We start from the raw sequence: 1,129,564 nt of genomic DNA on the forward strand, positions 1-1,129,564 counted from the left end.
CCTGGAAGTAGTGTTGCCAGGTGTCCTGTTTTCCATTGACTGCCGGGTTGAAAAGAGAGCCTGGCGGTGCCGGTCAGCACCATCGATCAGGCGGTGAAAAGTCCGGTTGGAGGTGCTGCAGGGCTAAAGCAGGCTAGTCCCTATCTGTCCTGGCTCCGCAGCGAGCAGGTCCGGCTCCTTGTCAGGGGGGCCACGGGGCTCTATGTGCTGCCCCCCCCATCAAGCACCGGAACCGCGGCCAATAGGAGCTGGGGGGGAGGGTGCCTGCAGGCAAGAGCAGCACGCAGAACCTCATGGACACCCCCACCTAGGAGCCGGACCTGCTGCTGGCTGCTTCCGGGGTGCAGTGCGGAGCCAGGACAGACAGGGAGCCTGCCTTAGTCCTGCTGCACCGCTGACCTGGAGCCACCCGAGGTAAACTCAAGCCCCAACACCCTGCCCCAGCCCTGAGCCCCCCCGAAAACCCAGCACCCCCTCCTGCACCCCAAACTCCTCATCCTCAGCCCCACTCCAGAGCCTGCACCCCAGAGCCCATACCCCCAACCTCCTGCCTCAACCTGCAGGCCCTTCCCACACTCCGAATCCCTTGGCCCCAGCCTGCAGCCACCTCTTGCACCCCAAACCCCTCATCCCCCAGCCTTGAGCCCGCACCCTCAAACAGAGCCCTCACCCCCTACCCCAGGCCAGAGCCCCCTCCCACACCCTGAACTCCTCATTTCTGGCCGCACCCCAGAGCCTGCACCCCCAGTTAGAGTCCCAACCCCCTACCCCAGCCCAGAGGGTGGGGGAGAGTGAGCCCCCAAGGGCAGGGCTACAGTGGTCAGTTTTGTGCGATTAGAAAGTTGGCAACCTTACCTGGAGCCGGGTACTAGCTGTGACTAACACATCCCCCATGGCGTTTGGGGCGGGGGTTTTTTGGCCAGCACCTTGGGCATTTTCCGCCTGGTTTCCCCTCGTTGACCACTAGAGGTTGCTGCAACACGGCCCTGAGCGGGGCAGAGCCACCGCCGTTGCTCAGGGAGTCCCCGCGGCTGGGGAGCCAGGCCGCCGCCGCCGCCCTCCAGTATCGCACGCACCGGCGGGAGGCGCTTGGCGCGGGTCACGTCCCACCAGGGCAGCCCCTCCCTGCTCTGCAGGCCAGAGGCCGAGGGGCAGGAGAGCCGGGTGCTGGGGCCTTCTGGGGGGATGAGTGGGTTGCCTTAGTCCTGCAGGGGGGGGTTGTGGGGGTTGCTTGGGGACTGAGTGGGTTGCCTCAGGCCTATGGGAAGGAATGTGGGGTTTACTGGGGGGGGGGGGGGGAATGTGGGCCTGGTGGTGGGATAAGGGGCTAGAGGGGAATGCTGGGCCATGCTGGAGTGGGGGGGGCTGTTGCTGAGGGGGCTGCACTTTGGCCATGGAATGGGGTCAAAACTTGGAGAAACTCCCTCAGGAAGCTTGAGACAGCCCAGGGGCTGCACGAGGGGAAGCGGGGTGTCCAAGTAGGGAGGAAGAGGGGGGTGGGTGCTCCTGGTTTGTGTTTCTTTTCAGGTTGAATTTTACGGCGAGACGTGCAGTCAGTCAGGCCCTTGGGGGAGGCATGTGTTCAACTTCTGTGGCGTTTAGACATCAGGATCAGTCCCCAAAACCCTAATTATTTTAAATCTCATGATTTTTAAGCAATTCACATGATTTTGAGGGATTTGTCATATGATTTTTAATGAGGTGGTTTGCAATAATTGTGTGCGCGCGTGTGTGTAGGTGTAGGAACCGCCCTTGACACTTTTTGGATGCCTCAGGACATTGTCTGCAGAGCTTCTCATCTGCAGATCACTGGTATTAATCGAGCCCAGCTCAGTAGGAGTTTGCATGTAATGGAAGTTTGGTGGGCCCTCTATGACATGAGTTTGATGGGTCTCTCTGCTCCAGCTTTCACAACACAAAGTGCAAAGCCTGCTGGTTAGTAATTGTCAGACTCACCAGCAAGCCCAAGAACCACATGGACCAGGGCGATTGCCTGAAGCTGGAGGGCCTGTTGCTGTGGATTAATTCCCAGGCTAAAGCATGCTGACAGGGCAGGGTGTGGGCATCTTGCTCTGCTTCTGTAGTGGAGCTCAACAGGGGCCTTCGTTTACCAGCACCGGGGTGGGGCTGTCTTTTACCATCAGTAAATCCACACTACTGTTTAAAGCTAAAGTTTGTTTCTATACAAATTATTTGTAAATATGCAAACTAGCTCATGAAATAATTTGCATAACACACCACAAAGGGAGCTGCGCAAAATTTGTGCTGGGGGCACGGCTGTTGCTGTATAAAATCCGAACAGATAATGGAGCTATCGCCCTCTGTCATGGAACTGTGACCAATCTGCAGGCAGGGTAACTTATAAAATGTCACCTAATTGTTTTGAAAACTTTCCCTGCATCTAACTCATTCACACAGCACTGGCACTTGATGCAATCTTTGTTTTTGTTCATGCAGAAGTATGTCTCGGCCAACACTGTGTTTGATGGTATTTACAGAAGAATTATTGCAATATTCTACAGGTAGCCATGGAATCAAATTACTTTAAAAAAAAACCTGTGATGAAAACCACCGTCTAACTACTGCAAATTCACTTCCATTCATTGTTTATTCATAGATTCTTGGCCAATTCGTTCAGCTGGTGGTGATGTCCCCACATCCTTCACATAAGGCAAAAATAACTTGCTTTGCGGTTACATAAAACATTCAACAAAAATTGTGATGAGACAATATTATGTTTCATGGGCTCCTTGATATATGCGGTGCCCTTTGTGCCTTTTATTTATCATAGACAAGCACAGTTTGCTTAACTTTCTTGGCAGACATAGTGAAATAAATGTTTGTATCAATTCAAGTTCCTGATTTTTCAACTCAGTCTCCACTTTCTGGTAGTATTAAAAATAGATGGAAGTCCAGATTTTTTTTAATAATATTTTCTCTGGAAATATTTTCTATCAGTCCAAACTGATGTCATCCTCCAAAATTCTGCTCATCTGTCAGGTAGACTGACCAATAATCAAGGCTTTTTGCACATACGCATGCTATTCTTTCATAGGGGCACAAGGACAATACTTTGCCTACGTCCCCAGGAAAAGAAAGCAGCAGAAAGAGGCCCTTCACTTGTCTTGGGAGATCTGCAAAGTGACAAGGGGCTGGGTCCCAGTGTTAGAAATCAGACACACAAAAGATCTCGGGACAGCCAGGCCACCCCTCTAATGTTTCATACAATTTGATATTCTCCACTTTTTGAGCAGTTTAATTTTAATTAAGTATGATGACAGTGTTTCCATCACTGCCCTGGGTAGATTATGAACTCTCATTGGTGGATATGGTTTACAAAACCTACATCTGCAGAAACCAAAAAACCCACAACTCCACCAAAATAGCCAGTTGGTTTGATAATCAGCTAAGAGAGAAGCTTTAATTAGGACTTGACAAATATAGATGAGAGTACTGTGACTATGATAGCATAGGCAATTTATGTGTGCTATGCTATATCCTTCTGCTTCAAACACAGTGGGGTCTTAGGTAGCATTATGTAGGTGCCTATAGGTGAGAGCCTTTTCAGTGGGTCCTTATTGTGATTACTCAAAGAAGGCTTTCCACTTCATCTCCTTGGATCCAAGAAATGCTATTATGCATAAATATGCAATTGTTCTAGAAATTGACAATAGATCACCAAAAACGTTCTCCACAGGCAGGGAGCAGGGATGCCAGAAGACGAGAAGAATTAAGTGTTGGCGAAAATGGAAGAATTGGGCTTTGGTGAGCACACTGGCATTAACTCTCTTGAGCTTAAAGTCTGAGCGTAATTGGCCAAATCCTCTGCAGGAATGAATATATTGACTGCAATAGAGTTACACCTGTAGAGAATTTGGCTCAGCCTAGCCTCTTGACTGTTGGATTTTAACCTAGTTACTGTGCAGAAGAGTTAGGGTGATCCAGTGAGTATCACCTACTTTGTTCTCTTACTTGTCAGTGGCTGAAACCTAGACCTTTAATACAACTGTAGAAAAATGAAGACCTCACTGCAGAAATTCTAGGAATGAGGTTACAGAACATAGTTTGGGCCTTACCGGTGGATGGTTACTTGATTTAACCTTTCTTTGCAAAGTGTTTGCTGGGTGCCTATTTCCTAAAAAACTATCATGACTCTGGTTCTGAGCTTGTAGTCCATTTCCCACTTGACAAGGCAGGGAGAATAAGTTTCCATTTTCTTTTTGTATGGATCCGTGCCATATATTAGCAGTTATCACTACCATCACTAACTCTGGCAGAGCTGTAAGGTCTGAAAATGAAACCCTTTGTGTCCAGAAAAAGACAAATAGGATTCTAGTGGGCCCTATTTCTCTGGTTGTCTTTCATAAGACTTTAGGGAATAAGTAGGGAGAGGCATCCAGAGCATGTCTATGGACTCTCTGGCCTTGTTCTCAAAGCCGTTGCAAAATTCTGATGTTTAAAAATAGGGCAAAGAGGGAATGTGTCTGGACTTATCAAGTTTTGGAAGTTTCTTACTGCCATTCCCCTTCTCCCGTCAGAGTCTCTGGCTGACTGAGGGCAGTGCTCAGTGTACGTCAGATGGGAATTGCTCAATGTGCCAGATGTCGGTCTGCCCGTAAATGCATTTTTAGAGACTGTCCAGCGTAGGGTGAATTTCAGGGTCACCTTGAGCGTGTTATAACTGCTGTTTTTCTTCAGGAGTTTGGGCCTACACTACGACACCCTCTCTAGCAGGAAGATTTTTCCCCTAGCAGCATCTGTAGGGTCGGCCTGGGCGCCCCCTGGAGTTGCACCATCATGGCACCCAATATAGAGCCCTGCTAGCCCGCCACTCCCTCAGTTCCTTCTTGCCAGCTACTCCGGCAGAGGGGTAGGTGGGAGGGTAATGGAATGGACATGAACACCACATCTTGAAGAACAACAGTTACGAGAAGGTGAGTAACCATTTTTTCTTCTTCATGTCAGTTCCAAATCAGGTGACTCACAAGCCGAAGTTCAGGAGGCGGGGTTGGAGTCGTCCCGTTTGGAGCACGGCTCGTCTGAAGGCTGCATCATCTCTGGCCTGCTGTGTAACCACAGAGTGTGCGGTAAAAGTGTGGTTGGAGAACCACATCACTGCTCTGCAGATTTCCTGAGTAGGGATCTGTGCCAGAAACACTGTTGTTGAAATCTGCATCCTGGTGGAGTATGCAGTGATTGGAACCCCTGCCAGGTTGTAGCATTCGCAGATGCAGGATGTGATCCATGACGAAACGTGTTGTGACAACATGGGTAGGCCTTTCATTCTGTCCGCCACTGCCACGAATAGCTGGACCGATTTTCTGAATGGTTTCGTTCTCTCTATGTAGAAAGCTAGCACCCTGAGGACATCTAGTGAGTGAAGTCTCTGCTCCCGGCCCCTAGAATGCGGCTTAGGGTAGAACACCAAGAGAAAGATGTCCTGGTTAATGCGAAACTGTAATACAACCTTCGGGAGGAAAGCAGGAGGAGGCCTGAGCTGCACCTTGTCCTTATAGAACATGGTGTAAGGGGGCTCTGAGGTTAGGGCCTTGAGTTCAGACACCCTCCTGGCTGAGATCATCGCCACCAGGACCGCCAACTTGTAAGAGGTATAGCAGGGAGCACATCGCCAAGGACTCAAAAGGTGGTCCCATGAGTCTAGAAAGGACCAGGTTGAGGTCTCAGACTGATGGGCATTAGGGTAGGCTGTTGAGCCCTTTTAAGAATTGGCTGACCATGGGGTTAGCAAACACAGAGAGGCCCTCCTCACCCGGGTGAAAGGCTGAGATGGCAGCTAAGTGCATCCTTATTGATGACAATGAAAACCCCTGCTGCTTCAGATGGAGGAGGTAGTCCAGAGTAAGTGGCACTGAGGCTAGTGTCGGGGACGAATGGTGCTGTGCTGACCAGATTGAAAATCTCTTCCACTTAGCAAGGTATGTGGCTCTGGTACAGGGTTTTCTGCTGCCAAGAAGGACCTGTCTAACCTGATCTGAACAGGAAAGCTCCATTGGGTTCCACCATGGAGCTTCCACACCATGAGGTGAAGCAACACAAGGTTTGGATGTTGAAGATGACCGTGATCTTGTGTCAGAAGGTCCAGGAAGAGCGGCAGGGTGATTGGGGCTTCCACGGACATGTCTAGGAGAAATGTGCGTCAGGAAAGAGTTAAAATTTAGCTAACAGCTAAGACAAAAACTGCAGAACAAGCAGGAATGTTTCAATAAGCATTCAGTAGCAAGGACATGGACAACTGTAAACAATTGATAAGCTTATATGGTCAATGCCTGCCCAGTAACTCAGCTCTTAGAACAATGCTAACCCTCCCTTCACAGCCCACCAGATATCTGTAAGCACTCATCCCTACCCCCCACCCCACCTCTTTCCCCCGCAAGGTAGCCACAGATGCTTGATGCAATAGGATGCCCTCTATACGTATGTACTGTTCTTAGTTATATCTTTGTTTAGGGTTCTCTCTTGACTTGTAACAATGTCTGTCTCTGTATGTTCAGATAAATGCAAATGAACTGATAAGAGAATGTATAGAACTGGCCACTATGGCCCCATATCTTTGCAGCTGCTTGTCAGTCTTCCCTGTATGGTAAATAAACCCCCTTCAGTGTTGTCTGTGCTTGCCTGATTCTTGGGAAAAAGATTCTTTTTCCTAACAGTTTTGGCGCAGCGAACAGGGTGTGATCGGGAATCCTCAGAGAGTTTCTCACAACCAGGGATAGAGGTGAGTACCTTTTTACTTACCACCTCTAGCGCACACCTTGGTTTGGGACTTCCCGAGGCACCCCTCCACGCCTCTTTTTAAAATGAACCACACATAGGATGCACAGGCAAGAGGACTGAACGGGACTGTGTTTGTGGCCAAGTACTGAGCACCAGAGTGTGTGTTGCAGTAAACTGAGTACAAGGGTGTGCTCAGTCAGTCTGCTCTGAAGCGCCGCTTAAGTGGGTTTCAGGAAGCTGGGATACAATGTCTTATGAATTGCCCCAGAATGCGTCAACGATACCCTCCACAGCGGGAGGACTCGTTGGCGTGCCGCAGTTATTGATAGTGCACCAGTTTATCTCCCATTCCTGATCCCAGGGAAAATGTCTGCTTAGTTTGTCCGTGGTGGTATTCAGGGCCCCGGGAAGATAGGCGGCTGATATCTGGATGATGTTTGTGAGGCACCAGTTCCAGAGCTTCATGGCTTCTGTGCAAAGCGAATGAGATCAAGCCCCTCCCTGCCTGTTGACATAGAACATGCATCCAATGTTGTCTGTCATTATCCGAACATGTTGGTTCTGAATAAATGGGAGGAAGTGATGGCAGGCATTGCGTATGGCTCGCAGTTCTAGGACATTTATGCGCAGGGAGGCTTCGGTGGAAGACCATAGCCCCTGGGCTGTGTGGTGGGACATGTGTGATCCCCATCTTGTGAGGGATGCATTGGTAGTCATTATGAGTGATGGGGAGTTCTGGAGAAAAGGGACTCCTAAGAAGAGGTTGGAGGGAACTGTCCACCATCGGAGGGAGTCTTTGACTCTGAAGGGTATGGATAGAGGCTTGTTTAGAGCGTGTACGTTTGATCTGCAAACGGTGGCCAACCAAGCTTGGAAGCACCTCATTTATAGGTGTGCATTTTTGACCACGAAAGTACACAAGGCCATGTGGCCTAATAGTTGCAGGCAGTCTCGTGCAGTGACCTGGGGACTGTTGCGAAGTTTTGTAACCAGGAGTTTTATGGTGTTGAAACGATTGAGCAGGAGAGACGCTATTCCCAGTCGGGAATCAAGGTGCGCTCCTATGAACTCCAGTTTTTGGGTAGAAGATAAGGTGGATTTGTTTTTGTTTATTTGCAGGCCCAGGGAAAGGAAGCAAGCGATGCTAAGCTGCGTGGATCAAAGAACTTGGTTGAGCATTTAGGCTTTGAGGAGACAATCATCAAAGTAAGGAAATATTATAACCCCCGGTTTCCTGAGGTGGGCAGTATCCACGGCTAGGAATTTGGAGAAAACTCGGGGGGCAGTAGATAGGCCGAAGGGCAACACTCTATTGAAAATGTGTCGAACCGAGGGTAAAATAAAGAAAACGTCTGTGGGCTGGGTGAATAGTCACATGAAAATAAGCATCCTGTAGGTCGAGGGCTGAAAACCAATCGCTCTGCTCCAGCGCTGGGATTGTGGTGGTGACGGTAACCATTTTGAACTTTTGCTTTTTGATAAATTTGTTTAGCCGCCTGAGGTCGAGGATCGGTCTCCATCCCCCAGTTTTCTTTTCTGTTAAGAAGTAATGGGAGTAAAAACCTTTCCTTCTGTGTTGTTCGGGCACGATTTCCATTGCCCCCAATTGAAGGAGATGATGTACTTCTTGGAGGAGCAGTTGCTCATGAGAGGGGTCCCTGAAGAGGGATGGGGAGCGGAAAGGGATAGAATAGCCAACTGTTATGACCTCTAAAGCCCACTTGTCGGTGGTAATATTGCACCATTGATGGGAGAATGGGCGTAGGTGGTGACCAAAAATAGAGGCAGGCAGTGTAAGCGCTGAAGGGGGAATATTGTTTTCTATACCCTTGACCAAGGCTTCAAATTTGCTTATTGGTTGGAGGGGGTTGAGACGCTGCTGAGTAGTTGGGATGGCAGCATTGGTATCTGGATCTCTGGCATTGCTGTTGTTGCTGTTTCTCGTGAGATCTATGGAATTGATCTATGGAAGAAAGCAGAAGGAGACTCCGCTGGTTGGAAGGCATGAGATGCGCTGTCCTGAGGTTGGGGGTTCCACGACCACCACCCCCAAGAGGAGAAGGCGGGTGGTGGTGGTCGGGGACTCTCTCCTCCGGGGGACTGAGTCATCTATCTGCCGCCCTGACCGGGAAAACCGAGAAGTCTGCTGCTTGCCAGGGGCTAAGATTCGTGATGTGACGGAGAGACTGCCGAGACTCATCAAGCCCTCGGATCGCTACCCCTTCCTGCTTCTCCACGTGGGCACCAATGATACTGCCAAGAATGACCTTGAGCGGATCACTGCGGACTATGTGGCTCTAGGAAGAAGAATAAAGGAGTTGGAGGCGCAAGTGGTGTTCTCGTCCATCCTCCCCGTGGAAGGAAAAGGCCTAGGTAGGGAGCGTCGAATCGTGGAAGTCAACGAATGGCTACGCAGATGGTGTCGGAGAGAAGGCTTTGGTTTCTTTGACCATGGGATGGTGTTCCATGAAGGAGGAGTGCTGGGTAGAGACGGGCTCCATCTTACGAAGAGAGGGAAGAGCATCTTTGCCAGCAGGCTGGCTAACCTAGTGAGGAGGGCTTTAAACTAGGTTCACCGGGGGAAGGAGACCAAAGCCCTGAGGTAAGTGGGAAAGCGGGATACCGGGAGGAAGCACAGGCAGCAATGTCTGTGAGGGGAGGGCTCCTGCCTCATACTGGCAATGAGGGGCGATCAACAGGTTATCTCAAGTGCTTATATACAAATGCACAAAGCCTTGGAAACAAGCAGGGAGAACTGGAGGTCCTGGTGATGTCAAGGAACTATGACGTGATCGGAATAACAGAGACTTGGTGGGATAACTCGTATGACTGGAGTACTGTCATGGATGGTTATAAACTGTTCAGGAAGGACAGGCAGGGCAGAAAAGGTGGGGGAGTAGCACTGTATGTAAGGGAGCAGTATGACTGCTCAGAGCTCCGGTACGAAACTGCAGAAAAACCTGAGTGTCTCTGGATTAAGTTTAGAAGTGTGTGCAACAAGAGTGATGTAGTGGTGGGAGTCTGCTATAGACCACCGGACCAGGGGGATGAGGTGGATGAGGCTTTCTTCCGGCAGCTCACGGAAGCTACTAGATCGCATGCCCTGATTCTCATGGGTGACTTTAATTTTCCTGATATCTGCTGGGAGAGCAATACAGCGGTGCATAGACAATCCAGGAAGTTTTTGGAAAGCGTAGGGGACAATTTCCTGGCGCAAGTGCTAGAGGAGCCAACTAGGGGGGGTGCTTTTCTTGACCTGCTGCTCACAAACCGGGTAGAATTAGTGGGGGAAGCAAAAGTGGATGGGAATCTGGGAGGCAGTGACCATGAGTTGGTTGAGTTCAGGATCCTGACGCAGGGAACAAAGGTAAGCAGCAGGATACGGACCCTGGACTTCAGGAAAGCAGACTTCGACTCCCTCAGGGAACGGATGGCCAGGATCCCCTGGGGGACTAACTTGAAGGGGAAAGGAGTCCAGGAGAGCTGGCTGTATTTCAAGGAATCCCTGTTGAGGTTACAGGGACAAACCATCCCGATGAGTCGAAAGAATAGTAAATATGGCAGGCGACCAACTTGGCTTAATGGTGAAATCCTAGCGGATCTTAAACATAAAAAAGAAGCTTACAAGAAGTGGAAGGTTGGACATATGACCAGGGAAGAGTATAAAAATATTGCTCGGGCATGTAGGAATGTTATCAGGAGGGCCAAATCGCACCTGGAGCTGCAGCTAGCCAGAGATGTCAAGAGTAACAAGAAGGGTTTCTTCAGGTATGTTGGCAACAAGAAGAAAGCCAAGGAATGTGTGGGCCCCTTACTGAATGAGGGAGGCAACCTAGTGACAGAGGATGTGGAAAAAGCTAATGTACTCAATGCTTTTTTTGCCTCTGTTTTCACTAACAAGGTCAGCTCTCAGACTGCTGCGCTGGGCATCACAAAATGCGGAAGAGATGGCCAGCCCTCTGTGGAGATAGAGGCGGTTAGGGACTATTTAGAAAAGCTGGACGTGCACAAGTCCATGGGGCCGGACGAGTTGCATCCGAGAGTGCTGAAGGAATTGGCGGCTGTGATTGCAGAGCCACTGGCCATTATCTTTGAAAACTCGTGGCGAACCGGGGAAGTCCCGGATGACTGGAAAAAGGCTAATGTAGTGCCAATCTTTAAAAAAGGGAAGAAGGAAGATCCTGGGAACTACAGGCCAGTCAGCCTCACCTCAGTTCCTGGAAAAATCATGGAGCAGGTCCTCAAAGAATCAATCCGGAAGCACTTGCATGAGAGGAAAGTGATCAGGAACAGCCAGCATGGATTCACCAAGGGAAGGTCATGCCTGACTAATCTAATCACCTTTTATGATGAGATTACTGGTTCTGTGGATGAAGGGAAAGCAGTGGATGTATTGTTTCTTGACTTTAGCAAAGCTTTTGACACGGTCTCCCATAGTATTCTTGTCACCAAGTTAAGGAAGTATGGGCTGGATGAATGCACTATAAGGTGGGTAGAAAGCTGGCTAGATTGTCGGGCTCAACGGGTAGTGATCAATGGCTCCATGTCTAGTTGGCAGCCGGTATCAAGTGGAGTGCCCCAAGGGTCGGTCCTGGGGCCGGTTTTATTCAATATCTTCATAAATGATCTGGAGGATGGTGTGGATTGCACTCTCAGCAAATTTGCAGATGATACTAAACTGGGAGGAGTGGTAGATACGCTGGAGGGGAGGGATAGGATACAGAAGGACCTAGACCAATTGGAAGATTGGGCCAAAAGGAATCTGATGAGGTTCAATAAGGATAAGTGCAGGGTCCTGCACTTAGGATGGAAGAACCCAATGCACAGCTACAGACTAGGGACCGAATGGCTAGGCAGCAGTTCTGCGGAAAAGGACCTAGGGGTGACAGTGGACGAGAAGCTGGATATGAGTCAGCAGTGTGCCCTTGTTGCCAAGAAGGCCAATGGCATTTTGGGATGTATAAGTAGGGGCATAGCGAGCAGATCGAGGGACGTGATCGTTCCCCTCTATTCGACATTGGTGAGGCCTCATCTGGAGTACTGTGTCCAGTTTTGGGCCCCACACTTCAAGAAGGATGTGGATAAATTGGAGAGAGTCCAGCGAAGGGCAACAAAAATGATTAGGGGACTGGAACACATGAGTTATGAGGAGAGGCTGAGGGAGCTGGGATTGTTTAGCCTGCAGAAGAGAAGAATGAGGGGGGATTTGATAGCTGCTTTCAACTACCTGAAAGGGGGTTCCAAAGAGGATGGCTCTAGACTGTTCTCAATGGTAGCAGATGACAGAACGAGGAGTAATGGTCTCAAGTTGCAGTGGGGGAGGTTTAGATTGGATATTAGGAAAAACTTTTTCACTAAGAGGGTGGTGAAACACTGGAATGCGTTACCTAGGGAGGTGGTAGAATCTCCTTCCTTAGAGGTTTTTAAGGTCAGGCTTGACAAAGCCCTGGCTGGGATGATTTAACTGGGAATTGGTCCTGCTTTGAGCAGGGGGTTGGACTAGATGACCTTCTGGGGTCCCTTCCAACCCTGATATTCTATGATTCTATGATTCTATGAATTGCTGGGTATATGTGGGGTAGCACGGCCACTGGTAAGGCTGGTATCTATATTGTCAAATTCTGGTCATAGGGGTTTGAATTCCTAGAGACCGGAGAGTTGCCCTGGAGTCCTTCATGGAGTTGAGTATGTCATTGATGGTGGAGGCGAATAGTTTGGCACTGTTGAAGGGGAGATCCTCAGTGGTACTCCGGACCTCCCATGGAAAGGAAGAGGACGAGAGCCAGGACCCTCGGCGCATCACAACTGCTGTGGCAGTGGACCGTGCCACAGTATTGGCTACATCAAGGGCAGCTTGAAGAGCAGTGCGGGAGATGGTTTGTCCCTCAGAAACTATGGCTGTAAATTGTTGTTTCTTATCTTCTGGAATGTGATCAATAAAGTCCATGAATTTATTATAATTTTTGAAGTTGTACTTTGCTAGAATGGCTGAATAATTAGCAATGCAAAACTGCAAAGTGGAAGAAGTGCATACCTTATGTCCAAGCAGATCTAGTCGCTTACTGTCCTTGTCGGAAGGGGTGCAGTGGGGAAATTGGTGTTTGTTCTTGTGGTTAACTGCGTCTACCACCAGTGAGTTTGGCGCTTGGTGAGTAAAAAGGAATTCTGAGCCCTTGGAAGGAATAAAGTACTTTCGGTCCGCTTTCTTACAGGTAGGCAGGCTTGCAGCTGGAGTTTGCCAAATGGCCTTGGCAGGTTCTAAAAGGGCTGCGTTGATAGGTAATGCAATTCTAGAAGAAGAAGAGGGCTGCAGGATGTCAGTTAGCTTATGCTGCTGTTCAGGAATTTCCTCCAGATTAATTCATAGGTCATTGGCAGCTCTTTTAAACAGGTCTTGAAATTTCAAGAAGTTGTCCGAAGACGAGGAAGCAATCATAGACTATCAGAGTTGGCAGGGACCTCAGGAGGTCATCTAGTCCAACCCCCTGCTCAAAGCAGGACCAATCACCAATTTTTGCCCCCATCCCTAAATGGCCCCCTCAAGGATTGAACTCACAACCCTGGGTTTAGCAGGCCAGTGCTCAAACCACTGAGCTATCCCTCTCCACAGTGCTTCATCAAGCAGAACAACTGGTTCTACCAGGTTAGAAGCAGGCCGTGCTTGCTCTTGCGGTTGTGACAGGACTGTCTGGAGTCAGTGGCAGGGCCGTCGGCTGGTGGTACCGAGCAGGTCTCATGCCTGGCTGCATTGGTACAACGAGTGTGGCCCTGAGTATAAGGAGCCCATGGAGCCCAATATTGCCACTGCGGTGGGAAGGGCATGGGTGGTGCCATCCAGGGGTTCATGCACCATGGGGCAGGACCCTCGGAGTAGGACGAGGCAGCTTTTCTATGACCTCTCCTGTGGACAGGAGATCTGAAATTTCAGACTTAAATAGCTAAAATAATTAAAATTTACCATTTTAAAAATCCTATGACCGTGAAATTGACCAAAATGGACCGTGAATTTGGTAGGGCCCTATAGATAATGGCCAAAATGGCCACTTACCGCTTTTGTGCTGCTACGACTCTCGCTTGTACCAAACACATCCACGCAGGGCAGGTCATATATAAGTAAGGCTCCTTGTTTGTCACAGCGGTCACGGATTCCATGACTTTCTGTGACTTCAGCAGCAACTGGTGTGTCTGGCAGCTCAGGCAGCCCCTAGGCCCGTCACACTGGCTGCTGCTGTTGCTGGGGCAGCCTTGTCCCTCCTCCTCCGCAGCAGAAGTTTGGGGAAGGGGCTCAGGACCGGGGGTTGCGGTACGGGGTGGTGCTTACCTAGGGCGGGCTCCCCGGAAGGGCTCCAGGAACTCCCCTCCCTCAGCTCCTAGCTCCATGTGCTGCCTCTGCCAGCAGGCACTGCCCCCGCAGCTCCCATTGGCTATGGTTCCCAGCCAATGGGAGCTGCAGAACCTGGGCTTGGGCGGAGGCAGCACGTGGAACTCAGGAGCCAATTAGGGAGCCTGTCCCAGCCCTGCTAACCCTCCCCCGAGCACCCACAGTGCTCCCCTGCCAGGCTGGCCCCCCCGCCCCGAGCACCTGGGACACCCCGAGCACCCGGGGTGCCCCCACCCCCTGTGATCTGTCCGTGATTTTTACTAAAAATACCCATGACCATTATTCGTGATGTACCATCAAGAAAAGCCTGAAGTACAGTTCAAAATTTTCAAACTTGGGTTCCTAAAATTAGGCACCCAAAAAAAATTATCTGGTTCTCAGAGGTAATAAGCACCCGCAAAATCACTGGGAACTGGGGTTTCTCAGCACATCTGGAAATCAGGCCATCCAGTCAGGTATCTAGATACAGATTTAAAAGCCTTTGCTTTAGATATCAAAGTTTGAAAATGTGGGCCTTTCTGTGTTGAAGCTGTCAAAATCTTGGTTTTTTTCCCCACAACTTCTGAGGGAGAACTAGCTGAAACCATCAATATGACTTGCCACCATAAACATAAGTTCCTGGTGGAAGTACTTTCAGGCACTTTCCTTGTTAAGGGATAAATGTTAAGTAAAAGAGTAGGATTTTTTGACAAATCTCTGTAGTACTGGGATGGAATCCTTTGAGCCTCTAGAGACATTTCTTATTTGCCAGGGATATTGAGATTTGGGAGACAAGATATCAAACTCTTCCTGTATAATTTGGGGGTGGCATTATTTTAAAAACGCTTGGCTGAAGAAAACTGATATAAGAACAGTACATACATGAGGAAAAGATACTTCATGCTTCCTTGAACCATAGGAAAAAGGGATTTTTAGTGAAACACTTGACTAAACAGACAATTCCTCCTCAAGCATAAAGGCCTGATGCATAATTTGAAATGATAATCAGCTTTCAAAGATTGCTGTGGAAAATCACTTTGAGTGGCCCCAACCATCACTCATTTCCAGACTGTGGAAATCAAAGTAATACAGCCTCACCTGAATTTAATTTCTGCTTATTCTGAGTTTTCTACAAGAAAATCTTTAAAACCAAATTAGGACATCCCTGGCCCCACATGACAAAGCAGTTGTGCTCAATCTTTTTGTAATAACCTCAGTTATGTGATGTTTTAACACAATAGAATGAAATTTCCTGGCAAGGCCACTGTGCAAGAAAAGCATCTCTCCTTGGCAAAGATAGATTTCCTAAGGCATATCCATTTTATGATGGGTGTGCTTTCAGGATGACTGAGAGGGACAGCAGGAAGCTTAGAGAACAACATATTTTTTAAAATTGCCTGTGTATATGAAATTACACTCTGAGAGGAAAAGAAGAAAGTCAGGGGGTGAAATTCTGGCTCCATTGAAGTCAATGGCAAAACTGACATGGACTGCAGTGGGGCTCAGATATCACCATTTCTATGTCCTCTGTGATCTGAAGAACATTTTACTTTAAGGAGGCCGCTACGGTTCTGGGTAGGAGACCCAGGCTTTGGGTGAAGAACCTTCTACAATAAGTACAGCAGAATCCAGATTATCCAACGATCTCAGGTGTCCCACCTGCAACATTCAACTAACAAAGGCTCTGACTCTGCAAACATTTGAACACATTAGTAACTTTATGCTGCGAGTAGTGCCGTTGAACTCATGCATGTTTACAGGGTCAAGTCTCAAGGGAGCCAAGTAAGGTGGTATTGAAGCCTGCTTTCAGGGTCCAGGAAGACAGACCTAATGGTCTGACTCTGCCAAAGGCAACAAGAGTCAGGCCTGGAGCTATACAGAGCTGAGGTGTACAAGAAGTACAGTCCTGTGATGTGCAGATCTGTGGCACTGGAATTTCAGCTGATTCTCAAGGGAAATTTCCAGTCTTTGGATTGGAGTTTTAAGATGGATTCAGAGTGGAAGTTTTCCTGTACTTGCACTTTAGCAGTGTCAACACCACATTCATTTCCCACAGCAATACTGAAGAGAGTACAAAAAAGTCTGAAATTTAGGGGCCCTTATGAGAAGAGGCAACATTTGACACTAATTCAGAAGCCTCAATCTCTGCTGGGGAAGGAGACACTGGTGGGACTAAGTGTACTTAAGTAAGTGAGGATCTGTTGTAAAATAGAAGAGGCCAACTGAAATGTTCAGTTGCAGGTCATAAATTTGTACCCCATTTTGTGCTTTGCCCTGCTGGTATTGATCATGCGGTGGAAAATAAAGGTGAGCAAGTGCAGATTGTAACCACGCTGTTTAGGGGGAAATGAGATTTTATCAGACCAAATTCAGTGAGAAAAGCAATTGTTTCATCTGGAAAATAAGTGAGATCAGGCTTCATTCTGAATTTAAATGTGTCATGAGCTAAGGCATCAAAACAATCTTGTACATCTCTTCATGTTCCATAATCTTCAAAAAGCAATTTTATAAGCCTAAGTACATAAACAATGATTTTACCCTAGATTTTATTACCAAATGGTAATTTTAAATCAGATTTCATTTATCAAGACATTTCAAACTACTGCAGCTATTTAAAGAATGCAGTATGACTGGAAATACTCTGAATCCAACCCTGCCCAAACACTGAATGAGGTTTCAGCTGCTACACTCCCTTCCTGTATCCTTTTAATGAATTCATTTGTGACCTTTCTGAAGGGATAAGGTTACAGAGGTTGGTGAGGAAGGTGGTGGAACTCAAATAAAAAGTCTTACAGATGCAGAATAATATATATAGTGTGTCATAAAATATAGTAGCAAATGATCATCTAAACCTCCAAAATATTAGAGTGAGAGGAGAAAATACATACTCTGCCTGCGAAGTTATTAAACATTTTGAATGAGCTGAACACAAAGTTTAGAGGGGGAAAATTTGCCTGACCCCTTCACAAAAAATAACAATGTATTTTGCAAAAAAACAGTTTTTCACACAGATGTCCTGTTGACTATAGTGATATAAACACTATTTAATATATTTAGTACTAGTCATTTTATAAAGGTGTAGCTTAAAAAGTAAAGGCCTTCAAAGACATTTTTCACCCTAGAATTTTGGAATAAACATATTAAAGAATTTTGCATATAGCAACATATTACATTCTAGTATGATATGGTATGTGAATTTACAACCAATACACAATACATATTTATATAATGAAATGCCAGAAATTAAGGCTAGCTATAAAGTAATTTTCAGAGTAAGTTATACTTATCAAAAATGTTACAAAATTTAAATCAAAACATGCATTTCTCATTATATTTACTGTGCTGTCAATTTAAACTGTCTGCATTAACAAGCTAAAAGTTCAGCATACAAGATTTCAACCAAGCCCAATTAAAATTCTACATTAATTTATAACCAGTTCCTTCACATGCGTCAACACTGTTCCCGTGAAATGAACATTATATGTTCACCAGTCAGATGTTTGATGCAAGCTAGCAAACAAAAATAAAGGAACTTTTACAAAGAGACTAAAAGATCACGCCTCAAATGACAGAAAGCAAACATTATTTTACAAATTTAACTTTGGCATACCAATGTACAGTTTATAATACTGTCTTGATATGACTCAAATTCTAAACCTTCAACGAGTGCGCTTTTCTTTAATACAGTTACATTCCCACCAGCTACATGATAAACATTTCAGATTTTTCTTCCCACTGCAAATCAGTCAAGTAAATAACCTACAGTACACCTCTGAAACTGAAAAATAAAAATCTTAACACGTTAATTACTATGTGGCAAAAAAACAACAACCCAAACACACGCATATTTTTAAAGTAGTTTGTCTACATATTCAACTTAAATCCTTCCATGAAATAAACTGACTAAAACAAAAATTTCAAAACATTTCTATTCAGATCAGATTTCAGCAACTAGTTTATAAATATGACCAGTCACTTCCACTTCTCTGATGGAGTTTCAAATGAACGGACTTTGGTAAGAAGAGAAGGATCCACCTACCCAGTCCAAGTATGTTAGAGAAACAATGTGCAAAGTGCACATTAGGTTCTGAAAATACATTCTACAGTTTTTATTTCAGTCTGTAGAAGTAAACACCGCTCATGTGTAAGGAAAATAACAACTTGTGCATTTTGAAATTAGCAGGTTTTCACCTTTACATATTTCAGTGCAAAATATTTTAGGGTGAGGACTTGTGACCAAAACGGCAGTAGCAGCAGGATTTTTTTTTTTAATTTTTTTTTTTTACAGCAACATCAATGCGAAGAAGGTTTTTTAAGAACAATAAGAGACTACCCTATTGCAAAGAATAATATATTGAAGTGTTTCAGGCACTGGATTAATGAAACTAGCACCCCATTTCATCCTGGATTTTAATGGACAAAACATGTAATGGAGGTTTGGTTGCTTTAGTTATGATGCCAGAGGGTTTTTTAAAACCTTTTAAAGGCATATGCTGTAACTAAATATGTTGAGCATAAGACTTTTTTTCTTCAAATTCAACAGTATGGTTTGAAGAAATAGTTTCTGCCCTAGTTATGAATGACTTGCTCAATGACACAAAACTTTTAACCTCTTTACAGCACAGTTTCAGTTGTGAAATTCTGTGGTGGAGAAATCAGACAGTCAAAAAAAGAAGCAATATTATATCGTTTACATGATGATTTGTGTAACAGTTTCTTTTTTGTGGTGATTATATCTAATATTTTAAGCTTATTTTCTTAATGTCAAAATAGTAGATAACATTTTCTGAGACTGATTTATAAAAAAAATTCTTCTTGAAACATCTGAAGGACGACATCATATTACCATTACAGACCAATGTCTGTTCTTCTATTTAGTTTTCTCCCAGTCAGAAACAAAAAGGAAAAATCTTGACAATGACACTGTTGATTGTCTCCACCGAAACTTAAAAGCATAGAGGTCCTTTGATGTAGTTTGTAGATTCTACCACGGCAGAAGCTGAAGATATGAGCATTCCAAATAGGAAAATCTACAGAAGTTCCTAGAGTTACGATCCAGTGGAGTGCAGGCTAGGGATTGGATAGAATTTGGAAATCCGGCTCTGTGTTGAAGGGTTAAGGCATTCAGACTCTCCAGTCATTTTAAAGAAAACTTCCTGTTCTTGAAGTTTTCTAGCAAATTCCTCTTCCAGTGTCTAAAAACAACAGATTAACAAAGGTGTATATGGTGAAGTACAAAGAAATCCACGATACCAACGTGTTATTTGCCCAACCTTCATGCAACAGACCACAAAAAATCATGCACTAATATAAAATTGAGCATACAGAGGCTTTATAGTCTACTACTTAGGTTGGTCTGTATCTGTAGGACAGTTTGCCCATAGCTATAGCTATGTTTAAGGGTCCCATTTATTTTTTACACACATAGAATCATAGAATATCAGGGTTGGAAGGGACCCCTGAAGGTCATCTAGTCCAACCCCCTGCTCGAAGCAGGACCAATTCCCAGTTAAATCATCCCAGCCAGGGCTTTGTCAAGCCTGACCTTAAAAACCTCTAAGGAAGGAGATTCTACCACCTCCCTAGGTAACGCATTCCAGTGTTTCACCACCCTCTTAGTGAAAAAGTTTTTCCTAATATCCAATCTAAACCTCCCCCACTGCAACTTGAGACCATTACTCCTCGTTCTGTCATCTGCTACCATTGAGAACAGTCTAGAGCCATCCTCTTTGGAACCCCCTTTCAGGTAGTTGAAAGCAGCTATCAAATCCCCCCTCATTCTTCTCTTCTGCAGGCTAAACAATCTCAGCTCCCTCAGCCTCTCCTCATAAGTCATGTGTTCTAGACCCCTAATCATTTTTGTTGCCCTTCGCTGGACTCTCTCCAATTTATCCACATCCTTCTTGTAGTGTGGGGCCCAAAACTGGACACAGTACTCCAGATGAGGCCTCACCAATGTCGAATAGAGGGGAACGATCACGTCCCTCGATCTGCTCGCTATGCCCCTACTTATACATCCCAAAATGCCATTGGCCTTCTTGGCAACAAGGGCACACTGCTGACTCATATCCAGCTTCTCGTCCATTGTCACCCCTAGGTCCTTTTCCGCAGAACTGCTGCCTAGCCATTCGGTCCCTAGTCTGTAGCGGTGCATTGGATTCTTCCATCCTAAGTGCAGGACCCTGCACTTATCCTTATTGAACCTCATCAGATTTCTTTTGGCCCAATCCTCCAATTTGTCTAGGTCCTTCTGTATCCTATCCCTCCCCTCCAGCGTATCTACCACTCCTCCCAGTTTAGTATCATCCGCAAATTTGCTGAGAGTGCAATCCACACCATCCTCCAGATCATTTATGAAGATATTGAACAAAACCGGCCCCAGGACCGACCCTTGGGGCACTCCACTTGACACCGGCTGCCAACTAGACATGGAGCCATTGATCACTACCCGTTGAGCCCGACAATCTAGCCAGCTTTCTACCCACCTTATAGTGCACACATACATACATACATGTGTGCACACACTCTAGGAGATGTTAAAAGGTGGATAACTTGCAAGCCTCTCCTGTCTGCCTCCCTTGTATCTATTGTGGCTTCTAGATAAGGTGATGCTCTACTGAATTTTTTGTACATTAGTTTCACTGTTTTGCTGGGATGAATTTTTTTTGTACTGTCCAATTTGTAACCATACAGTTTCAGAGTCTGAGGCATCATTTATCTTCTGGCCCCATCTTTTGCTTATAAACTGTCCTCAGTTACCTTTTTTCTTGGTCTTAGTTTCTCTCTCCATTCCTTCAGTTCTAGGCTATGCTCTTCATCTAACTCTTTTAGTTTCTGAGTCTCATGTTCAACCAGTAGATGGCATTTTTCATTCTGAAAATAAGATCGATAATCCTTAAATAAAACTAATTCAGATTAGACAATAAACCATTTGTACAGTAACATATGTTGTCCTAATTATTTTAAATCAGCTTACACTGTATAATGTGATGTGAATTATAACATAATGCACTCTTATCAAGAGCTGATGTTTCCAAAAGAACCAGTGGTTTTGTGTTATAAAATATGGCATAATCAGAAATATTGTGAAAAGCGTTTCATTGGTGTAGAAGATAATGTCACTCAACACTGTATGTGTGTTATTGGCTAATCTATTCAGTGTCACGCAGTGCATGCTCTGTCTAGTCAAGGCAGTTTTGTTGGATTCAGTTTAAGAGCTTATTACGTTAGAAAGTTATGCTTACAACCATTTCATCCCTTGATTCCAATAGTTAAGGCTGACTGACAAATCAAAGGGGATATGTCTTTATGGAGGGAGCCTCAGGATCACCACTATACAGAGGTAAACAGCAACAAACCACAGGAGAGAATGGGTCCAACTTCAGCAAGATATTTATGCACATGCCTAACTTTAAATAGATGAGTAGTCCATTCAAAGCAAAAGGGAACGGAACTGCTTAAAAGGTAGGCATGTGCTTAAGTACCTTGCTGAAGCAAGACTTTAGTTATAAACACTTGCCAAAGGCTATCTACGGGTTCAATCCTAGCTGAGCTCAGTCTAAGACCTGAATGGGGAAGAATGGGGAACACAGATGGCTGATGGTGCACCACCCTTAAGTCATCATCTTGATCCTGAAGCCAGCTGGGGGCCAAATTATCCCCTGCTACAGCGCAGAGCAACCTTAGGGCAGCTCTAACTTACACCCAGCTGAAATGGCCCCCAATGGTCTGTTCCTACAGTGAGGGCTCACTGAAGCACATCAGTGCTGTGGCCATGCCCACTTCCACAGGATGCTGTGAAAGAGAGTAGTGTAGCACCAGCTTCCTTGGCTCTATGCCACTGGGGGATTTCCCCACTACAAGGGGAATAATTGGCTGGTCACTTAACTCCTGCTTTAAATCTGCCTTATGTCACTGGAGCAGAAGAAAACAAACTTAATGGGGAACAGAATCTGGCTCATGGTGTGTAGCAGCTGGTTTTACAACTTACAGGTCATGAAAAGACCAAAAACTGAGGCCTGTATTACTGAAAACTTTGTTATGTTCCAGAACTGCAGATGTAGTCAACAACCTGCCCTTTGCAAGACAGACCTCATTACAGGTGGTACTATAGACCTGGTCTTATGGTGAGGTACTGACACCATTCAGAGCAACTGAAAATTCAAACAACAGAAGATGGAGCTACTTTTCTGTTTTGAATGCGGATTAAAAACAAAAACACATTAAAAAGAAATGTTGCCAAAGGAAAGTAGCAGTTAAAACAAAGGTTGGTAAGCACTCTACAAGTTAATGTTCCCTTACGGTTCATATTCTCTCTCTCTCTCTCTGTGTATGTATCGATTTATCCTTAACTGAGTTATAGATATGAATCAAGAGTACACTATGCTGTATCCCTTAGAAAGGGATCTCATTAATTTCTATATGGATGGGTAATTATGTAAGAAAAACACCATTAAAACATTTTCCTAATCAATAAATTCAGAATTGTCTCAGTTTGTATTGATTAACTTGACTCTTCATACACTGCTTATTTTATGCCCTATATGTTTAACCTGTAATTGGTGCAGTTCTCTGATGTTTGCTTCACACTGCAACTGAAGGTCCCGCATTTGATTTTCATGTTTTTGATGCTGAGCCAACCTCTCATTTTTCTGCCTCTTTTCTTCTTGAGTAGCAAACTAAAATTAAAAACAAAGAGTAGGTGATTTATACAGTACCTAATGCAGGTATATATTACAAATGACTTTTCCAGGGTTGTAAAGAATATAACGGATTTACAGTATAACTGGACAGAACAACATTACAAGATTAAAGTCATCATTGCAATTTCCTAATTCTCACCACTTGAATTTTCCAATATACCCTTATCCAAGGCAGGCTCTTCCCTCCCATCTCTTCTCCTTCATGTCACTTCACCATCTTTGTTCAAATCCCTCCCTAAAACTCACTTCTTCCATGAGGCCCCTAAAATATGTCAATTATAGTTATTATGGGCCCCAACACATCTAGTGTAAATCAACAAAGCTCTGTTGACTTTAATGGAGCAAACGGATTTGCACCAGTTTAGAATCTGGCTCTATATTTTAAAAAAATAAACATTCAATATACGCATAAACTATAAATGAGTAATCCTTGCCTCTCATCTAATATACTTTCACTCCTTGTATCAAATCTAAGGCTCCGATCCTTCAAAAACTTATGCATGTACTTAACTTTACATACTCAGTAGTCACATTGACTTCCATGGGATCACTTACTTATGTAAAGTTAAGAATGTGTTAAGTCTTTGGATGATTGGGGCCTGAAGTTATCTGGTATGATCTTCAAGGCAAGAACTATATTATTTTACTAGTACTGAAGAGTGCCTACTAAATTGGGGGTCTCCGTAAAAACAACAAACATCAATCCTATTCAAGAATTAGAACATATATAGATGATTATCAAAAACAGGCTGTCAAAAATCAGAACAATTTAAATGTCTTTGGTTATACTCAACTGGAGAAGTAATCCAATCTGCAGCAGGCATTCCAGCTAACCTTATAATATGCACACAATTTGGAAACATCAAAAACTATTGGGGCACACAACAAACTGATTTGTACAAACAAATTTGGAGAAGGATTAAGGGCAACTGCAAATATTTCTCTTAAATGCAAGAAGAAATGGCTGCTCCACATTGACCCAGTAGGTAGAATTCCATGATAAACAATCCAGTCTCCATTTTACAGTGGGATGATTTTAGATATATATTCCAAATTGAGTTGTGGCCTTCAAACCTGCACAGAGGACTAGATGGTATTCTCTTTGAAACTCAATAAAATTATATTCCAAAAGTTGTCCATGAAAGTAAATATTAAGCATTATAAAGTTCATAACATCCTGAGGCCAAATGTACTTCTTTCACAGAATTTCAAGCCCTTGATCACTTCTGACATATATAAAAGACTGATTTGGGACACTCATGCAGCAGTACAGAGCAATATCTCTAGGCCTTCAAACTGATCCCTTTTAAAATACAACTGAATACATATAATTATACTTCAAAACTTCACTCAACTCAAGCACTTTCAGAGATTTTAAACTATAGATGTTTTTCAGTCACCTGTTTAATCTTCTCACGATCCTGTTCTGGAGTGCCTGATGAGTTAATTCTTAAACTTTTCTTAAACATAGCCATTCGAGTCTTTGCTTCACTTCGCTGGATTTTGGGCAGTCTTGCTCTTTCCTGAGTTTGCCTGTTCTTTAACTCCTCAATAAGCCGTTGATTATATCGTTGCATCTGTTCTGTTTCCTAAAAAGGTTTTGAATAAAAAGATTGTTTGTAATATTGCTTTATGACTAACATAATATGTTTAAACATTTAGGCCCCAATTTAGCAAAGCACTTAAACATGTGCTTACATCCATCCCATTAGTGCAGGGGCCTGATTCAAAGCCCAGTGAAGCCAAGGGCGTCTTTCCATTGATTCCAAAAAGCTTTGGATCAGGTGCCAATCCACTTAAGTCAAGCATATACGCAAGTTGAACATGGAGACTGAAACACATGCTTATAGTTAGGGCCCTACCAAATTCATAGTCCACTTTTGTAAATTTCACCATCATAGCATTTGAAAAATCTTGAATGTCATGGTTTCAGATACTTAAACCTTAAATTTCATGGTGTTTTAACAACCACGAATATGTATTTTTAAAACAGCAAAATATCAACATGTAAAGTCCTTAAGACACAGCATTTCTCAAACTGGGGGTCCCAACCAAAAAAGGGGGTTGTAAAGCTATTATGAGAGGGTGGGGTGTCACGGTATACCACCCTTACTTCCGCACAGCCTTCAGAGCTGAGTGGTGGCAGAGCTGTGGCTGCTGGCCTGGCACCCAGCTCTGAAGGCTGCGCCATCAGGAGCAGCGCAGAGGTAAGGGTGGCATGGTACGGTGGCAGCAATATTGCCACCCTCACTTCTATGCTGCTGGTGGTGGCGGCACTGCCTTCAGAACTGGGCCCCTGGCCAGCAGCTGCTGCTCTCCAGCTCTGAAGGATAGGGTAAAAGTACACAAAAGACCAAATTTCACGGTCTGTGATGTGTTTTTCATGGCTGTGAATTTGGTAGGGCCCTACTTATAGTATTTTCCTGAACTTGGGGCCTTACAGGGACACTGATATTAAATATTCTTAAATAAGACCTCTTTACCTATGTTAAAAATACCATAGGTTATTAAAACTCTAACTTTAGTGTAATTACTCTGGACTTACACTAGTGCAATGTAGCTCAGAATATGGTCCATATCGCTTTCAGGTTCTCTTGCATTAACACATTGCTGGAGTCGTTGGACTCTAAACACTGCAGAGAGCTTTTTGTTTAAAGAACCTGCTTCTATTGGAATAAAATACCAATACTAACAAGAATCCACTAATGGTAATATTTCTATTGGTTTTTTATTTTTAAAAGCTTGTTTTATGAAATCTAACTTTTGGGCTAAATTTGACATAAAAAGTATCTTGATCCCATTACTTTATAGGCCCAATACTACAAATGATTACGCAAATAGATGGAACCGATCACATAAGAAAAGATGTAAACGTATTTTTGGAAGATAAGTTTCTATATTTTTAACCCCAGTGCTCCCTTTTATGCTCCCTAATTGTTTACTGCTCTCACATGTTACATCTGGTCTTAAATTTAGATTGTAATCTTTCTGGATAAGGAATGTTTCTCTCCTAATTGCGAGGAACCTGGCTTACTTTAAGTGCTTGAAATATAAATAATGTGTTAACTACCAAACATGTCAAACAACTTTGACAAAATGCCTCAATGTACTGATTGAAGCAACAAAATAAAGAGAAGAGACATTTATATAGCAAGAAAGAAGCTACATTAGTTGAATGAACCAAGTTGTTGTAGACAAGTAAACTAGTAGTATAGATCACAAGACATTTTAATAAACCACTGAAGGTTGTAATATAGAGAAAAGTGACAAACTCAGCACTAACTTTTTCATGCCTCTTAAGAAGCTGGTGTCTCTGCATGAAGTACTGATCTTTGAGTTGCTGTTTGAGAAGCTGGTGTTTTTCCTGTAAATGTCGTTCTTCTAACTCCCAGATTGCAGCTTCACGAGCTGGAGGAGGAAGTTTGTTTCAGAAAGTACTACATAGTATTTTCTAATCTAATCTACACATATATATTTAAAATTACAGGGACATTTTAATTTAAAAGAAATGATAAAAACATATTTGTAAGAAGCCATTAATTCAGATATATACCACACCAACCATATCTAATAAAATGATCAATAGTTACAATTTTAATGAAGGAATAATCCAAGAAAAGTGTTACCTGGAAATGTCTTGAGTAAATTATTTTCTTTATAAAGTTATAAGCAAAATTCAAAATTATGTGACCAAAACTGTGCAAATAAATAGGTATGGCGGAGTCAGAAAAGGCAAGGTACATCTCAAAACAGAATTATTTTAACACGTTACTTTTCTGCTAGCAGAACAAAGACATTTTAAATATAGTACTGTTTCATATTAAAGATATGTTTTTAACGACAGTTTCGATTTTAACTCTGGATGTCCTTGATTTTATAAATTTAAGCCAGACTTTACTATTTCTCTAGCAGGTCTCTAAGACAAAACATTGCATATAAAACAGAAGAAAATCTAGTTTTAAAGGGGAAATTTGATTATGGATACCTCTCATAAGCTGCTGCTTGTTATTCAGGCAGTCTCGCTCAATATTGGCTAGCTCTGTTTTTTGCTGCTGGATGATTTTCTTCAGAGATGCATCCAATTCTTGTTGCTGCTTCTGCACAAATTCTTGTTCCTATTAAAAACCAGGGAAAATAGATTAATTTGCTGTACTTCTATTCATACTAAATTTTTAATGAGATTTCCAGAACAATTCTCTTTGTTCCCTTGATTAGATTGCAAACCAAACACATTTATGAAAATTTGGCCTACAATACATCTGCTATAAAATTATCCATTTTTTGGGATATCCAGTAAAAGAGAAATGGTACAGAATATTTAATTACACTTTTAGAAATGAGACAGAAAGCAATGAACTAACCAAAATCTGCAGTTCTTTCTATGATCAGAGTAAAATACAATAGGAGTTTGATTAGAAAAAATAATGTCCATCTTCTCAAATTAAATTAGCAACTGATCTGAAAGCGGGTGGAAACTGTATCTGCAGCAATACAAAAACTAAAACCTTCTATTCCCTGAACCAGCAGGAGCTACTACTGTTGCTCAAATAATGTGTCAACACCAGGGAGAGGTAACTTTATTACACCCTGGTGGTTCCTTCTGCCCAATTTAGGTGGGAAGCTTATGAAAAGAAAGCCTTGGCTCCTGACCTTGGTTGGGTAATGGTACTGTCATGCAAGATGCATGGAAGGGCTGGTATTAAGCACTACGAATAAGGAGCAGTCCTCTATGGGAAGAATTTAAAGAGGAGGAAAACATGCGGCTTATGTAACTGTGGGATCGGGGTTTGAAGATCCCTCCTACCTAGGCTCTGGGTTTTGGAAGGGCCACATAACATAACCAAACGTGACAGCAGCTGCATGGGATTGAAGAAGCCATAGAGTAGCCAATAAAGGAAAACCAACCGTGTGCTAAAAACTGAACCCAAGCACACTCAAATCCAAGTACAATAATTATTTTGTTAGCTACTCTTTATTTGGCAATGTGTAGAGTTAACAAGCCTTCATAAACTAATAGAAACAATCTGCACATAATTTATTCAAATACCTTTTAAATAAAATAATGAATTTTCATATGTGTATATTTATTTATAACACTGTGGAATAAAAACTGAGAAAGTCATATTGATATAGGCCCCAGTCCTGCAATTTGCTCCATGTGGGTAGAGCCCTGCATGGAGAGCCACTCCCTAAGGTGCGAAGGTCCTCCCATGCAGAACAAGCTGCAGGACTAGGAACCTAATTTGTAGAAATAACAAAAATATTTATTTGCAAAGTTGGAAACCCCCCGCCCCCATGTGCACACACACAAACAACCCAGAAAAACTCTGATACAATAAAGTCACATGTAGTAAAGAGTGTAACAGTCATCATTTGTTTGAGATTATTATTATTCAAAGCCTATTTGTGTGCACACTTTGCATGGCCACACTTAAGTTATTTAGTCAAAATAAAACAGACGTTACACAGTTCACTGTCACCTATCCACACTCTACAGTTGACACATCATTTTTATGTATCTACACACACACAGGCAAGCATGCACGCACACCTTTGCCTTACACAATATGACGAACTTTTATGTAAAATATGATATACATTGAGCCTACTTTCCAAAACAAGAAAACGGTATTTTAAAAATGGACCTGTGCTAGTTACATGGAAAGGGCCACAATCTCAGCATAATCGGCATTTTTAGTGGAACACAAAAAGGAACATAAGGAGAATACACACCTTAGTATAATGTTAATTTTGCCTTTAAACTTATAAGACAGATTTTCAATAAAATGTTTCCAAACTTGTTAGTGAAAGTGTCTTAGTAAAGTTGAGTTCAATAACTTAATTAAGAGTTCTGAAATAGTCACTGATATTTTTGTTGTTGAAAGTTACCTTTACAAAGTGTATATGATTTTGTTAAGCACAGACTCTGTGAAAAGCAATAAGTAAGCTTTTTACACTGTGAGTTGGACGTGTCCTTGTTTTAGTGCTCATGAATTCAGAAAATTGACATGCACGGCTTAGGGGCTATCAAAGAAGCTTTTCTGCTGCAGCAGTCCAACAAGTTTGACAATTTTTACTGCACTTGCAATATACAAATAGACAAAAAGGCCTGATTTAGCAAAGCATCTAAGCATGAAGATAGCTGTGGTCTAACTAAGGGCTTGTCTACACTTGCATTTTATAGCACTCTAACTTGCTGTCTCAGGGGTGTGAAAAATCACCCCCGAGCGCAGCAAGTTTGAGCGCTTTAAAGCGCTAGTGTGGACAGGCTCGGAGCACCGCTCCCAGCACTATTCCCTTCGTGTAGGTGGATTACCACACTCATACTTCAAAGCGCTGCCGTGGGAGCGCTCCCACAGCAGCGCTTTGAAGTTTCTCGTGTAGTCGTAGCTTAAGCCACTAGGTATTTGTGTGGAATGTAGTGTCCTGTGATATACAGGTCAGACTAGATCGGGGGGGGGGGGGGGGGGGCAAACTTTTTGGCCCGAGGGCCACATCTGGGTATGGAAATTGTATGGCGGGCCATGAATTGGGGATTGGGAGTTCTGGCTGGGGGTGCTGGTTCTGGGGTGGGGCCATAAATGAGGAGCTCAGGGTGCAAGAGGGGGCTCTAGCCTAGGAAAGGGAGTTGGGGTGGGGGGTAAGGGCTCCGGCTGGGGTTGAGGCTGCAGGAGGGTGCTCTGGGCTGGGACCAAGGGGTTTGGAGGGCAGGAGAGGGATCAGGGATGGGGCAGGGGGTTGGGGCCTGGGAGGGGGAAGGGGTACAGGCTCCAGGCAGCGCTTACCTCAAGCAACTCCCGGAAGCAGCAGCAGCATGTTCCCCCCCTTAGGCTCCTACACAGAGGCGTGGCCAGGCGGCTCTGCGCGTTGCACCATCTGCAGGCGCTGCCCCTGTGGCTCCCATTGGCCATGGTTCCCAAACAATGGGAGCTGCGGGGGCTGCGCGTGGGGCGGGGGCAGTGTGCTGAGTCCCCTTGCTGCCCCTATACATAGGAGCCGGAGGGGGGACATGCGGAGTCAAAGCATGCGCAGAGCGGGGCCAACCCCTGACCCCACTCCCCAGCTGGAGCACAGGAGTGGGGCAAGCCCCGGACCCTGCTCCCCAGTGGAATCTCCAGGGCCGGATTAAAATGTCTGAAGGGCAGGATGCGGCCCCCGAACCGTAGTTTGCCCACTGCTGGACTAGATAGTCTAATGGTCCCTTCTGGCTTTAAACTCTATGAAACTGTTCTAGAGATACTGGTCTTCTCTTACATATGCTGTGGAAAGGCTGAATGGATAGAGGACAGTAGTTAGCAAAAGCTAGCAAACAGCGAGAGGGTTAGAGCAGACATTTCTAGCATGACTGACTAAGAGCTAATATATAGTCAATGGAAAGGTTGCTGACAGCTGTGATATGAGCCAAGTTGCAAAGCTAGGAGCATTTGTTCTCATACAGGAAGAAATGAAGTTGAAGAAGGTTTCTAGAGAAGAGAGATAGGAAGACAGATGGGATGCTAGTCAAACGAGATACATGGGCTTGAGCAGCAACAACATTTTATCTTATTGATCTTTAATGTAAGATGAGTGCAGCAAATATTTCACAGAGCTCAATGGAGAAGAGATGTGAACAGTGAAATGTGGAATCAACAATCTGTTACAGGCACACTTGATAATGACTGTTGAGAGAGACCTGATTTTCCTCTCCCACAGAAGTTCAGTAAATAGTTACTAAGGCTTGTGAGTCCCATTGGACAGTGAATTGCAATTTTCACAACCATCTCTCCAGGGCTGGGTAGGTACACTGAAGTGGGTACACTTGGAGGCTATTGTGGTACCAGGGTGAATGGGATGTGCAGAAGGTGGTATAAAATTGGAAGAGGAGCAAGTTGGTGAATATCTGGGAGAATGATAGTTATGGGTATTATCAGAGGGATAGGGTCAGTGATACAGATTAAATACATAATAATGGACTGATGAGAATACAGTTTTAGAGGGTAAATAAAAGTTTATTTACTTTTCAACTGAAAGAGTAAGAAGACTGAAATATATTAGAAATACAGCTTTAGTATACTGGAATAGCTGGGGGTGCCATTGTGTAAAACATGCTGTAGGTGACTTTCAAGGTATTTTTTCATGATGTCTTACAACCCCTGGGGAAAACATTATATTAGAAGTGTGTGGTCAAGGTCAGAAAAGCAATTATGGAAGAGACTTTCCTCCCTCAATCACTTACGTATCAGTTCTGATCTGTTTATACTGGAAGTCAAAATAACAAGGGTTTTTTTTTAAAAAATGGCTAGCACAGCAAGCTAAGCTACGTATCTGAAAAACGCAAGCTCTGTCCTTTCAGCTTCATACAGTAACTACTCGATTAACGTTGTAGTTATGCTCCTGGAAAATGCGACTTTAAGCGAAACGATGTTAAGCAAATCCAATTTCCCCATAAGAATGAATGTAAATGGGGGGAGGGGAGGCTCCAGAGAGAAATTTTTTTGTCAGACAAAAGGCATTTTAAACAATTTTAAACAAGCAATTTAATACAGGCGTTAAACAGGCTGGCAGCCCCACTATCAGCTCCCCTGTCCCGCCCAGCACCTCCCACCCGCCAGCGGACCCGGCGGATCAGTGCCTTCCCCCTGCTCCCCTCACCTCCTGCCCATGGCAATCAGCTGTCTTGCGGCGTTCTGGAGGCTGGCGGGAGGAGCGGCGTGCAGCCTCCCCCCTCCCTCCTGAACGCTCCAAACCAGCTGATTGCCGCAGGCAGGAGGCAAGGGGAGCAGGGTGAAGGCGCTGATCCGCGGGGTCCGCAGGCAGGTGGGAGGCACTTGGGGAGGGCGTAGGGGAGCTGATGGGGAGATGCCAGCCGTGGACAAAGCAGGTGGCCAAATGACGTTATAGTGGAGCACTGCACAACTTTAAATGAGCATGTAATGGAGCAGGGAAGTAAGACTGAAACAACGTTAAGCGAGAGGACATTAAATGGGGAGTTACTGTACATCAATACCAGACGTCACCCGCAATAAAGACTGTGTATTGTGGTCTACCTCCTACACTATCCAACCAAACTGCCAGTGAAGATGTTCTCCACAATCTTTACCACATCACATGCAATAAACATTGTGGAGAAAAACTTCACTGGCAACTTTGTTGGCTAGTGTAGGAGGCAGACCACAACATAATTTGCTCCTTAGCAGTTACATTAGTTCTTTGTGACAGTAGTAACAAGTTTTTGTCCTACGATTTGGCAAGAAAATGATAAAAGCTTTCTCCCCACCTCCCGAAGGTAAAAATTTCACTGCACACACAACATAAAATTTAGTCACTGCATTCAATTTCTCACAGGTGCTGACGTGATAAAATCATTCAATTATTGACTACTTCTGTTTCTGAGAGAAAATTCACAATGTTTTATCCAAAGTTAATCAGTGCATCAATTTGAACTTTTAAACTATACAATTTTATAAATTTGCACTCATCAGTTTTTGGGACAATGAAATTCATCAGCACATATGAGCCAAAGAAAAAAATAGGAGTGAACACAAAGTTGAAAAAATGAGGGAAATAAACCCTTCTTGGTATTTTGGGACTTACATCCTGCATTTGTGCATTGCAGAGTGTACACGAAGACAATTGAAAAGACTGAATCATAACCTGAGCAATGCCCTGTGGATCAGAATACAATACAATACTTCCCAGGTCAAAATGTAAACAAAAACAATTCCTTTCTTTCAAAGATGGTAAACTACTATATATCAGCCATGAGAATATGAAGATTCCAAGGCTCGTGGTTTGAGCAAACATTTACAGTAGAAATGGTACTTGTACGTAACTGATCTGTTTACAGATTTGAAATCAATTTCTGTAGATGTTCTTATGCTAATAGTACTTTTTGATGACATGAAATGAGGATCTTTTAACTTAATCAACATATCTTATTATTTATCAAAGCTTTTGCTGTAGTGGAAACATATTAATCCACTGTTAGAAGTATGACAACTGGTAGTTCTAAAACTCTACTTACTATGAACTTTGCTCAGGTGTACACCCATCTTTATTTCAAGATGTACAACGAAGTTTTCAACCCATCATGCCCATAAAAATATAACATCTACTCCTCAAAGTCAAATCACAATTAACATAGTCCAATCACATCACTACTTTTTCCACTCCTGTAAACAATAATTAAATCCCACTTCAGTTATCCATCCCCAAACACTTTTTGTTCTATAACCTTGACTAGAGGTAGAATATCACATTCAAAACCTTACAAAGGAAGAACACATTTAATATTTTTTTTTGTCTTCCAGCTCTGTCAGATAATATCAATAAGGTGCAAGGTGTGGAATTATATTTGCAATCTTCTATAGTTTCATACAACTTTCCGTTTCATTTTGGTATTTAATTAAGTCAGTTTACTTTAAATGCTCTGCTGTCATGAACAGTATTCCTTAATTTTACACTTTCTATATACTTATTTTCCTCCTTTAGGCTTAATATTCTGAAAATATTTGACATTCTACTCTAACATTTATAAATTATGCAGACACACAAGATACTTATCAGCTGACAAGACAATGTAATGAGTTTTCCTGGGATGTACAAAGATATTTTTCTAATTTGAATACAACTTTCCGAATCTTAAGCTTTTTTAACATATCAATACAAGTTTGCATATCATTGATTATACACTGTACTCTATGGAAAGGGTTATGGGAGCATTTGAGGGAGCAGAGCAAATGTCAAGGGTTAGAAGTTAAATTTCAGTCACCCTAAAAAAGAAAGTGAAATGATTAAGCTGTGTGACTAATGCTGCTTTTTGGATTTTAGTAGCATGAAGCTGCTGCTGTTACCTGAGCATGCTGGGTTTGTGCAAGCTCCTCTTTCTTGCGTTTCATGAGCTCTTTTCTCAGCTCTTTTGGTGCTTTCTCCACTTCATTAAAAACCTAGTATATAAGCATGCAGAAGGTGGGGAAAATAACATTTTTTTCTCCACAGCAAGCATTTGTTGTGAACATGAGAGTGTAATTCAAGCACTAAGGTATTGGAAAGCATGCAGAGGTATTAGTTTGGTGAAAAAGGAAAAGATAGTGCATGCTCTGTACAAGTCTAAGTGCAGCCTAGAAAGGAGCCATAAACCAGTCTGATTTTACATGCAAATGTTAATGAAGTGCTCTCAGAACCAGCGATTCCTTCCTATGGATTACTATATCTCATGAATGTGTTTTCATGCAGCAACTTAAACAGCCATCGATTAAGAAAGCTGCCTGCAATAGTAATGGTCTCTTTGAACAGTACAGGAAATTTTATAAACTATTTTTATCCCCAGAGTAACGGATCTAGAACTAGTAGAAGTTTAGATGAACTTCCACTGAAAAACAGCTTTTATTGACATTGTGCTATGTCCAAATGGATACAATGTCATTTCTGTATTCTCAACCACAAATGACACTTACATAGTATGTTTTAAAATATAAAAGAGGCACATAAGCACATAAAGATAAAAGGGCTGTAAGTATTCAGTTTTAAAAAGTAAACCTTTGAAACAACCACCCCCATCCATTATTATATTCTTCAAAAACTCTGCATTACAGTTAGGCAGAAATTGTATAAAATGTGTTTCGGTATAGTGCACTTTAAAATGGTGAGATAATTTCTAAATATTATCTGATAAAGCAACTTGCTAAGAATATGATGATTTGATGATTTTGTTTAGGGGAGATTAAATATTGCCAGTTTTTAACATTACATACTCTCCATACTCTCCAATATAATATGGATAGTTTTAGAGTTCTGACTGCATTTTCCTCCAAACTATAAATCTCCTCACTGAACTATAAATAAAAAAAGTATGCCTTCAAGAACAAATGTTTATTTAATAGTGGAAGCCCCATCAGAAATCAGAGTCCAAACCACCACATGCTATTCCTGTTTCCAAGGAAGAAATTTTTTCAGATCAGTATACAGCATTAAGTTCCACCAGCTTCCCCATATGAGACCCAATCACCAGTAAAAAGAAACTCAAAAATGCAAGAAGTTCAGCAAAAGAGAAAAAAAATGATTAATACATACCAGTGTACAGTTCAAAATAAATAAAAAAATATATTTTCCTAAACATGTTCATACTATAGTGTCCTTCTGCATAAAAACTCTGATACTGCACCACAGATTTTTAGAGTAATGAATATTAATCTAATAACTACTCTTATTTTTGCATAAATTATATTCACTTATATGCAGAACTATAACTATGCAATTGGTTTAAAAATAAAATACAGCCTTCATATACAAAAAACTATATGTAAATACACAACTTTCTCATGCGCTAACACAAGCAAATTAACAGTTTAAACCAGAGGTTCTCAAACTGTGGTCCACAGACCACCAGTGGTCTGTGAGCTCCATTCAGGTGGCCCGCTGATAGTTCCCTCTAAGGTGCGCACCTGAGTGGCCACACGCAAGAGAATGGCCACCCACCTAATTAGTGGAGCTGCACAGGCGTGGCTCCACTAATTGGGTGCCTGGACCCTGGAGAAGATGCACATGTAAGGTGAGGTGGTGGCCTTGGGGGGAATAAGGGGTAGGTGGGAGGGAGCAGTGGGGTGAGAAGAGGGAGTGGGGGGAATTTGGGATGTGCAGGGCTGCAGCGGCCAGAGAAAGAGGTGACTTTCCCCAGATCCAGGGCTGCGGCTGCCGTGGAGAGACCTGCTCTCCTTCCCAGCCCCAGCTTGGGGGATGCTGTGGTGGGGGAGAGACCTGCTCTCCTTCCCAGCCCCAGCTTGGGGGATGCTGTGGTGGGGGAGAGACCTGCTCTCCTTCCCAGCCCCAGCTTGGGGGATGCTGTGGTGGGGGAGAGAGGGCACATCCATTGCATTACAAAGGTAAAACTATTGATATTAAAATATGAGTTCTGTGCTTTTATTTATAGAACAAAAAAAGTTTATTATTATTTTTTATATAGTGCTTTTATCCAAAGTGCTTTACAATAGTTAGCTAATGGTACAAACAACATTTGGAAAGATCATTAAGTGGTCTGCAGAGCCCCTCAGCAATTTTCAGGTGGGACGCGGAAAAAAAAAGTTTGAAAACCACTGGTTTAGACTTTCAGCATCATCCTTCACTCACTTGGTTTCACTATACAACTTAGATCTGCAATTAGTCATAAAACTTTTCAGCTGTCGGCTTTTTTGTTTTGTGGAATGCTATCAACCAAAATTAAAATGTATTAATTTTAAAGATTCTATGAAAGACACAAATGTGCTAATCTATCAGTGACTTCTGCGGAAGTCAATATTTCAATGGCTTGTTAGCTGTTTTGTATGCAATAAAACAAAAAAATTACAATGGCTGTGAATGGTCCCCAGAAGTCACCATGGCAGGGATAAAGGGAGTCCAACCATGCTCGCCTCTGGCCACGTCCCCTACTTTCTACATTATCTAAGAGTCTTACCTCTTTTTTCCTGTTTTTCAACATGTTCTGGAATTTGGACAATTCCTTCTCCTGTTCTGCTTTGATGCGTTTTGCTTCATCTCGTAAGCGATTTGTGTGTTCCTGTTCCAAACGTTCTATTGTCTGTTTTTGCTGCTTTTCTAGATTTTCTATCTCTTGATCATACTGCCGCTTTTTACTCTGTAAAATAATTCCATAATAAAAATAAAATAAAATAATTCATCTGATATTTTTCTAGGAAGTTAAATTCGCGACGGTTGAAAGCTCTGCAGAACTGTCCAGTCAAAGTAATGATGTTTGCTCAGCTTAACCAGGGAACTACAAATTGTGGTATACCAAATTTTGAATTTGTGATGAATGTGTATGAATGTGAACAGAGCATGCCTTGCCAGTGCTGAAAAATGCCTGGAGACCTCCTGTGGTACGAATCTTTATGCATTACACAACAGACACAATTTACTACATAAATTTTATATTCATACCTCTGGAGATGAATCATCACAGTCTAAAAATACAGGCCTCTAAAACTTGAGTTAGCAGATCTCACTTTCAGCGAATAATAGATTCCTTATCTTCAGCCAGCCATTAGAGGGCAATACGTCTCAAATCATACAAAAAGCCAGTACATTATGCTGGAAATAATTTATATGGAAGTGCATAAAATGAGACAGAGTGAGGATGGGAGGCATAGCCCAGGATACTTAGCAACTCCAGGTCAAAACATCTTGTGCGTCTAGCAGGGGGCCTGTGCTATCTATCTTACTGTAGGTATTTACAAGGTGACTATTACCTTGGCCTATGACCTGCTATGCAGGAGGCGGAGCTACTTATTTTCTTAAGGAAGATGGAGCATGTTCATGCTTCTAGGGGTAGGGGAAGTTGCCTGTGGGAAAGTGAATCTTTTTGCGTCTTCTGTTCTGGCTGCCTGCATGCCTACTTTGATGTGTTGCAAAGGAAGATTTAGATGTAGTGGGGGCAAAGCTAATCTGGTGCATATATGACAGGGCGATTCCTTTGATTCCCCACACAAGAAGCTTTTACTCCTGGGTGAATTCTGTGCCACTGCACATGCACAGTATTTATGTCTCCTGCAGATTTCTTTGCTTCCCCGCAGAAAAATGACTTTCTGACTGGGAGGCAAAGGGAAACCACAAGAACGGTCATGTGACCCTCCCCAGAAGTATGTTTTGGGTGCCCAGGGCAGCCGTCAGAGAGATAAATCACTGTGGGGCAGGAGGTGGGACTAGGGAAGACCTGGCTGGGTGGCTCCTACCCTCAGCTCAGCTGCTAATCCCTGCTGGGCTGGGGAGGACGGGACTTCCTCTTCCCCTGCATGGCATCTGGGGCTGGATCAGACCCACCTCCAGATTTCTCCCCTGGCTGCAGGCTCTGCCAATTCCCCGCCACCGCTTCCTGCGCCCATTGCTCTTCAGCTGCAGGGGGAGGGATTCCTGTACAGGGAACTGCTCCCCCACTCGCCCAACCCCTGTGCATTCAGACCTCCTCATACCCAGACCCTCCCACCAAGCCTCAGCGCCCCTCTCCTCCCCCACTCAGAACTCTCCCAATAAGCCCCACTCCCACTGCACCTGGACCACCCTGACGAGCCACCCAGATCCCCACCCCACCAAGCCCCTACCAGTTGCACCTGGATCCCCACCCCACTGAGCCCCACTCCCCCAGCATCTGGACCCCCCCACTAAATCCCCCACACCCAGACTCCTCTGCCGAGCTCTATCCTCCCCACACCCAGACTCCCCCCCCACTGCTGAGCCCCAACCACCTTCACCTGGACCCCCTGCAGAGTACCCTTACCATTGCACCCAGAACCCTCCAACAAGCCTCTGTGCATCCAGATCCTCCCCGAACTTGGATCCCCCACTGAGCCGCCTGCACCCAGATTGCCCCACAGAGAATCCTCTCATCCCACACCTGGATCCTCCCACATTAAGCCTCTCCACACTTGGATCCTGCCGTGCTAAGCTTGCTTGCCCACACAGAGGGGCAGGACCCATGTTTCTGGGGCAGGCATGGACCTTGCACTGTGTCAGGGTTCGGTGCAGGCTCACTGCTGAGTCTGTGTCCTGGGGATGGAGCTGCACAGTCATCTCCCACCTTTGTGCAGCCAGTGGCCTGTGCTCCCCAATGCCATGCTGGAGCCTCCACATTTATTTAACAAATATAATTTGCAGAACTTTAAAATATTGTGTGCAAAATTTTAGGTGCAGAATTTTAAATTTTTTGGTGCAGAATGCCCTTAGGAGTAAGCTGTGAAGGACCTGGGGACTAGAGGATGTTCATTATTGGAGTTTGAATACCTTCTGCAGTCACTCTCCTGGATCAGATGGCGCTAATAGCTGTTATTTCATTCCTCTGATGAGTCACTCAGGAACTGGGCTGAAGGAGAGCCCAGGACTGACTGGGCTCAGGCAGGCTGGAGTTGATTTGGAAAGGATCAGGGATAGGACTGAACCTGCTTGTTGCTGCTAAGGTTCCTTCTATTTGGACCAAGAAGTAGGAGAGAAATTCCTGGAGAGTCCCAGAGAAGATGATCTTTTGGGAAACCAAAGGCAGTGCCCTCAGAGGACATAGGACATGCTAGGTATTCCCTGAGGATAGGCTTTCTACCTTGCTGGTCCTCTCCTGAGATACCTCACAACTAGCTTTTCCCACACAATTAAAGCAAAAGCATCCCCCAATTTTTGGTTGTGTGAGGACTTAGCATTACCAGCAACTCCGGGCCCTAGAGCTCCTGTAGAACTTGTCATACTGCACTCCCGAAAGGGCTGACCTGCTGCTAGGGAGAGGGCTTGCATACTCTTGGGTCTCAAGTGCATGCTGCAGAGGCAGCTGAACATCGATGAATATCTCTGGCCTAGTCTTTTTGCTTTAGCCCAGACTAACCAGACATCTGGCAAAGGAAATGTTCCTCCACTTGCTAGAGACAAAAACAACTGAAGTATGTGAATGAGCAAACCAATTAATGGAGTGAGGAAGACATCCTCCCAAAAACTGGTTTTATCACCCTCTCCTGGCTGGGAGGCACTATTTCCAAGCATTTCGATTAGTTCAGGAGATCAACAAGACTACCTGTCAAAATCTCTCTAAGTAGAGAGAACAAGGACTGAATAAACATGAACACTGAACTACAGAACAGTACCCTCAGCAGAAAAAGCCTAGGCTGTTGCTACCCATGTTCACCTACTCCATCAATATGGCATCTTTTAAGAGCACTAAATAAAAAGTTGCCTTATATCATGTAGGTGCAATCAATCAAACTTACCGTCATTTCCTGTTCAAAGCGTCTGAACATCTGTTCTCGTTGTTGTAGGAGTTTATTACTGAGCTGCTGTTGAGCTCTCTGCTCTTCTTTTTGAAGAAGTCTTAGCTCCCGCAGCTCTTGACGTCTGATAACGAACAGTAGTGTTGGTGGGGCAAAAGAAGAGAGGAAGTGAATAAAGATAAAAATAATTGCAAAAAAATCAACTATTTGGGCTCAATAATACCAGTTTTAAAAAAGAAATGTAAGATTAGACTTGGATTTTTGTATCATTATTTTAAAATAAACAGTTTTTCCTTCTGCTAACAAAAAGATCTAAATTTAATCCCAATGCACTATAAAAACAAATCCCAGAGCGCTCTCGCATTAATTAAAGATTCTTCCTGTGTTATTCAGGAAGGAAAAGGAATACCAAAGGTCTCCAAAATCATTTAGAGATTTTTACTCACCGAAGAAATCTCAATTCTTCACTTTTTGAATCATTTTCTGTAACTATTTTTGAAGTTGTCACACTCACTTCTACTCCATCAACAACAAATTTGCGAGTTTTCTTTAATGTTTTCTTGTGTCTTCTAGTTTCCTGGATGAAAATGTTGTTATTCTGTGTTCAACTGAATAACACTTTTTTACATCTGAAAAATTAAATTACTGAGTTTCTAAATAGAGAGCAACTGAATAAGATACAGCAAAGTTAAACTGTCCTCAGGTTACAAGAGCTTGAAAAGTCCTCTTACCAGTGCCAAGAAGTTAAACTTTTTTTAGCCAGCAAAGGGGGAAATGAAGCTATTATTATTTCCCATAAATTAAGTTGCCATTTATCTAGACAATTTTTTAATCTTCCAATGTGAACTGATGCAGTGTTATCTTCCTGAGTCTGAAGACAGTTCTGTTGCCTTTGTTGTTCCCCACTGCTTTCCCTTGAATTCATCAAGACTAGTCATTTTCACATATGCCCCCAGGATTCTGAAAAGTGGCAGTGAAACTGAATAAAGATTTGCTGATTTCACCCTACCACTTCTGCCTGGGAAACCAATCAGCAAAAACAGAGGCACAATGGGAAAAGAGGACCCAAATTTTAGGTTAGGGGAGGAGCAACAGCAGACACCTTCCTTACAACAGGTTGGGGTAGAGCAGGAGGCTCCTGAATGGAGAAGAGGAAGAGAGAGCAAATTGTTTTCATCCCTTAACCAGGGTTTCACATTTGTCAGACACCTACAAGCCAGAAGTGGATATGAAAGAAGGAGCTCAAGAGCAGTATCCATGGACAACACCTCTAGTGGGAATCCCAATATCCTCCCCTTCAGTTACTGACAGTAGCATCTTGGGAGGGGAGTGAGAATCTCTAGAGACAATGCCTCTCTAGACCTTGGTGGCAACTCCCACCAGCCTTTTGTCCTTAGGCTTAGTCCTCTGGCCATTAAGTGTTTGGTAAATTTTTCAAGCTGTGTTCAACAACAGACCTGCTTCTAATGTGAATCAGTGAGGTGATCAAATGTCAAACATTACTGCCAGATTCCACGCCTTGACAGTGCTTCATTAACTTTCATATTTAATTAATCTATTAAATTCTCCTTTCAATTCAGCAATACCTCATGACTTAAAGTATCACGTGACTAACAAATGAATAGCCTTTTATTATTTTTTATAATTGGGAACCGGCCAATGGGAGTGCAGAGCCAGTGCTTGGGGGGGAAGGGGGAAAGAGTGCAGAGTGCAGTCCTGTGGCCCCACTGCCTTTGAGCCGGACCCGCTGCTGGCTGCTTCTGGGGCGCAGCGGGGTGTCAGAACAGGCAGGCACTAGCCTGCCTTAGCTGGGCAGCACTGCCAACAGGACTTTTAACGTCCTGGCTGGCGGTGCTGACCAGAGCGACCCAGTGCCTTATATGCCATGACCCAGTATTGGGTTGCGACCCGAACTTTGAAAAACGCTGGTCTAAATAGTCAGGACAAACAATGGGTTAGAGAGAAGATATACATGGAGAAGACTGAGATGTGGTAGGGAGAGGTTAAGTGATTTATCCAAGGTCAACAGGAATTATGTATAAAGCCAGGAATTGAACTTGAAATCTTGAGTTCTAGTCCCAAGCCTTAACCACAAGACAAATCTTCCTCTTAATCATCCTGTAGTTTTCGGCTCTTTGGAATTTCCTGTCTCAATGTATTGGTTTACATTTAGTTCACATTTTGAAGGTTATCCTCACAACTGTAATGATTAACAATTTTTTGATCTGATAGTTTAGATTTTGGATTTAGATAAATGTGTGGCAGTTTTGTTGCCATTTACAATTGCTGCCTAAACACATGTACACAGAGTTACAACATTATTCCATGTACTCCAATATTTTACTCTGAAAACAGTTTTAGATGCAACTGGTATTTGACTATTTGTGATCTTCAATTCTAGCAAAGTGGTTCCTATAAAGGTACAGATTCAATATTACGACTCTAGTTTCTGATTAGTTGATTTTCTCGGCATTATTAACTCCCCAAGGAAGTCTTAGGGTCTTACTATATAAGATTTTACATAAAAAATTATAACTAATTGTCCTACACTTACTTGTAAAGATATTGATCCAGTGTCCTTGTTTTTAGTGAGGAAGCTAGAGATGGACAAGTTCAAATCAATGCTATTATTATCAGCTGCAGAACCAGTGCCTGAATCTGTATCATTTTCCTTTAGTGTCTCAGGTTCTAGCTGCTGTAATGTTTCAGCATGGGCTTGATTACCCATTTTAACTTTTTCCTCATTTTCTTCAGCGCTAACACTAATAATGGGTACTGGAGTGAGTTCAGAATCATTAGGTTGTTCAACTGCAGGATCCTGAAGCTTGTTCTTAAGTGGTGCATCAAACGGAACTTCGGAATGCTCTGCATTTATCTGAATGTTGTTCTTCTGGGTATCCTCAGGTCCATGTGTTTCTACATTTTGGTCAGGCTCAAACACTTTACCCACACTTTCGATCTGAATTTCCTCAGTGCTATTTGTCTCATGAATATTCTCAGTCTTGCTCTGTATTGGCTTCTGGTCTATACCACCCACTTTTCCTGAATCCTTGACCTCAGTTTCCTCTGTACTGCTTGTCTTATGAACATCTTCATTTTCACTTTCTACTAATTTCTGATCTGTATCAGTCACTTTATCTCTACTTTTAATCTGAGTTTCTTCAGAGCTGCCTGTCTCGTGAACATGCTCAGTTCTACTTTCCATTAGCTTCTGGACTGTCCCGGGTATTTTATCTCCATTACTGATCTGTCTTTCATTAGTGCTGCCTGTCTCTTGAGCATTGTCAACTCCATTTTTTAGTGGCTCCTGCTCTGTGTCAGCCATTTTCTCTGCACCTTTAACCAGAGTTTCATTAGTGATGCCTGTCATCTCATCTTTCTGAACTTCTTCAGATTTACCATCATCTTTTTGCTCTGTATTTTTTTCTATCGTTGTTTCTTCATTCTTATTTTCCTGCCTCTCTGTTCTGCTTTCTTTCTCCTCTTTCTCCCCAGTCTCTTTAGATATTACTTCTGTAGTTTGAGCACTGGCATCTTCAATTTCAGGTGCTATTTTCAGTTTATTTTCATCTGTCTCTTCATTTTCTATGGCACTTCTTTCCGCTGTTTTCAGACTGTGTTTATCATTTGTTTCTAATGTTGTCACTGTATCAACTTCTTTTCTTTCTGTCTGTGATCCAGTGTCCACATTTACTACTTCTGATTTTCCAGTATTCTTTTCAACTCCTAATCTTTTCTCTGGCTCATCTTCCTCAACTAATACTGACCCATTCTGCACCTTTACAATATCTCCAGGAGTGGTATCAGACACACTGTCAATAATTTCCACATCTTTAATTGTCTTGGGTTCACTAGCAGTTTTATCATCTGGAAATATACTGATGTTCTCCTCAGCAGCATTATGTTCTGTTTTCTCAGAAACAGATTCCAGAATAGAGGCATTCTGTGAAAGTTTATCTTCTTCAGAGCTGGCAATACTAAGGTCAGAGGAGGCACGCTTGTTTGTTGGTAACTGCTAAAAAATTATTAAAAAAAAATTACTATTTTCTAATTTATGTAGAAAACAATTATACAAACATTTCTTACATAGAGAGAGAGAGATGTATATGAAAAGACACTACATGTATGTAGCTTGGTTTCCAGGAAAAATGAATTCCATAATCTCAAACTATTTGACAAGACATAACCACAGAACTATTACGTCTGTAGAAAAGCCCTTCTTCCCAGTTTACAATTGCACAAGAGCCCTTTCTCAGTCCCTGAGGGACGCTGGACATAATTTGCCTCAGCACCCACACACCTTGTAAAGTCCTCATAAACCTTTCTTCAACCACTTTACACCCTATATGGTTCTTCTGGCCACAGAGGTGGGATTCTGTGCTGCACACCTAAGAGGCACAACAAAAAATCTTGGCCTCACACCACCTTTTTGCCCTCCTGATCCTGGGCTACTCCAGGGACTGGAGAGGACCTCAGCATAAATTAAACACATCTGGGGGCACGTCTAAGTTACAGGTTTCAGAGTAACAGCCGTGTTAGTCTGTATTCGCAAAAAGAAAAGGAGTACTTGTGGCACCTTAGAGACTAACCAATTTATTTGAGCATAAGCTTTCGTGAGCTACAGCTCACTTCATCGGATGCTTACTGTGGAGAGTGTAAAAGATCTTTTTATACACACAAAGCATGAAAAAATACTTCCCCCCACCCCACTCTCCTGCTGGTAATAGCTTATCTAAAGTGATCACTCTCCTTACAATGTGTATGATAATCAAGTCGGGCCATTTCCAGCACAAATCCAGGTTTTCTCACCCCCCCAAATCTCACCTGGATTTGTGCTGGAAATGGCCCGACTTGATCATCGTACACATTGTAAGGAGAGTGATCACTTTAGATAAGCTATTACCAGCAGGAGAGTGGGGTGGGGGGAGGTATTTTTTCATGCTTTGTGTGTATAAAAAGATCTTCTACACTTTCCACAGTATGCATCTGTGGAAGTGAGCTGTAGCTCACGAAAGCTTATGTCTAAGTTACAGCAGCTTCCCCAGGCTGCCCTACGGACCACAGCATTGCCCACAAATCTGAGTGCTGCCCCAAGATGCCCCTCCTATCCCCAGTATGTTCTTTGCCAGGGCTTGTGAGGGGATACTCAGAAAGCAGTCTCATGGCTGTTTTCACAGTGCCTCTGCCAGGGAAATCCTCCCATAGCCAGAAGTAGGGCTTTCAGGGCCCTTTTACCTAGCATAATAAGGCTGGAGTGGGGATGAGGATCTCACCCCAGGGGTCCCAACTAATTAGCAGCAATACAAATGATTAAGCTTTTTGCTTTGTAGTCAACTTTGCTCCACTCACATGTGAAAAAAAAAATTTCTTTTCAACAATGGCACTACGCCTCCAGCAGGGTTATTTCCATGCCATATTTTAACTTGCAAATGTTTAAGAAGGTTGCAACATTTTCTTTGTTTTTTAAATATATACCTATATTATATTAGAATATCAGTATATAGATATATAAATTGGAAAGGTGTATTTTTTAACCTCTTCTCCCTCAAAAATGGCGGAACAATTTTTACACAAACTTCAGAAGTTCACCTTCAGGCAGAGACCAAGCATGAGAAATTTCAGTTAAAAAGGTAAAAGTTTCTAGCAGATATGAATAGATGGTAACAAGAAGTTAGAATCAAAACAATTATGTGAACATAACTCTAGCAATTGCTGTTGCTAGATTGTGAATTAATATTATTATATTTCCACAAAGACAGATACAGAAAAATATATTAATGAACCATTATCTCAAATCATAATTATTCTTTCACTCTTCAGAGTGATAATGACACATCTTTGTCTATATTTACTACTAGAACTCCATAATCTGTGAATGAAACTGTTACAATTTGCCATTAGGAGATTACAGTATATAATTTAAAATGTTATGTAAATTATGCCTAGCTACTGTATCAAATATTGGCCTGATCCTGCTCTTCCTACTGAGGCAAACCTCAATGAGAGATTTTTGCCTAAGAAAGCATGTAGTAACACACTCTTTGTGCTAAAATGCATCTAAAATAATTCTAAATATGAAAGTATTTTAGAATCTCAGTATATTGGAAGTCAAATGTGTTTTTAAATAGGATATATATAAATGCATCTATGTTAGCCACAATATATTAGCATATTATCATACTAGAGCTATGATTTCATTTCCCTTCAAGGGAGTGAATTTGACTGGCAGAAGTATCCTTATAAATCTAAAATTTCTCACAAACTAACTCTACTAAAGAGTTTGTCCTTTAGACAGATTTTTGTTTTTTTTAAACAGTCGAGTTATAAATACACAGGAAACTTAATTTATAACATAAATGTCATTACCTTCACCCATACAAGAGTTATTAGTTATAATACCAAATGCACAGTTCACTTACACATTAATACATTTACATATTTGCCTGAAAGTATATATTTGTGCATTATTTTACAAAAAGTCTTTCACTGTTTAAACCAGAGGTGGCCAAACTTACTGACCCTCCGAGCTGCAAATGGCTATCTTCAGAAGTTCGAGAGCTGGGGCGTACCTGCTGGGGCTCGGGACTTCAGCCCCATGGTAGGCGCCTGACAGGGGCTGGGGATTTAGCTCACAAGCCACAGTTTGTCCACCCCTGGTTTAAACAGCCTTCTCGCTTTACATATCCACATGTACATGCATAACCATACATGCACACAATATTCTTTATTATTCTGTCCTGAAGAAGCTTAAGATCATCTGACTTTTATAAATTCTGACCTCTGTATTTTGTACTGAAGGCATGCTATACTTGAAGAAAAAAAACAACATTCATTCTTAGTACAAATTAAAAATATTGCAAAAATAATTAGTGTGCCAGAAAATAAGTTTTTCATAGACAAAATGTAATTAAAATAAGCATCCATATATAAATTTATACTTTAACTGACCAGAGAATTTTCTGTTTCCTCCTCTTCATCTTCATCTTTACCATCTTCAACTTCTTCTGTTACTTCAGCCTTTGCCTCTGCAATTAACTCTCTGACTGGTTTATTAGAAGTGACAGTAACAAACGGATGCTTGAAAAAAAAAATTTGGCATTTAAAGTAAACAGTAATTTCATTTTTTTATAACAATGGAATAAAAGTAGCAATTCTTTTAGGGTTATATCTTGGTCTCCATTATACCCAGATATGAAAGCGATTAAGCTGAAATACTTACTCACCACCCTTTTTTATTAATGTAGATTTTTTTAAATTAGAAGTTTTAAAATCTAAAATATCAATATCTAAATCTTTATGTGGAGATTTGTTCAATAAACTCATCAAAAATACAGACAGCTCATGAAATAATTTTTTTAAAAGTTATACTGACCTTAACAACCCAAAGAACAAAAGTAGAAAGAGTTTTTAAGAGGTTGCTTTTCTTGGAAATGGTCTTCATTATTTTTTTTATTCCATGCCTGAACTTCCACCTAATACATTTTCTATTTACTATCTGGAAGTATTTAATCTAGAAAAATACAATGCTGCCTTTGGACCAAAGATTTGCGAGACAATCAATTCCTTCTGTATGTTTCCTTTAGAAAAAACAACTACCTGTCTTCATATTCTTTCTGCATAAACTATTCTCTCTCTGTTTGGTCCTGCTTCTTAAAGCCTTTCAACATATGTCAAATGTATTTTGGATACAAGTAAACATGCACTGACGTTAAACAGAATCAAATGTATCTAGTCAGATCTACTCCCGTTAACTCTTCTGCAGTGACAGCATTAGAGCAGATGGATGAGGACTAAAGCTTTTAAAACATCTGTCAGCAATCAACTGCTTATATAAACACAACTACTTTATACATTAGGGGAAGCACTGAATTAACATAAATAGGTCCACAAGAGAATTATTTACATATAAAAATTTATAAATAGTAGGCCAGATTTCCACCTGGTGTAAGCTGGTGTCTCTCCACTGACTTATACCAGCTGAGGATCTGCCCCATAATGTTAAATACAGATTAAGTATATCTAATTTTGAATTGTTCAGAACTTCACAGTAGCAGTGTCTTGCTTCTAAATAGATGTATTAAACCCAAGTACTATAACCCTGTTGGCAGCTAACTTTTCTTACCTGAAGAAGTTGAGCAGTATTCCATCTGGCATCTACATTCTTTTCCAAACATTTCCTTAGAAAATCTTTAAAATCTGAAGACCTGCAGAAGAAAACAAAGAAGTGATTGCCACTTTACCTTTACTCCTACACAAACTGCATAGTGACACATTCTTTTCAATTTCCTATTTATGACTTCATTACAATTGCTCACCATCCATTCAAAAGAAGGCAGGAGAGGCAAGAGAATGAAAAAAACCAAAACCCAAACAGTTTCTCCTTAACAGGTTACAATCACTGGTATAACTCTAATGAAATCAATAGAGTTATATCAGGGATATGAATTTAACCCAATGAGTTTTACAGTTGAAAAGCCCATGAGGTGTTGCATATTGAACTTCTGATAGCCAATCCAATAAATGTTTAAAACTGAAAGTAGCACATTGCTTACCTTGTAATCTCTCTTAATAAAGTTTTATAATCTAGACTATATTAAAAACCACTGCTTTATCTGCCACATTGTTTTGCGTAAAGTGATATGGCTTGATTCAACACCCGTTTATCCATTATTTTGCCTTGTGAAGTGCAACCTTAACCTTTCTGTTGTTCTTTTTTAGTCCCTGAGCTGCATTTTTTCAAATGAAGTTCCATTTTAAAGAAAGGTTTTATTTTATGGTTCTTGGTTTTAAAAAGAAAAGGAGTACTTGTGGCACCTTAGAGATTAACAAATTTATTTGAGCATAAGCATTTGTGAGCTACAGCTCACTTCATCGATGCATCCTAACTGCAAATTCACCTAGTAATATTTTGCACTAACCATTTGAAAACAATCTGTTGTCATGACTGAGTGGGCAACGGCATACTCTTTTCAAACAATGTATATTCTCTGTATGAAATCAAAGAGGATTCTTCAACATTTCTCTTTTTTTCCATTTTTACTTTTTTTAAAACAGATCATTGTCCTCATGCTTTTTCTTTATATCACATTTTTTTTTAAAAAGGGTAGTTAAAAATCTTTATGTACACATTTGATGTTGAATCTGAAACTTATATTTGAAAAGAACAAGCTCTATTTTCCAACACAACAATATCAAAATACTAAGATACTGTAGCCTTTTTAATATGAAAGCTTCTAGACACTGCAATAACAAAAAGTAAAGTCATGGGCCCCAATCCTCCAAGGCCACATAGAAGTACTTTATGCAAGTGAGTAGTTCAATACAGTTTAATAGGACTACTCAAGTGATTGAAGTTAAATGTGCTTACATCGCTGCAGACTCAGGGCCAATCTTCAAAACTCTTGGCAAAAAAAGTTAGCATTAAAAGACTAACCATTTTGAAGGCTGTGCCAATGTAGGTGGGTCAGATTTTGCTATTTTCAGCAACACACGCATAGGATTTAGCTCATGATGAGGTGGTTCTACTTGAGCCATTTCTATTAAAGTGATGCCCAGTGACCACACATCAGCCTTATAATCATAAGGCCTGTCTTTAGATGTCTCACACATTACCACTTCAGGAGCCATCCTGCAAAAGAGAATGGTGTATAGAATTAGAGAAAGAAGCATTATCATCTGCAGTCAAAAACATTCTAAATAGTTTACTTAATTAAAATATTAATGAAATTTAAATATTTTAAAGTAAATGGCACACTTTTACATATTTTACATTATTCTTTTGCAAGGCTATGTACTCAGTTGTGATATTAAAATATTAGTTCATGCTACAAAGTTAACAAAACTGCACACTTACCAGTAAGGTGTACCAATGAAAGAATCTCTTCTCTGTATTGTCCTTGTGTTTTTAGCAGACACGCCAAAATCCGCTTGAAGCAAACAGTAAAAATATTACTAATTTAGAGGTGGAATTCTTTTTTACATTCCACAACTAGCATATGAAATTTTGAGCTACACTGTAGACCAAAAAGTATATATATATGAATATTAAAACTCCAAAGTGAGCATTCAAAATATTTAAATGTGTTGTTATTATTAAATCAGTAATACTTTGTAGCTCACTAACTACTCTAATAAAAAAGTATAATGACTCCCCCTGCTAAAAATAAAGCACTTTAAAGGCTAATGCCAAGATTAGGATGTGAAGGACAGAAATAATGGCAGGTAGGAGAAGTATTTGTTGTTAGAAGAAAAGAAATAAACGATTTTCCATTAGGAAATTATTTATTTTGCCTATGAAATTATCACACTAAACCTGAACATTAACATCTCTACCTACTTCAACAATTCCCCATTAGGTTTTGATTTTTACACTAATTCAGAGATCCTAAACTAGGATTTATTTTCTTTTTCCTGTTCCCCCAGTATGAAATCTTTGAAAAAGGCGAATAGTAAAGACATGTAGGTACACTTTTGATTGTAAAATGTAAATTAGAAATCTTGCATTTCCAATAATAAATTTTATCAAATAGCATATCAAGCATGACATTTCTCATTTATAAAATAAGTATATTTATTTTGAAGAGATACTTTTTTGTGTCCTACTATAGCAGATGTTCTAACTCTTCTTAATTAAAGTGTACTGATTAGACCAGAGACAAAATACCCATACTCTGTCTGCTTCAATCTGTACAAAATGACGTGATAGGCTCAACACTTGATAAGCCTAATTTTGCTCTTTACAAAAAAGTGTAGGATTAAGGCAGCTACCTATTCCAGTATAAAACCAGAAATATTAAAGGACTGTAGATACTATAAATTAGACATTAAAACTTGATTGTTTCTCATAAAACTATCACATATGAAATTCCATTTTATTAAAAAACAGGAGGCATTGCACTTAACATATTCAAGACCACCAGAAGCAAAAAAGCAAACAGTACAAGCAGCAAGAAAGAAATTATATATTCTTTCATACAGACCCTGTTTCCTTTTCAAAGGTAAAATAAATTAAATCTTTGACCAGTCTGAATTTTATAGGGCCAGTTTACATCCACTGAATCCACGAAAGAAGGGGACTTCCCCACTTAGATTTCTTTGCAAAGTAGGGTCTCAGCTACCTCTGCAGCACTATCACCCAACTTCACGTCCAGGCTAAGAAGAGGCAGAGATCTCGTGGGACAAGGGAAATGGACAAAGACAGAAGAATACATGTCATCCTAGCTCTGACCCTGTGGAAATTTGTTAGAAAAGATAATACAGCCTCAAGCTTTAGTATTAATTATTATTTTATTTAGTATTATTTTGTATTATTATTTTATTTATTTATGTATTTCTACTAATGTAGTGCCTAGGAATCCTAGTCATGGACTAGGACCCCATTGTGTTAGGGGCTGCATAAACACAAAACAAAAAAAAGTTACTTACCCCAAGAAGCTTACAATTTAAGTATAACATAAGAGACAATAGGTGGATACAGACAGAGGAGTACAAGGAAACAGTGGGAGGCCACAATCAAGATCGGGATCCCATTGTGCCAGGTGCTGTGTATATATACACACAGTAAGAGACAGCTCCTACCTTGAAGCTTACAAGTTTAACAGACAAAACAAATAGCAAGGCAGGATTATCATCCCTATTTTGCAGAAGAAAAAACAAGGCAAAGAATCACCAAAGTACTTGCTTAGCTATTCTGAATTTTTTAATTGACTTCAAAGTTAAGCTAGTAGTGAAGGAATGACACTTGGAGCCCCAAAGCCACTGTAAAAGCAGAGGGCCTCCATGCAGCTAGATCTGGCCAACTGTGCATCCCTGAGGATCTACCAGGTTTGGAGGTGGGCCATTTAGCCATTTTCTAGATGGAGGAACCAAATTCCATCCATCAATGGGACAATGTGGAGCCTTCATGAAGAAATCCTCATGGAGATTTCCTCTCTATACCATCCCCATTCTCAGGAGAGGAAATTTTGGGCGGTGGTGATTACTTCAGACAGAATGCTAGGAAGAAACACTACAAAGCTCATAGCAATTGTGTGTTCCAGCTCCCACTGAAGTTAAGGAAGAGGGAGTGATCAGTGGTATAGAAGGCTGCCGGGAAAAGGGAACACCAATAATAATAATTTTTTCTATATCTAGAATATTAGTGGGAGACATTTAAAGAAACTGAATTATTATAGACTATTTTCACACATTTTAAATATTTTCCATAGCCAAATGAAACCTAAAACTCTTGTTTTTATATTATATATATTTAAAAGTATTTACACCTAGCGTAACCTGACTTTCAAATTCAGTAACAGTATTGGTACAAGGCCTGCTCCTGCTCTATGGGAGGTTTGCCAAGCATAAATAAGATAACTCAAGCTTTACTTATTTTTCAGAATAACAAAAAATCACTTATGTCTGTTGAACTATAATTCTTCTATAACATATATCTAAGTACACAAATACTTAACAGTGCCAAACAACAATTTAAACAAAAAAGTTCATGAGATGATCTGTTTTTTTTTTTAAATCTTGTATATTTCCATGCAAGAGCCTTACCCAGTTTAATGTCTCCATCTAATGTAAAAAGAATATTGCCAGCTTTTAGATCTCTGTGAATGATCTTATTTTCATGCAAGTAGCTCAGTGCCTCCAAAGTCTGTTTGCAAACTACTTTAATCTGTGGCTCTGTTAATGGCCTCTCAAGCTCTGAAAGAGAAACACATACACAAATATAAAAAAAAAATCCCATCTTTTGCGTTTTTATTTTTACATAAATTTCCAGACTGATCATTATAAATCATAGCAAAAACTGTCAATCTGACCACTTAGTTTTAGAAGTAAACATTAGGCGAAAAATTCTGGCCCCACTGAAGTCAATGGCAAAATTCCCATGGACTCCAATGGAGCCAGGATTTCACACCTGGGATCTGGGAACGTCTCATTTATGAACTATTTATAAAGTTACTTTGAATTTTCTGTTTAATATACAGAAATGTTATTAAAATGACTTTCAGGTCAATGAAATATTAATTATGTTTTAAATAATACTTTGAGTAAGATGGAAAAAAGAACCATATTCTGTAAAGACAAATATATGGACAACTAATCACATAAATAATCTACTCATGCGATTAAGGTTGCTCACATGCATAAATTAATGCATAATTTAAATTATTAATTTTAAAATAATTTAGATTTTTGAGAAATATAATGACCATTTTAAAAATAACAAAATTACTTTACATTAAGATGAGGGGGTTAGGTACATAGATATAGCTACTTTACACTCATATAATAAACATTTTAAAATCATCACATTGAGTATTGTTCAGTATAGTCCTGCATAAAATACAAACAAAATATCTGCATTTCAAAATAGTATATAATTTTTAAAAGTGAAATCCTTCCAAATATTTAATTATTTTTATTTTAACCTGTTATAACGATTATTATTTGAAACAAAATCTTGTATTTACCCAACATTACTGCATCTACTGCTCCACCTGCACAAAATTCAATCAGGATCTGTGTAAAAATAAAAAATAAATAATTTACTGAATTGGAAGTGTTGTCTAGAGGTGAGAGACCATAGGACTTGGCATCAGGAGGCGTGGGTTCTATTTCCTCGTTTATCCCTGGCTTGCTGTGTGACCTTGATAAATCACTTATCTAACTTCTGTAGAACAGTGATATTAGCTAACTGAAAGTGGCACTGCAAGGCTTAAGTAAATTGTATGCAAAGTGCTTGGAGATACTCAGACAAAATGTGTTAATCCAGGTATATAAATTCCACAATAAAAGGATTAAAATCAACTGGAATCTGGTTGGCTGGGTGTGTGATTTGCACAATCATTATATAGTTATTTCTGATTTGAAAATTCTGAGCACAGGAGCCAAAACATTTGTTAACAGCAGACATAGCTGCCTTATCTTCACGCCCCCTTCACGTGAAACAGAAAAAATATAATATTTACATGAAAGGAAAGACATCAAAAATCGAAGGAAAGAGACCTGTCACATGTTTTAAAGGGAAAACCAAAAACCCTTTGACTTGTTTTTCTCCTTCTTCCTATTCATGTCCATAGAACTCTTCTTGGCCCAGAATAATCCCCCCATTTACATGAATTCTTATGGGGAAATTGGATTCGCTTAACATCGTTTCGCTTAAAGTTGCATTTTTCAGGAACATAACTACAACGTTAAGTGAGGAGTTACTGTATTTGTGAAATCTACATATGTACATTCAAAGGCCTAGATCATCAGCAAATTGTGGGCCAAGTTCTGTGAGATGCTAAGCACTTTCTGCAAGTTACTGAGTGCCCTCAAGTCCCATTAAAATCAGTGGAAGTTGAGGTTGATCAGTATCTCACAAGATTGGTCTCAAAAAGCCCTAATTTTTATTTTATTCTTAATTGTGTGGTTCCCGTTATCTATTTCTGAACTGTGCTGGTGGACTTAAAACTTGAATCCAGCAGTTACAAACTAGAAATGTCTAAATCCTCTCCATACATAGAAATAAACTATCAAATTCCAAGTTTTAGAATCTAATCCGGGTGAACCAGAGCTGCTGTTACAGTCAGAGCTGAACAGATGACTCTGTATATCTTAATTTCATCATACTGATTTGCTAGAAGATGCTTTGACACAGTAATCATGCGACTTGCAAGATTTGATGGAATAATGATATAAAGTCTCTTATTATTAAGTTGGGGAGGGAACCTAAAGTTCAATATTTTTACATAAATTGGAGAACTGTATACAAAAGGAAACACCTACCCAAAGATTATTTTCATAGTAGAAAGCATCTAGAAGCTTGACAATATTTGGATGATCGCAGGATGCCAGAATATCAATCTCAACCATGTAATCTTCTAGTTCTTCCTCGGATTTAGTATCAATCACCTTTGCTGCAGCAAGGACTTTGGTTTCTTTGTTCTGAGCCTGTAAAAGGAAGTCACAGCACCATTAACACAGGAACTTTTCAATTCTGAACACATTCAAAATATGACAGTGACAAACTTCAATTATTTCACCTCAAGATTCCGTTATAATAATTAGTATACTACTGAAGCATTTTGCCATCTTCAATATGTTTATGAACATTTACTAATTAATCCTCAACATAACATACAGAAGACAAACATACATATTATATACTGGATAAACTGAGGCAGAGGAAGGTTTGATAACTTTCCTAGTGAAACAGAGAATCTGTGGAAGAAATACAATAAGGACATAGGTGTTCCTGACTCTGAATCACCATGCTGCTTATCTCTCAAAAAGAAAAGGACTACTTGTGGCACCTTAGAGACTAACCAATTTATTTGAGCATAAGCTTTTGTGAGCTACAGCTCACTTCATCGGACGCATTCAGTGGAAAATACAGTGAGGAGATTTATATACACACAACATGAAAAAATGGGTGTTATCATACACACTGTAAGGAGAGGTTTCAGAGGAACAGCCGTGTTAGTCTGTATTCGCAAAAAGAAAAGGAGTACTTGTGGCACCTTAGAGACTAACCAATTTATTTGGTTGCAAGCTGTAGCTCACGAAAGCTCATGCTCAAATAAATTGGTTAGTCTCTAAGGTGCCACAAGTACTCCTTTTCTTTTTACTGTAAGGAGAGTGATCACTTAAGATGAACTATTACCAGCAGAAGAGCGGGGGGGCAGAGGGGAGAAAACCTTTTGTAGTGATAATCAAGGTGGGCCATTTCCAACAGTTAACAAGAACATCTGAGGAACAGTGGGGGGTTGGGGAGTGGGAAATAAACATGGGGAAATAGTTTTACTTTGTGTAATGACCCATCCACTCCCAGTCTCTGTTCAAGCCTAAGTTAATTGTATCCAGTTTGCAAATTAATTCCCATTCAGCAGTCTCTCGTTGGAGTCTGTTTTTGAAGTCTTTTTGTTGTAATATTGCAAATTTTAGGTCTGTAATCGAGTGGCCAGAGAGATTGAAGTGTTCTCCGACTGGTTTATGAATGTTATAATTCTTGACATCGGATTTGTGTCCATTTATTCTTTTACATAGAGACTGTCCAGTTTGACCAATGTACATGGCAGAGGGGCATTGCTGGCACATGATGGCATATATCACATTGGTAGATGTGCAGGTGAACGAGCCTCTGATAGTGTGGCTGATGTGATTTGAAGTGAGCTGTAGCTCACGAAAGCTTATGCTCAAATAAATTGGTTAGACTCTAAGGTGCCACAGGTACTCCTTTTCTTTTTGCGAATAAGACTAACACGGCTGCTACTCTGAAACCTGTCATTATGCAAGGCACTGCATTTAGCCATATGGAGTGGAAATCTGTCAACTTCATGAAAAAACTCGTACAGATACAGACAGACATCTTCCTTTCCAAATGCAAACAGATGGACATCGTACCAAAAGGACTGAAGGTAAAAAATCCATTACAATCTACCTACCATACAGACTATGCTGACAGCTTGTGCCACACGCTCTCAAAGAAACTGCGGAACCACCTGATCAAAAATAGGATTCTAGGTCACCACAGAACTGTATCATGTTCGTGGGGGTGGAGGGGCAGAAGGAGAGGCCCCGAGATAGGACAGATTCTTCTGCTGGGCAAAGAGTATAGTTGGATAGATTAACAATATTGCTGGCTGGGTTAAGGGAACCATTGCTGTGGCCTCTTGTGGCATGTAGTAGTTTAGAAAGTTTAGTGTCCTTTTTCTTTTGTAGAGAAGCAAAGTGTGTGTTGTAAATGGCTTGTCTAGTTTTTGTAAAGTCCAGCCACGAGGAAGTTTGTGTGGAAGGTTGGTTTTTTATGAGAGTATCCAGTTTTGAGAGCTCATTCTTAATCTTCCCCTGTTTGCTGTAGAAGATGTTGATCAGGTGGTTCCGCAGTTTCTTTGAGAGCGCGTGGCACAAGCTGTCAGCATAGTCTGTATGGTAGGTAGATTGTAATGGATTTTTTACCTTCAGTCCTTTTGGTACGATGTCCATCTGTTTGCATTTGGAAAGGAAGATGTCTGTCTGTATCTGTACGAGTTTTTTCATGAAGTTGACAGATTTCCACTCCATATGGCTAAATGCAGTGCCTTGCATAATGACAGGTTTCAGAGTAGCAGCCGTGTTAGTCTTATTCGCAAAAAGAAAAGGAGTACCTGTGGCACCTTAGAGACTAACCAATTTATTTGAGCATAAGCTTTCGTGAGCTACAGCTCACTTCAAATCACATCAGCCACACTATCAGAGGCTCGTTCACCTGCACATCTACCAATGTGATATATGCCATCATGTGCCAGCAATGCCCCTCTGCCATGTACATTGGTCAAACTGGACAGTCTCTATGTAAAAGAATAAATGGACACAAATCAGATGTCAAGAATTATAACATTCAGAAACCAGTCGGAGAACACTTCAATCTCTCTGGTCACTCGATTACAGACCTAAAAGTCACAATACTACAATAAAAAGACTTCAAAAACAGACTCCAATGAGAGACTGCTGAATGGGAATTAATTTGCAAACTGGATACAATTAACTGAGGCTTGAATAGAGACTGGGAGTGGATGGGTCATTACACAAAGTAAAACTATTTCCCCATGTTTATTTCCCACCCCCCGACCCCCCACTGTTCCTCAGATGTTCTTGTTAACTGTTGGAAATGGCCCACCTTGATTATCACTACAAAAGGTTTTCTCCCCCCACCCCACCCCCTGCTCTTCTGCTGGTAATAGTTCATCTGAAGTGATCACTCTCCTTACAGTGTGTATGATAACACCCGTTTTTTCATGTTGTGTGTATATAAATCTCCTCACTGTATTTTCCACTGAATGCATCCGATGAAGTGAGCTGTAGGTCACGAAAGCTTATGCTCAAATCAATTGGTTAGTCTCTAAGGTGCCACTAATACTCCTTTACTTTTAAAGTTTGACGACCTTGGAAAACTTTATGGACCTGCCTACCCTAGCAAAAATGTCTCTAAATGATATACCATTGATAATGACAGTTCAGTTCCAATAGTGTTAGCACAACTGGGAGCTCTAGTATAGATGTCTACCTGCTGGTGGTGGTGGTTTGAATAGGATATTGAAAATTCTGGCAGCCTGTCCCATACTGCTAACACGGGGGCAGCTGAACTGCATATAGCAATGGTGTGAAATGTTTAGAGAATGTTCTTTGTGTAGAGGTCCCTCAGCAAATGGAGAACTAATGGAATTATGTCATAACAAGCAACAAAACCCAGAAAGCTGAGCAACTGAGAGAGGAAAGGATTTGTAGTTAGACTGTTTAAAACTCTGGATTTTGTCTGGCTTTTAATAACACTTTTTTAATATTAAAGTTAACAAATATTTGGGAAAAGGGAAGTCTTTGTTAAACATTCAATAAAAGCGTGAGAGCTCACCATACTTAAAAAGTAATCCAGTAAAACTACAGAACGTGAGACTTCACATTTTGATATTTTTAAGATCAAAACCAAACATAAAAGTAAAACAAAAGCCTTTAAGTCTGTCTATATACATTATAAATGGACACAAATACAATTTTTAAATAATCTTTTGAAGTGACACCATACATTTGGAATCTAATCATTTTCAATACATGAGAAAAGTAATTTCTAAAACAATGTGTCCCCCCCACTTTTCTTTTTTTTTTTAAAAAAAGAAGTAGGTTTACCTCACCAAGTACTGTCTGAAAGACCCACAAAAGCAACACGGAAAACTGACAAAGACCTCAATGCTGCAAACGTATCCTCGCAGAGCAAGCCCCGTGACTACAAATGTGTAGCTGCAGGACTGAAGCCCAATTCTCTTGACAATTGAAGAAAAACCACGAAACTGATTATACACAAAGTGTCATCACAAATGCACAAAAACACCTTGAAAAGATGTTTTTCCTCCAATCTCTTTTAGTTATACTCATTTTAGACATTACTTGTAATACTCACAGCTAAGAATTTTTAAACATGATTTTCAAGTTGAGAATGTTCCTTTAAATCTCAACAATGATTTATTCAATGACTTTGTAAAACGTGTATTAAAACTAAAAGGTAGATCAGTATTTACAAGTATCTACTTAACTCAATTGGGTTTTCTATTGAAAGGAAAAACGGGAAAACACACAAATGTTAGGTTTATAAACGTACACACAAAAACTTGTTTCATTCAATTTGTAAACTGAAATGGTCACTTACTAGTGTACTACTATTAAAAAATAAAATGACTAACATTTCCATACATATGAGCTATAGGGGGAAAAATATCACCAGTAAAATAATAGTCCTAATTATTTTCAAATAGTCTCCCCCCTTTTTTTTTTTCTCGCCACATCAACAAAATCACTTATTTAAGATGGACATTTAGTCAGAGCATATGTATTTCATCAACATTGCAGCAATGCTAGAATATAATTTGAATGTATCAGCTAAGACTACTATATTATGTGGAGGATATGATTTTCTTGACAAGTATGTACTACTTTTATATATCAAGTAGCACTTCCAAAAGTGAACTGTAAAAACAAAACATAAGTCTTGACATTTGCCTTTTTGTTTTTCCACAGTAAGATCAGAACATTCATAGCTGTATGAAGTTATTCTAAAACATAAAACTAATTACTGAGGTAGATATTCTAATATCTGATAACAATGATTAAACCAAGGTATTTTATCATTTGTTTGTATTAGTTACATGTTTTGCAAAAGGAGAAAAAGTCAAATCTTCCTGTACTCTAACTGCACTCAATATACCGTATCATTAATAAATTAATGATAGATAAAACAAATGAAAAGATAAAATAGGTATCTAATTCCACAGTAAAACCAGACTGATATGTTTTCTATGCATAGTAAAGATGAAATATATACTTAATGCAAATGTCTACTTACCCAAAAATTTATTTTCACAGAACGGGCAGAGAATTTATTTTCTTCAGTATCTCCTTGGAGTTCAGAGTCCACAATCTCGAGGGTATGTCTATGCTGCATTTAAACATCATGTTTGGCCTGTGTCAGCTGACTCAGGCTATGGGGCTGTTTAATTGTGGTGTAGACATTCAGGTTTAAGTCCTCAAGGTCACAGAGCCCAGACTCCTGCCGGAGCCGAATGTCTACACTGCAGTTAAACAGCCCAATAGCCTGAGTCTGCTGAATCAGGCCAAACATGAGTGTTTAAATGCAGCACAGACATACCCTCGAGGTTGTGGAGTCTGAACTCCAAGGAGATACTGAAGAAAATAAATTTCTGCCCGTTCTGTGAAAATAAATTTCACTTGAAAGTGAAAACAGGCATTCAGATGGCACTTTTGTACCCAGTATTGCAAAGCATTTCCATGCCAGATATGCTAAACATTTGTATGCCCCTTCATGCTTCGGCCAACATTCCAGGTTTAAGACTCTGAAGTACCTTCCAAAATCTGAGAGGGATGATGTGTGGAACATACTGTCAGAAGTCTTAAAAGAGCAACACTCTGATGCAGAAACTACAGAACCCAAACCAGCAAAAAAGAAAAACAATCATCTGACTCAGATGATGAAAATGAATGTGTGTCCGTTTCCACTGTTTTGGATGGTTATTGAGCAAAAGCTGTCATTAGCATGGAAGCATGTCCTCTAGAAAGATGGTCGAAGCATGAAGGGGGATACAAATGTTTAGCATATCTGGCATGGAAATACCTTGCAACACCAGTTACAACAGAGCCATGTGAATGCCAGTTCTTATTTTCAGGTGATATAACTGAGAAGTAGGCAGCATTATCTCCTATAAATGTAAACAAACTTATTTGTCTTAGTGATTGGATGAAGGAAAAGTATGACTGAGTGGACTTGTAGGCTTTAAAGTTTTACATTATTTTATTTTTGAGTGCATTATGTAAAAAAAAAAACCTACATTTGTAAGTTTCACTTTCACAATAAAGAAATTGTACTACAGTACTTGTATGAGGCGAATTGAAAAATACTATTTTTTTTTTTACAATGCAAATATTTGCAATAAAAAACATAAAGTGAGCATTGTAAACGTTGTATTCTGTGTTGTAATTGAAATCAATATATGTGAAAATGTAGAAAACATCCAAAAATATTTAAATGGTATTGAATTAACAACAGTGTGATTAAAATTGCAATTAATTGTGATTTTTAAAATCTTTTTAATTTGTTTGACAGCCGTAGTATTAAGGAAACTAAGTAGTCACAGACAACAGATAAAGTACTGTCATGGTTGAGAAACTGGCTAGCAGAAAACAGAGTGGAATTAAGTCGTCTATTTCCAATATCACAGAAGGATAACAATCAAGAGCCCAGTGATCTGTACTAGGACTGTGATATTTAATACATTAATGTTCTGGAAAGGGTGGTGAACAGTAAGATGGCAAATTTTGATATCTATGTAGAGGGAAAGTGAGTACAGCACAAGTCATTCAATTGGGTTGCTTATATAAAAGAGATACACATGTGTATGTATGTATCTAGCTCAAAGTAAGAGGACTTGTGGGGGGAAGGGGAATTGTTTAATATTTGATACTGTAATTTGAGCTAGATTAAATGATTATGAGGTGATGTGTGAAAAAAGAGGTAGATGGCTAGAGCTGAAAGACTAAATGAAATAAAATACATGACTGTATTAGCACTGCATCCTTCTACCTTGCTAAAGTGAGCAATAGCTAGTTAAGATAACGTATACTTTTCCGTTTACAAAGACATGCTTATGGTAAATTAAGACTAGCAATACTTTACAAAAAGATATTTGATGCAAAACAAACTACTTCATATTGTTAGAAAGCAGTGGTAAAATAAGGTTCCATATTAATAATAAAATATGGCAATCAATACCATGTGGAAATTGGCTTTTGTGGTTTCTTATGAGGCTTGCTATGTACATACTCTTTGTCATCATACTTCGCACTTTATCTTTATTTGCTGAAAAGCTATTTTGTTCAGATAAAAACATACTTATTTCTGAGCTAATGAAGAGGAAGTAGGGTATGTTTTTATCAACTTGCAAAAGAAAAAAAGGTATTGCTGAAATGTCTTTGTTTCCTAAAAAGTGTTAGAAACTGATTAATAATTCTCTTTACAATATTAAATCAACTAGTTTTGGGAGAAATTGAAGGTTAGAGTATTACAAGAAGTAAAACATTAAGCAAATTTTAATTGATTCTGAGGGTATTGCTGAGTTGCTCCCTTCTACAAACCTTTAGCAAATTTTAAAAAATTTGATTTTTAAATGTAAACCAATTGTAAACAAATGGAAAATTGCACAGAAATTAAAGAAAATTATATGATATATTTAAGCTAGTGTTTCACAGATCTTCTACAGTTTATGAATAAAGATGTAAACATAAATATTTCTCCCCAATTCTATGCTGATGTTCATTTAACAAGAGGTACAAAATTAGATTAAAAATATATTAAAAGCTAAGACTTCCAGTAATTATGAAGTTTGATTTTGTCTTTTGATTCTTTTATGAAGCTTACACTGAATCTCAATTAGTTTGTGAAAGTGCCAAATCTCACAAGAGAAAGAGGGTTGATATGAGCCAGCACTTGGACGATGGATCTCTGAGGAACACCTACTGCTGTAAAAATGACATTCAGGATTCAGCAGATGGACTCTTCACTCAGATTCAAAGGAAAACCACTACCCTAGCATGGTTTTAGGAGCAATATGATGCTTAAGATGTGGTCTTTCAAATGAGATGGACCCATGAATTGTATCCATTAAAGATTCCCATGTGATTATTCATAACTGTATGGGTGTTAACCCTGGAATACTGACAAAATTACAAATTGGCTTACCTAAATTACTCTAATATGTTCTGTAGTGTTGTGGTGTAGTATACTGTTATACACCTACTGTATTTCATTTATAATGTAGCCACACTCCAGTGGTATATACAATAATTGCTGTGGCAGCTTGTATCAGTTCATAAAGTACATTGGAATCATTTGAAATAAACATTAAATATAAAACATAAAACCCTCTGGAAAGCTTTATGCACAAAATGTGCAAGGAGGAAATGGTTGCCCTTATGCAAACTTTGCAGCTATATTAAATTAGAGATTTTATCTGTATGTTTATGAATGGCAGAAACATGACTGATGTCCTTCCTCGGATATAACTGCAGTGTTATAATAGTTTTAAGTACTATCTGAAGCTAGTTCTGGAGTTTTGTATCTTTTGTAACTAACTTGTTATAATTATTAAGGGGGAGGAGCTACTATTATTAAACTGTTTATTATAGCTTTTCCATAAAAACTCCTTTATTGCTGAGTGGGTTAACGGTGAATTCAGTACTGAGGAAGACCAAGCATCCTCATAATGAACTACGCCTTACTGATATGAGCAACTAACACAAGTGTTTCATACTAGTGTATGAAATGCTAATAATGTTGCAAAAATGTTCATTTTACAAGAATTATAATGACTTTTACATTACCATTTTGCTTAAAACTGCCTATCCTCAATCCTGGCAACAGCCAGGAGGCTCCAGTGTGGAGGGAATATTTTTTCCCTTTCATCAGGCAGAAGCTCATTATTATTTTCCTCATCCTTCCTCCCCAGTTCCTTCTGTTACACTCACTGAGTCTTATTTTTGTTAGACTGAAAGCTCATTGAGGCACGGACTGTCTTGTTTGGTATTTCCACTTTCACATCAATCTCAGGACAATCCTCTTTCTTTGCAACTGGCTAAGTAGGGTACACCTCTCCCCAAGGCATTTCAGCTGTATTTCACAGTTTCTCAACGTCTGTAGTATCCTGACACAAGTAGGTTTAGCATCATGAGTTGTAGGCCTCTTGTCAATGTTTCATTCTCTGAATAGAGGTTAATGTAGCATATTTAAAAAGCAGAGGAAAGCTAGTCTGAAATGAAAGAAGCCACAGGATATATGCTTGGAATAATCCCCCAAGTAACATTTGTGAGTGGCCTTGTGTCTCTTTACTCAAGAAACTACTGAAAACCCACCGCTCTGAGAAGGTGTTCTTGCTCTAATGGCTACACTCCATTCCACATTAATTACATCTTGTTTAATTCTGTTTTTCTTGGTTTGTGCCTTTAAATTATAAGGCGAAGATTTTCAAAAGTGACTAGTGATTTGAGTGCCGAAACGGAGGCTCTATGAAAAGGGTCTGGTTTACACTGAGTTAATTATAATCAAGAACTCATCTATTCCACAGAATCTGAAGTGAAGATCTAAGGTAAGCCTCCATGGTTTCTGAGCCCATAGACTGGAAAGTCACCAGCAATATAACTAAAATTTAAAAATGTAGAGTTTTATTGAATTAAATATGAAAATGGGTAATAACCAGTACAGCTGCTCATATTTTAAATTAAATGATCTTTTCAATATGCAGCAAATTTCTATACTATCAACAAAACTCCAGCAACACAGGTATCAGGCAAAGCTGGAAATTTAGCTAGTTAGCTGGAAGACATAGGAGGAAGTTTAAGATGTTAGAAAAGTTATATTAGCATAGACACCTGGGTCAGGGTGTGGAAAAAACCCACCCCGACCAATGTAGCTAAGCTGACATAACCCCCTCTGCAGACTCACCTATGTTGACTGAAAGAGGGCTTCCATTGACATAGCTAACCTTGTTTGGGGAGGTGATGCTCCTACACCAACAGAAAAACCCCTCTGTCAGTGTAGTACTCCTGGGTGAATTCTGCACCACTGGCCATGTGCATATTTTAATTTTTTTGCGCAGAAAAAAAGCTTCTGCTGAAAAGTTGCTGCACTTCTGCCTTTTGCCCACCAGAGGGTGCTGTGGTAATAGAACACAGCAGGACTCCCAGCCAGCTTGGGAAGAGAAAGAGCCTGCAGAGCATTCTTCCCAGCGCCTGTGAGGCCAGGTCAGGAGACGGGAGCTATGGGGAGAAAGACAGCCTAGGTTGCTGGTGGGAAGGGGGTCAGACTGGGGCTCATAAGGACTAGTGGTAGAGGACAGATGGGGAAGGGGCTGAATGGGAGTGGAGGAACAGGGCCACATGGTGATGAGATGCAGAGCTACATAGGGACAGAGTGTGTTTGAGTGGCAGCACAGAGACACATGTTGACAGGGGGTGCAAGGACACAGGGGGACGAGGGGAGTGGGTATCTGAGTGGGGGTGGAGGGACACAAGTGCCTGACTGAATAGGAGAGGCTGGGGACAGCCAGGTCTGCATGGGGAAAGCTCCCTAACAGTCCTCCCCTCTCCCCTACCAAAAAAACACGCCCATTCCATACTTTTCCCACCCATACCCAACAACCCTCCAGGCTCCTTCCCAGAAATTATTTCCCTCTCCCTCAGCTCCTCTATTACCCCTGATTCCCCCCAGCCTTTGCACTGCTTCTGGGGGGTGCAGGAAATATGATTCTGTATTGTAGTTTAAATGAATTATTACTCAGAATTCTGTATTAATATGCCTAGTAAGGAATCTATTTGTCAAAAAACAATTGTTGTCTGTATTGTTACAGACATACTTACTGATAGGTATTTTGAAATAAATGACCAAAAATAATTGAAACTGGTGTGATTACATTGTGTTATTTTAACAAATAAAATATGCAGAATTTGAAAATACTGTGTGCAGAATTTTTAATTTTTTGGCCCAGAATTCCCCCAGGAGTAGTGAAGGCTGCATCAACACTAGAGGGCAATGCTGACACAGTTATCCTGGCATAGTGTCTTTAGGGCAGCTTACCCCCTTAAAATGGATATTTTTGCTAAACTTATCACTAGGGAAACAGTTAAGTGTTGACATTTAAATGGTCATTAAATTTCAGAATTACCACTCTACTGAGATAAATGAGAAGTTCACATCTCTGAGCTGTTTCAGGCTACAGTATTTATAGACTTAGGGGATAATTTTCACAAGGAAAAAAAAGATATATTCTTAAATCACGTTAGCTAATACATGGTAACCAACAAGCGGTAAAATCCTAGCGAAGGCAAGTCAGTTTGCTGTTTTCACACAAGTTAGCAGGCTGAGGTAAACCCTAGGCTTTCCTCATAGTCTTTACCTCGACCGGCTAGGAGCAGGCCTAGGTTTACCTCAAACAGCTAAGGCCTCGTCCCCACTACAGTTTTGTTAACGCAAGTTACATCAATGATCAAAAACTGGCATAATTACATCACTTGTGCATATTCACACAACGCTCCTGTCGGCAAAGTGTGATCACAGTTGGTGTTCTAGCATCGAGAGCATAGTGCACTGTGGGTAGCTATCCCACTGTGCTATTTGCTACCTTCTGCAGCTAGGTGTTGTGGGAAGGCAAAGTGGATCACAGTGCATCATGGGTGTGTGCTCAACGTCCCATGATGCAGTTTTTTTCCATCCCATCACTACATGGGCTTCCAACTGTGTTTCACTGCATTTTTCAATGGCCCCTGTTCACCTGAAGCCTGCCATTTCTGTCTGAATGGATGGATCCTGCACTGCTCTCTACTGTTGTGGTCACTGTTATGAACACATCGTGGCTGGTCATGCAGTGTATCATGAGCACCCAATCTGAACAGGTATCAGAAGTGCCTGACCTGCTGTGTGCCATGGAACGAAACAACACCAGTTTACTTTTGGCATTCACAGAGCAGCTGACACGATGACTGTTGCTTCTGGGCTCGCGAAACAAGCACTGAATGGTGGGATCACATCGTTATGCAGGTCTGGGATGACAAACAGTGGTTGCAGAACTTTTGAATGCAGAAAGCCACCTTCCAGGACCTGTGTGTGGAACTCTTCCCAGCACTGCAACACAAGGACACCAAAATGGTGGACAGGAGCATGCAATTGCTGTGTGGAAGCTGGAAACTCCAGACTGCTACCGGTCACTCATGAATCAGTTTGGAGTCAGGAAGTCCATCATTGGGGTTGCATTAACACAGAGTGCAGGGCCATTACTTGCATTCTGCTATGAAGTACTGACACTCTTGGAAACATGAGATAACGGATGACTTTGCAGCAATGGGATTCCCTAACTTGTTCCTCCTCAATTGCTTTCTTATCTGGTGGAGGCGCTCCACCAGCATGTAGGGGGTTCCCCTGAAGGCTACATCTGCAGACGCACAAGAAACAATAAACAGAAGCATGATTTCAATGCTGTGCATGCATTAACATCATTGTAATAAAATGCACCTCTTTTTAAATATGAATCAGTTTCTCATGGTCTTTTGGCAAGCGCACAGCTCAGCGAACGTCCTAAATATGGGGAATTCAACCTGGGCTGGCGGGATGCATGCTGAAGATGGGGCAAACTGCCTAGGTGTTTTTTTTAAGGGGATCTCTGCAGACAACTAGGGACAATATTGTAAATTCTGCCACCATCTTCCACCGATGGGGGTCACTGAAGGCAACCTCTCTCTCCTGAGGGTAAGCAAGGATGCATGCGTACATCTCTTGCATGCTTGCAGCTCAGCCCGAGTCCCTTTGCTGCTTGCCAATTTGCACAGGAAAGTTTCCTACAACGGGAGAAGGAACAAAGCAGCTCTGCCAAGGAACCTTCAGCAGAGGATTGGTGAGTACCTCCAGGAAAGTTTCCTAGAGATCTCTCTGGAAGATTCCTGTGAAATCTTGGTGTGCCGCACAGAGGAATGTGTGGCACACGCAAACACAGCTAGTCTTGTAAATTTCTATCCCTTTCCCCATTTCTAGAATATACAGAGCAAAGGACAGCTCTACTTTAGATAACCTCAGATAACCAAGCAGCATCAACTCAAAAAGATCACTTACCAAAGCTCCCTTTTCCTGCATCATGCGCACCAGAGACGGACTGCTGGGGCTGGTTAGACCCCCCGAGTGGAAAAGAGATCCTGACTCGCTGCACCACTGGACAACCCTGCTGTGTGCTCCACATCCTCCTCCAACTCTACCTCTTCATCCATAACTTTGTCCTTGGGGTTGATTCTGCTGTCCACTGTCTCTAGTTACACCGAAGAATCTACGGGGCTCTTGAGGGTGGAGGTGGGGTCACCACCAAGGAGGACGCCTAGCTCCTTATAGAAGCAGCAGGTCTTCAGCACAGCACCAGAGCAACCGTTTGACTCCACTGCCTTCTGGTATGCCTGCCTCAGCTCATTTATCTTCACATGGCACTGATGCATGTCCCATTTGTAGCCTGTCTTCGACACGCCATGAGAAGTCTGACCATAGGTATTGAAGTTCCTATGGCTGGAGCACAGCTGGGACTGCATCCAACAACTCAGATGTGCTCCAAGCAGGAGAGTATTTGCTGCATGACACTGCCATGGTCAGATGGGAAGATGCTATGTTTGCTGCCCACACCAAGCAAACAGGAAGTTGAATTTCAAAAATTCCCAGGCCTTTAAAGGGGGAAGGGCGGATGGCTGTGCTCCTGAGTGCAGGGCAGCGGAGTTCAAACTGCTGACAAGAGCAATCAGGGCGGGCATTGTGGGACACCTCCTGGAGGCCATTTACAGCGACATAATCAAACAATGTCTAGAGTGACACTTTTTCTACCTAACTTTGCTGCAAAAAGCTCTACACCTCTCATTGAGGTGGTTTTATTTTGTTGGCAAAGCAGGAGAATTTTGTCAGCGGAAGGAGCATTGTAGTGTGTACACCTGCACTGTTTCGGTGAAGAAAGCTGACTTTCATCAACAAAACTCTGTAGAGTAGACATGGCCTTACTTGGGTGAAAACTGCAAACTGATTCGTCTTCACTAGGATTTTACCTTGTGTTGGCTACCATATATTAGCGAACTTGTATAAAAAATTAGAAGTATTTTTTTTAAAAGAAAGCTTTGATTCTGGAACATAATTCTGTGCTCAGAGTATCATGAGACATGTGGGACCCAGCAAGAATAAATTATCTAATGCACAGTCCAAGTTTTATCAAGCTTACTGTATCCTGGCCAAAGCTAAAGCTCTTTTCCTCACTGGACTGCTTGCAAGAGGGAGAGTCAAGGGCTTGGCTGAATATTTCTCAAGACAAGACCCAGTCCTTTAACCGTTAAGTTTTTGGACTCTTTGTAAAGAACAATTTGACATTTTGCTTTTCTCAACCAAGAAAGAACTGCTCATCTGTTGCTTAAGAATAAGAATGAAATAAAAGGAGAAATGTTGGCAGTTGCAACTGCCTTCATTATTAAGCTGTAAGAAAACTAGGCGGATTAAAAAAATAGTCATTACAGAAAAGCAACTGTTAATCCCTGCCCTACTTGAAACAGACTTGTCACTGGAGTAATTTAATAGCTCTAGACTGGTGGATCCTACGCAGTAATGCAATTGATTTTTGACTACACTTGCTCTTTGCTGTTGTTTTGAAACTTTGCATTAGCTTAATTTAAACAAAATTGAGGTTTTTAATGAAATAAACAAAACGTACACCAGATCATGTTATTTCAAGATTGAATTCCATTTACTTTAAACTGTCTCATTCAGTTTAACGCACTTTAGATTTCAGAATAGACAACACCAACTGCATAAAATATTGTCTTGTCTTTCTTTAAAATGGTAATCTTTTTAGGTGTGGGGCCATGACTTCTTCTGCATTTAAAAAGGGATTGGGATATTTTGCACACTACTGTCAAGTTAATCAACTTGGTTTGGTTAATGTATCATAGCACAATGTTTTAATTTCACTCACTTCACATTCTTCTTGACAGGCAAACTACTAGACTCACCAAAAGTAAACTGACATCATCATGATGTATGAGGCCGGTAAAGTGCCATCCTGTAGCCAGATTTTGTGTGGAACTAGGTTTGAATAAGATTTGTTTCAAACAGTGGTTATAAAATTGGAAAGGACAACAATGGGCTTTTAAAATATAACCAAGGATCCTAAGGGAAGCAGCTTTGATCTATCCAGATCCTCCTGAATAACTGTTCTCAAAACTGTGTTTTATATAAATATACATGTATTTATACATATCAGCAACATGGAATGTGAAAAACTGTCAGGCTCAACACGTAAACATACATCAGGAAATTTTAAAGTTGAATGCTCAACCTTAATGCTGCAACTTTGTGTCTACGTGTTTAGAGTTCATTATATAATAATATTTTTCCAACAGAGCATAATATATTGTACAGGTAAAACTGCACATGTACAGCATCTTGCAATTTACCATTCTTCAGTACTCATCCTTGTATGTTTCTGGTTTATGTAAATTTTCTAATATATGCATTTTGTCAGTATGGGTGACTACATGTTCAATATTAGTTATCCCTTGGAGACAAATTTCTAAACAGTAATTTGTTAGTGCAGTACCTCAAGCTGTTGCTCAATACAAATGAAGTCTACTTTTTCACTTGTATTTCATGATTCCTTGTTTTACTGAGCCTTGTCTAGTTAAGTTTTATGGCAGGTCAGAATACAAGTAACACTAAATATTTTCAGCATATATTGGATTTTCTTTCTTTTAAAAATTCTTAAATATTTGAGTGGAAATAGATACACTTGTACACACTATGGATTTAAATGTTAAACATTTATATTTATACCAATAAAATGAATATCAGGTTTTTCTGTAAAACATCCCAAAACTGTGTGCAAGTTTCACAAGTATTAAATATTTAACTGTATAAATTACCATAGGGAGCTATTACAACATGTATTAATGAAGCAGCACTGATAATCTAATCACAGAAAGAATTTGGGGTTTAGAATTAAATTACAATGCTTTGTATACTAACACATTTTCACTTACTCTGTGCTATACTTCACTCTTTAGTAAGTTAGATCTAAGTATGGTTTACCATGTAATATTCAAACAGTACAATATCATGAACTGGCCTACACAAAGTTGTACCTCCTACTGGAAGATGGTAAGTGTACTTAAGTGGTTGTGCGAAATGCGACAGACTGTCGAAAGACAAGCACAAAGGCAAGTAAAGATATGTATATAACTAATGTTGGTATTTCTTCACATAACTGTGCAACCTGACATTAGCATATACATTTTGTTGTTTTTAAGGCAAAATACTAAAAAGGTGATACTTCAGGCTCCAGGGCTTTAAAAAAAATGAGCGTAAATTCTTTGAGTCAGGAATGATTTGGTTATATGCTATAAGCCACCCTTGATCAAGGCTGCAGAAAGACAAATGTCACTGGACAAGAATGCCCTTTACAGGACCCAGGGTTTCCCAAAACACGTATCATAGGCTATGACTCATTTCCTGCTTGAATCACTTAAGGCCTTTTGATTCCTATACTGTCACTGCATTGAGTAGCTAGGGTTAGTTGATAAGACACAAAATTCCTTTTAACAACAAGAAGTCCAAAAATATATATTTAAACAGTCCCCTAATCAAGACTTTAGTTCCACACAGACTTGAGAACAGTTAAGCCTTGTTTACCTAAGAAATGTTCATGACTTGTGTGCCATAGTTAACATTCCACCAATGGTGGAACCTCTGGTGTAAATAGGGGAAAAGTTCTTCTACTATCATGCTCTGAGCAGGGTTAAAGACACTGGTAAAAAGGTCTGAATCTTGACCTTGTCTATACCAGTACTGATGATGCACTGTTTGGAATAATATGTATGAAAGTCTTCAACACAGAAACATCTTTAAAATTTACACTCCGATTGTTCCACAGACTGACCCAGGGCAATGCCTCAGAGCTCAGATGCCCTACTGTAGACCTCTATTCAGGCTTTTAAAAGGCAAGTGGATCACCTGATTTCAGGTTTTTGGGAACTGTTGCATTTCCACTCATATCCCTTTCATGAAAAGTGCTATATAAAAGAGATAACTAGTAGTCTTATTTCCTTAACTTCAGATGCATCTAACTGAAGATTCAGCTTCTCCTCAGGCATTCCACCTCCTTGGATAGGGGTAGAAATGAAACCAGAGTGGGAAGGAAGACAGACAAAAGGAAAAGTCTTGGATGAACAGAACTCTCCCCCCCACATCAGGAACTTCATCCTCAGTTCCCTAACCAAAGAAGAGTGGCAAAAAGTTTTCTTTTGCGCCACTTAAATAATCCAAAACAAATATACACATATAGCATTCTCTCAAGTATGATTTTCATAATTTAGTCAAATGTAAAACAATTTCATCTAGAATGTGTGTGTATTGCTCCTCTGAGGACTATTTGCATACCAAAGATGCAACTCTAAAATTGCAGCCACTTTAAATGTAAGGCCTGTTAAAAAGCAAGCAAATAAAGATTTTTTACAGCCTTTTCTCCCTCAGAAGTGGATGAACATCCAAGAAAATACAACTTCATAAATAGAGCATGAAAAATGTAATGTTTAAACATTGTTGAAAGTTATGACAGTTTGAAAATAGGACTTTATTATGGAAACCGTTGTACAACCTTAAATGGTTGCATCTGTCCTACTATATAAAGTATATACAAACAATCTGGAGAATAAAAATGTCAGTAATAGTTCAAGATGTTACAGATAGATTGTTAACTATAATAGACTATGCATAGATTTCTGGACCTTAAAAATTAGAAATGTTGTAAGTATAGGTGATACAGAGTACTAGAAAACCCTTCAGAAATTAAAGTAAGGGTTTCTTATTTCAAATAAGGTACTTAACTAGAGTGGCAGAACAATTTATATAGCTGAGCTCACGTTTTGGAAAAGATGACTGCCTGGTAAAGGAAAGGGAGTGATCATGAACATATTCTATATTTATCCTCTGTGCCCTTGTGTGCTCACTGCATTCAAGAGTAAAATGTAGACAACACATTATTCATATAATCAGGACCCATAGTGCAAAACTCTCATACACCAAATGACTTATAAGAATATACATAAAATGATGGGGCATTAAACAACTTGTGCTATCCATCTTGCTTATTTAAAACATTTAATTGGTGTGGGTATGATGAAGAGAAACCTTTTACAATGAATAAAGATGACCATCTTCAGTAGGGATCCATTAAAAATATAAATCGTAAAATTCTCAAACAATAGTTTACTGATTGTAGGTAAGTTTTTTCTGCTCTATCCATTCCTTCTCAAAACCACAAAGTGATGGAGGCAACAAGGAAGCATACACAGTTATGTGCAACAAGACTGTTTCTTACTGTTTAATCATGAGAAAGACTGCCTTATTCTTACCTGATACTCTCATGTTCTTTAATAAAATCATTTACAATAGTGTGAAAAATAAAGTTAACACTCTTACTCCATACTTCTTGGTGCCCTGCAACATTAAGGATAGTTTTGACTTTGAGCAGCTGACCAAGCTGATCAGTGAGACTAAAAAAATCCTTTGTTTTCTATACATGGTAAGCTTTCAGCTTTGTTTCAAAAGTCATATCCAGAAGACAAACTCTTTAGGCTTGTTTAACATAATGATGAGGTATACTTAGGAGGTAGAGAATAAATAAAGAATTTGAGTTTGTAAGTGTTTTAATTAAATAACAGTAAACAATGCAGTTATTTGAAGAATTCATGTTACATCTGAGTAAAAGTAAACTGAAGTGTGGTCTACATCTAAAACATAGATCAACCTAGATATGTTGCCCAAAAGTGTGAAAAATTCACACCCATGAGACACAAGCTGAAACAAGAAGCTGGCAGCATTATCTCCCATAAATGTAAACAAACTTGTTTGTTTGAGCGATGGGCTGAACAAGAAGTAGGACTGAGTGGATCTGTAGGCTCTAAAGTGATTGTACTACAGTAATTGTATTAGGTGAATTGAAAAATACTATTTTTTATACAAAACACTTGCACTGTAAAAAACAAAAATATAAAGTGAGCAGTGTACACTTTATATTCTTTGTGATAACTGAAATCAATATATTTCAAAAGGTAGAAAATATCCAAACCTATTTAAATAAATGGTATTTTATCATTGTTTAACAGTGTGATTTATCACACTATTAATTTTTTTAATCGCTTGACAGCCTTAGTAAAGACATAAGATTTCACTGTATAATATAACCAAGACATGTTCCAACACGTTCTGGAGGTCAGTCACAAATAAGGTCCCCAGAGACAAAAGGCTAGCCAAATGCCTCAGCCAGGTGTCAACAAGACCAAATAGACCACCACCTGGCCACTCCTCGGCAGGAGAGATGGTGCAGGTTAAAAAAAAAGAAATCTACATTTTGACAAAGAAGCAGTTTAAGGTTTCTGGCCACACTGACTTTGTCTCCTGAACATCAGGTGGAGATGATTCTTGTGAAAGAGAAAGGGCTATAAAAAGAGAGGGCAGATGGCCCAAATCATCTCTCCCTAGCTCTCTGCCCACAGCATCATCAACACCTGAAGAACAAGAGAAGCAGCACTGGACTGGAAGAGAGATCCTGACTGAAAGAGGTTGTCAGTAAGACTGCTGGAACATGTGGTGAGAGAGATCTTTGCTTTATATTCATTTAGCTTAAGTTAGGTGTTGGTTATAAAGAAATAAAAGGTAAAATGCAGCTAAGTCTGAATTATATACCTCATTACTTGTAGTCACTTAAAAGCTATCTTTCTGTAGTTAATAGTTGTTTTGTTGTTTTATCTATCTACACCAATACATTTGGGTTGAAGTGTCTGGGAAATTCCATTTGGGATAACAAGATTTTTGCATATCATTTTCTATTAATAAATAACTGACTTTATATGAACTTATATTGTCCAGGAGGGTGCTCTGCAATACAAGATGCACACTTCTGGGGGGAAGTTTAGGACTGGAAGTTTGCTGGTGTTGTCCTGCAGTGCAATTCATGGGTGGCTGGCTACAGCAGGGAGTGATTTACATGCCAGAGACAGTGTGAGAGCAGACCAGAAGTGATTGCTCTCATAACAAAGTAGTGTAAAAGGCACCCCAGGTTGTGGAATTGACGGGACACAGTTGTCTATCAGTCCAGATTGTACCCTAGGCAATGACACAGTGTCACCCTGCAAAGAGCAACTGGGCTGGTGAGAGCCAGCATGAAACCTTATGCTTGTGGGCTTGCTACTGATATCCAGGATCTGAACTATATCTGCACTGCATAAAGATCCCCACCGAAGGTTACAGGGCAGCCAGTGACAGAATCCGTTGCTAGTCTCGGTGGACCGCAAAACATCATAACATGTATAAAGGCATAAAAGTGCTTTTGCTGGTATAGCTTATTTTGCTTGGGGAAACAGTATAAGCTATACCATCAAAAGTACTTTTTGCCAATATAAGCTGCATCTATATTAGGTGGGTTTCCCAGTATAACTGTACCAGCAAACATTTTCTAGTGTAGATTAGGTTTAGTAGAAAATTTGGAAAAATTGGAGACTGTGGCTGTTCTGGACAACTTTCTCTCTCTTTCAACCCAAAAAGCAATGGTAGAGAGAAGAATGGGCTTTGTTAGGCCAAGGAAATTTCATCACTTTGTATACCTATGCTATGTCAGCAAAAATGCCAAGTCAAAAATGAAGTTGAGAAACTCTTGTTGCCTTCATATAGAGCAAAACAGGATTCGGATTTTCTGAATTCTGATAAGAAAACAGTACAGGTCCTGTAAATATCTAACATGAGCTAAAGTTTTGTCACCCTAGACCTGGGACAATAACTGGACAAAACAAGAAGCACGAACATTTTTGAAGAACTAAAATATTTGCAAGACAATTTTTTCTGATGAATAATTGTATACGGAAATAGGATCCTGCACTTAGACCAAGAGATTGTAGGGAGCAGACTTATTGGCAGAGCTTTCTCTAGAGGCGCCTGGGTGGAAAACACTGCCTAGATGTTAGGAAAGTTCATATCCTTCTGTAAGTTAATGAAGTTTTAAGCAATTTTCTTCTCATAAGCCAAGATGGCAGATTAAACTGGAAGTGGGTCCTGGCCACTTCTGATTGATTCAGAGGGCTAAGTGGGGCATTCTTGCAGTTAAATTAGTCATGCATACTCGTAAAATACAGGATCCTTAACAGTGAATTTTAGGAGTATAGCAAGACCAACCCATGAACAACGTTATGTACACCAAAGGCTTGTTTACCCATAATCCGAACACCAAATTAAATAAATCAGTTTAGAAAGTGATTTGATGAAACCTGTTATGCGGTAGCTCCTAATTTCAGTTTGAGTTCCTTATATCGATTTAGTTTAAATCAGTTAGTCATTGAATTAAATAAATATATGGCCTTTTAATCTGAAACAAGAGAGACCACATAAGGGGTTTCACCAGTTTAACCAAATCACTTTCTAAACCAATTTACCTTGTAGCTACAACTGTGAGTAGACCATCCCTCAGAATGATTTTCCAAAGAGTCAGACCTTGACCAAATCAAAGAATTTGCGTCAGAGCTATTTTTTTTCCTTTAAAATATATATATATATATATTTTCACTGAGGGCCATTCTCCCTGAAAAATTTCAAATATATAAAAACAATAGGGAAAGTTTTTTCCCCTCCACTCTCTTCATACTCAGAAGTAACTTAATTGCTTTTGTTCAAACTCCCTCAACAATTAACCCCCCAGCACACAGCAAACCAGGGGAAAAAATTCTGCCTAAAAAGTGGAAGTTTTGAGTGACTGAAAACTAACTAGAATGAAAAGCCTTATCCAACCTTAACCATCCCTATGAGAAAGGCCAGCAGCAATCTCCAGTTATGTAGCCTCTCCGATCTAGCTGGGAGAGATTTGCAGTGGGAATATTAGTTTTTAATTGACTATTGAGAAGTTTTACCTAACTAGTATGAAAGATATTTCTAAATGTTATTTAGAAGTTCCGTAAGTTAATGAACCTGAATGCATGGATAGCCCATTTCAACCCGCCAGGGCTAAGACAACATGAGCAGATCAGTACAAGTGCTTCCAGTACCAGAAAATTTTACTATTTATTGAACTGGGATAACTCTTGTTACTATATTCCAATGACATGGCTGTTTTATTGCAAACTTCAAAAGGCCTCTGCCAGTTATGATCCTGTTTTTCTTTTTAGTGCACTTTGAGACCCGGTTCTCAATTGGAATAAGATCATCATCATCATATTTGGGAAAAATCCTCTTGAAATTGAGTGGAAGATAGAAGGCCACCTTGTAGAACAAGTCTCTGCTTTTACTTATTTAGGGAAAAAGTTTCATCATCTGGGCCATTCGTCACATTATCATAAAAACTTAAAACAAAAGGCCCTTAGTTCTGCTCAAGGGGTGTGCTCTGTTCTACCTGCTTGCATGGGGGAACAGAGTTTCCCCAGTGCCAAGAATTTTTAATGCTGAAATAATAAGGCAGATACTCTGCGTGGTCAAAGTTTGCTTTAGAGGCCAAGTTTCAGCCTTAGCGATCATTCAAATAATTTTCTGAGGAAACTTTATTCCTTCATTTTCTCACCCCCTCCGCCTTGTTTTTATGTGCCACGGTACGTGTTTTTTAGTAGAACTGTACATAGTAGAGCTTGTACTGCTTTTCTTAAATTTTGGTTGAAGATCTGTACTTTTCCAGATTATAGATTGCCCCATTTTGCCTTCAAGAGATGGAAGGAACAACCTGTGTATTGTTTCCATGGTATAAGACACTCCAATTTATTATAGCTAGCTTGAGTTTTTCTATTACTCAGCTATTGTCAATATATTTTAATCAGCATCATCAACTACTCCAACAGTGAAAGATATTACCTCAAAAAGAAGATCTGGCTGTGATTCATAAGTCTAAGTTTGCCTTTGGGTTCTCTACTTTGAAGATGGTCACGTTTTTATTTTAATGAGTTATCAAATCCTCATTTAATCAAGATTCCAAACCATGGAAATTGCTATCCTTAGAGGCAGATATGAACAAGTTCCTTCACATCTTTATTTTTGCCTAGGTAAATCTAGAGTGTTGGAAGACCTACTTCATTATTTTTGAACTGCAGAATTTTTCAGCTTCAGAGAGCACAGTGGATTTTACCTCTTTTGTATTCTTTTTTTTTTTTTTACATCATTTAAAAAGATAATGTTTTAAGTATTTTCTCAATCCCTGGTAGTAGTTACATCAGTGGCAATTTTTGCTCTTTTAGCATTGCACCAAAGAAGAGTTTTTATGCGTTCTGATTGACATTTTAATTACATGAATGTTTCTGTTTTACATTGTGTATGTTTAACATTTTGTATGTGCAAAAGACATGTCATATGCAATCTAATAAAACTGAATTGAACTGGAATCATAAATGATTAGAAAGAGAAAAAGAACCCTACCATTAGCAGAAAAAAAATGTAACCCACAAATTAGATATCCAAAAGACTTCAACTACATTTTGTTAGGTTAATATATCCTGTATTAAATAAATTTATATTAATAAAATCAATCCAGTCATAATTTCATATGACCAATAGTAACAAATATGTTAAACTTTTTTCTTGTAGGGGGTACTTAAGCATATTTTGTCAACCGAAAATGAATTATGACAACTTAAAAGATGTTTCTAAATGTAAGCTATAGCAAGTAAGCAACCCGGTCTTTGAGTTGCATTAAATACACAAGAAACACTAAATCTGATTTGTTTAGTGCTCTATTATAAATCTGCTGAAAAACTGAGAATACGCACTTTCACACAAAGGTTCCTAGGGTCTTAACAGTTACATAAAAAGATGTTTTAGTCTACTTAAATCCAGTTCAGAGAAAACTGGGCTGTGGAAGTAGTATGTTATTTCCCTTAAGCTTCTGACATTATGGTATCCATGAAAATTATGTTCACTCCAGGAATAAAAAACTACTATAAGAAGACACTTCTGAGTACTCTTCACTGCTTTTATGCAAAATAACAAATGTGGCTTGATTTAGATTCACTGGGTAAAAGGCTTTAAGAGACAGGATCTACTTAATTAACATGGTTTGGCTGCTAGTTTCAGAATGGAATTGTGACTGAACAGCTCTATTTGCCCCACCCCCTTTTGGATGCCAGATAAAGCTCTAATCACTTTTCAACAGATTTATTTATACTTGCTTTGTAATTTAACCATTTACTGGTATTCAAGATGTAGTTAATATATATATACACACACACACACTACTAAAGCATGTTAATGACATTAGCAAAGCCTGGCATGCTCAAAAAGATTATTTGGAGGCGAGGGGAGCGGAGAGGAGTAGTTTTTCCAAAATGTGTTGGCATGAATTCATTGCTTTATAAATCACTAAATACAAATTGTCTTTAAAAGGCAACAGTTCTGTTTTATTGAAATAATTCAACATCCTTCCAATAATTTTAGTCAAATATGTATCCTGGCAGTTTCTAAACAGAAACGCATATGTCAAGGAGTTAAGATTGTGATGTACTCTAACACTTGGAACTAAGAAGTTTCTGTGCAACAGCCTCAGTGAACAAGCTGCAATACATATAGGATGTGTAGTTTAGATATCTCCCTCTCAAACTATAAATAGAAACAAGTGGAACTCCTCAGAAAATAAGAGCAATCCTACTCATAGATATCTGCCACTTTCCATTTTTTAAAATTGAATAGTTTTAAGTAGTGTTAAAATATGTGAAAATTGACAGATTTTTGCATTCAACTAAAAAAGTTTGAGAGCGCACAAGTAACAAGACTGTGGAATTCCAAGTGTCATTCTGAATACTATAATCTAAATACCAAGATTCTCTAAAAATATTTTTAGTTTGAAAATTGTGAACAACTTCAGCATTTAAAAGTTTTGTTTTCTGAATGCAGAGACATCATCAAATTAGAAGTCACACTTTCTGCTGAAAAATGTGTACTTACTGTGGGGGGAGGAGGAGGGAGCGAAATCTCTTTTATTAGGTTTACTTCCTTCACATGCAAAATGCACAGTTTCACTGTTCTGTTGGTCAATTGCACTTTCTGCCTCATGCACTAGTATGACAACGTCACTGGTGGTGCTCTCAGAGGAGCTCACTACATGATTTTACCCAGATCCTGCAGATAGTGTGTTTGTCACTAGCGGCTGAAACTGAAGAGGAGGCATGTGTGGGCACATGGAAAGGATGTGCCAGAGAACCGTTTAGTGGTGTTGCTCTGGGGCCTGCCCACTCTCCCCTGCTGGAAAGACCATTATAATAATCAGAAGAAAATTTAAAAAAAAAACACTTATGAAGTTTCAAAAAAAAATTTGAGTCCATACATGCTATTTATGAGGGTGCTCTGCTATATCAGATTTGACTGAGATTTTCAAAACAATCTAAAGGATTTAGATACACATCATCCATTCATTTTCTTGGAAGATGTACCAATCCCCTATACCGATTTGAAAATCTCAACTTTGCTTTAAAAAAATAAAATCAAGTTCTGTGTTCCTTTAACAGGATGTTGTTTACATACAAGAGTCCTGAAAACCAGACTCTGGAATTAGAACAAGTTTTCTGACTTTGGCTATATCTTACACTACGGACTATGTTGGCAAAACTTACGTTGCTCAGGTGTGTAAATATTACACCCGCCTGAGTGACATAAGCGCTTGTATGCACAGTGCCATGTTAGTGGGAGAGCTTCTCCCATCGACATACCTTCTGCCACTTGCGGAGGTGAGTTTTTATGCTGATGGGGGAAGCTCTTCAACAGATGCGCTGCAGCGGCACAGCAGTCTCGGTACAGCTACAGCACAGCAGCGCTGTACCTAGACATGGCCCTAGCGAAAAGGAAGGCATGCAAGAGATGCTACTTACAAAAACATTAATGGAAAGTGTTATTCCCTTTAACAATTTGGAAAAGAAACATAAGAAAATGCAAAATTACTTCTGTCCAGAATAGCTGCTATTTGCTGGAGGATAAGGAATCCTTATAAGCCAGTGGTTCTCAACCACGATGCAGGGCCGCCTGGGGGTCCGTGAGCAGGTTTCAGGGGTCCGCCAAGCAGGGCTGGCATTAGACTTGCTGGGTCCCAGGGCAGAAAGCCAAAGCCCCACTCCCAGGGGCTAAAGCCCAGGGCTCCAAGCTCCACCACCCAGGGCTGAAGCCAAAGCCTGAGCAACTTAGCTTCGCAGGGCCCCCTGTGGCAAAGGGCCCAATGCAACTGCCCTGCTTGCTACCCCCTAACCCTGGCTTTTATATGCAGAAAAACAGTTGTTGTGGCACAGGTGGGCTGTGGTGGGGACGACGACACACAACTCAAAAAGAAAAAGATTGAGAACCCCTGGTGTAAATGATCTTGTAGTCCCACTGAAATGCAGTATTTTAAACATGAAAACTTCTTGACTGAAACAACTAGTTACTTTCCAGCAACAATGCATCTGGTATCCTTTTTTCTACACTCTATCCCTATCCCATGAACCTGCTCAAGATATCACCTTCCTGCACCATGTCTGTTCCCTAATGAGCTTGAGGATGCTGTTCTCTCCTCGCCACCGAGAAACATCGAACATAAGAATGGTCTGACCAAGTATGGCCAAAGGTCCATCCAGCCCAGTATCCAGTCTGCAGACAGTGGCCAATGCCAGGTGCCCCAGAGGGAGTGAACCTAACAGGTAATGATCAAGTGATCTCTCTCCTGCCATCCATCTCCACCTTCTGACAAACAGAGGGTAGGGACACCATTCCTTACCCATCCTGGCTAATAGGTTAAGTCCTTTAATGACTATCTAGTTCTCTTTTAAACCCTGTTATAGTCCTAGCCTTCACAACCTCCTCAGGCAAGGAGTTCCACAGGAACATGCCTGTCATGCACTCCATAAAACAAACTAGAGGCATTGACACCCTGTGTGAAACCCAAAGCCAGCAGAGAAGACTGTTTGAAGGCATGAGTTTATTTCTTGCCATTTATCTGATAGCGTCTTTATGAAACAAATTTAAAACTATTACAATGTAGGTTTCTTCTGTGAAGGTTCATCTAGTAAGTAGCCTATAAAAATATAGCTTATATTGCTATATTTCAACATTTTATATCAAGTCATTGAAACAAGTTAGGACAACCAACACACACATCCTTAAAAAAGGAAAACCTGGATAGCCCTGGGGCATTTAATTCAATCTGATGAGAGAACAAGGTATTTTATTAAGGCAAATGGACTCATTAAAAATATCACAAGATCAGCACTCAAGCCACTATAAGAGACATTTAAGTCTATTTTACTTTTAAGTGTGATATTTTACAAAAAAGTAGCTAAGGAAAGAAAATTGAGCTTATGCTTGACTAGAGAAGCCTATCCCTTGATAGATTAAAAGCCAGACTGAACAAAACACTGGAAGGAAAAAAAAATGCAGGAGCAGGGAACAACTCAGCAGTGGCAGGCTGGAGGAGAGGGCGGGACCATGACCTAATAGGACTTTCCCATCTCCAGTTTCTATAATTCTTTGTGATGATCAGGATTTTCAGGTAGCCCAGTGCTGTCAATGTTTTAGCTGTGTGACTGGGCACATCATAACCTATTTGCCTCAGTTTCCCAAAGTGTAAAATAGGCAAAATACTTACCTATGTTAGAAAGATGCTTTGAGATGCTCAGACGACAGGCCTTATGGAAAGGCAAGCTTGCGATGCACTTATTCCAAGAAACTATACCATATGAGACTTAGCTGCCACTTCTCAAGTTTTCTCTTACCTTGAACACTTTACCAAAAGCACCATCTCCCAGCTCGCCTATAATCTCCCAGAACTCCTCCGGATTCAAGTCTCTCTTGACGTGCTCATATTGTTTCTTTTTCTTCTCGCCACCGAGCTTAAAGATTTTACGAAAGTTAAAGAAAGACATTTTTTCCTCCCTTAAAAAAAAACAAAAACGGTTCCCAAAAAAAACTGAAAGAAAACCGCAGAGGGTGGGAACAGCAGCAGCAGCAGCAGCGTCTCACGATGTGTCTGTCACTCCACCTTCTGCAAGGGAAAAGCTAAGCAGTGTCTTGGCAAGTGTGCTGTCCCGCACGCGCGCCCCCCCCCCCACGCCGCCGCCCGTGGAAAGCCCCCGGCCCGGGGGTGCTCCGCTGAGGCAGGGCGTGGGGTGAGTTCGCCCCCCGCCCTCGGTGCTTAGAGGGCTGGGTTATTTCCCCGAATCGCTATTCGACAACAGCCGGCTGCGTGGCCGCCACACCGGCGGCAAGCGCCCGGCTCCCTGCTCGCCCCGGGGACGGTGGCTTCAGCGTCCAAGGCTGAGCGGGGACGAAGCACGAACTTCCTCACTCACATCGTCGGTGGAGGCTCCGAGCCCGCTGGAGACGGCGGGCGGTAGCCGGCACCTGGGGCCGCCTCTCCCCGGGGTGGGAGTCACCTCCTCTCGCGGAGGGGCGCGGGGTCCCCCTGCGGCCCCGGAGGAGGGGGCTGTCCGGTCCCCCTAGTCACACAGGGGAGGGCGGCAGGGTCCCAGCGGCAGGAGACGGCGTCTCCCCGCTTCCTCCTCACAGGCGCGGAGCCCAGGCGGCCGATCTCCCTCCGGGCGGCCACCGGCGTCTCCTCGCTCAGGGCCGGCTGGGGGGGGAGGGGCGGAGCGTCAGGCTCCTCCAGCCGCGGCGGCGGCGGCCTCCTTCTTCCCCCTCAGTCAGTCACTTAGTCACTCGCGCGCGCGCCTCTAGCCCCCGTCTCCGGACCCGTCTCCGGCGCCGCGCTCGCCCGGCCGGGCCTCACCTCTCTAGCGCCCCCCTCCCCCTTCCGCCGACTTTCCCCCTTTGGCGCATGCGCGCGGACAGCCGAGCCCGGAGACGTTTTCCCCCTCCTCTCACGCTCCCTGGCCGGCTGGAGAAAAGGGCGGGGTTAGAGGACCAGCTTAAACGGCCGAACGGGCGGTAACGGCCTCTTCCACGTGATCCCGGAGAGCCCGCGAGGGGCCAATGGGAGCGCGCTGAGCTCTCAGGCGGGTAAGATGGTGGGTTTTTTTTCTCGGGGGGGGGGTGTGGTTTTTTTCCTGACTGTCCTGGGGGAGGGTGTACTCCTCTTTCCTGACCGTGCCCCCCCCCAACTAGGGGGGAGACTCTCCCCTTTCCTGACCGTGCCCCCCCCCAACTAGGGGGGAGGGGGAGACTCTCCCCTTTCCTGACCGTGCCCCCCCCCCAACTAGGGGGGAGGGGAAGACTCTCCCCTTTCCTGACCGTGCCCCCCCCCCAACTAGGGGGGAGGGGAAGACTCTCCCCTTTCCTGACCGTGCCCCCCCCCAACTAGGGGGGAGGGGGAGACTCTCCCCTTTCCTGACCGTGCCCCCCCCCAACTAGGGGGAAGACTCTCCCCTTTCCTGACCGTGCCCCCCCCCAACTAGGGGGAAGACTCTCCCCTTTCCTGACCGTGCCCCCCCCCAACTAGGGGGAAGACTCTCCCCTTTCCTGACCGTGCCCCCCCCCAACTAGGGGGAAGACTCTCCCCTTTCCTGACCGTGCCCCCCCCCAACTAGGGGGAAGACTCTCCCCTTTCCTGACCGTGCCCCCCCCAACTAGGGGGGAGACTCTCCCCTTTCCTGACCGTGCCCCCCCCCAACTAGGGGGGAGGGGGAGACTCTCCCCTTTCCTGACCGTGCCCCCCCCCCAACTAGGGGGGAGGGGGAGACTCTCCCCTTTCCTGACCGTGCCCCCCCCCAACTAGGGGGGAGGGGGAGACTCTCCCCTTTCCTGACCGTGCCCCCCCAGTTGGCCCCTCCCTGACAGCCACGTGGGTAGGGGACGGGAGTTCCCTTTCCTCCCAGCTCCTTGCCTGGTAGGTTGAGGCAGGGTGTGGGTGGGTTCACCTCCATCCCCTGAGGGAGGGCACACGCTGTGATGGGAGAGTAGGGGGTTGTAAGTTTTGTGGGGCTGTTTAGCTGGAGCGGGGGGTTGTGCCAGAAGCTCTGGCCCTGTACTTTGTTTCTGAAGCAGAGGGGTTTCTAGACTAGCACTTGGTGCATTGGGGTCTCAGCAAGGTGTGATGTCATTGCGTCCTATGGGTTTGGCACCTTACGGGGTTTAAGTAATGGACTAGACTTGCTTTTTCTGCTCCCCCACTCGCTGCATCAGGGATCCTGTTGTAATGCTACTATTTTTTATATGCCACAAAAAGTGTCAGGTGCTTCACACACAAAGAAGATAGGCTGGCTGTCCTGAAGGGCTTACCATTCAAACAGACAACTCCTGAACCAGTGGGTCTCAAACTATTGTATTGGTGACCCCTTTCACACAGCAAGCCTCTGAGTGCACCCCCCCCCCCAAATTAAAAACACTTTTTATATATTTAACACCATTATAAATGGTGGAGGCAAAGCGGGGTTTGGGGTGGAGGCTGACCCCCCCCATGTAAAACTGTGTGACCCCCTGAGGGGCCCTGACCCCCAGTTTTAGAACCCCTGTCCCAGACAATGGGTAGGATGCAAGGGGAGGCAGGATGGACTTGGGCTGAGACACTGGATTGGGACTTGAGAGAGCTGGATTCCCTCCTCTGCCTCCCACCTCGGTCACTTCCTGTGTGCCATTGGGCAAACTGTGTAGCATTTTTCAGAGTAGCAGCCGTGTTAGTCTGTATCCGCAAAAAGAAAAGGAGTACTTGTGGCACCTTAGAGACTAACAAATTTATTTGAGCATAAGCTTTCGTGAGCTACAGCTCATTTCATCAGATGCATTTGATTCTCAGATGGGCCAAGCACCTCTAGTTGCTATTGGCTTAGATTGGGCATTCTGGATACTCAGGACCTCCAAAAATCAGACCCTTCATCTGTCTGTGCCTCAGTTCTCAGTCTAAAATGGGGAAGATGATGCATTCCTATCTCACGGGGTGGGCGTAGGGGATGAATATAAATTCATGCATGTCCATGAGGTACAGTACTAAGATATTACAGTGATTATATTAGTTTATAACCACTTAGGGCTTGTCTACACTTGAAATACTTCAGTGGCGCAGCTGCTATAGTGCTTCAGTGTAGACACTATCTATGCTGACGAGAGGGATTCTCCTGTCGGTGTAAGTAATCCTACTCCCTGAGAGGCGGTAGCTAGGTTGATGGAAGAATTCACAGGGGTATAAGCTGGCCATTCAGGGATGTGGATTTTTCATACCTCTGAGCTATTTAGCTAACCCGACCTAATTTTATAGTGTAGACCAGGCCTCAGATAGAAAAGCAGCTTGAGCAGTACTGTCAACAACTTCTTGTTAGTTACGGTTTTGTTTTGTTTTTTGTCTCTCATCTGTTTTATTCTCTACTATGGGAAGGGCTAAGACTTATAATACACTTGAAAGAAGTATTATTTAAGGAGGTTCTTAGAAAATGATAACGTGGTGGGGCACATTAGGAAGAAGATTTCATGGAATAAGGTACAACTAATATGGGAGAAGGGCATAGTGACGACTGGGGAAGTGGAATAAAAAGAAACAAGGGCAGAGAGGTAGGTAGGAGGTGAACTTGGCATGAAACTATTTGTGGAGGAGTGGTAAACCTTTCAATTCCAGAAAGCTGCTGACATTGCATAATTAGTGATAAGAATATTAGTTGTATTGCAGTAGTACTCGGGAACCCCTGGCATGGACTGGTGTCGGATAGTGCCAGATGCTGCCCCAACAAAGAGCTTATAATCTAAATATTATCACAGTGTCATACATGACCTAAGGTTCTATTACCAGTCCAGAATTCTTTGCTATGAATAGCACTGACAGAATAAGGGACCTCCCAAATATTTCTGATTTTAGAAGAGATGGATGGTAACACTGATCTCCTTTGTTCAAGGAGAATATTGGGTTTTGTAGTTTCTCTCTGTGTTGACTCCTTCCCAATACAGTTGGCAGGTACCAGAGCTGTGCTGCCCACTTATGGATGTGAGGTAGTGATAAAATGACAACAGCCATCCAGACTAGTCTCTGTTTTCCCACCACACCTGGATTCTGGTTGGCCAGTCACAGCTACCAGGTTCATTTGGAAGTTGCATGAAGATGGTTTGGAATTAAAACCGAGTGAGAAAGAAACTGTTATGGCTGAATATTTTTTTTAAAAATTGATTTTCCTGGGTTCTCAACATTTCCCACCTTAAATTATGAAATCTCAGGATTTTAAAAGTCCAGTTTTCCCTCAGGCTGAATAATAGCAAAGTCAGTTTGGTTTTAAAAATAAAAGTTGGATTTTTTTAAAAAGCATTTCTAGTGGCATTCAGTTATGTAAAAGCTTACTTTTTACAAAGACTCAGATTTGGCTCCAAACCAAGATTAACATCCTTTGAACCAGTCCACTGACAGGACATCAAAACAAGTGGAAAGTAAAAGCACAAGTTTTATCCTCAAAAAGAAAAGTAGTACTTGTGGCACCTTAGAGACTAACCAATTTATTTGAGCATGAGCTTTCGTGAGCTACAGCTCACTTCACGAAAGCTCATGCTCAAATAAATTGGTTAGTCTCTAAGGTGCCACAAGTACTCCTTTTCTTTTTGCGAATACAGACTAACACGGCTGTTACTCTGAAACAAGTTTTATCCTGTAGCCTAAAACCAGTCCATCTTCCATTTTCTTCAACAGAAGTTGGATTAAGCCCAAAAGCTTGTGTCAGAAGTAGGTGGGTCAAGCCCAAAGACAGAAACTTTTCTAGAGTTGCTTGAGGGTGAATGTAGTTGTGAGGATGGTCTGTTGGATAGAGCAGGGGTTAGGGAATTGGGACTCTTGTGTCCTGTGACTGACTAACTTCGTAAACAATTCACTTTACCCTTCTGTGCATCAGTTTATCCCTATGTAATATGGGTGTCATGGAATTGGAACTGCTCTGTAATAATTTATGAATATTGTATGTTGACCTGGTTCTAAGTCATTTATTCTATGAATATTTTGGTGTAGTTTAATATGGGTTGTAAGTAAAGACCAGCAGAGAGTGAAGAAATGGCTCAAGATAAATTACTTCTCTACAGATACTTGAGGGATGTTATGAGATAATACCAGGTCAGGAAAAGGTCCACACATACAGGAGATCAGAAGGTTTAAAAAAGGAACACATTCTGAAAAGAGAGGTAGGAGGAGAGGAGCATTTTGGGGCAACCAAACTAACATAGGCACCTTCTGGGATTTCTGAAAAAGTTAGGCCTTCCAAGGTTACCATCAGTGGATGGTAAGCCTTTAAGTCAGAGAGAAATAAGTGTAGATTGTTTTAAAACCTTTTTTTCCTCTAAATGCATTGTTCCTACTGTTTAAAATAAACAATACTTTGGTTTTAAGAAGGCTGTCTGATCACAATGTATTACCGGTCACAGACTCCTGAAGGAAAGAAGTACTGCGGGTACTTAAATTCAGTCAGATGTACAAAATAAGAAGGAGGTGATGCAAAAGGTCCTGTAGCCCAGGGCCTGGTCTATGAGTGGGGAGAATTGCACAGTTCCAGCCAAGGACAGGTAAAGGCACAAGACCTGAGACCTGGTACACTCAGAGACCAGAAGCATGGGGAGGCAGAGGTGCAGCCAGCCCCGTAACCATGTCAATAGATAGAGAATTACACGTTATATAAAGCCCCAAATGTGCTTTAGACTGGTATGTAGACAAACTCCCTGCTTCCAAGTTCTAGAAGATCTACAGATCACATAAACAATGAAGTATGTGGTAAAGAGATGCCATAAAGACTCGGTGATTGAGCAATAAGGTTTGACATATTGTAGTTCCACTTTTTTCTTTTTAATGTTTGTAAAGCAATTTCAGATCCTCAGATGAAAGGTTTTTTTAGTCATAGAAGATTAGGGTTGGAATCTCAGGGGATCATCTAGTCCAACCCTCTGCTCAAAGCAGGACCAACACCAACCAAATCATCCCAGCCAGGGCTTTGTCAAGCCGGGCCTTAAAAACCTCTAAGGACAGAGATTCCACTACCCTAAGTCACCCATTCCAATGCTTCACCACCCTCCTAGTGAAACAGTGTTTCCTAATATCCAACCTAGATCTCCCCCACTGCAACTTGAAACCATTGCTCCTTGTTCTGTCATCTGCCACCACTGAGAACAGTCGAGCTCCATCCTCTTTGGAACCCTCTCTTCTGCAGATTAAATAAGCCCAGTTCACTCAGCCTCTCCTCGTAAGTCATGTGTCCCAACCCCCTGATCATTTTCATTGCCCTCCACTGGACTCTCTCCAATTTGTCCACATACTTTCTACAGTGGGGGACCCAAAACTGAACGCAATACTTCAGATGTGGTCTCACCAGTGCCAAATAGAGAGGAATAATCACTTCCCTCGATCTGCTGGCAGTGCTCCTACTAATGCAGCCCAATATGCTGTTAGCCTTCTTGGCAACAAGGGCACACTGTTGACTTGTATCCAGCTTCTCGTCCACAGTAATCCCCAAGTCCTTTTCTGCAGAACTGCTGCTTAGCCAGTCGGTCCCCAGCCTGTAGCAGTGCATGGGATTCTTCCGTCCTAAGTGCAGAACTCTGCACTTGTCCTTGTTGAACCTCATTAGATTTCTTTTGGCCCAATTCTCAAATTTGTCTAGGTCACTCTAGACCCTATCCCTACCCTCCAGTGTATCTACCTTTCCCCCCAGCTTAGTGTTATCCACGAACTTGCTGAGAGTGCAATCTATCCCATCATCCAGATCATTAGTAAAGATGCTGAACAAAACCGGCCCCAGGACTGAACCCTGGGCCACTCCGCTTGATACCAGCTGCCAACTAGACATCGAGCCGTTGATCATTACCTGTTAGCCAGACAATCTAGCCAGCTTTCTATCCATGTTATAGTCCATTCATCCAATCCATACTTTTTTAACTTGCTGGCAAGAATACTGTGGGAGACCATATCAAAAGCTTTGCTAAAGTTAAGATATATCATGACCACTGCTTTCCTGCATCCACAGAGCCAGTTATTTCGTCATAGAAGGCAATCAGGTTGGTCAGGCATGACTTGCCCTTGGTGAATCCATGTTGACTGTTTCTGATCACCTTCCTCTCCTCCAAGCGCTTCAAAATGGTTTCCTTGAGGACCTGCTCCGTGGTTTTTCCAGGGACTGAGGTGAGTCTGTATTTCCCCGGGTTCTCCTTCTTTCCTTTTTTGAAGATGGGCACTATGTTTGCCTTTTTCCGGTTGTCCGGGACCTCCCCCGAATGCCACAAGTTTTCAAAGATAATGGCCAATGGCTCTGCAGATGCATTAGATCTGGACCCATGGACTTGTGCATGTCCAGCTTTTCTAAATAGTCCTTAACCTGTTCTTTCACCGTTGCGGGCTGCTCACCTCTTCTCCATACTGTGTTGTCCAGGGCAGCAGTCTGGGAGCTGACCTTGTCTGTGAAGATCATGGCAAAAAAAACATTGAGTACCTCCGCTTTTTCCACATCATCTGTGACTAGGTTGCCTCCCCCATTCATTAAGGGTCTCACACTTTCCCTGACCTTTTTCTTGTTGCTAACATACCTGTAGAAACCCTTCTTGTTACCTTTCACATCCCTTGCTAGCTGCAACTCCCATTGTGTTTTGGCCTTCCTGATTACACCCCTGCATGCTCGAGCAATATCTTTATACTCCTCCCTACTCATCTGACCAAGTCATGGAAAGTCTGAGAGACAAGTTTCTCTTCCCTTATTTCTGCTACAACAGAGTAATATCTTGCCAGCCAATCCTAAAAATATACACTATAATATGAAGGTTAAGTGACAGTAGCAAATCCTTCCCTATTTGTACTGATTTCCTGGTCTGGATTAGGGTATGTGGAACTTAATCTGTTTTTGGAGGCAAGAGGTTTTTAGCAACTGTAAATGCTTCCAAATGCTAGAGATGAAAAGTAAAAGTGACGGATAGGTAAATTATAATTCCTCCTTCACCAATTTACTTCAGTAGCCTTTGAAAGTTATTTCACTGAAGCAGAATTAATGTCAAGTCTTGCAAAAAGAAAACTATTTCACTTCTGCATTGAGTACATTGACCTAGAAATATCTTTCACTCCTGATCCATCACTAAAACCCTAATTCCACTGCCACCGCCTTTGTTTCTGACTCTGAAGTCTCTCTCCTACTTTCTTATTCTAAAGCTTGAACTCTGTTTGCCCCCTTGACCTCATCCATTCTCACTTCCCACTGTCCCTAGTTCCCCCTTTAATACTCCCCTTTAACTGCTCTCTCCTCTGCTTCATTTTGTGCTCCCTGCATCAAGTTTAAACTAAAATATTCTGCAAACTAACATGACCCTCTAACTGCTGCTCTATTTCCTCTCTTACCTTTCCAAAATCCTTAACTGTGTAGTGTATTTTTTTTTTTTTTTTTTAAGTTTTGCTGTCTTGATTTCCTGTCCACCACTCTTTGGGTGATCTCTTCCAATCTGTCTAAGGTTTTCCATTGCCTCCACTCCACTGAAACTGCCCTGGCTAAGGTCACCAATTTTACTAGCTTCTAGCTAACTCTAAGGGATACATCTAGTCTCATCCTCCTGTATCTGTTTGCCACCTTTGACACTTAATCACTGTGTGACACCTTTTCTTGTTTTTTCTCAAGCCATACTGACTCTTCCTTCATGGCTTCCCCATTCTCAGAGTCCATTTATTCCTCTACCCTGGCCAGTTGCTTCAGCTACCATCTTTATGAGGTAACTCCTAATTCTTCTCTTTAACACACCCAACCCTTTCTTGAATCTCTAGCTGCCCCTCCAACATCTCTTCTTGGTGTCAGCTGCCATCTCCAAAATTATTTCCATTGATCTCTCCAATATCTATCTTGTCTGTGTCATTTGACTTTTTTCTTTACCCTTGTCCATGAGCTACTCTTATCTCACTTTGATTACCGAAACCATCTGTCTGACCTCCTTGCTTCTCACTTCTTCCCATTGCATCATCTGCCTCTTCCCCTGCTCTGACCATGTCACCCTCTCTTTGAATTCCTCCATTCACTCACTGTCTCTTATCACATCAATCTCAGCCTATTCCAGCTCACGAAGAGGCTTTTATGTAATACTTCCTTCACCTGCGTCTCTACTGTCATTACGTTCTCTTTTCTGCTTCCTTGCTATGCTCATCTCAAGCTCTGCATTTTACTCCTTCCTTTGAGGCCTATTCCCTGCTCTCAACTTCACACTCTTTACCATGCTGCTTCCTGCTCCTGGGCTCTAGTTTTATTTGCATAACAAGTGCCAACAGTGTGCTAGGCATTTGTTTACCAGTCCTAAATAACACACTTCTTTGTCTTGTTTTTGACTTGCTAGTCCCATACAGCAAAGAATGTGAGGAGTTTCTAGAATCATCTGAGAGAGAGTGCACACAAACCCAGGTCAGTAACGGTGATCTGAATATAAGAAAATAAATGGATTTGTACCCTCTTTAGTTTCTTTAATGTACAAGGAAGGCCTGAGAGGCTGTTTTTCTGCACCCACCCACCCAAAAAAGTCACAAATGTCAATTCATATTTTCCCATTTCTTGCTGGAAGTCTTGAATGACTCAGCAGTGTTTATACAGACCTCTCAGCTGTTAATTGAAGGAGTGTGGTTGCTAAATCTAGGGTAGAAAGAAGCCCTCATTTCAGTCGGTGTGTGTGGGGGAACCTTTCATGGCTCGTTCATAAAGAATCCATAGAAAGGCACAAACCTATGTTTTTCATCCTTGCTTGCTGTCATTAAGTCTCTGTTTGTATAATGGAAATAATTCAGGAATTTATGGGGCAGATAAGAAGAAAGCATAATGCTGGAGGTCAGTATCTGAAAGAACAAGTTCCAGGGCTGTCATTACATTGTTAATCTGAATCAATATTCTGGCTCATAACAATGACCTTGAAACAAACCATTGCATGGCTCCTTGTTTGCTTCTGATGGATTTATATAGGGTTGTTTTTTAATCCGGGGAAACTGCTATGGAATTATTTGGTATTTGTGCTGTGAAAACTTAAATACACAAAACACATTTATTATTATTTAATTTGTAACCCTTCTGCCAGTTAGAGTTGGCAGCAAGTAGGGCCGGGTTCAATATCTAGGGGTTCCTTTTCAACATACAACACAAAACTGGCTCGAGCCCGCACATAGTGACCTGGCACAATTACACACCACCCATTGCATGCCTCTAAGAGGCAATGCTTCCCCTCTTGCAAACACAGAGTCTGAGTGTAGAATAGAAAATTTTAATAAAAAGGGGGGAAGTAACCTGGCATTAACTTGGGAAAATGCTACAGGCAGGATTCATAAGCATGAAACTGTGAGCAAAACACCCACCCCAGAGTATGTTGGACAGTGTTCTTTTGCCTCAGGTTTTTAAGTCCAACAACCAAAAGCTCCTTTAATGTGCCCCTTCCTTCTCCCTCCACCGCACAGTTGTTGTCCATGGTCAGTGAAGACCCAGAGGTGCATCTGTGTGAGTTCACCTTCCAACCTGGGGGGTGGGGAGAAGGCACTTTGCTTGCTTCACTGTCCAGGCACTCGCTCTGGCATCAGCCACTCTTCCAGCTGCTCACCACACTGCATGCTCTGGAATGTCTTAAGGTCCCACTGTGTAACACAGCTGTCAGTGATTTCTGCTGTTAATGGGGAAACCTCACTGCTAGTGCAGAATGGGCAGCCTCTTGCATCAGACACGCTGCCCAAAGCAAGTCTAATGCTTAGACCTGGTTATCATGGTCTTCAGCTCTATTGGTCTGCACCAAAAGACTCAACTGAGTCTTAATCCACTCTGTTATTACACAGTGGAGAGAGGAAGGGTCAAATGATGTCTAGGATCCTTAGGCAGAGCCCACACCACCAGGTACAAATACTTGTCCCCACTACACTTGTGTCTCAACTCCACTGTTCTTTGGCACTCTTGTCGCCTGTCTAGCAAGTGCAGTTTAGTTGAGGGTGAGTCCCTCAATCAGGGCATGCCAAGCACAGTTCTTATGCCCTTGATTCACACAACAAGGATAACAACCCTTTATTATAAGGATTTACAAAGTAACAAGCCTTGTAGATAGGGAGGAAGTGATAGAGGTGGTATATCTTGAATTCAGTAAGCCTTTTGATACTGTCTCTCATTTAAAAAAAAAAAAAAAAAAAAAAAGTAGGGAAGTACAACCTAGATGGAGCTACTATAAGGTGGGTGCAGAAGTGATTACAAAACTTTTTCCAGAGTGTAGTTATCAGTGGTTCATGGTCAAGCTGGAAGCACATATCGAGTGGGGTTCCTGCAGGGATCAGTTCTGGGTCCAGTTCTGTTCAATGTTTTCATCAGTGATTTAGATAATGGCATAGAGAGTACACTTATAAAGTTTGCGGGCGATAGCAAGCTGGAGGGGTTGAAAGCATGTCATAAATATAAAGGGAAGGGTAAACACCTTTAAAATCCCTCCTGGCCAGAGGAAAAACCCTTTCACCTGTAAAGGGTTAAGAAGCTAGGATAACCTCTCTGGCACCTGACCAAAATGACCAATGAGGAGACCAGATACTTTCAAAAGCTGGGGGGAGGGAAAAACAAAGCCTCTCTTTCTGTCTGTGTGATGCTTTTGCCGGGGACAGAACAGGAATGGAATCTTAGAACTTAGTAAGTAATATAGCTAGGTATGCATTAGATTCTGATTTCTTTAAATGGCTGAGAAAATAAGCTGTGCTGAATGGAATGGATATTCCTGTTTTTGTGTCTTTTTGTAACTTAAGGTTTTGCCTAGAGGGATTCTCTATGTTTTGAATCTAATTACCCTGTAAGGTATTTACCATCCTGATTTTACAGAGGTGATTCTTTTTACTTCTATTAAAATTCTTCTTTTCAGAAACTGAATGCTTTTTCATCGTTCTTAAGATCCAAGGGTTTGGGTCTGTGGTCACCTATGCAAATTGGTGAGGATTTTTATCAAACCTTCCCTAGGAAAGGGGGTGTAAGAATTGGGAGGATTTTGGGGGGAAAGACGTTTCCAAACGGATTCGTTCCCAGTAACCGGTGTTGGACATTTAGTGGTGGCAGCGAAAGTCCAAGGGCAAAAGGTAAAATAGCTTGTACCTTGGGGAAGTTTTAACCTAAGCTGGTAAAAGTAATCTTAGGAGGTTTTCATGCAGGTTCCCACTGTACCCTAGAGTTCAGAGCGGGGAAGGAACCTTGACAAAGCGCTTTGGAGGATAGGATTAAAATTCAAAATGATCTGGACAAACTGGAGAAATGGTCTGAAGTAAATAGGATAAAATTCAATAAGGACAAATGCAAAGTACTCCAGTTAGGAAGGAACAATCAGTTGCGCACATACAAAATGGGAAATGACTGCCTAGGAAGGAGTACTGTGAGAAGGGATCTGGGCATCATAGTGGATCATAAACTAAATATGAGTCAACAGTGTAAACACTGTTACAAAAAAAGCAAACATAATTCTGGAATGTATTAGCAGGAATGTTGTAAGCAAGACACAAGAAGTAATTCTTCCGCTCTACTCTGTGCAGATTAGGCCTCAACTGGAGTATTGTGTCTAGTTCTGGGTGCCACAATTCAGGAAAGATGTGAACAAATTGGAGAAAATCCAGAGAAGAGCAACAAAAATTATTAAAGGTCTACAAAACATGACCTATGAGGGAAGATTGAAAGAATTGTGTTTGTTTAGTCTGCAGAAGAGAAGACCGAGGGGAGATATAACTGTTTTTAAGTACATCAAATGTTGTTACCAGGGGGAGGGAGAAAAATTGTTTTCCTTATCCTCTGAGGATAGGACAAGAAGCAGTGGGCTTAACTTGCAGCAAGGCCCCTTTTAGGTTGGACATTAGGAAAAACTTTCTAACTGTCAGGGTGATTAAGCACTGGAATAAATTGCCTAGGGAGGTTGTGGAATCTCCATTGTTGGAGATTTTTAGGAGCAGGTTAGACAAACACCTGTCAGGGATGGTCTAGTTAATACTTAGCCCCGCCATGAGTGCAGGGGACTGGACTAGATGACCTCTGGAAGTCCCTTCCATTCCTAGGAATCTATGATTAGCCTTGCCCCCAATAACAAGGTGAGTTGTGATCCAACACCAGCAAAAAATGATCATTTGAACAAAGCATTGCCCTCATGCTGCATGCCTAGGCAGAATGGGTGTATCCATGCAAACAAGGTGGGTTCATGACGTCGTCTCCCTCAGCTCATCAGTAAATATCAGGGGAGAGCTCAAATGCATACAAATTGATTGATTGTATTATTGTAGTGTCTAATTGCCCTAGTCGTGGGCTCGGACCTTATTGTGCTAGGTGCTGTAAATACACGTAACAAAAAGACAGTCTCTGCCCCAAGAGTTTACAGTCCAAGCATAAGACAAGAGGCAGCAAATTGATGCAGACTGATAGAGTACAAGGTAGTGATCTCAACACACCAGCAGCCTAGGGTCTTAGTTGGTATTTTCTGCAGAATTTTAGATTGTTTAATAACATTACTAGCCCTTCTGTCTGTGAATAAATCCTTCTCAATGTGAAACTGATGTAGGGCTGCCTTGTAGGATCTGCAGACAGCTGGCTGCCTTCATCTCAGTTGGATGTTAAACTTTGAGGCTGAATGACAAATAAAATGTCAACATTACTAAATTATCAGCATACCTAGAAACCTTTAGATGATGCACTTTATCCAGTTGGTTTTATTTGAAATTAAATATCATTGAATAAAGTTGGAAAATTTTAAAGATGCAAATCCTTGAACGTCTGTCAAATATTTGATTTTTATTCAAGAACTGACATTGAAAAAAGGGATTTTTTTTCTACTTCAGCAAAATGTATTGGGCCAAATGTATTCCTGGTTAAAATATTGACTTCAGTGGAGTTGTTACAGAAGTTATATAGGTTTCAGAGTAACACCCGTGTTAATCTGTATTCGCAAAAAGAAAAGGAGTACTTGTGGCACCTTAGAGACTAACCAATTTATTTGAGCATAAGCTTTCGTGACACGAAAGCTTATGCTCAAATAAATTGGTTAGTCTCTAAGGTGCCACAAGTACTCCTTTTCTTTTTGAGAAGTTATATATTTGACCTGGTATTTCTAGCAGGCTAACTACAATGTTACCTTCAGGAATGGGATGCTGAAACAGACTGTCAATCCTGCATACAATATGACAGCTAAACTGTGCTGCCATGCTTATTAGAATTGATAAGCTATGTATTGCCTCATAGATGTAATGTGAATATGCATCAACTGCTTGACAATTGTATAATCAAACTTCCTTTTTTTGAAATTCAAACATTAGTATGTCAGATAAAAGCCCTTTCAAATACACATGTGTAGTTTAAAATGTGATATCCAGTGGACTATAGGTTTCTGACAATTGGCCACATTAGGAAATGTGTATTCCTCTAATTTCCCTATTGTAAGATTGTTGCTTTTGTCTGAATAAGTTGACTACAGTGTGCATTTAGTAGATCTCTGTTAGGTAAATCTCTTAATTGAGTAACACTCATAACTTCTAATAAATTACTATTCCTGGGGAACCTGTAGGTTTTAAATGGGTATATCTTTCAATAAATATTAACCACTATTTTTGGAATATACCTATATATTAAACTGAACATTTTAAAATACTTCTTATAACAGTCTTTCACAGCATTCATGAAGTACACCAGTAAATTGGTAATCTGGATTTCTTTAGAAAGAACATATAATTATTTTTGTTTAATTAAATGTCTATAATATTACCAAAAGGAATAATAATACTCTAGTCCCTTTAACCAGTTTTAATCAATAGAGATTATCTTTTATTTAAATCAAAGGCATCTTGTAGCTCTTCTCAGGGTATTGGATCAAAACTTCATTATGCAGTATACGAACATGAGAAAAGGTACTCAAATCTTGTAGAGCACCATCCATCTGATAGGTATTAAAAGGCTTAGTTCAGTCACATGAAAGCACACACTGCAAATGCTACACCACGGTTGTCTTACCACCAAATGGTAATTAGACCTTTCCTCTTGCACAGGAGCACAAGCTGATTTGCTTTGTTTGTGGCTTTAAAATTTTCACTAGGTCACACAATAGTTAAGACTAGGAATTTATTAAGGGATAAAGACTGCTTTGCATTTCAATATTGCTTTCAGTCAACAATGGCACAACCATTTCTGAACATATAATATCTACAAGCATGGCTTTTCTTGTTCCAAATCTGATTTCCCTCCTCCATACCACAGGTTCTTGTTTCCAAAATTGCTGACATGCTCTGTTATGTCCTGATTGGCTGCAGAGTCTCAAGATAAAACAACTTGTAATGTGATAATCTAGTTACAACTGTGTATTTTTAAATTATCTTTTTTTATTAAGGCCAGTAAGTCAGCCTAGTTCAGGTTTTGCCATAAACATGGTCTAGAAGGTGATCTGATTCTTTACATATACCATTTTAAAAAATCACCTGTTTCTCAGTAAAATTTATTTCCAAAACCTAGCACATTTTGACACCAAGATAAATTACGAAAGACTATTAGTTTTGCAGTAAGATATGCTTTAATCACAAGATGGAAAGAGATGCAATGTGATAGAATCAAATTTGGCTAGTAACACAAAGAGGAAATAATGACACTAAATGTTAATTAATGCAAAGATGAAGTTGAAAGTCTAAACAAAATTTAGAATCAGGAAACAGTTGAAATACAGCTGAGTTTTTGGTAGTTGGTGGGGGGGGTTGGGTGAAAAGTGACTTCATAGAAATGCCATTTGTTAGGTTGCATGTTTAATGATACATTACACGCACAGAACCATAATTTTAAATGCAGAATGTTGCTTGGGTTACTTGAGTTTTCATAATAGGTGTTCTCCAATATTTATTTTTGAAGGCAAAGATACCATTATATTGTAGAATAAAAATTGGTTTTATTTAGCATTTTTAAGCTTCCATAGTAATGAAATTGATACTAATAGTGTGATTGTTTAGGCAAAACACAGCAGCTGTTTTGTGTTCAACAATAGCTCATCCAAACCCTTGGACACTAGGATCTGCTTTTTGAAATATAGATAACTAGCAAACTGATTGTATTCCTCCTTTTCTTAAATGACTTGGAATCTTTAATTTGCAGAATGAAGGGATTTTAATTTACAGTGCAGAGCATCACAATATTTATACATTAAGGCCAGACGAGACTATTAGGATCATCTAGTTTGACCATCTGCATAAGACAAGCCCGTATAATTTCATCCAGTAATTTCTGCAGCTTCTGACTGAGCTACACATATTGTATCTGTTGTAATTCATGGAGGCAGTTTGTGGTGAGAAGGTGCGACATAAAATTTCAGCAACATTTAGAGTGGTGTTTACAAAAGCTGAAGTACAATTAAACCAAACCACATTTCAAACCTGCTCATCAAAAGGATGCTCGTTTACCATTTCTAAGTATGTGAAGCAATAATAGGGAGTCACGAATGTCATGCATATCCATAACATCAGTGTTCTAAATGAGTGACTTGCCAAGAGATCTGAGTAAATTAAAGCTGTTGTAGGGAATGGGCCAGGAGGTATTTGTGCTCAGAAAATCTTTTTACGTGCCATTTGGTGCTGTCCTGGTGCATTCAAAATGTTCTTTACAAGGCAGAGAGAGTCCGCAAAGGCTTAGCAGAATCTAGAGACAGGCTAACTACATTAAAGTTGGGGAAACACGAATACTGCAGAGTGGGGGTTCTCAACTTTTTTTATAGTTTGCACATCTTAACAGATAAATGAGGCAGAGTGGGAGAGAGTGGCAAGGAGACTTTCAATCTCAACATCATGTGGCAACTACAGCAATTGCTTACACAAAAATTAATATTAGGAAACAAACTGGACTTTAGCAGCTGGGGTTAGGAGATCCAACACTGTGTGACCAGCCAGTTCTCCCAGTCCCCAGATTATCAGAACGTGCTTCACAGACTACCAGAGTCCATCATCCACAGCTTGAGAACAACTAACGCAGCATTCTGTAAGAAACTTACCAAAAGAATCTACACAGATCCAGAATCTCTGGTTGACCAAAAAAAAAAAAAGTACTAGTGGCACCTTATTGGATGCATCCGATGAAGTGAGCTGTAGCTCACGAAAGCTTATGCTCAAATAAATTGGTTAGTCTCTAAGGTGCCACTAGTATTCCTTTTCTTTTTGCAATACAGACTAACACGGCTGCTACTCTGAATCTTGTTGACCGTGACTATTACATTTCTAGCCTTGGAAGGTCTACAATTAACTGAAATACAACGTTGTCTTTACCTACAGAGCTGTTTATCTTAGCAGATATTTTTGTTTAGAAGAAGGCAGTGGAGGGGGGCCTTGATCTCAGGCTGCCTAAATGTACAGTAGTTTGTGATGAGGCACAGCAATGGGTTCCTATAATGAAGTGCTACAGGAAATTGCTGACTTTATCCCAATTTGTATTATATCTGTATTGCAAAGAGTTACGGCTGTTTGAGCTGCTTTCATACAGTCTACCCCTTATGAACTTTGAGTTCAGCAAAACATTCTCTTGGTATCTTTCTCATAGCCTCGGCTAATGAGCCTGAGAACAAGTGCAGTCAGTGTGGGAGAAGCTAATCTTTGAGAAGCATAACAGGAAACTTGTTTTCACATGGCTTAATGGGTCAGGGAATTGCCCCAGGTAAAACTGAAAGTAATGTATCTGTGAGCTGGAAGGAAGCCTCAAAGTACTTCTTCCCCATTCACCCTCAGCTTTCACAGGCTTGTTTCTGGAGATGCATCTGAAAATCTTTTTGCTGCAAGAGGTGTCTTTCAGCACTTCCTGTCTGAAGCCTTTATTTAGGGACGTGATAAAGATACAAGAAAACACTGTGACGGGTTCAGTCACAGAAACCCCCTTGGGACTGTCACTTGATATGCTGAGACTACCTCTGATCCCGTTTTCTCTGCCAGTTTGGGCTTCCAGAACCCTGCCTTGTCGAGCCAGACACGCCAGTCTGCTCCAACACAGCCCAGGGTGTGAACCACACGCCAAACACCCCCTCTTGGGAGGCACCCGACAGTTTGGGGACCACTGCCCTACACTATGTATATGAAATGAAGTCTAGGAGGGGCTGACCTTTTGGTGGGACTCTGTAGTGTTTGCATTGCTAAGAGTTGTCACAGCATTTTGGTACTTAAAGTATTAAGTGTGCATAGCATCTACTCAGAATTGTCTGTTAGCATTATGATTGATAATGACACAAATATCTACACATCTTCAGGGAACCTGCTATGTCCCTAAACCTTCAGTATACAGTGTAGCTGCTATCTTCCTTCCAGATAACATATAACCAGTATCAATTAGGCATTTAAAGCCCCAAATATCTACACATCTTCAGGGAACCTGCTATGTCCCTAAACCTTCAGTATACAGTGTAGCTGCTATCTTCCTTCCAGATAACATATAACCAGTATCAATTAGGCATTTAAAGCCCCTACTAGAATAATAGAAAGTTTCACTTTCTCCCCAGGTGACTTACTAATTAATAAATCCCTGGGATACTCTGCCTCAGGTGTCAAAACTTCCGGTGTCAATTTTCAAACAGACATAGGAAGATCAGGTACTTCAGCTAGGCGTTGGGGGATCCTGTAGGAATGGTACTTTGGAGATAGGGTCAAGTTTCCTATGGGTAGGGCAGACAACATTTTTTTTTTTTAACTCCTTCTTCTAGCCGGAAGCACATTTGTGAATGACATTACAGATGCGCATGAAGTAATGAAAAATATTGCCCAGTAGATGCATTGGAGATCCCTCTCTTGGAGTAGGAGAGAAAAAGGGAGGCCTTTCTTAGGGTAAGCCCAGATGGTGGGATGTTCCCATTGTGCTTATAAGGAATGACAGGGATAATTCAATACAGAACTATTGTGGAGGTCAACGATACTAGATGAATGGAAGTCACAGCAGGGGTGGAGAGGTATAGCATCATGAGTCCCTTCATACTTGTGTTCTCCTTTAGATCTCTAAGGCCTGGCCTACACGAAGGGGGGGACTGATCTAAATTAAGCAACTTAAGCTATGTGAATAACGTAGCTGAAGTTGCCGTACTTAGAGCTACTTACCGCGGTGTCTTGAGTGCGGTAGGTCGGCTGCTGATGCTCCCCCTTCAACTCCGCCTACGCTTCTTGCTCCAGTGGAGTACCAGAGTCAACAGGAGAACACTCGGCGATCAATGTATCGCATCTTTACTAAGAGCGATAAATCGACCCCTGCTGGATCGATCACTCCGGAGGTAAATATAGACATGCCCTAGGGGACCAAAGAATTGCTGAAATAGGTCCTAACAGGGTAAACTGAAGTCTGTAAAAATAATTCAAATGGGGCTACCACATGGTGGGCTCCTAAGAGAGGAGAAGAAAGCAGGGTTGTACATGTACTGTCAATCATTTTAGAAAACTGATAGTGGGTACAATGCAGTGTCTTTATTCCCTCTACCTGAAAATTAACTTCCTGTACTGAAAATGTGAATCTGCCACCTGGAAAAGCGAGGATATGTTTGTAGATGAACATTAAGGAGCTGCTCATCACATGTAGTGTTCTTCTGAAGTTAGTTTAGATCTCCATGCTTTCTAACTCATTGCACTTTAACCACTAGGAATTTAAAGCTCTTGAGCTTACAAAAGCTGTGATCCATGGACCCCCACAAAATCCTGCTGGTGCCCTTTGAGTAGACCACAGCCAAAGCAGAAATGCCACTCCACAAGGGCTTTCCCCAAACTTGAAACTTTTTGTTTCTACAGCACGCTTCATCTGAGTGTGTTGGTGTTTCACATACACTGAAGTACTTATGAAGAAGTGTAAAAGTCATCTGGTGCCCCCAGGAGGCCCTCTTGTACCTGTCCCCAGTGATGCCCTGAGTAATCATGAGATTATGTAAAAATAATAGATTTGGTGTTCGTTTGACTTCTGCATTTTGAGCCTTCACTGGGGGTCACATTTTGAAGCTTTCTCCATAGCTACAGGGGCTAGAAACTTACTTATTTTTTTAAGAATGAAGGCTGAGATCATCACATATTCACTTGACTCCAGGAGCTGGGGCTTTAACAATAACTATCATGAGACTCATGACAAAATCATGAGTTGGCAACACCGAATTAACTCCTTCTGCAAAGGTTCACAGGCAGGAGGAAGGAGCAGTGAGTTAATATGGGCCTTGCCTTTGGGCATTCAGCTCAAAATAGAGCAATGCATGCTGGATCCTTCCCTCTGCTGGTTGGGGGAGAAGGAAAAGCTGAGGGCAGCTGCTTCACTTCATACAAACTGTGTACAGGGCCTAGATTTCAGGAAAGTGCCAGTCCAGCCTATCTACCTTTTGTGAATGTTTGGCCATCCTTAAAATTCAGTACTTGCTATTGAAGTCCCAAATACCTCCTTATTTCCAGGGCTACTGATGGAAAGTTCTTCATCATTAATTATCCCAAGGATTCACATGTGCCAGTAGTGACTTTCTTCTTCCGCTCCACCCGAGCACATGTGAAGTTATGCAGTAAAATGTAGTCAGACCTGCTTGTTGCCTAACTCTTCCCTTGTTGCTTTTAGGTCTAGAAGTGTCATCTTGGGCTTGGCTCAGAGAAATGTCTTCTATTGTAAAATTGTGACAGGTGCTGGAATTCAATGTGTGGAATATACCTAATGACTCTTGTTTGGGAGATACTGATTTATACAAAAGGAAAAACTTCCCTAGGGAACCAAAACCATCTGCTTGTGTCAGGTTACTTTCCAGGGAAGAGGTGCCCCTAATATTGAATAATTTATATCATAGCATCATGAGACAGGCATGATATCTTAAGCCTTCTTCCTTCTGGGTGGGAGAGGGTTAAGCGGAACTGCTTTCCTTCACTCTAATCTGGTGTCAGGAATAAGGCCCTGCACCTGTGCCTGCTCAGACTCTTGACAGCCTGAGGAGTCAGCTAGGCTGCTGATAGACTGCCCTGCCTGGTTCACTAGGGAAGCTACTAGGCCAGATCTTAAGCCAAGCAGTAGCTTTCTGGCTGGCTCAATGCACAGGCCTGTGAATTCTCTGCCTCATTCCAAGCCCTGCTTCGGCCCTGATCCAGCCTAGACCCTGCCCTGCACCTTGCCTTGTTCCAGTCCTGTCCTAGCCTCTCTCCTGCCTCTGAACCAACCCTGCTCCTGCCTTCTCTGACTCTGGGTCTGTCCCTAATTCCTTGCTCTGACTCTGTCTTGATCCTGAGCTCTGGCACTTGGACTCTGACTGCTGTTCTTATCTCTTGCTTTGACGTGTAGGCCTGATTTCTGCTCTGACCATTAGACCTGACTACGTACAACGTGGTCTTCTGACACATGGGCTGCTTTAGCTCTGGTTAGCTACAGAATGGAGGTTTGTTAACATTTAATTTTACAGAGGACTTCCCTCATGTGCTATGACTAAGGCTAAGATTTTGCCACGGAGGTTACGGAAGTCGTGGAGGTCTTTGAAAGTCATAGATTCGTGACTTCAGCCCCGGCGGCTGGGAACTGCGGAGTCCCACCTCCTCCCGCAGCGGCAGGGAGCTGTGAGGTACCCCTGCTGCCTGACGCAGCAGGCCCCCAAGCTCCAAGCTGCCATGGGTGGAGGGTACCCCGCAGCTCCCCACCAGCTGCTGTGGGGAACAGGGGGACCTGCAGCTCCCTGCCCTCCGCCATGACTTTGGCAGCGGGGGGACCCCTGCAGCTCCCTACCCTCCGCCATGGCTTTGGCAGCAGGGGGACCTCTGCCACTGGGGCCGGGGGGACCCTTGAGCTCCCATGAGTGGTGGGGGGCCCCCAGAGCTCCCAGCCACTCCGTAGCTGCCCAGTCCCTTCATATTTTATCATGGATATTTTTAGTAAAGGTCAGTGACAAAATCTTAGCCTTATGGCCCTTCACATTTTCATTAAAAACAAGACCCAATGGACAAGTGATTCTCAAGGTGGATTGGAAATGAGCAGCCAAACAATTGGCCCTAAGTAATGGTGAGTGTACCATTCTAGAGGGATGATGTGAGCAAGTGTGCAATGGATTAAATGGAAAGGGGAGTCTGATAGTAATAATTTTGCCATGTCTACAGGCGTGCTAGGTACCCTGCAAAACACACAATTTGCCCACAACCTTGCTTTGTAAAGCTTACAATCTAGAGTTCATACAAGCACACTGAGCAATGGTGAGCACAGCTCCAAAGTGGAGCAGGGAGCGGTGAGAGTTAAATTAATAAGATCATACAGTGACTGAATTAGTTCATGCATGCTGCTTGGTAAGGTTTGATCTAAACTTCGTGTAGTTCAGCGGTTCTCAACCATGGATCTGGGGCCCTCTGTGGGCTGTGAGCAGGTTTCAGGGGGTCCTCCAAGCAGAGCCAGTGTGATTCGCTGGGGCCCAGGACAGAAAGCCAAAGCCCCACCATGGGGTCTGAAGCCTGGGGCCCCCAGCCCTGCCATCTGGGGCTGAAGCAACTTAGCATCGTGGGACCTTCTATAGCATGGGGTTGCAAGCAATTGCTCTGCTTGCTACCCTAAGCCAGCCCTGGCTTTCATATGCAGAAAAACAGTTGTGGCACAGGTGGGCTGTGGAGTTTTTCTAGAATGTTGGGAAGGGGTGTTAAAAAGGTTGAGACCCCCTGATGTAATTCACACCTTTGTAGGTTTCATGGGAGACATTAAGTTTTTGAAAAAACAAGGAGGAGTCTGGTGACACCTTAAAGACTAACAGATTTATTTGGGCCCAAATAAATCTGTTAGTCTTTAAGATGCCACCGGACTCCTTCTTGTTTTTGTGGATACAGACTAACATGGCTACCCCCTGATAATTAACTTTGTGGAGGGATTTGATGAGGAGAGGGTGGTTGGGTTGGTTTTGGAAGGCCCTTCTGTATGTAAGGGTCAGCATAGAAGAAAGTAGAGTTGCCTGTGGGAGGAGGAAACAGAAATAGATCCAGGCACAGCAAGCTGGTGTTAATTTTGCGTAAACAAAAGGGAGTGGCTGCACTGAGGGACTTAAGTAATAAAAATGTCTTCACCTCTATACCAGCATGAATGACTGTTGCACTTAAAATTGGGGAGGTTGAAAGTGAGTGGTGTTCTTCTTTTGTTCTTCCCCAGCAAAAGGGGACAAATAGAATTGTTTTCTACAGTTCCTTTCATGCTCTGGGGCAACCTGGAGTACTTTACAGGAACAAGTTAAATGCCAGCAAAGGGGAAGTTAACAAAAATGCATGTCAAGGCTCAAAATTCCTACTGGGTGTCCCAGGGCAGGTATTTTTGGGCAGAACACCTGTCTTCCGAAATTATCTGCCTAGTGGGATGTCTAAATTAGTCATGATGGTGGTGAGAAAAGAGAACACGAGAATAAGCAGAATGAAAGGGAAGGGGAGGTAACCAGTATGAAGTATTGAAGGTTGTGTGGCACAAAATGGCGACGAGGTGGCTGCTTTCATTTGGTTCCAATAAAATAAGCTAATTTTTCAGTAAAATATTCAAGTAGATGAATAGGGGAAGATACTTTTTTGGGGAGTGGGGGAAAAGAGGAAGAAAACCATAAACAAAAAGAGAAATAGAAAAGTAAAAAAGGTTAAAAAGAAGGCATGTGATGCTCCAACTCTATTAGTGAGATATATTTTGGATCATTTTACTTCTGTAGGGAAATCCCCTTAATTTGTGTTTAATTTGAAGGAGTTGATAGCAGAATGCTATTGCTGCTATTACTGGTCGCTTCAAGTAAGCTAGCACAGCAAATATTTTACATGTTTTGTGCTACAGTTTCCGGAAACTCACTATCAATTTCTGAGGGCTATATGTAATAGAATCTTTTTACCTATGTAGATAAAGATCATCAGCAATCCCGAGCCTGTTCTTGTTCATGCGAATTGGTCACTTGGTTTCTGAATGCAGTCCGACCCTGCGAAGTATGAAGCAGAGATGCCTTCCCTGTTATGGGGGTTGGATCCTGTCTTTTCTGCATTTGCAAGACTCTACATTAAGGATATAAAGGAAATGAATGAATCTAAGCAGGTTCCAGGTATGTGTGCATGATTTCTTTGGTGTGTATAGAAATGTAATGGGTTTAATTAGTAATGGGTGTTATTGTAGAACAGTATCAGCTTTCTGCAGTCTTAGTTATGTCTCAGTTATGTAGCACTGACTGTCCAAGGATCTCAGAGCTCTTTTTGAATGCTGATGAGTAAGTTCTCAACACTCCCTGTGAGGTAGGTCAGTATTGTCTCCATCAGGACAGTTGAGACACAGAGGTCAAAGATCTTGTATTAATTTATGTAGAATTATAGTGGCAGTGCTGGAAATGGAACTTAGGAGACCCGATGCCTTCTCCATTGTTCTAACTGGTATGAAACAATCTCTCTAAATTTAAGAGACTTGTTTGGCAGAACAGAAAGGCTTCACTAACTTTCTCTGTATGTGTGTTGCTGGGATCTAATAAAGCTTAATTGGAAAAAAAATTTTTTTTTTGCTATGCTTTCTCCCCCTCAAACCATTTAAAAAAATTTTATGGAGGATTTCCAGCCTTTTCTTTTATTGCCTTCTTGTTGAAAGGTGGTCACTTTCTTGTATTTAGATGTTTTTAAAGAGCAGTGCTTTTTGTCTGGGCACATTCATAGGTAATAAGAAATAGTAATGGGCCTTACCTGTTTGGTTTCTAAATATGAATGAAGGATACTTCATGTATTGGGAAAGCCTTGTGGTTCATTCTAGTTTCTGTGCTGACTCTTATGCCACACCTTTTATTTCCTAACCATTGTTTGAAATTGTATGCTTTGCTGTCTGCTTCCTGTGGAGCTCCAGCCAATATCACCCACATATATACATTTTTCTAACGCAGCATAGGGCTGGCATGGGGTTGCTGTTATCACTAGGAAGAACCTAAACAGGCTGCAGTTTGTTCCATACTGTGGTGGGGTCTATGTACCCCAAACTCTGTCGGGCAGGACTTAAGACTGTTCTTATGGGAAAGGACAAGGGAAGGAAAACCCATAGAGAAACCTAGAGAGTTAATCAGGAAAACCAGCTAGTTCTGAGTAGGTTTATCTACAAGAAGGACTAGGGACATATATTTATCCCCTTGAATAAAAGAAGGTTGTTGGCTTGCTTTACTCTTGAAGCACTGCTCTTGATTTTTGTTAATATATTAACTTTTCATTGACAACCGGAATGACGCTAGTCTCCTTCCGGAAGCCAAGAACTGGCTTTGTTATGCTCTTCTGACATCTAGTGTTGTGCCCTTAGGGACAACACAGAGTGTACAAGATCCAGCATATTTACTTCTGTGGAAACAGATAGGATGTATGTTTTCAAACCTGTTGACCTGGGGCACTGACAAAAATATGGAGATACTGCTGATGGTTAATCTTGTATTTTAAAATGGGCTATTTGTATTATGGTAGCACTTATAGGCCTAAATCTGAGATAATGGCCCCATTGTGCTATGCACACATCAATGAAAAGAATGTCCTTGCCCCGAAAGAACTGACAGATTGTCATCTTTAATTACTTAATCTTTTCTTGATTTAAAAACAATAATACAGGGACTCTGTCTCTCTGTTCTGTGTGTTGTACAGAACCTAGCACAGTGGGGTCCTGGCCCATGACTGGGGCTCCTAGGTGCTGCTGCTAAACAATAATAGCACATAGTGGAAGAATAAAAATTGATGAACATCAACAAACATACTCTCTCTCTCCTTTTAAAGTCCTAGACAACTACAGCACTTCTCCCTCTCCCAAATATGCTCTTATATTTCTCATTTGTATCCGATTAGGTTTTATTTGAGAGAGATTCCTCATCTGCCACAATTTTTGTCATTAATCTTCTAAATAAGATGCTCATGAAGATGTATCCTCTACCATGTCAAGATACCACCCTTTTAAAATTGGGGCATGCAAGTTTTCCCCACTTCCTATGGATTTGTCTCTTTGCACAACCAGAGTCATTGCAGTCCTTTGTGTGCGCATGTGTATGCGTGTACATGTGTGCATATTAACAGACTTTGCAGTCCCATATAAGGATGAAAAGTCATGGAACAAACATAATCCTAATTCTCTTGCCCATCTCTTTGATGGGGGGTGCACCCATGCACACACACTATATGAACCATCCCAGGTGCCTTCCAGCATGTCTTTTTCACCCATATCCAATGCCATCGGAATAGAACCGTACACAAATAAGTGTTCGGTGGGAGGCTGGTGGGGGAATAGGATGGGCAATGTATAAATTTGCTGCCAAAATTCCCCTCCTATAACGAGTTTCTTAAAGACCAGATGCTGTTAAGTATACAATTGGCTATAAACCAGTCATTAATGATAATTGGGAATGACTTAGGTCGGCGCAAAGAGCAATGGGAAGAAATTAAAAAGTAAATGTAGGCTGAACTTAAGGGAAAACATCCTTGCAGTCAGATCTGTTTGATTGTGGCACAGACTCCCTAAGGAAGGGCCGGAAGGCCCATCACTCAAATCTCTTTATGTCGGGATTGTACGGATCACTGAAGAATGTACTGTATGGAATGATCCTGCACTGGCCACTAAATGATCTAATAAGTCTTTTTTCCAGGTCTAACTGCTAGGATTCTAGGAAACCATGATTAATCCCTTAGAACAACACTGGGGAAAACATGTAAACCCAGCCAGCTTCTCTCCTGTTGTATATGGTGATATGAAGGCTGAAAACCACCCAGATAAAAGCAGCAATTGTGATGCCCCAGAGGCCTTGAAATGAGAGTGGGTGTCAAACGCAACAACACAATGTAATTACAGCATGGAAATGAGCCTCTTTTCCATGTTAAAGTGCAGCTAGCCAGATTATTGACTCTGCAGTGTGACAGCACCTTATCAACAAGAAAGGGAAGCTATGAATAGTATAAAAGCAGGTTCACTAGCAGCAGTCATTAAAGATTCTATGCTCCTATGATTTTTGTACTGCTCAGTTAAAGATACAGGGCTCCAGTTTTTAACAAAACATTTAAGATCCCTGACCCTAAACAGGTCAGAGGTAGTTCCACATGTACATCCTATCCATTATACCTCTATTCAGACAGTCTTTGTAATGAGGACGGGTGATGACCAGACTACATAGTATATAACTGTATATACAGACTATATTCTGTATAACTATACACTCCCTTCTTCCTGTACCTCGGCAACTTTTTCTAGAAGCACAGGCCAAAGTTCTGTCTCTTAAAGACTTCTCAGAAAGCATTACACAGAGTTAAATTTTAAGGTTGTAGTATGTAAAACCCAATAAATGGATATTAATAATTTCCAGGGAATTTTGAAAGAGTGTTCTGTTTTGCTCAGAAAGAGTAAACATGGTGCACTCAAAACCTTGTAAATAAGTTTTTGGATGCTATGCATAACTTTTAAACAAAGATACTAAACAGTACATCTACTGGTATTTCATATACTGACTTTCCTCCTTTTGTTTCTGTAAAAAACATTCAAATACAGGTTTTCAGCATAACATTTTCTATACTTCAGTGCACGTACATCAAAACATGTCTCCTCTGATTGCGAGTGATTTCTCAGTCTTTATAGTGTGACCATAGTATGGAATGTGTGTCATCTGGACTTTGCAGCGTTTGAGAAATGGCAGAATTTCAGTCCTTTCAAACACTTCAGAACCCTGTCAGGGGATCTCCACAATCACCACCATTCCAGCCTCTGGTTTACTAGCTCACTGGTTCTCTCAGTTGGTGGTGAAGCAGAAGACTGTAGCCTGTATCCAAAGAGGGGCACAGACTGAGGCCCAATTCTCACAGCAGACAGATACATCTCTTGGTCCTGCATAGGTCAGCCACTGACAGTCTACAGGGCTGTCTGTAACTCTTATATTTATAAACCCTCCCCCCACCACACACACACACGCGCGCACGTGCTCCAGCTCAGCTCTCTGAGGGTGACCCACCCAGTTGGGCTGTTCACAGTGAACACATGATATACAGCCTCCAAACAGCTGTTGAATGCATCAAGTCACTGCCACACCCTGTTCTGGAAACTTCTGGGTCCTTCTGAGTCCTGGGGGTGATTAGGGACAGGGGTTTCTGGAGGGGGCGGTCAGGGAACAAGGAATGGGGCGGGCCAAAGCAAGTTCGATATAACGCGGTCTCACCTATAATGTGGTGAGATTTTTTTTTGTCTCCCGAGGACCGTGTTATATCGGGGTAGAGGTGTATATTGGCACATGAAGAGAAGGGAGTTACCTCATAAGTGGAGAACCAGTGTTGACAGGGCCAATTTGATCAGGGTGGATGTAGTCCACTCCCAATAATTGAGGAGGAGGTGTCAATTTCCAGAGAGGCAAAGCTGCTTTTGTAGTGAGCCAGCCACTCCCAGTCCCTATTCATGCCCGAATTAATGGTGTTAAATTTGCAAATGCATCTTAGTTCTGTAGTTTCCCTTTGAAGTCTGTTTCTGCGTGGACTCCTCCTGACAGTTGAAATGACAGACTGGACTTCTACATGGAGTGCTTCCGCAGACATGCACAGGCTGAAATTGTAAACAAACAGCATCACTTGCCCCATAACCTCAACCATACAGAATGCAACGCCATCCACAGCCTCAGAAACAACTCTGACATTATAATCAAAGGGGCTGACAAAGGAGGTGCTGTAGTCATAATGAACAGGTCGGATTATGAACAGGCAACTCTCCAACACCACATTCTACAGGCCACTATCCTCTGATCCCACTGAGGAGTACCAAAAGAAATGACACCATTTGCTCAAGAAACTCCCTGCTATAGCACAGGAACAAATCTACACAGACACACCCGTCCAGGGGTATTCTATCTGCTATCCAAGATCCATAAACCTGGAAACCCTGGATGCCCCATAATCTTAGACATTGACACTCTTACAGCAGGATTATCTGGCTATTTGGACTCTCTTCCTCAGACCTATGCTACCAGCACTCCTAGCTGTCTTTGAGACACCACCGACTTCCTGCGGAAACTACAGTGCATTGGTGATCTTCCTGAAAACACCATCCTGGCCACCATGGATGTAGGGGCTCTTAACGCTAATATTCCACATGAGGATGGACTACAAGCTGTCAAGAACAGTATCCCTGATGAGGCCACGACACACCTGGTGGCTGAGCTTTGTGACTTTGTCCTCACCCACAACCATTTCAGATTTAGGGACCACTTATACCTTCAGGTCAGTGGTACTGCTTTGGGTACCCGCATGGGCCCACAGTATGCCAACATTTTTATGGCTGACTTAGAACAATGCTTCCTCAGCTCTCGTCCCCTAGCTCCCCTCCTCTCCTTGCGCTACATTGATGACATCTTCATCATATAGACCCACGGGAAGGAGGCCCTTGAAGAATTCCACCTGGATTTCAACAGTTTCCACCCCCCACACACACACACTCAGCCTGGACCAGTCCACACAAGATCCACTTCCTGGACACTACAATGCAAATAAGCGATGGTCACATAAACACCACCCTATACCGGAAACCTACTGACCGCTATTCTTACCTACATGCCTCCAGCTTCCATCCAGGACACATCACACGATCCATTGTCTACAGCCAAGCCGTAAGATGCAACCAAATTTGCTCCCATCCCTCAGACAGAGACAAACACCTACAAGATCTTTATCAAGCATTCTTAAAACTACAATACCCACCTGGGGAAGAGAGGAAACAGATTGACCGAGTGAGACAGGTACCCAGAAGTGACCTCACTACTGGACAGGCCCAACAAGAAAAATAAAAGAACACCACTGGCCATCGCATACAGCCCCCAGCTAAAACCTCTCCAGTACATCATCAACGATCTAGAACCTATCCTGGAAAATGATCCTTCACTCTCTCACAGATCTTGGGAGGCAGGCCAGTCCTCGCTTACAGACAGTCCCCCAACCTGAAGCAAATACTCACCCGCAACTACACACCACAGAAACTCTAACCCAGGAACCAATCCCTGTTACAAACCTTGTTGCCTACTCTGTCCCCATATCTACTCTAGCAACACCATCAGAGGACCCAACCACATCAGCCACACCATCAGGGACTCATTCACCTGCACATCTACTAATGTTATATATGCCATCTTGTGCCAGCAATACCCCTCTGCCATGTACATTGGCCAAACTGGACAGTCTCTATGTAAAAGAATAAATGGACACAAATCGGACATCAGGATTGGTAACATACAAAAGCCAGTAGGAGAACACTTCAATCTTCCTGGACATTCTATAAGAGATTTAAAAGTAGCCATACTTGAACAAAAAAACTTCAGAAACAGACTTCAAAGAGAAACTGCAGAACTAAAATGCATTTGCAAATTTAACACCATTAATTTGGGCTTGAATAGGGACTGGGGGGTGGCTGGCTCACTACAAAAGCAGCTTTGCCTCTCCTGGAATTGACACCTCCTCCTCAATTATTGGGAGTGGACTACATCCACCCTGATCGAATTGGCCCTTTCAACACTGGCTCTCCACTTGTGAGGTAACTCCCTTCTCTTTATGTGTCAATATATAATGTCTGCATCTGTAATTTTCACTCCATGCATCTGAAGAAGTGGGTTTTTTACCCACGAAAGCTTATGCCCAAAGAAGTCTGTTAGCCTTTAAGGGGCCACCGGACTCCCTGTTGTTTTTGTGGATACAGACTAACATGGCTACCCCCTGATACTTGAGTCCTGTAAATGTTTCTCACTCTAGCCCTGATCTGCAGGTGCACAACAAATATACTCAGCTCTGAGATCACAGCAGTGGGTAATTCTTCAACACATGTTGTGAGCTTTTGTCAGCACAACTTCCACATAAGAACTATGTGGCTAAACACTTGTGCAATACCTTGAAAACTTGCCTGTGACTCAGTAATGTGAAGAAGTTAATTCCAGGCCCATTTAAGGTTATTGAAGACCTGTTTAGGCTATGTCTCTGGCTATGTAGGATAGGATATTTTAGGGTTATAATCAGTTTTTGATTTTTGTTTCTAAATTCTGCACATTAAACTGACCTCCTGACTTGTGTGTGTGCATTAAAATATCCCATGTCTTCCTTCATAAGGTTAGGGATTTGCCCTGGTATCTTGAGCCAAAATTTTCCCTCTCCAATTCCTAGTTTTGTTCAGTATGCTAGTTGCCAGCTGTCCACATCATATGGGTCTGCATCTCAATGGGGCTGAAATCTTTTGAAATTGAAGATAATATATGCATTTAAAATAATTAGCAGTCCAAGTAATTTAAAATCTCTTGAATTATCTTCTCTTCTTTCTACATAGTGTGTTGCTCTGATGGTATGAGCACTAATGCATTCTGTGGTTGTATATATGGTATATCGCATCAGTGTTTACTTTAGTATTTTTAGTTTTGTTTCTCGATAAAGATATTGGGTGGTCACAGTGGCCCCTGTATTTCCCAAGTGAATGCTGGGCAGAAGCTGACAAAAGGACTCTGAGGTTTCTCGGACACATTTTGATACTCAATAGCGTTGTCAAAGTCTATTTCATAGAAGCACAGAAATGAAGGGATATTTTATGGGGGACTGGTTGCAGTGGTTAAATGGGCTTGGAGTTTCCCCTGATACCTGCATCTTGTGCTTCAGAATCTAAGTTGTCTATTTTAAATGGTCCCTTCCTTAGCCCTTTTGGTAGTGAAAATAGCCTTAAAAATGTAGAAGAGTCAGTAATATCTGCCTCAATCTGCAGAGAGCCTCAAACAGAAGTACGGGGAGATGTATAAACTGTTCATATTTATTTAAAAGGACATTTACTCTGAAGCCTAATGATGACAAATAAAATCACATTTAACTATTTTGCTGCTAGTCAAAATATTCAAGAAAGGAGAGAGATGATCAAATTATGAAGAGCTGCAGTGTCTGACTACAAAATACAAAACTATTGACATCTCCTTTTAGCATAGTAAGTGGGTGGAACTAGTACTCTGCTTCCGTGTACTCAGTGAATTCATTAAAAGAACAAGAAGATCCTCTTTCTAATGATGTGAATGGCTAACCAACGTAGAACTCCTGCAAGTAGTATTCGGTCACACTTAACAGAAATGTTCTGTGTCTTTCTCCATAGGTATATTCTTTTATAATGGGCATCCAATAAGACAGGTGGATGTGGTTGGGACAGTGGTTCTAACAAAAGAACGAGATGCCTTCTGTAACTATGGAGGTAAGAAGAGTTTTGTTTCTTAGCATTTCTTGGACTCCAACCTTTGTAACCATTAGAACCTAGAAGTTGTCTCATTGGTTTGGACCATTGTCTGTTCTTGAAAAGACACTTTTTCTTGATTATACTTTTCACTGTTTTATAACACATTTCAGATGAAGATTTCAAAGCACTTTAAAAAGGCAGGAAAGTATTATCCCTGTTTTACATGTGGGGAAGCTGAAGAGGCATGATTAAGTACTATTGATTTGCTGTATGGCCTTGAGTGAGTCAGAGCGGGGAATAGAATCCAGGAATACAGACTCTTGATCTTAACTTGTATGCAAAACTCTTATCAAATGTAAATTGATCTAATGGTTTTTGCAAAGGGGAAGTCACTTCCCTTTTCTCCTTACTAGCTTGAAGGGATCCCTTCTAATTGTTTTGCCCTTTTGCCCCCATGTCTTAGGGCCAGAGTTTTAAAGGTATTTAGGTGTGCAAAAATGCAGATAGGTGTCTAGTGGAATTTTCCCATTGGCAGTTAGGTGGCTGGGAGCTTTTGAAAATCCTACTGGGTGCCTATTTGCATTTTTAGTACCAAATAGCTTTACAAAACTGGGCCTTAGCCATCATCTTGTTTTGCAAAGATACGCTAATTGGGGTTCTGAATCCACCCATACTGTTTACTGGCCTGAAAGGCTGCTGTTCAATGAGACGAGTCACTTGCTCTCTACCTCACTAGTAATAGAATATTGATGCTTCCCCAGTGCAGCAGTATGTGCCTTCATCCACAAGGAGCTTCTCCCCTCCACTCCAGGTTCTCCCAAACGTCAGACATTTTCACTAACTAGCTTTTTTTTTTTTTTTTTTAAACTCCCTTGCCAGGCCCTTGTACTAAATTGGAATTTCTGCTGTAAAGGGCACACTGGAATAGTGATGGCACATCAGGTTGGCTGAGGCACCTGGGAAGAGAAAGGGAGGGATGAAACAGTGGTTATGGCATATGCCTGGGACTGGGGAGATCAAGATCCAGTTCCCTGCTCTATCAAAGTTTTCCTGTATGAGTTTGGGTGAGTCACTTTAATCTCCTGTGCCTCTATTCCCCATCTGTAAAATGTGGATTATAACACTTCCTGCCTTGTAGGGGTGTTGTGAGGAGAGATTAAAGATCGTGAAATACTCAGATGCTACGGTAATAGGGGCCATATAAATACCTCAAATAAGAGGTGGAAAGATGATCCATGGTGAAAGTGAAGTCAGAAACCTAATGATATCTTGCATTGGACTAAATAATAAAGTGTCTCCTGTGTTCAGATTGTCTGTCTGTCTCTGGTTTTGGCAAGCAGTTGGTATGGTTGGATGCTGCTGCAGTATAATAATAAAAGGATCTGAGTTTGCAAGAACGTTTGAAGGGAAGTGGGGTTCCACATATTGGTCTAAGATAGCTCAAGACATCTGACCAGTGCAGGATACAGAAGGGAAAAAACCAAAAGAACCTAAGAGAATTTGTGGATTAATTAAGAGAATAAGGTCTCAGATGCTGGATCAACAGGGTTGAATGGAGCTATCATCTAGCCTGCTCTCCTACCTTTTTGCATCCAACTTGGCTCCTGTTTTGTTCAACAGTTCTTGGTTTAGCTTTCAGGATACCTGCCAAGCTGCCCCTCCCTGTCCTGTTCTCAGCCTCAGTCAGGCTGACTCCACCAGTGTAAATTATAACTTCTTCGTTTCCTGCTCATAACTTTTTACATCTCTCAGCTAAACAGTCTCTGATTGGTGTGGCAGGGAGCACGTATTGCATCAGCTGTAGTGCCTCATACTATTCAGCAGTCAATCTCCTCCCATCTGTTTTTAAAGATGACCTGCAACGGGTAAATGTCCTTGTATTTTTGACTTTCTGATATATAAAGAAGACCTGAAAGATATTTTTCCCATCTCTTCCCTTGAACACACACATCTGTTTCTGCTTGGATTTTCTATTTATTCATTCATTCATTAGAAATCTAAGTCTTTTCTGCCGTGGAAGACTATGGTGACTGAACAACTTGTGGTGAAATAAGAAAAGGATGAAGTCTGGTCAACTGAGAGGGAAAATAAATTCTATCTACTTTTTTGTTAACTGCTATCGAACATCAGTATATAGTGAACATTTAGGAGAATGGATGTCTGTGATTAAAGTTCAGAACCTCCCACCCCTTCTATTAAAGTGAGAACTCTCTCTATATGCATCTTTAAGGCTTCCAAGAAGTCTTTTAGCAAAACCAAGCTTGACTAGACTTGCTGATATTTCTAGACTTGAAGGAAAAAAAAACAGAACAAAATACTTGAGAGACAATGCAAAGCCTTTTTTTTTTTCTTTGGCCTGCTGGCTTGACCCCCCTGTAAAACTCACCAGTTTGGTTTTGGGCAGCAGGTTCAAGCTTGGGGAAAACTGAGGACAAAGAATTTCTAGCTGGATTTAAACCAGGACCTTGACAGAGGCAGGGAGAGCTAGGGGAACCCAGACTCCAGAGGCTAGGGTTTCTGAGAACTTAGACCTGCCTATGGCGTCTGTCAAGGGATGGTAAGACTTTAGGTAAGATAGATGTGTGTAGACCTTGCACTGTTTTTAAAATCCTTTTACTCATTAACCATAGAAACAAAGCATGATGTAACAATACTTCTATCTTTGTGTGACTATAATCCATTGGTCCTGAAGTGAGGTACTGAAGATATCCTAGAGGTCCAGCTGGGTTCAGTAATGGGACTCAGTCTGCAGGGTCTTGTAGCTTAGGACCTGGTCCAAGAGTGGGAGAATCATGGGATTCTGCCCTGAGTGTGCCTACATTTGATCTGGGAGGCGTGATTCGTAGCTTGCATGGGCATACCTGCGCTAGCTCTGCTTAAGCTAGTGTACTAAAAATAGCAGTGTAGCTGGGGTAGCCTAAATGGCAGCTTGGGCACACTGCTTGAATACATACCCAGGGGGCCCAGATGGGTATGTACTTAGACAGCGAGCCTGTGTCACCGCCCAGGCTACCCTGGCTTCACTGCTATCTTTAGCGTGCTGTCTCAAGCACAGCTAGCATAGGTACTGTATGTCAACACAAGCTGGGAATGATGCCTCCAAGCTGAAATGTAGAGGTACCCTCTGAGGGATGAGGCATGAAGCCTAAGATCTGAGGAAGGTGCCCTCGGAGGCCAGAGAGTTGCAGCTAGTCCTGAATTGTGACACTTGCATTGCTAGGCCAGGATCTTTGTGCGCTACTCTCTTATTTATTAAATAGTTTATTTCAAGGAAATCGATGGGTGTTGGCTGGACAAGTTCCTTCAAACAGTTTTGTTTTATCTTGATCTATATGGAACAATAAAATCATCTGGTGGTTTGTTTTTTGATTTCTCTTTCTCACCAGTTCATTGCCAATGGTAGGACTACAACAGTTAGTATCATCTGTCTTACCTGTAGGACACCGCAGCTTTTCCTCATTGTATGAAATCTCTTTCTGTACAGGAAATGATAATAGCATTGCCTGTGAAGTCAGATACTAGTGCTGATACAGTTAGAGGTAATAGCTATCTTGGTGAGTTAAATCTGTGCATCATCCATAGTATGATATACATTCTAGCACTGATATAGTGATGCTTTCCCATTTAAGGGTAGGCAGTGAAGTTTATACTGGTACACTTTAATATAATAAATTCATAGATTTTAAGATAATAAGGGACCATTAGATCACCTAGTCTGCTCTCCTGTGTTTCACAAACCTTGAAATTTCACCCAGTTACTACTGTATTCATCCCAATAATTTGTGCTTGACTAAAGCTTATCTGCCACAAAGACATCCAGTCTTAAGATGACAGGTTTCAGAGTAACAGCCGTGTTAGTCTGTGTTCGCAAAAAGAAAAGGAGTACTTGTGGCACCTTAGAGACTAACCAATTTATTTGAGCATGAGCTTTCGTGAGCTACAGCTCACTTCATCGGATGCATACCGTGGAAACTACAGCAGACTTTATATACACACAGAGAATATGAAACAATACCTCCTCCCACCCCACTGTCCTGCTGGTAATAGCTTATCTAAAGTGATCATCAGGTTGGGCCATTTCCAGCACAAATCCAGGTTTTCTCACCCCCCACACACAAATTCACTCTCCTGCTGGTGGGAGCCCATCCAAAGTGACAACTCTTTACACAATGTGCATGATAATCAAGTTGAGCCATTTCATGCACAAATCCAGGTTCTCTCACCCCCTCACCCCCCTCCAAAAACCACACACACAAACTCACTCTCCTGCTGGTAATAGCTCATCCAAAGTGACCAGTCTCCCTACAATGTGCATGATAATCAAGGTGGGCCATTTCCAGCACAAATCCAGGTTTTCTCACACACCCCCCACCCCCATACACACACAAACTCACTCTCCTGCTGGTAATAGCTCATCCAAACTGACCACTCTCCAAGTTTAAATCCAAGTTAAACCAGATGGTCTTAAGATGGAGTATCAACCACTTCCTTGGTAGTTTCTTCCAGCAGTTAATTACCCTCATTGTTAAAAAATTGTCTCTCACTTCTAATATGAATTTTTCTGGCTTCAGCTTCCAGCCATTGGTTTTTATTCTGTCTTTTTCTGCTAGATTTAAGAACCTTTTAGTGCCTGGTGTTTTCTGCCTGAGAAGGTGCTGAAACGTTGTAGTGAAGTCACCTCTTGATCTCTTTACGTTGTCACCCATTGATGGCACATAAGCAGAATATTTGGTGCCAAGATATTGGAGCAGTTGGAACAGCAGGGGAGGAGATTTTTCAAAGGCACATATGGCAGCTAGGTGCCCAACTCTCTTTGAAAGTCAGTGGTGTTAGGGCCTTCACTCCTGTTTGTGCTTTTGAAAGATCTCCTCCCCAAATACATGGCTGGATTTGTGAGGGTCGCCTCTTTCACTTTGCAGTTCTGTGACTTAGTCCTTCTGAGAATCTTAAAGTACTTTAAAAACATTGAATTAAGCCTTGCTGCACACCTTAAAATGGGTAAATAGCCTGACTTGGGGCATGGAGGGGGAGTGAGGCACAGAGATAAAAGCTAAAACTCAGAATTCAGGGGGGATCTGTGAGTGCTCAGCATTCTGTACATCAGACCACTTATTTCTGTGCTTAAATATAGATATAGGGGCCAAACTCTAGGAACCCAGCTCTGTAAATCTTGGCCTAAGTGACTTGCCCAAGGTCATGGTAGAATTGTGTTTGTCAGGATCAGAACCTGTATATCTCAGTACCAGTCCTTAACCCTAAGATCATCTTTCTGCCTCAGGTCTGACAGCTCTATTTCTGACCTTTTTTTAAAAAAAATTTGGAATGGGGGTAGGGGAAGAAGAGTTTTATTGAGAACATTGGTGTGTCCTCTGGTGTGACTGAGAGACTACCTAGTTTCATTGTGGTTAGTTGAAGAGGAGTGGGAGTCAGGTGCCCTGAAGCGTATTTCTCACTGCAGCTGTCTTGCTGTGTAACCCTGGACAACTCAAACAGAATTCTCCAAAGTGGCCTCTGATTTTGAGAGCCTCAATTTTTTTGGATGCCCAACTTGAGATATAGGGCTGGAGGTGCCAAGCACCGTGGTGATAAAAAATATGGATGCTCAGCACTCCTGAAAATCAGACCCATGGAACCCCGACCTGGGATATTCTATCTACTACCCAAGATCCATAAACCTGGAAATCCTGGGCGCCCCATCATCTCAGGCATTGGCACCCTGACAGCAGGATTGTCTGGCTATGTAGACTCCCTCCTCAGGCCCTACGCTACCAGCACTCCCAGCTACCTTCGAGACACCACTGACTTCCTAAGGAAACTTCAATCCATCGGTGATCTTCCTGATAACACCATCCTGGCCACTATGGATGTAGAAGCCCTCTACACCAACATTCCACACAAAGATGGACTACAAGCCGTCAGGAACACTATCCCCGATAATGTCACGGCTAACCTGGTGGCTGAACTTTGTGACTTTGTCCTTACCTATAACTATTTCATATTTGGGGACAATGTATACCTTCAGATCAGCGGCACTGCTATGGGTACCCGCATGGCCCCACAGTATGCCAACATTTTTATGGCTGATTTAGAACAACGCTTCCTCAGCTCTCGTCCCCTAAAGCCCCTACTCTACTTGCGCTACATTGATGACATCTTCATCATCTGGACCCATGGAAAAGAAGCCCTTGAGGAATTCCACCATGATTTCAACAATTTCCATCCCACCACCAACCTCAGCCTGGTCCAGTCCACACAAGAGATCCACTTCCTGGACACTACAGTGCTAATAAACAATGGTCACATAAACACCACCCTATACCGGAAACCTACTGACCGCTATTCCTACCTGCATGCCTCCAGCTTTCACCCTGACCACACCACACGATCCATCGTCTACAGCCAAGCTCTGCGATATAACCGCATTTGCTCCAACCCCTCAGACAGAGACAAACACCTACAAGATCTCTGTCAAGCTTTCTTACAACTACAATACCCACCTGCAGAAGTAAAGAAACAGATTGATAGAGCCAGAAGAGTTCCCAGAAGTCATCTATTACAGGACAGGCCTAACAAAGAAAATAACAGAACGCCACTAGCTGTCACCTTCAGCCCCCAACTAAAACCCTCCAACGCATTATCAAGGATCTACAACCTATCCTGAAGGATGACCCAACACTCTCACAAATCTTGGGAGACAGGCTAGTCCTTGCCTACAGACAGCCCCCCAACCTGAAGCAAATACTCACCAGCAACCACATACCACACAACAGAACCACTAACCCAGGAACGTATCCTTGCAACAAAGCCCGTTGCCAACTGTGCCCACATATCTATTCAGGGGACACCATCACAGGGCCCAATAACATCAGCCACACTATCAGAGGCTCATTCACCTGCACATCCACCAATGTGATATATGCCATCATGTGCCAGCAATGCCCCTCTGCCATGTACATTGGTCAAACTGGACAGTCTCTACGTAAAAGAATAAATGGACACAAATCAGATGTCAAGAATTATAACATTCATAAACCAGTCGGAGAACACTTCAATCTTTCTGGTCACGCAATCACAGACATGAAGGTCGCTATCTTAAAACAAAAAAACTTCAAATCCAGACTCCAGCGAGAAACTGCTGAATTGGAATTCATTTGCAAATTGGATACTATTAATTTAGGCTTAAATAGAGACTGGGAGTGGCTATTTCCTCTTGTTTTTTCCTACCCCCCCTCCCCCAGATGTTCTGGTTTAACTTGGATTTAAACTTGGAGAGTGGTCAGTTTGGATGAGCTATTACCAGCAGGAGAGTGAGTTTGTGTGTGTATGGGGGTGGGGGGGGATGTGAGAAAACCTGGATTTGTGCAGGAAATGGCCCACCTTGATTATCATGCACATTGTGTAAAGAGTTGTCACTTTGGATGGGCTATCACCAGCAGGAGAGTGAATTTGTGTGGGGGGGTGGAGGGTGAGAAAACCTGGATTTGTGCTGGAAATGGCCCACCTGATGATCACTTTAGATAAGCTATTACCAGCTGGACAATGGGGTGGGAGGAGGTATTTTTTCATATTCTCTGTGTATATATAAAGTCTGCTGCAGTTTCCACGGCATACATCTGATGAAGTGACCTGTAGCTCACGAAAGCTCATGCTCAAATAAATTGGTTAGTCTCTAAGGTGCCACAAGTCCTCCTTTTCTTTTTGCGAATACAGACTAACACGGCTGTTACTCTGAAATGCTGCCTTGAGTTCACCACTCAAAAATCAGAAGCTACTTTTGAAAATGTTAGTTTAAACCCCTTTCTGCTTCCATTAACTTCATTTTTATATATAATATAGTGCAATAGTACCTAGAGGCATTGAATCATGATTGTACTAGGTGTTGTACATACCCATACAAAGATGTGGTCCTGGTCCCAAAGAATTTACAGTTTTAATGTTAAAGGGTAGTAATACTTGCCTACGTCATGTGGGTTTTGTAAGTCCTAATTAATATAAGATATCCTAAGATGAAAGGGGCCATAGATGTGCAGAACATATGGTAGGTGAGTTTTGTTTCCGTGTGTTATGATTTTACTTAAAACATTTGAGTTAACATTTACAGTGCAGTTTTCAACAGATGGTGAGAGAGGATGCTGCAAAAGTCTAAACTGAGGACTACTTTTGGCATGTGATTCCGAATAAGATGAAATATTGTAGTATTTAGAAAAATAATGCAAATAACTTGTCCTCCTATGGCTGAGCCAAAGGAGTACTGACAAAATAAGTAGGGCTGTGCTGTGTGTTAAGATCTCTTGGAATGCCAAGACCACTTGTTTCCTTGATTACTGCAATTCTCTTACAGTGGATGATGGTACTGGGGTCATAAACTGCATCTGCTGGAAAAATCCCAGGGAAGCAGAATGGCCTTTGTCAGGTAATGTATGAGTACATAACACTTTTCAGCTATGACTTAATAACACTGCAATTTGTGTCGTTTTTTTTTCAGATCGGATGATAATTTATCAAGTCAACACAATAGCAAATTGCATTCACAGGCACGAAGAATATTTACAAGTACATCCTATAGCCTGGGCTGCTTTGAGATACTTACCCCGTAACATAACTTCTCCCTATACAGTCATCTTGTGCTGTTACTAATGGTGATGCCAACAATAACATTGCATCCATAACCATTAGAACCTTTGTTTATCAGAGTGATGTAGTGTTTCAGTTTGACAGTACAAAGAATTTTCTTCCCATTGTGTGACCTCATCTGGTAAAAAAAAAAAAAAAAATCCTGGAAACTTGCCATTTGTTACAGCTGCAATTTCCAAACTGAACCAGTTGACTTCTGTGGCCTGTTCTGTTTTTTCTTTGATACATCAGGCGTGTGTACCCTCAGTTTTTCAGTTTGTGTGGATATTTGTTTTTCCTGCTCCCACATGCATGTGACCATCATTCACTGTCTTGAAAATAGCATATAACCACCTGAAAACATGAAGGAAATAGTTCAGTGAGCTGGACTGTTCCAAATCTGCAAAAAAGTGGTGATGCAGTCCTTGCAGATCAGTGGTAGTGAAATACTTTACTTATGTCTGGCTTTTTTTCCTAAGGCATTTCCCCCCTTGCTACTCCCTTAACTGTTTTACACTCAGATTAGGGGTGTGGCAAAGTCCATTCAAGTCTTATACTGAGTTCAAGAGGCTCTCGATCAGACACATTTATAACCCTTGAAGTCAGTTATACATTTTGGGGGGGACAAATTCTCTGCTGGAGTAAATGGATGGAAAACTTTTGAAGTCAGTGGAACTGTGCCCATTTACATTAGTAGAGAATTTGGTCCTATGTGTTTAACAGAGCTGATTTTAATGCATGTGTCACTCCCAAATAAGTATATCAAGGTAAAGCATTAATTTCCAAAATGTAATACTGCAATAAGGCTGCCAAGTTTCATCTGGAAGGTTTATTAGTCTGTGTTCATTCTGAGCATATTTGACAAAAGGGTAGAAGCACCATTTGCTAACCTGATCTATATTCTTCGAATAATCTCTTTCCATTGGTTAAAATAGCTTATAATTTATAAAACCATCTGTTGAAAGGAACAGGCAGACTCTTTTCCAGCCTGCTGCAGCCATGATTGTAGCTGCCAGGATCATGCTTTAGGTTTCAAACAATTAAGGAATCAGCTTGACTCTCAAGCAAAGGTGTTACATAAATGTGAAGATCTTTCAAGATGCATTCATATCATTACAGGCACAAAATGGCACCACACGAATACTTTTGTGTTACCTCAGATGACTCAGGCTTTCACTTCTATATGAAAGCTCTGCTGATTTTGCTCAGCCTAACAGTCTGGAAGGGATGCCTAATTTACAATTAAAATCTTTCTTTTTTATCACAGTTCAGGGTATGTTCCTGGTGAGAAAGTCAGATGTGTTTTTCCATGAAGAACAATACCTGAATGGTTTTAAAAAACAAATATGTAAATGCAGAGCCTTAAACTAAAGACTGACACGTCTGGGATGTGCTGCCTGGGAACTCCAATGCTGCTGAGCATGCTGCCCTCTTTAATAAGATAGCACTATGAAACTTAGGTTCTTCTTAAAGTTCTGTCCCTGTGGGTGCTCCATTTCAGGAGTCTGCGCATCCTGGCGCCATTGATCGGCAATCTTCAGTAGCAGTGTCCCTCTGGATTGCACATGTGCAGTGATTGTCTCGTGGTGCCGTTGGCGCCACATCTATCACACATGCGCCCTGACCTCCTCAGTTCCTTCTCAACTGTCCTCAGCCTGAGATGGAGTTCTATAGCAGCGTCGATGACAACGTAGGAAAATAATTAGGAATAGTTTGAATTAATTAGTGATATTTAAGTTTTAGTTCAATAGTTAGTTTCCCATCTCCTTTTTCCTTTTGGAAAAAAAAAAATTCCTCTTTACACTTCAATCAACCGATTCACCTGCCTAAGTTTTATCCCAAGCCCCATGGGAAAACACAAGAGGCTGTCCTAAATACTTTAGACATCAGGCACGCATTAATATTCTACCTGGACAGAACACAACCCTTTCAAAAATCCCCCCAACTTTTTGTTTCCACAACCAAATGTTCCAAGGGCTCTGCAATATCCACACAGAGACTATCAAAATGGATCTCCAATTGTATCCATACATGTTATCAACAGCACAAAACAGAACCCCCACTAGGGATCAGCGCCCATTCAACAAGATCAGTGTCTACCTCAATAGCTTTCTTAAACAACGTACCAGTGGTAGACATATGCAGAGCAGCCACCTGGGCCTCTGAACACACGTTTACGAACCATTATGCAATTACTCAAGGTTCAAGCTCAGACACAATGCTCGGTCTCGTGGTGCTAGCCTCCACTATGCATACAACTCCGAAGCCCCTTCCATCCACACGAGGGTGCTGCTCTTCAGTCACATAAGTGGTGCACCCACAGGGACAGCCCTTGAAGAAGAAGAGAAGATTACTCACTCTGTGCAGTAGCTGAGGTTCTTCAAGATGTGTGTCCCTCTGTGTGCCCAACTACCCACCCTCCTCCCCTTTACTTTGGAGTTCGCAATATGGACTCTACTGTAGAGAAGGAACAGAGGGCATCGGGTCGCACGTGCGCTTGATGAGGCTCCAGCAGCTCCACGAGACAATCACTGCACATGCATGACCCAGAGGGTCACTGCTACCGAAAATCTCCAATCAACAGTGGTGGACGCACTGACATCTGAGGTGGAGCACCCACAGGGGGACACATCTTGAACCTCAGCTACTGCACAGGATGAGTAACCTTGTCGTAGCTGATCTTCTCTGATAACTCTGCCTTGAAATTGTGACAAGGAAAGCATCGTTCTATGACTTATCTCTGATTTCCCAACATCTTTTGAATCAGGACTAGACACATCTTGCAGCAGTGATCTTGCTGAACAGATGAAGAAGCTCCAGGAAGAGGTGCTCCAGAAAACCAAACTGGAAATTGGGGATGTTGTCCGGGTCCGAGGTCATATCCGAATCTACAGAGAGCAGCGAGAAATTCAGGCTTCCACCTATTGTGAGCAGTATATGTTTGTTTCTCTTAAAAAAAACAAAACACAACACTTAAGTGAACTTGTGACAAGATCACAATGTTGATATTAAGTTATTAGCTTCTCTTCAGCTTTATCTGAGAACATTTCATACATCCTATGTTTTATATGATTTCTGATCTAATACTTCTGCATTGTAATTTTTGGGGTCAAACTGAATGTGTTTTTAATAAGCAACATAATATTAGTTCCACGGTACAGTTCATTGAGCAACACGTCTCTTCTTTGTAGGTGTTCTAAAACAGTGATTCTCAACCAGGGGTACACAGAGGTCTTACAAGGGGTACATCAACTCATCTAGATATTGGCCTAGTTTTACAACAGTCTACATAAAAAGCACTAGCAAAGTCAGTACACACTAAAATTTAATAGAGACAATGACTTGTTTATACTTCTCTGTATACTATACACTGAAAAGTAAGTACACTGTTTGTATTCTAATTGATTTATTATATAATTATATCAAAAATGAGAAAGCAAGCAATTTTTCAGTAATAGCGTGCTATGCACTTTTGTATTTTTATGTCTAATTGTAAGCAAATAATTTTTAAGTGAGGTGAAATTTTGTGGTACACAAGACAAATCAGATTCCTGAAAGATGTACAGTAGTCTGGAAAGGTTGAGAGCCATTGTTCTTAAAAAAAAAAAAAAAAAACACATACAATTTATTCTTGAAGATAACCATAATGCATATAAGGATGCTATCCAGATACTGTGACTTTTGTTATGGTGGTTTCAGTATTCAACTTCGGTTTTCTTTGACTTGAGAAAAGGACTTTCCTAAAGTGTTGCCATGTGAATTGTGGATCATTTACACTGCATTTCACCCAGAGCAACATCACTTTGGAAAAATTGGTGACAGTTGTCACAACCTGGTCCAGTCACATTCTCTAGACAGACACTAATTTGTTATAATGGGATCCAACTGCTCAATCCCATATGCTGAGAAGCCACCTGTGTGTGGATAGTGACTGGTCACAGTTCCTAGTTCTGGACCCTGGAACAAGTGCCACAGCCCTCCCAAGGCCCCCAGTTGTTTAGACATGTTCCCCTTCCCCCCACCCTAGAGTTCATGTGGCTGTGTGAGCTCTGGTTTATTGCATCCTTCAGGGACCACATGACAGTAAAGCATGGAAACACAGGCTTAGCAAAGGAATTTCTTAGACTGACACTCTCTCACACTCACTCTCCTTACTCTTGGAAAGCACAGGAGAGTTCTAGATAAATGGAAAACAAGCTACTGAATGGAATCCTTTTCTGTCTGATCCCAGCCCCTTTTGAGAGTCTCTGTATTTGATTCATGTCCATTAGGGAGGTAAGGTCCCTTCTTCTGGGCAAGGGCGGCAGAGCCTGCCCAAAAGTGGCGGTGGGGAAGCCTGGGGCCAGGGCCCCCCGCCCTTCCTCTTTTTTGCCCGAGGCCCCACCCCCAGCCAAGCTGGAAGCTGGAGCGGGCCGGGAGGGCAGGAGGGTCCACGGCTACGTACAGCTGCCTGTGTGCTGTGCACGGCTCTTATCTGGACCTGGCTCCCATTGGCAGGGGCTGCAGCCCGGCCATGGTAAAAGCCACATCACAGCTGTGGGGTGGTGTGGACCCTCCTGCCCTGGGCAGGGGAGGCCCCTGTGGGATGGGGACATAAGCCGGGGGCTGCTCTCGACCCCCACCCCCACCCCACCTGAGGCAGGTGGAAGGTCCATGGCCCCCACAGCTGCCCAGGCTCCCCTGCCGGGCTATAGCTGCTGGCTTGGCTGGGAGGGACAGAGGTGGAACTCCACCGAAGTGAATAGGCCAGGTCCCCCCCTTTCAAAAAGTGGGAGGGCCATGGCTCCCTGGCCCCACCTATTCCCATGCCTCTGTTTCTGGGTCTTCTGTTTGACTCGGAGAAGCATATCTTTTAAAACAGTCTCTGCCCTTCTGTCAGGTGGGCAAATGGGGAAACTGCAGCTCTTCCAGCCATGTGCTCAGGTTAGGGAGGAATCCAGCTCCCCTTTCTCCCCAAACAGGTTTCTGTGCAGAGACTACCTGCAAGGCCTTACAGCTAGTAACTCATTGTTCCACCTCTGGAGGGTCATTCAGTGCTGATGACCTCTTGATTGCTTTGTCGCACCTTCCCACACATAGCTCCTCCCTACATGTCAGCTTCCTGCTATCTAATGTGTGATCCAATTCAGAGTGACTGTAATAAATGCAAACAGTGTTCATAAAACCAATTCAAAATTGGACACGCCCATTCCCCAAACTATCATTTGCTTTTTTGCAAGGTAAAAAGCACTTCGTTTGTGATAAAAAGCACTTTTGGTTAAGTAATAACATAAAACATTTTTTTCTTTATAGTAGAATAGCAGAGAACAAAATGTGCCAGCTATATTTGGCATGAGAAACTCTCTTGTGCTGCTCCAGTTTATATGTAGCAGCTCAGCTGTACTCATCTAGTGAATTAATATCAAAACCCTGGTCATGGTTTGTTTGTTTGTTTTCTCCATATCCTTGCAGATAAAGTGGATGATCCTATGTGTGAGGTTCAGATTTCAAGGATGTTGGAGCTCCCATGCCTCTATAGAGAAGTTTATGATAAGCCTTTCAAAATGCCAGAGGAGGCACCGAGGTAAACAGGACACTTAGGTTGGTGTCCAGTCTAGGTGTGAAATACCCACAGCCCTTAGCAGAAGTTAATGTGAATCTCCATCGTGGAGATGAATGTCATGGTAACCAGATTAAAAGCAAAGCATGTTGTGCAGTGTGCTGTTGCACTGGAAAAGGCTGGAAATACTTTGGAAGCAGCATGCTCAGCATTTAGGGCAGGGGGAAATAGTTGGATAGCCTCCTCTGATTAACAAAATTTTGACTGGCTGTAAGGAGCTGCCCTGTTGACTTTCATGGCCAAGGTCTTTTGTGGTGGGAGACCAAAACAGGAAATTAGAAGACATCTCCCATCCACCCCACCTCCATGCATCTGCATCCTCGCCCCACCTCTACCCATACATACCTAAAAGTATGAACTAATTTCTTTGGAGGGTACAGCCCTTTGACACAATATTCTTTGCTACAGCCACTGGTGTGTACAGCAAATGTGAGAGTCTGTAAAAACAGTTAGTGAGGAATATGGACTATTCCTGAATGTGATGAAAACAAAATGCATATGCGTTGACACAGTTAACGAAAACAGGATGCAAGTGGGCATGATGATTAACGGAGAAGTTGTAGAGGCAGCAGATTAATTTAATTATCTGGGATCATATATATCCAGCCAGAGAGGCTGTTCCAAGAAAGAAAACTAAGGATTGGCTCGCTAAACTATGGCCTCCCTTAAGTGTGGAAAAAATATGGCATCTCAAAATGTATAAAGGTCTGACTGGTGAATAGCCTAACTTTCTCCATAGAGATTTATGGATGTAAATCATGGGAAGCTTTTCTGCTCACAGGAAAAAAATGTAAGCTTTTGAAATGTGGTGCTGGCAAAGGCTCTTGCATATCTCCTGGATGGGGGGGGAAAGACAAATATTTGTGCTCAAAATATTATTGGAGAGAAGCAGACCCTAATGTTGGAAATCAACAGATGCAAACTTATGTTCTTTGGTCATATTAGGCATAGAGATAGAAATAACCTTGAAAAAGTTATTATGGAAGGCATGGTGGGGGGATGACCAGCAAGGAGATGGATGGATGGTGGGTGGCAGATCACTGGAAAGTCAGCTGCTGAGTGCTTGCAGTTAGTGATCGATTGTGAAGATTTCCGAGAATTCTGCTATAATGTCACCGATATTCGGACATAAATCCATTTATATATGTTCTTAGAGCTCTTTAGAAATTTTGAAAGAGGGGAAGCATGTGTATGTGTCAGTCACACCCAGGACTTGTCTATGCTACAGATGTTTGCTGGCATAGCTATGCTGGCGAGTCCCCTGGTTGGAGAGGCAGCGTAAGCCAACAGGATTTTTTCGGTTAGCATAGTTGAACAACACTAGATATGCCAAGACAAGCTCTATTCTATTTGCAGAGGTGCATGTACACCTGGGGGTGAGGGGTTGCTCCCAGTGCAATGCTGTGTCAAAAAAGCTAATCACTATTCCTCTGCCTATACATTCAAGGATAGGAATAGGAGGTATTTTACTTGTGGTGGTTAACCATTAGAACAAACTACCAAGGAGCTTGATGGATTCTTCATCTCTCTTGAAGTCTTCAAGTCAAGACTAAGTGCCCTTCTAGAAGATAATCTTCAGCTAGATGCAAGTTATTGGAATGCATACAGGGCTAGCTAGATGAAACTTAATGGCCTGTTGTTATATACAGGAGGTCAGACTAGATGATTTGATGGTCCTTCTGGTCTTGAACTCTATGAATATTTTGTGATCAGCCTAGCTCTCTCAACTGGTGTAAAGCTCCTTTTTCTAGCCCTGATGGGTTGAAAGAGAGCAGATATTTAGACCTGTCACTGGTCCAGGAATGAATGTCATCCTGTGCCTCAGATCTGCGTAACTTTGGGGGTAGACATTCCTCATTTTGGTTTTGTGGATTGGGTGTGGAGGGAGAATAAAGGAGAAAAGTGTTTTTCTAGCAGAGTTAGGTGGGAAAATGACAACTTGTAGTTCTTCCCCCAAGTTTAAGATGTTAGTAGTACCTGTGAGGAAAATATAGGTTAGCAAGCAGAAAGAAGGTGCAAAATGAATACAATTGGTCACATAAGTTTTCCTACTTTGTGTGAGCATGTCTATAAATGGTCAAGATTTTCAACAATGGATGCCTAAACAAGTAGCTGGATCTCAAAAGGGCTGAGCACCCAGCGCTTCCATTGACTAGAATCAGAAGCTTTATTCCATTAGAAAGCTATGAATCCCCCTTTCCAATGGTCTGATGTCTTTGTTTCTTGACACCGTAGATCATGAGAGATCAGACCTTAAAATCACAACATTACTATATCGCCTGTCTTCTATGGGAGCTGCCAAATACTCGGCACACATGAAAATCAAGCTGTTTATTTCAGAGCCTAAATAAGGATGTAGGGGTGAGATTTTTCAAGAGCACCTAAATGAATGAAGTACACAAGTCCTATTGACTTCGGCTTAGGCACATTTGAAAATCCCACCCTCTGAGCTGAACTTCAGGTGCCTGTTTTTGAAAAATTTGGCCATGTACTTTTTTTGTCTTGTGACCAAAGCTTTGTATCCCTATAGTGCCCCAGGTGGTCTGAACCTTAGGAGCTCAATTGACTTGCTGAGCGAGAAAGTTAAAGACTTCTTATTGGAGAACAGAATTCAGACCTTTTACCAACAGGAGCTGGAAACAGTTGACAATTTGGTGTCACTGGCCAGTCAGCCTGTGTCCAGGACTGACTCTCAGCTGGTAAGTGCAGTAACTTCTGGCTTTTGAATGTTGAGTAGGGAAAATGCTTGCTAGCAGATTTGTGCAAGTGGAAATGTCTTGGGTTTTCAACCATCTCTACACATTTAGGTGCCAATTCCTGATCTTTAGCTGTAGGCATGAATTATTGACAGTACCTGGGAAGCCCTGTAACTTCAGACATTTAAAATGGGGCTGGAGAACCGAGGAGGAAAACTCTGTTGTAGGGAACAATATTATGCTAGCTGCAGGGGTGTACTACATAGTCTAATAATGGCTCTGTTCAAACTCTAACTTTCATAAATCTGTGAAAACTAGATACACAGTGGAAATAACCGTGTATGAGATCTCTTGAAGGCACTGCAGCAGTTTGTGGGACAGGCCTGGGTAGTGCTGAACTTGTTCAAGGAGAGAGGATTGAAGCACAGTATATTAAAATAGGTTTAAACTTACAAAGGAGTGGGTGGACATCTGCTTCCTATTACAAGTTCTCCTTGTTGGACATCTCCAGTTGTGCAAGGCCAGGGTTGTGGGATGGAGTGGAGATCAGAAGCCTAGATCTAATTGGAGTCAGCTGTACATAAAGAAACTGAGAAAAGGGACGCTTTCCAATAATATGCTAGTGTGGTCTCTGGTTTTCATTCTGATGCTGGCTAAATGGTAAAATGCATGTGTATCATGCTGAAAATGTTATGATATTGAGATAAAAATCACAAGCCAGATTCTCAACTGGTGAAAATTGGTGTCTCTCCATTGAACTTAATGGACTATACTAATTTACATGAATTGAGGCTCTGGCCCATGTACATATTAGTAACAGAGCTAAGGATTTAATTATATAACAGCTGAGAGTATTAAACCTGATTATTAGTAAAGTTGATTCACTTTTGCATTTCACTGTCCCTAGATGGGGAAAACTGCATTGATAGGTTTCACTTTCTGGTTCTGGTGTGCTAGAATAATACTCTGGCTTTAGATTTGCAACACTGTAGAGGGACATTTAAATCTGAAAAAACTTCTTCATTGAATTCAAATAATAATGAAAACTACCTCCCACAGTTTTGTAAACTGCTTCCTGGTGGTTGCTTCCTGGAGACCATTTATTTTCTTTTGTCCTCTTTTATTAAAGGAGCTTTTGTTGTTGTAGTATTTTTAACAAAGCAAAGAGGAATGAATATTAACAGGAGGCCTGACAGTCTGTGGTCGAGAAACCAGTATAAAAACATCAAAGACAGGATTGGGCATAAACTTTTTCCAAACCAGCTAAAAATAATTCAGACTGAAAGTCCATAACCATCTGGATTATAGAAAGGAATGATCATTTTATTAAGGATGAAAAGTTCCAACACTGAAGTCATAGCATTCATAGAAGGAACAGGATAAATGGTTTACAAAAGCCATTCAGAGTACAGAAAGGGATGTGTGTGTGTGTGTGTGTGTGTGTATATATATATATATATATATATATGTGTGTGTGTGTGTATATCAGTGCTCATTACGGTGGAGTCATGATGGGGGAGGAGAGAAGGAGTTGCAATGGGTACTACCATAATATAAATCCCTGTTGCTGCAGCTGTTGGTGCAAGTGGCTTTTATAAATCCCAGGGAGTCAGATACCCAGTCATTCCTCCTGAAAAACAGCGTTTCTCCCATATGCCTTTCACCATTAATCCACCTTACAAAGTGTGTGTTTGTAAAAAGGAAAACCTGCAATTGTTCTGTGATGTACACATCTTCAAATCTGCTCCTGCTAATGCCCATTTGTAAGAGCATTAGATTGCCCATCTACTCAGTCATTGGACAGCGTCCATTTCTTGTAACCTGTGAAGGGCTGAGTAGTCCTCAACAAAATAAGTCCAATGGGCCTGACTCTCCATTGTCCTGGCAACCATTTGCACTAGTGCCAAGTGGCTATAAAGCCACTATAGAACTGATATATATATCACTTCTTATTTTGGTAATGTCTTACATCAACTTGGCACCAGTGCAAATGGTTACAGAAGGGACAGGGCAAGAGAGAATTGGGTCTAATATTTGAATATGGAGTTAAAGTGTTATACAAAGATGCCCAAAATGTAAATCTACCAAGCACACCCTGATAAATGATACTTGTTTACTATTTGCACTTAATGTAGACACTATAGGACTTGGTTAGATTTTGATATATATTCGGTTTCTTTTGGTGATTCTCATTCTCTAGCACAAGGTTGCACTGTTTAGAATGTTAAAGACTGAAAGGGGTTAGGGTTAAAAATGTGTTTATTTAATAAATTGATATTCATATTGGCTCTTGCTAACAACATTGTTTTAAAAAAACTTGGGGACCTTCCCCCCATAAGCGGTGCCCCTTCTGTTTGAGTGATATCACTTCCCCCATCAGTTGTTGAGGAAAAAAGTGAGTTTCAAAAATAGACAAGATAAATACTGCAGTGAGGATTACAAGCAGGAAGTAGAGACAAATGTCACCCAGTATTTAGCATGACCACAAAGACCCCAAGTCCAGCTAAGAGTGCTACTGTGTTTGGCAGATGAACGAGAATTTGGTTCTTCTTTGAATGAAAACTATATATAAAGTTTATCCATCCAGTTCCTGAACTGGAATAAATAGCTCCTTGGTGTGGCTCGCAACCAAGTGGCCGCAGTTGTATCCTACCCTGTGGTTTAGTTTCCTGAGTTAAGCAGTTTTCTTTGTACCTCCTCCATTATGAAGCTGTACAGTGTGCTCTTTTAATAACACCATCCCACTTGGTAATATGTCACTAGTTTGGACAGCTCTTTTGGAATTGTACTTTCCAGACCTGTCTGTTTATACTTTCCTTGGTCTGATTATAACCTCAAGGTCAACAGGGACAAATACTTAGAACAAGGAATTTAAAATGCTGTTTATATTTACTCCAGGCCTGGGTTTCTTGCGTGTCCTGCTTCATGCATATGCTTGATACTAATGTGCTTGTCTATCAGCTTCCTGGCATAGATTTATGTCCCCCTGTGGAGACAGTAGTGCAGATATGATAACAAGATGACATTAGGCTTGACAGGCAAGTCTCTCTTACTGAACTTGTCACCCACTCTAAGCCCAGGCTCAAGCTCCATGTGAAAAGCAAAGAGAAGTTGACACAAACAATACCACGTGCCATTATACCAGGATACTTTAATACCCCCAGGTGTGCTGTGTCTTCAACACTCTTCCCAAGCAGAGAGGATAATTCGTGCACCACTGCACACCTTGACCTATTATTCCTTGGATAACTTTTTTGAAAGGCATAAGGTGAGAATAATTGGCTACACAAACTCCAACCTGTGGTGCAATATGAGGCCACTCGGCTGGGAGGATGCTATTTAAAGCACAAAATTGAGAGACTTGGATTCTATTGCTGGCTCTGTCACAAGCTCTATGTGTGATCCAGGGAAGTCGTTATTTAAACTCTGCCTCTGTTTCCCATGTGTAGAATAGGGATAGTGGCCTAAACTTACAAAAGTGACTGGCGATTTTGAATGCCTCCATTTTTAGGCACTCAACTGACATACTGTAAAGGGGCCTGATCTTCAGATCCCTGTGTTCTTAGCACTTTTCTGAAATCTGACCTCTTTTTAATATGTCTCAAGTTGAGCACCCTAAAACCGAGGAACCCAAAATCTAGTCACTTTGACAATGTAGCCCAGTAATCTCGCCTAACTCATGTGGAAACTGTGAGGATTAAGAATCTGATCCAAAGCCCACAGAAGTCAATAGGATTCTTTTTCAAGTACTTTAGATCAGGCTGTAAATCACTAATGTTTATAAAATGCCTTGAGATCCTCTGATGTGCTGCTCTATAGAGGGATAAAGTATTATTAGATGAGCCGTTTTGCAGGACTTCACAATGTTAACAGCCACCTTTTATTTCTCCAGTTGTCAAGCCTTCATCCTGCTTCAGGAGGAGGGGCAGGAATGTGATATCATGCAGGGTTACCTGCCCACAGATTCCTTGTCTGATTTGTTATTTGTTATACCCTCGTACACGCACACAACTGTACAGTTGTACAGTTGGTGTGCTTGTACCAAAGAAGACTCAATCCCTGCCTATAAGAGCTTAGTCCAGTGGCACAAATGGGATGCTATACAGCCCAATACCAAAAGGTGTATGGTCACTGTAGCTGTAATGTTTTGTGGAATAGGCATGAGGTGTCTTTGGAAGACAAGAGCTGAAGGGTTTGAATGTGCATTGAGAGGCTTATTCCAAGCAGCCTGAATGGCATGAAACAAAGCACAGTCTGGAATAGGAGTAAGGCCATTATCTTTGAAAACTCATGGCGATCGGGGGAGATCCCGGACGACTGGAAAAAGGCTAATGTAGTGCCCATCTTTATAAAAGGGAAGAAGGTGGATCTGGGCAACTACAGGCCAGTCATCCTCACCTCAGTCCCTGGAAAAGTCGTGGTGCAGGTCCTCAAGGAATCAATTCTGAAGCACTTAGAGGAGAGGAAAGTGATCAGGAACAGTCAGCATGGATTCACCAAGGGCAAGTTTTGCCTGACTAATCTAATTGCCTTCTATGACGAGATAACTGGCTCTGTGGATGAGGGGAAAGCAGTGGACATGTTATTCCTTGACTTTAGCAAAGCTTTTGATACGGTCTCCCATAGTATTCTTGCCAGCAAGTTAAAGTAGTATGGGCTGGATGAATGGACTATAAGGTGGATAGAAAGCTGGCTAAATCGTCAGGCTCAACGGGTAGTGATCAATGGCTCCATGTCTAGTTGGCAGCCAGTATCAAGCGGAGTGCCCCAAGGGTCGGTCTTGGAGCCGGTTTTGTTCAATATCTTCATTAATGATCTGGAGGATGGTGTGGATTGCACCCTCAGCAAGTTTGCAGATGACACTAAACTGAGAGGAGTGGTTGATACGCTGGAAGGTAGGGATAGGATAGAGGGCCCTAGACAAATTAGAGGATTGGGCCAAAAGAAATCTGATGAGGTTCAACAAGGACAAGTGCAGAGTCCTGCACTTAGGACGGAAGAATCCCATGCACCGCTACAGACTAGGGACCGAATGGCTCGGCAGCAGTTCTGCAGAAAAGGACCTAGGGGTTACAGTGGACGAGAAGCTGGATATGAGTCAACAGTGTTCCCTTGTTGCCAAGAAGGCCAATGGCATTTTGGGCTGTATAAGTAGGGGCATTGCCAGCAGATCAAGGGACGTGATCACTCCCCTCTATTCGACATTGGTGAGGCCTCATCTGGGTACTGTGTCCAGTTTTGGGCCCCACGCTACAAGAAGGATGTGGAAAAACTGGAAAGCATCCAGGTGAGGGCAACAAAAATTATTAGGGGACTGGAATGCATGACTTATGGGGAGAGGCTGAGGGAACTGGGATTTTTAGTCTGCAGAAGAGAAGAATGAGGGGGGATTTGATAGCTGCTTTCAACTACCTGAAAGGGGATTCCAAAGAAGATGGATCTGGACTGTTCTCAGTGGTAGCAGATGACAGAAGAAGGAGTAATGGTCTCAAGTTGCAGTGGAGCAGGTTTAGGTTGGATATTAGGAAAAACTTTTTCACTAGAAGGGTGGTGAAGCAGTGGAATGCGTTACCTAGGAAGGTGGTGGAATCTCCTTCCTTTTGAGGTTTTTAAAGTCAGGCTTGATAAAGCCCTGGCTGGGATGACTGAGTTGAGGATTGGTCTTGCTCTGAGCAGGGGGTTGGACTAGATGACCTCCTGAAGTCCCTTCCAACCCTGATATTCTGTGATTCTATGATTCTATGAAAGCCTATAGGAGAGACACCTCGATGGTGGGTTGGAGGAGGTGAGGCCACAGATACAGGCAAGAGAGGTCTTAGGGGTTACTTTGAAAGTGAAGTTCCTTTTTGTGGAAGACCATAGAAGGGACTGGGGGAAGGAAAATAAAAGGGGCTTTTGGCAGAGGTGTCTGAGATTGACTGGAAGGTCAGCAACAGAGGAGCCGTTTGCAGTAACGAAGAAAATTACCAAACCATGAACTAAGTCTAAAGGTGAAGAGGAAGGGACATATTCTGGGACACTTTATAGAGAAAAATGGCTGATTCCTTCCTGTTTCTGAGTTCCCCTGTAATTTTCTGTGCCAATGCCCTTCTACCATCCATTGGGCCTACCAAGTCCCCTGGAAGGGCGGCTGTCCCAGGGAATACCTGTTGTTGTAGGCCTGTTCAAAGTGTGTCAAAGAGGCTTTGATAAGCAGGAACTGTTGCTTTTTTTTCTTGCATTCGAAAGCCTGTTTCTGTTTGTTCAATTCTGTCAATCTCTCGTCAAACATCCTTAATAATTCTCTTTCAGTATCCATCCAAGCTAAGCCATGTGTCAGCTTACACAGAGCATGTTCCTAATTATCTCCCTCTGACGGGATCTCAGCATTAGACCAAACTGAATAATTATCACACTCCTTTGGAGATTTTTGTCTCTCTCACTCTGATTCCCTGATTCATTGCTTTCACATTAAAAATTGATTAGCACCTTGCAAGAGGCAGTTGCTTTGCTAGTAGTTTCTCCTGCTGTTGAAGGTTTATTCCAGCATCTAGAAGGGGAACATTTCTTCCCTTTTGTGGAGAAGTGTGCATGCGTGCGTGTGTGTGCATGTGTGGAGTGGGGAGCCTGTGCTTTCCTGTGAGAGCCCGAATAATTGCCCAATCTCCCTTATATCATTCTCAAACCCATCCATCCAGACCTTCGGTAAAAAAGCCAGTAAGGGCTTGTCTTTGCTACCAGGGAGATCGATGCTGCTGCAATCGATGCAGTGGATATCAATTTAGTGGGTCCAGTGAAGACCCTCTAAATCGATGGCAGAGCGTTCTCTTGTCGACCCTGGTACTCTAGCTCTCCGAGAAGAGTAAGGGAAGTCGACTGAAGAGTGTCTTCTGTCGACGCAGTGCAGTGAAGACACTGGGGTAAGTCGACCTAAGCTATGTCGACTCCAGCTACGTTATTCACATAGCTGGAGTAGTGTAACTTAGGTCAACTTACCCTGGTAGTGAAGACAAGCCCTTGATGTGCTTCCTCAGTTGGCCAGAAGGGTCGCTGTAAATCAAAGCAAGTTTCTTTCTATGCCTAAAAAAGGAGCCACATTGTGAACACCATGCTTCCAGCCGGTAAGGGCATGAGAGACGGGTCACTGAAATAGTCTGCTTGCATAAAATGATGATGTCTGAAAGAGAGAAGGGACGAGAATGATGGGTTTGGCAGGATGGAAAGTGAGGTGCTCCTAGAGAAGAGTAGGTACTGGTCTTGCCTTTTCCTGCCTATGTGGCACACTCTTGTCTCCTACCCCCATTTACTTTCCCTCCCTTACTTGGTATCATCCATTTCCTTCTACTCCACTTACTGTCCTTCCATTCTTTTAGCCCTCCCTACTCCCTCACTTGCTCTGCTCTTCCTGACTCTCACCATATTCCCTTCACTCCCTATCCACGTCTTCCTCTGCAAATCCCATCACTTTCTACATTGTCAGTATAGATCCCTCGATTCTAGGTCTCCTCTTCACTCCACAAGCCCCTGACTTCTGTTTTTGTTCTTCTTGCTGCCATGTTCTTTCTCTCCCTAATACAGCCCTTTGTTCCCAACCCTCTCAAAATTACTCCCCTTAACACACTTCCTGTCTTCCCCACAGTTCTCATCACCTTGTATGCATCTCTTACCCTTTGCTGGTGAATAAGGAAGTGTTATTTACCCTTTCACATAATGCAAGAGCCAGGAGTCCCCCAATGAAATTATAGGTAGCAGGTTTAAAACAAATAAAAGGAAGAATTTCCTTGCACAATGCACAGTCAACCTGTGGAACTCTTTGCCAGTAGATGTTGTGAAGTCCAAAACTATAACAGCGTTCAAAACAGAATTAGATAAGTTCATGGAGGATAGGTTCATCAGTGGCTGTTAGCTAAGATGGTCAGGAATGTAACCCCATGCTCTGGGTATCCCTGCTCTCTGACTACCAGAAGCTGGAAGTGGACAACAGGGGATGGATCACTCAATTCCCTCTAAAGCACCTGGCATTGGTCACTGTCGGAAGACAGAATACTGGGCTAGGTAGACAATTGGTTTTACCCAGTATGGCTGTTGTTATGTTGTTTCCCTCCTATTGCAAAACCTGTGTTGTCAACTCTTGCAATATGTGTTTGCTTTCTTAAAGACCCAGCTCCTGGAGTCATGTGAATGGGAATCTTAGCTTTTGCAATTTCATGGCTTTTTTTTTTTTAATTTGTAAAAATTTCTCCATGACTGTAGAGGAAATCTTGAAAAATGACCTGCGTGCCATTCTAAAGGTTTAAAAAAAAAAGGCAAATAAAAAGAAATATATTTTTATTTATAAAATCTCATGATTTTGGGGGCCCTGACTTGTGATTTTTTTGAATACTTGGGGTTGGCAATATTGCAAACCCCTCATTACTATTATTATTTGTATTACTATAGCACCTAGGACCCCAGGTCAATATCCTGTTGTGCTAGGCACTGTACAAACACAGAACAGAAAGATGGTTCCTACTCAAAAAAGCTTAATTCTAAGTATAAGACAAGATAACAGATAGATGGGTGAGCACAAGGCAGCAATGAGACAATATTGGTCAGTCTGATGGGTAGTGGTCTTAGCACATCAGCAGCTTAACCTCTCTTCCACCCCTTCCATCACTCCCTTTCTCTCCTTCCACAAGTCCCTTCTCCCTCACCACTCCCATTCCCTTCCTTCTCTGGGAGACTGGCTCAGTACTGACTCGGGGAGAAGAGTGTCCCCATCCCTCAGGTTCTTGTTGGAGGTCACCTATGCAAAGCACTGATCAATCCACCTGCCCTTCCCACCTAGCTTGTGAAGTCTGTCAAAATCAGAACCTAAGTGTGTGTGGCTGCAGCTGGAGGAGTCCATCAATCAGTCTCCTAATCTGCAAGCATTATAGCAGTCTTGGGGTTTGCAGTGTTCCAAAGGAAGGAATAGGTGACTGTATGTGGCAGCCATTTCAGCAAAGAATTAAGAAGGCAATAGATGACTTGGGTGGTTCTGCTGTCATGCAGGGACACACCTGTGATTCCCTTCTGGCCTGAGAATCTATTCTGCATATAATAGATATAACTTATGAACTCTTGAGCTAGAGGAACTGGCTTGGCTTTAGTAAGGAAGATGTCTAAAAACTCCGACATACTGGCTCTACTGAAATCAAAGGGAATTTCACCATTGACTTTAGTAGGGCTAGGATTTCACATGTTGTGTATATGCTGTTTGTTCCTTTTTTCCCATCCAGGTGGATTCAAAAAGTGAACCCAGCTCCAAACAGATTCACCGTGCATTCAAGGAAGCAATAAAGGTGCTGCAGGAAAAAGGATTGGTTTTCCAGAAATCCAGTAGCTCCAAGGATGTATATCATGTAAGGAACTGAATTGTAATTATGGAGATGTGTAACCAGAAGTCATGAATGTCACATCAGGCAGGAGGCATTCTGCAATATGATTGAATCACATAGTCCTAGAGGCCCTTTCAACAGGGTGAGGTGGACCCTGTGGGGTCTGTTTACATGTTCAGAAGTTTTAGCTCTCTTCATTGCTTCTTCCCCTCTTGAGTATCTTGTCAGTTTATTTGTGTACATGTTTGAGAGAGCTGGACAGCTGCTGCCTCTGCCTCTTGGTGACCAGCAACTGCAGTGGACATCCCTTGCAACCACACACATTTAGCAGATGTGATCACATAGTGAGACCATCCTGCACATTCCCAGAGGAGAGGTGCAAAGTGGCACCCTTAAGGTCCACTGGCACTAGATCTATCGAGTGAATGCAAAGGGAACCACCGCCTTTGGTCTAACCTAGTTTCAGCTAGGAGTGGTTCTCTCCTTACCTAGAGGTAGCACCCTGACTCCCTCTCCACTGGGTTTCCAAGTCCCTTTGAGTGACTTCTTTATACTAGTAGGTGCCTTATGTTATGACTTTCTGAGATGCAGAGGCTGAGTCTCATGTTTCTCTCCTAGAGGAACTGTTGAGGCTAATAAGCTGCATAAAGCTGACTCATGTTAGGATTTAAGCCATTACCTTAAAATCAATGAAATCTGGATTTTTGAGCTCTAGTGCTCATGAGAATGAGAGACTAAGAGCAGGGGCTAAAGCCAGCAGTCACCGAGACAGGTGCTATGTAAGTTTCCTACTTGCAGTTCTACCACATTCAGCATATACACAGTCCTTTCAGCTCTGCAGCTGCACCTCAGTCCTGACCTGCAATATTGTCTGTTATGCAGTGCTGAGCCTCTCCCATGCAGCTCTGCCAATGCACGTTAAACTTGCTCTACCACCTACATTCCAGCACTTATGCACCCTACACAAAATCCAGCTTTGCCTATGCAACTCAGTCCTAGCCTAGACCTCGGTCCTCTTTCGTTAGGCTGCCTAGTTACATGCTGGCTTGGTGATGCCCAACAGAGAATGGGACCTATCAAACTCGTATCCCCCTGTTAGCTGAGGTAGGATTGGAACCCCATGCTCTAGAAATAGCAGACTAGTGCACTTACATGCTGCATTGCTCACCTTCCTTTGGGAATTATTCTTATATCCTGTCTTTCACCTAATTGTTATTAATATTGTTTGTTTATAAAAAGAATAACTTTAAGAGAGAACTGACTGTTTTTGTATATAGCACAAATGCAAAAGTGCAGTCATGGTAAAGGTTTCAGAGTAGCAGCCATGTTAGTCTGTATCCGTAAAAAGAAAAGGAGGACTTGTGGCACCTTAGAGACTAACACATTTATTTGAGCATAAGCTTTCGTGAGCTACAGCTCACTTCATCGGATGCATGCAGTGGAAAATATAGTGGGGAGATTTTATATACACAGATAACATGAAACAATGGGTGTTACCTTGCACACTGTAACGAGAGTGATCAGGGAAGGTGACCTATTACCAGCAGGAGGGGGGGGGGGCGACCTTTTGTAGTGATAATCAAGGTGGGCTATTTCCAGCAGTTGACAAGAACAGTAGGAGGGGAAATAAACATGGGGAAATAGTTTTACTTTGTGTAATGACACATCCACTTCCAGTCTTTATTCAAGCCTAAGTTAATTGTATCCAGTTTGCAAATTAATTCCAATTCAGCAATTCTTCAACAAAAAAACTTCAGAAACAGACTCCAACCAGAGACTGCTGAATTGGAATTAATTTGCAAACTGGATACAATTAACTTAGGCTTGAATAAAGACTGGGAGAGGATGTGTCATGACACAAAGTAAAACTATTTCCTCTCCTACTGTTCTTGTCAACTGCTGGAAATGGCCCACCTTGATTATCACTACAAAAGGTTCCCTTCTGCCCCCCCCCCCCGCTCTCCTGCTGGTAATAGGTCACCTTCCCTGATCACTCTTGTTACAGTCTGTATGGTAACACCCATTGTTTCATGTTATCTGTGTATATAAAATCTCCCCACTATATTTTCCACTGTATGCATCCGATGAAGTGAGCTGTAGCTCATGAAAGCTTATGCTCTAATAAATTGGTTAGTCTCTAAGGTGCCACAAGTACTCCTTTTCTTTTTAGTCATGGTAAAGTTAGGCTAGCATGTACCTTCATAGTTCGTGTGTTACAGGACAGACTGCTGTGAATCAGCAATTTCTCTTGCATCTTCTAGGTGACTGACCATGATAAGGAGTTACACAATGTGACCCTTGGTGTTGTCAAAGCAGATTGTCGAAAATCCAGGCGTAAGTAGTTGTGTGGTCTGGTTTCTGAGCCAGTGCTGACCTATCATAGACAACCGTATCTCCTCCTGCCACTCAATTAGAATAGCCCTTTCCCTTTGTTCCTGAACCCAGTCTCGACCTCCTTCTCTTCTTTCTGCAGCCAAAAACCTGGTGCAGGGCAGGCCTAGAGTTGTCTTGAGCATGGGAGCTGGTGACAATGCGAAGCAGGGAGAAAGTGCCACAATTCTGAAATGAGCAGCCACTGTGAATGCTGGAGACTTGGATCTGAATCCAGTGGAGGATTTAGGTTTCAGAAGGAACATAGTCAAATGGGGCTAGGTCAGCCCCTAGTGGTTGGTAGCTTTACACTGCTGAATAAATAGGCAAACCTTGTCAGCTGTCAGGTTTCAGAGTAACAGCCGTGTTAGTCTGTATTCGCAAAAAGAAAAGGAGTACTTGTGGCACCTTAGAGACTAACCAATTTATTTGAGCATAAGCTTTCGTGAGCTACAGCTCACTTCATCACATGCATATCGTGGAAACTGCAGCAGACTTTATATATACACAGAGAATATGAAACAAAACCTCCTCCCACCCCACTGTCCTGCTGGTAATAGCTTATCTAAAGTGATCATTAGGTGGGCCATTTCCAGCACAAATCCAGGTTTTCTCACCCTCCACCCCCCACACACAAATTCACTCTCCTGCTGGTGATAGCCCATCCAAAGTGACAACTCTTTACACAATGACAATGACAATCAAGTTGGGCTATTTCCTGCACAAATCCAGGTTTTCTCACATCCCCCCCACCCCCATACACACACAAACTCACTCTCCTGCTGGTAATAGCTCATCCAAACTGACCACTCTCCAAGTTTAAATCTCTAAGGTGCCACAAGTACTCCTTTTCTTGTCAGCTGTGTCAGTACAGGAGATGTCACAAAAGGGGTAGTGTGGACTGAGCTGCCTTTTCTAAGGAGTAGATTTTAGGAAATCTTTAGGTGAAATTGATCCCTATGCCGTGGGCCCATGCCCCATTTAAGACCATAGGGTGAAATCCTTACTCCAATGAAGACAATGGAAAAACTTATTTTGACTGCAGTAGAGCCAGGATTCATCCACAGACCATAGGCTTTAAGTGATGGATAGACTCTGTGGTCCCTGTGCATAGGGGTCAATTTCACCCTAATTAAATCAATCTCTTAGCAGACCATGTGTCTGTAAAATTGCCCCTTTCTCCCAAATCCAGTGTGTCAATGCCATGGCAATGACTTGTTTGGTTGAGGTACCTGTCCTAATGATAAATGTGCATTTGCTGTAGTGCTTTTTTTTTTTTTCCCCCTCACTCTCATTCCAAAACCCTTGGCAGAATGTGACACCGGGGGATCACTCACTCATCGCTGAAATGCAGCCACTTCTGGGCACAGTATATAACAGCATGGTATAAACTGCTCAAACACTGTTTGTAGTGTTGTTGTAGACAGGTTGGTCCCAGCATATGAGAGGGACAAGCTAGGTGAGGTAATATCTTTTATTGGACCAACTTCTGCTTGGTGGAAGGTACAAGCTTTCGAGCTACACAGAGCTCTTCTCACCCCTACCTTGTCTAGCTAGAACATGTCAGCTGTTCTGTGCCAGCGGCACTAAACTAGCTTTTCCAGGAGGGAATGAGAAGAATAATTGCTCCAGTCATTCAACTGGGGTAACTTGGCATGTCTGAATATAGTTGCCTGATGTACCTGGACACGAACATTAGTGCTGCGAGTAGCCTATCTCTGCTGATGCCTACAGGAAGTCTGCCAACTAAGGATGACTAGACAGAGGGACAATTGAAATAGCTGATGTTTTTATTTTAAAAAAAAACTTCCAAATGAGTTGGAACCATCCAGCTATGCATGTACTGTAGTTCCACTGGTTAGCTACCTTGTACTGTCCACCTCCTACCCTCACTTCTCGGGTCTTGCCTTAAATTTGAATGTAAATTTTTGAAGGCAAGAGCTCTCTTCCGTGGTGGGTGGGTGGATGGGTGTGTGTGTGTACTGCACCTAGCATACTGGAGCCCCAATCCTGATATGAGACTTTGGGTGCTACTGGAATTCATTGAACATGTCTCTCAGAATTATTAAATATCCCAGAAATTGTTAGGGGCTCTGTTTTCATCTCCTCCAGAAGACGGCACCTTTGGCAACATAGTGCTCCTACTGGTATCTTGGAGCATTTGGTTTGGTATCTATTACTCAGCATCTGCTCCCCTCTCCATTACTGCACTACTATCTGAGTGCCTCACAGCATTGAGCAGACAGGGAACCAAGGCACAGCGAGATTAAGTGACTTGGTCAGAATCACAGAGTCTGTGGAAGAGTCAGGATCTCCTAAGTCTCATTCCAGTGCCTTAATCACAACGCCATCCTTTCTCTCCTGCATCCAAGGAAGGAGTAACAACTAGTGCAATATCAACTCTGCTTCGTGAAGAACCTGAGTTTTCCTGGCAGGTCATTCATCTGCATACTGACCAGGCTTGATTCTGCTTAGTTTCAGATTTGATGAAATTACAGCTGCAGGATGCTTGTCTCCTGGATTTGAGAAGGAAAAAATACGTCCGCTTAATTTGATCAGTGGCTAATTTGATTTTTTTTTTTTTTTGACTCAGAATCGTGGTAAATTATTTTGTATTGCAAAGGACACAATTTCAGGTCTGTTTTCTATCACTCTGTTGGCTTTCTGTAGGATTGTTTGTGTAATATGGTCACTGAAAATATAGAATTGTCATGCAACCAACTGGAAAGGCTGAAGTTCTCTTGGAGATCAAAGCAAAAATAGCCTGTGGCCACAAAAAATGGATAAAATAATGTGTGGTCAATGTTGTTGACTTTGAAGGCAGTTCTGGGCACTATGCTGGCTCTCATATGCCCTCTGGTGGTTGTGGGTAACCAAACAAACCACTTGGAACTGAGGAAACCTACTTTGAGGTGAGATAATTGAAAGGCACTAACTCAGCAACTCTTACTAGTTGAAAGAAGCTGTGGGAATTTCTTTCAAGAAGGGAAATCTTTGTCTGTCCAGTCTTCGGTAGCTAATTACAGTTATCTTTCTGCTAACTCTTAAGATGAACTATGTCAGACAGCCAGTTTGTAAATATGATGTGGGTTATTGCTCTATAAGCCAACATCCTGGAATGAATAAACTCTTATGCTATATGAGTCCTAGCATATGATTAAATGAGGTTCCCGTAAAACTATTCTATAATACACTTAAAAGACAGTCCTGGTCCAGAACAAGTGCAGTCGCAAACGACCAAGTTCACAACAAACACCCTTTGAGAGGCCAGCTTGGGACTGACAGCATGGTCTAAAGGCAGCTAGAATTGTCATTAGAATTTGTCTCCAGAAGGCATGACAAAACAGAGGGCTTCTAAGACAGCTTCTTCCCTAGGTTGAAATCAGGACCAGGGAGGGCTCTGTTTTATCACCTGTGTTGCCTAATATCTACATGAAACTACCTGGGGCATCCCTGTATCAATTAAAGAAAAGGAGTACTTGTGGCACCTTAGAGACTAACCAATTTATTTGAGCATGAGCTTTCGTGAGCTACAGTTCACTTCATCGGATGCATACCGTGGAAACTGCAGCAGACTTTATATACACACAGAGATCATGAAACAATACCTCCTCCCACCCCACTGTCCTGCTGGTAATAGCTTATCTAGAGTGATCATCAAGTTGGGCCATTTCCAGCACAAATCCAGGTTTTCTCACCCTCCACCCCCCCACACACAAACTCACTCTTCTGCTGGTAATAGCCCATCCAAAGTGACCACTCTTCCTACAGTGTGCATGATAATCAAGGTGGGCCATTTCCTGCACAAATCCAGGTTCTCTCACCCCCTCGCCCCCCTCCAAAAACCACACACAAACAAACGCACTCTCCTGCTGGTAATAGCTCATCCAAAGTAACCACTCTCCCTACAATGTGCATGGTAATCAAGGTGGGCCATGTCCAGCACAAATCCAGGCTTTCTCACCCCCCCCCTTTTTTTTTTCCCCGGGGACACACACACACAAACTCACTCTCCTGCTGGCAATAGCTCATCCAAACTGACCACTCTAGGCAGATGACTGCCAGCTCTATACCTCGCTCATCTCTGCCAATGATAGTACTGTTGTCTGCTTATCTCAGAGCCTGGCTGAGATCATCCTGTGGATGGAAGTCAGAAGGAGGAGGGTAACCTTATGAAGATCATTTCAGCATCTCCCACTAGAGGGGGAATCTGCCCCCAGATGGTCAGGAGTGATTCTGGGCTGCTCAATGCTTCTGCACACACAAGGACCAATGGCAGCCAAAAATGTCGCCTTCCCTCTGCCTACTGTTGGATGACGAGCTGGGTCATACCTTCATGACTTAGACTGGGCCATTGTAGCATGTTGTATTTGGGAATGAATGCTCTGGCCTTCTTAAAACAAACCTCCAACTCATCCGAAGTGCAGTCACCCATCTCTTTAGCAACACTAGCTACCAAGAGCACATTATCCCAAAAAGAAAAGGAGTACTTGTGGCACCTTAGAGACTAACCAATTTATTTGAGCATAAGCTTTCGTGAGCTACAGCTCACTTCATCGGATGCATACTGTGGAAAGTGTAGAAGATCTTATATACACACAAAGCATGAAAAAATACCTCCTCCCACCTCACCCTCCTGCTGGTAATAGCTTATCTAAAGTGACCACTCTCCTTACAATGTGTATGATAAGCCCACCTTGATTATCATACACATTGTAAGGAGAGTGGTCACTTTAGATAAGCTATTACCAGCAGGAGAGTGGGGTGGGAGGAGGTATTTTTTCATGCTTTGTGTGTATATAATAAGATCGTCTACACTTTCCACAGTATGCATCCAATGAAGTGAGCTGTAGCTCACGAAAGCTTATGCTCAAATAAATTGGTTAGTCTCTAAGGTGCCACAAGTACTCTTTTCTTTTTGCGAATACAGACTAACACGGCTGTTACTCTGAAACCTCACATTATCCCAGTATTCCATGTACTGCACTCATAGAATGTTTGCTCCATTTTAAGAAACCAGTTAAGACTCTCCATGCATTGGGCAAGAGGTGCTCTTTTATGCCAATCTTATCTTGCACAGCAACTATGCAACTTCCAGTATCACAGATCACACTTGTGAGAGTAGGGAATTGAGCTTTCTCAGCAGGTGGCTCAAGACCTATATGGTACTTCCTTATAGAGGTGGACAGAACAGTCACAGACCTCACAGCTTTCTTAACTACGTGTTATCTTCCCAATACTCTAACCCACTCTTTTCTGCAACAGCTGAGATAGCAACCTCGCTCTCATGCATACCTCATGTATGTGTGCGCACAATCCCTTAATGCTTATTTCCACTGATATCCCCAGGAAGAGGGAGAAATCTGCTCCACTTGTTAGACTCTTTCTTTCTTCAGTTCAGTTTTTGGGAGGTGCTGTGATCCTGCAGCACTAGATAATGAAATGGGGTGGGGAAAGTGTTCCACATGTGGCTAGAAGAGCTCCTGCTTCATGGATCCACCAGCTAAATCCCCGTTCCATGGGTAGGATGCAGCAGCCACAGACACTACTGCAGCCCATAAGCAGTTTCACTGCTACTCTGCACTTGGGAAGGGGGGACTCTTCTCCTGCCATTGTTCTGTGTACCAGGTGAGCAAAGCCCACTTACTCTGGCTTTACCCAGACTGAATGCAGGGGAAGGCTTTTGCCGTAAGGCAGCACAACAAATGTTACTTCCTATGTTATTCAGAAGTTAGGGGCATCTTTATAGTCTAGGAATTATTTTGTGGAAGTCCCATGGCCTGTGTTGTACAGGAGGTCAGACTAGATGATCAATGATTCTTTCTGGTCTTGGAATCTATGAACTGTTGTAAGAGAAGCCCAGAATTTGTAACTTTGTAGGTAAAAAGCCTTTCAGTTCACTCCTCTTTATGTAATATAAAAGTCACTGAAACCCAAGATCACAAAAATCTGTGACCTATTCAGGCAATTGCCTGAGGAGTCTGTAAAATGTAGAATTATTCGTTTGTTTTGTTGGTGTATAAAATAGGTGTAATGCAACACCTTGGCCACAAGGTGTCAGCATTGGGTAAACATTCACTACTGGCTGGGTATATGAGTTTATCTAAATGGCTGGGTTTAGAGCTTTAAAACTCAGACCAGTCAAATGTGGACAAGAATTTCCACTGGGTCTCTTCTGTGTGAGCGGCAGACTGAGGGGCTGAATAGCTTGAAAGACTGTAGATGGAGATTTACAACTCAAAGAGTGGTGTCCCAAACTCATTACCATTGTTCAGGTTGTGCCTGCATGTATTTGAGCTCCTTGCCTTCTCCGGCAGTCTTGTCTAACCGATAACATGTTTTCATGATTATTTTTTTAGCCCTAACACTGGCACTTCTTAGTGAACTTAATGGGAGCATTAGCCAATGTCAGGACTGCAAACTCAGCCCCCTAGTCCCCTTCCTTCCAAAGTCCAGGACCTCTGCTCTAACCCCTGTGCCCTCCTCTTGTCTAACAGCATTTGTGTGTATGTGACTGATCTGTATCTGTGATAGTTGATATGAGGCAACTGGAAACCTGTGCTGGTCTTTTCCACCCTTGCTGCATTTTACCTTTGTTTCTGCAGATGCTGAAAAGGGCTGCCATTTTCTTCACATCTTGTGTTGTGTTCGCCAGAGCTACAGTCCTTATCTAAGTGAAATGGTGATGCATCATGTCCTGAACCTGCTGGAGAGAAACAGTGATATTGTCAGCACCATGGAAGGATATTACATGGCTTTCTGAAAAGAAGAAATAAGATACAGGACATCTGTTTGTGTATGGTGCAGGCAGAACAAAACTTACCCCAGTAACCACATTGCCAGAAAAGAGTTGGAAGAACCCAACAATGACCCTGAGAAGCTGGCTTTGTGTGTAATATAAATTGGAGAAGGAAAATGGGATGTTGACTCAGAAATGCTATTGGTTCCATCTGACTCTGATTCCTTGAAAAAATACATGCCTCACACTTTGCTTTAAAGCCCATGCTGATTTCAGCTATTCCAGGAATTAAAATATACAGGGATCATTACACAGTGAAAGTTATAGTGCAGGATTGATCCCACAGCATCCAAATATCACAGTCTGATAGGTGCAAGCTACCTGAAGAAAACATTCTGAATACAATCACAGTTCTTCCTCATATGCTTCTCTTTCTCCAACCATAGTACTTCTAAGAGGTACAGCCTAATGGCACCTCTATGTGCATATGCTGTATCAGCCCTATGTTGCTACTAATGAGATCATTGGTTATAGTAGAAGTCTCATCTGGAGTCATATTTTGGTTTAACGACATTGTGACCTCTCTCCATGTGAGTGATATGCTTTCTAATAAATGTTCTCTAAGTAGATTTGTCTCCCTTTTTAAATGTGTGTTGTAAAGACCAGTGAAAGGCACTTTCTGATACCTTACATGCACTGTATGTAGCCATCATTTCATCAGTGTCAGCATGATCTTATGCCCATTTCCCCAGTTTGCACGTGGTGGGGGGGGGGGGGTTGGGAGCAGCAGCCAGCTGGGAGGCAAGGGTAATATGTCTCCTAAGAGCATACTTACCTCCTCTTACCTCCCGACAAGGAACAACCTAACCCATTGCTTGTAAAGCATGTTTGAATCCCTCCGGCTATTAATGCAAGTTCTTGTTGATTAATTTGGACCCAAATTAAGCTCCTGTTCTCGCAAATCAGCCTAATTATTACTTCATATTTTTTTAAATAGCTCTTAACATCACAAATACTGAACCGTGAAACAAAGAGTTCATGGAAAAGAGCGTGCCAAAACCATGAGACTGGTGCAATTCCCTGACTTCCCATCTCCCCTCTTTTTGCTTGCTCTGCATCCTTGCCACAGTTAGGAAGCTGGCATCACCTCTTTGTGCTTGGATTGGGACTGAAATTCGTAGAATGACATTGAAAGAAAGCTAGCACTGACAAAGCTAATGGGCAAGACATTTGACCAAGAATAATTAAAACTCATATGTATGCCCAGGTTCAACCCCCAGTGCTGCTCAGCATTTAAACCTACAGGACTGGTTCCTCGAGGCTTGTTCTAACTAATCTGTTCCATTAATGGAGGAAAATGTCTTGAACTTGAAATAAGTAAAAAGTGCTGCTTGCGTCTTTCCTCTGTCTCCCACAAGTAATACTTGAAATAGCAATCTCCCCAGAGCCACAGTTCGCAGTAAAGCCCTGTAAGGATCAGCAGAGCTGAGAAAAATAAACCGTGTGTGTGTGTGTATTTGGAGAGCCAGCAAGTGGTATGTGTCTTGGTTTGGTGTTACATTATGCGCTTCGTTTTGAAATGTGGCTGAAGTGGGATATAGGCAAATAGGCATGATGAAACATGTGGCATTTGCATTCAGATGTCTATAGAAAAATCAGCTTTAGATGGTGCATGTGTCCTGAGTGTAAAGCTATGTTTGACTCACTACTTCATCTATTTCCCTGCCTACTGTGGATCTTGACTGCCAATTTCCCAGTTGGCTGTTGCTATTCCTTGCATTATTACTATTTGTTTTTTGCTCAACATTATATGCCCTGTCCCCAGACCTCAGCATATGTTCCCAGACCTCAACAGGTGCAGAAAGGATGTATTTATTCACAAGGAGATTGGATAGGGGGTTAAAAAAGAATCAGAACTGTCTGGGAGACATTCTTATAATAAAAGAAGAAGGCAGGGAGTGGAGTCCAGGTCATGATTCAATCAAGTAGGAAAAAAATCGGGCTTGATTACAGCTGTTCCACTAAAATAAATCTGTCTGATCTAAGCCCCAAAGCGGGAGGGGCATTTTATATTTGTTTTCAGCTCTGATACTAATCAATTTGAAGGGGTTCAGTTTTAAAAAATAAAGGCTACCCATGGAAGAATAAAAGGCATAAGGATGTCTGTTCCTGGCTTAGAGTCTGAATCCCCCTTAGTAGTAACTGAATATTTAATAGCCATTTCACCTAGGCTATTAAATGGCCCCCTACGTGAAATGAGTTTGCAGAGCAAATGGGGGTAGTTTTTGGGAAGAGTGTTAATGGGGATCAGTAGATTACTCTCTTTAGTGAACAAGCGTTAGGCATCACAAATGCTGGTAACTGGCCACCTCTGCCTTAGAGACCTAAGCTGGCAGGTTTGTTTGGTTGGTTGGTTTGTTTTGTTTTTAAACCATCCCACTGTGTTAGCAGATGGTAATTCTGCTGGTAAAGGATTAAATGAGTACTGCTGGCTTGCTGAGAAATGTGTTGGGCTATGCTGCCTGGGTAAAAGGGAAGTGGGACTGGTTATCTGGGGAGAGAGAACTGAGGGTGTGGGCTGAGCAGTCATTGGGGAGGAATTCTGCAAGCAGCTGAGCCTTGTGGGGAAGGATTGGGCTTGGTCTGGTGTTTCAGTATTAGTCTCTTTAAAATCAAACCCCAGAAGTGGGGTAAGTTTTGATCCAGTCCAACTTGTGTAATCTGTTTGAAGCAGCATGGGGAAGCCTTATACTCACTGCATCTGATGCACATCTTGCAATAGCCATCCCTGCCTTTTGTTATCTGCAGCCTTAACTTCTGCAATCCCCCTTCTTAGGGCTATACCTGAAGTCCACCTGAAGCTCCAGCTGCTTGTTTCTTGAGTACTGTGAACTAGTCTGAATACAGTCCTATTCATGTCTCTGTAATGGCTTCCTGTTCATTTCTCTGTGTGATTCAATATGTTTGTGGTGATCTTTAAAGTCCCTTGACCTGGACTAGAACTTGGTCATTTACAAATATCTCTTCCCAGGCAAGGCAGGTGAGAGTAGCTTGAAAGCACATGGCATTGGAATCTGTTTGAGTGGTCTGTGCTGGCATGGCAGAGCTTTCTAAATGGAAGAGCCTGCCACTGGAAATCTCTTGTCAACCAAACTGGCATTCTATTCACTGGAGGGTGCGGGGTGGGGGGAAGGTGTGCTCTTAACTCAAGTTAGCCAAGTGAAGGTGAAATCCTAGTGATTACAAGGCAGGGTGTAGCTTACAGCTGAGTTAGCAGGTCAAGTTAAAGGTAAAGCACATGAAGCCTAAACCTGACCTGCTATGGAGGAGCCTATTGGTTAACTTGACCTGTTAACGCATGTGAAAACTACACCCTGCCTTGTCTTCACTAGGATTTTACCTTGAGTTAGTTAAATTGAGTTAAGAACACACCCTTTTTTCCCCTAGTAAAGACAAGGCCTCAGAAGCTGAGGCCAGGCCTACACTACAAATTTATATTGGTATAATTATAGCTCGGGGTGTGAAGTAGTCACATAGCTGAACGACGTAGTTGTTCTGACCTCACCCCCGGTGTAGGCAACCCTCCCATCAACATAGCTGCCGTCTCTTGGGGAGGTGGATTAACTACACCGATGGGAGAAGCTCTTCCCTGTTGACATAGCAGCATCTTCACTAAAGTGTTAGGGTGGCACAGTGCCACTGCGCTGCTGTACATGCAGACAAGCCCTAAGTTTGGTGAACTTCAGGGCGAGATCCATTGGTGCACTGGTTCTGGTTTTGTTTTATTAACCTGCCCTGCTATAGCACCTGTCATCCAGGAACCTCAATATACTTTACATGCCATAATGAATGAATCTGCACCACACACTGTCAAGCAAGCAGATGGTGATCAAAGCCCCATGTAGTCCACACTAAGGGCCCCCTTCTTTACGCCTGATCTCTGTAGTTATCCAATGTCGCATCATGTAAATTCTGTAGCAGCTTCAATGGAGATTTTTTTTGTTTGCATGTAGAAGTGAATCATCTACTTAGGATAATATCCATTGTGTGTTTATGCTGATTTTTTAAAATTCAGCAATGCCCCTGTGTGCTGCAGAGGTCTACAGACATTGGAGAAGTTGGTAATGGGAAGCTGGAAATTTAGGCAGCTGGGTTGGGATGTAATTGAGGCTTTTCTATGCTGGAAAGTTGTAAAGCTTTGTTTATTTACACTAACTATACTAATATAATTAATTTCCCAGTGTGGACACAGTACACCAATATAAAGGTGGCTTATACAGGTATAGTTTATTCCCCTTCCTGTATGGGAACAGGAGTAACTATACTAGTATAACTGTCCACACTAGGGCTCTTAATGGCATAACTACACTGGTTAAAAAAAATCTCATCCCAAATCAAAATAGTCTGTTAAAATTAAAACTTAGGTTTAGACTAGGCCTCACTGTGGTGGTGTGGGGAATTTAGTGAAAGCACTTTTCTTTGTTTTTGTTCAATTAAAAATCCTTTAGGCAACACAGTCATTAGTAGCCTGCTATGGAGCTGTTTCAAAGGTGATACTTTAAGTGGGCTTGACGAGCATGAATTCATACTCTGGGACTGCTGGATGGCCTGGTTCCTGTTTCTATAGAAACAATTAAATTGGCAAAAGCCAGGTAAGTGTAATAGGTTTTTAAATCAGTCAGTGTTTTTTACCTTGTTTTCCAGTGATCAAATTTCCATGGAAACTGCCTGGGAATTAAAATTAAGGAAGGGGGGGGTCAGGGGAGGGTTCAAAATATTCAACTGTTGACTGTGTATCCATGGAAGTGGAAGTTAGCCACCTTTCTGGAGGGGAAACAAAGGATAAACCTCTGTGCCACTAACCCCCTACCTTTGGTCAGGCACAAGGAGAGCACCTGAAATTAGAGTTAGGTGCTTTGTGATCAGAGTGGGCCAGTGGAGAGTGGCATTTTGCTAGCTCTGCCTGGGTTTAGGTTCAGTGGCTATTAATCTGACTATACAAATAAGGGAGAAAGCTTTCTACAGGTGATACAGGATTTTTTTTAAAAGTACAGGCAATTCCATATTATAAAGGAAGGCTGGCAACCCAAAATATAACTTCTTAATTTTATCTTCAGACTATCCACCCTCAACCTGCCAAAATATAAATACAGAGGAGAGGGAGGATGGGCTTGTGGTTAAAACATGGGATAGGGAGCCAGGAGCCTTAGGTTTTCTTCCAGGCTCTGTCACAGGCTCCCTGTGAGATTTAGGGCAAAACACTTAATCTGTCTGTCTCAAGATGTGGATTCTAATCCCAGCTCTCTCTGATCTACTGTGTGACTGAGTTAAGTCACTTCCCCTCTCTGTGTCTTTGCTTGTCTGTTTAAGCCCTTCAGAGTGTTGTGTTTGGCTATGTACACACTACATCTGAGTGACATAATGTATACTGATGTATGGGGTGTGAATAAGCCACCATCTTGAGCGACTTAAGTTACACCAACCTAAGCGCCAGTGTGAACAGCGCTATGTTGGCTGCATCAGTGCAGCTGCGCTACTGTAAACTCTGTGTTGTAGCTATAGCCTTTGTGTTGCTTTACTTTACCGTGCCTAGCACAATGGGACCCTAATCTGTGCTGTGGCCCCTGGGCATTTGTGTAATATAAATAATGAAGAATAATTTATTATAAATTGGAGGCAGAGTTCTAAATGGCCTCGCTCTCCAGCCTCTTAGTTGGATTATCAATTTCCATGAGGCAGGGACCTTGTCTTTACACAATTACACACAAAAACACATCATCCAGTAATTAGGAAATCCAGCAACACCCATAATTCTGGCATTTCCTAACTTTTGAGTGCTTGACTTTGTAACCGTAATCTTTTAATGTAATTTTTGGTATAATTCCCAAGTTTTTTTTTTTTTTAATCACATGGGGGGGGGGACAAAAATTCCATTTTGTAACATTATATTGACACTCAGCTGGGTCATCTGCAGGGTTCAAAGCTGTAGATCTGCCACTTCGGTAAGGGAGTAACTGATAGCAGTAGTAGACTGTTATCCTCTCTTTGGACCAGCACTACCAGGGGCATGAGACACTTTTCAACCACATTTCACAGATATTTGCTGAGAGTAGAGGAAAGGTGAGACTCCTGAATCTTGAGTTCCATTCTGGGCTCCAGAGGGAAGTATGTTTCAGTGGGTAAAGATTTTGTGTGCCCACTTTCCCCCAAGCTTGATCCCCCTTCTTCTCTACCCCTTCCACCCTGTCCCATTCCTGCTTTGGCCTAGTCTCCTTGCCTATGCCGTCCCAGTTTCTACTCCTCAAGCTTCTCATTAAAGTCTCAGTCCCTTTTCCCAGTCTCTTTGCCCAACCAGTCCTAGTTCTCTTCCACCCCTCCTTTCCTTTTTCCTTCCTCTAGCACTGGTTCACTGTCCCATTCTCCTTGCCTGCTTCTAGTTCCCAGTCTTCCTTCCACTCATCCCAATCCTCTCCCTGCCCCAGGTCTGGCTCTTGTCCCCTCAGAATTCAAATGCACCAGCTTCCTCAGTGCCTTGGCAGTAGTGGGTGGTTGTGAGAACACAGGAGCGACATGTGCCTGTGCTTTCAGTTGAGCTGCCTGGCCTTAGCCCAGCCAGTAGCAGTCCAAAAATGCAACTACAGGGACAGTCCTGCTCAGTTCCCTGCAGTCCAAGGCTGGATGGTTCTTCATGTGGATGGAATCTTCAGAGACTTTTAGCTGTGAAAGTCTAGGAAGTCTCTTCTGCATAAATGCAATCTGTAGTTTTTCAGAGGCCTATAACTCTGGCAAATTTGGGCAGATTTTCACAGGGATGGTAAAGGCGCATCCCTGACACAAAGGCCACCCCCCTGCCAAATTTTAAGTCCCTGGGCCGAAGCATGGGGTTCTACGCCTTTATAAAGAAAAATCACCAGAATTTAGCATCAGCAAAAAACATTTTTCTCTAGTCCCATTCTTAGAAATGGCTGAACCATTTGGACTGAAATTTCAATAATAATAATAATAATAGCCTGAGGCAGACACCCAGTATGGGAGATTTCAGCCCAAACAATTAAAATTTGGCAAAGTTCTATAAGCAACTGAAAACTTATAATGGGGAGTGTCAGGCAACCTTAATAACAAATGGTGCTACTGGTTACACCTGTAATTATATATGTAATGTGTAGTGTAAAGACTATGCTGGTCTATTAACAATAAAATACAGGTTGAGATGAGCCTAACTTAAGAAGATCCCTATAGACTAGCAAGTAGGATACAACCAAGAATTAAGGAATTTACTAGAAAAAGAAATAACCAGAGGAATTATTTTCTGCAAACACAGAAGCACTGAGGAGCATGGTGCCAATTAAGATGGCCCAACAAGCTCTGCAAATGCTTGGATCCAGCTCTTGTCCTGGCTTGCTTTTGGTGATTATTTAGTAGAAAAATGGGTGCTCCCCTTCCAAGAACAGGAACTGCACCACTGTGCCAGCTCAGTCCGGCTTATGGGAGCGGTCTGTTTATGGGTCTGCAAACTTGCTAGGGCACTTGTATAGCTTCCATAGTGGGCGGGTGGGTGGGACTGAGCCATCCATGTGCTTTAGAGGATTTAGTGTTGTTGCTATTTTTTTTTTTTTGCTCATCCATTTTTAATTAATGTGATATAAAGGGGAGCGGGAAGGGTAGCCCTGCTCTTACCTTTGAGGCACTGATTCAGCAAGGTAATTAACAACATGCATAGCTCCAGTAAAGACTACTCCTTAAAATTAGGCACATTCTTCAGTTACTTGCTGAATTGGAAGTTCCTCCTCATGGCAAAGATCCTGCTAAAAGGAAATGAAGAACACTGAAGTAAAAGAGGAGGACAGACGTCCACAAATGCCTCTCTTAATGATAGGGTCATGTAAGCCTAGATTAGGGTGACCAGACATTTTTCCCAAATGTGAAAAATTGGGACAGGAGCTGGAGGGTAATAGGAGCCTATGTAAGAAAAAGACTCCAAAATCGGGACTGTCCTTATAAAATCGGGACATCTGGTCACCCTAGCCTAGATCAGCTCCCTTGTTTCCTGAACCTGGATACTTTAATTGTGTTCTTTCTTGGGGTGAGGAGTGTTTGGAATTGTCTTCCTCCAGCTCCCTGCCCAAATTAAACCATTCAGGCCCCTTCTGTCTGTAATTCTCAAATGGTGATATGCCTATAAAAAACTTGACAGTTGGGGTGCTGAGCCCTCTGTCTGTCATGCTGACCAATATTGTCTCATTGTTTCCTCATAGTCCCCTGTCTGTCTGTATCCATCTGTTGTCTCTTGTCTTATACTTAGCTTGTAAGCACTTTTGGGTGGGAAGCATCTTTTTGCTCTGTGTTTGTACAGCACCTAGCACAATGGGGCCTTGGTTGAAGTCTGCATCTCTCAGGCATTACTGCAAAACCAATAACTAGGGACAATCCTAACAGGAGCAAAGTGATAGCAATAGGAATTCTTATAGATTCATAGATACTAAGGTCAGAAGGGACCATTAGGATCATCTAGTCCGATCTCCTGCCCAATGCAGGCCACAGAATCTCACCCACTCACTCCTGCGAAAAACCTCTCACCTATGTCTGAGCTATTGAAGTCCTCAAATCGTGGTTTAAAGACTTCAAGGAGCAGAGAATCCTCCAGCAAGTGACCTGTGCCCCATGCTACAGAAGAAGGATTGGAAGAGGCCCTGGAGGAAAATTCCTTCCCGACCCCAAATATGGCGATCAGCTAAACCCTGAGCATATGGGCAAGATTCACCAGCCAGATACCCAGGAAAGAATTTTCTGTAGTAACTCAGGCCTAATGGCCTGTGATGGGATGTTAGATGGGGTGGGATCTATTTACCATGAATATTTAAAGATCAATTCTTGTTGGAACGTCCTAAAGGAAGACTATCCTCAGAAATACAGACTTAAGCACAAAAAGACACTACTTACGGCAAGTCAACATTTAAAACCCTGCGTGGGTGCAGCTGCACCACTGAAGTGCTTTAATGAAGACACTCTATGCTGATGGGAGAGAACTCATCCACCTCTCCCAGAGGCGGTAGCTGTGTTGACGGGAGAAGCTCTCCTGATGACATAGAACTGTCTACACCAGGGGTTAGGGTAGTATAACTATGTTGCGCAGGGGTGTGGATTTTTCACACCCCTGAGCGACGTAGTTATACCAATTATAGGTCTGTAACATAGACCAGACCTTAGCCTTGGTCAATATCTGGCTTATTGCAAATAAGTAGCTAACAAGGCTGCTGGCATCTGAAACAAGTAGTATGTGCTAAAGGCAACAGTAGTTGCATTCTTTTATCTTCTCTAATTAGAAGGGAAGCAATGAAAATAAGGAGTCAATGAGACTGGAGTAATGCAAAGTTTATCATAAACCATTGGGTAAATTATATAATACAATGTCATTCTTCTTCTCTCCCCTCCCCCCCCCTTTGCATATACAGTCGTGCCTCTTTACTATTTCTCCTGCCCTGCAGGGTACCTCTCTCTTTTTCTAAAGAAGTTATTTGTAGGGCAGGCAATCCCCAGGTGGACTTTTAAAGGACCAGTCAGGACTATACTTCCTAATTTCTCTCTCCCCTTGCTATTATCAGTGAATTCAAAAGTTCATAATTTTGAGATGCAGTTTGTAAAGAAATGCTAGTTTTGGGGGTTGTGCAAGTCTGTCCTCTGTTCTGAAGAAATAAAAATTGCACAGGCACATTCCTTGGATGGATTCAGTGCCAGATGCCAGTTTGGCATTGCTGCCTTGCGTGCAACTTGAGGCTTTAAATATAAACCTTAACAGGTGCGTTTTGTGGACACAACACCTCTAGGGACGAAAAATGTTTGATCACTGAATGATGGAAACAGCTCTAAAGAGAACATCTGCCATCAACCTATGCAATATGGAAAGAGCTCAACATGATTCATAACGTATTACTAAGGCTCTATCTAAGCTAGGGACCTTACAGCGGCACAGATATACTGCTGCACCTGCACTGCTGTAAGGTCTCCTGTGTAGCTGCTCTATTGCCAATGGGAGAGAACTCTCCTAAGCGACCGTAGCTCTGTCAGCAGGAGAATGTCTCCCACCAACATAGCGCTGGCCACACCGGCGCGTCTGTCGTGAAACTTATGTCGGTCAGGGGTGCATTTTTTCCACACCCCTGACTGACAAAAGTTTGACTGACAAAAGTGCTAGTGTAGACGTAGCCTAAGTGTCTGTATACAATGCTTACTGGCAGCATGTGCACAACTAGAAGCCCGGCATCTAGTGATGGAGGGAAAGTGTCCTCTAGTTCAGAGATCTACAGTTTTGGAACAAAGTCTTTTGGGTGGCATCCCTGTTGCCACCTGTGGGCCATGGCTTAGACCATAACTCTGAGCACAGAATCATAGAAGATTAGGGTTGGAAGAGAACTCTGGAGGTCATTTAGTCCAACCCCCTGCTCAAAGCAGGACCAACCTCAACTAAATCATCCCAGCTAGGGCTTTGTCAAGCCTGACCTTAAAAACCTCTAAGGATGGAGATTCCACCACCGCCGTAGGTAACCCATTCCAGTGCTTCACTACCCTCCTAGTAAAAAAGAAAAGGAGTACTTGTGGCATCTTAGAGACTAACAAATTTATTTGAGCATAAGCTTTCATGAGCTACAGTTCACTTCATCGGATGCATTCCTGAAGTTGATAGATTTCCACTCCATACGGCTAAATTCAGTGCCTTGCATAATGACAGGTTTCAGAGTAGCAGCCGTGTTAGTCTGTATTCGCAAAAAGAAAAGGAGGACTTGTGGCACCTTAGAGACTAACCAATTTATTTGAGCATAAGCTTTCGTGAGCTACAGTTCGCTTCATTGGATGCATACTCTCCTCGTGAAATAGTTTTTCCTAATATCCAACCTAGACCTCCTCCACTGCAACTTGAGACGATTGTTCTTTGTTCTGTCATCTGCCACCACTGAGAACAGCCTAAGTCCATGATGTCCATATGCGTGAATCAAATAAACCAGGCAGTTTGGCAATCAGTAGCACTGTCTCCAGGTGAGACAGGGCACCTTCAACTGGGACTGCTAGAAAGAGTCCAGTGCTTTGTTTTCCATGAGATTTCCACTTCTGTGTGATCACACTCTTTTTTTCAAACAATACATGTCCTGCAATTTAGTTTTCCAGACCAGCCTGGTGGGATTGCATTTTCCAATGGTTTCCTTTAATGTATGGCAAATTCTGACCTAGGGATACTGTTCCTCCTCATAGGCTGATTACCAGGGCAACTGAAAATAAAAAAGGACAGTTGCATAGGGAGCAGAGCATGCTTATGTGCATCTAGCCACACAGTGTCACTGTGCATGCAACCTGGAGTCCCCTTGTGATCCTCCTCTGGGAACTAAAAATACGTTCCTTTAAAGAAAGGTGACATTGAAGATCATCGGACTCTACAGACAGTGGATCACCTTCAGCATATGATTGGGAAAATACTAGCGCTCTCCAGTGTCGAGTAATACATATTACAGGCAATGGGACTCCCTTATAGCTGTGTGCTTGTGATTATTGTCATTTAAAATCCTGCTGTAGTTTCCTTAATAAACTTTTCATAAGGTTTTAAATTATACATTTTTACTATTCACAGTTCACCCTCTACATATTATAATCTTTTGGGTGTTGGTAGCTCGGGTATTTGAACTTCTCCAGGGCATACAAAAAACAATTACTATTAGATGTCAGAGTGTAAATTAATAAGAATAAGGCACAAGGAAAGACATACATGAATTTAAAATACACATCTAGAATCTAAGAAGCTATTAAAAGAATCAATATACAGACATACACAGGCAAAACTGGAAGAAAATTCACAGCAAGGAAAATGTTAATGGATTTTGTTGTAATAAATATGGATTAATAACACATTGCTTTTTTCACCACTGGATCTCAAAGCACTTTACAAAGGAGGTGAGTATCGCTGTCCCCATTTTACAGATGAGGAAACTGAGGGACAGAGAGGTTAAGTGACTTGGCTGAGGTCAAACAGTTAGTCAGTGGTAAAGTGGAGAACAGAATCCATGGGTCCTGACTCTCAGACTCCAAATCAATCTGCTACATTGCAGCTGCCTCTTGTAAAATTGCCCTTTGTTTAATGTTTGAGGAAGAGAAGTATTTTTTTTTTGCCATGTAACTAGATACCCTCAAAACCTTGATAACAGTGGGAACGAATCAGGACGTACTTAGATGAAGATCAATATACAACTTGCTACCTTTATCACAAAGGGAACATGCACTTAGGAGGTTTGAAATACCCAGGCTCTAGTATAATAAAACATGAAGGCTGGAAAATAGCTTTAAGTAGTGAAGAGGTTAAGCTCTGAGATAGTTGCTTTATACGATGTTAATCTATAATTTAAGTAAGATGGATGAAGCTGCCCTGTTATAATGTAAGTAAAAGCTTCTCTAAGTCATTGACAAATGACTGCAAGCTAGGAGAATGGTTTCTTCAGTTCACAACCACTATATTAAATCGATGCATGTGAGCTGATGGCATGTTCTACTTGGTGCTGCTAAAGCAGAGCTCTTTGGTGGGTAGGCTTCTGGAGCATGCTGCCATGTTTATGGTGGGTGTGGGAAAGCCAGCTATTCATGGACTTTCCTCTCGGAACCCCTGACCTGACCTGCCCAGTATCCACGTTAGCTGGGCCTTTTAATCCCCACAGCGAGCCTTGGTTTGAAATTAAGGAATCTCCCAAGCAGTATGGGATACAGTTAATACAGAAAGGTGGAGTTTTGTTTTGTGTGTCAGAATTTGAGGTTTGAATGATAAAGACTCTTCAACTTTTGTGATGTATATAGAGAGACATAGTTTTTTAACACGGCGGAAGAACCACACAGAAAGCAGCCTTTTTAAGAAGTCGTGGTTTATTAATACAGTAGCTGAGCTGGGAGCATAACAAAGGTTCTGTGTTGTGTTATTATATACCAGAGCCAAAAAAACCCTAAGGAGCATATCTCTAGCACCATGCCTGGGGGATTATGTATGCAACTGCTGTTGCCAATAATGAAGCGTGTGGCTAATCAGCCATTCACAGCACTGAAATGTTGCCCCTAGGGACGGATCCTAATAGGTGCTCTTCATACTCCTGAGGTACTGAGCGTCTTTAAATCCCATCCTGGTTAATGGAACATGTGGCAATTAGGCACTTACCAAAGTTGGACCCTAGATTTCCAGCTCTGGCAAAAAGAAGTCAGGGAAAATCAAAGTTAAGGCTGAAGTGCTGTCCTTAACCTGCTCTGTTGTGTCTAGCATCCCTGATAGGGTAGGCAAGACTAGTCATTATGCAGAGGAACTTCCCTTACCTGCTGCAATATGCTATGCATAATAAGTGGAATTAAAAATGTATAACAAAAAGAAGTCTATCCTGTGTTTATTTTCTCACTGGTTTCCTGGTCATAGGCTTTTAATTTACACATCAGAATCTTTTTTTCTTTTTGTTTTTAAACTACAGCTCTTCCTGAAATCTGAAAAATCAAGCCCTGTTCCTCCTCTGAGACCATAACACAAAAAGATTCTGGGATCAGCATCTAGCTGTAATCAGAGCAGAATCCAGCTCGCTCTCCCACCGTTATATGGGCTCTGAATTGCCTGGGGCTTGGGGGATTTACACCAGCTCCTGCAGTCTCAAACTTGAACCCCAGCCAATGGCCAGGTCTATAAGTCCAGCGCTGCGGTGGCGCAGCCGTACTGGCATGGCTGCTCTGCTGCAGCATGTGTGGTGGAGATGCTCTATGCCGACTGGAGAGAGCTCTCCTGTTGGCATAATAAACATGCACCCACCTCTGTGAGCGGCATAAGCTACGGCGGGGGAGACACTCTCCCGCCAACATAGCGCTGTGCCCATGAATGCTTAAGTCGGTGGAACTTGCGTCGCTCAGGGGGGTGGAACATTCACACCCCTGAGGACATAAGTTTTGCCAACATAGGCTGTAGTGTAGACAAAACCTAATCTTGGTATGAATCCTGCCTCTTCAGACCCACTCTAGGTTTAATAGTGTGTGGCTACACTATAGGCTTACACGAATTGAGTCCATTAGGTTAACTTTTCTTGATTCAGGCTGACGTGACCATACTGTAAACTAACAATTGTGTGTCACAGGATGCTGTCACGCCCTGCACAGCACTGCACGTGACTTATGTTAGATGCAATGACTTCTGGAAGAACATATCCCATAATTCATAGCATGACTGCAAACAACACCACTCTAGGAATACTTTCACTGGGTATTGTGGGAGAACCTGTCTGCACTCACTGGGGAATATGGGTGGAAAGATCTAAACCCAGGAATTTCTACAATCCATATAGTTCTAGGAAGCCATGCTCCTCATTTTATTATCTGGCCTGCATCACAACTGGTGTCATGGCATGGATCCCACAGAGGGATGACCTGCACCCAATATTGGCAACTTTCATAGAGCTACTTTCAGTTTAGTGAAAGGCAGTGGAAGTAGGTGCCATGATGTGGGGGAGAGGGGCATTCCTGCCGCAGTTGATTCCCCAAAGCAGATAGGTATGATGCTGAACAGAGAACATGCCAGGAACATGTACACATAGGCACTGACTTTTGGTTTTCCTGGTGGGTGCTCCACCCTGCTCTGCCCTGAGGCTCCGCCCTGAGGGCCTGCTCCTGCTCAGCCTCTTCCCATGAGGCCCCGCTCTTGCTCCGTCTCTTCCTGCCCATGTTCCCCACCCCCCGAGGCCGCACCACTCACTCCTCTCCACCCCTCTCCCCTGAGCGCCTCCTGCCAGCCACTCGCTGACCAGTGGCCAGCCCTGGGCCCGAACGACTGTGGCTGGTGGATGCAAAGCACCCCCTATTTTTTTTCATGGGTGCTTGAGCCCCAGAGCACCCATGGAGTCGGGCCTATGCATGTAGAGCTGCAGGAAAGGCCTCTCCGGGGCAAGTGGGTGCCACTTCTAGTACTGGTCCTGGGCCCGGAAAGGCAGGAGTGCATCATCATGGAGATAGAGGATGACCAGCATCTGGAGCTTCTGAATGAGGAAGGTCACACCAGCCATGCAGCACCAGAACATGAAGATGAGAGTTGCCATCCTGGTCCAGAAGCACATGTGCCTGTCATTCTTTCGAAGCAACCACTCCCCAATTGCTACAGATCTGTGGGCCACCAGGCTGGGGTTGGCAAGTCAGCTGTGGATGTTGTGGTGATGTATGTCTGTGCTGCACCTACACATGGGGACAGTGACCAGTGTCCCTGATCTCACAGTAGGCATTGAGCTACCCCCTCAAAAAGTGAAAATGGGTCTATCAACAGGAAAGAAAATTTTCATGATGCAGGTCTTGGTCAACATGGGTAATGATAGAAGTTAGCAATAGAGTGAAGGGACTGTGATACGATGTATACCCCATCCTGGGTCTCACATGAGTTAAGTGGTGCTGAGATTTCAATCTGTGCTCCTGGACAGTGGGCCAGGCCCAGTTAAAGATGAGTTCCAGCTGGGGAAGGAGCTGAGTGGTTTGTATAAAGAGAGGAAATCTTAGGAGTGCAGGGGAGCTATAGGGAAAAATCTTTGTAGTCCTCTGAGTAGTATAGTCCTTTTCCCTATACGCTGAGAAGGGATTACCTCAGGTCAAGTAGGGGCACCTGAGTCCAATTAAGGGCTGCCTGAGGTCTTTAAAACCCCCCTCCTCTGGTAAGAGAGGAGGAAGAGAGAGAAACTGTTGTAAGAGTCTGGCCTCCTTCCTACAGGAGGGACAACTAAAGCTCAGTGGCTGTTTAGGGGAAGGACTGATACTCCAGGGCCACTGACAGGACGGGGATGCACGCGCACACACACCCTTCATTCATATTTGTGAGTTTTTCTTTTGTGTGGTGGAGGAGTATTCCTTGGGTCTGCTCCAGGTCTCCCTTGCACATACTGATAAATAAACACTAAGAAGGAAGTCAAAGGCTGCCCAAAATGGGGCTGATTTACTCCAGGCCCTGCCACTGCCAGAGGGGGAAGTGCTAAGCCGAGGGAGATGGAGGAGGTGCTTTTCCACAGGGATGTTGATACCCAGGAAGGTGAGAGACTTCACAGTGATCTGGCTGGAGGGCTGTGTAACGAGAAGCGGCTGGAGTGCCCATTGGCGGAGGGTCTTGATGAGGCAAGCCTGCTAGGCCCCAAGGAAGGCACTGGGGTGAGTGCACTCCTCTACAGGAATGTTTGCATCTTCAACATCCTCAAAATGTAAAGGAGAATTGCTTTTATTTATTTAAAAGGAGGGGAAAAAAAAAAACAATTCACAGGTGCCTGTGGCCCCATTATGCTGGTGCAAACTGTAGCTATAAGGTTCCTCTGTACATATGCCTTGTGGAATGTTCCCAGCATAGCTGGCCTCACCAGCAGGCACAGATGCAGCAATGGTGACTGAAGGTAACTGAACTTTCAACAAATAATGAAATGACTGCTGCCAGCCTGTTGCTGGGTGCATGGGGGTGCTGACACCCCACTTCAGCTCTGTCTGAACTTTCAGCAGTTTGGGTACATGCAGCCTTTTAGTCTTAACTCACCCCAGAGCTCTGTGTTAACTATTTAAGCATAGTCTAGACCGGACTCCCAGCTCTGATGTCCCACTGCAAGGTGGAGACATCACTTTCTGGAGTTGAGCAGGTCCCTAAGTTGCTCAAGCTGTGGCATTTCCTTGACTTCTGGTGCAATGGAAGGTTTCTTTCCCTACTCTTCTTTGCCCAGGTTCAGGCAGGCTTGTGACTGGTGATGACTTCTATTTCAGCAGAAACAACAAGGAGTCCTTGTGGCACGTTAGAGACTAACAAATTTATTTGTCAGTCTCTAAGATGCCACAAGGACTCCTTGTTGTTTTTGCTGATACAGACTAACATGGCTACCACTCTGAAACCTGTCACCATGCAAGGCTTTTATTTCAAGGACTGTCTTCCATTACTGATCAGTGCTTATGGTAACTAAGACAGCTGTGTGTGTGGGGGCCCTCTAGAGTCAGATGCTTCATGTCATCTGAGCTCCCCTTACTGAGGAGCAAAATGGAGGGTGTTTGTGTTGGGTTTTTTTTTTTTTTTTTCTCCTATCCTACTCTCTAGAGAGTAACTAAGGGTTGATATGTTCTCGTGCTGCTTCTGGAAGCCAAAACCCTTCTATTGTTGCCAACCACAAATGTCCCCAAGATACCTTGAGAGTGGCTTACAAATTAAGGGTTGGGTTGTTTGTTTTTTTTTGTGTTGCCTTCTGTGGAGTGTGGGGTTTGGGTGTGTGTTTTTTTGTTTTTTTTTAGCCTTTAGTGTGCACTTTGGTCACATTTTCCAGCTTTGCTTTGTAACTATGAGGGCTATTAATGTTAAAGAAAATAAAATTCTCACTTAATCACACGACTGTAGTAGCTAGGGCTTTAAGCAAAACACCAAATATCATAAACTATTGATAAAATCCCAAGAACTGGCACCACTGTAAACATTGTGCTGGTTTGGCCTAGGTGCACATATCTGAATGGTCTTAGATATACACAGACAGTTCAGGATTTGGAGTTGACTGTCCAAACAAGTCAGTCAAGCTCCTAGCCCTATAACTCCTCTTCCTTCTCTCCTGTGCCCAGTCTCCACTGGCACCTTGGGTCCCAAGCATACAGGTTAGGCAGGCAAGTTCACTTTCATTTTCTGTGCTGCTGACTGATATGAGAGGGCTGCTTTTCAGAAGCCCCAAAAAGGGCAAGGGGGTTATAATTTTATTATCCTTTATAATACCATTGTGCCTAGAGGTCCCAGTCTGGGATCAGGCTCCTATTGTGCTAGGTGCTGTATACACATGCAGTTGAAAAACAGTCCTTGTCCTAAACAACTTACAGCCTTAGCAAGGGGAGGACAAGCTGTTACTCTGAAACCATCCTGTTTAATAAAATATGTAGGGCATAGAGCATGGTGGAGAGTGTTAATGAATGAAACCATAGGGGAAAGAAGGGACTAGAGCAGAGGAGGAAACTGGATATTGATGGACTGGGAACTGTGGATGGACTGGGTAACAGGAGAAAGAAAAGTAAGCAGGTGAGCACAGTTATTTCACAGGTTTACCCCAAAACTGCCAAGCAGCCTTGGCCACAAGTCAATAAAATATCACTGGGAAGAAGGGCTAGAAAAGCAGCAGGAAGGTGAGGAAAATGCAAATTAACAAGAGGGACAGCAAAGGGTTAGCAAGGGGGCGGGTTGGGAAAATATTTTTGTGACAAATAGTTACCGAAAACTCTTTTCTTAACTAAAGCTTGAACTTTTGACAAAATTGACCTTTTTTGTGTGTTTAAAAAAAAAGTCAATTTTGTTGGAAAACACTTTTGACCAGTTCCAGTTAGGAATTGTTCGTGTTTGTGTGTTTTTTTGTTTTTTTTTCTTTTACACAACACTTTTTTTTTTTTTTTTTTTTTTTTAACAACAAAGTGACCCAAATAAATAACAATATGCCTGGCCATTGCTATGCTTATCAATGGATTATTTAAATGATATTTACATCTTCATAGAAGAATTTTCTTTGTTTGCTCTCCACACAAGGGACTCTTTAGCTAGACTAAACAGAAATGGTTTCTAATGTAAATAATTGCTATCCATGCCTTGCAGAGTACAAGGAGGATTAGAGATGGGTTGTCCTGTGAAAGCAGGAGGAGAAGGAGGTGAGAGTGAGTGGAATTAAAGTGGGGGAGCCAATAAGGTGAAATGAGATCAAATTAACATAGTGAGAGGCCATGCTTCCCTTCTGGCCTACTGCTGTGCATTGATCTCATGGGTGCAATTAGGCCCAGAGTTTGCTGCCTAGGTGGAATTTAGTGGCAACCCCACACAGCTAAGGGCAATAGCAAATATATGCTGTTGAGATCATAGCATTTTCTGCTGGCCCATCTGGTCTGATATACTTTGTCTGGAAGCAGCTGATATCTGCTGCTTCACAGGGAGGTAAAACCCAAACACCTTCCCCACCTCTCTTAGGTACCTAATTCAACTGTGCGGTTGGGGGGAAGGGTTAGATTCCTGCTTCACCCCAGCAGAAGCAAGCTGCCTCTGTAGGTTTGCTTATACCCATTATTTTCACTCTTTCTACTGAGACTGTAAGATCTTTGGGGCAGGGACTGTAACTTCTTAGGTGTGCATACAGCACCTAGCACCGTCAGGCCCTGCTCCTGATAGTGGGTTCTCATTTGGCTGCTGCAATACAAAATAATAATGGCTTAAGGAGTCCAAATCTGAGAGATGTTCTTAAGGCCTGGATAAGACCAGCTTTCTTAGGTGGATAAGTGTAGCCTAGTGGATGGAGCACTAGACTGGGACGCAGGGGGCCTGGGATCTATTTCCAGCTCTTCCCCTGGCCTGCTGGGTGACCTGGGCAAGTAACTTCCCTTTTTGGTGCTTCAGTTTCCCCATCTGTAAAATGAGGATAATGGTACTGACCTCCTTTTGTAGAGTGGTTGTGACCTACTGATGAAAAGTGCTGTATAAGAGCTAGCTATTTAGTTCTTTGTGGGCCAGAAGAGAAGGCATTATACAAGCCTTCTCCCCACCTGGCCACAGCCAGAGACTGCAAGGTTACAGGTCTGCATCCACTGATGCTGTCGGCAATGATACAGGGTCTGCCTTAAAAGTTGCTTGTGGAAACCTAGTATGAAATTGACTTTCACACTTTATTAAACTTTAACCCTTTGCTTTGAATTTCCAGGATTTTGAATATATATTGCTTTGTAATGCCAGTATGCTAACATGTTCATTATTTATATTCTAATCATATACAAAAGTGTACCGTTTTAAAGGTGCACATTTACAACCTTAAGCCTATCGTAAAGCTTTTATAAAGGAGTTGATGCATAATTTTATCTTTCTAAAGGGTTTTTTCCACCTTGGTCTGGGCACTTTCTTGATCTGTGGCTTTTTGAAAGATCTGGGGTATTCATGTTGTATGAGTCAGTCTGTGCAGGGGTAAAAACCTTTGGTGACTACTGAATTTGGCAATGGACTAATGAAATCTATAAAGATAGCCAAAGGCAGCCGGAGTATTTAACTTCCTTTTTTGAGGTGACTGTCTCCAAAGTAATCATATGCATTAGATCTTGTGAAGCTCTTGTGAATAAAAGCATTCTGAAATTTCTAGGGCAAGCTAGCTTTTAAATGTGACTGGGGGAAGTGAATATTAGACCTCAAAGACCTTAACCAATATGGGTTTTCAGGAAGCTGGAGAAACAAGCTTGCTTGCCGCCCTCTCAATTCTGTCCCATCTCCTGTAACCATAGATCAGATCTATGCAGGTCAGCCTGGGGCCAGTGCAACAATTCTGTCTGAAGGAGGAAGGATGGTTTTGCACTTCTAGCTCTTGACTGGGACATGGGAATGTTGCTCCATACCCAGCTTGTCTGCAAATGTCCTGTGTGACTTTGGGCAAGTCACTTGGGGTGAAGTTCCAAAAGCAATAGGGAACCATTGAGAGCTTTTGAAAATCCTACCCTTCATCTGTTTGGGCCTCCATTCCCTACCCCCTGAAACCTGGCCACAATACTAGTTCCCTTGTCTGTTTAGACTGTAAGCTCCCTTCGTCTTGGTTTGTAATGTGCCTAACAAAAGGGGACTTCTTTCTCAGTTGTAATGCTAAACGAACAAGATCTTTCTCCTCCTTCCAACTTCTTGAAGTTTCACAATGGAAAGCCTGGTGTATTAGAACTAGGGAGAGCAAGCTGTGTCCTCATGATGAGATGTCATGGCAGCTCTCGGAGGAGGGTAAAGGTAAACTGAGGCTCCTAGAGGGGAAGCAATATACCCAAGGTCACACAGTGGATCAGTGGCCAGAGGTGGGAACAGAAACCATCCGTTCTGCTGTCCAGGCAGCTGCTCTAAGGACTAGTCCCCTCTCCCTTTGCTTCGCGTCCTGCAGAGGGGTGTTACCGGAGCTTGTAGCTCTTGTGCCTCTCCCTGGGGATCGGAGAGCTGTTACTGCTCCAAGGGAGAACACACAGCCAATCCCCAGCTGGACCAGCCTTTCCCCACCGCTTTGACTAGGATTTCAAAATGTAAATGCCTCTGGGGTGTCTCGAACAACACCTGGGCAGGGGAAACCCTCACCTTCTGGTCTGGTGGGCGAGACCCCAGCCCTCCTGCCGTCTCTGGGGGGGCCTCTACTTCTGGTTGCCTAGAGTGCTGGGTGGGGGGAGACCCCCCCCCCAAACCCTTCCTTGTGCTATATCTCTTGGGGCCTCTGGGGGAGACCCCACTGCCTGCTGTCGCTGAGGACCCTATACCCTGGCGGGCTGGCGCTCGGGCTGGGGCCTGCCGCCCCCCCACCCCTCCCCCGTTTCTCTGCCTGGGAACCTGACCCCTCCCCTGCCGCCTGGCAGCGGCCAGACCCTCCCCTCCTGCCCAGCCCCTCCCCGCGCCCGCCGCGCACGCCGGCCCCTCTCCCTGCCCGGCCCGCTCTCCGGCCGCAGTCAGAGGCGAGCGCTCGGTGGCAGCGGCCCGGCAGGGAGCGAGCGAGCCCCGGAGCGGAGCCGCCGGAGCGAGCGCGGTGGGGACGGGAAGGGAGCCGCGCACGCCTGCCTGCCGCTGCGCCCCGGGGAGCAGCTCCATCCCTGCCCCGCTCGCGCCGCGCTTCGGTCCACCGGGGGCGGCGGCGGCTGGAGGAGCCGGGGTGGAGGGCGGCGGGGGGGCAGCGTGCCCGGGACCGGGGGCGCAGGAGATACAAAGGAGCGGCCCGTGCAGGGCAGGCGAGGGGAGAGACCGACACAAGGGGGCATCCTGCCACAGGGAGCTAGCTCCCCGCGGGCTGCGGAGCCCCCCAATAAACCCTCCAGGCAGACCCAGCTGGAGACCAGCCGTCACACTCCCCCCCCGCGTGGAGGGCAGCAACCTGGACACTGACGCTGTGTGTTACCTCCCGCTCCCCAGGGGAATCTATCCCAGCCGGGGAGCGAGCCTAGCTCTTGGAAGCAACTGAAAACACTTCTCCTCTCTTCCCCTCCCCCCTTTTTTTTTTTTCGCGGAGGGAAAAATCTGGGCAGTGTTCGTTGTCATCTCCCTCCTAAATATTAGCGATTTCCACCCAAAGAGGGTTAAGTCTAGGAAATAAACCTACCAAGGGGGGTGAAATCTAGGGGAGGGGAAGATTTTTTTGGAAGGAGATCCACGCCCCCCTCGTCCCGTTTTTGTTTGGTTTTGTTTTTTGAGGACATTTAAAAAATTCTTATTGTGCAGGGCACAGGTTCCCAGCTTCCTAGGAAATCCTCTGGACGGTGAGGAGCTGATTTGAAAGAATAATAATAATACAAGGATACAGCTGGGCCCTGTTTGCTTTTCCTGGTTTTTGTGTGTGAAGATGCTGTCCTATAGCGTGCTGGACGCAAATGTGGTGGATGTGGAGAAAAGGAGAAACCCTTCTAAGCACTATGTGAGTATAGACAAGTTGACATGCTTACCCTCTGATTCATGTTGCATGCTGTAGCAGGGGTAAATCCTATTATAGGAGCAAATGTGTTAAGAGTCATTTATTGCCCCATCATTCAACAGATATTTGCTGTGTTTTCAAGAGCATATAGGTAAAGTGATATAGGCTGGATTGTTTTCTCTATGTGCCCCAGTAAATCTCTACAAAACACTTTTTTCCGTGCCAAAAGCAACCGTTCCCCCTCCCCCCCCCGCATTGGAATTTGCAAATGTTTGATTTTGTATATTAGTAATCTGTTAGATTTACAATTCTAATGGGTGGACCCTGCAAGTCACTCACCATAACTGCATCTTGAGCCAAAACTCCGGTGGGGAGTAATATCTTAACATCTGCTCCCTAGATTATAAGAGTGTAAGAATTTGCATTTTTAGCCTATGCAGGATAGGGTGCCTTTTAGAGGAGCCCCTTTAAAATCCGTGCAGTTGAATATATTCCAAAACAGTTCTCCCAATTTTGTAGTTGATAGTTTTCTTATATATTGCTGGAGTACTGTGAAACCACTTTATCTCTAGTGCTTGCTTAGGACTGATGCTGCTCCAGTGGGCGGAGTGCTAATCTCGGAAATCCAGGTTCAGTTCCCTGCTCTGCCTCAGATTTCCAGTGTGACCTTAAGCAAGTCACTTAGCCTCTCTGTGTACTAGTTGCCCATCTGCACAATGGGGTGATAGCACTGATCTACCTCTGAGGTGGGTTATGAGGCTAAATACACACAAGATTGCAAGATGCTTAGATTCTATGATAATGGATGGTCATATAAGTAACTAAGAAAGAGACTGTTTAATGGAGATGGCTCTCTATGAAAGGAGGAAGAGAACTGTACTTGATAAGTTCATACACTATATATAAGGGCGGAGGGAGAGTCCTCTTAGTACAGGAGCAGCTTAATAAGTGTGGCCTGTCATAGAGATTTCACTGTAATTTTTCCCCCACTAGTTTTTCATCACTCCAAATAGATTGCATTGATGTTGCTTTGGTTTTTTTTTTTTTCTGTTTCCTTCTATTGTTAAGGTGGACTTGCCCTACTTGCTCAGCAAAGGTCCAGTGTAGCATGCAAGGGGTCCCTTAACTCCCCTCTCAAACCCTCATCCAATTCAGTAAATTGTGCAGCGCTTGCTCTGCTCCAGCGGGGAGCAGAGCAGGACACAGCTGTTGTAGGTTTCTGGAGTTAGCTAAGGAGGAGGTGCTGAGGCATCAAGTTCGTATTTTGCTCCTCGGTCTTGTAAATTTTAAAGAGACTTCGTGTTTTTGAAATGTGTATTTGCCAAGTTGTCGAGGCAGACTCAACACTTGTTTCCTTTTCATGTCTGCTTCACCTTCTGTCTTCACACCTCACTGCTAAATGGAGAAACATCAGACCGGGATTGCTGCAAACCCTCCCAAGATACCAGTATTACAGTATATCTGTCCCTGTGGTGTAGCGGTGTTACCTAAAGGTGCTGATGGCGTGCAATAGAGTAGGCTCTTCTGTGCCCTGTGGTTGAAACATACACATCAATTAGACAAGGCTTTTGAATTCTCTAGATTTGTCTGGGTTTTAGTTATATAACCCTTTTTGCATGTTCTTCTCAAAACCAACACTCCTTTAGCGGACTTTCCTAGAAGAGTTGATTCATCTTATAGAAGATAAATCAGTCATCACGCTTCTTATGCAGTGGAGTTGTTGCCCTGTGGGTCCAGCTCAAAAACCAGGGCAAAGCCTGGGGCATGGTTTACTTTGGTGTTTAAGCATTCTGAGCAGTTAGCCTGCAGCCACCTCCCTTTGGGGCTGTACCCTTGCTAAAGCTCCCAGCCTAAGTAGTTTTAGGTCCTGTGTATGCTAAGAGTGGAGGTCTTAACCCTGATGTCCTGTCAGATTTCCACTTGAGCAATTGCACTCTGTCTACTTATTCCTCCATCACTTCATGTTGGATAAAGAGTTGTTCGTCAATTCCTGCGTAATGTTGTTGTTTGGCTGCTGTGTGCCTCCCCAGATGTGGCTGAAATTTATTGCTGTGTTGTGATCACTATGTAGAAGTTTTTAGTAACTTGTAAGTTCATAGTGCTTTACAGAGAAAGATGCTAGATAAGTAAAATCATAATTTCTTGGTCCCTAAAAAGAGACCTACAAAGGTTTATTTTTATTCTTTATAACTAACAGGATATATGTGAAAGATCTAAAAACAAAAGCATCATTTACAGTTTGAATCACAACCTGTTCCTTATTCACCTACCTGTCAAGTCTTCTGACTTTTGAATCTGTTTCCACAGCAAGAGTTGATATTACATTTTATACAACTGTCTAAAATCTCTTCTCCTCTCAGTTGTCACTCTTGACACTTTCAGGGCAATTTACCTATTTCTCCAATCACTAGAGTCATCCAGGGAAGATAAGACCAGAATTTCGAATGTGTCTGTTAGTTTTTAAAAAAAAAAAAAAAAAGCACAGCTTCTTTTCCCAGCATCCCCATCCCTGTGTGCAGGTTGCCTTAAGTACAGAGCTTGCTCTCCTGCATCCTCACCTAAATGCGCAGTATCTTTTGGGGACCATACAGGATCTTTTTGCGTATTTGGCTTACTTAGATTTGGAATCTCTTGCTGTGTGAGGTTTTTTTTTAAGGCACAAGTTTATTTGTGGTTTACCTACAATACAAAGAAGAAACATAAAATAACCTCCTCTCAGGAAAATGATCTTCTCCATCCATTTCCAACTTCGCATCCGATATCAGGCCAGGTCTACACCAGAGTTTTATTGGCATAGCTGTGTTGGTCAGAAGTGTCTGTGTGGGAGAGAAAAAAATCACATCCCTTAGCCAACATAGCTGTGCTGGCAAAGCCCACAGTGTAGATGCAGCTATGCCGACAGAGTGTGTCTGTTGGCATAGCTAATGTCACTGTGGAGGTGGTGTTACTGTGCTGAAAGAAACTCCATCTGTTGGCATACACCGTGTCTCCACTGCCAGAATAACTATTCTGGTGGTACTCTACCGGCAAAGCCTTTGTAGAATAGACAAGGCCTCCAGAAGTGCAAGTATTTCGTATCTCTGGTGTTTTCCATATCCTCAAATTAATGGCTTGACCATTATGTCAGCTGCTTTCTCCTCCACAGCTGACCAGATGTATGGTGATGATGTGCATTATCCTAGTGTTGTCACTGTACTCTCAAGTACTTATGCTGAGATCCCAAGGTAATGGACACACATTGGTACAAATTTTCTCTTACAGCATCATTTGGTTTCCTGTGACAGTGGTGCTTGGTTACAGTATAGTGCACAGGCTGAGAAAAGGTAAAATGCCAGTGACATCAGATAGAACTGGTTAGACCTTCTCTGCAACTGAAGCAGTTAAATGTGCTGCTGACTCTAGCCATCTGAGAGTCACATATATTATCTATAATTCCTTGCCAGAGTAATTATTTCCTAATGTGATCTCCACATGATTCACACTATAGATATTGCATGAATTCCTGTAAATAGAAGCTGTAACCACTTCACCCGAGCTGTTTGAACATGATTGTCAACCAATGCATGTGATTATTAATCTTTTTGTGTCGTAAGGGAATAAGTGTTTCTGTTCAGATGTTCAACTCTTTGATTGCCTCTACTGTGAAGGGAGGGTAGGAGTTGGCTCAGTATCACAAGCAAGTTTGTGCAGGTCAAACTAATTATTGTAAAATGTGGGCATTTCTGAAAAACTGACTAAAATTTCACCATCTTACTTGCCAGATCTGCTCCCCTTGTGTACTCAGAGTCCTATCTACTTGCTTTAATGACAAAGATCCTTGCTATTCTTGTTAGCCCTATAGAGCTAACATGGGAGTGGGAGCTGGATTCCATTCTGGCTTATGCATCAGTGGAATAGTTAACTAAATTCCAGCTGCAGGACTGAATTTTGCCCCCTGTCTTGAGGGGGGCTGCGTAGGTATGACAATATGTGGCTGGTTATTGATGGGTTAAAAAGGGCTTACCCCGACTTTCAGACCTCTGGTGGAGTTTGCAGGACTGGAGATTGCAAGCAGATACTTTTTCCACTTTCTAAAGTGGACAAATCTCCTCTGGAGTTAGGGGGACGCTAACAAACATGAATCTCCACAAGGCCCATGATTCAGAGCTGCTTCTCAGACAGGACTATTCCTTTGTATGTAAAGAAGTATTCCTTCTTTTAACCGAGTTAATTGTTAGCAGTCTTAGACATGGGGTAGCAATTTCAAAAGTGACTTAAGAGCCTGAGTCCTGCCTGCTGTCAAAGAAAAAAGAAAAGGAGGACTTGTGGCACCTTAGAGACTAACCAATTTATTTGAGCATGAGCTTTCGTGAGCTACAGCTCACTTCATCGAATGCATACCCGATGAAGTGAGCTGTATGCATCTGATGAAGTGAGCTGTAGCTCATGAAAGCTTATGCTCAAATAAATTGGTTAGTCTCTAGCTTTCATGAGCTACAGCTCACTTCATCAGATGCATACAGTTCACTTCATCGGGTATGCATTCGATGAAGTGAGCTGTAGCTCACGAAAGCTCATGCTCAAATAAATTGGTTAGTCTCTAAGGTGCCACAAGTCCTCCTTTTCTTTTTGCGAATACAGACTAACAGGGCTGTTTACTCTGAAACCTAAACAAGAAAGTTGCACTGGTTTAACTGAAGGTGTTATTTCAACTCAATTTAGTTAAGCTGGTGTAAGTGATCTGAGGCCATGTCTACGCTACAAACTTTGGTTGACACAAGTTGCATTGGCATAAAGCTGCCACAGTTAGTATATCATTCGTCTACGTGTATAGTTGATTCCTTGCGTCGGTGCTATATGTACTCACTAGGAGAGCTTGTGTTGATGCATATCATGGGTAGGTATCTGGGTTTGCAATTTACCACCATGCAGTGCACTGTCTTTTGGAAAGTTTTGGCAATGCCTGGTGGGGCAGAAATAAGTCACCTGGGGCGACTGGGAACAAGGAATCTAAATCCCACCCTGCAATTTTCTCCATCCCATAGTGTCAGCCATATCCCATAACTTTGGCACATTTAAAAAAAAACATCCCACGTGGCCCTCCATGCTGCCAGCCATCTCTGACAGAGGCCTGGAACCTGCACCGCTCTGCACTATTGTCCTGAGCATTGCAAGCACAGGACGCATGATCTTCCAGTATTTGCAGAGCCATAAGAAGAACCGCATCAGTGGGGAATGTGACAATTTCATGGAGGACAAATTTGCTGTGGGCCATAGCGAAAACCAATTCAAGGTTATTGGTAACATCCACGGAGCAGCTGCAGATGGTGGAGCACTGCTTTTGGATACAAGAATGAGAGATGTGCTGTCAGCAGAGAAGCTAGAGGTGATTGCACTGTAGAAACTTGTATTTCTGGATTGATAGCGGTCAAAGGGAAACCATTCTGGAGTTGGAAAATCCACTCTAAGACCACTGTCATGCAAATGTGCAGAGCCATTCATTTTCTCTTGCTGTGAAGGACTGCAATTCTTGGGGGAATATGCAAGGTATAGTGGGTGGATCTACAGCAGTGGGGTTCCCAACTGAGTTGGAGTGATAGATGGTATGCACATTCATATTTTGGCACCAACCCACCTTGACCCAGAGTATATCAACAGAAAACTGCTTTTCCAAGTTTATGCAAGCATTGGTGTGTCACTGGTGACATGTTGCAGACATCAGTGTTGGCTGGTCAGGGAAAGTGCATGATGCTCCTATCTTCAAGAACGCAGGACTAGTCAGAAAGCTGCAAGCAGGGACACTATTTCCTGACCAGTGGATTATCATTAGCAACTTTGAAATGCCAGTAGTGATCGTGGGGAATCCAGCCTGCCCCTTGCTCCCATGGCTCATGAAGCTGCACATCAGCCTCCTGGACAGCACCAAGGAAAGATACAATTACCAGCTCAGCTGGTGCAGAATGTCAGTTGAATGTGCTTCTGGTAGATTGAAGGGATGTTGGTGGTGTTTACTCACAAGACTGGATCTCTGTGAGGAAAATATCCGAATGGTTATAGCTGCTTGTTTCCTGCATATTATCTGTAAGGCAAAGTGGGGGAGAAGCTGCCCCCAGGATGGAAGTAGAGTGGCTGTCTGCTGAGTTGAAACAGCCAATACAAGGGCTGTTAGACAAGATCAATGCAGAACTATGGCTGAGGGCGCACCCTCAGCACATCATTGTAGTTGGAAATACATTTACATGCTTATCCAAGGCTCCTTCCTCTGCATTGGGCTTGCCTGTGCTTGACTGCCAGGACTGAGTGGACTGCCATGAAGCCTCAAACAGGCCATGGCTTTCAGCATAGCTGGACCCCCCAGTTGCATGTCCCTCCTCCTTGCTATTTACGGCCAGGGTCCTCGGGGTTATCCACAGTGGTCCGCAGGGTGGTGGGGTCTCCACCAAATATGGCATACAGCTATCTGTAAAAGTGGCAGGTGTGTGGCTTGGCACTGGATTGGCTCTCTGCCTCCCTGAGCTGGTGCTGCTCATCCTTCTTGTACCGCTTCTATGAGCAGATTGCACAGGGGGCTGCACGAGAAGTCAACATTTCTAGGGCCGGTCCGTAGCTGTGCCTGCACAGCCTTTTCTCCTCACACCCCCCAGAGAGCCAATATGTCCTGTCTCCTCCAGGCTGGAGCATGCCTGGAGCACGTAGCTGGCATGGTCAACTGGGCAGTTGTACAGAAACATGGAAATTTACTAGGTGTGTTCGCAAAGCTGGGCAATCGGGAAAAGGCATTTCAAAAATTCATGAAGGTCTTTTAAAGGGGGAGGGGAGGCTTCTGCTCCCAGTGGACCTCCCCCCCCCCCCCCCCAGGCAGTGGCGTTCACAACTGACCAGAGCGGTCAGTGTTAGGCATTGTGGGACAGCTGCTGGAGGCAGGGGTGGTGGAACCTTCCCCAAAGCAGGGAGGCTGGGGGTCCTGCCCTCTCTATTTCCCTGGCCCTGCCCTTCCTCTCCCCCTCCAGGCTCCAGCAAAGCCAGAGCAGGGCCAGGGAGCCCAGGCTCTGGCTCATGTCCCCCCCCCCCCCATCCCCCACCCGTCAGAACCCTGCCAAAGGCAGGTGGAGGGTCTGCCGCTCCCCACAGCTGCCCAGGTGGTTCTTACCCCAAACCAGCTTGCGGCCTGGCAGCGGGGCTGAAGAGTTACAGCGTGTCCATGGTAAGAGCAGGGGGCTGCTCTTGGGGGGGGGGGTGGAATCCCAGGAAGGTGGAGGGTCTGTGGCTCCCTACAGCTGCCCATGCTCCAGCTGCTGGCCGGGGGGGGGGCAAGGCTTTGGGGGTGGGGGGAAGAGGTGTGGGGCCTGTGGTGAAAAGTGGGAGGACAATAGCCCCTCGGTCCTCCCAGCATTCCTGGCTGGGGGACTGTTAGGGTTGACATAGGTAATGCAGAGTCTACACTCACCCTGTGTTGACCTCATTGGTTCGACAATGGCTCAGTACCCTTAAGGAAGGTGATGTTACTGCTCTGCTATAATGGGGCACTAACGTTGCTGAGAGACAAATTTTAAGTGTGGAGACATGCATGACTAGGTCGACGCAAGGTGGCGTATGTCGACTTGACTTTGCAGTGTAGACCAGGCTTCATTTTGATTTAAACCAGGAACTGACTTACGCTAAACCCAAATAAGTGTGTCTACAGGGTTTTGCATCAGTTTAACGAAACTGGTGCTTAAAATTTTAAGTTAAATGGGTGCATCTTGTACATGTAGAAAAGGCTTTAGGCTGCTAAGTCACACAGGCACTTCTGAAAATGTTACCTACGGCTAAAGGTGCTGCACAAACACTTGGGTCCTGTAAGCTGCCCTCCGCAGCTGAGCTCCTGCACCTGCATTAAACCTCCCTGACTTCAAAGGAACTGTGCAAGGGTCCATGTGTGAAGCAGTTCGCAGGATCAGGGCCTTAATCGCTGCCATGGCATCCCTGCTGGGAGCTAGGTCTGTATTATGCTTCTCTTACAGATGGGGAATTGAAGAGGAAAAGGCTAACTGCCCAAGCTCAGTGGGGGAGCTGCTGATAGAGCTCAAATCTGCTGTCTCTCAGTCCCTTACATTGGAAGACAGTCTGGCTACTCGTTAAAGCATCTGGTAATGGATTAAAATACACAACCAGAAAAGTTACAAGACCTTGAATTATGTCATTGTCTTCCTAAAAGCCACTTCCTGTTTCATAAGGATTAAACAGGGAGGATTCAATGGGACTCTACCTGCAGCAGGAAGTGACATACCAGCTATCTCGTTTAGTCGTTTTGGAGGAAACAGCTGGACTTTCTACTGTGCGTTTTTTTTTAATCTGCCTTTTTAATGTCACTTCCCCTGAGTCAATGCCTGCTAGCACAATAGGGAGCAGTTCTCAGGGATGACCGGGAAGAGTAGGGGTGCTGGAAGGCACTTGAGAGCTTTGTATAGTCCTTACTATTGTATAGTCAAGTGGTACCATTTTGTAAAAAAACCGATACCTTTTTGCCTTGGGCATGCAGTATAAATCGTTCATTAAGCACACAGTACTGCACAGTAACCTAATACTGGCTTTTATAAAGCTTCATTAAACAGTCTCTCGACTACTTAATAGCATCCCTCATTTAACACACAGACAGAGTTTGGTTCATGTATATGCCAACTTCAAACATTCATGGAGCTTTAAACGGTCGAGGGAGAATGCGTGCATTTGTGACCCCTGGGCAGTGGAGTTCACAACTGACTAGAGAGGTCAATGTTGGGCATTGTGGAATATCTGCTTGAGAACTGTTGTCAACCTAGGTAATGTGGTGTCTACACTCGCGCTGTGTAGACCCCAATACATTGACTAGTTTACTAATAGCTATTATAGACTTGTCCTTTTCTGCTCATCACAGGAGAAATGAGTTTTGTAAGTTATAGTCACTGACTTTCTTCTTGGAGCAGCTAGTACTGGAATCCACACAAGGGGAGAGGCAACTTTTGATTTAGTCCTAAGTGATGTACAGGATCTGGCCCAAGAGGGGAATATAGCTGAACTGCTCAGTAACAGCAACCATAATATAATTAAATTAGATATAAGTGCTGGGGGGCAAATACCAAAAAACCACCCCAAACAAAACTCACCACCACAGTAGCATTTTACTTCAAAAAAAGGGAACAAAAACAAGGAAGCTAGGTAAATGGTCACAGCAGTGAAATGCCTGCAAGCTGCATGGAAACTATTTAACAACACTAGAGCAGGGGTGGCCAAGCTTACTGACCCGCTGAGCAGCATATGGCAATTTTCAGAAGTTCAAGAGCTGGAGCACACCTGCCAGGACTTGGGGTTTCAGCCCCACAGGAGGCACCTGACATGGCTCGGGGCTTCAGCCCCGCTCCTGCTGAAGTCCTAAGCCCTGGCAGATGCGCCCCACAGGGCTGAAGCCTCAAGATTCCCCCCCACACACTTCCCAGCTGGACAGAAGCTGCTACCTCCCCACCCCGTTGCAAGGCAGATGTCCTGAGCTCTCCCCCAGGTCTAGTAGCTGGAGAATTGGGGTGGGGACGGACATGAAGGGGATTTACGCATACTCACCAGATTTTTGACCCAGATTGATGAGAAGTTCTGTCTGCCATCTGACAGCTGTCTGGTCTCAAGTGAAACAAGCAGAGGGTCTCAGTCCAGTTACTACCGGAGCAGATGCTGTGATATTGGGCTCTCTCTTCTTGCAAGAGATAGGAAAGCATGCACAGCGGCTGTGATAAGTGGAGTCCTGTAGTCGCCCAGGGCTATCAGTCTAGCAACTTTCCCCAGCATTAAAAACACTTGGAACTGATAAACAAACAAGAACTTGCTAAGTATTTTCCTGGAGGGCAGCCACAGGAAGAGCAGAGCAGGTTAAGTGATCTTCCCCTTCACTGAGCATATCACAGGAAGAGGCTGCACCAGAGTTCAACCTTTTCCTGAAAGGATTAAAATGAACTCTTGATCTAGCTCCTGAGAGCAGGAAAGAGGAAACCCAGGAGCTGTGGAAGGAAACCTCCTGCGAGCGTTTGCAGACCCATGAGCAGAGTAGACCCATGAGCAGAGTAGACCACGGGAGGCCCAGCATCATTTCTAATATAGTATGCTGTTTTAAAAAGATATAGTGGTGGAGGGAGGGTGAAAAAGCAACTGATAATGTGGGCAGTACCAACTCAGTTGTGTTACAGTAGTAGTAATAATACCCATATACCCCTTCTCATTTTCAAAGTGCCAGACACACTGCTGAACCCCCCAGCTCCCTTGGCTAAGTAGGTCGGGGTCAACCTCGTTTTACAAATGAGTAAACTGAGCCACAAGGGGCTGTTGAGCAATTATCTTGTGATTTCACAGTAGGTGGAGCTGGGATTAGAAACCTAGGAATTCCTGGTCCTAATAGCAATTCACCCCACCACTCTGTTCTGTCATTTATAAAGCCTTAGCACCTGGGTCATTGGAGGAGGGCAGGGGAAATGCTGCACCCTGTGTCCTAACATGCGCTGCCATGGTCAATCCCAGTCAAGGGAGGTTTATTCTTTCTTAACAATGGTTAAGAAACAACCAGAATGCAGTCTTAATTCAATACCTCGCGCCAGGCTTCAGGACTGGAGGAGGAAAAGGACCTTGGAGTATTGGTTGATCATAGGTTGACTATGAGCTGCCAATGTGATATGGCTGTGAAAAAAGCTAATGTCGTCTTGGGATGCATCAGGAGAGGTATTTCCAGTAGGGATAAGGAGGTTTTAGTACCGTTATATAAGGCACTGGTGAGACCTCACCTGGAATACTGTGTGCAGTTCTGGTCTCCCATGTTTAAGAAGGATGAATTCAAACTGGAACAGGTACAGAGAAGGGCTACTAGGATGATCCGAGGAATGGAAAACTTGTCTTATGAAAGGAGACTCAGGGAGCTTGGCTTGTTTAGCCTAACTAAAAGAAGGTTGAGGGGAGATATGATTGCTCTCTATAAATATATCAGAGGGATAAATACCAGAGAGGGAGAGGAATTATTTAAACTCAGTACCAATGTGGACACAAGAACAAATGGATATAAACTGGCCACTAGGAAATTTAGATTAGAAATTAGACGAAGGTTTCTAACCATCAGAGGAGTGAAGTTTTGGAATAGCCTTCCGAGGGAAGTAGTGGGGGCAAAAGATCTATCTTGCTTTAAGATTAAACTCGATAAGTTTATGGAGGAGATGGTATGATGGGATAACATGGTTTTGGTAATTAAATATTCATGGTAAATAGGCCCAATGGCCTGTGATGGGTTTTTAGATGGGGTAAGATCCAAGTTACCCGGGAAAGAATTTTCTGTAGTATCTGGCTGATGAATCTTGCCCATATGCTCAGGGTTTAGCTGATCGCCATATTTGGGGTCGGGAAGGAATTTTCCTCCAGGGCAGATTGGAAGGCCCTGGAGGTTTTTCGTCTTCCTCTGTAGCATGGGGCATGGGTCACTTGCTGGAGGATTCTCTGCTCCTTGAGGTCTTCAAACTACAATTTGAGGACTTCAATAGCACAGATATAGGTGTGAGGTCTTTTTTAGGAGTGGTGGGTGAAGTTCTGTGGCCTGCATTGTGCAGGAGGTCAGACTAGATGATCATAATGGTCCCTTCTGACCTAAATATCTATGAATCTATGACTACCCTCCCAGGGGTCTCTGGCTCTCCAGCTCCTGGCAGCTTTCCTGTCTCCTCCAGCTCTGCTCCCCTCTTGGAGCTGTAGGTTGCATCCTTCAGCCCCTGGACTTCTTACTCCAGGGACTTGCCACAGGAGTTAGCTCCACTCCAGTGTGGCCTCTGCTGACCAGGGCTCAGTCTGCCTCAGTCCTTTCTTCCCAGCTGCCTACTAGCAGCCCTTTATAGGCCTTGGTATAGCCCAGCCCCCTTTAATTAGCTGGATTGGGCTCACCAGCTCCAGTTATAGAAGATTAGGGTTGGAAGAGACCTCAGAAGGTGATCTAGTCCAACCGCCTGCTCACAGCTGGACCAACCCCAACTAAATCATCCCAGCCAGGGTTTTATCAAGCCGGGCCTTAAAAGCCTCTGAGGATGGAGATTCCACCACCTCCTTAGGTAACCCATTCCAGTGCTTTACCACCCTACCAGTGAAATAGTTTTTCCTAATATCCAACCTAGACCTCCCCTACTGCAACTTGAGACCATTGTTCCTTGTTCCACTGAGAACAGCCTAGCTCCATCCTCTTTAGAACTGCCCTTCAGGTAGTTGAAAGCTGCTATCACTCTTCTCTTCTGAAGACTAAACCCCAGTTCCCTCAGCCTCTTCTCATAAGTCATATGCCCCAGCCCCCTAACCATTTCTGTTGCCCTCCGCTGGACTCTCTCCAATTTGTCCACATCCCTTCTGTAGTGGGGGGACCAAAACTGGACGCAGTACTCCAGGTGTGGCCTCACCAGTGCCGGATAGAGAGGAATAATCACCTCTCTCTATCTGCTGGCAGTGCTCCTACTAATACAGCCCAATATGCCGTAACCCTTTTGGGCAACAAGGGCACACTGTTGATGCATATCTAGCTTCTCATCCACTGTAATCCCCAGGTCCTTTTCTGAAGGACTGCTGCTTAGCCAGTCGGTCCCCAGCCTGTAGCAGTGCATGGGATTCTTCCTTCCTAAGTGCAGGACTCTGCACTTGTCCTTGTTGAACCTCATCAGATTTCTTTCACATCAGTCCAGGGGAGCTGGGCTCAGTCTATCCATAGGGACCAGCGACCCTATGGCAGCCTGATTTTGAGAGGTGTGGAGCATCTGCAAAGCTGTATGACTTCAGTAGGAGTCAATATGTGCTTTATATTCTAATTAAAACACGTTCCTGGCTCATGGTATCTTTGAATAAAACACTGGCTGTAACCAAGGTATTGTACCACCAGTAGTTCATATGTAGGCTCAGCAGGCTGATGGGTTTTTGTTGGGGGTGTTGGCCTATATTCAATTTCTTTTGTATGAGTTGGATTAAAAAACAAATAACAGACCCTTTAATAATAATGATACCTAGCTCCTATATAGCACTCTTCATCAGTAGATCTCCAAGTGCTTCACAAAGGAAGTCAGTATCATTATTCCCATTTTACAGATGGGAAAACTGAGGCACTAAGTGGTGAAGTGACTTTCAGAAGGTCCTTCAGCAGACCAGTGGCAGAGCCAGAAGTAGAACCTAGGTCTCCTGAGTTCCAGTTCTACTCCTTAAAATGGTGTGGCAGATGCACTAGTGATTTCTCCCTAATGCTGGCAGAGGGGAAGTCATAGTATAAGGACAACACACAATGTTTTCCCCATGTTAAAAGGGGTTATTTTACTATGAAGGAAATCTTGCTATTTCCAAAGCAGGTTGAGCTACCGAACCTCCAGAATGTCTTCATTTTGGATACTTAAGGTGATCCTCAAACCATCATTGCTGTAGAAAATATGTTCTGTTTAATTTTTCTTTAGATTCTGCCTACTCGGTAGTAGGCAGTTTTGGATGGTTGACTCTCCACTCATTTCTGAGGTGTGTAGAGGGGACTTCACAAATCAAGCATGTAAAATGCTGAAAGTAAAGATGTATATTAATATTCCACTCTTCACTATCTACGCTAAATTTAGAGTGAATTTACTGCTGGATAGGAACCAGCATGGAGTTCTCTCTGTACTCACCTGCACCCGATCCTGTGCATATGTGTGTCTCTGTCCCTGAGAAACCACCCCGAGAAGGAGAATGGGTTATTTGTATTGCAGCAGTAGTTTGCTAGCTCTGATGCTGCTTTAATGGCACATTGGTCTGGAACTTCCATTTCAGTGCACGGACTCTGCCCTGGACAACTCCACATCAGCAACTGTAGTGATCTGCATTTTAGACAGGTACAAAGAGAGAGACTCTGTCCCAGATAGCCAGTGTACAAACCAAGGGTGGGAAGGAGATGTTACCCATTCAGTCCTTGGCTGAGGTTGCTAACCAAAGCAGCCAGTTAGTGACAGCTATGTTGGTGGATCTTCACCCAGTTCCTAGAGGACAGATGAAAACCCACCAGCTCCGTTCATACAAGATACCAAACAGCCTTCGACAGCAATGGTTGTTGGTCACTGTTGATCATGACCTAGCTTAGAACAGACAACCCAAAGATGATAAACTCTGTGATCCACCCCGAATATCCTGGCCTCTCCAGTTTCTCTTCACTGCAGGCGTATTTCTAAGTAAACAGGAAACTGCAGCAGAATTGCGCCAGATTCCTGTTACTAAAAGGAAAAGACACTTTCTTAAAAGCACAACTGGGTGGAAAAGGGTTAAACAAAAGGTCCCGCAGGGTGACCAAGATGACATGGCAATATACTCTAACTGACGTACTCGTGAGTCTCTTACTGACCTCAAACTCCTGGATGGTCTCCAGGAGAGCCTGGCCTTGCCCCAGTGACAATAGTCTTTAATTTGTTGGCCTGTCAGAAAGCTGTTAAGTCACTTTTTTCAGAGCCCCATTTCCAACCCTTTGGATTTCCCTGCTAGTAAACTTAGCAGCACGTCATCGTTTTAACAGAAGCCAGGCTTTGAAGCCAAGTCAGCAGTGCTGGAGTCCGTGAATGCCCATTCATTGTAGGCCATTATCTGAATTCCTGGCTTTTTCTTCTCAATATGGTCTGTGTCTTGCGCAAAGTGCTGGTCAAAAGCCCAGTGCAGCCTCATGGGAAAACGTTGAAGAGGTTCTAGAAACCATGGCCAGTGTTATCCGTGCCTGAAGACAGGGCCTGAATCCCCAGGGAAAAGTGCTCTGATTCTGAGAGCTGCAGCTCCCATTGACTTCAGTGGAATTTATGGATACTCAGCACTTCTAAACTCAGGCTGCTCTTATTCAGGTGCCTAATTTGAGGCACCTGGGTTTGAAAACTTTGTGCGCTAATAAATTGTTGCTATTAGAAATTTTCTTCTTAAATAAAGAGAGAGAGGCCGGAACTAAAACTAAAATGCCCAAGCTTTGTGAGGGTTTAGATCCACACCCAAACATCGCACCAGCCCTCCAACTCTAAATATAGCAAAACAAAGTCTCGGATCCAAATGCTCCTTCATGTAGGTGGGATTTGTAGCCCAAATTTTGCAGCCCAGGTTCATGTCTTGTAAAAAATTCCAAGACATTTCTAGTTTTGTATCTACAGCTGTGGCAGCTTCTTCACTTGAAACCTTGGTCTTTTCTGGGGCTGTATTAGGCTGTGGAATTGTCTCCCAAGAGAAAGAGTAGAAATTAAATTACTTGTGACATCTAAATCTATACTGGACAAAGCTCTGGAAAACAGACTATAGGGAACAATCTTTCAGTGACCCCAGTGGATGGATCAAGTAGTCTAATTGGTTTTTCCCCTTCTCTAACTTCTGTTAATATCCTACCATGCAGAAGCACATTAGGTGGATGTTTCTGTTGAAAAGATCAGTAGCCAAATTTAACAATTAAGATAACATTAGGTTTCAGAGTTAACATAGAAACTAGAGTTGGGGTCCTTCAGACCTTTCTTAGGTTTACAGACCGCCTAAAACAATAGTTCTAAGAAGGCACCACTGCATCAGGTTGCATTGCAAAGGTTTTAATTGCAACCTTAATGTCCAGGAACAGATCATTTAAAAAACAAAACAAAATGACACTCGGGTCACGTCTACACTAGCACGCTCAGAGTGGCATAGCTGTACTGATGCAGCTGTGCTGCTATAAAATTGCCTGTCTAGCTGCTCTGTGCCAACAGGAGACAGCTCTCCTGCTGACATAATAAAACCACCTCAACGAGTGGCGGGAGCGTCTCCTGCCAACATAACGCTGGGCATACTGCCACTTATTCTGGCAAAACTTAACGTTGTTCAGAGATGGTTTTTTTCCCCACATCCCCGAGAGACGTAAGTTTTGCCATCAAAAGTGGTAGTGTAGACATGGCCTTAGATTATAGTGTCTCCTGAGCCAGAATACTGTGATCTATTTCTGTTGACTCTGAGCTCTGTCCAAAATTATCTCATAATTTAGCCAGGTAGCCTGGAGGCAGGAAGACTCCTGCCAGCTGGGTGGGGGTGAAGGAGGGGACCCTAATTGTATTTCTCCCTCCTAGGCATAAGAGGCTAATGGAGAAGAAAGAGTCAAGCTCTTGACCACAGGGCAGGAATTATGGCATAATCAGGTGCTGTATGGAGTGAGATGAAATTGCTGCCTTCCCAGCATATTCCTCAACTGTATCACGCCAACCAAGCACCCTAAACCCACTGCAGGTTGCTAATATTAGAGCTGTAGAGTCATGAACAGTTAAGGTTAGAAAAAACATTAAACACATAAAGGAAGTGAACCTCATATCCTCACTTCCAGCTCCCACCTCTGCTGCATTGTACCTCTCGGTTTGGGATGCTATCACACATTTACAGGCCAATGCCACGCATCTAGGTCTTGGCAGCTGGAGAACTTCTGCTTCCCAGCCTCGGGTCAAGTGGCAATTTATTTTTGTACAGGTCTAGTGGCTGGTATTACTAATAATACATGTGCATGCTTTGAACTTATCTGGTGCCTTTCATCCGCGGATCCCAAAACACTTTTAAGCCTCAGCTCCTCTTTATAAGGTGGGTAAATAAGAGCGCCTAGCAAAATATCTCCTGGTTGGGAGCCCGCACAAAATAACTGGATGGGCTAGGGCAGGTGGAAGGAGCTTGTTAAGGTTTGAGCCTCCCTGGAAGTCATTTCATCATAGGACTGGGGTTGGGGGTAGGGAGTAAGGAAGAGAGAGAGAGGATTCACAGCCTGTGCTCTGACCACTGCTTATCACATTGTTCATAATTGTCTGTTCCCTTGTGCTCCCACCTGTCCTCTTTTATCTTATAGACTGTAAATTTCTTGGGGCAAGGAAATGTTTGTACAGCACCTACCAGGTCCCGATCTGGCCAGGGCACCTGTTGATTGGTGCTACTGCAATTGAGAAAATTAATAATAATGATGGCTGCAATACAACCAAAATATTTAACATCTACCACTACGATTTTTATTTTTTAAGGCTATACACCCATCACAAACTAGTAAAAGTATCAGAGATTGATGCATGTTCAGTATTGCCAGCCCCAAGTGTTCAAAAATTATGAGCCAAGTTCCAAAAAGCTATGAAATATTTTAAAAATTGAGTGTTTTTAAAATTATATGTATCTGCCTACTGGTTTCTGAGCCTTTAGGATTTACTCAGGTCACGTTTTCAAACTTTTTCTCCACAAACATGAGGGCTAGAAACTTACTTCATTTTAAAAAATGAAAGTAGAGATTCTCCTATGATCACCTGACTCCAGGAGCTGGGGCTTTAATTAAAACACCAAACATCTGGAGACTCGTGATAAGTCACTAGAGTTGGCAACACTGCCTGTGTGTGTGTGTGTGTTTATAAAATAGTAAATAGGTTTATGTAGCAATCTGGGTGGAGAAGGGGCTTCATAATGCTAATACATGCCTCAGCTGGGATATTGTTATATGGATTGAAGAGACAAAGTGTGTGAGGTAATATCTTTTATTGGCCCAACTTCTGTGAAGAGTTAGTCATCCTGTTGGATCCCAGCTTTCAGCTAAGCCATTGTATAATAAGCATTACCATATGCCCATTTTAAAGAGGGGGATATAGGTACAGAATAATTCAAATTTTCTCAAGGTCACAAGGAGCCAGATTGAGCCACGCTTACTCAGATGAGTGCAGTGGGACTATTTGCCACGTAAGGTACCACTCAACCTAAGCGTGGCATGCTTTAGCCTGGCCTGACTTCCGACTCTATCCCTGGTGTCAGCCCTTTGAAAACACTTGGTGCCCAGGGACGGATAGACGTTTATTGCAAAGAAGAGATGAGTGAGTGCCTCCACTGTAACAGAATATTCCTTCCGGGCTGTGTCAGAGAAGCTCAGCTGGAAGCCTTGAATGATGCTACAGGCTTGCAAAAGGGTAGAGGAGAAAATAGATCTTGTGAGGTTCCCACATTACATTTAATGAGTTTAATTTTGTTCAGTTACTTAAGCAGATGGTGTCTATTTAGTATTCTAAAAATACAGATAATCCAGTCCTTGGTTGGCTTTTTGGTAGGGAACAGGCACAGTACCTTTAAAGAGAGCCATCAGCCTGGTATAGACACTCTGCAGAGTTTACAGAGCGCTTTCCTTCAGCAAATCTGCCCCAATGGGAGGTAATGCATAGTAAACGCACCCTGGTTCTGTGAAAGGGGAGGTAGCAGAGCTGGGGAGGGAGGCAACCTGCGGTTTTTGTTTCGGATGCAATAACACTAAGTATTTCCAGATTGGGCCTTTGAAAAAGTTTTTAGGGGGACAAAATGCCAAAGATAACAAGAGTTTTCCAGAGTCTGGAGCAGGGGGAAAGGGAGCCAGTGTAATTTGGAGCCCTGAATGCTGGCGGGCACATAAAGGCTGAATCTCAGCTCACTATGTCACTTGCAAATCAGGAGAGAGAACCATTGTGATACAAACCAGCTTCTTCATTGGCCAGTTTGTGAAGCTAATGGCCCTGACCTGGCGCTTTGGAGTTTCAAAAGTGCTCTCTTTTAAAGTCACTTTCCTTTTAATGTAACTGCTTTCTCTTTTTAATTGATTTTGGCAGTTGCTTCTTAAGGGATCTGTGGCAAACCTCAGGATTTCAGTCCCCACAATGCCAAACCGTGCTGTGAGGTCATGGAAACCCAGGGCGTACTCTTGCTCCTATTGAAATTGATGGCCGTACTGAGATCCTGGCTGGTTGAGATGGTCAGTGTCTCCTTCAAGGAGGATACAGTGCTGATGGCTTTAAAGGAAACACATGTCCAGCCTCCATTCCAAAAGACGTCTTCTGACACTGACAATCTAGACAGCTGTCATCTGGTATCTCTTTTAGTTCTCACAGGCTGTGTCATGCATCTTTAATTGAGGGCAAGGCTTGTAGATGTTTTGCAAAGTGTTCTCTTGTGTGTGTGTGATTCAAAGCATTTATGCATTTCACATAATTATGTTAGAGAAGTGCTAACAGAACGTTATATGGCAGCAGCTAATAGTTAACAGAGTAAAATGAGATAGTAATTTACCAGTCATACGTTTTTAATAAAGTGAGGTCATTTAATCTGATTTTGATGCTAGATTTGGTAGTGTCCTGAGCTCTGGACTTGCATACATATTAAAATAATAACCATATATTGCACTTACATTGAGCCTTTCATTTGAGGACCTCAGAACTCCTCAAGAAGCATTAGAGCAGTCTCACAGGTATGCAGTCACATGAGCATCATGCGAAAGCACCAGAGAGATGAGCCACAGTAACCATTGTTAGGATCCTCAGTGTGTTTGGAGCATGAGGCATTAAAGGAAATTGAAGTGCCACTACGTGCGATGTCTGGCTCCCAGCTGCAGCATCCATGGCAGCCTGACGTGCCCTCTGTGAAAAGTGTGTGTGTGTTTGGTAAATAACACAGGGAAAGTCCGCTGTGTGTGTGTGTGTGTGGGGGGGGTGAATAACACAGGGGAAGTCAGCTCCTTTTTTATTAGGAATTCAGTTAGAACAGAAGACAACAGGCACTTACGTCTAGCTTGGTGTTCGATACAAAAGAAGAGCATGCTGAAATGCTAAAAAATTAGGGTAATACTTTTGGTTACATTTTTATAGCACTATGAAGAATATTTTGCACTTTTAAAAACCGCTCATCTAAGTCTCGCAAAGTGTCTTGTGAACATGAGTATGCCCCAGAACTCCTCCGTGAAGCAGGGGTCACTTCCCCATTTTACAGATGAGAAAACTGAGGCACAATGAGATTGAATGACTTGCCCGAGGTTTCACAGGCAAGCTGATGGCAAAGCTTGGAAATAGGAGCCAAGATTTTAAAAAAGGGTTAGAGATTTTTGGATGCCTAATTTAAGACCCCTTAATGGGGCATGATTTTGCAGAAAGCGCTGGGCATCCACTGTCTGGAAACCAGACACTTTAAAGGTTTCTAAAAATAGACTTAAGCAAGTCACACTGATGCAATTATAAGCACATCAGCTACATCTGGCTCCCAGTTCAAACCACCCTGGTGATGCCAGACTGATGAAGGCAAGGAAACAAACCATTAAGCTGTACGGGAAGACAATATTTATAGTAGCACACTCAAGATATTGGGCCTGGTTCCTGAAGCAGTGTTAGAACATAAAAGCTGCCACATTGGATCAGACCATGGTCCATCTTGCCCAGTATCTTGTCTCCAACAGTGGCTTGTACCAGCGTTTCAGGGGGAGTGTATCAAACAGGGGAATTTGGGAGTGATCCATTCCGGTCTTTCGTTCCCAACTTCTGGTACTTGGAGGCATAGGATCACCCTTAGTATGGGCTTGTGTCCCTGACCATTTTGTCTAATAGCCATTGATGGGACCTATCCTTCATGAACTTACCCAGGTATACTTTTGGCTATCACAAATCCCATGGCAACCAATTCCACAAGTTAGTTTTGCATTTCCTCTTGTTTGTATTAAAACTGCTGCCTATTAATGTCATTGGGTGACTCCTGGTTTTTTTTTTTTGTATTGTGTAAAAGGGTAAATAAACTTCACTATTCATTTTCTCCACGCCATTCATGTTTTTATAGAACTTCTATCATATCCGCCTTTAGTCACTTCTTTTCTAAGATGAACAGCCATAGTCATATGGAAGCCATTCCATACCCTGCCTTGATCATCTTTGTTGCCCTTCTCTGAACCTTTTCCAATTCCACTATAACCTCTTTGAGATGGGGTGACCAGAACGGCACACAGTATTCAAGGTGTGGGCACACCAAAGATTTATATAGTGGCATTCTGATATTTTCCATCTTATTTTCTAATCCCTTTTCTAATGGTTCCTAACACACTGTTAGTTAGCCTTTCGGATTACTGCTGCTTACTATCTGTGGTGACTCCAAAAATCTCTTTTTTGGGTGGTAAATAATGACTGTTAATTTAGAACCCATCATTATATATGTACAGCTGTACATATGTATGGGATTATTTTTCCGGTGTACATTACTTATCTGCTGTTTCAGGGCATTCAGGAGGCTCTGGTAGGGTGAGGGGGAAGGCTGGATCCTCACTCCTCCACCCTCCCCACCCCCACCCCCACCCCCCAGGCCTCCTGAACGCTGCAAAACAGCTGAATGCTGCAGGCAGGAGGCTTGGGGAGGGAAGGGGGCGTTCTGATCAGCAGGGCTGCCAGCAGGCAGAAGGCATTGTGGGGGTGGGGTGAGCTGACGAGAGGTTGCCGTTCCACCCTGGTTCCAAGCCCCCGCAGCCAAACAACGTTATAAGCAAACATTGTGCAACTTTAAATGAGTGTTCTCTAACAGATCAGTGATGTAACAAAGAAACAACATTAACCAGGCTGACGTTAAGTGAGGAGTTACTGTACCCTGTTGTGCAGTGTGGAAGATCTCTCCCGTGGGGTAGGAGAAAAGGGAAACAACCCACACATGCTATTCTTCTTAGCTTGGCTGAGAAATTGGCCAAATTCCAGCAGCACCAAGAGTGTCTTTATTTCCTCATTTTCTGCTTCATTTAAAAAGATGCTAATGTTCCAAAGAATACCCTAACGCCCCCCCGATCTTCTCTATCTGTGTATCTTCTCTGCTGGTCGCTAAAAATGTAGTTTTCTTTTAAATGAGAATTTTTAATAAGTTCCAGAATCCATTCTAATGTTTAGATTGCTAGAGCCAGCACAAAGTGATGGTGATAAAAGTGACACAGCTATCCTGGCAAATGTTTCCTGTTTGGGGAGTGTTACCAGAGTGAAATGCTGGGAGAGTAACTAAAACAAACTTGTTTTTATAGAGCTTTGTGGGGTGCCCAAGTTTTGTTTCTGCTGTTCTTTAGAGGGCATGACCACCGTGTTTGCTGGGTCTAAACCCCCACAATTCTCTCCGCAGTTCAGCTGAGGCATCACCAAGGGAGAGTAAAGACCCTCCCCAGTCAGTCATGTAATCTGGAGAGCAGCCCATTGATGCTGTGATGGGATGCTTAGCTGGCCTGTCCAGGCCACAGGTTTCAGATCTAGAACCAGGCTCCCCCCCTCACCCTTCAGACTTGGGGGGGGTGTTTGGATCTGCTGTTTGGGAAGGACCCATTCCTATGTAATAACTAAGGGCTGGATAGATCCTTCACTCAGTGCCTTGTGTAAGAAGGGGTACACAGCTGCACTAAGTTAAGAGGAGCCATGGGAAGAAACTGTGACTTGGGAATTGCTTGACTGCTCCCTGCAGTGCAGCTATCTCTGGGGTGGGAATACTTCCTCCTGTGCTCTGCCAGCTCTAGCCTTCTCTACCTACTTTCAGTCTACCTGCTAACGCGTGAAAAAGCAGGTGGAGTAGCAGATTCTGTTTTCCCCATTGTGCTTGGAGTGGCAATCCATGCAGTGCGGCCACCCCTGCGGTTGAACTCTGCCAATGTTCTTAGTTATAGCAACAGCAGCTTTTAGGAGGGTAGGTGAAGACTTCCCCCAGAAGTGGTATCTCTCTGAGGTCGACCCACAGTGGGGCAAATAGATGTAGGGAAGAAGGAATGCAATGAAAGAGGGAGGAGGAGAAAGAAAACTAGCATTAAAAAAAATAAACTAAATTAAATCCAAAAGCACACTAGGAAAGAAGGCAGACTGAGGCCTGGTCTACACCTAAAAATTAGATCGGCCTACCTGCATTGCTCAGGGCTGTGAAAAATTTCACACCCTGAGCATTTGCCATAGTGAGGTGTTGACCTACCCCCATTGTAGACGCAGCTAGGTCGATGGAAGAATTCTTCTGTCGATCTAATTGCCGCCTTTCGGGGAGAGGGATTAAAGGCATCGATGGAAAAACCCTTTCCGTCGATCGAGGAAGCTTCTAGATTACAATGCTACGGGAGCATAGCCGCAGTGTTGCGGCTGTAGCACTTGTTGTGTGTAGACAGCCTGAGAGTCTAGACCTTGGTGGGTATATCCATTGCCTAATGGTCGCCGGGCACACAAGTAGCATAAACATAAACAGCATGGTTGTAAGGTCTCCCATATAAAACACTGACTGCGCCTTTCACAGAATTAACTTCAGGCTCAGCACCATTATTAGCCACATCAGTGCTGCCTGTCTAGACAACGGTATTGCTTCCCATTAAGACACAGAACCATGGTCCGAGAAATCCCCAGAGGTTCTCTCTCACACACAGCAATTTAAACCTGCTGTACCAAATCCGTGGCTGTATATGAACTTTACCGCTGTACGTCACAGGCACTTGGAACTTCATTGTGGCAGCAGGGACAGAACTCTGACTCTCTTCCAGAAGCACAAGCCTCTTTGAGATGAGCTGCTGGAGAATTTCTCTTGCCTCTTAGGAGTAAAGGGCCTAAGATGTGCGCACACAATAGGGCAGTTCTGATCCCAGCCAGTAGAGGACAGTGGTTCTGACACACTCTAGCCAGTTTATTGTTGTTTTACCTCACCCTTAATTAATCTCCTAGATTTTCTAATTTCCACTCAAAATGATCTTTGCTAAGGTATGTGTCTCCATGAAAACTTTCTCCTATCTAATCAGCCTGCTCCTCCAGAGAGATTCTTTCAGCACAGCCATATTACATTTGTGACATCAGTTTTTTGCCACGGGAACTACAGTGATGTCAGAAGCCTGGTTGTGGTGTCAGTAAATGAATGTAACTGAAGGAGCAGATACTTGTTCCTGCTGTCCACTGAAAGCTGACGCTGAAGGTGTGTGCAACATTACCTATAGCTCTTTAAAACAAAGCACTGGGACTCTAAACTATAGGTGCTGTAATAAGGGTTTGCCACATGGTTACTGGTCAGTGGATACTGTTATGGGGTGGGGGTGGTGGGCTCACGCATAAAGTTTCTACCAGTGTAACTATGAGCTTTACTGATCATGTCTTCTACTCATGGGCGTCCATATGGCGCTCGTTATGTTCAAAGGACTTGTGCATATAGGAAATTGTTTTGTCACAGCCTCATTCCCCATTTCAATGAACTCACCCAAGGTCTGCACTGTTAAGAGTAAAAATCTCACACACGCAAATTGCCATCTGATTTAAAGTGAAAAGAGTGAGGAAATAAATACAAACCTTCATCCTGAAGTCACTTCCCCCTTTGCTAAGTTTTGTAACACAGACCAAACAAAATGTAATTTCTTTCCATTTGGAAAGAGGAAAGTGCAAACTGTAAAATCAAGACGCAGTTTGGGGATTGATTGTAAGTAGGGAGAGGATTTCAGGTAGAGTTTCTGCAGTAGCTCCAAATTTCTTGGCTATATCAATAACATTCTGGCAACTGCTTTGCCACATATTAATGTCATTTTAAAAAACCCTCTCCCTACCAAAGATTCACACATCCCAATGGAAGTCAGTGGAAAGATTCTTATCAACTTCAGAGGAGGTCCTATGTCTGATCACATTGTCATTGTCATAAATATAAAGGGAAGGGTAAACACCTTTAAAATCCCTCTTGGCCAGAGGAAAAACCCTTTCACCTGTAAAGGGTTAAGAAGTTACGATAACCTCGCTGGCACGTGACCAAAATGACAAATGAGGAGAAAAGATACTTTCAGAGCTGGATGGGGGGAGAAACAAAGGTTCTCTCTGTCTGTGTGATGCTTTTGCCGGGAACAGAAAAGGAGTGGAGTCTTAGAACTTAGTAAGTAATCAAGCTAGATATGCGTTAGATTTCTGTTTTGTTTAAATGGCTGATAAAATAAGCTGTGCTGAATGGAATGTATATTCCTGTTTTTGTGTCTTTTTATAACTTAGGGTTTTGCCTAGAGGGATTCTCTATGTTTTGAATCGGATTACCCTGTAAGGTATTTCTCTTCCTGATTTTACAGAGGTGATTCTTTTACTTCAATTAAAATTCTTTTAAGAACCTGATTGCTTTTTCATTGTTCTTAAGATCCAAGGGTTTGGGTCTGTGTTCACCGATGCAAATTGGTGAGGATTTTTATCAAGCCTTCCACAGGAAAGTGGGTATGGGGTTTGGGTGGATTTTGGGGGGGAAAGACGTTTCCAAGCGGGCTCTTTCCCTGTTATATATTTGTTAGACGCTTGGTGGTGGCAGCAATAAAGTCCAAGGGCAAAAGGTAAAATAGTTTGTACCTTGGGGAAGTTTTAACCTAAGCTGGTAAAAATAAGCTTAGGGGGTTTTTTCATGCAGGTCCCCACATCTGTACCCTAGAGTTCAGAGTGGGGAAGGAACCTTGACAGTCATGATATAGAATCAGACTTTTCTAATCTACAGGTTACTTTGATGTAATTTATAATGTACACCTCTGAGCGACATAAGTTATACCGACGTAAGTGCCAGTGTAGACAGCGCTATGTTGGCAGGAGAGCTTCTCCTGCTGACACAGCTACTGCCTCTTGTGGAGACAGGCGTTATTAAGCCAATGGGAGAGCTCTCTCCTGTCAGCTTAGAGCGTCTCCCTCACAAGCGCTACAGCTGTAGTGTAGATGTAGCCCAAGTCTTTCTTAAATGGGAGGTGTTCATTAAAGAAAATATCTACTTTAACAGACAACAGCTTTCCACACAGCTTAAGTTCCAGCTTTGTCTCTTGTTTGCCAGGGACCACACCCGGTCAGGAATTCTATACAGCACATAGAGTCTTCTAGGATATGTCTACATTGCAGTGAAAGATCTGGCTGGCCCAGGTCAGGTGACTCGGGTTTGTGGGGCTCGGGCTATGGGGCTATAAAATTGTAGTGTAGACATTCAGGATCTGTCTCAGAGCCCAAACATCTACACTACAATTTTATAGCCCTGCAGCCCAAGTCCCAGAGCCAGAGTCAGCTGATCTGTGCTCTGAGACTTGGTGCCACCTGCTTTTTATCACATTATAAACATACTCCTAGAGTCTGAATAATTTATTACAAGTGACCATATCATTATGCTTTCTATAGATAGTTGAGACACTCATAAAACATCATTGTGATATTAATCGTTTTCCAAAACTTAACCCACCTCTGGATTTTCCACTGTCTCATCTCTGTGTCTCTCTTTTAAACTCTAAAAACAGAGGCTTTCTTTAGTTTTGTGTATTGTACAGCGCTGGATACATTGTCACGCTAAACAAAGATTTAATGTGTGTTGAGCTTGAATATTTTTCTTTTTTAAAATTAAAATGGAAAGTGATCAATGTACCTCTTCAGGCCTTTAGGAAAGGAAAGATCTGTGTGTTTGTCATTGTATCTATTCAATTAGAAATGGGTTGCTAACAGTTCAAAGAGTGCTATCCGCACTCTCACATGTACGCTCTGATTACAATATTTATCTTTGAGAAATACACTGTGTGTTACCTTAAGGCCGCCTTTAAAATCAACATTAACTTGAAAACACAACATAAAAAGCTCAGTCAATGCAGCCTATCAGGATAACTAAATATTATGGATGGAACAAAATATTTCCCTTTCATTTTGAAAATAAGTGATCTCTGCAGTGTTAAGCTTCAAGTGTGTTGTTCAAAAGATGTGATCAAGACATCAAAGGGAAGAAAGCTATTAAGATAGTGTTAACTGAACTGACTGTGTTTCCATTGGTAATTAAAAGAGAAATTCCCCTGCTTTTGTCTGCTGAAATGGCACGTTTACCATTGTTTAAATGTACTGTTTAATTTCTTAATGATGATAATATGTAGTGATAATAGCTAAGGATGCGAGTTTGTCACGGATTGTGACCTGAGGTCTCTTCCAACCCTAATCTTCTGTGATTCTATGATTCCCTTGGGTTGCATCTTCTGTGCTGCACCTCCTGCCATTGCAGCACAGAATTTCAATCTGAGAGGCTAATGCTAAGCAGCCACATTGTCAAATGTGGGCTCTAATTCTGTGCATCCCCAGTTTTGGGGGGCTGGACTTGAGAAACTTCAGACCTGATTTTTTAGAAGTTCTGAGCCCCTGCTGCTCCCAGTGTCTTCAACTGAAGTTGTGGGTGCTCAACATTTCTGGAAAGCTAGGCTCATGGTGTCTCAGGTTGGGTACCCAACATCAGTAGCTACTTTTGAAAATCTTGGCTGTGTTCAGAGAGTTAGACAAGGTGGGTGAGGTAATATCTTTTATTGGACCCACTTCTGTTGGTGGAAGGTAGGAGCTTTCGAGCTACACAGAGCTCTTTTTCAGGTCTGCAGAAGGAAATTGGAGAGTCTGAGGCTAAATGCAGAAGTTGGAGCAGATTGATAAGCAGAAAGGGTAACAATGGGCAATTGAGGGTAAGATTATTATACGTAAGGGGTCTGAAGAGGGAAGTTAAGGGTAACGGGCAGGGATGTGTGTTACAAATTGTTGTAACGAGCCATAAAACCAGCGTCTCTGAGTCCATGATTTTTAGTATCTAGCAAAGTTATGAATTTAAGCTCCCAGGCTTATCTTTGGAAGGTGTTGTGCAGTTTTCCTTTGAGGATGAGGACTGAGAGGTCAGCTGTAGGGTGATGGCTTTGTGAAAAGTGTTCACTCACAAGTGATGGTGTGTTTTTTGTTTTCTATCATTTTTCTGTGAGAGATCAGTCGAAAGTGTAGGGATTGTCTGGTTTCACGCACATAGTTATTATTGGGGCATTTGATGGACTGGATGAGGTACACCACATGTCGTGATAGGCATGTGTAGGACCATGAATTTGGAAAGTTGTGTTGTGAGGGATATTGATCATTGTAGCTGTGGAGATACATATGCAGGTTTTGCATCTGTTCTGGCAGGATCTAGTGCTACTTTGAGTTGGGTGTGTTCTGGTCTATGGGGAGCTTGCATCTGATGGTGAGTTCAGACCGATTGGGGGGAATTGTTTGAAGGCCAGAAGAGGATGTTCAGAAAATATTTATTTTAGCATGTGGTCCCCATCAAATATGGGTTGTAATTGTTTGATGATACCCTAAATGGGTTTGAGTGTGGGGTGGTAAGTGAAAATTAGGGGTGTGCAGTTAGTGGTTTTTTTTTCTGTATTGAAACAGGTTCTCCTGGGGTATTTGGGTAGCCTTTCCATGACATGAGCTACTTCTCTGGTGGAGTGTCCTTGTTTAGTGAAGGTGGTTTTATGTGTGTTTAGGTGTGTATCCCAGATTTTCTCTTTGGAGCAAATTCTGTGGTATCTGAGTGGCTGATTGTAGATGACAGATTTCTTTGGTGGGTCTGGGGTGGTTGCTGGCTCTGGGGAGGTAAATGGTGATCTGTGAGTTTCTTATATGAGGTCGTTTGTAGGGTTCTGTTGTTGAAGCTGATCGTGGAGTCCAGGAAGTTGATGCTGGTGCGGAAAGGTCCTAGAGAGAGTCTGTTGGCTGGGTGGTGGTGGTTGAAGTTGTGGTGGAAATTTATGATGGAGTTCAGGTTGTGTGTCCAGAGGATGAAAATGCCATTGCTGTATCTCAGGTATATCACTGGTTTTGTGGTGCATTTTTCCAGAAATTCTCCCTCAAGGTACCCCGAGGGTGAGGCGAAACTTACGTTGCTCAGGAGTGTGAAAAAAACGCTCCCCTGAGCGACATACATTTTGCCGGTGTAAATGGTAGTGTTGGCAAGACAGCTTCTTCTGCTGACTTAGCTACCGCCGCTCATTGAGGTGGTTTTATTATGCTGATGGGAGAGCTCTCTTCTGTCGGCATAGAGCAGCTACACGGGTGATCTTACGGCGGCATTGGTACAGCTGTGTCACTGTAAGCTCGCTAGTGTAAACACACGGCCTTAGTATCAGAACTTTCGTTCTGGGCTTGGTCAACCTAGCTCATGCCACCTCTCTGAGCATTAGTATGGTCTTGCAAGGAGGGCCAGGAGAGAACTACCGCAAATCAAATAATTTGCTCCTCATGCACTTCTGAGTTACAGTAGGAAAGTTCTTTGCCTAAAGCCTGGAATTACACAGATGTTCCTCTACTTGAAATCTGGGCCCTCTCTGGAGGCTGACAGTATAAAGTGATGAAACTGATGCTAATCAGCTCCAAATGCCTCAGCAATTAACAGGCTTGTAGCTTGCCCCAGCTCCTCCTTGTTGTATGTATAGAGCAGTAAGGAGAATGATCTAAGGAAAAGCTTGCATATGAGAGCTTGACTTATTAGAAGTTTCAATAAACTAATTATAGCAGCCAGATGCATGTCTTCCCTTGGAAAAGTTAGAGTTGTTTATAACTGTGTGCCCGCAACAGGAACAATTACTAAGGGAAAAGGATGGTCTTTTGACTAGGACAGGAGATGGTAAGTCAGGAGACATGGGTCTGTCACAGACACCCCTGTGTGACCCTGGGCAGATCACTTACGGCCTGGTTTTTCTGAGCCGCTGGGCAGCTGCTGCTCTCATTGAAGTGGTTGATAGCTGCTGGTGGTCAGCCCCACTGAAATCAGGCCACTGACTTCCCCCGCCTCAGTTTCCCCACTGTAAGTTGGGGATAACATTTTTCCACTTTTATGAGAAGCTTTTAGCTCTGTGGATGAAAGATTTTACATAATTAAATAGTGGTGTCTACAGACTTAGATATTAGCCTCATCCAGTTGTCTTTAACTGAATGAATAAAAGAGTGACACTGTATTTCAAGAGTTGGGTGGGTGAAGGGGGGGATTCTGTTGGCTTACAAGAAACAAAATGTGTCCTGGGATTAAAATATCTAGGTCTTTTGCAGTCTCCATATAAACCTTTAGGATTGGGGCCTTTTTCTCCCAGGGGCTCTAATGCAGGGGTTCTCAAACTGGGGGTCGTGACCCCTCAGGGGGTCACAAGGAGGGTCATGAGCTGTTAGCCTCCACCCCCAAACCATGCTTTACCTCCAGCATTTATAATAGTGTTAAATACAAAAAACCTGTTTTTAATTTATAAGGGGGGGTGTCACACTCATATGTTTGCAGTGTGAAAGGGGTCACCAATACAAAAGTTTGAGAAACACTGTTCTAATGGGAGTTTTGCCTGAGTAAGAAGTTCAGGATCAGTTCCTTAAATGCATTTTAAATTGTTCCCTCACACAAGCCCAAACTCCAAAACTAAGGCCCCAGTACCTAAACGGATTGCTGCAAGTCACCTGCTTGGTTAATTAACTCCCAGACTGTGCAACAAGTTCCTTTTTTAATTTCCTATATTCTGTTATTTTAAACTCTGTTTTAATGGGGTTACATCAGTTTACTTCCTGTCACATGGGGATAAGTTGCATCAAATGTGGTATAACATCATGTGAGATGCTTACAGTCCTGTCCCACTCAAGCCCAACATAAAGGGATGGAGAATTCAATTTAAGAAGGTGGAGGAAACGCATTTTTATGCTTCAATTATCTGTGAAGAATTCAGGCAGAAAGTGACAAAGCAGAACAAAAGAACAATTAATAGGAGCTCTGCCTCTCAGAGGCACTGGGTTTTTGTTTGGGTTTTTTGGGGGCAAAATACACAGCTTGGCCAAGTTACAGAATCTAGAAATGTTGTTTGGGATCAGTCTGTCTGTCAGGTTTGAGCCTGATAATGAAATACTCTGAGTTTTCTTGACTCTGATTAAAGTCAATAGGAGTTGAGCACACATAGTACTTTGCACCATCCAGGTTTTTTTGGTTGCTTACAAGCATCTTATCTGGCTTGAAATGGAGTGAGTCAGTTTGGGCAAAATTAAATTATTGGTGTAGAAAAGCATTAAGGAGGTAGCAGGCTTTCATTTCTAGCTCCCACTCATTCCCTTCCCTGAAAGCTTCTGCCTGTCTTTAAGTTAGCTTTCTGAAGTGTAGATGGAACCTGTTGTGTCATGTGATGAACTTTTGACCCAATAGTGCCAATGCAGCATGGTCTTGTAGTGCAGAGATGAGACTTGTCTGCATTTTTAATCATGTTACCTGAAATGTGCTAGAACCTTGATAAAGCTAGTCAGTTACAGTGCATTTTCTTCATCTGGGAAACTACTCTGCAAGATGGAAGTGTGTTCAAACCAGTGTACGCTACTGTGTTATACCTCATTCCCCATATGTGATTGCAGCTCTCTATTTAGAACCTATTGAAACACTTACACATTGTTCAAAATGTTTCCAATTTTCGATGAAACAATTCAAACTGAAAAAAATTCATTTCAGTTTGAATAGAACCAAAATGAAAATTTTTTGAGTTGTTGTTTTTGTTTTTACCCCCCTATTAGAAAACAGGAAGGGAAAAAACAACCTATCCTCCCCCACAAAAAAGTTTTGTTCATTTTGATTTCATTTGATTTGAAATGAAAACTTTTCATTGAGTGCAAAAATTGAAAACATCAACAAAAACAGGAAATCATCCCCACTTTTTGATCAGCTGTACCTGTAACATGGGGAAGGGGACGGATGGGACTTAACTGAAGGTCATAATAGCCATCTTGGGAGAATGTTCCCCATTTAAAACATACAACCCAAATGGTAAGCTTCTCTCTGATCTCTCCCATTAATGTTCTCACATTGAGATAGTTTGATAGGGAACCCCACCCCCTCGGAAATATTAAAAAAAAATCTCTGGGTGAAACCCTGTGTAAAACACCCCAGTTATCTAGCTCTGGAGGAGAGACATGAATGGTATGAAACAGACTGGTGCTTTCGCCATGTTCTGTGGTGGTGAAATCACTGAGAAACTTGTCAGGAGTTATTCTGATGCTGACAGGCAGTGGGGACCACACCACAAACCAGCAGCATGCAAATTCCTTTCCACTGACTTGTGTGCTTGCTATTGCTTCCCTTCTAACTTATCAGAGTGAACGTGAAAGGGGCACATGGTGCTTTTGCACGTGTTATCCGCTGCGTCCTAGCAGCTCAGCATGCCAGCTTTCTCCTAACTGGAGGACAGTTGTGGTTCCCCATTCTCTGTGCTGACTTAAGGTAGCAGAAAGTTGGGACGCTCAAGTAGCTACATTGGCATTGGAGAAACCAGTCGTACTCTAAACCAAAACAACAATACGCTTAGACAGCAAGAGTCCATACTGCCGAATATCCCTGGCCACATTGTATGGCTTTATTCCACCAGGCATCTAAAAGTGTCACAGGGTCATTACTAATCTGATGCAGCCAAGTTAATGGCTGCCACCACTCTGTGGCCAGGCAGCATCCCCTGCTGACCTCAAGTCTGGTCTTCGATACCAGCCTCAGTCAGGAGTAGCAGAAGGTCCCTAAAAGTGGAGGGGCCACAGGCACCCAAACCATGGTCCCACCCTCGCCCCGCCCCTTCCCCATGGCCCCTGCTCCTGCACCGCCTCTTCCCCCTAAGACCCCGCTCACTCCTCTCTACCCCTTCCCCTCCATCGCTCGCCCTTATGGCCGGTAAAAAGTGGGAGGGCCATGGCCTCCTGGCCCCCCCTGTTCTGGTGCCATTGGCCTTACTTATTGATAAGGGACTGCTGTTGCATTATGCACCATAATCTAGCTGAAAAGGACCCTCTGCTGTCTGCAAATGTTTAAAGTACTTACCTCACATTAGAATCTCCTCAGCACCAATGGGGTCTTATTAACTGTCCATATAAGAACCTGGGTAGACAGAAAACACTGAATGAATTCTGATATCAGTTCTGCCATGTACACAACACAGTGTAGGTGCTCGGCAATTTCCGTGACAAATAAAGCTGTTGGTTTTCTGGAGCCAACCACTAGAGGGAGACATCACATGTACTAAGTGTTGTGTTACCAAGTATTTGCAATCTGAGAGCCCGCTCCCCCCAACACTTAGAATAGGTCTACACTATAGGCTCTACAACAAGACAGATACGGCGCTGCAGCCGGGCCGCTGTAGCATCGTAGTGTAGATGCTTCCTACGTCGGTGGAAGGGTTTTTTCCATCACTGTGGTTAATCTCTCTTGCCAAGAGGTGGTAGACTGGTTGACGGAGGAATTCTGTCAACTCCCAGTGTAGGTGAGGCTAGGTCAAATTGACAACCACATTGCACACGGCGTGAAATTTTTCACAGCCCTGAGTCACATAGCTCGGTTGATTCTATTTTGTTTAATGTAGACCAGGTCTACTGGGTGTAGTGCTTATTGCCAGGAATACTTCGAGAGACACAAGGTGGGTGAGGGAATATCCTTTATTGGACCAACTTCTGTTGGTGAGAGAGACAAACTTTTGAGCTGCACAGAGCCCTTCTTCAGGTCTGGGAAAGGTACTCAGCACATCACAGCTAAATACGAGCAAACTGATAGTTTAGCAAGAGTAGTTAGCGCATATTCTGTGTAGCTCGAAAGCGTCTCTCTCTCACCAACAGAAGTTGGTCCAATAAAAGGGCAAGTCTACACTACAGAGTTAAGTTGACCTAAGTTACATCGACGTACAGCCACCATGGTAGGTACATTGCTTTTCCGCGCCCACGTTACGTTCCTTGTGTCGCCGGTTCAGGTCCTCACCCGGAGCACTGGCATCAATGAAACTGTCAGCGTGGGACATTGTGGGATGGCTTCTAAAAGGCAACAGTCAGTGTGAGCAACACGGCGTCTCAACTGACACTGCGTCGACTTAACATCAGCCTAAGCGCTGTGCCTCTCCCAGAGGTGCAGTCGTTAAGTCCGTGTAGTGGGCGAATTACATTGGTGGGAGCGACATAGACGCTTGCCGAGTTCGGTTGACGTAAGCTGCCTTGTCGGCACTACTATTAGGCCAAAGATGTTACCTCACCCAGCTTGTTTCTCTAATATCCTGGGACTGACATGGCTGCAACAACACGGCACACATGCATACTTCTAGTCAGCTAACGGCAAGTACTCCTGGTAGTAAGCACTATGGTTGGTAGCATTTGCAGGATGGGTACTAGGTTAAGAGAAGAGAAGGAGGTGATATGCAGCGACAGTGTGTGTTAAGACCCTGAGATCATGCAGTTGTTTGGGTGAGTAATGCACATTGTGGAGGTTACAGAGGGTTTGTTGGTGTCTATATACTGTTATAGTTTATAGGTTTTGTATAGTGGTGTTTGTTTATACACTTGGTCACTGAAGGGACTCTGGATTTTCAGTTACAATCAGGATTTACACCAGTGTAATTCAGAATCTGTCCCATGGGTTTTAGGCCGGTGTGATTTCTCTGTTAAACCAAATACAGTTTTAAATGCCCATGATCAGACCATAGGAGTTAGGACCAAATTCAGGCCTGGTATCACTCCATTGATTTCAGTGGAGCTACACTATCTCAGAGCTGAATTTGAGCCTTAAGTTTTTTGTTTTGTTTTTAACGTTTGCTTTGATAGTGATAAAAATATTGACTGGTTGGCAAAACTCCAGGGCTTCACTTTGTATTCTAGCAACCCCAATGGGAACAAATTTAAAGCAGTTTGATACTCCAGAATCTTGAGATTGTTGCAGTTTTCTTTTAAAGTTTTTACTCTGGCAACTGCTAAGGGCATTTTCTGTAATCCTGGTGGTGCAGACTGCGTGACCGTTTCTTCTTGAGGCTGCTTTTGCAGACGGCCTTGCCATCCCCCGTGCTTTAACCCCTGACACACAAACACTTTGTTCATAGAAAGGCCGTACTCAGTTTCTTCCTTACTGAATGGATGTGATCAAGAAGAAGGTGAGTATGGGGCACGGGATGTAGAAAGCTGATCCTTTTCCCTTTGATTTTTAAATGAGGCACTGCATCTCTGACTATCAACCGTAGTTACCTTTTGAGTTGACATTTTGAAGCATCTGTTATTACACTTATTCTGTCCCTGGTCGGTCTGTAGTAGTGTGTGTGTGCACACGTGCATGGGGTGGGGCGATTGAGAGAGAATGTTTTAGGAACAAGATCCTCATGCATGATTGAGCTGATCATTCAACATGCCATACAGGTCAACAGTCTTTTTATATCACAGAGGATTCAAGTGTGCCACAAACAAGCTGCTGCATGTTAATCCTGCCTTGGAAACCCTGTTTAGAGGAGCAGATTTATTAGACGTGATGTGCTGCTATTCTGCCGTGTTTCTATAAGAGCTTCCTGTGATAAATCGAGATCACTCTGTAGCATTTATATTTCAAAATTATTTGAAAGTTTTCACATAAATCTTCCCTTTGAAGAAGTTGCACAAACAAACTTGCCCTTTGTTTGTTCAGCCAGGTGTCCTCTGACTTCTGATAGTATTAATCTTTGCCCCACAATGCCCCCTGGAATTGGTCGTATCTGAAGCAGGCTGCCTCAGAGGTTCATCCGTGCTGCTTCTGTGCCGGCTGAAGAATGATGCAGTATCTGGGAGACAGGGCATCAATAGATGGTTACCCCTGCGTGGCTGGGCGGAGGTGAAAAGAGTGCAGGAAGCCCGCCCTTTTCTCTGGGTAACGAAGGATGGCTACTTCCATACAAACACCACTTTCACAAGCGGGGCTTCAAGTTGGGACCTTGAGCTCTGAAATCAAAAGCTCCTACCAAAGGAGCAACTCCCGGAGCGGCCAGGTTACCCTTATATGAGCCAGCCACTGGACTCGCCTGGAGGGAGACCTCACACCCACTAAGAGCTATACTTGTGCCGGTGCACAGGACTTAGGTTCTCGTGCTCCCTGTATGCAAGCACCTGAGGAGCATCAGCAGCAGCCCCAAGTGGGGCATGGCAGAATGGGGACATGGCCTTACCCACCCTAGACTGGCTGGTGGGCCAGGGCTAATGCAGTGGGGAGTGCATCATGCCTCTGCAGAAAGGAGGTGTAGGAGCTGCTCCCATTAGTATTGCAAAGGCATTCTGCCTGCTTGGCATTCTGCTACTGGTTCAGTGCCTCCCCATCCCTTCCATAAACCTGTGTGCTTCTAAAGGACACAGTCTGGCCCCAGCTTTCTGCTGTCAGACATTGACAGCCCATCTGGAGCCCTGAGTCTCAACCCGCTGCCGGGATTGTGTGCACATCAGGTGCACATCTGGAGAATGCTTAACTCTGCTGAGAAGACACTGAGTCCTGGATGGATTCTGCAAGCAGCACCTAACTGATTCCAGGTGCTGCTAATGATCAGGGGAGTAAACATGATTAGTTTAAAAGGAATTCAGTGTATCAGAGTACATTCCAAGAGGATATCATGCCTCTAAAATAATACCTTGCAAATCGAATAAGTATTCTGTAGTGAATAGGAAAACAGTAGCCAGTTGGCAGTAAGAGAGCAACCCAAGACAGGAAACTAACTTTGTATAAAAATGCTCCCCTTTTTCTCCCCCTACAGCCAAATAACCCCGGTCTCCCACCGTTCTTCTTCTAAGTGGTGGGGTTCTCCTCAGAGCTCTCAAAACCAACTGTCACACATTTACAAGGGCTGGAGTATGAGTGGCCACTTCTTTGTATTTAGGGCCTGTGAAAAGAGGAGAATTCTGAAGGTCACTCAGGCCCCAGTTCAGCAAAGTACTTAAATCCCACTGAAGTCCATGGGATTTAGGCACGTGCTTAAATTTAGGCATGTGCTTAAAGTTAGGCACGTGCTTAAGTGCCTTGGTGAATCGGGGCCTCAAACCGCTGCTGTTACTGTGATGTCGGTGGGTGGTTTTGTTCAAGATGTTTATCTTTGCTTGGATGGAGCAGAATTAAGCACATGCGGGGTCTCTGCTTTGTATGTTCCAGGCAGACTCCACCGTCTGGCAAACTAGCAGATGATATTTGTGTGACCAAGGCTAAGCATGTTGCATATTAGTGTAGAAAAAATGGATGGTTGCTGTGGAGATATTTTTGTGACCATGAAGAACTGGAAACTTTTAGGCTTTGTTGCAAAGGTCGCATCCACCTGTAGTAGCCATGGAATCGTCTTTTAAATATATATATTTTAGTGCTTTCGGAAGATGCCCCATTGTCAACTCCAGGGACATCATGGGATGCGCCAGCATAAACTTTGAGATGCTGCACTTCCATTTAGGGGTGAGCAGGTAGTTCAGTCTCTGAGTACATTCAGTCCATGGCCTTTTTGAGATTCTCCTGGAGGGCATCAATTATGGTGCTGGGTTTTGCAGCGTGGACAGCTGTCTCACAGGAGCAGGGCTGGGATTATCCCCTTTTACATCCTAGAACAATTCTCTAATTGGCTTCTTTCTCTTGCACTCAAGAGCAGTTTGGATGGTCAACAGAAAAAAGGGACTATTTGAGTATAATAGTGCCTGTCTGGGGATCCAAAAACTGCAGCTTTCCCATCTGGAATGATTCCTACCTTGGTTCTGTCTGCTTCTGGGTCTTTCAAAGTCTGTTCATTCCCCCCGATGAGAAAGTCAGCAGCTTCTCCAAACCAGGCCTGACTCCTGTTTGTGGTAGACTTAGGGCTAGTCTACACTGGCAACATTAAAGCTGCTGAGCTTGCAAGCTAGTTCTTTCTACAAAAAGAAAAGGAGGACTTGTGGCACCTTAGAGACTAACCCATTTATTTGAGCATGAGCTTTCGTGAGCTACAGCTCACTTCATTGGATGCATTCAGTGGAAAATACAGTGAGGAGATTTATATACACAGAGAACATGAAACAATGGGTGTTACCATACACACTGTAAGGAGAGTGATCACTTAAGGTGAGCTATTACTAGCAGGAGAGTGGTGGGGGGAGAGGAGGGGGGGAAGGGAACAACCCTTTGTAGTGATAATCAAGGTGGGCCATTTCCAGCAGTTGACAATAATGTGCACTACAAAAGGTTCCCCCCCCCACCCCCGCCCGGCTCTCCTGCTGGTAATAGCTCACCTTAAGTGATCACTCTCGTTACAATATGTATAGTAACACCCATTGTTTCATGTTCTCTACGTATATAAATCTCCCCACTGTATTTTCCACTGAATGCATCCGATGAAGTGAGCTGTAGCTCACGAAAGTTTATGCTCAAATAAATTTGTTAGTCTCTAAGGTGCCACAAGTCCTCCTTTTCTTTTTGCAAATACAGACTAACACGGCTGTTACTCTGAAACCTGTTCTTTCTGCAGTTTGGGCCAAATCCTCACCCCACTGAAGTGAATGGCAAATTTCCCGCAGAGTCGGCTGAGACTAACATTTAGCTCTACCGTACTTCAGCAGTGGTGTAGCTGCTTCCAAGTGTTTTCTGAGATGTAGGGAACTAAGGCACAGATCCTAAATTGGTGTAAATTGCTCCATTAAAACTATGACAGTCTATCCGGCTGGTGACCTGCCATGAGTCTGATCCAGCAATCTTTCTTTGCTCAAGCAAAACTCTCCTTGACTTCAACCCTTGACTCTTATCTTCAGTGGGAGTTTTGCCTGATCAAGTTCTGAATCTGGAGTATTTGTACAGTTCCCCCATTTAGCTTTCAGTGACAGTGAATTGTAAGGTTTCAGAGTGGCAGCTGTGTTTGTCTGTATCAGCAAAAACAATGAGGAGTCCTTTTGGCACCTTAGAGACTAACAAATTTATTTGGGCATAAGATTTCATGGTCTAAGACCCACTTCATCAACTGCATGGAGTGGAAAATACAGTAGGAAGATATATATACATAGTACCAGCCATTCCTGATGAGGAGTAAGCACAGCAGCCATGGCAAAGGAAGAAGGAAGGAAAGCTGAAGCCTGCCATGCTGTGAGCCTGATCCAACATCCATTGAAGACAGTGGAAAGATTCCTGTTGATGTCAGGAATCAGGGCTTTGGATCAGCGTTTTTGTGTCCTTCCAAGGTAGGAAATGAATTGTGTTTGCAAATAATTATTTTATTTTTTACCAAAGCTCTAAGGAAGGCACAGTGGGCCAGTCCTGCTAGCTCTACTCACTGCTCATGTGGGTGAAATAAGTGAGATCTGGTCCTGTTTGGACATATCTGTACTTTAAGGGTTTGGTGGGAGGAGGAGAATTACAACATTGAAAAATTCTTGAGCGGCTCTGCTCAGAGCCATTTGCTAATTGCAACAGGGGACTCCGGCCTGTGAGTTATGATGTTGTAATTCACACCTTGTGCTTAACGGCACTCAGCCTGCTGCCTCGTGCCATGCACACATGGTGTGAATTATTAGAGCTCAGCTCACACCCTGTTGTGCCATACTGCTTGCATAAAGATGGCTGTGGGGTGTGGCTGGTTAGCTTGGCTCTCCCCGAACCACTTTTTCCCCATCTTGTCCTTGGCAGTTTAGCCATTGGCCACGCGGCCTGGGATTGACTTCTCCCTGATTGCAAAGGGCTGTAGGTGTGCAGGCAAACTGAGAACTCCTTATCTGTGAAACTCTACTCTCTGAGCTCAGCATGTTGCCTTCTAGTCCAAAGCTTTAGAACCACCCTGATTTCTTACCTGATAAGCTAATGTAATGGCTGGGGGGGGGTATTGCATTAGGTACTGCAAACATTCCTCTCAGCTCTGTGGAGTCTTTCTGTTTGTTTGTTTGGAATAATTGCTGGTAGCTTTCAATGCAGCCTGAGCTTGTGCCTCTGAGTAGGAAGCAGCGTGCATGGATTGAATGGGGATTGCAAAAAGAAACAGCTGAGTTGGTTTAAAGTATGATACTGAGATCACAGATGAATCTGCTCGTTAAAAAAATGCTCAGGGAAAGCATTACAGAGCAAGCAGTTGTTGATAGCATGGGCAGTAGGTATGTGAGTCTTGCAGTCAGGCCTTCAGGTAACAGTTGGAGTAACCCTGTTTGCTGCCCTGGGGTCAGAATAAAAACGTTGTCAGGTTTAAAAATGTTGTTTTCCTAGCCCAATCCACCTGCAGGCTGTCTAGAGTACAACCCAAGCAGTAAATATTGATGTCCAAGGCATCAAGTATTTGTGCATAGGAATGTGTTGGACAAAACATCCTGGTGGCTGGAGAGCGGCTGTGAAACAAATGGGGCCAGGTCAAATCAAAATGGAAGCATTTTATTTTAATTTTCTATCTACCGTATTCCTGGGACTCTGGGCTAGATTCTCTGCTTCTCCAAGTTTATGCTGAGCCAGGACTAGATAACCCCGCCCTCTCTATTACCCCTCAGAAGAGCAGAGCTTTGCGCAGAGCAGTAGAGAATCAAGTCCTGGATTTCAGACTGGAGAACGTTGTTTCTTGTTGGAGCCTAGGCCCATCTGGTGCATAGGTAAATAACAATACTGCCTTCGGGGGGAGGGTTATTAGTAGGTTGGTGGGGTTGTGAATGATTGTAAAAATGCACTTGATATCTAGGATAAACTTGCCAAGTGTGTAAGTGACTTAAGAGCGTAAAGCTCATTTTTAAAAGTGACATTGGCCCTTAAGAGCTTAAATCCCCTTGTCTATCAACAAGATGTAGGCTCCTAAGTATCTAAATCACTTTTAGAAATGGGATGTAGGTTCCTAAACCTCTTAGGCACATTTTGAAATTTTCACTTCTAATCCCCAGTAGGCAAATCTGTGTCCTAAGTAACCATTATAAAATATCTCAAGGTTTTGTTTAATTGGGTGGTCAATGAAGCCAGCTATAATTCTGATTCTCAGAGTGAAATGTTTGTAAATCCATTGAAGTGGCTAAGAGTCAGAGAGCGTTCTGGTTAGAGGATACACAGGAAGGGGTTTGTTTAATGTTCAAAAGGCCCTTAGACAACGAATCTGGCAGGAATGTAAATGCTTATAGTCATTTTGCTGATTCATTTTTTATTTCTGGTTTCAATAGGACACATAATATAGGCAGAGCTATAAAAGGTTTGCTTCAAGGTGACCACTGCTGACTCGCAGGAACAAATTTGGTTTCTGAAAATGAGTAACACTCTTGTTATGTGGCTCGTGGTTGGCCTGGGTTGGACTGATAGGCAAACTGGAAGGGGATTGCTGTGGTAAGTGATCAAAGTGGTGCTAAAGGGTAGCTGTATAAAAGGCCTTTCTCTCCTTGACTCCCTTAAGAGTTTAATCAAAATTGCATGACCAAACACCAATGCAATGCTTGGAAAAATTAACTCCAAGGCTCACTGAAGAGGGAGGATGATGTTCATGTGATGACTCAGGACACCTGGGTTCAATCTCTGATTCTACATCGTATTTTCTGTGTGATTTTTGGCTAAAACACTTAATCTGTCTTTTCCTCAATTTTCTCCTCTATAAAATGTGGATGATAATACCCTACCTATCTAACAAGGGTCTGAGAGTGTTAATTCATGACTGTTAGTAATGAGTTTTGAGGTTTCATAGATTCATAGATACTAAGGTCAGAAGGGACCATTATGATCATCTAGTCTGACCTGCACAATGCAGGCCACAGAATCTCACCCACCCACTCCTGCGAAAAACTTCTCACCTATGTCTGAGCTATTGAAGTCCTCAAATCGTGGTTTAAAGACTTCGAGGAGCAGAGAATCCTCTAGCAAGTGACCCATGCCCCATGCTACAGAGGAAGGCGAAAAACCTCCAGGGCCTCTTCCAATCTGCCCTGGAGGAAAATTCCTTCCAGACCTCAAATATGGCGATCAGCTGAACCCTGAGCATATGGGCAAGATTCACCAGCCAGATACCCACGAAAGAATTCTCTGTTGTAACTCAGATCCCACCCCATCTAACATCCCATCACAGGCCATTGGACCTATTTACCATGAATATTTAAAGATTAATTAATTGCCAAAATCATGTTATCTCATCTCAGAATGGTCCTGCAGAAGTGCAATGTATTATTATTTTTTCAGTTTCTAAATGTGACCTGCTGCAGTAGATACACAGGAGTATTGGAGAAACATTTCCCTTGTTTGTCTAACTTAGGGCCAGATTTGTAAAGGTATTGAGGCACCTAAAGATGCAGAGATCCCCTAGTGGGATTTTCCCATTGGGAGGGAGGTGCCTGGGTGCTTTTGAAAATCTTGCTAGGCACCTCTGTGTCTTTAGACACCTAACTAATCTTTGAGGATCTGGTCCTTAGTCTTTAAAGTGGAGTCTGCCTATTAACTAATTACCCTGCAACTAGTCTATGGGCCACTATTGAGCTTCCAGGAGAAAGCCAAGACTTTGTGTAGCATGTGTAGTCAGTGCCTCCTGCCTAAATATTTACTTAAGAGTAGCCCAGTGCCACTGATCCTAATCTAACTGGCAGCTGAGTTAACAATTCTGAGGCCGGCTTCCAAAGAATCCAGTTCTGTAGGGTACATTCTGCTCTTGAAGCCTGCAGCTCCAAGCTGAGGATGGGAAGCAGTGTGATTGCTGCTGCAAGTGGGAAGGAAATTAAATAAAACGTAAGTGACTCTTAGGTAATTTATGTCTTTGGTGACACTGGGACAACTAACTTGGACGAACTTGGAGAGGCTGAGGGAGCTGGGATTGTTTAGCCTGCAGAAGAGAAGAATGAGGGGGGATTTGATAGCTGCTTTCAACTACCTGAAAGGGGGTTCCAAAGAGGATGGCTCTAGACTGTTCTCAATGGTAGCAGATGACAGAACGAGGAGTAATGGTCTCAAGTTGCAGTGGGGGAGGTTTAGATTGGATATTAGGAAAAACTTTTTCACTAAGAGGGTGGTGAAACACTGGAATGCGTTACCTAGGGAGGTGGTAGAATCTCCTTCCTTAGAGGTTTTTAAGGTCAGGCTTGACAAAGCCCTGGCTGGGATGATTTAACTGGGAATTGGTCCTGCTTTGAGCAGGGGGTTGGACTAGATGACCTTCTGGGGTCCCTTCCAACCCTGATATTCTATGATTCTATGATTCTAACTGTAACGGAGTCTGTTACCTACATTTGCATGATTGCTGATATGGGAAGGCTATAAAGGGGGAATTGTTATCTGGAGAGGCAATATAACACTCTGCTTTAATTCATTCCACTGGGATATCTGTTTGGACCCAGAGATCTTGTTTCAAATCTGTAGCCACCTTGGACATCACAGTTGGTCAGTGTGCTGCAAACCCTGCGCATCTGAAACTTCCAGTTGACGCTGGGGATAGAATTCAGGTCCTTCTGCTCCAAAGTGCAGACTTGAGCTAAAGGAGTGTGTGTACAGTCCCAGTGTGCTGCTAATTCCAGAAGTGGACAGTGTTGCATACATTACAATACTGTCTGTGAGTGGAATCGGAAGAGTGCCTCTGAAGAGGAACAGGCGATGTCCGTTTCCTCAGGTTTCCATGGCACCTTGGCCATGAGCAGAAGGAGACAGAAGATATGTGGATGCTGAGGATTGGGAGAGAATGTTCTGAACATAGCGGGCAGCATGTTAGCTGGCAGGAAACCAAGAGTTGGAGAAGGAGGGAAAGGAAAGAGTATGTCAAGATGATTGATGGTTGGGAGAAGAGTAGGAGGAAATGAGAGCACAGAGATGATAATTTGACTTACCAAAGAAACAAAAATATACAGAGAGTTCAGAACTTTGTAGCTACAGGTTTCAGGAATTGCCTATGCAGACATGTTTCATATTCCACATACAAAATGTGTATTAAATCCTGTCTTTTAAAAATCAGTTTAATACCATAATCACAGGGATCTAACTGATCTATCCCTCACCTAACTCTTGCATCAGTTTTCTAATGTCAGCCCAAAAGCCTTTGAACTTCGGACGGTCACAGATGATGTGTTTCTCTTAGCGTTTTGCTCATGGACCTGATCTGAAACTTATTGAAGACAAAGCCCATTGAAGTTAATGGCAGTCTTTCCATTGACTTCAGTGCTTTGGATCGGACTTCTGTTGATTTCAAGACTTTGGATTAGGCCCATAGTAGCTAGCATTATATCCTTCCAGTCCTCTAGAGGGATAGGCTGGCTTTTCCTAATTTAGCTCCACATTGTCAGTCTTGCCCTGCAGTTTTACAGAAAAAAGTATGTACATTATACATATGCATGTACGTAGAGATAGATCTCTGGTTAAAATATCTAAGATGCTGTAAATTTTTTGATAGTTTTCAATTTGAAGATAAAGGTAGTTTTTAAACTCTCCCAAATTCTTACAACTTTTGAAATAAGGTGCAAAATTCCCATTTTTCTAACTCATATTAGAGTTTGGAGTTATGTGAAAGATAGTAGGCCAGTTTTGTCCAAATAATTTTTTCATATGCTTTTATCCTCTTCGCTCCCACCAGAGACATAACCACGTAATCAATACAGAAATCCTCAGACTTTTTCTGAAGTTTTCCTTCATGTACTGTTTATGCTAGAAATGGCCCACCTTGATTATCATACACATTGTAAGGAGAGTGGTCAGTTTGGATGAGCTATTACCAGCAGGAGAGTGAGTTTGTGTGTGTGTGTGGGGGGGTGGTGGTGGTGAGAAAACCTGGATTTGTGCTGGAAATGGCCCACCTTGATTTTCATACACATTGTAAAGAGAGTGGTCACTTTGGATGGGCTGTTACCAGCAGGAGAGTGAGTTTGTGTGTAGGGGGGCGTAGGGTGAGAAAACCTGGATTTGTGTTGGAAATGGCCCAACTTGATTATCATACACATTGTAAGGAGAGGTTTCAGAGTAACAGCCGTGTTAGTCTGTATTCGCAAAAGCTCATGCTCAAATAAATTGGTTAGTCTCTAAGGTGCCACAAGTACTCCTTTTCTTATTGTAAGGAGAGTGATCACTTTAGATAAGCTATTACCAGCAGGAGAGTGGGGTGGGAGGAGGTATTGTTTCATGGTCTCTGTGTATATAATGTCTTCTGCAGTTTCCACAGTATGCATCTGATGAAGTGAACTGTAGCTCACGAAAGCTTATGCTCAAATAGATTGGTTAGTCTCAAAGGTGCCACAAGTACTCCTTTTCTTTTTACGGATACAGACTAACACGGCTGTTACTCTGAAAGAAAGGACTGCAGCCACCAGTTCAGGCTTTGTGAATCTGGGGGCCTCTTAGTTTACATGAACTTTCCTGTCTCCTCTACTCCAAAGGGGGCGGAGGGAGAAGAGATCCCACCATTCTGTAGGGTACCGCCTGAAGAATTTCCATTATTTGGAATAGGAACATCCCCGGAGACCTGTCATTGTTCTGTAGGGGCCTGAAGGAGTTTTGCTCCCTTTCCCAGGCCCTGGATCTGCTGCTCTCGCACTACATCTCAGGGTCACTCATAAGGTTAGAAATCAAAGCATGTTAATATAAACTGCATCCAAGTGTTGATGCAGAACAAGGATTACCAAAAGGGATGAGCCCAGAAAATAGGGTTAGGTTTATCAGCATATATTTACATGTGGAAATGCTGGGCCTGCCTGTTGTGGGAAAACTTGTGCAGATGCATAAGTGTAGCTACACAGTGCAAACTCCCCCAGTGGTGTAAAGCGGGGCTCGCAGAGTTGTAGTATATCCTGTTTTCAAATGGTTGCAAGCTCCATCTTAGGGCTTGTCAATATGGCAAGCTATTGCGTGGCAAGCCAGGGTGTGAACCTACATCGCACCAGTTTGCTGTGTAGTAACATCCTGGGTGGACACTGTAACGACACTCCCAGATTTTCAGTGCGCTGTAATAATGTCCACATGGGATGTTATTGCATGGCAAGCTGGTGCACTGTAGATTCACACCCTGGCTTGCTGCACAGTAATTTGCTGTATAGACAAACCCTTACACCGGTACAATGCATGTACCCTGGGAATCTGTACTGGTGTAAGTGCATCAGTATAGCTACCCAGGTACATCCGATGAAGTGAGCTGTAGCTCATGAAAGCTTATGCTCAAATAAATTGGTTAGTCTCTAAGGTGCCACAAGTCCTCCTTTTCTTTTTACCTAGGTACAAATATCCCTAATATGGATAGGCTCTAAATCTCAGAACAGGGAGAAAGGTAATGGGAGAAATGTGGAAAGAGTGGAACAATTTGAATACTTACACTGAGAAGTGACTGTAAAAATGGCATTGTATGGGGTTCCATGTTACATGTGCCTCCATAATTTCCAGATTAAACATTAATCCATATACAAGTAAAAAATTGTGGGGTTCCCCCCAGCAAGCCCTGGGGTTTGAATGTCTCTCACCGGGTTATTTTTGGGTCACATGTCATCACCAGCAAGAACGATTCCTCAGGCCGTATCTGCCCTTGGTTCCATCTCTGTCACGTTGCTGGCCCAATTTTTCTCTTACGTCTGTAGGTTGATTCCAGGTTTACAATATCTGTGCAACTGAGGGCAGAAGTTTGTCCTGCCATAGCATTTATTCAACAATTCTTAAATAATGCATGAGCTAAAAAAGAATCAAGCTCACTCTCCAAGGGCTTTTTTTGGTTAGTAAAGCCTGCAGATCTGACTTTGAATACAGAGTGAGAGCAGATCTGTTGTATAAGAAGTTGACACATCATCTGTTTCCCTGATAACAGATGCCTGAGTCATTTAAAATTGGATGGGTCAAAGAAATCTTGAGACTTCCACTGAGAAACTCTTTGGCTGTTATGGGCTTTTTTAACATTTGGTCTAAATTTTCTTTTGCTCAGTTTCATCTCATTGTTTCTACTGCTAGTGTGGGCAGAATTTCACTTGTAGTTCTTGTAATTGTCCCTTAAATCAGGTCGGTCCATATTGCCCAATAATCAGTTTTGTTACTCTGTTCTGAATTTCCTCTGATTTGTCAATATTTTTCTGACACTTTAGTGACTGCATCTGTTTTTATGGGGCCTAATTCAGCACCTGTTGAAGTCAATGAGAATCTTTCCATTGACTCCAATGGGCATTGGCTCAGTCCCAGATAGAAGTCAATTGGAAACTGATTGAAGTCGGTGGAGCTGCACCCAATTTTACCAGCTGAATTTAGCCCAAAGAGGCTGGCTATCTTATTGACTTTAATGTGGTTTGAGTGTCTGTGTGCTCTTTTGAGTGGTTAGGGGTTTAAGGCAGTTAATTGTGATCTAAGGTGGGGTTTCAAAAGTGCTCAAGATTGGACTAATTGTTCCTATAAAAAGTCAGTTAAAGTCAGAGGAAGTAGATTTAGGCCAATATTGAGTGTTTGTGAAAATCTCATTCCCTATGGATGCATGCACACAGCTCTCACAAATTGTCATGGATGTTTTTCCTGCATATTGACTAGTGATGTGAAAATGAAACTCTCACTTTTTTTTAGTTAAGAAGAAGAAATTCTTATAACCCCCAGGATCAATGTTCTGGAAGAGTTTGGGGCATGAGAGATCAATAGGCATTTGTTTACTAGGATTCATCCCGAATAACAGCACCGCTAGTACACTTCTCCAAAGTTCGCACTGTGGATTTATGTACTTAGCTATAGTCTCAGAGCTTGTCTTTACTCCGTTTGAGCATTGATTTAACTATAAATTTCTAAAACAATGTAGTTAAATTGGTACAACTTTTGTGTGGAGACAAGCCCTCCAAATTAAAGTCACCTGAGCAAGTTACGTTTAATTGCCAGATCATTTTCATGCTATTTTCTTGGGGCGAAACCTGTCTGCTTTTGCATTTGTGAGGAATTCTTGCAACTCTCTGACTGCTGGCTGTGTTGACCACCCACTGGTTGAAGAAACACAATCACTGTATCAAAATACTTTAGAACGCAAACAGCCCCAGCGGGGAACCAGGTAGAAGGTGATGTTAAGCCAACAACTTTATTGAAAGGTCTGTGCCTCACAAGCATAATTAGATTCTTGTTTGTTTGAAGATGCAGCCTCTTCCTATCTCTGCTCTGATTCCTTTTTGGAACTGGAGCCGGGCATTAATTACTGAGGTTGAGCATCCAGGTTCCACAGAAAGCCAAATAAACATACAGTCTTGGTATTGGTGTTTGTATTTATTTGTTAACTGGCTTTTTTAATGCTCCATGGGGCTAGAGACGGGCCTGAAATAATGCCTCTTCTTGTGGTATAGCCATTCATAATGGCAGAAGATCTGATCTCATGATATTTTGGCCAAACAGACAGTTCTCTGAGTCATGACAAAGTAACTACAAATACACACACACACTCTCCCATCCGATGGAAATACAAATCAGTACTAGACCCTGTCTGATTTCCTCCCAACCCCACACACTATGCCCTTCCCATGCGCACACACACATTATCCCCTACTCATATACACACATACGAATACTGTGTTCCTCATGCATTCCAGCCGTAATACTCTTAATGCTCACTGTGGTGTGAGCTCTGTTAAAGACCACGATTTAATAAACCCAGGCCGGGGGCTTAGTGCTAAAAAGGTGGCCTGTGGCAGAGCTGCAGGTTTGAGAAATAGTAGCAAATCACTCTATTTCTGCAATCTGGGCTGATAACTGTCTAACTGTAAGTGGCTTTCTTCCAATACCCAGAGGCTGTAAAGGGGGCTAACTAAGGGCAGGTCTGCGCTTAAAATGCTGCATCTGCACAGCTGCGGTACTTAACTGGAGATGCTCCTGTGCTGACGGGAGAGCCTCTTGCGTAAATGTAATTAATCCACTTCCCCGAGAGGCAGTAGCTATGTAGCGCTGTCTGCATGGTAGGTTCGGTTGGTATAACTACATCACTCAGGGGTGTGGGTTTTTTACATCCCTGAGCAACATAGTTATAGCGATATAGGTCTGTAGTGTAGGCGAGGACCTTAGAGCTGCTGATCTGGGGTGTGATTTGGGGAGCCCTGGTGCATGGAAGCTGCGCTAGGAGGCTGACTGCTCCTGGCTGGATTGCCTGGTTGAGTAGGATACCAGCTGGTATTTAATGGAACTCCACTGTGGGTTGCTTATGCAATCTTATTTTGCAACCCTTTTGCAAATAGTGCTTTGTTGCTACGGCTATCATTGATATGTAAATAAATAAATGTGGGTGAGGTAGCTTCCCACTCCGGTTACTACTTGGGACTCACTTATTGCGCCTTTTAGTAGCAATGTCCTGTGGGGACTACAAATTGCTTCAAAAAAATCGACATAGTAGATAAGTAAATTACAACGTTTCACTAGGGGACGCATTGGGGGACAGCTGAAATCTGGGTGCATGTGGGGTGAAGTTCACTTCTGGACACACTTCTGCATCCTCTGTTGAGGAATCTAGAGCCTGTTTGCAAAACAGATACGAAAAATCATGGTCTTAATGACAGGTTTCAGAGTAGCAGCTGTGTTAGTCTGTATTCGCAAAAAGAAAAGGAGTACTTGTGGCACCTTAGAGACTAACCAATTTATTTGAGCATAAGCTTTCATGAGCTACCGCCCACTTCATCAGATGCCACTTTACCTTGAATGGTCCCTCAGAATAAGTGCTAACTCCTTGTGGTAAAGTGTCCTTTTGATCTTGTATTTAGCTGTCCCTTTCCCAGACCTGAAGAAGAGCTCTGTGTAGCTGGAAAGCTTGTCTGTCTCATCAACAGAAGTTAATCCTATAGCATCACCGTTAAGAGTAAAAACACACTGCATGAAGGAATATAGTGGGTGGGAAAATGTCGTCTTTTGTATGTTTAATTAAACTGCAAGCTCTAGTGGCCAAGCACTTCTGTTTTTTGAGACACGCCCTACCCCACTTGAGAAATAGGAAAAAAAGGTCATTGAGGTCAATGGAGTTGTGCCCGTTTGCACCATCTGAGAATCTGGCCCACTGTGTAGATGCCCTCACTAAAGTGGTTTGCCTCTGGGGCAGCCGTCCACATATCATAAATGAAAGAGTGTTCTATTGCCATTAGATTCCTTCTTTTCAATCCCACTGCATCGCTGCTGCTGTTTAAAAAGCTAGACGTGTGCAACTTTTATCCATCAGACCCGTGGGACGTCATGGGCTGCTTCTCAGTTACATTTCCCCAGTTGGTAATGGAAACTCAAGCTGTATAGAGAGATGTCTGTGAAACGACATCTGTTCCATCAAAAAGCCAGACAATCTGCACCTGTGCAGAGTCTGCGTTAGCCTGTGTACATTGGACGAGTTTAAAACAACAAAACAATAGAATGAGTAGCCCAGGAGGAATTCTCTCCATTTGTCATGATTTGGGGTGCTTTGGTTGTTCCTTCAAGGCTGTGTCTATGTCTCAGCTCATCATTCTTCAAACTCAGATGGAGAGAACCGCTCCTCACCCTACGTGTTATGGACTGTGTTTGAAAATAGTCTTTCATCGGCACTGGCATTGCCAAGCAGTGGCCCCTCAGTGACGATCCTGCTGAAAAGTGACCTCATTTCATGGCACCAGCCATGCAATTGCCTCTGGTTCTGGGGCTGTCTCAGTTTTCACAGGCTGATTTCACATCTGTGGGTATTTCACAGGTCCCAAAATACCTTTTTGGGGCTATATCTGTACAGCCTGCTGCAGCCAACCTCGCAGCCTGGGTTGACAGTCTTGGGTTCCCGGAGCTCATGCTGCTATGCTAAACATAGCTGTGTAGACCGTGCTTTGAAGTTGTACCTCTGACACACCCCCACATTTCCCCCCTTCACTCCAGCTTCAGAATCCGACCTCCAGCCTGAGCCACAAAGTCTACACAGCTATTCTTAGCATGATATCGCAAAGCCCTGTGAGCCCAAATCTGTCGACCTGGGCTGTCAGGCTTGTTGCTGTGTAGATGTACTCTTAGATTGTTAGCAAGCTGGAGATGGGTCTGAGCTATACACATTCTCATCCAAAGTGAACTTTCCAAAAGTTTGGAGGTGTTCAGAGACAGATTCAGTCAAAGGCACGCGCCTAGGGTCCTAGCTTCAGCAGTCGTGTGATTCCACCAGAATCTAATCTTAAAAAAAAAAAAAAAAAAAAAATTAAGCTTCTCAGCCAACACGGTTGTAGATAAAACCTTGAAAATCTGACCCAAGTGTAGCTGAAACAATAGACTTGAGAGGACTGACCTGCCCCATGCATCTCAGTGGCGTGTTAACTCCAAGCTCCACTACTCTAGCATTCCCGCCTCTCTGGGAGGGAAGAGGGGCCTCCTTACTACCACCAGTCCTAGTGTGGGGCTGGGACATTGCTAGGGTTGCAAGTCTCCAGCATTATGTGATGTGATGAAACCTCCAGGAATACGTCCAACCAAAACTGGCAACACTAGATTGCATGGGGATGGAGCCACAGCAACCCATGTCATGGCACGTCTAGGGTCCCTGATTGTCTTAATCCGGTGCTGGGGCAATCAGATGTCCCAGTTTGAGCCCATTAGAGAGAAAGGAGGTGGATGGGTCCACCCAATGAGATTTGGATCCTGATACAAACTTCCCAAAAGTCAGGAGGGTTTGGGTCTAGGGCTCCAGGTTCAGGCCAGCCTCTAGCTTTGCCACAATGCACTGAGGCAGCATTGCACCGTTAATGTTGTGTGTTGGTAGAGCTTGTGCTGTGGGGCTAATGTACAAAACTAGTGACAGCTTTAATGAGGCCCAGCATCAGAAATTTCCATCCTGCTCTTAATACTGGTCTAGCAATGGCAAGAAGAGCTCTGTAGTATAAAAGATTTTATCTTGTGTTGAGTAAACCGGCTGTAAGAGAGGACGGGAACTACCATCTACCCTCTTATCACTGGGAGCCCATCTCATTGGTGCTAGAGATTGGCAATGATGTGAGCAAGAAGGTGGCTACCAGTACAGATGTCATCTGTATTAAAATGTCTATGTGCACGTATAGAACAGCTTTCTGCCAGGGATCTCAAAGCACGCTACAGACCTTGATTATGTTCGTCAACACCCAAGAACGTAGGGATTTCCATGCTGCATCAGGCCATCTAGACCAGGGGTTCTCAAACTTTTTTTTTTTTTTTGGCTAGGCCCCCCTTTGCAAATATTTCAGGCTTCGATGCCCCCCCCCCAAAAAAAAGTGATAGCAAATTACTGTACATACTCATAGGAGCATACTCATGGTATTGCCACCTTTACTTCTGTGCTGCTGCTGGCAACGATGTTGCCTTCAGAGCTGGATGGCTGGAGAGTGGTGGCTGCTGTACCCTCCCTCCCCTTGCCCCCAGCAATATTTTTCTGCAGCCCCCCCCCCCCATAGCCTTGTGACCCCCTTTGAGGTTGGGACCCCCGGTTTGAGAAACCGTGATCTAGCCTGTCCAACTAGCCCATCACCCTGTTTCTGACAGTAGCCAGTACCTACTGCTTCAGAGGATCCTGCAAGAAGCTGTGTCCTAGGCAGCTATGGAATAACCTTCAGCAGGTGTAAGGACTAGTTTCCCCATTTTACAGATGGGAAATCTAAGGCACAGGGATTGGAGAGATTAGTTCCTGCTGAAGTCAGTGGCAAAACTCTGAGTGACTTTTTCAGTGGGAACAGCAACTGACCCTGAGTGCATTGCCCAAAACCATATAGGAAATCTGTGGCAGAGGTGGGATTGAGCCCTTGCTTCAATTGTTAGCCCACACTTCCTCCAGTTAAAACTTATATTATGCATAGAGGCACTTCTCTCTGCGAGAAGTTATAGAACACTGCTCTGAGCCAAATGATACAGCTTTATTAACCCATCTTCGGTGCTGTGTACAGGGGGCCAGTTATTGTGTTGTTTTGCATGTGGTGTGACCCGCATTGATTTTTTTTTTTAAAGGCTCTTGGAGGGCAAGTCAGCACAGAATTTGGCCCCAGATAACTTGCTACAAGGCAATGAAAAACTTGATAGAACTATTTAGATACTTTCTGCATACTCTGTGTACCATAGCTATGCTTTCGTGTCCAGAAGATTATCAGTAATGAATATTTAGCATCATTAGTTGTACTAAAAGTTAATTTCAGCTTCCGAAGGGCTCTCATCTTGGTCCCATCATGCTATCTATCCCAGTCACGCATAAACCACTCCAATCCCACTGTCACCAAAGTATCATCTACTGAACAGCTGATAGAAAAAGCAGTAGCATGAAAGCTGAAGATGTCACATCAATGCACTCTGTGGATTTGTGCCAGGGAGAGCTGGATATTTTCCATCAAAAACACAACGTTTGATAGTAAAGTCAGAACCAGGCCGGTGACAGTTGAATGTATACTTTACTTACACTGTAGGAAATCACCTTTCCTCCTTATTGCGCTTTGTAGGCAGCAAATAGTGCTTAATATCCTTATTTTGGCATCCAACAAGCAGTCACTTATAAAATTCCTCTGTGAATATACGGTTCAAGATGCACCTGAGAACGTAGGAGCACATCCAACACAACCACTGCTTCTTGCTGGAGGCTTTTCCAATGGTGCTGTGGCAAAGTCCGCTACCAGTAGAGGTGCTGAAGAAGCCCAAGACTTATATAGTACTCAAGAGGAAGCAGACACTAGGATCCTTCTGCATGCTGTATGTGCCAATGTGGCTTTTGGCTCTCTTGGTGCCAAAGGAACCATAATTAGGTCACCTGATACAGATGTTTTTGTCCTTACTGTTCACTACTTTCCTAAAATGGAACACACCGATAAGAACAAGTGAATTGAAACAGGCATCATTACAGTTGACAAGTGTCGCTTCATACCTGTGCATGCAACTTGTGATGTATTCACTCTTGACTTCTGCAACATACTTCCTGCTGTAAGCCCATTAACAGGAGGTGACTCTGTGCCAGCCCTGGCTGGTGTGGAGGGGAAAAGTCTGTGTTATATGTTGTCAGAGCACAGGGAGCTCACTGCTTCACAGATTGGTCAAATAGGGAGAGGGTGATGGAGAAGCTGCAATTTCTGAAGCCAGGAACTTGGCTGTATGACCAGAGCGAGAAAGAAAAGGAGACCCACAGAGACCTAAATTGCTTGCGCCTCAATGTGTCCCTCAAAAAAGTACAAGTCACTGGCCAATCTCCCTTCCTGTGAGGACTGTTTTGAAGAGCATGTCATAAGAGCATCTTGCCAAACAAAGATTTGGATGTCTTTGCACGTAGGTAAGCCAGATATTGTATCACCATTGCGACATGGATGGAAAAATGTGGATGAGAACTACTTCCTGTATTCTTCAAGGGCCTGATGGCTTCTGAGCATCTACCAGATCTTATTTGTGCCTGTACCAATAGGGGTCACTGCACAATCATCTGTGTGTGTGTTCAGAACGATCTTTCCTGCACAAAACTGTGTACATGCTAAAGCAATGAAGACTATGGTAACCACACACTCTCGACAGAGATCATAATGACGAACAAGATGATGATGATGATGATGATAATGATGTAGACTAAAAATGTCCCCCGTGCTGTTACATTTCAAGGATCTCTGTACACATTTATTATTAGATTTTATTTTACGCTTTAGATTGAGGCTTTGAGAAATCCAATTTTATGTCTTGAAATACCACATAGTCATTAAACTAGCAGAAACTAATGCAAATATTTCAAAGTGGTAATTTTAACATCTTGATGTTGTCATTGTTTGTTCCCATTTCTGTGGTAACAGCCTGACTTGACAGCTCCACATCGTACTTCATCTTAAAGTAGCATCATAAACTTTTGAATGATGTATGATGTGCATGTGTGTAGAGAGGGTACATTAAGTCGCCCAAGCGGGTGGTGTCTGCTGCTGGCCTAAAACCCAGTTTCTCTAAAAATACAAGTTTAGAGTGGCTCTTTGTGCCGTAGATTATTCTAATTATTGTAGCAAAGGCCATGTCACAGACCGTGTTCCCTCTAATTTTTCCCGTGCATGTGTGGAATGAATTTTGTTCTGTGCACCAATATGGAGGTGATTGTGCTGTAGATTATTCTAATTGTAGCAATCACCTCCATATTGGCGCACAGAACAAAATTCATGTGGTGGGGGTGGGGCTGAGGGTTTTGGAGTATGGGAGCGGGGCTCAGGGCTGGGGCAGAGGGATGGGGTGCGGTGGGAGGGAGAGAGTGAGTGCTCCGGCTGGAGGTGCGTGTTCTGGGGTGGGGCCTGGGATGAGGGGTTTGGGGTGCAGGCTGCCTGGGGGCTACAGTGGGGAGAGAGGACATCCCACATTTCTCTCTCCCTGCAGCAGCACCTGGGCTATGTGGTGTGGGGAGGCTCCTCTCCCCCAGCCGCGGCAGGTCTGTACTGGGGCTGGGTTGGGGCGAGGAGAGGGGCACTTCTCCCCCAGCCACGGCAAGTCTGGGGAAAGTCCATGCTGGGGGAGAAGCGCCTCTCCACGCTGTAGCCCTGAGCCCCTGCGTGTGGCTTAATAGGCAGCTGTGCATCTGCGCAGCTTAGAGGAAATTTAGGTCATAGATCAGGATTGGAGCCCATTGTGCTTAGCCCGGTACAAATCCAGACACTAGGATGACACAGTTCCTGCCTTGAAGAGCATATTACAGGTGGGGCTGGTAGCACTGCGTGCTATTAAGGTTGCCCGACACTTTCTATTTATTATAAGACCCTGCTTTCTGTTGCTTATAGCTCCTGTGTGTGACAGGACTGTACGCACCATCCCCACAGAGTGACTGAGCCTGCTCCAGCCCGGGGCTATAGGGTGAAGCCTGACTTTCACTGTCATAGCTGCTCCCAGCTTCTGTGAGCTGGGGTAGGGCTGGGCACTGGAGCTGAGGGCACGAAGCCTGTCTCTCCTGTGTTCTCAGTGACCCCTCAGGCTCCTAGGCAGTGTGGAGGGGGAGGAGGGACTGGTTAGGTGGGGAAGCTGGAATTGGTTGGGTAGAAAGGCTGGCGCAGGGAGCCAGGTGGGGAAGGGAGGCTGGACCTGTGCAACCTTAATTTGGCCCCTTTGTGCATGTGAAGAACATAGAATTAGTGAAAAGTTTGGTTTAAATAAGTGGGCTAGCATTGCACAGGAACTCTTTAGGGATGGAATCCAGTTCTCCAGGGCAGCATTCAACTACCTTAACCAGGATGCCATCCTGTCTCTTCCTGCAATCCTGTGACTCCTTCACTACACACCTTTCAACTTCTGCACCAGATGAGTCAGGGGCCCATCAGACAACAGCCTCTGTTACTACACATCCCTGATTCATCCCTATAGCATGGCCATCCTGGGCACTGAATGAAGAAGGGGTCCTGTGACAAAAATGCTAGGGGTTCATGTAATCAAAGACTGTACCATAATGCATGTGCACAGTAGGGTTGAAGTATCATAGAATCATAGAATATCAGGGTTGGAAGGGACCTCAGGAGGTCATCTAGTCCAACCCCCTGCTCAAAGCAGGACCAATCCCCAATTAAATCATCCCAGCCAGGGCTTTGTCAAACCTGACCTTAAAAACTTCTAAGGAAGGAGATTCTATCACCTCGCTAGGTAACGCATTCTAGTGTTTCACCACCCTCCTAGTGAAAAAGTTTTTCCTAATATCCAACCTAAACCTCCCCCACTGCAACTTGAGACCATTACTCCTTGTCCTGTCCTCTTCTACCACTGAAAATAGTCTAGAACCATCCTCTCTGGAACCACCTCTCAGGTAGTTGAAAGCAGCTATCAAATCCCCCCTCATTCTTCTCTTCTGCAGGCTAAACAATCCCAGTTCCCTCAGCCTCTCCTCGTAAGTCATGTGTTCCAGACCCCTGATCATTTTTGTTGTCCTTCGCTGGACTCTCTCCAATTTATCCACATCCTTCTTGTAGTGCGGGGCCCAAAACTGGACACAGTACTCCAGATAAGGCCTCACCAATGTCGAATAGAGGGGGACGATCACGTCCCTCGATCTGCTCGCTATGCCCCTACTTATACATTCCAAAATACCATTGGCCTTCTTGGCAACAAGGGCCCACTGCTGACTCATATCCAGCTTCTCGTCCGCTGTCACCCCTAGGTCCTTTTCCGCAGAACTGCTGCCTAGCCATTCGGTCCCTAGTCTGTAGCTGTGCATTGCGTTCTTCCGTCCTAAGTGCAGGACCCTGCACTTATCCTTATTGAACCTCATCAGATTTCTTTTGGCCCAATCCTCCAATTTCTCTAGGGCCCTCTGTATCCTATCCCTGCCCTCCAGCGTATCTACCACTCCTCCTAGTTTAGTATCATCCGCAAATTTGCTGAGAGTGCAATCCACACCATCCTCCAGATCATTTATGAAGATATTGAACAAAACCGGCCCCAGGACCGACCCCTGGGGCACTCCACTTGACACCGGCTGCCAACTAGACATGGAGCCATTGATCACTACCCGTTGAGCCCGACAATCTAGACAACTTTCTACCCACCTTATAGTGCATTCATCCAGCCCACACTTCTTTAACTTGTTGACAAGAATACTGTGGGAGACTGTGTCAAAAGCTTTGCTAAAGTCAAGATACAATACATCCACTGCTTTCCCTTCATCCACAGAACCAGTAATCTCATCATAGAAGGCGATTAGATTAGTCAGGCGTGACCTTCCCTTGGTGAATCCATGCTGACTGTTCCTGATCACTTTCCTCTCATGAAAGTGCTTCAGGATTGATTCTTTGAGGACCTGCTCCATGATTTTTCCAGGGACTGAGGTGAGGCTGACTGGCCTGTAGTTCCCAGGATCCTCCTTCTTCCCTTTTTCAAAGATTGGCACTACATTAGCCTTTTTCCAGTCATCCAGGACTTCCCCCGTTCGCCACGAGTTTTCAAAGATAATGGCCAATGGCTCTGCAATCACAGCCGCCAGTTCCTTTAGCACTCTCGGATGCAACTCGTCCAGCCCCATGGACTTGTGCACGTCCAGCTTTTCTAAATAGTCCCTAACCACCTCTTTCTCCACAGAGGGCTGGCCATTTATTCCCCATGTTGTGATGCCCAGCACAGCAGTCTGGGAGCTGACCTTGTTAGTGAAAACAGAGGCAAAAAAAGCATTGAGTACATTAGCTTTTTCCACATCCTCTGTCACTAGGTTGCCTCCCTCATTCATTAAGGGGCCCACACTTTCCTTGGCTTTCTTCTTGTTGCCAACATACCTGAAGAAACCCTTCTTGTTACTCTTGACATCTCTTGCTAGCGGCAGCTCCTGGTGCGATTTGGCCCTCCTGATTTCATTCCTACATGCCCGAGCAATATTTTTATACTCTTCCCTGGTCATATGTCCAACCTTCCACTTCTTGTAAGCTTCTTTTTTATGTTTAAGATCCGCTAGGATTTCACCGTTAAGCCAAGCTAGTCGCCTGTAAGTAAGGTTGCACAAGGAAAATTAATTCTGGTATTTCCTATCTTATGAGTGCTTGACTTGGCAACCTCAATAAAGGTCTTTTTAACAGATTTTTTTGTGTGTGTAATGTACCTTTTTTTGGGTAGTAAATAAAAAAATGACCCTTGTGGTCCCTTCTAACCCTATGCTTCTAACACGAAGGTTTTGTTGCATGCAGTGTACATGTAGATGCAAAAGGCATATTCTACATCTGTGCTAAAGGCTTAAGGAACATCCAAACTGACTGGTTCAAAATTTTAGCCACCATTTTAAAAACTGTATACGGGCTTCCCAACCCTGAAAAATCTGTTTGCTTCCCACACTGCGGACTGAAGTGTTTCAGAAATTCCAAACTTCTCTGCTATGTAGCCTTACAATAGCAAAGCTGCGGGCCTGTTTGCAGTTTCTCTCTCCTGCTCCGTTCTTGTGAGCTGGCTGGATAGTGAAATATCAGAGAGATGGTGCGAGATGCACAAGTGCTGGCTCTCAAATTTCTACACAGCAGCTCGGTCTGATTCCTGCCCTGCCTGCCTTCAGAACATTTGAATGGGGGACAGTTCTCCATATTTGTCAGGCACTTCCACTATTGCCATGTGCCATCCTATTGTGTGTTTATTGCAATTGCAGTTGCATGGACTCAGGCTCCAAAGGAGCTCTTTCTTCTTCTTCACCTGAAGTCATTTTCCTCTGGGATATCATTAATCATTTTCACAGCATCCAATTTTAATGACCCTAGCAGAAAATTATGAGATGAGCTGGGGAATAAGTAATGGGAGAAGAGCCTGCCTTTCGTGCAAAGGTTGTCGGTAAAGCCAAGGCTGCTAGGACTGGATAAATGGCAAGCTGAGATTCCTGTGGGAGGGAGAAAGTGATATTTGAGGCTTTTGAAACCTCTAGAATGGTCTTTTAAAGTCTGAGGTTTTACTGAGTTCCAGCAAACATCTTTTCCCCATTGTTTTAAACGGTGGTTTCCCAAGAAAAATTTAATTTATGCAGACAAGCAAAACATCAGTAGTCATTCCAGATTTACACCTGTCTGTCACAGACAGCAGAATTAGATCCCGTGTAGTTCTAGCTAATTGGAAGCCTGCATGATTATTTAAGGTGCTTTTCTTACCCACCTGCTAGGATCTACCAATGCAATAGAATAAAACAAAACAAGCCTGCTAGACTTCCCGAGACTTTGAAATTCAAAAGATTTAATTTCCATTTTAAAGACTATTAATGAAATCCTGGCTTCACGGAACCTTTCCTCCCACTGGGACTGGGATTTCAACATACAAGCTTTTCAGGGCAGGGACTATGCCTATACAGCAGCTAGCAGGATGGAGCCCTGATCTCAATTGGTGTCCCTAGGCACCATCACAGCAGTGTATCTCCCAAGTAGCATGGGCTACTATGAACACATCAAACATGTCCTCTGTTTTCTACTGTCTTCTCATAGAATATCCAGTTAAATCTAGGGTCTCAGTCCTTCTCTTCAAGATGCTCCATGGTCTGGGCCCAGGATATCTAAAAGAGCCTAAACCTTCGAGATAAGGACGGTGGCCAACAACTCCTCTCCTCAGGGACAATGGAACTTTGTACCACAAGGGTGAAGCTTGTCTGGGCAGGAGACCGCGCTTTCTCGGGGCGGGTCCCAGACTATGGAATGAACTCCCCAGGATTTACCACAAATTTACCCTGTGCAAGGTGCACTTCTCTGATCTGCCTTCTCTTACATAAATCCAGAGTAGGGGTGGACGTATTTAAAAACAAACAAATAAACGTAACCTTAACAAAACGTTCCACTGCACGCAAAATTTCTCTCCCTAGAGAGGGGATGAGAGAGACGATAAACTACATTTGATAATGTTAGTCACTCACTCAGTGCTTTGCTCAGAGGCGCTCAGATATCACTGTGATCAGGGCAGCTTGAAGACCAAAGCAGAATAAAACTTGATAGAATAGATTTGTGAAACAAATAACAAGTAAAACTAAAACCCACGTTTATTGTGAGTTCTACGTAGAGGTCTCAGGAAAATGAAAAAATATTTAAAAAACCTTGAGATTTATGGTATTTGCATGTTTCCAACTTTTGAAAAAGGTACAAACTTGCAAGAAGAGAGTTAAGAAATCTCACGTAGTGGGTTTTTCGTATTTGACTAGGCCTATTTTATGCTTATTAGCCACTTTTTGAGAACCCCAATTAAGAATTTATTTTGCATACAAATCAGTTTGTACCCACCAAGTACAGTTCTGAACCTTGTGTGTTTTCTGTTTGTAGCCATTCCCATTGAACGTTTTCCAAAAGTGGCCTTTTTGTAGAAACTTGATGGAAAACTAAATTTCTGGGTTGCGAAGTGCCCTGGAATGAAGTGACAAACATTTTTGCACAAGAATCTTGGGGAAAAATTTGTTTTTGTGCAGCTTTGGCTTTAAACCTGGCAAATACTCTCCTCACGATACCCATGCTCTGGTGGTTTGTCTGTCTGTCTAAGGTCCTTGGATGGCCCTCATTACTGTAATGTCTGAGTCCCTCATACTCCTTAGTGTATTTAGTCTCCCAACAATCCCCATGAGACAGAGCTGTGCTATTATTCCTATTGTAGAGAGGGGGAGCTGAGGGATACAGAGGCTGAGTCATTTGCACTCAGAAAACTTGTGACAGATCTCCTGGGTCTTAGACTGGTGCCTTATCAGTGGACCATCTTTCCCCTATAGGGGAGAGACACTGCACTGCCTTGTCAGGATCTGCCATCAGCCTTTTTCACTTGGTACCGTGTCCAACCTCACATGGGAGTTGAACATGGTAATAACGGATGGGGATCCTTGGTTAAGAAGACATCGGACCGCTCCCCCTCCCATCAGGGAAGAAGAAAGCGGGGGGAAAAATCCCACTATGATCGTTTGTTCAGCCTTTTCTCTGAGGCCTCTCCAGGGAGCTGAACGCAGTACCCCTTATCTTTTAAAAAGCATAAAGGCAATTATCTAACCACAGACCTTTGCAAGGCAGCCTGATGTAGCCAGGGGCAGGGACCAATGCTTATCCAGCCATGATCTCTGGAGATACAGAACTTCACACTTGCACAGACTGAAAAAGCAAGAGTTCCTGCTGTTAAGCATTTGGGCTGCGAGACAGGAGGAGATGCAGTCCTGCTCCTTCCATTTCCTCTACCAGATCCTTATCTTATGTTGGTAGATGAAGTCTGACATTTACTTTAAAGACACAGTAGTGGGCCACACCGTGCATTCTGTTACACTGGGGCTCATTTTTTTTCTACATTTGTGTGGCTGGAGGCAAGGACGTGACAAATTAGGAAATCATTTTTTTTAACCATGTTGTGGTGAACCAGAGGAACGGGGTTAAGGAGGGCTTTTGGGCCCAGCTAGCCCTGCCCTGTTATATCTGCAGCTAATGCCAGGTCTGGGGAGGAGAGAAAAGGAGGGAGCCTGACTCAGTTGAGGCTGACCAGCAAAGAGGGAGGAGCTAGCTCTCGCCTTGCCTGAGGGAAGGAGCACTAGCCTGCTGACTGAGGCAGCCACCAGAAACCAAGCAGTGTCTTCCTGGCAAAGGAGACAGAGAAAGAGGCCTCGGAGCACCCAGCCTGAGAGGAACCCGGGTGACCAGAGCACGGGAACCTTGTGGGTGTTCCGACTCCACCAAACTGATGACTGCCCCGGCCGGAGGAATCTGGGAGGACAGTAGCAGGACGCCACCCAGTGCCCACGAGAGGGCACTGATAGGAGACAAGGCACAACAGGAACTTGGACCATAGGCGCCACGCCCCAAACTAGAGGGGCAATGGTAGAAAGTAGCCCAGGGCAGTAAACATAGATTCCATGCTGGGAGGTCCCCTGCTCAGGGGTGACTTACACAGGGTCTTGCATCTTGTGTCATCACGTTCACTGGTGTGAACTGGGTGCAAAACGCTACCATTCCCATCTGGCTGTTTTACAGGTGTAAATGATATCTGCAGGTACAAGGCAGTGGTGAATCCATCTCCCAGTGTATAATGTACTATAGAGTTGAACTGTATCACATGAGGCTGATTTGGGGCTGTATTGGGTCCTCTAGCCTGCAGGGTTTGTACAGTTGCAACTCCCTAAAATGAGTCTGGTGGAGATTCTTTTCATAGATTGCACACTCAGAAGGGATCACTGTGGTCATCTAGTCTGACCACCTCTGTAACAAAGGGCACAGAACTTCCCCCAAATAATTCCTAGAGTAGATTTTTTTTAGAAAAACGTCCCATCTTGATTTTAAAATGGCCAGTGATGGAGAGTCGACCACGACCCATGGTAAATTGTTTCAATGGTTAATTACCCTGACTGTCAAAAATGCCACCTTATTTCCAGTCTGAATTTGTCTAGCTTCAATTTCCAGCTATTAGACCTTTCTCTGATAGATTGAAGAACCCATTATTAAATATTTGTTCCCCACAAAGATACTTTGGCTTTGTCTACACTGGCACTTTCATCATCAAAACATTCTTCGCTCAGGAGTATGAAAAAACGCCCACCACTCTCCCCCAAACTAGAAAAGTTTTAACAATGAAAAAGTGCCAGTGTGGACATTGGTAGGAGCCACACTCCCGGTGATGAAGCTACTGCCCCTCATTGGAGGTGGTTAGAGACTGTAACCAAGACATCCTGTAACCATGTTTTTGTTAAGTTTAAATAGACTCAAGAAGCGCAATCACTGTAAGGCATATTTTCTAATCTTTTAATCAGTCGTGTGGCTTTTCTCTGAACTCTCTACAATTTATCAACATCCTTGAATTGTGGGCACCAGAACTGGATACAGGATTCCAGCAGTAGTCACACCAGTGCCAAATACTAGAGATAAAACAACCTCTCTATTCCTGCTTGAGATTCCCCTGTTTATGCATCCCAGGATGGCACTGGCTGTTTTGGCCACAGGGTTACCCTGTGAGCTTATGTTCAGCTGATTATCCACCAGGGTGAAGTCCCCCATTGTGTAAATACGGCCTGCATTCTTTGTTCCAAGATGTATACATTTACATTTAGCCGTATTGAAATGCATATTGTTTTCTGGTGCCCAGTTTACCAAGTGATCCAGATCGCTCTGAATCAGTGACAGTGACTTGTCCTCTTCATTATTTACCACTCCGCTATGAGTGTGTTATCTGCAGACCTTTTTATCAGTGACGATTTAATATTTTCGTCCAGGTTACTGATAAAAATGTTAAACAACTGGGGACCAAGAACTGATCCATGTGAGACCTCACTGGAAACAGACCCACTGAATGCTGATTCCCCATTTATATTTACATTTTGAGACCTAGTAGCTAGCCAGTTTATAATCCATTTAATATCTGCCATATTAATTTTCTATTGTTTTAGTTTTTTAATCCAAATGTCCTGCGGAACGAAAATGCTTCTTTGGGGAGAAAAGTTTGGGTTGCCTGTGAAGGAGATGGGGAGTAGTCTGCAGATCCCTGGTTTTGGGGGAGAGCAGCAGCCCTGGAATGTGCCAGTCCCTCCATAGTTATAGCTGTCTTCCACCGCTCTGTGGGAACAGGACTGCCTCTGGAGCCAGGCTGGCACTATTCTCTCTGCACAAACCTTCATCTCCAAGGTGTGCAAGGACAGTGTGGCAGCTGACTCCAGCATGGCTCCTCATGTGCCTCAAATGGGGGCATGGGGTGCAATGTAGCTGCTCTCCTGGCCCCTTCTCACTCCCACCACCAGCATGTGCCCTGGGCCCCGACAGATTTGGGGCAGAGAGGGATGGAAGGAGTGTGCCAATATTCTAATAAAGCTTTAAACCCAGGCAAAGTAATGTCAATAGGAGTTACTAACGTGGATTGGTGGAAGACTGTGCTCTATGCTATGTTCTACAGAGCATTCTCCCGAGAAGCCTATGAAAGCCCAGGGTGAGTTCAGGACAGAACTACAGCTTTAATTTAGACTAACTTTGAGTTTGGTGCTGTGTTTCTTCCAGTGTGCACGTGGGACTAAGTGGTATTAGACTGTCAAACTTATTAAAGATTGGAAATCATCTCCTTATATAGACACACACATGGGTCCTGACTTTTCTGCCTTTGAACTGCAGCCAATGCTTTAGGGCTCCTTAGGCACTGTGTTGACATTTTTTTTTTCTTCCCCCGAACAGGTATATATCATAAATGTAACATGGTCTGACTCAACTTCCCAGATCATCTACCGGAGATACAGCAAATTCTTTGACCTGCAGGTAATCGTTCATTTTACTAACTGGAAATATTACTTGTATCAGTTTGTACATTTCCACACCATCATAATAACATTAAATAAGACTTATATAGCCTGTTGCATCAAATGATCTCAAAGCACTTTGCAGATTCTTCACAGGATGTGAGATAGGTAAATCCAGTATTATCCTGCCTGTTTTATAGAAGGGTTAATTGAGCCATTGAGAGGTTAAGGCCCAGATTTGTCAAGAATGGCTTCTAGTTTTGGGTGCCTAATTTCAAACCTGTTTTTCAGAAGTGGCTTGCCGGAGGTCACACAATGAGTCAATGGTAGAGGTGGGAATAGAAAGCGAGTCCTGACTCCCAGTCCCCTGTTCTAACCACTAACCCATCCTCCCCTTCCAGAGATAGGCACAAAAGCCAGGAGTGCTGATTTCCACGGTATGGAGAAATGCTACTGCGGCACAGCTGCAACTCTGCTGCTGTAGGGTAGACGCTTACTACAGTGACAGAAGGGTTCTTCCATCACTGTGGCAAATTCAGCACTCTGAGAGATGAAGAATTTTTCCACTGACCTGTTTTCTTCCGCTGAGGTGTCTACGTCAAGGCTTAGGTCAGCCTAACTACATTTCAGAGGGCATGACATTTTTCACAGGCCTGAGTAATGTAGATAGGTCGACCTAACTTTGCAATGTAGACCAGGCCCCAGTCCTCTGCTTTAAACACTAGAACATGCTTCCTCACTGTATTCTTGTCTCTGCATTTTGATGTACTCTGCCATTGCATCATTGTCTCTCCAGCAGCAGCCCGTGTTGGTGTGAAAATGAACTTTGCTTTCCAGTTACTTGTATGTTTTCCCAAATTACAAAATTCAGCATTGGCTCCAGTGATTAAATTATTTGCTATGCTGTTCCTAGGCTGTTGGAAGACTAGTTAGAGAGCTCCTGCTTGGTATCCTAATTAGCAATAATCCAGCAAAAAACCCACTGCTATCTTTCTAGACAGCTAGAACATAATTGGCTGGGGTTATAAGATCACTCTGAAGTGCACTGGTTGCTCTAAGAAAAGGAGGACTTGTGGCACCTTAGAGACTAACCAATTTATTTGAGCATAAGCTTTTGTGAGCTACAGCTCACTTCATCGGATGCATTCAGTGGAAAATACAGTGGAGAGATTTATATACACACAGAGAACATGAAACAATGGGTGTTACCATACACACTGTAAGGAGAGTGATCAGGTAAGGTGAGCTATTACCAGCAGGAGAGCCGGGGCGGGGGGAACGGGACCTTTTGTAGTGATAATCAAGGTCGGCCATTTCCAGCAGTTGACAAGAACGTCTGAGGAACAGTGGGGGGGAATAAACAAGGGGAAATAGTTTTACTTTGTGTAATGACACATCCACTCGCAGTCTTTATTCAAGCCTAAGTTAATTGTATCCAGTTTGCAAATTAATTCCAATTCAGCAGTCTCTCGTTGGAATCTGTTTTTGATGTTTTTTTGTTGAAGAATTGCCACTTTTAGGTCTGTAATCGAGTGACCAGAGAGACTGAAGTGTTCTCCGACTGGTGTTTGAATGTTCTAATTCTTGATGTCTGATTTTGTGTCCATTTATTCTTTTACGTAGAGACTGTCCAGTTTGGCCAGTGTACGTGGCAGAGGGGCATTGCTGGCACATATCACATTGTTAGATGCGCAGGTGAACGAGCCTCTGATAGTGTGGCTGATGTGATTAGGCCCTATGATGGTGTCCCCTGAATAGATATGTGGACACAGTTGGCAATGGGCTTTGTTGCAAGGATAGGTTCCTGGGTTAGTGTTTTTGTTATGTGGTGTGTGGTTGCTGGTGAGTATTTGCTTCAGGTTGCGGGGCTGTCTATAAGCAAGGACTGGCCTGTCTCTCAAGATCTGTGAGAGTGATGGGTCATCCTTCAGGATAGGTTGTCGATCCTTGATGATGCGTTGGAGAGGTTTTAGTTGGGGGCTGAAGGTGACGGCTAGTGGCGTTCTGTTATTTTCTTTGTTGGTAGTAGTAGGTAACTTCTGGGTACTCTTCTGGCTCTGTCAATCTGTTTCTTCACTTCAGCAGGTGGGTATTGTAGTTGTAAGAATGCTTGATAGAGATCTTGTAGGTGTTTGTCTCTGTCTGAGGGGTTGGAGCAAATGCGGTTGTATTGTAGAGCTTGGCTGTAGACAATGGATCGTGTGGTGTGGTCTGGATGTAAACTCGAGGCATGTAGGTAGCCACGGCGGTCAGTTGGTTTCCGGTATAGGGTGGTGTTTATGTGACCATCACTTATTAGCACCGTCACACTTGTAGAAAGCTCATAGCTCCAAACTTGTATCCAAGCACTCCTGAATGTTGGGAAAATGTTGATCTATTTCTAAAGCTTGTGGTTTGGGCCTGTGTGTATTTAGAATACTAATAAAGTCCCTTCTAGCTAGCGTCATGGATGTGCACAGCCAGCCGCAAACTTCAAAGCCGTGTCACGATCGATGATATCAACCTGTTTGTCATGCTGAACCTGCAAGAAACAGATTCCTCAAATTTTGGGTGGCCAACGTGAGATCCCTTAAAGAGGCCTGATTTTCAGAATCAGTTCCCTCTGAAGTGTCTGTAGTTGGGTATCCCAAATCATTAGTCACGTTTGAGAAAAGCAGGCTACAGTGCTTTAGGCTTCAGAGGGGTAGCCGTGTTTGTCTGGGTCTATAAAAGCAGCAAAGAGTCCTGTTTCAGAGTAGAATTCACCCACGAAAACTCATGCTCCAATACGCCTGTTAGTCTATAAGGAGCCACAGGACTCTTTGCCGCTTTTATAGTGCTTTAGTTTTTCAACCAGAAGCTTGACCTTTACGTAGCAAGTCCCATGACCCAAATTCCTAGTTTGTGATACGGATGAAATGAAACGGAATGAAGGTAGAAAAGGGAACATTCATCATCTTTCCTATGTTTCCTTTTGCATTCCCACCCCTCGCCACACCCATTGACTGGGTTGAAGTGTGTAGACTGGTCAGTACCAAAGCCATAGACAATACATCCCAAGTGCAGTTGGTTCTCTGTGGCTGATGTTATGCTTGTTCACTGATGTGCAGCTTTCTGTGTGTATTTGTATTAGAGTAAGGGTCATGGCCAAAACAGTTCTTTTTCTTTCTTTCTTTCGTTCTTTCTTTCAAGCTCCAGTTCTGTTTTCATGTATATATTCTTCTGGGTCTCCTGGCCTTTCCTGGTGGGTTTGAAAAGTTCCCATCAAGCTGAAGTTATCAATGGGGTTAGTGTGTTGGACAGGAAATGATGTCTCAGTCAGGGAGAGTGAGTCCTGAAAGGTCCCATTGATAAGTGCAAGTGCCTAGCGCCAGTGAAAAAACTCCTGCTTGTACAACATGGCTCCCCCCCACTAGAAAATATTACAAGAAAGGAATGAAATTCCCTTATTTAACCCTTGTCCCTCCCAGGGATTTTGGGAGTCGCCCTTTGTGCCAATTGGAAGGGCACTGGTGTACACAGAAATTTGCAGCATTCCTTAGGAAGGAAGGAAAGAAAGCATCTCCAGTGATTAGAGCACAGGGTTTGAAGTCAGGTGACCAGGATCCTTATTCCAAATCAGCTAGCAACTCTCAGGGCAAGTCACTCACTTCTCTGTGCCTTGGTTTCCCCATCTGCAAAGCGGGGGCAATGATGCATGCAGGCTATCGTAAGGTGCTTTGAGATCTGTGGGTTAAAAGCATTACTGGAGTGCAGAGTATTATTGTTATTTTATTCATATTAATGAAGCTGGACTCCTGGTGAAAATGGACATTACTAATTCCATCAGTGAAGAGACATGCACTGGACCCACTTCCCTCTTAACATCTTTCATTAGCGTTCTGTGAACAGCTCAGCATCAGGGATTTAAAATATTAAATGCTCCTGTAGTGGGTCTGAGAGGGGAGTTAGAAAGGCAAAGACAATAGTGGGGTTTCATGGGATGCCCTCTCACAGCCACTAACTCCTCACTTTATCTGTGGTGACTCTCCTAAGAGAGGGCAAAAATCCATATAATCAGCACAGCATGCAAATAAAAGAAAAGGAGTACTTGTGGCACCTTAGAGATTAACCAATTTATTTGAGCATAAGCTTTCGTGAGCTACAGCTCACTTCATCGGATGCATACTGTGGAAAGTGTAGAAGATCTTTTTATACACACAAAGCATGAAAAAATACCTCCTCCCACCCCACTTTCCTGCTCGTAATAGCTTATCTAAAGTGATCACTCTCCTTACAATGTGTATGATAATCAAGGTGGGCCATTTCCAGCACAAATCCAGGGTTTAACAAGAACGTCTGGGGGGTGGTAGGAAAAAACAAGGGGAAATAGGTTACCTTGCATAATGACTTAGCCACACCCAGTCTCTATTCAAGCCTAAGTTAATTGTATCAAATTTGCAAATGAATTCCAATTCAGCAGTTTCTCGCTGGAGTCTGGATTTGAAGTTTTTTTGTTGTAATATCACAACTTTCATGTCTGTAATTGCATGACCAGAGAGAGTGCAGTGTTCTCCGACTGGTTTATGAATGTTATAATTCTTGACATCTAATTTGTGTCCATTTATTCTTTTACGTAGAGACTGTCCAGTTTGACCAATGTACATGGCAGAGGGGCATTGCTGGCACATGATGGCATATATCACATTGGTGGATGTGCAGGTGAACGAACCTCTGATAGTGTGGCTGATGTTATTAGGCCCTGTGATGGTGTCCCCTGAATAGATATGTGGGCACAGTTGGCAGCGGGCTTTGTTGCAAGGATAGGTTCCTGGGTTAGTGGTTCTGTTGTGTGGTATGTGGTTGCTGGTGAGTATTTGCTTCAGGTTGGGGGGCTGTCTGTAGACAAGGACTGGCCTGCCTCCCAAGATTTGTGAGAGTGTTGGGTCATCCTTCAGGATAGGTTGTAGATCCTTAATAATGCGTTGGAGGGGTTTTAGTTGGGGGCTGAAGGTGACGGCTAGTGGCGTTCTGTTATTTTCTTTGTTAGGCCTGTCCTGTAGTAGGAGACTTTTGGGAACTCTTCTGGCTCTATCAATCTGTTTCTTCACTTCAGCAGGTGGGTATTGTAGTTGTAAGAATGTTTGATAGAGATCTTGTAGGTGTTTGTCTCTGTCTGAGGGGTTGGAGCAAATGCGGTTGTATCGTAGAGCTTGGCTGTAGACGATGGATCGTGTGGTGTGGTCAGGGTGAAAGCTGGAGGCATGTAGGTAGGAATTGCTTTGTGTGTATATAAAAAGATCTTCTACACTTTCCACGGTATGCATCCGGTGAAGTGAGCTGTAGCTCACGAAAGCTTATGCTCAAATAAATTGGTTAGTCTCCAAGGTGCCACAAGTCCTCCTTTTCTTTTTGCGAATACAGACTAACACGGCCGTTACTCTGAAACCATGCAAATAAAGAGGCTTTGAGTGTGTGAATTACATTTGGGGTGAGGAATGCAAGTTGCCCCCAGCCCAGGGACTTCCCCCCCATGTAGCCACCCCATGGCCATGGTTTGTGGAGTCACTTACACCTATGCAGAGCAGGGTTGCTACTTCAGCCTGTTGTAACTGCCCTGGGCATCCTTTTTGGTTAGTGCCCTCCTGTCGTTTGTAGCTCCGCTCACCATGCCTACCCCTTCTCCACGCTGCTGCTGTGGAGAGAGATGCCACAGAGTGGTGCTTCGTAGCACACAGAGGTTGGAATGTCCCCCAGCGTTGCTCCCCCTGCAGATTAATAGCAGTGGTTCTGCTGCATAGTGGACCTTTGAGTTCCCCTCAACGGTTGCGGGATTCACCTGATAGGGAGATACGTGGTGCTGTTGAGATGGGACAATAAGCTCTTTAGGGCAAGGACTGTCTCTTTTGTTCTCTATTTGTACTGCGTCTAGTGCAATGGAATTCTGGTCCATGATTGGGGCTCCCAGCGGCCACTGCAATTAAATAAACAGATGTTAAGATCCTCAGAAGTGATGAGCAAGATTTTAAATTTGAAACAAGTTTCAGCAGCCTTCCTGGAACAAGGAAGGGATTAAAATGATATCTGGGCCTGAGCTGCAAAATCCAACTCTAGGTGTCAATCCCCAGTTTCCAAAGCAAAAGCTCAGGTGTGTCTGGACCTAAAGTTTTGGTCTGGATCATAGGGCAGGCTGTGGGAACACTACCTGGTTCGTGATGAGCAAGGCAATAACTCCAGTGTCCCCTTCCCTTTGCACAGGCCCTGGGGGTGTCTAGGAGGCTGACCAAGCTGGAAGGTGGGGGAGAAGTCAGACTCCACACTCAGGGCCATAGGGCTGGGCTGATCCCTGCACTGGGAAGATTTTATTGTGTGCTTGCTGAGCATGGTAATGCTCTTTTGCATAATCAAATAAATTTACTCCTCCCCGCATACTTCCTACTTCACTATAAACAGAAAATCAAGCGTGCACTCAGTGGTCTAATGCAAGCTAACTCAGAGGCACTGTGTGTGTCCCAAACAGCTGGAGTTTTCTGACAGACAAGCTTGTCCCATCATGTCTGCACTTCTGGACTTTGCTGTGCACCTATATGTGTTTCTTTTTGCTTCTGAATGGACGTAGAATAACAAGAAAGGCTTGTAATGACTTAATCAAAGCTGCAAGGGCTGATGTTGACAGTGATACCCGATAGCACTCGAGGGGCAGCCTGCAGAGCTGCCTGGAGGAGGAGAAAAAGGAATACAAATAATTAATTTTGTGGCTATAATTTTTTGTTTCTTTTAAATAGCCCACCCTTTTCCAGTTGCAATCTATATGGGCAACAACTGGGAGGTGGTAGATACTGTTTCTCCTAAATACTGTCTAGCAAACCCTCTTCTTCAGCCCTGCAGGTGCTAAGAGTCAGCCCCAGTTCTGTTACACTGATGCAAATCCCAGGTAACTTCCGTGGAGTTACTCCAGATTTTTGCGGGTGTGAGTGATCTGAACGAGGGGTCAGACTCTCTTCGGGAAAATGAACAGGGCAACATGTTTATACTTGCTGTGAAACTTAAGAGCTGGAGATTGCTGAATTGAATCAGAGAATGGGTGAATACCATTTAAACTGGTACCTGTTCTGTGATGCTTGATAAAATAACTCCTCCTCCCACACTTCCAGCTGAGGGCTGGAGATGTATAAAGTGGGGTTTAAATTAAACGGTGCAGTAATCTCCTGATTTAGTTGGTGACAGAGTCCCATCCAGTGGTGACATGGATCATGGCAGCAGAATATGTGCTGGGCTTGACGTTTCAGTAAATGGGATCAACAGTATTGATTAACTCAACATTCGATGGTGTTATAAAGTGCTTGTCTTGTCTCATTATCTGTTGCCTTCCACTTTGTGGAGTCACTTACACTTGTGCAGAGCAAATACAAAATAGGGGCTAAAAGTGCTACTATGTCAGAATGGTAGCATTGGACACCCACTTTGCACAGAAGTCAATGACTGCACAAATGCTACCATTCCAAAATAGGAGTATTCTTACCCCCGCTTGACATTGGCTGCATGGGTGCGAAAGGCTATTCCGCAGGGTGCAAGGTAGCAGAGAATCAGGTATAAGTTAATGTGAAAGTGGCATTAACTTCTATGGATTGGCAGTCAGTGTGTGAACAAAATGGGTGTAACTTACTAGGTACTGCTCAGTACGGCGTAGCGTTATGTGGGGACTCTGTGCAACTCCTACTGATTTCAGTGCAAGCCCCTTTCCACTTATATCAGCGCTGGGTTTGGTCCCACCAGTGTTTGGGATGGTGCGAGGCATGCACTTCTGCTTCTCTTGTACACATTTGGTTAGTGATAGGCCCCTGTTAGCTCCTTTGGTGTTTCTTGCACACCCGGTGACTATCAAATCCATGCAAGATATCCTTAAGATAACATACATCTGTTTCACATTCAGTCTTGGCACTATGATTTCCATCACTGCTGAATGTGGTCCAGACACTTTAATGGGAGATTCTTCTGCTTACTCCAAGCTACATTTGGCCTTTTGTGCATGGGCTGGGGGAAATGAATACCAGCAGAACAGCTCAAATAGCAGAACAGAAGGAAAGGGCCAGATGCGAGGGCGTCTGTCTTTAGGCTGCATTAGAACATGTGCATCAGGGATCGGTGTGGATTTCCAAGGGCTTCCCCTTGTTTGTAGTTCTAAAATCTAACTGGTTTGGGGAGGCAAGAAGTGAGCATTCAACTTCAATGGTGGAATGACCCACCAGCAAAGCACCACTCCGACCAGCTTAAACATGGACCTGACTGAAGTGAGTTGACTGTGGCGGAGCAAGGGTCTTTCATCAGATTTCATTTTCTCCTGGGTGAAGTTCACACTTAACAGCCCCACTACCCGATACGGGGTAGGCTCCTCCAGAAGGATGAAGACATCTGTTTGTAGCAAGTCCTAACCTTTCACCTGGAACGTGAGTAATTAGAATCCACCCAAGGTCTCCCAGCGCTGCAAATTGATTCGCTAGTCATTGTAATAGGATATGGGCATGTGTTAGTAGTTCACCCATGCTGCACTCCCCTAATGTTGGCCAAATGAGCTTTTTGCAGTAATTATAATACTGGCGTTTCTACAGTGCTTAACGTATTCAAAGAGCTTTATAAGACCTAGAGGTTGATTCTTCATGGCCTTATATCTGGTGTAATCATTGTGCAAAATGGGTGTAAAATGCTGCTCATGCTGGAAGTGGGTGGGAAATTCTGATCTGCATGCATTTGACGCTATGCAGGCGTGTCAATGATTATACAAGCTCTAAGGCAGTGGAGAACCGGAGCCTACAATTAAGTAACCCTCCTAACACCCATGTTAGATTGGGAGTTATTATTAACCCAGTTTTGCAAATGGGGAAATTGCTATTCAGAGGTGAGTCTCAGCTGGTGTAACTCTTCTTACAGGCCATTCCATGTGTAAGTTACACCAGTTCAGACTCCCTTAGATCTTCAACCACACACCAGCAGGTCACATAAAACACCCTCTTACACGTCACCTATGAATTTGGCCCAGTGAGCCTATAGGCTCTGTTCTGATCTCACATGTGTAAATGGGATCTCTCGCCTTCTGTGGTTAGTGGAGTTGTATTATATCAGGGTATGACCAGATCAGAATCTGGACAGAAGGATCAAATTCTGCTCTCAAATGTCTGGACTTTCCATTGATTTCACTAGGACCTGCCGATGTCAACTGGAGATCAGAGTTTTTGCCCTATATATAAGAATCCTTTCTTGCAGTATTGAAATGCGCCCCTCTCTGGGGCGGTGAAACACAGCAGCCATTTTTAACAGCATGCAGTTACGCTACACAACAATCGAGGATGTGAAACGAAGAAGAATAAAATGCCAACTGAAGGCGCAGAAGGAATGTTAGGTAGGCAGGATGACATTTCCCAGCACGGATTACCCCACATTGACATGTTTTGGCCACAAAGAGACATCTGAAATGTCAGAAGTTTGAAAAGACAAATAAATAAATCTTTCTTCAAGCATTCACTCTGCAGATCAGTTTGCAGAAAATATGCTCTAGATTCAATCCTGCTGATATAAGCTGGTTTTCCTCAAGTGGCACAGAGAGCCAACTCCCTGGCTACTTAGACCATTTTAAAAAAATAAAGACTTTTATTAGCAAGATGGAAGCGCTTTAGCTGTTTTCAGGCTGAATATGAAACATCAGGAACTTCATTTATTATTCCTAGGATCACCCTGATTGTTTATAGAGCAATAATAGAGTAACTGAGCACTAAAGATTGCATTAAACAAAAACTTACCCATAAAAACTATAATTGCAAACTGTAACTCTGTTCTTTTTACCTAGACAGTGATTAATCAGCAGAGCGCCAGCCACTCACTGATCCCTGGTCTGCAGTGTGCTTCTTTATATAAACAGTCACCTTTCTGTCCCCACAAAATGTATGAATTGTTGTCATAAATCTACCGCCATCTAAGACTTAGTGGTTATAACCATGCTGTGTGCCATGGTCACTCGAAATTTTATGGAGACAGTGGGATTAGAAACAAGATCCTGCTTCTTCAAAAGAACCCATTTCTTCTAACTGAGCTGAAAGAGAATCTGCATTGGCTGTTAACCAATACAGCTTGTATGAAATACAGTGGAACAGTGCTGACTCCATCCTATAGAGGGCAGTTGTGTACATCGGGTTTCTAGCTCTTTCATTACAATATCCTCTATCTCAATTATTACTATTTTTGTGTAGGACCTACCTAAAAACAATCCTTTGTGTGGTAGAGCTTCCTTTGTTGGTTCTGTGGCAGTAGTTAATTGACAAGCTCAGACCTGTGTTGAAGTCATCAGTGATGCAGAGAGAAAGACAAGGAGCTTAAAAATAAGCCAAAAGTTAATTTCAAACCTCATCAGCCACAATGGAGGAAAACCATTTTTTTTAACTGCGAAGAACAGGAATGGATGGAGATGTATTTTCAAGTTTGTAAACAGTGCTACCTGTAAACAAATGACCTTTTATTGCAAGTTAAAGATGCTTTAACTCCATTAGGTTCCTTTCCAGCCTTCTGTTGTGCAAAACAGCCATCTAGGTCATCAATATCGGTTTGTCCAGCTCCTGATGTTGGTGGAGGTAGAGACAGGAGAGGAGAGCAGCTGATGTAGTTTAGTGCATGATGTAGCTCGTCCCTGTTGTAATCAGAAGTTTGGGAGCAATGTATGAGAGGAGTTTCTAGCCCATAGCATGGGCAGGGATCAGAAGTCTCTGCATAGCTGTGTGTGTGTGTGTCTCAGGGCTACCCAGGTGAGAGAGAGAGTGTGTTTGTGTATGTGGAGGTGGTGGCTGCAAGAGTGGTGAGGCAGAGGAGAGGGCACAGGGAAAGGGATCAGAGTGGGGAAAGAAGGGGGTGGAAAGTGAGGGAGTAGAGCCGCAGGGATGGAGCTGGGGTGAAGGAGGATGACAGAAGAGAAGAGAGTGTTTAAAATTCGGGGCCCAGTTCACCAATGCATCATTCCAGTTCTGCACTGGTGGGACTCCATTGATAAAGCAGTGGTTACTCAGGACCCCGCACTCGAAGCTGTGCCATGTCACTGTGTATGTTCCCCTGTTCTAGGTTATAGCCGCTGTCTTGAACAGAGATGGTTCTGAGCCACAAAGATTGGACCAAAACTTCCCCCAAGTATAGGTGCTGGGATTCTGAGTCTTATTTCGCCCCATAATTGAGATGGAGAACTGATAAGTAATTCAGAACCAGACCCAGAACCTGATTCCATACCACACCCATGAAGTTCAGATCCAAGGGTTTGGTTGAGGCCCATTTCTATTAAAGGGAGTCTGGAGAAAAGGAGATATTCTAGAAACTGGAAGTTAGAATTTGGTTTGAAAGCAGCCACCTTAAAAATAGGATTGAAATTGAATCAAGCCTGTGAAAATCCAGAGGAAATCAGAACATTGCCCCCTCAACCTGTCTTTCCTGAGAGATCAGTGCAGGGCACCCGGGGTGAAATGGCATCCTCTTTCTTAGTAAACACCAACCGTTTGTCAGCTTCTGCGAGCCAAGATTTGCACGTAGGGAAGTCAGAGATGGAACATTTTAAGGGTGATTCAGAAAATCAAATTCTAGGTACAAGCACCAGACTGCCCCGGTATTACATGAGCCCTCTGCAGCTCAGAAAGAGTAGTGTAACCTCCCCACCTCCTGGGTGTGGTGTTCTGTCCCATCTGGTGGCACTGAGACCACTTGGAAAGAGAGAGATTAATGAGTTTGCTCGACAGCTTTAGCTAACAGCCCGTTGACTTTTAGGTCATGCTGTAGAAGCTCAGGCACTAAGCTCCAGAGGTCCCAGGTTTGATCCCACCTGCCGATGATTGGAGTCTGTCGATGTTACACTGGCAGCTATGTAGTGGATTCCACGCTCCAGCTCTGGTTGGGAGCCTTGAATAGCTTTAAAATGATCCCGTATACCCAAGACAGGAGCATTATTGGCTACATCTTGTATAGAACTATGTCAAGTCACTTCAGCCCAACACTGGGCCTCAGTGTGGTGGGGAATACAGAGGAGACCTGAGAGGCCCCTGGGAAAAAATAAATGGCTGGAGTGATTATTGAGCCAGGAAGTGGTTTGTTGTAACTGATTTAATTGTTATTTTAATACTGATTTTCGTTCTGATGCTGTAGATAGCAGCTGCCTGGGGCAATGCCTTTATCTTCATTGAATAAATGGAGTTGTTTTGTAATTCCTATTTCCATCATTATTTAAATGTAAATGTCCACTTGGAAAACAATCTCTGTTCAGTTTCCACTTTTTGTTCCTGAAGAGACTCCACGTCAGACAAAGACTAGGGCCGTGATGGGAAAACGGCAAAGTGCCTCCCATGTTACAATAGATGTTGGCTCCCGTGAAAACCTCCTGTAACCTGGGACTGTGAAAGGGATCACCCGAACACATGTAACCAAGGGCGTTCCCCTCCTTGTGTCCTTTGCTTGTCATCTTGGGCATTACTGCAACGCACGTTGCACAGGAAGATCATCCAGTAGTGGTGCAGGCTCCAGGGATTTTGCTGCTGTAGGTCAGCTAAAAATGGCTCAACGATCGCAGCCCGCAAGTCGTCACGTCGCCGCTCCAACTAAGCTGCTGAATGTTGCTAGATCTCCCTCTCCAGGAGCTGACTTTGCTGCTGGTATGGGGGCACTGGCTCAGCCTGCATCTCCAAAAGGGTTAATTTCCTCCATAATGCGTTGTGTGAGGGGGTGAGAGGCCCACACTAGCTCTGCAAGAGCAGAATTGGGCCAAGTGGGCCCAACCAGCTAATTAGGCTCCAAACAGGAGCTTTAGGCTGGAGGCAGTTATTTAGAGAGAGGTTCACCTGTGCACAGCTTACCAAGGGTTGTGGTCAATTCTCCATCACTGTCCATTTTAAAATCAAGATTTGGTGTTTTTCTAAAAGATCTGCTCTAGTTTAAATGAATTATTTTGGGGGAAGTCCTATGGCCGGTGTATGCAGGTCAGACGGATTATCACAGTGATCCCTTCTGGCCTCAGCATCTATGAATCTATGACACTCTACAAACCGCATTTAATTCCTGCATTGGCATTACTTCCTACAAACCGCATTTAATTCCTGCACTGGCATTACTTCCTTGTGCTGACTATAGAGCTGTCTGAAAATCTGAGTGGCCTTAAGTATCTTTATTTTGCAAAGCCAGTGATCACTGTGACTTGTTAGACTTGAGAAGGAAATTAACTAGCTCCCATCATCAATTCATTGCCTTTTGCAACCTTAACGTTCAGTACTGGTAGTTTTTCTTAGCATTTAATTTGTAGACACCCACTGTATGGTCGCTTAATCACAGTAGTAAAGCAAGCTCTAATTAATCTGCTGATTCAATATTTAGATAGATGGGTGAGGATTTTTCTAGGGAATATCACAAAGAGATAGTTTGCCTCTTTGCTGTACCACCAATTAGGTGACAATTTCGGTATATGATGGGTGTGTAAATTTCCTGGCAGTGAAAACACTTCTTTACAGTCTTCATTTTGTGATAAAATGTAAGTTGTAAAAATTGAAGGAGAATGAGTTACATGATTGTAATGAAAAGTGTGTGTGCGTGCTTGTGCACACCATTAACCACTAGTGGGTCAAATCAGAGTGATTCATTTGTGTGTCATTGGCCCTCTACTACTAACAATTAAAAGAGTCTCCTTTGTGGGAAGAACTTGTGCTTTTGAAGTAGCAGCATCTGGGTTTGAGTGCCCCTGCCAGTTGACTGGTGCGTAACACAGTGCCAGCTGCGAAGTCCTAGGTAGACAAGTGTTAGGCAGTTGCTGCCAGTTTTAGCGTTCAGGTTTGACATTTCCTTTGTGTAATTTCATGTGGCGTGGACCCTGTTTTAATGTGCTAGGGCAGGACTCTGGAAATCTCATCTTCCAGGGGAGAGGATGAAGTCCATCTCCAAAGTGTTTGATCATGCTTGGAAGTTGGTGGCTGCCAAATTTGCTCATTGGATCAAGGCCCTGGGGGATCGGAGGGAAGGTACATTAGGGTGTTGGATTACAAAGTAGTTCGGATTTCATGCAGGAGAGTGAGAACTCATAAAAAGAAATCCCTCTGGGATGTGAAATCTGTGTAATATACATGAACTGTGGCAAATTTCCTGATTAGCTGCTTGCATCCAGCACTTGCAGATAAGGCAGCTCAGTTTGGGGCTTTCTCCAGTTGAAGATCTGCCAGATACAATCAGGGGAAATCTAAGAAATGAAGTAATAATAACAAAGAGCAGTTGGCCTGCTTTACAGCAGGACATTGTGACACAAACTTTAAACAGAGCACAATGCAAACAGCACTACATCCTGGTAACATTTGCATTTTACTAATGGAGATTTGGCCATTTCAAACAAACACAATCCTGCGCTCTATGATATTTAATAAGGCTAGTGCTTTAGAAACACCTAATGCTGTGAACTGCAAGCTACTGGCAGAGGTCTGGAGCAATTAACTTCTATTGCTTAAAAAGAGAGTAATTTAACTTTATTAGAATTAGAGATAAGCCGGAACCAAAGTTTCTAGAACTGAACGGCCCTGAACTCTTGAGAAAATTCAGATGTTATGCCAGCTGCTGGCTCAGATTCCTTCTCTAGTTAGAGGAGAACACTGTGGTATGATGCCACAGTAGCAAATGTTTGTGTGTAGAAGGAAAGTATTTTTACAACTGAGTGAAGGTTGTAGAAATCGTATGTGAATATTCTTTGCAGTCTGTAAATGAATTTGTTTCTCCTGCATTTGTGCCCCTTTGTGTGTGAATTCCCCAGTGAATGAGAGTTCACCCAGACATGTGTGCCCAGCCAGAAAATTTTAAGAAAATACTGCAGAATGTTAGTGAAAAGCAGATTTTACAGTTGATGAATTGTGACTATTCAGAACCAGAACCCTGATTCTAAAGAGTTAAACTCAGCCCATTGGGGACAGATATATTACCCTGTAAACTATGCATCCAGTGACACCCACTTGAATATGCAGCATCAGACACTCACAATGACCTCTCCAAGCAAAATACACAAACCAAGAATTCTTTGCAGAAATTTATTCAGAGAATAACTTCCAAACTGAATCGTGATCTGTTAATATTTTGCAAACACAAAATGTGGCAAAATTAATTGGATTATTTGTTATGAATTATTCATCCAGCTCTATTTGGTTTTGTTAGATAAATTACCTATTTTAAAGTACATTTCTAGTTGTTGTGTTCGTTACAGTATTACCAGAGGCCTCCATCACCGATCAGAGCCTCTTTGTGTTCGGTACTATACAAATACTTGTAAAAACCCTTGACCTGATGCATCCAGCTATAATAGTGCACTAAAATCCATTAAGAGTGAAAGGGAATGATTCTAATAATGCAAATCCCTTCTTCCAGATTATTTTAATTCCTTGGAGCTGAGTTAATTTATACCAGCTGAAGATCTGGACCTATTTTTATTGTAGCTGCTGCTACTATTATTTATTAAATGCTTCATGAATGTAAATGCCTAATAAACTGGGTTGCTAAGGGAAATGTAAAAGCAGTACTGAAAATCTCCACTCTTTTATGAACCATCTTGCTAGTGTTCGGTATACCTGTGCCCGCCTGCCCTCTGGCTATGTCATAGTGTCATGTCATAAATGTAGCAATTCTAGAAAATCACCACGAAATGGGCTAAAAGCCAGGAGAGATCAGGCCTTTCTTCAGCGGAGTGTTTTAAGGTTCCATCTAAACTTTCTTCATTATACTATCTACACCTTCGTTATTCCTGTGTTGGGAGACCTGGTTACATCAAATTAGTCCCCCCAAAATATTAAAAAACAATTTGATTTGTGGTAATTATTGGACCTAAAAATGTACCTGAATTGTAAGGTCAATGGTGAAAAGTGAGTGAAAGTTCGTAAGATATCACAATAACCTATAATAACAAATGTTGAAGGGAAGAGGTACAAAAGGGACTCAAAAATATCGAGTCTAAACAACAAGGCCTACTGACGTAACTAAAGAACAGTGTTAAAATTGAGCTCGGTAAAAACAGAAGATACAAAAATGGAAATGAATGAGCCAAAATTGATGTGTCGAATACTAGGCCTGATTGGTTGGACGCACTAATGAGGCTATTCCATACATCACTCCCTTTTGGGGCTCTTAAAACAAAGAGAGAAGACCAGACGGAGGCTAGTAGAGTGAGTTTCACCATCATGGCTGCCACCCCCCACTGTCTCCTGAGAGATGCTCTGATCAATTCAGGCCAGAGAGAGGAATCCAGATCACATCACCACCTCTATCAGCGCCAGCTGAATCCCAAACACGACCTGAGATTAAACGGGACCAGACTTGAGCAGCAACAGCTCCAGCTCATTCAACTAACTTCTTCTCTTTTACCCAAAAGGACCCTTATTGCCCTCTTCAATACCATCTGAGCAACTGTCAAACAAGGGGGCTTTTCCTTCTAAAGACTCTCTCCTGGGAAAGGGAACAAAACATGTTTTTTACCATAAAAGCCTTATTTAATACTTTACATTTCAAATGCTTTAACTGTTTTTCCTTCTTGTCTGTTTCTTTAAAGAAAGGTTAAAAAGGATTTTTAATGGGGTGTTTGCCCAGGTACTAAGCAGGCTGTGGTCTCTGTATACCAAACCCTGAAGTTTGTTTCCAACTGTTAAATGTTGGACAGTGACTGGATTGCGTTAACACCTTTTGGCCTTTTTAGTCCATTTAAGTGAATACCACAGGTCTTGCAGTGTAGATGGGACTCAGCTATTTGTTCACCTTGTTCTGGTTTTTGTATGCCTGTGGTACCATTGGGAGCCCAGTTGGGTAAACTCAGTTCCTGCAGGACTGTTGTGTTGTGACTGGATCCCAGGGAACAGTGGGAATGAACTGATGTGCCTGTCACACTCAGGTGATGAGCTTTCAGGATGCTGTTTATTCAACCCTTGTTTTTCCTTTCAACAAGACGTTTAGACTAGGCTTTTCCTCCTCCCACTTCCCCTTTTGATCTCCATGAAAATTTAAATCCTGATTTGAATGCTTCTGTGGCCCCACTGCCCAGAAGTACCAATTCCACAGAGCTCAGCCATATCTGCTGCAACACAGACACTCCCCCCGCCCCCAAGCAATCATATTTAGCTTTTAGTTATTTATACTGCCAGAAAATAACATGGAGTTCACAGCCCCACCCCTGAAACACAATTCTGCTTTTGTGCCAGGATTACCATCCTTCATTTTCCTTAAGTGTATAGAGACTGAGATGAAAACTGCCTATTATGCTCACATCCCTTGGCTCGGGATGAGAGAAGCTGGTGGTTTTTACAAATGTCCTAACTCACCCTGGAAGGGTAATGGGGAGTTTATTTACATTAAGTGTAAATAGAAAATTGCCCCAGCTAGAATGGAAAGGTTACGCCAGGCTCTGCCATGGCTGTTTCCCCACGAGCTCTCCACTCTTACAGTATCAGATGTTTAACGGCTGAGTCTAGAAGGAACTGTAGATTCTTACTCCGCCGTCATCAGGGGTTAGCCTAGAGGATAAACAAAATGATCACAGAGTGTTTCTTCCAGCTCTGGATTTTACATAACATTAGCTGCTTTAGGAATGTCAGTCTGTCTCCTAGTGTTTTGTCCGCTGTGGGTCTAACTCTTAAGAGCTGGGAGTTGTTCCCTTCACCTGCATGAAACCTGAGGAATTAAGCTTTATTTTAGGTAAAGTGTCTGGGAGTGTGAAGTCTTCCCTGACTCCCTCCCCCACCACATACACTGGACCATGGTGCCGGGATAAGACACATTCCTCCCTTCCTGTACCCCGTGCAGTGCCGTCTCCCACAAACTCCTGAGGATTTCCACTGGAGAATTATCCTCTGGGGCTTGCCTCTTTGCCCTGCTAGAAACTCTAGATCAATCACTGGTGAAGAAGTCATGGCAACATAGCACTGTTTGGAGCTGTGTTGCGAAGGCAGCTGGGTGCCTGGGGAGCAGTGCAGAAGAGCTGGAGAATGTTTTGATGAATTGGGGGGCTTTACTTCAATGACTGTTGGGGACCTAATCCCATCCCTGTAGGAAAGACGATAGGTTGGAAATGCTGCTAGATGAAACTTGTGGGGTTTGCTTTCTCCAGTGCAGGTTTTTCCCACACAGGGCAGATTGAACTTAGTTTCATAGTATTGAAGTGTTTACCTGAGCCCAGCAGAAGGACATTGGATTAGTTTCTGCTTTTTCCTGACGGGGAGCAGCGTGGCAGATATATCATCAAGGCGGGTAAACCTCTGATGTTTACATGGCCAGAGAGACAGCAAGATGTGCAGCAACTTGACACAGATCTCTTGTGTTCCTTTGTTCTCATTCATGCAGGGAGAGAGAAAACTGCAGTGCTGGTAACTGGGGCTGGGCAAGGATTTCAAACTAAGCCAGGCTCAAGAGAGAGGTTCCTGGGAGAGAAACACAAACCTCCTTATGCAATTGTGGCTTTGAGTTCAGTTTCTGAAGCACTGGCCAGCGCTGCTGGTCAGAGGATGTTGGTGGTTAGGGCCTGCCTGCTCTGTGGTGACATTCTTGGTGGGGAAGCTGGCTGCAGCCTGGTAGACTTACATGGTTTGTTCTTGCAGTATAATGGGACCATGCCATGGTTCTGCTGTGTTCCCAAAGCACGCTCCCCATGCCCAAATCCTGAGAGATGCTCTGTACCTGCAACTCCTATCGACTTCAACAGGAATTGCTGGTGCTTAGAAGGGCTCACAGTTTGGCCCTAGGGCACCATTGAGTGCTGTTTGGGAACAAAGTAAAAATAAGGTGCAGCTCTCTCCCTTCTGCTCTCATGTGTAAATGGGTTCCTGCGTATGGTAGTGCAGATGGGACCACATGGACTGCGGAAGTGGTGGAGTGAATGAGAGGTGGAAGATTATGCTTTTCAGTGGAATTTTGGCCGAGTGAGAGAGCAAAGTCTTGTCTCCGTTGGGAATCTCCCCAATCAATGGCCAAACACCAATGTAGCTGCACAAGTGCAGACAAGGAAAACTGTGGTTTATACCAGTAGAGCTCACCAAGGTTTTAAGCAGGAGTAAGCTCCTTTGCAGCTTTGCCTGTCTACTGTCTTCCTAGGCTGAAATTGGGGCCAATTCCCAGTGTTGACAAAGCTTTGGTTGGCAAAATAACAAAGGAACTAACCAGAGAATGCAAAAAAGATCCATGTATTTAAAACAATCTCTGCAAATTTCACAATGCTAAAACAACACTGGGCCAAAGTCTGTTCTTTGATACTTTGTTGTCAATCCATGGAGGTTAGTGACTTTGCACAATTTACATCAGGTGTAACCAAGACTAAACTCCAGTCAGTCTCCCTCTGCCTCACACACAAATTCAAACTTAGCCTCAGGCCTGTGGATCAAGCTGACTGCCAAGCCGGTGAAGGCAGTGTGGCATGCACCTTGTTTTTGTTGCACTTTGTTGATAAGGGTGTGTTGGGAAAACCAGTGTGACCTGCAGAGCTGCTGCCTTCAGCCAGGTGGATGATATACTTAAGGGTAAACTATGAAAGGAATGTGTGTGAATGAGAGAGAGGAAAAGAACTGACTGGGAAGAAAATAAAAAACCCAAATCAAAACCAAGCTGGAAAGGATTAAGGAAAATGATTAAGGGGAAGAAGTTCTTCTGTAGGGCTAAGGTGAGTTTAGTGATGCATGTTGTTGAATTATGTCTGATGGTGTGTATGTCCTTGTTACCAGCTATGCTGGAGCAGATCATTTCATGACATCTTTTATTGTGTGGCTTGTCTCTGAGTCGGACAACTCAGCCATGGCTTTCACATAGGACTCTTGTGGCCTTTGCACATTGGGGGGAGTGGAGTTTGAAAGCTAAGCCCACTCTTGTAGGCAGTGTAAGTAGGAGTGGTGCAATCAGTGCATTTTCAGATAGACCCACAAACCCCGGAGAATCTTATTACTATCTGCCAAAGTCCTTTGTGAGCAAAACGTTGCCCAGAGTGCTGGCGGGTGTTTCATCTACTCATGTATCAAATATATTATTTAGGGTTTCTAGCTGTCGCCGGCCTTTTGCTTCATTGATTTTTATCGGTAATGCCTTCCAACAAAAATATGTAGACTACAGTATTATACAATGCTTGCATTATTGCACCTGTTGATGTGGAGCATAAAGGACCACTATTGTGGAATGTTGCTGTTTTGTTTTTCAATGAGGATGGATTTTGATCTTGCAGGTTTTAGGGGCTTACACGGAAAAGATTGTCAGTGAATGAGGGGGTGGAACAGAAGGTGGAGGGTAGTCTAAAAGAGTTTTCTTTCCTACTCCTTTTCTAGGAGAGATGTTTGCTAGCTGCATTTGAAAGTAGAGCTAGGGCACTGTGAATTTTAAGGTTTGATCATGTAGTTATTCAGCAAGTGGAACTTCCGATGACTGGTTGCAAGGAAGGGCAGGTATGTGCTGTATGCATTTGCTCCAACCCCTCAGACGGAGACAAACACCTACAAGATCTCTATCAAACATTCTTACAACTACAGTACCCACCTGCTGAAGTGAAGAAACAGATTGACAGAGCCAGAAGAGTACCCAGAAGTTACCTACTACAGGACAGGACCAACAAAGAAAATAACAGAACGCCACTAGCCGTCACCTTCAGCCCCCAACTAAAACCTCTCCAATGCATCATCAAGGATCGACAATCTATCCTGAAAGACAACCCATCACTCTCACAGATCTTGAGAGACAGGCCAGTCCTTGCTTATAGACAGCCCCCCAACCTGAAACAAATACTCACCAGCAACCACACACCACACAACAGAACCACTAACCCAGGAACCTATCCTTGCAACAAAGCCCGTTGCCAACTGTGTCCACATATCTATTCAGGGGACACCATCATAGGGCCTAATCACATCAGCCACACTATCAGAGGCTCGTTCACCTGCACATCTACCAATGTGATATGTGCCAGCAATGCCCCTCTGCCATGTACATTGGCCAAACTGGACAGTCTCTACGTAAAAGAATAAATGGACACAAATCAGACGTCAAGAATTATAACATTCAAAAACCAGTCAGAGAACACTTCAGTCTCTCTGGTCACTCGATTACAGACCTAAAAGTGGCAATTCTTCAACAAAAATACTTCAAAAACAGACTCCAACGAGAGACTGCTGAATTGGAATTAATTTGCAAACTGGATACAATTAACTTAGGCTTGAATAAAGACTGGGAGTGGATGTGTCATTACACAAAGTAAAGCTATTTCCCCTTGTTTATTCCCCCCCCCCACTGTTTCTCAGATGTTCTTGTCAACTGCTGGAAATGACCCACCTTGATTATCACTACAAAAGTCTCCCCCCCCCCCCCCGGTCTCTCCTGCTGATAATAGCTCACCTTACCTGATCACTCTCCTTACAGTGTGTGTGGTAACGCCCATTGTTTCATGTTCTCTGTGTATATAAAATCTCCCCACTGTATTTTCCACTGCATGCATCCGATGAAGTGAGCTGTAGCTCATGAAAGCTTATGCTCAAATAAATTGGTTAGTCTCTAAGGTGCCACAAGTCCTCCTTTTCCTTTTTATAGGAAGCACAGTGAGTTAGGGTATGTCTACACTTCTATAAATTCGACCTAATTTCGTAGTCGGTTTTGTAGAAAGCAGTTTTATACAGTTGATTGTGTGTGTCCCCACACAAGTGCTCTAAGTGCATGTAGTCGGCGGAGTGTGTCCACAGTACCGAGACAACCGTCGACTTCTGGAGCTTTGCACTGTGGGTGGCTAGCCCACAATTCCCGCAGTCTCCGCCGCCCATCTGAATTCTGGGTACAAATCCCAGTGCCTGATGGGGCTAAAACATTGTCGTGGGTGGTTCTGGGTACATATCATCAGGCCCCCGTTCCCTCCCTCCCTCCGTGAAAGCAAGGGCAGACAATCGTTTTGCGCCTTTTTTCTTGAGTTACCTGTGCAGACGCCATACCACGGCAAGCATGGAGCCCACTTAGCTAACCGGGGCAAACATGGGAGTGACTCAGCCAGGTCATTTCCCTTTTAAGTTTCGTCTGATGGCGATTCAGTCCTACCGGCAGTGCACTGTCTTTTAACCTCCAGCCAGCAGAAGATGATGGCTAGTCATCATACTGCACCGTCTTCTGCCAAGCACCCAGGAGATGACGGCTAGCGGTCGTACTGCACAGTCTGTTGCCAGCATAAAGATAGATGAAGTGGCTCAAAACAAGAAATAGACCAGATTTGTTTTGTATTCATTTTCTCCTCCTTCCCTCTGTGAAATCAACAGCCTGCCAAACCCAGTTTTGAGTTCTATGCTTGAGGTTTTGAGTTCTATCCTTGAGGAGGCCATTCAGTTTCTCGCAAAACCACCCCCTTTGTTGATTTTAATTCCCTGTAAGCCAACCCTGTAAGCCATGTCGTCAGTTGCCCCTCCCTCCATCAGGGCAACGGCAGACAATTGTTCCGCGCCTTCTTTCTGTGCAGACGCCATACCACAGCAAGCATGGAGCCCGCTCAGATCACTTTGGCAATTAGGAGCACATTAAACACCACGCGCATTATCCAGCAGTATATGCAGCACCAGAACCTGGCAAAGCGATACGGGGCGAGTAGGCGACGTCAGCGCGGTAATGTGAGTGATGAGGACATGGACACAGACTTTTCTCTCAAAGCAGGGGCCCTGGCAATGTGGGCATCATGGTGCTAATGGGCCAGGTTCATGCGGTGGAACGCCGATTCTGGGCTCGGGAAACAAGCACAGACTGGTGGAACCATATAGTGTTGCAGGTCTGGGATGATTCCCAGTGGTTGTGAAACTTTCGCATGCGTAAGGGCACTTTTATGGAACTTTATGACTTGCTTTCCCCTGCCCTGACGCACAAGAATACCAAGATGAGAGCAGCCCTCATAGTTGAGAAGCGAGTGGCAATAGCCCTCTAGAAGCTTGCAATGCCAGACAGCTATCGGTCAGTCGGGAATCAATTTGGAGTGGACAAATCTACTGTGGGGGCTGCTGTGATGCAAGTAGCCAACACAATCAAAGATTTGCTGATATCAAGGGTAGTGACCCTGGAAAATGTGCAGGTCATAGTGGATGGCTTTGCTGCAATGGGATTCCCTTAGATGGAACCCATATCCCTATCTTGGCACCGGAGCACCAAGCCGGCGAGTACATAAACCGCAAGGGGTACTTTTCAATAGTGCTGCAAGCACTGGTGGATCACAAGGGACGTTTCACCAACATCAACGTGGGATGGCCGGGAAAGGTACATTGCGCTTGCATCTTCAGAAACTCCGGTCTGTTTCAAAAGCTGCAGGAAGGGACTTTATTCCCAGACCAGAAAATAACCGTTGGGGACGTTGAAATGCCTATATGTATCCTTGGGGACCCAGCCTATCCCTTAATGCCATGGCTCATGAAGCCGTACACAGGCAGCCTGGACAGTAGTCAGGAGCTGTTCAACTACAGGCTGAGCAAGTGCAGAATGGTGGTAGAATGTGCATTTGGATGTTTAAAAGCGTGCTGGCGCAGTTTACGAACTCGGTTAGACCTCAGCGAAACCAATATTCCCACTGTTATTACTGCTTACTGTGCGCTCCATAATATCTGTGAGAGTAAGGGGGAGAGTAAGTAAGAGCACAGGAGGGTGCGGTGCGCATCAGAGAAGCTTTGAAAACCAGTTTCATGACTGGCCAGGCTACGATGTGAAAGCTCTGTTTGTTTCTCCACGATGAAACCCACTGCCGCTTGGTTCACTCTACTTCCCTGTAAGCTAACCACCCTCCCCTCCTCCCTTCGATCACCGCTGTCAGAGGCAATAAAGTCATTTTTGCTTCACATTCATGCATTCTTTATTCATTCATCACACAAATAGGGGGATAACTACCAAGGTAGACCAGGAGGGGTGGTGGAGGAGGGAAGGCCAAGGCCACACAGCATTTTAAAAGTTTAAAACTTTAAAGCTTATTGAATGCCAGCCTTCTGTTTTTTGGGCAATCTTCTGGGGTGGAGTGGCTGGTTGGCCGGAGGCCCCCCCACCGCGTTCTTGGGCGTCTGGGTGAGGAGGCTATGGAACTTGGGGAGGAGGGCGGTTGGTTACACAGGGGCTGTAGCGGCGGTCTGTGCTCCTGCTGCCTTTCCTGCAGCTCAATCATACGCTGGAGCATGTTGGTTTGATCCTCCAGCAGCCTCAGCATTGAATCCTGCCTCCTGTCATCATGCTGCCGCCACTTTTGAGCTTCAGCCCTCTCTTCAGCCCGCCACCTCTCCTCCCGGTCATATTGTGCTTTCCTGCACTCTGACATTATTTGCCTCCACGCAGTCATCTGTGCTATGTCAATGTGGGAGGACACCATGAGCTCAGAGAACATTTCATCACGAGTGCATTTTTTTCGTCTTCTAATCTTCACTAGCCTCTGGGAAGGAGAAGATCCTGTGATCATTGAAACACATGCAGCTGGTGGAGGAAAAAAAAGAGGCAGTGGTATTTAAAGAGACATATTGTCTAGAACAATGGCTACACTCTTTCACGGTAAACCTTGCAGTTAACATTACATACACAGCACATGTGCTTTCGTTCCAAGGTCGCATTTTGCCTCCCCACACCACGTGGCTAGCCCCTCACCCCCCCCCCCCCGGCTAACATTGGGGAACGTTTCTGTTCAGCCACAGGCAAACAGCCCAGCAGGAACGGGCACTTCTGCATGTCCCCTTAAGAATAGCACCCTGTTTCAACCAGGTGACCATGAATGATATCTCACTCTCCTGAGGATAACACAGAGAGTTAAAGAACGGATGTTGTTTGAACGCCAGCAAACATACACTGCAATGCTTTGTTCTACGATGATTCCCGAGTACGTGCTACTGGCCTGGTGTGGTAAAGTGTCCTACCATGGTGGACGGAATAAGGCTGCCCTCCCCAGAAACCTTTTGCAAAGGCTTTGGGAGTACATCCGGGAGAGCTGCAAATGCCAGGGCAAATTAATCATTAAACATGCTTGCTTTTAAACCATGTATAGTATTTTAAAAGGTACACTCACCAGAGGTCCCTTCTCCGCCTGGTGGGTCCAGGAGGCAGCCTTGGGTGGGTCCGGGGGGGACTGCCTCCAGGTCCAGGGTGAGAAACAGTTCCTGGCTGTCGGGAAAACTGGTTTCTCTGCTTGCTTGCTGTGAGCTATCTACAACTTCATCATCATCATCTTCCTCGTCCCCAAAACCTGCTTCTGTGTTGCCTCCATCTCCATTGAAGGAGTCGAACAACACGGCTGGGGTAGTGGTGGCTGAACACCCTAAAATGGCATGCAGCTCATCATAGAAGCGGCATGTTTGGGGCTCTGACCCGGAGCGGCCATTTGCCTCTCTGGTTTTCTGGTAGGCTTGCCTCAGCTCCTTAAGTTTCACGTGGCATTGCTTCGGGTCCCTGTTATGGCCTCTGTCCTTCATGCCCTGGGAGATTTTGACAAATGTTTTGGCATTTCGAAAACTGGAATGGAGTTCTGATAGCATGGATTCCTCTCCCCATACAGCGATCAGATCCCGTACCTCCCATTTGGTCCATGCTGGAGCTCTTTTGCGATTCTGGGACTCCATTATGGTCACCTCTGCTGATGAGCTCTGGCCAGCGTGGCAAGCTGCAGCTGACCATGCAAACAGGAAATTGAAATTCAAAAGTTCGCGGGCCTTTTCCTGTCTACCTGGCCAGTGCATCTAAGTTGAGAGTGCTGTCCAGAGCGGTCACAATAGCGCACTCTGGGATAGCTCCCGGAGGCCAATACCATCTAATTGCATCTACAGTACCCCAAATTCGACCCGGCAAGGCCAATTTAAGCGCTAATCCACTTGTCAGAGGTGGATTAAGGAAATCGATTTTAAGAGCCCTTTAAGTAAAAAAAAAAAAAGGGCTTCATCGTGTGGACGGGTGCAGGTTTACATCGATTTAACACTGCTAAATTTGACCTAAACTCCTAGTGTAGACCAGGGCTGAATATACTTGCGTTTCACCTTTGGAAAGCTGGTTTCAAATCCAGCGTAGGTCTCACCTCAAAATAAGTTTCACAGACTGACTTCAGGGATGTTTTCTACATAAGCAGAAGGTGACAGAGTTTTAAAATGGGGACACGACTGCCCCAGTGACATGAACAAGTGTGTTCAGGAATGTCTGTAAAACACTTTGAAGTCTTTGGATGAAAGGTGCTCGGAAAGAGCCCAGTGCTGCTGCTGTTAAAGTAGTGAAGCCAAACCTTTCTGACCACTTCATCTTTTTCTGTTTTCAGAGACCTTTTGAAAAGGTTTGATGAATAAACAAAACCTCAGCAGTTAGTGACCCAAGAAAAATGAAGTACTCAGCAGAAATATAAATAATGCCTTTCTTTCTTGGGCCTAAATACTAGCTCCATTGAATTCAGTGGGAGTTTTGCTCTTGGGAGCTGAGTTTGGCCCTTAATGTGCAGGGAGTGGAGGAGTTGTTTCCTAGTTTAATTCTAGCTTTGTACAGTGATGCACCAGTTGGTGCCTGGTTTGGGATGTTCAGTTGCAAAGCCCTCAAAGCAGTTCATCTCTGCCTTAAAACAGCTGAATCCTGGAACTTCCTTGCAGAAAGCCATTCTGGTTTGCCAACATCACTGTATGGCAGAAATATACTTTGCTTTTTCCTTCGTGTGTTTGCCAGGAACTCTTCCAACAGAGTCAGGGCGGAAGCTTTTGGGGATATGCAAAAATTCCTGTCTTAGGTCTGCAGGTGAGGAAAAGCTCAGAGAGAGATTCTTTGCCCTTGGTGGTGGAATTGGACTCGCATGTTTGACACTGAACCAAGCTTTTTACAGGGAGAAAAAGAATTAGCTGCTCATGGTCAGGTGTAAAACTAAAAATGGAATTTATACCCACCAAGAAGGGTCAATATTGCATTGTGACAAGAGAGGTTGAGGACACATTGTGTTGCACTGAGTCAGGAGTGTTGTGTCGTCAGCACCGCAATTATAGATTGCATAGTCCAGGCCTAGATTTAGGGAGATTCTCTTTGATGACACTAGGCATCACAGGGTGTTCGTCTAGGGAACTAGAGAGTCAGTGAGAACCACAGGGTCTCTCTGAGTCCAGCAGCCTCAGTCAAGAATCCCCTTTGTATTCACTACCAATGAACAGTGTCTCATCTCTTTTACAAGCTATCTTACAATGGTGTGCGTGCTGTTGCATCTTCTGGGAAAGAGATGGAGCTGTTCTTGCTGACACGGAACAGAGGAAAGCTAGGGAAGGCTCCTTGTGCTTTTAGGAAAACGAGGTGATCCTGTCTTTATTGTATGATGAATGTAACTGAGGGTCATGTTTCAGGAGGGATATAGTTTGGTAGGACACGAGGATCTTGTAGCATATAACACTGGTCTTTGTGGATGCTCCGTGAAGATCTCCTTCCCACAACACTGCCTGCCTGCCTCATCACTTATTGCTAATGAAACCGCATTAATCTCCAGATTAATTTGACTTCTGGTCCCACAGGCCAGGCATGACTGGGAAAGGGAACCTTCAGAGCTACTGGGAGGATGTACAGTAAAACCCATTTTAACACAGTTGCTAAAAGAGCAGATTGGTTTCAACCAATAACACTTTGCTCTGCATCAGCCCAGAAATATGCATGCAGAGTTGCAGTGTGAAATCCCTTTTAACTGAAGGTATGATACAGGAACAAGGAAGGTGGAGCACTGGTGCACCCAAATTATCTGTTTAACAGGTTAGTGCTCTGAAGTACAGTGCACGAGCCACATCCCCAAGGCGTGAACTGCTCTTACAAAACAGCTCTCTGGGTTCCCATTACAGGCACTGCATTTTGCTTTGTAACATCAGCTGAGAACATCAGTTAAATATGGGCTGATCCGCTGCACGTTCAGACACAGTCATAAAGCTCCTGGTTCTTGCACTAGGCTGCATCCATTTCCTAGTCTCCACCTACGATTCGTTTTGAGTTGCCACACCTTCTGGATTTCACAAGTTAATAATTAACTGAACATTTGTGTTGTCCACACTTGTCTTGATATGGGAGAGGCCTTTTTGTACACACAGAGCAGACAGTCCGGTGAAACAGCTTGTTTGGAATGGGAAGGGTTTTGCTTTTTCCCTGAAATCAGAGAAGATATTTTATCCTTGTCAGTTACAGTAAAATTAGCAGGTTTCAGAGTAGCAGCGGTGTTAGTCTGTATCCGCAAAAAGAAAAGGAGTACTTGTGGCACCTTAGAGACTAACAAATTTATTTGAGCATAAGCTTTCGTGAGCTACTAAATTTGTTAGTCTCTAAGGTGCCACGAGTCCTCCTTTTTTTTAGTAAAATTAACATCTTTGCTGGACTGGGCCCAGATGCCTTTATCCAGTGCTTCTTCCTGTGATTCTCAGCATTCCTTTGCTTACAATAAAGAGCTTAATTATAGTCAGAGGAGAGGAAGATGGCGCTGTCCACAGCCATGTCACCAACCCTCTCCCCCTACCTCATGTGCGGTACTTTGATGCAATGCAATCTGACTTAGTATCACTACCCCCATTCACCTTCCTTCAACAGAAAGCTCCCTGCATGCGTGTGTATGTAGGTGTGTTAATCACTTAAGTCCCTTCTGCTCTGTAATTCCATTGCTGTTAGACGATCTGGTTGAAACTCTGTATTCTTCAGACACAATAAAAAACTCTCTTGTGCCTTGCAATGTAGATGGGACCAAACCCCAGTTAATCACCTATCTTGTGATATTTGCTGTTTTCCTTACAGCTGCAGCTTCTGGAGTTGTGTTTATGTGTGAATCTCAGCTTTCTTTTTCAACAAAGAGGAAGATTCTAGCCTTTGTGGCTGCAGAGATAAGCTCGAAACTGCAACCCCTAAAGACTCAAGCTCCAGAAGGGAAATTAAAAAGAAACCAACATTTAATTTTTAAAATCTGAGGGTTTTTCAGCCAATCTCATGATTTTTTGAATGTTTAGGGTTTGCCATTCTGTGCCACAGCCATTCTGTCTTGTGCTGCAAGATATCAGCCTCAGCAGAATGGCTGCTGTAACTATGAGCAGCCTCCAGCCCAGTGGTTCTCAACCTATTTACCATTGTGGGCCACATATGCGGCTCTGTAAGTGTTATGTGGGCCACATCCACACAATATATATACTCCCTGTATGGCCCTGAAGATGTCACATAGGCTGCAGCTGTGTGCTGATTGGGCCACAAGTTGAGAACCACTGCTCCAGGCTCTTTGAATTATGCTAAGGGGAGGAAAGCTGTATTGCACCCTGCAGCTGCCCAGAATCAGGAAGGCCCTGATTCTCCTGGGTGCCTTTATGTGCTACATCTCCTGGAGACCTAGCACAGGATCTGACCCTTGGATTTTAGTGTAACTTCAGCACAGTTTGGGAACTCTGCTAAATCCCCTCTCTGGCTATATCGTCACTGGAAATAAAGAGTGTGTGTTTTACTGCAGGATAACTAATGCGCACTAGCTATTCCACAGTAAAATCAGAGTGGAGACAAGGCATTTTAGTTTTACTGCAAGGTAAACCAGGCCAGAGCAATCACCAGTGGGGTGGCATAGCTGACCCGGCCTACCTACCTTGCAGTAAACAATACAGGTGCTTTGTTTCCATATAGGATCTTACAGCGAAATAACTGGTTTCAGAGTAACAGCCGTGTTAGTCTGTATTCGCAAAAAGAAAAGGAGTACTTGTGGCACCTTAGAGACTAACCAATTTATTTGAGCATAATTTTTCGTGAGCTACAGCTTATGCTCAAATAAATTGGTTAGTGAAATAACTAGCGCTTTCGTTACCTTGCTGCAAGAAGACATCTTTGTCAGTGAAAACAAAGCCTACGCTGGAAAACTGAGCCATGTTTAACCATAGTGAGGATCTAATGTTTTATAACCAGGTCCCCCCAACACATACGACCTCCGTAACATCTCTAGGTGGAACAAGGGGAGCCAAGGTCTCCACCAGAAGCCTGACAGTCATGCTTACACAGGGGTCCAGGGCTTCGGAAGCACCCTCTGATAACGGAGTCTGAGGCCAGAGCTTTATCCCCCCCCTCCTGTCTAATCTGGTTTTCCTCTTTGAGTCAGGTCCCTGGGAAGATGCAGCACTCCAGAAAGACATTCCAAGGGTTTTCAGTCATCCCACAGGCTTAGGCAGTGCTGAGCTTGCGGTCTGAACACCTGCTCTTCCATTTAATTTGCAACAAATAGGAGAGTGGGGGGTGGGGAGGAGAAACACCCCAGTGAAGTATTTGCTGTGATATGCTATATTTGATTTTGGGTTCAGAATGAAGGCCATGGTGAACATCTTCCAGAGGGCTCCTCAAATTCAGCTGTCTTGGTTCTGAGAATGATTTCTGGGGAATGGAGTTAGATCGTGGAAGTTAGCCACGCTGAACAATCGGATTTAATTCGTACTCCAGGGCTCCCTCTGCTGCATGTCTCACGATGCTAGGAGCTGTGTATTTTCCATGTCAGAGTGAAGTCCATCTTACAAAAGACCGTTTATTTTCTTATTTATTTATTTTTTTTAAATAATTGACCTCAAACAAGCCAGTGAGTTAAGGGTAGGAGCCTATCTTTCTTTGGTACTAGTTGTTATATTATGTTATTTATATTATATTTGTGCCTTCAGTCTCCAGTGACTATTGGGGCCAGGCATTGTACAAACTCCTAGGAAGAGCCAGTCCTGTCCTGAAGAACTTAGTGTAAATAAATCACTTTGTTTTTTTTAAAGGTGACTTCCATCTGAACAAATGCAGATGAATTTAGCCTAGCAACACCCTTCTGAGTTAGGGAGGCAGTATTATTATCCTCCCCATTTTACTGATGGTGCAGGGGGAGGGTCAGAGATGTGAAGGGACTAGCCAAAAATCATCATTGGTAGATCTGGGAGAAGAACTCAGGATTCATGACTCCCAGTCCCTTCTTGTAGCTGCTAGACAATACCCTCTCTCCCTCTTTGTGTCAATAGTACGGAGCGCTGCCAATAGGAACAGATCAGGCAGGTTTGGATCAAATTCTAGGCTTCAGTGCGGTGAAACCCATGAAATCAAAGGGCTCTTCTTCTCAAGACCAGGAATGCTCACATCTGAGGCAAACCAAATAGTTCAACCCCAAGTCTAGTGGCTTGTTGGTATAGTGTACCCGCTCTTGTTTTCTTAGGGTGATTAAATCTCTCTGGGGCCATGAGAGAAGAATATATCATCCTTCCTTCCTGTATCTCTTGTAGTTAAAGCAGAAGACTGGGACTCAAGAACCAAAGCCAGCTCTCCCCACTGCCAGAGGCTTCCTGTCTGACCTTGGGCAAGTCACTTAATCTCTCAGTGCCTCCATTCCCCATCTGTACAATAGGGACAATAGCATTGTCCTCACAGGGGTGTTGAGGATAAGTACATTAAAGATTGTGAGATGTGCAAATGCTATGGTGATGGGTATCTTATCTTACCATGGATAGATCTTAGAAATGGATTCCTTTTGTTTGGATCTGAGCTGGAATCAATAATTGTAGGGACAGGTTCAGATCTAGGGAATTAAAATCAGAACCTCCCCCCCTCCACTGAAATTTGGAAGGGCTATAAATATACGGTTCCATTTTCAGCCCATCTCTCATTGAAAGCATTGGTTTTTAAATCATGTTCAGACTCCAGACCAAACTCCTCTGTACACAGAATGGCAATCTAGCTAAAAGAGAAATTGCCCAGCAGTTTGCTTAATTAGCCTGATAGATAGGGATGAACCATTGTTTGTTGTTTGTTTTCAATCCTGTGGGTTGGGTTTTTGTTTTGTTTTGTTTTTTAAACCATGGTGATAATGAGTTAATCCCCAGCTAGTCTAGATTTCCCAGAGGTGCTCTCACCCTCTGGGATAGAAAGCAGTGTCCCTTCTCTCCACCATCTGTCTGTTGCTGCCTGTCTTGGAAGTAGGAGCATCTTCAAATCACACCCCAAATCCTTCTGCATATTAGTACTAATCTACCAGGCTCAAAGTAAGGGTGAGATTTCAAAGACTCCCACCCTGTGTTCTATCTACATCAAGTCACTCAGGCTCTACAGAAAACCTATCTTTGGAAGCAGGCTTAATCACGTCACTGCACCTGTTGAAGGAGGGAAGATTTAGGGTTTTTTTAAAAACACCCTCTCCCCCCCCCCAACAGGTTTTCCTCCTCTCTTCCTGAATATACAAGGTTATGGTGCATGTGATGATGTGGAGAAGAAACATCATTGGCTTTCGTGAGCTCATGCTCACATAAATGGGTTAGTCTCTAAGGTGCCGCAAGTCCTCCTTTTCTTTTTGCGAATACAGACTAACACGGCTGCTACTCTGAAAGCTAATTAAGCAAGATAACTTTGCAGCTGGATTTTCGGCATCATCCAGTGCATCCTTGGTTATACACCCACACAGTGTTATATTTTCCTAGTGGCCTGTGCTGTTCTTGTGGAAGACAGCTAACATTTTAGTCCTGATTTATCTGCACTCTCACCACCTTGTACCTCCTCTATTTGATTCAACTAGCCACAAAGGACAAAGGTTCAACCATTGGGTAGCAAGTGAGAGCTCTCTAGGAACGTCATTGAGTGAAACTAGCTGGAACCCAACCAGAGAAGACATGGGACCAGATCCTCAGTTCTTGTAAAGGGCTGGTGCAGCTTCCTGGATTTCATTGGAACCATGCCCTTTTACACCAGCTGAGGTTACGGCTCATGGTGATTTATCCCTGTGTATGCTGTTCATCCCACCCAGATCTTAGTGAAAGGTTGGAAAACTCACAGTGATGACAATATTTCTTGACTTAAGACTTGGTGACTTAAAAGCCAGCTGGCTAAAAACCTATAACGTCTTTATCATAGACCTCCATCAATGCTTTTAATATTCAGCCAATTTACCAGGACTGTAATTGATACCATACACCATCTGGTCCACTAGCAATGTGTCCCGGGAGGAAAGGCCCTCTTCTGAATGCAAGCTCTGGAGTAATGGAGGAGTGCATACAGTTTAACACAGACGGCCTGTAAACAGTTGCTATGACCACCCAGCTTCTGACAGCACATATTAAGTGGCTGTTGTCCAAACTCACCCACTTTCCAAGGTTTGCCTTCATTCTCAAATAAAGTAAGAACGCTCCAAGGCAGGACTGAACTTAGACGCCTATTGCTTTTCTCTTTGTCTCCCTTCTAAGGGGGGCTGGTTAGGGTTTTCCCTGCAGGACGTGTTGTCCCTCCCTTCGGCACTTTCTTGCTTTGGAGAGATGCTCAGCTATTCATGCTCCTGCATGGATCTAATGGGACTCTCCTGGTTTGTCTGGCAGGCTGAGTCAGCAGAATAGCTTTGTACATCCCTACGGGGTCCTATATCCTGACTCCCAATTTGTGGAGCCCAGATTTCAAATCTGAGCACCTTGTTTAACAGACCTCAGAACGTAGTATTTGGGCACTCCGCTCTGCACATCAATACCCATTCTGTAGCGATGAGGCAGTGATTTGAGCAAACCAATTTGGGATTTGGACATCCTGCTAAGAACCCCGTGTGATAATCATGCCAATGATAAGATTATAATTTTCCTTTTATGTTAGCTGCATAATTTGGGTATACTCAAATACAGATAGTCACAATGAATGCACTTGATCAGCAACAATTGGACTGGTTTCCAATATGTTTTCCCCCCTTATTATTACCCCTGAACATCAACCCTCAGAACAGATGAGACTGTGGATAGAAATGTGCATAGGTGCTAGTAGACCATGGTGATGGTGGTGACAAAAATGAACCTGGAAAAGTGACTTCATTGCTGAGTGAGCATGTATTGCATCCGATGAAGTGAGCGATAGCTCACGAAAGCTTATGCTCCTATGACTCTGGCTGCCCATCTGTCAGTGCTGTGAAAGTTAAAAAAAGCCTCAGGAGTTCTCCCAAGCCTATTGAGCCAGGTGATGTCAGTTCTGCACAGAACAAAACACCTACAAGCCAGCAACACACCTAAAACTGGGGGAATAAAGACTTGCAGCTGGAACTAAAGCCTTTTTAAAAATGATCACCCTGCTGGCAGCTTTATAAAACTCCCATAAGGCCCAGAGCAGAATATCGGTTACACGTGCAGCTGCATCTCTCCACTCGAGTGATAAGATTCTTTGTCTGAACTCCTCTCTGAATTACCCCAAAGCCAGGAGAAGTATGTTTAGAACAAGGCCCTCAGGCAAACCATTGAAAGATTTTTTTTTTTTTTTAAGCGGGTGTGGGGAAGGTAACTCTCGGGAGTACATCGTTAGAATGCACAGCATGGTTTTTTTGGAGTCACACTTAGTTGGGCAGTCTATCCCTTCCCCCCCCCCAGATCAGCATCCTGGGAAGCTGCCAGACACCGTTTCAGTTGGAGTTGCCAAAGTAAGATGTGCCATTGTGTTTTTGAGCTGTTTTCTGTTTTCAATGTCGGCTTAAAGTTAGCTGTGGTTTCAATGCGGGAATATATCAAGCCAAGCTAACAGGCTCTTGGGGATTTGTAGATTGTGAAAACGTTCACTCATTAACGTTCACCCATTCAGAGCCGGATTCTGATCCTATTGATAGCAGTGTGAATCAGGAGTCGGGACTTATCCACACATGAACTTGCACCAGTTTAACTAAATGTGCGTTTTTTAACAGATTTAGATCAACCACTGCTAACCCTGTGTGATCGCTCTTAAACATCTTTAAGAATAGGTTATATTGACGTAGCTTAGTAGGGTAATGAATCGATTTTGGCTGTGGGGCTATAAACCAGGTTTAAATCGAGGGTTTTAGCGTGTTCACACTAGAGTTTTGCACTGGTTTTAAAAAAATCCGTTTCTGCTCACCCGGTTTAATTTTGCGGGTAGTCCAGGCCTAACACCATTGAAATCAGTGGAGTTCAACCGTTGTAAAATGGGTGGGAGGTAAGACCCAGGCCCGCTCTATATATTTTGGGTTTGATTCGCCACCATGTGAAACCAGTTTTACTATGGGGTGACCTCATTGGCTTTAGAGGAGTTGTTCCATCGTAAAACTTCAGTGCAGTTTAGTGTAGCCCCTTTGTGAGATGCTACCTTACCTAGGTACTTGTTTTAAACCGCTCACCTGAACAGTCTGACGTTAGGAAAAGACCTTGGACAAAAACAAACCCAAAAATCAGGCTAAATTGAATGTTTGGAGCATAATTTATCATCATGGCAAATATGTTATTAAACACCTCCACCCTGTTCATAAGACACACCTTGTGGCCCCTGACTTCCAGCTGCAAGCGGTCTCTTCAGTGTTCCCACAGATTTTCCAAGGGCCAAGTCCAAAGCTTGTTGGAGGCAGTGAACTCCCATTGACCTCAGTGGACTTCCTTTGCATCACGCCCCATAGGGAGGAATATGGCCAGGGATGGAAATCAAAGCAGCTTCTCTGTAAAATGAGCCTCTGCTCGGTTAGGGTTTTGGAAACTTCTTGTCTCTCTTTCAATTGTAAGTTCTTTGAGGCAGGGACTGTTTTGTTTTCTGTGTTTGTACAGCGCCCAGCCCAATGGGGCCTTGTTTGCAATTGAGGGCTTTGGGTGCTACGCGAACAAATTATTTATTAACAGAAACAATAATACTAATCCTGAGGCTCAGCGGTGTTATGCTCATGTTTTAATAGGTTAGTTAAAAAGTTAGGAATTTTAAAAATATGCAGGGTCAAATTTTCTAAAGTACCTAGGCACCTAAAACCTACTGACTTTCAATGAGATTTAGGCTCTAAAGTGCTGAAGCCACTTCATGAGGGCTTTGAGCCCCAATCCTGCTTCCACTGATGTCCAGAGGAGTTTTATTGTTTACTTACAGTGGAGCATCATCCGTCCCTTAGTGCTTGTTTTCAGGGTCAATGGTTACCGTTCAAATCCTATGATCATCATGGGAATAAAGAGTTGCAAACCATTTCCCAATAGATATTAGATTAGATTCATCATAGGATTTGATTAAGTTGGCCATCTTGGACGGGGGGTTGTTAGTCTCTTTATTATAGAAGATTCAAAACTCCAGAGCAGAGAGGAAGGAGATGGCTGTTGGACCAGCATAAGGAAGCTTACTGTAATGCTTTTCTCCATACTCCCATCTGTAAGCTGCATTTTCCATGCTGTACTTTTGTACCTTGCAGTGCCATCTGAATCTTCCTAGTGAAGGCAGGTAGCTGAAGAACTGCAAGAAACTAACATCTGCTGTTTCCAGGCACTACCTGCCTGGGAGATTAAAAATATATCTGTTTCCACTGCTATCAATTGAGCCCTTTTCAATTCACTTGAATTTGTTTATGAACTATACACAAGGCATAATGGGAAGGTGACCAGTCTTAAGCAAAGGCCTATCCTTGGACGAGCTGGGCCAAATTTTGCTGTCATGGTGGTGTAAATGCAAAGTAACTGGATTGAAATCTGTGGAGTTGGTCTGGATTTACAAGGGTGTAATGAGAGCAAAGTTTGCACGTTAGGTCAAATTATGCAGTGCCATAAATGGAGGTGTAAGTTACCCATTAGGTGCAAATTGGTCACAGGGTAGTAACTCTGTGTAACTCTGTTCCAGTATGACGTTGACTGGACGAACAAGGAGGCACGATTCCACAAGGGGTAAAACCAATGTAAATGCTATTGACTTCAGTAGAGCTACCCCAATTTACCGTAGCGTGCGCGAGAAAAATATCAAAGCCCGGTGATTGTAACTTGAACTGATTTGACATGGCGTACGTCCAGATCCAACCCTACCACAAGCTGGTGTGACTTCCACCGAAGTCAAAGGGAGTTGTGCCCTGTTCATCAGTTGGGTACCCCTGGAGAGTAGGGGATGGTACGAATGTAGCGTTGTGTGTGTGTAATGAACTCCTTTATCTTACACCCTCCCAGTAGTTGCTTTTCCTCCTACATCTCATACTGCTTCTGCCTTCTTGATGTGTGGGTTACGCTCAGTTGTCTCGCACTGAATGACAAATTGGTGGAAGTTATAGGTAAGGCTACGATTTTGGCATGGGTATTTTTATTAAAAGTCACTGACAGGACACGGGCAATAAACTATAAATCATGGATTCATTGAAACTGGAGCCCCGGCGCCGTGGGGCTCAAGCTGGAGCCCCACTGCCCGGGGCTGAACTATTGGAATTTTCAGGAAGTCACAGAGGTCTCGTAAAATCATGGACTCCGTGACCTCCACGAGTGACTCGTAGCCTTAGTTATCATCTTTTGCTAGTTGCACCCATTTTAACAGTCGCCTATGTATGAATGTTTTATTTACAGCCTGGTTTATGTCACAGCTGCATTTGTGCTGGCAATTTCCCATTTACGCCAACTTCCATTTGGCCCCATGTAAGAGACCCTAGGCCCATCTCTTTCTACCTTTAAGCCTTATACTCTAGAAATAGTGACAGGAATCCAGTTCATCTTTAAAAGAGCCTGGAAAGGGATGGTCCAGTGGTTAGGATTCTAGCCTGGGACTTGGTATAGCTGAGTTCATTCCTAGCTTCACCACAGATGTCCTGCCTGATCTTGGGCAAGTCACTTAGTCTCTCTGTACCTCACCTGAAAAACAGGGATAGCAGCAATTCCCTACCTGACAAGTGTGAGGATAAAAGTCGTCAAAGATTGTGAGGCGCTCAAATGTTATAATAATGAGGGCCTTTGATGGAAAAAGCATGAAATAGTTTTTGCCCAAACTGTAATTATTGTGAATGTTTAGGTCACACAGGCTCACTGTGTGCCGGGGATGCTAAGCTACATGTGACATTCATTAGCTTCTTGGTGAAAGTACAGTGCTTCCATCCTGCGAAGTGACTCTCAGATGGACCAAGTGCATCCTTCATATTTAACCAGCATCTCCAAATGTCTTACAAGCTGGTTGAGCCACAAGTGCTGCAGTTGCTTCCTAGAATTTAAGAAAAATTATAATTTCTTTATGAAAGATGAAAAATAATTTTAGCTGGGAAATGGGCCTTCTTAGTGGGCTCTTTTTTGATGGATTATGGAGGGGGAAAAGACCCAACCATTTCACTTTGATGCTGTATAGCTTGTAAGAGTTCCAAGATTTCTGTGGAAAATTTTCAGACCTAAAAATCCCTTTGGGGATTACCCCATCCTTTACGTGGCTGTTCTTTTTATTTTACATGGATTTCCCTGCTTTTGTTTGACTGTTTCTCACGAATCACACTATATTTAATTCAGAACATATCCTAATACTGTAATCTTTGGTCATGTCACCTGGAAACCCTGAAGGTTTTTGCTTAAGATTTTTTTTTTTAAAGGGAAACCAGTTGCTTCTGCGTCTCAGGGATTCTTGCTGATCTTACACCCTCGGATGATATTAGCCTTTATGCAGTAACAGGAGTGTCATATATAAGACACGGGGAGTAATTGTCCTGCTCTGCTTGGCATTGGTGTGGCCTCCCCTGGAGTAGTGTGTTCAATACTGGGCACCCCATTTTAGAGTGATGGGAACAAACTGGAGAGAGTTCAGAGGAGAGCAAAAAATGATCTACGGTTTAGAAAACCTGACCTATGAGGGAAGGTTAAAAAACAAACAAACTGGATATGTTTCTTCTTGAGAAAAGAAGACTGAGGGAGGGGACCTGATAACCATCTTCAAATTTGTAAAGGGCTGTTACAAAGAGGATGGTGATCAATTGTTCTCCATGTCCACTGCCGTTAAGACAAGAAGTAATGGGCTTGATCTGCAACAAGGGAGATTTAGAAAGTTTTTCCTAATATCTAACCTAACTTTAAGGATAGTTAAACTCTGGAATAGGCTTCTGAAGGAGGTTCTGGAATCCCCGTCATTGGAGGTTTCTAAAAACAGAGTCCTGATGTCCCTTGTTTTCTTGATGCCTTCAGTAGAGTTGGAGGTAAAATGATATTGCCTCAGCTGAATGCACAAAACCCGTTTGCACCCCCCGGGGAGATGAAAATACAGTGTACAGTAAATCGTGGCGTGCCAGAAATCTGCTCCTTTCAATCTAGTGGCCACGGTTTTAATTTCTTAAACTGGTTATTTTTCATGCCTAATCTGAAAAAGCATCTGCAATGTGACTGTGACTCTGCATTGCTTTGCAACAGGCTCGAATCATGTCTGCATTGCTTCGCACTGGTGGCTCTTTTATAATTTGCTGAAAAGGAGCTGCTGATTTGTAAGTTGTAAGCTGATTTGAAAAAGTCACTTAGTGTTGGTAGGCATTAAAACTGTGTGGTACCATAGCCTCTGGGTAGCCTTTATGTTATCTGAAGTGTAAGTAAAGCTGCATCCATTCCAGACGTAAAGAAACCAGCAAGAAGACAGGTGCTATAATAAGAGATCACCTGGGTGTCCTAATTTGCTGGCCATAAACTGCATGGAAAAGATAATTCTTTCTGGGGGGAGGGTCAGTGCTAGAACAAAAGAACTAATTGCTGGACAGGATGTTGTAGAGAGAATCTGCAGCATCAGAACTACTGAATGTGGGGTAACCATCCCAGCGGATTAGCTTCAAAGACTTCGATTTGGCCCCGAATTTCCCAAACCCAAGACCAAATGAAATTGTAATGATTTTTTTTAACAGACTATTTTTAATTTAAAAAATTCCCTTTTTTAAATGGGTTAAATTTTTAAGTGGGTTAAATTCTGCATTAATTTAGAATTTGCATCGCCTGCAATCCCATGATGGGATGGGTTATAGGTCAGTGCAGAATTAGGCTCAATGTTTGCAATCCCACACATTGCAGCATTGATCAATGTAATACACTAGCTTCAGGCTTGATCCATGCTACCACCAGCTACGTGGCTATTTTTAGTGGGCTGCTCAAGAGCCAATGAGCCAGCTCCAGTATCACCAAAAATAAGCATTCAAAAATTGAGTCAGGCCCCCTGAAATCCTGAGATTTGGTTAAAGATTGTGAGAATTTTAAAAAATCATAAAAGTTGAGTTATTTTTATTAGCCTCCTGGTTTATGAACCTTTTGGGGTGCACCTGGGTCATGTTTCCCAGCTTTTTTCTGCAACCATGAGGGCTAGAAACTTTTTCTTTTTTAAAAGAAAGCTCAGATTCTCACACAGTCACTTGCCTCCAGGATCTGGGGCTTTAAGGAAAAACACCCAATAGCAGGATAACACGTGCAACTCTTATCCGCCGTACCACCCATGCAAACTGGTTGTCTTCATTCTGGTTGCACAAGTGTAGCAAGGACTAAAATGTATCCACATGCATGTATTGGTCCAGATTATGAACCCCTGACTCACACTGGCTAGTAATTACGCACATGAGTAATGCCATTGATTTTAATGGGATTATTTTTATGAGTTTCTGCTTGCCAGTGTGAATCGCAGGTTCATAATCTGGACCACAATGTTCGTAGGCTGTCCTTCTAAATACCGTTTAGCCAGCTGCAAGGCTGAGATTGCTCAGTGTAAACCACAATGCTGATGAGCAGTGCTTGTATAGGAAGTCCATCTGGGCACTCAAAATAACTCGGAGAGGTGAAGCCTGGAGTGGGTGGTTTTGGTGGTGAATTATTTGTGGCCCTACATCTGTTATATCAAAAGGCAGAAGTTGCTTGTGTTTGTTCAGCATGATTCCATGTGCTCATTTCCCACTTTCCACATACACTCCCTGTTTCCAAACGGATCCCCCACCCAGATGTCACGCTCACAGACTTCTCTTTGCATGTCTTATTGGTCATAGCTGGAGGTGCAGCAGTGGGATCATAATCAGTGCTCTAGGTGCAGACTCAGTCATTGCTAATGCTAATCAAATGATGTGACTATGAGCTACTCCAGCCTAGGACACCTCACTGATTGATTCCTGATCGTTTTCCAAAAAATACAGCTCAGACTCACCTGTTCCATGCTGTCTACAAGTGGTTACAGACTTAATGCCAACCTTTTGTTTCTTCCAGTCTCCACTCTCCTCTTTCTCTCACCCTGTGTCCTTATGACATTGTCTTTGCTCCCACTAATGTACTTTCTGACACAGTGTGACTTGTTGCAAAATTAAATTGCATTAACGAGAACAAGAAGACATTTGTGAAGCTCACCCATTTTGAAGGAAAATAGCAATGTGTATTGTTCAAGGGAGAGACTACAGGTGAAGTATTTTTGCATCTGCCATGTTTAAATATGTAAGCATAATAATTTCCTATAGTATGAGAACACTTGCTATGGGCCTAGTAATTCTCAACTTCAAAACTCTCTGCAGACATTTAATTAAGCCACAACCCCCCTTGAAAGCTAGAGAATCAAGCACTACTATCCCCATTCTACAGATGGCGAACCTGAGAAACAGAGGGATTTATTTGTTTATGGACACTAATGAGTTCAGGGGCAGCGTGCTCTGACTGGAACTAGAAGTTCCTGGCTTGCAGCCCTGAGCTCAGTGTATTAGAATCTATCCTTTGTTTCTTTGTATAGTTCCATATTTGGTTTCATTTTTGTTAGAGATGGGCCGAGCTGCCAAGTTCTTCTTTGAGTGATGGTACCTATTGTATTCCACTGAGGGTTTACACATGCGTTCCTTGTGTCAGGAGCCAGAGAATTTGAAATTAGTAGTGTCCGTTGGTCTGTGTGCTCGCCCTTGCTTCGCCTTATGGTTTCATCTGAGGCGATAAAGGATGGGGCAGACTGAGCTCGCCTCCAGCTCCTCCTCATTACCACATGGTCCAAGTCACAGCTACTCTCATCTCTGAAGCACTGTGCGGGGTGGGGGGAGAGGTTTAGAATTGTACATAGTTAGTTTTTTCTTGTCTTTTACAGGTATTTTTTACATAGTTTAGCTTCACTAGTAGTTTTTAGAAGAATTAAGACTTTGGGGGACTTTGTTTTCTGACTACTCCCCCTCAAATACCCACGCGTAGTACTGGACTATGCAGAGGACGCCAAGGTTCAAGATCTGCGCGTCCTGCCCACAGTCCTTCTTGATCAGCAATGAGTGCCAACCCTGCCTGTACTACTTGGGAGAAGCCCATGTTTCATCCAGGACAGATCTGACAGGTGCTGTGGAGGGCCCCATAGAATGGGATACCAGTGGCTTCCCTGCTGGGGAAGAGGACAGTGATGCCAAGAAGCTTGTGGTCCCTTAGGGTACCCATAGCGGCAGTAGGGAATGGGTGGTCCTGTCCTTGTGCTCAATCGGAATCCGCCAAAGAGAGAAACTCAGTTCCTGGCTACAGTGGCAGTACCGTGTAACTGGTGGAACCGTATGACCACAGGGGGATGAGGTGAAACGTGATTCGCCTGAGGTAAGTCCTGCGTTGGAGATGGTACCTCGTCAGGCGTAGAGGAAAGCGTGGAGATCTTAGTTCCCCTAGGGCGGAGAGTTCATGTGGCTTAGGTGCTGTCGCCCGTCTCCCTGGTGTTCAGTGGTATGCACTCCATAGCCGGAACCGGAGCAGAGGCCTGTTCTGGAACCGGTGGTTTCCTTGCCTTAAGGGAAGCCGACATTAAGGGCGTGCGTGACTCAGTACCCACTAGTGGCAGATCTGCCGTTCTGCGTGGGTTCTTCTCCTATCTGTGCGTCTTGGAATGCTCTGTCTCCCCGTGGCTGGAATTCGTGGAAGGGGCATCATCCTTCTTCAGTTTGGAGGTAGACTTGCTGCTATGCCGACGTGCATGCTTCTTTGTTTCCCTAGTAGGCCCCAGCACAGGTCAGTAGTGGCTGTGCTGGCAGAGCCGGGCGTGATCTCTGAAGCCGGAGGCACACTCCTGGCTGTCTCAGGCCGATGTACGGGGGGGTTTCCCTGGTCTGGATCCGACTGCGGCCTCATGGAAACCTCCAGGAGATGCTTCTTAAGTCAGAGAGCCCAGCCTTCTCCTGTCCTGTTTGGGAAGGTGTGACAGGGAATACCCGTCCCATGCTGGGCTGGAAGGGGTTAATCCCATACTATGGACTGAGGAAGTCCCTGGACTACTTAGGGGCCTCCATTGACACAGTCTTAGCATGGGAATACCTACTTTAGGGACAGGTTCCAGACTCTGCAGGAACTCATCACCTGAGTAGCCAACAGTCCTCCTCCTCTGGTAAGGACTTGCCTATCCCTGCTTCGCCACATCGTGGCCTGCACGTATCTCACCGCCTTCGCTCTTTACAGATATGGCTCCAGAGAGTCAATTCACTCATGCGACATACCATGGACCTTCTGCTGACAATCCCTTTGCAGTGCTCTCCTTCCTCCAGTGGTGGATGGACCTGAGGCAAGTGTGTGCCAGGATACCTTTCCTCCCATCCTCCCCGGACAGAACGATCATCACGGACATATCGCTTGCCAGATGGGGTGCCCATGTGACCAAGCACATGATGCAAGGGACTTGGACTCCTCGAGAATCCAGAATGCACATCAACATTCTAGAGCTTCAGACGGTATGGAGAGTGTTGAGTATTTCTCCCATCCATTCTCTCCCAACATGTTTTCATCATGTCCAACAACATCACCACCATTTATTACATCAACAAACAAAGGGTCACAAGGTCGACTGCGCTCTGTGAGGAAGTAGTCCATCTGTAGGACTGGTGCATTGTCCACAAGATCCTGTTGTCGGCAGCCTATCTTCTGGGGATTCAGAATGTGATTGCAGACTCTCTCAGCAGGAAATTCATGGCCGATCATGCATGGGAACTTCACGACACCGTAGTCAATGATATTTTCAGTCAATGGGGGACTCTGACCAGGAATCTCTTTGCCTCTCATGTCAACAACAAATAAAGTACATACTGCTCAAGGAGGAGTATCGGGATCCACTCTCAAGGTGATGCCGTCATCCTCCACTGATCGGACCAGATCAGCTACACCTTCCCCCCCTTCCTCTCCTTCCATGAGTCCCCCACAGGATCAGATGGGAGAGAGTCATCGTCATCCTGATAGTCCTGTTTTGGCCCCTCCAATTTTAGTTTCCTAACCTCCGCATGTTTGCCTGTTCATCCGATTGCCCTTCCCTCTTTCTCGGGGCTGCTCACACAACACAACAGCAGAATCAGACATCCCAACCCACAGATGCTTCACCTCAAAGCTTAGTATTTGGATGGGCATCTTCTCTAGAAAGGGAATGTTCATCGGCAGTACAGGACATGCTTTCGAGTAGCAGGAAAGAGTCCATGAGGTGTTCCTATTAGGCCAAGTGGAAATGCTTTGCCTCCTGGGCACAGTAGAAGGGGTTTGCCCCTGAGGAAGTGGACATTCCCCTTCTTTTGGACTATCTCCTGTCCATAAAGACAAGGCATCCCCAGCCCATGGAAGGGCGCTACATATTTACACATCGATTAACTACTAGGTTTTGGAAAGGTCTCCTCAGGACTTTTGCTCCCCAATGGGATGCCCCTAACAACCTATTGCTCCCCAATGGGATGTCAATCTCGTTCTCTCGGCATTAACAAAAGTGCACTTTGAGCCACTGGCTTCATGCTCACTGTTCCTCCTTTCCATGAAGATCGCCTTCCTAATGGCTATTACTTCTGCGAGTAGAGTAGGTTAACTGTGGGCCATTATGGTGGACCTCCCCTTCACTACGTTCCAGAAGGACAAAGTCTCCCTGCATCTTCATCCCAAGTTTCTATCAAAGGTTGTATCCCGCTTTCATCTCAACCAACCCATACTCTTACTTGCTTTCTTTCCGAAGCCGCATGCCTCAGCGGAAGAGTGGTGCTTTCACTCCCTTGATGTCTGCAGGGCCTTGCACAGGAGAAGACCAACCAGGAAGTCCCCTTGATTGTTTATCTTATAACTGAGAGGGTTAAGGAGTAGGCAATCTCCACATGAAGGATTTCCTAGTGGATTTCAGGGTGCATGACACTCTTCTATCGCTGGTCAGGGCTGCCTCCATTCCTTGGAGCGAGAGCCCATTCCACAAGAGCACATGCATCCACTACGGCCACACTTCACAATGTACTGCTTCCGGGCACATGTAGGGCAGCCAAGTAGAGTTCGGTACATGCCTTTGCTGCACGTTACGCCTTGGTGCAGGATGTTGCGCTGGATGCTTTGTTTCTTCATTCAACCATTCCATACTCTTCCTTGCACCCTCCTCTGAATTGTTAATAACCCTCAGCGGAATATAATAGGGACCATCACTTGAAGAAGTGGTTACTTATGTGTAATTGGAGGTTTTTGGAGATGTGTGTAGTCCTGCCTTCCTTAGCCTCTGCTGCAGATCTGTTCGTTTTGCAGTGGAGAAGGCACTGAAAGCGTGGTCGGTCCGCCCCATCCTTTATTGCCTGGGACAAAACCATGGGGCGAAGCAAGGGCACATGCATGGACCAATGGATACTACTACTTTCAAATTCTCCAGCTCTGGATGCATGGTGCACATGCGTAAACTCTCAGTGGCATACAGATAGGGACCACACATCTCGAAGAACCTCCTGTTACAGGTGAGTAATCTCCTTTTTTATAATGTCCTGAATGAGTTTCCAGCAGTGCAGTGATCATAAATGCTCTCTTAGTTTCTACCATTGCATTGTTGGTTTCCCACCATCTCATTAATCTTTAGCAGCACAGAAGCCTTACCATGTGTGCTTCCTCATGCGTGAATGAGAGCAATGGGTTGACCATTAGTTACTTCTCTTTTCCCTTCAAGTGGCTGGGGTATGTTTGCAACACGCACCAAAAGCGCAGAGCCCCCAGCAGCCGACTGCCATACTTGTGTGTAAATCCGTCCCTGTCCAGTCACATCTTTGTTAGAAAGAGCTCTCCTGGCGGAAGCAAGAGTTTGGGAGGAAAATGTTGATGAGGAAAGTTTAGCCAGACTCTCCAGCTATTTTGCTGATATCTGCCCTTTAGATAAACAGCGCTAAATTATACACTTTGTGACCCTCTTGATGTGGTTAAAAAGGCCTGCATTAGCCAAGCTAATTTAACTCCAAGAATAACCCCGGGAATTTGTATCAGCTCCAGCTTGAGTCAGTCACTCTGGAGTAAAATGAGAATAATCTTCCTGGTTAAAAGTGTAGTGACAGCAAAACTGTAAGTTATACAGTGGCTTTTCCTGCTGCCTTCCCCCTTCCCCCCAAAAAACGAAACTTCTACTCATGTCCAACCCCAGGCACCCTGACTTCTACCTAAGAGAAAACAAAATTTTCAACAAAAAAAATCCTTTTCCATTGGTAGAAAAGCAAGTTTTCTAACAATCCCTAAAGCCACAAACTATTTATTCACAAGGTTGGCTCCCTTGGGGAAATGTAGGATCTTTTATTTTTTTTCTCCTGCACAGATGTTCCTTCTACTCTTGCTGTGCCATGTGCTTAGAATGCTGAAGATGTTCTGTGAAGTAGAAGAAGAGAGGGGATCTGTGTTTAAAAAAAACAAAAAAAAACTTTTTTTTTTTTGCTGTGTTTGCAAAGCTTTTGGGATTTTTTAAAAAAGGAAATCTGTTCAGGTTGCAAATGGTACTGGCTCCCACACCCTAGCTGGTTGGAAATGTATCCTTTTTATATCTAAGTGCAAATTAGATCCCCTGAGTCTAGCTGTCACTGCCACTATAAATATTTGTGTTGATCTGTATGATAGTATTCAGAGTAACAGCCATGTTAGTCTGTATTTTCATGGTTTGTGTGTATGAAAACGTCTTCTGTACTTTCCACAGTATGCATCCGATGAAGTGAGCTGTAGCTCACGAAAGCTTATGCTCAAATATATTGGTTAGTCTCTAAGGTGCCACAAGTACTCCTTTTCTTTTTGTATGATAGTAGATTCAGCTCGGGTGAAATGAGAGAGTCATACAAGATTTGCAAGGTATTTCCCCTAGCCCAAGCTTTTAGGGGGGTTGTGTTGAATGGGGGACCCAATGGGGGTTTCTTTGTGAGCCCCAAATCTGGGAGAAGATTGAAAAGACGATAGCTTAGTGTATGTATTCTGACATCATCACAGTCTGAGTTAAAGTTGAGGACGCACCAGATGGTAGGCATGGGACTTTCAGAAAATTTAATGCAACCTTCCTCCTTTGTCAGATCTCGTGTAGTCCTGGATTGGGTCTAGGTTAGTAAGTGTGGAAGACTGTTCCTGGGGGTTCTCCATGGAACAGTGAAGTGCTGCAAGGACTGTTGCTTGGTGCTCTCCCCTCGGAGTCAGTCATGAACCCAATCCCCATCATTAAAATGGATGTATATTACCTGGAGACCACAGGTCCCAGCATTTATAGCTTTATCTCAATCTGAGTGGAAAGCCACTGGAAAGCTGCAGCGCTGCAACGTGTAGTCTCTACGGCTGTGCTTTTATAGTGAAGGTGGGGGGAGGTGACTGCAATCTGCTCCATATGGTGCAGATTTAGTGCCTTCAAGTGCTTTGGCTCAGGGACTGTTTGTACAGCACCGTGTACAATGGAGCCCTCGGTTGGTCCTCAGGCACTACTGTAATAAGCATGATTAATAATAACAACACGGATGAGTTGAGGATCTGCTGGTTTAATGTCTCAGTTTGCTGTAAATGCTCTCTATGGGTGAAATTAATCTCTGTTCAGAGCCAGTAGGTCATAAGTGAGACTTCAGGGGTCCACAGGCCATGTGCTCAGGGGTGAACGTCCCCCTGTGTGCATTTGCATCATATTTCCTTGTATACAGTCTGTGCTTGTCCCCCTTTGTAGTATCTTTTTGCCTGTGTCTGTGAGCAGGGCATTGCTGATTCTCTGCATTCACCTTCCCTACAGTTGTTTCTCTCCTGCTCTCTCACACGGGGGTGTTGTCACAGGGATTACAGTGAAGTGGAAGACATTTCCAGAAGGGCTGGAAACTCCTCTGCCCAGTGTATCCATCCCTGGGAAAGCAGGAGTGCTCTGTCAAGGGAACAAACCCAGTGGGAATAGTTCTGCCAACAAGAAGACAGATTCAGTTTTTTATTAAAATAACCTCTGCGCTTATTTCTGAGCAGCAGTTCTAACCAGGTGGGTGGTCTGTCCAAGAGGGCGGTCTGTCCAAGAGGGCAGATGGAGCCTTCATCCTCACCAATCAGGGAGCCGAACGGGATTGGAGACAAGGCATTTGTTTTGTAGTGAAGGATGAATACCTAATTTTAGAACTGCAGAAAGGCCAGCTTCAGATATTTGCCTGGGCCCTGTCCCAATGTGCACACAGGAGCCTACCCTCCGTTTATGGGAGTGACTGTACTTTATGATACAGTCTCACTCGGACACTGTCACTCATTCCAGCCATTTCTCTGATTTATCAAGCCTCTGTAAAACCACAGACGTGCCGAGAAATAATCCCTGCAGTTAGAGGAGACTGGGAGGAGGAAGGACAGAGTGGCCCTATGTACCCTCTAAATGTATTTCTGTTTCTGTTGCAGATGCAGCTTCTGGATAAATTCCCCATTGAAGGAGGTCAGAAAGACCCCAAGCAGAGGATCATCCCTTTTCTACCAGGTAATGCCTTGATGATGGACTTGAACAGGGCAATGTAAGGAGTCAGCAATCCATTCCTCGACCGCTGAGTCCAGGCTAGGATGTTGGCACACAGCTTATGGTGACACTAATGAATCACAGGCTGCGTTAGCCACGCTGAGAGTCAGCGTGAACCACAGCGTCTGTTTGTGTCCAGCAGCCTCAATAAAGAAAGCTCTTTATATTCATTACAGATGGCCTCTTTCCCATCACAAGCTGCTACAGGGAAGGGGATGCGTTGACTATCTGTAAATACTAGATAAGGGAATATTTTATGGAGGGAAAAGAGAATGAACATAACAAGTTTGTAATGATTTAAGAAAAAAATTATACTAGACATTACCAAGCATTTTCTAATAGTAAGGCCCACCGGACAATGTCACTGAAGTCCTATATTTAGAGATGTTCCAAGCAGACTAAGTAGATCTGAAAGTCCAGCTGTGCACTGGCCAACTCTGATCATCAAAGGTAATAAAGGGGAACTTAGTTGACAATTCTGGTGATGATACAGAATCCAGGATAGGATCCACCTCCCTCTCCCATAGTGGATTAGGCAGTGACTGCGGGTGAAGAAAGAAGAAAAAGCTTATATTAGCTGGTAAAGCAAACCAATGCTATCCGGAATAGGCACAGGGAGCTGAGTTCTTTGGTAAGAAGGCACCATTTTTAACCAGTACCTTTTCTGGCCCTTAAGGAATAAAATACAAGAAGTCTAAATCCCATATTCTTTCTTTCTGAAGGACTAGTCAGGGGCTATGGTGGTGTGAATGTGGGGAACACCGATTCTATGTGATGCGAGAGAGCCTGAACCAAGGAAAGCCATAGGGTGAGGATGGTTTACAGCACTAGGATCAGGGTGAATCCAGTGTGGTAAAGCGTATACAACATGCAGGGACACGGGCCAAGGGATGCTCTTGTGCACTCTGGCCCCCTGCCCAGGGCAGGTGGTGGGTCTGGGACTCCCCATAGTGGCCCAGGCTCCCTGGGCAGCTCTCGCCGCAGCCCAGCTCCGGCCTGGCTAGGGGGCAGGGCCTCAGGGGGAAGAGGAGGAGCAGGGGGCGGGACTCCTGCAGCTGTCCCATTTTTGCATTTTGAAAAGGTGGTCACCCTAGCGGGACTCTTAGTGAAGTTGAGAACTATTCTGCCTGAGTCTCAAGAACAGAATCTAGCTCATAGTTCATAAACTCTCTGGGCTAACGGACCTTATCTTTCTTTGTCTCATGTAGTCCTTAGTGCACCCTTGCTCCTTAACAAAGAAGAAATAATAATGGTTTCCACTCCCCACTAAGAGATGAAGGAAATGGACAAAAGGTTACGTGCATGAGAATTTGAGATACTGGCCAGTAAATATCCCTTTGCCCTGACACACTATCACTTCTACAGCTCAGTGAAAGAGTAAGGGGCATGAAGTGAGCTGTAGCTCACGAAAGCTTGTGCTCAAATAGATTTGTTAGTCTCTAAGGTACCACAAGTACTCCTTTTCTTTTTGTGGATACAGACTAACACGGCTGCTACTCTGAAACCTCTCCTTAGCGTAATTTCACGTACTTTCATACAACCACTTCCAACCAAGGTCACAGGGGAACGATCAGGATGGCACCCAGAAGACAAGGTCCGGGCCACAGTTTGCTGTTGAAGCGCACATTCAAGACCAGCTTTCTATTGTTTGACTAGATGGCTTTGGCTGTCGGTCTGAAGTTTGGCTGGCTGCATTGAATTTCACAAAAGGGGCGGTTAGGCCATTAAAAGGTTAACTCTGCCTTTAGCTATAAAAATGGGATCCCATGTCTTCCCTGAGGGGTGATAAAGTGAAGTTAAATCAGGGTCGTAGTGGGAGGGTACGGCCCATCTAGGAACACATTGCAGGCACTGATGCAATTTGAGGCAGAGCAGCTGCTGCAGTTGGTTTTCAGGGCCTTGAAATAGCACAGTGCAAATGCATGTGCCGTGAACGCCGCCAGAGTCACAGCCTGACAGCACCCTCCACAGACCTTCTGAAAAGCTGCAGTGTGTTCAAGGAAGCATCGGCTTTCCTCGCGAAACAGATCTCTTTCCTACAGACCTTTTGCAGCCAGATGGAGGCGGTGTTGCTTTCTGGTTAGAGCACAGCGCTGCAGAGTCAGGGATCGGGGTTCTGTCCCCAGCTGTGCCACTGACTTGCTGGGAATGTCACATTATATCTCCAGGCTTCCAGTCCCCCAGCGGTAAAATGTGGTCAATCATGCTTACCTTCCCCTCCTACTGTGCTGTGGGATCTGCAGATGAAAAATGCTCTATACGGGAGAATTATTATTGTTCATGCACTGAGTTGGCACAGTTTTAACATCTGTCTCTGCTGGTGAATTGTTCATCCTGTAATTCAACAGGCATTGACCAATTTATTGTGCTTTGCCCTCAGAGAATTCTAGATAGGCACTTCACTGATTCCCAAAATTTGCCTCCATTCCGTGGTGGTGGTGGTGAGGTATTGACGGGTGACCCTTACAGAGGAGTAGAGACCACCCCATCCATCATACGACAGCATTAACCTTTCCACCCTTCAAGAACTCTAGGGTAGGGTATTGCTGTATTTCCCTAAGAGCGAAAAAAATAAGATCAGGAAAACAAACTCGTTCTGACTTGGTGTCCCATATGGAGATGCTGCCAGACTCGAAGATGCTTCTGCCGTAGTTTGTTAAACAAGGAGCTGCTATATCCGTTCTGCTTTTAATGTCAGTTCGCCCCCTCCTCCTTTTTTAGCTCCTGCTGATCTGTTCTTTGATTTACCAGTGCCGAAGCTTTGTAAGGGAACAAGCTGCTCTGAAGAGTGACTCCGCTAAATGTCAAACAACGTCAAACTCTGTTAAATAAACTAGCTGCTGTAATTAGAATACACATGGTATTTCTACAGCCAAAGCTGCTGGTTATTGAAACAAATACCTGGCTATAAACTGTCCTAATTAAAAAGCAGGCACGAGAGAGGCTTGTATTTAAAACCCGCTTTTACAAGGGCATCATGATTCCCTTTGCTTATTATGGGCCTGTTCATGTGTGGTGCAGAGTGCTTCTTTCTGCATGGTGTTGAGTGCCCTAAGCTCCTGTCTGTAGTTTGAGGGTCCTTGGCACGTCTCCAAATCAGGCCCTATAAGAAAGAATGGAGCACATGACAGCACAAATACTCCTGGATGTAAGTACCCAAAACTATGAATAATGTGGTTGTGCCTTCCTCCAATAACTATATGATTTCAGGTGCAAAGAATAAAGGGACCCCTTTTCTAGGTCACTGTCCAGTAGAAAAAGGCTTTGTAAGAGACTGACTCACTGGGTCACACCTAGCCATTTTATTACTAGTGACAGCAGAATACGCAGAGTAGATGATGATGATTAAGGCTGAAGTGGATGGGTAGATTGCATTTATGTGAATCACCTGCTGTAGCACCTGGGCGAGAATTAAGAAATATTCTTTAGTGGCTAGAATGTGGGAATGGGAGTCAGGGATCTTGGATTCCGTTTTCAGCTCTAGAAGGGAGAGTACTGTCCTCTAGTAGTCGGAGTGGGGGTATGTGTGAGTCTAGGCTCTATTCTGGGAGGTAGGGGGCTGGGAAGCAGGACTGCTGATGATTACTGCGTGCTGGTGTTATGGAATATTTTCTAGTGGCTAGAGCAGGGAATTAAGAGTCAGGGCTCCTGAGTTCTATTTACAGATTTGGGAAGGAGTTTTCTTTAGTGGTTAGAGGCAAAGACTGCAGGTCAGGACTCCTCATTACTGTGTTTTTCTTGCAGTACCATTATTGTTCTTCATCCATGTTCTCGCTTCTATTTGTTATCTCATCGTATCACGTCTAACATTAGTTTGGGGAAGGGACAGTAGTTATCTGCTTGTAGTTTGTGCTCGCCTGCATTTGAATACTGTAAAAAATAATAATACCAATAAATTCCTGACTCTGCCACTGACATGCTGTTTGATCTCAAGCAAGTCACATAATCACCTTGTGCCTCAGTTTACCCATCTGTGAAATGGGGATAAGAATTATTTATTTCAATTTACAGACAGAAAAAAACCCCTATTGCCACTCCAGTATAAAGACTGGGAGTGGTTGGGTCATTACAAAACCTAAACCTAATTTCCTCCATACTAATTTCCTCCTACTGTTACTCATACCTTCTTGTCAACTGTTTGAAATGGTTTCAGAGTAGCGGCCGTGTTAGTCTGTATTCGCAAAAAGAAAAGGAGGACTTGTGACATCACAAGTCCTCCTTTTCTTTTTGTTTGAAATGGGCCACCCTCATTACAACTACAAAAGTTATTTTTCCTCCCTTGGTATCCTACTGTTAACTGAATTATCTCGTTAGACTGACCTCGCACTTGGTAAGCCAACTTCCATCTTTTCATGTATTTATACCTGCTCCAGTATTTTCCACTCCATGCATCTGATGAAGTGGGTTCTAGCTCATGAAGGCTTATGCCCAAATACATTTGTTAGTCTCTAAAGTGCCACAAGTACTCCTTTTCTTTTTGCTGATACAGACTAACATGGCTGTTACTCTGAAACCTGTCTCCAGTCAGTTTGCTTGTCTGTTGTATTCCTCCACCCATCTCTTTGTCTGTACAGATTGTAATTAATCTTTGTTGTTCTGACAGCATCCTTTTGCTGTGGGTTTGGTTCCTGCCAGAGGAGGGTGATGGAATGGCTGCGAATTGTAGCTGGTTTGTTGAACTGCAGCTTTTCCATGCGATTTTCATTGTATAGCAGTGGTAGTGATTGGCCCTTCTGCACTAAATCCTACTGTTTTGGAGAAATTATATATTCACAAATTACTAGTTGCATTAGCCGCTGCTTAGATCAGTCAAAGTGCATGTAATGTAGTTATTTGGCTGTGCTGAGAGCCCTTTAATCCTAGGGCAATATGTAAAAGCATGCAATGTGTCTAAATTCTGTCAGCCTGGGAATGTCTGAATTGGGTTCGCTGGGAACTGGCTCACACTCACATACACACACACCCACACTCTCTCTCTCTCTCTTTCTTACACTTTTCCTTTTACTGCACCAAACTCTCCAGGCAGGTGCTTTCCGGCACTGATTCCAGTGATGATAAGCCAGGGGCAGTGCAGATGCTGCTTCTTGTTCATAAGGGGCTTGAACCCATGGCCACAGAAGTCCGTGGCAAAACTGCCATTGGTAGAGCTGTCAGGAAAATTGTATGGTTATTTCTCAAAATGTCCTGAATTTAAAAAAAAAAATAAAAATCAGTTTTTCACATTTTTTTTGGTGCATGTTTTTCCTGTTGTCTCCCTTACACCCTATTTTCCCGTTTCACCACTGGAAAAGGGGCAGGGGGAATATATGAGAGAAACTGTGTGTGAATGGGGATAAGACATGGAAAACTTCCACTTTTTGATTTTTTTATAGAAAAGCTGGAAAATGTAAAAGAGAGAGAGAAAAAAACATGAAAACTTTTCATGGAAAAAAAGATGCTTTTCACTGAAAAGAAATTTAAAATGAAAAATGTTGATCAGCTCTAGTGAAGGGATTGTGGACAAGCCTGTTACAACAGCATGTCGTTAATGTCTTTGTCAGCCTGTGTTCAAACCATGCTGCCTTTATGCCCTGGTCTACACTACAAACTTATGTCGGTACAACTACGTTGCTCAGGGCTGTGGAAAATCCATACCTCGGAGCAACGCAGTTACACCGAGCTAACCCGCACTGTAGACAGTGCTATGTCAGTGGGAGGGCTTCTCCTATCAACATAACTACTACCTCTCGGGGAAGCGGAGTATGTACGCCAATGGGAGAAGCTCTTCCGTTGGCCTAGATAGCGTCTTCACTAAGTGCTACAGCTGCAGGATAGTAAGTGTAGACAAGCCCTCAGCCACATCCTCCTGTAGTTACTGCAACACAAAGAAAAGGTAATAGGTTGGGAACTCGTGATCCCCAGTTCCAGAAACACAGATCTCAGCATAAATCACGTCAATCTAAGGAAACTTGGCTCTAGAAAGAGGATCAGCTACAAGACCCGCTCCTTTTGCTCAGCTTTTGGAAGGAAAGGGCGGGTCTGTCATGCTCCTGTAGAAGGCAGTGGTGAATGTATGCAGAAAGGGACCATATTGTTCAGTGTCAACTGCAGCAGCAGTGGGCCCCAAAGGCTAGATGAATCATGTAGATTTCCATTGCTGTAGACAATAAGCGTAAGCACCAGTCAGAGAAAGGGTAAGAACCTGGATAGACAGAAGTCAGCTCCGTTTGTTCACACATGTTCCACTGTGCTTTTCAGAGGGAGGCCTTGAAAGATGCTGTAGGGCATGAATATGGGGGATAATTTGATCGCTCTGGCTGTTCGCTTACAGATCCCCATGCCGTCAGTAACGAAGATGGCTTGTCTTTCAGATGTGCCACATCCTGTACTAGAGATGGGCTCACACCCTCAAGGTTTATGGGTACTCGGATGCCAACCCCACACTGCAGTTTGAGACTTTCTGTATCTTGCACCAATTCCCACAAGAAAAAGTTGAGCCCAGGCTTCAAACGAGCCCTGAACCTTCCTGTGTGACACCTGAGCCCTGTAGAGACATTTAGAGGTTGTTTGTGTAAGCCTTGCCAAATGGGAGGTGGCCCTCACCACCCTTCCTTTTCCTCCCCTTCCACATTCCCTGCTCTGTGCACAGGAAAACATGCAGCAAAGGGGGATTGGCTTTTTTAATTCCCAGATTCCTCCCTGCTGTTGGGAAGTTGACTCCCTCCCACCTTGCTGACTATCACAGGGAGCCAGGCAGGCTCAGAAGCTGGTTGGATCCAACAAGGTGGGTGAGGTGGCAATTCAGGATACACCCGCATATCAATTAGGTTCCAGTCTTCCTCTCCACAGTTCGCTGCTATTCTGTGGTGGAGTCTGCATCAAAGTGGCATTTTATCCCTTCTCTGTCTTTCTCTCTTGTCCCCTTTTAATCCTCCCGCTAAAGAGAGGAGAATCACTAAAACAGTGTTGCCAGGAAGATGTTTCTTTGTCAGCAGCTCTCTTAAAATTGAGATGGGAGGCCCCCAACTAAAATTCCAGATCTGTTCATCCCCCAGGAACCAGTCACTCCATAACATTAAATGCACTGGGTCATGTAGGAATGAAATTAGGAGGGCCAAATCGCACCTGGAGCTGCAGCTAGCGAGAGATGTTAAGAGTAACAAGAAGGGTTTCTTCAGGTATGTTGGCAACAAGAAGAAAGCCAAGGAAAGTGTGGGCCCCTTAATGAATGAGGGAGGCAACCTAGTGACGGAGGATGTGGAAAAAGCTAATGTACTCAATGCTTTTTTTGCCTCTGTCTTCATGAACAAGGTCAGCTCCCAGACTGCTGTGCTGGGCATCACAACATGGGGAATAGATGGCCAGCCCTCTGTGGAGAAAGAGGTGGTTAGGGACTATTTAGAAAAACTGGACGTGCACAAGTCCATGGGGCCGGACGAGTTGCATCTGAGAGTGCTAAAGGAACTGGCGGCTGTGATTGCAGAGCCATTGGCCATTATCTTTGAAAACTCGTGGTGAACGGGGGAAGTCCCGGATGACTGGAAAAAGGCTAATGTAGTGCCAATCTTTAAAAAAGGGAAGAAGGAGGATCCTGGGAACTACAGGCCAGTAAGCCTCACTTCAGTCCCCGGAAAAATCATGGAGCAGGTCCTCAAAGAATCAATCCTGAAGCACTTACATGAGAGGAAAGTGATCAGGAACAGTCAGCATGGATTCACCAAGGGAAGGTCACGCCTGACTAATCTAATCGCCTTCTATGATGAGATTACTGGTTCTGTGGATGAAGGGAAAGCAGTGGATGTATTGTATCTTGACTTTAGCAAAGCTTTTGACACGGTCTCCCACAGTATTCTTGTCAGCAAGTTAAAGAAGTGTGGGCTGGATGAATGCACTATAAGGTGGGTAGAAAGTTGTCTAGATTGTCGGGCTCAACGGGTAGTGATCAATGGCTCCATGTCTAGTTGGCAGCCGGTGTCAAGTGGAGTGCCCCAGGGGTCGGTCCTGGGGCCGGTTTTGTTCAATATCTTCATAAATGATCTGGAGGATGGTGTGGATTGTACTCTCAGCAAATTTGCGGATGATACTAAACTGGGAGGAGTGGTAGATACGCTGGAGGGCAGGGCTAGGATACAGAGGGACCTAGACAAATTGGAGGATTGGGCCAAAAGAAATCTGATGAGGTTCAATAAGGATAAGTGCAGGGTCCTGCACTTAGGACGGAAGAACCCAATGCACAGCTACAGACTAGGGATCGAATGGCTAGGCAGCAGTTCTGCGGAAAAGGACCTAGGGGTGACAGTGGATGAGAAGCTGGATATGAGCCAGCAGTGTGCCCTTGTTGCCAAGAAGGCCAATGGCATTTTGTGATGTATAAGTAGGGGCATAGCGAGCAGATCGAGGGACGTGATCGTCCCCCTCTATTCGACATTGGTGAGGCCTCATCTGGGGTACTGTGTCCAGTTTTGGGCCCCACACTACAAGGAGGATGTGGATAAATTGGAGAGAGTCCAGCGAAGGGCAACAAAAATGATTAGGGGTCTGGAACACATGAGTTATGAGGAGAGGCTGAGGGAACTGGGATTGTTTAGTCTGCAGAAGAGAAGAATGAGGGGGGATTTGATAGCTGCTTTCAACTACCTGAGAGGTGGTTCCAGAGAGGATGGTTCTAGACTATTCTCAGTGGTGGAAGAGGACAGGACAAGGAGTAATGGTCTCAAGTTGCAGTGGGGGAGGTTTAGGTTGGATATTAGGAAAAACTTTTTCACTAGGAGGGTGGTGAAACACTGGAATGCGTTACCTAGGGAGGTGGTAGAATCTCCTTCCTTAGAGGTTTTTAAGGTCAGGCTTGACAAAGCCCTGGCTGGGATGATTTAATTGGGTATGGGTCCTGCTTTTGAGCAGGGGGTTGGACTAGATGACCTCCTGAGGTCCCTTCCAACCCTGATATTGTATGATTCTATGATTTCCTGGCCTCTTGCATACCCAATGATCGTAGTGATTTAATTAGGGGTGCATGGGTGTAAGAGGGGACAGAATCTGATCCTAGCTAGCCATAACTAAACAGTATAGATAGATATGATCATATGAATAGGTGCATCTATTTCTTATTGCTGGGTGGAAGGACCCAGCCACCCTTCTACTGGTTTCACTGCGACTATGCCTCTGCTTGCTTATTTTTAGATTCGTTTCTCAGGTGCCACATCAGTTACCTGGGAAGAGACCCCAGTGCTCCTCCACACCTACTGGTGAGCCACCTTGTTAATCAGGATCACCGGCAGCTGGTGCCAGCTCAAATCCACAACTCAGGAAAAGTTATGCTTTAGGATTAGTGTCTTGACTCATCCTTGAAAGTACCAAGACCCAGGCTCAATCTTACAGGTGTGTCTCGGGCATCCGCCTCACTGCTTGTGCATGAAAGTGCACTGTACCACAATCACAGCCCACACAAGACTTCTGAAATAGGGAGTGCACAAGTAACAAGGAAGCCCCATACAGGCATGCTAAGCTGGTCCAGAGGAGCAGTAGGATGGCCGGCTCCTGGCATTTGCCATGCATGCCTGTTTTGGGGAGGATTTTGCAGGAAGAGGAAGATCCCATAGGATTGTAGGAAGGAGGGTGTGACACTTCTCAGGATACCCAGGACTGGGAGTCATCTTGTTATCCCCTGCCTATGGCGAGAGGGTGTCTTTCTTGTGGTAGCTGGGTGTCAGGGAGCGGACTTTATCAGCTGCTCAGGCACTCTCCTCTGGGCTATGCCAGCCTTGCTTTTGCCAGGCGGGTTAACAATAGGTACATCCCAGTTCCTGAGTGCCTTTGATTCTTTCCCCTGTGACATCTAGCCCCTGACACTGGCCACTCAGAGAAATCCCAGATCCTCTGCCCGAAGGGAGTAGTGTACCTCAGTTTACCAGTTTTACCATAAACCACTGTTTCTGTATAACACAGCACTTGTGAGCTCTCACAATAAAACAAAAGGAGATTTATTTAAGAAACAATAAAGATTTAACTAGAAACAAGAGAGAGTGGTGGAAACAAGTGTTTATAATATGAAACAAACCCTGCGTCTACGCTTGCCTATTGATTAAAGCAGGTCCCCCTCCCACTCCTTTCCAAAGTTCAGTCCATTGCAGAGCTGGCTGGCTGCACAGGAACATAAGTCTTGGCAAGTTACAAGCTTTCTGGAGATCCCTTACGTGTTACTCTTTACGAATAAATATCCTGCATGATATATGTTTGGTGTAGTGAATATGTCAGGGCTGAGGTGAAAGCTGTTTGCAAAGAACAGGACATTCTTTGGTAAAGGGTCTCTGTGTCACAGATGGGGACCCTATACTTTGAAAGTTCGGATGTGTGTCAGGTTTGAACCTCTCAACGTTGAGAGCTTCCCATCACTAATTGGTAGACTGGTATTGCACAAAGGAAAGGGATGTGCAGTGTGAAGAATGGGCCATCCCAAACTGTTGGTTTGGGGAGTCCAATCCCCTGCACTTCTACAGGGAAGCCTTCCCCAACCCCTCCCCCCATCGGACTCCCTCTTACAGGAGGCATAGAAAACTCCAAAGCAGGCTTGGAGAGTTTCCTGGTCTCTACATGGGAATAGCCATGGAGAAGACACTAAGGCCAGGGAGAATAAGGCTGGGATTGTCAACAGAGCCCAAAGGAGTTAGGCACCCACCTACCATTCAGCACCACTGTGACATAGGCTCCTGAATCCCTTAGGCCCCATTGACAGTCCCAGTCTCTTCCCCTCTCTACTTATTGTTTCCGTGGTGAAATGCACTTAACTTATTGCGTGTTAACCGAACTGGTTATTAAACAAGTCCCATGAGTGAGAGGGAAGAAAAAAAGACAACAGCTCAGTTACAGTACATGATTCAGAAAGCTCATGCCTGGGAGAGCACAGAAAGGTGTGACTGGAGCAACAAATGAGCTGTTGCCTTGCACACCGCCCAAATGGTTGGATCTGGTGAGTGAGGGCATAGGCGGAGTATGTTTGCAGCAAAGCCTGGTAACTCCCTGTTTTGAACAATGCAAAGGTAGCTTGAATAGCCACTAATACATCTTGTGTGGGGACTTTTCTTGAGTCGGTTTCAGCTCCTCACTTGCAGGCTGCAGCAGAAAAGTAGATCTGCCAATGAACTGCATCCCAGGTGGCTATCCATGTTTTCTTTCAATCATGGCTTTTATATGGGGAAGAGGAAGCTGGGGTGAAGAACTTGAACAGGTTTGCAGCTGCAGCAGGATTTAATACACAGTGAACACCAGCCATTTTCTCTCTGTTACTTATTATTAAGTGTCACAGTCCTGTTGTTGTTTTAGTGCAGGGTGAGAGAAGCTGGAGCATTATTTTCAGACCGTTTGAGATGGTATTTTCATACATAAATGGAAATTACATGAAATTATCCTAATGGCTAGAATTATGGTGATGTTTGGTTGCTGTGAGCCATATTCTGATCTCCTGCTGATGTAACTCAGGAGTAGATCCTTTAAAATTAGAATCTGCCCTTTTATAATTTGTTAAACACTGCTGAAGTTGCGTGTCTATATAGCCTTGGAAGCATTTTCTGCATTCCTTCACACCTTACTGAAGCAAAATGCCCAATGCTTTCAGTGGGAGTTTTGAATGAAAAGGACCCTTAGAAATTACAAAAGAAGACTCAATTGAAATGTCTTATTAAAGGCTCTTTTCTTAGCCTAAAGGGTCAATATCAGGTTAATATTTAAAAATAAATATATTTCTTTATTTGTTTTAATAGTAAAACCCTGAATTATTTGATAAACTAAAAGTATTTATTTTAAAAACTGATTTGCTGTTCCCATTGATTGTTTGTTTACTTTTTTGCATTTCACTGAGCCTGAATAATGAAAATAGATTAGTTAGTTTCACTTCTTTTTAAACTCACTTTCACTTCCTGGTCCTCGTGCACTAGCAGAAACAACGAGGAATCCTTGTGGCACCTTAGAGACTAGCAGAGTGTTCCAAACATGACAGAGGAATTTGTAAGCCACTGAAAAAAACCGTTTTCATTGAAATGTAAAGTTATAAAAAAACCCACCATAAAATGTCTATTGAAGTTAGATTTGGTCATATCTTCTGTGTGTGTTTGTGAAATAACATATGGGCCTAAATCAACCTAAATAGCATCCTTTAATGTGTACCTTCTCCTTCCACTGACATAATTTATACTCTCTTTTCAATACGTGTGTATCGGTTTCATGGTTTGCATTCTTTCTAAGCCTTATATTGCTAATATTAATTATAGTGTTATTCTATATTAGAAAGACCTGCTAGATATTGGAAGAGTTCAAGCGCTAATTTTCTTATGATCTTATGAAGTGTGATGTTATATTTGCCTTCTGGTGAGCTGCAGTTTTAGAAATACCTGTTGGTTGATAAAGTAGAATTTTCTTCCTTGTTAAGAAACTATTGTGGAAAATTCATCTCCTGTTTTCTCTGATGAGAGTAGAATGGATTTCCTGTCCGTTCTGAGCTTGAAGGCAAAGCAAAGGATGCTGGGAGGAAATGACCATTATTTAGTGAAGCAGACTGTGGAATTGCTGATCTGAAAAGAAGAAAAAAATTCACTTATTCCAGACTTAGTGGAGATATTTTTAGGTCTCAAGTCCTTTATAGTTGGAAGACAAAGTTATTGTGCATGTAGGGTCATGTGATGCCTTTGGCTACTTATTGAGGGACCTGCAAAAATAGCTTTCAGACGGCAGCTCCTTCCTTTCTGAAGGAAAGGATTGTGTCTCAGTGACCTGAATTCTAATTGGTACCATGTAATGGAATAACAAAAGAGAGTATTCTGCTTTGCATACCGATCCTGTTTCAAAAGCATAGTAAAACCTTTCAGAGGCTTTAAACGTTGTAAGGACTTGGACTGAGAAGTTGATTCATAGTAAAAGAATTGGTAAGAGAGTTTGTTTGTTGTTTAAGGCTGAGATTCTGCCATGTGTTGCGTGCGGATAGGCTGCTCTGCCCACATGGAGCTCTGTTGCAGTCAGCGGGGCTCTATGCCAGTCCCACAGTCAGCTCACATGCAACCAATTGCTGGAGCAGGGACTGATGTTTAAAATGGTTTATTGACGTTTTCAGATTTTATCCATTAGTCGTTCCTGTTTTAAAAACCCTGCACTATTTGAGCCAGCTCCTCAGCGGGGCTCATCCAGTGCAGCTCCATCAAATCAGGGGAGTTCTGCCACTGATTAATACCAGCTGAGGATCTGGGCCTACATCTCCATTTAAATCCTTTTTGCAAACCTGTAATATTCTGATCCCCTCTGGCTTTTTCATTGTGTTTAACTTTCAGACTTCAGGACTTCCTCTAGTCCTCTTTTTTGAGACACATTTCAAATTCATTGATCATCAAAACAGAGCAGAATGGGTTTATCATTTTAGGCTAAGGAGAACAGCTTTATGGAGGGTCCAATTGATAATACTCTGTTCAGTCCTATATGTTTCCATTTGGTTTTGGGGAAGAAAGGGAGAATGATTGATTTGTAATCCACTGTACCTCCCTTAAATTTGCGGCCATGGTACTAGCTATGGATTTCTCCACACAATGAGTTTGTTGGCAGGCTGGGATGTGAATCTACCCTGAACTAGGCAGCTGTGGACTAGCTGTCCATATGGACCCTCTTGCTGGGCCCTTAAATGTCATAAGCCACAGCTCTGAACCACATTTTTCAGCAACTGACCTTTTCTCTGACAGTGCTACAGAGGGGCAGGTGAAGTCCAGTAATAACAGTTTTGCTGGAAGAGCAGTGGCCCTAGAATACTTTCCTCGGGTTTGCACCTGCCCTTTACACACAGGTTGAGATCTGGTGGGCGTGCAGACACTGAACAGGATATGTGTCTTTGCTGTACTGTTTGGGTCTCCTGCTCACAGAGTTTTGTGATTGCCAACCCATAGTTTTAAGGGACAATAGAACGATCTTTTTAAAAAAATACAGAAGCGAATAAGGATTTTCTTAATGTTTACAATTAATTAGATTCAGGACTGAAAAGGCAAGGGGAGAGATTTCTAATTTGCTCAAGTTGGCGGCTTGCTTAGGGAAATCCACCTATTTTTTAACTTAGAAATGGGGTTGAATTTTGATTTGTTTGTTTAAAGGCAGTACGTAAACAAGATTATAGACTTGAAAAGCAATCTGAGCTGCATCAGGATCATCACTTCCCCAGGCAGCCCTACTGCCTACTGCTATCAGTACTTTCTAAAAACCACTCTGAAAGTGTGGGCGGTGGGCAGTGGGCAGTGTGCAGCCAGGCTCTGAGTGCATGCATGAAACCCTCAGACTGGTGGTTTTATGGAAGGGTTTATCTTCATCTCTGGGTTCAGATCTCTCCTCCAGACTAACCTTTTCCCACAGTCCATCAAGTGCAGATCCGTATGGTGAAATGTTATGGAAAGAGGAGTCAGTGTGCTGAGTACCATTGCAATACCACAGGGTTATTGCGTGTGCTTACTTTACTCTGCACCAAAAAATTAAAAATTCTGCGCACAATATTTTAAAATTCTGCAAATTTTGTCAGTAAATAAATGTGGAGGCTCCAGCATGGCAGTGGGGAGCACAGGCCACTGGCTGCATGGAGGTGGAAGATCCCCCTGCAGCTCCCCTCCCTCCTGGGATAGAGACTCGGGGGTGAGGCTGCACTTGACCCTGACACAGCACAAGGGCCAGGCCGGCCCCAGAAACACCCCAGGACACTGCCCCACCACACCAGGTGCACCAGGTGTGGACAGGCAGGCTCAGCCCTGCAGGATCTAAGTGTGGAGGGGCTTAGTGTGGAGGGATCCAGGTGTGGGGTGATATGGTTCTGTGTGGGGCAATCTGGGTGAGGGCATCTCAGTGGGGGTGTCTGGGAGTGTGCAGGGGATCTGGATGCACAGGGGCTCGTGGGGTTCTTGGTGCAGGGACAATGGGACTCTGCAGGGGGTCCAGGTGAAGGTGGTGGGGGTTTGAGTGTGGGGGGATAGGGCTTGGCAGGGGGAGCTTGTGGGAGGATCTCAGCCGGGGTGAGGTGGGAGAGTGGGGCTTGGTGGGGTGGGGGTCAGGGTGCAGCTTTTTGGGGCTATGCAGGTGCCTTCTTGGATCACTTGATACCAGTGCTTCCTTTCCCTCCAGGGTAAAATAAAGAACTGAATACAAAAATCAAAGTTTCTGACTTTCGGAAGGCACCAGTCCCTCCTTTGGAGGCTTGGACAGGTCACTATCTCCAAGCCGCAGGCAGCAAAAGCTCCTGGGGCGCTCCTTGCCAGGAGTTGAGCACACAAGTCAGCTACCTCCCCTGCCTGCCTGCCACTAGCTGCTCTGCTTCCCTTTTTAAGCTTCACCTCCACCTTGTGCAGACTTTGCAGGTGCACCAGGGTGGGACCACCTGGGCCCAAAGCAGCTCCTTAACCCCTTCTTCTCCAGCGTTTGTGTACCCCATCATAGGGCCAGAATCCAGAGCTAGGAGAGACCCGCTGGAACATCTGATGCAGTTTCCTGCCAGGACAGGACTGTCCCCAGTGGTATATTTATACTGTTTTGTTAGATCCATAGATATTTAGGCCAGAAGGGATCATTATCATCATCTAGTCCAGGGGCAGGCAAACTTTTTGGCCTGAGGGCCACATCGGGTTTCGGAAAGTGTATGGAGGGCCGGTTAGGGCAGGCTGTGCCTCCCCAAACAGCCAGGCATGGCCCAGCCCCTGCCCCATATCTGGCCCCCACCCCACTGCTTCCTGCCCCCTGATGGCCCCCCTGGGACACCAGCCCCATCCAACCACCCCTTCTCCCTGTCCCCTGACTGCCCTCGGAACCCCTGCCTGTCCCCCGCCGCCCCATCCAACCCCCCCTCTTCTTCCTGACTGCCCCCGCCGGGACCCCACCCCCCATTCAACCCCCCTGCCCTCTGACCGCCCCGCCACCTGACCGCCAACCCGAACTCCCCTGCCCTCTATCCATCCCCCCTTCTCCCTGCCCCCTTACCACGCTGTCTGGAGCACCGGGGGCTGGCAGCACCACAGCCGCCCCGCCCGGCTGGAGCCAGCTGCGTGGCACAGAGACCAGGTCAGGCTGGGCTCTGCAGCTGCGCTGCCCCAGGAGCTCGCAGCCCCCCCGCCCAGAGCATGGCGCCGGCGGTGGAGCGAGCTGAGGCTGCGGGGGAGGGAGAACAGCTGGGGAGGGGCCGGGGGCTAGCCCCCTGGGGCCAGGAGCTCAGGGGCTGGGCTGGAGGGTCCCGCGGGCCGGATGTGGCCCACCTCTGATCTAGTCTGATCTCCAGCATAGTGCAGGGTATTCAGATTTGTGTGTGTGAGACTTCCTCTTGCCCAGAGAATGCTCCTGTGGATAACAATCGTTTTAGCTACATCTCCACAGAACCAGCCTTTATCAGAAGAACAGAGGAAAAGATACACGCTTGAAAAACACCCGCATTTCCTGACTCAGTAAAGAGAGGAGGCTGTGTATGCTGCTGAGGGGACTGTTGTTAGGCTCTCTACTTTCAAAGAGAATTTTCTTTGAGGACTGCGATCAGATGAGGAGTATAGAGCCAGGGAACACCGGTTCCTAAATCAGAACTGCCCGAAGGGCTCGTGAGTGTCATGTCATGCTGTGCCACTCACTGACCCTTTTGAGATTCAGCCTTTTGTGAGTTCCTTTCCAGTCAAGTCCATCCTCTCAGGTTACAGACCACTGTGGGAGTGTGTGTGTGTGTGTGTGTGTGTTTGGGGGGCAATAAGGAGAGGAGAACGGTGCAGTCACAGCAAGGTACACCTTAGAGTGTTAAGCTGCCAGCTAGCAGGGAGTTTATTTCCTGAACAATTATGAAAACAGCTGATCTATGACATTTTAAGAAAGGGGAAAAAGCGGGATGGGGAGGGGAAGGGAAGGAAGGCCCCAGCTACATAAATATTTATTTTAGTACAATGTCACCCCCCCCCACACACTCCAATTTGCCAGGGATTAACTCTGGAGCTGTCAGGCTTCATGGAGAACAAGGGAGGCTACAATGGAACAGAGTCCTTTCCTAGCAGGAGGTCTCTGTTTACAGGGAAAGTGTCCCGTGGTTCTCCCACCCCAGCTTCCCCACTTTTTCTCTGCTTCCCGGGGTGGTCTGAAGAATCAAAGTAACGCTCTGAAGGAGCCAACTGGGAAACAGGACAGAAATAATGTATTGTTTCTGGTTTGGGTCAAATTTTTCTGACCAGCTCTGCTTGTAATATAGGGCAGGTGGTCCCCTACATGGAAGTAACCCAGAGGAGAGTTCATCTCTTAGTGTGTCCCTGGCATTGTTCCTATGGGGAGGGGAAGGGATGTGTATGGTTGCGCCTACACACACACACCTGTGTGCACACGATGGGGTGGGAGTGCTGCGCCATGGGTTCTTTTGTGCCGCTACAGTGGTTCTCTGCCCCCATGGCTCTTTCCTAGCTCACTGGTATTGCAGCTGTGTGATGGGGTCTACAGGCCCCAAACTGACCCAGGGTAGGGAGTAGAGCAATACTGGGCTAGGGAGGCCCTACCCCATAGCGGGGACAGGGCACTTTCCCAGTGGAAGAATAGTTTAAAAGGACACTAGTAGCCCAGAGAAAGATGCAGCCTGGGTTCCCCTACCGTGTCCCTCTCCCTCCCCCACCTCAATAGGGACAGAACCTCTGGGGAGGAACAGCTGGAGCACACAGAAGTAATGAGGTCACAGCTGGGACTGCATCTGGGATGACTAGGCCAGTTGAAATTATAGGACCTGATCACTAGGCCAGTTGGTCTTTGGACCCTCATGCTACAAGCTTCAATGAAGCCATGCTGCCAGAGTTGTCTCTCTGGCTGATCCTCCTTCCCCAGCCCAGAATATCCCCAAGAAGTGGATTCCACGACATGAAAGTGAAAAGCTTCCATGTTAATGTGGCTTCAGACAGAATGGCCATGCAGTGCCCGTGGACAGCAGCCATCTTCCCCTCCTCAGTAAGCCCTAAAAATGAAAGCTAGTGTGAACTACAGATTTAGTATGAATAGGTAGCTTGCTAGATGGAATTCAGAGAGACCCTTGGTAAGTGCAAAGATTTTCATTCAATCATGCAATTGTTCAACATCATTTAATCCTGTCTCCCATTTCATGTATTTATTTATTTGCTTGCTTGCCCTAGAAATTTTTTTAATTTTTCCAGCTCTGTTAAAGAGAGGGCGAATTAAAGCTTTTCGTCTATAAATGCTTCTCTGTTGTTTCACTAACCCTCATCAACCATGGTATCTGGTGCAGTGCCATGCAGACGGTGTGTACATTGACATAGCATCTAAACTTTTGGGCAGCATTTAAGTCTCTCCTGTGTGTACTCAGTGGGTGGAGAGAAGACTGTGGTGCATTTAGACTGAGTTCCAATTTGTCTATGTTTGTACCCATAGCTGTGATGTCTAAACTGTATCTCCACAACATATGAGGTATAGGCGAGGTACAGGCGATCTCGTTGATGTGAAATATCAGAGATTTGTGCACTTACTATAAGACGTGATACATACGGTCATTAAAAACAAAAATAAAATTCCCTTGGTGTGTCTGGACACACTCAATTTTCCCAAACAGCCACTAAAATGTGTCTATATAAGATGGAAGGTTAAAATAGAGCACAGGAGTCTGCAAATGCTTGATGTGGCAACAGAGGTACCTCAGGACGAGATATTTTCTTTTCATCAGGAGCAAATTGGCTCAAGTCTGTTCCCCAAGAAGTACTAACTATAGCATCATTCAGTGACTAAATACAAGGGATTTTGTGTTGTGGGTTGTGTCTGCTATTGGAAATTAAATCCCATTACTGTTCAGTGACACCTTTTTCTTGGAAAGGGGCCCAAGTTAAGAAGAAAAGGAAAGCACGTTAGTGAAAATATGTCGAGGTCTCTTGGACTTCAGGGAAAGATTTTACAGAGCCTGTAAATCAAAGCCTTTGATTTGGATTAAATATTTTAAGATGATACAGTCATGTTAAATTTGGTCCAAAAATTGTTTTGTAAAATCAAGTATTTACCAGATCCTAACATCAACTGAAATGCTTCCATGACTTTTAATATCAGTGGAGAACATTGTTTTTACACACAAAAATATTTCCCTGAAATATTTGCAGTACAAACATTTCAACATTATGCTAGAGCATTAGAACCTTAAAGTGAAACTCAGTAGAAATTAACAAAAGTGAAGGTGACTTTTTCTTATCCTAGTCCAGGCTGAAAGGAAGGCACACAATGCAAACAATCATATACCATTAACCATGAAAAATAAATGAGATTCTTTTTACATTCTTTCTTTTTAATAATCAGAGTTAGTTACATAGGTTAATGAGCTTTATCCTGTTTCACTTTAAACTGCAAAGGTGTGATATAGCAATTATTTGAATTCACTTGTCAGGGTGAGAGAATGTCACATCCTTTTTTTCTCCTGAAATCAATATTAAACTAATACATTGTCTTTGATATTAATTAAATTAGACTCCTTCTGTAATGGTATGTAAGTGGTTATGCTCAGTACAGTGGTTGATACTATTCAATCTCACCATGTCACATACTGTAGTTGAATCTGGCTGAATACTGTACAATAATAACATTCAAATACAGCTTCCTTTTGTCTTTGTCAGTTGCCAACTCTGATCTCAGTTACACTTGTGTCAATCTGGAATAACTCTGCTGACTTTAGTGAAGTGTCACCAGATACACAGCAGTGTAATTGACCTCAGAATCTGGTCCTTAGTTTGGTACAATACATCTCAGTGGAAGTATAGACTCACAAGATCTTGATATGACTAAGCTTGTGTTTGCATGCTTTTACTAGAAGCCTGTGTTTGTGGATGTTTTAGATTCCCTGACTGCACAGATGCCATTCAGGAATTTTCCTAAATTACTGATATGCAGAACACTTTTGATTTTAATCCACTTTGCTCTGCCCGGACCACTGCTGCTGTTTTATTATTAGGTGTTTCAAGTATCACTCAGATTACTGTAGAAAAAAGACACTTCCTCCTTCGGAGCAAACTAGGGCATGATAATCAAGGTGGGCCATTTCCTGCACAAATCCAGGTTCTCTCACCCCCTCACCCCCCTCCAAAAACCACTCTATTACCAAGCAGGATAGTGAGTTTGTGTGTGTGGTTTTTGGAGGGGGGTGAGGGGGTGAGAGAACCTGGATTTGTGCAGGAAATGGCCCACCTTGATTATCATGCACATTGTGAAGAGAGTTGTCACTTTGGATGGGCTATTACCAGCAGGAGAGTGAGTTTGTGTGTGTGTGTGGGGGGGGGGGGTGAGGGGGTGAGAAAACCTGGATTTGTGCTGGAAATGGCCCAACTTGATGATCACTTTAGATAAGCTATTACCAGCAGGACAGTGGGGTGGGAGGAGGTATTGTTTCATGATCTCTGTGTGTATATAATGTCTGCTGCAGTTTCCACGGTATGCATTCGATGAAGTGAGCTGTAGCTCACGAAAGCTCATGCTCAAATAAATTGGTTAGTCTCTAAGGTGCCACAAATCCTCCTCTTCTTTTTGCGAATACAGACTAACACGGCTGTTACTCTGAAACCTGTCATTAAACATGTGAGTAATCCCATTGAAGACACTCTGGCTTTGTCTGCACTAAAGGCAAAAGTCAATCTAAGCTACGCAATTTGAGTTATGTGAATAGTGTAACTCAAGTTGACGTAGGTTAGATCTACTTACCGCAGGGTCCACACTGCGCAAGCTTCTCCTGTGAACTCCCCTTACTCTTCTCGATCAGATCGAGTACAGGAGTCAATGGGAGAGTGTTTGCAGTCGATTTAGCGGGTCTTCACTAGACCCGCTAAATCGACCACCGTTGCACGTAGATCCTCCAGTAAGTGTAGACAAGCCGTTAGGCTGATTCTCTTCTCACACTAACATAATCTCATAGACTTCAATGGGTTTATTTCTGATTTGTACCAGTGCAAGAGAGAGTTAAGCACATATGTAAAATGTTTGCAGTATCAAGGCCTTTGATTTTAACTTTTATGTTTGTTTGGTTTTTATTGGTAATTTTTTTTAGAGTGACTATCACTGTAAAAGCAGTGGATGAGATTTTCAAAAGCTCTCAATTTAACTCTCTTCTCATTGAAGTCAGCGGATTTACCATTGACTTGAGTGGGAGCAGTGAGGCCAAGTCTGAGTGATCTTGAAAACCTCACCCTGACACGTTTTACTTAGTTTACTTACTCCTTAGACCCCCGCCCCCTTCCAGCAGGTTTTATAACAGTACCCCAAATGGATGGTATTTTTTTTATAAACACTATTCTTTTTGACAACAATAAAACCAAACAAAAAAAAAAGTTAAAATACAATACAAGTTAAACCAAGTGATCTGACATTTTTTCCCCCTTCCAGCCTGTATGATAAAATCAATTTCAGATCATCCTGTGTGTCTGACCTGGGATATATATTAGCGTTTTCCCTCATAGGTTCTGTGCAACTCCTTGTCTAGCAGTCTGCCAGTGGTAGCTCAGATGCTCACTCCCATGTACAAGTTTATCCCTTAGAATGTGTGAACGTGTCTTTGAGGAAGGATGGTCCACGGGATAGAGCTGTAGCCTCTGAATCAATTCTCTGCTGTGCCACAGACTTCCCGTGTGACCTTGGACAAGTCACTTTGTCTCTCTGCACCTTGGTTTCCCATCTCTAAAGTGGGGATAATAGCATCACCCTGCCTCACTGGGGTGTAGTGAGGATAAATACATTAAAATTGTGAGGCATTCAGATACTACAGAAATGGGGGCCATATAAGTACCTCAGATGGGTGGAGAGTCATTATCCCTGGTGCCTATACTCACCAGTGCTCAGAAATGCCCTTGATTCATATCCATTTGAAGCTGTTCTGTGGAGCAGGGTGGTCTGTTGCTGAAACAGAAATGAGAAATATTTCACCTTAAATCCTTCCTTCAGAACAGAAGCAAGACAGACCCCAACTACTATGTCAGGGGGTAGAATGAAAGATTGACAAAGCTAAAGCAAATCAGGACAAAGATCAACTGGTAAAATACACAAATCTGAGCAGCAGCTTTTCCATGTGGTGCAAGGGGAGTCTGTGACAAATGGGTGTGGGCCTTGGTGATACCTAAAATAAGACACTCCTGGTTGCAGATGCAACCTTTATTCGCTTCTTGGGACACAGTTTTCCACTTGTCTCCAAAGGTTCAGACCCAGCTCAGCCAGATAAAACCACAATTTTAGGGGTTCACATGTCTAAGGGACACTTTAGCTTGTGCAAGTGTAACGCTGATAGACCCCGGTTGTCGGCAGGCAGTATCGAACCTGGGACCTCGGGAGCTTAGTGCATGAGCCTCTATCGCATGAGCTAAAAGCCAGCTGGCTCTTAGCTAAGGCTGTAGAGCAGTCTCATTTTCTCTCTCTCTCTGTTTCTAAGTGGTCTCCATGCCACTAGTTGGAACAGAACACCACACCCAGGAGGTGTGTGGGTTACACAAGTTCTGTGCCAGAGCAACATTGGCATGGGACCCGGTGTGTCTGCCATCTCTAGGCACTGTGCCTCACAGCGCTTCCCTTGCATTTTGTCTGCGGTCAGGCAGAATGACCAGCATGCAGTAATACGGGGAGTAACAGAGCCTCCATCTCGCAGGCCTCTCTTCTCACTAGACTCCTCCTTCAAGCTCTCTCTTGTGTTTTTAAGTATAAGGTGAGGTGGTCCCCACCCCGGGGGCTCCGGAGGGTCATCGAGTGCTGTGGTTCTTTGCTTGCGTGCGAGGTGTACCACACCTCGGAGACAAACACTGTAGTTCAGTCAGTTGCCTTGTTAGGGTTCTCTCCATGCTCTCATCCAGGTGTTTTACAGGCTACTTTCCCTGTGGTGCACCCCACAGTCTCCGCTTTTTACTTGTAAGGTCTGAGCAGGCCTGTAATATCCTTCTGCTGCTACAGCCTGCTCCCATGCTGGGCTTTCTGCTCCTCACCAGTCTCTTAGGCTGCCTCCTGCTGCTGGATCCCCAGAGAGCCAACTCACCTTCCCCACTCAGCCCCCTAACGAGGAGCTGCTTCTCCTCACTGCAGCCAATCCCCTCAGCTGCCACAGAGCCTTCCCCCTTGTTGCTGTTTCTTCTAACCCAGTCCAACTATCCTTCTGCTCAAGACTTGGGGGTTGAGCTGTGGGTTCTAATCCCAGCTCAGCCACTTACTGACTGTGAGACCTTGAGCAAGTCAATACATGTCTGAGCCTTGTTTTCCCCCTCTACAAAATGAGGATAATATACCCCACCTCACAGCAGGGTTTCTCCAGTTTAGAAATGTTCCATTCATCCCCGTCTTCAGGCCTGTCCTCCACGACCATAGGGAGGCGTCCTGAACGGTCCTGGGTGTGCATGGAGTGGAAAACTCATTCAGACACTTTCCCCTGCTCAAAAAGAATGTGCTTTAGCCCCATACTCCTTCTCCATCTATTGTTCCTACACTATTTGTTTTAATTTTGCTCTGTTATTAATTTATCTTGGCTCCAGAACAGCTCGTGTGGTGTTCTCCTTTAGGCATGCAGTTGTTCCTGTATGGCTGCTTTCCAAGGGTTGAAATGAAAGCCTGCTGGTTGTAGAGAGTCCTTGATCAAGCTGTTCACATGTTCTGCTTGACCATGTGCTTTTTGGTAGAGAAGAGGAGTTCTCTCATGGGTTATACCATTCATCATCAAGTAGATCTCCATTTCCGTGGAGGTCAGTAGTAACCATCGGCTTAGACTTCTTCTAGGCTACTTCTTTTGCAAAGAAGTGTATGATTTTGTTTTGTTCTTTTGGTGTCAGCAGATAACAATATCATCTCTGGCAACTCTGAATAACAATCCACCCAAACCAGTCCATACCTCTGAGTAAAAGTTTCTGCTTACCTGGGCCAATGCACTCTCCCCTTTTAAATACGCCCTCTGTGCTATACGCTCCGTATGGATCAAAATGAGAGAGGGTTTCCAGCTGTAGAAGCCATCCAAAACCTGCTTTGGTTCCACTGTTAAAATTGCATTGGTTCCTCAGTTTTAATCTTTCATTAAGCCCTGGAGTAGGCAAGACTCTATTTGTTTTCCCCCTCCTTTTTCTCTACCTCAAAGGGTAGGAATAAACGGTCAGTTTTCAGAATGGAGAGAGGTAAATGGTGGTGTCCCCCAGGGGTCTGTACTGGAACTAGTCCTATTCAAACATATTAATAAATGATCTGGAAAATGGGGTAAACAGTGAGGTGGCAAAATTTGCAGATGATACAAAACTGCTCAAGATAGATAAGTCCAAAGCAAAGACTGCAAAGAGTTGCAAAGGGATCTCACAAAACTGGGTGACTGGGCAACAAAATGGCAGATGAAATTCAATGTTGATAAATGCAAAGTAATGCACATTGGAAAACATAATCCCAACTATGCTTATAAAATGATGGGGTCTAAATTAGCTGTTACCACTCAAGAAAGAGATCTTGGAGTCATTGTGGCTAGTTCTCTGAAAACATCCACTCAATGTGCAGCAGTAGTCAAAAAAGCGAACAGAATGTTGTGAATCATTAAGAAAGGGGCAGACAATAAAACAGAAAATATCATATTGCCTCTCTATAACTCCGTGGTACACCCACATCTTGAATACTGCATGCAGATGTGGTCACCCCATCTCAAAAAAAATGTACTGGAATTGGAAAAAGTACCAAGAAGGGCAACTAAAATGATTAGGGGTATGGAACAGCTTCCACATGAGGAGAGATTAATAAGACTGGGACTTTTCATCTTAGAAAAGAGGTGACTAAGGGGGGGATATGATAGCGGTCTATAAAATCATGACTACTGTTGAGAAAATAAGTAAGGAAGTGTTTTTTACTCCTCTCTTAATACAAGAACTAAGGGTCACCAAATGAAATTAATAGGCAGCAGGTTTAAAACAAACAAAAGGAAGTATTTCTTCACACAATGCACAGCCAATCTGTGGAACTCTTTGCCAGAGAATGTTGTGAAAGCCAAGACTATAACGGAGTTCAAAAAAGAACTAGATAAATTTGTGGAGGCTAGGTCCATCAATGGCTATTAGCCAGGATGAGCAGGGATGGTGTCCCTAGCCTCTGTTTGCCAGAAGCTGGGAATGGGCGACAGAGGATGGATCACTTGATGATTCCCTGTTCTGTTCATTTCCTCTGGGGCACCTGGCTTTGTCCACTATCGGAAGACAGGATACTGGGCTAGACGGGGCCATTGCTCTGACCCAGTATGGCTGTTCTTATGTTCTTTTCTATGAGATGGTTAGGGAGCAAACCTGGCTTCAGTTCTATCTGACTGTCATTTATGTGAAGGAAAGAGAAGGAATAATAATCTGAAACAGGTGCTTTTTAAGGGAACTATCAAGATGTGTTGCATAAGTAAGGGCCTGACTTCCGTGGAAGTCAGTGGAATGACTCCCTTGGATTTCTGTAGACATTGGATCAGGTGCTTACTTGAGTGATCACATGATACCATTATTGTCACTTAGTCATTCTCTCCCTTCTCTCTATCTTTCCCCTCCATCTGTGACCGTCCCTCATGTTGTGTTGAATTTAGATGCAAAACTGTTTGGGGTAAGGACTCTGGGCCTGAGTCAACACTAGCATTTCTTCCGTTGGGTGTTGCTTTGGCTCCATTCTAACCAATGAGTTACACAGCAGGAAGTGGGAGTAACACAATGGTGAATCAGGCCCTAAAGTCGTTACTTGGCTTCGAAGCACCTAGCACGTTCCCTGACAGCTTGAACAGTGCGGAAGTATAAGTGGAAGAGGAAGTGTTTGGTTTTCAGAGAGCAGGTGCTCCGCGGTTTCTGAAAATTGGGCCTCTTAAAGTGTCTCAGGTTGATCACCCCCAAAATGGAGGAACCCCAAATCACTAGTCACTTTTGAAACTATGACCATTTTAACTTTGCACTCATTCTGAGAGCTCAGCCGCTTACCAGAAAAATGCTGCACACGGCTGGCACAGGTAGAAACCACTGAACTCCAAGGAAAATCCTTCAAAAAAAGAAGACAATGAAAACCCCAGGCCTCAACATTTTGTGCCCCTAGCCTTGGGCAGTGCAGTCCATCTTGGCCTATGCCTTTGGGATTGGGCAGGCAAGAAAGCGCCTGCAGAAGCGCCTTATCCTTTTCGCCATCACCCTGCTCCCTACACCCCATTAGTTAGGAAAAGGCCTTCACTCTCCCCACGCTCGTTTCCAATAAATGCTCTAACCCTGCGCGTTTCACGCACAAGGAGGGGCCCACTCTTGTTTCCGTGCCGGGAAAAAAGGTGATTTTTTTTTTTTTTTTAATTTGCCAATCATGGAAAAATGTGAGGTGGGGTTAGGCTAAATTCCATTCAACTGTAAATAGAGACATGGCCGCTAAGTACCTTGCTCCTGAATTGCCTTTCAGTCTAAATACTGCCCAGAAGTTGACAATCCCAAACAATAACTATAAAGTCGCTGACTAATGAATGTTACTCAGTTCCTTCGGGTGCCTGACTCAGGGGAATCATAGTTTCCAGTCATACGATTACTGGAGAAGGCTGCTTTACTGGTTCCAGAAATGGTTCTGTTTTTCTTTAGTCTTTGCAGACCTTAAAGAAACACTGAGTGGCCTCGTGTTTTACTTCCCACTGAAAGCTAAGGGGCACACAGTCTCCTTAGTGGCCATGCTGCTACCTCTGGCTCTTCAGAAACACCTTGTTTAGCTTTGATGCTGGTTGAAGTGTTTATTTTCCAGCTTGCTTTCCTTCCCTCCCTGAGTCTTTTTCTTGCCTGTTTTCCAGCCAGCACTAAAAATGGAATATGATTTCCAAACAGAAGCCATTCTCCTTGGGCTTCAGTAGAGATGGGTCTGAACCAAAATGTCTGAGCATCCCTGGACTCTTGAGGGGAGGGATTTGAAATCTCAGCCTGAATCTGAAGTTTGCCAGTGGGCCGAAATCCTGGAAATGACCAGCCTCAAACTTGGGAGCATTTGTAATCTGGATCTGAATGTTGTGCCTTGGGCCCAGGGGTAAATATGGTGGAAAGAGGGTCCAGCTGTTAGGACGCTACCTTGGTACCCAGAAGATCTGGGTCCAATTCTCTGTGCTGCCACAGGCTACCTGTGTGACCGTGTCAAGTCACTTAGCCTCCCTATTCCTCAGTTCCCCTTCTGTAAATGGAGATAACCCTGCCCTGCCTCACAGGGTTGTTGTGAGGAAAAAGTACAATAATGATTGCAAGGTGATTGGACACTGTGGTGATGGGGAGCTGTATGGGAACAAGGGACTCCTTTTCATTATGAAAGTATTGGTTGGGGTTTTAATAGCAGCATGGATTCTCCCTCCAAACCATGCCCCCAAAATAAAAAGCTGACTAATGACATCCTGCTATCAGGTGCTTGAAACCCCCCGTTCCCCTTCTGCCCCCCACAAAAGTGCAGTGTAATTACTGCTGCTTCATAGCGGTGAGTGGGTGCATTTATCTCCGGGCCAGGCGTAAGATGGGCTGGAGTGTTGCCAGTGATGTTGCCCATATGTTAATGAGGAGCTCCTCATTAACATATCTGCCTCATCACTGATACATGTGACGCTTCCTGTGTCGAATACTCTTTCCTCAATGCAAAATATCCACTGATTTCTCACTCTTCCCCCACGCACCCTCCTGCTCCGGGCGCTCAGGATCCACCCGGCTTCCACCTTCCTGTGCTGCCCTGAGACTTCGCGAGGTGGGTCCCAACCTAGCAGCTCTCACAGCAGAGGCATCGGTGGCACAGGCCAGTCACCCTGCAGCCCTGGGCTGCCTGGAGGTTGGTTGGCGGGTCCCCTAGAGAAGTGGGCGGTGGAGGGATGGGTCCCCCTGAGGGCGTACCTGTCTCCTATAGTGCTGTTGGAGGAGCAGGTCTCCCTTGCCTGGTTGATGCAAGAATAAAACTCCAAGATCCCTCCCAGTGCCAGCTCTTTAGACTGGAAGCTGGGGCTGGGCAAGCAGGCCCGGGCAGGAAGAGAAGCAGGCAGCAGGGCCTACAGGGCACCTTTTCAGTGCAGCAACAGCAGCTTGGCTCTGCCTCCCTTCTCCTCATGCACGGCTAGAGCGGCTGGTGGGGGTGTTGTTGAGGGGAACCACAGGATACGTCGCCCCCCAGGCATACCCATACAAGAAGGGGATTCCCATCGCACCGGCTGCTGCAGTCGCAACAGTTTGGAGCTAGGCTGCGTGGCAATAATGCAAGCATTTCGTTTTCCACTGATGCAGCCCATCTATACTGGGGCATTGCATAGCAGTAGCTACACCAGGGCAAACCCTGGCTGCCTTAACCCCACCCCAAACACGCTAACAAGGGCTTTTTGTCCTTGGCCTGTCAGTGTGTGCAACAAGAGTGATGTAGTGGTGGGAGTCTGCTATAGACCACCGGACCAGGGGGATGAGGTGGATGAGGCTTTCTTCCGGCAGCTCACGGAAGCTACTAGATCGCATGCCCTGATTCTCATGGGTGACTTTAATTTTCCTGATATCTGCTGGGAGAGCAATACAGCGGTGCATAGACAATCCAGGAAGTTTTTGGAAAGCGTAGGGGACAATTTCCTGGCGCAAGTGCTAGAGGAGCCAACTAGGGGGGGTGCTTTTCTTGACCTGCTGCTCACAAACCGGGTAGAATTAGTGGGGGAAGCAAAAGTGGATGGGAATCTGGGAGGCAGTGACCATGAGTTGGTTGAGTTCAGGATCCTGACGCAGGGAACAAAGGTAAGCAGCAGGATACGGACCCTGGACTTCAGGAAAGCAGACTTCGACTCCCTCAGGGAACGGATGGCCAGGATCCCCTGGGGGACTAACTTGAAGGGGAAAGGAGTCCAGGAGAGCTGGCTGTATTTCAAGGAATCCCTGTTGAGGTTACAGGGACAAACCATCCCGATGAGTCGAAAGAATAGTAAATATGGCAGGCGACCAACTTGGCTTAATGGTGAAATCCTAGCGGATCTTAAACATAAAAAAGAAGCTTACAAGAAGTGGAAGGTTGGACATATGACCAGGGAAGAGTATAAAAATATTGCTCGGGCATGTAGGAATGTTATCAGGAGGGCCAAATCGCACCTGGAGCTGCAGCTAGCCAGAGATGTCAAGAGTAACAAGAAGGGTTTCTTCAGGTATGTTGGCAACAAGAAGAAAGCCAAGGAAAGTGTGGGCCCCTTACTGAGGGAGGCAACCTAGTGACAGAGGATGTGGAAAAAGCTAATGTACTCAATGCTTTTTTTGCCTCTGTTTTCACTAACAAGGTCAGCTCCCAGACTGCTGCGCTGGGCATCACAAAATGCGGAAGAGATGGCCAGCCCTCTGTGGAGATAGAGGCGGTTAGGGACTATTTAGAAAAGCTGGACGTGCACAAGTCCATGGGGCCGGACGAGTTGCATCCGAGAGTGCTGAAGGAATTGGCGGCTGTGATTGCAGAGCCACTGGCCATTATCTTTGAAAACTCGTGGCGAACCGGGGAAGTCCCGGATGACTGGAAAAAGGCTAATGTAGTGCCAATCTTTAAAAAAGGGAAGAAGGAAGATCCTGGGAACTACAGGCCAGTCAGCCTCACCTCAGTCCCTGGAAAAATCATGGAGCAGGTCCTCAAAGAATCAATCCTGAAGCACTTGCATGAGAGGAAAGTGATCAGGAACAGCCAGCATGGATTCACCAAGGGAAGGTCATGCCTGACTAATCTAATCGCCTTTTATGATGAGATTACTGGTTCTGTGGATGAAGGGAAAGCAGTGGATGTATTGTTTCTTGACTTTAGCAAAGCTTTTGACACGGTCTCCCATAGTATTCTTGTCAGCAAGTTAAGGAAGTATGGGCTGGATGAATGCACCATAAGGTGGGTAGAAAGCTGGCTAAATTGTCGGGCTCAACGGGTAGTGATCAATGGCTCCATGTCTAGTTGGCAGCCGGTATCAAGTGGAGTGCCCCAGGGGTCGGTCCTGGGGCCGGTTTTGTTCAATATCTTCATAAATGATCTGGAGGATGGTGTGGATTGCACTCTCAGCAAATTTGCGGATGATACTAAACTGGGAGGAGTGGTAGATACGCTGGAGGGGAGGGATAGGATACAGAAGGACCTAGACCAATTGGAAGATTGGGCCAAAAGGAATCTGATGAGGTTCAATAAGGATAAGTGCAGCGTCCTGCACTTAGGACGGAAGAACCCAATGCACAGCTACAGACTAGGGACCGAATGGCTAGGCAGCAGTTCTGCGGAAAAGGACCTAGGGGTGACAGTGGACGAGAAGCTGGATATGAGTCAGCAGTGTGCCCTTGTTGCCAAGAAGGCCAATGGCATTTTGGGATGTATAAGTAGGGGCATAGCGAGCAGATCGAGGGACGTGATCGTTCCCCTCTATTCGACATTGGTGAGGCCTCATCTGGAGTACTGTGTCCAGTTTTGGGCCCCACACTTCAAGAAGGATGTGGATAAATTGGAGAGAGTCCAGCGAAGGGCAACAAAAATGATTAGGGGACTGGAACACATGAGTTATGAGGAGAGGCTGAGGGAGCTGGGATTGTTTAGCCTGCAGAAGAGAAGAATGAGGGGGGATTTGATAGCTGCTTTCAACTACCTGAAAGGGGGTTCCAAAGAGGATGGCTCTAGACTGTTCTCAATGGTAGCAGATGACAGAACGAGGAGTAATGGTCTCAAGTTGCAGTGGGGGAGGTTTAGATTGGATATTAGGAAAAACTTTTTCACTAAGAGGGTGGTGAAACACTGGAATGCGTTACCTAGGGAGGTGGTAGAATCTCCTTCCTTAGAGGTTTTTAAGGTCAGGCTTGACAAAGCCCTGGCTGGGATGATTTAACTGGGAATTGGTCCTGCTTTGAGCAGGGGGTTGGACTAGATGACCTCCTGGGGTCCCTTCCAACCCTGATATTCTATGATTCTATGATTCCCGGGCTATGCATCACTTAAAATCCCTGCTTTGCTCAGGTATCTAATGAGACCCAACATCCAGCTGAAGTCACCTTGTCTGGGATTCTCTGTTCACACAACAGGTTACTGAAGGCCACCACCTCAATCTGGCAGTGAATGGGTGGGAACATGTTCTACCCACATACCTGGCAAAGCTCTTGGGGGGTGCTGCGGAAGCGGACCCCTTTCAGACTCCAGATACTTTCTGTCAGTAGAATGAGCAGCTTTACTCTTTTGGCGCCCTTTGTGCAATGACTCTAGGGTGATAGGCATGGAAGCTTCAGCTAAGTAAGAGACCGAGGAGCCTGAATTGCACTTTCAAATCAGATCGGGATTGTGAAGTTACACAGCATGCTGTGATGGTTAAGTGAAGTCTGAGCCCTGTCCGAGTATTTGTGAAGGGGGGACACTACAGCCTCCATCCACTGCTTGATCCAGCACAGACCCAGGGACGCTTTTGGCACTGTGATGTAGTGGGGAGTTGTTCTTTTGTAGCGTGTCTCTCAGAATGAGGTGACTGTTTTCCTGAATTCAGTGGTGCTGGAGGGGTGTAACTGAAGTCAGAGTTACATTCATTGTGTTTTGCTGACTATCGCAACAGAGTCATTCTGTCAATTTTTTTCCCCTTTAAATACTCAGGATCAGGATTCTGAAAAAATGTATGTACATAACATGCCCATTGCAAGAGGGTGACTTTGGGGACCTTCTGCTGCCACTGAAATTGCTGGCATAGCTCTCATTGATTTCATGGATGCGAGATTAGGTACTGTACCTGGGCACATGGCAACGCAACACTACAGTTCATGACAAGCAGTAGAGAACAATACTGTATCAAATTGACCCTATCAAATCCAATTCAGACTGCAAGGAGATTTCTTTTTCCCCCGGGTAGGCAGAATGTGATTAATTTCCCAAATGAAAAATTGTTCAAGACACACATGCTCATAAATTATGGAACAAGAGATCCCATTACTGAAAGCTACGTTTGAGCCCAACAACACTTCCCAAAATAACAATGAGAAGATAATGTTATTAACAGCCTTTCTTGTTGTTCGGTGTATGACTGACATAGAGTGTAAGCTTATGTGCTTCCAAGTTGGGACCGCTATCTGATGAGGGCTGCCTAGATGTTTTTGGACATGAAAAATAATCACAGGTCTGATAACAAACTGGGCTGAGTGACACTACGATAATCAGAGGTGACGTGGGGGCGGGCACGCAGGGTCACATCCCCCCCACTTCTGCCAGGGTGGGAGTTGGACTGAGCGTGGCTGAAGGGGACATGCCTGGGAAAGGCACCGGCACCTAGCACTCCCGCTGAGCCCTGCTAGGAGGCGCCCAGAGCAGGGAATAGAGACAGGACTGGCAGCATAGCTCTGCCAGAGGGGGCACGGGAAAGACGTCTGAGCCCCGTCCCTTCCTCAGCCGCAGCTGTACTTACCAATGCTCAGCAGTAGGTGTCCGGAGCCCACTCCAGTCCGCACTGTGCCCGCCGTGGGGAGGCGCTCGGAGAAGTAAGCAGGGAAGGAGCTGTGAGGGGAGTGAGGGCAAGGCGGTGCTGGCTTAGAGCGGGTGTGAGAGGCACAGGGGAGTGGGAAAGGCTCCAGAGGCAATGCATGGGGGAATCATGTCCCGCCCCCCTTTAAATTATGCCCCCCACCACCATCAAGAGTTATGGGTCGTCTCTGACAATAATATAATACATAATAATAACTCGTGTCTCTTTTTAGTATAATATTGTCAATACTGACATGAGCATTTTCTTGAATTATAACAATGGAATGTGTGGATGAGGGTGAGAGTCTGTCTCCAAGAGTAATTTTTCTGTGTGGCCCTCGAGGTGATGGCATACGTCCACTAGTGGAGTTCTACCTGAAGACTACAAGTCTATGGCCTTGACCACCCCGGAGGGTTATGTGAGGTCCCTGGTTTTAGGACTTTATAAACTATGGCCAACCCTGCACAGCACAGCATGCCAGGACACAAAGACAAACAGTGTTTGGGGAGCTGCTTTTCCTGTGTGGTGATGCTGGGAGAGAAGGCTTGGCTTGTTTGGGTGTGTATTTTGTTAGCAGCCTGTCCAGTTTGGCTGCTCTGTGCCCTGCATTGGTGCTTCAGATGTAATTAATGGAGATACTCAAGGGGAATTATTAACTCACATTTCTAATTCTGATTTTTGGTCCTCTTAATTTCAGTGAGATTTTTCTTTTAATTTTAAGAACAAAGATTTTTTTTTTTATCACACTGGCAGCAGCAACCCTTATAAAACCCCCAAACCTTAACAAAACCGCATCTGTTTCCAGTCCTTTTCTTTTTTTTCCGCCTCAGGCAATGAAAAGGACGTATTAAACATGAAAGGAAGACGAAAGAGTCTATAGGTCGAGAGTCCCCCTGTCACCTTTGCTCAAGGCCCTTTTCCTTTTGAGGGGGGAGTAATTGGTCAGAATGCTAATCCCTGAATGAGCCTTTTTATTCTTTGACTTCCAGTGGGAAAGGCTGTTGAGATGTGACAGTGCAATTTGGGGCGGACTTATTTGGTCTAACATTGGCACTTTGTTAATCCTGTACAGCTCCTACTCTGTCAGCAAAGTGGCTCTATGAGAGACGGCAAACTTTAACAATCTGGAAAACACCCAGGATGCTCAGGGCAGGAGGGAACAGCAGAGGCTCCTGCTAACAACAGCACTTCAGAAGATTAAAAGAGACTCACATCTGAAGGGTACTATCTCTTAGGGCTTGTCAATATGAACACTTAGTTCCTGGCAGGCTGGGGTGTAAATCCATTCCACATAAGTCTGCTGTGCACCAAGATCTACACTACACCATTAGGTTGACGTAAGCTGCCTTGCATCAACCTCGCTGTGGAAGTGTCTTCACTTCAGTTTGGCTCCTGACGATGTAAGTGCTTGTCTACACCGATTTAGTAACACCACCTCCCCAAGCGGTGTAGAATCATGGTCGATGACATTAGGTTGATTACATCGACAGTTACAGGGCCTACAGGAGCCGTCCCACCTGTCCCATGCTGACAATATGCTCGATACAAACGCTGCTGGTGAGGATACTCGCCGCCGACACTAGGCGCCAACTGTGCGCGCACACAAGCGATTTAATAACTGTGGTGGCTGTAAACTGATGTAAATTAGGTCAGCATAGTTGTGTAGTGTAGACATGGGCTAAGTGTATCTGTGAACTCTACTGCCACGCACAAAAAGTTCCATAGTGCACTTTGTTTTACCGCCTTCTGAAACAGAAGTAGATTAAAGAGCACTGGGGAACTTCTAGTGTGTGGCAGCCGGGTCCACATGGACAGTTAGTGTGTGGTAGGTTAGTACAGGGTAGATTTACACCCCAGCTTGCTGCAAATTGTTTGTATGGACAAGGGCTTATGTAGATGGCACATAACACTGACATAGTTCTTCCTAGTACAGGTCTCAAAGTGCTTTTCAAAGGCCAATAAACATTGTTATCCCCATTTTACAGGTAAGAAAGCTGAGACAGAGTGATAGACACAGCCATTTCAAAATTGTCCAATAATTTGGGCTCCATCAGTTTTTGGGTACCCATCTTGAGTTACTTGTGGCCTGACTTTCGGAGGCACTGAGCACCCGCAGATCCCATTGACTCCAGCCGGAGTTGTGGGTGCTCAAACCCTCTAGTCGTCAACAGCTGGGCACCTAAAAATAGATGCACTCAGAATTACTGGGCAACTTGCCGAAGGTTAGTGAGCAGGTCAGCAGCAGAACTGGGAACATAAAACATGTCCCCACCCCCCCACCTCCCCCCGCGAGAACCTACTGCCTTTCTGAGCAAATGCAAGGTCTTCTTTTTAGATCAACTGCATTTGTTCCTTATTGCAAGTGAAAGGGTGTATATTTTAGTCCAGAGAAAATGTAGGTCTGAAGGGATTTTCTTTAGACAAGAGTCTGCATTGTTAATGATTAATTCTTGGTTAATCGTACAGCACAATACACTTCACATACATTAAGTGATGATTCCCTGCTCCAAGAAGCTTACTACCTAAGGGCCTGATCCTGTGAGATACTGAAGTCAATGGGAGTTGAGGGTGCTCAGCACCTCCAAGTATTTCACCCTAGATGAGGGACCCTGTCCTGCAAAGCTCTTACTCTTTAAAGTTAGGCACCTAACTGAATACAAAGGCACCTAGAGGCAAAGCCTGATTTTCAGAGGTGCTGAGCATATGCAGGGCTCATTGACAGTCATGTAACGGGTGGTGGAAAGGTTTTGTCGGCATTAGTTAGGGATGTCTGTGCTACTTCATGCATGAAGAAGCCATGAGTGAGTTATGCTGATCATCCCAAATATGTACCTATGAAATCTTTATACTGCACCCATCCCGTCATGGATTCTGTATCGGCCACACATTTTACAGAAGAGTTATTTTAGGAGTGATTAAGAGGGTTTTATTGGTACTGGTTGTGGTATCCCATTAAGTACCATGATCAGATACAGCAATGGAAGGTATGTTATGAAAACCTAGATCGAGTGGTTAGTCAATTTAGGGCTCAGATAGTTCCTTGGTGCCTTGGCAGAACTGTTAATAGAACTGTTGACTAATAAAAGAATAAAATGCATTTAGATTAATGGTGGGGAAGGGGACGGTGGTGATTTTTCACAGGCTTGCCCCACATTGATGGGCTCTGCCTGAACCCCCACTGCAGTGACAACCACCCTCAATTCCACACCAGTCCAGCTGTCATATCCTCCCACATGCACCCAGTAAAAATCCACAAGCAACATCCACCTGCGCTGAGTTCCCACACACCCTCCCACCTTCCCTCAGCCACAGGCAATATTCTTAGCGATTATTCCTGTATCATTATTTGTATCCCACTAGCACCCACAGTGGGCAGGGCACTGTCCAGGCACACAGGAAGTTGCTGCCCAAGCTCCAAGCATTAGGTGCTTGATCCTGCACTATTGAGGTCAATAACAGCTTTGCTATTCATCTCAATGGACACAGGATCAACCCCTAAGAGAGCTGCCTTTTTTATATATGAAATCCCAAGCATATGAGGCATGTTATTAGTCCAGACATCTGGCCACCCTAAATTAGGAATGGTGCAGTTTGACTGAGATTTTAAACTGATCACAAGCAGACCTCGGCGTCAGAGGCAGTAACATAGACACAAAGTGCGTTGTTCCAGAAATGGTCCCCAGATTTCGTCTTAGGGTATGTGTACACTGTGAAATTAGGTCGGTTTTATAGAAGTCGATTTTTAGAAATCGATTTTATACAGTCGATTGCGTATGTCCACACTAAGCACATTAAGTCGGTGGAGTGCATCCTCACTCCCGTGGCTAGCATCGACTTATGGAGCAGTGCACTGTGGGTAGCTATCCCACAGTTCCTGCAGTCTCCGCCGCCCATTGGAATTCTGGATTAAGCTCCCAGTGCCTGATGGGGCAAAAACATTGTCCCGGGTGGTTTTGGGCACATGTCATCAGTCGCCCCTCCCTCCGTGAAAGCAACGGCAGACAATTGTTTCATGCCTTTTTTCCGTGCAAACGCCATACCACGGCAAGCATGGAACCCACTCAGCTCAGCTCACTGTCACCGCTGCTGTTGTGTCCTGGGTGCTGCTGTCAGCAGACAGTGCAGTACGACTGCTGACCGTCATCATCCATTGCTTCCACTGCAACTCTGCTCTCCTGGTGCCATGAATCTACCTTGCAGGTCCTCTTGTCGTTCTGTATAAATATCTATTCTCGTGGCATCCGTCGTCCTCCACCGCTTCTGCTGCAACTCTGCTCTCCTGCAGACGCCATACAACGGCAAGCATGGAGCCCGCTCAGTTCACCGCTGCTGTTGTGAGCATTGTAAACACCTCGCGCATTATCCGGAGTATATGCAGTACCGGGCTAAGAGGTGCCAGCACGAAGATGATTTTGATGAGGACATGGACAGAGACTTTCCTGAAAGCACAGGCTGTGGCAATTGGGACATCATGGTGGCAGTGGGGCCGGTTGATACAGTGGAATGCTGATTCTGGGCCTGGCAAACAAGCACAGACTGGTTGTTGCATAGTGTTGCAGGTATGGGATGATTCACAGTGGCTGCGAAACTTTCGCATGCGTAAGGGCACTTTCCTGGAACTCTGTGAGTTGTTTTCCCCCACCCTGAAGAGCAGGAATACCAAGATGAGACCTGCCCTGACAGTTGAGAAGTGAGTGGTGATAGCCCTGTGGAAGCTTGCTGCGCCTGACTGCTACCGGTCAGTCAGGAATCAATTTGGAGTGGGCAAATCTACTGTGGGGGCTGCTGTGATCCAAGTAGCCAATGCAATCATTGACATTCTGTTATCAAGGGTAGTGACTCTGGGAAATGTGCAGGTCATAGTGGATGACTTTGCTGCAATGGGATTCCCTAACTGTGGTGGGGCGATAGATGGAATGCATATCCCTACCTTGGCACTGGACCACCTTGCCAACCAGTACGTAAACCTCAAGGGGTACTTCTCAATGGTGCTGCAAGCACTGGTGGGTCACAAGGGACATTTCACCGGCATCAATGTGGGATAGCCGGAAAGTGCATGATGCTTGCATTTTTAGGAACTCTGGGCTGTTCAAGCAGCTGCAAGAAGGGACTTACTTCCCAGATCAGAAAATTGCCATTGGGGATGTTGAAATGCCAATAGCTATCCTTGGGGACCCAGCCTACCCCTTGCTCCCATGGCTCATGAAGCCGTACACAGGCAGCCTGGACACTAGTAAGGAGCAGTTCAACTATAGGCTAAGCAAGTGCAGAATGGTGGTAGAATGTGCCTTTGGACGTTTAAAAGCTCACTAGTGCTGTCTGCTGACTAGGTCAGACTTCAGTGCAACCAACATTCCCATTGTTATTGCTGCTTGCTGTGTGCTTCATAATATCTGTGACAGTAAGGGGGAGACATTTATGGTGGGGTGGGAGGTTGAGGCAAATTACCTGGCGTCCGATTTTGAGCAGCCAGACACCAGGGCGATTAGAAGAGCACAGCAAGGCGCACTGCACATCAGAGAGGCTTTGACAACCAGTTTCTTGACTGGCCAGGCTTCCGTGTGACAGTTGTGTGTATTTCTCCTTGATGCAAACCCGCCCCCTTTGTTGATTTTAATTCCCTGTAAGCCAACCACCCTCCCCCCTTCGAAATAAAGGTCGAAACATCGTTCTCCCTGCTGAAGGCCTAAGGGCTTCTTCTCAACCGCCCTTAATAGAATTCAGGCCTGGCTGGTTTGAGTAAGCTTTTTTTGCTTTTAAAACAATGTTGCAGCCGCAGATAATGCCTTATAGTGTAAGGTTTGCTGATGCCAAGTTAAAGATAATAGGAGATAGTTACAAGGCCAGACAAAATGTGCTGGTTGTTTAAGTTGCTAGAAATGCTTGTTAGAGGTTGCAAAAAATAAACATTGTTGTAACCCATATAAAAAAGGCAGAGTATTTGTGCAAAGTTTTAATTGGCTGATGTGTAGTGCAATAGTATTAAAAAATATAAAAGTGTGTGTAATGACCTGCTCTGGTGTGCAGGATTTGAGATTCTATTCTCCCTGTACCTTGTTTGTAGCTGCAAATAAACTTCTCTGCTTCTCCACCCCGTTGTGATTATTGAGTGAAGCACACCGGGTAACGAGCCCCTGCTGTTGTTTTGCCTTTCGGCACTGGGTGCTGGCAACATTTTGAAACCATGTATTCTTTCTTTATTAATTAAAAAAAAAAAAGGGAGATAACTGACAAGGTAGCCTGGGTGGGGTGGGGTGGGGGAGGAGGGAAGGACAAGGCCACATTGCTTATTGTAGCCACACTACAAATCAAACTGTGTGAATGACAGCCTTCTGTTGCTTGGGCCATCCTCTGGAGTGGAGTGGCTGAGTGCCTGGAGCCTCCCCTCCCCCCACACCCCGCGTTCTTGGGCATCTGGGTGAGGAGGATATGGAACTTGGCGAGGAGGTCAGATGGTTGTACAATGGATGCAGTGGGGGTCTGTGCTCTTGTTGGCTTTCCTGCAGCTGCATCAGGTGCTTCATCATATCCGTTTGCTCCCCCATTAGCCTTAGGATTGCCTCCTGCCTCCGCTCTTTGCATTCCTGCCTCTGCTCTTCGTGCTCACTTAATGCTTTCGTAGTCTCTAACACTGAATGCCTCCATGCATTCAGCTGTGCCCTATCAGTGCGGGAGGACTGTATGCCCTTGGAAAACATGTCATCACGAGGGTGTTTTTTTCGCCTTCTAATCTGCAATAACCTCAGGGATGGAGAAGATAGGGGGAGCCTAGAAACATTTGCACCTGGGGGGAGATAAAAAAGGAGAGTAAAATTTAAGATGATACCTTTCTAAGAACAAAAGGAAGACTCTTTCACAGTGAATCAAGCAATTCACAGCAGGCAGCATATGTGCTTTAGGTACAAAGTCGCATTTTGCCTTTTATATTGAGCGCCTGCTGGTATGGTGACACATTGCACACGGCTGGGCAACAGAATTCGGTTTCCATACAGCCATGGTAAGGCAAAGGGTATGCGAGGTTGGCTTCTTATGCATAACACGTGGGAATGGTTTTAAACTGAAGCGCCATCCTTTCCCATAGCAAGCAATGGGTTGGGTTTCACATTTAAAAGGAGGGGTTGCGGTTTTCGGGTGGATGTACAGCACACACCTCCCCTCACCCCACCACATGGCTTTTCTCCGGGATGATCCCTTTTAGCCAAACGCAAACAGCCCAGAATGAACGGGATCCTTTTACTATTCCCTTACAAAAATTCCTCTATTTCAACCAGGTGACCATGAATGATATCACTCTCCCAGGCTAACACAGAAAGATATAAGACCAAATGTTGCTTGAACGTGACCAAAACCCAGGACCATTCACTGCCATGCTTTGTGCTGCAATGATCCCAGAATACTTTCAGAGTACCTCCAGGAGAGCTTCATGGAGATGTCTGGAGGATTCACGCTCCATCCCCAGACATGTGAACAGACTTTTCCAGCAGCTGTACTGGCCGCGAATGGATCCCAATTCTTCAGGGCAAATCAAACATTAAACACTGTTGCTTTTAAACCCTGTACTGTAGTTACAAATGTGCACTCGCCAGAGGTGCCTTCTCCAGCTTCAGGGTCAGGGATCCCGCCTTGAGAGGGTATTGGCTCCAGGGTGATGAAACGGTCCTGGCTGTCGGGGAGAACGGATTCACCGCTTGCTTGCTGCGCATTCTCCTCCTCCTCCTCTTCCTCATCCACAAAATCCTCCTCCCTCTTGCGTGAGACTCCCTCCTTGCAGGTGTCCATGGACAGTGGTAGTGGTAGGGTCCTCTCCTAGAGTGGCATGCAGCTGATCATAGAAGCAGCATGTGTGGGGCTCTGACCCAGAGCAACCGTTTGCCTCCTTTGTCTTTTGGTAGGCTTGCCTCAGCTCCTTAACTTTCATGCGGTACTGCTGTATGTCCCTGTTGTAGTCTCTCTCCAACATGCCCTGTGAGATTTTGGCAAATATATTTGCATTTCTTCTTTTTGATCGGAGTTCTGCCTGCACAGATGCTTCTCCCTGTACAGCGATCAGATCCAGTGTCTCCCTTTTGGTCCATGCTGGAGCTCGTTTGCGATTCTGTGGGGACTGCATGGTCACCTGTGCTGCTGAGTTCGCCACACTGACCAAACAGGAAATGAAATTCAAAGGTTCCCGGGGCTTTTCCTGCGTACCTGGCTAGTGCATCGGAGTTCAAAGTGCGGTCCAGAGTGGTCACAATGGAGCACTCTGGAATAGCTCCCGGAGGCCAATACCATCGATTTGTGTCCACGCTACCCCAAATTCGACCCAGGAATGCCATGTTGATTTTAGCACTACTCCCCTCGCCGGGGAGGAGTACAGAAGTCAATTTTAAGAGCTCTTTAAGTCGACGGAACGGGTTTGGTTGTGTGGACACATTCATTTTAAAATCGACCTAACGCGGCTAAATTCGACCTAACACCATAGTGTAGACCAGGGCTTAGTTGGCCGTAGTAGGTGAACTGGTTAATAGTTTGCTAACATATCTTTCTAGTTGCACTGAAACTCAGGCTTGGCCATGATCAGAGGCTGAATGTGGAAGACGCTCTGGGGACAGCACTTTCCTTTAAAAGATAAAATAGAGACCTCTGTTTCATAAAACGCATGGCATTTACATTTCTGGACACAGCTTTGTATGGATATTTGCACAGCTCAAATGTTTTGCTGAACTCCTTGCTTTTTATTGATTCCCAGGGCTTGACGAGCACAGTTGCCCAGTTATGCTTGCCACCCAGTTGTTTGTTTGTTTAAATTCATGCTGTAATTGCCGCCTCCCAAATACCATAACTGCGCTGAGGAGCTACGTTGCTGCCAACATTGCTGCTGAATTGGATTGATCTTCGCATGTGTGCCTCACAGATGACCTAATTTTGCTCTTCCCTAGAGGATGATCCAACCTAATTTATGGCAAAAATCGGAGAGCTTGCTTTTGATTAGAGTAAAACTATTACTAAAAAGAAGGGTCTTTTCTTCATAAACTGAATGCCAATGTAAGGTAGATCTGCACAGTGTTTCTTTCTCCTTCAGGCAGGCCCCGTGGTCTAGGGGTAGAGTGAAGGACTGGTGTTGAGAATCCTGGGTTCTGTTCCGAGCCCTGCTATTTACTCATTTTGTAACCTTACAAAGTTACTTCACGTCCCTGCCCCTCAGTTCCCACCTGTAATTCATCTTTAAGAATATTTACCTCTAGCATTGGGTTGTTGTGAGGCTGAACTGTGTTAGTTAAGTACTTTAAGATTTATGCCTTGGGAGTGGAAATATTATCATTCACACCTCCTGTGCTCCACCAACTCTAGGGTGGAGTCTCTTTAGCCACATTATTGCCAATCCTGCCAAAGGATGTGGCCAGAATTTTACTATGCATGTACCATTGCCAAACTACACTGGAAAAGATGTTGTTAACCAAACCAGTCTCCACTGAGTGACCTTGCCACAGGGGCCATCAACCTCAGTGGACATTGCTCAAAGATTCTTTCACAGCCTTGTTGGCACTGGCCCATTGACTATGAGGTAGTGTCTCTGACTTGTGGGTGTCAGACTAACTTCACTGTTGATGGTAAATCTGAAGGGGATGAGACACACAGGCAGTGGGAAAAACATCCTATCCAATGATAATATTTGTATAGGTCTGGTCCTGTCAGGCCACTGGGTCTGCATTTCAACAAATGCAGCTTGGACTCATCGAGGACCTGCCATCAAGTCAATGGAAAGGCTTCAATTGACTTAAATGGGCTTTGGATCAAGCCCCAACTGAGTGTGATGGAACTTGGTTCATAGTTAGATGCAGCATAATGACAAAGAGCTCACTGTGCCTAACAGAAGCTTTGAAGACAATTGATGAGTGTTCTGGTCCTCATTAGAAAGTCAGCACTTACTGTGAGGAACCACACTGTGGGCATTTCCTGTCCTCAGTACAGGAAAAGCTGCAGTATCTCAGATGCCACTGTTGTGGTACCTGTTGGCAAATACTGATTGTGTAATAGGAATCATGGTGTACTGATGAAAGCAGGACTTTCATATGACCTGACAAAGGAGAGAAGCTGGTTGTTTCAGCGTGTGGTAGGGCACATTCAAAGATATTTTCCCTTGTGGTGTTGATGATTAGATCTTGCCAGTGTGACTGGGTTTTAAACCCCAGTGATTTCCACGTTTGTCTACCATGCCTTGATGTTTGGAAATGGATTGTTTTAGAGAATGTCAGACGAGACACTGGCTACAACGCAACATACCTTTCTAGCCTCATCTTAGGCGAGAAGCACATGCCAGAAAGAGATTTCATTAAGGCCTCAAATTGCCCAACTTGCCTTCCCTTTCCCCTCATGGTGCGAATGACCTTATGCCTAGCAGCCTTGTCTTGAAAGTAGTTTTCCTTTGTCTTTAAGGTAGTTTATTTGCGATAGGGCAGATGTCCCTGGAGCCTCTTAAGAAAAGTTTGCGTGTGTGCATGCGTGTTTATGTGTGAGGGAGAATGAGGAAGAGATGATGTTCCTGGTGTTGAGCAGAGCATAGAATTGCCCAGGCCCCCACAGGAGCAAAAAAGAACCCGACAAAAGAAAACTCCAGTCATGTTACCATCGGCTCTAAGAAAGTGAACACTTCTGCATCCCTTGGGCTCCCTTGTGTGATGAGCTGCTTCAGCTCTCTTGAAGGAATCTGGGGACTTGTGATCATGTGAAAGTTGAGCTCCTCTGGCGTGGAGTGGATGCTGTCCTCCACTGCAGCATATCCTGGCAGTGAAGCTGCGGAACCAGCCCAGGAGGATCACCCTAGCGAAAGGATGGTTCTCTGGTGATATGGAGTTAGTGTAGGGGCCAGCATGCAGCGAGCAGCCCTGCAGCAGTGGAGTACCAAGGGGAGCTTTATGCCACACACCGGTCTGATTTGTGCTCTGTGTTATTTGTCTTCACAACTGTTCCTGATATGGATAGGCTATTGCCTTGGAGGGACGGCAAAGAGTTGTAGCTGGAGTAACGACTTTAGAGGAGTTTCCAGAAATGTATGGTTCTTTGGGTGATGCCAGTTAGATAAATTCTAAAATGAATAATGAGTGGCTAACCATTACAAAGCGCCATACAAATAATAACTAAACCATGTAGAGCTGAGCCTGATATGCAGAGAGGCTAAGTAACTGGCCCTGTCTACCGCACAAAGTGGGGTCAGTGTGAGAGTAGAACTTGGAGCTCTGGAGTTCCTTGCCCTCAGTCCTGCACTCAGATCACTCAGCCATGCTTCCCTGCTTTCTCTGGCTCTCCATTGGAGAAGATATTCCCTTTTAGAAGAGGAAGGTTTCTCTATGGGGCATGTTTTTTTATAATCAACTTACACTCTGTGTTTCCCATGCTTTATTTAGTACTTCTCGATGATTTGCTTTGACGTTGCAGCTTGCGTGCAGGATCCACGTGCACAGACAGACTGATTCTGACATGCTCTATCTAGCTCTAGGATTATTAGTGTTTGTGCTTTGTTGACGCTGGTTTTTTGGCTGCCCAAACTGTCTTCAGAACCCTCTGTCACCCTCACTAGTAATTCCCACTGACTGTTGAAAGCACTTATCAGCTGCAGCAGTTTTGACAGCTGAGCTCAGGCAAAAACTCTGACTCCATGAGATGTTCCTACTGTCTCCACTCTACCTCCCCCCCCCCCCTTCCACCAGAGGGACATATGTGAAACTTCCTTCCCTCCTTTCTTTGTCAGGAGTGAATGCTGTCCCTGTTGGGACCCCATCACTGGTTGGTTGACTCCAGGAAGTCATCAATGAAATCCACTGAGGCCAGGATGTCTCATGTAAAAGTGAGACGATGCTGTATCTGGATTGCAAGATTAGTGGCTGCCTCCCTCTATGCATCTCACTGATAATAGCATGTGCTTCCTTGAGAAGCGTGAAATCACTCTTCTGCCCCCAAAACGTTAGCTCCTTTGTGTCTTTTTCATCTCAAGGATGCCATTGTGGGTTCAAACGCTCTGTTTACTTAATGGCCAGTTGGGAACAGATGCTTGAGTGTTTGCCTGCAGGGCTTTAGGGGGAATGTCATGGTTTGAAAAGGGTGAGGGGGTGTAAAGGAAGTTTGTGTCTCAAAACCAGTTGCCTGTCTGTGTTTCTTCAGTGCATAAACATAATGAAAACAGATATAGATGGAATAAGAGCCTTCATAAAAATAAAATACGTTCGTCCCAAAGAAGGTTTCAGTTACCATGGGGGAAGCTGTGAAGCTAAGGAGGAGATGCTGTGGCAATGTTAGGGCCACATTTTTGTCTCCTTTCCACTGCTGCACTGTAACTGAGAAGAGAAGTGGATATACCATATTGAATGAATTCACTCTGAGAAGATGACCTTAGATTGAATGCATCATACTGATACATTTTATCTCCCAACTCCTCCCAGAGGTAAAAGAAAGAAAGGACCAACAGTGCATGCATGTGTGCGTGTGCGAGAGAGAGAGAGAGAACAAAAGCAAGGTGGATTGCATGCTTTTAGGAGGCAGCAACAGACTTGACCTCCGCAGCTGCAGATTCTGAAGTTGGCCGCAGCCCAAGTTATTTTAAGCATAAATCATGAAATATTACATTATTTTTAACATACCCCTAAATATCACACTAGCTGCTTAGGATACATCTTTATTGTATGGTAAGTTTCATATAAGATTCTCTGAAGTTTTGTGGCTCTGCTTGGGCTAAAACGTGACACACACAACACAGAGTAAGCACTAATTTCCTTTGTGTTCGATATATAGTGCGCTGGGCCTAACTACTCCCTCCCTTGTGAAGGTGCCATCAAGAAAAAGTTCCTTGTATGGAACAATCAGTGTCCTTAGATCTATCATCAAAAGATGTGGCAAAAGTACCTTCAATAACATAAAAGGAAAGTCAAACTCTATAAGCCCTACACAGTATAAAACTATATAGCGTGTGTTGGTGGCATCAGATAGATTGTGGATTTATATTTATCTCCCAGGGGAAAAAGTGATTGAAAACACTTTTCTCTTGGAGGTATGTGAAAATCTGCAGGCATTTTGCATCGTTTTTTTGTTGCAGTTGTGGTGTGACAGCGTGCTAGCTGGGTGGGATTCATTGCAATAGCAGGGGTTGCATACTGCACGTTTCCTATTTAAACAGCAATGTCTGTTTAAATTTTTCAGCACCCCTTGTAAGTTGTTTTGGGCTGAAATGCTTCCTCTCTCGCTCAGCCCTGCCTTTCTGGTTTTGATATACTGTGGATTCCCTCTCCATGCTAGTCTCCACAGTGCTACTAATGGCTGGTCTGGGCCCGAAGTGTTTAACTTTGCAGCTATGGGAACCAGTAAATGGAACATTAAATCTCATCCTAATGTGGACTGGTTCAGTGTGATAAGCAGATGAACCATATACTCCTGGGGTATACAACTTTGTATACATCATGTTGGCCTTTCTTTAGTATTGCTGCCACTTACTTTAGTACTGTTGTATTACCAATCAGAGCAGGGCCATATGGGACTCCTATGAATGCCTCGAGCCCCTACCCTGTCTGTTTCTGGTCCGCCATCTGCCACTGATTTACATGGCATGTATGAAAGTCCACGATACCCAAAGTACAATGTTACACAGGGCAAAAACTGTATTAAAAGAACATTATTAAGGTTATACAAGTCAGGAAATGCAAACTTTTCTTGTGTCTCCTTGAACATCAATGTGGTGCACCGAATAGGGCAGAGGTCCTGTGGAAAAAACCAGTATGTGGTCATGTAATTAAAGACTACACATGCCCAGGAGGAGAATACTCAAGGTTACATGTGCAACCATAAACCTGGGATTTCTTAACTTTTGAGTGCTTGACTTTACCACCTAAATAATCTTCCTTTAACATAGTGTGTGTTGATGTAATTTCCTAGGGTGTGTGTGGTTGTGTGGTGTCTTTAAAATCAAGAACTCATTACATATCACACCCCCAAGGAGGTGACATCCATGTTGTTTCTTTCATGATGATAACAACAAATGCTCAGAAATTCGAACACAAACCTTACATTTCCCCTTTCAGACACTTTGAAATGCACCAGACCATTCTGAGGACTCTGTTTCTTCACTGAAATGTCTGCACCAAGTAACCCAGGCATAATACTGAACTGCTGCAGCTGTATGGGGCCTGCAAATGACACATCCCCCCCACGGTTTCCCCATCGTACCAATCCTAGGAGTCAATTTTAATGCATCTTCCAGATCTTCCATGGTCCTGTCCAAGTCTGGGACATCTGTGAATGAAATACTTGCCCAGTACAGTGCAGTCAGCTTCTAAGCTACCATGTGAGACGGAGACAGGCTTATCATTCACTACCTAGCAGGGCTGTAGTAAGAGTCATAAGCTGTTTACTATTCTGTAAAATGGGGGTGTGATTCCCGTGGACAGATTTAGAAGAGCTGCAGTAAAATTCTGTTTCTCATTGAGAGGAAATATATACCATATGTACTCGCATTTAAGCCGAGGCTTTATTTATTGATGCTGAAAACTACCAAAAAATAAGTGATTTGCATATGACCAAACCCCTCTGTCTACCACCTCCTAACAAAAGTCGCCTCATGTCCCTGGCAGTTTGCTAGAGGCTTATCCATGGCCCTCAGTCCTGCCTTGGGACTCACCAATCTCTTAGGGCTTTGCCTGGCCCAATTGCTCACCTTTTTGTTTCTTGCTTATTTGTCCATGTGATCACTGGATTACCAGAATTGTCACACGAGTCAAGCCTCTTCATTAGACTGTCCATACCGGTCTTAGGGCCAGAGCATCCCCACTGGTTGTGTGAGCATAGATCCACTGTACCTGCTCTTGGGGTGCATAGAAGGGGGAAGGTTCCAGCTGTGCTGCATCATTCTCCCCCCTTCCCTGACCTCATGGGTCCCCAGGATCTTGGGAATGAGGGTCGAGGTGCAAGGGGAGAAGAACAGGGAAAACACCATTAACTCTCACTGGAAATGCCCTATCTTCTCACAGCTGCTACTGCTCAGTCCTAGAGGGATTCTCAGGTAGCAGCATGGCTTCTGCAGGCAGGAGCATTCTACCTGAAGAAGAGGGGCCGGCGAGGGGCCGGCAAGGCACCTGCAGAAGATGTATCTCCCTAGAGATGCCTCTGCACCCTCAGAGCTGGGCCTCCCTTTCCCCAAGGATTCCCAAGATCTTTGGGGTTAGGAGCCCACTTTCTCAGTCACTTCACACCTCTGAACTCGGGGCCTGAGTGGTTGGTCAATCTTGCTGAGATCTCTGTCTCTTCTGCTCCCTTCCCTAGCATGGCTGCTGTACTGAAAGGCCCGGCATAGCCCTCCGTGATGCTAGTACTATTCAGAATGCTCCATAATCGAATATTCCTATCCTCATACTCTTTTGGTACTGGGTAACCAGGAAGGCAGGCCTATAACCCAGTTCTAACCTTTGCTAACTACTGATATTGGTGTTTTCTAATGGCACTTTCTGCATAGAGAGAACCTGGGAGAAAAAATTAAAGCACCTTCTGGGGTTTGTTTCATATTAGCACTGTGATCATCTTGACGTTTTCCATCTCCATTTAAGGAATGAATTAAGACTCATCATATTTTGGGGGTCTTTTTTGTACTCTGTGTTTAATATAACCTTCCTTACTATATTTATCTTGTTCCTTATGCTCCAGTCTTTCATTTATTACATTACTTTGAAGATGTTGGCAGTGACCGGGCATCCCTGTAAACGCTTTTAGCAAAGCTGAATTACATTTACAAGAGATCTTTAATGTGTTTAAGTCTTTGGTTCCTTTATGTTTTTATATGGTCACCACTCTGGCTTTCAGTTTGTGGCTTGGACTGAAAACAGGAAAGCTGGAGGTTTGCTTACTCTTTACAGCACATTTATAAAATTCACAAAGAAATGAAAAGTTTGCCCACACCAACACTTTTATAATGCTGAGAAAGGAGCTATTTTATTCTCCATTATTAGGTTTTTTTTAAAAAAGGAGGTATAATAATTGCATCCTCTGGCACCTTTCATTTGAGCCTCATGGAGGGTTTTATAATAACAAAGTCTCGCAAATACATGTTGTTGTTCCCATTTTACAGATGGGAAAACTGAAACAATAAGGTTGTGATTTGCTTGGTGTCACACAGCAAGTCAGTGACAGGGCAAAGGACACAACCTAGGACCCCACATGCCAGCAGAACAATTATTTTGCTAAATGACTTAGCATTGACAACGTTAGCTTTCAGGATGAGTGAAGATTCTCCAGTGTCCCTTGGGCCTTGTCACAGCATGGCACTGCATCATAAAGTTGTGCCACGGTGTCATTCTAGAACAGTAGAATCTCATGGGGTGGACATCTACATTATTAAGAACAAATTTTCCCTGCAAGACGTGTCAAGATTAATGAGAACCATGTGTTTTTAGTTCCTGGGGGGTGATGTATCCACTTTTCCTTGGCTGGAACGAAACTAACCATGCTGTTAAGGTCTTTGAGACTGATAGTTTGGGAGGAAACAGGGAAAAAGTGGGAGCGTCCTGATGGATTTTACCTCCTCCCAGCTGTTAAGGTGCATGGTCCTGTTCAACTTCTCAGGTGCTATAAGCTTGGCCAAAGGAAATTCTGGAATTTAGGTTTTGGCTCAGATTCCCTTTCCTCCTCATTTTGCCTATCCTATCATCTGTGAACCACTGTCCTTCATTTCTCCATTGTCCAGTGGGAATAAGTTTGCGGCAGAGGTTGGTGAAAAGACCAGTTTATGTCTGACATGGAAGCTTGATGGACTAAATACGTTCTACAACAAGAATGTATAATTTATTCTTGTTTCAATGTGTTTTAAAAAAAAATTCAACATGAGAGAAAAAAGGAAGAAAAACACCAAAAAAGGATGCGAAAATATATTCCTTTCAAGCCAAAAAATACCAACTCCATGACATCTTTTTCTGTGGGAAACTCATTTTCCTAGAGCATCTCGATAAATTCTGGTTTTATCAGTTTAACACAAAACCCAGCAATTTATTTAAGCTTCACTTGCTTGCAGAAATTTTATCCACTAAAAACATCAGGATTGTTTTTTTTTTTCACTTAAAAAAAAATACAGTGTCATGGCTGAGATTATAGAAGATACAGTTGAATGTACCGCTTGCCTGTTGAGTTACCGTTTGTTTGCTCTCTATTGATTTCTGCGTGAGTTACCTGCATTTGCAGTCTGTAGGGAGGGGAGAGTAGCTGCTGTGGGCAGAGAATAGGTGGGTAGGAGTGGGGAGGGGGTGGAACCTTGGTTCCGACCTGCAGAGGCAGATTAAGATTTATTGGGGCCATGGGCACAAAGAACATTTGGCCCCCTACACGCTGGTGGCCCAGGGATGCTGGAACTGGGGGAACCACAGGGGCCATGGCCCCCCACTTTTAAAATGGGCATAGTAGCCTTGGGCAGGTGTGGATCAATGACAGCAGGGGCTGCACTTTGTGGTGGGGGAGCTGATAAAGTGATAAGGCTGCTCCTCGGCCCCCAGCGAAGGGCAGGTGGAAGGTCCAGGGCTCCGCACAGCAACCCAGGCTTGCTGGATGGTTCTTACCATGGCCCAGTTCTAGCTTCTGGCCTGGCCGGGGGTGGGGCCTCAAGGGGCAGGGCCACAGTTCCAGTGCTGGTGGGCCCCCGCCCCTCCCTCCCCACTTCTACACAGGTTCCGGTTTCCCTGCAGGGGCCCCCAAATTGCCCCGGGCCCAGTAAGCCCGTGTGTTAATCCGCCACTGTCGCCCTGCTCTCACCCACTGCGCTGGCCCTCGCAGCTGCGCTGTTGCAAAGGGGGAACTAAGTCGTTCCAGGTATACAGCTGGAACTGCTTGCTTCTTCTCTGGAGCAAAGGGGGAAGCAGAGACCAACTGTGACTCTTTGAGGAATCTTAGAAAGGAATATTTGTAATATTTTTGGCATTTTCACTGTAGCACTTCAGTGAAGATGCTACTATGCTGACGGAAGAGTTTCTCCCATTGGCGTAGTTAATCCACCTCTGCAAGAGGCAGAAGACACTTTCCGATCGACATACCGCTGTCTACACCTGAGATTAGGTCGGTATAACTGTGGCACTCAGGGGTGTGGATTTTTCACACCCCTGAGTGACATTGTTATACTGGTGTAAGTTTGTAGTGTAGACTTGGCCTTGGCCGAGGTCAGTGCAGCAAATTTGTGGCTGAGCAAAGAGTGGAACCCAAATCTTCTGACACTTTGTCTTCTGCATGGGGCACTAGACCATGTTTCCACTCCATGCTATCATATTATACCATAGTCCCACCCATATTCCTAAACCTCTCTCTTTATGTATTCCCTTTGCAGGTAAAATCCTGTTCCGGAGGAGTCATATTCGAGATGTAGCTGTGAAGAGACTGAAGCCCATTGACGAATATTGCAGGGTAAGAACTTTATCTTCACAGAAGAATGAGTATTGTAGGATTACGGATGGACAACTATGCCAGGTGATCAATCAAAGATACCCATGACTAGCAGACAGTGCAGCGCTGGAAATCTCCCGCTGTTGCCATTAGAGAGTTTGAGCTGGCTAAATCAGACTTGCAGAGCCTGTCCCCAGGAAGGGTCTGCTTGGAAAAATTAGGAAGTGAAAAAGGAGAAGAAAAAGGTGAACTGAGAATTGCCCTTTCTAAAACATCAGCAGGTAAGGAGGGGGCAGTGTACTTGAGCACAGAGGAGCCTTTGACCTACAGGATCCTCAGACAAAACTACTGTAGATAGTGCCAAAGATGGGAGAGTTTTGCTTCAGGGAGCTTCTTTTACCAGCATGGTGCCCCGTGTGTCCAGTGTTGAAGAAGACCTTTAACACCAGCATACATTACATGTCGAGAATCTTACTATCAGATAAGGGATTCTGTGCGAAACAGCTCTCTTCATCTTAGCCTCAAACTCTGGTCTGAGCTCTGGTTCTGCCAGACAAAATTCCTCTGCCTGTCTGGTCCTGGTACAATTCCTGCGTTAGGAATCCTCTTGTGTTTTACCATTACAGACAGAGGTAACACAGCCCAGGGAGCCCAAAAGAGTTGAAGATAGCCCTCTTGAGGACTCCTGAGCTAAAAGATGCAGCCATGTGTGCCCAGGCTGAAACAGGCTCATCACAGGCACAGAAACACCTAGCCAATGGTATAAAAGCCATGAACCTAGTTTCACCTCTCAGAGCATTTCGAAGAGATGTGGTCAGCAATTAAATCCACTGGAGTTGAACCCTAGAGTTGTCCTAGTGCACATGATGGGTGATTCAGAGCGGGGAGCAGAGTAGTAAATATGACATTTGCTAAGTCCTACCTGCCCACCAGTTCAATAATATTCCAATTAGACCAGGTTTTGCTTTGCAGGAAGCTAGAGATAAATGATTTACTACTTTTTCTAATTGTGTTTCCAATAACGAGTGAAGCCCTGGAAAATACGTTGCAGGGAGGAACAGTGCATTGACAAGTGGAGGGTGGGTTTGGTGACCTAGTCTGCCTCTTCCATCCCTGATTTTGCGATTTGTTCATAATTAATCTTCTGACACTAAATTAAAGGGTATTTCTGAGCAAGACTGGTGTGCTGGTTTTAAGGTGGGATCAGTCATGTCAACCAAAGTGCATAATCTAAACCCAGACTTCGTCTTTTATTTCCTGTGATTTTTTTCCTTTTTAAGAAAACTAGATGGGCAGGCGGAGGAGAAAAATATATATTCCTAAAGATGCTTCCCATCAGGTATTTGCTTATGCAAATTGGGTGCAGATCACTGGAGACCATAGAGCCTGAGGCATGTGGAAAGGGAGCAGACTTTCTGCTAAATTGAAGTCCTTGTCATCTGAATCATCCAGTCCAGAAAACTGGGGAAAAAAGTCTTATCTCATGAGATCAGGCTTTTTATGCAACAATTAATGCAGTGTCTGACGAATAGTGGCCTAATAGCTATCTTTAAAAATGTGTGCTTGTACTGTATTCCCAGCATTATTTGTTCAGGAAGGAACTGCATGAGACACATGCCGTAAGAAATAATGTCATGGGTTCACCAAACAGGCATGCCATGTAGAAGGCAGTAGTTTATGCCGGGGAGTGCAGACATGACCTCTGACCGTGATGAACTGGAAGCTGGTTATCTGGGCCGCCATTGTCTGAGAAGCAGACATACCAGTCCCAGGTTAGGGTTACATCACCGGTCATGTCTGAGGAGTCTATTACAGTGACTGTTGCACTTCAGGCCTAATAATTGCTATCCCTGCCTCTAGCCATCCTTTTCATTACGTATTTTCTCTCATGGAGAAGTCCATTCAGACTGACACTAGCTTTTAGTTGAGCACAACGAACCTCCTTCATTTCCAGCAGGCTTCTCATTAATGCTAGACCAGATTTGAATCACTAATGGGCAAATTTCAAGCTATGGCTCAGTTTGGGGAAGCTTGGAAGCTTCTCCAAAGAGAGGCTAATTTAATTTATTGATTGATTAATAAATCAGTTGATTAATCAATCAGTGCTCTTTGCCTCAGTCTTTTACATTAATCTAAAAATGACCAAAATTCATTAAAATATGCAGAGCCTGCCACTAAAACAGTCTGCAGGTCACTGAAAAGCTTGATCAGAAATGTTCATCTTACACCCTGCCCTGAAGATCACCAGACACAGTCGTAGGCTAAGCCAGATCAACGCTGCCACTTGCATTAGATCCATCTCCCCCAGTCACTGGTAGCAAGAGTGACACATTTCAGAGTAGCAGCCGTGTTAGTCTGTATTCGCAAAAAGAAAAGGAGAACTTGCGGCACCTTAGAGACTAACCAATTTATTTGAGCATAAGCTTTCGTGAGCTACAGCTCACTTCATCGGATGCAGAGTGACACAGTGGTTAGTCAGTCTGTTGGCTGGCAGGACAGCAACACAGTGGTTCATGAATCCCACAGCAGGACCTAGGGATAGAGGCCCAAGGAAGTAACTGGGTGCCAGACCACATAGGGCTTTACAGATTTTAACCAGCACCTTTGCCGAACTTTTTGAGTCTACAAAGCTCACAAGAACAGCTTTCTTTTAAAATTTCCTCCTACTTCCTGCCTCCATTCATACAAGGAATGGCTGTCTTATGTTGTTTCACAGCTTCCACTTCCAGACCATGGAAGTCCAGAGGTGTTTGAAAATAATAATGAAAAGCAAACATTTTGAGCCTCAAAAGTTCATTAGAGTTTTTGGACAAAGGTTAGGGGAGGGAAGGAGAGATTCTTGTTAGGTCCTAGCTGGGGTAAAATCCTGGCCCCTTTGAAATCAATGAGAATGTTGCCAGTGACTTCAGTGGGGGCAAGTATTTCATGCCTGGTTCTTATTAAGACCTAGACTTCAGGAGTATTTTTATCAGTGTAAGGGGTTTGTATATGATCTGTGTAATCCTGAATGTTCGCCCAATCACAACCTTTGAATTCCCCAGTATGAAATTGACCGGGAATGTTAGGCAGCTGTGAATCAGGAGCATAACAACCAGGAAGCATACAGTTGATGCAGGGAAGGGGAAAGAGGTTGTGGATAAAACAGTGTTAACAAATATTAACTATTTCCTCCCCAGCAGCAATTATTGATACATATGTTTTCCACAGGCTTCAGTGAAATTAGGATCTAGCCCCACAACTTCAAAAGTGTTAACTCCTTTATATCTTTCTTCCTTTCTCACTGCATGTATTGATTTTAAAAGTTATCCCAAACTACACAGCAACAACATAAAACATGGAGACATAAAACAAAACATTTCACTGAGATGAGTCCTCCATTGTGCAAAGAATTATGCACTACTTCAGTCCCACTTTAGCCCCCAAAATAGCTTACATGGGATTCAGTTGGAGCACAGACAGGGATGAAGTTCACCTTTTGTGAACTAAAAGTTAGGATGCGACTGAATCTTGAGTCTTGAAAGGGGATGATGTAGGGTTGCGATTGCGTGAAACTGTCACGGAGGACTTTTGACCTGGGGTATTAAAATCAATAAATACGACAAAGTGCCTTGCTCTATGTCGGCTGCTCGCAGCTGCCGCATCACTGAAATCAGTAGCACTTCTAGCGTGAGTAAGGAGGGCAGGCTCAGACCCGGAGGGCAGGCTCAGACCCAGAGTTCAGGCTGATTGTTGCCAGATGAGCTTTACTCCTCCATATCACCTGTCCTGGAAAGCAGAAGTTCAGAAAGGCCCTGGCAAACGCATGATAAGAATGCTGCAGCTTCTTTTGTTTTTATCATTTGGGCTTGCAAGCTGTCTCTTTCTGAGCGGGCGGGTTTGCACGTTTGAGATGTGGGGTCTGATATTTTTCAACAGATGCAGAAACAATGAAAGCCAGACAAAGCATGTCTGAGCGTTTGTGTGGAGCCGTTGCAGCGCAGGGAGGTCTGTAAAATGTACTATGTCAGTCCCAAGAGTGCATACCTTATGAACTTGAGAACACTGGACTCCCACCCTGCCCACTACCAAGGAGACCTCCCAAGGACTCTGGATATTTCACTGTTTTATTACAGCTCAGGGAAATAGCTGCACTGTGATAATTAAGCCAATATTTGGCACAGCAGTAAGAAGCATTTAAGAAGCAGTGAAAAGGGGAGAGGGGCAGAGAGGGGAATATTTTCAGTGCTTTTTCTCATCTCTGAACATAAACTGCAGCACTCTGAATGTGTTGCTGGTTAATTTAGAAAGTAATCTAACAGACCAGGCAAACTCTGCCTGTAAATATTTGTTGCCCACTGGAATTGATATCTCTGGATGATTTCCCTCTTACACAGAGACTTTCAACTACTTTAGTGTGAATTACGCGCCTGTGGGCTCATCTGAACCAGTTTCCTTCTTGCATCTGAAGATCTTTTGCCAATTTAAAATAAAGAGCAACTTCATATTCTTGCTCTGCCAGGGGGAGGGGGCGCATTTTATTTAATAAGACTTCTAAACTTTGATGGCCAAAATGCATCTCTTGGTAAGCGTGTGTCCAATACATACTGTGCCTTATGCATGGAATGACCTCTGAGTTGTGGTTCACAAAACCACCATGCTGTCCTTGTTCAACCCCCTTTGAAAAACTCAGACCAACATTTTCAGACTTGGAGTTGCCAATTTAGGAAAGCATTCTTGTTCAGGACAGCACTTAAGCACGTGCATAAATCACATTGACTTAAGCACATGCTTAACAGGTACGTGCTTGAGTGCTGACCTGACTAGGAATGGGTTTAAGTAAGCAGTAAGTACTTTTCCAAATTGAGGACTTAAATCTCATATTTTCGCACCTAAATAAAAGTGGGTGATTTCAGAGGGGCTGAATACCAGCAGCTCCAAGTGAGAAAAATTTGATCCTGCTTGTTGCACATGTTGTGAGATCATAATTAAAAAAAGAAAATTTCCTTCCTCTAGATTTCCCAGTCCATCCTCTCTGCTCTATGTCAGTCTTTTAGGCCATGATTCTGCCAAGACTTACACATATGAGTCTTTATGTTTGTGTCTACTACAGAACCAAATGAGCACCAAATGAAAAATTAATAATAATTAGCGCTGATCAAAAATGTGTCATATTTTCATGAAAAAATTCAAAATTTATCTGTTTTTTTTTTCAAAAATTTTTAAAAATCAGAAAATTTAGACTAGGTCTACTACTGTCTTTTATGAGTATACATACCATATGAGTTCTTGACTTTGCTGTTTTAATGTTCTTTTCATGCAATTTTATTGTGTGTAATTTTCTCAGCTTTTAAAAAAGCACACTGAAAAAACAGAAACGTAATTGTGTGGAGCAGCAATTGCAAGGAAAGTCCTGATCACTCCCCTGGAGTGCCAGATTGGAGCATGCTCAGTGGCTTTACGGGGATGGTGCATACGCAGTACATTTGGCATTTAGGAACTCTGCAAGGATGGAGCATGCTTGGTGAAGATGGAATCACTGGAGAATTTAGTTGCCACACTTTAAGAAGTCTCTACTGAGCATGTGCCAATGGCAATTTTTCAGAGGCATGTAGCTTGGACAAATTTGGGTGAATTTTCACAGGGATGCAAAAGGTACATTCCTGGCACAAGGGCAACCACCTTGCCAAAGTCCAAGACCCTGCTCTAAAACATGGGGCCGGTAGAAGTTTTGAATGAAATAGCGGTAAGCACTTTTTTTTATCATGGCAAAACCACCACCTAATTCTGAGAAACAGCTGGACTCTTTTTCCTGAAACTTTCCAGAAAAATTCAGCCTAAGGCAGACACTCAGCATGGAAAATTTCAGCCTGAACAATTTAAGATTGAAAAATTATAAGAAATTGAAAACAGGCTCTTCTAATGGGAAGTGCTGAGCAGTCTTAAGTATATGCAACCCTACCAGCTGTACCTATAATATGCCTTTGTATTCATACATGTATATACATACATACCCACACATGTATACCAATGTCTGTAATACACATCTGTGTGTATATTTGTAAGTATATGTGTCTGTACACACACATGCATATATGTATACAAAACCACGCTCATGTTCACACACATACAGACACGTTCTGGCCGTAACACACACTCTCCATCCTGTGGTTCGTTTGCGGTTTTTGCATTATGTTGAGTTGCACTTTCTGTGCTGGCAGACAATAAGCTCCCATGGGCATGGATCTGTTCTTTGTTTTACACACTCCATCTAACATACAGCACCATGCAAGCGGATGACACCATGTAAATAGTAACATTTGCCAAAAGCCTTTATAACTAAAGATTGACTGGATGTGAACTGGCAAATGTTGCATCACTTCTAATACGCTTTCTGATATTGGCTATTGTTCTATGAGTTTTCTCTGGAAACTGCATTCTACCGAGAAAATTGCATGTTGAAATAAAGCCATAAACACCTTTTTCTGAAGGCATATGGCTATGTGTGTGCGGTATGAGTTGCACATTACTGCTTTAAATACTCAGCACGGTTAAACATGTTATTGCTGATACTATTCTACAAGTGTGAAAAACTGAATTCCATGTGTTAGCATTTTTATCTTTCATCTTTCCTGTGCAAATCCTTTACCGGTTTGGGATGATTGCTGCTTCTAATTATGTATTTTACCCCCATTTCCAACTCCTTGCCACTTCCCATTTGTTTTCATCCCCTTGCCATCTGTTTTCCTCTCTTTCTTTCCCTATCTTGAACTCCCTCCTTTCCTTGACCCTGTCCTGCAGTCCTTCCTTTGCTCTGTTGTATCTTTGCCCTGGGACTTACTCTCTTCTTCAAACTGTTGGAATCTTTCCTATTGCCATCTAAATGTGACATTGCCTCCTCAGTATGCTCTTTGTTAACTGTGTTGAATCTCATTAGACTTGTGTAGCTAATGGTTGGTGCATTGTATGTTTGCCTAAGGGAGCTCTGTATGGGGCAGAACAGTGTGTGGCTAGTGCTGTTATAGCCTCCCAGGCCCCAGCAGCCCCATCTACACATAGCTTTCACACCCTATTAGTATTTCCCAGCAGCAGTGTCTTCTAGGAGCTATTACATGGGTCCGGATCCTACAGACGTTGTGCATCCCCAAATCCTACTGATTTCTGTAGGCGTTCTGGGTGTTAAAACAAGTGCAGGATCAGAGCTGTAGTTTCAAAAACAGAAACTGACTTTCAGTGGGGCTTGTGCTCCAGAGTCATTGAGGTGCTTTTGAAATGTCCCGCCTAAGTGTAGGTAGGGCCAGTGATTTTCTTTGTGGATGACCCAAGATTTCCCAAAATAGGGACATAAATTTGGGAGTGAGATTTTCAGAAGCACCTAAATGACTTGAGCACAAATCCTATTGAAAGTCAATGGGCCTTACGCCCCTAAGTCACTTAGCCCATTTGAAAATCCACCTCGTGTCCTACTTCCATGGTTAGGCTGCACAGCAGCAGCTCCCATTGACTTGAAAGCCACTTATGTAGGTTCCTTGTGTTAGGCACTCTGTGATAGGCTGGGCTCCTTTTAGGTTACATTGGGCGTTTTCATACATTCCGCCTTCTCTCCCCCCCGCCCCCACCATCCTTCTTATGATGGGGGCACTCAGTCTCAAAGTGTTTCAGAAGACTGTGTAAAGATCTGGCTTGTTTCTGAAGATGAGGTATGGCTTGGCCCCCAGTCAGGGCTTATCTTCAAACCTGCCAGGCTGCGGACAGCTTGTATGTGGTCTGATGAGTCTTTGTGGGCAGCAGAGGTTCACAAGCTGTCCTCCTCTCAGCGGCTCTGTTACAAGAGTCAGCTGACTGTGGTGTGCAGTAGCTTTTCTCCTGGTTGCCACCCCTTCCTGTGACACACACTCCCTTTTAAGCTCATTTGCTTCAAATGGAGCAGGCTCTGCAGCTGTGTCTGTCCAGTACCAGTTCAGCCCAGAGGCCATCGTTAGCCTTTTTCTGATTGGGATGGGGGTGTGCCCCATCACACCTCCAAGTTTGAAAATGTTGTCCTGTATGACAGTCCCTTCAGGAAAGCGCCACTCTGGACTTGCAGGACCAAGTGACACTTGGGGATTTCTGTTTATTGTTAATGATACTTAGCGCTTACCCTGCTCAGTCCTGCAATACTAAAGTCTGTGGAAGGTGCACTATTGACTCCAAGGGTCGCAAGGTCAAGCCCATAAACAACAATAATTTTTCAAAACAAAGTACAGACATTAAATAACTAAGTCTTGCAGCACCACAGCAAAATAGATGTTTCTCTCCCTCTTCCAAATATGGGCAGCCTGTTTGCATAGCTCCTCTGAATTTGGTCTAAAGAGGTTAAGTGACTTGCCCAGGGTCAAAAAGGAGTCAGTGGCAGAGACAGCACTAACTCTCAGGAGTCCATTCCCTTGCTCAGTTCACTAAATCAAGTCACCTCTCCTTCTGCTTGAAGACTGAAGTTGAATGAAATGTGCTTTAATCTTGTGTTTATGTGTCTTCTTTATTATGTTCATTGTGTTGTGAAATCCAATGACATTTCTTGTACTCTTATGCTTCTCCCTCCCCCATTGGGTAGAATCCAATTTCAAAATTCTACAGTTACTGCTGTTCCTGGGCTGGAATTGTGTCTTCTGGATGATGGTTCTGATTTGCCATATAGATGTGTTTGTTTATATGCAACGAGGACAAAACTCACACAATTTATATAATTCCCCTACGTATAATGTGCCTCAAGCAGAATAACGCAAAACCCTAGACTCTTAAGAAGACTTGAATTTGAATTTCAGACCTCTTCAAGTCAGGGATACATGTACTGTAGCTGGAGAATTCAGGGGACAGAAATGCAGTATTAAGACATTAAGTTTTAAATTTTCAGCTGTTCCTCCCCCACTGCAATTATATGGAAACAAATTCCAGTGCTTTTAGAAGTTTGGTTAGATGTAGAACAACACAGCTAACTGAATTGCACTGCCATGTCTTTTTGTTTTAGATGTGTGTCTGATTAAGATAAATCAGATCTATCGCGAGGTTAGTCAAACCCAGTTCACCCAGCCATATCCATGATTTAGTACTAGTGTGATTTTTCATCTGTCTTTCAAGATTGCCTGGAAGGGAGTTCAGGTCTTTTGCCCTATTTTCAAGTGACTTAAGAGCCAGGCAGTTTCATTCTGTTGTACAGGTTTACAACGCCTCTAAGAAGCTTTGTCTATATTTAACTGTTCACGTAGCCTACTTCCAATGTGCCTTAGCAAAGGAGAGGGTTAATCCCAGCCCACTCTTCCCCTTATGCTGTTCACTTCCCTCTGTTAATCTCTGAATCATGTGCAAATCGAAGCACTGATCTGATTCTTTCTTCTCTGCTGCCTCTCACATTTTAGATGAATATTTGACCTTCTCTGACAGAACCAAGCCATGGAACCTAGAGAGCAAATACCTAAGACATTTTTGGCTTTTACGTGATGTGCTTGTCTCATCTATTTGAGTGCTTAGTTTCCAATAGATTTAAAAATAATTGATGTTATCCCAAAAGTTGCATTTATTATTGTTGAGTGCAATGTGCACTGCATATCGGTACCTTACAGAGTGCATTAATATGCTGTACTTAGCCAGGATACATTGCAGTGAAGGCTCCTTTGTACTGCAGAAGAATCCTCTCTGCCTGTCTTTCCAACCAATTAATCACTTTCTTTCCTGTTAACTTGCAAGGAAACTCATTGGCAAGTCCTGCGTTCACTACTGATACTCCATAAAGGAGAGGGTTTATGGAGCAAATTACTCCACTATATTTGTGAGTTTTGAATTTGTAGTTTACGTATTTATTATTGTTGTTATTATTTTATTATGTATTTATACTTAGCGGCCATGGCCCCATTGTTCTAGGAGCTGTGCAAACACAATGACGAGACGGTCCCTGCCCTGAAGAGTTTACACTATAAGTAGGATGGATTTGCACATGAAGAGCGAGAGCAGAATTTTGCCCCATGTGTCCAAAACCAAACCAGCCATCCCCAAGCCCCTCTGCTTGTTTAGGCCACAACATAACCCATTTGCACTAACACGTGCCACACCCTTTCTTTTCAGGGAAGCACCCTGGCATGATGCTTTTCTTGTTTATTGCCTCTGCTCTTCTATCATTCTACTGACAGGATCCAGAATTTTGCATTGTTCCCTTTCTTGCCTCTTGGTTGTATATTTAAGGATCAGTTTCTAAACTTGATTTCGCTAAACACTTTCCTCTCCCCTCCCTCCTTTCTTTTACAGGCACTCGTCAGGCTTCCTCCTCACATTTCACAGTGTGATGAAGTCTTTAGGTTCTTTGAGGCTCGACCAGAGGACATTAACCCTCCGAAAGAGTAAGCGTCATATTGATTTCCAGCACCACACGGTGCTTTTGTTTGCATGGAAGGAAGCCAAAGGTCATTCTGGTTTATTACTTCCAGTGGATGTGAGAACAGCGTTCTAAGTTTTCAAATGCTACCTGGGAAATGGCTTTGTAATTAGGTAAAAATAAGCCAGAATGGGGGGTGGGGCTGCGGGGTTCAAACAACCCCAAACACAAGTCTTGCCTCCATTCCTCAGGAAGCTCCCTTCCCACTTTTTCATTGTTTCTTGCTGATAATTCTAATAAGAGAACTTTTCCCAGTTTGTTGGTTTTAACTTGCCTGTTATCACCAAGGAGTCATTAAGCTCCTGAAAGCATTGTCTCAGCAGCAGATGGAAATCCTGCCATTTAAGAGATTGACTCATAATTAGCAGCTGCCTCTTTAACTGTACTCCTTCCTGAAGATATTTAGTTATTTTACTGGAGTATGAGTGTGATCCTGAACCAAAATTGTCTCCAGAGAGTTTATTCGCTGGAAGCAGGAAGCCAAAGCAAAGGTTGACGGCAAAGCTTAGGTGAGAGATAAAACAGAGTCATAGCTTTTACCTTGGGATGGACAGATTGATTCAAACAGAGACCTGGCCAAGGATCTGAGAACTAGTACATTTTATTTAACCTAATGAGATGCTAATTCCTCCTGAAAAAAAAATACATTGACAATTGTATTTACTAACAATGCTACTGCTCTAGCTGATATTTCCTCTTCCCCCGTTCTCAGTGCCCCAACACACCCACACTTTGTATTACACGTGATATTTGCCTGCTAAAAACATCTTGACCCCATCCACACTGGGCCTCAAACCTGTTTGCTGCATTGATTGTAAACCATGCCGGACTAATTTGTTTCAACACTGTTTGCATGGCCATTGTGGATAGGGCCAAAACATGTTTAGAGCCATTTGGGTTTTAAACCAGTTCAACCAATGTGGAGCCTGATCCAAAGCCGACTCAAGTCAATGGGAGTTTTTGCATTGGCTCCGCTAGGTTTTTGTTCAGGCCCATAGTTCCCAGCCCAGTGCCGAAGAGTCGGAGATGTACTTTAGGGGCCTCATTTTCAAAACAGTGTCTCTGTTTGTACACACGCAACTATGCCTGCATGGGGAAATGCTAGAATTTGCACTCACACTAACCGTGCATAGTCTTTTCTTTTTCTTCAGATTTATAATCTGAGAGCTGAAAAAAGAGTAAACCTGTCTCTTCAGCTCGGCCTCTTCAGGAGAATTTGTGGGGCGACTATTAAAAAAGCCACGCTTGTATGTTCACTGCTTCACTCGGTACTGCAAAGTTATTTTAAAAAGTAGGAGGATATGTCCAAGTTAAGGGGCTCATTGCACTTTGAACTTACTGTCTGGCACAACAGTCCTCCAACAACCTGAATCGGCTTTACAAACATTAATTAACTGTAAAACATCTCTAGAAGGCCAGAAAACGTTGTCCCCATTTTACAGGTAGAGAAACTGAGGCACAGAGAAGCGATGTGAGTTGCTTAGGGTCACAGAAGAAGCCAACGACAGCTTGAAATAGAACCCAGGAATCCTAATTTTAATGTTTAGACCACACCCCTATCTACTTGAGGTACTGATTATAGTCCACATCACAGCATCTGAGTGCCCCACAGTCTTTAATGTTTCCCTACAAGGGAGGGCAGAGCTACTAGTCTCTCTCTGCATCAGTTCTCCATTTGTGAAAGGTAAGTGACTTGTTTAAGGACACACAGGATGCCTATGGTAGAGCAAGGATTAAACTCTGGTCTTCCAAGTTCCAGGCTAGCACTCTAAGCACTGCACAAACCTTCCTCCCTTCCTACAGCTCTTCTACAGCCTTTGCCAGTCTGAATGTTCAGACAGTCCGAGCAGTTATCTTTGATCCCATTTTCTTTAAACCTCCTTCCACTCTCCCAAAGACAAAAGACTTGAAAGTTTCCCAGCTCAGTACTTGTATCTTATTACGACTTGATAATGAATGTGATTTATTTCATTGGAAAGTATAGAGAAAAGCCTGATTAAATCTCATTTTGCTAATGTTTGCGAGACGTTAATCTAGCCAGGTTTAAATAAATCCTACCTCGTCTTCTGTAAGCAAACAGATCTTAGGGAAGGTGTCTAAGGTTTCTGCTGAGAGCTCTTCACAAAAGATGTATTGTTGAAATGGAAGATTAGCCCCTACAAAACCACAATGTAGAAGCCAATGGCAACAGCTCAGTATTTTTCTTCACTGAGGGGAGGGGAAGGAGAGGAGGTCGAGGGTTTGCAGGACTGCTGTGTAGGCTCTGCGCAAAGGGCATATCAGCAGAGAACCTGAACCTGAGCAGTGAGTGTGCAAAAGAGCAGAAAGAACAGTAAAAAATCCTGGATTTATCCTCTCGGCCTGCTTCTGTACCAGGCCCTTCAATTGTCTTCTTCAGAAACAAGGTGGTGCACTGTCTGAGCTCTTGGAGTTAAATTCTACTCCTAATTACACTCATAAAACCCAGCCAGGTCATTGGGGTTACGCAGGTGTAAATGAGGGCAGAATTCGGAGCATGATATAAAAAATTCATTTTTTTCCTTCAGTTGGTCCCTCTGGTCTTCAGTGTAGATACTGGTCACAATTTTAATTTGTATGTAAACTACACGCAAAAAACAATGCTAAAAGAATAGGTGTCAAGTTAAGTATTCAAAAGGTTGGAAATGCCAGAATGATGGGTGTCTGTGTAACCTGAATTCATCCTCCTTGCATATGCTCTGCATCACAGTCTTTTATTTCGTGATCATATCCTATTTTTTCCACAAGACCCCTGCCTCATTCAGTGAAAGTCAATGAGACTTGGGCATGACTTAGTGTTTAAGGGCCAGATTTTTAAAGTTATTTAGTTGCCTAACTCTAATGATTTAAATGCGAGTCAGGTGCCTAAATACCTTTATTCTGGCCTAAATTCTGGCCTTAAGTCACTTTTGAGAATATAACTCAGGCTCCTAAGTCACTCTTAAGTAGGTGTTTTGGAAAAAATTGCCTCTAATCTCTTATGTCACTCCATTGACTTAAATGACGTCTGGATTTCACCTTAGTTTCTTAAATTACTTAGGTGCTTTTGAAAATGTTGCCCAATATGTCTGTTTCCCGATCTCTTCTTAGTCTGACATTCCTTCACCCCCTTGTTTATTGCCTTCCCTTTCTGGGTTATGTCTCCTTTCCTTTACGAGCTCCCTGGGGCAGTCAGCTGCAATGAGCCGTGCACTCCTGTGGTACGCATTATAACAATGTTTATTTGATGTGATTTTTAGAAGTGCTGAGCACCTGGAAATCCTACTGCAGACAATGGTAGATGCTGGTGCTAAGCAGCTCTGAGACAGTCAGGCCCATTACCCTTTGCATGAAGCAGTCTGACCCGAGCTCCCTGTTTGTTTTACTGTTCCATGTTTTCGGTGACCTCCCAAAGTTTTTGAGCCCTGTGTCCATGGGAATAAGGTATCTCCATCAGCTCTCTTGACCCCCTGCCATACTTCTGAAAACTTCTATGAGGCTTAAAGGCAAATGGCTTGGAAAGTGCCATAGGGATAGTATCAGAACAGGACAACATAGTCCCCAGAGTGCCATCCTATCAAGCTCAGGTAGGACCCATCAGCGCTAATGTTATAACTGAGTCAAGAGCCTTTTACAACAGGGTTCCTTTCTGCAGTATAGACGGGGTCTTCCTTGTGTTCTGTAACAGAACACAATTAAGGCTCCATCTACACTGCAAAACTTAATAGTGCTGTAACAACGCCCCCAAACCAGCGTTATACCTGTAGTGAAAACGGGTCCTTAGTAGCGTTCACTCGTGCAAATGCTGATGACAGGGCTAACACATAAAGCAGAGCATAGAGCTGCATTCCCAACATTCCTTACAAAGCGTGAGGGTTTGCTACTACATATGAACTGTTGCATGGGGGGAAAGGACCTTTGAACTGTAGTTTTTGGCAGATAAGGAAATAAGGAGGCAGTTTTAACTATTTATATTTGAAATGTATATATTGGGCAAACTTGCTGTGCCTGCAAAAACAGATGTAGCAAATATTTAGGTGTGCTAATGACTGTGCCCAATAAATTGTAGCGTTTTGAATCAGTACTGTAGTATTTGTTTTGTATTAAAGAGGAAGGCACATATTTGCTTTTCATCATCCTAAATGAATGAAATGTTGCTCATCTGAATACCACTCACCCCATAACTGGTTGCTTCAGCTGCTGCTGATAAATAACGAATCCAGAAATGGATTAATTTTAGGCTAGGTTTTGCAATTTGAGTTCAAAGCTGAATTTAGGCAAGGGTCCATCCTAGACAAGAACAAAATCTCCAAGAGATTTTTGTACCCAAAATAACAGAAGTCTGAAGAGAGCAAATGACCTTGCAATAATTCTGCCGTCTTGCATGGTAGTAATCACATATGATCAGCTACTTTTGTGAGTTTTCTGCCAGCTTGAACATGCTCTTCACAGGAGAGTTCAACCCCTTCTGGTTTGGATTCAACATAGAGGGCAGGTTCTGTTCTGAAAAACATACTCCAGCACAGAAATTCTAATAGACTTGAATTACAGCTATCTATTTTGGCCAACCTATAACAACAACAATAATAAAAAAATAATATTTTGAACTCATAGCAAAATTTCTTATCTAAGAATCTTTTGATAATGGTAAAGGGCTTTACAAACAGTACACAAATCCAGGAGAGCTTGAAATATATTAAGTAGTAGACAATATAATTTTAAGGGAGGGTTGAAATATATAACCTACTCAATAACTAACGTTCATGTAATCAAGTACTGAGGCACTATAGTGAGGTACATACTCATGAGCTTTATTGATCATGTCTGCATTGCATAATGCAGCATTCAAACTCCTGAAGTCCAACACCGTAGATCTCAGAGCGTCGATTCCGGCTGTAGTGTAGACCTGCCTTAAGATACTTGAGAATAGTGTATTTAGGCTTTTACCAACTCATAGTTTCAAGATCTTTGATAAGGTTTCACTTAGAAGATTATCTAAAGTAAATTATCACAATGAAGGGGATGACCGTGTCTCTTTGATTTAAAAAAAAAAAAAAAAAAGGAAATAGCCAATGTCTTACTGGGGCTCTTCAGTGTTGGTCTCACATGGGATTTACTATCCTGTTTACAGTGTATAAATGATTTGGATTAGAACATCCAATATAAAATTATGAAGTTTGCTGCTGACTGCAGGATAATGCAACTTAGGCTGAGAGAAGATTTAAATCTTTTAGTTACTGGGCCAGTAAATGAAAAATGGAATCAAATGTAAATACACATCAAATAATAAACCTGGAAGAAACGAGGACACATATTAAATGGAATAGGTACAACAGCAAAAAACCCCAAAACAACAAAAAAAGTGGGGGGAGGTGGGTGGGGAGAGAGAAAGGTACATTGGCTAAGTGACTGTATCAACAGAGGAATAGCAGACATTATCACTGTTATCAGAGGTGCTGGAACTAGGGGTGCTGTGGGTGCTAACACACCCCTGGCTTGAAGTGGTTTCCATTATAAACAGGGTTTACAATTTGGTTCAAGGGTTCTCAGCACCCCTGACTGGTATCGTTCAACCAAGTGGTTACACGCATGTTGACTATTGCATTCAGATCTGCTCCTGCTTTCATAGCAAAGACGTGACTGTCCCAGAAGAAGGTATAGTATAAGTGTATATTGGAGCAAGGATAATTTTTATGCTTGATACTTAGGACTGGGAGCTCAGAGATCTGGGGTGAAACTGGCCCCGCTGAAGTCAGTGGGAGTTTTGCCATGGTCTTCACTGGGGCCAGGATTTCACCACTAGAGTCCCGTTCAAGCTGTGCCACTCACTCACTGTGTTACCTTCAGCAAGTCATTTCACAGCTCCATGCCTCAGTTTCCCCAACTATCAATTGGGGATCATAATTCTTATCTATCTCACAGGGCCTTCTTAAGACTGAATTCCTTAATGTTTGTACCTGTTGATACAACTTGGAAATTTAGGCAGAACTGCTTCACTCAAAGAATAGAATGACATCCCACAAGGAAAGCCCAGACTACACCACTCATCAATGCTCGTATCCCAGTGCCGTTATGAAATAGCCTGTCCTCTGGAGGACATTCTTGGTATCGACATGCAAAGCTTTATCCAACAACCCAGCTTCCAAATTGCTTTATCTTGCATTGCTTTTGGAAATGGATTTGGGTTGCTTAGCTCTGGTGTGCTATAATAGCCACAAGATGGACTCTGCTCTCAGTTACACTGGAGTAAATCTGAAGTCACAGAGTAACTGAGATAAGAATCTGGCCCAGATATGTTTATCCCTCATCAGCAGTGCAGCAAACTGGCCTGCTGGGTATGTTGTGTGACCCAAACATAACGATAGTATGAAGGTTAGTAAATCTATAACATTTATGAGTATAAATGAGTTTGAGACAACTAGGTTTTTTTTTATGGCGGAGGGGATGGAAGAGGTCCAGTGAGAAAGCAGAGAAGTGGAGTTTCAGAGAAACCTGAAGAACAGTCTTGTTGGTTCAAGTGGCTTTTCCCTGTTCAACAGATTTTTAGTCATATCCTTAAAGAAACAATCAGTGCTGATAATCTGCCGATGCCTTTTCCTAGAATATAAAGTGACAGTGTAATAGTTTTACTTTGTGCTTAACTTCAGAATTCATGTGTAGTTGAGTGGCTAAAGCAAGGGATTTGGACAAGCCACTTAACCCCTTCTTGCCTCTTTTTACCCATTTGTAATATAAATGTCATTATACTGTTTCACAGGGTGTTCTGAGGCTTAATTCATATTTGCAAAGTGCTTTCAGATCCTTATATAAAAGGTGCTATGCTGCAATGTAAATCTAGGGATTAGCAATCATAATACTTCTTAAAAGTTATCTGCTAATCCTGGAAGAAATATTACCTCTAAAACCTGTCAAGAGAGTATGTTCTGTCAGTTCTCTTTGTGTCTGAAACCAGCTGAGAAGGCAAAGGGTAGAATTTATTGAGGAAGCAATAGAGAAAATGGGGGATTATGAGGACTGGAAAGGAACTAAAATAGCTGGATTCAAAGCTCATCAAAATCAAGGTGCAAAACCACCCAAGCAGGTTTTCACATTGAGAAACATGTTTGGCATTCATTACCCTCAAACCACCACTTCCTGAAATATTTTATCCAGCTAAAACAGGCTGCAAGGTCTTCTAAAATCTTCCTTCAAAGTCAGTGAAACAGGTTTATAGTGGGAGAACGGAACAACGTTAGGTGCATTTCAAGGGCCCTATGGTTAAAGCACAGGAACAGGGACAATAATTCTTATGTGGAGCAGAGGGTATTGAGAAGGCTTAATCCATTACTATTGATAAAGCACTTAGCAATCTTTGGATGGAAGGCTTTAGAGAAGTGCCAGTAATTTTTCCTTACACTTTAGGATAAGCCTGGAATGAAGGGGAAGTGAGAGTGGTGGGAACTTCCTAGCCTGATCTGACTTTGTGTAGCTAGGTGAACCCCTGCTAAGGTGTTAATTACACCTGTTGCATTCCTGTCTCTGTTAGATAGAACACATCACGCATTAATTCATGATCTGCCAGGCAGGAGGTGGTAGGTTGAATTTTTCTTTCACAAATGTAGCAGCATTTAATGTCATTGATTTACCAGCCTTCCCCCGCCCCCCTCATAGAATCATAAAATCATAGAATCATAGGACCGGAAGGGACCTCGAGAGGTGATCTAGTCCAGTCCCCTGCACTCATGGCAGGACTAAGTATTATCTAGGCCATCCCTGACAGGTGTTTGGAGACTTTTAAGAGCAGGTTAGACAATGTCAGAGATTCCACAACCTCCCTAGGAAATTTATTCCAGTGCTTAGCCACCCTGACAGTTAGGAAGTTTTTTCTAATGTTCAACCTAAACCACCCTTGCTGCTATTTAATCCCTGCTTTTCGAAAAACAAGACCAGGCAGGTCAGGTTACTAATGTGTTGTTTAATGGAGAAGAAACCAATTTGCCATTTCCATATCTAAATTAATGTTACTGGAATATTGTTGAGTGAAGCTCATTTCCCGCTTTTGGAAGAGCGGGGGCTGTGGACAGACATTTTCAGTGGGGCGTTTGCTTATGAGTGTGATGGATGACCCACATGTGCTGAATGGAGTCAGATGAAGATTGTATATTCTTTAAGCTATTGTTGATATATTGCTGGGTAGCATGTCTGGTAATACTTGGCTAGGGATTTCCTATTTTTTCAACGCTTGGGCAGCCTTAACTGTTACACCTCATGGTGTTTCTATGCTGGAGTATATACTGTGACAAAGTTCATCCTCTACCTTGGTGGGTCTTGCGCTTATTGGTGGATTTGCTCACCTTGGAGCTTCACAGCAGCCCTCAGTTTGGCCATTTTCATGAACCCACAGTCCAGGTCAACTCCTCCTGTGTCTGACCAGGAGTTGGGAAGTTTGGGGGGAACCCGGGCCCACCCTCTACTCCGGGTTCCAGCCCAGGGCCCTGTGGAATGCAGCTGTCTAGAGTGCCTCCTGGAACAGCTGTGTTACAGCTACAACTCCCTGGGCTACTTCCCCATGGCCTCCTCCCAACACCTTCTTTATCCTCACCATAGGACCTTCCTCCTGGTGTCTGATAATGCTTGTACTCCTCAGTCCTCCAACAGTCCGCATTCTCACTCTCAGCTCCTAGAGCCTCTTGCTCCCAGCTCCTTACATGCTCACCACAAACTGAAGTGAGCTCCTTTTTAGACCCAGGTGCCCTGATTAGCCTGCCTTAATTGATTCTAACAGCTTCTTGATTGGCTGCAGGTGTTCTAATCAGCCTGTCTGTCTTCATTATCTCCAGAAGGTTCCTGATTGTTCTGTTACCTTACCCATGGAAAAGGGACCTACTTAACCTGGGGCTAATATATCTGCCTTCTGTTACTCTCCTGTAGCCATCTGACCCGACCCTGTAACAATACATATATAAAATATATAATCAAATATAGAGAGGGCCTGAGTCAAAACCCATTGGAATCAATGTAAATACTCCCGTTGACTTCAAAGGGCTGTGCATCAGGCCTGTGTAGATTATACTGAAGGCAACTGGCCTCCTGGAATCTGAGCTTCCTTCTGCCTAACATTTAGCCCTCAGCGGTCCCCTTCAAAGAGAGGATAAGATGCACTGGGGTAAAGGAGCACCGAATGAAGTTTAAGGCAGCACAAAGCACCTTCGTCAGTCGTCTGTTCAGAGTTGCATCTTGTGATTTAAGTCAGTTAGGCAATTTTTGCTGACACAGCCACAATGACGTTAGTGTATTTGACCATCTATATGTTTCACACTTAGACCCTCATCCATCGACCCCACTGAAGTTCATGGAAAGATGATTCTCATTGACTTTTGCACACGTTGGATTGGGCTCTCCATTTTTAAGCTATTTCGTATTTCGACCTGGGGGTTAAACGCCTCATGTTGTTAGATTTATTTTAATTATACTTTCAGCAGTCAGGATAAGAAAAGGATGTTGTCGCCCACAAGAGACTTTGGCGCAGAGCTGCAGTTTCTTTAGTCAGTGTGCATAGTGCGGTAGCTTCTCGGCCTTTCTGTCTCTCTCAAGATAATGTGGTGCCTGCTAAGGGACTTAAGAATACTGTATGCAAAAGATAACAGACCCCAAACAGTGGGTAGATAACCACTGTCTGGGCTGTAGGAGACATGCTGAAGATCTATTGGTGAAACCGCAGACACACTATCCATCTTTTGATTTGTCTGCACGACCGTCTTTCATGCGTGCTGTCCCCCGAAACACAAACAGAGATCGAATAACAGCCTGTTTTGACTCCAGACTCTGGGGTGACTTATCAAATTATCAAAGCTTCTGATTTAATTGAAATGTCATAGATAACCCTAGACCTGCTTTTAAGTGCAGGTTCAAGTGCCACTGGGAATTCAATTAAAATGCTTTTATAAAATTCTTGCATTTTTGCTCAGGAGGCTTATGAAATGGATCTGCTGCTGCTTATCTCTGGCTGTGACTGTATGTCTGGGCTGAAGGCTACTCTACATCTTTAGGACTATTTTATCCTTTCAGTTACACTGGTGTAAATCTGGAATAACTCAGCTGAAATCAGAGGACCTATTCTGCCTTTACCCTGGTGTAATAACAATAATACCCCCTTTTACATAGTACTTGTCATCAGTAGATCAAAGTGCTTTACAGTCTTCAATGCCTTTGTCCTCACAACAGTGTGAGATAGGGAATAACAACAGAATTAGACCCTTAGAAAGTAAAATTCCCGTCTTGTTTTTCAGTCACTGCTCTTAAAACAATTGGTCTAGACTCAGAAAGGATGTTCTTTTAAACAGAACTTAGATGTATTCTGAACAGAGGATTTACTGTGGCTTTGCAATGTTTTAGCCTAACCTAATAAATTCTGGGTCCTTGCTAGAATCTTGCAAGCTATATTTGTGTCCCAACTCCAAGAAGTTTTAATAACCTCTCCAGTAACACTGGCTGCAGTGCAGTGTGGTGAACCTCAGAGTATTGTATATGTCTGATTACATTTGCTTTCAATTAGGGGCTTGTGGGTTTTGAAAAATCTGAGCAGTTAAGGCTCATTTGGGAACCACCGCAAAATATCACTGGTAACCTGAGCTATCTAGTGCTTTAAAATAAAACATATAGAAATGTCGGGTGTTGGGACCTGAAAACAAGTCCATGTTGCTTTATGAAAAGAAACCCATTGCAGAGACTGGGAAGGGATAGGATGAAATAGAGAGTTGTTAACTTTAAGTCCATCCAGTTGTGCATGGGGGGGCCTGGATGACTCAGGAGGTATGGAGCCTGTCACTGGTTTGAATTCAGCTCAGTTCAGCAGTGACCAAATGTTACCATCCTCAGGGCTTGTCTACGCTACCGGCCATAGCGTCGGGCAGCGATAGACGATAAATCGACCGCCAAGCGTTCTTCCGTCGACTCTGGTACTCCACCAGGGTGAGAGGCGCAGGCGGAGTCGATGGGAGAGCGTCAGCTGTCGACTTACCGGAGTGAAGACACCATGGTAAGTAGATCTAAGTACATCGACTTCAGCTACGTTATTCACATAGCTGAAGTTGTGTAACTTAGATTGACCCCCCCACACACACTATAGACCAGGCCTCAGTGTCCCATGTCAAAGGAGTTGCTGGTCTTAGTCCTGGTATAACTGGTTGAAAAATGGGAATATTTTTTGTGAAGTTCATCCTGTTTTTTCCATTGAAATTTGAACAGTGTGCACCAGCTCTAAATCTGGTCAAAAAAAGGGGCTATTTTCTTCATGAAAATGTTTTGCAAAAAAATCATTTCATGTTTTTTGTTGAAATAAATTTTTGATGAAAAATCAAAATTTGGATCTTTTTATCGGCTCTGCTTAGCAGAGAGGCCAAAGGGTGAGTGGGCCCAAAGAACCTGAAACACTCCGCAACCCTGCAGATGATTCCTCGAGGGAAGGGGCTGAAACTTTCTGGGGCAGCCTGGGGGAAGAGCTTGAACTATTGCTTCCTGCTGAACATGCTCCGGGGATACACCAAGAATCCAGTCTCCACGTTTGTCAGTCTGTCTCCCGCAGCTAAATCCTCTTGCTTGTTCCTTTTTCTCATAACTAAAATCCATACTGCCCGCCCAGTTCCTACGCTGGAACCCTTGGCCTTGCCTTGTCCATCTCTCACATCGATTATCGTAACCTGCTTTCCACCCTCACCTTTCCAATCTACCTGAAACACCCTTCCATCCCCTTCTCCAGCCATGCCACTCTCTCCTTGAATCCTTTCATCTGCTCCTGGCAATCCCCTTCAAGAAACTACATAACCTCACTTCTGCCTTCCTCTCCAGCCTCCGCTCCTTTCCCAGAAGCTCTCACTGCTCTTGCTATACTTCTCCTTTCCTCTTTCTCCTGCTCTCAGCTTCCCTATGTCTAACATACACTCCTATCTGCCCAGCACCCTCCCTCTCTCTTCCTATACATTCTTCTTTGAAGCCCATTTATTCCAGGAATCCATTCTTCCTACCTTCTCAGTGATAAGCATCCCTTGCCTTCCCTTTCCGGTACTGTGGTTCTGCACAACGTCTTGTGCTGCCTAACTTAGATAATATATTATTTCGGGCAGCTGTGGGCAAATGTTATTTGCGTAGATGTGCCTCGCTGAAGGGCTCATCGACACAGGTAAGAACTGTACTATGTAGCCCTGTGCGTTTAACATGCAGTGTGAGTTTATGGCATGGTATAAATATTTAATAATAAAAATAAATAAGAAGATGGAGCAGTTATCATTTAAAAAGTCTACATTTTTTCACGGCTCCCACAGTGATACCTGAGATACTGCACTTGTGTCCTATTCCAAGAGCAGGGAACTGTCTCAGATGCCATTGTACAATAAATGTGGATACATGTTAACTTCTTTCTGTGGACCAATGTGCTGTACTTCGCTTCCATTTGATGTATGAGCTGAGGGGCAGGGTGCGGCTCAGCAGTGTGGCTTAAAAATAAAGAAAGGGAAAAATCATGCACATAGATTTCCCTTGCTGGCCCCAATTCAGCCAAGTACTTCAGCACATGTGTGACTTTAATATTCCCATTGGTGAGTTACACATGTGGCTTAAGTGCCTTACTGAATCAGGGCCTATATCTTTAGTTCCTTCACAAGGATACCCATCTTTACAGTTAAGGGCTCTGGAGGTTACAGGGATAAAACCAGGAGGCTGATTCGCATGCCTGCAAATGGCTTTATGTTTCCAGCAGGAGATCAGCAGAAAAGCATCTATTGTTTCCCTGGTCCTCACAATGCACAGAGCAAGCCTCTGTGGTGTACACAGTAACCCTGTTATTAATGTTCATGATGCATTAGTGTCATCTCTGAGAGTGAGAGGAGCAAGGCGCGGGTGGGAAGTGCAGGCAACACCAGCCAATTCCTTCCAGCCCTCACAAGCGACTCTGTTAACCTTCATTGTCTAGTGCTCATCCATATCCATTGTTTTAGAAATGGTTAGCCAAGAATGAATTCGAGAGCACGGGCTCTGAAGGTATGTGCTGCAGCTTTAAGATGAGGCAGATACTGAGCAGCTTAGGAGAAAACCTTGAATCCATTCAATGAAGTTGTGTGTTAGAGTGAGTGGTTGAAAGAAGTGGGAGTTCTGCTGAGGAGAGGAGATAAAAGGAGGCTTTCAGGCTTGAGAGAGAGGGTTCTTGCCTTTTCCAGATGTAGCATTTGCATTTGGAGGAGGGGAGCTGCCAAAGGGCCAAGCTGATGAAGGATGCTTTGTGATGCTTCCAGAGTATGAAAAATGTGATACTTGGAAAGTTAGGTGCCTGTGGGTCATTAGGCAAGGGATGAAATGAACATCATAAGGATATTTCCCCTCCCCCATTCACTTTGAGGAATGACGGTCCCCAGTGCGTTATGTAATTATTACTTTTTTAACTTAATTTTTTTCATTTGCCTTCTTGTGGCTGTTTTCACTGCAGCATTGTCATGATCATTCAGCATCCCCATTGGTGGAAATCTCCAGCCTTGCAGTTTGATGACAAGCAAGGGTTTGGTTTTTCTGGTGTAAACATAAAATTCATGAGCTTCAACCTACTGCTCAAATATACCCTAGCCCCGACTGGATAAATAATATCAGAGAGAGGAGAATTTTGGGCTCTAACAAACAAATGCTGCTTTTTGACAGTACTTTGCCCAGCTTAATATGTGCTCAGAAAAACCTTTTACTTTATTTTAATTTAAAACAAACTTAAATAAGATGTTTCACACACAAAAAACTGCATAAGTTAAATGTATAACTTACTAAGGCTACGTTTTAGTCATGGGTATTTTTAGTAAAAGTCATGGATAGGTCACGGGCAGTAAACAAAAATTCACAGCCCGTGACCAATCCGTGACTTGTACTATATGCCCTGACTAAATCTTGGGGAGGGGGATGTCCTGGGGGTGCAGCGGGTGCTCGGGGTGTGTGTGTGTGGAGGAACGTCTTGGGGGCATGGCGGGGCCCGGGCCAGCCCCCACGGGCAGCAGGGAGGGAGTGCCATCTAGCCCCTCCCTGCTCCTAGCTCTGCTCTGGTCCTGCCCCCAGGCACATCCCCAGCTCCCAGCCCTGTGCCTGGCCCCGTCCCCGTCCCCGTCCCCAGCCTTGGCATGGCTCTGCTCCCAGCTCCAATCCCAGCCTCGTCTGCTGGCTGCGGCTCCATTCCCGGTCCGAAGTAAGGGGTGGGGGCAGCGCCGGGAGCAGAGCCACACCTGGCCACAGGCACAGCTGCCAGCCCCCACCGCAGCCCAGTACCGCTCCTGTTCCTGCCGCCAACATCGGTCCTGGCTGCGGCCCTGCTCCCAGCTCCACCGCCAGCTGTGGTCCCAGCCTTGGTCCCTTACCCCGTCCGCTCCCGCCCCCAGGAGCCACAGCTTGGCCCCAGGGAGCCGTGAACAGGGAGAAAGAGGGGCGTGACCCTCAAAAGTTTGGGGACTGCTATTGTAATGCCTATTTTAGGGGAAGCCCCAAATGGCCCTGCAATAAAACCAGGGAAGCACAAACTCAACCCTCCCTATAAATCTAAGGTGTTTTTTTTCAAAGACAAGCATGGAAAAAAAGCTTTTATGAAAAAACTTTTCTGGCCTTCTTAATACATCATAAAAAAGCCCAAAAGAGCACAAGCCCAATTTAAAAAAATCTTTTGAGGTGACCTTTAAAAATAATGCATGCTTTTCATAACTGTATAATGGAGACAGCATAAATATCTTCACTTAATGATCTTAACATGAGGAGAACGCAAGCTCACTGAGGCAAAATAATAAGCACGAAACCGATCCGCACCAATGACAGTGCCCATATTCGGTGTCAGACCGTGTTGGATACCATCACTTACCAATGCCCTTTAGTACATTTGCTTTAACTAGCACTTACAACACATTCATAGAGAATTCGATGATCAAACAGGCACATACATCACTATGGCTTCAAAAGGAACAATGAAAGGACAGGTTTCAGAGTAGCAGCCGTGTTAGTCTGTATTCGCAAAAAGAAAAGGAGTACTTGTGGCACCTTAGAGACTAACCAATTTATGTGAGCATAAGCTTTCGTGAGCTACAGCTCATTTCATCAGATAGCTCACGAAAGCTTATGCTCAAATAAATTGGTTAGTCTCTAAGGTGCCACAAGTACTCCTTTTCTTTTTAATGAAAGGACAGTGACAAATGAACCTAAATCAGATTAAAGAATTGCTGAATATTTATGAAACTACACACAATCAGGTCATTTTAATTATATACATATTTATTCCTTTTCTTTTTCTCTACTGTAGCAAGATTAACTGGGATTATAAAGCCACTGTGTAGGAAACCTGCTTAACGATAAATAAAACCTTATGCCTGAAATAATTAGTTAGGCAAGAGGTAAGTGACAGCTCTCTAGAAGGCCTGGAAAAGTTTATGAAAATAGCTGGGCAACTTGGTGGTATATTCTCTTGATATACAAACATTTGGCCATGCCTTGAAAAAAAAATCCTTGTAACTGCAAAATAAGTCTGAGAAACTCCACCACCAAAATGATTGAATATTCTATCTCCCTTGTGTGAGTGTGGGGATTGGGGAGCTTGAAAAATGCACTTGGCATCCATTAGTCCCAAAGACCAAGCCTACTAGCCGTACTGAAAACTCCCTGTGCTGGTCACTGTCCTCAGTAGCACATGCCCCTTCACACTCTAAAATACAAAGGACAAGAACAGCTACATTCTGTGTATTATGTATTGTGTTTACCTGTAACATTTTGTCATATAACTTCCCATATGCATTTTTAAAATGTAACTGACTCCATCTCTCTTGCTTGTGTTTTAAATTCTTCCCCTTCCCCTTTTTCTGGTGGTGTTGTAGGTAATGAAGTATGTTTTTCTGCATTGTCTTCAATGTCTGCTGTTTTCTCTTTCCTTCCACCCCATCAACTATCTATTTCTTCCCTCAGAATGTGTTCTCTGCCACATCCCCCAGGATTTCCTTTCTTCTTTCTTCTCCTCTCCAGGATTTCTGTAAATCTTTTTTTCTAGTTAATTCCATCCATCTCTTCCTCTCATCCTCACACACAGCCCCTTGCCCACAACCACCCACACAGGTGACTTAAAAAAATGTACCAGACACTAACAGCCAAAGGACTAAACATAAGAGACAAAGACCAATAAAACAGGTGGCTGGAGCCTGCTGATTAGGGTCAAACCCAGATGAGAAGCCAGTCCCTCCCTGGTGGCTAGGAAAGGGGAGGATGCTGGGGGGGTTTCTATGGAAATGCTACAGTACTGTAACAGTTCATAACCTTCATCTCAACCCTTGTCTGCACTATGAAACTCACCCATTGCTGATAATGAGTGCTGAACAAAGTTTAGCTGCAAGCATAGCCAAGGGCATGTTTAGCATTGCGTTGGAAACCATTGTTAAAACCCTCTCCAGAGTCTAACACCAACATCACGCTTGGCACTCTACAATGCAAGGTTGCTGCACGGTGTACTGGACTTGGGTGTATGATGGTGCTCTCTAAATAGCTGGCCCATACAGACGGTAAGAAGCCTGCTATTATTTCCCGCTATTGGAGGCTTCCATTAGTGGGAAGAGTGGTAGAGGCCTTATTTATTTATTGGAATAAAAGGACCAAGGTTCTTGTCCCAATACTCCATGTGTGATTTATATAGCAATGAGCTCTGTTGTCCACAAAACACAGATTTGTTATATCTGCTTTGAAGAGTTTATAGGGTAATTAATTGTCACTTGTGACATAAGGAGGACTAGAATGTAGATCCCCAGACAGGGAAAGTTGGTGAGCTAACCCACTGCCCCACAGAGTCTCCTCTCACTTGCCTACCTCTTCATTTTCCCATGACCTTAGGGGGAAAAGATCTATACTTCATAGATCTTATTTTTTTAATTGCACTTTATAGAACACAGTTTTAATATTGTATGGTACGTGTTTAATGACGTCCATGTGGGTTTGTGGGTACAGGAATTAAATACATAATGGTTCATGATGACATAACACGGAAATGCAACTCCCGCAGTGCTGGTGTGTAGGCTGTAAAGGGTTATTAATAAAAATGAATGCTTTAAATAGAAAACAAGCTTAGCAGCACTGTTTTGGCCTCAGGCCCATCTCTGAGCAATGGGAAAAAAGAAAAAAGGCTGGAATATGTGGTTGCTCACTCCCCAATACATGGAAATAAATATATGTTACCACCATGCACTGTTAAATTTTTCACAGAGAATGCTGTCGGACTGATGCATGGTGCTAGTTTTCAATCAGAATGCAAGCTAAGTGAAGTCTGAAGGGTTTATTTCAGCAGAGTACAGAATACATCAAACGACTGTTGAGGGTGAGATTGATGCCTTAGATTATTAAAACAGGATAAGGCCACAATGTTTTGGTTGGCAAAACATTTCAACAGTTGGACATTAGCTTTTCAGAAAGCAAACCACGTTGTTTTGGGGTGAGCCAGGAAAATAACTCATACAGTTCAGGGATGACTTCAAGGAAAATCCCATCCAGTCCTAGAACCAGAGTCTTTCCATATATGAGCCAAATAAATTACATAATCACCCTGTTAATATTATAGACAAACTAAAGCACGTTTACTCTTCTGTATTTACCCTCGTGCAAAGCTATTTTGTTTTATTTAGGACACCCCCAAAACCCCTGTCATTATCTCTTGAAAGTGAATGGAACAACAAGGGATGATTTGGTTAACAGGTCCCAGCTGACCTGTTTTGTGTGGGACAGATCTACCCAGTATACCGGTGGAGTAGATTTCCAGCCCATTGTTATCCTTATTAGAGGGAGTAACTCGAACAAATGCCACCAGCGCATGTTAACACCGATCAATCTCTTAACGAGTTCATCATCCAGAGTTCGGGTGTGAGTTTGAGATGAGCCCAGATCAAAACACATCCAAATTTGGGGGGAATTCAGAAATGGGTCCGAACTTTGTGGCTTGTATTCATCTGTGTCTCTGTCTGTTTGGTGTGCTGGGTGTATATCTCTAACACCTCTGAAAGCCTGCGCTAAAAGAAAGTTAAGGTTTCAAAGGCAAGTACTCAAAAGTTAGGAAATGCCAGAATTAAGGTTGTCCATGCTTCTGCCCCCCACCCTCCCGGTCTTCCTATCCGCACACCCAGGGTCCTGGCCCCTCCATCTCCAGCTATTTTCCAACATGCCAATTGCCTGGCTCCTGCCCCCCCGCAACTACTGTCCAACACCCCCATCGCCTGGCTCCTGCTTCTCTGTCCCACCAGCCACTATCCAACACCGCCATCACCTGGCTCCTTCCCTCCCTTGTTTGTACCTATGTGCCCCCCAACCCCAGCCACCTCCCCTCCTCTTCTGCCCAACCCTACCTCTCCGCTTCCCCCCACGCTTTGGCTGACCTCCACAGTCTGGCTCCTGCAACCCCCTTTGCCCATGTCATTCCCCTCACCGTCCCCCAATTCTGACCTCTCTGCATTCCAGCCAGGCAGCTTCCTTCTTCACTTCCACCTGCCTGGGCGCCAGCAGGGTTAGTACTGAGAGCACACCTGGAGAAAGTCTCACTGCTCTCAGGTCCTGGGCCTGGTGCCATAGCAGCCCACAGCAACCAGGAGGGGCTGTTTCCCCTCCACAACAAACATGCTAAGATCCCTGGGTCCTATACATGCCTATCTCCACCTCTTCCAGTGCCCCGGAACAACCCCATGGGTGAATCCAGACAAGCACCGTGCTCTCAAATGAATTCACACAGGCAAATGATAAAAGACAAAAACACCCTGTCTCCCGTGGGTGAACACTTCTCACAGAGCAGTCACTCTATAGCTGACCTCTCCGTCCTCATCTTCAAAAGAAAACCTACACAACGCCCTCTGACGAGACCCTGGGGGCTTAAATTCAGAACTCTGCTTGACTCTAAAAATCATGGTCTTAAAAAAGACACTGGATTTAGGGCTTATTACAACAATCTGTAACCCACCAGCCCCCCTTTTTTGTCCTGTGACTGGAGAGGTGTCAACGGGCCACTTCACATTGAATGGTCTTGTAGAATATGAGTTACTACTTATGCTAAACAATTTATTCCACCTGTTGTTTAGTTGTGACACTCTGAGGGTATGCCTACAGGTAAACCGCTACAACAGCACCACTGTAGTGCTTCCGGTTAGACCCTACCTACGCCAACAGGAGGAGTCCTGTTGCCGGCATAGGTACTCCACTTCCCCAGGAGGCAGTAGCTAGGTTGACAGGAAACCTCTCTACACTCTGGGTTAGGTCAGTTTAACTGCATCGCTCAGGGGTGTGGATTTTTCACACCCCTGAGCAACATAGTTAAACTGACCTAATTTCCTGGTGTAGACCAGGCCTGAGTACTTTTCCCAGCCCTGAAGAAGAGCTCTGTGTAGCTCGAAAGCTTGTCTCTCTCGCCAGCAGAAATTGGTCCAGTAAAAGGTAGTTACCTCAGCCACCTTGTTTCTCTGATATCCTGGGACCAACACACCTAAAACAACACTGTAAACTATAATGGGGGAGATTTTCAAAAGTACCTAAGGGATATAGGAGCACAAGTCCCATTGAATTTCAATGGAACTTGTGCTTCTAAATTCCTCGGGTACTCAGGGGTCACCATAGATAACATGTCAGTTTCATGCCACTGAAAACCCTGTTGTTGCATCATGCAGGACGCAGGTGATGTCAAAATCTGGGCTAAGCGTGAGTGGTGGTTTACTCCCTGTTATATAGGTACAGGTATAAGTAGACAGATACATATAGATATACAGACACTGATAGGTATTTCAAATGACACCAATCTCACCTTGCCCCTCCCTGTGTGATTGCAGATGAGCATTTCTCAAATGCGGCCACCAGGGGGTTTTCCTCCGGCCACAATAGCCTCCTGGACAGAGATCAGGGAGGGGGCAAAGCGGTGGCCCCTCCCTGCAGCACCCAGGGGCTCCAGGGGAGGGCTTCAGCCCCCCTCCCCTGATTCAGCTGGAGGCTCTGGGGACAGGCTGCACCCTATTCCTCTTCCCCCCACCCCAGTTTCTGTCAGAGACAGGCTTCTGCCGCCCTCATCCACTTCAAACACCCCCTCCCCTTTGGCCTTGGGACTCTAGCCATGGGACTCTGAGCTTCAGCCACCCAGGGTGGCAGGGCTCTGGGCTTCAGCCCCCCAGCTCCCTCCCACTCCAGCCATGGAGCTCCCACGCTGGGCATCAGTCCAGGGTGGCGGGGCTTCAGAAGGCACCATGGTCAAGAGGCAAGGAGTAGAGTGAGCCTGGGGTGTGAGGCCACAGAAGAGAGCTTGGGGCAATGGAGGAAAAGCACCGGGGCCCCAAGGGGCAATGGGAGGCCAGACGATGCAGTGGGGACTAGGGGAATCTATTGGGGGCCAGGGCCAAGGGAACCAAAATACAGCTGTACATTATTTTTATTATTGAGTCTTAAAAAAAAATCCCTACATAAATAAATGACAATGATTTGGACATGTATATGTGCATATTTATTTGTTTTTACTACAGATAATTATTTTAGGAAAATTTGTCAGAGTACCCACCAGCAAGAGTGCAGCCACCAAAATTTGTGCTGTGAGAACCCAAGGTAAACTCATAGGAATACAGAAATTGTCAGACTGGCTCAGATTCATGATCCATCTAGTTCAGAATCCTCCTACAGTGTCTAGCTTCAAGATGCTTTAGCAGAAGGCACAAGAAACCTCCCGGCTGGGAAATGTGGGATAATCTGATCACCATGAGGGTCTCATTCTGAGCCCTATGAGTTAGAGACAGGTTTAAGCCATAGAACATGAGATTTTATCTGCCTCCCATGTTAGCATGAACTGTTATAGTACTTGTCTTCATTTCCAAGGCTCTTCACAGCCTATCCCCACTCTCCCTATCCTCTTTCATTCATAATCAAGATGTTGACTCCTACCTTTGATTGGTTCATGCTGCCAACCTTCCTCGTTACATTTTCAAACAAGCACTTAGATGCTCCCTCCCATGCTGCCCCTCGTGGTTGGGATGAATTCCCCATAGACATTCTCAAAAGTAACTCATACTTGTCTTTCAAATCCCTCCTTCAAACTTTCCTTTGACGTGATGCCTACACAAAACTCGAAAACGGTCAGGCGACCAGTGTGCTGAGAATCCCCTCATGCAGACTGATATCGTCTCGTTTCCTTGTGTTCCCCTGTTTGTCTCTACCTGTCATCTCTTGTTTTAAGTTTAGATTGTAAGTATCTTAGGGCTGGGACCATCTTTTTGTCCTGTGTTTGTACAGTGCCTAGCACAGTAGGGTCCTGGTCTGTGACTGGGGCCTTTAGGTGCTACTGCAATTAAATAATAATTATAACCCTGAATAATCTTGTTAAACATATGAACATCCAATCCCTATTTGAATCTTCATAAAGTGTTGGCCTTTATAACCTGTTGTGGTAATGGGGTCTGCAGTTTAATTATGCACCGTGTGAAAAAGTATTTGCTTTTGTCAGTACTGAATATGCTACCTTTCCATTGACTTGAACGTCCCCCGGTGCTTGCGCGATGAAACTGGGAGAAAAGAAGTTCACAGTCTACCTTCTCCAGACCATATGCTGGAGGCATTCACCAAGTATCAGGGAGAAAAGGTTTTGATTTGTTCGTTAAACGTACACCTCATTCCCTTCCCCCTACCTCCTACCCTCCTGGTGTTATTGTAGAACCAAACCTTCTCTATAGTTTGTAGAAATCCTTTGTAGGCCAGATTTCACCATCATTTACATCCATGCAATCTCACTTTAGTCAACAGGGATTGCATAAACTACAAGTGATATAGAATTATTGGTTTCCTACCTCACATTTAAGATGCATTTCATTTGCCTAAAATCCGCAACCATCAGTTGTTGTTCATTATACAAAGCCAAATGATATTAGTGCAGTGGCAACCCCAGTTACTTCTTAAAAACCCCCTCCTCTGACTAGAATGTTATTCCTGCACTTATTATGAGCACGCAGCGTCAAACACTCTCCATATAATCACAGCCTCAAAAGCTTGTCTGATGTAAGTGGAACATGGCACAAAACACTGCCCCCTATAGTTGAAATGCTGCGCTGACTTGCTCCTTCTGCAACCACACGACCTGCAACGGACGTGCTGTAGTTGAAAGTCATTACAAATCTTGTTGCTTACTTCTAAGGGATTTTGCTGTGTTTTGTCATTGATGGTTTTGTGAGCCAGCTGAAAGGAACACTTCACCCACAGTTTGCCTTAACTCAGAAATGTCCAAGGATACCATAAAATGAAGTCCAATGTATCTTCCTGAGTTTCTTCATGATGACTTGTCTTTTGAAAGTGCAGAGAGCTGCTCTTTCTAAAATAAGTACAGTTTCCCTTTAAATAGCACAAAACGTAAGGGAACAGGATTATTCTTGCCACCAGCTGCCAAAAAAACATTTTTTGTTGTTCTGTGAAACCAAAATCTTCCCAGGGATTGTTCCTGAGAATAATACTGGAAAGGAAGCATTATGTGACTCATGCAATAGCAATAATAATATTAATACTCCACTGCCCTTCCATCCAAGGATCTCAAAGCACTTTACAAATATGAATCAATTCTCCCAGCCTGCCTCTGAGATAGTGGAATATTATTTTCATTTTGCAGTTGGGGAAGCACAAGCACTGGGAGGTAAAGTTACTTACCAAAAGGTCAGAGAGCAAGTAATTGGCAGAGCTAGGAATACAAGGTAGGAGTCTTGACTACTAGTTCCATCAGATTAGGGCTGTTAAATTTACTCTCCTTTGTTTGAATAGTTATCCATGTAAGTGGTCAGGTTAAACAACACTCAGGGCTAAATGGTTGGCTCCCTGATATACAACCATAGGAGAGAGTCAAGTTAACCATAATGTTATGAGCATTTTGTAGTTGGTCAAAGTGATGTCCAGAGAGGTTCCGTATCTTATGCAAGGTCAGCATGGGACTAGAACTCAAGTCCCCTAAGTCCTCTGCTTTACCACTAATCCACCTTTCTTCCAAATAAACACAGACATTGCTTGAGTGCAAGTGTTCACAGGAGGACCTTTACATTAACAGATATATAACACCCTATAGGTTACTCATCCCACAAAACTGTGAAAGTGCAAACAACCTCACCTAAAGTTGCAGTTAGTTTACTCTTCTTAGATGAACTTCAATTAGCTGCATAGGAGAAATCAGAACTTCCCCCATGTGGCCAATTCACTTTTCCCTTATGGTATGCCAGCACCTGAAACATGCTGGACATGCACCTGGAGTGCAGCACACTTTGGGAGGGTAAGATTCTTACGGAGCCTAAGCTATGTATTTCAGCTCACAAAAATAAGTACGTATGGCTCCGAGTGCAGATTCCATCCAGCTCCTCATCATGCTTAAGTAGCTTGTAAGGTTTATAAGTATGTAAGAAATTAACCAAAGAAAGGGCCATGCCGACTAAGCCTAACTTCCTGCTTTTCCACCAGAACATTCCATCTCCAGGTCATTCTCCAGAGTCTGTTCTAGGTCTCTCTTGATCTTGTTTGCACTCTGCTTCTGCTACCTTCCCAGATAACTTATTCCTTATGTCTGTGACTGATGAGCTCCTTAATTGCAGTTAACTTTTGACATGTCCCTGAGCTGCAATTTTCAGAACCTCACGTTCCCGTGGTTTGATGTGGAGTTTTGGGTTGAGCCTTATAACACAACAATGGCTTGCCCCTTTAAGGGTTAGAGTCCTGGGGCAGGCCAACCTTAGTTACTAAGTAGACACACCTGAGTAGGAGTCAGGTGATTTCCCTTACAGAGCAAAGCTGGGAGGTGCTCAGGGAGGACTAAGCAGAGGGCATGGGTTTTAGGAGCAAGTAGGCTCTAGCAGGGAATCCTGAGTTTTCAGAGAAGAGGCTGTAGGCAAGGAAGGCTGGGAGGCCTCCAGTAGGAAGAGTGAGAGCAGCTACTTGATGGGGGAGTTGAGAACGTTTATGTTGAGTATTTTGTTATGTTAATAAATCCAACCCCAGGGAGACTTGTTGCTAAACTTAAGAAGAGTTTGTGTGTGGTGTGTTTAAGGGGCCCTGAAGGGGGGAAACAGAGGTAGAGGACTGCAGAGACATCTTTGGCCATGAAGGGACTGTGTGGGAGGTGGCTACTTGTTGACTAGCAATAGAAGGCAGCTGTATGGTTTGGACCTGGATCCAAACCTTCCCTAGTGGTCAGGTTCATCTGTAGTTAGCTTGCTGGTTTTAGATTTGGGACTCCTTACGGGTATGGAAAATGCACATTGCTTTCTTCTCTTCCTCCCTACTCCCAAAACTCTGTGCTCCCCATCTCTAACTTTGTCATGCCTGTTGATCTGTAAACACGAACACATCTGCTTCTGGCAGATCTTCACCTTGCTGGCCTCTCCCTTAAGATTTGGTAAGGCTTTTCTTTGGTGTGCTAGGTTTTCCACACATTCCTAATCCTTACTTCATTGCATCCATTACTCCCACAGGACCCACTTTGTCTTCAGCTGTTATCACTGGCTCTGATTCCAAGCCTTGCCTATGTAATCTGCCCCTGATTCTGAAAAACAGAAGTGGGAGGGAGAAAGAAATGTTGCATGTAGGCTTTGTTCTCTGCTGAAATGCACGGCCCACCTCCCCAAACAGCGAATAAACACAAATAGCCTTTTTGTACATTTTAATAAGCAAAGCAATGCAGTGCTTCTGAGCTGGTTCTTTAACAACGAGGACAGCTTCATGCCCTGAGCCTCATGTAAGTAAAGCTGTCGTCATACTTAAGTCTTCCTTTTGTGTAACTTTATGTAGTGGCTTGTCTTAAACTTGTAAAAACATTTTCAGGGAGGGTATGTGTGGGCGGTGAGGCACTCCCTCAGACCTGAACACTCAGTTACTCCATCTCTTTTGTCTCAGTGAATGGGGCAAATCTCTTAAAAGCAGTCTCATATGCCCTCCTCTCATGCCTTTTTCATTTAACATCTATAGAGAAGGTCTAGCTCCAGACACTTTTAACAGAGAAGTGTGGTTAGAACAAGAGATGGGGAGCCAGGACTCCTCAGTTCCATTTTCAGCACAGCCAGTGATCTGCTTGTGTGACCCAGAGTATGTCGCTCAACCCATCTGTGTCTGAGTTTTCCCCCTTTGTTAGGGGGATCATAATACATGCTTCACAGGGATGCTGTGGGTTGTATTAATTCCCATTTGTGAAGCACTTTCCTTGGCTGAAAAGTGCTGTATAAGTGTGAAATATTTTTATTATTAATCACAACTTTTATGAAACATAAAGGAGAGGAAAAGTGGGTGAGCAAATGCTTGAGTAATCTGGGGAATGATTGGGAATCCGTGTCTTCTGTGTGGGGAATGACAGTAACTTTTGTTTCTCACAACTCCATAGTTGTCCTTTTAACCCAAATTGCTTTGTTTAAATAAACATTCAAGATTTAACAACTCCAGCTTCTCAGGGATGGAATAACATGATTTTGCAGCCACCCCATCCCACCATCATCCTGAACTCCATTTCAGTATGTGGCATTGAAGTTACCCCTTTGCTCTTATGCTGGTGAACTAGCGCTGAAAATCAGCTTGAATTTGGCAGAGTCCAGCTCCCTTTCTGCAGCAAGGTTAATCCTTCCTTAAGTGGAAATTAAGGGTCTTATTTGTCTTCCGTTTTTTCCCTTTGTTTTATTGTATGTTCTGGGATGTCGGTTTGGAGTCCTGGGTGCTAAATAAATTCCTGCTTGCCAGGACCTGCTCTGTGTGCACAATTTCAACAAGCACATTTGAGGAATCAGAAAAGATGGAAAAAACATGATATTCCAATGCAGGATTGGGCTTTGGGGGTCCATTGCAGAGTGGAAAGGGAGGTGGGGGGAGTTATTTATTTACTTTTTGCTTACATCAAAAAACCTAAGTATCTAATCCTGGTGGGTCATGTTGGTAGGTGTCCAAGGACCATAAATCTGGTCATGGTGCTTTTCCAAATGTTTATTGTGCTGGTTAAGCTTTTACGGGCTCTTGCTGCACTTATACATATGGTCTGAATAAGTGTAATTTTGTGTTACTGCATTTAGCTGAGATACACAAGCGCCTCCAAGGGAATCATTAGAAATAAGGCAGCAATTGTTGGTGCTTTAGGGATGAGTTTCCTGGTGCTGCTTGAAAGCTGTTGGTGGCACTGAGCATTTTGTTGTTGAAATGCTATTTGCTCTAACGTTTGATGTGGGTGGAATTAAGACCCGAAGAATTACACTGTTCAGAATTCAGTCCAGAATTCCTAGCAGTGAACTTCTTTTCTTTCTGAAACTCCCATATAAAGGGCCAGGTTCTGCCCTCATTTATATCCCCTTGTGATGATGCCTTTGAGGTAAGATTCTGATCTCCTACCAGTGTGGAGCAACCCCATTGACTTAAAGGACTTACAGTGATGTGAAAGAGATTGATGATATGATTGCAGGTAGGAACTCCACTTAAAGATCAGGGCCCCATTGTGCAAGGGACCACACAGACAATCAACGAAGGAGACACTCCCTGCCCCAAAGAGCACACCACATATGGCCCAATCCTGCAATGTACAACATGCGGACAGACCACCGCACCCATGCGGAGACCTGTTGAAGTCACTGGGATTTCATGTGGGCACAAGTGGATGAAAAAGTCAGATGGAGATGGGGGGGACAGGGGAGTAAGAGCAAATAATAAAACAAAGTTGCGTTTAGAAGCAGGAATCTCAGGTTGATGCTTGCCTAGCCCAGGATGGCCATGAGATCCGGGTCAGGCCAGCTGACATAGCTCTGTGTTTGTTTGCTGAAAGTTTCCATGGCTGATGAAGGGCACAGCTGGGGTGGACTGACTGATTATCTAGACCTGCATCAAATACACTTGCTCTAGTGGATCAAATGTCAGGCGGGTGAACAGAAAACTAACTAATAAAGAAATGGAAAAAACCCCTGCTTTTGCAGTTGCTTTAAATGTAAAATGCACTGTATGCTTTCCTTTCTTTCTTGTTCAGTCTCCATACCATCCTTCAGTAAGAGCATTGGCTGAAATTAAGGTGCATATTATAATTGGTTATGGCAACACCGCAGTCTAATCTGGGAGAATGCAGAATGATAACAAGCATAGTTGCACTCATATCATTCCTTACGCTGTATGGCAGTTGCTTAACGTTGGGGAAGTCCTGTGCCCTACAGCAGGTCAGACCAGATCATAATGGTCCCTCCAGGACTTGGCATCATTTAGGTGCTCACAGATTCTATCTGGGAAACACGGATGATAGGGTAACACTGACAGATCCCGGTCATCGGTGGGTGGAATCAAACCTGGGACCTCTGAAGCTAAATACATGAGCTAAAAGCCACATGGCTCTTAGCAAAGGCTGTAGCAGACTCATTCATCTATTGGTGCCCCTAGAGGGGGACACAGCACTACACCAGGCAGGCATGGGTTATAATAGCACTCCCTGTAACTCACATGGGGGTTGTAAGGTTTAATAATTCACTATCTGAATAGTGCTTTGATGTACTTGGATGAAGAGGTCAAGTATTGTTATCAAATCTCCAAAGGCTTTGGAGATGTTAATTACTGAACCCCCCCCCAGGAAATAAGTACCTTTTCCTTCCCTGTTTAGAGGTGAGTAAACTGAGTCATGGAGCAGTAGATTGGGCCCTAGTAATTTGTGCATGTAGACAAAAAATGGTTAAAATTTTTTAATTAAGAAAAATTTCATGCAATTTTGTGTGACGGTTATTGGAAAAGAATAATTTTTGGTTTTCAGGAAAAATTCTCATTTGTTTTAGAAAATTTTGGGTTTTCATTTTTTATGTTTCCTTTCCCCCTTCTTTTCCTCCCTTTTCCCTCTTTTTATCAATTTGTCTCAGAGAAGCGGGGAGGCAGAAAGGAGAGAAAAAATGAACACTGAAAATTTTAATTTTTTCAATTTGGATGGAAAAAAATTGAAAAAAAAATTCGTTTAAAAACTCTAGTGATCTGTCTCTGTGGGGTGCTCCTCATGGGGTCCTGGGTCTTTGGGTTAAGAGAGAAGAGGAGGTCTCCAAGTGAGTATGTGGGGAAGCATGTTGACATTTGTCCCCTTAGTTTGCATTAACTTATCTGCAGAGTCTCTCTTTGTGCTATGAAACTCCCTTAGAATTGGTGTCTGGGAGCAGTAGCTGACTGAGGACTCCCTGACAGTATAGCCCCTATAGGCTGTGAAGCCAGTATGTAGACACAAGGCTGGAATAAGATGGATGCCCTGGCTTTAATTCCCCTGAAATTCTGGAGATCCATGTAGCCAAACACCATGCTCATTTGCAGAGGGCAAATCCTGCTCCCCATTGGAAGAATTCTGAGGGAACTTGGTAAGGGGAACTCACTGAGTTTCCTGGCCTTTGCATTTGGTTTTCCAAAAGAGGCACAGTCTCAGCCAGGAGAGTTTGGCCTTTCTGAGGTGATACCATGGGTCAATTTCAGAGCTTGGAGTAGAACCTAGGAATCTCTAGTCCACATTTCCTGCTCTCACCACTGTGCTTTCCAGACTAGACTGGTGGATCTAGCACATTAGCACAGGTTTGTCTTATATACGCTTGGGTCGGTCCCCTTAAAGGGTGCCATTGGTCTAAACAAGACTCTGGGTTCTTGAACTCTCAATGGGGGGATTTCATTAAAACTGGTAGAATCTTTCAAACCAGTGCCCACTGGATTTAGTGTGTGTGGGGGGGTTTCAGTGCCCACAATATACCTCTAAAACATAAATAAACTGGGTCTCTTATATGCTGACAGTTTGTGCTAAGAGTCCTTTCACTTTTGACTCCTCTATTTGACCTGAGCTTACTGATGTCCAGTAGATAGATCAACGTGAGCTATTGGAAACACAGATGTGCACAACCAGGTGCGTTATTCTGGTTTTGATTGGCTAGCGCAGACGAGACATTGGCAGACTCAGTTCTGCATTGCTGCTTGGAGTTAAGTAAAGTAGGAATCTGAGGTCTGCCCCAGGGCAGAAACACTGTGCACTCCCTAAGGTCTCAAAGAAGGACACCAGGAGGATATAACCGAGACTTCTGAGCTGCACGGGCCTTGTGCTTCCTCTGCACAGTGGTGAATTTCAGCCGCAATTGGTATCAACAAAGCCTGGAACTCAGTAGATTTTACAGCAAATTGCTTTGACTCTCCCTTCTTGCTGCAAGGTGCTCAGTGAGATGAAGTCAACCATCTCAGGGGAGTTGTATAAGTTCTGGGACAGACTCATCCTGGAGGTAGCTCTGTTGATGTCAGGGGAGTGACCCCAGGGATAAATTCCTCCCTATGTCTTTGGACTCCCTGGAGCAGTAGGTGGGGCTGGCTTATTATTCAGCTTAGCTCAGTGTTGCTCTCTGCATCCTGTTTTCCACGGTTTTTTTGGTAGTTGCTTTGACCTGCAGGAAGAGTTTGAACCTGCCTGTGCAGAGCTCCTCGCTGAACAGAAGCATCGCAAAGAGCTGACTGTGCGGCTCAGAAAGCTTCCCCCGCCCCGGCCCTCGCTCAGCCCAGCGATGCTTCAGTCCACTGTTTCCATTCAACGCGATGCTGCTACCTCCACCTAGCCCCCGCTTGTGTGCAGCTGCAGGTCTCCGGCCGTCCAAAAGTTATAGGACCCCTTACGCTCCTTCATGTGGAAGGGATAAAAATAGTGGATTCATGGCCCTAGGTTGGTGGGGCAGAGAAACAGGGGTCAGCTAACTCTGCAGGATAGGACCCCATCTGTAACCTCAGGACCCTGTGAGGTGGACTGGGCTGGAGGGAAAGGGAGAGCAGTGGGGCCGAAGGGTAGGTGTGTGGTGGATTTCTTTCTCCTACAGGTAGGTGGGATCTGACAAGCATCGGGGCAACTGGGGCACATGAAATGACATCCGGCCTTTTGAGTGAAATATTTAATAGGCAGACAGTGAAAATCTCCAATGTCTGACCTCCAGCCTATGCATGTGATATGCACATGTGTGACCCTCTGTGTGTCTTGTATAATCTGCTGTTGCATTAAAGTGCAGACGTGCAATCTCAGCTTTAGACATGCAGGTAGCAGAGGCTGGGAAGATGACACCTGTTACAGCTTACGAAGAGCTTTGGAGAGGGAATGGGGATCAAAACGGGATGGATTATACCATTGCTTTTAAGCAGCTTTTAAGGTGACCCATTTAGTCGGCTGAACTTTTCCTAAGCCTGAAAAGTCAAACATTTAGGAACATAAGAAACATCTAATGGTCCTGACTAGATCAGGTAGGGTTAGGGTCCAGAGTGAGCTAGACAAATTGGAGGATTGCGTTAAAAGAAATCTGATGAGGTTCAACAGGGACAAGTGCAGAGTCCTGCATTTAGGACGGAAGAATCCCATGCACCGCTACAGACTAGGGACCGAATGGCTAGGCAGCAGTTCTGCAGAAAAGGACCTAGGGGTTACAGTGGACGAGAAGCTGGATATGAGTCAATAGTGTCCCCTTGTTGCCAAGAAGGCTAACAGCATATTGGGCTGCATTAGTAGGAACATTGCCAGGAGATCGAGGGAAGTGATTATTCCCCTCTGTTCGACACTGGTGAGGCCACACCTGGAGTACTGCGTCCAGTTTTGGGCCCCCCACTACAGGAGGGATGTGGACAAATTAGAGAGAGTCCAGCGGAGGGCAACAAAAATGATTAGGGGGCTGGAGCACATGACTTATGGGGAGAGGCTGAGGGAACTGGGGATATTTAGTCTTCAGAAGAGAAGAGTGAGGGGGGATTTGATAGCAGCCTTCAACTACCTGCAGGGGGGTTCCAAAGAGGATGGAGCTTGGCTGTTCTCAGTGGTAGCAAATGACAGAACAAAGAGCAATGGTCTCAAGTTGCACTGGGGGAGGTTTAGGTTGGATGTTAAGAAAAACTTTTTCACTAGGAGGGTGGTGAAGCACTGGAATGGGTTACCTAGGGAGGTGGTGGGATCTCCATCCTTAGAGGTTTTGAAGGCCCGGCTTGACAAAGCCCTTGCTGGGGTGATTTAGTTGGGGATTTGGTCCTGCTTTGAGCAGGGGGTTGGACGAGATGACCTCCTGAGGTCTCTTCCAACTCTGATATTCTATGATCTACAGTGTGTTTGAGCATAACATGTGTGGCTAGTCATGCAGGATATTTAGCATTCCCAATGCCATAATACGGGTGTGTGTGTGTGTGTGGGGGAAGAATGGTAAAGTGAGACTGCCTTCTGTTGGTGTAAACCACCAGATTTCCTTTCCCTGCACCCCTGCATGAAACAGCATCTACTGTTTCTGTAGTGGGATGCTGGAATGGGAAACCATTTCACCCAGCAGCTGCGTGCAGTTGGAAGGCAGGGCTCCTTGCGTGCTCCTGCAAGTAACAAAAGAGAAAGGGATTGTAAAGGGTCTGTATCTGAATGGGAGATACGGATCATTTCCCCGGGGCTGTGGATCCTCACAGCCAAGCTCGGTCTGGTGGCTCCTGAACATGACTCGATTTAAACCTCTTCCAAGTGAATTTTGGCTAGGGGTTCCCACTGCAGCTATCTCTCAGCTATTTGGAAGAAGACAAGTGGAAACCCATTCCTGGCTTACTCCCTTCCATTACATACCCCAGGGCTGCAAACTTTAGTCGTCCCCCCCCCAGACACACTGAAATGGGAGAGAGGGGTGGGGAGATGAAGGTGAGAGGACAAGAACCTATTTCCTCCTCTGAAGCCAAATACAGGGCTGATTCTGATCAAAAGCAAACACCTTCCACACTTAAAGGAGCAGCAAGGAGGACTCCATCTGCCCTGCTTCCAGCCATCCCCTGCCTACAGCTTGTATTCTGCACTGAAGCTCCACGGACGCGCAGGCGGGTGGTTTACAGCCTGACTTGACCACTTGCTAGCTTTGCCTGCAGATGCCCGAGCGTCCCATGGGTTGGCAGCCCTGAGGAAAATGCCTGAAAAGTCACATGGGAGGGCGAGGCAGCCTAGCACCGGGCTGGGTGGGAGAGTGACGCTTGCACAGAGACTCCTACTGTGGCAAGCATCAGGCCGGGATGGCCCAGGAATGCTGAACGCCTCGCCTGGGTACATGGGGGTTTGTGCTCCGTTCTTTCTAAAAGAACAACCGAGGCTTGGGTTTGGGCATCAGCCACCTCCCCTGGGGAGGTTTCAGCAGAGCAAATGCAGGGAGAGCTCCCGGCCCATATAGGAGTAGAAAACACAACCACATTAATTGAAACAATGGTGTCCAGAAACCTAAACCTCAGCTACAAGCCCGGCTCGCTGGCAGCCCCGCAGGCGGCTGTGGAGCTAGGGCATGCGCCTTGACCAAAGGTCAATAGACTTTGGTACAAGAACCCAGAAAGGAGAGACTTCGCCCTTGTAGATGCCCAGCCACCCGCTCTCAGACAAATTCAGACCTAAAGCCCTGGGCACAGAGAGCACCCGCTCGTCCCAGCACTCGCGAAGGAAAGGGACTGTCTCGCTGGTAGCTACAACGCAAGCCACGCTGACTTTGAAGATCACTGTGACCATCAAACCCAGTGCAGGCTCTGGGGCCCTGTGTCCTGTGCTCCTCAGGTGTAACAACTAAATGGACCATTGCATGAGGTCGTAGTTGTAGCTGCCGAGCAGGCAGCCCTGCACAGACTGCATGGCAGTAATCTGGTCTGGAGATGGCAGAGGCCTAGGTCACTGTCGTGAGGGCTAGAGAAATGATAGCGTCATCCACTGAGGACTCCGAGCAGTTAGGAACTCGTAAGTGCCCCCAGAGTGTGAGTCTCACTGAGAAAAATTGGGTAAAAGCCCTTCAATTAGGGGTCAATATTTGCTACTGCTAACCATTGACATGAAACTACAATAACCCCCTCATATGGGTGATCAACAGGGGTTGAAGGTGGGATCTTCCACACCGCAGCACAAACCTCTACTACTTGAACTAAAGGAGTACCTCCATTAACTAGTAGCGACAGTAGGCTTTTGTCCTCTTAGGCGGACCAGCCACTTGAGGGGATGCAACACGCTTTCCCACTGTCACACAAGCTTTCAAGATGTCCCCATTTTCATTGTCTTGCCACTCCCCAGTGCTGAGAAATGTTAACATCTTGACCTAAATATTTTAGCCCATCTGTGTTTTCTTTTGCTGAGCACTTTTCTGGGGGAGCAGCCATTTGATTCATAACATCCAGTTCTTCCCTTGCTGGGCCTTGCACAAAGGGCTGCATTTCCCAAGTGTTAGGCAGGGTTTCAGCTGCATGATTCTCTCCCTCCACAGAGGGCTAGAAGAAAACCTTTGCAGGCCTGTGGGCTGAAACGGGACTTAAGCCATTCAGGAATTTTACCTGCTGACTTGAATAGGAGTTATTTGGCTCAGCCTATCCACAGCACATTCCAAACTTAGCAGAGGGCTTTGGAAAACTTTGTGGAAGTGGGGAAGATTTAATGTAAAATTTCCCAGGAAATCTATCCCTGTTTCATAAACTCTGTGGGGCAGGGACTGCCATTTTGGTCTGTGCGTACAGCACCTAGCACAAGGGGGTCCTGATCCATGACTGGGGCTCCTATAGGCCATCACAGCACAAATAAATAATCACCACCATATCCTTGGTATTCTGATTTTTCCAAAAACAATCAAACAAAACCCATGAGAAGCAGTAGAATTCCACAGGTAATCTGCAACTTGAGCCATTTATAGAAATGTCAAACAAAATGCAAACGCTTTGATTTTCAACGTTTTTTACATTATATTTTTCTCACATCTCTGATGCCATCTGGAAACATTGTGCTTTACCTTTGTAGCAAGCTTGGTGGCGAATGTCAGTCTGTTCCCATTTTTTTACATGTGGCATTGACAGCCTGTTAGATTGTATCTTGATCTATACCTTTTGTGTCCTCTTTGATGTCATTTGGAAGCTCACGTGACAGATGCTATTATTGGGGGATCTATAGTAGTCTAGCACCACCCTGTGGTAACACGGTTACATCACTTTCCAAGCTAAGAAATGCAAAAATTCTGAGCTGGGAAAAATGCCTTGACTTGTTTCAATATTAATCATAGAAACGTCAGGCTGGAAGGGACCTAGAGAAGTAGTCAAAGTCCAGCCCCCTGTGCTGTGGCAGGAGGAAGTCAACCTCGACCATCCCTGACGTTTGTCCAACTTGTTTTTAAAAGCTTCCAATGATGGGGACTCCACAACCTGCCTCGGAAGCCTATTCCAGAGCTTAACTGCCCTTATCATTAGAAAGTTTTTCCTAATATGTAACCTAAATCTCCTCTGATGCAGACGAAGCCTGTTACTTCTTGTCCTACCTTCAGTGGACATGGAGAACAATTGGTCCCTGTCCTTTTTATAACAGCCCGTAACATATTGGAAGCCTGTTCTCAGGTCCCCCCTCTGTCTTCTTTTCTCAAGACTAACCAGGCCCAGTTTTGAACTTTCTTCATAGGTCAGGTTTTCAAAACGTGGTATCGTTTTTGTTGTTCTCCTCTGGACTCTCTATAATTTGTCCACATCTTTCCTAAATTGTGGTGCTCAGAATTGGACACAGTACTCCACCTGGGGTCTCACCAATGCCAAGTAGACTGGGACAATTACTTCCTGTGTCTTACATTCAACAATTTTTATAGTACACCCCAGAATCATAGTAACCTTTTTTTGCAGCTGCATCACATTGACGGATCATATTCAGTTTGTGGTCCTCTATTGCCCCCTGATCCTTTTCAGCAGTACAACCACATAGACAGTTATTCCCTATTTTGTAGTTGTGCGTTTGATTTTTTCCTTCCTAAGTGAAGGACTTTGCACTTGTCTTTATTGATTTTCATCTTGTTGAATTCAGACCACTTCTCCAATTTGTCACGGTCATTTTGAATTTTAAACCTGTTCTCCGAAGTGCTTGTAACCCCTCTCAGCTTGGTGCCATCTGCAAATTTTATAAACATACTCTGTGCTCCATTATCCAAGTCATTAATGAAAATATTGAATAGTACTGAACCCAGGACTGACTCCTGTGGGATCACACTAGATACATCCTCCCAATTTGACAGTAAATCATACTCTTTGAATATGGTCTTTCAACCAGTTGTGCATCCATCTTTTAGTAAGTTCATCTAGACCACATTTCCCTAGTTTTCTTATGAAAGTATCACATGGAACTGTGTCAAAAGCCTTACTAAAATCAAAGTATATCGTGTCTACTGCTTTCCCCCATCAACTAGGTCTGTAATCCCATCAGAGAAGGAAATTAAGTTGGTTTGGCATGATTTGTTCTTCACAAATCTTGCTGACGGGGCAGAGCAGAAGACATGAGGTGAGTGTGTGTCATGTAGCTGTCTGGGGTGGTATTATTGGGTTGTTAAAGGACTGGCGGAAATGGACCCAATTCAATGAAGGATCCGGAAAGACAATGGGAGCCCCAACAACTGGCACCAATCCTCAGGAAACTGTCAGGTGGAGCATGTGAACTCAGCAGGAGGAGGATAAAAGTTGGCTTTTGGAGAGACTGAGCAGCTCTCCTCTGGGGCTGATAGAGAGGGACAAAAATGGATTCCATCACAGGTGGGCTGGCTGGTTGCACTGGTATGGGTGGTTTTTAGCCCCTTTGCAGCCACTTGGTAGCCATACAAAGTACACAGGGAAATTGAGGCACACATGGGACTGATAAAAATATTATTGAAAATTCCCACTTCATCACACAAATATTTTCAACTCTGCTTTCTTCCAACATCCCCCACATCTCACTGTCTTGCGCTTCTCATCAGTGGCAGCTGACATTTCCTCTAGGCACCCAGTTCATAGAGGGAGTGAGCTCCTCTTGGTAAGAGTGGCCAAGCTGTGATGTTTTGCTATTAACAGATGTCAAATAGCTTTGCCTCCTAGCCTCTTATTAGGTAATAGTCCTTTTTTTCCTATTTCTGTTATGACATCCTTTTTTTTTTTTTTAATTTAATACCATTTGCATCAAAAATGTGACCAACAGAAGGCAGGGGGAAGAAAGTGGACATACCTTCTTGTACATTAATTTTATACTATAAATAACAGTACCTGGATCCGTGATTAAAAATACATAGGTGTATGGGTTGGTTAGAACATTATCTGTTTTTCTTTTCCATAATCAATGCTGGACTAAAAAGGTCTCCCCAATATTGAACAGCTGTATTGATCACAAACCTCTCCTTGATCCCCCTTCACTAGCCCAGATTCTTGTAAATGGATTAGTGAAAACTATTCTCTGGCCTTTGTAGCCTGTTTTCTCAGCCACTTTTTCCGCAGGGCAGAGCTTCAGAATTTCAGGGTGTGGAGAGGTGTTTGCTTGCTTTAATTTTAGCTGTGAAACCAAGAGTCTGACAGCGCTTGTTGGAACCAAATTTCATGCTTGATCCTGTTAGGTGGTGACAGTTCTCAGCTCTGTCTGGATATTTGCTTTTGCCCACAGAGCTCTGACAATGCTCTGAAAACCACCACCTGCCTCTTTGCTGTGTCTGAGCAGAGGATGCCAGTTATGCTAAAATATGTCCAGTAGCTGCTGTGAATCAAAAATGTAGCAAAATATTCAGAAAACTTACTGGGGAGCACCAGGTCCACTTTCCTTTTATATAATATTCATAAATCCTTATTATTTTTTCCAAATACAACACCACCACCAAAATACCAGATTCATCATAATACACAAAGTAAAGAAACAGTTTTAAGGTAAAGGGAGGGCAGGGGAATCATAGACCTCTAAAAAGTCAAATTGCTTTTAATATTTTGGGCATTCATTTTCTGCAGAATGTTCGTTATTCATTAGCTGCAAGGACTCAACCATATCACCCAGCCAGTCATCAGTGTTTGGTGGGGATCGACTTTTCCATTTTTTCAGGATTAATTTTTTAATGACCAAAACTGCATATTGGAACCACACTGCCTTGTTAGTAGCTAATCTCGAGATATCAGGAATATATTCAAGAATGAATTTTAAGGGGAAGGGCTCCAATTTAGCATCCAATATCTAATTGGTCATTTGATCCTCATACCAGAAATTCCTGGTACCGGGGCACTCCCAAATCATGCCTGAAAGGAGGAGAGGGTATACCCATTCTCGTTCAGTCTGAACCCAAGGTGCTTTCATATCTAAGCCTGCTTGTCTGTCACGGAAGTCATGGATTGTATGACTTTCTGTGACCTCCATGACTTCGGCCGGTGCTGGTTCAGGGGCTGCCAGGGCCAGCAGCAGCAGTTTGTGTGTGTGGGCGGGGACTTAGGGCTGGGGCAGGGAGTTGGGAAGTGTCGCGGCACTTACCAGGGGGCTCCCACTGGCATGTCCCTGCAGCTCCTATATGGAGCGGCTAGGGAGGCTCCGCACTTCCCGCAGGTGCAGCTCCCACAGCTCTCATTGGCTGTGGTTTCCAGTCAATGGGAGCTGTGGAGCCTGGGCTTGGGGTGGGAGCAGCATGCTGAGCCCCCCTGTCCGCCCCTCCCCCTAGGAGCCAGCTAGTGGGAGGCATGTTTATCTACCCTAATTTTGGGGGGCTGTTTTTGATTATCTCTGATTGCTTGATACAATCCGTTCTGGTGGTATCCTGGCTGTGATTCTCCAGGCTCTGTTCTGTGGTCCTTGGGGACTGCTGTGTTAAGAAGAAAACGTGTATATGATTCTGAGTTGAAAATATGCTCCCTGAGCCACGCCTTGCAGTTTTTTTAACTGCAGTGTTGTGAATCAGTCTATTTGCTGTAGGGGGCCCTGCCTCACACCTCTTCCCCGGCAGCACCCAGAGCAGCTTCTGTATGAGCCAGCAGCACCTTGAGAGGCTGCTCTTCCTTCCTTGATGCAGCTCTACAACAGCGCCCCTGCTGGTTGCCTGCTGCATTGCAGAGGAGGGAGGAACATAACTTTGCTCACTGATTGCTTCTTGGCCAGGCTGTGGAAACCTCAGGGAGAGCAGGTTAGGAGTTCCTAGACCTTCGGTGCCTGAGCCTAATGAGCACCTAGCTCCACCCCCCTCCACAGCCACCCAAAGCAGCCTAGGAAAGGGGAAAACTGAGAAGAAGCTGAGAACCAATCATCAGCCATGGCTCCCTGATTCTCTGACCCTGTCTAGGTTACAGCAACCTGGGGACTGCTCTAATTTATGACAGCGGCTATAGTCCCCAAAGGATTGCATATTGCCTGGGGAGAGCTAGGAATTTTGATCCAGTTACTTGAATTACTTAAATGTGGCCTGATCCTGCGAGGTGCTGGGAACCCACCACTTCCCCTTTAGTCAGCGACACAGGCTCTTCATTTCTTCATTGTCAGCTTTGAAGGACGTGTGCCTTGCTTGATTGCTTCTAGATTTATTGAAGTGAAGTTTTCTGCCAAGGCTGGGAATCTGATTGACTCTTGTGCCTGTGGTCTTTGCAGAGCACTTAAGCCCTTTCTCATCTAGATACTGAACCTCTGCCCAAGGTGCTGGTCTTTTCGGATTTGTTTTTATTTTTGTCCCTTTCAGCACTTTTGATGTGTCCTATAAAATTCAGAAAATCAGCAACGGCAGCTGGCCAAGGACAGCAAGTGCATTGCTAGGGGGCAGCTTTGAATAAGCCTTATGCATGCATTGCGAATCGTGTGTGTTAGACAGTATATCTGAGGCTGAGTTTTTCACAGAAGTAAGACCATCACTTAGTTTACCACTGTCTCAATTTCCTTTGCTTCTCTGGGCCAAATTCTACTCTCAATTACACCAGCGCTACAACCCCAAAGGAAATTTGGCCTGATACTGTATGAGCTATAGAATTGCCCATAGCTTTTAATCTCTCTGACTCTGCCTACGAGCCAGTGCTTTCCGAAAAGCTTGGTTAGTCTCTTTCTACATCAGAATTAGCTTCCTTTTTCTGCAGCATCTATATGACCTACTTAATTTAAAACAAGAGAGAAGAAGTTGAATTGACATAGATCAGTTTTCAGGATCTGTGCATGGGTGCTGTAGTATGAGTGTTAATAATTATATATACACTTTCAAAATGTCATCATTTTCATACCCCTTTTTAATATAGAATAAGGAAATGAAAGTATGAATAAGACATCAAAAGGCTTGTGCTACATAGAGATCAGTGGAGAACCAAAAAGCTGAACTGATTGATAGCTTTACAAGATATGGGAGCTCTTTTTGCCCCAGTTCTTTGTAAAGTGGCATAGACAAAAATAGGAATCTTGAACTGGTCCTTTGATGATTGTCATTACTGAAGATTTAATTGAGGGAAAGCAGGTTACTTAACAGAACTTTCCACTGACCTGGGCTCTACATTAGTTATGGGATTGGCAGGGTCATTGCTCAAGCATCCATGTACCTAATTGGTTACCAGAACTGCTAAAAAGTTAGAAGGGGCCAAATTGGATAGGCACCAGAGCCTAGCAGGTTGAGCTATGGGCCAGGAAGGCTCTGAGTTCTAATCCTGACTCTACCGCAGACATTGAATCACTCTGTGTTTCAATGTGTCCCTCTGCAAAATAGGGACCGTGTTCCATTCCTCACAGGAGCTTTTTGGGTGGCTTATAGTGCTGCCAGCCCCTAGCATTCAAAAATCGTGAGATTTTAAAATTGTAATAAACATTACTTCCTTTTTATTTTGCCTTCTGATCTTTGAGCCTTTAGGGGTCACATGTAGGGAGAAGGGCACACGTGAACAGGCCTAATGGTTAGTCAGAAGCCTGGAACCAGAGCTAAGATGAGAGTCAGGTGCCAAGTTGAACGTCAAGGCCAGAGCCAGGTTTAAGGTGTAAGATCAGGGACCTGGAGTGAGGCAGGAACAAGGAACAGATGGGGGGCTGGGATAAGGAGGGCAGGAACAGGCAGGTCCATAATAGCAGCCAGCCAAAGATTCCTCTAGTTGCGCACACAACTTCCCATGCCTCTTTCTGGGTTAACTAGAGCTTCCCAGCCAATCAGGAGCTTTGTGGGAGGGGTCCTTTGCAGACTAGAGCTTTGCTGGCCCCCTTCTCCAGTCATTCAGGAGAGCTGCTGGGTAGTGATTGTCATCTGAGCCCTGCCCAGGGATCTGCAGGCCTGGGTTTGGGGCCTGTGGTCCCCCACATCACTTTCCATGATATACTCTGCAACCGGGAGGGCTAGGCATGTACTTTCTGCAAATGACACCTGAGAATGTCACGTAATCACACAATCTAGGAGCTGGGACTTTAAGAACAACACCAAGTACCCTGAGATTCACAGTAAAATCGCAGAGTTGGGAACACGGGGCTTAATTAGTGCGTGTTTGTACAGTGTTCTGAAAAAGATGTAGAACCGAGTAACATAATTTGCAAGGAGGGGAGGGGACTCCCTGAAACATGGATGGCTGCTGCATTCTCCTCCCAGGGAGGGGTTTGTGGCCACATGAGGATTGTCTTACAGTTGCACAGAGGTCATGGATCCGTGGGGAAATCTGATTCTGTTGTGTGACAGGGTATGCCAGTCTTTCTCCGCCCCCCTGCTGGAGGTGCTGCCACCCTGACACACCTGCCTGAAGGAAAGCATCACCTAAGAGAGGCAATGAGTTTAGATCTCTGAGCTCCACCTAGAGGGGCCACTCAGGCTCTGCTGTTGGCAGAACCAACAAGATTTAGTCCTTCAGGGGCTAGAAGGGTCAGGAGGCGGCAATAGCCAATCAGGAGCCACCAGGTGAGATAAGAAGGCTTGCCTGCGTCTCCTAAGGAAGAGTGCTGGGTGGAGCTGGGGCAGAAGATGAGTTCCCTGATTACATCCCAGAAGTACCGGGTCTGGGCCTCGCAACCTAATTTCACCTTCAGTTAAACTACATGACAAACTGTTTAGTCTTTTGAGTTGAATTTCCACTAATTATTGCAAGACTAGCAAGGGCCCGTGCAGTAGGGTAAACCTTGCTCCTGAAGAGCTGTGACACACCTCCATGGCTTTGCTGCAGAGACCTAGCTTCTCCATACTGTTTGGAGCCCATTCCCACTAGGGTTATGACTTAGCCAGCTGGCTTCCCCCTGTGGAGTTAATGCTGCTAGGAATGGAGTTTGCCGCATGGAAGTCTGGCAAGTTTCTAGGGGAACATGTGACCTAGATTGACTGCTCCCTGCTTCGATACCTTCCTCTAAACCCAGCTGAGCCCAGACCACGTGATGGAGGGGTGTTTGTTGCAGGTGGTTAGGAGTGCTAGGAAATTCAGGGCCCGGATCCATGCGGTTTTGGCAGTTAGGAGGCAATGCACTCACAGCCTGAGTGCTGCATGTACCGTGGGTACCTGAAGGATAAGTGGTTGGGCAAGTGCGCATGGCCAACTATGACAATATAGCCCATAATATATCAAACCTTTGCATCTCTATAGTGCCCTCCAGCCAAGGATCCCAAAGTGCTGTGTGCACATTAGTATATTAGGTCTTGCCGCGGCCCAGTGTGGGAGGTGTTGTCATCCCTATTTTATAGATGGGTAAGTTGAGGCACAAAGAGAGGAGCTGGTAAACTGAGGCTCAGTGGGAGTTGTTGGGTGCGGAGCACTTTTGAAAATCAGGCCACTTCACTTCCTATCTGAGTGGGAGAGCTGAGCTTTTTTCAAAACCTGGCCGTAAGTGACATGCCCGAGGTCACGCAGTGAGCAAGTTGCAGAGCGGGGAACATAATGAAGAACTGACTCCCATGCCCCTGCTGTAAACAAGACTGCACTGAAAGTTATATAAGAGGTAGAAATTAGTGATCTCCCCTGAACGGTCTAGATGGTAAACTCTTCGGAGTTGGGAGTGTCTCTGTTTGTACAGCACCTAACACAATGAGCTCCTGATCCAGGACTGGTTTCAGAGTAACAGCCATGTTAGTCTGTATTCGCAAAAGGAAAAGGAGTACTTGTGGCACCTTAGAGACTAACCAATTTATTTGAGCATAAGCTTTCGTGAGCTACAGCTCACTTCATCAGATGCATACTGTGGAAAGTGTAGAAGATCTTTTTATACACACAAAGCATGAAAAAATACCTCCTCCCACCCCACTCTCCTGCTGGTAATAGCTTATCTAAAGTGATCACTCTCCTTACAATGTGTATGATGATCAAGTTGGGCCATTTCCAGCACAAATCCAGGTTTTCTCACCCCCCCCCCCCCACACAAACCCACTCTCCTGCTGGTAATAGCTTATCTAAAGTGACCACTCGCCTTACAATGCGTATGATAATCAAGGTGGGCCATTTCCAGCACAAATCTAGGGTTTAACAAGAACATCGGGGGGGTGGGGGGGTAGGAAAAAACAAGGGGAAATAGGTTACCTTGCATAATGACTTAGCCACTCCCAGTCTCTATTCAAGCCTAAGTTAATTGTATCCAATTTGCAAATGAATTCCAATTCAACAGTTTCTCGCTGGAGTCTGGATTTGAAGTTTTTTTGTTGTAATATAGCAATACTCACCTGCGGAAGTGAAGAAACAGATTGATAGAGCCAGAAGAGTTCTCAGAAGTCACCTACTACAGGACAGGCCTAACAAAGAAAATAACAGAACGCCACTAGCCATCACCTTCAGCCCCCCAACTAAAACCCCTCCAACGCATTATTAAGGATCTACAACCTATCCTGAAGGATGACCCAACACTCTCACAAATCTTGGGAGACAGGCCAGCCCTTGCCTACAGACAGCCCCCCAACCTGAAGCAAATAATCACCAGCAACCACATACCACACAACAGAACCACTAACCCAGGAACCTATCCTTGCAACAAAGCCTGTTGCCAACTGTGCCCACATATCTATTCAGGGGACACCATCACAGGGCCTAATAACATCAGCCACATTATCAGAGGCTCGTTCACCTGCACATACACCAATGTGATATATGCCATCATGTGCCAGCAATGCCCCTCTGCCATGTACATTGGTCAAACTGGACGGTCTCTACGTAAAAGAATAAATGGACACAAATCAGATGTCAAGAATTATAACATTCATAAACCAGTCGGAGAACACTTCAATCTCTCTGGTCACGCGATTACAGACATGAAAGTTGCTATACTACAACAAAAAAACTTCAAATCCAGACTCCAGCGAGAAACTGTTGAATTGGAATTCATTTGCAAATTGGATACAATTAACTTAGGCTTGAATAGAGACTGGGAGTGGCTAAGTCATTATGCAAGGTAACCTATTTCCCCTTGTTTTTTCCTACCCCCCATCCCACGTTCTTGTTAAACCCTAGATTTGTGCTGGAAATGGCCCACCTTGATTATCATACACATTGTAAGGCGAGTGGTCACTTTAGATAAGCTATTACCAGCAGGAGAGTGGGTTTGTGTGTGTGGGGGGGGGGTGAGAAAACCTGGATTTGTGCTGGAAATGGCCCAACTTGATTATCATACACATTGTAAGGAGAGTGATCACTTTAGATAAACTATTACCAGCAGGAGAGTGGGGTGGGAGGAGGTATTTTTTCATGCTTTGTGTGTATATAAAAAGATCTTCTACACTTTCCACAGTATGCATCCGATTAAGTGAGCTGTACTCACGAAAGCTTACGCTCAAATAAATTGGTTAGTCTCTAAGGTGCCACAAGTACTCCTTTTCTTGATCCAGGACTGGGATTCCTAGGGACTACCACAGTACAAGTAAATAATAATGATAATGCTAAAAACTGGACCTCAGTTAAAAAGCGGGCTACAAAGCCATTGTGCCCCAGAGCTCCTGTTCTGAGTGGCTTGTATAAAACATTGGTATCTTGGTGTGCAGAAATTCTGCCCACCAGAGGGCGTGTGAGCTTTTGGATTCCATTTTATTGTGACACGTTAAATTCAGAGCCCTACAAATGGGCCTCTTTTTTCTTTCTTTCTCTCAGCAGACTGCTAAGTGGGAACAGAGCAAAGCGATAGCGGATTGTTTATTGTGGAAACATGCCACTTTTAGTAGATTTACATGCAGCTTGCTGGAGCTCCTGATTGCTCTTTATTTTTGTTTTCAGCCAGTTACTCATCCTGATACATTGTTGGTATATGTCTGGCTGTGGCTGTAAAAGATTCGAGCAGGGAGGTGATGTGGGCCAAAGCAGGAGAGACAGAAACCAGCTGTCAGGCAGCATTTCTTCCGTTGCTTTGAGGCGTACCAGCAGGCTGTGTCAGTCCAATGGTGCCTGTTTCCTAGTGGCTGAGTTTGCAGTCAGGCTAGTTTGTAGCTCCCTCAAGGCTGGATCGTTTAGCTAAGGCATGGCTGGTTGTGTTGAAAATTTGTGAGTATCAGCCATGCATTTAGGGTGAAGTGTAATAACATTTTTCAGAGTATCAGCCGTGTTAGTCTGTATTCGCAAAAAGAAAAGGAGTGCTTGTGGCACCTTAGAGACTAACAAATTTATTTGAGCATAAGCTTTCGTGAGCTACAGCTCACTTCATCGGATGCATTGATCACCTCTGTTCTCGACCCTCTCACCCTGAGAAATCAGCAGCCTCTTCTGAGAACTATAGATGCCAAAATCCCAGATCTAAACACCCTCCAAACTGTCAGAGGATTACAGTCTGAAACTAGATCAGGATCTGTATTTCTTGACTGGGACCCTGTCTGTTTAATGGTCTAGACTAAAACCCCAGAATGGAATCCACTGGAGCTTTGGGGCTGGGGAGTTAAGAATCCAAAGGTGTATGTGGTTCTGGACTCCACAGTTAGCTCTCCATGGGATGGATCGAATCAGCTCCCCTGATCTGAACACAGCTGAATTCTGGGCAGGTTAGGGATCTGGATCTATATTTTGTCTTTTGTGCCTCTCTCTATTTTTGGCAAGTATAAAACATCAGGACCAGTAATTCGCTGCCTACTAAATAATCTACTTTATTATCTGGGCTCTGGTCTGGGCTTATGAGTTTTTAAGGTTACTGTGCTCCTTGCAATTACATCAGAGTTACAGCTGAGTAATGAGTTCTGGATGCAACACATGGTTCTAATTTGTAGTGTAGATAGGAGAGTAACCATGTTCCATAAGGGGGCTAAAGCTTTTGAGTTTATCTTTTATATTTTTATAAGGGTTTCCCGGCCTATCTCTGCTTCTATGCCCTGGCTGAGCTAAAACAAGTGCTTTCTATGACAGGTACGTAACATTTATCAGTCATGACTTGCTTTCTGTGTACTGCACCTTTAAATAGAGACAGGTCACCTCTGCTGCAGAGACAGCTGCTATTTTGTGTTCAGCTGCAGCCCATTACAGGGAAGAGGAGCACACACACACATACAATGCTCTCTCCAAGGGACCTAATTTTTGTTCTTTCTTGCTTTTATTTGTTTATTGTTCTCCTGATACAAAATGGGTCATTCAGGCTGGAAGTACATGGTTGCTCTTTCTATAGGGAAAAACATAATGGTGAGCAGTTCTTGGAACTGTTTGAACAGTAAAGAGGAGCATTTTATAATGCCACTAAGAGACAGACAACAGGATGGATTAAATAGACAGACAGGCATGAGATTAGATTAGATTACATTGGCAGACAGACGTGAGCATAAACTAAATTTATGGGTCTGGAAAGTAGATTATTTTTCTCCAAACTCAAGAAGAATAAAAATAGTGCAGTCAAATTCATCCCTGGTGTAATTCTGTTGAAGTCAATGGTTTGCACCAGGGATGATTTAACACTATTAATTTTAATGGCCATCCCTGTTACCTCTGTTATGCAGTATTATTGGCAGTATCAATGCAATGGTATTTGAATTAGAGAGAGACCAGCGCTGCAGTGGCCAGCATCCCCAGAGTTTTGCTTTGGGCCCATCTCTGCTCGGAATATGAGGGTTTTACTCCATGGCTCTAACATCTCATTTGAGAAGGGGGAAGGGTGCTCAGAAGAAAGATCCGTTTCCTATTGTGACTGGCCATGTGACAGTCAATATTTCATAGTGACTCTTAACCTGCGTACAGTTGGTCTGGAAGGCCACGTCCTGCCTCAGCAATGGGAGATGGACTAGATCAGGATTCTCAACCATTTTCTTTCTGAGGCTTCCCCAACAGGCTATAAAAACTCCATGGCCCACCTGTGCCACAGTAACCGGCGTTCTGCATATAAAAGCCAGGGCCGGCGTTAGGGGGGAGTAAGCATGGCAACAGCCTGGGACCCCATGCCACAGAGGCCTCCCATGGAGTTATATAGTTCAGGCTTCAGCTTCAGCCCCAGGTGGCAGGGCTTGGGGCCTCAGACTTTAGCCCCACGGTGGGGCTTAAGCTTTCTGCCCTGGGCCCCAGTGAGTCTAACACTGGCCTGGCTTGGTGGAAACCTGTTCGGGGCCCCTGGTTGAGAACCACTGGGCTAGATGACCTCTTGAGGCCCCTTCCAGTCCTACATTTCTACAGTTCTATGTCTGTGCTGAGACACTGGCTGCCTTTGACGACACGGCCACCATCCCTGCTCCACCTCCCAAATCAGGTTTGAGAACTGTTGCCTGGCTAGTATAGACAATATACCAGCAGCCACTGGAATCTGAGAGACTGTATGTTGCAGAGTGTGAGAGACCACATGATGTTCGGTGGTGGTATGTTAAATGGAAAAGAAACTGATGACAGATCTGCCTGAACTGAATTAGTTATGCAAGACAAAGGGAAATGCCCCTGGCACATGAGAGGGGCAGGAGTCAGTGGCTGGCTCCTGTTAGAGACGGGGATAAGCATGGTAACCATCCACTGATTTTTTTTTTAAAATGGCTATTGCAGGTGTCAGCCATACTTTGTTAAAAAAGGGTGTTTAGCACAGCCACCCCCGCAGACAGCAACAGGACAACAGAGTCCAAAACTGGGAGAGGAGGGGGGTGTTTCTCGCCAGTTGTCAAGCACAGCTGCAAGTATAAGTGCAGACACAGCTGAAGTCCCTGAAGGAGACTAAATATAGAAGCCAGGTCTCCGTGTCACTTTGCAGCGTGTAGTGCACTGGAAGGAGCTGCTGCTTGCCCAGGGAAGTCTTTGCAATAATTTCATTTAGAAACCCCCCTGCCTCGCGGTGTTATAGTTTCAGTCTGTTCCTCCCCAAGTGCTTTACCATGAGGGATATTTGCATGAAAACAGGATTATTGTCTGAGCAGAGGTCCCATTGAAAAAGACTCTCAGTGGGACTTGTGTCCCTGAGGCACTTCGGGACTTTCAAAAATCTCACGTGGAGTCCCAGTCCTCTGATTCTGTGATCCGTGATGTCCTGAACTGAGGATGGGGAATGAGCTGCAAGGAGCGGATCAGCTCTCGAGCACCAAAGAGCCTGTTTTCATGCAGGTGCCCTAAATAATAAAGAGCTAGGGGAAGAACAGCATGGAAATGCAGGATATAGAAGCAGAAACTCTGTTTCTAACTAGGCTGTTTTCCTTGAGGCATCAGCTGCTCTTTAACTTCTTGCAGAAGGAAGAGACAGACAAATATCCCTATGAAGATCGGATCCACGTGGCCATACAATGGCTCTGGTCAGAAGTTAGAGATGCAGAGCTGGACTGTTGGGAAGTATGTCTGTATGCCAGCACAACAGATGCTAAATAAACCGGATGGCTTGGCTTCTTCAGCAGTCTCCATTGCATCTCGTTAGTTTATAGTCTTGTTCTAATCACAAGGCAAACCTGGCTACCTCTGAATCACCCCGCTGGAAAAACAGAACAAAAAGGTTCCAAACTGTCTGATGTCCTCATTGCCTCTGCCATATCTTAGGGCTCTTGCCTAGACCTGACCGCTGGAGGGACAGAGGTAGAGCATTGTCAGTGGAGGTTCCCTGGTTGAGAAACTCTCTCTCTGATGTTCCCTCAGGGCCCCATTGCACTCACCTTTAGCAGGTTGGTGAGAAGCGTAGTGTTTGGTCAAGTAAAGTTTAAAATCTGGGCTGTCATTAAGGAAGCTTTTCCTTCCGGTGAGTTGGGATGGAACATGGGGGTGGGCTGACGGTGAGAGTTTGTGCTGTCCTCGTTTGCAAGCAGTTTGATTTAAATGTATGTCATGTGCTCAGATGCCGCACTGCTGGGTTCGTATAACATCATTTAAACAGTAGTACTAATGAAACAAGCTGCCTTTGATGTAGCTTTGCTGTTGCCTCTACATGTATCAGTTAGAGAGCTAAATCCTCCAGAACATTAGCTGCACCCTCAGTCTTACGGAGTAAATGCCTTTCTGAGTGCAGAGCCAGCCACTGTATTAGCCTCTTGCACGAAATTCACACACAAATACCTATGCAGAGGGCCATATTTGGGCTGGGGCAGGGGGAGAATTCACTTCTCAATTGCAAAGAACATTCAGGGTTGCAATACAGAGCAGCAACGCAGCCATCACTCCACCATTCCTTAGGATGAAATGACCCTCTCTGCAGGAATCCATGCAGTCACAAATCCCGTTCTGGGCTCTGTTAATGTACCTGCTGGTTTTTGAGCCATTAGGGTTCATGTTTTCAGGCTTTTCTCCACAATCATACGGGCTTGAAACTTGCATTTCTTTTGAAATAGAAGCAGAGAGTTTCATGGAATCACGGGACTCCACAAGCTGAGGCTTTATGAAAAAACACCTTGCAATAAAACCATGAGAAGAGGCAATGCTGCATGTGACCTATGCATGTGTCCTATCAGACCTAGCCAACCCAGCTCCAGTTTTGAATATCAGTTCCTCACATCAAGTTGCTTGTGGACAGTCCATAGGCCAAATTATCTGGCAAAGAATTTCAAATAATGAGAATATTCAAGAAAGTTCCAAACTGTTCGTTGGACAGAAAAGAGGCTAAATTTGTCAATAAAATAATTCGTGACAATTTCTACACTGGGCTCTAGTGTCTAATGTTAACTGACTGGATCAGGAGCGAGTGAGTGTGAGACATACTTGAGAACACTCGAGAGAATATCAGGAAGGAGTCCGGGAAGAAGAGGAAAAAGCAACAAGAGGATGGAGTGTTGACATTGTTAGTTTGCTTAAATGCAGAATCCAATGTAATGTAAATGCCTGCTTGCGTACTTCAGCTGAAATATAACAGAAGACAAGAGATGAGCTCACTCCACTCCTCTTTAATGAGACAATCTCCCCAACAGTTGGTTAAATATCAGTTTACTTAGCCATCCTCATTCTTTACCAGCTGTTTAGAAAATCCTGATCTGGGCTGAACGCTGCATCTCTCCTGGACTTGTTTCCTGATAAAGCACCTAGCAGAGTGTTCTTAATGGACTCTGATGGGAGCTAGAACAGAACATCCATATTTCAGAGGCAGCCTTATTACCAGAAAAGCTTAAAGTGTGTCTGCAGAAAACCCACAGCATGAGACTGGCATTTGGGAGGCTAGATCTGACTTATGGCTGGTGAGGATCAAAGCCCAGAAGAAGCTCAAACAGAGCTGTGCTTGAAAGTCTGGGTCCTGCAGATGCAACATCCTTGTTATAGCTGACCTGCTAACATCTCTGAGGAACCATCAGATCATTAGTCTTGTTCTTGTTATTGTAACATTCACTAAATCGGCACTTGAAATTACAGATACCAAAACCCGTTGTGCTTTGTTCACAGAGTCTTTCACTGTGAATGTGCCTTTGATGCTCATACCCTCTAAAATAGACCTGACATTGCCTTGAGGGGATCCAGAGATAAGCTACGGTTGAATGTAAAAGAATTATCTTTTTTTAAACAGGGTAGAAAAAAAAGCAATAGAAAAGGAACCCTTCCTCTTTAAACAGGCTCTGTCTCCTGCTCCAAGCCACTGACACTGAATGTGTTTGGTGTCCACAGCTCTGAAGAAAAGCTTCAGCTTTCTAAACTGGAATTTGGAAGGCATTTTCTCCAAGTTACAGAGGATTTTCATACCCTCAGTGTGTTCGCTCGCACCCACCACTCTGTTCTGCTGGTTCAGAGAGCTGTGATGCTCTTTCTGGAGGAAGTTAATATATATTTTTAATTACCTAATGGCTCATGAGAAGAATTGGTCAGGATGCTACTCTGGGACTCCGGAAACATGGTTCCAATTCCCTGTTCTGCCGCAGACTTCCCGTGTGACCTTGGGCATGTCACTTAGTCTCTGTGCCTCAGTTCCCCATCTGTGCAAAGGGGATAATAGCCCTTCCCTGCCTCCCAGGAGTGTTGGGAGGATAAACACATTAACGCAGTGAGGTGCTCAGATACCATGGTAGTGGGGGCCAGATAAACATCTTAGATAGATTGGTACTGAAGAGCTCGATGGCTTTGAAATGGGTACTGCTAATAATAACCCCACCGATTGAGCAGGTATCTGGTTCCTGAGGTGCATCTGCCCAAATCCCTGACTGGAAGCGCTGACAGAGCTGTGTTCGGAAACACATTTACATTTGCAGCTCTACTTTCTTTTATTCAAACTGTATTTTCATTTTATTATTAGTTATTGCAGAGGATGATTGTGAGCCTCTTCCCCCAAACCTGCTTGCTAGAGGCACCCTCTGGGCATGGATCTTCCCTCTCTCACACAGAAGAGGGACTCAGTTGTTTCTGCAGTACCATCTCCCTTCCCGTGTGGGACACCCAGATTCTACACAGGGGAATGGGCAGGCTAAGGAGGGGGAAGGGGGCAGGCTAAAGTATACTCTGTGGGAGCTGTTATATACTGGTGCAAGTTAGAGTAGCCCTGAGACTGCTCTAGTTTGCAGTATGGGCTGGCTTGGCCTGCAGCACCCTCAGGATCTGGGAGGGTGGAAGTCGCCAAAGACCCGTCTCCCGCACCTCCCCAGATGTGCCAAGTACAGGTCTGGTGCACGTAGGTATCTGGCTCAATATTTTAATTGTGCTGTTATCAAAATGCTTTAGGCAGGTAAAACTCTCTGGAGCTCCTTCACTGCCCCATGTCCTTACTGAGGAGAGGCTCTTGGTGAGTCATTGGTTATGGTAAATAAATGAAGCAGCACATCCCTTAATGTAAAAGCTCACATTTTTCAGGATAAACAAAAGAGAGATAAATTACTGACACTCAGAGCTGTGCCCTGGCCTCTAATGTATGCTCAGTTCAGTGTTCCAGCCCTCGGATTTCATCTGGACAGTGATTTAGAAGGGAAAAGCTTTTATCTAATTGCAAGACAAGGCTCTGCAGAACTCCCCAGACACTGCTAATGGATGAGATGCACAGCAGGGCTTGTGGTTTTGTTTTTTTTTTCTTTTTTTAAGGTGGATGAAACGGAGGAGTGAGATTTCTTGTGTTGCCTTAGTGTGGCCGCTCGGGCCAGGTTTGCTTTTTACTCAGTCAGGAAGGTTCATTTAGTGACCAGTGGTGCTTTTGCAATGTTTCGAGATGCGTGGGATTTCACACGTGCACTTGCATACTCTGGGCAGAATTCTGTGAGGTGCTGAGCGCCCACTGAAATTGATGGGATCTGCTGGGTCAGGCCCACTGTCTCTTCCTGTTCCTGAGAGCAAGCAAGCATTTTTGTGCATTCCCTCCCTATCTCCCATTCTTCCAACAGAGAGAAACTGGGCATGGCTCACACAGGAGCTCATCAGTGGTCTTCCTCAGCCTGCCAGAGGAAGTTGCTTAAGAGTGACATACAGCATGAGATGAGAGAGGGCCCAAGTTAAGTCCATTAACTGGGCCTGCTGTATGGTTTTGTGTGCTGTAGTGAGGTATGTGTTATAAAAGGGGAATTGCATTGAGTTTCAGTGGACGTGGGAACCAGAGTTCAAGTACATTGGGCAGGCCGGTAACCGAGAGGCTTACAGGGACACAGCACTGCCTAATATAGTTGTTGTAGCACTCGGTACAGTACATATAGGGAAGTAGCTTCAGCCTGAGGAATGAATGTAGATAGAGTGCTGAGAACCCACTTATTGGCAGCATGACGTTGTGCTTTGTGCTCTGCGTTTTACCCCCCACTGTAGGATAGATTTCTCAGTGCTGCTTTGCCCAAATGCTGCTCTCCATTGTACCAGAGTTAATCCAGAGTGGCATGAATTTCAGTGGAGTTACTCTGGATTTACACCAGTGTAATTGAGCACAGAATTTAACCCTGCGGTTCACAGTCAGTGGTAATGTCAGAATGATAACAAGGCAGATTCTAAGGGAAGGATATGGCACTGTTTTCTCTTATCCAGCTTCTGGCATTTTGGGTAACAATGGGAGGAAAAAGTGCAGAGAAACAAACCACAGTCCGTGGGATCAAAGGGACCTCCTCAACAGTCTAGTGTTGTGAGTTACAGAGAAAGTGACAGCTTAAAAGAAAACAGGGGGCGGCGGGGGGGGGGGGGCCTGTAATTCCTGCAATTGACTACATTTTTCTCCACGCCCACGTCCGATAAGATAAACGATAATGTGAACAATTGCATCAGTTACAAACTGCAAATGCTCTTTTTGCCTTAACAGACAGAAAGACACTCTTTGTGTTCCAGGCCTCAGATACCTGCTGAATCAAAGCTCATTTTGAAGGAGTGGGGAGACTCATAAATTTTCTTTTTAGCTTAATTAAAACGTCTTCTTCCTTAGCCAGCCAACAGGATGGGAGTAATTAGATTCTGCCAGCCTTCCTGTACATTTCTATGAAACCAGGACACAGACTGAGAAATTGACATTGGAAAAAATTTGTTCCAAGGCCTGATGGGAATGAAAAGTAATATCTGCATTAAGAATTGGTCAGGGATTTATACGAAAGGGATCACTTCATTCTTTCACTGCAGATGGACGTGAATAGCATCCAAATCTGGATCCAAATTTGGTTCCCCCAAATTTGTGGGGTGTTTATATTAGGGATTTGAGTTTGCCCACTAGGTCAGTGGTTCCCAAACTTTTCAGGATTGTGCCTCCCCGTGCCCCTATCCGTGGCTCCCGGGGGGTGGAGGGTGGGGCCGCAGCTAGGGGCAGGGCCTAGGCCAGAAGTGGGGCTGGAAATGGAGCTGAGGCTCTGGGTAGGGCTGGGGCCGGGACCAGGTGCAGAGCTGTGGCTGTGCATGCAGGTGGGGGCAGGACCAGAGCAGAGCTGGGAGGGGAGCGGGGCTGTGTGGCATTTCTTCCCCTTCCGCTCGGGGACTGGCTCAGGCCCCGCCATACCCCCTCAAACATTCCTCCGCGCCCCCTAAGTTTGGGGACCTCTGCACTAGGTAGGTGGCTATTGTATAGAAGTATGTTGCCCTTTGTTTTCTGTGCACCACAGGTGCCAGCTTTTTCCTTTCCCCGGGGGTGCTCAACCCCAGCTCCAGCTCAGGGCCCACCCCCACTCCACCCCTGCTCTGCCCCTGCCTCACCTCTTCCTGCCCAGTTCCGTCCCCTCCCCCGGGTGCGCCCCGTCCCTGCTCCTCCCCGCTCCCGCAGTGCCTCCTGCACGCTGCAGAACAGCTAATTGTGGTGAGCGGGAGGTGCTGGGAGGGAGGGGAGCAGCTGATCAGTGGGGCTGCCAGCAGGCAGGAGGCGCTGGGGGGGGGGGAGGGGAGGGGAGCTGGCTACCAGTGGTTGTTAAGCACCCGCTAATTTTTTTCTGTGGGTGCTCCAGGGCTGGAGCAGCCACAGAGTCGGCGCCCATGCTGTGCACTTCTAAATGCCTTCAGAAAGATTATCATCTTCTGTTACATTCCGTAGGACTTTTCCAGAGATACTGTAACAAATTAATTCACTGGCCCTAATTCAGTCCTGGTATAATATCATGTAACTGCATTGTCCTCAATGAGATTTCCACTCAGTTGCAACAGGGTTGAATGTGCCCAAGAATCTCCGCCTTGTTCACAGTGAAGAAGTTTGAAGGGTTTTTTTCTTTTGCTTCTTCTTCTTCTTAATAAACTTCCAGAACTATTTTATTTTAGCGCTGCTGTAGGCAGGAAGTCAAGTATCAGGGGTTAGCCGTGTTAGTCTGTGTCCACAAAAACAACAAGGAGTCCTAAGGCACCTTAAAGACTAACAGATTTATTTGAGCATAAGCTTTCGTGGGTAAAAACCCCACTTCTTCAGATGCATGGAGTGAAAATTACAGATGCAGACATAAATATACTGGCACATGAAGAGAAGGGAGTTACCTCACAAGTGGAGAACAGGCAGGAGGCTGCATCTTCCACCTAGTGGTTAAGGCCCAAGGAGGCATTTACACCCAATGGTTCGCCTCTGGCAGCAACCATGCCTAATGGGTGCAGTTCTCGGGCAGCAACCCCACTGAGTGGGTGAAGTTCCCAGATGGGGTAGGGGATCCCGGAGGGCCCTCCCACTCCACCGGGCTCTGACCCAGGGCCTTGGAGGAGGCTGGTTTGGCTTCACTCATGCCACGGTGCCTTGCATCAGCGTCAAGTCAGCCTCCCTGGGTCACTTCTACCTAGGGTGACCAGATGTCCCCATTTTATAGGTACAGTCCCGATTTTTAGGTCTTTTTCTTATATAGGCTTCTATTACCCCTCACCCCCGTCCCGATTTTTCACACTTGCTGTCTGGTCACCCTACTTCTATCTCTCTCTGCATCCCAGTTGGCCGTCCCTGGGGGGCTCTGCCTTCTGAGTTCCCTTCCCTGGTCCCAATCTGTGGTGCCATAGCTCCTCTGTTCCCTAGCTTGGTGCGAGATCCTTCTGTGTCTCCCCTGGAGCTCCCAGAGCATGTCCTTCTCCCTGGTATGCCAGCCCTGACTGAGTGGTCTGGCTGCCTTTTAAACCCCGCCTCCATCCCGAGCATGCTCAGCCTGGGCTGAGGGGCAGGGCCTCCTGAGCCCAGAGTTGCTCCTTAACCCTCTCCTGTCCAGTGTGGGGTTTATACATCCCGTCACAGCTACGTTTTCAGACAGGCGGCCTCCCTTTTATTAGCTCACTTTGTGCCCGCAACATTTGTGTCTGAGTGTTCTGTGCAAATCAGATAGAGGTGCACAAGCTCAGATTTGCACCTGCAATTCATTGTACAGATGAAGAAATTCAGGCAAATTACATCGTTCCGACAGAGAGAAGCTGGGCATGGCTTCCACTGAAGCTCATCAAGGACCTTCCTCAGCTGGCCAGAGGAGGTTGCTTAAGAGTGACATAAGGCCTAGGGTGCTCTTCTTAACCTTGGCATGCAGAGTGAGGGTCCAAGCTAAGCCCATTAACTGGCCCTGTGGTATGGTTTTATGCGCTATAGTGAGGTATGTGTTCTAAAAGGCGAATAGAAATGAGCTTCAGTGGAGATGGGAGCCAGAGTTCAACTACATCAGCAGCAGGCTTGTGACTGAGTGCTGATCCTATCTAACATTAATTCTAGCTGCCAAAAATTATAGTAGCTGAAATTGCAGGGTACATTTAGAGTGAGATAGTTCATGTTCTGGAACTTTCTATAGTGTCCAGCTTCATTACATTTCAGATGCTCCCAGGTCATCATAAGTATTTGTGTCAAAGCTCAGCTTGTCTGTCTGAAAGGGAAAATAATTCTCTGTGGTCAGAAAGATTTGTGTATCCCTGGTCATATATGCCCTGATAGTACAGATTGTATATAATGCTGGAGAGTGTAGAAATGGTCTCTCTGCACCATTTGGTGTGTTTCCAGGTCTGGCTAAATATTGTTTTGATTGGTGTGATTTTCTAATTCTTAATTACAGTCCCTTTGGGACATTCCATTGGGGCGAGGAGGTCACACTTCGTACCAGAAGGTACTAGCGGAGGCGCCTACATGAATGATAACAACCATCCTACTTCTCTACATTGCTAGCTGTCATCATCAGCATCATTGTCTGTATCCAGTTCTGAGCGTCCATTCATACAGGCACCATCCACCAACCCAAACTGAGACATGGCAGTTAGGCTGCTCTCTTTGGTTCCCTCACAGAGAATGAGTCACAGTTCAGATGAATTGACCTAGTATAATCAATATTTTTTTGACACCATTTCCTGAATTTGTGAGACAAAGAATTAGGACAGGTCCCTTTGATTGCATACCTGTTCACCCAAAGGTAGCTCACCATTCATGGGGCATTCTGAAAAATGCCCTAAATCAGTGGGTCTGAAATGGCAGTGGATTTAGAATCATAGAATCATAGAATATCAGGGTTGGAAGGGACCCCAGAAGGTCATCTAGTCCAACCCCCTGCTCAAAGCAGGACCAATTCCCAGTTAAATCATCCCAGCCAGGGCTTTGTCAAGCCTGACCTTAAAAACCTCTAAGGAAGGAGATTCTACCACCTCCCTAGGTAACGCATTCCAGTGTTTCACTACCCTCCTAGTGAAAAAGTTTTTCCTAATATCCAATCTAAACCTCTAAATCCCCCATGGATTTCTAGGTGATCCATGTTGCTCCTTTTGGCACAGTGACCCTGGATGCTAGCAATATCCCCTTCTGCCAATCCAGTGAGACTTCTATAGGTATCTTTGGTTGTTTTTAATCTATCCAGCTTTAAGTAAAGACCCTGTCTGCCTGCTGATTTCTTCATTGTCAATTTGATCACATTTTCTGGTGACTACAAAAATGTAGTGGTAGGAAATATACCGGTACAGAAGGAGAGAACCCAACTGTAAAGTAATCTGGAGAAATTAGGCAAGTGGAGTCCCAAAGAAACAAGATTTGATCTTAATAAATTTAAAGTCCTTCACACAGGGCATTTGTGTAGATGGCAGGGAATAACAATGCAGTCACAGCTACAGGTGATATTGCAGTTTTGCATAAATTAGATCTATATCCATTGCAGGGAGATTGTGAGATCCTAATTGGTGGGATTAGGAGATAGGGTAACGAGAGCAATTTTGCCTTAAAAAGTGTTCCACGATTTGAGAGATTTTAGGCTTAGGAAACCCTCTATTGCAGTGGTTCTCAAAACCGGTCCGCCGCTTGTTCAGGGAAAGCCCCTGGCGTGCCGGACCGGTTTGTTTACCTGCCGCGTCCGCAGGTTCGGCCGATCGCGGCTCCCACTGGCCGCGGTTCGCTGCTCCAGGCCAATGGGGGCTGTGGAAAGGCGGCCAGCACGTCCCTTGGCCCGCGCCGCTTCTCACAGCCCCCGTTGGCCTGGAGCGGTGAACCGCGGCCAGTGGGAGCCGCGATCGGCCGAACCTGCGGACGTGGCAGGTAAACAAACCGGTCCGGCGCTCCAGGGGCTTTCCCTGAACAAGCGGTGGACCGGCTTTGAGAACCAGTGCTGTATTGTACTGTGTAACTACCTGGATTCGTAAGTGTTTATGGCTGAGAATTTTAAATGAGCTCCTGCATCCCAATATGATACAGTATTTGCAAAGGTTCCTCCAGGCAATTTCGTTCTTTGCTCTGCTGGTGTTAGAAACAAAGAGGATATTTTTAAGTCTGCGTGCTGCCCGTGTGTAATCAGTCCAGAGATAGCCAATGGTAGCTGCCAATCCAGCACAATTTACTGGATGCTTTGATATGTTTTGGAGTTTTGTTGTTACTGGCAAAGCTTGGTTCGAAGAATAGTGATTTAAAAAAAACCTCCCAGAGTTCATGAACTTGTGATAAATTTCTTGCACTGTTATTTATTACCCCGAGTAATAAATTGAAGGGTCCTTCTGTGCTTCACTTTGTAGAAGCAAGCAGATAACAATGTCGTGGCTAATAAAACTATTGTCTGATAGAGGAGCTGTGTAGCTTTTATAGTCAGATGCAAGGGTATTTGATATTGCCCGCGGTTAACTCAGGACATATTGCTGAGATAAATAGACATAGGAAATTACTGTTTACTGTGTGCTGCATTTTGTTATCCTGACAACGGAAGATCAGATTTGATAGGGTAGTCTTTTTGGTCAGATGTAGTGTAGAAAAGAAGGACTGTAGTCACTGAATGAAGAAATCAGAATTCGTACAAAGAGCTTGATCCCGCCTTCAACACACGCAATGAATTTCTACATATCTTGGAAGATCGTCTGCCTCTCTCAGGGCCGCACAAACAGCAGCTGATTTTCAAAAATGCACCTGATGTGGTTTCATCTGTGAGAGGCAGGATCTGCCATTAAAAGAGAGCATCAAACCAGCCAGGGCAGTGGGGTAATTAGCAGCCTGAAATCTGCACTCAGGCAACGGCCATCTGCTGTCTGCACCCCTAATCGCTCAAGGTGCAGCTTCTGTTGCACATAATGTGGTCAATAACAAAGCAGGAGCAGCGAGAGAGAGAGAAGTGTAAGCAATGTGTTAATAAGGGTATGTCTACACAGGGATCAGAAACCTGCGGCTGGCCTAGGTCCACGCACTCAGGCTCGCTGGGCTCCGGGGCTAAACACCTGCTATGTAAACCTTCAGGCCTGGAGTAGCTCTAGGACCCTGTGAGGGTGGGGGGACCCACAGCTCGGTCTCCAGCCCAAGCCTGAATGGCTACAGAGCAATTTTTAGCCCTGCAGCCCAAGCCCGGCTTAGCTGACCTGGGTCAGCCGCGGCCGTGCTGTGGGGGTTTTATCCCTGAGCAGACTTACCCTTAAAAGGCCTGAGGAGAACCCAAAAACACCCTGCCAGACACCATACGATATGTCGCCATGAGGCAATTTAAAATCGTGTGACACAGTGCATAGCATTTTCTCTGCTTTGCCAGGCCTTCTCAGACTCATGGGGCCTGGACAGTGTCTGGAAAGGGCAATAACTCTTCTGTTACTTTGTTAATTTACAGTCTTGAAAAGTGGCAGCCTGGGATTCCTGCTGAGATTCCCCCACAGGCTCAGCCCAGCACCAGCTGTTCATCTCACAGGGCCACAGGGTTCCCCTTGCAGTTCCTCCCTGCCTGTGGCGCGAGCCACCAGGGAGCAGGCAGCGCCCTGGAGTTTGCCCTGGCACCTGGTAGTCTCGGGGCCTTGCAGACAGGGAGGTGAGGGGGAAGGAGTGGAGGGAAGGGAGGCTCAAGGAGGTTGGGGGATTATGGCGAAGTAGGGGCAGAAGGGGTGATGCTGTTTCAGGATTGCACCCAAATGAGCCCCCAGGGCTCCAGGCTCCCACCGCCCCTCAACAGCCTGCTCATCTCTGCCTCTTACAGTCAGACTGCCCCATGCTCCTCCTTTCCCAGCCCCTGCTGCCCTTGATTCCCGCCACTGGCTGCCTCAGTTTCCCCAGTTGCCCTGGCTCCCTTCCCCTTCACAGTGTGAGAGATGGGCTCCTGCCTCCTGCTACACCTGCCCCCTATGGGTCGCCAGGCACTGCTTCACACTGGTGACAAATGCCTCATACGCAGCAGTCCGAAGGCAGCTCTAAGGCTAAAGGTACGTCTGCAGGAGTATAAGTAGCAGTGTAGATGGTGAAACATGGCTTAGGAGAGTAGAGTAGAGTACAGATACACCTGAACCCCCCAGGCTATATACAGAGGTGGGAAACTACGGCCCGTGGGCCACATCTGGCCCATGGGACCATCTTGCCCAGCCCCTGAGCTCCTGGCCCGGGAGGCTGTCCCCGCTCCCCCAGCCACGCCGCCGCACGGCGCAATACTCTGGACGGCGGGGCTGCACTGCAGAGCCCAGCCTGACCCGGTGCTCTGTGCTGGGTGGCACGGCGTGGCTGCCTGTCCTCGTGCAGAGTAACAGCCATGTTAGTCTGTATTCGCAAAAAGAAAAGGAGGACTTGTGGCACCTTAGAGACTAACCAATTTATTTGAGCATAAGCTTTTGTGAGCTACAGCTCTCTTCATCGGATGCATACTGTGGAAAATACCGGTGCCCCAGGAGCACGGTAAGGAGGCAGGGAGCAGGGGGTGTTGGATAGAGGGCAGGAGAGTTCGGGGGATGGTCAGGGGCGTGGATAAGGGTCGGGGCGGTCAGAGGGCAGGGAATGGGGGTTGAATGGGGGCAGGGATCTTAGGGGGCAGTCAGGAAGGAGGCGGGGTTGAATGGGGTGGTGGGGGGCAGTTAGGGGCAAGGGGTCCGGGGGCGGTCAGGGAGAAGGGGTGGTTGGATGGGGCAGGGATCCCGGGAGGGCAGTCAGGAGTGTGGGGGGGGTTGAGTGTGGGGGGGGACCGAGAGCGGGGGGTGGTGGATGGGGCAGGGGTCCCCAGGGGGCCATCAGGGAATGGGGGCATTGGATGGGGCAGGAGTCCCGGGAGACCCGGGCCATCAGGGGGCGAGAAGCTGGGGGGTCGGATAGGGGGCGGGGGCCAGGCTACGCCTGGCTGTTTGGGGAGGCACAGTCTCCCTTAACCAGCCCTCCATACAATTTCAGAAACCTGATGCGGCCCTCAGGCCAAAAAGTTTGCCCGCCCCTGCTGTATACCCAGGCAATGCTTCCCACATCCATACTGCAGTGTCGTTTCCTGCTGCCTCCCAGCTGCCAGAACCTCTTGCAGCCATGGATAGCTGCACACCACCATGTGGACGCAGCCCGCCTGTCACGACGGCCTGTAGCTACACATACCTGACCCACTGCCACCAATGTAGACAAGGCCTAAGTGTGTGAGGGGGGAGCAGTGAACTCCTTGTGCTGTTGAACCTGCTGGCCATCCCGAAAAGCATTGCATTGTTTTGAGGGGTTTATCCCCTCTTTCCCATTTCCACCTTAGAAGGTGGAGGGAAGAGGGAAAATGGAGAGAAAAGGAGAGTGGGAAATAAAACTGAGGTTTTTTGGTTTTCATTTAATTGAAAAACTGAAAATTCCTGCAAAACTTTTGGAATGAAACTGATTTTTTTCATTTTTTTTTTATGTTTTGCACGGAAAATACCTGCCTTTTTCCAGCCTGCCCTAATGTTTGTGCAGCTTAGTATCCTGGTATTTCATTAACAGTTGAGCTATGTGAATGTTGCCTCTAGCACAAGGGAAGGTGGGGCCTGAGCTGATTTGCCTTTTGACATCCCCTGCTCTATGCATTTGACTAAATGCAGGTTAAAATGCAGAGCTGGCATTCATGAGAGCTGGTTTCCTGGCTCTGCCTCTGACTTTCTGTATGACCTTGGCCCAATCACTTAACATATTTTAGTCTCCCCATCAATAAAATGGTGATAAAGTGACTCACTTTTGTTGAATGTGCACTGATAGTTGTTGAGTCCGTACAGACCTATTCTAAAGGATGCCTCTGTCTTAACAAACTGGGTGTTTGCTCGCTTGAACATCTTTCAAAATATAAATACATATTTCAGCTTAAATGGACAGAAGAGACTCACTTGCCATTAGCAAAATATACCATATAGCTTGTACCCTGCCAGATGCTGGATGTGGCATATGGGACAATAGGGAATGGTGAAGTATTTACTTAAATTGCTAGTTTCCACTGCATTGAGGAAGTCAAAGGCACTGAGAGCATTATAGCATTTGTTGGTAATTTCCTAAGTACAGTAGTATTTTGAGATGAGAGCCCTTCTCCTGTAGTTTGTACATGCAGAAAAATCACGTAGCTAACATAAATCGGGATTAAATTGCTTTTAAGGGCTCATTGAGTCTCTCTAAAGGAGGCAAGATGAGGAAACCTTTCCCCTAGAGCACTATAGGTTCTCCCCTTTGTAAGTCCCATTAAGGTTTGATCAAAGACCTTTATAGGCTTTTCATTATGGCCCGGTTATATATAGTTGAAATTCAACAGTGCCTTTTACAGTCATCCCAGAAATATACACAATAGGTGAACTTAAGCAAGAATCTACCCAACAAAGTGCCAACAAAGTGAGTGTCTCGAGGACAACTTAAGCACGAGGAATAATGTAGCATTGTAGGTTGTTCTAACCCAGCAATGCCAGATTTTTTTCAGCCTGAGGGCCTATGCCTGTGTATCCCATGACCGACTCACTCCTCGGGATGTCATTTCCACGATGTTTCAATGGGCATTTTTTTTTTAATCTCAGCAGCACCATCTCTGGGCTCTGCTTGAGGGATGAACGTATTTCTTCAAGAAAGGTCAGGATGCTACAATCAATACTAGAGGGCAGATTCCTGCCCAGTTTGTTGTGCTGTGCTGTGTGAGGCGGTGCAAAGAGAGCACAAGCCTGCTGAGGGTTGCCCTGGAGTGGGGGGTCCCTATGCCTGCCTGCCCACAGACCAGGGTGCAGGGGGTGGACGTGGGTCAGGGGAGGGCAATGACTGGAGCAGATTGCACTCTGGCTATCCTCAACTAGCTTGGTGCTTTGTAGGCCATAGCCTGTTTGTGCAAAGTAAAACTGCCCCTAGGCTGCTCTACACTGGGCTGGGGCAGAGAATCAGGAAGCTGTAACTATTTCACACCTTCTCCTTCTTCCCCCCTCTCCTGGGCCTCCCTGGAAGCTGTAACTATTTCACACCTTCTCCTCCTTCCCCCCTCTCCTGGGCCTCCCTGGGTGGCTGTTTTGGGGAGGAAATCATCCTTTGCTAGACCCTCCTCTAATCTCAGGCAGAGCTAATTCAGCTTCTGTCCTGCTATACCTGGAGCAAACACAGGGAGGCAGGCAGTGGAGCATCCAGAACTAATCTCCCTTCAAGGGGGATTGATTTTAATCAAGGTGATTTATATTAGTGATTTTAATCAACTTTTTCATTTGTACTTCAGTTATTTTCTAAAGAAAGGTGCATTCACATCCATTAATATAATCATTAAAGCTTCTTGATTTATAACGAAATAGAGCCTTTACACTAGGTTTGGTACATACGTATGCTACCTAGGAGGGGATGCTATAACTGTATACATTTATTTAAGCAATTATATAGCTTAATATTTTCAGATTCCTATTAATTAATTGAACATTTTTAGGATCTTAGAAAATGGTGAATGATACATTGCTTATTTACTAGATAATTAACTTTTTGCTTATGATTTTTATTGAGCTGAATTAGAACGGTACCTGGAATTTAATGAAACATACAAAAAGCATGTAAAATTTATTTTTATTAAACAAAATAAGCCTTTAATGCAGTACATGACCTATTGTGTCATATTTAGAAAGCTTGACCTCAAAAATTAGGTATTTTTCCCAGTTCTTTCTTCAGATGTAGAAAAGCAGCCTTTTACCGTACAATTTTTGACAGAGGCTCATGGGTTCAGCATATTTATTTTTTATGGAAACGTTCTAAGAGATCAAACAACATTTAGATCTAACGTATTTTGTGTTAAATTCAGATTTCATTTTTTAAATAGACCCACTATAATTTGAATAACAAAATCAAGAACATCCCATTTAAATGCAAAGAAACCATCAGTATTTTTCTCTACCACCCTTCCCGGTAATGAGCCGCTGCAGTAGCAAAGAGACACCAGCCACGCGGAGCATGCTCAGCTCACATCCGATTTGCTCCTGAGTAAGGTTGCCAACTTTCTGATGGCAGAAAACTAAACGCCCTTGTCCTGCCCCCTTCCCTGAGGCCCCTGCCCCCCCTACTCTGAGGCCCTCGCTCACTCCATCCCCCCTCCTTCCATTGCTCGCTCTCTCCCACCCTCACTCACGCGCTCATTTTAACTGGGCTGGGACAGAGGGTGCGGGAGGCGGTGAGGGCTCTGGCTGGGGTTGCGGGCTCTTGGGTGGGGCTGAGGATGAGGGGTTTGGATTCGGGGGGGCAGGAGGTTGGGGTATGGGAGGGAGTGAGGGCTGCGGGTGCGGGCTCTGGGGGGGGCTGGGGATGAGGGGGTGCAGGGGTGGGATTTGGGGTGCAGGAGGGGGCTTTGGGCTGGGGCCAAGGAGTTTGGAGTGTGGGAGGGGGCTCAGGGCTGGGGCAGAGGGTTGGGGTGCAGGAGAAGGTGCGAGGTGCAGGCTCTGGGAGGGAGTTTGGGTCTGGAAGGGGGCTCAGGGCTGGGGCATGGGGTTGGGCTGCGGGGTGCAGGAGGGAGTTTGGGTGCGGAAGGGGACTCAGGGCTGGGGCAGGGGTTTGGGGTGTGGGAGGCGGTTTGGGGTGCGGGCTCTGGGGGGCACTTACCTCATGGGGCTCCCGGAAGTGGCCGGCATGTTGCTCCGGCTCCTAGGCGCAGGGGCGTCCAGGGAAGCTGCGCTACCCCCGTCTGCAGGTGCTGCCCCTGCATCTCCTATTGGCCACAGTTTCTGCAGCACATGGAGCCCCCCTGGCTGCCCCTGCCCCAAGGAGCCGACGGGACATGCCGACCGCTTCCGGGAGCTGCGCAAAGCCAGCCACTGCGGCCAACTGGACTTTTAGCTGGAGCCGCCAGGGTCCCTTTTTGACCAGGTGTTCTGGTCGAAAACTGGACGCCTGGCAACCCTACTCCTGAGACTGCAGATATACTGGCCCAATATAGTGATTCTGCTGATTCAAACACTTCTGTTTCAAAATGGCAGGGCATGGCTCCGTGACCACATTTGGATCTGATTAGGAGTTGAAAATTTTCTTCTTAACATCGCTGCCCTCGAGGTTCACAGTTTAGAGCCTTAAGTTCTACAAGCAACCCTCCCGTCAAGGGTTGGACACTGCTATTATACCATAACTAGAATGCCAGCTGCAAACTTGTGAAATCAAACAAGACCAAATGAAAATCAAGCAAAAAATTCAAAACACTTGCTGCCCTATTACTTTTTTTTACCAGATTATTAAGATTTCTATGAGAGGTTATTGGCCAAAGTTGTTTATAAAGTTCCACGTTTACTTAACATGCTAACATCCAGTAATGTATGCAGTGGTGGTGTAGCCATGTTGGTTCCAGGATATTAGAGAGAGATAAGGAGGGTGAGGTAATGTCTTCTGGTGGACCAACTTCTGTTAATGAGGGAGACAAGCTTTAAGAAGAGCACTGTGTAAGCTTGAAAGCTCGTCTCTCTTACCAACAGAAGTTGGTCCAATAAAAGATATCACCTCCCCCATCTTGTCTCTCTAGCATCCAGTAAGTCGTTTGTAATGGTAATAAGATGCATATTTTTATATAGACTGTGCGCATGTGTGTGCATTTGTTCCAAATATTGAAGACCCCAAGTGAAGGGCACAACTGAAAAAGCAGTAGCTTAGGGAGCATTACAATGATTAATGTCATGACCTTGTTTTTAACATTTAGTATTTCTGCTATAAATAATGTACAGTAATAAAATGACACGTCCTTGCCCACTGTGGGATGGAGGTAAATTTTGCACTTTCATTAGGGACAGCTGGGAGGTCGGCTTTCAGGAGGCACTCAGTACCTTGCAGAAACGGGACCCTTGGTGAGGTAAATATGTTTTGATCTCCTGTGGAGAAACTTACTATGGGAGGGGATAAACAGGGCAAAGCAGAAACAGATGGGGATGTGATTCTTAGGCAAGACCTTGTTTTTGTACTGTCTCTTTCCAGGAAAAAGCCTGCTGTAAACATCCATGTTGTCTTTCCTAGTGCTGGGTGACCCTTACAGGAGAGGGATCACATGGCTTTAATTGACTGTCACGATATTCCCAAAGCCTCCTGGTTCTACAGAGCCCTCTCTCACTGCCGGCTGGGATGGCTTTTGAGGCCGGGGCTCTTTCACGGTGCCCCAGTGCCATATATCTGTAGCACTTAATACCAAGTCTTCCTCCAGGAGAGTCACTTGATCTTAATAAAATAAAATCAAAATAAGTAGAGCAGCCATCTCTCAAACCTGCAGCTGTTTGCCTCTCTGTGGCCTCTGCTTCCCCTGACTCCTGCTCCCTGAAAGCACAGGCAAGATTCCACAGTTGGTGGCTGATCTGGGGATCCCCTCAGAAATGGGAGAGGATGGGGACAATGTGTGTCACTTGCCACAAACTACCACTTACATACGGATCCCTGGACAGGGAGGATCTGGAGGAAAGAGCCATGGTTCTCGACCAGGGGTACGCATGCCCCTGGGAGTATGCAGATGTCTTTCAGGGAGCACATCAACTCATGTCGATATTTGCCTAGCTTTACAACAAGCTAGATAAAAAGCACTAGCGAAGTCCGTACAAATTAAAATTTCATACAATGGCTTGTTTATACTGCTTTATATACTGTACACTGAAATGTAAGTATAATAATTATATTCCAATTGATTTATTTTACAAATATATGGGAACAATGAGAAAGTCAGCAATTTTTCAGTAGGAGCGTCCTGTGACATTTTTGTATCTTTATGTCTGATTTTGTATTCAAGTAATTTTTAAGTGAGGTGAAACTTGGGGGTATGCAAGACCATTGGGACTCCTGAAAGGGATACAGTAGTCGAGAAAGACTGAGAGCCACTCAGGTAGAGAGTACATTGCTTCAGGGGTGTCGGAACCCCTTCCCCCCTCTTCTGAGTGAGTGAGGGGTAGCCATGTTTGGATGGTCCCCCAATCCCTGTGTTCTCTTGGAGGTACAGTTTGTCTCCAAGTTTGTAATTAGCCTTTCACGGGCAGAACTTGGGTTGATTTCACCCTGTTGGCTTCAATGAGTAAGGCTGGAGTCAAATTTGTCCCAGTGAGCGTAACGGAGCAACAAATGTGATACTACAGAGTCAGAAACCACTTGTAGCCATGCCAAAAATGAGTGGTAAATAAGCCTGTATTAGTTTGTCCCAGGCCAGCACTTGAGTAACACTATGAAGATAACAGAGAGATGACAGAAAGGGAAGATCACCTCTTCAGTGGTGCCTCCTTTCTCTTATGGAGCTGATTACACAATGTTGCCTTAACACTCTTAGTGGCAAATGAGGATTTCAGGCCAACAAGAAATCCCTGTGTCTGAAGTCAAGTCACCAGACTTTTTCTCCCCCCTCAAGTACTTTTTTGCTTGCGGCGAGGAATTCTGGACTCTTAGATGTCTCTATCATCACAATGGGGGCCATTCTGAGACTACTGAAAGCTGGACCTCTGTTCAGAAAGGACAGATTCATGTTCAAGAGGGTCCACAATGCAACAATTTATATCAAGAAATGAATAAGATGCTTTAAAAAAAAAAGCCTTCGTCTGTTTATTTGTCTTGGGGAGAGGGGGAAATGATCAAATGTGCTCTTTATGATTTGTTAACACTGTATCTTGAGGTACAAAATAGCGTATCGAACTAAGAGAGGCGAAGTGTATAAGGGTACGCTCCGCTGCCTGATGGACAGAATTTGAATTGCTCAACTGTGTAGCATAAACTGTCTATCTCTAAAAGCTAATGGAGATCCCTCTTTAGCTGAAGGATAGGACCTTCGCTCTCAGAGCAGGACGGTTATGAGCTTTACCCTGTTCTCTTATTGAAATTCCAACTGCGCAAGGATTAAAGTAAAGCAAAAATTGAGAAGTTCTTATGTGACAGTGGAGCCCTGTCCTATGTGTGACTATAATACAGTCAATATGTAGTCCTAGGGGCAGTGGATTTGGAATCATGCTTTGTCTAAAAAGCCCCAGAGTGAATGTCAGTTTGGCTCTTGAATAAAATCAGTAAGGAACAACTCAAATTTTAAGGCAGTTCTCAAGGCAAAGGTGGTGACACTGTAAAGCGTAGGAGAGAGGTATTTTGGTGTATTGTGTTTTTTTTAAATAAACTGTCAAATCTGATGTCAATAGCATTGAGAAAATGGTTCTAAGAACTGCAGCAATCGTTGATAATCCAATATGCAAACCATCTCAACCTTCAGAAGGGGGAAGTTATTGTTCCTGTTACTAAGTTACTGAATGGAGTTCAGTGGTTTTGGCGGTCTGCCAGTTCATAGGAAATTGAATGATAGTTGGAGTGGTTTATTTGAAATGACATCCATTCTATAGTGCCAGTGACTCCCCACAGCCTCAAAGGCTCATAGGAATTAAGGAGCATGGGAACATAGAGGCCTACAACATATTTAAACAAGCCTTGGCAAAAGCCAGCAAATGTGAACTGATTTTAATTTATGTATTCATGTATTAAATGCTCTGGAGGCTACAAATTAACTTCCTCCACTTGGTGTCTGCTGCTGTTTCACCTCCTTTGGAAATAGAGATGACAAACACTGCTAAATGGATTGGTTTCAGAGTAGCAGCCGTGTTAGTCTGTATCCGCAAAAAGAAAAGGAGTACGTGTGGCATCTTAGAGACTAACAAATGCTCAAATAAATTTGTTAGTCTCAAAGGTGCCACAAGTACTCCTTTTCTTTTTAAATGGATTAGAAGATTGTTTACTTTCCCCGTAGCTTCTATTTCTGCTAATGAAATACCTGGTCTGTCACTTCCCACAGCAATACTCCATAGTGAATTAGTAGCTATTAGGAAAGGAATAGATAATAAGACAAAAAATATAATAATGCCAGTATATAAATTCATGGCATGCCCACACCTTGAATGCTGCATGCAGTGCTGGTCATCTCATCTCAAAAAAGATATATTAGAATTGGAAAAGTACACAGAAAGGCAACAGAAATTATTAGGGGTATGGAACAGCTTCCAAACATGGAGATATTAAAAAGACCTGTTCATTTTAGAAAAGAGACAACTAAGGTGGTGGGGGGTGTGATAGAGGTCTAGACAATCATAAATGGTGTGGAGAAAGTGAATAAGGAAGTGTTATTTATCCCTCCACATAACACAAGAACTAGGTGTCCCCCAATGAAATTAATAGGCAGCAGGTTTAAAACTAACATAAGAAAGTACTGCTTCATACAACGCACAGTCACCCTACCAGGGGATGTTGTGAAGGCCAGAAGTATAACTGGGAGATAAGTTCATTGAGGATAGGTCCATCAATGGCAATTAGCCTATAGGATCAGGGACGCAACCCCATGGTCTGGGTGTCACAAAATCTCTGACTACCAGAAGCTGGGACTGGACAACAGGAGCTGGATCACTCGATAACTGCCCTGTTCTGTTCATTCGCTCTGAAGCGTCTGGCACTGGCCACTGTCAGAAGACAGGGTACTGGCCTAGATGGACCATGGCATGGGCAGTCGTATTATGGCAACTATTCCCTACACCTCATGCTTTACGGATGCTATTTTCTCTGGTCGTGGAATAACATCACGGTCACAAGTCTGTACTGAATGAATAGAAGCGGGGCCTTCGTTTATTGATTCCAAGGAGATGTCTACGCAGCCCGCAGCAGGGAGCCGCCCAGCCTGGGTCACTAGACTTGGGCTAACGGGTCTTGTGCTAGTGCTCCAAGAATAGTGGTGTAGACAGTGCTATGAAGTTGCGGCTCTGTCGAGCAAGGCAGAGAGGCTCGCTGCCTGGACGTGTCCTAAGAGGACTTGTGCTTAAAGAGTGATATATGCCCATTACTGGAGGAACCCCATAAAGTATTCCATGCCATGGTACCCTTCAGAACAAGTGGGTGTGGGGAGGGGAGGTCTATAGGTGGTGTGTCTGTGCAGAGCAGTCTCTTCACCTCCAGTGTATCAGAGACGTGGTCTCCCTCATCCCTGTATGTACCACCATGAATGGGATGAGGCTGAGTAAATGGCAGGGCCATTGGAGTTCTGCTTCCATAGACCCAGTTAGTGAGAATCTGTGCAAGGGAAGCACAGAAAGTCAGTGACACCCATTGCAGACTCTCAGCTGGCAGAGTGGCTGTGGAGGGGTGAACTGCATCCGTAAAGCCCACCCCTTGGTTGGGAAGGGTGTTGGTTTTCAGACAATCCCCTTACAGGACAGCTGTGTAAAACTTAATTGCACAGTCTTCATGTGGGATTCAAGAGAACCCTTCCAAGGCCACATACAAATCAAACAATGAGAATCATGGCTGAAAAACACGGAAGATCCCTTCTGGAAGCTATATACACTTTCAGTCTTCTCAGCAGCTTACATTTATTTTTGTTCACACTTTTATTGACTCAACTCTAATAAGAATCCTCTTTTGTTATGCACCTTTCCAATTGTGATGCTAAGTAGTGCTTGTCTATATTTTTTATGATCTATAATTGACTATGGCATGTAAGTCAGTCTCCAAAGAGAGGATGATTGAACAGGGTGATTTAGGACATTTAGCAGAACAGTGTCCTTTCCTGGGCAATTAAAGAAACAATATTAAACTCCTCCTTGGCAGGCGGTTTTTGATGCAGGGCACAGTTTGTTTAAGTGCTTGATGGTGTGTTTGGTGCCGTACAAAATGCAGGAGAAGATGGGGTCCCTGCCCTGAGGAACTAACAATTGAAATAATTATTATGAATGTAGAATTTTCTTATCTGTCCTTGGGCATAGCCCTGCACTTCAGACTTAGACCAAGCACCGTCGGAGGTTAGTAAGGGTGGGAGTGCTCCTACACTGTCAGTAGCCAAGAAGGGGTATGAATGAACAGCATTTTAAAATTAGACATGGAGTCAGGTGTTGCTGCCGGGCAGCTGCTGCTTGTAAACAGTAAAGAGGGACTTGTCTCATGGGAGGTTAAAGAAGGAAAGAGCGTATACAAAAAAGCATACTAAAGTAGACTGATCATTTTCTTTGCCCCCTTTGGTACTGCAAGGATTGATATTTCCACTAGAGCTTTCTCCTTCACAGTGAGGAGGGCCGAGGACACTGGGCTTTGGGCTTTCAAAGCCTGTTTGGGAGAGATGTTGATTTTGATTCAAGTTCCATTTTATCTGAACCACCAGTGTTCAGGAGACTCAAAGAACAGGGATTGGTTCTGTCCCAGTTCTGTGGGTGAAATTCACCCCTGTGCAGTGGGCCAAGACAGAACATACGTACTTTGTAAGATCTGAGGGCTGAAGGGAACTTTAGAGGTCCAGAGGCTTCATACTGGCCCTCTGGGCAAGGCTGAATTTCACCTATTACAGGAAAACCAAAGTCAAAACCTGTTCAGCAAAACCGACACCAGGATGGCTGGTTTCTGTGTCCATTTCATCTGAGCCATGAAAATATGGGGGTTAAAAGAAAATGTTTTTATGTAATTACTATTTTATTTCTTCAGGAAGGATGGTCTTGTGATTGAGGCTCTGGACTGGGACCCATGAGATCTGGTTCTGCCCTGAGCTCTGCCTGAGATTTCCTGTGAGACTTTGAGCAATCACTTTATTCGGCTTCCCTTCGGCAAAGGGGGCCATTAATATTTTCTTTGTCCCATCTTTTGTCTGTCTTGTCAATTTAGATTATAAACTCCTTGGGGCAGAGACTCTTACTATGTGTGCGTGGCACCCCTAAGACCGTGGGCCCCGACATTCAATTATGGGCTCCTGGAAATACCGTAACACAACTAATAATAACAATAACAGAGCACCGTAAGAGAACATGGTGCCTTAGCAGGCACATTAGAATAGCAGGTTCCCATGACTTGCCGCGTACAAGCTAGGACACTGCTCCTGCAAATGCTTATTCACATGGGAAAGCGTGCATGAATTCAGTGAGACTATTCACACACATAAAGTAACCTTTTCCAGGGTTGGGACTTACATTAGACTTAACACAACAAGGTACGGCAATAAAGAAAGCGTAGCGGAGGGGGCTAAGTGTGAACATGGACAGGGTTGATGTCTAAGGGGAAGAAGTGAGTTCTGGGGAGGAATCTGAAGGAGAGTAAAGTTGTGTGGTACACTGGAGCGAAGAGGCCATTCCGGGTGTGAGTGCTGGGGTGATGGAGGAGACCAAAGGAACATCAGTGTGCATTGACATAACATGAGACACGAGCCAGGCAGTAAGGGGTGACTAAAGAGACATGGAGCCTGATTCTGATCTCACACTGATGTAAATCAGCAATACTTAGTTGGAGTTGGTGTAGTAACACCAGTGTGAACCTGATGCAAGTGAGAGGAGAATCAGGCCCACACTGCAGGTGGGACTGAGCAGTGCAGGGCCTTGAAGAGTTTGAATATACAACGGGCCCATGTTCCCTAACAACCCTGCATCTCCATCCCGATTCCATAGTGAGGCCACAGACGCCTGTTTTGTTTCTTCAGTCTGTTGTAATGGATGCTATTACAAAGGGATAAATTCAGCATCACAGACTCAGTCGTGCACTGAAGTCACTGAGCGTGGAAGATCCTGAGTGCACCTGGCAGGACCAGTCCTAGCAACTTCAGTGCAAGAGGCAGGAATCAGGAGAAGGGACCAAAATGAGCACTGGGGAAGACAGACTTGCTTAAATTCAGACCACTTTGACCATTAGCCCGTATGCCATGGGAATATCATATAAAGCAAATGCACGTCTGTTTGTCTGATTCTGTGTGAAATCTGCCTCCAGTATGAAAGTCCCTCCAAGAGATGCATACAGGGTCTGCGTCTGAGCTGAGGCTCCTCATTGGCACAGCTATCGGGATGCAGCTTAGAAGAACAGGGTGTAATGGTGGCCCAAAAGGAACTTTAATTGACAGTTGCTGCCCACAGCTTCCCCTGGAACTAATCTGGAGCCCAGAATAGATGGAGTGTGTAGTGCGACTGCCCCACAGTATGACAGTGGGCACTTGTGGGAATTCCTGGGGGTGGGGGTGGGATATATGGCGTATATGGACTATACCACATTCAGAACCAAGGATTCAGGACTGGAGGTGGGCAAAATTTTCATAACCAAAAGGAAAGATACTTGGAATTCAGGTTTTTTCACCTTCTAGTTAATGACTCATGAAAAATGTGTAAAAATTTTGTGCAACCCAGTCATTTGTGTCCTGTGTCCCCCTCTGTGCTCAATCCACAGAGTGTGAATCTGTTACACCTCTCTGCTTGTGAGCCTGGCTGTTTGGTTTGTGCTGTGGAGACTTTCCTGTGTAACTCCGAGGAAGCTCTGGTTCAATGCCTGTACGGCACTCATCACTTTTGCACACCAAGAATGGAGTGCAATGGTGGCCCAAGAGTAACTCTCAGTTATAGGAGCTGTCCACAGCTTCCCAGGGAGCATATTTATATAGCGTTTGCATATTCGCCGAGCCAAGCAATAGCATTCCTAGTGGCCAAGTGGAGCTCTCAGAGCCCACCACTGAATTTCATTCGCGGACACTCCTTGACAATCTGTATCCTTGTTTGATCTGCACTGCAGCTTGGATTGTCTCAAAGACCGCAGTGGTGCTGGTTGGCTGCTTAGAGGCCTCCCCAGTCCGGAATCGGTAAAGAAGGGCCCACTGTCAAAACCGGGTGGACGAGTAGTAGGGTCTGTGACGAGGAACTGATTGGTAGCTGCTGTTAAGCACTAGTCTGCGTGCCACAGAGACTCCTAGCATGGCAGCCTTGACCACAGTGGGTGTCGTGATGAAAGACGTGTAGCTGGTAGGCTAAAAAGGTCATTGAATAAAGGAAAGCTTGGGTTGGCATGTACCTTAATGGGCAGCACAGAATAGATGAAGTACGTAGTGCTCCAGCCCCCTCCTCACAGTATATCCCTGTGACAGTGGACAAAAAACAATGTTGCTTCTGGGCAAAAACCAGTTGGTTTATGAACGATAGGGGCTTTGCCTCAAATGCAATTGAAAAAATGACTGATGAGAACACTGTTTCATAGAAATACGTGAGACTGGAAAATTCGAAGGGACCCAAAAAGAAACTGGGATTTTTCTTCTTCTTCACCAGCAGTAAATCCTGGCTATCCAAATGTCCTGGGGCTAGATCCAAAACATTTGGGAAAACCAAATTCATTTCTATGCACATTTCTGATTTTAGGGAGCATGCCAACATTTCAGATTATCAGATTATCTCCCAAATATTCTGAATTTTGCATAATCAGCATTGGGATACTTGGTGTTTCCCAGCTTTTTTAAATGTCCCCATAGAATACACAGTGCTGCACAAGAGAGAATAAACAAGCCAGTCGCTACCCAAAGAATTGACAAAGACCTCAGTCCTCCAGTGGCATCTGTAGCAGGCAACCCTTGGTTCCTGACTACACATCCTGTTTCACAGTCAGTGTTTAAGAGACAGATACAGATAGGACACTGGGAGAGTGGGAAGAAGTAGTTACCATAATTAAATATTTTCCACCCTCATTCTAATTCTAAAACAATTTTTTCCAATTTCTCCCAGCTCTGTTCAGCAATTTCTTCCTCTTTTCTGTGATAGCAACTTCTAGCACTTCCACATATTATTCTGTGAGCAAAGGCACTAGCTTCCTTCAATCTGTAGATCCAGAAGAAAAGCCACATTATCCTGAAAACAACAAAAAAAGAACTAAGTTTTCCTTTTTAAAGAGAGGACAAGTGTTTGACAGAGATAACCAGAAGGGGCTGGGGTTTATGCAGATATTAATTAGCATTTGAAATGAAGGGACTGTGAGCAATGCACGATATGCCTATAGCAACCGCACCTTTGCAGAAAGTGTTTGACTTGTAAGGGAATGTAATGGGTTAATTCAGCAATGGGGCATTAAATACTTTGTTTTAAAGGGGGGAAAATGACACTCTTCTCCCCTGCTTTGCTGGTTGTAGATGGTTTGCTCTGTCTTGGATCACATGGTCCATTGACCTCCCTAGTGCTGCAGAAGCACCAGCTGCTGCTGCTCCTGGTGCTGATGAGCTGCTGCTGATCAGGGTGTATAAGTCTGTGTGTGTCAATGCCTTGCAGCCCTACCCTCCAGTTTAAAGGAGGGAAAGCAGAGGATGAGCCCTTGAGTGTAGGGGTGGAAGTCTGGGAAACACCCTTTTCTTTGCCCACATTCCAAACACTAACCATGTCTATCTGTTGTTGCCTATTTTTCAGGGAATATGGATCCTCAAAAAGAAAATCAGGTAAGAGACCAGATTCTCCATATAATGCATGGCTATGTAGAGAGATTTTTAAGAGCCTTCCATTTACCTCCTGTTGCATGAAATTGTATGGTGATTTGACTCTTTCCTGCACAAGACGGTTGGAGGCAGAGGCATCAAACAGACAATATAGCTGTGCAGAGAGAAAATTGCCTTTTATATTAAACTGCCTTTGAAACAAAAATGACTAGCCCCCTGCTGATTGCACTTAAACAGAGCTTTCTCCAGTCCAAGAAGGCAGCTGCCTTAAATTTAAGTCCTCTTTCTGCTCTATTTGTACCTGCGCATGATCCAAGCACTGTCAGGTTTCTTTATGGGGGAGTAGGGATACTATTCTCTTTCAGTTTGATCCTTATTTTGTGGCCACCTGCTCTGCCAAGTTGCCTCTCCTGAGGGATCCTGTGTTGTGCTTGAAATAGTCTTGCCTTGTGAGTTACCTCAGTGTGAGCTTTGCCCCAAACTTTGGGATATAGACTGGTTCAGAGGCTGTGGTTGGGGTGTCTGTTTTGTATCCTAGCTGTTACCTTTTATAATTCCAATCTGACAATATAAATGACCTGAGGAAGAGTTGGAAAGCTTCTCTTTTTTGCCAACAGAAATTGGAGGATTGGGCCAAAAGAAATCTGATGAGGTTCAATAAGGATAAGTGCAGGGTCCTGCACTTAGGATGGAAGAATCCAATGCACCGCTACAGACTAGGGACCGAATGGCTAGGCAGCAGTTCTGCGGAAAAGGACCTAGGGGTGACAGTGGACGAGAAGCTGGATATGAGTCAGCAGTGTGCCCTTGTTGCCAAGAAGGCCAATGGCATTTTGGGATGTATAAGTAGGGGCATAGCGAGCAGATCGAGGGATGTGATCGTTCCCCTCTATTCGACATTGGTGAGGCTTCATCTGGAGTACAGTGTCCAGTTTTGGGCCCCACACTACAAGAAGGATGTGGATAAATTGGAGAGAGTCCAGCAAAGGGCAACAAAAATGATTAGGGGTCTAGAACACATGAGTTATGAGGAGAGGCTGAGAGAGCTGGGCTTGTTTAGCCTGCAGAAGAGAAGAATGAGGGGGGATTTGATAGCTGCTTTCAACTACCTGAAAGGGGGTTCCAAAGAGAATGGCTCTAGACTGTTCTCAATGGTAGCAGATGACAGAACGAGGAGTAATGGTCTCAAGTTGCAGTGGGGGAGGTTTAGATTGGATATTAGGAAAAACTTTTTCACTAAGAGGGTGGTGAAACACTGGAATGCGTTACCTAGGGAGGTGGTAGAATCTCCTTCCTTAGAGGTTTTTAAGGTCAGGCTTGACAAAGCCCTGGCTGGGATGATTTAACTGGGAATTGGTCCTGCTTCGAGCGGGGGGTTGGACTAGATGACCTTCAGGGGTCCCTTCCAACCCTGATATTCTATGATTCTATGATCCAATAAAAGTTATTACCTAGCCTAATATAAATCCAGTTCTCTGTCTCTCCCTTCCTTATGGCCTGCAGTGATATTTTTTCCAGACAGTTTTTCAAAAGTGACCTATAATTAGGGGTTTCTCAATTTGATTGCCCTAAACTGGAGGTGGTAGGCTTGGCTTCGGAGCTTCTGAGCATCTGCAGGGAGTTCTGAGTGCACAATACTACTGAAAATATCAAGTGTAACGTATCTCAAACTAGGCACCCCAAATCAATAGTTACTTCTGGAAATGTTGTTCTGGGTGTGGCCTTTCCACCCCCCCCCCCAAAAGTGGTATTATGGTAGTTCCAAGTTCCCTACCTACCATGCAGACCCCTTGGGAGTAAAAAAGGTCACACTCTCTTCTCAGAGAATGGCATTGCTTGGATTGATGGGTCAGTTAAATTATGAATGATTTATGCTGCCCTTCTGCAGTAAGCTAATACACTAATGGGCTGCTGCCACCTGGCTCTGCTGTCCTATGGATTCACTGATAGTGCTGTGTGAAACTGCCAGCCTGTTGCCTACACAGGCCTAGGATGGAAGTGTTAGTTAGAATCCCTGCTAGGGAATTAAGCGATACCTTATGCTTATGGTGGAACCAGTGAGGTACTGGCTTGCTGTCATAAATCATAGCATGCGTGTGGCAGTTTATCATTCTAGCCCTCTACAAAAACTGTATCTGGATTATATTGTATCTGAAAACCTCTCCCACTCTGGAATAAAATTATTACATTCAACGCCCCTTTTAGCAACAATATTAACCATGTGATTTAAGTGGGCCAGTCAATTCTCTTTACACCTTAGGAAGTAGGGTAGTAAATGGCATTCTCCCTTTATCGGTAGCCTTGGATTTCCCCATCTAGTTAGTGTTAAAACTGGGGTCCAAACCTTGCATTCCTAGCTCACAGGCCCAAGTTGAGATCACTAGATGATATGTTAAGATACATACTTTATCTTGTAACTCTGGTCTCTTTCAGACTTCCATAAAACATAAACGTATATGGCAAAGATTAAGGCACTCCAGGACATGCTGTGGTGTTTTGTTTTTGTTTCTCTCCCTTCCCCACCCCCCAAAAGTGACACTCGGGTTGAAATTCCAGGTTTAATTTTTTACATTTTTAGATTAGAACATATCCAATGTACCGGTCACTTTTTGCTGTCGCTTCACACTGCATTTCTCATAGATTGGAGGGAATTATTTTCTTTAGCTAGTCTGTTTCACTTCGTGCCCTAACCCAATGCTGCAATGTTTGGGTTGCCAATCTTACAAAAGAAGAATTGTTTACGATAAGCGTTTCCATTGCTCATTAACCAAGGAAATGCTTCTTTTGAGCTTCATTGTTCACAAGCTTGTCTTACAAAACCTAAATTTTGATAGATCTCTTCAAAAAAAGAAGTCACAATTAAGAAGTTGTTTAAAAGCCCTCAGCAAGCCTCTGTATTAATACGAACACGAGGAGTCTGGGGCAAGCCTTGCTGTGCCACTTTCATTTCATAGGTGTTGGCCATGCCTGCATTATCCATATTCAGTTAAAGTGAACGCTTCTTTGTGAACTAAAGAGCAACTGCAGCTTGTGTGTTTTGAACACTGAGAAAGGGCCTTGTCTTAAAAAGCCCCAATTAAAGCATGCCTGTGAACAATTAAATTTTGCAGAGACTTTGTTTTTATTTTTAAAGTGGGTCCTTGATACATCTGACTATTAGTGGCAGAAGCCAGGAGTTCTAGACTCCTAACCTTGAGGTTTCACAGCCTAGGAGTCTACTTGTTTCTGTTCTAAATGTCACACTGACTTGCTGTGTGACCTCAAGCATGTCACTTAGGTCCGGTGCCTAACTCCTATTGAAATCAATTGGAATTAGGTTCCTAAATATCTTTGATCGAGGCCAGTGGCTTTCAGCATGTGGTCCACGGACCCCTGGAGATCTGCAGACTGTCTAAGATTTCCAAAGTGGTCTGCATCTCCATTTGGGTGAAAAGTTGAAAACCACTGATCTAGGCCTTTTTCCTTGAGCTACACTCCTCCTCCTTGGTGTAATTCTGTCATTACTTACACTAGGGAGGAGTTTGACCCTCTGCCTCAGTTTACCAGATTATACAAAGGGAATGATACTCCTCTTTACTAACAATTGGGTAGGTAGTTAGAAAACCCCTCTCCTTCTCCCATCCTGCCGCTTGGGAATGGAGGTCCGGGCTGGTTGCTGCGAGCTCAAAGAGGAAACCGAGCAGTAGGACCAACGTACCCTGTAACTTCAGCTACCATTTCCACCTTACCCCTTCTTTGGGGAGCCACAAATAGGATGCCAATGAGTTGACGCTCTCCTGAGTCCCTGTCCAGTCAGAGCTTTGAATTCTGTGTCTGTGTGTTTCACCTTCTCTCACTCTCATTACCCAGCTCCCACCTTTTGGTACTAGGCTCCCCAGGGGGTATGATAGCATCGCTTGTTGGCCCTTTGCTTCAGTGCGTCCTATTGATTCTGGTGTATGATATTGGTTGATGCTTTTTGATGTTGGGGTTTGGCAACGTTCTGGGATTCCCTTTTTATTGCTACACCATAGTTGAGGAGGTACCACTTTCTGGCAAATGTCTCTGTGGCCAAGGGTGGCACAAAAATGCTCCGTTTTCCCCTTTTCATGTGGCTGAGAGCACTGTCCAGACAGCTCTCCCAAGGCGCAAGAGATCTGGGCACTCATATGGCATCAATTTAATGTACTGCATTTGGATTGATAGTGTGCAAATCTGTTAGAACAAACTGGTTTAACTTTCTTGGCGTTTGGAATGAATTGGGTTCTTCATATTAAGAACAACAAAACGAGGTAAAATGCTCATACGAACCCACTCTGACATGTTGACTTAATTACAAATAAAGTATGATCATCAGACTCCGTCTGAATATAGTATCCTCAAAATAATGAATGATTAAAAATAACTGTGTGGGGTCTTTTGACGGCTTTGTTTTTTAAAGTTTTAATCTCCACATTAAATCTCTTTACGAAGTTGAGGAAATTTTCCCTCTAACCTTTGTCCCTCACCACTTTAAAACAAATTGGTAAACTGTATTTTCAGAGTTAAATATTATGGAACGGAGACTGAATATTACAACTTGTGGTCACTTGAGCTAACTCAACTAACCTCATGAACTGGCTAAAAGATACAGCTAGTGAGAGAATTGTTTAGCTTGCAATTACATTCTTTCCTAAAGGCACACCTCACGACAACATTTGAACAGATAATAGGTCAAATAAAAATAGTTTTTATTGCATATGTGGCCAAATTCTTTAAGATGACAAAACTGCTTAAAAACATGCATTTAAAAAGCAGCTCTTCCCAATAAGTGCAAAAAGCACATATCCCTCCCACAGCATGGAGTAAAAAAATATAAACAGCCCTCCAGCAAAAAATGAACAGTAAACAAGTCTTGAGGCTTGACTAGATGGTGTGCTGTAAAAAGGCTTTTAGCCATGAATATTAACTTATGCACAGTGTGGTCCCGCTGGAATTCTGCAACTGTTGCATTGGGAGCACTGATACAAGTATGGAAGACACAATAGGAATTCTCTGAATGCCTGGAGACACCACTGACTGCCGCTTCCTTTTTCAAACACATGCTCATTATTCAGACCCCAAATCAGCCCACACTTTGAGGGGGAGGGCAGGGAAGGGAGATTGGATGGGTTCAGAACTTAATGAATGAATGTTTGCCCAGCTCTTAATTTTCAGACACTGGCTTTAAATGTGTGTCTGTGGTGTTCTGAACTGACATGCAGCTTCTTTGCACTGGTACAGGAGAGCAAGAAAGTGACTTTTATGTTGACGCTGTCTGTTTTTTGAGCTACATGCCTAGTGTGTGGCTTTATTATCACTATTTGTTATTTTATTATGGAAGCACCTAGGGACCTGTCAATGACCAGAATCCCATTGTGCTAGACGCTATATAAAGACAGAACTGAAAGGCAGTCCTTGCCCCAAACAGGGTCCAATTACATATGCTCCAATCCTGCCATCAGATCTGCATGGCTGGAACGCCACTGAAGTCATTACGGTTCTGTACAGACAGAGACCTGCCTGCATGAATCTGATTGAGAACCCCTGGTCTGGATCATGCAAACTTCATTGCTCTCTGACCCCCTTCTGACAACAAAAATTACTACACGACCCCAGGAGTGGGGACTGAATCCTGAGCCTGCCTAAGGCCCCATTGTCCTGGGAGCGGGGATGGGGGTAGGTCAAAGCCAAAGCTTGAGTCCCACCACCCTGGGCTTGGAGGCCAAAATCAAAGCCTAAGGGCTTCAGGCCCAGACAGGGCCTGCTACCTGAGCACCATTTCCCGGGAATGAAGCCCTTAGGGTTTGGCTTTGACCTCAGGCAGTGGGGCTTGGGCTTCCACCCTGGATGGTGGGACTCAGGTTTCGACTTTGGCCCCAGGCCCCAGCAAGTCTAAGCAGTCCTGGTGACCCCATTAAAATGGGATTGTGACACACTTTGGGGTCCTGACCCACAGTTTGAGAACTGCTGATCCAGACTGAATGCATCCGATGAAGTGAGCTGTAGCTCTCACAAGCTTATGCTCAAATAAATTGGTTAGTCTCTAAGGTGCCACAAGTACTCCTTTTCTTTAGACCTAAACTAGTAACCTTTGCTCTTATTTGGGATATGCATGCCTATTTTGCAGAATATCAGGTGCAATAAATTGCTTCTGAACTGTTCGGTTGGGAGGAATTAGCTGTCACTAAACTATAGCAGCCTTGAAGGACTGTCATCAATCAGTGCCTAAAGGGCACCAATGCAACTTCAAGGAATGGAACAGGTGGGCACATCCCATGTGTTCATAATGGATGATCCCTATTAGGTCTCTCCCAAGGCCCTATGAGGCAAAAGGGGAAGGAATTCCTTTGTACATCCAAATTTCCATATTCCCAAGTATGAGAGAAGCAGCTGACATCCATTATCATTCAAACAGGCACCGGTTCTATGCAGGTGTCCTGTTTGGCTTTTTTTCTGAAGCAAAGTAAGGATAGCATTTTAAATCTGTTACTGGCTATTTGCACACAACATTACACACAGCAAATTAGATTAACGCATTATCCAAACCCTGCAATTTCTCATCTGTGCACTGTGAAACTGCTTAGGATGAGCCGGTATGCTAAGGGTTAAAGTGATTTAAAGCATTTGTAGGGCACATCAGTTCCCTATGGTGGTGAGTAAGCTAAGAAAAAGAAATTTGAGATTCCTAGGGTAAGCTGGTCCTGCCCTTTTCCTCTTGCTTGCCTCATGCCAGAAGCTGTTGTTGGGCTGTCCAAGCCTCATAACAAAAGCATCTGGATCCTGGCATAATCGGTGGCTAGGGGCAGGAGGAAGCTGGCATGAACCTCTGAGTCGTTCCATAATGAAGACTCCATTTGGCCATAAAACTTTGGCAAGTTCCCTGAAAGTGTAGTTGGTTAACCTGCTGCTTGCTCAGCAATTAGTCCTAGCTGTTTGGGATCACACAGTAGGTTTGAACGCAGTCTGTTTTTATAGGGTTCATTTCTGTCCTAGTATCATGGTTCAAGATGTCACTTATGTTAGGAGAGACAAATATTTATGGCTGCATCAGTCATGCAAAGTTGTGTTGTAGGGTTTTTTTGTTTGGGTGTTTTTGAGGATAAAGCTCAAGAAAGCAGAGGAAGTTTTTTGTTTCTGTTGGTGTTTTGTGTTTTTTGGTAGGCAGACAGGATTTTAAAAAACATTCTTTAGGATGAGATGGGTGTTGGCTGCGAATATAGCAGTTTGCTTATAAATTTTTATCTGTCTGTCTCTGATGCTGTTACAATAAGGGTATTGATGCTTTGGACTTCTCTTTCAGTACGGGTGAGCATTTCAAGTGTGAAACTTATAAATAAATAACTTGCTGTATAAACTTTATTTACAATTAGGAAATGAAAGAAACAAGTATGTAACATCCGCTCTAGCAATTTAAGACTATCCATATGTACATAGAACTTTTGACATGAATTTAAAAAGCCCAATTTAAATCATGAGTGTTCTAAATTGACTTTAATTTCAAAATGGTTGTAAATTAATCCTAATGTTTATTCACCTGGCTGCAGATGGCTCGAAAACAATAGCTGTGAGCATTTTACCCCTGTTGCTTGAAATGAGGTGTCTACTTGGAAAAACTAATGAAATCAGTGTAATAACACTTTAATGCCTTGTTTGGTTTTGTGTGGAATTTCTGATCTAGGTTTGTGGATGGAGCCTGAGAACCTTGCCATCAACATATTCCTCCTCCACGTGCGCACCTCCCCTTCTTCACCTACCAGACTGGGTCTGGGGTGGAGGGAAGCTTGGGACCTCTGCTTGCAGCGGGGTGGTGAGGTAGGGGCGTCTACCCAGCAGGATGGGGCGGGGGGTCTCAGGGCTTCAGCCCCACAGGGCATGTCTGCCAGGGCACAGAGCTTCAGCAGGAGTGGGGCTGAAACCCCAAGCCCTGTCAGGTGTGCCCCAGCTCTTAAACTTCTGAGGATTGTCATATGTGGCTCGGCGGGTCAGTAAGTTTGGCCACCCCGGCATATGTGTTCTATGGACTTAATCTAACTTCTAGTGTTTCTCAACTGCCACTTGCTGACAGTTAAGCACTTGCTCCACTAGAATTGAGTTTTGGGTGGTTCTTTTTTTTTAAATGAAACTCCTCTCAGGATATCTTCTTCCTGTTAGGGGTAATAGGTATAAATAACATCCATGGGGAAACTTTTTTCCATTCCTCTCTCACGCACCTCTTCTCTTCATCTTCTGTTCTATAAAATCTCTTTAGTGAGAGGTTCTTGACTCCTATTTGAATTGTTCTCTTTGAGGGCTTTGGGTGATGGTATGGAGAATATGATTGTAGTAGGCTAACATTTCTGTGCTTAATCCTTCATCGCTGTTACAAACCAAAGATCCACAAAGGGACTGAGATGGCTGTGTGAGTGAAGTTGTCCTATAGTCCGTACATAGTAGCTGATGCACAGTAGGGATAAGGGTTTTGCTACACTGGAGCTCTCCTTTTAGCTCGTGTAGTGGAAAACTGTTTTGTTTAGAGTTGAAGTTGAGTCTAGCCCTAGCTTGCTATCCTTGTGATCTTTACATGGGAATGATCAGTTTGTAGTCATGGAGTCTCAGTATAGATTGATGTCCAACTTCCTTTGTTCTTATGGGTGCTGCTCCCTTGATAGGATCTTGAACAGGGCTGGCACTTAGTACTATTACTAATAGGATTATCCCATCATAGTTCATTGTTGATAGCCTATATCTTTTATTGCTGTCCTAACTGGGACAGCTCTAAATGATCTAATACTTGCTAAATTGCATCTTAGGTTTCTCTAAAGAGTCCCATCAGAAAGTTTATTAGAGTGGATGAAACACAGATAAGTATCAGTCTTCCCTGGGTCTGGGATTTAGGTCTTCCCATCAGGATGGTCAGCCCTACCAGTGAATACATCTAGACCAGGAATCATCTGAAACATCTACCTCTTAATCAAATGCAATTTCCTTTGTAAATGATAGGTTAAAAAATTGAGGATCACTACTAAAGTCTGATGTGGGAGGAGAAAGAGGGAGTTAGAGTTTTTAAAAGCAAAACTGAAGGCCAAGTCTACACTAGGCAATTAAGTTGGTCTATTCACATTGCTCAAGGATAGGAAAAATCCACACCCCGAGCAACGCAGTTACACTGACCTAACTCCCAGTGTAGACAGTGCTAAATCAACAGGAGTATTTTCCCGCCTATATAGCTACCACCTCTTGGCGGTGAAGTACTTACGTCAGTGGGAGAAGCTCTTCCATCGGCATAGGTAATCTCTTCCCTGTAGCACTACAGCGGCAGCATTTGAAGTGTAGAGCTGCCCTCAGTCTTGCTCTGCTACTCCCCCTCCTTTCACTGTCTCAAACTTTCCCCTTCCCTTGTTGGGGGTGGGGGGAACCTCTCCCATTGGAGAGGAGTGTTTCAGGCTAAACAGGTGAATTTGAGAATTGAAACACCTAAAATAGCAAAAATAGAAAATATTTTGTAGGCTGAAATCTGCTTGAGGATGCATCAGTGTCCCAGGACCATGTAGCTCTGGCTTTGTGTTTTAATCTCTCCAAGACTTCTGCAGCCTGTGACATGGATCACTGCAGCCTCAAGCACATGCTCACTTTTGTGTCTCCATAAAACACGTGTGCACAATGACTGCCTGTCTTCCCTATGTTGTGGGAAAACAATGCAGAAAGACAGGTTTCAGAGTAACAGCCGTGTTAGTCTGTATTCGCAAAAAGAAAAGGAGGACTTGTGGCACCTTAGAGACTAACCAATTTATTTGAGCATGAGCTTTCGTGAGCTACAGCTCACTTCATCGGATGCATACCGTGGAAACTGCAGCAGACTTTATATATACACAGAGAATATGAAACAATGCCTCCTCCAACCCCACTGTCCTGCTGGTAATAGCTTATCTAAAGTGATCATCAGGTGGGCCATTTCCAGCACAAATCCAGGTTTTCTCACCCTCCACCCCCCCCCACAAATTCACTCTCCTGCTGGTGATAGCCCATCCAAAGTGACAACTCTTTACACAATGTGCATGATAATCAAGTTGGGCCATTTCCTGCACAAATCCAGGTTCTCTCACCTCCCTCCCAACAACCACACACACAAACTCACTCTCCTGCTGGTAATAGCTCATCCAAAGTGACCATTCTCCCTACAATGTGCATGATAATTAAGGTGGGCCATTTCCAGCACAAATCCAGGTTTTCTCACATCCCCCCCCACCCCCATACACACACAAACTCACTCTCCTGCTGGTAATAGCTCATCCAAACTGACCACTCTCCAAGTTTAAATCCAAGTTAAACCAGAACATCTGGGGGGGGGGAGGAAAAAACAAGAGGAAATAGGCTACCTTGCATAATGACTTAGCCACTCCCAGTCTCTATTTAAGCCTAAATTAATAGTATCCAATTTGCAAATGAATTCCAATTCAGCAGTTTCTCAAATCCAGACTCCAGCGAGAAACTGCTGAATTGGAATTCATTTGCAAATTGGATACTATTAATTTAGGCTTAAATAGAGACTGGGAGTGGCTATTTCCTCTTGTTTTTTCCTCCCCCCCCCCCAGATGTTCTGGTTTAACTTGGATTTAAACTTGGAGAGTGGTCAGTTTGGATGAGCTATTACCAGCAGGAGAGTGAGTTTGTGTGTGTGGTTGTTGGGAGGGGGGTGAGGGGGTGAGAGAACCTGGATTTGTGCAGGAAATGGCCCAACTTGATTATCATGCACATTGTATAAAGAGTTGTCACTTTGGATGGGCTATCACCAGCAGGAGAGTGAATTTGTGTGTGGGGGTGGAGGGTGAGAACCTGGATTTGTGCTGGAAATGGCCCAACCTGATCACTTTAGATAAGCTATTACCAGCAGGACAGTGGGGTGGGAGGAGGTATTGTTTCATATTCTCTGTGTATATATAAAGTCTGCTGCAGTTTCCATGGTATGCATCCGATGAAGTGAGCTGTAGCTCACGAAAGCTCATGCTCAAATAAATTGGTTAGTCTCTAAGGTGCCACAAGTACTCCTTTTCTTAATGCAGAAAGAGAGATGGTGGGCTGGAATTCATGGTGTGCCATTTGGTCTGGGTCAGTGAGGATAGATGGGCTGCTCAGTCTTGTCAAATGGAATTTCCTAACTTGCTCTTCAGTTGTTGATCTGACTTGTTCCAGTAATTTTTGAATGTTGTGAAGAAATAATTTATCCTAGGATTAGCTCCTTGGCTACATGTAGCCATTGTAATCACTGTATGGAATTAATAACAAAATCCAGCAGGCGCTGCCAGAATATTTTTGTCCAAGTGTTTCTCTTTATTTTAAAAATAGTGCGGCAGGCAAGGAATTAATGAGAGAAGGGATTTGAAAGTGTGCACAACCCGTGCCAGATAGCACAGCAACATACAAAAACTAGTTGGGTTGAGCAATATTTGCTTGGTACTGCAAGACTGTGATTGCCAATGGGATCTGAGGGTGCTTGGCCTGTCTCAGGTGTTCCACATCTATTGGCATCAAACGCTGAGGCTCAGATCTCAACTGGATGTAGGTGCCTAACTTTCATTGAAATCAGCAAGAGTTTTATGCACCCTGTCATTTGAGGTTCTCTGTCTAAGACCTTTGTTAATCACAGAAAAATTCTTGGTCTCAGAGAACCTTTAACAGAATAGGTGAGTTTGTGTCTTAAGTTCAACTTGTTCTTCAGGTTTCCGGTTTCTGGTACAGCTGTCCTGGCCAGGGCAGATCCTCTATAGAACTGCTCAATATTGTCCTCAGGCCCTTGGTTTCAAATTCTGCAGTACAAACTTTCTGAGTAGTACAATGAGTGACCCTCCTTCCGCAATTTACAGTGAATGCCCTACTAAGTCTGAGTTTGCAATGTTGGAGCATTGTGGCTTTAGGAGGAAGAATTTCAGGCAGTCTATTCAGTCTTAGTGCACTCAGTGTGTGATCTGCATTACTACTGTTCAGTGGAGATGTGGATCTATTTAAGCAAACTGGCACATTCAGAGTCCTGTCTGCAGTAATTCGGTGCAGGGAAACTGATCCTTCTTGTATACCAGATTTTAAACTACTTGGTTAAATGAGATGTTTTGGCCATCTGCCTGAGGCTACTGAAAACACAGGCACTGATAGGATATCTTTTATTTCATGCCACTTTAGTTTGCTCCTGACACAGTCTGTGGCCTGCTGACTACCCAGGATCACTATCTTCTCCTGGGTGGCCCTTACTCCATGGGTTTTTCCATTTCACTGGTGGGAGGAGTTGGGGACTAAGACAAAGTAAATGTCTGTCCCCGTTGACTGAACTGTGCACAGTAAAGAGAACAATTCTAGGCAACCAGGTTCTTCTGCAGCTAGTCCTTCTCCTGTCTGAGGAGTGAAAAGGTGTGTGAAATGAGAGAGGCTCAGGGAGTGGGATGGAGGAATCATGGAATGCAGACTTAGTGCTTGGATACCAGTGAGAGATGCTGTTGCGGAGAGCTTCAAACTCCATGGATCTGTTTAGAAAGAAAGCTTCAACTTCATGCCAACTTGTCCATGGTGCTCCCTTAGGAATCCTATCTAAACTAGTGGAGACAAGAGTAGCAAGTTCTTGCGTCATAAGACCATAAATTCTTACATAGTGTCTTGAGTGCCTTCCTACTGAGCATCGAGTGATGTGATGAGCATCTGTATGCGCTACAGTTGTAGCCGTGTCGGTTCCAGGATATTAGCGAGACCAGGTGTGTGAGGTAATAACTTTTATTGGACTAACTTCTGTTGGTGAGAGAGATGAGCTTTTGAGCCACCCAGAGCTGTTCTTCATGTGACTAACATCTGTCCCATGACTTCTTGTTTCTCTGATCCTCTCTCCACAGGGAGAATTTGTGTGAGTGGTATGGGATATTTTTCTTTTTTGTCTACAGTATTCTGTGTGTATTGAAATATGACAAGCATTTTGAGCAGAAAGCACTGAGGCTCGTGATGGCTCTTCATTTTTTCAGTTTGTTCCACAGTCTTGGAAAGTTCTGCCTCCCGCACAGACTAGCTTTATCCTTCATGGTGGAAAGTTCCATTGTACCAGAAGAGCAGAGTTCTCTACCACCAACTCAATCCTGGAGCTTTAGATGTTTCTTCAGCTCTCCTGGGCCCAAGCCACTGAGGGTACATCTGCACAGTCAGCAGCAGTGAGCCTCCCAGCCTGGGTTGGCAGACTCAGGGTTGCACTATTGCACTAAAAATAGTTCTGAGGTCCACCTCTCTTGAGCTGAAATGTTTATGCAGCTGTTCTTAGTGCAGTACTGTGACCCTGAGTCTATTGACCCAGGCTGGAACGCTCCCTGCTGTGGGGTATGTCTATATAGTCCACAGTTCCTTTAGGATAAGGACTAAAACCTTGATCTTGACTCCCTTTGTTGGCTTCCCATAGACAAGGGCAGGTTTGATGTTCTTGCAGTTGCCCATGAGAAGTACTATATCCTTCTGTACTGTCTGGAATTTCCTAAGAGCTGAGATAGATATGAGCAGAAAGCTTTCTTTGCTGTAGTCCAGAAGGGAGGTGTCAAAGGCGTACATGCAACAGACATTGGGTCACTGTCTGCCTGGTTAGATAAGAGTCTTGTCAGCCTTAGAGAGCAGACAGCATTGCGAATGAGAAATCCAGGTGCGCTCTCAAACTGCAGATGGATTGAAGACAGGGGTGAAAGTAAGTTAAAGGACTTACTGGTACACCGGAGTCCTGAGCAGGGGGCATGGCCTCAGCCAGAAGAGGCATGGCCTTAAATCCCTGCGCCCTTTAAACCTTTAAAGGGCCTGGGGCTCCCCTGTGGTAGCAGCTGCCGGAGCCCCGAGCCCTTTAAATCCCCACCTGAGCCCTGCTGCCCGAGCCCTGGGGTAGCGGCGGCTGGGCTCCATCAGGCATTTAAAGGGCCCCGGGGCTCCAGCTGCTGCTACCGCCCCAGCCCTTTTAAATCCCCTCTGGACCCCCGCTGCTGCTACCCCAGGGTTCAGGTGGGGATTTAAAGGGCCCCAGGGTGGTAGTGGGGGCTGGAGCTCCGGGGCCCTTTAAATCCCCGCTGGAGTCCTGCCGCCACCCCAGGGCTTCGGCAGCAGGGCTTCGGCAGAGATTTAAAGGGTTTGGGGCTCCGGCAGCCGCTACCGCGCCAGCCCTTTTAAATCCCCTCTGGAGCCCCGCCGCCGCTACCCCAAGACTTTAAATTGCTCTCTGGGAAAGCCGGTCCTGGTACAGCGCACCGGCTCTTGCCGGTATGCCATGCCGGAGCATACCAGCTTACTTTAACCTCTGTTTGTTGGAAGAACACACCCACTAAAGGAGACTGCACTGTGGCTGTGAAATTCTTCATAGTGCTTTCCTCTGCCCACCGATATCTGTCTCGCTCAGATTCAACCTGCTGCTCATCCCTGAGCTGATCTCACCCAAACACTGGGTCATCTTGGTGGTAGTGGCTTGGTTGTGCGTATATGGTGAAGATGGGTAGAGCTGTGTGTCATCTGCATATTGCTGGCACTTGAGGTCCTTGTCCTCTTACTAGTTCAACTAATGGCTGCATGTAGATGCTGAATAGGACCAAAGAGAATTGATCCTTGTGGAATTTCATAAGTGGGGGGTGGGGAGAAGTGGCAGAGGTGGAGCTTCCCATTGCTACTCTTTGGGTATGTCCCTCCAGGAAGGACCACTTTCATGGTCTTTCCCTGGGCCCCTGCCTCGCATGAGATGGCAATCATAGAATATCAGGGTTGGAAGGGACCTCAGGAGGTCATCTAGTCCAACCCCCTGCTCAAAAGCAGGACCCATCCCCAACTAAATCATCCCAGCCAGGGCTTTGTCAAGCCTGACCTTAAAAACTTCTAAGGAAGGAGATTCCACCACCTCCCTAGGTAACGCATTCCAGTGTTTCACCACCCTCCTAGTGAGAGAGTTTTTCCTAATATCCAACCTAAACCTCCCCCATTGCAACTTGAGACCATTACTCCTTGTCCTGTCCTCTTCCACCACTGAGAATAGTCTAGAACCATCCTCTCTGGAACTACCTCTCAGGTAGTTGAAAGCAGCTATCAAATCCCCCCTCATTCTTCTCTTCCGCAGACTAAACAATCCCAGTTCCCTCATATCTTGCATATGAGCAATATCTCATGCTCATCAGTGTCAAATGCTGCAGAGGGACCCAGGAGGAGGAACATGGATGGATGGCTGTCCTCTATTCACTGGCTACAAGAGCTCATCTGTCAATGCCACTAAAGCTGTTCTTACCCCACGACCTAGCCTGAATCCAGGCTGTGCTGGGTCTGAGCTGGGAGAGATGTAAAGTGTGGCTGTTCATTCAAGGGGCAGTGGAAAATAAGGTTGGCTTGTCTGTCTATGGATATGTCTACACTACCAAAAAAGCCTGCACCAGTGAGGGTCCAGGCCCACTGATGCAGGCTTTGGCTATGGGGCTCAAAGTAGCAGTGTAGACTTTGGGCTCAGCCTGGAGCCTGGGCTCTGAGACCCACCTCCTCCCCCACTGGGTTTCAGAGCCAAAGCTCAGGCCCAAACATCTACACTGCCATTTTTAGCCCTGTAGTGGGAGTCCAAGTCAGTTGAACTGGGCTCTGAGACTCACTCCCATGGGTCTGTCTTTGCAGTATAGACACCCTTAGTGTTTGCACTTTTTCATAATACAAGTGTTACTGCCCCAGATCGGAACATTGGCCCTTGTACTCCATCTTTCTGCAGTTATCAACACCTAGCTCTCCAGAGGGAGAGACACAAACCTCTCCAAATACACCTGCTCTGTTGTGCAAAGCTATAGAGCTGGCATTGCCTTCTCCTCCTTGGCAAGGGATGGGCATTTCCCCCAGATTAATGCTATTTCCTCTTAGCTTGCATAGCTGTCAATGATACTGATAGCCATAAAGTTATCCAGATTCTCTTTTTAAAAATCAGCCTCACCACTTGGACCCTAAAATGGCAACATTATTAATGCCCTTGAATCTGAATGCACACTAGCATAATATAGCAACCATATGGAGAGGGGAGCCCATACTCACTGTTGTCAGACAGCTACTTGTGATTTAAGGTGACCAGACAAAAACAACATAATCCTGCAGATTTTCCAGTTTCTCAAATTGGATTAGGATGGTCTCTTTAGGATTACACACAAAGTGCACAATGCAAATCAAGCCTAAAAGCAAATATTTAGGTCTTAATTTCCTTTAATGTGCAGCTTGATTTCTCAGTGAAGACAGTAACTGAACATGGTCACTAAAATACCGATGTTAAACTAGGGCTGTGCTTCCTTTTCTACAGTATGTAGAGCACATGATCTGCTCTTGCTCCATGTCTTCGTTTAGACTTTCTGGTAGGGATATTTTGGTTGCGGGTTTCTTCCTTGTAAGAGTTTGCTACACAGATAATGAATTTCTGAGGCACGCTTTGGTCATGTGAAAGCCAGATGTGAATATTTTTCCAAGCTGTTTGTGTGTGGGTCTAATATACACTAGGCAGTTCAGTTTACGTGGCAAGTGGAAGTTATTTGAAACCGGTCTGCAATCGGATGTGGGGGTGAAGCGGGGGGAACCAGTGTTTTACAAGATAGCAGGCTACTGTTTGAGGAGGACAGATGCGCTTTTGGCTGGACAATACAAATAATCATATTGTTGGGAGTTCTGGTCTCGCTTCTTGCAACAAAATCTATATTGTGTATTAAGAACAAAAGATGCTTGTAGACCAGAGTAACAAATGATCCCAGCACAACCTATTTGAGACAAGGCTAAACTCAGTAAATAAAAGACCAAAATGTAGCATTCCTGTAATGAGTAATACAAAATTACTTTGACCAAGGTTTGCCTGATGTTTCATCAGCAAGACTATGTCTCAATTAAAAATCTGACTAATTGATTAGTGATATAGTGTGTCAGTAGTTTTAGTTTTTTAGAGTCTGCTTACTGGTTTAGGACTGCTGGGCTCTGTTCTTCAGTAGATTACAGTTGGAAGGCTAGCATAGCCATCAGTAGGCCTTTCCTTTATTTAAATAAGTTGGGGTTTTGGGGGTGGGTTTTTTTTGGTCAGATCCTGTCTTTATTTTTTTATTTTTTGAAGGGCATATATGTGCTTTAAACCACTATATTCCCCCCCCCCTTTTTTTTTATACACTAGACTCTTGTTTCATTAGAATAGGACAAAAGAGAATTCTGAAACCCTACAAAACAAAAGCATATGGCTGTGTCTACACAGCAGCTGGGAAGTGTCATTCCAGCTTGGATAGACGTACATGCACCAGCCAGTTCAAGCTAGAGCCTAAAAATAGCAGCCTGGCAGCAGTAGCAGGGGCAGCAGCCTGGCCATGCCGCTTCTTTAAGTATTCGCTCTGGCTGAGCGTGCATGTGTGCGGTGTAGACCTGCCCTTAGTCTCACTCACCTGCTGGAAGTTTAATGTCCCTCTTTTAAAGAAGCTCTCTAAAAACATGCATGTGCCTGTACTGCTGAGGATGGCTTTTAGACACTTGCATTGCCATTGTTCATGCAGCAGAAAGGACTAAATGCAATGCATTGGCTTTATCACATGTAGAGTAGGGTGGCAAATGAATTTTCCTTGCCAATGGAAGTTTGTGTATTTAAAAAAGAAAAGACCCTTATTTGTGCTGTGGGGGAGGCGCTCCAGCTGGACACCAGGACGCTGCAAACACTGAACAAAGAGGTGGTAGAAAACTTGTCTGGTGTAAATCTCTGCTCAGAAAAAGAGATCTCATTGGTTAATATGATATAAATGGTGTAATTAGTTTGGTCAACATGGTGTGCTTTGGTTTTGATTTGTTTTTAAATCCCTATATTCCTAGCTTTTCTCCTGTTCTTTATTTCTTTTTTCCCCCCTTCCCCCCCGCCCCATCTCTCAAGTAGAGCACAACCCTAATGACACTTGACTAAAACTCCTGAACCCATAGTGTTCAAGTAGGTTCAAAATCAGATTAAATCTTGTTTTTTGCTTGTCCTTAGTCCACCTGTCTTGACATTATGTAGATCTGGGTTTCAGACCCTGCAAGAGAATCTGTCTTAGTGCCCATGTTAACGGGTTTTCTGTATCCTTTTGTGAACAACTTGGAGGCAAACAATAATTATTGCTGAAAATATGGACATCAGGGTGAAGCTGGCCAGGAGATGCTCTATTGGGGTTGGACTTGGTATACCCACTTTCAGTTACAAAGTCTAACTTGAGTAGAAATGGGCCTGAGCTACAAAGTTCATGTTTTGAACAGTGTTGTCTCCTGACCTTTATTTTTTCTCGTCTCCCTGCTGTGAGCATCTAATGTAATAGTTTCCTGAAAATTAGTCCATCTTAGTAGCTTCAGTCAGTTCTTGCTGATTTCTTTTGTTCTGCTAGTACTATCTGATAACACACAAAGAAGTGACCGAGCAGAAGGAGTGGCCAGGTTTGGATCAGTTGCAGGTTTATGAAGGATCACTGCCGGCTGCTAGACTACCAATGAAGCTTTCCTGGCTCAAGTGGTACATAACACTAATGGCCTGTGTACAGCCGCCTTCTGTAGGAAGTTAGTCATTTTTTGGTTCAACTTATACCCTCAAATTAAAACAAACTAACAATGATGGGGTATGTGTAGGAGGGATGCTGGGAAGGTAACTGGTATTGGAATGAATGGGTGTGCTTGCAACTGGGATGCTATTGCCCCATGGTCTGAACATCTACTATTGATCTTCTGAAGTCCAGGAACTTTTCTCATCACTGATTTCAATGGGAGCAGGTTTAGGCCTGCTTAGAACACACCATTGGCTAGGAATTGTTGGTGCTTGCCCCTTCTCAATTTCCAAATGCCAGCACTTGCCCTTAAGTTTACTTGTATGTACTTACTCAGCAGGGGATACTCATGCTGATTCTTCCCCTGCCTGACTTTGGGTGTGCAACTTGTCAATGGCAAGGCCGCCCTAATATTCCTTGTCGGTGTTTTTGGGGGCAGGGCTTCATGATGGGCATTTCTAGTCTATTAATAATTGTGCATGTGCGAAGATCTTTAAACTCCAGTGACATGTAGGGGATTTACCTTTTGGCTCCAGTGTTAAAAGGATAATAGGCCCTTTAATGTGAAGATCTCTGGCAGTCGGACTCTCTTGTTGAAATTCAGTACAGGAAAATTATAGTGCTGGTATGCTGCATGTTGAGAACGGCTGTTTGCTGCTGCTTACAGCACTAAGAAACCCTGGAACAGCTAATGATGAGCAGGAAAAAGAGTGCAAATGAGTTTCCTTATTCCACCTGTTGCTTTCTCTGTGGCCCTTCAGTGGATTGACTCCCAGAATGCGCGCTGAGATTACTCCTGTCTTCCTCAGCTTTTATCCCTACCGATGGTCTCCTGACATGGCTGCTATCCATACAGCAAGAGATGATTGGTTGGGGCTCCTCTTTGGAGATTTTAGGTGCTGCTTCAAAGAGACCTTACTGTATGAAGTGCTGTCAGCCTCAGCTTTGTCCAGCGATAGGGAGAGCCGACGTTGCACCATCTTAATTTGAATTAAGATGAATTCTTAATTCTTAATTTTAGGTGCTGAATTCTTGTCAGCAAGTTAAGGAAGTATGGGCTGGATGAATGCACTATAAGGTGGGTAGAAAGCTGGCTAGATTGTCGGGCTCAACGGGTAGTGATCAATGGCTCCATGTCTAGTTGGCAGCTGGTATCAAGTGGAGTGCCCCAAGGGTCGGTCCTGGGGCCGGTTTTATTCAATATCTTCATAAATGATCTGGAGGATGGTGTGGATTGCACTCTCAGCAAATTTGCGGATGATACTAAACTGGGAGGAGTGGTAGATACGCTGGAGGGGAGGGATAGGATACAGAAGGACCTAGACCAATTGGAAGATTGGGCCAAAAGGAATCTGATGAGGTTCAATAAGGATAAGTGCAGGGTCCTGCACTTAGGATGGAAGAACCCAATGCACAGCTACAGACTAGGGACCGAATGGCTAGGCAGCAGTTCTGCGGAAAAGGACCTAGGGGTGACAGTGGACGAGAAGCTGGATATGAGTCAGCAGTGTGCCCTTGTTGCCAAGAAGGCCAATGGCATTTTGGGATGTATAAGTAGGGGCATAGCGAGCAGATCGAGGGATGTGATCGTTCCCCTCTATTCGACATTGGTGAGGCCTCATCTGGAGTACTGTGTCCAGTTTTGGGCCCCACACTTCAAGAAGGATGTGGATAAATTGGAGAGAGTCCAGCGAAGGGCAACAAAAATGATTAGGGGACTGGAACACATGAGTTATGAGGAGAGGCTGAGGGAGCTGGGATTGTTTAGCCTGCAGAAGAGAAGAATGAGGGGGGATTTGATAGCTGCTTTCAACTACCTGAAAGGGGGTTCCAAAGAGGATGGCTCTAGACTGTTCTCAATGGTAGCAGATGACAGAACAAGGAGTAATGGTCTCAAGTTGCAGTGGGGGAGGTTTAGGTTGGATATTAGGAAAAACTTTTTCACTAAGAGGGTGGTGAAACACTGGAATGCGTTACCTAGGGAGGTGGTAGAATCTCCTTCCTTAGAGGTTTTTAAGGTCAGGCTTGACAAAGCCCTGGCTGGGATGATTTAACTGGGAATTGGTCCTGCTTCGAGCAGGGGGTTGGACTAGATGACCTTCTGGGGTCCCTTCCAACCCTGATATTCTATGAATTGGCATTTTTTGTAGTCCAGCAGAAAAATCATGGATGAGATGGGAGACTCCCTATGGGAGCTCTGGGTCTACTAATGGGTGGCCTTATGTTTCCTCGAGAGCAATCAAAACCTGTTGCCTTCCACTGTGTGCCAAACAACATAGAAATCTTCAGATTAGGTTGTAAAGTCTTTGGGGGATGGGTTGTCGTTTTTTTTATTTGTCGTGCTTGCAGCTAGGTGCTGTCCAAACATGTCCCTGGCCCACAACTAGGGCTCCTAGAAACTACTGCAACACAACCGGTAACAAGCAATCACCCAAACGCCCCCAGGACTTTAGGAAAGTTCAGGTTGGTGGCTCATCCCTGCAGTTAGGCCCCTCTCTAATGCTTCAGATATTCTCTGGCTTTTGCAGAAAGTCATGTGAATGTAGCATTAATTTATTTGACGACACCTGGCAAGACCGAGCTAACAGACTAGCTCTATTGAAATGAGACCAATTGGGCTGTATATTGTAAGCTTAAAGGGTCATAACCCAGGAGTCTCAGCCCATTCCTCCTCCCCCACCACCAGTAGAAGAAACAGAAAAGCCCGCCTGAAAGGCATCAAGAAGGCTTCTGGTGAACTCGGAATAAAATCCGCTGCTGTCTTTCAATCTGCCATGGCAACTAGTTTGTTTAAATCTTATGAGCATCTTCTCTCTCCCCACTCCTTGCCATTCTGCACCTGAGAAGGCAGAGCTGACCTGTCCGTCGGCCAAGGCAGCAGTTTGAATCGGGCTGGCGCTCAGCAGCCGTCTCCAGCAGAGACATGCCTCTCCTGTTTCCCTGCTAGTTCTGTGAAATACATCTGTGAACTGAAGGGGAATCTTTCCTAATGCTACTCACAAGCCGCTCCGCTCCGTCGCTTTGTTCTTAAGGAAACCAAGCCCATAAATTTTTTTTTTAAAGGCTTGACCCCATTTGAAATTGCAGCAGAAATCCCAAGGAATAGGATGGGGAACAGGATCAGGCCCCAAATGTATTAGGAGTGACTTGCATTAGCAGGCAACTTTAACTTCTCTTCCAATTGATGGTTCTCTCTAAGTCATGGGTGCCTAACTGGCTTTCAGCAACGTAATGGAAGGGAAGCAGAGGGAAGGAACTGAGGGGGTTGTTCATTTACCATTACCAGTCTCATTTGAAATTGATGACAAGCCCGGTGCACAATTCCAGTAAAACTCTGCCCTAAAGGGAAACCCTGGGCTGTTTGTTATGGCTTTTGTTTTGCTGGCACAGTTGCAGAACTCTCCAGCTTCTGCCTCCCCAACACTCTCCTTGTGAGGCTGCATGTGGTCTTTGCTATTTTTGTTGTTGTTTTTGGGGGGAGGTTTAGAAGCTGGGAGCAATTAGAGCCTTAAGCATCTTGGAATTTAAAAAAAAAAAAATCCCCAAGCAGGCAGTTTGGCGCAACACATCTGCTTAGCATTAGAGCAGCTGAAATATGCTAGCTGTCTCCTCCTTTAGCAGCACTCGGATTTGTTTCTAGCTGCTGTCGAGCTCTGTAATGCCAAGGAAGTGCTGATCCTTTTTTTTTTTAAAACTTTTATTTTAATTTTTTTGATGCGTGGGAATCCAAGAAACCGAATTTCTCCTTCAGTTCTTTCTTGTAGTCAGTCTTGGATCAGCCGCTGGAGCCAAGAGGGAAAAGTTGCTTTTATTCTAAAAAGCTATCCTACATCAAATAAGCGTAGGGTGCTATCCGACTGCATGAAAAGCTTGGTTAAGTACCAAGAGTTACTTCTGAACTGGTGGTGCTCATGTACAAGAGCCACCAAGTGGCTCCCATTAAGTTAGCTCTGCTGGAGCACGTAGCTCCAATATAACTGTAAGACCATGATAGTCATTTCCTTATTACAAATATTTTTCATCTTCAGCTGTTTTAGTTTCCAGTGTTGGCTTGGCTCAGTGCAAACTTTGTTTGAAATCCCCTTCTCTTCTGCCCTCCCCTGCCTCTTTGGATGAAATAATTTTGTTGCTTTACTTAAAATTCTGTCACCTGTGTCTGTATGTCCAGAGTAACCTGCATATGGTAATAGGTTTTGATGTATCTAGGCATCTTAATATCACTGGATGTATATGCACAAACTAGTAATTAAGACAATCTCTCACGCACACACACCCCCGTCAACTCCCCAGGCAAAAGCTTGAATATACAACTGGTATTTAGTTGTTACACTCAATAGCACCTCCCATTTGTAGATCTTAAAGCACTTTGAGTTTCAAAGTTTTGTTACTTCCATTTTATAAATGGGGAAACTGAGGCACTGAGCAACAACATGACTTGTCCATGGCCACTCAAAGAATCAATAGCAAATCCAGAACGTCACTCCCCAGTCTCGTGCCCCAGCTATGGAGTCTTACGGTCTCTAAAGGCATCACACTCTGCTGTGAAGGGTAGACTCTCTTGTTCTGTTGGGCCAAATGGGAAAGTGAGTTCCAGAGTCAATGGCCCTCTGCTGAAAACCTGTTGACCCTAGCAATTTCCATAAAACTCTTTATGCCTTAGTGTCTTTCTCCACACAGTGAAGCTAATGTACCTACTTCAGTGGGAGTGCTGAGATTTTGAGAGCCTTAGCCTAATTTAATACATTGCACTTCCATAACACTGTTTTTGACTTTTTATATTTTCAGTTGGAGAACCCGTTGAAAGTGACTTCTTCCGCTGTGCATTGTGTAACTGGTGAATTGCCAGCACAGTCTAGGGACCAAATGCCTATTCAAAGAATATTGTCCTGTGACTCCAAATAACAGCCAGTCACAAATAAATCCCCTAATGTGTATTGGTTTTTGTCTCCAAGTGGTGTCTTGCTGCTATGAGACTGATGGAGTCAAAACTGTTCTTAGCATTACATTGTGTGCCAGAATATAGCCCAAGGAATTCCACATATTCCTTTGTGTGGCATTCTGGAACTATTATAAGTCATGTTAAGTCCCTCGCAAGATCTTATTTTAAGAAATCAGGGATGAATTTGGTTCATTTATATCAAGAAATTTTTCTCAAAGCTATTTGCTTTTCCTGCCTACCTCCAATGGGGGCAGCGTTTCTGTCCGAGACGCTAGTTCTGGCTGGCCATGTCTACACTCTCAAACTTGCTTAAACAACTGTCTGGTCAAGGAGCAGAGCTGCTGATTTTAAAAAAACTTCCGATGTCCCCAAACCCAAAAGGCATATTTTGAAAGACTCTTGACTGTTTCCAGCATCCTAAAGCGCAATATTTCTTCCCTCTGAAATAGGGCATAAATCTGACCTTGTTGCCAGACAATCCTTTTACTGATTTACTGGGCTTTTACTGTCAATTCACTCACTAATGCTTGATGCTTTTGTTCAATGCCTGCTTGAAATGCATTTCTTCTTTAAGCTGCTTAAACTCTTTCCATGGAGCATGAGTTACCTTTCTTTGCAGGACTGAGGCCTAATGGGTCAAGAAGTTCCCTGACTTACGCTCCATGTAACTCAGCTAGGGTTTCCCACAGTGTAATTATGCCTGGATTTCAATATTTGGAATGAACAGGAAAGTTTGCATGTGAACCTTTTTTGACTTGTGTGGATCTAGTCATCTGACCAGTATGAACACGTGTGAAACTTTATAAATGTCAGTAATTCACCTAAACCTATGAATTGCTGTGACTCGGATAATAGCTTAATCACCATCAACTTTTCTTCAGTGGCCTTCAATTTCTTGTCAGACTGGTTTTTAACCTTTCTTTTTCAAAGCTATTTTAACTCTTATTGCTCCTCTATGCAGAGCTGTGAAACTGCTTGCTTGTTTTTCTAATTACTCTTTTTATTTTACTGCTGCCCTCTTCTTGGACTTTTGAAGTTTGGATGTCCAGAGTCTCTGAGACTCCAAGGAAGGATGTTACAGGTACTAAATTGTTTGTGTGGGGGTTTTTTGTTTTGTTTAATTCCTTGTTCGTATTCAGCATGCCACTGAGAAGAAAATACCATTTAAAATCAGTATTTAGTTCAGACAATGCGTTTTGGGGCTTTTTGTATGTCAAGTGGAGGGAGGCCATCTTATGTTCTAACCTTCTAAGTGTCTCGGCTTTACAACCTACCTGTATATCAGCATTTCAAAATATATAGACCTCAAAAAGAATAGCCCTAAAGAGAAAAGGGGGCTCATTATGGGCTCTAACCCTTAAAGGAGATATTGTCACTGCCAGAGGATGGGATCTGACTCTATTGCACTTCTGTGAATAGGACTGGGGAAGGAAGAGGTGAAGTCAACAAAGGACATTAGGGGTCACGTGCACTCGGAAATTCTCTCCCTCTTGTCTCCGTCCCCCTTCCTCTAAGCTGCACGTTCCCAACCAATTGTACTGGTGCTGTGAAAGGGCTAGTGTGCACTACACGCTGCAGGATCAAGAGCCGAGGAGACTTCACTGATTGAATGCCCAGTGAAACTGTACTAGGATGGACCTGAATCTGAACTCTGGGAACGTTAGATTCAGATATAAACGTCCCCAACTCTGGGGGAAATCTGCTGGGTGGGTGCTGTTCTTATGGCATCACACTTTGAAACCATGATGTTCCTGGGGGATGACTGTGCAAATGGATGAGAAAACCACAAAGTGCCTGTTCATCTTGGCTTGGGAATTTGTGGGGGTGACCGGTTACTCGCTCCCCTGGTCAAACAGCTAGACCACACTGCAAGGGAGTTCATGAGAAACATCTTCATGTAGCAGATAACGAACATGAGGAATGGGCTTGCAGGAGCAGAGTTAGAAGCTATAATTGGGAACGTGGTCAGACAGACATGTTCAGGAGAAAGGGACAGTACAGGTGGATGGAGCTCAAAACAGGCCTCCTTCCATTGTGAAGTGTTTTCTGTATGGAAATGCTCTCCTACTCTTCTGCAGCAAGTGAAAGCTGTGTTAATGTAAGTATCTTCTAATACAGAAGAATATGGAGTCTCTCTCAAACTCCTCTTTGCTGCATAATTCTCAGGGGAGGAGGACACTGTACTTTCTCCTAAGGTCAAAGGCTGGGAGGAAGTGTCTTATGTGTCTAAAGTGAAAAGCAGAGTTTCCTGTCCTACTCATTAGTGAGAGAAGGTCTAAGCATCTAATGCAATCCTCTACCAGTCGTTAGTTTCTATAGACCAGGCAGATGCTTGGATTGGTGTAGATTCCCAGAAGCAATGCACTCTTTGCCTTCTCTAGCATTCCTCTGTGATTCTTCCCTTTTTCCTTTTGTTTGTGAAGACACAGCAGAGGCTGATTCATTCTACCATGTATTATCTTAAGGGGCACATGGAGCAGGTCCCATGATGCTGCATGGATGGACTTCAGCACAGTGGGTATGACTTTATTAAAATAGTGCTAACACTGGTTTTCATTGTTCCATAACTGGTCCTTGCATTAGAATGTTTTACATTCTTAAATATGAATTCTCTCCCCAAAAAACCTCTGCTCCTTTGATATTTATAATGAATTATATAATTCTTCACAAATCAGTTGGTTTTATTCCATCAACTAGTTCAAAAAACTCCAAGCCTTGGCCAAAAACAATACATTTTATTCCTCCAATGTAGGGTTTCATTCCATGTGTCTGTGGAGCAGCTAGAGGTTTGTCTCACTGAGGTCAGTAAAAGTAATTTATAAGAGGCTTTATTCTACAGATGAGAACTTGGGACTTTTCCTGGAGAAGTTGTCTGCTGCACTTCTCAAGTAGAACTTGCATTCACTGATCTAGTTGATCCCACACAGTGTCTTCTAATCTGGCAAAATTATTTTAGGGACTTTGCCATTTAGTCTGTATAAAAGCTTCATTGGTTGGTCTTTGCCCCAGCCGTGGTCAGAAAGGACTCTTTCCTCCCACGGACAAGGCTGACCTACTTGATTTAACAAACTTTGTTGAAAAGGAAACTTACACTTTGAAGCCTCTGTGGTAGCCAACTGAATGCTATGACTATGGGCTCTGTGAGCATGGCCACCTGTTTGTTATCCAAAGTGACCATTGAGGATGGAAACTGTGAAATACATGTATTACTGGAGATGGCACTTCACTGCAGAGAAAAGATTAAGGATTCCCCCGGTGTCCAGTCATTCAAACATTCCTTAATAGAAGCCTCTTGGAAGCTTGAAACCAAAATCTATTTACTAACCTGTTTCTTATAGAGATGCTCACAAGGGTTAAGCAGCTGGCATTGCATTTTATCCCCTCACAAAGAACACTAAAGTATTTCTCTTCTTCCCTCCACCCCCAAAATAAATAAAAAGCAGATGAACTTGGCAAATGGCCTTATGGGGCAACTGTGCAGAACCACCTGAACAGATCAGTTCAGGATATCCGTATTTCTCTGCTTCTCCTCTGATTTCCCCCCACCCCCTTCTCTCTCTCTATCCTGAGTTTCTTCTGAACAAAGTGGCTATCTTGGGAGTCCTACAAGTTTGTAGAGCATGGCAGGTATGGCCCCTGAGCCTATGGCATTGTAGTGCACAAAGGCCACGTGTCCCGGTCTATCATGGCACTCCACCTTGCTCAAAGACAAGACTCTGCATTGACCAGGATGGGGTTTGCAAATGGCTCCACTTCATGCAAGTTGGGCTTAGTTGCCTAAGTGGTATTTGATTGGTCAGATTGTTGCATCCCTGCCATACTTCCTCTCCTGGTCACATGTATCTCTTCACTCTGCCATCCTCCAGGAGTCCTCGGTGGTGGTTTTTAGGCAAGCATTGGACACTAACCAATTTTTAATATTCATTCCTTTACTACTATAGACTAATTTATTCATGTTCTAGGTAGTACCTGGAGGCCTCAACCAAGTCATGGGCTCACTGTGTTGATTACTTTACAAACGTCATAAATACAGTTCCTATCCCAAACAGCCTACATTCTCAAAGACCAGACAGAACAGGTGCACAAGGCAAATGGATGGGCAGAGGAGAGGAATGGGGGGAGAAGTGAATTAATATTAATAGGATTTGGTCATGTGGACTAATTCTGTGCATAGTTTGGCTTCATATAGCTGCAATCAGTAGCTGGAATTGATGCTCACCCCCTGCCTAGCCATGATCAAATGGCAGTCTTCTGGAGGCATCACAGCCTAGCTAGACTTAGAGGAGGGGTTTGAAGGAAGGTCTAAATGTGGTGGCCTAAAAATGAAAGCGATCTCCTTTACTTCTCCCCTCTCAGTGAGAAGTTTGTTTGTGTGTGTGTGTGTGTGTTGGTCTGTCTGCAGGTACCAGGCCAAGTGAGGTGGGTTTTCTAGAGAGATGAAAATCTGCAAACTAGTAGAGGCCAAATTCTGCCCAAAGATGCTCTCACATGGCTTGTGTTGAAAGCCACATGCACATCTGAAGGCAGGAGTCGTTACCAGGGAGAAAAAAATTAGTCTCAAGAATCCCAATATCTTTGTCAGCACTTAATAGAAAACAAACCCAGCCATTGCAACTCTTCTCCCCCAATATATCCCTTGTTGATATGCACACAAAATAAGGTATCCATCTCAGCCTCTGACTGCAAAAAACCCCAACTTTTGAGTAAGCAGAGTCTAAAAACTAGCATAGCTCCTGCAGATCTCCAGGCCAGATTCAGCACTGGTATAAACAATGGTGTGACATGCATGTTGGGTGCAAGTGACAGTCGTATCACTCGCATTCAGTGTGTGGAAAACAAATGCAGCATAACTAGGGTGGAGAGGGGAGGAGGCTGTTACAGGAAATCCAATTAATGGATTGGAAAGCCCTGCTTTGTCTGTTGGGATTTTTGCCATTGCTCTTAGGGCCAAATTCACCTTCAGTTAAGCTGCCACTGACTTCAGTGTGGACTGCACTTGATTTTGGCCCCCATAGAATCCCAATTTGATGCAAATTAACTCCTATGCTCACCCAGTGAATGACTGACTAATCTGGGTAAGTTACATGTAGCCACTTGTATCCACCTCCTGACCACTTTGCACCCCGCCCCTAGTATGTGTATCTTGTTCGAAGGTGTCTAACTAGGAACAACAGAATGAAATGAAAAGTAAACTTTTCGGAGAGCTACATGGGAAAATGGGAGTGAGAAAACGAGACTCGGCAGAGATGTCTACCCGGGAATAAATCTGTGGTTGGCCTGGGTCAGCTGGCTCAAGCTTGTGGAGGGTCCCAGAGCTCGGGCTCCAGCCCAAGCCCATACGGTCTACACAGCAATTTTTAGCACCACGAGCCTGAGTCAGCTGACCCAGGCCAGCTGTGGCCATGCTGTGGTCCTCTTATCCCCATGTAGATGTCCCCAGTGAGAATGAGACGAAAGAGGTGGTGGAACCCCCTTAGACTGGATAAAAGCCTACCAAACATTCTCTGTCGCTACCTTCAAAGCAGTAAACTGAATGCCAGGTCTTCTGGGCTGACCAAAAAGGGAAAGAGGTGGGTTTGGTTTTATGAACTTGGGTCTACTTGGGAGCAGATGTGAGTGATTAACTGCATTGCCTGGTACAGCAGCTCACTCTGCAATGCATTGCATGTGCTTCCTCTGCCCAAGCACCATGTATCTCTTAAATCCCTGATGATTTCTAACCCTCTGTTCTTTGTAGTCAGACCCTTGCATTGAAATTCTAGAGCACTCTCCACCATGAAAAGTATTCCATTCCTTTTCGGACACCGGATCCAGATTTAACTCTGAAAACAAAGCATCTCCTTTCAGTTGGATGCCAACTATGAGCCACATCCTGAGAGGCGCTGAGCACCCTTTGCTCCTGTGGAGTCGTTGGGAGTTGTGCGTGTCTGGCTCCACCCCAAAATCAGACCTTATACTTAAAAGCAACATTTCCCAATCTTTGAAAGATAAGCCCCCCATTCAGGAGCAAGAAACTAATTGTAACCCCTCCTTCCCTTATACCCTACCGGTGCTTTTCTAAGATGGCTTTTAACTATATAGGTCTTTCATTTTCCCCCACTACCCTAGCTAGTCTCCCTCACACTTTGGGAAACACAGCTCTAAGGAATCCAGTATGAACACATTGCTGCAGCAAGCAGAATTAGGGCAAATGCCAAAGTACTTAGGTGATTTTAAGCTGGTGGGAGACCCTGTCTGGCAGCTGCTTGAATGATGTCCAAGTGGTTTAGCACATCTGTGTGCAAAATACTTAAGGAAAGTTTTCTTAACTTTTTCTACCTGTAACCTAGTCATTTGGACTCCATAAAGTGAGCCAACTTTCCCAGAAGGGGTGGGGGAAAGCAAATCTAGTTTTCTCCCCCCCACATACCCCTCCTCTAATTTTTCTTGGCTCTGTCTTAGAAACCAGCAGATAAAAATAAAGTCCCAAAACTAACAAGCTAATCTTGGCAAAGGGCAATATTTAACTTTTTTTTCATTTCTGTGAAGACTTTATTGGAAAATGCTGCAAAAAGCATAAAGGAGGAAAGGAAAGAAACTGAGTGCTTGCTTGAGGAAGAAATCGGTGCAGATGGCAACGGGGCCAAGTTCAATCCTTGTGTAACTTCACTGACTTTAATGAAGCTACACCAGGGTTGAATCTGACTAGCTCTGTATAGTTACACCATGTGCTCTCTTCTTCACCTTCGTGCACTGTTCTCACCACCTGCCTTAGGGCTGCCTGTCCTAAATTTTTGAAGGAATATCCTGATTTTTGTCACTTGCAGAACTTCTAAAAATGACCAGATTGTCCATTCTACACATCCCATATGCTGGGGGCTGGATTTATTCCTTAAGAATAGATTAGAGGAGCCTCCAGGCTGGCCTTTCTCCCCAGCGGCATATGCAGCATTTGGCTGGGTGTCCCCGCAGCTGCTCCATAGCAGCCACAAAAAGGTCCCAGAGGGAGATGAGACAGCTCCGGGCTGTAGTAACTCTTCCAGATTGTTGCATCAGTATCCAAAGGGGCGGCAGGGAAGAATGGACACTGTTACTAGGCAAAGTGTTGGGGATATGGGAGAGGAGAGTGGATATAGCATCTTTGTTCTAAACTTCACTGTGCAGCCCTCTGTGTGCACAGTGCCGTCGCACACTCTTTGGGGGGTGTGGGGGTGTGTGTGTGTGTGTGATGGCTTATTTATCACTGCGGGACTGGCAGTTAAAACGATTCAGGAAGTCATGTTGGAAGCTTTAAATTGAGACTGTATGTTATACATTCAATATTTGAATTGATCAAGTTTTTCCATTCAAGTTGCAGTGGCTGTATTCTCCCCCCCCCCCTTTTTTTTTTTTTTTTTTTAAAGAGTTAGACTTAAACAGATTAGTCCAAACCACATGCTTGTATGGAACTCCTCTTCATCTTTCACTTCCAGTGTCTCTGCCATTCGTATATTGCAGTGGTAGATTCAGAATACAGTTGACTATACCCCATCTTCTAAGAATCAGAAATACCCCCGTCCATATTTAAACTGTTTGGCCAAGTTCACAAAAGATGCCACAGAAATAATGTTCTATAAATTTGCTTGATAGATGGAACCAATTAAACAGTTGGAGAAGATGGTTGTTACAAAGCAACGCTCTTTGCCAATACTTTGTTACTACACAATTGAAAAGGGGCCCAGGGCCAAATCCAAAAATCTCTAAAAAGGATCCTGAACTGTTGATCTGGCCCTAAACTTTATGGCTCAGGACGCATCTTACAAAGAGAACTTTTTTTCTTTAATATTGGGCCACTTATTTAAACACTTCTCCTAATTCTAGATTTTTATCTTAATACTCCTTCCTGTATTTACAAGAATCTTTCCACAATGCCCACAGTATGCAGTATCCCAGACTTTTACATCTCCTCCCCTCTCTCCACATGCTCCTACCAGACAGCTTCATCTCCCACCATAACATCCCAGCCAATGGTTCTGTTTGGTATAGAATCACTGATACCATTATCTGGCTTTGCTGATCAAAATATTGCTGTAGTAGCTCGGGTCATAGATGATCCGGGTTGGGAGGGACCCTCAGGAGGTCATCTAGGCCCACCCCCTGATCAAAGCATGACTAATCCCCAATTTTTGCCCCAGATCCCTAAATGGCCCTCTCAAGGATTGAACTTACAACCCTGGGTTTAGCAGGCCAGTGCTCAAACCACTGAGCTATCCCTCCCCCCCAGACTTCAAAGCTGTGAGATGAAAGTCCTGCTAGTTTTTACTGCTGGAGATGGTCTGTCCCCTCTTAGGGTATGGGTTCACCACCCACCGGATTGGTGGGTGGTGATCGATCTATCAGGGATCGATTTGCGTCTCATCTAGATGCAATAAATTGATCCCCGAATCGAGGCCTGTACTCCACCTCGGCAGGAGGAGAAAGCGGAGTTGACGGGGGAGCAACCGTGGTTGACTTGCCGCCATGAGGATGGCCAGGTAACTCAAACCAAGATACTTCAGCTACACCATTTGTGTAACTGACGTCGAAGTTGAGTATCTTAGTTCGAAACCCGCCCCCCAGTGTAGCCCAGGCCTTAGTTTCGACCACTGTGAAGTGTTGTTCTTTCTTTTAAATGTCTCCTTCCCTGGCTTTGGTTAGCTGCTTTTCCACTTTCATCTCTATCTCCTCTAGGTTTTTATACCTAATAGAGCTTGTCTACTTGGGAAAATTGACTGCCATAACTGTAGTGGAATAATTATTCTGCTATAGCATTGCCTGGTAAACAAGCCATATATTCTGATGAGGGCAGTGTACGCAGTGGGGCCTTTTAGGAGAAGACCTGTGAAAGAAATGAATGTTTTGTGTGGCCCATAAATTTATGCTGGGAGGTGGGGGGGGGGAATCCAACACCAAACTTTTATCTACCCAGTTTTCTTTCTAGACCGTGCTCCTCCTGTGATGCGGGTGCACAACTTCCAACAGTGTCTTGGTGGCACTGCTTCAGAGGGTACTCCTGACATGTAAATGACTCCTGACGGCATTCTGCACCAAAATATTAAATTCTGCGCACAATAGTTTAAAACTGGGCAAATTTTTATTTGCCAAAATAACACCACATAATCTCACCAGTTTCAATTATTTGGTAATTTTATTTCAAAATAGCTGGAAGCAAGTATGTCTGGCACACACACACACGCTCTGTGAGGAATAAAGAGTTAAAGAAACCCGTATGACAACCCGGTTCCTGTTTCTCTGCCCTCTGTTTCCCCCACACACACAGAGCGCAGCCAGGAGGCCAGACACCCACAACCCCTCCCCCGAGAGCCCACTTGCAGGGCCCCCCGCTTGCCCAGACACCTGTCCCCTTCCTTCCCCTCCCCTACCCCCCAGCCCAGGGATCCAGAGGGAGAAATAGCCTGATGCTCGGTCCCTGGCTTGCAAGGAGTTTCCTGCATGCCCCACTCCCCTTCCTTCAGGGCATGCTGGGAACTGCTGCCAGAAACCCTCTAGCTCAGTGGTTCTCAAACTTTTTTACTGGTGACCCCCTTCACATAGCAAGCCTCTGAGTGCAATCCCCCCCCTTTATAAATTAAAAACATGTCTTTAATTTATTTAACACCATTATAAATGCTGGAGGCAAAGCAGGGTTTAGGGTGGAGGCTGACCGCTTGGACCCCCCAGGTAATAGCTTCATGACCCCCTGGGGGGTCCCGACCCCCAGTTTGAGAACCCCTCCTCTAGCTCCCTCTCCTACCCCTCAGCAGTGTCTTCTGTGTGCAAGCTGGGCTCGGCCAAGTCCAGTGGCCACTAGTGGCTGCTAGCAGCATTGCAGACCACTTCTGTGGGGGTGGGAAAAAGAAACTGCGCACAACAATTTCTGCAAAATTCTGCATGGTGCCGTGGTGCAGAATGCCCCCAGGAGTAGCAAAGGTAGGGTTTATATGGAGGGGGAGTGAGGGGAATGCCAGATCTTAGGCTGGTATAGACTCCAAGGGAAGTGTTTGGAAGCACCTTTGCCTGGAGAGGATGGGGCAAAGCGTTAGAAGCTCCCTACAGTACATCAATTCTGTGGTAGCGAGGGGTTGGCTAGCCTGCCTAAATGCAAGGGATGTCTTCCACTACAAACTCCTGTAATTCTGTATATGCTTAAAAAGTTAGCACATCTGCATCTTTGCTAAATTGTATTCACTGAAGACCCAGGCAGGCTGTAACAAGCTGGCAATATATGCCTGAAACACCCTATCTTATGAGTAGGTGCTTAGGTAGGAGTGGGGGGAGCAGTCAAAAGGAAGGAACTCTGGGGAGAAAGTTTGAACTGAAAACCAACATGAATATGTGAGAAAGGGGAGAGCTGGACGCTCTCGTGGGCATGGACTGTGTTTAAGAAGGTTGGGAAAGGATCTGTGTATGAATCAAGGCTTCATGTACAGTATTTAAAGGGCTCTTCTGGTAAAATGCTTTGAACTCCTATGGCTGGATATTTTTTTTTTTTTTTTTTTCAAAACTCGTCAGTTGCTTCCACTGGGATGAAAGGGAGATGCTGAGGGTTTGCACACTTCTGAAAATCTGGCCCTTTAACCATACGTGGTCATTAACTGATGTGCAATAGCTGACTAACTTCATCAATGGGCCACCCTCAGACATGTCTCCGCTGTGAAGATCGAGTCTGGCTGCAACAATGCTAAGTGTTCCTCAAGTGTATTGTAACTTTTTTTTTTTTTAATATGTCTACACACACATGGATGATTTCTAGGTCTTGGATGAGTCCCCATCCCCACCCCACTTAAGATTTTAGGGAAGGGTTGAAGCAAGCGAGAACAGCCTCAATGGATGCCCCCAAATCTGCTAGCTCTTAACATGAGAAATGCAGCGTAGATGGTCCTGGTCTTTCCTTAGAGAAACTAAAGGGTCGGGGAGGCTTTTGGCATTGGAACCATTTTTAATTAAAAATAAATCTTGGTAGGGGCTGGTGTTGGTGAAGAAATACAGGTAGGGGTGTCGGGGTGGGGGGGAGGTGAGAGAAAGGCAGCTGCAGTTTGTAACTCCCCTGTAACAGTTTCCAAAGATGCGGACGGGGTTACCTTTTTTCTTTTTCTTTTTTTTTTAAAGGTTCCAAGTTTATTAAGTTGCTACGATGCTGGATCTGAGACTCTAGAGTTATTACTTCCTCAGTATAGGACAGCACCAAGATCCAACTCATGTGGAAACTAGTGACAGTTTAATGGCACCCACTGTACATACTGCCAGATACCTTGAAGAAAACTTGTATGGGGTAAATCAGTGGTTCTCAACCAGTGGTCCAGGGGGCCGCAAGCACGTTTCAGGGCATCTGCCAAGCAGGGCTGGCATTAGACTTGCTGGGGCCAGGGCAGAAAGCCAAAGCCCCACTGCATGGGGCTGAAGCCCGGGGCTGAAGCCAAAGCCTGAGCGGTGTAGCTTCATGGGGGCTCCTGTGGCATGGGGCCCCAGGCAATTGTCCTTCTTGCTACCGCCTAATGCCGGCCCCGGCTTGTATATGCAGAAAAACAGTTGTTGTGACATAAGTGGGCCGTGGAAGTTTTCTAGCATGTTGGGGGAGCCTCAGAAAGAAAAGAGGTTTAGAACCCCTGAGTTAAATGATAGTTGTATCCAGAAGGGCTAAAGAGATCCCTAAAATAACAACACTATCTGCTACTTCACTAAAAATCCTGTTTAAAGGGTGCTTGCTGACCATTTCCGTTTGGCTTCTCTTGAAAGATTTTACTGCTCAGTTTTATATTAATTCTTATAATCAGGATCTGTAAACACTTGGTACATGATGATCCTAAAAGGGCATTATGAAAACCATGCATGATATGGATTAAAAGAGCTGACACATTTTATAGGCCTGATAGCAAAATACTTTGGCAAAGATCAGGGTTCTCAAATTTCCATAGCCAGACAACCTTGTGTCCTGTGAGTGGTTTAAATGATTGGCCATTGCAGAACATAGTATGTTGGCTATTGCAACACAGCAGAGAAGAACTGGCTTGGTAATACTGGCCTGCATTTTTACCTAGGAGACTTGAGGTCAGTAGTAGGTCTCTGTCACTGAGAGCTGCAGAGGTAGCTATGCTCTCCTGCTTGGGCTGGGGGACAGGTTGGAGATATGTCACTTAGCAGCAAGCCATCTGTTTGAAAGAGTGGTACAGGCAAGCTCTAATGAGACTATTACCCAGTCCCTGGAGGGTGACTTCACCCAATCCTCACCTCGGCATCCCAGCTGTATTGTAAAGCTGAGCCCTATGGAGAGAACTGGCATACTCAAGTCTTTCACCAGGAAACAGACCACAAGATGAAAATAATCTCACAGGCAAGCAGACTCTTCACTGCTGTTCTGAAATATGCATCCTGCTGGGGGGGCCTACAGGCTGAGATCAAAGGAGTTTGTGAAGGTGGAAATAATATCTTGGTTCATCAAGCAGATTCTGTGTTTCTCTCCCCCTGCTTGCCGGTCTAGTCCAACCCCCTGCTCAAAGCAGGACCAATCCCCAACTAAATCATCCCAGCCAGAGCTTTGTCAAGCCTGACCTTCAAAACTTCTAAGGAAGCAGATTCCACCACCTCCCTAGGTAACACATTCCAGTATTTCACCACCCTCCTAGTGAAAAAGTTTTTCCTAATATCCAACCTAAACCTTCCTCACTGCAACTTGAGACATTACTCCTTGTTCTGTCATCTGCTACCACTGAGAACAGTCTAGAGCCATCCTCTTTGGAACCCCCTTTCAGGTAGTTGAAAGCAGCTATCAGATCCCCCCCTCATTCTTCTCTTCTGAAGACTAAACATCCCCAGTTCCCTCAGCCTCTCCCCATAAGTCATGTGTTCCAGTCCCCTAATAATTTTTGTTGCCCTCCGCTGGACGTTTTCTAATTTTTCCACATCCTTCTTGTAGTGTGGGGCCCAAAACGGGACACAGTACTCCAGATGAGGCCTCATCAATGTCGAATAGAGGGGAACAATCACGTCCCTTGATCTGCTGGCAATGCCCCTACTTATACAGCCCAAAATGCCATTGGCCTTCTTGGCAACAAGGGTACACTGCTGACTCATATCCAACTTCTCGTCCACTGTAACCCCTAGGTCCTTTTCTGCAGAACTGCTGCCTAGCCATTCGGTCCCTAGTCTGTAGCGGTGCATGGGATTCTTCCGTCCTAAGTGCAGGACTCTGCACTTGTCCTTGTTGAACCTCATCAGATTTCTTTTGGCCCAATCCTCTAATTTGTCTACAGCCCTCTGTATCCTATCCCTACCCTCCAGCATATCTACCTCTCCTCCCAGTTTAGTGTCCTCTGCAAACTTGCTGAGGGTGCAGTCCACACCATCCTCCAGATCATTAATGGGGATCTGGGGAGGGAACCATTGGGTCTTTTGACATGCAAGAAGAAGGAATGTAAGCTGGCTGTGGCTTTTACTACCAAGAAAGCATCTCTGGCTTTGGTTTTGGGAACGGGCTGTCTCGCCTCTTTAGCACCCCCTTGTAAATGTTACTGAGGGAAATATTTCTTTTGTAGCCTATTGTGAAGGAGTCCCAGAGTACAAACAATGGGCCCAGGCCTGCAAGGTGCTGAGTACTCTTCTCTCCCATTGAAGTCAAAAAGTTGAAGCCACTTGGCCCTCTGCAGGCTGGATGTAAATGAAATGCGTCTTGAAATGCATCCACTTCTGGGTTGGAGGACAGCAGCTGATGCTGTACACAACAGTAGAGGGAAGGGGAAATTTTCGTCCAAGGTCACAGACATATGGGATCCATCACCCTCATTAGAGGTCCCATAGCACACTTTTTTTTAAACAGGCCTGTTTCAAAAGTCTCCTTTTTTATCAACTTGTATTGTGCCAATAGCTGTACTAACTAAGGGCTTGTTTGCACAGGGCAGCAAAGTGCACCAGAGGGTGCGATTTGTAAAGCATTGTGCACTAGGTATCTCTTTAGCAGGCAAGTTAGGGCACCACATGTTGGAATGCTTTACAAATCATACCCCACTAGCGCTCTGTGCCAGGACTGTGTACGCAAGCCCTAAGCTAGATCCACATCAATCAAGCCACTTAAGGCTTGATTTACAGTATCTACCTTGGAAGGATGAACTACCAGGTTTCAAACCTGTGGATGGAGGACGTCAAGATGTTGCATATCCGACACTTAATTGTTGTAGCCAGATCTGACTTCTGTATCTGGAGTTAAGGAACAGGCCTCTAAATGCTGCTTCGTGAAATGACACTTCTTTTTTCAATTCAGCTGGCAAAGCTTCTCCTCTAGCATCTGTCTTCTGGCTCAGATGTCCGTGAATAATATATGGGTGTTGGCCGATGTACAGCGTAACCTGAAGCAGCCCTGTTCTGTTTGTATCCAGCAGGGATGGTTGTCATAATGGCTACCATTCCTGCCACTGGACTCAAGAGTGTGTTGGACTTTTGTCTTTTAACTAAACATTGATGGTCTGAAGAAATATTTTATTTTGAAGTAGATGTGATGTAGCTTGACTAAATATTGTACTTTTTTTTTCTAATATTCTTGTAACTTTCCTACCAAAGTACAGTCCTGCAGTAGCATCTAATATCTGAGAGGCTACCAAGTTTCTGATATTGACTAGATTGTAAGTGACTGTGTTTTGTGGTTTCATCCTAGTCCCCTGTGGATATTGCTTCATGTTAGAAAACCACCATGGAATTTAGGCATACGTCTTTATGATTGATGGACTCTCTTCCAGTGGAGCCTTGAGCCTGATTAGCAGAGGTTACTGTCAGTCAGGATAGAGGTGCAGTTGGCACACTTGTTTGTGGGCCTAGGATTAGAACAGCAGGCAGTGTTGCAGATCTGGTCTGAGGTACATGACATGACATTTTGCATAGCACTTACCTGCACTGGACTTCAGAGATTCCAAGGCCAGAAGGGACCTCTATAATAGTCTAATAGAACTTCCTCAAAATCATGCCTAGAATAGATCTTTTAGAATACCATCTTGATTTAAAATGATCAGTGACAGAGAATCGACCCAGTTCCAATGATTGATTACTCTCTCCATTAAAAATTTACACCTTATTTCCATTCTGAATAGATCTAGCTTCAGTTTATAGTCACTGGATTGTTTTCTCTGCTTGACTGAAGAGCTTATTAACTATTTAACCTGTGGATGAAGGACGTCAAGATGTTGCATATCCGACACTTAATTGTTGTAGCCAGATCTGACTTCTGTATCTGGAGTTAAGGAACAGGCCTCTAAATGCTGCTTCATGAAATGACACTTCTTTTTTCAATTCAGCTGGCAAAGCTTCTCCTCTAGCATCTGTCTTCTGGCTCAGATGTCAGTGAATAATATGTGGGTGTTGGCTGGAGGGGAGGGATAGGATACAGAAGGACCTAGACAAATTGGAGGATTGGGCCAAAAGAAATCTGATGAGGTTCAATAAGGATAAGTGCAGGGTCTTGCACTTAGGACGGAAGAACCCAATGCACAGCTACAGACTAGGGACCGAATGGCTAGGCAGCAGTTCTGCGGAAAAGGACCTAGGGGTGACAGTGGACGAGAAGCTGGATATGAGTCAGCAGTGTGCCCTTGTTGCCAAGAAGGCCAATGGCATTTTGGGATGTATAAGATGGGGCATAGCGAGCAGATCGAGGGACGTGATCGTTCCCTTCTATTCAACATTGGTGAGGCCTCATCTGGAGTACTGTGTCCAGTTTTGGGCCCCACGCTACAAGAAGGATGTGGATAAATTGGAGAGAGTCCAGCGAAGGGCAACAAAAATGATTAGGGGACTGGAACACATGAGTTATGAGGAGAGGCTGAGGGAGCTGAGATTGTTTAGCCTGCAGAAGAGAAGAATGAGGGGGGATTTGATAGCTGCTTTCAACTACCTGAAAGGGGGTTCCAAAGAGGATGGCTCTAGACTGTTCTCAATGGTAGCAGATGACAGAACGAGGAGTAATGGTCTCAAGTTGCAGTGGGGGAGGTTTAGATTGGATATCAGGAAAAACTTTTTCACTAAGAGGGTGGTGAAACACTGGAATGCGTTACCTAGGGAGGTGGTAGAATCTCCTTCCTTAGAGGTTTGTAAGGTCAGGCTTGACAAAGCCCTGGCTGGGATGATTTAACTGGGAATTGGTCCTGCTTCGAGCAGGGGGTTGGACTAGATGACCTTCTGGGGTCCCTTCCAACCCTGATATTCTATGATTCTATGATTTGAATCCCTCAAGTCGACATAAGATTCCATCAGTGATTGCACCAGTGCCAAATACAGAGGTAAAATAACCTCTGCTCCTACACGAGATTTCCTTATTTATGCATCCTGGGATCGAATTGGCTCTGTGGGCTCTGCTGTGGCACTGGGAGTGCATGGTCAGCTTATTATCCAGCAGGACTCCCAAATCTTTTTCAGAGTTGCTGCTTCCCAGGAGAGTTGCCCATCCTGTGAGTATGGCCTACGTTCTTTGATCATTGTTGCATGAATTTACATTTAGGCATATTAAAACACACATTGTGTGCTTGTGCCCAGTCCAGATTGCTCTGAATCAGTGACCCTTCTTCAGTATTTACCACTTCCCCCAATATTTTGTCATCTACAAACTTTCAGTGGTGTTTTTATTAATGACTTGGCTGAAAACATAAAATGCTTAAATAGCATAGGGCCAAGAACCAATCACTATAGGACCCCACTAGAAACACATCTGCGTGATGACTGTTACCTTTTTACAGTTACATTTTGAGACCTATCAGTCAGCTTTTAATGCATTTTAATGTGTGCCATGTTTTATATCTTTCTAGTTTTTAATAAAAATAAAAATGTCATGAAGTATCAAGTCCAGTGCCTTACAGGAATAAATACATTCCGTCAACACTGTTACTTTTGTCAACCAAACTTGTAACCTCATCAAAAGGTATCAAGTTAGTTTGACAATCTGTTTTCCATAAACCCATGTTGATTCTCACTAATTTATTAATAAAAAATTAAAGGAGAATAATATAGAGTCCCACATCAGTCACTCCATTATCTTGCCTGGGATCAGTGTCAGACTGACAGGCCTATAGTTACACAGGTCATCCCATTTACTCCTTTTTAAAAATTGGCACAATATTCGCTTTCTTCCAGTCTTCTGGAACTTCTCCACTGTTCTAGGACTTAGTGAAAATTTAAGATTAATGGTCCACAGCTCCTAATCAGCTCTTCTAAAACTCTCAGATGCAGGTTATCTGGCCCTGCTGATTTTAAATAATGTCTAACTTCAATTGCTGCTGTTTTTAACACCCCCACTCCTCTCCCCCCCCCAAAAAATACTAATGGAATGGAAGGAGTGTCATCTGATATGACTATATCAGTCCCCCCAATACAGAAAAGAAGTATTTATTGAATACTTTTTTTACTTTGTTCTTATTGGTCATCCTGCTATTTCTCCTAGTAATGAAGCAGTACCATTGTTGGGGTGTTTTTGTTCTTAATCTACTTTAAAAAGGGAGATTTTTTTTATTGTCCTTAACTCTGATGGCTATAGATATGTGTCCCTTTGCTTTCCTTATCAAAGTTTCTAACTTCTGATTTATATTCATTACTATTATCTTCCCCTTTTTTCCATTGGTTATATAATTTTTTTATAGCTGCCTTTACTTCCCCTCTAAACCAGGTTGGTCTTTTTAACCAGTAGGTTCACAGTCTTCTGCCTCGATTGTGGCTTTTGGAGCATCTTGTAAAGTGTTGTTAAATAATTCCCAATTATCATTCACATTTTTCTGATTAAATTCTTCCTCCCAGATTGGATTCATAATAGCTTTCAGTTTTGTGACAATGCTCCTTTTTAAAGGTGTGTGTGTGTGTGTGTGTGTGTGTGTGTGTAAATAATCACTGGTCTAAACTCTGTTCTGTTTTGATCACATGTATAAATTTGCAGTCATGATCACTTGTACCTACGTTACCATTAACTTCTAGTTCTGTGATCAGTTCCTCTATCTGTCAAAACTGGTCTAGTGTAGAATTCCCCCGTGTTGGCTGCAACGCTATTGCATTAGGAAATGTGTCCTATCTAATATTTAGACATTCCAAAGATGTGTTATACTTGCAACCCGAAACCTACAGTATATATCTTTCAAACTGAAGTCCCCTATCATCACACAGCTTTTTGCCCTACGTATTATTGATAGGCACATAAGGAGTCAATCACCCTGTTCTTGATGATACTCCGCTCATTGCTTTTGTGAGCAGAAAATTCACTAGCAAGAAAACACTCTTCTTAAAATATACTGAAAAATTGCTGTGGGACTCTGTATGTTGTGTGAGTTTAGCTGGACACTCTTAAGGAATTTTATTCTGAACCTCTTAAATCTGGGCCAAAGAGAGGCAATCAGTATTCCTGCTTCAGGAAAAGACTGGACTAGTGGCCTTTGGATAAGGCAGTAGGTACCTGCCAGAAGAAAGGAAAGGGAAATTTTTAGGCCTAACTTTGTCTGTAGGATCAAATTACATACTAAATTGGGGGAAAGATGGATGTGCAGGCACTTAAGTACTGTGCTGATTGTGATCTGCCTGGCTGGAGAGAGTTGATTTAAATATTCCACTGATTACCTTGACCTCCCAACAGAGCAGAAAGAGCGTGGTCGTCTGGTGGATAGGGCATTGAACTGGGACTCAAGAGGTCCTGGATTCTATCTCAGTTCTGCCATTGACCCATTGTATGACCCTTGGGAGAGTTCTTTTGCCCCACTTTCCCACCTCACCTTTTGCCTGTCTTGTTTCTTTAGATTACAACAGGAATCTCTGCTACACAGAGTGCTTAACACATTAGGACTCCAATCTATTGCAGCTTTGTCAAATGTTTCTTATGGCTAGTGCAGTGGTTCTCAAACTGTGGGTCAGGACCCCAAAGTGGGTCGTGACCCCGTTTTAAGGGGTTGCCAGTGCTGGCATTAGACTTGCTGGGGACGAAGTGGAAGCCAGAGCCTCACTACCCAGGGCTGAAGCCAAAGCCAGAGTACTTCAGCCCCGGTTAGTGGAAATCAGGTTACAGGCCCCCCCGCACCTGTGGCTGAACCCCTTGGGCTTCAGCCCCTGTCTTCCTGGGGTCATGTAGTAATTTTTGTTGTCAAAAGGGGGTCGTGGGTGCAATGACTTTTGAGAATCCCTTGTCTAGTGTCTCTAAACAAGGTGATCCTTGATCTACATCAAAAGGATAGCGTCCTTTTTTTTAATTAAAACAGGAACTGTTGCATTAAAAATGCATTCATAGCCTTTCTCTCTGCAGTGGTGTGTATGCAGAGCTTTCCTGTGTCTGTCCGTTTGGCAGTTGCGTGGCCCTGTGTGCTTTGTTGATGTTGCAGTTGAGTGATGAGTTAAGGAGATTCTTGCATCTCCTGCAGCTTGCTACATGGCAGAGAACTCTCCCTCCATCCCTGGCGGGGGAACACTCCTGTCTTCTAGCTCGGCTTTAAAACATATGATTTGCATTATTCAGAAAACCAAAAGAAACCAATCAGAGGGATGCTGGTGGGTTTGGGGGTGGGGGGCAGGGAGGGTAGGAGGGAATGTGCAGGAATAGGGAAGAAATATCTCCTGCTGGTTGAAAAGTCCAGCATGGAGAAGATGAAATAATTAAAGCATTTCATGCTAGATTGCAAACTTCTTAAAAAACAAAAAAAACAAACAAACAAAAAAAAAACATTGGAAGGGAGAGAAATCAGACTGTGTAAAGATTTCCGCTGTTCATCTCGTACAAGGCAGTATGTGGAGTTCTGCATCTTCTCTTATAATTGGAGGATTTTTTTTTTTTTTGGACGATTGTGCAAAATGCTTGGAAAAGGCTGTGGAGGGGTGTCTGTCTTAATAAGAATCTGGCGCTGTGACTTTTCTGTTTCAAGTAAACAGTCTCTCTGCCCTCCCCTCACTCGTTCCCTTCCTCCACCCCTTCCCTTAGTCAGTCCTGCTCATGTGTTTCTATTTAAGGGCTGCAGTGCACACGAATATGATTGGCATCCACAGCCCCCTCTTGACTTACAGCTCAAGCCTTCAAGAGTGGAGAAGGAGCTGAGCCTCCGAGGGGAGAACTGTTTATTTTTTCTTTTGGTTTCCTGGGGGGGAATAGCTCTGCTGTGGATTTATGCTGCTTCTACCCTGGATTTTTCTATCTGAATGGGGACAAGGATTGTGGCAACCATGTTGGGAAGAGGTTTATTTTCAGAATCCGTCATGAAACTTTGATTAATTCACTATGCTTTAAACTTTTTTTTTCTTCCTCTCTAATGTTCCTCTGTGCTGCTGGGTTGTGGGCCAGAGGAAGCTGTTTCTATATGGCCAGCCATTTGGGGATATGCTGCGAGCCAAGGTTTTGTTCTGATTGGCTTGACGGTGGTGACAAATTGGCCTATCATGAATTGGATGGACGGCGGTCGCTCTCGAGGAGCCATGGCTGGAAGCTGGCTTACAGCTTGCTTTTTCCCTTCCCCAGGTGCTGATGCTAGTTCTGAACCCATGATCCTGGAGCAATATGTGGTGGTGTCCAGCTATGAGAAACAGGAGAACTCTGAGATCAGCCTTCAGGCTGGGGAAGTCGTGGACGTAATAGAGAAAAACGAAAGCGGTGAGACACTTGTACCTATTTTTCTCTCTAATAGTTTGGTGGTTCGTTCCCTTCATTCTCTCATCATTTCATGTCACTATACATTAGTTCCATCTGGTCTTGTCTGGCTGAGGATGTTGACATTTCCCCCTGTTGGTTTGGGCGGGGGGCCAAAATGTTGCCTTCTGCTGTAAGAATGTCTCGTAAGCTTGTTTGTTAATTAGCCAATGTACATTAACAGAAAACTAAGGCGGGAGGAGAGAAGGATCCACAGCTTGTGCGCATACTTATTAGAATAATACGTTGCCCTGCTGTGACTTTTTTTTTTCTGGGGGGGAGGGTCTGTCAGCATTTCCATTACTAACAACTGTTTCGGGGGCGGGGGGGGGAGATTTATATACAGCTGTTAAAACTTACTCTGGGATGAAGACTTGGCTTGATAGCTCAACTGTTGGCCCAAAACGTAAAAGGGATGAGACACTACGTAGATTCAGTAAAACTTTAAAATTGCTACTTGCAAAAAGTATTGGTGTGGCCTTTTTCAGGCAAAGAATGGGAGCCTCCCTGCTAGCAATGTAGGCTGAAATTCCCTTATGCTGCCCTTAGAATAACCAGTGTTACCATTCAGAAAATGAAATTTTGGCAGGTGATTTGGTTAAAGGTTGATGTGTGGTGGCTTTGCCTCCTGGAAGTCTGTTTTCCAGCCAGGCTAATGAAATGCTTCAGAAGCTATGTGTCCATTTGCAGCGCTGAAAGAGTTAACTGTTGGCTAGCCTCATGCCCATTTGCTTGCTTCTGCATGTGCCCCCGTCCCCCTCATGCATCAAAACAAAACGGTTGCCAAAGATTTTGGGTTCAAAGACCTATTTTTCTCATGTTTTGCCCAGAGGAGCCATTGCAGACGACTAGGTACACTCACAGACTAAGGTCCTAATCGTCAGAGACGAACACCAGCAGCTCTCATTGACAGCAGTGGGAGTTGTGGATGCCAAAGGATCAGGCTTTAACAGAGAAATGTCCTGATCTGTCAAACATCCCTCCAGACTGGTATGGAGGGAGTGCGTACATTCTGAAGGTGAATATTTTCACTGGACAGCAGTGCCACAACTTTACAGAAGGCGAGTGATGCACTCAAGGAACAGTTAGCCTGCTAGGTGACTTAGAGCGGTGTTAAAGGGGGGGGGGGTGTGTAAAACACACAGATGCTTGCTAGTGAAGCCATATGGTCTTTTGGGCATACAGTACTGTGTGCTTTTGCAAAACTAGTAAGGAGGCCAAAGCACATATCTACCTAATTAAAAGGTGATCATGGGTGAAGGAGGAAAAAGATGCCATAAAATTGCTGCTCTGCTGATTGTGTTAAGATAGGGGTTCTGTTAATTATCCAATGCGCTAGCTCCCAGAGAGTGGTGGGAGTTACCCATGTGCATCCCAAGGGCAGTATGTAGACCCCTTATTGTGGCAACTCTCCTTCACCTTTATGATGCATTCTCCTCTATTTTGGATTCCAAATATAACCACCATGGGGATTTGGACTGTTCAACAATTCAAAGGTATCTGGTTTCAAGTGAAGGGGGGGGGGAATGGAATTCCAATTCAGCCTTTCCTGTTTTGCCAAGGAAACACAGTTCATATGGTATTGAAGATCATGGTTGTTGCTAAGGTGGAATGTCAATGTTAAGTGAGATTACATGGTCAGAAAAGTTTCAGAGTAACAGCCGTAAGCAACTCTATGAAAAGGTGCCTTTTTAGAGCCATATCATGCTCCATTTACTCACTGAAGTAATATCACCAGGATTAGGGTTAAAGTCCCTTCTTAAATAATCATCTGTAAAGTCCAATAGAATAGTCGGGTGGGTTGTTACCCCCAGGAGGGTCATGAAAGCCAATTGGGCAGGGAGGGGTTTGCAAAGAGCTGAACGCTTTTTTAAAAAAAAAAAAAAAAAAGTATTACAACATGAAGCAAGGGAAATCCCTCTCCCCTATTTCCTGCACACTCTTCCTCTACATGGTCAAGTATTCCATGCCAATGTCTCAAAGCCCACACACAACTTTTTAGAGGCTTAGTGTTGATACATTTTTTGACACTTTTATAGTATGTATAAAAGAAAGGGGTACGTAAAGGTTTTTGACTTTGAATAAAGGGGTCTTCGGTCTCGGACCTAAGAAGACTCGGAAACACTGGAGTAGTTTTATAGTCCCTCTCCTGTAGAACAGAGGTAGTTGATGATTAGTGGTGGGCGAGCATCCTTAGGTCTGGATGTTTGACTAAATCCCTGGCTGAGAAACTGGGCTGCCACTTTCCTAAGAATAAAACTCAGCTCAAACTTTTCAGCAACTCCTGGCCTGGGCCAGGCTGGAAACCCCGCAGGAATGGCCTTTTCCAGGGAATCTTGGGTTTTCAGAGTTGGCTGAAAATACAAAGCTGAGAAGTTGCACAGAAAAGAAAAGCAGCCAACAAAAAATAAATTGAAACTTCTTTCAAACTCAAAACAACATTCCCCGCCTCCTCCTCCCATCTCCCCCACCACACACACACACACACACGTATTCTGGTGAGTTGTGGCTGATAGTTTGGATTTGACTTTACTTTATCTAAAACGTCTTGTCCATCACTAGTTGGTGTATGGATTATTTTCTTCAGGACAGTGTGATTACACAAACCCAAAGACCATTGGATTCTTGGACCTTTTTAAAAAAGGTGCAGTCCATAGATATGTGCCTTTGATAAATGTGTGGAAAATAGAATCAAATTGGATTCATTCTATCCTGATTGCATCAGGTAGGTTCACTTCTCTCCCTCTGGTCCAGGTGAAATATTCAGACTGGTTTACTAGGTTAACTCGAAGTGATGTTAGTTCTGAACAGCCCACATGCACAAACAATTGGATAGTGGTTAACTGTGTGGTTCAAATTTTTATCAGACTGAACTTCTTGTCAAGTGCATTAGACATCTTTGCTGCTTTCCTACTACCTTTGATGAAAGACTGATCGTGTAGTATGTAAAATCCCATACAGTATACGTCTGGCTCTGTGTTAAGGGTGCTTTAGGAAATCTGGGTATGAAATGCATAGGTAATTGTTCTTTTTAAGAAAAATCCTAGCAATCAGAATAGGATTGTGTGTTGATATTTCTGTGTGGTATCAAGTGTTTCATGGCTTTTTCCCCTCCAAGAGAGAGAGCAGCTCTGGTAAACAAACCATTTGTCCCTTAGTAAAAAGCCCAAAGCAGCCCTATTAGCTGAATGGGTCTGTATCTTGCATGTCAAAGTTTTGAAGTAAAGCTTTTTATATATGATGCTGTCCATTTTATTCTTGTCTAAGCTTCAGTTTTTAATTGTCCTTTGCCAGAAGTCATAGCTTCTTGCAGTGGTCACCAACCTGTCGATCGCGATCAACAGGTCAATCCTGCGGACTCTCGCAGTCGATAGCAATCTGCGGCCACGGCCATGCAGCAGGGCTGCCTGCTGCTAAGGTAGGCTCCCTGCCTGCCACAGCCCGATGCCACGCCCGGAAGTGGCCCCCACGGCCCCTGGAATGGGGGGCATGTGGTTCTGCGTGCTGCCCCTCTCTGCCCCTGCAGCTCCCATTGGCCGGCAACCGGGAACTGTGGCGAATGGAAGCTTTGGGGGTAATGCCTGCAGAGAGGGGCAGTGCACAGAGCCACATGCCGCTGCCCCGGTCCCCCGTTGGCCCCTTTGGGAGTGGTGTGGGGCCTGGCAGGCAGGGAGCCTGCCTTACCTCGGTCGGTGGTGCAGCGAGGCTAAGTGCACCCAGCAGAAGGCCATACCCCAGCCCTGAGCCCCTCCTGGAGCCAGCACCCCAAACCCCCTCCTGCACCAAGCCCCTGTCCCAACCCTAATGGGCATTGAACTCACTCATCACATCAAATGATCAATGCTGGATAGTGTATGCTAAACTACTTTGGTACCTCAGCAGAGTTGAGGACTATTGGAAGGCCGCTATCGCTCTGAGTAATCGTGTGTTGCACTTAAATAGTCAAAGACAACATTCAAAACAACATTTTTTCCATAGACAAGTGATGGAATTTGAATCCAAACTTTGCAATTTAACTTTCCTAAAGTTTAGGCACATCCACACCCCTAACTTTGGTTAGGGTCCATACCTAATATTTAATTTTTCTTTTTATCAACCAAAGTAAAATATAGTGTCTGGTAAGAGAACGTCTTCATTGCTGTGCCTGGTGCAAGTTCAAGAGATGTCCAAGTCGTAAACCTGAAAACCCCTCTATTAATATCACAATGTCAATACAAGGTCAATGAGACACCTGAATACATTTTGAGACGCTTCCAGCCACGTTCTATCAAGCCTGTGGGTCACTTCATGCTGAGTTTCACTGCGGCTATCAGTGTCTACTTTTGTGGATGTTGGGGTACTTAAAGTAAATGCCCACCTGGGGTGCACAAAAATCTGTCTTGAGACCTTCCTCTGACCTCTGGGGTTCCGTGTAGTGGAAGCTATCCTATCCTACCATGGGTCTCTTTGGGGTATAGTCTCCCCTTGCTATGTGCAGTTATTTCCTTTTTACCATTCATCATAGGTATGTATGTACATAAAGAAAATTATAGCACTTTACATTCAAAATCAATCTTCACTGTAGCTACAGCTGTTTCCTAGGCACTGTCTTTTCCATCTCAACGATTGCATCTGTGAAATGTTTGGAGTCTGCATGGTAGTAAAATCTTCCTGCAGAACGTTGTTGCTCAAAACTGAGCTCTGTGATAGGCTGACTCTCTCTTTGGGTCTGTGTGGCTTTTTTTAAACTAACCACTCCAAAAAACCCATGCAGCAAACTTTCTGCTGTTTGCCAGTCTTCACAGTACAAATGACTGCATCAGTCTGTGTAGAACTTTTGTTTAAAGAAAGGAAGGAGGGGGGAAAAAATTGGATTTGTGCTAACTTCATTCTTGCCAAGTTTTGGATGTGGCTTGAAATGGTCAAGTTATAAATTGTGGCAATGCTATTTGTAATGGAAACCCTGACAGGCCTTTAAGTATAAGTGTACTATCAACCACCTTCCATACTGCTCTTCCTCCTTTTCTGTCCTGATCAGAGGGGTGGGATTGAGGGCTCTTTATACATAACCCATTGGGATTTACTTTGGTGGTAGAAACATGGGATGGCATTTTCAGCTGGCCTGAACAAGCCCATGGCTGTTTCCTTTGCAATTACATAACAGCAGACCTATTTCCAGTATTCTATTACACACAATATGTAAAGTAAACCTATTATGGCTAGTGTAATTTTATCGGGACCCAAGGGAATTTTTGGCAAGGGAAACTGCTCCTTTCTTGTAGCTTGCGGAGATTATCTTGTGGCAATATGAAGTTTCAGTTTTATCTTAATAAATGTCTGCATTCCAAATGGCTTTCTAATCTAGGAATTCCAAGACTTAATGGTTGTCCCCTACAATGTTAATGGATTTTGTGTACACCTAGCAATATACTCTACTTTATCATTGCACAGGTTCACTTCTGCTTCTTGATGGATGCAGGCTTAATTAGGAAAACTATACAAAGATAAAGGAAGGGTCCATTAAGACTAAAGAGAGCCTGCCTCCACGAAAATTTTGCCTTCTCAGATGGAGACCTTCTGCCTCCCTCTTCTCCCTTCTCCACAACCCATCCATTGCAGTCTAGAATAGAGTCTTAGATTGTTGGGGTGGGGGGGGTTGGTTGGTTGGTTTTTTTTTGGTTTTGTTTGTTCCTGTCCATGTGACACAGTGCATCCCATCTGTGGGTGGCTGGACTAGATGACCTCCTGAGGTCTCTTCCAACCCTAATCTTCTGTGATTCCATGATCTGTGCACAGGGCAGATTAGCCCCTAGGAATAGAATATGGAGCAAGGAACAGTCAGGCAAGGCTCCACCCCTCTCCTGTTCATTATCCCTGTTCTACAGGTCAGCGGAAGCCCAGGTAGATCTTTTATACAAAGATACCTGGCACTTTCACATTATCCTTTGCTCCTGGAACAACCTCCCTCTTTTGGTGGGCTGTACATTCTTGTACTCCTCTTCCAGATCCTTCCTCATAACTTGCTATGGCTTGCATCCCTAAAATTCTGTGTCATATTCCTGTTTTCACCACGACCTTACATCTTCAAAACGGAGGCGAAGGAAATGGGTGAGGACTAGAGAGAGACGAGGGAAACCATGGCCATGGACCCAATAGTGCTACGTAGACACTAGCAAACATATGTCTTCAAGCTTGCAGTGTAATACAGTACTGGAGAACAGTAAGCAAAGAGCCAAAATGTTTCTTCAATTTATTTAGAGAAGTAACCTTTTTTGTTGACGTAAATTGGGTGCAGCGCTGGATTCTTGGAAAAATTGTGGCGTGCAGCAGCATGCAAACTCACAAATGCAGTTATCACAGTGTCTTATAAAATTGCATATCCACCGGTTGCATCTGTAATACATTTGCATGCAGAATTACTGAGCGCGTGTGTCCGCAAACACTGTTTCAAGTGCAATTGCACATTTTTCTGGAAATTGGGCTCGCTGGTTCTCTGCTTACTCTCCAGTCCATGTTTCATGAGAGATGGTATGGTCGAGTGGATATGCTCCTGGACTGTGACTTGAGACTTGGTTTCTATTCCCAACTTTCCTGCTGACCTGCTGTGTTAAACTTTGGGCAAGTCACTTCACCTCTCTGTGCATCCATTTGCCCTCTCCCTGTTGCCTGCCTGTCCTATTTAGATAGTCCTAATGCTGAAGAGTTTACTGTCTCTTTTACTATGTGTAGAGTGCCTAGCACTATCTAGCTCTGATCTCATGTGGGTCCTTTAAGTGCTACTGGAATATAATCAATAATCTGCCTCTTTAAAAATAGACACAAGAAGTGCTTAAATGTATGAAAAGACTTGTGGGCCCCTTCTTCAGCACCACTAGAGTCCCCACTTGAAGTGCAGGCTTGGGTAAATGGCTAAGATTTCATTTAACTCCTTAGAGATGTTGTCCAGTCACTCTATGAAAGGGGAAGATAAAGAATACACTTCAGTGTTTGGGATGAATGACCTGGACCTGTTGCAAATATGTTCTCTCAGTGGACAAGAATTGCTAACTCCTTGTCAGGATAAAGTTATGGACTGTGTGGAGGTAGGCAGGATCTAGTTTTTGAGTAAATGAAAGACGTGTCTGCATTATGGCTGCCTCTGCTTGGCTAAACCAGGTAGTTTAACAAGGCTCAACACCTTTAATGTCTTGCAAGACAAAAGCCTCGTGGTATGATATTGCATAGGCTCTAAGATATATTGTAGGATCATTTTGATGATCAGGCTAGTCTGATGGAGTTCGCCCTCAAAATGGGAACATTGCTGGCAAATGTGGGATGACTTCCAGCCCTAAGTAGTGAAGGCAGATCTGCCTCCATTTTCTTTAAATGCTCAGGCGCCCAGCAGCTAGAGGACATGGATTCTCTGTGCATCATCCATTGTTATAGCTGTCTAGGCTGTGTTTGGCCAAAGTACGCTCAGTGCTGCTTTGTGTCTGTCTCGTGATTGCAGTACTAGTGGCCTTGGCTCTGTGTGCCACACTGGAGAGTGCCGGGATAATAAAGGCACTAAAACCTGGATAAAACCTGGATTCAGTTCCCACCTCTGTCACAGACATCCTCTGAGACCTTTGTCAAGCTATTTAAGCTCTGTGCTTTGGTTCCCCATCTGTAAAATGAGAATAATAATGCTTCCTTTGTCTTGTCTACTTAGACTGTAAATCTTTGGGGCTGAAACTCTTCCTGTGTGTTTCTATAATGCCTGCCATAAGGCCCTGATCTCAGCTGGCCCGTTCCGGTACCACCATATGACGAATGGTAAACAAGAGTGGTGCACAAGGAACATTCAGAGTGTAATGTGTTATGGTGGTCCAGTGTTGTGCAATAGTCTTGTGATATTGTTTTATTTTGTTTTTATGGTGTCTTGCAAAATGAGTCCTTGATCTCAGTTCAACCTTTAAAGTACTACCAATATTTCAGAAGAGAAATCAGTGTGATGCAAGATAGTCGTTCATTTTGAATGTGTCACGGTGTCTCATTGTGCAACAGTCTTGATATTTTTCATCTTAGTGTAACACCCTCAAGAACTGAGGTTTTTTGACATGGCTCTTTTTTATTCAAAGATCTGAAGGGAATGCACCAAGAGGAGGACAAAACAGAAATCTTAGAGCGGTGGGGTATGAAACGAAAAAGCTTTCTCAGTCTATCCCACATAGAGAAGACATTGTTCTTCTTGCCCTACAATTTTTTATCAATTAAAATACTTGGATTAATGTCATCTGTCAGATGGAACAATATGGAATCTTAGGACTTAGCATTACAATGGACTCTTATGTTGGTGACCATGAGATTTGTCTGTTCCCCTGCCAGTGATGGATTGGCTCTCCAAATAGACAGGATAAGATATTGTGCAAACTTTAAGTGACCAGTGATGTGTGGTTCCCCTCTCTCTCCTCTTGGGAGGCTTTTCTGTATTCCAGTGACTTTGACCTAAATTTTTCTTTGATGGGTTGAGTCCCATAAGTCCTAGTCATGCTACCTTGAATTGTGGTGCATAGTTCCTCTCACCCTTTGGTGTTTAATCAACTTCTAATAGTTACAGATGGCTATCTGATATCACTATTATGCACTGCAAATACTTTTACTAGGAACACTTCCCCTCAGGACTGCCTGGTTGCATGCTCTGCACTAGCAGAAAAGGTCATAGTTAAGCAGTTAGTCAGAATGATGGTTAAAGTGACGTGGGTTCTGCTTGGTGCTTGAGTTGGTCCATGCAGAACGATGCATAACCCATTTAGATCAGCCTCAGTGCATCTCTGCATAACAACTAGCCTTACTAATGTTTGATTATTAATGTGTGTTTTCTTGGATTCCTTGGGTAAACTCTGTCTATGGTAGGGAAGCTAGTGACTGTTCCCCACGTAATTTTAACTCCTATTTGCTTATCCAACAAAATTTAAAGAGGGGCAAAAATATAGAGATATGGAAGAAGAGGTGATGGGATCAGGAAGTTCTAAAGCATTGGCTTCTCCAAGGAAATCCTACATATCGCTACCCTCCCCTGCTGTGAGCACCTTTAATTCCATTGCTTCATTTTAAAAACAGTTCTTACAGTAAACTCATTCTTGAAATGATTTTCTTAAAACTGCCAGCGTCGTCTTGATGGTCTTGTTTGTTGCTCTCTTGGCTTGTGCAGAAGAGACTCCTCAGAATACAAATTCTATCTTGTTATGGAGGCATTTAAAGTCAAACATTTTGACTTTTGAATGTTTGTCTCTGTTTCAGCTGACTTCAGCTCTTTCTGTGGCACACACCCTATTAAGCTAGCTGAAGAGGGCTGCTGTTAGTGGCAAGTCACCAAGTGTATTGAACACCAAATTTGTGTAGGTTTCTTTTTTCCTGTATTCAGTAGGTGCCCGAGACTCCAGTCCTATGAATAGGGCCCTTCCTTTGCTTCACTCGAACCTGTGTAACAGGAGGATCATGGAATTAATGCCTGAAGTGCTGTAATTCTGCGCAAGTGGGGATTGGACCTCAGTGTGGTACAACTGCTCTCGGAAGCCCATCTGCACAGTCAGAGCAGCTTGCGGTTTTTTTGGTGGTGTAAGTGAGGGGCAGGAGGAAATTGGAGCCTGGGAGCTGCTTGTTCCCCATAAGACTTCATGGATTTCGGAGCAGTGACTTTGTGGCTGCCAGATGAGGATGGAACTCCCTCGCGTCCCCCTCCAACATCTACTTTTGATGCTGTTAGTGGGTGTCATCACGGTGCAATGTGAAGGCTGTAAGCCCATTTTCCCAGCATGTAGGTTCTGGCATCTTCAGAGTTGGAGTTCCTTGTGGATTCCCTGGGTCCACAGCCTTACAGTCTTTCCATAATACTTTCCCACCTTCTTGAGGGAAGCTTTAGGAGAAGCAGTTCAGCAGTGGGCACCCCGTAGAATTTTCTGTATCTGGTTCCTGGCCATTCAGGCCTTGTACAGTACAGTATGGCCTACAGTAACTTATTGTCTGAACACTTAGGTCTGTACAAGATTTCCCCCACCTCTTCCATGAAGAGCCAAAACTCTTAAAACGTTGTCATTTTGTAGGCACCATGAAAACAAATTATTGACATTTGATTATATCTAAAGCCTTAATAGGAAGAGTTTGCCCCAGCCTTGAAGCGCTCTAGGGAATTGTAAACATATATAACGCGCACACAGGTGGCTTTTACCTACCAGTGATTAAACCAGTGGAGATGTTTAGTAGGGGTTGGCCACTGTTACCCCTCTTTTTAAAACCTCTCTGCAATGATGGCATTTAGTAAAGACACTGTTGAATTGTTAGTACGTACACACCCTTTTCTCTCACTTAGCGTAGCAAGTAACAATACCTCCCACATGCAGTTTAGAACACAGACATGTTAAATTCTCATTTATCCTATTGTCTTCTAAGATTCATGCAGCGAGATGACTTCTTAACTAGGTATTCCACATCTTGCTTTTAAGTTCTTGCCTTGCTTCCCAACCTTCTAACCAGCTCTGTCCTAGACTATGCTGCCCTCGTGGCCAAGTAGGTTGGTAGGTAGACAAGGCACACAGCTTTCACTAAGCATTCTTGCTCATGGCCCAGGATGGTAACCTAAAAGGAAAAATAATTGCACATAGCATCCCTTGTTGGACCTTTACTCGTTACCTCCTCTGTTTATACAGACATTGCCAATTTTGGAACCATGAAACCTCCCAAAGCAAAATGCTTCCAAGGAAAATCTGCTTTTCATATTAGAACACTTTGATTGGGTTTCCTATATCTGCCAAATAGGTCACCAGCTCAGCAATGCTGCAAGAACTGACTGACTAGCTCCAAGAAGATCTGCGGATATTAAGGCCTTCCCGTCAGTTCTGTAATTTCATTTGGGGGTTAGATTTCTGGGGTTATAGCAGCTGAAAAACGATTGTTTCCCTGGGCTTATGGGTTTTTTTGTTTGTTTTTTAAAAAAAAGCTTTGTAAGTCAGTGAGGCTGTTAAATCAGATTCTCCTAGCCAATCTAACATTTTCTGCCTTTTGTTCTATTAATCAGAAAAGTGATTAATATGATTACACGTGCAAGTTTTTGTTTTGTTTGATAGTTTGAAAAACTGGCCTAAAAATCATCTAAACAAAAGACTGATGGTGCATATTTGTTGTGTCAATTGAGGACAAGATTAATAAAGCATGAGGTGACTGTTTTTCCCCAAGCTGTACAGAAAATAAGCAGTTTCTAATATTATCTTGGCAGTAAGTTGGAAGGAATAATCATGAACAGACAAGTTTCAGTTACAACCAGAAATTCCATTTTTTTCTTTTTTCTTTTCTTTTCTTTTTTTTTGGCTTTCATGTTCAGTTTCCCCACAACCCAATTACTCAGCCCTTCTCAAATGAAGCAAAACCTGTAAAAGTAATCACCTTGCTTATTAAATTCATAGAATAATCAGAGTTGGGGTATGACTTAAAAGAGATTTGTTAAGGGTTTTTTTTGTCTGAGGTTAAACCTTGAACTTCCCAGCGTTCTTTATTGTAAAGACCTTACTTTTTTCTTTTGGTAGAAAAGTTTTGGATCATGGTTGTATTAACTAAAGTGTTTCTGGCTCATGTTTATTATGGAAATGGCTGCCTTGGTTCTCCATTATACTAGCTGGTTTCTCTTTACTGCTTTTCATTGCCCGTACTGTGACACATCTGAAAACTTCACCTGTGAGGCACCAACTTCAAATGGGCTATAATTGTATTGGGAGAGTTCTCAATTTCTTGGTAATAGTGACACACACTTCCTACGCTTCATTTGTGTTGTGTATGAATTCACTTGCTATAGGGGTACAACTACCTCCTGGTAAGACAAAGTGATCTGCTTTGAATATCACTGTTGTTCTTTTAAAATGATTTGATACTCTGTTCAGCTTGTCACAGCCTTGAAGCCCTCTATAGAATTTTAAACAATATAGATGCATAGGTGACTTCACCTACTGGTGAAATGCAGCCACCTGTGGGATAAAAAGCAGTGGCTTTAAAGAGTGGATAGCAACATTATGCGCAAGTTTAGTGACAGGAAGACTAAGTATAAATACCAGAATGCATTGACACTGCAGGGCAAAATTAGGAAAGCAGACAAATTGTGTATGAACAAGAAACTGCATAGAACATTGGGGGAAATACCCCATCTTTATGAAAAGTGCCATGGGATTCTTTTTAAAACCACAAGTTCTGCTGGTAGACATTTACCTTACAACTCCACCAAAAAGATGGCACCTGAATGATGGAGGTGCTATCTACTACCATGCTGCACTTTTGGCTTAGGGTTTGGGGACAGGAATGCTACACTGAATTGCCAACCCTGCTTTGTGTGGCACCTGGATGGTCCTTGGAGACCCCTCATCCCATCTGGGGTGCACAGATGGACTGAGCTGATGTCTCCTCATTGCACTGATTCAAGGTGACTGAGATTACCTCTGGAGGGTAGGCAGGATGAACTTGAAACCCTAGGATTAAACTAGTGACTAATTCATTTATTCTTGAAGTCTGCATTTCAGTTGGTGAGGAGCTCCACCATGCAGACTGACTCACAGGAGTTAAGATGAACCTGTGTGCATATCTGAAAAGCAGGACTGATAAATCCCTCTGCGGTCTGTCTCTTCAGTTTTGCAGACAGCAGGAGGGAAAAAAATGCATAGCTCAAATTTACTAACATTAATGGGAATGTACTGGGGGAGGGAGATCTAATTAGCAAACAGAACATGGAGAACAATGACTACCAGGAAACCGGGGAAGGGGGCAGAATGTTTAGAGTAAGTGTGACTATTTTTGGCAATAAATTTTTGTAACATAAAGGCATAAAATGTACCCCCCCACCCCAACAGAACAGTTATTCCACCCCATCCCTACCCACTCTCCCATTCAGCAGTCAAATAAGACTGCCAAGGGCTCATGAGAATGTTTATCAAACTTGGGAGGAGCAAAAGCGGCAGGCAACCATTTTCCTTAACTACAAGTTAAATTACACACCCAGCTATTCCAGACATCTTGGTGTGTTTTAGGAGTCAACTGTGTGTGTTTTAGCTTGTGATTTTGTTTTTTAAAATGACAAATGGGCAGCCAGGGCTTGGTGTGAGATGTTCTGCTCAGTTGGAAACTAGCAAGGATATTTTTGTTTCTCTTTCTCCTCCGCAAAAATTTCCAGGTTTGAGAACCAGCCACATAAATGAAAACAATTTTCCCCAAAGGGTCTCCCTTGCAACCCATCCCTTCCTCACTGTGAGAATGCTGTCTGTGGGGGAAAGGGTGGAGATTAAGACTAGATGACTCTAGGGATAGTTCATAGGATACTTTGCAGACACTGGTTTGAAACTTATGTTGTGGAGTGGCCTTTGTAGGGAAATAAATTACTGCTCTCAGGCTGGTTCCTAGTGGATTATTGTCTACATTCCAGAAACCAGGACCAAATTTGGCACCTTACTTTTCAAGTGTTGGCAAAGAGGCCAGGAGTGAGTGGACCGCAGGACCTTTCCCATGTGGTCCTGCACCAGAAGCGCCCAACGTTGCAAAGCAGAAGGAATATGCAAGGTTAGCGGTGGCACTTGATTGCCCACAGACCTCATAATGAGCTGGTTTCAGAGTAACAGCCGTGTTAGTCTGTATTCGCAAAAAGAAAAGGAGTACTTGTGGCACCTTAGAGACTAACCAATTTATTAGACACAGCCATGGTCCTGCTGACCCACCAAACCAGCTAGTGGAAACCAGGCTGTGCCCTGAAAAGATGTCATGACTACAACTTTCAGGGGGTGCTGCCTCGAGGGGAATTTTGGCTGAGTCAGCTGTAATGTTTTTCCAGGGGATTTTACAGCAATGCAACCTCCTCCTCTACCCTTGTCACAACAAGCTGTTGCTTAAAGCCCTAGTGTCATCTCCAATCCGTTTCACTATCATGCAGTAAATTTTTTGATTTGGAAGACAGGTCAGCTTTAAGTTTTCCAAGCTTGGCTAATATTGATGGCATATTTATTAAATAACTTATCTTTGCTGAAGCCACTTGTGTTTCTCTAGGATCTGCCATGACCTCTGCATGGCAGAGAATCCCCTGTGAGACTGGTGACTTCTTGCATCTCAGATCAGCTATGGTAATCACCGAAGACTTTTTTCAGCTCGAAAGACCTGGTGTCTCTAATGAAATGTTGCTCTAATGTAACCAAGGTTGTAAATTGGATATGACTGGAAGTTTGCCTCAGTCATCCCTAATGATGTGAAATTGTAGGCTTTTTTCTTAGCTATTCCAAAGCTATGACTCGTCTTGAGTATATGGACTATACTTGCACTTATAAGGTCTAATTCTGGAGCCAGTTTGTCCACTGGAACTTTGTTAGTGTTTTGTCTTACCAGTGAATTGGCAGGAGAGAGGCTGAATTGCTACAGCTAAGCATTGACATACATTGGCTAAACTGTCTCCACTTAAAGCAAATTTTGCAACTCTAGTACATAGGGTTTAGTAGGAGGCAAGTACAGAGGTCAGAATTACTTATCTCTGACTTTTAAAGTAAAAGTGAAATGGGCTGAAGGGAAAGTGGGATTGAGGATAAAGAGGTAAGTGAGAATCTTTGTAAGTAGCAGTGTTAAATAGCTTGCATGCTCTAGGCAACTTGTGCCTTAACTCAAACACGTTCCTCAATTGTATAGTGGTGGTTGGTCACTGTAATAGGAGGAGTTTCTGGAGAGGCCTTGGGGGTTTTGTAACTATCTAGATGGAAATAACCCATTCACTTCCCCTCCTGTGCTGCCTACCTTCTTTGTTCTGTGCACATATGACTAACTCTGGGCAAGTTAGTGGAAAAAGGTTCCCTGCAAGACAGACAGAAAACAAAGGAGCAGTTGGGATGGACAACTGACTGTCGTCCTTTCTTTCTGAGATCTTAGATGACACTGTCAGGCATGGATTTTTAATCCAAGTGCAAAGCCCTCAGAAATGCTATCTAAGCTCAATGGGAACAAGAGGTGCTGATGAGCACCTTTGAAAACATTCCAAAGAATGTTGTTCATAGCACCTTTTTGTACATTTAAAAGCAAAAAGACATTAAAATGGGCCTTTTTATGACCCATGCTGTTTGTTGCAGTCACCATGAGTGGTTGAAACCCACTCTTTCTACCTAGGTGGTTTTTTGTTTTAATAATCACATTCACTTCTGCTTTTCTGTGCCTATTCCTCTCTTGCTTTTGTTCGTCTTCCTAGTTTGGGGAAAAAAGCAGAATATAATTATGGTTCTTTATTTTAACTTTCTCCTTTCTCTACCCCTTCCTTTATCTATTACCTTCTTAACACGCAGCACATTAATTTAAAGTTGGTGAGGCAGGCACCATAGGCCAAACTAAGTGGAAATCAGAACTCCACTGAAGTCAACTAATCATCTTAGATTTGTTTCTGTAACTGGGAGCCAGATCTGGCTCCATGTCTCCTCCTTTTAATCTGTCTCTAGTGACATGCAAAGTTATAATGCTGTATACATCCCAACCGAAATTGGAAGCTCAAGTTTCCCAAGAAGCATAGAACATTGTGCTCGTTGTCACTGGCTCATGCCTCTCATTAGGCTCTGGAAGTAACATGGTGCTTATCGAAAATAAATACACTATGATGTTTCCCAGTAATGTCAGCTAAAAGCAACATGCACGTGTGACTAGAAATGGCTGAGTTTATGGATGGCTCGAAAGAGGCACATTACATTTAAGGAAACCCTCCAGTTGACAGACACAACCAGACTGTGCTGAACAGGGGCCTCTCCTCCTAGGCTAATCTCTCCCTGTTGGTTTGGAGGGCTTGGAAACTGTCATTTCTGGACACTTGCAGAAATGAAATCTGCTTCCTTAAGTGCCAAGCAAGAGTTGAGCAGTCATAAATTCTCACAAATATAAAAGCATAGATTTTTCTTTTACAGGCTCCCAAGAGATGCCGTAGCAGTGTAGTCAAAATTTAGTGTGCTGGCAGATAAGAGCTGCTTTTGAAGTACTGGGGCATCAGTGCAGGCTTCAGTCCAGCAACTTTCTATCTGAGTCTGTAACTGGGATGGTCCATTGTGTCCTTTTGTATCTCAAAGCCAATGGCAGTCTCTAGCTGTGTGCTTCAGTTTTACCTTCTCATCCACTAATAGTTGGACATCAAACTTTAATCAGTAGGACCCTAGAGCCAGTGACAAGCTACTTTGGGGCTACTTTCGGCAGGAAAAACTCCTTATTACAATAAGGAGCCTCCATGTGTTCCTAGCAACTTAGCTTGTAATTCCTTCAGGGGGAAACTTGCTAGTTTGTAGGGCTCAGGTACTAGCTTGTTCATCTCACTAGGTACACAGATGTACTGATTCGGTCATACAGGTGGCAATATATTTTCATGTAGCTCCATGTTTTGTTTCTGTGTTTGCTGTCTTCGGTAAAGGCAGGATTCTTGCCTGCTGCTGGAAAGGGGCATAAGGAACTTGTGCAGACACCTGCAACTTCTAACATCAAACATCTAAAATTGTGTTTGGGCAAACTTTACTTGTTTTTAAAGTGGCTATTTTATCCGTTAGTCTTTGAATCTAATGGAATTTAATTGAAATATAGTTGTGCAATACGTCAATAGTAATGAGAATTTCTTTCCATCTGATCATGGTTATTCTTGTATACTGTGGGAATACCTTGTGGTCTCAACCAAATCAGGACCCTGTTCTGCTTGGTGATCTACACTTACTAACTTCTTTGGCTTGCGGAAGAGAAGTGCATGTCAAGGTGTTCCCTCCTTCCACATCATAATTGGTACCATAGATGCTAGTCTTGGTGAAGAGGCTTATCATGATGATAGAATCATGGAGACCAAATTTGCCATTCACGCTAGCTATGATCTGTTCAACCTGACTTGAAGCATTGATGGGGTGGTATGCGGAACTTGACTTGCTTCTATTCTTGGTGTATTTGTTCTCAGACTAGGTGGAGGACTTCAGGCTGACGTTTCCAAAGAGCCTAAGAGAGTTAGGCCCCCAGTTTTCAATACCTTTTTAAAATTGGGATAATCAAAGAAACCTAATAAATAAGGCTTTCAGTCAGGCACTAAACTTCCTCCTCCACCCCTCTGCTTCATTAAAGGAGGATCAAATGCGAGGTGATCAATTAAATAGATGTGATTCAACATTTACTTCAGCTATCACTTAAATCTCTTTTGCAGCGTCTCACTGAAGATTCATATTTGTATAGCATTTATAGGAATAAGCTGTAAATATCTATATGGCTCCTGAACTACATTTAAGAGCTACAGATGGGTCCAAGATGAGAAATTAGGATACAGATCCAAATCTCCCAAAATGTGAGGGGATGATTTTGGTTCATGTCTGTCCTTGCCAGTTCAATGGTTTCCCTTTTCCCCCAAATTCACTGCATTCAAAACCACTTGATTCATAGAGGAGGTTGCAACGGTTAGGTTTCTGTAGAATTAATTTAAGCAATTGAACGCATCGCTGAAGCTGAGTCCTTTGGCAGAGCATACGGCATAAGCAAATATTAGCAAGTCTGAATAGCTGCATGCGGTTTCCTCTTTCATGATGAAACACTTATAAAGCATACACATATTTCAGATAAGCTTTAACATCATCCCTTCCCTTCCTCCAAATCCTTCCTGAAAACCTAGTTCTTCCATAAAGCTTTTGAAAAATGACCACTTCAAAAATATTAAATATCCCACCTCCACTCCTACTCCCACTCCCACCAGCTCTGGTATGCTGTGTGCAGAAATATATTCCCATGCACACCTTGCAGCAGGATGCAGTGTTCTGCCCCTCCTCCTCCAACCTGTGGCAGTGGCTGGGTCCTCAGTGCATCTATTCTCGATAAGCAGCTATCCCACATCCCCAACCCACCCTCCACGCTGCTACAATTCCCTGCATCTTGGGCCCTTTTTTGCACCTAGAATGCAGCCTGTTCCCACCGAAACTTGTGCATCAAAACTGGCTATAATCTCCTCTATGGGCTAGAGAGTGATTGATTATAGGGAACGATTGAATGATCCTAGATAGGATAACCCTTTATTGACTGTATTTTTAACATGTCTTCCTGTGGTGCATATCCAAACTATCTCATGAAATTCTGTATGTAAGTTTATTGAAATACTCTTTTGAAGTTTTACTCTTGAGTTTAGAAGATAGCAAGGATATTTTTTTCAAATTAAAAACATTACCTGAATGTTAAAAACTTAGATCAACCTCTAGGTGAGCAGCTGTGTAGGCTGCAGATACATTGCTTGGGATTTCCTCTGTTATGTGATATTTTTACTTCTTTAATACCAAGTACTAATGTACCCAATTTTTTCCTCACCCCTGAGCAACGTAGCTAGGGCAACCTAAACTTTAGGTGTAGAGCAGGCCTAAATGTTTGACATAATAGAATTTCCCCTTGTAATGTGAACCAGATTCTACCTTTTCGTCAAGATATGCTTTTCAGAACTTGCCATGAGGGGGTGTTTGCTAGCACTTCTACTGGATCACAGGAGCTCACTTGCCTTTCAGTGGTTTGCCATGAACTGAAAGAGCAAACGGAAGGTCCTCTTCTTGTAATTGAAAGCTTGGTAGTTTTAGCAATTACCACTTAAGCTGCTGCAGAGTTTGTGGCTCCAGCACCATGGAAGGAACATATGTTTGTGCTATTGAGCCATGCAGTCAGGAAGGAGCAACCCAAATTTCTAATGGAAAACTTCTTAGGAGATGGAATGTGCTCCCACATATCTGTCCTCCCTCTGTTTTTCTGGAGAAGAGTATGTGCTGAAGCCATGAATTTTGTCTTTTTATTTAAATGGCCTGCAGTTCTCCTTCACCTTTCTTTCTGAAGGATCTCAAAGCATTTCACTAAAGTAAGTGACTAAGTGAATCAGTCTCCAGGGAAATGCAGCAGCCAACCAATGCACAGTGTGTTCCAGTGAGGTGGGGGAGGGAAATAGTTTTGCCAAATGTATTCCACAAGGGTGTACACCTGTATGCTAGGTGGAGCTGTGTTGAGACCACCAATTTGTTTCACACAGGCAATTAAACAGCTCTCCTATTTGAATTACTCTACCAGCCTAGGCCAGATTCAAGCCAGTCACCTAGAAGTAAAAGGCTCCATATCCCATTTCAATCTCCTGAACTGTAGTCCCAGTCCAGTAATGAAATAGTGATACAATTCCCTGTGGTGCAGGCTTTATTGCCTTTTCAACTCGTTTGGTACTGTGTACATTGTGCACCTATTGGGATCCAACCTTTAACAGTTTATCTGATTTTGCATACAAATAAAGTCTTTAGAGAGCTCCTACCATGGTGAGGGGGTTTTGTACCAACTATTCTAGCTTTGGTGTACATGCCAAACATCTGTGTGCTTTCTATGTGTGGGGTTTTTTCTCCATTGTTTTCCGGGAGGAAAATGGTGGTTGGTTGGTTGGTTGAGGATGGAATATTTTGCTGGGAATGACTGTAAATTTGAATGGATGAAAGTTGTCAAGGAAAATTATAGACAATAGCCAGAGAGATTATTCTGGGGGTAGGGGAGGAATTCTTCAGCATCCTTTGGTCCCCTTTGGATATGCATAAATGGGAAATCCAGTGATCTTTTTGGTTTGGAAATCGGAGACCATTCCGAGGTGTAAGCTGTGTGGGAGGGAAGGCGCCAGAAAGAGTTTACTCTTGTTAATTTAGACTAGACTGCATCAGGAAGGGTCTGGCACATCACCTAAGTGGGATGGAAAGCGCTGCTGCGTTCTGTTCCTAGCTCTTCCACTGGGTGCACTTGGCAAGTTACTTAGACTTGTCCATGCCTCAGAGTTTTTGTTTGTATTTGTGAGCCTTAGAGCACTCCTGTTGAGCAGCTGTCTAACTGTAAATTAATTAATCCACCTAGAAGATAGGTCTTTATAAGAGATGCTCCTACCGTGAGCAGAGGGTGTTATGAACCTTAATTATTTGTAAATCACTTTGACATTCTCAGATGAAAAATGCATTAGTCCCTACATTACACTACTGCTAAATCATTTTGGCCTCTCTATGGAATACCACGCATCAGTGGACATTATCTGATTCATTATGTATTGACAGTTAAATACTGTGGTGCATTGCAGGCTGGCTATACAAATTATGCTACCACTATACCTCTGTTAGAAACCTGACACACATCCTTGTTTCAGTGACTCCCTCCCAAATATTCCATGGTCGTGCCATCCGCAGAGTACATGCATCGTTTTCTGTCATACAGAAGTTGCATTCAGATACTCGGAAAGCAAGTTGTTTCTCTGAAGAGACAGCAACCTGTTCTAAGATGCAAGAGGACTTTACCTATCCTACTTTGATCAGAACTATTTCCTTTAAATCAAGTCCCAAATAGAGAGAGAGCTAAAATTCTAAATGAATCCTCTCTGATGAAGAGAATATTCTGTTGTGGTTCAGCTTCTGTAAACCAGCCTCTTGCTGTAGGTCTCACTCTGATTCAGAGCAATGAGGCAGTCCATGTGTTAAGCTTGTTGGAATTTGGATCCTGTGAGTGAGAATATCGGCACTCTTGCAGACTCTTAGTTTATAACTGTCTCAGGCCTTTTATCTGCCAGTTTAGATTGCTCTTCCTAGGAGCACAAGAACTATGATTGGTTGCCTAAAGCAATGTTGAATAGACCTGTGAATGGCCAAGGAATGTGCTTTTAATATAAACGGGGGTGCCCCAAATGCATTTAGTATATCTGTATTTAGAAGAGCAATCTAATCTATTGAGAGAGAGAGTTTTTAGCTGTGCATGTGTTTGGTTTGGACTGAGTTAGGCCTGCACTTGGAACTGGAGTATGTCTTGGCAGCAGGGTATCATTGTGACAGAATATTCTGAATTCATAGGAGTCAAACCAAAGTTCAGTTAGCTCGCTTCCCTTCTTAAAGAAGCAGTGGTTTCTTTTTGTGTTTTTAGAACCAGGGTACTTTCTTGGGTCAAGTCTACTCAAAATGGACCCCTTTTTTTAAAATCAATACTCTTACCGTGCAATAAGAAGCCTGTTACTTTTTCTGAGTGAAGTTTTTTTTTTTCTTGCTCATGAGACTAATAGTGTTGATTAAAGCCGGGTATTTGTAGGTCAGGGCACTTTGCAAACTTCTTTCTATGGAGCCTCGTCTGTGGAACTCTTAGGTGGAATGAGGATTCTCAGTCTCTCCACCTTCACAACAAAAAGCAAGTGGTAGCAGAAGCCTTCCTGCCACAGCAAGGCTGAAGGATCCTTCAGCAACCCTGCAGAGGAGATAAATGGCAGAAATAGTTCAGTCTTCAGACTCCATGTGACCGTGTTGTTTTGTAGCTGCCCAGTTACTCTTATGAGTTACATTAGCAATATGTGGAGACAGGCATGTCAGTGTTTCATTCCTGCAATGCAGTTGGCCCCTGCTAATTTGGTCCTGAGGGACTTGCATGAAATAATCATGTTAAGTTTCATGGTGGCTTTTTATGGGGACAAATATATCCATTAAGCCCTATACTGGAGATCCCCACATTCCATAACTTCTAACTAGGGTTTGATCTCACTCTTGAAATTTGGGAGTAACGGGCTAGTACATACCCATAGCCACCCTAGCTAAATTTATTACACCAGATATTTGACCTAGCAAGGGGAAAAATGATGGAAAACTGGTTTTTAAACCTAGAAATACTTCGTAGGTCAGTCTTTCCCTCTTTGAGTGCTTGTTCATGTCAGTTCCATTCTAGATGTGCACACGCGCCCATGTGCAGAGTCCTCAGATTTTTGCCTTTGTGGTATTTGTAAGGTGGGCAGTGTGCCGCGCTCATGTGTCGGTAGATCAGGAGCCGCCAGCCCTACGCCATCAGTTCATTGTTACTGCCTGTGACAGTCGCTTGGAGCACCTTCTCCTTGCCTTGCAAGTGGATAGCCGTTTTCTCTTGGACTCTCCATTGTTTGCCTTGTACATAGTTGTTGGCTTACAGTAGTTAGTCAGTAAGTAAGTGTTCAGTAGTGTTAGTAAGTTAATTACCCAGCAGGTCCAAGACTCTGCTGGCTTCAGTAGAGCAGTGTACCATGAACTGAGCCTCTATGGATATTGCCTGTGAGTCGCTTAGAATGGCATAGACATGAGCAAGCACTCAAATTAAAAACCGTTACCTACCTTTGGGAACTGTTGTTCTTTGAGATGTGTTGCTCCTGTCCATTCCGTTACCCACCCTTCTGCCCCCCTCTGTCGGAGTTGCCAGCAAGAAGGAACTGAGGGCATAGGGCCGGCGGCAACTAATATACCGACGCATGAGCCCGGCACTCCAGAGGGCGCCGCTGCTGACCTTACAGATACCGCTAAGGCAAAAATCTCCGACGGCTGTATGCGTGGGTGCTCGCACACCTAGAATGGAAGGGACATGAGCAACAGTTACGTAAGGTAGGTAACAGGTTTGTGGTTGGTTTTTTTTAAAAGTGACCATTGGTACAAAGGACTAATTCAGTTTTTCAATTGTCCAATGCAAAGAATTAAATAACTTTTTGAACTCCTCTTGTCTCCTGATCTCCCTGTTGCCAGTTATTTAGCTACTCTAAGAAGAGCTGATGCAGGATTTTAACTTCCTTTATCAGCATTTTCATAGTTAATTTCAAAGACATCTGGTGCAACAATTATGTTTTTCTAGTTGTATTTCAGAAAATTTGAAAACTGGGTTGGAAATGTATTCCATTAATAAGAACTGACTGATCGAGACATGTTTGCTTCCTCTTTCCAACTCAGTCAGGAGGTGAGAACAAAAATCTGCAGTCGGGTCAAATCAATACCATGGTCCACAGGCAAGCTCCTGAGACGATTTCACAGTGATCTAGGGAGTGATTTCTTGCTCTGAGAGCTATAATGTGGATCTGGTCATCTTTAGCATCAGTTCTGGAAAGCACTTAAGCACAAGTCCTAGAGTGACCACCTTTTCAAAATGCAAACACAGGACACATGCAGGAGCCCTGGCCAGGCCAGAAACCAGAGCTGGGCAGTGGTAAGAACCGCCTAGGGATCCTGAGATGCTGTGGGGACCCCTGGACCCTCCAGCTGCTCTGGATGGAGGACTGAAGTTCCCAAGAGCAGCCCCAGCCCATGTCCCTGCCCTCCATGCAGGTGGAGGGTCCAGGACTCTGGGGCTCCCCACCAGTGGCCTGAAATCCCTGGGTGGCTCTTACTAGTGCCTGCCTAAGGCTTCTGGCCAGGGGTGGGGCCTCGTGGTGGCAAATGCCCTCCTCCATCTACCTGGTGTGTGTGTGCAGGGGGGGGAAGAGGCAGGTGCAGAGCAGTGTTGCAGGGAATCCAGGACCAATGCTGTCCAGGAGTCATTCAGCCCAGGACCGGGACTCAAAATGTACAGTTTTGGACTGTCCTGCCCAATTTAGGGATGGGTTGTTACCCTATTAAGTCCCCCTCCCTGATTAGGGATGTTTCTAGAATTTGTGCCTTAATTATCAATCCTATTATTTAAAGGGGCACCATCAAGTGATTGGGCCCCAAATGTGGCCTCCCTATAATAGAATACAGAATGGGCTGCGAGGGTAGCCTTGGAGGTTACTGTTTCAGCAAAACTGTACTTTGGTGGAGTGAAGAGGGAACCTCAGTGGAAATTCAAGCTGACTCCTGAAGAAGAGGGAAGGCCAGTAATGGAAACACCCGCCTTCCTTTTGAGAGTGAATTCCCTCTCCTGGCCTTTGATTGTAAGGGGCCTCATTGGTAGAGGAGGCAAAACAGGCAGCTGTGAGGTGATTCTGCTGCTCAGTAGAAGGAGAGGGGTCTGGGGATGTATGTACAGCAAAGACCGGAGTTGTGTGCAGTATCTCTTCACTCCTAGAATGAACTGATGCAGAACTAGACTATTGGAGCAAAACAAAAAACACTCTGGAATCCACAGTAAACTGGCCAGAATATCTGAGTGAACTAAACTAATGGGGGGAGAGAGAAGTAATTCTAGAGACACCCAATGCCCAACAGTGGGCTGTCTCAGCAAGTGCCCTGTAATAATTGAGCTCTAATGTACTTAATGTTGGGAAGTATCCAGTGACAGTCCTCTTCGCAGAGGCTAAGGATTAAAGAAACCAAATGCAAAGAGTGCAAACTAAGCAAGCTGATTAGATGCTCTTTTCACCTCTCCACTGTGAAGAGAATCTTTCTCCCATCCCCCCTCCCACTTTTTTTAAGCTATTCAGAAAACTAGCACATGAAAACTGTTCATTCTCTCAAATTAGAGATGGGGCAAACAACATAGTTGGGATCAGCATATCATCAAACTTCAGGATGAGCCAGAATTCTGAAGTAAAACAGCCTGTCCTAGAGGGAGGAGGTAGTTTCAAAATGTGGATCCGTTGGTCTTCCCACCGAAGTGTTAGTGATGATCAAGTTTGAGCTTTTTGGTTGGGTGTTCATTTGTACTTCAGATACTATAATGGTGCAGAGTCTAGAATTACCTAGACAGGTGGACAGAGCACAGTTGGAGGTGTGTGAAGTTTTTTGAGATTTCTGGGAAAAAGGCCCGCCCTCCCCCGAAAAAAATAAATCTTCAGAATGGGAACTGAGGCAAAAATTGGAAAAACAAAATTATAAATGTAGATAAATGAAAAGTTTTGAGGATGTGGAATGTCTTTAACTCCTTGTAAGTCTAACAGTTGCATTAAGTTCTGGATCTGTCCACCTTCATGTCACTTACATGATAAATATACATGTTTCAGGAGGCTGTCTAGATATTAGAGGGTGTTAGTGTTTTGGTGCTTTGGATCCTTGGGCAACTTAGTCTCTGAATAAACTATGATATTTATTTATTTAATTGTAACCATTCCTGTCTTCCACCCTAAGTGTTTTTACATAAACACCAAAAGCTGAACTCTTCCCACAACTTAAATTTCTGTTGCAATGTTTCCAAAATCTTCCCTCCTCCTACTCTTGATTATACTGTGTAAGTACCTTAATGGGAAGAAAATTCCACATACTAAAGGGCTCTATAATTAGTGGAGAAAGGCATAACAAGAATCTGACTGGCTGGTGAGCGTGATTTGTTCCAATGGTTAATATACCACAGGTAACTGGATGAAATGTAACAGTGTGTGATATCCAGGAGATCAGACTAGATGTCCTGGTCCCTTAGGGCTTTAAACTCTACGAATCTTCTCCACCTCCCCGCCAAAAATATATATTAAACCCTGTTGGGTAACATCCATTATCTCAGCTCAGCCACCCGTCATTTCAGACAGGCCCAGATGGCTAACAAATCTGGGCTCTAGCAGAACAGGGGCTCCTAATCCTGGAATTAAATGCAAAAGGGGGTCTGCAGCTCCCTGAAAAGACAGATGTGCTGCTTTAAAAAAAAAAAATCACATGGGAGGACATGGATAACTTGCTCATCACAAGAGCTGGTTGGGAAGATGTAGATGAAAATTATTTCTTTCTAATCTTTCTGTAGGGGTTGTGTCCCACCATCAGTTATTCTCAAAAGTACATGGGGGAGGGTGGGTCCTCGGGGCCTGTCTACAGAGGCAGCCAATCAGAGCCCAGCAGGCTCATATAAAAGGATCTGCAGGGCCTTAGCCAATCAGTCCCTGGCTGGTACCAGAAGAGTAAAGATGGGTGCTCTTGGGCCCAGAGATGGAGAAGAATCTGAGGATGCTGACCCCGAGGTAGGTTGGAGATAAAAGGACCCTGGTAGGAAGTAGTCCAGGGAAAGGCAGTACATGGCTACTGTGCATATAGTCCCTGGGTTAAACCCAGAGCAGTGGGAAGGTTCAGGCTCCCCTACCAGCCACAGGTAAAGTGGCATACACCCCAAGAAGGGGCAGGTCCTTTTTGGGAGCCTGCCCAAAGGCCTGAATTGAAAGGGTCTAGAGCTGGGGCTGAAGACCCTAGCGAAGGGAAATAAACTGCTTATTTGTTGGACTCTTCAATACCCCAAAAGGGGTTCATTTGGACTCTAACTTGGCCAGAGGTCACTGAAGACTGCCAAGTTGGCAGCCTGCAGGGTGCACCAGAGACAAAAAAGAAATGTGATAGGGCACCCCACTGTTCAGAGGCACTCCAGAAGTGACTGCCCCATTAGTGTCCATCCCAAATGCATGCAATAAAACCCTTCATCACTTTACACAATACTGTAGAATCTCACTAATTTGCACCAGTGACCCTTGGCAAATCAGCCGGTTGATGAGGAACAAAGCAAGGATAATCATTGTGAAATGGACTGCTTATTTTAATTGCGTAACTTTAATTTGATTATGCATAATATATATGATTAAAAATGACATTTTAGTCATCACTCCAACTCCTCATCATGAAGTCTTTGAGAGGTGGGAAGAGGCAGCTGGTTTTGGGTAGACTGGCAAACTTCTGCTTTTATGGTACAGATTTGGATCTTGATTATATTGGTCTGCATCTGGAGTAACTCTGTCAACTTCAGCTCAGCTCAGAATCTGGTCTTGCCTCTAGTGCGTGGTTCTTAGAAACAGTGATTGAATACCTTTTTAGAGACCAGTTAGTACTTCCTTACCGCTGAAAAAAATAATTTTTCCAGTTGATTCTAGTTCCTGGATATTCATTCCCATCACAAAACTGCCACAGAAATTGGCACAGCTGTTACCTTCATTTGAGAGGGTGACGGTTTGAATAGCTGGTGTCATTGCAGAATAAGAGTATAAGTGAATGCGGGGAAGTGTACAGGACCTTCCTGGCTATAGCTAGTGTTACTGGCCTTTCACTTTTTAGGCTGGATAGTAAATTTGAGTGCTAAAAGTTAAATGCAAACAGAACCCTATTAACGGGATGTGTACTGAAATCTGCCAATTTCAAAGCTTCATCTATATTTGATTTTCAGGAGTGAGAGCATATTTTAGCCAAACAGTAAACTACTTCAAGGTGACTGATAAGGGGAAACCTAAGAAACAGTTGTATAATAACTATCATGAATGGAGACTGGTCTGCTTAAAGTGCTGTCAAGCAAATCCTATTCAAAGCAACCATTTTGGGCAAAATTCACCACTGGCATTTGCTAGTGCTAACAACAAGCATAATGATATCACCAGCAAATGCCAGGGGTGATAGATAGGTTTTATATTATCACAGTTCTTATATAGTCATCAGTATATCTCTTTACAGTAGTGCTTTAAAAAGGTCAGTATCATCCCTGTTTTGTAGATGGGGAAACTGAGGCACAGGGGTGAACATGACCTGCCAACAGGCCAGTGTCAGAGCTAAGACTAGAACTCGGGTCTGAGTCCAAGTCCAGTGCTCTGTCCACTAGAACTAGTGTTTCTCAACCTTTTTGATACCCGTGACCGGCTTGCTGCCTTCCTAAACTTAGTCAGGGAGATCATGGGGACTGGCACCGGTCCATGGACTGGTAGTTGAGAAACACTGCACTGGACCATAAACCTTAGTTGTGCCAGACTCCTTCCCCTCCACACCAAGTGGCTGCAGCTTCACTTATCAGTAGGGCCCTATCAAATTCATGGTCCATTTTGGTCTGTTTCACAGGGTTGTAATTGTAGGGATCCTCACCCAAAAAGGAGTTGAGCAGTGGTCGCAAAGTTATTGTAGGGGGGACTGCGGTGCTGCCTTCAGAGCTGGGCAGCTGGAGAGGGGCGGCTGCTGGCCAGGAGCCCAGCTCTGAAGGCAGAGCTGCTGCCAGCAGGAGCAGAAGTAAGAATGGCCTCGTATGGTATTGCCACCCTTACTTCTGCGCTGCTGCCTGGAGAGCTGGGCCATCAGTCAGCAGCTGCCTCTCCCAGCTCTGAAGGCAGCACAGAAGTAAGGGTGGCAATATCATGACCCCCCCTAAAATAACCTTGCAGCCCCCCGCAACACCCTTTTGGGTCAGGACCCCCAATTTGAGAAACGCTGGTCTCCCTCATTAAATCTGTATAGTGTACGCTAAAAGCGCACACATGACAAGATTTCAGTCCATAACATGTTTTTCATGGCTGTGAATTTGGTAGGGCCCTACTTGTTAGGGAAAGGAGGGACCTGTGAAGCCCCGAAAGCAGCAGTTCCTAGCCAAAAAAAGTGTACCTGGTCAAGAAATCCACCCATTAAGCAATTCCCTTCAGAGCCTGTTAGCTGGTGAAGCTCCTGTGGCATTCTGATGAAAATTAAAGCATTTGCCTGATCCTTGGTGGAGCCCCAGCATAGGTTAGGGGTGGAAATAGCGCCTCCCCTGCCTCAGGAGTGTCTCGTCAGCAGTCTTTCCATGACTACCTTCGTGAAGCTCGAATTTAGAGGGATCCCATGTGGTGATACTTGGCAGCACCTGATACACTTGGTCAACCTCGGACCCAGAGAGAACTATGTCTGTCTAGCCAGCAGCCTCAACATATGTCCCGTCTGCCATGACTGATGCCTAAAGAGAACACCCTCACCTAGTGCAATGGCTTTGTTGGTCCCCATCTGTGCTGGATTTGTCCCCACTGACTAATCCTTGTGTATACCTCCAGTGAGTTGAGTAATTAGAGATCATGCTTTAGTTGACTACAGCCATTTCAAACCATGTGCTGCTAATCTAGTAGATTCTAGTTCTAGTTGGCTCTCTTAGAAATGCATTGTTGTGCACATCCTGCAGTCCCAAGATAACAGGACCTGTACTGTAAGCCCTGGTCTACACTAGGACTTTAAGTCGAATTTAGCAGCATTAAATCAATGTAAACCTGCACCCGTCCACATGATGAAGCCCTTTTTTTGACTTAAAGGGCTCTTAAAATCGATTTCCTTACTCCACCCCTGACAAGTGGATTAGCGCTTAAATTGGTCTTGCTGGCTCAAATTTGGGATACTGTGGACACAATTCGACGGTATTGGCCTCCAGGAGCTATCCCAGAGTGCTCCATTGTGACCGCTCTGGACAGCACTCTCAACTCAGATGCACTGGCCAGGTAGGCAGGAAAAGAACCACGAACTTTTGAATCTCATTTCCTGTTTGGCCAGCGTGGCAAGCTGCAGGTGACCATGCAGAGCTCATCAGCAGAGGTGACCATGATGGAGTCCCAGAATCGCAAAAGAGCTCCAGCATGGACTGAACGGGTGGTACGGGATCTGATCGCTGTTCGGGGAGAGGAATCCGTGCTATCAGAACTCCGTTCCAGTTTTCGAAATGCCAAAACCTTTGTCAAAATCTCCCAGGGCATGAAGGACAGAGGCTATAACAGGGAACCGAAACAGTGCCGTGTGAAACTTAAGGAGCTGAGGCAAGCCTACCAGAAAACCAGAGAGGCGAACGGCCGGTCCGGGTCAGAGCCCCAAACATGCCACTTCTATGATGAGCTGCATGCCATTTTAGGGGTTCAGCCACCACTACCCCAGCCGTGTTGTTTGACTCCTTCAGTGGAGATGGAGGCAACACGGAAGTAGGTTTTGGGGACGAAGATGATGATGATAGCTCACAGCAAGCAAGCAGAGAAACCAGTTTTCCCGACAGCCAGGAACTGTTTCTCACCCTGGACCTGGAGCCAGTACCCCCCGAACCCACCCAAGGCTGCCTCCTGGACCCAGCAGGCAGAGAAGGGAACTCCAGTGAGTGTACCTTTTAAAATACTATACATGGTTTAAAAGCAAGCATGTGAAAGGATTAATTTGCCCTGGCATTTGCGGCTCTCCTGGATGTATTCCCAAAGCCTTTGCAAAAGGTTTCTGGGGAGGGCAGCCTTATTGTGTCCTCCATGGTAGGACACTTTACCACTCTAGGCCAGTAACACGTACTCGGGAATCATTGTAAAACAAAGCATTGCAGTGTATGTTTGCTAGCGTTCAAACAACATCCGTTCTTTATCTCTCTGTTATCCTCAGGAGAGTGAGATATCATTCATGATCACCTGGCTGAAATAGGGTGCTTTTCTTCAGGGGACACTTAAAGGAGCCCGTTCCTGCTGGGCTGTTTGCCTGTGGCTGAACAGAAATGTTCCCCGCTGTTAGCCACGGGGAGGGGGTAGCCACACAGTGGGGGGAGGCAAAATGCGACCTTGTAACAAAAGCACATGTGCTATGTATGTAATGTTAACAGCAAGGTTAACCGTGAAAGAGTGTAGCCATTGTTCTAGAAAATTTGTCTTTTTAAATACCGCTGGTCCCTTTTTTTTCTCCACCAGCTGCATGTGTTTCAATGATCACAGGATTTTCTCCTTCCCAGAGGCTAGTGAAGATTAGAAAGAAAAAAAAACAACACACTTGTGATGAAATGTTCTCTGAGGTCATGCTATCCTCCCACACTGACAGAGCACAGACAAATGCATGGAGGCAAACAATGTCAGAGTGCAGGAAAGCACAAAATGACCGGGAGGAGAGGTGGCAGGCTGAAGACAGGGCTGAAGCTCAAATGTGGCACCAGCGTGATGAGAGGAGGCAGGATTCAATGCTGAGGCTGCTGGAGGACCAAACCAGTATGCTCCAGTGTATGGCTGAGCTGCAGCAAAGGCAGCTGGAGCACAGACTGCCACTACAGCCCCTGTGTAACCAACCGCCCTCCTCCCCAAGTTCCATAGCCTCCATACCCAGACGCTCAAGAACACGGTAGGGGGGCCTCCAGCCAACCAGCCACTCCACCACAGAGGATTGCCCAAAAAACAGAAGGCTGGCATTCAATAAATTTTAAAGTTGTAAACTTTTAAAGTGCTGTGTGGCATTTCCCTTCCTTCTTCCACCACCCCTCCTGGGCTACTTTGGTAGTCATCCCCCTATTTGTGTGAATGAATGAATAAAGAGTGCATGAATGTGAAGCAACAATGATTTTATTGCCTCTGCAAGCAGTGATCAAAGGGAGGAGGGGAGGTTGGTTAGCTTACAGGGAAGTAAAGTGAACCAAGGGGTGGTGGTGGGGGGGGTTTCATCAAGGAGAAACAAACAGAACTTTCACACCATAGCCTGGCCAGTCATGAAGCTGGTTTTCAAAGCTTCCCTGATGCATACCATAGAATCATAGAATATCAGGATTGGAAGGGACCTCAGGAGGTCATCTAGTCCAACCCCCTGCTCAAAGCAGGACCAATCCCCAATTAAATCATCCCAGCCAGGGCTTTGTCAAGCCTGACCTTAAAGACTTCTAAGGAAGGAGATTCCACCACCTCCCTAGGTAACGCATTCCAGTGTTTCACCACCCTCCTAGTGAAAAAGATTTTCCTAATATCCAACCTAAACCTCCCCCACTGCAACTTGAGACCATTACTCCTTGTCCTGTCCTCTTCTACCACTGAGAATAGTCTAGAGCCATCCTCTTTGGAACCACCTCTCGGGTAGTTGAAAGCAACTATCAAATCCCCCCTCATTCTTCTCTTCTGCAGACTAAACAATCCCAGTTCCCTCAGCCTCTCCCCATAAGTCATGTGTTCCAGACCCCTAATCATTTTTGTTGCCCTTCGCTGGACTCTCTCCAATTTATTCACATCCTTCTTGTAGTGTGGGCCCCAAAACTGGACACAGTACTCCCAGATGAGGCCTCACCAATGTCGAATAGAGGGGAATGATCATGTCCCTCGATCTGCTGGCTATGCCCCTACTTATACATCACAAAATGCCATTGGCCTTCTTGGCAATAAGGGCACACTGCTGATTCATATCCAGCTTCTCGTCCACTGTCACCCCTAGGTCCTTTTTCGCAGAACTGCTGCCTAGCCATTCGGTCCCTAGTCTGTAGCGGTGCATTGGGTTCTTCCGTCCTAAGTGCAGGACCCTTATCCTTGTTGAACCTCGTCAGATTTCTTTTGGCCCAATCCTCCAATTTGTCTAGGGCCCTCTGTATCCTATCCCTGCCCTCCAGCATATCTACCACTCCTCCTAGTTTAGTATCATCCACAAATTTGCTGAGAGTGCAATCCACACCATCCTCCAGATCATTTATGAAGATATTGAACAAAACCGGCCCCAGGACCGACCCTTGGGGCACTCCACTTGATACCGGCTGCCAACTAGACATGGAGCCATTGATCACTACTTGTTGAGCCTGACAATCTAGCCAGCTTTCTACCCACCTTATAGTGCATTCATCCAGCCCATACTTTTTAAACTTGCTGACAAGAATAATATGGGAGACCGTGTCAAAAGCTTTGCTAAAGTCAAGAAACAATACATCCACTGCTTTCCCTTCATCCACAGAACCAGTAATCTCATCATAGAAGGCAATTAGATTAGTCAGGCATGAGCTTCCCTTGGTGAATCCATGCTGACTGTTCCTGATCACTTTCCTCTCGTGTAAGTGCTTCAGGATTGATTCTTTGAGGACCTGCTCCATGATTTTTCTGGGGACTGAGGTGAGGCTGACTGGCCTGTAGTTCCAAGATCATCCTCCTTCCCTTTTTTAAAGATTGGCACTACATTAGCCTTTTTCCAATCATCCGGGACTTCCCCCATTTGCCACGAGTTTTGAAAGATAATGGCCAATGGCTCTGCAATCACAGCTGCCAATTCCTTTAGCATTCTCGGATGCAACGCGTCCGGCCCCATGGACTTGTGCACGTCCAGCTTTTCTAAATAGTCCCTAACCACCTCTTTCTCCACAGAGGGCTGGCCACCTACTCCCCATGCTGTGATGCCCAGCACAGCAGTCTGGGAGCTGACCTTGTTCGTGAAGACAGAGGCAAAAAAAGCATTGAGTACATTAGCTTTTTCCACATCCTGTCACTAGGTTGCCTCCCTCATTCAGTAAGGGGCCCACACTTTCCTTGGCTTTCTTCTTGTTCCCAACATACCTGAAGAAACCCTTCTTGTTACTCTTAACATCTCTCGCTAGCTGCAGTTCCAGGTGTGATTTGGCCCTCCTGATTTCATTCCTACATGCCCGAGCAATATTTTTATACTCAACCCTGGTCGTTTGTCCAACCTTCCACTTCTTGTAAGCTTTTTTATGTTTAAGATCCGCAAGGATTTCACCGTTAAGCCAAGCTGGTCTTCTGCCATATTTACTATTCTTTCGACACATGGGGATGGTTTGTCCCTGTAACCTCAATAGGGATTCCTTGAAATACAGCCAGCTTTCCTGGACTTCTTTCCCCTTCATGTTATTCCCCCAGGGGATCCTACCCATCAGTTCCCTGAGGGAGTCGAAGTCTGCTTTCCTGAGGTCCAGGGTCCGTATTTTGCTGCTTACCTTTCTTCCCTGTGTCAGGATCCTGAACTCAACCAACTCATGGTCACTGCCTCCTAGATTCCCATCCACTTTTGCTTCCCCCACTAATTCTTACCGTGCCCTCCTGTGCTCTTCTAACCGCCCTGGTGTCTGGCTGCGCGTAACCAGCAGCCAGGCGATTTGCCTCAACCTCCCACCCCGCCATAAATGTCTTCGCGCTTACTCTCTCAGATTTGTGGAGTGCACAGCAAGCAGTAATAACAGTGGGAATATTGGTTTCGCTGAGGTCTAAGCGAGTCAGTAAACTGCGCCAGCGCGCCTTTAAACGTCCAAATGCACATTCTACCACCATTCTGCACTTGCTCAGCCTGTAGTTGAACAGCTCCTGACTACTGTCCAGGCTGCCTGTGTACGGCTTCATGAGCCATGGCATTAAGGGGTAGGCTGGGTCCCCAAGGATAACTATAAGCATTTCAACATCCCCAACAGATATTTTCTGATCTGGGAATAAAGTCCCTTCCTGCAGCTTTCGAAACAGACCAGAGTTCCTGAAGATGCAAGCGTCATGTACCTTTCCCGGCCATCCCATGTTGATGTTGGTGAAACATCCCTTGTGATCCACCAGAGCTTGCAGCACTATTGAAAAGTACCCCTTGCGGTTTATGTACTCGGCGGCTTGGTGCTCCGGTGCCAAGATAGGGATATGGGTTCCGTCTATGGCCCCACCACATTTAGGGAATCCCATTGCAGCAAAGCCATCCACTATGACCTGCACATTTCCCAGGGTCACTATCAGCAGATCTTTGATTGCGTGGGCTACTTGCATCATAGCAGCCCCCACGGTAGATTTGCCCACTCCAAATTGATTCCCAACTGACCGGTAGCTGTCTGGCGTTGCAAGCTTCCACAGGGCTATCGCCACTCACTTCTCAACTGTGAGGACTGCTCTCATCTTGGTATTCATGTGCTTCAGGGCAGGGGAAAGCAAGTCACAAAGTTCCATGAAAGTGCCCTTACGCATGCAAAAGTTTCGCAGCCACTGGCAATTGTCCCAGACCCGCAACGCTATGCGGTCCTACCAATCTGTGCTTGTTTCCCAAGCCCAGAATCGGCATTCCACTGCATGAACCTGCCCCATTAGCACCATGATGCATGCATTGGCAGGGCCCATGCTTTCAGAGAAATCTGTGTCCATGTCCTGATCATTCACGTGACCGCGCTGACGTCGCCTCCTCGCTCGGTATCGCTCTGCCAGGTTCTGGTGCCGCATATACTGCTGGATAATGCGTGTGGTGTTTAATGTGCTCCTAATTGCCAAAGTGAGCTGAGCGGCCTCCATGCTTGCCTTGGTATGGCGTCCGCACAGAAAAAAGGCACGGAACGATTGTCTGCCGTTGCTCTGACGGAGGGAGGGGCGACTGACGACATGGCTTATAGGGTTGGCTTACAGGGAATTAAAATCAACAAAGGGGGTGGCTTTACATCAAGGAGTATTTCAGGCAGGACTTCACGGAGGGTTCCAATAAGAAATGGTGCATCTAAGTAATTGTTCTTATTGGAACAAGCAGGTTCGTCTGGCCTCTGATTGATACATGGCTAGATTTACCTCGCTGCACCTTCTCTGTGAGTGACTGCAGTGTGACCTAGAGGAATGAGTCCCCTAGATGGGGGAGGGGGGGAAGCAAATGAGTACAAAACAAATCTGGTCTATTTCTTGTTTTGATCCACTCCATCTATCTTTTACATCTTTGGCTGGCAGCAGACGGTGCAGAAGGACTGCAAGCCATCCGCATCTCATGGCTGCTCGGCAGAGGACAGTGCAGTAGGACTGCTAGACATCCTCCTCTCTTGCCTGCCTGGCAGAAGATGGTACAGTAGGACCGCTAGAAATCCGTATCGCTTGCCTGCTCGCCATAAGATGGTTCAATAGGACTGACTGCAGGACTAAAGAGAGTGACCTGTTCAAGTCACTCCAAATTTAGTTCCTGCGCCCATGTCTTCCCAGGCGCTCCTGATCGACCTCACATAGGCGACCAGGAGCACTTCAGACATGACAATGACAGTTACCAGTCCTACTGTACCGTCTGCTGCCAGAAGGCAATGGGTTGCTGCTGCTGTGTAGCAATGCAGTACCACGTCTGCCAGCACCCAGGAGACATACGGTGATGGTTACCTGAGCGGGCTCCATGGCGTCTGCATAGGTAACTCAAGAAAAAAGGCGCGAAACGATTGTCTGCTGCTGCATTCACAGAGGGAGGGAGGGAACGGGGGCCTGATGTTATGTACCGAGAACCACCCGCGACAATGTTTTAGCCCCATCAGGCCTTGGGATTTCAACCCAGAATTCCAATGGGCAGCGGAGACTGCGGGAACTGTGGGATAGCTACCCACAGTGCAACACTCCAGAAGTCAACTCTAGCCTCGGTACTGTGGAAGCGCTCCGCCGAGTTAATGCACTTAGAGCATTTTCCGTGGGGACACACACACTCGAATATATCAAACCGATTTCTAAAAAACCGACTTCTATAAATTCGACCTAATTTCGTAGTGTAGACGTACCCTAAGGCTGTTTTTCAATAGGAAAGTAAATACCGTGTTGCATTTTTTTGGAACAAACTTCCAGACAATTCCCCATTTATGACGTGCATTGAGTAGACTTTGGGAGCTCTTGGGTTTTAATTACAGTTGTATCAAGTAGACCTATTCAGATTCCTTATTTACAAGTCGGATGTCGTTTTTGTTTTAAACTGCCAGAACCATGTTTCTGGGGTTTGTGTGTGAGAGACGAGCAGTGACATTAGGCTTTGCTCCCAAAGTGCTTTAAAATCTAAATCGACTATACTTCCGTCTCCTGTCTTGTCTGTTTTACACCTCTGGGAGAAGGGAGGAGGTACTAAAACAGATTAAGTGACTTGCCTGAAATCACACAGGCAGTTTATGGCAGAGCTGAGAACTGAACCCAGAACTCCAGTGTTCTAACCACAAGACCCATCCTCCTCCTCTTAATGTGGCGGGGGGGACGGGACCTGTCGGTTTTCAGTGGATTCTGCTCTGAAATTCAGATAGTCAGATGCCGTTGTTCAAGTATAACGTAAAGAAGAATACAGGCGTCTGTTAATTCCCTCCACATACTCTATACATCTAGGGGAGATGGCTAGTCTGTTCATCGGACTGCGTGCAGCCTGTGAATTGGAAGTAAATCTTGGATTCTCTGATTTCAAACCCTGAATATCTCACAAATAGCTAAATGAATCTGGTGGCTTCTGTTCTACTCCGACAGTCCAAACAAAGGAAAATTCACATCCAACGTGGCACAGTTCCTGTTTGCTGCTCCATAAAGGCCTAGAAGCTGAATACCAATGGGGTGCTGCATAGAGGGTTGCCAACCCTCCAGGGTTGTCCTGGAGTCTCCAGGATTTGAAGATTCATCTTTAATTAGATTATTTGAGTAAACCTCCAGGAATATGTCCAACCAAAATTGGCAACCCTAGCTCCCTGTTGGAATTTGAGGTGCATTTTAGAGGTGGAGGTTGCAGGCCCAGGGTTGGAATAGCAGTAGGTGGTGCAGGGAAGGAGTGGGGTGCATCAGCAAAGGGGTGTGGGTTTGGAAATGTGGCCAAATCCAGCTCTGACTAATCCCCTGTTCCACTGACTTCAATGTGTATCAGATGAAAGGGGAGGAGGTGATGCTCTGAGCTTCCCACTTCCACAAACACAATCTTCACCACCATCACCCCCCACCGGAGGATTAATTTGAAGTGACTCCCTTTTAAAAGAATAAACTTGGTGTCTCTAGATCATCTCTGAACAGGTTTAGACTCTCCTTGCTCTGCTCTCTGTTTGCTATCTTATATATTGCGTGTGTGTGATAGAAGTCTTGTACATTTTTTTTTTCTCATTCATTCAGGACTGCATTACTCTTTCCCCATGTCATGGATGATTTATTCTTAATGGAAAGGAATAAATAAAGCCCCATGGTGATATGTCTTGTCTCTGTTCTGTGAAATGCATGGAGATTGACAGCATATCTGTGCCACATTTCATTAATTTGTCTCACTAACCTCTGTTTAGCACCAGAATATCAGTCTAGCAGATCACTGCCAGCAAACGTTCTGTGGTTGCTTACTTCCAAGTCAGGCTTTTTGTTTGCTCAAATGTGGCGAGGCAGCAAGGAAACTGGAATGTTGAAATACTGACTTATTGCACATCAGCTCTGACTGCCTTGAGGAGGATGGCTACAGTAAGTGTTTCTGAAAGGCCAGGCTATTACACAAAGTTTGTGAGGATGTGGAGCAAGTGTACCAAAAAATTATTGCAACACTATGGCTTTGTGGAAGAAACATTCCAGTGGGCTCACCCAGGTAGAATCCAGTAGGCTTTGGGAATCTTAGTTCATAATGGGAAGACAAAATAATTAATGCTAGGAATAGTGGTAGCAGTTTTCACCAGCACTTTTCACCAGAGAACATGCGATCAGTCCTTCTTCAGTTTCTAAGAAACCTAAAACTTTAATTTTTTAAATAATTTGTCTCTGGTTGCCAAGAAAACATGACTCAGTGCTGCCTTCCAGAATCTGCAGATGGCTGAAACCAGGACCCTGAGAGATGTGACTTACCCCACTTCTAAATTCCAGAAGATCTGAAGCATGTCGGTGGGTTTTTTTTAAAAAAAAAAATTCACTGCTCATCCCTTTTGGCAGAAAGTCTGACTGTATGAACCTCAAGTAGAGCACCACCACACCACCCCCCACTCTTACCATCACTACAAATACTAATAAAACCCTGTCATGGGGGGGCGGGCAGCTACCACTGCTTCCCGGCTCCACACATGTGCTGCCACATCCCGCCAAGGAAGCTTATTCTTTTATAGCAAAGGTTAAACAGAGCACAATCTTAAGTCATTATCTGGCCCCTAGGCTTCAGGGCCACCCCTCCCAGGGGTCTGTAACTCCAGCTCCAGGCATCCCACTTGCTTCAGCCAGCTCTGTTCTGCCGCTGCCCCCTTGGACCAACAGCTGAAGGGTTGCTCCAGGGACTCACTACAGGAGTTAGCTCCACTCCCGTGAGGCCTTTGCTGCCCAGAGCTCAGCCTGCCTCAGTCCTTTCTTCCTAGCTGCCTACTAGTAACCCTTTACAGGCCTAGGTGTAACCCAGCCCTCTTTAATTAGCTGGATTAGGCTCACCTGCTCCACCCCAGGGGAGCTGGGCTCAGTCTATCCACAGACCAGCTACGTATGTCTTTGTTCAGCACAGCCCAGTTCATTCATTGGTGTTTGTTAACAAGCTGGCTGTTCTGTAGGCTGCTGGTCATCACTCTGGCACTCATTTCCTAAGCTGTCACTTCCTACTTTGTGTAGTCAGCTCTCTGAGACATGGCTCACCAAGGCCCCTGGAGAACATGATTGATTGGAATGGAGCTGAGAAGAAAAGCAATGAAGCGGAGTCCGAGGAAAAGCCGACCATTCAATTAGGTTTACTTCAGTGTTTGTAGTAACATACCACGTGGGTTTGTAATCTTTGCTAGCTAAGCAGGGTTGTGCAGGAGCTATATTTGGATGCGGGGATCTTCAAGAAACCTCCAAACACTTCAGGAAGTGGGAACAGGAATCTGGTAGGTGGCCGTCTGTCCAAGTCTGCATTAAAATTATACTTCAGAGCTGATAGTGCTCTGGGATGCTACCAGCCGCCATCTTTTGGGTGGGAAGGAAAATCCAAGACCTCAGCAGCTTGTGGCCACTAAGGATCCCATGAAATCTTTCACAAGAGGGATAGTGTATGTCCAGCGTTCACCCATGCTCCCAGTTGGGTTAATTGCATCCTACCTCCTTAAGTTTTACTTTATTGCAGTTGTATATTTACATTCTTCAGTTCCTGACTTAAACTGTTTTGTATAATGACGCTTTGCTCTGTTTATAAAGCACCCACAGTCCACCTTAAGGCTGCACTTTAGTGGGAGGTTGTGGGATCCCAATATACTCCTTACCACCCTCTCTCCCTGGGGTGGTTTGTGAGGTTTATACTTTGGTAGGACGCTTCATCCAAAGATCTCAAAGCGCTCTACATAGTCTGCATTTTTATTTGCCATTAACTAACCCATGGTACATCACTTGCTGTATGTGTTTGGTTTTTTTTTAAACACAAGACTACAACTGGAGTGATTGTGTCAACATACACAGGAAGTAAATACCAGTTATTTAATACTGTGAATGAGGACTGTTTCTTATCAGCTGGCTCTGGGGTCTGTGTAGCTTTTTTTTTTAAACCATGAGGAAGTAGTTTGTAATCCTGAGATGAGATTACTGCAAGTCTTGTTTAAAAGGTTTAAGTTTTCCTAATGAAAGTTGGAACATGGAATGTATGTTTGCTTTCAGATTAATCTATCAGTGTAAGGAAATAACTTTTCTGCGTTTTGACTATTACCCTCTTTTGGTTTGCTATGGCCTACAGAAAGCATAAAAGCCCAACTACTACTGATGACTGAGGGAGAGCCTTCATTAGGTCATGTGATAGAGGCTTCATTTATTTTCCCTCCTCTGAACTGAGGTCTGTAGTTCCTTTCCTAGTGCTCTACATATGTTGTGTTGCTAGCAGATGCTTATGCCTATTGCTCTGAAACCTTTATAGCTGACACTGATCGTCACCTTTGACAATCTCAACATGGGTTAAGGAATGAATGAGTGTGAAGAATGAAATCCTTACATCCCTAAAGACGGTGTTTCCAGGTTAGCTGTGGGGACAAACTAGCAGTATAGTGTGACCATTTGACAAGAGAGAGCTTGGATTGCTTTCTTTTCCCCCTCCTTCTCTTCCCTCCACCTCCCACCCCCCGGTTCGTTGTACCAGAGATGGAAAGGTCCAAGCTTGATTCTCAGATCCTAGATAAAGCTGTAGGACTGGCAGGTGGGGGAGGAATAATTGGAGTGGAGCATGTTTGATCTGGAAATCATTGAGCTGTAATAGACATGGAACTCCACAATCCTACTTCAGCAGAGCCACATCAGCATAGAACATACTTCAGAAATGTGTGGGTTTTTTTGTAAATACGCAACCTAGAAAAGGAATGCCGTGCTGTGTGAGGGGGAAAAAATATTGTGTAGTTCTCCAGTTCAAGCTAGATCAACCTATTGGCAAAAACATTTCTATATTTCTTGTCTGCTATATGTATTTTAGTTTTCTGGAAGTAGGAGAGAGAAGGAACTTGGCTGTAGCCAAGGATAACGCAGGGAAAGTGCTCTGCAAGCTTCCCCATAGCACTTTCCCTGTGCACGTAAAATGTGATCTGCAGCCAGCATCCCCTGCAGTTCTACTCATGGGGCCTCTTCAGAGCAAAGACAAATTTGTGGGGGGTGGGGGGGGGAAACCTGAGACCATTAGACTTATTTCAAATTTGGTCCAACCCAGGTTTCCACTATTGAAAGCTTGTGCATGTATAAAATCAGGGTGTGCTATCTAGCCGCCTTAATTTTACTGATTGCCACTGTAACCATGTCTCCAAAGGTGCATGCGAATCTCTCATTTCAGAATCCATTGTAGAAGATAGTGGATTATGAAGAGGAATGGTGGGGCCGTGTAACAATCTAGAGTTTGAGTTCAGGGTTCAAGAGTCCCAGCTCCAGTCAAACTGGACAAAAGGACATTGTCTGAGAGCTGTAGCCCAGGGGGAGGGAAATGTCTCCTGTCAGCTGATTAATCTCTCTCGTACTGGCCCACTACATATGTACTCTTGCTCCTTCCCCCACTGTATATTCCAGCGGTTTTCAAACTGTGGATCAAGACCCGAAAGTGGGTCGTAACACCATTTAAAAGGGGTCACCAGGGGGCCAGCATTAGATTTGCTGGGACCCAGGGCTGAAGCTGAAGCCTGACCTCCACTCCCACCCAGGTTGGCAGGGCTCCAGCTCTGCTGCCCCACCCCAGGGTGGAGGGGCAGGGGCTCTCCTCCCCCCGCCCCCCGGTGGGTCATGTAGTAACTTTATTGTCAAAGGGGGTCACGGTGCAATGAAGTTTGAGAACCTACAGTAGCATAGAAGGTGCATGGTTGCCTGATATACGGTATACCTGGTATACTTAGTACCACTACAGTACGTGTTCTCTTCCCCCCCCACCCCCCCGCCCCACCTTAATGGTCAACAAACGGGAATATCTTGTCCAGAGTGACTAAGTTGGATTTGTCCATGGTACTGGGTGCTGCCTGTGAGGACTAGCTGGCAAATATACAGGGACATGTACAGTATTTCCAGAAAATAATTTTGCTATGAATGGATCTTATTTACTACAAATATTGTACAATACTTGCCATTCATGGGCAGCAGGCTAAAGCCAGCCTGCTCACACATTGTAGCGTGCCCGCCTAAAGATAGATCTCTGCATGCCATGATTGATAGGCTATTTCCTTTATGACTAAAACACTCATTTTCTTAGTTTCTTTTGTTCCTGGAGCAAGCAAAGGCAGTGATCTGCTCCTTACAGATGACTTGGGTTATGTGGAATGTAGCCTGTGTCATACAAATGGATTTTGCGCTTTTTTTTTTTAATTTCAAGAATATTTAGTGTCCAAAAAACAGTTGTTTGTTTTTTCTGTTTTCTTCCCCCAGAGCGTATTGGGAGATGCCTGGAGCCTTTGGAAAACTGGGGGGAAAACCCCAGTTGTGACACCTCTTGATGCCAACAGGCCTTTTCAGTCTGCCAACCTTTTCTTCACTGTGCTATAAATCTCCCCGTTCCAGCCCTCTCTGCAGTGCTGGCTAGACCTTGGAAGTCAGACCCGTGTCTTTTGGCATTGACCTTGCACAAGCTAGCCAGTGGTGCTAACGTACAGGATTGGTCTGAAGGAAAGCGTTGGTTTTCATTTTGCTAGGAACTGGGATGAATCAGGATTGTACTGTATTTAGTTAGCAAGCTAGTCTTGGCAGAAGCGATGAGTACAGTGGGCAGTGCACTGACTTATCTTTTTTAGCGGGGGCAAGGTGTACAGGTCTGGTATATGTAAGGACTGTGTGGTCGTCTTCTTCTGTTTTGTATAGGTTCTCATACTGTACTCCTTGCTGTAGAATCTGAGCACTTTCTAGGAGTGCATTAAATAATGTGGCCAAACATGTGACAGATTTTCTCTCATCCGCTGCCTGCAGGGAGGAGCACATGCAATGGAGTGACTCGTTTTGGTAGGGTTTTTTGGTGGGTTGGTTGATTTTGATTTGGGGTTGGTTTTTTAAATTAGCAGAGCATCCTGTATATGTTGGAGTATAAAGTCAAAGAAATGTGCCTTGCGCTTAAGGAAGGAGGTGTGGTGGTTTGTGATCGCCCTTAATTCCTGGGGGAGTTCATTCCATAGATTCAGCCCTGCCCCTGAGAAAGTTCGGTCTCCCACAGACAAGCTTTACCCTTGTTGTAATACATGCCAATTCTCAGATGTATTAAAATTGGCTCAGTTGCATCTTGCATTCCAATTGTGTTGACCCACAAACTTCTTACCCACTTAAAAAATCCCCAGACACCAGCCAGTCAAATCTTACTAGCTATTGACAAACGTATCTTGAAGAATTTAAGCGTCCGTTTTGTTCCTTTGTTTTGTTTTTGAATTTGAGGAATCACAGACTTATTAATAAAATATGTGGAAGGCTATCCGTGCGTCTCTGGCTTCTGATACCATTACAAACCCATGAAATACTGTGCTTGACGTGACCCTAACATGATGCTGCAGCGTTTCCAGGACTGTGTTCTTAATACTTTCACGAATCTCCATTGTTTTATTAGTGCCGTAACTCATAAACTATCGCAGTTAAGAGTTGTATATCATCCAGTCTCTTCTATTTCTACCCATTCAAAGCACTCTTAATTTTCCAGAACTACCAGGAACTGCAATTTCAGTCTCTGTACAACAGTGGTAGGACAAAATACCTATATCAGCAGGGAAAGCGTACTAGACATCTAATGAAACGCTCTGAGAAATTAAATCCAAGCAAGCTGGATGTTAGGCCAAAACACACAGAGTATATGGGCAGGGCTCTGCAGTCCTGGGCATTTCTGAAAGCAATCTGGCTAATTCGGCTAGCGTTCCTTCAGGGGAAGTTCACATTGCAGTGGTCATTAAGACATCCTCTCACGGGGTGAAATACGTGCTGCAGACCTCCCACACCAGCTCAGCTGTCAGCGTCAGAGCTGAATTGTAGCCGCCAGGGTAAGAGGTAGCAAAGGCACATGTGAGAACTGTACCAGACGGGAAACAGAGGCCTCGGTGTATGTGGGCAGTGGAGGTGCAGCAAGAGGACAGAGGAGTTGGGGGGGAGGGATTAAGATCCCGAATCTGGAACCAAACATCGAAGAGGCTTTTATATATTTTTTTAAAAACTACTTTAAAAATGCCAGGTCTTGTTACAGGTAGGGGAGCACCCTAAATTCAGGATTCTGACTTTTCCCTTGCTGCTGTTCACTACCTCAATAACTCCTAAAGCAGAGTAAGGAATTCAGCTCCCTCTCTGTTAGGCCTTAGTGGGATTATCAGCTGTTGCTGGAGACCCATAAACCCGATCTCAGCTCTTGGCCTTTCATTCCACCTCTTTTAACAGTTAACCGCTCCATAAAGCAAAACATTCACTGGCAATCAAAACAGGCAAACCTAACTAAACCCAGCCCTCCCAAAACTCCCCCTCTCAAAAAAAAACCCCCAAAAACAAACTTTTTTAACACTGTTTCCATCACCAAATTAAGTAAAGTTGCTTTAGACTCTGCTCTGTGTTAAAACACGGCTTTGTTTTTGAATACTCCCTAAAGAAAGAGAGAGAGAGAAAAAAACAATATTTCAAAGAGGACTCTGCATGTGTTTCCTGCTGAGGGTGTTCTGTGAGGGTTGGCTGCTTTCAGGCTAATGTTCCTGCTACATTTTTGCAGATCCTCCTGGTGAATATCTGTTTGTTGAACTTTATAGCAAAGAGCAGGGTTGTGCTTCTCTGTCTGTTTTTCATGGATGTGATTTCTTCACTATGTGCATAACTGGCTGTCATAAAAGTAAAGGGAAGGGTAACCACCTTTATGTATGCAGTAATATAAAATCCCTCTTGGCCAGAGGTACAGAATCCCCTTACCCGTAAGGGGTTAATCAGTTCAGTTAACCTAGTTGGCACCTGCCAGAAGGACCAATGGGGAAAAGATACTTTCAAATCTGGAGGAGGAGGAAGCTGAGGCTTTGTTTTTGTGCTCTGTATGTGTTCTCTCTGGAGACCGAGACCAGGCAAGTAATCCAGCTCCTACTGAATGATACATCTACACTTACAGAAATAGTAAGTAATAGCAAGGAAATGTGTTAGATTATCTTTTTGTTTTAGCTTGTAAATATTCCCTGTGCTAAGAGGGAGGTTTATCCCTGTTTTTTGAAGTTTTGCCCAGAGGGGAATCCTCTGTGTTTTGAATCTGATTACCCTGTAAAATTACCTTCCATTCTGATTTTACAGAGGTGCTTCTTTTATTTTGTTTTAATAATAAAGTTCTGTTTTTAAGAACCTGATTGGTTTTTAGTGTCCTAAAAACCCAAGGGTCTGGTCTGTGCTCACCTGGTTCCCCTATTTGGTTCATAGATTATTCTCAAGTCTCCCCAGAAAAAGGGGTGAAGGGCCTTGGGGAGATATTTTAGAGAAACAGGAACTCCAAGTGGTCCTTGGTGGTGGCAGCAGTACCCATCCAAGGACAAGGAAGGATTTTTGCCTTGGGGAAGTTTTTAACCTAAGCTGGAAGAAATAATCTTAGGGGGTCTTTCACATGGGTCCCCACATCTGTACCTCAGAGTGGGGAGGGAGCCCCTGACACCGGCTCATGGCAATTACTGGTTCTGTGGATGAAGGGAAAGCAGTGGATGTATTGTTTCTTGACTTTAGCAAAGCTTTTGACACGGTCTCCCACAGTATTCTTGTCAGCAAGTTTAAGAAGTATGGGCTGGATGAATGCACTATAAGGTGGGTAGAAAGCTGGCTAGATTGTCGGGCTCAACGGGTAGTGATCAATGGCTCCATGTCTAGTTGGCAGCCGGTATCAAGTGGAGTGCCCCAAGGGTTGGTCCTGGGGCCGGTTTTGTTCAATATCTTCATAAATGATCTGGAGGATGGTGTGGATTGCACTCTCAGCAAATTTTGTGGATGATACTAAACTGGGAGGAGTGATAGATACGCTGGAGGGGAGGGATAGGATACAGAAGGACCTAGACAAATTGGAGGATTGGGCCAAAAGAAATCTGATGAGGTTCAATAAGGACAAGTGCACGTTCCTGCACTTAGGATGGAAGAACCCAATGCACCGCTACAGACTAGGGACCGAATGGCTAGGCAGCAGTTCTGCAGAAAAGGACCTAGGGGTGACAGTGGACGAGAAGCTGGATATGAATCAGCAATGTGCCCTTGTTGCCAAGAAGGCCAATGGCATTTTGGGATGTATAAGTAGGGGCATAGCGAGCAGATCGAGGGACGTGATCGTTCCCCTCTATTCGACATTGGTGAGGCCTCATCTGGAGTACTGTGTCCAGTTTTGGGCCCCACACTACAAGAAGGATGTGGATAAATTGGAGAGAGTCCAGCGAAGGGCAACAAAAATGATTAGGGGTCTAGAACACATGAGTTATGAGGAGAGGCTGAGGGAGCTGGGATTGTTTAGCCTGCAGAAGAGAAGAATGAGGGGGGATTTGATAGCTGCTTTCAACTACCTGAAAGGGGGTTCCAAAGAGGATGGCTCTAGACTGTTCTCAATGGTAGCAGATGACAGTACGAGGAGTAATGGTCTCAAGTTGCAGTGGGGGAGGTTTAGATTGGATATTAGGAAAAACTTTTTCACTAAGAGGGTGGTGAAACACTGGAATGCGTTACCTAGGGAGGTGGTAGAATCTCCTTCCTTAGAGGTTTTTAAGGTCAGGCTTGACAAAGCCCTGGCTGGGATGATTTAACTGGGAATTGGTACTGCTTCGAGCAGGGGGTTGGACTAGATGACCTTCAGGGGTCCCTTCCAACCCTGATATTCTATGATTCTATGTCCTTCGAGCACCTATCTCTGCTCTGTAAAGAGCAATGTGTGTATAGAATGTTTGGTCAGGATGTAAGCGACCTTAGCTGCTGCCAGGTGGACAAAAAACTATCCTGTAACCAGGAAAACTGTATAACATGACTACCTGGTGGGTACCGGTCTGCAAAGCTGTGCTCTGGAGACTTGTAGTCTACTTTTCAAAGGGCAATACTGCTGGTGGTGATGATATCCAAAAAGAATACATTGGCCACATTCAAAAAAGATATGAGCCTTCTGACTTTTTTTCCCCCTGCCCCCTCTAAAATTTCCTGTAATTGTCCTGTCGTTCCCACCCATTATTGTCGGTGCAGTGGTAGCAGATCAAGGTTTCTTGACCTGTCAGTCATGACTCCCAGTGGGGTTAGCTGTTTCTTGTCGCATGGTGGGGGAATGAAAGGGGAGAGAGAGACAAGCTTGCTCCCTTTTCCTGCCCCTGCCCCTCTCGTACCAGAAGCATCCTGTTGTGATCCATGGGGAACTGCCTATGAAATGCCCTATGAACCAGCACAACCTTTGAATCATCACGGGGTTCACTGGTAGCATGGGCTAGTGAATTGAACGCAAGATGTCAGGGGTTCTAATCCCAGCTCTGACCCTGACTTGCTATGTCATCTTGGGCAAAATTTTATTTCCTCATGTGGAAAATGGAGATGATGTTAGAGCAGGCTGTGTGTCTGTAATCAACGTTTCTGAAAGATTGAGATCCCAGGATGGAAAGGACTGTAGTAGGGATAAGCACTTGACACCAATGCTTTGGGAATTGGCACAACGGGTTCTGGAGCACAGCTGAGCTTGACTAATTGCATGGAGCTGAATCTTGGGTTTCTGGGGTTGATTATGGGGATGCAAACATTTGCGCATCCCTGTGGCTGATATTTAAATACTCCAAGCAATGCTTTAGCCACAGGGTCTCTCTCCCTCCCCCTTGCCCCGTGTTAGATCTTTGCCTTCTATTTAAAAAAAATGCTTCTAACCTAGAAGTTGGCCACAACCAAGTCTGCAGTGAGTGCAGCCTGTGAAGTGTTGTTGTGTATTTCAGAGATGAAAGCCGCCTTTAATATTTCACCAAGTTGAATAATTTATTCTGGGGCTAGACACCTCCTCTGCACGGTGACTAATGGTCCAGCCTCTACCCTAAACTACTGCAGCCAGCTCCTTGTTTTAAAAGTGCTCTAGCACCAACTGCCATTTTAAAAAATGGAGATTTGTCTACTTAAGAATTGGGTTGATTGGGCAAAATCCTAAGGAGAAAGTGTCACTTTAAAAACATTGTTTTATATGTTGTATGAGTTTTAATGCTGATGAAAGATGCTGGACTGATAGTCCCCTTATTAGCAGAATTTAGCTAGCAGAGATCATGGAAATCTCCATCAATGTACAAAAATTAGATTAGATTGCTAAGAAGTGGGTGTGAGAGTGGATTTAATGCTGCTGAACTCTCATTACTTCCCATTTCTGATGCTCATGACTTCCATGCCCTCTGTTGCTCCTGCATATTCTCTGAAGATTTGCCCTGAGAGTTTGCTAGATGTGTGTGCCAAACAATGAATCTTAATCTATTCCCTTCTAATGTATATAAAAAATGTCTTGCTCACTCTCACTCTCAAAAGAAGTATTAGAGAACTGTTATAGAACTCCAGAAAAAGGAAAAAGTATCTGAAATAATTGTGTCTTGGAATTATCGTTACCGTGAAAACACTCTTAAGATTGGTCAAGTCGTTCTCAGCCTTGAATGAAACACATTGCATCTTTGAAGGAAAATGTCTGACTCAGAAGGAAAAGGCCTGCATGCCAGGTTTGGAGGAGTCCTGATTGCGTCTAATGAGAAATAACTCCAAGAACAGTTGAACCTGTTGATTCCGTATAACATGGTCTAGGTCAGCAGAACCGATTGTAAAGGGAGCAGTTTCCTAAATGCAAGTCTTGTGTCAAATGTTCCAGTTTGTTGCTCGAGCACATACTTTGTTCCCAAAACTTTTGGGTTTTGTTTTTTAAAGTAGTGTTGACTAGAATACATGTAACTCGCTCCTGTAGGTGAGATTCCTGCTCCTTTTTAAAATGTTGTCCCGCTCCCTTTGGGGTATAATTATTCTTGTTTACTGTGTCAAATTCCAAAAACATATACCACTCTGTCAAAGAAAGAATACTAGTGAGTGAATTTTATTGAATGTCAAAATCGCTGGCGAAATCCTTGGTTAATCAGGGCTCCACTTTCCTAGGTCAGACACCAGGTCTGCAAAGAGGCTTCCCGTATACCGAAAGCACATTCTATAGCTAACTGAGCCAGGGAACTCAGAACCCATTCTGAGATACAAAGACACCTTGAAGGCCAACCTCAAAGTGTGCAAGATAGACATTGAAACCTGAGAACACGTTGCACTGGACAGACACAGATGGAGAAATCTGTGCCATGAGGCTGCATCCACTTTTGAGGAGTAGTGGCATGTAAGGTCTTTTTGCAGGAGAAGAGAGCACATCCTAAGGCCAACACGTAAAGCCCTCCCCGTAACTACTACACTTGTAACTGCATCTGCAAATCCAGGAGTGGACTCACTTCCCACATGAGAAGCCATAAAAACAAACAAACCCAGAATTTAAGTCAATACTAGGTGAACACTCATCTGACGAAGAGACAAGAGAATCCATCACCACAGTGGGCCTTAAACTTGCCAGGTTTAAGGATCACTGTTTTTTTTTAATTCAGTGGGTGAGACCTGTAGTATCCAAAGGGGAGATGGAGTTGGAGATGGATTGGGTCTTTAAATCCTCCCATCCAAAGGTCGGGGTGGAGGTGGGGGTTATCCAGGCTATTTTTTCTTACTGATTTTTAACATTTTACATTTTAATGTTATGTAAAAAGTAAACTTTTTTTCTTAATTTCCCTTTAATTCTCCTTTTGTTTTATGACCTATTTCCATTATTTTCCCCCACACCCTTAAGAGAACTTTTAGAATGGCCATGTTGTATAGGACTATTGGCCCATCTAGCCCAGTGTCCGTCTTCTGACGGTGGTTAGTGTCAGATGCTTCGTAGGAAATTAACACAACAGTGCAATTTCAAGTGATCCATCCCCTGTCATCCAGTCCCAGCTTCTGGCAATCAGAGGTGTAGGAACACCCAGAGTACGGGGTTGCATCCTGACCATCATGGTTAATAGATCCATCAATGGCTATCCTCCATGAGCTATCATTCTTTTTTTAACTCACTTATTCTTTTGGCCTTCACAGCCTTCCCTGGCAATGAGTTCCACAGGTTGACTGTGTTGTGTGAAGAAGTACTTCCTTGTGTTTGTTTTAAACCTGTGCCTATTAATTTCATCAGGTGACCCCCTTGTTCTTGTGTTATGTGAAGTGGTAGGAGTGGGAACATAGATCTTCCTCATATGGGTGGTAAACAAAATTTTGGAGAGAGCGATGGTAAATTTTCATGCATTGCCAGAGGTGAAAGTAAGCCGGAATGCCCCGGTATGGTGTACTGGTAAGAGCCGGAGCGCTGTACCGGGATCAGCTTTCTCAGAGGGCAATTTAAAGCCTTGGGGTAGCAGCGGCGGGGCTGCGGCAGTGATTTAAAGGGCCCTGGAGCTCCAGCCGCTGCTACCCCCCCAGGGGCCCTTTAAATCCCTGCCAGAGCCCTGCTGCCCGAGCCCTGGGGTAGCGGTGGCAGGGCTCCGGAGTGGATTTAAAGGGCCAGGGCGGTAGCGGCGGCTGGAGCCCCGGGGCCCTTTAAATCCCCGACGGAGCTCAGCCGCTGCTACCCCAGGGGCTCAGGCAGCAGGGCTCCGGCGGGGATTTAAAGGGCTCAGGGCTCTGGCCGCTGCTACCACAGCAGAACCCCAGGCCCTTTAAAGCTCTGCCAGAGCCCCGGGGCAGTGGTGGCAGCCGGGAGCCCCCAGGGCTCCTCAGTGATTTAAAGGGCCCGGGGCACTGCTGTGGTAGTGGCAGCTGGAGCCCTGGGCCCTTTAAGTCTCCCCCGAGCCCCGGGGTTCCCAGCCGCCTCTGCAGCTGGTAGCTCGGGGGTGATTTAAAGGGCCCCAGGCTCCCAGCTGCCACTGTTGCAGCTGGAGCCCTGGCCCTTTAAATCAAGATTTAAAGGGCCCGAGGATTAAGGCCCTGCCTCTTTCGGGTAAGGCCATGCCTCTTCCAGTTGAGACCATGCCCCTTGCTCAGGACTCTGGTGTACAGGTAAGTCCTCTAACTTACTTTCACCCCTGTGCGTTGCCATCCTAACACATGTTGGTAGCCATGAATGAATGACTGAGGTAATAGATTGTGGAGCCTTTATCCCTCGGTAACCGATGCAGATCCAGCCTATGTTCCTGACATATTAGGTGGCTAGATGAAATGAGTTGTCTGTCTTGGTCCATTTTCTAATCATGCCACAAAACCCAAAAACTAGTGTTCCCCCTAGTAAGCAGACTCGGCACAGACCAAAGGATTGGATGGGCCTGGGGACAAAATCCCCTACCTATTGCAAGAAGTACCGGGTCAGGACTGAGGCATGCTGTTAAGAGCAGTGTGCGGGGGACGCTTGCATTGCTGCTGCTGTGCTTGGTTTGTGAACACATGGAGGACTCCAGCCACCACCTTTTGTGAACAAAACTCCTATTAAAATTAATTTTAAAGGCTTGGATCACACCTCAGAGTTATGCCATCTTTGGCATTAAAGTCTGATTAGCATCTGAGATTAGGATGAGCCTCTAAGGGTTAATCCAAATCACAATGCACCGTGTAATGTTTGCAGATGGTGTGAGAGCAAGAGCTAGCCTCGTACTGTCTTGGCAGCGCACAGATAACTTCGCATAATTCCCTGCAGATGTTCCTGTAGAATGGTTTTAATAATGAATTGTGAAGTCAGGCTAAACTCCTGAACAGAGGAAAGGGGGGAAAAAACACACAAGAAATGCGTCACTTGATTCTGCTTTAGAAAAATAAGTCTCTTAGCAAAGTTCCTGTAGCAGGCAGGGTGCGGGGGAAGCATATCAGTTTGCACCACGGTAGCCCAGCCTTTGCTCAACTGAGGGCCACCTTGGCTACTTGCCCATAGCCTGCAAACCCCATGTAATTTGCACAAAATGGAGCAAATGGCAGATGTCCAAATCTCTCTCAGAGGGGGCTCTGGCCTGTGAAACTACAGTGCTAGCATCCAGTGCTCTGTTATCTAAATGGAATGTTGCCTTCTTGAACCTGTAGTCTCCATCTGTGGATTGCATTGTGAAACTCGCCTGCATTTTGCCGACCTTCTGGTTAAGTGTCTGTCGGCCCTTACATTAGAGGGGAATTTGCAACATACAGGGGTTACAGCTTGGACTTGCCATCATCAGGCCGGCTCTCAGTTTGTGAGCAATGAAGCGCCTCCTTAACTGAAGTGGAAGTTCTAGAAGTGGCTGCAGGCTTGCTCGTGGACTATAGGCCTTTTCAGCTGCAGAAGTTGCTTCACTTTTCAACCAGGGTGGTGATGTAGAACATAGGGGCAAAGGCAAGGTGGCTAATGGGAACGAGCATAGGGAAATGAAGACCATCACATTTGAGATGGAAGCAAAACTCTGAGCCTACTGTGCTCAAGCCCAGGGGGGACCAGATAATCTCAGTCCCAGAATACTGAAAGAATTTGCATGTGAAATTGCAAGTCCAGTCGCAAGGATTTTTAATTAATCTGTCAAATCCAGGGTGGTACCACATGACTGGAGAATAGCATAAACCTACTGCCTGTGTTCTTAGTATGGCTGATGCGCAGCAACAACGATAATTTTACATTCCAATGGTTAAGCCAGATAATTGTGTTGGGAGTTGTAGAGGGTATTGCTGTGATGCCTCCTTTCTATTTGTGAATTGGGCATTGACTCTCTATGTTCCATGGTCTGTCCTGAGTGACCCCAGTCGCACACTAGAGTGTCCTTAATTTAGTTTGGGATTGATCCTGCTTTGAGCAGGGGGTTGGACTAGATGACCTCCTGAGGTCCCTTCCAACCCTGACGTTCTATGATTCTATGATTCCATTTGTGCAGCAGGTATCTGCATCTGCCATGATTTGCACGGATGCAGTTTAGGGTTGCCCATGAGCTTGCCTGGAGATCAAAGCCAGGGATCATCTGTGTTGGGTCTTTCATGAAATGTTTATTTGTGACTGCTTGTGAACTCCATTCAGCTTTCCAAGCTTCATCAGGGTTGAAGTTGCATTGGCAAAGGTTAAACGCATGGGTCCAGAAGAGATTACGTGACTTCAAGCTGTGGTGAGGGATGTTAAGGTCTTGGTGGCTGGGGTGAGACTTTTGTTTTTCACGATCCGCTGGAATTCCTGAAGGGTTGCGGCATCACAGTGAATGGATTGGGGGACAATGTGTGGCAGCCAGTGAGGTCAACTATTTAAGAAAGGGAGGGGGAATCAACCTGGGCACCTACAGACCCATTAATCTGACCTCAATAGTAGGCCAGGCTTTAGAACAAACATTGACAGAATAATTAAAGAAAATGGGATAAAATGCAGCATGTGCTTACTAAAGGCAGATGTCAGACTGATCTGATGTCTGTCTTCGATAAGCAAACTGATTTACTAGACAAGGGAAATATGGTAGATCTCATTTATTTGGACTTAAGTAAAGTATTGGGAAATTATTAATTAAACAGGAGAATATGGGGATTAGTACAAGAATTGTACGGTGGGTAAGGAACTGGCTAAAAGGGAGATCACAATGGGTTGTGCTGAAAGGAGACCGGTTGGGCTAGAGAGGAACTAGTGGAGTTCCTCAAGGATCAGCCTTGGAACCAATCTTATTTCATATTTGCATTAGTGACCTTGGCATAAAAAGTAGGAGCGTTGTAATGAAACTTGCTGATTAGACAAAGTTGTGAAGCATTGGCCGCACTGAGGAGGATCAGAATATCCTACAGGAAGAATTGGATGACCTTTTGAGGACTGGAGTAATAGAAATGAGATGGAAATTTTAATAGTACGAAGTGTAAGGTCATGCACTTAGAGACCAACAACCGTTTCTGCAATAAGCTGAGGATTTCAATTGGAAATGGCAGAGGAGAATGACCTGCGTGTATTAGTAGATCACAGGATGACTGAGCTACCAATGTGATGCGACCTGGGGGAGGGGGAGGCGCAAATGCGATCCTAGGAGGTATCAAGAGAGGTATTTCCAGTAGAGATAGAGAAGTATTAATGCCATTGTACAAGACCCTGGTGAGACCTCATCTGGAGTAATATGTACAATTCTGGTCACCCGCTTTCAAGAAAGATGAATTCAGACTGGAGAATTGCTATTAAGATGATCAGAGAAATAAAAAGCCTGTCCTATGAGAGACTAAAAACTTTACTTATTTAGCTTAGTAAAACAAACTGAGAGGGAATAACAAATTTATCTGAGCATAAACTTTTGTGAGCTGTAGCTCACTTCATCGGATGCATTCAGTGGAAAATACAGTGGGGAGATTTATATACACAGAGAACATGAAACAATGGGTGCTACCGTACTCACTGTAAGGAGAGTGATCACTTAAGATGAGCTATTACCAGAGGGGAAGAACACCTTTCGTAGTGATAATCAAGGAGGGCCATTTCCAGCAGTTGACAAGAATATCTGAGGAATGGGGGGAGGGTGGAGAATAAACATGGCGAAATAGTTTTACTTTGTGTAATGACCCATCCACTCCCAGTCTCTATTCAAGCCTAAGTTAATTGTAGCCAGTTTGCAAATTAATTCCAATTCAGCAGTCTCTCGTTGGAGTCTGTTTTTGAAGTTTTTTTGTTGAAGAATTGCCACTTTTAGGTCTGTAGTCGAGTGACCAGAGAGATTGAAGTGTTCTCCGACTGGTTTTTGAATGTTACAATTCTTGACGTCTGATTTGTGTCCATTTATTTTTACATAGAGACTGGTTTCAGAGTAACAGCCATGTTAGTCTGTATTCGCAAAAAGAAAAGGAGTACTTGTGGCACCTTAGAGACTAACCAATTTGAGCATAAGCTTTCGTGAGCTACAGCTCACTTCAACGGATGCAGCTGTAGATCATGAAAGCTTATGCTCAAATAAATTGGTTAGTCTCTAAGGTGCCACAAGTACTCCTTTTCTTTTTACATAGAGACTGTCCAGTTTGACCAATGTACATGGCAGAGGGGCATTGCTGGCACATGATGGCATATATCACATTGGTAGAGGTGCAGGTGAACGAGCCTCTGATAGTGTGGCTGATGTGATTAGGCCCTATTTCCATCCCACCATCAACCTCAGCCTGGACCAGTCCATGCAAGAGATCCACTTCCTGGACACTATGGCACTAATAAGCTATGGTCACACAAACACCACCCTATACCGGAAACCTACTGACCTCTATTCCTACCTACATGCCTCCAGCTTTCACCCAGATCACACCACATGATCTATTGTCGACAGCCAAGCTCTGCGATACAACCGCATTTGCTCCAACCCCTCAGACAGAGACAAACACCTACAAGATCTCTATCAAGCATTCTTACAACTACAATACCCACCTGCTGAAGTGAAGATGGTGGGATGGAAATAGGGCCTAATCACATCAGCCACGCTATCAGAGGCTCGTTCACCTGCACATCTACCAATGTGATATATGTTCACGGCTGCTACTCTGAATCTGAGAGGGAATAGGATTTCTCTCTATAAATACCAGAGGAGAGAAAAGCTATTTACGTTTGAAGGACAGTGGTAGCACAAGAACAAATAGGGATAAAATGGCCATAAATAAATTTAGGCTGGAAATTAAAAGGTTTCTAAACATCAGAGCAGTGAGGTTCTGGAACAGCCTCCCAACAGGAGTCATGGAAATAAGAAACCTAACAGGCTTTAAGATGGGGCTTGATATAAATGTATTAACAGGATAATATGGAGTTGCCTTACTAATTTTTAATGTAAATCTCCATTTGAGACTTAAAAAAAATCAAACCATATTTGAAGAAAAATGAATCAGTCGTGTTGTAGCTGAGTGTTTGGTGGGAGGAGGGGATGAGTTATTTTGTTGTAACTAGCCAATTCCATAAATGTTTAGTCGAATCTTCTGTTTCAGGTTTTTCAGAGGCCTTCCAGGGATTGTGGGTGATGCTTAGCAGTGCAGGTGCTTCGTGACTGCTTTCATCTGACAGCTCCTCTTGGGGGCACTCACGGCAGCACAGGTCTAGCTCGAGGAATTTACAAGCTGTGCTAGGAGGCAGTGGAGCCTGGAAGCAACTTAAGCCAAACTGTGGGGGGGAGAAGAAATAACCAGAGCTTTAAGAAATATAATATAAAATACACTTTCATTAAATCAGTATTAAGGTTGAGAGCCCACATTCAAAAGTTAAGACTTCTACTATAATTTTTAAGTTGGCCACATTGGACATGCAAAGTTATAATCTAGTACTTTGCACAATTATTTTCTTCATCTGCTTCAGAGGAAGGGTTTATATAAATTCTTCCAGTCTAATTAGTATCAGCTGATTGTCAGCTTCTGGCATACTAATTATGCGTGTTCACTATAAATGTATGTTAAATTTAATATGCTACCCAAGTTTAAAAAAAAAAAATCAACGAAAGTCTGTTTTTGAAATTACTTGGCTCTGTTAACTTCTCTATATCCACTGCCATGGGTGAGCACCATGTCAGGGAAAATCTACCTCCTGCTGGGAAAGGAGAACTAAATTTAAACTCTGACCATGAATGTTGTGAAGCAAAGTTTCCAAATCTCTATTGGGCCAGAAAATGGAAATCCATGTCTGAGGTCTTAGTGGCGTTACATAGCAGCTGTGGAATGGCTGGCCAGTGGATATCGTTTCCTGGGGCGCATGATGTATTCAGTCATACAGAATAGAAAGGAGTGGGTTTAATACCTGTATATCCTTCTGGTGAAATATTCCATCACAGCTGCACCTGGAACTAGTACTGGGGGATTTTAACACCCACGTTGAAAATGTGCTTCCGTTAAGAGATAACTGAAGTTACAGATTAGTTGGCTTGTAGCAATATGCTCTACAGCCTCTTCCATAAGTAAGGCCCTACCAAATTCACGGCCATGAAAAACATGTCACAGATAGTGAAATCTGGTCTCCCTCCATGAAAGCTGGTCCTTTTTTGTGTGCTTTACTGTATACAGACTTCATGGGGGAGACCAGTGTTTCTCAAATTGGGGGGGGTCCTGACCCAAAAGGGTGGGGCGGGGGGGTCGCAAGTTTATTTGGGGGGAGCTGTTGTGGGATTGCCACCCTTACTTCTGCACTACCTTCAGAGCTGGGCAGTCAGAGAGGGCAGCTGCTGACTGGGGGCCCAGCTCTGCAAGCAGCAGGTCAGAAGTAAGGGTGGCAACACCATACCAGGCCATCCTTACTTCTGCGCTGCTGCTGGCAGCGGCTTTGCCCTCAGAGCTGGGCTCCTGGCCAGCAGCCACTGCTCTCTAGCCGCCCAGCTCTGAAGGCGGAAGCAGCAGCGCAGAAGTAAGGGTAGCAGTATCACACCACCACACACCCCCCATACCCTTGTGACCCCTGCACAACTCCTTTTTGGGTCAGCACCAGAGGCCCCACTTCACTAGGCATCATAAAAATATTTACAAAAATAGTCCCTGTCCAAAAGATCTTGCAGTCCAATCAAATACACAGCAGATGGATGTAACAAAACAAGAGGCAATAGGAGAGGGAGGACAAGAATAATAGTGACAGTGACCCAGTTAATGTGTGTGGTTCAGAGACTTGCATATTTGTGTTTTTTATTATGGTATAAATAAATGGATGTCTCCAATCCCCAGTGGTGCTCTATCTAGCCACTATTAGCCAGCAATTTTCTGTAGGTGGCATGGTAGAAGTGGGCCTTAAAGGGGTTGGAAGGAGGCTGAATTGATGCTTTACGGACTGAGATCACTACTAAATCATTGCATGACTGTTATAAATATATTTTAACCTGTCTGTGCTTCCATTTCCCCATCTCCATAGCATAAACTACTCAATAATACCTCCAGGGTGTAGAATTCAATTACTGTTTCGATATCCTAAGGGGAGAGGTGCTCTAGAAACATTACTTTTTTCATATTTTGTATCCCCTTTTGAAGTGATTTTACAGAAGCCTTGGTGCAAGGATTAAGAAACTACTGCCTCTGATTTTTATTAGAGACCAGATGGGGGTGAGGGAACCTCTTCTTTTATTGAACAGACTTCTGTTGCTGAAAGAGACCAGCTTTCAAGCTACACAGAGCTCCTCTTCTTGATTTTTATTGTTTGAGGTTGTTTGGTTTTTTTGTCCTTCTGGTGCTAGGGTTTGTGTGGGCCCCTGCTGTTTTCTCTTTAAAATGTGTTGACTAGAGCTGCATCGCTCAGACTTGTTTTAAGTGGTTGGATCAAAGAATCTGCTAATGGGATTCTAGTTACTGGAACAGGGACTGTGGTGGAGCAGAACTAAATTCTGATCCGAGCTCTGCTACTGACCCCCCATGTGGTCTTTGCATGGGGGCAATAATCGGCACCTCTGGAAAGCTCTGTGCAATCTTCTGATAGTACAGTAGAAATGCTAAATAGTGCAATCGATGTCTGCTTCCAAACGGCTGCAGGACAACTGAACTCTGCACAAGATCACTGACTTGCAGAGCTGTGACTGTTTTTGTTTGATGCTCAGCGGGATCCCAGCAGAGTTGTTTAGGGGGCTATTCCTTCCAATATTGATGACTTCTGTTTTTCTCTTGCAGGTTGGTGGTTTGTGAGCACTGCAGAGGAACAGGGCTGGGTCCCTGCCACATACCTGGAATCCCAAAATGGCACGAGAGATGATTCAGAAATTAACACATCCAAAGCTGGGGAAGGTATGAATTCTTTGGTATCTAGGGGAAACTTTCAATTAGACTCTTGATTTCAGAAATCCGACCTCTCTTGAAAACAAGTTACCAAAGACCAACGACTGCAGTGACTGCATGAGTGTGATTCTTAAGACCGTTCACTGGTCACTTTTGCTATCTAGTAACAGCAAATTCACTGCCATGGAAGAGATCAGACTAGAGTACCAGGTCTGAATTTCTTCCTATTGGGTTAGCTAAGTGCACCAGGGGATTCAAAAGCAGAGTGTCATTTGTTAATGGTAGTGACTGACACTCAAGGCCTTCACAGTCTGAGCAGCCTGTGTCCTTGCATATCTTGGATATCCACATTCTGCCATTGTGGGAGAAAATTTGCAAAGTGAAATAATTTCTATCAAGAACAGTGAGTGTCTTTGTTTGAGGAGAAGTCTCCTGAAGATAATTCTAATATTTGTTAGAGATGCTCAACAGAGGAGGAAGAGTGAATTCTACTCCTCACCTTTGATAACTTTTCATCTCCACAGAAGTTCAGCACATCTACGTTATATATATTTTTTAAATTACCATTTGAATTAGATTTCATTGTTTGTGGGTGGAAGGGTAAATGGTGTTTTAGAATTGTCTCCGTTTAGAACTGTCTCACTCCACTAAAGCCGAAGAGTCACTTGTCATGGTAAGAAGTAGGCTTTCAAGTATTCCTAGCCAAGGATAATCCAGCTAGAATACATGTATCAAGCTCTAAAATGGGATAGTATGATTACACCTGTGTCATCCTACTCCATTATGAAAACTTAACCACCTTTTAATGGAATATTCATGCAGTAACTGTGTACAAAGGACAGTGTTTTATTACGATTTACTCAATTCTAAACAATCCATCACTGTAGTACCTGGGTGCTCTTTCTGTAAATGTCCACATACAAACAAAATGGAAGTGTAGCTCTCAGATCTTTCTATGAACCTCCTATATGAATATGGTATTGGGGTGATTGCCAATCTATTAGGAACAAACACAGTAGATTCTTATACTGTGCCCCAAGGGTTTGTCCCAATCTTCCATGGCCCTGTAACAACTTTCCTTGGTCTAAGCTAGTCATATCCCAGGCCATTAAGGGTTCGTAGACAGAGGCTTCGACCTTGAATTAGGCGTAAAAGTGGACAGGTAGTCAATGAACCAGACTGGTGTGATGTGCTCTCTTCAGCAGAAACAGCACAATGCTTTAAAAAACAAGAGCAAGCTGCTTTCACTGAAATTGTGTTCACACGTTTCATGTCTTTCTCTTCTGAAATCGCCCCGTTTCCTTGTCTCCTAGGACACGTTAGATGTTTTAGACCTCGTAGTTGCTTAAGCCTTTCATACCCTTGATTAATTTATACGTGTCCTTGTTCATCCATATTACTCTGTTTAAATTACTTTTCAGAGTTGTTGCCAGATGGCACATGTAACCCTGAGGCACAGAACTTTCTTTGAACAGTTCCTGTATTTCCCCTTTCTGCCCTCACGTCTTTGTATTGCTCTCCTCAATTATGCTCAACACACTCTGCCTTCTTCCCCGAATTGGATCTGCTGAAATTCAAGACTTTATTCTTTGCCTTTTCGGTCTCACTTCAATTCCCATGACAAATAATATTACGTTATCTCTGCTGCTGCTTTGATGTGCTCCAACTCTCCTTTTCTCTACATTTTTAATAATTATTTCCTTTTATGTCATCACCACATAATCAAAGACCACTTCTGTTCTTCATTTTCCTCCTATTTCTTATGTATCGAGGCCATTCTTTACCTTGCCTCATCATAGAATGGCTGCATGATGATGATTAGAAGCGTAGCAAGACTTCCAGACTGGGGGGAAGGGGAGAGAGTAAAAAGTTTCACATGCTTTAGTTAAGAGACAATAAGAGGGCATATGCTACAGGTTTATGAGTCAGGAATGGTAGAGGAAATAAAGCCGTCTCTTCCGTTTACTCTTTTTCATGATACACAAAAAAGGGGGCCGCCAATGAAGTTGAGAGGCAACACATTTAGGTATGATAAAGTAAAAATTTTAATCCTTAGTTAATCTGTGGCATTTACTGCCACAAGATGTCACAGAAGTCAAGAGTTTAGTGGGATTCAAAAAGGGGTTGCTCATTTAAATGGATCTAATGTGACCGGATGCCCTCATTTATATAGGCTAAAAATGTTTAGTGGATATAAACTCTCATGCTTCAGGACCAATCACCAAATGATTGGTTAGGAAGAAACTCTTCCTGTAGGCAGTTTATTTCATAATTGTCTGCTGAAAATGTAGCAGCTGCTATGGACCACTGTTGCTGACAAGAACGCTGGATTAGTTGGAACAGCAGGGAGTTTCTTGTGTTCACTGGCATGTCTGCCGAGCCTTTGTTTGATTTATTCCTTTCTCTGGTAGTGGGTCTGAGCAAATCCCTGGGTCTGTATCTGAATAAATGAAATCTGTAACTTGAATGTGTTCTTCTCCCCCAAACCTTTAAGTTATCTCTTCCTTCCTGATTGATGCTTTCTAACACTGTCCTACTCTGTTTGCTCTTGGTTTAGTTTTTAATTCTGATCTGCCTTGACTATAATCCAACCACAGCTTTGCCTCCCGCAGCACTCCTGTATTCCATCCTTTGGCATAATTACAGCAAAATGAAAGTCTTACGCAAGGAACTACAGATGGGAGAATCTTACCAAATTAAACTGGTGGAGGGAAATGACATTAAGAGCAAGGTGTGAAGAACGCTAGTCTCCTGTCTAGGACCTGAGTTGTAAATCCCTTGTTCAGAAGCCCAAGAGAGTTAAAGTAAGCCTTTTCCTGTAACATAATTTAGTTTTCTGGCCAAAACTTTGTGGCCTATAAACTGCAACTCACACTTTTAAAAAAGTCCCTTCTCCTCTTCAGACTGTTGAGTCCCTCCCTTCCTTCTCACGTAAAACCCTCTGGTTTAGAACACTCTTTGATTCCAGCTGAAAGTAACTTGGCTTGTGATGGGGGGGTGGGAAAAACCTCTAATGACTCAGAGGAGCCAAAGACCCAGAACTAAGGATTCCAAGAATATGCAATGGCCTGTATTTCCTGTCACTACTTTCCTGAGCACTCAGACTCCCACTGAAGCCAACAGGAGTGCTATAAGCGCACCCTCTCTCAGGATAGTTCTGTTCAGGGTGATGACACTGATTAGTAGTAGTAATATTTGTATTACCGTAGCACTTAGGAACTCTAGTGGTGTATATTCTGCTAGGCACTGTGCAGAGACCGAACAAAAAGATGGTCTCTGTCTCAAGCTTATAATTTAAGACCAGAGACAACGGATGGATACAGACAGAAGGCAGAGTACAATGAGACAGTATTGGTCTGTGGACTCCAGACCAGCAGCCTCACTGTTAATTTTTTGTTGTTGGTATCATGGAAAAAAGTTTTTAAGCAAGATAAGAAGGTATCTTTGCAGTAGCTTACAAGGAGCTCCTCCCAAGTATGAGGGGCAGCATGGGAGAAGGCACTAAGGTGCTTGTTTGAAACTTAGGTTACTAATTATTTATTCCTTTTTAATATCTCTGTGCTTTCCATGAGCAAATCACTCTTCTCTTCTGTTTTCTGTCATTCTCCCCATTTTGATCCCCTCTACAGCATGGTCTTGGAGAACCATGCTCTCAGTTTTGCTTACTGATACAGGATGTCCCCAGACTGACTGAACATAGGCATTATTGGATACTAGGTAAAAATATCAATAATTCAGAAATCCTATTGAAATTCACTGTCATTGAGGCTCCTAAGTCATTTAAGGCACCTTTTGAAAATTTGACCCAGCGTCAGTAAATCCATACTGTTGTGTTTTGCACTTACATTAGCTATTTTGAAGCTTAATGTTTGGAAGAAGAAATATAGAATATACCTCACATACCTTCTTTATAGCAGCAATGAATGCCTTTTCTAATGCCCAAACTAGTATGGAAGCCTTTGTGAAAGATAAAGCTTATGCCTTTGTCTTGCCTTCCCAGTTCAGTGGTTACTATATCAAAATCCCAATACATGAGCAAGAGAGTGAACTGAAGGACTGTCCATGTATGTGACCTGGCAAACTGTGTGTTCTGGCATTTCAATTAAGAAGTGTCCTCTGTGCACAGCTATTTTAACAATATCATTTTCACAAGTGTCTTTTTTTCTTTGTTATAATTTTAAAGCATAAACTGTTACTGAATGTGAAACTAATTCTTAACTCTGTCATGTACACTTCTTGAACCCTTGACGTTTAAGAGAGTTAAAGATTATTATTTTAATGGTAGAAAACTGCGGCTCTAAAAATTGATGGGCCTGACCCAAGGAGTGTGGATCTGGAGCTGAACTTCCCCAAAATATGGAAATGTTCAGATGTCTCCATTTCTGTTTAATTTTAACTATCCATTTCTAGTCAGTATTTAGAAAAGCTTCCTGATTTTTTTTAACATATTTTGCCTGGACAAAGTATGCTTAAAATCAGTTTGTAGTAGAAAATGCATTTTCTCCTAATTAATTACTTACTGTACTTTAATTAAATAAATAAATAAAGTATACTAGGGATAGCGTGTTAGTGCTCAGTTACTACAATGATGAGCATAGTACAACTTTCAGAGTAACAGCCGTGTTAGTCTGTATTCGCAAAAAGAAAAGGAGGACTTGTGGCACCTTAGAGACTAACCAATTTATTAGAGCATAATACATAGTACAACTTTGTAGCTTTCTACAGGTCCTATAAATACTTACTACTACTAAATGTAAGACTGTATATATTTTAAAGTATCACAGCCCCGGACAAGGTCCAGGCCCCATTGTACCAGACTTTATACATAGTAAGACAGCATAGGCCCCAAAGATCTTGCACCTGAGTAGAGGAAACAACAATAACATCTCTTCAAAGTTTCAAAGTCCTAGACGCAAATTATCTAATCCAGGGTGTAAAAACTAAAATTCTGCTATTGGCTTTTAAAACAAATTAGAGACTACTACTAAATGCAATGACAGTTCTGTTGCTGTGTGTTCCTTGGGCTCAAGAAGTTATCTTGTTTCCTGTATTGTATAAACTAAAACCCAAGAGTTTTACATTCCACCTAATCAGTTCTTGCTAACAAGACCAGTTCTCAGAATTATGTTGTTTTTATTCCCCACCCCTCCATCATTTTTCTTTTCTTTCTTTTTATGTTTCCATCCATGTTCCAAACTAGTTTCTAAGCGACGCAAGGCTCACCTGAGGCGCCTGGACCGGCGATGGACGCTGGGCGGGATAGTCAACAGGCAGCAGAGTCGAGGTGAATAGCTTCCTGTGGCATAGTCCCCTTAAAAGCACAACAGCTGAGCTTCTGCTGCTGCTCCTCATCTCCTGCCATGTAGCATGCCAAAAGGGAATGATTGGCATTTTGCTGGTTGACCCAATCTTGTTTACTTGGTGATAGACTTAAGCCTGAGCTGCAAAATTCAGATGTGGATTTCAAACATCCCGAAGTATTGATTTTCAGGGTATTTGGAGTAAGTTTGGTCAATCCACTCAGAGATGAGCCAACAGCAAAACTTGGCCCTGGAGTCTGACTCCCCACCCAGTTTGGGAGCAGTCAGATCTGGTGGTTGCTTCAGGCACATCTCTACTCTTTCGTTCCTAAGTTTAAACAAGTGATACTTTTACAGTTCCTTGTCAGAAAAATGGAGAAAATATCAGGAAACACAGGGATGTTTGAACTGCAAAAGCATCAGAGATTGGGTTTGGATGAGTACCTGGATGCATCTTCAAACTTCATCCTGAAAATTGAGACCTCTAGAGAATGTATAGCTTTCTGGCAAGATTTTTGATGTTTCCAGTAATGCCACAAGGACTGTCCTCCTCTTGGTGTTTTTCTCCTTGAGACTGAAACCACAAACACCCATTTCTGTAGAGGTTCCCCCCAAAAATATTGGAAAAGAGAACTTGGTCTCAAGGATTCAGTGTTCCTCTTTAGGGAAAGGTTAAGAGAGACTGGAGTGATACTTTACTGGCCTTCCTACAATCTGAAGATTTTTTCTTTAAACATAATGCAAACATTGACATTATGATTGGATTTTTCCAAAGAACTTGAACCATGAGAAGCTGATGAAGTAACCAGAATTGTGGATTAAAAGATTTACGTCTCTGTGGGATAGTCCTGACTCAGCAAGTTCTTGGTGTCAACCCAGTGCATTTGAGGGATGGAAGGAATGAAAGTGACTTTCCTCTATTATTGCTCTTTTGCTTAGAGGAGACCTTTGCTAGGGAATGGAGCCAGATCTATGCATAAGTAAACCCGATCTTATTTAACAATAAATAATGAATGCCCTTCCGGGTGCTAGTGTGTGAGGAGAGGAAAAGCAAAACTTGTGAATTTAGATTCCACTGCAACATGGATGTTTCTGTATACAGGGAAGGGAACCCCAGTTGTCACCAAATCTGTGTGGTTGGTTACAGACTGTTGTGTTACTTTGGCCCCTTCAGTGGTTCCCAAAAGCAAAAACATGTTCTTTTCATTATCGCTCCATGAGCCAAAAATATCATGAGAAGAGCAGGTCTTGTTCCTTGCCCAACAAAGGGGTCCCTGAGCCAATGAAAAGCCTCTGAAGAATATAAGTGCACATACTAGATATGAAGATGCCAAAACCAAAACACTTATTTCTGTGCTGCAGGGAATGGGAGGGTTTTTTCAGTTTGCATGTACATAGCCTTATTAGATCATTCTAGACTCTTTCCGACCAAGAAACTCTAATTCCCATGAATAACAGCAATTTCCAAAATAGTGTTTTCAAACTCAACAAAGACACTTTTCTTGTTCTATGTATTATATTGCACCCAAAAAAGACATTAAAAGAATATTTAGTTTGTAAAATCAAGCACTAAGAATTAGGAAATGCTGAAATTAATGTACCTGTGCAATCTTTATTTGGCCCCCTTGTGCGTATGCATTATAATAGTCTTTAATTTATATGATCACATAATGCATACGCACAAGGGGGCCCGTTCCCACCAGGCTTGACCCTTTCTTCCCCATCCCCTCCAACCTGTCCCTGTCTTGTCTCTTCACCACCCTAGCTAATGTCAGTTTTCAAATCCTAGTCTCCTTGCTCAGCCGTTCCTTGTCCCCTATTGGTTTCCAGTCCCAATCTCCTTCCCCTTGCTCCTGGTCCTGGTTTAGCCAGTCCTCCGCTCCCTCCCATAAGCCCTCAGCCCTCATTCCCCAATTCTCAATCCCAGTCTCCCCCACCTCCCGGTTTCCCTCTTCCCCTCTCTGCTAGCCTTCAGTCCCAGTCTCTCCAGCTCCTTGTCCTAATCTACTCCCCCTGCCTCCTCCCCATGTCCAGCTCTTGTTCCCTCTGCATTTGAATTAGGCAGTGAGAGTCTCTCTGCTCTGAGCTGAGGTGCCCTGATCTGGACCCAGCACAGCCTGCAGCAGGCTAGTGCTGCAATTGCAGGGAAAATCTAATTCAGCCCAGGACTGGCGCATGGTCAGTGCACATATAGTTTCCAGGAAATGTAGCTTGCTACGTATGTTTCTGCTGAGCATGTGCAAACAGCAAGTTTTCAAAGGCTTTTAACTTGGGTGGATTTTCACAGGGACCACTAAAGACATATACCTGACACAAAAGCCACACCCCCTCCAAATTCCCTGTCCCTGCACCAAAGCATTGAGGAGCTAGCTCTGTTCAAAGAAAAGGTCACCAGAATTTAACATAGGCAAAACAATGTATTTTTCTCTAGCCTTGTTCTGGGAAACAGCTGGATCGTTTTAGCTGATATTTTCAAAAAGATCAGCCTGAGACACTGCTGGTGTGGAAAAATTTCAGCTGAAACGATTTGGCAAAGTAATAAGCAACTGAAAACAGGGTGCTGTAAGGGGAAGTGTTTGGGCAAACTTAAATAGGCAGTTCTACCAGCCCAACCTATAATATAGTAATCGTTTAGAAACTGGATTTTGAATTTGGAGACTCTAAAGGCCAAGATTTTTCAAAAGTGACTAGTGACTTTTGTATGCTCCAGCTTCTGAGTGTTTAACTTGAGACACCTGAAAAGGCATTTGACTTTCAGAGGGTGGGTGCTTAGCATTTCCTGAAAATGGGGCCCCCTTGAAGGGGTCACAAATTGTCCACCCAAAAATCACTAGTTAGTTTTTTTTAAAAAAACAAACAAAAAACCAACCTTGGCCATTATTGTTTAGACTCAGAAGGCAAAAATATTTTGAAGAAGGCATTGCAATGGGTTCTGCCCTCTTCTGGGTGGGGGGGGTCTAAGAGGATTGTAGTAAGCTCTGCTATTACTGTTGACCTAGCTAATGTAGTTTTAGATCAAACAGCTGAAGGAGAAAGTCAGCAGTTCACATCCATTCTCTCCACCTGTTGCTTTTATAGGGCCTCATAAAGGTCTGATTTACAGACAGTTACATTTTTATATATTTTACTTGGTACCTCTTTGCCACAAGTTAAGGAAAATGTAGCATTTTTGAGTTAATTCTAGTATAAACTTGCTTCCAATCAGTTCAGGATTGTTCCCTACAAACATAATTCATTGGGTAGTTTGTATGTGTTCTACTGACCTCTGCTGTATGGGGTCAGAATTACTTAGCCTTGTGTCATAAGCTCTCTGTTGCGAAGAGCTAAATGATTCTCCTTTAGTTCAAGAGATGGAGCCTGTGCCATTCAGAGCAGGTATGTGTGGCCAGTACCTGGTATGCTGTGGCTGCCACTACGATATAAATCATTTGTATGATCTTCCGATGCTGTGGTGATAAGAGCAGTTATGCTTCAGTATATAAAAATAGTCAGCAGGAAGAGACGAACTCTTAAAGAAGGATCATAGAATCATAGAATATCAGGGTTGGAAGGGACCTCAGGAGGTCATCTAGTCCAACCCCCTGCTCAAAACAGGACCGATCCCCGACTAAATCATCCCAGCCAGGGCTTTGTCAAGCCTGACTTTAAAAACCTCCAAGGAAGGAGATTCCACCACCTCCCTAGGTAACCCATTCCAGTGCTTCACCACCCTCCTAGTGAAAAAGTTTTTCCTAATATCCAACCTAAATCTCCCTCACTGCAATTTGAAACCATTACTCCTCGTTCTGTCATCTGCTACCACTGAACAGTCTAGATCCATCCTCTTTGGAAGCAGCTTTCAACTACCTGAAAGGGGGTATCAAATCCCCCCTCATTCTTCTCTTCTGTAGACTAAATAATCCCAGTTCCCTCAACCTCTCCTCATAAATCATGTGCTTCAGCCCCCTAATCATTTTTGTTGCCCTCTGCTGGACTCTTTCCAATTTCAGCAGCTCCCTTCCAGCCTCTGTGCTCTGTGGGGGCGGGGTGCTACCCAGTTCAGTTGCAGGGCCTGAAGCCTGCAGCAGGCAAGAGGCATGTCTCCTTCCTTGGCTCCCTCCCAACTGAGCAGGAGGCCCTGCCTCTTATACTTCCTGTCCCCCCTCAACTTTGGGCATGAGGGCTGGGCCTGGCCTGCCTTTGCCCACCTGGGCGCAGAGAGTGGTCCCTCCCCCTCTGGCTCAGTGGGAGGCCACTCCGCCAGACTACATGTGTAAATACGTACTTTTGAGAACCAAACAAATGCTTTGCATGTTCACCTCTCCCTGAGTTGCCTTAAAAAGCCTGGTTGAGCTCTTCCTGTTTTCATGTAGCCTCTCTGGCCTACTGCATAAGGATGCTTTGAGCCACTAAAAGAGTCACATCCGCATAGTGCAATTTCAGTATTTTGGCCTCAGTTTGTTTTCTCACTGGGGATCCAAGGAAAATAGTCAAGTTTTATTGCCCCTTTGCCTATTGAGGAAATAGCATGTACAGTAGTTCAGAATTTAAAAGAAATCTCGTTATTTCCCCCGTTTTGTGTTTTGAATTCTATGTTAAATAGACTTAATCAGAAGGAAAAGAGGTGGTAAAGGGAGGCTGTTCTGCAGATTAGCAACATTGTTGATAATTGTGGAGCAGTTAGGCAAAAAAAATCAAAAATAACCATCACAGAAGTCCATTTTCATTGAATATATTGTCTTCTGGAAAGGAGAGACTTTTTCCAGAAGCAAATCTGACAAGGAGGAGGGGGGAGCAGGGAGAGAGCGTTAAACTGCTGACTGAGGGGAAAGTATTTATTTTAGAAGAGAATTCTTCTGTGGTTTGGAAGATGCAGGATTTGAGCTTTTGCATTTTTCTTTGAAATCTTAATTGGATAATTACCAAACCAAACCCGCTCCTGCGTTCCAGCATTTCAAGTGAGGATCAGGTCACAGAATGACAGTGATACATAGAGAGACATCAGTTAAGTAAAGGATATTATTCCCTGACTTGGTTCTTGAAACTCTGGAGATGCAATAGGAGTTTAGAATTTGGAGCCAGGAACTCATGGGTTCCAATTCTAGGTTTGCCACGGATTCAATTTGTGGATCTATAAATATGAAGGCGGGTTACCCACCTTGCAGGCATGAGAGAAATTGTTTAAATAGTACATGGCACTTTAGACACAAGACTCTGGCCCCAAAGAGCTTATAGTGAAGACAAAGGAATGGATGCAGCTTAAGAAGAACATGAGTCAACAGCTGTGTCAGGCATACATCTTGTTAATACTAAGAGATTATTCTTCAGATTGAAAAGGGTAGTTTGTTGTCCTGGGAATTAAATTAACATTATTTGGCAAAGCATATGTGCAGGGTAGACGGTGAGCAGTAAATTTTTGTTCTGGAGGCATTGGGAAAGGTGCCATGTTGCTTAGCACCCTGGAGGAGAGAGGCTGTTCCAGGTGCAAGGGACAGCATGAAAAAGGCATGGAGCTGAGGGAGGAAGATGAAGGATTTGGGGAGGTAGATGATACTGGGGTTCACAGCCTCTGGTTCAGGCCACAGTCTTGCAGCTGCCCCAGTGCTCCAGGCTCTCTACTACAGGAGACTCTGGTGTGTTAGCCTAGTGCTTGAGCATCTACACTCATTTGTAACCCCAGATTAGGAATTTTTGAACTCTGTGTCCCAAACTCTGTGTCAGGCTCCAGCGTCTGCTGCATTATGTGGGCCTCAGTCCAGCCACCCATATCCCAGACTTCCTAGTGCCCTCCCAAAATGTGGCCACTCTAGACCTTTGTTTGTGGTGCAGTGTGGGAAAACTTGACATGCCACAAAACTTGACTGTCCGGATGAAATGGGTAACCTATATAAAAAGAGATGGTTTTCTGCATTCCCCCCCCCCCGTGTTAAAGTTTGACCAACTCAGACTAGTGCTGCTGTATGTAGCTTCCCATTTGTACAGAAAAATTTCCTAACAGTCATAAGTTGGGGTTAGTGACACTGCACCCTAAGTAAAGCACATCTCATTCAAAACAATTTTGTTCAGTGTCAAATTACCAATATTGAATCGTTATCAAATATTGCTGTCAACTGACTCAGTAGACAGTAACCAATTATCTAAAAAACCAACAATCTATATCAACTACCAGTGTAGCATCAAGCAGTGCAAACCTAAAAAGCACTGCATATAGCTTGTTATGCCAGGAATGTTTTTGACATCACAACTCCAGTGTGTGGCAATAATAATTCAGGCCAATCCAACAGAACACAAAAGTTAGTAGCTCCTGTCTCTTGCCCAGCAAAACTTACCAGATTGTGGTAACCTGTAATATGAATGGACAGTACAGTGTACTAATAAATTACATAAATTTATATATGAAGACTTTATGTGGAATGTCACTGTTCCAAATTCCTGTTCTACTCCTGTAATAATGCCTATCCCAGTATTTCAGAACAACTCTAAAATTACATCTTTCAAATAAAGTCCTGGACCTAATATTCCCAGGCCCACAATAGGAGACTAAAAACAATTGGAAAAAGGAAACTGTCCACAGGTTGCGCAAAAGAATGTTCAGACCATTGGACACATGGGGCATGAATGTATGCACAGGTAAAGCAAAATGGGAAAGAAACAGTATTTAGCCCCGAGTCATTTTCAGTTCATACATTATGCTTTTCTGGGATGATGGGTAAACATCCTCCCCATAAAAAGACACAAAGCAGGGGAATGTAGTAGAGAGAGAGAGAGAGTGCCTGGTGCAAGATCTGAGGCCTGAACCAAAGGCTGTGAACGAGAGTCGACCTGGTCTTGGCAAAATAACACACTAGATGTTTACATAAATACATTTCAGAAGGCTAGTACAGATACACCCCAATCCAGTACAAGATAACAGGGTTTGACCGAACAATGAATTCAGATGGTTTGTCCAAGATATGAACCAGGAGTGGCGTAACAAACAGATGTCTTGAAATACGTACAGTAGTATGTAAGTTGTTTCCCAGTTGTTTTTCTCAGTCTATAAATGTTGTGGTACCCCGCCTCAATCCTTTTGTGTGGCGTAGGGGACAGCAGAAACTCCTGCTGCTGACTGGGCACTCGTGTGTTTAGTGTACCTGTAACCACGGAGCCAGAGCACTATGACTGTGTCTTGAGGACAATAAAACTGTCCGAGTTAATTTTGCCACCGAACCTTGCAGGTAGTCTCTTTATGCGTAACATCGAGGTCTGCTGAATTAACATGTGGCACTATCTGCTAATACTTATAACATTGGAGCTCCAAGGACAGAAGCACAGAACAGCATTACTGAGGCAACAACATTCTAGCCATCAACACAACATCTGCTAACTGAAGTTCTACTAACCCTGGGTTTACATTGCAGTGTAGACATGCCCATAGTGATCAAATCTTGATGCACTAGAGCAGGGGGGTCTCTGTGTGGCCGCCAGCCTTTGCTGGTGGCCGCTCTGACAAATTTTCCTAAACTACTTACTTAACTTTAGGAAAAACAAATAAATATGCACACATACTTGTCCAAATAATTGTAATTTATTTATGTAGGGTTTTTTGCAGACTCAATAATAAAAATAATGTACAGTTGTATTTTGGTGCCCCTTGCCCCTCTCTGCTCCTTGCTTCTTGACCACTGTGCCCAGCAAGGCCAGCCCTGCTGAAGCCCAGAGCCGGAGCCCCATGGCTGGAGTGAGTGGGCGGGCAGGGGGGCAAAGCTCAGAGCCCACTGCTGGAGCCCCGTAGACGGGAAGTGGGTGCTGAAGCCAGCCCCCAGAAGCCCACAACTGAAGTCAGGGGGCTGAGGGGACTGAAGCCTGCCCCCAGAATCCTGCAGCTAAGGATGGGGGGGGGCAAAGCCCTCTCCTGGAGCCTGGGAGTACTGCAGGGAGGGGCTGCTGTTTTGCCCTCTCCCCCAACTCTGCCCAGGAGGCTCTCGTGGCTGTAGGCAAACCCCCCGATGGCCGCATGCGGCTATAGTGGCCGCATTTGAGAAACGCTGCACCAGAGAGTCTGGGGATTGCCACAATTTGGAGATGAAAATCGAAGCACAAGAGACTTGTGGGAGGATCGGGGTGTGGTTTGCTATCTTAACGGTTTATGCTGTTGTCTAGAAATGTAGTTTCCAAATGAATGAAATGACCGTCCAGAACTGTGATGGAATTCCAAGAGGTACAAAGTGTGCTTCTGCTTGTTCTTCTTTAGAATGGATTATCCATGTTTGTCTTTCTGGTAACTTAGTGCCTCAATCATTAAATGCCCAATAGCTTAAGCATCTTGATCAGTAACTTGGATGCCTCACTGATCATTCTCTTAAATGATAATGTGTCCATGTGAATCAACTGATTTTTTTTAATACGATTTCCTCCTCCTAGGGTTTGTCTCGGGAGAAGCAAACCAGAATGACTTTTGGGTTATAAATGAGCCCATACTTCAAGAGTGCAGTTTAGGTTAAAAACCTCATGTATGTGTGTTTATGGTCACCCCTTCACCACTGAAAGAAACCAAATGTGTGCAACCTTGGAAATGATTGTAATTCTTGCTGAGAAAGCACTCTGCAAGGGGAAACTTTAATGATGGCTTCCTGTTTTTGAACTGTAGGCTTAAAAATAGATCATCTAAACATACATCATAGGAACCTTAATTTCTAAATGGATTTTGAACTCCTTTGCAACATGCTGCCTCGTGAGAGCATTTTTCTTTCTTCCTTTTTGAACACTTTCCTTGGTAATTTTTTCCCCTTAGCATTTACCTATGGTTGGAGAGGGGGTGGGAGGGAAATGTTCTGAAGAATCTTTCTTCAAATTATGACCTAAACCAAAGTAATGAGGCTAAAAATGTGGGTGGTAGAACTTGTAATCAGCAAAATTGCACATGTTCAGCGCTGATGAGCACCTGAGTCTTAGCTGAACCATCCAAACCTCTTGGAAAGCTGGGCCCAGAGATGCCATGCCGACTGCCCTTCTTGTGGCCTCTCAGGACTTCAGTTTCTGGTATGGGCCAGAGGCCAGAACTCAATTCAAAGGGGCATAAAAATAGAAGACTAATGGAGGTGGAGGGATAATGTTCACCAGAGGGGGTTTTGGGGACTGGAAACCTTCAATTTTTGTGTTTGGGAGTGGGGGAGTAGGAGTTCCAAGCAAGGGTTATTTTCACTGAATTTTAGAGAGGGAAAGCATGGTGTGTGGCTAAGAGCATAGAAGCGGGGAGTTTTATTCTCAGCTCTGCTGCAGTAACTTGGACAAGTCAGTTAGGCGTGGTCTACAATACAAATAAACACAGTGATGGTCACTTCATGCTCTAACAAGGCTTCACTTTGCCCGCTTGAAAGGAAGGGAAGAGTTTTATGGCTGGGTTAGGGGAATGTGTTTTGATATTGGAGTCATGTAGGCTAAGCTTATAATATGAGACCTTATTCTATACATGTGGGCCTTGCCTACGCTAAGATTTTCCTCTAAAATTCATGATCACCCCCAAGCTGAGAGGGGTTAGACAATGTGGTGGTTAAAATACTGGGAGCCACTTGAAGCCTTGTCTGTACTAGAGCTCCCATCAGTGTAATTGCCCCTGTGAGGGCAATGGTGGAGCTATAGCTGTAACCCAGGTAGGCTACAACCATGTTTAAACATGGGTATTTTAGTAGTGTTGTTGGGACTGTTACCCTTCTTCTGCCACCCTTTCCCTACCTGTAAATAATGCCTCTCATGGTGAGACATGGAGATTTAAGGTTTGTAAAGTGCTATGACAGTCTGATGGCAAAGTACCATCATCCCCGGTTTGCATTCCCATGTGGATGGCTAGGTTTGACAGCACTGGAAAGGCTGATGTGCTGTTTGGTCATTGCTGCTTAAAGTCGTCGATCAGCAAATTCCTTTGGATCAGGGAGCTGGAATACCCACAAGTGCTCGGGTAGGAACACCTCTCATCTGACCATTTCTCCTTGTCTTCTGTAGAAGATAATGGGTAGAACTTCCAAAGAGTCAGACTCTTCTGACCACAAAGAGGAATCAAGGCAGTGGCAGCCAGAATGGAGAGCTAGTTAAATAAAAATATTGCCTCCAGCTACAGCGGGGACTGCTGTTTACATGTAGCGGGAATAAAATAAACAGACATCTTTGTCATAACTCTTGTGGCAAGAGTGTGGTCTGGTAGTCTCTAGTATAAGGAATGGGGCTTTATGACATGAGAGATACACAAAGTGGAGTTTTGAGGGGCTAGTGGTGATGTCAGCCTCCCTATGATTATAATCTGCAGTAAACACATGGTTTAGCTCTTTTGCTGCGACTTTTATAGGAGAATGATAGAAAGATACCCTAGGCAATATATTTCTGGGATGATGTTCAGTGGTTCAGGTGCCTGAAGTCACTTGGCCTCCTGCCTTCACCATATATTCCAGGCAAGTTCTGATCACCTAGAAATCATCTGCATCTCCAGTTAATGCTCTGGTCTTACAAGCTCAAAAATGAGCTAGTTTAACCCACTCATTCTGCAGTATGACCTTTTGAAACTTGTTCTCCCTGTGTAACCAAAACCATTCCACAGACCAGACGCCCATCTAGAGGAAACGTTCTCCATCTCATGATTTGATTCTTGGACTGATTAGCTGCAACTGCAGTAGTGAATCTGAAGGCAAGTTATTGTTCAGGGAAAGTACAGAATACCGACCATGCTGTTCAGGAATGACCCCTTCGGAGTCACTTAGCAAGCGTTACCATAATAAATTACTAAAGCAGCTTCTCTGGGAGCAGAAGTAGTTTTGCTTCTTGAGGAAATGAAGGTTTTGAGAGTTCAATACATCGGAATCAGAAGGACCCAGGCGAGCAAAGTTGTCTTTAAAGATGCAGTCTCTGACTCCGCAGCCATCAGATGTTCTGCCAACATTATTCTCTTTCCGAGGTATTTCTTTTTCTCAGTAAATATTTTTTTCCTTTACATTTTCCTTACTTCACTCAGCAACAAAATATAATTCAATCACAAAACTAAACAGATGGAGGTGTTTCTATTTGACTCCCTCTCAAAAGAGCATTTGCCTTAAGCTGCTGCAACCCTTTTCCCACTCCTTTCATTTGCCATTTGTGCAATGATCAGGAACTCTGGATTCACTTAGGTTCTTGCCCTCTCTCCTTCACAGAGAGACCCCTACTCATTTTCCCATGTCTAACCCTCCAATGTAATAGCCACCATTTTAACAGGTTAGGTGGACTGAGTGGAACACCCTTAGTATGTCTACATAGCACCTAGACACCCACGGTTGGCCCATGCTAGGACACTCTGACTCATGGGGCTGTTTCACTGTTGTGTAGACTTCTGGGCTTGGGTTGGAGCCTGAGCTCTGGTACTGTCCAACCCCTCAGGGTCCTAGAGCCTGGGCTTCAGCCTGCTCCCAGAAGTCTACACAACAGTGAAACAGCCCCATGAGTCCGAGTCAGCTAGCAGTGGGCCAGCTGTGGGTGTCTAGTTGCTGTGTAGACATACCCTTAGAACCTTGCTATTCTCCCCGTTAGTCATTTACAGGAGTCGCTACTAAACATGCGGCTACCCCCATCCTATCCTGGGTTCAGCATGATGTTTTGGCACCATTTCCTATCCCTGCCAATGCTCAGCAAGAGTCCCCGGCGATAGGAAAAAGGTTAAATTTTTGTAGCTTTGAGACTAACTTACAAAAATGCTGAGTATGAGACTGATGAAAATACTGTGCAGTAAGTGTCCTCAAGGGTGACAGCATGGTGTGGTGGGTAAAGCAAGGGACTGAGAATGAAGTTTTTTTGGTTTCTGTTCTTGGCTCTGCCACTCACTCTGGGACTTTGGGCCACTAAGCTCCAGTCTAGTGCTTCAGTTTTCCCATGTGTAGAATGGGGACAATAATTGGAGATGGGCAGGTTATGCCATGTTCCAATCCTGTGCCAGACTCCCAAAAGTGTGTGGGTGTTTTGGGTCAAGGGTTTGCCTCTGGCCCTTCTCTATTGACGATATGTACCCACTTCTCGTAGGTGTGAGGCTTAACGAACATTTGTGAGGTACTTGGAGGTGCTATGTAATAAAGTACCAAAACTTTTCTCTGTGCTTACACTTGTTAAAAAATACATCCATTTCATGATTATCCCTGTAGAGCCACATGGTTTCCAGAGGTGTGAAGAGAACAGATAGGTCAGTCCCTCTGAGTTGGGGAGGAGTACGGCTTGCTCTCAGGATCTAGCGCTCAAGTTTCTGTAATACCCCTGCTCAATGCATCCATATGCACATTCGGAAGAGCCAACTGGCTCTAGCTCCCTCAGTAATGCTTGGCTGCTTTGGCAGCCAGGCTGATTCCATCAAGTTACTGTGTGCAAACTAAGTCCAGCTTGACATCCTACTCTCACTGTCTTACTCACTTGAGGGAGGACTCTCTGAGACCTCATAGTTACTGGCATGGAAGCGCATTGTGATTGTCAGCAGCCGGGCGGTGTCAATGAGCTAATTATCTGTCATGCCGTAAGCATGCCTAATCGGTGGGCCATTGAGCAGGGCTCCACCTTTGCAATGGTTCCATATAACTGCTGCACAACCAGTTGAAAAGCAAGCAGAACAGAAAAACAGCTGGACTAATTCTGCCCCTAACTGATGTTTGTCTTTTTTTTTTTTCCTCCCTCTACTAGAAGAGAAATATGTCACAATCCAACCGTACACCAGCCAAGGGAAGGATGAGATTGGGTTTGAAAAAGGGGTCACCGTGGAGGTCATCCAAAAGAACCTGGAAGGATGGTGGTACATCAGGTAAAAAGCTTCCTGCAGGCAGATTTATTACAGCATTTATGATCTTCGAGACTTCTGATGATTAGCTTCACATCCGCATCCTGTATTGTTCTCTGTCTAGAGAAGAAAACTGGCATTATTATCCAGAACGCATACTAGGCAGAAATGTAAGGGAAAGTTACAGAAGACCAATAAACAATAGTCAGTATTGAGTGTAGGAATGGAACGTGGACTGTGAAGTCTGTAGATCTGAAATATTTTGGGAGAAAATTCTTACCTTTTAGATTTCCTTCCTTCAAAATAAAAACCCATATCCCAGTCAGCAAATGGCACTTATCTAATACAAGTGATCATTTTAGTGTACATGCAGCCGATTGAGTCTTTTTTTGTGTGAGTCAGATGTGTCTTTCTGCAAAGTACTAAAACCAGATTCACCAAATAATGCTGGAAGGTTGCTGTTTGTAATCTATCAGGTTGCTTGGGGCAGTTCATTTTTTTTTAGGGGTTTGGGAGATCAGCCTGCTGACTGCAGAATAAATCATCATTGAGACTGATGCAAATAATAACAGTAATATCATACTGGGCCAGATTTTCAGCTATTTGCCTCTCCAAGTTAGTCATTGCATGCAGTTGTAAACTATATGCCACAAACAGATACAGATATCGTGCATGCAAATTAGACGTGCCACTCTGAAAATAACAGCAGTTTTTCCTTATGACAGCCAAACTCCCTTGAAAGGAGTATAAGACAACCATATCCTAGGCACAATTTGTATAGAGAGATGTAACGTATTGGGACCAATACTTGTCAAGAATGGTCTCTTCATATAGGTTTATACAGTAGCTAGTACTGTGGTACCCCAATCATGACCGGAGTCTTTGGGTGCTACTGTAAAGTTTGGGGTGTTCAGATTCTGGGAGTGGTGTTTGGAACCATTTCTATTGATTAAATAGAAAATACAGGTATAAAGGTGGTTAAAGAGAATTCTGTAATTCATGTGCCCTTTAAGATCTCCTTCCTGCTCATCCTTTTGCATCTAGAATAGATTTTTGTTGTTTTGCTTGTCTCGTTGGATTCTGCTTGGTTTATAACTAAGGCAGCAGAGACATGAATCTTGATTGAGAAAGCACAGTCGGAACCTACATTTAGTGCTTCATGCATGATAAACATGTTAGTTTTGTATCTGTCTCTGAATCTTCCTAACAAAGTGGCTAATAACTAAAGTAATGCAGGAGTAAATGGGCTCTAGACATTATGAGCAGGGAATGCCCAGGCTTGGTCATATTACTCCTCCTCCCCTCCCCCCGCCACCATTTAATCATTCACAGGATTTGAATCCAAAGTTGAAGACTGAAGAACAAAGCATGCAATTTTGTTGGGAACCATGATTATAAAAATCTTTGATTTATGTCAGAACTAGTCTCCTGGATAAATGTTTTCTTATTACTGTTTTAGGCTTCTTTTCATCTTTATAAATAATAATTTTGCAAGCAGCTAGCTGGATCTGTTTTGTGCTTAAATTTTTCTTGTAGTGTTATTTTTGTGTAATGTTAAGTGGGTACACTTAACTCTGACAAAAAGAAGACCCCTTGTTACTCCACTTAAACTTTTACAGCAGAAATGTCTTTAGGCCCAAGCTAACATCTTTCAGTGGGTTTAATTGCACTTTTGGATCAGGGACCCAATCCCGGAAGGTTTTATATGTTCTTGACTCCCATTGAAATCCACGAGGATGGAGGATGCTCAGTATGACCCAGTTTTTGTAATCTGTGTCTCCTCGTGATTATGCAGATCCAATTTGGATTCAGAGCATTTCTGAATTTGAAATGATTTGGTGGGTCTTAGTAGCCACATCACAAAATACCACCACAGTTAATGCCAAACTAGTATCTTGTTTGGCATCCTCTATCAAAGGCCAAGGACCGAAGTACCCTCTCCATGAGAAACACTAATTGGAGCCGCATTTCAAAGCTTTCCCTGCCACTACCCCATACCGTACCCATTCTGTGGCTAAAGAGGACTTCATTGTCCAGAACTATTAAATTGAAAGCCTTCCCCAACATTATACATTGATTTTTAAAACATTTAAAATGCTTTTAAGAATACTTGTAGAGCTGCTTTGAACAATGCCTCCCTAGTGTTTAGTAATACCTGAGTCCAAGAGTTTGGCTATTTAAATTGAAACGCTCCTTATTTTGTATTTTGGAGGGGGAAGTCCGTATGAATCTGGTTGCCATTTTATCTGTTCCATTGGATAATATGGGAACAGAATAAGTGTATTAAAGTTTAGCAAGTTGTTGGCGTTTTATTTTTAATCAGGTCTACCTTTAAAGATGTTAACAAGCTCCACCTTAAATATATAATTTCCCAAAATTCCTGGCCATGTGCTGATCCTCATTTCCTGTCTTTCTTTTTTCTCCCTCCCAGTTTGCTTCCCTCTGGAGTAATTCCAGTGCTCTGAAGCTGGAAAGCAGATGTTAAGGGAACCAGTGCTCAGACACAGAGGCACTTTTGATATATTTTTTTAAACATTCCTATCGCTTGAATCTTTTTTCTTCATGTAATATTAAAGCAAAAAGGGGTTTTTCACTCTGTGAAGCCAAATCAATGCCCCTAATCCTGTAACCCTACAATTGTATGTTCATCTCTCTTGCATTGGAACACTTGTATTTCTTGACCTCTCTTTGCCCTGTTTCATGTTGTGACTTGAGAGGCCCTTAGACTTGTGTGTGTTGAAGACTCGGAGCTGGAATCTTCATTACTGCTTTATTGCGTTCAGCCGTGGATTGGTGTCAGTTGCCTGCATGATCATGTTACATGCTTAGTAGCTGAAGTTACAGTCAATTATTTAGATGCTGCTTTATACCAGTTACCCTCTGGAAGGTGTTGGAGTTCTTCTGATGCTGACAGATAAGGGTTGTCACTTGCTTTTGACCTACAGGTTGCTGATCAGGGTTTCTGTTGTTGGCGTGCCCTTGATTTCCTGGACTATTACGAATTTTAGACCTCTTGTGAGAAGGAGGCAGTTTGCTATGCTGTGTAGACTGAAGTGCTATTGGAAGGAAAATAGGATAAGATTTTAAATACCTGGTACAGTTTGCAAATGCAGGTGAAGGCCCAGGGCTGAGGGTATGCCTACAGTTGGGAGGTGCCGTTGCAGCACAGGTAGGCATACCTGAGCTAGCTTGCTAAAAATTGCCGTGAAGCTGTGGCAGCATGAGTGGAATTAGGGGTTAGGCACCCAAGTAAAAGCTGGTCTGGGACCCTTGGTAGGTACTCCAGTGGCTATCCTGTGCTGCCTGCCTACCTCCCTCCTCCCCCCACCCCAACCCCCCAAGCAATGCTTCCAGGGAGCAAAGCTAGCTTGGGTACATCTGTGGGTGCTGCAGTCACACCTTCTGACTGCATTATAGACATACCGTGAGAGTCAAGTGATCTGGATTTTATTCCTGGATCTTCCTACACAACTTTGGTTATGACGCTTGATCTCCGTTCCTCGGTTTCCCTACCTGTGAAATAGAGAGAACAAGCGTTCCCTAATGCAGTGTAAACGCTTTGAGATCTTCAGATGGAACTACTAAATACTTATTGCTGTTGTTCCAGTGCTGGGTGGGAAATAGATGTACCACTTGGACTAAGTACTTTGGGATTTGTTGCTGTCCTGATAGTGACGGTTACATATTACTTCTAGCTAGGTTGCACTAACTCAACCTAATGAGTAGATCCAATGGGGAGGCAGTACTGCAGCCAGTAGCTAGGTGGTCAGTAGCTTTGTGTGGCTTAACCTGTGACTAGCCATAGATTGAAACAGTTTAAGGTCACATAAAGCTGTCTGGATGGATTGTGTTTTGCAATGCAAAAGTCTAAAATAGATAGAAAAATGAACAACCCAGCATAGAGTCTTTATCCGTTAGTGCTATCGTTCTGATCTGAAAAATGTCAACTCTTGTAGTCCTGTATGGACTAAGATCTTTGCAGTGCGTACTCTTATTTGATTTTGTAATGTGAGTTGTACTCCAGGTTATGTTTGAAATCCGATCACATACTGTATAGCTTGACATAATTCCCAAGTAACCACAATACATAGTCAACAAAGAACAGGAACTTCAGATATTTTGAAATCTTCAAAATACCGGGGGGGAGAGAGTATGATCTCAATAACCCTACCCAGGGGCTATCTGTTCAAAACACTTACGGGGAGGAGTAGAGAGGGGCCCAAGTCATGGAATTCCGATCCAAATCCATACTGTTCAGATTCATTATGAAGACAGGCTTAAGCCAGAAAGTTTGGCTCTAGATATGGATTTTTCCAGTGCCTGTCAATTTTGGTCTTGGGGTTCCAGTTCAGGGCTATTTCAACCCAGGAGTGTGCTAGAGCAATGGTTCTCAGCTAGGGCTCTGGGGCCCTGTGCGGGGCCATGAGCAGGTTTCAGGGGGTCCGCCAAGCAGGGTCAGTGTTAAACTCGCTAGGGTCCAGGGCAGAAAGCTGAAGCCCCAGGCCCTGAGCCCCAACACTTGGGGCTGAAGCCAAAACCTGAGTAAAGTAGCTTTGTGGGGGCCCCTGTGGCATGGGGCCCCAGGCAATTGCCAAGCTTGCTACCCCCTAACACCGGCCCCGGCTTTTATATGCAGAAAACCAATTATTATGGCACAAATGGGCTGTGGAGTTTTTATAGCATGTTGGGTGGGGGGAGGTTGAGAATCCCTGCGCTAGAGAGCAGGGGGAGAGGGTTGTTCATAACCACATCTTGCTGTTTACAAGAGACCTTAGCCGGTGCCTGGACAGTATTTGTAAGACCCTCCTTTCATGCTGAGACCAGTTGAGACATGCTCCAGAAAGAATTGCCTCTAGCCCTCCTTGGCACAAAGTGGGATTACTCTTATTCGGGGCCTATGGATGGTGATGGGGAGAAAGCAGGGAGGGAGAAAACTCACCAAAATTTGGCACATGGCAAATCTTGAATTCCTGCTCTCTTTGAGAGTGCTGCTACAGTGCCTGGTGCATTCAAACCCCTGCTGTATTCAGTTCACATAGAAAAAGATTTCCATTACCTCTGGGTTGAGTCTGCAGACTTCTAAGAATCCCTGGTATGGTTTTCTAATACTGGTTGCTTCAGGGAGCACAGTGTGCCAAAAATCAATGATAGTTTCCAAATTTGTGTGCTGTAGTTGACTGTGGCCCGAGTGAAGGACCATAATTGCTGCACGCTGAAATGTTAGAAAGGGGGGACTCGCTTGCATAGCCCTAGATATTTACTTCTGTATAGAGACGATACAGAAGCAGGATTGTGTATCCATCACAAGGTGGATGTAATCATTGCCACTCTGTCTAGAAATACTGCAGTGAATAGCAGTAATTGAGTCACTTGCAAAGCCTCAGGGCCACAGGTATGGAGACCAGTCCTTTGTTTTCCTTTGCTCTTTTGAGGGTGCAATCCCTTGCAAAACCAGGTCTTTTGAACCCCTACATTAAACTGGCTGGTGGATTTAAACATGGGAGATTCCTCCTCCTTTCCTTCCTCTACAGCAGTTAGGGATAGGCTGCTAAGACTTGGGTTAAACCTTATAAATACTGGCTTTTGTAATAGGTGTTCCAAGTAAAGAGTTTTAGATACCATCCTTATTTAAAGACATATTCTCCACTTGATCCCTGCTCAGGACTCCTAATGACATCAATCAGTATTTTGACTCAGTGAATCAGAACAGAATAAGTCCAATAGCCTAAAAGAAACCTCACCGCTAATCTGACTCTTCCTGTCACAGCTCACTCATGTGAAGGAGAATTACTTGACTATCCTTGTATTTTACCAATCGCTTCTTTTTGCTTTCTAGTGAGTCTCGGTTTTTGTTATAGAAGTCTCAGAGCCCTGCCATTTTAACCTTTTGTTTCCTGAGCACCAGGAATTTAATGGTGCCCGCATCCCCACTTACAGTTCAAGCATCTGCTCCAGGTACCTTGGGAGATTAAAGAGAGAGGGGTTTCACTGAGTTACTCTGGAGCAAGCTGGGGTTTCATTAGGGAAATCAAAGTTATCCACGTATTCCTCCCTGGAGCCTGATTGTAATCTGAAATCGCTGATGAAGTGTCAGTAATAACAGGAGTTAGAAAAAACACTTTCCCAAAAAGCCAGCTGTGGAAGAATGACAAACTTCAGCCTGGAAAGGTGTGAGCATATTTTGTATTTGGTCGACATTCAATTTTTTTTTTTCCAAATCATCCTTCAAATAGTCTCAGACTTATTATTTTTAAAAAAAATTTTACTCCAGTTTTGAGCCTGAATTTTTTTCTAATCAAGTAGTTGCTCCATCTTTACAATGGCATGAAGGCGGGCACAGTTCACACCTACTGGAGATAGGAGGCATTCTGTAAAATGCTTCACAGAGGATCAGGGGTATAAAGAAAATGGGAGTGAAACATACCCCAATACAGAGGGAATGCACAAGGTTGATGAAGGGCCTCTGCTTTGGGGTGAATGTCACCTTTAATTGTGATAACTTGTCCTTTGCATTATGGGCATGAGAGATGCAATTTGGAAGAAAAGAGAATTCTGTGTATACGATCTGTTCATTAACATGGTGGCTATTCAGCACTTCCATGCTCAAAACAGTCTCTTTTTATCCCATTCCGTGTAAAAGCTGCCTGCAGCCAACCTACTGCTGAATTTTCCCTTATGCCTCGGGAGTAAGCGTCTCTCTGATCTGGAGAGACCACTTCTCCTTGAAGCAACGGGTAACTCTTCTGTTAAAATAGTTCACTGTTCCTTGCTAGCTGAGTAGACTGTGAGGTGACTAATTATAGAAAGTGGATGAGCTGAGACACCAAAAGCATAACACAAAATCCAACATCTGGTTCTAAGATATCGTCTAAGTCATTTTTTGTCTTAGTCGTTGTATCTGGAAGGACTGCAAAGGCTGGTCTGTGTGGTAACAATATTTTCTTTTAATATACGCAGGCATCTAGGTAAAGAAGGCTGGGCCCCAGCATCATACCTGAAGAAGGCTAAAGATGATCTTCCATCTAGGAAAAAGAACTTAACTGGGCCAGTGGAAATTATAGGCAACATCATGGAGATCAGTAACCTGCTGAACAAGAAACCATCCAGCGACAAAGAAACCCAAGCAGAAAATGAAATGGTGGAATCCCACATAACAAAGAAAGAAATTAGCTTGCCGATCCTGTGCAATGACTCTAATGGCAATGCCATGATGACCTCAGACAAGCAGGCTTCGAAACTGGCTCAGGGATCCCCTGCTGTAGCGAGGATCGCACCACAAAGAGCTCAAATAAGTAAGACCAGAATGTATAGCTGGACTGCCATCATTTTCATAAGAATTCCTGATTTATCTTTGTGTGGGGGCCTGTGGCGTGTTACTTGCTGAAGGGGCCACACTGGAGTAGCCTTGCCCTGAGTCTGTAGAGAATAAGTTCAGTATAGAGCATGTTCCCTGAAGCAAGGGCTGCCCTCTTTACTGCACTGTGTCTACAAGCATCTGTTACTTTGTCAGCCAGGAAGCTCGCTCATGTTGGTCCTATAAGGGAATAATTTATTTGCCTTCCTAGTGATAGGAGATAAAAGAGCATAAGATAATGCATGGTCCACAGAACGCACAAGTATCACTGGGCTAGTGATAAAGCTGCAAGTACAGAACGGTACGAGGATTAATGTGCAGTGTGAGGAGTACGTCAGCAAGGTTGTGTGCGAGCGAAAGGAATCCGCTCACAGGGATTCCGTTGTAGGATCAGGACTCGTGTTTGTAGTTTTGTGGTGGTTCCAAGAAGTGTTCATTCTCCAGCGTCAGTACAGTTTCATCTCCCCGACCTCTGGACTATGCTTGGTACAGTAACTTGTGTGAACTTCAAAATTGTTTTCTAGGACAAGTCCACTGGTTTCCTCAGAGTAGGTTCTAAAGTGAGACCCCAAATAATAACTATTAAAACAGCACTCTGGTGACCAGAGCAGATGACTAGAAGTTGGGACACCTGGCTTCTGTTCCCCACTCCTTCATTTGCTGTTCTCTTGGGGCAGGTCACCGTAACAGTTGTGCCTTGGCTGCTGCTTCTATGAGATGGGGCTAATGATACTGCCCAACCGTTGCAAAGAGCTTTGATACGTTGTGACTAAAACTGCAGCGTTAATGTTACTGTTCTAACGATTCTTTTTACTATGGAAAAGCTAGATACAAGGACAATTTCTCTGCTGGCCCAAGTCCAGTGAAGTCCATGGAGTTATTTCAGCACAGAATACAGCCCAGTGTTGTTTAAAGATTGTACAGTGGTGGCCTTTGAAAACTTGCTAAGGTTACCTCAGTAATCTCCAGTGGTCCCTTATACTTTTCTATACTCACTCTTAGAAATACTTTGATCACTGCAAATAATGGAACGTTCTAACAGCAATTACTAATTTAGCTATCTAGGACAGTTGGCAGCTTCAGAAAGCTTTTGCTTAGCACAACTTACACAGCTAAATAAAATTAACTTTTTAAACTTTTTTTCCCCCATAGGCTCTCCAAATCTAAGAACTAGGCCTCCACCTCGGAGAGAATCCAGTCTGGTTTGTGTTTTTTTTTTTTTTATTCTTAAATATTGCGACGGTCATCTAGACACACAGCTTTAGAGGAACCCCCTCTCCCCCCACACAGGGCTTCTGAAGAGATTGTTTTTTTTTTTAAACACACGGCATATAATAGAGAATAAAATACACATTCTGGAATTTGCTCAACATTCATTGAGGACATTTTTCTGAGTCAGTGCATGTTTTGAAAAAATCTTGCTTCACATATAAGCGCTATTCTTGGTTGTGTGATTTTTTTTCTGTCTTTATTTTTAAATATTAAAGAGCAGCTATCACTTAAAATAACTCCAATTAGGGAGGTGTGAAACTGGATGGGGTGGGAGAAGCCTTGTTTATGAAAAATGTCATGATCTCTGTTTTTGTTTTGGGGCAATTTTGCACCCAGGAACAACTTTTTAATATAAATTCAGTCATATTGGGCTTTGTATGGGAACATTTTTCCATGGGAAAAGTTACCATGGAAAAATGTTCTTCATTTGGAATAAAACTGCCCTTTTAGTGTTTTATATACAAAGTTGAACGCCCAACTTTGTGTGGTGCTTTGTTCCCATAACTCCTACTGGGACCAATTGGACCATTAATTATTAAACATTAATAAGTATAATAGGATCAACCTTTGAAGGGATGATACTCGAGCTATAGAATGGTAATTGTAACTGTGCTCACATACTACAGTGGTGGGGCCATGTAGTTCAATTGGGAACAAAGTTTTTAAGTAACAGCCATCACATTTTCACTAGCCAACTACATCTTCCTGGGATTGTGGCATATTTCAGAACCATGCACAGAATATTGAGTGCATTGTGTAAACTTGCCCTGTTTGAATCCTTCCTTTTAAAAAAGGGCATAAGTACCAACACTGAATGGCTCCAAATACAAGAGCATAAATAGTATTTATAGATTTTATTTATTTTTCCCCAATGGCTGTGATTTAGATAGGTACCTTACTAGAGAATGGCTTGTCCTCTTACACCAGTGAAGTGGGCTTTTAGCAAGCTACCAGGACTGGCATTTCCCAATGGAACAAAAGAACTGAATTGTTATGTTCCTCTTTTTTTGTTCATCTTTATGCCGAGATGAGCTTGCATGAAGGACCCTGTGTTCAGACCCTAATAAGAGCACCCAGATAGGGTTCAAAGCACCCGAGTCTCAAGAACTGTTCTTTTGAAAAATGTGCAAATTTGAGAGCTGTTCTTATGAGATTTCTACCAACTCAGAATGAAATCTCATGAGATTTTGGACACACCAAAACTAGAATATAGGCCTCTTTTTGTTTTTCATCTTATCATGAACAAAAAATTGTAGAAAGCAATCTCGGATTGGAACATTTTGAATCTAATTGGCCTAAATGTAAAAGGGGTTTGGATGCAAAGTTTTGGACCATCTTTAGTTGCTATGTCATATCAGTGTAATGTCCCTCATGATGACGAGGACCGATAATAAACCCTTGATTCTCTGAGCTTTTCCCCGTCACAGAGGGGCTGGTGACCTGAGCGTTACTGAAATGCTTAGTCTTCCCGCAACCCATAGTCTTGACTCTGCCCTTTTATAATTCCAAAGTAGATAAATTGAGTTCTGGGGAGGAGTAAAACCTTAATGTCCTGTCTGCTGAACCTGGACGCTAAAGCGCCCACAGCTCTTTCAAAAGAGTAAAGACTTTCCCAATTACATTTTAGCCAAAATTGTCCCTTCCACCTTTCCTGCAGTGGTGCGCAGCATGCCTATAGCAGCTAGAAACTGCTGCCCACTCCAAGGTGGCTACATTTTAATGCTGCGGCATCTGTTTAATCTTTGTCTGTTTGGTATCTTGTGGGAGGACAGGTGCTAGGGAAATGGGAATTATTAAAATTAGTTGTCCTGCTGTCTGGACTTGCAGAACTCAGGGCAGACGTATGAAAAGCAGAACTGTCTCCTAAATATGAGGAAGACCTAGTAACCCCATTAGACAGAAGTTACATCAATCAAATACTTTTGTTTGTAGCGGAGTCTCTCCTGCTCGGAGCAGGAGCAGTGTGAATTTGGATTCACTCTGTAATGTGCAGCATTCAGCTCTTCCAATTCTTTTATCCTGTGTGTTGATCTCAAACTTCTCTTCTGAACATTTTATTAACTGAGAGCTCAGTATGGTTAATATTTACGCTGTTTTCCTCCTGACTTTTGTTTCCTTTGCACTAATTATTTCAATTAGTTTTTATTTTGGCAGGAATGCTGTAATTAACTCCATGTTAACAAAACACATGTGAAGCATCAAGTATGTTTGCTGTTTCCAATTAGCTCAGTTTAAATTCAAACCATTCTAAAATCTGAAGGCATGTTGTTATACTGCATCCTATGCTATATTTTAACGTGTACAGTGCTGAAATGCAGAATTGAAACATTGCTAGGCAAGGTTAATACGTCGGCCAAAATGCCTCCGGCAGTTATGTTAAAATGATGCATGTTTCTTACTATGAGGGTGGTTTAGAAATCAATGGAGTAGTACGTTAAGGTACAGTATTTTGCTTCCTTTCTTCAGTTTCCTGGCTCAGAATCTTGCTGCAACTATCTCAGTTGTCATCTTAACTATCTGTCACAATTCAGACCTGTGTGTGTAAGTCACATTTTTAATGCAAGGAGCAGATTTTGTCCTTAAAGAACCAAGGATCCCTTCTGGTTTTTTCCATCAGGACTCTTTTTTGCTTATTTAATGAGTCATGTCATTCAATAGAGTGTTACGCTAATCATGGACGGTGCAGATATATAGATGCTTAGAAGAACGGAATCTTTCCTAGTTTCTCTTTTTAAATCTAAAATATGAGAGGAACCTAGTAAGATTGTCTATGGTTTTAGGGTTGGTTAATGATGACATCGGGGTTTGAACAAAATTGCTTGTTCTCCGTTACATAAAGAAATAGGGAGCTAGGGCCCCCGTCCTGACATCCATCCAACTGCCATTGGCATTTTAGCTGAGTAAATCCATAAATTGTGATCCAGTTCAGTCAAGGGATACTTGTGGGAGGTGCTCAGGTTTTATGGTGAAAGACACAGATATGTATGTTTGTTTTTTCCTTTTTAATTCCAATTAATAAATAGCAATTATCAGCTTTTAGATTTTTACATGCAGCTCTAGTTAATCTGGATCACTTAATTCTTGATATCTGGGAAACAGGTTCCATCTTGGGCCTGTTGTTGCACAAAATTTTCCATATGTATGTCCTCTGAAGCCATAGGTGGGTGAGGTGATATCTCTTATTGGACCAACTTCTGTTGGTGAGAAAGAAGCTTCTGAGCTTACAGAGAGCTCTTCTTCGGAAGAAAGAGCTCAAGAAAAGCTCTGTGTGTAAGGTCAGAAGCTTGTCTCTCTCTCTCTCAAACAGAAGTCAGTCCAATAAGAGATTATCTCACCCGCCTTGTCACTTTAATATCCTGGGACCAACACGGCTACAACAACACTGCAAACCTTTTGTTATAGAAAGCCTGGTGCTTATCACTAGGAGGTAAATTAGGAGTAAGGAATGCCACTTGTTCAGCCGCACTGAAAAATGGCAAATCACTGTCCATGCTGACACATCCAGCCTCTTCTTGCTAGCTGCTCTCTAAACAAGACTTTCTTTTGTTGCCACAGGGCTTCCAGTTGCCTAAACCACCTGAGCCTCCATCAGTGGAAGTGGAATATTACACTATTGCAGAATTCCAGTCTTGTATTTCTGACGGAATAAGCTTTCGTGGAGGACAAAAGGCAGAGGTGAGAGCCTAAACAGTGCAACCGTACAAAATAATAATGCTTTGCAATGGTAGAGCACTGTACAAAGTTAGATGATGGCTTGAAAGAAAAAAAAAATCCTAACCCGTTAACTCTCCAAACTAATGGCAGTGTTCATCATCATCGTCTTCTAGGTTATTGATAAGAACTCTGGTGGCTGGTGGTATGTACAGATTGGAGAGAAAGAAGGGTGGGCTCCAGCATCTTACATTGATAAAAGGAAGAAGCCCAATTTAAACAGAAGAACCAGTACTCTAACCCGACCCAAGGTCCCTCCCCCAGCACCTCCCAGTAAACCAAAAGACGTGGAAGAAGGAACTGCTCCTGGGACTGTTTCATCAGGAGAAGTCCAGGACTCCCCACAGAAGCTCAGATATGAAGAACCAGAGTATGATGTGCCTGCCTTTGGCTTTGATGCAGAGTCTGAGGTGAATGAGAGCCATGGAGATGATAGTTCCTTGGAAAAACGTCTGTTTCAGCCACTCAAGCCGTCCCCTGTCTCATCCCTGCAGAGGGCAAAGTTCAGAGTTGGCGAGTCTTCAGAGGATGTTGCTCGTGAAGAAGAGATCATCTATGAAAATGAGGGATTCAGACCTTATGTGGATGACGTTTCGTCATGTAAAGAATCTAGCGGAGATTCGGATTCCCAAAAAAGCTCCTCTCTCTCTCTAATCCGAAGAAACTCTCCATGCTCCAGTTCTCCCAAATCATCGCTCCTGAAGCTCAAATCTGACAAAAGCATTCAGCCTGATCTTGGAAAATGTCACTATTCCAGAAGTGACGAGGTAAAACCCAGATCAGCCTCAGACGTTGGCTTACGTAGCATGCAAAGAACAAGTGCGAAGAAGGAGCCTGGACAGAGCCCCTCAACTAAAGCAAAGCCAATGGTTAGACCTAAACCCTTCCTCAATAAGGCAGATTCTCAGAGCCAAGAAAAAATGGATATCAGCACTTTAAGGCGTCAGCTGAGGCCAACTGGGCAGCTCAGGGGTGGACTTCAAGGTTCGAGAAGTGAAGAGTCTGAAAGCCCTCCACAAATAGCTCCTGAGATCCAAGATGACTCCCTTAGAAGAAGCTCCACAGATCTCATTACATCTCCTTCCCATGCCATTTTCTGCTCTAACCATTCAGCCAAGACAGAACAAGAGAATGAGACAAAATGTTTGTATGTAACCACTGACTCTTACCAAAAGGTTCAGGATTCTGAACTCTGCTTCCCAGCAGGAGTGGAAGTGGAAGTGTTGGAAAAGCAAGCCAGCGGATGGTGGTACATGAAGTATGGAGATATGGAAGGGTGGGCTCCTTCCCACTACCTGGTACTTGCCGATAACCAACGACGAGAAGCCTCAGAGACCGACATCTCGCTGGCCAGGAACAGAAGAAATGAAAGCAAGTCAAATAGTTTGGAGAAAATAGAGAAAAGAGTTCAGGCTTTGAACACCATCAACCAGAGCAAAAGAGCAATGCCCCCCATTCCAAGCAAGCCCCCTGGTGGCTTTTCCAAAACTTCAGGGGCGGTGAAAATGAGGAATGGAGTGAGACAGTTAGCAGTGAGGCCACAGTCTGTATTCGTTTCCCCACCCCCAAAGGATAATAACCTATCATGCTCCCTGCGCAGGAACGAATCCTTAACTACTACAGACCACCTAAGGGCTGTCCGCCGGAATTCCTCTTTCAGCAGTGCACGATCACAGCCCGGTGACTCGAAGGCAAAGCAGGCTGATCAATCAGGCATAGAGGGATTGGAGACAACCTGCAATCTATCCACTCAGCGCAATGGAATCCCAGTGTCCACCGTCCGGCCAAAGCCCCTTGAAAAATCCCAGTTCATCCACAACAACCTCAAGGATATCTATGTTTCCATTGCAGACTATGAGGGGGATGAGGAGACGGCAGGGTTTCAGGAAGGTGTCTGCATGGAGGTTCTGGAAAGAAACCCAAATGGTTGGTGGTACTGTCAGATCATGGATGGTGGGAAACCATTTAAAGGCTGGGTGCCCTCAAATTATTTGGAGAAAAAAAATTAATGTTGCAATATCTTTAAATTCCCTAATTTATACTGTTCCTGCTGTGTACATCTGAAAAAAAATGCTACACCCACAAAATTTTTTTCCCGTGCTCTAGTTTGTGCAAAGGGACTGACTGATTAAGCTATGCTGTGTTTTCAGAGCTTTATGGGATTAACATGGCCTGAAGGAATTTAAGCAAAGAAAAAGAAGATACAGCTTAGTCAAATGCCCCTTTTTGGGAAGCTGTTGTTAATCTGTGTGTAACAGGGTATGATATCTCATGTTTCCTGTTGCTAATGGTAGGAAACCAAATGTGTGCCTTTGCGAGAGATACAAACTGATGCATCCACTTGAGGAAATCGTTGGGGGGAGTTTAGTGCCAAACTTAAACATTTTAGAATCTCTGCTTCCTCTCATCTCCACATGGAATATCCAGAAGTTTTGAATGTGTTTTCACAACTTTTAAGTGTGCAAAGTGAGTTGGAATTTGATTCTAAAATACAGAGGAGAACCCCAGCCCTTTCTAGAAGCTCAGATTTTTCACTCTTCTCAACAGTCAGTTTCAGCGTTGGAGCCTTTTCATCGTGGAGAGATTTGGTCTCTGACTTCAACCGCGGTTTGTCATTATTACTAAACCTCAGAAATTACATTCAGGAGGCATTGGGGTTTTTTTGTGTTTGTTTTTGGGGTTTTTTTGCTGCCTTTTGTTCTCTCTCTGGGCTCTTGAGCTGAGACTCCAGGTGTTCTTATGGCCTGTAGGGCTACCAGGTGCTTGCAAACACACCACAAAAACAAACCTATGGACACAATTTTGTGAACAATGATTACTTTAAATACTCCTTGTTTAGTTCAGTGTGGCGACTCCTGTCAGGAGATCCAGGTTGATTCTCTTTCCTGAGCTGGGTTTTTCCAAATTGTCACAATTTTTAAATATTCAAAATACCCCTGCGGCCTCAAAGAAGAAAAGCAATCAAATGTGTTACTCCTGTTTTCACTGTCCGATACAAATTGGGAGCACATTCACAGGACCCACAAAGCTGTAAGTTAGAAACAGCCATAACCTGTTGCAGCATCAGTGTTTACAAAGGGAGCGGTGGAGAAGCCATTGAATTCAGTCTGCACAATTTTAATTTGTATATTTTGGGGAGTTGTTTTTGTGTCTTTCCTGTGCATTCTGGGTACTTTTTTTTTTACCTGTGCATTGGTTTACCAAAAAAGCCTTTTTTTTTTTTTCCTTTAAGTGAAAACTAAAGTAGGAGTCAATTTTGTGATTGGATTCCCACTTGAATCCAAAAAGTACATTTGTACTGCAAAGAACACATGGGATTTTCAAGCTCAGAGAGAGATCTAATAACAAAGCAATTAGGGCTACAATGTGACTAACCAAAAAGCTGCCTCTCCCCCTCCTCCCCCCCACTTTTCCTTCATGTTATTTAAAACTGTAATGCTTTAAAACGTGACACATGGGTGGTGGGGCGGGGAATATACAACCATTTGGAAAGGGCATGGATTACAGACATGTTCCTGAGGTAGCCAGCTATTGTACTGTAAGCATCAGCCACTATAAATCCATACTGTACTTGAGAAAGTCTTGCTTTTAGCAGTTTAATGGGCTCGTTAAGCATTTAAGTGACGATCAATATCCAGTTTCTTTAAATAAGAGGCAGCATTTTTGTGTCCTGTTTTAAAGGGGAAAAGTCAATTATTTCACTGCTGGTGTATTACACATATTGATAAAAGCCCTTTTATTTTCCAGCCAAACTTCATGCCAATTATCATTTGGCATTGGGAAGATAAAGGGTCTGATGATTTAGTTAGCTGGAACCCAACCTGATGTGAGGCCTAAAATAGCACAGTATTGAGTGTGTTATAGGGAGTGTTTTCTCTGCCAAAAAAAAAAAAAATACACAATTTAAAAGTTGTTCTCGTCTTTATTTTTTTGTGATTTGGGGTTTTTTAACTAATCACCACGAAAACTTCGAGGGAAAGAGGCCTACAGTTGACATGACTGACGCCCATTTGCTAGCTGAAAAACCATTACGTTGCAATCAAAGTCTGTGAATGGAGTTCTGTTGAAACAGTTATGTCCACGAGTAATGGTGGGGGCAGATGTTCTCAGATCCAACGTAAGTTGTGACGGGGAGGTGTATCTACACTACAGCCCAGATCAAAATGTGTAGAGTCCTCTCTCTACCTTACGTTTTACTATATATATGTATATACCCAGTTAACCACATCTTACTGGATGTCTGTCTGAGGCGCTGCAGTCCCATCTCTCATGCTTCTGTCCATTTTTAGTTGTACTAATATGGTAGCAGTCATTAAAGACTGCTGGAGCTGTTGTGAGATTATAATAGAAGTATTCTATTCTTCTGCTGGACAGTATTAAATAGAGCAATACATAGTTATCTGCTAGATTGCAGTACTAACAGTAGTGACTTAGTGACTTGTGTAATGTTATTTTGATTTACTTTAACAATAATGATGCGGAAGTGGTTCATTATTTTGAATTAATGCACTTTAACAATAAAAAATCCAAAATGGAAGTCAACACAGCAAACTAAGTGCATTATTTAAAGGTGCAGTATATAATTGTTCATTTTTTAAAAAAGCATGTATTTATTAAAATTAATTTATAATTATTTAAAAATATGCTAAAATTTTGTTTTGACAGCACTTTCATGCTGTCATCTCCTGAGGAGACAAAAAACACAGCTCCCAATACTTCTGCATTGAGCCACTGAACTCTCAAAATACAGAACAGCATGACTTGAGTTCTTGCCAAGAGAAAGAGACACATTTCTGATTAGAGAGCAATTTAGGAATATTCAGATTGTATCCAACAAAGGAAAGGCCACAGATGCAAAGAATCTCTGAGTGGGAGGAGACCTCTGGTGGGGCCATTGGAGCCTGCACTGGGACTGGATTGATTTCATTAACCCTAATTTTCCCCTTTCTGTGTGGGTGGCAGGATAGCTTTGAACACCTCCTCGAGCCTGGGCCCTGAATGAGGTTGTGGAATTACTGAGGTGATCAAACCCCGCTGTGACCTGGTGGTACTTACAGGCTCAGGCCATTGGAATCGGGGCCATTGTTAAACTTTGTAACTAAAGTCATTGTGTCGCATTCCTCCCTCTCTGCCAGTACACTAAATACTTCCCACTGCACCTTAAACCAGAGTTGCTTGTTCTGTCCTAATTGAGGGACTTGGTTTGGTCTTTGTCTTTGTGGGTACGTTGTGCCCAGCCAGTTATCAACAGCACAGTGGGCTGTGGTGTAGAATCTTTGACATCAACAAGGTACAAAAAAATATCAGTACCTGCAAACGCTGGTGTCTTGCGCGGGTCTTCTCAAGCATCAGTTCTGCTCAGCAACAACTGATGATGATTACTCCTGTGAAGCTTCTTTCAGATTTCATAGGAGAAGGCAGAGCTGAGCAGGTCAGATTCTGTGTAACACAGCCCCCGCCCCGTAAAAACTACACACACGTATGCCCAACAGAATGGAAAGTGACAGATGCACTTGAATCTAAATGAGAGAGTTTGTGGCTCAGAAATGAATCTGAGCCACATAAACGTCAGATCCAGATTACCCGCTATTCAGGAATGACCAGATCTAGGCTTCACTTGAATTCAATGGTTGTGTCATAATTTTCAGGTTAAAAGGATGTTTTACAAAAGCAACAACGTTAGTCTAAGTACTGTTGTCACCAAACTTCCCTCCCCCACTTTAAGAACACTGGACCTGAAAGAAATTAGAGAAAGATGTGTCGAGTTATATATTTGATGACAGCACTTTTTGTGTAGTCAGATTCACTGTTTCCCTGTGTAGCCAACTATTTTCCCCTCATGGTTAAGATCTTTCATAAAGTGACAGAGGAAGGAAGCTCTCCCTGCCCCCCCCCCCAAAAAAAAAAAAAAAAAAAGGAAAATTTGATTGTAAAACAAAAACTGCCAGCGTGACTTGGGGAAGACGAAGGAAGAGTTCATGGCCCTTTAATTTTTTTTATTGAATTTACCAAAACTGACACTGTGACACTGAACAATTTTTAAATGTATATGTGAACCTCACTTTATAACAGTAAATACATAATTCCCTAGTGGTGGTTTAAAAAAACTTGAAGCAAGTTTAAAAAAAAAAAAAGTCTGGAGAGCTACTGAAGTATTTTGTGGAGTCAGAGTGCCCTCTTGTGGTAGGAGGAGATGAGTGCTGCCATTCTATTGAGCTAAATGATTGCTTTGATCATGCAGCCATGCTTTCCAAAAAGTGATACGTGGAAATTGAACCCCCAAAAGTCCAAAATGCAGTTCAATTATACCAAATTTACAAATGTGAAATGTTTTGTCTTGCTGTATACTGCAACTTTAATAATAATGAGCACTTCTGAGTTCGTTATTGAGGTTTATATAATGCCTGAAAAGCTTTCTTAATCCCCAAAAGAATTTTTCCAAATTAACATTTTTAAAAAAAATTTTAGCCTTACCCACGTAAAGGTAGTTCCTATTAATTGGCTTAACCTTTATGCCTTGCAAAATGTGCATTTAATATAAATATACCTGATTGATTTTGTTTGTAAAACCCAATCTCAATGCAAAAGACGTTAAATATAAACTACCTGGTATTTTAACTGATACTTATTCATATGTATTGACTGCAAGTCGTCTTTTTTAAAAAAAAAAAAAAAAAGTGTACCCATAGTTTGAATTTTAGCAAGGATTCGATAACTAAAGGCCAAACTTTGCTCATAGTTGAACTGGTGTAAATGGCATTGCTCCATATTTACACTGGCATAACTAAAATCAGAATGTGGGCCTCAAATGATTCCTTCTATAGCAATGCTATAGTTCTTGACGAAGGCATTATATAATTTGTTTTAATCACTTTCAGATCTTAGTGCAGCATATGTTATTGTAATATATATTCATTGCTTTCCTCAGTTAAAAAGAAAGTTACTGCTTTTATCATTTAGGAGAAACACAAGGGAATTTGGTAAAGCATTCATTATGTTCATGTTACTCGTATTAACAGAGTAGAATGTATACTGTTTAATTTTAGGCCTTTTTAGGCAGCTTTTTAATAATTCGTATTTTGCTGTGTTGTATCTTACTAATGTTTTTATTACATTTTCCCCCCAAATACTCTGCATTCTCAAGAAAAAAAAATCCAATGAGTGGATAAGTGCAATATTCACAGAATAAACAGGCCCCTCATCCAGGACTTGGAGTGGAGCGCACAGTGTGAAACATCTGTAATTTTAAGTCATGCACTCTTAAGAAAACTTTGGAAGAATCGGAAGGGTGGGGGGGTCAGTTGGAAGGAAATACAACTCGGGTACATATGGATTGTTGACTGTTTGTTTTTTTATAGAATGACTGTTTCAAAAGCAAAACACCTATTAGCAAAAATGCAGGGATTATACGTGCATGTTGCAAGAGCTATGGATGGAATATGCAAGAATGCCCTTAATTAGGCATGATACCTGTATTGCCCTTTAAACACATCCTTGTATCATCTATGCCTGATCTTTCTCTTTTTCCAGTACATATTTTTTTCAGCAAATTCCCCATGCTAAACTTCAGAATTTATGGTAATTTAGAAAGGGATAAAATTTTTCATGGTTTAGGCCTAGGTTCCAATAGTCTCCTGTCCTTTGTGTTTATTAATAGGGCCGTGTGACTTGCAAAAATTTCTTCTCCCTTCTTATGAAATTCCACAGGGAGATTGTTGCATTGAAACAGGAAAGTTCACATTTTGATTTCCTATTCTGATGTGCAAAAATAAAATCCGTTTGGACAAATTAATAATTTTTGGATCTTAAATTTTGACACGCTTCCTTTTTGAAATTTCCAATTCAAGTTTTCAATCTGGGGGACTATTTTGGGTGGCAAGTGAACTCACTTTCACCCAAAATAGCTCTAGTTTCAAATAAGCTGCAAAATTTTATATCTTTGCAAAACTTGATTATTTTCACTAAGTTCAAATGAAATGCGAAAACCAGAGCTTCGCGCTCTCAGACTTCAGTGAACATATTTCATGTTGTCCAGGTTAATACGCTTGGGGGAATTGCACTGCAGCTTAGTCTCTCCCCCTCACCCCCCCACCCCCGTTCACTGTTGCCCTGCTGTTACTTAAGCTCTTCTCAGAAGCTTGTCATGTTGTAGGCGAGTCCTTTGCATTTAAACAGCAAAACTGAGCTCAGCTAACCATCTCCTTCCAGATTCCTGTAGGTATCTTCTTTCAGGACAGGAACTAAGAGCTTAACTGAGTAACCTCATTTCAGTTTATGGGGAGAGCTCTTGAGTCTCCTCTCACCCTTTCTATACATCAAGAGTAACTCCCATGCAGTTACCCTGAAATAAAACCAGTCTAACTAAGAGAGTCAGGCCCGGAGGACGAAGCCTTAATGTAACTCAGCTGTTTTACTTTTTTGGTGGGAATATCTTCCCCAGAACTTCAAAGCAAAATTGAGACTCTGATTCGAAAGAAGTGCTAACAAGATGACATACAATGATCCCCTTCGCAGGTGGTTGTAGTTAACACTTGAATGTCGACTGGAGTTCTGCTGCTAGTGGCTGGTGTCCTCTCCCCTTAGAAATCCAGGCGACTGACTGACTGCTGGAGAAGGGGTTGCTGTATATAACTTTAGCATTTAATAGGTACGGATTGGATGACCTGAGAACAAACGTGTGTCTGTGTAAATTATTTGACATTTTTGTTTTAGGTTTTTGGTGGCGGCAGAGAGAGAAACAAGGCAGATGTTTGGAGAGCTTGTCTTTTAAATGTTTCATGGCCCTGGCGTCCATGTCACAGTGCCTGTGTTTTGTCTCTGTCGTCCATCTATACATCTCAGTATTTGTTTTGTTTAATTATAATCTCCGGATCACGTACTGTACACAGGGCCTGATCATGAGTTCACTGGAGCTCACGGGAGTCTTTTCATTGACTTCAGAAGGCTTGGGATCAGGCCTATAGGTTCCTGTTTTTCCACCTCCTCAGACCCAACTTGTAACCAAATGCCGAGACTTCTGTAGAAACAGGTGTCCATAATTGCTACAAAGTTAGATCCCTCATTTTTTTTGGAGGGACTTATGTAAATGTTGTGTGTGTGTCTGTATGCATTTGTATTGTGATTGGGAAATCGTTTTCACTAATATCCTCACTATAGGAGCCCAAGTTCTGCTGTTTTCTGGAGGAAAACTCCTGTTGAAATAAAAAGCCTGCCTATTGGGAATTTTCCCATAGGGACTGTTGGGTCAGGCTGAACATGGGCATAGGCAGAATAAATTGGTCTCTTCCATTTTAGATTCACAGGGCTGGGCTGGTCCCACACAGGGTGTTCATAGTTTGTTCTTGCATTCAGGTAGCTTTAATTCTAGTTGGAGAGTGCAATTTAAATAAATGGTTTTAAAGCTTCACACTGGCGTTTTACAGACCTGTCCTTTTGCAGCATAAGCCACTGCTGTCCTGTGTTGAGACTCCTGTTTGTTACTGAATCAAAACAAGGGTTGAGGGGGGAGGGGGGGAGGGGTTGGGAGAGAATAAGAAGAATAATTTGTTAAGAGACAATAGAGGTAACTGGACAATGGTAGTGGCGGGAAAAAGAGAGGTGAAAAATAAAGATAAAATTTGAACCAGGGATGTTTCTTCTTAAGGCCATAAATTATTGGGTTTGACACTGCAGGTGCTTTCACTTTGTATTTTTTTAAATATATCACTGCTCTGGGTTATACAGTATGATTTATTATTGCCCAATGTTCAGTTTCACACAGCATGATAAAATATGACAACCTCTATCCTGAAGTTCATGATCCGCTGAGGTAAGACAAACGTGTTCTGCATTTGTTTTAATCAAGGAGCCTTGTGCATCTGGGAGATCTAGATAATGTTGAGGTTCATCAGAAGGTCAAAGCTGGCAAGACGGTCTATTCCCAGATCCATTGAGAGCAGCCTTTAACCCGGCAGTCCCTTTTCGTACTATTGTGAAATAGACCTCTGCTAGTGACGCTGCTGGGAAATGTCTGAGGTTTTTATAGCTTGTACATTGTGATCTTGCTCTTCCGATACAGGAGGATTAGCTGGTTACAAAGGTAGCTGCTTCTCTTGTTCTCTTCTCCCTACATAATTAGGGGTGTGAAAACCAGTTGGCATTTGGGAATCTTTCTGAAATCTCTAGAACTTACGCTTCTAATATTTACTTTTAATTTTAGGTTGCCCCAGTTATTTCATCTGTAGCTGTAACTCCTTGACTTCTACAGATCAGTGTAATCTAAAAACTCCTAAGCACTTGGCAGCCTTCACTATGCAAACAGTTAAATTCTTATTTGAAAATTATTCTTGTGCTGTTTCTGCGGTCATCCAGGAAACAAACGGCAAGAACAAATACCCATGAGTCAGTTCAGAACTTGAACTTCAAATGTGCCAAATTATGTTCTGAATCTAGAACTCGCAACATTCAAGTAGGGTCAATTTCTTCCACTCTAGAAGCAGCCATCTTCTTGAACCAAAAAACTCTAATTGTCTCATGAATACATCTTAATAGGGGCAGTTGAAAAAGGAGAATGAAAAACAATATATAAACACAAAGTGATTGGTGGAACGATTGATTACCAATGTTTTTTCTTGTTAAACAACAAATCCAGAAAAGGACCAAGTTACTAATTGTTTCCATTCTCTAGGCAATTTCTCAGTTTTATGAGGTACTGGATAAGCATGCTAAAAAGGGAGGGGGGAATTACTTGTGAATTTGGGTGTAAGGAGTATTTTTGGAAGCATGGTCTGTCTATCACTGCACTTGCTTTTTTCTGTTCTGGGAATCTGAATTGAGAGTTACACGATCTCTGGATTGTGTACAGAGTAGCTGCAGTTTTGTTGGTTGTTTCTTCTGACTTGATTATCCAAGTGTTCAGTCGTTAATTTCTTGTCACTCATCAAAATACTCTCTTCTTATTTTGCAGTTGTTTAATTGCAAACAGCATCTGTTTGTTACCATAGATGGCAATGTTTTGAAGAGGATTAAACCTATAATCCTTCCATTCTCAGGGCTTAAAATTTCGTTTCTACCTAAATGAGTCTCACCAGCAACCTGATCGCCTGCTTGTGTTGACTTTGAGAATTAGGCCAGAATTTTTCGACTTGGGTCCCTAAATCCATATGTAGGTGTCTAAATAAGTGGGCTTGTTTTCAGAAGTACTAAGCATTCCCATTAAAATCAGTAGGAGCTGTGGGAGATCAGTAGTTCTGAAAATCCGGACTCTAATTTGGGTGCCTAAGTGTCTTGATAAATCAAGGCCATAAAGCACATACTTAACTTTAAACATGGGAGTGCTCCGATCGACTTCAGCGTTGCCTAGGCATGTGCTTACATTTGAGTATTCACTTATCCTGTTCAGTCCAGACATAAATGTAGCGTTAGGCATCCAAGTTTGAAAACGTGAGCAAGTCTAAAAGTCCGAACGCGGCGTGGGGCTCCATTGTAAACACCAAGCTGTGGATTTTGTAGGTGGCTGACGTTCTGAATGTGACAATAATTATTGGGCACTGCAGTGTACGGGTCTAGGTTTCCATTGACTGATGGGTGGGAATGTAACCATCTGCGAGAGAGAGGCTTTGAGAGTATGTTGGTGGCAAGAGAGAGAAATGTGTGACTGGTCCTGGTGTGTGGGGTAGAGCTGATTTATTTTTTTTTGTACGTGGAAACAGTTTTGTTTGGAGTTTTCTTGAAGCTGATGTGGTTTCTGTTGCAGTATAAATGAAAGAGAAGAATTGAGACTTTTAAAGAGAGGATGAAGGCGGGAGTTAATTCAGCTTGTTTTGGGAGAGGTGAAGTAAAGTGATGATGGTATTTACTGTTCATTCCCAAGGGAGGAAGAAAAATACAGGAGAAGCCATTCCTCAAGAAATAACGTTGGGCCAGATTCACTGCTGGTCTGTAGTAGCAGAGTTTCACTGCTGGTGAATAATGCCTATTAAGTAATATTTGATCTCTTAATGCCCCATCTTGATCCTATGGAGTTGATGGGTATTTTGATATTGATGTCAGTGGAATTAGCAGTTGCCCCATAATGTTCTGTAGCAGGGGTGGAGCTTGACCTAGAAGTGGTCAGTGCAGTGTTTTATTTTGTTTTGATCACTTGCTGGAGATGGAACTGTTTGTGCAGCAGACCTGCTTCTACAATAGTGACTTGCCAGGTGGAAACAGTTTGCAACACTGTGTCCATTAAATTGATTTCTCAACTGGTAAATCAGTTGTGTGACTTATAGAAAGTACCTCTGCCCCCCACCCCCACCCCACAACACACACACAAAATCCTGTGATTAAATGTACTTCACAGGTGGTGTCACCATTTGCTAACTATGATGATTTTTGAAATGGTCACTGTGAAACACCCTCTCAGTTGCTGTCTGAATTGACAGAAAACTAAAGGTCTATTTGATCAGTCTTCAAGTCTGCCTTTTAAACACCTTGGTATAGAGCACTGAGTTCTGATCAGCAAAGAGAAATTTGTTTTACCTGCAAAGAACAAGGACTGCATCCAAAGTGGAAAATTGACTGTATTTTTTTTTGCCAAGTAAATGTTGTTTCTCTTCCCTCTGTGGTTTAGTGCCGGCCAGTCAGTGAGCATGATGACAGGTTTCAGAGTAACAGCCGTGTTAGTCTGTATTCGCAAAAAGAAAAGGAGTACTTGTGGCACCTTAGAGACTATATTGGTTAGTCTCTAAGGTGCCACAAGTACTCCTTTTCTTTCAGTGAGCATGCTTTATCCAGTGTGATATTCTAATGAGAAGTCATTTAGTTGGTATGGGTCCGATTCTGAACACGTGGATCTCTGCCAGGTAACTCCCACTGAAAGGCATAGTGATATTCTCATTGTTCTGCTCTGGCTGCGAGCAAGGTGGCAATAGCCCTGCCTCTCGTAAAACATGATGCTTGTATAGTCCATGCCCATCAGGTGGCCTTGATTTTTAGCCTTTATTCTTCCTGGCTCACCTTAACTGTCTGAGAGCTGACTTCCTCGTCATTTCTTTACTGGATATGATACAAATCAAGCATATTAACTGCGATTGGAACTATGAGGTTCAAACATTTTTGCAGCTAAGGCTACAGGGTTCAGCCGATCTTCAGGCATGCAACTGGCCTGTGTGAGACTAAGAGGTGCAGTAGATGTAACATTTGCCTCCTTTCTTTTATCAGGTTTTTGATTGTTAGTCACAAGATACATCTTGCCAAGCACTACTTGGCCAATTCCTATTGCAATTCTTTTTGGATAAGCAGTGTTCGTGTGTTCACTTTTCTAGCAGAGTGTCTTCTGGAACAGTCAAGTGAAAATGTGTTTTATTGATTTAACAATTAAAACTCTAGGTGCATTACTTATTAAATGAAGAATATATAAGCCATATTATCTGTCAAAGAGAGTCCAAAACATGCCAGGTGGCAACTATTGTGTATGTGAATACACATGCCAAAAATTTCAGACTGGTGTTGCCTACGGTTAGATTCCTAAATCCATATTTGGCTATCTAATACCAGCTTGATCTTTCAGAGGTGCCGAGCAGCTTCAGCTCCCATTGAACACGAGTTGTAAGTGCTCAGAACCTTTTGAAAATCAGGTTACTTCTATTTAAGAGCCTAAATGCAGGGCCATCAGTCTGAAAATGTTTGTTTTGGCCATAATAATCCTAAAATATGGCAGTCTGGCTTATGGACCCAGATTCCTCCAAGAAATGTCATAAATCAAAATGATCATGTCCTGTACCATAATAGTGCCATCTTTGGCATCTGTGTATTTGATTTTAGTGGAAAGCCCTAAGCCATGCAGCTCCATATTGTGTGTCTATCAAGAATGTCCAGTCAGGGTTTGGAATAAATGATGCCTGATAAACAAATGTCTCCGTCTGAAGTATCTGGGCTAAATCTTCTGAATTGCCCAAAGGAGCCAAACTGTGCTTCTTTTCCAGGCTTCTGCCTCCCTCATCTAGTAACCTGTGCTGTCAGGAGGGATGGCAGGATGCTGATGGAAGAGGAAAACTGCACACCCAAGCTGTTGTCAGCCCTTTATCAGCTAAAGTTTGGAGCGATTTAGGCCATCTGCAGTGTTAGAGCAGAATCAGGACTCGTGGAAAACATTGGTATGTCCTATTGTACAAAGCTACAGACCCTTCTGAGGTTTTGCTTATACTGTCTTGACTTACGGTTATCGTTCGCATGCACTGTTCCATCAGAACAGCAGCCATCTCCACACCCGTGCATGATTAGCAGAGGCTTGTGAGGGACTTCCAAAGTTTTAGGGCTGTCTTCTCAGTTTTACTACAAGTTCTTGCAGTGTGAAACTACAATATTTAATGTCTCAGGCAGAGAGGGCTTGCTAAGTAGACTGTACTTGTGGTCATCTCCCAGTTCATTGATAGCTTGGACCAAAGGTGGTGCTAAATATCTTAATATTTGTAATATTTATGTTGTCTTTAAGTATTTTATCACAAAGATGCAGTGTCCTTTTAAAGAAATCTACCCCTTGGTTTTAGGACCTTGCAAAATCCCTGAGGGACTTTCAGGGGTCAGGGTTGTTGCTTATTAAAATTTGAGCAGGCTTTCTGTATTTTGAGGGCCAGTGGGGGAAAGGATGCTCTGTTTTCAAATGCTTGCAGATTGTAAGATTTGATTTGTGATAATTTTTTTTGTATTTTGTTTACATCTCCTCTTATATGCCCTAAGAACAAAAATAAAGTTTTTTTGACCATTTTGTGTCCCCGATGTGTTCTTCCCCCCCCCATTGCATTTTTGTTGTTACTGAACTCACTGTATTCATGAAAGTAAGGACAAATTTTGCTAATACATTCCTGCAATGGCAAAACCTGGTCTATTTCCGACTTGAGTAGATAGTAGGTTGGCTTGTGATATTGACAGTCCCAGCAGTTTGGTGATGTGAAGTTGCCACTATTCTTCCTTTTCCTCATCTTTAGACTGTCTCCTTCCTGACCCACTAATGGAAATTTCACCTCACCTTTTGACCTCAATAGTAGTTTCAAACACAAAAGCCTTTGAATGTGGAGCCAGATGGAAAATGTCTGACCTGCCTCACCAAAAAAGTGAAGCAGGGGCCAGTGAGCTAGCATCTGTAAATGGGTGGAGCTGCCTCCTGGTAAACACGGGCAGCCTCTTCCACAGCGGGAGGCACTCCTGCCCCCTACTGATGTGAAATGGATGCAGGCCACTCAGTAGCTCAAGACTGAGCCCATGGAACATACAAGGCCACTGGCTCAGCAAAAGCAGCACTCGGGCAATTGAATATAAGGGCTTGATCCTGCACAACATAAAGGCACTGAGCACCATTACTTTTACTACAGAGGGCCCCATGTGCATAGACCTTGTCTGATTTTTTTTTTTTTTGAGTGCATTGACTGCTTCATCTGTTGGGCTGTGTAGAGGAGCGAAGGGTACCCAGGCACCGCAAGCTCCCTCTGTTGGGGGTTCTACGCTGCAGCATTAGCTGAGCCACGTTTACCAAAACACCCTCCCTAATTTCCCATGCTGCTTCAGAGATGTGGAGGGGGTTGTTTTCTCAGACTTAGAAGCTGATTAGGAAAGGCCACCTCCAGCTACGCATCTGCATAGCAGCCCTGAGAGCAAAGCAGGTCAGTGGTGGCAGTTCAGTAGGTAACGTTTGTCAAACACGGCCCTTCGTCTCCTGGGAAGGACAAGGAAAAAACCAATTGCTAGTCAGTCGACAAATCTGTAGTTAGCAGCCAAGGGTGTCCCTGTTATCCTCTTGCTTTGTTGTGTTCTACATCTCCCATCAAACATTTTCTTGTAGTGTTGCAGAGGCTAGCGAGGAGCCTGGTCCATTGCAGGATGTACCTACAGCAACAGCACTCTGTATAGCGTTGTCATTTTTGACCTGGTATCTTAGTTTAGCACTGACCATATTTTGTAGGGAAGAGGTTTCTTCCCAAGGCACTTCACAAACTTGTTACCAAACTTGACTTCCCTGTCAGGTAGGTGCAGTCACCTCCATGTTGAGGCACAGATGGCCACCAATCCTGCATGCTGGCAGACTGCTGGACCAGCTCCGCATCACCACTGAGGTTGAGAGGGTCCCACACGTGCTCGTGAGAAGTTTCAGGATTGTGGCCTAAGGATAGGAAAACGCAGACTTCCAAGGGAAGTGGTACAAAAGGCATTTGTCTGGCTTTAGAATTAGGATAGAGGAAGTGCATTTTTTTTGGTAGGTGTTGTACGGACATAGGGCCCAGTGAGTCCCTGGTCCCCGACTGGTGTTAATGCAAATAATGGTAGGGAACAGCCCTGCGGTAGGAGGGAGAAAGATCTCAGCAACCTACTCAATCTTTCCAGTTCTATGCCTGGTTCTCCAAATATTGTGTACATTTGAATATGGACTGTAACTTCCTTTTGTGTTGTCTGATTTGTTTTAATTTTTTTTAAAAGAGAAGAACTCTTGCTGGGAGGCTCAGCCCTAGCAGTGAGAGAGATGGTTCATTAGATCGGAGGTGAGTCACTAGGAGTTAAAATTGAAACCCATGAACAGCATTCATCCTAATTGCTCTCTTTTAACTCTAGTAATGATCAGACTTCTGCATTTCCAGACAGGGCTGGTGCTTTTATTCTTACCTGCTGCTGTTCACGATATATGAGCAACAGCCAGGGTATTCTGTAACAGTCTCCATGCTAAGGGCTCCCATCTGCTGCTCTTGACAATTCAGAAGCAGAGAAACAAAGTCTATTTATTCATTAAATATCTGAAAGTCAAACCTTGTTCGTGCTTTAATGAATTCAGCCGACACCTTCTACCTACTTTGTGGAGCAGCCATGTAGTCCCTTAGCTAAGGCAGCAGATGGTGCTGTTTAAGTAACTCTGTACTACTCCACCTTGTTATGTTGGAGCTCAGATTCAACTTGCTGGCTTTTGAAAGTGCCATAGTGTGCAAGCAGCCCGGGGTTTTGGCCAGAGCTAATCATAGAATCATAGAATATCAGGGTTGGAAGGGACCCCTGAAGGTCATCTAGTCCAACCCCCTGCTCGAAGCAGGACCAATTCCCAGTTAAATCATCCCAGCCAGGGCTTTGTCAAGCCTGACCTTAAAAACCTCTAAGGAAAATCACAGCCTTGATCCCATAAGGTACATTAACGTAGGGTTCACTCCTGTTCCGATGGAAAGGGGAGTGTCAGTGGGAGAAGGCCTGGCCAGCCAGGAAAAATGGAGGGGAGGGATTTCATTTATAAACCAGCCGGGCCATGGCACAGTCACGGTCTCTCCTTGGGGCAAGTGACCTAGGTAGTAGGCATTGGGCACAGTCAAGTTGAAGCTTTCTCTCTGTTTCAGTGTGTGCAGCAGCGGCAGACCATTAAGGAAAGCAGAAGTGCTGGACTGAAGACTAATGGCCTTTACTGTGTTAGAGGAAAATGCATCCTCTTAGAGCACTGCTCACTCACACCTCCCAAAGCACTGGGCCCAGCTTGTTGGGGAAGGGGGTAGCTGGGCAGTGAGCCACAGCTGTAAATGATGTGCCTAACAGGCCATTATGCATAAGTGACAGAACTGGGCCCCGAAGTTCCTGCCTCTGGGGCTGTCATCAACTGCACCCTCTGGTCTTCATTTCATCAGCTGATACTCTGATGTCTGCAAGTGAGCTGGCAAAGGCCTTCGCAAGTCTGAAGTCAGGCTGGACAGCAGTTCCACTACCCCAGGAAAAGGCTTTGGCTAAGAGATTCTTTCCACCTCCAGCCTAGTGCTAGTCATCTTGCTTGTAGTGGGAATGTACTGTAAGTCAGGGATTCTTAACCCTTTTCTTTCCGAGGCCCTCCCAAGCATGCTATAAAACCTCAAGCTGATTTTCTGAATCTAAAAGCCAGGGTCCGCATTAGAGGGTAGCAAACAGGACAATTTCTTGAGCCACATGAAGCTAAGCTGCTCAGGCTTTCTGCCCTGGGCCTCAACGAGTCTGATGCTGGCCCTGCTTTAGGGACCCCCTGAAACCTGCTAGCAGCCCCCCAGACCACTGGTTGAGAACTACTGCTGTAGATAATGTAGACAATCTAGGCTGGGAGCCAGCAGGGGTCCTTCTAAGCCTCAGAAAGCAGTGCTGAGAGTCTGGAGTTGCTTCTACTAACAGAAGTATCAGAAGGGGCTGGGATAAGCTACCCCCAGCTGGCCTCTTCGAACAGGAACTCTTTTCACTGTATGCAGGAAGGGCAGCCAGAAGCATGGGTGCAGGAACTTGCTCTCCTTTTCTTAGACCATGCTGAAGGATTGGTAGCAGTAGTGTTTTGGGGCTGTCTTCACTGCAAAAATGGAGTGCGGGGGGGGGCGATTCTAGCATGATGTAAAAAGACAGTTTTGCTGTGAGGACCAAGCCTGCATATTCGATTTTATATCTAAGGCTGCAGGGGCCTAGGATTGTCTACACAGCATGGGAGTCCTAGGTTCAAATCCTCCTCTACCTGATAGGGAGTCTCCCTCCTGCAGCCTAGTGTGTATAAGGCAGGCCTCTGAATCCTCCGTGTCTTTGTCGGGGAGAGAAGAGGGGAAGGCTGCAGCCCTTATGCCTTGGCAGGCTAGGGCTGAAATAGTGTGCTCAGCAGTATTTTACCACCCCTTTGCATGGGGGGTAAGGAACTAGAGCCTCAGGCCCTATAAATCCAGCTGATCAGGCTCCGATGGGTGTAAATAAGGTGGGTAGAACTCGTCGTTTTGGCTGCATGTACTCCAAGCCGATGGCCAATAACTGCGCCCTTACGCTGCCGTGGGATACCTAAAATCACCTTTATTCACAATCACAGTTATCCAATTTTCCCAGAATGGGTTTTTCTGCTAGAACACAAACCACTGTAAAATAAAACAAGGAAAGGGAGCTGACACCAGCACATATGGGAACCGACGCCAAGCCACCAAAAGTTAGTTTTGTTTTGTTACTGCTTCTGCTTGCAGCCAGCCCAGCCCTGCAGCTCCCTGGGCCGGACCGTGCTTCTACTGTGGCATTAGCCAAACGACACCAGGAAACAGAGCCGCCACCCCCCCTCCCCCCCCAGTGGCATGGCTACTTGGCATACTACAGCCCAGGGCTGTGCCACCCAGGCTCATGGATGCCGTGTTTCCAAGCCTATGAGTCAGCACTCACACTGCAGCATTAAGCTGAGTTTACAGGTGCTGGCCCCAGGTCTCGCAGCTGTGCTATTGCATTCCTGTTGCCCTGTACAGACCACCTGACTTGGCTTGAGCTGTGACCACACTGCAAAATGACAGGGTTTGGCCCTGAGTCACAGCAGTACTGGGGCTCTGATCTGCTCTCCTAGCAGGGGCCGGAGTCCGTCCTAGGGTGACCAGGTCTCTGGTTTTCGATCAGCACACCCTGTCGAAAAGGGACACTGGTGGCTCCGGTCAGCACCCCTGACTGGGCTGTTAAATGCCTGGTCTGTGGTGCTAAGGCAAGCTAGTCTGTACCTGTCCTGGGTGGCACCGCGCTGTGTCCCAGAAGCAGCCAGAAGGACAGGTCTGGCTCCTAGGTGGGCGCGCCGGGGGGCTCTGGGCATTGCCCCTGCCCCCACTACTGGCTCCGAATGGGAGCTGGGGGGGGGGGCACCATACCTGCAGGCAAGAGCAGCATGTGAAGCCTCCTGGCCCCCTAGCCTAGGACCCGGACCTGCTGGCTGCTTCCAGGGCACATGCAGCGCAGGGCCAGGCCAGGCCAGGCCAGGCCAGGCACGCAGCCTGCCTTAGCCCCCCCCGCCCCCCGCCTCCACCGCCCTGCTGCCTATGAGCTGCCTGAGGTAAGCCTATGCTCCTGCACCCCAAACCCCTGCCAGAGCCCAGTGAGGGTGGGGGAATGTAGTGAGTGGGGGGGGCAGGGCCTTGGGGAAGGGGCAGGGCTAGGATGTTCAAGTTTTGTGCAACTAGAAAGTTGGCAACCCTAGTGCTTCCTGATCTGAGTCAGGCTGATTTGGATGTTGGCAGAAGGGCACTTGGGCTCAAACTTGAACCTGCATCCAGGCTTAGTGTAGCCCTATCCTAACTCCCCAGCCTACTTGACAAAGCTTCTGCTAACACCTGGCGTTTGACCCACAGTAAAACAAACATATTTTATTACATTTAAACACAGGCAAGTCAATTAGGGCTGGTACAGTGCCCCATGACCGCTCTTATCCCTGTTTGTCCCTTCTTTAAAAGTCACGATGTAACGATTAACCAGCCTAGCCTGGACAGACGCCGTGGGGATGATGCTGACTGTGTTGGCTTTATATATATATGTGCTAATTTCCCTGCTTTCCCCCCCCCCCCACAATGTTTTTTCCTGATTCCTTACTCTCTTAGCCCTACACCTGTTGGGGGCGGGGGCTGCAAGGTTAGGGCCAGCAGCTGGTGTAAACCTTGTAGCTGTCCCTCTGCTCTGAGTGTTTGGGCAAGTCAGTGATCATTTTCATTGAAAGCCAACCGTGTTTGCACTTAGTCGCCCATATGCTAGCCATGCTGAGTTTGGAGTCCACGCCTGCAAAGCTCACACAAGGCCTGTCTGACCCCCCATGACTTCAAAGGGCTGTTTCACAGGAGTACAGTTGGCAGTTCTAGCCTTGGGTGGTAATGTGGTGGGCAGGACTGTGGGCATTTCAGGTGCTGTAAGAATTAAAATGTAGGAACTACATGCTCTGTAAGCCCAAGGTGGCTGCTGAAGTTGGGGCTTAGCTGAGATTCCCCCAAGGGGGTTACATGCCACCCATCTTATGTCACAAGACCATCCCTCTTAAAAGTGATGCTTTAAAAATGCATTCTCCGGCTAAACCAATCCCTGGGGACGCAGCAGCTTTCCATTCACAGTAGCAGAATCAAGATAACTTTTATTAAGAAAATCGGCAGAAGGCTGCCTCTGCACTGAGTTGCTCCTTTCTACAGCCGGCTGTCGGTGAGGATGCTGCAGAGTGGCAGGGGAATTAATTCCAGCGCCATAACTCTATTTATATATTAAAATCTACAATATAGAAACAAATACAGTATCTGGGACTATTGGCAAAAATCTACTGGCACAAGAGGATTGTTTGCTGCACACCATGAGGGCTGCTGATACACCTGCATCAGCTGGGTGTGGTGGGGGGCGCTAGTCAGCTGCTGCGGGGGGCGGGGGTAGATGCTTACAGTGCTACAGTACTTCATGGGGAAAATAATTATGTATTAATTTCATTATGCTTTTGATAGGATCTTTTTTTTTCCTCTTCTCAATTCACATCCCACCTTCCCCACCAGCCAGCTGGTGATGTCTTACAAGGAAAAGCAAAAACCAAACTAGTTTTATGTAACACCCTCCGCCCCCCACCCCCAGCTCATCACCAACATGTCCCCCCATTTGCTCCTTACAGGTGTCTGAGCCTGCGGTTCCTGCGAGCATGTGAGTTTTGCCCAAGTTTGGCATGCAGGAGCAGGCTTGCTGGCTGCTGTGAAGAACGTGCTGGCTTTGTAAAGCAACAGGGCCCACAGAAAGCTCTCATGGCTCGCTGTAAGGATCGTGCCTTGGCCCAGACCTCAGCTGGTATCAGTCAGTTTAGCAAGAGTGGAGGAGCTGGGCCCTGGTACTTAGGGCAGACAGAGGCTATTTGTTCATCTTCAACACTTTCAGCTACTTACAAATGTGAGCGCCCTGTTGCAGTCTGGGTCTACGTCAGCCACAGGCTTCCTCCCGCGAGCAGCACTGAAAAGTAAGTTGCACTCATGAAAAGCAGGCAGGGTGGGCGGTGGAGCCATGGGGAGCAGCAGCGCTTTGCTCATGTTTTTTAGCAAATCAGCGTCATTTGTTACTGAGCAGAGCCACTTCCCTGCATACAACAAAGACTCTCCATTTCAATGCTTTCAGGTGTAGGGTGGGGAGAAAGCCCCATGCCCTGAAATGCACATGGGGCCTGATGTGCCAATACCTAACTGCTCTTGCTCGCAGGGTTACCGGTTTCTCAGTGTCTAATAGAACTGACTGTGAATTTGCTTCAGTAAAAGCTCACAGGAGGCCAGCACATAAAGCAAAAGGCCTGGGCCTGCAGTGGCCCCGCTCTCATTGCAGCCAAGGGGCCATGCAGAGGTACATGAGCTACAGCCCTGGGCCAAGGTGACTGAGCCCATGATCTGTCAATGCTAGACTGGGGCAAGGTGTGTGTGTTCTGGGGCCATTAACACTCGCAAATAGAATAAATGGGCCACATCTTGCTTGCCTTCTCTGCTGTGCAGCCTCCTGAAAAGCAGCAGACTTGCTCCTTCTAATACTTCCCACCAGGCTGGGGCCTTGCTTGATCTCCCGCTGAAGTCAATGGGAGCTAGCTGAGGTCAAGCACCTCATCGAAGATTTTCAGAAGTGCCGCATTCGAGTCTGGTCAGAGGCACCTGGTTGCCGGATGGGGCTTGTCGCGTTCTGAAAACGAGGACGCTTTACAGTGTCTCCCGTTAGATACAAAATCACTAGGCCTCGAGTTTGCCACCACGCTCAGCCTCGTGAACTCCATGGGCACCATGGGTTGGCACGCTCAGCCCCAGAGGGATGCGGCGTGCCTTGCTCGTATTGCAGATGCGGACCAGGGAGGACTGACAGACCTAAACTGAGATGACTGCGGACTGAGTGAGCCCCGGTAGAGCCTGGTGGCCGCCCAGTACGACACTGAGTGCTCACAAGGACTCGCAAATAGACACACAAAATGGGTGGGATGCAGAGAATCTGGCCACTCTGAAACTAACAGGGGGTGGCAGGAGCAGCAGCCAAAGCCCACTTCTCTCCCTCCTCCCCAGCCCTTGAGTGATCAGAAGCTCCTTCTTTAAAACAAAGAAACAAAATCCACTTTAAGCCACTTTCTTCCTTTTTTCGCTTGTTGATGACTAAGTGCATTGACCACATCAGTGTGGCCAAGAGCGTGCGATCACGAACCAGGTTTCCTTCCTTTAGAGACATTTAACACTCTACCATAAAAAAAAGAGCGCGGGGGAGGAAAGGGGGGTTGTAGACATTCTTCCTCAGTGTTTTTCACAAATGCTGAGTGTGGGGTGGGGGGGAAGAGGCTTTTGGCTTGTGAAACGCTGATGGGAAGGGCAGGGAGAACTAAGGAGCAAGCGTCGGTGCAGTGGGGTTATAGTCATGCAGTGCCCCAATGAGTCAGACAGGAGGGAGCCGGCTGGTGAGGAAAGGATGCTGAAGGGCAAACGTAAGCCTGAGGGTGTCATCTTGCTGGAAGGCAACACGCAGAGCCATGCCCAACACTAGAGTCTTTCGCAGGAACCACATGCAGCACACCCATCTGTTCCCCCCCACCACCCCACCATGCATTTCTCCGTTACCAAAAATCCACAGGCCCACTCTCCCCCCATGAAGCACTCAACACGTTGATTTCCATTCACCGGCCACTGCTCTCAGGAGAGCAAAGAGAGAGCAGGGTTACTGGGAGCTTTTTTGCCACCAGCAAAAGGGTTTGGATTTATAATTTCTCTCTGCCAGACTCGTCCTTTCACACCCTTTGTGCCAGAGCTCCTGCTGGACACCCAGCTCTTCTGAATGGCCCATGCAGCCCTGCCCTTTTAAGAGGCTTTTGTGAGATGGGGGGTCAGTTGCCCCCAAAAGGCCTCCTTTCTTCTCTGGATTATTGCCACTCACCAGCTGCCTACAGTTGCTGTCCACTGGGGAGAAGGACATCCCTGGGCATGGTGTAGAAGAGGAAGAACAGCTCCAGCTGTTTTCTTGAGATTAAAATGTAAAACCATTAGAAAGAGAGGTTCATCTTGCCTTCCCTGATGTGCTGGAGTTAAGAACCCATGGGGGACAAGGGGGAGCGGAAGAGCCATCACCAGCAGGACCCTCCCCTCCCCACCTCCAGCCTCCTTGGGGTGGTTCAGATGTTGAATTTCACAGATGATGAGTGAAGACCGAGACCCCTCGCTCCTCTCACGTCTGCCCCCCGCCCACAGCGTCCCCCCCCCCATCCATACGGCTGTTCTAAGTGCTGCGATATGTTTTGATGATATCCTTGATGGCCCGTCTGCAGATCGGGCAGCAGGCGTTGGCCATCTTCTTGAGTTTCAGCCCACACGGGTAGCAGAGACACATGTGTCCGCAGGAGTAAATGACGGTATCTACCATGTTCTCGTAGCAGATGGTGCACTCGTCCCCCCAGACCCCTGAGCCAGATGGGGAGATGGGTGACTCCGGCATGCTGACCGGGGAGTTTGGAGCTGTGCCTGAAATGCAAGGAACACGGTCGCTCTTTACTCAGTCATGAGCTTTTCGGGGTTAGGGAGAGAGGAGTGACTCGGTCAGAGCAGACTCCTGCTGCACCTAGAACTGCAGGGAGCACCCTGCACAGGCAGGGGGTAGAATGGGTGATTTAACAGGTCTCCTTCAATAGCTTTTGCAGCTAACTGTGTCCAATCGCTGAGGCCTCAGCGGAAGGTGAGAAAAGGCCATAATGCACCTGACTCTGTGCACAATGCTGCACCAATGAGGAAGGGAGAATCCCTCAGGGCTCTGCTGTAGCACAAGAAAAATCCCACACCCCGGCTTGGCACTGTTCTGCCAACAAACCTGCAGTGCAGATACAGCAATGCTGACGGAAGGGGGCTTCGGGCAGCATAGCCAACGTTGTGCGGGGAGGTGGTGTTCCGATGCTGGCGGAAAACCACTTCTGTTGGCATACATTGTGTCTACACCAGGGGACTATGCCACCATAGGTGCTGTAGTGTAGACACAGCCTAAGAAATCTGTTTCTTCTAACAACAGGTCACAGAAAGTCCATGCAGGGATGGAGGGTGGTCATGTGTTAAGGACACACGCCTGAGAGGCAGGCGTCTGGTGCTTTGTTTTCGGTTCTGCCACTGATGCACTGCACGGCCTTGGGCAAGTCACTCCCCACTTCCTCATCCGGCAAATGGGCACCATAACTCTGAACCTAGCTCACCTGACCTGTGGCGAGAGGCCCAATGTATGTCTGGAAAGGGGGCAGAGCTCTTGGCAAGGAAGGGGCTCTATAAATGTAAGGGATTCTGAGGGTGGGTAACATTGCTTTTGTCATGGGATTAGTAGTACAGCTGTGCCGTTTGCCTAGAGTTTGTGGCCAATGCACTGCAACAAAACAGCTGCTCACTGCACCAGGGGCCAATGGGAAAACTGGCTGTCTGATCGCACGCCCAGCTGGCCCGCAGAGGGAGCTCTGCAGTGTCCAAGCACTGTACAAACATTCACTACAGAGGGCAAATTGGAAGCTGCCAAATGGGTTGGCTACTGTTTAACGGTTGGAAGGGAGGGCAGAGCAATGGTGGCAGCAGCTCGAAGATTGGTGCATTGCTTGGTGACATGAGCAGGGGACTGTGGCCTTGGGCAAGTCACAGCCCGTGGGTTCTCTGGGCAGGGATGTGCATGGGTGACACCAGGCACTACCCTCATACAAACAGCCATGACCTCTTGGTGCAACGGGAATTCTGCCTGCCTCCCTCTCTCCCTGAGAGCTTGTGAGGCTGGATGGAAGCTTATGACAGCCTCTGGGATTATGGGAACTGGCTCTGGTAGAGAATATCAATGTAAACAGCCTTCAGGATTCTCCCCAGAGGCAGCTGCATTTCACAGGAGGGTGTACACAGTCTAGAAAGTTTGTTGTCCCCCTTGGAGATTTTTGATGATGAAAAAGCCTACAAAATGATTGCTGTCCAGTATCAAAGCATCTGGGTGGCTTCCACGTAAAAACATTCCCCTAGGGACCTCATGGGTCTCTAGCTCTTCTCCCTTACTCACTTCAGGAGCTGACAGGTGCATAGATGTATGCCGCCCCATGCATTTAGAGCACTAATGGGCACTGAACGGAGACCTGGAAGGGTGGCTGTGCAGAACATGGCAGGGAACCCGCGAATGTGTGCGAGGCACACTCACCATTGATGGAGCTGCAGAGCCGACCGGAGCCACACGTACTCAGTATCGGATCAGAAACCCCGCTGCAGAGACCCGTGGGGGAATTTGGGGCTGAAGTGGGAGAGCTCGGTGTAGATGGGCCCAGTCGCTCAGCCAGTATGGTGGAACCTGGACAATACAACAAAGACATGTGGTTTTTAAAAAAGCTTGTCCCCATGTGATTATTCCAGACATTAGGCCCTGCTCCTGCACATCGATACCTGCCTCGGGCTGGGCGTGCATCGCTCATTCTGATCCATCACAATGAGAGCTGGGGGGGAAATCCTGGCCTTACTGAAGTCGATGGGAGTTTTGCCATTGACTTCAATGGGACCAGAACTTAACCCTTAGTTTCCATTCCTAACAAACCCATCCTAAACCAGGCACCAGATGGCGCCTCGCCCCCCCCCCCCCCATCAGCTGGCCTAAAAGAGATTTGAACACCCCCCACCCCCTACATAAGCTGGATTCCTTTAAGCCAATGTAAATAGTTCTGCATTTTTAAATGTTACTTTTCATTATACGTCACCCACAGTCTCACCCTCCCATGCCCCAGCAGCGTCACATGCAGGGATGGGGCTGTGGCCAGCGGGAGAGGCTGCACATGGCTGGCCAGCTGGAATGGAACCCAAGGAGCTATCCCCTTGATAACGAGTGCTGTATACCCCAGAGCAAAATACAGAGAGTCCTGGCACCACCGAGCTCATGCCAAGGCAATCAAGAGCCGCCTGGCAGGAAGAAAAGAGTGAGTTCTGATCCCGGTCCTGCGCCACTTGCTATGTGGCCTGAACTGAATCATATCACCTCCCTTGGTGTCCCTTTCCTGTCTATAAAAAAGGGAACTCCTTTGCAGCTGTTTCGAAGCCTCTGTTGTTCTCAGGTAACCCCCCTGCCTGGACGTGACCAGGCCAGCTGGTGCTCAAAGGCAACAGACAGCAAATTAACGCTGGCACTCAAACTGGGAAATGAGAAAACAGGACAGGAAAGATTTGTATTAATTGGCCCTGCCTGGGCAGCTGACCCCCTAAGAAACCATGTCGATAGGAGCCTGCCAAGCAACCAAAGCAGAAACCTGCTTGGGGCAAAGAGAACCAGACACTGGGTGCTGACTCCATGGCAGGCCTGAGCATGATCCCTTCTTGTGTTTGGGACTCGCCTGTCACAGGGCCTTGTTTGTGGAATCCTCTGCTAGTACATGCCTGCTCCCAGGCCACCGGAGGCAGAAGGTACTTGGCCCACATTTTCCAGCCAGGTTTCAGAGTAACAGCCGTGTTAGTCTGTATTCGCAAAAAGAAAAGGAGTACTTGTGGCACCTTAGAGACTAACCAATTTATTTGAGCATAAGCTTTCGTGAGCTACAGCTCACTTCATCGGATACATACTGTGGAAACTGCAGAAGACATTATGTACACAGAGACCATGAAACAATACCTCCTCCCACCCCACTCTCCTGCTGGTAATAGCTTATCTAAAGTGACCACTCTCCTTACAATGTGTATGATAATCAAGGTGGGCCATTTCCAGCACAAATCCAGGGTTTAACAGGAACATCTGGGGGGGGGTAGGAAAAAACAAGGGGAAATAGGTTTCAGAGTAACAGCCGTGTTAGTCTGTATTCGCAAAAAGAAAAGGAGTACTTGTGGCACCTTAGAGACTATATTGGTTAGTCTCTAAGGTGCCACAAGTACTCCTTTTCTTCAAGGGGAAATAGGCTTGAATAGAGACTGGGAGTGGCTAAGTCATTATGCAAGGTAACTTAAGTTAATTGTATCCAATTTGAAAATGAATTCCAATTCAGCAGTTTCTCGCTGGAGTCTGGATTTGAAGTTTTTTTGTTTTTAATATTGCGACCTTTAGGTCTGAGATCGAGTGACCAGAGAGATTGAAGTGTTCTCCGACTGGTTTATGAATGTTATAATTCTTGACATCTGATTTGTGTCCATTTATTCTTTTACGTAGAGACTGTCCAGTTTGACCAATGTACATGGCAGAGGGGCATTGCTGGCACATGATGGCATATATCACATTGGTGGATGTGCAGGTGAACGAGCCTCTGATAGTGTGGTTGATGTTATTAGGCCTTGTGATGGTGTCCCCTGAATAGATATGTGGGCACAGTTGGCAACAGGCTTTGTTGCAAGGATAGCTTCCTGGGTTAGTGGTTCTGTTGTGTGGTGTGTGGTTGCTGGTGAGTATTTGCTTCAGGTTGGGGGGCTGTCTGTAGGCAAGGACTGGCCTGTCTCTCAAGATTTGTGAGAGTGTTGGGTCATCCTTCAGGATAGGTTGTAGATCCCTCATAATGCGTTGGAGGGGTTTTAGTTGTGGGCTGAAGGTGACGGAATCTCTCTGGTCACTCGATCTCAGACCTAACCGTCGCAATATTAAAACAAAAAAACTTCAAATCCAGACTCCAGCGAGAAACTGTTGAATTGGAATTCTTTTGCAAATTGGATACAATTAACTTAGGCTTGAATAGAGACTGGGAGTGGCTAAGTCATTATGCAAGGTAATATATTTCCCCTTGTTTTTTTCTACTCCCCCCCCCAGACATTCCTGTTAAACCCTGGATTTGTGCTGGAAATAGCCCACCTTGATTATCATACACGTTGTAAGGAGAGTGATCACTTTAGATAAGCTATTACCAGCAGGAGAGTGGGGTGGGAGGAAGTATTTTTTCATGCTTTGTGTGTATATAATAAGATCGTCTACACTTTCCACAGTATGCATCCAATGAAGTGAGCTGTAGCTCACGAAAGCTTATGCTCAAATAAATTGGTTAGTCTCTAAGGTGCCACAAGTCCTCCTTTTCATTTTCCAGCCAGTTCAACAGGGGAGCTCCAGAGACAGCATTACTAACTCACTCAGGCTCAGCCTGCTTCTTGTCCTGTTGCTATAATAATAATCAGCTGAAATGTCTCCCCAGAGGCAAATACAGACAATCACAGACGGTGACATGGGTCTCCCCCGTTCCCCTCCCCTGGGAAGGTGGATGGGGTCTGCTTGGTAACCATACCACCAATAGCTGAGGGAGGATGGCTAATGGGGATCAGAGCAGGCACAAAGGAGCAACTGGTTTGTCTGGAGTTCCAAGGTGTTCAGTCTCTCGTGGAAGAGACAACAGGGATAGCGCCCAATCAGAATTTAAATACCCACGAATGCTTAGCTTCCTGCACGTTACCATATATGAGAAAGTGGGATCCACAGCATAGTTCAATGAGTCGGCGGCTGCTTTCAAGTGAAAAAGCACCAGGCGGCCAGGAAGACAGTCCTGCTGAGAGCATCTTGCTTCAATTTCCTTCTTTCCAGGTGAGGCTAGCTGCACTTGGTAGTCAAACCAGGCTAGAAACAAATCCTAGAGTCCAGCAGGTTGAGCCACCCAAAAGCCTCCTGTAGACAACTGGAATTTAATCCAGTGTTGGCCATCAGCCAGGTATCTGACCAATATTTAATGTAGCCAAGGTGCACTGCATGAGAAGGGTATTGGATGGGAGGCACAGAAAGAAAACTAGCCTGTTCTGCCTCAGCTTCCCTGTCGACACCACTGAAGAGCAAGTGAAATGAAAGCCTGGCCCACCTGGCTCACTGTGTGTGGCATTACTTGTCTCACTTTTAACTCTGTTAAACGCGTTTCCTACTTGTTACATTTCTGCTCTGACAGCGTGCACATGCCTCTGGTAAACAGACCTACATAGCTAGGAAATGCACCCAGGACACAGGACTGGGTCGCTGAAGAACATGGACTGTGGGTTCTGTTCCTGCGCTGCCACAGACTTGCTGTGAGACCTGAGACAAGCCACCTAGGGAGGTTTAGGCCCAGAGGCGATTTGCGAAATGGAGCTCAGAGGTATGACAGAGGGGAGTTGCATGACTTAATTCATCAGTGTGGTTAAAGTGCATGGAGCTCCTCAGAGGGCAGCTACCACGGGAGGACCAAGCTGTCTTTGGAAAAGTCGGGCACCTTCTTCTAAACCGAAGTGAGCGTGCCGGAATTCCTCTTCCATGGGCAGCTGAATTTCTCCTGAAATACATTAGGACGCCATAGTGCAGCCCCCTTTCCCAGTCCCTTTACTGTGCACAGCAAGTCTTTCCAACAGGTCATAAAAAGCAAGGTCCTCGCTCCTCTGCATGGATGCTGAAGATCTCATGGCCATGGTCCTTTTCATAAGAGGAGGCCTTTCCCGCAACGTCCTTGATTGTGCTGTGCCTTCCTCTCTCTTGGCAGCATGCTGGGTAACAGATGGCTTGGGCACCACTCTCAGAGGTGGCTGCATTTCAGCAATGCTGTTTGGATGTAGTCTTGGAGGTGATCGGCGGTAAGAGCAGCATGACGCTTTAAGTAACGCAAGTACTGAAAGTCTGTGTCTCCTTTATACAACTACCTCCTCACTCGGAGCTGTTACTGAAGCGAAACCTCTGCACATCCCCCCTTCCCCCCCCCCGTAGTAACACAGCATTTGACACTGCCAAAAAGGAGTGTTTAATACATACTAACAAGCTACCCTGTGTCGTAAAGTTTATTAGCTGTACTGCTGTGCACTGTTAAACAGCTGCTTTGTTCCACCCCACAAGTTGCCGTGTTTCAGCAATCCCTGTGTATTTTATTATATGAATGATGTGACTTAGCACGTTTCGTGTACATCACATCTTCAAAACTCTGGAGAAACTTTAAATTATTCTCAGAGCATGGTGAGGTCGGCAGATCTGGCTCGGATATTCAAAGGGATTTGGGTGCCTAACTCTGTTAGGCTCCTTTGAAAATGCCAGCTGATAGCCTGTGAGTGTCTCCATTTCCTTGGCGATAAGTGACTTTCTGACTTGAGTGGACTTTATCACAGGGAGCTGGATAGGACGGAGCCTGTCAAGTCATCCCTGGCAATAAGGGCTGGGCATGTCCTGTTAAATCAAGCGTTCTATGCTGCCTGTAATAGAATTTTAATCATCTTGCTCCAAACCATATTGGTCAGCCATGTAGAGTATAAAACTCAACAGCTCGGTGTTTTTCTTTTTAATTGGGATGGTTAACACAGGCAACCAACGGATCTTGGAAATATTACCTGGCACAGTTCATTGCTCTTCTCAGAGTGCACAAAAAAACAGCATGGTACTTGTTCCTTACGCCCTTGATGTTTTCCCCTTATGGTATCAGAGAACACCAGACCATGACCTCTGTCCAGCACTGTAACATAGCTGCTGCTGAGGCAGGGCATGGGAGCATACAGTAGCCTAATATTGACAGTATCAGCCTGAATGTGACCAAGTGTTTCTACTGATAACTGCTGCCTTCTCCCGGAACATTCTCTGTAACCCTGGTGTGCGTGGGATGCTTCACACACATTGCATTACCTTTCTGGAACATTTCCGCTCCTTCATGTTGATTCTTCAATGTGCCAAGGCAGGACTATCAGGGAGCTGACTCTATTATGATAAATGCTGAAGGAACCAAAAGGTCCCTTTCTGGGAACAATGCAGCTCCAGGACTGCAGACCTGCTGTGATTCCCAGTCCTGTCATTTAGCCCTGCAACCAACCTTCCTCCCTTTATCCTACAGCCCCTGTTTTCATCTGCCACAGACAGCACAGTTTGGTGACTCTCCTCCCATCTGATAGGAGGAGACACATATAAAAGCCACAACAGAAACTGCCCTTCTAACCAACTCAGTTGGTGTCTGCACAGTGTTATCTGCGCTGCTTCACAGAACTGACAAGGCTGCAAGGTCTGCACAGAGACCTAGGGCATCAGCCTTGTTCTGAAGTGCACGTGACATGGGTATGTTGGTGTAAGTCATGGCCTCCCTCCACTCTGCCTGCACCCTCCTCGGGAAATATACCAGAATGACAGCGCTTTGAGGCCTGGTGCTGAGAGATGCTCAGCACCCACGTCTTCCATTTAAGTCAGGGGGAGTGGCAGGTTCTCAGTACCTCTCAGCCCCCGAGAAAACCTATTCCTCAGGCTTGGAAAGAGTGGATCAGCTGTGTGTATTCATGACACCAACTGAATACTCTGGAGTTGTTGGAAATATCAGGCTCCCTCTAGCATAGCCAGCATTTTATCCATTATGTCGCCCTTGCCTTGGGGGTGGGGTGATCAGATTATTCTGTTCACAGCTGGTAGGAGGTGTGGGGAGGAAGGGGGCAGGCGCTGATCTGTGGGGCCCAGTGGCGGGCAGGAGGCACTGGGGGGGGTGAAGGAGCAATGGGGGGGCTGCTGATGATGGGTGCTCAGCACCCACCATTTTTTCTCCGTGGGTGCTCCAGCCCCGGAGCACCCATGGAGTCGGTGCCTATGCTCAGATGTAAGGCAGTACAGAAGGTCTCAGTTACTATATGGGAGTTACAGAGAGGTGAACTGGAGCCTGGAGGGCTGGCTACTCAAGGGTGTGAAGGAGCTGCATAGATCCTATGTTCACAGACACCAGCAATGGACCCTCTCCAGTCTGATGGATGATCTAGCCATAAACCGAGCTAATGGATAATATATACTGTAAACAAGTCCAGCGGGGTATAGCTCACAACACAGTCACTATACACACAACAAAGAGGAACATTCAATAGCCAGAGAAGTTTACAAAACAAAACCTTGCTTCTCATCCAGTCAACCTGGATGACATTCCCTTCAGCAGGCTCAGGTCAGGTTTTGTTTCTAACAACAGCTGGCAGCTCACCTCATTAAACTGAAAACAAACACAGGCAGCTGATTGCTCTTTTCCTGTGCTGGTCAGAAGCCTCTAATGTTACAGACCATGTACGAAATGAAGAGGATCGTAGTCGACAGCCATTATCCACTGGCACATTAGAACTCTCTACAATCAGACTAAAGCTAGTCTCTGCTGGAGAGAAAGCAACGAACACCCAGGGAACTAAGGGCCATCCCCCCCACCACACACACTTCATGTCAGCACCTTCCGCTCCAAAAGCAAGGCTCATTGCTTTGACCTTGCCTTCTCCAATGTAAATATATAGCAACCCATTTACTAAAAGAGCCCGACCAAAACAAGACACTCCATCGCACACGTTTCTGGCCCGGTGGGAGAACAAGCCACGCGTGACAGTCACGTTGATTAATGCACTGCTGGAAGGCGCTCAGATGTTACAGCGTCACATGTGGTATAAGACTCGCTACAGGGGACATAATAGAATTATGGTGGACATGGCCCACCTTGATTATCATACACACTGTAGGGAGAGTGGTCATTTTGGATGGGTTATTACCAGCAGGAGAGTGAGTTTGTGGGGTGGGGGTGGGGGACGACGGACGGAGGGTGAGAAAACCTGGATTTGTGCTGGAAATGGCCCACCTTGATTATCATACACATTGTAAGGAGAGTGATCACTTTAGATAAGCTATTACCAGCAGGACAGTGGGGTGGGAGGAGGTATTGTTTCATATTCTCTGTGTATATATATAGTCTGCTGCAGTTTCCACGGTATGCATCCGATGAAGTGAGCTGTAGCTCACGAAAGCTCATGCTCAAATAAATTGGTTAGTCTCTAAGGTGCCACAAAGTCCTCCTTTTCTTTTTGTGAATACAGACTAACACGGCTGTTACTCTGAAACCTGTCAATAGAATTACAGTAACTAGCTCTGACTAATTCTAAATGCACATTTACTCGCAAGGCCAAACCCTGCCATCGTTTGTCTGAACATGGCTCCCACGGAACTCTACGGAACCAACTGTGCACATCTGAAGGCAGGATCTGGTCCTTTAAAATATGAACAACTCTAAATATTGGAACATTCTTCTCCTCCTGAGATGACTAACATTCTGGCTTACAGGGCCTGATCCGAAACACACAGAACTCGCTGGAAAGACGCCTGTTGACTTCAGGCCCATATACCAATAGGTTTATTGACACCATTTTCAAACCACTAGTATCAGTGTTGATTGAACAACAAGTAATAACTATCCTCTGCATTTCTGCAATATCGCCAACAGAGGATCACAAAGCTGTTAACTGTTAAATGAATGAATCCTCCCAACATCCCTGAGAAGGAAGAGAGTATAACTGTTAACTGCATTACTAAACCCATTTTGCAGAGAATACTTAAGCTTGACCAAGAAGCACCAGCTGTGGTCAAGAAGGATGCTTTGGCTTTTGATCCAAGTGACCGGACATTCACCAAAGGAAACCTCAAGTGCTGGGTTCACTCTCAGCAGAGATCAGTCACAGCCTAGGTTTTTCCCAGTTTTAGCAGCCTTTTCTTTGCTCAGGCTCTCTTTTGACTGTGGCTGTGGAACTACTGGGGGGAATTGATCTCCTGACTGGCTATTACTGGGCTCTGAGCTCCTTGAGGAGAGGACGGCTCCTAAATTGGGAAACAGTTTAGCGAAGACAAGACAGTGTGTAAACAGAACCCAGATGCTATGGTGATGGATTCCTAGAAATGTGGGAAATAAATACTATTGCATGGGAAGCCTAGTCTTTTGCGTTAAATCATCTTTCCCTCTCAGTGTAGGTTATAAACAACACATGTAATTTTCCTTTTAACTCCTAAGAGCTGATCAATTTCAAACAGACACACAATAAAACCTGTTTACAAGTGAACACATCGAATTCCTGTATTCACTGGTTTTTGCGATGTGAATCACTCAGATGCCCTAGCAATGGCATAGGCCAAGTAATTAAATCATAATGAATGCTCAAGGCAAGATTGCAAAAGTGATTCATTTAAAACTCCCCCTCCGCCCTTTGGCACCTTGCCAAAAGATCCTCCTTTCGGGCCAAAATTTGCTGGACTGGATCTCAGCTGAAGGATGGAGCCATTTTGAAAGTTTAAGGGAGATCCCTTGTGAGATTGCGGGGAAAAAATACACTTTCCCCATTGTAAAAAAAATAAAGATGATTTCTATGCTTACTTTTCACAGTTAACTCAAAAATGGGCCACCACTAAGATTTGCTATTGTGCTTATTGCTGAACAGGCCCCTGAGAAGGATTGAGAAAAAACTGCTGGATACCAACGGTGATATGCCATTCAAACATTTCTTTCAAAGCTGCTCAGTAGGTGCTTAATCAGATGTGAGTAGAGACGCTGTGGGATGTTTGTGGATTAGGCCAGGGGGCTAACTGCCATGAATCTAAGACATTTATAATGCACTTCTTACCATGGTACCTAACCCTGGGATGGCTGACACAGAGGACCATGGCCATTTCCCAGCTCAGAGGCCAGAATAATGGCAACGGAGTGAGCTCTAGGGTGGCTTGATCAAAAGCCCTTCAGAGTCAATGGACAGATGCCCAGTCACTTCAGGGGATTGGGACCAGGCCCATGATGCCTAACATGCTACCGCTGTGTAGGAGGATGGATGGTCTTAGCGTATGCGCAATGTGCCTCAGGCTGCACGGGACCAGGATTCATCACCGAATTTGATCCACTAGTTGGATCATTAGCTTCCTCGGTTTGGGCCAGGTACTGATGGGGAGTGCAATGTGAACGCTGATCCATGGATGGTGAGGGAAGATTACTCAGCACTTGTATAGGGAAAGGGATGTAAATCATTACTGACTCACTATCTCCTTTCCCTGATCACTAGATACAGCATTATACACCCTTGTATACATTCAAGGTCTAATCTACAAGCCTTGAATGCACAAGACTCCCTCCAAGTCAGTGGGGTCCGCTTCTGGAAGCCTTACAGAAGTGGACTCCACATGCTTAGAACTAACACTGCTTTGAAGTGAAAATAAGTTGGAAAGAGACATTTATGTCGTAGGCTGGTGCTTTCCCTTTTAAATAGGAACAAACTCCACGCTTTGCTGAAAGAACAACAGTAGCGAACATGGGAACATCCGTGCTTTGTGGCAGCATCTAACGCTGTAAATGCTTTGTGGCAGCACACAACACCCCTGGCAAACACTAGCTCAGGTGGTTGATTCAGTTTCAGTTGTTTGCATTACATGCTAATGCTTTTATGACTGTCAGTCAAGCATCATAAATATAACATACACCCAAACGGTACAAGCTGTAGGGGAGTATTTATCAGGGACATTCCCATTCTGCAAACTCTAACTTAGGTCTTCTTTCACTGAATATTGTCAGCAAACCACCATCTCAATTCAGCCTTATGCTGTCATTATTTATGTTTTTTTAATGGGCTCATACTACCAGGGACTGGCCTGGCCTGCTACGTTTAGAACTTCAAACAATGTAGTAAAGAACATTCCAACCTGGGTGCCACTTTCTCATCATCTGTGGTGGAGGCAGAAGCTCTTGAGGGAACCACAACCTTATACGACCTATTGCTATGTCTCCACTATGCATGTCATTGGCATTTTGACTGTCCTTTCCCCGCATGCCTAACACTTTGGCTGGGTAAGGAGCCCATACAATAAAGGCTGGTTATCGTAACTGATGCTTGGCTACAGTTTTAAACTAGGATTTTCAAAGGTGCATAAGAGAGTTTGGTGCCTAACATCCATCATAGTCCAATGGAAGTTGAGCACCTAACTAGCTTAGATAACTTTAGAAATCCCACCCTTCACCTTTACTTGTTAGGAGCCAGATTTTTCTAAAAAGAGCTCAGCAGCTCCCCTAAAACACAAACACACACACACACACGGCTCTTTTGAAAACGTTGCCATTTGTTTTGGTGCCTAAATAGGAGCTGAGTTCTTTTACAAATGTGGCCCCAGTTGCAGGTGAGCTCTGGAAAAATCTGTTCCTAGGAAGGGTTTATCCTAGCATACGTGGGTGTCTGCACCATTCAAGAGTTATGCCATTTATGAAGATAAATGCTAAGCCCCACAGACCTATGCACATGCTTAATCATACGTACTGCAAGTAGTCTGGAGGCCTTGGGGTCTCTCTTGTTCTGAATGGTAAAGCCCAGCTGCTACCAGGCATCACACCCTTAGAGGAAGCCCTGAAATAGACTTGGGAGGACCAGGGGCCTGTACAATGGGCAGCCACAGAGTGGCTGCGAAGGATCAGAGTGCTAGTCATCTCCAGGCTAAGATGAGAACCCCTCAGGAGCTAATTGCAGGCAGGGGACCCAGAACACAGGCACACAGGGAGAGAGAAAGGGAGGTATTGATGGCAAAAGCAAGGGCAAGGCTCCCCCGCCAAAAGAACAATAAAAATCTGTAACATTTCTGGGGGTCATAGAATCATAGAATATCAGGGTTGGAAGGGACTTCAGGAGGTCATCTAGTCCAACCCCCTGCTCAAAGCAGGACCAATCCCCAATTAAATCATCCCAGCCAGGGCTTTGTCAAGCCTGACCTTAAAAACCTCAAAGGAAGGAGATTCCACCACCTCCCTAGGTAACGCATTCCAGTGCTTCACCACCCTCCTAGTGAAAAAGTTTTTCCTAATATCCAAACTAAACTTCCCTCACTGCAACTTGAGACCATTACTCCTTGTTCTGTCATCTGCTACCACTGAGAACAGTCTAGATCCATCCTCTTTGGAAGCCCCTTTCAGGTAGCTGAAAGCAGCTGTCAAATCCGCCCCCATTCTTCTCTTCTGCAGACTAAACAAACCCAGTTCCCTCAGCCTCTCCTCCTAAGTCATGTGCTCCAGCCCCCTAATCATTTTTGTTGCCATCCACCGGACTCTTTCCAATTTTTCCACATCCTTCTTGTGGTGTGGGGCCCAAAACTGGACACAGTACTCCAGATGAGGCCTCCCTAATGCCGAATAGAGGGGAATGATCACGTCCCTCAATCTGCTGGCAATGCTCCTACTTATACAACCCAAAATGCCGTTAGCCTTCTTGGCAACAAGGGCACACTGTTGACTCATATCCAGCTCCTCGTCCACTATAAACCCTAGGTCCTTTTCTGCAGAACTGCTGCCTAGCAATGCCTTCGAGGAGCAGTGGGCCCTGCCCAGGGTTCTCTGCTCAGTGTCCCCGTCAGGTTCCCTTTGTTTGACCCTTTGATCGCATTCCTGTCCGTGTTAGTTCATTAGTTGTCAAAATAAAAAAACACCTTGGTCCCTAGCAGTGCATGGGGTCAGCTCAGCTCTCTCTTTACCGATCTCCACTGTCTTCCATGACTTCTATGGCACAGGTGGACATAGGGCTTTAGCAGAGCTAATCATTTATGGGCCATGTCATAATGGACCTGCAGTGACTCCACCCCCCCATGGAGGAAGATTATATCCATAGCTTAAAGCGATACCAGGTGGACACTGGATTAGGAAGGGAAATACAACAGAAAGTTCACCTCCTATGGAAGAATTCAGAGCCAAAAAAACCTAAGCTGCCAAGAGCTGGGGGTTGTGGGGTCGTCTTGCTTGAAAGAAAACCTGAAAATCACGTGTCTTGCTCTGTTATGACAAAGACTATTAACTTCAGAGCTCTCGAGACTAATCTTAGATTAATCACCACCTTTCTGTGGCAGAAAGTCCAGCTCTATCCTCATAGCCAGAGGAGTGTCATATAAAGGCCATTTGGCTCAGACATGCCAGTATTGTGAAGGTGGATGCTGTTTTCTGAACAAGAAGGAAAACAGTCATCAGGTCCAATGCTTCAAAATTCAGCACTCATCCAGCAGAGATTGACAGTAATGAGGTAGCAGCTGGGGGGTGGGGTGGGAAACAATCTAATCATACTGAAAACTTTCCCCTCTTCCTCACTGCTCCTCTGAGCTTCTAGCGTGTATTTCATTGGGAGAAAAGAAAAACTGGGTGTTATCAGTGAGTTTAGTCTATTCTGTCACTCTCGCAAGTAGCCAGAATAACTAACTCATGCCAGCGTTAGTCCAAGATTTATGCAGACTTTATCTTTCATGACAGATGAGCCATAATTCAAAGAGGCTGGTAAATTATCCCATATGCAGTTTATTCAATGCAGACAGGCAAAGGCGTAGTGAGATAAGGGAGATCCATATATCACTTACTATGAACAGCTCATTGAATCTAGGGATATTTTATTATCCTGATGGTGATAAAAACTTAATTTCCATTGTCATGGAGGAATGAGTGCAAAGGGGAAGCCTTTACAGCACTATATGGTTTCTGTGCAGGCTGAGTCCCACAGCTGTCACTCGAAGAAGTTCTGTTTGTTTTACTCAGTCATAATCTATGGGAAGTAGATATGCTCCAAACAGCACTCATCTAAACTCTCATCCTGAGAGATGCTGAGTGCCTATCATTCCCACCGGCTTCAGTGATAGCTGCAGAAGGGTCAGCAACACACAGGATCTGGCTGTGAAAGAAGGGGAGCATGACCGAGTGGAATCCCAGCTCCAAAACTTCATGTAACTTGCTACAGCAGGCAGTGCCAGGTCCCTGTCCTGTGCCTAACCCACACAGCCAAATTCCGCAAGCCAGGAAACGCACTCATTCTATTTGGCTCCTGGAAAGTAGCCATCGCGCCATCGTGAGCTGTAGGCAGATCCGAACTCAAACAGCAGCTTTGCTGAAGAGTCACCCGTGTGGGACAGGAACGTGTCTGCAGTCAGAGCTGGGGGGATCTCAGAGGTAGGCCCCCTCTGTTCTTTCCACTGACATGGCAACTCAGTAATACTCTTCAGGGGTCATCTGAGGATCTCAGACAGAGGCCTCTCATTATGTCCACAAGCTTTTTTTAAGTAAATGGAGTAACTGAGGCATAGAGCAGTGAAGTGAGTTATCTCAGATCACACAGGCAGTCGGAGGCAGAGGCAAAGAGAGAAGCTAACTCCAAAATCCTTTCCACGTCTAAAGCCTTCCTTTCAGAGTAACAGCTGTGTTAGTCTGTATTTGCAAAAAGAAAAGGAGTACTTGTGGCACCTTAGAGACTAACCAATTTATTTGAGCATGAGCTTTCGTGAGCTACAGCTCACTTCATTGGATGCATACCGTGGAAGCTGCAGAAGACATTATATACACACAGAGACCATGAAACAATATCTCCTCCCACCCCACTGTCCTGCTGGTAATAGCTTATCTAAAGTGATCATCAAGTTGGGCCATTTCCAGCACAAATGCAGGTTTTCTCAACCTCCACCCCCCCACACACAAACTCACTCTCCTGCTGGTAATAGCCCATCCAAAGTGACCACTCTCTTCACAATGTGTATGATAATCAAGGTGGGACATTTCCTGCACAAATCCAGGTTCTCTCACCCCCTCACCCCCCTCCAAAAACCACACATACAAACTCACTGTCCTGCTGGTAATAGCTTATCCAAAGTGACCACTCTCCCTACAAGGTGCATGGTAATCAAGGTGGGCCATTTCCAGCACAAATCCAGGTTTTCTCACCCCCCCACCCCCATTCACACACAAACTCACTGTCCTGCTGGTAATAGCTTATCCAAAGTGACCACTCTCCCTACAAGGTGCATGGTAATCAATCAAGGTGGGCCATTTCCAGCACAAATCCAGGCTTTCTCACCCCCCCTCCCCGGGACACACACACACACACACACACACAAACTCACTCTCCTGCTGGCAATAGCTCATCCAAACTGACCACTCTCCAAGTTTGAATCCAAGTTTAACCAGAACGTCTGGGGGAGGGGGTAGGAAAAAACAAGGGGAAATAGGCTACCTTGCATAATGACTTAGCCACTCCCAGTCTCTATTTAACCCTAAATTAATAGGGTCCAATTTGCAAATGAATTCCAATTCAGCAGTTTCTCGCTGGAGTCTGGATTTGAAGTTTTTTTGTTTTAAGATAGCGACCCTCATGTCTGTGATTGTTTGACCAGAGAGATTGAAGTGTTCTCCGACTGGTTTATGAATGTTATAATTCTTGACATCTGATTTGTGTCCATTTATTCTTTTACGTAGAGACTGTCCAGTTTGACCAATGTACATGGCAGAGGGGCATTGCTGGCACATGATGGCATATATCACATTGGTGGATGTGCAGGTGAACGAGCCTCTGATAGTGTGGCTGATGTTATTAGGCCCTGTGATGGTGTCCCCTGAATAGATATGTGGGCACAGTTGGCAACGGGCTTCGTTGCAAGCATAAGTTCCTGGGTTAGTGGTTCTGTTGTGTGGTATGTGGTTGTTGATGAGTATTTGTTTCAGGTTGCGGGGCTGTCTGTAGGCAATGACTGGCCTGTCTCCCAAGATTTGTGAGAGTGTTGGGTCATCCTTCAGGATAGGTTGTAGATCCTTAATAATGCGTTGGAGGGGTTTTAGTTGGGGGCTGAAGGTGACGGCTAGTGGCGTTCTGTTATTTTCTTTGTTAGGCCTGTCCTGTAGTAGGTGACTTCTGGGAACTCTTCTGGCTCTATCAACCTGTTTCTTCACTTCCGCAGGTGGGTATTGTAGTTGTAAGAAAGCTTGACAGAGATCTTGTCGGTGTTTGTCTCTGTCTGAGGGGTTGAAGCAAATGCGGTTGTATCGCAGAGCTTGGCTGTAGACGATGGATCGTGTGGTGTGGTGTGGGTGAAAGCTGGAGGCATGTAGGTAGGAATAGCGGTCAGTAGGTTTTCGGTATAGGGTGGTGTTTATGTGACCATTGTTTATTAGCACTGTAGTGTCCAGGAAGTGGATCTCTTGTGTGGACTGGACCAGGCTGAGGTTGATGGTGGGATGGAAATTGTTGAAATCATGGTGGAATTCCTCAAGGGCTTCTTTTCCATGGGTCCAGATGATGAAGATGTCATCAATATAGCGCAAGTAGAGTAGGGGCATTAGGGGACGAGAGCTGAGGAAGCGTTGTTCTAAATCAGCCATAAAAATGTTGGCATACTGTGGGGCCATGCGGGTACCCATAGCAGTGCCGCTGATCTGAAGGTATACATTGTCCCCAAATGTAAAATAGTTATGGGTAAGGACAAAGTCACAAAGTTCAGCCACCAGGTTAGCCGTGACATTATCGGGGATAGTATAGCTCAGCTCCCTCCTCTTTATGTGGGACATGAATTGATAACACTACTATACCTCTAAGGGTATTGGGTGGGTTAATTAGAGTTTGTGAAGAATCATCAGATCTTTGGACGAAAGGTGCTGTGGACATGTACAGAGAAATGGTGTTCCCTATCATGTCACCAGCACTGATGCAAGAGAAAGATAATGATGAGGCAAGCCCCACACTGTAGCTCTAAAGTTCTGCTCCAATGCATATTTGTTAAAAAGCCGACTACCCAATTTTGTATGATCCATGCTAGGACAGCTTCTCATTATGCTAATTTCACTTTTAAATGAAGGGAAAATGGAAGGTACACAGGGGGCCATATGTAATAGCAGAGAAGCGCCCTGAAGCAATTGAGGATGCAATACTTTCGAGGATCTCTTACAAATTAGCATTAGTAATGCCTGCCTAATTCACTGAGAAAAATAAAACCCAGCCTTACGGAAGGGCTTATCCAACCTGGGCATTTGACACACGTTAATTTCTTTCCAAGACGTGTTGAACATTTTAAAAATTTTAGACATACACCAGAAACCCCAGAAAATGCTTCCAAATGGATTCTGCTAAAGCAATAAAGTGCTGTTTGCCCTGCGGTTCACCAGAACTTCAGGCAGTTAAGTGTCATAGAATGCAGGGCTGTTAAATCTGTATCTCTTTAATGAGGCCATTTTCCATAGACAAAATCAAAAACATGGGCCATAAAACACTAGGGCACTCCCTAAGTGAATGCTTGTTAAAGGAAGAGGCCCATTATATGCATTTTTGTGCAATAATGTTATGCATTTAGAAGTAGGGTATTTTGTAGTGTATTTATTTTAACCCTTTGATTACTGGCAGTTTCCAAATGGCCAGAGCGATACAAGACTCCCATGGTTCAGATTCCAAAAGGCAGAGCCCAGGGTAATGTACTGGCTGCATCTATGATCATGTTGCCCTCTGGTGGCTAGCTCCTGAAGATCATAAGGACCTACTACTACACAGATCTCCTTTATCTCAAGTGTCAGAGACTGATGTTCCTGGTGCTGAAGAACCAGGATTCTAGTCCTAGTTCCCCACCTATGTGTGCGATTTATCCAGCAACTGTACACACTATCTGCAGCACAGAGATGCATAGGCAATCAGTGCACACACAAATCATCGTTTAGACTCAACTGATCTGCATACAAGCTGCAGTAAGTGCACGTGAATTAAACATATGATTGCACACATATTAGCGGATATTTTGGGGCATGTTTCCTTGAACAAGTGTTGCATTGTGGGTTGTTTCTGGGGTCCAAAATGGGGAAAGAGCAGTGGCAGCAGCAGGATCAGCAGCAGTGTTACAAAGACCATTTCCTAAGGAAGGTGGGAAGGACAGACTGTCTAACCATGGTGGGATTGTAGGGGATACAGCTTCGCAGCCCCCTACAGAGTCAGAGGGGGATCAGGTCAGTCAGCTGCCCCGAAGACCGCAGGAAAGGGAGGGGACAACCTCCCTCCGCCAGAAACTTTGGGGGGGTTGATGCAGAAGATGCATCAAGACGGCAGTGGGTATGGAGGTCCTGGTGAGGAAAGGAGGAGTCTCAGCCAGGGAGTGAGTTCAGTCTCCATAAACCCCGCTGTGCTTTATGGACCACTAACGGTCTATGGAAAGCTGCTCAGTCACATGGTGCTGGCTTGTCCACCTTGTTTCCAGCTGAAACAGAACCAAAGTGATAGAAAACTAAACGAAAAGCAAAACGGGACAGTGCGGGTAGCTTTACAAACCGAGACAAGGCAATTTCCATGTGTAAGCAACTGCTATGGCTGCCTGCGGGATCTTACTCCATGGCACATGGGAGGGGAGGTGGCTGCATGGAACAATCTCTCTTTTAAGATGTGGACCACATGCAGAAAAACGTTGGGACCCCATGCCATAACTTATTCAGTCTTTGGCTTCTCTTCTGACACTGCCGATAAAGATCCCAGTTAGTGCCAGTTATGATAATGTTTGTGTGATGGAATACAACCAGCCAACTAATAACCAGCCTGAATCCCAACTCTCCCTTCCCACTGAGCATCCATCAGATGATAACAATCCTTAGCCACTAATGGCTCAGTATGCTATTATCACTGTCATCCAGTGGCTCACACTGCCTCTTCATAGAATCATAGAATATCAGGGTTGGAAGGGACCCCAGAAGGTCATCTAGTCCAACCCCCTGCTCAAAGCAGGACCAATTCCCAGTTAAATCATCCCAGCCAGGGCTTTGTCAAGCCTGACCTTAAAAACCTCTAAGGAAGGAGATTCTACCACCTCCCTAGGTAACGCATTCCAGTGTTTCACCACCCTCTTAGTGAAAAAGTTTTTCCTAATATCCAATCTAAACCTCCCCCACTGCAACTTGAGACCATTACTCCTCGTTCTGTCATCTGCTACCATTGAGAACAGTCTAGAGCCATCCTCTTTGGAACCCCCTTTCAGGTAGTTGAAAGCAGCTATCAAATCCCCCCTCATTCTTCTCTTCTGCAGGCTAAACAATCCCAGCTCCCTCAGCCTCTCCTCATAACTCATGTGTTCCAGTCCCCTAATCATTTTTGTTGCCCTTCGCTGGACTCTCTCCAATTTATCCACATCCTTCTTGAAGTGTGGGGCCCAAAACTGGACACAGTACTCCAGATGAGGCCTCACCAATGTCGAATAGAGGGGAACGATCACGTCCCTCGATCTGCTCGCTATGCCCCTACTTATACATCCCAAAATGCCATTGGCCTTCTTGGCAACAAGGGCACACTGCTGACTCATATCCAGCTTCTCGTCCACTGTCACCCCTAGGTCCTTTTCTGCAGAACTGCTGCCTAGCCATTCGGTCCCTAGTCTGTAGCTGTGCATTGGGTTCTTCCGTCCTAAGTGCAGGACCCTGCACTTATCCTTATTGAACCTCATCAGATTCCTTTTGGCCCAATCTTCCAATTGGTCTAGGTCCTTCTGTATCCTATCCCTCCCCTCCAGCGTATCTACCACTCCTCCCAGTTTAGTATCATCCGCAAATTTGCTGAGAGTGCAATCCACACCATCCTCCAGATCATTTATGAAGATATTGAATAAAACCGGCCCCAGGACCGACCCTTGGGGCACTCCACTTGATACCGGCTGCCAACTAGACATGGAGCCATTGATCACTACCCGTTGAGCCCGACAATTTAGCCAGCTTTCTACCCACCTTATAGTGCATTCATCCAGCCCATACTTCCTTAACTTGCTGACAAGAATACTATGGGAGACCGTGTCAAAAGCTTTGCTAAAGTCAAGAAACAATACATCCACTGCTTTCCCTTCATCCACAGAACCAGTAATCTCATCATAAAAGGCGATTAGATTAGTCAGGCATGACCTTCCCTTGGTGAATCCATGCTGGCTGTTCCTGATCACTTTCCTCTCATGCAAGTGCTTCAGGATTGATTCTTTGAGGACCTGCTCCATGATTTTTCCAGGGACTGAGGTGAGGCTGACTGGCCTGTAGTTCCCAGGATCTTCCTTCTTCCCTTTTTTAAAGATTGGCACTACATTAGCCTTTTTCCAGTCATCCGGGACTTCCCCGGTTCGCCACGAGTTTTCAAAGATAATGGCCAGTGGCTCTGCAATCACAGCCGCCAATTCCTTCAGCACTCTCGGATGCAACTCGTCCGGCCCCATGGACTTGTGCACGTCCAGCTTTTCTAAATAGTCCCTAACCGCCTCTATCTCCACAGAGGGCTGGCCATCTCTTCCGCATTTTGTGATGCCCAGCGCAGCAGTCTGGGAGCTGACCTTGTTAGTGAAAACAGAGGCAAAAAAAGCATTGAGTACATTAGCTTTTTCCACATCCTCTGTCACTAGGTTGCCTCCCTCATTCAGTAAGGGGCCCACACTTTCCTTGGCTTTCTTCTTGTTGCCAACATACCTGAAGAAACCCTTCTTGTTACTCTTGACATCTCTGGCTAGCTGCAGCTCCAGGTGCGATTTGGCCCTCCTGATAACATTCCTACATGCCCGAGCAATATTTTTATACTCTTCCCTGGTCATATGTCCAACCTTCCACTTCTTGTAAGCTTCTTTTTTATGTTTAAGATCCGCTAGGATTTCACCATTAAGCCAAGTTGGTCGCCTGCCATATTTACTATTCTTTCGACTCATCGGGATGGTTTGTCCCTGTAACCTCAACAGGGATTCCTTGAAATACAGCCAGCTCTCCTGGACTCCTTTCCCCTTCAAGTTAGTCCCCCAGGGGATCCTGGCCATCCGTTCCCTGAGGGAGTCGAAGTCTGCTTTCCTGAAGTCCAGGGTCCGTATCCTGCTGCTTACCTTTGTTCCCTGCATCAGGATCCTGAACTCAACCAACTCATGGTCACTGCCTCCCAGATTCCCATCCACTTTTGCTTCCCCCACTAATTCTACCCGGTTTGTGAGCAGCAGGTCAAGAAAAGCACCCCCCCTAGTTGACTCCTCTAGCACTTGCGCCAGGAAATTGTCCCCTACGCTTTCCAAAAACTTCCTGGATTGTCTATGCACCGCTGTATTGCTCTCCCAGCAGATATCAGGAAAATTAAAGTCACCCATGAGAATCAGGGCATGCGATCTAGTAGCTTCTTTTACCCATATATTACCCAAGTGCCTGCTTATTTGTTTTTTAAATTACCCTCAAGGACATTTTGATCTCTATGCAAAGTTTACTTCTCCAGGGAAGCTCAGAAACAATTTGTTGCATGGAAGCGATTCATTCTGAGATATGGCAAAGTTAAAAAAAAACAAAAAAAACATACCACAACTTGGCTTCCCAATGAGTTTCTATAGAGACTTACTGCACCTTATGCTCCTCCAGACATGAGTCATAATTTCCAAAACCTTCTGAGGTCAATCAGTTTTACTTCCTAAAATTAATTACAATGTAAAAAGCAGCCCAATATATTCAGTCCGGTTCACTTCAGTCTTTCAGGGATCTTGATAAACCTTTGCCTGATCCAAGACACTTACAAGCAAAATCTGGGAGCAGTAAATCACTGTTGTAATACGCTGGTCATGTCCACTTTACAAGAACATGAAACCTGAAACAATGAAGTTCCAGGTTGTTTTGGTTGCATCATGGGCTGCTTCTTCCTCTTTTAATGTTCTCTCACAATTGAAGCACAGTGTCCTTTCTCTGTTATGAATCTTTCCTGGGTTGGGATGAGGGTAGAAAGGGGAACATACAACATTAAGTTCCATATATGGTATGCAAAGCCTGTGTTTCATTTCTACTTGGTTACTCAGTCTCCTAGAGATCAGCAACATTCTAGTCCTCTGTTTTGTGAATGCTTCCCTTACACATGATAGAGTCACAGAATTTAAGGTCACAAAGGACTATTGTGATAGTCTAGTTTAGCCGCCTGCACAACATAATCCAGAGAATTTCATCCAGAAATTCATGCATCGAGACCAATAATTTGTGGTTGAACTAGAGCAAATTTTTGAGGAAGAATCCATCACATCCCCTGATAATCTGCTCCAATGGCTAATTACCCTCAATGTAATTACCCTTATTTCCAATCTGAATTTGTCTAGCTTCAGTTTCCAGCCACTGGGTTATCTGATGACTTTGTCTGCTACTTTAGAGACCCTGTACTGTCAGATATCACTTCCCCATGTAGGTACTTATACATTGTGATCCAGTGGCCTTCTACACCTTTGCTTTGAACTCTGAGCTCCTTATATCTTTCACGGCACATCCCTGCAGCCTCTCACCCAACTGCAATGGTGCTTGGGGTTTTATTTATTTTCTGCTTGCTTGAAAGATTAATTAATCTTAATTTTCTGTTTTATTACTTCTCCTAGGATGAAATTAGTTCTAGTGAATTATACTGGATTGATAAAGACTGAAGACCACACCCCTGTTTATTGCACCAGCCCCTGCAATGTCCTATCTCAGGCCTTGATCTTATAATGAGCTCTGTGCAGGTGCAAAGGTTTACCCATGTGGAATTGTTTCTGTGATACTACAGTACTTCTCGATCCTTAGCCCAGGAAATAACTCTGGTATCTCTGAAACTGGTGGGGCAGCTACTGTTGGTAAATGTTGACTCTGTAATGGCACCTACTATAGGCCACCAGACAGTCATCAGATGGCAATGACTTTCATTTTTTATCATCCTTGGACATAGCCAAATGGCTGAGCTAGAGGTGGAAAAGTCAGTATCCAATAATCAGTCTCCTGAGCCATCCAGTCCTCTAATTCACCTTTCTTAATTCTTCTAATTGTGCAGTGGCATTGCCAGTGGCCAGGAATAATTTTATCTGTATTGCAGAAAAAGCAGAAAGGCTGGAGAGAACACAACACCTTGACTTTAAATTCCTGGCTTTTGGAGCTAATGGCACAGCTCTTTGTTCCTTTAATTCAGAGTGGTGGCTTTACTTATTTTAATAAGGGCTTGAGTGATACCCCTAGGAAGAGATTTAAATCTGCTTTTAATTGCTGCGCTAGAATAAGCAACCATAATGGTGCCTTTTGCACTGTTTGTATCTTCATTTCTTGTTGTTGTAATAGAGCTTTTACATGTTTCCCATTCACTGCCAGAGAAGATGGATATAAATGACATTTCTTATGCTTCAGATTCACCATGGCATCATAGAACCTAGAGCAGTGGTTCTCAAACTTTTGTACTGGTGACCCCTTTCACATAGCAAGCCTCTGAGTGCGACCCCCCTTATAAATTAAAAACAGTTTAAAATATATTGAATGCCATTATAAATGCTGGAGGCAAAGCGTGGTTTGGGGTGGAAGCTGACAGCTCGCAACCTCCCCCCCTCCCCCCCGTAATAACCTCACAACCCCCAGAGGGGTCCCGACCCCCAGTTTGAGAACCCTTGAGCTAGAGATAGGAATACTCTATTAGGTCATCTAGTTCATCCCAAGGCCTGGAAATGATCGATCCGCATGACCGATCCTGTGACTAGAGTATCATGAAGCGGCTAGTATTGGTGAGAGTCTGACAACTGCTCTGTATAAACAGCCCAACTGTGTTAAAAGGACTGACATTTTATAACAATCCAACCTAAGGCTGCAAAGTTACATTTATGGTTTAGACATGTGTCTTATAACGTAGGTAGTGCAAATGTCCTAACATTGTACTGGATGATGTTAGTTACTGTCTAGCCAGCATTACAATAGATGTACCAGCAGAGGGATCCTTATCCTTCCTTTGCGGACATTAGATTAATGCCAACAACTCCCCTCACTTACACTCCACTTTACAAAAATTCTAGCTTGTCCTCTTACAACCGAATTCAGGAGACAGTTCCCGTGTGTGCTCATGATACAGCTGGCAGTACGGGTGATCTGGTATCAAAGTAAACTGTGGCATGGTGGCAGCCTGATGGTTCTATTCTTTCCTGTGCCTACCAGGCCAGATGGGACCTTCCTTCTCAAGTATAGTATCATTTAATCCTCTTTATTCCCCACCCAGGTCTCTTTGGCTTGATCTACCATTATCAGAATGATGTGCTAGCTGGAAAAAAAAACCCAGCCAGGGTCTCTGAACAGCACAGGAATGGTAACCAAATTGGATCCCAGTGGCTATTAGAAGATGAATAGTGGTTAAAGCAATAAATGATAGTGTCATTTGTTATGCTTGAGTATTTTAATTGCAGCAGGATGTTAGTAATAAAAACTTATGCCTAGGGTTCATAAGTCTTAAACAGATCACTTAACGTCTTTCTTCTTCTATTACATTGCTAATAAGTCACTATAATCAAACCATATCATGCAAGAAAGCCTTGCAGACAGGTGGGCAGCTTCATCCCAAATCATCGTGCAAGGGGGTTATGTCCATTTCCTAAGAGGAGAGTTTAGCCACTAGCTTTTCCAAAAAGAATTTGTTTTTTCTGTTCAATGGAGAGATTATTTTTGTAGTGGGCCTTTAAAAAACCAAGGGCCATATTTTCAAATTAAGTAATTATCATAGAATCATTGAATCTTAGGGTTGGAAGAGACCTCAGGAGGTCATCTAGTCCAACCCCCTGCTCCCAGCAGGACCAACACCAACTAAATCATCTAAATTACACCGACAAATCCCATTAATTAGCTATTTGCATGCGCAGTCCGGTCATTGTGTGCCCAAAGTAGGCATCTAATTGCATGCCTAACTTTTTTTAAAAAATCTGTTCCTAAAAGTGAAGTGATGCACTGCAGAAAGATTAGCTTTCTTACTGTGAAATTGGTCATGCTTAAACTGGGACTGAGATACTACAGCAAGGAGCATGATTCTAAATGCATGATTCACTTGAGATGTAGATATGAGCTTGCAAGATCACCAGTATCTAGCCAACCTATCATGCATTATGATAATCATATTTTCCCTTAAAATGCACCTTGGAAGAGTGAAGAGAGATGTAACTTCCCATAGGGACTTATAGGCACATTGCAGGTCTGCAGTCTGCCAGGGTTCCTAAATTCATACCTGAGCAGGAGGGCTGACACGACATTGGGAAGTGGAGTGGAAGAGCACAGACAGTAAAAAGAAGTAGGAGACGGTCGGGCTGTCTGTCTCTGAGGCTTGGTCTACGCTACAGAGTTAGGTTGACATAAGGCAGTTTACGTCGACCTAATTATGTCAGTGTACACACTACAGCCTTGCTCCCTCCCATGTAAGTGCCCCCACTACACCGACATGACATTACTCCACCTCCACGAGAGGTGTAGGGCTTGTGTTGGTGTAGTTCGCGCGAGGCAGTGTCCGTGTAGACTCTGCAGGTACCTACATCGGCTGTTGGCTGTCTTCTCAATTTCACAGCTCCGTGCTGGAGCGGGGAGTATCATGAACTAGCCATGGTAGTGAACGAGTAGCCAGGCTACCCAGGCTGCAAGTAGCGCACAGAGGGAGCAGCATCTTTCAACTATTCAGCTTCAAACAGGGATTTGAAAAATTCTTTGGTTGACATCATGTACCAGAAATTTGGAAGAAATTCAGCCAAATGACTTTTCAAAGCCAAGTTCCTGCACAGCCTTAAACTGCTGCTTCTCCCTCCATAGCAAAAGTGACACTCATTAGAGGATTTTAATTAACACCTATTTGTAAATCCTTTACGGAGCATATAAATTATCAGCGTATTGCCATTGTTTTTGCCTAATATGGTGAAACTTCTAACGTCCGGGTCCAGCACTACAGGACAGCCTCCCTTTAGCTAAGGCTGAGGCTCAAGTGCTTTCCTAGGTTATCTCTACACGTTAAATGCTGCAGCTGTGACACTGTTGCACTTCAGCGTAGACAATCCCCACAGTGATGGGGGGGGGTTAATCCACCTCCCTGAGAAGTGGCAGAATTATTCTGTCAACACAGCATTGTCTGCCCAGAGGGTTAGGCTGGCATAGCTCTGTCTCTTGGGGGGTATGGATTTTTCACCCCTCTGAGAGATGTAGCTATGCTGATGTACGTTTTCATTGCAGATTAGCCCCTAACGAAATATCTTGCATGTACTGTTAGCAAATGACCCCCTTGTTATTTACATATTGGATATAAACTAAAAAGAAACTGCTCTCTGAGGGCCAGATCTTGCTCGCACAGACCTCACTGCAAGTTTTGACACTGCCATCAGCAGGACCAGGACTTGGTCCAGTTTCAAGGCTAAGATAAAGACGGCAGCTTGCACAAGCAACAGCGCTTGTGCCGGCACACAGCAGACACCTGCACACACAAATGTAAGTGTGTACAAGCAAAGGTGAGAGCACAAGCATTTTTTGCATGTAGACTTCCATTTTCATGCCTTCAGTGTTTGTTCTACACTTTCCAGCTAGAAACATTCCAGTTAAAGGGACACTGTTGAGATAAAAAGAAAAGGAGGACTTGTGGCACCTTAGAGACTAACGAATTTAATTTGAGCATAAGCTTCCGTAAGCTGCAGCTCACTTCATCGGATGCACGAAAGCTTGTGCTCAAATAAATTGGTTAGTCTCTAAGGTGCCATAAATACTCCTTTTCTTTTTGGGAATACAGACTAACACGGCTGCTACTCTGAAACCTCTAGAGATAAAGATAATCTATTTTAAAAGATTTACCTACCTGCATCACTTACACTTGCCTAATTAAAACAGAATGGGTCGTAAACATCTCATTGTTTGTTGGATTTCTGCCTTGCACTCAGATGGGAGCATGAAACAGTACATTTCACTGTGGCTTCTTTGCATAATCTAACACGAGGGATTCAGGAGGACTTTCTCAGGTGACTGTTTAGTCTTGTGGTTAATGCATAGGAACAGGCTCTGCCATAGATTTTCTGCAGGAACTAGGGCAAACCATGACACCCCCTTTTCTCTATATGCAAAAGGATTACACTTCCCTATTTCACCAGGAGATTATGAGGATGAATTTGTTTGTATTTGCAAAGAGCTTGGAGACCTTTATGTGAAAGGTGCTATAAAAATGCAAAGTACAGTATTCTAACTCAGTATTCTTGGGTGTAGGTTCACAATACTACAGAGGTCTTTGGTTGTTTTTTTTTTTTTTGGAGGGGGGGGCGGTGCTGGTGTAATACTTTTTGTGTATGTGGCCTAAAGTAAACTGATTGCCTTCTAATATGTTAATTCAATTCCCCTCCCCACAAATCAGACCTCCTCAAAATTTTTCACGTGAAATTTTAAAATATAGACAAACATACCCAATACTCGAATTTGCATAACTGCTCCATGTAAACCAAAGAACATCCAGAGGGGCTGGGAACAGTCCACACAGACCTGCATGCCGGCGCTGGTACCATTATGGCTCAAATGCAGTTCGCCTTCCGAATTCACCATAAACCCCAAGATGTCTCCACTCTGGAGGGGCACCAAGATTCTACAGACTGCCCAGAATTCCTTCCTGTCAACCAGTGATTCTGGGTTATAAGGAAGGTCACTGGGCCTCAGAGTGCTAGGGTCACAAGAGGTCACTCCGTATGACAATGTGCCGGAACGGGAGGCATTTGATTTGTTAATTTTGACAAAAATGGTTTCATTGATTCTAAGTGGTCTGCTGGTGAAAACCAAAGTCCTCTCTTCCCGGGCATGTTCCAGCCGGGCCACAGTTTGGTCATCCAGGATTTTGATATGGGCTCCCCTGAGCTGGTGGAAGCGGAGGTCACTTTCGAGCTGGGATGGGAAGAGATGGGAATGCTGAGAATTGAGGGAGTTCTGAGGGATGGGACACATGGTGGCCAGCACATGGAAGTTCTCTTCCTGGAGGTTGAGGTCGCAGAGGCTCACGGAGAGCCGGGTATCCTCTGTCTCCCTGCGCAGCGAGGGCCGGCGAATTGCAGTGAAAGATCTCGGACGCAGGCAGTCGGGAGGAATAATTTCACTGTCTGTGAAACCAAACGAGAGAGAGAGAAGGATCACTCAAGAAATAATAAAAATATCCAGGATTTTAGGACTCACTGGTGGTTTGATTGAAAAGCAGAGGGCTTCTGCCTTCAATAAATTTTCCTTAAAAATTAAAAAAAGAACAGAAGAGCATAAGATAAAATAGTTGTGCAAGTGTATGCTAGTTCTGTGCTTTCCCCCTAGCACCGGGCACCATAATCACGGCATAACCCAATGCCGACAGACTCAAACGATAGAAAAACCTGACCGAGAGGAACTCCTTGGGGAGGGGAAGCAGAGATACATCATTAATTTATTGATCGATAGTGATAAAGGTTCTGAGCTTTTATGCCTTGTCGATGTCTATAGTCACCTCTCACCAGGGCCTTGAAATGAGTAACTAAGTAGATATTTGGATTTTAAATCAAAATGCTAGTCTTGTAAATTTCAGTCCTATTTGTTATTCGTTACCTCTTGAAATTTAATTAATATTTTTAGCGATAATTAATCGCCAGCCTACCCGTGTTTGCAGAAAGACAGCACAGAAGCGGATAATATCACAGCTCAGGAATTTTCTATAAATACAGCACAATCGCTCATTATCTCCAGAACAAATAATTAAAAATCAAACTGGCAGATAAATAACAAAGACAGAAGACACATACGCATTCAAATGCAACAGAGAAAAAATAATTACACATTATCCTTTCTGTTACATCTCACTTGATGCTTCAAAAGCTGATCATCAATTTAGTTCCTCTGCTAAACAATGTAACCAGCTGGTTTTAATACCTAAATTACTTCCGTTTGGTACAATCTGAGCCATGTTGCTACCTGTCAATGGTAAGGAGCAATAAATGGAGGAAAAATGTTGAACCAACATAGTTTACAAACCTAAGCCTTGATCCTGCCACCCATGCTTAACTTTATGAACTATGAGTAACTCTTTTGATTTCAGGAACTATTCAGTGCGTGTAAAGTTAAGCATGTGTCTAAATCTGTGCAGGATTGAGGCCTTATTATACCAGTTGTGGGCCATACCTAGGAACCTTTCTCCACTTCAGTGGAAGCTTTGCCTGAGTAGGGACTGAAAAGCAGATTGCGGCTATAAGCCAAGGTCCAAATTATGTGGGCTCAGGAAACTCCATTCTGCAAGAAAAGCCGCTGAAGGATTTTTTGTTGACTCAGCCAGAATTCCTCCATGGGCTCTGCAGAAGCACACACAGAGAGCAGCTCCACCACCACTTGAAAGGGTGCAGCATGAACCCCTCTATTGCCCGTGCATAGCCATGGCCCTCTCATCACAACCCCTTCGAGAAGGCTATCATCACAAGCAGCATTAGCTTGGAATAGCGCCTGTGCTCTTCAGTCCAACAGGAACGGCTCACTGTGCAGGGGAGCAGGTGGGAGGCAAAGAAAGACTCCATGTACCCATCCTCCAACGCTGCACACTCACACATGGCTTCTGTCCCCAAGCAAGGGCCTCAAGATTTGGCCCCAAAATAGCCCAGCATTGACATGCAAGGATGAAACAGAGCAACTGCAAAGCAGAATGTAACAACCCCAGATTCTAATTTAGGACAAGAAGCAAACCTGGTACTAGGTGAAGTCAGAGGAAGAACGTAAGTGAGGAGACATTTGATTAGTCAGCATCTCAGAGCTAAAACTCTCTTAAGAACATAAGAATGGCCACATTGGTCAGATCAAAGGTCCATCTAGCCCAGTATCCTGTCTTCTGACAGTGGACAGTGCCAGGTTCCCCAGAGGGAATGAACAGAACAGGTAATCGTCAAGTGATCCATCCTGTCACCCATTCCCAGCTTCTGGCAAACAGAGGCTAGGGACACCATCCCTGCCCATTGTGGCTAATAGCCATTGATGGACCTATCCTCCATGAATTTATCTAGTTCTTTTTTGAACCCTGTTATAGTCTTGGCCTTCACAACATCCTCTGGCAAAGAGTTCCACAGATTGACTCTGTTTGCTAAACTTCTCCCTCAGATTAATTATTTTACAACAGCACATGACCAGAGCCTTGAGTCCTCTGGAAGACGGCACCCCTGTTAGGATGGCACTCCCTAGCACCTCTCCAGAATACTGGTTCAGTACTGACTCACCAAGGAGAAATGCCATCTCTATTGAATCACTGAGAGCACATCTTGCAACATAGGGGTTCTCACTAGTGGTCTCTTATACCATTTCAACCCCGCTTATTTTGGGACATCTGACAAGATCACCCCCACAGGTCGCTGGGGTGCAGTGTAACCTCTTTGGTTTGCTTAAACTGAATTGCTCTAGTCTCCTCTTTAAATAATCTGCTATTTCCAGATAATGTTGGAATATTCAAAATTAAAAACAGACTGTTTGTATCACGTGATTGATTCTCCTCGTCTTAGGAACAACTCCGAGCCCTAGCAGTTAATGCAGAAAAAGGAGCAGAACAGGAACTGGTGTTACCCTGGATAATTTAGATAGCAATTGCACTAATGCTTTCTATTATATTGGCTAGTGTTTATGTCATCACTGTCCCTGCTGGATAGAATCAGACTTCTGTCCCTCTTCCAGGCTGGAAACCCACAAAGGAAGAAAAAATGAATACTGGCAGCTGACGCAGATTCTTCTGTGTAGGTGAACTGGTAGAGACCTTTGTGCATAGAAACAGAAGGTCCTTTAAATTTCATTCCCCTTAACCACACATGGGCAGCCTAGCTGACAACTGTCATGTAGCTTACAGTCAAGGTTTCAAAAAGCTTATTTTCCACAAGGATGCTTCACATTTCCCTTCAGCTGCTGGGCAAAAAAATTGAATGGAGGTTTAGGGAGAAAGACTGTTTTGTGGCTGAGACACTGGACAAAGCGAGCAGACCTACATTCTATTCTGAACTGTTACTAACTTAACTTGGTTTTGGACAAGCAATTCAACCTCGCAGTGGCTCGGTTTCCCCATATAATATGGCCCATCCATACAATGGCAATAACATTTCTCAACCACACCGGGTGGCTTGTGAGGCTTAATTCATGAATGTTGTACAAAAGGTTTATAGGAGAGCAAAGTATTATTAATGCATAAAAGGGATTTGTGAACATCTAAAAGGGTGGATCTTTTAGGGTTGCCAGCCTGATCCTACTGATCTGATTTTTGATAAATCGAAAATGATGCAGCCGAATTCTAAAATCCCATTATAAGGAAATTAAAATATTGAGATTCATCCTGCATGAATGTAAGTAGTGTATTGACATGAAGCACGGAACACCGCTTATGCAGAATATGTGGAGTTATGAACAAATAATTCCATCTGGTCATTATGGTGAAATCTCAAACAAAAGAGAGGACATTGGGTGGTCAGTCGTCAGCAGAATCCCATGCTGGCATTGTTTTCTTGCTTCAGTGCAGCTCTATTTCTCACTTTGGCAGTATAGAACAAGCTGCTAATAAGACACTGGTCCATGATCCAGCCTTGTTTCTTTGCTGCAGCCAATCTCCAGCGTGAATGTTAAGAACATTTAAGACAGACTGTTTATTAGTTTCAAATGTATTGTGTGTGTGTCTATGCACGTGTAGTGTGTGTGTGTGAGAATAAAATTGCACAATTAGTCCACACAGTGAAATTCTGGAATGTGAGGTAGGGACACTGCTAGTTTTCACCTCAGTACATTGCCCCAATCAGCATGAAATTTCTCATTTCTGACGATGTCTTACTCTCACCCCAAATATCAGAGGGGTAGCCATGTTAGTCTGTATCCACAAAAACAATGAGGAGTCCAGTGGCACCTTAAAGACCAACAGATTTATTTGGGCAAAAGCTTTCATGGGTAAAGAACCCACTTCTTCAGATTCCCAAGGGATCCCAAAGAGTTTAGCCAACTGTGCAACATTATTTAGGAATCCTTGGGTTTTACCACGTTATTGATGTCACTGGAAGTTTTGCCTGAGCAAGGATTGAGGTGACAAAATGAGCAAGGAATTCAGGGTTTGACCCCCTACACTGAATTATGATGATGGAGACAAGTGATTTCTCAGTTATGTATCTAACAGATAGCAACAACAGTGATATAGTAGGAAGTGACCACAGTGTTCTACATGGAAAGGATTTTCCACTATGCGCTTTTTTTTTGTGGGAGAGAATCTGGGGCACTCTAGGTATGGTTGTTTTTTAAATTTCTGGGCCATACAAATCCCTTTTTCTCTTTTCTAGAGGATAAGGGTAAATTATCTGAGTGATAAGGGAGCGGGGGATATGGGCGAGAAGAAGATTGCTTTCACTTCTCTGCTGCAAGTTTTTCCCCTTTAGGGGTTTCAGAGACTAAGCCTCACACAAAACACCAACTATTTAGCATGTCATACCCTCCCTAGGCAGTGGGCTTCAAAGGATTCCTGCTTCCAGTTCAGATGGTTTGGAAGAAAAATCCCCAGGGTTCTGGGTAGCCCCTAGCGTAATTTAATAAAGCTTCAAACCAAGGAGTTGGCTGGGGGAAGTGGAGGGGTTATCAGAATCCTCATTCCAGGCTCTGCACCGCCTACATCTCTGCTTTGCTTTCTGTCTGCACCTCCTCCTCCTCCTCCGTGCTCTGCCAGCTATTCATTTTTTCATGCTGTCTGCTGCGACCTGAAAGAGGCTCCCTGATCAAACAAGACCCCCCAATGACACTCCTCCATCAAGTCCCCCCTAAGATTGCTCTTCTTTGAGCCAGCCTTTCACCACTACTCATCCCTTCATCTACCACCAAACACCCCTCTTCAAAGGGATGGTACCTCAGCTACCTCTGCATGCTGACTGCTGGCAAATGTTGACTTCTTAAGGCTTTAACTTTTGTTCCGGGCTCTCTTTCTAATACCAAGGTCTGGGTGCAGGATACTGAGGGTGACAAGTGCCCGGCTCCCCTATCCTGCCCCGTCCCTGTGGAGCTGGGTTCTTTAAAGTTGTCACACAGATTTGTTGTTATGCCAGAAGGCCCCGCTAACCTTGGGTGGGACATGCTTAGCAAGCTGGGAGCCCACAAATTTTGTGCCCCCGAGGGGCTTCACATCTCCATCCCGGACTCGGTGGTTGCTTCTCTTATGGCCTCGGTTACCCCGATTCCCGATCTCCCCACAGAATTGTCCAGCGTCCCACCCAATTTGTGGAGCGTGAGTTCCAGCGACGTGGGCCTCCTTAAATCAGCCACTCCAGTCAGTCTGCAGGTAAGGGATGGGCTGCCTCCCTCCGTAAAACAATATCCCTTCCTGAAGGAGGCGGAGGAAGGTATTTCCCTTCTTATCTCTAGATACTTAAGCCAGGAGGTCTTGGTTCCATGCAGTTCTCCTTTCCCTGGGCAACACAGCATGGGGAGGAGGTGACCAGCCCTCAGTGGAGAAAGAAGTGGTTAGGGACGATTTAGAAAAGCTGGACGTGCACAAGTCCATGGGGCCGGATGTGTTGCATCCGAGAGTGCTAAAGGAGTTCGCGGCTGTGATTGCAGAACCATTGGCCATTATCTTTGAAAACTCGTGGCAAACGGGGGAAGTCCCGGACGACTGGAAAAAGGCTAATGTAGTGCCAATCTTTAAAAAAGGGAAGAAGGAGGATCCTGGGAACTACAGGAAGTCAGACTCACCTCAGTCCCCAGAAAAATCATGGAGCAGGTCCTCAAGGAATCAATCCTGAAGCACTTACACGAGAGGAAAGTGATCAGGAAAAGTCAGCATGGATTCACCAACGGAAGGTCATGCCCGATTAATCTAATCGCCTTCTATGACGAGATTACTGGTTCTGTGGATGAAGGGAAAGCAGTGGATGTATTGTTTCTTGACTTTAGCAAAGCTTTTGACTCGGTCTCCCACAGTATTCTTGTCAGCAAGTTAAAGAAGTATGGGCTGGATGAATGCACTATAAGGTGCGTAGAAAGTTGGCTAGACTGTCGGGCTCAACGGGTAGTGATCAATGGCTCCATGTCTAGTTGGCAGCCGGTATCAAGTGGAGTTCCCCAAGGGTTGGTCCTGGGGCCGGTTTTGTTCAATATCTTCATAAATGATCTGGAGGATGGTGTGGATTGCATTCTTAGCAAATTTGCAGATGATACTAAAATAGGAGGAGTGGTAGATATGGTGGCAGGTAGGGATAGGATACAGAGGGACCTAGACAAATTGGAGGATTGGGCCAAAAGAAATCTGATGAGGTTCAACAAGGATAAGTGCAGGGTTCTGCACTTAGGATGGAAGAATCCAATGCATCGCTACAGACTAGGGACCGAATGGCTAGGCAGCAGTTCTGCGGAAAAGGACCTAGGGGTGACAGTGGATGAGAAGCTGGATATGAGTCAGCAGTGTGCCCTTGTTGACAAGAAGGCCAATGGCATTTTGGGATGTATAAGTAGGGGCATAGCCAGCAGATCGAGGGACATGATCGTTCCCCTCTATTCGACATTGGTGAGACCTCATCTGGAGTTCTGTGTCCAGTTTTGGGCCCCACACTACAAGAAGGAGAGGCTGAGGGAGAGGCTGAGGGAACTGGGATTTAGTCTGCAGAGGAGAAGAATGAGGGGAGATTTGATAGCTGCTTTCAACTACCTGAAAGGTGGTTCCAAAGAGGATTGTTCTAGACTATTCTCAGTGGTAGAAGATGACAGGACAAGGAGTAATGGTCTCAAGTTGCAGTGGGGGAGGTTTAGGTTGGATATTAGGAAAAACTTTTTCATTAGGAGGGTGGTGAAACACTGGAATGCGTTGCCTAGGGAGGTGGTAGAATCTCGTTCCTCAGAAGTTTTTAAGGTAAGGCTTGACAAAACCCTGGCTGGAATGCTTTAATTGGGGATCGGTCCTGCTTTGAGCAGGGGGTTGGACTAGATGACCTCCTGAGGTCCCTTCCAACCCTGATATTCTATGATTCTATGATTCTATGACACCTCCTGTATATGCATATACAGATGTGTGCACATACAACCATGGAGAGAATTATAATCTACAGCACTAATAACCCTACAACTACAAGACCCAAAAGGCACATATTACTGTCAGCATTTATAACATAGTGACTTTGTTATATCCATTCACCCTCCCCATTGTTGATACTTTGTCTATTGCCTACCAAAGAGCTTGATCCTCCAAGGTGTGGGGCACCTGCAACTCCCACTGACTTCCTGCAGCACCCAGGATCCAACCCACAACTCACAGCATCAAGTGCTTCACCTGCAAGCTTTTGGGCACAGGGACTTTCTCCTTCTGTCTTGTCTGCAAAGCACTGTGCACACGTATGGTGCTAGAAATAATACATGATCCCAGTAAATGACCTGCCAATGTATATTACATGATGGGTATATACTGCAAGAATGATCTAAAGAGGGTCTAATACGAACAAAGGAAATTCAAGTATTAGGACTGGAAAAAAAGGGTCTCTAAGACATTGGGAATCAGACTCATGCATGGCCTCTGATAGAAGAATACATTGCATCATAAAATGAAACTGCTTAATAGGAAACAGGAGTGTAGAGATTGCAAGGGAACAAGGAGAAATGTAATTGTATCTGGACACGACTCATCTTTTTCTGTTAATTAAGTAAAAGGGATCAGCTCTGAACTCACTTGAATCAGTGTAATCCACTGAAGGAAACAGAAGTAAAAAGGGGGGGGGGGGGTGTCAAAAATTCCCTCTAGCATTTCTCTTCATTCTTTCTGCTTTCCCTCCTTCCACCAACTCCATTTCTTCTCCTCTTCCACCCCTCTCCCCCATGTTCATTTGGTAATTTTGTCTTACTAATATTTTCACTGAACATTATATCTCCTTGTGGAGTTTTTGCAACTAAAACCCTGAGAACTGCAGCACCCCCAAATTGCTCACTGATGTCAACAAGAATTGCAGGTCCTAAGTCTAACGTCTATTGACTGAAATGTCATATGCCCTTTCAAAATCAGCCTCCACAAACGGGGTTTTACCATTCTACTTGTGCCATTATGTGGGGACTCCACTCACAGTCAAGAAAACGGACCAGGGCTCCTTCTGAAACTCTCAGGGAGGAGCCCTCCGGGAAGATGGGCATGATTCCAACACTTATGATGGGTCACTCCCTCCTCCAAGGTCTTTAACAGGAGTTGTGCGGCTAAGAGGCCGTTTGGCACCGCTTTGAAAATTTAGGGGAAGTGTCTGAAATATAAAGCAGATGAAGCTGTAAAGCAACATGGCCGTTAGAGATGAGCTGAAGTGATCTGGCAAAAAGCAACCCATCTTTTGGATGAGAAGTAAAACTGTGTAACAGGGCACTTGCAGTCAATCAAGATCCAACATCCCACATAAGAGTAGGATGGTAAGCCCAGCTTTCTCACTAAAAATCCCAACTCATACCTCTGTCTTTGCCAAACTCTCCTTGCAGTTGTTCAGTGGTATTCTTCGCTTCCCGTCCTAAATTAGTTGTGCAGTGCACAGTATTAGACAGTTTCCCCTTTTCAGCCCAGCAATGGCTGCATTTCAGTGGCAGGTGGAATGATTGCTGTGCACAGTATAGAATTCACTTTGTAAAGTACTTTGAGGGGACTGAGGATGGAAGATGCTGTATATATGCAAATTCATTATATCTAGAGCTTGGTAAAATTTTTCAGATGAAATTTTTATTTTGTCAAAAGATGCATATTTGGGTTGACCGAAACATTTTGCAGATTCGTGTTCAATTTGTCAAATTGTTTCAGCTAAAAAAATAAAATAAAATAAAATCAAAAATTTTCCTTTTAATGTTTTCTAAATGAAGTGTTTTGATTTTATTTTCAATAATTTTTATTTTGAATTTTACTTTGTTTTTAAAGGTAAATACCTTAAAAAAAATAAATGTTTTTGTTTGACCCGAAACAAAAATTTTTCTGTTTTTTTCATTTGCCCATTGTATCCCCAAAGTCAGGATCTAGGTTCAGATTTTCCCAGAGTTATAGGACATTTGGTTCAGGCCCATCTCTAGTTTTGTGATATGTTTCTTAGAACTTGGGAAAGCCAAGAAAATGGAAAAACAAACTCATCCTTATTGAAAATAAACCAAAGTAGAAAATTCAAGAGGCAAACAAAAGAGAAATGAAAGGAAGGGGAGACAGAGACATTGCTTGTAGTAGTTAAGAGACAAAGTCAACCTCATAAAGAATGGTAGGAGTGCTTTTACTTTTTGGCAATGTACCAAAATAGACACATTTTCTAAAAAAATAAACTTATTTGCTGTCAGAAAACTTGTATTCTCCATGTGAGGTCTGAGGAGCAGACAACTGCCTTTCTGCGCTATCATCATGACCCTGTGGAAACCTAGAGTCACAGAATGTACATGATCAGACTGTGACACTTTGCCTAGTTTTGTTTTATTTTTTCTGTTACCTTTAAATCTTGAAGTTATAAGACCTGGGGGCACTCCACTGTGTTTACTTCTCATAAACACTCAGGCGCCGGAATGCATCTTCTCAGTTCATACAAAGAAGCCACTTTGGGAGCCTTATTGTAGATGTGGGAGGCAATTGGATAAAATCCCACACAGGAATGACTCATACTTAAAACTTTCTCTGCCATACACAGAGAAACTCAACTCATCTCAATACATTTCCCCCTAAGAACAGGCCGAAAAGTCAAACTATCTGACTAATTTCTGACCCACCATCCCTTCCTACTGCACCACACAAAAGAGACACGAAACCCAAAGTCTTTAGTTAAATAAAGATCTAGTTATTGTCATATTGTTTATGACTTTTAAAATAAAGTCTTACTATGGCATTTTAAATAAAGCATGCCCTTTCTATCTTCCCTACAGGAATACACAACATATTACAGTCAGTGGAGAAATTCCTTCCCGATGTAGCTCCATCAGCTTTAAATGTAAGATCATCTTCCTTGTCTTCAAGAGCAGGTACAATTTAGCTCCTGCCTAAATAGTATCAGAGCTTGGGAGCCCACTCACATCGTAAAATACAATCCCTGCCCCAAAGAGCCTACCACCTAAATAGAAAGGACTGATAGCGCTGGAAGAAAGGAAGCATGACCATTATGGACTCGGACATGCCAACTCTCATGAACTGATCGCGAGAGTCGCGATTTCTAAGCCTCACTCAGAAATCGTGTCAGCAGCCCTGGGCGCGGCCGGGGCTCCCGCTGTCAGCAACCCTGGGGTGGCAGGGCCATGTTCCACCTGAGGACAGACAGCGGGCTGGGCTCCTACAGTCAGCACCAGGCGCTGGCCGGGCTCTCACTGTCAGCCTGGGAAGTGGGAGAGGGGACCCCCTGCAGCCCCACCCAGGCCTGGGAAGGATAAAGAACCCTAAGGAGCAGAGGTGAGGCTGGGGGGCGTAGCGGGGTTGAAGTGAGGGGGATGGGGGCTGATGGAGTGGGAGGCTGTACTGATGGTGAGTTCTAAGCAGATGGGATAAGCACTGAGAGGGTGAACTGAGGGCGGTGGGGGTCGACGGGGTGGGCAATGAACTGATGGGGTGGTGATGATCGGGGCTGGGGGACTGAATGGAGGGGGCTGAATTGAGGGGGTTTGGGTGGGGCTTGAACTGAAGGGGGCACAGACACCGGCTTCCTCCAGGCCCCAGGGGTGCTCAACCCCCCCTTCTGCCCCAGGCCCTGCCCCACCTGACCCTTTCCCCCAAACCCCCACTCCTGCCCTGCCTCTTCCTGCCCAGTTCCGCCCCCTCCCCCCCCCGTGCCTTCTGCACACGCGGAACAGCTGATCACGGTGGGCAGGAGGCACAGGAAGGGAGGGGAAGGAGCTGATCGGTGGGGCTGCCAGCGGATGGGAGACGCTGGGGGCGAGGGGGGAGCTGGCGGCTGGAGGTGCTAAGCCTCCACTGATATTTTTCAATGGTTGCTTAGAATAAAAAAACTGCAAACTAACATCACTAACACAGCACATGCCTCACTTCACCAATCAGCACCACTCCCCTACCCCTGTCTACATGTTGCCTCTTTAGAATGCAAGCTTTTCAAGGCGGGAGCCCTTTCTCATTTTGATCTGCATGCCAGCTCACACACTTGTGGCGATATATAAATGAATAGCAGGAATAATTAACGATGACATCAGCCCGATGAGTCACACAGCAGGTTAAGACTGTCACAAACAGAATATTCTGTGGGTTCTGATTTGGAGAGATATGGTTTCCGGGCACCCATTGTCACCTTGCAGTGTGTCATGTTCTGCCCTTTAGGGGGCTCCAAAGGCCAAAAGCCTGAGCAATTCTTCATTCATGCACTTCGTACTCGTAAATCGTGGTGATACCAAGTTGACATCATTGTGTATGTAACCCCTTGCGGTTTAGAGAGCATGGCCCCTTTAAATCTTTTTCCTAGTGGGGAGGGGGAGCAGTGAGAGAAAGGAGGGAAACTTGGGGGTGTGGTTCTGGAGCCCGGGGGGAGAGAAGGGCTGCAGCAGGGAGGCCCTGGACAAAGTGAAGGAGAGAGAACCTGAGTGAAGCCTGGGAAGGACAGGGCGGCCGATCGGGGAAACCCCAGGACAGGAGGCAGCAGGAGCACTGTGCCACGGGGGAATCACCCAAGAAGGACAGGCCGGAGCTGGACCCAGTATCACTGCTGCCCAGAGTTGCATGGGGCTGTCAGTACTGGGGCTTGTGCCTCTGCATTGGGAAAAAGGAGGGAGGCTGTAGCTAGTTAAGTGGGGAGGTTGTCTCTCTCTGGCTTTGCAGAGAGCGGCAGAATAGGGTTTGTTGGGGAAAGTTCACTGGCGCCGAAGACAACCAGGAGCACCCAAGACTCAGCACTGGACTGGAACTTTGCTCAGGACTCCTGAACTCTGTGTGCAGACACATTGCTCAGTCTCTGCCCTTTCAGACTGTTCTACCACTGGGCCTGTGGGGCCTTGGTTTGGATGCAACCCTGTTCTACTGCTCCCCCTACATTTCCCCTTGTTGTTTTTCTCCTCTCATCCCTCTGTAAATAAATATCTCCCTTTGTTATATCCATCCACTTTTTCAGTGGGGGGTTTGGAACGGGTGCCCCTGGGGTGGAAGGAATTTTTCCTGCTGCATTCCTGCGCGCGCCTTCTCTTGGCTAGAGCTGCCTGCAGAGCAGACTCCATCTTGGCCACGAGGACACTAAAGGTACATGTACTTAGTGGAGGGTAAACACATTTGCAAAGTGCTTTTATGGGGTTCATGCACAAGTTACTAGTTACATTTGGATTTTATATCCTATTCATTCAATCTGGAAGCCAAAGTAACTCACGGGAGGCTGTTTCATGCTATGAGGAGCTGTTACAGACACACCATTGGCTGGCCCTGAATTAGCAGACAAGACATAGGATCAGGAAGCTTCAAACATACAGTAGAACCTCAGAGTTACAAACACCTCGGAAACGCTATGGTTGTTCTTTCAAAAGTTTACAACTGAACACTGACTTTATACAGCTTTGAAACTTTACTATGCAGAAGAAAAATGCCGTTTTTAACCACCTTAATTTAAATGAAACAAGCACAGAAGCAGTTTCCTTACCATAGCACATCTTTTTTTCTTTTATTAAACTTTCCCTTTATTTCTTTAGTAGTTTATGTTTAACGCAGTACTGTACTGTATTTGCCTCTTTTTTTTTTTTTTGGTCTCTGCTGCTGCCTGATTGCGTACTTCCGGTTCCAGATGAGGCCTGTGGTCAGGGGTGAAAGTAAGATAGATTACTTACCGGTACGGGAGCCCCCAGAAGGGGCATGCTTCAGGTCAGCCTCCCCCAGCCAGCCCTTCCACGCTGCCTGGCCCACACCGCCTGGAGCTCCGGTGGTGATTTAAAGGGCCTGGGGCTTCACGGTAGCAGCAGCAGGGAGCCCCAGGCCCTTTTAAATCACCGGGCCCGAGGGCAGCTGCCCCTTTTGCAGCCCCCGCCCCCCGTCGGCAGCCCTGAAGGGAAGGGGGGGCACGGTGGCAAAAGGGGCAGTAAGGGCAGCGCTTTAACATCGGCTGCGTACGGGCCGGTACCATCGGCCACTTCTTACCAGTACGCTGTACCGACTCACTTTCACCTCTGTCTGTGGCTGACCGGTCAGTTTGTAACTCTGGTATTCGTAACTCTGAGGTTCTACAGTAGTTCAAAGAAGGCTGGGAGTTCTGTAAGATGTCCGCTCTGTCGCCAATTACACGTATTTCATGACAGAGCGTCGTATTCGTCAAGCAAACAACAGATGTGTGAATCGAATGACTGAATTAGTTCCCCTTCTGACCAACAAGGTCCAAATTAGCATTTTAGAGAGACTCACTGTGTCTGTCCAATACTGTCTCAAGTATCAAAGAGAACTTCTCCTGTGATTGAGCAGTCAGAAGTGAAAGTTCAAGCCAAGGGTTGGAGAAAGAGCACAAAGTTAGAGGAGAAGCAGTTTCACTGCAGGTGATATGTCTGGACTGTCAAAGAATCATTTATATTGTGACAAATCCACACAAGATATTAAAACTAGGTTGCAAAAGAACTAATGCCAACATATTCAGGGGCACAATTCTGTGAGGGGTTGAGCATCCCCGGCTCCCACTGAAGTCAGTCAGAGCAGGGGTGCCGGAACAGGGGGAGACCAGGGGCCCTGGCCCCATCACTTTTAAAATTGGGAGGGTTATGCCCTCCCACTTTTTACCAGCTGTAAGGGTGAGCTGAGGAGAGAAGGGGGCAGAGAAGCAAGTTGGGGGCATGATCTTGGAGGGAAAGGCAGCGCAGGAGCGGGGCCTCAGGGGGAATGAGTGGCACAGGGGAGGGGCTTCGGGGAAAGGGGCGACACAAGGTGGGGCCTTGGGGAGAAGGGGCAGTGTGAGGGGCGGGCCCACGGTTGGGTCACTGGTGGCCCCACACTCACACTTTTAGGGAGCTTCCACCACTCCTAAGTCAGAGTGAACAGTGCTCAGCACTGTGAGGGATTGGGGTCTGTCTGTTTTACATTTAAACTAGGTATGTGTAAATTTGTTTGGATAAAATTAATTTATTTGGTCTAATTTCAAATCCACCCAACACAGCATAGGATTGAAAGTTAGATTCAAACTCAAAAATTATTGGGCTGGCATGTTCCAGTTTGAACAGATGGGGGAAAAGGGAAAGAAGGGGGAGCCAGCTATTAGCTATTCTCAGCAGTTACCTGTTCAGAAAGCATTGTGTTTAATTTATCGTTCAATCTGCCACTCTAGCACCAAATTTTTCCTTCTTCCACAGGAGCTGCAGACTTCCCCATACACAATTTTGCTTAAAACACAAAATGTTTGTTTTCCTGCCAGGTGAGTGTGAATAGGCACTCCTTTGGGTTTTATTCAGAACACGCACACACACTTCTATGCATATTAATTTGCCTCACTTCCTTTGCTTAATGAGAATGCTATGCAGAATGCAGATTTCCCACCAGGGGGTTGTGAATGCTCCATGCATACTACCGATAAAAACGCTACAGCAAAGGAGAAAAATCAGAAAACAGGAACCGGATCCTAAAAGAGGGGACAGAAACCAGACTCATGTACTGCCAGAATCTAACATGAAACATCCAGAAAGAAGGAATGCAGAACACTGAAGATAATAGAATTATAGACATTGTTAGCCAGACTCAGCACAATTAGAAATTCCTATCTAGTTTGGTAATTGGATTGATCAGCTGCATTTTTTTCCCCAACAGAGTCTAAATAGTGAAAGGAAATACATTCATGCTTAAACAAGAAAGGAATCCAAAGTACAGAGGGTGTGTGTTTCCTGATTAATAGTAGTTTCTGTGACAAATATTGTGTAATGAAGTGTCCTGCACCATCTTGTTCATAACACACACACACACACACACACACAAAGCATTCTGCAAAAAGAAAAGGAGGATTTGTGGCACCATAGAGACTAACAAATTTATTTGAGCATAAGCTTTCGTGAGCTACAGTTGCATCTGATGAAGTGAGCTGTAGCTCACGAAAGCTTATGCTCAAATAAATTTGTTAGTCTCTAAAGTGCCACAAGTCCTCCTTTTCTTTTTGCGGATACAGATTAACACGGCTGCTACTCTGAAACAAAGCATTCTGTACATCATCTGTAAGCATTTCAAATTGATCTGCAAGTACAAAATGGCACAAAGACTATGAATAGCCGTGTGGTGTTAAAAGCAGTCAGTGTTTCCCTTAGTAAACAGGAATATTTTGAGGGAGCATGCCAGTAAGTTTTGAACAAGACACTCAAAGCTTCCATGCTAATTTTCTAATTTGGAATTGGTTTATTTTGCAACCAAAGCCAATGCTCAGAGCAACACATGAGTGTTCATGCTTTCTCGGTAGCACAAACACACTTTGGCCCCCAGGCAGGAAGGCATTCCCATTTTAAAAAGGTCCTTCAGCATCTACTTCAGTCCCACTGAAGTCAATGGGACTCAAACATGTGCTAAGCGTACGCTTAACTACAGTCCTGAACAAGGATGAACTTTAGCATGTTCTTAGCTGCTTTTCTGAACTGTGGCCATTAGTAGCCCATTTGACCCTTCCTAAATGCTCACAGATCAGAGGGAATATGGCCTGATGCCTAATATTCAGAGGTGGAGGACAAATGACTGGGGACCTATTCCTGAGTCTAGAAATGATTGCTTGAGGAGATCAACTCAATTTCTGTGTGTCTCACTTTCCTCATCTGGATAATAATGCCCACTTCATGGGTGAGCTTGTGGGGCGTTTAGCAAGTGCTTTAAAATCTCTGCGTGAAAGACACTATATTGTTCACAGGCGCCAAATCCATGGGTGCTCCAGGGCTGGAGGGGCGCACCCAGCAAAAAAATAGTGGGAGCCCGCGGATCAACTCCTCCCCCTCCCTCCCAGTGCCTCCCGCCCACCACGATCTGCTCTTCAGCAGCATTCAGGAGACTTGGAGGAGGGGCAGGAAGAGGCAGGGAGGGAGTGGAACAGGGTGGGGCAGGAAGAGGTGGGGTGGGGGCTTGGGGGAAGGGGTGGATTGGAGGCGGGGCTTGGGGCGGAGCAGGGGTGGAGCACCCCCCAGGAACTGGGGAAGTCAGCACCTCTGATATTGTTTACATAATTCCAGAAATGTCTCAGTGCGTTACAGACAAGTAAAAAGAAAAGGGGCAAAATGTTGGTTTGTTACATCCATGTAAATCCAGAGGGACTCAACTGAAGTTAACACTGAAGTTAGCTCTGGATTTGCACTGGTGTAAATCAGGAGTTCTCAACCTTTTTCCTTCTGAGGCAACCTCAACATGCTATAAAAACTCCAGGTCCCAGCAGGAGGTGAGGGGGACTCAGGGCTCCAGGCCAGGGGTGGGACCCTTGGGCATAGGCGTAGTTTGCCTTCTATTTGGGGGCAAGGGCCGGTGGGGCTCAGGCCAGGTCCGCACAGCAGGGTCCAGGGAGGGAGCAACACCTCAGCAGGCCACCCACCTGGGCCAGTGGCTGCTCCCCGTGGGCTCTGACAGCCCCGGAGCCAGGCCTGGGCCTGGGCAGCTCTGAGCTTGTCTACACTGGCAATTTACAGCACTGCAACTTTCTCGCTCGGGGGTGTGAAAAAACACACCCCTGAGCGCAGCAAGTTGCAGCGCTGTAAAGCACCAGTGTAGACAGTGCCCCAGTGCTGAGGTTTTCCTAGAGCTGCGCCGCGACCGCACAAGGCACGTTACAGCTCTGCCACATTAGCGTTGCCAGTGTAAACTAGCCCAAAGGGGGGGTTAATTAATGTAGACTAGTCCGGGGAGAGCTTGAGGTTTCAGCCCTCCAAAACGTTCCTAGGTTTCAGAGCTGCTGGAACCCCAGTTGAGAACCGCTGGTGTAAATGATATCAGGATCTGGCCCATAGATTCTGCCCTTATGACCTTACACTGTAAGGTCTTGTCTGTAGTAGGAAAAAAGGTATGTTCCTACCTCATATTAATTAAACCTGGTAAGATCCTAGGGAAGACAAAGCAGTTATAGCATTAACACGAGTTAGCAGGTCAATGTAAACCTTAGGTCTTTATCTTGGCCCATTAACATGTGAGAAAAATACACATCTACAGTCTGCAAAAGTTTCTAGTTTGTTTTGCACTCATCTAAAAGAATGGTTCATCTATTTTACATATTACATACAGTAGGTTTATACTCTGGAGTAACCTTAATCTGCAAGAAGCATTCACACAATGATGTGATAAACCTACTAATAAAACTAGTTCTCTTTTTCTGGCGCTTCATAGCTTGTTTTAAAATAGCACAAGTATGGCTTTAGGTCCCAGTTCAGGAAAGAAGCTGGCCATGTGCTTCAGTCTATTCCTATTCAGGACAGCACTGAAGCACACCTAAATGTATGTGTAAGTGCTTAAATCCCATTGAAGTCAATGGGACATAAGCATAGATTTAAATGCTGCCTTAAATCAGGACGTGTGCCTGAATCAGTGCCACAAAGAGGAAGGAAAATGGGCGGTTGTGAAGATCTAAAACTGGATTCCACAGCTAAAAGGAGGTTTGATGTCAACATGTGCTTTTCAGTCCTCTCCTCCGTATCTTCGCAGTGCAGTGAACAGCTGCAAAGGAGATCTCCTAAAATAGTAGCTCTAAATTGTATGTGGTGTAGTTGTAACCATATTGGTCCCAGGAGATTAGAGAGACAAGGTGGATGAGGTAATATCTTTTATTGGACCAACTTCTGTTGGTGAGAGAGACGTGGCTTTCTAGCTCTAAACTGGTAATTTTAGCTGTCATGCCTGGATGAAATTGGAAGGGAACCAAAGGAGGAGGCTATGGTCATTTCAATCACATACCTGGTCATAAAAAATTTGTCTATTCAATGAATTCCTTATACATTCTGTGATAAATGTCTGTGACGATCTGATGGGGTCTAGCTAAGAACTTCTTTTCTCCAGGATATTTTGAACTAAGGAGACTAAGATAAGCTCTAGCAGCAAGATTTATTGCCTTGATATCATAAGAAACAAACAGGCAAATTCTGCTCCCACTTATACCAGAGTAAGCCTGGAGTAATTCCACTGACTTCTATGGAGCTATTCCAGATATACACTAGTAAAGGAGCTGGCTGGCCTAAAGAGATGAAGACAGAAAACCAGCAGGGCAGGCATTTCTACAGTTGTATACCATATATATATATATATATATATACATACACACACACACACCCCCCGTATATATATATATACACACACAAATAAGGTAGGGGCCTATGAAGGACACTAGGTCACATTCTGCTTTCAGTTATTCTGGTATAACCTCGCTGAAGTCCATGAGTAGGGTCCTACCAAATTAATGGTCCATTTTGGTCAATTTCACAGTCGGGGCGGCTCTACCAATTTTGCCACCCCAAGCAGTCGCCACCAAATTGCTACCGCAGGACACGGACTCCCGCCCCATTCTAAATGCCGCCCCAAGCACCTGCTTCCAAAGCTGGTGCCTGGAGCTGGCCCTGTTCACAGTAATAGGATTTTTAAAATCATAACTTTCAAGATTTCAGCTATTTAAATCTGAAATTTCACAGTGTGGTAACTGTAGGGGTTCTGACCCAAAAAGGAGTTGGGGGCGTGTCCACAAGATTATTGTAGCAGGGGGTTGCGGTACTGCTACCCTTACTTCTATGCTGATGCTGCTGTCAGTGCTGCCTCCAGAGCTGGGCAGCTGGAGAGCGGAAGCTGCTGGCCGGGAACCCAGCTCTGAAGGCAGAGCTGCCGCCAGCAGCAGCGCAGAAGTAAGGATGGCCTGGTATGGTGTTGTCACCATTACTTCTGCGCTGCTGCCTGCAGAGCTGGGCCCTCAGTCAGCTGCCGCCACTATCCAGCCACTCAGCTCTGAAGGCAGCGCAGAAGTAAGGGTAGCAATATCTATTAAAATCTCACGGATTGCTTTCAAGAGTCACCAGGAGACTCCAGGCCCATCCTGGAGGGTTGACAACCCTAGTAAAAGCACACAAAAGACCAGGTTTGACAAGGGGAGACCAGATTGTTTTTTATGGATGTGTTTTTTATGGCTGTGAATCTGGTAGGGCCCTATCCATGGATTTGGATGGAGATAAAAGCGCAGAATTTGGCTGTGTGTGTGTTAGCTGAGGCTAACTGCAAATGTTCCTGTAACAGACACAAGCTTCTCCGCAGTGCTCAGCTACCCCCTGACAATATGCCCATATGGGAAGACAGGACAAACAGGGCTGGATAAAAACAGAACTGACCCAAACTGCACTAAGCCTTTTGTGAGCTAACCCTTAGAAGTGTCTGACAATAAGCTCCACCATCCCAGGGATGCCTGTCCTACCCGCGCTTTCTGCTGCTGCTGTCCAGAAGCAGATCCATATAGATGTCAGGGGCACATGGGCAGAAAAGCCACTAGCCAGTTATGAAGTGCTCACTTTGATGTCCCTTTGGTCCAGGCCTCAGGAGGTACTGCCAAGGTCTGCCCACTACTTAACCCCAGCTGTACCTGGGACCCTCTTTCCCACACTAAATCTTTCTGTCCTACAGAATATTGGACAGAGTCTGGAACTAAGTTAGATCTGCATAGAAGAGTCCATAGAGAAGTTCAGTGAGAAATCTGCTCTCCCAGGTTCTAGCCAGCTCTGCTTTTCTTCCCTTCTCTTCCTCTTTTGACTGCATCTGATGTTTTAAATATAGTCTTCACAGGAGCTGGGTCAATGTACATTGATTTTTTTTTTTAAACTAGCTTTGCTGTAGTGGTCTAAAGATTTGTCAGTTTCAGCCATGCAGCTATGGTTAATGAAGCATAAGGATCAAGTCTGGCCAGTAGGGTACTGTACGGGGAGCAGCTGGTGCCTTTGATGGAGCATGCAGCATTGCCAGGCACGACAGTACATCATGTCAATGTTTGTCACACCAGGCTGAGGCACTCTGCGGAATCCGCCTGCCAAGCCCCCTCTGAGACTACTGCAGCACAATTACCATGCCACCATGCGCTGTCTTTACACAGTCGGTCACACAATACTTCCTGTCCTGGAAGGAGCTGGAGGAGGCATCTGCCATAGACACTGAGGGTACGTCCAGTGCCCTTGGGACAATTTGTATAGCAGGGGGCGCTGAAAGCAACTGAACCAAACTGTAAACCCTGAATATGATGGAAACCCCTTCAAGCCAGGGGTGCCGCCGCACCCCCAGCACCCTTCGTTCCAGCACCTCTGGGTACGTTTACATTGCAGATGGGGACATGCATCCCAGCCTGAGCAGGCAGACGTGTGCTATCACTGCTCCACCTAGCGCACTAAAAGCAGCATCCTGGGTGTTCTGGCGAGGACCCAGGGTGTCAGGCGGTTGGTACGCGGGTGGCTAGCCCGTCTGCTGCCTGTGCTGAAATGTTCACGCTCCTGTTTTTAGTGCCCGAGCTGGAGCAAAGCTAGCGCATGCCTGACTACCCAGGCTGGGGGTAGTGCCATTACAGAGACAGGCCGGGTGAGGTAATGGCTTTTATTGGACCAGCTTCTGTGGGTAAAAGAGACAAGCTTCCAGGCTTACTCAGAGCAGTTATTGATACTGTGGGCATCTGAGAGGAGGATCTGCAAGTGAGATGCAGTCATATTAAAAGGCATTCAACACAGTTTTCTGGTTGCACATCGCTACCTTCTCTCTCTGATTGATTTGTTTTTCCATGGGCCTTTCTGAGCTTTTAAAAAGCTAAGTGAAGCACTTAAGGCAGAAGTGACAAGACATACACACCTTAGTGGACACGTTACTCCCCCAATTTACATTGTAGGAAGATCCTTCCCTGGCTACTCTACCCATAAAGATTTCTATACTATACTTGGTGATTAAAGGCTAACAATGGGCCGAACCAAAAATCCAGCTCAGAATATCCCCAGACTGTGGGATATTTAAAATCTGGATCTGAAGCAGTTTGAGCCATCTCTACTGAAGACAGACACTGACATCCTGTACTAGCTTGGATCCCAACCTTGCTGCTTGAAGGCTGATTCCAGTACCGCCATAGAACCCCGGTTACTGCACAGCGGTCCAACTGCCCAGAATCCATTACAGGATCGGGGCCTTTTTCTTTGCTTGCTGTTGTTACCGCATTTGTCCATATGTTTTTATCATCAGAGTCCTTTCGCTGCCACTTCCATTTTCAGCAGGACTCATTTTCTTTCCCTTTCTCCATTCCTCTGTCCCCTCAGGCTCTTGTTAAATTTCAGTGCTCTGAATCCCCATCAGTTCTTCCTTCTCATCAGCATCCTTCCCCCAGGTGATACCATGCTCTGCCTTTAATACATCTTCACTATGACTTAACCTTTCTGCTTACTTCCTGCCTTTCCTTCTTTGTGACTCAAGCTCTGAATTTCCTCCTTGCCTTCTCAGTCCAATAATAACTCAGCAACATGTTTTCTCGGTTCATTTTCTTCTTTAGCTGGATATTGCCCTGGTTCCTCTATACAAAATTCTATTGTATTCCTTTAATGCTTGTTTAAGCCTTTCCTCCCTCTATTTCTGTTGTTTTGGTCACTCTGATCTGATTGGGGAGGAGAGAGCGAATCACTCTCCTGCTTTTTGGGGCGTGTAAAGGGGGCAGACATGGGGATTCAATTCAGAATGTTGTGAACAATCTTGTTCTTGGAGAACAGGCTGGTGGGATGCCAGCAGAATTGGATACTGCCAATAACAAAACACCAGGTGCAGCAACTCACTAGCCTCAGTCTTGTAAGAGCTGGAAGAACGAGAGTTGGGCTTGAACAGAACAGCTGCAAAAACACCACAATTGGTCCTGTATAAAAACAACAAATTCTCTTCCACACAATGACAATCAGGTCCCGCTTTCATACTGAGCTTCCCCTTGTTTCACAGCACATGGTGTCACTGTCTGAGGGCCTCCTGCTGCAATTGTAGCCTCCACATAACTAACGCAGCCTTTTGATCATTCCCATTTCCATTCATTCTCACCACACACAGGGTGGGCCGGGAGGTAAAGCGGATGATAAACATGGAGCTCCAATTCAGATGAAAGCTGGGTTGAAGGTAAAAGCAGATGCTATGCACAAAATCTGTCATTACTCTCCTGTACGAACATCCAACCAAGAAACAAAAGGAAGGGTGCAACTGGATGCATTTCCGTTCTGCAGCCCCCGGGAGCACTCACAACAGTAGCTCCCCATTCATTTCACGTCAGTGAAAAAAACCCCAGGAACCCAAATGACTTCTTAACAGGAGAGGACACGCTTGTAGATGACCGCAAAGAAGAACACCCAAATCATGCACATTCCTTTCCAATTCCAGCTGGAGCTGCATTACCAGCTCTTCCTGTGCGCTTTGTCTCTTATCGACAAATAGCATAGACAGCTGTTGCCATAGCTACATACTTATGTCCTGGCATCAAATTTCCCTGTGCACAAAATTATTATTTATGAAATGCCTAAGCTGTGCCTTGCGCTTGACAGTTAAAAATTACAAGTCCCAGCCAGAGGAGCTTACAGTCTAAATCAGACATAACATACCAAGGGGTTACAGTAAACAAAGGACAGGGTAAGGAGGGTCACAGCAGTGAGCAATCATGAGATGTTACAGGTGCATCTTGTTTTTACTTTTTCTGTGTAACAAATCTGTGGCCATAATACAGTTGTCACTACACCGTACACCCTAACGACTTGGTATATCATGGCACTGGTGGAGATGGAACCCACATCGTCCTGTATCAAAAGCACAGTCCTCTACCAATTGATCTAAATAATAATCTCCACTAGCTATTAGGACTACAGGGCCTATGAACAGTGGTTGACAGGCTCTGATTTTATCCACTAGGTGGCAGTGGTTTGCACATATACCAGCCTGTTCATCATATTATGCAATAAAGGCTGAGGGTGGGGGGGGGCGGCAAACTATTATTTCATCATACACCCTGATCACCACCTCTGGTAGGTGCTTAAAACATTCAGTTCTGGGTTTTGAGTGAGTGAGAGATTAGGCATATTCACAAGGCCAGCTGCCAGAGTGAACCAGGAGCAAGCTTGTCTGAACATCAGCAATATTTACTGTAAAGAGAGCACCAAGGGATTAAGGCTACAGTGAAATTTACAGGCAGCCTGTCTTCCCCATCCTATGTCCAAACCATTAAAACCAGCTTGCTCAGATCTCAATATCAAAGGTGCCGGTTTGACAGCACAGGAAACTGAAGTTCTGTATAGCCATGAGAGTTAGACAGTGGGCAAAGACAGAGCAGACTTGACCACTGCCAACATGCCTCATGCTGAGCTGGAGCCATCCCACCTCTGAGAGTAAGAGGTATGGGTTTGTCTCCATAGTCTATTCAGTCCATAGCTTCTCTGTTGCTGCTGCAATCAAGTATGCCAGTTAGACGTTCACATCACAAAAACTCACCTGGCTACTCAGAAATAAGCAGAAATCACCAACTCTGAAACCTAAAGATCAATAATTTAAACATCAACATTGTTGACTGCTGCATTTCACTGATCATTCCAGCAGAAGCATCCTGCTAATAATTTTATTAAGATGATGTTAAAATAAAAACATGGTACAGAGTTTAAGCATAGAAGTTTCTGATTATCAGGGAATAAGGTACAGATTATCAAGGGGTGCGAAGTTTGAAGTAATACATAATCTGCAATATCCCCAATTAGGGGTAAAAGGTTAATGGGTCAAAGTACAGACATTGAGACATGAGTGTATGTTGTTCAGATAATGGCTATGTTCAGGTGTGTAGTATAATGAGTGGATACGATGATGAAGATGAATTGACCCTCATTTGGTGAGATTTAATGTTCAGTGAGTTTATGGTTCCAGTTCATATGGTCCAATGGAAAAAGTCTCTCGGTCCCTTTCTTGTAGTTGATGCACGATGTTGTTCCGGCTTACGCCTCCTGGTACTGTCGGTGGCCGGCGGTGTGTTCAATTGCTACATGCATTCTTACCCCCTGCACCTTCCCGGGTGCTTAAGACCCACTTGTTTCCTCCACAGTTGCTGAAGTCTTCAGCTTCCCCTGATAGAGAGATGCATTTTCTGTACAAAAGTCTGCAGCTCTTTGAAAGTTCAAATGTAAGGGCAGGGTAAAATCTGAATTTGACATCAGCTCAAACAGCAGAACAGCTGCTGTACTGGCTGTACTTGTTTTAATATCTACTTAATTTAAAAAACCCTCTTTTATTTGATAAACACACACACACACACTTCATCTGGAATGTCTAGAGAATCTCCAGTCCACTGCACCAGAGTGATGCAAAATCTAGAAGCCCTAATGCAGAATTGAGTTCTAGGTGGCTGCAGAGTGCATGGCATCTCAACCATATGAAACATCACGGACATCTAAAGTGGAACTTGAGTCAAAGAGGATAAAACAGCTTGTGCTCCTAACTCCACGCTGTCATAGACTCATAGAACCATAGGGTTAGAAGGGACCAAAAAGGTCATCTAGTCTACCCCCTGCCAAGATGCAGGATTTATTGTGTCTAAACTATCCATGACAGATGGTTCCAGCCTCCTTTTGAAAACCTCCAATGAAGGAGCTTCCACAACCTCCCAAGGCAGCCTGTTCCATTGTCCTGTTCTTACGGTTAGAAACTGTCTGTTCACATGTTAACACTGAGAGAGGTCATCGAAGACTGTTGAGTAAGATACCTGAGCCTTGAAATTTACACTTAGCAGGACATGGTGATCACTAAACACCACCCCCTTTCTTCTGAAAGTTCTTCACTCCCCAAGCATCTAGTATCATGAGGTGAGGCATAGGCACTAGGCGCAAGAAGTCTGACTGACCCATGGTCTTATAATACGATCCACAGAGCATTTGAAATTAGCCATAAGTACCTTCAGAATCTATTTCCTCCCATCTCCAAGCCCTCAAGGAAACTCTCTCCTCCCCAGAAAAATGACATTTCTTAATCCAAACTCGTTTTCTAGGTCAGTGATCTCATGTCTCAGCATTTTCTGGTCTTTTCGCGTTGGCATTTCAAATGCTAGCTTTATCTGCCTCTCCCAGTCACTCGTGCCAACCCCTTCATAGAATCATAGAATATCAGGGTTGGAAGGGACCTCAGGAGGTCATCTAGTCCAACCCCCTGCTCAAAAGCAGGACCCATCCCCAATTAAATCATCCCAGCCAAGGCTTTGTCAAGCCTGACCTTGAAAACTTCTAAGGAAGGAGATTCCACCACCTCCCTAGGCAACGCATTCCAGTGTTTCACCACCCTCCTAGTGAAAAAGTTTTTCCTAATATCCAACCTAAACCTCCCCCATTGCAACTTGAGACCATTACTCCTTGTCCTGTCCTCTTCCACCACTGAGAATAGTCTAGAACCATCCTCTCTGGAACTACCTCTCAGGTAGTTGAAAGCAGCTATCAAATCCCCCCTCATTCTTCTCTTCCGCAGACTAAACAATCCCAGCTCCCTCAGCCTCTCCTCATAACTCATGTGTTCCAGACCCCTAATAATTTTTGTTGCCCTTCGCTGGACTCTCTCCAATTTATCCATATCCTTCTTGTACTATGGGGCCCAAAACTGGACACAGTACTCCAGATGAGGCCTCACCAATGTCAAATAGAGGGGGACGATCACATCCCTCGATCTGCTCGCTATGCCCCTACTAATACATCCCAAAATGCCATTGGCCTTCTTGGCAACAAGGGCACACTGCTGACTCATATCCAACTTCTCGTCCACTGTCACCCCTAGGTCCTTTTCCGCAGAACTGCTGCCTAGCCATTTGGTCCCTAGTCTGTAGCTGTGCATTGGGTTCTTCCGTCCTAAGTGCAGGACCCTGCACTTATCTTTCTTGAACCTCATCAGATTTCTTTTGGCCCAATCCTCCAATTTGTCTAGGTCCCTCTGTATCCTATCCCTGCCCTCCAGCATATCTACCACTCCTCCCAGCTTAGTATCATCCACAAATTTGCTGAGAGTGCAATCCACACCATCCTCCAGATCATTTATGAAGATATTGAACAAAACCGGTGTTAGGATATAGATATTCAGGCCTGTCTGCAAAGGCCTGTACTCTAAGAATTTAGGTGTATTCTTATCACTTGGCTAGTGATAGAGGTATAAAAGAAAGAATCAAAATCACTGTCTGCTGGTGTAAGGGCCTTCTCTTACTGTGACAGTTTGTGGCCCTGTGCTTAGGCTCAGGCCTTTGGCTAAGCAGCAGAGGCAGCCATAAGCTGGGAAGCGAATGGTCACATCCTCACATTCCAAACTAGTCACATTGAAATAAGGTGCTATTGGGCTGTTAGGCACTATCAGAACAGGATTGTATCCCTATCACCTCCAGAGAAAGGGAAGTGCCTAGAAAATGTAAAAGGAAACTTAGTTTGATAGCATCCTGTCTGGCAAGAACTCACTTATCAATAGCTGGGATGTGAAATCCTCACTTCTGCATTGTTTTGTCATTATAGTTCCCACTTTGCTGTTGTTTGTCTGTATAATCTGTCTGGTTCTGTGATTGTTCCTGTCTGCTGTATAATTAATTTTGCTGGGTGTAAACTAATTGAGGTGGTGGGATATAATTGGTTACATAATCATGTTACAATATGTTAGGATTGGTTAGTTAAATTTCAGGAAAATGATTGGTTAAGGTATAGCTAAGCAGAACTCAAGTTTTACTATATAATCTGTAGTCAATGAGGAAGTGACTGGGGGTGGGCATGTGGGTGTGTGAGATGGGAACAGGGAATGGGGGTAAGAAAATTGGAATCATGTTTTGCTAAAGGGGGAAATGGGAACAGGGAATGGGGGTAAGGAAATTGGAATCATGTTTTGCTAAAGGGGGAAATGGGAACAGGGAATGCGAGTAAGAAAATTGGAATCATGTTTTGCTAAAGGGGGAAATGGGAACAGGGAATGGGAGTAAAGAAGTTGGAATCATGTTTGGCTAAGGGCAGGAATGGGAACAGGGACACAGGTGTGAGGCTCTGTGGTGTCAGAGCTGGGAAGGAGGATACTAAGGAAGGAAACTGGAATCATGCTTGCTGGAAGTTCACCCCAATAAACATCGAATTGTTTGCACCTTTGGACTTCGGGTATTGTTGCTCTCTGTTCATGCGAGAAGGACCAGGGAAGTAAGTGGGTGAAGGAATAAGCTCCCTAACAACCGGCCCCAGGACCGACCCCTGGGGCACTCCACTTGACACCGGCTGCCAACTAGACATGGAGCCATTGATCACTACCCGTTGAGCCGGACAATCTAGCCAACTTTCTACCCACCTTATAGTGCATTCATCCAGCCCATACTTCTTTAACTTGCTGACAAGAATACTGTGGGAGACCGTGTCAAAAGCTTTGCTAAAGTCAAGATACAATACATCCACTGCTTTCCCTTCATCCACAGAACCAGTAATCTCATCATAGAAGGCGATTAGATTAGTCAGGCATGACCTTCCCTTGGTGAATCCATGCTGACTGTTCCTGATCACTTTCCTCTCATGTAAGTGCTTCAGGATTGATTCTTTGAGGACCTGCTCCATGATTTTTCTGGGGACTGAAGTGAGGCTCACTGGCCTGTAGTTCCCAGGATCCTCCTTCTTCCCTTTTTTAAAGATGGGCACTACATTAGCCTTTTTCCAGTCATCCGGGACTTCCCCCGTTCTCCACGAGTTTTCAAAGATAATGGCCAATGGCTCTGCAATCACAGCCGCCAGTTCCTTTAGCACTCTCGGGATGCAACTCGTCCGGCCCCATGGACTTGTGCATGTCCAGCTTTTCTAAATAGTCCCTAACCACCTCTTTCTCCACAGAGGGCTGGCCATCTATTCCCCATGTTGTGATGCCCAGCGCAGCAGTCTGGGAGCTGACCTTGTTCGTGATTGTTTGTTCCTTCAATCATAGCCGGAATCAGACACATGCATGCACAAAGAAAAGGAGTACTTGTGGCACCTTAGAGACTAACCAATTTATTTGAGCATGAGCTTTCGTGAGCTACAGCTCAGTACGTGGCATCTTAACCATATGAAACTTCACAGACATCTGAAGTGGAACCTGAGTCAAAGAGGATAAAACATCTCGTTCCCCCAACTCCCTGCTGTCATAGAATCAGAGGCTTAGAAGGGACTACAAGAGTAAACGGTGCTATATTGCCTCACTGAAACCAAGTTCTTCTGGTTTCAGTGAGGGGAGTGGGGAGGTTTAGGTTGGATATTAGGAAAAACTTTTTCACTAGGAGGGTGGTGAAACACTGGAATGCGTTACCTAGGGAGGTGGTAGAATCTCCTTCCTTAGAAGTTTTTAAGGTCAGGCTTGACAATGCCCTGGCTGGGATGATTTAATTGGGGATTGGTCCTGCTTTGAGCAGGGGGTTGGACTAGATGACCTCCTGAGGTCCCTTCCAACCCTGGTATTCTATGATTCTATGGTATTGTACCCACCAATATGGTGCCAAAGCAATTCCTAATGGGCATATCTCCTTGTCACGGAAATCTAGGGGAAGAAAATGATTATTTAGCAGACAGATACAAAAGGGTGAGTGGTGACCACTGGTTGGGCTGAGTCCCCAGTAGTGGTTCTGCAGGCTTGTGTGTGACTGGAGACTTAGGCTCCTTCTCCTTACCTTAATAACAAGCCTGACATGTGCCTGCTGCTGCTTATCTCCTATTCATCTGGGCCAGATTTGCCCTGCAATGGAACTTGCAGAGCTAGGTCTGAAGTAGACCAAGCTCCACTGTGGGTTTCAGCTTACGCAACTGAATGAGAGGCATGGAGATGTTGGTTAGTGTAGCCAAGGTCACATCTGGGAAAGGGGTACAGGTGCCACAGCCAAGACATAGCCAGAATTGTCACACGGCAACTCTTAAAATCCCAAACTGGAGGAGGACTGAGATTCATTTGGCATTTTGGCCAGTGAATTAAATATTTATTTTGCCCTAAAGGACACTGTACATTGCATTGGGAAGCTGGCAGAGGCAGAAAAGGCCTGTCCCATTTCGTCGTTTCTTCTACCCTTGGCCTGCCATGGACACAGGGTTATTTCCTGCAGTAGGACCAGCAAAATCTATTCTCCTGGCTGGCTCTTTTCAGGATAGGACCCGGGACCTTTCATGCCCAAAGTGACAAATCAACGTAGATTAACCCATCCCTCAAGTCTTCAAATACCGAGAAGATGAAACCGAACATTGACTCTAGATTCAGTCTCACAAGCTGCTCAAGCTCTAGTTTAACTTGAAGAATATTTCGCCTCATTGCAGCTGAGTATCGGCATCAGATTTCTGAAGTGCACATGGAGTAAACTCTGTGGCTTTCATTGAAAATATGTTGCCATGGAGAGCCTGGCACAGGAATGTGAAATGACTCAAAATGCACTACGGCACATGCCTGAAGGCACTGCAACCTTTTCCAAAATCATACAAAGCATCTTGCATTTACTTACATGGCAGGTAACTGTTCACTAATTTCCATATGGGCAAACGCCTTGTAAACCAAGACCCGGGTAGCTTCAGCACCCTACATTTTAATGGTATGGGGAATCTGGGAGAAGCAATGCTACCGTCTGATTCTGCTGTCCAGTGCGGGGTTCCCCCTGCCCACCTGCTCCATTGCATTTAAACAACACAGATACTGCTCAGTACAAATAGTCCACTTACCCTGGCATGAAGAAAGCTCCTTGGGCTAGTCCATCTCACAGAGGGCTGGATCTTGAGTACCCTCATCTCTCATTTAAAGTGCTACCTTGGGTCATGCAGCAGCTGGAGGTGCTCAGCAATTGCAGAATTACTCCCAGAGCTATGTCAAGTGCAGGGGTGACACGGCTGCTTCATTAAACCCAGCATTTATACCCTCCATGCTGTATGGTCTTGATCCAGCAAGGTGCTGAGTGCTTTCAGTTCCCCCTGATTTGAATGGGAGTCAACAGTTCTCTACACCTGGCCAAAGTGACCCAGATAGGAATCTGCAACACCCCAAATTGCTAATCTCATTGTTAAAAGAGCTGAAATACTGTTTGTTTTCTTTCTCGTGTTCTGGAGGAGACAATAAATCCTCAACCACAGCATAAACACGCAGCCGTCTGCCCTTGATTTCTAAAAATGTAGTATTTGTATTACACTAACAAATTATGTACAGTCTCCATAAACATCCTCCCAGCATAGTCCATCTGGCAGCTGAGAGAGGGACTTGGAATTCACTAATTTACCTACACTGTAAACCACTTTGTAATAAATAAATAAGCTCTTAATATAGTACCCACAAAAAGAGGCATGGCCTACATAGCACTATATTTAGGACTGCTTTTGGAACTGCGTTGGGCTACAGTTCTGAAAAAATTGAGGATTTATATTGTGGTCAAATAAATCTTTAGCTGGAAGTCTGTATTTTGGAATCACCTTCAACTTTTTAACCCTTCTTCTGTAGATCTGAAATTTTGTTTTGCCTGAATTTGGGGGTAAATCAGATGAAGCCAACTGGATTACATACAATTTTACACTGAAGTAACAATAAATTGTGACAGGTTTCAGAGTAGCAGCCGTGTTAGTCTGTATCCGCAAAAAGAAAAGAAGGACTTGTGGCACCAAATTACTAACAAATTTATTTGAGCATAAGCTTTTCTGAGCTGCAGCTCACTTCATCGGATGCATTCAGTGGACTTTTGTGAGGGGCTGAGGAATGGGAACAATCCTGAATAATCAGTGCTACACAGATTCAGGCCTTTAAGGGTAAAGTGACAAATTGAGCTCCTGGATGCTAGAGGCTTTGACGTAGCCCCAGAAGTAGTATAACACAGACAACAGCACAACCTGCCCTTACCATGCTTCCTGCCAAAAGACCTAGCCCCTGACCTCTATGCAATGAGACGGTGCTCAGTCTCTAAGCCCATCTCATCCTTAATGTGCATATGTGTGTGATCTCCCCCAAAGAGTGACAATTAAGGCTGGTGAGTTTTGGCCAGATGGCAATCTGTCTACAAAGAACTACAGACATGCATAGGTCTCAAGGCGTGTCTACACGGGGACACTAGGGAAAGGTGAATCAACTAAAGGTGTGAATTCAGTGTGGCTAAATTAAAGCGATTAACCTTCCCAGTGTGTGGCCTTTGATCTGCTGTAACTTAATCCTCCTCCAAGGTGTATTAAAAGAAAAGAAAAGGAGGACTTGTGGCACCTTAGAGACTAACCAATTTATTTGAGCATAAGCTTTCATGAGCTACAGCTCACTTCATCGGATGCACGCAGTGGAAAATACAGTGGGGAGATTTATATACACAGAGAACATAGTTTTACTTTGTGTAATGAAGTAAATTATATATTTCCCCATGTTTATTCCCTCCTCCTTTCCCCCCCCCCCCCCCTCGCTGTTCCTCAGATGTTTTTGTTAACTGCTGGAAATGGCCCACTTTGGTTATCACTACAAAAGGTCCCCTCCCCGCCCCCGCTCTCCTGCTGGTAATAGCTCACCTTACCTGATCACTGTCCTTACAGTGTGTATGATAACACCCATTGTTTCATGTTCTGTGTGTATATAAATCTCCCCACTGTATTTTCCACTGAATGCATCCGATGAAGTGAGCTGTAGCTCACGAAAGCTTATGCTCAAATAAATTGGTTTGTCTCTGAGGTGCCACAAGTACTCCTTTTCTTTTTGCGGATACAGACTAACACGGCTGCTACTCTGAAAGGTGTATTAAGTTACAGTGATTTAAGACCATTTTACTCTGGACTGGGAGCACCCACACTGGGAGATTTAATATGGTTTAACTCCTGTGCTTTGACTTCACATCTTTAGGCTACGACTACACTAGGAGCGGGGGTCTGATTCCCCGGCTTGTATACACACACGCTAGCTCTCATCCAGCTAGCATGAGTATGAATAGCAGCAGCTGAGTCGTGCCAAGTACACACACATGCGCACACACCCACCCACCCCGGTTTTGGTCAGGTTTGTTCTCCGCACAGCATTCTGCTTCCAGTGCTACCCTGGCGACACTGCTATTTATATTTGCTCTAGCGTGATGGGAGCTCGTGCGAATCAGTGTACACGGGCAGGGGAATCACACTGCAGCTCACAGCATAGACGGAGCCTCAGTGAAGTTGCCTTAACTTCTCCAAGTGTTCCCATGGAGACACGCCCTCAGTGTAGAAGAGGCTCAAAGCAGTGCAGAACATCAGAGTGAAGATCAGGAGTAAAAGCTGAATAAAACATTTGGAATTGTTCAGGTTATGTTACTGTCTGGCAGATTAAGGAACTGATCCTTCTTCCACAGAAGCTGATGGTATTTTTTCTATTGACTAATGAGAGTAGCTGTAATACCCAGACCTTAATTATCGCAGAGCTTTTTACTGGAACCCATTGGTTTGATCGGAAAAAGTCTCACTAAGGCCCCTGATGTAAGCAGATGCAACTTTGTTGAGATCAATGGAGTTACATCAGCTCATCCCACTGGTGAATTTCATTTTGCATCTCCAACATAAGAAAGTCACTATTCAGGCAACATCTCCAAGGGGATCTGCACTGGGGAAAGGAAACGCATCAAGGTGAGAAGGGGTGATGAGGAAGGAGAGCTGTCACTCTGAATAAACCAGTCACTGAGTCTCAATTAATGCTGCCACCGAACGCATTAACGTATGTTCTACCCATGCACCCTGCCCAGATGGGGGATTATTGCAATGGAAGTAGACTCCATGAAGGAGGGGATGAGGAGGTCAGGTGGCACAGAAAAGAGAAGGCCACTCTGTTAGGCTAGTTCTGCCTTCCAGGTGTTACTGAAGTATACCCGGCCTCTACTTTGCTCTCATGACCCAGCTACCACCTGCCATGTCATGTGCACAACGAAAGAATGATTGGCCAGACAGCTTCTAAAGCAAGCACTCCACACGCTCCATCTGCTTCTGTGGAAGAATGACCCAGGTTATTCTTGTACTGGATACTGAGGATATTTAAGCTGATGCAGACATGATTTTAAATGTCGGTAAAATCCATGATAGCATCTCTAAGGGAAATGATGATGAATGGAGGATTTGAGGCAATCTTTTGTAAGGTCAGGTCAAATTTGGTCTCAGATTTGTTTTGTAAATAATAATAAATAACAACAACAATCCTTCATAAGACCTAAGGCAAAATGGACAAGCTTGAATGGACATTCAAAAATACCCCCCAATGGATGTTTTTTTAAAGAAGTGATAACATTTCCCTGCAACATTAGCACACAAGAACCAGAGAGTGAAGCTGACTAACAGACAGGAGAGAAAATGACTAATCTGTTTTCACTGTCCAAGCTGAGGGGAAAAAAATAAGGCTCTTTCCCATTATATCTTTAACCTGCAATAATTTACAAAAAAATCAGAGACAAAACAAAAAAACCCACCCAGGTAATTATTTATGGAAAGATGAAACACTGATAACACGATTACACCAAAAATAACTATTAGGCACAATCAATCCCTCCCCAAGCTCCATCCTGCACAGAGCAAGTGTCCTCCTTATTCAATTGATGGCTGACGCTTTCTGAAACAGAAGAATGGAAAAAGCTAAGTTTCACTTAGAATGTAAGTTATTCAGGGCAGGGACTCTTTGTTATATATTTGTACAGCACCTAGCACAATGGGACCCTGACTGGGGCATCTGGGCACAACAGCAACACAAACGGTCTCTCATCAGTCTTTTTTTTATTTTGCACCTAAGTGTAGTTATTGCAATACTTCAGGCTACATAGATTGTGCTTCCTGTTAATGATTTAAGAAATCAAAAAGTATGTTTTGGTTTTTTTAATTAAACAAGTAGCCAGTTGCTTTTAAGAACAATGGGCTAAATTCATCGGTGCTGTAATGCCAGCGATTTTAATGGGTTTACACCGAGGACGAATTTAGCTCTACAGTTTTAAATGCCACATACATGGATGGCATGAACAAATGTTACCTATTAAAAGGGAATCACTCTGCTACTCATGCTGCATATTCAGAATTGTGTTACTCAAAATCAGGCCTTGGGCAACGTGAGAGATTACAGAAATCCAAGCCTGCTGTCATTGGAAAGTGAAGTTTCTATCTGAAAAATTGAATATCCACTTAGAGTTTTGTAAGGCACTTAGGTTTTGGGATTACAAAGTTCTATTGTCAAAATACTTCAGGATAACATGCAAGTAGGAAGGAAAAAACATGACCACAGCAGCATTATGGGACAAGGAGGTGCTATGGGAATCCTGGGTGGGATGGACACCTCTGCCAGGAAATGGGTTGTCAGGCTTGCTAAAATAGAATCAATTCATACAGTAGATTAGAAAATATTAATGGCCACAAGTGCTGATAAACAACAGGACTTAGTGCAGAAATGTAACTTGTTTTGATTTGGCCTGCATATATAGGATTCATTATTTATACAGACTCTCTAAAGAGAGCCCGGTGAGCATTTTGTGAGCTAACTGCTTTCAATGGGATCACAGCTGCCGCTGTTCCCCAACTGGAGCAATGGAAAACAAAGTGCCACCTAAGAAACCAACAATATTTAAATGAACCAAACTGGAACAGGTGCAGAGAAGGGCTAGTATAATGATCAGAGGAACAGAGAACCTACCTTAGAGCTGGGACTTAAAACAACAAGGGGTGTTGCTTGTTTTAACAAAATAAAAGGCTGAGGGGAGATATGACTGATCTCTATAAATACATCAGAGGGATAAACACCAGGAAGGGAAAAAAGTTAAGGCTCTGTGGGGAAGGCACATGTGCTGTCCAGTTTCAGATAGGAGCTGTGAGAAGACAGATCATGCCCAACCTAGTTGGAATTGTCAAATTTTTTTGCAGCCAAACCAATAAGTCGCTACTAAGCATGTGAGAACTGAGATTTATCAGAGGCTTAGACCATGTCCCTAGTTGGAGAAATTCTCAGCTGGATGGCAAAAGGCAAATCACTGGCACTTCAGTGAAGTTAATTGTGAGGTGCTTTTGAGACAACTGTGGGACCTCATAGGGCTATAAGGAAATGTTTTAAAGTGGTTCTGCTTAATACTTCTGGAGGAATCCCAGGGGGTCGTGCTGGGCGACTGCTCTTCCTCCCAACGGGGCTCTCAGCCTGAAGTCCTATGATGCTCGAACTCGTCACTCACTTGTTCAACGGTTATTGAAACTGCTTGAGAGATCATGAAGCTTAATGGGCTCCAGAGCCTCAGTATGCTGACAACACGCAGAGTTAAGCCTCCTTTTGATCAGAAACAGATGGAGCTGTCTCCTTGCTCTCCCAAAGCCTGTCAGAGAAACTGTTGGGAGCTTGGTGAAAGCCATGGGCTTAAGCACAATCCACTTAAGATAAAGGGGATGCTGATTGACAGGAGGAACCATTTTTAGGACCTGGCATTGTCTGTAACTGCTCCCTTGATGGACCACATCACCCCACCTACAGTAGCATAAAAGTGATTCACAATGTATGGGTCCTACTAAACCCATTGCTTCTCCCAGAAAACATCAATGGTCAGAGATGCCCTTCTGCTTTGATCCACCAAGAAACTGCATCTTTCTCCTCAGATGCAGACCTTGATCCATGCTTTGTGTGTAGATGATGCAATATGCTCTAGCTGGAAGTTTCTGCAATTACATCATTTCTCAGCAGCTGCTTGTACTCTGAGTAGGGACACCAGCAAGGGCATATTTTTACTGAATTGTACATTGGCTGCCAAGCAACTTCCCAGTGGAATTTAAAGGTGCTAATTACTAACTACAAAGCCCTAGGTTGCCCAAGTTTCCAGATACCTCTGGGACTGCTTGCTTCTTCTTGTTCTACCACACCACTTGTATTCAACTGAAGTGCTTCAGCAAATGTCTCAAGGGCAAGTCTCCAGGGAGCCAGAGGTGGAACAGGGCATTCTCAGCATCGGGCCTTCCATCTTTGGAATTTGCTCCTACTGCAACTACATCCATCTCTGCACTTGTGCACACTTAAAGAGCTGAATCTTTCAGCATGTCCTGTCTAGGCTCTGCTATGCTGCGTATTTCACCTTCTGGCTAGATTTTTCCCCATCTAGGTCTCCATGTTAGTACATGCAGTGAAGCAAGTGGCACTGTGTGTTTGCCTCCCCTGCCAACACAAGCGTGCAGGGAGTGGGGGCAGGATGGGATTGTGAAAGGAGAGCCACAGGAGGCCCTGTGTCCTGGTGTGCATAGAGCCCCAGATCACTTTAATCTAACCATAATACAGCTTTAGTTAACTTGGTGTTAAGGTTGCAAGACTGCACAGCCTACCCCACAAGTCATAATGAGCCCGGAAATAAGCTGCTCAGCCATTCAACACTCTATCTACATTACACTCCTCAGTTTCCCTCACTAACCACAACTGCCGACTTCTAAGTATCTCTACCTCCATTCCAGACAACCAGTGCAGCAATGCACTTACAACTGGGGCCAACTGCATGCTCCCTGGGACAAGGGTTGCGCCTCTGTTTTGTAAAGAGCCATGTATACTTATGACACTATAGAAATAATTAATGGGAATGAAATGAACATTTTCAGCCAACCCAACTATTCTTAGCCCATTTCAGTGAGAAATGTTCTCACACCCTTACTAAAAAGATCACACTTCTCTATGATAAAACCATTCTACAGTCACTCAAGGCATTGTGTACTCTTTCACCTAGTAAGCTCCAAGGGGCTGGGACCATATTTCTCTTGGATTGTGTACAATGCCGCACACTCTGTTCGGGCTTAAACAATCCAGGGCAATTTTTCCACAGACACTTTTCTTGCCAGGACCCCACTTTAACCTGAATAATAATCTAGTGGAGAAGTTGCCCTGTGCATCTATCTGTCTCATGCTTTAATAAAAAGAACCCGTGACTGAGGAAATCCAAGTCAATTGCTCTTGTAATACCCTACCAAGATGTAGGAACAAAAAGGAAGAAGCACTTTCACACCCTTCACAGTCTGACAGTTTATCTACATAAGGAGTTCTTCTAGAATAGCTATTCTGGATTAATTATTCCTGATTAACTCCAAGTGTAGAGCTTAATCCACTTTATGGATTAGGCTAATTTGGAAGAAGGCACTTTTATTCCATAAAAAGAGCATCCACATATGGAGTTAATAAAAAATAATTAATCTGCCTTAAACTCACACCCTATCTTATTTCGGATTAGCATTCACATGTAGACAAGCCTTAATATGCAATATACTGGGTGTTGGAACCCTGCTAGAACTTTGTCATTTATCCCAGGCCTTGCTGAATAGACTAACCTGTCAGTACGTCACTTACCATGCTAGAGAGCTAACCCATCCCATAGAATTAGCCTTCCCAGTCATTTCTGTAGTAATTGACAATACAAAATGTACCTACAAAGTAGCTTTGTGTTCTGTAATTCTGGGCATCTAAATGACAGCTAAAAAACTAGAAGGTATTTCATTTTTGAAATTAATTGCCAATTTTTTCCCTACCTCCTTGGACACAGTAAACATTACGCTTTGTACAATACAAGGGAAAACACAAGAAGGCCAAGGGGACATTTCTATGACAAGCAAAGATTTCTAACTTTTCCCTGTTTTAGACTCACAAAGGGTTGACTCGGTCATTATAAAGTTCCAAATCAGAGAGAAGGATTTTCCTTTGGAGTCACAGTCCATTTAAGGTATGCCTAATTTTCTGTTTTGTCTAAGACTGTTCACTAGATTGATGTTCCCATCCATCATTAATAATATTTGCTGTAGATGCAATATGCTGTCATAAGATCAAAGTCTAAGCTGATTTCTTCTTTGTTCCCCAGCTGGGTCTGTCTGTGAAAAATGGCACTGAGCATATGGCTGGCTGGTGATCAATTTCAGCCTCAGGTGCCCTTTCTAAATTTCCAAGACTGCTTTTCACATACATTGGCACATAAACCCCTTGGGTTGAAAACAGTGAGGGAGGAAATTATTTAAAACCCATCTCCATCTCATGATGTCCGCTCTCCTCTAGACAGGAGTGTTATTCCAATTTACCGCTGTTTGAAAAAATCATTGCAAACATTTTAATGGAACGGAGTACTAGTGGCACCTTAGAAACTAACCAGTTTATTTGAGCATGAGCTCATGCTCAAATAATTGGTTAGTCTCTACGGTGCCACAAGTCCTCCTTTTCTTTTTGCAAATACAGCCTAACACGGCTGCTACTCTGAAACCTGTCCTTTTAATGAAACTTCTTTTCTCCTGTTTTTCCAGGGAAATTTCAAAATTTTGGAAGACTACCAATTGCTCCTCAGCCTTTGCTGGTCATGGAAGCTGCACATATTCATATGGAGAACTTTCTACAGGCTGCTGTTATTTTCAGTTAGAAAGACAGGGGAATGGCTTCCATTCCTATACTACCATTGAGATTTCTTAAGAGGTTCAGATTATTCACTGATCAAAATGGCAATTATTATTTCCCCAGAGAGGACACCAGCACTGTACTGTGCAACCCCTGTGAAACAATCAGCATTAGCCATTATTAGAGGTGGGAGAACCTCTCCATCCACCCTACTGAACTTTCCCCAGACCTCAAACCAAACCTGAACTGAACGTTTTCTGAGGGTTGAAAAGATAAAATTACAGAACATCTTTGGTTAAAATTATTTTGCCCCCATCAGTCTCCACAATCAGCCTAGAAGGGCCAAAATATGGAGAGAAGGCCTGTTCTTGTGACATTTCCGGCCCATATTTGCAGACCCAAGAGGTTAGACACAAGTTATAGGGGTTCAGCCACACCCCAGACAAGCAAGCACATTGCTAACCTGAGGTTAATCAAACATCCCAACCTTCTGAAGTGCAGCAGTCAATTGCCTGAATTCTGCCAAGGAAACTTCTAAGCATCTCACAACAAGATTTTCCAGTTATACTGGCCTGCATAATGAAAGGTAAATCAATAGGCAGAATGTGAGAGTGATTTGAACCTATTTATTAGACTGTTATTGTGTGTATACAACTGAAAACCATGTGGCTTCAGTGATCAAAGCTGCTTCTTAGACTGGCATGTAAAGAAAAATCAGAAAATGCAAAGAAAAAATGCAAGTGCCTGGCCTACCACCGAGACCATTAGCCAGCTCGGCTCCTCCATCCCACCGTGAAACTTGGCTCTATGCTGTTCTGGAATTATTCTGAGTTCAGCTCTAATCATTTTACAAACATATTTAAGGGGGAACTAAACTAGTTTTCCCTTAAGGTTTTGCAGCAGAGGTACATTTGCTGCCCACACTTAGGGAAATTAATTCAATATATATTTGTGGTCTGTCTGCCATCCCTACTCTTCTGGTGCTTTTGAAAAGTTTGTATATATGCCTCAGAGAAAATAGTTTGATGGTTATGTCAGGTTTGTCAAGCAATGGGTAGAATCTCAGCTGGTTCCATTTGGTTAAGCACTCAAAAGTTTGAACGCTTATCTTACCTATACAAGCCCTGAGCTATAAAACTGGGCTAGAAACTCCAGAACCGTAGGCTGCTGCCTCATGAGATTTCGGCTATTCCCCCTGCCCAGCTGAGCCAGAAATAACATTAAAGCATGTTCACAGAGCATTTTGTCTGTTCTGCTGCTGGACCTGGCCAATTTCAAAAAGGGCAAAAAGTGTCAGTGAAAATGAGTTATTTAAATTAACAGAAATTTCTCATCTCGTTGAAAGTTTCAATTCAGGCTTGGTTTGAGAACTTGACAAAGATTGTGGCTGGCTCTTATTTTATCCAAGCCAGTTCCTCCACGATGAATCCTGATAATCCAGTTACTGTTCTGTAGACAGCAACTGATTAACTGTTAAAAATTTCAAAGTCTCTGGGCATCTAGGTGGAAACGTACTTGAAGTCTGAGTTACACTTAAGATGTGTTTCAGAGTAGCAGCCATGTTAGTCTGTATTTACAAAAAGAAAAGGAGTACTTGTGGCACTTTAGAGACTAACAAATTTTATTTGAGCTGTAGCTCACGAAAGCTTATGCTCAAATAAATTTGTTAGTCTCTAAGGTGCCACAAGTACTCCTTTTCTTTCTACTTAAGATGTGATTAGGTCATTAGAAATGGGCCCAAACCAAAATACTAGCTCTGAAAACCCTGTAAACTTTGGGGAAGTTTAGATTCAGTTCTGGATCTCAGCTTTGTAGCTTTAGCTGATCACTACAGGTAATAATTTAGCCCCAACTACTTATAAGCGAAATGAATGGATGCTCTTTAAAGGCACTGTATATACCTTCTCAGGGTCTGACCAGACTATCTACTATACATATTAAACAGCATCTTTTCTGACAGCAGTGCTTCTTGTTTAACATTATACTGTCTCCCTGTCATTGTGTCATGTCACGCACTGTGCCATAATACAAGAGGAAATCATGTCCCTGGGCATCACTTGATGTGAGCCTTAGATATTCTTTACATCCTGGATCATATTCTGTCTACCCATTCAGGCAGCAAGTATCCATACAAACCGAATATGACAAATGGCGTGAAGGCAACTCAGCTAACTGCAAATTATTTCTGCTGCCTGCACACTGAAAGCCACCAATCACTGTCAGACACAGATATGCAAAATGTCATATTTCCCCATGTAATATGTGCATTGTTAAACTGTCTCACACCGCTTTGCACCAGCAGGCAGATATGTAACAGAGAGGCCAAAGAACATTCAGTGCCACTGGTATTTCATCACAGTGTGCTCTACAGTCTGGCATTGCTGGCACCAGAAAATAGGCAATGAGCTTTGGACTGCTGGGAGGACACTGAAAAAATGAATGGCTTGGTGGTAGCAGTTATACATGAGCCTGCGTTGGGGCGATGGGAAGTTGCAGCGCTCCATGAGGAACGGAAGACGGGGAAAGCCGCAGCATCAGCATCCCTTTGGATGGTGCAGGATGCTCCCCCTTTCGACACCTAACCAACTCTAATAATTGGTACATAGAGAGGACAGGCCCATGCAGGGAAAGCCTGATGACCACGAAGGATGAGAGGATTAGGGGAGAGAAGGTGCTCATATCAGTAATACCATGGCACAGATGTAAGGCTCCCTGACTTTTGCTGTAAGAGACTCACACTGGATTTCAGCACTGAAGGTAATGCCCGGCGGGAGAGCCTGCTCAAACAAGCAGAATGGACATGCGTAGCACCTGGCCGCACATGCTGTAATTCGGAAACACTGAAGTCAGAAACAACAATCGTTTTACATCTGAGTATGTGAATCATAATTGAGGAAGAAAAATAAAATCTGAGTATTTTGGCAACACACCGGGGAAGGATATTGGAACAGGAATTCTGTTCTGTGCAATGCTGTAAATTAATGTGCATTGAGGGGGCAATGCTGCAGGGAATAAAATCCTCCTTTTCCCCCTGCATTGTGGGTCTGCCTGGATCATTCTTGTAAGCAGGCAGGGTATTAAAGTGTAAAAATATCCCTCTGAGCCGTTCAGCAGACAGAATTGTTTGTTAAAAAAAGAAGAAAAAAAACAAAGAAGAAATCATTTTCTGAGCCCAATGAAAATTATTCACACTTCATTGGGCACCCCTGGATCTGACATTAGCTCTGGGTGCTAATTCTATTTGTTCAGAAAATAAACATTGTAATAGGCTAAACAAGGCCTCCTCAGAGGCATCAGACCAGGACAGTATCAATGTAGCAGGCATGGCTGGCTGCAGAAAGGTCATGGAGCAGGACACCACAGAAGATAGGTTACAGCTCAATGGGCTTGATGCAGGAATGATTGGGTGAATTTCTATGGCCTGTGTTAGTCACAGATTTTAAGGACAGAAAGGACAGTTATGATAGTCCAGTCTGACCTCCTACATAACACAGACCATAGAACCTCACCCAGGAATTTCAAATGCAGGTCAGACTAGGTGGCTACAATGGTCGCCTCTGGTTTAAAAACAAATCGTCTATGAATCTATGAACCTGCATGTGGCGGGCGAGAGGAGGAAATGGACATGACTAATGGTAGTGTGGCTTCTCTGCCCTACACACGTGCTTACTGGCTGCACAGCCATGATTCCAGCCCAGTGTCTGCAGAAGCAGCCTTGCAGAGGCTGCATAGGTACTCCATGCCCTGACCTTGGCCTGGATGAGGGGAAGAATTCTCTCCCTGTATGCATTCCAGGTACAAAGCCTATTTACTCAAGCTTTGCGCATGGGACTAGGACTTGTTCCATGAGACCCATGGCAATAAATAAGAGTAACTGTGCTTTGTATCCAGGGGTCTCAAAGGCCTTTACAAATGTCAATTAATTAATGACCACCGACTTTTGTTTCTATATCCTGGTGAGAGGACCTAGAGGTAGCTGACTACAGACAATACATCAAAATCCCTAGGAGCTGAACTTTTAGGTTTCTAACTGCAACATTTGCTATTTTGTTATGTGCCCGGATTGTACCCAATCTTTTGCAAGCATATTAATAGTGTGGTCTTGCTGGATACAAGCAGCAGGTTACTGGTGCAACAAACTACCAATAATGCTTAGCACACTGAATCTCTGCATCTAATCTCAGTGACCCCAGAACACACAGAGGTGGCATTCCCCAGCCGCCCCAGGATGGGATATTATGCAATTATATGGTTTAAATAAAGAAGCAACCCATGCATAGAGCTCCTGTGTGATGATTTCTGGGGTACAGTATATTACAAATGTTTTTTTTTCCCTGGAGAACTGTGTTACTGGATAGCGGTGAACTTTTATCCTTCACTTTGGGGATGGGTTTTTTGTATGTATATGATAAACCAACATTCCTCACTTGTCCCTCTGTGCTTAGATTGTTTAATTCAGCGGCTAAAAATCAGAAATTGAAAAACATATTAGATTGCCAGTATTGCAGATGGTATGAACACACTGCCTCTCCAAGCCACTCTGAGCTCAACATTATTATACACTAAACAGGCCCTTTGAGTTTGGTCGGTAAACAGTATTGAACCTACTCTACTGGGAGACGTTTGTATTTATATGCTGTAGATGTGTGGTGCATATTTTAAACATCTGAAAGTTATTACTCTGGTCAGTTTCTTAACAGAGACTTGCAGTTGTGTAGCCCCTTGATTCCTGGCTGACAAGGGGGATAATGATTTAAATTATTGTTAAACACAGGCCCCGTTTTAAGTGGATGGCTTTCAACAATCATGGTGAACAAGGGAGTGCATTGCAAAAAGCTAAATTCCCAAATCATGCAAACTTGTCAGAGGGTCACTGCTGTAAAATTGAGAGAACCTGTGCTTTTCTGCCAACACAGAATCATAGAATCGTAGGACTGGAAGGGACCTTGAGAAGTCATTTAGTCCAGTCCCTTGCACTCATGGCAGGACTAAGTATTATCTTAGACAGGTGTTTGTCTCTTAAAAATCTCCAATGATGGAGATTCCACAACCTTCCTAGGCAATTTATTCCCGTGCTTAACCACCCTGACAGTTAGGACGTTTTTCCTAATGTCCAACCTAAACCACCCTTGCTGCAATTTAAGCCCATTGCTTCTTGTCCTAGCCTCAGAGATTAAGAACAACAATTTTTCTCCCTCCTCCTTGTAACAACCTTTTATGTACTTGGAAACTGTTATGTTCCCTCTCAGTCTTCTCTTCTCCAGACTAAACAAACCCAATTTTTTTTCAATCTTCCCTCACAGGTCATGTTTTCCAGACTTTTAATCATTTTTGTTGCTCTTCTCGGGACTTTCTCCAATTTGTCTATATCTTTCCTGAAATGTGGTGCCCAGAACTGGACACAATATGCCAGTTGAGGCCTAATCAGTGCGGGGTAGAGCGGAAGAATTACTTCTTGTGCCTTGCTTACAACTCTACTGCTGATACATCCCAGAATGATGTTCGCTTTTTTTTTTTTTTTGCACAACAGTGTTATACTGTTCACTAATATTTAGCTTGTGATCCACTATGACCCCAGATCCCTTTCCGCAGTACTGCTTCCAAGGCAGTTATTTCCCATTTTGTATGTGTGCAACTGATTGTTCCTAAGTGGAGTACTTCGCATTTGTCCTTATTGAATTTCAGACCTATTTACTTCAGACTATTTCTCCAGTTTGTCCAGACCATTTTGAATTTTAATCCTATCCTCCAAAGTACTTGCAACCCTCCAAGCTTGGTATCATCCACAAACTTTATAAGTGTACTCTCTATGCCATTATCTAAATCATTGATGAAGATATTGAACAGAACTGGACCCAAAACTGATCCCTGCAGAACCCCCTTCGATATGCCCTTCCAACATCAAGTATCACACTTCTGATTTAAAAAATGACATCTGTGCAGATCATTGAAAGATGATACCATAAAAATAACCTCTGGATCTCTAGCACTTCCATGTAATTGCCATCATTTTAATTAAGAGAAACAAATTTATAAGAAAAAAAGATGAAGCAATTTTCATCTAGTCATTAAACTCCGCGGTGAACCTTAATCAGTTTTTTAAAGTGCTTTTGAATTGCAAGTGATTTATGCTTCCCTAAATTGAATTAGGTTATGGATATTGTTATTATAGATCTGTTTTTAATGAAGAGTTTGCTGATTTGTTCTGAATTACAAATACTTTTAAAGATGATTATATCGTAACATATTAAATCAGAGCATTACATTTGTTTTATCTGCAAGGGATTTGTTTTCCATCATTTTAATACATTATGGATGTCTTACTGCTTGAATACATTCAACCCATGCTTACGCTTTCCACCGCAGACAAATCTGCAGATTCTGGGACCAGAGAGGTCTTTTTGCTCCCACAATATTTTACTTCTTAACCTGCCAAAGATCAAATGTGACATGTATTGAGTCAAATTCTGCAGCCTTTACTCAGGCAAAAGTCCCAGTAGGTATAATCTGACTGGATCTCTCCCATGAACAGGAGAAAGGGGAAGGAAGACAGAGTTTACCCAGATTCCAGTGAGAAGGGTTTTTCCTCCCTGCACCATGTGACAGGCTCAGATTTAATATCCTCAATCTTCAGAGGTCTCATTTCCCATGTGTATAAATTCCTATATCAAAAGTGAGAGAACCTCAAATCTGGGTGGGGCACAGAACTCTAACTGGGGCTAGAATGAATGACTGTTCCACATAAATGAAGGATTGGGGAAGTGGGATTGGTGATGGATGAACCACACAAAGTCTGGAGGTTCAGTTCAGAGAAACCCCCAGATGTCTGTATGTTTACCCAAGGATGATTCAAACTATCCTAATCTCTAATGTCCATCAAGTTCTGATGAAATTTGCATCAGAACTGGGTTCTCTTACTGGATTTTTAGTCACTCCTGCTGCCAGCTGGGCAGAAAATACCACCAGAAGAACTTTTGGCATTATTAACAGTCACATATGTAATGCTGCATACCGAAACAGTGCTTTATAAAACAAAGTACTGTATGGTGTGTTGCCTGCCCCCTGGAGCTCGCAGTCTGACCAAATCAGACAAAGACAAGACACTACTTCTCAAATGATAACTTCCCCTACTCACGGGAATAGCAGAGCAGCTCACAATCATTAGCAGATTTTATCTTCAGAACACCCTTGAGAGTTTGGACAGGAGTGTCCCCATTTGACTGATGGGGGTAGATTAAGTGACTTGCCCAAGGTACAGAGGGAGTCTGTGACTAAGATAGGAACTGAACTGATGTCTTGAGTTCCAGTCCAGTGCCCGGTCCAGACCATCCATCCTTCTTACCCTACGTGACCATGTAAATTAAGGGTGGTGTTTTTTCCCTTTCCTCTGAATCATCAGTTATTGGTGTGATCGGCTCACATTCCTATGCAAAAGGCCTCCCCCCCAAAGTGTTTGATTGTTTTCCTGTGCAATGACATCGTATTTCATAAATACCCTTTCTTCACAAACCCAAGAATAAGGTAACCAACATTTGCCCATGTTTCAGAGTAGTTACTCTGTATCCGCAAAAAGAAAAGAAGTACTTGTGGCACCTTAGAGACTAACAAATTTATTTGAGCATAAGCTTTCGTGAGCTACAGCTCACTCTATGGGTTTCTTTTCCTTTTTGTAGGAGAAAAAGACCTATGGCCATAAAAATCTTTCAAGTACCCTATTCCAGAGCCCAGCAAAACCACAGATAGAAATCACTCAAGTCATAAAAAACCCAACAAAAAAACCACTCATCAAGGATTAAACTAGCTCTTTAAAATCATGCTGGGTGCTTTTGAAACATTAACATTTCTTGGAAGCAGAGCTGAATACTTTGCACAGAATAGTGTATTGGCAGAATGGCTTCAAAAGAAGCTTCCTGATTGCACCAAATAGGTCTGGGTCTTTAGTTCAGTCATAAGGTATCAGGGCAGGAACTGGTGGGTGCAAGGGGTTCAGAGTAGATGAGCATTGTTAACCTCCCATCTGCCCCCAATCCTGAAATCTATTCATCTGATGGGATTTCAAGCTATTTTTTTGGAGTCACCAAACCTTCTTTGAGGTTATCTTGTGCATACACCCAGATACCCAGAATTTACACCCATTTCCCCTGCGCCCAGGATGACTCGATGCAAAATAAATAATAAAAAACTGGCTGTGGCTATATAAAGTGTGGTGGGGGCTCTCCTCTCCGCGAGGGTGTTAAAAACTCTGACACCTTTGGGGAGGCAGGAATTCCATCAGGAATTGCTTCAACACACAGCTCTAGCCCTAGGCCTTTATTCACAGGTACAGGATCCTGGTATCACTGACAAGAAGTCAGTGAGAGTACAGAATAAACCCCAGATGTCTACAAGGAACCCGGCCTCCCCCTCAGTCACACTCTCAACTGCCCCGCCAACTTTAGCTCCTTAGCCCTAGATTTCAGCAACTTCCTTCCCTTTGGGCTGTGGCCAATCCTTCTATTTGGTGCAGGCTTATAGGAACTGTGTGCTCAGGCTGTTCCTCAGTCATGAGCTCAGACAGCCTGCAAGTTGCTTTACTTTTCCATGCCTCAGTTTCCCCATCTATAAAATGGGGATAATTATACTGACCTCCTTTGTAAGGTGCTTTATTATCTACGGCTGGAAAGTGCTATGTAAGAGCTAGGTATCGTTACAGTGTCCCAGCAGCAGCAACAAACGCTCTCTCCGCTGAGCTGTGAAGTGGAGGACTCCAAAGAAGGAGGCATGGGGGCAGGCTAAAGAACCCATTTTCTCTAAAAGCTGCCACAAGAGAGTGCCCTGTGTCTGGTGTGTACTGCTGTATGGTTTCATTAGAAATATTCTCTCCACTTCTTTGCTCTGTTTTTCATTTTGCAACTGTAACAACTTTCTGCGTGGAATTTATTATCATGGGCACTAACGGTAATGGTCTCCGTTCTGCTGGAAAATGCCAAATTATTTACCCAAAATTTATGCTGAAGCAAATTATGGGGCATGACCCTGGGACCAATCCTGCCTGCCTTGCAAATCTCTCAAAGTCAACAGGACTATTAGATGCACCACGAATGGAATAGGACTGTCGCAGGTTCTCTCCCACTGATCAACCAATGTGATCACTGGCTTCAAGGCAAGATATTTTGGCATCTATATTTATTTACGAGATAGTTTGTACAAGGAGGATCCCGTATGCAATGTATTTTCCTATGCTTTCTCCAGTCTAGTTTTAGATAAATCAAGAGATGGGCAAATGACATGAGAGATGAAACTCTAGGGAGAGCTGCTTCTGGGGTGATGCTTTCAAATAAAGACCTTACAAATAGCAGAGACAGCATATTTTGTCAGACATGATCAATATGATGCAATAGGTTTGGAAATCCATTAATACTATGTTCTCAAACATTAAAACTCATTAAAACCACTGTGGTCCTTTCCCATCTGCATCCCAAGATTGCTTAATATCCACAGAATTGACTCCTGCCACCTCTTGCTTTTGGATTCATCTCAGGGCTACGTTGCTGGCTGGGACTGAGCTGCAGATTCATGGGAGACTGGATTTTTATTTATTTTAAAGATACTCCAGTGTGAAATCTGCATTTTCATCTGAACCACCGGCTGTTAAAAAAACCAGCCAACAAAATCACAGCAACCTGGATTGACGGACTCTTTTTCTCATCAGAGATTCAGAGAAAGGATATTAAATCTGTGAGCAGCACTGCAATCCAGCTTCCTGAGAGAACAACAACCTGGGAAATTCTGACTCATGCTTATTTGTAATCAAGGACTGTGATTGAGATTACCCCCAAGGAATCAAATCAGATTTTCATGGATGTGTCAAGCTGAATTCATTCTAGTCATAAAACTGGAAAAGATTTAACATCTCAACATCAGAGCAGCATTTTTAGAATGGCAGCAGGACATGGAGGCTGCATTAAGGGAGCAAACACGATTATGAGACTGGAAAGATTGATGACAGTCAAGGAAGATTAAAAAACTAAATATACCATAAAAATAACAGCGTGATTACATAACTGCCAATGGGGATGAGCTGAGGAGGCATCAACAATTAGGGACTTTTGGAACCTGAGGCGGTCGGGGAGAGAATTAGGGACTGTAGAACAAATACTAGATGAAAGTCTGAATGCTAAAATGACCAACAATGAAATATAGTGTTAGGTGAGGTGATATCTTTTATTGGTGAGAGAGACCAATTTCTATTGGTGAGAGAGACAAGATTTTGAGCTCATACAATACTGACATTTAAATTATCATGGTCAGAAATAGAGTTCATATTTAGCAGCCCATTGAAACTTGGGGACAGTCTGGAAAGTTAATTGTGATTCACTAAAGGTGTGAATTTAATCATAGAATCATAGAGACCTTGAGAGATCATCTAGTCCAGTCCCTCTGCATTCATGGCAGAACTATGTATTATCTAGACCATCCCTGACAGGTGTTTGTCTAACCTGCTCTTAAAAATCTGCAATGATGGGGATTCCACAACATCCCAAGGCAAATTAGTTCACCGCATTAATCCCATGTGGAAACACTTAGAACCAAAGGGACCTTGATTTGGTTTATCATTTGGTGTAATTGAATTCACTTTTAAATTAAACTAAACTAAATGAAGACCACGGATTCTGAATAAGAATGTCCACACAGCGGTTTAATGCAGTTTAACTAAATCACTTTAAATTGACACCTTTTTAGTTAATTCCAATTAATTTGCTTTGATGTTCTTGTGTGAACAACTCCTCAGGAAGACAACACTGCACTGCTTTGCACTCAGTTCACGTTTTCAAGGTTTGATTTGCAGCCAAGAGCACTAGAAACAATTTTTTTTAATGAAAATCTGGGATCTAGAGTACAAAACAATTCTGCAACAACCAATATATTTGCAGCAAATTCCATAACCACAGAGTTGTGGAGTACACGCGGCTCCCAATACAATTGTTAAATCTGCCCTTTCCTTTCATCAAGTCTTCTAATCCTGTTTATGTTCCTTTTGATATTTTTTAAGGTTTAGCATTAGCAATAGACCTCTAGAAGAAATTAGCTGCAATGTAAAAGGAACCTTTGAATGACGTATGTTTAAGACAAACAAGTGTTATTTCATTTACGACAGACACCAACTTTACTTTCAGTTTAGGAAGCATATCGACGCAAACATTTCCTGCTGTCAGTTTTCTCCAGTGTTTCTATGATCTCTTGGTTAATCATGGAGTCCGTATGATGTACCTGACCTGCTAAAATAGTCTGCTCATGCACAGGAGTTACGTCGGGTAGCTGAGGCTACCGATTCAACGTGTTGTCTTACCTCTTGAGTGGACGGCTTCGAATATCACTCCTCACGGACTGAGAGCTGGCTTACTTTACAAAGTTAGGTCAGCTTAACTACATCACTCAGGGCTGTGAAAAATTTCATGCCCTGTGCAATGTAATTAAGCCCACCTAAACTGCGGTATAGACCAAGGCTAGATTGATAGAAGATTTATTCCATCAACCTCGTTACCACCTCTTGGAGAGGTTGATTTACTACAGTGATGGAAATAACACTTCTACTGCTGTAGTAAGTACCTATACGCCAGCAGCCCAGGGGCAGTGTGCCACGGTGGTGTTTCTAGTGTAGACATACCCCCAGTCACTGCCATTGTTTTCTCTGTTTCTCTTAGCAGTGCTCGGACACTGATGCTTAGAGGTCCCACCTGCTCTTCTGTATTTGTGGCTCCCTTCTCAAGCCTTCCCCATCACACGATCTCTCCTTCCTTCTTGGTGCAGGATTGCACCATCTGTCGCCAGGGGAAAATGTACACCAATGGAAGGACAACTTCTCCTCCTCCTCCTCTCAAGGCTCCTCCAGCTCCACTCTAGGGCTCCCCCAAGTCTATCCGACATGCTGAAACATACAACCCTCTTTAAGCATATGCAGTGAGTTCCAGTCACCCTCCATATCGATTTTCCACTCAGTTTCCTCCTCCTCTCCTTCAAGCATTTGCACAGCTTTAGACCTGCCTATTTGTGCTTTCTAATAGCCCCCTACTAGCCTGCTCATGCCTTATACCGCTAATTCTGCTAGTCTTGGGGCTTCCTTGGTCTCCTTATCCCACAAACAATTCTTCACAATTTCTCATGCCAGCCTAAGTCTGGAACATCCTCCTTGACACCCTGTGTGCCATACAACCTCACCCTCCTCCAGATTTACTTCTAAAGAGCCGTAGTTTTTAAAGCCAGAAAGGACAATTATGCTTATTTAATCTGACCCTCTGTATAACAAGGGTCACTGAATTTCTCCTAGCGATTTTGCTTGAAGCTCAATAATCTGTAGTTGAACTAGACATTGATTCAACAAGATACTTAAGCACTTATCCATCTTTAAGCATGCAAGTCAATGGGACTATCCAAGCAAATAGCTAATGTTAGCATATGGGTAGTCCCATAATTTCACAGGCATAAAGACAGGTACATGCTTAAACACTGAAATCAGGTCCTACAGGATACCTATTAGAAAGACATCCCATTGTGATTTGGCATTTTCCAAGTGACGGAGAATTTACTACATTCTTGGGTAATCTGTTCCAGTTGTCAATTACCCTCACTTGAAAACATGCATCTTTCTTCCAGTTTGAATATTTCTGACTTCAGCTTCCAGCCATTGGATTTGTTATGCACCTGTCTGCTAAATTAAAGAGCTTGTTAGTATCAGCTTTTTTCTCCTTGTGTAGGTTACTTAAATTGTAAGTTCTTTGGGGCAGGAGCTGTGTGTGTTCTGTGTTTGTACAATGCCTAGCATAACTGGGCTCTGATCTGTAACTGGAGTTCCCATCCTTACTACCATAATACAAATAAATAAATAAATAAATAAATAATCTAATAAACACTATGACTACCTATGGATTGATCAAGTCACCTCTTAACTTTCCCTTTGATAAGCTAAATGGATTGAATTCATAAGTGTCTCCTTGTAATGCACGTTTTCCAGAACTTGACTCATTCTTGTAGCTCCTCCATGACCACTTTCCAATTCTTCAGCCTTCTTCCCATTTGCTTCCTAGCACTGCACTGAACTCTGTCACCATATTAGGGTCATTTCCTTCTATCTGTCAGAGCTGCACTAGTACTGAGTCAAGATCTAGAGCTCATACAATGTCAATAATAACAACAACACGAGATTTTTCAGAAGGAAGGTAACATCAAGGCCAGCTACATGCACAGACATATACTCAAGTTCACAGATATATTTTGCTAGTTGCAGCCAGAACAGAACAGGTGTGGAACCAGGAACAGAAAGAGACACGGATTTTTTACTTGCGAACATGTTTTCACAGCAAACATTCTGGGTTAACAAAACCAGTTCACCTGACATATATGAACAGACTTTGGAGAATGCCTGCCTGCAGCTGCAGTTGCTGCTAATAGGTGATAGAAAAAGTGTGTGAAATGAGAAGGAAAATATAAATTCATGAAATGGGGGTGGAAATGTAATTAGCTACGGAAATGCATTTATCACACCATCCTCCTCCTGGTTCTGATAAGCACTGTAGGCATATCCCACAAGGTTCTGGGTGCTCTCAGCTTCCACAGACTTCCAAGAGAGTTGAAAGTGCACAGCTGTAAAACAAACCTGAAGGATTCAGACAAGGCCCTGTATTAAAAATACTACAGTGTGTGCTGACATAATGCAGGCATGGAGGAAGGATTATTTGATTCCAAAGGCTCTTTTCCTATTAAAGGAAAGTAGGACACTTAAACATTTTATAATTTATTTTCTGAAGATACTTAACTGTAACCATTAGGTGTATAATATGAGGTCTTCACCTTCTTCTGAAACTTCAGGTGCTGGCCATTGTCAAGAGGTAGGATACTGGATTTCATGGGCCAACAATCTGTTCTGATCTGCCAAACCCTATAGTCTTAGTTACAGGCTCAAAATTTACTAGCTTTTTTTTTAAAACGAACCCTGACAGGACTAGAAATGCGTTATTTTTAAATGTATCTGAGACCCAAATAAAACCAGTATTATGATGGTACATGAGAAACAAATTGAAAATGACTAAGCAAAAATTAAACAAACCAGTCTCGTTTCACTGCTCAAGATTGAGTGAAATGCAAAATAAATAAAATACAATACAAAATGAAGAGCATGAAGGTAAAATGTAAACCTGATATTCTTTTTGTTTTAATAATCTGGAGATGTTATTAGTAACGAAGCCATCTCTGAGGAAATGTTTTTTTAAACAGAGTTACGTTAACAATGTCCTTTTAATAATTTCCATAACAATGAGCAGCAGCACTTACACAGCACATGTTGATACCCGGGATATTATTTTTACCGTACGTCATAAAATAAATGGGGAAAATGTAAGGTTGGCAGAAGAGCACATTAGGAACAATAGGGAAGAGTGTAGGGCCTGAATCTCCCAATCACCACTGGGAGTTGGAGGCACACAACAAACAGTGTTGGGATGTACTCTAGGTTACACAAACAATTGATCTGAAAAGTCTTTGGAGAACAATGGTTGTTGGTGCTGGTAGGTGTTAGAGAAGGTGGGAACTGAGCAGAAAAATGAACTTTTTTGGAGCAGAAACTATAGGCCCAGTTCTGATCTCATTGAGATCGGTGTAAGTCAGGAATTAGTAGGGTTATATTGGTGTAAAACTAGTGCAATCAACAGTAGGATCCTCAGGCCCCAGGTCTTATTTGTGACATGATATGCACACTTATCCTGCTATATGAGAACACAAGAACAGCCACACTGAGTCAGACCAATATCCTTCTAGCCCAGTATCCTGTCTTCTGATAGTGGCCAATGCCAGGTGCCCCAGATGGAATGAACAGAACAGAGCAATTATCAAGTGATATCCCCGCCTCCATCATCCAGTCCCAGTTTCTGGCAGACAGAGTTTTAGAGAGATACCCAGAGCATGGAGTTGCATCCTAGATCATCTTGGCTAATAGCCATTGCTGGACTTACCCTCCATGAATTCATTTAATTCTTTCTTGAACTCATTTATACCTCTGGCCTTCACAACATCCCCTGGCAATAAGTTCCACAGGTTGATTGCATTGTGTGAAGAAAGACTTCCTTATGTTTGTTGTAAACCTGCTGCCTATTAATTTCATTGGGTGACCCCTAATTCTTGTGTTATGTGAAGGAGTAAACAACTCTTCCTTATTCGCTTTCTCCCCACCATTCATGATTTTATAGACCTCTATCATATCCCTCCCTCCCCGCCACCATAGTCATCTCTTTTCTAAGATTAACACTCCTTTTTAAATCTTTCCTCCTATGGTAGCTGTTCCATACCCCTAATAACTTTTGGTGCTCTTCTCTGTACCTTTTCCAATTCTAATATATCTTTTTTGAGATGGGGTGACAAAAATAAAATGGGGAAATATAGAAAACTGGCAGAAGATCATGACTAAAAGTAAACAGTGAATCTGAGATGGATGGGGAGAAAAAGAAAATCTTTATGATGCCATCTGAAAGCTTCTAGTAAACCTGGAGGCAGGACTTGAGATTTTATGTCCATAAAGGCTAGGTCTTGCTTTCAAAGTCAATGGCAAAATTCCTATGGACTTCAATGGGGGCCACGATTAGGTCCAAAGACAGGAGACATCAAATTAAGGCCTGGTCTACACACCAGGCTGCAACTGTTCAGTTTTTAAACTAACGTTAGTCAAGTCCAGGCAATTTCTATCTAGACAAATCTCACAATATTATTTATATAGATACCCAGAATATAATGAGCTGTACTTCTCACACATTACAAAAGAGCCACTTATGACTGAGGGATAGAGTGAATATTTTGGGTTGAAAATTCCAATCTGATTCATTCATTTAGAGTAAGCAAAGAAAAAAAGTAATTCTAGCCTATGCTTTGGTTTAAGGCCTTGTCACAGCATAGTTTGAAATACTAGGTTTACAATCCTGATTACAATGCTGTTTAAATGTGGCAGGGTTCAAGTACAATTTTTCCTGAGTGATGTGGACAGGAATTTTTCTCTTCTGAAAAACGTGCCATAACTACTGGCAACTGGCAACTTCTGTATTGTTAGCATGGTCTCAACCTAGCTGAATGGGACTTCAGTATCTCAGAAAGCAGCACAACGTACTATGTGCAGGACCCAGGCAGGATGCCACCACACACCTCTCACTTTATAGAAATGGACAGTGTTTGGTTTTGACTCAATCCTGTTTCCACTGAAGTCAATGGGAGTTTTGCCATGGACATTAGTATGTGCAGGTCCTTAATTAAATGTTTTTGGTCTACATCTGATAGAGAGCAGTGCAAGCTGCACTTTCACTCCCTTGTGATCAGTTGTGGCCTTGCACACTCCTGGGAAGTGGCTTATCTTCTCACTCTCAAGGTTAACACACCATTGATACATGGGAGGACAACCTGCCTTGCTGGTTCTTTGAATCACAACTGTCTTGGCATGTTTGGCTAGGCTAGGCTAGGCCAAGAGGAAGTCAGTGGGAGCTGCAGGCGCTCAGAATTGGGCCAAACAGCAGCTTTGACTGAATACAAACTCAGGGTCAGATTCTGCTCTCATTTGCATCACTGTAAATCCAGAGTGATTCCACTGAAGTCAGACACCCTGAATTTACATCAGTATATTTGAAAGCAGAACCAGGCCTTGGAACCAGGCTTCAAGTAAGGATTTCCTGACTTAATGGTCTCAAGTTGCAGTAGGGGAGGTTTAGGTTGGATATTAGGAAAAACTTTTTCACTAGGAGGATGGTGAAGCACTGGAATGCGTTACCTAGGGAGGTGGTGGAATCTCCTTCCTTAGAGGTTTTTAAGGTCAGGCTTGACAAAGTCCTGGCTGGGATGATTTAGTTAGGGATTGAATCATAGAATCATAGAATATCAGGGTTGGAAGGGACCTCAGGAGGTCATCTAGTCCAACCCCCTGCTCAAAGCAGGACCAATCCCCAATTAAATTGGTCCTGATTTGAGCAGGGGGTTGGACTAGATGACCTCCTAAGGTCCCTTCCAACCCTGATAGTCTATTACCTATCTTGGTTCTTATCCTGGTATCCATGATCGTAGCGTCAGAATCTCTGAACTACTAAACACACACACACACACAAACAGTTATAATATTTCCTTGTACTTTGAGACAACGTTAAAAATCTTATTTTAAAAAAAAACATTATTTCTCATGTAAGACACAACACCTCGAATTTTCTGAGCTGAGAGAGTTTTAAAACACTGAATTTATTTTTCCACTAGTTATACTGCTTGGTTAATTTCTGCATTTCTCTCAGTTTGGACACCTGACACAAACCAGCCAGCTTCACTTTTATCCACAGTCAGCGTCACTTCCAGGTTCCTATATACCACCTCCACCACGCAATATTTGTGTTGAATACATTACAGGGGAATGCTCATTTACTAAAACTGTCTACAATTCATTATGTGCCAGATCCTGTCACAATTTCTCACGTTTAAAAACACCTTACCTTATCCCAGGAGTAGATCCATTGAAAGCAATGGGAATATTTGCAAAGTAAAACAGGGCAGAATATGGCCATAAATAAAGACAACCCCTGTGATCTCTACACCACTTAGTCAGCGCCTTACCCTATATCCATTGAAGTCAATAGTGTTGTTCCATTGGTGATCTCAGTTGTATTCTGCATCTGAAATGTTCTATCCTTTCCAATTTAATGGCAAACCTTGGAACCTCTCAATAGCAGAACTCCCACTGAAGCCAATGCAAGCAGTACACACAGAAGACATGCAGGATCAGGCACTTGGATTGTAAACTCATTGGAGCAGAGACCAGACTTATCTTTCTCTAAGTATTTCACAGTGCTAGGCTGATAGGCCATCGTCCTGCTCCCATCTCTTTTCTAGCTACACACCACTCAAAGAGCATCTTCTGGTCAAACACTTGGTGCAATTTATTTACAGTGTTCTTTCCACCACCCTTACAAACTTGTGCAGCTCTGTATTTCCACTAGCATACACTCCTTAGCTCATCTTACTCAGCCAAGGAAGGGGGAGACCGAAAGATCTCTTCTGGCTCCAGCTCTCAAAAGCCTACGAGCCTGTCTCTTCCCCATTAAGCACTTCCTTCGTGGGCCTTGTCATAAATATAAAGGGAAGGGTAAACCCCTTTAAATCCCTCCTGGCCAGAGGAAAAATCCTCTCACCTGTAAAGGGTTAAGAAGCTAAAGGTAACCTCGCTGGCACCTGACCAAAATGACCAATAAGGAGACAAGATGCTTTCAAAAGCTGGGAGGAGGGAGAGAAACAAAGGGTCTGTGTCTGTCAGTATGCTGCTTTTGCTGGGGACAGAACAGGAATGGAGTCTTAGAACTTTTAGTAAGTAATCTAGCTAGGTATGTGTTAGATTATGATTTCTTTAAATGGCTGAGAAAAGAACTGTGCTGAATAGAATGACTATTTCTGTCTGTGTGTCTTTTTTGTAACTTAAGGTTTTGCTTAGAGGAATTCTCTATGTTTTGAATCTAATTACCCTGTAAGGTATCTACCATCCTGATTTTACAGAGATGATTCCTTTACTTCTATTTCTATTTAAAGTCTTCTTGTAAGAAAACTGAATGCTTTTTCATTGTTCTCAGATCCAAGGGTTTGGGTCTGTGGTCACCTATGCAAATTGGTGAGGATTTTTACCAAACCTTTCCCAGGAAGTGGGATGCAAGGGTTGGGAGGACTTTGGGGGGAAAGACGTGTCCAAACTACGTTTCCCAGTAAACCCAGTTAGAGTTTGGTAGTGGCAGTGGATATTCCAAGGACAAAGGATAAAATTAATTTGTACCTTGGGGAAGTTTTAACCTAAGCTGGTAAAAGTAAGCTTAGGAGGTTTTCATGCAGGTCCCCACATCTGTACCCTAGAGTTCAGAGTCGGGGAGGAACCTTGACAGGCCTTTTCAACTTTCTGGGCTAATGGATTAATTAGCCTTGTAGCTCTCTTCCCCCCCCCTCCCCCCAATCTACCAATTTGGCAGAGCTTTGCTCCTCAGGTTTACTCCTGGTTGAATGGGTGATCATGTGGTCAGAGTGCTGGTACAGTGACTGATGCTCAGCACTGTCACATAGCCACAAAGGTGGTCCTCAATAAAAATGCTGGTTGCATTCAAAACTAATGGAAACTGAAACCCAAGGCATTCACAGAGCCAGTAAAGAGCAGCAGGACAACTGAGCTCTGGCCTGCTCAAAGCAACAGCCTCCAGGGATCTATCTTATACGCAGACAGAGATGGAGGGAAGATAAATTTTAGAATACTGAAGGCTCTGGCCCTCAGGTGAAACTCTGGACACCCACCACAGACAAATGAATGTCCCTCCAGAAGCCTTCATGCAAAGTGCTTTTGATTAAAACAGGAACAGATGAGTTACTTATTAAACTGGGGTCACATTTTAAACCATGTTAGAGAACTTCCTGGAGCTGCCATAGAGACAACAGCATACAGACAATAAAACTTTATGAGCAATTTAAATTCTCTCTCCTTAGCAGATGCAGAATAATACTGACAATTGACTGTTTGCAGGTGGTGTATATTTTCCTTTCATTAGCTAGGACTCCGGTTAAACACACATTATTCTTTTATATCAGATTGCCCCAATAGTCTACAGGGAAGTTAAATTCATGGCTCCTTTTTCACATAATACACTATAAAAACATACTGCATTTATGTTCGATTAGCCAAATACCTTGTTTATTGTGAACCAACATAGGAAGAGCAATGATTTGTCTATGTTAGGATATTAACAGAAATGGATTCCTGGGGGTGCTGAAGAAAGAAAATGTGTTTTTACATTCACTCATCCATACTGCCTATACATGTTAGTAATACCTGTGTGATAAAATTGCAGACCCATGTAATAAATTACATTTTCATGCAACTTTAACCATGTCACCTGCATTCCACACATTAATCCATCTCACTCAGGACTTATTCTAACATCCCAAATCCTGGAGCAATTTGCTACAACTGGAATTAATTTGTTTAAAAGTCAGCCTGCAATTAAAAAAAATTTCCTTCCTCTCTTACAAAATGATTAATTCCCACCTCTACACTGGCCTGAGGCCCACAATGGGTAACTTTCCATCACAGACCAGTTCAAGTTTTAAGGTTTGATACCTTGTGAACATAGATAGAAAGCTCAAAGTAGGATTGTAAGCAAGTTCCTCCTCCAGCCCTGGGCATCTTGGCTGGTAAGCCCTCCTGGTAATTAAACAACACACATGCACTACCAGCTACCTTCACTAAGCATCTTCATTAATACTTATTATTATTATTTCTTGCCTCCACTCTCACAACGTGGCAGCAGATAGACAGGGCCTTCTTCCTGCTCCCTGCCACAGCCTTTTATACTACTTGCATTCTTCTCCTAGCTATCCAGCTGGTGCGCTAATTACCTCATTAACTCATCAAATTCCCTACAGGTGCAGCTGATCCCCACTAACCCTTCAAATCCAATCAGACCACCTCGCTGCTGCCTACTCTAACTATACCCAGTGCCCTGTGTTATTGAAGTAACCAGGATGCTAACGCCCGAAAGGGACTATGTTTATAGCTGCTAACAGAACCTTGTTACAAGGATCTTTTTTCCTTTCCAGTGCTGTGATTCCCAAATAATGTGACACACAGAACTTGCTTCTAGCTATATATAATGCTATAAGAATACATATACAATCACACTTTTATGTACGTGCATATACCAGTACACGTATCTAAATATAGTAATATAAAGAAAATGGGTTTGAAGCAGTTAGGGTTGCTACAGACATAACATACCTGACTGAAACGCATGAGAGCAAGGAAATGAAAAGTTAAGTGACCTAACACACCCTCTTCTCTTTCATCCACAGACACACACCTCACCATTACCGTAACTACCACATACTGCAGCCTTGCCCCTGTCTCCCTCAATACTCCCTGTACCACACACCTTTACCAAACTATCATCTCCTAGCAGGGTTAGTTGTGGATGTTTGTCATGGTGGGATGTGCTTGGAGAGGACATTCTGGTAGAGGGAGTGATGGAAGGCTGGCAGCCCTCGAGGGACAGAGTCAGTTGTAATGCCTGCTCTACAAACCCGTTGTGTGAGTTCCAACAAGTCATTTCACCTCTCTGTGCTCCCGTCCTCCCACCACCTCTCGGCTGCCTTGTCTATTGAGATGTGTGACTCTTTCGAGCAGGGGCTGTCTCACTGCGTGTGTGTACACTGCCTACCATGCTGGGGACCCAATTTTGGTTGGGCCACTACTGTAATATAAACAAACAACAACAACATTACAATTTCAAACTCTGATATATTGTAACTCTCTGACGGTGGAAGCAAATGTTGTGTGTTCCACTGGAAAGCTGGGACCTTACACTGATGCACGGCTGATTTGTTCCTATCCTGAGCCTTGGGCAGGTGCAATTTTGCAGGTTAAATCCCATCCTGGGGGGGGAAACAACATTTCTCTGGCAAACTGATGATAAATAAGAAGGCAACTGACTGAAAATGAAAAACAGTCACTCAGATACTGTGGTGGTGGCATGGTATGAAAACAGAGCAGTGCTCCTCAGGTGTTAAAAGCTAGTCTTGGCAAAGTTAGATTATCCCTGGAAAAGGTGCTCTCATGAGACTTCAGGTACATCCTGGTTTGGCTGGGCTGGAAACACTGTTGGCCAAATCCTCTACCCAGTACAGGGAATTCTGCTGTACTTGGGGTGGAATGGAATCCTCTTCCCCAGGCCACATAGCCACAGAACAGCTGTTTTTGCACTCCCAGGACTATGATTCTGCTGTTTACCCGCATCATCTGTAATTCTACTGCAGTTCTAGAATGGTCAGCTCCGTCAAGTTATTTAGTAGCGACTTAGCTTTACGCCCATGTGCAAAAACGAAATGTATTACAATAAAACAGAAAACGAAATCCAAAATTATAAAATGTTAAAATACATATAAAGAGAGATTAAAAAGAATATAAGTTGTTAATTATATATAACCACCACACCACTTGCTTCTCCTTATAGTACTGGCTGGCCACGCAAATAGGGCAACTGCTCAGCTCACAGACACATTGTCAGTTCCTAACAAATATTCTGTTTTTTGAGAGGTCATAGAAAAAGGCATCTGGGACAAAAACATTGCAGAGCCATATTGACCTTAACTGACAACATAAATTCCAACATAACAAATAATGGGGTAGGTCTTCTACCTGCCCTGAGGCACACTGACAAAGGCATTCTACAGCAAATATTCCTTCTGGAAAAAAGTAATTGATTTGGGATCAGGAAGGAATTCCTCGCCCCCCCCGCCGCCCCCCGGATCAGACAGGCAGATACCCTGGGGGATTTTCACCTTCCTCTGCAGCATGAGGCATGGGTCACTTGCAGGTTTAAACTAGTGTAAATGGTGAACTCTCTGTAACTTGAAGGCTTTAAACCATGGTTTGAGGACTTCAGTAATTCAGCCAGAGGTTAGGGGTCTACTACAGGAGTGGGTGGGGGGGACTCTGTTGCCTACAGGAGGTCAGACTAGATAATCATGATGGTCCCTTCTGACCTTAAAATCTACGAGTATCTTACAGGCTAATTTCTTCCCTTCAATGTACACACCTGGCTTCCACTAACTCCAGTGAGACCTCCGTGAGCCACTGGGGGCAGGATTTGCCCTTCTATTTGTGGCTAGGTCATATTAAAGATAGAACTGAGTCTCAAAATCAAAAGCTCCATATCTCAGCTCCCTTGAAATTTGGAGAAGTTTGGCCTGTGCTATGTGTTTAGATGCCTGTATTAAAATAAGCATTTAAGATCTGCAGTGGGTATACAGAGATGGTAGGTTGTAAGACTTTAGGTGCTGCATGCATTTCAGTGCTGCACAGTGTGGAATCAAGACTCAGACGCTTCAGCACAGTTGTTGGGATTAAAGCACACCGAAGTCTGCAGCAACGTGCTATAAATATATATTTGAGCACTGAGCCAACTGCATAAACGCGGTAGCAGCCTGTTTCATTCGAAGGGTTTGGGTCAGCAAGAGCCTGAATTTGAGTCTTGGAGGCACATGCACAGCAGAGCTGGCCCCACCAGGGATGGATCACTGATTGACAAGGGCAAGGCCCGTCTTCAGTTGAATATTGCTCCCGCTTAGCTCTCAGTACTTAGGGCATTCAAAGGCAAAAAGAGACAGTGAAAAGGGTAAGGCAGAATACAGGGGAAACACAAAATGTGAGATCATCACTTTGGGTATTTTGAAAACAAATGTCTAGCTTGGAGTGAGGGATGTGGCTGACCTTAGCAAGCATCCACTCTGGGATGGCATCTTGGGAGACAAAATCTCAAGTGAACAGCTTGTAAGATTTGGGTGCCACTTCTAAACTACCTCGTATCTGAACCCTCAGACTAAAGCTGACAACTCTAGCTCCACATACAATCACCACTTTCTTGGCCCAACTTCAGTTAATATGACATGGGTGCACAAGCAGATTCATAACAAACCATAAATCCTTCTACTCTTGAGGCAAACCGAAGTGCTGCGTAGAGATGCCTTAATGCAGTGGTTCTCAAAGCCGGTCCACCGCTTGTTCAGGGAAAGCCCCTGGCGGGCTGGACTGGTTTGTTTACCTGTTGTGCCCGCAGGTTCGGCCAATCGCGGCTCCCACTGGCTGCGGTTTGCTGCTCCAGGCCAATGGGGGCTGCAGGAAGCGGCGCGGGCCAAGGGACTGAGGGTTTGGAGTTTTTTATTTTTAAGGAAGTGGTGCGCATAGTTTGATCCTAGAGCTATGAGTTTCTTTAGGTTTGTCTACACGGTGGGATAATGTGGGTGTAGACACTGTTGGTGCTGTTTGAAACAGTACTACATTAAGTGCAGTAGAGAACTTTTAGTACACACCAACAGGGTCTACACAGACCAGTGTGTAACACATTAGTGCACTTCAGAAATCTCCTTAAAGCACATTATCCCACTGTGTAAACAAGCCCTTTGCATCATGAATTCAGTGTTAGCTTCCATACTGTGGTACATCACTACAGCCATATTGCCACCCAAATTTAGTAGCAACAAGTGATGCAGGAAGCAGACAGAGCTGTCAGAAACAGGGTTGACTGAACATTGAGGGTGTGTCTTCACTAGCAGCAAAGGCATGTTCTTACCACATATTAGCTAACACAAGATAACTAACACAAGGCAAAATCCAACTGGAGGCAGTCTGTAGTTTTCCACAAGTTAGCAGGGCAAACCCTAGGCTTCTCCATTGGCTTTACCTCAACCTGCTAACTTGTGTTAAAACTACAAACTCTCTGTCTTCGATCGGATTTTACCTCATGCCAGTTACCACAGGTTAGTTAACACAGATAAAGCACACAACGCTTTTCCTAATGAAAACAAAGCCCAAGCAGCCAGCATTATATGCTGAGGCGCTAGAGTCTGTTTCCCTGCTATGCCCTTTGGCTTTCATTGCTGAGTCTTTGGTTCCTCACTAATCTAGCTCCTTCTTGAAACAGGATCCTTGGAGGTACTTCCATTCTGTTCAGAAAAAACCCTCAAAGCTGGGATGTCCAGAGCTCTTGGGTCTCCAAACTTGGAGCCTGATCACCTCCTTGAGGGGGCCAAACTTCCACAATTCCCACTGGATTCATTCAGAGATGAGGTTGCTCGGCACCTCTCATACCACACCCCCAGCCATGTTTCCAATCTTTTGGGTCCAGAGAATGGATCCAGTTCCTTTGAGCTAATATTTTGAAAACAATGTTTTCCACTACATAACAACTGCTTATCCCAGAATATGTGGATGGCATGAGCTATAAATCTCCCACTTACCCACCCAGAGAATCATGGTATTGCCATCAGAGAAGGAATTACACATAAGCAATAAAATGCATTTCCCCACCACATAACTGGGAAAGCAAATAAGATAGAGGACGTTTTATAAGGTACATTCCACACTGCAGCACGTGCACCAATGTAGTTTCATTGGTGCAAGTTCTCTTGGCAGAAATTCCTTTATTTACTGACAGTTGCTCGTGATTTATTGTTTCCCACCCTCCCACTCCTATAATAAATGTTTGCTTAGCTTTAAACACACTATTATGGGTTCAGATTGTAAGATTTACCCTGATGGAATTTAACAACCTTTTCCTTTCTCAACAGCAGACTTGGTACAGTGAGTGGATTTTTTTTTAAATCTACTGGACAGACAGTACCTGGCTAATTTATCACTGGGATTTGTCCAGCTTCATTTCTTAGCTGTAGAACATAGGTACGTAGACTCTAAGCACTCAAGTCAAGAAATAGCACTTTCAGAAAGGTACCTACCTAATAGCTGCACCCCACGGGTGAGTCCGTACACGTCAATCAAAGCCCACAGGGGTTCCGTGATCCTCACCCCACTGAAGAACAACATTGCAGCAGAGTCATTGACCCGATAAAACACCCGGCCCTTTTTGTCCACCCAGAATGCTATGATGTTTCCTTCATTTGCAAACTCTTCTGGAAGGGCCTTGGCCCAGAATCCACTCTGAGAAACCAAGTCCGGGCAAGCATACTTTGGCAATGTGTCAGGATTAATCCGGGAGGGATCCTTGGAAGTAAATCCGAGGCGGAGAGCCCCACTCCAGCAACACTGCTTCTTTGTTATCTGCAAAGATAACAGCAATAAGAACATCTTGCATTCCAATAGCACTTTACAGGCTATGAGCTCCATGCCGTGCCACCCTGAAGGCCTCCTGCATGGTTCTGAGCACTCTCAGCTCCCACTGGATTGGGTCCTGTATGTTCTAGAATAATTTAATCCAACACTAAAAATGTTTGCCACTTCTGGGTAGGACATGGCATCTGCATAACAGCACACACATCACTGCAGAAAAGGTTAAAACATAAAGTAAAAGAGACTGTATCAAGTTAAAACTACAGGGGGAATATAGTTAGCCCTGGCGCACGAACTAAATTCCATTTCTGGGGTAATTACATTCTGCCTAGCAAACCTACTCTTGGCAGACGCACCAAAAAATCTTTTCTGGTCAGAGGATTTTACATCTCATATGAAAGATGGCACCTGCAGCAGCCCATAGCACTGTGCTAGGGCATTGGTTCTTTCTTGACTCAGGGTGCCTACTGAAAACCATTGCTGCTTCTTACAGCACCTTAAGGCTTTCCTAAGAGGTCTCCCAGCTACGTAAAAAACAATCTGGCGCCTGCTTAACTTGTCAGATGGGATGATATCACAGCCCTACGGTAGCTGATTTGGATGCAGCAAAATGCAATAAAGCATATTTAATTACATTAACTATATAAACTGGAAATGACAGAAGTCCATTCGTCGCTGAAAAACTGGGATTATTTATTGCAGCAATTTCACTGCAAATCCTAAATCCTCCTGGAACCTAGATAATTATGGCCTCATTGTACAATTTGCTACACAATCTCTTGCCAATATTTTACACTAATCACATGCTACCCAAGTAAATATTCATATGGCGATATAGGGAGTATGTCCCATTGTATTCATCAGCCCTACAAATAACCAGTTGCCAACACAGGCTGACTATAGGTAAACTATAGGTAGTATCAGGGTTAAAATCTAGTGTAAACCCTACCAAGCATTTGCATGGCTGGACACCCAAACACACTAATTTTTGCTTAAAAAAAAAAATAAGGCAATGATTAATGATGGGCCAAATCCTGTACTCAGCAAACACCCCTATTTGACGGGCTTGGAAGGTCCACAGGGCGTGGGATGGGGAGGGAACAGGCCTCTGCTATGCCTAGACTGTCAAGCAGTAGCTAAGGTGTTCCATGATAGCTATCACAGTCTGGGGCTGCTGCTTCCTACATCCCACCTCCACAGATCCACTAACTCTAGCCCGAGCCACACCCAGTGCCTGGAATTCCACCTCCGAGAAGCTCCATCAGAACACAGATCCACATCACACCAGACATCTTCACTTGCTGGCACTCTGGCCTGCCGAACAACTCTGGATTCATTGCCCTCTGGGCTTCTTAGAAGACTTAGAGCAGCAGAGAAGGGTGTAGGACTAATTCTGAAATGACATCTGGCAAACAGGATCAAATCCCACAGCCCCTCACTCAGTCCTGTAGTGAGAGTTTTGCCTGAACAGGAGGAGCTGCAGGATTTGATGCATAGAAAAGAAGTTGGTGAGAATCTGACATAGAAAACACAAAAGCTTAGAGATGGCAGTTTGGGGAAAGAAAGGAAAGAAAGACTGCTGGAAATGGACTCAGCAGAAAACAGACACAGAAAGGCAAAGGCATTCTTCAGATTTATGTCAATCCCCAAAGCATTTTTCTGCTTATGCTTGTTGATTATTCATGTGCAAAATTCCCATTACTTTCAGTGGGAGCCCTGTTCATAAATCCCTTGTGCACAGATGAAAGTCCTGCCCGCTAATCCTTCATGTGCGTTTTATGGAAGATAAAATCCTAATATACATGGTCAAATACAAACATCGAGCTTCCTAGGTAGGGACAGGAGAACTGGTTCAGAACATAGAAATGACCCACAATCTTTGCCTAAAATGCAAACCTTTGGTGAGGTTTTTCAAAAACAAAATAATTAGTTAACTCTCATCTCCCATCCCAACCATCTCATCATTTGTCAGGGTCATTTGTCTCTGCATTTCCCAGCTTCCGACCAAAAATGCCATGCAACTAGATCAGTCCTGCTGCATTTCCAGCCTGCATGGAAGCAGGAAGAACCAAACAGAAAATGAATAGAAGCCTGTGTGAGGGATTTTTCCACCCAAGGGCCAGAGCCAGAGAGGTGTTGAGTTCTCTCATTTCCTACTAAATTCAGTGGGAATAAATGAGGAAGCTTGGCACCTCTCAGGAAGCACTCAGCTCCAAGTTCAGGTTCCACATTTGCAGACCCAAGAGCTTTGGATATTTCAGAGACTCCCTCAGTCTTTTAAGGTCTTATCTGAATTGAAAGGAAGAACCTCTGAGCCTTTGGATGTACCCTAAAGGTGGTTCAGCCCCTAAAGAGCTGTAACTAAACCCCTTCGGCTCTCAATACAAGGAAGAGCACATGATCTACAAGTCAGGCTGCATGTGGTTTGAGTGAAGGCTTTGGTGCAAAGGGATATCTGGCCAGGAGAAGTGGTGTCCTCCAGGAGAAGCCCTAAGGACCAATCTGTGTCGCCCTTCAGTGCACATTCCACAAAGGAGGCGAATCAATCTGGTCCCAGTGAGGAAGTAGGATTTCTGCAACCTCGTCTTCTCTGACCTTGACAGATGCAATCTTGGCCTGCTCATATCCCCATTGCTGCAAAGATCATTCTCCTGGCCCATCGCTCTGATCATGTGACCCTTCTCTCTGCATCCCTCTACTGGCTCCCCTTTCTGTATCACATCAAACACAAGCTGCTTGTCTTCACTTTCCAGGTCCTTCATGACCTATACCCATCCTACTGATCTCTCATGCGCCATCTAGACGTCCATTCCCGCCTCCGACCGGCCCATGGTGCCGGTCTCCATCACCCACTAGTTACATTTTCAAGCAAACATATTTGTGCTTTCTCATGTGCTGCCCCTCATGCTTGGGAGGAGCTCCCTGAAAACATTGGCAAAGCGACCATATTACCCTCTGTCACATCCCTCCTTAAAATTCTCCTTTGCTGCGATGCCTACAAAAATATAAACCTAAACTAGGGTTAGGCTGCTGGTGTGCTGACAGCGCTGCCTGTCATGCTGACCGGTATTGTCTCATTATTTCCTTGTATTGCCCCATCTATCTATACCTTTCTCTGGTCATATTGTAAGTTCTTTGCGGCAGGGACTGTCTTTTTGTTCTGCATCTGTACAGCACCTAGCAAAGTAGGGTCCTGGTCTATGACTAGGGTCCCTAGACACAATGATAAATGAAATAATTAATAAGAATACTAATAAAGCACCAGGATGGCACAGGCATGAGGTCTGTGAGACCAAGAGCCTAGGATTCTGCATTCCAGGAATGGGATGGAAAACATAGGAACATAAGAATGGTCATATTGGGTCAGACCAAAGATCCATCTAGCCAAGTATCTTGTCTTTCAACAGGGGCCAATGCCAGATGCCCCAGAAGGAATGAACAGAACAGTGAATCATTGAGTGATCCATCTTCTGTTGCCCATTCCCAGCTTCTGGCAAACAGAGGCTAGGGTCGCCATCCCTGCCCATCCTGGCTAATAGCTACTGATGGACCTATCCTCCATTAACTTATCTAGTTCTTTTTTGAACCCTGTTATAGTCTTCACAACATGCTGTGGCAAAGAGTTCCACAGGTTGACTATGTGTTGTGTGAAGAGGTCTGGTACTAGACCTAAGACTCCCCAATGGGCAACCTATCTCAGTGTTGATATACACTCACTACCATGAGCCATACTTCCCTCACCCCAGACTCCCATCTATGCTTTTCTGGGAACTATGTTATATACAGGTTTTGCTATAACTCACTCAGATTTTACACCTAGTCTTTCCTGACAGTACTTGAGGCTGTTACAACAGCAATGAGGGAGGAGTCATTTACTCACCTTTAACCTGACCTGCTCGTAGATCACGATAGGCCTGTTGCTGAAGGTAATGGCGTTGCAGAAGCTGGCTTGCCGCTTCACTGCCTTCTGTGCCGTGTCCATGATGATCTGGGACCCCTTGGCATGGGGATGGAAAAGTAGCGGGCTGATTGACAAAGCTCCGCACTGCGTGATGGGAAGACAATGCTTCTGCTTGTGGTGGCATCGGTGAGAGGAAGCCGGGAACGGTCCACCTATAGAGTCTGAGACAGCGTTTAAAAAAAGTGACACTTTAAATCTGATCTGAGTAATAATGGGAATCTCTCAGTGCCAAATCACAAGGCTAATTTACAGGGAACTGCAGTGTGAGATAAGAGCTAGTCTCAATGCCTACACTGTAAATCACTAAAAAGTCTTTCTACAGTATCTTGAACATAATAAATGTCTATAACCATATAGACAGCTGCCCTCTAGACAGTCTGATGATGCAGAGCATGACACGGGGAAAGCAGCTCAGCATCGGAGTGCATGGAAAGTTTCAGGGACACGTTTTCAGAAACAGAGGTCAAAACTCAGTTCTGAAAATTTACTTGCAAATGTGCACGTGCAACTGCATACCATTCAGGTGAACACATGCACAGACGGCTGGTAGTCCCCACTTCCAGACCGCTTCCCTGCCCATCCACCACCAAGATGCACCTACACCTGACCTGTCCCGCCACCCCTACCTTCCAACTGCAGCCCCACCAGTCCCTCCCCTTGGTTTGCTCCCAAAATGCTGCTGTATCCAGCATCCTCCTGCACCTTGCCCGTTGTCTCTCTCTCCACTCACACTCTGTAATGCCATGTTCCAGTAACCTCCTACTGCCAACCCAGCTGGTCTCCTGCACCAACCAACATCCTTCCTCCCTGCTTTCTCCCCCCATGCTTCACCAGCTGCAACCTTAGGTGAGCTACCATTTTTACACCAAAAAGAAAAGGAGTACTTGTGGCACCTTAGAGACTAACAAATTTATTTGAGCATAAGCTTTCGTGAGCTACAGCTCACTTCATTGGATGCATGAAGCTTATGCTCAAATAAATTTGTTAGTTTCTAGGGTGCCACAAGTCCTCTTTTTCTTTTTGCAAATACAGACTAACACAGCTGCTACTCTGAAACCTACCATTTTTACACAGTCATTCAGGAATGAGGAGCTAATGGTTATGGTGGAGCAGGGGAGCTAAGAGGTGCATGAAGCAGGGCAGGGATTATGTGCATGTCTAGCCAGAGATCCAAAGAGACAGTTTATCAATTAATTGACCTGGTCACTGCAGTAGCTTTATTGGTTCATGAATGAATTGATTCATCTTCGTTTCTTCATAACATACAAAGCATGCAGCAGTTTGAACACAAAACAATCATTATGTCAAGAACAAGTCATCTGCTTCTTTCTCCACATGCACAATACTGTGTATATGTACACTGGCGGAAGGGTCCATAGAAATAAGATACAGACTGTCAACAGAAATAAATTGATTTGATGGTACATGAGAAACAACCAAAGCAATGTTAACTCATGTGTTAACAATGCCATCCTGCTGTGTCAGTTTATTTAATAAATTACACACAACTAAATATCAATAATAAATTCTGTAACCTTCAGACTGCATGGGCTACATGGAAGTAAGCATCAAATGAAAACTCCTTGGGTAGTTTAGTTGGCCACAATGGTGCTTTTGTATGAGTACCGCAGAGTCATAAAAATTACTTGGGCAAAACTATAATTCTGCATTATCTCTAATCTAGACAGTAACAGATCATCAGAACTGGACCCCACTCTTTCCAGACATTGTGGTAGTTCAAATCTGTATCTAGACTTGGTTTCTTAAGTCTGTTATTGTACTGGGTCTGAACCAAATCCCCAAACTTTGGAAAAGTTTTGATTCTAATCAGAACTGTAACTCAGCCTCTTTGCTAGTTTAGATGCAGACCCAAATTGCTCTTAATTCACCCTTTCATCACTTTCTCACTACTACCTATAGATGTGGCAGAAATGCCAAAATCTAGGACTTGTAAAACTAGACCAGGTATATACAGGCGAAGAAAATGGCTGTAGGTAATAATCCTGCTTTAGCAGGGAGAGGGACTGGGGGACATACAAAACACACAGCACTTTCAACACAAAACACTCATTATATTGAGAGTAAGTCATCTGTCTCTTTTTCTCATACGCAGCCTGGTGTGTGGGCATGGGGGCGGGGCAAGGATGTTCATAGAAATCAGATAAAGAATACCAGTTGAAAATACTTGATTATTTGACCCAATGGATTGGGAGCAGGTGGCTTGCAGAAGTAACAGTTTGCGTGTGGCGTGTGTGTGGGGAAGGGCAGCTGGAAAAGTATGGGGAAAGCACAGGTGGAGCAGCCAACAAGAGAGAGACAGAGATTAGTATTTTCTACAGAAATGTTGGTCAGATGTAATATGACTGATGGGTTCATGTAGTCCAGTATCTTGCTCTGACAGTGGCAGGTATTTCAGAGGAAGGTGCAGAAAACGCTGCAGTAGGCAGATATGGAATAAGCTGTGGAGGTTTCTTCCTAAACCCGTATGTAGTTAAAGGCCCTGAAGTGTGAGGATTTACACCCCTTCTAAAACTCTTAGATTTTAAAAAAATCATAACTCTGGTTATCCATATAAATGTCCAATCCTTTTTTGAATTCTACTACATTCTTGGCCTCAGTGATATCTTGTGGCGATGAGTTCCTAAGGCTAAATGTGTATCCTGTGAAAAAATATTTTCTTGTATCAGTTTTCAATCTGCTTCCTTTCAATCTCATTGAACACCCCCTTGTTCTTGTATTATGAGATAGTACCCGATCTACCTTATCTATACTATTCAGTATTTTATTGTGTCTGCTCATTGGTCTCCTTTCTAAAGTAAACAACCCCGTCATTTCAATCTCTCTTCAGATGGAAGAGAGGCCTCTAATTTTTTCCAGGCCTCTAATTTTTCTCATTGCTCAACCCTTAGTTGCCTTTCTATTTCTGATATATCCTCCTTAACAACAGAGGCCCAGATCCTCAAAGGCCCAGATCCCATGGATGGGAATTAGGCGCCTAGATATTTTTGAGGGTCTGGGCCAGGGTGACTAGAACTGAACACAGTATTCCAGGTGAAGAACTCCATCTCTAACTTCTAGGACTCCTCTAAAATATGCATAGTCTTTTTGCCATTTGTGCAACGAGCCATGTGCTCCCAGTTCTTTTGAGAGAATATAGTAAATTATTTGGTTTCTAGCTAATTTAAAGTCAATTAAGTTAACTTTATTGGTAAAATGACAGATTCCCAAAAGCTAGATCCACCTTGGGAAAAGCTGCATTGACAAAGCTGCATCAGAGTGAAATTTTCCCCACAGAAGTTCACATGAACATTTTTCAGACTAGCAGCCGTGTTAGTCTGTATTCGCAAAAAGAAAAGGAGTACTTGTGGCCTCTAAGGTGCCATAAGTACTCCTTTTTATGAACATTTTTGCTATTCCATTCTGAGGCATATCAAATTTTCTATTTCATTTGCTGTAAAATTTGCAAATTAAAAATGGCAAATATAAGATGTTTACCAGGTGAACTGATGTTTACCTTAAAGAAATACTGAATTGTGGTTTTTTTGCTCAGGAGTGAGAATTTCCCCATTTTTACACAAAGTTCCTGGTTTTGGTGGAAAACCCCACAAAATTTCAATTGCTTTTTCCACAAAAATGGACCATTTTTGAAAATGTACAGCGAGATATGAAAAATTCTGGTTTTGACCATTTCTAGTTTTGTCTGAAATTTTCACACACCTCTGTGTGTTGGTTTCCAAAAGATACATGTGTGTGAAAGAGAAGAAAGTAACAGGAAATAAGGTAAAAAGAAAAGGAGGACTTGTGGCACCTTAGAGACTAACCAATTTATTTGAGCATGAGCTTTCGTGAGCTACAGCTCACTTCATCAGATGTTTACCGTGGAAACTGCAGGTAATAAGGTCATAAGGTCATCATTTCAAGCTGCCTTTTCTGGCTGGCTGAAGTGATCCCACCTAACTTCACTGTGTGTCCTCGAAGTAAGTCATACGTAGTTGATCACACTCAAAGGTCTCATTGGCTTCAGACACCACAGTTAAAAGCAGAGTAAAAGAACCTAAACAAAACATCAGGATCCGTCTCGGAAAAATCAAGGACAAGACAAAGGGGGAGTGATAGGGAGAGCTGTGTCTACTGTAGAAAAGAGTGAGGGCTGACATGATTACAGACTATAAATAAGAGTAATATATTACGATGAAAGGGAATTATTCACCACCTTGGAAGATGGCAGGAAAGGAGCAATGGCAGAAAGCTAGGGAAGGAAGTGTTTAGGTTAGCTGTTAAGAAATAATTCTAGACAGTGAGAGGAATTTAGCAGTTGAACAGATTTCCAGGAGTGAAGTCATTTTCACTGTGGTGATTCAAACAGAAGAGAGGATAAGATAGTGAGAATGAGGCAGTGTGTAATCCTGATAAATGAAATGGGTCAGATTAGGTGAACCAAGTATTCTTTTCTGGCCCTACAGCCCAGCATGATTCGTTATGATCCAGCCACATCTGCCAACAAATTTAACAGTCAAACTCAAGGACATAAAAAGGATTTGGAAACATTTTACTAGACTTGCATTGAGAAGCCGAAAGCTTTAATCTTATTGCCATGATTATAAGAACAGCTGTAGCTCTCTGAGGGACATCATGCCCTTTTAAAACATGGAAATGGAATGACCAAAACTGCTCACAGTTTTCCAAACAGGCTCCAGTAACAATGCTGCATATGTCCAATGCATCTGCTGTAGGAGCATTACACAGCCCTAGGGAGCTGTGCGATTCTACAGAAACAATATTAGTAGAACACTTATTTACAGTGACAATTTGGCACTGCAGAAAGCAAACAGGAATGAAGCCATCTTAGAACAATGCCTGAAAGGCTCATAATGTGACCTTTGCATTTCAAACAGACACTCAGTGCAACCCACAAGATCACAACCCTCAGGAATAGAGAAAGTTGACTTGGTAGTAGAATCCACATGCAACAGGTTATCAATACAAACAGAGAAGGCGATTCCCTTCTCCCATACCTTATTTAAGGACAAAATCTTTGGGTCCTTACTCAGGGAAGACTCCAATTCAATGGAAGTTTGCCTGAGTGAGGACCTCAGGAAATGGTCCTTAATAAAAAAGCGTGCCCAGACATTAATATGGTTGGTGCCTTGCAGTAATAATGGTAGTGATGGGCCAGATACTAAGGTCCTTACTCATTTTTTTCTGGGGCAAAACTTCCATTCCAAAAGTGAGTTAGTGTGATGGCCACCGTCTTGGCCAAGACCACAGATCTTCAGAGCTAAAACCATGAGTATCTACAGCTTGAGCTAACAGAGGTGGCCTCTGTAGTTGGAGGCTGCAGCAGACACATCCCTCTATGGATTGGGCACAGAGGAGCATGCGTAACAAACACCATCAAGGGGGCTATACTAGCATGTCAGGATTTGGCTGAGTACACCTAACAGAAACCCTTTGTTAAAAGTACTGAGGCCTGATCCACAGTCTAAACTTCTCCATATTCCCAGATTAAAAATCACTATGATATTCTGCATGCTGATTGCAAACACTACTGCTCAGGTGATGTATACAGTAATTTTAGATCCCGCCCCACCGCATGGTTCAACTGTGTGATATGGAATTAAGTTAAATTTGTAAGGCCAGATTCTCGGCTGATACAAACAGGCATAGCTCTGTTGACATCAGTAGAGTCACAGCAGCTGAGAATCTGGCTCATCAAGCTCTGCTCCAACGTATCTTAGGGTACGCCTACACTACCCACCAGATTGGTGGGCAGCGATCGATCCAGCGGGGATCGATTTATCATGTCTAGTCTAGGCGCGATAAATCTACCCCCCGAGTGCTCTCCCATCGACTCCTGTACTCCACCGCCGCGAGAGGTGCAGGCGGAGTCGACGGGGGAGCGGCAGCAGTCGACTCACCATAGTGAAGACACCGTGGTGAGTAGGTCTAAGTATGTTGACTTCAGCTACGTTATTCACGAAGCTGAAGTTGCATAACTTAGATTGATCCCCCCAACCCCCAGTGTAGACCAGGGCTAAGGAAGACGGGAACAGTTGCTCAGAAACAAACTTTGCAAAGAAAGGTAGATTTGAGAGAAGGTGGAAATTTGAGAGCTTGCTCAAGGACAATGCAAGGTTCTTACTACACAGTGTGACTTGTAAACCAGCAAGGAAGTAACACTCCCAAGTGACAAGATGGTGTTATGATGACACGTTATAATTATAACAACAGTCTGTATCCCCCAGGGCCTCCACAAATGCCACAAGTCAACAGGTCACAAGAACAAAATCACAACTGTACTAAGACACCACCCCCCAGGTATTTGTATCTGCCAAATTGCTACAAATACAGAGAAACCCCATTGACTCGAGCAGGTTTCCTCCAGACTTACAACAGCATTGCTGAGAACAGCATCTGCCCCACTGTGATGAATAAAAATCAGGACAGACCAAAATTTTCACATCACACCTGACAGAGGCTGCAGAATGCAATGTTGTTATAGCCATGTCGGTCCCAGGATATTAGAGAAATTTTGGGTGAGGTAATATCTTTTATTGGACCAACTTGTGAGAGAGACAAGCTTTCAAGCTACACAGAGTCATTTCAGAAGTTAACACAGAAACCAAATGCTCGGTTTTGTAGGAACATCCAAGGGAGGAGACGAAGAGGGAGGAAACCTTTGGGAGGTGGGCCTTTTGCACATTTCTCCACACTCGTGTGTTGGAGGACGGAGTCACAGGCCACAAACCCACAGATTCCATGGAACCTGCACTAATTCCAGGTGAAGACAAGGAGGCTTGGTCCATTTGTAGGCCCTTCTGTGTGCCCTTCTTCCTGCCCACTCTCTTTGGCAACATGTCTCCATTGGAGCCAGCCGCTCTCCCACTGTGAAAACATGCTAGAGCTGTACCACATTTCTGCCTTAATCTCTGCAACACCAGCAGGGAGACAGTGAGCTGATCCCCTCTACCCCCATGCATTCCCAGATCTGCTGAGGGGCCTTCATGGACTCCCGATGAACTGGCAGAGAGGGACACTGCCGCAGAAGTGGCTGACTTCCCCTTCTACTTGTGACAGATGACCCTCCAATCATGGACTTCAGGGGCACAATCAGGCGTACCATGATTTATAATTCAGATACATCTGAGCTCTTGATGTTCTCAGCTTAATAAAATGCACTCATGAAGCCTGTTAGCATTCTTCCCCAGCAGCACCCGTGCGCTGTGAAAATTTGGCTATGAAAAAAGGGGTTGTTTATCAAAAAGGTTGCTTAAGGGTTGGTTTGTTTTTTTAAGAACATTTTTCCTATTGAAATTGTTTCGACTGACATGGTTTGTGTGATACTGTGTGGAGAACAAAAAAAAGTTCATTTCAGATAGCATCCCACCTACAAGGCATTCAAGAAGTGCTTTGCAGAGAGTTAGAATCAAGAGACACTTAGAGATAATGGTCTTGGGTGTAAAACCTGAAGAGAAGTGATTGCAAGCACATCACAGCGACTGCCATGCAAGCAGGAACTGGAGAAAACAATTCTGTGTCCAGCTGCAGAGGAAGAGAAAAGAGCTGAGGAGTACCAGTAACAGAGATGACCGTACCAAGTATCAGAGGGGTAACCATGTTAGCCTGTATCCACAAAAACAATGAGGAGTCCGGTGGCACCTTAGAGACTAACAGATTTATTTGGGCATAAGGTAAAGGTAATTTTCCTTGCAGACTAGTTACAGTGAGAAGGAATAGACCCAGGCAGAAAGGGAGAGTTATGATTGTTATCTTCTCATCTGAAGGTTAAAGTATGATTTGTAATCTATCAGGCTGCACCATGACATATATAACAAAGACAGAAAGGGAAGAAAGAGAACACGTGTAAAAAAAATGCATGAGAAATAGGGTTGCGTGAGAGAATGTCTTGCTCTGGCAGTGTGTTTATGCTGCAGAAACAAGAGATCCCTGCCCTGGAAGAGCAAGCGTGCTGCAATCAGAAAGAAGTTGCCGATGGGTTGGAGAATAGGGAGACAATTTCCACTGTGGAGAATTAAGATTAGTGAGATGAAGCCTCAAAGGGATCAATGAACTGCATTTCTGCTCCTTGGTACGTTACCCACGTATGTACACCAAGATACCGAAAGGATCAACGTGATTGTTAGTAAAAGCCTGGGAAGAAACTATGATCATTTCTTGTTCTAGAGCTTCAGATTTTGCCTTCAAGAATTCATGGCAAACTACAAGATAGACACATTACTGAACATGAACAGTAACTCATGGGCAAGGGAAACTCAAAACGGGTCTCAAAACCAATTTTCCCACATATAAACTGTCTCAGGAAAGAGTGTGAGGGATGTGGGGGAATTGTAAAAATACTATAAAGGACTACTAGGTTTTCCTACTTTGCCACAGCAAACATGTTTTTTGTTCTTGATGGAGCAAGAAACTGCATGTCTCCAATGTGAGTCTAAGTCTCCCTGTGCCTAGTACACCAAGTAAAGTGTTTAAGAACAACTCCTTCCCTCTTAAAGGTTTACTACTCTTTTGACACTGCCAGGTCATTGTCACCAGGGGTTACTACTGACCATATAATTACCAAGACAAAAACTACACATTTCCAGAAGGAAAAATACATAGTTTGGTATGTGTCAGATGGGGTCTAAATTAGGCGTTGGGATCTAAATTAGCTGTTACCACTCAAGAAAGATCTTGGAGTCATTGTGGATAGTTTTCTGAAAACATCCAAAAAATGTGCAGTGGCAGTCAAAAAAGGAAACAGAATATTGAGAATCATTAAGAAAGGAATAGATAATAAGACAGAAAATATCATATTGCCTCTATATAAATCCATGGTACACCCACATCTTGAATACTGCGTGCAGATGTTGTCACCCCATCTCAAAAAAGATATATTGGAATTGGAAAAAGTTCAGAAAAGAGGAACCAAAATTAGGGGTATGAAAAGGCTGCCATATGAGAGAGATTAATATGACTGGAACTTTTCAGTTTGGAAAAAAGATGACTAAGGGGGGATATGAGAAAGGTCTATAAAATCATGACTGGTGTGGAGAAAGTAAACAAAGAAGTGTTATTTACGCTTTCTCATAACACAAGAATTAGGGGTCACCCAATGAAATTAATAGGCAGGAGTTTAAAACAAACAAAAGGAAGTATTTTTTCACACAACACACAGTCAACCTGTGGAACTCCTCACCAAAGGATATTGTGAAGGCCAAGACTATAATAGGGTTCAAAAAAGAACTAGATACATTCATGGAGGATAGGTTCATCAATGGCTATTAACCAGGATGGGCGGGGATGGTGTCCCAAGCCTGTGTTTGCCAGAAGTTGGGAATGAGTGAAAGGGAATGGGTCACTTGATGATTACCTGTTCTGTTCATTCCCTCTGTGGCATGTAGCATTGGCCACTGTTGGAAGACAGGATACTGGGCTAGATGGACTTTTGGTCTGACCCAGTATGGCCGTTCTTATGTTCTTAATGCTAAATAGACAAAGGCCAACATAGATGGGTTCAAACTGGAACACCAGATCCAAATCACCTTCAATATTAGGCTAGATGGGGTTTTAACTTTGTGGGCTAGATCTGAACCTCCACTCAAAACGGTGAAATAGTTCAGCTCCACATTTCAATGTCACAGCTCACGTCCATTTCTAGTCAAAAGCACAGCTACACCAAACAGCTGTTTGGAATGCAAAGGGTCCCCATGGAAATGGAGGTGTCATCTTACCCAATATGTTATGGGTGTATTTAAAGATTCAGGAACCTCTGAACATGGAATCATCCTTATCCAGAAGTTTGGGGCTATGGAATACAGTGTGGTCCAATGGACAGGGCACAGAACTCAGATGCACAAGACTTGCATTCTACTTCCCATCTTGGCCATTGATTTGAGCAAGTCTTTTCCCCTCGATCTGCCTCCTCTTCCCCTACTCTCTTTTGGTAGCATGCTCTGTTTAGGTGGTAAGCTCTTCAAGGCAGGAACTGTTCCCCACTAAGTGTCTGTATGGAGCTCAGCACCGTGGGGCCTGAATATGGCTGGGACCTTGAGTTACTATCATCATACAACTAAATAATATCAATTCAAAAATGACTTCCCAATCAGCAGGTTGCCAGGGTGATTTTTTTCATAGGGTTCAGCTGCTTTTCAATTTATCCCTGATTTTCTCTGCCTTTCTGGAGCTTTAAAATCCCACTTCTTCCCGTCCCCAACCCCCAGAGGCATGTTCTGCCCTGCAATAACCCTAGTTATTTTATGGTTGAGCAGATTCTTTCACACAGCATTATATTTTCTTCAGTACTCCTTCATTTTCTAAGATGTCTGCTGTCTCATGAACACAAATGCTTAGGACATTTGAGCAGGGTTCTTCTCTGCTTCTTTTAAACGTACTTCTCCCAGTTACATTCACTGGATCTCCTCAATGGCATGTGATTTCTCTCTCACTTTTTTTATGTGCACTTTGGCAACATGATAGAAGGACAGATTATACACCTGACCTGAGGAAGCAGTATGGCCTAGTGGATATAGTACTGGACTTGGATTAAGGAGGCCTATGGAATATTCCAGCTGTGCCACTGACATGCTGCATGATGGCATGCACATACGCTCAGCCCCGCACTCCCAGCACCCCTGACGGTGATCACGTGGGCACGCACGCCCAGATCCCCAGGAGTATGTTTTGGCGAGTCATTTCATCTCTCTGTTACTCCTCCGACTTCTTGTTTATTCTAAGTTCATTGGGTCAGGGACTGTCTTTTCTTATGTGGTTGTACCGTGCCTACCACAGTGAGAACCTGATCTCAACTGGTGCCTCTCGATGTTACCATAATACAAATAATAGTGAGCTAGACGGTACTGACTACAGCCAAAAGTAATTGATACTGCATGCTCTGCCACATCATGCTCTGCGGCACCAATGAATACACAATACTGGCAAATGAGATAGTTGATCAAACCTACTATTTTCCAGTATAGATGTTGGGACATACTATGACTAGACCAATACTGGGACTATGGTTTAAAGACTCATCTCAAAAGTTACCCTTCCAAATAACATACGTGCCCACCAGTGACTCAAGAGGGGTTGTGAGTCAAAGTTCTGCGGTCCTCTGCTTGTCTAAAGGAGACCAATCTACTAACAAAGCTGCATGATCTCAAGTAGCATCTATCGTACTATGCTAGGCAAGACAGGTACACCCAAAAGAATGGCCATGTTCTTGCGAAAGGACATGTTAACCAGATAGAATGGCAGCCCCTTCTCGCTCTCCACCTGAAGCCTGAAAAATATCTGAAAGCTTTAGCTAAGCAAAAAGATTAAAGACTTCCCTTGTTAGCTAAGGGATGGTATCTTTCAACAGACAGCTGTTTGTTGTATAGAACAAAAGCAAATCCAGCCGCTTAAAAGAAAAAAACCTTCCCTTTATAAATGTGAAACTAATGTTTTAACTTGGCATCTTCAACAGCTGTACTGTTTGATTATTAAGTGTCTAATTCCTATTCATTAGAGGAGTGTTTATTCAGTGTCTCTTGCAGTCATTCACAGCAATTTAGTCATTAAAATGGCACAGTATTATGGAAGGAGTGATGGTTCTGCTTTCGGCTCAGCACAGTGCCCAGACTGGGGGAAACTGGGGACAAAGAAGAATATTAAAGGTACTTTTAAAACCTTTCACTGGTGAGATCTTACCGTCATAATCCTTATAGGATCAACTGGCCTCCTTTTTTCATTCACTTAGTCCAGTTAACATTTATTTTTGAGTGGGGCACGCTTATTTCTAAACCGATTAAACAGACGTTCCCCTGGGGATAATACTGATTTTTGTTAACATAACCTTGTTCTTTTCAGCACTGGTTAGATACTGTGGCTAGCTGATGAGACAATCAATAAACTAAACCCTGATCTGAAGCTGCCATCTAGGGTGCAAAGATAGTTCAGTCTCCATTATCATTTTTGTCCTCTATCGGGTGAGCCAACAAGGGTAGGAAGTAGTACTGCAAATACTACACTGAAACTGCTGCCCCATTTCAAAGACACCACAGGACAGCCGCTACGTGGCGCTTTAAATGAAATACACAAAATTGTCACTGATACTCATTCAGATGCCTCCGCCTGTAACGTCATCACCTACATTGTATTCATTCTGATGGTCACATGTAAGAAATGATTAAACCCAGACATTCTTGTACAGATTTTGTTAAGGTAAGCAGTTTCACATAATCTCTCTGATCTATTACGATATGGCCACTCAGATACAAGAGGTGGAAACCTGGCCTCAAAAGGGACTTTAGTCATTTACGTCAATGGGACCAGGATTTCACCCACGGTGTTTGCAGTCTGACCTTTACTGTTTTAAAGGAAAGGGTGAAAGGAAGAAGCAGCTGTGACGGACTTGGAGCTGCTCTGTAATAATTTATGAATACGGTATGTTGATCTGGTTATTAGGCTGTTTACTGAATCAATATATTGGTTTAGCGTAACAGCAGGCTGGAAACAAGCAGGAAGGAAAAATAACAGATCGAGATAAGCTAGCCCTTAGCAAACACTGGAGGGTTGTTACAGGACAATGGTAGAGGCATTGGCTCTGAGGAATCTGGCTCGACACCCTGCTGACTCTCTTGGATTGGTTTTGTCCAGAAGGGCTAAAGCCCAGGAACTGTCAAGAACATATGGACTTGGCATGGATTAAAATGGACATTTTCCCTCTCAGGAGAGGAAATAGCTGTTGGGGAGTGGTCAGAGAAACCAGACTGACACAAGTACAATGCCGGCAGACCCCGGTTGTTGACAGCTAGGACCTTTGGAGCTTATTGCATGAGCCTCTACCGGATGAGCTAAACGACACCTGTCTCTTAGCCAAGGCTGTAGCAGGCTCATCAATCTCTAGTTGGTCTAGCCACCACTAGAGTGGGACAGAGTGCCACATCAAGCAGGCATAGGTTACACAAGCGCCCACTGGAGTGTCTGAAGAAGCAAGGCCTGTCTAAGCCATGCTTTAAGTAAGGGCGACATGCATGGATTCTGTTCTTTAATAGGAACAGTAAGAACAAAGCACTTGGAGAAAAAGAATTAAAAACTTTTTTTTTTTTTTTTTTGGTTTTAAGGCAACATTCTGATCACTGTATACCACTGGCTCCTGGAGGGAACAATCACAGGTGGCCATCCAAGTCAGACCTGCCAGGAAAGCACAGATGACACATTGGGTACTGCAAGCCGGGGCCTGGCCTATTCCACTGGTGGAGAGATAAAGCCATGAGGCCTGGCACCTGAGGCGGTGCACTCAAGACAGACCGGAAGGGGGTGCAGTTAGCCCTGCAACCATGACACGTAAATATATACAGGACCTGGTTCTGCTTTCACTTACTCCTGATCTACACTAGTCTAATTACAGTAGTGTAAAACCAATGTATAATCAGGGCTGTCCATAGGCATATGCAACATATGGGTTGCATAGGGCACCCGAAAATTTGGGGCACCCCTGAGTCTTAGTGTCCACCCTCCTGCCTCTTCCTATCCCTGTTCTAATCTGACCCTTCCTGAAGGCTCCCACCACAGCTGGCTGCTGCAGCCTGGTGAATCTTCCTCCTGGGGCAATCTAGTACTTAAAAGTGAAAAAGCCTGCCAGACCTATTAGCACAAAATTAAAAATGTTAAAAGAAAAGGAGTACTTGTGGCACCTTAGAGACTAACCAATTTATTTGAGCATAAGCTTTCGTGAGCTACAGCTCACTTCATCGGATGCATACTGTGGAAAGTATAGAAGATCTTTTTATACACACAAAGCATGAAAAAGTGGGTGTTCACCACTACAAAAGGTTTTCTCTCCCCCCACCCCACTCTCCTGTTGGTAGTAGCTTATCTAAAGTGATCACTCTCCTTACAATGTGTATGATAATCAAGGTGGGCCATTTCCAGCACAAATCCAGGGTTTAACAAGAACGTGGGGGGGGGGGGGGAAGGTAGGAAAAAACAAGGGGAAATAGGTTACTTGAATAATGACTTAGCCACTCCCAGTCTCTATTCAAGCCTAAGTTAATTGTATCCAATTTGCAAATGAATTCCAATTCAACAGTCTCTCGCTGGAGTCTGGTTTTGAAGGTTTTTTGTTGTAATATCGCAACTTTCATGTCTGTAATCGCGTGACCAGAGAGATTGAAGTGTTCTCCGACTGGTTTATGAATGTTATAATTCTTGACATCTGATTTGTGTCCATTCTTTCTTTTACGTAGAGACTGTCCAGTTTGACCAATATACATGGCAGAGGGGCACTGCTGGCACATGATGGCATATATCACATTGGTGGATTTGCAGGTGAACGAGCCTCTGATAGTGTGGCTGATGTTATTAGGCCTTGTGATGGTCTTGTGATCTTCTATACTTTCCACAGTATGCATCCGATGAAGTGAGCTGTAGCTCACGAAAGCTTATGCTCAAATAAATTGGTTAGTCTCTAATGTGCCACAAGTCCTCCTTTTCTTTTTGCGAATACAGCCTAACACAGCTGTTACTCTGAAACCTGTCATTAAAACTGTTAAAGAGCCATTTGAGTGGTAATGAAACCATTTAACAGGCATTTGCCAACCCTCAGGTATATACTGTCAGTTTCTGAATTTACTGTCAAATACAGTTGTGCATTACTGTCATATTTACTTCGAACATGTTAGTCTACAGGACCTTAGTTTAAAATGTTCTTTAAAAATATTTCATTAGTGTGTTGCTGAAGATTATAAAAATCACATCTCTAAAAAATCATTGCATAGATTTTTAGATGCACAATCTGAGTATTCATCTTTAGCCTTAAATGTTTGGCTCTTAAGATATATAGTTTGTTAAATAAATTTTTCAAAAGACCACCCTTATCTAAAATACACATGCAAGCCCAGGCTGCCGTTGGGCATAGGAGCACCAGTTTAATAATACTGCATAGGGCCCCATAAATCCTAAGGGCAGTCCTCATCAGAATCGGGCCAACTGGATTAGACAAAGACAGCAACTCTCACCCAGAATTGTGCAGTAGATGCGAGGTCTCCAAGGAATTATACCAGTTGTATATTCAACAGGTGAGCAATTTCTCATTATTTAAAAAGCATTTTACCCTTCAAATTATGAAGGGAGGCATGGAAACTGATTGGTCACATAAAAGAAGAACAAGGTCTCGCACAGTCTGAAATTAGTGGTCTGTAAATTCAGAACAAAAGGAAACATTACTGCAGACAGCATGTGGGCAGCCTATGGCATTCATTACCACCAGAGGCCAGAGAAGCAAGGAGTTTATTTTACCAAGTTTAGATAATCTTGTGGCTAATAACATCTCTAGTTATGCATAATAAGATAAGAATAATCAAATCTCAGGCTTCAGGGTAGCTCAACATAGGGACAAAAGGATTTTTTCTCCTTCTCTCCCCAGGTACAGCACTAAAAAATTAGATACATTATAGAGAGACAAGGTGGGTGAGATAATATCTTTAATTGGAGGTAAAAGATATTACCTCACCTGTCTTGTCTCTCTAATATCCTGGGAGCGACACAGCTACAACAACACTGCATATGTACATTATTTGAGTTATTCTGCTTTCTTTTGAGCATCACGTACTGGCACAGGTAAAATGACTTGACAGACCAATAGTCTCATACAGCATAAAAGTGCTACAATATTCATGAGAGAAAGGAATGCAGAATAGAAAAATCCCGAGATCTCAAGCTGAACTGAAGCTAAGCTTATTTTTCAGTTGAAAAAGTTTAGACAAGTTTCCTCAGGTCTCATTTACCTTGACACACAACTGATTACTGACCATTACTGAAATTCATCTCCAAAGTCTCAGCTACTGTCTTCAAATCCCATGAGTCCTATGGCAGGCTGAGAGAACATACTGGTAAAACAGCAGATCAAAGCAAGAAGAGACCCCCAAGTGTTACACACTTGAAACAGCCCACTATGATATCAACAAAGGGAGAGTGGGTCCTGCTGAATATTGAAAAGCTAATTTCGGGGCCAGGAAAAGGGAGATGAGGGGCTAGTGACAGGTCATGAAGAAACTGCGGAGCCATAGGAATGGAAGAATTGAGTCAGGGAAGAGAGAAAGAAGGATCTGCATGGGTTGAAGGATCTGAAGAGAAGCATATCCACTTCTTTAGGTGCACTGGGGGGGGGGGGGGGAGAGGGGAAGGAGAAAAAAAAGAAACCTCCGATGATTCAGTTAGTATTAGAAACTTCAGCCAAGTGTCTAGACTTTTCAGGGTTTATCCTAAATGTACCTCCAAATATTTTGACGTACACGTATCACTAATATCCTCATAGCACCAGAGACACTGTACACGCTCCCCAAGTCTCATTTCACAGCATGCGTGTGTATGTGCACGTCTCCAAAGAGACTCTTCCGAGTACAAACACTTCACCAATTTTTGCCCATCACCTCATATCCAGAAGGCTATTCTTTCCCCTGTGGTTTTAATTGCACACAGTATTCTTATCACTTCCTCTCCTAAAGTGTCGGGTAGAGTTCCTGTGAACTGTTAAACAGCCTCCATCCTTCACCCCAAAGGTAGCTGCATTCAGCACAGCACCCACTCTCAGAGGGTTAAGTACAGTTCAGACTTCAAAAGCCAGCTGCATAAAAGCCAGAACCCCACTGCAAATATTTTATGGCCACGTAGTATTTCCATGGACTACAAATCAATGTAAAAGATGTTTTCCTTTCTTCAGGAGGCCGCATATACACTCTGTTTAAAAAATATGCATTCCCTCTGCTAAATATAAATCCGTAGGGTTTTTTTTTTTTTCCTTCCAAAAGATTAACTAGTCTCAGTATTTAGGGAATTAATTCTGGAGTCCTTGTAAAAGTGCCAGTATTCTCTTCCAATTTAAATATAATTTAATGGAAAGTCTATCCTGGGCATAATTTCCATATACACTGCAATAAATTGGACATCATAATATTAAATTTCATGGAAAATAGGAGAAAGAATACATATGGATCTGTCAGGGACAAACCCTTTGTACTTGTCAGGAAGAAAAGGAAGGTGGAAGCATCAATAGAGAAAACAAAACAGGACCATGGAACAGTCATGAAAACTAGCATGTAGGACCAAATGCAAAGAGAACATGAGTTACATGTTGGGAAGTGGGTGAGAGTCAAAGTCTAAAACGGGATGACTTACATGCTGAAGGGCTGAAAGCAGGTCTACGTTATAGAAGCTGAGACTCTGGTCCAATTCTGATCTCAGGTCCTCCTCCTTTAATCTCCATTTACACCTATGTGAGATCAGAATCAGACCTCTAGACTCAACTCTGAATTGGACCCACTGTCTCTCACTTTAAAAGGTTTGTTTTGGTTTCTTTGTGAGCAAAGTTGTCTGGTCTGAGATAAATTACTTTCCTCTGGTGCAGATATAAGTCCCTGTCCAGACACTACCTCCCTCACCTGGCTATCTTTTACACTCCTGCTCCTAAAAAGAAAAGGAGGACTTGTGGCACCTTAGAGACTAACCAATTTATTTGAGCATAAGCTTTCGTGAGCTACAGCTCACTTCATCGGATGCATTCAGTGGAAAATACAGTGGGGAACAGAGAACCTGAAACAGCGGGTGTTACCATACACACTGCAACGAGAGTGATCAGGTAAGGTGAGCTATTACCAGCAGGAGAGCGTGGGGCGTGGGTAGACCTTTTGTAGTGATAATCAAGGTGGGCTGAGGCACAGCGGGGGAGGAGGGGAGAATAGTTTTACTTTGTGTAATGACCCATCCACTCCCAGTCTTTATTCAAGCCTAAAGTTAATTGTATCCAGTTTGCAAATTAATTCCAATTCAGCAGTCTCTCCTTGGAGTCTGTTTTTGAAGTTTTTTTGTTGAAGAATTGCCACTTTTAGGTCTGTAATCGAGTGACCAAAGAGATTGAAGTGTTCTCCGACTGGTTTTTAAATGTTATAATTCTGCTGTTCCTCAGACATTATTGTCAACTGCTGGAAATGGCCCACCTTGATTATCACTACAAAAGGTTCCCCCACCCACTCTCCTGCTGATAATAGCTCACCTTACCTGATCACTCTCGTTACAGTGTGCAAGGTAACACCCATTGTTTCATGTTCACTGTGTATATAAATCTCCCCACTGTATTTTCCACTGAATGCATCCGATGAAGTGAGCTGTAGCTCATGAAAGCTTATGCTCAAATAAATTTGTTAGTCTCTAAGGTGCCACAAGTCCTCCTTTTCTTTTTGCGGATACAGACTAACATGGCTGCTTCTCTGACTCCTGCCCCTGTTTCACTTCTCCCCACCAGTGAATTGGTATCAGTGGATATTGACCCCTGTTGTGGGACAGGAGTGTAACCACGACTCCACAATTCCACAGACACAGAATTTACAGCTCAATTCACCCCCTGCTGCAAAACTGTGCTCCAGATTCTCAGCTTTCTTTTTAAGATTATATTTGTAGCTCTTGTGCAGAGATAAGCACAACCAGAATGAAACAATAGCTCGAAAAGGTTGGAACTGTCCCATTCATCTCAATCAGAGCCCTGTAGATTCTGTACCTGCAGAATTTGGCATCTTTCCCCCAAGGTGGTTATTATTTAACAATTAGATTGCAGTAGTGCTTAACAGCCACAACCAGGTTGGGCTTCATCATGTTAGGTGCTGTGCAAATCATATGGTCAAAGACAGTCCCTGCCCCACAGCGCTTACAGACTAAAAGATGCCATGGAAGTTAGTATTTTCACCACATCCTTTGCCATTTTGCTGCACCAGGTGTCTAACATCTTGTTTTCTGCCTGCCTGCCTTTAGTTGTCTTTTGCACTCCAGTGATCTTGTGCAATAGCTCAATTTACCACACCCACACAAAATAAAAATCCACTATTAAGATACAATCTTTCCCTTTTAATTCAAATACATCTGTTCCAATTTTCAACTAACTGTCAGAAACCTCGTATGGTTTCAGTGGTTCTTTTGCATTCCGTGTCCTGTATTTATTGCAGATTTCACACTGAGATACTTTATCTTCAATGGCAGCATTCAGGCCTGGCCAGAATAGAACATCTCAGGCTCTGTTCTTTGTGTAAGAACTGCTCCCTATCCAGATTAACACCATGGATTATGCTTATTATTTCAGACCTCATGCTGTGCGGTATTATGACAACACCCTTTGTAAAGACTCCCATGCAGCAAATTTCATTTGCATAGTCCCAGAAAGTTTTTAGGCTTGGAATTTTTCTGGTTTTTGTTTTGTTGTTTTTTCTCCTGATAATCGTTCATCTATAATTACTTTCTCAAGGCGTTAGATCATTTTGCATTTGCTAGTGTTGTTTAAAAATGCAATACTTGAGCCTAATTTACTTCAAACCCTTCTTCCTACAGCTCCTTGCTTTTGATATTTACAGGGTCTCTTGAGAGCAAGCCTGATATAAGCACTTCCTTATCAGCACTTCCTAACAGTACTTTTTTCAATGTTATGATTATTTCCCGAAGTCTAAGCCGTGCTCTGCACAGAGATTTCTGTAACATGGCCTCCGCTGGTTCATGGGCGATTTCCTCCTCACCTGATTTCTGCCCATAAACGTTAATGAAACTTCACAACCAAATACAAGTGCCAGAATCCTTTTCAACCTCAGCATAGCTCTGTTACCTTTCAGCCACGGCTTTGAAACTGGATGTAACTGACAAAAGGAGAGCCCCCAGCTCACCTGAACTTGCAATGACTGAGATCTTAGAATCTTTGTAAGTATTAAAACATTCCAGTAATGGTGTGACCTTTTTCATAATTCCCTTTCTCTTCACTATCACATCTCAGTGCCGTCTTGTATTGTTCCCCAGCACAATTCTCAGTAGAGTACTTAAGTGACAATTTAAAGATGAATTTGTTGTTAACATGTCTGTGACTCTCTGCAAAGGCCTCCCTTTGGTGTTTTACCATTTTTATAATTGCCTTCACTCTTCTAATGTTCAGTCAAACTCCTCTATCACCCAGCATATCTCCAACGTGACTATTTATTCAGCAAATTCTCCTCTTTCCCAGGCTTCAGATTGTTACACAGGTCTTCCCATTGTGGTGTTGGTCACTTATACCCCAAATTAGCAGATCATCAACAACAATTTCTGCCCAAACCAGATCCTCAAATATCCAGGAGATGTTGCTTTGGTACACCGAAGGTGTGGAGGTAACCCTCAAAGGAAGTGCCTTACATCTATATCTTCAAAAGGGGAGTAGAAAGTGAAGAGTTTTCAACTTTCTCTATTGAGTGGGACTTCTTGCACTTTAAATTCCAGACACAAAAACGCCTCAGTTGTTCTCATGGTGTGGTGCCCTCAATGGCTTTTTTCAAATATTTTCGATCTACAATCCTTAATTTGCTTGGTTTTATTACGTGATCAATTAAGTTGGTGTCTGAATTTGATCAATAATATCTATTTTTACTATCCAGTCAATTCCAGCTTTTAATTAAATTTCTCTGGTTTAATGGAACTTATAAAGTGCTTATATTTTTGGTTACAAGTGCTAATTAATCCTTATAACACCCCTGCAACAGTAGATTCTGCAGGGGTGAATTGAGGATCAGGAAGGCTACGCAATTTGCCCCAGGTTATATGTCACCTTTGATACAAAAAGAAAAGGAGTACTTGTGGCACCTTAGAGACTAACCAATTTATCTGAGCATAAGCTTTCGTGAGCTACAGCTCACTTATGCTCAAATAAATTGGTTAGTCTCTAAGGTGCCACAAGTACTCCTTTTCTGTTTGCGAATACAGACTAACACGGCTGCTACTCTGAAACCTTTGATACAGTCTTTGTCAGCTGCAAACCTTGCCTCCCACTCCCATGAGCTAACCAGTACATTTTCATTTTGTCAGTCAGTCGCAGAGGTGGAAATAGAAACCAGGAATAAGACTGCCAACATATTATCAGGCCACAAGCGTTCCAGTCTAGCAACATCCTCCCACTAGCTCAAACAGGCCTACCAAGGAAACTCCTGCCTCAACAGGGACAGCCTTCACTAGTGATGAAGGGTATTAGCAAGCACAGCTTATTACAATAAAATCATTTTCCAAGCAACTGATTTAAGAACTTCCAAGTCTAAGTCAGGCTAATGGGTGACATTTCTCCCTTCAGTCAAAAATCTGCCTTAGCAATGGCATTTGCCTCACATTTAATTCCATCCTGAGCAGAAATTAGTTTACTAATCAGTTAATTAATATGCAGAATCTTATTTTCTCCATCATTGGGCCAAATTCAAAGTTGCTTTAACTTCCACCTTCTTCAGGCTGCTCAGCACCTAAGTTACACCAATTTAGAAACCCATTGCTGATAAGTTACTCCCTGACTCCAACCCATCACCTCTCAATATGGTCAGCAAAATAGTTAAATCAATAGACCCCCCCCACTCTGGATGGCCATGTAGCTATGTGAACAAGCAGCTTTATCAGCCCATGGATGTTAGCAGCTTAAGAGTAGTGGGGGTTTTTCCCTTGGTACTGCCTAACACAAAACCCAAACGGCACAAACCAACCACAGAAGAACGAGCAGCAAAGTAACAGCATCCCCCAGTGGTTATGCCCACAAGTGAAGTGTGAATATTATTTCCAACTGGCTGCATAAACGACTCCCACACCAGCCTGGTGGAGACATTATTTAATGTTTTACTATAAATAGCTGCTGGAGTAGTCTACACAGGAACTTGTTTGCTCTGGCATCTGCTGCACCAGGGCTTTAAACAAGTGATCAAGGGCATTGTCATCTTATTGCCTGAAAACAAATAGCAACCACTTGACTAGAAATGACATATTTATTTTAAAAGGATTCCATCAGCTTAGTAAATCCAAAATTTACCTTTTGGGGGTGGGTGGAAGAAACGTTTACAAAACAAAGGAAACTTTTTTTCTCAAGCTCAGTACCTTTTTAAATTAGCAGTATAGTGCTTATGACACACACAGTAGTTCTGACACCATCCAGTAGAGGGCAGCAGTGTGTATAGCTGCATTCACATGTGTGCGCATACATATATATCTAGTTCATTTGAGTATCATGACATCTTATGAAACTACCACTAGGTCTCTGATTTGCCTAAAGAAAAATACAACTAAAACCATGAGAACTGACAATTCTCTCACTGACTACCTCACACAGGACACCAGTCAGTCATGAATATTTGCTACTATAGGTCATGAAAAGGTAAACCTGTTTCTTAAGCCCTATGTTAGAGAACAAAATGGCACCAAAATATTCTCATTCTGGAGGCAGCTACCCCCCAAACAAGCCATTTTCTGGAGGGATATCTAGATAGAAAACTATTAGTTTTAGTTATCATCCACTCACTAAGTTCCACCACCTGTAGACTGATACTTCCATTAATGTCATTGTGAATTGCCTGGGTGTATTTAGAGGAGAATGGATCCTAATGCTTCCATGCTTTGTGACCAATGCTTTATTCGTCTCACAGCCAAAGATCTGATTCTGCCAAACCCATACCCACACGAGAGTGTTCCATACACAAATGAGCAGTACCAGTCACATCAATTGGCTTACTTGCAGAGAGGATCAGTTATGAACAAAAGCAAAGAGAAGAGAAAGATGGGATTTCTGGTTAGCTGGACTAACAGGGACACACTGAAGGAATAGGTACCCTGCCTGTTAGACATACCCAGGAATGGGAACAAAAACAGCTAGTTAAGCCCATGCAAAAGAGCCTATTTAACATACTGGGAGCATGGTGGTCGGGGGAAGAGGAAGAAATGAAAAGTGTCATAAGGTTCAGAGCTCTGCCATAAATGCAGCTATGTATGGAGCACAAGAGCGTGGAAAAAAGCAGGACTTAAATCACCGGGTTGAGTAGGTGACGAGTGAGGGAGGAGACGGCTTGATTTTTTATTTTTGCCTGATGGGAGGCGATGATCTTACAGTGTTGCAGGATTGTGGGGAGCAGCTGAATTGGGATGTGAGTCATTAGGAAATTTCCCTTACCCTTTGTAACATTACAAACTGGAAAATCCTGCAATCCTTATTCAGGCAAATTCATACAGTAGTCACTACAAACTGAAGAATGACTCCAGGATTTGGTCTCATGTGCTTGTTTTTATAACCCCAGACCTACACTGGGATCCACTAGTATGGACCACTGCACCCATGTGGTGGTATCCCTTAGATGCCAGATTTTTACTGCACCCACCATTACATGGTGTGGCACAGCTGCTGAATCAGGATCTGCTGACATGAACCCTAATGCCCATGTACCATTTCTCTACTTAGAGCCCTGTATTCATCAGCAGATCTCAACGCAGGATGCGAGCCATGAGCTGTAATTATGGTGGGTGCAGTAAAAAAAACTGGCATGTTTGACACCGGACAAGTTGTATGAATGCAAAATTATTCTGCATCTCTATTTTTCCACACTATGAACCAAATTCTCATCTCAGTTGTACTGTGCAACCCCCAGTGAAGTCAGCTAGGTTGCTTGGGCATAAATTAGAGCAGAACTCTGTCCTATACAGGGCTTCATCAATGCATTCTCCGAGTTTAATGGCCTTCCTTGTGTTTGACATTTTATCCACAAAAAGTTAAGACAAAATCTTGAATGTTGTCAATTAATTTCTGCTTTTCAGGTTGGCATCCCTGAAAAAATCAAGATTATTCTCAATGGTTGCCCAGTTGGTTACATATCCCAGGCAATTCCTCAGCAATATGATATAATATTTCAATAAAGTTTTAATAATATGGGTTTCTCTACTTCAGTTAAATGGAAAACAGACTAGGTTGCTAATTCAACACAGGGTTTCCTTTCCTTGTTGCCAGGTTTAATATGGTACAGTAACAAGCTGAGCCAACATCATGAAGGGAAAATAAAAACAGCACTGACTACATGCTTGTAATGTTCCCCTTCAGAGTTGTGAAATCAAACAGCAGCTCTGAGCTGGCTTAGGGTAACTAGAAAAGGAAAGTGCTCAAATTAGTTTCCCTTTCCAAGCTGAATGAAATACAAGGGAACAATATCAATGCTGCATCTGCATGTGGAATTAGATTTTTAAAATGTTGTCACATTTCAATACTGTAAAGTCTTGTCAATAACAGAGGTATGGTGTTTTTACAAAATGTAAAGGGTCCAAAGTCCACTCTCAGATGAGTAGCTTCCATGGAGTTGAGTGGCAACTGCATGCATGCACCTGATAGGGATGTAAATACCATTTTAAAAGTTAACCATTTAAATGATTAAAAATATTTTGTTTAAACGATTAACCGATGAAGTGACTGGGGCTGATCCCGCCCACCGGCGTGGCTGGGACTGGAGCCACACCAGCCAGTCTGGGCTGCTGGGGATGGCCGGCTGGCTGGTGCGGGACTGCTGGGGCCGCTTGGCCAGCGCGGGGCCATTGGGGCCAGCCAACGCGGGGGTTAACAGTTAAGGTGGGTTAACCGGTAAAACTAATGCTTCCAGTTAACCGGTTACAATTTTACATCCCTATCAGAATTTGGCTCATGACTTAGGTCTTTTATTTCCCTTTAAAAAGTCAAGTTTCATAAGACTGGTCACAGTGCATGGTGGACTTGACCTTTTTGTTCTTGTTCATTTCCTTCCAAATTAAAAACTTTACACTCACCAAAAGACCCGCTGAAGGTTATACATTATGGTCAAAAATTTGCAAGCCTCCTAACTTAAAGACAGGCATCTACATCCATATTTAGGCAGCTAAACAAAAAACACCTGATCTTCAGAGATGCTGAGCACCTACAGCTCCCCTGGAGTTTGTGTGCAGAGAAATAAGCCATTTGGTTCTCAGTTGCTGGAGGATGTTACTGAGGGGAAACACTGGGCTCCCTTTGATGGAGGCTACTTTTGTTTCTTCTTGTTACTTTTCCAAATCTAACACATTTTGTAAGAGACCTTTGAAAATACCAGCTGAAACAATCTTTATGAGTTTGATCATCAGTCTGTCTGTCTTCAGATAGAAAGTAGTGGAGAACAGTATGGTATTAGTTGTTATTCTTATCATTGTATTCACTTCCTACTGAAGATGGGTAGCTTATAGAAGAAGTTTGGGGTGTCAAAAAAATAAAGCCAAAAAGTTGTCTTTTTCCTCATGCACATTTTATTTACAGTTTTGTTATGATCAACAAGAATTGACGTACAGTGTTTATTTCACTTCACAGGCTGCATCACTGATGCCTGTGCATCAAAGCCAACATTTGGACACATGTCTAGCATTCACCCTTTACAAAGGAAAAGTGCAAAAACCCTGGAAAAGCTGCCTTTAGGCAAAAGAGCTTTGCAGTCAGTCTGTCTTGTTAATTTTTCAGAACACTTTCATCAAGCCACAGGACATTATGCATTTACTCCAGGGTCATGTCTAAAGCCTGGTGAGCCACAGTATGTTAACTTCTTGCATTTTAAAGGGATATTGTCAAGTATTTTAAATAGTTTGGGGGGGGGGTTCTGCTCCTATAAACCTAAACATGTCCTTTTATACCAATATTGCATTTTTTTCCATTTGGCTTCCCCAATTAAAAAAAATTAAAATGGAACCTTTGTGTTTCACTGTATTGTTTATGGACCAACTGCTCCCCATCTGTTCCCACACACAGAAGGTGGAATCAAGCTGTGGATCCAGCACAGAACAGGAGAAGATTGTCGGGTCCACAATTGTCTCTCCCCAAATCCTCCTGTCATGGGGTGGAATGGCCCTATAAGGGAGCTCGGCTTAACCTCCGTTGGTGATTAAAGAGCTGCCTCCCAGATGATGTTGTGAGGCTAGGGATCACAAGATAGCTTGAAGATCATCTGATCTTCGTAAGAGCCAGCAAGTAGCTCAGTTGCTAGGGAGAAGTACTGGAGTCCCTGGGTCAGGGGGAAGAACCCAACTACTACGTGACTCCCAGGCAGATGGCTTGTGGAGAGTAATTCTGCAGGGAACAGAGAGGCTTCCTGTGTCTCCCCAACAGATGGCCTGTGGAAAGCAATCCTTAGGGAGTAGATGGGTTCCTGCAGAAAACACCAGGTTGGGAGGAAGGACATGACTGATTTGTTGAATTTGTGTTAAAACAATTTTAATTTGAATAAAAAGGACTGGAAACCTGTAGATGGAGAGTAGCAGCTGTGTTAGTCTGTATTCGCAAAAAGAAAAGGAGTACTTGTGGCACCTTAGAGACTAACCAATTTATTTGAGCATAAGCTTTTGTGAGCTACAGCTCACTTCATCGGATGCATTCAGTTGAAAATACAGTGAGGAGATTTATATAGACACAGAACATGAAAAAATGGGTGTTACCATACACACTGTAAGGAGAGTGATCACTTAAGATGAGCTATTACCAGCAGGAGAGCGGGGGGGGGGGGGGAATAAACCTGGGGAAATAGTTTTACTTTGCGTAATGACCCATCCACTCCCAGTCTCTATTCAAGCCTAAGTTAATTGTATCCAGTTTGCAAATTAATCCAATTCAGCAGTCTCTCCTTGGAGTCTGTTTTTGAAGTCTTTTTGTTGTAATATTGCAACTTTTAGGTCTGTAATCAAGTGACCAGAGAGATTGAAGTGTTCTCCGACTGGTTTATGAATGTTATAATTCTTGACATCTGATTTGTGTCCATTTATTCTTTTACGTAGAGACTGTCCAGTTTGACCAGTGTACATGGCAGAGGGGCATTGCTGGCACATCATGGCATATATCACATTGGTAGATGTGCAGGTGAACGAGCCTCTGATAGTGTGGCTGATATTATTAGGCCCTATGATAGTGTCCCCTGAATAGATATGTGGACACAGTTGGCAACGGGCTTTGTTGCAAGGATAGGTTCCTGTTAGGTTAGTGGTTCTGTTTTGTGGTGTTTGGTTGCTGGTGAGTATTTGCTTCAGGTTGGGGGGCTGTCTGTAGGCAAGGACTGGCCTGCCTCCCAAGATTTGTGAGAGTGATGGGTCATCCTTCAGGATAGGTTGTAGATCCTTGATGATGCGTTGAAGAGGTTTTTAGGTCACTGTATTTTCCACTGAATGCATCCGATGAAGTGAGCTGTAGCTCACAAAAGCTTATGCTCAAGTAAATTGGTTAGTCTCTAAGGTGCCACAAGTACTCCTTTTCTTTTTGTAGATGGAGAGTGTTTTTTGATGCTTGGGTGGGCAAGTTAGTCCTTGACTTACACCTCCTTTATGGGGATTGAAATCTACCGGCAGGAAGGGGGCTGCCTGCCGACAGCATGTCCTCCGCCACCCCAAATCCATGGGGCATCTTGGCACAAGTCAGTTTGGACTAACTAGGTCAATGACACCTTAACTTGAACTTGGAATATTCAACACCAAAAACACAGGGCTCTCCCATGTCAGCTCAAGGAGTACCTCCATTAGCAGTGGTAGGCTCATATCCTCTATGTTAACCAGCCACTAGAGTGGGACATACCACATCTACTGGTTTCAGAGTAGCAGCCATGTTAGTCTGTATCCGCAAAAAGAAAAGGAGGACTTGTGGCACCTCAGAGACTAACAAAAACAGTGGGGGAGCCCCACTGTATTTTCCACTGCATGCATCCGATGAAGTGCGCTGTAGTTCACAAAAGCTTATGCTCAAATAAATTTGTTAGTCTCTAAGGTGCCACAAGTCCTCCTTTTCTTTTTGCGGATACAGACTAACACGGCTGCTACTCTGAAACCTGTCATTATGCAAGGCACTGAATTTAGCCGTATGGAGTGGCAACTGCTGGAAATGGCTCACCTTGATCATCACTACAAAAGGTTTTTTTTCTCTCCTGCTGGTAATAGCTCACCTTACCCGATCACTCTTGTTACAGTGTGTATGTTAACACCCATTGTTTCATGTGCTCTGTGTATATAAAATCTCTCCACTGTATTTTCCACTGCATGCATCCGATGAAGTGAGCTGTAGCTCACGAAAGCTTATGCTCAAATAAATTTGTTAGTCTCTAAGGTGCCACAAGTCCTCCTTTTCTTTTTACCACATGTACTGTGTTACATCAATATTAAATGTATACCAGTCCCCCTCAGCTACCTACTGAGCCCCCAGCATTCCCCCAGGAGAGCTTGTGGGGTACAGGCAAGGAGTACAGTACAGGCAGCACAGATTGCCAAGAGCAAAGGGCCACTCACACACATATCAAGGGACCCACAGGTTTCAGGCTCCAAATACCCAGCCTGTTTCACCTGGAAAGGAGCAAACCATTCCCAACCCTTCCCTGACTGATCAGGTGGAGACTTCCGGAAACTCTGAGTTCCCAGCCACCTATGTGGGAAAAGCCCACAATAGGTATGAGTTAGTACCGTCTTATCACAGTTCCGGGAAAAGAGCTTTGTTAGTTTGCTACTTGAGAAGCAATCCAAGAGCAATCACGCAGAAACAGGAGCTGTTTTATATTTTATATTTCTTAAGGGGGCACAAGACCTTTTTTTTTTGATACAATAAAGACCTATTCAGAATATAGAAAATGTCCACTTTAAAATTAAGTAGACTACAGCTGAACGAAACAAAAAATCCTGATATCTAAACAAACAATTTACTCCTACTTATGAGTGAGAGAGATTTTAACAACTTGTGAGGCACTCAGATAAGGCAGAGAAGGAAAACACTTCCATAGACAAGTGTCTGGAAAAGCTCTAGGGTCAAATAGATCCCTGCTATAATTCCACAGAAGTCAGGGGGAAAACGTCCTTCTAGATTCTGGGAACGTCATGGAACATTTCAGAGCTTCATCTCTTAAAGTAAGCTCACTCTGCCACCCAACCTCCGCCCTGCATGTATCTCTTCCCTACTCTATGCTTCTCTCCCCTTCGGTTCTTCCAGATGTGATAAAATCTTAAAACAATCCATAAATGCCAGAATACTAAAACCCATGACAACCTGAGCATGGGTACTAGTATCCTGGGTCTAATACCTAGTGATGGGTTCGGCCCTCACTGACCACAGTACTGAGTGAGAATACTTCTCACCTATATGGTGCCTCTCATCTGAAATATGAAGGTGCTTTACAAAGGAGAGTAAGGATCATTATCCCCATTTTAGACATGGGGAACCCAAGGCACAGAGAAGTTAAGCAATTTGCTCATGATCACGTGAGTGAATGCCAGGTTGCCTGACTCCCAGGGCAGCGCATAGTCCGCAGACCATGCTGCTTCTGATGAATTCCGAAGAGCTAAGGAGGAAAGGAAAGAAATGACATCCTCAGTCATTTCCCTGAGAGTGCAGACTAGCACCAAATAATCCGAAACCAACTCATGTTACCAAAACTAATGCCAAGAGGCATCTATTTTGAGTGGATACTTGAGTGTGGTCAGCAGTTGTGGCAGACAGACCAAGGACTCCGTCCGCAGTGAAACAAGAAACAGCATTTTTAGGAACTATCTTTGCAGATATGCTTATGCTACTCCTGCACTGTTGGCTCTGCTGGGTCAATACGTCTGGTTAGGGTTCTGTACCCTTTGAGTCACAATAATATCAGACTGAAGTGCGTCAGAAGGGCAGATATTCCACTCCCTACCGTGCCACTTCAGAAACAGGTGGCTACACATGAGTCCATCCACCGATTCATCTGAACAGTACCCATCACTCTGGTATTGGAGTGTCCCAGAGCACAGCCATGACAGAAGCACCAAATCACTGGATCCACAGGCTGTGGACCTGTTCACAATAAAAGCCGCCCACCCCTTCACCCTCCACCCCAACAGACTTACCCAGAGCAAATTCTTGGGTACTGGTGGGGCTGATCAGCAAGTTCAGAAAAGGGACATCCTGCCAAAGCACAACAAGTGATAACCCTTAGCATAGTGCCCTACAGAATAGAATTTCCAGGCTTGGGTTACATCCCATCTACCGAAACTCAGCCTCCATGCTCCACCGATCCTCACGTAACAACAATACTCTAGTACCAACGACACCTTGAGTAAAATGGGACGTAGTTACACTGGTGTAACGTGGCCTAAAAATGTTTTCCAAACCACCGGTGTCAATTTCCCCCCACTGGTGGAAGGGTGGGGGGAAATGGTGGGTGACTTGGCTTCAGAAGAGGGAGGACTGTGTTTGCAGTGCCCTGCCCTGGAGCTTCTGCCTGGGGAAGCAGTTTTAACTTGTGGCCAGAATGCCATAAGAGCCCTGCTGGCCCAGCCTGGCAGAACAACCCTTGTTCTTGGATTATGAAAAAAGGCAGATAAGAGCACCTGATTTACTTCCTCTATGCCAGTCATTATTTTCTATCCTTCTCTCACGTTTTCCCTCTTAATTAGACATTCCCAATCCTTGGGAGAAGTTTTCTATGCCTCTCATCATTTTCTGTGCTTCTCTCTGACCCTGTCCATTTCACTGGGTTGTCAAATGCACAAGGTAAACTAAAAAAAATAAAATCGAGAATTCCCGCTCCTCCATCTCTAAGATTCCTATAATTGATAGAGGATAGTGTCCCTTTAAGAGGTACAGGGTCAAGGGAGGAAGAGTCAGTGAGGCAGAAACACAAAGTAAGCCTGCCCGAGATAGGAAGAGCTGTGGAGGAGAAGATTCTGGCACCAGAAAGCTCCGGCTCATCCTGGATCAGCTTCATGCAGATATATGTGCTTTAAAAAGGAAACCAATGTTGATTGTCGGAGGATAGGAGATGAATGACAAATAGACAACAGCACTAAAGCAGATCAGCCTTAACATGAAGCACCTTGACACAGGATTCTAGCCTCTGCTGGCATCTGCTTTGATCACAGGCATTTGGATCATGAGGCTTGTGTCCGGCAGGCACCCTGTGCATTTACACTACATAGGTGAGGAATGCTTTAAGACTGTGCTACTCAAAGTGGTGGTCCACCGACTGCTGCCGGTCCGCGAGCCATTGGCTGCCGGTCTGCGCGCATATTGGAAAAAAAAAATTGCCAGTCCCCCACATCAGATAGCTTGAGAAGCACTGCTTTAAGAGACAAAAGGTCTTTCTCTGTGCCACGACATGTTGCCGTGCAACCAATAATCCAAGATGGTTCTCCGGGCCAGCAAGCCGAAGTCAATTCTCTACTTCGCCTTTACCTTTCAGGAAACACACCTTTCTTTTTTTGCCTAATCTAGTTAATTAACTATTTTTAGACTAATAGATTGCTCCCAATTCTGCCCCTCAGCGTATTTGGACATCCTTTCACACAACACACTATTAAAAGGAAACCATACACCCTAAATTAGGCAGCACACCAGCAGAGATCTTTTTCCCTCAGTTCCTGCGAGAGATTAGCACTGCAAATAAAATTTGTTTAGTAAATTTGACTTTGTGCAACACATTCTCAACAAGGTGATTCGTTTGTCTCAGGGAATACTATGTTTTGATTAAGAATGTGGATGACTGCCTAGAATGTCAGAGAATCTAGAAGCTCTCCTGACAGTGCAAAAACAGTTTAATCATTAAATGAATGATGGTTAAATATATCATCTGTCACTCTGAACTCCTTGTATGCTAAGCGACAGGTGCGAAATGTTAGAGGCATGAAAAGACTTTCATCTCTCCTCCATATGGAGAAGGATAGGACTACCTGAAGAGATGAAGCGAGCATGTGATATAGGTATATAAAATAACGAATGGTCTAGAGCAGTGGTTCTCAAAGCCGGTCCACCGCTTGTTCAGGGAAAGCCCCTGGCGGGCCGGACCAGTTTGTTTACCTGCCGTGTCCGCAGGTTCGGCCGATCGTGGCTCCCACTGGCTGCGGTTCACCGCTACAGGCCAATGGGGGCTGCGGGAAGCGGCGCGGGCCAAAGGATGTGCTGGCCACCCTTCTTGCAGCCCCCATTGGCCTGGAGCGGCCAACCGCAGCCAGGTGGAGCCGCGATTGGCCGATCCTGCGGACACAGCAAGTAAACAAACTGGTCCGGCCCACCAGAGGCTTTCCCTGAACAAGTGGCAAACTGGCTTTGAGAACCACTGGTCTAGAGAGTGTACCATTCACTATTTTATATGTCTAGACCATTCGCTATTTTATATACCTATATCACATCCTCCAGGGCCACACGGGAGGGGGAAGAGGGGCAATTTTCCCCAGGCCCCGGGCCCCACAGGGGCCCCCACGAGAGTTTTCGGTGGCACTTGCGCAGTGAGGGGTCTTTCAGTGCCGCCAAACACACCCGGAGTTAAGGACCTGCCGCCGCCGCTTCTTCCACTCCGAGTCTTCGGCGGCAATTCAGCAGCAGGGGGGTCCTTCCGCTCCATGTCTTCAGCAGAGACTAAACGGTATTATGTTAGGACAGCAAGAGAGAAAATAATGAAGGAGAAAGATTCTTTTATCAGAGATAGTACCACCAATCTCTAACCACATATAGAAGATGCTAGCAACAAAGTTGCTATGAGAAGATAGGCTGGACAACCCTGGAGGAAGGGTCTTTAGGTTTCACCACAAGAGGAACTCTTCAGATACCTTGTAGGCTGATGATAACCAGGTGGGCACCGAAAACCTCAAGAAGAAGAAGAATGCCCATCGGAAAGTAAAGAACAGAACTGGAATATGGCATGTTCTTCTCCTGCCATTTAGGTATGAAGAGACGTCCTCTACAGTGCCTATCAATGTCACAGAAATAACTTGCTCCCCAAAATGGATGTAACTTTCAAAAGTAAATTTGAATGTCCATGAGACGCCTTTAGGTAGAGGCACTGAGCACTTTATGCCATGGGATTTCCCAGCAGTCACTGCAACTCTACCAACACCACCCCGGGACACCTGACTATGACAAGTCAAAGGTTTCTGGCATGAACTGAAGTAATTTTTGGTAGCTCCATTTTTAATAAATGTTAACATGGCACTCTGCCCAGGGTCTTCTGCATCAGTTAGTCCAGCCCTGATTTGGATTAATTTTAAAAAAAGATACAACTTTTAGAGTTATGCACTGGTCTTACTGAATGCAGGGAGAATTTGGCAACAGCCTCCTCTCCCTCACCTTGCATTGTTTCTCAGGGAGCAAGGCCGATAAAATGTGGAAAATAAACGATCCACCTTAGCAAGGCTGATCTTGCTGTCAATCACTCCAAGTCTGGAAGCCAGATCAGTTGTCCCATAAGCTTGGTGAGGATTTAGAGTCCATAAAAAAAATTAACTAACATTACTTGTATCTGCAGAGACCTCGCTGACAGGCTCCAGTGCTGTCAAGGCTTCATGCTTCCTTCTAATGAGACAGCATTTTACACTGCGGTTGTTCCCTTTTTCTTTTAGGGTGTCTGCAAGCTAAATTAGTTTTAAGTAGTAGGAAAGTATTATACCTGAAGGTGGATACACTGTGTCTGATCAACTGTGGACTTGGGATAAACTGCTGATAATAATTACCAGGGGAAAATTCAACCAACCTGTGTTAGAAAAGGTTGTCAAGCATTCATGTTATATACAGTGAGTATACAGCGTGGGGAAAGAAAGCTGATGGGCCTTATTTCTGCTCTCACACTCATGTAACCCCACTGACCTCCCTGGAGTTAATCCTAATTCACACCAGCATGAGAGCAGAATTAGTTACTACGTATAGATACAACATCTACTATGTGATCAGTAGTTATGAGAGTGCTAAAAGTAAAGGGCCAATCTGCAAAGCTAGGGTAAGTAAGGTTGCATAGGGGATCCATTTTAGAGTTAGGGAAATAACTCTAAACGTTCCATCGTTAGTTGCCGAAAGACACAACATCAAGACATCAAGCGGTGGCTGTTGTCCTGCACTCCCCATCCCCCGCATGGAACAGCCAAATATCCACTGCCTTGCCCCTTGTATAGCCATTTACACTTGTTTTAAGTGGATATGAAATGCGACCACATCAGAATGCCAGCGTTTTGCACCCATTTTGCACAGGTATAAATGATTACACAAAGGAACAGGGCAGAAGAGAAACAGACCCAGAGGCTTTGCTAAGCAGGTCCACTTTGCCAGGTATCCATTCACCACGCTGCAAAGCTCTCTCCACCCTGACATGTAGGGACCATGGAGCACTGGTGCCGAGGGGATCCCTATGCAACCTCTGTGCATCCTGCTTGACCTTCCTACCACTATGGTTCCACTGCACTTAGGGCTTTACCACGTCCATGGGAGAGGCAAATTTGGTTCATGCACACTCACATCCACACAAATAGACACCATTTACATTGGTGAGGTACACAGCTCTTTCTCCTGAAAGGAATTTACAATCTAAACAATACAGACCAATGTATCTTTTGAACTTTGCTGCTTTCCAAGCCAACAATCAAATCATGTGGTTCTCTGTTCTCAGTAGCCATTCCCCACCACCATCACCACCCCAATTACGATGATGCTAATTACATCTTGGGGCTTGTCTACACTGGCGCTTTGCAGCACTGCAGCTTTCTCACTCCTGGGTGTGAAAAAACACCCCCCCCCCCCGAGTGCTGCGAGATTCAGCACTGTAAAGTGCCAGTGAAGACAGTGCACCGACGCTGGGAGCCGTGTTCCCAGCGCTGGGAGCTACTCCCCTCGTGGAGGTGGTTTTTTAAAAGTGCTGGCTGGTGCCGCGACTACATAACAACGTTAAAGGGCTGCCGCGGCAGTGAAGACGTGCCCTTGGGAAATGGCACACTTTATACTTCTTTTTCTTTGCTGCTGGTAAGAATTATTCTGTAACATGATTATGTGAAATGCTTGCGACATGTGGGTGATTAAAAAGAAAATTAAACCCCTGGATTGAGAGCATTATTGCTGATCATCATTTATATTGGCTGAGGTTAGCTAAGCAAAATGTGTGTGTGCACACATGCACAAACACACCCACACAACCCCATGCATCTGAATTAATCCACTGTGTATATCCTGGGTAGCAGAAAGCCCCCTGAAGAGATCTCTACATCTTAGTCTGAAATCTCTACACGTAAACAAAAAGTGACTGTCTCTCTCAGCACAGTAAAGTGCAGTAGCTTCCCTTGCTAAGGAAGCCTTTTTAGTCATCTTTATACTAAGAAAGAAAGACAGAGCAAAATCAAAACTAATGGGCCCCAATCCTGCAATCCCCAATCTCACGTAAAACCCCAAGGATTTGGGGATATTGAATTAGGTCTGCAACAAACGAGCTACAGTAGCGTTGTGAATGATCAATAATATGAAAACCATTTTTACTTCTTTCCAGAAGAGCCTTAAAAAGGAATACAGCAGGCAATAGAGAGCCCAATCCCCAATGTATTGCAGGGATATGCTTACTACTATATATGTGTATATTGTAGCTATGTTTCATTTAGGATTAAATGGCAAGTACTGTTTGATATAAATATTTAGTGCAATTTTGTATGTATATATTTTATGCACACAAATGCTCACTTCATCAAAATAGAGACATTGCAGCCTCTGATAAACAAGGCAAATCTCCCTTGGGGCTAACAGTTTCTTTTTAAAAAGACCTTTTTAAAGAAAAACATTTATGGATATCACCTTTTTCAAAAGTTTATGGCCTCAGCTATGCTCCCCTTGAACTTACTGTTTGTAACTTTTACTCTCTTTGATTATATATAGGATCCAAAATTGCACTAAGTATTGATATGGATTTGGGGGAGGGAGAGAGAAACAGAATAGGATAAATTATAATACATATAATGCACAGTGGCATGTGGACAGAGACTACACAGTGATGCTCGGACACTGCATGACATTCATCTACATGGGGCAGGACAGTGATAAACCTTGCCTTTGATGTACATACGCCGTTATTAGACATTTTCTTCTAAAAATCAAGGGGTTCGTCATTCATGCAATAAATTTATTACATTATTTGCATGTTGGGAAGGTTTTCATTCAGGGGTCTGTTACAGGAAGCTCAACCCAATTCAACTCCATCCTCTCGTGTTTAAAGTGCCTTACCTCCAAGCCCCTGTGGTGGGACCGGACTCCACTGAGAGATGACACAGGACTCCACTGAGAGCCCATCAACCCCACTACTAGGGCAATCTGCACGCACTACTGTCCTTCCACACTCTTGCTGAAGTCAGTGGTAACAGAAGTGCACGAGAACTGCATACAGTGGTCATTTCAAATAAAATCACCACTCCCCCCACCACAAAGGACTTCAGACATAAGCTTACCTATAGCTTTTAAAATAATTTAAGCAGACATAATATTTACAAATACTATTAGCGGGGAGGAGAGGTGGTCTTGTGATTGCAGATCGGAGCTGGAAGGTAAGGCTGCTGGGTTCTACTCCTACCTCTGCCACAAACTGACTGCCCTTGGGCAACTCACTTTAGCTCTCCACTCCTCAGTGTCTTCGTCTGCAAAATGGGGTAATGACAATATTCGTCCACTCAGGGATATTGTCAGGCTTAATTCATTGTTTGTAAAGGGCCTTGAGATTATTGAATGGAGGATGCTATGATGCTATGCTAGTTACAGTGATGGAGTGCATACAGGTTTTCCTTTCCATTGTAAGCCCCCCCATGCAGCATCAGTGCAGTCAAAACCTTCCATAGCAAATAACCCACTATCATCCTGTTTTTACCACTAAACAGGCTATCTAAATCATGAATGGTATATGAAGACTTTCCTCTCTAAGTCACTCTTTCAAATCCAGCCAGGGTCAGTAACAACCCAGATGAATTACTCATTGCTACCTGGCGCCTGTTAAATGGCCTCTGGGACAGAAGTTTGTGGTTTCAGCCCGCTTTCTAGTGGACACGTGTTCACATCACACCAAACGAGCCCCACCGACACTAGCTGTCCTTGCAGGCAGTTTCAGCAGAGGCACCAAGGATTTAATGGATTCTAGTCAACTCAATCCACTGCAGCTGGCTTCCATGAGACTTAGGGTGCATCTGAACTGGAGCAGGAAGCTGTGATTTCCAGCTCGAGAAGACGTATCCACACTAGCGCTGACTGAGCTCTGGTCAAGCTAGTGCCTGAAAATAGAAGGCAGCACCATTGACAAGAGCAGCTCACAGTCCTGAGTACAATTCCATTCAAGTACCCGGGGCAGCTTGCCCCTCCCACTACCACAGCTACACTTCTATTTTTAGCACGCTAGCTCCAACAGAGCTAGAACGAGTATGTGTGTTTCAGCTGGAAATTACACCCGCCAGTGTAGTCACGCCCTTACGCTATGCCTACTCTGTAATCAGGATACCCAATTGGAACACATGCAGGCATTTCCGTGTGACCTTGCTAATAACAGCGTTGTAGCCATGGTGGCACAGACAGTGGCATGGGCTAACCGCCCGAGTACGTACCAAGGTTCCCGGGCAGGACTGTACCCATGAGGGTAGCCCGTGCTGCTGTGGCTACATTGCCATTTTTAGAACACTTTCTTGATCGAAGCTACCTTAGGTATGCCTACACATGCTGCAATAGCGCCTCGTGACTCCAAGTCTCCTAGGTCACTTCGGTGCTTTTGAAAATTTCACCTGAGCCCTCCAGTTTAGGGTCAAAAGGGATACCGGCAAGTGTCAGTTGGGTGGGAGGTTGCAATGCTTCTGCCTCTGCTGTACCTGTTCTCTTTATAAACAAAAGACTCCAGTCCCCCAGGCTATCAATCCAGCTCCTTCCATTAGCATTACCTTATTTGTTCTTAATTATCATTTTAATAAAGTAAACATTTTCAGGTACTTTTGAAATAAAAAAACTGCAGTCAATAGAAATACGGAACTTGAGGTATGGTAGCCACAGGCAGACAAACCACAACAGCAGTTGTCCTCAAATTTCCAATTTAAAAGTGTTTTACTACATATGCTTTAAAAAAATAATCCTTTATCGACATCACTTTTCAAATCATTTCTGGTCCCAGCTATCAGTTGTGCGTCTCTTTAATCATACAGTTTGCAGCTTTTATGCTTTATTTAAAGAGACAAAATTGAGAAAGTTAATTACCTACATCTCCTAATTTTGTTTTCATCCCCCTACAAGAGTAAAACTTCAAGAACTGGGTTCACTGGTGCAGTATCACTGAAAGGCAGAAGTTGTGTGATCACCGCAATGGTCGTGGCAAGTCAGCAGGGGAACCCAACACCTAGATACAATCATGCAAATAATGTTTCTATCCAAGTTTTTCCAGTTCACTTAGAAAAGGTTAAAGAAAAAGATGAAGTGAAAAAAAAAATCCAGCACTGATGACAAAGCAGCTATCCAGAGACTTCCTTCTTTTTATTTCTGATGACATAACAGTAGTGTTATTTTGCAAATAGCATGTGGATTGTAGGGATAGCAAAGAAAGACACAAAATGGTCTGACCAAAGGTTAAAATGCAGAAGGTAATTCATGAACAAATGGTAATATCTATAGAGACATTCTTGCTATACATGAGAGAAAGGAATCAATACACATTCGCTGAATATATTTACTTGTTAATTATATTGTTGTTTAACAATCGTGAGAAAATAAGAAAAATTGGGACTGGAGCAGACAAATACCTATAACTAATGTATTCATAATACATCTCAACTCAAACTAAGAAATATTTACATTTTGTGTATGTATGAAAAGAATTTATGTGTGTTTGTAAATATGTCTTTAGGGAACATTTTACATTCATATTTATTATTGTAATATCATGCATATCCAAATATTCATTCAGGTAGACTCCAGACTCAGTCCAATGTCCAGAAGTTAAAGAAAACATTTCAAAGCAATGAGCAAGCTCAATATTATTTGAGTATAGTATTTCTCACAAGCATATTCTGGTGTGTGATATACACACACACACACACTATATCATATTAACAGTCCTAAAGTTTGCTTCAGCACTGTCCTATACAAAATTCTCTAATTCCCCACCCCCGACTCGCAGTGTTACATTATCCTGCAAACATATACAGCATACTGTACTTAATGGATTTAGCTTAGTTATCTAAGCTCAGTCAGTTCAAGCCAGCATCTCTGTTTTAAACCACATCAAATTAAAATTTAAAAATAAAACAGAGCAGAAACACACAATCTGTGATTAAAAGAAAACCCCAATAATAAAGATGAACATTTTGATTTTGAAACCCTGATACCTTCTGTTAAATTAAAACCTACACTGATGCTTATTTGCCATTTTTCCTGGTCGAGGTTGTCAGGGTACATATACATACTTTCTTTTTGTCCATGTTGTCTGTCAGCACAGTAGTCAACATTAAATAGACAAATATTTGTCTCTCATTCAAAGCAATAAACCAAGACGACATATGGAATTAGATAAGATAAACACACACCCTGCCCAAGGCTTCTGCTTTAAATATGATCAGCTCTCACACATGATTTTGAAGAGAACTAGGAAAAAAATTAGCAGAGACAGCAGTCCCCAGTGTTGCACCTAGCTTACCTTTCAGAGCCATATTCTCTGTGCTGCAGAAGAGTCAAGCAGAGGGCTAAGAATTTACATACATAATTTGCTGTATAAACACCAGTGGTGGTTAGCACCTTACCGTATAGAGTGTTTCTTGTTATCTGTCCCCCCATGGTACTGCGCAAGGTGGCTGGCTACCTTGCAGTCCCTTTCTCACTGAGCAGTGATGTAGAAGTCCGCACATTCAGACATTATCAGCATGCAAAACCACAGGCACACACACACACCGGCTTAGCGACTCCCAATAAGTGCACACATAACATCCGTACACCACAGAATGCTGCTCACCCTTTCAAGCAGCCTCCACCCACTTTCAGATCCACCCTGCCTCAGTACAAGCAGTGGGATCTGTCATGTTTATTTACATAAGGAGGAGGAGACTTGGAGTCTTCCTGAAATAGCCAGGGAGCTCAAAGCATTTTCTATAGATACAACATCCCTCCTCACCCCCTCGCCCCACTGCAACCCGAAGAAACACAATTACAATTAAAACCACACTGTACAAACACTTGCGGGGCGGGGGGGGGAGGGGGCGGGGGGGCTGTTTTTCATTTTTAAACACTCCAGCCATGGATCTTGTTTCAGATAAATCTTTTAGGAAGAATGTAGAATGCTACAGTAGGTTTCCGCTGATGGAGGTGGCTGCTTGCCTAGATATAAATCCAGCGGTACCATGCTTCTAAGCAACCTCCAGAACAAAGCAGTAGACTTTGCCAACTTAATTGCAAATATCAAAACAGATTCATTTATAAATCAAAAAAGTTTGGCGATCACAAATTCTCTTTCCCTCCCCTTATATGTGTTTTACTGTCTTCCAGCACATAGTCCTAGCATAGATTTGTATGATAAAAAAAAAAAGTTATTACGAGACATCACCACACCAGACTTTTTGAATGGCCTCTCCTGGTTAATTATTAGTTATTTAATAGCAAGGTAGAAGTGCTTGAAATGCAGAACAGTTCACCACAGACTGTAACTGTAAAAACATTACCCCCCGTAAACTCCTTTGTGATAGGATTGCACGCTCAGCTCAGATACAATGATTCCTGCTCTCCAGGCCATTACCTCCGCTGATTGATTACGGCAAGCATTATTAAAAGCCCTGGGACACAGAGACAGGTTTATGGAGGTGTTTAGAGACTGGGGTTGGGGAGTGCACATCTACCACTGGCCTCCTCTCTCTCCCTCGCTGTTGATGCAAGAGCCTTCTCCTTTGTTGCTCCTCTGTAACTCCCTCTCCCCCCCGCATCTCTCCAACCCACCAATTCTCCATCTCACTGCACAGGAATGGGAATCAGGAGCCCTCCCCCCAATCCTGGCTTTGTCTCCAGGTTCTTCTATAGCTCCGGGCAGCTCCTGTAATCTCGCCGCCATACACATCTGTACAATGGGAAATAATATTTATCTTGCCACAGAGTTGTAAGGGTTATTGCTTGGCCCTTTTGAAAAATCAGGCAATGTGTGTGGCAATTCTTGGGGCATCCAGGACTGTGAGTCACCTCGTTACCCCCTGTCTCCAGCATGCGGGAGTCTTGCCTGTGCTTACCTGGGTGTGAGCTCCCGAAAACTACCGGCATTTGAGCCACTCAAGCACTCTCCTCTGGGCTATGCCAGCCCTGTCTTCACCTTGCATGTTACAATAGGTGCACCCCCATCCCTGAGTCCTTTTGAAGCATTCGCCTGTGATATCCAGTTGTTGACGCTGCCTACTCACAGAAATCCCAGATCCTCTGCTCCCAAAGGAGCAGTGCACCCCACTTTATTGATTTTACCTTAAATCACTGCTCCTTTATAACACACAATACAACAGAAAAAGGTTTATTTAAGAAAGGGAAGAGATTCTGCTAGAAATAAGAGGGAGTGATGGAAACAAATGGTTGCAATAACAAAACCATAAAACGCGAACTACACTTACTAATGGTAACCTTTCCTATTTAATTAAGTTCCCTCCCCCAACCCAAAGTTCAACTTGTTGCAGAGCTGACTGCCTTCCCCACAGCCAGGATCCAATCTTTCACGAGAACATCCCTGCTTCCCAAGACATCACCTCAGTGAAAGGAGACAGAGTACCTTTCCTCACCCTCTGTTATACTGAAACCATCTTTTGTCTTTGTTCATAGGCAGGGTGGCTCTCTGTCTGTTGTAATGTTCCCTTTATTTAACCTCCAAGTGGCTTTGATTGCTTGCAGTGGTCTCTGATATTTTTCCATTGATAGTCTTGAGATGGAGGAAGGCTGGACAATTGAACCTTGCATTGCATCACCGGCTAACCAGAGCAGGGTAACGACTCTCTCCTGCCTGAATGGGCAATCACTGAGACATATCTGCTGGACACTAACTTTCACTCCAAGTCCATCGAGAAGACTTTCAGTATAAATACATTATTCCTTAAATATTACCCACGCATTCATTGCTCAGTGATTACGAATCTTGACAAGTTACAAGCTTTCTGTAGATACCTGCACGACACATTTGGTGTTGTGAGTTTGTCAGGTCTGAGATGAGAGTGGTTTGCAAAGAACTGGGGACCCTTTGGCAAGGAGCCTCTGTGTCACAATGTGTTTATAGAATTGCTCTGTAAATGAAACGTGCTGTGTGCTAATATTTCAGGCTTGCCAGAATGATTGGCACCTCACACAGCTACTAACCAGTGGCCCAGCTGTTATCTATTAACAGAGCCCCAACTAGTGACTGGACTCACTCTGCCCATCATCAGAGCTGAGACTCCAACTTGGACCCTTATACAGTAGTCCAGGGGCAGGAGCTCATCCCTGGGAGCCAAAAGGGAGCTTTACCCTGGATGAGCCAGCAGAGTCTGTGCTGCCCTCCTCCCTGCTGGAAATCACAGTCTGCATTGCTTTCAATAGCTTCTTGGCAGTAGAGTGGCCTGTGGTGCATGAGAAGCTTTTCTTCTAATTGTATTTATTTCTCCAGATGATGCTTCATTTATAGCAGTAACAAAAGAACAGACCCACTGCAGCACTGTCTGCTGTGCTAGATGAAGTCTTTAGCTTTGGGAGCATCATAGCATCACAGGAGTTAGGAATGGAAAATACCTCTTAGCTTTATCCAGGCCATCTCCTTGGCTATGTTCCCTCTAGCACACGCCTCTCTGCCTTGTCCCAAGCAATGGGGTTTCCACCACCTCCATCGGGATATACGGGCTCATTATTCTGCTCCCAGAGAAGTTTGTAGCAGACAGCTCAGTAACTCAGACTGACCTTAATGGAAACAGCATCAGACTTTTATTCCGCAGCTTCATACATCTCAGTCTCAGGAAGGAAGGTTTTCCTGACATTCAGACTAAATTTTTCCCTTTCTTAATTGCATCATATTACTGTTACTTATACTCCCCCACCCCTCCCCTTCTTACTAGTATAGGACCTGATCCTGATAGGTGATGAGCATCTGTCAGGAGCAGACATGCTAAGTAATTCCCCACTAGCCATTGCTAAGGCCAATTATAAATATTTAACCCTTAACCCAACCTCAATCAATCAATTCCTTCACCTCTGTGCTGCTCTTCCTTGAACTCCCCACAATTTGCCATATGTTTCTGGTAATGTCCTTTGCAGACACGGGCGTACTATTCCAGGTGGAGTCAAACCAGACCCCTGGAGAGAGGGAGTATTACCTATCCCCCCCCCCTGCCATGATGCCTCTGCACTGGTAGTTCAAAATAGCATTGACCTTTCTATTGGAGGCATATCACATTGCAACTTATTTCTGATTTGTGGTTCACTATCACCCATGTGTCTCTTTCAGCCATTGCTAATTGCTGGGTGTCTCCCTCCTACTTATTATTTGTGTTTTGCATTATTTTTCTGCAGATGTATTAACCACATGCTTCCAAGCCAAGTCCCCATTTTGTAATTTCCTAACTTTCTAATCTTTGGGCCCCTCGTATTATTTCTCTGTCCTCACTGATATTTGCAACTCCTCCCATTTTAGCATCATCTGCAAATATCAATAACATGCTATTTACTTCCTCTTCTAAATTACCAAAGAAGGAATTAAGACTCGAAGCAACAGAGATCTCTTAAGTACTTAAGAGATCCCACCCCCTCAGTCAATACCATACCATTTGTTAATACCATCTAGTTAATTTTCAGTTCAAGTGACATTGATGTTATCCAAGCAGATTTGAATCTGTTTTGAGTGTAACATATTGAGAGACACTATTGATGCTTTATCAAAATTCAAACATTATTTCATCTACCACTTTCCCTTCATCCATTTATGCATAATTACCTCCAAAAAAAACAGAAAAAAGCAATACAGTCTAGCAAAGTCTCTTTTTTTAATGATTCCAGGTTCTGATGGGGCATTCACCTCACATTAGCCCTAGAGGGGTTAATATAAGCAAGAAAGGGACAATTAATCATAGGCAGCACCCAGCAGGGAGCTAGGACACAATGAGGCTTAATTGGGGGTGAAGTTCACCTGGCCAGAAATAGGTGGGGGCATCTCTCAAGCTAGGGAACTGGCAACAGAGAAGGAGGGCTGCAGTGAAGAACCCTACAGTCACACTCCCTGATACAAGAGGGGAGAGTAGGAGCCTTTAATAGGCAGCTCTGGATGAACTCCCTGGTGGACAGTCACCAGGCTGCTGTATTAGACCCAAACCTTGGATCCCACATGCTTTTAAGCCTCCTGAATTTGAACAGAGACAGTGTCTGGATGCTAAGTTTGGCCTTGCAAGCACATTCCCAGGGTACAGACTACCATGCTGGTACCCCATTGTTGGGATGTGGGACCCTGTGGTCTAGTTGTCTTAAGCCCCAAGACCTGTGCTGACCACCCTCAAGTCCGCCCAGTAGCATAAGCACACCCTCTCTCTGAAACTCCACCTGCATAGGCACTCTGGGTTAGAGTTCAATCCCTTGGGGACTTTATAACAGTTAAATTAAATAGCACAGATTTTGCAGAGGCGTTTCTGAACCACACACACTCTGCTCAGTCAAAACACAAGAGACAGACAGATCTATGGAAAAAAGAAAACATCTGCTCACAAGACCCTCCTTAAGTTTCCTCACCACTCTCAAGATCCCTTTGGGGGCATTGTGTCCATCAGGGAGTTTAAGATTCTTCTGCAACTCATCTCCTACCCAGCCTTCTCCTCTGGTTCTGGTCTGGTCTTTTCTTGTTAGAAAGAGTCATTATAAGAGTTTCTAACACCTTGTCTCTTCCAGTCCTTTCCCATTCTCCAACCCTCTGTGTGTGTTACCGTGGATAAGAGTTATTAGCAAGTCCAAGTCTTTGGCAGGTAGTCTCCATTGTCCTGACTGTTGGGGCCTTGGCTCTGTCCTAAGTTGGGGGTGGTTGTGCCCCCTTGGAACAGGGACAAAACAAAACAGGACTGGACACCTGTATGGTTTGTTATGATTGAACTATCTACAACTAATGTCTGCCTTCCTGAAGATGTATAAAAAACACCCCAGAGTTAAGTTAATTCTTTGCACCTATGTAGCAGACAGCATAAGAAGGATCAAATGGACAGAGGCATGCATCACACTCATAAAAAGTAATACAGATGAGATCTCCCACACTCTTCACAGAGGGTCGTCAAAGGGTAGGACAAAATTCCAAACCACATATATATAAGGCCCAGTCTCAAGCCAGTGTTGACTTCCATAGACACTGAGGGGCTGGCCCTGAGCTGGTCATGTAATGTTTAAATCATCACTCAGCATAGGGTGTAATCATGATTCTTCCAAGCCTATCTGACAGTTGGATTCTTGGGGGTGACATAAAGGGAGGCAGAAAACAGTAAGCAAGTCGGGATTTGGCTCATACTCAGCCATGGGGAGACTTGAAAAGATGGCATGGCCTGAAGAAGGATCTCCTGGCATTACATCTCTTGGCAATGGTTACATAGCTGGTATGTTGTGACAACTTGTGTGCCCTTGTTGCCAAGAAGGCCAATGGCATTTTGGGATGTATAAGTAGGGGCACTGCCAGCAGATCGAGGGACGTGATCTTTCCCCTCTATTCGACATTGGTGAGGCCTCATCTGGAGTCATGTGTCCAATTTTGGGCCCCACACTACAAGAAGGATGTGAAAAAATTGGAAAACATCCAGCGGAGGGCAATAAAAATGATTAGGGGATTGGAACACATGACTTATGAGGAGAGGCTTAGGGAACTGGGATTGTTTAGTCTGCGGAAGAGAAGAATGAGGGGGGATTTGATAGCTGCTTTCAACTACCTGAAAGGGGGTTCCAAAGAGGATGGATCTAGACTCTTCTCAGTGGTAGATGACAGAACAAGAAGTAATGGTGTCAAGTTGCAGTGAGGGAGGTTTAGGTTGGATATTAGGAAAAACTTTTTCACTAGGAGGGTGGTGAAACACTGGAATGCGTTACCGAGGGAGGTGGTGGAATCTCCTTCCTTAGAAGTTTTTAAGGTCAGGCTTGACAAAGCCCTGGCTGGGATGATTTAGTTGGGGATTGGTCCTGCTTTGAGCAGGGAGTTGGACTAGATGACCTCCTGAGGTCTCTTCCAACCCTGATATTCTATGATTCACTGTTTATTCTACTGTCCAGTAGCATCTCATTGTTTCCTTTTGCTCCCCCATCTGTGTATTGCATCCACTTGTTGTCTTTCATCTTATACAGTGGTTGTATGCTCTTCATGGAAGGGTCCACCTCTTTGTTCTGTGTTTGTAGAAATTATTAACATTAATGGGACCCTTCCCATGACAGGTGCCCCCTGGCACTATTGTAATACAAATAATAAATAGTAATAATATACCTCACATAGCAACCTGAGGTTCCCCAATACATTTCCTAGAACATTGCTACCAATTACCTGGTGGCGACGGATATAGATCAGACCCATGTCCAGTATTGCAGGAATCCTGGTTTACACTTACAGCCCAGAGGCTTTATGCAGTGGCTGCTAGAATATAACAGGGCCTGGATTTTGTTAGTTCAACAGCTGATGGGTGAATTTGGCCATTACAGACATAAACCAGCAGAATTACCCTCAATGAACAATGATATAAAAAAATGCAAATTTTGAGAGAATTCTCTGTGCATTGGAGGTGGTGTGGAAACAGGCACGGAGATGCTAAACAGGAGAAGGAGATGAGTGAGTTCTTGAGCTGGGCATCACTGGTGGAGCAGAGTGAAGATTAGAAATGAAAGCCAAAGCAGGGTTTGTGTAAGGCATGGATGTGTGGACATCCAGTCCAGGGGCACATACACTTAAAACCCTCCTGGGATCGGGTTTAATTTCAAACTCACAACTGACATTTACCCTTTTACCAGAATTCACAAACAAGTTAGCACAAATGAAAAAGAGCAACAGGAAGTCTCCCCTACTGCGGGTTCAACTCAGTCCAATGGCCCTGGGCACGGATCCATCTCCTAAGAAGCCAATGCATAGCCTTTCCTCTGAGCAGCTGTGCAAAGGGAGGGGGTAAGTGGTTTAAGGTAACCTTGTGTCCCTGCTGAACAAGTAATTCCCCTGCATCCCCTCATACACCTACTTTTCTCACAGAGGAGCCATCAGTATCGCTAGAACAATCTGTACTTTAGTATGTGGTCGGGAAGGTGACTAATGGCATGTCTACATTAGGGGGTGGTGGGGGGGATGGGGTTAAACCTGTTTGATTTGATGTGCATTATTTAACTAGCAGTACATAACCCGCATAGTGTGCGCATGGGACGGCTATGCCTTCTTTCAATTCACATCGTGTACACACGGCAGCATCTTGCTGCTCGTACTAAGCATGTGACATTCTGTGGGGTATCCCACGGTACTTCGTGTAAATGCTGAGCTGTGCACATTCTGGAATTTTTTTTGCTGTGCATTGTGGGACGCATAGCAGGAGCCAGATGAATTCAAAGTTCTAAAAATCCCAGGTTTCTGCTGTCTCCACTCCATTCTTCGTTGCTGCGTGGGCTAGCACCATTTTCAAATTGGACCCAATGATGCTGGCAACTGCAAATATGCAGTCTGCTTGGGCTGTATTGCAGCACCCAAAGGTGGATGAATTGAGCTCTGGACTTTGCCCACAACACTACCAAGCAGATATTGTGGCAGCAGCAGCAACAGTGGTGGAAGTGGGATGAGGCCAAGGAAGGAGGAGGCCACCAACTGATACTAGAGGAGAGGCTCCTAGAGCAGTTTCATGCCATGCAGCACCATTTCTGGGCTCAGGAAACCAACATCAATTGGTGGGAAAGGATCGATCATTCTGCAGACCAGAGATGAGGAGCAGTGGTGAGAGAATTTCAGGATGGAGAAGGTGACCTTTTTGGAAATGTGCTGAGCTAGCCCCGGAGCTGCAGAAGCAGCTGACCAACATGCCCGTGGAAAGCAGGTTCCCACTGCCATCTGGAAGCTGGCCACCCTCAAATGCCACTGGTCCATAGCCAACCAATTCCGTGGGAGGAAATTAACGGTTGGGGTCACTGTCATGCAGGTATGTGATGCCATGGAAAAGATGCTGTTGCACCAACTTAGAAAGCTTGGCAACACTGAGATAATTATTGATAGCTTTGCATGCATGGGGTTCCTGAACTGTATTGGGCAACCAATGGGACCCATGTGCCTATTATTTGCTGCCCTCCAGAGCTCAGAATTCATAACAGAAAGGGGTAAATTTATCCACAGTACTCCAAGCATGTGTTGACCATCATGGCAGGTTTGCAGATAATCGCAGGATGGTCTGGAAGGGTCCACGATTCTAGGATCTTTCAAAACTGATTTGCCTTAATGGCGAAAGGACTGTTTGCCCCCAGGATCACTATGGATATTAATGAGGTGGAGATTACTCCAGTTATCCTGGGAGACACGGCTAATCCTCTGCTTCCCTGATTAATGAAGCCATTCACAAGCTGCTTGGACAGAAAGAATTGTTTAACCACTGCCCCAGTAGCTGCAGAATGGCAGCAGAGAGTGCATTTGGCAGCGCTGTTTGTGGAACAGGCTGGAAACTGAATTTTAAAACGTGCCCAAGATTATAGCTGCATGTTGTCTTTTGTACAGCATTTGAGAGAGTAAGGGAGAAAGCCTCAGCGATGGGCGGGAGGCTGAGGTGCAGAGACTTGCAAAGCAGTTTGAGCAGCCAGCAAGGCGTGCAACACAAAATGGAAACAGCCAGGACAATGCTGTCAGGGATAGTGATTGCTCTTGTTTTGAGTCTCAGGCCTGAAGAAGTGCAGCTGTACATCCAACTGGCAACCCGTGGAGGAGGGAAGATTGTGGGGTTATGGGTGGGGGAAGTGGAATCTTATGGCAATCCTTATTTTACCTAGACTCTGTGCCTAGATGCTTTCATACAAACTGTATGAATTATTTAAAATCTATGGATATTCTGTGCAAAATGCAATGAAACTCTTTACCTATGAATTTTAATGGTTATTGTTAAACAATTTATTACACAGCAAACAGAAATAAACCCTCAGTTAAAACAATAATGAAACCAAAACCTCCAAGTGGAGGGTAGAACACACAACAAGGGGAGGAACAGTCAAGTCACAGGTGAATATGTGCCGTCTGCATTCTGGTGTTGAGTGGCAAGGCTCAAAGTTATTAGGGGCCTCAGGTGGCTCTAAAGAGCTGGGCTCCCAAGTGCAGCTGTTCTTACTGCCCTGAGCATGGGTCTGTGAGGGGAATGCCTCTCGGAGCACTGCTGCAGGGAAGAGTGGCTGGCATTTCCAGTACCCTATGTTGTCCAGGGACTGCAGAATATTTACAGCACTGCAATGCCTGCTGCATAAAAGCAGCAGAGCATTCTGGCTCTGCATTGCCTCTAGAAGTCGCCTCCACATTTCCTTGTCTTTTGCCACGGTAACACTGTCCCAGGACACTGCTGTCCTGGGCCACTCCAGCGATCTCTCTGGAAAGCTCCATTTCTTTCCCTTCTCCATCCTCAGGTACAGCCCCCACCTTTCAGTATTTTCATTTTTCTTGGTGACTCTGAAATGACATCTGTGAAGTTTTCCATCCCCCCACGCCCCCCTTAGGTTAGCCAGCCGCTCAAGCTGTTGATAAAGGCCCCTCCCCCCATTGCAGTCTCTGGGGCCGGGGACGTATACATGGGGCTAGAGCTAAATCGCTCCTTGGATTTATTTTATTTTATTTCTGCTAAATCCTCCTGGTTCAGAGTTTGCCAACACGAGGGGCTGGCCACTGCAGGTGCCCCAGCCGTAGGAGTAGGAAAACAATCCAAACAAAAGTAGTTATTTTTCCTATTCCATAGGGGCTAGCCTTTTTTAAAATATGCATTTAGGACTTTCCCTCCCTGAAATTCTTCCCAGTCTGGGCAAACCTCAGTGATGCTAAGTGGTGGGTGAATTGGGAGGCTGTGCTGGGATTTTTGTCTGTGCAGTATATGCTGTTTGGATTTGCTGTTGGGCCTTGGAGGGTGTCGCAAGGATTAGCAGGGGACACCCGAGGGCAAGCTGGACAGTAATCCCCTCTGCTTGCCCTTTAGGCTGTCCTGTACCATGATGACATTACACTGAGGTGGGTGGCTAGAAGGCAGAGAATGACCTTATTCAAAAAGGCAAAGAGCAGACCAGAGAGATATGCTGTGAAGTTATTCACCAAGATGGTCCCCCAAGAAGTGCTGCAGGAGTAGAAGGGAGTTTGTGAGCTATACTTCGGGGGATGACCATGCAGCTATCCCCCACAATGTCTGGCCCTCCACAAAAGATACTGAGCAAGTTCTCAGCCTTCAATTCTGCTTTCTCCCTCCTAAAGCCATTGAAAGTGCAGAGAAAAATGCGTAAAGTTCTGCAATGATTCTCTGAGCCATTAAGAGCTTTGCTACCATTTTGAAAACTTATATGGGAAGGCTGAGCAGACAGAATGGGCCAAAGTAGAAAGAGAGAGAGGCAGGGAATGGTGGGACAGTTTCCTGCCCCACATCCCCCTAAAATGGCTGTGACCATGGGGCACCCAGAACAGATGCTAGCCCAGCAGCATACATAACAATACCAAATGGTACAGTTTGATGTTTACATGCAGAGATTCCCTAGTGTGACAAAGCTCTGTCCTTGCCTCCTTGAGTCCCGTGTTTCCTGGCGGATTTCGCTAGCCTCAGAGGCTCATTGTGACCCTCCACGTAACCCTTCTTTCTCTAGAGACAAGGGTCACAGTCTACTGAGCCTTTTTCATCATAAGCCAGCAAGGGAGGTGAGAAGAAGTTATCCTTCCTTGTACAGTCTCTGTTGTCTCCCAGTCTCAGTGATTAATCAGGGGGCAAAGGTGGGGGGGAAGCCCGGGCCCACCCTCTACTCCGGGCTCCAGCCCAGGGACCCTAATAGTATCAGCTATGGTAGCTGACCTTTTAGAAACATGACATGTACAATTCCCTGGGCTACTTCCCCCACAGCAGCCCTCACTTCCTCAAGTTCCACTTCACCCTTACCCCAGGGTCTCCTTCCTTGTGCCTGATATGGTGTGTACTGCTCAGCCTCTCCAACAGCACAACTTCCTTCCACAGCTCCTGACATGCACACCCACCTGACTGGCTGGGAGGCTTTTAACTAGTTTCAGCCAGCCCCTGATGGGCTTCAGGTGTCCCAATCAACCTAGCCTTCTCCCTGCCTTCTGGAAAGTTCTTAATTGGCCCCAGGTGTCTTAATTTACTTTGAGCAGCTTCCATTTCACTTAACCTGGTACCAGGGATTTGTTTAGCCTGGAGCTAATATATCTATCTCCCACTACTTTTCTATAGCCATCTGGCCTTGCCCCGTCACATATCCCCCCCCCCCCCCGCTCAATACCACAGAGTTGGGCAACTTGGGACGCCAGGCAGTATGCTCATGACAGACCATCAGCGTTGCCATGGTGGCATCCAGCCCTGTGCCGTATGCGGAACTGGAATGGTTGGAGGGATAAGAACCACCTGGTGACCCTTGCATTCTTTTCCTTATTCCGCTGCATCCACTGGAGGGGTGCATGGTCCGTCACAAGACTAAATCGCCGGCCTAAGAGGTAATAACGCAGTGTCTCCATAGCCCATCTGACAGCAAGACATTCTCTCTTGACTACTGCGTATTTCTGTTCTCTTGGGAGAAGCTTTCTGCTTAGGTAGAGGATCTGGTTTTCCTCTTCTCCCACCATTTGCGACAGAACTGCTCCCAACCCCACCTCGGAAGCATCTGTTTGTAAAATAAATTCCCTGTTAAAGTCCGGGGCTATGAGTACAGGGTCATTACAGAGGGCCGTCCGAAGGTCTGTAAATGCCCCCTCTGCTGCGTCGGTCCACTTTACCATGTCTGGACCTCGGGCCTTCACCAGGTCCATTAGGGGACTTGGGGAATAAACCGTCGGTAGTAGCCTACCACACCTAGGAATGCACGGACCTGCTTCTTTCAGGTCAGCCAGGGCCAGTTTTGAATTGCCTCTAGCTTATTTGTTTGGGGCTTCACTATGCCCCTTCCCACAATATATCCCAGGTATCTAGCCTCTGCTAGCCCTATGATGCATTTAGTGGGATTAGCAGTGAGGCCAGCCTGCCTTAAGGTGCACAGTAATGCCTCAGCTTTCTCCAAGTGGGTTCCCCAGTCTGGCGTATAGATGATGACATCATCTAGGTATGCAGCTGCATAACTAGTATGGGGGCGCAGCAGCTTATCCATGAGGCGCTGGCATGTGGCTAGGGCCCCATGTAGCCCAAAAGGGAGGACGGTGTACTGGAATAGCCCATCCGAGGTGTAGAATGCTGTCTTTTCTTTAGCTTCTTTGGTCAAAGGAATCTGCCAGTACCCTTTTGTCAGATCCAGTGTAGTCAAGAATCGGGCACCACCCAGTCGGTCAACCACTTCGTCGATGCGTGGTATGGGGTGTGCATCAAACTGGGATGTTTCATTCAGTCAGCGAAAGTCATGACAGAATCTCATGGTACCGTCTGGTTTAGGCACTAGAACAATGGGACTGGACCACTGACTGTAAGATTCTTCAATAACCCCTAATTCTAACATTTTCTTTACTTCAGACTTGATTTCTTCTCTTTTGGCTGCTGGGATTCGGTAGGGTCTCAATGTTACCTTGGCTCTGGGGATCGTGCGGATATGGTGATAGGTCTCAGTCGTCCACCCTGATATTGTAGAGAACACATCTCTGTTGCGATTAATCATGTCGGCTGCCTCGATCTTTTGGATCGGCATCAAGTCGGATGATATCCTCACTTGCTCGTGTAAGTTATTCTCTTGGGGAAGCGTCTCCTGCATGACTAAGCATGCCTCTCGATCGTGCCAAGGTTTTAGAAGATTGATGTGGTAAATTTGCTCTGATTTCCGGTGGCCTGGCTGCCGCACCTTATAGTTCACCTCTCCCACGGCTTCAGTTATTTCATAGGGTCCCTGCCACTGGGCCAACAGTTTACTTTCTGCTGTGGGCACCAGTACCATCACCCCTGGTTGGAACTGCTGAAGCTTCACTTGGTGGTTATAATGGGTTCGTTGGGTCTCCTGTGCTCTCTCCAAGTGCTCCCATACAATGGGCATAAGTCGGGCTATCCGATCTCTCATCTACAGTACATGCTCAACTATGTTCCTTCCGGGATTTGGTTCCTTTTCCCAGGCTTCTCTGGCTATATCCAATATGACCCGAGGGTGGTGCCCAATAGTAGTTCAAATGGAGAGAAACCCGTGGAGGCTTGCGGAACCTCCCGGATGGCAAACATGAGATAAGGCAATAGGGTATCCCAGTCTTTCCCATCTCAGCTCACCACTTTCCTGATCATGGCCTTGAGGGTCCTATTGAACCTTTCCACAAGGCCATCTGTTTGTGGGTGGTATATAGAGGCCCGTAGAGCTTGTACATTGAGCAATGAACAGAGATCTTTCATCAACTTGGACATGAAAGATGTCCCTTGATCAGTCAATATCTCATTGGGTAGCCCAACCCGGGCAAAGATCTGTACTAGCTCCTTAGCTATTGTCTTCGAAGCTGTGTTGCGCAGGGGAACAGCTTCCGGGCACTGGGTTGTATAGTCCAGTACAACAATCACACATTGGTGGCCCCGAGCTGTCTTCTCTAGGGGCCCTACCAGATCCATGGCTATCCATTCGAAAGGAACCTCTATTATTGGAAGAGGTTTCAAAGGAGCCCGCAACTGCGGGCGAGGGCTATGTAACTGACACTCCGAACAAGAGGTGCAATATCGCCTGACATCTTCATGTACTCCTGGCCAGAAGAACCTCCGCAGGATCTGTGCCTGGGTTTTCTCTACCCCTAGGTGTCCTCCAAACAGGTGACTGTGGACGAGACTCAATATGGCTTTTTGATGTTTTCGTGGCACCAGAAGTTGTTGTATCTCTTGCTACTGCATTTGCACCACGCGGTACAGGAGATCTTTCTTCACTATAAAGTAAGGTCCAGGACCCTGGACCTTCCCATCCACAGGTATCCCATCGATCTCGGCCACCTCTTTCCTGGTGTTATCATATCTGGGGTCCTCTGCCTGGTCCCGCCCAAAAGTCTCTCTCCCAGGACTAACCTGCCCAAGCTCCCAGGGGTTGGCTTCTGCTTCTTCCAATGGCTCGCAGCCGTCATGGCTGGGGGCAGCTTCTGGCTCACCTTCTGTGGTGGAAGTTTCTCTGTTGGCTGCTCGCGTCCATCTGCCTACTAGGGAGGTCTTCTGGCCCTGGGTCAGGATCCGGGTTCCCAAGGCCTTCGCAGCCCTCCTCTCTTTTTTTGTCTTCCGGGTCTTTCGGGGGGCTGAGAACAGATCCTGAGAAATCTCAGGTTTCAGAGTAACAGCCGTGTTAGTCTGTATTTGCAAAAAGAAAAGGAGTACTTATGGCACCTTAGAGACTAACCAATTTATTTGAGCATAAGTTTTCGTGAGCTACAGCTCACTTCATCGGATGCATACTGTGGAAACTGCAGAAAACATTATATACACAGAGACCATGCCCAACTTGATTATCATACACATTGTAAGGAGAGTGATCACTTTAGATAAGCTATTACCAGCAGGAGAGTGGGGTGGGAGGAGGTATTGTTTCATGGTCTCTGTGTATATAATGTCTTCTGCAGTTTCCACAGTATGCATCCGATGAAGTGAGCTGTAGCTCACAAAAGCTTATGCTCAAATAAATTGGTTAGTCTCTAAGGTGCCACAAGTACTCCTTTTCTTTTTGAGAAATCTCAGTGAACATCGGGGGTTGACATTCCCCCGGTGACAAGTCGCTGTTCTCAGGGTCCCCACCTCCCTCCAGCCTCTCCAGGGGGAGTAAATTATCAAACCCTGGATAGTCCCTCCCAATGACAACAGGATATGGAAGTTTAGGAACTACGCCCACGGTCACCTCAATGGGGTTTCCCTGAACCTCTGTCTCCACTGGGATGGTGGGGTAATGGCTCACGGCCCCATGCACGCATGTCACTGCTACGCGTTTGGCTTGTAGCAGCTGACTATTTTTTACCAGCTTACCCGATATGAGAGTGATAGCACTCCCAGAGTCCACAAGCACTGTAGTCTCTGCTCCATTTATCCTCACTGGCCTGGTGTAATTATGCAGGGCTAATGCGACCCCCACGAGGTGGATAAGGGAGCATGGGATCTTCCAATCCCCCAAGTTACATTGCATAGGCTCCTCGGTGCTGGGACACTGTGCTGCTACGTGTCCCCACTCCCCACATGCATAACATCTATAATTGCTTTTAATTACTCCTCTATCCTGGGGGTTAGGGGTTTTAGTCCTGGGGTTCCCCCCACTCAGGCCAATCCCTTCCTTCTGGGGTCCCCGCTGGTTTTCGGCCTCCCCGCCATCTTCCACCTAGGACTCCCCAGGGGTTGGGCTGCCCAACCTTCCAGGGTCGGGGTCGGGTGCTTGCTTCAAAAGGGGCCTTCCTTGGGTAGTCAGATCAGTTCCCTGTCTGTCATCCGTCTTTCTACCAGTGTGATCATCTCGTTGTACGTGGACGGATCATTCTGGCCTACCCATTTGCGGAGATCTGGCAGCAGTCCCCGCATGTAATGATCGATGACCAGGGTCTCCAAAATCTCCTCTGGCCTGCACACCTCAGGCTGTAACCACTTCTATGCGAGGTGTATGAGGTCGAATAGCTGGGACCTCAGGGGTTTGTTCTCCTGGTATTTCCACTCATGGAACCTCTGGGCCCTTACCGCTGCTGTTACCTCTGATCGCGCTAGGATTTCTGCCTTCAGACGGGTATAGCCCTTCTGGGCCCCTCCACACAAAAAAGGGGCGAGAATGCTGGCCCACTGCTCCTGGGGCCACGCCTCACGCTGAGCAGTCCTTTCAAATGAGAGGAGATATGCCTCTACGTCATCTCCTGACGTCATCTTTGGCAGACAACCAGTGGCCCTCAGGGTTCGCGTCCCGTCGGACCCCCAGGCCTGGGTGATGAGGATCTTCAGCTGGTCCACCACCTCTCTCAAGAGGGCACGATCTTGGGTCGCCTGGCTTATCAATAATTGATTGGTTTCCTGCTGTGGCTGCATGGACTCCTGTTGTGCCATTGCCTGAACCCGGGTGGCCTCCTGCTGGGCTGCCGTGGCTTGTACCAGAGTTCTTACCACCTCCTCCATTGTGGTACAAAGCAAACAAACCAAAACCAAAACAAAAAATCCAAAACCCCAGTGCACTTTTTTTTTTTTTAAAACCTCTTTCTTCCGCCATGCTGTGAACGAAATCCACTCCTGACACCAGTTGTGACAAATCTCTGTCCTTGCTTCTGTTGGTCCGCATTTCCTGCCGGATTTCGCTAGCCTCAGAGGCTCATTGTGACCCTCCACGTAACCCTTCTTTCTCTAGAGACAAGGGTCACAGTCTACTGAGCCTTTTTCATCATAAGCCAGCAAGGGAGGTGAGAAGAAGTTATCCTTCCTTGTACAGTCTCTGTTGTCTCCCAGTCTCAGTGATTAATCAGGGGGCAAAGGTGGGGGGGAAGCCCGGGCCCACCCTCTACTCCGGGCTCCAGCCCAGGGACCCTAATAGTATCAGCTACGGTAGCTGACCTTTTAGAAACATGACATGTACAATTCCCTGGGCTACTTCCCCCACAGCAGCCCTCACTTCCTCAAGTTCCACTTCACCCTTACCCCAGGGTCTCCTTCCTTGTGCCTGATATGGTGTGTACTACTCAGCCTCTCCAACAGCACAACTTCCTTCCACAGCTCCTGACATGCACACCCACCTGACTGGCTGGGAGGCTTTTAACTAGTTTCAGCCAGCCCCTGATGGGCTTCAGGTGTCCCAATCAACCTAGCCTTCTCCCTGACTTCTGGAAAGTTCTTAATTGGCCCCAGGTGTCTTAATTTACTTTGAGCAGCTTCCATTTCACTTAACCTGGTACCAGGGATTTGTTTAGCCTGGAGCTAATATATCTATCTCCCACTACTTTTCTATAACCATCTGGCCTTGCCCCGTCACACTAGAGATCAGCCACCTCAGTCCTACCCCGGTTCAGGCTTGAATGCTGAATGGCAGGAATCATGCTCATTTTCTAGTTGGTTCAGAGTAACAGCCGTGTTCGTCTGTATTCGCAAAAAGAAAAGGAGTACTTGTGGCACCTTAGAGACTAACCAATTTATTTGAGCATAAGCTTTTGTGAGCTACAGCTCACTTCATCAGATGCATACTGTGGAAAATACAGAAGATGTTCTTATACATACAAACCATGAAAAAATGGGTGCTTACCACTACAAAAGGTTTTCTCTCCCCCCACCCCACTCTCCTGCTGGTAATAGCTTATCTAAAGTGATCACTCTCCTTACAATGTGTATGATAATCAAGGTGGGCCATATCCAGCACAAATCCAGGGTTTAACAAGAACGTCTGAGGAAGGGGGGGGGGCGCGTAGGAAAAAACAAAGGGAAATAGGTTACCTTGCATAATGACTTGGCCACTCCCAGTCTCTATTCAAGCCTAAGTTAATTGTATCCAATTTGCAAATGAATTCCAATTCAGCAGTCTCTCGCTGGAGTCTGGTTTTGAAGTTTTTCTGTTGTAATATCGCAACTTTCACGTCTGTAATCGCGTGACCAGAGAGATTGAAGTGTTCTCTGACTGGTTTATGAATGTTATAATTCTTGACATCTGATTTGTGTCCATTTATTCTTTTATGTAGAGACTGTCCAGTTTGACCAATGTACATGGCAGAGGGGCATTGCTGGCACATGATGGCATATATCACATTGGTAGATGTGCAGGTGAACGAGCCTCTGATAGTGTGGCTGATGTGATTAGGCCCTGTGATGGTGTCCCCTGAATAGATATGTGGGCACAGTTGGCAACGGGCTTTGTTGCAAGGATAGGTTTCTGGGTTAGTGGTTCTGTTGTGTGGTAAGTGGTTGCTGGTGAGTATTTGCTTCAGGTTGGGGGGCTGTCTGTAGGCAAGGACTGGCCTGTCTCCCAAGATTTGTGAGAGTGTTGCGTCATCCTTCAGGATAGGTTGTAGATCCTTAATAATGCGTTGGAGGGGTTTTAGTTGGGGGCTGAAGGTGACGGCTAGTGGCGTTCTATTATTTTCTTTGTTAGGCCTGTCCTGTAGCAGGTGACTTCTGGGAACTCTTCTGGCTCTATCAATCTGTTTCTTCACTTCCGCAAGTGGGTATTGTAGTTGTAAGAATGCTTGATAGAGATCTTGTAGGTGTTTGTCTCTGTCTGAGGGGTTGGAGCTGGGCAGCTTCTGGGTCCTGAAGTCTGAAAGAGATCCTGGCCATTGGGGAGAGCTCTTCACTAGCCTTCTCATGTTCATCCTCCTACGAGTCTCCATAGAATCACAGAATATCAGGGTTGGAAGGAACCTCAGGAGGTCATCTAGTCCAACCCCCTGCTCAAAGCAGGACCAATTCCCAACTTTTGCCCCAGATCCCTAAATGGCCCCCTTAAGGATTGAACTCACAACCCTGGGTTTAGGAGGCCAATGCTCAAACCACTGAACTATCCCTCCCCCACAACCTTCTTGGGTTGGGTGGTACAGTAACTGATCAAAATTCTGTCCAGCTCCTCCGAAAATGGACAGGTCATATTTCCCCTGCTGGATTGGTTTTTGACATCACTGGTGTACATTTACATCCTCCTGAGCTGTTTGCTCTTTACCCTTGTCATAAACATACAGCTAAGGGTAGCACAAAATCCCTCCTTTACCTGTAAGGGGTTAAAAAGCTCAAATAACCTGGTTGGCACCTGACCAAATGGGGAAGAAGATCCTTTCAAATCTGTGGAGAGAGGTTTTGTTTGGGCTCTCTTTGTGTGCTCTCTCAGGACAGAGAGAGGGACCAGGCAGGAAAAAAACCTCTCCTAAAACCTGACCTGAAATAAGCATCTAAGACTACAAAAATTGTAAGTAAAGCAAGGAAATGCGTTAGATTATCTTTTGTTTTAGCTAGTAAATTTTCCCTATGCTAAGAGGGAGGTTTATTCCGGTGTTTGGTAACTTTAAAGTTTTGCCTAGAGGGGAATCTTTTGTGTTTTGAACCTGATTACCCTGTAAAATTACCTTCCACCCTGATTTTACAGAGGTGCTTCTTTTACTTTTTTCTTTATTATAAAGTTCTGCTTTTAAGAACCTGCTTGGTTTTTAGTGTCCTAAAAACCCAAGGGTCTGGTCTGTGCTCACCTTGTTTACCTAATTGGTTGGTATATTATTCTCAAGCCTCCCCAGGAAAGGGGGTAAAAGGGTTTGGGGGGATATTTTGGGGAAACAGGAACTCCAAGTGGTCCTTTTCCTGAATCTTTGTCTAACTCACTTGGTGGTGGCAGCAATACCATCCAAGAAAAAAAGGAAGAATTTGTGCCTTGGGGAAGTTTTTAACCTAAGATGGTAGAAATAAGCTTGGGGGTCTTTCATGTGGATCCCCACATCTGTACCCCAGAGTTCAGAGTGAGGAGGGAATCCTGACAACCCTGCACTGGGTGGTGTCCCTGTTGTGGCCCCTCACAGTCATCTGTTTAGCAATGTCCACAAAAAGACCTTTAATCTGGTGACTAGCCTCAAGAATAGGGTTGCCAGGTGTCTGGTTTTCAACTGGAAAGTCAGGTCGAAAAGGGGACCTGATAGTGTCTGGTCAGATTTACTGACCGGACACTCAAAGTCCAGTTACTGTGGCTGGGGGAGGTGCCAGGTCCTCATCAGCCCCAGCCCCTACTCAGCCAGGGATGCCTCTTACCTACATTGGGTGGCTGCAGCTCCCTGCCCCAGCTCCACAGGCAAGTCCCTCCCAGCACGGGCAGAGAGGGGAGGAGGAGAGAGGAGAAAAGCAGATAGTGATGGGGGGAGGGAGAAAGAGGAGCAAATGGGAGCCAGAGCCTTTGGGGGGATGGAAGAGGTGGGGCAGAGGCAGGGTATCGGGTTAGTGAAGGGGCGGGGCAGAGGAGGTCCGGCATTCCTGCTGATGTGTCTGGTTTTTAAATACTACGAAGTTGACAACCCTACTCAACAGCTTCCTGCACCAATGCTTCTCCCCAAATGGTGATAAAATCCAGGGCCTCAGGTTGGCTCTAAATGCCTGCTCAAGATATTACTCCAGAAGTCCTACAATATATCACAGCAACCCTGATATATTCAATTCCAGGAACAAATGGGCATATTCTGATTCCGTCTTTAAATGGAGGAGGGGAGATCCGGTCAACTTAACACCAGAGCAGTGGAGGGCTGACAGGCAAAACAGACCGGTCAGTAACGGGCACCCACAAAGCAGTATGGGAAAGCACTTGGAGGAATGCCAAATTAGTGCACAGTAGCTGTATGTGCACACGGACAATAGTCTGAGCTTAATTTGCATCAAATTTAGTTCTCTTTCAAAGAGGATTCCAGAATCTGCAATCAATATGGACAGGTTTCAGAGTAGCAGCCGTGTTAGTCTGTATTCGCAAAAAGAAAAGGAGGACTGGCACCTTAGAGACTAACAGATTTATTTGAGCATAAGCTTTCGTGAGTTACAGCTCACTTCATCGGGTGCATTTTCCACTGAATGCATCCGATGAAGTGAGCTGTAGTTTACGAAAGCTTATGCTCAAATAAATTTGTTCGTCTCTAAGGTACCACAAGTAATCAATATGGAGTTAGTGAGCTGCAATGAATTGATTTGTGTGTATGCAAGCATTTTCAACCTGGACTAATTTAACTTAGTTTGGTTTTAACCCCCATATAGACAAGTAAAAATAGCACCTTCTTGCTCAGCATATCAGCTCCCCGGGGCCAATCAGAGATAAATCATTGTTTAATTTGTGAAGCTGAGTGAATTCAGGGGAAAATATTCTTTTCTCGTATCTTCGTGACAGATTTAAAGGCTAATATCCTGTTTATCTCTTGCATACATTTCTCCTGATATCTGAGTCTGAGCCTCACACATAGGAAATACAGAATTTGCTCTAGGATCTACCAAATGCCACTGACAGGAAAAAGTTGCATTCATAGACTCATAGAATATCAGGGTTGGAAGGTCAGGAGGTCATCTAGTCCAACCCCCTGCTCAAAGCAGGGCCAAACCCCAACTAAATCATCCCAGCCAGGGCTTTGTCAAGCCTGACCTTAAAGACTTCTAAGGAAGGGGATTCCACCACCTCCCTAGGTAACGCATTCCAGTGTTTCACAACCCTCCTAGTGAAAAAGTTTTTCCTAATATCCAACCTAAACCTCCCCCACTGCAACTTGAGACCATTACTCCTTGTTCTGTCATCTGCTACCACTGAGAACAGTCCAGATCCATCCTCTTTGGAACCCCCTTTCAGGTAGTTGAAAGCAGCTATCAAATCCCCCCGCATTCTCCTCTTCCATAGAGTAAACAATCCCAGTTCCCTCAGCCTCTCCTCATAAGTCATGTGTTCCAGTCCCCTAATCATTTTTGTTGCCCTCCGCTTTCCAATTTTTCCACATCCTTCTTGTAGTGTGGGGCCCAAAACTGAACACAGTACTCCAGATAAGGCCTCACCAATGTAGAATAGAGGGGAACGACCACGTCCCTCGATCTGCTGGCAATGCCACTACTTATACAGCCCAAAATGCCATTGGCCTTCTTGGCAACAAGGGCACACTGTTGACTCATATCCAACTTCTCGTCCACTGTAACCCCTAGGTCCTTTTCTGCAGAACTGCTGCCGAGCCATTCGGTCCCTAGTCTGTAGCGGTGCATGGGATTCTTCCATCCTAAGTGCAGGACTCTGCACTTGTCCTCGTTGAACCTCATCAGATTTCTTTTGGCCCAATCCTCCAATTTGTCTAGGGCCCTCTGTATCCTATCCCTACCCTCCAATGTATCTACCTCTCCTCCCAGTTTAGTGTCATCTGCAAACTTGCTGAGGGTGCAATCCACACCATTCTCCAGCTCATTTATGAAGATATTGAACAAAACCGGGCCTAGGACCGACCCTTGGGGCACTCCAATTGATACTGGCTGCCAACTAGACATGGAGCCATTGATCACTACCTGTTGAGCCCGACAATCTAGCCAACTTTCTATCCACCTTATAGTCCATTCATCCAGCCCATACTTCTTTAACTTGCTGGCAAGAATACTCTGGGAGACCGTGTCAAAAGCTTTGCTAAAGTCAAGGAACAACACGTCCACTGCTTTCCCCTCATCCATAGAGCCAGTTATCATTCAACATGAAAGTGCCCAAGAAAAAATTTATTTTTAAAATTAGAGAGCGGTAGCATGATCTAGTGGACTGAACACAGGGATTGGAGCTAGGAACTCTGGATTCTTACCCCTAACTTGATGACTAATTTTTATGGCCTGCCCAAGACCCTTAACCCCTGTGCCTCAGTTTCCCCATATGTAATATAGGGATAACAATAGTGACTTGACAAAGGTGTTATGAAAATTGGTTAAGTATTATTGCCAAGTCCCATTTCTGGTTCCTAGAGCCTTTTAAAAGTCCAAAACCAAGGAAATTCAGATTTCAGGCTGGAGTTCTTTAATAAAGTGTAACCATTTATGCCTAGGAACTTCAGCACTATAACTGCTACTCAGCTGTAGTGGTACCTACCTGTCTTCACAACAGGGTGTGTTAAGAATAGGAAATATTTACTCTGAATATCCTCTTGCCATTTGCACATTGTATAAGTCAGTTTCATTTGTTTGTGTGATAGAAATGGCTTGTGTCACAGCTGCAAACATTTGTGAGTCAATATAATAATGAAGAAAATAACAGGGGGTTTTATTTTAACATTTTCCTGGTGCACAGATCGGTTGGGGGAAAAGGATGCTGCCCTGCAGAAAGAAAAACAGGCTTTTACACAGTACAAGTTCAAAACCACCAGGGAAGTCTGACAGAATGATAGTATATATTACTGCATTTAGGAAACTTTCCTACTTCTTTTCTAAAGCCATCAAATGCATCTTTGACACAATGCCTTCAGCTAGACGCAAATGTGCCCACAGACGCATATCTGTGTGAGCACGTGGCACTTGTGCTATGCAATGGCTCCCAACTCACTTCTCGGTGACGTTCAGACTGCTGGTAAGTTAGACCTACGTGGCCTGGGATAGGTCCATCTGTGAATCAGCCTCTCCCCCTATGCCCCATGGTGACAGCTATGAGCAGCTAGAATGATCCTGCTCCATGTCCTCAGGGATGAACTCTGATGCAGTGCAATCAATCTGGACTTTTCAGCAGCAAGGGATTTAGCATCAGTGGGTGGTGGCTGCTTTTAAACAGAGAGGGATTTAGGGCTCAATCCTGCCAGGTGCTGAGTGCCCTCAAGGTAAGATGAGTTGAGGGCACTTAAGTCCTTCTGACTATGTAGGTATTTGTACCGTGCTCAGCATCATGGCATCCTGCAGGCTCAGACACTTAATGTCAGTGAGTGAGCAAATAAGAGGAGGAGTTATAGTTTCTGAGGACATTGTCTGGTCTTGATGGAATACAACATAAGCAAGTGAGGCACAGACTACAGCAGGAAGCAAATTTAACTTTAACACAGCAATTGGTATGGTCATTTCCACCCATATCCTTACCACTGTCACAACTGCCAGGTCAACAGAACTTACATCCCACAGGAGCAGCAATTGCTAGGCACATTGGGGTACCCTACGAACAGCACGCCAAATTCTACTGTCAGTTACATCCATGCAACCCCTGCTTACAGCCAGTTGTAATGAACAAGTGTGTAACAGCGCAGAAGATGAGCCAGAGTTTTAGGCGTAATTCTGAAGTTGTTAGCAGTGTTTTATGATATCTTTCAGCATGCGATTGTCTACAGTGTTGGAGAAAGGGCAAAACAGAGTGCTGGCAAAAAAAGAAGGCACAGAGATAAGCAGCTAAAAGGATTTGCCAGTCAAGAAGTGGACTTAACCCCAGTCTGAGGTACACAAGCTTAGGTCCATCAGAATGCAGCAGCTATTAAGTTTCCCCACTGGACACATTTTTTATTTTATTTTTTTTTAAAGACTGATATTCAAGGTCATCCAGCATGTGCAGTGATCAGGAAAGGAAATTAATGCTGTAAAAGCACAAAGAGGCCCCTTACTCCTGGAATGTCATTGCATTATCTAAGTCCAATATGGTTCACAAAATCCTGTGGGTACAATACAAGATAGCAAATTCCAAAGAGATGGGAAAATTTGGCATCAGATGTACATTTGTAATACAGCATTATTCTGGGCTAAGCAAAGTTTCTGGAATGGAATTTTTTAGTGATTATGAGAGACCTGGGCAGGATATGGGTGCACATTACACTGCTTTTGCAGAAAGTCCCCATTCTGGAGCTAATTTGTCTCAAGGAAAAACCAAGTGTTTCCACCCCTGCTGTTTGCACACCTCATTTATTCCAGTAAAGCAAACTTTGCTAGTCTTCTCTGCCATCTCAGAATGTGCTTTTTCAAACTCCACATAAAAAAAACTTAAAAAAAAAAGACACTTGAGAGCTAAGTGTAATAGAAAGTAGTGTTGGGGGGACCAAAAAATAAACTGATTTCTGTCAAATCTTCTAATGAAATTCACTTCTCAGCTGATAATATGCATAAAAAATTTCACTTCAAATGGGAACTTCCAGAAAGTCATGAGAGTCACAAGACAAGATTGTCTAACTTCCACAATGCAATGAGATCATCTTAGCTTTGAGGACTTTGCTTAATATCAGTAGAATTGGCCTCAAAAATAAAACGTTGCAGACATTACGATACAGCATTGCGTGATACATTCTTTAATTATATGATCATATACTATTTTTCTCCCACGGGACCCCTACTTCATTCAATGAATGGCTAATACTAAACACAAAATTATTAATTTTCTCCAGGGCATTTCTATGGTGCTCTCACCATAGTATCCACGTGCTTCACAAACATTAATGAATTTACACAACACCCCTGTAAGACGAGGTGGTATTATGACCCCATTTTACAAATGAGGAACGGAGGAACAGGTACCAACTTCTCCAATAAATGAAACAGGGGTCAAACAGGGCAACCCCTACCACCAATTCTCATAGCCTGAGGCAACTGACTCAGACTCATGGGATTCGGACTGCACAACTAAAAATATGTAGACATTTGGGCTTGGGCAACTGACCCAGGCTCTGAGCCTTTTATTGCAACATTGACATACCCACAGACAACAGCCTAGTTCACTACACAGCCCTGCTTCATTCTCAGAGCACCATCCATCCAGTGTGCTCAATGAGGCAGGGGTCCTCTGGAAACAAGTAGTAGGTGATCATATAATCAAAGACTGTATCATAATGCACATGCACAAAGGGGCGAATTAAAGTTACACAGGTAACCCCCTGATACTTGGCAGGCAACCTTAATTTTTTCCCCTAACTTTTGAGTGCTTGACCCTGCAACCTTAATAATGTTCTTTTAACAATATATGTATAATTTCACTCTTGTAAAAGAGCCAACAGATACTGACTGAAAAGGGAATGTCCTGTATGCTTTACTTTCTTTGTGCTAAATGGGTCCTACCTACATGCACAAACGTTTGTAACCAAACAAAAGCACCATTGGTTTGTGATGTAAATATTCACACAAGGAAAGAATCTCTTTTATACCCCCTGACCATGTCCTTACCCTATTGAGAGTCCTTCAGAGAGGGGGAGAGGACAGACAATTCGAAAAGAAAGTGCTTGTGAGCTGAGGAAATGGGTCAGCAGGCCAAGAAATAAAAACAGGTCTGTAAAGGGGCTGTGCCGGGGGCTCAACCCTCTCCGGGGCGGCGGGGAGCCACACCGGCTCGCTACACACAGTTAACTTTGTGGAATTTCTCCAGCCACCGGAGTCTCCCCCGGCAGCCCTTGCGGTAACTGGACGGAGCACTGTAGGTCTGGGCCTTGAGTCAGGGCTGGGCACCAAACAGTCAGTAGCTCAGGCCCTCAGGCAGGGCTGAGCAAATAGCCCAATGTTAGCAGGCCAGGCCCTGGGTCAGGGCAGGGGGAACAAACAGTCAATAGCCCAGGCCCTCAAGCAGGGGCTGAGTGACACAGCATGTGTGAATTAGCCCAGGCCCCCAAGGCCCTGGCAGAGGGGGAGACGGCCACGCACGAGTCGGGTGGCAGGGGGGACGCAGGCCCACCCACTCCACTGCGTCCCAGCCCGGAGCCCTAGCAGGGGCAAACGACCCGCTGCTGGGTCAGCGGGGATCCTGACCGCAACACACTGACCTGGGCTCTGGCAGAGTTACAGCCAGACTAGGGTTGGCTGCCCCCGGGCTACTTCCTATCTCCCCTCCTTCTGCTACCTGGGTCACGGCGGCGTTCTCCGGGGGCCCAGCACCACGGGTTCCTCAGGACAGCGGGCGCAGGGCCGGCCCGGCCAGTCTCGGCGTGGACCTGGGGCCGCGGGGTTTCCCCAGTCGCGGGCTAGGCTGGCTACATCTGAGGGCCCGCCTTTCTACTTCCGGGTCGTGCCTTTCTACTTCCAGGTCGCCTCCTGTCCCTCTGAGGGGCGGGCTCAGAGCTTCCTGGCTCCGCCCCCTCTGGTGTCTTCGGTGGCTCGACCCTCTCCGGGGCGGCGGTGAGCCACACCGCCTCGCTACAAGGTCTTTCACAAGCATGCTTTCCTCCCCAAAGCTTTATCTTTGCGCTCTAAGATGTGCAGGTGCTGACAAAAGAGAAAACTTTATTATACCAGAAAGAAGGCTGCGTTGAAGGCTGGGCTCTAACAACTTGGTGCTGAGAACTGCCTGCTTCACAATCCTCTCTCTACTCTGAGTATCAGGATGCTGCCTTTTAAGAACCCCCTGCCTTTCTCCAGGAGCCTGACTGACTCTTCGGTGTCCAGCCCAGCTTTACTACCTCACCCTGAACCCCCATGGGAAGGAACCCTGAGCAGGGAGTTATCCCTCTGTCAGCTGCATCTCAGGTGTCACAAAATAGACAGAACTCCCATCGCCGCTTAGCCCTGGAAATAAGATCTTATTTTCAAAGCTTAGCATTACAGTGCTGCTTGCGCAAGCTTCCTTAGAGGAGGTTCAGTGGATTTCTACATGTGTATAAAATTATCCAGGTACATAAGTTTTTACATGACTGGGGACTACACACATTTTTAATGCACCCATCACTACAGTACCTAGATACCAGGCATAGCATCTAGGTACCTTCTTCTGACCTGCCACATCAAACTCAAACTTCTCACACTCATCTTCATGAGCCTGGACAACACTGTCCCTACCATCATCGTTAGTTTCACTGCTTCCCATTCCTACCATGCCTCCCATCCAAAGGCCCTTTTCACATCTCTCCCTCCATTCTTTGTCTCTGCAACCTCTTCTGTGCTGTCCCCCACACTTGGAGAGAAGAAAGCAGATAAAACTGAAGAGTATATTGAAACTCTGTGATGAAGAATTAGTGGCTCTCACAGCTAGAATACCCATGTGTATTTTAACTTGGGCAAAAACACTGAAGTCCCCTTCATTAAACACCATGTGGAATTGTGAGATCTCCTTGGACTTCACTGCATCCTAGCAAATCAGTCCAAACAGAGAGGATGGGGGAGGAAATAACTGGCATTCCCCCACACACGCAGTTGAACTGAAATGTTTTTATTTTGTACTGTGCTTATAGTGTAATGCTAAGTACTAGTCGGAAAAAAACAAACATCAGTGCTACAAGAAGGGTTAAAATTGATTATTTTTTTTAAAGGATGACTTAGAATAAATTATTTTGCCTCAAGGTTGCAATTATATATTAGGGGGTTATTGGTGCCTATGTGGCTCAGTAATTTGGGTTACATACATACCAAATAAAAAGGCCAATTTCTTCATCACATGAAATGCATGAAGCTTCAGGAATGGAGAAGAGGATTCAGAAGGATACACATATCAAAATGCAACAGAGATCTCTGCACAGATAAATTGGCCTTTATAACAAATGCACATTAAGACCTCAGTTCTTCAATCTAATTAACATGTGCAGCAACTCACTTCCACATGGAACTCCACTGCTCATTATTTCTACACAAAATCTGTTTAAAAAGTTGAGGTTCTATGAAACTATACACGAACAGTGAAAAGGGGTAAGGGATACATTCAAGGACCTGATAGAAGGATTATTTTGCTATCAAATTCTATAGGATTTTTCCATTGGGTATCTGGGCCAGATCCTCAGCTGGTGTTAATTAGCATGGACTTCAATGACTCTACAAGTGACACCAGCCGAGAAACTTGTGCTCTGTATTTAGTCACTTTAACTATCTGATTCTAGAAATGGAAATGACCGCTTAAGCTAAAATTACTCCAAGTTGGTGACTCTGCCTGCCATAGTGAAGGAGAATATTTGCCAAGGTCTCTTTAAGAATGGATATCAATGCTATTTGCCACCATTTCCGCTCCAGTTAGAAGCAAAAGAAGAAGCTAGCTCAATTCTCCTTTTGCCTCTTCATATTTCAGAGCCAGCACAATAGCTTTGTTTGTAGCACTGCACCACTTCCCATGGGAGATCCGCATGCTTATCCGATAGGATCCCACTTAACTCTCACCCAGCCTTCACTTGCTAAAATTCTATGCTATTGACAGCTGTATGTTAAACTGTCAATTTTAAACTGTATGTTTAATGCTAATAGAATATGGCTGTAAATTATGTGGATGTGATATTATTGCACATGATGTACATTTAAACAACTGGGATTCTATTCAAGGACACACACTCTATAACTTATCTGGCGTCACAGAAATCTGAATTAGCACAGGAGACTCTCATGTACATAAACATAGAAGATTAGGGTTGGAACAGACCTCAGGAGGTCATCTAGTCTAACCCCCTGCTCAAAGCAGGACCAACCCCAACTAAATCATCCCAGCCAGGGCTTTGTCAAGCCAGGCCTTAAAAACCTCTAAGGATGGAGATTCTACCACCTCCCTAGGTAACCTATTCCACTGCTTCACCATCTTCCTAGTGAAATAATGACAGGTTTCAGAGTAACAGCCGTGTTAGTCTGTATTTGCAAAAAGAAAAGGAGGACTTGTGGCACCTTAGAGACTAACCAATTTATTTGAGCATAAGCTTTCATGAGCTACAGCTCACTTCATCGGATACATACTGTGGAAAATACAGAAGATGTTCTTATACATACAAACCATGAAAAAATGGGTGTTTACCACTACAAAAGAAAAGGAGTACTTGTGGCACCTTAGAGACTAACCAATTTATTTGAGCATGAGCTTTCATGAGCTACAGCTCACTTCATCGGATGCCTGTCACTACAAAAGGTTTTCTCTCCCCCCACCCCATTCTCCTGCTGGTAATAGCTTATCTAAAGTGATCACTTTCCTTACTATGTGTATGATAATCAAGGTGGGCCATTTCCAGCACAAATCCAGGTTTTCTTCCCTTCCCCCCCGCTTTTTTTTTCACACACACAAACCCACTCTCCTGTTGGTAATAGCTTATCTAAAGTGATCACACAAACTTCCTCGTGGCTGGACTTTACTAAAACTAGACAAGCCATTTACACCACACAATTTGCTTCTCTACAAAAGAAAAAGGACACTAAACTTTCTAAACTACTACATGCCACAAGGGGCCACAGCAATGGTTCCCTCAACCCATCCAGCAATACTGTTAACCTATCCAACTATACTCTTAGCCCAGCAGAAGCAGCTATCCTATCTAGGGGCCTCTCCTTCTGCCCCTCCACCCCCACAAACATGATACAGTTCTGTGGTGACCTAGAATCCTATTTTCGACGTCTCCGACTCAAGGAATATTTCCAACACACCTCTGAACAACATACTAATCCACAGAGACCTCCCTACCAACACTACAAAAAGAAGGATTCTAGGTGGACTCCTCCTGAAGGTCGAGACAGCAGACTGGACTTCTACATATAGAGTGCTTCCGCCGACGTGCATGGGCTGAAATTGTGGAAAAGCAGCATCACTTGCCCCATAACCTCAGCCGTGTGGAACACAATGCCATCCACAGCCTCAAAAACAACTCTGACATCATAATCAAAAAGGCTGACAAAGGAGGTGCTGTTGTCATCATGAATAGGTCGGAATATGAACAAGAGGCTGCTCGGCAGCTCTCCAACACCACTTTCTACAAGCCTTTACCCTCTGATCCCACTGAGAGTTACCAAAAGAAACTAGAGCATTTGCTCAAGAAACTCCCTGAAAAAGCACAAGATCAAATCGGCACAGACACACCCCTGGAATCCCGACCTGGGATATTCTATCTACTACCCAAGATCCATAAACCTGGAAATCCTGGGCGCCCCATCATCTCAGGCATTGGCACCCCGACAGCAGGATTGTCTGGCTATGTAGACTCCCTCCTCAGGCCCTACGCTACCAGCACTCCCAGGTACCTTCGAGACACCACTGACTTCCTGAGGAAACTACAATCCATCGGTGATCTTCCTGATAACACCATCCTGGCCACTATGGATGTAGAAGCCCTCTACACCAACATTCCACACAAAGATTGACTACAAGCCGTCAAGAACACTATCCCTGATAATGTCACGGCTAACCTGGTGGCTGAACTTTGTGACTTTGTCCTTACCCATAACTATTTTACATTTGGGGACAATGTATATCTTCAAATCAGCGGCACTGCTATGGGTACCCGCATGGCCCCACAGTATGCCAACATTTTTATGGCTGACTTAGAACAACGCTTCCTCAGCTCTCGTCCCCTAACGCCCCTACTCTACTTGCGCTATATTGATGACATCTTCATCATCTGGACCCATGGAAAAGAAGCCCTTGTGGAATTCCACCATGATTTCAACAATTTCCATCCCACCATCAACCTCAGCCTGGTCCAGTCCACACAAGAGATCCACTTCCTGGACACTACAGTGCTAATAAACGATGGTCACATAAACACCACCCTATACCGGAAACCTACTGACTGCTATTCCTACCTACATGCCTCCAGCTTTCACCCTGACCACACCACACGATCCATTGTCTACAGCCAAGCTCTGTGATACAACCGCATTTGCTCCAACCCCTCAGATAGAGACAAACACCTACAAGATCTCTATCAAGCATTCTTACAACTACAATACCCACCTGCGGAAGTGAAGAAACAGGTTGATAGAGCCAGAAGAGTTCCCAGAAGTCATCTATTACAGGACAGGCCTAACAAAGAAAATAACAGAACGCCACTAGCTGTCACCTTCAGCCCCCAACTAAAACCCTCCAACGCATTATCAAGGATCTACAACCTATCCTGAAGGATGACCCAACACTCTCACAAATCTTTGGAGACAGGCTAGTCCTTGCCTACAGACAGCCCCCCAACCTGAAGCAAATACTCACCAGCAACCACATACCACACAACAGAACCACTAACCCAGGAACCTATCCTTGCAACAAAGCCCGTTGCCAACTGTGCCCACATATCTATTCAGGGGACACCATCACAGGGCCCAATAACATCAGCCACACTATCAGAGGCTCGTTCACCTGCACATCCACCAATGTGATATATGCCATCATGTGCCAGCAATGCCCCTCTGCCATGTACATTGGTCAAACTGGACAGTCTCTACGTAAAAGAATAAATGGACACAAATCAGATGTCAAGAATTATAACATTCATAAACCAGTCGGAGAACACTTCAATCTCTCTGGTCACGCGATTACAGACATGAAAGTTGCAATTCTTCAACAAAAAAACTTCAAATCCAGACTCCAGCGAGAAACTGTTGAATTGGAATTCATTTGCAAATTGGATACAATTAACTTAGGCTTGAATAGAGACTGGGAGTGGCAAAGTCATTATGCAAGGTAACCTATTTCCCCTTGTTTTTTCCTAACCCCCCCCCCCCAGACGTTCTTGTTAAACCCTGGATTTGTGCTGGAAATGGCCCACCTTGATTATCATACACATTGTAAGGAGAGTGATCACTTTAGATAAGCTATTACCAGCAGGAGAATGGGGTGGAGGGAGAGAAAACCTTTTGTAGTGGTAAACACCCATTTTTTCATGCTTTGTGTGTATAAAAATATCTTCTATACTTTCTACAGTATGCATCCGATGAAGTGAGCTGTAGCTCACGAAAGCTTATGCTCAAATAAATTGGTTAGTCTCTAAGGTGCCACAAGTACTCCTTTTCTTTTTGCGAATACAGACTACTGTTACTCTGAAACCTATTTCCCCTTGTTTTTCCCCACCCCCCTGCCACGTTCCTCAGACGTTCTTGTTAAACCCTGGATTTGTGCTGGAAATGGCCCACCTTGATTATCATACACATTGTAAGGAGAGTGATCACTTTTTATAAGCTATTACCAACAGGAGAGTGGGTCTGTGTGAGTGAAAAAAAAAGGGGGGGAGGAGAAAACCTGGATTTGTGCTGGAAATGGCCCACCTTGATTATCATACACATTTTAAGGAGAGTGATCACTTTACATAAGCTATTACCAGCAGGAGAGTGGGGTGGGGGAAGAGAAAACCTTTTGTAGTGGTAAACACCCATTTTTTTCATGGTTTGTATGTATAAGAACATCTTCTGTATTTTCCACAGTATGCATCCAATGAAGCGAGCTGTAGCTCACGAAAGCTTATGCTCAAATAAATTGGTTAGTCTCTAAGGTGCCACAAGTACTACTTTTCTTCTAGTGAAATAGTGTTTCCTAATATCCAGCCTAGACCTCCCCCACTGCAACTTGAGACCATTGCTTCTTGTTCTGTCATCTGCCACCACTGAGAACAGCCTAACTCCATCCTCTTTGGAACCCCCCTTCAGGTAGTTGAAGGCTGCTATCAAATCCCCCTCCCGCCTTCTCTTTTGCAGACTAAATAAGCCCAGTTCCCTCAGCCTGTCCTCATAATGCACTAGACCTCCATGATACATGAATTTAAATTTGTCTGTGTGGGTTATGTAAGGTGCAATGGGAACTACAAAGGGGCGGGGGGGTGGGAGGGAGGGTTATAACACAGGGAAAGGGAAACTGTGTGTCCATGAGCCAGCATAACAATACAGGGCCCAACCCTATGGTCACTGAAGTCAGTGAGAGTTTTGCCACTGAAATAAAATGGAAGCAAGATCAGGCATTCAGTCACTACATCAGACCTGTACAAATGGATATAGGTCTAACATATGCACCGGGTACATCATGTACATAGGGTGCTGGATTATTTTAAATTCCCACTGTTACAGTGTGTCATTGCTGATGTGTTTTTCTTGCAGCTTATAAAGGCCACTATATGCTGGGTCACCTCTGAAAACAAATTCTGCAATCACAATGGGCTGCTATTTGGATAGAGTCAGACTCAGTCTACAAAGTCACTGAATAAAAAAATACAAAGAGAAAAAATAAAGATGCAAGGCAGCAACTAGCCTATTCATTCAGGAGTAGGAAAGACCTTTGGTCAACTTTTGACATGTATTTTTTATAATACAAGTATCCATCAATAAACAAAAGCTTTTGCTCTTAGAGTTAGAGACAAAATATCCCTGTGAGAGATTAGTTAATGTGTCCATGAGTCATATGTGATACAGAGTAGTATTAATGTTAGGAATGAATTATATAAACCTGGCAAGCCAGAATCTTAGCCAGTATAAATCAATGTGATTTCACCTAAATCAATGAAATGATGCTGATTTATACATGCTGAGCACCTGATCATTTATCTCTAAAAACGGTGAATGAGCTTGAGCAAGGGCAAAGAAGATGCAAAAGCATGACATTTAGAGACAGCCCTCAAGGTGGGAGGAGGCATAACTGGGGTAATAAGACAGAAATGAGGAACTGCAACAGTTCAATCCAAAGCAATGGATACTCCCCTACTGGATTTGGCATGCAGACAATGGTCATAGCCAGAGAAACAGTAGAGGAAGGAGAGGTATGATACGATAACAAGATACAAAGAAACCTGTATAACAGGGCACAGAATCAGGTAAGAAGGGGAATGGCACAAGACACCATGGGCCAGAACTTCAAAAGTGCTTTGCTCCCACCTACTCATCAAAATAATGGTTATATTTTCAAAAGAACTCAGCATCTTCAGTGACTTGATCTGTAAAACTTTACAGAGAATGTGAACGGTACAAAGTCCTATTATAGCAACATAACACACCATGCTGCTGAGGCACGCAGGAAACATCCAGAAAAAATCAGTACAGACTCAGAAGTACTGGTGACTAAAACATCTATGAATTAACATCTCAGAACCTTGGCAAGGATTTGGGAGATCCATCCAAGTAGCCTCATTCCCTACAAGGGCCAGCTAAGGGAGGGAACTCACAGTAGACAGCTCTTCACTGGCAATTAGTGCAACACTTAATGGGAAACTTCAAGATCACTTCCCCCAGCTAGTTAGGTAAGTAAATATTGGGGATTGGGCTTGAAAAGAAGAGAATTAAATAAGTCCCATATAATAAAGAACTAATTCTAAAGGGATTGTATGAACCAGGGGACTAGGAAAGGGGTATGATGATTTTCACCTCAAGGTCACTGGTCCAAGTTGGGAACAACCAAAAGATGTTCCCATCTAATAGCAGTCCGGTGGTCCATGTGGCATAAGATATGGTGACCTTGGTGGAGACCCTGGTCAAAAAGTGTCCACATGGCAAACAAACACTATCGCAACTAGCACTAATTGGCTCCCTTATTGAAATCTCAGCAGAGAGGCCAAAGATAGAATGGACATGGACACTAAACTACCTGATTGCCCCTACAAGTTACCCCTCTGGGATGGAATTCAGACACATCTCCACATCAGCATGAGAAATCTTGAATTGCTGCCTCTCCTGCTGTGCTTATTGTGTTGATAAACTGTTTCCCAAGAGCTCGAGTGGATATCCCTTCATGAGCCAAAAACGCTAACTTATCTTTGAGTAAAATATAAAAAGAGATGGAATCAAGCCACAATATTTGGATCCAGCTCTGAAATTTTAGGGTATTCAATCTGGTGGCAGGGCTCAGGCCCCATTTTTAGAATTGTGTGTTATATAGAAACCCTCACAATTTACAGTCCTAAGGGTGTAAAAGGCTCAGAAAAAATTATTCTTTTCCAAATATTATTTATTAGATTTTGTGTGTGTGCATTATCCCTCAAACCTCTGTCATCAGCCCATACCAAACAAATCGGTTACAAAACCCAAAAGAATATAAATTTGTTTTTCTCCCAGTTATTCTCCATCCTCTTATTTTCCTGCTTGGAGTCGGATATAAAGCATTCTATTAAAGAGACAAAAAGTCTATTCATGCAGTAATTAGAATGATTTCCTGCTAGCCATGTGTGAAAAATTACACAGTAATACTATAAAAGCAGTGTAAACAGGCTGCATATACAATGAAGATTGAAACAATATGGATATGTGTGCATCTTCGACTTTTAAACAAACACAAAGAGCTATTGAAAGGCACAAGCGAGAGCTAGGAAGCCCCAAACGCTGACAAAAAGAACCTCAGGAAGGATCAATGGCATTGAGTGAAGTTCGGAGAACAAGGCTAGAAAAAGCTTAGATCATGCAAAGGGGCATCTGAAGCAAAAGCAAAGTCCATTGAAGTCAATGAAAAAGCTCCCACATGGGTTTTGGATCAGGCCCTAAACAAGGTATTAGGTATCAAGGCAGGATGCATAAATCCAGGGACCAGAGTGCTGTGTTAAGCAACTGGGAACCCCTCACTCCCCAGAACATCTGAATGCTGCATTGACAAGAAATACAAGAGCAAACTGGAGTTTAATGGACTATTTCTGGTGACAGTCTGATCCTGCCATTGGCCAGGTCACCATTCTTTATTCCTTGCCCCAGAGGGAATGCCTACACAACGTTTTGGAGCTCACAGGAAATGTGCCTTCCAGCCCGAGTTGACAGATGCAGGCTAGCAGGGCTTGCGCTAGTGTTCTTAAATTAGCTACATAGAGAACACTTGGGCCTTGTCTACACTAATGCTGTAAGTCGATCTAAGTTACGCTAGTTAAGTTACATAAGTAACGTAACTTCAGTCAATGTATCTTAGATCAACTTACAGCGGTGTCCACGCCACGCTATGTCGACTGAAAACCCTCTCCTGGCAACATAGCTTCCGCCTCTCAGGGAGGTGGAGTGTAGACATCGACAGGAGAGCACTCTCCCATCAACTCAGCGCATCTTTGCCAGACCCGCTAAATCAATGCTGCTGCATCAATCACAGCAGCGCCAATTTAGCCGCATAGTAAGAACGGCCATACTGGGTCAGACCAAAGGTCCATCTAGCCTAGTCTCCTGTCTTCCAACAGTGGCCAATGACAGGTGCCCCAGAGGGAATGAACAGAACAGGTAATCGTCAAGTGATCCATCCCCCCCATCACCCATTCCCAGCTTCCAGAAAACAGAGGCTAGGGACACCATCCCTGTCCATCCTGGCTAATAGCCATTGATGGACCTATCCTCCATGAACTTATCTAGTTTTTTTTTTAAATCCTGTTATAGTCTTGGCCTTCACAACATCTTCTGGCAAGGAGTTCCACAGGTTGACTGTGCGTTGTGTGAAAAAATACTTCCTTTTGTTTGTTTTCAATCTGCTGCCTATTATTTTCATTTGGTGACCCCTAGTTCTTGTGTTATGAGAAGGAGTAAATAACACTTCCTTATTTAGTGTAGATATGGCCTTTGAAGCTGCAGCTCACACTGAAGCTCAGGCTCCAAAATGCTGTGTAGACATATCCTCAAAGGCCACAATAGGAAACCTTACATGGTTTAGCTCATCATATGTTTTTCACACTGTTTGCTTATAGTATATTTCTCCACTGTAATGAATTTCCTTGGGCAATTTCTATTTATTTAAAAGATGCTATAAATTCTGTTTAACTCTTTCTTTATTTTAAACAAACTTGATTAGAAGGTTTCTTAAAGCTAAGGAAGAGAGACTGAAGTCCACTCTTCAGCTACAATCCCACACAGCATAGGCCTGATACTGCAATTTCCCTCAAAAGGACCTGGGCAAATATTTTTTCAGTATCCTCAAATACTCATGCAAACACTACCAGAGAATTCAATCCAGCAATACGGATTCCCTTTTATTCACCGCTGCTGTATAATTTGGAAGAGCCAGGTTATGCGAATAGGAATGTTTGGAGAAAGCACAAGATTGACACGAGAAACTTCAAAAATTCTGCTTCCTGCTAGGATGGTTGTAATAATACCATGGGATTTTAATGACCTGTCACATATCTTGGAGAGAGCAAATAGTACATGAGTGAGTGAATGATCATGCTTAACAGTTCAGGAGCAACTCATTGTCCATCTGGAGTGTTTACTAAACAACTGTGGTTAGCGAACACACATGCATAAAAATCAGCATTTTCACAGAAAATAATCAAATTCATTGTTTACAGAAAACAGTTCAACCAACTACAGCTTCAGTCATGATCTCTTGTGGTTAACCGCCAGTTCATCCTCTATGTGACATCCAGTCATTGGCTTTTCTGCTGAGACTCCCTGGAGGAATGGGAACTGTGAGGGTGCTTTTTCCCTTCTGTGAGGTGAAAATGGAATTTGACTGAAAACAAAAAAACTCGTTTCCCAGATGTCACCAAAACAGCAGCTTTAACACAACACATCAGCAAGTCTTGTCCTCAGTGTCCTAGAGAGACTCTGAAGGAGGATAATGACTAGCTGTCAATTCAATAATGACCACTATAAAATGCAAATATAACCACCGGTGAGTATATATTACAGAGGACACAGGTCTGTTACATGCTTTAGATGTAGTACACGACTGGATTTTTTGGATTTACACCAGTGTAAAACTGGTGCAACTCCACTTGCTTCTGTGGCTGTTTTTCTAGTACTTAATGTCCTGTTTGAAACCCCGTGGGGCAGAGATGTACCTACCAAACCCCGCCCATTTCCAAACCCACATTTCTAAGGTTTGGGATCTTTTTTTTCCCCTCTCTCAAGCAAGTGATAAGAGAACATAGTGATACCAGTCACAAGTAGATTTGCCTTGGACTGATGGAAATACTTATTCCCACCATAGCCTATAGAGGTCTCCTCCTGGGTACCCTTTGCTCTACTGTCTCAGAGACGGTGGGCATGTCACCAGCAGCTAGTATGTGAAGGCAGAAACCTCTATGACAGAAGAAATGGCAAGACCAGGAGCTACTGGTGAGTGTTAGGGCTCCTGTACTCTCAAGGCAGCCTCTTCTTGTACACTGAAGCACTCTGGTGCTGAATACTGTATGAAGTTTGTAATCTAGCCCTTGTCACTCATACCCCTGCAGGTACTGGCTATTGGGAGATGGAAGGGTTGGGAGCATTATTGTAAAATCTTTGGATTTGTTTTTATAGTAAATAAGATTAGTGACCGATCTCAATGAGATCAGCTTTCTGTACTGTACCAGCATGCACTGACAACCCAAATAGACGCAGCACCTCCATCCTAGCATCCTAATTTTGGGGAAGGAGCGATGAGGATTAGTGGGAATGGAACTGGGACATAATGAAACACCTACCCCAGACCTTTACCCTGTTTCTGGACCAAACTGGAAATGGAAACTTTTTTTTTTTAAAGTTCTGAAGTGTTCAGATTGGGGTACTCACCCCTGTCTTCTTATACTTTGCACAGGTGGGGCCGGATCATAGAATCATAGAATCATAGAATATCAGGGTTGGAAGGGACCCCAGAAGGTCATCTAGTCCAACCCCCTGCTCAAAGCAGGACCAATTCCCAGTTAAATCATCCCAGCCAGGGCTTTGTCAAGCCTGACCTTAAAAACCTCTAAGGAAGGAGATTCTACCACCTCCCTAGGTAACGCATTCCAGTGTTTCACCACCCTCTTAGTGAAAAAGTTTTTCCTAATATCCAATCTAAACCTCCCCCACTGCAACTTGAGACCATTACTCCTCGTTCTGTCATCTGCTACCATTGAGAACAGTCTAGAGCCATCCTCTTTGGAACCCCCTTTCAGGTAGTTGAAAGCAGCTATCAAATCCCCCCTCATTCTTCTCTTCTGCAGGCTAAACAATCTCAGCTCCCTCAGCCTCTCCTCATAAGTCATGTGTTCTAGACCCCTAATCATTTTTGTTGCCCTTCGCTGGACTCTCTCCAATTTTTCCACATCCTTCTTGAAGTGTGGGGCCCAAAACTGGACACAGTACTCCAGATGAGGCCTCACCAATGTCGAATAGAGGGGAACGATCACGTCCCTCGATCTGCTCGCTATACCCCTACTTATACATCCCAAAATGCCATTGGCCTTCTTGGCAACAAGGGCACACTGCTGACTCATATCCAGCTTCTCGTCCACTGTCACCCCTAGGTCCTTTTCCGCAGAACTGCTGCCTAGCCATTCGGTCCCTAGTCTGTAGCTGTGCATTGGGTTCTTCCGTCCTAAGTGCAGGACCCTGCACTTATCCTTATTGAACCTCATCAGATTCCTTTTGGCCCAATCTTCCAATTGGTCTAGGTCCTTCTGTATCCTATCCCTCCCCTCCAGCGTATCTACCACTCCTCCCAGTTTAGTATCATCCGCAAATTTGCTGAGAGTGCAATCCACACCATCCTCCAGATCATTTATGAAGATATTGAATAAAACCGGCCCCAGGACCGACCCTTGGGACACTCCACTTGATACCGGCTGCCAACTAGACATGGAGCCATTGATCACTACCCGTTGAGCCCGACAATCTAGCCAGCTTTCTACCCACCTTATAGTGCATTCATCCAGCCCATACTTCCTTAACTTGCTGACAAGAATACTATGGGAGACCGTGTCAAAAGCTTTGCTAAAGTCAAGAAACAATACATCCACTGCTTTCCCTTCATCCACAGAACCAGTAATCTCATCATAAAAGGCGATTAGATTAGTCAGGCATGACCTTCCCTTGGTGAATCCATGCTGGCTGTTCCTGATCACTTTCCTCTCATGCAAGTGCTTCAGGATTGATTCTTTGAGGACCTGCTCCATGATTTTTCCAGGAACTGAGGTGAGGCTGACTGGCCTGTAGTTCCCAGGATCCTCCTTCTTCCCTTTTTTAAAGATTGGCACTACATTAGCCTTTTTCCAGTCATCCAGGACTTCCCCGGTTCGCCACGAGTTTTCAAAGATAATGGCCAGTGGCTCTGCAATCACAGCCGCCAATTCCTTCAGCACTCTCGGATGCAACTCGTCCGGCCCCATGGACTTGTGCACGTCCAGCTTTTCTAAATAGTCCCTAACCGCCTCTATCTCCACAGAGGGCTGGCCATCTCTTCCGCATTTTGTGATGCCCAGCGCAGCAGTCTGGGAGCTGACCTTGTTAGTGAAAACAGAGGCAAAAAAAAAAAAGGATGTACATGTGCCAAAAGTACAAGAATCCCTGGTGTGGCTCATTACATGTGAAAGGTGCACAACACTATAGGACTTCGACCCGGTCTATACTAAAGGTCAACGTAGCAGTGGTGCTCAGGGATGTGAAAAATTTACACATCTGGGAGCCAGAGCTATGCCAACCGAACTCCTGGTGTAAACGTGGCTAGGTTGACAGAAAAATTCTTCTTTTGACATGGCTACCGCCACTCGGCGAGGATTACTTACAGCAATGGAAAAACCACTTCCAACACTGCAGGAAGCTTACGTCATGGGGCTACAGCACCAGAGCTGTTCTGAAATAGTGCTCGTGGTATAGGCATGGCCTTAGAGACCACAGTGATCAGCACCTCAGAAATAAACACACAGCTACAAGCTAGAGATAATGAAGGACAGAAGTGCTGCGTTATAATACTTTGCATGCATCTCTTTTCGGTTTTACCCCATGTCAAGGTTCCTCCCCCACTCTGAACTCTAGGGTACAGATGTGGGGACCTGCATGAAAAACCTCCTAAGCTTATCTTTACCAGCTTAGGTCAAAACTTCCCCAAGGTACAAAATATTCCCCCCCCGTTGTCCTTGGACTGGCCGCTACCACCACCAAACTAATACTGGTTACTGGGGAAGAGCTGTTTGGACGCGTCTTTCCCCCCAAAATACTTCCCAAAACCCTGCACCCCACTTCCTGGACAAGGTTTGGTAAAAAGCCTCACCAATTTGCCTAGGTGACTACAGACCCAGACCCTTGGATCTTAAGAACAATGAACAATCCTCCCAACACTTGCACCCCCCCTTTCCTGGGAAATGTTGGATAAAAAGCCTCACCAATTTGCATAGGTGACCACAGACCCAAACCCTTGTATCTGAGAACAATGAAAAAGCATTCAGTTTTTTACAAGAAGACTTTTAATAAAAAAAATAGAAGTAAATAGAAATAAAGAAATCCCCCCTGTAAAATCAGGATGGTAGATATCTTACAGGGTAATTAGATTCAAAAACATAGAGAACCCCTCTAGGCAAAACCTTAAGTTACAAAAAAGATACACAGACAGAAATAGTTATTCTATTCAGCACAATTCTTTTCTCAGCCATTTAAAGAAATCATAATCTAACACATACCTAGCTAGATTACTTACTAAAAGTTCTAAGACTCCATTCCTGTTCTGTCCCTGGCAAAGACGACTACAGACAGACACAGACCCTTTGTTTCTCTCCCTCCTCCCAGCTTTTGAAAGTATCTTGTCTCCTCATTGGTCATTTTGGTCAGGTGCCAGCGAGGTTACCTTTAGCTTCTTAACCCTTTACAGGTGAGAGGAGCTTTCCCCTGGCCAGGAGGGATTTCAAAGGGGTTTACCCTTCCCTTTATATTTATGACACCCCAAATCTTGGTCCCTTCTGCAACTTTAGAAAACCACCCACTCTCCCCTTGAGGGCCAGAGACCGAATTTATCCCTGAGGTCTCAATGAATCTATCCACAGGGCTGAATATGGTCCCATGAATGAAAGAAGATCTTGCTTTTCCTCATCGCCTTGAGAGCCTCATCAAGTATTTTTAAAAGTTAGGCATATGACCTTTTGCAATTCTTTATGATCAATAAGGAAGGCCTCAATGGTCTTGATTTTGAAAAAGTTTTGTTTAACATTTTTTTGGGGCTTGCTTTGAACCTCCAAAATATCATCAATATTAAGTCTGGTCTTCCTTGCTGGATGTCCCGCAGCATGCATTATGAGCTTTCATGCCTTAACTGAAAGATCTGAAGTGTTGAACTTTTAACTAAAACATCCTTTCTTCAAAATACCATTTAGTCATTGGTGTTATATGGGTATTAACCAAAAAAGTTTTAACCAATCTGTTCAAAGAGCTCATCCCCTCTCAAGTCACTCAACTTTCACTCTCCTGACTCTTATGAGATTCTAAGTTGCATTATTTCTCCAGATACCATACAGCCTTCCATGGCATATAAGAACTGAATGTGAAGTGATTGGGGCTCTGAGACGGTACAGAAAATCCTGTGTCTAGAGGCCTGCGTGGTGTGCCTTGCTCACGTGCTCTGGGTCTAACTGATCTCCAGATTTGGGGGTCAGGAAGGAATTTTCCCTCCAGTCAGATTGGCAGGGACCTTGGGAATATTTTGCCTTCCCGAGAAGCATGGATCACCTCCAAGGATCATCTGGGCATCTCTCACCTAATCAATTCCCCGCCATTGCAACAGCCTTGGGCACTGGTAGGGTGACCAGATGTCCCAATTTTATAGGGATAGCCCCGATTTTTGGGTCTTTTTCTTTTTTGGCTCCTATTACCCCCCACCTCCATCCCGATTTTTCACATTTGATGTCTGGTCACCCTAGGCACTGGTGACTTCTCAGTCTCTCTTGTTCTCTGCCTGTGGCATGCAACAGTTTAGCCTCCTGAGAACTAAAATGCTGTAGTTTAACTGAAGCTATTGGGCTCCATATAGAGGTATGTGGGTGGAATTTAATGAGCTATGATATGCAGGAAGTCAGACTATGTGATCTAATGGTTCTTTCTGTTCTTAAACGCTATATAACTATATAAAAGTAGAAATAAAAAAACCTTTCAGATCTTTATCCATCATAAAGCAGTAAAAATAAAAGAGCAGAAACCAATATTTTTTTTCCTTTTGCAGGTCGCCTTTAACACGACGTACAGGGACCTCTTGCAGAAAAATAAAATAAACAAAAAAAAAACAAAACCCACCATCGTTTACACCTGGAGGATAAAGTTCCTGAAAGGTATGTTACAATCTAGTTTCAACAACAGGCTACACAGATGGTCTTCAACGAACCATTCCAGTGGACATATAGTTGGCTTCATAATTTCAGAGGAAGACAAAAAGATATTCACACTGCTGTCACATACACAGAAAGGTGGTGAGAAAGATTTGCTTTCAAAAGTCCAGTCATTCGTAGCCTGACTGGTTAGATCATTCCTCTGGTGTCTGTGCGTGCCAAGGATCTTAATTGTCTACTTGTGAGAATGTTATAAAGGACACTTTTACTTTGGTGCTATACCATAAAAACAAGAATTCCACACCTAATCAGGCTGCTGTCCCTCTCCTTCTAGTGATAATCAGCAATATTTTAACTAGAGGATCCCATAAAAAAAAATGCTCCCCTAAGCCTATCATAGATGGTATCTACCAGGATTGCATGGAGGAGGAGGAGGGACCGAAGAGACTATTTCTTTCTGCAAGCTACATCAAGATCCTTCCCAACAACCATCCCCAAAGCAGGATGCAACACCAATGCAAAAACAAACATAATTATGTCAACACACTGGAAATAGTTATACTCAGTTCCTAAAGAACATATTGAAGGTACTGGTAGGATAGAAAGTAGGAGGAGGAAGGGGTCAGATTCTGCTTTCAGTTTCACCAGCACAATTCCAGAGTCAAACTACTGATGTCAATGTTTCTACATAGGAAACAGCTGTTTGCAAATACCTGGCCTCTGGGAGAAATCTGGGTGATCCCAATATAAAAATCTAGATAAAACTGAAGTATTTTTATGACTCCCAGGTACAAATCATCTCTGGCAGAGGTGAATTAACACTATTCAGAGAAAAGAGGATTCCATCAGAGCAAGGAAAAATCAACCCAACTTTGTCCTTCAGTTGGGTGGTAGAATTTTAAACATTTGACCCTGTTGAGCTGCCTCCAGCATATCACTCGCTCTCCTTCATGCCGTGGCCAGTATCTGATGTTTCATACAGAGTCAACAATACCTACAATGCACCAAGCCAACAGTGTACAGTAAAATCACCGAGGGGCAGAGAATTCCTTCCTGCCCTCCAAAACAATATATTTACATCCTAAAGTATGAGCTCTTTTACAATTTTGGTTCCAATGTATATGTTTGCAAATATTTTTCTCATGCCTAAAATTGTGTGTGTGTGTGTGTGTGTGTGTGTGTGAGAGAGAACTTCTGCCAATGATTTCTTAAAGCAGGAGAGGCAGCAGGCTGACAAGATGCTCCACACAAAAGGATTTTAAGTTTGCGCCTTTCAGTTTCAAGATAAAGGTATTATTTAATTCTTATATTGCAGCAATGTTCCAAGGGTGTTAGCCAGGATCAGGGCCCCACTGTGCTGGGCACTGGACAATCATATAGGAAGACAATCTCTGCTCTTTACAATCCTGTCCCACCACTGATCTCACTTAATTGGATACAGTTAATAGCATCACCTGACCGCCTTTTGCTGTAGCACTCTTCCCTTCCCTCTTCCCCCCTCCTGGCCCCGCCTCTTTACGGATGTAAATATGTAACAGACCCTGCAAGTAAAGTACTGAGCTGGGTCAGGCAGTATCACTGGCTTTTATCTGCCACCACAGGGCAACAATACAGAGACCACAGCAGACTAGCAACTTGACTTCAACAGGAGATAGGGCAAGGAGCAGGTTAATGAGAATCTGCCTGGAAGGTTAGGGGAGCCAATATGGTCTCATGGTTATTAAGGCAAGAGACTGGGAATCTGGAGACATGGGCTCTATTTCCTGCTCTGTCAATGACCTGCTGATTTTGCACAAATCTAGTTGCCCTATCTGCAAGATGGAGATGAAGACATTGCCCCATTTTGGAAACATGTTGGAGCTCTTCAAATGGAAGGTGCCGTCAAGAAAATAGATGGTTCTGTCAGAGTACTGAATAGATGACCTGTAAGACTACAAAACAATAGTTAGAATCAGAACTGCTCAGGTATGTGTCATAAGCCCTATACTGCTGGCAGCTAAAGAGGATTTCTCCTTTAGATTAAGTCAAAGGGGCCTGTGCTTTTAGAGACAGTTCATAGTCCTACCACAGCTGTTTCCATGAAGTTTGGAAAGCCTGAGCTGTGCAGCATAATTCAACAGCAGAGAGCACTGATTTATTACAATATTATCATCAACCCCTTGGGCCAAACCGTCCTACTATTTTCCCCGCTGATATCTTCAAATTAAGACATCAGCCAGGTTGCCAGAGAATTCTGTTTTTAACCAGATCCTAGTAGCTTTCTCAGCAACACGGATCTAACTGCTGTGTCTAAAGCAAAATGAGATCCTTGTTTCTGCCATAAGTAAAAGTGTTCTGCAATCTGAAGTTGGACACATGCCTTTAACTACAGGCAAAATATCACACGGATTATAAAAAAGGGCCCCCTGAATGTAAAACAGAGAGATAGTGAACAAATACTGGAATAAGCTTTTAAAAAGAAAAAGAAATCCATGCCAAATGGAAACACATTGAGTATAATTTATAATGAACAACACCGTAAAAAGCCATCCAACTCACAGGGCTCTCAAATGAGAATAAACAGTCATCTTCCAGTAGGGACATGCACAGATAAGCTAAGTATCTGCTAATAGAATGAACTTCCAGTGACCTTTGTTGAATGAGCTGGTAACAGCCAAAATGTCACCACTATTTTAGCACACCACACTGAAAGGGCCAGCGATGAAATATTGCAAGGTTCAATATGGCTAATTCAATACACATTATCATCAGGCAAGTAATATTGCAGCCCTCTATCGAGAAATTATTGTTAGTGTTTAATACATGAAAACAAATTTTAAAAACCACAGCAAAGTTAACCAAGTTGCCACCCATGACCACCGACGATGCAGTGAGGTCATTGATTTGGCTGTCAAAAATGGAAAAACGCCATCAGCCATTTAAAAGCTGTTTTTTAAAAAGAATATTTGGGGCCTGATTCTGCCCTCAGTGGCACGCATGCAATCCCATCCACTCCAGTGGGTTGTACAGGTGCCACTGAGAGGCCAACGCGACCCTTTTAAAACATGAAAATATATTGTGAATATAAAATCCCTGTGGAGGGGCTAATCAGCCATGCAAAAGTGAAACTATACATATATTGGACATTTTCACACAGGCACAAAGGGTCCTCTACAAACGACTTTGCCAATGACTCCAACGGGAGTAAAATCAAGTGCAGACACCAGCTCAGATACCATGGTGATAGGCCGAATACAATTATCTAGAATAGCCATGGAATATTGTATCAATTTCCTAAATCTCAGCCTCAGAATAGATTTAGCCCAGGATACAGTTTTTACTTCTTAACTAGGTAGCCCGCTGAAGACAACAGTTACATTTATTACATTATTTAAACACTGGGTCACCTTTTTCACCACACAACTTTTGGGTTAGGAATTCTAATGTAGCACTTTATAACTTCGGAGAGCTGAGCCAAGCATTAATTAGCCTGGACAAGAACCTGGTGTGGTGAATATTATCTCCATTACCCAAATGAGGAACCAGAAACTGATCCTGTATGGTGCTCAGCCCAATTAACTTCCATTGAAGTCAGTGAGAATTGATAGCACTCAGAACTTTACAGAACGTGACCCTAAATCAGGGGTGGGCAAACTATGGACCGTGGGCTGGATCCAGCCCGCCAGCCATTTTAATCTGGCCCTTGAGCTCCCACTGGGGAGCAGGGTCTAGGGTTTGCCCCACTCCAGCGCTCTAGCCGGGGGACAGGGTCGGGGGTATGGCACCCAAAAGCAGCAGATGGGCCCCCCTCCAGCTCCTATGCATAGGGGCAGCCAGGGGGCTCTGCTCTGCATGCTGCCCCCACCCCAAGTGCCATCCCCACAGCTCCCATTGGCCTATGGACAGGGCAGTGCACAGCAGAGCCGTCTGGCCACGTCTCCACGTAGGAGCTGGACAGGGGACATGCCGCTGCTTCTGGGAGCTATTTGAGGTAAGCACTGCCCAGAGCCTGCACCCCTGAGCCTCCCCCTACACCCTAAAACCCCCTGCCCCAGCCCAGATCCCCCTCCTGGCCTCCAAACCCCTCGATCCCAGCCCGGAGCACCCTCCTGCACCCCAAACCTCTCATCCCCAGCGCCACCCCAGAGCCTACATCCCCTGTCGGAGCCCTCCCTCCCACCCACACACACCCCGCCTGGAGCCCCCTCTTGCACCCTGAACTCCTCATTTCTGGCCCCACCCCAGAGCCCTCACCCCATCTCCAATTTTGTGAGCACTCATGGCCTGCCATACAATTTCTATACCCAGATGTGGCCCTCGGGCCAAAAAGTTTGCCCACCCCTGCCCAAAGTGAATTGTTCAGGCAACAAAGCAAATCAGTGGAGAGCCAGAATTAAAAAACCAAGCAACTCTGAGCATCTAGTCCTCAGCTCAATCCATTAGTCCATTGTACCCCTCCAGAGGCAAACCCTGATGGACAAAAAAAAAGTGAGAAAGGGCAACTGCCCATCACCATCAATAAGCACAGCAGTGAAACTTGGCCACCTCAGCTGAAGTCGAGAGCTTCTCTTGCCAGGTACTCAAACTTACAGACTTTCTGCATTTTCGTCCAGAAACGTTGCCTTCTTAAAAAAATTGGCTAGGTTATTGTGGAGATGTTAACAGAATGTCAAACTGCTAAATGTCAAAAGGACTTTGACTAAACTAGGAAGAAAAATGGTTACGAACCACAACTATGAAATTAACAAATCTTAAAATCTGCATGTTTGGATAATGAGCATGATTTAGCATCAGATGCCAATATGCAACTATAGGGCCAGATTCCTGTCTAGTTTATACTAGTGTAAATCTGTAGAATCTCCACTGCAGCCAATGGAGTTACTCTGGATTTGCACCACTAACTTAGTTCAAGATCTGTCCCTTACAGGCTAAATCAATTGAAAAGGTAAATACAATTTTTTCTTGTATCTATAATGTAAAGTAAGCTAAATGTAAAATCCATAAAACACAGAAACCACTTTAAAAACCTGTCTTTTTCCGATGAAGTGAGCTGTAGCTCACGAAGGCTCATGCTCAAATAAATTGGTTAATCTCTAAGGTGCCACAAGTCCTCCTGTTCTTTTTGTCTTTGTGCTGTCATTCAGGGCCTGTTTTTGACCTCAACCCAGTGTAATATCATCAGGTCAGCTCTTTGGTCTTGTTCTAATGGCTCAAAAGGGCTGGAAAGCTGGTGCAGCCACTCAGCTGAGGATCCACTCCTCCCAGCCACCAGTTTAGAGGAATTGTGGGGGTAATCTTGTGGCTGCTCTAAACTACACCCGGGACAGCACAGATCCAACCCCAGGACTGGGGAATCACAAACAGCTCCTTTTTTGCTTCACAACCCACCCAGGGAGACCATTCATCTGGTTTAAAGCCAGACAGTCCCAGTTGTGCAGGGCACTGTCCCTGTCTGGGGGGACTGAGCACCAGATGTGGGTTTGTCCGGTGAGAAAGAGGAAGAGGACACTGACACAAGAGGACACTGATGGAGACGGTGCCTCTGTGTGGAGTGATGCAGGTAGGGGCGGGCTGCCGAGGGTGTGCACACCGCAGGGGTGTACCCATGCAGACATGCCGATGCATGCAGGGGTAGGGTCACACAGGCAGGGGTGAGGGATGTCCTGTATTCTGGGGATGTGCCAATGAGCATCATACCATCACCCCCCGCACACGCTTACTGGGTGCTTCTGGAGGTTTGAGCCCATGGACTTCAGCGGAGTTATTCCTGATTTACAGCAGCTTGACACTAGAATCAGGCTCTCAGAGTTCAGACTTTCCTAGGGATTTAGAGCCTGATTCTGATCTCACACATACCAGTGTAAATCAGAAGCTACTCCCCTAAAGTCACTGGAGTTATGATGACAGTAGGGAATTTAGGAGAAATTAGTGTTGTGAGAAAAGGAAAAATAAAAATCATGTAGGTGAGTTCTAAAGAACTGGAACAACAGACATAATTGGTTTTTCTTTCAACTGGATGGTTCCTAAGTTGTCTTAAGTATATCCTAAGTAAAATCCTCTTTGTAGCATTATGATCAGCTCTCCTACACAGGTGGCCTGTAGCTCACCTTCGGTCACCTGCTTAGTGGTTTATTTGTATTTGTAGAAATACCAAATGCAAATTTAGTAGGGTCACAGTAAAAACAATGAGATATCCAGGAGCACAGGGAAGCACTCAGGAAACTTGATCAGTCTAGCAGATTACAAGTGCTAGAGGAATCTTTCCTGAATATCTCAAATATAAAGAGTCAACCTTTAACTGAACAGCTCCAGGTTGGGGCTGCTTTAGTCTTAAAGCTTAGCATTTTAATGTTCAGAGTGCTTTACAAGTATCTCCTAATTAATCTTGTTAGCTCTTTGGAGTCTGCAGATGTTTATTATGAACATAATGACTGGCTTTACTAGCAGTAAAATACTGTTTAAAAGGAATAGCCCTGTGTTTCCTGCAATTCACTGGCCACAGAATTTGCCGCAGAATTCTGCTTCAAGGTGTGTTTTCTTATTTATTTAAACTACATTTGTAGCCCTTACAGTTGCAAAGAAAACCTTTTGAATGTTCGATAGATAATGTTGCCTTTCGGAATCTGCATACGCTGTCCATCAATATGATAAACAGCAGCAGCCTTAGGGCCGATCCCTGCTGCAATCAGACTTTCGCTTCAAAGGGGCGTGTCATTCCCAAAACATGTTAGATCCCCTAAAAAGAGTAATTTGATGTAGGGCATTCACTGTAGTTATGAGAAGCACTTGTTATGTAGTGTCTGAAGATTTAATAAGTACCGGTGTGAAGCATCCGTCTATCGTATGCCTTTTGCAGGTTTTTTAAAGCCCGAAAGCTATGGTTCCTCTTCCTTTCCTAAAGCAGAGCTGATCTTATTCAAGGAGGGATTTCACCATTCTCCTAATCGTGATACATTCCAGAATCTTCATCAGATGAAACAATAACTTTGTCCCTTGGATAGTTTCCACATTCATGAATGCTTCCCTTCTCATGTATTGGGACCAGGATAGACTTGCACCACTGCTTGGGAATTCTCTTTGCTCGCCATACAGCTTTAATAGCTCTGCTTGTCCGTTTTATGCCTCTTGGCCAGCTTCCAAAATCTGGAGCTCTCCCCCGCTCCACCAATAGCTTCTACATATTAGCTCTGTGTTAACAGCACAGCAACTTTCTGTTTTTAGTTTGGGTCAAATGTAGGAACAGCATAAGAATGGGGTAGGAAGGATGACAGAGTGGATATAGTCACTTCATTGTGACTCAAGATTGGCTTCATTTCCCACAGACTCCTTGTGTGATCATGGGCAAATCACTTGATGTATTATGTGCCTCAGTTCTCCATCTGTAAAACAGAGATTATATTTCTCTTCCTCTCAGAGGCACTGTGAAGAGAATCCACTGATCATAGAATCATAGAATATCAGGGTAGGAAGGGACCACAGGAAGTCATCTAGTCCAACCCCCTGCTCAAAGCAGGGCCAATCCCCAACTAAATCATCCCAGCCAGGGCTTTGTCAAGCCTGACCTTAAAGACTTCTAAGGAAGGAGATTCCACCACCTCCCTAGGTAATGCATTCCAGTGTTTCACCACCCTCCTAGTGAAAAAGTTTTTCCTAATATCCAACCTAAACCTCCCCACTGCAACTTGAGACCATTACTCCTTGTTCTGTCATCAGCTACCACTGAGAACAGTCTAGATCCATCCTCTTTGGAACCCCCTTTCAGGTAGTTGAAAGCAGCTATCAAATCCCCCCTCATTCTTCTCTTCCATAGAGTAAACAATCCCAGTTCCCTCAGCCTCTCCTCATAAGTCATGTGCTCCAGTCCCCTAATCATTTTTGTTGCCCTCCGCTGGACTCTCTCTAATTTTTCCACATCCTTCTTGTAATCTGGGGCCCAAAACTGGACACAGTACTCCAGATGAGACCTCACCAATGTCGAATAGAGGGGAACGATCACGTCCCTCGATCTGCTGGCAATGCCGCTACTTATACAGCCCAAAATGCCATTGGCCTTCTTGGCAACAAGGGCACACTGTTGACTCATATCCAGCTTCTCGTCCACTGTAACCCCTAGGTCTTTTCCGCAGAACTGCTGCCGAGCCATTTGGTCCCTAGTCTGTAGCGGTGCATGAGATTCTTCCATCCTAAGTGCAGGACTCTGCACTTGTCCTCGTTGAACCTCATCAGATTTCTTTTGGCCCAATCCTCCAATTTGTCTAGGGCCCTCTGTATCCTATCCCTGCCCTCCAGCGTATCTACCTCTCCTCCCAGTTTAGTGTCATTTGCAAACTTGCTGAGGGTGCAATCCACACCATCCTCCAGATCATTTATGAAGCTATTGAACAAAACCGGCCCCAGGACCAACCCTTGGGGCACTCCACTTGATACCGGCTGCCAACTAGACATGGAGTCATTGATCACTACCCGTTGAGCCCGACAATCTAGCCAACTTTCTATCCACCTTATAGTCCATTCATCCAGCCCATATTTCTTTAACTTGCTGGCAAGAATACTGTGGGAGACCGTGTCAAAAGCTTGATGATTATGAAGCTCTTGGATACTACAGAGATGAGGGTAATGTAAGGGAGGGTAATGAGAGCATTGAACTGAAATTGTTATGAAAATAAACATCACTGGGGATTCTGTGGGTTTTATTGGGGTTTTGTTATAGATTTGAATTCAGTAGAAACCCCTGTTTTTGAAATTGCTTTAAGGTTCCAAAGAACTTCCAGTTAGTCTCAGAATTAATCTCTGCAGTGCCCACATAAAACAGGGGGCCTTGCAGCTGAATCTGGGTCCAAACTGCTGCAGCGAATAAATGACTTTGGCTAAGGGCAAAAATCATTCTGGAGGGCCCAATCTTGCAGTTTTTACTTGGGCAAAAGTCCCCTTCAAGTCTTTCAGGTCATCCAAAGACTGCAGGATTAAAATCCATTCAAGGGCCGTAGAAATGGGTGTGGGCATTTTCATTCCCCCTAGTGTAATTTTGTGTCCAGAGATGGACAGTACTTGCTTTAATGGTTTCCTACTTTTTTCCTCTCTTCCCCTGCACCTGGCATATCTGTTTGGGAAAAGCACCCCTTCAGGAAGGAAGGAACAACTTCTGTTCCCTTTTCCCCTGGCAGGAGCAGCCTTTAATGTGGGGGATCCCACTAGTAACAACTCCTGGGGAGAGGGGTAGTGAGGATTTTTACTGTTTTGGAGATAACGTTTTGGGACCCATCTAAGCAACAGCAAACTTGTGGACTGGGGGAGGGGCAATGCTTCAGGAGGGACACTTTTTCCACCCCTCTTCAAACCAGAGCGGTGTTTAGGATTCACTTGACTGAATGCCTGGAAGACCAGCAGCATTTGGTCTTCTGATAGTTGTCAACTACTGAGCTGCTGTTGCTGAGTATATATGTACAATGTGTAAAATTCAAAACATGACAAAGCACAAAACAATTTCTAGGTCTGGCCAGCAGTTTGCTTACTCTCCTGAGAGTTTAAAGAGATCTGCATTTCAGAGAGAACTGCCTTCTTAACTGAGTCAGAACAGCATGTAAAAAACTCCGTCTCTGCCATGAGAGCTTAGTCCAGTTTACTTCATGTTTAATAACTCAAGCAGCAAAACTGTCCTTGAAGGCATTTTATGCAGTTCAGGGTTTCATTGGGAAAGCTGCCATTTAAAGAAAGAAATGTACAAATGAAGGGAATTCTTGAGCCTGAGCTATCCAGGTGCTGGGAGTGAGGAGTGATTGACCCAAGCTGGGTCTAGTTTTGATGCTGGCTCCTGCTCTGACAATCAAACACATTTTGGAGCTTAATAAATGAAACATGATGCAAATAATACAATAATTGTGTGGAGAACTGTCTGCCATCTCACATTAGAAATGGTTCCTTCCGGTCAGGATTAAGGTATCCCTGCTTGCACTGCCATCCCCCGTTGTACCCTGCTGTGTGGATAAGCAGAGGATGGTGTCAATCTCAATAGCTCTGACTTAAAGGCAAAACTTGGAGAACACCCCAAAACACACAACAGAATTGTAGCAGGCCAGAGAGACACAAGATCAGATTTACCACATGAGCTCATCCAAACACAAAGTTGAATTCAATGGATCAGTCCCAAAAGTCCTTACTCTGTTTTTATCACATCGAAACTCCCATTGAAACCAATGGGAATTTTGCCTGAATAAGGACAAATGAGGAAGCACTTCAGGGTTTGGTCTAGTGGGAGTCAGCTCTTCTCTGGAATTAGCTCAAAGAAAATTATTCCCTTTGAACAGCAATGACACCCACTTAAACCTGCCCAAGATTAAGGCACCAAACATCAGCTGTGGGAAACTGGCAGGTAACAGGTTTTTAAAAATACAGCCAAGTTAAAACCTTTTCAGAAAAGGGGTCTTTGAAGATTTGTTTTGCTAGAGATTCTCTCGTTCCTATTTCCAGCATTCATGCCTCATTTCTTTGTTCAAGCACCTTGCAGCGTAGAATGATGTCACTGTATGTGATGCACTGGCATAGACATTTGAATAGAGAACTTGATTTTCCTACCCAGCAATGCATTGCTCTTAACGTGATTCCTTGCACCACAAATAAGGAGGACAAATCCTTCCCTTTGATAGAGTTTCTCAGGGCTGCTGCTACCTGCTATTGCTTGTCACCAAAAGAGAAGCCCTCTTGGACCAGATGAAGCCTAGATCTGACCAACAAAGATTCATAGGAAGCTAAGAATTGCTTTGCTGGGTTACACCAATGGACCATCTAAATGAGTATCCAGGCTCCCAGAGGGATTCAAGGACAGAAACAATGCAGGTGCCTGTCCTTACTCAGGGTTTCTGTTTAGGGTGGGTAACTTTACTTTCACCTGGTGGCAGATGCTGCTCCAAGGACATACTGAATCAGTTTACTTCCTGGCTGCACTGGCTCCATACCCTCACTGGACAACACCACACATTCTAGGGACATTGAGGCAGGATCAACCTGTCAACCACGCAAACGTTTGACCTCAGGTGCCCTTTGCCTCGGTTTACCATGGCAAAAGCCTGAAGGAATGACCCTGGTTCACTGTGCAGAAGTACCTCTGGGGTTTGTGAGCTCCAATACCCACATTCTCCACAGCAGTTTTGTGGCTGAGGAGGACAATGCCCTTTCACTTTGCTTTCTTTGGACCACTTCGCTCACAAAGGGCAAGAGAGGGAAATTACAGTGAATGTACGAAGGCAGGAAATTAAGAGGGGTAGTCTAGGTGATTTAAGTGTTTGCTTTGTAACTGCAAGTCATCAGACAGGAGAGAAGCATTAATGAGTGTGAAATACAATGGAACCCTGTTTACCCGACTTTCCGTTATCCAGCTCTCTGTACTAACAGAACAACCAGCGCACACAGGTCCAGAAGTGGGAGATCTCACCTGTGGCCGCTAGACAGCTTTGCAGCCTCACGTGTTCCCATTCTCCAGATTAGCCACATTTTTGATTATATAATCTGCTCTCAGTCCCAGTTAGATTGGATAAACCGGGTTCTGCTATACTAGTTTTCAAAAGGAGGAGTTATCGCCAGCCCAATGAAAGGCGGCCCATCAACACCAGATGAACCACTGTGGCATATCAGAGGACAAAAGACTTTTGTTGGCTACAAATTCCTCCCAACAGCTGAATTTGCAACTTGAAGCAGAGCAGAGGAAGAAACAGAAAGCCCTAATAAGGAGGAACTATCTTTTATGCTACTTGGACCGTGCTCCTCCTGCATCCTCCAGCCCGCGTTCGCAGCCACCTGTACCTCCAGCCTGCTCCCCGAGGCTGCAGGTGAGCCTCCTTTCCTGCTCTCCTGCACCCCACTGCTTCTGCCCCCATAGTTGTCTCCCCCTCCCGGAGAGTGGGCTGCCTGAGTGCCTGGCCCTGGGGGGCCCCTGGGCCAGGGCACGGTATGTTTCGCAGTAAATCCGCCCCTGTCGTTTTAAGAACACTTTCACAGCAGATTTGACAAAATACAAAGAAGGTACTAATGTGAGATTTCTAAGGATAAATACAGTACTTGACCCAAGGTCTAAGAATCTGAAGTGCCTTCCAAAATCTGAGAGGGACAAGGTGTGGAGCATGCTTTCAGAAGTCTTAAAAGAGCAACACTCCAATGAGGAAACTACAGAACCCGAACAGCAAAAAAGAAAATCAACCTTCTGCTGGTGGCATCTGACTCAGATGATGAAAATGAACATGCGTCGGTCCACACTGCTCTGGACTGTTATCGAGCAGAACTATCATCAGCATGGACGCATGTTTTCTGGAGTGGTGGCTGAAGCATAGAGAGACATATGAATCTTTAGCGCATCTGGCAAATAAATATCTTGCGATGCTGGCTACAACAGTGCCATGAGAACGCCTGTTCTCACTTTCAGGTGACATTGTCAACAAGACATGGGTAGCACTATCTCCTGCAAATTGTAACCAAACTTGTTTGTCTGAGCGATTGGGCTGAAGTAGGACTGAGTGGACTTGCTACAGTTTTACATTGTTTTATTTTTGAATGCAGTTATTTTTTGTACATAATTCAACACTTGTAAGTTCAACTTTCGTTATAAAGAGACTGCACTACAGTACTTGTATGAGGTGAATTGAAAAATACTATTTCTTTTTTTTACAGTGCAAATATTTGTAATAAAAATAAACATAAAGTGAGCACTACACACTTTGTATTCTGTGTTGTGACTGAAATCAATATAAATGCTTCAAAGTTACTCTGATGTTGTGAAAGGAAGCATTGTTCTCTGTGGTTTTATGGCTACCTGGATTTGGTTAGCAGTCTTCCTGCCTAAATGGCAAGATTCACTGACAATTTTTTATCTAATGCAGACAATATAAGCTCAGTATGCAGGCACTTTGTGTGTGCAGTCAGGCTACATAAATAAATGTCTTTGAAGATATCAGCTTTGAAGTTAATTTGGGAGCTTAGGTGGAGAAAGTCTTCTTGCAGCAGAGATCCTAAAAGATGGAAAACTGCTTCTTAGAAATAATGCCAGGGTTGCTAATGTCTATTTTTGAAACTGGAAAATTTCATCTGTCTATCTGAGTTGGCAGTTTCTCAACAAGACAATATTAAAAGCACAATAGCAAACTATCCTGATGGAAAGGAAAGATAGGAAGAATAAGATGCCAATAATGGCTCCATCAGGAGCTCTTTAGTCACTGGAAAATCAAAAAGGAACCCTACAAAAAGTGGAAACTAGAACAAGTTGCTCAGGATGAACACAAAGAATAGCTCAGGCACGTAGCGACAAAATCATAAAGACTGAGCCACAAAAGGCAACAAGAAGAGGTTCTATAAATATATCCAGAGCAAGAAAAAGATGAAGGAAATGGTCGGTCCACTACTTAGTGGGAAAGGAGTGCTAATAATGAATGACATCAAGGAGGCTGAGGTGTTTCAGCTGAAGTATTGTGTCCAGTTTTGGGTACCACACTCAGAAAGATGTAGACAAATTGGAGAGAGTCCAGAGGAGAGAAACAAAAATGATCAAAGATTTAGAAAACCTGACCTGTGAAGAAAGGTCAAAAAACTGGGTATATTTAGCCTTGAGAAAAGACAACTGAGGGGCCCTAATAACAGTCTTCAAATATGTTAAGGGCTGATATAAAGAGAAGTTTGATCAATTATTCTCCATATGCACTGAAGGTAGCACAAGAAGTAATGGGCTTAATCTGCAGCCAGGGATATTTAGGTTAGATATTAGGAAAAACTTTCCAACTATAAGGGAAGTTAAGTATTAAAATAGCCTAGGTTTTAAGAGCAGGTTAGACAAATACCTGTCGGGGAGGTCTAGGTATAATTGGTCCTGCCTCAGCATAGGGAGCTGGACTAGATGACCTCTCAAAATCCCTTCCAGCGTTACATTTCTAGGATTCTAGATTCTGCCTGCCTAGAGTTCTCCTCTGCAGACTCTCCCGAAATCACCACTGAAATGCTACCTTCTCTGGGGTGAACCATGGGCAGTCTTTCTGTTTCAACCACCTCTCAAGTATTTAGGAAGGAAAAGGAAGGATAAAACCTTCAATTGAAACTACAGGAGGAATTTTAGTTATCTAGTAGCAGCTGAGTTGGAAAATAACCAGGGCACCAAAACTAACAGTCCTAGTGTTGTGGAAAATGTCATGGAGTTTACAGTGATAAAAGCAATATAGCCAACATGGAGAAATTCTATATTAGACTTCCCCATTACAGATAAAGAGGAATTAATCTTAGAACTAAAAATCAGTGGTTGCTTAGGTGCAAGTGACCATGCCTTGATTACATTTGTTACGTGCAAACAGAGTAAAGGAGCCAATACTTTAAAGGAACTAATTTTCCATAGCTGAACACAATTATAAGTCAAATCAGCTGGGAGAAAGACTTTAAACACAAAAATGTGAGTAATAATTGGGAACGGTTTAAGACCGTGGTCTCCAACCTTTTTACTCACAAGATCACTTTTTGAATTTAAGTGCAACCCAGGATCTACCCCTCCCCTTCCCCGAGATCCCACCCCACTCATTCCATCCACCCTCCCTCCGTTGCTCGCTCTCCCCCACCCTTACTCACTTTCACTGGGCTGGGGCAGGGGATTGGGGTGTGGGAGGAGGTGCAGGGTGCAAGCTCTGGCAGGGAGTTTGGGTGCAGGAGGGGGGCTCTGGGCTGGGGCAGTGCTGGGGAGCAGAAGGGGGTTTGGAGTGCAGGTTCCAGGAGGGGGCTCAGGGCTGGGGCAGGAGGTATAGGGTGCAGGAGGGGGTATGGGGTGCTGGCTCTGGGAGAGGGTTCAGGTGCAAGAGGTGATTCGGGGTGCTAGCTCCGGGAGGGGTCTCAGGGCTGGGGCAGGGGTGCAGGTGGGGTGCGGGCTCTCATCAGGCGGCACTTACCTCGGGCAGCTCCCGGTCAGTGGTGCAGCGGGACTAGGCAGGCTCCCTGCCTGCCCCAGCCTCACACCACTCCTGGAAGCAGCCAGCAAGTTCCTGCAACCCCTGGGGAGGTGGGGGGGGGCACGTGGCTCCACGTGCTGCCCCTCCCTACAGGCACCGCCCCCGCAGCTCCCATTGGCTGCAGTTCCCTGTTCCCAGCCAATGGGAGCTGCGGGGGCAGTGCCTGCAGGTCAGAGCAGCGAGCGAAGACCCCCTGCTGCCCCACCCCAGGGGCCGCAGGGACGTGCTGGCTGCTTCCAGGAGTGGTGCAGGGCCAGGACAGGACTTTTAACAGTCGGAGATCGCGATCGACTGTCAGAGGCTCCAGGATCGACCAGTCGATCGCAATCTTCCAGTTGGTGACCACTGGTTTAAGAACATTTTAGTAGATGTCCAAAAAGGCCACAACTGACAACGAAAGCTACGCTGGTTAAAAAACTAACTTAGCTTAGAGGGAAAGTCAAGACGTATAAATAAAGCAATCTACAGCAAATGGACAAAAACATAAAATTAGAAGCTATTAGAAGGAATTGTGTAAAACAAAAACACCACACCCTGATAAGGGAAACAAAAGGACAAGGAGAACTCTATAGGCACCAGAACTAAGGACGATTAGAAAGTTTCTTTTTTATTAGGAGCTAGAGCTGGCTGAAACTCAGGAGGATTGGTTTGCAAGAAACTTCTGCAATTTGCTTTAGTTCTGAATTGGAATGAAAGTGTTACCAAAATTTCTCACAAATCGGCGATCCCTTGAAAATTTAGTTTTGGAAATACTGAAATACAGTTGCTCCCAAAAGGAAATACGTCAAACTATCATTCTTACCAGTTTCACCACTATTTGCTGAATAACAGTTTTAAATCAACAGATCAAAATATCTTTTATCCAAGCGTGTTTCAGGAGCTCTCTGGACCATTAATGTTGATTTTCAGTATGTCTTGGAGCACTGGGGAAGTTCCAGAGGTCTGGAAGAAAGCTAATGTTGTGCCAATATCTAAAAGGGAAAACAGGATGACCCAGGTAATTAGATCTGCCAGCCCGACATCAATCCCAGGCAAAATAATGGAGTGCTGATACAGGACTTGATTAATAAAAAATAAAAAGCAGGTAGTATAATCAATGCCAATCAGCATGGGTTTATAGAACATAGATCTTGTTAAACTATTTTCATTTATTTTGATGAGATTATAACTTTGGTTGATAAAGATAATAGTTAAACTTTTATAAGTTATTTGACTTGGTACCACACAAATGTTTTGATTAAAAAACTAGAACATTACAAAAATCAACATGGCACATATGTTAAATGGATTAAAACTGGCTAACGGATAGGTGTCAAAATGCAATTGTAAATGGGGACTCATCACTGAGGGAGGTGACCCTAGCATCTGTTTACCAGAAGCTGGGAATGAGCAACAGGGAATGGATCGCTTGATGATTCCCTGTTCTGTTCATTCCGTCTGGGGCACCTGGCATTGGCCACTGTCCGAAGACAGGATACTGGGCTAGATGGACCTTTGGTCTGACCTAATATGACCGTTCTTATGAGTTGGTGTGTTTCTAGTTGGCCCTGGCAGGAATCAGTTCTTGGGCCCCATGTGATTTATCATTTTTAACAATTACCTGGAAGAAATTATACAAAAAGAAAAAAAAAGTGTTTTAAACTTTGGCAAGTGACATTCTAGCAGCAGGATTTCCAGAAGTACAAAAAAAGCCAAAAAGATAACAAAGAAAGAGCCAGCAGCTGTGAAAGTAAAGCCATGGAAGGCTTATATGAAGGAGGGTGAGAAAGAAATAAACAAACTGGCAAAGACCCATGATAAGAGTACTACGGACATTGGTAAGAACAAAATCATTAAAGATGAAAAGGGGAATATGATAATCAACGAGAAGAGTGGAGGAATTACTTTGAAAGGGTTATGAAAAGAAAGAATCCAAGAGAACCATGCTGTAGGATAAAACCAAACCTGGGTCTGGTGGCACCTGTCCTAGAAGAAGAAGCCGCAAAAACACTGAGCAGCATGAAAAATAAAAAAGCTCTCGGCTGCAATGACATACCAGCAGATGTACGGAAGTGCCTGGGGCAGCTAGGCATGAACATATAGACACAACTGTTTAATTTCATCATGGGGACCGAGAAGATGCCTGGAGAAAAATATTGCTACTTATGTGCCCTCAGAGACACAAGACTGCGGTAACTACGGCTGCATTAAACTCATGAGCCACATGATGAAGATCAGAGAGAAAGTTTTTGATAACAAAGAGATGTAAAGGTCAGTGACGATCCGTCTGGATTCAGGCCAAGCAAGTTAAAAGTGGATGCTAGCTTTGCATTAAGGTTGCCTGTGGAAAAATAAAGTGAAAAGAAAAACCCGGAACACAGCATTCATTGATCTGGAGAAAGCTCATGACCATGTTCTGAGAGACATCATCTGGTGGTGTATGAGAATGAAACAGACTCCTTTAGACTATGTCAGATTGTCCAGGACATATATAAGGATGCCGTTACCACAGTCAAAATGCCAAGTAATCAGAAACTGTTCAGTTTCCAATAAGAGGCAGAGTACATCGAGGCTCAGCATTAAGCCCCTTTTTGTTCACACTGGTGCTCAATGAACTTACAGAAAACATCCAGAGTGGCCCCCTGGATGGCATGCTTTTTGCAGAGGATATAGTGCTCATGGGGGAGAGCAAAGAGGAAGTGGGAAAATATGTGGAAAGATAAAAGGTGCATTCTTGAAAGAAATAGCATGAAAGTCAGCAGAAATAAAACAGAGTATATCGGGGTGGCCAACCTGAGCCTGAGAAGGAGCCAGAATTTACCAATGTACATTGCCAAAGAGCCAGAGTAATACGTCAGCAACACCCCCATCAGCTCCCCCACCCCGCTTCCAGCGCCTCCCACCCACCAGCAGCCTCGCTGATCAGCACCTCCCCCTCCCTCCCCACACCTCCCGTTCAGCTGTTTTGTGGCATGCAGGAGGCTCTGGGAGGGGGAGGGGGAAAAGCGAGGGTACTGCAGGCTCAAGGAAGGGCGCAGGAAGGGGTGGAGTGGGGGCAGGGCCTGTGGCAGAGCCAGGGGTTGAGCAGGGAGCACCCCCCGGCCCACTGGAAAGTTGGTGCCTGTAGCTACAGCCCCGGAGTCGGTGCCTAGACAAGGAGCCGCAGATTAACTTCTAAAGAGCCGCATGTGGCTCCGGAGCCCCAGATTGGCCACTTCTGGAGTATATGGTCCGTAGAGTTGATGATACCTCACAGGAAGACAATGAGATTAAGTCTGGCGGATGGGGGAGGAGCAAGAGTACAGAAAAATCAAGTACCTAGGTTTGATAGTACAGGATACTGGTGAACTCAATGGCAAATTTATAAACTGAACAGGAAAGGCATGGAATAAATGGAAAGAAGTGAGTGGAGTGATCTGTGTTAGGAGAATGTCCATCAAACTGAAAAGTAAGATCTACAAAAGGATAATTAGGCCTGCACTTTTGTATGGATCCGAATAAAGAGACAGGAAATGAAAATGTTAAGATGAATGCTTGGAGTTACAAGCATATTCAAAACAAATGAATTAGGGGAAGTGTGAAGGTGGTATCAATTACAGAAAAGCTGAGGGAATCCAGGCTTAGATGGTTTGGGCATGTAAAAAGAAGATCAAAAGAATATATAGCAAATAAGAAGTTAAACTTAGAAGAATTGGAGCTTAAGAGACAAGCTAGAAGACCCAAAACTGGATGGATGGATGGATGGATGGATGGATGGATGGATGGATGGATGGATGGATGGATGGATATCATAGAAAAGAATTTGATTAGTTACGGAGTTCCTAAGGAAAAAGAAAAGGAGTACTTGTGGCACCTTAGAGACTAACCAATTTATTTGAGCATAAGCTTTCATGGGTAAAAACTCCACTTCTTCAGATGCATGGAGTGAAAATTACAGATGCAGACATAAATATACTGGCACATGAAGAGAAGGGAGTTACCTCATAACTCCCTTCTCTTCATGTGCCAGTATGGAAGACAGTTACAGATAAATTCAAATACTGTACATTTCATGGACAGTTCCTAAGGAACTGCTTCAAGATGGACTCGAATGGAGAAGAACTCAAAGACCCAACCTCACATAGATGGCCATTTGAGGTGAGACCAATGGTCATCTAGCCTAGTATCCTGTCTTCCAACAGTGGCTGGTTCCAGATACTTCAGACGGAATGAACAGAACAGGGGAATTATCAAGTGATCCATCCCCTGTCATCCAACTCCCAGCTTCTGGCAATCAGACGTTTAGGGACACAGAGCATGGGGTTGCATTGGTGACCACCTTGGCTAATAGCCATTGATGGATCTATTATTTGTTTTAAACCCAGTTATACTTTTGGCCCTCACAACATCCACTGGCAATTGTGTGTTGTGTGAAGGAATACTTCCTTATGTTTCTTTTAAAGTTGTTGATCTTGTCTCATCTCCTCTTTAACATTTGATTTAGTGAATGTAGTGCTGACAACGTGCCATGTTAACAGAGTAACAACTACTATTAACAAAGCTGTTCAGGGTACAGGTATTCTATAGATAATCTTAGATATCTAAGGCTATGTCTACACTTGCACTTATGTCGGCAAAACTTTTGTTGCTCAGGAATGTGTGGCGGGGGCGGGGGGGAACCTGAGCGACATAAATTTTGCCAGCATAAGTGCTTGTGTGCACAGTGCTATGTCGGCAGAAGACGCTCTCCTGTTGACATAGCTATAGCCGCTCGTTGAATTGGTTATATTATGTTGACAGAAGAGCTCTTTCCTGTTGGCATAACATGGCTACACGAGTGATCTTACAGTGACACAGTTGTATTCGTACAGCTGTGTCACTGTAAGCTTGCTGATATAGACATGGCCTAAAAGACACCTATCACCAGGATATCGAAAGACAGTACAATCTTCTCCAAAGGCACCCAGCCAATATGCCCCAAACCTGAACTAGGGACCACACTTCCGGGGTGAAAGTTAGATTCGTTTCTACGCTTTTTCAAATCATTGTCCACTGCACTAAGTCTAAGACACCAGACACCAGTGCAAGTTAGTGTTAGGGGTTCTTCGGATGGGGACACGTGCACTAGGAACTTGGCTGAGAAACACAAACTCATTTCATACAGATCAGAACTCCATACCTCATGGCAACAAAGTTTGGTTTAAACTTTTAACACAACTGGCTATACCTTAGCTTCTTCAGTTTATTCTGGGAAAAGGTTAGCAATGAGAACAAGTGGCTTCTCCTGTCAGATTTGCCATGAAAAAACATTCATGTCTGCATGTTAGCCCCAAAGGACAAAAACATCCATAATAAGAAAACCAACAGCAGTTTGTCAAATCATTTGCCTGCTGAAGCAGTAAGAATCACAAAACTGGGAAACGGGAGAAGAGCAGAATATAAAACTACAAAAGACCAATGACTGCCAACGGAAGAGAGAAAAATGCAGTAGAATGTCTGGATTAAGAATAAGGTTGTGAAAATCAATATAAGTATTTCAACCATCTGCAGCCCACTAGTGTAAGTAACCAAATGTTAGAGGGGTTAAATTAACAATGCATGATACTTAGGAGAAGGTGTTTCCCCTCACTAATTTATGGCCCAAATCTGCAATAACTACTCAGGTGAGAAAGCAAGTAGCACATACCTACAATGTCCAAAAGTCCCTTCTGATCATAAATAAGAAGGATCAGTACCTATTTTAACTGCAATATACTGGAATATAAAAATAAAACTTTTTGATAGAAATGGTCTTCCATGCAGAGGATTTTAAAGCAGTCAGTATGTTTCTGGATTAAAAGAACAACCACCACGACCCTAAAAATCTTTAAAAAAAAAAAAAAAGGAGTAAAGCAATTTCAGGTGCTAAACTTAACGCTGTACAACCCAAAAATAGAGTAGAGACCCCTATCACATCTTGCTATTTTTCAGATGTCTCTTTCTCTCTCCTGTTACTGTGTGAAAGAACCATAAACAGGTCTTAATGGTTCCCATAAGCAAATGGACATTTAGACACCTAACTGCCCTTCTGCCTGCAAATACTTGATTTGTGCATGCCGTCCCAGTAATTGCACACAAGTTAGCTGCACAATTATACAAGAGTTTCTGTTCTGCTTACTGTAGTTTGAAAAGGAAAAAAGGAGAATATGATTCAAATTCAGCTTTGATGGTAAAGGGGATATAAAAAGGTACACTTTGGGCGTAAATTGATAAGTAGGCAGGGAAGACAAATGCAATACAGATTTCACTGGTATTTTGTGGGGCCCCGAGTCAGACCTGGTATAAACAGCTACAGCTCCCACTGATGTTAATGGGAACTGGATTTGCTTACATAATAGCTAAATTTGACACACACATACACCCCAAAGGATGTTGGGGATGGTGCTGGCATGTTAAAGTATTTTGGGGAGCTGTTTAATCCGACATCCTCCTGGTAAAGGTTTTTCCTGTTACACAATCTCCTTCCATGACCTTGGTGTGTAAGTTACACGCATGTTGCACATCCACTGAATGCCAAGTTGGTGTCAGTTGGATACTGCATAACCACTTATACCTTATATGCCACAGTTCTCCAGCTGCTGTAGACAGGCTTCGACTTCAGTCCATGGATGTTAGTTCTCCAGCATCTTCATACAAGTAAGTCCCCAATATGAAACTTACACCACTGTTTATGTTACCCTGACTTTGGCCTAGAGATTTTAAGGGAGATGCAACTCCTCACTCCAGGCTGCATTTGCTGATGAACAGTAATTCACTGAGTTCCATCAGATGGGGAAAGGATTTCTAAAGGGCAATTCCTGGTTTAACTGAACTCAGTGACAGGACTCCCACTGACTTCAATGGGATCAGGATTGGACCCTTACTATATTGCTGGCCTGACGCACTGTGCTGGAGCCTGACCAGAACAGTGAACAAGAAGCTGTTTTTAAAGGTAAATGCAATTAAAAGGTCTTGGAAAAGCTCCTCGGTATAACTGTATCATCAGAGTGAATGGTGTTTTTCTCCAAGGGACGGTGGGCTTTGGTAATTCTTCAGCAATACAACTTGGCACTGCTGTAACCAGGCAGGAGTACTGCATGTCACAGAGTTGTGGAAATGCTTACCAAAGGCTTTCTCTGGAAAGTGCCATATGCTTCAATAGCTTATTGGCAGTGGTGGGCATGGGGGGAGACATCTAAAAAAGTCAGTAGGGATTGGGAAAGGAGAGAAATCAGTAAGGGCAGCCAGAAGGGACTAGGGAAAGAGGACAGCCAACAGGGAATGAGGATATAAGAGCCAGAAACAGTGGCCAGTAGGGATTGGGAGAGGCGGGGAGACAGCAAGAACAGCCAGCAGGGATTTGGAAAAGAGCAGAGCCAGCCAGGAACTGGAAGCCAACAAGAGTGGCCAGAAAGAACAGCCAGTCGCTAGGGAAGGAAGGCAGCCAGCTGGGTCCTGGGACGGAGGGCAGCCAGCTACTAACACTGTCTTTTCTGTGAGCACAACTTCTCAACACAGCTGCCACCAGGCTGCTTGTCTTTGAGATTCATAGAGCTCCCCAGAGCAGGCACTGAATTTTCCTGCTGGGGGGTTGAGAGGGTATAGCGTTGGATTGCTGTTCTGAACTTGCAGTGGCTTTTGTCAGAGTAGATGGCCAATGAAACATTTACTTGGAGCAGTCTCCAGCACTAACCTCTGCCCCCACGCCACTACCCAGTGGATTGTTTGAGCTAGTCAGATACTTGTGTAAGAGAGAGATGGTATAGTGGCTCTTCCTTGTGTAGGAAGCAGAGCCCCCAGAGTCAGATCCATGTGACAGATGGGGCGGCTATGTTCGGCTTAACTACAAAATACTGAAAAACAAATTCCTAATCCTCTCCCTCACATGCCCACTGTTCTGCTTTTGCAGATTAACTCCCCATCAGAGGTGCACTGGCATGACCTGGGAAGCTGGAGGTACAGTAGCTTTGTTCCACTTGCAATTCCCAAGTACATGCTGGACACTCCAGCTCCATCATATGCTGCTTTTTTCACATGAATGCAACAATTATCCAGCTGTCAATAGGAACACCTCCCGCCCAAATACACAGCACATATCCTTACTGATCCTCTCTTGGGTTACACAAGAGCTTTAGAAAACAACTTAGCACAGCAGCTGTGTTACCCTATTTTAATACCCTCCACACAGAGCTCTCGCCCGCCAGCGTTGCCAATTGCTATACACCACACTGCTTACTGAATATTATATAAATAAATAAATAAAATTCACATACGGTTTTCCCTCCAGGCTCAGGCTTTCCAAGCAGTTCACATACAATTGCAGCAAGTTTGATTAACATAATGACAGGCACCCTGTAATATCAGGGCATTTGACAGTAAAACAACTGGTGTCAACAACTAGCACAAATGAAATCCACCAAAGCCCTGGAATAAATATGCTCTGGCTACAGATCACGGACTGTATTTAGGAACCTAAAATTCATGTAGCCCTATTTTCAAATGTGCTGAACGCCAGCCTTCTGCCAATGCCATTTACTTCAAGGGGAGTTGTATGTAATCAGAACGCTTGAAAACCAGGCCATTTTGATTTAGGTGTCTAAATATGGCATTGTCTGCCACACTTTAGGTGCCTTCATTTGAAAATTTTAGCCACTGTGAATGAACATATCTCACACTATATCCAAAAACCTCTGGACTTTAATGGGCTCCTAGTCTGATCTCACTTACTCAGGTATTGATCAGGAGTAACTCCAATGAAATCAATGGCATATGTAAGTGAGATCAGAAACAGGAACACAGGAAGGAGTGAATTTCAGAGCAGAGAACCCTCCAGTGAGAACGTCCTGCTGCCTGCACCCTGCAGCTCCACCCGAGAATAGACAGTAGGTGCTCAGAGACTACGATGAGGAGCATGATGATATAAAAGCCTATATAGGCTTGAAAAATAAAAATCGTACCAACCCAATGAAGTCAACATTTTAAGCATGGTGAGAGGCGAAAATCTGAAATTGCAAAATCCCAGGAAGGGCTCAAGTGTCCTTTGTGCTTAGCACCTCCCGCAAGGTGCCTATTTCAATGACAGGTAGCAAGAGGTTCTCAGTGCCTGATCAGAACAAAGATAAGTGGACTGGGAGTTACTGCACAGCATAGAGCTCAGGCCAGCCTGCCCCACCTAGCAGCTAGCTCACAACTTCTGCTGCTTCAACTCTCCACTTCCTCTACTCCAAGTTGTCAGGGTTTTTGTCACAATCAATTTATTGTTAAAATTAACTATTGTGGTTTTCCCCAATTGAAATATGCAGTAGAGAAAGTGCCAGGCTGACTATTCCCCACTGGAGGCTGAATTTTCATGTCTATGTCTCCATCATGCACTGCGCTGAAAGGCAATTACACATTACAAAATGCTGTTGTGGGCAGAAAACAGGTAATTCTAGGCACAAATAGGCAACTTGTCAGCACAGATAAGTATTGGGGCGTACAAATGCAAATGTTGAAAATGCAAAAGCCTCTTTACATACAAGCACTCCCCTGACCTGCCCACTGCTTATTTTTACTGATCTAATGGGAAGTAGCAGCTATTCAGCGGAGATACAAAAATGAGCATTGTTTCTCTAAATCAGTAGCAGGAAGCCAGGCAGGAGGAGCCTGAAGAAAGTTCTAGGCAGACGCCCTACAGTGGAGAAGAGAAACAGTAGTTTTATGGATTATACTAAAGGCTCCTTTTTCAGTGTTAGAAGTGACACTTTCTATGATTCTTTACCAGCATTACATGACATTGTGTTATGTCACTGTGCAGCTAGGAGCATTTTTTAATCAAGAGGATGTGTAAAACCAAGATATTTGAGCACCTCTGGTCATTAAATATCCCGTGGCTCTTTCTGACAGAGTAGTGATGTTAACCCTGGAATCTGTTCCTATTCTCAACAGAGTAATTCTATTCTGCTCACCTACAATTCAACTGGATATGGTATTCTTTCAACAGCTATGTTGTTGCCAAGATCCACCTCAAAGGCCACTGGCTGTTTTCAGTGATGGGCAAAGTGACTCCAGTTTGCATGTATATCAAGCACTTCTAGCACTCAGACTTTTGAATCAAAGTCTCCATGGAAATATCCGTTAGGCACAGTGGTAAAAAAAAAAGTCTTAATAAAAAAAATGTTATGTCCAGAGAGACAAACATATTTCTGGTCTCTGGGATTAAGAAAGTGTAAAGGCTATTGCAAAAATATTAGAATAAGATTCCTATAGGCAGTATGACTGGTAACCTCACTGAATTTATAAAAGGACACCCTGTTGAAGTTGCAATAAAAAAATGCCCTGCAGGTTAACAGCAGTTGGACTTGCTCGTATCGTAAAATCAGTCGACTAAAGACCTCACATGATAAATTATAAATAAAAGCATCCATGTAACTCTGGGTTTATTTATTACACCATTTATATAATAGGGCCTCCCACTAGCACTGGCCTATTTTCAAAAGGGCCACTGGCTAGTGAGAGTTTTGTTTTGCAAGCATTCAAGTGACCACTGAGCTCCTCCTCCCCACTAATTTACAGCCAGATTTTGCAGCCCTCAGTCATGCTGAGCAGGACTTACGTGAATAGTTCCGTTTGTGTTAAGGAGACACATGCCTGAGTAAGTAAAATACCATGCAACACACTGGGCATTACAGAACCTGGCCCTCTCCCTTCTCGGCTCTGCTCTTGCCACTGGTACAGTCTATTGAAATGGACAAGACTATGGCTCCCTGAATAGTCCGGACATCAAGGCCCTAAGCAATTGCAATACAGACCTTCCACAAGCACATACGCTAGGGTTTTGGGGAGGAGGCTTGAGGGGGCAGCAGAAGAGAAGGGCAGATGACTGTGCTTCACCTCGCTGCCAGTTTCTTTCCCCTTTGAGGCCCCATGCTACAGCCACCATTCTTCTGCCTGAGGAAAAGAGGCATGAAGTGGATTCACTTGAAACCCTGAAAATGACACTGCCTAACTGGCCTAATGACGATCCTCACTAGGCACTTGATACCCATCCGGTGACTCAGCATGCTGCCTCTTCCAGGCTGAGGAGCAAAACACTATGGATACCTCTACACTGCAATGAAAGACCCAGGGCACAGTCGCGGCTGGCCCGGGTCAGCTGACTCGGGCTGTGGGGCTCTAAACCTGTAGTGTAGATGTTTGGGGCTCTGAGAGCCCGGGAGGGGGGAGGGTCTCAGAACCTGGGCTCCAGCTGGAGTGTGAACGTCTACACAGCAGTTTTAGAGCCAGACAGCCTCAGTCCTGCCAGCCCGAGTCAGCTGACCTGGGCCAGCTGCAGGTCTTGTATTGCAGTGTAGACACATCCTAGGAGTCTGAACCACACCTAGTTTCCCTGCAACAACAGTACAAAGCACTCAAGCACTAGATCAATGGGCCAGCTTAACTGCTTGGTTTCCGAAACAGGCAAGAAAGAGATGTTCCAAGTTTAGCTTTGATAAAGACAAAGCTATCCATTTGTAAATTAGATCTTACTTATAGCACATAACTAGACTGTCAAACATCTGTTCTTTCAGGGGTTGCGGAAGTGCAGTCCCCTAAGACAAAATATTTTCCACTGACATCTACACTGTGACCTCTGGCTTCCCTCCTGTCCTTTATGAAGTTGCAGCCAACAGAAACTATAGAAAACATCATGCAATGTTATATCCTGACCTGAGTGGCTGGCAAAGGCAGTCAGGTTCATTTTATGTCATTTAGCTTGGGCTTCTAGAAGGCTGCCAACATGGCTCACAGTTGGGTAAAGTTTGTGCACCCCTGCCCTGTCTGCACGTCTATGAATTTCTAATGCACCCAGCACTAGGATATCTACGGTAGGTATCACAGTATATGTTACACTTGGATAATGTTTTCCTATCTCAGCCTTTGCTGCTCTCCAGTCAGAGCAGAATCTCCAAAGTTTTACACACAGACTTTTCTGTGCAATTCAGAGACACGCCATAGTAACGTTCCAGCCCAGAGCAAGGCCTCGACATCAGCATCATCTCCAGCAATAGCTTTACATAGCACAAGTGACTCAGGAATTGTGACAGAAAGCTATTACTAAGTGCACCTGCATTCTGCTGAGAGAGATGGAAGATTATAATACCCAGTGACTCACTCCCTATTAAGCCCTTTTCCAGAATGGACTCAGTTCCATAGTGCTACATTCCAGTATCTTACTAGGCAAGACAATGAACAGTTCTCTCCATATATTTAACCAAAGCAAAGAAAATATGGAAGCCTATGGAATATGTTCTGGAGATTAAATTAATATTCCCTTCCAGCCTCCTCCAGAGGGGATGAACTAGAAGCCTACAGAACACGCTTCAGTTCTTTTGCTTCACATAATGTATATATCCAGGCTGAATGTTAACTGATTAAGAATTGAAAAGGAATTATGTTTTTCTCAGATATAATTTTTAAAAAGTATTCATCCATCAGTTTCTATATAAAGGTATTAAGAGCATAAAATTTGGCTGTATGCGTTAATTAGTGTTGGGGCCATGTACATACCTAGATATGGATGAACAAAACACGTTCCCAATCCCATGCCCCCACCTGACCCATATAACTGGGCCTCTGTTTTCCTTCCATAGGGGAGAGGGCGGACTTTCACTTGTGGGACACCAGAACACACCCTCCATCACCAGCCATATTTGACTCTCTTTGAACCCTTTTATTTCCTTTGTATCCCACTATGGACTCTTTTACTGTACCGCATCGTGGGACACTGCAAAAAGCACCTTCCAATGCCTAAAAATAAATCTTAATCACTTGATTCATATTGTTTCAGAATGCACACTCTGGGGTTTGAAACTCTACTAGAAAGGAATTCCTCTCTTTTTTAAGAAAGGGAAAGCTATTAATAAAAATCAGGAAAATAAACTGTATCTCCTCCAAAAAAAAAAACAAACCCTCACTTAAATATCAACTTTAAAGCAGCTCACCTTAACAGCAATTCTCCTCTCTGATCTGAAATGTGTATCTCTAGTGTGTTATATTAGGGCCATGATCCTAACATGTAACTTTCACTGAGATTGCTTGGAGTTCCATGTGGTGAACGAGTGTAGAATATATGTTAGAGCAGTGGTTCTCAAACTTTAGCAACCCGAGGACCCCCATTTGGATTTAAAATTTTTTGGGGACCCCCAAGCCCTCCCGCTCAGCCCCAGGCCCTGCCCCCATGACACAGCATTCCCCAAGGCCCCACCCCAACCCCACCTCTTCCCACTCCATCCCCCCTCCCTCTGTTGCTTGCTCTCCCCCACCCTCACTCACTTTCACCAGGCTGGGGCAGGGGTTTGGGGTGCAGGCGGGGTGCAGGTTCTGGGAGGGAGTTTGGGTGCCAATGGGAGTTCCTGGCCAATGGGAGCTGCAGAGTCGGAGCTAGGGGCAGGGGCAGCATGTGGAGACCCCCTGCCCCCTCCAGGAGCTGCAGGGATGTGCCGGCCGCTTCTGGGAGCAGCGTGGAGCCAGGGCAGGCAGGGAGCCTGACTTAGCCCCGCTGCACTGCCGGACTTTTAGCGCCTAAAATCTCCTGGTTTGGCTTCAGTCACTCTAGGAGATGGAAGTGCGGGGAGGAGTTGATCAGTGGGGCCCACGGACCCCCTCAAGTTCCCTCGGGGACTTTGAGAAACGCTGCACTAAAGATCCAAGATCCACAGCATAAAACAGGGAAAGAAAGGAAATTTGCCTTTATTATATATTGACAGTAGTAGAGACTGTGTGCATATCTCTATCTCTCTCACAGAGAGAGAGAGAGAGAGAGAGAGAAACAACCCCAAAAAGTCACTCCTGCCCACCTGTATTAGGATTTCTTCCAACTGCAGCTACCAGAGCATGATCATACACATAAGCTGGCCTCTTAGTCCATACAGCAGAAGGTGTCTGTATTTACCATTACTGGGGGCGAAACACAGAAAGCCTATCTACAGCAATGGATCAATGCTCAAGCAAGTGCCTTCAAAGCATGCTGGCAGTCAGCCTCAGTGTCCACAGCCGGCATTAGAACCAAAAGGGCAAAGTAATATAGAGCAATTTGGATTTTAGCGCTGCCACCAGTAGGGGGGCAGTTGAATCTAATGGTTCTGGCTGTCGGTTAATAGGCAGGTGTTAGAGTGCATGGATGGACACACACACACAGACCAACTTACAAGAAGTTTATCCTAACAACCTGAATAACCATGTAAATGAGAAGAGGCTGGCCACTTCAGAAAGGTGAGAGCATGTGCAATTAAAGCACAGATGAGAGGCTTTAAAAAGCACCTTCCTTATTGCTGCCGGACAGTTCTGAGAACTCTAACTTTAGCCCAGCCTTCTTCCATCATGATCCTAAATGGTTAAAAGAACTCTGTCTGCTGAAGAACTCAGAGTTTGGCAGACTCTAAGGAAGACACCTGTGGTGAATTCAGGCTTCCCCAAATCCCATAATAAATCCTTCAAGAAGAAATCCTGGAGCAGAGACAGGCCTGGAACCTAGTGAGGGCTGCTGCAGGGAGTACTGAGAGGTGAAAGTCTCGTGGTTAGATCAGGGGACAGGGTGTTATTTCTTCTGGGTTCTCATCCTGGTTCTGCCAATGACTCTCTGTGTGAAATGGGGTAAGTCCCCTTGAAGTCAATGAGACTTAAGCATGTGCTTAAAGTTAAATATTTGCTTAAATGCTTTGTTGAAAAGGGATGGACTGCTGAATTGGGACCAATGTTTGTAAAGTACCCTCAGCAGACGTTCAAGACTATATGCAAAAGAAAACATTTATTCAGTGGCAATCCACCTCTCTACTGCCCTAGAATCATCGTTAGTACTTCAAAGCAGCCTGTGAAAAATTCTATAAGGCTTGGAAGCAAAGTAATTTAGATAAGTGCTACTCAAAGTGGTGGTCCGCGGACCGGCATCCGTTGGCTGCCGGTCTGCGCGCACATTGGGGAAAAAGATTGCCGGTCCCCCACATCAGATAGCTTGAGAAGCACTGCTCTAGATGATGCTTAAACTTCTGCTTATGGAAATATAGTAAGATGACCCTGTGAAATGATAAACACCTGCCAACAGGAGCAAATATAAACTTCAGGATTATAAACAAAGTTAGTAAAAACAGCTGCACTAAATACAAAGTCTGGTGATACTGCAGGAGTTCTTGGGAGGATTGCAAAATGCTAGGCTGGGCTCTCAACTTGTCAGTGTTTTATTTCCATACAAATGGAAATTATAGATTCCTTCAATGCACAAGGGTTTTTTAAACAGGCTGCCTAAGAATAATCATACAATACAATTCTAATTGCATTTAGCATCTTTCATGCAAACCACCAGAGTGAAATACAATTAAAAATAAAGCAAACAAAAAATAGGAGATATATTTAAAGGCACGTAGGGGGATGCAAGAGATGCTTTTAAAAGAAGAGTCGTTGAGGGAGGAGTCATACAGGAAGGACTGTTCCATGCAGCAGAAGCTGCAGAGGAGAAGGCTCTCATGCCAACAGCGGGGAGATTTTGTGAAGGCAAGGAAGTTAGCACTATATGAGCAAAGCGGTGTGAAGAGAATTCCCCGTAGGCAGCCTAAACGTATAAAACATCTTTAGAAATGAAATACACATATTTCAAATTTTGTTCTGCTGTGGTCATCAAAGAGAAATAGTAGCAGGCCCCCAGGAAAATGGAATCTGCCACAGTTCAAACCAAAGCCAGCTCATCAAAACCTAACTCCCCGCGCATTACTGCGGATGTCCTGTGAACCCACATCACCCTCTCTCTCTGGAGTGGAATGAAGTCATTTCATACTGGATAAAACTGCAAATACTGAAGGTTTACAAGTTCACACCATCCGTAAATTACTGACAATTTCCAAATGTTGGTAAAAGGATCAAAATGGTATATTAGGGACTATTCAAAGTACAAAACTCAAAATGAGACACAGACTAGAACATTGTGGACGTTTAGAAACACTTTTGCAAAATCTAAACACAACTCACCAATTTCTCACTGCAACCGCATAATCTAATAAAACTGTAACACTTAATCAAAAATAACTATGTAGTTAAATCCTCTTTCAAGGAGGTCTGCGAGCCAAATTTTGCTGTCACTTACATCCTCTCTGTTACCTCCCTGGGCCTCTCAATAACTGGGGGTGCCCCTCACTGACAAGACATTGTAGGTAAGGGTGTTGCACAATTGTAATGGACAGAATTTCTGTCCTTACACTTTTTTAAAAAAAAATTTTAAACAAGTGCATTATGGATAAAATTTTCCAACCCACACAGTTGATCTTGATTGTCCAATAGCATTCATCTCTCCCCACATGAGTATTGTGGGGCAATTCCTGTTCCCACTTGTACAGGGTCGAGAGCCCCATAGGCCAGGGGTGGCCAAATTTATTGACCCTCCAAGCTGCATACGACTGTCTTCAGAAGTTTGAGAGCCAGGCTGCACCTGCTGGGGCTCAGGGCTTCAGCTCCACTCCTGCTGAAGCCCCGAGCCCTGGTAGGTGTGCCATGTGGGGCTGAAGCCCCAAGCCCTCCCCACCACAACACTGGGCAGAAGCCCTGAGACCCCTCCTCCACTCCCCGACTAGGCAGAAGCCCCTACGCCACCACCTTGCTGCAAGGCAGAGGTCCTGAGCTCCCCCCAGCAGTCTGGTAGGTGGACAATGGGAGGCAACATGGGGGGCTCCGTGAGCCGCACTTTAATGGTAAAAACCACATGTGGCTCAAGAGCCATAGTTTGGCCACCCCTGCCATAGGCAGTGGAAACTGTGCAATTCTGTTGTATGGGGTGGAGGCACCCCCATGGGGGATTGATCCCGTAGAGATATAGAGCGTGGAAGGGCTCAGGACAAGCCATGGGCGGGATGGGGCCAGTGGATCCACTGCTATCCAGATCCACCAACTATTGCCCTCTATGAACAGGGGCATAGTCAAGACATGATCTACTGCAGACTTCATTGGGACCAGCATATGACCGATGTGCCTATAAAAGAGTACTACATTGGCGGGGACACCTGATGAAGAGAAACCCATCCTGTAAGGGCCAGGTTTTCCCCTCTAGGAGGAGAGTGGACTACTGGAGCCAAACGCCACCATGTTTGGAATTTTGCCCTGTACATAGAGATTGGTCAGAAGCCGAATTGCAACACAAGCACCAGAATACGTCAAAACACCACAAGACCTTCATTTTGACTGGACTCAAAATACCAGCTCAAAAACTTCCTCGAGCAAGGTGGGAATTTGGATTTGGAGCCACATAGACTTTTTGTTTCAGAGTAGCAGCCGTGTTAGTCTGTATCCGCAAAAAGAAAAGGAGGACTTTATTTGTTAGTCTCTAAGGTGCCACAAGTCCTCCTTTTCTTTATACACATTTTGTGATTCCCATATAAGCAGTTTGGCTCCACACATCTTCACATTTCCCTTGCATTTCTTCTTTCTGAACCACATTCTGATCTCAATTATTCTGACACAACCACAGGCATAACAGAGGACTGAATTTGGTTAAATTTTTGGAAACAAATTGGATTATCACCACCCCACTTAATTTGATACCATTTGCTTGTTTCATGGATCAACCCTGCTTTATATCCCATGAACAATAAGATCCGCTGAGCCTTGCTCAGTCTAACACACGTTCCGTGGTATCTACATTAAAACAATGACTGTTATTCCAAATAAGGGAACTTGTTGCAAACTTCTCTGAAGCTGCCTTGTTCTGGCTGGTTTATGTTAGGGAGACAAGACTAAACAGACCTTCACATTTTCAGTATTAACCACTAAAAATGAAAAATTGGTTGTTTGTTTCCAGAGTGCAGATGTAGGAAAGTTCTACAGTCAGTGGCCCCTTTTGGAACCCATACTGCAATGCACCCAGCATTAGTTATCGACTTCTTCTTAAGAGTCACTAGGCCAGATTCAGCTGGAAATAAACAAGTACTTCTCCCACAGAAGGGCCCCAATGGAGTTGCTCCTGAATTACACCACAGTCTTACATTATATTGTAGTTGCTTTTCCTGCTATAGCCTCCCCCCCCACCCCGATTTCCCATTGGTGCATAAAAGTCACATTAGTTAGGCTGGCCCATTGAATACCACATCCATTGAATACCACATCAGGACAAGTTATGCTGCTTTGCCAATCAATTGACATCCTATGCCCATTGTTGCAACCACTGAAGTCAACAGGGTCATAGATTTCAATGGGAGCAAGACCAGATCCCAACTTAAGCTGTTGTTTATGTCACCTTTGAATTTGGCCCATTGTTTACCCTTGTGCCCCTACAGGAGCTTTTCTTAAATGCCACCCCCTTCTATTTCTGGGAGTCCCTCAGTTAATTTTTACTTTGTTACTACCACTTCTAAATACCGGATGCTGTTGGTTCAACCCTGATTGACAGCATTACCATGTTCATCTATGTGGCAATGCAATATGAAAAACAGATGCAAATACTGTCTGGGATGCATCACTGTCTGTAACCCCCTTTGTTTTTATCTGATAGCAGAATTTTCATACTGTGCCTGTGGTTTCTAAAGATCTACAGGTAGTAGAAGTAGTTCAGTGCACAAACTCCTCCATTTGCGGACACGTATGCTCTCAGTTACACTGGTACAAGTTGAGAGTAACTCCAGTTAAGTTAATCAATTGTGCTCCACAAGAATCAGATCTCTACATTCAGAATCAAATTTAGGTAAAATGTATTTAAAAATCTCACCCTTCTCAGTGCCAAACCCTTTCATAACCCAGCATTGTTGGCAGTCTGCTCAGGAGAGGCACAAAGACTGAAATAGAAGTGCAGTGGTCCTGCATTTTAGGATGTGTATCAACTACCCTGTAAGGCCCCCATAACTAGACAAACATGGGGTGTTTCAGAGCAGGACTGGAGGTACATTGGCAGAGCTGTGTGGGGAGAGTTGGATCTAGTCTGTCCCGCATAGCCATACTAAAATTCACCAGCTTGGCAAAGAACAATTAAAAATGGACCGTGGGTCCAATCCTGTGTACACAGAGTGCACCCCAGGACCCAGAGTGTTTACAGTGCCAACAGAGCCCAGCTGGTTATTGTAGTTGTTCTGTGCATTCAAGGTCAAAGATTTTCAAAGAGGTGCATAATTGTGTGCCTAACTTCTGCATCTACCATGACAGCACATGTGAAGAGGCTATTTGCAAACACAAATGGCCAGTTAGATGCATTGACTTGCCATTTTTGTGTGCAAATACCTCATTCATACATGCAGTTATGGTAACTAGGGTCAGGGTTAGGTATAGGCAAATCAGGGATGCAATCACTTGCACATTTTGAAAACCAGGTCCTTAAACATTCAAATTAAAAACAGAAAGGCGGTCAACATCGATGCATCTTTCCTGATACGCATATAATCCCAGCAAAGAAAAAGAGTGGTGTTCCAAATTGTCCAATCAGGGGATACAATAGGAGAAGCTGAGTTTAAACAGCAGCTGACTTCTTCCCATAAGACTTTCCATGCAGTTGCTAGCTCGGTACATTCACATGTTCCTGCAAATTTTTCCATATTTAATCACTGCTCCTAATTTGGTTAGGAATCGAGCAGGCTATTTCTGAAAGAAAAATCTACTTGCTGTTACTAGCATTTTGTTTGATGAAAGCCTTGACTGCCATGAAAACACAGGTCACCATTAAAAAAAAAAAAAAGTGAGAAAAAATGAGAATTGCATAAACATAAAGGCACAGTGCTTAAAGCAGGGGTAGTCAGTTATTTTTTCTCAAGGTCCAAATTTCTTGAGCAAGGTATAGCCGAGGTCCAGACTCCAGAGAAAATAAGAAAAAAACAACAACAATGACAATAATAAGTAAATAAAAAGATTTCAGGGTCTGTTCAAAAGCATCTAGTGGACTGGATCTGGCCCACAGTCCGCCTGTTGACTACCCCCGGCTTAAGATATGGTGGCTGAGTGTTTCAGGCAGTTGACTACAATCCTGAAGGCTGTGGATTTAAGTCTTGCTGCATCTCACACATAAAAGCCATCTCTAGCTCAACCAGCTGCAAAACGGGTACCTGATCCATCAGGTTAGGGCAGTCAAAGGTGATTGCACGTGATGCTGACCACATCACTCCCTTGTGTACCAGTGGCTATCACACTAGTGCCTTAACTGCATCAGCCCACTGAGTTACTGGCTTGGGGGAACTTTGACTTTGACACACATAAAAAGGTAGGAAGAACTGGGATTATTTATCTGTCTCTTCGCCAATACTTCAATTTCCATTTTGAATTATATTTTTTCTCAGACAAGATCGAATCTAAAATGGTGAAAGTTATAGCTAGCTTTTTCCTTTTACCAGAATTAAATATGACAGGTCAAATTCTACTCTACGTGAGGCCAGTGTAAATCCAGAGTAGCAGCAAAGGGTTAACAGCATTATTATCAATTTACATCAGCGCTGCTGAAAACAGAATCTGGTCCAATAAGTAAGGGGACACCAGTCGTCCTTCAAAACGATGTCCAGAATCAGATCACATTTAAAACGTTCTTATTCTGCAGCCTGATATCTATAAAGTAAATGAAGATTTAAGCCAAATAATATCAGGTTGATCCAATCTAGTAAAGTATCATATACTAGGATAGTTTGGACTCAACCAAAATATGCTTACACTATAGATGTATCTTCCCTAAAACATGAAATTAATATGTCAAGTTAATTTCATGCTCCTCTGGCTTTAGGTTGATTATCACAAATTAAATTTTGTGCTCCTCAGTCAAGGCAGTTAGAACATGATACCTTGAATATATTTTTAACTGTTGTTATTAATAGCTTTACAGTGGCCTTCACTCAGAGCAAGCAGGAGCTCTCACCTCCAATGCATTTCCCACAGGATAGGCAGAGCCCCAGCACTTGGGCATTTACAAACAAAAGTGATTTTTACAGTTTCACCTAAACCAGGAAAAAAAACATGCAAAGTATGATATGGAAGTTTAAAGCAAATTTTGTTGAGGGGGAAGATAGAAGACAGACTGAAAGCATATTGTTAGTAGGAAAGTATAATAGATCCTGCTGTGTAGCCATTATTCCTACTTTATCATGGAATCAGAGAAATGTAGAGCTAGAAGAAAGTTCAAGAGATCATCTAGTCCACCTCCCTGCAATGAGGCAGGATTAACTATACCTAGACAATCCCTGACAGACAGGTGTTTGTCTAACCTGTTCTTAAAAACCTCCAATGATGGGGATTCTGCAATCTCCCTAAGTAAACTGTTCTAGGTCTTAACTATCCTTATAGTTAGAAAGTTTTTCCTAATAGCCAATCTAAATCTCCCTGGCTGCAAACTAAAGGCTTGCCTATATGACGGGACACACTAACTGTCACTGCGTCCACGTGATGAGTTACTGTATGGCCATAATCTTTATTGAATGTCATCTTACTGATTTCAGACCAATTCTCCAGTGTATCAAGATAATTTTGAATTCTAATCCTGTCTTCCAAAGTGCTTACAACCATTTTGTTGTCACCCAAAGAATTTATAAGAACTCTCTCCACACCATCATCCAAGTCATTAATGAAAATATTGACTAGTACTGGACCCAGGACAGAACCCTGTGGGACCCCTCTTCATACACCCTCCCAGTCCGACAGCAAACATTGATATCTACTCTTTGAGACGTTTTTCAGCCAGTGATGCACCCAACTTATAGTAATTTCATCTAAACCACATTTCCTTAGTTTGCTTTTGCCGTGAGACTGCAAAAAGCTTTACTAAAGCCCAGCTATATCACATCTACTGCTTCCCCTCTACCCACTTGGCTGGTTGCCCTGTCAAAGAAGGAAATTAGATTGGTCTGACATAAGTCAAGAACGAATTATCACCTTATTATTCTCTAGATGCTTAAAAATTGATTTAATAATTTGTTCCAGTATCCTTCCAAATATCAAGTTAGACTGACCAGTCTAGAATTCATCTAGTTCTAATAATTCCATTCCTGCAATTCAGATCTGCCCTGCAGAATTACAGGGGCTTTTCTGCTTTCACTCTCCACCCCCAGTCCACAGGGATAGAGCCAGGAGTTCAAATCTATAGGGTGAGAGCCAGGGGTGTCAAACATATGGTTTGTATCTGGCCTGAGCAACAGTTTCATCTTACAGACTTCCCATGAATCTTTGGGCTTGTCTGTGTGATCCCAGAGTCCACACTAAGGAGCACACAGTGTGTTGCACTCTAACTCCCCCATGTAGACCCTGCTAGTGTGAACTGATGTAGTCCTATTTCAAACAGGACTATATCAACGTGTACTAAGGGACATTTAGTGCACACTGGCAGGGTCCACATGAGGGAACTGGAGCACAACACACTGGTGTACTGGCAGGAACAGTGTCTGTGTGATGGGGTAGTCTGCCCCTTAAGGATAGCGGAGCCTAATGGTCAACCCTCCCCCGCATGTGGCACTGCATGGCCTTTAGGAGTTTGAAATGTCCAGTTATATACACACTGGGACCTGGGAGATACTGAGAGAGAGGACGCAGTCCCAAGAGTAAGACGTGTTTGGAAGGAAATCCCATTATTCTTTCTTAAAAAGCCAGGAGCCTTGGGAGAGAGGATGGTCCAAGCTCCCCTCTTGTCCAACCAACTGGGGAGGAGCTGGGAAAAGGGGACCAGCATAAATCTTGCCCCCTTCCAGATACCAGGAGACATCAGTGGGGCAAGGTTGGCCTGCTGAACACCCCAAAGCCTGAGGGATAACTAAAGAAAAGGGGCCAGCTGAGGGAAAAGCTGGCCACGGCCAAGGCTCTGATGCAGAGAGGAGAGCAGAGGTCTCCTCTCAAGAAGGGCCAGATAATCTGGTTAACAGAACCCAGCTTCAGAGAGAGGAGCCGGGGAGAGTCCTGTTTAAGGAGAGAGCAAGGTACTAACTCCAAAGAGGACAGCGGAGGGCTTCTACTTAAGGAAGGCCAGAAAAGAGTAACCTGGAGAGAGAACTAGGAAGGATTCCAGAAACGGAGACTGGTTACAGACACAGGATAGAGGAGATTCTTGAAGGAAAGTGCCAGAGGTTGCTAGTGGGATTAAGCCCGAGCCGACACATGTCCCTGTGTGTATCGGAGTCATTAATAAGAGGGGTGCTCTTTGTTAAAAAGGTCTGTCTGGTCTTCCATATAACCCGGGTGATGGGAAGCAAGGCAGGGATCACCTGTGATGCCGCACCTGGCCAAAAGGTGGCACACCAGAGTGACCTCTATGCTATTGTAACCCATGCCACCTCCTGGGTGTGGTGTTCTGTCCCATCTAGTGGCACCAAGACCACTTTGAGAGAGAGATTAATAAATTTGCTCTACAGCTTTAGCTAACAGCCAGTTAGCTTTTAGCTCATGCAATAGAGGCTCATACACTAAGCTCCAGAGGCCCCAGGTTCGATCCCACCCACCGACAACTGGGGTCTGTCAGTCTTACACTATCATAGTCTGTGTGTTTTTATAGTGCCTGTCATAATGGACCCCATTCCTGCATGGAACGGCTGGTACTACTGCAAGGTATGGTTACTGGATATTTAAAGGACCACCTGTTGCTATTCACAGCCAGATAAAATGCATTAGTATCTAGATTTGTGTGTGACAGGTAGTGGTCACAGTGGGAACACACACTTTGAGTAGTCCTATGGTATCCACACCATCCATTTCTTCTAATAGTTAATTGATGTAAAAAGCATAGAACTGATGGATCACGTGCCTATTATTGCTCTACTTGTATATTGCATCCCATACCCCACAAACGACACCTGCATTTGAACACCAAAGAATTTAAGGACATAAGAGTTCTTCATTCCACCCATGTGTCCCTACGCTCCTCTGAAAAGACCATTTGTAGCGCATTGCGAATGCACAGAGCACCTCTGCATACAGAGAGGAGTATGAGGCACACTCATTCATTCTGACACATTTCAGTATATTCAGAAGCCTGTTTTTCTGGGAGAAAAATCAGTTTGAAACGGTTCATTATTCCCCCCCCCCCCCCCGCCCTTGTACCAGAGAGGAAACAGGCTGCACATTTTACCTCTGATTCACAAAATAAATAAATAAATTCCCCTCAGCCCACTTCTAGTGACTCACGGAAGTGAGTCAGTCATACCACTCCAGGTGGTTTTATTCCCTCACCACTAAAGACAACGTGTCCCTGGAATTATACCCTCTTCCTCTATTCAGGAGAAACAGCGACATGTGCATGTTACACAGAGAATGAAGTAGTGTTCCTCAGAGACCCTGGCCCAAGTTCACACCTGATACAACTCCCCTACAGTCAGCTAAGTTACACAAAGGACGGACTTGAGCCACATCTCTAAATTTCACTCTTTGCCCCACTAGAGGCTGCTAAAACAAAAGCCAAATAAGAACTCCCCTCCATTCCCTGTGCTGTCCTGGAGCTACCTTCAGGCAAAGACAGGACTGTGGAAATGTTTCAGAGTAACAGCCGTGTTAGTCTGTATTTGCAAAAAGAAAAGGAGTACTTGTGGCACCTTAGGAGACTAACCAATTTATTTGAGCATAAGCTTTCGTGAGCTACAGCTCACTTCTTCGGATGCATACTGTGGAAACTGCAGAAGACATTATATACACAGAGACCATGAAACAATACCTCCTCCCATCCCACTCTCCTGCTGGTAATAGTTTATCTAAAGTGATCACTCTCCTTCCAATGTGTATGATAATCAAGTTGGGCCATTTCCAGCACAAATCCAGAGGGTGAGGAAGGAGAAGGGAGGAAATTCAACAGGACATTGTGATTGCTCTAAGGGCTGTTTAAAGGGAAGACCTAAAAAGGGTTTGTGACGATTCAGATGAAATGGGGTGTGGGCAGGAGAGATCAGCTGATTCCTGCCCCCACGACCAGGGACAATAGAGGAGGTGGAAATTAGCTGGCTTCCATCTTCATAATCATGTGGGGAGGAAAGGTGGAAAAGAGCAGCTAGTGCCCATCCCCAGGACCATAGGAAGTGACCTGAAGCAAAAGAGCCTCTGGAATCTGCCCCTGAATATGAGTAAATAAGAGTTTCCCATGGTCCAGTCTCCCATGACCACAACAAGGGAAACCTGGGGTGGGGGATGGATTGGAGGAAGAACTGAGGAAAGAAAGAAAAGGAGAACTTGTGGCACCTTAGAGACTAACCAATTTATTTATCCATGAAGTGGATGCATCCGATGAAGTGAGCTGTAGCTCACGAAAGCTCATGCTCAAATAAATTGGTTAGTCTCTAAGGTGCCACAAGTCCTCCTTTTCTTTTTGTGAATACAGACTAACACGGCTGTTACTCTGAAACCTGAGGAAAGAAAGGAAGTATTGCAGGGAGGAGACAGGTGGGGAACTTAGGGAAAAGGATGACTGTGTAAAGAGATTTCAGAACAACACAGGAGAGGCAAAATCAGAGAGTGTTGGGTTGAGGTTTTTTTGTTTGTTTGTTTAAATTAAAACTATAAAGACATCACACCAGCATACACAGCTAATATTTGCTGATCTTTGCAACTGAGGGATGGCGAGCTCAGAATGCTGGTGTTTTCAACAGAATGGCAGCAGATCACGGAATAACCTCAGAAACACAGAGATGCCAACTATCTTCCAGAGAGTTCAGAAGCCAGGTGGCAAAAATACCACAAATCCAATTGGTAGTGACAATACATTGCTGCTTTTCAGCAGCCTGTCTGAAATAAGTTGGTGTGCTCAGCATGGTTCACAGTGGGCCAGCTGGGGACTGAACAGGCATGGATGTTGGCCTCCCCTGTCACCTCTATAGATGGTCTTTTCAGATCAGCATAGGGGCACATTGGTGGGATCCAGTGGAGTGAAGAAGTTTGCACTGTTACTCCATTCTGCTGAAGAGAAAGGATTCCAGTCCTCACGGCTACACTCCCAAGTTTAACCTTCGGTGAGGATTAAGGGAAGTCAGAGATGGAGAAGACCTACTAGATCACTTAGTCCTTGTAGCTGCCAGTGCCAACCTATTTTTAAAAAGTTGTGCAATCTGGAGCTTCTACCACTTTCCTAGGGAGGCTATTCTCCAGCCTCATACATGTGTCAGAAAGTTTTCCTGATAATCAATCTAATTTTTTCCTCTTAATTTTACCCCATTGCTCCTAGTTATATTTCAGAAAACTATGCTAATTCATTCCTCTTTATCTGTATTTATACACATCAAATCTGCCTACCCTTACATGCCCACTTGTTCATCTCCTGGCCAATTTATCCATATTTAGCTCTTTTAATCTTTATTCCCAAACCAATCCCTCCAATTGCTCTGATAATTGCATATTGCTCTTCTCTGAACTCCTTCCGTCTTATCAATATCTTACCACAGATAACGTGCCCAGAATTGAATGCAATAGTCCAGGTGCAAACAATTACACAAATACAGGAAATAATTTTACAGAGAAACGATAAGCGAGGTCAAGCTAATGGGAGAAGTTCATTTAACTTCCACGGTGTTTGCAGCCATGTGTCACCTCACTATTTCAGGCCCCTGACATTTCTAGCCATTGTGTAATGATTGCAGATGGTATGTAAGAGAACAGGGGGCAAATAATATAGTTAGCATAAAGATAAACTTATTACATCAGCACATGCATCCAGAGTTTATATCCCCTTCTCCATAATTTCACACACAGAACTCCCATTAACACTAATCTCTCATGAAGAGAGAGAGGAGAGGATCTACCTCTTGCTGTATAGCATGCCCTCAAGGGATGTTTCTATTTAACATATATCATCCTTAGTTAAGGAAGCAGAAGGGGAAAAACCCAAACATCAATTATGCTGTCATTAACAGAGACACACTGAACAAAGGAGGTGGAGCACTCAGTTCCCATGGGAGAGGAGAGAGGCGCATGACAATCAGAATTACACCCGCTAACTTAACTGTAGCTACACCAACTCTGAACATAGTCATGCAATTCGTTAGGCTATGTGATATGGAGCAGCTCCACTGTGCTCGTGTTTATGTAACACCGACAGACCCCAGTCGTCAGTGGGCAGGATCAAACCTGGGACCTCTAAAGCTAAATGCATGAGTCTCTACTGCATGCGCTAAAAGCCATGTGGCTCTTAGCTAAGCCTGTAGCAGACTCATTAATCTCTAAGTGGTCTCGGTGTCACTAGAGGGGGACAGCATGGCACCCGGGAGGTGTGTGGATTACATTTACACACCGGAATAATTAGAAATGAGCTTGAGCCACAACACTAGACACTTTGGTCATCTTTCATCCAAGGATCTCAAAGCACTTAATAAATGTCATCTGAAAAAACACCTACTATCCCTGTTTGGTGGGCATGAGTTATAATCATTTCCAGAGAGACCAACTGAAGAACAGAAAGGTTAAATGATTTGCCAAGTGTCACACTCAGGAATGGAATCCAGGAGTCCACACACACACAGGTCCCAGTTCCCAGCTGTAAATCACACTTGGTCTTATTATACAGCAAATCCCTTTTGTACTGTAGGGCTGTTCCTGAGTCAATCATTAAAATGCATAATAGACAACCTATCAACTGTGCCGAAGAGTTAGTGAATTTAATGCTAGAGTGAATGAGTATTTACCAAATAATATTACTAGGGGGCACACAGGTCCAGATAATAAGAGCCTAAAGATAGAATCTCGAACACCACACATTGGTTGAATATTGACCCAGAAAAATGAGCACTCCCTACCTAATCATTACCTAAGTTTTTCGTTGCGAATACCTATTGATCAGGTCCAATCCTACACGGCTTATCAACAGAGACAGGCCCAACCCAAAACCCAAATCCGATTACCTCTGGAACTTTATGAAAATTCAGACCTAGAGTCCAATTTTGCAGCTAAGGGCCATTTCTATGCTGAGCCTGGATGAGATCCCAGTGCAAGAGGCAGTATATAGCAGCAGGCAACAAGAAACAAGCCCCAAACAATCTTGTAACAGAGAATTTTACTTGGGAGACTTAGTGAGGTATACCCACTCTCCACATGAAAAAGCATCAGCCCAATCACAGAGCTTGGTAAGGAGTGGGGAGAATAAGTATACCTGAGATGTTAAAGTTGAAGATGAACAGCTTCTTTCTTCTCCAGTAGCTCTGAATCGTAAGGCTGAGATTTGTACGAGTTAAGATTTAATGAAGGAGAAAGACATGAAAGTCTGTGATGCTGGTTTGGTTATTAGCACTGAAATTCCAAATTCCAAAGGGGCTGCCAGACAGTATTATTCTTAATATACTTAAACACAGATCCAAAGGAAGCTGCCAAATATGGTTACGTTTTGTGCTCCCTTGTTTCTACTACTTTCTAAGAAAGCTGGAAATAACATTCCATTCCTTGCCCAAATGGTTATTTTTATGTACTTAATTTTGCCTTTAAAAAAAGAAATCACAGGGATTCTGAAGTTCTGGGCACTTGGCACTGCTGCTCAGATACAGAAAAGAGACACAGAAAGGTTGACTGGCAAATAATGCAGATCTACAGAAGAGCCACAAGTGGGTCTTAACCAAGATGGCAGGTTCTTCAGGGCCGGCACTGCATCTTCCTACAGGACCCTGTTCCTGAATGGCTACTATAAAACAAACTACAACAATACCGGTTATTGCTGTTTAAGGGCCCGATTTCACTCTCATTCAAGTAACTGAGGGTTTGTCTGCACAGCTGCAGCGCTTCGTGAAGACACTAACTATGCCAACGGGAGAGCTTCTCCCCTTGGCGTGCCCGCTCCACTTCCCCGAGAGGCGGTAGCTATGTTAACAGGAGAAGCCCTCCCATCAACGCAGCGCTGTCTATGCTGGGAGTTCAATCGCTTTAACTGCGCCACACAGGAGCGTGGATTTTCTACACCCCCGAGTGATGTAGTTCAACCAGCATATCTTTGTAGTGTTGAGCCAGGGCTCAGAGTATTACCTTTGATTATAACGTGAGCTGGCTTACATCCTAAATTCTCTTCTTCTTTATTTATTTTAAATTAGAAAAATGTGGAGGAGATGGAGGGGGAAAAGTCAGCTGAGCTGCAAATTAGGAGACCCATATTTGGGACTAAAACTATACTCCAGATCATTGTCATGGCACCTGACAAAGAAAAGGAAGGATGCTAGATAGCTGCTGCACTCTTCTTCTCTCAGTTCCTTCACAATGAAGCACGAATGTCCATCTCAGAAGCTACCGTGGCTGCAACCCAGTACAGGAGAACAGAAATCAAACATTGCAAAAATCTGCTTGTCAATGGAGGGCAATTTGTTCTACAGCAGTAGTTCTCAAACTTTTGTATTTGTGACCCCTTTCACATAGAAAGCCTCTGAATGCGACCCCTCCTTATAAATTAAAAAACACTTTATACATATTTAACACCATTATAAATGCTGGAGACAAAGCAGGGCGTGGGGTAGAGGCTGACAGCTCGCGACCCCCCCCCATGTAAGAACCTTGTGACCCCCTGAGGGGTCCTGACCCCCAGTTTGAGAACCCCTGTTCTACAGCTTTCTGCACATCTTTCAGGAGCCCAGCTTCCATAGCTTCTGTTCCCAGCTTAACCACAGTGCTGCTATCATGGGGAATGCTCATTACTCACGGTGCCTCCTGTTGGCCATCCTGGGAATTTGCTCTGCCAGCTGGCACTCTCCCTCTGGTGGCATCTTTCCTCTGTCTTGTCTCAGGCTGCAGACTGGCTCACTCCTGGATCTGCAGCCTCCTCTTTGTGAGTCGGCCCTCTGACCAAGTCACTAAGGTCCTCCCCTTCTGGGGAATTCACAAACTTTCCAGACCTGCTATCTGGCTGGTGTCTCCCATGTCCTGGCCTCTCCCCAGTGGCTGGCAGGAGAAACTAGACCTGCCTTCTACACTGGGTTTCAGTCCAGGGACCCTCAACTCAGCAATCCTGGGCTTTCCTCTCCTAGCCCCCACTGCTCCTTCCCTGGACTGCTTCCTACCACTGGTTCTCCTCTCTCTGGGTCTACCAGTTCCAAAACGCTGCTCCCTCTTCCCAGGGTGAGACTGCAGCCAACACACTCTGCAGTCTCCAGACACTGCTCTCACCTTCCCAGGGAGTGACTGCCCTGTCCCAGCAGCAGCACAGGGAAGCCTGTTCTTAATCAAGCAGTTCCTGGCTCCTTGTCCAGGTGCGGCCTAGGGAGTTAATTGGCCAGCCTGGTCACCTTTTAACCCCTTCCAGCCCCATGTGGGGTGGACACCCAAACACAGTCGCCATTGACTGACAGCAAGTTGCTTGACTTCTCTGTGCTTCATAGTGCCCATGTTTTGAGATCTAGGGAGGAAAGGTGAAAAGTGGCATTTAACCAATTTTGATCAGAATAGCTGACTCAGTTGGCTCATTCCAATTAATCCTACCCCAAGACAAAATAATTCAATTCTTTTGAGTGTTGTAAGGTATGCCAGGAAGAGAAGAGAAAGGCAAAACACTGAAGCCATCATCTCCCACCTGAACAGAAGCAAGCCCTTTCATGCAATGCACAATGCTTAGCAAGTTTACCATATATCCCGGACTTCCTTCAGTCATCAACAAAGAACACACACAAGCCCTGATGCTGTCCAGGGTGGTGGATGTCTCTTAACATTAACCAACTCCATTAACATCAGTAAGGCAGAAGCTGACTGCTCTCGTTCACCATTCCCTGATAACTACAGAGAAACAATCATTAAGCTAAAAGTGTGGGGAGGAGCCAGTTCCTTTCCACACACTGGGAGAAATTCACCCCAGTGCAGAGGTCCAGCATGAGGACTAGCCGCTACATAAGAGGGCTTCAGTAGTACCTAGATGGGCTGGTCCTTTGCACAGGAATGAAACAATATAACACAGTGAAACCATTTTACAAGCCCAGCAAGAGCCAGAGAGGAACTTTCCATGCCGACACACTTTTATTTTCAGTACTGATACTATCATTACATTAGTCAAGCTAGAGCTGAACTGTCAGGGCTGGTTTTTTTTTTAATTTATGATTATTTACAGCAAGGTGTATCTTCCAAATCTGTAATATTAAATTCTTGTCTGTATCAGAGAATTGCTTTAATACCTGGGATGTGCAATATTAAAAAAAGAGGTGTCATTCTGCTGCTTGCCTTTGCTTACTGCTGTGCAGAAGGCCTATTCCGTGCATGCATCCCGTGTTCCCACTGTTAGTACGAATTCTGCCCTTTGTACCTACTCCTTGGGGGCCAATCCTGAAACATTCTGAGTGCTCTCAACTCACACGGAAGTCTACCGGAGTTCAGGGCACTCAGCCGCTGGCTGGATCAGGCCCTAGAATTTTAAAATAAGCCATTCTTTTGAATCTAAATGATCAAGTATCTTCAACATAGGGCATAAAACAACAAAAATGCTTCATTTTTTCCTGCATTTTATTTTATGCAACACCTCACACACTAGTCCTTTGAAAAAAGAACAGGAGGACTTGTGGCACCTTAGAGACTGACCAATTTATTTGAGCATGAGCTTTCGTGACCTACAGCTCATGCATCCGATGAAGTGAGCTGTAGCTCACGAAAGCTCATGCTCAAATAAATGGGTTAGTCTCTAAGGTGCCACAAGTCCTCCTTTTCCTTCTGCGAATACAGACTAACACGGCTGCTACTCTGAAACTAGTCCTTTGAAATGACTCACAGAAGAGAGCACTTCAGTTTTCTTTGCAGAATACTAATTCAGTCTATATAAGTTCCTTGACTGAAACTTACAGAGGCAGCACAATCAAGCCAGTGTAATGGGACTCACTGATGATGAAGAAACCAATGTACTGTATCTTGCTAGTGGGCGTTTCTTCCATTAAATAAATTGTATACCATGGCCTCTGTGTAAGGCAGGCCATCATTTCCTGGGGTGGAAATAAACTGATGGCAGCAGTATAACAAGGCTGCCTTTTTGACTTTATCTGCTAGATTCAGGTTATATAATCAGGCTCTTGGGTCACAGCTGCACGGCTATCGCAACCCAGCAAAATTACAGAGTTCTGAAAACTCCAAGGGTCATAGTCTGATCTCAGTGACACCAATGCAAATCTGGACAAACTCCATGGATTTACATTAATTGTTCAGCATTTATACTGGTGCAGTTGAGAGCAGAATCTGGCCCCAAATGCACCAGAATGAAATGAATCAAGCCAATAGACTGTTGAATCATAGTCTGATTTCTATAATACATCAAAGGCTGCTTCAGTCTTTAAAATGAGTATCTCAATAAAGTTTAATTTTATCAAAATCAAGATTAGTGACTAAATTTTTCTGTTACACTAGTATAAATCTGGAGTAAATCCAGTTACCCCAGCGTAAGGGCTTGTCTATACTTAAAACACTACAGCTGCGCCACCGAAACACTTCAGTAAAGATGCGTAGGTACTCCACCTCCCTGAGAGGCAGTAGCTAGGTGGACAGGAGAATGCTCCCGCCAACATAGCACTGTCTACACAAGGGATTAGGTTGGTTTAACTGCATTGCTCAGGGGTGTGGATTGTTCACATCCCTGAGCAATATAGTTATACAACCTAATTTCCTTGTGTAGACCAGGCCTACATCAGCAATTTGAATCCGGATGAGGGAAGCAGCATTTCAGGACTGACATCCATCCAATGGCTAGTTGGTGGCCTGCACTAATTAAGTTGGTGGTCTCGGCCTAACTGCAATTTGTGATCACAGAAAAAATCCCCACTGTAGATGCCTGGTTTGTCAGCAGTCTCAGCAAGATAGGTCATGAAGAGTGAAAAACCATCTCACCCCTGGAGGAGAACCCACCCATCCATAGGTCAGGAGTGAGAAATATTGAGCCAGGTTCTATTCTCACTAGATCACTGTAAATCCAGACTGACCTCACTGACTTCCAATGAGTTACTCTGGATTCACACTGGGATAAGATTCAGAATTAGACCCTGGGGTTCTCCATGATTCCCTGCTGTATTGGGCCCCCTCAGAGTACCACACCTAGATACCAAGGAGCCTGCCTTGAACCCCTTCAGGAGAAGAGATGCAAAGGACTCTCGTTTCTTGGTCATATAGTCTGGCAATAGTTATTGTATCATTTCATTTTTGTGCCCAGTCTCCAGGAATCCCGATAGATGCTAGTTAATCAATCCCTAGGGCAGTCAATTCAGCACCTTCTCACCCCCTCCATCCCAAAAAGGCTTAAACTCTCTTAAAAGAGCAACACTTACCAACATAAATATGGCCAACCCTTTATACCTCCCTTGCTAGTATTTCCCGTACTTTTTTCCCCTCACAATACTCTGCCTCCCCAAATGAGCTCCAAAAGAGCAGATGCCTTGGCTGGCTGGTTATGCCAGCGAACAGTCATCACTGTGACAATTTAAGTGACAGTTCTGCCATCAGGTACATTTTTTAATCCAAGAGTATTATTAAATGTTTTTATTTGCCCACTCTGACAGAATGTACGTCCGTATTCACACCCTATTGTAATAATTTTTGTGCATAGTATGCCTTGTGAGGTATCATTTGAAAACTCGTAATTTTCTGTTTATTATTATCCTGGTAAAATACGTATGGCAACATTGTGTGGGAAATTAAGATTCCACTGTATCCTATTAACACATGTTCCAAACTGAGGTTGGCAAACAGGTCTGTCTTAAACAAAGGAATGGGTGCTCTGCCTAATTGGCATTTAAGCAGTAAACAGTCATCAAGCAGAAAGGGAAACAAAGGAAGCTCAAACAGGGGAGAAAAAAGCAACAGAGAACGTCCTTCCTCATAGACTTTTTGCCTCCTGGTACCTAGCTGAAAAGGTTTGTCAAGAGAGGGACCAAAACTATAAAAAGTAGGGACAAACACCACAAGGCACCTCTCTTTCTCCCTCTCTCTGCCCATAGATTCACTGCATCTGAAGAGACAAAGGGAAGCAGCTACTGGACTGGAGGAGGGGTCCTCACCTAAGAAGTTTGGTCAGTAAGACAGCTAAAACCATGGAGTAAGAACATTTTGCTTTGAATGTAACAGAGTTTGTTAAGTGAGACACCGGCAGCATTTTATCTTTATTTTTCTTGTAACCATTTCTGACTTTTATGCATCATTACTTGTACTCACTTATTAAATACAAAGATTAAGATTTTAAACTTGGTATATTGTTTTATCTAATCCAGTGTGTTTAAATTGACGGTCTCGGAAACTGCATTTGAGGAAGCAAGTTGTGTGCATATTATTTCTATTAAAGAAACAACAGACTTTATATAACTTGTATTGTCCAGGAGAGAGAACTGAACAGTACACGACATACATTTCTGGTGTGTTGGGGTCACCCGGCAGTATAACTAAGGCTAGTGTGAACCAGAGTGTAATTCGTGTGTGGCTGGCTGGCAGGCTGCTGTTACACACAAACCCGAAGGATGTGACTTGCACGGATCTGTACTGGGACCTGTGTACTGGGAACTGTGCAGTTCAACATATTCATAAATGATCTTGAAGAAGGGGTAAACAGTGAGGTAGCAAAATTTGCAGTCGATATAAAAATTACTCAAGATAGTTAAGTCCAAAGCTGACTGTGAAGAGTTACAAAGGGATCTCACAAAACTGGGTAACTGGACACCAAAATGACAGATGAAATTCAATGTTGATAAATGCTAAGTAATGCACATTGGAAGACATAATTTCAACTATACATACAAAATGATGGGATCTAAATTAGCTGTTCACAATCTCTTTCTTGAGTGGTGAGTCATTGTGGCTATTTCTCTGAAAACATCCACTCAATGTGCAGCAGCAGTCAAAAAAGCTAACAAAATGTTAGGAACCATTAGGAAAGGGATAGATAGTAACACAGTAAATATCATAACACCACTATATAAATCCATGGTATGCCCACACCTTGAATAATGCATGCAGTTCTGGTTACCCCATCCCAAAAAAGACACATTAGAATTGGAAAAGGTACAGAAAAGAGCAACAAAAATGATTGGGGAATGGAACAGCTTCCACCTGAGGAGAGATTAAAAAGACTGGGACTTTTTAGCTTGGAAGAGAGACAACTAAGGGGGGATATGATAGAGGTCTATACAATCATGAATGGTGTGGAGAAAGTGAATAGGTAAGTGTAATTTACTCCTTCACATAACACAAGAACCAGGATTCACCCAACAAAATTAATAGGCAGCAGGTTTAAAATAAACAAAAGGAAGTAGTTCTTCACACAACAAACAGTCAACCTGTGAAACTCATTGCCAAGGGATGCTGTGAAGGCCAAAAGTATAACAGGGTTAAAAAAAATTAGATCAATTCATGGTGGATACAATGGCTATTAGCCAAGATGGTCAGGGATGCAACCACATGCTCTGTGTCCCTAGCCTCTGACTGCCAGAAGCTGAGAGTGGATGACAGGGGATGGATCACTCAATGAATGTCTGTTCATTCCCTCTGAAGCACCTGGAATTGGCCACTGCCAGAAGACACGAAACTAGGCTAGATGGACTATTGGTTTGACCCAGTACAGATGTTCTCATGTATTCTGGAAGGCCCTTTGCGAGTTACAGGTGGGAGCTGCTTCAGCAAGGCATTGCAAGGCACCCAGGGTTGCAGGGCAGGGGTGACACCGCTGCTTATTAGTCTGGATTGTACTCTGGTATGTTACATCCACCCCAAAGGTCCCTTTATCCAACAGAGCAGCTACTCTATAAAGTGCATTTAGATGAATTTGGAAGCTGGATGCCCCAAATGCATTAGCTGGAATTATTACATCCAAATGCACAGCATGAAAGGTATTGGAGGCAATTCCATTAGGGATTCATCAGGTTGGCCTTTTTACACTCAAGAAAACAATAGAGAACAGCTTTAGGCAATGATTTGAGTACACTGCTACAAGACTAAGCTACGAATTCACATTTACAGGCAAAGGATTCCCATCAGAATTGCAGTTATCCAAATCTAATCACATTTTCATTGATACCCAGACACATTTATACACAATATCGTATCTACAAATAAACTCATATACAGGACACCACATGGTTTCCTCCAATGAGGGAGGTCCACAGACTAGTCCAAAAGGACTACAGAAGGCTGCACGAAGCTGGATCTGTAACACCTCCACTACAAAAGTGACTATGGATAAATTAGCAGAGGACTCTTTGAAAGCTTCCTGTAGTGTACTCAGTAGACCATTCCATACTTGTGCAGTCCTGGCCCCATGGATTCACTAGCTGGTAGCCCTACCTCCACCAATATGAAGCTTTCAGGTGAGTAGGACATAGAAAGGAGAAGACAGAAAACAGGAACACAACAACAACAACAAATACAAAGGTTTCAGAGTAGCAGCCGTGTTAGTCTGTATTCGAAAAAAGAAAAGGAGTACTTGTGGCACCTTAGAGACTAACAAATTTATTTGAGCATAAGCTTTTGTGAGCTACAGCTCACTTCATCCGATGAATGCATCCGATGAAGTGAGCTGCAGCTCACGAAAGCTTATGCTCAAATAAATTTGTTAGTCTCTGAGGTGCCACAAGTACTCCTTTTCTTTTAACAAATACAAAGAAAAACCACCACTTGACAAGGAAGGGAGAAAAGGACATGAAAGAGAAAAAGACAGCAACTGTATCAGAGAACAATGCAAGACTGGGGGGCACACATCCACCTGCTAATATCTCAAGAGGGATGCAGTGCAGGGTCTGCACAACTAGATCAAAACTCAGCTGGACTCCCCAATTAAGCAGAGAAAGCCCTCTCCAAGTGTTCCAGGGCACTTACCAAATTTTTCTGGTGTGAATGAAATGAAACAATAGTCTGGCCACATTCCCCTCAAGGTCTGTAAGTAGCCTACAGTTTAAAACAAGGTAAAAAGAAGAGCTGACCTGTCTCCAGCTTCCAGTCAACAAACCAACGTTTAGTGGGTTTTTCCTTTCTCCATTAAGGGAGCCATGCCTAGGCTCAGCTGCACCACATTACATCAGGTGTGAGTGGTGATGTGTTACCAATATTTTAAACAAGGGGATTCGCAAAAAATTACCAAAGTTAACCAGAGTAGTGGGTTTAAAACATCCTTGCAGAAAGTGGCCATCAGCCACTGGGTATAGTCATTCCCTCTGGTATACTTCGCCTTTGAATGACCTGTGCTCGAAGAGCATGTGAACTCTAGCACAAGGAGCTTGGTTCAGTAACGACTCAGAGAGGAGACCAGCTCCTATTGAATCACCACCACCACTTGTTACAGACTGGACTCCCTTTCAAGAATCAGCCCATCCCGATCTTATGACAAGCTGACAAGGTCCAATGCAAAACTGGTTCAGCTGCATATTCTTATTATGCTAGCAAAAAGCTACATAAAATAAAACGACCACCTATGTTCAATTCTCCTACATTTGACCACACAAGCGATTCTGATTTTTACAAGGGTAAGGTAGGGTATCTGCCTTAGCTAAACAGAAAATTCTGTGTCATCATAAAGCTGTCACAATGTTCTGAAAATATGGCCTTACAGAAGGAACACATTGTAATTTTATATCCAGCTATTTAAGAAGATGGGGGCCAAACCCTGAATGACAGACACTTTGATGGGAAAACACATGAATTAAACATAACTATATCAGCAAAATATTAAAGCAGAACTAACCATCAAGACCTGTGTGTTGACCTGATAACAGGGACACTTCACACAGATACGGAGCCCTCCCATTCAAGGATCTCAAAGTGCTTTATGAATATTAATTATTAAGTCTCACCCTACCTCATGTGAGGTATGTAAATATTATTACCCTTTACAGACACACATTGGATATATATGCACACACAAAGAATCAAAAATGGAGGCCAGCACAAAAGTTAGGAATCCTGACTCCAAACCCACTGCTCTAACCGCTAGGGAAGGGTATCTCAAAAATCTTCTAACCATCAGGCCTCACTTGTATCAAAGCAGGTGAGCTCTAGTCCCACTTTCCAATGTGCTAGAGGCAATATTCAGGCAGACCAACTAATAATGAAATACTCAGACACTAACTTAGAGGTACTTACAATGCATGGTGTTTACCTGAAACCTCCGAGAGAGGCGCTGGTGTCTGTGCAGGTAGGTACTACATCCAGATGGGGAAAGACGGACCCAAAGTGCAACTGGGGAGTGACCTGCAAATCTCCCCAAGAGAACAAGTGGAAACTGGAGCAAAAGCGCAGCCACCCATCCTCTCTCGCCTCCCCACACCCATTCCCCCAAGGCTGTCCCCTCTGGGCTCCCGTCCCCACCCAGACTGTCTCTCCTCAAAGCCCTTGCGCACATGCCCCAGATCCCCAGGGCCCCATCCCCCCTCAGCCTGTCACTCTTCAGAGCCCTCCCCATTCCCCACGGGCCTCTACCTCACCCTGTTCCCCACAAGACTGTTCACACCCCTCCCTGAGGCAAGGCACTGACACTGGGGCGCTGCCCGTGGCATTTGCTTATTTCAAAGACCAAATTGACGAAGTAAGATAAGCATTTCAGGCCTGCCCTGCCCCCAGCCCGGGCAGCGTGCAGGCTCCAAAGTTTGAGAAAACCTGCCCTAGATGATACTCTGTCTCTGTCCAGTGCACATCACCTTGTTATAGTCTTATAAGAGCCGCTAAGGGCTTGTCTTCACTGGAAATGCTACAGCGGCACAGGGCTTCTTCCAGTTAATCCACCTCTCCAAGAGGTAGTAGCTAGATCGGCAGAAGAATTCTTCTGCCAACCTAGTGCTGTCTACTCCGGGGGTTAGGTCAGACTAACTACATTGATCAGTACTGTGGATTCTTCACACCCCTGAGCGCCATGCCTGGCTAGACCTAACTTTTTAATGTAGACCAGGCTAATGCAAACCAGACCAGGCTAATGCAAACCAGATTCACTTGCACTGGATCTGAGGGACTGAAAGCAAATGTTAAACATATCCTAGCTAGTCTGTTTTCCTGGCCTTCTCTCTCCCTCCTATTTTCACTGTTAAATACCATTCATAGAATCATAGGACTGGAAGGGACCTTGAGAGGTCATTTAGGCTAGTCCCCTGCACTCATGGCAGGAGTACGTATTATCTAGACTATCCCTGACAGGTGTTTGTTCAACTTGCTCTTAAAAATCTCCAATGATGGAGATTCCACAACCTCCCTTGGCAATTTATTCTAGTGCTTAACCACCCTGACAGTTAGGAAGTTTTCCTAATGTCCAACCTAAGCGTCCCTTGCTACAGTTTAAGCCCATTGCTTCTTGTCCTATCCTCAGAGGTTAAGAACAATTTTTCTCCCTCCTTCTTGTAACAATCTCTTATGTACTTGAAAACTGTTATCATGTCCGCTCTCAGTCTTCTCTTCTCCAGACTAAACAAACCCAATTTTTTCAATCTTCCCTCATAGGTCATGTTTTCTAGACCTTTAATCATTTGGGTTGCCCTTTTCTGGACTTCACCAATTTGTCCACATCTCTCCTGATATGTGGCGCCCAGAGCTGGACACAATACTCCAGTTGAGGCATAATCAACGCGTAGTAGAGCGGAAGAATTGCTTATCATGTCTTGCTTACAACACTCCTGCTAATACATACAATTCAAATTGTCGTTCTCCCGCACCCACCCATACTCTCCCTTCTTTAAGGGTGACCATCAGTCTCTTCATCTTATTAGGCTTCTCCTAGTCAAGTTAAAAGAAGATACTGTATACTCCAGATTAATAATAAAATGTTTATCCCCAAGATGTTTAGAAATATTAATGAATCTTTACAATAGCCTAATGAGGTGATTTCTACTATCTCCTTTTCACAAATGAGGTAACTGAGGTACCCATGCTAAGCAACAACTAATAATGCTTAGCACAGAAATGATTTGCCCAAGGTCACCTAGCAAGTGTGTGCCAGAGATGTGTTTAGAAATCAGGACTCCCTGGCTGTAGGTCCAATATCCAATTTAGGACCCAATCTAGCAAACATGCAGGTGCTTAACTTCACTCATGTCAGTAGTCTCACTGAAGTCAATGGGACTATCCACATGCTTAAAGTTAAGCATGTGCATACATGTTTATAACTGTACAAAAGTTAAGCGCACCACCACTTACCTGCATGATCAAATCAGCTCAGTCTGAGCATGCTCGGGCTTCTGAAAACATTTAGTTCACAGTGGGCACGCTCAAAGGCTGACCCTGGATCTTAGCAGAGTCAGCTCTGTATTCTTATTACACTACTGCATTATCATGGTCAATCCAGTACTAGTAATATGCGGCCTGATTCTATTCCCACTTACAGCCGTTTTATAGCAGTGTAACTCCAGTAAAGTCAATGGAGTTACTCCTGATTACACCATGTGAAAGCAGCATCAATCCCATGTGTCCTATTCTTACCCTATAGGATAGGATCAAAGACATTTCCTCTTTGTAAACTTACAATTTAACCCTCATATGGCTCTGACTGCTTTAAGCCCCTCTCCAATACACAGGGAGAATATGATGTATGTTTAATGTTTACAAGAGACTACACAAGGGTTTAGGAGATGATTTTACTTTATTCTGTCATAAACTCTTAAATCCTAGACCATGTATATTCTAGCCTTCTGTTCCAGTAAGATCTCTAAACATTTTCTTCTTGTCAGCATCAGACAACTGCTTCACATACTTTATCTAACAAGGTTGGTAAGTAACCTAACAATGACAGATGGAGGCATTAAATATTAATTGGATGGAGTGCATCCATTTCAGAAATTATCACTTTGCAAATTACCACTGTGTAAACAATAATTAGAGTCAAATTCAGTCCAGTGCTGGTTCTGAGTAAGCACTCAGCTTTCTGCTCTAAATAATGATAAACCGCAGCTCATTTTGAAAAAATATACTTATGTATAAAAATACTAGAGCAGAAATGAGTGGAGGCTCCTAGAATATGGTGATCATTTTTCTCTCCTTGCATTTTAGATAATCACATGACTTCACTTTCTCTACCACTTTCCATCTGTAGATGGCAAATTGCTTTACAATCATTAATGATTTTAAATTTTGCAAGAATTTTCTACATCAGTTCCGCTTCACTGGTGTTAGCAACATTGGGATGGGCTTGTGGTGTTTTAAACACCATGTCAGTTAGATCTGCTCTGATACGGGTTAGAAGACACATTACTTAAAATGCCATCAGCTCATTCCAACCAATGCTCCTACCACTCTTCACATTGATGGAGCTGAGCGGGTGTTAGCAATGGTGGGAAATTACTGCAAAATGTAATTGTTGTAGGCAAGGCCCTGCCTAGAGGCTCAATATATTTTTAGGGAAGCAGCAATCCCGAACAGTATAAAGCTAATATCATTTACTGTTTAGCTCTCCAAAGCATTTGGGGATATCTTTTGTTTGCATTGTATTTTTCTTCCCCTACACACAATTATACATTTGCCACTTATACTGTTATACTAACTGAAATGAGGCCCATATGGTCTTCTGTTTGATGCAGCTTTTCAAAATGGAAATTCATATTAACCTTGCTTGAAGTGTCTGAAGAATAAGTCTTCCTTTCAAATATTGCCATATATGTCTTCCAGAGGAATTTTCTAATTCTAATGTCTTATCTAGACACTTCGGACCTGAATCAGGAAAGCATCCCTATTTGGCAAAATGCTTTAGAACGCACTTCACTTTAAGAACACGGTTAAGTCCCATTGAAGCCAATGGGACTCAAGCACATACTTACCTTTAAGCATCTGCATAAGCTTTTTACAGAATCAGCACCTTAGGACACAATTCTGCAACCCTAAATTACAGTGTTGTTTAGACACAGTTTTACATACTGAGTTTTGTTGCTGTAGTTGGATCTTCTCCATGTTCTGATTGTATAAATGATAACAGATTGTTCCGATGACCCTACTCAAGAAAGGGCACAAGAAATGTACAAGAGGACATTATTGAAGAGATTAACTCCTCGGAATGGGTTTCACCTATAGTAGTTACGCAGAAGAAGGGTGGAGGCATTCGCCTTTGTGTGGAGATAAGGGAGCCAAATAAAGCTATTGTGATTGACAGCCATCCTCTTCCTCACATAGAAGAAGTATTTGCAGAACTCCATGGAGCAAAGATGTTTTCTACTCTTGATTTGCAGAGCGCATACCACCAGGTTATGTTGCATGAAGATAGAGACCTCACAGCATTTATTACACATGAGTGACTATTCTGTTTTAAACGTGTTCCATACGGTCTCACATCACCCCCAAGTGCCTTCCAAAAAATGATGTCATTGATTTTGAAGAATCAACATAGAGTTCAGTGCTATTTGGATATTATCATCGTGTTTGGAAATACTTCGGAGGAGCATGACAATAACCTGCAGTCTGTACTAAACTGCATCAGCAAAGCAGGCCTCAAGCTCAATAGGTCCAAATGCAAATTTAGACAAACTGAATTCTACTTTCTGGGGCATACAATTTCACAGGCTGGACTAAAACCTGATCCGGCTCATATCCTGGCAATTTCAAATGCTCCTCCTCGAACAGATTTGCAAACCTTACGTTCCTTTTTGGGTCTTATCTCCTGGTATGCAAAATTCATTCCCAATTATGCTTCTGTCATTGAACCGTTATGAGAATTACTATGGGGAAGTTCATCCTTAGTGTGGACAATGGCTGCACAAGCTAGTTTCAAAACGGTGAAAGACTTGATTGTACATAGTCCAGTACTTGCACTATTCAGTCCTGCATTGCCCACAATTGTAACTACTGATGCTTCTGATTATAGACTTGGGGCTGTCCTCACACAACTTCATGAGGACAACACAGAGAGGACTGTTGCATTTGCTTCAAGGACACTAAGTAATGCTGAGAGGAAATATTCTACCATCGAAAAAGAAGCACTTGCTTGTGTCTGGGCTACTGAGAAATGGAGCACTTACCTGCGGGGCCACATGTTCAAGTTGCGCACAGATCACAGCCCTTTGACAACGTTGCTCACCACGAAAGGACTGGGAAGAGCAGGATATCGTATTGCTAGATGGTCTGCAAGACTACTCTCTTTCAGGGCTCCGGCAGCCGGGCTCCAGTAGGGATTTAAAATGCCCGGAGCTCTGTGGCGGCCAGAGCCCTGGGCCCTTTAATTCACCCCTGAGCCCCAGGGCTCCCAGCTCCCTCTGCAGCTGGTAGCTCCGGGGTGATTTAAAGGCCCCAGGGCTCCCAGCCAGAGCCCCGGGGCCTTTATATCACCTCTTCCGGTTGAGGCCACGCCCCCCACTCAGGACTCCAGCATACCGGTAAGTCCTTTAAGTTACTTTCACCCCTGACAGTAAGTAATAAGAAATGCATCTAGGAAGAAAGAGCAATGCAAAGTGTAATCTGCTGTCAGTGCTGAATACTGCTGGAGCAGGACCTCAGCATCAAAATGAAAGTCAATCAAGAGCTGCTCAAGTTTCCCTGGAAGGATTTTTGGCAGCAACCAATGTTGTTCTAAAATGTATTCTTACTCTAAATGAAAGTGTATGTGCACTCAGACTGGGCCAAAACCAGAGCTGGAGCTGAGGGGATTACAGAGAGGGAACAACTGACTTCCATGTGCCAGATTCCGACCCAGGCTACAGTCCTGCAAAGGGTGGCATAACTGCCCTGCACAGGCTACCAGCACTGCAGAGAGAAATGTGTAAGGGAATCAGAGAGCAGCTGTCACCCGTCCAGAACACCCACTCTCCCACAGGCGGTCAGGGAGTGCATGGGGCTAAGGCTTCCCCCACAGCAAGCCTGCAGGAGCAGAGCGGGAAGTAAGTTGTGCCCAGGAAAGGGCTGCGTAGCTTACTTTTCCTAAGGGGAGGAAGGGGGATGCAGGGAGTGAGCTATTATTCTCAGCAGTAATCAGGGCCCTGCTCGGATGCTGCTGCCGCTGCTGACTCAGGTTGGACTACAGGGTGCCAGGCCAGACCCACGTTCCTATTGGACAACCAGTTTAACGAGTACGGAGTAAGAACAGCAGAGACAAGACGGGATTCCCTTCGTGAAAGGTTTACTAGAGCTGTGTGTGAAAGTCCCTATTTTCACTTAGGGAAAAAATGATGCCAGGTCTGGATCTGGGTCAGAAGAAAAACAAACTTCAGGCCACCCTGCGTGTATCAACCCGCTGACGTAACGAAAGGCTGAAACGGCAGGCAGGCAGCCCCTGCCAAGTCACTCTCATTTCCGGTAAGGAAGAGTGGCTTGTTTTGGCCTGTAGCCATGCCACAATGGTCTGTGATCCCATTAGGCCTCAGAAGCTAAGCGGGGTGAGTGCATGTGTGGGAGACTGCCAAGGAAAACCCAGGTGCTGTAGGAAGCAGGGATGGCAGTGCGGTAGTGGGGGCTCTTTCAGACATTTAACCCATGTCATAGAGAGGCACTAGCCTCTCACACAGCATTGTTAGGACTGTGATTTTTCGGCCAAACTCCTCAACGGGCCATGGACGTTTAATCATGTAAAATAGTACGGTGCTTTGTAGTTTATGATGGTTTTAGTTAGAGATGGGCCCAATCTGCCGGCTGCTTCTTAAACTGTAGTAGTTCGGCTTAAATCGGAACTGGATCTGAACCGCCATTGGTAGTTTCAGATTTTGTTTTACAAAGACATAACCCACTTAATGACCAAACCAGCACCCATCTCTATTTACTACACACAGGAATATGTAATCCGCTTAGAAAATATGGGATATATGGCACCAGAGCCAGTCAGACGGTCAGCGCTGGGTTTTTCATATCTGCCGTGAGATGAGTTTAGGTCTTATTTACCTGTGGTTCCTCAGCGTACGTGTCATTAGCAGGCCATGCTTCCTGCCCCTTATGAACAGCTGCCAGTTCTTCGTTACCAGAGGAATGCTGTGGCATCATCAGGAACTCCGTTCTTCCCATCCGAATGATTATCATGGATGACCCAAAGTGATGGAAAAGTGCATATAGAAACCCAGTTCCAACCTTGCCCCATGATTCTCACCAAAAGAGAGGAGTTTCACCCTGCCACTCAGCAAGGAATAACAGCGGACTGTCTGTAACAGTGATCTCAGACGGAGGCTCTCGCAAGTGGCTCTGTAATGTATCCCCTGTGTCTCTTTACAGCAAATGATATTAAACCACTGTGATTTAACTATTAACCAATCTAAGTTATTAACCAATCAGGATGCTTTTACTACGTTATTAACCAATTGTAGTTGATAAAATAATAATACTTAATCAGTCATTTTGCTGTGACAATTATAGGAATAGAAAATGAAACAATGAATTCACACTCCTGTGGCTCTTTTGGGTAATGTTGAGCACTCATTTAGCTCCTGAACCACTGAGGTCTGAGTATCACTGCTCTCTAGCGAGGTCTCATATTATCAAGAATGGCAGGCAGAATCCTGATTTTTGGAAGCATTATTTGTGATCCAGTATTCTTGGGGGGGTTTAATGGTGTTTGTTCACTTGCTAGTTTGCAAATAACAAAAACAGGTAATGGGTCACCCAGCCATTAATGCAAATTAGGGAGGTGCTTGTGTAACAGGAACCCTGTTGCCAAAGTTCAGCTAGCAAAGTGGAGAGGACCCAGGCACGGCTCCAAGTAAAGCAGCAGTATAGGGCCTTGCACAAGAGGAACGTGATGGGGATCTAGCATACAGAATGGGGTATATGAGGAACCGAAGGAGCTTTTGAGGTGGGTAGGACACATACAATAGTATCAGGGAGGAGGGTTCTTTTATTCCCAACCATATTTAAGCAAATGTTCCCACAGATGTATGAGAATTCAGTAGCCAAATGCTGCCCCCATACTGGCAGGTGGGTAAGGCCCTAACCGCAGAAAAGTGACTGTTCTGTTGTGCCGGGGGATGCTCTGCTCCCCGATCCTGTGGCTGAGTATAGCAGAATGGAGGAAAAGTGGGGGTCTAAGACAGATTGGACTACAGCCTAGCAGAGCTACATCCCTGAATCCACACATCCCACTCCCTCATGGACCACAGCAGCAAGGGAGCAGCTGCTCAGTCACTCCACCTAAGCCACTGGGCATAAGGGAGGGGATTTGTTCCCTCAAATCCCTCCCAGGATCCTCTGCACCAAGCCCATTTACTTTGACTTTGCATGGGTGATGGAAGCAAAATGTGGCCCTATGATTGCAACTGTATCTTGGGATCCCGTGACTCTAGCTTCTCTCGGGGTATAGGAGAGCACAGGGAGGGGCACCAGTCTTTACATTTTAATCTAATGAAGCCCCAGACAGTGCTTCCATAAACCCACTTCAGAAAGAGCTTTGGTTTTATGCCCACAGCAAAATACCCTCCTTAGATTAGGGGAGAAGCAGGATTTCAGTCCTTGCCTGCTGTAAGCCTCTTACGTCATGCACAAAAAATAAAGTTGCACTGCCTTTCCCCAGGAAGCTGAAGGCCCAAGGGCCCAGAGCTCTCACACAGACATTTTATTGGGACTGTCCCAAACAGCCATAAATATATGGAAGGCCAAAGATCCAAATTAATTAGTGCTGACATGAAGCACGTAGGCCATAAGATAGAAGTGACATAAAGGTGGATGCATTCCAAGAGGATTATTTTCTGCTGAGATCTCCTTGAAAAGAGACTCCATTGGCATTTACCTGAACTCTGCACAAACAAAGCAGGAAAGAGCTGCAATGGCTGGGACTATATTTTGTCATTCACTTAAAATCCAGGACCTTATATGCTGTCCATACCACAAGTGCACCAACTTGCCAGGATAAAATTAGGGAGATGGGCCAAAGCCATTAAATATGCATCTGGATCTTATACACCCCCGGGTTCAGGGGGCATTTGGATCAAGGGTTCTGGTTCAGTCCATTATAAAGACAGGGCTGTTGGAAAAATCCAGATCCAACTTTGGATTTTGAACCCCACCAAAGTTGTCTCAGATCTGGGTACAAGTCAGACTCTTCAACAGATAAGTGCTCCTCACTTCCTAACTTTTGCAAGTGAATCTATTCTGATGACCCTCAGGCCTGGTTTCCTCCCACTTCTCTTTTGCACTGTCCCCTCTATAGGATTGCCAACATCAAGCATTCAAAAATTATGAGTCAGGCCCCAAAATCATGAGATTACTTTAAAATAATATACACCGGACCCTCGCTAGAACGTGAGATTTGGGATCCATGCACGGTACTGCGTTATGGTGAGGACTGCATTAAAATGAATTCCAATTAAAGTAATTAAATTTGGGATTCATTGATGCAACCGCGTTATATGCGAATTTGCGCTATATAGACGCATGTTCTCGTGAGGGTCTGGTGTATTTGGGTTTCTTTATATTTGCCTTCTGGTTTCTGCACTTTTAGGCTACACTCATCATATTTTCAAGCTTTTCTCTGCAACCAGGAAGTTGAGAAACTTACTTTAAAAAAAAAAAATTAAAGCTGATATTCTCATGCAATCTCTTAATTCTAACAGCTGGGACTTTCAGAAAAACACCAATTATTACAAGAGTTGGCAATGCTGCGAACTCCATACCTTGATTTACAGCATCTCAATGGCTAGAACAGCCTTCCTGTTCCTTGGTCAGCGAGCACCAAGCAACCCCTTTTCCTACCTTCAAACCATTCCTTGAAATCCATTTCTTTCAGCTGCATCTCCCATGATGATGCGCCATAGCCACGGGACCTTCACGATGCACAGCAGTGGCTCATCAAGTGGGGAGACCACAGTACATCATTAGAGATATAGTCCCGCTTGGGGAGCCCAGCCACAGAGGGGAACGGGGCCATGAGGAGCTACAGCTCCTATAATAAGGCACGGAGGTAGAATTTCCGAATCAAAATTTTCCATTTTCGGCCAAAATTTTTTGGGTTTTGGCCCGAAATTTTGGCTTTTCAATTTTTTTTTTTACTGAAAAAGTTGAAATTTTCTATGGGGAGAATAAAAACCATTTTCTGGCCAGTTTTGCTGATCTTGCAGTGTCTCCAGTCCAGCAGCAAGCACTGGAAATATCCTGAGAAAGCCTGTTCTTGTGAGGATTCCAGCCCAATGTGACAGACCTACAAAATTTAGGTGAGCATCCAAACTGAACTTCAGAATCACCTGAGCTTCAGCCATCAGTAATGGAAACTGTGCTTCTGAGTTCTCAGCTTCCCCCCCTTTGTCCATCTGATTGATGTGCAGAAACAAGCCTGATCCTGCTAAATACCAAAAGGAAAATCTACAGTAAACAATTGTAGATAAAGTAGATTATTAAGAGTCTTAACAGACCCTAGAGCATTGTACCCAACAGGGATGTTTTTGGATTGCCATTGGAATTAATCTGCTCTCCTGTGGGCCATATATGCTGCCATAGCTTGTGTTAAGGAAATCGTTGCTGTTCACTTCGAATCCTGCCTCAAATATCCTATCCCCAGACCTGCTGCTTGAGAGATGCTCCACTAACAATTTACAGAACAGAAATGGCTTAACAGGGAAGGGGACAAATTCTGCTCTTAAATACACCTGGGGAAATTCATTGAACTCCCCTTTAGTGACTACACCTGCGATGGCTCCACCCTTTACTCCGTCCTCACTGCTTAACATACGCTGACCTCTTCCAAAAGGCCTATAATGAACACAACACAGGCTAAATCCAACCATCTGTCATTTGCTGTTGCTCCCTGCCCTGATACTTAGTCTACAGATCATAACCTTTGTGGGGCATGGACCCTGTCTTTATGTATTATCAGAGAGGGCCTACCACTCTGCATCCTCCCTGCAGGGGGTTTTGGTTATGCCCATCTCTGGGATGCACCAGCTCTGAGGCGAGAGGTACCTCTCTGTATTTAAATCATCCAAGAACGAGCACCTCAGAGCCACCAGCTCAGACTTCACTTGGGATTTTTAAAACAAAACAAAGACTACAAGAATGAGAGGAACTAAGATTTTTCAAAACATCTTTCCTGTCTCCTTTGGCCATCCTGCTAATCATGCTGTCTGGGGCTATAAAAAGATACTGCACAGGAGTCTCTCTCTCATTATGATCCCCTTTCATGTTTATTACCATCGCTCATCTAATGGCACTTAGGAAGTGTAACCAAGGAAACTATGTGCAACCTGCATCATGTTGCTAAAGCAACACAGCTAAATTAGATACAGAATTCTCGGCCTTTACGTACCATATTTGCACTGTTATAAAAATGAAACTGCCACAGCCTTACACTATATTAGGATTGTTCATTCATCAAAACACCTGAAAATAGCCTAAGAACAATAGTCATGGCTTTTCCACCATTATATCTAGCATATCTAAGAAAAAAAATTATATATAATGTAAACACACCCGTCACTGTGGCATACAATATAGGAATGCTATCATTGATATATATGTTAACGTTAGTTTATAAAACAGCTTTTGCCAATTGGTTTGACATATTTGTATACATCATCGTGTTTTAACTATTTATAATTATGAAAAGATTTAATTAATTGTGTCGCATAATCAAAGGCAATTTATTAATAATAATTACTCTTGTTAATATTTGAGGGACTTGATGGCTCAGGGACATTCGTGATGGGATGTAGAGAGTCTTTCGCCTCTAGCTCAACAGTTCAAATTCATCTCAGGTCTTCTCATAGCAAAAAGTGGTTATTCAATGGTTTCTCCTGGCACCCGGCAATTAAAAAAATGAAATTCTGTCTCGCCTGGGTAAATCATGACTAAGCAGGGGACAATCTACAAATATTAAAAAAAGGTATAAAAACAAGGAGGGAGAGGGAGTATATAAAGTGATAAGTGGAGTAAAAGAGTAAATTAAACAAAGATCATTTAAACAGAACGTCAGGGGGAAATCATTCTCTCTTCCATGATATATATTAGGCATGGTTTCCCAAGGGAAGTAACAGCATCCCCAATCGTTGGAACACTTAGCTCTAGACTGCAAAACACTAAAAATTAATATGCAAATCTGTTTCTCATACAAAAAATGAAACTATTTCAGGTATTTCAGTATAAAAACTGCAATTTCACAACAGCAGTCACAGCAACTTTTGGGGCACGCTAAATGGGCTGGAATGGGGAATGAAACTGAAAATATATTTTTGTGAAATCTGATAAAAATATAAGTTGCTCTTTCTGCACAGCCCTGGGCCAACAGATTTACACCAGCTGAGGACCTGGGCTCTAGCATGTCGCCATGGATCCGCTCAGATAAACTGGATTCTCAATGACACTAAGAATCAATCCCCAAAAGCGCCATTAACTGCACCAGAGTTACTCTGGATTTATACAAATATAACTGAGCTAACATTGCCCCCCGACTGCATTAAATATGCCCACACAAATTTTAACTCTGCCATCATTCAGCAATAGCCCACTACACCCCATTCACACACACACCCCTTTACTCTGCCTACTCCACAGTTGCTGAAATGTACAGGCTCTTTGCCCTCTTCCACAACTCACTGCAGCCCCCCCCCCCAACCCCATTTGAAAATGTCTCCTCCCAGTTTGCTGCCAGCTGCCTGGAGAACCACACCAGAGAGCTAATTAACAGCTTCTGTGAGTATAGTCAGGAGCACGACTTTAGCAGACGCTCTAGGAATATACACTTGTGTAAGAAGATCTCAGAGGCTGGCAGAGTAGGGCCAGTGTGTGTTCATTTTGATTTTGTTTGATTGTTCTGATTTTCGTCTACTCCCGGAAGATGATGTTTGAAAATTTTTCATGGAGCAGGAGTTCAAGATGATTTTCAAATTTCTAGGTAGAGAGAACTTTCTTGGCCCTCTAGATAGCTTACAAAACCACTCTATTCAGTCACCAGTTCCCCCACATATCTCCTTTGCATATGTCAATGGGATCCCATCGCTTGCCTGGAAAATTACTGTTTTTCCTTTCTGGTTTTTCTAAAATATCAATGTTTTTGAGGGCTTCCCCTGCCTGATACAAAGTCAAAGCCTGAATTGATAAATGTCTCCAAGCCATGACTTCAGCCCACCCTCCATCAAATCAGATTCAGCATCTTATTGTTATTTACCACAATATTGAGTGAGTGTGTGAGTGAGAGAGAGAGAGAGAGAGACTTCCAATGGTAGAAGTGAGAGTGATTGCGCATGAGAATTCATGAAGGAGTGACATAAGCATTCCAAAATGTTGCAACTCATGGCCTGATGTACAGACAGAATCCCCCCACTTTGCTCTCTCTCTCTTTTTTCCCCTCCAGTGGCAAATCAATTAATATACTGTCTGTTTCATTCCATTGGCAGGCACTTCCAAACCTGCTTAGCCAAGCCTCCCCTCTAGAACTCTGGGTGCTACAACTGGCCAGCAGCTAGGGCAGAGGTGAGCAAACTACGGCCTGCGGGACCCTCCTGCCCAGCCCCTGAGCTCCTGGCTGGGGAGGCTAGTCCCCGGCCCCTCCCCCGCTATTCCCCCTCCCCCGCAGCCTCACCTCGCCGCCGGCGCCATGCTCTGGGCGGCAGGGCGAGCTCCTGGGGCAGGGCAGCTGCAGAGCCCGGCCTGACCCGGTGATCTGTGCTACACGATGCATGGCTGGCTCCAGCCGGGCGGCATGGCTGTAGCGTCGCCAGCCACCGGTGCTCCAGGCAGCGCGGTAAGGGGGCAGGGGAGTTCAGGGGGAGGGGGCTGCACGGACAGGGGTCAGGGTGGTCAGAGGGTGGGGAGGGGGGTTGAATGGGGGTAGGGGTCCCAGGGGGACAGTCAGGAAGGAGGGGGGTTGGATGGGGCAGCGGGGGTGTGACGTCATTGACGTGACCTGGGACCATATAGATCATTGTTGCAACCAAAGTCCTGTAGTCCAAATCTTGTAAAAAGGGGGTCGAATAAGGTGTCTAAGACAAGGTTATGGTTTGCTGGTTATGATTATGCGATCTGTATATGTGTATCATTTTACAGTTGAAATTATGAATATTGGCTCTATACTGTCTGTATTTCAAACTTGTGCTCTGCTTCTGGGTGACACCCCAGACAAGTTGGTGTCAGCTCTGCCTAGCCTGCTTGATGGCCCGTGAAGGACCATCAGCTATACAAGTGACCCATTGAGAGAAGGCAGACACGCCTTGGGACTCAGCAAGGTATGGAGGGACCTGCCTATGGACAGAACTCTGAGGTTTTCCCAGGCCATGGGATGGACAGCTTGTCCTTGGGACAAAGACAGACCGACCACATGGCAAGAGACTATAAACAGCTGCTGCAGCTCCTCCATCTTGTCTTCAATCCTGCTTCTTATCTCTGGAGGAACTTTGCTACCCTGAAGCATTGAACCAAGGACTGAAAGACCCATCCCAGCTGTGGATGTTCTCCAGAGACTTGATTTGAATCTGCAGTTTATTCCATCACTGCTGCAAGCCTGAACCAAGAACTTGGCCATTACTGTATGTCATTGATTCCATTTAATCAATTCTATCTCTCAACTGTATCTTTCCCCTTTTATGAATAAACCTTTAGATTTTAGATTCTGAAGGATTGGCAACAGCGTGATTTGTGGGTAAGATCTGATTTGTATATTGACCTGGGTCTGGGGCTTGGTCCTTTGGGATCGAGAGAACCATTTTTTCCTTTTATTGGGGTATTGGTTTTCATAACCATTTGTCCCCATAACAAGTGGCACTGGTGGGGATACTGGGAAACTGGAGTGTCTAAGGGAATTGCTTGTGTGACTTGTGGTTAGCCAGTGGGTAAAACCAAAGTCCTCTCTGTCTGGCTGGTTTGGTTTGCCTTAGAGGTGGAGAAACCCCAGCCTTGGGCTGTAACTGCCCTGTTTTAAGCAATTTGTCCTGAATTGGCACTCTCAGTTGGGTCCCACCAGAACCAGCATCATTACAGGGGGGCAGTCAGGGGACAGGGAGAAGGGGGGGTTGAATGGGGACAGAGGTCCCAGGGGGGCAGTCAGGAAGGAGAGGGGGGATTGGCTGGGTTGGCTGGGGGAAGTCAGGGTGGGGGTTCTGGAAGCAGTCAGGTGACAGGGAGAAAGGGTGGTTGGATGTGGCGGGGTCCTGGGGGGGGGTTAGTCAGGAAGGAGAAGGGGGGTTGGATGGGGTGGCAGGGGGCAGTTAGGGGCAGGGGTTCCGGGGGCAGTCAGGGAGAAGGGCTGGTTGGATGGGGCAGGGGTCCCGGGGGGGCAGTCAGGAATGAGAGGAGGGGCTGGATGGGGCGGCGGGGGTCCGGGGGTGGTCAGGGGACAGGGAGCGGTGGATGGGGCAGGGATCCCAGGGGGGGCCCATCAGAGAACAGCAGGGGTTGGATAGGGCAGGAGGTGGGGCCAGGCCACGCCCCTCTCCCCTAACCAGCCCTCCATACAATTTCCAAAACCCAATGCAGCCCTCAGGCCAAAAAGTTTGCCCATCCCTGAGCTAGGGTGACCAGACAGCAAGTGTGAAAAATCAAGACAGAGGTGGGGGGGGGAGAGGGAGAGAATAGGTGTCTATATAAGAAAAAGCCCCGTCGGGACTGTCCCTATAAAATTGGGACATCTGGTCACCCTATCAGCAGCAGGTCAGGAGGACCGTGAAGGAGCTTCTTGAGGTAGTGGCAAGGAGGACTGAACAGCACGTTGCTTTCAAGAGAGCCACAGAGGAGAGGAACACAGTCCATAAGGAGAGACTGCTCCAGAGGTTTCTGGATGAACAGAGGAGGAAAAGGAAGCAGGGCTGGTTACACAAGTTCCCTCTACGCTGCATGGCCACACAGCAGGCTACAAAGGGCCGTGCACCTCACTGGATCCCGGAGAGGAGAAAGTTGGGGAGGCTCTCCCCCGGAGCTGCTGCCGGCGGGGAGTGGCCAAATGTAACTGGCACATTTCCCCACCCGTAGCAGTTACTGCCATGTAAGGATGGCCTTCTTTGCTTACCCAGCGAAATTTGGTACCCTAGTGGTCCAAGGATAGCAAATTCTGAGGAAGGGGGGTTCCAGACCTGCTGCCAGCAGGGAGAGGTGCCTGTCTCCTGGCCCCAGCCCTGGGACTGCTGCAGTAAAAGAGGGCTGGTGGGAGTCCTTTCTCCCTGCCGCAGCCGAAACCCCTCATCCCCAGTCTCACCCCAGAGCTCGCACCCCAGCTGGAGTCCTCAACCCAAACACCCCAACCATCTGCCCCAGCCCTGAGCCCCCTCCTGCACCCCAAGCCCCTCATCCCGAGCCTCACCCCAGAGCCCACATCCCCAGCCAGAGCCCTCACCCCCCCTACACCCCTAGTCCAACCCTCTGCCCCAGCCCTGAGCCCCCTCCCACACCCCAAACCCCTCATCCCCGGCCCCACCCCCAGCCAGAGCCCTCACCCCCCCCACACACCCCAACCCTGAGCTCCCTCCCACACTCCTAACCCCTCGGCCCCACCCCCACCACACATCACCTCCACATAACAAAATTCATTCCACACATGAATGTAAAAAATGAGTGGGAACATTGCTGGTCACTCATGGAGAGAATGATGGATCTGTGGGCCAGCAGGTTGGTTCAGCCAGCTCCACAGCCATGGCACAGCTCCTGTACCAAAGCATGTGCCAACTGCAATGGCTGGAGCTGCACAGATCCGTGCAGACGTTACAGTGGAATGGCGTTCTGGGCCCTGTTTCAGAATGGTGGGAGGGGGAGGTGGGTATCTGGGCTGACAGGAGAAGTTGCAGATAGGGTTTCTGTTCCAAAATATTGACGGTTGTATACATCAGAGAGAGAGAGAGAGAGATCCTCTGAGCCCTGTCCAGGAGATGTAGCCCATTCCAAGAAGTAGTGAGGTGTCAAAGCCTGTAAAGCATCTGTGCCGTACAAAGAAGAGGAGTACAGTACACATTTTCCACTCAGCCATGAACCTCCAACTTCCCAATTAATGTTCTTCCAATGCTTCTTAATAGCTTTCACAGTGTCCCTGTAGCAGTATTCAGACACAGTCAACTCAGAGAAAACTTTCGCAGCTCCTGGACACAAATCTCTGATGCAGTCCAATTCTGCTCTCATGCATTGTATGAAGTACACACAAGAGCATTTCCACTTTAGCAAATCACCACAATGTCTGGTAGATCACAAACCTCTTAAATCAGTGCTTGGATACTGCAGAGGAGGCAAACATGACGCCAGCGCAGACCCCCACTCTGCCTAAATCAACCCGCAGTCGTGATCACCCCCGTCTCCTTGCTCTCCTACAAACTTCTGCATGGAGTAGATGGAGGAATCACCCAGTCACTGGCAACCCTAGCAGTGTTCATGTTTCTTTTCTCACATTAGTCAAGGTACCTGCACTGTTAATTCCAAACCTCCATGCTCTGTGTCTGTGGAAACATCACTTCAATCTGCACCAAGATCAGGAAGTAGCCACTGCCCCCACCCCCCACTTCAACTCCCCCAGAGGGAAATACTGATTCTCAAACAACCAATCCAAGGCCTGCCTACCTACTATCCATCCTCATTTCCTGCACCAGACTGCTGACTGTTCTGCTGTATACACAGTAAAACTCTTCATAAAATAAAGACACAGTGTATTATAAGTCAACTTGTAGCAAGCAGCATGAGTTATTCAGTCTTTATTGCACAGGTGTACAAGGATCAGACTAGAAACATCAGTGGCAGGGTCCTGATCGGGGCAATGGCACAGTCCCTCCAACTACCCGGGCAAGCATGAAGTGGCTGCATAAAAATCCCTGGTTTTTTTCCCCCCTTTATTGGTGCATGCGCACTGTAACCCTTGCAGACTGCACATCTCTGCAAGCAAAGATGTGAACATTTTCTTCAATGTCATTCACAATTTTGCGTCCATCAAAGGTAGTGAGTGCCATGCACTACCTTGGGTACAGATTCATAGAATCATAGAATATCAGGGTTGGAAGGGACCTCAGGAGGTCATCTAGTCCAACCCCCTGCTCAAAGCAGGACCAATCCCCAACTAAATCATCCCAGCCAGGGCTTTGTCAAGCCTGACCTTAAAAATATCTACGGAAGGAGATTCCACCACCTCCCTAGGTAACGTATTCCAGTGTTTCACCACCCTCCTAGTGAAAAAGTTTTTCCTAATATCCAACCTAAACCTCCCCCACTGCAACTTGAGACCATTACTCCTCGTTCTGTCATCAGCTACCACTGAGAACAGTCTAGATCCATCCTCTTTGGAACCCCCTTTCAGGTAGTTGAAAGCAGCTATCAAATCTCCCCTCATTCTTCTCTTCCGCAGACTAAACAATCCCAGTTCCCTCAGCCTCTCCTCATAAGTTACGTGTTCCAGTCCCCTAATCATTTTTGTTGCCCTCCGCTGGACTCTTTCCAATTTTTCCAGATTGACAGGTTGGAGCCATTTTGACCTGCATCACAGCAGTAGTTTGATCTCTAGCTCTGTGCAACAAAAAACATCCAGAAGCTTTTTGGAAAATGGCTATTTTTATCCAGGCTTCTATATCTGGAAACCCTAATGACCCCACATTTGAGTCATTAACCCAACTCTGCACTCACATGAGGCACAGCAAACTTCAAGAAAATCCATGAAAGCATGCAGATTTTGGAGCACTTAGGCCAGGGCTAGACTCATTTTGGTATCATCACATTGCTAAGGGGTGCAAAAAATCCAGAGCACTTGCTCCTGCAATATCTGGTTTTCCGCAGCCCACTGTAGCATGTGCCTGCATCACTTGGTTGTCTGCCTGAAGGAAACCACCTGTTCACGTGATACCAACCCCCGTGGGGCAGGAGGAGCTCCATCGGATCCATGCCTGGCAGAGCATCTCTCTCCCAGGGGTTAGTGGTCCAAGGAAGCTGTCAGGACTGGGACGTGGACAGTGTGACCTACTGGGTGGAGCAGGGGTGGTCATGACTAGTAGTAAGAGACAGAGTCCAAGCCAGGAGTCAAAGCCAGAATCAGAAAACAGGGATTAACAAGAGTCAGACACAGGGCAGCAGCCAGTCAGGACGTATCTCAGTGACTCAGACAACTTCCTGGGCCTCTTTCTGGCTTAAATAGTTTGGTCCAGCCAATCAGTGGGGCTGGTCATCGCCCCCCAGTCAGGATCCTAGGATAACTCAGTAGTGCTAGACCATCACTTCTAGGAGTCCTGATCGAGCAGTGAGGGCTGCCTAGGAACCTGAGGGCCCAGGTTCAAGACCCGTGGGTCATTTCAGGCTTATTTCTCTAGAACCCCTGGCTCAAAGAACACCCAATTTGGGTTACTGTCCCTAACCTGTACCCTCCTGAGGAGCACAACATTTCTAAGGAATCCAACGAAGCATGTTGATTTTATAGGACTTAGAAAGGTAAATCTTCAAACAGGAGTCGTGACACAATCTTAGCTACGGTGGTGCTGACACACCACTAGAATAGGTGTCAGAGTAGCCGCCGTGTTAGTCTGTATTCGCAAAAAGAACAGGAGGACTTGTGGCGCCTTAGAGACTAACCCATTTATTTGAGCAAAAGCTTATGCTCAAATAAATGTGTTAGTCTCTAAGGCGCCACAAGTCCTCCTGTTCTTTTTGCCACTAGAATACTATCTTGCCAGCACTAATAGCTAGCTGGAGTTCTACATCACAATTTCATGTGTGTACTCCAAAGATAACTTAAATTAGAATGTGTTAAAAGCATAGTAGACAACCTCACTCAAGGACACAAAAATACTGGCTCCCTTCATTGAACTCAGTCAACCATCAGAACTACAGGAAAGCATCCTCTGCCAGATACATTTCAACAAACAGTCTGTAATGCAGCTTGGGTGCTTTTTATGAACAGATTCTATTTCAACTTAGCAATGCTCCCGCAAGGCATTCCTTGGAGCACTGCAAAGAGTATCAAGGACCTGACCTAACCGGAGCTCCGCCACCACAACTGAGCCCAATCTTTGTTGCCACGCAGTAACCAAAAGAAGAACGTGGTAGCTTGCATTGCTGGGGGAATGGCTTCGAACGAGCACACCTCCACAAACGCGTTGCAACCGCTGGCCCTGCTGATGGGTTGGTCTGTGTATCTCAGAAACAGCCAAAGTAGGGACTGCTGCAAAAGGAAGGTAAAATGGAGCACAGTGGGCCCCACCCCTCTCCCCCAGCAGTCCCCTGGACCCAGAATTGTGCAAGGGAGCCCCCCCCACCTGACACACACTGTGGGGGGACTGTGGTGCCTCCCCTCCCCCCACCATGTGACCCTGAAGGATTACAGCAAAGAGGAGCCAACCAGAGACTCCAGCCCGTGGGGGCAGAAGCAGCCAAAGCAGAGACCTCTGAACCCCATGACATTCATCGAACTCTGACCTGTGCTGATCAGCTTCAGTCCACACCTGCTCCTCCTACCCCCTTCTCCCCTGCCCTCCCTCCCATCACCTCCTTCCCTTCCCCTTCCATTTAGATGATCCCCTCCTAACCCCCCGCGCCCCATCAAAAAATCATGGTCCTGACATGCTGCTTGCCTCCAGCACATTGTTCACTTTGCTGGTGTGTTATATGCCCCTTCCCCCACCCTGTGTCTGTCTTGTCTGTTTAGGTTGTAAGCATTCTGGGGCAGGGACCATCTGCCATTCTTGCTTGTACAGCACCTCACACAGTGGTCCCCCATCCTGGGCTAGCCTTAGACACTACCCTAATAGGATTAATAATAACAAATCAGAATCTGAGAAGATAAGTAGCTTCTGCTAGTCTCAGGCTCCAGTTCAGCAAAGCACTTTTAAGCATGTGCTTACCTTCAGGCATATATTTAAGATTCACTGACTTCAACAGGATTTAAGCCTATACTTAAGGGACTGAATTCTGCATGGTGCTGGGCACCACCAGCTCCCACTTAAGTCACTGAATAGTGAGTGGGCTTTGCACCTCTCAGAATCAGGCTCTAGGTGCTTTGCTGAATTGGGATAGCATGACTAATAAACATTTGCTTAAGTGATCTGCTGAACTTGGCCCACAAAGGGAAAGGAATGTGGACTAGTGGGTGCAGGAGGGCACTGAGACACAAGACGGATTCTGGCCCTGGTTTTCAAAATTGGTGAAATCTATGAATTACACTGGCGTAATACAATGCACAATTAACCTGTGGAACTCATTGCTACAGGATGTTGTAAAAGTCAAAACTATAACTGGGTTCAAAAAAAAATTAGAGAAGTTCATGGAGAATGGGTCCAATGGCTATTAACCAAGATGGTCAGGAATGCAATTCTGTGTTCACAGTGACCCTAAATTTCTGACTGCCAGAAGCCAGGAATGGAACACAGGGGTGATCACACCAAAATTGTCCTGTCTTATACCCGCTCCCTGAAGCTCTGGTACTGATCACTGTCAAAAACAGGATATTAGATCATTAGTCTGATCCAGTATGTTCCGAAAAATGATATGATGGACTGGCGAATCAGATCTTTTATTCTCAGTTCTGCCATTGACTCACTGTGAAACCGAAGGAAAAAATCACTTAAACTCACTACATCTCAATCTCACCCCACACCATTAAAATTGGGGGACAATATAACTTCCCTCCCAGGGAAAGTTCATTAATTTTTGTAAAGTCTTTTTAGATCTTCATGGAGAAGGAGCTATAGAAATGCAAAAGTTTATTAGTCTATTGTAAAGAACTGGCAAGTGTTTATGTGCATCACTGTCCTCTGCTGACACAATCAGAAATGCCCAATTGTGTTTCATTGACCCTGTACTACTAACACCGGTCATAGATCCTCCTTTATCTCAAGTGCTTTTGGAGCAGGAGGGTCTGAGTTCTCTCCCAGGAATGTCAGTGAAGCTCCAATTTGTCATGGCATCAGCAAAGTGAGAATCACTGACATCCTAGGTGGCCACAGCTTTCTTACAGTAGTCATACGTCTAGGGGCACTGCAAGGCTTAACTAATAAAGATTTACAAAGTGCTTTGAGAGTCTCAGATGGCAGGTGCTATTGCTGTGTATGTCCCCCCCCCAAAAAAAATTGGTGAGGTCATTTTCTATTTGTCTCTACACGAGGCAAACTTGCTCCCAGAGTTTGATCCATTTGCTAATTCCCAGTGCTCCTTTAGACTGGAAGGGGGGGAGGGGGGAGGGAGGGAGTGATAGAGGCTCTAAGGGCAGATTTACACTACAAATTTACATTGGTACACTACAGTGGCACAGCTGCATCTAGTCTGAGGCACCAAAAGAAGTTATAAAAACAGCAAAGCTGGCCACATGGCAATATGACAAAGCACATGAATAAAATGTGACATTAAATTAGATATTAAAAGAAATGTGGAAGCTGAATCCTTTATCTATGGTTTGTTAGCTTCACCTTAATTGAGTTCAATTTAGTTACTTTAAAATTAAATAACTAAAACAAAACCAACCAAACAATACATTAAATGAATGTAAAAAAATGATTGTGCAGTATTTTAATTTGCTGTAAAAGTAATATGAGCAATAACCTACAAACCAAATAATTTGTACTTTAAAGTGTTTTTCAAATGGATGATCACTATGACAAGGTGATATGCAAAACAAACATACTGATAAACAGGTTTCAGAGAAGCAGCCTTGTTAGTCTGTATTCACAAAAAGAAAAAGAGTACTTGTGGCACCTTAGAGACTAACCAATTTATTTGAGCATAAGCTTTCGTGAGCTACAGCTCACTTCATCGGATGCATACTGTGGAAAGTGTAGAAGATCTTTTATACACACAAAGCATGAAAAAATACCTCCCCCCACCCCACTCTCCTGCTGGTAATAGCTTATCTGAAGTGATCACTCTCCTTACAATGTGAATAAATGGACACAAATCAGATGTCAAGAATTATAATATTCATAAACCAGTCAGAGAACACTTCAATCTCTCTGGTCACGCGATTACAGACATGAAAGTTGCGATATTACAACAAAAAAACTTCAAATCCAGACTCCAGCGAGAAACTGTTGAATTGGAATTCATTTGCAAATTGGATACAATTAACTTAGGCTTGAATAGAGACTGGGAGTGGCTAAGTCATTATTCAAGGTAACCTATTTCCCCTTGTTTTTTTCTAACCCCCCCCCCCTTCCTCAGATGTTCCTGTTAAACCCTGGATTTGTGCTGGAAATGGCCCAACTTGATTATCATACACATTGTAAGGAGAGTGATCACTTTAGATAAGCTATTACCAGCAGGAGAGTGGGGTGGGGGGAGGTATTTTTTCATACTTTGTGTGTATAAAAGATCTTCTACACTTTCCACAGTATGCATCCGATGAAGTGAGCTGTAGCTCACGAAAGCTTATGCTCAAATAAATTGGTTAGTCTCTAAGGTGCCACAAGTACTCCTTTTCTTTATACTGATAAACAGTTTTTTGTTAAGATTTTTATAAACAGAACAAGAGAAATATTTAAAACCAGGGGTTAACAAATCTGATCCTCGGGAATCACCAACCATCCAGATTTTTGTTCCAACCAGCAAATAGTTGTTTTTATTAAAAGCCACTGGTTCGCACTGTACATAGAATTCTCACGTGCCCTAGACTTTAGTATGAATCAGGGCATTTAAGTGTTTCATATGCAATCTTAAGCAGTGTACATTTTAAAAAACAAACTATTAAGCGCTGGTTGGATTAAAAATGTGGACTATTGGATGTCACTGAGGACCAAAAATGAGTCCCTCTCTTAAGTAATAATCTAACACCACCTGGAAAGTCTCACTCTTTGGCCTTGAATCTCACTGCTTGGAGCTGTAAATCTCACTCTGAAAGACAGCCAGCCCTTGGCATCTCTGGTTCCATTACTGGAGCTGATCATGGTATCCAGGAAGTTGATTCATTGCATACAAGTAAGGAAGAGGTCTCAGACAAGTTACCATGGTACAATTACCTCATCTGCTAGGCAGGAGAGGAGAGCTGTTATGTTTAGTCACCAGCCACCCCCTTCTTTTCCCAATTGAAACAAGATCAAAGGTTTAAGAAAAAAGAGCCAGCATTGCAGAGACAATTGCCAGTGATGTCACCCTGACTCCCAACTAACAGAGAACAGAACTCATCAGTTCCATTCACCTGCCCTACTGCTTTAATCATTCACGCTCATTTAGTTCCGATTTCCCCGGCAGTATATTATTAGATATTCTCTAAAACAAGTCCTGTGTCAGGGAGGCTATGTGGAGATCTGGGAGCCTGCAAAGGTAGGACTACAAAGAGACATCTCCATGTAACCGACCGTGAACATACACCCAGAGACCACCCTCTAACCGGTTTATCAACAGACAGGTGAACGCCACTATTACCGCGCAGAATTATGTTTTGTTCATGCCACTGATGAGTCAGCAAGAGAATAAAAACTGTCATTGGGCAGCCTCTTTTGGGGGAGAGGGGTCGAACACTGAGGTACAGCCCCACTGAAGGTCTCAATTGGAGTTTCAATTCTATCCCCTGGAAGGGTTCTCACTACACAACATCTCTGATTTTCCAGGTCATACCCTGGAGCAAGCTCCTGAAGAGTCTAAGTCCAGAGTCTCTCACCCTCCATGCTGTTCAGTGCTGATCCCTGGGGGCTGGGACCTTGGAGTTTAGAAACAGCTTGCTCCTCTCTGGGAGCCAGGGCCTGTCCTGCAGGGCAAACCAATCCTCCAAAAAATCCTACTTCCTTAAGAAGGGCCAGCTGTCGGCACCTCTCCCTGCAGGATTCTCAGCTGTACATCCCTTTTGGGGTATGGTGGGGAGCTTTCCTCCCTTCCAAGAAAGTTTATTAAACCCTTCCACCTCTTGCAAGGGCAGGTTACCTGCACCACATCATACCTAGGCCTGGAAAAGCAGCTCAGATTTTCTACCATTTAGGCCAAAACAAAGCGAATAAAGGCAAAGGAATACATGCTTTTGTTGGAGGAGATTTGGATGATGCCAAGATTAGTAACGAAAGAGGGAACCTTTCCCCTCTATGTTGCTGGTATGAATCCAGCCAACACTGGTAGTGACGGAAATCAACCATTAGCAGCAGATATCTGTTAGGTAGGTGCCTTATATGGAAGTGACCCGTTCCCAGTGGATAGGTGTCTAAATATCATAAAAACATCCCCATCAGCATGACTTTAGTTCACCTAATAAGACTGTTTAGTTATTGCTCTGGTGGATCTACATATGGAACAACCAATCCAACTCACTATTTTCCAGTTTCTAGAAACTGTATATATAATTTTATTAAATTTTTGCATTCTGGGTTATTTCCTTACTCCCAACCCAGAGCATGTGGTGGAAGGAGGAATAAATATGTGCTTGCACATTTAGTAAGTTAAATGCCTAGATAGATGCAATTAGATTAGACTCAAGGATTACATATGTTACATATGTGATGGCTAGAGAATCTGTTAACACCCACTGGAGTCAATGGGAGTTTTGGACAATAGAGGCCCTCCATTGGATCAGCAATGCATAAAAAAGGCCAAATTCTGCTCTGACAATACCTAACAAAGCCAATGGAGTTTCACAATGGTTAGAGGTCTGATCCAAAGCCCACTGGGAATCTTTCCATTGACTTCAGTGAGTTTGGACCAGGTTCTAAATAGGTGCAGACCTGGCCCATAAGGCATTAGGTCTCTGTTATTTCTTAGGAAATTGGCTCTCTCCACAGTCAAGTATTTAAAGTATTTAGTTAACATAACCCTTGCTCTGTATGTGGCATAATATATGTGGCATACTGATGTTCTTGCCACACGCAGAAAAATGCTGTTAGACTACAAATTAGCATTAAGTTCCTCATCCCCTTTCCTAAATGGCCCTAAGCGGAGTCATAAATCTTCTGTGTTTTAGCTGAACTCCCCTCCACGGACATTCTCTACTTTTGAACAACACTGCCTCCATATGAATTACGAGGGGCACAGCAATAATGCTCTCGTGCAGGCTAGGAAAGCAGTGGGGGAAAATAGCTAAAAGCGACATTGAACGGTTTTCCTACGCGTGATCTTCTGTCATATTCTTGGTTGGAAGATTAGATAACGAGACTATTTTTAGCAGCATTACTGGGTATGTATCATGAAACCTTTATCATAAGATGCCGGTGAATATGAAATTTTAATTCTGTATGCCGCTTTCCTGCATCACAGCAACATTTTCAATGCAGTTTTTTTTTCTTAACACATTTATTAATAATGGATTTGGTATTAGCACTTCCAAAGCTGGAGCCTACCTTCAATCCCTCTTGCCACCCCATATTTTTAATTTCTTCTAGGGGATTTCATGCTGGTCGAAAGTGCTCGGCGGACAACTGGAGACTGACATTCTCTGCTCAGCCACAAGAGAAGTACAGCATGGTCAGCAAGAGTTTCCTCCTTACACTACCCACCTATTTTGCTGTGAGGTCAGTCTCTGCAATTCATGGAGAGACCATTGTAACTATCTGGCCTAACCTCCTGTATAACACAGGCCATAGGGCTTCCCTGAATTAACTGTCCAATCAATGGGCTAGTTGATCCTTGGCTTCTCTTGAGACGGCCAATGAGTGCCGGAAGTGACCTGGGATAACTGTCCAATAGAGAATGGAGTAAAAGCACCATCTCACTTTATGAAGGCCAAGGGACATCCAGCAGTAACAACTTCCCACAACAGCTAATACCGGCCAAATTGGAACCAGAAGTATAAGGTTCTCCTCTCATCCCCCACCTACAATAGGGTTTTATAATAGAAGCTGGTTGCAGCCTCAAATATGGAGAGCCTTCTGCTGCTTTATAATTCAACCTTACCACTGCTAAGTATTATTAAACAGATACATTCAATGAGGCATGGAGAGCGGACAGGAATGTAGGAATTGCCATCCAAGGTGAGCTCAGCAGTCCATCAAGTCCACTATCCCATCTCTGGCACTGGCCAGTACCAGCTGCTTCAGAGGAAGGTATACGAATTGACAGTTATGGAAAACTTTTCTTATGGGTAGGTTATTCTTCTCAACCCTATTGGTTAGAAGTTACCTTATGCTCTAAACCATGAGGGCTTATATCCCTTCCATATTTGAGGGGAGGTGTCTTTTGTTAAATCCTGCTGCTTGTAACTGTAGATTATCAATAGGCACCTAAATGTCCAATTAAGTTCTGAATCCCACTTAGTTCTTGGCCTCAATATCTGTGGCAAGGAATTCCACAGGTGAACTATGCCGGGATAGTCTATTTTTTGTCAAAGTCCAAATTGCTTGGCCAAGGTATAGTCAAGGTCCAGACTCCAGAGAAATTAAACAATAAATAAGTAAAATAAAAAGATTTCAGGATCCATTCAAAAGCATCTGATGGTCTGGATTTTGCCTGCATTCGCCTATTGACTACCCCTGGACTATGCATTCCACAGAAAAAACATTTCCACTTATGGTTTTAATTTATCTGCCTTTCAAATTCATTGACTTGTCCCTTGTCCTTATATTATGAAAAAGGGTGAATAGAAGCACCCAGATCACCTTCTCTGCCCTATTCATTATTTTGTATACTTGTATCATGCCCTGTCTTATTGAGCACCTTTCTTAAAGGGACAGTGCCAATCTTTCAGTCTTCCTATATGGAACTCTCCTCATGAGTATAATAATTTTCATCGCCTGTCTCAGATCTATTTCTACCGTATCCACTTTAGATCAGGTGATTGGAATTCTACACACTGTCCCAGCTGAGGATAACCATTGTTTTGTATAATGGCATCATGATATTTTCCATATTAATTCACTATACTACACTTTAAATAGCATTTTCTTAATAGCCTTTTGTGATCTGAAAGACCAAGTAAATTAAATCAGCCAGTTTTTCTTTATCCACTATTTTGCTGACATGTTCAAAGAGTTCTAATAAATTAGTGGAGCACAATTATCCTTTGCATAAGGTCAGTCCCTAGCCTGTCAGTTCAAGTGACTTCATAGAGTCATAGACTTTAAGGTCAGAAGGGAACATTATGATCGTCTAGTCTGACCTCCTGCATAACGCAGGCCACAGAATCTCACCAACCCACTCCTGTAACAAACCCCTAACCTATGTCTGAGCTATTGAAGTCCTCAAATTGTGGTTTAAAGACTTCATGGTGCAGAGAATCCTCCAGCAAGTGACCTGTGCCCCATGCTACAGAGGAAGGTGAAAAACCCCCAGGGCCTCTGCCAATCTGCCCTGGAGGAAAATTCCTTCCCGACCCCAAATATGGCGATCAGCTAAACCCTGAGCATGTGGGCAAGACTCACCAGCCAGACACCCAGGAAAGAATTCTCTGTAGTAACTCAGATCCCACCCCATCTAACATCCCATCACAGGCCATTGGGCATTTCTACTGCTAGTAGTCAAAGATCAATTAAATGCCAAAATTAGGCTATCCCATCATATCATCTCCTCCATAAACTTATCAAGCTTTGTCTTGAAGCCAGATATGTCATTTTCCCCCACTGCTTCCCTTGGAAGGCTGTTCCAGAACTTCACTCCTCTGATGGTTAGAAACCTTCATCTAATTTCAAGTCTAAACTTCCTGATGGCCAGTTTATATCCATTTGTTCTTGTGTCCACATTGGTACTGAGCTTAAATAATTCTTCTCCCTCCATGGTATTTATCCCTCTGATATTTATATGATTGCTCTCTATCTCACCTCAGCCTTCTTTTGGTTAGGCTAAACAAGCCAAGCTCTTTGAATCTCCTTTCATAAGACAGGTTTTCCATTCCTCGGATCATCCTAGTAGCCCTTCTCTGTACCTGTTCCAGTTTGAATTCATCCTTCTTAAACATGGGAGACCAGAACTGCACACAATATTCCAGGTGAGGTCTCACCAGTGCCTTGTATAATGGTACTAACACCTCCTTATCTCTACTGGAAATACCTCGCCTGATGCATCCCAAGACCGCATTCGCTTTTTTCACAGCCATATCACATTGGCGGCTCATAGTCATCCTGTGATCAACCAATACTCAGAGGTCCTTCTCCTCCTCTGTTACTTCCAAGTGATGCATCCCCAGCTTATAACCAAAATTCTTGCTATTAATCCCCAAATGGATGACCTTGCACTTTTCACTGTTAGATTTCATCCTATTACTCTTACTCCAGTTTACAAGGTCATCCAGATCTTCCTGTATGATATCCCGGTCCTTCACTGTATTGGCAATACCTCCCAGCTTTGTGTCATCCGCAAACTTTATTCGCACATTCCCGCTTTTTGTGCCAAGGTCAGTAATAAAAAGATTAAATAAGATTGTTCCCAAAACCAATCCCCGAGGAACTCCACTAGTAACCTCCTTCCAGTCTGACAGTTCACCTTTCAGTGTGACCCGTTGTAGTCTCCCCTTTAACCAGTTCCTTATCCACCTTTCAATTTTCATGTTAATCCCCATCTTTTCCAATTTAGCTAATAATTCCCCATGTGGAACCATATCAAATGCTTAATGGCCCCACTTTTTCTTTGCTTGTTCTCTTGTTATTTCTACGCCATCTCAGGCCTGGGCCCCCAGGCAGCTCAGTCCGTGCACCTTGGTCCCAAGAATTTAAAAGAGAATGTGTTTTTAAAGTTAGGGCTATAAAGTGCAAGCAAACTACACTGCATGGTTCATAGCCATATCTCCATGAATCAGGCTTCAGTTACTTTCTTGTGAAAATATGCAGACTGACTAAGGTAACACAAATCAGGGGCAAAGCTGAGAACAGAACCCAGGTGTTCTGAGTCCCAAGGCTCTGCTGTAACCACTATTCAACATCCCTTCCCCAAACTTCTACATCTTTAAACTTAAATTAAATATTCTTAAGGTTAAAAGCCTTCTTCATGGAAGAGGGGGGAGGGGGACACCAAAGTGACATTGTAGAATACATACAAAAAAATAAAATGGCACCAGCTGCTCAAATAACAGAAATCCAGATTAATACAAATACAATTAAATGATAAATTAAACAGATATGATTTAAGGAGATGGAACTGATCTTCTGATGAACAGCATTGGAATCTGGATTGTAAATAGATTCTGGTTCTACGGCTGCTTGGCTTAACTGGCAAAAGCCTGTCTGCTAGCAAGCTAAGACTCTAATACTAATCTTTACATTAGAGGGTGTGGATGAGCATCAGAGCATGCAACTCAGGCACATCTCCACTTGAGTAGCAATTAAAGGGAAATCAAGCAGAGCTTATGCCTAACAGAGGATAAAAGACGATCAGTGGGGTTTTTAAATTGTATGTTGACATATGGGAAGTCAATGTAAATTAGAAAGCATCAAGCATAATATGATTAGGTTTCTTCTGAAAGGGTCAGAGTGTGAGCTACAGCTTTAAAGAACGGGTGTTGAGAAGAAAATCTATTATTTTCAGGATATTTATACACAGAAAAGCAGGATGGTATCTTGAGAGCTTGTAACTGGGGAAATCTGGGTCCTATCCCTGATTTGTATCACAGACCTGCTCTGTGACCCCAGGTAAGTCACTTAACCGCTCCGTGCCTCAGTTTCTCCATCTATAAAATGGAGATTATACCTATCTTTACAAAGTGCATTGAAATCCTTGGATGAAATGCACTGTAGGCCAATTTTTGAAAAAAGCTCAGCACCCACAATTGGGGCCAGATTTCCAGATGAACTCAGTTTCCTTTATAGGCAGCTAGAGAAGAGCCAAATTTGCAAGTGCTCAGCATCCAGCAGCTCCCACTGTGTTGCTTCCAGCTTTGCAAAGGCACTCAGCACCCAACATGCATTGCTTTTTTAAAAAAAAAACTGGCCGCTTAATTTTGTGCCTAAATAGGAGCTGAACTTTTCTGACAATCCAGCTCCGACTGTTGGTGTTGAACACTTAAAATTCTAGCGGTGTAGTACAATGTAGTCACCTGCCTGACACCTATGGGTGAGCTTAAAAAAAAAAAAAGCATTCGTCAATCAGATTTATAGGTGCTAGTTACACACAAGTTCAGCAGCTATAGGAAAATATACCGATGAAGAGAATACTTTGTATTTGGGTTGCACCTGCCATTGGAGGACGTTGGAGAATGTCAGTGACTTTAGTCTCCCAGGCCACCGTGACATATAACAATTACTATCCCCATTCCACAGACAGCAAAACAGTCACAGAGAGGTGAAGCAACCTGCCAAAGGTCAGTCTGCAGCAATGCCGGAAATAGAGCCCAGGTCTCCTGACTTATAGCCCTGTGCTTTAACCACTAGATCAACCTTCCTCCCCTAACAATACTCACCCCACAGGACATTACTTATGCTTGTGACACACTTTGACAACATAAAGCACTATATAAGTACCAAGAACGATGACCAGACTATTTTATTTATTTTTGGGCAGAAGTTATATCTTCTGGAAATACAGGATTGGTTAGGTCTCTTTATTGGAATGCATACAGTGGCTCATAACTTTAAAGCAGGGGAGAGCAGAAGTGATTGAAATAAGCAAGAAATTCATTAGTGATCCATATTATTAGAAACCAAAACAGGTTCACACTTGGGAAGACTACTACTCCGAACATGTGGGTGACCTTGAAGTCTTTACTTTGCTCATTCTGAGCCCTATCACTCAGGAAAGTGTGACTGTAAGAATTGCTCAAGACATGCTTAGCACAGTGGTCTATTTTAAGCTAGTAACTACGAGGTTAATTAACTCACAATATATACACCTGGGCTAAACTAGAGTCCGTGGGTTGCTGTGTTTCTATTGGTTAGAAACACTTGGGCATGGCCAGTAGATGAAGCTTTATAGTAATTATTATACCTTGCAGCGGTGGGATTTAATTCAACATAGTAAGACTAGATCTAGAAAACAAACTGGGCTGAGGGCGGTCCAAAACATGGCTGGACTGCTGCAGAGATTTAGGCACCTACCTCTTGTTGAAAACATCATTAGGTGCCTAAACACCTTTGAGGATCTGGGCCTAAGTTCTTTAGAACTTCTACCTTTCAAAGAAAATCCCATTACATGCTATGGGTTTCTTCAGTTTAGAGCACAGAGCTGAATACCTAGACAATGTTGGGATAAAATTAATCTTAGAACCACCATGTTTGGAAAGGCACTATGTCATGGGGGCCTCCACTCACCACGAGGGGGTACCTCCTTCTGGCTGCTCTAGGAATGAGCTCTTTAGGCCCAACGCCCTCTTTCTTGCAGTTCCTCAGTCCATTGTCTCACTCTGCAGCCTCTCTCTTGCTCCTCAGGAGTCGCCAGGCCTCATCTTCATGGTTTAGCCCTCCAGCCAAGTCACAAGAGTTCTCCCTTCCAGGGTGCTATCACAGACTTCTACACATTCCAGACAGTCCTTAACTCCACTGCCCTGGCAAGGCCACTCCCTCAGTGGCTAGCGCAAACGGACTCTGACAGTCTTCAAGTTGACTACCCAGATTGTGTCACTCACTCAGTGATTAGTAGGGGAACCCAGGCCTGCCTCTACTCTAGGTTCCAGTCCAAGGGCCCTATCTCCAGCAGCCAATGTCTGTACTAGCATAATCCTTCCTACCTTGCCCATCCCAAGCTCACATTTACCACCCTTCTAGCTAAACCCCTGTCTCCTGGGTCTGCTAGACAAACCCTCCCTCTTGGGTTCAAATCCCTTTCTTTCCCTCATTCCAGGGAGCATACCAGGAGCCCCCTTTCTGCTACTAGCTCCTTGATTCTATAGGATTCTATAGGATTCCTTGATTCTTGATTCAGCCTCTTCCTTCACAGCCGAGCTTCCCTTAATTAAGGTTCTCCTCTCAGCCTAATTATCCCCCATCTTGCAATCTAATAGGTAAATTGGCCCATCTGGCCTACTTTAACCCCTTCAGGGTGTGTGTGGAGCACACTCCATCACACACTATCAAGGAACAGGTATTCTGGGCCCTTCTCTCTTCCAGCTAGCTCAGTGGGCCCCTACCCCGTAGATCCCAACAAACCCCTCACCCTTTCACTGCGAGCCGGCTGCACGAACTGCAGACGGTCAGCTTTCAAACCGCGCCAAGGAAACATCTATACACACTCACGCTTCACACCCTTCACGTCCTCACGCTGGTGTCCCGCCCCAATACAAAGTGGTGGGACCTCCTGCCACCTTTGGAGGGTGAGCAGCCCCGGTGGGCCAGCCTGTATTCCACCTTGGTCCCAAGGCCCATCGGGGACATTAGTTGGCGGCTCCTTCACGGAGCTGTAAGCACGGGCGTGTTTTTGACGCGGTTCAGCCCCATCCCAGATACTTGCCCTTTTTGCAACGTGAGGGAAACCCTGGCACATGTATATTTAGAGTGTGCCAGGCTGCAGCCCCTTTTCTGGCTCCTCACAAATATTTTATTATGCTTTTGGCTGCACTTTTCCCCTCACCTTTTTATTTACACACTCCCCATCCGTGGCCCCACAAAGTCGCGGGATCTCCTGGATAACCTCCTCCTAGCCCTAGCTAAAACAGCCATCTATAAAACCAAAGAGAGGAGGTTGGCCAGTGAAGCTTCCTGCGACTGTAGGGCCGTTTTCCGATCCTCAATACATTCACGTATCCGGGCGGAGTTCCTCTGGGCAGCGTCCACCAACTCCCTTGACGCCTTCGAGGAGCAGTGGCCGCTGTCCGAGGTTCTCTGCTCAGTGACTCCATCCGGTTCCCTCCGTCTGACCCTTTGATTGAGGGGAAGAGCAAGAGACCCCAGCCCCAGCCATTGTCGCTGTGGATACCATCATCACCATCACCTAGGAGGGGTCCTATCACATGTGGGTCTACGTCCCCCCCCACCCCCAAACTGCACACCCCGCAGCCTTGCCCATCTTGTCGGGCACTCTCAGGAGAGGAATAGTCTATGACACTGGGCGTGGCACTAAGTAACTCGAGGGGGTGGAAGACCATGAGTGTCAAGGAAGCCCCACCGCTCTAGGCCACCAGGTAACTCAGGAGGGTGGAAGACCATGAGTGTCGAGGAAGCCCACTGCTCTGGGCCCAGGCAAGCCTGAACACTTCTCTCCCCTGAAGGCTGCTGTGTTATACATTGCGTTTGCTTTTGTTTTGTTGCATAGTTTTGTTTTATTCTTTTTGGTGATTTTTTGTAAGTGTGTTATGCAAATAAAATTCTTTTTTGCTTCAAAAAAAGAAAAAGCTCAGAAATAGATTTGGTTTTTCAGGGATACCAGTAACCATATGTGGGTACCCAGTTTGCTCCAGTTTAGCCTGTCTTGAAATTATAGGGATCTTGGCAAACACTACAAATCCTGACACAGGGAAGAAAGGAGAGCAGCAGAATACGGACCCTGGACTTCAGAAAAGCAGACTTTGACAACCTCAGGGAACAGATGGGCAGGATCCCCTGGGAGAATAACATGAGGGGGAAAGGAGTGCAGGAGAGCTGGCTGTATTTTAAAGAATCCTTATTGAGGTTACAGGGACAAACTACCCCGATGTGTAGAAAGAATAGTAAATATGGCAGACGACCAGCTTGGCTTAACAGTGAAATCCTTGCTGATCTTAAACACAAAAAAGAAGTTTACAAGAAGTGGAAGGTTGGACGAATGACCAGGGAAGAGTATAAAAATATTGCTCGGACATGCAGGAGTGAAATCAGGAAAGCCAAATCACACCTGGAGTTGCAGCTAGCAAGAGATGTTAAGAGTAACAAGAAGGGTTTCTTCAGGTATGTTAGCAACAAGAAGAAAGTCAAGGAAAGTGTGGGCCCCTTACTGAATGAGGGAGAGGCAATCTAGTGACAGAGGATGTGGAAAAAGCTAATGTACTCAATGCTCTTTTTGCCTCTGTCTTCACGAACAAGGTCAGCTCCCAGACTGCTGCACTGGGCAGCACAGCACGGGGAGGAGGTGACCAGTCCTCTCCGGAGAAAGAAGTGCTTTGAGACTATTTAGAAAAGCTGGACGAGCACAAGTCCATGCAGCCGGATGCGCTGCATCCGAGAGTGCTAAAGGAGTTGGCGGATGTGATTGCAGAGCCATTGGCCATTATCTTTGAAAACTCATGCCGATCGGGGGAGGTCCCGGACAACTGGAAAAAGGCTAATGTAGTGCCCATCTTTAAAAAAGGGAAGACGGAGGATCCTGGGAACTACAGGCCAGTCAGCCTCACCTCAGTGCCTGGAAAAATCATGGAGCAGGTCCTCATGGAATCAATTCTGAAGGACTTAGAGGAGAGGAAAGTGATCAGGAACAGTCAGCATGGATTCACTAAGGGAAAGTCATGCCTGACTAATCTAATTGCCTTCTATGATGAGATAACTGGCTCTGTGGATGAGGGGAAAGCAGTGGATGTGTTGTTCCTTGACTTTAGCAAAGCTTTTGACACGGTCTCCCACAGTATTCTTGCCAGCAAGTTAAAGAAGTATAGGCTGGATGAATGGACTATAATGTGGATAGCAAGCTGGCTAGATTGTCGGGCTCAACGGGTAGTGATCAATGGCTCCATGTCTAGTTGGCAGCCGGTATCAAGTGGAGTGCCCCAAGGGTTGGTCCTCGGGCCGGTTTTGTTCAATACCTTCATTAATGATCTGGAGGATGGTATGGATTGCACCCTCAGCAAGTTCGCAGATAACACTAAACTGGGAGAAGAGATAGATACGCTGGAGGGTAGGGATAGGATACAGAGGGCCCTAGACAAATTAGAGGATTGGGCCAAAAGAAATCTGATGAGGTTCAACAAGGACAAGTGCAGAGTCCTGCACTTAGGATGGAAGAATCCCATGCACCGCTACAGACTAGGGACCAAATGGCTGGGCAGCAGTTCTGCAGAAAAGGACCTAGGGGTTACAGTGGACGAGAAGTTGGATATGAGTCAACAGTGTGCCCTTGTTGCCAAGAAGGCCAATGGCATTTTGGGATGTATACGTCGGGGCATTGCCAGCAGATCGAGGGACGTGATCGTTCCCCTCTATTTGACATTGGTGAGGCCTCACCTGGAGTACTGTGTCCAGTTTTGGGCCCCACACCACAAGAAGGATGTGGAAAAATTGGAAAACATCCGGTGAAGGGCAACAAAAATGATTAGAGGACTGGAACACATGACTTATGGGGAGAGGCTGAGGGAACTGGGATTGTTTAGTCTGCGGAAGAGAAAAATGAGGGGGGATTTGATAGCTGCTTTCAACTACCGGAAAGGGGATTCCAAAGAGGATGGATCTAGACTGTTCTCAGTGGTAGCAGATGACTGTACGAGGAGTAATGGTCTCAAGTTGCAGTGGGGCAGGTTTAGGTTGGATATTAGGAAAAACTTTTTCACTAGGAGGGTGGTGAAGCACTGAAATGCGTTACCTAGGGAGGTGGTGGAATCTCCTTCCTTAGAAGTCTTTAAGGTCAGGCTTGACAAAGCCCTGGCTGGGATGATTTAGTTGGGGATTGGTCCTGCTTTGAGCAGGGGGTTGGACTAGATGACCTCCTGAGGTACCTTTCAACCCTGATATTCCATGATTCTATGATTCTATGAAGTGATGCATTCTAAGTGAAACAGTATGCACTATTAAAAACAACCTGGCAGCACTGTACAGGTTCGTGCTCATTACAGTGGCAGATAAGAGCACCAGCTGCCATATTTAAAAGCTTCCAGGCTTCTGAATGTGAAACCTCCCCAGATGTGGAGCTATCATCATAAGCTTTCCAAGATGAGCAGTAATCTAGGAAGCAAAATATTGTGACAAACCTGTGGCCATCTAGATATTTCATGGTTGCCCACGGTGGTCACTCAGGTCACACAGTGAGGACAGAACTCACATCCCCCTCTCCAAAAGCACACTTAAGCTAAAAGTCACTCACCTCTAACTGTTAAAACTATAGGGCCCAGGAGCCACGGTGAAGTAGTTCTGATTCCAACAAGCAGAGAACATGGTGGACATTAGCATTATGAAGTTCATCACAATCTAGATTGCTCCCCAAGTAAACTTGGTGGTTTTTACAGACCTAGGACATTCCAGATGTGACCTCAAGTGTTGACATGTGTCAAGGTTCCTTCCCCACTCTGAACTCTAGGGTACAGATGTGGGGACCTGCATGAAAGACCCCCTAAGCTTATTCTTACCAGCTTAGGTTAAAAACTTCCTCAAGGTACAAACTTTGCCTTGTCCTTGAATCCTATGCTGCCACCACCAAGCGTGTTAAACAAAGAACAGGGAAAGAGCCCACTTGGAGACGTCTTCCCCGCAAAATATCCCCCCAAACCCTACACCCCCTTTCCTGGGGAAGACTTGATAAAAATCCTCACCAATTTGCATAGGTGAACTCAGACCCAAACCCTTGGATCTTAAGAACAATGAAAAAGCAATCAGGATCTTAAAAGAAGAATTTTCATTAAAGAAAAGGTAAAAGAATCACCTCTGTAAAATCAGGATGGAAAATACCTTACAGGGTAATCAGATTCAAAACATAGAGAATCCCTCTAGGCAAAACCTTAAGTTACAAAAAGACACAAAAATAGGAATATATATTCCATGCAGTACAGCTTATTTACCAGCCATTTAAACAAAAGGAAATCTAACGCATTTCTAGCTAGATTACTTACTAATTTAACAGAAGTTCTGAAGAGCATTCCTGACCTGTTCCCGGCAAAAGCGTCACACAGACAGACAGACTGACCCTTTGTTCCCCCCCATCCAGCTTTGAAAGTATCTTGTCTCCTCATTGGTCATTTTGGTCAGGTGCCAGCAAGGTTATCTTAGCTTCTTAACCCTTTACAGGAGAAAGGGTTTTGCCTCTGGCCAGGAGGGATTTTATAGTTCTGTATACAGAAAGGTGGTTACCCTTCCCTTTATATTTATGACAACATGATAACTCACCTTCTTGTATATACCTGGGTGGAGACATTCTAAAGAGATAATTGACAGAGTGGATGTCATCAGGGTAGGTTCTATCACCACTCCTGTCACTGTGGTATCTGGGTTTCCTGTGGCCACTGGCTTGGATAGGGTTTGCATGGTGATCTCAGAACTGCCCTAACCTGTCCCAAAGTCCAAACTGGCTCTAGCAGCTCCCAGGATTAGGGAAGGAGCATTGCCTCCCCCTGTGGTCTCTGAGCCAATGACTCTGGGCCTAGAATGAGCATTTACGTCCTTCTGTGAGTAAAGAAGACTCAGTTTTGGTGGATCTAGGGAGAGGAAGAGAAGAATGCCACGCTCTCACTATCTTCCTCTCCCAGGTTCAATACATTCCAGTGAGAGTATGAAGGGACTGTAAGCTGCTAGACAAAGTCATTCAAAAATGCCAAGAACACTGAGATCCATGCAAGAACATTGCAAAGGAAAGAAATATTTTCTTTACCGGAAGGAGGCCAGCTTCTACCTAATAGGGCTAAGCCATGTGATTTTGGAAAAGTTTAACAAACTAATTAGAGGCCAAATTATCTGTGTTATAACTGACCCAGGGAGGTGATTGGAGCCTGGTAACAAAGGCCAGTTGTCCTTTACGAGTACTCCTGTGACTCCATTCCATCCCCTCTGATGCGCTCTGTGCGGTTGGGGCTCTGTGAGAATTTGGGTTGGGAGCAGCACCAGCAGCAGTTTCTCTCTCTCTGCTGCATTTTCCTCCACTGGGCCCTTGGACTTCCATACTGAACTTCATCTGGAGTTAATTCTACTTAGAGCAGCATCAATTCCTGCTGGCCCCTCTGCTACTATGCAGCCATGGGAGGGCTAGTCCAAGGTGCTACCATTACGAGAGGGTCCAACTGTCCATTCAGACACATCTGCCAGTATGGGACTGAGGTTCCCTTCCTCAATTATCACCAACACGTGTTGGGAGGCCACCCCAACTCCTTCGTCCCCCTCCCCAGCCTCTCCCTCCCTGAGGGGACAATCCCTTGGAAACTCCAATAGGACTGCCTGTAATAATGTAGAAAGTGAGAGTATGTCTGCATGCGTGTGTTATCACCCTCTAGCAACGGGACATACAGGGGGGCTAATGATACCAACTAAATGAGTTTTCAGGAGATAGCAGCCTGTGTTTGGCAAACTTGAAGGGCCAGAGTTCTAATCCAGGCTCCCCAAATCGGAGTGATTTACTAATTATCTCTTAACTAATTATTAGCTCTAAAAGTGGCACCAGTCATAGCTTCTTCCCACAGCATGTTCTGTGTATCTGATCACTTCCTATAGCCCTAGTTCTAATTTCCACCAGCCACAAATGTCCTTTGTTTTCCATTTAGTTTTAGCTAGTGATCCCAGAAAATGGAGCTGACAGCAGGATACTCATTTTTGTCAATAGCCTACAATTACCGAGACACCTACATCCACCAGATTACTATATTTATTCTTCTCTTCTTCTGAGATCCATAAAAATATCTGTGAGGGATAGGAAAGTTTCTGTGCCATAGGTATATGTCAATGGACATATACTGGTCTGGCTTGGAATAGCCTCTAGTTATGTAAGCTAGGATAAAATAACTAGTGCTAGCAAGCTTCACATTTCAGGAGAAGGAGTAAATCTACTACCTCTTTAGTACAGTGTTGCACAATTAGATGTGTTCTGAGGGTTTTAAAAGGAAGCATTCTCCAGTGGCTAGAAGCCAGGGTTTGGAATTCCTGAGTTATAATCACTGTGTGACCTTTGGCAAGTCACTGCACTTCTCTGTTTCAATATCCCCTTGTGTAAAATGGGAGTAAGAACAACACCTGCATTACAAGGGTGCCATGAGGGTGAAATAATGTTTCATACAGTGCTCTGTAGAGGTAAAGCAATATAATTTTGCAAACCCTGAGTAGTCCCACTAAAACAACTGGAACTCCTCATGTGAGTAAGGACTACTTGTAGGAGTTAGAATCTTAGGCTTTGTCTACACCTACAGTGCTGCAGAAGCACAGCTGCATCGGTGCAGCTATGGTGCTGCAGTACATCTAGTGAAGATGCTCTAAGGCAACAGGAGACAGCTCTTCCATCAGCATAACAAAACCACCTCCGCAAGCGGCGGGACCGATTACTCCTGAGGGCATTCTGCGCCAAAAAATTAAAAATTCTGCGCACAATGTTTTAAAGTTCTGCACATTTTATTTGTCAAATAAATGTGGAGGCTCCAGCATGGCATTGGGGAGCACAGGCCACTGGCTGCACAGAGGTGGGAGATCACTGTCCAGCTTCCCCTCTCCCCCAGGACATGGACTCAGCAGTTTGGTTGCACCCAGCTCTGACATAACACAAGGACTGGGCCAGCCCCAGAAATGCCCCAGGGCCCTGCCCCTCTGTGCCAGGTGCACCAGGAATGGGTGGGCAGGCTCAGCAAGGGAGGATCCAAGTGTGGAAGGGGTTCATGTGGGGGGATCCAGCTGTGGGTTGAGAGGGTTCTGTGTGAGGCAATCTGGGTGCAGGCAGCTCAGTGGGGGATCCAGGTGCGAGGGGGATCTGGATGCACAGGGGCTTGCTTATTGAGGGATTCTAGGTGCAATGGTAATGGGACTCTGCAGGGGGTCCAGGTGAAGGTGTTTGGGGCCCAGTGGGGGAGGCCTGGGGGTGGGGAGAATAGAGCTTAGCGGGGGGGCTGAGTGTGGGAGGCTGAGTGGGGGGTCCAGATGCTGGGGAAGTGGGGCTCAGTGGGGTGGGGATCCAAGTGCAGCTGGTTGGGGCTCGGTGAGGCGGGGATCTGGGTGCAGGTGGCTCATCGGGCTGGTCTAGGTGCAGAAGGAGTGGGGCTCATCGGGGGGGTTCTGAGTGCAGAGAGGTGAGGCTCGGTGGGAGAGTCTAGGTATGAGGGGGTCTGGATGCATGCAGATTGGGTGGATGGGGGAGAAGCTCCCTCTACAGGGATCCCTCCCCCTGCAGCTGAGGTGCAATAGATGCAGGAAATGGGCGGGAGAGAGTTTACAGAGCTTCCTGCAGCCGGGGGAGAATTCTGAGGGTGGGTCTGACCCTGCCCCAGATGCCATGTAGGGGAAGAGGAAGTCCTGTCCTCCCCAGCCCAGCCGGGACTAGCAGCTGAGCCTGACAGGGTAGGAGCCACCAGATGGGTCTTTCCCAGTCCTGCCCCCTGCCCCATAGTGATTTACCTCTCTGCCAGCTGCCCTAGGCACCCAAAAACATACTGCTGGGGAGGGATACATGACCACTCTTGTGACTTCCTTTTGCTTCCCCATCAGAAAGCCATTTTTCTGCAGGGAAGCAAAGAAATCTGCAGGGACATAACTTCTGCACATGCGCAATGGCACAGAATTCCCCCAGGAGTATACCTATATTGACGGGAGAAGCTCTCCAACTAACATAGTTCTGTCCACACTGGCACGTATGTCGGTGTAACTTATGTCACTCAGGGGGGTGGTTTATTCACCCCCCTGAATGACATAAATTCTGCCAACATAAGCTGTAGTGTAGACATAGCCTAAATATCAACCTTAAGCTCTTTGGGGCAGGGAACATCTTTAACACTTTATGTATGTACAGCACCTAGCACAATGGGGCTCCGATACTGATTGGTGCCTCCGGATGCTGCTGCAATATAAATAATAATCATCTGGAATTAGACACTGCTGGAAACAGGATACTAAATGACCAGGATGATTGGTATGTCCCAATAAGACAGTTGATGCATCTTACTGGAGGTTCAGTTACCTACAACAAAAAATTGTGCCAGCCCTCACTAACCATCCTCATGTCAGGAGTTCAGAGAAGAGCAGCAAAACTGACTCAGTGACTGGAGGAACAGATTTATGACGAGGTACAGGAATGCTACTTAGTATTTATAGAGTGCTATTGATCTGTAGATCTCAAAGCTCTCCACAAAGGTGGCTTAGAACTAGAAGCCTCATTTTACAGATGGGAACACTGAGGCATAGTGTGAGAAAGTGACTTGCCCAAGGTCACTCAAGGAGCCTATGGCAGAGAAGGGAATAAAACCCAGGTCCCTTGAGTCATAGTCCATTACCCTAACTGCTGGCCAAGGCTGTCCAACAAAAAGGATTTAATGCCATCTTGGATCTAGGCACTAAACAGTAGCTCTAATCAACAAGATGCACAGCCTGCAAATGAGAGGAGAAAGAGTTCAATGTCTAGCTTGGCTAAACAACTAATTAAGGGATGTGATAACTGTCTACAGATATTTGAAAAGTGCAAACAGCGAGGAGGGAAAGCAATGGGGGCGGGGGTGGAGGTGATTACTAGGAATAAGGGCATGAAATTAAGAGAAAACTGAATACGAACATCAGGCAAAAGTTGCAGCCAATGAGATGTATTAGATTGTGGAATAAATGCCTCCAAGAAGGAGTGGAGGCCTATCTTTTGGCACATTTCAAGTTAATCTGGTCCTAATACTAATAAACATACATTAGGCACAAGAATGGATCGGCTGTTTAAGAGGTCTGTTCCATCTGCAGAAACTATGAGAGTAGATACGGCTTGAGTTTCTCCTCTCGGCTTTCTTTCAAACAGCCACACACACCTGGTTTGTTAGTTAATAGCAACCATACGAGAGACTAGCAAAGAATGACTCTCATGGACAGTAATAGCTTCTTGTTGTTCTTCTGGCCGTGTCAAGTGCAAATTGTCACCAGATTAACATAATCCTTTGCCCTCCATTAGGGAAGCACACTGGCAATATTATCTCACCTTGGAAGTCCTCAGAGTATGGACCATTGCTGGGTTACAAGTGGAAAGCATGCTGGGATGCTGCAGTGAGCCCACTTCTAGCTTTCCACCACCCCACGCCCAAAGGAAAATGGTCCTCCTATCACTGCCTGTGGTTTTGGGATCTCAACATCCAAGGCAAGGTGATCTGGTCAGGTTCTGGATGCCCTCATCTTCCACTGACTCAAAAGGAAGTGCTCAGTACCTTAAAAGTTCATATCATTATTCACAGGAAAGGGAAGGGAAAAAGAAAAGTGACTCAAGCATAGAGGTAAGAGCCCATTTTAAGATCTATGGCTGATCTAATATAATTCCTTGAGCTTCTAAAGCATCTTCCACCTGATGCTCTCAAACACTTTGATAAACATAAATGAATTAAGCCACATAACATCCCCATGAGGCAGGCATGATTATCCCTATTTTACAGATGGAGGAAGCAGACCAAACATACCACAGAGAGATGAAGTGACTTGCTCAATGTCACTCAGCCAGTCAGTGGCTGAGATGGGAACCGAATGCAAGTTTCCTGACTCCAGGCCTGTGCTTTAATCAATAGACCACATCTCCCACTTTGAAAGATTCTATAAACATGCCTACTCACTGCTGCCAACTATTTTAGGAGTGATATTATGAATGCAGAAGAGGGCACTAGTTTACATGGAAGAGGAGGGAGTTCAATTGAAATTCAAGTTGAGAATGTAACTAAAATGAACTGTCTGGTCTCAGTTTATGGTTTATAGATTGTAAGCTCTTTGGGGTGGGGACCATCATGTTTTCGCATGCGTATTCATTCAGCGCCTGATATAATGGGGCTCTGTCTGGCTGAGGTCTCTAGGCAATACTGAGACATAAATGTTAATCAATAATAATAAAATATACTCCTGGTGTGATGCACAGTCCTGGCATCCATAATTCCAAAGCAGAGACACTTGCAGAGTGGTTTCCATAGAATAACAATCAGCTCTTGGGGCGGCAGGGACGGGGAAGGACAGGTGCGGTTTTAAAGTGTGGTTCTGCTCTGAAAAGTGACCGGGCTGCAGGCACAGTCTGACAAACGCACCACATCAAATGCACTCAGTTTGCAAGTAAAGGGATGATTATTCTAGCTGCCCTGGACTGTAAATTAAACCTGACATCTGAGACTCAAGCTGAGTTTTTTCCTTATAGTGCACCATCACCAGTAGCAAAGGTTCTGCTGGCCAAATCAGGCCTCAGGGACATCAGGGCAGCCCGCAATGACAGCTGTAGAAACCTCATGGTCGGTCTTCAGTAGGTTTGCTCAGAAACTGCCCAGAAACTTAGCAAACAATTCTGTGGGTGATCCACAAAAAATAATAGAATAGGGCTCATTCTCTCATAGCCGTGTTGGGTTTGGAGGGCTAATGGGAGTAAAGAGAGACAAAGGTCAGTTTTGACTACTTAAGTCAGGAGATCTGACTCTGAGCACATGTGGAGAGCAGATCCGCTGAGTATGGAGATGCCATCTTTACAAAAAGAAAAGGAGTGCTTGTGGCACCTTAGAGACTAACCAATTTATTTGAGCATGAGCTTTCGTGAGCTACAGCTCACTTCATCGGATGCATACCGTGGAAACTACAGCAGACTTTATCTGATGATCACTTTAGATAAGCTATTACCAGGAGGACAGTGGGGTGGGAGGAGGTATTGTTTCATATTCTCTGTGTATATATAAAGTCTGCTGCAGTTTCCACGGTATGCATCCGATGAAGTGAGCTGTAGCTCACGAAAGCTCATGCTCAAATAAATTGGTTAGTCTCTAAGGTGCCACAAGTACTCCTTTTCTTTTTGCGAATACAGACTAACACGGCTGTTACTCTGAAACCTGTCATCTTTACAAAGCACAACAGAACCTTTAAGGCCTCAAAACTCTAACTTCAGATCTCTTAACCACTATGCACAGCTCAATACAGTCATATAGTTGTCTCTGCTTTGTGCTGATTTGGTGGCTGAAAGCTCTATGTGGTTTCCAAAGCAGCTATCTCTTTCTGTCCCTCACAAACTCAAATGTTCAGTCCAGTGTTGGGGGTGGAGGGGGAAGGGGCGGGAGAAGTGTACCTTCAATTAAAATAAGTTTCCCAAAACATTAAATAGCAGATATGTAACAAAACAGTGTGACATTCATACTTTTTGCTGCTATGCCTCCAAACCATTTTACAGCAACCTGTCAGATCTGATCAGACTTGTTTATTCTGCATATAAATGTAGGACCTGAGGCTGTCTTGTTTCAGAAAAGACAGAAAAAAGCACATATTGTCCCTGGCAGTTGCTTGGTTTTTACAACAATGGCAATGCCTTGTTAACTCTTTATTCAAATCAAAATGATTTTAACTGCTCTGTTACATTACAAAGTGCGAACAATTTTGCTTGTTGCATTGGCGTGGATGGCAACCCAATTAAAATGGAAAATAAATAAATAAGTAAATAAATAAATAAAAACATGCCATGAAAGAAACAAATCAAGTGATTTATAAATAGCATCTTGGAAATCTCAGATAAGCTAATGATAACGGATTAGAAGGCAAGTGTCCCTTCTGGCTACAATTTACAAATTCTTATCTGCTTAAGGTTGCTCTAGAAAGATTTCCAGCTGACCACATTACTCTTAAAGATAAACCCTTCCTGGCAGTTTACAATTGCATATCAACTACTACAGCATTGTGGGTGCTTTCATGTTTGCCTTGGTAGGGGATGACTGGTCATTCTTTCGGATTCAATGGCCTCTCCTTGCCAGTCTCATTTTAAATACAGCAATTGTCTGCACTGAATTTCTGATCGACTCATCAGTCCATCATAGGACTGTAAACATTCTTGGACATCTTCTAGCAAACCCATTTAAAAAGCCTTGACAATAGCCCTCAGTTCCTGCAACAACTGTTCCAAATTATCCACTGGGGGGTGGGGGAAGAATCTAAGTTCTCACGGAGGTATCAGAAAATCCTCCTATTTAATAACTATAATGATCATCATCATTAATCCACAGCACCTTTCAACTGTGGAGCTCAAAGCTCAGTAGAACGGTGGGTGAACACTAGTTTCCCCATTTTACAGACTGAAAGCAAATTCTTTAGCACATTGCCTGAGGGGAAGCAGCAACAAGTTTTAATGATTAAGAGAATGGCTATGGAAATCGCATCCTTCCAGCATCCATTCTGTATGGGTGGGTCTCTGACATACTCCCTTGACTTCATTCAGTGCCTTGGGATATGAAAATATGGACACTCAGGGGCCAATTCATGATTCTGCCCTGACTTATGCGCTCTGAGGGGGTAGCATGAGGGGAAAGATAGAAAAGAATTAATGCCACTGACCCCCAGTCCTGACCACCTTACTCATGCAAGTCATCCCATTGGATATGGCCCTGGGAGCACACAAACGTAGCTCAGAAATGAGATTTTAACATGATGGTGGGGGCTGAGGAAGAAGAATAATCCTGGCTCAAACTGGAATAGAAGCCCCAGATATCCTTTGGTTCTCCAAAATGGGGTGATGGTCCATCCTCCCCCCCCCCCATTACATTTCTTGGGTAACCACAAAGACAGCATGTGTCTCGAACATGCTGCCCCTCACTTTCTTTAAGCCATCCTTCCTCATTATTCCCACTATAGAGAATTAAAAGACATCGACAAGGCCATCCCTGTCTGAATGAAGGGAAGGTGTGGAGGGGCATGGTGATATAAATGGCAAATTGGGCCTGAATTGTTGGCATATCAATGATATGCCTTTAGTCATTGGGGTGAGAAAGCTGATTGCCTTGAGTGTCTAACCTTCTGGGAAGTTCATTGGCACCCAGATGGTCTCAGCTACAAGTGTCCCTCCCCACCCCACTTGGGCTTCCTGGACTAATGCCCTGGGGGAGAGTTTGTCAAATAGGTGCACACTGAGACAGGCAAGGCGGGGGAGGGATCCTACCCCCTGAGCCTCTCTAAGACATAATGTGAGACTCACTAAAGAAAGAGGAAGGGGGCTTAAAGACCAGTAGCACAGAAACTAACAATCAACGCAACCTCTTGCTCCACAGCCAGCCCCCACAGATAGCCCCCTCCCTAGGCGCAGTCAGGCAGGATGGGGTACCCCTACCTTTCAGGTGCTGGTGGCGGACCCTGTGGGATCTGCTCTGGTTGCCTCTGGGCAGTGCAGGGATGCTGGAGAAGCTGTTACCCATGGCATCAAAGGCAGAAGAGAGCAAGCCAACAGCTGGAGGGCGTGTGTGCGTGGTGGGTTCCCCCTTCCTGGGGCCCTGCCGCCGGGTGGGTGCCTGGGGGGGACCTGCCCGCTCTGCTCTGCCTCAGCTTCTCTCTCCCTGGGCTGCGGCGTCTCCTTTCCCTTGCTGTCACTTTACAGCTGAAATCCCCTTTTGTCTTCTCTTCCTCCTCCTCCTCCTCATCGATGGGGATTACTTGGTTCCCGGGGCTGCGGGGGGGGGGGGAGGTCGGAGGAGGGAGCGGCTGCCTGCTTGGCTCCAATGGGGCGGGGGGGGGGGCTCTGATCTTCCTGAGCAGACTCTGGTTCTAATCCCCCCGCCGCCCTTTACGGCTCAGCCTCCGAGTCCTCCCCTGCTTCTCCCTCTTTGCGCCTCTGCTTCTCTCCCCCGCCCCCGCTTCGCCCCACAGGTCGCACCTGGCTTCCGCAGGCCTGGCCCCCCCTTTCCCCCCGCCCCGCCCGGCGCCGGAGCCGCAGCCCCAGCCTCTCCTCCTGCGCCCCCGGCGAGCCCCTGCCTGCTCCCCGCGGGGGCCGCAGCCTCCCTCCCTCCCGCCGCCCCCCCGCCGCCCCCTCCCGTTGTTATGGTGACAGCTGTCTGTTCATACAAGTCGCTAAGGGACCAAGGGTCACGTGGGCCGGCCAGATGTGCCACCTCTGGAGCGGCGCGGGCTGGACCGCTGGGGCGCGCTGGGGCTGCGGCCCCGCTCCCCCGCCCCGCGGCGCTTCCCCGGGGCCGGCCCGCCCGGCAGGTACCAGCCCCATTGCCAACGCGGGGGGGGGGGGCTGCTCCGGGGGAGCCGGTGGGTGTGTACACACCCGAGGACGGGTAAATTCAGAGTGTGCGTGTGTGTGTGTGTGTGTGTGTGTGTGTACACACCCAAAGACAGGTGAGGTCGGGGGGGGGGTGTACCTGTGTGTCTACACACACCCAAGGACAGGTGAGTTGAGATCGAGTGTGTATGTGTACCCAAGGACAGGGAGTGCAGGGTGTGTGTGTGTGTACACACCCTAGGACAGGTGAATTCCGGGGAGTGTGTGTGTGTACACACCCTAGGACAGGTGAATTCCGGGGAGTGTGTGTGTGTACACACCCTAGGACAGGTGAGTTCCGGGAGAGAGTGTGTGTGTGTACACACCCTAGGACAGGTGAATTCCGGGGCGTGTGTGTGTGTGTACACACCCTAGGACAGGTGAATTCCGGGGAGTGTGTGTGTGTACACACCCAAGGACAGGTGAATTCCGGGCAGTGTGTGTGTGTACACACCCAAGGACAGGGAGTGCAGGGTGTGTGTGTGTGTACACACCCTAGGACAGGTGAGTTCCGGGAGAGTGTGTGTGTGTGTACACACCCTAGGACAGGTGAATTCCGGGCAGTGTGTGTGTGTACACACCCTAGGACATGTGAATTCCGGGGAGTGTGTGTGTGTACACACCCTAGGACAGGTGAGTTCCGGGGAGTGTGTGTGTGTGTACACACCCTAGGACAGGTGAATTCCGGGGAGTGTGTGTGTGTACACACCCTAGGACAGGTGAATTCCGGGGAGTGTGTGTGTGTGTACACACCCTAGGACAGGTGAATTCCGGGGAGTGTGTGTGTGTACACACCCTAGGACAGGTGAATTCCGGGGAGTGTGTGTGTGTACACACCCTAGGACAGGTGAATTCCGGGGAGTGTGTGTGTGTGTACACACCCTAGGACAGGTGAATTCCGGGGAGTGTGTGTGTGTGTACACACCCTAGGACAGGTGAATTCCGGGGAGTGTGTGTGTGTACACACCCTAGGACAGGTGAGTTCCGGGGAGTGTGTGTGTGTGTACACACCCTAGGACAGGTGAATTCCGGGGAGTGTGTGTGTGTACACACCCTAGGACAGGTGAGTTCCGGGGAGTGTGTGTGTGTGTACACACCCTAGGACAGGTGAATTCCGGGGAGTGTGTGTGTGTACACACCCTAGGACAGGTGAATTCCGGGGAGTGTGTGTGTGTGTACACACCCTAGGACAGGTGAATTCCGGGGAGTGTGTGTGTGTACACACCCTAGGACAGGTGAATTCCGGGGAGTGTGTGTGTGTACACACCCTAGGACAGGTGAATTCCGGGGAGTGTGTGTGTGTGTACACACCCTAGGACAGGTGAATTCCGGGGAGTGTGTGTGTGTACACACCCTAGGACAGGTGAATTCCGGGGAGTGTGTGTGTGTACACACCCAAGGACAGGTGAGTTCCGGGGAGTGTGTGTGTGTACACACCCAAAGACAGGTGAGTTCCGGGAGAGAGTGTGTGTGTGTACACACCCTAGGACAGGTGAATTCCGGGGAGTGTGTGTGTGTACACACCCTAGGACAGGTGAGTTCCAGGAGAGTGTGTGTGTGTGTACACACCCTAGGACAGGTGAATTCCGGGGAGTGTGTGTGTGTGTGTACACCCAAGGACAGGTGAGTTCCGGGGCGTGTGTGTGTGTGTACACACCCTAGGACAGGTGAATTTCAGGGAGTGTGTGTGTGTGTACACACCCAAGGACAGGTGAGTTCCGGGAGAGTGTGTGTGTGCGTATGTACACCCAATGGCAGGAAGTTCGAGAGAGAAGGGGGTATGGGATGGAGTGTACACCCAAGGGCAGAGAGTTCAGAGTGTCTGTGCGTGTCTCCACACAGGAGCAGGTGAGGTGTGCGTGTACACACACAAGGGCAGGGAATTCAGAGAACAGACAAGTGTGGGTGTAAGGGAGTTCAGAGAGCGTGAATGTGTAGGCAGAAGGACAGGAGTTGTGTATGTACGTTCATACAACTAGGTGAGTTCAGAGTGTGTGTGTGTGTACACTACAGCAGATGAATTCGGGGGGGGGGGGGGGGGTGCTGTTGCCCATAACAAGAGGCAAGTTCAGAAGGTGTGTGTACAGTATATACATTGTACACACACCTATGATGCATCCGATGAAGTGAGCTGTAGCTCACGAAAACTTATGCTCTGGAACACAGGAGATTTGAGCTCCAACACTAATTTTGCCACAGAATTACTGTGTGATTTGCCCCATCTATAAAATGGGGATAATGTTTCCCTGCTTCACAGAAATGCGGTAGGATAAATCAGTAGTGTCTGTGATATTACAGTGATGAGCCCAGTGGGCAGGCCTATGAATATGCACTATACAAATGTTAATCCAGCTTCACAAATGGGGAAACAAGTGATTTGCCAAGGCCACCAACAAGTTGATGACAGAGCTAGAAATAAAACCTATGGGTTCCTGGCTTCTAATCCCTTGTTCAATCCACAAGACCAGACTGTGTTTGAAATGGAGATTTAAATATCATTTAAAAAGTTAACTATTTAAATTATTAAAATTATATCATTTAAATGGTTAACCGATTAAAGGGAGAGGGGCTGGAGTTGCTCTGTCCGGCAAGGCGGTGGCTGGGGTTGGCCGGCCATGGGGCTGGGGTCTGCTGGCTGGCTGGCCAGCAGAGTGGGGCTGGGGCTGGGGTCTGGCGTGGCTGGGACCGGGGTCTGGCATGGCTGGGGCCCGGCCAGGGCCAGCCAGCACGGTGGGGCCAGGGGCTGGCCGGTCGGGCCAAGGCTGGCATGGCAGGACCGGAGTCTGGCCGGCGCGGCTGCAAGCTCTTGCCAGGCAGCGCAGCTGCAGAGCCCGGCCTGACCCGGTGCTCTGTGCTGCGTAGTGGCATGGCTGGCTCCAGCCGGGCAGCATGGTTGCCTGTCCTGGTGCTCTGGGCCAGCCACCAGTGCTCCAGGTAGTGCAGTAAGGGGGCAGGGAGCAGCGGGGGTTGGATAGAGGGCAGGGGAGTTCGGGGTGGTGGTCAGGGGGTGGGAGGGTGGGTAGGGGTTGGGGCGGTCAGAGCGTGGGGAACAGGGGGGTTGAATGGGGGGGCAGGGATCCCGGGGTGGGGAGTCAGGAAGGAGAGGGGGTAGGATGGGGCAGTGGGGGGTAGTCAGGGAGGAGGGATGGTTAGATGGGGCTGGGGTCTGAGGGGGGCAGTCAGGAATGAGAGGAGGGGTTGGGTGGGGCAGTGGGGGGCAGTCAGGGGACAGGAAGGGGTAGATGGGGCAGGGGGTCCCATGGGGGCTGCCAGGGGATAAGGCACAGGGTGGGTTAGATGGAGCAGGAATCCCAGGGGGGTCATCAGGGAGTGAGAAGCAGGGGGGTGGGGTTCGGATAGGGGGTGGGGGCCGGGCCATGCCTGGCTGTTTGGGGAGGCACAGCCTCCCCTAACCAGCCCTCCATACAATTTCAGAAACCCGATGTGGCCCTCAGGCCAAAAAGTTTGCCCGCCCCTTTTGCTCTAACTCATGCTAATGTCATAGGAGCCCCAAGGAATCATATGATACTTGAGGACACTGAGGGAAAATCTACACTACGGCGCTACATCCCTGCAGCTGCACTGATGCAGATTTGCCGCTCTAGCACATCTGGTGAAGACACACTATGCTGACAGGAGAGCGCTCTCCCATCAGCATAATTACTCCACCTCCGTGAGTGGAAGCTATGTCAGCAGGAGAGCATCACCCACTGACATGGTGCTGGTGCGGACAGCACTTAGGTCCACGTAACTTACGTCACTCGGGGGGTGGCTTTTTCAAGCCCCTGAGCAACGTAAGTTACACTGATTGAAGCGGTAGTGTAGACCACCCAGACCTCAGAGCAGACCTCCACCACACCCACTCCTTCTCCTAGCATACCCCTTTCACTGGGGTGTGTGGGGTGGTTCGCATTGGACCACCCTCACTGAGTATAGGCCACCTGAGAGCTTCCCCACTGGGGAGCTTCTCAGCTGGCCCATTGTGGCCAGAATCCAAACAGCACAAAGAAGTTGGCCCAAAGTGTATTTAACTGCAAACCAAAACTTGCTCTACAGTCCTCCTGGTTTATCCATCAATATATATACACATTCATACGTATCAGAGTAGCAGCCGTGTTAGTCTGTATCCGCAAAAAGAACAGGAGTACTTGTGGCACCTTAGAGACCAACAAATTTATTTGAGCATAAGCTTCCGTGAGCCCATGAAAGCTTATGCTCAGATAAATTTGTTAGTCCCTAAGGTGCCACAAGTACTCCTGTTCTTTATTCATATGTATGTATGTAACCCACTTGGGGTTTAGAGAGTATGACCCCTTTAAAACCTTGTCCTGAGGCAGAGGAAGTCCTGGCTGTTCCGGGGGTGTAGAGAGAGGAAGAGCTACAGGGTAGGTGTGTATGGAGCTCCAGAGAAGTGGTCTACTGGGAGCACGCCCTCACATATTGAAGCAGTTAAGAACCAGCCTAAAGCCTGGGAGGGGCAGAGTGGCCGACCAGGGATGCCCCAGGTCAGGAGCCAGGAGGCACACTGTGCCAGGGAGGAATCACCCGAGAAGGACAAACCAAAGCTGGACCCAGTATCACTGTCACACAGAGCTGTATAGGGCCCTGAGTTCCAGGGCTTGTGACCTTGCATTGGGAATAAGGAGGGAGGCTGCAAGTAGCTAAGTGGAGAGGTTGTCACTCTGTGTGGGTTTGCAGAGAGCGGCAAAAGAAGGCACTGGAGGGGTTTCTTGGGGAAAGTTGACTGGCACCAAAAATGACCAGGAGCACCCAAGACCAACTGCTGGGCTGGATCTTTGCCCAGACCTCCTGAACTCTGAGTGAAGATGCATTGCTCAGTGTCTGCCCTACCTATCTTTTAAAAGGGGAATAAAGAGGACGCCCGGGAATTATAGACCAGTCAGACCTAACTTTAATATCTGGAAAGATACTGGAACAAATTATTAAACATTCAATTTATAAGCACCAAAAGGATAATAGGGTTATGAGGAATAACCAGCATGGATTTGTCAAAAACAAATCATCTCAAACCAACCCAGTTTCCTTCTTTGACACGTTACTGGCCTAATAGATAGGGGGAAACCAGTAGATGTGAGAGATCTTGGTTCTAGGAAGGCTTTTGACTCAGTCCCACATGATATTCTCATAAACAAACTAGGGAAATGATAATTTCATCTAGAAAATATAAGGTGGGTGCACAGCTGGTTGAAAGCATGTAGGGACAAGAGTAGTTATCAGTGGTTCGCTGTTAAACTGGGAGGGCATATTGAGTGGGGTCCTGCAGCAGTCAGTCATGGGTCAATTGCTAGTCAGTGTTTTCATTAATGACTTGGATAATGGAATGGAGAGTATGTTTATAACGTGTGAATGACACCAAGCTGGGTGGGATTGCAAAGATTTGGGAGCACAGGATTAGAATTCAAAATGATCTTGACAAATTGTAGAATTGGTCTGAAATCAACAAGATTAAATTCAATAAAGATAAATGTTTAATATTACACTTAGGAAGGAAAAATCAACTACACCAGACCCTCGCTAGAATGCGCGTCTATGGAGCGCGAATTCACATATAACGCGGTCACGGCCATAGATCCCAAATTTAATTACTTAATTGGAATTCATTTTAACGCGGTCCCCGTGCTAACACAGTACCGCACATGGATCCCAAATCCCAAGTTCTAGTGAGGGTCCAGTGTACAACTACACAATGGGGGATAACTGGGTAGGTGATAATAGTGCTGAAAAGTATCTGAGGTTATAGTGGATCACAACTTGAATATGAGTCAACAATGTGATGCAATTGCAAAAAAAGCTAATATCATTCTGTGGTGTATTAGTAAGAGTGTTGTATATAAGACACGGGAGGTAACTGTCCTGCTGTACTCGGCACTGGTGAGGCCTCATCTGAAGTACTCTATCCAGTTCTGGTGCCATACTTTAGGAAAGATGTGGACAAACTGGAGAGTCCGGTGTAGAGCAAGAAAAATGATAAAGACTTAGAAAACCTGACCTATGAGGAAAGGTTTAAAAACACTGGGCCTGTTTTAGTCTTGAGGGAAAAAAAAAGCTTGAGGCAGGATTGGATAAGTCTTCAAATATGTCAAGGGCTGTTATAAAGAGAACTGTGATCAATTGTTCTCCATGTCCACTGAAGAAGAACAAAAGGAAATGGGCTTGATCTGCAGCAAGGCAGATTTAGGTCAGATATTAGGAAAAGCTTTCTAACTCTCAGGGTAGTTAAGCTCTGAAACAGGCTTCCAAGGGAGGCTGTGGATTCCCCATCACTGGAGGTGTTTAAGAACAGGATTGGTCTGGGGGTTTACTTGGTCCTGCCTCAGCTCAGGGGGCTAGACTTGATGACCTTCTAAGGTCCCTTCCAGCCCTACATTTCTATATTGTGGTACCACTGGGCCTGTGGGGCCTCGTGTCAGATGTAACCCTGTTTTACTGCTCCCTGTACTGTCCCCGTGTTATTTTTCTCCATTCATCCCTCTGTAAATAAATATTTCCCTGTCTGATATTCATTGTACTGTTCCAGTGTGTGTGTGTTCACTCCAGGAGGATTGGAACAGGTTCAGTGTGGAAGGCAGCTTCTCTGCTGCATTCCTGTAGGTGCCTTTTCTTGGCCAGAGCCACTTGCAGAGTGGACTCCATCTTGGCCATGATAATTATATATGTATACACACATAACCTTCATCACCTTCAGACTGGATCACTGTAACTCACTCTATAGAGAGCTGAAAGTGATGTACTGCATAGACTCTGTCTCCAGCTGAAGTAGAATGTAATTGCCTGCCTGATGCATGTGATCATGTCACCTATGTGCTCGGATCCTTTCACTAGTTCCCTGTTTGTTTTCCTTGTCAATGCAATATTTTGGTCCTGCTCTTCAAAGCTCTATGGGTAACCCCCAAGCTACAGCAGATTCAATGTGTCCATCCATTACCTCCCAAGACAGAGGCACTTCTACACACACACACACACACACACACACACAAACACACACACACCCAGAAGAATCTCTTTAGCCGGGGAAGGGGAAGAGCAGAAAACTCCATGAAATCCACTAGGGACCTCATTAGGTAGATTTAAGTTTCCTGGAAAGTGCTTAGAAGCTATGGTGAGTGACATTATAGAAAACCTATATGGTATGACCATATTTTTGTTTTGTGTTTGCACAATGGGGCACTGGGCCATGAATAGGGTGTCTAGGTGCTCCTGCACAAATAAACAGTATGTTAAAAAAAATACAAAAAAACAACTCTCTTGAATACCCATAATTGTTTTAGATGCTTCCTTAGTTCTAAATACACGCCCACATGGAGAGCCCCAATAATCTCTCTACTCTGTATTTACATATGCCCCCACTGCATATATAAAACCTATGTGCAGTATCACATGGTGTAGCACAAGCTAAGACAAAGAGGGCAGATTCGGCAGCAAAGGCGTGCAACCAGGCCCAGGTACCCTCCCCAGCTTGATCCATTGCTGTGAAACCTCCCGCCTCAGCTCCAAGCCAGTAGGCAGGAGTTAACACTGTGACAGGCATTCCTGCAATCCTAACCCTGGATGACCGTGCTCCAAATGCAGAAGTGGTTCAATGTGATGTCAAGCTATCAGTATAAAACGGTACAGCAGAGGCAGGTCTGTAATTTAATATGTCATTTTAAAAAAAAAAGTCGTAGGTACTGAAGCTGCCTCCTGCCTTCTCCTCTCTTGAACTTTACTCACGTTTCTTCCTTTCCACTTTTTCTCTCTCTTAAGAGCATTACAGCATGATGGGATTAGGATCAGAGCCTGGAGTAATGCACCAGCCCGAGGCGTGGAGCACAATCAAGGCGTGGGAGATAGTTATTATTACAGCCGCAGAGCTGTAGCACACACTTTTCTTAAGGCTGCAGAATAGTTTTGTTTACACCCCCCTCCTCCTCCCCCCTCCCATCTTCACATACTCGTAAGTATCTGAAACCTTCCCCTTTTGGCGTGAACTTTATCCTTGGCTTCCATCCAAAAGATTAATTTGTTTCCCACCCCCCCCCCTTGGGAAAGTGTGAATAAAACATTCACAATCCTTTTTGATTTACGGTGCATAAAATGCATACATGAAATATCCCGCTGTAAAGTTTATTGCCACACTTTGCCCAGTGGGTCATTCAAAACCCTGCTGTACCCTGAAACATGTCAGGTTAATAGTCCTCAGTGAGGAGAAGGTCTTTGACCTAGGTTATAAAAAGTGAAGTTAAAACAAAATGTCTTTTTTAAAAAAGATGCTCTAGCTCAAGCAGAAGTTATGGGCTTGATGCAGGAATCACTGGGTGAGTTTCTGTGGCCTGTGTTATGACCATTCAGACTACATAATCATAAATGGTCCCTTCTAGCCATGAAATACATGAAAATTATTAACTTTGCAGTCAGTGGAGTTACACTGAGGATGAATCTGACCCATTGGCTGTATAATTCCACACCAGCCCAGTTCATAGAAATTGCATTATGAATAAAGTATACATCATATTTATTGACTTTCCTTTTTATTTTCTCTCTAGCAAACAAAGAAGTGTCTATAAGGATCAGAGAGCTTGTCTAGATGAACACTTACTTCACAGCAAGTGGGGGTGTAAATCAAAGTTTCCTCTAATTTTTTACATCTTTGTGGAGAATGAATTTTGTTATGTGCAGCAATATAGAGGTGATGTGTGGCAGGGGTGGGGCTGAGGGGTTCGGAGGGTGGGAGGAGGCTCAGGGCTGGGGCAGAGGATTAGAGTGTGTGTGTGGGGGTGCAGGCTCTGGCTGGGGGTGCGGGCTCTGGGGTGGGGCCGGGGATGAGGACTCTCACTGAGGGTGTGGGCTCTGGGATGCAGGCTGCCCGGGGCTGGGGGAGAGGCACCCCTTCTTGCCAGCAGCAGCTCCGAAACCCCCATCCCTCAGAATTCATTACCCATGGACCACTAGGGTACCAAATTCTGCTGGGGAGGCAAAGAAGGCCACCCTTACATGGAGATAACTGCTACGGGTGGGGAAATGTGCCAGTTACAGTTGGCCACTACACCGGCAGCAGCTCCAGAGGAGAGGTGCCTCTCCCAGCTGGCAGGAGCTCCAGGGCCAGGGCTGGGGGAGAGACACCTTTCCCCCCAGAAGCCCTACACTCCCCAACTTGCTCCCCTCCCCGCCCACCCCCTACATCTCTCTTCAGGCCCCTGTGGCTGCACGCTTGCGTGCCTACCTGGCCCTTTGTAGCCTGCTGCGTGGCCACGCAGCTCAGAGGGAACTTAGGTGTAAATCTACAATACACTAATATGCTGTGCACTAATTGTCCATGTGTTCCCCACTAACATGCACTAAAAGTTCCCTGGTGCACTTCAATCTACTCTGCTTCAGAACAAGAGTAGGTCAATGTGAACTGGGGAACTTTTCACGTGAGGTAGCAAGGTCCACAGGGCCACACGGACAGTTAATGCACGGCCTATTAGTGCACTGTAGAATTACACCCACCCCAGCTTGCCCCACACTAACTGTTCATCTAGACAAGCCCAAAGTATCTCATTCATTTAAAGCCTCCCAAATTTGGGGTGAAATTCACCCCATATAGAGGGCCAAAATAAAGCCCCTACCCTGTCTTTATTTAAATCCCTCTTAAAGATCCACTTCTGATGAACTCCTTACAGGGAATCTAGTTGACTGGTACAACAATTCCATATTTGTTTCTCCCTTCCCCTAACCTCTGTCTGTTGTCCATCTCTGTCCTTAGGCTGAATTGCACCAGGTGGGGGTAAGGACTGTCCTTTCTCTGAATGTCTGGAATACCCCTAGCACCCCATATAAATAAATAATAACGCTGCACTTACCTGAAATGGAAAATTCTCTTTTACCTAGATAGAGAAGATCCTGAGAAACAAAAGCTACCAGGTGTTAGAGCTGCAGGCACTACTCGCATAATCCATGTAATAGCACAGGGAGCAGTTCAATGCAGTCATCCATTAAATTAAAGGCACTCATGCATAAATCATATCATATATGCTGCTTATGATGCACTTTTACCTCCGCGTCTAGGAATCTAGGGAACTTTACTAAACTGTGGGCCCAATACCGCAGGGTGCTTGACGGCCTTCCACTTCCTTTGATTGCAGTAGGGAAGTGGAGGGCAGCCCTCACAAGATTATGAACCAAATGGTTTGCTCTTTAGTAAATGGTACCGGCTGGTATTGCAAACACCAAACTATACCACAGACAGCTGGTGTAAAAAATATGTCCACAGCCATCACCATGCCCCAGCAGAGACCCAATGGAAGGCACATTTCATTTATAATGCACAATGCAGTTAGATCAGTAATGCCGACTGAAAACAAGAGGCCATTGAGCTCTCCTTCCTTCCCCCTCTCGATCCCCTTCCTCTGAACTTTGCTTCTATTCTTTATCTTACTAATTTTTCCTTTAACTAGCTCGATTTTTATAAACAAATTTGTTTGTAAATTGTGTAATATGTAATTGATTTATATTTTAACCTTTCATATACTTAAAACGTTTCAAGTATAGCTAAGGTTAGGTAGCAAATAGTTAATGCATTATGAGAAGTGTATATACATTAATTTAATATAAAGTTAATAAAAATGCCATTTAGCTCTTTCTCAGCATCAGGCTCAGCACCTAGTCCTAAAGAGATTTCCTTCACCAACAGGTCAAACTGGAGGAAATGCAAAGCAACAAATCAAGGCTTTGCTGAGAACACGGCTTCTCAGTACACTGGCTCGAGAAGTCTTTGCATCTTCTGGGGACACAGGTGGCATAATGAATAGTGGGGAGGGACCTCAATGCCTCTTGCTTCCTTAGCCAGCCTATATCAGCCATTTGCTTGGGAATTTGATGAACAAGGTGAGAAATATACTGTCAGATAACATGGGCCTCTGTTAGGTGCATGACAACCAGTTGAATGTTTGCCATGTTGCGCCCAGGATATGAGAGAGAAAACGTGGGTGAGGGAATATCTTTTACTGGACTTATTTCCACTGGTCCCAGGTATTTCTAAGCACCTGGTACTGGGCAGAATCTGGTCACTGCTCCTACCCCTAGGTTTAAAGGGCACACTCCCAAGCACAGACCCCTTGTTTGAGCCCTTCCCTGGGAGGTGGATCTCTGCAGTCCAGCCACCCCACAACTTGGAATCAGTTCCGAGTCCCCCAGTCACTTGCACATGCTCCCTCTGATTTCCACATAGGCTATAGTTGCTCTAGGCTTCTAATTTACCTCCTTCTGGGACAATGTAGGAGCCACAACAATGTAGACACAGGGTTAATCGGCTTCTTGCTTCACACAGCAAGATATGCTTCGACGCGGCCCATAGCTTAGAAACTGCATTAGATTACAAATTTTCCTGCAGTGACATCAGGCCTTTTTAACACACCTGGCAAGTCAGCAACCTAAACAACAGAAGAGTCTGCTGCCGCCAGATGTCACACTGTTGAAATGCATGCAGGCCTTGATGTCAAAGTGAAATGGGGGAAATCCAAGTTCCAGTATCACAAATCTGGACTGGAGAATGATAGGGCAGTACCCCTGGTCAACAGTGAACTCCTCTCTTTGCTTGAGGCTCTCTGTGCATAGCAAGGAAGCGGATATAAATCAGAATGCTAGGTTGTCTCACCTCAGGGATCCAAAATTAGAGGACTCTTCTGAAAGTGTCAGACAATCTCCGTGCCTCAGTTTTCCCCTCTCTGCCCTGACAGTCTCATTACTATTTGTAAAGCACTTTGAGGACCTCAGCGAGACAGTGCCAGTGAATGGCAAGGTGTTATCTGTAAGAGATGGTGGCAAGGGACTTGCTTTTCAGTTTCTTCGTGGTGAAAAGTGAGTGCTTGATTGCTTCTGGTGCAATAAACACAGATACCTGTTTTGCATGAGTGAGGTGGGAGAAAGTTCCATCTGCCAACAGGACTGTGTGGAGACTTGGAAAACAGGCTCTCCGCAGAGCATTCATGGCCAGCTCGATGTTTTGGATCAATAACATCAGCAGTTCTCTCATCCATCATAGGGCAGAGGTGGGCAAATTGCGGCCCGTGGGCCACATCCAGCCCGCGGGACCGTCCTGCCCAGCCCTTCAGCTCCCTGCCCGAGAGGCTAGCCCCCGTCCCATCCCCCGTTAACCCCCTTCCCCGCAGCCACGCTGCCAAGCAGGGCAGCATGGCAGCATATCTGGCTCCAGCCAAGGAACGCAGCGGCCAAACATGCTGCTCTGAGCGGCATGGTAAGGGAGCTGGGGCCGGGAGGTTGGATAAGGGGAAGGGGGTGACACAGTCAGGAGACACGGGACGGTTGGATGGCGCAGAGGTTCTGGGAGGGTGGTCAGGGGATGGATAAGCGTAGGATTCCCGGGGGGCCTGTCAGGGGGCAGGGGTGTGGATAGGGGGTCAGGAGACGGGGAAGGGGGAGGTTGGATAGGTGTAGGGTCCTGGGGGGCCTGTCAGGGGGCGGGTGTGTGGATAGGGGACAGGGAGTGGGGGAGTTGGTTAGGGGGTGGGGTCCTGGGGGGCAGTTAGAGGCAGGGGGTCCCGGGAGGGGGTGGTTAGGGGACAAGGAGCAGGGCGGCGTTGGATGGGTTGGGGGTTCTGAGTGGGCATTCAGGGGGTGGGAAGTAGGAGGGGTCAGATGGGGGCGGGGGCCAGGCTGTTTGGGGAGGCACAGACTTCCCTACCCGGCCCTCCATACAGTTTTGCAACCCCAATGTGGCCCTCAGGCCAAAAAGTTTGCCCCCGCTCTGTCATAGGGGCTCCGCATGGGTGGAAGCTGCTACCTAGGAGTTACCCCATCTAAGGGTAGAATAAATAATAAAACAATAGTAACAATGCTGAGCACTTACTTGGCACTTCATCTGGTCAAAACTCTTTAAGAACATTTATCGATCCTCATAAAATCCCTGCATGGTAGGTAAGCACCCTTTAGGTCCCGTCTCTGTCCTCCTCACAATTTTACAAATGGGGAAACAAGACACAGAAGTTAAAGGGCTTAACCAAAGCCACCCATGTAGACAGTGCTGGCATCAGAGCTCAGGAGTTCCATGCTAGATGCGCTGCTCCATTAGACCATGGAGCTGCTCTATTTTTCCCCCCGGTAGCACCTTCGTTGCAACACATTTCAGGCGATCATAATCCACAGCTGAGATAGTGCTTTTTAACTTGCATGCTTTGTGGGCAGGCCTTGCCGCATTCTGCCCAAGGTAGAGGTGGTGTGCACAGGCTGTGGCAATCCATAGCTGAAGCCTGGACAAATCCAGAGAAGCCATATTTCAGCACAGCAAAGGAGATGCCATTTCTGCTGGATAGCTCGGGTCAGCCCCATGGATCCAATGGCTGGTTTCACTCTAAAGGACAGCTCTTATGGCAGCAAATCTCCTGTGTATTTGAACAGGAATGTTGCCAGCCAGTGTACTGTGCGATTGGGCCCTTAATTCTTCCAACTCTAGCGACTGACGGTGACAGCTTATGCATCTGATGAAGTGAGCTGTAGCTCACGAAAGCTTATGCTCAAATAAATTGGTTAGTCTCTAAGGTGCCACAAGTCCTCCTTTTCTTTTTGCAAATACAGACTTACACGGCTGCTACTCTGAAACCGGTGACAGCTTTGATATTTTATTTGTGAGAAAAGTACAAACAGGCATTTCTCTGAGTCAGACTAAATCTTGAGTCCTCGTGTAGATCTGGTGAATTCTCCTTGAGGGGGTGTGACAGGGTGGCCACCCTTGCTACTTCCTAAATAGCTATATAACTGCATATTGGATGATGATGCATTTCCAGATTCCATGGTGAGGAGCATAGTACAGCAGCTAGGCAGGCAGAGAGTGCACAGGAACCTGCTTCACTTGTGGCTTGGGTAAGTAAGCATCATTCAGGGCACTTTCTTCTGTCCTTGCACCTGCTATATACGGAGCTCTGGAGCTACAGCACCCTGGAGGAACAAGAGGCGGCATCCTTTGTGGGGAGCAGCTTACACTTCAGTGGCTGGTGCATGGAAGGGGATGGAGGCATGGGCTCACCTCCTGCCCTTCTCTCCCTGCTTTGTCTGTGGGGAGACCATGAAAAAATGGGTGTTTATCACTACAAAAGGTTTTGTCTCCCCCCACCCCACTCTCCTGCTGGTAATAGCTTATCTAAAGTGATCACTCTCCTTACAATGTATATGATAATCAAGGTGGGCCATTTCCAGCACAAATCCAGGTTTTCTCCCCACCCCGCCCACAAACCCACTCTCCTGTTGGCAACAGCTTATCTAAAGTGATCACTCTCCTTACAATGTGCACGATAACCAAGGTGGGCCACTTCCAGCACAAATCCAGGGTTTAACAAGAACATCTGATTTTGAAGTTTTTCTGTTGTAATATCGCAACTTCCATGTCTGTAATCGCGTGACCAGAGAGATTGAAGTGTTCTCCGACTGGTTTATGAATGTTATAATTCTTGACATCTGATTTGTGTCCATTTATTCTTTTACATAGAGACTGTCCAGTTTGACCAATGTACATGGCAGAGGGGCATTGCTGGCACATGATGGCATATATCACATTGGTAGATGTGCAGGTAAATGAGCCTCTGATAGTGTGGCTGATGTTATTAGGCCCTGTGATGGTGTCCCCTGAATAGATATGTGGGCACAGTTGGCAACGGGCTTTGTTGCAAGGATAGGGTCTTGGGTTAGTGGTTCTGTTGTGTGGTATGTGGTTGCTGGTGAGTATTCGCTTCAGGCTGGGGGGCTGTCTGTAGGCAAGGACTGGCCTGTCTCCCAAGATTTGTGAGAGCGTTGGGTCATCCTTCAGGATAGGTTGTAGATCCTTGATAATGCGTTGGAGGGGTTTTAGTTGGGGGCTGAAGGTGACGGCTAGTGGCGTTCTGTTATTTTCTTTGTTAGGCCTGTCCTGTAGTAGGTTTGTTAGGCCCCACAGTATGCCAACATTTTTATGGCTGACTTAGAACAACGCTTCCTCAGCTCTCGTCCCCAAATGCCCCTACTCTACTTGCGCTATATTGATGACATCTTCATCATCTGGACCCATGGAAAAGAAGCCCTTGAGGAATTCCACCACGATTTCAACAATTTCCATCCCACCATCAACCTCAGCCTGGTCCAGTCCACACAAGAGATCCACTTCCTGGACACTACAGTGCTAATAAACAATGGTCACATAAACACCACCCTATACCGGAAACCTACTGACCGCTATTCCTACCTACATGCCTCCAGCTTTCACCCTGACCACACCACACGATCCATTGTCTACAGCCAAGCTCTGCGATACAACCGCATTTGCTCCAACCCCTCAGACAGAGACAAACACCTACAAGATCTCTATCAAGCATTCTTACAACTACAATACCCACCTGCAGAAGTGAAGAAACAGATTGATAGAGCCAGAAGAGTTCCCAGAAGTCACCTTCTACAGGACAGGCCTAACAAAGAAAATAAAAGAACGCCACTAGCTATCACCTTCACCCACCCCCTCACCCCCCGTTCCTCAAACGTTCTTGTTAAACCCTGGATTTGTGCTAGAAGTGGCCCACCTTGGTTATCGTGCACATTGTAAGGAGAGTGATCGCTTTGGATAAGCTATTACCAACAGGAGAGTGGGTTTGTGGGGGGGGAGGAGGAGGCGTGGGGAGAAAACCTGAATTTGTGCTGGAAATGGCCCACCTTGATTATCATACACATTGTAAGGAGAGTGATCACTTTAGATAAGCTGTTGCCAACAGGAGAGTGGGGTGGGGGGAGACAAAACCTTTTGTAGTGATAAACACCCATTTTTTCATGGTTTGTGTGTATAAAAACATCTTTTGTATTTTCTACAGTATGCATCCGATGAAGTGAGCTGTAGCTCACGAAAGCTTATGCTCAAATAAATTGGTTAGTCTCTAAGGTGCCACAAGTACTCCTTTTCTTTTTGCGAATACAGACTAACACGGTTGTTACTCTGAAACCAAACATTTCATTCATAGGACAGAATAAGAAGTAGGGCTCTGGCTGCTATACTCACGATTGCAGGCTGGGGATTTTATTTTATTTTTTTTGGACAGCTGCTTTAAAAAGCTGCATTTATAACTTTGCTCTGCGTGTACTTGAATAAGTTAATAATGAGGCTGAAAGTGATATTTTACAATGGGAAATGAACAGTCAAAATGAAGTGTTGCATTTCTTCAGATTAAATGTTTCATTTCCTTCAGAGTTTTGCGGGGGTGATGCTCAGTGACTCTGTTCTGCCGATTGGAGTGAGAAGGTAATTTTAAGCCATCTCTGTATTGTGCTCCCTGTATTCCAGGGCTATGAAGGGGTCTGTTCAGCTCCTAGTGTTAGTCAGAGCAGCCCCATAACTGCTCTAATTTATCTTCTGCTTCCCAAGGCCCTGGGAAGCAGAGAACAACTGTAGTGCGCCACACTGCGGCCACACCTTAGCACCCACAGATCATACCACTATGCTGGGTGCTGCTGAGAGGAGGGCTGGCCTTGATCACTTATGCCAGCAGCCCAAAGACAGGCCCTCTGCACACGGGATCATTTCTGCCCCCTTTAAGGACCCTTTATGTTGTCAGAGTGTACAATAGGGCCTTAGCATAACTGAGAATCAAGCCATTTGTCATCTTCATTAGGCCTCATTGTCTACCACCCAGACTGAACCCATTCTAGTCGAGTCTGGAATTCTTCCCTGAACATCCTTATCAGCTCTGCATGTGTTTGCTCAAGTACATTTTACTTTCAGTTAATTTCCTTCTATGCAAGCCTTTAACTGTACACTGCCCCTCTTCTCAGGGTCTCACAGTTTGGCCTGTGTGTGTAAAGCTGGTAAATTTTTTGACCAAAGTGGTAAATACGATTTGTTGCCAAAAATGGAGTTCAAGTAACATTTCCAGTTCCAAAGGGATCCTGCACCCTCTGCAGTTCTAAATGGATTTTCATTAAAGCAGGAACAACAAACGCTGCCTCTGGTGATAGAAACTAATGCCTCTGCCTATTTCTTTATGAAAATATTTGCTTTTAGTTACATTTACTGCTCAAACCAACCATTGAAGTGCCCAGGTTTTTAATACAGCCCACATGAGCCAACTCTATTAAATGCTGAGAAATTAGCCTCCCTATGAAGGGTTGTAGAAAGTAAGTGTGATATGTAACAAAAGAGTGGGGCTGTTTGCTAAAAACCATTGCTCTGGATCTCAAAATATAATTTATGCACTGGGCTTCTAAGGTGGAGTGTTACACTAGCAAAAGGGAGCACAGCAGTTTGGTGAATATCCCAAAGGGAAGAAATGCAGGTCCCCAAAACCCAGTTGGCCCTACTGGGTGATAAGCGGCTGGTACATGGAGGAATCATGAGATTCCATCCTGACACAAGTAAGGGCAAAAGGCCCAACACTTGAGCCAGGTGCTCTAAGAGACCACAAAGAGGACAGAGCAGCAGCCAGCCTCACAGCTGTGACATCAAGCGTTATGACCACCCTTTTCCTATCCATACAGGCCACATTTTCCTCAGGGATATTTCTTATGAGCCCCGTATGGAAAGAAGTACCTATATTAGAGTATAGAGATTCTATAAAGATGTCTGAATTCCTTCTTATTATATACTCCTGGTGGTAGAATGGGACATTAAACATCTGAGCAGTACAGAGCAAATGACTCCCACACAGCAGGATTACCACCTCTTGAGCTTTAGCTTTGCAGCACAGACCTCTAATGCTTGAGCTAAAGGAGCAGTTCCATTAGGTTACAGCTATGCTACAAGCTAAGGATACCTCTTCGTGTACAACATACCCTGTAGTGATTAGTCCACACACAGGATAACAACCTGCTACTGTCATCAACTAAGGCTATGTCTATACTATGACCTAGGGCTGTGACTCCCCTGCTCATGCTAGCTCCGAGACCCTAGGTATGTACTTGAGTGGCTAGCCCACCCAGCTTTCATGCTGCTGTGGCTACACAATATTTTTAGTGCTCTAGCTTGATCAGCGCTAGCGTGGGTATATGTCTTCGAGCTGGAAATTGTGCCTTCAGCTCCAGTGTAGACACACAGGATCAGAGGGACTGAGAGACTGATACAAGACAGACATTTGCCAAGAGGATTTTGGCAGGCAAAGCATAGTTCAATCAAGCAAACTACATCTGCCAGAATACACCCTGGCCAGGGATTCCCATGATGCACTGCAGTGTCTAGCCACATCACTGTGTTGGGGCTGACAGAGCTCCCTGCTGCTATAACCGCTGGCCTGTGTGGAAGGGTGATGGTAGGGCTGGGGGGCGGGCGGGAAGAGTTTTGATGGAAAATTGGGGTTTTGACAAAGTTTTTTCCCCAAAAAAAGTGTCTGCTTTATGCAAAAAATTTCAGCTTTGCAATGGAAAGCTGAACAAAAAGGTGTGTTATGAAAATACCACCATGGTGCCTCATGCGAGCTGTAGTTCAGGCACCTCATGCCCTCGCTCTCGTACATGGGATGGGCTCCCAGCCAAACTACATCTCCCATGATGTATTATGGCCAGGAACTCCCATGATGCTCGGCAATGGCTCATCAAGAGGACAATAGTAGTGCATCATGGAAATGAAGTCTGGCCAGGGAGTCCACCCCATAGAAATGAATGGGGGATCGAGACACCCAGACTATAACTCCCATAAGGTACCACAGCATCATTTCGGAAATCAAAGTTTTTGGTTTTCAACTGTTTGCCAAAAAGTGTCTTAAACTTTCCATGGAAATTTTTGATGAAAAATTGATTTGTGTTTGTTATCACTGAAAAGGGGAAAAAAGCCCCACAACAATGAGCTCTAGGTAATGGGGACATTACCTACCCTTTGCAGATTTTCAGCCCTGTTCATTTAAAAAGATATTTAATATAATGCCTCAGGAAATCTTTTTAGAAAAATTCATTCAAATCAACTTTGGTAAGAGCACTGTCAAATAGACTGGAAACTGACCAGAGGACAACAAACAAGCAATGCATAGAGATGGGGGTGGGGCCAATAGCACAGATCATTTTTAGAGAGAAGTTTATACAACAAACACTATGTATGAGCTTGAAGGAGAAAATGGTTCATTCATGAAAGCAACTGATGACACCAAGGACAAACTCCTGCCCGCTGCTGCTTGGGAGTGTCGTAGACTATAACATAGGGAGTGTCTTCACTTATACAGCAGCATGACAGGAGTCTCAGATGTGCTAAATTAGGATACCAGTTACTATCCCATCTGGTACATCAGAGCCCCAGGCAGGCATGGTCTGCCATCTTCGAGGCCGATAAGACCTCTTCTATGCCATTTATTATTTCATATGCCAATTTAGAGGATCTGAACTGGTGACCTAGACATAACAGGATTAATCTCTTTCCCAGTTCCGAGACCCATGCAGTTGCCCAGCAAGTTCTCCCACTAGACCCATTTCCCAAACCTGTCACAACTAATCTTTTTTGCTTTTTGAGTTGGATGGCGGACACCAGTCAGAAACTCAGAAATGCCATGTTTAATAAAATAAAACTCCACTGGAGTCTCAGAGACAACATAGAGCTTATTCGTAAGGAGAAGGACTTCTCACCAGGCAGATTCCAGGAACTTCTGTGCTACGCAAAACAGGTGCAACTTCCCTTCAGCCTTCCCTGCTCCCACCAAGAGAGCAGCTCCTGTCCTAGTTCTGAAGATTGACCCTATCGGCAAAGGTCAGTTTCCATTCCAGTTTAAACAGCCAAGGACAGCTAGTGTGCATTTCAGAACAAGTACATTGTAATTCTGAGATGCAGAATTAAGCCAGGGAGGAATAGAGGAAAGAGCGAGTCCCCAACAGGAGCTTATTTGAATAATCTAGCTGACAGACCTGTTCTTTTCTGGTGTGCACATCAGATGTCACCACATTCTGAAAGCAGATACTGTCCCTGGGTCTGAATAAATATGAACATTTAAAAATAAGTGCTACCACTAGTAATAATCCCTCCAGTTCTGACTGCACTGCTCTTCTCTTAATGTTTATGCTGTCACTAAAATCCTGTAGGTGGCATTATAGCCTTGACATGGACAGTTACCTGTCATCTCTTCATACAATGGATAATACAGATTTTCTTTGGTCTGCTAATAGTTACTGATTAGTATGTTAATTGACTTGGTACTGCATGGCATTTTGATTAAAAAATTACAGTGATATAAAAATTAAAATGGCACACATTAAAACAGATTAGAGACTGGCAAACAGAGGTCACAAAATGCAACTGTAAACTGAGAAGTCATCATCAAGCAGGTCTGTTTCTAGCTTTCACTTCGACATTGGATCATGTTATGCCTTTCTCTGCTTGATTGAAGAGCCCATTATCTAATATTTGTTAAGGGGTGACTTGATTACTGTTTATAAGTATCTACATGGGGAACAAATATTAGATAATGGGCTCTTCAGTCAAGCAGAGAAAGGCATAACATGATCCAATGTCGAAGTGAAAGCTAGACAAATTCAGACTGGAAATATGGCATATTTCTTAGAATCATAGAATCGTAGAATATCAGAGTTGGAAGGGACCTCTGGACGTCATCTAGTCCAACCCCCTGCCCAGAGCAGGACCAATCCCAACTACATCATCCCAGCCAGGGCTTTGTCAAGCCTGACCTTAAAAACTTCTAAGGAAGGGGATTCCACCACTGCCCTAGGTAACGCATTCCAGTGTTTCACTACCCTCCTAGTGAAAAAGTTTTTCCTAATATCCAACCTAAATCTCCCCCACCGCAACTTGAGACCATTACTCCTTGTCCTGTCGTCTGCTATCACTGAGAATAGTCTATATCCATCCTCTTTGGATCCACCTTTCAGGTAATTAAAAGCAGCTATCAAATTCCCTCTCACTCTTCTCTTCTGCAAACTAAACAATCCCAGTTCCCTCAGCCTCTCCCCATAAGTCATGTGTTCCAGTCCCCTAATCATTTTTGTTGCCCTCCGCTGGACATTTTCCAATTTTTCCACATCCTTCTTGTAGTGTGGGGCCCAAAATTGGACACAGTACTCCAGATGAGGCCTCACCAATGTCGAATAGAGGGGAACGATCACGTCCCTCGATCTGCTGGCAATGCCCCTACTTATACACCCCAAAATGTCATTGGTCTTTAATATGAGTAATTAATCACTGGAACAACTTACCAAGGGTCATGGTGGATTCTCCATCGCTGACCATTTTTAAATCAAGATTGGATGTTTTTCTAAAAGATCTGCTCTAGGAATTATTTTTGGGATGTTCTATGGCCTAGTTTATACAGGTCAAACTAGATGATCACAAAGGTCCACTCTAGCCTTAGAACCTATGAACATGTCATACACCTAATACACGTTTGCTGAAAGATTATGACCTCAGATATGTATTCAGCGCCTCCTGAATTCAATTAACTGTGTTCCTGGTCCTAAGAATTTTAGGGCTCAGATTTTCAAGGTGTCTAGGGGATATGGGTACCAAATTCCCATTAAAAATCTTTATTTAAAAGTTTCATGTGCGTGAGCATCCACCACATCCTTTGGTGAATTGTCCCAATAGTTAATTACCCTCACTGTTAAAAATTTGTATCGTGCTTTGAGTTTGAATTTGTCAAGCTTCAGATTCCAGTAACTGAATCTTGTTATGTCTTTGTTTAATCTAACAGCCTATGTAGGTACTTAGAGACTGATCAAATCACTCAACCTTCTTTTCAATAAGCTAAGTGGATCAAACACCTTACTGTTTTCCAGTATAATTCTTGTGGCTCTTCTCTGTTGAATGTTGAAAACCTGGAGAGGGTTCACTTACAACAAAACCCAGTCTGAGTTTCAAATGAAATCCAGAAGCAACAGGTGGCTTTGGGTGGTTCCCAGTGCACATTTTTTCATGGGTCAAGAGAGAAGTTTAGTTAGCAAAGGACACAAACAAACAAACAATAATGACAGCAGCCACCCATAACTTGAAATAATCCAAAACACCACATTGCACTTGTATGATTAAATGTCCTACTAAGTCAGACAGGCCAGTAAGCAAAGGCTGAAAGCTAACAAAGATCACAGGGAACTCAGCTCAGCACTATGACTGCAATGAATGGTAGTGGAGCCAATTTGTGGGTGTTTTGTGGCCACTGTCTGTTGTTTGGTTCTCTCAAAAATTAACTTCAATTGCCAAGCAATGATTTACATCTAAGTTTATAAATGAGCAAGGGTAGTTCTTGGCGATGAACGCTGGAAGCACATTATGGGAGACAGAGGAAGAACAAGCTATAAAAGCAAGGTTGAATGAGCCAGAAAATCACGCTTAGAAGAACTGACTTGGAAGCTGAAGATGCTACCTCACCATCAGCTGTAAATAACAAGCCTGCCCAAGAATCGCTAAGGGAACCCATCAGCAATGATGTGCTGTGGGAAGGTCTGACTACTATAGAAAGGCCAACAGAGACCCAGACCTAGGCCACCTGCCAACCACAACTGTGTTCTTTTAATCAAAGCCCTTCAGCCCCATGTGTACACTATACTTCTTTGCAGAGGGGCCAACACAAAGGGTGAAATCTCGGTCTCATTGAAGTCAGTGGGAGTTCTGACATGGGCTTCAATGAGACCAGGCTGTCACCCAAGGTTTGTGCCCCATGGGGCTTAAATGGGACATAAGTGTTGCATAGGCTTTGTGCTGGCCTTCTGCACAGGAGTGAGTCTCACAAAACAAGAGGTACAGAGCACAGGATGGTCCATGACACTCACTGTTCTGTCTCACAGCAGTAGGTACAGGACAAGAGGCTGCCATCTGCCTTTGAGGCTGATGGGAAAGTAGTTAGCATGAAGCACAAGTGCAATGGGGGAAACTCACCACCATTCAGAGTGGCCCCTCAAGCCAGGAGTAGTTCTTCTCTAGCAGTCCCTAGTGTCTGCCATTGTGGAACTGGAGCAGCCTGAAGCTTCTATGCCTCTGGCATGGTCATATTTCTTGTTTAGTTTCCTCCCAGGATAACAAGCAAAAGGTTTTTCTGTCCCCCCTGGGCTACCATTAAGTTCTTTGCTCTTTTAGCAGAACCCCACCTCCCAGGACTTTCTCCCTAGAGGCTCTCTTGCCCACCAGGTTGTTCTTATACAACATACTCAGTCCAAAGATCTCATAGTGCTGTATTATGTATGTTGTGTTGCCAGCATACACGGCCCTGCAGACCTGGAGGGTTGTGCCATATGGCAAAGGCTCATTGATCCAAAGGGCAAGAAATCTTACTTCATTAAGCCTCCTCTGTGAGTTAGTTCCATTTTAGGCTGTGGATTAGGCAGTCACACCACCTTGTGAAGCTGCTGGGTGTGATAGCCACCTACCATTCAGGTTAAATGAGAGAAGAGTTAAATGCAGTTTGTTTAGTGATAGCTTAAACAATGGAAAAACTTCCACCTGCGGATTAGACTGCATGCAAACCTGGGCAGGCCTGGGCTATGCAGTCCAAGGGGTTTTCCAGGCGCCTGATAACAAATGCTGGGGATTGGTGTGTGGGCATGTGAGAGAGAGAAGCAGGGGAAAACACCTACAGAAGCAGCCAGAGAAGACAACAAGAAAGCTAGAGAAGAACTTGGAGCATGACCCTGAGAAAAAGCACTAAGGGGGAGTGCTTTTGGGCAAAGTGCTGTCAGAAGAGGCTTGGAACTATTAAGCAAAGTAATTCTCATGTTAAATTCCCGTTTCCCTGAAAACAGTCGGAATCAATGGACATCCAAGAACTGCGTTCCTGACTCCATCATCATCAATTTTTAGCTTCTAATGGAAACAACCCACTAAAGCCCAAGATTTCGCTAACCACTCAGGCCAAGAGGGGTAACGGCGTTATCACTATTATACAAAGGAGGCACAGAAAGCTTAAAAGATCCATACACAGTGAAACAGTGGAAGATCTGCAACTAGAACCCAGGTGTCTTGACTCCCAGATTCCCTGCTCTGATCATTAAATCACGCTTCCTCCCTGAAACTTTTCACATCAGCCTCTGTTTCTGAATCTGTTGTGTGGTTCCATAAAGGGAGGGAGCTGCCTTGTGTTTGGTTTAAGAGACTCAGAAAATGCATTTGCGATTCAAAAACTCCTATAGCAAGGCACAGCCCAGGTATTGTAGGATAATAGTGAGCTCCTGCAGACAGTTTGACTATTTGATATGCTGCTCAATCTAGATTTCAGAGTAGCAGCCGTGTTTGTCTGTATTCGCAAAAAGAAAAGGAGGACTTGTGGCACCTTAGAGACTAACCAATTTATTTGAGCATAAGCTTTCGTGAGCTACAGCCCACTTCATCGGATGCATTCAGTGTAGTTTTTAAACATTTTGACCTTTCCAGAATTTGCTTGTTTTTCTTGGTCACGCATAGATGAACAGCAGAGCTGGTCAAAATGATCCTTCACAAGTCACCAGTCACAGTTATAAGTCATCAAGAAGAATAACTGCTACCCATGAAAAGAAAACGCTCCCCTTGCAGAGATTTTGGGAAGGATATTTATCTGGGAGGACAGACATACAGTAATCAGGTAACTTTAATATGTGCACAGCACTTTGGAGGTGTCCAGCACCACTTCAATATTAATAAATACAGAGGGAGGCTAATGATGTGGAGCGTGGGTTATACACAGAGATAAAACTAGGAGCTAAATGGTAGGACAGCACTGTGGACAAGACCCTACTTGTTCTAGAAGATGAATTGCTGCTACTGTGAAGAAGCCATTTTTAATGGTTCAAAAGAATGTTTTCAGGTCAGGTGAGAGGCCATGGTTTGGAGAGGGTGCAAAGAGGTGCTCATGTATTGAACACACTAATGTACTGTCCAGGCTCTAGTCGAATCTACGCAACCGTCACTAAGAAAAATGTAATTGGGAAAGCAACCTAGAGAAAAATTTGCAAGGGACAGAAGTGAAAACAGATAATAGAAGCATTTTTCTTATATATGGCGACAAATACAAGGGAAGAGGTCCACCAGATGAGTGTCACAAGACCTGGGTTCTACTCTGGGCTGACAAACAAATTATGGCCCTGATCCAGTTCCCACTGAATGATTCCCATTTTAATGGATCTGATTCAGGCCCTAGGATACATAGAATCATAGAATATCAGGGTTGGACGGGACCTCAGGAGGTTCATCTAGTCCAACCCCCTGCTCAAGGCAGGACCAATCCCCAACTAAATCATCACAGCCAGGGCTTTGTCAAGCCTGACCTTAAAAAACTTCTAAGGAAGGAGATTCGACCACATCCTTAGGTAACGCATTCCAGTGTTTCACCATACTCATAGTGAAAAAGTTTTTCCTAATGTCCAAACTAAACCTCCTCCACTGCAACTTGAGACCATTATTCCTCGTTCTGTCATCTGCTACCACTGAGAACAGTCCAGATCCATCCTCTTTGGAACCCCCTTTCAGGTAGTTGAAAGCAGCTATCAAATCCCCCCTCATTCTTCTCTTCTGCAGACTAAACAATCCCAGTTCCCTCAGCCTCTCCCCATAAGTCATGTGTTCCAGTCCCCTAATCATTTTTGTTGCCCTCCGCTGGACATTTTCCAATTTTTCCACATCCTTCTTGTAGTGTGGGGCCCAAAACTGGACACAGTACTCCAGATGAGGCCTCACCAATGTCAAATAGAGGGGAACGATCACGTCCCACAATCTGCTGGCAATGCCCCTACTTATACAGCCCAAAATGCCATTGGCCTTCTCGGCAACAAGGGCACACTGTTGACTCATATCCAGCTTCTCGTCCACTGTAACTCCTAGGTCCTTTTCTGCAGAACTGCTGCCGAGCCATTCGGTCCCTAGTCTGTAGCGGTGTATGGGATTCTTCCGTCCTAAGTGCAGGACTCTGCACTTGTCCTTGTTGAACCTCATCAGATTTCTTTTGGCCCAATCCTCTAATTTGTCTAGGGCCCTCTGTATCCTATCCCTACCCTCCAATGTATCTACCTCTCCTCCCAGTTTAGTGTCATCCACAAACTTGCTGAGGGTGCAATCCACACCATCCTCCAGATCATTTATGAAGATATTGAACAAAACAAGCCCCAGGACCAACCCTTGGGGCACTCTCTTGATACTGGCTGCCAACTAGACATGGAGCCATTGATCACCCATTGAGCCCAACAATCTAGCTAGCTTTCTATCCAGCTTATAGTCCATTCATCCAGCCCATACTTCTTTAACTTGCTGGCAAGAATACTGTGGGGGACCATGTCAAAAGCTTTGCTAAAGTCAAGGAACAACATGTCCACTGCTTTCCCCTCATCCACAGAGCCAGTTATCTCGTCATAGAAGGCAATTAGATTAGTCAGGTATGACTTGCCCTTGGTGAATCCATGCTGACTGTTCCTGATCACTTTCCTCTCCTCTAAGAGCTTCAGAATTGATTCCTTGAGGACCTGCTCCATGATTTTTCCAGGGACTGAGGTGAGACTGACTGGCCTGTAGTTCCCTGAATCCTCCTTCTTCCCATTTTTAAAGATGGGCACTACATTAGCCTTTTTCCAGTCATCCGGGACCTCCCCCGATCGCCATGAGTTTTCAAAGATAATGGCCAATGGCTCTGCAATCACATCCGCCAACTCCTTTAGCACTCTCGGATGCAACGCATCTGGCCCCATGGACTTGTGCTCGTCCAGCTTTTCTAAATAGTCCCGAACCACTTCTTTCTCCGCAGAGGGCTGGTCACCTCCTCCCCATGCTGTGCTGCCCAGTGCAGTAGTCTGGGAGCTGACCTTGTTCGTGAAGACAGAGGCAAAAAAAGTCCCTCTGTGCTGCAGTTTGTCAATCTGTATGACGGAGATAAATTCTTACCCCTCCTTTGTACAGCACTATGAGCACAAAATAGCTGTACTAATCAATACAAACAAAATAGCGATGGAGCAGCTTCACTGCTATGGCTACTCAAGCTAGATCAAAGCTAGTTTGAGTGTGTCTACACATGCCGCAATCACACCTCCCAGTCGCAGTGCGGACATACCCTAAAGGGCTTTGAGATGGTACCTTGTCTCCAGACAAAGCAGGCTCAGCCATGAACAGAGCTACAGAGAGTACAGGCTGACAGTCTAGTTCTTCTCTCGGTGCTTTTGCACCAGTGTGACTCAACTGATTTCAGGGTTGCTCCTGACTTACACCAATATAAGTTAGAGGTGACTCACGCCTTAAGTCTTTACACCAGAAGAAACTCTGGCTAAGTACAATGGAACAAATTCACCCCCAATGTAACTCAGTTGGTTTCAGTTGAGTTACACCAGGGATTCATTTGGCCCAATGAGTTTTCACTATGTCACTCAGTTTCCCAATGTAGTGCAGTCCAAAGGTATTTTCCCTATTGTGGAAGTAGACTTCCATCACTATGCCCAGGGTAGCCAAGTGACCCAATAAGATTCTCCTCTCTGCATGAATCCTCACAAGCCTTCTAAAGGCATACATGACACAAGCTCTTATGTGAAACCCTTATGCTTGAGACGGCTCCTTGGCTGCAGTGGATATTGGAGGGGAGCCAGCAGAAAAGCTTGATTCCCTGCCAGATCATTAAAAGGATTCCCTTAATTTCTAAGCAATGTGGTCCTCTCCGCTGACTAGGAAGAGTTTCTGCCCAGATCCACTAACAGGTAAATGGTGCTGATTTCAACCAAGGGAATCCCTGAGATGTGAGCAGATTCCCCTCTGGTAGAAAAGGCGTTTCAGAAGAGAAATGTAGCTGTTAAGAGAAGATGGATGTCAGAGATATTTCGAGCTTCTCTCTCTCTCTCTCTCTAATGATGGCTGCGGCTCCTCTCATCAGTGCCCCATGTCTGTCTGGATGAGTATATGATTGAGACTGTTTCCATGTGACTATTTTGCTGAAGGCTGGAGTGACTGACAGGAAGGATAGTCAGATGATGTGACTAAAGGATTCTGATAAGGAAGTGCCGTATTTTTCTCTGCAGAGAAAGTGATGTACATGAGCTAAGATTTAATTGGGGATTGGTCCTGCTTTTGAGCAGGAGGTTGGACTAGATGACCTCCTGAGGTCCCTTCCAACCCTGATATTCTATGATTCTAAGTCTGTATCTCCTGTTCATCACTGGATGACAGCACTCTTAGCACTGGGGCCTAAAGAGGAAAGTCAAGACGTGTAGAAAGAATCCAGACTGGAGTTGCATTCCCCACTCTCTTGTGAGAGCATCTACATCTTTGCAAAGTGAGTGTCAAACCCCACCAAATGAAACCCCTCCTCTCATGAGTGCTCCTGGTAACATTATACTCCCCTCTCCCTGCATGCCATACAGATATAAATAACCACAAAAGCAGTGGAAAAAATCAGGTCTCTGCAATGCACAGCTAAAGAGCATGAATTGAAGATGAACTTCAACACTGGATGGAAAGAAATCGGTATTTTCTGTGGCAAGGAGACATTTCCGGAGTTTAAGGCAGGATGGCTTAATACATGCCTAGCTGTGTTTGAAGAAATGGCTTTCAGTTCGGTGGCTTACTCCACGTTAGGAGTGGACAAATACACTATGTCATGTGTTATTGCTTTGCTTAGTAATCAATGCACTCTCTCCAGGTTTTTTTAGTGCATAATCAACCATCAGCTTTTAACTACAGCAATCTTGGGCCAGAGAGTTCCCAAAGTACTTTATAAATTAGCTTAGAACCCTGTTGTTAGGTGTTTTTTCCCTTGGTGTGGACTCTTATAAATCAATAAATATAGACAAAAATATATATTAGATGAGCCTTTCCACAGCTGCACAGTTCACCTTTAGAACCAAAAGTTCCCTCAAAAGTCAGGTACATTTCTTAGACCCATGGTTTTCATTTCAGCCTAGAATCATATTATATTAGGAGAGGAGAATTTTAGGTAGATTGAATGCATTTGTCCAAACTAGAATATGCTCACTAATCCAGACTAGCACCCCACCTGAAGTTACTAAGGGCCTGATTTCCAGAGGTGCTGAGCACCCACAGTTCCTAAAGACTTCAACTGCAGTGGCGGGCGGATACTCAGCACATCTGACAAATCAGGCCCTCTCTGGCTATTTTGCCTCTTAGAAAGGTTTGGCAAACACAAACATTTCAGGTTTCAGAGTAGCAGCCGTGTTAGTCTATATCCGCAAAAAGAAAAGGAGTACTTGTGGCACCTTAGAGACTAACCAATTTATTTGAGCATAAGCTTTCATGAGCTACAGCTCACTTCATTAGATGCATTCAGTGGAAAATACAGTGGGGAGATTTATATATATAGAGAACATGAAACAATGGGTGTTACCATACACACTGTAAGGAGAGTGATCACTTAAGGTGAGCTATTACCAGCAGGAGAGCCGGGGCATTGCGGGGCGGGGGGGCTTTTGTAGTGATAATCAAGGTGGGCCATTTCCAGCAGTTGACAAGAATGTCTGCGGAACAGTGGGTGGGAGGAATAAACACCACACAACAGAACCACTAACCCAGGAACTTATCCTTGCATCAAAGCCAGTTGCCAACTGTGCCCACATATCTATTCAGGGGACACCATCACAGGGCCTAATCACATCAGCCACACTATCAGAGGCTCGTTCACCTGCACATCTACCAATGTGATATATGCCATCATGTGCCAGCAATGCCCCTCTGCCATGTACATTGGTCAAACTGGACAGTCTCTACGTAAAAGAATAAATGGACACAAATTATCCATTTGTGAATTATAACATTATAACATTATAGAATTAAGAATTATAACATTCAAAAACCAGTTGGAGAACACTTCAATCTCTTTGGTCACTCGATTACAGACCTAAAATTTGCAATTCTTCAACAAAAAAACTTCAAAAACAGACTCCAAGGAGAGACTGCTGAATTGGAATTAATTTGCAAACTGGATATAATTAATTTAGGCTTGAATAGAGACTGGGAGTGAATGGGTTATTACACAAAGTAAAACTATTTCCCCTTGTTTATTCCCCACCCCCACCCCCCACTGTTCCTCAGACGTTCTTGTCAACTGCTGGAAATGGCCCACCTTGATTATCACTACAAAAGGTTCCCCCCCCTTGCTGGTAATAGCTCACCTTAAGTGATCACTTTCCACTGAATGCATCTGATGAAGTGAGCTGTAGCTCACGAAAGCTTATGCTCAAATAAATTTGTTAGCCTCTAAGGTGCCACAAGTCCTTTTCTTTTTACAAACATTTCAGTTCTTAACTGAAACGGACAAGGAACTTTGCATCCAGCCTTCTGCTATTGCAGGGACAGCAGCACCACTCAGTGCTGAAGGGTTTAATAACATGTGAAGCAAGAAAAGTTGTGGGGGGTTTTAAATCTGAGTTTAAAATAGGATTTTCAGTTAATAGTGACGGTCATTGGCTTGACTAAATCTGCATCAACTCTGGCACTTGTTTTAGGATACTAACTTCTAGTTACATTAAAACACAGAGAAGAGGGGTCTGGATGGCTGAGGAGGAGACTGTCTATTGCTCAAGACTGCCACTCATGCCAGTAGCACAAATACTCAGAGGATCTTTGCTGGCAATCAGGGAGTTAGAATGACAAGTAATTAAACTGGTGCCCACAACTGAACTGTGGGTGCAAAAAAAAGGGGGGGGGTGGGAGGAGCAGGGGAACTGTACCTGAAAAACACAGGGCGCTTTGCTGAAAATTCATCCTTCTGCGGCCACACTTAAGGCCAAACATCACTATGTGTTGCACCAGGAAAATGCATTTGCACACTTATTTAGCTTGCTTTATTCTGCTCACCATCCTGTCACACCGGGGTAGAGCAATCCAGATCACCCCTCACAAAAGACCTATTATCCAGTCCATCTCTATTGGGATCAATATAGGATTGCTCCCACCAACCTAGAAGCTTTAAGGTCAACCATGACCCTAATCAAAATATGTAGACAGATGCCCATGTTCCCAGTGGGATACTAACCAAAAAGAAATGTTTAAGAAATTCAAGCTATCGTTTGAAGTGCATAGACAATCACTGATTGTTTAATTATTGAAAGATTCAGAATCAAAGCAGTCCATAGATTGTGTCCTATTGCCATAGCGCAATGCCATGACCTAGCGCAAAAGCATGTAGAATTTGGGGCAAGTGGAACTCCAGCTATGTGAGTTCTCCTTCCTGTTCAGCAAGCAATGACACTGGGTTAGAGTTCAGCTGACCCTGATCCTGCAGTGGGGTCTGCAAGCCTAACACTCATGGTCACATTGTGGCCCAGGTTTGTTTTGAGACACATTTAATCACCAGAGGCATAAATTCTTCACAGAACTTGAATGGTTTGTGACACATCTGCAAGGCAGTAGAAGAGAGATTATCATCAGCTAGAATATTAACAGATCAACCCTGATGCCTCCTGCTAAGTACCATTCATTCATTTCTAGGAAGGATGGGAACAGAGCTAATATGGAAAAATCTTACTGTGGCATCAGCTCCAAGCCAACCAGGTCAACAGCATCACAAAAAACTCTCTCAGCCAGGAACCGGCTGAAAATTGGCTGAGGATAAATGTGGAGATCAGGAAACAGAGCTTTCTCACAGGCCAAGGGACTAAGATCTATCTGCCTAGGGAGCAGTACATATAATCAGCTCTTTCTCTAATAAATAAAAACTATCCAAACCATGTATTCCCTTGCCTGTAGCCAGCTACACGTTTTTGCTTTCATGAACTGACAAGACAGAAAATAGCAAGGCTGCATAAACTCCAGAGAGCCTCATTCGTGAAGACAAACTACATTTTACAATGCAGGTATTTTGTTTTGCTTGCATTGTATTAGTTATTCAATGGCATTACTCATTATTTGCTTAGCACGGACAACCTGCTCAGCGCTGTAGTTTACTTCAGCTGCCAGTGACAACCAGGGACTATATAGCACCCAAAGACTAGCCAAGGGAGGAAAGACCAAATCATGTTCCTTTTTGCTGGCTCTGCCCCCTACTCTGGGAGCTGGGTGAAGGCAGAAGCCACCATGATAGCTCTAGGATACTGAAAGATCTCCTGCTCTTGGGGGCTGCTTTGCCCCACTGGACAACCAGGACCATGATACCTGCTGCTACTCCCACTACAGCAGTGGTCCCCAAACTGTGGGGTGAGACCCCCTTGGGAGGCAGAGAGGAATGCCCAGGCCAGCCTCCCGGGGGGGGACAGGGAAGGAGTGCCACCCAGCCCCACTCTGCCCCTGGTTCTCTCACGGCCCCAGTGCCAGGCGCTCACATGCTACTGGTCTGGTCACCCGCGATAACCAGCCTCCGCCTCCGGGGGATGGGAAGAGCTGCAGCTGTTGCTGGAACCTGGAGGAGCACGCAGGGACAGCTCCAGCAAGAGAGATGCCGGCGGCTCTCCGCTCCTACCAAGTGTGGCTGCCCCTCCCCTGCCCTGCCCTTGTTACCCCCCCGACCCCAGAGCACAGCTCCCCCTCCCGCACCCTGCCCCATTCACCCCTCCACACCCCGAGCATGCTTCCTCCTCCACAGTATGTGGTTGCTGGTGAGTATTTGCTTCAGGTTGGGGGGCTGTCTGTAGGCAAGGGCTGGCCTGTCTCCTAAGATTTGTGAGAATGTTGGGTCATCCTTCAGGATAGGTTGTAGATCCTTGATAATGCGTTGGAGGGGTTTTAGTTGGGGGCTGAAGGTGACAGCTAGTGGCGTTCTGTTATTTTCTTTGTTAGGCCTGTCCTGTAGCAGGTGACTTCTGGGAACTCTTCTGGCTCTATCAATCTGTTTCTTCACTTCCGCAGGTGGGTATTGTAGTTGTAAGAACGCTTGATAGAGATCTTGTAGGTGTTTGTCTCTGTCTGAGGGGTTGGAGCAAATGCATTCTGGGAACTCTTAAGCAACCACATACCACACAACAGAACCACTAACCCAGGAACCTATCCTTGCAACAAAGCCCGTTGCCAACTGTGCACACATATCTATTCAGGGGACACCATCACAGGGCCTAATCACGTCAGCCACACTATCAGAGGCTCGTTCACCTGCACATCTACCAATGTGATATATGCCATCATGTGCCAGCCATGCCCCTCTGCCATGTACATTGGTCAAACTGGACAGTCTCTACGTAAAAGAATAAATGGACACAAATCAGATGTCAAGAATTATAACATTCATAAACCAGTCGGAGAATACTTCAATCTCTCTGGTCACGCGATTACAGTCATGAAAGTTGCGATATTACAACAAAAAAACTTCTAAACCAGACTCCAGCGAGAGACTGTTGAATTGGAATTCATTTGCAAATTGGATACAGTTAACTTAGGCTTGAATAGAGACTGGGAGTGGCTAAGTCATTATGCAAGGTAACCTATTTCCTCTTGTTTTTTCCTACCCTCCCCCCCCCCCAGACGTTCTTGTTAAACCCTGGATTTGTGCTGGAAATGGCCCACCTTGATTATCATACACATTGTAAGGAGAGTGATCACTTTAGATAAGCTATTACCAACAGGAGAGTGGGGTTGGGGGAGAGAAAACCTTTTGTAGTGGTAAACACCCATTTTTTCATGCTTTGTGTGTGTGTACAAAGATCTTTTGTACTTTCCACAGTATGCATCCGATGAAGTGAGCTGTAGCTCACGAAAGCTTATGCTCAAATAAATTGGTTAGTCTCTAAGGTGCCACAAGTACTCCTTTTCGTTTTGCGAATACAGACTAACACGGCTGTTACTCTGAAACCTTTCATCTTTTTGGAGTTTATTGTAAATCCAAGTTGATTACACCAATTTTCCAAGGCAGTGAAGAGTATCATAATTACTTCAAACATTTCTGCCAGTTGTACAATATCATCTGCCTAAACTAAGGAGCTTAACTCTAGAGGGAAATAAAGACATTCTTCAAGAAACAATGTTTCCAATCAGGATAATATTTTCTTTCTCATGACCTGTAACTGAAACACAGCATGATGAATTTTCCTTAAACGTTGCAGAAACACCCTCTGAGTAAACGTGGCAATATTCAGGCCAAGAGAATTTTCCAAACCAGTAGCAGAGAGATGCCAACAAGAGAGCTTTATATTGGCAGCTGGCTGCACTGCTGAGAAACCACCAGCTCCTTATATCACATACACAAACACAAATGCACAATGACAATATTTTCCCTTCCTATGCAGTTATCCATCCTCAAAGCATTTTACAAATGTTACTTAATTCAGCCTCCCAACATTGTGATATTGGGATGTATCCGCACCTCCATATCACAGTGACTGGCATGCTATCAATATGAACATGGACAGGTTTTATAGGTAGGGAGAGGCACATAGAGGTTGTTACTTGCCCAAGATCATGCAGAAAGCTTATGGCAAAGCAACTGTGAAGCTAGCCCTGTGGGTGCTAACCAAATAATTGCAATAGAAAGCAGCTCAGGTATGTCTACATTGCAGTCACAGGATGTGTTTGCAGCTCATGTAGACATACCTGAGCTAGCTTAGATCTAGCTAGTTTGAGTACCCGAACAGAGAAGCTGTGGCAGCATGGGTTTTGATATGGGTTGCACATACCCACACAGAACCCTCAGTTGCCACAACTTCACTGCTCCCAATACCTGAACTAGGTAGATTCAAGCTAGCTTGGATATGTCTACATAAGCTGCAATCACACCCTGTGATTGTAGTGTAAACACAGCCTCAGTCTTGTGCCTTAATCACAAAACCGTGCTTTCCCAGCCATCCTCCCTAACATGGCACAGTATATATGCATATGGTGTTCCCAGCGACACGAGTATAAATGTGGAGTAATCCCACTGGCATCTGGATTTATGGCAGTGTAAACAAAAGCAAATCAGCCTCATTGAGATCTCCCTGCTCTCCTCACAGCTGGTTCCCGTGTTGTAGCTGCCAAGGACAGGAGAGGACGTGGGCAGATCAGAAAGTGTTCTCCTGGTGGCAGGGTTTGAAACTGAAAGGACAATCTGTTATTTTGCATGCCAGTGAGGGAAACTAGTCTGTGTGCCTTCAATAATACAGCAGACAGCACAAGCTTCCAGGAGGCTGAGCCTCACGCTAACTGCCACACACGTTAATATGGGGCCTACTCTCTCCGTACTCATTGTCTAAAGCGATGATAAGGAGATCAGATAACAGCTATTTCTCTCCATCCCTCTGAATCTGGGTGCACATGCATTTCTGCCTGGGTTGGCTTCTTTCTCTCACTCCAGAATCGAGCAGCTCCTTCTCCAGACAGCTCACACTTCATTAGAGGCTTTCTAAAGTCAACGTGAAAATCGCATATAGTCAAAATTACTCTTGAAAAATCCCTTAAATTGCCCATAAAGTACAGTACATGGTTTTGTGTATATAACCCTGTACAGTAATATGTATAATGTATACAGTAATGTACAGTATATAATAAAGAGTACATATGCAAAATATAATTTTACAGTACTGTATTTTTAATTACGGGGGGGGGCAATTACAGGGGACTGTCAGCACTTGATGTCGATCCAGGAGACGGAGGCGACGGCGAGCGAGTTGTAGACGAAGTGGTTGGCTCTGGTTCAGCTCGAGAAGTTGATTGCATAGGCTCATCTGCTGCTGGTTGTTTTTCCTTGAAAAACGTGGTAATTGGCAACTGTCGCTGTTGTCTCTTGAGCTGCTCAAACATTTCTTGATACGGTCTCAAATCGTCCGTAATACTACGTGTGATTTTGAGGCTTCGTTCCATTGAGGGATCATATTCAGAAATCAAATCATTCAAGTGTTTCGCTGCTTGGAACACTTCAGCAAATTTATGAAGATTCCAACTTGCTGGCTCTTCCTGTTCGTCATCGTCATCTTTGTCTTCTGTAGACGATTTTATCAGTTCCTCTAACTCTTCGTTAGTCAATGTTTCTCTATGGCTCTCAATTAATTCTTCAATTTCTTCCTCAAGAATATCAACGAAGCCATCACCACCCACTTGCCTGGCCACCTGAACAATGTGTTTCACTTCTTTGTCAATGGTTGGGAAACGCTTAAAATCATTCACACATTCTTTCCGTAGGTTTCGCCAACATGCATTGACTGTTTCAGGCTTGATTGCATCCATTGCCTGTTTAATATAAGTGATGCAGTCGACAGTGTTGAAGGACTTCCAACACTCTATCACATTAAGATTGGGATCAGCATCCATAGCGCTACATATCCGTGAGAACGTAAGCCTCGTGTACGTGGCCTTGAAACAGTGAATCATGCCTTGGTCGAGAGGTTGGAGGATGGAGGTGGTATTGGCAGGGGGAGAAAGACGACTTCAACTTCGTTATGTGCAAACCAGAGTGCCGTAGGGTGGCCAGGAGCATTGTCTACTGTCAGCAACATTTTAAAGTCAAGTCCTTTCTCTTCGAAGTACCGCTTGACCTCCGGAATGAAACACTTGTGGAACCAATCCGGAAATAATGCTGCCATCACCCAAGCCTTTTTATCTGATTGCCAGAACACAGGCAGGAGATTTTTGTTCTTGCCTCTTAGGGCTCGAGGATTTGCAGCCCTGTAGAGCAAGCCCAGCTTTATTAAATGCCCAGCTGCATTGTCACAAAACAACAGTCACACAGTCTTTAGCTGCTTTGAAGCCAGGGGCTTGTCTTTCTGATTTTGAAATGTAAGTGCGGTTGGGCATTTTTTTTCAGAAGAGCCTAGTCTCGTCAGCATTAAAAACTTGTTCCAGAAGATAGCCCTTTTCTTCTATGATTTTCCTTAATTGTTCAGGGTGGGCTTTTGCTGCCTCTTCATTGGCAGATGCAACTTCACCTGTAGTCTGCACGTTTTTGAGGTTGAAGCGGTTCCTAAAACCGTTAAGCCAACCTTGGCTGGCTTTGAATTCCTTCTCATCAGAAGTCTGTCCCTCTTCGGCGAGAGGTTTGAACAGCATGTAGAGGCTAAGAGCCTTTTCTCGCAACATGTTACCATCGATAGGCACACATTTACAGTTCATGTCTTCTAGCCATAAGTTTAATGCCTTTTCAGTCTTCACTAAAGTCTTATCACGCACCTAGCTTGTCACCTTAGCAGTTACTGGAGCACTTGATGCCACGGCTTGATGAATTTCTCTCTTGAATCTTGATGGCATAGTTGTTAGATTCGTTGCAGCCATATTTACATGCCACATTGGAGACTGACGTACCGCCTCTCAATAAATCCAACACAGCCAGTTTTTCCTCCAGCGTTGGAACAGATCGCTGTTTCATAGAATCATAGAATATCAGGGTTGGAAGGGACCCCAGAAGGTCATCTAGTCCAACCCCCTGCTTGAAGCAGGACCAATTCCCAGTTAAATCATCCCAGCCAGGGCTTTGTCAAGCCTGACCTTAAAAACCTCTAAGGAAGGAGATTCTACCACCTCCCTAGGTAACGCATTCCAGTGTTTCACCACCCTCTTAGTGAAAAAGTTTTTCCTAATATCCAATCTAAACCTCCCCCACTGCAACTTGAGACCATTACTCCTCGTTCTGTCATCTGCTACCATTGAGAACAGTCTAGAGCCATCCTCTTTGGAACCCCCTTTCAGGTAGTTGAAAGCAGCTATCAAATCCCCCCTCATTCTTCTCTTCTGCAGGCTAAACAATCCCAGCTCCCTCAGCCTCTCCTCATAACTCATGTGTTCCAGACCCCTAATCATTTTTGTTACCCTCCGCTGGACTCTCTCCAATTTATCCACATCCTTCTTGAAGTGTGGGGCCCAAAACTGGACACAGTACTCCAGATGAGGCCTCACCAATGTCGAATAGAGGGGAACGATCACGTCCCTCGATCTGCTCGCTATGCCCCTACTTATACATCCCAAAATGCCATTGGCCTTCTTGGCAACAAGGGCACACTGCTGACTCATATCCAGCTTCTCGTCCACTGTCACCCCTAGGTCCTTTCTAGGTTTCTTCGGTTGAGCACCAGATGAAGTAGTTGGCTTGCATTTAGGGGCCAGGCTGTACAAAAAATATCTGTTTTTAAACACTAGAATCACACTCAGCACAGCGAGATGCTCACACTATGAGAGGCACGTGGGAACTGAGACCGACTGAGGGAACAGCAGAGTCACGTCTCTCATTGAGTGGAATGGTGGGTGGAATCGCCTGCACTATTTACTGGTATCTTGTTATTTTTCTTTTTTTTTGCCGAGGGTGTATAGTTGAATTTGCATAAGTTAAATGCGCGTATGATGCAACTCACCTGTACACCTTTTTGTGGTCTATTTGATGGCTACTCTTCTGTATTATATGACACTCATTTAAATTTAATGTAGCACTGAAGCTGAGAGTTAATGAGTTGAGTTATTAGAAAGAAGATATATTAGAGCTAAATTTGTTGCAGCAATCTAAAAGATGTATTCAGTCCAGTTCTGGTTCCGCTTTCTCGCCTGATTTACCATAGCGTAACCCCACTGAAGTTGGAGTTAAAACAGTGATAAGAACCAGGCCCGCTGAGCATATTGTCCAAGAGCAGCAGGGTATACTGAAGGTGGAAACATCCCTTCCTACCCCCAATACCTTTTTACTCCTTAATGGTTCATTTTGTGATGGTTTCACCCTCTAGTGGCTGGAGGCTTGAATGAATAATTGCAACCATGAGAAAGAAAAATATCCCTGCAACCAACACGGCTACAACAACACTGGAAACAACATAAATGCCACAATGGCTGCCATGCACATGGTCCATTTGCAGTATATAGGTTTACCACAAGAAATTCTGGAACTAAGGCCTTCTCTTTATGCAGTTATGTCGCCCTTCCCACAATACAAGTGACTACATGCTAGAGACAGAGAGAGGGTATCAGAAGGGGATAATTCAGGGGGAAGTGAGTGTTCAGAGTGGTTTCCCATCTTGAGTGATGGGAGAACTTCAGGAAATTACAATTTAGAAATCTTCTGGAATGTGTTTGTCCTGGCTTATACGTGTATATATGTTATAGGCAGAGCTGGTAGAACTTCCGATTATTAAAGTTCCCCAACACTTGCTATTCTGAGCCTTGGTCTACCATAGGAGTTGAGGTTGAATTTAGCAGCGTTAAATCGATTTAACCCTGCACCTGTCCACACGACGAAGCCCTTTTTTTCAACTTAAAGGGCTCTTAAAATCGATTTCCTTATTCCACCCCCGACAAGGGGATTAGTGCTGAAATCGGCCTTGCCGGGTCAAATTTGGGGTACTGTGGACACAATTAGACAGTATTGGCCTCCGGGAGCTATCCCAGAGTGCTCCATTGTGACCGGTCTGGATAGCACCCTCAACTCAGATGCACTGGCCAGGTAGACAGGAAAAGGCCCGCGAACTTTTGAATTTCAATTTCCTGTTTGGCCAGCGTGGCAAGCTGCAGGTGAACATGCAGAGCTCATCAGCAGAGGTGACCATGGTGGAGTCCCAGAATCACAAAAGAGCTCCAGCAAGGACCTAACGGGAGGTACAGGATCTGATCGCTGTATGGGGAGAGGAATGCGTGCTTTCAGAACTACATTTCAGTTTTCGAAATGCCAAAACATTTGTCAAAATCTCCCAGGGCATGAAGGACAGAGGCCATAACAGGGACCCAAAGCAGTGCCACGTGAAACGTAAGGAGCTGAGGCAAGCCTACCAGAAAACCAGAGAGGCGAATGGCCGCTCCGGGTCAGAGCCCAAAACATGCTGCTTCTATGATGAGCTGCATGCCATTTTAGGGGGTTCAGCCACCACTACCCCAGCCGTGTTGTTTAACTCCCATGGAGATGGAGGCAACATGGAAGCAGGTTTTGGGGACGAGGAAGATGATGATGATGAGGTTGTAGATAGCTCACAGCAACCAAGCGGAGTAACCGGTTTTCCCGACAGCCAGGAACTGTTTCTCACCCTGGACATGGAGCCAGTACCCCCCGAACCCACCCAAGACTGCCTCCCGGACCCACCAGGTGGAGAAGGGACCTCTGGTGAGTGGACCTTTCAAAATACTATACATGGTTTAAAAGCAAGCATGTTTAATGATTAATTTGCCCTGGCATTCGAGGCTCTCCTGGATGTACTCCCAAAGCCTTTGCAAAAGGTTTCTGGGGAGGGCAGCCTTATTCCGTCCACCATGGTAGGACACTTTACCACTCCAGGCCAGTAGCACGTGCATAGGAATCATTGTAGAACAAAGCGTTGCAGTGTATGTTTGTTGGCGTTCAAACAAACATCCGTTCTTTATCTCTCTGTGTTATCATAGAATCATAGAATATCAGGGTTGGAAGGGACCTCAGGAGGTCATCTAGCCCTACCCCCTGCTCAAAGCAGGACCGATCCCCGACTAAATCATCCCAGCCGGGGCTTTGTCAAGCCTGACCTTAAAAACTTCTAGGGAAGGAGATTCGACCACCTCCTTAGGTAACGCATTCCAGTGTTTCACCACCCTCATAGTGAAAAAGTTTTTCCTAATATCCAATCTAAATTTCCCCCACTGCAACTTGAGACCATTACTCCTCGTTCTGTCATCTGCTACCACTGAGAACAGTCTAGATCCATCCTCTTTGGAACCCCCTTTCAGGTAGTTGAAAGCAGCTATCAAATCCCCCCTCATTCTTCTCTTCATCCCCAGTTCCCTCAGCCTCTCCCCATAAGTCATGTGTTCCAGTCCCCTAATCATTTTTGTTGCCCTCCGCTGGACTCTTTCCAATTTTTCCACATCCTTCTTGTAGTGTGGGGCCCAAAACTGGAAATAGTACTCCAGCTGAGGCCTCACCAATGTCGAATAGAGGGAAACGATCACGTCCCTCGATCTGCTCGCTATGCCCCTACTTATGCATCCCAAAATGCCGTTGGCCTTCTTGGCAACAAGGACACACTGTTGACTCATATCCAGCTTCTCGTCCACTGTAACCCCTAGGCCCTTTTCTGCAGAACTGCTGCCCAGCCATTCGGTCCCTAGTCTGTAGCGGTGCATGGGATTCTTCCATCCTAAGTGCAGGACTCTGCACTTGTCCTTGTTGAACCTCATCAGATTTCTTTTGGCCCAATCCTCCAATTTGTCTAGGGCCCTCTGTATCCTATCCCTACCCTCCAGTGTATCTACTACTCCTCCCAGTTTAGTGTCATCTGCAAACTTTCTCAGGGTGCAATCCACACCATCCTCAGATCATTAATGAAGATATTGAACAAAAATGGCCCTAGGACCGACCCGTGGGGCACTCCACTTGATACCAGCTGCCAACTAGACATGGAGTCATTGATCACTACCCGTTGAGCCCGACAATCTATCCAGCTTTCTATCCAGCTTATAGTCCATTCACCCAGCCCATACTTCTTTAACTTGCTGGCTAGAATACTGTGGGAGACCGTGTCAAAAGCTTCGACCTAATTTCGTAGTGTAGACATACCCTGAGACCCTGTAAATGCAATTCCACCTCTGGAGTGCTACCCTGTGGCCTGGTCTGGTTCTGCAGTGCCCTGCCTCAGTTTCCTCTCTCTGATGGGGTTCCTTAAAAACTCCACCCAGTCCATATCATTTTAAAGTATTCCTGTCTGGAGACTGGAAGGGGTTCCAATTTGTTCAGTCCTACACACATTAGTCCTCCAGGCCCCAACCTTCTCCCTAATCAAGGGATCCCAAAGCCCTCCTTCCTGGAGCTAGGTAGTACTTCACACCAGATTCAGCCACCTGCCTCCTTCCACCACCAGTTCCATAGTTCAAATAGTTCTCTCGCCTTGAATCAAGACTTCCTAGCCCTCCTTCCCAGAGCCAGCTTCACTTCCAAACAGTCCCTTTACTCCTTCCAGGAGCCAGTCTTGCTCTCTGCAGTACTCACCTGCAGCTGCTTCCTCAGGCCAGCTACATTTTCCCAGGCTTCTGACCTATCTGGCTGGAATATTACTAGCTTTCCCTTAAGTGCCTTGTTGTCTCTCAAGCCTCTCCCTCAAATACGTAGGCCTGGCCTGAGCTAGTCACATGACCTTCCTGTCACGTGACCAAAATCATTTTCCCACCTGGGAAGGTGAGCTGATCTTATCACAGGTGGGTCTGAGGCCTATCTCCCCTTAAGGGGCCAGGCACCCCAATACAAACCCTATTTTCAGTTGCTTATACCTTTAGCAAACCTTAACCACTTAAGCTGAAATTTTCTGCAATGGATGTCTGCCTGGAGTTTTTTGGGAAATATCAGCCAAAACTGGTCAGCCATTTCTGAGAATGAGGCTGGAGAAAAATACGTTGTTTTCCCCATGTTAAAAATTCTGGTGTCTGTTCTTTGAGAAGTTCTAGCACCCCCGTGCTACCGAGCAGGGACTTGATATTTGGTAGGAGGGTAGCCTTTGGGTCAAGGATATGCCTTTTGCCATCCCCTTGAAAATCTGCCCAAAGTTGGCCAAGATATACACCTTTTTGGGGAAAAAAACCCAAACAGTTTGCACATGCTCATATAAGCGGGGGGATGATCCTGCCATTGTGGGGAACTTTCCTGGCTTATACACTATCCCAGTGGAATGGGCTAGCAAAAGGATCTGAGTCCTCGCTCCCACTCCCTTTACCCAGAGCCCTGCTTGACCTCGAGGGCTCCCCTTCCACTCTCCTGTCTGGCAGAGTCCGCATAACCCCGGCAAGGCTGGGCCCAGGATTCCTGGGGGGCTCGACCCCCAACCTTGTCATGGTCACTTGGGACAGGGGCTAGGGTGTCCCCACTCTGGGGTGTTCTCTCCACTCTGGGGGGGCGTCTCCCTGCGCTGGGCCCGCTGCCCAGGCTCCCCTGCGCTCTCCGAAGCTGCTCACTGCACCCGGCTCCGAACGGCTCCAGCCCCAGCCCCAGCCCCAGCCCCAGCCCCAGCCCCAGCTCCACCCTGCCTCCAGCGCAGCTCCCTGGGCTGCCCCTCTGGCAACTGTGGCTCTTCTCAGCTCAGGCTGCTCCTCTGGCCGGCATGGCCCCGCTTGCCAGCTCAGCTCAGACTCCTGCTCTCTCCCAAGCCGGGCCCCACTCTGGCCCAGGCGGCAGCTCCCATTCACACGGAGGACGGGACCCGTGGGCTCCTGACTCCCTCATTGGCCTGCCTGCCCTGTCAATCAGGCTGACCCGGAGCATTGGCCTCTCCCCATTGGCTCTGGGGACTGTCAGTCACAGGGCCGTGATTTCTCATGGGCCCTTCTCCTTTCTTTTGGTACTGGGAGATGGTCAGCCAAAAACCCCCACTAAATTTCAGTAAGGAGCCAACAGTCCCCTTATGTTCATAGAGAGCTGCTAGAGCTTCACAGCTAAAATCCCCAAAATATTATGTCCACACGATGTATGCTCCAGCCTGGGGCTAAGTGGGACTTTCCCTGCAATTGCAGCTCTGAGCTGTTGTGGCCCAACGTCCAGGTCTAGCACCAGACACGAGAGCAGGGAGCCAGTCTCTCCTATGCTCTCAGTGACTCCACCCCTGCTGGGCCCAGCCCAGGCAATGTGGAGGAGGAAGCTGCCTAATTCAAATGTAGAAGGAACAAGAGTTGGACTTGGGGAGAGAGGCAGAGGAGTAGATTGGGACAAGGAGACTGTGGGAGGGAGCCTGGGATGAGGAGAGAGAGAGAGAGAATCTGGGACTGGGAGTTCAGATGAAGGGGAGACTGGGACTAACTGGGCAAGGAGACAGACTAGGAGCTAGGGTTAGGGGAAAGAGTGTGTGTGCACACTGACTTCTGTCTGATGGACGGAATCAGCTCTGGTGTAGTACTGATGGGAATTGCTTCATCATGCTGTTGCTGAATCAATCAGCAGATGTCACATTCCTGACGGCTCCGTGCTGCCAGATGTTATCTTGTTCTTTGGTTCTCCCATCCTTGAGGCTGTTGGGTGGATTCCAGTCTGCTCGCCGATGGTCCTCTGGTTATTTCCACTTGACGCCTTCTTCAGCGGATGGACACTGGATTCTTAGGCTGGCACCTCCCTGATCATTCAGTTATTATCCACACCAAGCATCCATCCACATACATCCTCTATCTTTATTTCAATCACAATGTTAACAAAGCGAGATGAATACAACAAAAGGGCCGGGGAGTCTCTGGGTGCTGTTTCTGTTGTTACAGAGCATTGCTTTGAGTCTCTCTCTGTGTGAGTAGTTGTTACAAAGAATTGCTTTGAGAACAGACTCTGTCTTAGAATGTACTAACATAATTAGCAGCTTGCAAGTTTAACACAGAGGGAGAGAAACAGTACCAAAAACCAAGAGACCTCTTAAATAGTAATACCCTGGAATTTAAACTATGGGGAGTCAAACTAATTTGTGATTTTAATACAGACCTTCTTTAATATAATCCAACACACACAACCTGCAGAGTTCAGTAAGGGCAGGGCTGAGGCTGCCCCTTAATGTCCTTATAACTGCAGCATGGAGGAGGATGCGCTGCATCCGAGAGTGCGAAAGGAGTTGGTGGATGTGATTGCAGAGCCATTGGCCATTACCTTTGAAAACTCATGGCGAGCAGAGAAAGTCCTGGACGACTGGAAAAAGGCTAATGTAGTGCCCATCTTTAAAAAAGGGAAGGAGGAGGATCCTGGGAAATACAGGCCAGTCAGCCTCACCTCAGTCCCTGGAAAAATCATGGAGCAGTTCCTCAAGGAATCAATTCTGAATCACTTAGAGGAGAGGAAAGTGATCAGGAACAATCAGCATGGATTCACCAAGGGCAAGTCATGCCTGACTAATCTAATTGCCTTCTTTGATGAGATAACTGGCTCTGTGGATGAGGGGAAAGCAGTGGACATGTTGTTCCTTGACTTTAGGAAAGCTTTTGACAGGGTCTCCCACAGTATTCTTGCCAGCAAGTTAAAGAAGTATGGGCTGGATGAATGGACTATAAGGTGGATAGAGAGTTGGCTAGATTGTTGGGCTCAACGGGTAGTGATCAATAGCTCCATGTCTAGTTGGCAGCTGGTATCAAGTGGAGTGCCCCAAGGTCAGTCCTGGGGCCGGTTTTGCTCAATATCTTCATTAATGATCTGAGGATGGTGTGGATTGCACCCTCAGAAAGTTTGCAGGTGACACTAAACTGGGAGGAGAGGTAGATACGCTGGAGGGTAGGGATAGGATACAGAGGGCCCTAGACAAATTGGAGGATTGGGCCAAAAGAAATCTGATGAGGTTCAACAAGGACAAGTGCAGAGTCCTGCACTTAGGATGGAAGAATCCCATGCACAGCTACAGACTAGGGACCGAATGGCTCAGCAGCAGTTCTGCAGAAAAGGACCTAGGGGTGACAGTGGACGAGAAGCTGGATATGAGTCAACAGTGTGTCCTTGTTGCCAAGAAGGCCAGTGGCATTTTGGGCTGTATAAGTAGGGGCATTGCCAGCAGATGGAGGGACGTGATCGTTCCCCTCTATTCGACATTGGTGAGGCCTCAGCTGGAGTACTATTTCCAGTTTTGGGCCCCACACTACAAGAAGGATGTGGAAAAATTGGAAAATGTCCAGCGGAGGGCAATAAAATTGATTAGGGGACTGGAACACGTGACTTATGGGGAGAGGCTGAGGGAACTGGGATTGTTTAGTCTGCAGAAGAAAAGAAGGAGGGTGATTTGATAACTGCTTTCAACTACCTGAAAGGGGGTTTCAAAAAGAATGGATCTAGACCGTTCTCAGTGGTAGCAGATGACAGAACGAGGAGTAATGGTCTCAAGTTTCAGTGGGGGAGGTTTAGTTTGGATATTAGGAAAAACTTTTTCACTAGGAGGGTGGTGAAACACTGGAATGAGTTACCTAGGGAGGTGGTCGAATCTCCTTCCTTAGAAGTTTTTAAGGTCAGGCTTGACAAAGCCCTGCCTGGGATGATTTAGTTGGGGATTGGTCCTGCTTTGAGCAGGGGGTTGGGCTAGATGACCTCCTGAGGTCCCTTCCTACCCTGATACTCTATGATTCTATGTTGCTGATCAGCTACAAGTTTTTATAGTTGGTGACTGCAATTAACAAGCAATTTCCATTCATCAAAGGAAAATATAAATATTATGGTTGTGTGCATATGTCTTTGATTAAAGTAATTGTGTATGTTGATGCAAATAGGGAATAGCACTCAGTGTCCTGGCGGGAGGGGGATAGCACTGCAATCTTTGGTGTCACCAAACTGCACACTACTTGTCTACACATAGGGGGGCAATCTCACCCTTCCCCCTTTTCTAAAATTGATTATATTGAACAGATTAGACCAGTAAAGGAGCTTCCTACTCACTTCCTGGAACAGGCGACTCATGCCTGCTGACTCAGCATTTGAAATTGGCTGATCTTATCGGGTGAGAAGAAATTGTTGGTACCTTTGTTGAATGCAGCTTGATTTGCTTTGGTTACTTTGCTAGCTAGGCAGAGCTTTGCTTTCCCATTTTGAAAAACAGGCAAATGTTCTAATGTGGTGTTTGGAATGCCTGCAGAAGCATGAGTTGTAACTAAGAAGGGTGAACACTCAGCTGTCTGGAATGAAAGTCAGGAAGGGGAAATTTAGGCTGAATAGCAGGAAGAAAAACCTGCTTGTTACTGAGACCTACTGGGCTGTAAAACAGCCTCAAGGGAACAGATGGAATCTTCATCACTTTAAATACTTAAAATGAGATGGGCAAAACAATAGAAAATATACAATAATCATGCATTGGCCTCAGGGAGAGTTTAATTGACTAAGACCTGCTAGTGGTTTTACATTTCTAAGGGCTGGGATTCTGGTATTATATCACACAATGAATTTTTCAAATTAAGGACAACCTTTCATTCTGTGATTCATGCTGTCCAGCTGTTGCTAGAAGTGTTAGCATTTCCAATACATAGAGAACATCCAGATACTTGGAGTGTAAATGATGCGTTTTAGGTTAGACAGCAAAACAGGAAAGAACAGAAGTAAAGCCTCCAGGCTAGAACAGTGTGCGTCTTCCCTCTGTAACATGCTGCATCTACTCTCCTACACAAAATGGCAACTGCCACTGCAGACACCCTAGAAATGTAAAAGATACAATACAAAGAAAATAAGGCTATCATAGCTGTAGCAAGCTACACCACATTTGGCTCTGCAACTGTGCCCTAATAAGTCTGGATTCGTTACGCATGAAGCATTCCCATTGACATTAATGGAAGATTAAGGCTGGTTTCAAGTGCAGAAAATAGCTTGAAGACCCACACTGCAGACTGAAAAGGAGTACTTGTGGCACCTTAGAGACTAACAAATTTGTTTGAGCATAAGCTTTTGTGAACTACAGCTCACTTCATCGGATGCATTCAGTGGAAAATACAGTGGGGAGATTTATATACACAGAGAACATGAAACAATGGGTGTTCCCATATACACTGTAAGGAGAGTGATCACTTAAGGTGAGCTATTACTAGCAGGAGAGCGGGGTGGGTGGGAGCTTTTTGTAGTGATATTCAAGGTGGGCCATTTCCAGCAGTTGACAAGACCGTCTGAGGAACAGTGGGGGGTGGGGGATAAACATGGGAAAATAGTTTTACTTTGTGTAATGACCCATCCACTCCCAGTCTCTATTCAAGCCTAAGTTAAGTGTATCCGGTTTGCAAATTAATTCCAATTCAGCAGTCTCTCCTTGGAGTCTGTTTTTGAAGTTTTTTTGTTGAAGTATTGTGATTAGGCCCTATGATGATGTCGTCCCCTGAATAGATATGTGGACTCAGTTGGCAACGGGCTTTGTTGCAAGGATAGGTTCCTGGGTTAGTGGTTCTGTTGTGTGGTTGCTGGTGAGTATTTGCTTCAGGTTGGGGGGCTGTCTGTAAGCAAGGACTGGCCTGTCTCCCACTGCAGACTGAACACTCACAGTATTACTTCAAGAGCAGCATTATATAAAGCATCCAATACAGAGAGATACAGGCTTAATATTAACAAAACAAAACATATTAAAAGAGTATTGGGTTATTTCAGAATTAAAGGGGATGGATGCCCTATTGCTGTTCAGTTCCTTATTTCTAATTGAAGATGAGGGCCTGGAAATAATTAAATACAGTGTTAAAATAGAAACAGACCTTCCAGAATACTCTGTTTACTTTCCAGAGAGCAGGGGCAGGTTGTATTAAAATTCCAAGCATCAACACTTGTAGCTTTGATCGTTGCAACTGTTTAAATACTGGCCCAGCACAGTGAAGTCATGTTGCACTTCGGGTGACCAGATGTCCCGATTTTATAGGGACAGTTCCAATATTTGGGGCTTTTTGTTATATAGGTGCCTATTACCCCACACCCTCTGTCCCCATTTTTCACACTTGCTATCTGGTCACCCTAGTTGCACTAGACTAGTGCATACGATCATGACTCTCTCTGATATGCTACTTTCTCGCAGGGGAAGAAAGTCTCATTCATTCCAAGAGGTAGAGGCCCATCTCTTCGGTCTCAAAGATTCCTAGGTTTGATTCCTGATGAAGACCCTGTGTGGTCTGTATATATATGGCCATGGCTTGGTATCTGAACATTTGCATGGTACGCTTATGGGCACATATTGCAGTAGTATTAGTCAATCATTTTACTATAGCATCAAGGAGCCCTAGTCATGGACTGGGACCCCATTGTGCTAGGTGCCATACAAACACAGAACAAAAAGACAGCTCCTGTCCCAAAGACCTTACACTCAGAGTAGAAGACAAGAGACAACAGCTGGATACAGACAGGGGAGTACAAGAAACAGTGGTGCTCAGCATGTATCAGAGTGCCAGTCGCAATACAATATGGTGCTGCAGACAGAGCAATGAAAACTAGGGGGCCCACATACCATGCCATGCGATCAAACCGCTGGTTGATGTTACATCCCTGGGATCAGCGTTCCATCCAAGGACCTGAAAACAATTAATCCATACAACATCCCTGTCGGGAAGGTTAATACCATTATGCTTAGCCACAGGAAGCCTGAGGCAGAGATTAAGTGACTTGCCCAAGGTCACATAGCAAGTCCCATGCAGAACTAGGAATTGAACCCCTGTCTCCTACACCTCTGCTCTCTGGCATCTAGGTCACAGCTTAAGAGCTAATGCACAGAAGCCAACCATGCTAATGCAGAGAAACAGGGAGGAGACATGTAGACAAATAAGCTCATTTGAATAGCTAGTTTGTTCACCAGCGATGACTCATTTGACAACACACCATCAATAAGGCATCCGGAGACAACTCTTTCTACAGGGGAGAGCTAGTGTTCCATGACCTGGGAATGTGCATCTTATCCTATCTCCAGGCTGCTACTGTGTGGCATGCATTAAAGTGCTGTGGATGAAAGAGTGGGAGAAAAATAATACAGAGAGGCTGTATCCATCTACTTAGAAAGTAGAACGACCAACCACTGCAGCCTGCCATGAAAGGGAAGTATCTGGCTAAAGGCTGAACTGGAAAGACTGTGTCCAGGAGCCGTCACACAGGATTCTACCCTGGAAGGGAAAGAGGCACAAGAGAGGCAGCTGCATTGATCTGGTCCCATGTAGATGGACACGGGAATCCTAAACAGGTGCTTGTGTGTGTCACCGTAAGCAGCGTTGCTTTCCTGTTTCTATCTCTTTGCCCATTCAAATGCACTAAGCTGCCTTTCTAACCCTAACTGAAAGAAGACATATTAGAACGCACATAGCCAGAAAACCCAAGAAAATGGTCGCAGAGACGTGACCATCTGCCCCCAGCAAGCACCTCATCAATCTGAAGTTAACCAGGGATTTCTCCTTCGGAAGCAGCCCCCAGCCAATACAGCACCATGGATCGGTTCCGGATGATCTTCCAATACTTCCAGTCCAATTCTGAGTCGGTGATGAATGGGATCTGTGGGTTGCTAGCCCTGGCTAGCGTGAAGATATATACTTCCTTTGACTTTAACTGCCCCTGCCTGCCCAAGTACAACACGGCTTATGGTTTGGGAATCATGTTTCTGCCCCCCATGGCCCTCTTTCTCTGTGGTCTCATTCTCAACAGACAGACTCTGGTGATGCTGGAGGAGTGGAAAAGACCTACTGGGGGCAGAAAGAAGGATCTAGCCATCATCAGGTGAGGGATTCACCATTGTGAGTTGTTCTGTTCCCTTTGCCTCTCTTCCAGCCCTTTTGTTTGTTACATCTTTATCTCCCTGATACTTAGTTTTGTCCTAAACTCAGCTCCTTAGAAGTTCCCTCTTAAACATCTTGAACGCCAGCTGCTCATTAGTGAGCTCGGCACTGATGACTTACAACAGATTGTGTGAGTCCAGGAGCACAGCGATCCTATGAATACCTTCAAGGTAACCACAATATAAATGAAGGCAGAGAATATTTCTGAATCCCAGAGAAAGATAATACTGATATCTAGCTCTTATACAGCGCCTTTCAACAATAGAGCTCAAAGGGATTCACAGTCTTTAATGTATTTATACCATAAGCAGGAGTGGCCTGAAGCTAAGGAAGGCAATGTTTAGGCTACACAGTACATAATTTTCAGGTTTCAGAGTAGCAGCCCTGTTAGTCTGTATCCGCAAAAAGAACAGGAGTACTTGTGGCACCTTAGAGACTAACAAATTTGAGCATAAGCTTTTGTGGGCTACAGCCCACTTCATTGGATGCATAGAATGGAACATATAGTAAGAAGATATATATATATATATATATATATACACACATACATACAGAGAACATGAAAAGGTGGAGTAAGAGGCTAATTAATTAAGATGAGCTATTATCAGCAGGGGAGAAAATCTTTTGTAGTGCTAATCAAGATGGCCCATTTAGACAGTTGACAAGAAGGTATGAGGATACTTAACATAGGGAAATAGATTCAATATGTGTAATGACCCAGGCACTCCCAGTCTCTATTCAGACCCAAGTTAATGGGATCTAGTTTGCATATTAATTCAAGCTCAGCAGTTTCAGCTGGAGTTTGTTTTTGAAGCTTTTCCGTTGCAAAATTGCCACCTTTAAATCTGTTCCTGAGTGGCCAGAGAGGTTGAAGTGTTCTCCTACCGGTTTTTGAATGTTTTGATTCCTGATGTCAGATTTGTGTCCATTTATTCTTTTGCGTAGAGACTGTCTGGTTTGGCCAGTGTACGGGGGCATTGCTGGCACATGTAACACTCAGTAACAGGTTTAAAGGTGGCAATTTTGCAATTTTTAGATGCCATCCAATGTGCCAGGGGGTGCTCACTGCTCAACCCCCTGCTCTGCCCCAGGTCCTGCCACCACTCCACCCCTTCTTCCAAGCTTCCTCCCCCCACCCAACCAGAGCCTCCTGCACACTGCAAAACAGCTGATTGTGGTGGGCAGGAGGCGCTGGAGGCTGGAAGGGTGAAGCGGATGGTGGGCTGCTGACGTATTACGGTGGCTCTTTGGCATGTTCATTGGTAAATTCTGGCTCCTTCCTAAGGGCTCAAGGCTGCAAATACTCCCTACAAGGCATAGTACTTTGCACTGTGAGCAATGTTCCCAACGACTTCTGTGGGACTAATCACAGCAGTAAGCATTTGCAGGATCAAGCAAAGAAACAGACAAGCAAAGACAATATTTTCTGTAGTCTTTACAGAAAGTAAAGACAACAGAAAATGGGTGTGGGGGTGTTCTTGGGGGAAGTTACAGCAAGACAATTCAGTGGTCATTTCGATTCACTGTGCATGGTTTTTCATTGTTGTTGTTTAAATGTTTAGAGTGTGTTTATAAACGAAAGCAAGAATGATTGAAGTAATTTTTTTGTGGGGGGGTTGATGTGATGGAGACAAGGAAGGGGTGAAAGAGCAGGGGTGATATTTTGGGGTGGGGCTGAATTTGGAGGGGAGAGAAAGAGGGAAGAAAGGAGGGAAAGGAAGGGAGGAAAGGGAGTTGGCAGAGAATCATGCACAGACTATGCAAGAGAATCGTTAATCAGGCACAGTCCTTGTTTGTTTCTTGAGGAAACCTTAAATAACAGATCCTTGCAGCACCCACAAATGGTCTTAATACTTTGGTCAGTATGCGAAGAGCATTTAGGCAGTGGAATAGATTCCCAAGGAAGGCACCAAGACAACATCATTGCAGAGATTCAAGAACAGAGAAGGCATTAGCTGGAAAAATGCTGGCAAAAGCCAGGCCAAGTTAAATGGTATTCCCTGGGCAATGCTATCGCTGCCTGTGCCAATCCAGTTCTGTGAATAAGTAGAAGGCTTCATCTCCAGGGACATCAGGTTGACACCGGTTCACACTTCCCTCTCCTGCACACAGGTACATGTGCTCCTCCATCATGCAGCGAGCCATGATTGCTCCCATCATCTGGATCATAGTCACCCTCCTCGATGGGAAATGCTTCGTCTGTGCTTTCAGTGGCTCCATCGACCCTGAAAAGTTTGTGGGGTTTGCCAACGTCACCCCTACCCAGACGCAGCTCTTGCTCTCCAAAGTGCCCTGCAAAGATGACGAGCTCATGAAGAACAACCCTGCCCGGAAGGCGGTCTCCAGATACCTGAAATGCTGGTCACAAGTAAGTCAGAGGTTTTTCTGGGAGCCTTTCAAAGGGTCTGTAGAACAGCTCTAACAACCACGAGCCTGCTCCTACTCCTCTGGAGTCAGGGAGAGTTTTGACATTGACTAAAGTGGGAGCCAGACTGAGCTCCATTTCTCTGACATTCAGAAATATCATCTTTATGATAATTTCTGCAGGAGTCCCCCATGTCAGGTAATAGAACAAAGAATAGGCACCTAGATTCTGGGGGGCATTGGTGATTTAGAAATGTACATGATAAAAATGAGGATGCTGGTACCAAAAATAGTGATATGCTCTTCTTCTAAAGCCCTTTTCAGAATCAAGGAGGTTAAAACTCTTTTACAAACTTTAAATCTCACAACTCCCTTATGAGGAAAGAGGCCCAGAGAGGTGAAGTGACTTGCCCAAGGTCCATATAATGAGTCTATGGCAGAGCTAAGAACAGACCCAAGGAATCCTGTATGTTAGTCCCCTGCTCTATACACCGATCAGACATCAGGCTGGGGATTTGATGGAGTAAGGCTAGTGGAAAGCTAAGGGTTAATCAATTTATCTCAAAGGAAGTTACAGCTGGTTTAACTTTGAGCCTTTTCAGGAGTGTGTGTCATAGCTCCTTGCAAACTCTAGGCAATTCACTGATGACAGAGTTGACTTCTCCTAATTTCTGTGAACTCTTGGCGTCCAACTACCCCTTCAGATTTGTGCAAGAAACTCTCACTGAAGCTAGTGTGCATGGTAAATGTGCATCAGAGGGATAATCAGGTGCCTTAATTTTTTCCCCTGACATTCCATCCCATTACACACACACCCCCACCTGAGACTGTACACACACTGAAAATCGTCTATGCTTTAGGAGATTCTAGTGGTCACAGCAGATACCTGGCGACCCTGTAAAAGGTAGGCACAGTACCAGGTCTGCAGGGACTAACCTTGACAAAGGTCTGTCAGACCTGGCCTATGCCCACTCCCACCCCTTTCCAGCCCTTCCCTGATTAGGAACTCCAGCTGTGCTCAACTATAGATTAGCATGGGTGGATAAAATGTCCTATGTTCATTAGGCCATTCACAGGGCTCTAGAAGGGCTCAGCTTTCCCATGGAGTATAAACTCTTCGAGGTGTAGTTGCCTGGATTTTGTAGCTAGAATTGGGTTGCCAATTTTAGCTGGACATATTCCTGGCGATTTCATCACATGATATAATCTTTAATTAAAGATTAATCTTTAATTCTTGGAGACACCAGGACAATCCTGGAGGCTTGGCAACCGCAGGCTACAATCTGAACCAGAACCCAGACATCTTCCCATTTCCCCACTCCTGCTTAAAATCTCGGTTTGAGCTAAGGGTTATACAGGCAAACAGCAAGTATATTACACTAATGTCAGCGTCACTCCCGATGCCTCTCATTCTGCCTCAGTGCTTCTTTCCTTATTGCCCAGGCCCTTGGCTGGAGTGTTGTGTTGATCCTTATCATGGTAGCCTTCCTTGCCCGGTCGCTCAGACCCTGCTTCAACCAGGCTGCCTTCCTGCAGACGCACTACTGGAGCGACTACATTGACATCGAGCAAAAGATCTTCGACGAAACCTGCTGTGAGCACGCCCAGGACTTCGCCCACAAGTGCGTCCTCCACTTCTTTGAAAGCATGCAGGAGGAAATCAAACTGCGGCGTTTCAATGTGCCCGGGGAGGAAGCCGAGGGGGGAGAAGGGGAAGAAGATCACCTGCGGGGAATCACAGACCAGGAGCAGATGAACGAGCTCCTGAAATCATGGCACTACAGCAAGCCCCCCCTGGATGTGAGCCAGGCAAGCCAGCGGCAGCAGCCTGTGGGCAGGGAGAGACCGTCCATGCCCTGGGCGGATAGCTTGAGTAACAGGGGGAATGCACCGCAAAACGCCAAAACCTCCAGACAAACCGAGGTTTAAAAGGGGCCTTGTCACACCGGTAAGGCATCAAAATGCATCTTCCTTAAAAGTGAAGTAAGTCCCACGTAGCAACAGTGGAGGATGAGGAGACTGATAGACTAGACAGACCAGGGCTGGCCTTACCATGAGGCAAACTGAGGCGGCCACCTCAGGTGCCAGACTGTTGGGGGGCACCTCTAGGACCCTGAGTTTCAAAGTTTTGGCCCAAGTGAGAGGACATGGGGGCGTCATTTGAGCTCCCCGCGCAGGTGCCAAAATGTTGCGGGCCGGCCCTGAGATAGACATGCACAAGTGTGTAAACTGGCCCAAGCTTGGAACCTTGCAACCCAAAAGGCAAATGTTTCTGTATGTTATGAGCAAGAGAAGACAAGGTTAAAACGGAAATACTTTTGTAGCCTTATGGCAATGGCCTGTGTAGTCCATGATTCCTCGTGGAATCGGCTGGGGAACTCACCCCTTGCTGTAGAGCTGTACTCTACAGTACAAGCTTTTATAACCCATGCACACCCAGTGTGGTGCTCTGCCCCATCTCATGGTGGCTGGACCACATAAAGAGGTTGAGCCTGCTACACTGCTGGCTATTAGAGCTGAATCTTTCAGTTCAGGCAGTAAGATCCAGAGGTTCCAGGGTTGAACCCCTCTGCTGACTCACCCAGGGCCACTGTTTTACATTTTCATTGTAATAAAAAATTTCTAAGGCCTTATGGTTGTGGTGGGGAAAAAAGTTTCCAGATAAAAGTTTAACCAGTGTAGGAACAGGAGTCTGCAGACAGCCTGAAACAGCTTTGAGAGGTATGAGCTGCTCCCACATATGTCACTGGAGAGTGTTAACTTTCCTAATTAGGTGTTAAAAGTTAACAGGGCTGACACAGTTATTTCACTGCTCAGTTTTTGCCTAACCCCTAACGTCCTCTCACATTCCGAAAGCTCTTACTGCCCCCAAAGCCAGCTGCTAAACCCTCCAGTTTCCCTGCTCACAACCCACGTGTCTGCATTTTCAGTACAAAATATAACAGCAGCTTTTGAAAGTTAACAGTGATGGGTCAGCACAAAGCTAATCGGCCGTGATGTCAGACCAACATCACCGGTGTAACCGTACTGCCTGGGTTTATTCATTTTGAGAACAAACTCAAGAAAACCCTTCATCTCCATTTCGTAAGTGTATCCAGAGCTGCTAGAGTAACCAATGGCTTTGCCACAGAATTTAGACGCAGCATGCTGCTGAGAATGGAGTGATTTGCCGGCTGCAGAGTCCAGCAGGCACCACTCAAATGGGACTCTAGCTGCGTATTTGGATCCAGATTTCAAACACCACAAGATTTTGGGGATCATTGTAGGAGGGGGTTTGATTCAGGCCTATCTAACAGGAGCGCCACTAACAGGGACAGAATTAAGGTCATCTAAGTGCCTCAGTTGTGTATTTCCATAGCTACTTTCAACTATTTGGGATTCCTTAAAATTTAACCTTAATGCTGATTTCCCTGGATTTCTGATGTTAATAGCATTGTCAGGTTGTTTTAAGCCTTAAATTACTGATATTGACTTTCAACTTAATGCCAGTTTAACCAAGGTTTGTGTCCAGCACCGCTGTCTCCATCCCTTAAAGCATGAAACTGGAGAGTGACCTCCAACCGGGACTCAACGGGGGAAACAGGCCAGTCAGGGAGAAATCAGAACCTACCAACATCTTGTTACTAACTTAAAGATTAGAATGTAAAATGTACATCAACACAACTAATATACTCAGAGCACTGGCTGATGGTGCGGGGGCTTTGTCTCCTTTCCCTGGGGGAGGGGGCATACAGGCCAAATAATTCTGCCCCCCTCCACAGGTGAGTTACTACGGCTCCATAGCGACCACCCCCCAGCACATGAAAATATTCTGTCCCTAGACCTCTCCTCCCACACACCGCTCTCAAGAGCCCAGTTCTGCTCCAGTAGCTGCTACTTGCTCCACTTCTGTTCTCCCCTGGGTCCTTTACCCCACCTCCCATGCATTGGGGGGCAGGGTGGAGACATCTCTGGGGGCCAGCCTCTTCTCCATCATCCCTCACTTCCTTCCAGGCCTAGTGTTCTTCAGCTCCCCGTCAAAGGCCAGGGGCTCCGAGCAGGGACAGAGGCTGAACAGGAACCCCATCTCCCCAGTCTATTCCCCCTTGGGAGTCCCTAGCCCAGTGGTTCTCAAACTTTTGCATTGGTGACCCCTTTTACACACCAAACCCCTGAGTGCGACCCCCGCCCCCATAAATTAAAAACACATATTTTCATATTTAACTCTGTTACAAATGCTGGAGGAGAAGTGGGGTTTAGGGGTGGAGGCTGACAGCTCGTGACCCGCCCCCCACATAATAACCTTGTGACACCCTGTGGGGTCACGACCCCCAGTTTGAAAACCCCTGCCCTAGCCTGTTCCCCCTTGGGAGTCCCCATCTCCCCCACTCTGTTCCCCCATGGCAGCCCCTTGTATTCTGCCCTCCACCCCCTGCCCAGGCTCAGAAGCGGTCAGCAGCTCCCTCCTTTTCCCCACAGGTTCCAAGTTCAGCAGGCTCCCCGGGGGGGAGGGAGGAGGGAATAGAAGGCGGAGAGAGAACGGGCTCCCTACCTTCAGTGCAGGCCCCACAGCATCCCTTGATGGCAGGAAGGCGCCGTTGCAAGGGAATCTCTGCAGCCCTGCTGGGGGTTTGGAGCTAGAAGGAGCACACCTGGGAATCTCACCCAGGAGGTTCCTTCCTAAACCTGCCCCTTTGCCAAGATACCACGCGTGGTAATGGGACAGAACTCTCCCTTTGCTAGAGCAGCTAATGGTACATCATAACACTTGTTAAAGTGCCTAGAGCCACGTACCAGCAAGTCTGCATATAAATGGCAAAGGAATACAATCAGTTAAAACACTCACATCTTTCTAAGGAAGGAAGGTTTTGCCAAACCGCCAAATCTATGGCCTGATCCCACTGAATGCAGCCAAAACAGCCTTTGACTTCAGTGCATACAAAAGACTGCTCAAGAGAGTAAGGGGGGCAGGATCAGGTCTGACAATAATACGTCTGCCCCTTCTGTAGCGCAGTGTGTTTCTAGCATCTCTGTAATTTCTCTGGTTGTTTGTAATAAAAATGTTTGCCTCTAATTTTGGTCTTTTCTTCTTTCACAAATCCCGTTTTCCTACAGCCCCAGCCTTCCTGATCTTAGAATCCCTTTTCAATGCCCCACTCCTTCCAGATTGGCCTAACTGTTTTGCTTTACTTCCTTGTTCGTGCAGCAGCATCATTGCCAAAACTCGTGAATTTCTGGGGAGGCGTGCATGTTAATTACATGCTGCTTCAGAGCAGAAGGGAGGGAGTAGAAAGGGCTCCAAGTACAGTTTTATTTGGGGGCTTACAATCACTCAGCACTATACTATGTGGAAGGGAAGGATGCATTCCTAAGTTTCCTACTCATTCAGGAGGGGAGATGGATGGAAGAACAGCAAACTCATGCCTGCAGTGTACATGATCACAATACAGCCTGTGCCACGTTACACTGTACAGTTCATTCTGGTCAGACAGAGGTAAATGAGATATGTCCTATATCTGACCAGTCAGACTCTTCAAATAATCATACCGGGGATGGCAGAAGAGCTGAAAATAACAGGACAAAAATACAAGACCTACTTTGGACCCTGTCTTCCTGTAGCACACTCCCTTCAATTTCTGCCTGCTCTCAGAGGAGAGCAAGGAAGAAGAAAAGAGAAAGAGATTAAGAACCCACTGACCTTACCAGCCCCTGGATGGGAGGAGAGATGCAAGAAATGGCTCCATCGGACCCTGCAGTCTTCAGAGATAGAATTCCCCTTGGAAATGGCTGAGGTATCACATCCTAAGTGATTAGTCTCAGGGAAGCTCCTTATGGAACGTCTTTGAATAGACTCTTACAGCTTCAGCACATTTGCATTGAGGAACGGGGTGGAGGGGGGTAGGAAAAAACAAGGGGAAATAGGCTACCTTGCATAATGACTTAGCCACTCCCAGTCTCTATTCAAGCCTAAGTTAATTGTATCCAATTTGCAAATGAATTCCAATTCAACAGCCTCTCGCTGGAGTCTGGATTTGAAGTTTTTCTGTTGTAATATCGCAACTTTCATGTCTGTGATTGCGTGACCAGAGAGATTGAAGTGTTCTCCGACTGGTTTATGAATGTTATAATTCTTGACATCTGATTTGTGTCCATTTATTCTTTTACGTAAACAATGGTCACATAACCACCACCCTATACCGAAAACCTCCTGACCGCTATTCCTACCTACATGCCTCCAACTTTCACCCTGACCACACCACACGATCCATTGTCTACAGCCAAGCTCTGCGTTACAACCGCATTTGCTCCAACCCCTCAGACAGAGACAAACACCTACAAGATCTCTATCAAGCGTTCTTACAACTACAATACCCACCTGCGGAAGTGAAGAAACAGATTGATAGAGCCAGAAGAGTTCCCAGAAGTCACCTACTACAGGACAGGCCTAACAAAGAAAATAACAGAACGCCACTAGCCGTCACCTTCAGCCCCCAACTAAAACCCCTCCAACGCATTATTAAGGATCTACAACCTATCCTGAAGGATGACGCAACACTCTCACAAATCTTGGAGACAGGCCAGCCCTTGCCTACAGACAGGCCCCCAACCTGAAGCGAATACTCACCAACAACCACATACCACACAACAGAACCACTAACCCAGGAACCTATCCTTGCAACAAAGCCCGTTGCCAACTGTGCCCACATATCTATTCAGGGGACACCATCACAGGGCCTAATAACATCAGCCACACTATCAGAGGCTCGTTCACCTGCACATCCACCAATGTGATATATGCCATCATGTGCCAGCAATGCCCCTCTGCCATGTACATTGGTCAAACTGGACAGTCTCTACGTAAAAGAATAAATGGACACAAATCAGATGTCAAGAATTATAACATTCATAAACCAGTCGGAGAACACTTCAATCTCTCTGGTCATGCGATTACAGACATGAAAGTTGCGATATTACAACAGAAAAACTTCAAATCCAGACTCCAGCGAGAGACTGTTGAATTGGAATTCATTTGCAAATTGGATACAATTCATTTAGGCTTGAATAGAGACTGGGAGTGGCTAAGTCATTATGCAAGGTAACCTATTTCCCCTTGTTTTTTCCTACCCCTCCACCCATTCCTCAGACCAAAAGGAGAATGGGTTTGTGTGTGTGAAAAAAAGGGGGGGGGGGAGAAAACCTGGATTTGTGCTGGAAATGGCCCACCTTGATTATCATACACATTGTAAGGAGACTGATCACTTTAGATAAGCTATTACCAGCAGGAGAGTGGGGTGGGAAGAGAAAACCTTTTGTAGTGGTAAACACCCATTTTTTCATGGTTTGTATGTATAAGAACATCTTCTGTATTTTCCACAGTATGCATCCGATGAAGTGAGCTGTAGCTCATGAAAGCTTATGCTCAAATAAATTGAATCATAGAATCATAGAATATCAGGGTTGGAAGGGACCCCCAGAAGGTCATCTAGTCCAACCCCCTCCTCAAAGCAGGACCCAGTTAAATCATCCCAGCCAGGGCTTTGTCAAGCCTGACCTTAAAAACCTCTAAGGAAGGAGATTCTACCACCTCCCTAGGTAATGCATTCCAGTGTTTCACCACCATAGTGAAAAAGTTTTTCCTAATATCCAATCTAAACCTCCCCCACTGCAACTTGAGACCATTACTCCTCGTTCTGTCATCTGCTACCATTGAGAACAGTCTAGAGCCATCCTCTTTGGAACCCCCTTTCAGGTAGTTGAAAGCAGCTATCAAATCCCCCCTCATTCTTCTCTTCTGCAGACTAAACAATCCCAGCTCCCTCAGCCTCTCCTCATAAGTCATGTGTTCTAGACCCCTAATCATTTTTGTTGCCCTTCGCTGGACTCTCTCCAATTTATCCACATTGGTTAGTCTCTAAGGTGCCACAAGTCCTCCTTTTCTTACCACAGGGAACATCAGAGCACGTGGCATCACAAATTTCTCTCCTCCTCCTCTCCACCCCCAATATGGTCTTTTTCTTATTTTAATAACAAAACCACCTGCATTGCTGACCATTCACTGAACCAACCACCCCTGACTGCAGAGCTGGCTGGAGAACATCACCAAGGCCTCATTATTAATATCCACATTTGTAGGTGTAGTGAAGTCAGCAGTCCTTTCTATAACTGAATGGTCCAAGCCAGAATTTAGGGAGATCCTGAGCGGTAACACAAGGCAGTATTAGCTGCAGTCAGTCAGTCTGGAAGCTAGAGAGAACCACAGGGTTTATCCATGTCCAACAGCCCCATTAAAGAATCCCCTTTCTATTCATCACCTGCCAAGTCCTGCCTCTTCTTCACCATTTGGGACACTGCAATAAAGGCACTCATCCCTGTAGCTTTCCCCACCTTTAAAATGGGGGTAATAATTATGTAGCTCACAGGTGCGTTGGGAGGAGTAATTCAGTAATCCCTGTAGATGAGCAATACAAGATCCTCAGACCAAGGTCCTATGGAAAGACAGAATACCATCATCATTGAAAAACATAGGTTTCCCCAGTCCCTGATCTTTTGAAATACACATTTCAACACTTTATTTGTTCTCTCACATCAACCTTTTAAAGGCCAAATATTCTTGGAATATATTTTTTAAACAATACAAATATTTATAAACAGGGCTGCCTCTACTAATCCACTCCCCTGGCTTCCAGTTGTGCTCAGTATCAGTTAATAATAAACCAGTCCTCACTTGGGATATAGATTTCCCATCTTAATGAGACATCTCTGGGCCCCTTTTGTAAATAACTGATGTATACGTTTTCATTTCAACATGGGGGTATATTGAACAGACCAAATTTCCCTCATGTTGCAGTGGGTGAAGGGGAAGTTTCTAAGTTACTTTTAATACAGACACAGAACAAGAAATCAGAGACTATGCATCTGACCTGTCATGTTCATGATTCTCTAGTCAAATTGGTTATTTCCCTAAGTGGGCTCAGACCAATAGACTGGCTCACTTTACCAGGCTACTTTGCATGCTGATTTTCATGTTCTCATGTTTTAAACTATTCTAGAATGACAGAAAGATATAAATGCAAAAAGGAGGAAAGGATTTTATAGTGGTTTATAAATAGGCTGAGTCAATCACTGATTTTTCAGCTCAGTGACCAACCTGTAAAAAAATAGTCATTTTGGGTCAACCCGAAAAAAAAGTTTGTTATTTTGTTTCATTTTCAGGTGTCTTTTACCCCTTTTAAAAATAAATTGAGCTGAATGTCAAAAAAAACCAAAACATTACATTTTGAAAATGTCAAAACAAAACATTTAGACATTTTGGGGGAGGGGGGGTGGAAATATCCATTTTTGGGCTGAAAATACTCACTGAATTCAACCTGAGTTTGCAAATAGTTTTGGTTAACTTGAAACTGTATTTTTTGGTGAATAAATTGTCTGAAAAATTTTGGCCCAGCTCTATTTATATACAGGACTGGGAGTCAGGAGACCTAGATTGTCATCTCCCCTCTATGTGACTCAGCTTCTTCACCTGTAAAAGGGGGAGGGGGGCTAAAGTCTCACTGACCTCCACATGTGTTCTGCTGCTTAATTCATTGAGGGAGCAAAGTGCTCTGGGATCCTCAGATGACAAGAGCTGGAAAAATGCAACGTTGTTACAAAGCAATGTTCTTGACCCTTGGGCTTCTGTTCATATTGGAACCATTTGAAGGTTTTCATGTCCACCCTTCCTAGATTCGGTATTGTCACTTTAAAGACCAGAAGTATACTTGACATAGCTTTAAAAACAGATAGTGTAGTACATTGTGTAATAATAACGATACTGAGCAGGTGCTAAAGGGATCTTCCTTCATGGCTGATGGCCACTAGCTCTCCTTCAAGCACCAGATCAAGTTCAAATGTCCCATCCTCACTTTCAAAGCCATGCATGACTCCCATTCCGCCTCAGAACTTGCCTCCTTTACTCCAACAATAATAGCTTCCCTGCTCCCTTACCTTCCTTCTCACCCTCCTGTCAAATCAAGACAGTGAACTTGCTGCATTGTTGGTGTCCCCTCCTATTTGTTGCCCTTGGACATTCCAACAAGCACATTGTTTGGTTCACAGAAAGTGTTGCAAAGGCTCATGGGACTATTTATTCCTGCAGCCATCTTGAAAGCCTAGGAATCATCCAATCAGAGAGCAGAAACAACATCACGTGAGCTAGGGGACCACCAACCACAACAGGTGAAATTCGCCCCTGTGAGGAGGGTGAACATGAGGGCTCAGCAATACCTAAGTCCCACTGAAGCCTGAAGCCCTGGCCTAGGGACTGCGAGTCGTGCATCATTCGGGACTTATGCTGGCCCTCTGCAGTGCACAGGGATGAATTGCTCCCTCCACACACTACACAAAGCAACAGTCATGGGAAATGTTTCACGAGCCACCTATAGACTGAAAATACAGCTGAATAAAACATCTACCCTGTGACTGTAAATAAGAGACAAACTGATTAAAAACAAACCAGTGTTTGGGATGTGGATAATTTGCAGGTGGGGAATAAGTTCTTCGCTGTGAATGGTTCACCCAGCTCTGGGAAGTTGTTGCTCGAAACCCATTAGCAGATTGGGGTCCTGGAAGAATGATACCAACTTAGTCTTCAACTCCAAAGCATTTTGAGCTAGCGGTCAGCTGGGAGGATCTCTGAACAAAAGCCCTAGGCTATAGCACAAAGCCACAAGAGAAGAAAGATCAAGACACTGGCTCATAGAGGGCTTTATTCCGAATCCTGCTGAGCAGTCATTGACTTCAAAGTGCCGCAGGTGCTCAGTAGTCAGGTCTCCCACCCACTTTTAATGTAAGGCACAGCTTTCCTGGAATGATCAAACAGCCCTCTGCAAATATTGGGAGGTTTTTACTAGTCGTTCATTCAGGCTTTGATGTGAACTGCCATTGATGTCACCAGAAAAGTCCCGCACCAGGTGAGCAGAGGAAGCTCTTAACCAGCACTGGAATTTGCTTTGCAAAGTTCCTTTATCACAAGCTGCCTCACCTATATTCATGCAGCCAAATCTCCATTCCTGTTTGATGAGACCATGCAATGAGCTACAGAGCCGGAGTCAGAGACAGAATTAAGGCTTCCTGGTGAATACCAAAATGCATTGTACTCAGCGTCCATTAAACAGATCCACAGTGCACAGCAACTCAAGAGGGACATTGTGTTATCACCAGTCTGTTGGAGGCTAACTGGTGAGAGCCACTCCTGGGTTGTGTTCCTGACTCAGCCACGACCCTGCTGCAAGATCTTGGGCAAACCGCTTATTCTCTCTGTGCTTATTTATGCACCCACATGGCCCCCCCTTACTACAGTAGCTGTGCACCTCACAATCTTTAATGTATTCATGCTCACAATGCCCCTGTCAGGTAGGGATGTGCATTATCTCCCCCTGCAGATGAGGCACAGAGATTAAGAGACTTACCTAAGATCACACAGAAAGTCTGTGGTGGAAGAGGAAATTGATTCTCCCAAGTCTCAAGCTAGTGCCCTAACCACTGGACTATACCTTCCTCTCTTAAACTGCCTCAGTTTTCCCATCTATAAAATGGGGACAGTACCACAAAATTATCTCCTATGTGGCAAGGAAGCTTAACTAATGTCTGTGCATTGCTTTAAGAACCTTGGATAAAATGTCCAAGAGAAGGGCAACTATTTAACAAGAAAACCCAGCTCTTTTGATTCATACTACAGGAAATAAACAGGACTGGACCAGCTGCAGCTGTCTTGCTTCACTAACATCTATCTGCAGTTCTGAACAGCTTGGAGGGATCTTATTCATTCTGCGCTGTCTGTCAAATACACACAGAGCCTCAGCTTCCAGTTTCACTCTTCTCATAGGAAGCCCCAGTGCTTTGAAGGTTGAGAGTGACCGACGAAGTGGGTATTCACCCACGAAAGCTTATGCTCCAATACGTCTGCTAGTCTTTTAGGTGCCACAGGACATGCATCCAATGAAGTGAGCTGTAGCTCACGAAAGCTTATGCTCAAATAAATTGGTTAGTCTCTAAGGTGCCACAAGTCCTCCTGTTCTTTTTGCGAATACAGACTAACGCGGCTGCTACTCTGAAACAGGACTCTTCGCCGCTTTTACAGATCCAGACTAACACGGCTACCCCTCTGATACCTGATAAACTGATTTGTGCATTGGGGTAGGGGAGAGGATGCAAGTATACTGGCAAAGTTAAGGTGGGTTGGGGAAGTCCCACGCACATCTCAAAAGCCAATACAGAAAAGGCTTGGAAACCTTGTCTACTACTGTGATGGTGTGTAGGGTACGTGTTGCTGCACACCGCAGTGAAAGGCAGGCTGCGTCCACACTGTGTGGTGTGTTGCTACACATGGCAGTGGAAGGCTCTGGCAAAGGCAAGGATCTGCTGTAGCCTTTCCCTGCTGTAAATGGAGACTTTCACTGTGGCTGGGAAAGGTTCCGGAAGCGGGAAGGCAGCAGTGTAGATATAGGAGGGACTGTGCGGGCATGTAGACGGCCATATAGGTATATACCCTAGGGGTTCTGGCATGTCTGTATTCTATTCACCTATGCAGTGCCTCAGTGTCTACACTGCTAGTCACAGCCATGCTATCTGGGTGTGCCATGTCCATACTCTACACACCGCCGTAAGCGTAGGCCTATGTGAAGGCACAAGGATGGAAGTCCTTAGATACCCGGGTGGATGGCACTGGGTAAACATGACTGGATAAAATGGTGAGAAAAGAACACATCCCGAGCACAAATTCCCTAGCCAACGCCATCGACTGGGAGTGGGTTGTTAGCAGGAGGAACTGGGGAAAAAGCTTACGTGAGAAAGAAAATCATTCACTTTCTGAGCAGGAGTTAGGGGACCTAAGGACAGCACAAGCTGCTGGATGAATCCCTGAATGGATGCCTTTACATATTTCTGCCTGGCTCAGTACTTATTCAGCAATCCTCCCCAAATAGCATTGCATCCAGGGGTGGTTTTTAATCACCAGAATACCCCTGAGAAGTGGGGGAATATCACGCCCTTTTTATAGATGGGAAACTGAGGCAGAGGATAGCTTAAGTAACTTGACCAAGGTCACACAGGGAATCTGCGACAGAAACTGAAACCAGTTCTCCCAGGTTGAATTCTTTAGCCTTTGTTTCCTTCATCTCCAGTATCAGGTCTTGAGCTTATCCACTCTGCCTAGACATTTACAATACATTGAACTGGGTCCAGCCCCCATTCAAGCTGAATGCACCCTTTCAGAATGGACAGAATAAGAAAGGGAAAAAGAAAGAGAGGGATGGGGAGGTGAGTTGCTTGCAGATTGGTCAAGACAGATCCATTTACTACAGAGGTGGGCAAACTATGGCCCGTGGGCCACATCCGGCCCACGGGACCCTCCTGCCCAGCCCCTGAGCTCCTGCCCCAGGAGGCTAGCCCCCAGGCCCTCCCCCACTGTTCCCCCTCCCCCGCAGCCTCACCTTGCCGCCGGCGCCATGCTCTGGGTGGCAGGGCGAGCTCCTGGGGCAGCACAGCTGCAGAGCCCGGCCTGACCCAGTGCTCTGTGCTGCATGATGGCCATGGCGGCGTGGCCCGGCTTCAGCCCCCGGTGCTCCAGGAAGTGCGGTGAGGGGGCATGGAGCAGGGGGTTTGGATAGAGGGCAGAGGAGTTCGGGTTGGTGGTCAGAGGGCAGGGGTGTGGATGGGGGTCGGGGTGGGAACAGGGAGTTGAATGGGGGCAGGGGTCCCAGGGGGGGCAGTCAGGAAGGAGAGGGAGGCTTGGATGGGGTGGCAGGGGGCAGTCAGGAGCAGGGGTTCCAGGGGCAGTCAGGGGACAGAGTCAAGGGGTGGTTGGATGGGGCAGGGGTCCTGGGGGGGCAGTCAGGAATGAGAGGAGGGGTTGGATGGGGCGGCAGGGGGCAGTTAGGGGCAGGGGTCCGGGAGTGGTCAGGGGACAGGGAGCGGGGGTGTATGGATGGGGCAAGGGTCCTGGGGGGGGCAGTCAGGAATGAGAGGAGGGGTTAGATGGGGCAGGAGTCCCAGGGGTGGATAGGAGGTGGAGGCCGGGCCACAACCCTCTCCCCTAACCGGCCCTCCATACAATTTCCGAAACCCGATGCGGCCCTCAGGCCAAACATTTTGCCCGCCCCTGGTTTACTAGCTATTCAGTCAGACAGGGACCGTTCAGAAGACTGAGCTTTCCCCATACCTGAGCTGGTGCCAAAGTGACAGCCTAAATGTCACATGATTGATCACTCATTGTCAAAAGAGATCAGCTGGTAAAATGTTTTTAGATCAGTAACCTCCTGTCCTTTAATAGGGCATTAGACTAGGTCACCTCAGCTCCCATCCCTCCACAACTACAAAAACTAGTATGACAGCATGCTTCTCTCCCATCTCAGCTCCCTCCCGCTTTCCTCCCTGGGGATGGGGAAAGCATAAATAGGGTCCAGATGGACCAAACCTTGGAGTCTGTTAGACAGAATCTTCTGAAAGACTCTTCCTCCCAGGACACAGCAGGGGGGACTCTGGGCCGTCTCCCAAATGAGGTTGGAGTGAGGGATGGAGTCTCTATTTCCAAGCAATTTGCCCCTCCCTAGACAAAACCCCCATAGCTGAGACTGGCAGAGGCTGAGCAGTAGGACGCACAGAGACTGGTGCCTGCCAGTGTCTAATGCTGGGAAGGGGGCATCTTCATGCATCCTCTCCTGTGGGGTGAACCTATTTCTGAGTAGAGATAGATCCAAGCTGCGAGTTCCAGTCTGACCATCCAAAAAGAGCTCAAAGGGGTTTGAATCCCACACCCTGGTTCTGAGCCGTGCATTCTGAATCCAACTCCAGAGCTGAACCTGTCTAATGCAGGAAGAGGTTCAAGTTTTAGCCCTCTCTGGGGGTGCTGACCAGTATGTCAGAAGCAGGGATAGGTCCATCAATGGCTATTAGCCAGGATGGGCAGAGATGGTGTCCCTAGCCTCTGTTTGTCAGAAGCTGGGAATGGGTGACAGGGGATGGATCACTTGATGATTATCTGTTCTGTTCATTCCCTCTGGGGCACCTGTCATTGGCCACTGTTGGAAGACAGGATACTGGGCTAGATGGACCTTTGGTCTGACTCAGTATGGCTGTTCTTTTGTTCTTAGGGACCCTGCTTTATAAAGAGGGTCTTTAAAAACAGAAAAGAAGACAACATATGAAATTGAACAGGTCCCATGTTAATAGTGAGGTCCTTGAGATCTGGGGGCAGGGCTGTGTGCAATAATCCAATCTCGGCTCCAGAACCTTTGGCCTGAGCAACGCAACTTCCCTGCTTAACTACACCCATGCAGCATACCCCCTCAGAGAGACCCTGGTTTCTACCTCACTCATAAAATTTACAACATTTTATTAACAGATTTCTTCTCCCCAAGGCTTTTGGGAGCCAGTGAGACAAGTTCATGCCAGGTGTTACTCCACTGAAGGGATGGAGGAATGGGCCCCGGGTGGATTGTGGCTAGAGCACAGGACAGACAGGACTCCTGGGCTTTGTTGGTGACTCATTTCAAGAAAACCATTTAACCTCTATCATAATAGTACTTTGCATCTTCCCCTCCAGCATCTCAAAAGTGCTTAATAAACCGTGAATGAAAATGACAAGCCTCATGATAAAAATGAGTCTCCAAAATACCAGTTTCAGAGTGGTAGTCGTGTTACCCGTGTGAGGCTGGTAAGGATGATCCCCATTTTGTACATGGGTAAATGGAGGTACAGAGAGATGAAGTGTCTTATGGAAGGTCACACTGCAAACCTGGAGCTGTGGGGTACCTCCAGGAACAGAACCCAGCATTCCTGACTCTGACCACTGGGTTTTAACCAACACCTCGCTTTAGTCTGTAACTCAGAGCCGCCATCCCTAAAAGCCAGGGATAATGCTACTTACTGTACAAACTCTCATCCACCCATGGCTTTGGTGGCCTTTGTGGATTAAAGTTTGTAAAGTGCTTAGCGATCCTTAGGTGCACAGCCCTGTAAGAGTCCAAAATATTACAACTGCCCATTGTAAGTCTGGCTGAAAGCGAGTGTGCTCTTCTGTGGAGCAGAGGGGAGGATAGGACAACAGATCTATACTATATCAGTGTATCATACTCTAGAGCATGGGCAACTTTACCCCGCCTCACTCCAGAATTGCCTTAACCTTCCAACCCCACCCAGAACACAATAGAGTGCGGCATCATCTCTAGTTCCCAAAGAAGTGAAAGGGGGAAGGGAAGCTGATAAATCTATGAACCACGCCAATTGTTTTGTTAGCCTCAATACAATTCCTCTGGCAGAGAGAGAGATGTTCCAGGCATCCTGATTTTTGCATTAGTGCCCTCTCGTCCTTGTGGGAGACAATTCTACGGAAGAGGATCATGAATTTTCACCTGCTTACCAATTATCTGTGGGAGGAGCATCAGCTACCCTGTAGCATTTGCAAACAAGTTCACAGAGTCCAGCCAACTCCCTTTCCTGCCGAGAACCTAGATTGCTGTCTGGACTATATAAATATAGCAACAGCTCCCCCAACAAATAAAAGGGCTCAATGACCAAAGAACTGGAGAAATGAGGACACCGAGAAGAACAGAGAAGACTGATTTACCAAGCCACGAACTAGCTGAGATTCATGCACAATACATTCTTAGAAGAGGGGAAAATAAACGAGGGACTTTTGCAAACAATATTTCTTTAATAAGTTAAAGAAAGGGGTGAGTTTGTTTGCTTTAAATATTGGGGAGGGGGAAGAAGGGCATTTTTCCAGGTAATTGAATAATTCAAGATGAAGCAAGTAAGAGATCATTGCAGATGTGCCAGGGGTCTTGGAGGAAGGGAGTAAAGACTCCCAAGGAGAAAGAATAAAGCAAAGAGGAACAAGACCTTGGCCTTGGTTCAGGAAAGGAGGGAGGTAAAGGCTGTCCGTGAAGATGGACAAGTTCCGAATGATCTTCCAGTTCCTCCAGGCCAATCAGGAATCTTTCATGAATGGCATCTGTGGGATCATGGCCCTGGCCAGCGCCCAGATGTACTCAGCCTTCGATTTCAACTGCCCCTGCCTGCCGAGTTACAACCTGGCATATGGCCTGGGCATCCTGTTCGTGCCCCCCCTGGTCTTGTTCCTCCTGGGCTTTGTGATGAACAACAACGTGTCTGTGCTGGCAGAGGAGTGGAAGAGGCCCACGGGCATGCGGCAGAAGGACCCGGCTGTCCTGCGCTACATGTTCTGCTCCATGGCCCAGCGGGCCATGATCGCACCCGCTGTCTGGATCTCCGTGACACTGCTGGACGGGAAGTGCTTCATGTGCGCGTTCAGCACCTCAGTGCCAGTGGAGAAGCTGGGGAACGGGAGCTACACGGGCCTGTCAGAGAAGGAGATGAGGAGGATACTGGCCCGCATCCCCTGCAAAGAGATCTACAACGGGCAGGAGCTTGTGGCCAGGGAGGTCGTGGTGAGATACCTGCGCTGCATCTCACAGGTAAGAGCCGGGGGCTTATGCTACATGGGCTTCGTCCTATCTGGATGGGAGACTTCCAAGAAGAAACTCATGGTTGCTGCAGGAAATAGTGTTGGTACCTCAGCAGGGGGTGCTCTTTCCTTGGGGTCCATAGTGTGTGTCTGAGCATGGTTCCAGGGGGTGCTGTCTTTTGGATGGCATGTAAATCTGAGGCCTTGGCTCTTCATAACCATTAACTATCCCAGGTCAGGTGTTTTGGAAGACTAGGATTGTCAGCCTCGGTGTCCCCTCCTAGCCTAATTCCAATGTGGGTAGTTAGATTGTGCCTTCCTAAATCCCCCCCTGACATTCCAGTTGGATTCAGCTTTCACAGTCACTGCCTGTCCTAAATTCTTGGGTAGCGTTCCTGTGCATCATTAAATGGACAGCCATGTTCCACTCCAGAAATGGCTGCATTTCCATGGCAGGCAAGTGATCCATACAAATCCAGGGCTAAATTCAGCCCATGGCATACTTGGGGCAATTCCCCCTAAAGTCAATGAGAGTTATACCTGCCTACACCTGAATTTGGCCAACTGCCTATTCTTACCAAAGGACCCTACCGCTGCAAGATATTCTTTTATCAGAGGAGTCTGGGACCACATGGCATGGTTGTCAGAAAGCAGAAATGCAGGACATTGGCCTTCAAGGTGCACAAGAGTTGCTTAGTGAACTGTGAACCAGGGAAAGGAACATTTTTTTTTGAAGGGTAGCAATTTCTGGTGGAGACATTTCGTCCACACAAGCTGGCCTGGGGAGTGAGGACCCAAGTGCTGGCTTCTGATCTCAGGTCCCCCCATGTGGAAGCATTTGAGATAGCCACTAGGCTGCTGGAATCATGATAATTTGGTCACGCTTTATATAGAGATTCCATTTATAAAGGGTTAACACATGATTAATAGCGGTTTTAATAAATGACTAATCAGTAGATTGCTAAAGTCACAGGTTGCTTATTAGCATGACTTATCTGACAATTTATAACGATCTATACTACTTTATGTTGCTAATCTGCATATAAACAGCTATCAATTGTTTCAATTCTTTATAACTGGAACCTTGATATGAAGTGACTGATCATTCCTAGCACAACTATTGCATCTTCCACCTGAGGATCTCAGAGCACTTTGCCCATCAGAGTCTTAGCCCCACTCCACCCCATGGAAGGTAAGTATCATTATCCCCATTTTAAATACAGAAACTGAGGCACAAAGAGGGGAAGTGACTTGGCCAAGCCTACAAAGCAGAATCAGTGGCAGAGACAAGAACAAAACCCGGTTTCCAGACTGATTGGAAAACACTCTCCACCAGCTGGCGCATCATGGCAAAAGAGACAGTACCTGAATATAGAACAGATGCACAAGCCTACCTTGGGAAGACTGAGTTAGACAAGCCCAGTTTGCCCTTCCTGGCCCTGAGAGTTTGCCCTTCCTGGCCCTGGTGTCCAGCAGGTTGGCAGTGCACAAGAAAGCCAGGTCCTAATACAGGCCAGAGGCCATACCTCTCTATTGCCATCACTGGAATCTATGAATTAGACTGTAGAGAGCCTATCTGCTTCTGCTCATTGAGGCTGGATATTACTGAGGCTAACAGCTTAGCAAAAAGAGACAGTTGTCTGAATAAGGGCAGCATCTGCAGTTATACAGGTTGGATAACGAATTATAAGGACTATTGATCCTCATGCTTCAGGGCACGTCATTAAATGGCACCGTATGAGCAGGTGTATTAAGAACATACATGGCAATTATCAGAGACAGGGCACTGCCTAGATGCACCATTTGGGCTGGTACAATCAGTGATAATTGTCATGCAATGCAGAAGCAACAAAATGCAGCTGGAGAAGCAAAGGCATGTGCATGTATGTGTGGAAAAGACTCTAATCTAAACCCAGGTACAGGGACAACCGCACAAATGGTCTCCTCATTTGCAATGTAAACATCCCCAAATGCCAAGTGGCCGAGCGCTAAGCCAGCCACATTAACAAAGCACTTTCCTGCTGCTGGTCTCAGCGTATTTGTTCCTCATGGTTTAGAAAGGATGCAAATACCCTTGAGCTTTTCATCGGGAAATGTAAAATCCACCCTGCAGTCTAAGCAGGATGATTTGCCTTGTTACTGGGGTTTAAGTTCTGGTTGTTCCACTTCATTTTATTGGCAGTGTCTTAACTCTTTAGAGCAGTGATTCTCAATCTTTAGCAACCCGAGGACCCCCATTTTGATCTAAAAATCTTCACGGACACCCAAGCCTGCTGCTCAGCTCCAGGCCCCACCCCCACTCCACCCCTTCCCCCAAGGCCTCACCCTTGCCCCTCCTCTTCCTGTCCCCTCCCCTGAGAGCACCCTGTCCCCGCTCTTCCCCCTCCCTCCCAGCACTTCCTGCATGCTGCTGAACAGCTGTTCTGTGGCATGCAGGAGGCACTGGGAAGGAGTGGGAGGAATTGATCAACGGGGCCAGCAATCCCGGGCATGACTCACGGACTCCCTGAAGTAGGGCCGTGGAGCCAAGTTTGAGAAACCCTACCTTAGAGCCTTTATTATTCCTCTGCTAGGAGACCAGTACCTGGCAGGTGATCCATTTTCAGGTAATGCTGTAATAAATTCATGGCAACCTCCAACTTAGCAGTTGTTACTATTGCTATGCCACACGCTGGGGGTAGAACTCCTGCTACCAAAAGAACAAGCTCCTACTACTAGTGCAGAAGGAGACTCTCCATTAGCTGCTAGCAGTATAGAGCCTATGACACACACGTGTCTTTCTGATTTCACCAGTAGGAGGCAGTGGTACACATGCTTCCATACTGATGTAATATAGTGTATCTACCTGCTCTGCTATGGTTCAGTTCCTGTCTATAGTGTCAGTATCAATGCTAAGTGGTATTACATTACATTAAAGGGTATTTCCTGCTACTTAAAGGACTCCACTAGAAGGTGGGCATGGTGTCAATCTATCCTTGCATTCAGACTGGTTTTGTAGCCATTCAGAGACCAATATAATGCCCTGAGCAACTCCAGCTTGCTTTTCCTTGGGGGCAGAATCAGTAGCCATGGGAGAGATAGTCACATTACCTGCAGTCTGGCACTCTTAGGTCTGCAATTCATATAGCATGGGAAATAACATGCATGCTCCCTTTGAACCTGTAGTGTGTCATGTCAAAGATCCAGATCCCAGTGCTTCCCTAGTAGAGTCTGTCATGTTAGAACATAGCAGCACAAACCCAGGACATTAAATACAAAAAACTCTGGTGGAAGCGTAGGAAGGGCTTAATCTTTAAAGACTACAGCCTTTTAAGTCCCATCTCTCTGGTACAGGTCCTCCATCACCACAGATTGCACGCGTGGATTGACTGAGCCAGACATCATCCACATTATCAGGAGGCAAACTGAGGCACAGAGAGATTAAGTATCTTGCACAAGGGGACTCTGTGGCACAGCCATGAATTGACCCTTGCCCAAGGAACAGAGCAACCAAGCCCTGGTCTAGCATCGAAATCACAAGACCATGCCTCCTCCAACACATTTATTGATCTATAGAGTCTGGAAAATACCAGCATTCTAACAGAAGAGGAAAAAAAACCAGTAGGACTTGAGATATGTGAGACTTTTGCTTAGAAATGTATTGCTGTATCCTATAGTGCTTTGGTGTTAGAGCAAGAGAGGGGCCCGAAGTTACCTACAAAGCTTTTCTCCATCCCAGGCCTAAGAACTGCAGCATTTAACACTTCGTGGCACGAGAAGGAAGTGAGAGCTCCCTGGCCAACCTCAGTCCCAGTGAGACCCCCTCAGCAGTGTAGCAGTTTCCCATCTGTGCTGTCACCGATAAATTTCCATTGACACCTCTGGCAGAGGCTCTAGGGCAGAAACAGGGATCCACAGCACAGCAGGGAGGGTCAGCTCTCATTCCAACTCACCTGTTACCTTTCCCTTCCTATCACAGGCACCCTAAACAGAGGAAGACAGACACACACACTCAATCCTAAGGGGTACCCTTTTCCTCTCCAGATACTTCCAGTTCCGGAACATTACAGATTTAGTTATTGAAGACAACTGGGAGAAAGGGTAGAGCCATTATCTAGAGAGGGTTTGCAGAGCTCAGGATGTGGTGAACCTTTCAACTAACATTTCCCCCCATAATTAAGACCATGCTGGCCATATCAGCCCCTCACTTACCTTAAACACTGTTCCACTCTTGGTCCTGTTTTCCCTGTGGGCAAATAAAGCAATTCCTGTTAGTTATGGACTTTGCAATATGTTTAAAACATACCAGAGTCTTCATTAGAGAGGGGCCTGAACTGGTGGCATCTGAACAACCCTGCAAGGTCAAGGACTTGGGATCAAGGCCATGGTTTTGGTTGAGCCCAGCCCTACCCTTGGTCTTTCTTGTTGTGACTAGTTTGGTTTCCCACCCCTTACCCCTGCAGGCTCTGGGCTGGTCCTTCGTGCTGCTGGTGACCATGGTGGCTTTCCTTGTCAGGGCTCTCCGGCCCTGCTTCACTCAAGCTGCCTTCCTGAAGAGCAAGTATTGGTCCCACTACATAGACATTGAGCGCAAGCTGTTCGACGAGACTTGCACGGAGCACGCCAAGACCTTCGCCAAGGTCTGCATCCAGCAGTTCTTTGAGGCCATGAACAAGGACATGGGCCTGGGGCACACCCACTCCCCTGAGGTGGCTCCCTCAGAAGTGGGGGAAGAGAAAGAGAAGCTACTGGGCATCACAGACCAGGGGACTATGAACAAGCTCCTGAAGAGCTGGCACAAATGCAAGCCGCCTCTGTGCCTCCATCAGGAGGTGTTACAGAACGGGAACAGCTGGGTAGAGGAAAATCAGCACCGCAATCACATCAGTCTGCCCAAGAGGGAGATTGTCACCTACTATAGTAAAGTGTGAGGATGGGCTACAGGAACAGAGATCAGGTGTGGCCTTAGAGATGGCCACCTAGGGCTCCCTTTCCAAGGGGTACCCCAGTAAGACTGGAACCATTATGGTCACTCCAGAGAGTCCAGTTCAGAGCATCTCTTCCCACCCTACTTGTCCATACTCCACGTAGCTGAGCAGAAACAAAAAGACACCCATTTGGAGAAGCAGGTGCTGCAGACAAGGTATGGGGTGGGCTGTTGAGCGGAGTAGGGAGAAGGGAAAATGAGCACCAGATGCCACCTTCAAATATGCTGGCATGACAATCAGGTTTGCAGGAAGGACCAATGGCTGTGCAATTTCCCCTCTGGTGCGCCTCGTATACTCCAGCCTACAGTTCATAGGGGGTTTGCCTCGGAGCTGAGCAATAGAGAATGCCCGCCCCCAGCATTTAGTTCTGCAGCTGGTAATTTCAATTTAGAGTCTAAATCCACCGTGACAATGATTTCTTCATATAAAGGGCACCTACTGAGAGCTTGTCTATACGGGGAGTTTAAACCGGGCTCAATGGAGTTAATGAGGTTTGAAAACGCTTGCACGCGCCTGAGGCAATTCATTGTAGTGCGCCGACTTCGCATTTATCACAGGACTCTGTAGTCCTCTTTCAAAGTGAGCTACCTTTGCTGCGAAGCCAGTTAGTCTAGTCTATTGTTCAAGTGCACACAATGCTGCCGTGCACTACTTTGGCAGTCCCCCAACTGCTATCCCACGCTGCTTTGTGAGCAACCATTATTGACCTGTCTGCTTACCTGCATACCCTCCCCGGCTCGGGGGTTGAGTTGACCGGACGGCTCCTCCTGTTTACGAACTGGTGCACAGCCAGATTTTGTCCATTCACTCCTGGATTCCAGTTTATCACAATAGCTGCAATAACACTCCAGAAACCCAGCAACCCCAGAGCAGCCACTTGGAGCTGTGCTGAGACCCTGGATCTCATCACCCTCTGGGGAGACGAGACACGTTGCGGTCAGCCACCAGGACAAAGAACTTCTTGTGAACATTGCCAGGCAGATGTCTGTGAAGGGCCATGGCTGAGACGCCAAACAGTGCCAAAGAAAGAGCAAACAGCTCAAGAACACCTACATTAAAGCGAGGAACAACAGGGACAAACTATCCAACTATCCATGTAACCTGTCCAGTTTTTGAGAAGCTGGATAGGATTTTACATAACCACACAACCCTGGCCCATCTTCCCTCCCTCCCTCCCCCCGAGCATGACCTGCGAGACTCATAGGAGGATGAGCATGAGGAGGGGGGGAAGAGATCTCCCTGAAAATCCAGGATCTCTTCAGGACTCAGGTCAGGACTCTGATACTAGCCAGGTAGAAGGCAAGCCTGATTCCTGCCCTGCAGCAACTAACCCCGATTCCTGGGCAGCAACCCAGCCTGGGACTGATCCTACACAGGGAACCTCAGCATGTAAGTCTTTTTAGAATAGTTATGTTCTAGTGTATTTTTATTATGCTATATTGCATTGCTAGCGTCTGTTCCGGGTGTCCCATGGCCGCAGCCATTGTAGGCAGATATGAGCTAGAAGCCTGTCTGAGGCCAAGGTCCCTGCCTCCCTCCTTTCCCCTCCAGTTGCCCATGTTGTCCATTCCCCCCACTCCCATATACCTTTCCAAAATGGCAGCTACTCCAGCAGGGCAGTCGGCCTCCATCTCATGCTAAAGCCCTGACTGCCAACTGTTTTCAGACCAATGCCACAGCAAGCACACGCCCACGTACTCATTTTCCTTTCGCCTTACCTCAGCTGTTCTACCTGGCAAACACCCTCCCCGGCCAACCCTGTGGCCTACCTCAAAATGGCAGCCGCCAGCCTGGCACAGCCACAGCCTCTCTCCCATGTAGGGTGACCAGTTGTCCCGATTTTATAGGGATAGTCCTGATATTCGGGACTTTGTCTTATACATGTGCCTATTACCCCCCACTCCCTGTCCCGATTTTGCACACTTGCTATCCGGTCACCCTACTCCCACCCCAGACTGGAAGAAGGAGAACATTCTTTTGTGAGAAATGCAGAAATTTAGTGAGCCGGTGGCTACAGGAAAGGAAGCTTGGTTAGTGTTCTGATGTTACGGGAGGTTGACACGAACACGGTATGCTTGTAAAGCTAAAAAGGGCACCGCTCCCCCGTAAACACCCTGTGACATGCATTCTTACCGACTGGTAATGGCGAACGCTTCAGGCAATCACTGCAGAGCACTGTCACTTTCTGGCTGCACTTTCAGCATTTCTGCGGGGGAGAGAACGCAAATGATAAGGCTGGGAAATTGCTCCATTTTTGCTGGGAGATTATAAGAAACAGCTACCTGATCATTCCTTTTCCCTGCCCCTGTATAGCTCACAACTCCCTTCCACTCCTGCAACACTTCGGGGGGATCATCTTGGCGAATAACTTCACAGCATCTCTCACTGGTCTGCTCTTTTGGTTTTGACTAAGGCCATTCTCTGCCTCCTCGTCACCTGCCTGGGGGTAACATCATATCAGCACCTCCAAAGCAACAGCAAAACTATCTTGAGCAGGAAACGTAATTCCCATCTCCCCTGACCAGAAACATAATTCCCAACCCCCCTCCCTCCCCGCCTCCACGCATAGGTGCTGGAACGAAGGGTGCTGGGGGTGCAGCAGCACCCCCTGGTTTGAAGGGGTTTTCATCATATTCAGGGTTTACAGTTTGGTTCAATAGCTTCCAGTGCCCCCGCTATAAAAATTGTTCCAACACCTCTAACTCCATGGCACTACAGCCAAGCCGAACGGCGTACACTGCACAGACCACAATCCCGGAGCACACGCCGCTTCCCATCCCCGAGGTTTCCCCAAGTGTGGGAAGGATCTCAGAGAGGTGAAGCCAGAAACGCATGGAAGGAAATGCGGTCACAGCCTCCTTAGAACATGAACAATAACTGCTGGTCTTTTATTTACTTTTAATGCTCCCCAACAACCGCAGCACCTGCACTGGCCAGCCCCTGCGGAACAGGGCCCTTCCCAACAGCGGAGTGGCTGGCAAAGCTGAGGGGGGAGAAAACGGAAACCTGCGATGAAATGTTTGCAGACATCAGTGTCCCCAGAAAACTGAAACCCACAGGGAGGTGGAGGCTGGATCTAAAGACTGAGGGGGGAATCCGACAAGGAGCTTTCTGAGGGAGATCGGTGCAGCGGCAAAGGACAGCGTGGCAGTTGCCAGGGAAAGCCTTGCCATGGCCAAAGCCAGTATAAAAAAAAGACAGGGAGATGCCAAGATGCCATGTTGCAACAGCACATGTCACCATCTGGGCAGCAGGCCCTATCAACCCCTGAATAACACAGGGTACCTGGAACAACTCCTCCCCGCTGTACCTTGGCAGCCTGCTCCCTGAGCCATTTCCCTCCCAGACCTGAGCTCAGGGCACCTGGAACCCCTGCTCTTTTGAGCCCTCTGTCGCCCCTAGTAACTTCGAGCCTCAGCCCTCAACACCCGAAGTCCCACGAACCAGAAGAGGCAGAGCCAAGACGTATACTGGCTCCTTGTGTCATGCCCTGCCCTGCAGCACTTTGCTGTTTTGTTTCACTGCTAGATTAATGAAAGGCTTCTTTAGAGTTGGATAGATTGTTTTGTAATATATTGTTTCATAATTAAAAGCCGTTGTTTCATTTTCGAGTGAAGGTTCGTTTCTGTTTGTTTATTTTATAAAAGCCTTTAAAATTTCATTCATAAGGAGCCAACATTTGCAACAGAAAATAATTACGCTTGCACTAATTCATCGGGTTTTACAAACACACCGGGCACAACAGGGATCGCCACAACATTGCACTTCCACTGTCCGTAAACACTGAACTGCACAAAAGACGTCTAACCCCCGCCCTCTCTGTGTCTCGCTGCACAATCTCAGACTCAAAATCAGAGCAATCCCTGACAATATCGCCCCGCCCGTTTGCATGTTGCATTGTACACCATGCTGGCTGCTCAAACCGCTGAGCAAGTCTCCCTCAGCTTCCTGCCCATCGCTAAGGCTTACTCCCTCACTCTCACAAATATTGGGGCAAAATACAACATGCAGCTCTATAATCTTGGGGATTTTTCTTTTTTTGGATGCTGCTTCCAACAGAGTCCACAAACAGCGCCACCTTCCTTTCCAACAGCCAAATGCACACTCTGCTGCCATTCTGCAGCTGCTAAGGCAGGAGTTAAGCAGTTCCTGCCTTCTGTCCAAGCAGCCTGTGAATGGCTTCATTAAACGGGGAAGCAGAGGCAAAGCTGGATCTCCCATGGATCTCCCATGATAAACAGACTGATCCGAATGGCCACAGTGATGCTGGGGGCAAACAGGCCTTTCTCCATTACGGTAAAGAGAGCTCAGTTTTGAAAGATTCTAGCATTGGGAATCCGTCCAGACCAGACTATAAACCCGCCACCATGGTAACACATGCTTGGAGCACCAGGAAGAAATACCCCCCTTCTGTTTATGAGTTCTGAGCCCTGCTGATGTTGGGGAGACCCACAAATAATAGACATTAGTCCCATCAGTTGTCCCAATACAGTTCGGGAATCCCATGCGTGCAAAGCCATCATAAACCTCCTGAGCACTAACAAGCTTTATAACCTGGTGCAACAGTACCTGGCATCACACAGCTGCATGACGCTATGCCCCAACAGTAGAACTCCCCTTTCCAAATTGGTTGGCTACGGACGGGGGGATTCTGCGTGGGCAGTGGTGACCTGCTTGTCCACAGATATAGGGTGCGGCATGTTGGTACACTGCCGCTCTGGGGCAAGCTTAGCACATAGCTCCAAAAAGCCTGCCTTCCCTCCTCCTGCAATTCTCTTGCCGCGGCTGGTCATCCCAGGTCTGCAGAACAATTCATTGCCTCCAGTTGCTCCAGGAACCAGTCCTCTATCACGGTAGTTCTCCACCGTTTTTCATTTGCAGACCCATAAAAAATTTCAAGTGGAGGTGTGAACCCCTTTGGAAATCCTAGACAGTCTGTGGACCCCCAGGGGTCCACGGACCACAGGTTGAAAACAACTGCTCTATCAATTGCTTGGTGTCTGCCTCTTCTGGGTCCTGGTTCCACCATCGCTGAAGGAGATGCTGCACCATCATGTGTGTATTTGAGGCTACCAGCGTAGCGGCATGAAGCATCGTGGGGTCCCTGCTCACAGACAGCAGCATGGCCAGCCTACCCAGAAAGGAAGTATGGACGGAGACAAATGAATCATGAGATTTTTAAAATATGTGAACTAGTCTGGCTTCACTAGGCACCCCACAATGCACAGCAAGTAAAGTCCCAGCATGCACACTGCTCAGCAGCAAAGCATAGGAACATGGCATACCTTCTGAGAATGCTGCAAACTGAGGGTGTACACACTGTTACTGTGGCTTGTGTGCTGTGAATTACCCGACATGCAACAAAAAGCTGCAGATTAACACCCCCATGTAGACAAGCCCTTAGGCTATGTTTGCACGACAGACCCTACAGCGGATGAAACTTATGTTCGGCCAGGGGAGTGACCGACAAAAGTTTTACCAACAAAAGTGCCAGTGTAGACATAGCCTCAGGGGTGCTGGAACAATTTGTAAGTGGGGGGTGCTGAGAGCCATTGAACCAAACTGTAAACCCCGTCTATTATGGAAACCACTTCAAGCCAGGGGGTGCAGCACCCCTAGTTCCAGCACATATGCATAGCCTTAGTTTCCAAGAAGCAAGTGCACAAAACTGCTGGAGAACTAGTTTCATGGACACTAGAGGGCGCCATATGCCCGTGGAAACCCTTGTTTGGGTAGCAAGACATAGCAAGCAGGGGGTAGTTTTTGTCCCTTGCTAAGGCTCATGCTATAGGACATGGGCAAGACTTCCTTCCGTTTTATCATATGCTATTTCAGGACGAAGAAGAGCGAGAATCAGCAGAAGAATATTGTGGGGCAGGCTGAAAGATTCTCTGCTGTAGCTCACGAAAGCTTATGCTCAAATAAATGGGTTAGTCTCTAAGGTGCCACAAGTCCTCCTGTTCTTTTTGCGAATACAGACTAACACGGCTGCTACTCTGAAACCTCTCATGCACTACGCGCTATTGTAAACAACCTGGTGGAGATACAATCTGCTCTGGAAAAGCACCTCTCATTTTAAATCACAAGCCAGGGGAAAGCATCCAGTCTTCCCTACTAATCTCTTTAGTTACTACTCAGACTGACCTTATGGGTCACAGGAGGTGTTAAAATAACCCTGACCAAAGCACCTCTGGATAGTGCAGTGCGCTCGCTAATGTGTGCCACTGCCCTCAACTGACTGAAACAAAAAGATTGCTTAATTGTGTGCCATATGCCCTATATTGCTAAGAGCTTGTGGAGATTCTCCTTTAAGTCTAGTGATCTGGATCTGTTTTTTGCAGCAGGAAAACCTCTGCTGTAGCTGTGAAGCTCGGAGTGGCCATGGCATAGAGCACAGTGACAGCCAGGAAACCCTAGCTGGCCATTCATTTTTTTTTTTTAAATCTGATTTACCTTGAGATTTCACCTAGATTCCTCTCCGTCTTAAAAACTTCACACAAACTGGATGTTCATTCTAAAAGGAGCCACTGTCAAGTCAATCATTTAGGCTCAAATTTCAGGCTGTGGTTGTTTTTTTTTTTTAAAAAGAGAGATTTGCAAACTCCGCTGTGAATAAGAGTTGGGGGTTATTTTTGTTTAATGTCATGAAGACAGATACACATAAGTAACCCCCTACAGAGCTGGAACTGACACAAGAAGCAGAGTGAAATGCAGACAGAAAAACCAAAGACAAATAGCACCTTGGGGTGACAGTTTTTAAAGCTGCCTAAGGGCTTTGTGTTGTGCCTTTATACAGCATTAAGAATAGGAGGAAGCCACATGACACAGCTGGGTTCCAAATAACCATGTCTACTAACTAGACACAAACGTACAAGGCCTAGATACATATATACAATGATGTTTCTGCAATAGAAGCCAACTAGATGGTTCAACCCAATTCCTATGCACTGCAATCTGTCTACGCAATTCCCAAACAAATTGATTGAAATTAGGCATCCAAATTCTCTAAATGGCTTTGGAAAGCTCAGTCTAGATTGCCAAAATTCACTCCCTAATAACTGTTGTTTCCTTAGTAATATATGAAAGGAAGGTATTTTTATCTCAGTCATGTCCCTTAAACTACATATCAAATTATCAATAGTCTGTTTCTCCCTCTCTCACGCACATGCTCTTTCTAAACCACGCCGTTTTGTCCCAGCAGGAGCCAAGGTGATTGCAGTTAATGTAAAGCTTAATTACTGGTTTGTGGGTTGTTGTCCCTCCCCGCCCCCTGAAGTCGATAATAGTGAAATTCTAAGATCAAGCCAGAAAGACTATAAATGAAGTTGTATCCAAGTTCATGATCAGTCAGGCTGACTCTTGGGAAAAAGGAACACATCACAGATTTATCGTTAATCTTCACACTCAGCTCTTTAATCAAGGCAGCTGTCCAGAAGTTAATAGGTGTAAAGCTTGATTTACAACACAAAGGAGATTAAAAGATAAACACTGTTTCCAGTTTTATTTTACTTTTCAGTTTGACACAATTATGATCTACCAAAAAGGAGCCTTCTAACTATTCTCAGAGCAGTTATTAACATGCAAACTCCTGGGCAGATCCATTAAGAGACCAAAGAGCAGGCTTCCATTTGCAGAGAGAAACTCTTTGCCTTTTCATTTACACTTCGGGATCAGAGCCTGACACCGAATCCCCTTTGTAACAAGGGGCTGTCCAGCACCTTTACAGCAGGCAAAGAGATCAAAGACGCAGCAGAGGGAATTCTGCCCCTGCACCCCAGAAAGCACTGACAGCAGCATTTGGGTCATCACGTGGAGCATTTCAAATTCTTGGATCAAGGGATCATTTTTAATTGCTTTTGGGGGGAGGCCCCAACCTCCTCTCACCCCAGACATAAGACACCCCCTATTTCAGCAACCCTCCCACAAGCTAAGGAGCCGTTGTCATGAAAGGGTGAGCCCTCAGTGAAATCCCAGTGAAGACAAAGGCAGACAGATCCCCAGTTACCAGATTCCTTGGTTACAGCTCCCTAACCATTCACCTAGGGCTCATGCACACACAGCCTAACCAGCTGCATCCTCATCCTCCAGAGGATCTTGTCCCTCCCAAGGCCTCTAACATTGAGACAAGCCGCAGGCTTCACAGATGAGTCACCTGACAAGGATCTGCTCAATTCAGCAAACAGTTTCAGCTATTTCTGTGTACTTCCTGCAGTCCGTTGATTGAAGAAGCCCAGGGCAGGATCCCTCTTACCGGGGCAACGCACAACATCCTGCAATGATTGGCTGCATCGTTAATATAATTATAACATAAGCATTATTAACAAATAACAACATGAGATTCAACTTGGAAGAGTGCATCTGTGGGAAAGAATCCAATGCCCAGACACGCAGGGGGAGGGACAAGCCTGGGAAGCAGTGATGGCCAGAAGAGGGTGGGAGTGACAGGGGATAGCAAATTAGGCATGAGTTTGCAATGGGATGTAGTAGTAGCAAGAGTCCAGTGCAATTTGGGGTGGCACATGCAGCAGGGGCTACATCTGGAAGAGTGAATTAATTGCTGGCCACTGCAATACCAGAACAATACTGACAAACTGGAGGGAGTTCAACGAAATGCAGCTACAATTATAAGGAAGCTGAGGGGACCGGGGCTGGATCAAGGCCCAGGTACCACAGGCCCATGCCAAAGGCCCCAGCTCCTGCAGTCACATGATAAGATCAGAATCTCAGCTTTCATTTTAAAAGAATTGTGTTTCTAACCCTCACAGACACAAAGAAAGCCTGAAAACATGGTGTGAGTGTAACCTGAGTTTGCAGAGAGCCTGAAACAATAGCTTCAAGAAGTGTACGCTGCCCTATTCATCTTAACTCTGAAACCTGCTACCGCACCAGAAGGGGCAAGGCCACAGCCTGGGGGTGGGCCATATGACCTCAGCATGGGATGGCCCTAGGGTCCTGGATTGCCTTATCTCAGCCTAGGAGGGACTGATGTATAAAATGAGATTAAGGTCCAGATTGTAACTACGTGCCCGGGGTTGCGGGGGAAGGGCAAGAGGAGCCTTCCCCACCCACCGCTGCAATATGAGTTGAAAGCATAGGCCAAGTGCCAGGCTCACCCCAATGGTGGCACCAGCCGCTCCAGCAGGAGAAGGGATGAGGAGAGGGCAGGACTGCGGAGCTCCCCCACTCCTCACTGGCCAGCAGCACTGAGGAATGTGAACTCTGCATCTTTTTAGGGGGGAGTGGGTTGCTTAAAATGCCTCTTGAGAGTCTCTTGGGCTCCCATTGGGCTGTGCTTTGAAGGCCCAACCCATCTCTGGAAGTGCTACATCTGTGTCACGCGGCTGGGTTGGGGAATATCTGAAGGGTGGAAACAGCCAGGAGAGGGGTTAGGATGGCACAAAAGAGTGTGATTGGGAGCAATGGGGTGGGGTTAAGGAGGCTGAATAGCAGCAAAGCCTTCCTGCCAGAGAGATCTACCAGTCGGCCACGGGGCGTGGCAGAAGCTCTGTGAACTGTGAAAGGCATGCTGGGCAAAGCCCTCGCACGTGTCCTAGAGGGGACAATCCTGGCCCTGGGGGAGGGGCTGGGTGTTCTAACAGGCCTATCCTGTCCCCAATTTCTGTGAGGAGTCAGGCCCCAATGCAGAAGGGAGGGGGCCACTTCCTGTGGGAGTCGGACCCGTCAACTGCTGACCCGGTCAAGCCCAATATCGTCACTGGTAGTGCGGTGGCAGCTAAGAGCAGGTCCCCAGGGTGCCAGGCACTGAGCAGAGAGACACGGTTCTGCCAACCTCGCAAGATAAAAAATTGAGACAGCCCCCCCCCCCAATCACAAGATTGGCCCCAAATATCATGAGATTGGCTCACAAAATTGTGAGGGGTCCCCCTCCCAAAAAAAGACTAGACGGTGTTTTTTAGTTTGTCTGTTTATTGCTGCAATCCCACCCCCCCCCCCAGCCCAGCCCCAGCACGTGTGGGTCACACTCAGTGTCGCCCTCTCTCCCGAATGTATTGGCTGAGTGATTTTGGCCCCATCTGCCTGTCCCCTGCCCAGTGATGTATTCTGCTCCCACCCAGTTTCTCTCATCCATCCAGCCTCCTCTCTGCTCCTGGGACTCTTCACTCCCTTCTCCCCGGCCTGGAGGGGGCTGCAGCAGGGTCCCCTCTCTCCCTTCCAGGCTTGGGGTGGGGGGAAGCTCCAGGAGCTCTTCACCCCTTCTGCCCCCTCCTAGGCCAGGTGCTGCAGGGAGCAGGCGCAGAAGAACCATCTCCCATTGCTCACAGGAGAGGAGGAGGGAGCAGAACTGCCCTGAGCAGCTGGGCTTTTTATCTCTCCTCTCTCCGCCTAGGACAACGGCTTTGGGGCGCTAAGGGGGAAAAGAGCTCTTCCTACAGAAGCTCTGATTGGTTGCTCAGCCCCAGGAGGTGAAGCAAGTGGGGGGCGCAGCCAATCAGAGGCAGATTCCCCCCAGGCAGGGCTACATTTGGCCAGAAGGTTGGAGCATCTCTGGTCATTGCAAAACGGGCGCTGGCCTCGGCTGAAATCCCATCCCTGGGAGAGCTGGCCACACGGGAGACAGGCTCTGCCCCAAAGAGCTTCAGTCCTAAGTAAATGAAGGGTGGGAGGGGAAATGGAGGCACAGGGAAGGGGCGTGATTGGCCTAAGACAGAGGTGGGCAAACTACGGCCCACGGGCCACATCCGGCCCGGCCCCTGAGCTCCTGGCCCAGGAGGCTCACCCCTGGCCCCTTCTCCGCTGTTCCCCCTCCCACGCAGCCATGCCATCGCATGGGCAGCTGGGCTGCGAGCTCCTGCCGCAGCGAGCGGCATGGGGCGGGGAGGGGGGGCGTGCGCGCGCAGCAGTGAGAGGGTTGGGTAGGGTATCCTGGGGGGCAGTCAAGGGACAGGGAGCTGCTGGTGGTTGGATGGAGCGGAGGTTTTGGGGCGCTCAGGGGTTGGGGAAACAGGGCGGGTTGGAAAGGCGTGGGAGTCCCGGGGGGGCTGTCAGGGGGCGGGGGTGTGGATAGGTCAGGGCAGTCAGGGGACAGGGAGCAGGGGGGTTGGATGGGTAGGAGGTTCTGAGGGGGGCAGTCAGGGGGCAGGAAGTGGGAGGGGTCGGATGGGGGCTGGGGTCAGGTTGTTTGGGGAGGCACAGCCTTCCCTACTTGGCCCTCCATATAGTTTCACACCCCGATGTGGCTCTCGGGCCAGAAAGTTTGCCCACCCCTGGCCTAAGAGGACACAGCAAGTGTGGCAGAGCCCGGATTAAACCAGTAATAACCAGAGACAGGCCTGCACCAGAAGTCCAGATCAGAACTCTCCTGACCTCTGGGGAGGGGCAGAGTCAAACTCAAACCCAGCTCCAGGTTTCCCATTGGGTGGTTTCTGTAGCAGGAACCCCAAATCCATTCCAGACGCCCTGAAATGGAGGATGCCCAGGCAGGCCTCTCTCCGGCAATAACACGGGGCCTGAGAAGAGTTTCGTTCCATTCCAGGGGCTAGAGGCTGTGCAGAAATCAACACGGGCGTTGCTGTGAGCTTCTCTCTGCTAACCCGTCCTCTGGGGGCCTGGGTTTTGTTCCAGGGGCACAGCATCCATGAAGCATGAAGGGAAAGAGGGCTGCAGCAGGCAAGCAGGAGCAGAGAGCTGGCCAGCTGTGGTGGGAGGGAGGGGGGAGAAGAGGAGGAGGAAGGTAGATGGACTGGCCTCCTTCTCTGCCTTCATGTCATGGCTCTGGAGAGGAAGTGGAAAGCGGAAAAGCAGAGTCAGGCAGGAATGTGCTGCTCCAGCCAAATCGCTGGCTGCCCCAGCCTCTGGCCACACCCAGCTCTGCCTGGGTAGGAGGGACAGTGCCTGGACTCTCAGCCAAAGAGCCACTATTTCCCCACTAAAAAGAAAAGGAGGACTTGTGGCACCTTAGAGACTAACCAATTTATTTGAGCATAAGCTTTCGTGAGCTACAGCTCACTTCATCGGATGCATACGAAAACTTATGCTCAAATAAATTGGTTAGTCTCTAAGGTGCCACAAGTCCTCCTTTTCTTTTTGCGAATACAGACTAACACGGCTGTTACTCTGAAACCTATTTCCCCACTGTTAGGGTGACCATATGTCCCTTTTCGAACGGGACAGTCCCTTTTTTAAGCCCAGTCCTGGCTGTCATGAAGTTTTTTGACAAAAGTGGGCATTTGTCCCGTTTGCTCTTCTCGACTTGATCAGTTGGCAAGAGCAAACGGGACAAATGCCCACTTTTGCCAAAAAGTGGGGTGTGTTGGAATGTGCCGGATGGGGCCAGTGGGGGGGGGAGGCAGGCAGGGTTCCAGTGACCAGCAATCCTAGCCTCGGGGTGGGGTGGGGGGGCAACGGAGGGGGCAGGCAGGTAGTCCCAGCCTCACACGGAGGGAAGGTGCGTTCCAGAGAACCCAGCATGGCAGGAGTAGGGTGGTGAAACACAGGTGAGCGGTTTGGGGGGACGGGGACGGGGGATAGGATTTGGGCCAGTCCCACGCAGTGTCCCATTTTCCCTTTAGGAAATATGGTCACCCTACCCACCGTGCCTCCAAAAGAGCTCTTGGCCACAGGCAATTCACTGCGGCTAAGAGAGTTAGTCCCCATTCGTGTCCCTAACTGTCCCTTTGCAATAGAAACAGGCCAAGCTGCACTGCTGCATCCAAACGGCCCTGTTGTTTGGATCAGTGTCCAGGTTGCCAGGCTGTTGGGGAGTGGAACAGGATCTAGCCATCCCCAGCACTGGGGGAGGATTGGGTCTGCCGGCCTCTGCTGCTAATTAACCCTAAATCAAACCCCTCTCCATTTCCAATCCAATTTGGAGCAGCCAAGCAGCGAGCGCAGAGGCACAAAGAGCCCTCCCCATGCTCCACAGAAGTCAATGGGGCTTACTCATGGCAGCAAGGGGTTGTAGGAATTTGCTTTTGACCTGCAGCACCCCTGCTATTACACTCCTAGGACACCCCGCCCCCCCAGCACACATCTCCTGGCTGCAGCACCCCCTACTATTCCAGTCTGCTCCTCCAATGCATCTCAGCCCTGATCTGCAGTCCCCTTGCATCCGCCTTTCAGACTCAGGCAGCCAGTTGTAGTGGACTGTGTGACCTCTCCAGAGGTGTCTGCCTCTGGCATTATCCTTACTATGTCAGGGAACCCCAGTTAGAGCATTAGAGCAGAACCTTCTCAGGGCTCAGAGCAAGCAGCCTCCTTAGGGGAAGTGATGAAGAGAGCTCCAGACACGCCCCGGACAGCTGCACGCCACATTTCCCTCCACAGCCTGACGCTGCCGTGCGATCTCTCTCTGGTTTGGGGGCGGATTATGAATTTTTTCCACTAACTTGTTTTCATGCCTTTTTTTTTTCTTTTAAAGGCACAATGTTTTCTTTGAAACAGACAGAAAGTAACTGACAGTTCGCTGCCTGTACAAGCCCCACCCTGATGCAAGGCTGAGACTTTTCCCTCCCACCACACAACATCTAACAACAGAGGACCCCTTGGCACACAGAAAGGAAGCTGTTGAAAATAAACGCTATTTTGAACTGTTTTAACTTCTTGTGCTGGCACTTTCTGAGCTGGATCCCACTCTCCTCCTCTCCCTGCAGAGGGGGAGCCAGCTACACTGGGAGCGTAGCCGAGAAGGCTCTGAAAACGGATTTAACAACCCTTAAGTAAGTGGCTTAGTTTTCTTCTTGTCTTTACATTTGTTCCAGGGTAGCACTGAAATAGAAGCTGCTTACAAATAACCACATGCACCACCCTAACTGGGAATGAAATCCATTAGCGAGGGGAGACTTCTCCCCGAGGATGGAGCATTCCTGTTTGTCACCCAAACAAAGTTTTCCTTGGCCTGTTGCTAGCTCCAATCCTTGAAAGAAAGGGTGGCATGGTTTTGGTTTTGTGCAATCGTTCTGTGTTCCCCTGAATAATAGTCCTGGATTTTTATCATCCCATTTCAGGTTTAGAGTCTTTGAGGAACACTGTACAACACAAACTTTATGGCTGTCAAGATCATGAGTCTGATTCTTCACCCAGATTCTCTAGTTTTATGCTAGTGTAAGTCTGTTGATCAGTGAGTTTGACTGGGTAAAACTGGGGTACTGCTGTAGGGAATTAGGGCCCTAGTTTTTAGTGTTTAAACCCATAGTGATTTTAAAGAATAACTGTAATGGAATCACGAATGGATAGAAGTAATAGAGAGAACTGGACTGAACTCTGTACTCACCCCCCCCACCACCACCCCGTGCTAACCCATGGATTTAAATAGGGCTACACTGGGGTAGGTAGGGTGGTAATTGACCCATTGTGAACTATTGATCTCAGGCATCAGGTTTGGACTAGCTCTCTGCCATAATTTCACTAGGATCAGCTCAGTCTTCCAGGGGCCTGTAAACTAAGTACCAGATGTGTGTGTGTCTTTCACAGGAGACCTTAAAATCTGGGTTCCCTTTATCTGATTGGCCTGAACATGAAAGATCCCCTGCTACTTTTCAGAGAAGTTGGGGTTTCCATGGCACCAATTTTATATTCGCCATCTGCATGCAGGATGTGGGGCTGGCCCTTTCACAAAGGTCGTAGCTAGAGATCTAGCCAGGTGGCATTTGATCTGCAAGGAGGCCATGCCTCTTTGGGATCTGCCATGATCAGGAGGTGGATGGGTTTCTACAGTCAGCTCCCAGAGGGCTACGTGCCATTCAGGAGATGCAAAAGACTATGGAGTAGGTACTGATACAAACTCCAGGGTAGGTTTACCAGCCTCTCAGATGGGCCTTTGTCAAAGCTCTAGTCTCAGTGAGTTGAATCATAGCTCCTACCTGAAATCTTGGTGCTTGATGGGTTTGGCTGAGGTTCATGTCAGTTAAACCTGGAGAGCAAAGTGAAACCCAAGAGATTGAGGAATCCAGCCTGATGACCCAGAACTGCTGCCTTTTCGCACACAGCTCCCTGCCCATCTCCCCCTGCAGGGGTGGCTGCACTTCAGTGCTGCTGGGCTATGTCAGAAGCAGTGTTGCCTGGTGGATAAAGCACTGGACCAGGGACTCAGGAGACTTGGGTTCTATTCCTGGCTATGCCACTCACTGATTGCTGGGTGACCTTAGGCAAGTCACTTCACCGCGTGGGCCTCAGTGTTACCATTTGTAAAATGTGGGTAATGATACTGACCTCCTTTGTAAAGTGCTTTGCGATCTACTGATGATAAGAGCTAGGTGATAACATATGTATTCCAGGCTCCCATCCTACAAGCCCACTGAAATCAAGGGGTTTCCTTGTCTGAGGGCTGCAGGAGGGGCCCATAATTAGCAAAGTGCTTTGGGATCCCCAGAAATGATAGGTGCAATGCTATTCTGGTGTAAGGAGCACAGAGGGGGAACCACGCAAGCTAGTCAAATGCCGCTTGGGAGGGTCCTGCAATGGGATTTCACTGTTGCCTTGTCCAAGAATCTAAGCCGGGCCCTATCGCATGGCAGCCGGGCTGTGACAGTAGAAAGCAGGTGGTAACCAAGCCCCAGCTAGTAGGTGAGTGTAGGGCTGATGGCAGCTGCATTGATACAAACCCGATGTATCTCTCCTAGGGGTGATACATTGCATGCCCGTGGATTGACTTTTGGTGAAGACAGACAGAGCCCTGGGAGACTTGCTGCTACCAGACCACCCGGCTTCGTTCTCGTTCCGTTCTCCAAACACCAGAGCAACCCGCTCTGGTTTCTGGGTATTGCTACTCAACTGGCCTTTCCTGTACTAATGAAAACTGTAATCGGACCTGCCAGCAGAAGGCCTTCTATTGCCCTCTATGCACATCACCACATGACACAGGAAATCGGAGCTAGGCCCAGGGCTTATCTTCAGGGCATCAGTTAGCTCAAGTTGCTGCACTCAAGTGAGCCTAGTGAGAGAGACCACACTTCACAACAATGCTGGAGTTACCCAGAGCAATTGGGCCGGCAGCAGAGTGTGACTGGATTAGCTGCTGAGGACTTGCTGTAAGGGGAGCGGTTGCAACCCCCTTATTAGCTTGAGCATCAGCAAGTTGCAGTAATGGAGCTTCAACGCATTCCTTCTGGCAGGCGAGCTAGCTCCAGTTTAAAGCACCACTTACAGGGCCGGTGCAAGGATATTTTGCACCCTAGGTGAAACTTCCACCTTGCGCCTCCCCTCCTTCTATCCCCCCCCACCCCCAACCTCTGAAAACTAGTAAACTTTGCCTTATAAACAGCCTGTCAGAATGGGTAATGGCTGTTGTAATGTTTCTTTTTTACCTTTAAGGCGTTTCAGTGGTCTGCCATTGCCTCTGATGGTCTCCCATTCAAAGTCTTACTATTGTGCAAAGCTGAACAACTGAGCCTTGCATTGCATCACCAGCCAGGTTAGGCAGGGTGACAAATCCCCCTTGCCCCAAAGGGCCATTATCCCCCAGTGACTCATTTCTACTCCAAGTCTGTAAAGCAGGCGTTTAAGGTAAATACGTTATTCCTTCAATATTACCCATGCACACATCTCTATTGCTGAGGGGCAGGTACCAGCGGGGGGAGCCAGGCACCCCAAGCCCAGGGCAGCGGCAGGAGCAGGCAGGGAGCGTAGGTGCCCTGGGCTCGGGCCGCCCGGCTCCCCCCAAGCAGCGCCTAGTTCCCGCTGCTCTTGGCCAGCAGGTGCAGGGCCCCAGCCAAGCTTGGCCCCTTGCATCTCCTCCATGGCGGCGCCCCCCGCCCACGTCCTGCCGGGGGGCCGTGGCAGCAGTGGCTGGGGAGCCTGAGAGGAGGAGTGGCCCCCGGGCAAGCAGGGGAGACTCCGAGGTGAAGAGGCTGCTGGCCCTGGTGCAGCCCAAGCGCTGGAGACTGATAGGTACCTACCCCTAAGGAATAGTGTAAAAAAAAAATTGGGGGGCACCGCTTTTTGGCACCCCCAAATCTTGGCGCCCTAGCCAGCTGCCTAGTTTGCCTAGTGGTTACACCGGCCCTGACCACTTAACTTGAGCTAGAGATTTTTGTGTGTGAATGCGAGTCAAGTTGGGGTAATTTTCAAGTATAACTGTGAAGACACACCCTGAGACATAGAGGGTATGTCTATGATACAGTGTAAGCCCAGGTTTAGTAGAACTCAAGCTAGCAGACATGGGTTTCTTAGCCTAGGGCTTGAGCATCTATACTCATTGGAAACCCCAGGTTAGGAATTGTTGAACCCTGGGTGCCAACTTGAGGGTCCAGTATCTACATTGTATTATGTGGACCAGATCCACAACCCATATCCCAGAGTTCCTACCGCTCTCCCAAAACGTGGCCATTCAAGCCCTTCGTTTGTGGTGCAGTATGGGAAAACTTGACTGTCCAGGGGACAAAGAAAGACAGCACATGGGATTGTGGGATACGCTTGGTGGACTCCCAGAGCATGTGTCCAGTGGCACTGCATCTACACTGCAAAGGAATACGACTTGAACCCTGGGTCCTGGCTTGACCCAGGCTCAGACCCGCCACTCCCTTACAGGCCTGAGACCCTGAGTCGGATTAGTGTGATTTATGGGTAGATGGAAGGGAGGTTAGGCTTGAACTTGAGTTTGAACCCTGGGTTTACATCGCAGTGTAGATGTATCCTGAAACTTTTATGCTGTATTAAAACACCCAGGGAGGCACCTTTCCTTGTATCCATTCTAGGAACAGGGACTCGTGTTAGTCACAAGACACCCATCCATTCATCATCAACAGTACTGGTCACTTGCAACTATTAGTTCAATCCAAACCTACCATACTAGGCCTAAATACTTGTGATTATCATCAGACCCTGCCCTTCCGCAGAGCCTTTGGCCCGAGGATCTCCACACTGCTGTTACTAATACTCATTCGTTAGGCCCCAAGAGACAGACCACTCGAATCAGAATCTGCAACTGCTGAGGCAGTAAAGCTGACCTAGGAGGAAAACCTCAGTCCTATTCAACTCCCAGAGAAGTGAGTGTGATTTGCCCCAGGGTTACACAGCAAAACAGTAGCAGAGGTGGGAACACAATCTAAGAGTCCCAACTCCACACCTCTGCTCTAATCATTAGATAACACTGCCTTTCTTTGTTGCAGATTTACAGGATCTTCTAGTATGGAATGATAAAGCTCATGCCAGTCTGCTGCCTCTCGAATATTGGCTCTATGATTCACATTTCTCAGTGCTGTTATTGTCGTTGTAGCCAGCGTGAGGAGAGAGGACCCAGGCTGCTGTAGGCATCTCCGATTGGGTGCTCAATCCAAGATGGCTGCCCTCATCACTGAAAACTTCCGCTTCCTTTCTCTGTTCTTCAAAAGCAAAGATGTGATGATCTTCAATGGCCTGGTGGCCCTGGGCACGGTGGGCAGTCAGGAACTCTTCTCTGTGGTCGCCTTCCACTGCCCCTGCTCTCCGGCCAGGAACTACATCTATGGACTGGCTGCCATTGGAGTCCCAGCCCTGGCCCTGTTCCTCATCGGCGTCATCTGGAACAACCACACCTGGAATTTGGTGGCCGAGTGCCACAAGAGAGGGGCCAAGAACTTCTCAGCTGCAGCCACCTTCCTGCTCTTCGGCTCCATCATAGGGCGGGCTGCCGTGGCCCCTGTCACCTGGTCAGTCATCTCATTGCTCCGCGGAGAAGCCTACATCTGTGCCCTCAGTGAATTTGTGGATCCTGCCTCCCTAGATGAATTTCCATCAAGATATGGACCGGAGACCCTGGCCAGGTTCCCTTGTAAGGACATTCCAGGGAACTTGACAAGTTTTAAGGAAGAAGTTATAAGACGACTAAGATATGAGTCCCAGGTATTGATTTACTTGTATGTCTGGGTGTGGAAGGAATGTTGACAAGGAGTTAAAGGAGACTGGGAGCCAGGTCTCCTGTGTACTATTTCTGGCTCAGGATGAGAGTGAGACTGAGAGCAAAGATTCCAAGGCTCAGAGACAGAAATTGAAATCCTGGCCCCATTGAAGTCAATGGGAGTTTTGCCATTTACTTAATTGAAGCCAGGATATTACATAGTGTTGTCTAGTGGTTAGAGCAGGACACCTGGGCTGTATTCCCGACTCTGCCACTGACTTACTGTGTGACCTTGGGAAAGTTACTTTCCCCTTCTGTGCCCCATTATCTTCCTCTCTGAGGGAGATAATACCCACTTTCCCCTCTGTGGCTCAACCTATGTACCAATAAATTCTCTTTGAAACTGCAGCATTGGGAAGCCAAGATAAGCAAAATGGGGAAAGTGGCCCTGAAACACTCAGCTCTGTTCTGAGCTGTGACAGGGCAGGATGCCCATCCTGTCTCTTTTCAAGCCACGAACCGCTCAGAGCTCCGTATTTACAATATCGTACACTCCTTAACTCACTTGGCCAAGGAGCGGGGAGACAGAAGGTACCTTCCACATCAGAAGTGGGGGGTGAGGGGGCAGCAGGATCAGGGCCCACTCAGGCTCCACCTCCTCTTGAGCACATTCTTCCTGTGGTAGCTTTCTCCAGCCCATGGCCAGTCTATCAGTTAGGCACAGCTTTGCCCCTCCGGTTCACTCTGGGGTGATTTAATTGCTGTTCCCATGATCAGAGAGCTGGTAGAGCTCTGTCTACCCAGCCCTCTGTCACAGCAGCCCATGCCTGTGAGCACCGCGTGTCCAGAAGTCTGGAGTGAGTTACACCTACTCTGAGGTGCGAGCTGTCCCAGGACCAGGGTTAGATCCCAGAAACCTGTACACTTTTTACATTAATAATCTGCTTTGGGGGGAAGTTTGCTTTTAAGACACATGTTCATGGCTTTGTGAGGACCTACCGAAAAGAAAAAGAAAAAATGCAGCATGTGTTAGGTGCAAGAGGACAATACATTATCCAGACACCGGGAGACCAGTTATCAGAACCAACTCCACATCAGCTGACCCAGCGCTTTGCAGCACCATAGACTCATAGGTTTCAGAGTAACAACCGTGTTAGGCTGTATTCACAAAAAGAAAAGGAGGACTTGTGGCACCTTAGAGACTAACCAATTTATTTGAGCATAAGCTTTCGTGAGCTACAGCTCACTTTATCGGATGCATACCGTGGAAAGTGTAGAAGATCTTTTTATATACACACAAAGCATGAAAAAATACCTCCTCCCACCCCACGCTCCTGCTGGTAATAGCTTATCTAAAGTGATCACTCTCCTTACAATGTGTATGACAATCAAGTTGAGCCATTTCCAGCACAAATCCAGGTTTTCTCACACCCCCCCACACACACATAAACCCACTCAGAATCATAGAATATCAGGGTTGGAAGGGACCTCAGGAGGTCATCTAGTCCAACCCCCTGCTCAAAGCAGGGCTGATCCCCAACTAAATCATCCCAGTCAGGGCTTTGTCAAGCCTGACCTTAAAAATATCTAAGGAAGGAGATTCCACCACCTGCCTAGGTAATGCCTTCCAGTGTTTCACCACCCTCCTAGTGAAAAAGTTTTTCCTAATATCCAACCTAAATCTCCCCCACTGCAACTTGAGACCATTACTCCTTGTTCTGTCATCTGCTACCACTGAGAACAGTCAAGATCCATCCTCTTTGGAACCCCCTTTCAGGTAGTTGAAAGCAGCTATCAAATCCCCTCTCATTCTTCTCTTCCGTAGACTAAACATCCCCAGTTTCCTCAGCCTCTCCTCATAACTCATGTGTTCCAGTCCCCTAATCATTTTTGTTGCCCTCCGCTGGACTCTTTCCAATTTTTCCACATCCTTCTTGTAGTGTGGGGCCCAAAACTGGACACAGTACTCCAGATGAGGCCTCACCAGTGTCGAATAGAGGGGAACGATCACGTCCCTCGATCTGCTGGCAATGCCCCTACTTATACAGTCCAAAATGCCATTGGCCTTCTTGGCAACAAGGGCACACTGTTGACTCATATCCAGCTTCTCGTCCACTGTCACCCCTAGGTCCTTTTCTGCAGAACTGCTGCTGAGCCATTCGGTCCCTAGTCTGTAACGGTGCATGGGATTCTTCCGTCCTAAGTGCAGGACTCTGCACTTGTCCTTGTTGAACCTCATCAGATTTCTTTTGGCCCAATCCTCTAATTTATCTAGGGCCCTCTGTATCCTATCCCTGCCCTCCAGCGTATTTACCTCTCCTCCCAGTTTAGTGTCATCTGCAAACTTGCTGAGGGTGCAATCCACACCATCCTCCAGATCGTTTATGAAGATATTGAACAAAACCAGCCCGAGGACCGACCTTGGGGCACTCCACTTGATACCGGCTGCCAACTAGACATGGAGCCATTGATCACTACCCGTTGAGCCTGACAATCTAGCCAGCTTGCTATCCACCTTATAGTCCATTCATCCAGCCCATACTTCTTTAACTTGCTGGCAAGAATACTGTGGGAGACAGTGTCAAAAGCTTTGCTAAAGTCAAGGAACAACACATCCACTGCATTCCCCTCATCCACAGAGCCAGTTATCTCCTCATAGAAGGCAATTAGATTAGTCAGGCATGACTTGCCCTTGGTGAATCCATGCTGACTGTTCCTGATCACTTTCCTCTCCTCTAAGTGATTCAGAATTGATTCCTTGAGGACCTGCTCCATGATTTTTCCAGGGACTGAGGTGAGGCTGACTGGCCTGTAGTTCCCAGGATTCTCCTTCTTCCCTTTTTTAAAGATGAACACTACATTAGCCTTTTTCCAGTCATCTGGGACCTCCCCCGATCACCATGAATTTTCAGAGATAATGGCCAATGGCTCTGCAATCACATCCACCAACTCCTTTAGCACTCTCAGATGCAACGCATCCGGCCCCATGGACTTGTGCTCGTCCAGCTTTTCTAAATAGTCCCAAACCACTTCTTTCTCCACAGAGAGCTGTTCACCTCCTCCCCATGCTGTGTTGCTCAGTGCAGTAGTCTGGGAGCTGACCTTGTTCGTGAAGACAGAGGCAAAAAAAGCATTGAGTACATTAGCTTTTTCCACATCCTCTGTCACTAGATTGCCTCTCCCTCATTCAGTAAGGGGCCCACACTTTCCTTGACTTTCTTCTTGTTGCTAACATACCAGAAGAAACCCTTCTTGTTACTCTTAACATCTGTTGCTAGCTGCAACTCCAGGTGTGGCCTTCCTGATTTCACTCCTGCATGCCCAAGCAATATTTTTATACTCATCCCTAGTCATTTGTCCAATGTTCCACTTCTTGTAAGCTTCTTTTTTGTATTTAAGTTCAGCAAGGATTTCAGTGTTAAGCCAAGCTGGTCACCTGCCATATTTACTATTCTTTCTACACATCGGGATGGTTTGTCCCTGTAACCTCAATAAGGATTCTTTAAAATACAGCCAGCTCTCCTGGACTCCTTTCTCCCTCATGTTATTCTCCCAGGGGATCTTGCCCATCAGTTCCCTGAGGGAGTCAAAGTCTGCTTTTCTGAAGTCCAGGGTCCGTATTCTGCTGCTTTCCTTTCTTCCTTGTGTCAGGATCCTGAACTTGACCATCTCATGGTCGCTGCCTCCCAGGTTCCCATCCACTTTTGCTTCCCTTTCTAATTCTTCCCAGTTTGTGAGCAGCAGGTCAAGAAGAGCTCTGCCCCTAGTTGTTTTCCTCCAGCACTTGCACCAGGAAATTGTCCCCTACACTTTCCAAAAACTTCCTGGATTGTCTGTGCACGGCTGTATTGCTCTCCCAGCAGATATCAGGGTGACTGAAGTCTCCCACGAGAACCAGGGCGTGCAATCTAGTAACTTCTGCGAGTTGCCGGAAGAAAGCCTCGTTCACCTCATCCCCCTGGTCCAGTGGTCTATAGTAGACTCCCACCACGACATCACCCTTGTTGCTCACACTTCTAAACTTAATCCAGAGACTCTCAGGTTTTTCTGCAGTTTCATACTTGAGCTCTGAGCAGTCATACTGCTCTCTTACATACAGTGCAACTCCCCCACCTTTTCTACCCTGCCTGTCCTTCCTGAACAGCTTATATCCATCCATGACAGTACTCCAGTCATGTGAGTTATCCCACCAAGTCTCTGTTATTCCAATCACATCATAATTCCTTGACTTTGCCAGGACTTCCAGTTCTCCCTGCTTGTTTCCCAGGCTTTGTGCATTTGTGTATAGGCACTTGAGATAACCCGCTGATCGCCCCTCATTCTCAGTATGAGGCAGGAGCCCTCCCCTCTCACGTGCTCCTGCTCCCTCCCGGTATCCCACTTCCCCACTTACCTCAGGGCTTTGGTCTCCTTCCCCCGGTGAACCTAGTTTAAAGCCCTCCTCACTAGATTAGCCAGCCTGCTTGCGAAGATGCTCTTCCCTCTCTTCGTTAGGTGGAGCCCGTCTCTGCCGAGCACTCCTCCTTCTTGGAACACCATCCCATGGTCAAAGAATCCAAAGCCTTCTCTCCCACACCACCTGTGTAGCCACTCATTGACTTCCACGATTCGATGGTCTCTACCCAGGCCTTTTCCTTCCACGGGGAGGATGGACGAGAACACCACTTGCACCTCAAACTCCTTTATCCTTCTTCCCAGAGCCACATAGTCCGCAGTGATCCGCTCAAGGTCATTCTTGGCAGTATCATTGGTGCCCACGTGGAGAAGCAGGAAGGGATAGCGATCCGAGGGCTTGATGAGTCTCGGCAGTCTCTCCGTCACATTGTGAATCCTAGCTCCTGGCAAGCAACAGACTTCTCGGTTTTCCCGGTCGGGGCGGCAGATAGATGACTCAGTCCCCCTGAGGAGAGAGTCCCCGACCACCACCACCCGCCTCCTTCTCCTGGGAGTGGTGGCGTGGAACCCCCAACCCTAGGACAGTGCATCTGATGCCTTCCAGTCGGCGGAGTCTCCTTCTGCTCCCTTCCCTCGACGTATCATCTGGTCCACTATCCGCATTAGTACCTGTGGCGAGAACATGAAAACGGTTACTTACCTGTATCGGCATTGCTGGTACATGGACGTTTCCCTTTTTTCTTCTGGAGGTCACATGATGCTGAATTTCTTCACCATCCTCCTGTCCCCGATGTGCAGCCTGCTCTGAATCTTCAGAACCTTGTGCCCGTAGAAGCATATCCTGACGTCTGTCCAGGAAACCTTCAGTTTCTCTTATGCAACGCAGGGTCGATACCTGTTGCTCCAGACCTTGAACCTTCTCTTCCAATATGGAGACCAGCTTGCACTTTGTACAGACAAAGTTGCTTCTGTCCTGTGGAAGAAAGACAAACATAGCACATCCAGTGCAGGTCACAACAGCTGAACACCCCCCATCCATATTACCTTCCTTCTACGAGCTTCCTCAGGAGTTGTAGTAATTACTCAGAGAATCCGGCAAGATGTAAGCCTCAGTGGGCTCTCCCCAGGCGAACTCCCAGGCAAACTCCTTCTGTTAGCTGCTGTGCTGTTCGCTGCTCAGCTGGTTCGCTACTGACTGGCTTTTTATACAGTCAGGCCCACTTAAGGCTCACCTGGAACAAAGCACTCCCACTTCCCAACCTTTTCAAACAACCAATCAAGCACACAGTCAAACTGTCCTCACAACAAACACTCAGGTACATGTTGGATCTGAGTTAGACAGACAAGTCTGTCCACTCTGCAGTGATCCCCTTGTGGCCCAGTCAGGAGCAGAAGTGATGGGGTGTCCTTGAATTAGAACAGAAGGAGTTGCCCAGGTCAGGGTGCATTGGCCACGCTGTGAGGGGTTCCAAGTCTGGAGTAGGAGGGGAAGCTGCAGATCAGGACTGAGGTTCATCAGCTGAGCTGTCTTGGCTCCAGTCTGGAAGAGCAGGAACGGTTGCCCGTCAGGACTGAAGGGCATTGGCAGAGGATTGCTGGGAATCTCGCACAGCACCTGCTTATGCTATAGTCAGTTCTAGTCAGTGGCTATCAGTACGGCATCATGTTCACAGAGACAAAGAATGCAAGGGCTGGTGTCCTCCTGAGCCAGCATGAACTGGGGAAACGCCAGTATGAAATGGGGCAGGATCTTTAATCGGAGATTGGACTGATGAGCTGTTCTGATGTAGCCCTCTCTGTCTCTTTCTCAGCTCTTTGGATGGCTGCTCATTGGGGTCATCGCAGTCTTGGTTTTCCTCACCAAGTGCCTGAAGCACTGCTGCTCACCGCTGAGCTACCGGCAAGAGGGCTACTGGGCCCAGTACCGCTCTAGCGAGGCCAAGCTCTTCCAGCGCACCGCTGAAGTCCACTCCAAGATCCTGGCCGCCAACAATGTCAAGCAGTTCTTCGGCTTCGTGGCTCTGAATAAGGAGGAGAAAGAGCTAGTGGGGGAGTTCCCAGTGAAGGGTGTCCAGCCAAGCCCGCAGTGGAACGCCATCACTGGGGTCTATATCTACCGGGAAAATAAGGGCTTCCCACTCTACAGCCGGCTCCATAAGTGGGCCAAAGGGGTGGAAGGGAACGGGCCAGGGCCTGATGGTCAGGAAATGGTCTTCCTAGCCACATAAGAGAACCAGCAGCCCAGGGGGATGACGGGACCAGTTCCCCACACCATCTCTGCATCACAGTACGTTCAAAGAGGTAAAAACGGCATAGGTGCACAGCTAGTCGATTTGCTGCTAATTCTCCTCCAAACAGCTGTTCCTCCTGGGCACAGCACGGGAGGAAGGATGAACAGCTTCAGGACAAAGACCAACTGCATCGTGCCAGGAACCCGTCTCTATGACACAGCCATGCACTGCTGCTCCCACACAGAGGACATGGCACCTAAAGCAGGTACGTGCACCCTGTCTCCAGACTATCAGTGCTCCAGCCCTACTGTTCTGATGCACAGACAGAGCCCCCAGGTCCTGCGTACACAAAGACACGTTACAGATGGGAAACCAGATACAATACACTGCCAGCGTTCCCCTATCTCAGCCACGAATGCTGCAGCCTCTTTGCTCTCCTTCATTTCAGGGTCAGGACAAGACCACCAAGCACAACTTCCTATTTTATTATTAAGAGTTTATCTTGCAGTTCTATAGCATAAAGAAATTCCCAGGGCACCTGCTGGGCAGCTGTATCTGGGGTGGAACACAACAACAGTCCATCAGTGCACCAAAAAACTCCAGAGCCTAAGGGTTTGTCTACATGAAGGAAGGGAGGGGGTAGTATGCACTAACTTGGATTGGTGCACATTGAAATGACCTGCGTTCACACACAGCACAGTAGCTCCATACTTAAAGGGTACAAAGTTCACCAGGCACTGAGTTAATACAAACCTATGTTCATGTATGCACATTGCTCATTCACACTATTTTGGCAGTCCTCTAAGTGCCATCCCACACTGGTTTGCATGTCCCCAGGACTGACCTGTCGGTTTACCTGTGTATCGTCCCCCTCCGCTTCTCTGGGGTCAAGTTGCACTGATGCCAGCAAGTAGGACACTGATATTGCACAGGGAAATTTAATGAAGTGGAATGTAATTACCCCAATGGGAAACTGGCCAGGACACCAAACACCCTCTTTCATGAGCACAAAAGATCATCAGCTTGGTTTTATGTATCTTGAAGACAGCACCGTCAGCAGACCTGCATCCTGTTGAGCTGGCTTTGGACAGGTTGAGTCATTAACACCACTTCCTGCAGCATCTTGGGCTTCTCATCCAAGCACTGACCAGCTTCTCCCCTGCTTAGGGTCTGAGATATGGCAAGCTCATAATCAGACTTAGTTACAGTGCACACTCTTGACACTTAATTGTATCAGTTAAGCATCTTCCTCCTACTGGAAGGAGACCAGAGACCAGCCAGCCAAAAGACTGCATTATGAGCACGTCTTGTGCCTGTAGAGACTGAGGTTTGCACTGATGGGAATTGGTGGGATTCAGCCATGGGAAGCAGTGACCACTCCTCCCTTCTTTCATTGGGCTTTTTAAACTGTTTCCACTGCCTTAGATGGCTCCTGAATGAGATCCTTGCAGATTCTCTCTCAGGAACTAAGTTCCACACTGAGAAACAGACGGGAGGTTGAAATGTACCACTGTCATTGCACTATTGTGTTGTCCACTGGCTGGACACTTGATTTGAATTTATAGCATTGCATAATTCACCAGTCTCTAATTGCATGTTGAATTACATACACACAATTGTCTCTATTTTAAAGGTTGGCAGCATATTGGAGTTGGCTTTCCATATTTATAATGCTCCTTTATATATGCGCCTTGTTTTTATGCACTTTTGCTATGGCCTTTCATGGTACTGTCAACCCCAAGTGTACAGATATCATGAGTCAGGCACTTCAAACTCATGCGACTCGATTAAAAATTAAGGTTTTTTTAAAAAAATTAAAAAATAAATTTGAATTCTTTTTCTCTTTGCTTTCTGATTTCTGAACATTTTGGGTGCAGAAAATGGGTCAAAGAAAAGCGTGAAAATGTGAACACGAGGGCCAGAAACTTACTTTGTTTTTTTAAATTAAAGTTCCGATTCTGTCATGTTCACATGACTCCAGGAGCTGACGGTTTAAGCAGACCACCAACTATCATGAGAGTTGGTGATATTGCTTTCATAATCCCTGCTGCACTGATTTGGGTGCAGGTTTTACAGAGGATTGATGCAGTGGGTGAAGGGAGGACCGGACCCTGCTCTGTCACTCTGCTCTCTTGTGAGAGAGAGCTGGAGCATAGCTAGCAATTGGAAATGGGCCCTGGGGGACATCTCACGGACTGCTGGTGCTAATACACACAGGTTGTCATCGCTATACATCACATGCTGGCAGGAAGTGAAGTGATGGCAGTTTGAGTTGGGTTTTTTAATTCTCCTTTTCCTTTACGGTGCAGACATTCTATGCAGCTCTCCTTGGCGATCTACAACAGACAACAACCAGGACGCTTATAAAAGCCTGACAAATAGAAAGAAGTCAGGATTTAGCATAATGAGTAACTGCTATTCATGCCCATCAGCTGAGCCAGGAACTCAGGCTATAGCAAGTAATAGCACCCCCACCCCAGCAGCTTCTAGCCAGGGGCTCTGCTGGTTATCAACTAGGAATTCAGCATGGATTTTGTAACGAAGGAAGGAGCCCAAGACTAAGTTAGGAACAGGCTGTTCCTCTCTCAGGATACCTCCATAAACCCAGGCAAAAATTCAAAAATCTGGCACTGTAGCCAAGATTCTTTTCCACTGCCTCTCTAATGGCTGAAAAGAGCAAATACAAATTTGCTTTAAAGATCACAAATTAATCTTAGATTCAACTAATTACAACTCACACCCTTCTTACTAAAGGTTAAACAAAAGCATCACAAAGTCATCTTGCAAGAATTTATTTTATAACATTCTGAAGGGCCCATAATCCCACGCCTCAGATTAACCCCCCTGACCCTGAGGCCAGAGAACCAGCCTAAGAAGATGGTTCTCAACCTGGGCTGATGTTGATCAGTGACAGCCTTCTGACGCTCATTCCTTCTCTACATAAAAAGGAGGGAATGAAAGGTGGGCAGAGGCGCGTAAACACAGACCATAAGAACGGCCAGACTGGGACAGACCCAATGGTCCAATTAGCCCAGTGTCCTATCTTCTGACAGTGGACAGCACCAGATGCTTCAGAAGGAATGAACAAAACAGGACAATTATCGAGTGATCCATCCCCTGTTGTCCAGTCCCAGCACCTGGCAGTCAGAGGTTTAGGGATACGCAGAGCATGGGGTTGCAATCCTGACCATCGTGGCTAAAAGCCATTGATGGACCTAGCCTCCATGAATTTATCTAATTCTTTTTTGAATGTAGTTATACTTTTGGCCTTCACAATATCCCCTGGCAACAGGGTGATGGGGCATTGTGTGAAGAGGTACTTCCTTATGGTTGTTTTAACCCTGCTGCCTATTGATTTCATTGGGTGACCCCTGGTTCTTGTGTTATGTTAAGGGGTAAACAACAACACTTCCTTATTTACTTTCTCCACACCAGTCATGATTATATAGACCCCTATCATATCACCCCTTTGTCATCTCCTTACCAAGCAGAACAATCCCAGTCTTTATAATCTCTCCTCATATGGAAGCTGTTCCATATCCCTAATCGTTTTGTTGCCCATCTCTGTACTTTTTAAAATTCTAATATATCCTTTTTGAGATAGGGCAACTGGAACTGCATTCAGTATTCAAGGTGTGGGCATCCCACAGATTTATACACTGGCATTATGATATTTTCTGTTTTATTATCAATCCCTTTCCTAATGTTCCTAACATTCTCTTAGCTTTTTTGACTGCCACTGCACATTGAGATGTTTTCAGAAAACTATCCACAATGACTCCAAGATCGCGGTCTTGAGTGGTAACAACTAATTTAGACGTCATGGTTTTGTATGTATAGTTGGGATTATATTTTCCAGTGTGCATTACTTTGCACTTATCAACATTGAATTTCATCTGCCATTGTGTTGCCCAGTGACCCAGTTTTTCAAGATCCCATTGTGACTCTTCACAGTCAGCTTTGGACTTAACTATCTTGAGTATCATCTCCAAACTTTGCCACCTCACTGTTTACCCCTTTTTCCAGATCATTTATGAATATGTTGAACAGCACAGGTCCCAGTACAGATCCTGGGGGGACCCTGCTATTTACCACTCTCCATTGTGAAAACTGACCATTTTTTCCTACCCTTTGCTTCCTGTCTTTTAACCAGTTACTAACCCATGAGAGGATCTTACCTCATCTCATGACTGTTTATGTTGCTCAAGAGCCTTTGGACCGTACCCAGATTCGGAAGGGAACAACAAGAGATTCTGCTGGTGGACTATTTTCCAGTAAAGGGAAGAGGTCACATTTTCTTTCATGAAGAAGGGTGCAACATTTGGAATTAGGCTCTTCAAGTAGAGGTATAACACCTCAGCCAGAGAAGCACAAAAGAACTCCCTGATACTATACTTGGCTTCTAACGATATAGTTCGTCTTTTGGAGTTAAGTGGATTTAAAAAGAGAAGCGCAGAGGGAGGCTTTGCTCAGAGCTTTCTGGAAGATGTCCAAGACAAATATTAATTAACAAAAGAACTGGTAGCAACCTAGTCTGGTTTAGGAAGTCACAACTTCCTTTGCAGTTGGCAATGGGGGTGTATGGAGATATGTTTCTGTGTGTTAGATCTAGTCATTAGACCTTTTGATGAAAAATGTTCTCTAAGAGTCACCACTTGCATGGAGCCCCTTGGACTCTGCAGGATGGTCCAGTGGTTAGGTTGCTAAGTCTGGGATTTAGGAGATGATGGGTCAAGTCCCTGTTTTGCCAGATCTCGTGTGTGACCTTGGGCCAGTCACTCCACCCATGTCACAACTCCCCAGCTGTACAAGGGGGTAACAGCACTGCCCTACCTCAGCGGGAGGATGTCAGGATAAATTCATTAAAGATTGAGAAGGGCTCGGATACTACGCTGATGGTAGCCATATAAGAACCTTAGATAGGCAGTCGTGTTCCAAGTATAAAAGGGTTAAAATGGGATGCGTTATTTTTCAGCAAGTAACACTTGGTTTCTTCTCTCAGTTTAATGACCTCAGACAGCTGCTGCTGAGGCAGTCTCCTTTCTAATTACTGTCCATCACAAGCCGTGTTTGTTACCCTAGAGCTGCTCATGAGCAATGGATCAAGTTTAGTTGGGTGGCCGTAGGCTTTAAGAGGAATCAATCAAGCAGGTGGTTGTGCTAAATTGCTGGCAGCACAAAAGCACTGGAGACAAATCTTTAAAGACACCAAAGCAGGTGAAATGCGAGAACATTCTTAGTGATGCTGGGAAGAGCGAGGGGATAGGAAAGAGAAGGGAGCTTATGCCAAATCATTGTATTTAATGATGGAGAGTCACTAACTGCCCCATTTCGACAGGAAAGCCATACAAAGGGTAGCGGTTTCTACCATTTATAAAACAATCAGCATTTAAATAACTAGATCCAAAATCATCCACACGTTAAAAGTCTGTTGTATCGTGGGGCAAGATGGAAAGCTCCTGTAAATGTTTACTTCCTAGACTTTGTTCTTTCCACCTTAGTTTGGTCCTGGACAATTCAGCCGGCGGCTGGGTACTCTCAGGAAACGCGCTAGTTATGGACACAGGCAGCCCATTACTGCGGATCTCCACCTCCAGCACCAGATACACAGAGTCTGCAACAGGATTTGAGTCTCTCTGCTCCGAGAGTTAGCTCTCGGCAAGAGAGGTCTTGGACTCGACGTACTCCAGTGCGGCTACTTTCACAGCCTGGATGGTTTCCGACGTGCCATATTTCTTCTCATAATCCAGGTAGCGCTTGAAGAAAAATTTCATCCTCTTTGCTGCCAGGCTCAGGTGAATGACCCGCTCGAAAATATCCCTGCAAGAATCAAAAACCCATTCAGAACATGGATCAGCACTGGACCCGCAAGCCTGATATCCTGCCTCTGAACAATGGGCAGGACGGGTCATACTTCAGTGGAAGGCAAAGGAAACGCAGTACATACACTCAGCCTGCAGTAGAATGGAAGGTCAGATCCCTGCGAATCAGCAGGCTTCATAACCCCCTTCCTCTTTGCTTACACGGTTACTGGCCAAATCATACAGCTATTTCTCTAAAATCCAGCCACAGTATTCGACTGAGCTCAGGGAATGGTCCTGGATTGGCTACACACTGTGGAAAGCAGGAGTTCCTTTCACTAGCTCCAAGCTCATGCCAGTGAGTAGCCCCTTCTTGCATCCTGGGTAGACTTGGCAGAATTCAATTTTTTAAATTTTTTTAATAATTTCGACCGATAATATCACTGATTGTTTAAGCATTTTTCTTCTATTTTTATGTATCTAAATTTTTACAGTTGTGCATAATTATGGGATTTAAGAGTTTTTAAAAATATTTTATCAATTTAAATGTTCGTTGTCGTGGGTAATTATGGGGGGGGAATCAGACGAGGGGCAGGGTCAGACAGTAATTATTTAATGACAGTAGATGTTGAGATTCAAAAAAGTTAAAGCTTTATAACCATTAAGCACACAAATTGTCACCATCATGTCAAAATATATGAAGTAATTAGCCTTAAACGAAACTCTAATAAGTTCTCAAGCAGCACTTTTCTTACTTTGTCTATCTGGAAATTTTGATCATCATCCATGGAAATATTTTTCCATTGGTTTGCGCGTGTGTGGGGAAGTTGACATTTGTCAATATTTACCAATAAAAATCTAATCCCTCAAAGGCTAACTAAGGGACGATGTAAAATGGAAGGGCTGATCAGCTTTCGCTATCACTTTGCACACAAAGGAGCAATCTCACATCTTTGCTGAGTGACGACCCCACCAGGGGGCTGGGAGATGAATATGCTCTTCTGTGAGCGGCATGGCATCTGGGGCTGAAAGAGCGGCAGCATTAAATAAAGAGATTAACTAGGCTCTTGCTCCTCAGCCAATGGTGGCCTCTTGCGCTCAGCCTCGTAGACATACAGGATCAATTACTGGTGAAGTGATCCAAGCAGGGAATAAAAAGAGGCCAAGAGACATCCAGAAGTATTTCCCTACGTGCTGTGTAGATCTTGTAGATTTAGATTAGATTCTCCAGTTTCTGAACTCTGCATTGCTGTGAAAGCACTGTCCAAACCTGCTCATTGCGCCCCTGAAGGTCTCCCTCCTTTCCAACAAAGACGAGCCCAGACCCCTTTGCCTTCTCCACGTAACACAGATTCACTGTTGCTCTGGGATCCTCCATACTGCCCAGTACTGAAGGGTATTCACACTCCCTGCAGGGGGCGTTTTAAGCCTTGTGCATACACACACACACGCGCGCGCATGCACACCCCCCGCATCGCAAGCACTCACCTTACTTCCTTCTGGCTGCCGTGTTTGATCATCATGTCTATGTAGATGGACCAGATGTCCGTGCGTTTTGGGTAGCTGCTGAGCGTGCTCTCAAAAATGGCCTTGGCATGTTCAGGGTCCCCAAAGTGGAACTCCAGCTGAGCAAACTTGGAAATCACATCCACATCTATAATGAGAAGACACCCCTCAGGGCACTGCACACACCAGCAGGGGCACCTGCCCCTCTCCATCCCCTCCCTCCACCCCCAAACACATGTAGACAACCGCCAAATATCCAAGCAAGAGGCTGGCACGGCTCCAAGGACAATGCTATCTGCAGCCAATCCTTTAGTCTCTGCTCAGAAAGAGGTTTTGGTGTGATGGGGATCTGCATCCCCAGTCTCGACTGCAGCTCACTTCCCATCTCAGCATTTTATTCAGCTTTCTCCTGGAGGGGATGTCTTGGGCGTAGATTTCTCAGGTTTCAACCCTCCAGGGCTCCCTGGAACCATGACTCAAATCCCAGCAGGGCCTACTCACAGCCCTGCCCCCTTCAGAAGCAGAACACACATGCAGAGCAGTTGACTTTGAGCAGGGGTTTTCAGACCTTAAAAAACAAGGTCCTCTCTGCTCCGTGCGAGCAGATCCCATGGCTTAGCGTGTTCCAGGAGGGTTGGCTTTGTTATCCTGACCAAAAGTCTCTCCTCCCCATCGCTCCCGGGCATCAGGAGATTTCAGACCTGTTTGCTTCTTCCCAGCTGTTAGCATGGTAGAATACCAAAGGTCAACCAAGCCACCTGAGAAGCAGGAACCCAACGAATGGGAAGGATGACACAGGTCATGGAGTGGGAGAGGAGCAAGCCTTGGGACACTTACGTTCTTTATCTGGCAGGCCCTTCAGGGCGCGTTCCAGAAGCCTGTGCGTGGCCTCCACCTGGCCCCGTTTCAGGAGGAAGGTGGCGTATTTCAACCACACTGATTTCTCCTGGCGGAAACGCTTCAGTATCGTGTTGTACAGGTCATCAGCTTGCTGGAAAGATACCAGAGTGGGACGTAGAGGTCAGTCTAACATGGGGTTGCATCACGCAGCCTCTTACTAGAGCCTTGCACTTCTGGAGAGCTTTCCAGCCATGATCTTTAAGGCCTGGTCTACACTTAAAAGTTAGATCGACACAGCCACATCAGGCAGGGGTGTGAAAAATCCCCCCCCTCCAAGTGCCACAGCTACACCACCCTAACCCCCCGTGTAGACACAACTACGTCAGCAGAAGAATGCTTCTGTCGACATAGCTACCGTTGCTCGCTTGCTTCGTGCTGTTTCACCAATGGAAACCCCCCTTGCGTTGCTGCAGGCTGCATTACACGTCCGGGTTATGCCTGCATAGCTCTGCCGTGTATAGTCTCCAGCGCACGTTACAGAGGCGAGTGAGTATCATAAGCTCTGCCCTTTTTACAACATAGATGGGGAAACTGGAGTTCAAAGCAGTGGAGCAGCTTCCCCCAGTTCGTACAGCAACTCACGGCCAAGCTAAGAACAGAGCCAAGGTCTCCCGCCTCCCAGGCCTGTGCCTGGCCCAGCTGAGCACGCTGCCTCCCTACAAGGGTGGATTTTCACTCTGTCTGTGGCTTCTGACCACACAGGAAATAGTATCCCTGAAGCAGAGTTGACGCACTGGGCCCTTCACCTCTGCACGCTGGGAATGAGATACAGGTTTAGCGCTTAAGTGACAGTGAGTTTGGTGTTTCCCCTCTGGGTCTGTAGGGTCAGTTTGGCATGCTTGTATATCACTGATAGGCCAAGCCAAGCCAAGCCCAGGAGCAGTTGCAAGGTCAGGACGGGGATGCAATGGCACAGCTGGGGGGGAAAACTTGCCTAGCACCTGCATTATGTCCAGCTCTGATCAGCATGACTGGTCCCTCACCCTTTCAGGAGCGCCAAATTCAGAGGCCTGGAGGAAATCAAATCTTGGTAACATACAGATCATCCTACTATGCACCACAGGGAACAGATTAACAGGCAGATGCTACGTGGGGAAGACCCAGGTAAGAAATAAACTGATGGCAAATTCCCTTGCTGCTCACACAGGCCTGCACCATAACTCCGGATGGCCCAAAGTCAGATACACCAAACTGGGGAGCAAATGCTGGATTCGGCCAGGCACTCTCTAAGGGAAAAAATGCTCATCTCCTGCCCTGGTGGTGAGCAGCAAGGATTCTGCTCCTCAGCACATCACGGGTCCAGGCACCCACCTGGTATTTCTCAGAGCTGGCATAGATGTCAGCCAGGTGCTGGAAGACCTTCAGGGGCTCATTGTATTGAACAGCCCTCTCAAAGACCTTCATCAGTGTCTCTTCCGTGCCATACATGTTCTCTAGGTTCAGCAGAGCTACCCACACATTCAGCTTCTCCTGCTCCTCCCTGAAAGCAAAACGGGACATGAACTTTGTCTGAGGAACTCAAAACCCTTTACAAACATTAGCTGAGCCCCAGCGCACCGGTAAAAGGTTGGCTAAGGGATTGCATCACTGCACCATGCAAATGCGGCCCCCTCTGGGGCGGAGTGTGGTCATTGTTTTATGGTGCACAGTAATACCACACTGTGAGAGAGGAAGAATTGTGTAGCCAACTGAAACTGCCTGGAGGGTATCAAGGAGGCAGAATGTATTTACTCAGTTGAAGTAAGCCCACAGGGCCAAAGATAACACCCCTCACTCTCATGAAAAGAGCCAGAAAAGAGTATTAGGGCTCATTTAGAAGAGAACCACAGCACCACGCTGGGGCACTGGCTTGGTACGGACTGAGAAGGAAGACTGGCACCTATGGAATCATCAATTCCTCTTTCTGCAGCACCCCACTTGTTCCCTTACGTCTCCCCTCCTAGCCACGCCCAGGCTGGGCCCTGCTTAGCTTTGAGCTCTAGCTGGATTACAGCATACGATGGGCTGGCTGCCAACCAACGTAGCGTCGCTGCGGCGGTTCAGCCTGGGTCCTCCCTCGAACAAGGCAAGCTGAGAATTGCAGCCCTTGAGTACTATGGGGCTGCTGGAGCAGCACTTTCTATTCCCCACCCAGGCTGCTGGCGTCCCTACATTTCTAGGGGCAGATTAGATGTCCGTGCCAAATAATGGCAACAACGGCACGTGGACATCAAGCTGCTGCCCTCCCATGCAGGGGGAGAGAAGCGTTTTACCTGAAGGAGATGGTTTTGAGGGCCCTTTCCGCCACCGCCCTGGCCTTCTCCATCTCTGTGGCTTGGAGGTGGAAGGCCATGTACTGCAGCCACAGGATGGAGCTGCTGGGATTGCTCAGCACCAAGCGGTCAAAGTCGTCCGCCGTCTGGGGCTGCCGATTGGGGTCCATCAGGGCGGCTTCGGTCTTGGAGAGCTCCTTCTCCACCCTCTGCTTCTCCTGCTCCTGCTCCTTCTTCGTCTGCTTCTTCCTCTGAAGCGGGCAAGGAAAGGGGTGAGAACCAGAGACCGTGTCACTTTGGAATACTTCAGGTGCCATCTAGCACCACAAGGGAATGATGGATGGAAGATGGTCAGACACTAGGGCATCCTGGGGGGAGTCTATTCAACAGACTGGGCCAATATTTTAGAGAGAGAAACGAAACCAAGGGAGTTTTGGAACCCATCGGAGGCTGTGTCTCAGAAGAGCAGAGTCACAAGGGGGAAGGGATATTCGTTTCCCTTAATAAAGCACATCAAGGGACTGAGCTAATTCCCTAACTTTGCACCTCTGACTGCAGAGTTTACACTTTAACTCCACTTGCAAGTGATTTCATCCTAAATTTTTTTCCACAGCACAAGCCCATTGGTTGCTGGTGACCAGTGCAATTGCCACAGCGTAGATGTCTGCTCTGGAAAGGCCAGGGACTGGAAGGACGGGGTGTTACAGATCAAGACTGAGGTGCATTGGCAGATCATCTGGGGATGGGTGTGGCTCAGGACTGGAAGGACAGGGGTTGAGGTGCATGGATAGGGCTGTGAGAAGGAAACTCAGCTTGCACAGCACCCGCCCGTGCTCTCTCTCAAAGATTGTCACCTTCCTCTGGTTACGTTTATCTACACACGTTAAAAGAACGTCGTAAGAACCGATTGGTGAAGGCAGTCCCTTGGATTAACACAGCCTTTGCCATCTGACACAAGGCTCAGCACATTACCGATACAAAGACAGTAAGTGACAAGAAGGCAAGTTACAGCAGCTCCCACGCACGCAGTGCTGTCCAGGATACTGTACCATGGACTGTGTGTCATCCTCTTCCTCGCTGTCTGAGCTCTCCTCTTTCCGATTAAATACTGGCACCTCCAGGGCATTTAAACCCTCGTCCCAAGTGAAGCCACTAGAAACCTGCAGCCTTGGAGCCTCTGCACGTTTTGTCTCCTGCTTGACAGGACAATAGAAGATGATATCACTTGTTTTATATTCCAGACTTCTGTTGGGAGCGGGTACAGCTGCTGCCTGCACCCTGCCTTGCTCTAGCCTGCGCATTGTCTACCAAAATGACACCTGAAATTCCCCACCACCACCGCCCCTGTCAGAATGACTTAGCCATAACAAACTGGGTCCATGGAGGGATAAACAGTGAGAAAAACAGGCTCACTGAAGGATTTCAATCGTCTTCTGGAGCAATGGGAATAAATTGTTCACACTTATATAGAAACTTTCATCCTGAACCCCCCCCCCCCCATAACGTTTTATAGAGATAGCCATCACTTCATCCACTACTAGAATGCAAGCACCTCTGGGGTGGAGCATGATGGCTGTTTGACAGCACAGCAGAGTAGAACAGGAAGTAAACATACTGTTTCTAGTTGTAACTGCAGTTAGCACCCAGATTGGATTTGGCCAGGCTACTGGAGCTAACATCCATATTCTTGTGGGAGATAACAAAATATCCAAAAAGAAAAGGAGTACTTGTGGCACCTTAGAGACTAACCAATTTATTTGAGCATGAGCTTTCGTGAGCTACAGCTCACTTCATCGAATGCATACCGTGGAAACTGCAGCAGACTTTATATATACACAGAGAATATGAAACAATACCTCCTCCCACCCCACTGTCCCAGGACAGTGGGGTGGGAGGAGGTATTGTTTCATATTCTCTGTGTATATATAAAGTCTGCTGCAGTTTCCACGGTATGCATTCGATGAAGTGAGCTGTAGCTCACGAAAGCTCATGCTCAAATAAATTGGTTAGTCTCTAAGGTGCCACAAGTACTCCTTTTCTTTTTGTGAATACAGACTAACACGGCTGTTACTCTGAAAATATCCAAGTGGCCAGAAAGGCGAGAGAGACTAGGAGTATCACCCACATCTCTTTTGTTTCCCTTGACGGTCTCCCTTCCCAGCACTGACCAGACCAGACCGTGCTCAGACCAGACCAGATCCATCATCTTTATTACCCAGTTTACAAGTCCCTGCATCACCCCAAGGTGATAGCTTTTTGTGGGAATGGAAAGTTACAGGTCTCCAGTTCTGGATTTCAGGGCTCTGGTTACAGTACATGGAGTTGCCTCCCTACAGGCTATTAGTAACCAAACTCTTAAAGAGCCACGTGCCTGCTAATTGTTGAGGTAGGTCCTTTTATGCACAGGGTGGAGGAGCTGAGAAATGGACACATCGCAATGGGCCTGAAAGCCAGGTACCCTGTAGCAGCTTATTCCAGGCCCCCATCTCAGTCACCCTCAAGCAGTCCTCTGCCAGTCACCCTGAACATTCCTTTGCTCATTCATATTCTCCTCTTCAGGGCTCTGGCTCTTCCTCTGTGTACCCTCACCTTGGATTTCCTTTTATTCTCCTCCTCATCTTCCTCCTCCTCCTCCCGGCAATAGACCTCAACGCCGCTGTCATCCCCGTCCGTCAGGCGACCTCGCTTTTTCCCTGGCTTCACCTCCTGCAGTGGAGGTGGGGGGGAGGGTGAGCCATTGGAAAGAGACTTTACAAGAATTCTATTTTCAAGGTCAAACATTGGCTACAGACAGAAAAAGCAGAGGCCTTGGAATAACCGTCACCGCCTTCCCCAGTCACCCAGAGACACAACGTACAACATGAGTCACAAGAGAAAAGTCATGAATGTGGCAGGCCTCAATCCACGGGGCAGATGGTCAAGTCAACTTTTATGGGCCACATTCTGGCAGGTGCTGTGCAGAGATGCCTGCCAGAAAACTTGAGATACAAGAACATAAAGCAGGGGACCAGTGATTTTCTTCCCCAAAACACACACACTTTGAGGGGGGAGGGTAGCCAAGAGCAGTGGTTTTCAAACTTTTTTTTCTGGTGACCCATTGAAGAAAATTGTTGATGCGCGCGACCCAACGGAGCTGCTGCCTGCCACTTCCGGGGCGCAGCGCGGTGTCAGAACAGGGAGGAACTAGCCTGCCTTAGCCGGGCAGCACCGTCGAACGAACTTTTAACAGCCCACTTGGTGGTGCAGACCAGCACCACCATGACCCAGTGCCTGACATGCCACGATCCAGTACTGGGCCACGACCCACAGTTTGAAAACCACTGGTCTGGGTGTGTATGCAATCCCCACCCTCAGTGTGGCACTCCATCCCCCTCCAGTGGTGCCTGGGCCACATATAGAGGTTGATGAGCCTGCTACATCGTTGGCTGTCAGAGGTGGATCCTTTAGCTCAGGCCATTGAGGCACAAGCTTTAAGATCCAGAGGTCCAGGTTCAAGCCCTCTTTGTTTGCAGTCAGACACCCCCATTCATACAAAGTAATGTTGCAATTCGTGCAGCCTGATTTGGGGTTCTGTCTGTGGCAGAGGAGAGTTATGGACCATAGTTCTTTTTTCTATTCTGTAAAAACTTCATGTTAAGTTTCCATTAAAATTAGCTGAATCTTTATCACCCACAATGTCCTGCTTTGAGGGTGAAGCAGACAGAAGCAAGGGGAATGCATTTCTGCCCCCCGCTCAGCACAACCACCCACCCCAATGTGGGGGACAATCTCCCTGCGTGCACATACCTGTTCGCCTTCCGAGACTCTTCTTTTCTGTTTTGACCTCAGTTTCTTGAACTCCTCTCTCTTCTCCTTGCCCTTCCCCTCATCTGTGTCACAGCGTGGCAGGCCCAGTGACTCAGGCAGGATGCTTGGCTTCCCAGTGTCCTCAGGGAGGAGAGAGAGCTCAACATGGCTCTCTCTATTATTTACACTGCAGCATGTTTCCAGGGGGAAGAGAACAGAAAACCAGAAATATTCCAATTGCTGTGAATGCCAGAAATTGGAAGGGACCCCCAGAGTCACTGAGTTCAGTCTCTTGCTATTGCAGGTAACCCTTGTAACAGGGGCCCGTCTCCACTCCTATCCTCTTCCCTGCAGAAATTGCACAGATTCCACCGGCTGTGCTCTTAGTGACACTTTATTTCGATTCCCCTTCACCGATATAACCAGAGTCCCCCATGCTCCCACCTACTTACAATATTTGCTGGGCTTTTAGCCCTCTCAGCAGGACCTGAGGGGACAGAGATCTCCCTACTCCGAGGCCCCTGTCTGACTGGACCCAGCTAGCCCTGTCCTCCCTCTCTCTCTCCCTGCAATTCCTTCCTGGGCCTTCTTTACCAGCCCCGGGCTAATAAGGCCAAATGAATGTTTACCCCACCCAGCCCAGAGAATTACCCCCAATCAGCCTCTGCAGCCCTGGGGCCGGAGAAGTTCTGTGCCCCCTGATGATTATTGGGGTGCCCCTGCTTGCCCCTTGTCACCTTTTCTTCTGCCCCTTCCCATTGTCCCCTCAATCTGCCAGTTCACTGGGGGGCCTCCCACCTACCTGAGGACCTTGGCAGTGAGGAACTTCCCCTCTGGCACGTACTGCTCATACAAAGATTGTTTCGGTATGAAGAAGGGGACGACTTTGTGGAATTGGACTCGGCCCACAACTGAGCTAGACAAACTGAAAAGAAAGAGTCAGAATCACACGTCTACAGCTTCACCTTAACGGCAGCTATATTACGGGGCCTGGTGCACGTCACCTAACCACCATCATTACAGGCAGCCTCCAACCCTGGCGAGACAAAGAAGCAGAACAGCAGGGAGTCCAGCAGGTCAGCCTGGAGGGACATTGGCAGAGCCAGAAGGGCAGGATGGGAACAGCAGGGGATGTTGCAGGTTGAGATTGAACAACACTGGGGGCACTGTTTATAGGACGCTGGAACAGTGCCTGCCTGCCCTACGACCAGCTGCCTATTAGATAGTAGGGCATTTTTCACATAAACGTCACAAGCTTACAAAAAACACCAACATTCTGACTTACAGAATGAAATTCACTTGGGAAAGTGGCATTACATTGTCAGAGACGCTGCAGAATTTTGAATTCTAGGGCTATTAACACAAAACAAGCATGCACACATGGACCTCGGGTCTACACAGCCCACTGTACTTGTCTCGCCACGTGCTACTCACCCACAAAACACGCCTGACTGCTTGACAGATCTGACATAGCCTCTGACCAGCTGGCCTTCCCGAACATCCTCAACACATGTAATTTCAGGATCTTCCACTTTGTTTTTGCTCTTTGGATTTGTCCTAGAAGAAAGAGGGGGAAGGAGGAAAATCCTCACTGCAACTGAATGTTTTATACTCTGCTGGGTCCTGAAAAAAATCAACCCAAACTGGAGACTGGAAAGCAATGAACCCTTTACGGAGTGTGAAGGACCAAGAACATCCTTGTTTCTCCTCCCATTTATTGAAATGCACTGTCTGCATCTTCTTCCAGCTACAGAAGGTAAGCAGCACGATACAGCGATCCAGGTCGCTGTACTGAGGATTTGTGGCTAACCCCTTGGCCTGTTACACTTTTGAGATAGTGCCAGAAAAAGGGGCAAAGGCACTGATTGAGGCTGTATGAAAATTTGGGGTTTGTGTCCTCCTGCCCCAAAGAGGCTTTAACCCAGCCTCCCATCACTTGCATTCATGTGTCCAGCAACCCGATCTGTGGTCACAATCGGATACATTGATGCCATCATCTGTGTGTGCAATGCACGACTGGCACAAAGTGAGAAGAATCAAGCTCTTCATCTGCCATTTCTTCTGAAAAGTAAAATGTTCATCTGCATTTTTTGAGGTTAAATGTTTATGCTGCCAATTCCACCATGGGAAACTATTTGTTTATTTTTTTTAAACTAGGTCTAAATAAGTTCACTGGAGGAAAGGTAAACACACAGAACACATATCCAAATGAAGCTGTGTGGACAGACCTAGAAGAGCAGTGAAACTCAACCAGACCTAGAATGCTCATAAATAAAATGTGTGAATGTGTGTATTCACAACCAGACATCTTCACATTCTCCCGGACACGGGAAACCCTCTAAGCAGAATGAACAAGCAGCATCCAAAGCTATCTTCATCCCTTACAAAGTCTGGGATATCAGGCTAATTATGTAATCTGAACACATGCATTGGGCTGGCCCAGTAAATGTGGGTTTCAGGGTGGGTAAAAAACTAAACACCAAGTTTCACTGCACTTTTTACCACTCTCAGGAGATCTACAGTCCAATGCAAAGGCACCTACCTGGATTGCCGGAGAGATATTTCTATTTTGTTGTCTTCATTGGATAGGACACAACACCTGGAGATGTGGGAGAGGCACGAAAATGGGAAACCTTTGAGCAGATTAAAAAAAAGGCACACACAGAGGAAGCAGAGAAATTCTTCATACAGCAGCATTAAACGTAGAAGGTGCACTAAGAACCCAGATCTCTGAAGCACTTACAGTCTACCGCAGACCAATGAGATACAATGATTTAGGAGATCAGCTGAGAAGGTTTTGTGAAAGAAAACAACCTACCGACCTACACCATAGTATCTGAGCATCTCACAATCCTGAATGCTCACAACACCCCTGTGAGGAAGGGAAGTCACATTAGAGGTGGGGAATTCGGTCACAGACACACCATGGCCCAGATTTAGATATTTAGGAGTATAAATCCTATTGACTGTCAATGGGATTTTGGCTCCTAAGTGCTTACATTCCTTTGGAAAATGAGACAGGCTCCTAAATCAGTTAGGCATAGCAACACAGAGCACAGCAGCACCTAAATACCTTTTAATATCTGGGTGTAAGCAATTATTCCCTCTAATTTTTCTCATGTATGTGCGGAATGAATTTTGTTATGTGCACCAATATGGAGGTGATGTGTGGTGGGGGTGGGGCCGGGGCCGAGAGGTTTGGAGTGTGGGAGGGGGCTCAGGGCTGGGGCAGAGGGTTGGGGTGCTGGGTGGGAGCTGAGGGGGGAAATGAAGGCTCCGGCTGGGGGGGTGGGCCCGGGGGTGGGGCCAGAGATGAGGATGGGGGTGAGTTTGGGGTGCAGACTGCCCTGGGGTGGAGGGCGGGGCGGGGGGAAGAGAGAGAACTCCCCCCAGCAGCACTTGGGCTGGGGAGGGGAGAGGCGCCTCTCCCGGGCCGCGGCAGCTCTGGGGCTGGGGCCGAGGTAGAGGTGCCTCTCCCTGCCGAAGCCCTGAGCACCTGTGCGGCCCTTGATACGCTTAGAGGGAACTTAGGGTGTAAGTGATTTGTCTAACACCCTTGGAATTCAAAGCAGGTCTCCCAAGTCCGAAACTAGCATGCTAAGCACTGCAACACCCTTCTTTAAGAAATGGGTTCTGAAAAGGGGACTGAAGGAAGCGAGCACACAGGAAGTGAGCAGCTGCCCCAAGCAGATACAAATGTAAGGTTACAACCTTCTCCCCTAGAGGAGCCAAAGAGCTATATGTCCTCTAACTCTTTACAATTTGCCCCGGAAGGGGTAACACTCCGGCTGGAATGCAAGGAAAACCCCTCAGTGCTGCTGCTAAACCAAACCACTGGTGAATCTTGTCACTGCTGAAGGATTTTCCCAGGCCCCCCCACTTGAGGAGGCAACAAGAGACTTCAGGAGACTAGGAGAATCTCTGACCTGACAAGCTTCCCGATGCTGAAGTTCTCTAGCGGCTGCTCAGCATATGAATCACTCAGGTGAAAGATACTGGCTTTGCCGGTCTTTCCGAAGGGAAGTGCAATGGTGAGGCAGACATGTGGAGTCACCTTTGTTATGGTGCCCAGGGTGATGGTTCCTTCCGCCAGCGAGTGGACTCCTGCCAAGAGCACGAGGATTTCAGAGGGGTTATTTCAGCCAGACCCCACAAAGGGTGAAGATATTCCAAGCTTGAACACTTGGGGTAAGGGAATCAAGTAGACAGAAAGGAGGTATGGCGTTACTTCCCCGGTCACCTACCATCCCCACAGTCTTTTGGCCACATGGGGCCTGCGCGGCTCTCTCAGTTCACAATCCCTTTTGTAACGACGATGCCATGTTCAACCATTCACAATCCTTCCTCCCAGATATGACCCTGAACCCATTATACCCGGACCCGTAGTAATTGATGAACAGCTTGTGTGACACCTGATGGAGACCAGTCAGAAACCAAGTTGCTTCAGAAGAGAGCAGAGATGAGGACCCTGCCTGACACACCTAGAAGGAGAACTGATGCTTTAGTCTAAAGGCTTGAACCTCTACGTACCGGCTGAGTCTGAAAACCAAAGCACCTTGAACTCTGGATCCAGATTCAGGGTGTTAGTTCAGGAGAGAGAGACAAAGTTTGGCTCTGTCTTGCAGCATTCTGATCCCATGGTTTCAGTCCAGGACCATTTCTAGTTGCTGAGCTGATGGAGGAATCCGAACAGGAAGGGTGCTGCAGTTAACGAGGCTTTACCATACCTGTAAGTGACAGGCAGAGGTTGGTCTCAGAGGCATCTGTGCCAGTCACTGTGGCAGACAAAGCTTGGCCATTCTTGAAGCTCTTTTCTGGATGCTTTAAGACCTGCGGGGGAGAGAGACTTCCACTCATCACCAGGGACTTCAGCCACTCATTTTGATTTTAACCAAGGTAATCTCAGGACATTTCGAGATCTACATTTGGCATTATAGGCATCTTCTGTGCATCTATTAAACCCTGATAAAGAAATGTCACTGTGACGCTGGATAAATCTAGCAGTAAACAGCATTTCTTACTGCTCATGTTTTAGGGAAGCAGCCTGGCCCCATGGAAAAAAACAAACAAACACTGGACTGGGATTCAAGAGACTTTGGGTCTATTTCCAACTCTGCCACTGGCTTGCTGGGTGATTTGGGTAGTCATGTGCCACCCTGTGGCTCAGTTTCCCCATCTGTAAAATGGGGATAACGATGCCAACATGCTTTGAGATCTACTGCTGAAAAGCAGTATGTAAGAGCTAGGTATTATTATACTAATTATCTTGTTGCCACTATAAAAAAAGCAACTCAAAAGAGACAGAGATTGCACAGTGAGTGAGTCTACAAGGTGGCGGGGGTGGGAGGGCAGGGAAGGGTAAAAGGACTTGGCAAGGAACCGATTTCCAAATATTCGTATTAAGAGGCAAATAGATCTGATTTGTTCTGCTAACGATCTGGCATTTGATTCGGAAACTCTGCAGTTCCCCTTTGAAAAGAAAAACAACTAATGATGTTCACAATCTAACGTTTCTCTAAAAATAACCAAGTCAACAATACTCATTATGGAGTAGCTGAAAGAGGAAGAACAGGCCCAGCCCCAGCCATGACACAGGATCAGGAAGCAAAGAGGAACCAAAGGGTTGGAGGCTGCTTGAGACACTTTTGTCTCTGGGTGCTCGCAGCCTCATGTGTGCAAAACCTTCATGCATGTGATTCTCTGGCGAGGACTTACCTTGGGGTTAAGGGAAAGCAGAAGCTGGGGAACTCTTCCTCGAATCTCAGGGGTGATCTCCACCTCCAGCCAAGTCTTGGTGGTGTTGTACTGAGAGGAAACCAACCAGCCATAGAAGAGAAGGTTAGACTTACAAGAAGCTCCATGGCTTCATTGGAGAGAGAAAATTCAGATCGAGTCCAGAAGGGCCCAATTATGATCATGTAGCCGGATCTCCTGCATAACACAAGCCAGAAAACCTCTCCCAGCATTTCCAGCCCGGATTCCAATCGCTTATTGATTAGGACTCGGACAGGAGAGGTGCTTCTTTGTGCTCTCAGAGGAGAGGATGAGTCTCCCCAAAGAGGAGAAACAGCATTTGGAATTCTCTGCAGATAGAGATACTAACAGAGGGGTCTTTTGGGTGGGAGGGAATCATGAATTGGCCCCAATGATATCTTGCTGCTATGGGGTCTGCTGCTACACTGCAGTGATTCTCACACAAAGGCTCAGGAGTTCCAGCATCTGGCATATTTGGAATTGGGGGAGTTTTCCCCCAAAAGAACCTTCTGCTGGAGCATGGGGGGGGGGGGGGAGGGCGGCAGGGGGAACACTGCACTGGGGACAAACAGGCTGTGATATCAACCCATCTCCTTAGCTCTGGAGTTATTCTGCTCCTTCCTATTTCCTTCTGTCGTCAAGACTAGGGCTGGATTTTGGATGTACCGATCAGCATTTTACTGGCACGTTTGAATTTTTCAGACTATGGGCTGGAACCAGGCCTGACGTTTTGACAGTTGGTCCTTTCCCAGCATTTATTTTGGAAGCCTCCAAATCTCACCTTCTTCACAAAGCAGGTCACCGTCTGCCCAGCTTTGTAGGGCCTGAGCCGTTCACTGGGATTGTCTCCTTCGGGGCTCAGAGCTGTGCCACCATCCCCCTTCAGATCACTGTTCAGAAAGCAAAGAGACAGGAGCAGATGGAAAAAAATTACAGTCCCAGCTCCAAGCAGTGCATGGACACGTTGTGGATCCAGGAGACTGTTTATGATGATGAAATATCCCCTGGGCAGCATCCCTGTAAAGTTCATCCCCACTCTCTTTCCCCCAAGCTTTCTTCCCTTTATTCTGCACAGTGCAGGAACTCCCACAATTTAAAGCAAGTCTCCCCAATGCAGAGAGAACCACTAGGGTGTGGTTTGAGCCATGTCCCATGCTAGGCAGCTCAAGGGTGTGTTAGCGGAACAGTCGACGCTTTAACTTGTAGTGGCCAGAACAGAGCTGGAAAGAAGAAAGGAGTGATATGCTTATGTGTCCTGTTGTCTCGCGGATTCCTGGCTCCTGGCCTGTTCCTCGTATCCTCTGTAGGCTGGAGGGCAAGGGAGCCTCTGCAGGGCAGAGCTCCGTGGCACACAGGAGTTGTGGATCCCAAATCCTGCCACCCTTCTCCCTTCCCCAGCGGAACACCGCTTCCCCAGCAACAGCTGACAGGGTGGAATTTGGCACTTGGCACTTTCCATCTTCACGGCACTTTACAAACATTAAACCAGGTGGGCAGGAGGCTAGTACAGAATCTGCGGCTCTTACCTGGGTCGAATGCTGAGCTCTGGAATGGACTGAGTGAAGTGTGGATGGGTGATGGGCAAATACCTGCAACAGAGGAAACCATTCAATTCCTTCTGTCTCCACAGCACACTGCAACGAGGCTTTCCCGGCCCGTTACCCGCACAGCACAAAGCCAAGCACTCTTAAAACTAACAGCTTCCCAGTTCTGGTGCTCAGCCTTTGCCACGCTCCCACCCACTCCAAAATGAGACACTGCTAGGGCACCATCCTCGGTGCTGGCTCTGTAACAGAGCCACTGCTGGACCGGTCTGGGCAGCAAACCCTGGGCAGATTAGCTCTGCCTCCCAAAGCAGAGTAATCCTCTTTCTCTGCCTACATTTGAGGAGCCTCCTTCCTCGCACTGGGATGCTGACACGCGATCATCTGTGAGATGACCAGCTGCGTTAGGCACTCAAGAGTGGGGTTTTTGGATAAACCTAAGGGAATAACGTGCCAAAATTCCATTGAACTTAGATTGGAGTTGGAAGTTTCGTTACCTCTGAAGTCAGACCCTTAACTTTCACTCAGGACTAGCTCCTGCTCCACTGGAAGTCAACAGGAGCTTTGACTAAGGCAGACCCCAGACTCCTCTCTACCTGTGATCTAAGACAGGGATAGAATGCCCATCTGCAGTGATGCAAGTATCATGTGCTAGCCGGGGCATGGAACATGGCAGGGGAAGATTCCCTTAGGGCCTCATCACCTCCAGCAGGCATAGCTGGAATACAAAATGCCTGGACAATACAGAGGAAGAGACCTGGTTAATCTGAACTAAATTACTACTCCACTGCCAGCTTCCCCTAGAAGCGACACAGAAGCTCTTTTTCTACCTGTGAGTCTTCACATCTCTGCCTCCAATGACCCGGGCTGTCACCTTCTGCCCAGCTTTCAGCCTGGATGTTGGAAAGGTGCCTATGGGGACTTCATCCAGGATCTGGGACGTGTGGATGGAGCCCGTTAGCTTGTCATCAATGGCAACTGTCACGTAGGTAGGTCTGACGGACTTCACAGTTCCCTTGACCACATCTCCTAAGCACAGGGAGTGTTTCACTGCAGCCAAGCCTTCCTCTACGGTCTCTGACTCTTTCCGGGACCTTATAAAAGCCCTTTTCTTTGCTGGGCCTTGCACTGCTAACAGGATGCCATGGTCACCTGTCAGCACGGTTTTTAAGGTTACAGAGACAACCTGTCCCACCTTCAGCTTCTCAGAGTCAAAACGGAACGTGTCATTGAAGTGAGAGGCCACAGGAATGGCAGTCAGCTGACCTGTCTCCACCAACGAGGCAATGGCAAACTCTTCTGCTACATGCTGCACGACAGCAGGCTGCTGGGAGTTTTCCATTAGCTGTCAAACAGAGACTGGTGGTGACTTATCAGCAGGAACTCTGGATTCCAAGCTAAGACATTCTTGCCCCTTCTCCCCGCCCACCGCCACTTTGTGTGAAACATTTCACACCTGAGCATTATTTAAAATCCATTAACCAGGTAAATGCATACCTGGCACAGGGACAGAAACACACGAGACCTAATAAGAGAACACAAGCCAGACGTACCCCTTTGGCTTTTGTGTGCAACAGCTCTTCTCGAAGGGAGACGTGAACCGCTGATTTGAGGGCATCAACATGAAGAACCAAGACTCTTGCTTTTTGACCAGCAACCAAGCTCTTGTCTATAAAAACAAGAAGATTAACTGCTGACAGCCCAAAAGGATTTCCACCAGTCTTGACCCTGTGTGACAAAGCCAAGGGCAGCACGCTCAAGGGCAATCTGAGCTCCTAATGCTACCATGCTAACACTAAAACTGTTTCACAGTCCAGAGGACCCATTCACAATATGGTTACTACTAGCAGCCAAATGTGCGGTAGCTCATTTAAAAAAAAAAAAAAAAAGAATCGATCCATATTTTTTCTCCAAGCCACTAATGTTGGGGGAGTGTTATCCTTTCACTGGGAAAAAAACAAAAACCACAGCCAACCTTACAGCAGGATCAAGTCAATTTTACAATCAATCAATCAAACCTACCTTGTATATAGAACTTTTCATCAGGAGATTTCAAAAGTCCTTTACAAAGGAGGTCAGTACTATTACCCCCATTTTAGAGAGGGGGAAACCGAGGCACAGAGCAGGGAAATGACCTGTCCAAAGTCACCCAGCAGGCCAGTGGCATAACTGGGAATAGCACTCAGGTCCCTCAAATCCCAGGCCACCACTCCTTCCACTAGGCCACACTGGCTGGTATATGTCTGGTTGTCATTATTTCGAATTTGAACAAAATAAATACCCAGATTAAAAGGTTGTAACTAAACACAAATGGCAGGTTTCAGAATAGCAGCCGTGTTAGTCTGTCTTTGCAAAAAGAAAAGGAGGACTTGTGGCACCTTAGAGACTAACCAATTTATTTGAGCATGAGCTTTCGTGAGCTACAGCTCACTTCTGTAGCTCACGAAAGCTCATGCTCAAATAAATTGGTTAGTCTCTAAGGTGCCACAAGTCCTCCTTTTCTTTAAACACAAATGGGTCTTTTAAAAGGCAACAAATGCAGGTTTGAGTCAAATTTGTTAATACTTGCATGGAAACTTCGTATATGGTGTGTGTACGTACACACGTTCATGGGTGCGCGCACACACTTCATATATGTTAGTAATGATAAAACGAAGTTAAAAACAGTTCTGAATGCCTAAGATAATTTTCAGTTCTGCTTAAAAAATGACACTTTTCTGGGCTATTATTTGAACTACAATGTATTTGAAATTGCAGTTTTGCTTAATAACGTTCCTTGAATCAAGAGAAAAATTATGCAGCAACTGAGCATATTCCAGCTCCTAGAGGAGGAAGGGAAAAAATTAAAAACTGTTCATTAATACTTTATCCTTCTATAGCACCTTTCATCTGAGGAGCTCAAAACACTAATTAAGCCTCACAGAAACCCGGTGAGGTAGGGGGGCATTTTGCTGATAGGGACAACAGAGTCACAGACAGGTTTAATCATGCCCCAAACCATGCTCTGGATCAGTGGCAGAGCTAGAAACAGAAACTCAGGAGCCCACGCCTGCACTATCCCATGCTCATGACACTCCTCACTGTTTCATCAGCAATTTATTTCATTCCAGACAAAGCAGTTTGAGAGCATTGTGTATCCTACCCAGTGACGATGAAACACAAAGAAATAAGACCATAAAAGAAATTCCCAACCTCCAACATGATAGCGAGTGGCTGTTACGGTCAGCCCAGCAACACAGCTGCCGTTGAAGAATGCTGAGCCATCCCTCTGCACTTCCTGAATGACCAGCTCCAGTTTCTGCCCAGGTATCAATCCACAGAGGTTTTGGGCCACCTTGGAATGATCTAAACCGACAGAATGGGAAAAGGTAGAGAGTTAATTTTATTTCCACTGGATCTTTCGCAGAAGCAAAGAAGCGGGATTCACCTTTGCTTAATATGAGTTTTTATGCCCCTCTTTAAAAAAAAAAAAAGAGAATCAGATAGTTTAGACCCCCCCAACACACAAAGAAATAGTATTAAAATGTAATCCCAATAGAAACACTTACGAAAAGCTAAAAATTTAAAATCACACCGCCGATCACTAGAGATATTTAATGTCCCAGGGCTGTTAACCTATGACTAAACAGGCCTGTCTGGAGGGATAGCATATAACTTTAATGCAGCCCAATTCAGGTCTCTTCCAATTATCATCTAATTCCCTCTTTCTGCATTTCTAGTCTATTATAGTCTCTAAGGGAGATCTGTATTTCCTAAGGTGCCTATCACCTTGGTATCTAAGCATTAGTGCATTTAGTACCTCTTTTCTAAACAATTCAGTTCTATACCCTCACGAATGCTCCTGCTTTTGGTATGTGCATTTGTATGCAGAGAGGCATCTACGTACAGGTGACCAGGATTCTCAGGGCATTCAGGTCTGGGAGGTAGGGGGTTGGTACGCACACAGGTACTGCATAGCAACCTTTCAGAGATACAGAAGTACTTTCCATGTCTACTTGGCTAAGGGGCAACCAGCAAATACTTTTCCCCAGCAGATGAACAAGCTGGCTCACCACAAACCCCTCCCCTCTGTTAGGTAGATTTCACCTTTTTTTTTTTTAAATGTGATTTTCCTTACTGTACCCTTGACCACAGTATTTAAGTACTGATTGGATAAATCAGATCTGCATGAAATAAAAATCAGATCTGCATGACCTCCTCAGAGGATTCTGCTCTTCACCTGCCTCCCAGGAACTAGAAGGCACCAAGTTTTGTCCCATTGTGTCTCCCTGGCTCTTTCTATTCTATTTCAGCATAAGGCTAATGACATCATAGCTCTTAACCCTCTGTTCTTAACCACTCAGGGCCTCAACCTGCTCCCACTGAAATCAATAGCAAAACTCCCACAGACTTACAATGGGAGCGCAGCCTGGCTCTTGGTTTGCTAGTTGTCCCCACTCCTGACAAGAGTTCCAGAAAGTGTTGTTCCTGTTTGTAGCCTTTCAAGGCCTGGACTCATTCTATAAACCCTCCTCTCTTAACAAACCTGGCTCACAAGTTAAGCCATTGCTTGCTTTGAGCCTTCTCTTACATGGAAGGCAAAGGGGTAGTTTATGCCTTGTATTATTTCTCTAGTGCTGAGCGTCATGACCTGATCCCTGTTCCCAAACTTACTTCTTCTGCTCAGAATGCCCCTGACCTCCTTCAGCTCCTCAAAGCACTGGCTCAGTAAGGAGAAGCTCTCAGCGACGGGATCTTCTGAGCCGACCTCAGACAGCTTCAGACACAAGAGGATACGCTGCTTCTCCTCGTCCATGCTCGTCACATTGGCAACCACCGTCTGTCCCACCACAAAATGGTCTTTGGTGTCTGTCACAAACTTGTCACTCATGGCCTGTTTGGAAAAAGAGGTCAGCAGAGGTAGCTGCTTAGCAACCCTATTAAACTATAGCACCTTTCATGAGAGTGCTTTGGAGTATTTTTACAAACATCCATTAAGCTTCAACCTCTCTCTGATGTTGGCAGGTATTATCCCCATCTGAGAGATGGGGAACAGGCACAGAGAGGTTAAGTGACTGGCACAAGGTCACAGAGCAGATCAGTGCAGGCCTGGGAACAGAACTGAGGAGTCGCAATTCCCAATCTCCTCCATGAGGGGCGAGCTACCTCACTGTAGCAGTGCTGCGTTTTGCAATGCAGTCCCTGATATGCCAGCAGACAGGTGGTGGGAGAGATGTGGCGTGATTAGGAAAGAAGGCTCTTTTCAGCTCTTGTAGAATCCCCATTTGCCTTCATGCTCTTTCTTGCCCCTTCTCTCCCCACAAGCCCTCCCATATCATGGAGGCACCTAGAACTCTATAAATACAACCCTAGACTAAGTTTTTACTACTAGTGGGCTGGGCAGTGGGAGTGCAGGAGACCTGCAGTCTATCTGCCTTCCAGCCCTGCTTAGAGCCACATTTCTTGGGCCTGCAAACATGGTGCTTTAAGAGGGAAAGTCACACCCAGCTTACCGCTTTGGGGGCCAGTCCAGCTAGACCAAATGGGAACTCCACAAACACTCCATAGGACATAATGTTCCTCACGTAACCAGCCAGCTGCATCCCAGGTTGGATTTCAGAGAAGCTCCTCACCACTTGCTCCTCCTGTACAGCAGAGATCACTGCAGGCTTTCTGCACAGGGTCTGAACAACTAGTCAAGGAACAGGGCCTTCTAATCAGGGGAAGAGGAAACAAGCTCAGGAGCCTACTAAATCCCTTGGTATCACCAGAGGGTCTCACCAGAGCCATTGCAAGTTGTACAACACAGGATCTTAAAATCACATCATTCTGATTACCACCTTGCTTTCCCTCCATCGATAATTTTAGCAGCCAATATCTCATAAATTGTGACAGTTGGAGATTAATGCATTACACCATTTGGAAGCTGGAATTCCCTGATTACAATCCATACAATTAGTTGGTTTTCAGTGCTAGTTGTTTACTAAAGTCATGTCACAACTGACATTTATGCATGTAAGCTGGGGAGGCAAACAAGTCAGTAATCAGAATGTTGTGATTTTTAAAGCCTGATGCCTCACAATCTACTAGGGCTAGAAACATGTCTAATCTCTGATGGGATTCCCAGCAGCATACAAGATTCAATTCAAGGGTGGGTGGTTCGCAAGATACCAGCCCTTCAAACCAACCTTGGTTCCTGAGGATGGAACCAGCCCCACACCTTAAACCAGTGTAATTTCTCTTCCTTGTGTACAGTCTAGATTACAAATAGATTGTTCATTCATGAAGGCTCTGGCCATAAAACCCAAACCTCGATGGAAGAGTCAAAGGATACAATGTGTCCTCCCTTGTCACTTAGGCACATAACCCTGTGGAGGATGTCACCCTCTTGGAGCCAATGGTACAGGAGTTTACAGTTAACCACATGGTCAGACAGATGCATCATGGGAAGGTGGGCAGAAACATTGTCCGACAAGATGGAAACCTCCAGGCCATTATCTTTCTTCTTCAGGACCTTCACATCAACCATCTGAACAGAGAACAGGAGACATAACGGGAGACTGTAAACAGCTCTGAGGTCTCTCCAGCTATGCACAAGGAACTCTCTTGTTCCAATAGCGGGGAACCTCAGAAGCATCTGACATTTATTATAAAGCAATCTCAACAAATCACAGAAGTCAAAGTCTGGAAAATTCATTTGATCAGATGGGAGGAGGGGATGAGATCATTTAAACAAAACAGAACATGCCCGTGCTTGCAGTAGTAAAACTTGTATTTACATGTCGGCAGTGTCTTTCATTCCAAAGCATTCTGGAGCAAAATGTGGCAGCTGTTCGCACACTGCAGCATTACAGTTTGAGAAATGGACGTGACCACCACATTCAACAGGAATTACGTCAGGGAAGTCCTATGACCTGTGTTATAGAGGAGCTCAGACTAGATGATCACAGGGGTCCCCTACGACCTTATAATCTATGTACTGGGACTGCTGAAGTTAACACTCTTGGGTTAATATCATGGGGCTTTTTTGTCCTCCCTCTTCTAAAGCGCATCAGACCCTCCCTCGCATCCTAGCGGGATGCCAGCCTCACAATAGGAGATGCAATGATGCTAGTTCCTCATTTGCCTGCCGTCTGAAACAGACTTTCTGCATCTACTGGCCTCTTCTCACCTCTCTTTCCTCCCTGTCTTGCACCTCACCCTGTCTCTTTAAGTGCCTTGTGACTGACCATTTTAATGTATTCACATAAGTATTTTCTCTGACATACACTCCTGTATGAGTCATGATCCCGTTTACTTTACTCTAAAAACTTATTTGGGGATGACACTTGTACGAAAGATGCAATACAAAACCTAGTTATCATTGTCCCCATCTAGTGAGACCCATTAGACAGGTTTTAGAAGTAAAATAATTCAGAGTTGCATTGAATCCTTTCCTTAGTAACCAGGCAGAAGGGGGGAACAGGAGGAGGAGGGGGGTAGCATTTACAATCAATACCTGCCCAGTTTCGTAAGTTACTTCCCGATTCTTCTTTGGAATTTGTTCTCCTCCATCCTCAGAGACAGGTCTGCTCATCAACTTGAATGACAGCAGCAGCTTCTCCTGCTCAGGCTCACATTTTAAGACTATGACTTTGACAACCTATTGTAAAGAGATTAAAAAAAAAAAAAAAGACTTAACAGTGAGTTTTCTGTAGATCCATCCCTCCACCCTTATATCCAGTGTACTGCAGTACAGTGCATAAAACAGCAAAATAAATACTCAGCAACTCTTCCCCTCGCACCCAAGGCTATCAGGGCATTCTACAAACATGAGTGAATTCAGATTCACAAAACTAGTGTGAGGCAAGTGTAATCCTCACTTCACAGGTGGGAAACTGAGGCACAGAGTCATTAAAATGACCTGCCCAAGACAGAGCTGGGAATAGAACCCAGGTCTCCCGACTCCCACCACCAGACCATCCTGCCCTTTTTGCAGTTGCTATAGATTCCAGCATTAAAAACAAACAAAAGGCGCCAGGAACACTCTGAGCAGGTCACACGCCTCATGGGGATGGCCCAAAGTACAGACTGGAATTAAAAGTGCTTGGACATTGGTAAAATTGCCAGGCACAGCATGGGTCGGATTTTTAAAATATAGACTTAAAAGACTGTTGTCCTGATCCTGAAAATAAAAGTTTTCATTCTTCTGAAAACAAGGGCCGCAGCATGGACCCCAACCCTGACAATCTGACAAGCCACCTACCCTGGGGCTAGGTTTCTTTGCCACCCAAGCTGTGCAGACCACATTACACAGCTCTGTGCCTGCTGCACTCTCAGAAGCAGGCAAGGCCTGGAAACGTACAAGAAGGCAGCTCTGCAAAGTTCTTGAGGGGAAGGCGTCTCTTACAGCCCAGCCCATTTAATTGTATACAGGAAAGAGGAATCAACTGCTTCACAGGAGCGTTTTCAGAATCCCAGATCCTTTTGATTCCTTCCTGTGTTGTCTGTGCCTGTTAAAGGATTTCCCAAGACAGGAAGAGTTTCCAGTAAAGGCCTCTGATTTGAGTCCTTTAAGCCTTAGGACACAGGTGAGTTTGTAGGCGTGGACATCCAGCTCCTAAGAGTTAAGGGGATGCAACAGGGCAGGGGACAGAAGACTGGGACTCTAACCTGGAGTGAGTGGTCTCGTCTCCCCTCAGGAGCCCCTTCCTCCCTGTTATCAGATTGTCCTTATGACTATGCAGTGGTGTGACAGTGTCACGCGACTGTCAAGGAATAGCCCCCTTCAGGGACCCAAAGCCAGTGGCAGTTAGGTGATTCTTTGGCTAGACTTTTCGATAGCCTGTCTAACCCTAGCACAGCAGAGGGCCCAACACCTCCTGCACTGCAAACCACAGCACCAGACAGATCTTATTTTCCATCTGCCTGCCTTGCCAATATCCCTTTACAACTCTCTAGGTGCATTGAATTTCCACCTGAAGCTCCCATCCACAACCAACCAGCCTGTGGCCTCTTATCTGTCAGTGCAATGTCACAAGTGCCTCTGTTGTGTTTATCAATGTGGGGGGGGATGTATTAGTTACCTGGCCTTTGTAGAAGACTTTCTCTGGGGAAGATATGGGCTCTGAGCTCAGCTCATTCTTGGGAACCAGACCTTTAACGTCATTGTAGAACTTCACAATGCAGCCAAACTCCCTCGCGCACACAATGAAGCCGTGAGCGATCAGGCCGGGCTTTGCAGCCTCGTAACTAGTGAGGACTGGAAATTTCGACATGACCAGAGTTTTCTTCAGAGTTAGGATCAGCTTCTTTTCTTCAGGATTGGATATTAACACCTAAGAGAGCGGGGGAAGAAGAGGTTAGAGTGACCGCAGAGATGCTTTTCAATCAGGGAAAAGGCACCAAATCCTTGATTCATATTCACTATGTACAAGAATCCCACATATGTCAACAAGTTTGCACTAGCTTCAGACATCCAGAAGCAACAGCGCTTTGAGATCCTCAGAGAAAAGGCAAACATTAATGCTGACAATGTCTCAGAAGCTAAACCTGCTAAAGCAGAAGGTGTCAAGTGACGTGGTGGCCAAGTTCATGGTGATTTTCCCTTGGATTGAATTCTCTCTATTCAAAGGCCATCAGGCTAGAAGAAGAGCAACACTGGCCCCCAAATGAGATGCAGGATAGCCTGTCAGTCTCAGTAAGTCTAACAGAAAACCAGGAAGATGAATTAAATGTGTGCATGGAGGTGGGTGGGAGTAAAGCCCATAAAATCCAAGCTTCTCTTTAGAGAAGACAGAGTCTATTTCAGTATGTCACTGCCCGAGAGAGATGACACCATTACTTCTGAGAAGCAGTGCAGGGAAATGCAGGGGTTTCCTATTCAATATGCAGATTCCTACAAGGAATCATCCTAAGGATTTGAAATGGTCACAGCCTTTGAAGTCATTAAATATTGTTGAGGTTTTGGGAAGTTATGTGATTACATCTAGCACGTACGGTGCTTGGTTCATCCAAGGCTCTCAGAGCATTTTAACAAGAGAGAGCAAGTATCACTAGATTCCTCTCTGTAAAATGGTGTTGACAAGTTAAGGCCTAAACATTTTCAAGTGTCCATTAATCGGGAGCACAACCTGAGCCCCTGACTTTCAGAGGTGCTGGGTATCTGTAGAGCCCATCACTTCATGTGGAGTGTGGGTGCTCAGTAGCTCTCAAAATCAGACCCCAGCTGTTTGTAGCTGGGCACCAAACACCCTAAGACCATCCAAAGGAGCAGATGCTTGAAAACATGGCTGTAATTTGGTCAGGCCACCCAGTGAGTCACATCACCCAACACTCAGTCCAGTGGGCAATAGGGAGGGGCAATTGAGAAAAGGCAGCAGCTTCTCTTTCTGAAATACCAGCAACTTCACGGCCCAGGACTCATTATAAACAAACAATAAGTGCATCAGAAAGCCACCCGCTCTCAGTGGAAATCAGATCAGTGTCTAAATGCTCAGGCATCGCTCTGGTGGAGGAGTACAACTTAAGACAGCCCAAGCCCTAGGCTGGTCCCTGGCAGGGGGATCTCACCCGGCACTTGACTTCGCCGCCCACGCTGTACTTCTTCTCGGGCTGTTTCAGGAGCACGTCCGCCAGGTGTAGGCGAGGCACCAGCCCCCTGATGTGATCCGTCACCTTCACCTGCATCCCCAAGGGTTTCAGAGCCAACACTTTGCCCTAGAGTCCGCAGAAGAGAGCAGGATCAGTAGTTTTCAGTGTGGGTTGGGGTGTACATGGGAAATGGCCTACCCACTACCCCCCCAAAAATAAACACACCCCGCCCCAAAAATCTATCTAACGTATTAACCACGTGCAGGGCAACAGCTTTACATAAGGGAAGCTACGCTGCATCTTGCACCCGTGTTGCCAGTGCTGTGCTCTCCATGGGCCACATGCTGGTTCTGCTGAAGTCAATGGTAAAATTCCCACTGACTTGAAACAGACCTGGATCTGACCCCATATATATATTATATCCAACATACGATAGGGAATACAAAGCTTTAGAAAGATCATTCTACGCTCACCAAGGCAACTCAAACACCTAGACTGAAATGTCGCTCAGCCAGGTAACTACAGCCTGGAGAACTTGCAAGTTATTTTTGCTGGTGCTGTATTTACATTCTCCCTTTCCAGCACTGGTCTGAAACAAATAGGTGTGAACTGGCATTAACTAGGCAGGGAAAAGACACATCGCCTAAGGCGTGGCAGCAAGTACCAATACTCGACAATGCCAAACGTGCGACATTCTCTCAGGAACTTACCTCCACCACGTGCCCGGGACAGATGTCTTGGTATCTCAGAAACGGAGCAGCAATAATTCGACTAGGAAAAGATACAGCAAGGGTTGCGGCGTGAGTCATCTTTAACGTGAGGGAAAACCCAGAGGTGGTAAGGACAAGACAACCCCTCTCCTTCCCTCACCCCTGGGGTCTGCCAGAATCTGCCTGGCCCCTATTTATCACATCAATGCTCTGTCCCCCCGCAGCCCTGTGTCAGAGTCATGGTGACGTTCCTCTGTAAAGGTGGTCTGGGCCCAGCCACTGGACTAAGCTCTGACCCAGTTTATGACACAAAGGATGGTGGCCAGAAGCCAAAACCGTGCATGCAGGGAACCCGCTGGCTCTCAGAGGGCAATACCTTTACTAGACAGGAAGGATGGCCCAGTGGTTAGAGTGCAAGCCTGAGACCTGCTCTGTCGCAGCCTTTCTGTGTGACCTTGGGCAAGTCACTTAGTCCTACTGGACCTCAGTTCCCATCTGTGCAATGGGGAGAACAGCCCGGCCCTGCCCCACGGCGATTGTTGGGAGGAGAAATGTGTTCAAGGTTGTGAGGTTTCAGATAATGGGCAACAGATGAGTGCCACAGACAGCTAATGAGTGGAAACCCCAGGGGGTGGGTTCCAGCCAAACGAAGCAGCACAATATTTTCCACTTGTTATCAGACCCTACTCTCCCCGCAGCTCCCACAAACAATTCTGGAATGGCACCAAGAACTTACTGTTTCAGAGACAACAGGGCCAGCTCATCCATAAGGCTGTAGTCAATGATTCGACATCTGTGCTTGCTTCCCGTCTTAAATGCCCCAGGTTTGAAGGATTTTTTGGTGTCTGAAAGATGCTTCAGCTACAAAAACAAAGGGCGATTTATCACCATTTGGAAATAGAGATAGTATTGACTTTGGAGAACGAGATCTAGACTGACTTGAAGAGGAGAACACAAACCAGTAAGACTCAGCAAGTTTCACATGGGTGTTTTTACTCAGGTGAGATGCAATGCTTACATCCTTCCGCAAGTATGAGTTGGGAGGACAGGGAGGAAGACGCAGACAAACCCATTATTTTGGGGAGCAGCTTGTACGATAGTTGCCATGCAGATGACGTCGTATTTTACTGTGTATACACACACTGAATGGCAACGTTCTGCTAGCATAATTTTTTGAAGACCATTAAGAGCACGAGGCTACCAGGCCAGTGCTTGACCTGAGCGCGAGGCCAGCCTGGTACTTTATGAAGGCTGGGCACATTGTACATTAACCTCATTTCTAAGGACCACCCTGAGCTCCTATGGCGTTCTGGTCACTGCAAAACCAGTGGCTTCCTGAAGGATTTCGACCTCAGTCCTGCAAGTGCAGGATGCTCAACCTCTCACAGGCCTGGGCCTTATAGAGGGAACTTCAGGCTCAAGTGCAACCAAGGCCAGTGAACCCATCACCAAGGCAGGGAAGGAACTAGTGTAGCCAGGAAGAGAGACTCAGATGAAGGATATGGGAGGGAGGGGTTTTTTGTGGGGCCAGTAAGGGAATAATACCAGCAGGAGGAGAGTGGAAGCCAAGGACAAAGGAAGAGCTGGTTAGAGCAGCAAGACAAGACTAGCCTTCCCCCAGAAAATTGGCCAATACCATGTACACCATTCCTGAGACAGGACTGACAAATGCCTTACACAGTAACAATACTGTATTGCACATTTTACTCCTCTGCTAATATAATCCAACATCCTTCCCCCATCACCCCTATGTGCTGGGCTAAAGGATTCAGTGATTCTTTCACAATAGCCCCCCTCTACCCAAACCACGATAGGTAGAGCCCTGCAGATCGGCAGAGATCCGTTTTACATCTGTGGATGTATTGTTTACCATCTTTGTGGCTCGTGGATTGGATACGGATCCAAATTTTTGTCTTTGCACAGGGATATAACAGTAAGATAGGGTGCTGGTGCGGGTGCAGATGTGGATACATATAAAGGTGGCATGCAGACCATGGGACAGACAAGCTAATTATCGTGGATGCGGATCCAAGTTTCTGTATCAGCGTAGGGCTCTGAAGATCTGGACACTAGATTGACTGGCCCAGTCAGCACATGCCTGAAACATACTCCTCTGTCCCTCAAAATACATAACACAAGTGTGACACAGTGGCTTCTTGGCAAAGGGTCCCCTCTTCTTTGCAAACAACTCTCATCTCAGATTTGACAAACTAACTACACGAAACATGTCTATGGATAAATGTCCGAGAAAAGAGAGAGATAAGAGTAACATGTAAGGTATCCACAGAAGGCTTGTAATTTTTCAAGACACTCAATTGTAGGATGTATATATGGGGAATATTTAAGGAATAATGTATTTATATTGAAAATCTACTTTATGGACTTAGAGTAGAAATTAGTCACCAGGGGATAATGTTTCCTGGTGATGCTTCATTGATGCAGGAGGGAATCGTCATCCTGCCCTAGTTAGCCAGTGATGCAAAGCAAGACTCAATTGTCCAGCCTTATTCCAACCCAAGATTTTCAATAGAAAAACATCCAAGACAACCGCAAACACTCAAAACCATGTGAAGGTAGAAAAAGGAGCATTACAACGAGATGGGGGGTTTGCTCTGTTTCGGGGAAAAAAAAAACAAAAGACTGTTTCAGTATCACGGAAGAGGGGGAATGACTGTCAGCATCTGTTCACTAAGGTGACATCTTGGGAGCAGGGATGCTCTTGTGAAAGACTGGATCCTGGTTCTTGTGGAGCCAGCCAGATCGGCAACAGACTGAAAAAGTCACTGATGTGCTTTTGAACATTTTACCCATTGTCTGTAGCACATAAAGGTTAATATTTATGACGAAAACCCCAGAAGATCCCAGGCTTCGCAGCAAGGATTAAGAGTTACATTCTTCCTTAACATTTGCTTTTGCTTTCAGTTTACTAATAAAAATTAAGTACCATCAGCCTTTAGCCATCAAGCCCACAACTCGACTCAAATGTCAGATTACTCCCCACACACCACATACCGCTTATCCCAACGGTTCAGCACAACTGATGGTTGTAAAATGCTGGAAACAGACGTTTATGATGGCAAAGCCCATTTTCACTGTACTATGTAGCATACGTTAACTCAAATCACGTTTCAGAAACACCGTTTAGGTCAAAGGATACTAAACATATACATTTTCTTACGTCACTAATAATAACGTAGATTATTAACATGGAATGAATTAATTTTACTTTATACACTTTATGAGTTTACCTCTCTCTCATCTTGGACAATGAATATAAGAACGGCCATACTGGGTCAGACCAAAAGTCCATCTAGCCCATCTAGCCTAGTCTTCCGACAGTGGCCAATGCCAGGTGCCCCAGAGGGAATGAACAGAACATGGAATCGTCAAGTGATCCATCCCATCGCCCATTCCCAGCTTCTGGCAAACAGAGGCAGACACCATCCTGGCTAATAGCCATTGATGGACTTATCCTGCATGAACTTATCTAATTCTTTTTTGAACCCTGTTATAGTCTTTGCCTTCACAGCATCCACTGGCAAGGAGTTCCACAGGTTGACTGTGCATTGTGTGAAAAAATGCTTCCTTTTGTTTGTTTTAAACCTGCTGCCTATTAATTTCATTTGGTGACCCCTAGTTTTTGTGTTATCAGAAGGAGTAAATAACACTTCCTTATTTACTGTCTCCACACCAGTCATGATTGTATAGACCTCAATGATATTCCCCCCTTAGTCTCTTTTCCAAGATGAAAAGTCCCAATCTTATTAATCTCTCCTCATATGGAAGCTGTTCCATATCCCTAATAATTTTGTTGCCCTTTTCTGAACCTTTTCCAATTCCAATATATCTTTTTTGAGATGGGGTGACCACAGCTGCATGCAATATTCAATATATGAGCATACTATGGATTTATAGAGAGACAATATGATACTTGCTGTCCTATTATCTATCCCTCTCTTAATGATTCCCAACATTCTGTTCACTTTTTTGACGGCCGCTGCACACTGAGTGGATGTTTTCAGAGAACTATCCACAAGGACTCCAAGATCTCTTTCTTGAGTGGTAACAGTTAATTTAGACCCCATCATTGTATATGTACAGTTGGGACTATGTTTTCCAATGTGCATTACTTTGCATTTATCAACATTGAATTTCATCTGCCATTTTGTTGCCCAGTCACCCAGTTTTGAGATATCCTTTTGTAGCTCTTTGCAGTCTGTCTGCGACTTACCTATCTTGAGCAATTTTTATCATCTGCAAATTTTGCCACCTCACCGTTTACCCCTTTTCCCAGATCATTTATGAACATATTGAATAGGACTGGGCCCAGTACAGATACCTGGGGGATCCCACTATTTACCTCCCTCCATTCCAAAAACTGACCATTTATTCCTACCCTTTGTTATGACTTTTAACCAGTTACCAATCCATGAGAGAACCTTCCCTCTTATCCCATAACAACTTACTTTGCTTAAGAGCCTTTGGTGAGGAACCTTGTCAAAGGCTTTCTGAAAATCTAAGTACCCTATATCCACTGAATCTCCCTTGTCCATATGCTTGTTGGTCCCCTCAAAGAATCCTAGTAGAATATAGAGCATACTCAGTTTCACTTCCTGGTTCTCATGCGCTAGCAACACAGTGCAATGTTTGGGTTGCAAATGCTGCAGGACAACTATTATTTACAACCGATTCCACTTACGTTTTAAAATCCCATTCCCTAGACATCTCTGGTTTGGTTGGCTATTTCATGCCAGTTTGCGGCAACCCCTCCCATATTATAATCTGGCTACGGGGCATTTATTACTTACACGTGCAAAAGCCAGAGTGCCGTCGTCCAGTTCAAAGATGGCACCAGTCTTTGTGTGGAAGCTCTTCACCACTGCCTCTTCCACCACCATGCCAATCCGACTGCTGGCGAGCTGGCCTAGCACGCTGCCAGGCTGAAGGAAGACCTGCCGCAGCGTGAGCCGGACTGCTTTGGAGGTGGGATGAACAGAGAAGATGCAGGCCTTCACCTGTTGTAGGGGAGAGAGGACGGCAGGATGGTAAGACAGCCTGGCAACCTGAAGAGCCGAGAGCCATTTTCAACCCTGTACTCTCACATCACACCTGCCTCCTGATCTCTTCAGGAGGCTTTGCAGAGGTACAACAAGGACAATGGAAAGTGCAGAGTTATCATTCAGCTCTAATGTTTTTATGGGCTGGGCATTTTTTCTTTAGTTATCTGATTAAATTGCGTAAGCTAGTTTGGTGAGGACAAGGGGAGTGGAGAGTGACTGCAGGCAATCAGCCCCCGCCACAAGCCATTCCCCATCCTCCATTAGACTCTCAGCTGCCAGAACTGTAAAGGGACACTAACCTAGGACTCTCCAGTGTCTACATTCAGAACTCAAAGACATAGCGGCTTCCCTTCTCCCTACCAGGGGTGTAGAAAGAAGGTCTGTGCCAACAAAATTGCTGACACCGACAATTCCACAGAAAAAAACCTTTACCAAAAAATGGTTAGAGAAGGAAAGGAGAAAGACATGCTAAGCAGCTTTCTGGTTCCTACAGCCGCTTCAGCATCCACTCACCATCTGACTTTGTGAATAACTCCCCACTTTCTTCGGATCCAGATGCATGAAGTCCACAATCCCAGTGAAGGAGGAGAGGAAACTCAGAGTGATGCCATATGGGGTCACCTAAACCAAGAAAGAGAAATTCTTCTGTAGGGCGGAAAATTAAATCACGAAATCAATTCCCTACCATTGCAGGGGCCACGGGCATTGGTACACTCAGTCCCTCCTGTTTTCTGCCTGTGACACACAACAGTAGAGAGTGTCCCGAGGGCTGTTAACACCTTTGTCTAATTCTGGTTGTTTGCTTGGCCTGGAGGTGGCTGGGTGGTGTTGGTAATCTGCGATATACAGGAGGTCAGACTACAGGATCTGATGGTTCCCTCCTGACCTTAAACTCTATGACTCTAAATCTGTGTTAAAAGTTCTCATCCAGATCAAGATGCAGACAGCACTTTACTTCCTCCACTAATAGGCATCTTGTCAGTGCTTACTAACAAGTACGCCGAATAGGACAGGTTAATTGCTCAACAGTTGGCTTTTTGCCACTACTAGAAAAGAATACTTTTAATGTTTCTAACTGTACATTTGATCTCAAGTCCAGAGTCAACCTGTGCTGGTTTACAAGCAGGTGTTTTTCCCATCTTGCACTCCCAAATCCCATTTTCCATTTAAAAACAAACCAACCACTAAGATCCCAGCCCTTGTGGTTGCACAAAAAAAAAAAAAAAATGAACCAAGTGTGAACAAATACAGTGAAATCTGCCTGAATCTGTAGGGAGCCTGAAACAAGAGTTCAACAGTGTCAGCTGCACCCATTCACGTGATGGGCTGTTAACTCTGAAGTCTAATGCTGAAACGTTCAGTGCCAGCTATTTCACCAATGATCAAAGGAGAAGGACCATCAAAGATCTGCATAATGTACTGAAAGTGGTGTCAAGTGGGTGGAGCTGGGGAGAGGGCCACCATTCAGGTTTTCCCCAGTTCAACTTCTGAATGAACTTATGGAAATGTTCATATGAAAAGGAGGAAAGTTTCTCCCGTTTCCATGCCCACAAGAAAAAGGTCCAGAGGCCAAGCAAGGAGAGTTGAAAGGTTAATGCTTTACCCATCCTGCCAGCAAGTTGCCACTTACATTTATACTTGGTGCAGAAGGCCAAAGAGCTAACCCCATCTTGCAGTTAACGTTTTCTGGAGGGCTTTTAAACACCTTAGTGTTGTTACAGAAAGAAAAGGGACTCAAAAATGGCACCCGGTTACTGCCCTTGTGCTGTTTGAGCCAGATCTGCTCATTCCCTGACACAATGGAAGATTTTACTCCTACAGAGGAGCTGTTCTTCCACAGAGCTACAAGACCAAGAGCAGGAGATGAGCAAACTGGATTTGACTCTGCCTAGCACTTCAGCACCACCACCAGCCAATCACAGATATCAGCATCTTTACGCCTGGTGACTGGGCACAGAGCAGAGCTCAATTTCTAAGATTGAGCTGGCGGTGCTGGCAGGCAGAAATAACTTATTTGGATTTGTAAACTCACTGAGTTCCAGCTCAGTTTTGCTGGGGCAGAATACATAGGAAAATGTCCATCACAGTCCCGATCATAACTCCACCTCAACCATCCTTCAGAAAAAGCGGAGTTTTACCTTCTGCACCTGGGCTTTCACCACCAGCCCTGGCAGTAAGTTACTGAGCGTCCAGTTCTGTTCTTCTGTTGCAATGGCCGCAGCAACCTCCGACTGACTAATGGACAGACGGACAATTCTTCCGTTGTTTTTCACTTCTTCAATGAGACAGTTCAGATACTGGCCTATTTTCAGCTCAGCCCCTACAAAGACAGGACACATACCAAAACCCCGCATCATCTTCCTGTCTGTCATATCCCCCTGCTTCACCTTCTGAAACCCTTCACTAGCTCCCCCTCTCCAGCCAAATTCAAGCCTCTTTTCGAGACCCTCCCTCCTGATCCACTCTCATCTCTTATCAGTGCCCCACACTGTTAAGATGCCCTTAATGCCAGTTTCAGCCATGCTTGCCCAGGCCCCCGTGTGCATGGAACAGCCTCCCTGAAAGGACCTATAAGGGCACTACCCTCTGCTCTTTCAAAATCTCTGCTCTCGATCCACTTCTGCTGCAACACCTATCAGAAAACCAGTCAACGTTTAAATGGCTGGCACTCAGGGAAACGCAATGCTTTATTTATGCAATTACAAAGCAGTTTTTTTTAAAATAGGAAGTATCTCTGTGGCTAAAGACTGAACGTATCCAATTTTCTCCCCATGCCTCACCCTCTGTATACTGCTCGTTTTCTTAGACTGTTAGCTCTTTGCAGTAAGGACCCTGCCTACTGTTGTGTTTGTAGTGCCTAGCACAACCAGGCCCTGGTCCCAACAGGCCTCTGGGCACTAAGGTAATATAGTTAAATGGGGATGAGAAGGACTTTTTCCATGCTCACCCGGAGAACACATGCCTCACAGGAGGCAGCAATGCAAGCTCCTCCTGCCTCCTGGCACCAGATCTAGGGTGCAGAGAACAATTCCCTTTTATCCGTGGCCTTTGCGGATGACAGGCCACAAATCTATTTCTTGTAGCCACCAGATGATACATACATCAGGAATCTGCCAGTCTGAGCCAGAAGAGAGCCATCTGACCAAAGCAGCAGAGAACGGTGCTCTCTGAGCTTTTCAGTTCTAGTGCGTTTAGGGACTTTTACCGATACACCTCTGGAGCACACGCCTTTAACCAGGAAACTGCCACTTTGGTTGGTTGCTTTCAGATGGGTGTGGATTTGGCGCCATGAGAAGGGGATCTCTAGACAATCCTGGAGACCAATCAAACCTCAGGACAGGCAAAGTGTCGGTGGCAGCAGCACGCGCTTCTCCTGCGCCATCCTGCCAACGTGCCTCAACCAGGACCCAGAGCGAATACTTCTCAGGGTGGGGGAAATGAAAGGGGAGAGGTAGTGCCCATCTCCATTTGAACCTGGGCCTTTCTGCAACAGTGTCCAACACGGGGAATGACTAGTGCCAGTCAGGATGCAGGTGTTTACAAGGAGTTATACCAGCTGATCAGGAAATGAACTGACAGCCAACAGCTCATTGTTCAATGGCTGTGCACAACCGTACGCTGGCAGAGACGTCTGATCTGTCCTGACCTGAGCTAAGTTTGAGTCAGCTAGGTAGAGCTGAAAGTCTCCCGTCCCATCCCCGCTCCTCTGAGCCAGCCAGTTCTCCGTCTCCAGCTTTAGTTCCTGCTGGATGCCTTACCTTTGTTGGCTGATTTGATGTAACTCTGGGACTTCTGACGAGGCAGAAATGCTTTAGCACCACTGACTCCAATATCTATGAGGTAGCCGTGATCTTCCACACTAGATACCAAGCCAGATAGCAACTGTGGGGAGGGAAACATTACAATTCAACAATATAAAGGAACGGTTAGATCGACAAGGAGAACAATTCTGTCAGCAGACTGCTTGCACTCAGATTTCCTTCTCTCCTGGGGTCAGAGTGCTGGAATTCCTCCCACTGGTTTGGACATATTATACCCTGCCTCCTCTGGAAATGCGGTCTCAGCTGTCCTCTTGTCCAACTAAGGCATGTATCTATGGGATTTTTGGCTTCCTGAAGCTCTGGCAACATCAGGACATTGAAAAGTAACAGGCACCCACACTGCTGACACATGCCTGCCGCCTCAGTGAAGCTGGGTGCAAGAGAATAATTAACTAGGCTCACAACACCTCTGTGAGGCGGTGAGGTAAGTATTATCCCCATTCTACTGATGGAGAAGCTGAGGCAGCAGAAGTTAAATGACTTCCCAAGAGCCAACAAGCCAGTGGCAGAGAACAGATCCCATGAATCACAGCTCAGGCCTGTGTTCTACCCACTACACCACACTTCCTACCAAGATCAGTTACACCAGAAAAGGCACAGATCCTTGCTTGAATTGCATGCAGTGGCAAAACTGAATGCACACAAGGAGACACGAGGGCAAGGAGGAAGCGATCTCCAAAGTGCAGGGTGGCTGCGGTACACCCAGAACACCTACCATGCCGGATCTAAGAGCTGTAGTGTTCAGAGCCTTGTTGACATCTTTGGGGTTAATTGACAGCTTGACACTCTGGTGTCCATCCATGGTTTTCCCCACGCTGGTCACGGTGCATCTGATCAGCATTCCAGGGGGGTACAGGTCCGACAGCGAGTTCAAATCCTAAACAGCAAAACAGTTAAAGGAGATCACGAAAAATCATAAGATCATTATGCAGGAGACCAGAAACAGTCACTGAAGAGGTTTTTGAAATCCAAACCCAAGAGGAAAGCTCTATTCTCAGCAGCAGCTAAATGCCACAAAGACTGGGGCCCTGGGTACAGTGGGCTCGTGCCCCAGCCTGGAGTTTCAAGCCTGACTCGGGACACACACACAAGACATATGTAATGTTACAAGGCTGAGATCAAAGGATTCAACACAGCTGCCAGGCTCTGTCCAAGACCGGAACAGCAGGAGGTGCTACAGGTCAGGATTAAGATACATCGCCCACGCTGATTATGACCCCAGTCTCGGGTCTCCGATTAGCAAAGAGGTAAAAGGTGGGAAAAGAGCAAGGGGACTTTAGCATTTTGCCGTTCCCCAAATTCAGTTTTAAACAGGCACGGACTATGGTGGGAAGGGGAAATATAAACATGCGCAAAAGGTAACAGACTATCTCCCTTCCTTTCCTTGGAACATCTGTGTCATCAGGGAATTACATAGGCTGCTTGGAGTCCCTCCAATACCTATCTGCCATGGCATGAGCTGGCAATACACTGCACAGAACATCACAGAAGCCATCTTTTGGGGGGCTGCATAGGGGTTGGGGAAGAGGACAGAGTCCTCTGAGTCCCTGTTGGAAAGTAGAAGATTCTCCCAAACACATCCCCAGTTTCATCTTTCAAGTCCCCCCGCCACATATATTAGCTATAGGAACTCCTTAAGTAGGGAGGGGTATTCAGTGATGGTTGCTGTTGACCAGTGCATTGAACATGCTGCCTTTAGCATTCACAGGCCATGCTGGCCAAGAAAACAAGCAAGCAGGTCAGGGAAGGGATCAGAATCTCCTGTACGCCAGTGGAAACTGGGTTCTCCCACTGGGCCTCTGCTTACAAGACCCCGTTTATTTTACCCAGTCCCAGGACACACACCATCCCTCAGGACTCCCCTCACCTCCAGGAGCTCTTCCGTGGCCACTTGCGCATTCAGCATTTTGCTGTAGGCATCGCAAATGTGCGTCACTTGCACAAATCCAGTGAGTCCATTAGGCAAACTGACCACTAACTCAAAGTCGTTAGACTCCTTCACGCAGCCGAGCAGCAGCATCCCCTCACTCAGGGCCTGGAACAAAGAAAAAGTAGCATTCGGTGGATCTCAGCAAGCCACAGATTTACCGTGTCTAATGAGACTGAAAAATAACCACTGAAAGTAAAAAAAAAAAAAAAAACTCAGCACCTTTTAACACCCAGACTCAGGCCACAAATCACTATCAAAACCTCCGTGAGTTACCAAGCCACTCAATAACCACTGCTGACATACTGCAATTAGAAGCAGACCTCTTAAAAGGTCAGTGGAAAGCAGCAAAAACCTTAGAAACAGGACTACAGCCCCTCCTACTGTCAGTGCTGGGAGAAGGAATGACTGATGGGGACATAAGCTTCCCAGACTAGAGAAACCTGTCACACTCTTGCAGTAGGGTGTCCTACAGAACCTTCTACGGAGCAACCATGAAGGAAGGTGTATGTTCCACCTTCCAAATTGAATACAGAGGGCTGGTCTACACTACCGCTAAAGTCGATGTACCTTACATTGCTCAGGGGTGTGAGAAAACCACCCGCCTGAGCAACATAAGTTTTATCAACTTAAAGTGCTGTCTGCACCGCACTATGTCGGCGGGAGACACTCTCCCACCAACAGAGCTTCTGCCTCTCGTTGAGGTGGAGTAATTACATTGATGGGAAAGCACTCTCCCGTCAACATAGGAGATGCACTACATGCTGCACCAATGTAGTGTGGTAGTGAAGACAAGCCCAGAGATTGTCAAACTGGATCAGAACCAAGCTCCATCTAGTCCAGTATCCCATCCCAGACAGAGGTCAGAACCAGATGCTTCAGAGGAAGACATAATCACCAGAGTTGTGGGCAGACACAGGATAATCAGTCTTCCACATAGGGCTTGTCCTAATGCCTGAAGCACAAAGTTTAATATCTCTTCCCAAATTTTTGTCATCATTAATTATAACAATTCTGGATATTCTTGAGATCCATATACAGCAGAACCTCAGGGTTATGAACACCCAAGTTATGAACTGACTGGTCAACCACACATCTCATTTGGAACCAGAAGTACACAATCAGGCAGCAGCAGAGACGAAAAAAAGAACAAATATAGTACAGTACCGTGTTAAATGTAAACTTCTAAAAAAATAAATGGAAAGTTTAAAAAAAGATTTGACAAGGTAAGGAAACTGTTTCTGTACTTGTTTCATTTAAATTAAAATGGTTAAAAGCAGCATTTTTCTTTTGCATAGTAAAGTTTCAAAGCTCTAATAAGTCACTGTTCAGTTGCAAACTTTTGAAACAACCACCATAATGTTTTCTTCAGAGTTACAAACATTTCAGAGTTAGGAACAACCCCCACCCGAGGTGTTCATAGCTCTGAGGTTCTACTGTAAATATCTAATTACTTGTTAAGTTCTTGGCTCCCATGACTTACTGTGGAAACGAGTTCCACAGTTTAATCACATGATGTGTAAAAAAAACTGTTTTCTTTCAGAGGTTTTGAATTTCCTACCTTAAATTAAATTGAGTGTCCCCTTGTTCTTGTGACAGGAGACAGTGAAACAGACACTCCTGATCTACCTTCTCCAGACCACTTTGTATTTTACATATCTTAACATGTTTGTCTTATTCAACTCCTTTCTAAGGTACGACTTAAAGCAAAGGAAGTGGAGTGATAGAGAGAACTGGTCATTAAGGGTTAAACATGTGCATGTGGGGAGGGATGGAATAGCAGCCACAGAACTGAGAGCTGGACAATAGGTCCTGTTCAAAATCACGAAGCGTGCAGTAGATGGAGGGGAGAAAAAAGTGACTATGGCCAATTTGATAGCAAGGAAACCAAGAAAGATACAGACTCAGCAGGCCACAGAAGCATTCAGCTCAGTAGTGCAATTCTCCATGGAGATTAATTTGATTGTATACAGCCTTTCTTAATGATCAGAACTTTATTGCAGTTAGTATCACTTTTTGCAGCAGTTAATTCTGCATCCTGCAACAGTTCTAAGTGTTAATGCTTTGCCTTCATTAGCTTGCGGAAGACCCGGAGAAGATGTGCAATTTCTTACATGTCATTGAACTCCTTCTTGCCAGTGAAGGAGAGGCTGGAAAAAGGAGCCCAGCCCTCCCTTACCTAAAGATTGGTGGTTCTGAGATAGGCCCAGGAATAAGGAACCTCATAGCTGCACTAGACCCAATGGAGGTCAAAATACACAAATCATAGAATAATAGAAATGTAGAACTGGAAGGGACCTTGATAATTCACATAGTACAGCCCTTTGCACTGAGGCAGAACTAAGTATTATCTTCTAGACCATTCCTGGCAGGTATCTGTCTAACCTGTTCTTAAAAAATCTCCAGTGATGGAGATTCCACTGCCTCCCGAGGTAATTTGTTCCAGTGCTTAAGTATCCTGACAGTCAGGAAGTTTTCCCTAATATCTAACCTAAATCTCCCCTGTTGCAATTTAAGCCCATTACTTCCTATCCCATGCTCAGTGGATAAAGAGAACAATTTATCACCCTCCTCTTCATAACAACATTTTAGATACTTGAAGACTTATCTGAACACTCATCCACAAACCTCAACCGTGAGAAGTTCAAAATCCTTGGCATTAGCTTTAATGACTTCCTTTTTCTCTGCCTTGAGCTTTTTCCGCTTTCCTTGATCTTCTTGGATTCTCTTCCTTTTCTGTGATCCTTCTTCATTATGAGTCTAAGGCAGATTTTAAAAAGGGGGGGGGGGGAGGAGACAAGAGAATTGGAAGAGATAACTGTTGTGCTCCACGAAAGAAGAGCAAAATCATCAATCATCCCAGATTAGGGGGAAATGCTAGAGTTAGGGAAGGAAATTCTATTGCTAACCTTTATGTTCAGTCATATATAGGTCTCGCAGAATTTCTCCCTTTGGGCTGAAACTTAACATACCTGGTTAAAGAATGAATATGTTTGACCAGTTTGAGCAAAACCGTTCAACGGCTTTTGAGTTAAAACACGCAGAAAAAGACATTTCCTCCCCTTCTTCCTTCAGGGAAAAAAAAAACAACCACCAGCTCCTTTGAGCCTTCATTTGCAGAGAAAACTCAGGAGTGACTGAGGGCATGTCTACATTTAAAACGCTGCATCGGAACAGATGAATCAGTGCAGCTGCAGCGTTTTAATGAAGATGTTCTACACCAACGGGATAGAGCTCTCCATTGGCACAGTTAATCCAGCTCCCCGAGAACCTCTCCCACCAACATAGTGCTCTCCACAGGGGATTAGGTCCGTATAACTACATTGCTATGGGGTGTAGATTTTTCACACTCCTGAGCAACGTAGTTATATCAATATAGGTCTATAGTGTAGACCACAACCATACCTTAAAACCACAAATTAGCCTTGACATAGACCCTGATTCATCAGAGCACTTAAGGAAGTTCTTAACTTTCAGCACAGGAGCAGTCTAAGGACATGTTTTAAGTGTTTTGTTGGATCAGTGCCTGAGCCCTCAGTGAGGCAGCTCTGCATTGCTAAGTCTGAAACAATTTGTTTAGAAATAACAAAGTAATTGATATATTAAAATGGGGGGGGGGGTGTAGAAGAGGAGGTCATTCATCCTGTTCTTTTAGGCACAGAAACATGAAAAAAGAAAAACATATCAGATCAAATTAACCCCAGCATAGCGCCACTGAATTCAATGTCCTTACACCAGTGTTGGATTTGGCCCACATCTCTCTAGAAGCTCTTACCTCTAAAAGCAGATCACATGCAATCAGACACCACTGAGATATTTCAAAGTTAAACCCTGATCAATTTCTAAGGTGCCACAAGTACTCCTTTTCTGGTTGCTTAATGGTTTGCCATCACATTCACCCAGAGTCAGACATCTGTCAAAAGTCATGAAAATCATGGATTCCATGATGAAGATCAGTCAAAAGTACTAAAATGAATGTTGGGGCTTAATCCTGCAGCTCTCACTCAGACAAAGCTGTCATGGCCATTGGGAGTAAGACATACAGAATCAGGTCTTTACGCTAATTGGCAGTGGAATGGCTCTCAGAGAGTTTCATCCGTCATGTGCACACAACTCACATCAAATAAGTTATCCTGCTCTATTGGTCGCCTGGGTGCTTTTCCCTCTGAAGGTTTTTTCTGGGTGCCACCTCGAGGGAAGTTTTCTTCCATGGATGCCATGTTTGCATTTCTATGGGGGAAGCAAAAACACAGGAGTGGAATCTGCAGTTGTTGTGACATCAGAGTTTAAGTGACAGGAGAAGGAATTATCTTGGAAACTAAACAAAGATTCCTTTGGCTTTTTTAGTAAATGACAAAAATAAAATAAAATAAATAAATAAATATTGAATGCATCTAGAGGCTTAGAAGACAAAACATAGGCCTCTGAGAACACTTCAATGTACTTGAAAATGACAGTTATACACCTATTAGAGACGAAAGGTGGGTGAGATATCTTTTATTAGACCAACTACTGCTGGTGAAGGAGACAAGCTTCTGATCTGACAGAGCTCTTCTTCAGGTTATACACATATATTAGTCACCAGAACTTTTCACTAGGATCCTACTCACAAACATTACCATATCAGTCTTCAGTGACAACTGAGAACCTGGTATACCTGATGCTTTAAAACTCAGAAACTCGTTGAGGAGATCCCTAATAAAGGAATCATCTGCACACTTGTGTGCAACAGGTGAAGCAGAATCTCCACAGATGAGTAACAATACATGCCTTCAGACATATTGCCTGGGGCAGTGATCTTGTCAGATCTCACAACCCTAAGCAGTCAGGGCTGGTTTACACTACAGAGCCTTGGCCAGCACAGCTATGCCAGAAGAGCCACCCTACTGTAGTAACAGCGTTGCCAGCAGGAGTAGCTCTTCTCCTGACAGAGCTACACCCCCACCCCCAAACAACATGAGCTGAGCCAGCAGAAGCACTCTTTTGGAGGCATAGATGTGTCTATGGAGGTGGCCAGCATAACTACATTGGACAGAGCGTCATTTTTCGCACCCCTAACTGACATAGCTATACCAACAAAACTTTGTAGTGTAGGCCAGGGCTCAAACTAGCAGTACCACAGTCGCTGCAGGAATTGGTGTCGACACGTCAGTGGATGCGTGGGTGTAACTAACCCTTTTGAGTCAGTACTGAACCCGCATTTTAGCATTTTGTTGTGGGCCACTGGCTGCCAGTCATGTCATTTTTTAGATAAAACAGAGGTTCGGACCACTTGTGGTCAGTTAAGATGCCACAGCTCTTCCCTTTGCACATGCATAAAGGCAGTCACACAGTCTCATAGACAAACTACACGTTAAGTCATTATATTTTACATAGACACACCCCCAACATCACCCCTGCTGCTTCAGCTGTACACAGTAACCCTCTTTACCGCCTGTCTAAACTGTTGGGAGGTGTTGTTATGCACCATTTCAATAGTTCCCCACCCCCGTGTATTTCAAGGGCAGCAGCATAATACTGGTGAAAGGATATAATCAAGTAAACTGCTGTACTAAGAAAAGCTAAATTCCCTTTAAGACAGAGAAACTAATCTAAAGTATATTACACTTCAGGCACACAGAAAAACAGGTCAATGGGAGCCAGTGCAAAAGGGAATAAACTGTTCCCTGGGCCACTGAACGGGGAGACCCCCCACCCTCCCTATGATGGGAATCGTTCGCCCCCAGCCCCGCGGGGAAACCAGCTCCCAAAGCGAGGGGATCGCAGCCCAGCGACCCGCCCGGCCGGGGGCTCAGTCCCCTCCCAGTCTCCAGGCGGGGACCCAATGCATGTGCTCCCGGCCTCGGCCAAGGCCGGCGGCGCTGAACTCAGCGGCTGGCAGGGGGAGAAGGAGCCAGAGGGATCCTGCCCAGGGACTCCCCTGCTGGGGGCTGCGCGGCAGGGTCCCTTCTTCCCTCCCCCCCCCGAGCCGGGCCCTGGGGCGGTCCCCTTCGCTCCGTGCTGGGCCACGGGGCTGGAGCCGGGGGGGGGTTCCCTGGCCAGACTCCCTCACCTCGCTCAGCAGCACATGCGGGACACCATCGCCATGACCCGGAAGCACTACCCGGGAGCACAAGGTCAAGCGGAAACCTCTCGATCACCGGGGCAAGAGCGGCCAGAGACGCGTAGTAACCATCAGGCCAATCCAGGGGGAGGGGGAGGAGCATCGGCTGATGGGCATCTTCCAAAGCCAATCCTCAATCCCCACTCTGCGGCCTCGCCTACCGGAAGGACCGAGTGGTCCAATCAGGCGAGACATGTCTCCGCGGAGGCGGGATTTCCCGGCGCCATCTTGCCTGTGGACTTGGAGTCGGCGAAGGGCACCGAGCGGCTGCTGCAGGGGAGCGCGCGGCAGGTGGGGGCGGTTTCGGGCCGCGGTCTCTGCGCGCGTGACGAGCCCGGCGCAGGCGCCGCGAGCGCCTCCCCCCGCCGGGCGGGCGGCCGGCCGGCCGGCCGGCCCCGGGGTCCCTGGGCGGTGCCGTACCGCGGGGGGGCTGCTGTGACCCCTTGCCTCGGGCGCGATTCCCGTCGGGGCTGCCTCTGCCGCGGGAGCGGACGCCCCCTGACTGCGCAGCAGCGGGTCTCGCTCCGCTTCGTAGCCGGCCTCGCAGACCCCCCCCCCCCAGCCCTTGTCCGACCCTCGCCAACCCCCCCCCCCGCCCCCCCGGGGCTGGGCAGCCCTGCGGCCGAAGGAGACTGGCTGGAAGTGGGGCTGACCGGGGACCCAGCTCTGTGTCTGGGGGCGGGTTGCCCTTCCCCCGAGCTCTCTCCCGGTCCCTGCCTCACTGCGTCGCTGAAGGCCGAGATCCCTTTGGCTCTTGCTGCCGTGGAAAGGAAACGGACTCAACGAAGCTGCCCCGAAAGCGTTTGTAGGTGCCTCGTGGAGCTGGGTCTGGATTCTCCTGGCAGCCCTGCCTTGTAGCGGTGCTGTCCCTTTCCCCTGAGAATAACCCACGCTCCAGTGTCGACCAAACAGCGCTTTCCGCAAGGTCGGCACTGGGGAGGTGAAATTTCTCCCATTTACATTCGCGTTTGATTTACAGGGACTTGTAGACACCGTCAGTCCCGTGCCGGGGACTGGGAAATGGGCTTCTTGTTGCACCTGGGATGGAATGAGTTGAGAAAGTGAAGTTGTGGGTGCACCTGGCTTGTTGGTGCAGCTAGCGGCAACGCCTGGCCCGGGTGATGATGACACCTGGAGGAGTGTGGTGCAGCAGAACTGGCTAAGGAGGGCACCTGGAATTGTCCGAGAAGCAGAACTTACCTATTAATATCTTAGTTCCAAATGATCTACAAACTATCCCACATAGTAACTCTGTCTAGGACCTTTTAACAATAGTGACTGTTGGTGTAAGATCCCCTATGAAAGGGAAAGGATGGGAAGAATGATGATCCTGCCTTTTCAAAGCTCTGCTGAGTTGGAGACCCTTATCCTTAGTCTGTAAAGCTACTGTAAATGCATTTTGGGAGCTCGCTGAAAGTTAGAGTTCTCCACTGCTGCATACCAAAAACTGGAGAAGGTCCGGGTTTACACCAGAGACATAGATTAGGAACAGAATGATGCATCGGCTGTCTTGATAGAGATGGAATCTGGTGATGAAGTTCTTCTGTTAGTAGCACTAGATGAGAAGAGGCACTTAGTGATAATGGAGTGACTTCATCTGGTGAACCACTAAAATTATGTGACAAGTTTGCATTGGGCTGAACCCTAGTGTAAACACCAAACGTTTGTCCTGGGAAAAACTTAGAATTCCTAGACTAATACTCTACAGTAATATTGAGTTAACTGAAGTTAGTGCAGGATCACTAACCCATGCTTAGACGTGGGCAGGGACCAATAAAATGTGGTGGGATCTTTCAGTAATCTGGTAAACTAATTTGTGGGATTGCTAGTCTGTAAACAGGAGGCATTTAGAACTGAAATAGCAGAGGTTTATCTTGGGTAGGGATTGTGGTGCATTGCTTTTTCAGTGAATCTGTGGCCAAGAATGTCAGTTTTTTCACGAACTCTGAGAAATCTTCATTTTCAAAAATAGGGAGAATGGAAATGTACATGTAAAAATTCAACCCAAAGGACTTCAAAAATCATAACCATGTTGCACAGATATCTTGGTTTTCCCTTTCAGGCATCTACAAAAACCCTCGGTATTTATCAGAGGGGTAGCCGTGTCAGTCTGTAGCCATAAAAACAACGAGGAGTTAGTCTTTAAGGTGCCACTTGCTGTTTTTGTGGATACAGACTAACACATTTATTTGGGCATAAGCTTTCATGGGTAAAAACCCCACTTCTACAGATCTGAAGTGGGTTTTTTACCCACAAAAGCTTATGCCCAAATAAATGTGTTAGTCTTTAAGGTGCCACTGGACTCCTCGTTGTCCTCATTATTTACTAATTTGTCTTTATTTGCTTTCATATAGCTACCTATATCTTTGCCTTGAATCAGTTGCTTTCTTTTTCCAGATAGAGCAATCCTAAGTGCACTGGAATCTACTTGTGTTACGTATATCCAAGGCTCTGTTAAATATAATTAATTAAATTTTCAATAGCTGGCACTGGCAGCCCCAAATGTAAAACTTGCTGAGGCAGCACTCGAAGTAATCATTGCACTAGTCACCTGCTGAACTATCCAGCAGATACACCTGAATGTACACATACTAACTTGTCCTTCATTGCATCTAGGACCAGCAACCATGGCAGGACATGACTCTGGAACACAGCACAAGTTCACTGGTTTTCAGAAATACTTCAATTCCTACACCATAACAGGCAGAAGGAATGTATGTACTAGTTAACTTGCCCTTAACAGTCACACTTCAAGGGTGCTTTATAAGGCATCTAAGTTTAATTTTCTTTTTTCTTTCTAGTATGTAATAGCTACATATGCAAGCATTGCCATGATCATCTTATATTTCAAGCTAAGGCCTAAAAAACAAACTCCAGCAGTGACGGAAAAATAGTGGTAAGTGGCTGGTTTTTTATAACACCCGAAAGAAATTCAGTCCCTCCCCTCCCCTAGCAAGTAGGGGTGATGGCAGATGGGGAGAACATGGAGTGAGAGAGGCTATTAATGTAACCAGGTGATGATCACATGGTTCCCAAGCTTAGGCACGTGCATATCCTGTGGTTTAATTAAAGTTTAAAATTAATTCTTTAAAAATTGAGTCACTTATTGTGGACATTGTGAAAGTGGTAAGTTTTTGAAAGGATTTAAGTGAGGTGGAGTGTCGGCAGTCCCGAATGCAATGCATTGCTAAAAGGACCCTGTTGGCTTAAAGACATATTTAAAATTCTTCTCTTACTGCTGACTCCAAGAACGATTGATTAAAATAGGGAATCTTCAATCTAACTTCACTGCCTAGGCTATGTGCCTCTAGCCCAGGGGTGGCCAACCTGTCGCTCTGGAGCCACATGCTGCTCCTCAGAAGTTAATATGTGGCCCTTTGTGTAGCCACCGACGCTGGGGCTGGAGCTACAGGCACCAACTTTCCAATGTGCCAGGGGTGCTCAACCCCTGGCTCTGCCACAGGCCCTTCCCACTCCACCCCTTCCCGCGCCCTCCCCTGAGCCTCCCCTGAGCCTGCCGGGCCCTCATTCCTCCTGCATGCCAGAAAACAGCTGATCTGGAGGTGTGTGGAGGGAGGGGGAGGCGCTGATCAGCAGGACTACAGGGGGTGGGGGAGAGGCACGGGGTGGGGGGGAGCGCATGGGGGGCTGCTGATGTATTACTGTGGCTCTTTGGCAATGTACATGGGTAAATTCTGGCTCCTTCTCAGGCTGGCCATGTCTACTCTAGCCATTTCAGCTTAGAGCTTGTAAAAAAAACTAGGTTCACTTTGGTTTAGTCACTCTTACCAATTCTGCAATCAGGCTGACTTGCATTAACAAAACTGTAGCATGTTTGGATTGCAAACAAACATTTCTCTGCAGTGTTTTTAAACAGTACTGGAGTAAAAAATTCTCAAGCATTTCTATTGGTCTTGAATTATATAAGTGGTGCTACCAGCCTCACGTTAAGGTTGCCTGACACTTCCCATAGAAAGAGCCTGTTTTTAGTTGCTTGTAACTTTGCCATACTGTTTGGGGTGAAATTTTTCATGCTAGGTGTCTGCCTTAAACTTCAGCCAAAATCGTGCAGCAATTTTCTTGAATGAGGTGAAGGGAAAATGTATTTTCCCCAGGGCTTGTTTTGTTTTTTAAATAATTTCTGGCAACCTTTTCTTAGAATAGCGCTTGCACCCCACATGTTTTAGAGCAGTGACTTGAAACTTGGCAGGGAGGTGGCCGTTGTGTCAGGAATGTGCTTTCTGTCATCCCTGTGAAAATGTGCCTTTGGAAAAATGGCAATTTGCACATGCTCAGTAGAGACTTCTTAGACTTCATCACTAAATTACCCAAAGTCTTTCAGCACTGGGCATGCCCCAGCTTGGAGCTAAGCAGGACTGTCTCCCTGCAATTGCAGCCCTGGGCTGCTGTGGGCCAGGCTGGTTCTGGACACCTGAACTGAGAACAGGGAATCTTTGAGATCAAAGATGCCATTGCCGGGCCCAAGTAGCATGGAGGAAGATGCTGCCTGATTCGAATGCAGAAGGCAAAGTGGGACTAGAGACTGGTTGGAATGGGAGAGGGGGACCTAGGCAAGAAGATGGGGACAGAATCAGTGGGGCAGGGGAAACTAGGTATGGGGAGAGGGAAGACAGATCTGATGAGCTGGGGTACAGGCAGAGAACCACTAGTGGCTGGGCAGACAGACCAAGATGGGAGGTCCAGAGGGGTGAAACTAGGACTTACTGGGCAAGGAGACTGGGACAAAAGACCTGAGGAGTGGGCCTGGTACTGACTGGGTGTGGAGAATGGGACCAGGATGAGGAGCCAGCGCACACCCCTCCAGAGCCTTGAAGGGAACCCAAGAATCCTGAGTCTCACCATTCTCCTGCTGTCACCAAATATCTGAAACCCCCTGGCCAAGTCTCATCCCCCTCTAGTGCTGGTCACACAGAGGATGACAACCTCCTACTGCTATCAGTTACTCAGCTGAAGTAGCAGAAGTCCGTGCAGTGGTGATGAACCCTGCTGATGAACCATGTGAGTGTTAATTTGATGCTACATGATGGCATTTCTGTGTTTTTCAGTTTGCTTTTTAAAAAACTTAAGACACTACACTAAAAGAACATTGAAGTTGCAAAGGTCAAGTACTCAAAATTAGGAAATGCCCGAACTAAGGTTGCCTGTACAACCTTAATTTGGCCTCATGTTATGTTACCATTTAATTACATGATATTGTCTTTTCTCCCCCGCAGGACCCCTGCCTCATTCATTGCACAGAATGGATGTTAGTCACTTAACAAAATAGCAGCTCATTAGGTGAGCACTGTTTATTCTTGACCCTGAAAGAGGCAGGGGAAATGTGGTGCATTCTAATGCACAGGTGCAAGTGGGTTGATTTAAGGTCGCACAGGTAACCCTAATTCTGGCATTTCCTAATCTTGAGTGCTTGGCTTGGTAATGCAATGATTTAACTTAACTCAGAGAGTTATCTGTTTCTCAGCCATAATGAAAGAATTAATTGTCTGATAGCCTTTTAAAAACCCTAAATTTGATATGAACTCTTTAAATGTGCTATGCAGTAATAGGAGTACTTAACTGCTGAATAAAACCATCACTTAACAAATGAACATAGTTTGACTTACTGAGCACATTTATCAAGACAAACTCTTGCATTCATGCAAAGCACTATCCAGTCTGCAGTATGGAAAACCTAGTCCTTTAAAGAGAACTATCATGAAAAAGCTAGACTTGAAAACTTTGGCCTTAGTACATACAATCCTTGAAAAGATCCAGATGTAGAAATGGATCTGTGAAGTAGGGTTTAGGGGTATCGTGCTCAGCTGTCCACTGCATGACTGGCATTCTCTGCTCAAGACACATTGCAGGACATTCTTCTTAAAGTTGCTTACCTTAACATGGTTGTGGGTTTTGTTTTTTTTTTGGGGGGGGGGGGGGGGAGAACTACCTATACCCAAGCTAGTAGCACTGAGCAACATTTGCTTGTTTGAAAGTTACGATTTTAATCTAAATCTTTTCTCTCTTTGCAGGTTGCTGGTATGTGTGTTAGTGTTGGGCCTCATATTGCAATGGAAACAGGAGTTGATGTACTATTATGTACAATTCAATAAAACAAAACAAACATCATTGTTCAATTATTTAATAGCAAAAATATGAGTTTGTATAAACTGGAGATGCAGTGACTTTTTTTAGCTCTTGAAACTATACTACTTTCCTGGTGGAGGTAAAGTGCTCTTGGACTATCACATTTGTATAAAACATAAGGCTGACTCTTCATAGTTGAGTGAAAGAAGAAGAATTAAAATCATAAAATGTGTCCTTAACACCAGTAGTAGCTCACTCATGACAGACTGTAAAGGTATTTAATAGAGCTTCAAAGGCTCTCTTGCTGACAAGTGGTGGAAGCAGGTCCTTAAAATTATTTTATGAAAACAAGTTTAGTGTTTGACATACTTTAGCCTTGATAGACTTGACTCTTACCCTGTCAGACAGCTTTCCTCTCTGTGTTAAAGGTGTTCAGAAATTCCAACTTACATAATTCTAGTTTCTCCATGTTTTACTGCCTGCGTATATTGTGAGGTCCTGATTACTCTACTTCTCTAGTCACCCAAGGACAAGCTGGCTAGTTCTGACCATATGTAGCTTGCTCTGGCTACTCTCTTTAGAGCTGGTTGCTCAGTTCTTCTTTAAGGCCATTCTCCATTGGATTAGGGCCTCCCTTGTGGGGGTGGGTAGGTAGGTAACTGCCTAACCATGGAAACAGGAGAGCTACAGCAGGTGCTTGGCAGCTCTAAGGATGGCATCCAAAATCAGGAATCTACCAGGAGCCAAACTAAGGACTGCAACTCCATTTAAGAACTGCCCCTTCAGCATCATCCTGGGGGCTAAAGTAGACCTAGTGCCATTGCTCTCACCTCCAGCATCACTGATTGAGTGGATTGCTTTGTTTCCCCACCTCAGTCTCATATTAGTTGTGATTCATTTTCACTGTTGTTAACTCCAAGATTTCCAAAATCATAAGTTAACCAGAAATCTCATGGGAGCATTTTAAAACTCATGGTGTTTTAATCAAACATTTAAGATGTTTGGACTGTTTTGATAATTAACCTGTAGGGGGAACCTACCTTCCCCTTGATGGATGAGCATTTGAGGGTCAAAATTCAGTTTAAATGGACTCAAAAATGTAAGTCACCTCTCTTTCCCACCTTGGAGGAACATTTACCCTTTCCTAACCTCTGGGATGGGGGATGCTACCTTTCTCCATTTTCCCATTCACTATCTTCTCTCTCTACAATACTCAAACTCGATCTCCCATTTCCCTTCACTGCCATGCTCTGGCTGTACGTTCTTGGCTGCCTCATTAGTTCTCTCCTGTCCTTATCCTTTCCTCCCATGCTACCTCTACTCTTTCATGTTCCCCAGCCCTGCCCCTTGCTGCATTGTCATCAGGAGGGAATGAACCTGTGACACTGGTGCGAAACACCTGAGCCTCTTGCCTGAGCTAAGACTCAGTGGTTCAGAAATCTGCAAGTGTTATGTCCTCAGCCACCATTAGAGGGAGACAGAGCACCACAATTACAACTGCAAGGACTATCCCACCTTCAAATGTTTAACAAACCAAATTATAAAGATTTATGCCTTGCTGCTGTAAATACATAAATTATGCATAAGGCTTTTTCCAGCTAGGATAAAGGTGTAAAACTGAAATTTTTAGGCAAAGCTGCTTTTAAGATAAGTGAATAAAAAAAGTAAAAATTTTCAAAAAGTGAAAAGATGTTTCTCAACCATAATGAGAAAACGAATTATCTGACCACAACCCACCCCCCCCAAAATTTACCTAGAACACAGGATTAAGGAAAAAAAAATCAGGACAAGTGTTTTGCAAAAGTCAGGTGGGAAGGTAGCAGGGCTCATAGAATGGAAACTGGTTTCTATTCTTAATTATGAAGCAATTACAACTCCACAATGTGTGAATTCTAGAAATAATGGTAATGAGCCAAAATTTTGCCACCAAAACTCACATAGCTCACCTGTTGTGTGTGGAAGAGGTGTCACTTTTGGGGGGTGGGGGGAAGTAGGGGGGAGTCTCCTCTGCAGTATCCTCTTTGTCCGTTCCTTTTCAAGCTCTCCTAGTATTTTATAAAATGAGTGAAAAAAATATATTGGTAGAAAAACAAAATGGAAGAGTCTGGATATGGTAGTAGGGGAGTGGATTGGGGAGGAATGGGCTAAGTGGATTTTAGGGCTCTGTGGGATAGAAAGAGAAAGGGCAATTTGAAGAGGGGAAGTGAGAAAAGCTTATTAGAATTAAGAAGATCACGCTTTCGCTTCACACTCATCCACTCACCCATTTTCTCCAAACCTCTCCTCTCATTTCCACACATTTTGAATCCAAACCAATTTATTCTCTCTCCTCCCACCACTTTTTGCTTGTCAAGTAGGGACATTACAACCATATTGTACATAACTGATGTCAGAGAAAGGGTTAAGGTGGCTTTTTTTTTTTGAATGTGTAGGGAGAATTGTCTACCGTCTTAACTGTTGGGTTTCATGCACAATTTTCTCCTATTTGAAACTTATTAACTATTGCTCTTCATACTAAATTACCTATCTTCATTTCTCCTGGGAGGTTACTAGCATGTTTTTCTCAGGGTTGGACCTGCTTCTGTTGCAACAACATGAAAGAAATGAATGTCCTCCTGTAACATACAGTCCAATAAAATATGCACAGAATATTTTTAGTCTTTATTATAAAATATCAAAAGTATAAAACTGTACAAAATACAAAGGCAGAATGTGGCAGTGCTTTTTTTAGCTGTCAAAGTCGTAACTGCTTCCTGTTGCAGGTCAAGTGTTTCACATACCGTTTGATTTCACTGTATCTGTATGAAAGTCTGACTGCTCTTATCTAGCACTGAAAGGAAGTTTAAATTGAAGTACAAGTACTGTACCAACTCGGCCATTAAAAGAGGGACTCAAAGTTAATAACGTAGTTTCAAAGCTTTCTTCCCTAATAAGTGTTCTTCAAGGTGAACTCCCTACTGATTAAGTTTCTGCACTTTCTGTAAAGCTGCTGCTTTGGGGGGGAGGGGGGGTCCCCACTTGCTTTACCTTAGAAATGTCAAATCTTACCTTCCTTGTTTTTATTAGATTACTGTATATGGCCTATGAGCTCTAATTCCCTAAATGAAGTGATAAGGATGGTGAATAGATCTTTCCTCCCAGGTAACCTGCAAAAGATTTGAAAAATTGGGCCTGTGTCTTTTTGCTGCTTTAACTTTTATAAAAACACAAGAAGGGATTAAAAAACAAACATTCTGCTTGTGTTTTACCTTAGAAATACCAAGAATCTCAGGTCTGCTAGTTTTGCAGAAGGAGTTGCAGGTAGTATCGGTGATGTTTACTGGGAGAAGAGCACCTTAACAGAAGGGATGAAGGTTGAGTCTTTTAACAAAGGCTTCTTCTAATTGAATTTAAATAAATAAATATTAACTTTCAATAGTTTCAATCTCTTCTCTTCTCTCCTTAATTTTCTAGCTTCTGCAGATCCTGAATTTCTCAGACAAAGCAAGGGGATTAAAAAAAACAAAACTCTTCAGACTCCCTCTAAATATAAAAGGGCACAAGCCCAATGTTTTTCCTTTACCAATCACTTTTCAAACAGGTGATAAGAGTATTTCCTGTTATCTCAAAGTCCCTTCTTTCTTCTCCCCTTACAGGTGCTTAGTTTTTACTACTTTGGTACTTGCTTAGCCACCCTGGAAAATGCAGTGATGACAAAAGCTGCATTTCTAGGATATCAAACAAGCAAAGAAGTTTGAAAATCTTTCAGGCCATTATGTATCAAGGTAAAATCCAGGCCTCTACCACAAGTAGGGCATGGAAAAGGTAATGTTCTGGCCACAAATACTTGCTACTCAGCACAGGTTACGAGGAGTTCTCCTAAATTCATCTCTTCTGAAATTATTTGAATAGTTTTTGCCTGTCACAGACTGATTAAATGTTTCCCAACAGTAAACTAAGTGCTTTTAAAAAATTGTTCAAGAACATGTACTGGGACCCTTAACTTTCCAAAAATTGAAGTTTCAGCAGATCCCATTACCATTTCTCCTGATAAGGAAGAGAGAGCCATTTCCACAGTTATTTTTTATCAAAAAAAATCAAAAGCACCATAACAATTCCTTCCCTTAAAGCTGTGATGCCTTGTCAATTTCCAGCATTTTCAAATTGTGGCTAAATATGAAACAGTAACTGAAAAGACATTGCTTGGATTGTAGTTTACAGTTTCCCCCACCAACAGGCTAATGCTGTCCATTTGTATAAGATATTTCTCCATGTCTCAAATCCTGTAGTAATCCTGAGGTCTTTACTTCATTGCCTTGCACAGTCTTACAGCTTCATGGTTTATTGTGGACTATATGCTCCTGAAGCTAGTAGCAAGTTTCTGCGGGTAAAATGGATGTGTATGACTGGGGTTGATTTGGTCATGTATGTACCCAACAGCAAGTCCTGTGAGTTTTCAGGCAGGTTTATATGTCCAGTGGCTGTAGTAAAATCATCAGTTTCTAAGTCTTCAAATACTTTCACAGCATCCCACAGCCGGACTGTGTTATCCATTGAACCTAGGAAGAAAGTGGGGAGTTAGAAGAAACTTTGAATTGTATCAGTGCATAATTTAAAAGCAATACTTAAAGACTAAAAGTCAGCAATATTCTCTAGTATGTAATTACCAAAGCCATAGTTGCACCGATTGAATTGTAATGAAGTTATGGTGAAACAGCTGCAAGAAGAAAAGGAGTACTTGTGGCACCTTAGAGACTAACAAATTTATTTGAGCATAAGCTTTCGTGAGCTACAGCTCACTTCATCGGATGCATTCAGTGGAAAACACAGTGGGGAGATTTATATACACAGAGAACATGAAACAATGGGTGTTATCATACACACTGTAAGGAGAGGTTTCAGAGTAACAGCCGTGTTAGTCTGTATTCGCAAAAAGAAAAGGAGGACTTGTGGCACCTTAGAGACTAACCAATTTATTAGAGCAAAAGCTTATGCTCTAATAAATTGGTTAGTCTCTAAGGTGCCACAAGTCCTCCTTTTCTTTTTACTGTAAGGAGAGTAATCACTTAAGATGTCGCAATATTACAACAAAAAGACTTCAAAAACAGACTAACGAGAGACTGCTGAATTGGAATTAATTTGCAAACTGGATACAATTAACTTAGGTTTGAATAGAGACTGGGAGTGGTTGGGTCATTACACAAAGTAAAACTATTTCCCCATGTTTATTCCCCCCCCCCCCCCCACGTTCTTGTCAACTGCTGCAAATGGCCCACCTTGATTATCACTACAAAAGGTTTTCTTCCCTCCCACCCCCGCACTCTCATGCTGGCATTAGCTCATCTTAAGTGATCACTCTCCTTACAGTGTGTATGGTAACACCCATTGTTTCATGTTCTCTGTGTTATATAAATCTCCCCACTGTATTTTCCACTGAATGCATCTGATGAAGTGAGCTGTAGCTCATGAAAGATTATGCTCAAATAAATTTGTTAGTCTCTAAGGTGCCACAAGTACTCCTTTTCTTTTTGCGAATACAGACTAACACAGCTGCTACTCTGAAATCAGAGCTGCAAGGTACAGTAATAAAATTAGAGCTAGTAAGATAAGATTCACCTTGTTCCTGCCATTGCAGGATTGTTCATAACATTCAAAATGTAAGGCCCAATGTTGCAAACAAATTGACTTCAATAGGACTACTCACAATAGTAAAGTTTAGCACGTGCATAAGTATTTGCAAGATGGGGCCTTAACAGTCCGACACAAGCTTTCTGAGGGTAAAGCAGAAGGAACTACTTATCTTCAGATCTAGTTTTGGATGACTTTACAAATAGACTCTAGAGTGAGTTTCTTACTAGAGTCAAACTGGTAACACATTTCTAACTAATACAATTGTTTTCTGTATTTTTATCATATATAATTATTAGATCTAAAGAACTATGTTAAAAAGAACATTGTAATCTTAATGTTAAGTACTCAAATCCTATCCTCTCACCCTCCATGGACTTCTGGAGGGAGTGTGGACTAGAGAGCTCCTGCCCCTCTCCCCGATCCCAATTCCAACCTCCCCTTACTCCCCAAACTCCAGTTCCTTTTCCCATGTACTGCATCTTTTCCCCACCATCCCATTCCTCACCCTTGGTACCTGGCACCACAGTAACCTCCAGCAGTTGTGAGGAGCAATTGCAGGAAAAGTCCTGCTCAGCCCCTGCAGCCCCAGGATGGAGCATGCTCAGTTGCGATGGCATATGCAGTCTGGTTGGCACACAGAAGCTGTGGGGGATGGAACATGCTCAGTGCAGAGGGAATCTTTGGAGAATAATGCTCCTAAGCCTTTAAACACACATCTACTGAGCATGTACGAACTGAGATTTTACAGAGGCTTATAGCTTGGCAAAATTAGGTCAAATTTTCACAGGGATGGCAAAAGGCTCCGAGCTGCAGTAAGGAATCATACTTAGCTGCCTTACAAAGTTACTGATACTAAATTGTTAGCTTCATAACTGCAAAGTATTGGTCAGTAAGCGGTAGTTTGATCCTTCACAATGAGGACATCAGTCACACAAAAACATCATCATTCTAGTTCAGACTACTTTTTTCCAAATGAACAAAAGCCCGAGCTACATACCTGATGCTAAAATTTCCCCATCTCTACTGAATCTGAGTGCATAGACTGTATCAGTGTGCCCTTTCAACTCTCCCACCATCAAACCATGGCCAATATCCCACAGAAGCACTCTTCCATCTGTTGCTCCAGTAGCCAGGAATCGTCCATTAGGAGAAAATGCCAATGAATGAATTGGTCCCTGTAACAGCAAAATCCAGTTGGAGAGTCAAAAATTAGTTAGACAAATCTACTTGCATTCAAGAGAGTCAAGCTGTATTCATTTCAAACCTTAGGCCCCAAAATTAAACATAAGTGTTTAACATACAGTCACTGAGCCATTGGTCCTCTTTCTTTACAGCAGTCCTATTTAAATGGCTTGGAATCTGCCTACTTAAGAGACTGCCTCTCTTCTTGCGCCACATTATCATAATTGTGATCAGCAAAGGCAATTAAGCCGGATCCCACTTTACTTAAAAGTAGAGTGTTCTCTATGAGGAGGCCTAAGCTTTGAAACCTACTCCCCAGTTGATCCAAAATAGTCTGAAATTTGTTAATCTTCACAGTGTACTATTTACTTGTGCTGAATGGGAACAGATGATTGTGAAGGAGGGGAGTTTTATTTGTTGGGGGGGGGGGAGTTAGTCAAAGTATCTAGAGTAACAGAGACATATTTTTGTATATTTTATTAGAAATGTAAACGTAATATACCAACAGGGCACTGACCATGTACTGTTAGTGAAGCACTTTCATCTTGCCTTTGACACTCCTTTACCTTATGTCCAGTGAAGATTCTTACACAGTTCCCGTTCAGAACATCCCAGAGTCGTACAGTCCTGTCTGCTGAGCCCGTGGCAATATAGTTGGAGTTGGGGTGAAACCGGGTACATGTGACGTCAGCAAGATGGCCAGCAAATATCCGTAAAGGCTGATAGTGATCCGTAGCCCACAGGCTTAACAGAAGAGAATATTTATAAGACTAAAGAAAAAATGAGACTAGTGAAGCTTGAAATCTTGTATGTGGCGAGGGAGATATGTGCTTATTATGCAGGTGCCTCCAGTTGACCCATTTATGGAGTTAGCAAAAGAGAAGATAATCCTTCTCCAAAACAAAGCAAAAAGAAGTGCTCCACCTGTGGCCATCAAAAAAGCAAGTGAAGAGATGCAATAGTTTCCCCAAAATGAAGGGGCAGGGATGTGCATTTTCCTCTCTTAACCAGATGGTTGGAGAAAAGGGAACATTATCTCTTTAGGGATGCCCCAGCTAATGCTGGCTGTATAAAAAAGTGAAAAAGTAAGCACTTTAATTTTTACACAAAGTGTGATGAAACTCATTCCCAGTAACTGGATGCAGATAAGAAATACCAATTACCAGCATCAAGGGGTTACTTAAAAGTTGTGTATGGGGGTGGAGGGAATTTGTATGCAGGGATTTGTATTACTATAAAATCCAAACTGAAAGCCCATCCAGGCAGGGGCACTGGAGCCAGGGGGCCATGACCCCATCACTCTTCAAAGCATAGCCCTCCCATTTTTTACTTGCGGTAAGAGAGAGCAACTGGGGACGGGGGTGAAAAGGAGGCGGAGAGGAGTGAGTAGGGAGCGGGGTCTTGCAGGGAAGCAGCAGCATAGGAGCAGGGCCTTGGGGAGAACAGGTGGCAACAGGGGACGGGGCCACAATTTAGGCACCAGTGAGAGCCCCCACCACACACACACACTTTTAGCTTGCTTCTGCAGCTCTTGCATTCTGGTTCTTACCGAGCCACTCTGTCATGTCCACCTGATACAAAGTAATATCCATAGGGAGAGAACTGTGTATCCCACACTGGATAGTTGTGTCCTTTATATCCCACGAGGCAAGTGAACGTTTGAAGGCTCCACAATCTGACAGTGCCATCCTCTGAACAGGACAAGAGGTAGTTCCTGTTACAGAGCAGAAGAGGAGAAATACAATGTATGGAACTTTGTGCAGTATAGGCCCAATATTCTGACAAATAGTGTAAGACTACTCGTGTGTCTGTGATAAGTGTACCACCCATTGACTAGCTGTTGTGTGGCATTTGCTGAAGAATCTGAGCCCTCATTGGATTCAGAGACAACTGATAGACAGTGAGTTCTACTGGGACACTGCATGCAAAGAAAGGGACAATTAATTGTTGATTCTGTTAAATACTGTAAGACAAGTCTATGAGAAAGTGAGCATGTCTTTATTAGGGATCCTAGATATCAGTTTGAACCAAAAAAACTGCTGATAAACCACTTATAAATGGTCAAAAATCAGTTTTAAAAATACAACCCTGAACAAAATGACAACATTCCCTTACAGCAGGGGTAGCCAACCTGAGCCTGAGAAGGAGCCAGAATTTACCAATGTACATTGCCAAAGAGCCACAGTAATACGTCAGCAGCCCCCCCTCAGCTCCCCCCACCCCCCCGCTTCCAGCGCCTCCCACCCACCAGCAGCCCCTCCGATCAATGCCTCCTCCTCCCTCCCCACACCTCCCGATCAACTGTTTTGTGGCTTGCAGGAGGCTGGGGGGGGGGGGGGGGGGAGGAGCGAGGTCATGGCAGGCTCAGGGGAGGGCGCGGGAAGGAGTGGAGTGGGGCCAGGGCCTGTGGCATAGCCAGGGGTTGAGCAGTGAGCACCCCGGCCCATTGGAAAGTTGACACCTGTAGCTCCAGCCCTGGAGTCGGTGCCTGTACAAGGAGTCGCAGATTAACTTCTGAAGAGCCGCATGTGGCTGCGGAGCCACAGGTTGGCCACCCCTGTCTTATAGGGTCTTTCATTAGAATTCACATCACATTCAGGCAGTGGCAGCATGCAGAGCTAGGAGCTGACGGACGGACATGTTGCCTTCCGGGAGCCCCACCAAGGTAAGGGTGCTGCTTATCCTGTGCCCCAACCCCCAATCCACCACCGAAACTCCTCCTGCTGGGGGGAGGTGGGTGGGAAGGGTGGGTGTTAGCAGACTGCCCTCAGCAGTGGCTGGTGCGACTGGCCCAGGGGCTGCCTGAGCTCCTCCGGCAGCCCCGGAGCCAGCCACACCAGCCGACGCAGAAGTCACAGAATCCGTGACAATCTCGCAGCCTTAGTTATAGGCTATAGCATTTCCACTTCATACTCTGTGGTTTGCTTCTTGGCCAGGCTGCTTACCATGTTGCTGCTATGCATTTCAGTGTGTGTTTACATAACAAAAAGAGACTAAATGAGTGCTTTAAACCTGTTTCTGATAAACCACCACAGCAATCTTTATAATTGCACACTTTTAAAAATGTCTTCTATGCGAGACTACCTACTGCCATGCATTCCCATAACTAAAATAAATGCTGCCATAACATTTCTCCTCTTTACTATTTACATATTCAGCTAAGACAGCTTAAGGTCATCTTTCAGATAAGACTGTATAATTAGCTATCACAAGTCCTGAACCTGTAAGGTGCTGAGCACCCTCAACTCCCACTGACTTCAAGGGGAGTTAAAAATGCTCAGCACCCTGCAGCAGATGCATTGACTCTCATAAGATCAGACCTTCACACTCACATGCAATGGTACCATTATGAACTGCTTGTGCAAGTATGGTCCCGACTTAGAGAAAAAGCTGCATTCGGTACATGTTTATAGCAACTACCATTTCATTAGCACTTAAAAACTATCGTTCTAGGGAATTTTTAAAACTTATTTTACCTATCAGGACTGAAGCTGGTACCATAGACAGGTCCACTGTGACCATATAAAATCTTCAACTCGCTTGCTGTTTTCTCATCCATGATCCTCTCCAAGACATCATCTGATTCTTTGTCTATGAGACTGAGATCTGTAAAATGTCAGAGGTTCCCATTTACAACACACATGTATAATTAATCTACGCTGGCTGTCAACAGTTGAGCATGCTTACATTTATACAAAAATAAATGTATGATTTAAGCACAATATATTGTCCTTCTTGGTGTTCATTGCAAGTATGAAGTGGACAAAATATCCTTCTTAATATTTACATAAACAACTAATATTCAACACCAGCTACAAAACAGCAAGGATATTTAAGTTAGAGTCTAAAACCTACAGGCTACTCTAAGTTACATAGCGCACCAACATAGGCAATTTCTTGAGGACTGTTGTGTGTATGTATACAAGTGTGTGAAGGAAACAGTGATTAAAATGATTCAAGTGAGAACCTTTAAGGTTACGGCTTTGAAGGATCTGAAGAAGGACCATAGGTCCTTCACCTCTGAATTTGTGATATGCTACCCTATATAACAGTTGAAAAAAAATGTGGTAGATGTACATTCATGTTCAGAACCTGACCATGCAAATATATTTTTGGATGGGGGTATTATACTATAAGCACACATTTTCAGAAGACATTTTAGAATTGTTTGGAGCCTTATTTCCAGATAACAATTCTGTTTTGTACACTTCACCAAGAGCATCTAAAATTAGTTTAATCCTCAGAAAAGCCATTTCTGATCTATCCACAATTCAGTCTCTAATTATCTTGAAAGACCGATATCCTGTTTAAGAGTCCAGATTTCTACATCTCTCCCTAAAAAGCTTTAAACTACTTGCCACACACCCATGTTTTTAGATTTCAATAACCTTTTATTGACAGCTACACAAGTAGTTAACTTTCAGTCTATAAGTTACCGACTGAGACCTCAGTCTTCCATCACTTAAGCAACATGGATAAGAAATCTTCCTTTGGTACTCTGTGCCTCTATAAAACTATCAACACCGCAATCTGACCAGATCAAGCCTTCTGGAAAACACAGAATCTGATTGTTCATAGTAGTTACAAGTTATCCAAATTTAGTGTACGATTCATATAAATGTAGAGCTGGAAGGGACCTCACGAAGTCATCTAATCCATCCCTACACTCTAAATCAGGATTAAGTATACCTGACTGGTGTTTGACTAACCTGTTCTTAAAAGCCTCCAAATGACAGGGACCCCACAACCTCCCTACATAACCAGTTCCAGTGCTTAACTATCCTTATAGTTAGGAAAAACTTTAATATCTAACTTAAGTCTCCCTTACTGCAAATTAAGCCAATTATTTCTTGTCCTAACCTGAGTGTATATGGAGAATAACTGATCACTGTCCTCTTTATAATAACCTTTTATGTATCTGAAGCCTATCATGTCCTTTCCCGTCACCTTTTCTCTAAACTAAACACACAATTCTTTCAACCTTTCTTCATCAGTCAGGTTTTCTAATCCTCTTATTTTCGTTGCTCTCTTCTGGACTATCTCCAATTTGTTCATATCTTTCTTAGGTGTGTAGTATATACTATGTGGAATGTATATTTTAGATGTTGACACACGTGAAAAGATGCCTGCTTGTCTAGCAAGGTAAGAGAACAGCCAGGTAAAAAGCTGAGAGAGCAACCTGATCAGGTAAACAACTGAATTAGCAAACTAATCTTAGTGCTAGGCAGCAAAAGTGTTTATATAATATATAATGAATAACTTTGTAACAATGTATTTAAGGTGAGCACCTGAATGTGGGTGTGTACTTGCATTTAACCCTATGCTGTGCCCAGTTTCAATGGACTGATCACTCACTGAAGCAGCAAATAAACGACATACTTCTTCAGCTCAAGAGTCTGTCTGTGAACCTGTGCATCCCGGGTAGCGGAGAAAGAACTGGTCAACAAGGTAGTACCTAAAACTGGCCACAATACTCCAGCTGAAGCCTCACCAGTGCCAAGTAGAATTGAACAATAACCTCCCATGCCTTACCCACCACACTTGTTAAAACATACCAAAATGACAATTGTCTTTTTTGCAGCAGCATGACATTGTTGAGTCGTATTCAATTTGTGGTTCACTATAACCTCTAGATCCCTTTCTGCAGTTCCATTGTCTAGTCAGTTATTCCCCATTTTGCATGTGTGCAGCTGATTTTTCCCTCTTAAGTGTAGTACTTTGCATGTCTTTATTGAATTTCATCTTTTAATTTCAGACCAATTCTCCAAGATCATTTTGAATTCTAATCCTCTCCTCCAAAGTGCTTGCATTTACTATCAAAAAGGCAGAAATAAAGGGGAATGGAAACCACTGGTTGAACCCCCTTAAAGATTATTCAAACTTTTTCCACCGGGTGGAACATATGAGTGCTGCCTCTGCCAGGAGACCCTGTGAAAGCGACTCTGACACAGGGCTGAGCACTATGGAATAACTCCTTGCCACAAACATTGGCTTGCACGGGGAGGAAGAATTAGGGTCTGTTTGGTATCATCTGCAAATTTTACATCTGTATTCTACTCCACCCTCCAAGTCGTTAATGAAAAAAATCAGGGTTGTCAAACAATTTAGAAAATTAATCGCGAGATTAAAAAAATTATTCACGATTAATCAAAGTTTTAATCGCACTGTTAAATAATATTAGAATACCATTTATTTTAGTGGGGGAGTTTTCTATATTTTCAAATATAGGCTTAGGGCTGGGGGTGCGTGAGGCTCCAGCCCTCTGCCCCCGGAGCTGTATGCCAGGGCTGCTTCAGTACCCCACTGCCGATGCCTCCCACACCCCCCCAGGTTTAACAATTAACACGTTAAAAATATTAACGCATTAATTTTGCTGTCAGTTAATCACAGGCATTAATTGCGATTGACAGACCTAGAAAATATTGACTAGTACTGGACCCATGACAGACCCTTGTGGACCTTACTTGATATGTCCTCTCAATTTAACAGTGAACCACTGATAACTACTCTGAGTACTGTTTTTCAGCCACTTGTGTACTCACTTTGCAGTAATTTCATCTAGACCATATTTCCTTAGATTGCTTATGAAAAGGTCTTGTGGGACTGTCAAAAGCTTTATTAAACTCAAGCTCTCTCATGTCTACTGCCTTCCTCATCCACTAGACTGGTAAACCTGGTAAAGGAAGACTTTAGGCTGGTTTGGCATGATTTGTTCTTGAAAAAGCCATGTTGGCTTTTACTTATCACCTTATTATTCAGCAAGGTATGAAAGCATGTGCTTAAGTATCCTACTGAATCAGGGCCATAAACGAAGCTATATTCCCTCCTCTCAGCTTCCAAGTGCATCTTATCTACTCTGTGTACACTAGTTCTGTGTAAACTCTTTGGGAAAGAAGTGTCTGGATTTTGTGTCTTGTATATATCAAGCACAGTCTGCATTTAAATAATATATACACACACGTTATCCTCTTTAAAAGCTGAAGTCAACCTGACCACTTCCAACAATTTAAGAAAGCTATTGTGATATTAGCATTTCTCTCTGCACAAAACTGACATAAAACTATGAGAATTAATACTTAAGATAAACATATCTTATTGTCTTCATTACCTGCTGCTGATTTCACGCTGCGTAGCTTTTTTGGTGTCACAGACCATACTCTTACAGTGGAGTCAGCAAAGCCTCCTACAATCATGCTAGAGTCATCAGTGACATCCACTGCAGTAAGACCCTGTACACAAAACAGTCACTTTATTTTAAGTTTTGATGGGGAGAGGAGACGTATAACAAAGTTCAGGCACTAGACAATCCTGCCATTAATATTAAGAGTATAAACTACCTTAGTTCTGCATAAGCTATGGGAATTATTCCAAGACAGACTGGACAAAAATACATGTATATGAAACAATAACTACAGCTAATATTGTTAGGCCATTTAAAATAAAGATATTTTATAAAAAGACCCATTTAATAAGCCACAGCAATGTTGTTCCCCAGCACTATAGTATACAGTGTATGCAGAATTCATGATCACTCACTGTTGTAAGAAAACCCCACACCCCACCTAAAAAGTGAAAGGGAAGAGAGAAGGAATGCAGAAATGCCTAACCAAAAGGAGTGCAGTATTAAGATAGTCTAAAGAAACCTTTAAACAGAGCTTCCCTTTTCATAGCGTTTTAAGTCTAAAACTTTCAATTGCATTACACTTTATTGAAAAAAGAAAAGCAGTACTTGTGGCACCTCAGAGACTAACACGGCTGCTACTCTGAAATCTGTCATTATGCAAGGCCCTGAATTTAGCCGTATGGAGTGGAAATTTTTTTAAATTTGTTAGTCTCTAAGGTGCCACAAGTCCTCCTTTTCTTTTTGTGAATACAGACTAACACGGCTGCTACTCTGAAAACTGACTTTATTGAAAATTAGCTACAAAATTCCTTGTTTCAACTAGTAATTTTCTGCTATAACATGAGCACATTTCCCCTCAGTAATTCTGATCAAATCTATTCAAAAGACTTCTCAGCAAGGTCAGTGTAAGATATACAAGTTTGCCCCAGGCATGTAAGTGCTTCAAGTTTATGGTCTCAATATTAACTGAGAAGAATCTTTACCAGACAGCAAAGTAACTACTTAATATTTGATTCAGCCACAGTATCAAACTCTGGGTCTGAATTCTCTCTGCAGAACCACATTATGGCTTCCTTTTTCCTTACCTCAGATATTTTGTGGTTTCTGCCACCACTTTCCCCTCCCTTTTTCATACTACCCCAGTTACCCCTGCTGACCTGGTAGGCATTAAGGAATGTGTAGAAACAGATGGAAGGCAAACATTCTGGAGCAAGACGCACACGTTTTGTGGCTTCCTTCATATTCATTATTTTATCCAGCTTGTCAGAGTCTTTCAGTTCAGGAAGAGGAATTCTATAAGAAGAATGCATCTTATGAAGCAGAAATGCCTTAATATTGTGAATTAAATATGGTAGATGGAACCCTCCCCTCAAAGGACAGCAAAGCCCAGGCACCTCAGTGTCAGACTGGATGACAGGAGGAATTTAACAATAAAAAAGGAGGTCTGGAGAAACTAACTAATGAGAAAAGATTAAAAGAATTAAATACTTGTAATTTAAAGAGAACTATAAGATGGGGAGGTATCAGTTGGAAGAGACAGAGGAGAATAATCAATACACCCAGGTCTATCACAGGATAACTATGAGTCACCAATGTGATGCAGACATGAAAAAGGCTAATGTAATTCTAGGATGCATCAGGTGAGGTATTGCCAGTAGGGATTGGAAAGCGTTACATCGTAACACACGTCACTGATGAGACCTCATCTGGAATACTTTATACAGTTCTGGTCTCCCATGTTTAATAAAGATGAATTCAAAGTGGAACAGGTGCAGAGAAGGGCTACTAGGATGATCTGAGGAATGGAAAACCTACTTTACAAGAAGAAAGTTAACATCTTGGCTTGTTTAGCCTAACAAAACAAAGGGTGGGGGGGAGGGGCAGAAGATATGATTGCTCTTTATAAATACATCAGAGGAATAAACACCAGGGAGGGAGAGGAATTATTTAAGGTAAGGGCCATTGATGACACATGAACAAATGAATATAAACTGGCCATCAATAAATGTAGGTTTGAAATTAGACAGATTTCTAACTACGAGAGGAGTGAAGTTCTGGAACAGCCTTCCAACAGTAGTGGTGGGGGGGGGGAGAAACCTAACTTGTTTTAAGACTGAGCTTGATAAGTTTATGGAGGGTATGGTATGAAACTGCCTACAATGGCCTATGGCCCATCCCCAACTTCTATTAGCAAACATCTCCAATGCCAGGAGAGAGGCATGAGATGCGGCGGGCTCTGCGTTACTAGAGAATGCTTGCTCGTGTGTGTGGCTGGCAGGTCTCACCCACATGTTCAGGGTCTAACTGATCACCATATTTGGGGTTGGGAAGGAATTTTCCCCCAGGTAATTTTGGCAGAGACCCGGGGGATTTTCACCTACCTCTCAGTGTGGGACACTTGCTGATTTGAACTAGAGTAAATGGTGGATTCTCTGTAATTTGAAGTCTTTAACTCAAGATTTGAGGACTTCAGTAACTTAGCCAGATGTTATGGGCCTACTACAGTGGGTGGGTCAGGTTCTGTGGCCTGCAACATGCAGAAGGTCAGACTAGATGATCATGACAATCTATCAGTCGATGAGTAAAGTGAGGGAGGGGATCTGATAACTATGAATACTTGAAGGATCTAAACACGGAGGTTGAGATATTGCTTAGAGTGATCTGAAGAGGCTACTGGGTAACGGGATGAAGCTTTAATAAGGAAAATTTAGTAAGAAAGTCTAGAAAACTTTGCAATGGTGAGGTCTTTTGGGCTGTGGAATAAACCTCCCAAGGGAAATGATGGAAGCCTCATTGCTAGGCCCTAGACTGAACAAAGCACTAGAGACAGTATAGGAAGCAATTGAGAATTGGTAGGGAATAGACTAGATTTATCAAGTATTCATGCCAATTTCTAGGTTACCTGGTTTGTGGAGGAGCATTAGGGTCTTGCTTTTTACTTTTTGATCCCATGCTCTCTCTTTTAGGTTTTTTCTTCTTTGGTTTTCCTTCCTCATTCTCCCCCTCTTCATCTTCATCATCCAAAGGCACCTCAATCTCTGGTTCTTTTAATAAGCCAAAGAAAACCTGCAACCCAAGAGCTGAGTTACTCATGTAACAAAAAAAACCTTTGCATTATTTTTCTCAATGAAAAATAATCCTTAAATGGAACGAGCTTAAGTAGCAGCAAATTAATGAACAATATCTAGGCTCTTTGAATCTAAGGTATTAACAAGATGGAACTTCACTACCGGTTAGTCTAACCGGTTTGTGACCCTGTACATGCTACGTTTCACTATCATACTACTGGGCAACTGATCCTGAGAGATGCTGAGCACCCTAAATTCCCTTTCATTACCTCTTTGCATTTCTCTGAAAGCAGACTATCTATAGTCTAGGTTACACTTAACACCCATATAGCTCTTGATATTTTCAAAACACTGTACAAACAATTAATCCTCACACTAACTACTGGTGGCAAGCATTATCTCCATTGTACAGGTGAGGAAGTTAAAAATCAAGTATTGCTTAAAGTATTTTTTCCACACAATGCAGTCAACCTGTGGAACTCCTTGTCAGATGATGTTGAAGGCCAAGACGATAACAGGGTTCAAAAAAGAACTAGATAAGTTCATGGAGGATAGGTCCATCAATGGCTATTAGCAGGCATGGGCAGGGATGGTGTCCCTAGCCTGTGTGCCAGAAGCTGGAAATGGGCGACAGGAGATGTATCACTTGATGATTACCTGTTCTGTTCATTCCCCCTGTGGCACCTGCATTGGCCACTGTTGGAAGACAGGATACTGGGCTAGATGGACCTTTGGTCTGACCCAGTATGGCCGTTATATTCTTAAAGCCAGACATGTAACCAAAGGCAAAGCCAGTATAAGAATTCAGGAGCTAGCCCTGTGTTCAGTCCACTAAACAAGGTTGTCTCTTCCAATGGTCTGATGAGAGACCAGCTACTAAAGGGTGATTATCAATCTCTTTCCCTCTGCTTCAAAGCGAAGTTCACCATCCTCTGCCATTACCATCCTGGATGTGCTGCCAAGACTCAGAATCCAAGAGTTCTATTTATATTAAGGCAATGGTTATATCACCTTCAAAATACTCTACATGCGGCAACTGATTATTAATAGGCATAACAGGATTTGCCTCATACCTTTGCTTTATTAGCCTCCCGTTTAGCCTCCCCTGCCAAGCTTCCCACCATAGCATCTATCTGTTGTTTACTGCGAGGCATTCCATCAAAGATATCAATGTACAGATGCTCCTGAACAATGTTCCAGATTTGATTGTTCTGTTTTTCCTGAAGGTGTCTCTTCAAGAGTTGATAAGAGTCACGAGAAATGCGCAGCACAAACTTGCTTGTTCGGAAATCCAGCATGGTCTCATTCCCTTTCATGTGCTCCTTTTTGGTTAAACTAGATAATACACGCAGGTCATCTTGGTAATAACACTCTTGATCCCCATGAAACCTATTAAAGAGACATTAAAACCATATGAAGGATGGTTTATTACAACAATACAATCTCCCAAATACCCACAAATTGTATACTGCTCAGTAGTACATCTTAATAGCAAGTAATAATATACCTCTATATAGCAACTCATCATTAAGCATCCCAAAGCACTTTACAAATATATAGGATAATTTCACAGCTGAAGTGAAATTACCTCTGGAATGGAATGTTGCAGCCTTTTATAGCACACAGTAACAGCACCCAGCAGTTCACAACAGGAAGTGAAGAATACATTTCTAATGAAACTGCAGTGAGAGTTTCAAATAGACAAAATGTTACCACCCAGGTCACTGGGACTAACACTACTACTCTGAGTAAAAGTGCTTTAGGGATCTTTAATGGCCACAAATGATCAGCATCTCTATTGTACGCTAAACAACTAATTGGTTGTATTTAAAGCAGATTCACATTTTCAATGTAGTTTTCATACCAGACCGCTAAATTTTAGAAAAATATGCACATTTTACATTTTCCAATTGCACATTTATCAAATCAACATGATTCAATGCCTACAAAGTTAACCTAAAGATACAGATTACTACTATGCTTTATATATTTACTGAGAGCACATTATAACATTTGCGGCTGGGAATACTGCAATTAAGTTTGCAAAGCAATTTTTATTGATAATTATTGGGAGTGGGGGGAAGAAGAATACCCCTTGGGCTGAAATATTTCAGGCTTGATCTAAAGCCAAAGATGAGTTATAGTGGAGTGGAGCAGGTAAGGGACAAATTCAATCATTTTTCAGACCTTAAAGAGAAATTTAAGAACTTTTGGAAACTTATAAAAACCATATTATTAAAATACCAAACTCTGCATGTGACTAGTTTTCAATGAGGAGTTGCTGTGTAATTTATCATTTGAAAAAATATTTATGTTATAGGTTAAGCAAATTATTTTTATATATATAAAACAAGACATCTGACTACATTTTAAGTCGCTTGCAACACTAGTTATATTAGTGCAAGTATTTATCATACATCCACTACTATAGCATCTGGACATGCTTTAGTCGAATGGTACCCAAAACAGGAAGCATATATTTTATGACCCTCCATCAGCAAACTCCCGGTTCCTGGAGAGGATGCATGACCACTGCTAGCCCACTATAAAGATGATCCAAAAACTGTATAACTCTGTAGTGTAAAAGAGATGTTTTGTGCATCTATGCTGTATCTTGGATTAAAACATAAGGAGATGTACAACAGTTTGCAACATTACATAGCACCACAACTACAGATTCTTTTTTTCTCTTCAATTTCCTTTTCATCTTTAAAAAGATAAATTAAAAAACCTGTGCTAACAGATTTAACCACACAAAAGTGATGACATAAGAAAGGATGCAAACACATGAAGGTAAACACATTACTTTTCAAAGAAAGACTTTGCTTCATTCTCATGCTGGTTGTAGACCAATTCCAAATACATATGCACAAAGAGAGGATAAAACAACTGGGATAATTCAGCCCGATGACAGTCTAGGGCACACTCAATGAAGTGCTTCAGTCCACTGTAGTATTCCTCGTACAGCGCTGGGTCCCCCTGCTGTTTGTAGGCAGACAACACTGCACTCACATCTGGCTGGTCTTCTACAGGAACACCTCCTCCAACTGCAAAAGTGTCAAGATACACAAGAGAGTTTATGTCTGTATATATGAAAGAGAATGCATGCAAATATATGATGGCTGACGCTTGCCCTGTAATTGTAATGCACATTGAGAGCTCAGAATGAAATGGGTTGTGTAAGTACCGTATGCCCATTTACACATATTTTCCAGAAAACTGGTTATCAACGTTCAAGTCATGGGAGTTCACGAAGGCCTTGGCTACACTTGCGAGTTACAGCGCAATAAAGCAGCCCCGGGCGCCCTAGCTCACTCCCCGTCCACACCGGTAAGGCACGTAGAGCGCTCTGACTCCACGGCTACAGTGCTGCTAGTACTCCAACTCAGCGAGAGGAATAATGTTTGCTGCGCCCCTGCTGGAGCGCCACGGCGCCAGCGTGGACGCCCTGGTCCTATATTGCACTCGGATCGGCCTCCAGAAGTGTCCAGTGTCAGACCCGCCCTTTAAATTCTCTGGGAATTTTGAAAATCCCCTTCCCGTTCGCTCAGCCAGGCTTGGAGTGCTCTCAGTGAATCTTTCCAAGTAACCATGCCTCCACACACCAGGCGACCCCCAGTATGGCGCAATGGCGAGTTGCTGGACCTCATCAGTGTTTGGGGGGAGAAAGCTGTCCCGTCCCAGCTGTGCTCCAGCCGTAGGAATTATGATACCTTCAGGCAGGTATCAAGGGACATGATGGAAAGGGGCCATGAGCGGGACGCTCTGCAGTGCAGGGTTAAAGTGAAGGAGCCGTAGAGTGCCTACCACAAAGCCCTCAAGGCAAACCGCCGCTCCAGTGCTGCCCCCGCGACCTGCTGTTTCTATAAAGAGCTGGACACCATACTTGGGGGTGACCCCACCTCCACTCCGAGCACTACCATGGACACTTCAGAGCCCAGTGCAACAAGGCACGAGGAGGAGGAACAAAGCGGGAGCAAGGGTGCTGAGGCAGAGGAAGACACCCTGGAATCCCTAGATGCATGCGGCCAGGAGCTGTTCTCAAGCCAGGAGGAAGGTAGCCAGTCACGGTGGCCGGTGCTTGGGGAAGGACAAACGCCAGAGGAGGTTCCTGGTAAGCGGCTTTTATTTTGGGAAGGAAGTTATTTGGTGCAGGCACTTGGGGCGAGGAGGGGTACGGCTGCATGCATGCCTAGATGCGGAATCGGGCATTGATGTGCTCTCTCACATCGCAGTAATCGGCCACAGTGGGACGGGTAAATTATGCTATTGTGTAGACTGTGCTTGCCCTTAAGTACGTGGGACTCATTGCTCTGTCTGGTGTGAACAATGCTGTCTCCGTTAAGTGTTGCGTTTTGTCTTTACAGATGCAACCTTGAGATCTCAGCCGTCCATGTTAACACCGGCCAAAAGACTCCAAAGTATCAGAAAGAGGCCACGCAGAAGCAAGGAAGACATGTTGCATGAAGTAATGCAGCATTCAAGTAATGAAAATCAAAAAGTGCAGAGTGAAAGGAGTATCCGCCAGCAGAATGCAGATCACCGGCACCAAAGCAAGGAGTGGCTGATAAGCATCATGGAGCGCCAAGCGGACTCTATCCAGGCGCTCGTAGCCATGCAGGCGGAGCACTACCCCACCCCCAGCCCTTGTCCCAAAACTCTTTCCCTTGTGCCCCCATGTCACCTCCAACCCACTTTCCTCAACATCCAGGTTCTTACCGCCACCAGCTGCTTCCAACACCTGTAGCTTCACCACCCAGCCCTGAAAACTATGACCCTTACTCTCTGCACTCAACCCCCATCACCATGCAGTATAGCCATCCTGAAGTGCAGCACTTATTGCACAGCACTCCAGCCAGGACATACACAAATCTGTGATTGTACCGTTCCCCATCCCACCCCCTTGCCCTTTCTGTTTCCCAAGCAGTTGTGTTTCTTTTCAATATATGGATTTTTTTGGCTTTGAAAACATTCTTTATTATTGCATAAAGTAAAAGATACCTTAGTCCAGGAAAGAAACAGGCACTGCAAGTCAGCATAGCACAAACAGATTCCTACCAACACTGAAACCTCTGCACTTCACTCCTGTGCAGGGCACCAGACATTACTGATGGCTTTCAGCCTCACATTGCTCCCTCAAGGCATCCCTAATCCTTGCAGCCCCATGCTGGGTCCCTCTAACAGGCCTGCTCTCTGGCTGTTCAAATTCAGCCTCCAGGTGTTGAACCTCCAAGTTCCATGCCTGAGTGAATCGTTCACCCTCCTCTTCACAAATGCTATGGAGGGTACAGCACGCGGATATAACTGTGAGGATGCTGTTATCATCCAGGTCCAGCTTCTCATACAGAGCGCGTCAGTGGCCCTTTAAACGGCCAAAAGCACACTCTACAGTCATTCTACACCGGCTCAGCCTGTTGTTGAACTGCTCCTTGCTGCTGTCAAGGCTCCCTGTGTAGGGTTTCATGAGCCATGGTATTAAAGGGTAAGCGGGGTCTCCAAGGATCACAATGGGCATTTCGCAAAAAGAAAAGGAGTACTTGTGGCACCTTAGAGACTAACCAATTCGGTGATCTTCTGGTCTGGGAAAAAAGTCCCAGCTTGCAGCTTCCTGAACAGGCCAGAGTTCCGAAAGATGCTTGCGTCATGCACCTTTCTGGGCCAGCCTGTGTTAATGTCTGTGAAACACCCACGGTGATCCACAAGTGCCTGGAGAACCAGAGAGAAAAAGCCCTTCCGATTAACATACTCAGAGGCTAGGTGGGCTGGTGCCAGAATTGGAATATGCGTGCCACTTATTGCCCCTCCGCAGTTAGGGAAACCCATTTGTGCAAAGCCATCCACAATGTCCTGCACGTTACCCAGAGTCACGGTTCTTCTGAGCAGGATGCGATTAATGGCCCTGCAAAATTGCATCAACACGATTCCAACGGTCGACTTTCCCACTCCAAACTGGTTACCGACCAATCAGTAGCTGTCTGGAGTTGCCAGCTTCCAGACTGACTAGCCACCCGCTTCTCCACCGTCAGGGAAGCTCTCAATCTCGTGTCCTAGCGCCGCAGGGTGGGGGCGAGCTCCTCACACAGTCCCATGAAAGTGGCTTTTCTCATCCAAGAGTTCTGCAGCCACTGCTCGTCATCCCAGACTTGCATGACGATGTGATCCCACCACTCAGTACTTGTTTCCCAAGCCCAAAAGCGGCATTCCACGGCGGCAAGCATGTCCATGAATGTCACAAGCAAACTCGTGTCGTATGCATTACTCGAGTGGATATCATCATCGGAGCCCTCACTGCCACTTTGGATCCTAAGGAATAGCTCGACTGCCAAATGTGACACGCTGGCGAGACTCGTCAGCATACTCCTCAGCAGTTTGGGCTCCATTCCCGCAGACTGAAAGAGAAGACAGGGCGCACAGTACAAAAAAAGTTGAAAGATGGCGCCAAATGCGGACAGAAGCGCAGAGAATGCTGGGATGCGAACCAATGCATCACGGGGTGTTGGGACAGGACCCAGAATGCCCTGCACCCTCTACCCCCTTCCCACAAGCCACAGCGTCAGAATGGTAAGAGGTGCTCTGTGGGATAGCTGCCCATAATGCATCGCTCCCAACGCTGCTGCAAGTGCCGCAAATGTGGCCACGCCAGTGCGCTGTCAGCGTGGACAGACTGCAGCACTTTCCCTACTGCGCTCTACGAAGGCGGGTTTAACTCACAGCGCTCTACATCTGCAAGTGTAGCATTGCCCTAAATTTAAATCTGAGATGGAAGATATCACATGAATTATAAACTCAATGTTCAATTCTTCCTATCAACTTCCGCTATATTTTTTGTGCTTCATCTGCTACCAGCTTCCATTTAAGTTAGTTTTTTCATAAACAACTTTAGGGCCTAATTCTACTAAAAATATGTTTCGATGGAAAAAACCATTAATAATAGAAAAATGTTTTCTTCAGTGGTGTTACTGAAATCATTTAGACAAGATAAAGTATTCTCCCTGTTTTGTAAAAGAAAAAACACTGCACAGCTAAAATCCTCTTTCCTTCACTGTGTGTGTCATACTATGTCCAATATTGCTGTGTACAGCTCCTCTTTCTACACTGGACCACCACTCAATCCAGAGTCCTGTTCAAGGTCTTTGTTGTGATAACCAAAGTCCTCCAGGAGATTGGCCAATGCTACCCAACAGATCTATTCTCCCTCCATATCCAGGACCTCCCATGACACCTGAAACCTTTCAGGGAATAGGGAGAGATTCATCGATGTAGGAGACCGAACTTTCACAGTACCAGGGCAATGGAACTCACTCCCACAAGAGCTGAATAGTGACTATAGATCTAACCACTTTCAGAAATAAACGTCAAACTAATGTCTCTGATTTAAGTTATTGAATAACTTAAGTCAATAAAAAATTAACTCAAGTTACAGCCAAATAAACTTAATCCACAATCTGAGCATCCACACACAGGCATGCATCAAAATAACAATAGATGAATTGCAACCAACCTAGATTTTGTTTCTAGTTACCATATACACAAGCTCTGGGAACTGGACAGTTCACGCAGGCCACTGAATAACCTTCTGCTAGCAATGACTTTTGTTCACTTACCAGTGACCACATACATCGTGCATGACTACTTTTTAAACTCTACTGTTCAGGACAGTCATCCTATCAAAACATTTGCATCACTGCATCTTTTAAGTTCTTATCATCACAGTACCTGAACACCTTCAGACTGTAACATCACCACCACTACACAACCCATATGTTGGCGCTAAAAATCTCAGGTTTCAGAGTAACAGCCGTGTTAGTCTGTATTCGCAAAAAGAAAAGGAGTACTTGTGGCACCTTAGAGACTAACCAATTTATTTGGGTGCTTTTAATATTCTGTAAAGCTAGCACACAAGAGCTCGGATAAGAAAATCAGCTTTATCCCATGAATATCTCGATAGGTGGTAACCCTGCCTAGAAGTAAAAGCACATAAAACCCACTCTGTCTATCAGGTACCCGTTTCTCACTAAAAACAATTAGAAGTCCTCGTGGCATCTTAGCGTCTCAAAGATTTTGTCAGTCTCTAAGGTGCCACAAGGACTCCTCGTTGTTTTTGCCGATACAAACTAAGAGGGCTGCCCCTCTGAAACCCGTTTCTCACTAGGAATTCTCCCCATTCCAGCCGCTGCGTCCCAATCCAGATGCCCCCTCTAACTGCAGAAGATGCCCTCACCCGTAGCAACCTGTCCAGGGCGATAAGGCAAACCGATGAGGGGTGACCCCTCCTGTACGTGGTACGCTCAAGGAGGGTGATGCCGCCATCCTGGCAGCCCCATCTGAGGCTCCCTCGGTCACTCGCTCTTCACCCGCCTCCTCCTCCGGGGCTCTCACCTTTCCCTGGCGGTACCGCGACGACAGCGGCGGCGGCGCCGGGGGCTGCAGCGGCACCAACAGCGACGCTCCCTCCGGCCGCTCCAGAGGCGGCGGCGGCGGCGACCCGGCTCAGCAGCGCCTCGCCCCCGGCAGCGTCTGTCTCCCCACCAGGGGTCCCCTGGGCGCCGGGTCCCGAGGGGCTGAGGGCAGCCGCGGCCACCTCCTCCCCCAGCAGCCGGGCCTCCCGGCGCAGGATGTCCTCGGACTCGTGGAGGTTGTTGCGGCGCAGGAACTGGAGCACGGCCAGGAGGGTCTGCCGGTCCGTGGGGGCGGGGGAGGCGGCCGGACCCGGGGGGGCCGGCTTGGGGGGAGCGGCCTCCCCTCCGCTCCCCGGGGTCCCCGCCGCCTCCCCCTCCGCCGGCGCCGTGGTGGGGGGAGCGGCGGGCGAGGGAACCGGAGGGGGCTGCGGCGGGACACCCCCCTCCGGGTCCGGCTTCACCACCACTTCAGCCGGCTCCTCAGGTAGAGCCGCCATCTTGCGCAAGGTCCCCCCATGAACCGGCAGCGGGCCGCCGTCAAGCGCCGACGCGTGTGCGACACTGACGGCAAAAGGGCGGGAGCCCGGCGCCTTTTGCGACAGGTCGGGTATGGATTTACGGCAGCGGGGTGTCCTGCTCTGCCAGTGCTCTATAGGAAGAGTTGTCCAGCGAGTCTTTAAGCCTGGATCCTGCCTATTGTTCCATGACAGCAGCCCCTTGCCCCTGTGGGGAGCCTGAATGACTTAATTTGACCAGCCTGAGAAACTTTCAGGATCAGGACCAAATCTGCACTGTCTTCCCAGATAGGGATTGGATTTTGTCTCCTCCCACTCCCATTTCTTTCATCTGTCACCATTATTGCTTGCGCTATATGTTAAGACATGGCAGTGTCTGCCCTTGGCTTTTAGACTGCCATCCCAAAGCTCTCCCTTTGAGTATCTCTCCCAGACCTGAAGAGCTCTGTGTATACTAGAAATCTTGTCTCTTTCACTAACAGCATTGGTCCAATAGAAGATATTATTACATCACCAACCTTGTCTCTATTAATTTTAAGGGCAGTTAGTAAAATCCTCTCTGGAATGCAGGATTTTGTGACCCATGTGTTGCCAGGGGATATTTAATGCCCTTTAATGCCCACTTCGTAGCTTGACATTTAATTCTTGGCTAGGGAAAGATGGGTGTGCAGAAAGAGCGCGCAATTTTAAAAACTACATTTCCCAGCATCCCTTGAGCGTTCATGGCGCATGTGCACAGTCGCAAGCTCATCGAGGCGAAGTACACTACGATTCCCGGCGTGCTTCTCCACGTTGTTAGCACGCATGCGCACTGCCTCACGCGCCGTCCCGGCGGAACGGCGAGCGCAGAAGAGGGGTTGAGAACTACATTTCCCGTCGTCCCTTCCGGCGCCGGGCTGCCGATCCCGCTGTAGTGCCCCCCCCCCCCCGGCAGCTATGGACATGGAGGTGGATGTCGGCTCGGTGATCTCGGGCCTGTCCGGCGGGGATGGGGCGGGCCTAGGGCCGGGCGAGGAGGAGCTGGAGGTCGGGGGCGCCCCTGGCTGCTCTGGGGCCGGCTCCCTCCAGTTCGACTTCGAGAGGAGCCGCTCTGAATCCAGCGGGGAGGAAGAGGAGGAGGAGCTGGAGGAAGAGGAGCTGGAGGGGGGCCCCGGGGCCGGCTTCGGGGCCTGCCGAGAGGAGGAGGGGGAGCTGGACTCGGACGCTGAGCGTGAGGTAATGGGGGGGCCACCAAACACCAAGGCCCGGGCTGGGCAGAGCGGGCGGGGAGGGTGGTCCAATCGCGCCTCGAGACAAAGCCCATGTGACCACCAACCTCTCCCAATAGAGACAGCAGCTCCCGGCATGCACCGCTCTGCCTGGAGAGCAGGGCCCCCGCTTCGTGAGGGGATAGTCCCGGCATGCACCGCCCTGCCCGGAGAGCAGGGCCCCCGCTTCGTGAGGGGATAGTCCCGGCATGCACCGCCCTGCCTGGAGAGCAGGGCCCCCGCTTCGTGAGGGGATAGTCCCGGCATGCACCGCCCTGCCTGGAGAGCAGGGCCCCCGCTTCGTGAGGGGATAGTCCCGGCATGCACCGCCCTGCCTGGAGAGCAGGGCCCCCGCTTCGTGAGGGGATAGTCCCGGCATGCACCGCCCTGCCTGGAGAGCGATGCCCCCGCTTCGTGAGGGGATAGTCCCGGCATGCACCGCCCTGCCTGGAGAGCAGGGCCCCCGCTTCGTGAGGGGATAGTCCCGGCATGCACCGCCCTGCCTGGAGAGCAGGGCCCCCGCTTCGTGAGGGGATAGTCCCGGCATGCACCGCCCTGCCTGGAGAGCAGGGCCCACGCTTCGTGAGGGGATAGTCCCGGCATGCACCGCCCTGCCTGGAGAGCGATGCCCCCGCTTCGTGAGGGGATAGTCCCGGCATGCACCGCCCTGCCTGGAGAGCAGGGCCCCCGCTTCGTGAGGGGATAGTCCCGGCATGCACCGCCCTGCCTGGAGAGCGATGCCCCCGCTTCGTGAGGGGATAGTCCCGGCATGCACCGCCCTGCCTGGAGAGCAGGGCCCCCGCTTCGTGAGGGGATAGTCCCGGCATGCACCGCCCTGCCTGGAGAGCAGGGCCCCCGCTTCGTGAGGGGATAGTCCCGGCATGCACCGCCCTGCCTGGAGAGCAGGGCCCCCGCTTCGTGAGGGGATAGTCCCGGCATGCACCGCCCTGCCTGGAGAGCGATGCCCCCGCTTCGTGAGGGGATAGTCCCGGCATGCACCGCCCTGCCTGGAGAGCAGGGCCCCCGCTTCATGAGGGGATAGTCCCGGCATGCACCGCCCTGCCTGGAGAGCAGGGCCCCCGCTTCGTGAGGGGATAGTCCCGGCATGCACCGCCCTGCCTGGAGAGCGATGCCCCCGCTTCGTGAGGGGATAGTCCCGGCATGCACCGCCCTGCCTGGAGAGCAGGGCCCCCGCTTCGTGAGGGGATAGTCCCGGCATGCACCGCCCTGCCTGGAGAGCAGGGCCCCCGCTTCGTGAGGGGATAGTCCCGGCATGCACCGCCCTGCCTGGAGAGCAGGGCCCACGCTTCGTGAGGGGATAGTCCCGGCATGCACCGCCCTGCCTGGAGAGCGATGCCCCCGCTTCGTGAGGGGATAGTCCCGGCATGCACCGCCCTGCCTGGAGAGCAGGGCCCCCGCTTCGTGAGGGGATAGTCCCGGCATGCACCGCCCTGCCTGGAGAGCGATGCCCCCGCTTCGTGAGGGGATAGTCCCGGCATGCACCGCCCTGCCTGGAGAGCAGGGCCCCCGCTTCGTGAGGGGATAGTCCCGGCATGCACCGCCCTGCCTGGAGAGCGGGCCCCCGCTTCGTGAGGGGATAGTCCCGGCATGCACCGCCCTGCCTGGAGAGCGATGCCCCCGCTTCGTGAGGGGATAGTCCCGGCATGCACCGCCCTGCCTGGAGAGCAGGGCCCCCGCTTCGTGAGGGGATAGTCCCGGCATGCACCGCCCTGCCTGGAGAGCAGGGCCCCCGCTTCGTGAGGGGATAGTCCCGGCATGCACCGCTCTGCCTGGAGAGCAGGGCCCCCGCTTCGTGAGGGGATAGTCCCGGCATGCACCGCCCTGCCTGGAGAGCAGGGCCCCCGCTTCGTGAGGGGATAGTCCCGGCATGCACCGCCCTGCCTGGAGAGCGGGCCCCCGCTTCGTGAGGGGATAGTCCCGGCATGCACCGCCCTGCCTGGAGAGCAGGGCCCACGCTTCGTGAGGGGATAGTCCCGGCATGCACCGCCCTGCCTGGAGAGCGATGCCCCCGCTTCGTGAGGGGATAGTCCCGGCATGCACCGCCCTGCCTGGAGAGCAGGGCCCCCGCTTCGTGAGGGGATAGTCCCGGCATGCACCGCCCTGCCTGGAGAGCGATGCCCCCGCTTCGTGAGGGGATAGTCCCGGCATGCACCGCCCTGCCTGGAGAGCAGGGCCCCCGCTTCGTGAGGGGATAGTCCCGGCATGCACCGCCCTGCCTGGAGAGCGGGCCCCCGCTTCGTGAGGGGATAGTCCCGGCATGCACCGCCCTGCCTGGAGAGCGATGCCCCCGCTTCGTGAGGGGATAGTCCCGGCATGCACCGCCCTGCCTGGAGAGCAGGGCCCCCGCTTCGTGAGGGGATAGTCCCGGCATGCACCGCCCTGCCTGGAGAGCAGGGCCCACGCTTCGTGAGGGGATAGTCCCGGCATGCACCGCCCTGCCTGGAGAGCGATGCCCCCGCTTCGTGAGGGGATAGTCCCGGCATGCACCGCCCTGCCTGGAGAGCAGGGCCCCCGCTTCGTGAGGGGATAGTCCCGGCATGCACCGCCCTGCCTGGAGAGCGATGCCCCCGCTTCGTGAGGGGATAGTCCCGGCATGCACCGCCCTGCCTGGAGAGCAGGGCCCCCGCTTCGTGAGGGGATAGTCCCGGCATGCACCGCCCTGCCTGGAGAGCAGGGCCCCCGCTTCGTGAGGGGATAGTCCCGGCATGCACCGCCCTGCCTGGAGAGCAGGGCCCCCGCTTCGTGAGGGGATAGTCCCGGCATGCACCGCCCTGCCTGGAGAGCGATGCCCCCGCTTCGTGAGGGGATAGTCCCGGCATGCACCGCCCTGCCTGGAGAGCAGGGCCCCCGCTTCATGAGGGGATAGTCCCGGCATGCACCGCCCTGCCTGGAGAGCAGGGCCCCCGCTTCGTGAGGGGATAGTCCCGGCATGCACCGCCCTGCCTGGAGAGCGATGCCCCCGCTTCGTGAGGGGATAGTCCCGGCATGCACCGCCCTGCCTGGAGAGCAGGGCCCCCGCTTCGTGAGGGGATAGTCCCGGCATGCACCGCCCTGCCTGGAGAGCAGGGCCCCCGCTTCGTGAGGGGATAGTCCCGGCATGCACCGCCCTGCCTGGAGAGCAGGGCCCACGCTTCGTGAGGGGATAGTCCCGGCATGCACCGCCCTGCCTGGAGAGCGATGCCCCCGCTTCGTGAGGGGATAGTCCCGGCATGCACCGCCCTGCCTGGAGAGCAGGGCCCCCGCTTCGTGAGGGGATAGTCCCGGCATGCACCGCCCTGCCTGGAGAGCGATGCCCCCGCTTCGTGAGGGGATAGTCCCGGCATGCACCGCCCTGCCTGGAGAGCAGGGCCCCCGCTTCGTGAGGGGATAGTCCCGGCATGCACCGCCCTGCCTGGAGAGCGGGCCCCCGCTTCGTGAGGGGATAGTCCCGGCATGCACCGCCCTGCCTGGAGAGCGATGCCCCCGCTTCGTGAGGGGATAGTCCCGGCATGCACCGCCCTGCCTGGAGAGCAGGGCCCCCGCTTCGTGAGGGGATAGTCCCGGCATGCACCGCCCTGCCTGGAGAGCAGGGCCCCCGCTTCGTGAGGGGATAGTCCCGGCATGCACCGCTCTGCCTGGAGAGCAGGGCCCCCGCTTCGTGAGGGGATAGTCCCGGCATGCACCGCCCTGCCTGGAGAGCAGGGCCCCCGCTTCGTGAGGGGATAGTCCCGGCATGCACCGCCCTGCCTGGAGAGCGGGCCCCCGCTTCGTGAGGGGATAGTCCCGGCATGCACCGCCCTGCCTGGAGAGCGATGCCCCCGCTTCGTGAGGGGATAGTCCCGGCATGCACCGCCCTGCCTGGAGAGCAGGGCCCCCGCTTCGTGAGGGGATAGTCCCGGCATGCACCGCCCTGCCTGGAGAGCGGGCCCCCGCTTCGTGAGGGGATAGTCCCGGCATGCACCGCCCTGCCTGGAGAGCAGGGCCCCCGCTTCGTGAGGGGATAGTCCCGGCATGCACCGCCCTGCCTGGAGAGCAGGGCCCCCGCTTCGTGAGGGGATAGTCCCGGCATGCACCGCCCTGCCTGGAGAGCAGGGCCCCCGCTTCGTGAGGGGATAGTCCCGGCATGCACCGCCCTGCCTGGAGAGCAGGGCCCCCGCTTCGTGAGGGGATAGTCCCGGCATGCACCGCCCTGCCTGGAGAGCAGGGCCCCCGCTTCGTGAGGGGATAGTCCCGGCATGCACCGCCCTGCCTGGAGAGCAGGGCCCCCGCTTCGTGAGGGGATAGTCCCGGCATGCACCGCCCTGCCTGGAGAGCAGGGCCCCCGCTTCGTGAGGGGATAGTCCCGGCATGCACCGCTCTGCCTGGAGAGCGATGCCCCCGCTTCGTGAGGGGATAGTCCCGGCATGCACCGCTCTGCCTGGAGAGCGATGCCCCCGCTTCGTGAGGGGATAGTCCCGGCATGCACCGCTCTGCCTGGAGAGCGATGCCCCCGCTTCGTGAGGGGATAGTCCCGGCATGCACCGCCCTGCCTGGAGAGCGATGCCCCCGCTTCGTGAGGGGATAGTCCCGGCATGCACCGCTCTGCCTGGAGAGCAGGGCCCCCGCTTGGTGAGGGGATAGTCCCGGCATGCACCGCCCTGCTTGGAGAGCAGGGCCCCCGCTTCGTGAGGGGATAGTCCCGGTATGCACCGCTCTGCCTGGAGAGCGATGCCCCCGCTTCGTGAGGGGATAGTCCCGGCATGCACCGCCCTGCCTGGAGAGCGATGCCCCCGCTTCGTGAGGGGATAGTCCCGGCATGCACCGCCCTGCCTGGAGAGCAGGGCCCCCGCTTGGTGAGGGGATAGTCCCGGCATGCACCGCCCTGCTTGGAGAGCAGGGCCCCCGCTTCGTGAGGGGATAGTCCCGGCATGCACCGCCCTGCCTGGAGAGCGATGCCCCCGCTTCGTGAGGGGATAGTCCCGGCATGCACCGCCCTGCCTGGAGAGCAGGGCCCCCGCTTGGTGAGGGGATAGTCCCGGCATGCACCGCCCTGCTTGGAGAGCAGGGCCCCCGCTTGGTGAGGGGATAGTCCCGGCATGCACCGCCCTGCCTGGAGAGCGATGCCCCCGCTTCGTGAGGGGATAGTCCCGGCATGCACCGCCCTGCCTGGAGAGCAGGGCCCCCGCTTCGTGAGGGGATAGTCCCGGCATGCACCGCCCTGCCTGGAGAGCGGGCCCCCGCTTCGTGAGGGGATAGTCCCGGCATGCACCGCCCTGCCTGGAGAGCAGGGCCCACGCTTCGTGAGGGGATAGTCCCGGCATGCACCGCCCTGCCTGGAGAGCAGGGCCCCCGCTTCGTGAGGGGATAGTCCCGGCATGCACCGCCCTGCCTGGAGAGCGATGCCCCCGCTTCGTGAGGGGATAGTCCCGGCATGCACCGCCCTGCCTGGAGAGCGATGCCCCCGCTTCGTGAGGGGATAGTCCCGGCATGCACCGCCCTGCCTGGAGAGCGATGCCCCCGCTTCGTGAGGGGATAGTCCCGGCATGCACCGCCCTGCCTGGAGAGCAGGGCCCCCGCTTCGTGAGGGGATAGTCCCGGCATGCACCGCCCTGCCTGGAGAGCAGGGCCCCCGCTTCGTGAGGGGATAGTCCCGGCATGCACCGCTCTGCCTGGAGAGCAGGGCCCCCGCTTCGTGAGGGGATAGTCCCGGCATGCACCGCTCTGCCTGGAGAGCGATGCCCCCGCTTCGTGAGGGGATAGTCCCGGCATGCACCGCTCTGCCTGGAGAGCGATGCCCCCGCTTCGTGAGGGGATAGTCCCGGCATGCACCGCCCTGCCTGGACAGCGATGCCCCCGCTTCGTGAGGGGATAGTCCCGGCATGCACCGCTCTGCCTGGAGAGCAGGGCCCCCGCTTCGTGAGGGGATAGTCCCGGCATGCACCGCCCTGCCTGGAGAGCGATGCCCCCGCTTCGTGAGGGGATAGTCCCGGCATGCACCGCCCTGCCTGGAGAGCAGGGCCCCCGCTTCGTGAGGGGATAGTCCCGGCATGCACCGCCCTGCCTGGAGAGCAGGGCCCCCGCTTCGTGAGGGGATAGTCCCGGCATGCACCGCCCTGCCTGGAGAGCAGGGCCCCCGCTTCGTGAGGGGATAGTCCCGGCATGCACCGCCCTGCCTGGAGAGCGGGCCCCCGCTTCGTGAGGGGATAGTCCCGGCATGCACCGCCCTGCCTGGAGAGCAGGGCCCCCGCTTCGTGAGGGGATAGTCCCGGCATGCACCGCCCTGCCTGGAGAGCAGGGCCCCCGCTTCGTGAGGGGATAGTCCCGGCATGCACCGCTCTGCCTGGAGAGCGATGCCCCCGCTTCGTGAGGGGATAGTCCCGGCATGCACCGCCCTGCCTGGAGAGCGATGCCCCCGCTTCGTGAGGGGATAGTCCCGGCATGCACCGCTCTGCCTGGAGAGCAGGGCCCCCGCTTCGTGAGGGGATAGTCCCGGCATGCACCGCCCTGCCTGGAGAGCGATGCCCCCGCTTCGTGAGGGGATAGTCCCGGCATGCACCGCCCTGCCTGGAGAGCAGGGCCCCCGCTTCGTGAGGGGATAGTCCCGGCATGCACCGCTCTGCCTGGAGAGCAGGGCCCCCGCTTCGTGAGGGGATAGTCCCGGCATGCACCGCCCTGCCTGGAGAGCAGGGCCCCCGCTTCGTGAGGGGATAGTCCCGGCATGCACCGCCCTGCCTGGAGAGCGGGCCCCCGCTTCGTGAGGGGATAGTCCCGGCATGCACCGCCCTGCCTGGAGAGCAGGGCCCCCGCTTCGTGAGGGGATAGTCCCGGCATGCACCGCCCTGCCTGGAGAGCAGGGCCCCCGCTTCGTGAGGGGATAGTCCCGGCATGCACCGCTCTGCCTGGAGAGCGATGCCCCCGCTTCGTGAGGGGATAGTCCCGGCATGCACCGCCCTGCCTGGAGAGCGATGCCCCCGCTTCGTGAGGGGATAGTCCCGGCATGCACCGCTCTGCCTGGAGAGCAGGGCCCCCGCTTCGTGAGGGGATAGTCCCGGCATGCACCGCCCTGCCTGGAGAGCAGGGCCCCCGCTTCGTGAGGGGATAGTCCCGGCATGCACCGCCCTGCCTGGAGAGCAGGGCCCCCGCTTCGTGAGGGGATAGTCCCGGCATGCACCGCTCTGCCTGGAGAGCAGGGCCCCCGCTTCGTGAGGGGATAGTCCCGGCATGCACCGCCCTGCCTGGACAGCGATGCCCCCGCTTCGTGAGGGGATAGTCCCGGCATGCACCGCTCTGCCTGGAGAGCAGGGCCCCCGCTTCGTGAGGGGATAGTCCCGGCATGCACCGCCCTGCCTGGAGAGCGATGCCCCCGCTTCGTGAGGGGATAGTCCCGGCATGCACCGCCCTGCCTGGAGAGCAGGGCCCCCGCTTCGTGAGGGGATAGTCCCGGCATGCACCGCCCTGCCTGGAGAGCAGGGCCCCCGCTTCGTGAGGGGATAGTCCCGGCATGCACCGCCCTGCCTGGAGAGCAGGGCCCCCGCTTCGTGAGGGGATAGTCCCGGCATGCACCGCCCTGCCTGGAGAGCAGGGCCCCCGCTTCGTGAGGGGATAGTCCCGGCATGCACCGCCCTGCCTGGAGAGCAGGGCCCCCGCTTCGTGAGGGGATAGTCCCGGCATGCACCGCCCTGCCTGGAGAGCAGGGCCCCCGCTTCGTGAGGGGATAGTCCCGGCATGCACCGCCCTGCCTGGAGAGCAGGGCCCCCGCTTCGTGAGGGGATAGTCCCGGCATGCACCGCTCTGCCTGGAGAGCAGGGCCCCCGCTTCGTGAGGGGATAGTCCCGGCATGCACCGCCCTGCCTGGAGAGCAGGGCCCCCGCTTCGTGAGGGGATAGTCCCGGCATGCACCGCCCTGCCTGGAGAGCGATGCCCCCGCTTCGTGAGGGGATAGTCCCGGCATGCACCGCCCTGCCTGGAGAGCGATGCCCCCGCTTCGTGAGGGGATAGTCCCGGCATGCACCGCCCTGCCTGGAGAGCGATGCCCCCGCTTCGTGAGGGGATAGTCCCGGCATGCACCGCCCTGCCTGGAGAGCAGGGCCCCCGCTTCGTGAGGGGATAGTCCCGGCATGCACCGCCCTGCCTGGAGAGCAGGGCCCCCGCTTCGTGAGGGGATAGTCCCGGCATGCACCGCCCTGCCTGGAGAGCAGGGCCCCCGCTTCGTGAGGGGATAGTCCCGGCATGCACCGCCCTGCCTGGAGAGCAGGGCCCCCGCTTCGTGAGGGGATAGTCCCGGCATGCACCGCCCTGCCTGGAGAGCAGGGCCCCCGCTTCGTGAGGGGATAGTCCCGGCATGCACCGCTCTGCCTGGAGAGCAGGCGAGGTGCCCCTGACTTTAGGAGAGGATAGTTCCCAGCATGCACTGCTGTGCCTGGAGCACAGAGGAGGTGCTCCCCACTTTATGAGGCAGTAGCACCCAACATGCACCTATCTGCCTTAAACCCCAGGAGAGGTGCACACAGTATCAACTAAGAGCAGCTCCTGGTAGGCTCTGCTCCAGCTCAAGCCAAGCAAGGGGTGGTCTGGCTCACAAGAGGAAGGGGACAACATCATTCTCTAATTGCCCGGTTCTGTTAATTTCCTCTGAAGCATCTATTGGAAAACAGTATACTGGGCTAAATGGACCATTGGGCTGACCAAGTATGGCTGCTCTTATGGCCTGAATCTCAGAAATGCCAGCTGTCCAGCTTGAGCCAGGCAGGAGAGGCAGCCCGGCTCTTGACAGGCCCTACTCTTCAGCTTGAGCCAGGCAGGAGGTACAGCCTATGTACTCCTGAGGGAATTCTGCGCCCCTGCCCATGCACAGAATTTATGTTCCCCGCAGATTTATTTGCTTCCCCGCAGATAAATGACTTTCTGATGAGGAAGCAAAGGGAAGCCACAAGAGCAGTCATGCAGCCCTCCCTAGCAGTATATTTTGGGTGCCCAGGGCAGCCGGCAGAGAGGCAAATCACTGTGGGGCAGGAGGCAGAACTGAGGAAGACCTGGCTGGTGGCTCCTGCCCTGTGCCGGGCTCAGCTGCTAGTCCAGGCTGGGCTTGGGAGGATGGGACCCTCTCTTCCTTTGCACAGCATCCAGGGCTATGTCAAACCACCCCCATATTTCTTCCCCAGCTGTAGGAAACTCTGCAAACTCTTCCCCCTTTTCCCCCCCACTTCTTGCACCCATCGCTCCTCAGCTGTAGGGGGAAGGATCCCTGTACAGGGAGCTGCTCCCCTATCCGCCCAACCCCCGTGCATCCAGACCCCCTCATACCCAGACCTTCCTGCCGAGCCTCACCCCCTGCACTCAGAACCCCCCAGATGAGACCCACTCCCCCTGGACCACCCTGACGAGCCACCCACATCCAGATCCCCATCCCCACCATGCCACAGCCAGTTGCACCTGGATTCCCACCCCACTGAGTCCCACTCCCCTGCATCTGGACGCCCCCCACAACCAGACCCCCCTGCCGAGCTCTATTCTCCCCATTTCCCTCCTGCTGAGCCCCAACCACCTTCACCTGGAGCCCCCTGCAGAGTCCCATTACCATTGCACCCAGAACCCTCCAACAAGCCCCTGTGCATCCAGATCCCCTCCACACCTGGATTGCCCACTGAGCCACCTGCACCCAGATTGCCCCACACAGAACCCTCTCCACCCATACCTGGATCCCTGCACATTAAGCCAAACCACACTTGGATCCTGCCTTGCTGAGCCTATCTGGTGCACCTGGCATGGAGCGGCAGGGCTCTGGGGTGTTTCTGGGGCAGGCCCCGTCCTTGCTCTATGTCAGGGTTGGGTGCAGCCTCACCGCTGAATCTCTGTCTGGGGGAAGTGGGAGAAGAGCTGCACAGTGATCTCCCACCTCTGTGCAGCTAGTGTCCTGTGCTCCTCAATGCCATGCTGGAGCCTCCGCATTTATTTGACAAATACAATTTGCAGAATTTTGCAGAATTCTAAAATATTGTTTGGAGAATTTTAATTTTTTTGGCGTGGAATTTTTAATTTTTGGCACAGAATGACCACAGGAGTAAGCCTATGTTGACAACAGTTCCCAACATGTAATATTTTATCTCCATCAAAGCCCTCTTACAGAGAGACTGCCTAGGTGAGACAAGAGCTCTCATTGTGCAGCATGGCCTGGCTGTTTGGATCAAGATAGAACCTAGCATGCTTAAAGTGAGGGGGAACAGGTGGATGTCAGGAAGTTGGGAAGGGGTGAGTTTGCAATAGTTAAGCTAGGATACAATGCCCTAGATGAGAGAGTTAGTAATGCATACAGAGAGAATAAGCAGAGGTGAGCTTTTGGTATAGCTGTGATGTGTGTGGTTAGAGAGAAGGCAGTTCTGGATAATACCCAAGTTTTGAGTGACCAAGAGGATGATGGTATTGTCAGCCATGACAAAGGAGGACAGAGCTGGCATGGGAATCAATGACCATGTAAGTCTCTGGCCTGTGTTTTATGGGAAGTCAGACTAGATGATCACATTGGTCCCTTCTGGCTTTGGAATCGATGAGAGTGGAGAATTAATGCTGTTTGACAAGGAAGATGGCAGAAGCAAAGAAGGGTAGAATGATGTTGTAGTGAAGGAAGTCTGAGTGGTCATGAGACTTTCTTCAGAGACTTTCGGAGCATGGGAATAAAACCAGAGAAAGCAGATATTAGGGGTATCCAAAGGTTGGTGAGATGGAATGAATCAGGATGGTGGAGAGTACAGAAGGAATGGAGACAATGAACATCTTCATGAAAGGTTTCAGAGTAGCAGCCGTGTTAGTCTGTATCCGCAAAAAGAACAGGAGTACTTGTGGCACCTTAGAGACTAACAAATTTATTTGAGCATAAGCTTTCGTGAGCTATAGCTCACTTCATCAGATGCATGCAGAGGAAAATACAGTAGGGAGATTTTATGTACACAGAGAACATGAAACAATGGGTGTTACCATACACACTGTAACAAGAGTGATCAGGTAAGGTGAGCTATTACCAGCAGGAGATCGGGGGACGGGCAGGTAAACCTTTTGTAGTGATAATCAAGATGGGCCATTTCCAGCATTTCATTTCATTTCCATGAAAGAGAGGGAAGAAAGGGCAGGAAGTGGGTATAAGGTTGAAAGTGTTTGAAAAGTTGTGGATGATGGTGGGTCAGAGGTCCCAGAACGACTAGGTGCGGGCAAGGGGGCAGGTGAATGATGATGCAGGAGACTTGGACTAGATTGGAGGAGTTCGTTTATTTAAACATTACACCTTAAATTGTGAAGTACACTCTTGAAAAGTCTGCATTTCAGGATGGACACCCTTCCAGTCCTGTGAAGGAAAGGCATTCTGGCCCAGAGTAACAGATTTCTGTCAGAAAAGAGCTGGTGGATTTGTTTCTCCCTTATACCTCTCTACCTCTCTGGCAAATGTACTTTTTTTATCAAAATCCAGTGCGGTATAATTGCAGTCCCTGCCTTAATATGTATTTATGTGAACCTAGATACATGTTGAAACAAAAGGCCAGCACTTTCTCAGATTCAGAACTGAGAGCCCATTACACAGTCTATTGCACGCTCCTCAGATAAAGATTTTAGCTTGCTACCTCCCCGCACTTCGTTAGTACTGGTAAAGTGCCTTATTCTCTGGGTTGTCCAGTACGCCCAAGGGAGCTGTTTATAATTTGCATTTTAGAAGTGCTTCGTGAAATACTGTGAATTGCTGTGTTTGCAGAAAGGTCAATTCAGAAAAATAGATGGGAACCGTTAGGAGCTGCATTTGAAATAGTGTTGCTGCTCAGGGCCATGCTGTGTGGATGCAGGTGCTGCATATTGACACACATCTTTCCATTCTTAATGTGGCTTGAGGTTGTGAGAAGCTGGAGTGAGAAATCTGTTGCTTTAACCTGTATTCTCAAACAATTTCAATTGTATTCATAGCGCATGATAAACCTGTCTGAGTTGACGCCTTACATCTTGTGTTCCATCTGCAAAGGTTATTTTATAGATGCCACGACCATTACAGAGTGTCTTCATACATGTAAGTATCCATGTTAGCCTTTTTAAGAATTTTAGTTTCAAATTTAGAGAGAGATCAGCTACCAAAACATGATGAGTGAGATTTTCATGGCCTCACGCTGGGAATTGCCTGTCTAAAATGGTGGTATTTGCTGCTTATTCCTTACCGTGCGCTGAGGGCTCTTGAGTATTTCTGGGAGATCAACAGAAAGTTTTTGACTGTAGCAGGCTCAGAAATGCCTGTTCAAGATTCCTGTATTTTCTGTCAGGATGGGCCAAAAGCTGTGGTTTATTTAAATAGGTCTGGTAGCGTGGCTGAGGAGCGCCCTTTATAATGTGCCAAACAGCCTTTCCTCAACCAAACATGCTACTAGAGAGATTCAACTTGTCTCACTAGGGAACAGAGACATCCTTCCCCCAGCCAACTTCTGTTGCTGACAGAGGTCCATAAAAGCAGAGAAATCAATTTCTAATATAATAGGCTAAAACTGTTAGTAATTCACCACTAACTTGTAGCAGCCAGTGAGGTTGTTTGCTTGTTTTGAAATACAAGGGAAAGCTGTACAATGCTTTGAAAAGAAGAATGGGTTAGGTCAGTGTCTCCTCTAATTTTTCCCACGCATGTGTGGAATGAATTTTGTTATGTGCACCAGTATGGAGGTAATGTGTGACACATCACCTCCATACTGGTGCACATAACAAAATTCATGTGTTGGGGGTGGGGCCGAGGGGTTTGGAGTGTGGGAGGGGGGCTCAGGACTGGGGCAGAGTGTTGGGGTGCGGGGGGAGGAGGGGGGGAGGTCTCCAGCTAGGGTTGCAGGCTCTGGGATGAGGGGTGCAAGCTGCCCAGAGGCTACAGCATGGAGAGAGGACTCCTACCAGCTCTCTCTCCCCACAGCAGCACCTGGGTTTGGGGGCGGGGAAGAGGGAAGAGGTTGGGACCAGGGGAGGAGCGCCTCTCCCCCGGCTGGGGCAAGTCCATGTTGGGGCCGGGGGAGGGGTGCCTCTCCCCCAGCCATGGCAGGTCCGTGTTGGGAGACAGGCGCCTCTCCCAGCTGCGACAGGTCCGTGCTGGGGGACAGGCCCCTCTCCCTGCCGCAGCTCTGAGCCCCAGCGTGGAGCTTAATAGGCAGCTGTGCGGCCATGCAGCTTAGAAGGAGTTTGGGGTTAGGGTTAAAAATTCACACTAAACTGATGCTAAGTTTAAATTCACTCTAATGTTAATGTTGCCAACATGTGAAATGTTTACATAAAAATTAAATTGACTTAATTAATTTTGCTTAATTTATTTTCATATACTTGCTGTTGTCTGAGCACTGTCTCAAGCTAATTACTCCTCCTGTATTATCTTCAGTAAACATTTGCTACAATATAATGGGCTTTTCTATTTTTTTCTGTACAGTCTGTAAAAGCTGCATAGTAAGACATTTTTACTACAGTAACAGATGCCCAAAATGCAACATTGTTGTACATCAGACACAACCTCTTTATAATATCAGGTAATAAGAGTATCTCAATTATTGATGTTATTTTAGTTTATTGTTTTAAAGTTAAAGAAACACAGGTTTAAAACATTTATATTTACCTGTAATATTTAGATTTTTGTGTGTGTTTAGAGCAGAGGTCTCAAACACGCGGCTCGCAAGGTTATTTTCTGCAGCCCACCAGCTCCACGCGGCTCCCTCACCCCCCCCCCCAGCATTTACCTAGAGCAGCTCCAGCCTGGCGCGCACCAGGGACAGGGCAGGCTCCCTCCCTGCCTGCTCTGTCCTGCCCCTGTGCCGCTCCAGGAAGTGGCCGGGACCTGGGGGAGTGGGGGCACAGGGGTCTGTGTGTTGCCCTGGCCGCTCCTCCAGGTACCTCTCCCGAAGCTCCCATTGGCCGGGGTTCCCAACTTAATCTTCCATTTGGTTTTGTATAACTTTAACAAAACCTATATTGCGAGCCTAAGGTACTTGACAATAGCTTTGAATATATACTGCAGATTTCTTCTTCCTTCTCTGAAGATGCATTTTCAGCTCAAGTGGTTTATTTTCCTGAAGTGTTATAGCCAGGAGCTGAACACAGACAGGGAGAGTTCGGTGCTTTGTCATTTTCTTGTTGGTGTGTACTGTGTTCAGCAATATATTTAGCTCCTCTACAAAAATGTTATGATTAATCTAAGTGTTTTTATATTACACCCAAAAGATGTCCATGTTATTGTGCGAATGTGTCCTGCCTAACTAAAGATCATTCCCCTTCTTTTTTTTCTTCTTGTTAGGTTGGATCGTCAGTTACAAGACATAGTGTATAAATTAGTTGTCAATCTGGAGGACAGTAAGTCTATTTTCACTCCATTACCATCCTGGTGTCGTAATAAATAGGAAGGACTTGAACTGACAAGCTGGTAGCCACTTTAATTCAGGTTTCAGAGTAGCAGCCGTGTTAGTTTGTATTAGCAAAAAGAAAAGGAGTACTTGTGGCACCTTAGAGACTAACAAATTTATTTGAGCATAAGCTTTTGTGAGCTACAGCTCACTTCATCGTATTTCTGCATTTCAGCTCCTTAAAATGGTCAAACTTAAATGTTTTTCTTAAAAGCTAGTTTTGCATTGTCCATAAATCCTACTAGCCACACAGATTGGTGATTGTCAGGCTGCTAAGATGCTATTACACACAGTCCATGAACACAATGAAACTTCTGTCCTCTGACATGATGTGGGTCACCCACTGTAGTCACTATGATGGTATCAATAATGACTAGGAGGGTGGTGAAGCACTGGAATGGGTTACCTAGGGAGATGGTGGAATCTCCATCTATAGAGTTTTTTAAGGCCCGGCTTAACAAAGCCCTAGCTGGGATGATTTAGTTGGTGTTGGTCCTGCTTTGAGCAGGGGGTTGGACTAGATGACCTCCTGAGGTCTCTTCCAACCCTGATATCTATGATTCTATGACTCCATAGTTAAGCCTGTATTGAGATTTGTAAAATCTGTGTGTACCAGTTTTAAGTAATTGCATTTAATTTCCAGGCCTTCCACACAAAACTTTGCACACTAACTCTCCAGGGGACAATTGAATGTTCCATAATATCTTTTTCCTCACAGGTTTATTAACATTGGCAGAGGACAAATTTTAAAATGCCCCCTCTTTGAAATTTGGACTGCACCGTAAGTGGTGTGTGGATTTTGTGTTTGTTTTTGCTTTGCTCCCTATATCTAAAGAACCACAGTTGCCACAAACTCCAGACATCATGCACACACCTGCATATTTTTAAATATAACAAACTAATTCCCCTAATTCATCATAATCTCATTTAGTTCCACCTTGAGTAGCTCCTGAAACAGCCTGGTTCTGTAAATTACTTCAATTTTCTAATGCTATGAAGCCTCCTTTCCTGACTTACCAGATCTGCTCCATGCCCCCTCCCCACTATCCTTGATACTATAGAGCCAGGGAGCAGTTTGGGCAGCAGGGAGCATGGGGAATGAGCTGGGGTGTGAGTAAGGAGAGTGGCTGAGGTTCCTGAGTGCACAAAGCATCATTGAAGTGGGAAGTACTTCAGGTGCTGTTTAGTCATGTAAAAACAGGTGTCATGATTGTGGAGTAGCTGTACTAGTGACCTCCTGTGTGGTATACTCTTTAAGTTTCAGGGCTCTAGCTGTCACCTCTCTCTGGTTAGGGACTAACATCCTTCTCACCAGGTATTTAGGCTGTCAACCCACATTGCACTTTATTGTGTTTATCCCAGCAGGTCTGACTAGGAGTCCAGACCCTGGTCTTTGCCTTCTCTCCAAGGTCAAGGACCAGTGTGTACTCGAGTTACCAGTAGCCAAACAGCTCTCTTAAAACAGATGCATTTATTTATGGACAAAAGCATACTGAGAAAACATACGATAAGGTCTAAACACATACTAAATGTACCAGAAGTTGCTACTCTCCCCCCTGTGGGAGTCTGGTAGGTCAGAGTTCCAACCCTTTAACAGGATTGGGTCCCTCTTTGGACAAAAGGTCATGTTCATTTGTTGAATCGAAAGAAAGGCCCCTCAGTCAGTTCAAGCTGCCCTTTCTCTGCATCCCTTGAAGCTGGTCTGAACCAGTATATCTAACACATGCACTCTGGCGTGGTATTTCTCTGGGGCTCTTTACAGTCCCAAAGATGGCAGTCATCACCCCCTGCTGTTCTTAGTTTCTGGAGGAGTTGCAGTAACTTTCTCCATGGAGTAGAATACAGTCCCTAGCCCACAATGTTACACAGAACCTTCGTAATGTTGATACAGTAATCTCCAAAGATACTACATGTGGTTGCAATATCTGTCACACTGAGGGATTATCTACTCTACAAAATTAAATCAACTGGAGTTAAGTCGATGTACAGCCACCACAGTAATTAAAGCGGCGGTTCATGTCCACACTTGTGCCTTCTGTCAGCAGTGCATGTCCAGCAACTGAAGTGGGGCTTTGTGGAATACTGACAGCTGGAGCCTCGCAGCCCTGGGGCTGACAGCTTCAGCTGTAAGCACGGGGATCACAGCTGGTCTCCCCAGCTGCTAGGCAGGTGCCAGGCTCACAGCTGGGCCCCCCTCCGCCCAACAGCTGAGCTTCCGGGTGCCGGATTCACAGCTCTGAGTCTGCCTCCCACCTCCTTGCTGACAGCCCCAGCTGTGAGCCTGCAGTAGGCTCAACTTCACAGCAGGGAGCCTACCAGGAGTGAAATTGACATTCTTGTCAGTTTCACAGCTGCTATTATTTCACATTTTGGCTCCAATTGTCAGCCCACAGGGAGCTCAGAGCTGGAGCTCCCTGCCGCTACCCTGGGGCTGTCAGCCCCATGTGGGGCTTGCAGCTGGAGCCCCCAAAGCTGACAGCTGGAGCCTGAGAGGAAATGTGAAATAATAGCAGCTGTGAAACTGACAAGAATGTCAATTTCACTCCTGGTAGGCTTCCTACAGTGAAATTGCACCCCCTGCAGCTCACAGCTGGAGCTGTCAGTCCTGTTGCGGGAGGGGAAGAGCGTCCGGTGTGAGCCCTGCTGCTACCTCCTGGTGAGGGATATGGGATAGGGGGAGAGCGCTTGAGCTTGAGTGGCAGTCCCCACCACCAAATCCCTCACCAGGAAGTGGCAGCAAGGCTCTGGGCTGTCAGTGCCATTATGGGAAAGGCTCACAGCTGTGAGCCTGTTTCCTGGGCTGTCAGCACTAGGCGGGGCAGGCAAGGCTCCAGCTGTCTGCCCCCTTGGGGCTGACAGCCAGCAGCTAATGTAAATAATGCAGTGTCTACACAGACACTGCACTGACCTAACTACATCGACATCAGCTCTATGCCTCTTGTGAAGGTGGAGTTATTATGTCAGTGTAGCGGACCACTTAAACAGCATTGTAGTGTAGACACTGACGTAGTTAGGTCGATATAAGCTGTCTTATGTCAACCTAACTCTGTAGTGTAGACCAAGCTTAACCCCCTTCTCACCTCATACCACCTGCCCAGCTTTGTTTTCCCCCATTCAACTGAATGCTGTTGTGAGGAATTGGATGTGTGTATTTTGGTTGGTTATAGCTGAAGAGTCTGTGAGTGTATTTGGTTGTTACGATGTTTGCGGGTGTTAAGGAATGTGTGGATATGAATGGCGGATTAGTTGGTGATTTATAGAGTCCTGCGTGGATATCAATGTATATCCGCAGATGTAAATCAGTATCTGCGGAGCTCCAGGGCTCTACCGGGAACCACAGCAGCGAAAGGAGCAACACGTGGGGCTGCCGCTCCCAGCAGCCATCGCTCGCGCGGGCAGCTCCTCCAGCATAGTTGTACTGCTCGCAGTCCAGCCCTGCCCCTGCCCTGGACAGGAGATGCAGACCACTGCATGGAAGAGACTCTTCTCTCGGAGCATGCAAGCTGCTTGAAAACATAAGCACAACCAGGGGCAACTGTTGGCGAGCTTGATGTCTGCCCCAGTGGGCAGGGCTGGGGGCATGGCTGCGAGTGGTACAGCCATGCCGGAGGAGCTGTTGGTGCAGGGTGCTGGCTCCTGGGAGCAGCGGCCTGTAATGCTGCTCATTTTGCCACTGCGGTTCCCGGTACAGCCCTGCAGTTCCACAGATATAAATTTGTATCCGTGCAGGGCTCTCGTGATTTATTGGCTGTTCGGTGAATGCCTTGATCAGGAATTCAGTTGAGCAATCTTAGCTAAACGCCAAGAAAGGTGATGATGTGGTGATAATATAATAATTTTCAAGCATTGTCTGATTAAATGCATATGACCATTTGCCATCTGGGTTATCTCCCTGGAATGCTTTGTACCCCTGTATGCATCATGGATGATCATCTACATCAGCTTGAAGCACCATTAAAACATGAGCTCCTTTTGTATATCTACAATAACAAAAGTCCACAAACTTTTCAAAGCTGTTGGAGCAAAGTAACTGTTTGTCAGGTCTGATTAAGCTAAGGAATAGTATACAGCATTTGGTACAAAAACAATATATTCTGTGGCAATTTTCCAAGTCCTGGTTATATTCGTTAATAGACTATACAGTACTAAATTGTTGTGCATAATCTAATATAATTTGTCTCTAATATGAAACACTAAGGGGGCTGCTGTCTTACAGATGCCTGGGAAGCCCCTATTAATGCTAATTGGAATTGTTCCAGTAAATTCCTTAAGCAGCTATTGGAAACTAGACAGCCAGGTATTGTATTTGCCTTAGGTAACAAAGCCCAGTTTACAATGTATTTTGTATTTTTTCAGGAGAGAAAAAGCAGATGCATGATTTCTATAAAGAAAGAGGTCTAGAAGTACCCAAACCTGGTGAGTTTATTATTACTTTACTTTGGGGGAATAAGTACAGTATTACAACAAGATAAAATTTTAAATATTTCCTAACAGTAGTCTTTCTTTTTGAAATAGTGGTTCACTGTTGGAAGAAATGCCACAATGATCTGAACTCTGTTTCAAGTTATTGAGATTTATTTTGAATTGTTTTGGTTTTGTGCATGCATGTAAAAGATATGTCATGACCATTTAGATATTTAATAAAAACTAGGGATGGTCTTACAGTGTGAAAATGCAACAAATAAATTCCAGTACTACATAGTTCAGAAATGCACAGTATTTTATCTGTGACATACTAATTGCTACTCACTGGAATAATCTTCAGTCATTTATCAGTCAAGTCCTTTTAGCTTTCTCTGTTTGTTTCTCTGTACATAAAATGAAGATTATAGTGCTTCTCTACCTTTCTAGGGTATTATGAAGCTCAATGAACTTATCAGAGACCCATCTAATGAAAAGAGAGTAAAAAGTGCAAAGTATCTTTTCTGATACTTTATTGATCTTGCGAAGATTTTAAAACAGATGTATAAAACACCTAGATGATCATGATATGGTAGGATCTATCCAATACAGCTTATTCAAAAGAAAATTGTCCCTCACTAATGTATTGGAATTCTTTGAATATTTCAATAAAATAGTATGCGTAAGAACTGGTAGGCATAATTTATTTGGATTTGCAAAAGGCCTTTGACAAAGTGTCCCTCACGAGGGAAAGAAAGAAAGAAAATAATTAGTCATGATATGAGACACAAAGTGCTGTTCTGTCTCAGACACTGGTTAAGAGAAAGAAAGCACGGGAGAAATAAATAGTCGATTTTCATAATGGCAATATGAATAACAAGGATATCCAAGAGTTGTTATAGTAAATACTAAAGAGCTTTGAAAGAGAGAGAAATCCTCTGTTCTGAGGCATAAGCCAACCTCCAGCTACCAGGGTTTAGGAGGAAACTTTTTTGTGGGCATGATATTCTATAATTGCCCACTACAAGGTTTCTTCCTTTAAGTAGCTGGTTCTGGCCATTGTTGGAGATAGGATATTGGACAAGACAGATCATTGGTCTGATCCACTAAGGTAATTCCTATGAGAATAAACATAACTGAAAACATCTGAACAGACATTATCTTCTATGCTTCAGGATTTCCCAGTCAATGCCACCTCTGTGTGTTTTCCAGGTTTTATACTCTTTGAGGTAGGGGCTGTCTTCATTTGTTGTGTGCTGTGCAGCAACAAGCACATTGTTGGCACTCAACAAATAATCTAAATTGTTGTTGGATTTCAGCCTGTCCCATTGCACAATGCATATTTTATCTAGAACCAGGAAAGATGTATGTGTGGTGTGCATTTTTGTCTCATTAAGTGTAATTAAGATAAGAAATAAGTTAAATGGTAAGATAATTAAATTATTAGATAAGATATTTAAAGATACCGTTAGAAGTTGAAAGATACTTGTGTAAATGACTTTCATGGCCCATTGTGACATAAACCACTGTTCAGAAAGACGGTATGCTGTATGGTAGGAAAATACCATTATTGGCACTTATACTAAACATGTATTTGAATTAATGAAAGTCATAGTTGAGCTGAGTGGTTATTTATGCCGCATTGTTTGACTTGTATATCACATACAGTGAACTTCAGCAGCTGATACATTTTTTCATCACTTTGATTTCTTTAGCTGTCCCACAGCCAGTCCCTGTGAGCAGAGGAAGACCTCGGAAAGTCTTGGGATCAGTGTTTCGAATCCCACCAGAACTTGACGTCTCACTGCTTTTGGAGTTCATTGGGTGAGTCAAACAAAGACTTGCAGCAGGTGTAAAACTGTAAGAAAGTGTGTGTGAAATGTGAGCACCACACTTAGATTTTGGAATAACTGTAATGGGAGGGTTTTTTTAAAAGTATCTGTCTGGTGGTAACGGGGTCCTTGGGGTGCAACCTGGACTGTGGGACTGCTGAACCCTCCGTTCCACCAGCCTGGGTTCTTCTTGCACTTTGATGCAGATGTCAAGCTACAAACCTCTGATAGGCACTACACTTACACAGCCATACACATGCAGGGACACAGCCAACTGTGTTACATGAATGATCTCCCAGCCACTCATGAACTATCAGTATAGAGGCTCCAGCTGGTTCTCCCCAGCCTTGTACATCTGAACTCATAGAATCATAGACTGTATCGTCTTACACGGGTCTGAAGCCTGACCAGTGTAAGTTCATTACTTAGTTCTTCACTTCATAGGACAGTGGATATGCACCAGCCTTTGTTACCTAAGCTGAGATTTCCTAAGCACTTTAGACAAACTCACTGGTAAGGCTAAAACATAAAAATAAGTTTATTAACTACAGAAAAATGGATTTTAAGTGATTATACATGGTAGGCAGAAAGGTCAGAGATAGTTACCTTAAGAAAATTAAAAGTAAACACGCATTCTAAATCCTAAACTTTTAGTCTAAGCAAGAGTTGAATCGAACGGCTTTTCTCACCCTGACAGATGTTACAATCAGGTTACAGTTCCTCAGTGTACAGACTGGGCACCCTTCCAGCCTGGGACCAAACTCCCTCAATTCAAAGTCTTTTGTCCTCCAGACATTCTTCCCGGTGTTGAGTTGGGGGGAGGGGAGAGAGGCCAATTGATGTTTCACAGTCTCTCTTTTTATACCTTCTTCCAACTTGCTAGAAAGAGTGGCTGGTACTGGGATCTGGGTGGGGAGGCTGGGAATATATGGGCAAGATGATTGGGACTGGATGTCAGGGATGGGATGCTACGAATGGGAGCTTGAGAGGAGAACAGGTGGGGACTGGGAGCCAGTTGGCAGGCAGGGGGTAGAATACTGTGATCTAATGACTAGATGGGGGAGAATAGTACTGATTGGGCATGAAGACTGGGACTAAGGACCAGGTGAAGGGAGGAGACAGATCTGACAAGAAGCTGGGAATGAAGGGGGATAACTGGGACTGGTTGGCCAAAGAGACTGGGATAGATAACCAGGGACAGAGGACACCGGGACAAGGAGCCAGGAAGGCAGGGGGATGCTACTAAAATTGGATTAGGAGACCAAGGAGCCACTGGGAGCCAGTGGTTGGGGAGGGAGAACCAGGTCGCACAAGGAGCCAAGAGGGAAGAACTGGGACTGGCTGGGCAAGGACAGTGGGACTGTCTGAGGGGAGGGGAAGTGACTGGGACTCGGACAGCAAGCCCAGAAGGAGGATTGACTGAGGAAGGAGATTGGAACTGAGATGAGAAACCTAAAGGGTGAAGATTGGGTCAAGGAGCCAGATGTGGGAAAGAGACAGCACTGAGGTAGGGACAGATCAGAGGGAACAAGACGGAAGGGGTAAAGCTTGTGGGGGGGAATGGGCAGAAGTGTTTGTGCCCACTTGACACTCCCTTCCAGAGTCTGGAATGGAACCAAAGATTCCTGAGTTTCCCCACTGAATCATAGAAGATTAGGGTTGGAAGAGACCTTAGGAGGTGATCTAGTCCAACCCGCTGCTCAAAGCAGGACCAACCTCAACTACATCATCCCAGCCAGGGCTTTGTCAAGCCGGGCCTTAAAAACCTCTAAGGATGGAGATTCCACCACCTCCCTAGGTAACCCATTCCAGTGCTTCTCCATCCTCCTAGTGAAATAATTTTTCCTAATATCCAAACCTAGACCTCCCCCGCTGCAACTTGAGACCATTGCTCCTTGTTCTGTCATCTGCCACCACTGAGAACAGCCTAGCTCCATCTTCTTTGGAACCCCCCTTCAGGTAGTTGAAGGCTGCTTCAAATGCCCCCGCACTTTTCTTTTTTGCAGACTAAATAAGACCAGTTCCCTCAGCCTCTCCTCATAAACCATGTGCCCCAGCCCCCTAATCATTTTCGTTGCTCTCTGCTGGACTCTCTCCAATTTATCCCACATCCTTTCTATAGTGGATGGCCCAAAACTGGACACAATACTCTAGATGTGGCCTCACCAGTGCCGAATAGAGGGGAGTTATCACTTCCCTTGATCTGCTGGCAACGCTCCCACTAAGGCAGCCTAATATGCTGTTAGCCTTCTTGGGAACAAGGGCACACTTTTGACTCATATCCAGCTTCTCATCCACTGTAATCCCCAGGTCCTTTCTGCAGAACTGCTGCTTAGCCAGTCAGTCCCCAGCTTGTAGCAGTGCATGGGATTCTTCCATCCGAAGTGCAGGACTCTGGACTTCTCCTCGTTGAACCTCATCAGATTTCTTTTGGCCCAATCCTCCAGTTTGTCTAGGTCACTCTGGACCCTATTCCTACCCTCCAGTATATCTACCTGTCCCCTCAGCTTAGTGTCATCCGCAAACTTGCTGAGGGTTCAATGCAATCCATCCCATCATCCAGATCATTAATGAAGATGTTGAACAAAACCGGGCCAGGACTGACCCCTGCTGCACTCCGCTTGATACCAGTTGTCAACTAGATATCGGGCCGTTGATCACTACCCGTTTAGCCCAACAATCTGGCCAGCTTTCTATCCACCTTATAGTCCACTCATCCAATCCATACCCTTGTGTTTCCTCCCGGTATCCCACTTACCTCAGGGGTTAGGTCTCCATCCCCAGCGAACCTAGTTTAAAGTCCTCCTCACTAAGTTAGCAAGCCTGCCAGTGAAATGCTCTTCCCTCTCTTCGTTAGGTGGATCCCATCTCTTCCTAGCAATCCTCCTTCCTGGAACAACATCCCATGGTCGAAGAATCCAAAGCCCTCTTCTGACACCACCTGTGTAACCATGCATTTACCGCCACAATTGGATCGTCCCTACCTGGGCCTTTTCCTTCAACAGGGAGGATGGAGGAGAACATGACTTGTGCCTCAAACTCCTTTATCCTTCTTCCCAGAGCCACGTAGACTGCAGTGACCCATTCAAGGTCATTCTTGGCAGTATCATTGGTGCCCACGTGGAGAAGTATGAAGGGGTAGCGGTCCGAGGGCTTGATCAGTCTCAGCAGACACTCCGTCACATCCTGAATTCTAGCTCCAGGCAAGCAACACATTTCTTGAGTTTCCCAGTCTGGGCAGCAGATAGATGACTCCATCCCCCATAGAGCATGACTCCGTCCCCAAGCACCACCACCACCACCACCTCTCTCTTGCTGTCAGCAAATATCCAGCAAAACCACTATCCTTGCCTTCCCAAACTGCTGACTAGACAAAGCCATCAGCTCACAAGGCTGCCTAGGCTCATCCCAAATCTCCTGACCAGGCACATTGCCACTCCCCACAGACAAACTGCTGCTCTTCTCACTACTCTGAGCTTCTTCCAGCAAATTACAGTTACCCTTTTCAGCTTCATTTTTACAAGCTGTACTAGCCAACAACTATCCAGCAAACTGTCCCATCCTCCTCTAGTGCTGGCCCATGTAGAGAATGACAATTTACTACTGCTGTCTGGTACTCCATTAGCTCAAGTGGCTGAGGATTGTGCAGTCATTCCAAAGGTTCCAATCCTGCTGATGAACCATGTGAGTGTCAGTGTGATGGGATTTCTTTTATTTAATTTTAAGTCTAGGAAATTGCACTCACAAAACTACAATAAAAGGTTTCAGAGTAACAGCCGTGTTAGTCTGTCTTTGCAAAAAGAAAAGGAGTACTTGTGGCACCTTAGAGATTAACCAATTTATTTGAGCATGAGCTTTCGTGAGCTGTAGCTGTAGCTCACGAAAGCTCATGCTCAAATAAATTGGTTAGTCTCTAAGGTGCCACAAGTACTCCTTTTCTTTCTACAATAAAAGGACATTATTACAGTTGCAAAGTCAAGCACTGAAAAGTTAGGAAATGCCAGAAATGCCTGTGTAATCTTAATTTGCCCCCTCCCACACACCCCGTTCCCCTGCATTTTGCATTTAATTATGTAATCACATAATATTTCCACAGGACCCCTGCATCATTACACACACAGGGTGGACCATGCTCTAGGAATGAATTAAGGGTATGTAGTGAATTAAGCACATCTATAGGACCCCTGCCTCATTTGTTGCAGAAGTTGAAAGGTATGTGCTGAATGAGACGAGATTTCAGGAACAGACAGGATGGCATCCTGGCTAAGGCAGTTGAATACTGGCCTGGTAAATTGGATTCTATCCCTGTCTCTGACAAAGACTTTCTCTGTGAGTCTGCACAAGTCACTTAAAAACAGTTCACAGGTGGTCACTAATTATTTGTTCCTTTTTTCTGGATCCCTGACTCAAGACCCAGGAGTCTGATTTTCGGAAGTGCTGAGCAGTCACAATGTGTTTTGAACATCTGAAGTGCTATAGTATGCAATCAGGTCTTGGGTGTCTCAAATTGGGCGCCCAAAATTTGTGGGTACATTTTATCTTAATCTCTGTGCCTCAGTTCCCCATCTGTAAAATGGGGATAATGACTCTTCATCTCACAGGAGCATTCTGAAAATAAATTAATGTTTGTGAAGCACTTGGATCCCATAGTGATGAGCACCATAGAAAAGTCCATGAGGAAATTATAAATTCTGTGTGCAGAGCAAGGTCTGAATATTTTGTAGTAAATAAAGGTTGGAGCCACATTGTCTATTCAAAAAGATCAAGGAGCCCTTGTGGCCCCTTAGATTCTGGCCTCTCCTAGCTTTTAAGTGATTGACTTTGCAAACTTAATAATGTTCCTTTAACTCATATTTTAATGTGCTTCTCTACCATAATCAGTGTGATATAACAATATACATTCCACTAGCACAGTCCATGCAGGTTCCCATTGACTTCAGGCCCATTCCATTGCAAGATTGGGACCTAAGCTTGATAGAAAACATTGCTGCATTACACCACAAGGTGGCAGAGACAACCTGCACAGAGCGTAAAGTGACAAATGGGTACATTTACATTCTTTGCAGCTCAGCTAGTACGTTGACAAATCTTCACCTTTCTGGATATATAAATACGTAATTGGTAAGTGGCAACTTCTTAAAAACTGAAATATTGTTTTAGCACAAAATGTCCTTTAAAGGCAACACACATCAAGGCTACAATTTTTTTGAAGGAAAGATATGCTTTTGAGAACATTAGTAATGGTTAATGACTATATAGACAGCTTCTTGACACTGTCCTTAACTATAAAATAATTTGCAGTTTGGGTTGATTTGAGAAAAGTAAATCTATTTAAATTAGCCCTTGTTTAAGATTATGCCATTAATTTTTTCTTTGATTCTCAGCAGATGCATTTTTCTTTTATCAGTACAAAAGGACTTTTGTCAGGCAATTTAGATCCCAAATCTAGGGTGTGTGTGTGTGTGTGTGGCTTGATTGAATTTGTTTTTCTGCTGGCTTGATTTTGAAGCTTCCCTTTAAGTGTTTGCAACTCAAACATTACAGTTTTATGCAAAAGTTCAGTATACAATGTGAAACTGACTAGTTTGGTTTCATTGACTATACTGAGTGAAGTACAAAAATTAAGTAAATGTAAAAAGAGTGAAGACCTAAACTAAAAGAGCCACAACAAAAACATTCTTTTGGGTGCAGTAATCTAAGGAGCCAGTAAGAAAAGTAACAGCAGTAACAAGGGGCTTGTATTTTTTAGGTGACTGTCATTTTTTTTTAACCTTTGCTCTTAGGCAGATGTTTAAGAATTGCAGATGTTGTAAAAAATGCTCTGCTTTCCTCTTCAAAACTTAAAATCAGAAATAACGTGCCCAGGAAATGGAGGGCGAGATTATGAAGTCTCAGCGACTAAAGAAAACTTTAAAAGGGTTGGGTCAACCAGCCAGAGTTTTTTTACATTAAAAATTTGCTCCCAAATTACTTGTATCATGTGCTCATGAAATGGTTAAATATTTTCTGCAGCACTGGAAATGGATCAGAGAGAGCCACTCCTGGAACAGAAATGCTTATCACTATCTTTTTTTTATTTCCCCTTCTGATAACATTATTCTTCAGTCCCTTTTAAAATCTTTCTGACCATACTCTCCTGTCCAATCTCAGACACACATACAGATAATGAATAAAATGAGGCATTCTGAAAGATAAAATTCTAGCCTGCGTGATTCTGTCCCTACACCTAGGAAAAGGCAGCTAATCTTTTAAAATACATTTCAGTAGCTGATTGTAATGCTGGTTTTATGCAACTCTCTATCTCGTGGTAGGCACATACTGGAGATGGTGATATCTAAATATAGCAATCTAAAGCTTCACGCTAACACTTGGTCCATGTAGGCATTGCAAAGACATTTTTCTCTGTTACGTGTATGTGGTCTGTAGCAATTATAGTCAATAAACATATTAAATGGGCAGTGCTTGATTCTGCTTCTTCCAATACAAACTAAGTGCTGCATTATTTCTCACACACATTGTTAGTTGACACACAAATAATGAGACCTGAAGAAGTGGGCATTGTTCATGCTGAAAGCCATCCTTTTTAGAGACTTTGTAGTAGGTAAAACTCTGATAGCTTGTTTTTCCTGTGTTGAACTGTTAGCTGGAATTCTTCTCTGCCTCACCCTCACCACCTTAAAATGTACAGTATTGTGCTGTTTTTCAGGCATAGTCTCTGGACCAGATGGCCAACTGGTGTGTTAACCAGTGTATCTCCATTGAAGCCAGTGTAGCTCTTGATTTACACTAGCTGCAAATTTGGCTCTCTATTTCTTTTTGTTGGGGGAGAAGGGGTTGGCCAATTCCTTTTTGCTTTCATCTGAAGCATTTGATATTCTCCTTCTTTCCTAGATAGTGTCTGCACTAATCAACATATATGTACTACTCCTGGGGAATTCTGCGCCATTGCGCATGTGCAGAATTAATGTCTCCTGCAGATTTTTTTCTCTGCAGAATATAGATTCTTCTGGAGAGGAGCAGTAGCTACACCTTTTGCCCACCAGGGGCTGCTGTGGCACCAGAGGAGAGGGCAGCCAACCAGCAGCGAAGGCTGCATTTCTCACAGTGGGGCTAGATGAGGAGGCACAGGACGGACAGAGAGGGGCATACGGGGCTTCTGGGGGGGGTCGCAAATTGGGGTTCAGAAGGGCTAGTGGGGGGACAGACTGGGGCATGAGTCAGGAGCTAGTGGGGTAACTCCATTGAGCCAGGGGCTGAATGGGTTGGGGGGGGCGTTGCAGGGCCACATGGGGACAGGGGCGGATGTGCCTGACTGAATGGGAGAGACTAGGGTTCTGCCAGGGTCTGCATGGGGGAGGTTCCCCAACTCTCTAACAATCCCTCCCCCACCAAAAACAACTGTTCCATACTTCTCCCGCCCACACCTAGGTTCACTGCCAGGCTCCTTTACAGCAATTACTTCCCTCTCCCTCAGCTCCTCTGTTACCCTTGACTCCCTCAAGCCTTTGCAATGCTTTTGAGGGATGCAGGAAATGTTTCTGTATTGTAGTTTAAATGAATTATTACTCAAAGTTCTGTATTAATATATTTGTCAAAAAAAAATCCTGAATTTTTTTTTTGTCTATATTGTTACAGACATACTTGCTGACAGGTATTTTGAAATAAATTATCATAATAAATGAAACTGGCATGGTTATATTGTGTTATTTTGACAAATAAAATATGCAGAATTTTAAAATATTGTGCACAGAATTTTTAATATTTTGGCACTGCATTTTTTATTTTTTGGCGCAGAATTCCCCTAGGAGGAATGTACTCTGAAAGGTCTATGTTTAGCCCCAAGGATCTCTACAATGGTGTGAGATGCTCTGTCAGTATTATTGAGCACTGTCTATTAGCAGCTTAGATACCAGTAATAAGCACAGTATAAATACCTAGACAGCAATGTTTGTAACCTTTGGAAGACATTTTTATTTTTCTAGTTATCCATGCTATATTTTGTTCCAGATCACTCCTAAGAAAGTTAATGTTATATCTGATAGTTTACACTATATATGAGATTTGAGTGTGTTATTCTGGCTTATTTGTTTTGTTTTCACTTCAGAGTGGCAGATTTAAATATGAAAAAGACATAAAGGGTTTATTTTACAGGAATGCAATAGAGGAGAAAAAGGAACAACTATATAAATGCAATCTATTTGTATTTCATTTATTATTATGAATTCAATTAAAAGGAAATACCTTGGGTTTTTGGTTTATTTTTTTTAAGGGTATTTAATGCACCAAAACTGTGTGGTATGATTGTGGCTTATTGATTATAGTAACTTGAGGTTGCTAATAACCATGTCGCTTAGAGATATTATTGATTATGTTAACTTTTCTCTTGTCTTTCAGAGCTAATGAAGGCGCAGGGAATTTTAAGGTGTGGATGTGACTTGAATTTATTTTCCTATACATTTCACTTGGGAAATTTGTATAACTTTAATCTAATTTAATTTAGCTCATCCGGGTTTGCTTTGCACTAGAAGTACACCTGGACACACAATCTGGAGTTTACCCAGTGGAGTATAAAGTGATATTGAGCTACATTGTACTTTAAAATCCATCATAATGCATAATGTCACAGGGTGTGTCAAGAAGAGAGACTACAAAGGCAGGAAAATAATATTTTAGTGTGGGAGAATGGAACATAATAAAACTGACTAGTCTCGCTTGTTGCTTCAGGCTCTGTCTCTGGGGGATGAGTGCCCTTATTGTACGTTTATTTGGAATTCTGCCCAAGGGAATAGTCGTGCCCAAAGTGTTGCAGTTTGTTTTGTTTTGTTTTTGTTTTTAAATCTCTGATTTGTTCTGGAAGATGTAGTTTTTAATGTGTGTTTCTGTACTCATCAACCAAGAGGTAGTAGTCTTGAGTTCTAATGTATAACCGCAGGAGGAAGATGGAAGGCACAAAGAAATACTTGTGCCTATTTGCTAGGCAGCTAAATAGACTTCCCTGGTCAGTTGCTAGTTCACTCTCACCTTGATCTCTCTGTTAAAGACATTCATCTCTTCTCTGAATAGTGGTTACTGAACTGGAAAATAAATACAGCTCCGCGGTATTGTAATGTGGAGTCAACTAAAACTTGTTCCTACTGTGCCAAATCAGTGTTGTCTCACAGTGTGAAACTGCCCATCTCTTGCTGCCTTCTCCATAATTTGACAGGCTGTAATTAAGGATGTGCAAAGTGTATCATTTCAGTATGTGAATAAATACCTTGGAAACAGGCTCTATTCAAGCCAAGCAATAGATAGAACTTTAAATTATGTAGTCACATATTACATTTTATCTTTTATGACAGCAGGATATTAGGAATAAAAAGCTATGGAACAGCACAGAGTAGCAGATTGTAAAAGAGAAACTAAACATGGGTACGTTTAGCATGGAGATATGCAACCTTAATATTTAAGAATGGGAGCAAACAGCATTTTACTAACATATTACATATAATTTGTCTTAATTCTTTCCCATCCTTTCTCCTTTGCCTCATCTTTATTTTTAGCTGGGTTGATACCTGTCCAGACTGCAGGCACAAATCTGAAAAGGTGCAACTCGGGTGCAACTACTCACCTTTGTTATGATTTATTAATCATTATTGTAGAGCTTAATAGCCAACTGAGAACAGGGCCCCACTGTACTGGGCACTCTACCAACACTGAAATGAGATTGTCCCTGTCCCAAAGGGCTTAGCTGAGCCTACAACTGAATTGTGAATGTAGATTTTGTGAATAAGAAAGTAATCTGCAGAGGGGAAGCTGCCTTCCTGAAAATATCTCCAGCCAAGTTGCTTTCTCTACATTGTTCTCTGCCCCTCCGGTGTTTTTTCTCCTGCATTGTTTCTTTGTTTCTGCCCCTTACCCCTGTTTCACCCTCATTCTCTTTGCCTTGGATTGATCCCATTTCCCCATCAATTCTTTGCTCAGCTTTCTGGATTTGAAGAGGTATACATGGTTTCACGGTAGATGTAACGTTAGCTTACAAATTGAGTTTAAAGCAATTCAGCCATTTTACTGGCACAGGAAAAAATCTCCAGTACTGAAAAATGTCCATATCAGATGCATATTTGTTCCCAGTAATAAAAACATTTGTCAGGGGCAATAAAAAGTCTAAAACATTAGAGGGAAATAAAAAACATTTACTGAGGCTGATGTGTATGCACAGTGACCGCCTTCCACAAGGAGTTTTCCTTCATTTTCATACTATGTTTCTAAGCTATGCAGATGGCACCTCTTAGTTCATATAATGGCTTCAGAGGAAGCTGCTCAGATGTAGGCACTGAATACAGATTAAAACCCACTAGAGTTAAATGCATTTTATATTATTAATACATATCAACAAGTGAGCTGTAGCTCACGAAAGCTCATGCTCAAATAAATTGATTAGTCTCTAAGGTGCCACAAGTACTCCTTTTCTTTTTGCATATACATTACTTAGGTATTCAGAGATTATGCAAACCTCAACTACGTCTGTCACCTCCTGATGTGTAGTTTCAGAGCCACATGGTATGTCAGTGTCATGATTTTTCCCTTGGGGACAGGAGAGTTTGTATTTCTTTAGTGCTGAAATTGGTGGGTAGGGGGAGAATTAGGAGTCAAATCAAATTTGACCTAAAGGTTAGGCTTCATAAAACAGTATCTTACAACACCTGAATGCAATTGAAATGTTTCCATAAGATGATGGTTGTTTTTTTAAATTCCAGTAGAAAGTCTAGTTACAAATATTCTCCTGCAGTGTTTGCAACCCAACCATTGTACTGGCCCATGAGAACTTGTCTGAGCTGAGAGAAACTGCAAAAATAAATTGCATAGACAGAAATAGGTTTTGGTTTTTAAAACACTTTCTATTTTAATAATCTAAGACAGGGTTTGTGACATAGGTAAGGAAATTGATTTTTTTTGTAAGCTGATCCAACCCCTTTTTAAGCCATAAATACAGGCTTCCAGTAACAGCCTGACTGAAACTCAGCTTTAACTCAGAAGTCTTCTACAAACATTGAGTTCCAGGTTCTGCCAGCTTTTATTCACAATGTACTGTATTCCACAAGTAGTCCCATTGGTTCCAATTGGACTGTTAACAGACTGATACTAACATGGATGAAGGTGGCAGAACTGGGCCCTGAATGATCTCAAAGAATCACCTTTAACTCCCTTGAATGCCTTTACTGGCTGTTTTTCTACATCACTTTCCACTTCCTTGCTATGTCATTAATAAGCCCCCATTTACTTCTCTGCTTTCATTTCCTCCTCTTTTTTTCCTCCTTATGCTCTTATTTCTCTCCCCACACTACCTCCTTTCTCACTCTTGGCTTCATGCTTTTCTGCTTCTTCCAGCCAAGCTAAATCTCCAAGTTCAAATCCCTCGTTCAGACCCGTTTCTTGTGAAACCTCTCTACCTGGATTCCCTATCAGCATTGTCCCCTTATCTCCTTCCTTCTGCATAATTCTCCTGTGTATCTGAATTAGATTGTGAGATCCACTGGGCAGGGGACTTTTTTTTTTAATGTGCCTTGTGTGTTCTATAAACAATGCTCTGATTCGTGCTGTACACAAAGCTACAGTAGGGTCAGCAAAGTAGTTCTGACTCTGTTTCTGACTTCTATGCATTGTTGTTTGAACATGATAGCTATATTATTATAGGTGGAATAAATATTTGTGTCTGTGACTTAAATCAGAGTAGTTTGGCCTTTCGTGTTCATTGTACTCTTTGTATTTGCAATATGGCTTGGCTAGTAAATCACAGCCGTCCATAATTTAATGTAAAAATCCAATTAATTGGGACAAAGGGAACTCCATCTATCACGTTGAGTGCTGCAGCCTGTTCTGTCTTTGTGCCTCTTCTTTGTATCCACCCAAATCATTAGGCAGCTGTTTAGCATTTTATCTGTGAAAAAAATCCTTTTAAAAAAATATCTTCAAGAATGGCATAATAAACGTCATGTTACAGTCCTCACCATGGAAATACTTGGAAATGACAGTAAAAGCGTCCCATCCAGTCTAGCCATTGTATTCACCACTGTGACACATTGAGTTGAAAATGATTCTGGGATTCAGATAGTGCTAATCTAGCCCCAGCAGAACTGAAACGTCACTTACAAGAGGCTAAAAAAAAAAAGAAAATTACGCTGTGCGAGCTGGGAAATACCAGAGGGTTTTATTTTCTTAGTGTAGCTCTGAAGTGTGGCCTGAGCTCATAGGCCTGACCCCCATTTTATAAAACTTCTGTCTGTGCCTGTGGCAGGCAACTCCTTTGTTCACAGATTAAAAGAGGTATTTACCATACTGCATTAGAGCAATTTAATGTCTGTGCTGTAGTAAATTATGTACAGCATCTGTGCTGCCTGGTAGTTAAAATTGGCACGCAAACTTGGAACTCCGTCCTGCTCTTGTTGACGTCAGTGCAGGTTTTTGCCACAGATTTAGATAGATTCCCAGGGTCCAATCCTGCTCCGGTTTATTATTTTGTATATAGTGCCTTTCATCCCAAAGTGATCTAGAAACAGGACAGAGAGGAACTCAGTCAGAGGTTAGGGGTTTGTTAATGGAGTGGATGGGTGAGGTCCTGTGGCCTGCGATGTGCAGGAGGTCAGACTACGTGATCATGACTGTCTCTTCTGGCCTTAAGGTCTGAGTCTAATTCAGCTATCTTCAGCTGTAGTGTGTGGGCCCTTTGAGCAGGGGTTAGGCTTGGGCTGGAGGAATCCTCTGTAGAGAACCATGGGTGGGAGCACTCAGCATTTTTAAGTTGCTTACCGTCTGCTCTTTCTGCAGCCATTGGAAAAGAAGTTTGTGCGAGTTTCAGGAGAAGCAACCATCGGACACGTGGAAAAATTCCTGCGAAGAAAAATGGATCTTGACCCAGCTTGTCAGGTAGGTTACAAGAGAGGCATTCAGCCCACCTTAGGGTCAAGACTTTTTTTCTTAATATTTCAAGTGAGTGATGTATTCCATGGCTGCTGGTTCACCCTGATCATTGCAGTACGTGTCCAGCAAACAAGGCTGGCACGTAGGGTATGTCTACACTGCATCTGGAAGTGAGCCTCCCAGCCTGGGTCGACATTCTTTTGTTAGCAGGGCTCTCGCTAGCATGCTAAAATAGCTTTGTAGATGTTGCAGCTCGGAGCTTGGGCTGTCAAGCCTGCGCAACATCAAAGCAATGTCAATAGAGCTGTTTGTTAGCATGCTAGTGGAAGCCCGACTAATGCAAATCTGTCAACCCAGGCTGAGAGGCTTGCTGTCAGATACAGTGTAGATCAGTGGTCACCAAACCTGGGGACTCTCCCAGTCGATTGCGATCTCCGGCCACGGCGGTACAGCAGGGCTGCCTGCTGCTAAGGCAGGCTCCCTGCCTATCGTGGCCCCATGCTGCTCCCAGAAGCGGCCAGCACAGCCAGGGTGGGCCCGGGAGGGCAGGGGTCACCTGCACTGTTCCTGCCTGCAAGCACCACCCCCACAGCTCCCATTGGCCGGGACGGGGAACTGTGGCCAATGGGAGTTTTGGGGGTGGTGCCTGCAGATAGGGGCAGCTCACAGAGCCATGTGTCCCCGCTCCCAGCCCTCCAGGGACTGCAGGGGCATGTAGGCCCCTTCCGGGAGTGATGTGGGGCCCCAGCAGGCAGGGAGCCTGCCTTAGCTTCGCTGTGGTGCCAACTGAGGTAAGTGTCGCCTGGCAGGAGTCTGCACCCCAGCCCTGACCCCCTCCCAGAGCTAGCATCCCATACCCACTCCTGCATCCAAAAATCCTCCTGCATCCCAAGCCCTGCCCCAGCCCTCAGCCCCCTCCCAGAGCCAGCAACACCCCATACCCCCTTCTGCATCCCAACCCCCTGCCCCAGCCCTGAGCCCCCTCTCAGAGCCAGCACCCCGTACCCCCCCTGCACCCTAATCCCCTGCCACAGCCCTGACCCCCCTCCCAAAGCCAGTACTCCCTCCTGTACCCCAACACTCTGCCCCAGCCCGGAGCCCCCTCCTGCACCCAAATACCCTCCCAGAGCTTGCACCCCTCACCCCCTCCTGCATCCCAACCTCCTGCCCCAGGCTCAGCCCAGAGGCTCCTCCTATGCTGCGAACCCCTCAGCCCCAGCCCAGAGCCCACACCCCCTCCCAAACCCCTGCCCCAGCCCAGTGAAAGTGAGTGAGGGTGGGGGAGAGCAAGTGATGGAGAGAGGGGGGCATGGAGTGAGTGGGGCGGGGCTTTGGGGAAGAGGCGGGGCCTCAGGGAAGGGGCAGGGTATATCCTGGTTGCCCTTACATTCAAAAAGTGATCTTGGGTGTAAAAAGTTTGGAGACCGCTGATGTAGACACACCCTTAGAGGCCAGAGGCAGAGCCATAGTATTCATCTAATCCAGTAAGCAAACTCCTAAAAGCTGAGATTCAGTGTGTGTACCAGGGGATCATGCAAGATTTAACTGTCCCCACTCAGTGGCAGCTTTTTTTAAATTTTCTGATAATATTCCCTGTATATTACTTTAATTGTACATGGGGCTTGACAGTAGGTGGAGTACGTTCAATAAAAGCCCAATGGCATTGCAAACAAAAGGCACAGAGGGAAGTAGAAGGGAGCCTGGGAGGATATGAGAGCAGAAATATAGGCAGGAGTTGGATTTAGGTGAACACAATAAGGCTGAACTGAATGTTGAAGGAGGTTCAAAAAGATTAGAGGGTGGTGGGGGAAGATGGTGATTTTGGAGGGGTGGGGTGGAATAAAAAGGTGTGTGTGCGTGTGTGAAATAGAGGAACACTCAAATGTTGTGCACAGGGATTTAAACGCCCGGTTCTCATTGAAATCAATGAGACTCATACAGCTAAAACCCCATGCAACTTTTAAGAAATGATTCCAACTACTGTTCAGCTGAGAAGGCCGCGGGAGTTACATAATGCATAAATGATCCATCCAGCTGCTGCTGATGAGAATAGGCAAATAGCAGAAATAAAGTTATGGTCTTTGAGTTCTGTTTGTTTGTCTCAGACACTTATTTTTTCCCTTTTTTAAGGCAATAAAGCGTGACTGTTTGTTTTTTCCAGCATTGAGTCTTTATTCATGCTGCTTGCTGTCCCATGGTGACTGTGCAAATTGGATATAAATTATTCATCCCGTAGAAACAACCTAGTTACATTTACTGGTTTCCTCTCAGTAAGAATGTATGTAGCTTCCCATTGTAGATAGTGCTGTTGGGAAACCTAAGTAAATAACATTTTTCTTAGATGTGAAGTTAGAGAGAAGCCAACATTCAATTCAGACACGGATGGTGCCTTTTTTTAAAAAAAAAAAAAAAGAAAAGAAAAAAAAGGGCATCATATTTGGATCCTAATATTCTGAAGTTCTGGGCACCCACAACTCCAATGGAAGATGCAGGTGCTCACCTTTGAAAATCAGGCCGATGCCGTTTTACAGACTTGCTTCTAATTCTGCCAATCTAAAATTCTTCTTGTAGAGTTTAATATGTTATTTTTCCACTTCCTGTCTCCCAAACTGTGTTCTAACTGTGTTATCCATTGTAAAATAGATGCCCCAGAGTTAGTTGAATTTCCCTAGTGAATACACTGATTTCTGTATGGAGTGTTAGCTAACTGTTTATCAACGGGACTCCTACAGCCACTGTGCAATAACTAAAGCACTTGAAAGGGCTGACAAAAAATACCTTTGTATGGCGTGCCACAGAGTCTGATAGCTGTGTGAGCTATTTGAGTGCCTAACACTTGTTTGTTTGTCTGTATGCCTGCTGCTCTAGCATTAACTGATTGCTTTGGGATATCTAGGGTTGTGTCACCTCGTTGTCTGAGAACAGGTATCAAACACAGCTTTCCACTTCAACTGTGGTGGGTCAGTAGAGATGAACGCTTATTTCTAATGAAGTGTGCTCAGCACTCATTATAATGGTCTGAAATGAGTTAGAATGGCCAAACTCTCTTGAAATATGAGTTGAACTGGGTTGGCCCTGTTCACACGGACAGGACAACAGAGTTCAACATCATTTGAAGCATGGCATTACAGGGAGCTGATTTTGTGACCCATTCGCAGACAGTGCTAAAATTGTGTGTGCGTGTGTGCCTAAGTGTGAAAGATACTCTGTGAAACTAGATTCTATCCTTGGTCATCCACCTTTAGTAATGCAGCTGAGTAAACAACTTCCCCATCCTGCGATCAGGAGCAAGAGGGATGCGTGCATTCTGTTCTCCTGTAAGGAAACCAGAGACTTAATGTTTTATGCAGCCAACTGTCATACTAGACTTTAGAAAGGGGGAATTAATAATAAAAATAAACAATGAGGAAGACAATCAAAGACCTTCAAATCAGAAGTGAGGAAATAAAAAAAATCCTTAACTCAGCATGGACGTTACAAAGCATTCTATAGTACAGCCACTGAAAATGGCTATACCCCTAAACAAAAAGGGAAGCCAATATAGTTAAATGGTAAGGCTCAAGCAGTTGTTTGAGTCAAACACGTATCCTTTAGAAAATGGAAATGCAGCCCACATGAAGCCAACAGAAACAAGCACAAACTATGGTAGGTGAAATGAAAGAGAAATCAGGAGGGCTGCGAGGGACTCTGACAAGTGAATGAAATTAAAACAAACATTCAGTTATGGTGAATGTTGTGACCAAATTCAGTACCTAATGTGCAACTCCTCTCAAGTAAGCTTCTAAATGGTTATCAGATGGTAAGTACTTTTGGATATTACCCACCTGGGTCATCTTTGAACCAACAACCAAGAGGTGAAAGGTTCTGTATTCCATTTCCAATCTCCCAAATAGCTGACTAACCTTGAGGCTGTTTGACCAGATTTGTGCATTGGCGGATTATTTGCTATCTTTGACCTTCATCCAATGACATCCTATCTGACTGGGGGGACTTGAGGTTAATGGAATTGTTCAAATGATAAAGCACCTTTTTAGGACATGTGAAGAAACAGACAGAAATCTAAAGAGCAATTTTGAGTAAAAAATCCCACCTAGAGTCTCTGAGGGAGGATTTCAGATTATTTGCTGATCTTTTGTATTTAAGTTTGCTTATGGATTTTAGTTCAAATTCCCTAATCATCTGAAAGGTTAAGACTTTATTTTTATCCCTCAGCCCGTTTGACTTTTATTGATGCTTTGTTTTGACCTTAGTGCCTTGGGAAATGGCTAGTTTTGTCTGTCAGCACACATACATTTCTAATTACAAGGTGCCTCTTGAATATTCAGCTTTATCTAATTGGAGCTTGTTTTTCCACGGAAGTTTGAATAATTTTCTCAGAGGCTTTAATGTATACTAGCAATTCCAACCATACTACTATTCAGAGACTTTGTTTTTAGATTAGGCTGAATATGTAAAGCATTGAGTTATCTTAGGTATTTATCTAAGGTAAATTGTCTTGGTATCAAATATAGGTGTGTGTAATTTTGCCTTTCCTAACAATGAAGTGGGAACCTGAGCCCCTCGTTATTTTACAAGTAGTTACTGTTATATGCTATTTCCAGTGGGATCATCCAATGGCAGCGTTATCCATTCTTGACAAAGGTGATGGAACAAATCCCCTGATACCAAAGAGGAAACCAGCAGCTCAGCTGCTTTGAGTGTGCAGATGTGGTTTATGGGGTAGAAATGTTCCATAATCAGATATGTTTTTCTGAAAGCATGCATGTACATAGGTCCCTTTGGGGAGTAATTGGAAGTCTGTGCACATATGGTGTATCTGCTGATGCAGTCTCTCTGTAATTATGCCAGCCTTAGTCCCAGAGATGGTTTTATCAGGTGCATAGTAAGATCATAACGACAACGGTTGAAAAGAAATGGAAGGCTTTTAGTCAACTATTTGAATAATCAAATCCACATATCACTATTGCCCTGATCTTGCAATCAAATCCACACCTCCTAGCCATCCACACATCAAAAGCTAAACCTCTGGTGCTTTTTATTTTGCTTTCATCTTATCTCCTGGATAACTGTACTTACACAGAACCACTCAGTTGAGTTCTAACACTAATTGGACCAAATTCATCCCTGGTATGACAACATCAATTTTGGGGCGTTGTATAATAATCTCTCAAATTATTTGTCTTCATCTTAAACAATAGGCATTAGTTTGTATTTGTCAGTCATTGTGACTTTCGAAAAAGTAGCTTTTGCATGCAACAAATATGCCATCTAATGAAAATAAATGGTATAATAGGCTGCTTTTGTTAACTCTGCTTTAGCGTGAGTGATTATTAAGGTTATTCAGCAGTAACATCTCAATCTTTCCTTTTCATCAAAAGGTCAAACTAATTAAAGTCACTGCTTTCTCAGTAGCTTAGTACTAATTGGCTCCAGTTTTACCAGTTAGTCAAGTCTGAAGCAGATTTATAGCACTTGTGTTAATGGTAGCTCTTTTTTTCATCTATAATATATTAATTTCCTTATGGCACAAAGACTTCTGTGGGACACCAGGTTACAGTAAATTTGCACCTATACTGCACATGCTTATGGAACAAGATTTTGGGAATAAATTGTGTTGGCTTTTTTCCATTCTGCACTTCTGTACCTTTTATTCTTGTACAAGTGGAATGAATACTAGGGCAACAATTAGCAGGGAGAACTTTGGGGCCTCATGCTGAAATGGTGGAATTAGGCATTTGGTATTCAGAGCACTCCAAGGAGGTGTATGTGAAAACTGCTTTGCAATAATTAATTAAAAGCCACTGATTCATCAGTGATTATCATCTGAATCTGCAGCAGCAGGGTCAACATCAGGGTGTTCCCAGATGGTGTGGTATTTCCAAACAAATGGACATTTTCAGTTATTTTAAAATTGCCAAGAATTACCATCATGTCAATTTATGTCCTTTAAGGGAACGAATTGTTGTATTTTTCTATTATATAAAGGCCAACATTTTCAACTATCTACTTATGTGGGTTTCTCCCCTCCACCCCAGTTAAGATTTAGTTGGGGATTGGTCCTGCTTTGAGCAGGGCGTTGGACTAGATGACCTCCTGAGGTCCCTTCCAACCCTGATATTCTATGATTCTATGAAAATGCAGCTAGTCCTGCTTTAGGTCTTGATCTGCTTCTATTGAAAGCCATGGCAAGATTCCCATTGACTTTAGTGAGAGCAGAGTTAGAATTTAGGGCAGTAATCCAAGAGCAGTTACCAGTGCACATCACAAGAAAAAATGGCAAAGAATAGGTTTGCCTCTCTTTTGGACTAATAGTATGCTATTCAGTAGTTAATTTGGGAAAGAAAGAGGAATAATTGTGCAGAAACAGACTATAAATAGAAAAATAAGTGATTATTTGGAGTCTGTGTTTGATCTCTTTAATGTCTCAATGAGATGTGGGTAATTTAAAAAAAAATCCTAGATTAGTATCAGAATCAATAATTTATCAAGATTATTTTAATGTCCAGACTAATTTTTGCCCACTGGGTTCCTTCTAGGCATTAAAAGCAGAAGTAATATTTAGTGGTTTACAAGTTCAAAGTACTTTAAACCTCTACTTAAAACTCTCAACCCCTTGTGAGTTGAGCAAAGTATTTGTAATTATCCCAGTTTTAGAGATGAGGGAATGGTGGCACCTAAAGAGGTTAAGGCCATCCATTTGCAATTGGACCTGGGGCATGCAGGGCCCAAAACTCATGAGTTCCTGGATCTCAGAGCCATGCTCAGCCCTTTAGAGAGGGGCACAATTCTTTGTCTTTGGTCTAGTTCTTGATCTTTGATCACTGATGCGGACTTAAAAAGAAAAATAACCCAGCAAGTATGAAACAAAAATCCAGATCAGTTACATAGTTAAAGCACAAAAACAGCTTAGTTTTGTCCTGCTGCAGGAGCTATATGTGCGTACAAGAGCAGATATAATGATATTACAGTACCCTCTGAGATCATTGATGTGACTAAGCTCACACTGAGAAAGCTACAGAACATCTCTCTTTGCCCAGCCTTTGTCAATTAACCAAGCTATGAAATCCAGGCAGCTACTTTATAGGGGAGGTTCCCCCACTCATTCCTATGTCTAAAACTTGCTGCCTGTGGGGGAATGTCGTGTCCTTGTTCCTTTTACCTGAAATGTTAATGTCCCAGTTTAAAGTATGCCCTTGTATCACCTGATAAATATGTAGTCGTTTTGTGAAAAAATAAATTCAATTGAATTGTGAAAATAAGGCAAGCTGTTCAAAATGACTCAGTTTAAATGACCCTCTTCCTCGGCCACCCCCCAGACATGGTATTTTCCAAGTGGCTGCTTTTTGGAAAGTTGCTTAAAAGAAGTGAACACCCTGACACTGACAATGTCACGGGCTTAGCTCTGCTGCAGTAGAGGTTGCTGCCTGGAATTGCTGAGTGTGCCCTTCATTCACTTGCATTACTAAAGAATTGATCATTTTTGGAGTAGGGATTGTGTAATATGCTTGCTGAGAGCAGCATGCCGTGAACTACCCCTCACACGTCCTGTTTGCTTCAAACCGTTTCTTGCAAAAAGGAACACTGTCCTAGGAAGCAGAAACGTTAACACGTTTTGTCCATGTTGGGTGGGGGTGGGGTATAGTATTTCCTCTGCTGCCTGTGGCATGGAGAATTGACTCCTTTATTATTTGTGTTACCATAGCACATAGGAGCCCAGTCGTGGACCAGAACCTCATTGTGCTAGGTGCTGTCCAAATGCAGAACAAAAAGACAGTTCTTGCCCCAGAGGGCTTACTTTTCTGGAGCTGTTGGAGGGTTCTGGGAATGAAATGTTACTGGCCCCTTGTTTTTAGTACCAGTGGCCTATGTGAAACGAGTTATGGCTATCGGTGGAGTTCCCAGTAAGTCCATATCACGGCTGCCAGTAAAAAGTCCCTTTCATGCCATTTTCCCCAGGGGAGTCAAGTAGTGAATGGGATGCAGTCCCATTAAACTACCTTCTAGAAGTGGCCCCTGGAGGTTAGAACTGAGGCCAGTTGTCAGGGCAGTATAAGGAGACTTGCCTTGCTGCTGCTCATGCCATGTCTATTTGATGAACAAAAGCTGAAAGGATGTTCGTCTCCAGGGCTGTTAATTGAACAGCTCTCGCCAGCACTAGATTCACTTTGTTAATGTAAGTACTGAGTCTCGGGTGCTCTGATACAACATTGATGAGTAAGTTCTAAAGACACAGATAGTCTTCCCTAGGCAAGAGAGAGAATGCCCTTTTGACTCTGTTATATTTGTTCACAGGTGGACATAATATGTGGTGATCACCTGCTAGAACACTACCAGACGCTGAGGGAAATCCGCCGAGCTATAGGAGACAGTGCTATGCAGGTAAGGGTGGTGGCTAGCCTGTGTTGTAAAATATGAGTTCTGAAAGGGTGCTCTGTTTAACTAAACAGCAGTGTCTGCTAGAAACGCTTTCACCCATTGGTATTCTGCTCATTGAGAAATCACTACTTCATGCTGTTATGAGATCCCGTCAGGTTGAGTTTAGACAAGATACATTAGCCAGTACAGCTTTGTTTATTGTACTTATAACTGAGCTGGATGCCATGTGTTTTGAGTTTTTGATGGTTCACAGAGTTCTGGTTATGAGCTTTGTTTCCTTTTTGTGCAATAACCACAATGAATTAAACCAAACCGTTCTCTATTAGTATTTCATTCCTCACCCTCACCCCTGGGAATCTGTAACTTGGCAAAGTATCAAAAGACAGAAGCAGCCCAAACACGACTAGCCTTGTGACTGCATGGGGGAGACAATTTGCATATAAAACCCCATAGCAAAAGATGAAGTGTAATAAATGCCAGCAGTGTGCCTGATACGTATGCTACAGCCCCTAAGGGGGGAGAGAAAATATACAGCCAGCTGTCTTGTTGATAACTTACTGACTATACTGCTGCTGGCTTGTTACAAAGTCCCATATATGCAGCACAATTAGTCTAACTGGCAATGGCCACCATTCAGCGTCAAGGGGCGCAGGGTGTTTTATAGGATTAGTAGGAATCTCTAAGGTCACAGATTTATAGAGCTGAGTTTGACACAGTATTCAGAGTGACACAGCCTTCAGAGGCAGAGCTGGGGACCCATTTCTTACCCTGTTGATGCTAGCCTACCCACCACATCTTATTGTGTGTACTGTACCAAGAAAAAAGCTCTTTTGTGCTTTGGAAATATTTCTAAGTATTTGCACTAAGTGATCAGTGTGTAATAACAAATAGTTTTAGAGATGCAGCAGTGAAATATCGTGTATCCAATGTAGTGCAGGACATTGGTGCACAATTGCATTCTGTTGTAAACTGTGCCTTAATCTAAACCCAAAATTCTGAAAAGGGTGTTGAAGGTCTACTCTGAATTGAATACACATCTCCTGTAAAAAACTGTGTTGAAGAAATAGTACACTTGTCTAGCAAAAATAAAAATAAGGCAAGAAATGCAAAAGTTAAGTGTCCAGCAGCAAGTTTAATTCTGAGCAATCACACATATAAGTTTAACTTTCCTGGGAAATCTCTTGTATGTGGGGGAACCCCCTTTAAAATGGAAGTCTAGGGGTGGGTGCTAGTTCTGATGAGGCTCTGGCAATGCAGCTCCTCTCCCAGAGAATCAGGGAACTGCAGGAGACCAATGGTTAGTGCAAAGGCACTGGATATCCATATGGATAGCCCTGGACCCCCAATAGATCCCCAAGATCTGTTGGGTTTGTGGGCTGCACCCCAATTTCTGCCACGAGCAGAACGAATCCCAGCCGTCTTCCTGTGGCCCCTGAGAGAAGAATTCAGAGAAAACGCTCAAAGTGTTACCTAGCCCAGTTTCCTGGAAAACCTCCTCCTTAAGCCAAAGTTTTTAATCTTTAGAAAGCATTCTTGAGAGGGGACTTTCAGGGAAATTGCATTGGTTTCATTTTTTGTCATGTATGGATCTGCCTGGTTGATATGTTGCTGCATGATGTCCTTAAGAATCGCCATGCTGGGTCAAACCAGTGGTCCATCTAGCCCAGTATCCTGTTTTCTGACAGTGGCCAATGCCAGATGTTTCAAAGGGAATGAACAGAACAGGGCAATTGTCAAGTGATCCATCCTCTGTCATTCAGTCCCAGCATCTGGCAGTCAGAGGCCTAGGGACACCCAGATCATAGGGTTGCATCCCTGACTATCTTTGCTAATAGCTATGGATGGTCCAGTCGCTACTCCAGGAGGATTGTTGACTAGAGATGCATCCTGTGACTGCAAAATCAATACATTAATTGAGGAAGTCTTCTAGAAAACCCTGCAACATTGGTGGATGAGAAAAGAAAGAAGTCTTGAGGTTTCTTAGGCACTTCATTTGGAGATCAACACCAGATTTTGCATTCTAAGTATAGCTTTATTTTGTTGCAGATCCATGAAGATGACCAAACAATTCAGACAGGTTCTGCTGCTTCCTTTTTGAGCCGATTGGAAAGATCTGTCAACAAAGCCAGTTCACAGGCATACCCTGCAATCTGGCAGCCCCTCTTTAAGCTCTGTAGCATCACTTTTTCAGAAACAACTGGATTTCCCTTTTTTAACACCATCGTACCTTGCAAAAAATTTTCTAGCACTTCTCTATTCCGAACTTTGCTGGCTAAGCAAATTTCCACTTTGCTGGCTAAGCAAATTAGACATCTGTTTTTTCCCAAAAAGGCCTGAAATTTTACATGCAAGAGATTGGCTGCCACCACAACTTGATTAGTAACTTTCACCGCTGCTTTCCTTTCATGGTCATATTTCAGGGACTTTCCATGCAAGGATTGTGGATGATTTTTATACAGAGTTTTAGGAGATGTACCATCCTCTCCTAAGAGTCCCACCAATCCACCCTTGAAGCCACCAATGCCCCTAGCTCCATCCATTATGATCCAGAAATGTTTATCAAAACCACCATATTCATTTTGTCATAAACGACCACACCTGTGATAGTTCTGTGCAAAGAGAATATCTTCAGTAGCTCCCTGTGTAATGTGTAGTCTTCTGAATGACTAGGAGCAGTTCACAACTTAATTCAGTTTTATCACTGCTTCTCTTCTGCTTCTCTTCTTCTCTTCTAGGGCTAGAAAACAAATAGCTGCACTTCTGAATCATATTTTTCATGTGCACATTCATTCATGTCTGCAACTAATCTTGCTACCATCTGAGACAGTTACGCAATTTCAAAATTCCTCATAATCTTGTCATCGCCAAAAGCCTTCGTTGCAGTGCCCTCACTAAAAGTTTCTCCAACATAGCTAATTCTAGCAACGTAGCATAAAACAACTCCAGGCTTGATTTTTTTTTCTCTCCCCTGGCTACTCCTATCCCCTCAGTTATAGTTGCAGTAATAGTAAATCCTTTTTGGTGGTTGCACTCTCCTTTTCAATAGCTGCAATAAGTGCTCAAGACTCTGTTTGTTTGCTTTTTCTCTTCATGCAACAGCTTGTGCTAGTGACTGGGATCATTCTCATTATAAACTTGATAACTCCTACAAATGCAAGACACCAGGCTTTTCATTGCTTTCAGTAACTGAATAGTCAGTTTCCCAACAATCTTGGAATGCTGCATTTTGGAATATCAAGTGTAACCTAGTAGGAAAATGTATTAATAATAAGAAAATATATTTAGATTGCTTTTAACAAACCAGTTACACACCTTGTAAAACTTGAAAGTGGACAGCTGGGTTTCAGACTAACATGTTGCTTCTTTGGCAGATTAATAGAACGTAAATGTAATTTATCGATGGCTTTTAGCCAAGATAGCCAGGGATGCAAGCACCCCATGCTCTGCGTGTCCCTAAATTCTGACTGCCAGAATCTGGGACTGGCCAACAGGGGATGGATCACTTGATAAAGTGCCATGTTCTGTTAATTCCATCTGAAGCGTCTGGCACCGACCACCATTGAAGACAGGATACTGGGCTATATGCACCATTGGCCTGACCCAGTATGGCTATTCTTATGTTCTTGGTAGCATCCATTACATGGAGCAAGCACTAGTCCTTAAAACAAAAAATACAGTAATATTCTCCCCAAACAGTACCACTAGTGTGGGGGTATTTTGTACTACTACTGTAAAATACCATAATATCTGTTGTGGCAAATTGCCAGCCCTACTACGTTGGGTCTCACGCTTTCTCTTCTTGAGTCGGGGTTCAGAGCACCGTTCCTTGCCCCTGAACTGGCGTATTAACTGCCCCACTCGTGCCCTAGAGGAGGGGAGTGGAGAGGGAGGGACCCAGGCCCGCCCTCTACTCTGGGGCCCAACCCAGGGGCCCTAGGGATAGCGGTAAACCACTAGAACTAGCGGTTCCTTCCCCTGAGCTACTTCCCTCTCCTGCCCTTCAGCTTGTGGGGCTTCCTGCCCTCCCTCTGCACAAACCAGGTGTCCCTTTACCTAGGGTCTTGGTTGTCTTAGCCCACCACAGCACTTCTCCAAACTCTCCTCTGCTTCCCTCCAAACTGCTCTCGGCTCCAACACCAATCCACTCTGCTTCAACTCCTCCTCTTGTCCGATAGAAGCAGGGGGGGTTTATCCTGTGACTGGCTTCAGGTGCTTTAATTAATTTATAGCAAACTTTCTTCCCTCTACAGGGAATAAGGCTCCCTTCTAACACTCTCCTCCTAAATTCTTAAAGTACAGGCCTTTGCAGACAGGCCTGAATATCTATATCCTAACACTGCTGCCCTCTGGCCATGCTGTATCACAGTGTGTAACCCTTCTGCCAGGTGGAGCCAGCAGCAACCAGGGCTGAGTACAATATCTAGGGGTTCCTTTCCATTGATACAACACAGAAGTTGCTCGAGCCCCAACCCAATAAACTGGGAAATTTACACACCACCCCTGGGCATCTCTGAGAAGCAATACTTCCCCACTCGCAAGCACAGAGTCCGAATGTAGAAAAGAAACTTTGAATAAAAGGAGGGAAGTAACGGGGTGTTAATGGGAAAACACGGCAAACAGAGTTCATAAACATAAACCATGAGTAAAAAACCCACCCCCAAGTAGGTTGGGCAGTGTGCTTTTCCCCTCAGGTTCATAAGTCCAGCAACCCAAAAGTCCCTTTCACGTGCCCAACCCTTCTCTGCACCCCACTCGCAGTTGCTGTCCTTGATCAGTGCAGACCCAGAGTTCAGAGACGCATCCGCAGAGTTCACCTCCCCCTTGGGTGGGGCAAAGAGCTACCTTACTTGCACCATTGCACAGGCACTTGCTCGCTGCCCCTCTCTGCCAGCTGTCCTGCTGGCCGCTCCTGCTCATTGCTTCCACCAGCCGCCTGCTCACCACTCTCGCCATGCCTCTCCCCCAACCGCCCTGCTGGCCGCTCATCTGAGCTCTCCGCCACTGCCCTGCTGTCCACCTGCTCACTGCGTCTCTCCGCCAGCTGCCCTGCTGGCCGCTCATCTGAGCTCTCCGCCAGCCGCCCTGTTCATCTGAGCTCTCCGCCAGCCACCCTGCTGGCTGCCTGCTCACTGCGTCTCTCTGTCAGCCGCCCTGCTGGCTGCTCAACACACCTCTCTGCCACACCACCCACTTGTTCACCAGCTGACTGTCAGTTGCCTTCTGCTGCCACCTGCCTCTCTGCTCTGACCTCTGCACATCAGTCTCCTAGTGATTGTCAGCTCTTTGCAGGCTGGGCAGAGACACTGCCCCAGCTCAAGTGATTTCGGCTCTCAGCGATTTTTATCTCTTAGGAGGCAGGGAAGAAACACAGTCCTACCACCACTGATTTCAGCTCTGATTGGGCATTTAACAGAGAGGCTCCTGATACCTATTTATCTCTATTCTTCAAACAGTGGTGAGGAACAGGTTAAACCCATCTAGGGAGGACTCTTGATGAGGGTGTGCAGCCTCCTAGCTGGGGATTCCTATCCCCGCCCCTCTTACTTTCACAGAGCTCTGGCATTCGAGCCCCTGGCTTAACGGTGTGCTTTCAGCGGAAGGTGACCCCCCTGCATTTGGGACAGGTTCAAGGGCGGCAGGTTTGTATAATTTTTGATGGTGCCCACTCAGGTCCAAGTCCTGCCCCCCCCATCCCCCACTTGCCTTGTAAGCCGATATATATTTTTTAAAATAATGTAAATATGTGAGGGCTCTGGGGTGGGGCTGGTGATGAGGGGTTTGAAGTGTGGGAGGGGCTCAGGCAGAGGCTTGGGGTGCAGGGGTGAGGGCTGTGGTGTGGGGCAGCGATGAGGGGTTCATGATGCAGGAGGGGGCTCAGGGCTGGGGCAGAGGGTTAGGGCTCAAGGGGGGATGAGGGGTTTGGAGTGTGGGAGGGGCTCAGGGCTAGGGCAGAGGGTTGGGGTGGGGGTGAGGGTTCTGGCTGGGGGTGTGGGCTCTGGGGTGGGGCAGGAGATGAGGAATTTGGGGTGCAGGCACGCTGCCCTGGGACTGGGGCCAGAGAGGAGGACTCACTCCAGCCCTCTCCCCGCCGGCAGCAGCAAGCTCCGGGGGAGGGACCCTCCTCTTTCCCCCAGCAGCCCACTCACTTCGCACCACTGTCACTGCATGTGTTCCTAGGGCTCCTCTCAGGTCCAGGAAGCCCCCTCGCCTCCCCTGTGGTGGGTGCAGGGGTGGGGGGCTGCCATCACGTGTACACCTCTTCCCCTGCTGCTGCCCCCCCTCACTGTAGCCTTCCTGGGGTGGGGGATGGGGTTGCCCCTTGCCCAGCTTGGGGCAGGAGCAGTGACTGCAAGCAGGGGGACCCCCCTGTGCTGGTGGAGGGTCCCTCCGGAAAAGGGAAGGGTCCGAGGCGGAAGGGCAGGGTCAGGGTCAGCTTGCCCTGGCACTTGTGGATGGGGGGCACTAGGACCCTGCGACGGCAGTTGATGCCGGGAACCAGCAGAGCTGCAGGGGGCAGCCACTGGCTTGAGACAGGGACTCTCCAGGGCCCAGGGAGGCGCACGGGGGCAGCAAGTGGGGGCCGGGGGACACTTGGTGGGGGCGGCAGGTGGGGCCGGGGGAGAGACCCAGCCCCAAATATTGATGGAGCCAGACCCCTGGGCCCTGAATATTGCTGGAGCCTGGGCACCACAGGCCCATATAACTCACCACCCCTGGACAGGTTACGCACAGTGCTGCTTCCCGGTATTCCCAAAATAATAAAACATTTTTAGAACAGCATTTCACTACCTCTGCATTCAGTACTAAAGTGATTTGTACCCAACACCTGCCAAAATTGATTATTTTGACACTGCTCTAGGTGCTGGATATCTAAGCAGAGCAGGAGCAAACTGTATTTATATAAACAACCCAAGTCTCTCCCCCTCCGAGCTAGCTCTCAGGGAAGCATTCATTCAGACCCGGCTTACATCTGTAAAATGGGAATAACAATATTGACATCCTTTGTAAAACACATTGAGATCTACTGATGAAAAGTGCTAAGAGGTAGGTTTTATTATTACTGCTGTTTAAATAAAGGATGTTACAGGCTGGTACACTGCCTCGCACACAGGTGGTGTGTAACCCTTGGTTTATTACTTCAGCACATAATTAATCAAGATCCCATGTTAATTTATCTGCCCCTCTGGCACCTTTTCATTAGCATAATCAGTTACAGCAGAACATAGTAGAACCCCTAGCATGACAACAACAATCAAAACCCTGTCTCCTACCATAAAAGCTAATCAAAGCCTGTCCAAACAGGTCTAATGCTGCATAAGTCAAACAGCTAAACAGCCACCAGAGGAAGCGATTTCAAAGGGGTGAGCCCTGGACTGAGGATATCTTTCAAGTACCAACTGTGGACATTTTTAAACCCTGTAACTGACTGTGCTGTTGGCAGAATGTTCACGTGTCTCTCATCAGAAGTGAAGGCCCCAATCTTGCACCAGGGAAGTTTTACTGGAGTTTTGCCATTAATTTACTGGGAGCAGGCTCTGGGTGGGTGTCAGTGGACCATGATTTTGTAACAGAATAGATTATTTTGTCACTTATAGTTCAGTCAAGCTTTAACATGTTGCACACTTAGGGCCTGGTGACACTGGAAACTTCAAAGCGCTGTCGCCGGAACGCTCCTGCAACAGCGCTTTGAAGTGCGAGTGTGGTCGCACGCTAGTGCTGGGAGAGAGCACTCCTGGCGATCCACCTCCATGAGGGGATTAGCTCAGAGCTCTGGGAGTGCCACTCCCAGCATTGGGAGCCTGTCCACGCTAGCGCTTTAAAGCACTCAGACTTGCCGCGCTCCTGGGGGGTGATTTTTCACGCCCCTGAGCCAGCAAGTTAGAGCGCAATAAAATGTAAGTGTAGACAAGCCCTTAGCAGAGCACTTGGTATTACTTCTAAATAAATGCATCTAGGACTAGCTCATGCCTAGTAGGCACAGCTCAGAGCAAGGGGAGAAGCAAAGTTGCTCTGGCTCAGGAGCGGTAGTAAGAGGCATTCTGCCTAAGGGAAGCAAAAAAGCCTCCCAGAGCTCTCCAGCACAGAATGGTGAGCATCCCCATGGCTAACCCCCCCTTTTTCCTGCATGTTCTTTGACACAAGACTGTGATAAGTATCCAGGGAAGTGAAAAAGACAGTGTAAAGTGGCTTTGGTTTGGTTTTCTCTTCAAGATCAAGTAAGTCCCGCAGTCTGCTTTTATATAAGAAGAAAACATAAAAGCAATTTTTTGAGGGGTGGGAGCTGTTAACTGGTTTCGTGGGAGGGGAAACTGTTTCTTCACGGTCCCTTCCACATCCCTGGTAGATTATCGCAGACACAAGTCCTGTGTCGAGGGACATGCAGTATGTATTGCTGAGATGGAATCATACAAAATATATAGTCTGGGGATATAAACAATTATGGTTTACAGTCCAGTGGTTAATTTCACTAAAGACATGTGCCTCCTTTTCAATCACACATTGCAGGGGTCCTGTAGGAAGAGACTGCAGAGCTGCTCTACTGAACTGCCATGTCTCATTCTATATTAATGTAGTGTGTTTGAAAAGCTGCTTTCGCTCGCTTGTGTGAGAGCGATAACAATATGCAGGCCTAGAGTCAGTGTGAAATGTCACGCGCGTGTATGTGAAAGTGTTAATGAAATGTATACATCCAAAATAGCAACAGAATCAGTGGGCCATTAGCAGATGTATTGCTGCAATCTGGGGCAGAGGAGGGTGTTCAGTGTTAGACTTCTACAGCACTCTTCTAGAGTATGGAGTATTTTACATGGGAAAGTAAATATCAAGCCGCACTTGGGAAGAATGTGAGATTTTTATTTTTTTATTGTTGTCGACTTATCCAGAACTTTGAATGGGCAACTTCTAGAAATTGAATTAAAATAATACATACTTATAGCACTCTTCATCTTCGGTGTGTTTTGTGAACGTTAACACACACTTCAACCTGGTAGGTAATCATCACCTTTGACATGAGGAAACTAGAGCAGAAGGGTGAAATGACTTGCTGAAGGCCACAGACAAAGTTTGTCAGAACTAGGATTAGCACTCAAGATCTGCTCCGAGTCCCATGCTCAGACCATCCTAGACATACTGCCCTGTTTTCTATGTAATACTTCAGTGTCTTGCTCACTTTTTGTAGGTTGTGTTAAAGGGCAGGGTTTCTTCAGCTGCTTCTCAGTCGGTTATTTTGGTGGTGGTGGTTGAGCAGAGACCATTTCGCTTGTATAATGGCACCATTTACACGTCAGGACAACTTCAGGATGGTTTTAAAATAAAATAAAAATAATTTGTAATTGAAGAAACATTTTTAAATCTTTTGGCTAGATTTCCCCACTTAGGGGGGTAGCACTCCATTGCCTAGGCTTTTCACAATTCAAGCTTATTGTCGGGATATAGGGAGGTACAAAAATATCTTTATATGATCTTCAGGAGACCGAAGGAAATGGAGCTTTGGCAGATGGAGCTAAGATTCTGGCAAACAGTGGCTCTGTCTCTTGCTATAAAACTTCCTCTCTGTTAGCTGATTTGTTACTGTCATAATGATACGTTTTCCTTTTCCCTCTAGGATGGTTTGCTTGTACTGCACTATGGCCTTGTGGTATCTCCGCTAACAATAACTTAAAGATTGCTAGACTATCAGAAGGTGAAAGGATCCAAAACACGAAGCTTCTTTAATGCTGTGTCTCACCAAAGAAGGCCATCCTTCCTTGCTTCCTGTCACAGGAAATAAATGAAACCACCACTAACTGCTGTACACTTATAACTTAGCATTTGACTTTGCTGGTGTAAAAAATGCAGCCTCTGTAAGTACAGTTGAAAACACTGCAAAGCTCTATATTACAGATGACGCTCCTTAAACTGTAGCTAGCTCAGGGAAAGCAGAACACTCAGAGTTGCTGAATTTTATTTTTAAAATTTTCTTAAATCCACAGGATCTCACAGGGTTAATTTGCTTTCTCCTCCACTAATCTTAATCTTGGGCAGGTCCCTAACTTCTTATCTCCATAAGACCCTACCTACTTCTGAAGTATGTGGCTGGAATGGTGCTCTCAGGGATGATCTTCAGTGGGTGGTGTCCCTTTTTTGGGGGGAGGCAATATAATCATTTGCCTAAAAAGAATGTCAACAGCAGCTGACTTGATTTAGAAATGGTGGGCGGGGGGAGATTTTCCAGCTTGTCTTTAGGCCAAAATAGGTAATCAACTTCACATGGGTTAAGTATTGACTTTCCTAGTTCTACTGGAAACAGCATTAAGACATTGTTTCTCGTCAAGGAAACACATTTCATCTGCACTAGGTCCAGAACTGGTAGTAGCTAGACCCATGTTAACTACTGTGTAACCATATAGCTCATGGTACGGCTCTCAGCATGGATGGACCAATAGATTATTCTGTGCACAGAGGACACCTTCCCTCCATCTGTCATATATGTGAAATAATTAGACTTTCAGCCTGCTCCCATTGAAGTAAATTAGCTGTCTTGCCTGGCAGCAGAATCAAGCCTTTCATTTTTAACACCTCTCCCTACAACCCCAGCAAAAATGGAGACTCTCACGTTCTCTTCAAAGTACCATGTTGTAATGACCTTTGAATGCATTAAGGGGGAGCCCATGTTTGAGGCTGCTACTGGGTGCAGGGCAATGGAATGAACATCTGTTACTACCGCTGCTTCTACAGCCGCACAAAGACTATTAGGTAGTTTTTCATTTTAACATAACCGTAGTTCATGATCACTTAATATTTCAATATTCTGTTCTGTTTGTTATGGGACTTCAATGATTTCTTCCACAGATATAAAAAACAGAGGTGTGCATGAGTAGGGTTTCATGGCATACTAGGCCAGATTTCAAGGTAGCTCAGTTCCTAACTCCCATTGATTTTAATAGGAGTTAGGTGTCTAACTACCCTTTAAAAATCTGACCCGTAAGTCTTTAAAACCAATGTTTGTTTTGCCCATGAAGATGACACTTTAAGAAAAATCTTGTTTACCTAAAGTCACTTCTTGTGATGCTTCTAAAACTGTAACAACAAAAAAAAACTGTAGTCAAGATTTCTGATGTATTTTCAAGATTTGTATAAAAGTAGTGCTGAAAATGGAGCAGAAAAAGGGATTATTTTGTAAACACTTTCTGCATTGTGTTGATAAGAGATTATATCTTGTAAGAGTTAAATAAAGTTTTATTTTCGCCTACTTGAAATTCTTATGTTATAAGAAATATTTATTGCAAGACTACTCTTCTCCACTTTACCCTAAAATAGTAGCCAGTGAGATTAATGAGATTAAGTAAAAATGTCTAGTAGTAATCGGAATCCACAAGTTTAAATGAGGAAATTAGAAAGTGGTATTTTAAAATGCTTGATATCAATGAGGACTTTGATATGTTATGAATTTTGAAACTGTAAAATCTCTGGAGGCTGCCTTTTTAATGAGGAATCCATCAAAAACCAGAGGCTGATAACCTTTTAAGACAAGAATCTGTTGCCACAGACACAGGAAGCTGTAGGAGATTTCATTTTTGGACAAGCGCTTTTTTCACTGTGTGCATGCATGTTGCAATGCACTTCTTGTCAGACTCCGTGCTTGCTCCATTTAATCTATGTAATACATGTCTTATCAGATGCAGTATGGCCATGTCTCTGGCTTCAGCTCTGATCTTCATGGCTTGATACATATCATCAAGCCGTCAATATGGCTGCTTCCTGTTTCATTACCACTTACTTAATTTTTTTCTTTATATAGTATTTTTAAAAAATAACTGTTAACAATTTAGTCATGTGTTATGCTGCGAACTCTTGCTTCGTCCAAGCTTGTGTTACATGCCTACAGAAGCGCTTATTTTAAAAGACGAATGGCCATATAAAAGCCTTGACTCATTTAAATCATGGTCATTCCAGAATGTTCATCTTTATAATAGAACATTTGTGCCTACAGTGCTGATTCTTGTATAGCCTCAAAATCAGTGTTCTCGTTAAGAGCTGCCTTCCCCACAAAGAAACCTGCCACCATTTCTGATACAGAAGTCGGTCTCTCTTTCAAAAGAAATTCACTTTGATCACAATTTGGCTAATCCCGTTTGACCTGTCTGGTTGGTACTGTGCACATGGAGCAGTAACCACAGCAGAGGATCCGTGGCAGGTTGTTGTATTTACACCCAGTTTTTGCCATATCCTTGAAGAAAGTTTGGGGTAAACCCATCACCATGTGGCAGCCACCATGTTAACATACCATGGAAGAGGATTTATTTTAAACCATGCAGCTTGGATGTATTTTTGCTACTGCTGTTGGGATGAATGTGGCATGGCCTCTGTGATTCCTCCACTTCCCATTTTCCCCTCTCTCCCTTCTTCCACTTCTCTCCCTTCGCTGCCTCCATAAAGCACGACACTGAGTCAGAGTCAGACCCTTCTTCTGGCCAAGGAGGCCTGAAAACGAAGCATTCAGCTGCCCTGCCGTGCAACATGCGTTCAGTGCACTGGTATAGGAGATCACTGTTCATCTTTTGTCAAGCTCTTGCAGCACCTAATTGGGTTCTGTTGGCACTTTGACACAGAGTGAGGTGATGTCTGGTTAGTGCCAGGCTGATCTGTGGGCTGTTCAGTTTCCCGCATGAAAGCTACACTTGGTTCTGTTTGTTTTTAAGATGGCCCAGCCTCCTTTCACTCCCCCGCAGCTGCCCCTGTGGCTCCTCTTCATTGCTCTCCAAAGTCTTTGGCTTTCTTCCAATCACTTTTGGCCCTGTTGATGGAAGATCTGAAGCAGCAGGCCCTCTTTGGGATGGTTTCTGTGTCCTCTTGGGAGATGTGCCAACTTATCACTCTTGAAGGGAGGGGAAAGGAGTCAGGGAGCAGTATAGCTCCCACAGCTAAGCCCATTACTGTCTTATTTGACAGAACAATTGCTGTTTTTTCTGGTTTCCTGCATGTCAATAATGTGACTAATAAATCCTGTCTAAACATGACTTGTAGCATAGCGTGAATGGATTTCAAGTGCTTCTCCTGACATGAGCTGGTAGTCGCATCTATGTGAGTTCAAAATGCAGCATTTTAAAAAAGAAAACAGGGCTACTAAACAGCCACCTCAGAACCTTTGATCAGCAGTGGTGTTAGCAATTCCACGTGATTCATCCCCGCTGCTGTCTGCTTCATACAGATCCAGAGCTATGAGGAGAAAAGCACAGAAGTGTGTGAAAATGGGCAGATGAGAGTCCCTTCATCCAGACAGGATGGGAACAATCTAGCCGAACAAAATGTGTATTTCAGTAATCTCTTGACACCTCGCCCCCTGCAAAATGATTTAAGTTAACACATGTTAATGGCCAGCACAGCATTTTGAGATTACACCCCCCAACCCCCGGCCTCTATTTCTATCTTCGTTCAGATTCTTGTGAAATCTGCATCTCATCCATCCACATTCAGCATCGATTAACCTGTCAGCTGAGAGGTAGCCCACAATCACCAGAGCAGGAAGCTTTTATGTATTTTCTTTTTTAAAATTGAGGTGCACTGAAATGTCATACATATTGCATGTTCACTCTTCAGTATATATAGTGTACGGTATATCAATCGTCTGCTTTATGCGTGGTTTTAAGCTTACTCATTCCTCTGTGTTGGATCCCTGCTGACAGGCAGACACAGTCTGTTGCAAACCAGCAAGTTCTCAACAGAGGTACTTTTTCATCTGCTTTTCTATCTCCTTGTTTATAACCATTCATGACCAGGGAACCAGTTCAGTTCAACGAGAAGCAAGCTGATGTTAACACTAGTTTCTGACCTTTTGTCTTCTAAGGGAGACCTCTATTGTTTGAGTGAATACCCTGCCTAAATGGTCAAGAAATCTTTGGTTTTCTGGTGGTTTTAACAGGTTGCCATAGATATGTGTTTTATCGCTAGACTGCTGTAGTTTGCATTTGATTGCCTTTAGAGATTTATGATAACCCATTTCCAAATGAAATGCAGTATTGATTATCTGCAGAGTGCTTGCTGGCCTTTCCATGCTGGATGGAATGATATTATCTTTACTGCTTTTTTATTAGTTCTAATGGCGATGGTAGTTGGGCTTTGGTTTTGGTAGGTCACTGCTGGTTGGACACTAATGTATTTCTCTAAATGTGAAGGGTGGAAATTTTTTGGTAGACTTAGATGAAAACAAGTTCTTTGGAAGCTCATAACACAAGAACTAGGGGTCACCAAATGAAATTAATAGGCAGCAGGTTTAAAACAAACAAAAGGAAGTATTTTTTCATACAACACACAGTCAACCTGTGGAACTCCTTGCCAGAGGATGTTGTGAAGGCCAAGACTATAACAGGGTTCAAAAAAGAACTAGATAAGTTCATGGAGGATAGGTCCATCAATGGCTATTAGCCAGGATGGGCAGGGATGGTGTCTCTAGCCTCTGTTTGCCAGAAGCTGGGAATGGGCGACGGGATGGATCACTTGATGATTCCCTGTTCTGTTCATTCGCTCTGGGGCACCTGGCATTGGCCACTGTCGGAAGACAAGATACTGGGCTAGATGGACCTTTGGTCTGACCCAGTATGGCCAATCTTATGACATGTAACCAGAGGCAAAGTCAGTATAAGAATTCAAGAGCCAGCCCTGTGTTCAGTCCACTAAACAAGGTTGTCTCTTCCAGTGGTCTGATGGCTTCTCCAGAGACCAGCTACTAAAGGGTGCTTATCAACCTCTTTCCCTCTGCTTCAAAGCTAAGTTGGAAGGGCATTTGTACAGCACCTAGCACAATGGGACTCTGATCACTAAATGCTACTATAATACAAATAGTAAGAGGGCTGCAGCAGTGTCTGCAGAGCAGCTCCTTAGTTACTCCACAGCTTGGAAGAAGGATTCCCCTTCCCAGACACATGTCCTGAGCTACTGTACTTGGGTACTTCTGAGTGGCTTTCCCCCTAGTAGTATTTTAACAGATCCTAATTTGCCACCCTGGCAAGTCATCCTAGTACAGATTCCCTGATAAATACCAAGGCCCAGGGCCAGTTTCTTTTTTTTTTTTTTTTGGTATAATCTTTGTGTTTTGGGAATCCTCTAAAATGCAATAAATTTGCACCTGGTATTTCACAGTTCTTCAGGGTATCCCCTAAACTGTCCTTTTTCTTGGTGCATCTCTCAGCATCCCACAAACTCTCCCTTTGGCTTGGCTACAGGCCCGGTCCTGGCCAGTTTACAGACTGAGCGACCGCATTTTGCCACCTCAAACGCCCTCTGCAGTTTGAACTGGGTACTGTGTGCTTCACCTTGCAGCCCGCAACAGTTGTGTGTGGTTGCTAGGCACTTTTAAAGCAGCTGCCATGTTCCACCTCAATGGCAGCTGCATTTCCTTGGCATTTCCTTGTGACTTCTGTGTGCTTGTTGTTGAGCGCTCTGCAAGGAGAGCAGCTAGATAAATAACGTGCTAATATCTGGGCTGCCACACATGACTTCTTTCTTCAAAATATGACACATGGGATGCCCTAGTATGAGTACTTAAGGCCCAGTCCTGAAATCCCTACTCATGCGTGCAATTTCATGGCCTCCAGTGGGTCTGTTGCAGGACAGAGCTCTTCATAATGGTGGCACGTCAGCACAAACCTTGCTCATAATAAGCACTTGATATGGGCACCCATCCCTGAAAAGTTTGGATGCTGTCTCTGAGACTGTCTGTTCAGGTCACTAGCATAGTGAAGAACCTTTCATCTTAATGTCTTCACAACTGGGTCTGGACAAAGAGCTGGACGGGACCAGTCAGAGAGTACTTGTTGGTTTAAATTTTAGTTGCTGGAGGATGTTTTGCACTAAATGGGACTACCGATTCCCTTCTGTAGACTGCCAGGGCCCTTCCAGGTTCTGGGAATGGAGACCTTTGTATTGTTGCCAAAGGAATAAGGGGGTTTCTTTTTTGAACTTTCACTCACTGACCACCTTCTCTTTCAGCTGAACTGAGCAAACCAGTGTGGGAAGGGATTCCAGGGTCCGCACTGGGGCCACAGGTGGAACCCAGCTATCCTTCTGCTGTCTGTGCGCACGTACGGTGATGGCTTTATACATTTCTCTCTCTTTTTAGTGCCCAGCACATTCTGTACGTTCCTTACTCTGAAATTTAAGAAACAAAGTTTTCATCCATTGTAGCTAAAACTTGAAACGAAGTCTCCTGCAGAACCCCTAATTTTCTGTGTCTGTTCTGAACAATAAATGCTCCTTGTTGGGGATGAAATCGGAACCTTGCTGCCACCTCCCAGCTGATTTTAATTCTCATACATTCTCAGCCAGCTTCATCCCATCTCCCATGGCGTTACGCTAGGGATGAGTATGACCCTAGACGTTTAGGGCCTCAGGGGTACCTGTTTTCTAAGGCTATCAAGCCAGGAAAACATGCAGGGAAACAGGTTCTTAAGGCCTCTCTGCTGAGACGACCAGTTAAGAGCCCAGCCTAGCTCCCAGGAAAGTAAATGAGAAGAATCACTTTATGCTGGCTCCATCTGTTTATGTCTGTTGTCTAGGAACTGGGCTGAGATCACCAGCTAACATTGCTGTTGAGAGGCCTTCCGATGTTGGCAGTGTTTGGTCGCTGCTGACCTGGGCTGGATTAGAGAAGGGCAAGTTCTGTGCATGACAGTGGGGACTGGGGATGTTTCTGTTCTAACTTTTTTTTTTTCTTTTTCTTTTTCCCTTTGTGCTTTGGCACCTGTGGTGACAGCAGAAGCAGCAGCGCTGGAAACCGGAATCCTGTGTCCTGGAGCAGAGCCAGCAGCAGCTGCTGGCAGTAACAGGAGCTTTCCCACACTTGACACCTTCACTGCCCTCATCCTCCTATGGGAAAGGAAAATGTAACCACCGACCATGTGAGTGAACCTAGGACTGGAAACAGCATCTCTGCTTGGCATTTGCAGGCTGAGTTTCTCAGTCTTGTACGTACAAACAAGCATTACTGTAAGTTCTCTTGGGCAGGTCTCTTTGTCCAGTGTTTGTACAGCACCTAGCGCAGTACCTAGTCCTGGTCTCTGGCTGAGGCTCCCAGGCACTACTGCAATATAAAGAATGACTACATAACCCCCTTCCTTAAACTACTTCATGGGCTCCTGCTTCATTTCAGGATCCTGTCTGAAATGCCCCCTCCTTGTTCTTCCATCCCTCCATAGATTTGTTCCTGTCTCCATCTCTTTCTCTCCATCCTTGTTCCCTCTGCTTATCCAGGCAGCCCTTTCCTTTCTGCCACTGACATCATCTCACCCTGTTGGCAAAGGAGCCTTTGCTTTGCAGCTCATGGGAGAGCCTTCAGCTATCTCTCCAACTTGCCGATGGACCATCTCCTTTCAAATCTCATCTAAAATTCCCTTTGTAGTAAATGGTAGAGTTGACTGGGTTATCCTAAGTATCATGGGATGGAGCTAGGCTCCACGCTTCCCTTACTTCCTTTTAGTCAGTCTCCCTGCTAACTCCTGTGATGCAGTTGACTAAAGCAGCCAGTTCCCAGTCTGCAGTCCTGTGAGGAGGCTTCATGTTGTTGCACTGAGAGGTCCTTTTACAAAACCGTTGCTCCCTTTCCTCGGCCTCTGAGTGTGTCTCTCCTCCTTGCTGTGTGTCTGCTTCACAAACAGGCCATGTGCTACAGAGTACGTAGCACTATTTAAAAATGTGAATTTATATGGGCAACGTGCGCTTGGCTTGAAACCCACCCAGTGCAGAGAGCATGCACAAGACTCCATCTACCACCTAGTCCCCACATCAAGATTTTAAGTGGGGCTTAATTGGTGCATAGAGTGTCACGCAGGCCCTCTGCACTTGGGTGAATTTAAGTTATGTCGACATACTGCCACCGCAGTAATGAAATCGCTTTTGCATGTCCACACCGCACTTCTTGTGTCAGCGATGCACATCCTCACCAGGAGCGCTTGCATCGATTTAACTGTCAGCGTGGGACCCTGTGGAATGGCTTCTGAAAGGCAGCACCAATCGATGTAAGCAACGCAGTGTCTACAATGACACTGCAGGGACCTAACAGCATCCACCTATGTGCTACGCCTCTTGCAGAGATGGAGTTAGTAAGTCGGTTAGTTAGTGGGCGAGTTACATCAGTGGGAGCGACATTTTAGTGTAGACACTTGCAGAGTTAAGTCGACGTAAGCTGTGCACACGCAGGATCATAGCACTGCCCTGTCTTACAGGGGTGGGGAGGATGAAGACATTAGTGATTATGATGCACTCAGATACTACGATAATGGGAGGCCATATGAGTACCTAGGATGGAAAGGTTCTTGGCTTGGTCCCGCAATGGAGTAGATTGTGCTTCCGAGTTCCAACGTTGCGATTTATGATGCAGTTGTAAGGAACCAAATGTGTCATAAATCCAAGAACTGCCGGCACTTCTATTCTCCCCTTTTCTAGCAAGTGTATAGAACTATCAGGGTAACAGATCATCAGGCTCAATAGACACTCCAAAGTAGTCACCATTTGTGAAACAATAATAAAATACAATTACTCAAAGCCAGACACAAAGGGAGCAAAAGGAAAACATTGTTGCGGAGCTAATCTGAGATATTTTGAACTGTAAACTCTTCCCAGTCACTGCTTTTCACCCATCCCTTGAATTTAAATTGCTGGACCCTGTACTTCAATCCCAACCAGAAACCTGTCTCCGGCTTCCTGCTTAGTTGGTTCTTTGAATTCTAGTAAATGAAGCCTGGATTTTTACCTAAACAATGAAAATCTAGAGGAATTACCTCCATTTTAATAGAACAAAGGAGAAAGGAGGGGGAAAGGGAGCGTTTTGTTTGGGAAACCAGATTTAGTTTAGAATTAGTTCTTAGCACAGGCTTCTCTGGAGATTTCTAATATTTCCTGATTCCTGCCTGGGCTGGCACTATTGCAATATTTTGGCTCTATCCCTTACTGCTCTGCTCCAGAGCACAAAGATGGGGCAAAAAGAAAAGGAGGACTTGTGGCACCTTAGAGACTAACCAATTTATTTGGCATAAGCTTTCGTGAGCTACAGCTCACTTCATCGGATGCATACCGTGGAAAGTACAGAAGATCTTTTTATACACACAAAGCATGAAAAAATGGGTGTTTACCACTACAAAAGGTTTTCTCTCCCCCCACCCCACTCTCCTGCTGGTAATAGCTTATCTAAAGTGATCACTCTCCTTACAATGTGTATGATAATCAAGTTGGGCCATTTCCAGCACAAATCCAAATCCAAATCTTTTACACGTTCCACAGCATGCATCTGATGAAGTGAGCTGTAGCTCACGAAAGCTTATGCTCAAATAAATTGGTTAGTCTCTAAGATGCCACAAGTCCTCCTTTTCTTTTTGCGAATACAGACTAACACGGCTGTTACTCTGAAACCAGAGATGGAGCAGCAGGCAGCCAAGGCTAGCAGTTTACTTACCAGCCTCATCCCCCCGCCCTTAGGAGACGTTTCTTCTGGATTTGACAACAGCTGTTTCTAGGAACTGAGCTAAAGGTTAATGCGTGAACAGCCCTGGCAGTGATTTATGTTCTCAGCTGGTGTTACAATACATGTGGGCTCTTACAAAACTGTGTGACTGTACACCTCTCTGATGTAGGCCCCTGGTTCTGACTCAGCAATACATGCAACCAGAAGGATGTCCAACCATGCCGACTGGCCTAGTAGATACTGCGCACAGCCAACAATAGCCTAAGAGCCAAATTCCAACCTCAGTTATGCTAGTGTAAACCCAGAGAGACCTCAATGGTGACACTCTGGATTTCCACCCAGACGTTAGATTTCACTCCTCCAAATGGCTGCTGCATCTCTTCCAGGGAAGGAAGGAAGGACGGACGGATGGACGGATGGACTGGTGTGTGCTGCTGGCTCCCTTGTTGTGTAATAATGGCTCAGCATGAACCGCACCAGTGAGAGATCAGCCCATTCCAGTAGGTGGGCGTGTTCACAGCACTGCCAGTTTCTCTGCAGCTGCTGTGTCTGCCGTGGTGGCTGCATCCCTCCATGGCTTCTCCAGCAAGGGAGAAGTGAATGGAAGCCCCAGGGCTGGACAGAGGCAGCAGCTGGAAGGCACCTGGCCTTCAAGCTGAATTAGGGCAATGCCTATGTTTTTTAAATAATTTCCTGTAGGGCGGCAGATATTTACCAGTGGAGACAGTCCTAAAGTCAGTGGGCGCTTTTACATCCTAACTGCTTAGGCATGAGTCGCCGTACGTGGATTTCGGCAAGGCTGGAATGAGTTCAAACATTAAGGGTCACTTTTAGTCCCCCTGACCCATGTTAATTGCCTTGGCAGAACTCGTTACACAGGTGACTCTGTGTAGCTTCCGCTCACCATTTTGATCTGGTTGGATAAGATCAGAGTGAATAGCCTAGAAAACCCCAGGGTGTGTAAAGAAGCCACGGTGAGACATCTCGCCCCCCAGGAAATCTGGCTGATGCATCACAAGCTGTCACCAGCATTGTCCGGCTTCACGTTCCTTAGATTTAGAGCTGATCTGAAGCGGCGCTGGAAGCTGTTCATCTAACACCACCACGGAAGTGTTCATTTCTTTACACTCCCCATTTGGAAATGTCAGCGGCTGAAGCTAATGATTATAGATCCACAGACCTACTCATCATTCAGTTTGCATCACATTCGTGGAGGCACCAGCTGCCCCAGCCTCTCTTTGCACACTCATCTTCTGCAGCACGGCTGCTTTTGTTTCCTGGCCACCTCCTTCAGAAGGCTACTCGGCCAGGGGTGTAGGCGGGAGCTGGGTAATAAGTCCTCCTCTGTGGTCCCATGTTTTGATTAGGCTCATTGCCAAGACTGCAGTAGGAAAGGAGTGAGTCACGCTGCAGATGTTTAAAGATTTATACCACTGCAGCAACTCACCCCTCTGGAAGAAAAGGTAGTTACAGCAGCACCAGCAGCAAGGTTAGAAACAGAAACAGCAAAAAGCTGCCCATTTCCTGAGACACGTCTGCGTGTTTGCCTCACCCCGAGGCCACCAGCTCGCACTGCACCTCTGGGTGGTTATTTCTTTGCAAGTCGCTTTCCCTTTGGAAGGTGATACTGGCTGGTGCACAGCATACATCTGGGCTGCCCCATTTCATGGCTGTGGGACTCCACTTGCTTCATTTACACAACAATCAGCCAGTTAGTGGTGGCAGGGTTCCACTGATTTCACAGCACCCGGGGGACGGAAGAGGCTCATCAATTCCTAGTTTCTAAGGCCAGAAGGGACCACTGTGATCATCTTGTCTGAGCTCCTGTTTAGCACAGGCCAGAGAATTTCTCCAAAATAATGCCCAGAGCATCTCTCCTAGAAAAACATCCCCTCTTGATTTAAAAATTGCCAGCAATGGAGAATCCACCACGACCCTGGGTAAACTGTTTCAATGGTTAATTACCCTTGCCGTTAAAAATGGACACCTTACTTCCAGTCTGAATTTCCAGCCATTGGATTATGTTAGGCCTTTCTCGGTTAGATTCAAGAGCCCATTAGTATTAAATATTTGTTCCCTATGTGGCAGTGGTGGCAGCAACACTGGAAGCAAGAACCACGTGGTTCCGTTGGAGACCTGGGTGGTCGCCAGCCGTGCTGAGAAGAGCAGGACTCCATAAGGTGTTGCGCTATTCTGCACGCATGGAGGCCTTTTTACTTTTTTAGTTAAGAAAATACAAAGGCTGAGTTTTGCTACTGGCGATGCAGCAGGCTTTATTTTCACTCTCCAAACACAGACACCCAACTTCCTGTACAGGATTCTGGGTAGTGTAGTCCAGAGGCATTTCCTGTACCGAGAATATACATATAACTAGAGCAAATCAAAACCTATAGGCGTAAGTCGAATCGGCATTAATGTAGAAGCATCGTAAGTACCGTTGGTCGTAACTGGAACGTCGTAAAGTCGAGGACTGCCTGTACACAGAGAAAAGGAAAAGAGAGAGAAAGGAAGAATGGAAGGCAGAGAAAAAAGTGAAAAATGAGGAGAGGGATAATCTGGAAGAAAAAGTAGTCAGAAAAGAAGCAGGATCAGGAAAACAGAGGCAGGAAGGGGGAATTTGGAGGAGGTGGGAGAAAGAAGGGTGGGGTTAGAGAAGGGAGACCAGGGCGGGAGGAATAAAGACAGAAGCTGGAAGCAAGATCTGGTAAATGTGAGTTAAGAATACAACAAAGTCATTGCTAGGGCAAGCTCTTGCATGAGGCTCTGTGATAGTTATTCCTTTGGCCAGGGCATCTCATTCTGCTTGTCATGCTGCCAGTGGGGCTGTGTCAGACATCAACCGCTGCTCAGCTGACGGGAATCGCCAGCCCAATAACCTATACTCAAAGCACAGGGCAGCTGCTGCAATAGCAGACTGGTCCCTGGTTAAAAGGGAACTTGCTTCTCTCACTGCTGTAAAATAACAGCACTGCGAAGCAAGGGAACGCCGGGGCCCAGGGATTGCTTTGGGCACCCATGGAACATCTGTAGAACTTCAGTGTCTCCTTCCCTTGTTTTCTCCTTCCGGCTTTGTTTTGGGCATTCACTGAGATTTAAACATGGTTCTTTGCTTCTGCTCATTCTGTCCATTCAGTTCCCATGCTCTGTGGATCTGCTCTGACTTTCCCTTTTCCAGTTTGCTAAAGGTTTGTCTACCCGATGTTTCTGAAATACTCACCACCTGTATGTTCTGGAGTCTGGTTTTCCCTGGGCTTACAGCCTCAGCCGTCTCCTAGGCTCTTCTACCTCTCAACCAGAGGGGAACTCTCTGGTCCCACTCCCTAGCTAAACTCCCTCCACCGCAATGATAAAATACACACCCAGTATTAGATAAGCAGTTCTGCTCTGCGTGACCCCCGCAGTGATCTGTGGCTATGTCTTGCGGTGGCTAATGGACTCCAAATGGCCCATGCGATTCAGCTGACCAAAGCACTCTGCTGAAATAGCAAGGCTGAGACAGTGAGCCAAGTTGTTGCTGGCACCGATTCACTGCAGAAAAGCCTGCAATGGCATCGTCACAGCCTGTCTCCAGGACTAGGAGTTGCTAGGGGTGGTGGAGCACAAAATCCTGACGTGACATGACGAGGGAAGAAAAGGCAGAAGATAAAGGAACACTGTAGCAGAAACGGGAGGGAGAGAGAAATCCCTCTGTTTCCCCTTATATCACGCTCATCTGTGAGTAGCCATTCTGAATGTGCAAACGGGGGGACGTGGGCTCCTCCCAAACTATCAAAGTTATGTGTGTCATAGGAAGATATCCTAGGCTAGGAGATCTCCTAACCTGTGTCCTTGGAGAGGTCATTTCCCCTAGATTTACAATAAGGTTTCCAGTTTGCTCTATCACCTTGATCTCACGGGGCCTGCATGAGCTCCAGACAGGTAATACATGTGCAAACAAATATACTGTATGATTCTTTAAAGGTTTGCTAGCACTGTGTTAATTGACAAGGATAGGTCCTACTAACTCAGTTTATTTGCAAAGACTATCCCATTCCTTTGTTGGGGAGCGCCACTAATTTGTTAAGATCCTTGCAGTTTATTTATTGCGTTCACTGCGATTTGAAGGTGTCTTTTTTTTGAGTTTGCTTGTGAGGGATGTTCTGCTACGGATCTGCTCTGATTTTCCTCTCCCCAGTTTGCAACAGGTTTCCTACTAAATTGCTTCTGAAATTTGCCTTCTTTTACAATGCACAGTCTGACTTTATGGTATTGGCAAAAGGCACCAGTTACGGCACTGAAATTGCATAGATATAATGTAGAGAAAATCAGGGGTTATTCTTTGATGAGGCTACATGAATCAGACTGTCCCAGGGTGGCTGGTCCCTTTAAGATGGAGCAGGTCCAGGGCATCAGCGACTGGCCAGCTGACACCAATTAGGTTTAAGAGAGACACCTGGGGCTAGAGGGGGAGGGAGACCTGATGAATCAGAGTATGTCTACACTGCAATAAAACACCCTGGGCAGGCCTGTGTCCGCCAACTCAGGCCAACAGGGTCGAGCTACAGAGCTAAAAATTGTGGTGGTAGACATTTGGGCTTAGGTTGGACCCCAGACTCTGGAGTTCTGCAAAGGGGGTGGGTCTACACGGCAATTTTATAGCCCTGCAGCCCCAAGCCTGAGTCAAATGACACAGGCCAGCCGTGAGTGGTTTTTTGCAGTGTAGACGTAAGAGAGAGCGGCTAGGCTGCTGTTTTATGTCGGAGAAGGCGGGCTGAAAAAATATGCCTTGCACTTGGAGCAGAAGATAGTGAGATTTTCACAGGTCCCTAGTTCCTGGGGAAGTTCATTCCACAGTCTGGGACTGGCCCTTGAGAAAGTTCTTTCTCCTGCACAGACGAGCTTTATCCTCATTGTAGAGACTTCTGCTGTACCTTAGGAGCAGAGCTGCTGACCATAATCTTCATCCTGGAGCTGTAGGCCAAGATTTTTAAAGGTATGTTGGTGTTGCAGCACCTGCATTAGGAGCCCAAATCTTATTTTCAAAAGTGATTTAGGCACATAGGAGCCTAAATCCCATTAGCTGCAAATGGGATTTTGTTCCGAAGTGCTAAAATCACTTTTGGAAATGAGAGTTAGGCTCCTAAATCAGGTGCAGCACCCACCTAAGTACCTTTAAAAACTCTGGGCCTACAGCTCCCTAAGATAGTTGTGGTCATTGTTTGTTTTATCAGCACTGTCAGTGGCATTAGCCCAGCTGTGGTTCGTCAGTGAATTTCTACTGTACAGTCAACGGGGAAAGTCTGACCTCACTTTCATGTGCAGCTCTCTGCACTTTTTTAAAAAAATCAGTAGAGTTATTATTTTCATTGTATAGAATTATTAATTATATATAATGAATTAATATATACAGAATTATTATTATATATCATTATTATTCTATCGAATCTGGAGAGCATCCTAGCCAGAGTATCATGCTCTCTTTAAACGGAGGCTAAGTTTAGATAGGAGTCTGAATGAAAACCCTAGCTACAGCCCAGCTGTTCAGAACGTTGGCGTGTGGTTTGAAATCAGAACCGGAGCTAATTGTTTTGTTTGCAAAGTATGCCTTTTTTTTTTCTTTTTTTTTTAAAATGGGCATAGGTAAGACCCTATAGCCAGAGACTCCCGAACTTTGTGGTGTACGAAATTCATATCTGGACTTTGCAGCTTGGGCTCGTCCCCCATCAGGCCTGACCAGTGTAGGAACGGCCTCTTTATAAATTAAATCAAAAGCAGGGATTGCAATGTAGGCAGTGTCTACTGGTCGAACCCTTTCGGCTTCATTAGAAGGAAAAGGGTTTTACAAAACCAAATAGGGACATGTTTATGCAATTTTTAAGGCTAAATGAAACCAGATGTTGTGAAGGCCAAGACTATAACAGGGTTCAAAAAAGAACTAGATAAATTCATAGAGGACAGGTCCATCAATGGCTATTAGCCAAGATGGGCAGGGATGGTGTCCCTAGCCTCTGTTTGCCAGAAGCTGGGAATGGGCGACAGGTGATGGATCACTTGATGATTCCCTGTTCTGTTCATTCCCTCTGGGGCACCTGGCATTGGCCACTGTTGGAAGGCAGGATAGTGGGCTAGATGGACCTTTGGTCTAACCCAGTATGGCCATTCTTATGTTCAGACTTTCACTTGTTGAAATTTATACTTTTCCATCCAGCATCATCAACTCAGACCCAAAAGCTACAGGGGGGGCATGACAACCCGATAGTGAAACTGATCAGCCTGGTTTTGCTAATACCAGCTGGATGAAATGCATCCCTGGAATTAGAGCAGGAATGAATTTATCACCTTATGTCAACAAGGGAAAACCCAACTCATTAAACGTTCTTGTTCCTTAGACTGAAACATTGCAGCCCATAATAATCTATAAATTGAAACCGGCAACAGTATACCCACATTCTGCTTTCAGTTACACCAGAGTAAAACCCAGATTAACTCCTTTGACTTCAGTGGAATCCCTGGAATTGGTCTGATGGGACCCACGGCAGAATTGGGTCAGCAGTATTTAAATGAACAATTAATGTTGTCCAGGTTGTTAATGACCAAAAAGTCATTACCAGCAGTTGAGTGGCCTGTATGACATAAATTGCTGGTCTTGGTCCAGCTTCTAGCACGTGTCTTTACCACAAAAATCACCATCACAATGGACAGTCTCGAAGAAAGCCCAAGTCTTGAATGGTCCATGTACACTGAGCTCTTCTCTTGCTCTGTAGATGACCCCTCTAAGCCAGGGTGGAGGTACGCTGGATGGGAAACAGTGTAAGGTATGTTTGTTTGCTTATACTAAAGCCGCTGTATGGATAAAAACACCAGGCTTCAGTGTTCCAGGCTATCGTTGGCACCTTTCACCAGGGCTAAACTAGCTATAAAAACAGCAATAGCCAAATTATTAGATAATAGTGCCAGATCCTTAGCTGGTGCAAATTGTTACAGCTCCATGGACTTAACTGAGCTATGACAACTCATGCCAGCTGAGGACCCTGCCCTCTCGTTTCCATTCTAGTGCATCCCAAATAACAGATTTATGTATTATACTAAATCATGCTCTCCTACGCTTTGAAGACAGGGCTGCACTGGTGTGACAGAAGAAACTGACCCAGGAACAGAGCAGATGGTGAGTTCTCAAATCAAGACAGCCTGAAAGAGGATACAAGAGAGTGGTGGGATTCATGTCACAATTTTTTTTTATTAACTTGTGCCTTACAGTAGAAGAGGAAAAGTGTGAGCAAACAATGTTCTATTTCCAGGAGCTTATCCTGGCAACACTGACACCAAGGTCTTGTGTGATCATAACCTCATCATGGCACAGTGCTTTGGCAAACACACAACAAACGCACGGTCTTCAGCTCTTGCAAAAGCGATCGCTGGCGATTTTAAGGCATTGGAAAAACCTACAATAGTAAATCCTATATTGAACTTGGCATACATTGGAACAGGTAGACTGGAGACACACACACTAACAAAGTTTGGCAGATTGAAATGGAAGGTGAAATGCTACCCTGCCAGAATCCCTTCCTTTGGAAAAACGTTGGGTGTGAATCCGTCCTTCCAGTGACTAGAATCTCTCTGTTATGGTCACCTGTGACTCCATGACTGTTCGTCTGAAAAGGTGTGGTGGAAGCTGGAATTATTTTAATCATATTACCTCACAGCACCAGTTGTTGTCTATTTATCAAGCAGAAGTGGAGTGTTTGTGCGGCTGTGTTGCTTCTGAGTCTGAATACTGAGGACAAAAAGTATGCATCTTCCAACATGTCATCAGAAATGCACTGGAAGAGCCATTGAAATCCACTTATTGTGGATCCATGATTGTGCAGTCGTGTGTACACATTTTAAATACACAAAGGAAACTCTCCTAACTTACATGTGCTATTGATAAACCTCGTCTCATGAGAGTATGGACAGACAAATGCCACCAAAACAGAGAAACAGTCGATTGGCAGAAATGTATGCACCTTAGAGTTTAATGCTCGTGCAGAAGTCAGGCTGTCTCATAGCTCAGTATGTTCTGTGCTTCTAGAGTTAAAGTGACAGGCTACAGGTCAAGAATTTGGGGCTGTTGGGGGTTTGGTTTTTGTTTGTTTTGTATTCTGCTGATTTTTAAAATAGATCAAGGCCCATAATTAAGAAACTATATCTATATAAAAACAATTTTTTAACCCTGTGACTAGTTGGCACCGTCAATTTGAATCAATGTCTTTTTCTTAACCAGTTGGCTACCAGATGGAATGAGATGATATGGACACAAGAAGTCACTATGCAATCACAGAAATGACCAACATGCATCGAGCTAACTGCAGAGCAGGGTGCTACAGAGACTGTCTATCCAAACCTGAAACTGCTTTAAAGGGGAAGAATAGACCAAATTCAGCCTTCTCCTAGTATAGTTTGTAACTGGAAATAGCCTTAACATGTGTAAAACATACATCAGGAGCAGCCACAAATGTGGGTCGATTGTGTCGTCTTTGGAGTGAGGAGTTCCTTATTGTGTGATTTGGTTTAGCTAATCGTGATGACCCCGGAAGATGTAGTTACCCAGTTTGCCATCCTCTCCAATTTCAGCCTAAGCTTTGAGATCCCTCTGTCATTTAATTGCTCCTGGCTATGGTGTGGGATGTACTGTTTCTAATGATGCTGAAGCGCTGGGACATTTATACTGGGTGACAAGTGCATTAATTCAGGTGTAGACAATTGAAAGGTCTAGTGTATATTGTTCCCCCTTAAATGCTGTTTCTATTCATATAAAAGGTTACATTTTTTGGTTTGTAATGTTTCCTTCCTTCAGGTTTGATTGCTCAGTTTTCTTAGTAGACATTTCAGTCTCCTCAATCATTTCAGCAAAGGTCTCCCCCATCTGACTAGATTATACTTTAGAGGACACTTTAGAAGCCTCCTCTTTCTCTTCTTTCTTAAAAAACTGAGTAGGATATATTTTTGAGACAGTGGCCACAGGTAAATTGAAGACTCTGGGCTGGAAAGAATAACTGGGGTTAGAATGCGGATTCAGAGCCGAAATGCTGATGCTTCCAGTGGTAAAACGTGTCTCTTCACCTTCCAGCAGCTTCCTGCAAACACACCACAGAAGGAGAGGTAAGTTGGAGAAGGTTACCACCTCTGTGGCTCAGGTTAAAGATGGACAAACCAGTTTGGATATAAACTGAGATGGGCTCCAGCTGCAAAGTTTGGACCCAGTTTTGGAACATTCCATATATTTGGATGTGCTTGGATCTCTCTTATTTTTATTGACTCATTATAGAGATGGAGGGGGCGGGGGTGGCGTGGGTATTTGCAAAATGTGATCTAGGGCAGGTTCAGATTTTAAACACCGGCAAAGTCTGAGAGTATCTGACCCAGAATTCTGCTTCAGGCAATATCTGGATGAAAATAAGAAGCACTCCACATCTACACCTGAAACTCAACCCAAACCTTTTTGAGGTTTAAAACAGCTCAGTTTTCCCCTTTGTTATTTTTTCTGTGTCTTTGTGGGCTCTAACCAGGACCAGAACAAGGCAGGAAAGAGTAGAAAGCAGGTTCTCATGTGACCAATATATAAAATATGCCTCAATCTGTGATTTCTGGACACAGTTCTGTTACGTTTGAACATAATATAAAAAAATAATAATCATCAAATGAACACCCTAGTCTACAAATGAAATTTACCCACCACTCTCACCAGCTCAATATAGGCCAGAGGAGGCATGCTAGAAGGACAAGAAGCAGCTCTGCAGGGGAAGCAAGTTTCCAGAGCCAAAGGCTCCCTGCTGAGAAACACTCCCTTCCAGCACCTCCATGTTCAAATGTGGGGGGGATTGTTCAAGTGTTCTGACTGATCTTGACTTGCAGGGTCATTTATAGGGAGTCTCTGTGAGAGTCAGGACCCACAGTGGAGGGCTTTAGCCATTAGAAGCAACAGGTTGAATCCCACCCAGTTTTGCTGTCTCAAGAGATCTCTTTCTGATGTCCGTGGGAAAAACATACACATAGAATCATAGACTATAAGGTCATTATGATAGTCTAGTCTGACCTCCTGCACAACGCAGGCCACAGAATCTCACCCACCCACTCCTGTAACAAACCCCTAGCCTATGTCTGAGCTACTGAAGTCCTCAAATCATGGTTTAAAGACTTTAAAGTGCAGAGAATCCTCCAGCAAGTGACCTGTGCCCCACGCTGCAGAGGAAGGCAAAAAAACCCAGGGCCTCTGCCAATCTGCCCTGGAGGAAAATTCCTTCCCGACCCCAAATATGGTGATCAGCTGAACCCTGAGCATGTAGGCAAGACTCACCAGCCAGACACCCAGGAAAGAATTCTCTGTAGTAACTCAGATCCCACCCCATCTAACATCCCATCACAGGCCATTGGGCATATCTACCGCTAATAGTCGAAGATCAATTAATTGCCAGAATTAGGCTATCCAATCATATCATCCTTTCTGTAAACTTATCAAGCTTAGTCTTGAAGCCAGATATGTCTTTTGCCCCCACTGCTCCCCTTGGAAGGCTGTTCCAGAACTTCACTCCTCTGATGGTTAAAACCTTCATCTAATTTCAAGTCTAAACTTCCCGATGGCCAGTTTATATCCATTTGTTCTTGTGTCCACATTGGTACTGAGTTTAAATAACTCTTCTCCCTCCGTGGTATTTATCCCTCTGATATATGTATAGAGAGCAATCATATCTCCTCTCAGCCATCTTTTGGTTAAGCACCTGCATTTCACGAGTGTTCAAACCTCTTGAACCTTCCCAGGTTTGCCCAGTTTTAAATCAGACACAACAGAACCTCTTTCAGGCCTAGCTGCATGATCAACAGGGCAATTGTTCCAGCAGCATGGCAGTCTAGAGCCAACTGCATAGGGGCAGTTGAGACTGCTTCTCCTCTCCGCCTCCCCCCCCCACCAATTTATAGGGGAATAGGGAGAACTTTGTGGAGGTGGAAAGAATTAGAATTTCAATATCAGCTGTGCTTAGTGTGGGGGGCTGGCACGGAGTTGCTGCACTTGAATGAAGGTACTGCCCTCGCTCACACAGGAGTGTGAATCTGGCCATGGCGCCAGACATGTACATCACAAAGCCACTCAACAATCTGGTACGAAGGCTACACTCTACTCAAGAAAGGCCCAAGATCTGGGATAGCAAGGAGTGTTGAAGGCCAAGATTAACAGCCGTTGGCACAGTTGTGGGGGGTGAGGGACTAGGCCAGGTCAGGACTGAGGTATGTCAAGAGAGCTGTGTTTGGTACCAGTACTGGACCTGAGAAGCACTGACATGGCTGAATCGAGAGGCCGAGTGTGGATAATAAAGGTTTCTGCAGGTCAGGATTGGAATGCTTGACACGCAGTAATGGACCAGCATCAGCAGTGGTGTGTGGTGCAGTCTGTTTAAGGTAGGTTCTTATACCAGGCCCATCACCATGGCAGCTGAGCACCTTTTCAAGTAGGCTACCAAATGGTTGTCAACCAGGCACAGCTTTCAGTCACTCCTGACCTGGGCTGGACGCGAAGGCAGGATGTAGCTGCAGTTTCAGAAGAACTTGGAAATACCATTTGTCGAGGGAGAGGAGCCAAAAAATGACCTTGCTTGCCCAGGGAAGCAAACCCCCATAGTGGATAGGGCTGGAACATGCAAGGGATACAGCACCAGCGGGGCTGAGACTGGGACCCAGGGGTGGGACTTGAACATCCCCTTTGTCACTGTGCTAATGATCAAGACTACTCCAGGGCTAGAAGGTTAATGCAAGGGGCTCAAACCTTGACTTCAAAGACTCTCTCAGTATCACAGCAGGGGAAGAGGGGAGAGATTCTGGGGGAAGGGGAGCCCTCCTGACAGACTGAAGATCACGGAGATGAGAAAGCTCATCCCAAGAGGAGAAAAATGGGGACTCAGCCTCCCAGGAGACGTTACAAGGGGTGTGTGTGGGGGAGTGGGGGCTATTCCTATGCCATGGAATATCAGGGTTGGAAGGGACCTCAGGAGGTCGTCTAGTCCAACCCCCATCATCTAGTCCAACCATCTATGTCACGTGCAGGAGTTTGGTCAATCGATCTCTGGGCTCATCTCCAAGCCTGGGACAAGACTAAACACCACAGACAGACTAATTTGAGGGGCTAAGGGGTGAAGCGCATTGGCGGAGCTGAGGGGGCGGTATATGCATGGAGTAACTGGTGTTTGGAAAGGATAGTGGGTGGGGGTTGCAGATGTCAAATGGGGTCACCCTCCATATCAGAAAGGGGGACCCCAGACTGCAGGGACACAGAGCGAGCTGCTGGGAACAGCAGCCTCTGGTGTTACTGTTGTTCAGATCTGGAATCTTTTTCAGTCAAAACAATGTAGATATGAAACACAGGCTTGCGTTGCTTTAATGTGAACAACAACACCGGCTGTGGGGGTGGGGGACTAGAAGAGCAGGAGGGGACTTTGGGCCTGGATTGAGGGGTATTGGCAGACCTATGGCGGGGAGCCCAGACTGGCCTATCAGGGAGTAACGCAGGTCAGGACTGAGGTATGTTGGCATTGGCTGGCTGTACCCAGTGTGCGATGAGTACCCCCATATCCACTGCATGTGCCCTCCATTTACCCTCAACAATGAAAACAAAACCAAGTGCTTTTTTAGATTTATGGTTTTGTGCCAGGTAAGGTGGTATGGAAGAGGGCAGGTCAAATAAATAGCGTGAGGTGTTGCCTGTATGCAGCAATCTCTATATCCAGAGCCATTTTAACGTTGAGCAAGTCTTGATACTCCCTCAGATGACGAGCTATTTCGCTCTTGGTGTTCCTCAAGTCATTCTCCAGCTGACTGATGCTGTCCTGCAATCAAGCAAGCCCAGGGAGATAAGGAGCTTTTGTTTCAAAAGCAAAGTCCTTAGCTGAACACTTTATGTTCATTTCATTATAGAGAAAGGGGAAAATACAATTGCCAACTCATCCATCCCAGCAGATTCCTGGACAAGAGCGCAGCAAGGGGAAATTCCAATTAAGATAACTACGGCAGGAAAACAAGGCCACAGCTGCTGTTCGACCTGCCTCTTTCATTTTTTCCAATTGCTTTATTTAATTTCTTGGATGTTTGTTAATGGGACAATTAGACAAATGTGTCCAATTAGACACAGAGGAGCCCAGAGTTGAGAGAAATAACTCACTGAGGACCCACTTCTGAAAGCTGCTGAGCACCATCTGCCAGTGGTGGGAGATGGGTGCTCAGCACCTCCTCGGATTTGGCCCTTAGAGATTGATTAAGCAAAGCAGGGGGTTGTGGAATCAGGTTGGTCTTAAGTGTTCTGATGCAAGGCAAGGATTATGTACAGTGGGAGCCCAGCCCCGAAAGGAAAGTTTAGGATTGTGTAAGAGATGCCCTCCCTCTCTTGTGGCTAAGGGTTTAGCTGAGCTTTTAGGCATGACCATGAGGAGACACCACTTTTTTTGCACACACAAATGTTAACCACTCAATCACAGCTACAAATTTGTTCCATGCTGTAGCATGAACCAGTGTCCTACAGCAGCAGCAAAATGGTGGCATGGTAGATTCCCCGAACCTGCTAGGAGCGTTCCATAGGCAGGACTCCCAACACCTTGAGAGGGAGGAACCCACATTGATCACCAGCTGAGGTTAGCGGATGAGCAACATCTCCAGGTTCCAAAGGAGTTTAGTGCAGCTCTCTCCTGGAAGAACGGTGGCTGGGACAGGAGGTCATCAATGGGAAGCATCGAAAGGCTCCTCAGAGCTTAGCTGAAGACATAGCAGTTCCCCAAGGAGTGGCAAGAGAAGATGGTGGTAATGGAAGAGACAGCTCCTACACAGACACACTCCGCCTCTCCTTAATACCATCTACACCTTCCGGGCCCAGGTGACCTCATCTTTATTTTTTTCCCTGCTTCACAAATTAATGCTGAAAGTGTAGACGTAAAGTGGAAAGTGCATGCTGGAAAGTGCTAAGCTGTCAAGTCGCAAAGCCTATTTGTCTTTTAAAATATTGTAAATATTTGTAAAGTAACTTAAAGGGATGGTGCCTGAAGCTGCAAATTTCCAATTTTCTTGAACAATCCCAGTTCATATTAAAACAAAATCCTACAGACCTGGTGCATACACAACTATACTGAAGACACAGGGCCAAATTCAGACCGCGTAAGCTGCTGCCACTCTACTGAGTTCCTAAAAGACTCATGTTGAATTCAAGGGACTTGCACTCACTCACGCTATCTCTGATTTTGACCCACCCACTCTAAAATGCATAATTTCCACACACAAAGCCAGATCCTCAGACAGTGCAGGTCAATATAATTTCATTTACATCAATGGAGCTATGCTGCTTTACCCCAGCTGAGGACCTGGCTCCATGCTATAAGAACGGCCATATTAGGTCAGACCAAGGATCCATCTAACCCAGTATCCTGTCTTCCAGCAGTGGCCAGTGCCAGGTGCCCCAGAGGGAATGAACAGAACAGGGAATCATCAAGTGATCCATCCCCTGTTGCTCACTCCCAGCTTCTGGCAAACAGAGGCTAGGGACACCATTCCTGTCCATCCTGGCTAATAGCCATTGATGGACCTATCCTCCATGAATTTATCTAGTTCTTTTTGGAACCCTGTTATGGTCTTGGCCTTCACGACATCCTCAGGCAAGGAGTTCCACAGGTTGACTGTGCATTGTGTGAAGAAATACTTCCTTTTATTTGTTTTAAATCTGCTGCCTTTTAATTTCATTTGGTAACCACTAGTTCTTGTGTTATAAGTAGTAGCAAACAACTTATCTACTTTCTCTACACCAGTCATGATTTTATAGACCTCAATCATATCTCCCCTTAACCGTCTCTTTTCCAAGCTGAAAAGTCCCAGTCTTACTAATCTCTCCTCATACGGAAGCCCTTCCATACCCCTAATCATTTTTGTTGCCCTTTTCTGAACCTTTTCCAATTCCAATATATCTTTCTTGAAATGGGGCGACTACATCTGCACACAGTATTCAAGGTGTGGGCGTACCATGGATTTATATAGAGGCAACATGATATATTCTGTCCTATTATCCCTTTCTTAATTATTCCCAGCATTCGGTTCACTTTTTTGACTGCGGCTGCACTTTGAGTGGATGTTTTCAGAGAACTATCCACAAGGACTCCAAGATCTCTTTCTTGAGTGGTAACAGCTAATTTAGACCTCATCATTGTACATATATAGTTGGGATTATGCTTTCCGATGTGCATTACTTTGCATTTATCAACATTCAATTAATTCACTTTTCACAAGGGTTAGGTGTGTCAGGCATATGTCAGGGTCTAGGACAGGGGTGGGCAAGCTTTTTGGCCCAATGGCCACATTGGGGTTGCAAAACAGTATGGAAGGCCTGGTAGGGAAGGCTGTGCCTCCCCAAACAGCCTAGCCCTCACCCCCTCCCACTTCCTGCCCCCCTCAGAACCCCCGACCCATCCAACCCCCCCCTACTCCTTGTCCCCTGACCGCTCCCTCCTGGGACCCCACCCCCATCCAACCCCCCCTGCTCCCTGACTGCCCTGCCCCCGACAGGCCCCCAGGACTCCCACGCTTATCCAACACCCCCCCATTCCGCTTCCCCTTACCACCCCCCCAGAATCTCCACCCCATCCAACTGCCCCCTGCTCCCTGTCCCCTGACTGGCCCCCAGGACCCCTGCCCATTATCCAACTCCCCGGCCCCCTTACCATGCCGCTCAGAGCAGCATGTCTGGCAGCCACGCTGCCTGGCTGGAGCCAGACACGCTGCCATGCTGCCCTGCAGGAGTGCACAGCCCCACTGCCCAGGGTGCTGCCCGTGCAGCAGCGTGGCTACGGGGGAGAGGGGGGCAGTGGGGGAGGGGCCGGGGGTGAGCCTCCCCAGCTGGGAACTCAAGGGCCGGGCAGGATGGTCCCGCGGGCCGGATGTGGCCCACAGGTCGCAGTTTGCCCACCTCTGGTCTAGGCCATTAAGGTATAACTGTGCTAACAGCAGCCTTGCTTTATTTGTGTCATTTGAAAATATGGCTAAAACACCTGTAAGGCACTGATCACCTGTTTAACACTGGTGTTCAAGGATGCACATACAAACACGTGCAAGTTCTGCAAGACGAAGCCCCATCAAAAACATTGAGGAAATTTGTCACAAATCTTAACGTTCTCTTCTGCTCCCAGTGAGGTCAATGGCAAACGCTCCTTGACTTGACCAGGAGCAGCCCATAGGTAATTTAAGGCATGCAGCAGATTTTCCTAATAAATTAAGCTGCCCGCTGTGCAATGGGTCAGAGTGACAGGGGGTTTTTTTTGCTGTCATAAAATTAAGGGATTTTCACATGGTTGCTTTTCCCCATAAATACAGCCGGGGTTGTTTGCAAAGAGGACAATGATCTCATTAGTCAGTGACAAAACAAGGTGGAGCAGGCAGCAGGGAAAATATAGGTTGAATATTAGGGGGAAATTATATAACAATGGAGTAAACGGCTTAGAGAGACTGTGGAATTGCTGTTGTCTGAGAAAGGCTAGGCAATCAAGCAGAGATTGTTTCACCATTGTAAAATCAAAGCTGATACCATGAAGACACGGCAATAGATGGCCCACAAGAAGTTCCTCCCAACCCAAATAATTATCTGGGAATGTCTTTGTTGGGTCAGATGTGCCCATAGGCACCATCTGATTCAGGCTTTTAGTTTTTTGGATGTATATGTAGTTAGAATGCACATGAAAGTTGTATAACTTAGACCTGTGTGGGAAGCTGGCTATTCTGCATTGGCCAGCGAAGAAAATTCTCTCCCTCTCTGTTTCTTCCCAAGTCAGCCCTTAATGACTAGGTGCAGTTCTGTGCCTACAGTGGACGAGACTTGTTGGTATTTCATTCCGCCACTCCCTCCTCCCTGTCCTACTTTTGGTCTTGTGTAACCTACTAAATACAGAATGCAAAGATGGCTGCCAGCAGCAAAATGCATGGAGCTAAACAAGTCGCTGGCATGCCAAATCCTGGTTTCGGCTGCACCCATGTCAACCTCGGGTAAATCCATTGACTTCAGTAGAGTTACTCTAGAGATGCAATGTCTGTTTACACTGCCTCCATCAATCTAGTCCCTGAGTTCTCATACATCTGCCCCCTCTGCCTCGAATTTGGAAGCAATGCCTTGCTTTGCGCCTGTGACCCCCTTTAACAAACATCATTGATGGATTCTGATTAAGTCACAAGGACAGTGACCCTGGGGCAGAAACTCAAGGATGCAGAACGGGAGTTACAAATGAAGAAAGAATGAGGAGATCATCAGGGCACACACTGAGATGCAGAGGGCATTCTGGGAGAAAATTAGTGCCCTGTGTAATATAAACTCCCATTATAATAGCCCTGATTTATAACATATTTTTGTTCAGTGTTTGAACAGCACCTACCACAGCAGGGACTTGGTCTGTGAGAGGGGCTCCCAGATGGAGTCACAACACAAGTAATTATAAATAATATCCTCATTGGTACAGCGATGCTGGGCTATTGACCCCCTAAATTAACAATGGTTTTGTTGGATAATAACGCCACTCTCAGATAAAACACTGCTCTTTTCATTTCCTCTAATTCTCTGTCACCTTATTTGAGCACCCCTCGGTACAAAACCACTCCTATGTACAACTTGGCTATATTCCTCTCCCCTATTGCTCTGGGACAGGGTTGGGTAAGATGTATAATAAATATCAGGCATATTGACTGACGAGTATTTCAGATACAGAGCTCTGCCTTTCTGCCCTACCTACATGCCCCGCTTTAGCACCCATGTTTGCCTGCTAACATACATTGTTTCTGAACCCATGTATAAATTCCAGCCTCTTCGTCATTCCCTTCTCTGTGATCCTGTGTTAGCAGGGAGCAGCTTGTGTCAAGCCTGGGTTGCAACAGTCACCATTCAGACACTAGCAGGGGGGCATCAATCGTGTGGAAATCCTGGATGGTGCTGCAAGGAAATGTATGTCCTGGCCTATTTGCCCCAGATTTGGATTTAACACTGCACAGGTGAGATGAGGCTGCTTTTCATACCACTTGCTCTGACAATGTAAAAAGGTTTTCTTGTATTACCTAAGGGCCTGGGCTACAGGGCGCATCTGTGATGCCCACTAAAAATCAATGTGAGGGCTGGGTGCTCAGCACCTCTTGGGGTCAAACAGCAATTAATGAATATATCATCCACTTAAGTGGATCAGTTACATTTTGCTTAAATGGGCCCCTTATTCAGGTCTCTCTTTAATTTTAGTCCCCATGGACTGTAAGAAGAGGCAATGCTTAAAAACTAAATTTCACCCAAACAGCAGAAGATGGAGCACTGCATGCTGGGATTTGTAGTCTTCATGGATCACACCTATATGTTGAATATGAGGGCACCAATGGACCTTATTGTAGAACTGTGGGCTACATTTGGCCCAAGACCCATGCCAGCTAGTATGGGGAAGGTATTTCAGAGCAAAAAGCAGTAAAGTCTGGAGACTTATGTGGAAGGCTGCAACAAGAAATATTGCTATAGAACGTGTGAAGCTGACAACATTATGAGCATCTATCCGTAGGTCTTCTCTTATGGAAAAGTCCTATAAAATTGAATAGAAAGTGGGACTCTTTCTATATCTTTTTAAGCAGTCCTACAGAATTTCATAGAGAGAATGTATCCCTGCTATAGAAATCGATAGGATGGTTTAAAATACCCCAAACTATGGAAAGAATCTAATTTTCTATTAAAATATATAGATTTCTATAGGACACTACTGATTTAAGCTCTATCCTATAAAGGATGCAAGAGATGCCACTAATTACCACCCCCACTAAACTAAAATACAAGAATCATACATTTAAAAGTTGATTTTCCATAATTAGATCAATTTCAACTATCCCAGAGTTTAATCTGGTTGTAGCATTTCCTCCTACATATTGGTTGTTCTTGCAATTTCTGTTTACATGGCATCAAGGCTACAATATTTAAGAGGGTTACTAATATGGAATTCCTTTGAGTCCACCTGTATGCACTATCACAGGACATCAAACTATTTCCATATTATTAATGGAAGAAGAATAACACCAACTAGTTACTTAGATTGCAAGCAGTTTAGAGCAGGTATCATGAGTTTATACAGCTCTTAGCACAGTATGGCCCTGAAAATGCATGGGGGCCGCACTTCAATATAAATATGAAATAGTATCCGTTAAATATCATGCACAGTAATTCATTCAGAAAGAAGCTGTACAATTTAGCTAAGGCTGACCAGTTAGGTTAACAAGATGTTGCAACCTTAATTTCTTTTCTCATCACCAGGGCTTCCCTGTAGTAAAACCGGGAAAAATTCTAGTACTGTATTTGGTTGAGAGTCAGAGGAATTTAAATGAGCATCTTTCCCAAACCATACAAAAGAGATTGAGGGTCTAATCCAAAGCGCATTGAAATCAGAGGGAGTCTTCCCATTGACTTCAGTGGTCTTTGGGGCAGGCCTTAAGGAATGATTCTCCTAATAGAGCTGGGAAGGGTTCTAACTATGGCAATTTACACCTTACAAGTGCCCTTGAAAGCAGGTCAAGGCAGCTGGGACCCAGGTCATAGATACTAAGGTCAGAAGGGACCATGAGGATCATCTAGTCCGACCTCCTGCACAACGCAGGCCACCGAATCTCACCCACCCACTCCTGCGAAAAACAAACTGTTATGGACCAAACACAGTTCAGATGGTTTCTAGAAATTACCCATCAAGAAAAAGAAAAGGCAATCCGAGAATTCAGCTTCCATTAAAATTAACAAAACTGTCTTTAAAGGCTCGTTTGGGAAGAAATTCTCTTAATTCATTAAACATGAATTAAAAGGCTTTTTATAACGATCCGCTGAAGTCTGATGAAGGTCAATGCCAAATTCAGGACCTTGGATAGAGACAAAGTTTTCCCAGCCCTGTCTACCCATTGCTCCAACACCCACCCACGTGAAACCTGCAGCCCGGGCAGCGCAGACACACGCCGATCTTGAGGGTGGGAACGCAGAAGACCTGAAGACTGATCCCTTTGCACAGACATCCTGGGGCTACAGGGAAATCATGGCTATGGCTGTGTGCACCTGTTTATGCATTTGCACCACGAGCTTTCTCTGCACGCCGGCGCCCCGCTCTCAGTCCAACGCAGTGTGTGACTTCCAGGCTCCACTAAAGCCAATGGTCAAACTCCCAAACAACCCCACGCAGTTCTTCATCTTCTGGGACCCCATGAAATCCTTTAACCCTCCGCTCTCCCAGGTGTGTGGGGGGGGGGAGAGGGGGGGCCCTTCCCTGATTTCCAGCGGCTCATGCACGGGTTGGTTTGACATAATGCTCCGCTGTCGCTGCCTTCCCAGTCAAACTAGAAAACTCCCCAGACTTCCCCAGCCCCTGCTGATATCCCTGAGACCCGGACTTCTCGGACCATTCCAGCGGAGTCAGTCCATTGTGCAGGACTTGCAAGGGAGAGGTACGGCCAGTTGGGGCTGGCTAGTGGTGGCCAGGGGTACCTACCCGTGCGCAGGGGAGAGATACTCAACGCCACCCCGGGAACAAGGGCGCTGCACGGGGCGGAGGTGCCCGGCGCTGCACGGGGCGGAGGTGCCCGGCGCTCCCTCACCAGCAACCCGCCCACCTCGGCGCCGTGCCTCTCCTCCACCTCCTGGATCTGCCGCTCCAGGGACTCGTTGGCGCCGCGCAGACTCTCCCTCTCCGGCGTGCGGGCCTGCAGCCGGCGGCGGCACCCGTGGATCTCCTCGCGGCTGGCCCGGGCGGCCTGGCGGCTGCGCGCCGCCTGCTCGTTGAGGGTGGCGAACTTGGCGCGGTACCGTAGCTCCTCGGCCGCCTGCAGGTTCCTGGCCGCCAGCGACTCGTCCTGGACGCGGATCTCCCGCAGCGCCGCGCTCAGGTCCGGCTGGGCCAGGTCCGGCTCCGCCAGCTCGGCCCGCTCCTCCCCGTGCGCCCGGCGCAGGAGGGCGAGCTCCTCCCGCAGCGCCTCCACCTTCTGCTCCAGCCCCAGCCGGGCCCGCGCCGCCCCGTCCGCCTCCCGCTGCTGCGCCCGGGCGCGCTGCTCCGCCTCGGCCCGGCCCCGCGCCTCCTTGTCGCAGCGCGCCCGCAGGCTCTGCATCCCCCCGGCCAGCCGCTCCTGCTCCCCGCCGCCGCGGCCCAGCCCGTGCTCCCGGGCCCGGGCGGGCGCCGGGCCCAGGTCCACCCACGCCTCGGCCCGGAGGGAGGCGCCCGGCCGCTGGCGGGGAGCGAGGCGGGCAGCCGCGGGGGCTCCCCGAAGAGCTTGCGGTAGGAGGAGGCCCGGTAGCGGGGATCCGAGCTCATGCTGCGGGCTCGGGGGGAGGCGGGGCGCGCCCCGACCTTACATCGCGGGCGGGTCTCCGTGCGCCGCGGCGGGGCGGGGAGGCTGCAGTCTCCCGGGCGCGGGGGAGGCCGAGACGGAGCTCTCGTTTTGCCGCAGGGCTGATGTCCGCTCCCCGCCCGGGGAGACAGCCCGAGCTGGGGCCGTCTGCGAGGGGCGCAACCCGCTTCGCTCGCAGCGCTGGAGAGCTGGGCGGACGGACGGACAGATCTGCCCGCACGAAGTACAAACTTTCGGGGGCTTCCCGGGGAGACCAGGACCCTTTCCCTCCACCCTCCGGCTGCAGCCGTCACATGGGCTGGTTTTCTGCCTTCCCCCGCAGCTTTGCATTCCCCTAGTCCCGCTGCTGCGACTTCGGCGGTGGATTTCAAGATCACCCGAGGAAAAATGCAACTGTAGCAGCGAGTAGGAAATGCGGAGTTTGGGGGAGAAGGGAAGGTCAGGTGGGTGTGCGAATAGATAATGAATTGAGAAGATAAAACAGGTGAGCAGCTAGCCTAGACAGTTAAATTGGTTTGGATTTTATCAGACGCTGAACTCGGTGTAATCCTGCATTAGCAAGTTATAAACAGGTGTAACAGAAGCACATTAAAAATCACCCCTTTGCCATCATCCATTTATGCTGATCAACAGCTGGAAATTTTCCAGAATCGTTGCATGGAGTTGCACACACATGCCCAGGATGAATTTAGCCCTGGTATAACCCCACTGAAGTCACTGGAGTTAAACCCCCTGATGAATTTGGCTCCATGTTGCTTATAGGAGTTAAAGGGTGGAAATAATCCATTCAATGTAAAACCTGTAGCTGCTACCAATGAGCAAATCTGTGTTTTCTACAGAGTATTCTTGCAAGGATTCTTCTGTAACAAACTGGATTGACTGAGGCAGGAGTGGCAGACAAGTGTTCTGACCGGTGGATCTCCCAGAAAGGAATTCTTTCTTCCATTATATAGAGTGCCAAACTGATATGTAGTTACTTAGTAGATAGCAACAACCACAAATAGCTGTACGTATATCTGGATGATAGATGTACAAATATCGATATGTATGTGACATGTCTGAATATGGTGAGGAAACAATTTCAAAAGTATGACTTCTCTTTGCAGCCTGGAAAAAGGAATGTGTTAAAATGCACAGTTGAAGTCTTACAAATTAAAGTCTATGCAGAAGAGATAGGACCTCCAGCTTCCCCTGAGACTTTTATAAGCGTAGTGGTTTGCATTGTGGTACCTGTCCAAAATTTCCCCTTTCCCCCCTTCCCCTCCCTTTTGTGCAGTGTGCTGTGTGCCAGTCACAGCCTTCCACCCCAGCAGTGGCTGCATTTTACTGGCATTGCATGGATTTAAGTCCCAACCCTGTAATTAGATCATCCAGCATGGATACCACAAGGGGGGGGATATGAGAGAGGTTTATGGGCCTGGCTACGCTTGCAGATGTCGAGCGCTTTGAGTTAAACCAGCCTTCAGAGAGCACAGGAGGGAAAGCGCTGCAGTCTGTCCACACTGACAGCTGACAGCGAACTGGTATGGCTACATTTGCAGTGGCATTGGGAGCGATGCATTATGGGCAAGCTATCCCAGCATGGAAGTGGCTGCAACGTGCTTTTCAAATGCAGGGGGGAGGGGAGTGTGACAGGGAGTGTGTTGTGTGTATGTGGGGGCAGAGAGAGTGGGTTTTGGGGGCTGAGAGCATGTCAGCGTGCTGTCTTGTAAGTTCAGACAGCAGCAGACCGCCCTCCCCCCACCTCTCTCTCTCACACACAGCATTCCACACTAATGGCTTGCTTTGTCTCGGGGCAGATAAGCAGCTGGCTGTCAGAAACAGAGCCTTCAAAGGGCATATCCGCATTCCTGCAGTGATTCAAAAACAATGACAAGAGTGGCCACTTGACTTAAGGGGATTATGGGACGTTTCCGGAGGCTGATCAGAGGGCAGTAATGCAACACCTCGCTCACACTGGCACCATGGCGCTCCAGCAAACTTTATTCCTCTTGCCGAGGTGGAGTACCAGCAGCGCTGTAGCCGTGGAGTCAGAGCGCTCTACGTGCCTTGTCAGTGTGGACAGGGAGTGAGCTAGTGCGCCCGGGCCTCCTTTATTGCGCTGTAACTCGCAAGTGTAGCCAAGCCCTATAAGATCATGAATGATGCAGAGACAGTGAATAAGGACGTGTTATTTACTCCTTTATATAACACAAGAACCCGGGGTCACCCAATGAAATTAATAGGTAGCAGGTTTAAAACAAACATAAGGAAATACTTCTTCACACAATGCACAGTCAACCTGTGGAACTCATTGCCAAGGGATGTTGTGAAGGCCAGAAGTATAACTCAGTTCAGGAAAGAATTAGGTAAGTTGATGGAGGATAGGTCCATCCGTGGCTATTAGCCAAGATGTTCAAGGACGCAATCCCATGCTCGGGGTGTTCCTAAACCTCTGATTGCCAGAAGCTGGTACTGGATGACAGGGGATGGATCACACAATAAGTGCCTGTTCTGTTCATTCCCTCTGAAGCCTCTGGCACCAGCCATTGTCGGAAGACAGGATACGGGGCTAGATGGACCATTGGTCTGACCCAGTATGGTTCACACACTGAGCTCCATTGATTTCAGTGGCAGCAGGGGTCCACACCAATGGATATAATTGCAGAAGCAGGATCACAATTTTTAAGGTGCTTTGGGATGGAAGGGGCTAGAGCAATCGAAAGCATTGCAATTTATTATAGCAGCAGAGTTTATAATGGAAACAAGCTATTGGTTCTTCTAAGCTCAGAGTCCAAGTCTGAAAAGCTCAGATCATCTTTGAGAGCCCCACATAAAAGCTGCCTAATGTTATAGTTATTTATTTGTATTGCAGCAAGGACGGGGGATTCATTGCGCCAGGCACAGTACATATATGTAACGGTAAGAAGGTTCCTGTGCCAAAGCGCTTATATGAGCAAAGTGTTGTTGGAAACTTCAGAAGAAGGTAGTGAATACTGGCTATAGCCTCCGCAATTGTGGGCCAAACTCTGATAGACACAGATGACCCCCATAGACACAGATGACCCAAAACTCTGGGGAAAGAGCCTATCTCTACTGCCTGGAATAGTCAGTCTGGGGAGAGCACAGACACCGGGACTCTGTGCCCCTTGCTGGATCATGGAGAGCAGCTTAGCGGCGGACTATACACAGGAGGGATAAGGAGGTGTGATGGGACAGGCTGGAAGCATGGCGGGTGGGTCTGTGAACCGTCCAGAGGGTAATAGTGGCTTGTGGCTGCTACTTCTACCTTTCCCATCCAGCTGCTGTGGGCTGGGGCTGAGGGTTCCATTGCTCAGCCCCATATGGATACAGATGATCCCACAACCCAGTTACTTGGGCTCCGGGCACTTTCCCTGGATTTCCCTTATGTTGAATAACTGCTACCTTCCGTTAAGGTTGTTCTGCACATCACAGGCTGACTTGCTGCTGATTTGAATTGCTTGCTGATAACATCTCTTTGCAAGTAAATCTATTTGCTCCTCTATAGCCCGTCTGAAGATCTCACAGCATTTTGCAATCAGTAACTAGCTGAGTTTCACAACACCCCCGTGAGGGAGGGAAATGATATGTAATATAAATGGATCACTCCACCCACCACTGAAATGCAGCTGTTTCTGGGGTGGAACACAGCAGTTATTAGCTAAAATGGAGGTGCCAGCTGGGAGTGGATTGCAAATCCATTGGGCCAGAGATCTCTATGGTGAGTGACATAGTCTTCTCCCAGTGTTCTCACCTACCGTGGCATCCAAAAGTATATTTTTGGACACCTGTCCTTCCCCTTTTCCTCTGTGCAAGTCTGTACCAAAGTGAACACAAAGCAGCTTCCTGCCCTTATAGACAGCTGAATCCTTAGACATTTAAAGGTGCAATACGCATAGAACAATGGTATAACCATTACCTTGCTAAATACACTGGAGAGATTTGTTGAGTTGCACCAGGGATGGAATTGGTTCCATCTCTTTTGGACCTCACAATGCAGAAACAATAGGAAGTACCTTAAATCTTTGTGATCCTCATTGTACAAGGTCCACCTGTTAAACCGTTTGTCCTGCTAGCTGCAATCCTTCTGGCTCTGCTCAGTGTCTGGTTTTGTGATGAAAAGGCAAGCTGCCTCTTAGCTACGTGTACCACAAATGGGACACGCTTGTCTCATACAATTTTCAGCACACTCCATTAAACAAATGCTCTAGTTTCACGTTTCACCACCTGTCTTCAGTGCAAGAGAGTCACGTGGGAGGGGAATGCCTCCCCTGGCTGCAGAACTGGCGAGTGATGAAGGCAGAAAGTGTCATCTGCTCAGCTGCTGCCAGCAGCTTTCCTGTGGCACAGACAGAAGCAAGTGACACCATTCGGAAAAGAAAGGTTGGGGGTTGTGTTTATGCCAAGCAAAACCTTTAGTGCATCAGTGATACTGGAAGCAAAGATAAGTATAACACAAATGAACATACAAAATGACACACACACACTCACACATATATACAAACACACTGTTATAGATACACAGTGTGACAAAGTTCCTCCTCTGCCTTGGTGGGTCCTGCGCTTTTTGGCGGATTTGTTCTCCTCAGAGGTTCATGGCAGCCCTCAGTTTGGCCGATTCTGCTAGAGGCTCAAACCTGCCATTCACTCAGCTAACCTCATCACTGGCCAGCATGGGGGAAACGGAGAACAACCCCTGCAGTCTCTGTGTCCCACGTAGTGGGTCGGGGACAGGCCAGATCCCTTTCCATGTTAGGCCTTCCATTCTGGTGTTTCTCACAGACCAGGTCAACTCCTCCTGTGTCTGATCAGGAGTTGGGGGGAACCCGGGCCCACTCTCTACACCAGGTTCCAGCCCAGGGCCCTGTGGAATGCAGCTGTCTACAATGTCCCCTGTCTCAGCTGCGTGACAGCTACAACTCCCTGGGCTACTTCCCCATGGCCTTCCCCCAGCACCTTCTTTATCCTCACTGCAGGATCTTCCTCCTGAAGCCTGATCACACTTATAGTCTTCAGTCCTCCAGCAGCACGCCTGCTCCTTGCACACCCCCTCACTAACTGATGGGAGGTCCTTTTTTAACCAGGTGTCTTGATGAGCCTGCCTGCCATAATTGATTCTAATAAGTTCTTAATTGGCTGCAGGAGTCTTAATTAGCTTGCCTATCTTAATTGGCTCTAGCAGGATCCTAATTGCTCTAGGGCAGCCCCTGCTCTGGTCACTCAGGGAACAGAAAACTGTTCATCCCGTGGCCAGTATATTTGCCTTCTACCAGACTCCTGTACCCCACTGGTCTGGGTCTGTCACAATAGTTCAGGGGGCGGCAACCTTTCAGAAGTGGCGTGCCGAGTCTTCATTTATTCACTCTAATTTAAGGTTTCGCGTGCCAGTCATACATTTTAACGTTTTTAGAAGGTCTCTTTCTATAAATCTATATTATATAACTAAACTATTGTTGTATGTAAAGTAAATAAGGTTTTTAAAGTGTTTAAGAAGCTTCATTTAAAATTAAATTAAAATGCAGATCTTATCAGTTTAGTGTGATCCTTGCCCTTGCTTTTCGTTGCTGAGTTTTCCAATGTCTGCCATGTATCTGGATACTTTAGGCTGCACATGGGTTTCTGAGTGATAAGTTGTTAACTAGCTCCGAAAGGGACAAAGGACAGATTTCATGTGTGAAAATACCTGCTCACACAGGTATGTGGATTCAAATGCTGAAAGCATTGCAAACGCAATTTTCTTCAAACAGTTAAATTTCACTGGCAAGGACGTCCAGCAGGTCAGAATAGAGGCCCCATGATCTCTCTCGGTAGCTTCAAATGCGCTCTGCAGATCACCAAACTTTGATGCCCACAATTCTGAGCTTTATAACTGAATGAGCTGCATTTTGAAATCCTCAACCCCCATCCACTGAAATACTGACAAATCCAAGTCACTTTCGTTGAACTTTTCAGGTTGAATTAGAAAAGAAAGCATTGGGCCAAATCGCCGGAAATCTTGAAATCTGTCAGAAAATTCTGATTCCCGTTCTTGCAGATACATTCTAATCTCAACGTCAAACGCAGCGCGCTGGTCCACGTGGCGTGGCAGTGATGAGAGCAGCAAATCAGGACTTAAAAATATCCCAGGACAGTGGCATTGGAACAATTTTTAAGGTGGGGGTGCTGAGCTGTGCCCCTTCTTGCCCCTGTGTGCACCCCTCACTGCCCCAGGCTGGGGCCAGGGAGACACAGCTTGGGGCAGCTGCAGAGCCCTGGGCTGGCGGCTGGGACCCCAGGCTGGCAGCACAGCCCCCCAGTCCAGCGGCCAGCAGCGGGCTGAGCGGACGGAACCCCAGCTGAAAGGGGTCCAGCGGCCAGTACCCCAGGCCAGCAGCACAGCCCCCGGGACTGGCGGCCAGGACCCGGGCAGTGTGAGCACCACTGAAAATCAGTTCGTGTGCCGCCTTTGGCACGCGTGCCATAGGTTGCCTACCCCTGCAATAGTTAAACACAGACTCACATGTGCACAGATCATCACACACAAAGATGCACAAAGCTATGCAGACACAAACAAAAGCACACAGGCACATTCACAAGCACACAAAGGGACAGACACACAAACATAGACACACAGAAACTTGCAGAGACACACACACACCCAGAGTCACGCACACAAAACTGCACGCACACACGATTGCTCGTCTGCCCCCTGGGTTCTCTTGTGTGGGGTTCTGTCTCAGGGCTCATTTTGTCTCCCCTTCTACCCCACATGGATGTGAGGCAACTAAGGGAGTTGGGGGGTGCTCTGGCATTTGTGTGGATGACCTGCAACGCTGCCCCTGCTTTCCATGTTATCCCAATGACGCAGCTTCCTTGCTGTCCCCGTGTATGGCCAGCACTGGGATTTGGGGGTGAGTGAGCTAGCCGGATGAAGCTCAAGCTGGACAAGATGGAAATAAATGATGCTAGTTAGTAGTTTCTAGCATGTAAAGAGACTTGCAGGAATGGCCGTGTCGGTCCCGATTTTGAAGAGCTGTCCCCACCCTTTGGCAAGGAGGTTCTAAGTCTGGGACTGATTCTAGCTGCCCAGTTGTTTCTGAAGTCTTGGCGAGCTTTGGCAGCTGGAAACCCTTCTTTGTCAGTGTCTGGTTAGCTGCACAAATCAGTTAATAAAGGAGATATGGGAAAAAGAAGATTCTCTCTAAATATTGACATTTTCGTTCAAATATGACAAAAATGTTCACATCTGGCTACACAAATACTCTTACCCTACTGAAAAGGAGTACTTGTGGCACCTTAGAGACTAACCAATTTATTTGAGCATGAGCTTTTGTGAGCTACAGCTCACTTCATCGGATGCATACCGTGGAAACTGCAGCAGACTTTATATATACACAGAGAATATGAAAAAATACCTCCTCCCACCCCACTGTCCTGCTGGTAATAGCTTATCTAAAGTGATCATCAGGTGGGCCATTTCCAGCACAAATCCAGGTTTTCTCACCCTCCACCCCCCCACACAAATTCACTCTCCTGCTGGTGATAGCCCATCCAAAGTGATATTCTCTGTGTATATATAAAGTCTGCTGCAGTTTCCACGGCATGCATCCGATGAAGTGAGCTGTAGCTCACGAAAGCTCATGCTCAAATAAATTGGTTAGTCTCTAAGGTGCCACAAGTCCTCCTTTTCTTTTTGCGAATACAGACTAACACGGCTGTTACTCTGAAATCTTACCCTACTGTTACCCTTCACTAATTGTTCATTGCTGACAGGCAGGAGGCCAGGGCTGAGAAAAAAAATATAATTTGCACTTGTAAAATTAGTATTTCTGCGAGTAAGTCTGTTATCAGTCTCCTAAGGCGCCGTTTTGTTGGCCAGCTGCGACTGGTAAAATTCTCACCGTGCCTTCGTCAATCAGTTAAATAAATAAATAATCTCACTGCCAATAAAATTGGGGGAAAAAGTGAGGTCGGAGATGGCAGTGTCGTGAAGCCATCCTGCCATGCTTGTGGGACTCGTATGGGACTGACCTAGGAGTGACGTCATGAATAGCTTCCCCCTTGGCTGGTAATAGCCGGACGGCCGCCATCTTTTGTTTACAGTCCAGAACACTTGGTTGTAGAGTGCCTTTGGTCCTGTTTTTCTTCATTTTCTTAAGTGTTAGTGTGTTCTTTCTTCTTTGGATCTGTACATATGTACAATTGTGTATTTTAGTGTGCACGCTGCTTTCTGCTTCATGGGCTATCCAGGTTTCACATGATTGAATTTGCAGGTGATCGTCTTATGGACTTGGGTCTAGTCGACCTTTCTTGAGGAGGATAAATTTGTGTTGGCTTCCCTCCATCAGTTTCCAGAACCTTCCCAGTACTTATATTCCCAGTAAATATCAGAGAGTGCTGATGAAAGGATAAATAGAGAGTATTGGGGGAAGTGAAGGAAGATATACATATATATCAAAATATTCTGAGTAACTGATGAGCAAATTATTTCAAACTATGTGCATATATGATTTATTGGCTATTAAAGCCTATAATATTCATTATATTTGCTTGAATATAGGCTAGTTTTTCTCACTTTCTCAATGCCTATCTAGAGATTACCAGTCTTTTTTCTGGTAAATTCTTTCTTTCTCTTTCATGCATATAGCTTGTTGTCACTCTGTGCGTCTGAGGTGTTTACTCGAGATTAATTAGTGATCCTGGGGGAGACCAAGGATAGAGAAGCGAACGCGAAGAGAGATGTCTGCCTCGAAAATGCTGCAAGAAAAGCAATCTGCCCTAAGCATTCTGTCCATCGAAAGTGACAAACTCCATAGCTTGTCATTTGAGGACAGCATCAGTGACTTTGCTCTCCAAAAATTATGAAAGAAAATATTTTAAATTTCAGTGTTAAAATCAATGTGATGTGGAAACAGACATACTGCAGGTTGTACTGCTTCCATTAAGTAAGCTGGTCTGTGTAACTGTAACTGCTTTTGTGTTGCTGTAGATATAAAGTTTTCATATCTACTAATTAAGAAATCCTAGACGAAAATATGTTAATTTGAAACTATTTTATAATGTAAACAGACCTATTGCAAGACGTGTTTTAGTTAGATTATTATTCTATTTTTACAACTTTGCCTTTGTATATATATTCAAATATAAAGCTTTCATGTTTATAAATTCAATGTCCTTTCTGTGAAAATAAGAATTTTTTTTTTTATGGTATGGGGCCTCTTACACTTGACACCGCTTAGGCCTCAGAATGGCATAATCCCGCCCTGTCACTATAAGCACTTGCGTGTATCTGCACACATGCATGTGATGCACTAAGCCACACATGTGCACACGCACACCTGCACATAAAGAACATCCAGGGCATTTATCGTTTGGGGAACTGACATCACTGAAAGGCGCGCTCAGAAATTACCATGATGGGGCCATATAAGTAGCTAGAAAGGACACTGCCGACTTGAATTT

General features: G+C 45.0%; 12 protein-coding genes across 39 annotated transcripts; 7 read left to right on the top strand and 5 right to left on the bottom strand.

The window, feature by feature from the left end:
• Positions 1-17,109: 17,109 nt before the first annotated feature.
• SLK (STE20 like kinase) lies at positions 17,110-82,865 on the bottom strand. 5 transcript variants are annotated; one of them, XM_073354448.2, is made up of 20 exons: positions 82,401-82,865; positions 81,825-82,093; positions 54,270-54,434; positions 52,970-53,018; positions 52,050-52,199; positions 49,363-49,435; positions 48,943-49,137; positions 47,632-47,713; positions 46,458-46,586; positions 42,064-43,524; positions 39,956-40,086; positions 39,510-39,633; positions 36,227-36,406; positions 33,630-33,722; positions 26,783-26,912; positions 26,081-26,205; positions 24,198-24,386; positions 22,648-22,773; positions 20,855-20,968; positions 17,110-19,290 (listed from the first exon to the last, which is right to left on the bottom strand). In XM_073354448.2, the coding sequence occupies exons 2-20, from the start codon at positions 81,972-81,974 to the stop codon at positions 19,144-19,146; spliced, it is 3,813 nt and encodes a 1,270-aa protein (XP_073210549.1). In that variant the 5' UTR covers positions 81,975-82,093; positions 82,401-82,865; the 3' UTR covers positions 17,110-19,143. The 5 variants fall into 5 exon arrangements, with proteins under 5 accessions (XP_073210549.1, XP_073210550.1, XP_073210552.1 ...); XM_073354449.2 differs by having other exon boundaries at positions 42,064-43,521; positions 81,825-82,865; XM_073354451.1 differs by lacking the exons at positions 81,825-82,093; positions 82,401-82,865 and adding an exon at positions 81,698-81,802.
• Positions 82,248-150,047, top strand: STN1 (STN1 subunit of CST complex). 2 transcript variants are annotated; one of them, XM_073354453.2, is made up of 12 exons: positions 82,253-83,067; positions 88,977-89,131; positions 91,309-91,373; positions 105,765-105,960; positions 113,988-114,083; positions 122,407-122,478; positions 125,446-125,604; positions 128,130-128,241; positions 130,808-130,976; positions 140,213-140,335; positions 142,573-142,645; positions 149,287-150,047. In XM_073354453.2, the coding sequence occupies exons 4-12, from the start codon at positions 105,828-105,830 to the stop codon at positions 149,442-149,444; spliced, it is 1,095 nt and encodes a 364-aa protein (XP_073210554.1). In that variant the 5' UTR covers positions 82,253-83,067; positions 88,977-89,131; positions 91,309-91,373; positions 105,765-105,827; the 3' UTR covers positions 149,445-150,047. The 2 variants fall into 2 exon arrangements, with proteins under 2 accessions (XP_073210556.1, XP_073210554.1); XM_073354455.2 differs by lacking the exon at positions 142,573-142,645 and having other exon boundaries at positions 82,248-83,067; positions 149,287-149,440.
• A 21,081-nt stretch (positions 150,048-171,128) lies between these two features.
• On the top strand, positions 171,129-565,993 carry SH3PXD2A (SH3 and PX domains 2A). 7 transcript variants are annotated; one of them, XM_073354456.2, is made up of 15 exons: positions 171,129-171,826; positions 235,459-235,539; positions 283,700-283,775; positions 334,508-334,584; positions 344,818-344,909; positions 418,985-419,013; positions 443,492-443,536; positions 462,899-463,030; positions 520,791-520,904; positions 526,096-526,179; positions 538,838-538,955; positions 545,889-546,223; positions 547,438-547,487; positions 551,113-551,232; positions 551,385-565,993. In XM_073354456.2, exons 1-15 carry the CDS (start codon positions 171,755-171,757, stop codon positions 553,275-553,277), a joined length of 3,318 nt encoding a protein of 1,105 aa, XP_073210557.1. In that variant the 5' UTR covers positions 171,129-171,754; the 3' UTR covers positions 553,278-565,993. The 7 variants fall into 7 exon arrangements, with proteins under 7 accessions (XP_073210557.1, XP_073210560.1, XP_073210559.1 ...); XM_073354459.2 differs by lacking the exon at positions 526,096-526,179; XM_073354458.2 differs by lacking the exon at positions 443,492-443,536.
• A 5,108-nt stretch (positions 565,994-571,101) lies between these two features.
• On the bottom strand, positions 571,102-854,107 carry NEURL1 (neuralized E3 ubiquitin protein ligase 1). Of its 3 annotated transcripts, none has more exons than XM_073354469.2 (6): positions 853,569-854,107; positions 671,804-672,045; positions 667,593-667,914; positions 603,583-604,263; positions 577,144-577,290; positions 571,102-572,946 (listed from the first exon to the last, which is right to left on the bottom strand). In XM_073354469.2, exons 1-6 carry the CDS (start codon positions 853,651-853,653, stop codon positions 572,912-572,914), a joined length of 1,512 nt encoding a protein of 503 aa, XP_073210570.1. In that variant the 5' UTR covers positions 853,654-854,107; the 3' UTR covers positions 571,102-572,911. The 3 variants fall into 3 exon arrangements, with proteins under 3 accessions (XP_073210570.1, XP_073210568.1, XP_073210569.1); XM_073354467.2 differs by lacking the exon at positions 571,102-572,946 and adding an exon at positions 575,206-575,462 and having other exon boundaries at positions 853,569-854,106; XM_073354468.1 differs by lacking the exons at positions 571,102-572,946; positions 853,569-854,107 and adding exons at positions 575,206-575,462; positions 711,182-711,428.
• Positions 854,108-903,998: 49,891 nt separating this feature from the next.
• CALHM3 (calcium homeostasis modulator 3) lies at positions 903,999-908,637 on the top strand. Its single transcript, XM_073354793.1, has 3 exons — positions 903,999-904,285; positions 906,457-906,712; positions 908,152-908,637. Exons 1-3 carry the CDS (start codon positions 903,999-904,001, stop codon positions 908,635-908,637), a joined length of 1,029 nt encoding a protein of 342 aa, XP_073210894.1.
• A 14,975-nt stretch (positions 908,638-923,612) lies between these two features.
• CALHM1 (calcium homeostasis modulator 1) lies at positions 923,613-929,061 on the top strand. The gene is made up of 2 exons (XM_073354794.1): positions 923,613-924,161; positions 928,594-929,061. Exons 1-2 carry the CDS (start codon positions 923,613-923,615, stop codon positions 929,059-929,061), a joined length of 1,017 nt encoding a protein of 338 aa, XP_073210895.1.
• An 18,166-nt stretch (positions 929,062-947,227) lies between these two features.
• Positions 947,228-956,294, top strand: CALHM2 (calcium homeostasis modulator family member 2). The gene is made up of 2 exons (XM_073354977.1): positions 947,228-947,895; positions 954,097-956,294. The coding sequence occupies exons 1-2, from the start codon at positions 947,353-947,355 to the stop codon at positions 954,511-954,513; spliced, it is 960 nt and encodes a 319-aa protein (XP_073211078.1). The 5' UTR covers positions 947,228-947,352; the 3' UTR covers positions 954,514-956,294.
• Positions 956,295-959,797: 3,503 nt separating this feature from the next.
• PDCD11 (programmed cell death 11) lies at positions 959,798-1,004,286 on the bottom strand. 2 transcript variants are annotated; one of them, XM_073354470.2, is made up of 36 exons: positions 1,004,181-1,004,286; positions 1,002,247-1,002,358; positions 1,000,757-1,000,888; positions 998,069-998,236; positions 996,917-997,078; positions 996,139-996,262; positions 994,519-994,700; positions 992,894-993,001; positions 992,129-992,335; positions 988,057-988,181; positions 987,321-987,381; positions 986,590-986,736; positions 985,104-985,355; positions 983,537-983,680; positions 982,373-982,567; positions 981,552-981,722; positions 980,713-980,932; positions 979,252-979,404; positions 977,613-977,728; positions 976,890-977,404; positions 976,042-976,104; positions 975,297-975,405; positions 974,477-974,566; positions 973,489-973,591; positions 972,688-972,865; positions 971,304-971,360; positions 970,196-970,318; positions 969,564-969,686; positions 968,762-968,948; positions 967,565-967,681; positions 966,025-966,171; positions 964,976-965,226; positions 964,035-964,203; positions 962,661-962,814; positions 961,806-961,971; positions 959,798-960,336 (listed from the first exon to the last, which is right to left on the bottom strand). In XM_073354470.2, exons 2-36 carry the CDS (start codon positions 1,002,346-1,002,348, stop codon positions 960,165-960,167), a joined length of 5,493 nt encoding a protein of 1,830 aa, XP_073210571.2. In that variant the 5' UTR covers positions 1,002,349-1,002,358; positions 1,004,181-1,004,286; the 3' UTR covers positions 959,798-960,164. The 2 variants fall into 2 exon arrangements, with proteins under 2 accessions (XP_073210571.2, XP_073210572.2); XM_073354471.2 differs by having other exon boundaries at positions 966,025-966,168; positions 1,004,181-1,004,285.
• A 143-nt stretch (positions 1,004,287-1,004,429) lies between these two features.
• On the top strand, positions 1,004,430-1,010,357 carry ATP5MK (ATP synthase membrane subunit k). Of its 2 annotated transcripts, none has more exons than XM_073354473.2 (4): positions 1,004,430-1,004,522; positions 1,006,848-1,006,945; positions 1,007,033-1,007,127; positions 1,010,261-1,010,357. In XM_073354473.2, exons 2-3 carry the CDS (start codon positions 1,006,859-1,006,861, stop codon positions 1,007,123-1,007,125), a joined length of 180 nt encoding a protein of 59 aa, XP_073210574.1. In that variant the 5' UTR covers positions 1,004,430-1,004,522; positions 1,006,848-1,006,858; the 3' UTR covers positions 1,007,126-1,007,127; positions 1,010,261-1,010,357. The 2 variants fall into 2 exon arrangements, with proteins under 2 accessions (XP_073210574.1, XP_073210576.1); XM_073354475.2 differs by lacking the exon at positions 1,004,430-1,004,522 and adding an exon at positions 1,005,057-1,005,156.
• A 2,600-nt stretch (positions 1,010,358-1,012,957) lies between these two features.
• Positions 1,012,958-1,036,237, bottom strand: TAF5 (TATA-box binding protein associated factor 5). The gene is made up of 11 exons (XM_073354472.2): positions 1,035,678-1,036,237; positions 1,030,105-1,030,345; positions 1,028,372-1,028,687; positions 1,027,133-1,027,296; positions 1,025,388-1,025,523; positions 1,024,216-1,024,336; positions 1,020,584-1,020,713; positions 1,018,657-1,018,821; positions 1,017,674-1,017,851; positions 1,016,923-1,017,100; positions 1,012,958-1,014,853 (listed from the first exon to the last, which is right to left on the bottom strand). Exons 1-11 carry the CDS (start codon positions 1,036,192-1,036,194, stop codon positions 1,014,636-1,014,638), a joined length of 2,364 nt encoding a protein of 787 aa, XP_073210573.1. The 5' UTR covers positions 1,036,195-1,036,237; the 3' UTR covers positions 1,012,958-1,014,635.
• Positions 1,036,238-1,037,029: 792 nt separating this feature from the next.
• Positions 1,037,030-1,107,554, top strand: PCGF6 (polycomb group ring finger 6). 13 transcript variants are annotated; one of them, XR_013636109.1, is made up of 14 exons: positions 1,037,033-1,037,427; positions 1,049,382-1,049,481; positions 1,050,862-1,050,958; positions 1,051,720-1,051,775; positions 1,056,182-1,056,241; positions 1,057,942-1,058,050; positions 1,066,453-1,066,480; positions 1,070,866-1,070,964; positions 1,079,251-1,079,337; positions 1,095,301-1,095,392; positions 1,096,064-1,096,208; positions 1,105,510-1,105,560; positions 1,105,859-1,105,910; positions 1,107,009-1,107,554. XR_013636109.1 is itself a non-coding variant. In XM_073354476.2 (10 exons), the coding sequence occupies exons 1-10, from the start codon at positions 1,037,149-1,037,151 to the stop codon at positions 1,088,993-1,088,995; spliced, it is 972 nt and encodes a 323-aa protein (XP_073210577.1). In that variant the 5' UTR covers positions 1,037,035-1,037,148; the 3' UTR covers positions 1,088,996-1,090,681. The 13 variants fall into 13 exon arrangements, 2 of the variants coding, with proteins under 2 accessions (XP_073210578.1, XP_073210577.1); XR_013636105.1 differs by having other exon boundaries at positions 1,105,859-1,107,554; XR_013636110.1 differs by lacking the exon at positions 1,105,859-1,105,910.
• On the bottom strand, positions 1,105,963-1,123,446 carry INA (internexin neuronal intermediate filament protein alpha). Its single transcript, XM_078853936.1, is given in 4 exon segments — positions 1,105,963-1,107,861; positions 1,111,475-1,111,599; positions 1,119,377-1,120,044; positions 1,123,392-1,123,446. Coding segments are annotated over 4 exon segments (1,164 nt in total). The 3' UTR covers positions 1,105,963-1,107,545.
• Between the last annotated feature and the right edge of the window lie 6,118 nt (positions 1,123,447-1,129,564).

Source organism: Lepidochelys kempii, chromosome 7, assembly GCF_965140285.1.
Source record: "Lepidochelys kempii isolate rLepKem1 chromosome 7, rLepKem1.hap1, whole genome shotgun sequence".
Taxonomy (NCBI): domain Eukaryota; kingdom Metazoa; phylum Chordata; order Testudines; family Cheloniidae; genus Lepidochelys; species Lepidochelys kempii.

Coding starts and splice junctions, on each gene's coding strand:
- SLK (XM_073354448.2), bottom strand. CDS start 81,974: ATGTCTTTCTTTAACTTTCGTAAAATCTTTAAGCTCGGTGGCGAGAAG. Junction 39,634..39,955: donor GAAGAATTGAGATTTCTTCG/GTGAGTAAAAAT, acceptor GTTCGTTATCAG/ACGTCAAGAGCTGCGGGAGC. Junction 20,969..22,647: donor GAGAACTGCACCAATTACAG/GTTAAACATATA, acceptor TCTTATTTTCAG/AATGAAAAATGCCATCTACT.
- STN1 (XM_073354453.2), top strand. CDS start 105,828: ATGCAGTCCGACCCTGCGAAGTATGAAGCAGAGATGCCTTCCCTGTTA. Junction 105,961..113,987: donor TGAATCTAAGCAGGTTCCAG/GTATGTGTGCAT, acceptor CTTTCTCCATAG/GTATATTCTTTTATAATGGG. Junction 128,242..130,807: donor ATGCCAGAGGAGGCACCGAG/GTAAACAGGACA, acceptor GTATCCCTATAG/TGCCCCAGGTGGTCTGAACC.
- SH3PXD2A (XM_073354456.2), top strand. CDS start 171,755: ATGCTGTCCTATAGCGTGCTGGACGCAAATGTGGTGGATGTGGAGAAA. Junction 344,910..418,984: donor GACATTAACCCTCCGAAAGA/GTAAGCGTCATA, acceptor CCTATTTTTCAG/GGAATATGGATCCTCAAAAA. Junction 520,905..526,095: donor CACATCCAAAGCTGGGGAAG/GTATGAATTCTT, acceptor GTTCCAAACTAG/TTTCTAAGCGACGCAAGGCT.
- NEURL1 (XM_073354467.2), bottom strand. CDS start 853,653: ATGGGTAACAGCTTCTCCAGCATCCCTGCACTGCCCAGAGGCAACCAG. Junction 672,046..853,568: donor CCGCCACCAGCACCTGAAAG/GTAGGGGTACCC, acceptor ACGCTGTCTCAG/ACTCTATAGGTGGACCGTTC. Junction 577,291..603,582: donor TATGCAAATTCGAGTATTGG/GTATGTTTGTCT, acceptor TGTATTGTCCAG/GTTCCACCATACTGGCTGAG.
- CALHM3 (XM_073354793.1), top strand. CDS start 903,999: ATGGATCGGTTCCGGATGATCTTCCAATACTTCCAGTCCAATTCTGAG. Junction 904,286..906,456: donor AAGGATCTAGCCATCATCAG/GTGAGGGATTCA, acceptor TCCTGCACACAG/GTACATGTGCTCCTCCATCA. Junction 906,713..908,151: donor ACCTGAAATGCTGGTCACAA/GTAAGTCAGAGG, acceptor CTTATTGCCCAG/GCCCTTGGCTGGAGTGTTGT.
- CALHM1 (XM_073354794.1), top strand. CDS start 923,613: ATGGACAAGTTCCGAATGATCTTCCAGTTCCTCCAGGCCAATCAGGAA. Junction 924,162..928,593: donor ACCTGCGCTGCATCTCACAG/GTAAGAGCCGGG, acceptor TTACCCCTGCAG/GCTCTGGGCTGGTCCTTCGT.
- CALHM2 (XM_073354977.1), top strand. CDS start 947,353: ATGGCTGCCCTCATCACTGAAAACTTCCGCTTCCTTTCTCTGTTCTTC. Junction 947,896..954,096: donor GACTAAGATATGAGTCCCAG/GTATTGATTTAC, acceptor TCTCTTTCTCAG/CTCTTTGGATGGCTGCTCAT.
- PDCD11 (XM_073354470.2), bottom strand. CDS start 1,002,348: ATGGCATCCATGGAAGAAAACTTCCCTCGAGGTGGCACCCAGAAAAAA. Junction 997,079..998,068: donor CCACGGAAGAGCTCCTGGAG/GTGAGGGGAGTC, acceptor TTTGCTGTTTAG/GATTTGAACTCGCTGTCGGA. Junction 966,172..967,564: donor AGAATAAAAGGAAATCCAAG/GTGAGGGTACAC, acceptor TGTCCTGTCAAG/CAGGAGACAAAACGTGCAGA.
- ATP5MK (XM_073354473.2), top strand. CDS start 1,006,859: ATGGCAGGACATGACTCTGGAACACAGCACAAGTTCACTGGTTTTCAG. Junction 1,006,946..1,007,032: donor CCATAACAGGCAGAAGGAAT/GTATGTACTAGT, acceptor TTTTCTTTCTAG/TATGTAATAGCTACATATGC.
- TAF5 (XM_073354472.2), bottom strand. CDS start 1,036,194: ATGGCGGCTCTACCTGAGGAGCCGGCTGAAGTGGTGGTGAAGCCGGAC. Junction 1,025,524..1,027,132: donor AATGCTCCTCCACAAACCAG/GTAACCTAGAAA, acceptor TTCTTCTTATAG/AATTCCTCTTCCTGAACTGA. Junction 1,020,714..1,024,215: donor CAGCGTGAAATCAGCAGCAG/GTAATGAAGACA, acceptor GACATTTTACAG/ATCTCAGTCTCATAGACAAA.
- PCGF6 (XM_073354476.2), top strand. CDS start 1,037,149: ATGGACATGGAGGTGGATGTCGGCTCGGTGATCTCGGGCCTGTCCGGC. Junction 1,037,428..1,049,381: donor ACTCGGACGCTGAGCGTGAG/GTAATGGGGGGG, acceptor TTGTATTCATAG/CGCATGATAAACCTGTCTGA. Junction 1,066,481..1,070,865: donor AAGGCGCAGGGAATTTTAAG/GTGTGGATGTGA, acceptor CTCTTTCTGCAG/CCATTGGAAAAGAAGTTTGT.